The following is a 1,153,433-nucleotide window of genomic DNA, read 5'->3' as shown; positions in this document are numbered from 1 at the left end:
TTCATGACTGTATAAAATTGATGAAGGAGTAATTTCATTAGTAACATAGAAAGATATCTGCAGGAAACATAACTGTAAAGAGGATTATGGGCCTTTAGAAAGTGCATGTGCCAAGAAGATCAAGGCCCAGATTAAGACCAAATGGCGTGGACATAGTGAACTTTGTGTGTATGATTTGATCAACCTATTTAATAGAACTGGGATCCCTAGGAATGGAGACCAAGTAGTGGAAGATCAGAATGGCCTGGTGGATGATGCAGAGGCCTACTGAAGGCCACAGTGACTTGGTGCTTGTGGAGCTCAAGATGCGGAGGACGTTAAGAACATCCAAGAAGAGACCAGTTGGGTAGAACTGACTGAGCAGAGGCCAAATGAGGATTAACAGTTAGTTGATGTTACCATAAACCTCATCAAAATCCTTTGATGATACTTTGTTACTAATTCCAGAGTTGTCGGACTTTAGGAAATTACTTTTGTTAAAAATTCCTCGTTTGTGCCACAGAGGTTCTTATTATCTAGAGTCAAGCACAGAAGTGTTATCTTTAATAGCCAAAGTGATTTTTCCCACATTTTCAGAAACACTGACATTAAGGATAAAGTCCAAATTCCTGTTCATAAAACTTAGCATCTTCTAAGATTTTTCAAGGCTGTTCAAGCATTTCTTTATGAAGTAATTCTTAATACCATTGAGTGTGATGAATTTTTTTGTGTGTACCATTGCATTTCACAGCATCATAGAGCTTTTAGAACATAAGAACAGCTACTCATTTACATTTCTGTCATTTTATTCAAGATGGTGAGCAATTAAAAAAGGCACTGACACTTGCTTTTGATTTCCCAGGGCTTAGCACAGTGCTTAGTATAGAACAAGCTCTAAAAAAATTAGTTCTACTGTATCTATAAATAAAACCAAGTGAAAGTTATTCTTATCTCTGTAAAAGAACAGATATTGCTAGCATGTTAAAAATTATCACAAAATTACATTGTACCATATTGTTTTTCTTCCTTGTGATGTCATTGTCTGACTTCAGTATCTGAGTAGTGGTCGCCTCATCAATTGAATTGAGAAATGTTCCTTTGGCTTCTATTTTCTGAAAGAGAGAGAGTGTGTGTGTGTGTGTGTGTGTGTGTGTGTGCGTGTGTGTGGGTTTTGATTGGTATTACTTTTTGCTTAAATGTTTGTTTGATAGAATTTATCAGAGAAGTCATCTGAGCTTTGATTTTTCTTTGTGGGAAGATTTTAAATTACAATTTATTTACTTTATACAGGTCTATTCAGATTTTCTATGTATTCCTAACTCAGTTTTGGTAATTTGTGTCTTTCTAGAAATTTGTCTATTTCATGTAATCTATTTGGTATAAAGTTTTTTGTAACATTGTCTTATAAATATTTTGATAGCTCTGTGTTCTATAGTGAAAAACTACTTTGTTCCTAATTTTGGTAATTGATGTTATTCTTTTTCTTGGTCATTTTAGGTGAACTTTTACTAATTTTCCTTTTTAAAGAAAATTTAGGAAACTAAATTTTAATTGTATCAATTTTTCATTGCTGTCTGTTTTCTATTTTATTGATTTGCGCTTTGATCTTTATTATTTTCTTTGGCTTACTTTGGCTTTGATTTTCTCTTTTTTCCTACCTTTTTAAAAGGCAAACTTGGATAATTGATTTTAGATTTTTTCCAGTAAGAGTATTGTTTACAGCTATAAAGTTTCCTCTAAGCAGTGTTTTAACTGCATCCCATACAATTTGATATGATTTATTTTTATTTAATTATTGTGTTCATATTTAGTTTGATATTTAAAAATTTCTGTTATTTTTTCTTGGTCTATTAGTAATTTATAATTATGTTTTTCAATTTCCAAATAATTGAAGATTTCTCAGTTTTATTTTTGGTGTTGACTCATGATTATATTAAATTGTATCCAGAGAACATTCTCTGTATGGTTTGAATCCTCTCAAATACAGTGACTTGTCTCATGACCTAGACTATGGTCTATGCTAGAGAATGTTCAGTGTGTTCTTGAAAATAATATGTAATATATATCCTGCTGTTGGTGGTGGGGTGTTCTATATATGTCATTTAAGTCAAGTTGGTTGGTGGTGTTATTCAGATTTTCTGTATCCTCACTGATTTTCTGTTTATTTTTTAACAGTAGATGTTTTAATTGAGCAGTAGTTCAAGAACCATTAATTTGACTGTATTCTCCATAAGAAACCAAAATCCTTATGATGATTTGAGATATAAACTAAAAGGAAAGAAAATAAGACTTTAATATTTGTTAAAAGTTAGCCATTGTGAACAGAAAGCTATAAATGGACAAAAATAGCCTTTAAATGGATAATTTTAAGTTGGATTTTGTTAGTAGGGACAAAAAACTTACATGAGTATACACATTTGTAATTATACCCCAATCAAGATGCAAGAACTTTACTCTTGAATGTGGTAGATAGTTAAGATAATAAAATCACAAACATATAAAAATTTATGTAGTATGATTAAAACACTGCTGACAGTACAATTAGTATTGCAAAGGGGAATAAATACAGTATTTCTACTCCTCCCACTAACGGATAAGAAAGTTCATTTGTCCAGCTCCTTGAATGCAGACTGGTCTTATGTCTTACCTTGTCCAATGGAAGTGATTATAGTGATGTTGTTCTGAGAATTCTTGCAAGTGTACCTTCACACTCTTGAAATCCTGCAAGCATCATGTTCTGAAGAAGCATGGAGAAGCCTACTTAAGGATAAGAGGCCATGGAGAAGAAGAGGGAGGCAACCCAACTCTGAGACCAACTCCCAGATGTATAAATGTGGCCATCTTGGACATTCTAGCCTAACCAAACTTCTAGCTCAGAGGTCAGCAAACTTTTTATATAAGAGCCAGGTAGTAAATATTTTAGGTTCAGTGGCCATATCACAGTGTGAATTAAGTGTCCCTTCTAAGTGTTCCTATAGACTTTCCTCATATCAGTTCCTATTGTGTAATATATGTGCCCAGTAACTTCCTGAATTTCCCAGTAGACTACAGGGTCCATGGGGTCAGGGATCACATTTCTTTGGCTTATAATTGTACTCCAGGGTCTAGTATACTTTCTGGAATGTAGTTGGCATATGATAAATGTTTGTGAATGAGTGACTGAATGAATTTTTATTCTTTAACAAGTTAAGGATGAAGCAGGGTCAAAATTTATTCACATTTTCCTGTCTCATGAGATACTTAAGCAGATATTAAAAAATTAGTTAACTTGGTCTTGCATTAAGTTATAAGGTTACAAACCAAAGGCATTTTCTGCCTTCAAAAATTTTACCACATAGAAGAAATAGATATTACTGCTATCGCTACTGGCAATAACAGTAACAACCACCACCACCACTACCACAACCACCACAGTAACAATAATTGTTGAAACTAATATTTTATTGAACAGACTCTGAATTTGAATTGGTATATATAAGAAATGGCTTCTTGTTCCTCCAAGTAAGGTCCTTAAACATATTTGGTTGGATCATACTTTCGGGTCCACGGGTAGTTTTTTGGGTAGATTCCATAGGTGTTAAAAATCCCAAGCCAGTTTACCTAAAATCTTTCGTTTTCAACCTGATTACAAGCATTTCTTTTCTCCAGAAGTCACTTTATCCCTTGACTTTGGGACCTTAAGTATGAAAGGAAGACATGGATTTTTTCTTCACTCTTCCTTCAACTTGTTAGTACCATTCTGCTACTGGCTGTTCCACACACAGACCATGGAGATTGGGGAGTAAGTGGAGAAGAATTATAATCTTACAAAAATATTGTTCAATGGCCTCAATACGCATGTAAACCCAGGCCTTCTTGAGTATACATCTGTGGGTCATTAGAAGCCCTTTATGAAGCTGTGTATACTGTACACTTCCTGACTTGGGTGATGCCCTGTTGAGCTGGTCTTCCATGCCTGCCTTCTTCCCCACCATTTCTCCTCAGGCCTATCTTGGTTATCTGTCACATACTTCTAGAGACTCTTCACTCTATCAGAGAGCCTGTTAGAGAGAATTCAAGATGGCTCAAATTCAGCCACCTTAAGTGATATATATATTTGCCAACAAATGTTGAAAGTGCAGCTCCCATTAGTGTCTTTTCTTTTTATGCTACTATTCCTGGCTACTCAGTTTTTGGCCTTTAGAATTCTGAAGACCATGAGAAAGTAAGTGTTTCATTATTCATGTTTGCCTACAAGCTTGAAGGAGCACACATCATTATTTTTCCCAAGAACTTTGTCATAAGGCTTCATGCAAATTGCATGGCAGCAATGGAAATCATTATTTAACAATTCAGAACATGTCTGGCTGAAGAAAGAGAGATAGATGCCAGTGTCCCCTTTTGTAGGCATCCCAATCTCTACATGTAGCTATCTTTGCGTCTTCTCATCACTTTATTTTTGGAAGGAACAAGAAGCAGAATGTTCAAGATTCATTCATCAATTAGGTGAGAAAAAGCTGAGAGAGAGAGAGAGAGAGAAGAATCTAGGAGGACTTCAGGTTTTTATGTTGATGCTACTTGGTGGTATTATTCACTAAAAAAGTAACATGCAAATAACAGTCTGTATTTGGTAAAGATAATTAATTTAATTTTGACCTAAGTGACAGTGGCAGGAGGGATTCAAATTTTTCCTCTCTAGGGATAAATGTGTCACATTTCAAAAGTGCATCAAAGAGCAAGCAGAAATTTGACTGATGGCCAACAGTTCACATATGCTTAATTTGGGTGGGAAACTGGAAAAGAAAGCCTTTACTTAATATGGTGAGGTAAGAAGGGACCAGATACTTAAACCTTGCCTATTGATACGGGTGAAATTAAACCATTTTGAAAATGACCTTCAACTTGTGCTAACCAGCTTGTTAGTTTTTAGTTCATTCTGACGAATTTCTGATGAATTGGAACATGCCTCATAAAGACAATGACATATATTCCCTCAAACTTTCTTTAGAAATCCTACCCCAAGTTTGGCCAGATAGGACACAGTTCCCCAAAGAGAGCCACCTCTTGACGTTCTTTGATTGTCCCTGTTTTTTTTTTTTTTTTCTTTTTTTTGAGTTGAAGTTTTGCTCTTGTTGCCCAGGCTGGAGTGCAATAGTGCGATATCTCGGCTCACTGCAACCTCCACCTCCTGGGTTCAAGCAATTCTCCTGCTTCAGCCTCCCGAATAGCTGGGATTACAGGCGCCTGCTACCCCGCCCAGCTAATTTTTTGTATTTTTAGTAGAGATGGGTTTCATCATGTTGGCCAGGCTGATCTCAAACTCCTGACCTCAGGTGATCCCCCCACCTCGGCCTCCCAAAGTGCTGGGATTACAGGCATAAGCCACTGCGCCTGGCCTGTCCCTGGAATTTTAACTTATTCATCAATGAATTCAGCATGGATAAGAGTTTAATTACTGTTCTATTTTTAAAAATCTAAATATCTCAAAATATAATTACTTAATGCTATAAAAGAGTAGCATGGCAATAGCAAAAGATCTATTGAATATTTAAGATGCATTTAAACTTGATCAGCGTACATCCTCTGAAAAGAATGCATTAATATAGATAAGTCTTAGTTTCCATAATTTATGACCACACTTCCTTGAAACAATATCCAAGAACCCAGTAAACTTTTAAGAGCAATTTGAGAAATAGCCATCATAGCTATCATTTAAGGAGTGCCTACTGTTTGTCAGCAGCTTTACCTCCTCAAATCTTGAGTGCAACTATGCAAAGTAGGGATTACAATTATCATTTTATTAACCTGAAAGCAAAGTCTTAGAGATCCTAAATATTCCTAACTTCACATGGTCAGTCATTGGTAGAACTAGAATTTGAACTCTGATATGTTGGAGCCCCACATTTATGTTTTTTCTACTTACCTTTCCAATCAATAATTGAGTATACAGATTAAAGTTTGGTCAAAGATTAAAAAGATTAAAAAAACATTCTTACAGTTGCTATTTGGTTTTTCTTCTTGGGAAGAAATTAGTAGATATGCTTATGTTGATGGTGGTTCTTCTCATTAACTCACTGAGTGTGCTGTTTGCAGTTGCTGTTGTTGAAGTTCATGGTGCCTCATGAATGGCCACTAATTTAAAATGGCCTTAAAACCAACTAGAACAGTGAAAAATATTGACATAGTCAGGTAGAATGGAATTCTTAAATGAGAGATTCCTATTAAATTTTGTACCAGGTGTCAATATTTCTAAAATTCCAGTCAACATAAATTTATTGGGCGACTGATAAACTATGAGTATACAAATGTTATATGAAGAGAAAAAAGCTAACTTGTCAAAAAAACACATGAAGAGTGCTACAGCGTCAGTGTGTGTACACCTTGCTATGGGAACAGAGAAGAGAAAGAATCACCCATCTGGACCTGACACGTAGTTAGAAGGCAAACCTGATGTAAGTCTTGAAGGTTACCTAAAGAGAAGGTATGACAGGCATTACTAATATAAAAAGAATGGCCAAAGAATGAAGGTCTGAGAAAGAAGCTTCATGTATTGATACATCAGTTTTTTTTCATTATTTAAGATGGCAAAAAAGGATGGTATCATGAAATTTTACAGTTGAAAGAGACACTAGAATTCATTTAGTGCAATTTCCCCATGTAATTCAAGAGTTATTACTGTAAAAGCCCTAGCATATTATGCCAAGTGACGTTCTCCCTGTTTATTTTTCTATGTAAGTAATGTTACTGATAGTCTAAAAAAGAGACCCAAATATGAAAAGAGAAACTCCAGTCTCAGAATATCCTGCTCAAGGACTGTGCCTATTTTTCTGGATTCCCCATGGTACACAGAACTTTCCATGGGGAAAATTAGATATTCAATACATAGGATCTGACTTCCAGACTGGCACCCTGGAAGCAGTTTAACATGAAAAGGATCATTTCAGTGACTATGTGGAAATTGAGCCTTGCTCATTTTTGTGACAACTACTGGAGCTGAAGAGCATGCTAACTAAATTGTACAAGTAGGAGAAGGCAGTCGGGACCCTTTGCAGCTTCGTGCAATATGAGAGAGAGCCACAGGCTTTTTGTAAGGGTGGGTGTGTAATAATTGGCTTTTAGTGGAAATTACTTACGGAACTTTTTAAATATCACAGTAAAGAATAATGTTAAGTGGGTAAGTACTGAAGGTACAAGACATAACCAGCCAATTATGTAAAGAATCTCATTTTATATGCACTGGAAATGCTGGCAAGTAGCTTAGAAGTATAGAAATTTTAGAGCTAAATGGTCTTTATAGAGCACTTCAACCCCTTTTTCATTATTGGTGAGAAAACTATAGATCAGAATATTTTCTTCTTCTCTAAAGTTGTCCCAAGTGTGAATTCACTTCATTAATTTTACTAGCCAGCAGGCAATCCTTCCAACTTGATCAAGCAGATAGGCCTAGCCCATAACACAGAATTATTTCCAAACTAGTGCTTCCATGCATGCAGAAAAGCGCATTGTTCTTTGTTAAAACAATAGAGGAGAATAAACTTTGAAGGGCTCATGTTATCTGTTTATTGAATATTTGCCTATAAAAGCATATATGTTCTACCTAATCAATTTAATAGGTTCAACTCATCCTATATGTTTCTAATCAGAGAACTTAGGCATTTTGAGGATGATACTAACATTTTTAAAGAGTGATTAAGAAAAAAATTACACAGCTGTTACTAATGACTGCATTAACAGGTCTTTAATACAAAAGTATTAAATACAAAAGTATTTAATACAAAACTATTTTCACTTTTCTTCCTTCATGAATCCGTGTCTCAGACTCAACAAGTAGAATGGAAACCTGAATAAGATCAGTGAATTATATGAATGTTAATATCCTTATTGTCATAATATTCTATAATTCTGCAAAATATTACCATCTGAGGAAACTGGGCAAAGTGTGCAAAGGATCTCTGTATTATTCCTTACAACTGCATGTGAATCTATAATTGTTTCTCTCTATATAAATTAATAAAAATATAGATTTTGTTTCATATAAAAAACAAGGTATTACCACATATGTTTGACTATATTATTATTGTGAAATTTACTTTTTTCCTAGTGAATAGATTAAAGAAAAGTTTTAAACTAACTATATTTATTCATTCGGTAAATATTTACGACATGCCCACAATATGTCAATTCCTGTCTGATGCACATGAGGTCCAAAAGTAAACAACATATACAAATATCTCACTCTCATGGAAATATAAACTTTAAATAATGTAGATAAATTTATTATATTAGTATAATATTTAATTTACTTAGTCACATGTGCATATTTAATATTATATACATTAATGACATCAATTTTGAACATCCTTTTTTTTTTTTTGAGATGGAGTCTCACTCTGTCACTCAGGCTAGAGTGCAGTGGTGCAATTTCAGTTCACTGCAACCTCCACCTCCCAGGTTCAAGTGATTCTCCTGCGTCAGCTTCCTGAGTAGCTGGGACTACGGGTGTGTGCCACCACGCACAGCTAATTTTTGTATTTTTAGGAGAGATGGCTTTTGCCATGTTGGCCAGGCTGGTCTCGAGCCCCTGACCTGAGGTGATCCACCCACCTTGGCCTTCCAAAGTGCTGGGATTACTGGCATAAGCCATCGTGCCCAGCCCATCCCTTTTTTTCAATCTCACATTAAAAAAAATTCATACTTTTTACAGGCAGTTTTGATAACAATTTAAAAAATCAGTTTTAGAGCCATTTTTTTGATTCACCTACAAGTTTTACAGACTAAGAATACTGTTTTTAAGTTGAGATAATGATGGTATGCTACAATAATCCATATGCATAACAGTAGCATTATTGTTTTTTCATTGTTTCTGTGGGTGGATATTCATGGCTTCCTTAAAGTAACTGCTTATTATAATGACTTTTGAAATGACTGCTCAAAGGCTTCTTTACAATGACATCCAGTGATGGTGATATCACATCTCTAGTTATGATTACTAAATGTGCAAAATTTCTTGGTTCTTTTTTTTTTGGTAACTGATTCTGCAAGGTAACCTCTAATAACTACCATAAATTGATGTTATTTTATGGTAATGTATCTTCCCAGTTTTGTTCTTTATAATAAAGCAATTGAGAAAGCTTCTCCAACTATTACTACAACTTCATAAAGACTTAAATAAAGACAGTTTCTTCGCTAAGTCACAGAGAAGGTACAATCATAAGTATGATGAGTATTTCTACCATATGTTTAGGCATATGGTAGAAATACTCATACTTATGATTGTACCTCCTCTGTAACTTTTCTATTTCTCCCACACTCCTCCTATGGGACCCTTTTTACAAAAGAAAGTGAAAAACATAATGCCCTTTGGTTTCTGTGTCTTTATAATAGTTCCATATTTTCACAGAGAAGTCTACGGCTGTCTTCATAATGCATGATAGATAACCTCTCTGGAGGCCAGTCATTTACATTTAGAGAGTTGGAAGAGTTTTACCTGACGAGGCTTCCTTGTGCATTTGGCACAGGAACGGCCAGAGTAAACCACAGCCATGCAGCAGAATGAGGACCTGGATTATGTACAGTTGCTGGAAGAACTTTTGTCAGCATGAAGCTTGTACAGAATTGGTCCATCCACAGATGTTTATTGAGCATATACTGGGAATGATTCAGAGAATTTCTGAGTACCTTAACCAGTGTGTGTTGACCCTGTTCACTCCCCTTCATGTTCCTCAGCATTGACAAGAGCTCCTTCCATCACTTTTTAAAGGATGTTAAAGACATATAAAGTAGGCATTCATCACAATAATTGGGTGTCCTAGGACTCAGTGCCAAATCCAAAGTATGCATCACACTTTTTTGGGGCCAGCTCTCAATGTGATAGTTTAGTCATCATAGTATAAACGTAATGGAATCAGCTCTTAAATTGTTATTCTTTTTGATAGGTGACTTTGCTTGATTAACACATGGTTGCAGTACAAACCCATGGTTAACAATGTCAAAATCAAACATTATTATTTGTCTATAATTTGCAAAACTCAAATGATGATTAATTTTGGAAGGGAATGGGGCATTGGTCCTTAAAAATGTATTCCTTCTGTTTTATCTCAATTTACAGGTGAACCATAAATAACCATTTTAAAAATATATGATCATATTGCTGAGATGTTATGGCATCTTGCTTTTCTGCAATACAAATTTGGCATATATTTTCTTCCATAAATACTCATTGCTTTATGCACAAAACCCACAGTTCAATATTTCATGAAATGATTTAATGGTCCATTTTTATAGTAATGCAGATTTAGGTGCATAATACAGAATAAAAGTAAATTTTTTTCTCTAAGTCATAGAACCGGTAAATTGCTTCATAATGTTTCCTTGCTAGGATAACTTCCTTTGAATTGATAACTTATTTTTAAGGCTTCTTGTAAAAGTAAAATTGTAAGTCAAAATGGTTCACACAAATTAGATTAGTTTGTTTTGCATATTTTGAATTATGTCAGAAATAGCCTTATATTATTCTCTTATAGTCTTTTTTATATAATAATAATAGTCATAATTCAATAGAGCAACACAAATTGAATGCAATTCCCAAATACCACATGACAACTTTGTCTCATATCAGTTTTCTCTTATGTGCTAAAAAGTGACTAAATAAACTAAAAAAATTTTAGGATTAAAAGACATATAATTAAAAACTATATTTTTGGGGGGAATGATGTCAACAGATGAAAATCACGCAGCAGAGAAATGAATGTTAAGTGGACATATTGAAAATTGTATTCATTCAACACTGATCCCATAAGGCCCATTAAAAACTCAGCTGATTAGCCTCAAGGAGAAGCTTGAGGTTTTAAACTCAGGACTGAAGGAATGATTGTCAGGCTTAAACAAACACCTTTGCCAGCACCCTGGTTGCCTGAGGACAAGTTCAGAGTCCTGTAGCATTGACAGTTGGGCCCTAGTGTTTCCAGTCTTCAGCACAGTGTGGTAATTATGGGTAAGACAGACCTGGTTCAAATTTGTGTCGTGCTCTGGCACTGCACTAAGAAATAATTTCACATTCCTCTGAAGTCCTGTAACAATAGCCCTGGTGTTTCTGTTTCGATGACATAACATGTTACCTTGCATTAGGGTATTTGAGTTCGTATCTTGTTTCTTCTCCTGGACAGACTGTATATGCTTTGAAGGATAAGAATAGTGTTTTATTTACTTTTGCAACTCCCAATACCATTTAGTTCAGTATGTACACAATACATATGGACTGAAAGAATCTGTGAAAGGAAATAAACGTGTCTTTTGAGAATTATGCAACAAGAACAAGAAAATCCATCAATCAACCAAGCAGAGAATAATTATAAAGTTTTATTTGCTATAGAAGTTATAGAAAACTATGGAGCTAAGAAATGCCTCTTACAATTTATTCAGTTCTACCATAACTAGCCTAGCTGAGGTGTATGAAACAGTAACCCAACAGGTTAAGAAGACAGTCTTTCTTCCTAAGTCTTTTTTTTTCTTCTTCATCTTTGTAAACTAATTAATATTACTAGTAAAATAACTTTGACTCCAAATTGTTTACCTAAGCAAATTAATATCTGACACTTTGAGAACTAATGACTAGACTACTACTTCCTAATCATGCCTTATGGTCACCATCAGGTAGAGCTGACTACTCAAAGTCTGGTCCTGTAACCAGTGTTTTTCATATTCCCTGGGGTCTTGCTAGAAGTGCAGATTTTAGGTGCCACTGCAGATGCATTGAGTCTGAAGCTACACTCTAACAAGTTCCCTAGGTGATTAGTTTGAGCATTAACATTTGAGAAGTATTGACCTTAGACATTTGTTCAAAGTACTGATTGTCAGGCTCTCTGTTGCAGATTCTAATGTACTAGGCAGTTTCTGCAAATCGGTATTTTTAGTACCAGTGATCTTTTAAAAATTAGAGAGCATAGTTACAAAATACCAAACTGGTCCATTCAGGGACAGAATATTTTAAATAATAACCTTACAAGTCTACTTCTCTTTATACAGTTCCAATGTTATATGGGTGGAAGGGAAGAAATCAAGAAAAGGAACAAATATCTACTATGGAACATTTAGGCCCATGCGGTTAATCTGCAACTGGGGTGTTTGATGTTTCTGAAGTGCAATCCTGTAATTAGGAGATAAACTTTTATTTATTTATTTTTAGCTTTAACTCTTTTTGATGAAGATATGCTAACATTGTATTTTATACTTTTTTTACTTTGGCAACATAATTCATTTTGTAAGGATGATGTTATCAGTTTTACGTGCATATTTGTGCTATGATGTTTTAAAACAGAGTACCTTGTGGCATCTCAGGTAGGTACTGATGTCCATTTACATAAGGAATGATCCAAACAGATGGACAAAGTATATTATACATACATGAAGTATGTGTGTAATTTAATATATGCATATATATTCACAAATAAAAATGCATGAATACATTTTGATGTATGTGCTTGTAAATGGATATCAGTACAAAATACCCAACACAGTTTACTAATGTGATTGTTTTATCAAAATCCTTGGAGGAAGGAATGGCTTTAAATCAGTTTTTTTTTCCTTTTCAGGTCTTATAATCATTTTAAAGCTATAATGATAAATTTACTTAGTTAGGCCTATTGCCAAAATAATGAAGGACAGGTCTGAATCAAATACACTAAATTTGCTTTCAGCACTTGCCACAATGAGAAGAGCTTGTTTCAAAGCAATACAATGGTACCAAGGTGAATGGGGAGTTCCGGTGAATCTGCGGCCTTCCTGGGAAAGTTGTTTGGAACTAAAAAGCAGTAAGCACAGAGAATATATTAGAAGATTTCCTCCTGTAAAAATAATGAACTGACAAAGTATTTGCTGAGATCAAACCTTTTAACCTCAGAAACAAAGGCTCTATGAAAACAATGCCAAAGAGTGACCATAACGAAACATTCTCCTTTACCTCCTCTCTGACACTTCTGTGTACTCACAGTTGTCATTTTCCCCAAAGGTAGCCTCAGTGTGATGTTAGGAGTAGTCTGTTTGAGTGTATGGTTTTTAATACTGATGATTTGGGGCGATTATGGAAGCTTGCCTGAAACTTTCCTACTTCCTATAAAACACTTCCCTTATCTACATGAATACTTTGTAGTGCATTCACTATTTACTCATAAACATGCTTTCCTTATTCTGTAATTTTTTTATCTAAATCTTAATACTTCCGTTCCTTTGAGTGGGGACCATATCATTTAAATCCCATAGACACTACTTATATAGTATTAGATGCTGAATACACTTTGCCTAGATGTAATGAGGTGGAAATATGCTACTTGGCAGTTTAAAATTCATTCCACAAAGATTTATTCAGTATTTACCATATAATGTGGACTGCCCTAAGTGGTGGGGAGAGAAGATAGATGTGATCCTGTCTCTTAGAGAGCTTAATGTGAATGGTGGAGATGGGCAAGTAAGAAGACAACAGAGTGACATATATTCTGATGGAAAAAGGAGAGGTCTTATCGGCAACTCAGGATGGGGAATGGAGGAAAATTTCCAGAAGTGCTCTAAGTGGGCATCTTTAAAATAGTAGGAGACGGAGAATAGAAAGTGCTGTGGATGGATCCCAGGCAGAAGGCAGAGCATGTACAAGTCTCCTGCACTGAGAGAACATGGAAAGTTTAAAGACATAAAAGAAATTCAATGTGGTGGGAGGGTATGTCCTAGAGGTAATAACACCTGACATTTGTAAAGTTTACAACCACATCCTCATGCATTATCTAGCTCACTACTCAGGACAATCTCAGCTGACATATAAGTAAGGTTAATAAAGATGAAGTAAACTCCTTGCTCAAAATTACAGTTGAACCTCAACTTTCTCGTGCTGAATTCACATTTCATTCTACTGTTATCTTTTGTATTCTAGTATATTGTCCTTGAATATTTATAAGTAATGTATATGCCATTCAATGTATATGAAATCATCAATCATTCTTAGAATTTAATGAAATCTAGTTATTTATTCAGCAGTTACCTCTTCCTCCTCTACCTTTTTTTTTTTTTTTTTTTTAAAAAAAAAGACTGTTTCTAGGGACTGTGAGACACCAACCTCAGGAGAGACACCTGGAGAGGTTAATTAACACAGAATTGATAATTAAAATCCAATAATAAAAATATACATTATTGGGCCATAAATCTCACAGAAAGGTACAGATTTAATGGGTGTCAGGAAAGACCAGCATTTTAGCAATTATTTGTGGGGATAGAATCTTACCCTAATTCTAATTTTATAGACGTATCTGTTAAAAGAGTTTTATTTAGCAAGTGGTTTTGAATTGTGTCTTTAGCTTTTTATCACAGACTGGCATTTAAAGTATAAATAAGATAAACCTAAACTTTAAGAACTTTGATCTTCATGCTTTAAAAAAAAAATAGCTTAAAATAGTGAGGCCTAGAGAAAAATATCAGCTTTGAAACCCATCTGCTCACTTATAAGGAAAATCCCCTCTTTGAGCCTCGGTTTCCTGATCTATAACAAAATATACCTTCTAAAGTTATTGTGAGAATTAAATAAATAGTAACTATTATATATTAATCTAAAATCTAGTTACTCAGTAATAGTTTTTTGAATTTATTCAGTTCTTACTAAAGTACCCATATCTCTTTAAACTTGAAAGAAAAATAAGACTCGAGATGAAGGTACTTTTTGAAATATAAATTATTATACAAATGTATCTAGAACACAGCCTGGTAAATGGAAGATACTAAAAAAATTATTAGGTGAATGATTTTACCATTAATAGAAAAGCAGACCAAAGATGTACAAATTCAAAACATTAATTGGGGAAGAAAGCAACCCAGGAAAAGAGTGGTATGGATACAAAAAGAGGTCTTATCTAATTCTCATAAGAAAAATCACCTTAAAAGTGGCAATAAAACAAAAGCAGGACATGTGTTCTCAACATCATACCTGAGCATTGTTTAACAAGCCCACCCAAGGATTATTTAATTTCCTAGGAGAATATATCCTTGTTTTATTACTATTGATTGATTACTATTGATTATGGCCCAGGCTTTATGAAGTTGACATGTTAACTTGTAGATTTTTGTCTCATAGAGAAGAAATTATCTAGTACAGATGCAAATGAATAGATAACCCCAGTGGTTATAGTTTAATTATCCTGTAGAACATTAACCCATCTCTTCTCTAACTTAGCAAACCTATTTCAGCAGATCTTCTTTGACAGGATATATAAATCTCTGTTTCTCAAGTGCTATTTGAACCAGCTTTATCATCCTCCTGGTTGCCTCACTTGTGAAATAAATAAGTCTTTGATATATATATTGTATATTTGTAAAATGCTTTTAGCTATTTGAAAATTAAGCTTGGCAATGAAAATTTACTTACCATTGAAAGTTTCCACAACAATGTAGGAAAGAAAGATAAGGACACTCTTAAACTTTCAACTATTAAACACTATTCTTCATGAACAGGGTGAGTAAAGACATAAGGCCATGTGCAGTGGCTCATACCTGTAATCCCAGCAATTTTGGAGGCCAAAGTAGGCAGATCACATGAGGCCAGGAGTTCGAGACCAGCCTGGCCAACATGGTGAAACCCCATCTCTACTAAAAATACAAAAATTAGCTGGGGTGGCAGCATGGGCCTGTAATCCCAGCTACTTGGGAGGCTGAGGCAGGAGAATCGCTTGAACCTGGTAGGCGGAGGTTGCAGTGAGCCAAGATCGCTCGTGCCACTGCACTCCAGCCTGGGCAACAGAGTGAGACTCTTGTTTCAAACAAAACAAAACAAAACAAAAAACAGAAAAAAACCATGAAGCATTGCCTTATTTCTGAAACTTGTTTGGCCTTATATAGGTAGCATAATGAGGAAATGAAATGTTTTATTAAAAGAAAAAGGTAACAAATCACACAATTACTTCGAGATAATAATACAAATGAGACACATTGGGAGGTATGAATTATTGCTTAAAGCAACATAAATATTCTAGTAAGCATGTGTAATGATATGCACTGTGGAGAATTTCTTTTTGCTTTTATTTGTCCATTTGGTTTGTTTTGGTCTAGGGAGAGATACCAGAAAGTTTTCTGAAGAGAGTCAGGGGATTCTAGATGGTACAGAATTTTGGAAGCATTTAAATTTACTGTTAGGAAGGTGACCAAGTAGCCTCATTGTTCAAGGAAGGGAGAGTAATCTTACATTTTAGATATGTAAGGTTTGAAGGAGAAGCCCAGGAAGAGACTGAGAGAAGGAAGATGTATGTGGTTCTGGGCTCTGAATTTGTGGTTTTGTGATTACTTCACTCACCCTGAACAAGAATTCTGCAGTAGGCTGCAGCCTGGCCTGGGACAGCACCTGGAAACGTGGGGGACCTCTGTGGGTGGTTTTGTGTCAGAACCCATGATGCCAACAGGAATCTAGGAACCAAAGCTGCTCTTTGCTCCTGCCTCCACCTTTCAGACCAAGTGCTACTCTGTGGACAGTGCTCCCCCTTGTGCTCTTATCAGGAGTTGCACATTAATTCCTCTAACTGCCCTGGTTTTTATTGTCGGAGTCTCCCTCTGTCGCCCAGGCTGGAGTGCAGTGGTGCGATCTCGGCTCACTGCAACCTCTGCCTGCCGGGTTCTAGCAATTCTCCTGCCTCAGCCTCCCGAGTAGCTGGGATTACAGGAGCACGCTCCCACGCCCCGCTAATTTTTTTGTATTTTAGTAGAGACGGGCTTTCATTGTGTTGCTAGTCTCGAACTCCTGAGCTCAGGCAATCCACCCGCTTTGGCCTCCCAAAGTGCTAGGATTACAGGCGTGAGCCACCGTGCCCGGCCAACTCCCCCTGGTTTTTATGTCAGGGAGAATCTGGCGTCAGGAGCGTACTTTGGTCAGGCTTAATAGAAGAACTGAGGAGATGATACGGGTAGTAATGGAAAGTTAGAGAAATGTCATTGTCAAACATTCTGTAAAAGATCGGAATACTTAGAATGAGTGGAAGCTTTTAAGATAATATAAAACATTTGCTCAAGAGATGAATGAATGATAAAGGAATGAATCCAAGCTATGAGTGTGTGTGTATGTGTGTAGATTTCAAGGTAAGATGATATGTAATAGCATAAAGACTAGTCCAAGGGTGTATTTCATATTTATGACAATAATATGTTAGTATTAATTAGTATTATCGGAGTAGTAGAACCTTTACATTTAATTTTAAAATCATCACATGAATATACCAGGGTCTGTATTAGTTCCTATCACGGCAATACAATTTGCCAACAATTTGGTGGCTTAAAACAACACAAATTTATTATTTTACAGTGCTGGAGATTAGAACTCTGAAATGGGTCTCACTAAGCTAAAATCAAGATTTTGGCAGGGCTGCCTTTCTTCTGCAGGCTCTAGGGGAAAATCCATTTCCTTGCTTTGCCTTTCCTAGCTTCTAGAATCTGCCTGAATTCCTCATTTCATGGCCCCCTTCTGTCTCTAAAGCCAGCAGTGGCTGGTCCAGTTTTCCTTAGGCTGCGTCACTCTGGCACTGACCTTCTGCCTCATTCTACTACATTTGATCCTTGTGATTACGCTGGGCCCTCTGGGGTAGTCCAGGATAATTTCTTTATGTTAAGGTCAGCTGATTAGCCATCTTAATTCCATCTGCAACCTTAACTTCACTTTGCCATGTAAAATAGCATAATCATAGTTTCCAGGGATTAGAATATGGACATCTTTGAGTGGGGACATTATTCTTCCTACCAGCCACAAAGGCAGGTTGAACAAGACAACATATGAGAAACATGGAGTATGTTTCACTGGATCAAAAAATAGCGTATAAAACTTTTAACTCTGTTTATTGGCTTCATTGACTTTTTTTAGTGCATTGTGTTTGTAAAAATCTGTGATTACTACTTGGGATCTTTCTTTCCTTCTTTCTTTCTTTCTTTTTCTTTCTCTTTCTTTCTCTTTCTTTCTTTCTTTCTTTCTTGCTTTCTTGCTTTTCTTTTCTTTCTTTCTTTTCTTTTTTTTTTTTTTGAGACGGAGTCTCGCTCTGTCGCCCAGGCTGGAGTGCAGTGGCGCGATCTCGGCTCACTGCAAGCTCTGCCTCCCGGGTTCACGCCATTCTCCTGCCTCAGCCTCCTGAGCAGCTGGGACTACAGGCGCCCGCCACCACGCCCGGCTAATTTTTTGTGTTTTTAGTAGAGACAAGGTTTCACCGTGTTAGGCATGATGGTCTGGATCTCCTGACCTCGTGATCCACTCGCCTCGGCCTCCCAAAGTGCTGGGCTTACAGGCGTGAGCCACCGCGCCCGGCCGGGATTTTTCAAATCAAGTTCATTGTGATAATATGGTAAGTTAGTTTTAGATAGGTTTTTAAATACTTAATATAATTTTATCTGGATAAAAGTAGATTTATTTTCTTTTTACTGATTATAAACTAATATCTGCTCTTTATATAATTACAAGAAGATAGCAGAGAAACAGAAAAGGAAAGAAATAGAAAAGTTTTGTGGGATATGAAGAAGGCCAGGTGCAGTGGCTCATACCTGTAATCCCAGCAATTTGGGAGGCTGAGGTTTGAGGATTGCTTGAGCTGATGGGTTTGAGACAAGCCTGGGTAACATAGTGAGACTCCATCTCTACAAAAAAGTTTAACAAATTGGCAGAGTGTGGTGGCACACACCTGTAGTCCCAGTTACTCAGGAGGCTAAGGTGGGAGGATCACTTGAGCCTGGGAGGTTGAGGCTGCACTGAGCCATGATTGCACCACTGCACTCCAGCCTGGGTGACAGAGTGAGATCCTGTCTCAGAAAAAAAGAGAAACATAAAAAATAAAGGCAACTCATTCATAGTCCTGTTATAGACAATTCAAAGTGTGTTTTAGAGTTTCTTTGAAGATACACTGATAGGCCTAAAAACATATAACAATATCCGTTTGTTTAGATAAATGGGCTTATCCTTTATTCATGTCAATAAATATAGTTCTGCATCATGATTTTTATTGCTTTTCAGGACTCCTTTGTGTGATGTATCATTATTTAAATAATCTTATTGTTTGAGATTTTACACGATTCTTATTTTTCTCCGTTTAAAAATACTGTAATTAAATGAAATAAAGTAAATACTATTATTAACATTTTATGGATATTTATTTGGTACATTTTCTGTTGATTTCCTTAGGATAAATTCTGGAAGTAGGTTAAATTGTATCAATTTAAATTGTCCCTTTTTCTCAAGGATATAAATGAATAAAACAGCCAAAAAGCCTGGAGAATAGAGATTTTATTATAACATTGGATGATGTAAAATGTATTGCAGAATAGAAGAAAGACTTTTGCACATAAAGTTTGAATGTCTGTTGTTCATGTAGTTGCATTATACTCTAGTACAAACTGATTTTATTAATTTGTTTAAATCTCACTTTCATTCTTTCCTTGGGAGTAATACGTGCATCCTGAGACTAATAGGCAATGAGATTCTTGCACAGGAAGTGAAAATGAGCTACAAAAAATAATTTTACTCTATTTTGAAAAAGAAGACCCAGGAATGTAGCTAACAGCCAGTTATATGCTATGGGTCCTTTAGATCATGTCTTTGGGCCTTTGCTTGTCAAAGGATGGGGCTGAAAAGATGATTGATTTTCTTCTGGCTGTAACATTCTACTAGTCTTTAGTGCTCAGCGTTAAATGAAATGATGTTTTGATGTTGAAAATACTAGTTTACATTATTTATTTATGCACCCTCTTTATTTCCAAAAAGGCCTGGAGCAACATACAATAAAAACTTGAATATAATAAGGCCAAGAATCACTCTATAATAAAAGTCGAGCCACTCAAACTTTGTGCATCAGTTTTATTGGTGGAAAAGGAATCTGAAAAAAACACAGCTGTCAAGTGGGTTATATGGAATGATGTACATAAAATTTCCTGCGTAGTTCGTGATCTGTAGTTCCCATCTCTATCCTTCCAGGTAAAAAAGGGAAGACAGGGAAATATTGTAACGAAACTCTGAGCGAAGAACATGGCAGTCATTAAGCACAAAAATAGGACCAACTTGGTGCTGTCCGGTAGCAAAATCGAAAAAGAGGCAGATATTTTTCTGACCATAAGTCACCTATAGATCTCACCACTAGAGTCTTTATAAATAACATTGCATAACTTGAGGCATATCTTTAATAACAATTCTATCAAAATATATTTTCTATATAAAAGGTTGATTAAAGATTTTTAAATTCAAAACGTAGTATCTTCTGGAAATACTGAAAAACGATTACAGATATATTTATCTAATATTTGATACCTCCTGTAGCCAGTAAGTCCTGGCAAATTTCCTAAACCTTAATTTAACATATTTAAAAATAAATTCTTGTGAGTAGAGAATTTCAAACATGTTTATAGTCTATGACCTACTAATTTAGCCCGAGAAGAAGCTAGCCTAAGGTTAAATCAAATACAAAATCCAGAGAAAGGCTTAAGTCATTCAAATATTTATTGCTGCATTATTTTTAATAGATAAACATTACACATGACCTAAAGAAACCAAAGTCCGATAATGGGTAACAAATAAATGCTGATACATAGAGCTGACATATGTGATACATGCAAGTATCAGAATTTTCTTCCTTTTTGAGGCTAAATAATCAATTGCGTGTATATGCTACATTTTATGTGTCCATCCATTAAAGGACACTTGGGTTACTTCTGCCTTTTGGCTATTGTGAATAATGCTGCTATGAGCACAGGTGTACAGTCTGTTTTTGAAACCCTGCTTTTAATTATTTTGGGCATATACCTTGAAATGGAATTGCTAGATTATATGGTAACTTTTACATTTTTGAGGAACTGTTATATTGATTTGCATAATGGCTGTACCATTTTACATTCCCACCAATCATGTACAAGAGTTTCAATTTCTCTACATCCTCGTCATCCTTTGGTATGTCCTGTTTTTTTTTTTTTTTTTTTCATACTGGATGTCCTAATGGGTATGAAGTAGTAACTCATGGTGGTTTTGTTGTGCGTTTTCCTAATGACAATGATGTTGAGCCTCTTTTCATATGCTTCTTAGCAATTTGTATATCTTCTTTGGAGAAAAGTCTGTTCAAGTCCTTTGCCCATTTTTAAACTATTTGTTTTTGAGTTGTAGGAGCTCTTCATTTGTTTGGTGATTTGAAGATATATGATTTATAAATACTGTCTTTCATTCCATGGGTTGCGTTTTCACTCTGTTGATTGTGTCCTTTGATGAGGAAATGTTAAATTTTGATGTAGTCCAGTTTATCTAGTTATACTTTCATAACATACTTACCTAACATAATTTAGAATACAGTGCAATGATAGTTATAAAATGTATAACATGAATAGGATCATGTTAACGGAAAAAGTAGGAAAAAAACTGTAAATAAGAAATCCCTAATTTAAAACATCAAAAACTAATGAATTAAGTCCCACAATGGTAAACTGAATTTTTATTTCTGAAATAGACGGTGTTCATGTTATGTATGCTGTACTTAGGTTCTAAAAGCACATTTCACACTATTTAAATAGAATAGTTTATCAGAAAACAAGTCAAACAGAAATACATGCTTTTTAAAGAATGCTTTAATCATATACCACCAAGTATTTAAATTATAAGGCACAATACATTTATTTATGTAGTAATATATTATCCAACATATTATTGGATAATAATATTGGTAACTTTTTTGCACAAGTTATTTGAGGCTTCTTAAAATGCTAGGCAGGTTTTATTAAAGATGACTCTCTTCCTATTTATTCTACTTATTTGTATTTCTACTTATCCTTATTTGTAGCAATACAGGCATGCTTCATCATGTCAAGAAACTTTGTACTACATTCAAATTTTACCTCATACATTTATACATTCGTCTATTCAATTATTTTATTTTCAAATGTTTGCTGTGGATATGATGGTGAACAAGAGACATAATGTGTCTGTCCTCATGGAGCTTACATTTTATTAGGGGAAGATAGATATTATACATGGAATAGGTAAGCAAATCTGGCAATGTCAGAGAGGGAAACTTTCTATGAAGGCAATAAAGTAGGAATAGCAACAGAGAAGGGGAGAACTATTCTCCAGAATGCTGGCATTATTTATTTTACTTGAATCTATATCTAGGAGAATACTGAAAAGTTTTCTGTTAGCTGAAGTATGGTTTTCATGCTTAGTTCTTTTTTAAAAAAATCTTCAACAGTTCTTACTTTTCCATTTCAATAAGAATTTCAATGCTAAAATTTTTGGATCCAATAATTCAAACCATGAAAGAAACTTTTAGTTCTAGGATATGTGTAATGTGTGTAATGTTTGTCACAGTTTCAGTGATTCTTATTATAGCATAAAGTTTCAAGATCTTGACCAAACTTAGGGCAGAGTTTTTTCCAAATTCCTTTATGATTGAACTATGGCTGAATATGATACTAGGCCTGCCAAGTTCTGTTGTTTGGTGAGAAAATTTTGTGGTACCAATGTCACCAAGACTGTTTTAACTGTCTAGTATACAGGTATAGGAATTTACATCATCTGATTCTAGAACAATAGAATAAAAAGTTTTCCTATTTCCTACATTAGCAAAACAGCTTTCTTATCATCATTGGTTCTATGGGCCTAGCACTATCATGGGCTTCAAGCATCTCTTTGCTTGCCTTGAAGGAGAGCACTCACTGTGCAATGGGACCATTTTATCTCACAGAGTAGATTCAGAATCTTTTATTCTTGATTCTTGTTGACTCAAACCATCAAGCATTAATTTCCCAAATAAAAGATTTCATTGACCTTTTTTGGTTTTTAATTTTATGGGCCATGCATGTGCTGTCCATTTCAAGTACAGCAAAGCAAAGGAAATTCACAAATTCAAGAAGATCTACAAAATTAAAAAGTAATTATGAAATAAATGTTTGCATTGTATATACATGGTTGTAGATTGGCTTATGTGTCCCAATATGGAAAACATACTTAAGTAGCAATCTTTTGGCAATGGTGTATGTGAGTTTTGGTGAGTACTGCAGTTTTAAGTTAAAAGGGTTATAAATATAGGGGTCACATATCAAGCTGTTTTAAGGCAGATACTCTCTATTTAACATGATCTAAACTTTAGGTTAAAAGAATCTGCACCCATAACAAAATATTTATAGTCTCAGATTCCTAAGAGAATAAATGATATCTTTTGGTTCTCTGACCCCTCCTTCTCAGATAGCTTCTTGAAGAAAGCAGAAACTTACTCATTAAAAAGTAAGTGCCATGAAGTAGCAAATTTGGAGGTGGAAATTAGGAAGAAATATCCTTGGGTCCTGAAAGATATGGAAATAGATTTAAAACACATTATTGAGAAAACTAGGAATAGGGAGAAGGGGTGAAATTCTATTTGTTCTTTTTCAATTTGAATTAAAGTGATTCATGTATTACTTGTATTGAAAGGAGAGAATAGAAGTATCAAGTTGTTTTCCCTTATGTTTTTCTGCAGGTTGTGAAAAACAAACTATTAGAATATTAGAATTAACAGGAATTACAGTGCTCATCTCCACCTCCGCATTTCGTAGATGGGAAAAGAGAGGTGCAGCCATGAGGTGACCTACCAAGGTCACAGAGCTAGCTTGACACAGCTAGTTCCTCCACTGTCTCCCCTTCTCTGGCTGCAGGGAAGAGTTCAGCCTGGGTAAGGCAGCCTCACTCTTCCATTTTTCAGCCTGAGTAATGAGGAGGGTGGAGATGGAAATGGCTATATCTGTGACGTGAATGTTGTTTTCACTGCCTCTATACAAGTGAGTTATTTTCATTCCTTCCTGATGTCCTTGATTTTTAATTGTAAAATGAGTGACACTTTGAACTCCCTTATAGTTTGGCTTTATTTTCTGCTACCACCGGTATGTACAAATTGTACAAATTGGAATCTTTCTCAAGAGTATCTGAAGCTCTACTTTCTATCAGAAAAAGAAAAGCTGACAGGCAGTTTAAATGTATCTTTTCCTTTTTCTTTTGTGAGCGTCTTGTCGCACTGCAGGTCAATTGTCAGAAATATTTATTTAGCTGAAGTTCTCTTTCTGAGCCGACTGAGGCAAAAAGTGGTTGATTGAAAAGTCAGTGTACATGGGTTCACCACTCTGCAATCAACAGGACCAAAAAAAAGTGGTTTTTTTCCAGGTTCAGGTTTTCACTGCATCATGCTTGTACATATGATGCTCAGCATTTGAAGTTTAAATATTGCTGGGACTAAGAAGCCACATAAATATGACCTGAACTCTGATTGCCACCAAGTTGGAATGGCAGGTCTAAAGATTTTAGAGTCAGCCTTGAGTTTTGTGGCTTTACAGATTTGTAGAAGCTTTGCGAGTGTAAATAAAACTTGGAGTTTCACTCAAAATCCTGAGGAATGAATACATATATGCATAGCCATACACACTTCATTGTAGCAAGCCACTGAGGAAAACTGACAGTGCCTTGTGCTTAGAGAAGATAAAGGTGAAACACATGTACATTGCAAGTCACAATTAAAATTCAGGAGCAGAAAAGAATTTACTTTCTATCTTTTCTGACCGTTAGTTGGAGGTTGGTTGGTTGAGGTTTTTGGCCTGTGTACAGGCTTGTTATCTGAGGGTACAGTGCAGGAAAACTCATTTAGTCATCATCATAATCACCAAAATCACCACTGCCATTCTGCCACCAAATACCCGTTGCTGATTTGAGAACCTGCCACATATGGGCATAGCACAAACAGCATGAATTGGTAGAAAGAGCTTATTTTTCTTTAAATTTTCATGGCTGGGCAATTGGCTAAGTTGCAATTTTCAAGTGACCTTCTCTCACTAAACCATATGCACACATACTCGGTCATTTCACAGCAGTCCTTTTTGAACATCTACTGTTTGTCAAGCACTTACAGGCACTAGGCATCTCCACTGTTGAATGTGATAGTCATGCTCCATGCTCTTGTGGAGCTTAGAGGAGATGATAAAACAATTTTAAAGTGCTAAGTGCTCTGAGCTTGTGCAATCCAGAAAATGTCACCAAGGAGAGAATATTTGAGCTGAGTCTGCAGGGCTTAGGCAGCATCATGTGAATATCTGGGGCAAGTCTTGCAAGGCAGAGGGAAAAGCAAGAGACAGAGCTTTAAAATAGAAATAAGCTTGAAGTATTTGAAGAACATAAAGAAGGCTAGCATAGTGGGACTATTGAAAGCAAGGAAGTAGATGGAAGAAAATGAGATTAGAGGGGTATGGGAGGGCTTGGTCTGGCTGGGCTACATAGAGAATAGTGAGGGGTCATGCTGGCATACCCCTGGAGGGTTTAAGCAGGGGGTGAGATCGGACTGCGTTTTAGAAATGTAAGGAATAGATTGATTGCAAAGTGGATGATAATGTGTGTTTCGTGAGGAAGGGATTTGTATCTGTTTCATTCACTGCTGTATCTCCAGCCCTGGAACAGTGCCTGGCAAATAAGAGGTGTGTGAGAAGTACCTGTTGAATGTACAGATAGGTATGTGTGTGTGTTCTTATGATTTTTTTTGTATTTTATTTTATTTTTAATTTTATTATTATTATACTTTAAGTTTTAGGGTACATGTGCACAACGTGCAGGTTTGTTACATATGTATACATGTGCCATGTTGGTGTGCTGCACCCATTAACTCGTCATTTAGCATTAGGTATATCTCCTAATGCTATCCCTCCCTCCTCCCCCAACCCCACAACAGTCCCCAGTGTGTGATGTTCCCCTTCCTGTGTCCATGTGTTCTCATTGTTCATTTCTCACCTATGAGTGAGAACATGTGGTGTTTGGTTTTTTGTCCTTGCGATAGTTTGCTGAGAATGATGGTTTCCAATTTCATCCATGTCCCTACAAAGGACATGAACTCATCATTTTTTATGGCTGCGTAGTATTCCATGGTGTATATGTGCCACATTTTCTTAATCCAGTCTATCGTTGTTGGACATTTAGGTTGGTTCCAAGTCTTTGCTATTGTGAATAGTGCCGCAATAAACATACGTGTACATGTGTCTTTATAGCAGCATGATTTATAATCCTTTTGGTATATACCCAGTAATGGGATGGCTGGGTCAAATGGTATTTCTAGTTCAAGATCCCTGAGGAATCGCCACACTGACTTCCACAATGGTTGAACTAGGTTACCGTCCCACCAACAGTGTAAAAGTGTTCCTATTTCTCCACATCCTCTCCAGCACCTGTTGTTTCCTGACTTTTTAATGATTGCCATTCTAACTGGTGTGAGATGGTATCTCATTGTGGTTTTGATGTGCATTTCTCTGATGGCCAGTGATGATGAGCATTCTTTCCTGTGTTTTTTTGGCTGCATAAATGTCTTCTTTTGAGAAGTGTCTGTTCATATCCTTCGCCCACTTTTTGATGGGGTTGTTTGTTTTTTTCTTGTAAATTTGTTTGAGTTCATTGTAGATTCTGGATATTAGTCCTTTGTCAGATGAGTAGGTTGCGAAAATTTTCTCCCATTGTGTAGGTTGCCTGTTCACTCTGATGGTAGTTTCTTTTGCTGTGCAGAAGCTCTTTAGTTTAATTAGATCCCATTTGTCAATTTTGGCTTTTGTTGCCATTGTTCTTATGATTTTTAACAGCTTTGTTAAGTGTCCTTTTCCCCTTCTGGAATTGCTGCATGTACTTATTTTTTCCCCTAGAAAATAGTTCTATTTATTGGAAGTTCAACTTTTTTCCCAAAGCATATTAGTAATTTGTTTTCTTTTATTTAGTCTATACATTTTATATATATGAATTATATTCCTAAAATTCCATGCAAAGCCCTGTGCTTTTCTGACTTGTTAATCTGCTATTAATTATATTTTAGACCTTTCCTTTTTTTGTAAAAACAAAAAACAAAAAAACAGGCACCAATAAATTTTTCTCACAAAAATTTCATTTTCTTTGTGTGTTTGTGTGTGTGTTAATTTAATAACTTAGTCACTAGAAATAGCTTTATTGGTTCCTTACACATTCAGCTCTATTTTATTTGCTCATTTTCTCTTTTATTGTTTTACAGGATTTTGTATCAGGGTGTTTAAATTGTGCTCCTTTGCCTTGTCTCACTTCTGTAAATATATTTTAGGTTCCTAGAGAGGGATATTTTTCCCTTTACTTGTCTGTCAAGGGTGCTTATTACTTGAATAGCACATTATAGTCCGTCTGGGGCTAGGACCACACATAAATGGTAAAACTTGCACGTTTATAGAGATATTACCTCTAGACTCTACTAAGTAGATGCCCATATTGCCTTTCCTTGAAGTATTTCAGTAGCCTCTCAACTGACCTCATTGTCTATAGTTTTTCTTCATTCCAAGTTATCCTTCACTTAATGTCTCTGCTTATTAAGACAGGGGTTTGCTGATGTAACTTCCTCACTTACTTACAAAACTTTTACTTACAAAACTTTTCTAGATTCTACCTTATCTATAAAATAAATATTGGTTACAATAATATACAATTTCAGACCTCTTACCATCTGACTCTCCCTACCACATCAGCTCCATCACTCATTTCCCTACCACCCACACCACCATGTAGAGTTTGGCCATATTTGAATACATCCTCCTTCGATTGAAAGCACCTGCAGCCTCCTGTCTTTGTTTACATTTGTCTTCTTTGCCTGCTTTTTTCATCTCACCAAAATCTTCTCCTCCTTCAAGTGTCTCTGCAATGCCATTCTCAAACGTCTTGGACAAAACCGATGCTCGGGGAACTTTGCTTATGCTGCTGTTCTTCCTTCTTGCCTGCCTGTTTGTCTTCCCTCTGCTCCCCTCCCCTTGCCTTCCCTTCCCACAGGGTCTTGCTGTATTGCTTAGGCTGGAGTGCAGTGGTGCAGTTATGGCTCATTGCAGCCTCAACCTCCTGGGCTCAAGTGATCCTCCTGCCCCAGCCACCTGCGTAGCTAGGACTACAGGCATGCCCCACCATGTCTAGTTAATTTTTGTATATATTTTTTTCTTTGTAGAGACAGGATTTTGCCCTGTTGCCCAGGCTGGTCTTAAATTTCTGGCTCAAGCAGTTCCACCCATTTCGGCCTCCCAAAGTGCTGAGATTACAGTCGTGAGCCACCACACCCAGCCTTGCTGTTTTATTTCTGAACTATTTCTGTCATATTTAATTGGTGACATATCTCTCCTCCTTACTGGTCTATGAATGCCTTGAAGGTGGGGGAAGAATTTGCTCATCATTTTATCACCAGAACCACATGCAGTGTTTGACCAACTGCATGGTCAGTTGAATACTCACTGAATGAGTATTCAATACTCGATGAACAAGGGAGTGACTGAGTGACCGAGTGAATAATTATATTTGTAAGCACAGGTTGATTTGCATGGCCAACATCATTCTCTATATTGGCAAAACTTTGTCATGTAAGGGACTCTGAGATGCTGCTATTATTGAGACAAACACTAGCTGATTGGATCACCTTGAAACTTGAGCCAGAGTAGTTGGGAGAAGGGTTTGCTCTTAAATATAAGGCATCTCAGCTATTATCCTTTTTCTGGAATGACACTGCATTCATAGTTCATGCAATTACTTTGAACAATATTTAAATAAACTTCTTATTGAAGTGTAACACTTATACATAAAAGTGTACTAGTCATAAGGAGATGGCATGAGAAATTGTCACAGCCAGGCAATCAGCACACAGCCTGTAACAGGCATCACTGATGCTGTGCATCATAGCCCTGCAGCCCACCTGGATTCAACTGCATGTGGGAAAGATGGGGTCTTGCACTTTCTCTGTCACAATGAAAAACTGTTGATAGAAAGAGGACGTGGGTGATTAATTCCCATGGGGCAACCCTCAAACAACAGGTTGGGAGTCTGGTCCTAGGTGGCACAGACTGCTCATCCTCCTCATCCTCATCCTCCATCCTCATCCTCCAGTGAAACATGAGCAGGACAAACCTGTTCCAAATGGTTCTCAGAGAGTTAACAGCAGCAAGAATAAGCCCATACTGTCTGCAGTGGCATCGGCTCATTAGTGCAACTTTCTTTGCTTGCTTTCCCTTCTTCCCTGTCTTACCTTCTCCATGTCCTCACTTGTACTTTATGTGATCAACTCTCAAATTACATGCATCCAAATCCCTATTTCAGGGTCTACTTTCGAGAAGAGTCCAAGCTAAGACACCAGTCAAGAAGCAGAATACTAGCAGAATACTATCAGCATCCCAGAAGTCTATTTGTGCCCCTTCTCAATGACTATACTCTTCTTCCTGCCCAAAGATAATGACTATTCTGATACCATAGATACTTTGCCATTTTTAAGTTTATATAAATAGAATTATACAGTGTTTTATTTTGTTTTGATTTCTTTCATTCAATTAGGTTCGTGGGATTCATATGTTTCATTTTGTGTAGCAAGTTTATTCTTTTTACTGACATTGTATTTCATCGTGTAACTATATCACAATTTGTAATTTATTTATGAGGATATTTTGAATGTTTCTAGTATGAGCATTCTTGTATATGCCTTTTGATACTCATTCATATGTATATCCACAGATATATTTGTGGATGTGTTCCAGCATATATATTTGTACATATGTATGTGTGTGTGTATATTTATATATATATTTATTTATATGTGTGTGTGTCTGTGTGTAGAAAGAGCTTATAATATACACACATATTTACATATATGTACACACATATATACACACACATATTTCTGTTGGGCATGTATGTAGGATTTGAACTGCTAGATCATTGGATACTTGTGTATTCAGCTTCAGTAGATTCTACAAAAAGATTTTCTGAAGTGATTGTGCTAATTTGTACTCCTACTAGCAATGAATTGAGGCTTTCTTTTCTTTCTTTCTTTCTTTTTCTGAGATGGATTTTCACTCTTGTTGCCCAGGCCGGAGTGCAATGGCTTAATCCCAGCTCACTGCAACCTCTGCCTCCTGGGTTCAAGAGATTCTCCTGCCTCAGCCTCCTGAGTAGCTGGGATTACAGGCAAGTGCTGCCACACCCAGCTAATTTTGTATTTTTAGTAGAGACGGGGTTTCTCCATGTTTGTCAGGCTGTTCTAGAACTCCTGACCTCAGGTGATCCACCCGCCTCAGCTTCCCAAAGTGCTGGGATTACAGGTGTGAGCCAGCATGCCCAGCCTGAATTTAGGGTTTCTAAATTTTAAATATTTAGTAATTGTTGTAGATATATATTTGTTAGGGTTTATATTTGCACTGTCCTAATGACTAGTGAAGTTGGGCATTTTTTAGTGTGGTTTTTTTCCATGCAGCTCTCTTTTTCCCAATTTTATTGTGAAAAAATGCACAAAAATCTACTATCTTAACCAATTTTAAGTGTACATTTCAGTGTTATTAAGTATATTCACATTGTTTGTGGTTGTGCAACCATCACCACCATTCATCTGCAGAATGGTTTCATCTTTCTGTGCATCTCTTTCAGAAGTAGAGAAAACTCTTTGAGAATCCCCAGAATAAGACTTGCCCTCACACGGCCATTGGCTACAACTGGATCATGGATGTTTATACATACATTTGTGAAGTTTTGAAATCCTTTTCTTGTGAAGGACTTGTTCAAATATTTTCCCACTTTCTTTTTAAATGGCTTCATTGTTTTGTCCATTTGAAGGAATTCCTCACATAATCTGCATATAACTCTTTTACCAATTATATTTGTTGTAAATATCTTCTTTCACATTGTCAGTTTCTTTTCCCCTGTATCAATGGTGTCTTTTTAATAATCGACGGTTCTTAATTTTAATGTAGTTCAATTCACTGATTTCACTGTAGTTATTACTATTTTTTTCATCCGGTTTAAGCTATCTTTCTCTTCCCCAAGTTCTTGAAGATATTCAGTCTTATTGTCTTCTAGCAGTCTATAATCAACATTTGAAACTACATTATTTTTACTTGATATTATGTCTAGAATCCAATTTTCATACTATTAGTTTTTTTAAACATGTGGCAGAAACATTTCAAAATCTATGCATCATATAACGAAATGTTAAATGTATCTTATATAAATTCTGCTTCACTTATTCAAATGTCTCTTGTAGAATTTCAAGCTCTTTTGTTTAAATTTCCTATATAAAAGCCCAGCTTCTCATTTTCTTTTTTAAAAGGGCTTATTTAGCTTTCATTTTAATTTTTTTAAATAATTTCACACTTTTTCAAGGTGATTTACTAACCAGGTGAGATAAAATATAATAAAATTTGTTAAAACAAATAGCAGAGGTCAGAAGTTAGAAAAGAAACATTTTGGGGTACCGTTACTTTAGTGGATTAGAAAACTACAGCAGTGAGTGAGAAACGAAACTACTTTGAGCAATTGAAATGTCAGAACTGAATACAGACACCTGTTACCTAATATCTGTAATCTGTTTTTAAAAATCAGATGTTTTGCCCACATTTTAGGCAATTTGCTAATTGGAAAGCTATTTCCTACTTTTTAAATGGGAAGAAGTTATTGTCTTTTACCTGTGAACTTACCAATTTCCTACAATGTGCACAATATGGCAATGTGCTTTCAAATAACAAACCATGCTATACACATTGCTTATGAACTTTAATATGGTTGCTAACAACCAGTAGTCTTCTACACAGTAACATGTACAAGTTGCCTTCTCAGTGCCATTGGCATCCAGGATGTGAATCTGCTTTCTTGACACTCCAAATACTTTTCAGATATATAGTAATATATATCTATATATATATTATATATATATCTATATATATAATATATAGATATATATAATATATATATATATTATATATATATATTATATATATCTATATACTATATAGATATATATATATATATACTATATAGATATATAGTAATAAGGTCATCCCATTTAATAATGTATATGAAAAATAACTCTAGATTTCTCCCCTACTTAATTTTGTGAAAAACATTGTATGAGTTTTGTGGATGAAACATAATTTTATTCTATGCAAACACTGGACAAAGCTATTGTATTGAGAAGTGTATATATATTATATGAAGCTTGGATAATAAACAATAGGAGATGTGCAAATGAAAATATTAGCCCAGGAAATGGTGTATTGGTATATCTGTACAGACTGTAGAAGTAAAGGCTACGACAACTACTTGGAGATTCAGTCAAGGTCCAATATATCAGTAATACAATAAAAGTAAAATTACTAAATTCACCTATTAAAACAGAGCATTAAATAAGATTAAAAAAGAACTAGCTATATGGAGTTAATAAAAGTGACAACTAAAATCTAAGGCTAGAGAAATTTTGAAAATAAAGAGTTGAAATGTCTAGTACATAGGAACCAAAAATACAAAAGAAATAGGAACATCACTTTATGTTAAAAGAAACAATCTGCTAAGAATATATAACTCTCAAGACTTTTATGCATTTAACAACCTAACCAGGATTTATGACATATAAAATGAAAATAATTATACTTTTGGAAAATTTAGAAACATATAAAGAAGGCAGAAAGTGACAACAGTGTTTGTAAGGCTATACCATAATGGAACAGCAAAATTAATAAGCTTAGATTAATAAATGTATATAAAATCTTTCATCCAACACCCAGAGAATATACGTTCTTTTTAGTGCTTATTCACACACTTGTATAAACTTATTTATTACAAGGCCACAAAGAGATTCTCAAAAAATTTCAGAAAAACAGTATTATATAAGTGATAGACTCTGACTAAAGTTAATATAGCAAATATTCATAGATATAACTAGCAGAAACAGACTTTTTAAAGTCCTCAGAGTTTATAAGCATGTAAAATGGTCATAAGACCAAATGCTGGAGAACTAGTGACTTAGTTAAACTTTCTGTTCTCTCTTTTTTTTCACCCCACATAAAAAAATCAGACTTCAGTCAGCTTCACAGTTTCACTTTACTAGGCTTCATAGAACAGTCACAGTATTTGCTAAATGTATCCTATTCTTTTTAGGATCATAAAACTAATATCAAAACCCAACTGGGATTATAAAGGATAAAAACTTCATGTTAATTCTTAGACAAAGCACTAGCAAGTAAAATCTAACATCGTCTAAAAGAAACACAGACTAGGCACAGTGGCTCATGTCTGTAATACCAGCACTTTACCGGGGCCAAGGTGGGTGGATCACTTGAGCCCATAAGTTTGAGACCAGCCTGGGAAATATGGCAAAATCCTGTCTCTGCAAAAAAAATACAAAAATTAGCCAGCTGTGTTAGTACATGCCTGTAGTCCCAGCTACTAGGGAGGCTGAGGTGGGAGGATTGCTTGAACCCAAGCGGTTGAGGCTGCAGTGAGCTGTGATTGTACCACTGCACTCCAGCCTGGGCAACAGAGCTAGACTCTGTCTCAAAATAAATTCAATAAATAAATAAATAAGTAGATTTTAATCCACAATCATAGGGATAATTCACATGAAAAACAAATGTAATCTTTTCATTAATATATTAAAAGTAATGTATTAAAAATTCCAGTAATCTCCTAAATAGATATGGAAAAGGCTTTTAATATAATCCAGTAACATACTTGTTAAAATCTCATCCCAAACAGAAATAGAAAGCATTGTCCTTAATCTGTGTATTAGTTCATTTTCTCACTGCTGTATAGAACTGCCTGAGACTGGATAATTTATAAACAAAAAAGTGTATTGACTCACAGTTCCGCATGGCTGGAGAGAACTCAGGAAACTTACAACCATGGCAGGAGGTAAAGGGAAAGCAAGGCATGTCTTACATGGCAGCAGGAGAGAGAGCGGGGGAAGTGCCACAGTTTTAAACCATCAGATCTCGTAAGAACTCACTATCACAAGAACAGCATGGGGAAAACCGCCCTCATGATCCAATCATCTCCCACCAGGTTCCTTCCTCAACACGTGGGGATTACAATTTGAGATGAGACTTGGGTGGGGACACAGAGCCAAATCATGTCAATCCGATACATGGTAACTACTAACATCACAGTTAGTGATCTAAATTTAGAAGACAAATCAAATTAGAATCAGAAACAATAGGGGTATGTCTGCCATCATCACCATTGTTCTTTAATCTACTGGTAGTCACATCCTACACAATAAGCAAAAAAATGGAAGAAAGGAAGGAGGGAAGGAAGGAAAACAGGCAGGCTATTTAAAAGGAGGAGATACAATTATTATTTGTGGATAAAAGGTTGTACATTGTAATCTAAGAAATTTACTAGCCAAATTTATAAATTAGTGTTAATTCGGTAAAGTTTTTGGAGAAAGGATCAATATATAATATTTGATAGTGTTTACATACATCAGGAATAGCCAATTGCAAGGCTAGTCAGGAAAATCTATTTCATTAGTAATAGCAACAAATGACAGGGTACTGAGAAATCCATCTAAAATTTCAGTTACAAAAACTTTATGAAGACAACGTCAAGCCTTTAAGGGTTTTAAAATATATAAAAAGAGATAAGTTTAGAGATTAGCTACATTTGTGGATGGAGTGACGAGACTAGTTGTAATTCACTTCAAGCTAATCTATAAATTCATTGTAATTTCAGTGGAAATTTTAAGTGTTTTTTCATGAAACCTGACAAAGTAATTCTAAAATTAATGGGTTTGGTTGAAATTCCAATAAAAGTTGAAGTAATTCTGAAGGGGAAAACAGAAAAAAAGAGACAAATCCTACGAGAATAAAACCTTATGTTTGTTTTTTATTTATTTATTTTTTGGAAAGATACAGTGACTGAAACAGTGACAAGCAGATTACCAGAACATTATATAGAAACTCAAAACAGAGGCAAATATGAAAAATTGCAGAGAATAGAGGTGGTGCTCAAATTACCAAGGAGACAATCACCTAGGGAAATGCTAGAAAATTCGGCTAGGTTTTTTTTTTTTTTTTTTTTTTTTTTTGAGACAGAGTCTCGCTCTGTCACCCAGGCTGGAGTGCAGTGGCGCGATCTCGGCTCACTGCAAGCTCCACCTCCTGGGTTCACCCTATTCTGCCTCAGCCTCCGGAGTAGCTGGTACTACAGGCGCCCAGCACCATGCCTGGCTAATTTTTTTTGTATTTTTTAGTAGAGATGGGGTTTCACCGTGTTAGCCAGGGTGGTCTCGATTTCCTGACCTCGTGATCCGCCCGCCTCGGCCTCCCAAAGTGCTGGAATTACAGGCGTGAGCCACTGTGCACGGCCTTGGCTGGGTATCTTATCAGAAATAAAATTATGTCAGTATTAGATCATATAAAAATATTATAGTTATAATTTTTTAAAAACAACAAAAAGGATCCCAAATTTGCAAAAACAACGTAGGATAAATTTTGATGACCTGAGGGTAGAAAGGATTTTTTTAAAGATGGCACATTGCACATAGTGTAGAGAAAACATGGATAAATCTGACCAAGTTAATAGTAGAAATTCTGCTATAACCCAATCTCAGAAGTGACATGCCATCGCTATTGCTGTATCTGTCGGTCACACAGATTGCTACTGGTACCATATGAGACGGGACTACACAAGGGTGTAAATACTAGGAAGCAGGAATCACTGGGGCCATCATCGTAGAGGCTAACAGCCACAGTTCCCTAATGCTTGTCCTACTCACTTCAGGACCCAGCACCAGATGCAAAAAAACAAAACAAAACAAAAACAAACAGAAAACCGTCACACATACATTGTTTAACCAGATCCTACAATTGCATAAGGCCAAATCCCAATAAAAATTCCTTATTCTGCATGGCTCCTAGAGGTCCTGCCTCTCTGACTTAATACAAGTATCAAGTATCTCTGACTTAATACAAGTATCCCTAACTGATACAAGTATCTACTTCACAAGATTCTTGTGAAAATGAATAATAGGCTGGGCACAGTGGCTCAGGCCTGTAATCCCAGCGCTTTGAAAGGCAAGGCAGTCAGATCACTTGAGGTCAGGAGTTTGAGAACAGCCTGGCCAACATGGTGAAACCCCACGCCTGTAATCCCAGCACTTTGAGAGGCCAAGGTGGACTTCCAGATTTGCCTCACTCCTGTAAAAGCTCTAAGCACATAAACTCCATAAGCACATATACTCCAGCTCTCCAGACTTCAGACAGGGACAGAGAAATTATCGACTAGAGAAAAACACCACAAAGGGCCAAACCAGGGGCCCTAGAAAATGAAGGAGAAATGAGTTCTTCCCAGAGTGCAGAATTAGGGTGTAACTAAAGTACTTCTTCTATCCCAGGGGAGGGAGCCTTTTTACTGACTGTCTAGCTAAGGGCCAATGTTGTTGTATCTCTCTTCTATCCCTTTATAAATGAGAGTTTCTATTGAGAATACCCTGCCCCTAACCCATCATAGTATATTGGGTTGATATGGGGGAGGGCTAATGCAAAGCAAAGCAGGTAAATTCGTTTTTTAATCCAAAGTGACAGGTCTCTAGACTAGAAGAGGTCACATCTAGACGTGATGGAGGGGACCATGCAGTCCTTGGAGATCCTAGACTTAATCTGGGTGCAGAGACTGGGTGGGGCTTTGAGGGACTTCGGGGTTGTCTCCTTTGGATTGCCTATGAGAGGAAGGTTACACAAATATTTGATGACCAGATTGGGGGTCTGTGGCAGAGATTGAATAATTGTTTATTTGATCGCTCATTTTCCTCCTAAGCGTATAACCAGATGACAATTTTCTATCCTCCCTTGTGGTTACGGGCAACCATGTCACTGAATTCTGTCCAGTGGACTATGGCTGGATGTAATGCATGCCATTCTAGGCCTGACTCATAAAAACTTCTGCACAATCCTCCATGCTCTCTCTTTTCCAGCTTGGCTTAGAGAATCCAGTGGAGAACTCTGAGGAGAGCATGGAGCCTGATGGGAGGAGGCTGGACCTGCGTATCCATCTGAGATGGAACCCCGTTCCAGCCTGCACTGTTTTGTGATATGACTGAGAAATAAATCTATATCATGTTAAGCCAAAAAAAAAAAAGAAAAGAAATTCTGCTATAAAATATTATAAACAAATTTAAAGGTTAATTTATAGACAGAAAAGTGGCATCTGCAACATATCTAATACTGAATAAGTTCAATATTAAGAACATATAAAAATACATATAATTCAATGAGTGAAGAAATGAACAACCCAAAAGAAAAGCAGACAAAACATAAGCAAAGCATCAGGAAAAGGACACCAGAATGGACATTATACATAAGATAAAATTCAATCTCAGCAATCAGAGAAAAACAAACTTTAACAAATCAAAAACTGTGAGATAGCTTTCTTGTTGCATTAATACAGGATTATTAAAAGTGAAGCTTTCCTGCTAATTAATTCGGGGCCATTAAAATGCATAAAGTTTTCTATTCATGTTATGTATGTAAATAGTCCAGAGAGTTTTGTCTACTATGCAAGTATTTTATTCTACCATTGTATTAGTCTGTTTTCACACTTCTATAAAGAAGTACCCAAGACTGGGTAATTTATAAAGGAAAGAGATTTAACTGGCACAGTTCCGCATGGCTGGGGAGGCCTCAGGAAACTTGCAATCATAGTGGAAGGTGAAGGGGAAACAGGCACCTTCTTCACAAGGCAGCAGGTAGAGAAAAGTGAGCAAAGGAGGAACTTGCCAAACACTTATAAAACCGTCAGATCTTGTGAGAATTCACTCACTATCATGAGAACAAGATGGGGGAAACTGCCCCCATGATCCAGTCACTTCCCACCAGGTTCCTCCCTCAACACCTGGGTATTACAATTGAAGATGAGATTTGGGTGGGGACAAAAAGCCAAACCATATCAACCATGTAAATTGTTTTAAACTTCAGTGTTTAATTTTAATGAATAATAACAGTTTTATAAAATGGACTACATTTGCTTGATGACTGGCCAGCTGAATAATATACTGCCAAAGATGTTCCCATCTTATCCCTGGAACCTGTGACTATGCTACCTTGAATACCAAAGGAACTTTGCAGATGTGATTAAGTTGTGGAGAGTACACTGGATTATCCAGCTGGCCCCAATGTAATGACAGAGGTCCTTACAAAGGGGAGATAAGAAGATCTGGGAGAAAACAGAAGGTGATGAGAAGGTGATATCAAGGAAAAATGGTGATGTGATGCATAAGCAGGAACCACAAAATGAGGACAGCCTCTAGAAGCTAGGAAAGGAAAGGAAAGATTTTCTTCTAGAGCCTCCAGAAGGAATGCAGCTCAGCTAACACCTTGATGTTAGGCTATGAAAACTGAGTTTAGATTTATTTCTTTCAGGACTGTAATATCTATTTGTATTATTTTAAGTTGTTCAGTTTGCAGAAATTTGTTATAGCAGCAATAGGAAACTAATACATTGTCTTTGTGGAGTATAGAATTTGTCTTCTACTATTTATTATAAAATGATATCAGAAGATCTCTTAGCCATGTGAGGGTTCCATTTAGTTCTCTTGACCTCCACAGATATCCCCCACTGTACAGTCAATAAACTCCCAGGGAGAAGAATCAGAAGGATCAGGTTACTACCAGAGATACAAAGTTTCTCAGCTGAAAGCAACTAAACATATATCACATAGTTATTTACCCATGACTCATAACCTGAAGCATTTTACCCCCATGAGCCTGTTTTCACAATACACCTTCTAGGGCTATCATGATAACTAATAAGTAAAGATGCAAGCCAATTATCAGGGAGGCTAGAGCTGTGTTCTTCCCCCCTTGCAGGCAGGATGTGCCATGGTCAAGAGTAGCAGTGTAGCCGTGTTAAACATGAAATAAGAGTCACCTAAATTTAGTCAAGCGTATGTTATTTCTAATCTGCTAATGAGATACGGACATTTGGAAATACCCTACTTTCTCAGTCCAGGTAACCTGTGTTCCTCCATCCTGGGCTCCATGAGTCTAGCTGGTGGGTCTTTATAGAGGGAAGGGAGGGTTGCAGGTTTGGTTTCTAGCTCAGTGACAGCTTTCAGTCTGTCCTTGTGTAACCGTTGATCTGTAAGGCGATCGAAAGTGTCAAATGGCCTGAGAATGAATGGCTGCAATTTTCAGTGTTCTTGCTAACAGACACTTCATTCCTGTAAGTTGCAGGAGCCAGGCCAGTTCAATACAGCCAGCTTATTTTTAACGTCCCCTTGTCCCTGTGTGGGTGGCTGCCCAGATCTGTGGGAGGCGGTATGTCTGGGTTCAGGTAGGGATGTTTTTATGTAATCAGATACGTTGATCACATAGGAGAGACCAAAAAGATTGTCTAAAAAAAGATAAAACCCCACAGTGGCCCACAGATGGAAAAGGTGTTGAGCAATATACATATATACTCATATATATGTGTGTATATATACATATATATGTACACATATATATGTGTGCATATATACACATATGTACACATATATATGTGCATATATACACATATGTACACATATATATGTGCATATATACACATATGTACATATATAGGTGTGCATATAGACACCTATGTGTACATACATGTGTGTATATACACATATGTACATATATAGGTGTGTATATACACATATATGCACACATAGGTGCGTATATACACATATATGCACACATAGGTGCGTATATACACATATATGCACACATAGGTGCGTATATACACATATGTACATATATAGGTGTGTATATACACATATATGTACACATAGGTGCGTATATACAGATATATGTACACATAGGTGCATATATACACATAGGTGTGTATACACACCTATATGTACACATATAGGTGTGTATACATACACATATATGTACACATATATATGTGTGTATATACACACCTATATGTGTACATATATGTGTATATATATAGCCAAAGATGGAGTAAAAAAGCAAAAGAGAAGAGAATAATAAAATACTCTGTTACAAATCAACATACACTTTGTATTTTTATCCAAGCATACTAGATTGCTCCAAAATGCACACATATATCTGTGTACATATATACATATATGTACACAGATATATGTGTGTGTATATATACATATATGTACACAGATATATGTGTGTGTATATATACATATATGTACACAGATATATGTGTGTATATGTAAGTACACATATATATGTGTGTATATGTATGTACACATATATATGTGTGTATATATACATATATGTACACTATATATGTGTGTGTGTATGTGTGTGTATGTGTATATATATATATATATATATATATAGCCAAAGATGGAGTAAAAAAGCAAAAGGGAAGAGAGGAGAAGAAAATAATAAAATACTCTGTTACAAATCAACATACACTTTGTGTTTTTATCCAAGCGTACTAGATTGCTCCAAAATTTTGGAAGAATAAACTTTGGTGGGATTTTGGAAGCTTGCAACTCGCCTGGTCAGATTCTTGTCAGTTGTAAATAATGTCCATTTAAAATACAGTACAGAAATGCAGTTAAAATTCTAAGTGGACGATTACAGTGTGAAAGGCATTTCTAATTTATTCAAATATCCTGGTCTGTTTTTAAGGGTAGGCAGTCACTCGTTTTGCTCATTTGCCTAAAATGTCTTGGAGGTCAAAGATAAAGTGGTCCTTGGAGATGAAGGCTATAATCAGAAAAAGAAAATGTTTTGTTGTCTTCTGCCTCATGTGCGAGCCTGCTCCAACCCACCCATCAGGGAGCTGGTTTTAATATTTTGTGCTCCAAAGGACATCTTCAGCTCTTGCTGAAACAAAGCATTCTTATTCTTAGCAGCTGTAGCTACAATATTCCTTTGCATTTATCCTTTTTTTAAAAAATTTAATATTCATGGATACATAGTAGGTGTATATATTTTGGGATTACATGAGATATTTTGATACAGGCATACAATGCTTAGTAATCACATTAGGGTAAATGGGGCATCCATTACTTCAAGTATTTACCCTTTGTGTTATAAACAATCCAAGTATACTCTTTTAGTTATTTTAGAATGTACAATTAAATTATTTTTGACTATAGTCACCCTGTTTTGCTAGCAAATACTAGGTCTTATTTATTGAACCCCTTAACCATCCCCACTTCCCCCTTTCCTCAGCCTCCCCACTACTTTTTCCAGCCTCTGGTAACCATCCTTCTACTCTCTAGCTCCATGAGTTCAATTGTTTTAACTTTTAGCTCCCACAAATAAGTGAGAACGCCTTTGCATTTGTCTTTGCATGTATTTAATTTCCTTCATCCTCACTATCACATTTGTTAGGTAGATAAAAAACTGAATCTTTAACATATTAAAACTTGCACAAACTCACAATTCAGGTAAATGGCAGATCTAATTTTTGAGATTTTTTTTTTTATAGCAGCCCATACGTTTTTTTTTTTTTGAGAACATAAATCTACAGGGGTTAGTGACACAGTACTTCCAATAAATAAGCACAGTTTATATTTTATTATATGGTTTTCATAAACTTGTCTGATGGGAGGATTTACTTTAGGTGATTTTCCTTCAGATATGTTTGGTTCTGCTATGATCAGAATGTTTGCATTTCCCTTTCCCCCAAATTCATATGTTGAAATTCTAACCCCCCAAAGTGATAGTATTAGGAGGTTGGTAGGACTTTTGCGGGGTGATTAGGTCATGAGGGCAGAATCTTCCCGCATGCGATTATAAAAGTCCTGAGAAAAAGGTCCTTATAAAAAAATCCTGAGAGAGACCCCTCACCCTTCTGCCACAATAACGTTAGAGTAAGAAAACAGTTATCTGTGGGGAAGCGAGCGCTCACCAGGCACTGAATCTGTTGATTCTGTTGATACCTTAATCTTGGAATACACAGATTCCAGAACAGTGAGAAATATTCTTCTGTTGTTTATAAGCCACTCAGTCTATGGTATTTTGTTATAGCTCATATAAGACTAAGACAGGCTCATATTCACAATCTTAGTTCATGGGACTTGTAGTGAGCTTAGTATAATGATTACATATTTGTTTGCATGAGGCTTTTGACACACTTCTGTGTATTTTGTGATTGTGCTTTTCTAAGCCAAAAGACGTTGTTAGTATTCATTTTGGGCTCCTTATTACCATTGGGTTTTGCTAAGCACCAGATAATAACCAAAAGATTATAAACCTTACTTAAAAATCAAGCCTTTTATTATATATTTTCTAGCACATACATTTAAGCAGCAGTGGTATGTTCAAATTACAATGGGTACTTAGTATGTTTTGCTTTCATTATTTTTCTCTGGGTTTATAATTACACCAAGCCTCAATATATTTTTAATAATTTTTTAAAAGTTGTTTTAAAGGCACGAAGAGTAGAATAACAGGGATTGGTAATATAATGACATTAATTTCAGTGTCCTTTTCATAAGGTTCATAAGAGTTGCCAGATTTAATCACACCTATCCAACCCCAAGGAACTATTTGGCTTGAAACAGTTTCAGACATAAAAGTTCCTTGATCTGAATGCTTGGCAGCCTGGAGTGGAGAAAAATAAGGATTATAGTTGGAAACATTGTTGTCATATTTTTTAAATGAAAAAAGTATATATCTTATGAAGCACCTAGGAACACACTCATAAAGATTTTAAGCTTTACTTTAGAGTTTGTGTGTGTGTGTGTGTGTGTGTGTGTGTGTGTGTGTGGTGGTGGGGGCGGGCAGGGGCTTTGTTGCTCATTTTTCCTCTGAACAGGTGTGAAGGCCATGTTTTGCCAGCAGGAGCCTGGGTGATTCATTAATTTCTTCTCGCTTCATGCAAGGGAGCTTTCTCTCACTCCTGAGGTGCTTACACTCTGACCCACTCTGGCCTTATCCAAAGCCCATGAAGCCATCCTCAAAATAGCATAAGGGAACAAGTAAAGACATATCTCCTGGTGGGTTATGTGGCCTCCTGCACTTCTCCCACTAAAAGGGGCAGGACAAATTAAAAAGATCTCGGATTTGTCTCCAAATTAAACTCTGTTTGAGTCCCAGGTCTACCACTTAGTGGTTGTGTTAAGTTGGGAAAGTTACTTAACTGCTGTGAGCATTGGTTTTCTCATCTAGAACATGTAGTTAATATTACCTGCCTTGCATGATGGTTTTGAAAATCAAAAATCATGACATACACTGTGTGTGGTGTATGGAAATCTTTTGATATATGAAAGCTGCTTATGTAGGTGGTGTTGCCTTTTACTTCTCCATTAAATTGCAGTCAGTCTGGGCTGCAGATGTTCCTTTATTGTGAGGTGGTACTAACAGGGTCCAGCTTGCCTGGGAAGATTGCTTTGAGGAGAAAAGCAGTATTTCTAGGACAGGGTCTACATGAGGAAGTAAAGCTGGCCTCATCTGTCCTTATTGAGGGAACGAAAAAAAATTTTTTAATTGAGGTAAAATTTACCTGGAAGACATTGCACAAATCTTAAGTTATAGCTCAGTAAATTTTTATGTATGTATGTACCTGTGTAGTCACCACCCAGATCAAGATCTAGAAGGATTTCAGTACCCTGGAAAGATCCCTGGTGCCTCTTTTTCAGTCAATGTCCTCCACCTCACCTAGAGGAAACTATTATTCTGGCTTTTATAATGATAGTTTCACTTTGTCTGTTCTTAATTACATAAGTAGCATTATACAGTATGCAATCTTTTGTGTTTGGTTTCATTTGCTCAATATAACGTTTCTGAAATTCACCCATGTATCATTCCTGTCTCCTCTTAATAGAAATTTGGGTTATGTTCAGCTCTTCACTGTTATTACCAGGTCTGCTCTCAACATTCACCTACAAGGCTTTTTGTGATATGTTTTCTCATTTCTTTGAATCATATACCTAGGATTGGCTGGGTCATAGGGGAAGCACATGTTTAACTCTATTGGAATCTTCTAAATTGTTTTCCAAAGTGATTGCTCCAACTTTTACTTTCACCAACAATGTATGAGTTTTGGTACTCCACAGCCTTCCTAACACTTACATTGTCATTCTTTCAAATTTTAAACAGTTCTTGTGAATTTATGGTGTCATCTTATTGTGCATTTAATTTACATCTCCCTGACTACTCATGGAGTTGAGTATCTTTTTATACATTTATTGGCCATTTAGATATCTTCTTTTGTGAGTTGCCTGTTGATTGAACCAAAGACTTGTTTACAAATTGCACTTTGGGGAGGTCCTCCTGTGCTTCCTTTCCAAGTAACTGATTCAAAAAGAAACCAAATCAATACAAATACAATTTCATTTCCTAGATCAAGGCTAATTGGCTGTAAAAAAAAAAAAAGCCTATATATTCCTTTAAAAAAATACACAGGGGTCTCCTTCAGCTGGTCCCCAACAGATTCTGCAATAAGATGTTTCTACTGCTCACAGCCTGCTGAAACACAGGCGTCACTGGGGAATGCTTTATTGCTAGCCTCTGTTTTGTGCCTGGGGCTGGATGGCTGCTTGCACATAGCAGATATGATTAGCTATTTTAGTGGAAGACAGCTCAGAAGGGAGCTGTCTGTCAGCTTCCCTTGTGTGTGTTGCTCCACTGAGGTATTCAGAGGCCCTCAGGGTGACATCCGGTGAAAGGAGAATTTAAACAGAAAGTGTCTGGATGGCTATGATTTGGTGGCTGTTATCAAAAATGTACTTCAGGAAACAGAAAGTCATAAGCAGAAATGAACATATGGCTCATAGAATTGTAGGATCTTAAAGTTAGAAGGGGCCCTAGAGATGATCTATTCTAAACATCTCACTTTATGAACAAGAAAAATGAGGCTTAGTGAGATACTGGGTTTCTAAAGTTTGCAAAGCTTGCTAATGAAATAGATCTTGAATATATACTTAATAAGAATTAGATTAAGTGGTGAGAAAAAGTAAATTCAATGTAGGGAGATAGGGCACACTTTCTATCATTAAAATGTATTTATTGCTCTAGCAATGTCTATTTTTTACTCAAGGTAAAACAGGATTTTCCTGATGCCCCTGAGTTTCTTAAGGTAGGAATTTGTCCCATTCTTCTCTTCTTCCCCAGAACATACACAAGGCCTGGTATGGGGTCTGAGCCCTTTCTTCTAGGAAGGAAACTGCAGAAAATAGGCAGCATGTCTTGGTCACAGCAAGTGCAATTGAAGAAGTAGTAGAATTCTGCCTGAAGAAATATTTCAATGTCAGACTGAAGAAGTTTGTCCCAACTTCTGTAAAAGTCTGTGAAAGTCGAGAGCCTCAATGCAAATTTCAGTGTATCAAGAAAGATGCTTCCTCCTGCAAATCATGGAAATTTTAGCAAAACTTGAACCTTATAATTTCATATAAGAAGAAGCCTGAAGGTAGGAAATTTCCAGGGTTGGTTAATGTAGTGGATCAGTGACATTAACAAGGACTCAGACATCTTCCATCATTTCACATGAAATTCTCAGTGGACTGGCTTATACTCCATGGTAGACAGGAAGATGTGCTACCCAGATCCCCCTTCTATGAAGGTCTTGGTGCCCAGCTTTGAGAAGTAAGGTCAATAGGCAGCCTCAGCTGTCAGCTTTTTTTAAGACAGTATGTCTCAGCTGCAGGGAATGGCCATGGGTCATGCTCTCTCTTCAGATGACTGAGTAAAGTTGGAGTATAAAGAAATGACCATTTCAGCCCAAAGCAGGACAATTTCTATGGATCACAGTGGTCCGGAGCATGTGCAGAGTTGACTGAGGCTTTATTGGACCTGCATTACTATTCAGCTTCTCCCTTAGCTCAGTCCTGCTTCCTGCCCCTTCCTCCTACAGATACTGATCCCTAAGAAACACATTGCACTCCAGCCTCTGTCTTGACATCTGTTTCTGACATAGCTGCCCTGCCACAGCTTCTAATTCTGGGACCCCTCATGCTCCTGAAATTGCTGCCCAATTCTAGCTGGCATAAGCAGCTAATTCAAAAGCAGAAAAGGGTACATGCCTCTCTTGTGTCCCATTTGAAGAGTGAGAAAATCCATCCCAGAAACCACTCAGCAGACCTCCTCTGTTTTTTTATTAGCTGTGATTGTGTCACGAGCCAATGACTAAGCCAATCACTTTGGAAGGTGAATGACACACCCATGTTTGGCTTAGATGAACAAAGAAGCTGTCTTCTTGGGCCTGGGTTATTGCTTCCTCTTAAGAACGTGACTATGCTAAAAACAATTAATAAAATTGGGGCTTTGGAAGAAGGCAGAAGATGGCAGGAGAAAGAAGATAGACTAGAAGGCTTGACTTGATGTATAATAGAGAGTGACTACCACATCGGGAATCTCAGGGCCAAAAGTAGTGTAAAGCCCTGAAAGGCAAAGGGAGGAACAACTTTACTGGAACATGCAAATGGCAGGACCAGAAAAGAATGAACACATAATAGCTGGTTAACAAATGTTTGCTGAAATAATGAAAACAGCTTTTATGATTTATTGGTTCTTTTTGGATAATGGTGTTAACTCTGCCTTTCCAAATCTCTTTCTTTCATCCTAAAAACCATACATGTGATACTCTAATGACATGCACAGATTTTAATAAGATCACCTCGAAATTTGTAGGAAAGTGTGACAGAGGCCTATAAACATTTTCCCTTTTGAAATTATATTTATAAAAACTATTCTGTAAGCATATGAGTCACAAAATTATTTCAAGTTTTAAAAATAGAAGTTTACAAGAAAAGATATGGCTACATGAATTTAAAAGTGTTGGATTTTCTTTTGATAAAACTTGATTTTTCTCTCAGATAATATTAATGAAGATAAGTAGTTCCTATAAAATAAGCAAAATAATTTTTTATGATTAAAATGAGACTATATTGAATTTGTGGATTTTTAACACAGTTATCACTATGAAGAGTGCTTTTGTCAATTTTACTTGTATTATTAATTTGCCTACTTTTGATGGGATTTACAACTGTTTTGCCTTATAGAGATTTTCTAGCCTTATTATCCCTGAAAGGGAATGTGAATGTATATGCTCTAATCACCCTGCCTCATCTGCTTCTGCCTTCTTCCTGTTAGCTATTTTTCCATGGGTGAAATAAAAATTAGTCTAGAAATAAATAAAAAAATCACAGCTAAAAGGGACAGTAATATTTTGAAAATATCCCACTGCTGCTAAGGTGTGCCTGTGGAGTTTTATCCCTAAGATGGTCAGATGAGTGAAGCAGACTGCGGGTTGTATGCAATTACAAATGGTAGCTGATAAAACTCTAGTTTTTCTCTAACAGTGGGGAATGCATATTAAAATGCAAATATGTGGATGATATTATTCTAAGAATAAGACTAATCTTGAATTAGTACCAATTTATACAAACATCAATCTTCACAAATTTTATACTTTGACTACTACTGATTACAAAATACTGGTGAAATACTTCTCAATATTTTATTTGGAAAATGAGAACTGTTGCTGTACTTAGAACACAGAATAGTTTAACTCTGCATGCATCTTTTTTTTCTGGAGGTGTGAAATTTGTATAAAGTTAAATGAACAATTTTAAAGTGTACAATTTAATGGCATTTAGTGCGTTTACAATGGTTCAAAACTACTGTCCGTACCAAGTTCCAAAACATTTTCATCACCCCAAAGTTTTGGTGTTTTTTGATCCATTATGTTGAATTTAACATAAGGAGGGGGAACCACATTGGTTCTTTGGTTGCCACTGACATATAGCTCTTTTCTTTTTTTTTAGTATTTTATTTTTATTTATTTATTTATTATTATTATTATACTTTAAGTTCTAGGGTACATGTGCACAACGTGCAGGTTTGTTACATATGTATACATGTGCCATGTTGGTGTGCTGCACCCATTAACTCCTTATTTACATTAGGTATATCTCCTAATGTTTTCCCTCCCCCCTCCCCCCACCCCACGACAGGCCCCAGTGTGTGATGTTCCCCTTCCTGTGTCCAAGTGTTCTCATTGTTCAATTCCCACCTATGAGTGAGAACATGCTGTGTATGGCTTTTTGTCCTTGCGATAGTTTGCTGAGAATGATGGTTTCCAGCTTCATCCATGTCCCTACAAAGGACATGAACTCATCATTTTTTATGGCTGCATAGTATTCAATGGTGTATATGTGCCACATTTTCTTCATCCAGTCTATCATTGATGGACATTTGTGTTGGTTCCAAGTCTTTGCTATTGTGAATAGTGCCGCAATAAACATATGTGTGCATGTGTCTTTATAGCAGCATGATTTAGAATCCTTTCAGTATATACCCAGCAAAGAGATGGCTGGGTCAAATGGTATTTCTAGTTTTAGATCCCTGAAAAATCGCCACACTGACTTCCACAATGGTTGAACTAGTTTACAGTCCCACCAACAGTGTAAAAGTGTTCCTATTTCTTCACATCCTCTCCAGCACCTGTTGTTTCCTGACTTTTTAATGATTGCCATTCTAACTGGTGTGAGGTGGTATCTCATTGTGGTTTTGATTTGCATTTCTCTGATGGCCAGTGATGATGAGTATTTTTTCATGTGTCTGTTGGCTGCATAATTGTCTTATTTTGAGAAGTGTCTGTTCATACCCTTTGCCCACTTTTTGATGGGGTATATAGCCCTTTTCAAGATAAACCGTGTAGACAAACATTTGACTATATCTGTTTCTACTTTAAATAGAGTTTTGAGAAGTTGACTTATTGGATATGAGAAAAATGATGACTTTTCAACTTCTGGAGAATTGGGAACTACCATCACAGATGTAAAGAAAAAAAAAAAGATAGTGATAGAACCTGAGAATTCCACAGTAGCCATAATCTGGTGTGGTGGAAGGTGGGTCTAGATAGTTCACTACCATATAGGTTCTATTCCTATTCTCTGAGAGGCCTTATGGTGCAGCAGAGAGAAATGGATTGCACTTCCCAACTTCAGTTGAACTCCACATAGATCTGGTGTTCCAAAATATCTGAACACGTCTGACAAACTGGGGATTTTGACTTGTTGGAAGCTAATTTACATGAGAGTTTAAAGGGGCTTCTAGATGGAAATGCTTTCTGGAGATGGACTCAGTAGTACGGTCTTATTCCACAGAAAAGAGGAGAAATTCTGAGTAGATCATAATTTCCATAGAATGCATTTTTCCTTCATCACTCCTTTATGTGCATATATCTGAATGCCAGGAGTAAGAGAAGCAAGAGTGCAGAAGGAAGCAGTAGGCAAAAGCTAAAGGAAGTGTCCACTTAAAACATCATAAGACTCTAGGACAGAAGCAGACCTGTCTGTTTCCCTCTAAAAGAGTAAACCATTAGAAAAGGAAAGGATGAATCCTTCCCTAAGGACAACAGAACGTTGATGCTCCAAGAGATCTTTCTGAACACTCCTGGCAGAACAGATAGCACCTGCAAATGAGGGTAGATTGTATAAGGATCCCGAGAGAGAGAAAAACATTGCTTAAAAAAATTAAAAGTTTCCCACAACAATGCCTTACATCATTGTATCTGCACTCTGTACCTTTCAGCTGTAGTGACTTTAGGGAAAGTATAAATATTTTATGGACTATGTTTCTAGGTACTGGTTTGGTAGACATTTTATTAATCATTACACTTCTCTTTATTAACATTTATTAGATTTTTTATTTTATTAATATTTATTGGATGTTCTTTTCCAGAAACTTCTGGACATTCTTTTAAGTGAAATTTATTGTTTTTAACCATATTTACTTTTTTTTTCAGGTGAAGCTATTTTTTTTGGATAAAGAAATTATTCTTGGCCAGGCACGGTGGCTCACGCCTGTAATCCCAGCACTTTGGGAGGCCAAGGCGGGCGGATCACGAAGTCAGGATATCGAGACCATCCTGGCTAACGAAGTGAAACCCCGTCTGTACTAAAAAATACAAAGAAAATTAGCCGGGCGTGCTGGCGGGCGCCTGTAGTCCCAGCTACTTGGGAGGCTGAGGCAGGAGAAAGGCGTGAACCCGGAAGGTGGAGCTTGCAATGAGCCGAGATCGCGCCACTGCACTCCAGCCTGGGCGACAGAGTGAGACTCCATCTCAAAAAAAAAAAAAAAAAAAAAAAAAAAAAAAATTATTTTAGTTGAAGTCACGAAATATTTACACATTATATGATTCCTATTCATGTGAAATGTCTAGAATGGGCAGATCTGTAGACACAGAAAGCTGGCTGTAGGGGAAATAGAAAGTGACTACGTTGGGTACAAGGTTTTCTTTGCGGATGATGAAAATGTTCTAAAAATTAGATTATTATAATGGTTGTACAACTTCGTAAATACACTGAAAAACATTATGTGTTAAATAAGTGAATTTTGAGATATGTAAATTGTATCTCCATAAATCTATTTCAAAAAATGAACTCTCAGTAAATAAATAAAACTTCAAGTTAAGACTATTTTAACATTGGCACAGCCATATTTTATCATGTTTTAGCTTAAATAAAAATTATTTTTTTAATTAAAATTCAGTGCCAATGAGGAAAATACTTAAAATTCTAAACCATAGTATTGAATATAATTTTAGAAATGTGCATATCTATATATATAAAACCAGGCATTTGCTTCCTTAGCTTCTTATAGTTTGTATATGATATTTAAAATATCATGATATATAGTATATAGTATAAAATATATAAGAATTTTCTTTAGTGTAAAATTTTGTCATAATTTAGAAGTAGTTATAATTTAAAATTTCAGAAAAGGGATTAGTAGAACTGTCATGTTAATACATTTATAGTTACATTTACATTAATTAAAATATGAAATTCAGTTCCTTGATCCCACTAGCCACATATCAAGTGCTCAATAACCACATGTGGCCAGTGGCTACAGTATTGGACGGTACAGATCATAAAACATTTCTATCATTATAGAAAATTCTACCAGGCAACACTGTTCTATAAATTTATTTGCAGTCTTGGGGTACACAGATAAACTGCTTTGGGACTTAGTCCTCCCTTTGTATTCACACATTTTAAGGCATTTTAGTTATTGTTCTTTGTAATTATTTTTAAATTTCAACTTTTAGGTACGGGGGTACATGTGCAGGTCTTTTACATGGGTATATCGTGTGATGCTGAAGTTGGGGTATGGATCCTGTAACCCAGGTAATGAGCACAATACCCAATAGTTAGTTTTTTGACCCATGTTCCACTCTTTCCTTCCCTTGTCTAGCAGTTCCTAGTGCCTATTGTTCCCATATTTATGTTCAAGTGTGCTCAATATTTAAGTCCCACTTATAAGTGAGAATATGTGGTATTTAATTTTCTGTTCCTGTGTTAATTCACGTAGGACAATGGCCTCAGCTACATCCATGTTTGTTGCAAAGGACATGACTTCATTCTTTTTATGGCTGCAGAGTATTCCATTTTCTTTATCCAATCAACCATCAATGGGCATCTAGGTTGATTCCACGTCTTTGCTATTGTGAATAGTATTTTTTTGGTGCAATGATTTATTTTCATTTGGGTATGTACACAGTAATGAGATTCTGAGTTGAGTGGTAGCTTTGTTTGAAGTTCTTCAAGAAATCTCCAAACTGCTTTCCACAGTGGCTGAAATAATTTAAATTCCCACCAATAATGTATAAGCATTCTCTTTTCTCCAGGGCCTCATCACCATCTGTTATTTTTTGACTTTTTAGTAATAGCCATTCTGATTGGAGTGAGATGGTATCTCTTTGTGGTTTTGATTTGCATTTCTCAGATGATCAGTGATGATGAGCATTTTTTTGTATGTTTTTTGACCACTTGTATGTCTTGTTTTGAGAAGTGTCTGGATTTTTACTACTACTTTAAAAAAAACTCCAGAATCCAGAAAAACAGTATTGTTGGTCATGACCATTGCAATCATTTGTCAATGAGATTTTTTTTCTAATTCTGTTAGTTTTCAGAATTGATGTTCATAAAGATAACCCTAGGTCCCACCTAGTGACCCTGCCATCATCCTAGTCTCTGAGAAGGTCACTGGCTATTGCATTAAAATAATTTCAACTTTACTTCAGAATGTTTAAGAGGATTCATCCCTTCTAGGAGTTGACAATTAAGGGTGATCACTAACGAGGAAAATAAAACCCACATTAGAGGACTGGAGAGGGAAAAAAAAGCTGGAAACAATTAAATAATCACTGATTCCAGTTGTAACTTTAGGGTGTCTTTGGAATTGGAACCCAGAGTGTACTTACTATAAAAGTAAAAGATGCAACAAAAGCCAAAATTGACAAATGGGATCTAATTAAACTAAAGAGCTTCTGCACAGCAAAATAAACTATCATTAGAGTGAACAGACAACCTACAGAATGGGAGAGAATTTTGCAATCTATCCATCTGACAAAGGGCTAATATCCTGAATCTACAAAGAACTTAAACAAATTTACAAGAGAAAAACAACCCCATCAAAAAGTGGGCAAAGGATATGAACAGACACTTCTCAAAAGAAGACATTTATGCAGCCAACAAACATATGAAAAAAAGCTCATCATTGCTGGTCATTAAAGAAATACACATCAAAACCACCATGAGATACCATCTCACTCCAGTTAGAATGACGATCATTAAAAAGTCAGGAAACAACAGATGCTGGAGAGGATGTGGAGAAATAGGAATGCTTGTACACTGTTGGTGGGAGCGTAAATTAGTTCAACCATTGTGGAAGACAGTGCGGTGATTGCTCAGGGATTTAGAACCAGAAATACCATTTGACCCAGCAATCCCATTACTGGGTATATATCCAAAGGATTATAAATAATTCTGCTATGAGGACACGTGCACCCATATGTTTAATAAAGCACTGTTCACAATAGGAAAGACTTGGAACCAACCCAAATGCTCATTAATGATAGACTGGATAAAGAAAATGTGACACATATATAACATGGAGTACTATGCAGCCATAAAAAGGGATGAGTTCATGTTCTTTGCAGGGACGTGGATGAAGCTGGAAACCATCATTCTCAGCAGAATAACACAAGGACAGAAAATCAAACACTGCATGTTCTCACTCATAAGTGAGAATTGAACAATGAGAACACATGGACAGAGGGAGGGGAACATCGCACACTGGGGCCTGTTGGGGGGTGGAGGGTGAGGGGAGGGATAGCATTAGGAGAAATACCTAATGTAGATGACGGGTTGATGGGTGCAGCAAACCACCATGGCACGTGTATATCTATGTAACGAAATTGTCCATTCTGCACATGTATCCCAGGTCTTAAAGTATAATAAATAAATAACAAAAGGTAAAATATGGACGTTAGTCATCATCTTCTGTTGAATACCAGAGAGGCTACCCTAAATAACCAATGAGTTCTGCCACCCTTGTAAGATGCAGTGATCAATAAAGCAAAGTAGAAAAATTTGGGTTTTATTCATTCCCCTGACTCCTTATCAGCTGTTCCCAGAAGCTGTCTAGTACTTTGCCAGAGACAATATATTATGCTCATAGCATAAGGTAGGTTCTGCCAATTATTTCAAGAGTGGTTAGAGACTCTCTACCTAGACCCCATGTCTCCCTGATTTTTAAATTTATTGTGTTACTGTTGGCATTTTTAGGGCTAAAATGTAAAACAAAACAGTGTTTATTCCCATTGTGAATTCACTTCTCTCACCTATGAGTAAATATTTCAAAGCACTTAGAACAGTGATTGGCTCAGAATGAGATGGAGAGAGAGAGAAAGAGAGAGAAGGAGAGGGAGATAGAAATTATTCATTTCTCCTTATGAATAATGACTCTGAGCTGTGGAGCTCTGATCCTGCCCCAATTATACCAAGTTTTTCAGCAGTCCATTTTTTCTTTCCCCAATGAGGCAGGATCAAAGGTAATGACGTTTCTTGTTCAGATGAAGGTACATATGATACTTCCTAGTAATTCTTTCCTTCTACCTAACCACCCAGGGATAATCCAACATCTTATGGACAGATTAACTATTATGAACCAGCTCTCCCTGATATCTGTATATTTCGGAAAAACCACAATCATCATTATTAAGTAAGGTTACTAGATTTATCTATCCTTTCACAGACATGAGCAGATACAACTATTCAGCTGACAATATTTATCTCTTGGCAAAGATTTTTAGGAAAAATTCTCAATTACTCAAGATATTCCTGAGCCTGGAAAGATAACCCCAAATGAAAGTTTCCTACAATAAGCTATTTAAACCCAGTTAGACTAAACATTGCCAGCTACATCAGGGCATTAATAATGAAACACATCATAGATAACACAAAGTTTTGAAGTTCCTAAAGCCAATTTTCAGAATTCACTTAGACATTTCATCATTTCCAAAAAAGAACAGTGCCATTTTAGATTATTTTGTATTTCTCATTTCCTAAAAAATATGTAATTTCTTACAAAAAATATTATAAACTATAATACTATTATATTCTACATATTGGGTCAGAAGTTTCTTTATATGCATTTAGTTTTTCATTATTTTCACTTATATAACCCATGTACTAAATCTATCAAAAAGAACCAAGTAAGTTGAGAACGTAAACCCACAGATAATTTTTCTTTGTTGCCAAAATGCACTAAACTTTTCAGGTTATATTCTTCTAACTAGCTTTTTGTACGTTTACCAGAGAGGATTGCCAAATTATAGTTTAATTTGAAGCAGATGATACACTTTGAAAGAGCACATGAAGACCTTTGGGTTGACTCACAAACTGTCTTAAAATTACAATTTAAATGCATTTATTATAATAGTAAAATAATGTGGTATTAGTAAACCAGTTTATCTGTCCTTCTGTCAAGCTAAGCATAAAGAATGTAATCATCAGTTCTAAAGCCTTCTAAAAATAAACTGAAATTGTAAATAGAGAAGTTAAGCAGAAGTCAGCCAAAGAATAACTTTAGAACACTATTTTTTCTCCCATGGTTTTAGTTTTGGAAAGAAGTGAGATTAGTTTTTCTAAGTTCATGTAAGTGAATCCCATAGCAATTCTCATCATGATCTTAAGGAGGTGACAGGGTAAAAACAAACAAATGAACAAACAGAAAATCTGAAGTCAGTAGACAGGAGGGGAAAGGTAAATTAGAAAACACTAATGGGGCAGTAACCGTGGCAAGTAGGACAGAAATTCACTGAAGACCCACCCATCATGCAACTTTCTCAGTGAAAGTACTACTCCCTCCTGGATTAAGTTCGGTTTCTGTCTTTAGAGGTTACAGGGCATTTCTTTAGAATGGAGAAGAGATCCAAGGTTTACTGTAGAGTTGGACCCATTTTACTAGAAAAATAAAAATACAGAACTTAATAACGAATACTTCATATTGCCCCTAAGGCAGCCAAACACTCATGAGTGCTAGATAAATAATCACAGCATAAAGATTATATTCCAGTTATACTCTATATAGTTGTCATACTTCTGAAGATTGTGAAACATTAGATTAAGGAATATTATCATGCATACCTTAATTACATAAAAAAGTTCATGCTTTATTGGGTGAAAAAAGAAAACTATAAAACAATTTACATATAGCCTGTGTTTTATAATTAGATACTTATATTTCTAAAAAAAATCAGCATGTACCTAAGGAAAAAAGATTGGTAGACTATATAAGAATATGAATGATTATTGCAGCAGGCTGAATGTTTGTCTCTCTCAAAATTCATATGTTCAAACCTTAACCTCCAATTGGATGGCATAATGGCCTTTGGGAGATGATTAGATTATGAGGGCAGCACCCTCAAGATTGGGATTAATGCCCTCATAAGAAGAGTCCAGCTAGCTATTTATTTCCCTTTTTGCCATGTGAGACTACAAGGAGAATTTAGATGTTTGCAACTTGGAAAAGGACCCTCACCAGAACCTGACCCTGATTTCGGGTTTCTAGCCTCCAGAATTGAGAGAAATAAATTTCTGCTGTTTTGTAGTACCTCTTCCATGGTATTTTGTTATAGCAGCCAAAACAGACTAAGATAATTATCTTTCCATGCAGTAAAATATATATATTCTTTTCGATGTTTAAAAACAAAAGCAATGTGTTATATTTCTCTGGCCTGACATTGTCCTTTTTTTGAATTCTTAGCTCACTAGTAGTTAGTGTTCCATAAGAAGGTCAGCAGTTAAGAAGCATTAATGCTTCTTTCGCTCTGAAAATTAGTTTCCAAAAAAGTCCTGAGTGTGAACATGCTTTCTAGGGGAGGCAGGTCTCCACAAAGATTATCATTTTGTGGAGAAAAGAAGATTTACATATAGGTAGGCATAAATATACATATAGATATGTACTCAAATAATGACGTGATGGATATTTTTAACAGTGAAACAATGGGCAGGGAAGGACAATTAAGGATTAGGTTAAATTCTATTAAATTAATTAATATAATAAATTAATTGATCACTGACACCTTCAAAGGTAACATTATCTGCACTTTAAAGCTCAAGCCTTTCAAGAGAATGATTGATGATTAATAGTTTTACTTATTATTTTGAATTATTTCAGAAATTGAGAAAAGTGCAGGTCCTAATAAAAGATATACCTATCTATCAGGCCACATATTTGACAAATGTTAACATCAATTAACCATTTTTTAAAATAATTTTTAATTGAAGCATAACATAGACAAAGGAAAGCATTAATCAAAAACACATAGTTGTGTGACACGGCATAAAATGAACATACTCATGTAACCACCACCAAGCTCAAGAAATTGAACACTACCAGTAATCAAAAGCCCTCCTTGTAGATATATTTCCTTACTACTACCCAGTCCTTCCCCAAAGCAACCACTATGCTGACATCTGACACCGCAGAAGAGTTTCGACTCTTTTACCATTTTTTATATGAATGGAACCATATATATTCCATATATATTTTGGGCTTGGATTATTTTGCTTAACATTGTGTAAGTGAAAGTTATTTAAGTTCTTGCCTGTAAAAACAGTTCATTCATATATATATTTATATATATATATATGAAAATATATGTATTTCCCCCTGCATGATCGGGGGCAAAGGATGGGGTTCTACCTGCACTGATCATTCCTGGATGTGGGGTGGCAATTTTGCAGGTATGGTCCATGTTGTGAATAAAACATCTTTTTTTACTCATATTGTTGATGTACATTTAATTATGTTCAGTTTTGGCTACAATGAATAATGCTACAATGAACATTTTCATACATGTCTTTTGGTGAACGTATACATACATTTCTATTGAGTATTTACCTAGAAGAGGAATTGCTGAGTCATAGGGTAGGCCTATGGTAAGCTTTAGAGACACGGACAAACAGTTTTTCCATAATGTCAATTTTTATACCAACAAGTAATGTGTGAGGCTATATTAAAACATTACAATTAAAATAAGAATTGTAATATTTTTAAGAGGGTAGAAAGGCAATTAACAGGTAAAAGTATACATCCTTGGTACATATAATTATTTACAAAGCATTTATATCTATAATATGTGATTTCTACACATCAATAAAAATATACAATAGAAAAATAGCAAAACACTTGAAGAAACATTTCAAAAAAGAGGATACCCAAAAGACCAATAAACATGATGTTAATTAATACCAAATGAGATACCACTAAATGCTTGCCAGAATACATTTTTTAAAATTACAATATCAACTATGTTCTTGTGTTTATAAAGTGTAATTTATATAAATAGTATATTGCTGATTTGTTTTTTTTCCTCTGTGGTTTTTGTTTGTTTGTTTCTCTACTTTTTAAAATGCAACTTGTCCATCTTCACATTTTAACTGAAGGGTCTAATCAATTTATATAAATATGGCTACCATCAAAATATTTGAATCACCTGTTCCTTCTCCATTAACTCGTTCTTGATAGTCTTTCCCCTCATATGTTTGTTATAATCTAAGATCTTCTTTATTTCAGCATAAAGCCCTTCTGAATATTTAAACTTCCCTGTTATTAGAAGCAAAATACTATCATCTCCCATATGCTTTACATTCAAGTTGTTCTAAAATATTAACGTTGCCCACAATGCTGGAATTTACATCCTTTTGTATGTTTCCTGGTAATATGTGTTAGAGTTATCTAAATTATAATCAGGAGAATATAAACTAAGTGTGTACACATTCAATTATATTTGATATTGTTGAATTGTTCTCTCACATGGTTAAATCCATTTACATTATCATCAATACTACCTGTGAGAATTAAAAATATCTTCCTATTTCTTTCCCAACACTTGATATTGTGAGTCTTTTTCAACTTTGTTGATTTGAAATCCTGTTCATCACCTGATTTGCCTTTAGTGTGCATATATTTATGCTGATCTTCACTTCCTGTGTTTATTTGCCTTTTGTGATTCCTTTCAGGTGAGGTGCCTGTTCGTATCTTCATGTGTAATTTTTATTATATATTCTTGTTTCTCATCCATTGCAGTTTTCCACACTGTCTACACTGTCTTTTGTTGTATAGGAATTTTCAGGTTTTATTTTCATTTTTCTATTTTTTTAAAATAAGTCATTTCCTTTGTTATTGGTATGTATTGAATCTTTGAAAAAAATCTTCCCTGGCGTCCTTTTTCCTATTTTCATAAATTTTGAGAGTTCTTGCATTCAGCTTAAATATGTGAAGGTATCATCTACCAATAACACTTTTATTTTTCTCAAAAATTGTCAGTCTCTTAAGAAATGTACAAGTAATTAAAAATATTTCTTTGTTTTACTACAAGTACTATAAAATTAACAAAAAAGATAACATTTTGATTTAATGAAGATTAGCGCTTCAAAAGAAATGTATACAGTATATGAATAAAAATGCAACATAAATAGAAAAGCACTAACTTAGAGTTTTTACCTATTGAGCAACTATGATTTATTCACAATATCACTAACTCATTTATGGGACTATCTACCACAGAATAAGAGGAGATGAATGGTTATAACAGATCCATCTGTCATTTTTAAACAACAACACAACAAAAGCTGGATTCATTAACAATGGTTGATGTGACTTACATATCTCTGTAGTCTATTTGGATTAATGATTGGCAATTTAACCTACAGATAAGACATTTTTGTATAGCTATACCAAAATAGAACAAAATTGTCTTTTATGTTGGGACTGCCTACAAACTTCTAGCCATCTTGCAACTTCCATGGTCAGAACTAATTGTAGTTCTGACAACGTAGAACTGTAATTGTAGTTCTACTACTGCATGTCTCCATATTGTAGTAGCAGTAGACATGTTTAAAGGTGTGCACGCATATCAGTGTATTTGTGTGTGTGTGTGTGTGACTTATTCACTTCAGTTGTCTGAATTGTTAATGTAGACGATGGTATGATTGATTAATGGTGATTATCAATTTGTCAAGTAGAGCAATGACGTTCTCTGCTTTCTCAGAAGCTGAAGGTTCTCACTTTCTACCAAAGTGTCATTCCTAAATGCTCGCTACATACGGTTGGAAAAGTAAGCATTTTGTTGAACATTGCAAGTAAAATGTTCAATCTTTTAGGAGCGGTTTGATGCTCCAGGAAGAAAGACTGGTTAACTAGTTTCTACTTATAAAAATGACTGAATACTGTCAAATGAGTCATTTGTGTGCCCAAAAATACTTTACTCTGTTACATAACACTATATAAATTGAGTGAAATATTGCTAATTCATATCACTGACACCATGAAAAAATGAGAAGCCTAAGAAGTTTGGAGTTTCTTAAAAAGGCTTTACGTCTGTATATTTGAAAAAAAAAAAAAAAAAAGCATCTGAAAGAATCCAGTATATAAACCCAGCCTTATGGAGGAAAAAAATATTCTCTGCTCGCAACACCTAAGAAATGTAGCAGAAACGGTTCCTGACCTTAAGTATTTTTTAGACCTTTGGAATATTAGATGTCAAGTTTTTTTTTCTTTCTTTCTTTTTATTACACTTTAAGTTCTAGGGTACATGTGCACAAAGTGCAGGTTCGTTACATAGGTATACATGAGCCATGATGGTCTGCTGCACCCATCAACTCGTCATTTACGTTAGATATTTCTCCTAATGCTATCTCTCCCCCAGCCCCCTCCCCCAGCTGGCCCTGGTGTGTGATGTTCCCCACCCTGTGTCCATGTGTTGTCGTTGTTCAACTCCCACCTATGAGTGAGAACATGCAGTGTTTGGTTTTCTGTCCTTGTGATAGTTTGCTTAGAATGATGGTTTCCAGATGTCAAATTTTATCCATAATCTTTCAATATTTTGGCCTCTAACTCTGTATGGACATGTGTAACCAGCATGCAAAACATGATTCTGTTCTGGGGCAATGGCAAGGCAAAGAGTGATGTCTGTTCTGAACTGTGCCTCCTTCGGGGAATGAGCAGTCTGATATGAGGGCAGGTATGCTTATTTCTCTTGTTTCAGCAACTAATACTCCCCAGCCTAATGTGGTAAAAGTGTTATCTTATGTTTTCCCCTCTCCCTTCATTTCTTTCCCCTCTAACTGTAAAGAATCTGTAAGGAGTAGAATTCACAGAGATAATCTTCTGAACAGCTACATATGCTCAACGTGACATGAGACTTAAGCCTTATTGAGTTCTTTTAGTGATTCATTCATGTACTGAGTTTGGAAATGATTAGAAATAGAGTTGAAGAGCTGCTAAAACAGGTGGGAGTAATAATGTATAGTTTGACACTGAGGCAAAATGTTTTTAGGCCTTAGAACTATACACTCTTGATCTGAAAGGGACTTAGGATGTTTGTAAGAGAAAAGGGGTACTCTGGCAGGAGCAGTGGAGCAGTACTCTGCTTAAGGTTCTAGCATAGTCTGTGGATTCTGGTATTGGATGAAGCCACATTTTTATTTCCATTTTTGCTTTAACCTGGTAAATACTCTCACCTCCCTGTGGTTCCAGGTGGAATTTTATCTGGAAGACAGAATGCAGAACCTCTTTTATAAAAATTTATTTTAATTATTGTGGATACATTATCGGTATATATCTTTATGGGGTACATGAGGTATTTTCATACAGGCATGCAATGCATAATAACTACATCATGTAAAATGAGGCATCCTTCCCTTCAAGCATTTATCTTGTGTTACAAACAATCCAATTATATTCTTGTAGTAATTTCAAAATGTACAATTAGATGATTATTGACTATAATCACCTTGTTGTGCTATCAAATACCAGGTCTTATTCATTCTTTCTAAGTAGTTTTTTGTACCCATTAAGCATTCCTACATCCCCCCTCAACCACCAACCCCTCACTACCCTTCCAAGCCTCTGGCAACCATCATTTTACTCTCCATCTCCATGAGTTCAATAGTTTTAAATACAAAATCCCCCCAGTAGTTGAGAACATGTGATGTTTGTTTTTCTGTGCCTGGCTTATTTCACTTATCATAATGACCTCCAGTTCCATCCATGTTGTTGCAAATGACAGAAATTCATTCTTTTTTGTGGCTGAATAGTACTTCATTGTGTATAAGTATCACTTGTTTCTTTATAGATTAATCTGTTGATGGACACTTAGGTGGTTTCTAAATCTTGGCTGTTGTGAACAGTGCAGCAATAAACATGGGAGTGCAGATATCTCTTCGATATACTGATTTCCTGTCTTTTGGGTGTATACGCAGCAATGGGATTGCTGAACCATATGGTAGCTCAGTTTTTAGTTCTTTGATGAACCTCCAAACTGTTCTCCATAGTGGTTGTACTAATTTACGCTTCCACCAACGGTGTACAAGGGTTCCCTTTCTCCACAGCCTTACTAGTATTTGTTATTGTCTGTCTTTCGATATAAGCTATTCTAATTGGGGTGAGATGACATCTCATTGTAGCTTTGATTTCCATTTATCTAATGATCAATGATGTTGAGCACCTTTTCATATGCCTGTTTGCCATTTGTATGTCTAGCCTGGCCAACATGGTGAAACCCTGTCTCTACCAAAAATACAAAAATTTGCCAGGAGGTGGGTGGCAGGCACCTGTAATCCCAGCTACCTGGGAGGTTGAGGCAGGAGAATCGCTTGAACCCGGAAGGTGGAGGTTGCGGTGAGCTGAAATTATGCCACTGCACTCTAGCCTGGGCAATAGAGTGAGACTCAGTCTCAAAAGAAAAAAAAAAGAACAAATGTCTATTCAAATCTTTTGCCTCCTTTAAACAATTTTCTTCATTTCACTAGTTTTGGGGGGTACAGGGGGTGGTTGTTGGTTACATGGATAAGTTCTTTAGTGGTGATTTCTGGGATTTTGAATACATCCATCACCCAAGCAGTGTACACTCTACTTAATACGTAGTATTTTTTTATCCCTCACTCCCCTTTCACCCTTCCTTCACAAGTCTCTAAAGTCCATCATATCATTCTTATGCCTTTGTATCCTCATAGCTCAGGGGTCCTTAACCCCTCGGCCGTGGACCAGCACCAGCCCATGGCCTGTTAGGAACTGAGCTGCACAGCAGGTGAGCAGTGGGTGACTGAGTATTACCACCTGAGTTCTGCCTCCCATCACATCAGCAGTGGCATTAGATTCTCACAGGGCATGAACCCTATTGTGAACTGCACATGTGAAGGATTTAGGTTACATGATCCTTATGAGAATCTAATGCCTGATGATCTGAGGTTGAACAGCTTCATCCCAAAACCATCCCCCCTCCACCTGGTCCATGGAAAAGTTATCTTCCATGAAACTGATCCCTGGTGCTAAAAAGGTTGGGGACCACTCTCATAGCTTAGCTCTCACTTATAAGTAAGAACATATATTTGGTTTTCCATTTCTACGTTACTTCACTTTGAATAACGGCTTCCAGCTACATCCAAGTTGCTTCAAAAGACATTTTTTAATCCACTTATTGGTTGATGGGCACTTACATTGGCTCCATATTTTTGCAATTGTAAATTGTGCTGCTATAAATATGCGTGTGCATGTGTCTTTTTCATATAATGACCTCTTTTCCTTTGGTTACCCGGCAGTGGGGTTGCTGGATTGAATGGTAATTCTACTTTTAGTTCTTTAAGAAACCAATTTGCCCATTTTAACAATTGGATTATTAGATTTTTTTTTCTCATGGAGTTGTTTTGAAATCCTCATATATTTGGGTTATTAATCTCCTCTTCTCAGATGGGTAGTTTGCAAATATTTTCTTCCATTCTGTGGGTTGTCTCTTCATTTTGTTGATTGTTTCCTTTGCTGTGCAGAAGCTTTTTAACTTGATTTGATATCATTTGTCCATTTTCTCTTTGGTTGCCTATGCTTGTGGGGCATTGCTCAATAAATTTTTGCCCACACTGATGTCCTGGAGAGTTTCCTCAGTGTTTTATTGTAGTAGTTTCATAATTTAAGGTCTTAGATTTAAGTCTTTAATCCACTTTGATTTGATTTTTGTATATGGTGACATATAGGGCTTATATTAGTTGGGGTTCTCTAGAGTGACAGAACTAATAGGGTGTGTGTATATATATATATATAAAAGGGAGTTTATTAAGGAGTAATAACTCACTCAATCACAAGATCTGACAATAGGCCATCTGCAAGCTGAGGAGCAAGGAAGCCTGTCTGAGTCCCAAAGCTGAAGAACTTGGAGTCCGATGTTCGAGGGCACCAAGCATCCAGCATGGGAGAAAGATGTAGTCTGGGAGGGTAAGCCAGTCTGGTGTTTTTCTCATTCTTCTGCCTGCTTTTTATTCTGGCCACACTGGCAGCTGATTAGATTGTCTCCTTGGGCAACACCCTCACAGACACAGCCAGGATCAATACTTTGCATCCTCCAATCCAATCAATTTGATACTCAGTATTAACCATCACAAGTCCACCCCTTGTCAACTTGAACCCATATACATCTCCTGAGATCATACATAATCTTCAAATAAAGACAATACTACTATGTACTATTTTCCTAGATAGAGGCAGCTCTAATGGTTTCCATTTGGCCTTTCCCACCATAATTGCCCTGATGCTACCAGTCAGGGGGCCAATGTGGGGGTTCTACCTGCTAAGTATGTCTGTGCCAATTATGCATTCTGGCACTGGGGAAATGACCACAAAATGAGTCCAGGGACCCATTGTAAGTCAGATCTGAGCTAAAACTCCAGTAATTACCTAACTTCCATAAGCCCCTACTTTAACTTGAGGACCACAATGACATTTTGTGTACCCTGGAATCAACGTCAGCTCATAGTCAGTATTCAGTAGTCCCTGAAATGTCTGATCGTTTCCCTTTCCCCAATGCACAGTTAACCTGGTAAAAGGCCAGAGGTCTCCTTGGGGAAGGACGGGAAAGAGATTAACAGTATAAGTTATCAGTAGTGTAGTGGGGTCCTTCCTCAAAGCGACCCAGCCTTCCCTTCATTCAAAGGCTTCTGGGTCTGTAAGCTGGCTCAAATCCGGAAATTGATTGAGAGGTCATTATTTTCTGTTTTTATAATTAAAATTAGCCTTTTGTACACTCCACCTGGAAGTTTTCTTCTTATATAAGTTAAGTGTGTGTGTGTGTATATATGTATGTGTATATATATAGATATATATGAATAATATATGAATATATCAGTGTACATATACACATACATACATTATATACATATATATGTATATACTTATATGTATATAGTTGTATATATAAGTATATATGTATATATGTATATAAGTGTATGTGTATACATATATACATATATATGAAGTGTATGTGTGTGTGTGTGTGTATATATATATATATATATATATATATATATATATATGAATGACAGTTCATTAAGGAGTATTAACTCACACTGCCACAAGATCCCACAATAGGCCATCTGCAAGTTGAGGAGCAAGGAAGCCAGTCTGAGTCCCAAAGTTGAAGAACTTGGAGTCTGATGTTCGAGGGTAGCAAGTAGCCAGCATGGGAAAAAAATGTAGGCTGGGAGGCTAAGCCAGTCTGGCCTTTTCTCATTCTTCTGACTGCTTTTTATTCTGGCCATGCTGGCAGCTGATTGGATTGTGCCCACTGAAATTAAGGGGTGAGTCTGACTTTTCCAAGCCACTGGCTCAAATGTTAATCTCTTTTGGCAACACCCTCACAGACACACCCAGATCAATATTTTGCATCCTTCAAGCTGATTAAGTTGACACTCGGTATTAACCGTCACAGGGGTCTAGTTTCATTCTTCTGCATATGGATATACAATTCTTCCAGTACTATTTATCAAAGAGACTGTCTTTTCCCCAGTGTGTGTTCTTAGAAACTTTGTTCAAAATAAGTTCACTGTAGGTGCATGGATTTAGTTCTTGGTTCTCTGGTCTGTTCCATTGTTCTCTGTGTCTGTTTTTATGCCAGTACCATGCTGTTTTGGTTACTATAGCTTTGTTGCATAATTTGAAGTCAGGAATTGTAATTCCTCTAGTTCTGTTCTTTATGTTTAGGGTAGCTTTGGCTATTCTGGGTCTTGTGTGGTTCCACGTAAATTTTAGGATAGTTTTTCTATTTCTGTGAAAAATGACATTGATATTTTGATAGACATTGCATTGAATCTGTGGGTTGGTTTGGGTAGTATGGACATTTTAACAATATTGATTCTTCCAATCCATGAACATGGGATATCTTTCCATTTTTTGGTGTCTTCAATTTCTTTCACCAGTCTTTTATAGTTTTTATCATAGTGATATTTTACTCCTTTGGTTAAGTTAATTCCTAGGTATTTAATTTTATTTGTGGTTATTGTAAATGGGATTATAGTAATACAAAATTGATTATTTTTTCAGATTGTTCACTGTTGGCATATAGAAATGTAACTGATTTTTTGTATGTTGATTTTGTATCCCATAACTTTACTGAATTTATCAGTTCTGATAGTTTTTTGGTGGAGTCTTTAGGGTTTTCCAAATATAAGAGTATATTATCTACAAAAAAGGAAAATTTAACTACTTCCTTTGCAATTTGAATGCCATTTATATCTTTCTCTTGTTTGATTGCTCTAGCTAGGACTTCTAGTAATATGTTGAATAAGAGTGGTGAAAGTGGGCATCCTTGTTGTGCTCCAGATCTTAGAAGAAAGGCTTTCAATTTTTTTCCCCTTCAATATGATACTAGCTGTGGGTCTATCATATATGGCTTTTATTATGTTGAGGTATGTTGCTTCTATCCCTAGTTTTTTCAAATTTTTTTTTATGAAGGATGTTGAATTTTCTCCAATGTTTTTCAGCATCAATTGGAGTGATAATATGGCTTTTGTCCCTCATTTTGTTAATATGATATACCACATTGATCGATTTGTGTATGTTTAACCATCCATGCATCCCAGGGAGATATCCCACTTAGTCATGATAAATGACCTTTTTATTGTGATTTGCTAGTGTTTTGTTGAAGAATTTTGCACCAATATTCTTCAGATATTTTGGCCTGTAGTTTTCTTTTTTTGATATATCTTTGCTTACTTTTTATCAGGGTAATACTGGCCCCGTAGAATGCATTTGGGAGTATTCCCTCCTCCTCTATTTTTTGGAATAGTTTGAGTAGGATTGGTATTAGTTCTGCTTTAAATGTTTGGTAGAATTCAGCAGTGAAGCCATTATGTCCTGGACTGCTCATTACTGGGAGACTTTTCATTATGGCTTCAACCTCATTATTTGTTACTAGTTTGTTCAAATTTTAAGTTTCTTTGTGGTTCAATCTTGATAGGTTATATGTATCTAGGACTTTATTACTTTTAGATTTTTAAATTTATTGGCATGTAGTTTCTTGTAGTAGCCACTAATGATCTTTTGAATTTCTTTGGTATGTTGTAATGTCTCCTTTTCAATCTCTGATTTTATTTGAATCTTCTCTCTTTTTTTATTAGTCTTGCTAAAGGTTTGTCAATTTTGTTTAACTTTTCAAACAACCACCTTTTGTTGTATTGCTCTTTTTATTGCTTTCTTCATTTCTATTTCATTTATTTCTGCTCTGTCCTTTATTATTTCTTTCCTTCTACTAATTTTGAGTTTGCTCTTGCTTTCCTAGTTCTTTAAGAGGTATCATTAGGTTATTTGAAGTTTTTATCTTTTTTGATGTAGGCATTTATAGCTATAAACTTCCCCCTTAGTACTGCTTTTGCTGTATCCCATGGTTTTTGTATGTCATTTCCATTATTATTTGTTTTGAGAAATTTTTCAATTTCCTTCTTAATGTCTTCATTGACCCACTGGTCATTCGGGAGTATATTGTTTAATTTCCATATATTTGTATGACTTCAAAAATTCCTCTTATTGTTGATTTCTAGTTTTATTCCACGTGGTCGCAAGATGCTTGATATTATTTTATTGTTTTTAAGATTTTAAGACCGTTTTGTGACCTAACATATGATCTATCCTTGAGAATAATCCAAACGCTGAGGAAAAGAATATTTATTTTGCAACTTTGGACAAAATATTCTATAAATATGTATTGGGTCCTTTTGGTTTATAGTGCAGATTAAGTCTGATAATTCTTTGTTGATTTCCTATCTGGAAGATCTGTCCAATGTTGAAAGTGTTTCCAGCTGTTATTGTACTGGGGCCTATCTCTCTCTTTTGCTTTAATAATATTTGCTTTACATATCTGGGTGCTCTAGTGCTGACTGCATATATATATATACGTATATATATATATATAATTGTTATGTCGTGTTGCTGAATTTACTACTTTATCATTATATAGGGACCTTCCTTGTCTCTTCTTACAGTTTTTGTCTTGAGATTTATTTTGTCTGATATAAGTATAGGTACTCTTGCTCTTTTTTGGTTTCCATTGGCATGGAATATCTTTTTCCATTCCTTTCTTTCAGTCTATCTGTGTTTTTTTAGGTAAAGTGTGCTTCTTGTAGGCAAAAGATCATTGGGTCTTGTTTTCTTATCCATTAAGCCACTCTATGTCTTGTGATTGAAGAGTTTAGTCTGTGTATATTCAATGTTATTATTGATAAGTAAATACTTTACTCCTGCCATTTTGTTACTTGTTTTCTGATGGTTTTGTGGTCTTATTTTCCTTCTTTCTTTTTTCCCATCTTTCTTTTAGTGAAGGTGATTTTCTCTGGTGATATGATTTAGTTTCTTGCTTTTTATGTTTTGTGCATTCATTGCATGTTTCTTGGTTGAGGGTACCATGAGGCTTGTAAATATTGTTTTATAACCCATTATTTTAAGCTGATGATAACTTAACACTGTTCGCATAAACAAACAAACAAGCAAAAAGAATACTAATAAAGATTCTATGCCTTAACTTTGTCCCCCCAACCTTTTAGCTTTCTGTTGCTTCTGTTTATATCTTATTGTGCTGTATATGTCTTAAAAGTGACATGTAGTTATTATTTTTATTGGTTTATCACTTAGCCTTTGTACTTAAGAGTAGGTTATACAACACAGTTACAGTGTTAGAATATTTTGTGTTTGTGTAAAATATTCTGTGTACTTACTATTACCAGTGAGTTTTTATCTTCAGATGATTCCTTATTGCTTATTATCATTATTTTATTTCTGATTAAAATAGTCCTTTTAGCATTTCTTGTAAGACAGGTCTGGTATTGATGAGATGCCTCAGTTTTTGTTTCTCTGGGAAAGCCTTTATTTCTCCTTCATGTTTGAAGGATATTTTTACCACATATAATCTAGAGTAAAAGTTTTTTTTTTTTCCTTTGGCACTTTAAATGTGTCATGCCATTCTCTCCCAGATTATAGGGTTCCACTGAATATTCTGCTGCCAGATGTATTGAAGCTCCATTGTATGTTACTTTTTTTATTTTCCCTTGCTGCTCTTAGAATCCTTTCTTTTTCCAATAAGCCTTTTGCACTGCTAAGCATCTGTTCATTATCCTTGACTTTTGGGAGTTTAATTGTTAACTGCCTTCAGGTAGTCTTCTTTGAGTTAAATCTGCTTGGTTTTCCATAACTTTCATTGGATATTGATATCTTTCTCTAGGTTTGGGAAGTTCTCTATTATTATCCCTCTGAATAAACTTTCTACCCTTATCTTTTTCTCAACCTCCTCTTTAAGGCCAACACTCTTAGATTCGGTCTTGTGAGGCTATTTTCTAGATCTTGTAGGCATGCTTCTTTATTTTTTATTTTTTGTGTATGTGTGTCCTCCAACTGTGTATTTTCAAATAGCCTGTCTTCAAGCTCACTAATTCTTTCTTGCACTTGATCAATTCTGCTACTTTGACTCTGATACATTCTTCAATATGCCAATTGTATTTTTCAGCTCTAGAATTTCTCTTGACTTTTAACAAATATTTCAATCTCTTAGTTAAATTTATTTGATAAAATTCTGAATCCCTTCTCTGTGTCTTCTCACATTTTGTTCAGTTTCCTCAATAAAGTTATTTTGAATTCTCTGTCTGAAAGGTCGAAAATCTCTGTTTCTCCATGATTGGTTTCTTGTGCCTTATTGAGTTCATTTGGTGATGTCATGTTTTCCTGGATGGTCTTGATACTTGTAGATGTTGGTCTGTGTCTGGGCATTGAAGAATTAGGGATTCTTAGTAGTCTTCTCAGTCTGGGATTGTTCATACTCATCCTTCTTGAGAAGGCTTTCTAGGTATTTGAAAGGACTTACATATTGTGATCTAAGCTGTGTCTGCTTTAGGGGAAACCCCAAGCCTAGTAACACTGTGGTTCTTGTAGACTCATTGAGGTACCACCCTGATGGTCTTTTACAAGATCCAGGAGAATTCTCTAGATTACCAGGCAGGGAGTCTTATTCTCTTCAGTTACTTTCTGTCAAACAAATGGAGTCTCTTTCTCTGTTCTGAGCCACCTGGAACTGGGGTGGAGTGACGCAAGCACTCCTGTGGACACCACCACTAGGACTGCGCTGGGTCAAACCTGAAGCCAGTACAGTACCTGATCTTGTCCAAAGCCTGCTGTAACCACTCTCTGGCTATGGCCTATGGCCTATATTTGCTCAAGGCCCGGGGGATTTACAATCATCATGAGCCAAAGGCAGCTAGGACTGTGTTCTTGCTTTCAGTTTGATGAGTTCCCCCAGGCCCCAGGTAGGTCCAGAGGTGCCATTCAGGAACCAGAGATTAGAGTCGAAATTCTTAGATGTCTACCCAGTGTTATATTGAACTGTAGATGAGCTGGTACTCAAACTATAAGATGCAGTCCTTCCCACTCTTCCCTCTCCTTTCCATAGGCAGGAGAACCTCACCCCATGGCCACTGCCACCACAAGCCCTTGTGAAGTACTACCAGACTACCATCGATGTTCCCTTAAGGCCCAAGTGCTCTTAAGTCAGCTTGTGGTGAGTGCTGCCTGGCCTGGGACTCACCTTTCAGGGCAGTGGTCTCCCCTCTGGCCCAGGGAAGGTCCAGACATGCCATTCAAGAGCCAAGTTCTGGAATCAGGGACCCCAAGTGCTGGCTTGGTGATCTACAACTCTGTGGCCCAACTGTACCTAAGGTGTAAGACAAGACCCCTTTACTTTTCTCTCTGATTTTCTTACATGGAAGGAGTTGCCCCATAGCCACCATAGCTGGGATTGTGCTGAGTCTCACCTGAAACCAGCTAGTCTCAGAGCCTCATTCAAGGTCCATAACGTCGTACCTGGGTATCACTGGTTATTCACAGACCAAGGGCTCTTCAGTTAGCAGATTATGAATCCTGCCAGTACTGGGTCCTTCTCTTCAAGGCACCATGTTCCCTTTTAGCCCAGCGTTTGTCTAGAGATGTTGTCTGGGAGCTAGGTTCTGGAAAGGAGACTTCATGACTCTGACTGATGCCCTATCCGGCTCTAGCTGAGCTAGTATACAAGATGTAAGAAAAAGTCCTCGTCACTCTCCCCTCCCCTTTCCTCAATCAGAGGAAAAGGGTCTCTTTTGGAGCCATGAGCTGTGTAGCCTGAGGTTAGAGAAGGGGTGATACCAGCACTCCCTTAGCTGATCCAGCTAGTGTCTCAGTAGGTCATGTGTCCCCCCAGTCCATTGTTACTGGTCCCAGTTTAGCACGAGGACTTGCATTCCATGTGGCCTAGATTGCCTTTCAAGTTTAGTTAGGGTCTCAGAGCACTTTAGCCTGTAGTAGTGAGGCTTGTGGGAACTCAAGTTTGGACTACTTGGATCAGCGATTCTTCTCTGGCTAGGGCTGGTTTGCATGTTCTCACTCATAAGTGGGAGTTGAACATAAGAACATATGGGCATGGCGGGGGAACATCACACACCAAGGCCTGCTGGAGGGTGTGGGGCTAGGGCAGGGAGAGCATTAGGAGAAATACCTAATGTAGATGACGGATTGATGGGTACAGCAAACCACCATGGCACATGTATACCTACGTAACAAACCTGCACGTTCTGCACATGTATCTCAGAACTTAAAGTATAATTTAAAAAAATGTTCCCTCCATGAGCAGGTGTTAGCTGAGTTTGGTCTGATTTTATTTTCTATTATAACAGGGTAGCAGTAAGTTCAGTGTCTCACAAATGCTGTGATCTCCCTCTCCCCAGAGCACCGAAACACTCTCCACACCATGTTGCTGCTGCAGGCGGATGAGGGTGGGGTGGCATCCATGATTCAAGGCATCCTTTTCAGTGCCTCTGTAAATGATATGAAGTTAAAACTAGGTCCTATGAGTGTTCACCTGGTTTTCATTCTTATGAAGGTGCTTTTAATTTTTTTGTACATGTAGTTGTTAAATTGGTGTCCTTGCAAAAGGGACGATCTGTGGAGACTTCTATTCTGCCATCTTGCTCCACCCCCATGGTTGGGAATACAGAAACTCTTGATCCATGATTACAGATTCAGGGGGCCATGTTAGTGTACTCACAATCACTGGAGATAAAAACAGAGTAATCTTAATGTTCTGCAGGAAATTACGGTCTAGTGGTTGGAACTTCCAGGTGTACTACATCACAACATGTAATAGTAAAAGGTACCAAAACCGAAGGTAGCTTAGTACAAAAATGCAATTAATTCAGTTTTGGGGGAATGATAATGCATAACATCATAGGTGACATTTGCCCTGAGTATTGAAGGATGAAGGGGGATTTTCTAGGTCGCAAGAAGCAGAAAAGGAACAGAGTTGCTGATATAATGCTATGGGAGAAAGGTATATAGGTAGGCTAAGAAGGTTTTCCAATTTCTTAGCCCTTGGCTCTATTGGACCTTGAAAGGAGAGTAAGAGCCCTCTTTGGGTTCTTATTTTCTTTTATGTTATTCTCTAAGTTGATGTATGTGCAGTGCCAAATGGAGTTTGTGCTCAAAATTTCCTAATCCATTAATCTTCAGGTGTTTTTCACATTTTCCATTTGAGTGACTACAGTAGACCCACTGACCTCTCAAAAGGTTGGTGAGCCAAAGAGAAAACAGCGGCAGACTCTGTGAATGGTGAGTATTTACAGACGAGCTCACTTAGAGTAATTACTCGGGGAAATGAGGGGGAAAGTATGGACTGAATGTCCATCATTTATTAGTTTAGAATAAAACCAAGTGTAAGATATAAATGACTTTTTTAAGTAAAAACTTTTGCCCTAGTGATGCGAACTTCTAACACCAGGGCCTGTGTGTGTGCTGAATCACTCAAACTGTGGCTCAATGCCTGAAACTCAATTTCTATTGTTTAGTGCCCTGTTTAGACTTCTCTCCGAGACTCAGCCTGTTCTGGCAGAACAGCACCTTATTGAATTTTGCCTGATTTGCTCTTCCTTTTCTATCTCTAGCACCCGTTTGTTTCTGCTTCAAGGGAAGAGCTTGCTTAGTTAGTGCAGTTTGATTTCCCCTGTGGGTTTTCTCCAGTATGTTTCTTTATTGGAAAAGCCCTCACAGACAGAAGTGTGGCCCCTTGAGCAGATACTAACAACAGCTCTTGTTAACTATTTAATTGTAGCTAACCCTTATATAGATCTTACTCTTTGGGAGACATTGTTCTAAATGCTTTCCATGAATCAATTCAGTGTCCTCTGCAAAAATTAATAAGGCAAGTATTATTATTATTATCCCCATCTTGCAGCTAAAGAAATGGAGGCACAGAGAGAATAAAGATCTTGACAAGGCTCACAGAATTAGTAAGTGGCAGAGCTCTGGTTCCATCCCACTTGTCTGTGCTTCTAACCATTATAGGCCTGTCGTTAAAAAGCCAGGTACCTTATACGAATTAGCATCCTTATTGTCCATGATAGAAGGTGGATTCTTTTACTCTTAATTTGCTTAGAGAGTGCTGAGGTTCATAAAGTTTATATAACTAGCCCAAGGAAACACAACTGGTAGTTAACTGAGATGCATTCAATTGCTAGTGTCTCTTATGTCACACTCCTTGCCCTCAACCACCACACTGAGCAGAGCACAGCTGTGATCCAGAGCTCAATTCTCAGATTTTTCCTTCTTCCCTCAGTGATCTTATCCTGTCTCATGGCTTTAAATAGTTTCTATATTCTAATAATTCCCAGATCTGACCTCTTTTCTGAGTTTCACATTTATGTATTCTAAGTGTCAGCAGATGTTTTCTATAAAGACCCAGCTAGTAAATATTTTAAGGTTTGGAGGTCATAGAGTATGTCTCCAGTGGTGGGAGCAACTTGAGGGTAGGAATTGAGTCTGTTCATCCTGAAGTCCCTGGTGCCAAGGACATCTGGCAAATATACTCTAAGAATTTGCTTGTTGGATGAATTAATAAATGAATGTGAAACATTGTCTTTGAAAGGATGGGGCTGAAAATCTTGCTTATTGAAAACTTTTCCTGACCTACTTCCTAATGCACATTAATTGCTCAGTGCAAGGGGAGAAGTTTTTCTCAAAATTCTAATATCTGAAGGAAATGGGTTCTCTTTCCTCATTCCTAAATATAATACTTTGAAAATAAAATTATATAAAAATACCTGTGGTCATTATAACTATTGGTATTAATTTTGATGTGCACAGTTAGTATAGTATTTGGAGTCAGAGTTGAGCTTGAATAATAACACTGCCCATTATTAGTCCTATGATAATATGCAAGTCATTTGAGCTCTTTCAGCCTCAATTTCCTTATCTGTAAAAGATGCATTATATCACAAATAATTTAAAATATTATAACATTGTGAAGATTAATATATATTCAAAATAATGAGGTGCTTTATACTTCTAGTGGCTCAATTAATGGTAGTGGTTGTTCTCTTGTTTAATTAGCATCATTTTATGTCATCTTGGTAAGAAATCATAAACACTATCTAAAACAGTGGCACTAGCTATGAAGTTACTGTTCAAGTGGTTACTTTGAATAGGATGTCAAATATTGAGCTCAATATTGACTCATGTCAAAGGCAGGTTTCCAGCAGTCTCTCAAAGAGAAGCTAGTTCATATCATCAAAGGCACTTACTAAGTCAGGTGCTTTGCTAGGCACTAGGGCAAATGAAGAGGGAGCTCTTGATTCGAGGAGCATATCATCTGGTTAACAAGATGATATACCCAAAAGAATAGAGAATACTGTGAATTCTATACAAATTGCTAAGTTAAAATGTGCCCTGACATTACAAAGGACAAAAAACAAACAAACAAACCCACTCACCTAGAAATAATCTTCAAAAGCTCCCTTCACATTTTACAATCCCCATCCTGGAAAACTATCTATTATCTTCTTACATTAAATAGTTAGCAAAGGATGCCACATGGTGCTGAGGAATATATTCTTCCACTGTGTTCCCAGAGCCAAGTGAAGTGCCTGGCATAAGCTACATGATTAGTAAAATAGGTCAAATGAATAAATTAATGAATTAAAAATGCTCTGCACAGAACATGGAAGGGATGTAGTATTGCAGCAATGTTGATTGACTCTCTTCTTCCTTTTATATTAAATGTTTAATTCCATTATTCACAGCTAATTCACAGAAGAAGAAAAGTAACCACGTTAGCATCACCTTTATAACAGCACAAAACCCAAGGAGATACTGACAGAAGTTTAAGCAGATTAGATGGCCCCACTGGTGTAGTGGTATCATTCAAAATTCCCAGAAGTTTAAGCAGATTCCCTTACCAAACCTAAGGAGGAACATAATAGTAGCTGAAGTAACTATTTTGCTAGGGCCATTGATTCTTACTTGATCTGAAGTTTTATTTGGAAGCAACGTGATTTCTTGTAGGACCTAATCCTAAAAGCTAATTCTGTACAAGCAAGTGCTGCTCAAATGTTAGTGTGCAAAAGAATCACCTGAAGATCCTGTTAAAAGGCCATCTGAATCCGGAGGTCTAGGGTGATACCCAAGATTCTGCATGTCTCACAGGCTGTCAGGTGATGTTGATTCTGCTGTTTCATGGACCACATTTTGGACATCAAGGGCTTATCACCCAATGTATTTTAGGCTTCTCTTACCTTCACAGAATTCACTCCTGGCTATTCTGGTGTCCCTATTCCCGTCTCTACCAATCTCAGAACCAATCCAGGCTGAAGCCCATGTACATGTTGCAGCAGATTAATTTCTCATGAAGTATGTTAGTCTGTGGAGCTCTTTCTTTTTGTCTGGAAAGTGCCACAGAATGAATGCAACCATCAGGGGTTTCAGCTTTTGTGCTCTCTCAGACAATATTATATGTACACAAGATTTGGCCACATCAATATGATAAGTATGCATTACAGATCATAATCCTCATGGGAATAATGAACACTTGCTTGAAAACCATAGGCTTCTCAGAATTCTTATCAGACTTCACACAGCCAATTTAGCCACAAAGAGGTCAAATATAATCCTGTAGTATTGTTGTATTGCCTCAAGAATGAGTATTATATAAAAAAAGAATGAGGGTTATAAAGAGGTGGTTGTTAAGTCATCTTGCAATTTTCTCACAATTTCTTTTTATAAATAATTCTCTAGCTATAAGCTAAGCAATTCTATATATTAAATTATCAGTAAGTCTTAGAATATAATTTAAAATACACATATTTTTAAAATGTTAGCAATTTACAAAAATCCTCTTGCATTTTTAATCAAAATAAATTCTATGTTGAATTTCTCCAGTTTTATCCCAACATTTTACTTGGTATTATCCTTACTATTGCAGATACACTGTGTCACTATTTTGAATGTATTGTTGGTTGACAATGTGTTGATATTTTGTAGAAAGTAATTCTAATGTACAATGCCTAGCATTTTCTAGTGCTTGAAATAGCTAGTGTCATGAGGCATTGAAATGAAAAGCTATTTAACCATGTCCTAAAGAGAAACAGAAAGTTTTCAGGAAGATACATGGTCAGGATGTTTTGGAGAGGATAAATGTGGACTTTTGTGAGTTCCATAGATTATTTTATTGTCTAACAATGATGTGCTATTTTCAAATAAAGATTTTAACAAAGAATTTGTTGCTGAATTTAACTAGAGAGACAATTAGACCCAGGCCTCAGAAAGGTTCCACAATTTTGATTTCCTTCAAACTCAAAAGATCTTAGGTCACTAACTGCCCAAGGGAAAGACAAAATCCATTATAAAAATGGCAATCCCAAATTTTGAACTGTAGTTTAAAGAAACTAAAAAAAGAACAAAAGGATGAAAATTAGGTCTCTTTTTCTCTCTTTCTCAGGTGTTTGTAGGTCTGACCCTGGAAATGTTTAAGGACTGCCTTACGTCAGAAATGAGAGATGCATAAAGAAAAACAGGGAAACACATACTATATTGTGCTGAAATAGCAGATGTTTATAAAGTTTATTTTATCTAGGGCATTGCAAAAACACATGCACTCAGCTTTCTGAGAAGAAATGGGCAATGATTGAGCAAGTGAAAGACTGACTGATGGTGGAGGGGTTGTGGTGTTTAAATTTCTGGTCATACTTTGCCAAGAAGTAAAATAATACTTGATAAAGTTTGCACCAGACAGGCTAGGCTAGATTATTTGCAGAAACTGTCTCTTTCTCTTTCCTCTCTTCCCTTCAGCAAAGGGTGTATTTAGCGTAACACCCTAGTTTAATGGGCATCTGAGTGGCTTTCCAGGACAGTTCTCCCAATGAAGACTCATTATCCAGGCTGTTTTGCTCTCTGGCTCTCATAAACAATACATACCTCCAGGTTGAAGAGGGAAGAAAGGGCATGGAGAACCTTGCTCCAGTTCTTAAATGCTTTTATCTGGAAGTTACAAAATCATTTCTTTAGTTGAAGCAGATGATATGGCTATATCTACCTTCAAAGGATGGTTGAGTTTAACCCTCTTGTGTGCCAGGAAGTAATGTCTACCACAAAGTTCTATGTATTCATTTATCTCCTGATTAATTCCTTTTTTCCTTTTACTTGTCACTTTGAGGTCTTTTAACCTTTCACTTAGACTATTGTTTCAGCCTTATCCATAGATGTCTGTCTGTTTACCACCTCTTCATCCTTGTTTGTCTTGCGTGTGATTACAGCGTAAATTTCCCTAAGCCAAAGAGGTTCCTATACAAACCTCTGCCCCAAATCATTCATTGTTTCCCTACTGGCCTGTCTCCTAAGGTATGGTGACGCTGAAGAGTTAAATGTGCTTGGGATGCAGTGGAGAAGCAGACAACCGAAATCAATCTCAGCCACTGTAGCTGAGAAAACACTGGGAAGAAACATCCAGGAACAAGTTTTACCTATTCATGAGTGCAATGATAGACAGAATGTGACATTCATCCAGACAAGCAGGTGGCACCAAAAAACGTCCAATGAAGAAAGATATACATCTCATTTCATTTTGGCAGATCATGGGCATGAGAGTTAAAAAGTATTAGCTGTGCTTAGATTCATGCAGGCAAATATCAACATGGAGTAGAGTCTCAAACACAAAACTGGGGTCCAGGAGTAGACTCCAGTCCCTGGGTAATATTGAGGGATAGGAATCTGTGTTGGGGCACTGAGGTATGACAGGTTATAAAGTTAAGAACTCATGTTAGAGAAGGCAGCTAGGACTTAGAGACACACATTCATCTACAAGGCAGTGCATTTTAAATCATTTTCTGCTATTTCAAATAGAAACATTCAGAATCCCAATGTATAAGTTATATGCCAGTAGAAGTGTTCTAGTTGTAGATATCATGATCTTCACTCCTTCCTGTAGAGTAGCAACCTCCAAAGTAATTTCTCGAGATCCCTAGGGTTCCACTAGGCAAGTATTTAAAGTCCTGGTTGAAAGGAACTTGCAGATTTACTGATGCCAAAGCTGGTATCTTGTGGGCAGGGAAGAGGCAGAAGGTCAAATGACTGTTAGCAGTTAGAGTAACTGAGCAGTGTTGCCCTAAAACCCCTGTATGATGAACCATATAAGGAGTTTTAACTGCATCTAACCAGTGCAGGTTAGACCTACATTTAGAAGCAGAAAGGACCTACAGAGAAGCGTTAAGGGACCTGAATATGGGGAGCACCAATCTCTTCTTCCTGTCCACATAGAGACAGTCTCCCTACTACAATAAAAGACATTTGTGCAATGCATCCCAGGCCTTAATATTTTCAAGAACTTTGCTTCTAAACTTCTTCCTTTCTTGCCTCACCAATGTCTTCCTCTATATAGGACCATTTCTTGCAGCACACACACATATTCTAGAGTAGCAGATCTCAAAGTGTGGTCCCCGAGTCAATAGCATCAGTATCTTGTGGAAACTTGTTGGAAATGCAAATTCTCATATTCTACCCTAGTCCTACTCAATCAGAAACTCTGAAGAGCAGTCACTGGTTTTCCAAATAAACCCATTAGGTAATTCTGAGGTAAGATACAGTCTGAAAATCACTGCTCCAGAATAATCCAACGTAAAGTAAAACTTGACCTTGGCCTCTCATTCTTCTACAACCACTGTTCATTTTTTTATTCCTTTCCATGACAAAGTTCCTAAAAAATATTGTTTGTATTATTTGTCCTCACCTCCCATATAGCTTTTAATCTGGACTTCACTCCCTACCACTCCATGGAAACTGTCCTTTTCAAAGTTATGCAAAATCTCAACTTTGCTAAAATCGATGAAAAAATTATCTCCATGCATTTAACTCAGTTGCTTCTCAGCATGTTTCAAACAATCTCTTCCTCTTTCTTGAGAAATTTTACCTCTTGACTTCCATGACACCACATTAATCTCTTTTCTTCCTCTACCTTTCAGTCTTCTTTGCTGGTTTCTCCTTCTCTACCTAATCTCCAAATAACAGCTTTGGAAATGTGCCTGTTTCTTTCCATCTCCCCACTTTCAGCCAAGGTGATTTCACAGCATCTTTCCAAGGGTTAAATATCATTTTTGTTGGATAATTTCAACATTTAAATCTTTGGTCTAGAGTTCTTTGAGCTACAGATATACAAATTCAACACTTCCTCCTATATATCTTAAGTGGAACACATCCAAAACAGAAATACTGAATCCATAGCCACCACATACACACAGCTCTGTGCCTTCACTTCAGCTTTCTTTATATTATTACAGGCATACCTTGAGGCTATTGCACAGAGTACTGCAAAAAAAGTGAGTCACATGAATCTTTTGGTTTCCCAGTGCATATGAAAGTTATGTTTACACTATACTGTAGTCTATAAGTGTGCAATAGCATTTGTCTGAAAATCAATGTATCTTAATTAAAAATTACTTAACCAGACATGGTGGCTCATGTCTGTAATCCCAACACTTTGGGAGACCAATGCTGGAGGATTGCTGTGGGCTGGGAGTTCAAGACCAACCTGGGAAATATAGTGAGACTCCATCTCTACAGAAATAAATAAATAATAAATAAATAAATAAATATATAAATAACTTTACTGCTTAAAAATGCTAATAAACATCTGGTCCTTCAGCAAGTCATAATATTTTTGCTGTTGGAGTGTCTTGCTATGATGTAGATGTCTGTTGACTAATCAGGATGGTGGTTGCTGAAGTTGGAGGTGGCTGTGGCAATTTAAAAAAATAAGACAACAATGAACTTTGCCACATTGATTGACTCTTTCACAAAATATTTCTCTATAGAATGCGATGATGTTTGACAACATTTTGCCCTCAGTAGAACTTCTTTCAAAATCGGAGTCAGTCCTCTCAAACCCTGCCAATGAAGTTTATGTAATATTCTAAATTATTTGTTGTTATTTCAATGATGTTCACAGCATCTTCACCTGAAGTAGATTCTATCTTAAGAAACCACATTGTTTGCTCATTCATAAGAAGCAACTTCTCATCTGCTCAAGCTTTATTATGAGGCTGTAGCAATTCACTCATGTCTTCAGGCTCCACTTCTAATTACATTCTCTTGCTACTTCTACACATCTGCAGTTACTTCCTTCACTGAAGTTTTAAATCCCTCCAAGTAATACATCAAGGTTGGCATCAACTTCTTCCAAACTCCTATTAATGTAGATATTTTGATCTCCTATGAATCACAAATATTCTTAATGGCACCAAGAATAGCGAATTCTTTCCAAAAATTTTCAATTTACTTTGCCCAGATTTATCAGAAGAATCACACTCTATGGCTACTATAGCCTTATGAAATGTATTTCTTAAGTAGTAAGACTTAAAATTCAAAATTATTCCTTTATCCGTTGTCTGCAGAATCAATATTGTGTTAGCAGGCATGAAAGCAACAATCATCTTCTTGTACATCTCCATCAGAGCTAGTGGGCAGTAATATTTTGAAAGGGATATTTTCTTTCCTGAATAGTAGGTCTCAATAGTGGGCTTAAAATATCCAGTAAACCATACTATAAACAGTTATGCTGTTATCCATGCTTTGTTCCATTTATAGAACACAGGCAGAGTAGATTTAGCATAATTCTTAAGGGTCCTAGGGTTTTCTGAATGGTCAATGGTCATTGGCCTTAATTTAAAGTCACCAGCTGCATTAGTCTCTAACAAGAGTCAGCCTGTCTTATAAGCTTTGAAACCAGGCATTGACTTCTTGCTAGCAAGGAAAATCCTAGGTGATATCTTCTTCCAATAGAAGGCTGTTTCATCAACATTGAAAATCTATTGTGTAGTAGCCACCTTTATCAACGATCTTAGCTACAGCTTCTGTATAACTTGCTGCAGCTTCTGGATCAGCACTTGCTGCTTCACTGTGTACTTCTATGTTATGGAGAGAACCTCTTTTCTTAAGCTTTATGAACTAACTTGTGCTAGCTTCACAATTTCCATTTACAGTTTCCTCGCCTCTTTCAGCTTTCATAGAATTCAGGATAGTTAAGAGTCTTGCTCTGGTTAGGCTTTGATTTAAGGAAATGTTGTGGCTAATTTGATCTTGTGTCCAGACCACTAGAATTTTGTGTTCACTGGAGCAGCATTTGTAATTTTCTTCAAGAACATTTCCTTTGCATTCACTGCTCAGTTAACTGTTTGGCATAAGAGGCCTAGCTTTCAACCTATCTCAGCTTTCGACATGCCTTCCTTACTAAGCTTAATTATTTCTAGCTTTCGATTTAAAGAGAGAGATGTGTGACTCTTCCTTTCACTTGAACACTAGGCATCTATTGTAGGGTTATTAATTAGCCTAATTTCAATCTTGTTGTGTCTCAGGGAATAAACAGGCTCAAGGAGAGGAAGAGAGATGGGGGAAAGACTGGATAATGCAGCAGTCAGAACACACGCATTTATTGATTAAGTTTGCAATCTTATATGGGCATGGTTTATGGTGCCCCCAAACAATTACAAGAGTAACATCAAAGATCACGGATCACATATCATCATAACAAATATAAGGAAAAAGTTTGAAATATTGTGAGAATTAACAAAATGTGACATAGAGACATGAAGTGAGCGCATGCTATTGAAAAAATGGCACCAATAGACTTGCTAGATGCAGAGTTGTTACAAACCTTCAATTTGTTAAAAATGCAGCATCTATAAAGCATAATAAAAAGAAACAATAAAATGAGGTATGCCTGTATTTAGTACCACCATCAGCCTTTACGTCGAAACAAAAATCTGAGCATCACCTTAGAGTTTCCTCTTTTTCTTTCACTTTTCCCATCCACCTGATTCCCTGATAAATATTGCTGACCATACCGCTGAAATAGATCTCAAGTCTGTCCATTCATTTTTACCTCCACTACCATCACCCTGGTCTGGACCATGGTGATTTCCCATGAGCACAATAGTCTCTTACTTGGCTTCCCAGATTTCATTCTTGTTCTATGCAAATTAATTCCCTACATAGTACTAAGAGATCTTACATTTTTTTTTTTTAAAAAATTACATTAATTCTTTGCTTAGAAATCCATTTTTTCCCCTTCAGAGGCAAAGGGTGTGGCCCTCTGCACCTCCTGCCCACTTCTGCAGGGTCATCAGGAATTTTTCTCTTCTTTACTCTTTGTACTCTGGCCATATGCAACCTCAGACAATGTCAAAAACACTCCTGGTCTCTCCCACCTCCAGACCATTGCAGCTGCTGTCTGGCATGCTTTTGCCTCAGCTCTTCCCATGGCTGACTCCTTTATGGTTGAGATCGCAGCTGAAATAGCCCTCTCAGAGGGGACTGGACAATCACAATATCTAAAATAAGGTGCTGCCAGTACTGTTATTCTCGATTACTGAATCATATTAATTATGATTACTGAATCATATTAATTTCCTTGACTGCACGTAGTTATTTGGTGTGACTGTTTCCACAATGTCTGCGCCTCTGCTTGAATAGACTTTCTGTAAGAGCTGGGATATCATTTTTGTTATATCCTCAAGACTTGGACAAATCCTGAGACTCAATAAATATGTTTCAAATGAATGAATGAGTGACTGGAGTGAGGCACAAATGCAACACAGGTCTGAACACACATTGTTTTTAGGATAAAGTTATAAATCCCCTCTCAGGGAAACTCTGTTTACTTTCCAGACTCCCTTCAAGTCTATAGTCACATTCCACCTTCTCTAACAAGGTGCCCTTAATCTCTCTATTCCTGAGTTCCAGTCACCTTCACGCATCATACACTTACAGTATAAGTATTTTTATTCATTCTGTGTATATGTCTTCTTCAGCCAAACCCCCTTTATTAAGCAACAGACCTATACCCACTGGTATACTTGAGGCTTCTAATATGTACTTTAGTGATCTCAAGGGCAGCAAGACATCTTTAAAACCCCAAAACATTGATCTGGAAGCTTTACATAGGATGCATTCAATGAATGATTGATGATTAATTGAATCTATCCTTGATGGATGGCTGTTATCCAGTGATGTAACATTTAGGGTGCTTTAAAAATCAAAACTATTACAGCAAATTTTTTTTTGAAACTCAAAGTGATCCAATACCTCAAAAGAATTGTGAGAATCTCAGATGGATCCTTTAAAAAAAATAAATCAAATATTCATTTACTTTCTGGATCTGCATACTAGCTCTACCACTTACTAGTTGTGTGACCTTAGATAAGTTTTATAATTGTTTTTCTTCAGTTTGATAATCTATAAAGTGTATATGTACAGAGGATATACTAATATCTACCTCATAAAATTTTATGGGTTAATACATGTTTACTACCTAGGGCAGTTTCTGGCGTAGGGTATTAGCATAAATATTATTTTTATTTTGAGCATCTGCCATATGCCAGCCAGTAGTGAGGGACAAGGCAGTCTTTGGCTAATAGTTACTTATGGTGTGTTAAAGCTGTTGGTAATTGCACAGCTGATTCTGTATTATGGACCACTTCTAGGTTGTGAAGACATTTACTCCTGTCTACTGCATGGTGCTTGGAGTTGACTAACATACCAAACACTGCCATCACTCTGTTGTCTTTAGGAGTCTATGGTAGATCATAACAATGACCCCAATTCTTAGCCTCTTTGTATCCACATCCTTTGCCATGTAACTGTGTGGTGCCCTCCCACTCTGATACTGGACAAGACAATGTAACTTGATTTGACCACTGGAGACTGAAAAGTACAGTTGTGAGTAAGCTGACCCTCTCCCATGCCTCTGTCATTGTAAGACAGCATTCTTGGGTATAGTTAGAACAGCTCCCAAAGATGTCCATACTTTAATCTCTGGAATCTGTGGATATGTTATGTACGTAGCAAAAGGGATGTTAAAAAAAATTTCTGTAATAAAGGTTACAGACCTTAAGATAAAGAGATTATCTTGAGTTATATCGATGGAGCCAACGTGATCACTATGTAATAGCAGAGAATCTTCTTAGGATGGAGTCAGAAGATGGGCGAAGAGAGAGATACAGCAGAAGGGAAAATGAAGAGATTCCAGGTATGAGAAGGATTCAGTGCACTGCTTCCAGCTCTGTCATGGATAACCACAAGAAAAGAGATCATGACAACTACCTGAATGAGCTTGGAAGTAGATGCTTCCTAGAGCCTTACAAGAGCCTAGATGGCCAACAGCTTGATTTCAGTGTTTTAAAACCTGGAACAGAAAATCCATCTAAGACAACCCAGACTTCTCACCTACAAAATTGTGAGATAACACATTTGAGTTGTTTTAAGTTGCTAAGTTTGTGGCAATGTGCTAAGTAGCAATAGAACCCTAATGTACTGGCCTAGGGTAGAGCAGACCTGAGTTGCCCTAGTCTTCCTGGCCAAGTGCAGCCTAAATGAGTTGACAGCTAGGCAACTCCAAGATATGTGAATGTTCCCAGTCAAGATCAGCAGGGCCACCTAGCCAACAATTCCAGATGCATGAGCAATATACAATTGTTGTATGGACTCTGATGTTTTGTTTTGGTTTGTTATGCAACACTGTGTGGCATTGGATATCTGACATAGTGACCAAGGATAGGGGGATACAAGTTATACTTTTAGCATAAAATGCTTTTTAAGAATAGCAAACTAACGCAGGAACAGAAAACCAAACATCACATGTTCTCACTAATAAGTGGGAGTTGAACAATGAGAATACGTGGACACAGCGAGGGGAACATCACACACCGGGGCCTGTTGGAGGGTGGAGGAAAAGGAGAGGGAGAGCATTAGGACAAATAACTAATGCATGAGGGGCTTAAAACCTTGATGACGGGTTGATAGGTGCAGCAAATCACCATGGCACATGTATACCTATGTAACAAACCTGCACGTTCTGCACATGTATCCCAGAACTTAAAGTAAAACAAACAAACAAACAAATAAATAAATGAAACATCAATAACATTAAAAAAAGAATAGTGAGAAAAATCTCCTGTTTGATTAGTTATGATGTTGAATCATGGAGCAAGATTCTAAGGTGGGCTCCGACAGAAATACTCTATTAAGGAAAGGGGATGGATTGTTTACCTGTATTACTGATTATATATTTATGAGAATTCTTGTGAAGGGACTTGGTACCTGTATCATTGACTATATATTTATGGGACGTCTTTGCATCCAAAGGGAAATGAAAGGTCTTAGAATTTTGCTTCTACTACAAGCTATCTTTTGTTTTGTTCTGTTTTCTGAGTGGCCTCGCCAGTCCAAATGATCTTCATATTTTGGAATGTTTGAATCCATAAAGAGGAAAAAAATGTATCAGCCAAACTGCTCCTTTGCCAAACTAATAAGTAAACAAAAAAAATCCAAATAAAGCAGTGTAATATTTAGACTTAAATGAGAGAGAAATTCCACAGAGTTAAATAAAGCATAAAATGGATATTTCCACTAAGGCTATCTTAGCTGAAGCAGCTATTTTTTTTTTTAATTAATGTAACTCTGGCTTAATTTAGTTTTGTTTTATCAAGTCAGCAGAGTTAATTCTATGTCATTAAAAAAAAGAAACTCAAGCTGTGCAAATCATTTTACACTCTATGTGTATTTCTGGAGGAAATACTGAAAACATATTTAAACTGCACCACAAGAACTGTGAGTACATTTAATTTTACATTAAAAAAGTGTAATTTGTATTTCTTTGAGAATATACAGATCCAAACAAAACAATCCTTTTTATAATTCAATGTTTGGGACACAGTGGGTTACCAATTGAAGAAATCGCCTCCCAGGCCTAAACGAATACTACCTAACATTGTTTTTCAAATCAATACTAGACTCAGCAAGGCTAGTGTTCCTGGATGCCTATTGTCTCTCTAGCAGTTTAAGGTAAGTGTCCACACTGTTTTATGAATGAAGGAGATTTGGTTCCTGGTGGTGCACTAGCTTAGAAGTTACTGTGCATAACACAAGATATTAGTTTTGACCTCCTGAGTGGTATTATCTGGCCTGAGGGTTGAAGGCAATATTCACTGTCAGCTTGTCGCTGTAGGTAAATAGTAACTGTTTAAAGAAACTGAAAGAGATCCAAATAATCAAGTTACATGGTCTGTATACAGCACTTTTCCTCTGCAGTAGTCGCTAAAAAGAAGAAAAATCAATTAAATTTCATATACCATATGCTTCAAAAAGATGAAATGAAAGCCAGTCATTTACTTTACAGGTTGTTTTAATTGATTGAAATTTATCCTGGAGTGTGTGTGTGAGGAGGTGGTATGGCATTAAATTTGTAGTCTGTTGAATCTTCCCATGGTGACCCAATTTTCTTCTTTATTCTGAGAAAAGGAAGAATTGACCCATCTTTCCAGGAAAGGAGTACTTCTTGTTATTTCCAGGATGGAAAATATAATTGATATTAAAACATTAATTATATCAGCAGAATGAGACTGGAATCTTTTTTTTTTTTTTTGAAGGTGATGGATATATCTATTACATTGATCATGGTGACAGTTTCACAACTGTTTCCAACTCATCGTTGTATACATTAAATATGTATGATTTGTTGTATATCAGTCATACCTCAATAAAGCTGTTAAAACAACACAGTGAGGCCCACTTTAAAATCAAAATTTTGTTGCACATAATTTAACTTTTCGATGTTTCAGAGTGCCTCAGAGTCATCGTTATAAATTTCATCTATAATGGCACAACTCAAGAGTGCTAGTTAATTAATACTTTTGGTTGACTGAAGGAATTTGTAGTATCTTCTTTCTTCTTTCAAACTTTTGAGGGAACTATCAAGAAAACTGTATGTAGTCGTTCCAAACTAGGAAATTCTTGATAGAAAAAAATGTGCAAATGTTTGTGTATGTGTGCATTTTCCTTAGTAACAAGACATGCCAGAGAACTCAGAAGCATGGCTGATACTTCAAACATATATTACCTGACTAAAGAAAAACAATCATTCAAATGATACTTCCCTTTGGTGTTTCTGTGGCGCTAGAGATGTTGCCATCTGGTAGAATCTCTGAATATTTTAATTTCCTCCAGGACCTGACGTGGTGGCTCACACCCCTAATCCCAGCACTTTGGGAGGCCAAGACAAGTGGATCTCTTGATCCCAGGAGTTCAGGACCAGCCTGGCCAACATGGCAAAAACCCGTCTCTACTAAAAATACAAAAATTAGCTGGGTGAGGTGGTGCATGCCTGTAATCCCAGCTACTTGGGAGGCTGAAGCACAAGAATCACTCAAACCTGGGAAGCCCAGGTTGCAGTGAGCTGAGATCGCGTCACTGCACTCCAGCTTGGGTGACAGAGCAAGACTCTGCCTCAAAATAATAATAGTAATAATAACAATTTCCTCCAAAAGTACATGATTTATTTATTTCAAATGAGGATTAGATATGTTTTGGCATTATTATTTGCATTTTGAGTTTATTCATTCACTCACTGTAGTCATTAGGCATTTATTAAGGTATTGCTGTATTTGATACCTGCAGCAGACCATTTTTCAACAGCCTTCTTTCTTCCATATATTTTAACTTCATTTTCAGTAATAATGTTAAAGAGAAAGAAATATACACATATAATTAGGATTTGCACTAACAAATAAAAATATTATACTTTGCAGCTTATATTTTGTTTCACTGTTTTAAACTTAAAACATAAACAAAAATTCCAAGTGGTCAACGCAGGTGGTGGCTCATGCCTGTAATCCCAGCATTTTTGGAAGCCAAGGTTGGCAGATCACCTGAGGTCAGGAGTTCAAAACCACCCTGGCCAACATGGTGAAACCCATCTCTACTTAAAAAATACAAAAATTAGCTAGGAGTGGTGCTGCATGCCTGTAGTGCCAGCTACTCAGGAGGCTGAGGCAGGAGAATCACTTGAACCCAGGAGGTGGAGATTGCAATGAGCCAAGATTGTGCTACTGCACTCCAGCCTGGAAAACAGAGTAGGACTCCGTCTCAAAAAGAGAAAAAATAAATTAACCTGAGTTCCATTTATTTGTCCTTACAATCAATCACTATGTTATTATTAGTAGTCTTAAATCTAGCTTACATTCAGTAATCTTAGTATCGCAGGGGTCAGAGACGCAAACTATGCCTGAAGTGTGTTTAAATGATTCTTTTTTTTTTTTTTTTTTTGAGACAGAGTCTCTCTGGGTTGCCCAGGCTGGAGGGCAGTGGCACAATCTTGACTCACTGCAACCTCTGTCTCCTGGGTTCAAGCAATTCTCTTGTGTCAGCCTCCTGAGTAACTGGGATTATAGGCATGCACCAGCATGCACAGCTAATTTTTGTTTTTTTATTACAGACAGAGTTTTATCACGTTGGCCAGGCTGATCTCGAACTCCTGACCTCAGGTGATCCGCCTGCCTTGGCCTCCCAACTAGGATTACAGGCGTGAGCCAACATGCCTGACTTGGATGATTCTTAGCCACTCTGAACTTACTTTCAAAAATGAGCACAGGTAGCTGAGTCTGCATATGTTGGAGACTGGGATTCCTCCAAATTAACTTTCATGTAGTGTGCAAGGTTTGTTAAAACACAATAAAAATGCTAATAATTTGAAGCATAAAATGTGCATATTTATATATTTTATAAAAAATATAACTGCGTCATTTTATAAACAATTATATACACATCTATATCTATATTATGTATTTATCTAGTTAAATTATAACAGTGTAACAATTTTGTAGAACTTAAAGGAAACAAAAGATTTTGGGGGGATGGAGTATTTTGCTGACATTGTTTAAAATTGCTGGTTTGCTAATAAAAACAAACCATTTTTTCCTTTTTTATTGTAGTAAAATATATATAGCATAATTTAATCATATTAAGTATAGAGTTTGGTGGCAGTCAGTAGATTCACATTGTTGTGCAACCATCACTATCCATCTCCAGAACTCTTACGTCATCTAATTCTGATACTCTGTATCCATTAAACAGTAACTCCCTATTTTCTCCTCTCCCCAGCCCCTGACAGTCATCATTGTACTTTCTGTTCCTGTGATTTGGCTATTTTAGGTATCCCATATAAGTGGAGTCATACAATATTTGTCCTTTTGTGTCTGGCTTATTTCACTTAGCATAATATCCTTCAGGTTCATCCATCTTGTACATGCATGTATCAGAATTTCATTTATTTTTAAGTCTAAATAATACTCCATTGATTTACATACCACATTTTGTTTATCCATTCATCTGTCCATGGATATTTGGGTTGTTTTCACCTTTTGGCTATTGTGAATAATGCTATTATGAACATTGGTATACAAATATCTGTTTGAATCCTGAAAGCAGGCTAATTTTTACTTGGTTGTGATATTACTTCTATATTTTTACAATGCTCACTCTTTTTGCCCTCACCTGCCCATCACTGCACACTTGGTACCCCACTGAATGAGGTGCTATGATGGGGGAGAAAGAGGACTCCTGTGGTAGGTAGGAGACTCAAATTGTAGCACTAACTCTATGGCTGTGTGATCCTGTATGCCACTCACAGCTAAGTCTCAGTTTCCTTATCTCTAGAATGAGATTGATTAAATCTTACATACTAGAACACTCTAGCTTATGATTCTACCAAGGCAAGCAACAATAACTAACATCAGTGTAACACATCTCTATTTATAAAGCACTTTCACTTTAATCATGTCTCTTAATCTTCACAATTATACTGTGAGGTAGGTTTTATAGTCACTCCCCTCCCATGAGGGCAGTGATCCTTGCCTGTTTTGCTTATTAATGTTTCCCAAGACGCTCAAATGTTGCCTGGCTCATAGCAGTCTCAAAACAAATATTTGTTTAATGAATACATTTTTCAGATGATACAAATGGAATTCAGAGAAAATGAGTTACTTACCTTGAGTCATTTACCCAGTTAACAGTGCTTGTTCTGGAACTTCTAATTCCAGTTTTCATGAAATGTCACCATTCTATTTTGATGTACACCATTGTACTCTAGCTGTAGGAGCAAAAATTTACTAGTGATGTGTCTTGCTAAGGTCATTCATATTTATTGTCTCAATTCTTACACCTCTCCCTTAAATATATGGAGTTGTTCCTGTTTCATAATTGAGGAAACTGAAATTCACAGAGGTAAACTAGCTTGTCCAAACATGTGAGTAGTGGACTGGGGTTTAGATCTCAGGCTTCCACAGAGGGAGGTCTCATAAAGAAATGATCAGAATAAGTAGGTGCTGCTATTTGCATAAACGGAATTTGAACTTAGCCTCAAAAGGATTACAGGATAACTTCAACAAAGTTATGAAAACATAGAGGAATAAGCCAGATTTAGTCAGGAAATAAATGGTTCTAGCTATTGGGAAATATTGAGAAAGGAGAGTAGAGCAGCTCCAAAAATTCATGACTGAGGCAGTAGGAATTGAAAGATGAAGGTCAGGGTGGGAGTTCTTGACTCTCTCAGGCCAGGTTGGCAGTTGCTCTTTGGTTCAGGTGTCTTTACTCAGGTTCACAGAAAAAGGCATTCAATTCTATGAATTCACCATGATGTAATCAGTCTCTGGTAAGCTGAGGCATAATAAACAAGTCATAGAGACGGACTCATAAATCAGAGTTATTTCATAGTAGAAAATCCACTTTGCCTGAGACCTATTAGAACCTGGCAGGTGATCAGGGTATGGAGGGTCTTGAGGTAGGGGGATTGGAAAGCTTTGGCATTGAAAGTTATTTCAGCTTAGGAGATAAAATAAAGCTTATGATTTCTTCCCATGTATTCCATCTCATCAAAGAAAATTGATATCCTTTCTGGCAAAAGTAAGCTGATAAATTGTTATTTCAGACTCTGGAACTATCTATCTAAAGACCTGAAGCCAGTCATTTAAAAATATCATCTCCTATAGCTGCTAAAGAGAAAACTCATTCTTACCCTCTACTCCTTACTATCACCAGGATGACATTCTGATTTGAACACATTTTCTCATCCTATAATCTTAAGGCTTATAGCTGCAAAGCCACTTTAGAGCACTGGATCAGGAGTCAAGAGGCCTATGTGTAAATACCAGTATTGTCCTCGACTAGACAGTGAACTTGAGCAAGGCACTTTCGTGGATAGGCCAACATCTCTTCATCCTTATACCCGGTGTTGGAGTAGAAGCTAATGAAGATGCTGTTGTGCTCTAATAGACTAATATATTTAAAATTGCCAATTGTACATATTTATTTTTACAGTGCAGATCCTATAGTGGATCTCTATGGTTTTTGACTACCTAACCTCTATTCATTTTGTTACTTGAATTAGTTGGAAGAAAGGAGGAGACCTAAAGGAGTCTCACTGTTCCTTATGAAGATTTTTAATAAGAGTTCTTATTTTCAACCCAATCACCCATTCTTGTTTTTTACTCTTTTTAGTGGTTCAACTAACAGAGACTTTCTGAAGCTCTGACTTGTGTCTATCTCCCATAGTTCTTTGGTGTGTACATTGTTTACCCTGTTAAGTCAGATGACACTCCTACCTCTGCTTCTCAGTTTCTCCAAACTGGAGGACATTCATCCCCCACTCCTTTTCCCTTTCTTTTTTCATTGTCCTTGCTAGCTATATTTTCTGAAATGTCTTTACTGTCATTTTAATGGGGTTTCAGGAAGCAATGGAGATAAGTGCATGTATTCAATTTGCCAAGTTTAACCAGAAGTCACCTCTGTAATATTTGATTAAAGGAGTGAAATGGAAAAGGTTTGGGGAAATTATTTTGGCAGCCATGTGTGGATAATGGAGTGGAATAGGTCAGAAACCAGAGACAAGGAATCAAAGAAGGCTGTTTCTGTAAGTATAAGGTAAGGGAATGAGAAAAGGGCTTTCCTGAGGAGAACAGCTTGAATCAGAAAGCTATATTTGGAAGAAGAATAAAGTAGAGTTTAATAACTTTTAAGATGCTGAATAACCATGGTCAAAAGGGAGAGAAATTGAAGTAAACTCCCTGATTTAGAGCTGGTTGAGTGCTGTCAGTTGATGTCAGGGTGCAGACTGTGTTGATGTCAAAACGAGCCAGGCTTGTACGAATGCTTGAAAAGCTTAACTCCGAAAGGAAACACACACACGCACACACACACACAGACACACACACACACACATACAACACACACACAAAATACTAGGGCAAGAATTAAAGGCATGAGAATTCAGGGAAGGCATTTACTTTTATTTTCAGGTGGGTGACACCTGATCTGAGCATAAAACCAGTGAAGGGATAGAAAATTTTGGATATGGGAGAAAGTGGGTGTGTGTGGGGAGACTACCTGATTAGCTAACCCAGAGCTCTTCTCAAAGGGTGTACTTTGATGCAGCAAGAAATAATTTGCCTACAGATACTTTTGGAACTTGTTGGTTGCATGCTTATAACGGCCTTGACACAGAAAAAGCTGATGCAAACACTTGGCATGATCTTACTTTTTCCTGGGTAGTCATCTTTTAGGTTTGCCCTGATGGTTTATCCAACTCACCTACTTCCTGCCCCTAACAATCAATACTTACTGTTGAAATGATCAGAGCTACCTAATTGGGTGCTTACAACTAGTTATACATTATCTAACCTACCTTTGCATATGAACACATAAGCTCTGCTCCTCTATATAGATTTTTTCATGGGACATTTGCTGATTTTTCTTAATCTTTAATGAATTCAGATTCAGGATTTGTGCAGTATGTGACATTCACTAACTCCTTCCGGAGCACATTGGTTCCAAGGTTATAAGTTTCAACTCTTTGCTAAATCTTCCTCTCCCCACCTTTTGAGTGTTTATTTGACTGATGGCTTTCACAGCTCCCACTAGGCTTTTAGAGTGTAGAAGCTGCATATATTTGACACTTCGTTTTGTGTCTAGACAATTCACTCATATCTCAGGCTCTTGCTTTATCATTTAAAAAGCCACTTGAAAACTTTTTTCATAAAATTATAGCAGGTTTTGTGTGATTATGGTTACACTCTGGCTGCTTCCAGCTTTGGGGATTATTCTTTCGCCCTTTTTCTGATTCCTGTGAAAGAATATCTTTCTCTTGACATCAGTGTTTTCTAACTATAGAGGTGGATGCTTTTTATGGCTATGTCTCAAACGTTTCAGTGGGAGAAAGGTGTTTTTGGTGGTGTCATTATTTTAGGATAGTTCACACTTTGCAGAATTCTGTTTTGTCAGCTGCTGTGTGGATTTTCACAGAGCACTGTATAGGCAGGGCCAGAAAATCGGCAGAAAAAAAATTAAGAAATAATGTCTAAGAAGAAATTTGGGACATACAAATAGAAAGTTACTCATGATGGAACTTTTTTTTAGGAATGAAAAGGTATTATCAATCCTAGAGAGACCTGGGTACCAAATATAGAGTAGCAAAAGGTGTTTATAATGCTGATGGGCAAAACATCTACAGTTTGTGATGACGAGGTTGGGGAGAAGAACAGAAACGAAAACACATTTCAGTCAAGGAACTGATAGGAATAATAAATAAATAAAATATAAGACAGCATGTGTTGTGGTTTGGACTGAATGGATGATGAATACAGATAGGAGACAGAGCAGTAGCTAAGTCAGAGTACAATAGAAATGGGGTGAAATAGGTAACACATGGATTCGTATAGTATTAGTTTTTTCCCTTGGAATTTTTAAGAAGTGAATTTGTTCTTATTGGTCAGTAGTTGCATTTGATGAATACTGAATTCTAGTCTGCTTATATAAGGGATAGAAAAGAAAGATATACTAATATCTGTGTTTGAAGGAGCCTATGTCTCATGTGGTTTGAGAGGAAACCAAGAGACTAATAAAGAATGTTTCAAATATGTATAATTAAAGGAATTTCAAAGTCAGGTTAAATGACCAGAGTCTCAAAGATTTATCATTTTCCAAGTTTTATAGCAATGAAGAAGTCTTATATTATTTATTTCGGAATGAACAAATTTTGTAAAATGATGCCCATGAAGCAAAAAATATTATGCAATGAAAATTCTTGTCTTTTCATGTTAAATTTACAGACACATAAAACAGAAGTCAGAATTTCTAATGACCATGAAGGAAACTGAATAACGTCCTCAGGTTAATGTATTATAGCCCATGCAAGTTTTAGTCAGTCTACATGTGCCAGTCTTGGAAATCAGAAATTTTCATTAAATTCTCTGAAATATTGAAAATACATTCTCAGTTCCCTAAACTTCCTTTATAGCCATATAGGTAACTGAGTAGCCAGTCATGGATTCACATCCTTTCCATGTTGCATTGGATGGAAAGGATGCTTTGAAAGTGTAATTTGAAATTTGAAGATGAAAATAAAGAATCTCTTCTTCTCCTACATTTCTGATCATAAGTAGGTAGAGTTTTTTTTTTTTTTAAAGAAAATCTTTCAAATAGAAGCTTGGCAGAAATCTGAGTTGTTGGCTATATTGTTACAAAGGCTCAACAGGTTTTATTTTTTTCCTCTTAACCTAATTGCAAGAGTGTACATGCTCTGACAAGGTTTTTGATGCCCCTGATTCTTCTTGCAAAGTTCATTTCTATAAAGTACCCTGTCAGTTCAGCTAGAGGTACTAAAGGAAAAAGGTGGAGAAATATTGTTTTTGCCTGGTAATAAAATGCCTCTGCTGGATATGTTGAGTTGAAAAAAATTATAGGAAAGCTAGTGGATCAGAAATCAGAGACATATAGAAGAATCGAGGGAAAGAAGCCATCAAATGTAATTTGAAAGGAAATTGAACTGGCAGGTGAAAGTAAGTTCCCAGAAAGAATGTGATTTTAAAAGACTACCTGCTATATACATAGATCCCTGCAACATCTTCTTATAGTCCTGCTATGACACGAGTATGTAGGTGTGTGGATCTGTATATGTGTGTGTGCCTAATATTATGAAGTAAATGGACAAAACAGGCTTGATTGTATTCCTAGAAATCAAAATAATAACAATATACAGTTCATTTTAAGTGAAAAATTATTTAAACCAGCAAAAGAATGAAATAAATCTGTAAAAATTAGGCTTACTACTAATGTAAGTACAGTCCTCTAGAAGAAATAAACGTAAACATTATTACATATTGAGATTGAAGAATGTCATAGTTCTCCTTAGCTAAATTTTAGTAGTTAGTGTTAGCAGGTTAGCACAATTGGTTATAACTTCCTGTTTTTGACACTGAGGCTAGACGTTTCATTTCTTACCTGGGCCAGTTAGCTTTAAGACATAGACTTCTTAGTAAATGGCCTCAGGACATGGCTCTGTACTATAGCTAGATATGAACTCTGGGTAACTAAGAGGTAACCACCCTGTACAAGTAGCACAGAATGTCTATCCTGCTGATGTATCTTGGCACAATTGAAATTGTAGAATATAGGCAAAGACCCTGACATAAATGTAAGAGTATTAGGTCCTGTCTTTGAATAGTGATGCAGATAAAATCTCATTGCAATCTATATATTATTTTGTTAAGAAATTACTTTCCACAGAGTATATATAACTTGTAGCAGAGGCAGACAGTGCTAAGCTTTGGTAAGACACCATTCTTGTAAGAGGTGCTGCTTGCTTATCTAATTAGTCTGTCATTTGCAACTGTCAATTTAAGTCCAAATTATCCATCTATCTATCTGGCTCTCATTAACACAAGACTTTATAATGAATTACTAAACCTCCACAAATAATGGAGGACTATAGAAGCTTCCCATACAATAAATGTAAGCACGCACAGAGATGCATTTTATCAGTACCCGAAGAGCACCCATCTCTGAAAAGTCCAATATTAAATATGTAATCCTCATCAACTACATTTATCATGAAGATGTGTATTTGTAGAATTTAAGGTGATTCAGCATCAACATGCTTAAAGAGCCTGCTGCAGTTGCTAATGTCTTTATAAAGAGCATCATTCTTTGTGTGGCTTCTCAGTTCTCTCACTTCCTCTAATCTTGACAATAGCTGCACTGTACCTCTCTGATTTGAGATGAAGAATAGTTTTAGAAGGCTTGAATTCAACCTAAGAAGAGACCCCAGGTTGAACAAACATAAACAAACTATATCTCCTGTCTATTCCTTGCCTGTTTTCATGTTGGCTTAATGTGCTTTTTCCTAGATGAAGTCATCTGTTCCTGTCTCTCTAGAAGGAGCACATGCTCTCAACTAGGAGTTCTCAGTGCCTTATTTAATAATCCCAACTCGGGTGATATCCGGGTGGGTAAGGATCATCCTTTCAGCTATCTTTGTCTTTTCTATAGCAAGAGTGTCTCAGAGCCTTGTAATGAAGGTGCTATATTTCTGAAAAAAGAATGGGAGAGAGGTATAAAAATAACCATCTATTTGTAGTATACTTTTTGGCTCACATTTTCTTTCTTCTGGTTCTCTCCACAGCCCTATGAAATCAACAGGCAATTATTACTGAAAGTATTTTACTCAGTAAAGGAATAACCACTGAGATCTTACTAAATTAGTGAGGAATGAAGGCAAGAACTTAAATAAATTCCTTTCTTCTTTTATGCTCTCTCTGTAATCCATCTTACCAAAGATTGCTTTCCTAGGAATCTTTTTATATGACTTTAAATAGGACATCTGCTAAAATCACTGATAAGAAAGTGTGCTCACTTTAAGAGGGGAGAGGAGAATGGTCCAGAAACCACTGCCCATAATCTCCAATTAGGGATCATGCAAGGGTGAAAATGTGAGGGCTGCAATTACACCTCTGCAGGAATTGTCACACTGTCAAGTGAGAATTACCTCAGTATCCCTGAGGCCCTGAGTTATTGCTCAGCACAGAGTATAGACAATGATGCTGACATATATATATTTTTTATTATACTTTAAGTTTTAGGGTATGTGTGCAGAATGTACAGGTTTGTTACATATGTATACATGTGCCATGTTGGTGTGCTGCACCCAGTAACTCATCATTTAACATTAAGTATATCTCCTAATGCTATCCTTTCCCCCTCCCCCCATGCGACAACAGGCCCCAGTGTGTGATGTTCCCCTTCCTGTGTTCATGTGTTCTCATTGCTCAATTCTCACCTATGAGTGAGAACATGCGGTGTTTGGTTTTTTGTCCTTGCGATAGTTTGCTGAGAATGATGGTTTCCAGCTTCATCCATGTCCCTACAAAGGACATGAACTCATCATTTTTTATGGCTGCATAGTATTCAATGGTGTATACGTGCCACATTTTCTTGATCCAGTCTATCATTGTTGGACATTTGGGTTGGTTCCAAGTCTTTGCTATTGTTAATAGTGCCTCAATAAACATACATGTGCATGTGTCTTTATAACAGCATGATTTATAATCCTTTGGGTATATACACAGTAATGGGATCACTGGGTCAAATGGTATTTCTAGTTCTAGATCCCTGAGAAATCGCCACACTGAATTCCACAATGGTTGAACTAGTTTACTATCCCACCAACAGTGTAAAAGTGTTCCTATTTCTCCACATCCTCTCCAGCACCTGTTTTTTCCTGACTTTTTAATGATTGCCATTCTAACTGGTGTGAGATGGTATCTCATTGTGGTTTTGATTTGCATTTCTCTGATGGCCTGTGATGATAAGCATTTTTTCATGTGTCTTTTGGCTGTGTAAATGTCTACTTTTGAGAAGTGTCTGTTCATATCCTTTGCCCACTTTTTGATGGGGTTATTTGTTTTTTTCTTGTAAATTTGTTTGAATTCATTGTAGATTTTGGATATTAGCCCTTTGTCAGATGAGTAGGTTGCAAAAATTTTCTCCCATTCTGTAGGTTGCCTGTTCACTCTGATGGTAGTTTCTTTTGCTGTGCAGAAGCTCTTTAGTTTAATTAGATCCCGTTTTTCAGTTTTGGCTTTTGTTGCCATTGCTTTGGTGTTTTAGACATGAAGTCCTTGCCCATGCCTATGTCCTGAATGGTATTGCCTAGGTTTTCTTCTAGGGTTTTTATGGTTTCAGATCTAACATTTAAGTCTTTAATCCATCTTGAATTAATTTTTCTATAAGGAGTAAGGAAGGGATCCAGTTTCAGCTTTCTACACATGGCTAGCCAGTTTTCCCAGCACCATTTATTAAATAGGGAATCATTTCCCCATTTCTTGTTTTTGTCAGGTTTGTCAAAGATCAGATGGTTGTAGATATGCAGCATTATTTCTGAGGGCTCTGTTCTGTTCCATTGGTCTATATCTCTGTTTTGGTACCAGCACCATGCTGTTTTGGTTACTGTTGCCTTGTAGTATAGTTTGAAGTCAGGTAGCGTGATGCCTCCAGCTTTGTTCTTTTGGCTTAGGATTGACTTGGCAATGCGGGCTCTTTTTTGGTTCCATATGAACTTTAAAGTAGTTTTTTCCAAGTCTGTGAAGAAAGTCATTGGTAGCTTGATGGGGATGGCATTGAATCTATAAATTACCTTGGGCAGTATGGCCATTTTCACGATATTGATTCTGCCTACCCATGAGCATGGAATGTTCTTCCATTTGTTTGTATCCTCTTTTATTTCATTGAGCAGTGGTTTGTAGTTCTCCTTGAAGAGGTCCTTCACGTCCCTTGTAAGTTGGATTCCTAGGTATTTTATTCTCTTTGAAGCAACTGTGAATGGGAGTTCACTCATGATTTGGCTCTCTGTTTGTCTGTTTTTGGTGTATAAGAATGCTTGTGATTTTTGTACATTGATTTTGTATCCTGAGACTTTGCTGAAGTTGCCTATCAGCTTAAGATTTTGGGGTGAGACGATGGGGTTTTCTAGATATACAATCATGTCATCTGCAAACAGGGAAAATTTGACTTTCTCTTTTCCTAATTGAGGCTGATATATTTTTAAGAGGATAATATCCTATCTTTGGAAAGTGATACAAATAAAATTACATTGCAATTTTTACATGGTTTAGGTTGTTAAGAAATTACTTTCCATATAGTTTCATTTTCCGTTTGTCTGCTAGCAGCAACACAAAAATATTTTGATTACTTTTTAGACTCCCAATAGGGTTGTGAGCTGAGGGAAGTCAGGAGGGGTGTGGAAAGCATATATGTATATTACTATAGATGTGTACATGTGTGTATATATATATATGTATATATATGTATATATGTGTATACACACACACACACACACACACACACACACATGCCTAACAAATAAGTCCTAGAGTAAAAGCAATGACAAGAAAGTCTTAGGCTTTTTGCATCTATTTCAATGTTTCAAAGTATGTCCCAGCATTTTAAATTCAATATGTTGCTGACTTTGTCCTCCATGATGTGTTATATGCCAGTCAGGACATACAAGTGGGGGCTTTCAGTGAGACTTAACCCAATACAGTAAAGCTTCCCCTGGCACAGAAACAGATCATATAGATTGTATTCTAGGGTGTGGCCTGTTCAAGGACATGGTGCTCAGGAATCTGAGATTCGTCTTAGGAATCTTAAAGCCCAGAGAAATTTATACCGTTTGATTTTTTAAACTGTAGGCTGAACTTATAACAACCATATGAGCCTAATATACAAATAAGGGTGGAAACTGAGACCATGAGATCTCAGTCCCTAAGATTATAATACATTGAGATTATGATATATGACCACTCATATTTAGGCATAATGCTGAAGTGATATATTGCCCACATGTTGACATAAGTCATAATGAATAATTATCTTTCATCCTTTGTGCTATGTCACAGTGCTCACTCATCATCTCATCTTTCATCATTTGTGTTGAGCTGCAGTCATCTAAGTGAGCAGAATGTTCAAAGGGTGCAAAATGAACTACAGACAACTATCCCCGGCACACAACTCATATGTTGTCAGCACTGTTATCAGCATTAGCAAAGTGAGTGCAGCATTTAAATCAAATTGACTTTTGAAAATCATGAGTTATTCATTGGAAAATAGGGAATGAAGATAACCAACGTTTTTCTCATGCATTAAGGTAGATGGCATAATTCTTTTCTAGAAATTGTTTGTTTGAAGATAACAACCTAGTAGCAGCTTGGAAACTATCGATTAGACAAACAAGTGGTACAATCTTTATTACCGTTTCTTAGTAAATGTCATTATTTGCTAAAAAGGCACAAGCACCTGCTTTCCTTTGTCACTGCTCCCTTTCCTTACACTTACATAACACTTAAAGCTTTTCAAAAATACTTTCACTATGCTATTTTATTTTTATCCAGAGGGATGTTTTCCAGCTCTCAAAAAATAGCAGCAACAACAAAACCTTTCATAAATAAATAAATAACTTCTGAAAATAGAAAGACTACTAAAATAGTGGAAACTATCAAGGAATAAAAACTGTAAATTCTCTGTCCCATGTGATAAAATGGCTCTCCAGGTCACCACTGTTATTATTTACCAATATTTCTGTTTTAGGCACTGTTTAAGTAATTTACATGCATTCTAAGTTATTTCATCATCAAAACCACCCTATGAGGTAGATGGCATCATAGCCTTTGTTTTATAGAGGAAGAAACTGAGGTTCAGCTAACTTAAGTAATTTGCCTAAGATATGCAGCTAGTAAGCCAGAATTTTAACCCAAGGGATCTATCATTGAGTCTGTATTTCCGTGAATAGCTTATCAACAAAATTTGATTTGGAATACAGGAAAAATTCATGCTCAAAAACCCAAATCAAATACTGAAAGTATACTTGTTCTCATCTAACTTTAATCTTTCTTTCCAGTCATCTCTTCTCTAAGCAGCACTGTTGAATGTTAAGGAGCCTATATTTTATTCAACCTGTCCCAATCGTTTGGGGGTAATTAACCTGAGTTTTATACGTCCAGCCTTTCTTTTAATGAGTAAACTTTGAGCAAAGCATGTTTCCACCACTGGGTATTTGCTTCTACTTGTAGAGGAAAATGAGCAGCATATATATGATTCCTGTTTTTCTGTCCTTGTTATTGGATTCCATAGTAAAGAGGAATGAAGAAATTGTGAATCAGAGCATAACGATTCATTTTAGCAATGGATTGTGGGAACCCAGAAACACATAGATGCTTAAACCCATCAGCAAAAGATAAACAGAGCCTGTCATTCACACAACTGACATGTGTGCTCTAGTCATTCTTTAGCACAGCAGTATTCAAATAGAAAGCTGTTACCAAGCCACACTTGCTCTTTCAGGAATGACCAGCATAAGTAGTAAGCATAAAAACAGGACCAACCCAGGCACTGTGGCATGTGTCTATAGTCCCATCTACTCAGGAGGCTGGGGTAGGAGGACCACTTGGGCCCAAGAATTTGAGGCCACCCTAAGTAACATAGCAAAACCCTGTCTCTAAACACACACACACACACACACACACACTCACCACCACCACACCCACCCCCACACACATACACACACACACACACGCAGATAATCAGGTTGCTTTGTCTACGTCCATTAGTTTTGCTTCGCTTCTTACTTTTTTTACTATACTTGAGGATTTGAAGAACTCTTAAATTTTGTCTCATAATAAATCTGGTTCGGTTCCCCAAACTTCTACACATTCCTGGGAAACTCTTAAAATCCTTGAATATTTTAAAGGAGATGAATGTACAGTTCTAGGTTATAATACCTAACAGTAGCTTGGGCAAGGAGTGTATTCCTGTTCTCTAGAGAAATAGAACCAATAGGAGATTGTGTGTGTGTGTGTGTGTGTGTGTGTGTGTATTTACTATATAAGGGATTGGTTTATTTGATTATGGAGGCTGAGGAATCCAACAATCTGCAATTGGCAAGACCCTGGAGACCCAGGAGAACCTGTGGTGTAGTTCCATCTTGAGTCTGAAGGCCTGAGAACCATGGGAACTAATGGTGTAAGTGCTAGATGAGTCTGAAGGCCGATGAACAGGAAAGCCAGTGATGTAAGTCCCAGTGCTGTTTGAGGGGAGGAGACTGATGACTGAGCTCAGGCAGTCAGTCAGAGAGAAAAATTCTCCTTCATCTACCTTTTTGTTTTATTAGGTCCTCCCTGGATCGAATGATGTCCACCTACATTGGGAAAGAGAATCTGCTTTACTCAGTCTGCTGAATCAAATGTTAATCTCATCAAGAAATATCTTCACAGAGACACCTGGAAATAGTCTTTAACCAAATAGCTGGGTACCTCATGGTCCAGTTAAATTGACACATAAAATTAATCATCATAAGGAGTTATGGCTTGAGTTTAGGGAAGAAATGTACTAAGCTTTTGACTAAGCCTTTAGGAAACTTTACTCTAGAGGGTGTCACACCTCCAGCCCCATTTGTGTTGTGCTGTGTTTTGAATCAGGGTGGACATGTCACAATCCCCTAGAGACCAACATTGTGTGTTTGTGTGTGTGTGTGTGTGTGTGTGTGTGTCTGTACTCAGCTTTGCCTCCAGATTTCTATCTTCAGCCTGCCATTGTGGAGGGTTGGTAGAGGGCTGTGAGGGAAGAGCTGGGTAAAGGGAGAGGCAGGTCTGGGATGACATGATGTTTACATGCCTGTTGTAATCCTTGCACACTACATATAAAGAAATGTAACATGACAATGAAAATTGCAAAAGTTTTGCAGCCATATGGATGAGGGCCAGCCACAGCTCAGCCATTTACTCCTTGTCTGATATTTGGCAGCTTCTTTAGCTTCTTTTCCTTTATAAGTCTTATTTTACTCATTTGTGAAATGAGAATGATACAATCTAACTTGCAATAGTGTCGTGGAGATTAAATGAGATTCTGTATTTAAAGGGATAAACTAGAGCCTGGTACAAAATTATTGGAAACGAATCTTAGCATTTTAAAATTATCTCTCTTAAGCAGCATCTTAGCAATTGACTACTTTGACAGAACTAATTGAATACTTACATAAAAAAACAAATCTGATTGATTTTAGCCAAAGTCAACTTATCACCCCTCCCCACAACAGACGTAAATTGTTTATTTGACCTAGTGGTGATTATTTTGGTTTCTGATTGACTCAGCCTTAATGGAGTACAAATATTCTTATAGTTACCTTGCCACAGGAGTATGTCAGCATGCAAAAACCTGGTTTCAAGTGTATTAGCTAAAAGAAAGGGTTTATTTTACATATGTGTTTATAAAAGTACACAATAAGGAACCTTCTACATAGGAAAGGAAGAACACCTTCTGGGCAGTATTATAAGTTCATGGCAAGAACTAAACACAAAACAGATACTTTACATCCCTGCCTTTTATCTCTGTGAAAGTAAAATAAGGCAGGAGGATTGGCAAAAATTATAGAATGAAATAATTGGAAAAATATAATGAGTGTGTTTTTCACCTTGGGATTATTTACAAATGTGAAATGTTGATCTTATCTGCAGCATGCATGTGTTTTCTAATTATAAAATAAAGGTGGAAACATATGAAATACTCAAAACCTCTAGTTTATGAGTAATTCAAAGGGATCAGACAGTTATCCGTGTTATACGGAATTCACTGTATATGTAATGATTGCACTTAGTGTCAGCCCATTGAAAAACATCTGCTTTTGAAACTGCCATTGGGCTAAATTATGTTTGTGCCTTACAGGACATCCTCAATGTAGATAAATAATATATGTTAAGAGATTATATGGGTTACCTTAAAATGTGTCATATTCTTCAATTCTGTTGAAAACATTTATTATTCAAGAGCATTTGATCCAATTTCAGTTTGTTACAATTATCCCATATCTGAACTTAAATTCTCATCCACAAAGCCAGTTAAGTAAATTTTTAATTAGAATGTCCTAAAAATAATTATTTCAAAAATTAATATTCAGCTTTTTCTAAATTCATTTTCTCCATGCCTTTTAATAGTCTGCCAAGTGGCTTTGAGAACTATTTTAATGTAAAGTTTAGAGTGTTACTTATCAAACTTTGTAAAATACTTGAAAGAAACAACTACAATATGTTATATTGTTTGTGACTAGTTGCTGCCCACATTTACGTAAAAATAGTGCTTTGTGAACCAGGCAAAGTATTTTTCTTTATTCTTTTGTTCCAAAGACTATACTAATAAATCTGTAAATGAAGATATTGTTTTAACTCTGCTACATTTGTCTATAGCTTTGTTACTATAGGTAAAAATCATTTAGAAAGCAAATGGGTTTATTAAAAGTACATGAATATGTATGTTTATTATGGCATCCATTATTTAACAATAGCTAAAGTTATTTTGGATATGATGGGAAAAATGTGTATCTTGGAGAAATTCCCAGATGGAAATTTTATAAGGAGATGTTAGAGAAAAAAAGACTTGCCTGGGCTCAGGCAGAGAACATAGAATAATTGGCGGGAATAAAAAAGAGGAAGGACAAGGAATTTTCTTTGGGTTGGTCCAAGATCTGAGAAAAGGAGCATGTGGGCAGAGTCAATGTGGAGTGGCCAGAAAAGTGAGAAGATCTGGTTTGGGGTAAGGGCTCTTCTCCTTACTAGTTGAAAGGCCATTGGCATGTCCTGTAGTTTTACTGGCCCTCAGTTTGTTTATCAATGACAAAAGAAGATTTGATATGGTGATCTCCAGTGGCCTTTCAGCATTATAATTTTGCATGACATTATTCCTTCATTACTGGAAGCTCACCAACGTCTTAAACTAGGCCATACTCTGCATCGTTGCCCCCACAGTTCTGTTAGGACAAAAGCTAGGATTATTTTTCCTGACACTCTTATGTTTCCTCAATTGCAGTTTGCCTGTTGCCACTAGAATTATTTGTTTCACTTATTTGCAAAATTTATGAGGTGTTGTTTTTAAGGACAATTTTGGTATTTAAATGACCTTATTTTCCAGAGAATGTATTATTCAGTTGTTGCCATCATCAAAATTACAGAATCATGGAATATTAGAGTGTAAAGGGCCCTTAAAAGAAGGTGTTGTCAAGGAGGATTTTATTTTTAAAAAATTTTGACCAACACTTATTCAATGTGATAGAAGCTCCAAAATAGAAATATCTAAACAAACAATCACTAGCTGAAAATGGAAGTGTCAATTTAGATACAATGTACTAATTAAGCGGATTGTTAGTGGAGAGTAGCCAGTCATAAATGTCATCAGCTCTACTTATAACATGAGACTTGTCCTACACTATTAGAGAACATAATTTAAGAAAACAATTTCTATATATATTTAAGATTGAATTATCAGAATGAAACAATGAAGTTCATGTTTCTACACCCCCTTCAGCTTCATAATCATGATCATCATCTCTGCTAATAATCAAGTTCTGACTCTGCAACAGTGTCTTGGGGTCAACTTGCCCCAAAAGTAGACTCTAAGATGAAGATTTGTGTGCAGGAAGTTAACTGGAAATGGTCTTGTGATCAGCACTTCAGAGAGTGAGGAAAACAGGATTGGACAGAGGAAACTGGGCTTCAAGGAGTCATAGGAGAGGTTTCTGTCTCCTGTGGGCAGCTCTGGACCTGGCCTTTCAGAATTGTCCTGAAATGAACCAAGGGAACTGTGACTTCCTGCTCTAATTGACCAAGACCTGGATATAAGACACCTCCAGGAAGACCTGTCTCTTGTTGGCTGAGGGCAATTCCCAGAGGGTGACTCAGCTGAGAGCCATTAGCTGCCAATACCAGTGGAAGAAAGCATGAGGGGGATCCCCCCTAATCAGGTACTGGGCTACCGCTTACATGGCATCTCCTGTACAATCATAGCAATAATACTGCAGTTAGCTATGCTGATTTTCCCATCATTACCATGAGGAAATGGAGGCTTAAAGAATTAACTTACTCAAGGTCACACAGTGGTACCTGAGTGTGGCCAGATCCTTAGCGTTCTCTGACCAAAGTGTAAGCTCTTCCTTCTCTCTGTCTTCTGTGACCACCCAGAAAATGTCCACTTGAAATTATCATGCAATCTTGAACTAGGTAGTTTAGTTTCAAATGCATGTCTATACAATAGCAGTGTTATATCAATATCAGATACAGATCCATCATATTAAACTCTATCTTTCTATCCATATTAGGGATCTGAGATAATGTAGCACATTATGCTAAGTGGTGGCCTTACCCTGTAAGGTAAACTATGCCACATCTAGCATTCAGCTTGTGTACATATTCTGCTTAAATATGGTTCTTCTATTGTGCTCCATTACCCCTGAATATCAGAGTCTGCAGTTATAGAATTTGTGAAGTAGTACTGGGGTGGATGGGCAGGGCAGTTTGGCAGGAAGTGTGTATAATATCCCTCTTGTATTTTTTTAAAGAAATAGTCTGAAACTATGATATATGTAAAACATTTTAATATTACCTAGATATCAGGTATAATATATTATTAAAAAGTAAAAAAGAATAATTTTGAGAGAATCAGTGTTTAAAAAGTTGAAAGTAGCCCAACTTTTCTTTTGATGGTGAGTAAAATATTTCAATAAAATGACATTTTTGGCCAGGCCACAGTGACTCATGCCTGTAATCCCAGCACTTTGGGAGCAGAAGGTGGGTGAATCACTTGAGGTCAGGAGTTTCAGACCTGCCTGGCCAATATGGTGAAACCCCCGTCTGCTAAAAATACAAAAATTAGCCGGATGTGGTGGCACATGCTTGTAATCCCAGCTACTCAGGAGGCTGAGGCGCAAGAATAGCTTGAACCCTGAGAGGCAGAGGTTGCAGCCAGCTGAGTTTGCGCCACTGCGCTCCAGCCTGGGAGACAGAGTGAGGATGTCTTAAAAAAAAAAAAAAAAAAAAAGGACATTAAGTTTTAATTTTCCTACAGAAAATGTCTTTATATATTTGGTGTTGATGTAATTGCCGCACAGTTTATTTTCATAACTAGCATGTGTCTGTCTAAATGACACAAAAAAGAGCTTGACTTTTAAATATGTTAAAGGAAAAGATATTTGACCCATAAAGATAAAACTGTAAACAGGAGTAATTTTCAAAGGTAATTATATTATTTTTTCCATGTTCTCTACACACTGGTAATTGAGAATTTTCCTAGATTCTGTACATTATGGTAAACATTATATCTCTTTGGTATTCTCAATCTCTCCATTCTTAACATCCTGCATTAGTTAGCATTCCTCTTGATTGCAGGCAGAAAACCCAACTCAAGCTTCCTTAAGCAAAAATGGAATTTATTGATGTAGGTAATTAAAAAGTCAGCAACAGGGCTTGCCTCAGGCCAGGAGCTCACACAAATCTCAAGCTCCCTCTCCACTTCTCACTTTCCCTTTCTCTGTCCTTGTTGAATTCTCAGATTTGCTGTTTCTCCCTGATGGCAAGAGGGCTGAAGCAATTCTAGCCTACATTTTCTCGTGTTCAAGAGCAAGAAATAACACCTGCCATTCTCTCAGTGGTCCAGCAAAACTCTCATTTTGAAAATGGTTTCGAACCAATCACAGTGGCCTAGTCAAGCCTGAACAAATGCCAATCCCTGGAGCTGGGAGTAGAGTCAACGGCAGCCAGGCTCCCTCAATGTCTCCATGAATAGGGTCAGGGGAAGCTCTTTCTTTCTTTCTTTCTTCTTCTTCTTTTTCTTCTTCTTTTTTTTTTTTTTTTTTTTTTGAGATAGAGTTTCGTTCTTGTTGCCCAGGCTGGAGTGCAATGGAGCCATCTCAGCTCACCGCAACCTCTGCCTCCCCGGTTCAAGCGATTCTCCTATTCTGCTTCAGCCTCCTGAGTAGCTGGGATTACAGGCATGTGCCACCATGCCTGGCTCATTTTGTATTGTTGGTAGAGACGGAGTTTCTCCGTGTTGGTCAGGCTGGTCTCGAAGGCCCCACCTCAGGTCGTCCTCCTGCCTTGCCCCCCAAAGTGGTGGGATTATAGGCATGAGCCACCGCGCCCGGCCAATCTTAGGGCATAAATGGAATATTTTTCTTCAAATGAATAAGAGGAAATAAATGCTCAATAGCCAAAGCACAGCAAATATCCATCATTACTACTTACATCTGTAAAATTTACTTATTAGAAAGCAGTTGCCAATAACCTTATAGCCTAGATCTTATCACATTTCCTCTGCCCTAAGAGGCCTGGAATGAAAATAAAGCAAGAACAACAATAACCAAAAACCCGAAATAAACTTTCTTCTAACAGCAACATAAAGCTTCATTAGGGAGAAAAAGTCATGCACAAAATAAATTCTAAGAGCAAGTGTGAGTTTTAAGAAAGCACGTTTGACCAGGTGCAGTGGCTCATGCCTGTAATCCCAGCACTTTGGGAGGCTGAGGCGGGTGGATCACGAGGTCAGGACTTTGACACCAGCCTGGCCAACATGGCGAAACCCCATCTCTACTAAAAATACAAAAATTAGCCAGGCGTGGTGGCGGGATCCTGTAATCCCAGCTACTCAGGAGGCTGAGGCAGGAGAATCGCTTGAACCCGGGAGGCGGAGGTTGCAGTGAGCCGAGATCATGCCATTGCACTCCAGCCCGGGTGACAAGAGCAAGACTCCATCTAAAAAAAGAAAAAAAGAAAAAAGAAAAGAAAGCACGTTTAACAGTTTGTGAACACTGAGCTTCCATGAATTTCAAGAAATACTATTTTTATTAGAATGAGAAAATTCCCTTCAAGTTCGCTGTGAGATGATAATTTTGCAAATTGTCTTTTAATGTTGCTGGAAAGATGTGGAATACCCCTGTCAGTTTAGAAAGTGTTGATGAGTAGCAGTTTGCCAAGGCTACTCCTGTCAAATGGAAGAGTCGTGTTTAAACATGAGTGCATTATTCTTAATGTTTGATTCTGTCATTATTCTCAGAGGGAAAAAACATATATAGAGCAGATAAGTTTTCATTAGCCTTGCCAGAATATAATCTGATAATCCAACTACAAGTAATAAAGCTGATGGATTTCTTTTCTTTGCATGTTTTCAGAATGCATACATATCCAGCTCATCTAAAAGTACAAGGCTGATTATAATTAGTGGATTAGAAAAATCTAAGCCTTGTTCTAGAGTTCTGTTTATGTAAGTTTCATGTTCATACATTAAGGACTGCTTTCAAATAAGGCATCTGCTTACTAAAGTACATTACTGAATGTATATCTTTGATGGGGTTAAACATCTTCCTTCATTTCCAGTGTTGAAATGTTCTCCACTGCTACAGACAGTGCTAAGGTTTAAATATGTCCCCTAAATTTCATATGTTGGAAACTTAATCCCCAAAGCAACAGCGTTCAGAGGTGGGATCTTTAAGAGGTGATTAGGTCATGAATAGATTAATGCCATTATCTCAGGAGTGGGTTCCTTGTAAAAGGATGAGTTCAGTGGGTTGTTTTTTTTTTTTCTCTCTCTCTCCCTCCCTAGTTTCCCCACCACTCCCATGTTATGCCTTCTGCCATGTTATAGCATAGCAAGAAGGTACTCACAAAATGCCAGCCCCTTGGTCTTGGATTTTCCAGCTTCCCTAATCACAAGTCAATACATTTCTGTTCGTTATAAATTACCCAGTCTGTGGTATTCTTTCATAGTAGCGCAAAACAACTAAGACAACTGGGTATGAAACATAGGCTGCCAAGAATTATTGGTGAAGAATGGGTTACAGGGAAGGATCTTAACCTAAAAGTACTCACTAGGGATTGAGAAACGCGGAAGGGACAAATCTAGATGCAGGAAATTGGAAGCTATTCCACTGGGCAGGTCCTCACAATACCAAGACAAATAACCAGTCCTGCGCTAGGTAAGAGGTTGGTGTCAGTTTAGTTGAAGAGAGGTACAGGAGAACATAATAAGGAAATCAGAGGTAGCACAACAGTGGATTAAGAAGCACAAATTTCTCAGGGATCCAAGCAGGAAATCAGAATCTGAGGCATTGTTGACAGATATAACTTCCATGCTGAAGCTCAAGAGCAAGATTTCTGACTCTAAGGGTAACTAATAGTGTGTCCAGGACCTCAGTCCTGGAGGGATTGAATTTCTGGGGCAAATTATCCAGCCAGGGACTCAGCCAGAACAGGAGAAACCCATCAATCAAAACAATCAAAAGAGGGCATAATTGGAAGTTTAGTTTCAGAAATAAGGCAGAAGTCAGGGCTTACTTTCCAAATCCTGGTCCCTGTACTGGTAGCTTCGGCATCACTGGAATCTTATTAGAAATGCTGATCTTTGGCCTCCCCAAGATCAACGGAATCAGAATCTATATTTTATCAAAGCCTCTGGGTATTTCATTTGCTCATGGAAGTTAGAAAAGATCTAGGACCAAGGACCAGGGCTACAGAGCCAAGAGACTTGCCTTGATGCTGGGTCCTTAAATATTAAACTTAAATGCTGACCTTTAAATATTGAACTCTAAAGTCTATAAACCTCCTTCATCATGCTATGCCTAGTGCTTAGTCCTTTTTCTATATATTTTTTATTTCACTTTTACATTAACTCTGTAAGGTGGGTATTTTTCTTATTTATAAATCAAGGAATTGAAATTCAGAATAGTTAAATAACTTACCCAAGATTAAACTACTTATATGTGACAGAGACTGGGTTTCTAAAATTTTTAAAATTATGGTAATTTTCAAAGATGCATAAAAGTAGAGTGAATAATATGCAGTATAGAACCCTGTATCCCCATCACTCAGCTTCAATCATTATCAACAGATTGCTGCTTTTGTTTTATCTTCCCCCGTCACAACACATATACTGTCATTCTCATTTTCCTCTTTTAAAGTGTAGATACAATGTGGGCCTGATTGACTCCATAGATTCTGTTAAATCTACCGTACTATCTGCCTATTTCAATCACTCTAATTATTACAAGGATTGTCATAGATACTGGTGAAGAACACAGCCCAAAACTGGTATACATAGAGAAAATGGCCAATGGGGGAAAGGAAGCTCATAGGGTCTGGGGAATCAGACAGGCCCCAAGACAGTTTCTGATGAAGGGGTTCCTTAGCCCATGCAACCTGATATGTGTCATAGATTTCTTGCTTCCAGAAGTTGTTCATTCCTGTGTATTATGGCCTTTACCACCTTGCCTGGCACCACCATCCTTCTCTCTTACCATGTCACATTCACACTGGGGATCAGTTTTACAAAAGGTCATTTGAATTTTAAGGTCATTACACATGGTGTTTCCTCTGTCTAGAATATTTTTCACCTCGCCATCCAGTTCCAACTTCTCTCTTGAATCTCAACATAAATCTTACTCAGAACAGCTTTCCTTGACAGCCCTTTCCCGTCCACCACCATACGCGAACAGATACTAGGTAATGTTTCATGCTATTAACTCACCATATTTAGTAATTATTACAGCCTGGAAGCTGAGCTCTGAGAAATAGTAAATGGCTTGTCTTATTTATCACAATCACCATGGCCTCCCTAAGACCAGCTGTCACAAAGATAGGACAGACAAAATGTATGAGTGCATGAGTGGTCTCGTTCTTCCGTTCATTAATTCACAGCAAAGATTTCTAGTATTGCTGGTTCATGTTCTTCTTCTTCCTCAGTCTCCAAGGAGGGCTTTGCCATTGCCAGACCAGTTCTTTGAGACTTTTGTGATACAGAATTCTGAACAAATGATAGGCTCCCTAGGGAAATAAAAATCACTTTCACAGGATTTTTTGAAAACATACTTTAAGTTCTGGGGTACATGTGCAGAACATGCAGGTTTGTTACATAGGTATACAAGTGCCATGGTGGTTTGCTGCACCCATCAACCCATCATCTACGTTAGGTATTTCTCCTAATGCTATCCCTCCCCTAACCCCCAACCCCCTGAGAGGCCCCAGCGTGTGATGTTCCGGAACTTCCCTGTGTCCATGTGTTCTCATTGTTCAACTCTCACTTATGAGTGAGAACATGCAGTGTCTGGTTTCCTGTTCTTCACAGGAAATTTTAAAGGAACTGTGGTGTGTGAGACAAACACATAACTGCTACAACTTGTTGGTTGCTTATTAAATACCTGACTCAATGCTAAATGATCATGTGCTATTTTATTGCATTTAATCTTCACATCAATCCTACAAGGTAAGTAAAATCATCCTACAGTCAGTTGATTGTCAATTACTCATATAATAGTAATGTATCCTTCATTTCTGTTCTCCTCTCGATAAGCCCTTTCTGGCTAAAAGTTGGCCTACAAGAGAAGAACACATGAAAAAATAGCAGAAGAGGCTTTAGAAACAGAAAGAGCAGGAAGAGTGGATTCTGTTCAGATATTGCAATAGTTTTGCATGGGATCCACCCATCCCTGTGCAGTGATCACAATATTGAATATAGAATTGTATATCAGCCATGCACTGTGCTCCGGTATTGGGACAGAGGTGTGTATATAATTTAGGAAGTGATGGAGTACAACAGAGTAAATGATTTATTTTCAATTCAGTTCTAAGTAGGAAGGACTATGATTCTCAAGTCTAGAGGCACTTTGGATACTTTTCAGCAGTTCTGATATTAGGATGCATCTTATGCTGTGTGAATGTGATGTGGCAGTGTCTCTCCATCCCCCATAAAACCACTATTGACTAAATTAGTGGAGGTGAATCTTATTGGTAGCATCTAACAGTAGACACAAGTAGGAATTTCTTCTAAGTAAATTTAATATACCCCTGCTATAAATATAGAACATGAAGAGTGCTAAGATTAGATGGGACTAGAGAGCCACATCATCTCAGTCATTACCGGCTGTAGCTAACCAACCACTCAACCATATTTCAATCCTTCCCTGGAACTCAATAAACCATCAACACTTAAGATCTCAGTTATGCCAAATTTATTATGTTAGGCACGTAGTCAAGGATATGTACATGCTCTTTAGTGAAGAACTGGAAACTTATTTAAAACCTGTTTTTGAAAGTTCATTTATATAATCCCATTTATAGTAAACTTCCTCATCATTCTTATTCCAAAAGGTAGATTGGCTGTTTCCAACATATCCTATTGCCATCTTCAGAATGTTTCTCGCATAATAGATCATTATATATTACAAGTGGATTATACATGGTAATGTGTGAATTGACCGGCTCTTGTTGGTGATTAGTTAGGATGATGGTGCCTACAGTTAGAAAAATCATATGAGCCTTCTTTGCTTTCATATTGCACTTGGTTTTTAGAATAAAGTGTCAGTATCTTTAAAAAGTTCCCTTCATATAAAGTACTTCTGTTTCAATGGTTAACAAACATGTGGAACATATAAATGCTGTATATTCCATTTAGACTGAAATCTTCGTTGTAGTTGATGAGGGTGAGTTTAGATATTGAAAGCATGTTTTTGACTTTGGAGTCTATCATACCCAAATTGGCAGTACTCTGTACCCATCCTTTAAAATCTCCTAAGAATGACTGGAATAAACCATCTGATAATAAAAGCATCGGGAATTCTTATCCTAGGATGTTCTTAGAAATGCAACATGACCCTAACTTCTGATGTAATTTACCTTGCTGTCCTAAGTTTTAAACAGAAAAAGCTACATGTTGTTTCTTCATAGGTAATGTTGGTCTTTTGTCCACAGAGCTAAAGTTTCCCAATAAATCAGTTTTAGGGCATTATGTTCCTAAGATGTATTTCTCAAACATGCATCGTTTTTTATGATTTGTGTCTAAACCATCTCAAAGTTTCCTTTTTCTTACTTCAAGTGGTGACTCCCTCAAGATAATACAATCTTGTTTATGAGAATGATTTTCCCTGAGCAAGAGATATTATTACCCACTGGAATTGGTTGTCTGACTGGGTTTGGAGTTACAAATGTGGTTTTTCAGTGTTAGTTCCCCTACTGATTTGCTTGGCCTTGAACAAGTTCTGTAATAACGTCTTATGGCAGCAGTTTCCTCAATGGCAAATGGGAATTGTTATTCCCTCTATGGCTACTTTACAGAGATGGTGTAAGAATACAATTAGGTGGAAGTTACAAAAGTGCTTTGGAAAAGTTAAAATCCCTACACAAATGTAAGCTATTATTAATGAAAAGTTTTAGAGACTCAGATAATTTCCCTAACCTTCATTTCTCCAGGACTAAAAATGCTTTTATTTGTTTACTATTATTATTTTAGAGAAGTTTCACTCTTGTCGCCCAGGCTAGGGTGCAATAGTGCAATCTCTGCTCATTGCAACCTCCACCTCCCAGGCTCAAGCGATTTTCCTACCTCAGCCTCCCGCGTAGCTGGGACTACAGGCATGCACCACTATGCCTGGCTAATTTTTGTAGTTTCACTAGAGATGGAGTTTCACCATGTTGGCCAGGCTGGTCTTGAACTCCTGACCTCAGGTAATCCACCTGCCTTGGCCTCCCAAAGTGCTGGGATTACAGGCATGAGCAACCATGCCCGACCTAAAAATACGTTTGAAAATTATGCTTGCAGTTTATTTCATAGGATCTTTTTAATCATCAGATTAAAGGATTTCATTAAGGCTGTCATTAATTTTATAACAGTATGCTGTAGCAGATCAGCCTTTAAAATTTTGATTGTCCCCTTTTGACTAAAGATGGCCGGAGAAGTTTACAATTTGTTCTTCTATATTTGCAGGGCACAGACCAAAGCATGTCAGGAAATGACAAACTTTATTAAAAGACTTCTTCTGGGCTGAATACATACTTATTATTTAATTACTGGAAGAAATTATGTATACATATGACATTTGAGGACTTATCCTTTTCTGGACATCCTAAGTCTGAATCATCAAATCAAATATATGGAGGTTTGGGCTAGGTGATTTCTAAGATCCCTCATAGCTATAAAAGTTTTAGTAAATAACTTTGCCCACCAAAGTCTGATATTGTTATTTAAGTATCTTTCCTAAAATATTTTCTCCTTATCCAAGGGCTTTTCTTTGTCTCTTTGCCTTTTAAGAATTATTTAGTTGATGTAAAATCAGCATACAGAAAGATTCAAGGAGTTGCTACTCTTTATTTTATGCATTTCACCACCAGCCATGGCTTTACCTCAAGGATCCTGGAACCAAATACAAGCCTACTGTTTTTGTCTCTTCCCCAAGTGCAGCCACAATGGGGACAATTGATTATCTGTTCACTTAAGCGGCTCTTGTTAGGCTTTGTCCTTGGCCAAAGATTTTCTAAAGAATTGAATAGAATTGGTATAGTTGAGACCATCTGTTTATAACTGAATAAAACACTGTCAGAGAGTGGGGTGGAGGGATGATCTTTATGCCCTGCCATATATGGAAGTGGATTTTTCATCTAATTGCGTGTTCTGCTTCAAAACTATTCCGAGATGAGAGCTATAGAGATGTGTTTTGATCTGTGCTATTCCAATCTTTTAAGGAAACTTTCTACTTTAAAATGTTTGATTCTGAAACTATCACAACTCATTGTGTTTTAAAATGTGTCTTTTAAAATTAATGATTAAGCCTCGGTGTCTCATTGCCAATGTGCAGAGATTGAGGATGACCAAGTTTCCATCTCAGCTATGCCTTCCAGATTGTCTTGCTCAGATGAAGGGAACATGACAATCTTGTGCTGGTTTTAAACTTCTCAGAAGTGATGTACGTTACTTTCACATATATTTCATTAACCAGGCATGTCCCTAGCCATGCCTAACTTCAAAGGGGTCAAAGAAGTATAATCCCCCATGACTCTGGAAGAGCCTTCTTAAAAGGCATGATAAAAACAAATAATTAAACAAAGATGTCCAGGTGGGTCATCAGCTTAAAATATTTGTCACACATACTGATGTACCTTTATTGAGAACTCTGATATTCTAAAAATATAATCAAAAATGCAGTTTCACTCCTGGGAAAGAAGTCTAATTTTAAAATGATGATATCCTGTAGTGATTGTTTTCCAATACTTTTTTCTTGTCACATGCTTTGCTTAGACAAGATTTTTTTTCTCATCCTGTCCATGTTGGTTCCTTTCAATTACATGACGATGAAGCTACTTATCCTCTAAGTTTTAGTCCATTACTGAGTACATTACACAGCTGTGACTCTACTGTGAAAGTGACAGACTGTTATTAACTTCCATAACATATCTTTATTTTCTGATAAACTCGCCAGCAGCAGTGAGCCAGTGATAGCAATTGCAAATGTAAGGACCTTGGACGTCCATCTGGAGATGTTTATAGACTCACCAATTCTCAAGGCAGCATCTGGGCTGAAGAGAGAAAAAAATACTGGACGAGTTGACTAGGAGAAGTGAAAGAGACAACAATTACACGAGAAGTAATATTTCGTTATCTACAAAATTCTACTTTATTTAAAAATATTCTAAAAAGCAAAATCTGGTATGTATATAAATCCTTTATTCTGAAACACTAGGAAGGTAATCCCTGTGGTATTCTGGCACCTAACCTTGGTTTAGGGAAAAGGAGTTTTGGCTAGGGCCATTCATCCTCATATTCTTTTTCCTTTTGTTGAAAGTTACAGGGCAACTTTTTTATCCACATGCTGCAGCAAAGGAAACCCTTTTATAAAGTCTTATCTTAGAGCCTACTTTAAAGAATCACTGTCATCCCAGAGAGGATGAGGAGGCTATTAATGTCTAATCCTCTTTTCTCTACAGAGAACAAACCAGCTATTTATCAAGAAAATACCCTCTAGTCAAATCCAGTATAGTTACAATCTTTACTGACTCAATTCAGGAGACACTTATTGATCATATACCTTGCACTACAGAGTTTTAATACCTTAATTCACTTTATCAGTTTGTTAAATATTTATTAGAAAGTTCTTATTTTACCAATTAAGAAATCTGAAGCCCATATATGGGGCTAGAATGCAAAAGTCTTCCATATTTTATTAATTCAGGATTTCTACTGCTAGATATTGCTGCAGTAGATATAGCCCTATTCTCAGGAACTCTGCAGATCCGCTAGGGAACAACAACATCAACAAAACAGATAAATGCTTATAATAAAATAATTTTCTTGTATGCAGAAGGCAATACTATCTACCATTTATTTAGTTCTTAGTATACCTAGGCATTGTTTTAGGTGCCATTTTTTAAAAACTTTCTTTTACTCCTCACAAAACTATGAAAAATTGATAGAAAGCAAGGTTTAGAGATGTTAAATAACTTGCCCAAAGTTCATAGCTAATGAATAGTGGGCCAAGGATTAGATCTTAGGTCAGACTCCAAATTCAGATGCTTAGCTACTATCCTAAATTATTTCAATAAAAATTTTGATAGAAAAAAATACAAACGTGGCTACAAATAAGAAGTGCAAGGTGCTATGGGTAAAAGGAAAGAAAGATGGGTTCCTACTGTCTATAACAGATCATCTTCCAGCCTCATTTCCCATTATTTGCACTCCCCTTCCCCCTGAATCTGGTCTTTCTTTTTCTAACATGCATTATTTGTTATTTTATAATTATAGTTTATTTCTATTACTCTTTACTCTCCCTCCCCCCTGACTAGAATGTATGCTCTATGCAGGCAAGGATCTTTATTTGTTTTATTCATTTGTGAATACCAAATGTCTAGAATAATGTCTGGGACATAGTAAATGCTTCATAAATATTTGTCAAATTTAATACATTAACAACCTTAACTGGGAGAATGCTTCCTAGTAGTTATATTAGAATTTCCAGATGATCCTGGGAATTTTAGATTCACAAATGGTGACAAAAGTAGAAAATGTGTGAGGACCCTGCCCAAGGTGAATAATCTTGAAAACCTGCGAGTAACCCAGAAAATATTATAAATGTATATGTTATGTGTTACTAGTGGTTCAGATAGCTGGTGATGATATCCTTACTATCATATAATGGAAAATATAATGGAAGAGATATAATTTTTAAAAAAGCTGTTCAGCTTCTGTTTTATGTAATGTATATTTTGAGTAATATTTCCTTTGTTTTAGGGAAAGCAAAATGGTCATTTTAAGAATTTTGCTTCACTCTTGCTTTCCCAACCTATCCTTTGAGCCATGATCATCAGTGATCAATTGACACATCACTTCCTCTGTCTACTTCCTGCTAGCAGCAGAATCCCGGGTTTTCTCTGCTGGTGACTGGCTACCTTCAATGAACTTCTTTCACTGAATGAGTTTAGACAAGGTATTATGACTTTCTACCTGGGTGTTTGTGCAGATCAGAAAAGAAACCAGAAACTGGCCATAACTACTGCTGAGGTTTTGGCACCAAAAGAAACCAAACATGGCAATGGAATTGTGGAATAAACCACCCATTTGGGCATAAAAACTATGTAGACACAACAGTAGCAAAGAAAACCTAAAATGCTCTTCGTTTTTGTTAGAAATGACAGTGTTAGAAACCTTCTGGGTCCCTTGGAGATTGTGTTGAAGTTCATGGACTCTGTCGAAAGTCTCTAGTGGGTTTCCATTTTTCGTCTCTTATCATCTATTTAGTTAAAGAAATGAGGTTCGGGTGGTTATTTTTTAGCTTAGGATTTGGGACATTGGCACTTTGAGGTATAGAGAGAACATTAGGAAAAATTTCCTGAAGGATAATAGTTGAAGCCAGAATATACAGTCTAAAAACAGATTACAATACCCAGGAGGCTAGACAAGAAGCAGCAACTGAAGCACAGAACCAGAACTGGGTGAACATACAGGAAGCAAGTATCCATGAATACTGACTAGGGCATACAAATTGTTCTAGGGGAGAAATAAGTTCTGAAGCAAAGGCAAAATTGGCTTTTATGTGTTTCCTATACAAATTGTGGTCATGTGCATATAAATCGACCCACATAGAATAAATGATACCTTGACTATTAGAAGAATTAATGTTCTGCTCACTGAAATGACAGCTAGCACAAACATCTTTGTTGTCACCTCCCCTTGGAAAGCCCTGGGATTATTATATTTTAACAAAACTCAAACTTTTTCCTTCACTTTCTTCCTGTTTCCTTTCACTATTGAGGGTAAGGCTTATGGGTTCAGCCATGTAGAAAAAGAGAGCCAAGCTCTCTTACATCAAATCTACATATCTTGGGATCAGTAATTTTTTGAATAAATTACAAGAAATATACTAGTGGGCTTACCCCAGGATGATTTTGGACAATAAACACCTTAACAGTACCTAAAGAGTCTTGCAAAAAATAGGCTTCTGTATATAGTGCTATACTTTTACAATAGACCCTATTTATTGCTGCATGGTGGGCAGTAGGCGGTGCATCCTAGAAGTAGTATATCCTGATAGCTGGATATCACTTGATCCTCACAGGGCAAGGCAGGACTTCCTGAGAAAGCTGGGTCACTCTTCACTGGATTATCGAGATACACAGTGTTATGTTAGGGTCCTTTAGTATCTTAAGTCACTGACACAGAGGACAGGAGCATTGATACCACAGTCAAATCCACATTCCCACATGCCCAGTGACATTGTCTTTGCTTTTTAGACTAAGCCCTTGGCTTTGGCAAAATGTGTGTACAGCCCAAGGAAGGCCATAGGTTTCCTCTTGAATGCCAATCAATTGATTTGAAGTCTGTTCAGGCTTAGGGGGACTATGCTGTGTTACACATTGTTAGCAATGTTTGCCAAGGATGTGGAAGGAAAAGAGAGTTTTCAGTAGCCCCTAAAACTAACTTCTAAAGTCAAAGGACAACTGTAAAACATTTCCTCTGACCTTGAGCATAGCCTGTTTAAAGCTTGCCATTAATTAAGTTGCAGAGTATTTCTTGGAAAAAAAATACAAAATAAATTTCTCAGCTATGATATTACACAAAATTTTAATAATTGATCTTTAATGATTTTTTTCTATACAGTATTTGAAGTGGTTTGTAAAATAACCATCTTTGTCACTTCATGGTGCAAAGAGTCTACTAAGTTTGTTCTTTATTTTAGAGAGATTATTTTCTTTGATTTGGTGAAAACTTTGAGTTTCAAGGAGATGATCCACTTATTTCTAATACAATGAAATATGATAACTAAACACATGTTATCCTTAACCTTTGTCTTCAGAATCATATGTCATGTTGCCTCTTGGCCACACCAGACCAAAACGTTGGATGGTTTGGGGGCTGCAGTGACAACCAGACTGCAGTCTCCTTAGATTAACTATGGTGGTAGCTCCTGGAGCCTCCTCTACAATGGCATCTCTTAGCTCTCAGATCCTCATTCTTTATGTACAGTTTAGATTGTTGACTTAAATCAGGGATCAGCGAACTGCAGCCTATGGGCCAAATCCTGTCCACTGCTTGTTTTGTACTGCCAAGAGTCAAGATTGATTTTTATAGTTTGAGGATAGAAGACATTAAATATGTTGTTATTTTTATTTGAAAAAAATTTAGAGATGGCTTCTCACCATGTTGCCCCGGCTGGACTCGAACTCCTGGGCTCAGGCGATCCTCCTGCCTCAGCCTTCCAAGTAGCTGGGACTATAGGTGTGACATCATACCTGGCAAGAAAACATTAAGTTTAAATACAAATCAAATGATTTTGCCTCTTGGGCTATAAAACAGAGAATATTTACTATCTGGCCTTTTATAGAAAATGTTTGCAGACTCGTTGTGTAAATGCATGCATAATTAAATAATACTAAGCTTAAATAACTTTGAGGCACACCAAATTACTTTGATCCACATATGCTGGCCCATGAGATTTACTGTGTGTGAAAGGTTTTACTTTTATTTCTTTTTAATTTATAAATTACATCAAAGAATTTTAAAATCAAAATTAGGCTGGATCTGGCCCATCTTAATGTCATCCAGGTTCATCAATATTCTTGCAAATGGTAGGAGTTTTTTCTTTGTTAGGGCTTTTACAAAATAACCCATTGCATGTATTATATATGACACATTTTCTTTATTCATTCATCTATGGTCACTTAGGTTGTTTCCATATCTTCGCAATTGTGAATAATACTGCAATGAATATGAGAGTGCAGATATTTCACTCCAGATACTGATTTCAATTCATTTGGCTATATACCCAGAAGTACAATTGCTATATTATGTGGAAATTCTATTTTTAGTCTCTTGAGGAGCCTCCATACTGTTTTCCATAATGGTTGTTCTAATTTACAATCCTACCAACAGTATAGAAGAGCTGTCTTTCATCTATGTCCTCCCCAACACTTGTTAAATCATTTGATGCCATCCTAAGAAGTGTGAGGTAATGTCTCAGTGTAGTTTTTAATTTGCATTTCACTGATGATTAGTGATCATGAGCACTTTTTCACTTCTTGGCCACTTGTGCGTCTTCTTTGGAAAAAGATCCATTCAGATTCTTTGACTAATTTTTACTGGGTTAATTATTTTTTAATTTAATACTGGGTTGTATGAGTTTCTTAGATATTTTGAATATTAGCTGCTATCAGATGTATGGTTTGCAAATATTTTCTCCCATTCTGTAGATTTCCTTTTCATTTTGTTGATTGTTTCCTTTGCTGTGTGGAAAATTTTTAATTTGCTATAGTTCCATTAGTTTATTTTTACTTTTGTTGCTTGTGCTTTCAGAGTCATATTCATAAAAGCATTGCCAAGACCAATGTCAAGGAACTTTTTCCCTGGGTTTTTTTCCAGGATTTTTATGGTTTTATGTCTTATGTTTTAAATTTTTAATCCATTTTGAGTTTATTTTTGTTTATGGTATAAGGTAAGGATACAGTTTTGTTTTTGCTTGCAGATGTTCAGTTTTACCAACACAATTTACTGAAGAGACTATACTTTCTCCACTTTGTATTCTTGGCTCCTTTGTCTTGACTGTATATACATGGGTTTATGTCTGGGTTTTCTATTGTGTTCCACTGGTCTATGTGTCTGTTTTTATGCCATTGCCAGACTGATTGGATTACTGTAGCTTAATAATATACTTCGAAATCAGGTAGTGTGATGCCTTCAGCTTTGTTTTCTTTCTCAAGATTGCTTTGGCTATTTGGGGTCTTTTGTGGTTTCATACAGATTGTAGGATTGTTTTTCTTCTATCACATGATCTCACTTATATGTAGAATCTAAATAAATCTAACACATAGAGGATAAAATGGTGGTTGCCAGAGGAATGGGATTTGAGTCAAAGGTGACAAAACTTCAGTTATGAGTAAGTTTTGGAAATCTATTGTACAGCATGGTAACTATAGTTAATAATTATTATATACTTGAAATGTACTAAGAGAGTAGATCTTAAATGTGCTCACCATATACACACAAAATGGTAACTATTTCATGTGTTGGATATGTTCATTAGTTTGATTGGGATAATCATATCAGGATGTAAACATATATGAAAATATCACATTGTACACCTTAAGTATATATTACACCTTAAATATGAATAATTTTTACTTGTCATCTATACTTCAATAAAGATAAAGAAAATTTCAAATGAATTTCAAAGTCTAAAATACATTAATTAATTAAACAAACTGTTTTAGTCACATAGCAACCAGCCCTGAAAGATGACCAAATGAATCATGCATCAATATTGGAAACACAAAGTCAATTGGCTTAGGACCTCAAAAGCAAAAGACAAACCAATGAAAATCAGACTGGGGGATTAACGGGTAGAGTAGTTCTAAGAATTGCAAAAATATAAATGTTATTTTTGCTATTGGAATACGTCTGAAAGAATAATCCATCAATACAAGTAGCATAGTAAAACAACCTAGGATTCAGGTTGGTAGGGGTTGTTCTTACAGTCCACCTGAAGGGGTTTTAGCTGCTGGAATACATTGCACACTTGGGGGCAAGCACTATAGCAAGTCTCTCAAGCTTTAAGCACACTTAGATTCCCTGGCAATTGCCACAAAGCTGATTTTGATATAGCAGCTCTGGGCTCAGCCAGAGATTCTGTATTTCTAGCGGGGAATGGAAGGCTGCTGCTCCGTGGCTCATGCACTGAGAAGAAAGGCTCTGCTATCTTCCCATAGAAACTTCAACAGTTTTCGCTGGAGCTGTGATGAAGGCTGACTGCAAAGGTATTGCTTTGCCCTTGAAAACCAAGATCATAAAAATCACAAAACACCTAGACCAAGTTTTTGTTTTACTGACAGCATTTTATAACTTTGGCATTCCGTCAATCATAGGTTGGTATGGAAATTACAGAGAACAGTCACTTCAAACTTTGTATGTCTACCTAGAGGCAAAATTGACAGTCTGACGGTTGTACTTGTGAAATACAAATGCCATATATTAAGCGGGTCATGCAAACAGCAGACAGATGCTGATGAGGGGAAAAAAGCAATTCACAATTACTACAGACAAGCCACATATCATAAGATAAGCTAGTTGTTATTAAAATTATACTAAAGTTAATCCCATTTGTGCCTTGAAAGTGCTGCAGTGCACCAACTTTCCATGATAGCAGTTTATGCAAAATCATAAAGCATTGAGCTTTAATATTATTCTGGCTTCTGAATCATGCATTATGAGTAATAAAAGTGGTTTGTAAATAAACTAACAGATTGAATTAACAACATTAATGTTTTTGAGAATTAAGTCAGTTATTTGATATCTTTGCTTCTAGTATTTTTGTAGGTTTAGATTCCCCTCCTTCCCCACCTCCTTCCTTCCATTTTTCCTTCTTCCCTCCCTTCTTGCTTTCCTTTTTTCTTTTTTATTTCAAGAGGTTTCTTGGTATTTAAGGCAGAAAGAATTATATATATGTTATATATCTTATATTTATGTAATTCACAGTGACAGAGGAAAACATGCGGTCTTCCTGTTTTTCTCTTGTTTTTTAACATCCACAGTCACATAAAGAAATGATTTGTGGAACAGAGAAGGATATGTCTATAAAACAAACCAAGAAAAAAGAATTTGATGTTATTATTAATGAAGCAGGTGGCACATCTTTTCAAAATCCCATTTTAGCTGGGCAGTGATTTGCAATGAAAACTGACATGTTCATTTTTGCCAGTCTTTACAAACCCAAGGCTTATTGAAAGTCAGGGGGAAAAATAAAATAAGACAGGGAAAAACCACTTTAATAAGTCTTAGGTGGATTTTTTGCTGAATTTTTATTGTTTTCCTTTTAGAAAGTTAATTCTTAACTTTGTATTTTGGCAACCAGCTTGCTCCTATGCCAGAGATCAATCAGACAGAGGCTCTGCAGCTATTTGTAAGTATCTCCCCATAAAGTAATAGAAAAAATTGTTAATTCAGGAGAGGAAAGATTTGAAGCACTCTTCTCTCTATGGTTTTTCTGTAAGACTTTATTTTAGACAAAAATATAATTGCTTGGAATACTTTGTGCTCATGATTTCTGGGTTAAGTTGTAAAATATTTAGTTGTCACAAAATGATGAACATGTTTAGTCTATTAATTATAAGTGTCTCATCCCATGGTCATTCTACTTTGATTAAGTACATGTCACTGATCAGGGCAAAACAGGAGATAACTGACCTTTAAAAGTAGTTTTGTACTAGATCTGTCTAGGCTATAATTCTTTTCTCATTTCGACAGAATGGATTTTAATACTTATGAATATTTTAGAATTCTACTTAGATTTTTTTTCCCTTTCAGTGAAAGACCTATCATTAAAATGATTTTTTTTTTTTTGTAACAAGCATGGTACATGCACCTGCTGAAAACTCTGCTTGCTGGAGGCAGTTCACATATTACTTTATTAATTCTAATTTACCTGAATGTAGGAACTGTTTAGGGCACTGGATTCGTCAAGAGTGACTGAGTTATAAGGATTTGTATCTGATTTGTGGCAAAAATGCTAAGACACTTGTCTAGTAGGAAAATTACTTCAAATGGCACCTGAAGTTGAGGCTGACATTGAAGTAACTAGTGTTTTGATTTCCAGAAAACATACATAATGATGAGGAAATTGCTTTATATCTATGTTCTAGAAAAAAACCACTCCAGCCTCTTATCTTTTAAACTGTGTTTTAAAAAATTAAGTGCTAGAAAATAGGAAACATGGTTGTTAGTCATTAGTTTATAATGTGACTGATTCAAATAAACCTGTGCTACCAAAATGAATCAATAAAATAGTTTTAAGAGACTCTTCCTTGGGGACCGAGCAACAGAGGCTTATTCATACAGGTCAGCAGGTTTGCTCCCACTTATCTTTTATTTATTTATCTTTCAGACTCCTGAGAATGAAAAGCAGAAAACTCAGATAGGCAAACGGATCTTTTCCCATAATATGTTCTAATTTGTCTCTAATGTAGGAAAGATTAGAGTGACTGGAAGTCTGCAGTAGAAGAGAGGTGGAGGGTTTTCTACTCTTAGTGTCAAAGGGCTTTGAAACCACACTCAAGTCCCAAATGTCAAAATGAAGAGAGGTTAAGGCACTCAAGCTTTTGAGAAGTGTTCAGTACACCGAGTTGTATTCCTCCACCAATATCTATTAAACAGGCATCAAAATACAGTAATTGGTAGAATCCCATTTTAAAAGAGAAATGTGTAGTTAAGAATTCATGTGGCATCACCGGGCACGGTGGTTCATGCTTGTAATCCCAGCACTTTGGGAGCCCGAGGCGGGCAGATCACGAGGTCAGGAGATCGAGACCATCCTGGCTAACACGGTGAAACCCCGTCTCTACTGAAAATACAAAAATTAGCCAGGTGTGGTGGCGGGCGCCTGTAGTCCCAGCTACTCGGGAGGCTGAGGCAGGAGAATGGCGTGAACCCGGGAGGCGGAGCTTGCAGTGAGCCGAGATGGCTCCACTGCACTCCAGCCTGGGCGACAGAGCGAGACTCCGTCTCAAAAAACAAACAAACAAGCAAACAAAAACAAAATTATGGGGCATAATATTAGTGACTGAGTCATTAATAGTTGGGGGGCACCTGTCTTCTTGGATCGAAGTTCAGCTTAAGGGAACAATCTTGAACCCCCAGCTCTTTTGGTTATTTCAAGTGAGAAGATTTGGGAGAGGAAGGAAAGAAAGCTTCATCTTTACTGAAGAGCTATGACCTACTGAAGCTACTGAGGAGCTCAGTATTTTATCCATCATGTTAACATAGCATATTCCACTTTCTAATACTGTTTTAAGTATACTTTATCTAATTATGTTTTTGAACCTAGAGATGACGTTATTTACTGTTTAATGGCTACACAAATACCAAAAAGAATATGCTTCTCAACATCTAATTCTCTCTGTCTCTTTTTTTGCATTTGGTATGAAATGAGATGGCTATCAGATATTCTTACCCTGGTGAAATGCCACACTATTTTTTTTTTTTCCAAAGGCAGTCTTTTCTTTTTCTTCCTACTCTTTTGCACACTGTTGCCAGCTGATCAAACTGCTGCGTGAAGGAGTCAATTTGTAAGTCCATTTCTGTAGCTTTGTATTTACAGAGCCTGTAAGTTAAGCTTTCTACTAATTTGCATTCTTCTTGAGGCTGACCTCCACACACCTGAAGGAAAATCATTTAATCTTGTGGCTCTTGTGAACAACTTTCTACCACACTTGCCCGATGCTCAGAATAATAGCAACAACCCCATTAGAATAGCATCACCAGTATTTAAGACATTATTAAATTGCACACACTTTGTCAATTCTGACTGACGGCAGCTTCTAACTACAGAACAGTGAAGTGTATAAACATCATTAAGCAACAAAACCCTGCCGTGTCAGAAAGGAAATAGTTGTTTGAAAAACAAAGTAGCTCATATAAAATGTCCAATGAACCATTTTTTAAAAAAGACTCTAAACTAGTTTAAAATGTAGGCTAAGATACAAATGCATATGAAATATTTCTCTGGATAGTTCTCAAAGAAGAAAAATGAAAGAGTAGTTAGAAACAGACAGTGAAGTGGATAGACAGCTTGTGAACAATGGATTTGCTTATCTTGATTAGAAAATGCAATTTCTATTTTCATATTTTGTAGGAAAACTCTTTTACCTTCAAGGAGGGGTCTAATATCTTACATTTGCATTAGGATTCTTGGCACATTTCTTTGTCCACCAGCTATTCTGAGAATATTAAACATTTTCAATGGGCTGGTTTTGAATATCTTCAGTACTATGTCACATCAGAAATCATAATATTGCTCACTTGCCATTTGTCTTTTCTTTTTCCTTTTGTTTCCTTTTAGATAAGTGATTGTTCTGCATGCAACCTTGCAATGCTACATGTGGATGATTGTCAGAATGAATTTTGGTGAAAATTCAACATTGTAATAATATATATTTTTTGGCTGTCCAGTATCTGAATCTTTATCTTATGCTTGAAGAAACTGTAATTATATGAATTATAGTGGGAAGCAGATCTATACCTCCTACTACCAGAAAACAAAACAGGCCGGATGCCTGCTCTTTCTGATATGTTGTATCTAAATCTCAACCAAACAGGTGATCCTGTCTGGAATTTAATTCAAGAATGAGTAACATAAAAAGTAGGGTGCTCTAAACAGCAGTTTTCAGAATGTTGTTCAGGAAACACTGTGGGTCCCTATAACTCTATTTGGGGGCTTACAATGTCACGATGAATTTCATAACAGCACTAGTACATTATTTGGCTCTTTAACACTTATTTTATCATGAGTGTACAGTGGAGTTTTCTAGAAGCTGCATGACATTTGTTATGGCAACAGATTGAATGCTGCAACAACTGAAAGAATCCAGCTGTCCTCAAAGCCAGCCATTGAAAAGATTTTGCAAAAATATAAAACAATATCATTCTTCTCACTAAATTTGTTTTAGAAAATATAGTTTTTTTCAAAAAAATATTATGTTGGCATGTAGTTTATTGCTATTTTAAATTAAAATACACATTTTTAGAAACTTTGTTTTCAATTTCTAATGTATTAAATATTGATAAATATAACCCATAGAAAAATTATTTAGATCTTCAGCAAATTTTAAGAATGTACAAAGTCTCAAGACAAAATTTTGAGTGTCACTGTTCTAGAGTGGAGTCCCCAGGTTTGTTAATGTCAGCATCATTGGGAACTTCTCAGAAATGCAAAGGCTAGGGCTCCAGGCCAGGTGTACTGAATAATAAACTGTGAAGTGGGGCCCAGCAATGTGTGGATGAGCAAGATTTGCAGGTGATCTAAATGCAGGTTCAAATTTGGGAACTAGCGGTCTTGAGCAGAGTTCTCAAACCTTACTGAAACTTTAACCTTGCATCAGAGTCAGCTGGAGGACTTGTTAAACTACAAATTCCTGCCCAATACTAGAGATTTTGATTCAAGAGTCTGGGGTGAGGGTCAAGGATTACTTGTCTAACAATGTCTAAGGTGGTGCTAATGCTAGCAGTCTGGAAGACGATGCTTTGAATAGCACTGTCCTAAAATCCTTCTGTTGGTGGATACTGCCCAGTTCTCATGAGTCCATTGTCTAGCAGAGATATCCTCATCTCTTCCCGTGGCATGACTTTGCCTATAGTTTTGCCAGCATAAATCTCTTGGTTCTTATTCATTTTACTTTTTAATGCAATTTTCTATTCTCAGCAGTCATACACACAAATTATTTAAAAAGTCAGAGTCTACAAAAATTAAGGAAAGCTGTGGCCCACTCCTCCTCCACTACCTTTTCTACTTTTCAGAGACAATCACTCCAAGTGTCTTGGCTTTTCTATTTCGTATTTGTCTCTCCATCTCTCCAATAAAATATTTATTTTGTTAATTCATCATATAATATAGTTTTGGGCACATTGGCTTGCCATTGTGGGAAATGAAGATTTAACTCTCCTTCACTTTGTACCTTCACACCACAAATGGGTCCAATTCCTATTTCCAAATCTTCTAAATATAATTATATCATAATTTTGCTTAGATCAATAATGTGTCTTTGTATTTGATGACTGTAAATGTTATTCAGCTGAGACATGTTGTATGCACTGACTACTTTCTTTTCTGTTTTTGCCCAATATTTTCCCTCTTATGTAATAGTTACCTCATTTTCTGCTTTGTTTAGTTTTCTAAGTACTTGGTTTCAGACTTGCATTTGTTTAAAATTCATCTCAATACTCTCAAGTACTTCAGATGTTCTTATAATTTTATCATCTTAGAGTTGTCTTTTTTGGAGTGTTCTATCTCCAGTCTGGAATGGTTTCTCTCTATAGTGCAACATAGTACCATCTTGGGGTTTTCCTTCATCATCTCCCTGGAGATTTATTTCTCTTGTATTAGATTTCCTATTTCCTTGATATGTATTTCTCTTTTTAAAATTATCTTAGATTTTGCTGGAACACCTCCAATTATTTCCTAAGATGGAATAGAAATTTCCTTAGAATGTTTTATTATCTGAAAATGTGTTTAGACTAACTGCACATTTATCATAGATTTGTTCAATTGGAAATAATTTTCATGAATTTATAAGTTATTTATCAGTTATTTTTCAGGTTTCATTGTTTTTGTTTATTCATTTCTAATTCCCATTTTTCACATGTGATCAACTTTTTTCTTCTCTAGAAGCTACTATTTTATTGGGCAAGCTGGATGCCATTATCCTAAATGGATACTTTTAATAAGGAATCCCATGTTCTTCAAATCAGGAAGCTTTCCTGAAGTATTTATTTGATGCTTTTCATCTCTTATATTTTCTTTTATCTCTCTTCTTTGAACTGCTATTAATTTTAATGCTGGGCCTCCTGATACACTTTTCTAGTTTCCTTTTTCTTCTATTAGTTTTTATTTCTGACTTTTTGTCTAATGTTCTAGAAGATTTCCTCAAATATGTCTTCAAACTCTTGAATTTTTAATTTTTGCTGAATTTTAAATTTTCAAGATCTCATTTCATATTTTTGTTTAAAGCCCTTTTTCTTTCTGCATAGTCTTTATTTTACCCAAGTTGACTTATTTTTATTTCCTTTTTTTTTGGTGTCCACTTTTCATATTAGATATTTTTCTCAAATTTGTAGTGAGCTTGCCTGTCTCCTCATATTTAAGAGCGGCTATCTGAGGCTGGTATAAACTGTGAGTGCACGGAGCTTGCCAACTCTGGGCTTCACAGACTGGCAGGGGTTTCACTGGGAAACATTTGATGTCAGTAATTTAGACCTCTTCTTTTAAGCCAGTCAAATTCCCAAAGGAAACATCTTCCATTTCCCTACCTGGAAGTTCTCAGTCTGGCTGCTATTTTTCTTGGATCCTGGCGGAGGTCTAAACATTCAGTCTGTAAGATTTTAGTTAATCTTTTTGTTTTTCACTCGTGTGTGTATCTGAAGTTTTATAATGCAGAAGCCTCCTATTATCCTCTATGGAAAATTAACCTTTGAGCTTCTGCTGCTATGGGAGAAATTGCCTAGACATAAAGAGAAGGAATCTTAGGCACATACTCTTTTGTAACCCCAACGTCATCTTTATCTCACTTCTGAAGGTAAAGGTTTTGTTAGTTCCTTAACCATTTGGAGATTCTGTACTTTGAATTGTGTTGCTTCCTGGCTTCCCCTTCTGCTGGCTTGTATTCAGCTTTATCAACTCGGCCACATCTGTTACCACTTATCTATCTGCATTCTGGCTCCCCAAATGTGGTTGCTATCATTTCTTCTCATCTTTTTCTTTGACCTTGTGGGTTTTGCTGTGTGTGTGTGTGTTTACTTTTCTGTTATTTTAGAAATGTTTCAGGTGGAATTAGAGTTAAATGAATGTATACATGCAGATATGTTCGATCTATAACCTTCAACTGCAAGACTTGCTGTTTTCTAAGCCTGATTATCAGGTCTTCCCTGACTCTGTGAGCCAACCATTTCCCAACTCGTCAAATTCTTTCCTGCTTGTTTTTGTTGTTGGCAATCAAAGACCACTTTTTTTTGTTTGTTTGTTTTGTTTTGTTTTTGAGACAAGGTCTCACTCTGTCGCCCAGCTTGAGTGCAGTGGCGTGATCATAGCTCACTGAAGCCTTGAACTCCTGCGCTCAAGCGATCCTCCTGAGTAGCTAGGACAGCAGGGGTGGACCACCACACCTGGCTAATATTTAAAATTTTTTTGTAGAGGTAGGGGTCTCGCTGTGTTGCCCAGGCTGGTCTCAAACTCCTGGTCTCAAGCAATACTCCCACCTCAGCCTCTCAAAGTGCTGGAATTACAGGCATGAGGCACTGTGCTAGGCCAAATTCTTGACTTTTTACACTCACCAAAAAGTTCATTGTCACTTATTATAAGCAGAATTTTGTTTACTATTGTCAGGGTTTAAATTCTTAGTACTTAGAGTTTAGATGCCACTTAATAAAATGTGTGTGTGTGTGTGAATGTACATAATTGCCTTTTCCTGTTCTTTGTGACTGAACTGTTAGATTTCTTCCAAATATAGCTTAGGGGAATATTTCTGTATTTTCCTCCTCTTTACCTATCAATCACTAAATGCTCAATACATATGAATGAACAAATGAACTCCAGCTCTTCACAGTGTCCATCATTCCATATTGCCTCTTTCATATTGGGGGAAATTGTCAGTTTCCATTTATCATCATGTTTATACTGTTGACTTTTGTCTTAGGAATCCTCTACCAAAAGTGGGTTGTATAAGATAGAGTGAGATTTTTGTGTATCTGTGTATCTTTACTCATTCACTTTACCTGTCTAACCCTGGTAGGAATTTGGGTGTGTACTCCTATGAGTTCTTTCCAAACTGGCAACTTTCTGCTCATGGACTCTCCCTAGCTCTAATTTCCACTCTACATTCCTAACAGTCTTCTGTGGTCTGGGCCATATTTATATCTGTTGAATCTTATCTAGATGATTTTGCATCTCTGTTTCTTCTCTTTAGGCTGACACCTCAAAAACAAGGTCAGCTTGGGTTTCACTTTTTTTTTTATTATTACTGTACTTTAAGTTTTAGAGTACATGTGCACAACGTGCAGATTCGTTACATATGTATACATGTGCCATGTTGCTGTGCTGCACCCATTAACTCGTCATTTAGCATTAGGTATATCTCCTAATGCTATCCCTCCCCCCTCCCCCGACCCCACAACAGGCCCCGGTGTGTGATGTTTCCCTTCCTGTGTCCATGTGTTCTCATTGTTCAATTATCACCTATGAGTGACAACATGCGGTGTTTAGTTTTTTGTCCTTGCAATAGTTTGCTGAGAATGATGGTTTCCAGCTTCATCCATGTCCGTACAAAGGACATGAACTCATCCTTTTGTGTGGCTGCATAGTATTCCATGGTGTATACGTGCCACATTTCCTTGATCCAGTCTATCATTATTGGACATTTGGGTTGGTTCCAAGTCTTTGCTATTGAGAATAGTGCCACAATAAACATACGTGTGCATGTGTCTTTATAGCAGCATGATTTATAGTCCTTTGGGTATATACCCAGTAATGGGATGGCTGGGTCAAATGGTATTTCTAGTTCTAGATCCCTGAGGAATCGCCACACTGACTTCCACAATGGTTGAACTAGTTTACCATCCCACCAACAGTGTAAAAGTGTTCCTGTTTCTCCACATCCTCTCCAGCACTTGTTGTTTCCTGACTTTTTAATGATCGCCATTCTAACTGGTGTGAGATTTTATCTCATTGTGGTTTTGATGTGCATTTCTCTGATGGCCAGTGATGATGAGCATTTTTTCATGTGTTTTTTGGCTGCATAAATGTCTTCTTTTGAGAAGTGTCTGTTCATATCCTTTGCCCACTTTTTGATGGGGTTGTTTGTTTTTTTCTTGTAAATTTGTTTGAGTTCATTGTAGATGCTGGATATTAGCCCTTTGTCAGGTGAGTAGGTTGCAAAAATTTTCTCCCATTCTGTAGGTTGCCTGTTCACTCTGACGGTGGTTTCTTTTGCTGTGCAGAAGCTCTTTAGCTTATTAGATCCCATTTGTCAATTTTGGCTTTTGTTGCCATTCTTTTGGTGTTTTAGACATGAAGTCCTTGCCCATGCCTATGTCCTGAATGGTATTGCCTAGGTTTTCTTCTAGGGTTTTTATCGTTTTAGGTCTAACATGTAAGTCTTTAATCCATCTTGAATTAATTTTTGTATAAGGTGTAAGGAAGGGATCCAGTTTCAGCTTTCTCCATATGGCTAGCCAGTTTTCCCAGCACCATTTATTAAACAGGGAATCCTTTCCCCATTGCTTGTTTTTCTCAGGTTTGTCAAAGATCAGATAGTTGTAGATAAGCAGCATTATTTCTGAGGGGCTCTGTTCTGTTCCATTGATCTATATCTCTGTTTTGGTACCAGTACCATGCTGTTTTGGTTACTGTAGCCTTGTAGTATAGTTTGAAGTCAGGTAGCATGATGCCTCCAGCTTTGTTCTTTTGGCTTAGGATTGACTTGGTGATGCGGGCTCTTTTTTGGTTCCGTATGAACTTTAGTTTTTTCCAATTCTGTGAAGAAAGTCATTGGTAGCTTGATGGGGATGGCACTGAATCTATAAATTACCTTGGGCAGTATGGCCATTTTCACGATATTGATTCTTCCTACCCATAAGCATGGAATGTTCTTCCATTTGTTTGTATCCTCTTTTATTTCATTGAGCAGTGGCTTGTAGTTCTCCTTGAAGAGGTCCTTCACATCCCTTGTAAGTTGGATTCCTAGGTATTTTATTCTCTTTGAAGCAATTGGGAATGGGAGTCCACTCATGATTTGGCTCTCTGTTTGTCTGTTATTGGTGTATAAGAATGCCTGTGGGCCGGGCGCGGTGGTTCATGCCTGTAATCCCAGCACTTTGGGAGGCCCAGGCGGGTGGATCACAAGGTCAGGAGATCGAGACCATGGTGAAACCCCATCTCTACTAAAAAATACAAAAAAAATTAGCCAGCGGCAGGCGCCTGTAGTCCCAGATTCTCGAGAGGCTGAGGCAGGAGAATGGTGTGAACCTGGGAGGTGGAGTTTGCAGTGAGCCGAGATCCTGCCACTGCACTCCAGCCTGGGCAACAGAGAGAGACTCCGTCTTGGAAAAAAAAAAAAAAAAAAAGAATGCTTGTGATTTTTGCACATTTATTTTGTATCCTGAGACTTTGCTGAAGTTGCTTATCAGCTTAAGGAGATTTTGGGCTGAGACGATGGGATTTTTTAGATATAAAATCATGTCATCTGCAAACAGGAAAAATTTGACTTCCTCTTTTCCTAATTGAATACCCTTTATTTCCTTCTCCTGCCTGATTGCCCTGGCCAGAACTTCCAACACTATGATGAATAGGAGTGGTGAAAGAGGGCATCTCTTTCTTGTGCCAGTTTTCAAAGGGAATCCTTCCAGTTTTTGTCCATTCAGTATGATATTGGCTGTGGGTTTGTCATAGCCAATAATAGATAGCTCTTATTATTTTGAGATACATCTCATCAATACCTAATTTATTGGGAGTTTTTAGCATGAAGGGTTGTTGAGTTTTGTCAAAGGCCTTTTCTGCATCTATTGAGATAATCATGTGTTTTTTGTCTTTGGTTCTGTTTATAAGCTGGATTACATTTATTGATTTGCGTATGTTGAACCAGCCTTGCATCCCAGGGATGAAGCCCACTTGATCATGGTGGATAAGCTCTTTGATGTGCTGCTGGATTCAGTTTGCCAGTATTTTATTGAGGATTTTTGCATCAATGTTCATCAAGGATATTGGTCTAAAATTCTCTTTTTTTGTTGTGTCTCTGCCAGGCTTTGGTATCAGGATGATGCTGGCCTCATAAAATGAGTTAGGGAGGATTCCCTCTTTTTCTATTGATTGGAATAGTTTCAGAAGGAATGGTCCCAGCTTCTCCTTATACCTCTGGTAGAATTCGGCTGTGAATCCATCTGGTCCTGGCCTTTTTTTGGTTGGTAAGCTGTTAATTATTGCCTCAATTTCAGAGCCTGTTATTGGTCTATTCAGAGATTCAACTTCTTCCTGGCTTACTCTTGGGAGGGTGTATGTGTCGAGGAATTTATCCATGTCTTCTAGATTTTCTAGTTTATTTGCATAGAGGTGTTTATAGTATTCTCTGATGGTAGTTTGTATTTCTGTGGGATTGGTGGCGATATCCCCTTTGTCATTTTTTATTGCATCTATTTGATTCTTCTCTCTTTTCTTCTTTATTAGTCTTGCTAGTGGTCTATCAATTTTGTTGATCTTTTCAAAAAACCAGCTCCTGGATTCATTGATTTTTTGAAGGGTTTTTTTGTGTCTCTATTTCCTTCAGTTCTGCTCTGATCTTAGTTATTTCTTGCCTTCTGCTAACTTTTGAATGTGTTTACTCTTGCTTCTCTAGTTCAATTAAAAGTCACAGACTGGCAAATTGGATAAAGAGTCAAGACCCATCAGTGTGCTGTATTCAGGAAACCCATCTCACATGCAGAGACACACATAGGCTCAAAATAAAGGGATGGAGGAAGATCTACCAAGCAAATGGAAAACAAAAAAAGGCAGGGGTTGCAATCCTAGTCTTGGATAAAACAGACTTTAAACCAACAAAGATCAAAAGAGACAAAGAAGGCCATTACATAATGGTAAAGGGATCAATTCAACAAGAAGAACTAACTATCCTAAATATACATGCATCCAATATAGGAGCACCCAGATTCATAAAGCAAGTCCTGAGTGACCTGCAAAGAGCCTTAGACTCCCACACAATAATAATGGGAGACTTTAACACCCCACTGTCAACATTAGACAGATCAATGAGACAGAAAGTTAACAAGGATATCGAGGAATTGAACTCATCTCTGCACCAAGCAGACCTAATAGACATCTGCAGAGCTCTCCGCCCCAAATCAACAGAATATACATTGTTTTCAGTACCACACCACATCTATTCCAAAATTGACCACATAGTTGGAAGTAAAGCACTCCTCAGCAAATGTAAAAGAACAGAAATTATAACAAACTGTCTCTCAGACCACAGTGCAATCAAACTAGAACTCAGGATTAAGAAACTCTCTCAAAACCGCTCAGCTACATGGAAACTGAACAATCTGCTCCTGAATGACTACTGGGTACATAACAAAATGAAGGCAGAAATAAAGATGTTCTTTGAAACCAACGAGAATAAAGACACAACATACCAGAATCTCTGGGACACATTCAAAGCAGTGTATAGAGGGAAATTTATAGCACTAAATGCCCACAAGAGAAAGCAGGAAAGATCTAAAATTGACACCCTAACATCACAATTAAAAGAACTAGGGTTTCACTTTTGATTTGGATTTCTCTGTCATCTTTTACTGTACTCTCAATAGCCTGTGGCCAGGCGTCCCCAGATCAAAGCCTCTAAAACATTTACTTAAACCTCCAGCGTAGCTGGAGAACTAAATCCTCCTATTATGACTATTTGTGCATTGACAAATTTTAAGTCAGCAGATGATGATACAACTTTATCAAATATTAAATTTCACAAAAGTATTAGACTTACAACTTCATTTACTTTCTTACTATAATATTTCTTATTTTAAAAATATCTGAATATGCTTTCTTCATCTACTACGAACTGAAGGCTTTAAACATGAAAGAATAATTTTGATTCTAAGTTATGTATTCTATTTTCCTTTATTTTATTGAATCATTGTCTGGTTCCAAATTTGACATTGTGGGGAGGCCCATTCAGACTACCAGGTTCAAATTTAGTTGAATTCTGCATTACTACATTGGGCTGAAAATAAGCAGATGTAACTGCTGATTTTTCTGTTTGAATTTGTGTCAGTTTTGTTTTTTTTGTTTTGCTTTCTTTCTCCCTTTCTCCTTCACTCCTTCATTCCTTGCCTCCTTCCTCTCTCCCTTCCTTCCTTGCCTCCTCCCTTTTCCTTCCCTCCCTCCCTCCCTCCTTCCTTCTCTCCTTCATTCTCTCCTTCCTTCCTACCCTCCTTCCTTCCTCATTAAAAGAAGCTTCTTTCGAAAGTATGATGTAGTGTGTTTATTATAGATTAATTCTGAGTATACACCCAATATATTATTTTCATTATTTTTGTATATATTATCTAGAACCTGTCAAAACAAATAGCTTACTCAAAAGATGGTAAAAATAACTTATTAACCAATAATTGTAAAAATTATTTACATGGATTCCTCCACTTCATGTACATGTACATGTACATAATGTATATGAGAATAGAATAGTTAATGTCTCCCTCTAGGAAACACCACAAGGATATGTTTAATGGTTCTCTTGGTAGGAGAATATGTTATTACTTATACTCCATATTCTTCAGGCTGGAAATATATTCAAAGTTCTGAATCTCCTAATTAAAATATCAGTAGGATAAAGAAAAAGAAGCTGGTAAGTGAAAAAGGCTTACATTTTTTGCTTTCCCTTTATATGATATGAGGAATGTTTTAGTTTAGAATTTTAAGTCACAGAAATATGGCCAAAATTGGTTTCAGCAAAAATAATAATAACAATAATAATAATAAGCATTTCAATGAGACACATAGGTAGAAAGTCAAAGAGTAGTGCTGGCTGCAGGCACTGCATAATGCTAGTGTTCAAATCATGTCACCAGAAACCTGTTGTCTTTTTTTTTTTTTTTTTAAGTCTCTAGGCTCCATTTCTTTTGAGTTGGCTGTTCTCCCTACAGTATCAGCTCCAGACCATATACTCTCTCAAGTTCATTGTTCAGTGAAAAAAAAAAAAGAAAGATGAATTATATTATAATCCAAAATCTTAGCAAGGCTGCTAGGCAGTTAATAGGCTCTGGAAGAGTAACATGCCAATCACCAAGTCACTTATTGTAGCTGAGGGTATGTAATGTTGTGACTGGTTGAGGACAAGGTCTCAGGTCTGTTTCCCAGGGAGGAAGAATGAGAAGTTTCGCTCACAACCACATATATAAGGGTAGGGAAAGGCTGATTTCTAGAAGTTGGGGTTTAGTACTCAGAAGGAAGATAAATGGAAGATGAGTGGCAACAACAAATAGTGAATTTTGGAAGGAAATCTCTTTGCAATTCAGTTTTATCTCTGCTTGATGTCTAAATCCTTGCATTACTTCCTCTACCCTATACACACTATCAGGCAAACTTGGCCCCCCTTTGAAGATTCAGCTTCTTTCCCAGATCAGAACCCCTCCCACCAGGACTCTCGTCACTGCTCCTGTTATCTCTACTAGTAAGTGCCATTTATTCTCTGCTAAAGCCAGACAATAAATTCATCTTTTAACATAAATTATCTCTGATACTCACAATAATACTGTAAAATAGATGTTATTACATGCTATTTGCAAGTGAGGAAGCTAAGACTGAGAAAAGTATATAACGAGTATGAAAGTTCATAACCTATTAGTGGTAGTGCTGAGATTCCAACCCAAACTGGTCTCACTTTAAAGCTCATACCCTGAATAATGTTCTGAAATGTGGTCATAAAGCAAATGTATAGACAGTCTACTCTTCTCTTTGGAACTGAAATTCTGCCTTGAATCCTGGGATTGAGTCCTTTTTTGGCAATTTGCTATGAATCTCAGGCTCTCTAGACCTAGATTTTAAAATCACCCCTGCTAAAACTTACCTCTGCCTGTATCTTATTCAGGGGCTAAATTCCTTTGCCCCAAACCACATAGAGTGGAGTCCAGCTTCCTACTGGATGAATTCCTTGAAATTTCCAAGTTAGATATTCCATTACCAGTTTCTTCCCTACATGGGATTCCCATGCCACTGCTCTGATTATTCACTGGCAACAGGTCCAAGTGGTAATATAGTGTAGTAGTTAAGAGCAAAGAATATGAAATATTACTGCCAGGATTCAAAATTCAACTATGCCTACTTCATAATAGGCTAATAATACCCACTTCAATGACCCTTTATGAGCCCATAAAAAGTTAATTAATACAAAGAGGTAAGCAAAGCACCTAGCTCAGTGTAATGCACCCAGTAAATGGGAAATGGTGGTGGTGTTATTAGATCATTTCTCTAGGAATCTATTTATGGCCTTTCAGAAATAATGTCAGCACGACAAGCTAAGGCTGGCTTCTGGAGACTTGGCAGCTAACTAAACTCTGGAAACTCATGTGTCTCAACCTGGTGTTGGTTCTAAGGCATGCTCAGTTGTGTTCTAGAGTAAAACCAATTACCTTAATGTATTTTTAAAAATAAGTTAGTTATGATTTCTTCATGGGAAAAATGTTTTCTCCGTTTTCTATATTTTCTTTGAAAAGCATTTGCTTTCTCTCTCTAAATTTCTTATGCTCTTAGAAAGCTAAAGCTCTTAGAAAGCTAAAGCTTAGGAGATATGTGGGATAACAAAATAACATCTAATATTCATGTGCCAGGCATTTTACTTCTTTTGCCTCATTTTATTATACTCTCAGAAATGTTGGGAGGTCAGTGGTGCTGTTTATCCCATTGTAAAGGTGGAAAAAGCAAGGCCCAGAGAGAAGTATCTTTCCAATCAGTCATTTTTTCCTGACGTTGGAATGCACATGTTCAAGCATTACACTATTTTTTTTACTTTAGCATTCTGGAAAATCCTTGTAAATATACTTAGACATTTCTAGAATCAATCATGAGGTGAAAAGCATACTATTTTCCATGAAGCGTTATGTCAGCAGTGAGATTTCTGGGCCCCTAACACTCTGTCATTAGAAGTCTTCTAATTACATTTTTTTTTTGTTGTTTAGCTTAATGTGTTAGTCTGTGCTCACACTGCTAATAAGGACATACCTGAGGGTGGGTAATTTATAAAGAAAAAGAGGTTTAATGGACTCACAGTTCTACGTGGCTGAGGAGGCCTCATAATCATGGCAGAAGGTGAAGGAGGAGCAAAGGCAAGTCTTACATGGCAGCAGGCAAGAGAGCGTATGCAGGGGAACTACCATTTATAAAACTATCAGATCTCATGAGACTTATTCACTATCATGAGAACAGCATGGGAAAATCCCACCCTCATAATTCAATTACCTCCCACTGGGTCCCTCCCACAACATGGAGGGATTATTAAAATTTGAGGTGCTATTTGGGTGGGGTGGGGATACAGAGTCAAACCATATCATTTGGTAACTTTTTATTTTGAAGTGATTTCAAATTTACAGGTTAGTTTCAAGAATAACTCAAAGAACTTCCATTTCTCTTAACCTAGATTTCCCAATTACTAATATATTTATTTAACCATACTTACTATATTTAGGTTATATATCCAAATTAATTTTTGAACTACTTGAGAATAAATTGTAGACATAATGCCCCTTTACCCCTAAATACTAAAACAGTCTAAAACTAAAGACAATCTCTTACATAACCCATTATAATTATCAAAATCAGGAAGTTAATATTGGTATAATTAAGTTATCTAATCCACAGACCTTATTCAAATTTTACCAATTTACCAATAATGTAATCTGATCCATGTAGTGACCCCAAATCACATGGTATATTTGGCTTTCTATAATCTGGAACAGGTTTTTCTTCTCAATCTTTGTCTTTTATAACCTTGATGTTTTTGAAGAGTACAGACAGGCCAGTTATTTTGTAGAAAGTCCTTATATTTTGTTTTGTTTGCTGTTTTCTTATGAACCATTTGATGTATGCATTTTTGGCAGAAATACCACAGAATAAATGGTATATCCTTATTAATGATTGTTATTACATGTGATGTTGAGTTATTACTGGGCAAGGGGTGAAAATGGGAGGCAGGGGGCTGATTTTAATCACCTAGTTAAGATGGTATCTGTCAAGTTTCTCTACTATAAAGTGGTTATTATTTTCCTTTGTAATTATTAACTACTTTGGGGGCATAAGTTGAGACTACATATCTTATTTTTTAAAGCTTTTACCTACTAGTTTAAGAATTCATTGATAACTCTTAGCTGAATAATTTTAACCATGGTATTTGCAAAATATTTTCTAATTGCATCTTTTCTTCTACATTTGCTAGTTGACATTCTAACAATGTGAATAAACATTTTCTTCCCCTTAAATTTGTTTACATCCACATGGACTCCTCCTGGATTATTATTTTGTTCAATGAGTTGTGTTGTTTTACTATCATTACTTATCTGATTCTCAAATGTTTCCTTATTTGGTCACTAGAAGCTCCTTTAAACTGGCTCCTGGGTCTTTCTGATCACTCTCTGAGCCTTTTCTTTCTCTCTGGCAATTAACCTGCTTGAGGATCATCTTTTACTTTTCATTCTTGGAATGAGGACCTCCTCTGGATCTCTTTAGTACAGAATGGCATTTGAAACCAAAGTTTAAGTACTAGAGCTAACACATTTTATAAAGTTACCTTGAATAATGATGAAACTGGATCATAAAGGTCCCAGAAGCCTGTTTGTAATGGCCTGATAATGAGACCTAATGAATTAATGAGAAGTTGAATGGAAAGTTCTTGAATCAGCCTTCAGGTTTGAAGGAAATCTTACATGGAAACTTCTCCATGTATGAATGTCCTATGTTTGTATAGCTTGTATGATGAAAACACTTTCAAAGCTTCAGTAGCATGTACCTATAATGTGGCCACAAAAACTGAAAGCTCAAATGTCCTGCTTTTGCTCCTTTCTGCTTACACAAGTCCTCTACCCATCCAGCAAAATCCCCACCTTCAAGTATATTTTGTAGTCATGGCATTTGGGATTTGTAGCTAAATCACAAGTCTACCAGTGGTAGGCACTGCATGTTGCCCACTCACCCCATTCTCTTTCTGTCCCAGCTGCCTCTTGAAGCCGTCCTCTCTTCACAAATTCACTTGCGAGAACTTTACATGTTGATGATTACCATGATTATGCTTTGACCAAGGACATCCTCAAAGTGCTATATTTCTATGGGACCCAAGTGGGAGTGGAGAAAACAGCCCCTTCCTCAATCTTTGGTTGTACTTTGTTCCCTGAATTCCAAGCAGCAGTGTCATTGCTCGCAGGCTCATAATGTTTCTCCTAAAAACAGCTTTTTTAGCTTCTAGCCCTAAATCCTTTCTCCACAGGAGCTGGTAACTTATCCAAGAGACTGAGGAGAGAACAGACACCATTTTATTTCTTCCATCTGTTCCCAACTTTCCTCTGAGGGTCCTGTGTCTACACAAACACAGAAACAAATAACAGATTCTCTAACACAAGGTATCTCAACAGTGACACCATTGACATTTTGGGCTGTATAATGTTTTGCTTTTTAGGGCTGTCCTGTGCATTGTAGAATATTGAACAGCATCCCTGGTCTCCACCCACTACATGCAAGTAGCAGCACTCCCCATGCCTTGACAACTAAAAGTATCTTTGGATATTGTCGTGTCTACCAGGAAGGGGATGAGCAAAATTATCTCAGTTAAGGACCAATGCCTTAAAGTCATCTTTCACCATGTATATCAATTTGCAAAGAGATGCTCAAGAATCTTGGGCCACTTACGCCATGGACAGGCACCTTCTCCTTCCACTGAGTGGCCAGTAAAAGCCTCTTTTAATCTTACTTTTCTTTGTTGATCTTCAGTTTTCTTTTCTCAATAATTTCAGACACTGAAGCGAACTTCTCAACCCCTCTCTCAACTTCTAGCCTATTTCAGAATCCATTCAAAGTGTCGAACAAAAAGAAATGGAAAATCCTAACATCTGCTATTTCTTTACTGACCCTCGGTTTCCTTACCCCTAGCCCAGTGCTAGTTTCCTTTTCTCAGCTTAATTTCACTCATAGGTAAATCCTCAAGCTGCCTCTCACCTCACTTATTTTCCCAGTGGTCGTACCTCATCGTATACCTGAAGATTTGCCATTAGCATCTAAGAACACCCATTATGCACTTTTATTATTTCATAGCACTTTGGAGGGAGAGATGCAAAGGGCTAAGTCTTTTGCTGTGTCTGTTGCCTGTTACTCTTTCCTATTGACTTGCCAGAAATAAAAAATCTCAAAGAAGGTAAGCCTAGAAAGCCCATGGACTTTTGAGCCCTGGGTTGGAATCTTGACAATAACTACTGTCTATATAACCTTGAACAAGTTACTTCACTTTTCTGTGCTTCCTCATCTGTAAAGTGGAGATAATAAACCTTGCCTCATAGGGTTGTTTGAACTTCCAACTGTTTATTAAATCTATCACCTATCAATCATGTATGCATCTATATCTAGCTACCTGTAACTACATTTATGTATCTATCTCTATATATTCTTATTTATTCCTATATTTCTCTATATGATAAATGTTCAATTAATGGATATTCAAAATAACACTAATAGTGAGAAGACCAGCATTTGATGTAATTATGTAAAAAATATTATTTTTCTCACACTCTCCTTTTTAGAAAGCTTCTAAATTGGCTTCTTAAAAAAAGGACAATCTATGAAGATAAGAGAAAATATTTGCAAAGCGTACATCTGATAAGGGGTTAATATCTAAAGTACATAAGGAGCTCAAACAACTCAATAGCAAAGCAAATAACCTGATTATAAAATGGGAAAAAGGCCTAAATAGATATTTCTCAAAAGAAGACACACAAATGGCTAACATGTATATGAAAAATGGTCAGTATTGCTAATAATCAGGAAAACACAAATTAAAACCACAGTGAGCTATTACCTCACACCTGTTATCACAGTCATTATAAAAAAGATGAAAGATAACAAGTGTTTGTGAGAATGTGAAGAAAAAGGAACCCTTGCACACTGTTGGTGGGAATGTAAGTTCATACAGTCATTGTGCAAAAGACTATGGAGGTTTCTCAAGAAACTAAAATAAAATTATCCTATGATCCAACAATCCCAGTACTGGGTTTATATCCAAATGAAATGAAATCAGTATATCCAAGAGATATTTTCACTTGCATGTGCATTGCAGCATTATTTACAGTAGCCAAGATATGGAATTTACCTAAGTATCCATCAACGAATGAATAAAGAAAATGTGGTGTATATATATACTCAGTGGAATACTACTCAGCCTTAAAGAAAGATATCCCATAATCTTTGACAATTTGGATGAACCTGGAAAACATTATGATAAGTGAAATAAGCTACGTCTAAAAAGACAAATTTTCTCATGTATTTGTGGAATCTAAGAAAGTTGAACTCACAGAGGCAAAGAGTAAAATGATGGTTACCAGGACTGTATGTAAGGAGGAATTGGAGATATTTTGGTCAAAGGATATAAAATGTCAGTTAGACAGGCAGCATAAATTCAAGAGATCCATTGTACAACATAATGAATTGCTTTTTAAAAAATATGAATAGAAATCTGGGCTTTATTTAGAAAGGCCTTGGAGATATTCTCCTTGAGATTTCTGAAGGTTTTGGGTATTTCTCTGTTACATCAGTAGAAGTGTACCATATATAGGAATGCTAACACTTGGGGGGGTTAAAAGCATATCTTCTACACTAATGAAAGTGCTTGAATCAGTGATTCTGGAAACTTCTAAACTTAAAATTGGGTAGACACAAAATCCTGTTTCATTTGGTGGGGACATAGGGGATATCCTGTTTCATTTTTCTGTTGCTGTGGACATTTTTATTTGAATCCCTTCAGAGTCTTCTTTCAGTGGTGAGTTTTCTGAATGCCTTCAAGCTGTTTGTTCCAAGTACTTCTTAAATATAATGTATGGATTATAAGTCTCATTCTGGGGTCCAATTGCTTGGGTTTGAATCCTGGCTCTTCAGTTACTTAACATAACCTTAACTGTTTCACTTAATCTTACATTACTAACTTTCCTCATCTATAAAATAAACTAAGTTATCATATCTATCTCATAAAGCTTTTATGAGGATTAAACAAATTAATATATATGAAGTTCTTAAAATATAGAAAATACACAGTAATTATATTTACTATCAGCTTTCATTTCATTTGTTTTCTTTCCTTTTTCCTTTTTTCTTTTTTTTTTTTTTTTTTTTTTTTTTATTGAGACAGAGTCTCACTCTGTTGCCCTGGAGTGCTAGAGGGGCACAGTCTTGGTTCACTGCAACTTCTGCCTCCTGGGTTCAGGCGATTCTCCTGCTTCACCCTCCCGAGTAGCTGGGATTACAGGCCACAAAGCCTGACTAATTTTTGTAGTCATTTTTTTGTTTGTTTGTTTTGCGTTGAACACAAATTCAGGTTTATTTTCTCATTATCAAATGCTGTGGCCTGCATGCAGTGACCCAAAGCACTCAAAGGCTGACAGGGTTTCACTATGTTGGCCAGGTTGGTCTGGAGCTCCTGACCTCAAGTGATCTGCCCATCTTGGCCTCCCAAAGTACTGGAATTACAGGCATGAGCCACCATGGCTGGACAGCTTTAATTTATTTTCTTAGAGAATTACTGACAAAAAGAAATCACATTTCAGTGTATGCAGATAGTACATGTACTATGTATACATTTTTAGAGATATTATTTGTAATAAATGATTTATATTAATTCTAAGAAATACATTTGGAAACTTTCCCCTTTTTGAGTTGGATGTAGGAATACTTTGAATAAGAAAGAAAAACACATTTCTTTCATATGTTTTTGTGTAAACATTGAACCAATTTTGAAATTGCTGAGATTTCTTTGGATAAGGAGCGTCTGAGAAAAACTTGTGTGATATTTTTGACTATGCTGCTTTTAATTTTGCCAACAGTAACAGTACTTTGTTCTATGATTCAACATCTATTTTATCAATGAATAAAAGCCCTTCATGTAAAATGTCTGTAAACATCTGCAAGTACTGGGTAAACACCCAATGTGACGGACATTTCATATTATTGCTAAATATGGCAAATATTCTTGGGACTTAATGTCAAATGAGAAGCCAAACTGTGATTAAGTTAGTCTTTATTATCATCACTGTTATGTAAAATTTATTTACATAACACACAAAATAAAGAAATAGCTGTCTGTTGTTTGTTTCCTTCCTCTCAGCTTAAACAAAAGTGTCTGCTACTCATTTTATATTCAGGGTGTGAATTTTTGTACCGAAAAAGCATCCATTAGAGTGCCATATTTAATTTTTTTGAGAACAGCACTATACACCTGAGATTAGAATTTTGATCAGGAATGCTTTTATGGTGTCAGACAAATTATTTTCTTCCATATGATACTCTTCTATATTATACCTTCCATTCTTGGCATGTGAATAAGTGTATATCCATGGAACACTTAGCCTTTTTTCTATATCTTATAGGAATGGTTTGTCCCAGTGCCTAGAACAATTTATGTACAGGCTTTACATGTACAGAAGTTATTCGTTTCTCTAGCAGGTGATTATTTAAATAATATTTTTAACAAATGTAAACTACCTCTATAGTCAAGAAATGAGCAAAATGGAAATCATTATTTCAAACTTGTTTTACTGAAAGAAAATAATGGAATTATATAGGAAGGATAGTCTTTCCTCTTGAATTTTTAAAATTAATAGACTTTACCTTCTCGGGCAGTTTTAACTGCAGAAGAATAAGCAGAAAGTACCGAGTCCCTGTATACCCCAGTTTACTCCTCACATTTTCCCCTACCAACATATTGCTTTATTTAGTGTGGTGTATCTGTTAGAGTTGATGAAAAAATATATTATTATTAGCTAACATTCATAGTTTACATTTGAGTTTACACTGTGTGTTTTACATTCTTTGGGCTTTACTAAATGTATCATCACGACAGGTATCCACCATTACGGTATTATAAAAAATAGTCTCACTGCCCTAAAAATTATCTGTACTCCACCTGTCATTCATCTCTACCTACCTCCTGCCCAGCTACTAGAAACCATGGGCTTACTGTCTCCATAATTTTGCCTTTTTCAGAATGTCATATAGTGGGAATCATACATTATGTAGCCTTTCGAAGTTGGTTTCCTTCACTTAGCAATATGCCTTTAAGATTTCTCTATGTCTTTCTGTGGCTTGAGATTTCATTCTTTTTATCACTGCATAATATTCTATTGTATGGGGATGCCACAGTTTGTTTATTCATTCACCTATTGAAGAACACCTTTGTTAATTCCCAAGTTTTGGCAATTATGAGTAAAGCTGCAATAAACATTTATGTGGAGGCTTTTGCATGTGAGTAAGTTTTCAAATAATATGGATAAATCCTACGGAGTACAGTTGATGGATCATAAGGTAAAAGATTGTTTGTTTTTGTAAGAAACTGTCAAACTGTCTTCCAAAGTAGCTGCACCATTTTGCATCCCCTCCAGCAGTGAATCAGAGTTCCTGTTGTTCCACATCCTTGCCAGCAATTGGTGTTAACAGTGTTTTGTATTTTAGTCCTTGTAATAGATGTAATTATCTCATAGATAATTATCTCATCATCGAATAGATGTCATTATCTCATCATTGTGTTAATTCTCTCTCTCCCTCTTTCTCTCTCTATATATATGTCTATAAATTGTTTTTATTAAAGGAAGTGGTTTTCATTCAGATAATAATGAAGGGGATTCAGGTAAAAGCCATGCATAGAGATGTACCAGCCACACATAAAAATGTTACTTACCTGTAAGGCAATGATAATGGAATAAAATCATTAAAAATAAATACTCCCTCAAATCTCAATTTAATAGGTATAAAAAGCTAAAAAAGAAGACTATTTGACTTCAAAGAAGCTCAGACTGAGATAAGAAGGATTTTTAAAGATTTTTTTGAGAGTCATTCACATTTAGTATCAAAGTTGAAATAGCTTGCGTGATGTTAACACCTGATTCATTTTAAATTTATCATAGTCCTGATGTCATTAACTTTTAATCAGAATGTGTAACTGGAATTTCGATTAGATTTGAACAGACAAGTAGGAGAAAATAGTCAAATCATTAAACTCAGTGAACAGCAAATTGAAGCATCCAATAAAACTTTAGAATTTTAACACTCAACAAATAGAATACTGAGTGACAGGAAAATTTGAACCCTGCCTTCAAATGAGAATTACCTGGATCTGAAGAGTTAAACAAGGCATTCCAATTGTGGATTAAAATGTTGGTGGGATATGAGTGGATCCTCTCAGGAAGGGCCAGGGATTCAGGCTCATCTTGACCTGTGGATCAGTGATGGGTAAACATCTGAAGCAAAGCTCCACCTGCAGAATTTCTTCAGAGTTTAGAAATGGTAATATAAATAGCTTGAATCTGTCCATTCTAGTAATACTTGTAAGTCTTTTCACATTAGCCTTTTTAAAAGTTCCATTCTTAGCTTTCTCTGAATATCACTGTGAGGTAATATCGCTCACTAGGGCTTCAAGAATCAGGCTCCACACTCATGGTGATGTACTCAGCTCCAGACACATGTCTTTCGTTGGTTCATTAATCTATTGATTGACCCATTGATAAACTTATTCATGAATCCATCCATTAATGGGTTAGAAGGATCAACTTATCAATTGCAAAGTCTTCCACAATTCGTTGTTTCTCTGAACCTGTTATCTGCCTTGTAGGTATGATACTCCATACCACTCAGACTTACAGAGAGAAATAAAATAATATTTGCGTATTTTGTATCTGGATTCCTACTGCTACTTCCTTGGTACAGAGTATCTTCAATTCTTTCCTGGACTATGACAATATACTTCTGACTAGTTTCTTTGCCTAGATATATTCTCTGCAGGTCAGTATACAGTCCTCCACATTAAAGGTGGTTGGAGCTGGGGAAGGGAAAGAGAAGTCAAGAGAGGCCAAGAGTGAAAGGCGAACTTCACCTGTGGAGACACTACAGAGGAAAACTCTGCAGCTCTGATTCCACCCCTGCTCCAGAAATGTGTAATAAACTCTTCCTACCCCAACCCCACCCCCATACTTATAGGGACCATTAAGGAATGGAAACTGGAGTGGGGGGAACCTCTGAAAAAAATCCTGACAGTACTTTCTCAAAAGAAATATTTTAAGCTACAATGAAACTGTTTAAATGGAATGAGGTAGAAATATTATTAACTGGTAACCTTTTGTTTCCCCACTACTTGATAAAGAGTTTACAATAAAATAAAATTAGTTAAGGAAATGCAAAGATATATATTTTATCTTCACTGTGAATATAATGTGTATGAATTTGCAACCCTGAAACATAGGCATAAAGAGATGTCTCCTGGAATTATGGTCCTGTTATAGGGAGCACTTTGTTAAAAATTTCTTCTGAGTGATGATTGTTGCTTGGAAAGGGTAACCTTTTACTCACTGTCTTGTTAAAAATATTATTTACAACATGAGAGCATGATAGCATGACAAGAATTTCTTCTGATGTTTGTTACAAAATTTCTTAAAGTTACTATATCAGGCAAAACAAACCTGTCTGGCCTTTGGATTCTCCACACAAGAAGACAACGGTAAGATGCCTTCAAATCGTTAGAGAAATAAAACATACCCTTGAGGTTATAATTAACCAATAGACATTTAAGTAGAAAGGCAACAGATAGTTTTGATCATACAAAATATTCTCAAATAAACTACCAGATGACAAACTTTACCCAACCAAAAAATGAGTGAAGAAACTTTAGCTAAAGGAAGTATGATGGGCACTGAAGCCAGATGAATTCAACCATAGGTTGAAAATTAGTATCAACTTGGGAATTCTGGTAGAGGAAAAAATTGTAAGTGTTGAAACTGGTCGCAGGTTTAGCTCTATTTCCTTCCTCTTTCTCATCATGCTCAGATTTCTTTGCATACTAAAATTCCTGAACTTGATTGTAATGGTTCCTACCACAGAACCTTTACAAAAGCTCTTCACTCACCTGGGGCAAGTTCACCCCAAGCCCATTACTTATCCAGCCCTACTCAGAAACTCACTCTTATCCAGCCCAACACCTATTCATCCTAAAGACTCAGCATCATTATTCCTTTCTTCAAGAAAATGTGCCTGTCACCTTCTGTTATGTGCTCATATATTCTGTCACTCACCACGCTTATCAAACTGCATTACAAATTTCCTGTTTCTAGCCCTTCTCCCAATTACTGCACTCTCCAAAGAGATGTCGTGCTCACATCCAGTATCTATCACAGTGCTGAATACATGATAGACATAAAGTAAGTTAATTGATATACATCAAGATGTGAATATGGGTTTACGTTCTTTTTTCTTCTGTCTTCTAATTATGCACATACCTACATACACATATTATTGACATTCAAAAAATATGTCAACTTTAAAAACCTAGGTTTGTTATTTTTAAATGTAAGTAACGTAATTCATAATCTGTTTTGACTGGTGCACATCAAGGTTTTAGGTAAAACCAATGAATACTTTTTTGATCATTAAACTATGTCATTTCAAGTGATGATTCTATACCATTGAAAAGTTTAATTTTAACACTTACACTTGCAAAGCAAACCATTAACTTGGTTTATTATGAAACAGCAAACTTACTTAATTTGACCAGACACCATGCTGTCAGTAATTTGTCAGTAATGATATTGTTTTTCCCCTTGTGACTGAGATTAACAATACCAATTTGCTAAATTAATGCTTGTGTGGATATTGTCAATAAATAATTGAATGGCTAACTTGGATAAATAGAAAGCAGATTCTGACATCAGGACTACTGAACTGAAGAGTTCAGTTTGGGCAGATTAGCTACATTTCCAATATATATTGCACCTGGAATAAACATCACCTATCAAAAATAAAATATCAAAAATAAAAGATGAAATCAAATTATAAAATATCATTATCCAAATGACTCTTTTAAAAAGCAGTAATCTTCTTTCCGTAACAGCTGTTACAAAATTTTTTACCTGAAGAAACTTCTAGCTTTACTATACCTTGATTTGCTAAAATTCCCTTTAATGAATTATTTTAGAAACAAGCAATGATGCAATTTACCTTTTTGAAGCCTAGAAACATGACATGAATATGAGGAGAATAAATGTCTTTCAGAGGCACTTAATTTTCATTTCATTTACTTTAAAAATTAGAGATAAATTTTGAGGTATTCTTTTTCTACAACTCCTCTTCAATTTTCTATTCTATATATATAGAAAAAAACCTAACTTACATGACATATGTTAAAAACAAATAGGGAACAATTTGCCTCAGATTGAAAGATGATTTTTCAGCCCAATGCTATTGTGTGCACCAAATGCATTCAAATTTTCAACAAGAGTTTTTTCTTTGGCTTGAGGGTATCTCTTTGTCATATTTGGAAAAGGACATTAAATAATCATGTATATTAGTCACTTAACTGATATTTTAATAAAGTCAATATGCCCATCATTTGGTTTCAGTTTTAGAAAAGCATACTGAAGAGTGAGGAAATGTTTTTAAAAATAGAAATGTATGTGTTTTTAAAACTAGATATCCTAAAACTTTTCTCTCTTCTTTTGTGATTTGAACTGCAAAGGAGGGTTCCACTCATATTGCAAGTTACTCTAATCAAGGTCCAAAAGGACACAGAGCCTGGAGCTTAGCTCTTTCATGGGTAGTGTGCATGGTGTGGCCAAATGCATGGGTAATCTTCTAATGGGTAATCTGCCCAGGATTTGATCGAAGGGCCTAAAAGTGAAATTAGCATATTTCTATGAACTAGATGGTCGATATTTTACCATTCACAAATTAATATAAACCTTGCACAGGTATATTTTTATTTTTAGCCTTTTTGAGTGAACCTCATAGAATCACCACCCCCCGGAAATGTATAGGAGGTCAACTGTTTAGCTGTGACTATCTGTGAACATTGAAGCTTGCATGTCAGTGTCAATGGACAGTCACATAAATAACACACAGTTATTCATTTATTTATTTACATTGCATATAATGAGATAAGAAAGATGTTATCTCGCAGACCTCTCTCAAGGAAAAACCTGCTTGTGGTTGGAAAGAATACCTTGGTTAGTGATTTGGGGCAGGAGGTGAAACTCCCGCAGAGCATGCTCACTGAACAATAAGCTATCTTCAAGGAGGAAGAGGTGCCCCATTAATAAGAGGGTATTTGTTTTGCTAGACACTGAGATGAATGTAGTACGGAAGTTTAGGAGCAAGTTGAGGCCAAGAACACTAGACTGGCAGAGAGCAAGTAGTTCATGTTGCAGGGCACATGAGAAAATCACCTGGGATACTTGACTTTTCTGATGATGGCTATTGGACTAGGTTTGGTATGGAATTTGCTCGGTTTTGGTAAGCACTCTCTTATGGCTCCGTATGAAATTTTTGGTACATTATTCATTACCCAGTAATTTATTTTCTGAGTGGATTTTACGGAGAATTTATGAAGAACTGCATCAAGGCTAGTGATAAATAAAACCAGAATAAAATTGAAGATGGCTGAGTACCTGAGTTACTTGTGTAAAGATTGCCTCACTCAAAAACAAGATTATTATCCATACAGCTTATCTTAGAGGTGATTTGTTCTTCAGAAACATTTTTTTTCACCAGTAAGTCTATTTTGGGAGCATATTCTATCTACACTTGCTGCGTGTGTGCATGAATAGAATTTTCTGCAACACCCATATGTATTACACCTTGAGTTTCTTACCCCTGAATAAGAACACCCATACACTATGCAAGAAAATCCCGTCTTTTACATCCTTAAATTTTGGTCTTTTTGGTGAGCAAAAGGAAGCAGAGACATGGCCCTTTCCCTTTTCTACTCAGCGTCTGAAAAATATGTACTATATGGAACTGATGTTTATACCTTGAAGATTCCTGACTCCACTTACATACCCTTGTGTTTCAGATTGTAAAAGATGCTACAATTTTGATTATACTTGCATTGAATCTGTAGATGAAGATGAACTGATGTCTTAACAATATTGACTCTTCTACCCCGTAAACGAACCAAAACTGTTATTTAGGATTTATTTATATTCTCTCAGTGATGTTTTACAGTTTCAGTACTTAAGTTTTCCATATGTTTTATCAGATTTATCATTAAGTACCTCATATTTTTGATATCACAAATAATATTGTTTTTATTTATGTTTCATATATAAAGCATATGGTGTATATGGTATATAACAATACTTTGTCTTTTGTATATTGATCTTGTTATTTTATTGAATCTATCAGATTTTCTTTATAGTTCCTCATGCTGTATGTGAAGAAAGACTTCTTGTCAAATCCGGATGGCTTTTGTTTTGTTTTTCTTCTTCTTTCTTTGTTTTTTTTTAATCTTTTATCAGAATGTACTGGCTAGAATCTCCAGCACAATGTTGAATAGAAACAGAGTGAGAGCAGAAATACTTTTCTTCTCCCTGATCTTACCTAGAAAACCATAAAATTTTGTAGAACTCCCCCGCCCCCCAGCTCCTTTTTGTTTTTAATTGAGAAAGTATACTTCTATTTCTAATAGAACTTTGCTTAGAGTTTGTTTGGTCTTTCATTTTTAATCAGGAATAGATTTTGATTTTCATCAAATGTTTTCTCTATGCCTGTAGAGATGATCATATGTTTATATGAATAAATTACATTTATTGATTTTCAAATGTTAAATTTAATGTGCATTCTTGAGATAAATATCACTTGGTCATGATAAATTATACTTTTTATACATCATTACATTCAAATTGCTAAAATTTTGTTTAGAATTTTTACATCTATGTTCAGGTGAGATATTGATCTATAGTTTTGTTTGTCCAGTCTTTGAGTTTAATGTCAGGGCAATCCTGGCCTTATAGGATGTATTAGGAATTATTTTATCCTCTTTAGTTTTCTGGAAGAATTTGTATAGACTTGGTCATATTTTCTCATTAAATATTTGGCAGAATACACAGTAAGAGATATTGGCCTGGACTTCTCTTTTTGGGAAAGTTTTTAAACTACAAATTGAATTTCTGTACTAGATATACAGCTATTCAGGTAATTTATTTCTCTTTGAAAGAACATTGATAACTTGCATCTTTCAAAAAATGTGACCATTTCATCTAAGTCATCAAATTAATAGGCATGAAATAGTTAATAATACTACTCACATACTATCCTTTTGATGTCTTTTGAATCTGAGTGATACCACCTTTCTCATTCCTTTTATTGGTAATTTTACTTTATCAATGTTATTGACAGCCTTAAAGCACCAGCTTTTAATTCAATCAATTTTGTACTGTTTTTATTTTCTATTTCATTGATTTTCATTTTTATCTTTATTATTGTCTTTTTTCTGCTCACTTTGAGTATCACTAATTTTTCTTATTTTTATTTTTTTAAGTTTCTTAAGATATAAAATGAGATCATTAATCTGAGATCTTTCATCTTTATTAATATAGAGGTTTATTGCTATAAAGTTTCCTCAAAGTACAGCTTTAATACCATCTCACAAATTCTGATATATGGTGTTTTATTTTTATTCAGTTCAAAACCTTTTCTAATTTATCATTTGAGTGTCTTTTTCAACATTATTTAGAAGTACATTGTTTAGTTCCCAAATATTTGGGGATTTTCGGATATCTTTCTGTTATTAGTAACTAATTTGTTTTACTTTGGTCAAAGGACATGCATTGTATGACTTGAATCATTAAAGCTTATTGTGATTTGCTTTATATTCCAGAATATGTTGGTAAGTGTTCCATGTGCACTTGAAAAGAATATGTATTCTGCTGTCATTGGGTAGATAATTTATTTGCAGTCAACTAAGTCAAGTTAGTTGACAACATTGTTCCAGTCTACTATATCTTTGCTTATTTTTTTTCTATTTGTTCTATCACTTATGGAGCAAGGGCATTGAAATCTATGACTATAATTGTGGATTTATCTATTTATCCTTGTAGTTCAACCAATGTTGCTTCATGAATTTTGAAGCTTGATTATTAGGTACATAAAAATTCATGATTGCTATGACCTTTTGAAGAACTGACCTTCAGGTATCCCTAGTAATTACCTTTTGCTCCAAAATCTACTTCAATATTAACATAGCCACTCCAACTTTCTTTTGACTAGTGTTAGCATAATGTTACAGTTTTGTTTTGATTCTAGTACTATGGAGTCATTTTACCACTGTCTTCTTGCTTACATTGTTTCTGGTGAGAAATATTTCCATCTTTGTCTCTCTTTCTCTGTATATACATTGTTTTACTTTCGCTGCATTTAAGTTTTTCTCTTTCTCACTGATCTTGTGTACTTTGATTAAGATATGCTTTGTTCATGTTTCTTGTGATTGAGATTTGTCAGGGTCCTCAGATGATCAGGTTGATAATTTTTATCAATTTTGGAAAATTTCAGCCATCATTTTCTGAAAATTTGTGTCCTTCCTCTTTTCTCCTTTGAGGAATCCCGAATATTTGCATATTAACCTGCTTGAAATATCCCACAGCTCACTAAAGTTGTTTCCATTTTCTATAAATTCTCTTTTCCCTATCTGTTTCAATTTCACTGTTTTTTTTTTGCAATATTTAATTTGTTGTTAATTACATCTGGTGTATTTTCATATTATATAATGTGGTTTGTGTCTCTAGAGGTTTAGTTTGTTTTTTTAAAAAATGTCTTCCATGTTTCTACTTAATACTCTGAAGGTACATAATACAATTATGATGTTTAAATATCTTTGTTAATTCTAGTATTTGTGACAATACTGAGTTATTTTTATTTTCTTATTTTCCCTATAATGGGCCACATTTTTCTGCTTCTTTGCATGCCAGGTAATCTCTGATTGCATGCCAAACATTGCAATTTGTACCTTGTTAATGTTGAATATTTTTGTAGCAATGCTCAGTTTATAGCAGGTTATTTCCCCCTGCTGTGGTAAGACTTTCCTGAGTGCGCTACAATGAATGATGAGTTTTTCTAACATAGTTTGTGGGAACAGGCTCTGTTCCTAGCCCTGTGTGTCAGGCGCTGTTCTATTTAATCCTTTCAATTCTTTTTCTAGGGTTTAAGTTATTCACACATATGTGTTGATTAGTACTTTGCAAAATAAGTCAAGGGCCTCTGTACTTTTCTGGAATTCTCCTTCAATGCAGCCTTGGTTTCCCCAGATTCTGTCTTCTGTCTTTTTCACTCATTGAGTTTACCAAGTTCTTCCTGGGTGACCCCTTAATGTGCTATAGCTTTGGAAATCTCTCAAACCAGGACAATTACAGGGCCCATCTTGTTTTCAATTTCTCAGGGATCACTATCCTTTGTTACCTGAGTTCCAGTGTCTTGAAAATCATTGCTTTATATATTTTATCTTGGTTGTTTTACATAAGAGCATAAGTCTAGTTCTTGTTAATCCATGTATTTGTTGGAAGCAGAGGCGATGTTTGGGTTTTATATCTCAGGTATTTCTTAGGGATGGAGAAAACCTACAAAGTAGACCTGACAGGATTGATTAGGTAACATGAGGATGTCTTATATTAATGTGAGCTAAGATTATGGTGGGTTCACCTGTTAACCTTGAAATGTATTCTCTCCCTCTGAAATCATTATTGGATGAGGTAAAACCCAAATGCACATGAGATTGCTCTTGAGGTGGTTTGCTGAGATTACAGAAGCCATTAGAAGGGGATGGGTTTTTCCTTAGTCCGTGGTCTTGAGAATGTACTTCAGCCTCCTTTGTTCCTTTTGGCTAAATCATCAGATACATTACCTTCTAACAGTAATTTAGAACACACAATGAGGAATTTTGCATGAAACAAATACATGTAAGGGTGGCTGGCTTCTTCTCTCAGTTCTGTTTATTTCACCTTTTGCATAGCTTTGCTTTTTCTGTAAACCCTTGGCCTCTAGGGATACAAGTAGTATTAATATTTCCTCTTTGGATACCTGAGTTGGTGTACAAAGTTCTAATTCTAAGCATCTAGCCTTCAGTCATTAATGAAATGGTAAATAGGAATTTATTCAATCTTCGCTATAAGGACAGTGCCCTGATCTATTCTCTTCCAGGTTTGTGCTTCTCAAGTAAAAACAACAATAAAAAATATCAAGCAGAACTGTGAACTTTTTGTTCCTTTCTATTAATTTTCTTTGTAGCAAATTTCCAGCCATGGAATTTTATTGATTATTCTCATTTCAACAACATAATATATTTGCCTGTCCGCTCACACTAAATACATGTGCATGTAACATTCTTAGTAAGTAGGACCGTTGCCTATATCCTCTATCACCTGGTTTTCTATTATTTAATTAAACCCATTGTAGGGAACTTTCTGCTTGCAAAATATAAAAGCCTTCCAATTATATGTTATAACCTAATTGTTTCAGCCTAATTTTCATGATTATTTTAAGTTTCATTATTTCCTATTAGTAATTTTTAATGCAGAAGATTGTATTCCTTAGCGTATAAGCTATTTGGGTTTATTATCTGTGCAAAAAAATTATTTCAACAGGTTTAAATTCCATTTTCTCTTCTATATGTCTAATATAACCAACTCCAAAAGTTTATACTACATTTAACATACTGTATGTTAGCATATATGCTCGTAAAATATGCCATACAATACATACTGTTAAAAATGTATTTCATATTTCTATTGCTTTTTAATGGGTGTCCTACTTACCTATCAATTTTATTCTGAAAGAATTGTAATTAAGGAAAGTTTCTGGACTTCTTTTCTATTAATTTTATTAAATTTAAAAGTTGGTTTATCTTTGAGGTTATACACACACACACACATACATATATATATATATACACATATATCATATCTTATATCTATAATAGATATCTACAAACATCTGTTCTTAAGTTCATCAAAATTGTCTCTCCTTTAGAGATTTTTATTATTTTCTACAAGACCAAGACCCCAGGAAGACTATTAAAGACTTTTTAATGAGAGGCAAGATTCAGATATTCTCAAGAGGGAGATGTTAAACAGTTTTAGTTACTGAAAGATAATATCAAAGAGAACACAAGTGCATAACCTAAAAAAAAATGGATCAGTTAGGAATCTATTGTACCCTCGGGGCAAGGAGCATTTCAATTAAAAAATTGAGACCACAGCAATTAATATTATCAAATGAAGACAACAAAAGCTGTGATACATTTTCATTTACTATTGTAATACCCAAGGGCCAATTGCAGCTAGCATATAAGGTTAAAATGTTCATTTCCTTATGACCATATGAATTTTCTAAATGTGGCTTTGGTTATAAATGAACTTCATCTTTTTAAAGAATTTTCCTGATTTATTTAAGGCACTGGCCTCCCTCCTACATGACTGCTGGAGAAAAATTAAACAGTCTTTGTAAATATTATAATCAGGATGTGATACTGGTATATGTGTAATGAATATATACCTATGTATATATATATTTGCAAATAATTTATTAGACATTGTTAATACTTGACAACAGAAAATTTCGCTAACTCTATTTTCAAAATAGATTGATAATCTGACCACTTTTTATCACTTCTATTACCATACCAGTCCCAGATGCCATCATCTCTCCCTTGGACTACCCTAATAGCATTCTAGCTGGGCTTTCTGCCTCATCCCCTGTCTCCTTATAGACTGCTGTCATTGAAGGAGTCAGAGTGATCTTTTTAAAGGTATATCCAATAATGTCTCTCTCTAGTCAAACCTGCACTAACTCCCCATTTCATCCCTAGTCAAAGCAAAGTTTACTTAGGATGACATACTAGTCTTTACATGATCTAGCCCCCTATTACCTCTCTGGCTCCTTCTAAAACCTCTTTCTCACATTCATTTGGCACTAACCACTCTGGTCTCCTTGATCTTTAATGAAACAGGCATGCTGTCATTTTAAGGCCTTTATACTAGCTTTTCCTTCTTCCTGGGATACTCTATCCCTAAGTATTCATATGGCTATCACCCTCACCTTACACATTTGAATCTTTGTTCATGTGCTGGTAAAAGGAGGTCTACCCTTGGCATGTTATTTAAAATTGCCTACCCCTCCTGCGCAGCACTTTAAATTCTGTCTCCTGCATTATTTTTTTTTTAAATTGCCATAGCTACTAATAGGTACTTAACTCATATTTGGTATGAAGTAAATGTATTATTATTTTTTATCTCAGTGCCCCTTGAAACCAATGGTTAGTAGTTAGCCAGGAAAAAAGGTTTACTTTACAGTTATGGGACAGATACTTCTTTTGGTAAATATAATTTCTATATAAAGAGAGAATCCCCTTTATTTTGCTTCATTAGTACCATTTTAACCAGTAGATTTGTAAACAATGAATGCTTTTTCGTGCCTGTTAGCTTAGATCATGCGTATGTAGTATTTAAACTGTGTTAGTAAATTTATTGAATTCACTGGCGTGGATGTGGAATAATTCATAAAACGTGTATTTCCACACCTTGCCACTGTTTTAAATTATTTGTCTGCCCTTAAGCCAGGGTGTGAACTCCGTTTTAGCACATCTGAGTGAGATGTCCCTCCAGTCTAGATGAGCCCTGGAAATTTCTCAACATCACAAAGCCTTGTTTGCTGCTTTTGTGTAGAAAAGTTGGATGCAGTAGTTCCAAAGGAAACAGAAATGGATCATATAATTTGTAGTACTGACATGTCTCTTTTAGCTTACACATCTGTGTTTTAATTGGACTGGATATCAGTATTAGGATCATATATTTAGTATCACACCTAAAACTGCATATTATTTAATTGTGTCGATTTCTGTTGCTTAAAAGGAATTATTCCTAAAAATGCTATTTGATGTGTAATGAAGCATATGACTGTATTTCCACAAAATAATTTTAGGGTTTCATATTTCTCTGTATAAAATATTTTTTAAAACAAAACATAAGCTTCCTAACTTAGAATACTGAAAATATTTATATATTGTTAGAAACAACTCTTATTTGTAAAGATAGCACCAACGTCATTTGTCTTACAAGGATTATTAATGTACATGTTTCTTTTTCAATGCCCGTATTTTGGAAGGAGGGCTGGAGGACCAATAAGCTACTGTCAAGATGCTCCTGAACTCTAACGTTGGAATTGCTTTGTTTTTCTTCCATACCAAAATTCCCCTCATACTGCTGATTGCAGTATGACGTCATACACAATAGGGAAGTTACACATCAAAGTGATTTTTAAAGACACCCAAAGTGTAGTGGCATTGTATTCTAGGTATGGAAATAAGACTGTGTGTGAGCAAATGTAATTTAACTCTATCATATTAATTATTATTACCAGAGCATCTGGATGTCATTACAAATGCATTTGGAGAACCCTGGGCTTGTACTTTAAGGGTCACCTTAACAGTAGCACTTCAATGCCTCACACTTCTTGCTCCCATCTGTGTGAATAATAGGAATTCTAGTATTTTTGATGTTCTCTCTTCTTTTATTGATTCAACAATTATTTATGTACCACACACTCAATTTAGGTATCACTTAGATCACTTAGAATTCTTACGTGTTTAACTCAAGTGTCCCCTAGGCAGTAGTTTATTGGTCCTATGTAAGGTCACTTCTAGATGAATGCTGTCCAAAAGAACTTTCTATGATAATGGATACGTTCTCTTTCTGTACTGCCCAATGTGGTAGCCATTGGGCATGTGTGGCTATTGAGCACTTGATATGTGGCTAGTGTGACTGAGCCATTGAACTTTTAATTTATTTAATTTTAAATAATCTAAATATAAATAGCCATGTTATCACTCATGGTTATGATACTGGTTCAGGATATTATTTTTTCTACAGGGTTAATAGATACTACAAGAAATTTGGAGAAGAATGAGTGTGTTCTCTCTCAATCAGTTATTGACTTCTGCTGGGTTTGGGCCATTGTCTCCCTCCTTTTAAACTCTTAATCATTGCACTGACTGCACACCACTACTTGCCCACTGCTGGCCATTGCATTGTCAGTTCCCGAATCTCCAGGACTGCACACATACACTGTTGCTTATGCCCCTGGACCCCTAGTGCCCTTGGAAAATCTGGAATCCAAGCTCCTACCCATCATGACTTAGTATTTGCTGCTGCCTCTTGTCTCTCCAAAGCTGTGTCACCTCTGGACCATCTGGATAACTCAGTCCCCTACTGCTGAGGCAGATTTTATGGAAAATTTAAAGGTAGCTACCACATAATGCTACTCCGCTACTTTTGGAAAAACTCTGAAACTTTTTCTTTCTCTGTTCTCACACCACACAATCATTCATACAGAAGGCTTCCATGACCAAATGTGGGAGGTGGGAGTTTTCCCCATCAGTAATTGAGCAATCAGTTCTGCCATGGATTGTCTTTCAACACTATCTACCTAAAGGTAGTGTCAGATCTCACAGGTTGAGGGCTCAGTCCGCAAAGCTGGCTCCCCTTCAGACACCAGTCACAAGTTCAGGACTCTGGAAGTTCTCATTGACCAGCTCCAAGTTGAGATTCCCACAACCCCTTCTTTTGGGTTCAATTAATTTGCTAGAGCAGCTCACAGAACTCAGGGAAACACACTTACAGGTTTATTATAAAGGATATTGCAAAGGATACAGATAAAGAGACATGGAAGGCAAAGTATGGGGAATGGGGCATGGAGCTCCCATGCCCTCCTGGACATGCCACCCTCCAGGAACCTCCACAGTTTCAGCTATCCAGAAGCTCTCCTAACCCTATCCTTTGGGTCTTTTATGGAGATTTCATTGCATTGGGATAATTGACAACCATGTTGAAATATGATTGCACAAAATGGATATGATCTAAACCCAGCAATTCTTCTCTGTTTTGATGTTTTTTGGCCTGTGTGTACAGCATTCCTTCCTCCAGAGTATGGGGAAGACCACTCTGGAATGAGGGTCTTTTGACATATAATTTAATTTAATTAGAGTTCTGTTTTGGGCAGGTGAAAGGAGACAGGAGAAAGTGAAGCAGAGAGATTCTGTTTTCTGAGGCCTGCTGTTGAGGCCTAAAGTGCCTCAACATTATAACAAAATATATATATATATATATATATATACACACACACACACACACACACACACACCACTACATATATACATATAGGTTTGTGTCCATATTTCCTAGCTCATAACTTCCACAGGCATATATATCTCAACTACCATGTCCATAAAACCAATCGGGAGACAAGTTGGATAAGTTGGATGAGTTGCATGCTTGGTTTTATTACAAGTGTATTGAAAAAATTTACAGGTGTTGCCTTAAGCCTGCTGCCCTCCACACTGGTTCCTGAGTGCTGGACCATGTCCTCTTATTTACATTTATTTGCTACATAAGGATCTAGGTACCTTCATTCAAGCTTGAATTGAGTCCAGGCGGGAGGCCTGTCTTGACATAAAATTCTTATCAAAAGACTCCTTTACTTCCTTTTTTGACATCTTGCCAGGAGGGTCATAGGTGTTTGTAAGAAGAAGGCTTTAGTATGTGAGTTTTGTGACGGAGAACTCACTAGATTTTTATGTTCTTGTGGGCCAAACTGAGCTGCCTGTCAGAGTTTTTCAGGAGAAAATCTGTCTATGATGCTTACATGCTTACCCTTTTTTTCCTAGCCAAAACTAAACAAAAACAAAATACAGCAATCAAATAATCTTGTCTTGTGCCCCATTCCATGAGCAGGTGGTCTCACAGCACCACTGCTTGTGCTCCTGAGGACACAGCTCCTTCTGCTCCCGCAGGGCTCTCCTTTCCAAGAGTGCACAGGCATTGTGGTAGGGAACACACATATGAGGACTGGTCACATACACCCTCACACTGAGCTTGGAATCACTTCCCTCAGAAACTCAGTGGACTCTAGTGTACTCTGTCAGATTTCTTCCTTGCTTGCAGAGATTTTCCCCTTCAGGTCTTTGTTCCTCTCAGCGGCTGCCTTGTTAATTGTATCTCCCAAAGCCCCAATCAATTTATTTGTATTTGTCTGAATCTAAATTGTGGGCCAAGTTCAAAATCTTACCCACAAGTTTTGTGGGCCCCATGTAAGTCATTGTGTACTGATAGAGGTTTAAAAATCCCTGCATTGGTTACAGAGCCCTGTCTGTCTAATGGATCAATGGACCTTTGATTGTGATTTTGCTTAATTCTACATGGCAGGATGATGGGCTCCTCTGAGTCTTGGATTTGACCGAGGGAAAATACTCTAGCCTGCAAAATCTTAAAATAAAAAAATACAATTTACGCCTTTTTCATTGCCCCAAAACATTAAAGTAAATCAGAATAATCATATATATCACTGTTGGAACACAAATCATAAATATTTTATTAAGAAAGAATATGGTTGATTTAGTTTGTATGACTGTGCACCCAACATATTTACACTCTTCTCTTGGGGAGGCAATGGAGTAAAAGGTAAAGCAAACTCATTTACAAGGCGCTTTTGTGTCCGGAATTGGTGGGTTCTTTGTCTCACTGACTTCCAGAATGAAGCCACGGACCCTCGCAGTGAGTGTTACAGTTCTTAAAGATAGTGTGTCTGGAGTTTGTTCCTTCTGATGTTTGGACTTGTTCAGAGTTTCTTTCTTCTGGTGGATTTGTGGTCTCGCTGGCTTCAGGAGTGAAGCTGCAGACCTTTGCCATGAGTGTTACCACTCTTAAGGTGGTGTGTCTGGAGTTGTTCATTCCTCCTGTCCGGAGTTGTTCATTCCTCCTGTCCGGAGTTGTTCATTCCTCCCGGTGGGTTTGTGGTCTTGCTGGCCTCAGGAGTGAAGCTCTAGACCTTCACAGTGAGTGTAACAGCTCATAAAGGCAGTGCGGACCCGAAGACTGAGGAGCAGCAAGATTTGTTGCAAAGAGTGAAAGAACAAAGCTTCCACAGTGTGGAAGGGGACCCAAGCGGGTTGCCACTGCTGGCTTGGGCAGCCTGCTTTTATTCCCTTATCTGGCCCCACCCACATCCTGCTGATTGGTCCATTTTACAGAGAGCTTATTGGTCTGTTTTACAGATAGCTGATTGGTCCGTTTTGACAGGGTGCTGATTGGTGCATTTACAATCCCCGAGCTAGATACGAAAGTTCTCCAAGTCCCCACTAGATTAGTTAGACACAGAGCACCGATTGGTGCATTTACAAACCTTGAGCTAGACACAGGGTGCTGATTGGTGTGTTTACACACCTTGAGCTAGACACAGACTGCTGATTGGTGTATTTACAATCCTTAGCTAGACATAAAGGTTCTCCAAGTCCCCACCAGATTAGCTAGATACAGAGTGCTGATTGGTGTATTTACAAACCTTGAGCTAGACACAGAGTGCTGATTGGTGTATTTACAATCCTCTAGCTAGACACAAAAGATCTCCAAGTCCCCACCCAACTCAAGAGCCCAGCTGGCTTCACCTAGTGGATCCTGTGCCAGGGCCGTGGGTGGAGCTGCTCGCCAGTCCCACGTTGTGCACTGGCACTCCTCAGCCCTTGGGCGGTTGATGGGACCGGGTGCCACGGAGCAGGGGGTGGTGCTCATCAGGGAGGCTTGGGCTGAGCAGGAGCCCATGGCAGGGGGGAGGCTCAGGCATGGTGGGCTGCAGGTCCCAAGCCCTGCCCCGCAGGGAGGCAGCTGAGGCCCGGCGAGAATTTGAGCACAGCGCAGGTGGGCTGGCACTGCTGGGGAACCCGGTGCACCCTCCACAGCTGCTGGCCCAGGTGCTAACCCACTCACTGCCCAGGGCTGGTGGCGCCGGCCAGCCACTCTGAGGGCGGGGCCCTCCGAGCCCATGCCCACCCAGAACTCCTGCTGGCCTGCAAGCACCAAGCACAGCCCTGGTTCCCGCCTGCACCTCTCCCTCCACACATCTCTGCAAGCAGAGGGAACCGGCTCCAGCCTCGGCCAGCCCAGAGAGGGGCTCCCACAGTGCAGCAGCGGGCTGAAGGGCTCCTCAGGTATGGCCAGTGTGGGCGCCGAGGCCCAGGAGGCGCCGAGAATGAGCAAGGGCTGCCGGCACACTGTCACCTCTCATTTTCACATACCTTGGCTTAGTTCTGATGAAAACCCATTGAGGTACATAGGAATGAGGAGACTGAGATTCAGTGAGCTTAAGCAACTTATTCCATTCAACTATATTAAAAATGTTTTTGTAATGAAAAAATTCTCCAAAACACTCAAAATAAATAAAACAAAACAAAATAAAGAGTATAACATTATATTTTGATTATATTTTGGGCGCCTATTAGCTTCCTTTTTTTAACATAAATCTTCATATTGGGTTTCTTTGCCATATTTCTTATTTAATTAGTGAGTTCCTTCATTCAATATGAAGACTCCTTCAGACAAGTTCTGATAATTTAAATGGAAATCTATTTACAATGAAGTCTTTTTTCCTTTTTTTTTAATTAAGAGTTTAAAGTAAAGGTAACACATAAAGAGAACCCAGATGCCGTAACTCCAAATTTTAGTCAAAAACAGCTGCCTTAACAGTCCTTACCACTATGGCTTTAGAATGGAATTTTCACGCTTGTTCTACTACCTATTTTTTATTTATTTTATTGAGAAATATTGGTTTGTCAGAACGGCAAGAGGCAAACTCAAATTAAGTTCTGTTGGATTTTCTTTGCTCTTTTCCTTTTATAGTCGTTAATAGAATGTGAGCCTTTGACACAGGCAGAGCTCTGCTTTTCCATTCTTGTCTGTGCTTTTCACCCTTACAAATTCTGGAGGACAATGAGTCCTTCCCCATTTGCTCATTTATAAACATGCTGGCTGATTGTGAGCTATGCTGATTTGTTTTCTCAAGCCCTGAGGTATACGTAATGGAGTGAAGAAAAGGGGTAATGAAGAGTGTCCTTAAAACTGGCAGAAGAGTTCCTCTTTCCCCTCCCATTGCCTCTACCACCCTGATCAATGGGGCATCATTTAGTGCATATTTACCTCAGGGTCATTGCTGCTTTAGTAGAAGAAATATGTGTAGTAAATGCAGATGGTGTCTCTTGATATTAAAAAAAGAGAGTTTTACCATAATGGCATTCCACTAACCTAGGACTAAACTATGTGTGGGTGTGTAGGCTCATGTGGAGTATATAAAATCACAAAAATATTGATGGGAGGAAGGCAGGATGGTATAATGGAAACTGAATTGGAACACGTGCCAGCCAAGAGATGTAAAAGTGTCTTGTAAATGTATGATCTTAGAAAAATCACTTTGTTTCTCTGTCACCATTTTTTACACTGTCAGAAAAAGTCAATAATACTGGGTCTGACAGCTCACAGGAATTATATGTAGACCAAGTGTGGAACTACTTTAAAAACTATAAAATACTGTGGAAAAGTATTGCTAAGGTAATTACAGTCACATCTGGGGTATCTCATATGGAGAACAAAGAGATATTGAGTGTGCAATGTCCCTTATTTTAAAATAATCTTTTAGTTTGAAGGAACATAAATTTAATAAGATACATTCTTCCAGGGAATAAATTATATCTTGAGAATTAATTGGGCATTTTGGAAGCTACATAAATTTGAACAGTAATTTTGTAGGTGAGGTTCTGGTGTTCTACTCAACTTCATGCAGCTTATGAATTGGTCAACTTACAATGAAGTCATAATTTATGAATAAGAAAATCTGGTACTATAATTCGAACTCTTATAGTCAATTAGTCAGCAAAATGAATGCTGGACTTTTAAGTGCTGAGAATTGTATTGGGCAGTAACATGATACAAAAAATAGAATTTGCACCTGTTGAAAAATAGATTTCCTCAAGGAAATGGCTTCACTCATTTAAGAAGAAATAGTTGCAGAAAAGTCTCTGGCAAGATGGCCAAATAGGAAGAGCTCTGGTCTGCAGCTGCCAGTGAGACCAATGCAGAAGGCTGGTGATTCCTGTATTTCCAGCTGAGGTATCCGATTCATCTCACTGGGACTGGTTAGAGAGTGGGTGCAGCCCAAGGTGGGCAAACAGAAGCAGGGTGATGTGTTGTCTCACCCGGGAAGTGCAACGGGCCAGGGACCTCCCTCACCCCAGCCAAGGGAAGCCATGAGGGACTGTGCTATCTGGCCCAGACATTATACCTTTCCCACAGTTTTTGCAACCCACAGACAAGGAGATTCCCTTGTGTGCCTACACCACCAGGGCCAAGGGTTTCAAGCACAAAACTGGGAGGCTGTTCAGGCAGACACCGAGCTAGCTGCAGGAGTTTTTTTGTTTTGTTTTGTTTTTTTGTACCCCAGTGGTGCCTGGAACCCCAGCAAGACAGAAGCATTCACTCGCCTTGAAAGGGTGCTGACCACAGAGCCAAGTGGTCTTGCTCAGTGGGTCCCACCCACATGGAGCCCAGGAAGCTAAGAACCATTGACTTGAAATTCTCACTGCCAGCACAGCAGTCTGAAGTCAACCTGGGATGCTAGAGCTTGGTGGGGGAAGGGCATCCACCATTACTGAGGCTTGAGTAGGCAGTTTTCCCCTCACAGTGTAAAGGAAGCCGCTGAGAAGTTCAGACTGTGTAACAAAATGGCTGTGGCCAGACTGCCTCTCTAGATTCCTCCTCACTGGGTAGGGCATCTTTGAAAGAAAGGCAACAGCTCCAGTCAGGGACTTACAGATAAAACTCCCATCTCCCTGGGAACAGAGCACCTGGGGGAAGGGGCAGCTATGGGCACAGCTCCAGTATACTTAAACGTTCCTCCCTGCTGTTTCTGAAAAGAGCAGTGGATCTCCCAGCATAGCGCTCAAGCTCTGTTAAGGGACAGACTGCCTCCTCAAGTGGGCCCCGACCCCCATACCTCCTGACTGGGAGACACCTCCCAGCAGGGGTCGACAGACACCTCATATAGGAGAGCTCCAGCTGGCATCTGTTGGGTGCCCCTCTGGGACGAAGCTTCCAGAGGAAGGAAGAGGCAACAATCTTTGCTGTTCTGCAGCCTCTGCTGGTGATACCCAGGCAAACACGGTCTGCAGCGGACCTCCAGCAAACTCCAGCAGGATTGCAGAAGAGGGTCCTGATTGTTAGAAGGAAAACTAACAAACAGAAAGCAATAATACCAACATCAACAAAAAGGATGCCCACTCAAAAACCCTATCCAAAGGTCATCAGCATCAAAGACCAAATGTAGATAAATCTATGAAGATGGGGAAAAACCAGCTCAAAAATGCTGAAAATTTCAAAAACCAGAATGCCTCTTCTCATCCAAGTGATTGCAACTCCTCGCCAGCAAGGGCACAAAACTGGACAGAGAAGGAGTTTGATGAATTGACTGAAGTGGCTTCAGAGGATGGGTAATAACAAACTCCTCTGAGCTAAAGGAGCCTGTTCTAAACCAATAGAAGGAAGCTAAGAACCTTGATAAAATGTTCAGGAACTGCTAACTAGAATAACCAGTTTAGAGAAGAACAGAAATGACCTGATGGAGCTGAAAAACACAGCATGAGAACTTCTTGAAGCATACACAAGTATCAATAGCCAAATTGATCAAGTGTTAAGAATGGATATCAGGGATTGAAGATCAACTTAATAAAATACAGCATGAAGAAAAGATTAGAGAAAAAATATAAAAATAAATGAACAAAGCCTCCAAGAAATATGGGACTATGTGAAAAGACCAAACCTGTGATTGATTGGTGTACCTGAAAGTGATGGGGAGAATGGAACCAAGTTGGAAAACACACTTCAGGATATTATCCAGGAGAACTTCCCCAACCTAGCAAGACAGGCCAACATTCAAATTCAGGAAATACACAGAACACCATTAAGATACTCCTTGAGAAGAGCAACCCCAACACATATAATGGTCAGATTCACCAAGGCTGAAATGAAGGAAAAAAGTTAAGGGCAGCCAGAGAGAAAGGTCAGGTTACCCACAAAGGGAAGCCCATCAGACTAACAGCGGACCTCTCTGCAGAAACCCCACAAGCCAGAAGAGAGTGGGGGCCAATATTCGACATTCTTAAAGAAAAGAATTTTCAACCCAGCATTTCTTATCCAGCCAAACTAAGCTTCATAAGTGAAGGAGAAATAAAATTCTTTACAGACAAGCAAATGCTGAGGGATTTTGTCACCACCAGGCCAGCCTTAGAAGAGCTCCTGAAGGAAGCACTAAATATGGAAAGGAAAAACCAGTACCAGCCACTGAAAAAACACACCAAAATATAAAGATCAACGACACTATGAAGAAACTGGATCAACGACACTGTGAAGAAACTGAATCAACGAATGTGCAAAATAACCAGCTAGAATCATGATGATGGGATCAAATTCACAGATAACAATATTAACCTTAAATGTAAATGGGCTAAATGCCCACAATTAAAAGACACGGACTGACAAATTGGATAAAGAGTCAAGACCCATCAGTGTGCTGTATTCAGGAGATCCATCTCATATGCAAAGACATATATAGGCTCAAAATAAAGGAACGGAGTAATAGTTACGAAGCAAATGGAAAGAAAAAAAGAGGGGTTGCAATCCTAGTCTGATAAAACGGACTTTGAACAGACAAAGATCAAAAAAGACAAAGAAGGGCATTACATAATGGTAAAGAGATCAATGGAACAAGAAGAGCTCACTATCCTAAATATATACACACCCAAGACAGGAGCACCCAGATTCATAAAGCAAGTTCTTAGAGACCTACAAAGAGACTTAGACTCCCACACAATAATGGTGGGAGACTTTAGCACCCCATTGTCAATATTAGACATTTCAGTGAGACAGAAAATTAACAAGGATATTTAGGACTTGAACTCAGCTCTGGACCAAGAAGACCTAATAGACATCTACAGAACTCTCCACTTCAAACCAACAGGAATATACATTCTTCTCAGCACCACATAGCACTTATTCTAAAATACACCACGTAATTGGAAGTAAAACACTCCTCAGTAAATGCAAAAGAATGGAAATCATGACAAAGAATCTCTCAAATGACAGTGCAATCAAATTAGAAGTCAGTATTAAGAAACTCACTCAAAACCACACAACTACATGGAAACTGAACAACCTGTTCCTGAAAGACTACTGAGTAATGAAATTCAGGCAGAAATAAATAAGTTTTTTGAAACCAATGAGAACAAAGACACAATGTACCAGAGTCTCTGGGACACAGGTAAAGCAGTGTTTAGAAGGAAATTTATAGCACCAAATGCCCACATCAGAAAGTGGGAAAGATCTAAAATCAACACCCTGATATCACAATGAAAAGAACTAGAGAAGCAACAGCAAATTCAGAAGCTAGCAGAAGACAAGAAATAACTAAGATCAGAGCAGAACTGAAGGAGATAGAGACACAAAAATCCCTTCAAAAAATCAATGAATCCAGGAGCTGGTTTTTAGAAAAAATTAACAAAATAAACCACTAGCCAGACTAATAAGAAAAGAGAGAGGAATCAAATAGACACAATAAAAAATGATAAATGGGATATCACCACTGATCCCACAGAAATACAAACTACCATCAAAGAATACTGTGAACACCTCTATGCAAATAAACTAGAAAATCTAGAAGGAATGGGTAAATTCCTGGACACATACACCATCCCAAGACTAAACCAGAAAGAAGTCAAATCCCTGAATAGGCAAATAACAAGTTTTTAAATTGAGGCAGTAATTGATAGCCTACCAACAAACAAAAGCCCAGGACCAGATGGATTCACAGCCAAATTCTACCAGAGGTACAAAGAGGAGCTGGTATCATTCCTTCTGAAACTATTCCAAACAATAGAAAAAGAGGGACTCCTCCCTAACTCATTTTGTGAGGGCAGCATCATCCTGATACCAAAACCTGGCAGAGACACAACAACAAAAGAAAATATCAGGCCAATATTCCCGATGAATATTGGAATATGCAAAATTCCAGTTCAATGCAAAAATCCTCAATAAAATACTGGCAAACCAAATCCAGCAGCACATTATAAACCTTATTCACCATGATCAAGTCAGCTTCACCCTTGGGATGCAAGGCTGGTTCAACATATGCAAATCAAGAAACGTAATCCATCACATAAATAGAACCAATGACAAAAACCACATGATTATCTCAATAGATGCAGAAAAGGCCTTCAATGAAATTCAACACCCTTCATGCTAAAAACACTTGATAAACTAGGTATTGTTGGAACATATCCCAAAATAATAAGAGCTATTTATGATAAACCCGTAGCCAATATCATACTGAATGGGCAAAAGCTGGAAGCGTTCCCTTTGAAAACCAGCACAAGAGAAGGATGCACTCTCTCACCACTCCTATTCAACACAGTATTGGAAGTTCTGGCCAGGACAATAAGGCAAGAGAAAGAAATAAAGGGTATTCAAATAGGAAGAGAGGAAATTAAATCATCTCTGCAGATGACATGATTGTATATTTAGAAAACCCCATCGTCTAAACCCAAAATCTCCTTAAGCTGATAAGCAACTTCAGCAAAGTCTCAGGATACAAAATCAATGTGGAAAAATCACAAACATTCCTATACACCAATAATAGACAAACAGAGAGCCAAATTATGAGTGAACTCCCATTCACAATTGCTACAAAGAGAATAAAATACCTAGGAATACAACTTACAAGGGGCATGAAGGGCCTCTTTAAGGAGAACTACAAACCACTGCTCAAAGAAATAAGAGATGACACAAACAAATGGAAGAATATTCCATGCTCATGGATAGGAAGTATCAGTATCATGAAAACAGCCAAACTGCCCTAAGTATTTTACAGATTCAATGCTATTCACATCAAGCTACCATTGACTTTCTTCACAGAATTAGAAAAAACTACTTTAAATTTCATATGGAACCAAAAAAGAGCCCGTATAGCCAAGACAATTCTAAGCAAAAAGAACAAAGCTGGAGGCATCAGGCTACCTGACTTCAAAGTATACAAAAAGGCTACAGTAACCAAAAGATTATGGTACTGGTACCAAAACAGATGTATAGACCAATGGAACAGAACAGAGGCCTCAGAAATAACATCTGACCTTTGACAAACCTGACAAAAACATGCAAAGGGGAAAGGATTCCCTACTTAATATATGGTGATGGGAAAACTGGCTAGCCATATGCAGAAAACTGAAACTGGATCCCTTCTTTGCAACTTACACAAAAATTAAATTGAGATGGATTAAAGACTTAAACCTTAGACCTAAAACCATAAAAGCCCTAGCAGAAAATCTACACAAAACCATTCAGGACTTAGGCATGGGCAAAGTCTTCATGACTAAAACACCAAAAGCAGTTGTAACAAAAGCCAAAATTGACAAATGGGATCTAATTAAACTAAAGAGCTTGTGCTCAGCAAAATAAATTATCATCAGAGTCAACATGCAACCTAGAGAATGGGAGAAAATTTTTGCAATCTATCCATCTGACAAAGGGTTAGTATCCAGAATCTACAAGGAACTTAAATAAATTTACAAGAAAAAAAACAACCCCATCAAAAAGCGGGCGAAGGATATGAACAGACAGTCCTCAAAAGAAGATGTTTATGTGGCCGACAAACATATGAAAAAATGTCATCATCACTGGTCATCAGAGGAATGCAAATCAAAACCACAATAAAATACCATCTCACGCCAGTTAGAATGGCAATCATTAAAAAGTCAGGAAACAACAAATGCTGGAGAGGATGTGGAGAAATAGGAACACTTTTACACTGTTGGTGGGAGTGTAAATTAGTTCAACCATTGTGGAAGATTGGTGATTCCTCAAGGATCTAGAACCAGAAATACCATTTGACCCAGCAATCCCATTACTGGGTATATACCCAAAGGATTATAAATCATTCTGCTATAAAGACACATGCACACTTATGTTTATTACAGCACTATTTACAATAGCAAAGACTTAGAACCAACCCCAATGCCCATCAATGATAGACTGGATAAAGAAAATGTGGCACATATACACCATGGAATACTATGCAGCCATAAAAAAAGACTGAGTTCATGTCCTTTGCAGGGATATGGATGAAGCTGGAACCATCATTCTCAGCAAACTAACACAGGAACAGAAAACGAAACACTACATTTTCTCACTTACAAGTGGGAGTTGAACAATTAGATTCTGGATGTGTATCCCATAACTTAAAATTTTAAAAAATATATATGAACAAGGGTTAGGGATCTAATGTACAGCATGGGTGGTGATGGATGTGTTCATTGATTTGACTGTGATAATCATTACAATGTATACTTATATCAAATCATCATGTTGTGGACCTTTAATTTATTCAATCTTTATCTGTCAATTAAATTCTTAAAAAGGAACAAAAAAAATCAACTGATTTAATCTTAGATATAGGAAAATAAAAATCAAGGTGAGTTGAAGCTTGTCAAAGAAAGCTTCTGAGGGTTACCTTTCAAAATAGAATGGATTCTTTGATTTTTATCATTACTACAAAGAAAGCTTACTTGTATATGAGACCTTCCTATAATTTATTTCATTTTTGACATCTATTATCTCATTTTATAAATACAAAATTATCAGAAACTCTAAGTCCAAACTATAGTAACTATTAATTCATTGGTAAAATTCGTTGACTCTAATTTTTCCCTTCTTCCTTTAAAAGAGAATGTATATAATTTTTAAATATATATCATGAGGAATGAGGAAGAAAAATAAAATATTTCCTGGATAAAGTTACTTCCTAAAAATATCCACTTTTCACTTTAGCATGCTTTTGTAAGCCTGAATATGCATACTGCCCAGGCACCTTTTGCCTAAATGGAAAAGTTTTGTAGGAACTACCAGAGGCAGTAGAAACAGTCTATCCTTTCCATCCCATTCACAAATGTTGATCCTAAGTATACTCCTTAATAAACCTCTTGCATGGCAAATCCCACCTCAAAGTCTTCTCCCTGGAGTCTCAACCTGCCCTGGTTAATGGTCACTACTTTTTGAGGATGTATAGTTTATCACTTTTTTTCTGAGCTTAAGATTTACTTTTGTGTATAAGGTTGGTATATACCCCAAGAAGAAAAGCTGTGTAACAGATCAAAGAAGAAATGCAAGGTGGGAAGTGGGGAATGCCAGAGAGAAAAAGGCTAGGAATGATCCAAATGGAAGTGGAATAAAAATGTTGGGCTTGAAATTATATATTGAAATAAGCAGTGTTGAAGCTATAATAAGAAACATGAATTACTAAGAATTAACAGCTTACCTGGACAAAGCAAGGGGCATAGTCTGTGTGAATCCTATACCATGATACCATGACTGAGTCTATTAATGAACAAGTAGCCATTTTTGGCTTCGCCAGGGAAAGTATCTAGTGTACAATGTTGGTTGAGACCAAGTACAAAGCCTTAATCTCCCTTATGTTTCTCCACTTTGTAGAAGGACATATAATGACATTAATATTGAGATTAACAAAACGTATTGAGTTTTGCCATATTCTAAATGTGTGTTCTGAATTGTGTTTTAGAGATCTAGAATAACCATGCCTAGATTTCTAACCCACAGAAACTGAGATAATAAATGTTGTTTTAAGCTGCTAAGTTTTGGGATCAGTTGTTATGCAGCAATAAATAACTAATACAGATATTAAGGAGCATATTGGAATACTTCCTTCTTTGTTTTTAATACTGATAAAATTTAGGATGAATGCCTGACTATTATTTTAGGTGACTTTTATAAATCATGCCAAATATATACATGTATGCTATACTTTTGATTCTCTTTTCAATACCCAAATCAAATATAATTTGAAGAGAATAATTTTATTTAATTTCTGGATATGATATATGGAGTGTGGCTAAGACAGCATGATAAATACTCACTTGAAGAAAATCTCAATTTTTCTATCATTTTTGACAGAAAATTTATATTGGTTTTATAAATAGCCTTAATTCTTCAAGTGCTGTGCCATTTGCATCTGCATATTACATTTTTTCTTTCCTCCAGTCATGCTACCAATCACTATTATCATGCTTACTTAGACAGAAAAAGGCGTCCATAGACTTTTAAGTCTTATATCAGACTCACACAGTTGATAACTATCAGTAGAGTCATGATCTGAACCCCAAAAATGACTAGTTCTGAAGTTCATTAAACTGTTTTTTAATAGTTTTGTAGGCGTTATGTTTTTGTAGCCTTCATAAAGCTCACCTTAGCAAAGCATCTGAAGTATAGCATTCAGGATGCAGAGAATTTGTGGAACACATGCTAGTGAATTTCTGTGTGTAACTGATTCAAGGGTGCCTTTCTTTATTAAAGGCTCAAAGTAGTCCTCAGTTTTCTTCCTTTGAGCATCACATATGCTGTTAGATTTCAAGCAAATTAGTGCAAGGGCTGGATCCAGATGGAATCACGTAAGATTCTTTGTCTAATTTAAGTCCTCAGTTCTTCTGAGAGTAGTTTAGGAAATCTATCGACAGTTTCCTTCAGTAAGGCTCTTTTAATGGTAAAATGCTTTGTACTCTGATTTTTTTTTTTTTTTGGTAGCCTGAATTAACTTTTTTCCTTCCAAGAGATACTTGTTCTCCTTATTGTTGTGTTGAGCTAAATCATCAGTGTGAAGAAGTTCTACCTTATATTCATATGACAACACCCAGCTATAGTACCATCTTGGTCGGATATGCTGGAGAACACACAGTGTGTCCAATCAGTTTAATGAAGTCGTTTTTTTGAACTTATAGAAGTTGCATTAAACACAACATGGACCAATCTCCATGTTACACATTCAGTCTTATGTATATGAGAATCTTTTACTTTCAGAATTTATAAGATTATTGTGTTTGCAATGTAAACAACAGTATCATACAATGTAACATAAAACTGGTACTTTGTAAGAATTTTTAATGAAATTTAAAGTGTATTATCTGAGGTTACTCCTTCTTTGTAAAGAATATATATTTTGCTTTTTAGAAACTCTAAGACAGACATGGGGCTGGTGCATCTAGTAAATAATACTACCACATTGAGATACATTTCCAATATTCTGATATTCACTTTCCTTCTTCCAAGTATGAGGCACATTTTAGATTAACTGTTTGCAAGCTTGTTTATTGCATGAGTGTAGTATAAGCTACTTTTAAAATTTATCTGGCGTATAAAGATACAGCCTTTCTGCCTGGTGGTTTTTATGGGACATTATAAATGTATTTATTTCAGTCAAGATGCATCACTGGAGAGCTGCATTGTAAATTCCACATGCAAGATGAGCCTGCAGTTCATCATTTATAGATCTCCAAAATTTCAGGGTTTAAACAGATGGTATAGATAAGGACTAGTAAATTAAGGTGAGAATTTAGGGTACAGAGCCCCATTATTAATAAGGAGATCTTTATAGTCAAACATAACTGGAAAACTGGAATTACTGTCTCCCTTGCTTGATATTTTCTGAAGCTAAAAGGGCCTGTCTTATAGAAGAGTTTTCCTGTCTTATTTTGCCTGTAGTCATGTTAGAACATCTGTTATTAAAGTGACTACACTACACACTGGTGTTTCATGAGATGATAAGGACCCTGAAAGCAAAAAAGGATTCTATCTACAATTTGAGGAGTTTAAAAAACCTAAGCAGAGTGGTTAATAACATTTTTACTTTGGAATAAAGGTTTTAAAACATTTAGTCTTGTAAAAGTTAAATCAGAAATATCAATGTGAATGTATTAACTTTAAAAATATTTTCTAGCTATGTTACTAAGTGGGTCTGCAAGTGTTACTTAAAAAAAAACACCATCAATAATTATGTGGAACAATTGTATTTCTGGTCAGATTTCTGTGTCTAATACTGTTCTTTATCCAAAAGAAATCAGGTTTTGTTGTGGGATTTAGGATGAGCCATGATCTTATTGTTTCCAGAGAGAAAAAATATTTTTTAAAAAGTGGGGAGGATACATGGTTGAAATCACAAACGAGCCAGTTTAAAGAATTTCTCACAGGTAAAGCTGTTATATTTTGAGTATTATACAGAAAAGAATAATTCATCAAAGCTATGTGTCTCTAATCATACTCAAAATATAAAAATAATAGGTATTCTAAAGTGTGGCAGGGAGTGGTGGCTCACACCTGTAATCCCAGAACTTTGTGAGGCTAAGGCGGGCAGATCACTTGAGCTCAGGATTTCGAGACCAGACTGGCCAACATGGTGAAACCCCGTCTCTACTAAAAATACAAAAATTAGCCGAGTGTGATGGCTGCATGCCTGTAATCCCAACTACCTGGGAGGCTCAGGCAGGAGAATATCTTGAACCCGGGAGGTGGAGGACTTTCCAATAAATTATCATAAAAAGTGCTTGTATTAAACAATTTGAATGGGATGCATGCTTTATTTAAATTTTGCTAAAAATCTGAAGTTAGAATCTCCTTGCAAAATTTTGTAGCTTTCTATGGCACCTCATCATTTTAAAAAGTATACTATCTCACATAAAATATCATCCAAGAGGTAAGGTAAGCCCTAATATCCAATTTACCAAACACCTGTGTCCTTTCCATGCCATTTGGTCATGCAGTCAGTACTGACTTTCCTACCAGGCTGGCTGTTTCATGATCATAAGTTACTTTCAGCAGTAACTGGAAAGAGAAGCACCTCCCAGCCATTGCTTTCGTTCACCCTGCCTGTGACAACTTTAGCCCTGTGCTTAACTCTGAAGAAAGAGCTTCTAGGTGTCTGCCTTTGCTTTCATTGACAGATTCATTAGGAAACACCCTGGATTCTAAGGATGGGGCAGATTCCTCTGATTACCTGAACCGTCTGAGGGCTGAATTCCTGAAAAAAATCAGATTCTGTCAGGAAGAAGGAAGGGTGATATTAGGAAGAAGGATGGCTTATAGGTAAGGAACTGTGGTCACTCCGAGCTGAGACAGGTTGTGACCCAGGTTTGGAGTACAAAAATCTTGGCAAGTCAAATTAAGTAACAGCATATTGTGGTAGAGATTAAAACATAAAGTTGTGAAGATTATCATAAAAGTCACAGTAATAAGCAAGATAAAAACTATGAACATCCACAGTATATATCAAATATGATTTGGAGAAAAAACATGGGCTTAGAAAAAAAACAATTATTATGATAACACTAGCCATAATATGCCAGTTTTACTCAAATTATTATTATATCTAGGTGTCTGTGTCCCAGTTACAGCCCTCTGATTGGTTGCCCAAATTCGTAATAGTATCCTAGTCCTAAATTTTCTACTGATCAGACTTAGTTGAGTTTAAGATTGTTAATTCTGTTCTCTGTAGGCATTATGTGACTCTACAATGCCAGTGGAAGTATGAAAGTAAGGATAGAGATGATAAATAAATCAGCCAAACTCATCTGGTTCAATTAAATTCATAAATTAAAAAATATTTTTATAATCTGTGGAGATTTTTTCTACTTCTTAAGGTGGTTGGAATCCCCAGAAAAAACATAACTTAAATTGTAAGTTTTAATTTCTTAAGAAAACTATGATTAACATTTAAATTGTTTACTGGAACTTAACTAAAGTTGATAATACTTATTTAGGGAACATTCAATTGTCACATTTATAAACTAATCAAGGAAAAATAAAAAATATTTAAAATTTTAACCCTGAAATCGCTAAATTTGTAAATAAAATACCAAGATTTGTAGGTTGAACTTAAGGGACATAAGAAGAAAATCATATTTACAACTTTAATAGATGTTAAACATAGTGATTATAGCAATTATTTTTCCTTCAGATGTACCTAGAACCAGCTTTGGCTATGAGCAAGGATGTGGTGTAGGGAAAGTGAAATGTGTATGCCTACTCCAGCTGATAATGTATCATACTATCTATGTAATTTAATACTTTGGATTTAGCCCCTAAGGTGATAAGGAATCTACCTATGACTTCCTTGGTGATAGAAATTATGGAAATCAAGGACAGGATAATGCCCCTGAATCAGGTAAACATCAGAAACGTCACTTCTTCCGCTCTTTATTATGTATGTGGTAATAAGGTCAGATAGAAGAAATTAGGAGAAGATGTCTGAAGAATATTTTGGAAAAGTGGAGGTTGTATAATCTTTAGTGCCTTCTTTCTTGGACTGGGGCTATGTTTAACTTCAAGTCTTGATAGATAATGTATAGTTGAGAAATGTTAAGTTTCTGTGAGTCACCTGAACTCTGCTTGCTCTAAATTTCTTCTGAATCCTGAAAGGCCCCAAATTTGATTGGTGAATACAGAGGGCTTCAATAGTGAGTCCTGATACCAGTTCTTGATAGATTATCTCTTTGCTATAATCACCTATGTTCACAGCGGGCTATGGGTTTTCCTTGTGAAATTTATTAGGTTGGCACAAAAGTAATTGTGATTTTTGCCATTTTTTCCATCAACCTAATAAAACTCCCATTTAGCAGAAGCTGTTGATGAAGAAATTATCTAGAACTCCACAAGTCTATCAACTATTTTGTTTCCAAATGAGGGAAGTGTTCTAAAGGCATTAGGATGTTGGTATGATGTACAGATATTTAAAGGGTCTGATAAAATAAAGGATGTTTTTCTAAGCATATGTAGCAAATCATGTAATGTTAGAATGGGCCAAGGGCTTTGAAGTAGTAATTTAAAGTCATTCTGTTTCAGAGCTTGAGAAGGCTTTACACTGCTCCTATTTCGTTTTAATAGGATCTCTCTTAATTTCCAGTAGATGAGAATCATTGCTAACCAGGTTAACAAGAACAATTCAAGCTTTTATCTTTTTTTTTTCTGTAACAAGACCCTAAAACTAACTCCTTCCCTTATCCCACCAACCATGATGACTGAATTTGTTTTTAATTGAAATGAAAAGAGAGAGAAATTATCCATGGGGATGTGAAGACTCAGAAAGGTTCAGTATGAGTCACTCTAGTACTTGCATAAATCTGCCAACCAGAAGAATCAGGATGCTGGAAATAGGTAGAAGTGGAAACTGAAGAGTAGACTAATTAGAGCAGAGCTCCTCAAACTTTAATGTGCATATACATCATCTGAGAGAATGTCCTCTAAAATGTAGACACTGATTCAGTAGGTCTAGGAATCTGTACTTTTTAACAAGTTCCAAAGTGATACAAATATAGTTTGCAAAGCATGTGGTAAATTAGAACTTGGGTGTGACCATAGAACAGACATAATCAGAGATTATCTGGGAAACGTGTCCCTGTAGAAGGGGACTCCAGATATGGATGTCAAATGGGCAAAAGAGGGGTAGCAAGTGGTTCAGAACCAGGAATCTGACTCCCCTGTTGTGTGGGCAGGTGTGGGCTAGACAAGGCAGTGGGGATCACTGTTGGACTCCAGGTCAGAGAAGAACAGAAGAAATTTGGTTAAAATATCTTATTTTAGACTGAAATGTTGGGGTTGGGTAGGAGCCTCAAATAATCCTTTAAAAGTCTAATTTGGGCTTCTCCAAACTTAATACCAGTCATTTGTGAGTCATTCTTTAAAAAGGCAGATAATATCTCTTTATTATTTATCTCTGTCTGTACCTATCCATTTGTCCATCCATTGTCTATCAGGAATTTTGCACATGTTATTTTCATTCCTTAGAGTGCTCTTTCATTTTTTAAATGACAGTTTCCATTGTCATTTGGTTCTCAGACTAAATGCCATGTTCATTAATAGGTTTCCTGTTGTTGTTCCTCATAATAACCTGTTGGTTTACACCTCAGCTCATTGTTCCTTTTTGTGTTCCCTATTACTTAACTAATAAATATTTATTGTGGCTGGGCATGGTGGCTCATGCCTGTAATCCCAGCACTTTGGGAGGCTGAGGAGGGCAGGTCCCCTGAGGTCGGGAGTTCGAGACCAGCCTGACCAACATGGAGAAACCCTGTCTCTACTAAAAATACAAAATTAGCTGAGTGTGGTGGCACATGCCTGTAATTCCAGCTACTCAGGAGGCTGAGGCAGGAGAATTGCTTGAACCCTGGAGGTGGAGGTTGCAGTGAGCCGAGATCATGCCATTGTACTTCAGCCTGGGCAACAAGAGCAAAACTCTGTCTCAAAAGAAAAAAAAAATATATATATATATACACACACACACGCATATATATATACACACATATATATGTACACATATATATGTATTCATGTATATATAGTACTCCTACTATATGACAGGACTTTCCACAGTGCTAGAAATGTAGGCCTAGACAAAGATAAAAATGTTTGTTTGCAATTCTAGTGAGCTGTTTTCTATGTAGGTTTAACTAAAGTTTGCAATTGTTTTGATTGTTTAATTGTTAACCTATTACAGTGTAGAATGCATGACTCCAGAAACCATAAATATCTTATTCAGTCATATATTTGTAATATTTGTTGAATAATTTAATGATGAAAGTAGAATAATAGCAATGGAGCTAAAAATCTTTCATGGAACATGTGCAATTACACAAAGAAAAATGAGAAAGATCAGGGACATTAGTAAGATACTTGTGATGGAATATAAATAAGATTTTTATTCAAGGCTACTGGGTAGATATTGGTAAACTTATTTAAGTGGATCTTTAAAAATAAAATTTTATAGGGTAAGAGGGAAAAAAATAATTGTGCTCTGGACATAGGGAACAGCATGTTGCTGGGAGCAAAATGTAAGCATAGTGTGTTTTCAGTCCTGGAAAAAAATATTTAAAAAAAGCATAGTGTGCTTTCAGTTCAAGGAAGGGAGTAACGAGATAAATGTGGGAGGTGGAGAGAAGCCAGTGTATGAAAGCTATGTTAAGATACATGTTAAGAAGGGAGTGAAGTCTTGTAAATCATATTGAGAAATGTAGACTTTATGCTAAGATCAATGGGGAGTGACTGTGTACTTCTAAATGGGAACACTGTAAGTTTAGTTTTAAAAGATTATTTGATGTACTCTGAACAAGGTATTGGACAGAAGCAAAACTATAGGCAAGTTGGAAGGTTATTGTGCTAATCTAGGCCAAATCTATTTAAAAACTATTAGAACTAATAAGTTCAGCAAAGTTACAGGATGTAAGACAATTATATATAAATCAAATGTAGTTCTATGCATGAGCAATTAACAATTAGAAAATAAAGTTAAGAAAATACTTTTATTTATGACAGTATCAAAATAAAATACTAAGAATAATTCAATAAAATAAACATAAAAATTATGTTATGAAAACTATGAACTGTCATTGAAAGAAGGGAAAGAAGTTCTGAGTAAATGAAAAGTTATCTCATGTTCATGGATTAGAAGATTTAATATTGTTAAGATGGCTGTACCACTCAAATTAATTTACAGATTCCATACAGTCCCTATTAAAATATTAGCTGGCTTCTTTCAGAAATCGACAAGCTATACTAAAATTCGTATGGAAATTCAAGGGACCTGGAATGGCCTAACTACCTTAAAAAAAGTACAAATTTGGATGACTCACACTCACTGATTTCAAAACGTAATGCAATGCTGCAGTAATCAAAACCATATGGTACTGGCATAAGGGCAGATGTATAGATTAATAGAATAGCAGTGAGAGTCCAGAAACAAACCATAACATTTATGATCTATTAATTTTTAACAAGGATCCTAAGACAATTCAATGGGAAAAAGACTAGGCATTTCAATAAATGGTGCTAGGATTGCTGGGTATCCACACATAAGAGAATAAAGATGGGTGCCTTCCTCACATTAGATACAAAAATTAACTCAAAATAAATTTAAACAAAATGTAAGAGCTAAAGGGTAAAACCCTTAAAAGAAAATATAGGTATAAATCTTTGTGACATTTCATTAGCAATGGTTTCTTAGTATTACATCAAAAGCACAGGCAACAAAAACAAATAGACAAACTGGACTTTATCAAAATTTAAAATTTTTGTTTTTAAAAGGATACTACCAAGAAAGTGAGAAGACAATGCACAGAATGAGAAAAAATATTGCAAATCATATACTTGATAAGTGAGTTGTATCTAGAATGTATAAAGAGTACTGAGAACTCAATAACATAAAGACAAAAACCCAGTTAAAAAATGGGAAAAGGTTCTGAATAGACATTTCTCTAAAGAAGATTTACACATGGCCAACAAGCACATGAAAAAATGTTCAACATAATTAACCATCAGAAAAATGCAAATCAAAGTCACAATGAGATACCACTAGATATCCATTAGGAAATATATAATTTAAAAAGACCAGTAATAACAACTGCTGGTGAGAATATGGGGAAATTTGAATGTTCATACACTGCTGATGTGAAAGTAAAATTGTGTAGCCATTATAGAAAACATTTCTTAAAAGGTTAAACATAGGCCGGATGCGGTGGCTCACACCCGTAATCCCAGCACTTTGGGAAACCTAGGCGGGCGGATCATGAGGTCAAGAGATCTAGACCATCCCAGCCAACACGGTGAAACCCCACCTCTACTAAAAATACAAAAAAATTAGCTGAGCATGGTGGCACACACATGTAGTCCCCCAGGCACTCGGGAGGCTGAGGCAAGAGGATTTCTTGAACCTGGGAGGCAGAGGCTGCCGTGAGCCAAGATCGTGCCACTGCACTCCAGCCTGTCAACAGAGCAAGACTCCGTCTCAAAAAACAAAAACAAACAAAACAAAAAAAGGTTAAACATAGAGTTACCAAGTGACATAGCAATTCCACTCCTAATTACATATCCAAGAGAAATGAAAATATATGTCTACGTAAAACTTGTACATGAATATGCTTAGCAAAATTACTCATGATAGCCAAAAAAGGAAAAACAACCCAAATGTCCATCAATTTATGAATGGATGAATAAAATGTGGCATATCCATATGATGGAAAAGTATTCAGCAGTAAAAAACAATGAAATACTAAAACATGCTATAAGATGTGTGAATCTTGAAAACATGCTAAATGAAAGAAACCAGTCATGAAAGATCACATGTTGTATGATTCCATTTATATGAAATGTCCAGAATAGTCAAATCTATAGAGATAGAGGATTAGTGGTTGCCAGGAGTGAGAATAGTGATAGAAAATAGGGAATGACTGCTGAGTATGAGGTTTCTTTCTAGGGAGAAGAAAATTGTTCTAAGGTTGACTGTGGTGATAGCTGCTCAATTCTGTGATAACACTATAAATCACTGATTTGTACATTTTACATGGGTGAATAATATTGTATTCTAATTATATCTCAAAGCTGTTATATTTAAACAGACCTAAATAAAAGTTGTGAGTGGCTTGCTCTACAATATTAATGATAATAGGAATAAAATCAGGGCATATTTAGGAAAAATAATCAACTGGACACAGATAACAGGTGTTAGATAGAATGTTAGTACAGATACTCTGAGAGGCAGAAGCAAGCATGGGGTTAAACATGCAAGAATTTTATTAAGCAGAGTACCTATGTGAAAAAAATGTAGGGAAAAAGCTGGAAAGGTTGGGAGAGCTGGCAGATCATTATGCAAGTCTGATCTCAAGTGAAGAAGAGAAAGAGAAGGTTAGGTGGAAGTTTTCCAGATGGTGTAGAGTCCAATAAATTTTCTGCAAAGTTGTTTATTATGGAGTTTTCAAACTAAAGCTATCCATCTGAGGAGTCCTTTATCTCTAGGAATGAATGAATCTACCACAGGATTTCTGATGAACTTCATCAATGGCCCTATAGAGTTGTGACCCCAGTACAAATGTGGGATGGATTTCCTGGTACATTACCTATAGCCTTGTATTTGATAATCTGTGAGGGCATGCTCATGCACCATGGACAGTATCAAGTATGATTCTTAAGTTTCTCACCAGAGCATTGGGACATTCATTCATTAAAATAGGGAATAGCGTGGGAGGAGTTTGTGGATACTTGGGGACATATATTGAGGTTTGGATATGGGTAGCACACATCTATATAGACCATTTAAAAGTATTCCCTCTCTCACCACTCCTATTCAACATAGTGTTGGAAGTTCTGGCCAGGGCAATCGGGCAGGAGAAGGAAATAAAGGGTATTCAATTAGGAAAAGAGGAAGTCAAATTGTCCCTGTTTGCAGATGACATGATTGTATATCTAGAAAACCCCATCATCTCAGCCCAAAATCTCCTTAAGCTGATAGGCAACTTCAGTAAAGTCTCAGGATACAAAATCAATGCGCAAAAATCACAAATATTCTTATACACCAATAACAGACAAACAGAGAGCCAAATCATGAGTGAACTCCCATTCACAATTGCTTCAAAGAGAATAAAATACCTAGGAATCCAACTTACAAGGGATGTGAAGGACCTCTTCAAGGAGAACTACAAACCACTGCTCAATGAAATAAAAGAGGCTACAAACAAATGGAAGAACATTCCCTGCTCATGGATAGGCAGAATCAATATCGTGAAAAGGCCATACTGCCCAAGGTAATTTATAGATTCAATGCCATCCCCATTAAGCTACCAATGACTTTCTTCACAGAATTGGAAAAAACTACTTTAAAGTTCATATGGAACCAAAAAAGAGCCCACATCACCAAGTCAATCCTAAGCCAAAAGAACAAAGCTGGAGGCATCACACTACCTGACTTCAAACTATACTACAAGGTTATAGTAACCAAAACAGCATGGTACTGGTACCAAAACAGAGATATAGACCAATGGAACAGAACAGAGCCCTCAGAAATAATGCTGCGTATCTACAACCATCTGATCTTTGACAAACCTGACAAAAACAAGCAATGGGGAGAGGATTCCCTATTTAATAAATGATGCTGGGAAAACTGGCTAGCCATATGGAGAAAGCTGAAACTGGATCCCTTCCTTACACCTTATACAAAAATTAATTCAAGATGGATTAAAGACTTACATGTTAGACCTAAATCCATAAAAACCCTAGAAGAAAACCTAGGCATTACCATTCAGGACGTAGGCATGGGCAAGGACTTCATGTCTAAAACACCAAAAGCAATGGCAACAAAAGCCAAAATTGACAAATGGGATCTAATCAAACTAAAGAGCTTCTGCACAGCAAAAGAAACTGCCATCAGAGTGAACAGGCAACCTACAGAATGGGAGAAAATTTTTGCAATCTACTCATCTGACAAAGGGCTAATATCCAGCATCTACAAAGAACTCAAAGAAATTTACAAGAAAAAAACAACCCCATCAACAAGTGGGTGAAGGATATGAACAGACACTTCTCAAAGGAAGACATTTATTCAGCCAAAAGACACATGAAAAAATGCTCATCATCACTGGCCATCAGAGAATCAAAACCACAATGAGATACCATCTCACACCAGTTAGAATGGCAATCATTAAAAAGTCAGGAAACAACAGGTGCTGGAGAGGATGTGGAGAAATAGGAACACTTTTACACTGTTGGTGGGACTGTAAACTAGTTCAACCATTGTGGAAGTCAGTGTGGTGATTCCTCAGGGATCTAGGACTAGAAATACCATTTGACCCAGTCATCCCATTCCTGGGTATATACCCAAAGGATTACAAAGCATGCTGCTATAAAGACACGTGCACACAACAGTATGTTTATAGCAGCACTGTTCACAATATCAAAGACTTGGAACCAAGCCAAATGTCCAACAATGATAGACTGGATTAAGAAAATGTGACACATATACACCATGGAATACTATGCAGCCATAAAAAATGACGAGTTCATGTCCTTTGTAGGGACATGGATGAAGCTGGAAACCATCTTTCTCACTAAACTATCGCAAGGACAAAAAACCAAACACCGCATGTTCTCACTCATAGGTGGGAATTGAACAATGAGAACACATGGACACAGGAAGGGGAGCATCACACACCTGGGCCTGTTGTGGGGTGGGGGGAGGGGGAAGGGATAGCATTAGGAGATATACCTGATGTTAAATGACGAGTTAATGGGTAGAGCACACCAACATGGCACATGTATACATATGTAACAAACCTGCACGTTGTGCCCATGTACCCTAAAACTTAAAGTATAATAAAAAATAAATAAAAATAAAAAAATAAAAGTATGAACATGAAAATCAGAAATATGGATACAGGACTTAAATGGTACATGAGCAATGTAGGATAGAGATAAAGAATTGAACATCATGATCAAACAGGTGATAATTGTAGATGAGATGAGTGCTATGACACAGATCAGCTAGGGTTATAGAAAGATTCTTGGGGAGATGTTTCTTGAGCCTGTAGGATGTGAAGGAGTAAGCTAGGCAAAAATGGTGACACAAAGGTGCTCAAGATGGTAGGACTATCCTGTGCAACGTGTGCACCCAGGAAGAGCACTATGCTTTCAAGGATCTGTAAGTAATTTCTTTGGGTGGAGATGCATATGGAAAAGTAGAGAGAAGTTATACTGAAGAAGTAGGGAATGCCAAGGTGCAGAAGAGTTCCAATATTTTGTTAGAGTTTGATTTTAGAGAAGGGTGACAAGGAACATATATTTTAGAGGATCACACTGGCATTGATATAGATATAGAAATAGTGTGTACTCTAGTAAGCTAGAGAGGCCTACCCTGTCTAAAGAGGCCCATAATAATGATTTGTAAGTAAAAATTGTTTATATGAATGTTGTACTTCAGGAGAGCAAACATGATATTAAATAGATGTTTACATCATTTTTAAGACGGATCCCTTTTTGTAAGAGCTTTAAAAATCCAATTAAACAGAATTTACCCATTAAAATATTAATTATCTTGACCATATCATTGTACTTTTTAGTGATGAACCTAGTAATTATTTTTCAGTAATACTTTAGGGAAGTAGTGTGATTATTTCTTATAATTGCAGCTTGAATTGTTGAGTTTTGCTTTAAGCTATTAATAAGCCAGAATAGGTGAACAATTATAATTTCCTTTTTCAAAGAGTATTTGAATGCTTGTAGTAAATTCTCAGGAGATCTCATTCAGGTAGAATTCTGGACTCTGACCTCATCATCAGTCTACATTATTTTAGTTACTTTGGGATCAAAAGTGAAGTTCTGACAGTCTCCAAGTAGGGAGTAACATTTTACTTTATGTTATTTATAAATTTTCATACTGAATTTAATCTGTAGGCTCATTGGTAAGAGATTATACTTCCAAGCAAAGCGCACCCTGAAAATTTGCTGTCTTCTTAAGTAGAAAATATCGGACTACTGATGCTAGCATTAAAAGAAAACTGCGCATAGATAACACCAGGACTTCTGGTTTCAGGAAGACTTGTTTGCCTGACTTACTTGTTTTATTTTAAAAAATGTTCCAGCATAGAGAGAACAAAATCTGAAGTCCATTCCCAGGAGCCATCCATATAACATTGGTCACTGTTAGTTTAGGAAAGATCATTTTCTGATCACAAAACATTCTGGAACAATTTTGTTCAAAGATTATATTTTGTATTCTCTACGAATATGTCGTATGATACTTGGGTCTCCATACCAAAGTACAATTTTAGATAATTTTGGATATTTCAGTTCTAAGAAAATGTCTTCTGAACTGAATAGACTATTGCTGCAAATGTTTAAATATTTATTTGTTATCTATATTATCACCTACCAGAATATAACATCTACCACATAATATGTAAAAGTAAAACAAGAAACTATATGTGAAAAAATGCGTAACTTGTTAAGTAGGCATATAAGTTATCACTCCCTTAACTCTGCCCAAGATCTGTGTACTCCTAGCATGGAAATAAACACCTACACACCCTAGAAATATTTCCTATAGAGCACATCAATTTTATCTATATAAAATATATGCTTAATTTGCTAAAGGAATAATATGCCTCACAAAGGGTGTTCATGTATAAAATGCTGTCTTTTCTAGTTAGTAAAACATGATTTAAAATAATATATTTGCTTCTCAATGGTAAATTTTTAAATTAATCTGAATCATTGTAAATTGTTTTTTTTGTTGATATTTGAATGATTTGCTCATTTATCTGATAAATGTACCAGAGCATTTTAGGATGGACACACTGGTTTGCAAATGTACTTATTTTCTTATATCTCCACCTGGGATTTTGTTTGTTAAAAATGCTAAAAAGTTCACTTCCCAAACAGAAGTTTATGGGGGAATATGTATGTGTGTCAAGGTTTTAATAATTATGTTGATTATTGATTGGCTGTTGAATCAACTGTTCCAATTTGAAAAATTTTGAAGATAAGATTAATTTTTACAAATAAGATAATATGCAGGCAGGCAGAACCTGATTGGAGATAAAGGTCAGTAGCCATCTGTTCCTCAGTCTTATTTAGAAGAGCAGAAGGTGTGGTATGTCATGCCCAAGCTGTTTTCAAATGCATGATAACAAAAAATGTAACATCATTTGGAAGGTGAATTTTTTAAAATTTCACCTTCAACCAAATTTCTTCCTCAGATAAACAAAATAAATATTTAGTTTCTGCTTAAATGTTTTTCTGCAGAATGAAAAGATATGCAGCTCCCTAACCTAAATGAATGTACTCTAGAATTAGTCTTGTGAAACAAAGTATAGCAAAGGCAATTATTGGAAGATAGAGGTATAAACTCTGTTCAGGAAGCATTATGCGTATTTGCCACTGATTGGCCAGTTTTTTCACACTGAAACTTTGTGTACCTGTTCATTAAATGACTTAAGCATGCCTTGCTTAATATTATTATTGCTTACTAACTCTGGGTATACGTGTATCTTTCTGGAATTTTTTGTGAGAACAGAACTTTTGAGCTGTGATGTCAGCAGGCAAGGCAAACTTACTGAAGGTTCTAGGTGGATGAGAGCCCTACAGCAATAAAACATGTAAACATAACAATTCTTTTTAGCTGCATCAACTCTTTTTGGTATTCCCACAACCCATCTCAATTTTCTCTTTTTATAACAACTCGGTAAGGGGTTTTACCAGAGCAGACAAGCATGAAATTAGTTTTCCATAGAAGTTTACTGATGCTAGGAAACTTGCTGGTCAGTAATATTGGTATAAGTCCTGATGCTGGCATGGAGGTTTCATTTTTTTCCTTTTTAATTGCAGTGAATTTTATCAGCATAAATTTTATAATGTAGATACTATGCAAAAGCTTTAAAGGAAGAAATGCATGGTTTTTCATATTTAATCTCTTAATATTTGATAAGATTTGTAGTAGCATAATACTCTGGTTTTTCTCATTAATAGCAAGACAACTTACTGATTGGTCTTGGCACTTGCTGTACCTGACATACAGAATGTTAGAAGAAAGAAGACACCCCAAGGTTCCACTTGGTAACTAAAGGGCTGAGATGCCTCTTATGAATTAGCATTGATAAGACTCTTCTTTAGAACTAGCAAAGCCTGCGTATGTTAACTCTAACTTGGATAATTTTTTCTCCATGTTGTTAAGCCTGAAACACCTCCTGTATCTTGGCAACCTCTCTTAGATGTAATTGTTGCTTCAAAGCCTTTAGGAATTATATACTACCTGTTTTAAGGATATAGGTTCTTGATTAATGGGAGCAATCATTTCTAATTTTATATATCTAAGAATTTCCAGGTCTTAGCTCTCTTTATTCCAACAGAAACTTGTAAAATATTATACAACCTAGGGTCATGTGCTGAGAGAAGTTTACTCTTCATCAGACCTGGCCTGAATAGAAGCTTCTAGAGTCTGGTCATTTGGACTGCTCTTGCACTGCCCTGCTCTTTAGGTGACCTTGTTTATACAGTCACTGCCAAATGCTAACTTGCTTGTCTTGAAAGGCTCGGCTTGGCTCTCCCCTTTGTACTGGGGAGGTGAGCTCCTGCTGAGTTTCTCACATCTTCCTGATAACATTTAAGAGAGAAAAAAAATTCTTCCCTTAGTTTCTGAGACTAGTGCATGTTTTGTACATGGTGTTCCTGAGCATCTTCTGGAGAGTGAAGATTTTGCAAATGTAGCAAGTCTCTTTCTTGTCTACTCCCCCAGAGTGGTAAATGAGGTGTATTATTTGATTTTTCGCTATTTAAATTTATTTGGGAGCTAAGAGGCTGAATGTGTAAGAATAGAAAGGTAAACCCTCTGAAAGGGTATAACAAGTGGAGAGTGAGGTGAGAGGAGGATACTTCCTGACATCCAACCTACTGGTCCTGCCCTACCAGTTGGGACAGATTTGTACCTTTTAGAAACATGTATAGAACACTTATTAGATGCAAGGCGAAGTACTAAGTTGCTGCTAAGCAAGACAAGAACAACAAAAGGCTGTGGTCTCTATCCCCAAGGCTGTGTCTATATGTATGCTCATAGATATACACATAAAAAATCTCAGAAGCATTTAAACTAAAAATACGAGACAAGGTGAAGTTATAATACCAGCTAGCCATATGTTGAATGCTGTAAATGCTCATTAAATGCTGACAAGTATCCCATGAGGCAGCCGCTTATATTTTCAGGATTTTATGGAGTATGAAACTGAAGTCCAGGAAGGTTCAGAAACTTGCCTAAGGCTGTAGAACTCTTTAGCAGTAAAGCTGGACCAAGGCAAACCTGGCTCAGCATCAGTGTGCCAAACTGTTAGCCAAAACTTCCCCTCCTCATCGTGTGGTGCAGAACAGCAGCCCTTATGTGTTCTTAAAGAAGTCAGCCTTCAAGGAGCAGCACTGTGCGTTTTTCCTTTTTATGTCCCCTTGTGCTAGCAAAGTGAAAGTGTATATGTGTGGATGAGAATGGCACTGGTGCTGAAGGGAAATTAGCTTCTCTCCCCCCCTTTTCTCATTTTGTGATGGGGGAAAAGTAGTAGATAGGAAGAACATAGACGAATTAGACTGGCTGTCATCCTAGCTTTGTCATTAATTAGGTGTATGACTTTAAATAATTCACTTGGCTTCTATGGATAACCAGTTTCCTTAATTGCTAAAGAGGTTGAACCAGAAGTTCCCTTCCAGCTTTAGAATTCTAAGGTCGATGATGTCACTGTAGAGACAGATTTATCATCTGCAGACCTTTCCACTTTTGTGCACATAAATAGTTGTTTATTTGAAGTCTCTAGTTACAGCCTATTTTGCATAACTGATAGCAGAGAGTTTTTATTCTACAAGAAACACTTTATTTCTGATTGCTGTACATCAAACTGATGGGTCTGCCATAATTTCTCAGCTGTCAAACTGAATGTCGAATTAGGACTTTGTGTGTCCTTGAAGTGCTTTGTTTACTTTTCCCTTATTGTACACAGAAAATAGAGAACACGTGGTTCTTGCTCAAGTGTCTAGGGCACTTGATCGTGGTTGGCATTTAAGCATTGACTATTAAACTGCATTATAAACTGGCAAATTTATTTTTAAAATACATTTTATTGAAGTTTCACAGAAATAACTTACAAATTCAGTTCACCTTCTGTCTGTTTGATGCCAAAAAGCACAATGATCCAACCACTATATTTTTATGAATTCACATTGATATTCATTTCTAAATAACACTATCTATAATATTTGCAGTACTTATTTTAGGGACATGAATCTAAACATCTATAATTCTTGTTGGACATCATTAGGATAAACTTCCTCTTGCAGAAATATGTTTTTTCTTTCAACGTATTTAGTTTCAGAAACATTCTAATTTGATAGTGAAATACATGGTCCTAATGAGGATGTCGGTGGCATCATTGTTAAAAGAGAGACATCATTAGCATCAAACACTGTTGAATTTATTTAAAAGATTTGGGTACACATAGTGGTGATGGCCACATAGCAGTGTAAATGGATATAATGCCACTGAACTGTACACTTACAAATAATTACAATGATAACTACTCTATTGTGTATAGTGTACCACAATAAGCAACAACAACAAGGAGACTGTAGTTGGAATGTTGTTGAGCCAGCATCCGTGATCTCTAAGTTCAACCTGCTGTTCTTGCTTCATGAATTTCCGTATGCCATTGCATCTTGTGAGGGATTTAGTTTACCTCTTACATTTTGGTACTGCCAATCGTCTATTCTTCCCCATTCTTTTTATTAAATGTAACAATTTCATTATCCATTGTCTTAATTTTACCCAGATTCTAAGATTTAGTTCAGGAGTTGGAAATAAAGATGCGTTCTTTTCTGAAAGTGTTCACAGCAGTCAGCAGTCAGTTTGGAGCATTTTTACTCCAAAGTAAGTACACAGAAATGGTAAGAGACTATCACCTTCATGGGCAATTTTCCCAAAAGAAAATTATCGAGAGGTCAGGTTAGCTCACCAGAACATAATACTCTAATTGTTTGAATTGAATTTGGAAAGAGTAATGATCTAAGTGAAAGCTGTGAAAACAACAACATAGGAATATTAGCATTGTCCCAAAATAACTAGTGGAGAATGAGGTATACAACTGTATTCCACTCACATATAAATGAAGAATTGGCATTTAATTTAAGTGTTTAGAATTGTGGGATTGTATTAAATCCAGGAGATGGTTGCAAGTATAAAGAGTATGACTCCTCAAGAATATTACCTGGGCTCACAAGTCAGCTCCATAACCTTGAGCAAAGTATTACTTCTCTATGTCTCCATTTCTTCAAAAGGGAATAATGATAATCCTTAGTTCATAGTTGGGTTGTAATAGAAAATGAGATAATACATGTATAATACTTGATACAATGTCAGGGTAGAGTAAACATGTGCCAAGTATTAGTAGTTATCATCCATAACACACAGTACTTAATTGTATTAAATTACACAATCTTAGACTTGGAAGGGATCCATTGCAGGAATTCTCTCAACTACATTTTTTAGAAATGGTTATACAGCAATAAGGTGCACTCTACTACATAAGTATCCTATGTCCTTCTGAATAGGCTTAATCATTGTTGAGCCAACATCTGTGATCTCTAAGTTACACCTATTGTCTCTGCTTCATAGAACTTCATATAACATCTGAGCTTTCTTCCACATGGCAGCCTTTCAAATGCATTGTATAAAGACAGATATCTCATTTTCCATTTGTTTTCTCACGCCAAGGATAAATATTCTAAATTGTTGGGTTTATGTTGTAATCCTCTTTATTTGAAGACACTGTTAACTGGCTAACCAAATACGCATTCTCAACTCCCTTCTCCCTTACCTTCCTCCAAAATACGGTTTGAAAAGTTTATTCATTCACATGGCAGCTAATGGTGGCCACAAGACTCAATTCTAGCCAGTGATGTGTATAGAGAATTCAGACTGGAGACTTTTCTTTCTTTCTTTTTAAATAGAGATGGTGTCTCACTATGTTGCCCAGGCCGGTCTCAAACACCTGGGCTTAAGTGATCCTCCCGGCTTGTCCTCCCAAAGACTGGAGACTTTCTGGGAAAGCATCTAGTTTCCCAGTAAAAGTGACAGTTCCAAATGGCTTTGTCCCTTCTCCTTTCTTCGTCTCTCTCTCTCTCTCTTTTTTTTTTTTTTTGGCTTTCTTTTTGTTTATTATTATACTTTAAGTTTTAGGGTACATGCTCGCAACGTGCAGGTTTGTTACATATGTATACGTGCGCCGTGTTGGTGTGCTGCACCCATTAACTCGTCATTTAACATTAGGTATATCTCCTAATGCTATCCCTCCCCGCTCCCCCCACCCCACAACAGTCCCCGGTGTGTGATGTTCCCCTTCCTGTGTCCATGTGTTCTCATTGTTCAGTTCCCACCTATGAGTGAGAACATGCGGTGTTTGGTTTTTTGTCCTTGTGATAGTTTGCTGAGAATGATGGTTTCCAGCTTCAAGTGAGAACATGATCATCGGGGCTGTAGCAACAGCACTTAAGATGATGAATTTGAGGGCAAAACTAGCAAGCCAAGGCCCCAGGGTTGGAATCATAGAGAGCCTAGCACTTATTAACCATTTTCAGCAGCTCAGCTAGTATTTATAACCAATGTTCTTCATGTTTTTTTGTAGATTAGATAGTAACTGTTTATATCATTGAAACCACTGATTCTCCAAATTTAGCATGCATCAGAATTATGTGCGGGGATTTTTAAAACTCAGATTGCTGGGTCGCTACTCTAGTTCCTGATTCTGTAGACGTGGAAAGGGGATTGGGAATTTGTATTTCTAACAAATTCCCAGGTGATGCTGATACTTATGTCGTGGTGGTGGTGGTGGTGGTGGTGGTAGTTATTGGAGGGTACTTTGAGAACCACTGTTTTAAACCATTGCTAATCTGATTGTTGTTTCTTTACAGTTTATGACCTTCCTTAATTAATATAAACAAAATTCACTTTATATGATTTTGAATAGCTCTCTTGAAGTGTTTTATCAATATTCAAAAGGGATTTTTAAAACTCTTCTTCACACTAGAGAGCTCCTTTATCAGACCTTTATACTTTTATACCAGCTAGCATAGTTATCTGAGTTGCACTTTAGCAAATCAGTTATCAGTCCATGGCATATTTAATGAAATTTTATTATGTTCAGGACATTGCGAGGATTCAAGGAAAGGTGAGATATTGACACTGCTTCCAGGGAGTTTACATAGAGTTGATACACAAAGACACGATTTCCATCTGTATCAAAAATTATGATTTCCAAAGAGCTTTCAAGTATATTAGCATATTTAATACTCAAGATAATGTGAAGTAGAGGAGGAATATTGTCACACTCATTTAACAGAAAAATTGATGTCCAGGCCAGATGTGGTGGCTCCCACCACTTTAGGAGGCCGAGGCCGGCAGATCATTTGAGGTCAGGAGTTCGAGACCAGCCTGACCAACGTGGTGAAACTCCATCTCTACTAAAAATACAAAAAAAAATTAGCCAGGTGTGGTGCCATATGCCTGTAGTCCTGACTACTCGGGAGTCTGAGGCAGGACAATCGCTTAAACCGGGAAGGTGGAGGCTGCAGTGAGCCGAGATTGTGCCACTGCACTCCAGCCTGAGTGACAGGGACAGACTTCATCTGAAAAAGAGAGATAGAGAGAGAAAGGGAAGGGGAGGGGAAGGGAGGGGAGAGGAGAGGAGAGGAGAGGGAAGAAAAATTGAGGTCTAATTAATTAAATAATGCATGTAAAGTATGCCAAAAGTAACAAATAACAAAATCAACTCTAGGAATTTTCACACCTAATTCAAGCACAAGTGCATTAGACAAATACTTTTATTATCTTTTGCCACTTCTGTCTCTTCTATTTTCAGGACAATATAGAAATATAATTAGCTTTGTTTTTTTTTTAATGCTTTGTGGTCATAAATCACCTCTCATCCAGAGTGAAAGACAACTGGCTGTTGGAAAATTCTCTCAAAGAAGCTCTTTTTAAATGCAACATTCAACCGGTGAGAGATGTTCAGAGCTGCTGTGTACCACTGCACCAAGTTGGCCAGCTTAGGTGACAAGTGGAAACTGCAATTCTAGCCATGTGCCCTGTATGGAACTACATTTCTCCAGAGGAAGGGGAAGACTATTTATCAGCTCCAGGACAGAGGGTGTCAGCACCTACTAACTACTCTTCTTCCACAGTGCCATGGAAATATCAAAACTTTCCCCTTGAGTTGGGTACCATTTTGGAAGAAATATGGATTAGGGAGATATTTTGAGAGGGAAAACAACATTAAAGGAAATTTGAAATTTGAGTTAACTGCTTATGTACTCAAAAGAGATTACTTGCAACTAGAGGTAACTAAGTTGCTTTGATTTTGAGTCTTCCATCCTCTTCTCTTCACTCTCCCTTCCTCTACCTTCCATTAGCAAATATAGGGGCTCAGGAGAAAACTACTGGATTTTAGAGAAGTAGATGAGCTCCTTTTTGTTTGTTTCTTTGTTTTGTATGTTTTAATTGCTAGGTATACATTTCTACCACACCACATATGTAACATTTGTCATCTATTTCAAAGGGTAAGAATTAATTCCAATAATAGGAATAGATAGATGATACTATGCACCACATACAGAATAAAGTACAAGTTACGTTTCTTGCCCTGGAATTACTTGCAGTCTAAAATAGAGAAAAAAAATGTTGATATAAATGTTTCTGAATGTAAGTAAAGCAATTCTCAGTTCATTACACAGTTAGTGAATATTGTTCATTTGCACAATTAAATTATATGCACTTTTCCTTAATTATCTTTCTCAATTTTAGACATTTTAAAATTCATGAACTATAACAATAAATACAATAAAACATTTCTAGTTTTAAAGAATTTTAGTTAGTATACTATAAATAAGTGTAAATTGAAAGCCATGCAGAGAAAGAGATTTAAATAGAAAAATTGCCTTTTTTTGTATGTTATTTTACACGAAAAATCAAAATGTAAACTTAATTTCTGTTCAGGACTGGGATTCTAAGTGAAATAGGCTATTACCTATATAGTGTAATTTGCATAGTAAGTTTTTTATTTTTCTGATGATTGAAATTCAACCATTAGTGATAGATTCTTTAGGTGTAAGCATTGTAGTCCTTCTGTAGGACTTTTAAAATGCAAATGAACGTGGAAGACTACAACCAAATGAAGTTCTGTACAGTTTAGCATGGTTGCAAATATCAGAAGGATTCATTTCTCAGCAGAGCGACATGAATGTTTTTAGGTGTTTGGAGTAAAGTATAAAAAGAAAGACATTAAAAGTTGGAAGAAGGGCAAATTTTCAGGAAAGTCAAGTGGCGAGACGTGCCAAAAACCAGTATCCCTTACTTTACAATTATGGCTACAGCTGTGCCTGTTTTATTATTCTATGCATGTGTAAGTTGCTAACTGCTATAATAACCACACAATCTCAAGAGCTTAACAATAAGAGAGCACATTTCAGCAAAATGTTTGGCATGTGGTGGCTCTGTTAGACCCTGGGACCTTGAAGTCCTCAGTTGTTCCCTCCTTTATGCTTATTTTTGTGGGTACATATATTTATGGGGTATATGAGATGTTTGATATAGACATGCAATGTAAAATAAGCATATCATGGAGAATGGGGTATGGATCCCCTCAAGCATTTATCCTTTGAGTTTATAAACAATCCAATTACACTATTTAAAAATGTACAATTATTGTTGACTACAGTCATCTATTGAGCAATCAAATCATAGATCTTACTCATTCTAACTACTTTTTGTACCCATCAACCATCCCCACCTCCCTCCCATCCCCCCACTGCCCTTCCCAGCCTCCAGTAACCATCCTTCTACTCTCTATGTTCATGAGTTCAATTGTTTTGATTTTTAGATCCCACAAATCAGTGAGAACATGCATTGTTTGTCTTAATGTGCCTGGCTTATTACACTTAACATAATGATCTCCAGTTCCATCATGTTTTTGCAAATAACTGGAATCTCCTTTTATGGCTGAATAGTATTCTATTGTACCACATTTTCTTTATTCATTCAACTGTTGATGGACACTTAGGTTGTTTCCAAATCTTAACTATTGTAAACAGTACTGCAACGAATGTAGGAGTGCGGATATCTATTTAATATACTGATTTCCTTTCTTCTGGGCATATATCCAGCAGTGGGAGTGCTGGATCATATGGTAGCTCAATTTTTAGTTTTGTTGAAGACCTTGAAACTGATCTCCACAGTGGTTGTACTAATTTACATTCCTACCAACAGTGTACGAGAGTTCCCTTTCTCCACATCCTCTTGTGCATTTGTTATTGCCTATCTTTTGGCTATAAGCCATTTTAACAGAGGTGTGTTCCTCTGCTTTAAATCTACAAATGACAAGATGACACAGAGGGAATGAGCAGGTGTTTGCATAAATATCCCAGGGGACTTTGGGGGCCAATGTTTTCAGTCAACATTTTTGTGGCCACAAGTAACTATAAAGCCTTTTCTAGATGCTAGGCAGCTGGTCAAAATATTTCTTCCATGTTCCTAGGAGAGAAATTAGACGGTTTGGTAAATAGCCAGCATTTTTTTCTGCCATCATTAGCTTTCAGAATTATTAATAGAAATGATCCTCTAAAGGTGAAAGTACTTAATATTTGAAATAGGCCAGACATTTGCTTGACAGTAGATATGATTTCCCAGATAGGGGCAAGACACTTAATAGTCAAAAAAACACTCTCAGTTTGTCATCTTCTCTTAACCCCTATGTATAGTAAATCAATAAACATTGATTGGGTCCCTGTTGTACCAAATATCTATAATCATCACTGCTATTAACACCTACTGACTACATACTGTGTGTGGAACCTTGTGCTGTCTACTTTTAAAAATACAATGAAGCAGTAAGTATGGTAGGAAATTCCTTATCTGATGTGATCAGGATCAGAAGGTGAGTAAAATTTAAAGCAAAGAATATATAACTGAAGCGTTTTTATCTTTAACTTGATACATATGGGTGTACGTTCATTCACCAATTTCTAAATGTAGGGCAAAGATCTTCCTTGCAGTATGGGTGTTTATCATCACTTATTTTGAAAACCCATGATGCCTAATATACCTGGAGCACACAGTATTGATTGCCTGTCTAGAAGCTACTCCCCCTCTTCTACGTTCCCAAGAGCTTCTTTTACACTGGTGCATTTCCCTTTCCCAAGTGAATTGGGTGATTCTCTGGCTTACCAATGAATGGCGTTAGGTAATGATCTGTTTCTGGCCAATGAGACACAAAAGAAATCTGGGGAAATTCTTTGAAAGATGTCTTTGCTGCTAAAAAGCAATGTAGGGGTGTGGGAGACAGTATGCCAGAGTTCCCTTTCTGTTGTTGACTATTTATTTATCAGGGTGGGGTTCCTTATTCTGCTGCAGTGATTTTGGCTTCATGAAGTGTTGTTGCCAATAAACTAGAAGTGGTCAGGCAGAGAGGTGGAAATGCTATGGGATGACTTGATTAACCCGTTGTGTTTAACAGCTCCGGAGCACTTCTACCTCATGACTTCTGGCTCACAAGAATGGGAATTCCATTATTCCTTTTAAGCCATTTCAAGCAGAATTTCTGTTACTTCCAGCCTAAAACATCTTAATTAAAATACCACAATTCCTAGTTTGGGTTTTGTTAACCTGCTATGAGACATTAGAGATGTTTATTAAGACATTCCACATGAACTGTCCTCCTAGATTGTAATGATTTTTTTTCCAGTCTTTTACAGCTGTCTTATTGGCATCTAATTCAAAAGGAGATTTTTTTTTGGTTTGCTTTTCAGTAGCTCTTATTTTGGAAATTTAAAAAGCATTAAATGTAATTTTCATAGATGCAACATTGTCTTTTTCACACTCATATTTCATTAGTTTATGTGATTTTTAACTAAAATGCATAACTACAATAATAAGCACAACAAAATTGGCTGAATATTAGTAAATATATGGCTCAACTGGTAAGAACAGTAATTGCATGCACATGAAAAACAGTCTATAGCCAGCTGAGAGCTTTCAGGGAAGGGGGCATCTGACAGGATAGGGGGACGCAAGGCTATGGATTAATCTATCCCATTGTTGAATGGTGGTTAGTTAAGATCTATGTGTCAAGTTGAGAAATATGCAATAGCCAGTTTTGTTTTTCAAAAATGGTTGAATATTGGCAATTTCAGATGTTTCAACTTAAACACACACACACACACACACACACACACACACACACACCACGTCCTTCAGTCTCCAGGATTTTAAAATCCAATTAGGGACTAAGGTATAAGAAAAAATCTCCAGTGCAACCTAGTGTGTATGTCGGTGTCCACCCACATTCTCTCAGATTCATTTTTATTGTTTTATTGTTTTCACTTTTAACAGCCAGCATCTGTGGCTCATTTTTAAGTAGCTGCCCTTAGGCTATTGGAGCCGCTTTGCCCTCCTATGCAGAGAGCTAGAAGTGCCTCAGAATGTACATCCTCCTGGGAAGCCTCAAGCAATGATGATTGATGGAAGTGGAAATACGAAAATCCAGCCCTCTGGTCCAGGGGCTGGAGCTGAATGGGATTAAGCTGAAGGCACCCTCTGTGGGACTTCACCCACATACTTGCTCCGCTTCCTCCTTTTTCTTTTCTTACTTCTACCACTCTCCTACTGATTTCTCCTGGAGACTTCCCTTAATCACTTGCACCTTCAACTGAAGGGTGCCCTTGGGGAATCTGTCATAGCACAACAGAAATAGTAAATGTAGACTGAGTGGTGTAGACAATATATATTAGAGAAATCAGGAGTTGAGGACTGTCACTGCCAACTGCGGTGACGAAGATAGGCTTCCAAATATAGTAGAAACTAGATTTTATACACTTGTATCTATTCAACAAATGATTGTAGAGTGACTACAATGTGCCAATTAGTGGTGATGGCAATGGAGGCACTTGCTAGGCCAGTAGTTCTCAAATTATGATCCCTGGACCACCAGCAAAAGCACCTGAGAATTTGCTAAACATGGAAATTCTCAGACCCCAACCCAACACTAACTTATCAAAAACTCTGGGGCCAGGGTCCAGCAGTTTGTATTTTTACCATCCTGCCAGGTGGTTCTGGTGCATATTCAAGTTTGAAACTGCTGCACAAAGATCTGATGACAAATCTTATCTGCCAATTAATAATTGTGAGCTTGGAAAATTTATTTCATTTTCTGATGTTTAGTTTCCTCATACGAAAAAGGTAGGGGTGATGACATTTGCTGCTTGGGGGCCAAATAAGTATTAATTTTCTTGCCTTCATTTCTCTCCATATTGCCTTCCTTTCCTTCTATGTCTCTCCCTCCTTCTCCTCTTCCTTCTCTCCTTCTTTCCCTTTCTACCTTCCTTCTTCCCTCTCCCCTCCTTTTGTTCTTCTCTCCCTCTCTTCCTTTATCTCTCCCTCCTCCTTCCTTCCTTCTTTCCTTCCTTCCTTCCTACTTCTTTCATTCCCTCCTTCCTTCCTCCTCTCTTTCTTCCTCCCTCCCTCCCTCCCTTCCTTCCTTCCTTCCTCCCTCCCTCCCTCTCTCCCTTCCTTCCTCCCTCCCTCCCTCCCTGCCTTCTTTCCTTCCTTCCTCCCTCCCTCCCTTCTTTCCTTTCTTCCTTTGTCTTTCCTCTTCCTTTCTACTTATTTGCCTGATGTTTTCAACCTGGTTATTAAAGATGGGCTGAATTTCACTAGGTGGAAAAAGAGGACTAAACTTTCTAGGCAACAGACATCCGAGTCACAGCAGGGGGATCATTTGGCTAAAAAGAAGTCACGGTGAAAGGATAGGAATGGCAGGTTATAATGAGGAAATTGGATTTCAGATGCTGTGTTGTAGTTTAAACTATATTGTAAAGGCAATGGTAAGGCATGGGATGTGGAGAACTGGGAGTAACTTGGCAAAATGCATGATTTGGGCAGATTTCTCTGGCATTGATCTACCCCAATTAGAAGAAGATCAAGATTTCAGACTTAGATTACAGTCAGCAAAGCTTATACATTAATATTGGTAATTAATCCAAATGGGATCCCGAATCAAAATCCTGGCATTCTAAATATGAAGTAGAAATGAGTCTAAGTCCTGCTGAGCACAGGAAATCAACCTGGCTGAAATTTAAGACAGAAAGTGAGTAAAGATGGCTTAGTGATACTCAACCTGATAGAATGGGAAAATCGCTAAAAGAGGAGTCAATGGGGGATGTTGCTGAAGGAGACACACAGAGTTTGAGGTGAGGTAACATTCGTGGGTTACTGAATTCATGCTTCTAGACATCCAGGAAAAGAGCAAAGTTTCATAAATATCCCTGTAAAGATAGCTACATGGGCAAACTGAAATGTATATAATTTACACACACACACACACACACACACACACACACATATATTACAAACCTCACTCTCTGCTAACTTGTATAACTACACAGCAATTGATACATTATTTTGGGAAAGATTCCTGTTTGGGTAATAAAATGAAACTATTTTGAAGCATAAATGAATTGTATTAGGTTGGTACACAAGTAATTGTGGTTTTCGCCATTGAAGGTAATTTCAGAAAAACACAATTACTTGTGGACCAATCCAATATATGTAACACATTGTATCTGTGTGTGACGTTTTTTCTTTTGGTGTCTGCAAAATGTGCTGAGTTTATTGCAGCCACAGTACTCCATAGGATTGCTTTGTGTATTTCAAGTCTTTACCCCCATCTGGGCTGGATACACTGAGTGCTAAATTCACTTCCTTGTCATTTTATTCTCCTCCTGTCAGCTTCCCATCCGTTGATCAAAAAATATCCAGAATCCCCAGAGTCACAAATAAGTTCTACATTTGGCCATTACATTGATCTTTCTTATTTAGCATACACTTAAAAACCATTTTCTATTGATCATAGTCCCCTCCTCAGTATCCAAACTCTAATTATTTTGAAATATTTTTATGTATACTTCCATTAGTTACTCCAGAGTTTGACAAATAATGGGAAGGAACATTTTAGTGTTTGTTTGTTTGTTTGTTTGTTTTGTTTTGTTTTTGGTCATGGAAAAGTATACTAGTCAATGGCCCTTTCTGATGCCCTGTGAAGTTCTGTGAGGATTTTTCCTGGTATCTTAATTGCAGTAGAATAGACACAGTGGTGTTCTGGCATCTCTCATCCAAAACAAACAGAAGGAATGTTGTATTAAAGATTTATATGGAGTAATGCTTCAAAACCAACCTGACCCATAGAAGAGCATAGCATGGTTCACTGCTGAGTCATTTGGTCAGAGACAGTCTGGAAAGATATTGTAAAGGAATCATATCCTCAAGAGAGTTACAGAGAGAAGTGGGTTGCCTCAGGATATTCCAGAAGGATATTTGCTCCAGGAAAAGAAAATATGTTAGAGAAACACTACAGAAATGATTTTCAAACTTGAGCATATATATAAATACCTGAAGGTCTCGTTAAAACATGACTGCTGAAATCCACACCCAGTAGATCAGGGATTGAGCCAGAGAATCTGTATTTCTAATAAGTCCCCAGGTGATGCTGCTGCTGTTGATTGGTAATCATTGGCTTAGAACATCACCAGAAAGAAAGGTTAGAGTCAGGCAGGAACAAGAAACATAATTTTTTTTGCTCCCAATTTTTTTCCAATTGTGCAGAGATTAATTTTCATAAAACACTATTTTGTTCATACTTTAAATTTGCTCAAATTGTTATTCTTCATTTTCTTCTCAATAAAACCATAAAAACAAACCCAAAAATGAAAATCTTCAGCAGTATTCCAAATCTTCCACCTATATCCCTGAAACACTGGTACCTTTGCTTGTTCTCAAAACATTTTTAAGCCTTCAATCCCTACATGTTTTGTTCATTCTGTTTGTTTTCCCTGGAATGCCATATTGTCTTCACCATCATTTTTGCCTTTCAAAGTCCAAAGCATTCTTTAAGACTCAACCTAATCCCTTCTCTTCATTAGGCTTTCTCTGATAAAGTGAAAACTTCTTACGCTGAACTTCTTGCAAACTTGTTTTTCCTCTTTTATTTTTTTTTCACAAAATCTTTTAGTGCCACCTATTATAGCTAGGGCAAAAAAGTAAATACTTTTATATTTAACTTTGTGAAGACCTTTTAATCTTCATAGTCACCTTATGAGGTAGATACTATTATTATCCTCATTTTACAGATAATTTACTTCTGTATACGTCATTTACTTCTTAAGTTTCGTGATATCAAACATATGATTTTAAGTACATTTGTGTTCCCCCAAAGTACCCATTACAGTGCCTTGCAAATAATAATGCTTATTAAAACAATTGCCGCATTCAATGTAGTCATCTTCTGTTTGCTATAAAACAGTAATAATAAAATATTCAAATTCTCATTCAGGTTAGTTCTTCAGGCTTCTATGTGAACGTAATTCTGATTATTAGGAAAGACTGGTTGTTGCAGTGGTACAAAGACCTGGTTCCCTGTCATCAGCTCAGGATAACTCTAAAGGGCCAATGCAGCCCAGAACTCCTGTGAGATTGACAGAAGGCCAGTGTTGAAACTGTATTGTAGCTTTACCCATTCCCACATGCTCTATTCTCACATGCCTTGACCTCAATGTCTCTCCCCAGCAAATAATCCTGCACACTAATTTCCATGTCTACAGAGTCTGTTTCCTGAATAACCCAATCTAAGAAAAAAGGAGTATGGGCGAACTACGTTTATTAACTTTTTTTAAAACTTTTTCAGAGACAGTGTTTTAGAGTGGAAATTGTACATGCTTTATAATCAGAGAGATTGGAGATTATCAGATATGGCCTCAGGGAAGTCAGTCTCTCTGAGCTTCCATTTCTCATTTCAGAAGGGATATCTAATTAGGATTAAAGGTGGCCCAAATAAAACACCTACCGTGGCATTTGACGAAATATGGGTACCAAGTACATTGAGGCCTATAAGTGGGTAAAGTCGAATCACTAAAAGCCTAAATATTTAGGGCACATCTTCTTAACCCTTCCCAGATGTGCTTTTCATTTATTATGTTGCGATACCATGCCTTGGTTTGTACTGAAAATTTCTACTTAAAGAAGCCACATGAATACCAAGTTAACCAACGTTCTATAGGAGATATTTTATTCCAAGTTTGAAAGTAGGGATTTTTTTTTTCCACACAAGAGACTGGGATTTATAAAGCTTCACCTCAGACAATGAGAGTTACATAACATCACTTGACACTTGCTTCTCCTGGCTTCCAAGGCCGACAGACTGGCTCTATGTTACAGCAGTGGTGTTGACTCCCTCTGCTGACATGTCGAATGCTCCTCTCTTGACCAACACTTTCCTTCCTATGATTTTATTTTGTTGTTATGGGCTTAGGATTTTGTTATATGTCTCTCTTTTGGAATATGTTAGACTAGACATAAAATTGATCTCCATGATTCTGAACTCTTGAATTCTCTCCCCCACCAAAATCTCCTGATATGGAATTTTTTTCTGTAAATTTCCTCACATGAAATACAATCTTCATTTTAATGACCTTCAAATTCTCAACCTCTTCTAATGTTCCTTGTCCATTACTCATCTTCAAACTTCTTCTGTATATTTTTGAACTTGAACCTTATCTTCAGCTCTCATAACATGAGCTAACTACCAGCCCTAGTACTAGCCACCACGCATTTAGTACTTGCTATGTACCAGGCAATATGCTAAATGCTTTACAGCACTGGTTCTCAAAGTGTGGTTTCCTGTCCAGCTGCAGCAGCATCACCACTATGAATTGTGAGAAACACAGTTTCTAGAGTTCCAACCCATATCTGGTATATTGGTAATTCTAGAGGTAGGGCCCAGAAATCTGTATTTTCACAAGTCCCTTGGGTGATTCTGATGCCTTCTGATAAGCTCCGATCTCTCTGATTACAAAGCATGTACAATTTCCACTCAGCTCCAGGTTTAAACATTTCAAGACTTCATACTTTCAATTTCTACTCTATGTAATCTTTCACTTGCTTCATGGCCCCATAATTTCTACCTTGTTGCTTACTAATCCTAGGTAAACCATGCTATACGTTTTATTTCCGTATTTATGTCTTCAATATTACTGGGGGAATAATACAATGCTGATAGTCTTTATTATAATAAATGTATATTTTTGCCCCTGAAGCAGTTTCCCATGTGACTTAGTGATTGTTCTTTGCCTTTTGTTGATTCACTGTAATATCTCTTAGAACTTGTTCCAAATACTCCCCACATTTTTTTTAGCTTACAATGCTATTTCTTGTTGACCAACAGATATCAATAGAAGCCCTCATCTCTGTTTTCCTGGAGATACTCCTGGAAAATAATATCATTTTCCACTTACTTTCTACCCACTTTAGAATCTCAGTATCTCTCATTTTTATTCATTTGTTCTTGTTTCTAAAAAAAAAACCAGGTTATCCTTTTCTTTGCCAAGATTGATTATTTATACTCTTGGTTCACTAGTTCTGTTTTTCTTTTCAGATATTACTCAATCAATTCTCTCATTCTCTCACCTGGAACTTCTCTCCCACACTTTTGGCCCCTTAACCCAATCAGCAAAATGTGTTTGGACTTTCCTTTTACTAAAGAGGAACAGCCTTTTTTTTTAAGTCTGCTATCAGCCATCTGCCCTCATTCTCTCTCTTTCACCTTCAGGTCATAGTCAAATTTCTTTAAAGAATAATCTCACATTTTTCCTTGAAATCCTTTGCCACTCATAATTGTGATGCCTCTTTTGTGCAGCTGTTTTCTCAAATGTAATCAATTAACTCTTAAACCAGGTCCCCTTTCATAACAAAAACATTTTCTCAATGTGTATTCATGTTTTCTCTTTAATCTCTCTGTGCTCACCTGACCATCTCTAGAGCAAAATTTTCCCTAACTTAGTTTCCATGACATTGGAATAATAGAACCCATGACTGTATCTTCGCCCATCTTTTTGGTAGTTCTTTGGTGTCCCTTCTTCTTTTAATCTAATAATTAACTTACTCATTAATTATTAAAATATTCACGAACATTTTTAGAGCCTATTTTCTGCCAAGCACTCAGTCAGGTGCTGGGGCTGTAACAGTTAAGAGGATACGCATGGTCCCTGCCCTCTCAGACTGAGCAGGTTAGTGTAGAAAATATAAATTGCAATGAAAAATCAGTACATTATTTTTCATCCTTATAATGACTTTATGTGGAGGGTACTATTTTTCACATTTTACAGATGAGAATATTGAGAAACAAGGAGGTCATATAGCTCTAAGCTTTTGTCCTGAGTACTTTTGTTGCTTCCTGTATTCTACCTCATAAACCTCACATTCTCCCAACAGTTGAACTCCATACACATGTCCAGAGCTCTAAAACACAAGAGCTAATACAGGCTCTAATGCAGAACCATTTCCATAGAGCAAAGCTTGAATTTCTAGATGTATAAGGATCTCCACCTGAACATCTCCCGCAGACCTTTGACTACAGCTGCCTAAAGAGAACTCATTATCTCACAACCTTTCCTAAACAAACATTAAAATAAAACTGAACAACTGCAAATTCCCTTCTTGGGTTCTCAACTCCTAAAAGTGTCACTATTTTTCTAGTTCTCCAGGGACAGAAAGTTAGAGATATCTTTAATAAATGCCTCTTCACATAATTGCTGCACGTTGTTAGTTACATCTCAGCAATGTCTCTTTTTAAACATCCTTATATTTCATTCTCCACAGCTGCTATCACTGTTCTTACCTTCATGATCTTTTACCTAGTGCTTCCACGGCCTCCTAAATGCTTTCTACAGCTCTACTATTTTCTGGTTCTAGATCATCTTATGAACCTGTTATATCAGATTAATCTTTTTGGTACATTCCTGGTCATGGAGGTCCCCTGCTCAGCATTTCTGGAGTGAAGTACAAATTGCCCAGGCTAGCAATTAGAACCCCACTTGACATCTTCCAAATCATTTCTTCTACTTTCCTCCAAGCACTGTATGCTCTGGGTAGAAGGGTAGACTATAGACTACTCCCTTCCTTTTTATTTCTGTCAGACAAAGTCGTATCTTAAGACTTCTGTCAAATGACCTCCCTTCAATGAAGTATCTCCAGACTTCACTGCCTTTTGAACTTTGCTAATGTGTTTGGTGTTCTCTTCTGGCACCATAGTCTGCCTAATACGGCACTTATTGGTATGTTGTCAAATTTCTCCTTCAAAGCAGGGGCAGGACGAGTTTTTTTCGCTCCCAAGAAAGGCCTTTACCATGGTAAATTAGGCTTAGTAAGTACTTCCTGAATTGAAATAGAATACTGGGTGTTTAAATTCAGATGAAAGCATGGAAAAAGAGAAAGGGTCAAACTAACTTATCAGTCATGCTAATTCAAATCACAACACATCTTTTGGTGCATTGACTATATTTCTGTCTTTATTTTTTTGTTCTTGGCATTTGCTCTTCTTATCTGTGGGTTAATAAGTGATTTGGCTACTTGTTAATACACACTTGAATAGCGCTGCATGTCTGGAAAATTCAACGATGGCCTCCTGGGAGGAACAGACTGCCCCTTAGAGGATATTACTTACATTTTCTTTCTAAATCAGGGTGTGTTTGTGGGGTGGTCACTGTGGATTGTTTTTCAGAGCTTCTCTTGAGAAAATGTAGAATGTTAAATTACCAAAATCTCTCTACCCTGTCATCAGCATTAGTATTCGTAATGATTTTATCAGGAGTAATTATTAATAACAATAATGAGAAGCTTGCCTGTAGGGTATTTTATCCTTTGGCACTGTGTTCATAAGTTATTTGGCCTCCACAGCATCCTGAAACCCCATGAAAACAGGGCTTGTTTTGTTATTTCAGATTATCTTACAAATAATGGCTCAGCCGATATTAGAAAGCAGGTTTGTTCATTTGTGTGTTGTAACTCAAAATATGGTTCTTGAATCAGCAGCCTCTGCCACACCATTAAAAATACAGAATATCAGGCCCCACTCCAGATCTACTGGATCAGAATCAGAACTGTAATAAAATCCCAAGGTTATTCCTGTGCAAAGTAAAGTTTGAGAAACACCCACTTTAAGTCCTAGAACAGAGCAACAAAAGGTATTTCATCCCTAGGGTACTGTAGTGTGTGCGTGCGTGTGATTTCATCCCTAGGGTACTGTAGTGTGTGAGTGCGTGTGCTTGTGTGAGAGAGAGGAGACAGACAGGTAAGAGGAGAGAAATCTCAGTAGGATATGGGTCCTTGCATGTGGGATTTGTGGATGTGGGACTCCCCTGCATACTTGCAGTAGCTTCACCAGATTTCGTTGCGTCTGCTGTCTAAGATTGTTGAGGTTAGCGTTATTTATAGTTAAATATGAGAGTTGAGAGTGTGGGGGAAGTTGTTGTCTGGTACTGCACCCAAACCAGGAGGATAAAGGAGGTAAGCACAAAATGAAAGCCCCCTTTTCGAGCCTCACTCAAAAAGCAGCTCACTCAAGCTCATTTCCGATATCTGTAGTTTCTAGATGCATTTCGCCTCCTCGTGTTTCCACTTAACACCCACGACCCACTCACTCCATTAAAGCTAGTTCCTCGCCTCTAGTCTCCAGGTTTCTTTTTTCCTGGTCATCAGTCTCGCTCTCTCCCGGCACCCTCAGGCCGCGGGCCCCTCCCTTCGCGCGGGCTCGCACCTCTCCCCAGCCTGGTGCACCTGGGCTGACGCCGGCTCGGGACTCGTGCGGAGCGCCGCGAGCGCGGCGGAGGCAGAGGCGCGCTGACTGCCACCTCCAGCCCGTGCCGGAGGGACAGCACGCGCTGCGCAACGGAGACCGTTCTCCTTGGCCGCCGCTCACGGCTCGCGGCGACCACCGCCGTTGAAGCTGCAGGCGGGCAGCCGTGCGTCTCCCGGGACAGCCAGCCCCGGCGGCTGCTCCTCCCGGATGCCAGGGCCAGGGCGCCGGGCGGCCGCCAGCAGGAAAATGAAGAGCTCGGTGGGAGGAAGGAGAGAAAAGCTCCTGGGGGCGCCGAAAGCTCAGCCCAGCCGCGGTAAGTTGAGTGCAAAAAGAGGTGTCTCGGTTCAGGTGGCGGAGTTCGTTGGGGCGCCGGGCAAGGAGCTAGGGTTGCGCCCCTGCGGGATACCAGGCGCGAGGGGCTGGGGCTCGCATGGGGGGCGCGGAATGGGCGTTCGCACCGCCCAGACCTTGGACCACCTTTTCGGTATCCCGCACTATCGGTCCACACACCCCAGCCTCTTCTCGGTGCCAAGGAGAAGAGATGTGAGGTTGAGGGGCCAGAGTGAAGAGCGCGGAGCTTGAGGGTCTCAGGTCACAGCTCATTGCCGAGAACCAAGGGGCAGGGGAGGCCGAGGCGGGGGGGGGGGGGGGGGGGCGAGGTCAGCCTGGTTCTGTCCAGAGTCGAGGGCTGGGCCACCCGGTAAGGACGTCCTGCTGTCTGTCTTTCACTGGGTGTGTGCGAGGCGTGCTCCCTCCTCGGGGGAAACCTGGCGAAGTTGTTGGGATAAAGAAACACAGCGGGACAGCTTCCTGCTTCCTTTTCATTTCCTTCTTCTTCTTCTTCTTTTTAAAACAAATACTTTAAAAAAACCTGAGATACACGCGTTTTGAGGGCAGGATGAGAAGCTCTTGAGTTATATGAAGCCTCCCTCCAAGGAAATCACTTTGACATGTAGGGTGGGGTTGGGAGGCTGAGTGTAAGCCAGGGCTCCTGAGTCTGATTGTCTTCTTGGCCAGCTAGTGCCTCTTTTTACGCTTCCATTGAGTACCTGGAGGAGCAAATTAGAAGAGAGCACAGAGTTGTGTACCTTTTGACCTCTTGCATTTTGAGAGATGTTTTATTGTGTGTATGAATTTGGGTCAGAGGACACCTGCAGCCTCCAAAATGGTGTCACCCTGTGTGAAATGCCCAATTCCAGATCTGTCCCCCTTACAATCAGGCTTGTCCACCTCATGTGTTTCTGGAGATTGTGCTGATGGGTGCTTTAGCCCGAGCTGGTCTGTGATTTCAAACGAGTGATGCGTGGTTTCTGGGCATTGGAGTGTCTTCAATTCTGGAACCTTGAACTGACTGAGAAGAACATCTGACATTCTGTAGGTATAACTAAGTACCCTAGAGCTGGCGCTGTTCTATGCTAATTCTGCGGTGTTCCCGGAATATGGTGGGGAAATCACCTCTGTTCTGCTGAGTCTGTTTGCTAGCTGGTCTGTGAAATGTGCCTTTCAGGTGACCACTGAATTCTGGTTCACGATGTTTTCTAAAACCGACTGGAAAGGTCTTCCTCCCTCTGGGTTGTCGTGCCACTCGTTGGCCTGTGCTGGTAATTCAGTCACACTACTCTGGTCTCTAAGCATGAAAGGCAAATATGGGTCATTTCAAATTATGTAGATTGATGCAACACAGCATGTCCGAGGTTTGCTGCAATTTCTTCACATTTCTTTCCAGATGTTTTTTAGAAATTAACTTGAGCACTCTCTTCATGGAGCTAAAATGTAGACTAGGGGAATGGGCAAACATCTTGAGTTAATGTATTATCTCAGATTTAAGGAAATGAAGTGCTGGAAGTTGTCTGTGTTAGGAGAAAGAGACCTGAGGCAAAAATCCGGGCTTCTGAATTATTTTTGCTCTATGACAATGTGGCTGAGAGATCTTTGGGGTTACCTAATAATAATAATAACACCTAAAATGTGTTTCCCATTCACTGAACACCAAACTCTACAGCTAATGTAAATGCCTAACAATCCCAAGAAGGTGGCGTTGTTACCATCTCCATTCTGTAGACAAGGAAAAGGAGATTTAGAGATGTTAAATTGGGAAAAGTCCCACATTTAGTGTTTTGTAATCCAAGATTGCAGAACTCCAAAGTCGGTTGTTAACCCCTACACAACCTCTTTGAGCCTCACTTGAAAAATGAGAGCAATAAACCTCTCTAAGTTTTCATTTCATGAAAAATTCATACGGTGATTGTAATACCATAGATTGATTCATACCCAACCATTTCAGGTATTTAATATAACAGAATGCAGAATTTGTAGATGTGAAATAAAATAAAAATTGTGTGGCACTTATATAATTCGGCCTGCCAGCTTTAGAGAGGGCAGAACACTGAGATCTTAGTGTTCATCTTGAATGACGTTCTTTGCGTCCTGTTATTGTAAATCAGTAGTGCTACATTATAGCCCTTGTCTTAACAATGTGTGATTTATAACATCAAACATGTCTGGTGCTAACATCGTATTTGTGTGACTATAGAGTTATCCTGAGGTCTACATGAACACTTTCATATTTCAGCCAGCTTATAATTAAAGCTCAGATCCTGACAGGATTTTAAATTTCCATTAAGAGGTACAAGCAGCTTGTTTTAAAATTTCCTTTTTATTTTAAACAGTATTTTCAAAACAATTACTACCCCTGCTGTGACTTGCTATTTACCAGGTGCATCAAAAGTTCAATAATGAAAATGTTTGCAATTCAAGGAAACAGTGTTTCATCTATAGTAACGAAGATTAGATGAGTCGCATCTAACTTAGTTTTTTTTGTAATTTAATTAAAATGTTGCATTTCTCATTGCTAAGTGTATGCAGGTAGCTGAGTATACAGTATCCATTATTTTCTTATAATCTCCAACTTCATAAATTCAGTACTTATGAGTTCTTCAGCTAAGTAATGTTAGTACTGTCTATAAAGATTTTGAGGTTTTAAAAGTAGGAGTAAGAACAAGTAAGATAACTTTGTCATGTTTCTTCACTAGCTGTAATTATACTTTATTTTGAGAGTGATGATATATTTTAAGTCACAGATCTCACTTATCCATACATGAATGGAATTATCAAAAGTTGTATAAACCCATTGGGATGCTAATGCTATTAATATTCCAAATTTGGGAGCAGCTTTGGAAAATAGAAAATCTTGGGGAAATTAACGATAATTTACTATGTTTCATTGTATTTGCATGGTATCTTACTGTTTCAAATAAATCTACATGTCTCATAATAACTTGCCTAGAGATTTGTTTTATTTTTTGGCAGTAGTTAAGGAGGTTTTTTATAGTAGCTAACATATTTAACCTTAGAAGAGTATTAAAATAATGAAACTAATTATGAACTTGAATCGTCAAACTGCAAAATGTTTCACGACAATGGGAGTCTTGTAAATGGTTAGCCTTATAATCACATGTATGTATTTTCTACTGTTTTAAAAATATTTGTTTCATATTCAAACAATAGGACTAATATTTTATTTGATATTATTTGGTGATTTGAACAACCAGTTCTCTGAAAGGTAATTTAAGCTCCATAAACATGAGTCACACTGACATCCCAGATTGAAGAAACTAATATTGGAAAAGGATCTGTAATTTTGAATGTTTCAAGAGCTTGGAACTCAAGGTAGATGGTACTTCTTAGTTTTGTGACAAGGACTCTAAAGTGAGAAATTGAATAAAATAAAGCCGGTGAGTTGAAAATCAAGCAAGTGCTTAAATTGCCACTTAGGAAGCTGAGATCAGCTTCTGTAGATTACACACCCAAAAACTGCCAGTGTAATTTATATTTTGAACAAATAGATGACACACGGGAGATCATTTAAAACATTCTAGTATATTAAAAATGTATTTACTTCTACTTTTTTAGAGCCTGGTAAAGCTAGTGATGTCTTCCTGCTATGGATTGAATGTTTATATCTCCCCCAAATTCATATTGTGGAGCCCTAGCGCTTAATGGGATAGTATTTGAGGTGAAGCCTTTGAGAAATGATTCGGGTTAGATGAGGTTATAAGGGTAAAGCCCCTGTAATGGGATTAGTGCTCTCATAAGATGAGGAAGAGATGAGGACCCTTTCTTTGTCATGTGAAGATGCAGCAAGAAGATAGCCATCTGCAGACCAGGAAGAGGGCCCACCGCAGTCATTGAATCTGCTGGCACCAAGATCCTGGTCTTCACAGCCTCCAGAACTGTGAGAAACAAATGTTTATTGTTTAGCTACCTAGTTCATAGTATTTTGTTGTAGCAGTCCATACTGATTAAGACACTCCCCATTTTGGAATAACTCATGATTAACATAAAAAAATTTGCAATTAGAGGAAGTTGAAGGACACCCAGGGGCAGAGATGAATCAAATTATTTTACAAGGCCTTTATCCTATTATAAATGTGGTTTCAATCATATTCAGATAATTCTGTACTACTTCTAGTAGTGTGCCTAGATTGGGATATGTCTCAAAGAGTATCTTATTCCTAACCTCCTGATAAACCAGTAGAGTATACTAGAACACAGTTTTAGAATAGGATAGAGACCTTTAGATCGCTTACTTTATTTATTTACCTATAATGTCATCCTAACATGTGTTTAATTTTTTGCCTTATTTGCAACACATAGGGACAGTTCTCTTTATGGAATTATATCTACCAAAACAAGCCAGCATGTAGCATTTCAAAACAGGTCTTTTCAGTGAGAAGTTTCCAGTAAGAGAGTTTTCATTTTCCTTCCTTGCAGTTATGTAGCCCATCTTTCAGGAAACAGTACTGATATTGTTGTGCCTTGATTAGTCATTAGACCTATTTGTCCCCATGAGAATAAAATGCGTTATTATGCCACAGTGTTAGGAAGTTCCATTTGAGGATTTTCCTGAGAGTCTCTCATAACATGAGGTCAGATGTTCCTTGTTAACTTTTTTTGTTATCTTATGTGTTCTGATTTTATTACTGAAGAGTTATTCTCCGCAATTTGTATAATAGAAGAGATTATTAGAGACTTCTTTTTCCTTTGCTTCTCCAACAGTCTCCATCTATCCTCAACTGAAATGAAAGAAAAAAAGAATGAAATGTATCTTTTCTTTCAGGTGCTCCTTAAACAAAAGAATAACACAGGAAACTCCAGAAGGCATTCTGAAAAAAAAAATCTAGATTTTAAAATTGTATTTAGTTAAGTACAACTTCCAGGAGTTAGGTGTCTCAGTTTCCTAAAGCCATCCAGATCACCTGGAATGTAAAGAACAAAGGTTCCAGGTACTGGACCGAGTTATCAGGTGGCTATAAATTCTACATTCACAGTAACTTCATAGTATATTCTATTCATAGTAAAACTTGACATCAAAATCATAGAGAAAAACAGTTATTTAGCATAGTGTAGCATTTTAAGAGTATGAGTTTAAGAACTAGACTGGCTGGATTTGAATCCTTGTTTTTTTTCTTTAAAAGTGGTGAGAATTTAATCAAGTTATTGCACCTCTCTTTACTTCAGTGTCCTCATCTATAAACTAGTGAAAATAAATCTCAGAGCACTGATTGAAGACTTAATAAGGTGATACACGTAAAGTGTTTTGAATAGTCTAGTACCTAGTAAGGCATAAATGTTAGCCATTTTTATTATCATCATATATTAGTTTTCTATGGCTACTGTACCAAGATTGCTATAAATTGGAGGCTTAATAGGAATATATTCTTTTAAAATTCTAGAGCCAGATGTTTGAAATTAGTATCACTGGCCAGAAGCCAGATGTTGGCAAAGATTTGCTCTCTTAGAAGGCTTTACGGGAGAATCTTTTCCTGGCCTCTTCCAGCTTCTGTTGCCATTCCTTGGCTTGTGGCCACATCACTCCAATCTCGGCCTTTGTCTTCACTGCCTTCTTCTCTGAGTGTCTGATCTCTCTTTGTTTCTCTTTTGTAAGGACAATTATATTTGCATTTAAAGCCTACCCTTATAATCCAGGAAAATCTCACTTAAAAATCCTTAATGTAACAACATGTGAAAAACCCTTTTTCCAAATAAGGTTGTCATTTACAGGTTCTAAGGATTACGAACTAATGTATTTTCAGTAAGGACTGAAGAGTACAGGAGTAGGAGGAGGATGTGCATTATTTTGTCTACCACAATCATCTTTTAAAAAATATTATGCAAGATGTGTGAAAAGACAGCAGACCCAACATAAGTAAAATATAAAAAATGCAGGAAGGACCAGAAATTTATTTTTAAAGTACATTATTTTAATATGTTTTAATTTTGATCAGATTGTGAATCAAAGATGTACAGGGCAATCAATTATTTTCTGTTCTCTTCACTCTAACATAATGCACTCAATAAATATTGTATGAGTGATTACTGTGTACCTGGAGAGTGCTAGTGCTGGGAATATCAAAGTTGACAGAAAAAGTGAGACCCTGTCCTCATGGAGTGTAAAGACCAGTGTATAAATAATAGCATTACCCTAGACAGTGACTACCTTATTAGTATTGAGTACTTGTATTGGGTGTAGTTGGCTCTTTATGTTTAACCTCAGCATTTTAGGGGCAAGGAAGTATGATTAAACTGCTTTTAGAGATAAGAAACTATGCCAAAGAATATATACACAGCCAGGAAGGACCAAATTTTGACCTCTGCTTCCTCTGATTGATTGTACTGTATATAACCTGAAACAAGGTAAAGAATAAGGACAAGCTTAAAAAATATTAAAAAAAATTTTAGCTTATCTTTAAGAATCTATTGTTTCTGAAATTTTCACAAATAAAAATCCTGAATCCCCAACTAATGGTGCTTATTTTGGGAAACAATAAATACTGTGAGGTACAATAAATCCTACAGGAATAATAATAACAACAGAAACATATTAACAGTTTCCTTTGGCAAATTTAATGGAAGTGAATGCTATGTCTAGGGGCTTTATCTTTTCACCTCTTTCAGAGGATGCTATGGGGTTCATTTTAAGTCATCATTTGTTCTACAGGGAGGAAAGACCAAAAGTATTTGCAGTACAAAAGAAACTATATCAAACACTATGTTAAATGACAAGTGTTTATGGTAAAAAGCTGAGGAATTAGTAATAACCATTTTTGTTTTCTTGCACCTTTGAATTCCCCAAAGTCTTAATTGCCTTATTTTGGTGGTGTGTTAAATTGAACAGACAGAGATGTTTTCCTTTGTTTCATACCATAGAAGACTCTGTACAGTATGTTTGTGAAAGATTGAACTAAAATAATGAAAGTTTGTTTGCAAACAAAAAAAAATTTTTTTAGAAAGATAAACATCTCGTCGACTGACCACATAATGTAATTACATAGAAATATCAGCTAATGAGATGTTCTGGTTAGTTGGGCTTGGGTTTAACCAGAAAGGTAAGAACCATTTTTTAGAATTCTTTTTTGTTTTTCAATTTTTTTTCTTAGATATTAGTTGATATTTCACCCTCAGTGAATAGACAATGTTTACTTATTTATACTTTATCTTGTTTATTTTTGCCATAAATATATATAATATGAAATGTATCATCTTAATCATTTTAAGTGCACCGCTCAGTGTACATTCATACTGTTGTGCAAACATCACCATCATCCATCTCTAGAACTCTTTTCATCTTACAAAACTGAAACTCTATATCCATTAAACAGTTGTTCCCCATTCTTCCCTGCCCACAGCCCCTGGCAACCACCATGCTTTTTTCTGTCTCTATGATTGATTTCGATTACTTTAAGTACCTCATATAAGTGGAATCATACAGTATTTGTCTTTTTGTAATTGGCTTATTTCACATAATTTGATTTCATCCATGTTGTAACATGTGTCAGAATTTCCTTCCTTTTTAAGGCTAAATGATATTCCACTGTGTGTATATATGACATTTTACATTTCTTGTCAACTTTCCATAGACACTTAGATTGCTTTTGTTTAGCTGTTGTATAAAGCTGCTTCGGTTTAATGTTGCTATAAACATGACTGCACAGATATCCCTTAAGACTCTACTTTCAATCCTTTTGGAATATATTCAGAAGCGGAATTGCTAGATGACATAATACTTCTAATACTTAGAGGAACTGCCATACTGTTTCCACAGTGACTGTACATTTTATATTTCCACCAAAAGCATACAAGTTTTCTAATTTTTCCACATCTTCACCAATGCGTATTTTCTATTTTTTTTTGATAGTAGCTATCCTAATGGGGGTGAAGTGGTATCTAATTGTAGTTTTGATTTATATTTTCCTAATGGTTAGGGATGTTGCGTCTCTTTTCATGTGCTCGTTAGCCATTTGTATGTCTCCTTTAAAGCAATATTTAGTCAAGTCCTTTGCCCATTTTTAATCAGGTTGTTTTGTTGTTGCATTTTAGGAGTTCCATGTATATTCTAGATATTAATCCTTAATCTGATATATGATTTGTAAATATTTTCTCCCATTCTGTGGTTATCTTTTATTTTGTTGATATGGCCTTTTTGCACAAAATTTTAAAATTTTCATAAAGTCCTATTTGTCTATTTTTTGTCATTGTTGCAAGTGCCTTTGATGTCATATCCCAAAACTCATTGCTTATTCTAAACCTTTGTTTAAAATAATGGGTTTAAGATGACTTTAAAAAGTATGTAAAGGATCACTAAATCAAATTCCAAAAAAATAAGAGCCTAGAATGATTATGAAATAACTATAATTACAGAATAGAATATGAATACTATCACAAACATAATGTTGAGCATCAAGAGGTAGAAACCCCATAAAGGATGATGCATTTAAGTGAAGTTGAATATTAAGCAAAGCTAACTCATAAGCACATTGTGGCTAATGTTGAGGGAGAAGGTAAGATGCCAAAATGTTCTGCTTCGTGCTTTGGGGTGTTGGTTACCTAGGAGTGTTCACTTGTAAGAATTAATTGAGTTGTATAAATATGATCTATTCAGTACTCTGTATTTGAATTATACTTTTAAAAAGTTTAAAAAGTGAAGCATTGAGACACTCATGGTAAAGAGAAATTTCCTTAAGAGTAGAAAAGATAAGTAAAGAAGTACTCAAACCTATGTTCTGTAAGAATGCACACTCACCAGACTTGGTACATCAATTTAACCATAAGTTTTTAAACAGCCATTAGACCCAAGGAAGCAGATATAATCAGAATACTATTTTTTCCAGATAAAAAACCATTCTTGGTACTCAATCTGAAAAAAATGTTTCTCATGAGTCTTCATAAAGAAGGAATTGAATGGCCCAGTGAGCAACATCCTTGTTAATGTAGCAAAGATTTGAACAGGAATCATACTTACAGAATATAAAGAAGTTTAGTTATTGGATGCCTCCTTGTCCAACTTCAAACATTTTAATTTCTAGAATGATGAGGGGGCTACATACCTCTTAGACAATGGCCTATCCATTTTGCCCCTTTTAATGATGCTTTTGACAGTGGGTACGGGTCAGTGAGCTTGAGCTCATGTATTCTGACAAATTCTGAGTGCTCATAGACTTTGTGATGGTTTAGAAGCTGGGGTCTGCTTGACTCTTTGGGGAATCTGAGAAAATTGATTCCTTCCAGGAAAGAAAGAGTACCTCTAAGGTGGCAGTAGTGGGCAAGGTCCAGTGGGCAAGGTCCAGGCAGTGGTAGACCTTGCCCTCTACTGCCATCTCAGAGATATACTCTCTTGCCTGGAAAATACCAATTTCTTGGGTTCTCCGAAGAGGAACTTCTTAATAAGTAATAAGTAGGGCACAGCAAACTAAGTTGGACTTCCCTGGATAATTCAGTTCTTTGCTGATCTCGTAGAACATCAGTAATCTCGACAGTGAGTTCTGTGACAGTAGAGATTTTGTTTTATTACTCTTTCTGCCTCTTGCAATGCCTGTCAGTGACTTGAACAAAGTAGGGGCCCCCAAACATTTGTGAAACAAATAATTAAATTCGGCTGCCTGGTAGACATAGGGGTTGTAGAAAATTGAGTTGAATAGCTGTCAGAGTCTAAACATATTCTGCAATTTGCCTTAGAAACAGCATAATATTCTGTCATCTAGGAGTGTTCCCTTGTAAAAATTCATTGAGTTTTATAAATATGATCTATGCAGTACTCTATTTGAATTATACTTTTAAAAAGTTTAAAAAGCTAGGCATTGAGATGCTCATGATAAAGATAAATTTCCTTAAGAGTAGGAACGGTAAGTAAAGAAGTACTCAAACCTATGTTCTGTAAGATATGATTTTGATATGCCTTTCCATTTGTTCTCTCCCAAATAAAGTAGACACATCTCAATTACTGGTTAATTGACAGCTTCTAGGAGATTGAGTTAAAAAAGTATTTGAGAACCTCATAAAGAAGAGTTTGACCTTAGAAAATTGCTTTCAATATACAGTTTTTCAGTTCCTATGGAATTTGGTGAACAGTTGGATCTGTAACAATTTTTTATTAGTGGCATAATTTTTAATTATTCAGAAATTTGTCTAAACCAATATATTCCACGTTGATTCTTCATAAATAAAAAAAAATCAATGCAAGTTAATCTGAAGAGATGATACTTAAAAATAGTTTTCTCTTTTCAGATCATGAATGAGAACATGTGTTCTTAATTTAAATTTTTAAGAATTGAAGAACCACTACAAAAAAAGCCAGGAAAAAGAATTCCTTTCTTAAAAAGTTGCCCTTAACAAAAGTAAAAGTTTCCATAATTCAGAAGTTTTAGCAGGCGTAAAGGATTTGAAAAAACCAAATAGCATACATCCATATTAATATATTAATAATATAATTATAACTAATAACAACAAAAGTCTGCCATTAGAAATGATGGGATTTACATTTCTATGTCTATTTAGAGCAAAATGTTTTTATTTTTCCTGCTAGTTCATATACTAAAAACTTATGTTGAAATAGTATTTCACAGAACACAAAAGTTACTGTTGGAATTATTGTTTCTTCCCACAAATTAGGTGGGTAGGCCTTACTTTCTTTTTTTAGATAAGGAAGCAAAACTAAGAAAGGTCAAGTGATTTCCGAGATCAAGTAATGTGTGGGTGGCAACATTAAATAGTGAACTATTTTTGACTCAAAGCCTGGTCTCTCTGCTGCCCTGAATAGTTTCCTCCTCTTTCCACATATACAGAGAAATAGTTTCTGCTAAGTCTATCATACGTTGGAATGATTCACTGGAGGAAAATGATAGTACATGAATGGAATGGAGATGAGAACAATCAATAAATGACAGTATTAAGGGAGCACTAATGAAACTTTAATTTGAAAACTGCTTCAAAATGTACTCCAAGATAGGCTTCATAACCATAGTCAGATTTGATGTGAAGATAACCTACTTTTATGCGAATGCTGAAGTGACTTTAACAGTTTTGTACCTTGATGTGGTCCTTAAGGAAAATTGTCAGGGCCATTAATAAGTTTCTAAATTGATTAGGCTAATTTGGTTCTCTAAAAGACATCTTCCTATAAATTAATGCTACTTATTACATTCTGATTACAGCAAATTGCTTGCTTTCCATGCCCAAGTTTGAAAGTTTCCAGTCTCTGCATTTTTGTCCTTTCCCAGTTGTTGGCTTTCTATTTAGTCTTGCCACATTGGAACAATGAATCATCTTGTCCATTAGCTGAGTTTGGAAATTCTGTGTTATTCAATGAATTTGTTTTTACATCATCCCTTTGATAATTCAAAACCTGGCAACTTAACTGCTTTCCCAGATGTGTTTGTGATGCAACATCAACTAGTTTTGTTTTGAGCGGCAAAGGCTGTGACTTTTTTTCCTCATAAATGAAATGGGATATTTTAATAATCGACCTTGTGTATCAGAATAACAAAAGGTTTGGGTAATAATAGTGATTGATCTCTAGAGAGGTCGCATAATCAAATAATATTAGAAGGTTCTCAATTTGTATAACCTGAAGGAAACAAAAATGTGCCAACTGAGTGATCGCCCCGATTAATAGCATCTCATAGGAATACAGTTATTCATTTCTGTTTCATAAATTCCCACTAAAGGAGAGTCTAAACATTAAAGTTGAAGCGTTGTTTCTTGGTTTCTAACAGTTAAAGCATGAACAGAGGAGTGAGACAATGTATGTCAACACAAAGTGCCTTTCATGCTCTCTACTGTGAATAGGGCATATGAGGACTTGGTATTCGTTCCACCTTGAAAGAGTTCTTAAGACTTCATGTCATTACTTTGTTACTGAAATAAACAGCCATGAATCTTGGAAGCTGGCTCTTACTAAGGTTTTAATAAATCGAGTCTAAGAAATGATAAAATTAATATATTATTAAAATTTAGATGATTATCGTCGAGTATATAGAAAACAGAGTGGAACATGTCCTTTAAGATACTGCCAAGTACTGTGCAATCTTTATTGTGTTTGGAACAAAACCTGTGGCACTGACTTCATGAGTGCGTCTGTGTATGGATGGGAGTATAATGTGTGCATACAAACTGAAACAGTTTGGAAGTCATTGAGAGGCTAGTTTGAGGATGGCTTGGCATACCTTCGTGGAAAATAATAAAAGTAGTTTGGCCTAAAAGAACGTTAAGTACCAGGCACATGTTTTAAAGAAAGAAATAATGCTTTTCATTACTAGCTATGGTTTATTTAGCATTTGGCCTCTTAGTTCCTAAAATTTTTCAGAAAATGAGACAAGTTGTAAGAATTAAGCTGTGAATACTTTCCAAGAAAACATCACAACCATTACCAAAGAGGATATTTTTTAAGCTAGTCAAGTGCCTACAGCTTTAATAATCACAGTAATCCCAGCCAAAGCTGTTTCTTATTTGCAGCTTTGCTCTAGCCTCCCATTCATGTTTAAAAAGTGGCTCCATACATACGTTTAAGAACTCAATTATACATGTAAAATACCTTTTTATTGAACATTATGTTGCCTCTAGTATGTATATCTAATTCTCTCTTATAACGCAGGTTTAAAAAATAGTCATATGGCCAAGAAATATAAATGATATTATAAATTCATTTGTTTATATATGTTTCATAACTAGTTTCCTTACCAATGAGAGATATACTATCTGTATAGGACACTATTTCCTATCATTGTAACTGTCATTCCCGTTATCTCAAACTGAATTCATCATTTTACCCTTCCGTTCAGCTCCACTTCTTCTTGACATGACTGTCTCTCAATACCAAGGCTGTTTTCTCAGAGTTTAACTATTTCTTTACATTTAAATAGTAGATACCAATCTTGACACACAATGAGTTACAATGATTGCTCCGTTATCATTATATATTACTAAATATGGGGAACCTAAAAGGGTCCTGTCATTAGTATTGTTACATTTATTTTCTGGAAATCACCATTGCTGAAACCAGTCCTAAGTTCTATCAATATGCCCAAGGTAGTAGAGCCTCTGAAAATATTCAAGGAAGACTTTGCTTCATTTTTGAACAAAATGCAAACCTTTTAAAAATCTTATTTGTTCTTCTTTTATGAGACACCTGATCATTTTTTAGGTGACATTGGATTCTACAATACAGAAAAACCTCTTGAATGTAGCATAATAATACTTCTGTGTATATTTTAAGTTAATCAAATCAATTCCAGCGTCCTCCCAGCATTAACTAATGATGGTAGACCTAAAATGACCACTGAGATGTTATTCAACATTGGATTTTCATTTTGTTCCCAGTAATTAAGTTAAAATAATCAACCGTAGTAATCAAGTGTTTTTTTTGTTTTTGTTTTTTTTTTTGGTTTTTTTTGTTTGTTTGTTTGTTTTAATACGGGTAGTCAAGGCAGTATACTTTTTGCCTAATGTCAGAAAGGGATCATCTGCTTGAATTTCCTTGGTACTGGGCCTGGCTATGTAACCAGATGTCTTGTAGGGTTATGATATCTAGACACTAAGTCATACAGATGGTTCCAATAACTGTGTAGGTGAGTGTCTTTTTCATTTAACATTTAAGCCCCACTAGGCATCCATTATCAATGCTGTTCAGTCATTGTAATCCCTGGTAGCTCTGTTACTGTAAAGGCCATTCTAAACTTTTCCTTGCTTTTTAAGTCCTCTGTCCAATGCCTGCTCCACATTCAAAATAGTATCTTATTTTTGCTTCTCAGATGAAATAAAGACCATTAGGCAAGCACATCTCCAAAATTTCTCTTTTATTACAAGTCACAGCTCTATTTACCACCATTTTGATTCAAATCTCCTAATCTCAAAAGGATTACTGTCCCAATGCCCACTTATTTTATGATCGCACTTCCTCCTGGTGCTGCCTAAACATTTCATCAATTACTCATCGTCTCTCTTAAAACTTTACTCTCTCCCACCAGACCTGCTGTATTGTCCTCTATATAGAATAACTTTCTTCAAGCTGCTACTTGAATGCAGAATGCAACTTTTGAACAAAGTTGCATTTTGTTCAAAAATGAAGCTGTCTTCCTTGAATATTTGCAGAGGCTCTGTCACCTTGGGCATATTGATGGAATTTAGGACTGGTCTCAACAATGGTGAGATCTGGAAAACCTTTCCTTGGAATTGATGCCAGACTTTTGGAAAGGGCAGTATCTATGCTTTGTCTTCATTTCCTCACCTCAATTTGTCATATTTCTGAGACAATTTTTTGGTTATTACAAGTGAACTTTGTGTCACATCCAAAAGTCTCTTTTCAGTATTACTTCTTGAACATGCTGAAATATGACACTGCTGACTGTCCCTGTTATTCATTCAACAAATATTTATTGAGTGCCCAGTACTGCATAAGGTACAAACTTTGGAAATATGGATATAATTCAACATTTTCTTTCCAGGGGCTCAAAGGTAACTGGGAAAGAGAAAAATAGACCATTTAAAATATAGCATATCGAATGCTTGTAATGTTTAAATCTGTTCCCTAATATTTCTTGTTCTCCTTCTTCTGATCACCTGGAAGAATTGCAATTCTCCACCCCCTTGAAGTTAGGTTACTCCCGAAGTTATGTTATTGGCTGTGGCCAATGAAATGTGAATGGAAGTGATATGTCACTTTTGGCAGAAGATGTTAAAAGTTGGTGTGTGATTTGCTAAAGTTCCCTTTTCTTGTCAGAGACAAACAGTACTCCAGATGGTGAAGCCTTTGTTAACCTGTGACCCTGAGAGAATAACTTGGAACAGAGGACCTGTTGACCTAATATGAATATACTGAAGGAACAAGAAATAAGTTTTTTTTTCTTTAAGTTACTAGAATTTTAGGATTTTGATAGTTTAGCATAACCTAGCATATCCTGACTGATATAATGCTATAGTAGAAATGTAAATAAAATATTGTAAAGACATAACTGTATGCTTCCAAGAATTTATATCTGCACTTCCAAGTTTTCTACTAAACTTTTCAGTCACCTTAAAATCACCACATTAAAAAGAATTTCCTAAGACTATAAAAGTATTTGCTTGATTATAAGTGACATTAATTTATCTGTCTTGCATCTAATTGAAAGGTAGTAGAGGGTCTGTGAGAAAACCTGTCCACCACCAACCACAGCTATTTCTTACTGCATTTATTACTATAATTCAGAACTACTCTTCAGTTTGTATTTTCTCCCTTAAAAACTTCCTGAAACTTAAAAACAATTCAAGTTCACTTGGAAACTTGGAGATAATGATATATTCTGGTCTATTTTTCTTCCCATCTGAAAGCTTCATTGTGTTAAGACAGGAAAAGTACTATGTAATTATGTATGTGAACTTCTTGATAATCAATGATGGAATTTTCTTTTTATGTGCTAATGCTTATTCTTGCACTTTTTCATATAATTAATATGCTCAGTAAAATGTAGGTTTTATTATAACTTGCTATCTTGTTTCCTATACATTCTGAAGATAGGGTATTTTTTGGATAGTAAATGTTTTACTCACTTAATAGTAGACTGATTTTATTACCACTCAAACCTCCCATTCTTCATATATGATATTATCTTATTCTTTCTTTTAAATATTTCACCTTGAATCTACTTTGTAAAATGTTCAGAGCTATCTATCTTTCTATCACTCTATCATCTGTCTATCTAATCACTTTGCATTGACTAAACTCAGAAATATCCCATTTGAATGGCATTGTCTTTGATTTGTCGTCGATTCCTCTATTGCCATCTCTTAGGGAATTAAGTCATAACACTTTGCATTCTATGTATTATCTACCTATCTAATATTCATACAATACTTGCAACCACATCTTTATATTTCCTTGAAATCTTAGCTGTAAAGATGATCAGTTGGGAAACAGAGTTCTAGCACAGAAGACCTGCTGGAATCTCATTCAGACGGAAGTTTCTATAGCCAAGGACAACATTGTGTCTGGCCTCTTCTATCTCCTTCTCACCTTTCTTAGATTTGCCCTCACTATTTGCTGCCCCACTTCAAATACCCACTGTAAAATGCTTTCCTTAAAAAATCAAGGGATAGTAAAAGAGAAATCATACAAAGATAATACTTGAAACAACAGCATATACAAAACTTTTCATACCATACCCATTGAAATATACCTCCTGTGTGGTTTGCTGTTTCATGTGTAGACCATTTTAAAATGCCCAATAATAAGGCAAAACAGAGTACCTATGAGGTATAAACATAGATGCATTGTTATGTGGTATTTGTATGATTTGGTGTCTTGATTTCCACCTCCACACAGTCCTTGGAATTCAAAGTAGTTAAATCTCAAGCTGCTTAAAACATGCATATTTGCTTACATAGACTCATATACCTACACAAATTAACAAGTTTTATTTTTCTGCATAGGTTTTTTACATGCTGGATCTTTGGAAAGTAATTGGAAATATTTTTAGCCTACATGCATAAAAATGCTACTTACAAGATAACACACAGAATTTACTGAGTTATGTGTCTATTTGCTGTAACACAGCTTTTCATGTGTTGTAGCTTCTATATTTTTATGACCTGAAAATAAATTGTTCTTTGTTAACATGTTCTACTGATAAATTTGTGATATGGTTGTATACTGTGTATTCCAAAAATCTGTTTTTAATTATTCCTTGGGTTAAGGACAAATGAATGTTCCTTTCTTATACTCTATAGATGATTTAATTCCATAATATATTTTTTAGCTTGCTTCATGTCTGATACGTTGATTTTTAGAAGTTTTCCTGGAATTTTTTTTAACAGAGGATCTTTTCTTTCATCATCTTGCTAACATTGGCCAGCTTCTTCCTTTATTTCTTGGAATTCATTCCAGGTACCTTCTTTAAGTCATCATGGAGCTGATTGGCTTCTTTGTCTTAGTTGCTTTTTAGTTCTCTTAAACAGCTGGTGCTCTGAGACTTCATTTCATTTTTGTATACTCCTATTTTATTTATTATATCATATGTTGTTATTTTCCTAGGTCTGACTGTTGTTTTACTGAAATACATAACAAGTAACTATGTTAGAAAGAATATGTGTGATGTAAAATATAGATGTATAGATTCAGATGAGTCTTTACAAAAGAGTTGAAAACATATCCAGAGATTAAAAACTATGCATGTTATTTGATCTAACGAATCAACTTAGGGTAATTTCTTCTACAATGTATTTTTTAATGAAAATATCTCATACCCATAAAGATTTGATGATAAGTTTATAGTTGCAACTTTCTTTGCAAGTTGATGGAGACTATATAAAGGAACGAAAATGCGTTCCAACAACATGATACATGATATGGCAGAAAATACATCTATTGACATTGAAATACACTTACTATATCATAAGTAAATATAGAGGCTCACAAACAAATGTATAATTTCAATTTATCCAATTTTATAATTAAATTTGTATAATAAAGGGTACAAACAGTGTTGTTCAGTAGAACTTTCTGCAGTGAGGGTGATATTCTTCCTATATCTGTGTTTTCCTGTATGGTAGCCATGAGTGACACATGGCTATTGAGCATTTGAAATGTGGTTAGTGTGGCTAAGGAACTGAATTTCAAATTTTGCTTAAATTAAATAACCGCAACACCATATTAAACAGCACAGGCATAGAAGACTATTATACTCCAAGGACCTCATCATGATTGTTTCTGGTAAGGAGTCATTGATTATATGTTTTCCTGATGTTCTCTGTTATTGTCTGCATTTTTAAAATTAAGGTTATGATAAAAACAATATGGGAGTCACTAGTTTGAAGACAACGTGCCTGATGGATATTGTTATACCATTAAAACCATGGTAACTAAATAATTCCTTAAGGTTTTAATGTATAATTTATTATACATTATTTATTCAATTTAATTGAATGAATACAATTTAATTTAAATGAATACAATCTATTCATTTCCTTCTTATCAAGATTTCTGTCATATTTTGGAGATAATTAAATTTTTATAAGGTATTTGACTGTGTCTCTTGGATTGAGTTTGTGTTTTTCAAAGATAGAAAAATATTTTTCATAATAGCAACAGCAGCCAACATTTATCCAGACTAAGTGTGGAGCACTACTTTACATACATTAACTCTAATCCTTACTGTATCTACTTGAAATATGTACTGATGTTTTCTTCATCTTGTAAATGAAAAAACTCAAGAAACTGAGATACAGAAAATGTTCATAGCTTGCCTAAGATTACTCAGTTGGAAAATGGGGATGGGGAGTTGGAGAACTGGCTTTCAAACCAAGGCGATATAAAAAATCCAGTAATCAGTATAACTATGTTTCTCTTTCCACATTCAGCAGAGGGGATGCTAGTGAGAAGCAGATGGAGTATTGGAGTTAACAGAGGTATGGTCTGGCCAACCAAAAAAAAAGAAGATAATGCAAGAAAAAGGCAAGGGAATGGAGGGTGCATATGTGTTTGTGATTAGAATGATTGCCCATGGAATTTATATTGGATAAGAAGGAAAATGAGGAACACTGAAATGTGGGGAGGAGGGAGATCAACAATGATTTCAGTCCTGGTAGTAGAACATGTGAGCCAGAAAGATAGGAGGTTGGCAAGTGAGATGTTTGAGATTTGGGAAAAGATACACTTATTTGCTCAGTTAATAGGAAAGTGTAAAGATGAGAGTGTGGCTGAGGTAGGATGGAGAGTAAGATTGCTCTAGTTAAAGGAGTGAAGGAACAGGACTATAGAAGGACTGTCTAATTGCATATTGAAATCACCATGAGTTATGACAAAAGTAGTTTTGAAAAGAGTGATCATGAGACAAGATCTAAAATTTTGAAGTGGGTAGTGAATAACTGCAACAAGGAAGGGGGGATAGTGCTACAGTCCGAGGACATAGGATTGATCTCCACATTCTATTGTTGTGATGGCAGGGTGTGGCACATAGCAAACAATTATATCAGGACATCGTGAATTCAAATTGGGCACATCTCCTGTACTTGGAGGGCTACCAAATATACAGAGACTGCAACAATAAATCAGGGAGAAGTGATTGTATTTTGCATGAAATTTTCTGAACCACTGACCTGGATGACAACCTGATGCTGCTTGGGCATGGTCATGGTCCAGGAGACATGGTGGAATTCAAAGAGGCAGTGCCAAGGGCACAGCCTGTGCTTCTGTTACTTGGCATGGCACAGATGAGTGAATGGCCCCATTTTTCTAATAGGGGGACCTACACTGAATGAAGAGATTCCAGTAGCAAGAAGCTCTGGCAGGCCTGTGGATTTAAGCTAAACCAGACTTCCCACACCAGAAATTTGCTTGAGGTGGAAGGAATAGGGTGTAACAAACGCAGCTTCCTTAGCTACGGCCTGTGCAGAGAACTCAACATCTTTTTTCCTCCTCTTCCTTCTTACCTTATCTTTGGTGGAATAAGGAACCATCTAGAAACAAAGACATTGTGACATAAGATGAGGCCTCATGTCCCTCCATGTAGAACTCTAGGGCTTGGAGGGAAGGAAGAGAGCTTCTAATCACATACGAAAATGAGGTTTTAAAATGGATATTGAGTGACTCTTAACAACTTGAAAGTGACTGTAAGATTATACAATTAGACTAAAATGTGATAGGAGCCTGCTATCTAATGGAAAGAGGGACTTGAACAGAAAACACGTAATAGTTGTTTGTGGAAAACTATGTATGCCTCCAAATTTTTATCTACTGAATATGTTTAGAGTGAATGAATTACTCAGATTTGCTTATAATTTGGAATTGATTGGTGAAAACCTCAGGATGTTTGTACATAAACCTTTAGTGATAGGAAGTTACAGAGACCTGGATGGTTGCTGTGTTCAGTAAGGTCAAGATAAAGCTACTCACTAAAAATGTGTTAGGGAATGATTATATTATAAGAATCAAAGATCCAAAGAAATCTCTTAATTTGAAATCCAAGAATCTTAAGACAAATCGCCCATCTGGGCTGTGAATCACATTTTTCACCTTGGAAAATGTAAACCTCAGTCACACCGTGTCATGCGCAGGAACAGAGATAACGTGTGATTGTGAAAGGAGGCTCTGCTAACCTAAATGGATCTAAACTGCCTAAAATGCTTTGCAATGCCTTGGTGAACTCACCTCGTGTTGTAGGTAATTGAACATGTTCAGAAGTTTATTAGATGAGGAATGGGAGGAAATCCTGTCAAAGATTTTTAGGCAGGAAACTGGTAACTTTTGCCTTACTTCTTTCTTCAATTTTGCTTTCACATGTGCCAGGAAAAGTAAGGATTGTGAATTACCTCCTACTTAAACTTATTACAGACTTCTTAGTCTTGCAGGGTGGAAGAAAGTCTGTGATACCCATCATATTGCTGGAGAATCATTTCTTCCTTGCCACTGTGTAAAGGTTTGTGGCTGGCTCAGATAAGGAAACATTAACATATCCCTTTTATGTTGGCTACATGAACAATATGAGGTGATGATACAAAAGATGTATAAAAGAAAGCCCACATAAGGATGAGTAAGTACACAAGCAGTTCTTTTCTCTCTCTTCAGGTTAGCACCATTTTCATTCTATATTTGGAAGGAAAACTAGCTTAAATCTCTCACTCAGCCTGATTTTTGAATTGCCTTCTCTTTTTATGGTGGAGGGCAAGCAATTCAGATCTCTGGATTATGAATTTTGTGAAACCCATGATAGTACTATTACTTGAAGCCTGTGTTGAAGATATAAGAGTTAATCTTTAATGTGCTTTGTGATATGTATTTATTTAGTCTCAAACTACCACCAAGTATCATTGTAGGCTTGTTTGCACTGGATTTTTAGCTTACTCTCATTATACAGTTATTGAATGTATTTGTATTTGAAGCTATATTTGTAGTTATAGCAAGTGTACTGCTTATATTGTAGCATTGTGTATAAAAATCTGATTTAGATTTTTGGAATGCTAGTATCTGGAAAATACCCTTAAAGTATTTTCCAGACAGCTTGGCCAAGTATTTCAGTAATTATGCTTGTTAGCTTTTATTATTTATATCTCTTGTGTCTTAGTATCCCTTGTCTTTGTATAAACTGCTCATTTCTGAGAGAATCTTTCAGAAAGTTCTAAATTAAATAAGAATGGTCTAAGGAGAAAAGATAGGTAGATATATATTGCTGTGCTTTCTAGGGAGGGGCTTTGATAGAATCTCAGTGACATTAGAATGCAGCATATTCGTTTAGCTGGGCTAAAATTACTGTTTTTATGGAAAACAAAACCATTTCTGGCTACTTTGCATTCCTATAAAATAACCTGAGTGGTTATTTTATCAGGCTAATTGCTTTTTTAAATTAACATTTTTATTTTGAGATAATTGTAGATATACATGCAGCTGTAAGAACCAATATAAATTGTCCTTTACTGATGTCAGTGTAGCATTGTGGATAAGAGTATGTGCCAGGGGAAGCGGGTCTATTGAATCTCTTCTAACATGTCCTAATTATGATATCTTAAGGTAAGTTGTGCAGCCTTACTGAGAGTGAGTTTCTTCATCAGTGAAGTGAAAAATAATGTATATCCCCCAGAATGGTTTTAGATATACCTAGGGTTTAAGGTATGCCTGCCATGCAATAAGTGGTGCTTATTAACAGTATCTTTAAAATGTGATGAATTCTAGCTCTGGTTTTAGTGCCACAGAAGAATGTCTTTTACACATTCAAAAGGAGCACTCTGTCAAGAAGTGTGTTCATTCTAGAAAGGAAGTTATAATTGCATGTGAAAAAAACAAAAAAAAAGAAATACATTATCTTTTGGAGTATTGTTACTTGAGTATATGCTTATCTTCACTGAATTATAAGCTCTACAAAGATAATGGCTAGGTGATATTTTGTACATAAGGTGTCTTCAACAAATATTAATTGAATTAAGAATTTGCTAAGGTTTGTCAAGCCTGGAATCAATAGCTTATACACACAGATTTATCATGGACTGGTGCTACAAATGCTCATAGTTAGAACTTTGATCATTAATAGGGCAAAATATTTTATCGTCAATATTTTATTATGATATCATCCACATTTGGGTTCAAAGGTGAGTAATTAAACACATGGGTAATCCCATCCTAAAGGGTTTTAGGACACAAAGAAATTTTTACTGAGATATTTTTCAACCACACATCTTTTCCTTTTAAAAAATATTATTGAATCTGAAGTGAAAAGACATAAAAACAATGCAAAGCGGAGACACAGTTATAAGCAACTAATATTAACATGTTGAAACGATTATGAATTTTTTCTGGGGTAAACTTCTTTGCATGTAAATGCTTAGTCTAAAGTCATGGAAAGCAGTATTGTATTGGACATCCAGGCCTTGAGCATTGTGAATTCATAAGACAGGAGGAGAAAACTTTAGAAAGTTCTACCAAACATTTTTTGGTTATATTCTGAACAAATAAACCAAACTCTATATTCATGTGTACTTACAACATAACCAAGGTTTATTTCACATTTTATGCATTGCATTATTATTATTATTTCACACTTGTAATCTTTTGCTTATATTTTACAACTTCATGAGTGGTTACATCTTATATTATTAATTGGTTATTGTCCTACACAAGAATTCAGAAAATTAGTAATGGCAATGTCTAGAAATTTATCGAAGTTAGTAGTTCTCAGTGTACTTTTGAATTTTCTTTCATTTTCATGCTAAGTGTGGTTGGACCCAGACCATAAATATTGCACTGGAAACTGCATAAAAATTCATGTGTCCTGTTGATTTATGGTCCAGTGCATTTATTATCTGTCACACATCCTTGATCATATATGCCTTCCATTTTTTAAAATGAAGGATTTCCAGAAATAGTAAAACCTTGGGTTTGGTCCCAGAAATGTCAAATCTTATAAAAGATGTTTTACAAAGTATGTTCAATTGCATTATCTTGTTTATTTCTCTTTCTTGAAGAGTAAATGTTCAGTATGTGTGAGGTAGGAAACACAGATATCACCAGTGTACACTTAAGAAGATTGGGAAGTTATTATCTCAGAGAATGGCATTGCCACTAGAACACGAAACAACTAGCTCCACACTGAGTAGTCTTTCCATTGAATCACATTTTTCCTACGCAAGGCCCCTAGGAACACTATTCATATTGTGACAGTGAATATGGTGAACAAGTAATTCATACTGTAATTATCTAGGTTCAACTTGAGATTCTTCTGCTGCTGCTACTATTCAGCCAAACATGTATTTGCTTGTTTATTTCATGGGCTCATTTAATTCTGAAAGCATTTAGTGAGTGCTAGGTACTGTTCTAGGCACTCAGCATACAAAGATTAATAAGTATTGGGATTTTTACCCTTGAGAGAGGTATAGTATAGAGAAGGAGACATGGAGTTCTGAATTTTAAGCAAATATTAACCTAAATGAAGAGTAATTATGTAGTAAAATTAATTGCTTAGATCATGAATAGAACAATTAGCATATGCTCTGGTTGGAGTCATTTGCTCTCAGATAACTCCTGGAATGAACAACTTTATGTAATTATGCCATTTAATGGCTAGCTTTGTCTACATGCTTGTATTAGTTTGCCAGGGCTGTCAAAACAAAGTACCACAGACTGAGTGGGTTAAAAAACAGAAATTTAATTTCTCATAGTTCTAGAAGCCAGAAGTCTGCTATCACCATGCCTCTCTCCTTAACTGGTAGATAGCAGTCTTCTGCCAGACTCTTCACGTGATATTCCCCTATAAGTGCCTGTACCCTACTTTCTCTCTCCTCCCTCCCTCCCTCCCTCCCTACCTCCCTCCCTTCCTTTCTTTCTTTCTTTCTACAGCGTTTTGCTCTTGTCGCCCAGGCTGGAGAGTGCAATGGCGTGATCTCGGCTCACCGCAACTTCCACCTCCCGGGTTCAGGCAATTCTCCTGCCTCAGACTCTGGAGTAGCTGGGATTATAGGCATGCACCACCACACTCGGCTAATTTTGTATTTTTTTTTTTTTTTTTTTTTTTTAGTAGTGATGGGGTTTCTCCATGTTGGTCAGGCTGGTCTTGAACTCCTGACCTCAGGTAATCTGCCTGCCTCGGCCACCCAAAGTACTGGGATTACAGGCGTGAGCCACGGCACCCAGCCTACTTTCCCCTTCTTATAAGGTTATTATTCAAATAGGATTAGGGACCATGCTAACAACTTCATTTTTAGTAATCACTTTAAAGGTTATCCTAAAATAGTCACATTCTGAGGTAATGGGTTTAGGACTTCAACATAGAATTTTTTTGGTGGGGGTGCATAAGTTAGCTCATAACAGTGCCTTTGTAACAATGGGCTTATATTACTTAAGAAAAAGCCGGTTAATCACTATTTGCCTGTTTTCTCCTATTAATATAGGCTCCTTGAAAGACAGGTACCAGTTAAAAAATGTATATTATTATTTATATTCTAAGCGTAGACCTTAGTTAGATTTCGTACATGCTGCAATTATCACAAAATTCCAGAAGTAGAGGTACTATAATTTCTTCAGGAATTTATTCATATTTCAGGTGAAACAAGAAAAAGCAATCATATTGAAGGCAACTCTAGATATTGCACATTCCATTTTATCCAATTTAGTTGTTTGAGTGATGTGTGAGTTTATTGAAATAAGAAACTTAGAATGTTCTTAATTTATATGCAAAATTGAAGGGTTTTTTTGAGAGACTATATAGTTCTGTATAAATGTGGTTTTAGAAATTTTGTTCCCAAATTTAATAGCTGAGATTTTCTTCCATTCCCATCTTTTTGTGTAATCCTCTATTGTTAAGGGCATGCATAAAGTGAAACAGTCATATCATTTTTAAATCTTAGCAACAGTTTATCTTAACCTTTCTAACAATGCTACCAAGCTGGAGAATCTATTTTTATTTAGCTTCTAACTCAGATTTTGATTTTGTTGAGCATCAAATGATCTAAGTTTCTATTGATATGTCTGATTGTTTTGAAACTGTGCAGTTTTTCTGATGTTAGCTAGCCTTTTCTAAAATTGAGTCAGCTTCCACTTACTTTCTCTTCCTTGGGGGCTATAGATCAAGTACAGTTTACTATTATGATACTGGGAGAGACCTTTTGACTTCAGTTCAGAACTGTATAGATCAAAACTCAAGGAGAGAAATCTTTCTTCCCTGCAGTGGTTTGACCTGAAATAACTGGGTTCTAATGCTACCAACAAAATATTTTCTTATAAATTGAATTTTGTCAAAGCTATTTTTAACATCTCCATGATAAACTTAATTAAATGCATTGTTTAAAGATGAATAAACATGTTATGAGCAAACCATATGATTTTGCTCTATAGCTCAAAATGAAACACATTTTTTTGTAAAGGGTAATGAAAACATACAATATGGTGCAAAATATGTGTCTCTCTCTTTATGTCACTTTCATTTTTGCAGTGTCTTACATTAATCCTTGAAGTTTTACTCTTTGTTTGTACATTATGTGGGTTGGCAGTTATAGGAGATTCAAAGTCCCAAATGGTCAACTACTTAGGTGGATACTTGTCTTTGTATTCTCCACTAGCATATTAACAACATCTGACTGATCATAAACCAGAACAGAATGAAAAATGCCATTATGATAGTGTAGTGTCGCACTCTGGATAAAAAGGAAATTTTCTTTTTAAAGTAGGCAAAAGTGGTAGTTTGCATTTAACATCGACACATTTGAAAACTCCCTTGCTGTCTGTATTTTCATGATTAGTATAAAATGCACTGGGTTTTTTTTGAGGTGAGAGAAGGGAACTGAATTTTTTTAAAAAGAACATATAAAATAGCACTTAACTCTTGAACAATGGTTTCTAAATTGTATAAAAGGCAAATGGTAGTTAAGAGTCAGGTGTCCACTGCCTGGGTTTAGATTAAAATTTTTATCACCTATTGGATTTGGTTCATTGGATACATTTTACACCCATTAAACTTTAGTTTTCTTCTTGGTATAATGGGATAATAATTTGTAAACTCATAAGTTGTTCTTGGGATAAAATGAAATAGTGAATATAAAAGCACTTCACATAATATTGAATGCATGGCAAATGCTTTATAAATTTAACTTGTTATGATTGTTATTAAAACATTTCAAAATAGAATGAAGGAAAATATCCCAGTACAGTGCTTCAAAAAATCCAGATTGCCTTTTTTTTCCCAACAGATATGTCGTTATTTGTATTTAGACAAATATTTTTGGAAAAAGAAATGAATATTTCTTTGAGGAAAAACGTCTATTCCTTTGAGCTGAAGAAAGTGGTAGACAGAAATTTATGGAGCCTGGCTTATAAATTAAGTCATTCTATAGGCATAAAGGCTAACAGGAGTGGGAAATATGAAAATAAATTCATGTATGTCAGGGAGTGCCAAGGGAGTAAAGCAGACATTCAATTTCCATTTTCAGCTCATTGCAGTTGGGTTCCAGGAAAAGCACACCCCATGAGGAGATGAGTATGCAAGGAGTTCTTTTTGGGATCAACACATATAGAAGAGAAGAAAGCAGCATCGGGACAAGGGAGAAGCCGAACTGTGATGCAGTCAGCTTTCAGCGAAGCCATGGGAGCTCTAGAACTGGAATAGCCCCTCAGAGATGCCCTGACTTGGGCAAGAGTGCAGACTTTATACCTCCATGTTGACCAGTCATTGCATGCACACTGCGAGATCTGAGAGACCCTGGGAAAGGGACATGATCTTGGACTAGGGGACTGTCTTCCCCTAAGTGAAATAATTGGATGTATTAGCCAGTAGCACTTCTAGAAGCTGGAAGATGAAGTCATGTAGTTCTGAAGGGGGGCATCTGGGTTTCACAGCTCAGCACTCGTTACACAGCCGCGATTCTGTACCTAGCTGCTTTATTTTCTCTGTACATAAGTTATATTAAGCATCTATTTACTTTGTTATTGTTTGACGTTCCCCAAAGTGAAAACTCCGTGATAGCAAGGGATGTGCCTGTCTTGTGTATCTCCATTGCCTAAAATGGTGCTTGGGATATTGTTGTCATTTACTGTCAAAAGAAATAATCTAAGGTATTTGCTTAATAAACGAATGTGAAGTTTTTGTGTTTTAGAAATCAGGATTTTACTTTATGTTTAAAGAGATGAGTAATTACACAGCTTTCAGTCATTGAAAATGTAGGTTCATTTATTTTTGAAGTGTCAAACAAAGATATTGACTATGGTAAGATAGACTGAAGAGTTGGAAACCTTTTGCTCTGTATCTGGTATGGTATACTAGTAGAGTTACCTGGACCGTGAAATAATTGAGTTAGTAGAGAACTACATAAAGGCAGTCTATAACTAAAACAATAATATTAAAATTATTAATATGGTTTGCATTGATTATTATTGTTATTATAGTTAATACTGTATCACATAGCACCTGTTGAATAGCAATGTGTGAGAAATGTATACTAGGACCCATGATGATCATAAACAGTTATTACACCTGTGCTTTGTAGAGTTTCTCAAAATAAGGTTCCCTGAATCACCCATGACTGAATCGTATAGGAAGCATGAAAATGTAGAAATTTTGGGCCCAAGCTTCTCACTTGGATAGGGCTGAGCAACTACATTGTTCAAAATCTTCCCAGGTCACTGTCATGCACACTGAAGTTTAAATAGTTTAGTTGGTGAATCAAATCATAGACCTACAAAAGGGAACAAAGGGAAATAGAACCAGCATTTACTCATCCCCTGTTTTGTACCACAGGTGTATTAATGATTTATCCTCATTAAATATACTTAATCTTTACAAACAAGAAGTCTAAAATGTTACTGCTGAAAGAAAATACTAGCCTGGTGCAGTGGCTCACACCTGTAGTCCTAGCACGTTGGGAGACAGAGGCAGGCAGATCACTAGAGCCCAGGAGTTTGAGACAAGCCTGAGCAACATGGCAAAACCCCTTCTCTACAAAAAATACAAACAAAACAAAACAAAAAAACAAAAAAAGAAAACCCCAAAATGAGGCAGGCATGGTGGTATGCAACCGTAGTCCTAGATACTCAGGAGGCTGAGGCAGGAGAATCACTTGAGTCCGGGAGGTCAAGGCTGCTGTGAGCTGTGATCACATCACTGCACTCTAGCTTGGGTGACAGAGCGAGGAGACCCTGTCTCAAAACTAAAACAACAGCAACAATAAAATACCTATTTAAAGCAAAGGTAATATTATCCTTGCTTTTAAGATGAGGGGACTGAAGCTCTGAGGAATTAGTAATCCTGCAGTCAGTAGTGAGTAGAGATGAAATTTTATCCAGTCTAACTCCAAAACCTTTCTTTTCTACTGGATTATGATACTTCCTGGTCATGTAATTTCACACACACACACACACATACACACACACACCCCACCCCACCCCACCCCACCCATGTGCCTATAAAAATTCTACAAAACACAAGAGGCCAAATGGAAGAGTTTGTCATCAATTTTCACAGGACTGATATACAATTTTTGCAATTAGTTCACTGCAAAGAGGGATCCCTATCTTCTGGGGAGGCATCATGAAGGAAGAGGGTTGAGTTGGATCTTAAATAATGAATGGAAAGTAGACAATAAAAGAGAAGTCAAAATAGTCTTTTCACTTGTTCATTTTTTTTAATGGATGTGGTAAAATGTAAATATGCAGGGGGTACAGCCCAGTAGTCGGGGAATTAATAAGCATTCCAGGTAATTTAAATTTACATTCAAGTGTGAGAATGACTATACAAGGGGCACTGAATGTGATATTGTTTTCTGATAAAAAGAAAAAATAGTAAAATATTCTAGGTCTATTAATGTTCTCAGATGCAAGCATTAAAAACTGACTTTAGTAGGCTTAATCAGGATGGAAATTTATTAGAAGAATATTGGGTAGCTTGTAGGGTCAATGAGATTAGTAGGGAGTGAGGTGAAGAAATGGGCAGGAACTGAAGAGGTCAGAAGATCAAGGAACATGGCCAAGGCCAAACCACAGGTACAGTCAGTAGAATTCTCTTTTGCTGTTGCCACGGACACTGCTGCCACTGGACAAGTGCTGCTACTCCCACCAGGGTAGTCCCACCAGGGGAATTAGTTGTTGCCTAGTTGTTCCTGTGTATCCCTCCAGTTCCAAAGTCCTCAGTAGGGGTCTCTGACTGGCTGAACTGAAGTCACTTGTTCAACTCTTGGTCCTGGAAATAAAGAGGAAGTATGTGTGGACACCTTTGGCTTCCACAGTAGAAAATTCCCTGAAATGGAAACGTAGATCTGTCAAAATCATTGCTGGGTTGTTTTGTTTTGTTTAGTGAGTGATTTCAAAGACACTAATGGTTTTAATGATGGGTCTTGAATTAGCTCTTTTATGTCAATGCTGTCAAATACAAATACAATACAATCTATATACATTTTAACATGTCTAGTAACTACACTTTAAAAAGTAAAAAGAGGCAGGAAAATGTAAATAATTTAACCACATATCTCCAAATATGTATCATTAAAACGTATAATCAATATAAAACAATATTAATGAGATATTTGATCATTTTTCTAAGTCTTTGAAATCAGGTGTGTATTTGTTCATAACAGCACATCTCAATTTGGACTGGTCATGTTTCAAATGCTCAATAGCTACCTGAAGCTAGAGGCTACCACTGGACACAGAAGCTTTAGATTATTAGGTATCTTCAACTGTGGTTTGGAATAGTCAGGAGGCTTTTGAGATTGAGGTCTCTTGGAGAAGTTCTTTCCAAAACGACTTTGGGCACATGACTTAATTATAATCCATTGGAGACATTTCTTCAAGGGCTGAGGTATTATTTTCTATATTCTTTGCTTGTTGGTGTTCTAGCAATTCATGGAAAATCACCCTGGAGAGTACGTAACAATTAATAGTTCAGCACTGCTTCTGTTTTCCTTTTCTTGCTTAAAAAGCTCCAGTAACTGTCTGTTGCATGTAGGTTAAAACTCTAACCTTCTGCAGAGATCTGTTCTTTGGGTAATTGTCATGCACTTCTGTCATAAAGTATTGCGAAGATTATGGGATATATATGAGTTTCTAAATAAGTTGTTCAGGTAGATGAAAAAGGAGACAATTCTAGATCCAGGGAGAAAAGCCTGGATGGTCAGATTCATAGAGTTTACAAGTAAATAATTAGCAGAACTTGATTGTAAGTCTACAGGAGATATTAAAACTAAAGGTAGGACTGAGGTTTTAGCCTGAGTAACTGGTAAAATGAAATTATCATTGATAATAATTCATTCAGTCTTTTTTTTTTTTTTTTTTTTTTTGAGGCAGAGTCTTGCTCTGTCGCCCAGGCTGGAGTGCAATGGGGCTATCTCTGCTCACTGCAAGCTCCGCCTCCTGGGTTCACGCCATTCTCCTGCCTCAGCCTCCCGAGTAGCTGGGACTACAGGTTCCCAGCACCATGCCCGGCTAATTTTTTTTTTGTGTTTTTAGTAGAGACGGGGTTTCACCGTGTTAGCCAGGATGGTCTCGATTTCCTGACCTCGTGATCTGCCTGCCTTGGCCTCCCAAAGTGCTGGGATTACAGGCGTGAGCCACCGCGCCCGGCCTCATTCAGTCTTTTAATTCATTAAACAGTTTTCAGTGTTAACTATGTACTTGGCACTTTTCTGAAAGCCAGGGATATTACCATAATTAACAGTAATAGCTCAAATTTACTGAGCACCTACTATGTGCCTGGCATTAATATAAGTTATTTACAAGAAATAGTATTGTTTTAAGGATTATAATGCATTAATAGCTTAGGAGATGTTGAATGATAAGTAGAAGAGCTCAGAGTTATAATTTCATTCCATTTGATTCCATAGGTAGTTATGAGTTTGATGCTCCTAATCCCTACATTTTATAGCCTCCAAAAGATATGACTATCAACTTTGTTTGATGTTAACTTTTGTGGTATTTACGTTTTATAGTGAATAGTAATGGAGGAGGAATAAAGGAATATCCCTTTGCCATTCAGATAGTGGATAATATTTTTTGGTTCATTCCAAATGGTGCTTTAAAAAATTAGTTGAAGATATGAGACTGACCTCTAGAGATGTCAGAAGAGAATATATGGAGAAGGAGGTTTGTAGGTTGTTGGACAGTGAACTTTTTAAAATAAAGGTCCAGAAAGCAAGTATTTTAGGCATTCTGGGCCCTATGATCTCTGTCACAACTCCTCAACTTAGTCCTTGTAGCAAAATCAGCCATAAGCTACATGTCATAGATGGGTGTGATTGTGTCCCAAAACAAGTTTATTTACAAAAGCAGGTGGCAGGCACATTTAGCCTGTGGACTCTAATTTGTGTCCTTCTGATGCAGATAAAAGTATTATTATAATATGTTAAGAGTTTGAAGAGAGATTGGTAATAATATAATCTACTCGTTTTTTGTAGGTATTGAGATAGCAGAAGTACAAGGAAAATAAACTTTCTTGAAATCTTTGATGTTTCCAGAACTAGAATAAGAAACCAGGTTTCCTTGATTCTTTTTCTAAGTCCCTAGCCATCATAACTCTGTTTTGAAAGACCTTGCTTTGTCACCTTAATGGTGATGAAGTTATCCTATGTGGTAAGTAGACCATGACCTGGACCGCCATTGACCTGATAATATGGGAAGAGATAGAATATACAAAGGAAAGATGTCCTGGTAGCATAGCAAAGAATTCCCTTGTGATAGTTGGTAGAAATTGAAGCTGACATGGCTCCTGCCCTGGCTTACTGGCATAAAAGGCAGTGAGCCTGTGGTTGTGGATTCCTTATCCTTTATATGTGGGTGCAGTTAATTACTTATGCTGGTCGTACATTCATGTGAATGTAAGGAGACACTAGGAAGGTGGGTCCTATCATGTACTTGTATTTGTATCTCTTGTATGTCTTATGTCCTATTCACATCTTATTATTATTATTTTGGAGACAGTCTCACTCTGTCACCCAGGCTGTAGTGCAGTGGCACAGTCTGAACTCACCACAACCTCCACGTCCCAGGTTCAAGCGATTCTCCTGCCTCGGCTTCCCAAGTAGCTAGGATTACAGGCGTGCACCACATCACCCAGATAATTTTTGTATTTTTAGTAGAGACAAGGTTTCACCATGTTGGCCAGGCTGGTCTGAAACTCCTGACCTCAGGTGATCCACCTGCCTTGGCCTCAGAAAGTGCTGAGATTACAGGTGTGAGCCACCACGCCCACCTCACTTCTTATTTTTTGTTTGATTACTGAACAAAATGGCCATAAGTTTTAACTGGACCCAAATCTTTATTTATGTCCGTTTTAGAACCCAGACCTGTTCTTTGTGGTCTAACATAGCTCAAACATTTATTTCAAAGTGGCAATTTAACAGGCATGGTTATAATTTATATTTAATTTGAAATTCATCTTTCTTAGCAATAACCTTGAGATAACCAAAGTTCTTAATTTGTCCCCAAGCAGGTCATGTTCTATTTTCATTCACGGATAATACTTAATATATTTTAATTTGTTTAAGGAAATTTTTAATTGAATCTATGAAAATGTCTGAGTTTTATGAAGCAAAGAGGGGAATAAGTATGAGTACATGACTGATGGGCAGATTTAGACAAATGGTCACAGAAATTGGGAAATGGAAGAGAAAACAACAAATGGTACAGAGAAGGGCTCAGAGATTTAGGTGGAGAAACTGAGTAGGATCAGAGGACCAGAGATTCAGAGGAAAGAGTTTTTTAAAGCGGATGTCAATCAGTATCAAAAGCTGGCTGCAGAAACTACCAGTAGACTTGGCATTTAAGAGGTGATTAGTGACATTTTTGGTGATGTTTCAAGATAGTGAATGCAGAAACCAGTGTACTGATTTCTAAGGAGTGAGCACATAAAGCAGGTGAACATTAATTTCAGAAATTTGGGAAACTAAAATGGACTGTAGAACAGTAGCAAGGATAATCACCTTTCTTTTCAAGGAGGAGGTACTACTTTATTTCTGAGCATCAAATGGGAAAGGTTAATAGAAAAGTGACATGTTAATACGTAACATTTATTGGAGCTGTTGAGGGTTTTCAGCTCAAATTTCTATACTGCATATGTACTTCATTGGAAGTCTTTCATCTGTAAGAACCCTTTGATGGTAGAGATGTGGCTAATTAATCTTTAAATATTCAGCACCTAGCATAGTATATGGCACCTAGTATTTGATAACTATTAGTTGAACTGAAAATACCAGGCCTTCCTTGTTCACAAAGAAGGTGAGAAAATGATATTAGCTATGATAATATAAACATGAATAGTTTTCAAATATTTACTTACGCACTCGGGCAACTTCAATTTCTTTCATTGTTTCATGGTGGCAAGCTTTTATATTATTTAGTTATTGAACTTTGGCTAAAACTAAATGTTTTAAGTTGTGACAAAACTAGCAGGGAGGAGTAGTTTATTAGCAAGGCAGCGTAGAGGAGCACATGCTTTAAAACATATGCATATAAAATATGCATGTATGTGTGTATGCACACACATTTATAATGTGCCTATCATCTATATATATATGTATTTAAACATCAATGTTTTCTTTTTTAAAAAGTGAGATGAGGCCAGGCGTGGTGGCTCACACCTGTAATCCTAACACTTTGGGAGGCCAAGGCAGGTGGATCACCTGAGGTCAGGAGTTCGAGACGAGCCTGGCCGACATGGTGAAACTCCATCTCTACTAAAAATACAAAAATTAGCTAGGTGTGGTGGCACGTGCCTGTAATCCCAGCTACCCAGGAGGCTGAGGCAGGAGAACTGCTAGAACCCAGGAGGTGGAGGCTACAGTGAGCCGAGATCGCGCCATTGTACTCCAGCCTGGGTGACAGAGCAAGACTCCACCTCAGAAAAAAAAAAAAAAAAAAAAGTGAGATGAATATGTTTTGCTGCACATTATCTTTACTTTTTTATTTATAATAAATATCAAAACTAAAAATCTTGTTACATTCTGTACTGTGAAAGCAACTCTCAAAGTATGAATAGAAAAGATAAGACATATCTAGAGCTATTTATGTTAAACTTATTTCCGAGCCAACATCAATTTCTATCCACTGTATATTGATATTTCTGTAATGTCATGTTTATTATAAAAATCTGACTTTACTCACCTCTTTTTCCAAAAAAAGGGCAATCTACACCTACATAGGTCTTCAATTACTAAACTGTTATGGAATTCTATGTTATCAAAAGTAACATATTTTCTCTCTCTTATGTGTTTCTTTGAATTATTAAACTAAGAAGATCATATGGAAATCATATACTCACCAAAATCTTTGTCAGAAAATAGAGTTGTCAACATATTACTTGGTTTAATCAGGTTTTATACTGTACATAAAACTAAGCCTGCACCGAAGTATAAGGAAAACATTGAGATGATTACTTAAAAGAGATCTATTGCAGGTCTCTTTACTATTAATAGTCACCTTTCTCCTACTTTCTTTTCATGTTTCTCAACTTATTAGAAAAATATTTCAACCAAATTTTAGTGAGATGTTACTGTGTTTTCAGCATATGTTATAAGCTGTAAGACAAATGACTTATGGATGAGAAAAAATTTTAATTCTGTGCTGCAGCCACATAAACCCCATATGTAGAATTTGTCCTTTCTGTCTTTAGTCAGCTTGGTGTACCAAAACGTGTTTGTCGAAAAGTCAAAGGGTCCACCACTCTCTTTACTATCCATGCAGACCACCTTCCAGTCATGAAAACTGTATGGGAAACAAAACAGTGATAGCTCCTGTTCTGTCCTCTCACCTTACAGGTATAACTAACATGGTTCCATTCTTTTCCTGCCGTTTTGAAATTCTATGAAAACATACAAATATGAAGACAAAAGCAAAAAAAGGAGGTAGAGAATATTGAAGCTTTTAATTATTTCTGCTGTTTGGTTTCCATTAGTATCAGGCAAACATTTCTAAACCCTATGTCAAGTCTATCTACTTTTCTGTGACTATTAAGCAAATTGGGCATTTTCGGTGAGTTCTAATACCAAGTGTACCAAATGAGTATTTGAACTGTATTTTATTTTTATTTTTTTTGAAAAGGAGTCTCACTCTGTTGCCCAGGCTGGAGTGCAGTAGCGCAATCTCGGGTCACTGCAACCTCCGCTTCCCAGGTTCAAGTGATTCTCCTTCCTCTGCCTCTTGAGTAGCTGGGATTATAGGCATGCGCCACCACGCCAAGCTAAACTTTGTATTTTTAGTAGAGACAGGGTTTCACCCTGTTGGCCAGGCTGGTCTTGAACTCCTGGCCTCAAGTGAGCTGCCCCCACCTCGGCCTTTCAAAATCCGGGGATTACAGACGTGAGATGCCACATCCGGCCAAGTATCTTAACTGCATTTGTTTTGATGAAATGTGGAGCTATCCATTCTTAAAATGAGCATAGCACATTAGAAAAAAATCTCATGGAAAAAGTTAAGCTTTACTTCTAAATGTTGAAGTAATTCATAAAACATCATTGAAATGACTTATAAAGTGTTACTAAATATATAATTTTTAATGACTTTCTGCTCTTTGACAGCAGGTAAATGAATGGGTTTTTATGACTTTATTTGAATAATTTTATATAAAGAAAGCTAGTAGAGGTGTTCACTAAGGGAGCATAAAATATTCTCTCCTCACTAACAGTAAGGTTTTTTTTTTTTTTTTTTTTGGAAAAATCACTGTTTGCACAGTGGTTTCAAGGATGTCATTCATTACCATTATGTCTGTAATGAAACATTTAAAGCACAGGTGGCATTTTCCTTAAACACTCTGGCCCTACATATTAAAACTTATTGTTTTAGGATTACTAACCCACGTTATGCAAAAATTTGGTATAAAATATGCCACTAATTTTAGAAGTGCTACAATAAAATATTTTTTTATAATAGAAATGATACAGAAGCAAGTTTGGTTTAGTTTGATATTTAATTTTACCAGTTATAAACATGGAAATTTGATGTGTAGTGAAATACTTGATAATATGTTGTGGAAAATAGCTGACATATGTGAGAAGATAAAAATACATAATTTCCTCTGTAGGTCACCAGCTTAACTTTTGAAAATAATAACTTGGACTTCTTTAGCAAAAGTCACATAGAATATAAAAATATGCTGCTGTAATTAAGATAAAAAATCAGAAAGCAAAAGCTAATTTAGAGTTACTGTTGAATAAATCAGTTCCATAAAACTATTTCTGATACAGTTGGATAGTTTTTTAGTTTGAACAAATAAAGAATTAAGTTTTGGTATTGTACAACTTTCAATACTATTTCAGGCATCACCCTAAAAGAACAGCTCTACTTTAAATATTTTACTTAGAGCTTAACATTATATTATAATGGAATACATCTTTGTTTAACATTTCTGGAATTTATTTTGTTCTTTATTATATCTTTCCACTTCAAGTTAACAGTTTTACCATGTGAGCCTTATCCAATAATAAAACAAACTGGGTTTCTCTGGAGGTAAGGATTACTCACAATCTTTCAGATTACTTAATCTAGATCAGTAATTTAGTATATTTAATCTGTGTCATCAGCGCTAGTTTTTGAATAGAATTGAATTGTTTTAGTGGACTGTGAATACTGAGTACATGTACATTTTGAAAATTCAGAAAACACAAAGTCCCAAAATAAAAATATAAATTCTCCTAAAGCTATACTTTATACTAAACACCCAGATGTACTTAGTGTTCTTATTTTGGAAGACAATACAAAGGCTATCACATATAGACTACCTAATAAAGGTTTACAAATTAATATTTTAAAATTAATTTTTGTTGGTAAGGAAGTATGTGTATAATAGAAATATGGAAAATAAAGATAGAAGAAAGTTGTTCCTTAAAACCTTTTTTGGTTAATTTTCTGGTGGTTTTACTTCGACACACATAAACATATATGTCAACGCTCTTCAGGCAAAGACCATCAGGAACACACCTGTAGTTGAACAAGTTGAATTTATTACCTGTTGCAGTGAGGGAGAACATACAACATGGAAAACTGTTGTGCATTTCTGTAAGAGGGTATTTAATAGGATTGATTATAGGATTTAGGCTTTCGTTAAAAGATTTGAAGGAGAGTATAAAGAAGTGAGGCTTTAGATTGAATGATGTCAGGAATCAGACATAATTCTATGATTATCTGAACTATCTGGAAGGAAAAAATATTAGACCACGTCTAATGCTTTAATAAAAAAGCAACAGTCACTCACATGAGCAAGGATAGTGAAATGTTTATTTTTGTAAACTCACAATGTTCATGACTTGTCTATGTTCAGACATTATAGAATGATCTTATTTTTGTTGGAAGCCATCATGATCATGGAGTGACCTAATGTGATGTTTAAATTGTTTATGTTCAGCAGAAGGCCAAGACCTATCTGTGAGTGCCAGCCCAACTTATAACAGCATCAAGGCCTAACGCATAGATAAGGGCTGCTTTTCTCCTTCTCATATATTATGGTCATACTTTATATTCAATATAAAATATAATAATGAAAGCAGGAAATTTGTTCCATTTATTATCTTTCCAGTGCCTGGCACTATACTTGGCTCATAGAATGCTAGTTAATATTTGTTGAATTAACATAATCATTTTTTAAACAAGGAATATTCTCATTATGAAAAAATTGATTGATATTGAAAACTATCATGAAGAAAATAAAATGTATGAGAAATCCAAGAAATAATATTTGAAGAAATAAGCAGGAAATTAGTTCCATTTATTTCTGATACATTGATCTACAGATTCAAGTAGTCCTATAGACACTAACCAGAAATTATGAAGAAAAGCTCATTCATGGATGCACATTATGGTAAAGCTGCTTAAAAACTGAATATGAAGAAAAAAATCATAAAAGTAGAGTAAAATGTCCACTTCTCAACAAAAACAATGAAATCTGAAACAATGGACTGATGTCTTCAAAATCTTGATGTAAAATAGAATTTTAGACCTAAGAAAATATAATTCAACTATTATGGTCAGATGATAACTTTTTCAGACAAACAAGTTGAGAGAATTTATCACCAGAACACGCACATTTCAGTCAGAAGTATAATGATACTAGAAAGAAGCTCAGAGATGTATGAGCAGCAATGGTAAAAGTGTGGGTGCATTTAATTAAATCTATAAAATTTTAGGATTTAAAATATCACAGAATTTAAAAATATAATTTGGAAAGGGTAAATGGAACTAACATATTAGAAAGCCCTTTGATTCTTAGGCTTTAAGTCAATACTATCTAATTTGTGTAATAGTCACTAAATACATAATAAAAGAACATAGAACTGTAAAGCTAATAAAAGTGAAAAATGGATTATTAAAAAGAAGCAATTCAAAAAAGGTGAGAAAAAGTAACACAGATAACAAATAGAACTCAAGTAATTAAGATAATTGCTTAAAGCCTAAATATATCAGTGGATAACAGTAAATCTAAGAGAACTACAGTAAATAAAGATTGTCATATGGACTTATAAGAGACATGCATTAAATATGTGAATGCATAAAATTTAAAAGCGAAAGGATGTGTATAGTTTCTAGTCTAGGTAAGATGAAATAAGCAGAGTTTACACTTTCTCCCACTGAATGTAACTATAAAATACATAAAACATTCTGAAGAGAATGTATGGAACAAGTATCTGAGGACTTTGAAAAGTAAATAGCAATAAATACATTGGGGAATAAGACCAGAATATATAGTACCACCTGATTGGCAGTGAATTTGCCTACTTCTCTCTCTGGTATCCACCAGCTTCCACCCAAGGTCACCTGAAAGCTGGGTGTCTGCACCAACTCAGAGGGAGAAATCATCTAGTCCAGGGTGGAGGAGTGCAAAAGTAGTCTCCTTTCAGTGCAGCAGTGGCAGCTATTATAAAAATTCTCCAATGAGGAAGGTGGAAGTTCGGAAATGAATGAAAATATAGAAAGTCTTAGGAAAGAAATAGAATATATGTAAAAAAGAACAAAATGGGAGATTTTAGGGCTGAAAAAATAAATGAAAACTCTCTGGATGGGCTAAATGTCAAAGTAAAGGTGACAACAGAAGTTCAGTGAAATTGAAGACCAATTAATAGGAATTATACGATCCAAATAACACAGAGAAAAAAAGATAGAAAAAAAATGAACAAGCATTACAGCCTTATGGGACCATACCAAAAAGTCAATTTAACATTTATGTCATAAAATCACAGAAGAAAAAGAGTACAGTGAAATATATGTGTGAAGAAATAATGATGGAAAACTCCCTAAATTTGGTGAATAAACCTATGTATTTAAACATCTGGATAAAGACTAAACAAAATAAAACCAAAGAAATACAAACACACTCCTGAAAGCCAGCGGCTGAGAAAAATATTGAAAGCAGCCTGAGAAAAACTTATAAAGGGTCAATGATTTGAATTACAGAAGATGTCTGATCAGAAATCAAGGATGCCAGAATGAAATGGCAAAATATTTTTTAAAGGTTATAAAGAAAAGGACTGCCAAGCTAGAATTCCATGTCCAACAAAAATAATATTCAGGACTTAAGGTAAAATAAAGACATTCTCTGATGAAGAAAATGTATGAGAACCTGTTTCCAGCAGGCCTTCTCTGAAAGAACTGATCAAAGTTCTCCAGAATGATGGGAAATGTTACCAGAAGGAAAGTTAAAACATCAGGAAAAAAAAAAAAAAGGAAAAGTAATATAAATGCTATACATGTTTATAAATATAATAACTACTACATTTAACAGTATATCTTTGACTATCCCTCTCATAGGCTGGTTTATTTCCAGAAACATAGCAATTATTAGTCTGAATTCCATGCTTATTCTTTCACAGGATAATGGTTTTTCTCATTGTTTTCATTGTATAGCCACTTGCTTCCACATGCTGATTCAAATTCTCATCTTGGCTTTCCATAGAATTTAAATTCATAATCTGCAAAATAAATTAAGCTTTTATTTATTTCCAATTAATTCACTTTTTAATTATCTTACTGAATTTTTTGTTTCCTTGCTATCCATTCTTCTCAACTCTTGTTTTATTAAGCTTCATCCTATTGTCTTTTAATACAAACCTGTTTATATTAAAGCCTGATTACTTTCTACTCATAATTCATAACCACCATGCCTTCTTCCTTTCACAATACCAAATAGTCCTTAAAATATTTTATTTGTATACAAATAATTTTCATAAATAATTTCTTCATTGAATCTTCAGGCTAATATTCTTTGTGTGCAGAAAAAGAGCCCTCTTTGAGGCCATCTGGGTGAAAACCTGTTAGTTACTGAAAACTGACTCACTAGATTTACAAATAAACCTGCTACTGTAGTTCTAGTTCTGCAGTGGAATTTGCCTAGCCGTTGAGTGAACTTATATCATAGAGGTAGGTGTGGAGGAGCTGGGCAAAAACAATAAACACATCCTGCATAAAACAACCAGGTCTTGTTAGGCCTCCTCTTAATAATGGATAGAAGTAGTGAATAGGAATATTAGCTTGATGACTAGTAAAATGTTAACAACTGGTTCAACTTGATGAAGTTATCGTGGGTATTTATTGTACTATTTTTCTATATTTTCTATACTATTCTTCTATATTACTTGAAACTATTAAGTTTCAAGTAAAAATCTAATAAGTGATATTTAGAAAAGCAAGACCACAAATTTTAAATCAAGTGCCTGTGCCAGGAATCCACATATATATTTTTTGAAAGTTACTATAGAAATTACCTAAACTCAAATGATGTCAGTTTTGAATCTGATGATTACAAATTCAATTATTGTGTCACTATATTAAAGATGTTTCCTTTTTAGTAAAAGTTTGAAAACAAACGGGTGAATCAATAGAGCTTCTCAAGAAATCCCCAGCAAATATATTGGGCAATATATTTTGGTAGTCTATAGCTGATACAAATTTAGTCCTTAGTTCTAACTGAAAGCAGCCTGCACAAAGTTTACTCCTTGTACCAAAGTTTTGAATTGCTTAGGCCATCTTCTATTCTGTTTTGGAGATACATGTCTAAATTTTTGTACTATAATTATAACAGCATGGGTATTAATGAAAAATGCATTGTTTTACGAGTATGCGTTAGGTAATTTTATGAAATAATATTAAGTTTTCATTAATGTTATGGTCATATATAGCTATTAAAGTAAATAAATTCAAAGTTTTCTTTTTGTTTTATTCATATTACTGTTTATAACCATTGTTAGAGTTTCTATAATTTATTTACATTAATTGCTTAGAAACTATAAAGATGTTTTTAAGTTAAGTTTTAAGTGATAGATATTTCTTGTAATGTATTCTAAATTTTCATGTACAGTTCTAGCACTGACACTTGTGCTGTGTAATCTATGCAAAGCCTTTTCATCATAAAGCATGATGTAAACTAAAAAAAATAATAAATGGCCAGCATTACTGATGTTTAGAATAAAGGAGTTGAAGTATTTGTCATAGGAATACCTAATGAACAGTCACTTCTTAAATCAATTTATGGTAAATTTAGAACCGAGAACTTACACTTCAATAAACCTTCCCTGCTGCAAACACAAAGCAATGATAAATACATAAATGCGCATATATATGTACACACATATACTTGATTTTTTAAGAGTTAAAATTCATGTGTAGCAGCACAATAAGGTGAACATAGCCATACCCCAGAAAGACATGCCAAGTCAAAAGTTGGGCTGATGCTGCAGGGTTTCTGACCTTCTAATCTAAATTTGGAGAGAGGTTGCCTAGGTTTTGGAACCTGCAGGGTTACAGGAACAAAGAGTGCAAAGTAAAGGCAGACACACTGCCTAAAGCAAGACTTTGATAGAGTTCTCCATTTGTTCAATAATTCATTCAACAAATATTCAAAGCCTCTAAAATGTCCCTGGCCTTATTCCACAGAAATCCCTGCTTGTGTGGAACATGCATCACAGTGTAGAGGAGCTCATGGGCTAGGAGAACCAGAGTGAGATGGAAAGTGGGAAGAGAACCTCCTAAAGAAAAACTGAAGCATTTTGTTAGGTGATCTGTCATATCACAGCAGAGGGGGAGCCCTGAAATATCATTATAAGACTTGAATTTCAAATAAGGATACCAGGGATACAAAAAAGCTGAAAACATTATAAAAGAAGAAATAAAGGGTGAAGACATCAACAAAAATAACTCAATAAGAATAAACAACTCCTACCTAAATGATCCTGCAAACCTACATTCCAAAATACTTGAATAATTTTTACCTTTAAGACAGACAATAAAAACAAAAAAGACAAACCTCAGCAGTTAGTACATGAATTTACCCTGGATAAAGTTGATTTTATAAAAGCCTGACAAAGATTTAAAATAAATATTTAAAAATTCTTAAATGGACAAATACAGGCATAATTTCTCTTGAAAATTAAAAATGAAAGTGTAAAAGCAGGCAGAAAATAAGAATACTTCTTGTAAAAATGAATCAGTGATAAATTTGAGAATAAAATATGTACTCATCGAAATGAAAAGCTCAATAGATGAAATAAATACTAGAGTTAGCTCAGTTTAAAGGAGAATCGATCAGTTTGCCACACAGACAATTAGATTAATATACAAAAAAGCCATTAAGCAATACAGAGGATAGTTTTAGGGTTTATAACCTGTGTTGTTTATTATGATAGCTACTAATCATGAGTGAATAGTGAACATTTGAAATGTAGCTAGTCTGAATTGAGATATGTGATAAGTGTAAAACACATACCATATTTCAAGGACTTGATTCAAAAAAAGCTATCTCAATAATTTTTATGTCAATTATATGTTTAAAGTAATATTGTGTATATATTGGGTTAAAATATTACTAAAATTAATATCACCTGTTTCTTTGTACTTCTTCCTGTGGCTGCAGACAAAAACATAAAATTACATGTGGCTTGCATTACATTTCTAGTGGACAGTGTTTATATAATATTTACTCTTATGCAAAAGTTCTAGCAAACAGTATCAGAGGGATTGGTGGAGAAGAGGTAGTTAAAGAGCCATTAGTAAATTTTTTTCTACAATTGAAAAATTTTTGTACAATTGATGGGATTAGGTATATGTAGCATCAAAATGTTACATAATTTTTAAGATAAAGTAAGTAAAGCTATACTTAGAAACTTTATAGTAAAATTGAAGAACCTCAGGTATAAAGAGAACAATTTTAAAACTTCTAGTCTGCACCAATAGGTGACCTATGAAATATCAACACTTGAACTGATAGTAGATTCCTCTGGAGATCACAGAAAATGGAGTAATGTATTTAAATTGATGAGGAAAAATATATACCTAAAAATATTGTACCAAACCAAATTGTTACTCAAGAAAGAGGAGAAATAAGAAAAAAGATATTTCAAATAAACAACACCTCACCATCTGTAGATCATCACTAAGGGGCTTATTGAAGGATGTACATCAGCATGGACGGTGGACTAGAGGAAGGCATGGCATATGAGAAATAGCAGTGAGCCTAGAAAGTGATATGAGCAACTTTAATAAACTCTTTTTTATTAACTTTTTTTTTTTGGAGATGGAGTCTTGCTGTGTCACCAGGCTTGAGTGCAGTGGTGCAATCTTGGCTCACTGCAACCTCCGCCTCCCAGGTTCGAGCGATTCTCCTGCCTCAGTCTCCTGAGTAGCTGGGACTACAGGTGCACACCACCATGCCCAGCTAATTTTTGTATTTTTAATAGAGGTGAGGTTTCACCATGTTGGCCAGGATGGTCTCGATATCTTGATCTTATGATCTGCCAGCCTCGGCCTCCCAAAGTGCTGGGATTAGAGGCGTGAGCCACCACACCCAGCCAGTTTTTTTATTTTAAAATATTTAAAGTTAGGTAAAAGTAATAAAATATGGTAATGCAGGTGTTCAATGTATACTTATATACTAACATCAGAAGTATAGAAATACTGAATCATTAAATTATGTTAAATTTTTTTATAATCAGAATTGTAAAATTAAGAGAAATCCCTAAATCAAAAGAAAATATAACATACAGCTTTCACTGTAGAAGGGGAGAAAAAAAGGACTCTAGAAAAATATATTAATGCAGCAGGACCGTGAAGTGAGGGGAGGGTGGAAAGGAGAGAGGAAATGGATAAGCATGAAACATGAAATAAGGAAAAAAAGTGCAAATGGAGCAGTAATCTCACTGTATGTAAATGGAATAAGTAATCTGATTAAAAGTCAGAAATCATCACACAAAAAGAAACCTAAATAAAAGACACATGTAAAAGACTTAGGTAATGAAAAACAAACAGAAAATAAAGGAATAGAAAATAATGTGTATATTTAGAAGAGCGCTTATCATATATTAGGCACTTAATGTTACTTCAGTTTCTTCCAGATGATAGATGTTTTCATATTAAAATTATTAGGTTTTGTTATGTTACACCTCAAGTGTTGAAACAGACAAAATGAAGAGAAATGCCTTAAGAAATAGCAATGTTCTCTTCCGTACAAGGTCAACATTTACAAAGCACAGGGACAAAGTCGATAAATCACATCTATGCAGCATCACTGAAATATAGCTCCCTTCTCCTTGCCTAGAGCTCCGTTTAAATACACATCACCCTCTTCATATCTGCCAAGCAGCATGCAATCTTCCACTGGGAGTGCAAAATAAGAAAACATAGCACCACCTACTCTGTAGAGATTACAGTTTAGGGAAGAGGTTCATGATCTGGTAGATGGACCTACGTGGAGATTTGTGTTAGTCTTCAGGAAATCCTTGGACTTCCCAAAATGATGCATGGAAATGTGGCTAGAAGCATTTTTCAGTGTGATGGGTATAACTTTCATTAATTTCTGGAAGTGGTTGATGTTTCCTGAAATTTAGGACCACCACTTCAGGATGGGTTAGTTAATGTAGGCCCATGGAACTTAGAGTGTAGGACACCGATAGGCAGGCTTTCACACATGGTGTTTTTTTTCTACTTGTAATTTAATTTAGAAAATTTACATTTCTTATTTTACGGAAAGTATCCCAAAATATTCTTTTTACTCTTTTTGGAGGTAAAGCTTTCTTTACAGAATCCAACTTGTAAGGTTTAATGTTCCTGACTACCAGTTTTCGAATGGATTTTTATGGCCCATCCTCAATTATTATTGCAAATTAGTAAGGGTGGTAGGGTGATATTAAAAAAAGAACAAAACCTTCAGACAATCTTCAGAATTCATTTTAGTCAATATTTCTTGCACTTTTTCATTTTTTTAAGGTACTTAATAGATTTCAAAGTCATTTGGGTTTCACTTTCATCTCCTGTCCTTTTCTCCCTTATAGGGAGGAGTTAATGACCCAAAGCAATAGACCTTGGAACTTGCAAATGTCCCAAGGAATTTAAAGATGAGGTGATTTCCTATTTTCTGGCACCCTGACTGCTTTTATCAACTTGCTTTCCTGCCTTATGATAAATGCAGACATAAATGTGAATAAGTAATAGAAAATACTTTGGGGTGCTTTGGTAATGTTCGGTATCTTGATGTGGGTGTTCCTTACACAGATGTGTTTAGTCTGGGAAAATTATCGAGCTGTACACTTATGGTCAATACACTCCCTTAGGTAGATTTTGTCACTAAAATGTTTTAAAACAGAAATGTTCACTTTTATTTTTAAAACCCAAATCCATCTAAGTGTTACCTGTCATAATTTTTGACCACCCATCTGAGACCGATGCTCCATTCTTGGCAGGTTTCTTCCTGCCTTTTAAACTTGCTCCTTCTTTTCCCATTCTACCTTGCCCTGAATGTTTAGACTGCCTCCTGTGGTATCCTGTGCGTGGAAAATAACTGAAAGTGATAACACTTTTCTCATGGCATGCGAAATAACAGGAGATAATTAAGCCACATGCAGAAAATGCCTGGAAGATAGGCTAGACCCCTGGCTCACACTCCCACCCCAGGAGCTTCTTTGACAGTGTTTCCTCTTCTCTACCTGGGATTTTGGGCCCCCAGTCTTCTTTCAGGCTTGGGGAAGGAATTTTCTCCCTTACCTCTCAGATTCAAATCTTCCCCAAATTTGGCATAATCTACATAGACAACGACTTTGATTACAATGGAGACATTCTTTTATGTGAGACAGGGGTATAGTAATTGAAGTGTTTCTATTCATTGCCTTTCCTCTGGTTTAATAAATGGAAATACAGACTCCAGTGCAAATTCAGAGGCATAATTGAACTGCATGCTTTAGGAACTTCCTGGAAGGGAAAAGTGGAAGAGAGAGAGGGAAGGAAAACATTTGGGAATTGGAGACAGGGAGGAGGGAAGAGAGCCAGTGTGTCAGGACTGCTTATGAGAAAGGGAAGATGGTGCACCTGCTGTGAGGTATGGTGCTTTGGGGAAAGAGATGGATAATGATGATCATTAGAAAATTTCCCCTGTATTTTATATACTAAATTCTTCTTTGCCACCTCTTAAGACATTTGTAGTTAAAACTACCAGACCTTTAGAGAAAAAAAAAATGTGATTCTTTTTGTTCCCTCAGGATACCTAAAGAGAAGGAAAGATGGCTCTGTTTTTTTGTTTTTTGTTTTTTTGAGACAGAGTCTCGCTCTCTTGGCCACTCTGGAGTGCAATGGCATGATCTTGGCTCACTGTGGCATCCGCCCCCGGGTTCAACCAATTCTCCTGCCTCAGCCTCCTGAGTAGCTGGGATTACAGATTTGTATCACCATGCCCGGCTGATTTTTATAATTTTAGTAGAAGTTTGACCATGTTGCCCAGGCTGGTCTCGAACTCCTGGCCTCAAATGATCAGCCCACCTCAGCCTCCCAAGGTGCTGGGACTATAGGTGTGCGTCGCCGTGCCTGTCCGATGGCCCAATTTTAACAGATTAAATACATTGATAGATAAGAATGTATTATACAGTTTTCTAGAATTTGTCTATTTAGAAAATAATTTTACTGTATTGCTGTACAACTAATGATCAATTACAGGGTTTGTACCACCTGCCCCTTCTCACCACTAAAATAAATACAAAGAAGCATTCAGTGTTCCCCAATATCACTAGCCACATGTAAAAGTTCTACAGCTCGAGTTTTCAAACTAGTTTATTCTTAATTCCAAACTCTAAAAATTTGTAGAACAGTTATCTAATAAAACTCAAGGACAAAACACCTGGACTTCCTTTACTTCAGAATTTATGGTAGTAATATTGTAGTAGTATTTATTGTAGTAATATACATAATTACACTTTATATAGCACTCTGTGGCGTGCACTATACTAAGTACTTTGCATTTTCATTATTTAATTATCAGAGCAAACTTAGAAAGTACGTACTGTTATTATAACTTTTATCCTTATTTCACCAAAGAAACAGATACACAGAGAGGTTAAGTGTCTTGCTCAAGGTCATACAGATGGTAAGTGTTAGAACCCAGATTGAAATCCAGACAGTTTGGCTGCTCTAGTAGGATCTCTCTTTTAATCACTATTTTTACTGTCTCCAAAAAAGACCACTTTGTCAATCTCATTCCCTGTGTAATTACTGGTGGTAGAGGGCCAAAGGGGATACAGTATTGAGTAGCACTTGTGGTGAGGGAAGGCAGTAATGGATTTCTTTTTTCAAAATGCTGTATCTTTCCTTTTCCAAGTGCATTTTAGAATTAGCTTGTCAAATTTTATTTTAAAATACTGTTGAGATTTTTATTGGGTTTTCCTCCAATATATAGATAATTTGGGGGAGCATACTGAAATCTTTAGCATGCTGAAAATGCTCATAGGATAATGAAATATCTTTTCATTTTATTGTCTTCCTTAGATTAGTAAATTTTTATATATCTTCATCTAAGTTGTGCATATTTCTGTTATTTATACTTTTGTGTTGCTACTGTAAATGGACTTCTATTTTGAATACTATTTTGTATATAGAAGAGTGATTGAGTTGTCTGTATTTATTTGACAAATGGACCCCTTGCTGAAATATCTTACTAGCTCTAGTAGATTTTGTTTCCTAAATATTGTGTGTGTTGTTCTACTGCTTAATGATAGTTACAAATAATGATTATTTCATTTTTTAAATTCAAACATTTATACATTAATTATCAATATTATAATGTGCTGAACATTACTGGTGATAATTAGTGTCCTATTAGGAGCACCAAAATTATTCCACTTCCAAGTTAATTCTTGAATTTCGCTAGAAGTTCCTTACCATGTTAAGAAGGTATCCATCTATTCCTTTCCCTACCAAGTTATAATTATTTTTTAGCACAATTATGGAATTTTATCAAATGTCATTTTAGGAGCTTTCCTGATATCTTTTAATCCTTCTCCTGTTAAAACACTTAATTAGGGTATCCTAATATTGGACCATGAGCTCATTTCTAGAATAAATTGAGCTCATGTTGTGGATAGTATATATTAGTTAAAGGCAAAGCCTGACAAATTTGGGTATTTCAGCTTTACCAAGTATTAGTTATGTGACTTTTAGCAATTTTCCTCACTTTTCTGAGCTTCATGAATGTCACATGTAAATATGAATAGTATTAATTTCCTTTCATAGGTTAGTAGGGGGATAATTTATATTCATCACTTAGCACTTTGCGTGGCTTATTTTAAGTACATAATAAAGTTTGTCTGCTATTATCCTCATTATTAAGAAACAGATGTTCTGTAGAATTTTTGTGTTACCTTAGCTTTAATAGTTTTTATTTTAAAATTATCTTTAAGAATAAAACAATGTATAGTCCTACTTCCACTGAAAATAAGAAAGTTAGCTGTCTTTAGCTAAATTCCCCTTTAGCCTTTCCTTTTCTTCTCCCGGTTTTGTATTCTTAAGCATTTACCTCAATGTGTCAGCATTATTCAGCTAGTAGTGTTAGCAGAAGTTGTGTTTACATGTGTGTGTATAGGGAATCTTAGGACCCAGCACTTCCTTGTTTCACCCTTTCTGCTCCATTCCCAGTCTCATCTACTTACTTACTATCATGAACTTTGTGGGGCCTTATTAGCATCAGAGATAATGGAAAATGTTTTATCAACGACGGGCATATCCCTATATACCAGCAACAGGGAGTCTGTGGGCAGGGTCAGAAAGGGAGAGATCCTGGAAAGAACTTGATCCACTGAAACTTGTGGTCCTGAGTGTGGAAAAGATTGATATTAACTCACAAATATTTGTGCAAAATCTCCTTGGCAGCCACCAAGAGGCCATACAGGTAGACAAAGTCCTTCCCTTCCCCTAATAAGTCTAGCAACCAAGGGGATTCTTCTGCAGAGGACTTTTACGCATTTCCTGTCCGTGGGGGTTGAGATTGCCTGCTTTCTATCATTTTCAGGAGTACGGTTACCTACAGTCCTACAGATCCCAATGAGACAAAACAGAACAATAAAAATCCATTTAAGGTGCCATAGCAATGAGAAAGAGAACAGAACAAATATAACACTTAGCCAGGGCTGTTAGCAGATGACAACCTGATTAAAAATGATAAAAAGTACTTAAGTAAAAAATATCCAGAACTTTAAAACATGATTTCTGAGCTTAGTAATTCAGAAGAAGAGTTTAAAACAAAAACATTACTGGATGGTTGAAGAAATGAAAGGTAGAAACATACAGAGGAATAGCATGTGGGAAAATATTTATATGAAACTTGGAGAATATATCTGTGCATATTTTATGTAAATAATGATATTCAGTGAGAGATAATAGAACAGATGGGAGAGATACAAATATTAAATAATAAAGTAAAAGATCCCTTAACTGAAAATATCACTGATTGGGCAGGTTAAAAGGGCTGGGTTGGTCAGAAAAGATTGGGATAGACTGGTAAAATTCTTGATGTCTAGGGGGGAAACCTTATAAAATTCTGCCCAATCCAAGTTACCTAAAAAAAGTCAGACTCACTGTGTTTCTCCTTTATAGCACTGGGAGATAGAGGACAGTGAAATAGTATCTAGAGTTCAGAAGGAAAAATATTACAATAGAATATTACTATATCCAGCCAAGATATTTCCCTATGCAGACAAAAAAATATATTTGAGGATATAAAGGAGTTAAAATATATCATCCATGTCCGTCTGTGAAGAAAATTTTTGTGGAAAGACTATAAATGCCAAACAACAGGTACTACATGTTAGGAAAAGATGAAGAAGAGAGTAAAATAATGGTGAGTAATTGTATGTATGGTATGAGTAAAGATATATTGCCTAGAAATATGATATAAAAGTGTGAATGAAACTAAAAATACAAAGTATATATCACTAATCAGAGTTTGGTGACAGCTGAGACCTAAATGGGTTAAACAACCCCAGAAAAAAGCTACAATTGGGTAAAGGCAGGGAGTTTTCTAAAGAACTCATTTTATTGAAATTTTGAGAGGAATGGAAGTAGGGAAAAGAAGAGATTAACGATAACAGTATAAATAGGTAGGAGAAATAATTATCTTAAAAATTAATATTGAGACACTCAATAAAGGGAGTGTAGCTATTAAAAGAATGAAGATTCAAAGAATAGAAAAGCACAATAAATCTGCCTATTTAGTAAGGAAAAGAATGAAATGCACAGTAACTTGTTAACACCAGCAATCATAAGAAAAAAGAAAAAAGTAGGAAATAGCATTTGAAATAAGTAATAAAGCAAGTTGAAAGGAATAAAATATATCAGTCATTACATTAAATATATATAGACTGAGCCGGATGAGGTGGCTCATGCTTGTAATCCCAGCACTTTGGGAGGCCGAGGTGAGTGGATCACGAGGTCAGGAGATCGAGACCATCCTGGCTAACACAGTGAAACCCTGCCTCTACTAAAAATACAAAAATTACCCGGGTGTGGTGGCGGGCCCCTGTAGTCCCAGCTACTCGGGAGGCTGAGACAGGAGAATCGCTTGAACCCAGGATGCAGCGGTTGCAGTGAGCCGAGATCACGCCATTGCACTCCAGCCTGGGCAACAAGAGTGAAACTCCATCTCAAAAATAAACAAATAATTTTTTTTTAAAAAAGTACACACATATATATAGACTGAATCCCCCCATTAATTGTAGGGACTTGTAGAAAGAGTTTTTAAAAAGGTTATACAAAATATGTTTTACACAGAATACCCTTAAAATGATAACTAAATGTTGGTAGTAGTAAAGTGTAATAAAAGAGATACCAGAAAATGACCAAAAAAAAAAAAAAAAAGCAAGGTCATAAGTGTTACTATCAGCAGTAAGGTGAAATTTAGAATTAAAAAATTTGATCAGGATGAAATGTGATATTAAATAATGACAGTACAATTTCTGAAACAATTGTAAAAATTAGGAGCTTGCATGCATCAAATCATATAACAGGATTTATTATGTTTTTCCACAAATTTGTTTTTCCTGCTTTCATTTCAAAAAAAGTTTACTTTTGTTAACGATCCATTTTTCTTCCAATAACAATCATCTAAGCAATTAAAAAGTATATTTAAAATGTACAAAATTTAAATATGCTGTCATAAAAATGTAAGTTAATGAAATATTAAATGTTGAAAACTTAATTTATAAAATCAAAAAATTACTTTGATTTAAAACTGTCTAAATTATACTTTAAAAGTATAAAATGTATTTAAATTTTACATTAAAATTGAAAACAAAATAATATTCCTCAAAGAAAGTAGACATGTTAAAAATCAAGTTTTTAAGTTGTAGTTTTATTCTATTAAATATTGTGATATTCTGGTGTTTAATGTATATCTAGTTGCCAAGGTAAGTAATCAGTAAAACTTTAGTTCCTGTTATTTCTATACAAACATACTTATCTATGTATAAATTAAAAATAGTATGAATTTTTAAATCTAATAAATATTTCCTCACTATCATATGCCAAAAAATTGTGACCACCTTCAGAACTTTCCGGGCATTAATTTGTGAGTACTGCCAGACCACAAATTAGAACATGATCAAAAACAAGGAAATAAGCAATGGAAAATATTAGGGAAATGATCCTTTATGTGAGAATTAATTGCATTCATAATGACTGAAAGGAAGAATTTGGGACCAGTTATTTGTCTTTCCCCTTACTAGAATACTAATGCTATTCAAACCTTCCTTGGTTCATCTCTGTTAATCAGCCGCAGAGCAACTCAGATAAACCTCAATGACCTTTAGAAACAGTTATCTTTTGTCTGGAGGACATAGGGTAGGAGATGAACACACAGGTTTTCTCTAATACCTTATTGGTGTAAATGATAAGAGAGAAGGTTGAGGATGTATAGAGCACCAGATTCCACATGAAGCACCTATGTACTCCTTAAAATAAAAAATAAAAAAATAAAAAAAAAAGTTTGTATGTGTTTTGTGAAATTCAGGATCTTCCAAATCACAGTGTCCAAGGCAGGGATCACTCTTGTCTCAGTCAAAGAGAGTTCTGATGATAAAATGTCTCAAAATAATAAATAGTAAGATGTTTTATGATAAAAACCTATGGGACATAGCAACAGATACACTTAAAGGAAAATGCATAACTAAAATACCATTATTTAAAAAAAATTTTCAGAAGTTGAAATAGATTCAAAGTCAACCCCTTTCAGCCCAAATTAAGGAAAGTTGTGTGCAATATCAGCTTGTGCTTATTGTGGTCTCTTGACCTCCGAGCGTTTTTCTGAAGTAGAGAATTTTACCAATATTTTTGTAGTATGTCATCAGATTACTTCCTGGGAGCACATCTTTTCACAGGAGGAGATTGTGAGTCAGTGTTCAGGGATTCACAAACTAGAGCCCATGAACTACAGGGAAATCTGTGGACCCTGCTATTGCTAGCTCTGTATGCATTTTAATGAGACATCTTTTGATTCTAACATTTGAACAACAGCATTTCTAGTGTCCAATACGGGCATTTGCCAACTTTTCCCCAAAGTTTCCCAGTACTGAATTTTCTTTCTTTTTAAAAAAAGTATATTAATTGTGTCCCACATTTTATAATTATATAAAAACTATTTCAATATTGCATATAATTTAATATATTAAATAGTTAATATTTAGCTAATTTATTAACTAATATTACATATTATTCATGTTATTTCTTGTGACTTTTTAAAACATCACTATCCATTCAGAGGAGTTATTGAATTAACTAATACTTCGAATGTTCCAGTTAATGTTTGACAAATATTTGTGAAGTTCTGTACACATAAGAAAGACTTGGTTGTAAAGTAGTATTGGCATCTTTCCCCCATGTGCTTCTAAAATCTATCATCTATTGTCTTTTAAGATACTTATATTGGGCGGCTTTATGATAATTACAAATTTGGCTTTTGTTTTATGCTAATTTTTGATATATTTTATGAAATGGAACAAATTTATAAAAGCCTGCCCTGCAAACATTTTAGGTAACCTCTTTGGTCATTAATAAGAAAAATAGTCACAGCTTTAAAAAGCAAAGTATACTACTTTCTCAAAAAATGCATTCTAGGGAACTTAACCTATGAATATTTCTTATATGACTAAAGCTACCAAATTTCGATTTTCCGATTTCCAATGAAATTTACCTTTATATTCATCATGACTTCCAGTCTGCTAATCATTGTCTTTTTTCACAGTACATTTTTGTTTTATACACAGTACTTAATTACTTCTACATTGTTCATTCCAGTATACTCTGGGTTGTTTCTTTAAAAATTTGTGATTTCCGGGGATCTTTTTCTTCTTGTCTTGTATTCCTCGTGCTCAATCTTGGGTAATTCCTTTCTGCTTAATATGTGTTTCTCTGCTTGCTGCTTCCAAAATATTGCTGAAAAATGCAGGCAGTGGGCCAATTTCTTTGTCCACCAATTCACTAAGCGCTAATTCATCTTGGCTCCTCTCTCAATCAGAAACATTTGTACTCAAATTTAATTTATCTCCTAGTTTATTCTCCACATCTCCAGCTCCATAATATTCCATTTACTTCAAGCTTCTGACGTCACTTTCTTCACACTGGAGACAAACTTGTCTGGTTCTTTATTGATCGATCAAGGTTATCTGATGTTAGCTCTCTTCATGGTTTTCCTTTCCACATCAAATTTTCCCTGCATCTTCATCCATTTTCTCAATCTTGTCTTCTATAATGATAAATAATTTTATTTCATTCTACTTAAAGCTTTCTTTCCACTTGGACACTCAAAATTCAATCTTTATTTGCTTCCATTTGCCCCTAGCTACATCAGTTATTCTCCACCCCTAGCATTTCAGTATTGTAATTTCCTCAGAATCTTGCCTTACATTAAAAAATATTAACAGCCAAAACACATTGAGCACTCTCCATGTACTGGCACTCTAATTCACATTTTTTTTTTTTTCTTTTTGAAACCAAGTCTCTCACTGTCGCCTAGGCTGGAATGCAGTAGCGTGATAACGCTCACTGCAACCTCTGCCTCCTGGGCTCACGTGATCCTCCCAGTGCAGCCTCCCAGTAACTGGATTACAGGTGCATGCCACCATGCCTGGCTAATTTTTGTATTTTCATTAGAGATGGGGTTTCACCGTGTTGGCCAGGCTGGTCTCAAACTCCTGGCCTCAAGTAATCTGCCTGCCTCAGCCTCCTAAAGTGCTTGGATTACATGAGTGAGTCACCATGCCCAGCCTGATTCACATTATTTAATAGCTGAAAAGTGATGCAAATTTATTAATGTGCATGGGGGAAAATTACAGACTGATGACTTGTAGTGTAATTACCGTTATTACCCAATAGGAACAGAAGTTTACCTACCCTTATTCCTAGGGGAGGAGGGGATGGGGAATGTAGAAAATTATTTTGAGGGTCAGTAAATTATTAGGGAGAATAAATGTACCATGGAGGTGGAGGCAGACATTATAGGAAGGTGAGGGGTGGAGATGCACAGCATCAAAGGTTGTTTTATTACGTAGATAAAGTCCCACAGGTAATATCTTGGAGCTGCCCTCAGAAGAATAGGTAGAAATTCTGTCTAGAGGTGGTGATGACTCCCAGTCTCTTTTATTTTCCAGTGGTGGTTGCTCTTTCTTGGTTACTTGATGAAATCCTTAGGGAATGAGTTTAAGACAATTGCATTTCCTTTTTTTTTCTTTTATTTTTTCCTTTTTTTTTTTTTTGAGATGGAGTTTCACTCTTGTTTCCCAGGCTGGAGTGTGCAATAGCGCGATCTTGGCTCACTGCAACCTCTGCCTCCCAGGTTCAAGTGATTCTTCTGCCCCAGCCTCCTGAGTAGCCGGAATCACAGGTGCATGCCACCATACCCGGCTAATTTTGTATTTTTAGTAGAGAAGGGGTTTCTCCATGTTGGTCAGGCTGGTCTGGAGCTCCTGACCTCAGGTAATCTGCCCACCTCGGCCTCCCAAAGTGTTCAGATTTCAGGGGTGAGCCACTGCTCCCCACCGACAATTGCATTTCTTTTGGAAAGAAGCTTTCTTGGTCAGCTAAGGAAGTTCCAAACTGAGCCCCTTCCTGCACTTGGTGAAGGGTAGGAGGCAAGACAAGGTTAGAGAGACCTTGATTTTGAGGCAGCTTCTAAGACTTCTCAGCATGTCAAAATGCCAGTCTTTGGGATATCACTTTCTGAACCCCAATATTCCCTTGTCTAAAACTTCCTTAGAAGTTTCAAACACTAAAAGCTGACTTGGTGGCTGTGTAGACAAAACATTATGTAATTGATTATCAATATAACTCTGTATGGTAAATACTATTGTTAATCACATTAATAGATGATCAAGCTGAGTTTTAGGGAATCTGAATAAGTTGCTCAAAAACATTAAGTGTCAAAAATGGGACTCAAACACAGGCCAAACTTCAAAGTTGACTTCAAAGGAAATGCATTTAAGCTTATAGCTCCTGTATTGTCACACTTTTTCCTTCTACCATCAAAGTTTTTGGGGAAAAATTTACCTTTTTTGTCTCAACTGTTTTATTTGTTTATTGCCTAATCAGATTAGTGCAACCAATAAATTAAAATATTCCTATCTGTGGTCATTAAAGAAAGACCTACTTTATTATTAATTGCCTGCCACACAGATAAACCCAAATCACTGAGACAGTGTTATTGTGGTATTGTTTAACACAAGGCCAGCCAAGATTTAGGACAGGAGTTTAATAATACTCAAATCTGCCTCCCTGAGAACTAAAGGCTGGGGTTTTTTATGGAAAATTTGGTTGGCAGGCAGTAGGGAATGTGTGCTGCTGATTGCTTTGGGATGAAATCACAGGAGTGTGGAAAACCATCCTCCTGCACTGAGTCCACTTCCGGGTGAGGGGGCCACAGGACCAATTGAGTTATGAGTCACAGATGCAGGGTGGGGTCAGTGAGTTGTCAGAATGTGAAGCCTGAAAAACATCTCAGGAGACCAATCTTAGGTTTGACAATAGTAATGTTATCAGAGCAATTGGGAAGTCACACATCTTGTGACCTCTGGCTACATGACTCTAGCAGTAAGGGATTATAGGAACTATGCCTACTTTTTAGCAGAATTCAGACCCTTCCTATAATCCTAATCTTGTGGCCTTTCATTAGTGTTACAAAGGCAGATTCAGTCTCTGAACAAGGAGGGGATCAGTTTTAGGGAGGGGCTATTATCATCCTTGCTTTAAAGTTAAACTATAAACTAAATTCCTCCCATGGTGAGCTTGGCTTTTGCCTGGGAATGACTGAGAACAGCCAGCCTGTGAGGCAAGATGGAGTCAGCCATGGTAGACTTCTGTCGCAGTCATAATCTTTGCAGACAGAGGTGGTTTCACATTTAATATCTTGTTTTAGCTCAAATGTCTTTTGTGTTTAACACTATTGTCAGTGAGATAACTCCTTCCATTTTGAATTTCTGTTTTCACCAGCCATGCCACTCCTCTCACTCATCTTTCTTTAACAGTTTTCTTTATCTCTTCCCAAATAGTGTTCTCAAGGTTCTGTCTTTGCATAACATAAACTGTGTAATCTATTCTCTGCGTAGCTCATCCTCTTCCAAGGTTGAAAATACCATCTGTAGGTCAGCGTCTACCTATTTTAGACATTAACCTTGATGTATCTCTTAATAACCAACTTCTCCATGTTCATCTCTGCCTGAAGGTCCAAAAGGCAATTATCTATAAAACAAGTCATTGTTTCCCAAACTTGCATTCACCTAGTCTGACTTGTCTTCATTAATGACATTCCCATCCACTCTACTAAGATGCTGTGGCTTCTGCCTTCCCAAATCCTATTTCTTCTTTTGCAGAAGTCCTGCTTCATTTTTTCTCCTTTCCTTGGTCTCTGGCTGTACCCCTGATTTTACGTTCTCTATTTGTGAATATTACCTATCACGATAACCTGGGTTTTGTGCCTCTAGTCATTCTTTACTCAATTCAGCCTTCATCATGAGTGCTTTGTATAAACATGGGTGCTTTCTTCAAGACCTACATGTGATGGGCCCACATTTTCTTAACCCTTCCTCCACATCCATTCATTTTCCCCTTGATCATAGTACTACACATTTCCATTTGTTGCACAATCCCTCTACCATCTGTTTGGTTTTTTGGGGGCTGACCGTGTCCTGACCTCCAGGAAACCACATAGTTCAGGCCTAGTCAATTAATATGACCAGGATGTTTGGTATAAAGATAAAATGCAATTAAATCCACTCTGCTCTAGGTCTACTCAAACTTAAACTAGAGCATGCATTCTCAAAGGGGATGATATCACTCCCAAGAAAGTAGAAATTTGTTCTTGAAGGGTAAAGAAAATCTTAAATATGACAATGATTTGCAGGCTGCCAGAGTGCAACCCTGCTGCTCAACCCTACGTGAAACAATCTTATTCCTTAATATCCTGGGTAGAAGAAAATTAGGGAAAAAATGTGTTAACCCAAATGCCCATCCGTCAATGAATAGACAAATAAACTGTGGCATAAATATATATATGATGGAATACTAAGCCATAAAAAGGAATGAATTAATTGCATTCACTGCAATCTGGATGGGATTGGAGACTATTATTCTAAATGAAGTAACTCAGGAATAGAAAACCAAACATCAAATGTTCTCACTCATAAGTGGGAGCTAAGCTATGAGGGTGCAAAGGCATAAGAATGATACGATAGACTTTGGGGACTCAGTGGGGAAAGGGTAGGAAGGGGATGAGGGATAAAATACTACAAATTGGGTTCAGTATATCCTGCTTGGGTGATGGGTGCACCAAAATCTCACAAATCACCATCAAAGAACTTACTCATATAACCGACTGCCACCTGTTCTCCAAAAACCAATGGAAATAAAAAATTAAAAATTTTAAAAAGTTTAAAAAAGTAAAGTCTCTTTAGGGGAATTATAATGAAAAAAATATTGAGAAACACTGAGCTAGAGTAACTCAGAGTGAGAAGCACTGCCATTTCCAGAAGGATTGGAATCTGCAGCAAATGCAGATCAGAACTTATGCAGAGCTTCATACCCAAAGCAATAGGATAACTGAGAAGAGAGCCAAAATGAAGAAGCAAACCAAGAAGTGAATAGAAGAGGTTGGGTCCTGAGGATATCTTTTCCACCTTTGAATCCAACTATTCTAAGGAGAGAATTAATGCTGGAGTTTTTAGTTATGAAGGATAACAAATTCCCATTTTTGCTTATGCCATTTTGTTTTTGGTTTATAAGAAATTTTTAAAATCACTTTCTGTAGCAACAGCCGTTGAGGATATTCTGACTCTGCCCTATCTTTATAGATGATTTCCTGCTACTCATCATCTGTTTTACCTTTGGGTTATTATGAATTATACACTTGTATCACTTTGCCTTAGCTTAAGTTATTTTTTTCCCTTAACCATAAAATTCTTGAGTTGTCTGTTTTGTAATATCTTCTTTAAAAACGTGTTAAATGTGACATCTACACCATATTCTTCATTGAATTTCTGCCACACCAGAATAGAAATTTATTCATAATTTAATTTTTCTACAGTCCATGTTGTATTTTTTAAAAAATGTTATATCTACATCTTTTTTTAAATTTTATTATTATACTTTAAGTTTTAGGGTACATGTGCACAACGTGCAGGTTTGTTACATATGTATACATGTGCCATGTTGGTGTGCTGCACCCATTAACTCGTTATTTAGCATTAGGTATGTCTCCTAATGCTATCCCTCCCCCCTCCCCCCACCCCACAACAGTCCCTGGTGTGTGATGTTCCCCTTCCCGTGTCCATGTGTTCTCATTGTTCATTTCCCACCTTTGAGTGAGAACATGTGGTGTTTGGTTTTTGTCCTTGGCGATAGTTTGCTGAGAATGATGGTTTCCAGTTTCATCCATGTCCCTACAAAGGACATGAACTCATCATTTTTTATGGCTGCATAGTATTCCATGGTATATATGTGCCACATTTTCTTAATCCAGTCTTTCGTTGGACATTTGGGTTGGTTCCAAGTCTTTGCTATTGTGAATAGTGCTGCAATAAACGTATGTGTACATTTGTCTTTATAGCAGCATGATTTACAATCCTTTCAGTATATACCCACCCAGTAATGGGATGGCTGGGTCAAATGGTATTTCTAGTTCTAGATCCCTGAGGAATCGCCACACCGACTTCCACAATGGTTGAACTAGTTTACAGTCCCACCAACGGTGTAAAAGTGTTCCTATTTCTCCACATCCTCTCCAGCACCTGTTGTTTCCTGACTTTTTAATGATTGCCATTCTAACTGGTGTGAGATGGTATCTCATTGTGGTTTTGATTTGCATTTCTCTGGCCAGTGATAATGAGCACTTTTTCGTGTGTTTTTGGCTGCATAAATGTCTTCTTTTGAGAAGTGTCTGTTCATGTCCTTTGCCCACTTTTTGATGGGGTTGTTTGTTTTTTTGTTGTAAATTTGTTTGAGTTCATTGTAGATTCTGGATATTAGCCCTTTGTCAGATAAGTAGGTTGTAAAAATTTTCTCCCATTCTGTAGGTTGCCTGTTCACTCTGATGGTAGTTTCTTTTGCTGTGCAGAAGCTCTTTAGTACTCAAAATGTTATATCTACATCTTAGTGAGACTATGGGGTTTCGGAATATTTTGAACACAGTTTTGTTTAATTTTGTATCTTCATGCTCTAATGGTGTGATTTCAAAATAGGAAGTGCTTATGAAAGTTGACTTAATTGAATTTTAACTCACAGATTACTGTGCATATCTATTTTTTTCCTCAGTGTTTCTGAAGAGGGAAGATGATTATCCGAACGGTATCGGCACAAGCCAAACAAGTATCATAATGCAAAGGGAAGAGGCTCAAATTTCATACCTGATGAATTAATAGAGTCCCTATGAACTTAGGCAGTTTTGCCCGATTGAGTTATTAGAAAGTGAGTAGGTAGTGTGAAGACTTAGAGCACAGCAGTCCAAAGTGGTGGTCGATTCGGAGGAAATAATAATTGTAGAATCCTAATGCCTCCAAGTGTTGTCTTGTTGCATAATGCATAAATTGAGGCTACTTTGTGTCAGACTGAACATTCTTCATCAGAATAAAGGCAAGTATGCCACTTGACAAAATTGTAGGTGTATAGCAGTACTCCTAGAAACTCTGATTTCATGGCTTGACAGAGTTCATAATAGTAAAAATTGGCTCAATTTATTGTAGCTTCATCTGCATTTTTGAAGTTTTTAAAAATACTAGATTTGTGTTGTAATAGGAGAGCAAAGCATGAGATGAGAGCAAAGCGTGAATATTATCTTCTTTTTCTCCACTCCTCTACATCATAGCTTTAATCAGAATTAATATTACAAGCTTATACATAAAAGCTAAATGTAAAATTCTTTCGAGTTTACATCTTTACGTTTAGAAATATTTTTTCCTTGACTTTTTCCACCAGTCTTTGTCTTTGCCTGGATTTAGCTTAAAACAAAATTTAGCTGAATGAATAAATAGGTAAGTATACGTGATAATATTTAAAAAAAATAAAAACAAAGTGAGACTTGCTGTACTAGGAACGGAAACACACTATGAAACCACATTTATTAAAGTAGTAGAATACTGGAAATATTAACCCAAAAAGCAACCTAATCAGAAGTTTTTGTAAGCATTCCATGTCAAGGAGAGAAAAAGAATCACACTCACATAAAATCAAATTACCGTTTTGTGTTTCACTCTGTATCATTTAAGTAAACTTGAATTAAAGTGTTTAATATAAAGATAAAAGTATTAGCATTCATGTAATAATTTATATCTGGATATAGTAAAGACTTTAAGAATAAATACTATTTATTCTTTTGCAGAAATTCTGCTTCCTTTTTCTCCTTTCTTCTGTCTCTGGTCATACCCCTGATATCATCTTCTCTATTGCCTATTACAATAACCTGGGTGGCTTGCTTCTAGTCATTCCTTATTCAATTCAACCTTTGTAGTATCATATGATTCAATTCATCATATGATACTACAAAGGAAAAGATTGATAAATTTTTCATAAAATTTAATGACTTATAACATCAAAAACTTCATAAACAAAATTAAACACTGAAACAAATATATTTAAATAGTAGAAATAAAATCTTTAATATAAAATTGTACTTACAAATCAAAAAAGTTAATTAAAAATGAGTGGATAAAATTATATTTTAATAGAAAAATGGGAAGTAAAATGATAAAGCTGTCGAAGCTTATCAATCATAAAAGTTCTACAAATGAAAACAGCGTATATAATTTTCACTTCCAGATTTTGAGGGCGTTAAAGGAAATATTCCTAGTGATAACACAAGAAAGAGAACTGATAAAAGTTTAAATTTACTTCTCTTTCTAAGAAAGCAACATAAGGGTAAATATAAAAATATTTAAAGATGTCATTTTATTTGACTTAATAATTCTAATTCTAGGAATTTACCTTGAGCAACTAACCAGCAATGAAACCATGGGATTAACTGCAGTAATATTTACAACAATGAAAACCTGGATATAGCATAAATGTTCTAAAACTGACAGTGAGTTGGATGTATTATAGTAGATCTACAAATAAGCATTAAATTATGTTATCAGAGATTTTAGTTATGTAGTAATGATGAGAGTTATCATGTAAAAGTTACAGGTTATGTGCTAGGCCCTTTTATGTAACAGCTCATATCATTCTCATAGCCATCAAGAAAGGTAATTTGTTTTATCTTACCTGTAGTAAAATGAAGTTCCAAGAAGTTAAATTCCTTGCTCTTGTTCATAATACTAATCATGACGCCTGAATGCAAATCCAGGAAATGGTCTCTGGAATCTCCTTTTAACCTTTATGCTATAATGTCACCAAATTGGTCAATGATCACAATCCAATATTGTAAAACACTTAATACAGTATAAGATCCAGACTAGCAGACGTGTTTATTGGAGGTCTTATTTCTGCTTGGAGCAATCTTCATCCCAGTGTAAATAACTCTAATCTCTCAAGTGAGGTACTGTTTGGTCCATTGAGCAGTTCATCAAGCCTCCATGGCTTTATTGGGAATTAGCAAGTTTTCTCCTATTTATTATATTTTGGCTCTTATGATGTCTCTTTATACTGGGCACACAAAATTCCATCCTACTGGCCATTGTTACCTTTTTATCTTGGATATCAAGGGAAGGTAATCTGAATGTGAAAATACTTAATTTTGAAAGGCTATACTATAGTAGATTGGCTATTTACAAGGAAGAGAGAGAGATACTACTCTTTTCAAAAGAGTGGTGACCCTTGAGATTTACCAAAAATAGGACATAATTCAAAAGTGAGTTTTGTCAGCTTAATTGTCGACTGTCACCATTGACCTTTTTATGATTTTAAAATTAAAAAAGCTAGCTAAATGTATTTTAGTTTTGTTCTAGACCTGGCCATGATTTATCTTGGACCCTGTCTTTTACATTGAAACTTTTCTTATATATTTAAAGAGTTGAATAGAATATACTTTTGACCTTATATTAATACTCTCTATATAGTCGAGACAAAAATAGTTTGATGTCATTATTTTCACCCCTAGAAGTGAGAAACTGGGACAAGGTCATGCCTTCTTAAATCCAAGAAACGTTTTATTTATACTTGCTTCTCTTCTTTCTTAGAATCCTTTATTATAGGATGGATTTCCACATGAATAATTAAAGTTTTAACTGTACAGGGCAGAGATAAGCAAATAATTACAAGTAAAAACTCATTTAAAGCAAAAGCAGCTACAGAGGAGAATTGAAGATGGTGCTGCCTTTCTTAGAAGGGGTCAAATATCTTCTTCCTTTTCACATTTTAGTTCACTTTTTCAAAATGGTGAATAGCCTGGAGATTAACACAGGGGCTGCTTTTCCTTTTTTGTTTTAAATTCATTAGTGGAATATCTTGGCACCCTTCAAGTTACACAGTGTGGTTTTCTGGCTTATGATTTCCTTTCTGGCAGTATTTTCATACAAGTACAGAGAATGGAAAAATTAGCTTTATAGCCTCTTATTTTATTGCAGAAGCGAGGTAGGGATTCATCAATTTGCAGTTAGAAAAAAATTCCTAAATTATAAAGCAAATTTTTCAAATTTATTAACTTGCAATCTGCAGAAGGATTTTCGCTGTATTTGTTTGTTCTGTTGCTGAGAAAAAAAATTGGAAACTTACATGAAAAACGGAGCAGATCCAAATTCATATTCTGAATGATAATGTTGGTGTAAGTCATTGTTGAAAATCTCCACTTTAATTCTGCAATATGGCCTCTCTTGGCCACTACTTTATTTTCTCAGAATACTCTGAGTCTGGCATGAGTTCCCCTTTTAGTAAATTCTGATATCAATAAACTCTAATCTCAGTAACTCTTTTTTCATGCCTCCTCTGTTGTGGCTCCTCACCAGTGTCTCTACCCTTTCTGAGCAGTGCCCATGTGTTACACCTTTAGGAAACTGCCTGCCTTTTCCATCACTAAGTTTTCTTTTTCATTCCCTGGGAATCACTTAATGGAATTCAAGGGAATGTCCTTCTCTCTGTCTTTCTCTCTTTCACTTTCTCAAAAAAGAAAAAAAAGGCAGGTTTTATTCTTATAATGTTTTTGTTATAAAAATTGGTTTTCTTTAAATAATAATTAAGCTGGGAAGGTAAATTGGGCTGTTAGTGATTTGAAATTTATATTAAGAAATTATGGAGTTCATATGAAGAAAAGGAAATTATTTTTTAATAATATAAAATTCCACTCAGATGAGTAGTAACCTAAAATGAAGAATGAAATGCAACTTAGAGTAAACTATTTTCTGACATAATAATTGTTTCAGCATTTTTGGCACTTAAAAGTAGATTGTCTTTGTGCTTTAAATAACGTACATTCTTTTGGAAGTTGCATTCACTCTTCAGTTCACCAGAGTCCTTTAATTACTATGTCAGTGCTTTAAACTATTCTACCTCCTGCTCTAATCTTTTGACCTGAAAGTAAATTGAGCTGTCTAGAGACCTAAATTATAGTATGGAATTTGATTATCTATGTATTAAAAATCTGATTCAACTAATTCAAAAATTAAGGGTAATTTTAACTTTGATTTTAAAGTGCCTCATTTATCTTTTATAAATTTCCCCTTAGAAACATATTCTGAATTTGATGATCTTACTAGTCTTCTCTGAAGATATGCAGTGTTTCTTCTTTGTTGCTTCATATATGTCTTATGTGATTTGCCTTACATTTTCTGTATTTAAGATTACCCTAAGAAAGAAAGTTTTTTTTTTTTTAAAAAAAAAACAGAGGCAATAAATTCTAGGTATGCTAGGAGTGTGACTATTTTAAACAAACAAACAAGTAAATAAATATCTTACCACTTGCCACTAGGTCAACACACAGGCATACTCCTAATCTATGAGAAGCTGAGTAGTCCACCATAGTCCATTTGTGTTATGATTTTCCCAAAATACCATATGTGTTACATGGATGTGGTTGGAGAAATGACATGTGTACGTGTGCACACACACAAATACTTATTCTCCAAATAACCATGTTTTTTCTTATGCCTTCAATTCTTATTTCCATATGGATATAACTTTAAACCACTGCTATCATGAAGCTTTCTAAAATGCACATCTCTAGTCCAATGGCTCTCTTAAACTTCAGTTCTGTGATTAAAACTCTTATTACTTACACTATTTAGTTTGGAGTCTTCATTGTGGCATTCAAAGATTTCTCCATTATGACTCTAATCTATCATTGCAGGCTTATCTTCATTCCTAGCTTTCTTGTTCTGCCTGTTCCAATTAAACTGACTCTCAAACACTTCCCACCTCCCCACCCCACCAGAGCTTTTCTGAGTCAATTTCATTGGTATTGCACTTACTGTCTGCTCCCCTTTTTAGGATTCAACTCCTTTTAGGGCGCAGAAACTTTGGGACTATTCCTATAGTTTAACCCTAGTTTTCAGAGGAATAAAAAAGTTGTTTCTCTATGTGAATTTCAAAGTAAATTCCCTCTACAGAGCCTCCAATGGGGTATTATGTTACCTTCTTGAAACTCTAATGCATGTGTAGGCAGAACTTCTGAGAACACTTTAAACAGCCTTGTATTTATTTCTGGGACTGTGTTTTACGTTTTTCGCTCTTCAAAGTGCAGATGTCTTGAGTACAGGGGTAGTTCTTCTGGGATATAATATCTAACATTTTTCTCATTATCTTTATATCTAAACCTCTCCTTTGTACAAATCCAGTAAGCCTAGCCTGGAAAGCTGAGTTCATTCCTCCCTTACTCCATACCCAGCTAATTAGCAAATCTCATCTCTCCAACTCTCTGACAATTCTCATGCTAATTCACCTTACATTGCAGCCATATCAGAAGAAGAAACATAGCAAGTATTTCCCTCTCATTCAAATCCTCCCTCACCTGGCTAGAGCGGCTTCTTCCTGGTCAGCCTTAGCATGATTGCGCTCCTTCTCCCACTGCATAGATGGCAGTGTCTTGTTCTCTTGATTATGAGGGTTGTTATTTAATGGAGCCATAGTTCTTTCTCTATTATTGTAGAACTATTATTGGACAGCTAAAACAGAAGATATGAAAATACACCAGCTTCAGTAAATAAGAATATCAACTTAATAATATGACATTCTCCTGGAGGAAAACAAATTAAGTATTCTCCAGGGTCTGGGAAAGAAAAAAAAAAAAAAAGACTTTTTTTAACCACAAGACAGAGAAAGGTTTACCCTATTTTATATCCATTAGACAAGAGTCTGAGAAGCTTCACTTGCCAGAAAAACCAGAAGATTAGGCTTCTCCCTGACACCGCTGTCAAATTCATCCTCATGAAAATTGCATTCTAAGGTAGTCAAGGGCAATTTATCCTCATCACCACCCCCATCACTATGCAAGCAGAATAACTCAAATTAAGAAGAAGAAAATACGAAAGAGAATTCTGACTTTTGTAGTTTTCTTGCCCTTCCACAAGGAAACAAGCTATAGACATTTTTCAAATTTTGGTAGGCAGCATTTGCCCTCCAAGGAGAAACAGCTAAAAGGAGCAATAGGAAAATCTTCCTTCAGTTCAACAGAATCATACTAGAAAAATTAGTGCTAACCTAGGAAGGTAGTGCTACACAGAATATTTGGAAACTGTTTGACAATTTCCCTCTAGTTTAAGACCAAACAAAAGAATTGTAACAACACACAGGTGAACAGTAACAACATTTAAGAGAATATAACTGCCCTGTTAATTAGTGTAGTAATCATTGGTTGTTCATGAGTATTTTTAGTTCTCTACTTTTACTGAGCACATGGTAGAAATGTACTTCCTAGGCTCCTTGAAGTTAGTTGTGGCCATGTGACTTGCTTAGGCCAACGAAAGATCAGCAGTGACATGCATCATCTCTGGGCACAAGTTCTTAAGAGTTGGTGTGGTCATTCGCCATACTCTCTTTCCTGTGCTATGGCAAATGATGATGCTCCTGGAGGTAGAGGCTGCATCAGCCTGAGACACAGGGAAGATGACATGAAGCAGAGCCCAACGCTGACTGTAATGTGAACATGAGTAGGAGCAAGAAGTCAACTCCTGTTGCTTTAAGCCACTGAGATTTTGAGGTTGTTTGTCACTGCATGGTAACCAGATTGATGTAGTTAGTAATCCCAAGAACTATTAAGTCTAGTATTCATGCGAGGATGAGTGAATTTAAATAAAGAATTTTTTTAAAACCTAGAAGCTACGAAAAATAATCTGAAACAACAAAAAAGTAGCATACTACTCTAGTAGCAGATAAATGTTAAGGAGATAAATAGGAGAAAGAAATAGGATTAGATACACATTTAGAAACCATCTGCTTTTGTTCTCAATAAAATCTAATAAGCCAGTAATTCGTGAATAAAGAGATTACAAAAAATAAAGTAATAAGAAAGATTAAAGGAAGGTGCCTAAGACGAAAGCTGAGATTAAAAGATAACTGGATGAGATAAGGAAAAATATTTGGAGATTAAAAATGCAAAAATGAAATGGAAATTTTTATTGGATATAATAAAAAGCAAAATTGACACACTGTAGAAAAATAGAAATAATACTGTACTAAGCACTTAATGCTTTAATCATAAAAAGAAATAAGGAAAATAAATGAATTAATGATTTTACTATAATGAAACAAAGTACCCTATTTGGCAACTGCTGAAGGAGACATTAATTGAAATAGGGGAAAGCAAGTAATGGCACTGATAAAGAATTACAAAATGAAAAATAGTTCTTATATGCCTGATTGTGTGAAGAGAGAATTTAAGAAATATTCAACATAAGCAACAAAAATATTTTAGCCATTAAATTAATATGACATTTTTAAGAAAAGAAAATACCAGATGTAGTTGGAAACCTCATTATATGGTAATCATTGTCCAAGAAAAGATAAATTATCAAAATTGGTGCTGGAAAAAGTGGGAAGCATGATTATATCACTAACCATAGAAGATATTAAAAATATTTCAAATAATTATTTCCAACAAGGGACTGGCCTCAGATAGATTTGATGGTTATTTGTTTTAAAATGTGTAACACATAAAGGGAAAAGTCTCTAATATACCTTACAATTTTTACACAGCATTGAAATTAATAGCAAAAAATAAAATTTGCATGTCAACATAGATTCAAGAATCTTAAATATAAGCAATTTGAATTCAATAGAATATAAATCAGGAATAGCAAGATTTTGACTTTAACATATCTATTAAATCATAAAGTATAATATTCTCAATATTCAAAACACATTTCTGATTAAAATATCATACCTAATTAGAAAATGCATACAGGGATATTCTTTAGAGAAAACAAGAAGAAACTTGCTCTTTATTAAAAATTACACTTGAAGATCTATGCAATAGACCTAAGCCAGATTTTTATTAAGAATTATAGTTGAAGCTTTATGCAGTTAAAAGGAAACAGAGACCAGGCATGGTGACTCACGCCTGTAATCCCAACACTAGGAGGCCGAGGCGGGCGGCTTACCTGAGGTCAGGAGTTCGAGACCAGCCTGGCCAACATGACGAAACCCTGTCTCTACTAAAAATACAAAAATTAGCCGGGCTTGGTGGCACATGCCTATAATCCCAACTGCTTGGGAGGCTGAAGCAGAAGAATCACTTGAACCTCGGAGATGGAGTTTGCAGTGAGCCAAGATTGCGCCATTGCACTCTATCCTGGGCAACAAGAGCAAAACTCCATCTCAGAAAAGAAAAAAAAAAAAAAAAAGGAAACAGAAGTAAATACCGAAAACACTCAGAATGAGGAAATAAAATTATTGAGAGCATATGATTTTTTACATTAAACATATACCGTAAACTTATATGCAACATAAAAAGACAAATCACCGGTTTGATTTTAATTATAGCAATATGGTTTAGTGGGTAAACTGATGGAACTCTCCTGGCACAGAAAAGCAAAGGAAAACAAAAAGCTGCAGTATAGAATATGTTTTAAACATCATTTAGGATACATAGACAAGCTGATAAAAAAGTAAAATCCTCATAAACTAAAAAGAAAGGAGGCAAGATAAGTGAACCAGTTGTAAAGCAAATACCTCTCCTTGGCACACAAGCAGGTTCCTGATGGCTAGGACTTTTCCTTTCAAAGGCCATATGTTTATGAGAAAAGAGTAGTGGCAAGAGACAGGCCATATGTTTATGAGAAGAGTAGTGGCGGGAGACAAGACCCAGCCTATGTGCAAGATGGGAAATCCTATTGACAATGGGGTAAACCAGTTTACTGTGAAGTAAGAGTACCATATAAGCCACTCTACTAAAACACACAATACATGTAGCTGCAAGAGAGGCTGGATATTTTGTCTTCATTCTAGGCAACATGTGCAGCCAACAATATTATTATCATTGAACAATGGAATGGAGATTGGATGGAAAATGGCAGTTTCTTGATGATCATCAAATAATTAGTATGCACCAATTATGTTATCCTAGCAGAATGCAATTAACAACATTAACAAAAAAGATGAACTATCATCTTTCAAATTTTGAAATTAGAAAATTAGTTAAAATTTTACACGTTTCTATGATTAAAAGTCTTATGAAGCTAAGAACAGATGAAAACTCCCTGTCATCATTACTAAAAGACATTTTATATTTCTTTAGCTAGAGAAATAAAACAAAAATTTCAATATTTGATTTAAAATAAAAATACAAATCTTACGTAACTAAGAATAAATTTAATGAAAGACATGTGAGGCCTTTTAAAGTAACATTAAAACTAATTGGAACGATATTAGAAAATGTATAGAGATAAAGCCATGTGCAAGAATACAATATCTAAAATGGTAGTTATCTTATCTCTAAATTATCTAAAAATTCCATAGAATACCATTAAAAGCCCAACAAAGCTATCCCATCTGAATTAAAAATTTTATTCTTAATTTTAATAGGAGAGCAAAAACAAAAGAATAGCCAAAAGAGTTTGCAAATCTAGAGTAAGTGTTATAATACTGTACTGTTTACACTAAGGACAGACCCAAGCATAAATATAAACTGTACATATCGTAATGGGAAATTACAGATCAGTGAGTAGGAACAGGACATTCACAGAAGAGGAGAATAAATTGCATATACAAATACAATTATATAATGTATATATATATATATATATAATTTTACTGTTCATTGATAGAAAAGCATATTAAAACCACAATGAGAAACTAACTCATACACAGAAATTGGAAATAAAAAATTTAATACTGTGGAAATACTAAGTGTTGATGAAGATGTGGAGTCCCAGGACCCATCCTAGGTAGCTGGTGGTTAGCAAAAATTTATTTTAAAAGTTTAGAGATAAATTTGTCAAGAGAGGATACTAAGATTGAAAATCTGCATCCCTGCATTCTGGAAGTGTGAATCCAGCTGTACAATTTATAAATATTCTCATGCTGTGTGCATAAGGAGACAAGAACAAGAAATTTCTTAAGAGCATAATTTGCAAAGTATAAACATGGAAACAATATAAATATCAGTAAATAGGAAAATGAAAAAATGAAGTGTGCACTCTGGATTAAAAAGGATATACACACAGTGAAACAATATGAAGAAGAAATACATGCATCGGTATAGAAAATTTCAAACCACAATATACTACAAAGAAAAACAAAAAGCAGAGAATACATGCAGTATGATACTGTCTACATAATTTTAAAAATCAACAGGACAATAGTATATATATTGCTGCATAACATGTATTTCTATATAATGCCAAGTTCACATGCAGTAGCTTAAAATGATAAACCACAAATTCATAATGGCTTCCTGCAGACACAAGGGTAAGAGATGTGCTAGGGTAGAGGATTCAACTATATTTGTAATATTTTACCACTTAAGCCTGTTGGTAAGTACCTAGACTTTCTTCTTTACCGTTTTCGTATGTCTGAACGTTTTTACCTCCTAACATAATTTCACTTTATGGGCATTTTAAAAATATTTTTTAATTGACAAAATTATATATATTGTGTACAATATGAAGTTTTGAAATATGTATACAGTAGGGAATGACTAAATCTGATCAAATATGCATTACTGTACATACTTATTCCTTTGTGGTGAGAAGACTTAAAATTCACTCACCTCGCAATTTTTAAGAATACAATACATTGTTATTAACTATAGTCACCATCTTGTGAAATGGACTTATTGTTCTTATGTAACTGAAATCTTGTATTATTTGACCAACATCTCCCAAACCTTTGGCTCCACCCCAAACTCCAATCCTTGTAACCACCATTTTCCTCTTTGTTTCTATGAGTCCAACTTCTTAAGATTCCATATATAAGTGAGGTCATGCAGTAGTTGTCTTTCAGTGCCCAGCTTATTTCGCTTAACAAACGACCTCCAGGTTCATCTCTGTTGTCTCAAATGACAGGATTTCCTTCTTCTTAAGGGCTGCATAGTATTACACTGTGTCTATGTAGACCACGTTTTCTTTACTACGTTGAATGACACCTAGGTTGTTTCTGTATCTTGGCTATTGTGAGTACATCTGCAAAGAACATGGGAATACAGATGTCTCTTTGACATACTGATTTCAATTCCTTTGGATATATACCCAGTAGTAGTATTGGAGGAGCATATGGTAGTTCTATGTTTAATTTTTTGAGGAAACTCCATACTGCTTTTCATAATGGCTATACTAATTTACATTCCCATCAAAATTGCACATGGATTCCCTTTTTTCCATGTTATTACCAACATTTTATCTTTTGTCTTTTTGATAATAGCTATTCTAACATGTGTGAAGTGACAGTTCATTGTGGTTTTAATTTTCATTTCACAAGTGATTAGTGATATTGAACATTTTTAATGTACCTGTTGGTCATTTGTATGCCTTCTTTTGAAAAATGTCTATTTCTATCCTTTACCCATTTATAAATTGGGTTATTTGTTTTCTTGCTATTGAATTGTTGAGTTTGTTATATATGTTGGGTGCTAACTTCTTTTCAGATGAATAGTTTGCAGATTATTCTGTGGTCGTCTATAGGTTGTCTCTTCTCTCTGTTGATTGTTCTCTTTGCTGTACAGAAGATTTTATTTTGATATAATCTCATTTACCTGTTGTTGTCTGTGCTTTTGGGGTTATATCCAAAAAAAAAAAAAAAAATCATTGCCCAGACCAATCAATGTCAGGAAATTTTACCCCTGTTTTCTTCTAGCAGTTTTATAGTCTCTGGCTTTACACTTAAGTCTTTAATCTATTTTGAGTTGATTTTTAATATATGGCCCAATTTCATTCTGCATGCAAAAATCCAGTTTTCTCAACAACATTTATTGATGAGACTGTTCTTTCCCCATTGTACATTCTTGGTGCATTTTGTCAAAAATCAATTGGCCTTAAATGCATGAATTTCTGGGCTTTCTATTCTATTCCATTGGTCTATGTGTTGGTTTTTTGCCAGTACCATGCTGTTTTGATTACTATAGCCTTATAGTATATTTTAAAGTCAAGTCATGTGATACCTCCAGCTTTGTTCTTTCTGCTCAAGATTGCTTCGGCTCTTTGGGGTCTTTTTGTGGTTCCATATGAATTTTAGATATTTTATTTCTGTGAGAAATGTCATTGAAATTTTGATAAGTATTGCGTTAAATTTGTAGATTGCTTTGGGTATATGAACATTTTAGCAACAATATTTTTTTCTAATCTATGGACACAGGTTATCTTTCCATTTATTTGTGTTCTTTAATGTCTTTTATCAATATTTTACAGTTTTCAGTGTACAGGTCTTTTACTGCTTTGGTTAAATTTATTCCTAAGAATTTTACTATTTTTTATAACTATTTTAAATGGGATTGTTTTCTTTTTCAGAGAGTTTGTTATTAGTGTATAGATAAGCTACTGATTTTGTATGTTGATTTTCTATCCTGAAACTTTACTGAATTCATTTATTCTAACAGTTTTCTAGTGAAGTCTTCAGGGTTTTCTATTTGTAAGATCATGTTGTTCACAAACAGGAACTTAACTTCTTACTATCCAATTTGGATGTTCATTGGTATTTTTATAGAATGTTTTACTTTTGTTTTCTTTTTTTCAAATTATGATTTGTTTTATAGTTACTTATATATATTCCTCCACTCCCCCCGTATAGTATAATCTTTCTTTTGGTAGGAAAAATATTCAGCATGCAAGTTCCTCAGGGCCTAGAGTAAAGTTACAAAAATAACCTAAAGTGTTTTATTTAAGAGTGCATTTCTTTAATTTTACTTGTTCTTTTTTGTTCAATTGGTATACCTATATTACAATAGCTATAATCATTATATAAATTATAATCTTAAAAGAACTGATAGTCATTTCCATAGCAAACCAGTATAGCAATATTTGTCATCTTATTGGTTACTAAAGTCACCAGCAGCCTCTTTAGTTTCTACAGATACAGTGAAACCTGAAAGCAACTTGAGAAGAAATGCCAGTTTATTATTGGCATTCTTCTCCTGACACAAGCTCACAAAATTTGAATTGTGTTAAAAACTACTCTAATATATTGTAATCATAAAAGGACCTCAATCCAGCCTGTATCCTCTCTGCCAAATCATTTCTTAGAATTAATTGGAATCAAATAATGTTGCAATTCTTTTTTAAGAACTGTGTAATATAATACAGTCATCATTATATGAATTTGGTGAGAAAATAAAAGAGCACAAGTCCATGGCTAAGTATATTCAAGAAACTTTGCATTAAATAAAGATAAACAATTTATTTATTGATTCTAAGAGTGTTTTTTTTTATCATTTTGATGCTAAGAAAATGAAATCTCCAAAATGGAAATTAGATCATTTTATTTTTATTTTTTTTGGTTTTTGTTGTTTTCTATTTATTTTTAATTTTAGGCATACCCATTTATATTCAAAATATTTTCCACAGAATTTAGCTTGAGAACCACAGATGTAACATGTTGAGAGGGAGCTGTGGATAGTCACATACATATATGTGTGTGTGTGTGTGTGTGTGTGTATGTGTGTATATATATAAATGTTTTATGTGTATATATTATATATAAATGTTTTATGTATATTTATATATTATATATGTTTTATGTATATTTATATATTATATATAAATGTTTTTATTTTACATATATATATACACACACACACACACACACATACACATACTGCTTTCTCCTCGTTCTCCTCCTTTGCTGTTTAAGTCTCAGTCAACCTCCCATCCTCACTTTGTTTAAATGGAACATTGTACAGTAACCTTTAAGTCACCTTATGACTTATGACTAATCATATGACCTTTCCTGAATCTTTATTCTCTTTGACTACTGTGTGTCTTTTGAAATTCTTAGCAACCTTTTAAAAATTTATCTTTAATAGCTTACATTTTCTTTGATTTTAACTTCATTTGACTTTTTTCTTAAAGCATGAAGATTATATGCCTGTTTTAATAAATCAAGCAATAGAGACACAGGAGAAGTTCTGAAACATACTCTTCCCTCTACCCTTCATCATTATATTCCCCCAAATTGATCAGTTTCGTGAGTCAATAACTACCACTACTTAATTTTCTCTGTGCCCAAACAAAACTGTAGAAACATATTTATAGATGCACAGATTATTTTTAAAATTTGTTTCAATATCTGTAAATATTGGATGAAAATACGCGTTGTACATTTAAACATACTTTTAAAATGTAACCCAGTATCATTTGCTCCTAGGTCAATAGAGATAGTCATGGCCATTCATTTTAAAGGTTTTTATGTGATTTTTATGTATATATTATATACTCTTCTATATTATATAAGAAAATTCCCAGTTGTTATGAATCCTCACCATGTGTATTTGCTTTGTTTATTATGCTGTTTCAAAGGGGAAAGTAGGAAGAAAAGAGCAGCCTGAGGTCAGATTACTCATTGCTCCACTCCTCTAGACAACTATTTCATTCCCCCATATTGCCTAGATGAGTGGGGCTTCTGCTCTGGAGTTTACCCTCTGCAGAGTCCTCCTCTGGCCCCACTTCAGCCATGCCCCCTTCTCTCTATAAGGTAAAAAGTTTGCCGATCAAGGGGCTTGTCCCTTTATAGACTATATCTATAGACTAGACTTTGCTCCAGTTATGAGGAATCCTGGAATTCCTCCAGGTTCTGTGTGAGTCCTTTCCCTAGGCTATCCTCCCAAAGGCAGAGGTCTGGCCAAAAGATAGCTTTTTTCAGATGAAGGGAAAGGCGGAGGAGATGGATTGATTTGGGATATGTCATTTGGGGTGTTCAGACATATGTATGATAGGTCCTATTGGGGGGATCTGGGGTTGCGAATAAAGGGGTAGATTGTCACGGTCTGGGAGCTTGAGACTAGGAACAAGTCAGTCTTTCCGTACCACCATATTCTAGTGCGACCTTTAGGTCCTTAGGAGATTATATTTTTCAAGATAGGAGAATACAATATGTTTTAATAGTTTACTAATTCAATATATAACAGAAATACAATCTATCACATAAATAATTGCAGGGGGAGAATGAGGGCCTCCGCTTATACTTGTACCTCAGGCCCTGAAAATGTTAGAGCAGAACTGTTATGGTTTCCAAGGGTAGATGAATTATGCATCCTGATATTTGCATTATTGTATAATCTCTTCTCCTTAAGTCTGGCCTGGCCCATTAGCCATGGCACCATGCCAGTTGCTGGCCTAAGGCTTAAGAACATCTGGCAGCCTGCACTTTTGCTCTCCAGAGAAGACAACCACCATGCTCAAGACACTATGCTGTGGGGAAACTCAACCTAAGCTTAGGGAGAGGCCACATGGAGGTTTTTATGTCAGCTGCAGAGGTATGCTCTCTTCAAGAAGGAATTCAGCATTCAGCAAAGAGTGCAGTCAAGTGAAAGCCACTAGCTGAAGGTCCTTCAGTATCTAACTCAGTGTTCAAACTGAGGCAGGCCATCAAAAGTTCTCTTTGTACAATTCAGTTTCCTACCTCCTTTCCTTTCATAGGTGCCAAATCTTCGTCATGGTCTGAAGGCGTTCCCTGTCCAATTCTGCTTCCCTTCTCTTTTATCTTTCATAGGCATTAGACATACCCTTCCTTGAAAAACTGCTTGCAGTCCCTTTTTAGCATTTTCTTCCTGGAGAACCCAGCTGAAACAGTAACTGAGGAACTAGCCAACAAGAACCTATGATTCAAACAAGTGACACTAGTTCATTTATGCCAGCCTCCAGCTGTTCAAACCATCCCCGCTAATGCCACACAGAGCAATGGCAAGCTGTCTCTGCCAAGCCCTGCCTGAACTGTAGAATCCCAAGAAATAACAAACACAATTGTTTAAGGCCCATAAGTTTTGAGGGTAGTATTGTAGCAATAGATAACTTGAAACAGAAAGTGTTATCTGGAGTGAGTGACATCATAATGAAATAATCTAAAACCTATGGCATTGGATTGATTTATAACCTTACATTTTGGATATTTAGATAGATGGTATGCGGACCTCCACTTGTACTTTTTTCCTGGGCCATGCAAAGGTTATAGGTGATCCAGTCATTTGTTCTCATGAAACTTTCCTATTTATTGTCTTCCCCTTTGCCATAAACTATTCTTGTCGACTTTCTCCTGTTTCTTTTTTCAGAAATCTCGGTTTCTTTCAAATATTAGCCTTTGTACTTCTTGATCAACAATGCCATTGGGAGGGGCCGTGAGGCAGGGGTGGTAGCTTTCTCTGATCACATCTTTCAAAGGTTATAGTTTATCAGTTGTTACTGAGAAGGTGAAGGAAAATATTAGATTAAAAAATATTAAATTTGTGCCTAAAACATCCGAAGTCAGACTGTGAGGTGTGCATATAAAGTAATCAAAAAGGGGCGGATTTTCTTTTATGTTTATATTTTTCTACCAACCAAAGGTTCAGATCCACCTCATTTACCTAGTTCAGCCCTAGACTAGTTCCCACTCTTTATTAAAAACTTTTTTCATTAAGTTTATATGCTCTCATATATGAATGTCCCATTGTGACTTTGTGATTATTTGAGCCATACACCTACATGTATGCCCAGTTTTGCTTTGCAAACATTTTTTATTCTGTTTTACTGCATTAAAAAATTTGTTATAATTCTCTTATAGGAGGCTGGAGTCAGATCACAGCCTTTGGAGGCATGTGAGGTAGGCACTGTCATCAGTTTCTCTCCCTCATGCGTGAGAGCTGTATAGCCTATTCTACATCTCATGTGTTTGCATAAAAATTGAAACTTTTTCTAGAATGTTATCTTTCTTTTGTGCAAAAATTATGTCCTAATGTATTGGGAATGTTTTAGTAGTATTTTACTATAATTTTCACAGCCTCTGAAAGACTGTTAAATCTTTACAGTTTATTATTCAAATGTAGAGAAAGAATTTATTGTTGTCTATGGTAGATAATTCCAAACAAGTTATTAACAGCATGATGACTTTTTCATTCAGAGGAAAACTGGAATTTTCCCACCAATAATAATAGAAATTAATGGGCCATAAACAAACATTTTAAAGCCAATTATAATCCTATAGTGAAACATGTGTGTGAGTGTGTGTATAAATAGATATACAGAGATAGATGGTTATACCCCTGGTCCTGTAATGGAAAATAGGTATCTAATTTTCCCACTCCTTTGAATTAATATGTTGATTTTTCCTTTTAAGCACAAAGGATATCTAATAGTGGTAACAGATTAAGGCTTTACAATTTGGTAACTTTGTTATAAAATGCAAAATATATTGAATTTCCACTAAGCATTGACATTGCTTATTAATTTTGAATTCTTACAACATGCTAGTATTTTGCATTAACTTGTTTTCTTTCTTTGCAATTCAGAACATAGAAGCTTAGAGAAATTCAGTAGCACACTCATCAACACTCAGTTAGTAATCATCAGCACCAGGATTCAAATCTGGTCTCTTTCACTCTGAATTTCATGTTTCCTTTTATTTGATTTATTTTAGCCTTGAAATTTTAAATGAAATCAATATATCCATTTAGCCAGTCATTATCATCTTAAGGAAATAAAAAACATTCCCTAATACATACTGATATATAATACCCATTATATATTATATATGATAGATATGCGGGGGTGGACCCACATCTATATATAACATATTAATGAAATAAATATATTCATAGGAACAGTTTTCTTATTAGAGGAGATATTGAAAAATATGAGGAAAAATAGCACTAAATAATGGAGGCTCATTAAGGAGGGAAACTGTACAAAGAGGCACCAATAGGAGAGGCACATTGTGGAGAAGCTAAAACTGCATCCACCTCCTATTAACTAGAGCCATTTTATAGGGGTTTACTGCCACAGTTTTGTTTCCTATACCTACCCAGTATAGTAGCACTTTTCTGTAGTAGCACTATGTTGTAACAAAGGTACATAATGCAATATTAAGGTTATATTTATGATGGTCTTAGAGTATCATTATGTATTCAGCATTCCTCCTCCTCCAAATACTCTATAGGATACAATAAATTAGAAAAAAAAAAGCGTCAGTAAATGCTGCAATCTAGGCCAAGATACAATTACCATGCCTGGAGAAGAAAATTCATTGATCCCAAACTTAACATAGGTAAAATGAACAAGTATGTAGGAAGTAGAAGAAACCCCAGATGAACCCTAAGACCAGTGCTTGTAAACTTTAGCATTCATGAAAATTACCTGGAGGGATTGCTATAACAGATCACTAGGCCTCACCTCCAGGGATACTGATTCAGTAGTTTTGAAGTAGAACCTATTTTCATTTAATTGAAAGCTACCAGGTGATGCTGATGCTGATGCTGAAGCTGATTCTGCTGGTCTTGGGGCCAGTCTTTGAGAACCACATTCAACATGGGGAAGTAAGAGCTGGGAGTCATGCCAAGCTGTGGAACAACTGAGGAAAATATTCAGGTAGCATTCTTTTGCCAAAAAATATAATGTGTGATGTCAAATACGTTATCTATCCGCTGTGGAACTTATTCCTAGCTTATACTGAGCCTAGATGTTACACTAGGTAACACTGCTATAATTAGCTTGTAAGGAGAATATTGCTAGACGGCATCATTGAACAAAGAGGACTCTTGTATTGGCTTAGGGAAGAGTACCAGGTTTAGTAGCTAGAAAGAGAATGCCTGAAGTTTCTAAATTAAAAAGAAGATGTATAATTTATTAAAGTCTTATGGAGAGAAGGAAAGATACTAAATTAGGAATTCATGGGATCACTAATTGAGATGAGTAAAGGACATTGAGTTTAATAAAAGGTAGCAAAGGTTTCCAATATATTTCTGACTCCTGGTTGCCCTAATAATGGGGCTTGCTCTCCAAAGTAATGAAATTATTATGACACATGCAAATGAATAATATAATAACTAGGATTAGGTTTGGGGGATTTCTATGAAGGCTTTTTTGAGGGATTTATGATGTATAAGTGATAAGATAGCATTTGAGTTATATATAAGACAGTAATGTTCAGCATACACATGAGACAGCCTCTGGATACTACTAACTTACAGCTTCTTGAGGTAACTGTTGAAATCAATGGAGATAATAAATCATGTAGTTGCATATATACATTGTTAAACTTATTGGCATGATGTCTAAAGGGAAAAACAGGAATCTGGGATGGGACAATACAAATATGCATTCTCTTGGAGATCTGGAACTGGGACAATTACAGCAGCTGCTACTTAAAATTCTCTCTCTTTTTCTGTCACTATAGAATTTTGCCCCCAGAAAGTAATATAAGTAGATAAGAAGTCAATGGCAAATAAACCAGAAAAAGAATAGAGCTCTAGCACATTTTAAAAATATTTCTAACTATCAAATACAGAAAACAAATACTTGTTATAGAAATAAAACTCCATGCCACTATCACATTTGTATCTGATTCCTTCCCTTATCTATTGAAGTCTATAGATCTTTAAATTAGCCATGTGAAAGAACCAACATGAAATTCCAATTATTTCATTTTGAAACTTATCTGGGCATGTTGCTTTAAATAGAGGTCTACAAAATCTCTCACATAGTTCTAGAAATAGTGCCAGTACTGGGCGATCAAGTACTATCCCCTGTAAAAAGAACTTACCAAAAAACAGAAAACAAAAACTAATTAAAGCCTACAATGGCTTTATTTATAAATATACTTAAAAGCTTAGAGTTTTGTATAACACTTAATTGCAGACTACATTGGTGAAATATCTAAAGAAACGAGATAAAAATATAATGAGTAAATATACAGCATGTTTTCGCATATATTGAAGCAACAACAAAAACATTTTACATGTATGTTAGGGCTCAGAAGATAGACCTTCTGTATTTCTTTTTTAAAAAATAAAGGAAGTCTTCAAAATTCTATGATAACCCACGAAGTAAAGAAGTTTGAAAATAATAAAGGTGGTAGAAAGTACATTAGATAATAAAGAATTATTCAATTAAAAGCCAACATTAAGATTCATCCAGCTCTCAAATTAAAAAGCAGAAATGAAAAGTCAAAGAAGAAGGGCTCCAATATCCAATATGTTCAGGAGATAACAGAGCCTGTAGTATATGACTATCTTTTGTGAAGATTAACCAGTTCTAGATTATATGAATAAAACATGATTATGATACCAAAATAAGAGAAAGATAATAGAGGAAAAGAAAATTTCTCACCAGTTTCACATACGAAAACTGAAGTACACGTTTGTAAATAAAAAAGCATTAAATTTTTGCATTTTAAGGAGTAGTAATGCATAAATAGGATTAATCCTAAGAATGTAAAACTTGTTTAATATTAGTAAATCTGCAATAAAACCTCACATTATGGTATCTCTAATAAAGTGAAGAAAAGAACAAATATATACAAGATCGTAAACCCCACAATATTTAAAACAAGTCTAGAAGTTCTTGGTAATACAGTAAAACAATAAAGAAGTGTAATAATTTTAACTGTTGTAAAGAATAGTATAAAACTATCATTGTTTGCAAATAATACACTAAATCAACTAAAATATATTAGAAATAAAGTTCAGTAAGATGCTTAATTATAAAAGTTATATAGGAAAGCTGTTATATTTGTATATGGTAGGATATAAAATTAAACAGAAAATTTCTCCATTTAAGAATTTACTATTAATTAATGTACCTTGAAATAATTGTATAAATAAATATGTAGGACTCAAATGATTTTTTAAAGCACAAGAACTCATAGGGGCAGAAAACGGGTCTTGATGGTTAAATGTTGAACAACACTATAATCTTTCTTTCCAATAGATATATATGTTTAAGCATAATCACAAGGAAAGTTTCCATTATTTTTTGGAGGGGCAGTTGTGCAAAGCTAATTTAAAGTTCATTTGGATGGAGAAATCAGAAAGTAACAACCAACAGTAATGGTAAATAGAGGAAGAGGGAGTATTACGGACTGAATTTTTGTGCCCTCCTCCCCAATTCATATGATAAAGCCTTAATCCCCAGGGGGATGGTATTTTAGATGGAGCCTTTGGGAAGTAATGGAGGTTTGCTGAAGTCCTGAAGGTAAGGCCTTCATTGATGGGAGTAGTGCCCATATAAGAAGAAATATCAGAGCAGTCTCTTGTTCCTCATGCCCGCACAACAAGGAAAAGCACACAAAAATATACATATTGATTAGTGGAAATAATTTAGGAAATCTTGGCAAATGGATACTACAGAGCCATTAAAAGCCCCCACATGTAGGATGACTTCAGCAACATGGAATAGGAGGCTGCTGACTCTCCCTGTTCCATCAACACACCAAATAAACATCTACACACAGATCAATTACTTCTGAGATAAACAAGTTGAGAAAATCCTACACGTTGGATTTTTGTTTGCCGTTACCTCTGATGGACTGGAAAATGTTCTTTGTTGAAGACATTGAGCCAGACCAAGAAACATCTAGGCCCCTCAGAAACATGGCAGACAGAACAAGAAGGAGCAGCGGGCACAGGCCAGAGCCTAGGCAGGATATTGCACAATGCAACTGCCATGGGCATCCGGGAATGAGTGCCAAACAGTTTACCTTGCCAGAAAGCCCACTGTTTGAGTGACAGAGATCCTTGCTATGTCCCCTTCCCAGCTTCTTCTCCAACCCTGTGTTGTGGTGTGGCTACATTTCTCAATGAGAGGAAAGGGTGAGAGGAGTGAGAACTATCTTCTCTGACATCAGTCTGCACCCCTCCGGAAGGTGGACAATTAGCTCCTTGGGAGGCTTTTGTCTTTGGGTGTGGTGTGGTCTGAGGAGAGCATTCATATTGAATAGGTTAGTAAAGCTGAGGCACATTCAGGCACAAATCTTAGCACCATTCCAGTAAGGAAGGAATTCCCAACACCCAGCTTCCCCCTGAAGAGACAAAGGTTCAGGCCACACATGTAGCACTCTAAATTTCCTCACAATTTGGCTCTTAATCCACCTGCCTTGGAAGCATAATGGACTAAGCATACACAAATCTCCCTAGAACACAAAACAATGTAGCAGTTCTACATAGGCGTGATCACACTTCCAGGGACTTCTCTCAGGATTGAGGCAGAAAAGGGGCTAAAACTCAAAGCTTCCAGTTTTTCCATAGAGGGTTTTTTTCCACAAACTCTTTCAACTGCTGCTGCTTATAGTCAAGCTTCTAACAAGGCTGCACTAGAGAGTTAACTGAGCTGACATACTATAGACCTCCAGGATTCTGAACAGTAGCTGTGCATATTCTAAACCTTTCCCCCTAGCTTATCCCAGGGGTAAATCCAGGTCTGTCGATTACTCCTGGAAGGCATTGGTGCATGCATCAGTGCCCCAACTTTTATAGCTCCTACACCATATGCTAAACCTTCTAGCCCAGGAAATGAGACGTACTAGGCATGTGTGATTCTCCCTTGATTACAGAATAAAGAGATGGTTTTAAATAAGCACACAAGCATTCCCAAGGCCTAAACCTCCTATAATCAGTGCATAGATGGGGCTAAAATGCACATTTCCCAGTTTTTTCCTGCAAGAGGCTTGCATGCCCAGTTTTTCAGCTGCTGATTGAGGATTGAGCTCCTATCTAGCCTGAATTTGGGAATCGATGGTGTAGAGAAACAATAAACCTTTGGAAGACTGAATGAGATTTTGGTTACTTCTTGAACCTTTTTTCCTGGCTTGTGCCAGTGATAAAGCCAAGTCTGTAGATTCTCTCTGGAAGGAATTTTTCTATGTACCAAGCACACGAATAGATTGTGTATGGAACAGCTTGCACGTAATGAATTGACTCCCTACCCACCTAGATTCAGGAGTTGATGGGGCTCTGCATGCTTGAGTCTCCCTATATCACAGAAAACAAAGAGGTGGACACATTCAGAGGACCCATTTACAGAAAATTTTCTGCCAGAATCAAAGGGTATAGTAGGAAGGAGAATGCAGGCATTTTCCACAGATCTTCTTCCAGGCTTAGTGTAGAGAAGGTGAAAGATTGTCTTCTGCTGTCAGCTTTATCCTGAGGATAGAAGAAACTAGAACAAACACCTAACACCCCAACCTTTCCAGCTGCATCTACAGACACTGGCTTCTAGCTTACCCATTCTGAGGTACTGACAAGACTTGGCATACTCTTGTCTCCAGATGGCTACTAAAAACAGAGTCAGCAGTTTGGACAAACACAGAAATTTGAGAGGCACGTTAGGATCTCTGACTGGATGGATTGGTGAGGTTCTTCTTTTACAAGTGGCCAGTCTAAAAGGACTGAGGGATGCTACTGTCTTATCTAATAAACAGAAACCAACACTGAGAGTCAATAAAAATAAAAAGGGAAATATGTTCCAAATAAAAGAACAAGATAAATCTTTAGATGCTAAAAATAAGGATATGGAGATATGTGATTTACCCAAGAAAGAATTCAAAAGAACTGCATAAAAATACTCACTGAGGTTAGGGGAGCAAAATATGAACAAACTGAGAATTTCAACAAAGAGACAAATTATAAAAAGTACCAAACAGAAATCATAGTACTGAAGAATATAATAACTGAAGTTAAAAAATCAATAGAAAAATCTAATGCAGAATGGATTAAGCAAAAAAAGCATCAGTGAACTCAAAGACAGGTCATTGGAAATCATCCACTTAAAGAAACAAAAAAAATAATAAAGAGTGAAGACAGCTTAAGAAAATTATGGGAAACCGTCAAGTGAAACCATCTATGCATTATTAGAATTCCAGGAGAAGAAATCAAGAAAAGACCAAAAATATACTCAAATAAATAATGGCATAACACTTCCCAAGACTGAGAAGGAAAATAGAAGTCCACATATAAGAAGCCCAAAAGATATTAAATAGGATGCATATAAAGATACTCACTCTGAGACACATTATTTTAAATTATCAAAATTAGAAAATTTTGAAAACAGCAAGAGAACTACTTGTTACATACAAGGAAACTTCCGTAAAACTATTAGTGGATTTTTTTAGCAAAAACATTGCAGTCATGAAGAAGTGGTTTGATAGTTCAGAATACTGAGAGAAAAAAACAAACCTTGCCTGTCAAGATTAATATGCCAGGCAATTCTGTCTTTCAAAGATGAAGAGATGATACAGACTTTCTCAGACAAACAAAAGCTAAGGGAGTTTATTCCCACTGAACTTCCGGACAAAAAGTGCTAACAAAATTTTTACAAGCTGAAGGAAAAGGATGCAAATTAGTAAAAGAAAACATGTGAATGTATAAAACTCACAAAATAAAAGTAAATACATTTTTAGATTTAAAACATTCTAATACTATAATGGCAATGTGTAAGTTAACATTATTTCTAGTATGAAGGCTAAAAGGAAAAACTATTACAAACAATTATAGCTATAATATCTTGTTGAGGGATGCAAATTATAAAGGAATGTAAATTATGACATCAAAAACCTAAAATGCTGGGGGTTATGGGTAGAAAAAGTGTAGAGTTTGTATATGCCAAGTTAGATTTTTATTAGTTTAAAATAGCCTGTTATAAGTATGAGGTGCTTTTTGTAAGCCTCAGCATAACCAAAAGCAAAAACCCATAGTAGGTACACAAAAGATAAAAATGATTCAGAGTATATCATTAGAGAGAACCATTAAGCCACAAAGACAGCAAGAGAGGAAGAAAGGAACCAAAGATATGTCAAACAAGTAGAAAAATTAACCAAATGACATTAGTAAATCCTTACCTGTATCAATAATTACTTTAAATGGATTAAGATTTGCAATAAGAAAGTATAGAGTGGGTTAATGAATAAAAAATGAAGACTCAACAAGGTGCTCGCTTTAAGAGATTCACTTCTCCTTTGAGGACAAATAAACTAAAAGTTAATGGATGAAAAAATATATCCTATGCAATGGAAAAGAGAGCAGAGGTAGCTATACTTATATTAGACAATGTAAGCTTTAAGTAAAAAAACTGTCACAAAAGAAAAAGAAGGCCATTATATAATAATAAAGTGGTTACTTCACCAACAAAATATAACAATCGTAAATACGTATGTACCCAACATCAGAGCACATAAATATCTAAAGAAGTTATTAAAATATATGAAGGGATAGAGTCTAATACATTAATTGTAGGGGATCAACATCCTACTTTCAGCAATGGTTAGATTATCCTAACAGAAAATCAATACAGAAACACTGAACTTGGACTACACTTTACAACAGATGGACCTAACCAACACATGCAGGACATTCCACCCAACAACAAAATAATACACATTCTTCTCATGTGCACGTGGATGATTCTTCAGAAAAGATCATATGTTAAGCCACAAAACAAGTCTCAACTTATTTCTTTGTGAAGTATCTTTTTTGACCAAAATGCAACAAAACTAGAAATCAGTAAGAGGAGGAATCATGAAAAGCTTACAAGTATATGGAAATGAAACATACTTTTGAACAACTATTGAGTCAAATAAGAAACTAATAGGGAAATTGAAAAATATCTTGAAACAATGAAAACACTACATATCGCCTTATTCAATACGTCAAAAACAGTGCTAAGCGGGAATTTTATAGTAGCAATCATGAGCATCAAAAGATAAGAATGATCTCAAATGAGCAATCTAACATTATACCTCAAAGAACTAGGAAAAGAGGAGCAAACTAAGCCAAAAGTTAGCAGAAGGAAGAAACTAGCAAGATCAGAGCAGAAATAAATGAAATAGAGATTAGGAAAACAATATAAAATATTAATTGAACTAAGAGTTGGTTTATTGGAAAGATAAGCAAAATTAATAGACTGTTACATAGACTAAGAAAAAACTTGTTTAGCTTACGCTTTGCATGAGGGCGCAGGTATTAGTGCATCACACAACTGTAGAAGAAGAATTAGACAAATATTAATTATCTTATTTAAATATTAAACCCAAAATATTTGCCAGATTTTATATGTGATTGATAAAAAATAATGCTGTAAGTACCCTACATATTATTAAAAATCAGTACATTGTATTAAGAGATACTAGAGTAAGTGCTACCTGTACACTACTGTAGTTTATTATAAACCTTTCCTGTGTGTCTTTATTTCATAGCTTTACAAGAAAATAAATTTAATAAGAAATGCCGTGGAGACGTATCATGATCTGGTTGACTGCTAGGTGACCAGGTCACCTGAATTTATATGTAACTACTGCTGTTTTCTCAGAATATGGTTTGGCATAAGATTTATAGTAAATACTTTTTAAGGATTAAATGATAATGTTAATACTAGCTATATTTTAGGGACACTGTCAGTTGAGTGGAAACAAATTCCCATAGTCGGTGATGCCATCTTTGTATGAAGACAAAGCAAATGTTAATTTCTAATTAGAAAATTTCTTCCTACTAGGGGAACATCACACACCGGGGCCTGTTGTGGGGTGGGGGGAGGGGGGAGGGAGAGCATTAGGAGATATACCTAATGTTAAATGACGAGTTGATGGGTGCAGCACACCAACATGGCACATGTATACATATGTAACTAACTTGCACGTTGTGCACATGTACCCTAAAACTTAAAGTATAATAAAAAATAGTTATTGAATAAGTGCACAGTTAAAACAAAATAGAAAATTTCTTCCTACTTCATTTTACATTTTTCAGTAGAGAAAAAAATCCTGTCAATAAAACACAAACCCAAAACTTTCAAATGGTTTCAGTCTTTCTCACTGACTAAATGAAAAATAAATATTTGTCATTTGTAATAGATAATCTTTCTACTTAGTCAAACTAGTCAGATCTTTTCTACTTAAAAAATGGATACATGAAGTTAAAGACAGAAAGGAATGTGGTGGAGGGTGAGAGGCAGATGAGCCTCTTATCACCAAAAACATTGTAGTTTATTCAGAATCACATACAGAGTAACCTGTTTGAAGATAAGTTCTCTAAGAATACTAATTTTGCTTTGTAACAAAATTGGTGATTCAGTTGGTTTGCCAGGGAAATACTACCTCTAATCAATGCTGAAAAATTCCAGTTTTTTCCTATTAAATTTGTATATGGCCAGTTTCAAGTGGATTATTCTGCAACATTTAGCTTATTATTCAGTAAACTAAACATTCATTCTGTAACTTTTTCTCCTCTTTGCTTATTTTCCTTCACATCTTGATCCTTCCACATTCATTTGTTGATGCTTCTTCTTTCCTGCCTGCCCTTTTAATGCAATAAAATATCCTTTTATCTAAAATGATTTGGGTCTGTCAAAATAGACTTCCTCAGAAAGGATTTTCTTTTTTAGGTATACCAAATTTATATATTTCTCCTATCTCCTGACATTCTTAAATTATGATTGTAAATTTTATCTTATTTATTTTTGCAAGAATGAATGATTCATTGAATAAGAATCTCAAGTAGGAAGAGGCTGTGTTTGGATAGTGTGGTTAGTTTATGGTTGCTTTTCCTTTATTTTACGTGCAGTGAATAGGCCTTGCAGTTATAGCTGTACTTTTGAAATTAAGATCAGCCACAGTGTCTAGCGGTTCTTAAAACATTACTCTTCTCTGTGGTCCACCATACAATTTAGAATTGATGCACGATGTATAAAAGATTTGGGTCGTTAAAAAAAAATCCTGTGTTGGGGCCAGGTGCAGTGGCTCACGCCTGTAATCCTAGCACTTTGGGAGGCCAAGGCGGGCAGATGACAAGGTCAGGAGATCGAGACCATCCTGGCTAACACAGTGAAACTCCATCTCTACTAAAAATAAAAAAAAAAGAATAGCTGGGTGTGGTGGCATGTGCCTGTAATCCCAGCTACTTGGGAGGCTGAGGCAGAGGAATTGCTTGAACCTGGGAGGCAAAGGTTGCAGTGAGCCAAGATCGTGCCGCTGCACTCCAGCCTGAGCAACAGAGACTCCGTCTCAAAAACAAAAACAAAAACAAACAAACAAAAACCCTGTGTTTATTGATAATGTTTAAGCTTTTAAAGGTTGATTCCTTTTTATTGGTGGATATAGAATGGCAGTTGTACTACCTTGCCTCAAGTAAGTATAAAATGAGGTCCAATGTTAATTTTCTTGTTGTCTCGTAATTATGTCCAAGTATCCACACTTCATAATGGGAGCCACCAGCCACATCATAAAAGGCATCAATAAGGGGCACCAGACCCCATTATGGGAACTTAACCATTATTTTCTACCTTTTTCCTAAAGAACTAAAAGAACCTGAGGGTCAGATGTCACTAGAAATGCATTATTCCTGTTAAGAGATTTCTTTCTTTCTTTCTTGTGAGGAGAATGGATGGAAAATTGTACCTTCCCATAGATACAGGGAATCCAAATAAAATTTGATAGCTAAAATGTATTGGGTGATCACTGTGCTAGGGAACAGACTAAGCACATCACACATTTATTAACTCAGATTCTTCTCACAACCACCTTCTGAGATAAGAGTTACTATTACCCGTGATTTCAGATGCACAAATTGAGACACAGAACAGCATCTTGCACAAAGCTGCACACAGCTATTACATGTCAGAATCTGGTTTCAGCTTTATATATTCTGGATCCAGATGCTCTTGAAAAGTCATATTGCCTTTAACTGAAAGAGACATGAATTATTGCAAGAAAGGAAGATCAGGACACTGTTTCTTGATTGGACATCTGCTTACATATCTGACTTGAAGATTTGTGCTGTGCTCCTATTTAAGAAGGAAAAATTGAATCAAAAAGCAATTGAATAGAATGTATATTCTGCAGTTGTTGGGTAGAATGTTCTGTAAATATCTGTTAGGTCCATTTGTTCTAGGGTTTAGTTTAAGTCCATTGTTTCTTTGTTGACTTTCTATCTTGATGACCTGTCTAGAGCTGTCAGTGGAGTACTGAAGTCCCCCACTACTATCGTTTGCTGTCTATCTCATTTCTTAGGTCTAGTAGTAATTGTTGTAGATTTGGGAGCTCAAGTGTTAGGTGCATATATATTTAGGATTGTGATATTTTACTATTGGACTAGTCCTTTATCATTTATATAAGGTCCCTCTTTGTCTTTTTTAACTGCTATTACCTTAAAATTTCTTTTTCTGATATAAAAATAGTTACTCCTGCTCACTTTTGGTGTCCATTTGCATGGAATATCTTTGTCCACCCCTTTACCTTAAGTTTATGAGTTCTTATATGTCAGGTGAGTCTCTTCAAGACAGCAGATACTTGATTGGTGAATTCTTATCCATTCTGCCATTCTGTGTCTTTTAAGTGGAACATTTAGGCCATTTACATTCCACATTAGTATTGAGATATGAGGTACTATTCTATTCATCATGCTATTTGTTGAATACCTTGTGTTTTTTTTCATTGTGTTATAACTTTATAGGTCCTGTGAGATTTACACTTTAAGGAGGTTTTATTTTGGTATATTTTGAGGATTTGTTTACATTCTATTCATCAACACATGGAACATTCTCCAAGATAGATCACATGATAGGCCCCAAAACAAGTCTCAACAAATTTAAGAAAATCAAAATTATAGCAAATACTCTCTCAGACCACAGTGGAATAAAATTGGAAATAAACTCCAAAAGGAATCCTCAAAACTATGCAAACACATGGAAATTAAATAACCTGCTCCTGAATGATCTTTGGGTCAACAATGAAAACAAGATGGGAATTTAAAAATTCTTTGAACTAAATGATAATAGTGACACAACCTATCAAAACCTCTAAGAAACAGCAAAAATGGTGCTAAGAGGAAAGTTCATAGCATTAAATGTTTACATCAAATGTCTGAAAGAGCTCAAATAGACAATCTAAGGTCACATTTCAAGGAGCTACAGAAACAAGAACAAACCAAACCCAGCAGAAGAAAAGAAATAACAAAGATCAGAGCAGAACTAAATGAAATTAAAACAGTACAACAGATAAATGAAACAAAAAGCTGATTCTTTGAAAAGATAAAAAATTGATAGATCATTAGTGAGAATAACCAAGAAAAGAGGAGAGAAGATCCAAATAAGCTCAATAAGAAATGAAACAGGATATATTACAACTGATAACACAGAAATACAAGGGATCATCCAAGGCTACTATGAACACCTTTACACGCATAAACTAGAAAACTTAGAGGAGGTGGATAAATTCCTGGAAATATACAACCCTCCTAGATTAAACCAAGAGGAAATAGAAACTCTGAACAGACCAATAACAAGCAGCAAGATTGAAATGGTAATTAAAAAGTTACCACCACCACCAACAAAAACTGTTCAGTACCAGACAGATTCACAGCTAAATTCTATCAGACATGCAAACAATTGGTACCAATCCTATTGACACTATTCCACAAGATAGAGAAAGAGGGAATCCTTCCTAAATCATTCTATGAAGCCAGTATTATCCTAACACCAAAACCAGGAAATGACATAACAAAAAAAGAAAACTACACACCAATGTTCCTGATGAACATGGATGAAAAAGTCCTCAAAAAAAAATGCTAGCTAACTTGATCCAACAGCATATCAAAAAGATAATCCACTGTGATCAAGTGGATTTCATACAAGGGATGCCGGGATGGTTTAACATCCACAAGTCAGTAAATGTGATATACCACGTAACCAGAACTAAAAATAAAAATCACATGATTATTTCAATAGACACAGAAAAAGCCTTTGACAAAATCCAGCATCCCTTTGTGATTAAAACCCTCTGCAAAATTGGCATAGAAGGGACATATCTTAGGGTAATAAAAGCCATGTATTACAAACACATAGCCCACATTATACTGAGTGGGGAAAAGTTGAAAGCATTCCCTTTAAGAACTGGATCAAGACAATGATGGCCACTTTCATCACTTCTATTCAACATAGTACTGGAAATCCTAGCCAGAGCAATCAGACAAGAGAAAGAAAGAAAGGGTATCCAAACTGATAAAGAGGAAGTCAAACTGTCACTGTTTGCTGATGACAGGATCATATACCTAGAAAACCCTAAAGACTCATCCTAAAAGCTCCTGTAGCTGATAAATGAATTCAGTAAAGTTTCGGGATACAAAATGAATGTACAGAAATCAGTAGCCCTACTATACAACCGTGACCAAGCTGAGAATCAGATCAAGAACTCAAGAACCCTTTTACAATAACTGGAAAAACAAAACAAAACAAAAATGTAGGAATATGCTTAACAAAGGAGGTGAAGACCTCTACAAGGAAAACCACAAAACACTGTTTAAAGAAATCATAGAAAACACAAACAAATGGAAATACGTGAAAATGACCATAATGCCAAAAGCAATCTACAAATTCAATACAATTCCAATCAAAATACTGAAATCATTCTTCAAAGAACTAGAAAAAATAATCATAAAATTCATATGAACCCAAAAAAGTGCCTGCATAGCTAAAGCAAGACTAAGCAAGAAGAACAAATCTGGAGGCATTACATTACCCGACTTCAAACTATATAAGACCATAGTCCCCAAAACAGCATGGTACTGGTATAAAAATAGGCACATAGACCAATGGGACGAATGGAGAACCCAGAAATAAAGCCAAATACTTACAGCCAATTGATGTTTGACAAAGCAAACAAAAACACGAAGTGGGGAAAGGACACCCTATTCAACAAATGGTGCTGGGATAATCGGCAAGCCACATGTAGAAGAATGAAACTGGATCCTCTTCTCTTACCCTTTACAAAAGTCAGCTCAAGATCAGACTTTAAGATCTGAAACCATAAGAATTCTATCAGATAACAGTAAAAAAAAAAACAAAAAAACCTTCTAGACAATGGCTTAGGCAAAGACTTTGTGACCAAGAACCCAAAAGCAAATGCAACAAAACAAATACAAATAGATGGGATTTAAATAAATGAAAAAGCTTCTGAACAGCAGAAGAAACAATCAACAGGGTACACAGGCAAGCCATAGAGTGGGAGAAAATCTTCACAATCTATACATCTGACAAAGGACTAATATCCAGAATCTACAAGGAACTCAAATCAGCAAGAAATAAACAGCCCCATCAAAAAGTGGGCTAAGGACATGAATAGACAATTCACAAAAGAAGATATACAAATGACCACAAACATGAAAAAATGTTCAACATCACTAACTATCAGGGAAATGCAAATCAAAACCACAATGCAATACAACCTTATGCTGCAAGAATGGCCATAACTTTAAAATTAAAAAATAATGGATGTTGGCATGGATGTGGTGAAAAAGGAACACTTTTACACGTTGGTGGGAATGTAAACTAGTACAGCCACTGTGGAAAACAGTGTGGAGATTCCTTAAAGAGCTAAAAGTAGATCTGCCATTTGATCCAGCAATCCCACTACTGTGTTTCTACCCAGAGGAAAAGAAGTCATTATACAAATTAGTTACTTGCACACACGTATTTATAGCAGCAGAATTCATAATTGTAAAAATATGGCACCAGCCCAAATTCTCATCAATGAGTGGATAAAGAAATTGTGTGTGTGCATATATATATATATAAAATATACACACATATACATATATGTATATGTATATGCATATATATGTACATATGTATATTCCACAGTATATATATATATACTGTGGAATACTATTCAGCCTTAAAAGGGAATGAAATAATAGCATTTGCAGTAACCTGGAAGGAATTGGAAACCATCATTCTAAGTGAAGTAATTCAGGAGTGGAAAACCAAATATCACATGTTCTTACTCATAAGTAGAAGCTAAGCTATGAAGACGCAAAGGCATAAGAATGATGCAATTCACTTTGAGGACTCTGGGCAAAGAGTGGGAGGGGTATGAGGGATAAAAGACTACACATTGGGTATAGTGCACACTGCTTGGGTGATGAGTACACCAAGATCTCAGAATTGGCCACTAAATAACTTATTCATGTAACCAAACATCACCTGTTCCACCAAAACCTATTGAAATAAAACAAAAAAGGAACACAATTGAGAGTAGATGGAGATAGTCCTGTATTTCTACTCTTTGCTATGACAGGATGTGTAACATTTCTGTGTAGGAAGTGGACACCATAGAATGTAGAAGGGCTAGGTCCAAATTTCTAGTAACCTGCCTAAGAGGGCTGCCTATCAGGTAAGGGAACCCAACGAGTAAGGGCTGTGGGAAATGCAGGAGAAAACTGCAGGTAGCATTTAGAAAAGGTCACGTCAAGCCCATTTCCCATACCTGCAAGGCTTCCAATAAACCCAGACCCCACAAGATAGACAGCATCTGGATCCCTGCCCAAGAGAAGGAATTCTTAACCAAGAGAATACTTCAGTTGCATCTTTTTAAGTAAAATACATTTTGCCAATTTTCTCTGATTCTTTCTTCAGACCCCTGGAAGAAATGAAAAAGAAGTGGAGAGTGTCAAGGAGGGAAAATGAACGACACATATATGAATTTTCCAGCCTTTGACCCTAGGCAAGGAGTTGGCTGATGCAGGAATGTGAAGAGGAGAATTATAGAACTAAATTGAATATGAAATCAAATTTTAAACTGGATTAACTAAAGTATATTGTTCAATACTTCAGTTATTGGAAAGTCATTGGATCCACCCCAGATAATTCATGGACAGAAAAGAGAGAGTGAGCAGAATACAATTAGTGGCAAACAGAAAATGACTGGAGAAAAACAAAAATGGTCAAACTCTTTCATGAGGCTCAGATTATTCAATGAATCAATTACCAAAGACTTCTATAGTGGATGAGCAAATGCTTGCTTCAGATTGGAAATGTATTCAAATGGTCACAATGATACACTCGGTGAGAATGAAGCAGTCACCATTGTGACTGTAATTTTTGAGTTAATTACTTTGTACTAATGAATACATTTATAGTTGCATTCTTTTTAAACTTAACAACGTATTAAATGCCTCTCTTCTTGATACTGTTGTAGGCCATGTTGGGTGTAAACATGAATAAAACACGTTCTGTTCTAACTAAGCAAGTGATGCAGTGTAGAAAATGTCATTAAAGCAGATTATTACAAAATCTAAGAAGTGCAGTGGTGGAGATACACAGTGCTGAGGAGCGCAAGGGAGAGCACTGAAAGTAGGAGAAATCAGAAAGACTTCCTGAAGGACGTGAGGTTTAAAATACTAAACATATTTTAGAGAAACTACTGTTCATTTTTGGTACTTTATCCACAACGTTCTTTAAACACACTAAGCCTTTATTCATATCAGGGCCTTCCCACATGCCTTAAATATCCTCACTCTTTCATCATGTAATGCTTAGCCATCCTTTAGGACTCAGCCAAAATGCCCTATCTTCAGAGAGCCGTAACCTGAGCTATGAATCTAAAATTTGCCTCCCTGTTGTTTCATCAGATCTTGCAGTTTCCTTCATATCTTCTAATAATTGTAAAAAACATTTGTGCTAACTTTGTTAATACTTGTATTTTCCGTAATATTATGAGTTTCATGAGACTGAGAATCCTGCTTTCTTTACTACTGCATTTCTAGAGTCTTATAATAGCATGATAAAAACTTTATGCTTTAATTCGTTTGATACTGTTTAGTGATTCATTAATCAGCATGTGATTATTTGGGCTTTTGGTACTTTTTTCTTCTGCTGCTTTCTTGAATTTGAAGATTTTATTGTTTGTGAGCTACTCAGAGCCCATCTGAATGAATTGTTGCCTTTATGATTTTCTAGGCTACCCCTTGGGTCCTTGTATCCCATAAAAGCATTCCTTCACCAGTACAGGTTGTGTCTAGGGATTCTTTTAGGTTCAGCCTGTCAAAGCTACTTGAATCCCCTGTTGCCAACCATTTTTTGAATATTCATTTCTGACTCTCCTCTGGCTTTGTTAAACCCACAGCTCTGCTTCTCTCACCACTGCTAACTTGCTTCCCTTACTTGCCTGCTTCCCTGAAATCTCTATTTCATTTTTTCTTCTATTTCATTTTTTCTTCCTTTTGGGAGCTATTAAGTTAGTTTTAGTGTGGAAAAAGTTAAATCTGTTACTTAGAATTAGAATTTTGAGCTGTCTCATTCTTTGTGAAAACAGGAATAAGCACAGATACGGAAATACAATGAAATATGACATTATATAACTACTGCTTGTGTTTTCTGTTCTTCATTACCAACCATGTAAAATAAAGTCTTAAGTGAATGCGTGTGTTGAAATAACAAATCTCTTGTTATTTCTGACAATTTTATTCATATTATCTATTTTCAGATATAAAAATTTTAGAACAGGAAAGGAAACTAAAATTGTATCCTTTATTATTTTGTTCCATTCTATATTTCTTACCCTAGACATCCTCACACTGACACGTTTAGTTTTGCATTGGAGTCCCATCCATAAGCAGCAAAGGCCAGTACTTTGGTTTGATGTGCATAAAATGGAGATGCAAATACTCTGTGGACACTTGTATCACCGATGGTGAAATGCATGATGATGATTGGTAAAATCATGTATCTTTACAGTGATTTGTTTCAACATTTTGCAAATGCATTTCCCATTTAATCCACAAAGTATAACTGTGATACAAGCAAGAAATGTGCCATCATCATCAATTTTCAAGTATAAAACTTGTCTTAGCACCTTTAGATGCATTGCTTGAGCTTCTGTGGCTAAAGAGTTGATAGATCTGGGTCTCAGATGCAGGACTTATAACTTTTAGTCCAGTAATGTATCTGTTAAACTCTTATACCGCTTCATGAGATCACTATGCTAAGATAAGCATTGTTAGAGTGTTACGGAATATATAAATAACGAGTGGCTATTATAAATTATAATGTACAGTGGAAATTAAAGGACAGACTTACAGGAGAGTAAATCTTTATAATACAAATTCTCTGAACTTTTTTTGCTGAAGACTGGATCCTAGTGTTTTCTCCATTGATATTCCAGAAGCATAGAAATGTACACTTTAAAAGAAATTTAAATTAATTCATAATAAATAATAAATTTTCTTTCTTGTGGCAGTGCCCCAATGACTCACCATTTCAATTCTCATGATTCTTTATTTTTATTTATTTTTTGAGACAAAGTCTCACTCTGTCACCCAGGCTGGAGTGCAGTGGCAGGATCTTGGCTCACTGCAACCTCCACCTCCTGGGTTCAAGCGATTTTTGTGCCTCAGCCTCCTGAGTAGCTGGGATTACAGGCACACGCCACCATGCCCAGCTAATTTTTGTATTTTTAGTAGAGATGGGGTTTCGCCATGTTGTTCAGGCTGGTCTCGAACTCCTGACCTCAGGTTATCCACCCGCCTCAGCCTCCCAAAGTGCAGGGACTGCAGGCGTGAGCCACTGTGCTCCACCAGTTCTCATGAATCTTTAAAGAACATGCATATGCTAATTTATTGGAAGTTGCCCACTTTGGAGTTTTGCCATGAAACTCTTTTGACATCACCAGATATAAGGATATGGCTTTTCTGTCATTTATTAAAGTTGATAAAAATATGATTATTGGCTTTTCCAAATTCCAAATATTCATTTTACTAAAATTGAAATATGATTCTTTTAGATAAGAATATTAACCTAGATTTTAACTTTTTAAATGGTAAGCAAAGTCTATGACTCCAGGATTAGTAGAGTAAGATGCAGTTTTATTTCTTAACTTCAGCACAAGTGAAGTGTCTTAAAAGCACCTTAATCTTACCTTGATAGAGTATAGGTGTCAAAGAACCATTGTACTTTGTAATTACTTTGATTAAAGAAGAATTAAAAGTGGTTTACGGCAATCAACTGCTCTCAAACTCTCATGTGTTAGCAGCCATTATCTTCCTGCTTTCAAGGTGCAGGTGTTGGCTGAAGTAAGGGACTAGTTAGACCCTTCTGAGAATCTTTGATTAATTTCTTTCATTCTGCAAAAAGACAATCAAATTTTTAGTTTTCTAATCAGGTTTCACTCTGATTAATACCACAGCGATCATTTAAGGAAAATAGAATACAATGTAATGTCTTCCTAGTAGAAAGTAGGCTCTTCCTTGCATAGTTGAAGCATTTATCTTTACTGTGTTACCACTAGTTATGTGTGAGAAATAACATTTTCAAGTAATTGAGAAATGACAGTAGAATGATAAGAAGCAAAGCAACTATCCACAGGGTTTGTTTTATTCTCTAATCAATTGATCTGTGGTATATACAACTCTTCTTGTTTTCTTACCCAATCAAGTTCAGATATGCTTTGTTGAGCTTAGTTTTTATGCACTTAAATGTTTTCAACTTTGATTATATTGTTGCTATCCCTGTTATTCTTCAGTTCAGGTAAAAAAATATTTTTAAAGACTTCAATATTTTAACTAAAAAATAAGAAAGAAGACTTTAAAAAAAAAAAAGTACTAACTTAGTTGGAATCCAAGCCGCAATATTTCTTTGACTGGAAGATTAAATAGAAAAGATTATCTTAAGTGCAGAGAGTTTCATTCAAACCTATTTTACTTCTTTTTTTACAAATTTACTAAAATGAACAAATAGAAATATTATTTTCATCTTCAGTGAGCCAAACTGTTAAACAGCCAAAAGAATTTAACATCTTGATTGCAATGGACTCTTGGGCAACCTTGGTGAAACTGTTCACACATACATCATGAGCCATTAAAAATCATAAGTGATTTATAGGAAGTCAAATTATCCATGCTTCCTCAGGGCCTAATACTGGACATTCTAAGTAGTTTCTATTAAACTTATTGTCTCAATAATTATTTCCAGGCCTGTGGTTTTCTATGAATCATTAATTTGTCATCCATATAGATTAATATGAGATATCATACTGTCCTCATGGTTATATTATACTGAAAAATTATATCTTTTTCTATAAGGTTCATTCAAAAAGATGAAATACTTGATTTTAGTTTTAGTATCTAGGTAGACAAAGGTAGTATATTATAATACATTCTTTGTTCTTCTTTCTTCTAAGTGCTATATTCTGATTGAACTTGTTTTGTTCAACTAAAAATGGAGAGAAGAAAATCCAATTTAAAAAATCTACTTTAGATGTGCACTTTCCAGAAGGGGATAGATTCAAGGATCCTTGAATTAAAATTGCTCAATATGAAATAAGGTAAATAGAAATATTGTTTATATGTTTACTAAATCTCTTCTTTGATGAATAGTATCCAAATGCTACCAGAATATACTTTGCTAATGGCAGCAGTTAATGATATCCAACATCTCTCCTCTACCTCTCCTTCTTTTTGTAGGAAAAACATATGGAAAACCATTGTCCATATATAGCACAGCTTTTTGCCTTTCCTGATTCTATGGGAGATCTTCTATAGTTGTGCAAATTGTATATAACCTCTGCTGGTCCAGTAGAAGTTCAGTTGAATTCCCTCCTCATCCTGTGGAATAGTTTTGCCGTTTGCTTATTCAACTTCCTGATCTGTAAATATGTCTGTTTTTCTTTTAAACCAGTTATAACATCTGTCTGGTTCTCTCACTGAAATACATTCTTTAAGACATTTATTTTATATCTGTATGAGAATCATGATTTTACCCTTTTTGTTGGAAAATTGTTTTTTATCATTCCTCTAGGACAGGAGTTCTCAACTTCAGTACTGTTGGCATTTGGGGCCACTAATTTTTTGTTATGAGGGCTAGTTTTGTGTCTTAAAGGATATTTAACATCTTCTCTGGCCTCTACCCATTCGATACCAGTAGAACCACCCAGAAATATCTTCAGACATTGTTAAGAGTTCCAGTTGCAAATATTTAAAATCACCCCTGACTGAGAACAACTGTCCTGGGATAAAATATATCTGCTTTAATTTCCAAAAACAGGACTAATGTCTGCTGCTCATTATTCATGTTACTGGTTTACTGTGCAGCTGATGTGTGTGTATGTGTATTAGTTACAGGTTCTACAGATAAAGCTATCAATAAGACCAAACACAAATTTGCTTTTAGGAAACTTGGATCTAATTCCAGTTAGTGTCATATCCTGTTTATGCAGATTCTTGTTTACCTTTAGTCCAGGGAAATATATTGTTACTCTGTAAAATGTTTCTTTTCCTTGTTTTGCCTATTTTCTCTTTTTTTCTCTCTTTCTCTCTTTCCCTGGCTTTTTAAAATTTGTGAGTTAAATAACGATCCTAGTTATAGCATAAAAGCGTGCTATATATCTAGGAAATAAGTTGGTAATAAATATGAAAGTGAAAAAGTCATCATTAATTTTGTCCTCTCTTATTTCTGATAGTTTCTGAAAGTTGGCCCCCGAGGTAACCCACAAGTAAAATATTGAGAAACTATATGAGCACTTAGAATACATTTTAGCACATGTCTATAATATGTATTTTAAAAGATACAGATATGTAAGATAAGTCCGAGATACTACAATTTGGCTTACTGGTGACAAAGCCAAATAAGGGATACAATTATTTACATACAGTCTAAGGAAAACAAATATACCAAATCCTTAATGCAATAAATTTTCTGACAATATCCTAAGAGGAATTTTTTTTAAAGTTTTATGAGTAGAGGGCTATGGTGATAACACTGTGTTAGATAATGCCTTCACAATGCCCATACCTAAACTAAATCACAGGTTTTACAAGACTGCTTTCATAAATAAAAAGCAGAGGTTTCTGCTCCCTGAGGAAATCAGTGAATGCACTTCTGCAGGGACATCAGCAAAGGTAATTAAACTATTAAATCTTGGTCAGTCAACATATATATTTCTTGAGTTCATTATGGGTAATGTCCTAGATGGTGAAGGTTTAGAATTAAATTTAGAATTAATTTAGAATTCTAAATTTAGAATTTAGAAATTTAGATATTGGAGATATATCTCCAATATCTCAACAGGAAAGACAATAGATTATGATGCATCCTGCTAATCCCATTTTAAGTTGATAATATTGCAAGTTAAAAATGCATTTAAAGGATAAGGTGGTCAGGATTGTTGAATGTGAAAGTCCTAGCTCTCGTGGTGTCGTTATTACTGGCTTGCTGCCTTCATTTTGGGAAATTATCTTGAGTGTCGTCTCAAGAGTAACTGCCTTCTTCTCTTCAGAAGCATGAGACACATATGGCATTTTGTGGACATGATGGGATGTAAAAACAAAACACATTATGCAAAAATATTGGCACCACTGCATATTGTAAAGTATTGGTTGTTTAACCACATGATTGCTGAGAGAGTATCATACTGTGTATCATTAGCATGGGAGGAGATCAAAATTCAAGATTCAAAGTATTGTTTCTACTGAATGCGTATTGTTTTTACACTATTGTAAAGTCTAAAAATTGTAAATTGAACCATTGTAAGCCAGGGACCATCTGTATAGGTAAAAAATAAGATAGAAAAGTGCTAAGAACTTATAAAAAGGATAACTTGGAGTCTGACTGGATGGTTTGATGGGAGGGGTTACGGAGGATCGGACATCTGAAAAAAGTTTAAATGATGAGAAGGAGACAGGCAGAGGGTGGGGGGAGTTTTTTAAGCTTAAAGAACAGCAAGTGCACAGTTTTGAGGTGGAAATGAAGTTGTGTTTCAGGAAACTCAAAAGAACATGGAGTGTGGCTGGGATCAACTTAAGGGTATGAAGAGAATGTGGTGGTGAATTTGAAAACATAAGCTGAGCCCAGATTAAATGGGGACTTGGTAAGAAGCCTGGGTTTTGCTCCAAGGGAAATCTATTTTTTTTTCTATGCAGTTAGGTTTGTTTTCTTGTCTTTATCTCGAAACTGTTTTGTGAAATCTTTGAAAAGTTTGAAGAAAAATCTTGTATTAGACAACCCTTTTTGAATAAAAAAGTCTGTATAGAGAACTTTTGCAGAAAATGAATCCAAATTAGTCTTCCCCAACATCTTTTTCTTCTATATGTCTGCCTTTTCTTTACTCCTGTCCTCTTCATCCTTTTTTCTGCTATGAAGAAAAGCTGTTATTGCTGTCTCCTGACTATAAAGCTCAAAGACAATGCTCAATGTATTATGATATAATTTTCTGATATTAAAATCAATGAATGTGGGTAAATGAATGAACAGATGACTGAATTTATGGATAGATGGCTGGATCTCTGGCTCAAGATAAGAGAGTGTTCCAGGAAAAGATTTCATGGAAGGAGGGGTTAAAAGGAGGTAATTGGGTAAAGACATCAAAAAAATGTTGCTCAGAAAATACCCAGAATGAAAACTCTCAAGAAGCAGAAGCAGCAAAAGATATACTTGGAGATTAACTGAAATGGGTCCACATGAACACAGTAAGATGTTTGTGTGATATTAGTTTTTTATTTCAGAATTGCAAAGGACATTTCAGCTTAGAGAAAGAAAACAGAGGAAAATTACATAAGTAAGTTCAATACATTTATTAAAGCTACATATGTTTAAAATAAAGTCGGGGTAAGATTCACTACGACTTATTCAAGAGATATATAACATATTGCACAACTCTATCAGTAAAAAAAAGCACGAATCATCTAGGTTATTACTGTAAGCAAAGCAAATAAGTAAAGATCTCACATCATGTAGCTTTATAGTCTCTATATGCTTTCTTACAACATAGCAACAGAATGTTTAAATTTTATTGTATCTAGGAAAGTATATGACACTGTCATTCACTCTAACAACACAATTTAAAATGAGGAATGGTTACTATTAATTTAATTATAAGTTTATCCAACAGAGAGTAAGCTCACATGGAAATTTTCAAGCATATTAAAAGAAAAAGAATAATTGAGAAAAATGTTTGTTGGCAGATTTTAAGCAGAGGAGAAGTAAAACAGACAGGCTTCTCTGTTGTCAAAATGAGGGTCAAAAGCTGTATATGAAAACCCTGTTGGATAGCTTCAATTTTCCAAAGCGTTGAGATACTGTCCTAAAGCCCCTAGTTATAGAAATCCGTTTAGGCAATTGAGGGCAATTTTGGGTGATTTCACAAAGTGAAGGGAGGAGTAAGTGACCACAGTGTACCATTTGAGCTGTGAGCCAGAGAAAGGGCTTTTTCTAGGGGGAAATAAATCAGAATAATATTAGGCAGGAAATAAGAATTAAATGTTCTCTACACCCTTGGTCCCTAAAGTAGGGCTCATGGATCAGCAGCTTGCTAGAGAGTCAGACTCAGATTCCACCCCAGATAGTCTGAGCCAGAGTCTGCACTTTGGCAAGGTGCCTGGATGATCACACGTACATTAAAGTCTGAGAAGTGCTGCTATACACTACTAAAGAGCACTGGAGAAAGTTTAGGAAAGCTATCAGCACAGGATAAAATAGCTGATTACCAGATCTTAAGGAGACAATACAAGGTAAAGCAAGCCAATATTTGCTATTTAAGGTTCATTAGGGCTTGGAGTTAGCATTGAGATTCAGACAAGCAGAGGATTAAAGAATGTGGAAAAATGATTCTATAGGGTGGTGTTTGGGGGTTATATTAACTGTTATTTACCTACCCCCCCCCAAAAAAAGAATGATCAATTATATTTTATATTTAAAGACCTGGAAGAAGCTGGAAAAGTCCTTTTTCCTACTTTTTCATTTAATTCTAATTTCACTCTTCAATCTGTGCATTTTCTTGGAGTATCATTTATATCCCAAACTGCCAGTGCTCTCTCCTCCATTACTCAAATTGTTTCTAATTCTGTGACCTCTAGAAAGTCATGCCAAAGTCATAAGACAGGACCTAAACTTTCTTGGCTGTTTCCTAGCCCTGGAAAGATATGTATTTATCCTTACCCTCAACACCCTGACTACTCTAATTTCTAGAAAGTGCCTGTTTTAGCAGCTCACAGTCTACTGGTGTCTCCTGCCTTTATTCTGTCAGATGTGTCCTCTTTATTTAACTCTTAGGGGACCTTTTATTTCCATGGTCTTATAGCCACCAAGGATGTCTCTGATAGTTGTTATACATTCATTCAGCCATTACTTCTCTCATTCATTTTACATTTCCCAACTATATGTTAGACAATGATTAGTGCTGGGAATATAAGAATAAATAAGTCTCAGGCGTGGCCCTTGGGAATTTAGAATGGTGTTATGCATACAGATCTCTTATACATTGGCATGGTATAAGCTGTCTGTTTGTTTGCCCATTTGTCCATTTACTGATGACAAGAAGAAGCTGGAAAATATGTGGGGCCTTTACTTTTCTCCTCCTGATAGACCATTGTGTATGAAAATGAACTTTTATGATAATAGCTATATTTATTTAGTTTTTATTGTTTACCAGGCATGAATTTAAGTGAATTACCTGCATTAGCTGATTATATCTTCACCACAACCCCATTCTCCCCCACCCCCACCATTTTCCAGATAAGGAAACTGAGAACATTGGGTAAAGTAACTACATGAGGCTATACAGCTAGCAAGTAAAAATGCTTGGGTTCTGAGGGGGTCTGTCTCCAAAGATGTCACATCCTAAGTTTCACTTACATGCATACTTTCATTTATAACATAATGTGCCTCTCAGTAGCTTTTTGATAGATTAAGTTATATCTGCTTAAATATTCTAATACCACTTCCTGCTGTCTTCTGTACTGGAAGTCTATGGACTATGGCCCATGCCAAATTTATCTTGTAAATAAAATTTTACTAGAACAGAGCCATGCCTGTTTGCATGCATATTGCCCCTTACTGCTTTTGGGTTACAGTAGCATGGAGTGAGTAGTTGTGGCAGTGACCCTCTGACCTGCAAAGCCAGATTTATTATTTGGCTCTTCACAGATAAAATGTACTATCCTCTTTTTTAAATAAAAGTAAAAAATTAATAACATGTATAACATCAACAAAATGAGCATTATGCTTTCATGTACTATAACATTTATAATTAAACATGGAAGAAAAGAAAGTACATTTATTGCAATTATATAATTTTCAAATAGTTTTAGTAAATATTAGTGGATAAATATTTCATTCTTTCAAAGAACATGGCTGATTTGTGCCATTGCTGTGTGCCCCTAGTGACAGCATCAGAGTGACACTTATGTTGGACAGCTGGGGTTGTCATCCATGCAGTAGCAACAGTTACCATTTTTTAAATTGCCATTTCATGTCTCAAAACTAAATAATCAATTTTTGTTACAATTACTTAGCACAGCCTGAAACTGCAAAATAAATTTACACACTAATTGGTCTCTTGTAGTGCATACTTGCTTTGCAAAAGGAAAGAAAGAATATTTGCTTTCTTTCAGTTATTAGAATGCTATGACTTGAACTAAAAACAAAATATTAACCTCAGGGTTTGGGGTTTGCTTTTTGTTTTTCGTTTTTTACTTTAAGTAGAAACACATTGAATATTTATCATGTTCCATCAATGATTTTTATTGCCTTTCACATAAAATATGAAAAGTGTACATTGAGTATATTGGTAATGCTTTAATTACTGAGAGCTTGATTTGCTCTTAATAATTTAATAGATGAAATGCAATCCAAATAGAGCATTTAATTGTACATGCATCATTCTAACATGGGAGTGCATTTAGGAAGTTGATTCGTTATTTGCACAAAATATTTTTACATGACAAAGAAAAGTGTAGGTAAAATTAAAATAATGGTGTTTTAATAAAGCTGAAGGGAATTTTATTTCGATATTGCTCATCTGGGGTTGTGAGTTATTATTTCTTACTGAGAAATATTGATTTGACTATTGATCTTATTTTCACTGACACTATAATTTATGAAAGCAGAATACCCAAACTGTTTCAAAATAATAAAAATATAATTACTGATATATGCAAGTTATTCTTTACCTTATTTTTTTTTCAAAGAAAAGCATCTAAATATGTAGTTTTTATTTGTGTTCTTTGGTAAAACAATGGAAAAAACATTTGGTTAGAAAGTAGAAACTAAGAGGTTTATTGTCTTAGGTTATGACAAGGAATTTGTGAATTTAAATACACCTAAATTTTAGGTTGGTTTATACTCTGTATGTTATTTATCTTTTGAAACTTAATTATTTAATCTGGATACATAGTAGCTACTTCTCAAATACTCTTTTCTCATAGATGTTTGATGCAAGTTGAACTCTTTCAGATTATTCCCTGATGAAAGCAATGAGTTAGCTTAGTTCATGAGGTAAGCAATTGATTAAGTAAATTTACCTCTTTATGCTTTAGAAATTAAACTTTAGAAGAGAATTGCCTAATCTACTTTTGTTTCACTTTAAATAATCCATGTACACTCTGGATATTGGGAATATTGTATCAAAGCACTAGGTACTATATTTATTGTCGTTACATATCCTCAGAAGGAAAGATTGTTTTGTTTTGTTTTCCTTGGCTTTATGAATGGAATGAAAATGATGGATGACATTACCTTTCCCAGAAAAGAGAACATGACTTTGCTTCGGTATCTGTGCATCATCATACAGTCAGGACTTTACTTACCGATAATATCTGAGCAGCCTTATCAAATAATGATAAAGTTTAAAGCAGTAGCCAAACAAGAGTACTGCTTTGGGACATGAAATATAAATATATAGCAAGCTGTGAAAAGAATACCTTTGTACCGGAATAGAAAATATCCATTGCACAGTGTCTATCGTAACTATTCAATTTAGCCTTTGACTGGCAAAGTTCCCTAAGACTAGGGCTCTTATATTGGCCTGTCTCCTTTCTAATTGTGCTTTCTCATGCTTCTCTGTAATTTTTCCAGGTATTGTTATTATTAATTAGGAAGATCGTGGTAGCTTTTTCAAGCTAAAGTAAGATAGCAGTCAGCCAGCTGACTATGTGAACAGGAGTCCTGATCCCTACACCTCTTCTTACCTGCTGGTTTTACTTGAGCTCTAGTTTTGAAAATCAAAATAAGTTAATTTTGCTTCTACATTCTGATCAAGAGATGTGCATTAAGAAATACTGTGAGCCTGAGTGAAGATAGGTTTCTTGCTATACTGTTTTCTACCAGTCAGCATGACTTTGAGGAAGAGAGAAAAAGAAGCAGCTTGATTGCTGTGTATTTCCAGACCTGGCTCCTCTTCCAAACAAGAGAGACAATGAAATGTATGAAGGTCCAAATGGAAAGAGTAATTCTTTAAATTGTAGAAGTATGATAATAAGAATCCAGTTGAGAGTAACCTCAGTCATTGACAGAAATTCCAGAGCTGTAGGAGTCACTTGAGTGAATCTAAACTAGCTCAGGCATTTTGAAAATGGGAAAGTGGAGGCCAAGATGGCCTGTAGAGTTAGCTGGTCCCAGTATAGAAGAGACCGCATATTTTAATCAAAAGAAACAAGTTTTGGAGTCATATGGAACTGGGTTCAGATCATAACTTAATTACGTATTAGTTATATGATGTCGAGGTATGTGGCTTAACCTCTATGTGACCTTATTTTCCCACGTGCAAAAATGGTACCTACCACACCAGGCCTAAAATGAGGCAGCAAATGTTAAAACACTTTGTGGAGTGCTTAATGCATAGTAGGTGTTGGATCAGTGATAATTTTCTTTGTCCGAAGGCCAAGGAAGGTTGATATTCAAGCCAGTCTTTTCTGATCACTCCTTCCTCTCATATCCAGAATTCTGTCACTCAATGACTTCAGACTGCTGACTCATAGACCTTGTGTCATAGTCCTTCCCTCTGTGACAAAAATTGATTTGATAGCGTGTGTTAGGTTGATGGCGACGAGGTCAATTGAGTTCGATTTGCTTTCCTCTCTAAGTAATCGACTTTGTTTCTCTGGTATGTGGAGACCTTAAAAGGCCTGGTGAGTTTTAAATGTTTCTGCTCTGTAAATGTTTATTATTTAGATACAAAGAGTTCATTTAACCTCATTTGCCAATAATGTTTCACAAAAAATTTTTGAAATTTCATGATGATTGCTTAAGTGTCTTAATTCATTTTAAAATGATTACAGCAGTAGAAACTGGCTTTAAAAAAATCTTAAATGTTCTTAGCTTAAACATCACCTCCTCAGAGAGGTCTTTCCAAATTATATTATCTGAGTAGGTCGCCCTGTAATTCTCTATCAGGTTGCAGTTTTTGTGTATCTTTCTGATGCAGGTACCACAATTTGCAATTATATTTTTTAATGCTTGTTTTCTTCACTAGTTTGTAAACTCCTTGAGTACTGGGGCAGATCTACTTTGCTAATCATTCTATCCCAATGATGTAATTCTGAGCATAGCACATAGAAGGTGTTCAATAATATGTTGCATGAAAAAAGTCCGTTATCTGAGGAGTCTGGAGTAGAAGGAAGAGAGAAGAGGAGTCTGGAGCAAGAGGAACTTCTGAGGCTACTACAGAACCCAGATCAGAGGGCTGCTTCTTTTGAAGGGGCTCAACATAATTATTTAAATCCTTTGTCTTATACTAAGAGGTAGAATGGAATTTTAGATATCTAAATGTTCATTTTTGATAATCAATGTTTCATTTGATAATGAAATATTTTTTTATTTCAATGCAGTTCATTGCTGGGTGTGATTTTATTCATTAGATCATACAACAAGTATTCATTAATCACCTAATTGGTGTACCAAGTCCTTCACCAATAGGTATCTTTCTTTCCCAGACTATAGAATGCAGTAGGGAGACCCATATTAAGTAAACATATATTAATATTTCACCACATATGGTTATACATGTAAATGAAGCAAGGAAGTGAAAAACTCAATTTAAAATGTGGAAAGAAGAGTGTCACAGAAGGTTCTTCAAATAAAGAAACATGTTAGGATCTTTGGTCACACTGTATTGTCTGCTGTTAGCCTCTAGGCTCTAACCCATGCATTGTAGATTCAGATCCCTAGTCTTTGCCATGCAACACAGCCCTGCCACTGATCAATTGTCTTGGCTTTTAGTAAGCATTCACCACTTTCAGTGGGATTGGCGGTCTGCCCTAAGACCCATTTTTCTTGACCGGGACCCTGTGAACTTCCTTTCTCTTGCTGACCTTTAATTCAAGGAAAAGTAGCTGCTGGTTTTCTCTTATGCATTAATTACTGAAAACTTTCACTCTATTACCAGCCTCACTTTGTCACATACTTCCTGAATTTCTGCCAAGACATAGTCCAAATTGATCTTATATATGCCTCAAAGTTTGGATAATGGTCAAATTCTTCCAGCCTTATGCCCCTTGGAGTCTGTCTTAGCTTCTTCCTACCTTCCTCACTCCATTCCATATCCCTTTGGGTTTTACATATTTATATTCACATTGCTCATGACTACTGTTATGACAGCTAGACAATAAGCAGGGAAAGAAAGTGATTTCTGTTTAGGAATATTCCTTCTCTTATAATTTTTAACATTTTAAGGCAGAATTTATCATCCTTGACACTTTTGACTTTTTTGTCAGAAAATTATTTTTTGCATGAGGGGCTGTCCTGTGCATGGGAGGGCATTTGGCAGCAACCTAGTAATACCCACTAGATGCCAGGAGCACCCCTCCCTCAGTTGTCACAATAAAAAATGTATCCAAACATTCCCAAATGTCTTGTGGCATAAAAACTGCCCCTGGTTGAGAATCACTGCTTTCGAGTAACCAAGGCACTTCTTACTCATTTATTCATTCATTCATTCATTTAACAAATATTTATTAAGTGCCTATTTGGTGCCAGAAACTGCTTGAGACATTGAGAATGCAACTGTAATGAATACGGACAAAACTTTTGCCCTTGTAGGACTCACATGTTTGTAGGGAAGTATAATAAATTTAAAAATGTATAATATTGCATCCATTCATAAAACATACAACTTAAGAAAGCAATCAAGGAAGCAGAGCACTATTTCAGATGGAATAGTCAAAGAAAGTCTCTCTAAGGAAATAACTTTTGAGCAAAGACATAAAGCAAAAAAAAGTTGAAAGATGAAAGTTTTGTGAAGATCTTGTACAAAATCATTGCAGAAAGAAGGAAGCAGAAAGTTGGAAAGTCCCCAAGTGGAACAAGCTTATGATTGAGAAACAGCAAGATGGGCAGCTTTGCTAGAGGTGACTGAAGAATGACTGGGTTAGATGGATTCCAGGCACAGTACGTCATTGCAGGGCTTTGAGCTGGGCAGTAGCAGAATCTTATTTTTAATCTGGTTGGTACATTCTGACTGATCTGGACAGAATTAACAATAAGAGGGGAGCCAAGAAAGGAACTAAAGAGGTTACCACGGAAGGTCAGTGAGCAATGAAGGTAACTGGAACTGGGGGTGATGATACTGGAGGTGGAAAATGTTGTTAGATTAAGAGATGTCATTTGAAGATAGGTCTGACTGTGTCTGCTGAAAGATTGGATGTTGGATATCAGTAGAAGAAAGGACTCAGCGTGACCATAGGCACCTGTGCCTGGGTAAGGGTTGATGCCCTTTTCTAATATGAGAAAGATCTTGGGAGAAGCAGGCTAGGTGGGGGAAGAGGGGACGAAGACCACATGGAATGGCAAATCGTGAGGATGTTGAGGATAAGCAGTTAATTTTACCTCAATTATCTTTTTTTTTAATCCTCAAAACAACCCAAAAAGTTTCTAGAGGTAGTTGGTACAACCAACTTTTATTTTGAAATAAGAAAACAGGAGCTCAGAAATCTTGAGTGAACCAATATTTTTGCTAAAAAATTTAGACTCTAAATCGAGACTCTGAAAAAGTATTCTTAGTTACAGTTGCCAAATGTTTTTATGTTAAGACTGGACGACATGAAACATATGCTATTATACTTTGTAACACATAGAAAATAAATATAGAAATTGAAAATACATGTCTCTAAGGCACTTGTGTCTATTTTTTCTTTATTCTTAATATTTTTAAAGTAAAAGATGAAATTATGCAAAAAATATCTCAATGATTGGGTTTACCATGACATTATCTCATCAACTTCCTCCAAAGCCATTTTTGGGTCTTGGTCTTTATTTCTTACCCATTCTTCCATGTGTGTTAACTCCATGTGTCACTTGGAACATTTTCCTAAATGTTCTCATGCCTTTAGACCCCAAGGCCTCTAGTAATGCAAAGATTCTCACAGAATAGCTCATGTCTCCTTCCTCAAAATACCTCATTATATTGTTACTAACATGCCAGTGTTTTCTACTCTGTCTTTAGTAAATCTCTAGGCAAAAGAAAAGAAAAATGATGATAACATTAAAAAATAACATTTGAAAACACCAAAAAAGCCACTATTTATGAAATGCTGTAGAATATTATTTTAAAATAATTTATATGATAATATGCTGCAAGTTTAAAAATATTAATGGATGAATCTATTTCTACCAGTCAGGCTTCCTTTAAAGAAGCAGGTGGCACACTCAAATAGGTAATTAAGGAGAGTTTAACAACAACAACAACAAAAAAAGGTTAAGATACATCAAGAGGAGATGGAAAGTACCACAGGCTAGAATCACAGGGAGTCATTATCACCCATAGGCTTGAGGGAGGAAGTAGAGGTATGGGTTTCAGAAACTCAGAGAGAGACCTTATTGCTGTTGAAGAAGCCAACAGATGGGCTCTGTGGCCTTTGGTTAGAGGAACACGACAACCTGGAGCCAAAAAGGCAGGGCAGATGAAAATTTCCACCTCGCATCCCCCCACCTTCAGGTCTCTGCTAATGCCACCCCCATACCCCAGCTCCATTAGCTTAGTCCAGGTAGAAAATAGAGGAAGAGGCTTTGGAAGAAGACCATAAGGCCAGGTTTCCAGGCACAGAGCAGGATAGGGACGGATGGAGAGTGGTTTTGAAGGGGCAAATACAGCACACCCATTGACACTACATTTTTACAATATACTAGCTCCTAGAACATCTTTGCTCAGACAGCCTAGACTTTTATTCCTATGAAATTAGCTTTAATGATTATTTACTAGCCTTACCAAGCTAATTCAACCTCTTCTCAATCCTAATGCCACACAATGCATTAGGTTGTAAAACCATAACTTAAATTATTTTTCTTATATTATGCTGCACCATTTTTACCTAGTCTTTAACTATAATGTTACAGTCTGTCTAGCTTGTTCTCTCTCTCCTCCAACTACTTGAATATATCCCGAGGTCTGGTCTCACCCCTTAACTTTGCTGTTGATGGGGTATGGATGAACAACAAATTTGAGAGGCTATAAGTAGATGAGTAGAAAGGTAGGTAGGTGTAGATGGATGGATGGATGGATGGATGGATGGATAGATAGTTGTAGGCAAAACAGTGATTAATTTCAGTTCATTTCTTGTACATATGAGTCAAATAATTATCCCCATTTAAGTAATATTAAAATGCCACTTTAAATTTTTTAAGTTTCTGAAGAATTCCATGATAAATATGTTTTAATGTAATTTTGAAATAGTAGCATAATGGTTAGGTTTATTAAACTTATTGTTCTACTAAAATTGTTTCCATAGAATAAGTGATAAAAACACATTTCTTCAGAATTGAAAATCTGGCTATGATTTTTGAGTTTGATAAATAGTTGTAGGAATATCACATTCAATGTTTAAAATTAAGACTATAACTAAAAATTTGTAGTTGAATTAGCATTTTTATATTAGGTAAATTAGAAGGTATTTTTTATGTTAGGTAAAAAGGATCCCTCTTTGAGAATGGGCAGATTTATGTCCATTTTACTTGTAAAACTTTGTACAGTATTAAATAGAAATTCTAAAATACCTATCAAATTTATACTGATTTTCTTCTTCCTATAAGAGATTACAAAATGATTTACAACCTATCAAAATCAATTCTAATGTAGTTTTCTTTTTTTTAATTTTATTTTAAGTTCTGGGATACATGTGCAGAATGTGCAGATTTGTTACATAGGTATACATGTGCCATGGTGGTTTGCTGCACCTGTCAACCCAACATCTAGGTTTTAAGCCCTGCATGCATTAGGTATTTGTCCTAATGCTCTCCCTCCCCTTGCCCCCCACCTGCCAACAGGCCCTGGTGTGTGATGTTTCCCTCCCTGTGTTCTCATTGTTCATGTGTTCTCATTGTTCAACTCCCACTTATGAGTGATAACATGTGGTGTTTGGTTTTCTGTTCCTGTGTTAGTTTGCTGAGAATGATGACTTCAATTTCTTGGATACAATATTAACAATTTTTAATTAGAATATTATTTCAGTTTCCTTTAAAAATTCTATCCTTACAGAAAGCCTGAATACAATGTATTTAAGTAACTTACTACTTAGAGTAGAGCACATTGTAAATAATCTAATTGATTGTGTTTTCAATTATTAGTATACTATATGCATATTTTGCTCACACATTCAGTTTCCCTGTTTTGCTTATGACCTTTTCATGTCCTAACAATCCTTTTCTCTTTTATGTACATTTTGAGGTCATTGAAAGTAGGGATGCAGGAGGTTGATGGTCTCTTTCAGAGAGTCTGAGAGGGGGAACTATTTTTGGAATAAAACCAACATTTGTATTAGGTTTTTTTTTTTTTTCCTCACTATGTTGGCATTTGGAGTGGTAGTGGACAAAGCACCGGCTGGTAAAATTTCTGGTGCCTTAGTACAAAGCAAGGCAGTGGTACCAACTATATAAGGACCAGTGTGTTCTTCACTACTACGTGCTCATAGTTTTTTTTCTAAAGCTGGCTTTACTTGGGATGTTTCCTATAAAGCAGTAAAAATTAAAAATTATTTATTTTGTTAAATCTCAAAACTTGAATTAAGCTTTTTTTGATATGCTAGTGACAACATGGGAGGTACACAGCACTTCTGTTACATGCAGAAGTATATGACAGCTGTCTCAAGGAAAGGTGCTGTATGAGTGTTTGGCTTGTAGGCTAAACTAGTTGCATTTTATCATAGAATGTCAATTCTACTTGAAAGAACAACTGACAGACTCTGCTTATTCTTATACTGGTATTTGGCAGAGTCAAGCAAGCCTAAAATTTAAAGAAAATGACTCAATATTTGCTATGAATGATAAAATTCATGTTTTCATGCAAAAATTAGAATTTTGGAAAACTTGAATCTGGCACCATGAGGTAAACAACTCCCCAATTCTTAATAACTTTTCTGATAAGCTCAGAGATGATATTATTACATGAGATTTTATATATATAATGAAATATATCAATATTTGGGAAATCAGTATAACTCTGTAAACCAGTACTTTCCAAATGAGAGATACATGATGTTACAAAGTAGTGCAAGAGAAATATTTACTCAAAGAGCAAGGTAGGCCAATTTAAAATAGTTCATTTTATGATTTCAGAATCGACATAGCAAATACACTTTACAAAATTACCACATGTCAAGTTTTGCTGTAGTATGAAATAAGTACATCTGTAATTATCCAAAAGATTTTAAAAGCTCCTTCCTGGTCCAATACATGCCCTCAGGAGACTAGCTTTTTCTCCATAAACTTCAAGCACAGCAATATATTATAGCAGATTGAATACCAAAGCAGAGAGATTTTCACAACTATAAAACAATGCTGTTTTTCTGTTTTTTTTATTTTGGAAAATATAAGTATTTTTTATAAAACATGTTATTTTAACATGCTAATAATCTATAATTATATTTTTAAATATTTAACAATTTGAGTTTTCACTTCTGATGTGGCAAATAGCAATAGATATAACCCACATAAATAGAATCTCTTGGGCTATTTTTACTTAATTATTTTTGTGTATAAGGAGTTCTGAGACCAAAAAGTTTGAAAACTTCTGCAGTAGGTCAAATCCATATTTAGATTCTTTTTGGGAGAATATTACAAGTTCTGCTACCCAGAGAGGCCTTTTTTTAGTCATTCTTTAAAAAGAATGATGAATTTGGTTCTAAAACCCAAGCAATTTTCATGATATTATACAGAGTACATTTGTATCTCTTCCAAAATAGCAACAAATGTATTTGTTTCACAGTTTACTTTTTAACCTTTATTTAAATATTTGCAAATTCTGCCTTGAGAAAACTGTGCACTATTTTTTCTTCACTTATTCTGCTTATTTGGCTATTGCATAAATGTGGCTGTGTGTATAATTTTCTTTTTATGTCTTCCTCTCTTTGAGTAAATGTTAGCTCTAACATTTAAAGCTTCTTCACAGTATTAGACTCCAGTCCTTGCAAAACAAATTATTCTAATTAACTTTTTGGGGGCAAAATTTCCCCTAAACAGACTAAAAGTGGAATCTGTTCTATTTATAAAGATTAAGGCTCTCCCCTCACTCTCAAATTAAAAACTCATCAGTTTACTCTATTATACCTCATTGTACCTCTGTAGGAAACATTTAACTCTGATCTTTGTGTAAAACAGCTCTCCTTCATGAGGCATAATGATTTTACTATCAAATATTGTTGTACAATCTCAACTTGTTAAAAGATTAGTTGAGATTTTAAGATTAAATATAATGTAAGATATTTTGTAACATTGGTAACCTAATTTTTTAAAAATATCACTAGAAAATAACTTGATACAAAATTGTGTGATCTATGAAGAAGTCACCAGGAATTTTTATTTATTCAGCATTTTAATCATGCCTGATAAGAATCAAAACCACTATAACAACAGTTTTACCCTACTTATTTGCATTTGAATTTGAGAAAGTGATAGTGTGAGTTAAAAGGATGAATATTTAAAAGGCATTGTGGAGGGAAGATTGACAACACACCATTCTCACATCCTTCACTCAGATGCTGGGCAGAGTAGTGATGTTCTCAATTATTTTCCTTCATCCACAATAGATGTAAACTTCTTAAAATATATAGATTGAAATAGAAGAAAACCACATATGAAATTCTGGAGAAAACCTATATTTATTATGAGAGTATAATAGAATAATGCAGAGTAGAGGAGGAATAAGAGAAATTGCTAGAGAGGAAATGATGATGCAATTGCACATCAAGAAGATGCAATCATATGAAAAATTGAGAGGTTCAGTATGATGATGAAAAATGTTGGTGCCGGCCGGGCGCGGTGGCTCACGCCTGTAATCCCAGCACTTTGGGAGGCCGAGGCGGGCGGATCATGAGGTCAGGAGATCGAGACCATCCTGGCTAACACGGTGAAACCCCGTCTCTACTAAAAATACAAAAAAATTAGCCGGGTGTAGTGGCGGGCGCCTGTAGTCCCAGCTACGTGGGAGGCTGAGGCAGGAGAATGGCGTGAACCCGGGAGGCGGAGCTTGCAGTGAGCCGAGATTGCGCCACTGCACTCCAGCCTGGGCGACAGAGCCAGACTCCGTCTCAAAAAAAAAAAAAAAAAAAAAAAAAAAAAAAAAAAAAAAAGAAAAATGTTGGTGCCTTTATAGCATGAGTGGAAGTGATAATGCTTGATGGTGGTTTCCTTAATTGAAGAAATAAAAAGGAATGAAACAAGTTCGTACTTTGAGTGTAGAATCTAACAGTCCTGTTAAAGGCCAGGAGACTTGGGTGTGATACAGTCTAATGGTACATAGCTTGTCAAAAAGAATTTGAAAATATGGGGGCTCACCAGATTTTTCTCTGGTGAGACTGAGAAGCCTGTATATTGTTATTGAAAAATTACTTTACAAAACTATGAGTCTCCCAAGGTCCTGTTGTTTCAGCCTTCTGTATGATCTTGAAGCATACCAGAAATTTTCTTCTTTTTATCTTCTCCAGGAATATTCTTCCTTCTTCTGACTGACATGTGCCCTATTCATCTGAGGTCTTGGGTTTTGGATAACTTTTGATCTAAGTCTTCCTTAACCTGAAACAAAATTTTCTATCTTTATGAACTAATTATTTAACTTTACAGGGTTACAAAATGTGGCGTCATACATTTACTTGTGTTAAATCCTTCTCCACTGAGAAAATGAATCTGTGAAGACAAGAGAGAGTTTTAGTTCATTACAACACATTGAAGAATGGTGATAGCAACCAGCACATGGAAGGCAGTCATTAATATATTAGTAGAATGAGTACATGTATAATAAAGATGGCACCTGAAAATTTTGGTTATAGATATTGTCTTAAAAGGCAGTAAGTTCACCATTTGTTATGATAACTGCTGCTATACAAACAACAACAGCAGCAAATGTTTTGTGACAGATACGATGATTTATCACTATCTCACTTGTAGACAGAAATTATATTGCCACCTCATGCCTTATACTCACATAGATTCAAAATCAAAGAAAATACAAGAGTTAATACTCAAATTGGAAAAGAACTATCTTAAATGTGACTCTGTAGGCAGGAACTAAAAAAAATGATCAATTCAATTTTATGAAGATTAATCTTTAAATATGATAATCAGAAGCCTCTCCTATTAGCAGTGTTGAAATATAAATGACAGAGCATAAAAAGTAGTCATAATATTTTAGGGAGACCTTTCTTAATTATGTAAGTAACCTTATAGATTAGTGTATTAGGGTTCTCTAGAGGGACAAAACTAAGGGAATATATATATATGTATATATATATGTATATGTATATGTGCGTGTATATATGTATATATGTATGTGTGTATGTATATGTGTATGTATATGTATATGTATATGTATATATATGCTGTCGAACAAGGAGAGCCAGTCTAAGTTTCAAAACTGAAGAACTTGGAGTCTGACACTGGAGGGCAGGAAGCATCCAGCATGGGAGAAAGATGTAGACTGGGAAGCTAAGCCAGTCTTTCTTGTCTAATTTTTGTGCCTGCTTATATTCTAGCAGCACTAGCAGCTGAGTAGATTGTGCACAACCAGATTAAGGGTGAGTCAGCCTTTCCCAGCCCCACTGACTCAAATATTAATCTCCTTTGGAAACACCCTCACAGACACACCCAGGATCATCAATACTTTGTATCCTTCAATCCAATCAACTTGACACTCAGTATTAACCATCACAATTAGTAAGGAAAACATGAGTCCCAACTAAAAAAAAAAACTGAGTTAAGGATATGAAATTTAAACTCTCAAGAGAATAAATACAAACTATTAGTGAACATGCAAATAAAACTTTACCACTTCTCACAAAAGTACATATGAAATGGATAATGCTAGCATTTTTTTTTTGAAATGTGATGTTATGATGTTTTTTAAAGGCTGAGAAATAGGCAGGTAGAAATGTAATAGAGGCCACCCTTTCGGTAGCTCATTGGTAATATACATTAAAAACTTTACAAGTCTTTGATAAAACAATCCTACAGTTAATGATTTTGAATGGGAATAATTGAAATGTTTACAAAGAGATATATCCAGTAAGATTTATCTAGACTTGTTAAGAATATGAAAAGAATCCCCAAAATGTTAAGTGTAAGTTATTTCATATCTGTAGGATAAAATATGCTTAGAAGTAAAACAATAATATATTTGTCTATTCATTATTTCCACAGTAAGTAAAGGGAGGAAAAAATAGGTTAAAAAAGCATATTTTAGTACCCAATTTTTTTTGGGGGGAGAATACATGATAACAAAATCAGTGTCAGCATTAATTTTCCTCAAGATATTGGTGATTAGAAAGCTTTTTTCTTTTCTTTTTTTTTTCTTATGAGCATTTTTCAAGGTCTATACAATATAGTAGTTCCCCGCATTTGTGGTTTTGTTTTCCCAAGTCTCAGTACCCATGGTCAACAGCAGTCCAAAAATACTAAATGGAAAGTTCCAGAAATGAATAATGCATAGATTTTAAATTGCATGTTTGCACATTGTTCTGAATAATGTGATGAAATCGTGTGCCATCCTGCTTCATCCTCCTGGGACATGAATTATCCCTTAGTTCAGCTTTTCTATACTATATACTCTACCCCCATGTTAGTCAATTATTTGGCCATCTTTGTTATCAGAGAGGACTGATAACACAGGGACTAAGCACAAGGACTTTGGGACTATTAAGTAAAAGAAGGGTTACTTGAATACAAGCACTGCGATTTTGCTTAGTAACCCTTACTAAGTAAAATAAGGGTTACTATTAACATGCTGACACAAGTAATGCTGGCATATTATAATTTTTCTATTAGTTGTTAATCCCTTCTTGTGCCCAATTTATAAATTAAACTTTATCATAGTTATGTATGTATAGGAAAAAACATAAAATATACAGGGTTCAGTACTTGCTGAGGTTTCAGGTATCCACTGAGGGCTTTGGAATATAGATAAGGGGGTACTACTGTAAATGAAATCTATTTGTGTATTTAGGAAATATACATATTTTATAATGAAATGTGTAAAGAAATAGAAAAATAACACTGATATGAACATATGGAAGATACTTGCTAGGTCAAAAAATATGCAGATTAAATATTTCTGATAGTGAATGTCAGTTTTGTCTTCAGGATTCTGTCACTGGAGAGGACAACCATCATGCATGTACCCTGCTTGCACGGAAAAATAAAATTAAATATATACATACATATTTGTCAGTAAAATAAACAAATTATCTCTTGCTTTAATTTGCATAATTATGTTTGCTAGTAAGACTCAATAGTTTTGAAATATTTATTGCTCATTTTAATTTCTTTTTTTAATCATATATGTCTCTTACTCCATTTCTTTCTAAAGGAGAAGTTCCCTTTCTCTAACTGATCATGAGGAAACTGTATACATTAAGGTCATTAATGCCTTGTAGGTTTTACACTGTACAAATATTTTCCCCATTGTGTGCTTTATAATTTGTGTTTTCTTTAACATACAAGAATAAATAGGTTTTATGTAGTCATAGCCACCAAAATTTCTATCATTTCTTTCTTGGAAAAGGATTAAAAAGAATTGGTATGTTGGATGAGGATGAATTTAATGTTATTTTTTTCTAGTGTTCAACACAGCACAGATTGAATACTTTATTTTCCCATGGATTTGAAATGCCTCTCTTGTCATGTTTTGTTTGTTTCTGGATTTTTCTCTCTTGTTATAGCAATGTTTGGCTACTCTTGTACTAATGCTATACTGCTTCAGTAATTTTGTTTTCTAATATGCTCACTTTTGCAATATTTTCTAAGTTATTCTTATCTAATCATTCTTGCAGATAAAAGTAAGTCACTGAAAAAATCCCAGAATAACATCATTTGTGGTTTCAAATTAAATTGCATTAAACCTGAAAAAAATCAATGCCAGGGATTTGGAATCTTGTCATTGGTGAGTCCTCTCATGTCATGAGAACGTGACATGTCTTACCATTAGGCAAATTTTTATTTATCACCATCAGCATCATAAACAGAACTATTACAAGTGTATTGATTGAAAACTCTCTAATCTTCATAACTGAATAGATGGCTGATAAGAAACTGCTTTTATAATTTACAATTAACTGCTGAAGTTGAGATTCAAAACCTGCAAACTGAACTTGTTTTCACCTATGTTTCTATTTTTTTCTAATTGCTTTCTTGATGCAACTAACCTTATGGTTTCAATTACAATCTATTCCATAGTTTTTACAATACCTTAGTCCTAACTTTTTCCCATCCTACCATTAAAATCTATCAGTTTAGAACCTTCTGAACAGCCCTTTCTAAGTCTCCCTCAAACTTAATATTTTTCTACCCTCCACTGTGATTTCGTTTGGTGTGTGCTCTTTATCTCAGTTATTGTCATCACAGTCTATCCGTTCCCTCAGGGTAGGAGACCAAGATTTGTCCAAAACACCTTCTCCTTTGTCATCTTCCAACATCTATCAATTACCAAATCTCTTTGCTTTTCAATTCAGGTTAACACTGTGCCTGCACCAATCATCTTCATGGGAATAGATACTACTGTGTCATGCTGGGGTTTAAAAGAATGCTTTGTTACTTCTTGATGCCTATAGGATAAAGAATCAACTCTTCAGCCTGGAGTAAGGAACATTTTTACAGTCTTCGCCAATGTGCCTCTTGATTGTCATTTGCATCTTCTCAACTCAGCAATATACCTATGCTTCACCACAGTGGACTTGTTAAACTTATTCAAACATGCGTCATGTTTTATGGCCTATGTGAAAACGTTAATTCTTTTTTCTGTCATGCTCTTTTCCATGCCATCTTTGTCTGACACACATGAATCAGCCTTCAGTAGCCAAAGCCAGCTTCTCTGCTTCTCTATCAATGCAGCCTTCCTCAGGTACCTAGAAAGCATTAGTCAAATGAGATGATACATGGTAAATACTTAGCACAATGCACAGCACCCAATAATCATTAAATAAATGGTAATTTTCTTTAACAGTAGTAGTTTTCTTTTCTTTGCTCCCATGAACTCTGCTCATACCTTTGTCATACCGCATTAAATAATATAACAATCTACTTAAACATACTCACCTCATCTTAAGACTGTAACTTATCAGAAGGCAAGATCTGCATCTTAAGTATCTTTCTGTTGGGTTTATTTCCCCCACACAACAATCGATACATTTTTCTGATTAAAAGACATCAAAACAATGTTTAAATCAGGGAAAAATTAGTTTATTGGTATAAAATCTAATGACCAGTACCCCTCCCCTCAATTTCCTTTCATAAGAGTTGGCTAAAACAGGTGTTAAGCATGCAATTGTATAAACCTTGCTAAATCAATTCTTTGAAATTCTGAGGCAAATAATATTATCACAGTCTAATGTTTACATCCAAATAGAGGAAAACAAAAGTCTTTAGTTCTGGAAATGTGTCATCCTCCCTGTCTCCCTTCCCTGAGTTCCTTATTCTTATGTATCGATTTGAATTAGGTTGCATTTCAATTTCAGCTTTTAAATAACATTTATCGAATGTTTAATATGTGCCAAAAACTAAGCTAAGCACTTTGCAAGCATTATCCATTTAGTGTTGGTCAGAGTCCTGTGAGGTAGGTCGCCCAAACCTTATTTTACAAAAGAGGGAATTGAACTTTCAAAGGCTGTGTGAGTTTCCCAGGTCTATGTAACACTCAGTGACTGAAGTGAACCTAAAATTAGTGTCTCTAAGATCCCAAGCTCAAACTCTGAACCACTGTGCTATATTATTTCCCTGTGTGTAGAGGTAGGTCTAAGGCAATGGTACTCCACAAAGATGAGGGGGTGATTTTACCTGCCCCCATTTAAAGGGTCATTTGGCAATGTTGGAGACATTTTGGTTCTCACAAATGGGGGAGGGATTCACTACTGACATCTAATGGATAGAAGCCAGGGATGCTGGCTCAGGAGAAAGCCCAAGACAGCCCTCCACCAGAATGTCAATAGTGCTGAAGCTGAGAAATCCTGGTCTAAGGTAAAGGTGGAGAAACCTGTAAAATTATGAATAACCACTTAAGAGATTTCCAAGTAGATAAATGAGTTGGAGAAAGAGGTGTTGAGGAAGGGGTTACATACAACCAACCATTGTAATATATGGCATTATATTTGTTTGTTTGTTTTTTGTGGAAGACAACCATTACCGTAGAAATACTGATGGTGGAGTGCTTACGCCTCTTATAGAATTTAGAACAAGAAAACATCATCTTAAATTGTTTAGGGAAGAAGTTACAGTAGACACCTATGTAAAGATGATACTTAAGCACTCATGTAAATGGATTCTTCTTTTCACGTCTACTTTAAAACATCAGGTTTTCAAGTCTTGATTATTTTAGCAAATGTATGTCAGCTAAATCTTCTAAATTTGGTGGAAAATTTTTTCCTAACCTGAATAAATACTGAAATTGCAAGTGGCTCAGTAGTTAGTCTAGTACATTTTTCAGGCATGATGTTTTTATTCTTCTGAGGTAAGAGCGATTAATTGGTGGTGTCCTGATTCCAAGCTTCATGCCTGAAAGGTCTTTAGATGGGCAGAGAAACGTGAAAACCCACTCTACTGAAACATTTGGTCGATTCTCAAGTCCTCATTAATGAAGTTCTTGAAGGGTCTTTGGATCCCATGGATTAAGGTATTTTTGGCAAGAGGGATTTAGTTTTAAAGCCACTGAGGTACCCACAGATTCACTCCAAACTCTCCACTGACAGCACATTTTGCCCTTTGCTCACTTGATGACTGCTCTGTAATGCAGTGTTATTTAACTGTTTTATAGCCAGGGCTGGCTTTGTGCATGCATAACCTGTGCAGTGGCATGGGGCTCTGTGCCTAGAAGGACCCTGTGCTTTGTTTAATATTCTTCTCTCATCAGAAATTCTTAACTTTTGAATCAGGGTCCCAGATTTTCATTTTCCCCTGAGTCCCCAAATTACATAGCTGGCTCATCTTTATAAAGTACATTTTGCTTATGTATTGTCAGGTTGTGGGTGAGGAGTGTTGGGGCAATATTCCGATGCACTCCTAATGGATCAGTTAAGGACAAAGTCATTGCAACCTAAATAAATGGCATTTTGTCCTTCTGCTTATCAACCTGCTTAGGGAGGTTGATAAGCAGAAATACACCTTTTAAAAAATTATGTCATTCAGTGTTTCTTAAAATCTAAATTGATAAATCTGTCTTAGTATGCCCATCAAAATCAGAAAAATAAATAAAAAGACTTTTGCATATTTAAAAATATAGAATACAACCCACTCAAGGAATACTGGAAATATATCTATAAAGAAATGTTCAGATTTTTAAATTGTATCTTATGTGATTGAATAGCACTGTGTTTTGCTACATATAAATAAAACTGGGGGAAGATACCTTGAAGTTTACCACATCTTTGGCTTTTCTCTTCCAAATTACAAATTTATGAGTAAACAATTGTAAAAACCTAGAAATAGGCTCCATTACAATGTGCTATATGAAGATTGAGATTTATTTTTTGGAAAGTAAATTTCCACATTGTGTAGTTGCTTTGGGTAATTTGATAATATCTCCCTGAGAAAATATGTGGTGCCCAGTTAGCTTGGAAGCAGTGATCAATATCCTTGTAGCTCATGTGATGGAGAGGCTTCTTTGAGAAAGGAAAAGCTGACATGGCATATACATCCATCTCTTGTTTCAGGTGGACTCTAGTGGTCCTAAATATAAACAGAAAAAAAACCCACAATTTTAGCTTTCAACAGTTAGAAGTTGAGGCTCAGCATAATTTCAAATGATGTGCATTTGCACATTTCTCAGAGCTTTGAAAGGGTTTGTCAAAAATGATTGCTGCTGTTGCTCTTCAGTTATCTATGGACTTATCTATAATATATAAATCTCTTTCCTTAGCAATTTCCAGCATAACAAATCAGCCTGTCTGACCTCATCCTTACCTAAGGAGTGATGCATGGTAAGATATGCATTGCAGTGTTCTGTTTACATAAGTTTTTTTAAATAGTGTCTTATATAATTACTTCTTTAAATACAGATTGGAATAATGACAGGGGGAATACGCTGGAGGTTGTAAAATGTTAGTTGAATGCTTAAGAGACCCTCGTGCTATTGAGTATTATGACATTTCTTCCGAGTTTCTGATGAACCATGTAACGAAAATATTTTCTGTTACTAAGTGCCTACTATGATCAAGACACATTATCGTTTGCAGTACATTTATTAAGACAGTTGCTAATATGGGTGGGGGGATTCTGGTTGTGTATTGCAACATAAAAGTCCTTCCCAAAACTTAGTGGTATAAGACAGCAGCCATGGCATTATGCTCATGGATGCTAAGAATTAGCTATTCAGGTATGGGATTTAGAATGGACATGGCTTGGCTTGTCTAGTCCAAGAGTCTGGACTCTGAGCTGTGGAGACTTGAATGGCTGGAAGTGGGTAGAATGCCTGGCATTAAACAGCCAGTGCTGGAATATCTACTTCTGAATGATTCTCCACTCACATAAAAGGTGGCTCTGCTAGAACCATCAGTCAGGATACTTACAGGTGACCTCTCCTGCATATGGGCTTTCTCAGCATGATGATGCCTTCTGAAAGAGAAGGTCATGAGAAGGGAGTATTCAAGAAAAATATGTACAGGCTTCATGAATTTATATTACCTCATCTGAAGAGTAGAGCATCACTTCTGATGTGCTATAAAGGTCAAAGCAGTCATTTTCCAGCATTAAATGGAGGCGACACAACTACACAAAGGCGACACAGATGGAGGCGACTCCCATTCATGGGAGGTTTGGTAAAAAAATTTGCAGCCCTATTTTAAAATCACGACAGATAGGAATTAATTTCCCCTGTAGGGTTATGGAAGAGGAGATTAAGAGAGGTTGAATAATTTGCCAAAATCACAGAGCAAGTAAATAACAAAACCAGAATCAAAATCCAAAAGCCTTGCCTCCTGAAAAGTAATGTCAATTTAGAGAGGCCCAATTTTTACTTCTCCATAATGGACTTTGTCTAAATTGTATATAAATAATGAGTTGTATGATTTCCTTTAATATTCTGCCTCACTCTATAGCTCTTTATGAAGGGCAGTGAATATATAATATCTACTTTCTTCTCTATATCCTCAGTGCTTCACATTGTGAGTCACACAAACTAAGAGCTCAATAAATGTTTGTTGAATAAAGGAAAGAAAGTTCAATTTCATCAAGCTTGAATAAAATTTAAGGTTTCCTCCCATACAACTGTGTGGTCTTGTACAGACATGTGGTCACTACCTCCCTTGCAGCTGATTGGTGATTGTTGGTTTTCTTTCCCCTTAGCAAAGTGAATGGTTGACAGAATAACTTTGATTACACTAGAATACAAAATGTTGAGATTTGCCTGATGCCGGAAAACAGAATCTTCAGGGAGCAAGGTTGTGTAGTTCATGAATCATGACATTAGCTTGATTGAGGGCTACCAGATAGTGTTGTCATTGTTTTGTTGACTTAAATCTCTGTTATATGTATTTTTTGAACTTATTTATATAAAGTTCACAGCAAAATTCTTGTTTTTGACTTAAATGCTCTTGAATCCATGGAAATACGCATTGCAAACTGTCATACTAAAAACTGTAGGCTGGGCGTGGTGGCTCACCCCTATGATCCCAGGACTTTGGGAGGCCAAGGCAGGTGGATCATAAGCTCAGGAGATCAACACCATCCTGGCCAACACGGTGAAACCCCGTCTCTACTAAAAGTACAAAAATTAGCTGGGTGTGGTGGCATGTGCCTGTAGTCCCAACTACTCAGGAGGCTGAGGCAGGAGGTTGCAGTGAGCCAAGATCGCACCACTGCATTCCAGACTGGGTGACAGAGAGAGAGACTCCATCTCAATAAATAAATAAATAAATAAATAAATAAATAAATAAATAAATAAATAAATAAATAAAATTGTAAAATTGTTGGTATATAAATAGCAATCTGTTAAATATTGAAAAACAAATCAAAGACTCTTTAATTTGTGTGATTTTCAAGAAATTATACCGTATGGTTCTCAAAACATTTCTAACATATCTTCATCAAAAAATAAATTTCTAAGATCTCATAATTTTCATGACATAATTGTTGGCATAGGTTATCTGGAGCTTAAATTAGTAATCAGCATCAATTTTTCACATAGTATAAAAAATCTGGTTGAAAATTTCTTATATTTACATGCTAAATATACACACTTTCAACTGTACCATTTTTACTTTAGTTTTTTTATTTAAGAAAAATAGTTTTAGTTTTTCTTTTAATTAGAAATGATTATTTTTTCTTTTAATCAGATGGTTTAATATATTAAATAACATTCTAAAGGACATTATTATCAAAAACAATAGGAAATAAAGCTGGATTTTTATGGCCCAAGATAATTGCATGAAATTACCAGTATAGTTTTACTTCCTGATGCCCAGGAATTTAAAATCTAACAGAATAGAATGAACAAGTGAAACTGCATGTGTGTATAAGTAAAACTGTGTGAGTTAGTGTATAAATGAAGTTGTTTGTGTATATGGTGAATGTTTAAATTTAAATGAATGTATCTATAAATTGAAATTGTGTGTGTGCACGTATGTATGATTGACAAAAGGTACAATAATATATACTACCTATATATCTACACAGAGAATGTTCTGAAAAATCACTGAGAATTAAGCTTGGTAATTAGAATCAGAATTTCTAGGGAAAGAGAGCCGTTATTAGGGAAAAGTAAAAAAGGCTTAAGAGTGGGAACATGTAAGACAGAATTAAATAACTTCTCTGAAAGTCATTTGGGTTTCCATCTTTTCTACCTTCATAATAAGAATAAAAAATGCAATAATCTTTCCCTCCTTTGATCATAGATTAGAAAAACAGACACTTAAGGCTTTCTTTTTGTTTGATTTAGTGTACATGTCAAGCAATTGAGATACTAACATCAAATTTTATAAAGTTAACATTTCAGTTTTATAGCAAAGTTAGGTCTAGGCTTTGAAGCAAGAGAAAATATATCTTTGAAGTGCATCAGAAGGGTTATGAGTATGGTTCTCACTTATAGATTGGTTTTTCTTTGCAAAAGTGTTCCTGTTTCTTTTTTGAGGGCCGTCTACAAATAGTCACTCAATTCATATTTGCTGATGTTGAGTAAGGTGTTCATAACACATTAGGGAAATTATTTGGGCTGTGGTAGGGAACATGCTTCAGAGTAGACAGAGGTCAACAAAAAAATTTGCATGCTATCCTTCTAACATAAATTTAAGAACTGAAAAATAATTTTGCTATTAGTTATAGAAAGGTATAGATCTATTTAAGAGATATTCTGGAGAAAGGCAGTTATGTCTGAAAAGAAGAGTATGTTTCTTGTGTGAAGTATTAAAATAGTTGTATTCAAATGCTTGAATAAAAGTTTGCATTTAAAGCATTTTCTCATTATCTGTGGTTTCATAAACCTGATCCAAGCATCTGTTATGATGTTCAAGTTTCCTGGCCAAATGTTGTGTGTCTAGAAAGCAAAAGTGGTAGTAGGCTGGCTTCGTGGCACTGTCACTGGGATTGGTTGGGACTGAGCTCTTTTCATAAGGAGCTCAGATTAAGCCACGACACTTAATCTAAACCACTTTGCAGATTTTCCTGGAAATGATTCAGAGTGATTATTACTTGATTAGAGAGGTTCTTCATGTCAAATTCAATCACAATTCTTTGCAATTTGTCCCAGGAAGTTTATCATCCTGCCTGATAAGACCGGTGGGACTAAATATTTTCCACATAGCCTCCCCTCCCCACCACCCCCCCAAAAAAGGAAAGAGAAACAGAGCAATTTGCTGAACCACTTTCCTCTTCACAGTTTTCACTTGAATCCTTCATAGTTGTGCAGCAGCACACACCCATCTATTGTCTGTTGTGGCAAGCTGTCAAATCTGAAACACATTTTCCATTTTAAAATTAAAATGCTTTAATCAAGCAACTTTAAAATACCAATTAAGGAGAATCAAATAGGAATGGGAAATACGCTCCCTACTTTAATTTTTCTGGGTTTGTATTTTTTTTTTTTTGGCTTATCCTGTCTTTGAGAAGTCATAATAGCTGAGTCCATGACACTACGTCTAAATATTTTGAAATACACTGGTTTATGTGGAATTTGCTGCAGTGTAAGTAGCAGCATGCTTTCCTTGGAAAGCAGGAACCACAGCTGGACTAGCCCCAGGACACTTCTGTCATATGGTAGGAATGCTGAGGTCAGAATGGTGCTGAAATAAATCAATATGGTAGTCTCATCTCTCTTTTTACTGTGACATCTTTGTAGCTGAAAAATTTATATTGGGCAATCTGAAAGCAAAGAAAATAATAATGTTGCTGGAATTAATAATCTATTTATTGTTGAGACTTTATCCCCAAACTTTGGAACCTCAGTTTCCTTGAAGGCAATATATGGTATTTCTAGTCTGCCATTGAATTAAGACTTATACAGCATAGATCGTCTATTCACTTGGAGGTCATTTTTCTAATTTCTCTGGCAATTCTGATGCAAGAGCAGACAAAAGGAATAAGGTAGGCCATTTGGAACCAGGCTATGCCAAGGCCACAGCTCCTCTAGCACACACTGTAGAAATCACAGCTGGTATTGAGACCTGAGGAGACGCAGTGATGTTCTGTTTATTTGACTGGGTACATGCCAGCCCAAGTTGTATAGCAGATGAGAAAAAAAAAATCAAGGAAAAAAATTCCCCCAAAATAATAAATGTGCCTACAATGATTTTAGAACTTGCTATTACTTTTTAATATACCTGAGGCATTAAATACCTGCATTTGGAAGTTTTCTGAAATAGTAAATTCAGCATAGAGTTGCAGACCATGAAGTCATTTGTATTTAAGGGATATTAAACACACTTTTGAAACCCATACTATTTCAAACTTAACAATTTTACTTTGAGAGCTGACATACTTGAAAGGGACGTTAAATATTAATCATTCTAAGCATCTCATTTTGGATTTGATGATACCAATTCAAAGTAGTAAGGGTTTCATTCTGACTGGAATATTAGTTAAGAAACAAAAGATAAAACAGAAATTGTATTTCTTGTATTGATAATAAGAATATACTTGATATTTGTTTTACTTTTCTGCGTTTGATGTTTTCATTTTTTTTTTTTTTTTTACATTCGGTTGTCTGGTATCACTTTGCTTCAAAGCTAAGTAAGAGAGAGAGAGAGTTTATCTTAAAACTCTCCAGAGTAACACAATTTCAAGATAAATCACAAGTCCAAGGCTGTTATAACAAAACAACATATTGTGGCAAACTGCAGGTATTGCAAACCCTAGAGAAAAAGTTTAATAATGGCTTTTTTAAAATCCCCTTAAGAAGGTTCTTGCACAGAGTACTAACACTTTTTGAAACTGTAGATTTTGTAGAGGTTCATTGGCTTCAAGGGGAAATATAAAAAGTCTTGAGAGGTTTTTCAGTAACTTTGTTCTGGTGAGAGAAATGCTAAGCCAATGAAGAGATTACTAAATTGAAAGGTTGACTATTGTCATAGACCATAAACTTCTAGTCACTTATGAAATATATATAATAGAAATATATAATGGGTAAATTTCAAAGGTGCTCTTGCCTGTATCCTGAGCTTAAGGGCCATATTTCCAGCTGTCAATTGAATACCACTTTGGATGGAGTGCTGAGCTCCACCCTTGACATATCTGGAGTACTGACCATCTCCTCTCACCTCCAAACCAACTCTCCACCCTATTTGTCCAATCTTGATAACAGTACCATTTTTCCAGGCTCAACACCTGAGAGCTGCCTACCCTCCTTTCTTTCAAACAATACAAGTAGCCACAGAGCTTGGCTGTTCTTGCCTTTGAAGTGTTCTAACATCTTTTGATTTTCATTTTCATTGCCTCCACCTGGTCCTGATTCATGGCATTTCCATTGTCATAATAGTAGGCTAATTTCTCTCCCTGTTTTCTAAATGTACCCCACTTTCAAAACACAGTATTTAGCATCTTATTCCCTTGCTCAGAAATCTTCAGTAGCTTCTCGTTGCTATAGGGTATAATTACATTTTGTTCAGCCTGATATCAAAATGTTCAAATCCAATTCTTGACAACTCACTGTTCCCCCTTCAAAGTATTCAGCTATAAATCTAACTGTTTCAAAGATTCTTTTTGATTGTAGCCATTCTTTGTGGTATAAAGTAATATTTTGTTATAGTACTGACTTCCATTTACCTAATGGCCAAGGAGTTGAGCATCTTTTCATGTGCTTATTGGCTGTTTGTATATGTCTTGGAGAAGTATTCCTTTAAATCACTTGCCCATTTTTTTAAATTGGGTTGTTTGTTTTTTATTATTGGGTTGCAAGTGTTATTTTTATATTCTAGATACTAGACCCTTACCACATATATGATTTGCAAATATTTTCTCCCATTCTGTAGTTTTCCTTTGATAGTGCTATTTAATGCACAGAAGTTTTAATTTTTATGTAGTCCAATTTATCTACTGTGTTATTTTGTTGCTTTTGCTTTTGGGGTTATATCTAAGAAACTAATGCCTAATTCGAGGTCATTAACATTTACATGTAGGTTTTCTCCTAAGATTTGTATACTTTTTGCTCTTCTATAAATCTAACAGAACATTAGTTTCTGTAAACCCCTCACCCAGCTTGCCTTATGTGAACATCTTACATAATTATGATAGATTTTTCAAAACTAAAATATTAAAATTGGTATAATCCATTAACTATGGTCTTAATTCATATTTTAGTGATTGTTTTCTCCTGATATTTTTGTTAATGTTCCAGGATGCAGTTTAGAACACCATGTTGTGTTTAGTTGCGATGTCACATTAGTCTCTCCCAGTCTACAACAATCTTTCCTCAATATTTCCTTCGTTATAACCTTGGCTGATTTTAAGAGTACTGGTTAGGTGTTTTGTAAACTATCCCTTGTTTTGAGGTTTTTTTCTCATAATTAGATTGGAATTATTGATTTGGGGGAAAAATACCAAGTGGCCTTTTCATGGCTTCATTTCAGGGTTTACATGATATCCATAAAATTTATTACTGGTGATGTTAACCTTGATCATTTGGTTAAGGTGATGTTTGCCTGGTTCTCTAGCTGTGTTTTGATAAGTGAGAAGCACTCTCTTCAATGCAGAATAAATTGTTATGGTTTCCATCTTAAATTTAAACTTCCTGCTAGTACAAGCCACAAACAGTAATCACCTTCTTAGGGAGTGGATTTTTTTTTTCTTTTATTATTATACTTTAAGTTTTAGGGTTCATGTGCACATTGTGCAGGTTAGTTACATATGTATACATGTGCCACGCTGGTGCGCTGCACCCACTAACTCGTCATCTAGCATTAGGTATATCTCCCAATGCTATCCCTCTCCACTCCCCCCACCCCACAACAGTCCCCAGAGTGTGATGTTCCCCTTCCTGTGTCCATGCGATCTCATTGTTCAATTCCCACCTATGAGTGAGAATATGCGGTGTTTGGTTTTTTGTTCTTGCGAATGGGAGTGGATATTTAAAGTAGTTGTCCCTTCTGTTTAAAGAAGCTCCTTTACAATAAATAGTACTATGTTGAAATATGAACATAAGTACTATATTCAGAATATTCAAGAGTTATCTGTACTCTTGAAATTCCTGGAATTTCAAATGATGGACATTGCCTTGTAGAATATGTATTCATCACTATTATTTTCTAAAGAAAAAAAAAGGTTTTTTTAGGTATTTCTCACCTCAGTCTAAACTAAGTTAAAACAATATGGAAGCATTCAAGCATTCTTGCCTCCTCTCCAGGAAAAGAAAAAAAGAAAGAAAATGGATGTCCAAGAAAATTCTACCCTGAGTAAAAAAGCCTAATTAATTCGTTAAGGGCCAGAGGGCTATTGGCTTAGAAATAATAAATCCAAAGCCTGAAGTAGGCAAAACTCAAATGTCTGCAAGTGTCTATACAGAATACACAAAATCAATCTTGTCCACGATTTGGAAACTGAGTCAGTGGATGAAGCAAGGCCAGCACCTAGTGATTCAGATGAGAAACAAATACAGGTAAAGGTGAACAGAGAGACTGAGAACATCGAATAGGCAAAGATCAAAACCAATATAGAATTGACAAGGAAGTAGGCAATAAGGAGTCAGGGAGGATGAGTGCAAGGGAACACTGCCCTCTGCAGGTTGGTTTTATTTGTGAAGACCAAAGTCTTGCCACCTTCCTCACCATACTCAGCTTTCTTTCAGTGTTGTGCTTGGTTTTTCAGAAGACATCATTTGGCACTTATTTTGGGGAAAGGAGAAAAATGTTTCAGTACAGTTAGGCTAGTTAAGGTATCTTAGAGTACAATAAGGATAATTTATTCATTTAGTTATCGATCAAACATACTGAATATCTGCTACTTTGGAGCTCTTCATTGGGTATTAAAAAGGCAAAAATTTACTCAATTGAATGAACATTCACATAGCACCTAAACTGTGCATGGGATTGTGGAAGGCATTCATAGTCTGATAGAAGCCAGAGATGTAGAAGCAAACAAATTATTAATACTTCCACTTTTATATGCATCAAAAGAAGCATGTACTTAATATGAAGGTAGTACAGACAAGAGAGTGATTAGATCTATGGAGGTAAGGAGGGCCAAGGAAGGCTTAGGGGGAGATATTGCACATGTGCTAGCTGTTTATTGAAGCCTTATTCTACAGGTGCATAGTCTGGAGACATATACAATTACAATTACATAATGTTTGACGTGTTATTTGTCTAACATCCTTTGCCTGACAAGGATGTGAGGAAGCAAGAGGATCAAGAGGGCAGCAATTGTGGGTCAATTGCTGCAACCTCAAAGACTAGATGTGGCCCTGGCATCTTTCTCACCCTGGAAGGTCACATGTGCAGTCCATGAAGCAGGGCTCAAGGTAATGCTGTGGGGAAGCACAGATCTGAAAGGAGTTCAATAGTCCAAATCCAATTAGAAAGGAGCTAAGTAAAGGTGGGTGATCCAGGTTTACAACTAAACATGATGTAGGCTGGAACTAGTCAGAACAGCTGATGAGAAAATAATTAACAAAAGGGCAGGAAGAAGATAGTGAGAGGGAGATACCTGGTCAGGTTTCTGACTTGTAGTTAGTTTGTGGTTTGTGAGTTATGTGTGTTCTTTCCGTGTCTCTAATAAGGTGTTGGATTTTTAAAGTAAAAGCAGAGCAGGTAGAAACTGCTTTGCAAGCCACAAAATTTCTAATGATGATGACTTTTTGGTGGAGCCAGGTGTCTGAAATCTTTTTTTTTTTTTTTTTTTTTTGGAGACAGGGTCTCGCTTTGTCGCCTAGGCTGGAGTGCAGTGGTATGATGATGGCTCACTGCAGCCTTGACCTCCTGGGCTCAGGTGATCCTCCCACCTCAGCCTCCTGAGTAGCTGAGACTACAGGCATGTGCCACCATACCTGGGTAATATTTTGTATTTTTTTTTTTGTAGGGACTGGGTTTTGCCATGTTGCCCAGACTGATTTTGAACTCCTTGGCTCAAGTGACCCACCTGTCTTGGTCTCCCAAAGTGCCGTGATTATAGGCGTGAGCAACCGTGCCCAGGCTGAAATCGTTTAAAGCCAGAATTCTGACGTTCTATATGCTGGAGAATTTCCATGAAGACATGTCACTTATTCTGCATTATATGAAAAACTCATTTTTTTTCATCAACTGATTGTAACTCTCTGGAGAACAGTCCCTAAATTTCTTTTCAATAAATTAATTCATACTTGAATTTGCACTTGATCTAGATATTGGCTAGCACACTGTTTATTGGAGGATATTTTTAAAATGTAATTTGAAAAATAAATATAACATAAGATTAGATATTTTCCTGAAGATGAAATAAAAGGGTAAAACCTAAATAAAATACAGGAATTGTCTGCCAGCAACTATTTTAATAAATCATTTAAAGACTTAAAATATGATAATATGTATTTTGTATATGTGGTAGTATGTGTTATCAGCAAAAGATATCTCTATTATAAAAGAGGAATTCTGGTACAGTTTTAAACTTGAATTTTCCCCTCACTATTTCAGATTTTGGCTTAGGACACTTTAAAACAAGGGTTAGCAAATTTTCTACAAAGGAATAGATAGTAAATATTTTAAATGTTGTGGGCCATAGAGTCTCTGTTGTAATTACACAATGTTACCATTTTAGCGTGAAAGCACCATGCGCAATACCTGAATGAATGAGTGTGGCTATGTTCCAATTTTATTTTACTTACAGATACTGGTAGCAGGCAAGATTTGGCAATGAATCATAGTTTTCCAACTCTTGTTTTAGAAAAAAGCAGAAACTTAGTTTAAAACCATTTCGTGTTATCATATATTTTTGTCCTAGGTTTTTGTGAGTTAAGCCTTTGGAATTGAATTCTAGTTCACTTTAAAAAATTAAAATTAGTCTGGGCGTGTTGTCTTAAGCCTATGATCCCGGTATTTGGGGAGGCTGAGGCAGGAGGATCACTTAAGGCCGCCGAGACAGGAGAGTGATGAGCCTATGAGTTTGTGATCAGCCTGTACAACATGGCAAGACCCTGTCTCTACAAAAGAAAAAATAACTCTGCATAGTGGTGCATGCCTGTAATCCCAGCTACTCCAGAGGCTGAGGCAGAAGAGTCATTTGCACCTAGGAGTTCAAGGCTGCAGTGAGCCCTGTTCACAACACTATACCTCAGTCTGGGTGACAGAGCAAGATCTTGTCTAAAAAAAAAATCTATATATAAAAAATATTAAGAAACATTACACACCCACATATACACACAAATACATACACATAAACCATTAGAGCTAATAAATGAGTTCTGTAAGATTGAAGGATAAAAGATCAATAGATAAAAATCAATTGTATTTCTATGCACCAGCAATGAAAATTTTGAAAATAAAGTTCCATTTATGATAACATCAAATAATAATATTAAACAAAATAAGTGTAAAACTTCTGTACTAAATACTATAAATTATTATTAAAAGAAGTTGAAAAAAATCCTAAGTAAGTGGAACGGCATTTCATATTTGTAGACTGAAAATTTGACATTTTAAAGATAGAAATACATGTCAAACTGATCTACAGATTCAAAGCAATCTCTATCAAAGTCCCAACTATGTTCTTTGGAGAAATGGACAAGCTAATCTTAAAATTCATATGGAAATGCAAGGGACCCCAAATAGCCAAAATAATCTGGAAAAGAAAAACCAAAAAAACAAAGTTGGAAGACTTGCACTTTCCAATTGCAAAACTTACTACAAGCCACAGAAATCAATGGAATGTGGTACAGGCATAAGGATAGATATGTAGATTAGTAGAATAGAATTGAGAGTGCAGAAATAAATCTTCACATCTGTGATCTATCTTTTCTGTTTTCTTAACAAGACTACAAAGACAACAGAGAAAGAATCATCTTTTCATTCAATGGTACTGGGACAATTGGATTTCCACATCAAAAAAATAAAGTTGGACCCCTACCTCAGACTATATGCAAAAATTAACTTCAAGTGTATTAAAGGTCTAAGTTTGCCCAGGGGTGGTGACTCAGGCCTGTAACGCCAGCACTTTGGGAGGTTGAGGCGGGCAGATCACAAGGTCAGGAGATCGAGACCATCATGGCGAATGTGGTGAAACCCCACCTCTACTAAAAATACAAAAATTAGCCAGGCATGGTGGTGTGCACCTGTAGTCCCAGCTTCTCAGGAGGCTGAGGCAGGAGAATCGCTTGAACCTGTGAGGCGGAGGTTCTAGTGAGCTGAGATCGTGCCAGTGCACTCCAGCCTGGGTGACAGAGCGAGACCCCATCTCAAAATAAAATAAGGTCTAAATTTAAGAGCAAAAAGTATACAAATCTTAGGAGAAAACATACATGTAAATGTTAATGACCTTGAATTAGGCATTAGTTTCTTAGATATAACACCAAAAGCAAAGGCAAAAAAAAAATAACACAGTAGATAAATTGGACTACATAAAAATTAAAACGTCTGTGCATTAACTAGCACTATCAAAGGAAAACCTATGAAATGGGAGAAAATATTTGCAAATCATATATGTAGTAAGAGTCTAGTATCTAGAATATAAAAATAACACAACCCAATAATAAACAGCCCAATTAAAATAGGCAAGTGATTTAAAGGGATACTTCTCCAAGAGATATGCAAATAGCCAGTAGGCACATGAAAAGATGCTCAACTCATTTGAAATTAGGCAAATGGAAGTCAGTACTATTATAAAATATTACTTTATACTACAGAGAATGGCTGTAATAAAAAAAAGGATATTAACTATTGCTGGCAAAGACGTGGAGTGGTTGGAACCCCCACACGTTGCTGGTGGAAGTGAAAAACAGGGCAGCCACTTTGGAAATCAGTTTGGCAGTTCTTCAAAAAGGGAAATGCAGAGTTACTATATGACTCAGCAGTTCTAGATGTGTACCTAAGACAACTGAAAACATATTCACGTAAATTCTTATACATAAATATTCATAGCAGCATTGTGATATGACCAAAAGGTGGAAACAACCCAGATTTTTATCACATAATATGTAGATAAATAAAATGTACTATGTTCATGCAATAGAATATTATTCAACCATAAATCAAATTGAAATACTGATCCATGCTACAATGTAGATGGATCTTGAAAACATTCACTAAGTCCAAGAAGCCAGACACAAAAGGACACTTATTGTATGATTCTATTTATATAAAATGCCCAGCATAAACCAATCTATAGAGACAGAAAGTAGATTACTAGTTGCCAGGGGCTAGACATAGGAATAGAGAGTGACTGCTAATCATTATGGGGTTTCATTTTGTAGTGATGAAAATGTTCTGAAAGTAGATAGTGGTGATGATTGTACAACCTTGTGAATATACTAAGAATCTCTGAATTGGGCACTTTAAGAGGGTGAATATTATGGTAAGTGATTATATCTTAATATTTAAAAATCAGACCATTTAGACAGGCATAATACTGTAATTAAAAATTTTCAATTCATGCATGTGGTAGCTTATGCCTGTAATCTTGATGACTTGGGAGGCTTAGATGGGAGGATCACTTGAAGCCAGGAGTTTGAGGCTGCAGTGAGCTATGATTACTCCTCTCTTCTCTAGCCTGGGTGACAGAGCAAGACTCCATCTAATAAATAAATAAAATGTTCTTGTTCTCCTAGTCAACTTTCTAGTGATAATTATCATCAATAACTTGAAATGCTTCTATATATAAGCAAGATATATATGTGTATACACATGTAAATACACATATACATAAAATATACATGTTTCTGTACATACATATGTATCATAAAATTTTCTCCTGGATTATACCATTACTTATATGATTTTTGCAAAAAATGCTTTGTTTGCATTTAAAAATTTGTATTATTATTTGTGCTGATTGTATATTATTCCAGATGTGTCAGGTTCCTTTTTTTCCCCAAATTCCTTGCTGTTACAATCAATGTTGCAATGATTCTTTATACTGTATCTTGTGCATTTTGTGAGCCCCTCTCCATAGGAAATTTGTAGAAATGGAACTGATGAGTCAAAGCGCATGTGCAGTTTTGAATTTTAATTCAAAAATAAATATTTACTTTTTACTTTTTATTTGTTGAACATGAATCTGGGCACTTTTTTAAATTAAATTTTTATATTACCCTTCAAAAAGATAGTACCAATTTGCACTCCTCCCAGACTATGTGAGAATTTGTTTTTTCCTGCCTTTATTAGCACACAGTGTTATTATGCATATTAATCTTTGATAAGTGGATAACTGCAAAGTATTTTGATTTTCAGTTTTTCGGTTTTTGACTCCAAATATACTTGAGCATATTTTTATGTTTATTTGTTTTTCCTTTTTAAAGAAATTGTCTGCACAAATCATTTGACCTTTTCTTTTTACTTGACTGTCATATTTTACAAGGCCTCTTTAAACATTTAGAAAACACTGTTTAGCATAAGAGTTGAATATTTTGTCTCTAGTTGTCATTTTGGCATTGTTTTGGGTATTTTGGACACACTGAAGATTCTAATATTTTAGTTCTATTGATCTTTTATTTTGTGCCCTCTGAGTGTTTCATCATGTTAAAATAAATGTCGTCTTTCCCTTTTTCTCCCTGGCAATCAGCCTTACTTTACCTTCCTTCAATATTACAAACACATGCACGGGTACTTTCTTTTTAAAGATGTTTTTCACATTTAAATGTTCATTACTGTTTTAAATGAATGAAACTCTTTAAAGGCAAATTATTCTTTTTGAGAAGACACATCATGGATATTGAAAGTATGTGAAATGCACAGATTTTGGGTCTGGCTGAGGGTAAAATTCCGGATTCATATAGAAAAAAATACTTAAATTCTTTGCTGCACACACACACATACACATACATATTTTCCTTAATAAACTTATCAGAAATTGTTGACCAACAATTGATTGCTTTGATTTTTAACTCATGCCTTAGTGGCTCCATTTGAAATCTTCTCTTTATGTGGTTGAGATTTGGTATACATAATGAAATAAAAACTTAAATTTTCTTATTTGGTACTATAAAAATGTTTACTTGAAGATATTTTGCCTGGCTAAATATCAATCTCTAAGTACATTATTTAAGAACTTATAGAATTATAATGCAGGATAGTTGATGAAATACTATTCAGATGCAATATTTTATTGAGCATTCACAATGTACAGGCCCATTTTAGTACTCCATTATAGAAATATATTTCATAGTATTTCCATTCACAGAGAATAAAGTCTGAAAAAATGGAAACACATTCCAATCACTACAATACAAAGGGATATATAATTAGCAAATATTTTGTATAAATGAAATAACTTGGAAACACAAAGGGAGTATATCCCCTAAGTAAACATAAATAATGTAATTCAGAAGGAGTTGACACACACCTGCTGTGTCAAGACATTGATAGTCATCACAAGACATCTATAGGCTAAGATTATGGTGGGATGCTTTTCAGTCAAAGAGAAGAATAAAACAAATTCAGGAATGAAAAAAAAATCTAGGGCATTAATAGGGAATGCTGACTCTTCTAGACTGGATGAAATGAATGATTTAGATTTGAGGACAAAATTTAATAAAACAACAGAGGAAGAGATTGCCAAAGACTGTAGATTTGGAAGTGTCTTCAAAAAGCACTAGGGTGATCTTTGTGGTTTATTGAATTGCTGGATGAAACAATCACCACATTGCATTTAAGACAATCTGATGGCAGCTAATAAAATACATTGAGGAGATGAAAGGGGATGTCTGGAGAAAAGGAGCTTTTCTGATATGGCAACAAATAAAAATCTGAGTCCAGTTGAATATGATGAGTATGGAAAGTAAAATATAAATCCCAAATAATGCATTTATATATCTAGTGGTGGTTTGTTGTGAATAGTGAAGATAAAATTGTTTTGAAATTTTTAATTAGAATGACTGTAAAATTGCCAGAGAACTTAGATTTTAGCTGGCTTTAGATAGTAGAGTAGATTTGTTTTCAAGTATTTGAACTTTGAGGTAGAACTCTGGGTTGCAGATTAGGAGATAGAAGAGTGGAGAGTTTGATCTTATCACAAAGGAAAGAATGATTAAAACTTTAATAAATCATGGTAATTGATGATCAAGGAAATGGGTTTTTAATGCAACCATTAAATTGTTTCTTAATACCAGAATATGAGTAGAGGAGTAAGACTTAGGAGAGGAGATACAGAAGGAATGTTCAAATAAGTAGGTGGGTAATTAAACCACCCTGGAACTCAAAAGATGAGAATGTCAAGAAAGTAGAGCCTACCAGGACTATATTTGTGACTTTCACTGGGATAATTTCAGTGAAGTGGTGTGGGTAGAAGCCAGGTATTCTGGGGGTTATGATGTAGTTGGAGGGTCATATGGATAAGAAGAGTGGGCACTTTTCTTAAGTTTATGGAGGTATAAATGGCATACAATAATACACACATATTTTAAGTGTACACTTCTATAAGCTTTGATTTCTATATATACCATGGGACTACCACCACAATCAAGACATTTACATTATTTCAGAAAGTCATCTGTGACCATTCTCAATTTAATCTCCTCACTTGTTGCCCCAGGCAACCACTGATCTGCTTTCTTTCATTACAGATTGGATTTTCTTTTCTATAATTTCTTTTAAGTGAAATAATATAGTACTTACCCTTTTGTGTCTGGCTTTTTGCACTTAGCAGGATTTTGAGATTATGTTGTTGTATGTGTCTTAATCTGTTCCCTTTTAGTGCTGAGTATGTAGAATATGGTTTTGAACAATTTTATTAGTGAAATAAGGCTGAAGCTATAATAATACACAGATTTCTTATTGTTTTGAGATAGAAAAAATCTGAAGGTGTTTTTAAGCAGGTAAGAGGACTCAATAGAGAAACTGAGTATACTAAAAACAAAAAAAATTATAGTAAAAATTTCCCAGGGCATGATGGTTTGTAAGAGAAAACCACCGTTAAATAGAAGTACAAATAGGGAATTTAAACTTAGAATTTAAAACAAACAAAAATGATAAAAACAAAGTTTTAAAAATCTGTTTAAGCAGAATGAAGAAGTTAAGATGAACTAAAAAGAGAATCCAGTGAAATTGAAATCTTCAGGATGTAAACAATGTCAAGAATTGTGCAGAGAGAAGATAGTAGAGAAAATGTAAATCAGGTGGCCTAGATTTTCCTTGTAGGAAAGTGAAGCCACAATAATGATAAACTGGATAAAGAAAATGTGGCACATGCCATGGAATACTATGCAGCTGTTAAAAAGGATGAGTTCATCTCCTTTGCAGGGACATGGATGAAGCTGGAAACCATCATTCTCAGCAAACTATCACAATAACAGAAAACCAAACACCACATGTTCTCACTCGTAAGTGGGAGCTGAACAATGAGAACACATGGACACAGGGAGGGGAACATCATACACCAGGGCCTGTCAGGGATGGGGAGCTAGAGGAGGGATAGCATTAGGAGAAATACCTAATATAGGTGATGGGTTGATGGGTGCAACAAACCACCATGGCACGTGTATACCAATGTAACAAAACTGCACGTTCTGCACATGTATCCCAGAACTTAAAGTATAATTTTAAAAGAAGAAAGAACGTGATACCATTCTCAGAGAAAGATACAAAGTTCAAGTAGGAAATTTGAAAAAAAAAAGGTGTAATCATACAATTTTATTAATATGGCACATAGAATCAGCTGATGACTTCCTAGTTTACTCAGAACAATTTTTAGTTATACTAGCAACATTTGAAAGGTAGGGGGATAATGATTCCAGATGATCTCCTATTGGAGATTTCACAATGGTTATAATATGAGCGCAAGAAAGTGAGGGATTTGGCATGCCAGAGTGTCCATTCTTGCATTGCTATAAAGAAATACCTAAGACTGTGTAATTTATAAAGAAAAGAGTTTTAATTGGCTCACAGTTGTGCAGGCTGTACAGGAAACATAGTGGCTTCTCCTTTTGGGGGGCCTCAGGAAACTTACAATCATGGTGGAAGGCAAAGGGGAAGGAGGCACGTCTTCCATGGCCAGAGCAGGAGGAGAAACAGGGAAGAGGTGCCATATACTTTTAAACAACCAGATCTTGTGAGAATTCTATCCTAAGAATACCATCAAAGGAATGATGCTAAACCATTCAAAAAGGATCTACCCTATGATCCAATCATTTTCCACCAGGGCCCACCTTCAACATTGGGAATTACAACTGAACATGAGATCTGTGTGGGGACACAGAGCCAAACCATATTATTCTGCTCTGCTCCTTGCCCCAGGATTGGGACCCATCTACCTGGCAAAATTTTTTTGCCCCAGTAGGTATGGAAGACAGAAGGAGGCACGGAAAAGGATCTCATAGCATTGAATAAGGAAGGGAAGAGGTAAACTGTGTTGTTCAAGCGGAGACCTTGGTGTCCCCAAGCCACCAGAGAGCTCACTCAGCAGCAGAGACACTGAAGAAAGCTGTTCAGATGGCCTCTTGTCAGCCACTGTGGGAAGCTGTTTGTCAGGTCAAGGATTCAAGACACCCAGTAAACTAACTTGAGCGAGGCAGCTCCTTGGGGCTGGTGGAAGAAGGTTAGCTCTAGTGTTAATGGGGAACTTTTTTTTCTCTCTCTCACTGGGGACAGTAAGGACATTCTCATTGCCAATGGCCTTTTTGCTTATAATAGGCACACTGATTCTGGCTCAGGGCCAGTGAGTCAGTGGCCCTTGTCTGGGCATCCAGACACTGATCTTGCAACACTTTCTCAGGATGAGTAATGCTCCAGTAGCAGGGGGCTTAAAGCAACTGTTAACAATTGCACTTTTTGGCTATTTCTTTCTTTCTTTTTTGAACTTCTTTTGCCCTGTTCCTATTGTTGAAAACATTAAAGGCCATATTTAAGAGTTGGCACACACAGTTTTGAGGTCCTGTTGCTCTTTTTTGTCACTTTCTCCCAATACTGGGGTAGATTGAGTAATAAAATGTATATCCAAGAGAGATTGCCCTTCTGGGAAGTCTAGGTCTGAATTAGTACATTTCCTGAGTGCCTCAGCTAAATGACCCTGAAACTGTAGAATTTTCATCTTTTTCCTGAGTTATTTCTCTAATGACTGGCTTAACTACACACTTTTTCCTCTGCTTCTTTTCCATGGCACTGCAAGCAGACAACAATACTTGTAACTCATGACAATTTAAATTAAAGAACATGGTCAACTTAACAAACTCCTCTATAAACTTTTCTGGATTTTATGAAAACTGGCCAAATTTTTCCTTGTATAAAGCCAAATTACACATAGAAAATGGCGTATGTACTCTAAGTGATTCCCTCATTTTCACTAGCTAACTTGAACAATTAATGTAGGGTTGAGTTTAGGGGTTGATATGAGGCCCCACTCGTGGTAGTAACTGGTTGTGCTTATTTTTTCCAGTAGTAGGGGGGTATAGTCTGGGGCTAGTTGGAATAGAGGGAGAGGTGTCTGATGACCTTGGAGTGGAATCCTTCATTAAAGAACAGATGGAATCCCCCTCAGAATCGGGGAACTAAGAAAACTCTAGGGAAGGCGTAGGCCTTTTATGGGGAGCAGATAGGATGGGATCCCTTAGGCACGACTTTCTGGTGCCTGGAAGTAACGTGAGCCAGAAAAGGGCCATAAAAACCTGTTCATAAGGGACCTCTTCCCATTTTCCTTCTTTTTTTATAGGATAAATCCAATTGTAAAATATCGTTATAACATACAGAATCATGTTTAGGTCAGTTCTGTTGGTTTTCTAATTTTTATTGAACCCAAATGGTGGTGCAATAGAAAATGAGTTTCTTTTTCTTTAAGCCAAATTTGAATTTTCTCCAGTATCCTAAAAAACATCCTAGTGGTGAATCCTCTGGGAGGCTCATCATTGTCCCTCAGGACTAACAAGGATTTTTGCTGGGCACAGAAGATTATCTAAGTCTATCAAGATATAAAGTAACTGGACCCTGGTTATTTTTCCCCTTTAGATTTCTACTTTCTGCAGAGAAGGTATAAGTATAGGTAGCAAGGTGTTAGAAAAGTGGATTATGGGCTACAAATGGGCAGTAGAATGTTGAGCCTCAATTCCACAGAGAGTGAGAGTTGGGCAGAGAGAGGGGCTAAACAAATGGTGACTGTAAAAGGGAGGAAGGGTAGGGGATAGGCAGCATTGCCCAAGGGGAGACCTCAGAGACCCTGCCTTGATAAAGAACGTATCCAGCAGTGGAGACATCTAAAAAAAATGTTTGAGTGACCACTTGTCTATTGCTGTAGGTGGTCGTCCATCAGGCCAGGGTCCTAAGAACTCTCAATCCCTTTGACCAAGAGTGGCTTGAGCAAGGGAGTTGTACGACAGCATACAGGAAGAGGCTTACAAATGGCTGTTAGGAAAACAATAACTTCTAACTTCAGGGCAGGTAAAGGAGAGAGCAACACTCCTCTAGAGGGAGGGGCTATAACCCACAATCATAAAGGGAATGGCAATGCCAAAATCTCTAAAGCATCTGGAAGGCAGCCAACAATATCAATGCTGAAAACCTGGAGTGCCTGAGTTTCAGCCAACAAGGGTCCCCCTCACTGAATGCTGAAAACCCTGTGGCACCTGGGAGGCGGCCAACAGTGAACCACAACCTAAGTTGGGGTCACAGAACAATGTGACTGTGGCATCCCACAGTTAATCCAGTGGAGGACCTCTCACAAATAAGTGGCCAGTTTTCCAAAGAGTTAACAGAAAGTCAAAAGCAAACATAATACTGCAAGTAAAATGTTTTAGGACTGAAAACAAAATGACTGGTGAAACAATAAAATGGAGTCAGAGGAGAAAGGACCACCGGGGAAGGAGTGATGTATTATTCAGGGTTCTTTAGAGGGACAGGACTAATAGGATAAAGGTATATATGAAAGAGTTTATTAAGGAGTATTGATTCACAATATCACAAGGAAAAGTCCCACAATAGGCCGCCTGCAAGCTGAGGAGCAAGGAAGCCAGTCCGAGTCCTAAAACTTCAAAAGTACAAAGGAGAACAGCGCAGCATTCAGTCTGTGGCCGAAGGCCTAAGAGCTCCTGGGCAAACAATTGGCATAGGTCCAAGAGTCCAAAAGCTGAATAATTGGAGTCTGATGTTCAAGGGCAGGAAATATCCAACATGGGAAAAAGATGAAGGTCAGAAGACGCAGCCAGTCTAGTCCTTCCACATTCTTCTGCCTGCTTTTATTCTAGCTGTGCTGGCAGCTGATTAGATTGTGCTTACCCAGATTGAGAGTGGGTCTGCCTCTCCCAGTCCACTGGCTCAAATGTTAATCTCCTTTGACAACACCCTCACAGACACACCCAGGAACAATACTTTGCAACCTTCAAACCAATCAAGTTGACACTCAGTATTAACCATCACAGATGACAAGGATGTGCTTCAGGGCACTCAGATGACAGCTAAATTTTAACTGACCACTTAACCAAAAGCTTTTATTCCCTGGCTTACCTGATATTATGGGGAGTGGCAGAGTGGATGCTTATCCATCCACAGGAGCCAAAATTGTGCTGACTGATCTTCCACATGGAACCCAGGTGAAGGTCTCTCCAGGTTTCCTCAGTTTGGGTGGGCTTGGCTGCTGCATGGGGGGTTGGTAGGGGGACCAGTGACCTGCCAACCTGCTGATAGGGGTGGCAGTCCCACATGAGGTGGCAGTGCTATGGTCACTGCCATATATATTTGGCTCTGCCACCTCCCAGGGAACATGATGGCTCTGAAAAGAGCATTTAGTTAGCATTACATCTCTGTAGGGTTAGCAGCTCTTTATTGTTACACTCTCAGTGTTGTGGCTCTTGCAGCCTTGATCACAGACTGTTTTGCTGTCTCTCACCATCTCTGCTCATCGTCTCACCAACTGCCATCTCCTCTGATTGCTGAGTGCTACCATCTCTGCTATCTTACCATCTTGCCTCTCTGTCAATCACCACCATCTCCGCTGTCTTCATCCCTTCATAGTTGGGATGATGCAGACAGGCAAACCCCAAAATTTGGGCTTAGTTTAGGAGGGTTCTTGGCTTTTCCCAGGAAAGAATTCAAGGGTGAGCTGGGGTGTTAACTTTTATTGAAGTGGCAGTGTACAGCACCAGCAGAGGTACTCCTTGCAGAGCAGAGCTACCTCATAGGCAGTATGCCCAGAGAAGCAGCTCAGAGGTAGTTCTGCAGTCATATTTATACCTACTTTTAATTATATATAAATTAATGGGCTGATTATGAAGAAATTTCTATAAAATGGTTGTAACTTATAGGTCATTAGAGTCATTGCCATGAAAAGGGTTGGTAACTTCTGGGTGTTGCCATGGCAATGGTATCATGACATGGCACACTGGTGGGCATGTCTTACGGAGGGGTGCTTTCATCTCTTCCCTGCCATCACTAGTCCTCAATCTGGTCTGGTGGCTGAGCTCCAGCTCTGAGTTAAGTTCTGCGTCCTACCTCACTTTAGGCCTTTTATGGAGACTTCATTTGTTGTTCATGATTGAAGCCAAGACAACTGTGTCAAAATGTGATCAAACGAAAAGCACATGATCTAAACACAGCAAGGCATGTCTGTTCAGATTCTTCTTGGTCTTTCTGGGAAGCATTCCTTCCTCCATAGTATGGAGTAGGACCCTCTCTGAAATGAGGGTCTTATGACACACAATCAGATTCGCGTCCTTCCTTGGGCAGATGGCAGGAGGACAGAAGAAATAAAAATTATGTTTTCTGAGGCCTGCTTATGAGTCTAAAGCACCCCAACATTATAAAAAAAGACTGTAACAACGGTTATGGGAGTTAGGAACTAGGAACCTTGGATGAAAAACACCTACACACCCCCCCACCCACATATGCATATATATACACACATATATATGATCAAAATATTATGTTATATAATCATATTATGTTATAGTAATGTATATACAAATAGCTGGACACCTTATCTGATTTAGTGGGTCTGGGCTTGGGCCTGAGAATGTGCATTTCTAGAAGGCTACCAAAATATGCTGAATTCATGTGCTTGAATCACACCATGAGTAACAAGAATCTAGCCTGTATTTTTCCATTTTGGCATTTGCAGGCAGAAATATGTCAAGGAAGAATGAACTCAATGATATGATTCAAGATTGAATGGAGAGAATATTAAGGTTATAGGAGTTGTCAGGATTACAACATTAGATAGGAAAATCAACCTACCTGCTAACTAATGTCATAAAATCAAATGACAGATAATGGGGTACAGAGAAAAGCAAGACAAGTGAAGAGGGTGAAAGAATGTAACAAAAATAAAAACATGACTGATGAGTACCTGGAGAGGATGCTATAAATGGATGACCTAGACTTCAAAAGAGGCAAGTGTTGAAAGCTTGCTTAGGGAAAGAATATCATAGCAAAACATATCATAAACAAATGAAATTTATGTTCTGCCTGGTAAGTTTAATCACAGGTTCTTAAACAAAAATAATTATTACATATATGCTTCCTAGGTTACTGTTTTCACAATTTAAAAGTGTTTTCTCACCTATAGATAGGAGAACAAAACAGCTGAACTTTGGAAGACAACTTGTCAAAGCTGTATGAAACAATAATCTTGGGATCAGGGAATCTTTGTCTATTTTCTGCTGAGCTCTCTTTGCTCGTGCTGGGTAGCTTTCTGAAATGGCAGTCCTTCCCATTGTCTGTTTATGACTCTAAGATTCCACTGGTCTGTCGTGCTGAGGCCCCATGCTTCCAAGTGCCTTTATCTCTGTTGAGAACTTGCTTATAATTCTTGTGTCCAGCTGTGGTAAAAGTGAATACTCTTAAAAAAGGAATTGAGGATATTTTTTATATAGGATCAAACTTGGAAATGGAAACATTGATATAAAATGAACAGTATTTAGCTAACTGTTTTTTTTCTTTAGTTCCATTTACTTTGGGAGAGAGAAGATTCTTTTCCACATATAGTTTCTTTTCATGTTGAGTCCTACAGTGAAGGTACGGTACTGTGCATATGGAAGTAGCTCGTGTGGTTTTCAATTCAATGGGAATGGGAGATGGGTTAAGATTGAGGGAGTGGCTTACAGAACCTTCCTGTGCTCTTTGTAAAGAGACATATGTGCACACGTGCACAACAATTTGCCCTAAACTAAACACATTGAATGTAGTATTACTGGCCAAGAAAATTTGATAAATATTCACAAGATCACATTTGTATAAATCTAGCAAGTAAATGCTTACTATATCTGAGATGAGTGTAAAAATTTGATATTACACTTAGTTTGGGTTTGCTTAGAATAAGACCTTGTGACAAGAATTTAAGGTTAAGTAGTTTATTTGTTTGTTGAATCCAGAAACTATTAGTAAAGAAATGGGAAAGTGAGACAGGGAAGGAAAGACAGCCTTTAGGATGTGTTATAATGCAGCTACCACAGTGGGCAATTGTTGCTTGATGCCCCTGAAGAAACTCTGGGAGCCAGTGTAGAATACATACTTCAGTGTTACCTCCCCACATACCTAACCCCACATGCATCCATACTAACGGATATTTATACATCTACCACCAGCCAGCCATTGGTTGAAAGCTGCTTCCAGTGGGGAAGGAAATTTAATTCTCTGGCACTTCTGACCTGCCACATGGGTTCAGGGTGGGCTCGGGTTACAAGTGGGTGCAGGGTGGGCTTGGGTTACAAGTGGGTACAGGGTGGGCTCGGGTTACAAGAGAGCCTCAGGCAAAGAAACACATGCCCTGACAGATGGACCTCAGGCTAGTGCTCAGTGAAGTAGCAAGGGTGACGGGATATGCATGGGGCACCAACAGTGTCTGCTACATACTCTAATAATGAATTCCAGTTTACACGTTATCTTTTCCTAAGGGCATATTCTACTCAATCAAAATTATTTTTGAATATAAGAAGGGAAGTAAAGGGAGCAAATTAACACTACATAAAGTCAGGAATTTTGTGTAAAAGTGTGACAAAAAGCTTTTTGAACATAATTTTATCTGTAATTGCAAATATTGCATTGTTAATATAATTAGAGATTTATCAGAATTTCTTTCTTGAGAATAAGCACTACTAGGAACATGGTGTGTTTTCAGAAATCAGATGTTCTGATTATATGTTTTATTCATGAGAGCACAAGGAAGAGGTAGTAAAAAAGCATCCCTGTTTGCTGATGAACAAAGCTTATAGCAAAACTCTCATGAATAGAGGTGCCAACTCTGGCTCCAGAGTGGGTCTATGGTGCCCCACGCAGGGAGCAGTGGGTGCCCAGAAAGTTGGACCAACTTAGGGGCAGGTCTTCAACCTTCTGGAATTGGTGTCCCAAGGTTCATTATCAGTGAGTAGTGATGGGATCACTTTAATAGGAATAGTTCACTTTGGTTGGATCTTGCAATAACCTGCTGACAAAAGATTGTCTCACCTTACTGCCTTTCCTATAGTGTTTCCTTGGGTTCCCAGCTTGTACATCACTGTATCTCCACTGTGTTCTCCATGGGCTTCCTATCATTTCATTATCCTTTGCCAGTCGCTGCAGTTTTGTTTAATAGACACTGTGGGTTGTCTACCATGCCTTCAGGGGCTGAGCAGTAGTAAAACCATTTGAAGTGTCTTGAAGGTATAACTATAATACAGAGAGATAGAATCTGAGGTAAAATAAGAATATATACTTCAACTAAAGATATTTGAACTCAGATATTTACAACACTCATCCAAATAAAATACATCTATGCAGCACACTAAGCTGGTAAGTGGCATGTTGATTACACTACTACTCCAAAGAAGATTAAAAATACAAATAAGTAGCAACTTCAGTTTAATTATATCCTTTTTCATGGATGAAATAACACTTTCTTCATCTGAAATCTACCTGTATTGAATTCATTTATATTTATATTTTATTATGTCATTACAAATGTTCTTTCTCCTCATTCTTTCTTTTGAGGGTCAAATTCATGACCAGTTTATCTTTGACTGCCTCAAAATATTTAGGCAAGTGTCTTGCATATACTTGGGATAAGGAGGATTTTTTCGTATTTTAATGTATTATTTCAGGGTACAGGCATTTGTGGAGTTATTCTATGAACCAGGCACGAAATGCTGGAAATAGGCCATGTATGATGGTGAATAAATAGGCAAAGTCCCTGACTTTACATGCTTCATTCTAGTGAGGGTGGCATGTAGTAAAAAAATAAATAAACCTATCAGAATTACTAGGATACCTTAGGAACTACATGAAAATGTAGAGCTTCTCTTGTAATTTCATGAATAATGTCGGAAATCATTATGGTACACACACTCAATTTAACATGAAAATGTTCCACTCACCTTATTTTCTCTGGACACGTTGGACATTTTTGTTTCTTTGTCTTGTGCATCTGTCTTGTTCAAAATTATTAAAATATATTTAGTGTTAAGCATAGTGGCTGGTGCGTAGTATGCTTTTAATTAACACTATTTATTATTGTTAAATACATTATGTTCTGCTAATAGGAACCCTGCCACATACTTTCAAGCACCTCTATTTAACTCTCACAGAAATCCTATGATGTACTCACTATTACACCCCCAATTTATAGATAAGAAATTTGAAGCCCAGAAAAAATAGTGTTCAATCCCATATTGTTCAGCAAGTACATGATACAGTGCAGAAATAAAGATTTATTTCATTTCAGAGCCTACATTATTAAACACCATACATAGTAGGTCAGTTTGTCAGAAGCCATTACTATACTTATGAAAATTGCCAGCAACTTATACAACAAACAACCGAGATAGAGAAAACACGAAGGACAAACAAATAAGTACAATATGTATATTAAATTGCTTGTTTCTTTTTCATTGGCCTTCTTTGATTTAAGATGAGCTGAACACATTTATAATTAAAGCCTAAATATTTGCTTCTGAAAACTGAAGGAGGGCTATGAGAAACTAGAGAACTAAAATATAATTATCATAGTTCTTACACTCAAAACTTTAAATGATAATATACAAGAAAGTATAGATTAAACCCTTAATATCTTTAAAAAATGGAAATAATGACATAGCTGAAGCCAGTTTGGAAAAAGGATGGTTGGATGAAGGGAGACTTCAGGGATACTTATCAATGACTAAACAAAGCCACACACAAACTGAATATCAATACTGAATATTTAAATGAGCACTAACAGCAAAAAAGGCTTTTAGAGTTTCAAGATTTTTATTATTTAAAAAAGACTCGTTCTTATTTTGATAGCAATACAGAGCAATTATGTCATTCTTTATCTAAACTGCTGAATATTCTAAGTGATCTAATAATAAAAATTCACATTTTACTTAGAGCTTTATGATTTTCAAAAGCACTTTTATATCTGTTCTTTCATTTGGCTTTTACACTATGGAAGGTGGATTATTGTTATTCCCACATTACAGATAAAAACACTGAGCTTCAGAGCAGTAAGTAGCTTCCCCACAGTCGTATAGCTAGTCCGTTGTCCTGCTAGTTCCTGTTATGCAAGCCTAGTTCAAGTCCAGAGATAAAGCAAGTTCAAAATGAAGTTGATTGCTGCATTTCTTATTGTCATCATCCTTACGGAGATATATGAAGAAATGACCATTTCCTTTGAGGGCCTTTAATGTGAATATCTTTGACCCCAGAACTTAATTTTCTTTAATAAATTAAATATTTCTAAAATAAGTAGATACAAGTTTTTTTCATTCACTAGGTTATTATCTTAGATTTTTTTTTCTTTTTTTGAAATTTGGGGCTGGGTGGTGAAGACTATGTGGTTTTTATGGTCAGCAGAATTGAGAGTGGTTAGCCGGACGTGGCTCATGCCTGTTATCCCAGCACTTTGAGAGGCCAAGGCAAGTGGATCATTTGAGGACAGGACCGGCCTAGCCAACAGGGTGAGTTCCCATCTCTACTAAAAATATAAAAATTAGCTGGGAGTGGTGGTATGTGCCTGTAATCCCAGCTACTCGGGAGACTGAGGCAGGAGAATCGCTTGAACTTGGGAGGTGGAGGTTGCAGTGAGCTGAGATCGCACCACTGCACTCCAGCCTGGACGAAGGAATGAGACTGTCTTAAAAAAAAATAAAAATTGGAATGGTTAATGAAATATTCTGTATTAAGTAGTTTTGAAAACTATCCTAGAAAACCTATGGTTTCTCTGTATGCATTCATTGAAGGCATTCACATCTGCTACTCTGTCATAGAAATATTTCTTTTATGGATATGTTAGAGGTTTTGATGAATAAAGGAGACAAAACTTAAATCAACCACACAAAGATAAATTTAAATTTAGTTTTAATTCTAGTTTTTTCAATCCTTGCACTAGCTTTTTGTACAAATACTCTGTAATTTAGTTTTTGTCAGCTTTGCAAACCATTAGGATGTCTATATTAACAAGTTAAAAAGAACAAATGAGTTGTCTTTTTTATTAAAAGGATCAAAAACGCACAGCTACAAAGAAATGTATTTTTCATAAAACCCTGAAGTGATGAGAAACCCCGATGATATAAAGCGAAGTGAAATTAAGGCATCTTTTATCAAAATTGCCTCTGTGCATTTAAAAATTAGTGAAGATTCTCAGTCTTAAGAACACTCTAAAGCAATGCTTGTCAAAGTTTAATGTGCGTACAGATTATCATATAAATTAATTAAATGTTATGTCTGGGATTTGCTTCAAAATAAATGAGGTGGGGGGGTATATATGCAATGTGATTGGCCATGAATTGATAACTTTTGAAGCTGAGAAATAAATACACAGGTTTTATAACAAGTTTTCGTACATAAGAAAAGTGAAAAACAAGAAAAAGTTGATTCTGATATTCTCTGTAGACATTAGGTGTATATACACATATTTTATATTTACAAATGTATGTATACATGTATCTGTGTGTAGGTATGCATATATGTTTCTGTGTGTATCTATATAGATAGGTAAATAGATACACAAACACACACACACACGCACACATACATCACTGCCAACTAGATAGCATGGTAAATAACTGCATTAGATCTGATTATATGCTATTGTTGTCGTGTTCCGGAATAAATCAAGCTACCATATGTAGAGATGAAAGGAAATTTTATTTTTGTTTACAGAGATTGCTTTCTCCATATGAGAATCATTTCTTTCCAAGGGAAAGTTTAAAAAAGAAAAGCATTTTTCAGGTAATGTCTTTAGGGAATATAAGTATATCATACTTTTGGGAGTAGAACAAAAACTATTAAAAATAATATCTGTAAAATACACTGCAAATAGCTATAGTAGCACAGTAGAAAATAATACTTAGGGAAAGTGATGACGGTAGTGGTAGACTGTGTTGAAAATGGAAGGATGAGGGCTTCAGGAATGTAACATTGAATGAGTCTATAAGAGTCTATGTAATCACAGTTAAAATGAAATTTCATACAGAAGTGTCTGGCACATGTGAAGACTCAGAAGTATGAAATACAGTTATTATGCAAAATTCTAAAAGTAAATTTACATGACTTGTGAATAGTGTTTGTACTAAAGACAATGACAATAACAGAATCTAGAAAATCAGAGAGATTCAGATGATCGAGGACTTTTGCCCTGTGGGAAATAGGTTCCACTGATGTTTTTAAACGGAGCTGTGATATTGCCAGTTGAGATTTAGATGGTTACTTTGCAATTGTTGCTATGGAGTTCTGATTGAAATTGGAGAAATTAGAGTCAGAGATAACTTTTTGCTGGAGGCAGTGGCTCCTAAAGTGTCCTGTAATTCCAGCACTTTGAGAAGCAGAAGTTGTAAAATCTCTTGAACTCAGGAGTTCAAGACCAGTCTGCGCAACATAGTGAGGTCTTGTCTCTATGAAAACTCAAAATCATTAGCCTGGCGTGGTGGCACATGCCTGTGGTCCCAAGTGACTCAGGTGGCTGAGATGGGAGGATCGCTTGATCCCAGGAGGTTGAGGCTTCAGTGAGCCATGATCCTACCACTGCACTCCAGCCTGAGTGACAAAACCAAGACCCTGTCTCAAAAAAAGAAAAATAAAAAAGGAAGAAAGAAAATAGAAGTAATTATAACTTTCCAGATGAGAAAGACAAAGGTTTTACTAAGAAAGTTATGGTAGAGAAGAAACTGAAAGTTAATTAGAAAATAAAATGAACCCGTCTTGTTGAATATATTGAGAAAAGAGGATCTGAGAAAAGAGGCATAGAATACAGGTCCATAATTGTTTATCTACAATTCCAAGATCTAAAAGTCTCTGAAACCAGAAAATTCTTCACTAGTTACCCAAACTCACTTAGTGACAAAGCATTACTTAAACTGATCCAAGACTATTCGAAATCTTTATTCATTCCATTTAGTATAAATCACATATTTGAATTAGAAATATTAATTTGTTTAATTATGAGTCATTCCTTTAGAAATAGTTGAGAATGTTATAAATGTTGTGTGTATCTCAGTTACCTTTATGAAACCTGAAATAGTCTGAACACCAAAACGCATCTAGTCCTGTGGGTTTCAGATGAGGATTAGGGACCTACAGTACTATTTAATGATACATTATTTGTTAATAAGATGTCAGACAGTCTCTTAAAAGATAAAACAGCTTTATTAAATTCTAGCATGACCTTTCTGATAATTCCCTGGAGAATAGGTTGTAAAATATATGGTGACAGGGCAAAATGATCAGTGATTAACTCAAGTGTGGATTGGGAAGAATATATTTGAATTTTTCTATTTTCCTACTTAGCCATGATATCCTCCTGATTAGGATACTCTTAATACATAGAACAGGGCTGGGGAGAGAGGCAGGGAGTTCTGAGGTAGAAATATGAAAAAACGACTAGAAATATCAGAGACACATCTAGGACAGCACTGAAAAAGGAATTTTTACAGAAATTGTGACAAATAATCAAAGAATAATATGTCTTCATAGTCAGTTCCAAGATATTTGAACAGAAATATAAATCTGTCTCAGACCAAAAAGAGCTAAGAAAGTAACAGATCGTCACCATAGAGTTTAACTGAGCTATGTTAATTGATTTGCCTTCTTTGTAGTTTAAGCTTTGAGAATGGTCAATTGAAATGCCCATAAAAAGAGGAATTGCTAGATTATGATATCTTTGTACCATGTCATTCTCTGTAGTGTGAATAAGTAGAATAGATCCTTATAGTCTAACATGCAATGATCTACAAAACGTATTTTTTAATGAAAAAAGTGAGCCCTCTAGTAATGGCTACCTAGATATCTCAGATCAACCCTACATTAAGGACAAACAGAAAAACTGGACAAAATATATACATTAAAAAATCTTCTTGAAGGCAATGAACAACTATAAAGTTAGTAAAAACCCATGTTGCTGAGAGCCAGGAGAAAGACAATTAATAATATTCACCCAGTTACTGAAGTCCAGAGTCTATCAAGAGTGAAGAGTGAAAGCCTTAAGAACCTTCTGGGCCAGCAGGAGAGGAACAAGAAAAAGATTCTAATATTCTGTTCAATGTTGTGCTGAAGGAGTTGGTCTGTGCAGTAAGCAAATAATAAGCAGCCAATTAAAAGCAAAAAAGAGAGAAAATGCCATTATCGCAGATACAGTTGTGTGTGTATGTATATATATGTATATAGATACACATATGCACACATATATATACATATATATAAATTCAAGGGGTCTTCAAATAAATTATTATAATTTATGATGTTACAGAATACAAAGTTAGTTTTCAAAAGTCAATTGTATTTCTATTTACCAGCAATAATTTTTTAAAAGATACAGTTAATAAAAATACATAAAAGTAAATACTAGGGATACAATTAGTCAAAGGTGAATAAGATGGCTATGCTGAAAAGCATATAATGTTTTTAAGAGATGCTAAATAAAATTAAAGAAGATACAAATTTCATAGATGAGAAGACTCAATAATATAAAGGTGTAAATTTTTCCAAATTGATCTACAGATTTGATGAAATTGTAAATAAAAATTCCTACGAGATAGCTGTGGAATTTACAGTCTTGTTGAATGATTTATATGAAGTTTAAAATAACCAAGATAAGTCAAGACACTCTTAACTGTAAGGTGAAAGGACTTGCTGTTTATCTGTTGGAGCAGCTAACATTACCTTAACCTTTCAGCGTTAACCTATAGGTAAAAGAGAACCATAAAAGGATGGTGAATTTGAAAGAGAGGGAGTGACCAATTGGAGTGCTGTTCTAATATTCTCCAAGAGAATACATTCCCTTTCCTGCAAGTTGGAGATTGTGCAGTTAGAGGTGGAGAAAAATTCAGGAAATATTGTACAAGTAAAATCATTAGAAATCCTTCCGCCTCCACACATAAGTTAGCTTGAAATCATCTCTCCAGCTCTCTGCTGTGCTTTCATTGTTCTCTACTCCTTCTTTTCAGCCTATCCATTGTCCCCAAAATATGCTCTCTATATTTGCTATAACATGTAATGTACCTTAGAATGTTATGAATTATGATTTTTACAAATCTTTTAACACAAAAAATCTACAAATAAGTGTAATTTACCTCTGTTACAGATTCAATTATATCCCATAAAAGCTCATGTGTTAAAGTCCCAACATCCAGTACTTCAAAATATAACCTTATTTGGAAATAGGGTCATTGTAGAGGTAATTCGTTAAGAGGTCATACCGGAGTGAAGTGCACTTCTGTATTAAAATGTACCTGGAATTTTGTTTTAATCGGGTATGATGAGGCCAACAGATAAGGAGATGGCTTCTTTGAAGGAAGAAGTTTTTTTTCACAGTTCCTTAGAAACAGAAGGCAGGGCACACCACAGAGGGTCGCATGATGGGGCACCCATGTCAGGGAGCAGAAAAAGGGAAGGGAAAACATGGGCAAAAGTGTTTATTGTGGTTTCTGTGAGAAGCAGTGAGCAAGGCAGAAAGAATAGGCTGATCAAGTTGTATTCCAGTTTGTGGGAAGAGTATATTCTCTTGCAGAATATTAGAATAGTACTCTAATTGGTCTCTTCCTCTCTTGCAAATTCACTGTCCTTTAATGGTTCTCTTTTACCTATAGTTTAAGGCCAAAATGTTAAGGTAATGCTAGCTGCTCCAACAGATATATAGCAAAATCTAAAATGTCTAATGCAATAGATGTTATTTTTTGTTTATGAAAATTCAAGACAGATGCTTCTACTTGGCAGGCACTTCTCTCTCCAGTGTTGATTTGTGGCTCACTCATCTTCATCATATGACTTTCAAATTGGCCACAAAAGGCAAAATAAAATGAAGAATTAGGCATGGGAGGCTTTTTTGGGCAAGACTGGAAGTGGCCACACATCACTGCCAATAATTTTTCATTGACGAGACCTCTGTCACATGGCCACTTCTAACTGCAAAGGAAATTCGCAAGTGTGGTCCTTCCGAGTGCCTTAGAACAAGATGAGGTATATTAGTAAGCTGCAAGCAGACTTTACTACATGACATTCCATCTTCTCTATGACACAGCTCAATCTACTCTCCTGACTCATGCCTCACACTTATCTCTTTTATGAACTTTTTAAATCAAAATGAAATATTGCTGCTTCTCCACATTTTCCTTGTGTTTTCACATCTAGGTCAATGCTTAAGATTTTCTTTTACTTGAAACCTCTACCTCCTCACTCTTAGCTTTCATGAAGAATGCTAGTTATTTTAATAGACCTAGTTCCAGCACCACTGCCATCATGGAATGTTTCCTGTACATTCCACAACTTAAAATGAAAGGGGCTTTCAGTCTTCTGCATTCCCATAGCAATTTATCCATAATGGTAGTATTGTTGACAAGACTGCAATGAAAGTCTGAGATCCAAGCTGTAAACTGAATATTTATATTCAGGAAATTATAAAATTTTAAATCAAAATATTTATCAAGTTACAAAATTTGAGTATAAAAATGTTTTATTAACATAAGGAAAAAATATTCTGGCAAGGAGAGACAAAGTGATCAAAGTCAGATTTTCCTGAAATATCTGTTTCAGAGGAAGTAATCTAAATTTTAAGGACTAACAGAGACAAGTGAGTCAGAGGAGACAAAGGGAGAAGAAGTCAGTAGGGATATATTTTGCCTGGGAACACAGACTATGGCAAAGTCATAGGAGCAGAACTGGCAGCAATTCCATAGCTATCGGGGGAAATTCAGCCAGATGTTGGACGAAGTTCACTCCCGATATTTCACATAGGTTCTTTTCTATATTCCTTAAGTGTCGGCCGGTCTGAGAAATAAAGGGACAGAGTACAAAAGAGAGAAATTGTAAAGCTGGGTGTCTGGGGGAGACATCACATGTCGGCAGGTTCCATGATGCCCCTTGAGCCGTAAAAGCAGCAAGTTTTTATTAGTCATTTTCAAAAGGGGAGGGAGTGTACAAATAGGGTGTGGGTCACAGAGATCACATGCTTCACAAGGTAATAGAATATCACAAGGCAAATGGAGGCAGGGAGAGATTACAGGACCACAGGACCAGGGCAAAATTAAAATTGCTAATGAAGTTTTGGGCATGCATTGTCATTGATAACATCTTATCAGGAGACAGGGTTTGAGAGCAGACAACTGGTCTGATCAAAAATTTATTAGGTGGGAATTTCCTCGTCCTAATAAGCCTGGGAGCGCTATGGGAGGCTGGGGCTTATTTCATCCATACAACTTGACCATAAAAGATGGCCACCCCCTGAAGCGGCCATTTTAGAGGCCTACCTTCAGGGACGCATTCTCTTTTCTCAGGGATGTTCCTTGCTGAGAAAAAGAATTTAGCAGTATTTCTCCTATTTGCTTTTGAAAGAAGAGAAATATGGCTCTGTTCCGCCTGGCTCAGAGGCGGTCAGAGTTTAAGGTTATCTCTCTTGTTCCCTGAACATTGCTGTTATCCTGTTCTTTTTTCAAGGTGCCCAGATTTCATATTGTTGAAACACACATGCCCTACAAACAATTTGTGCAGTTAACGCAATTATCACAGGGTCCTGAGGTGACATACATCCTCCTCAGCTTACAGATAATAAGACTAACAGATTAAAGTAAAGACAGGCATAGGAAATCACAAGGGTATTGATTAAGGAAGTGATAAGTGTCCATGAAATCTTCACAGTTTATGTTCAGAGATTGCAGTAAAGACAGGCGTAAGAAATTATAAAAGTATTAATTTAAGGAAATAATAAATGTCCATGAAATTTTCACAATCCACGTTCTTCTGCCATGGCTTCAGCCAGTCCCACTGTTCGAAGTCCCTGACTTCCAGCAACACATAGCATTGTCTAAGACAGGGTTACTGTGACCCACAGAACTGTCCAGCCTATGGCAAATGTACACCATGTGTGATGAATAGGTCTTTACTAATTGGAAATTCTGACTCAGTAAACTAAATTTTATTGCTTGCTTTATAAATTTTCTTCTGGTGTAAATTCTCTCCTTAAGAAGGAGAGAATACACACTTCACAAAGATGTAAACATTTGGGACTTAGGACTTGAATTAGTCTCTTATGATTTTAGTTAATGGTTAGTCTTCCTGAGACTTCTTGCTTCTGGTGTGCTGATGAGATAGTATGTCTTACTGAGGAACAGAATTTAGTCCATGGAAAATTTGTCCTCAAACTTTTGGAGTTATAGTGACTTCTTGAACAATATGCCAACATCAGTGACATGAGGAGGTTTTATAACTTGTGTTATAGTTAAGTGGTACATTAAAATAAGCTTTCAACTTTGCATACTGGATCTAAGACTGATTCATACTGATACCTAGAGTGTTTATCCTGTGCTTTGGTAGTGATAGGACATAAACTAATATTTCTTTAATTAGAAGTTGACATGAATCTGAGAATACTACTGGAAGTATTCTATTTCTAGAAGTAAATCACATCTGTTTATGTGACAATCCAATCACTCTGCTGTAGATCCACAAACTATAACCCAATGGTCAAATCTGGTCCATGGCTTGTTTTTGTGCTACCAGTAAGATACAAATTGTTTTTAGCATTTTAAATGGTTGTAAATATAAAAAATACAAAACAAAAACAGAAGAATATGCATCAGAGACTGTATGTGGCCCACAAAGCCTATCTGTCCTTTGAGAGAAAGCATTTGTCAAATCCCCCTTATATTTCTAAGCCAAACTATGACATTATTATAATTTTCCAATTCTATTGTCACATGACAAACTTCTAATAATTATGTCTGTTCTTTGAAAAAATGTCCTTTTAATATAAAAGGAAATTTATAAAGTGGATGTGACTTATAAACTTCCACATATTAACTTGCATTTATTTCAGCAGAAGCCAGAAAAAATAGTATCTTATTCACCACCTCTACATAAATGCACTCTAACCATTATGTTTAAACAGTCTGTTGGTTCTAAATTAATACAATTGATTTCTTTCCTTAGTTAAGGTAATCAATTTGGCTGTGCATCTTAAATTAGTGTCTTGCAATTAAGTATTACTTAATAATTTCTTCTCAGAAAGGCCATAAATAAGATAACAAGCGAATGTTTTAGTTTAAATAGTTCTTTGCTAACTATAGCTATACTATTATCTCTGTCCTAATATTTCTTTTTATAATTATTTCTTAAAAACAGGCTTTATGCATTACCTAACCCTAAGATGAGCTTTTATTTGCCTTTACATTTTCCCACCTAAATCATCTTTATATTGGCATTAGGAATGGCCTTTTTGACTTATTTAAAATAGCCACTTTAAAGGAGAAACACATTAAGCTTGATTTGTTTAATGATGAGGGAATAAAACCTGACATTTTAGAGACATATTAATTCCAAGAGAAGAGAATCTCTTAAGTGAAACGTTGCTAATGTGCTTCCAAAAGGTCAACAATGTATTACTTTGTAACAGGTGGATCAGAGCCACTTGATCTGGGCTCATCAATTTCTTTTGCCCTCCAGTCTTCGTCTTCTCAATTTGAAACCATTGCAGAAAGACATATGCATATGGAAATACAGCAAGATGGCATGAAGAAGTGCAGGCACAGAGACTCTGTTGTTTTTGTCTTTTTGTGGAGCAAGGATTGATAGATGGGTACAGCAGAAACTGTGCTGTGATAAGGAGGTGGGGTGAGGCAGCATTTGATGGTCATCTCCTTCTTCCACCTATCTTGTCTCCCTCTTCCTCAGTCCTTTGCACTCTTCTGGGAATAACTGGGCAAGAAACTGCCCAACTTTTTGACATTTGAAGGAGAAAACAGAGGTTTGTGAAGAAAAAAGCTAAACATACTGGTGCTGCAAAAGTACTACACTTTCCCTATTGCAATACATCTTAGAGGATTACCATTTGTGAATTATAGTCACATATCCCCGAATTATTTGTAGGGCAGAGAAAATTCTGAAAAGAAAAACAAATCTGGATGGAACACGTTGCTTAGGCATCTTCTGTCAGAGCCAGGAATCATATTGTTGAATTAAAAACATACTCAAACTAGATTTAGATAGGAAAAGGAAGATGAAGGAATTTACTGGAAGTATATTGGGTAATTTATACACTGCAGTACAAGAAATTCAGTAAAGTATCAGAGTGTAGTCAAGAAATATGACAGTCAGGTACCATCATGACTGTTCTTGCCCTCTCTCACTCTCTGTCCCACCATCATCCATTATCCTCCTGTTTTCCTACCCTCTCCCTTGGTCTTTCCCTCTGTTTCTTTCTGCCCCAAGGCAGCACTCTACTTTCTTTCTATATAGACCTGATTTATTGCAACACATACAGGAAGAACACATACAGTTGCCCTTTCTTGGTATCACCTCCTGGTTCACCTATCCAAACGAAATCTGAGCCTAGTCTCTGAAACTAAATTCCAAATGCTCAAGTAAGATAATTTGATTGTCTCTATTCGGACCAGCTAACCACACATAACACAAATGAGATGTGTGACCTCTGCAGTGAGGTTATGTGATCTACTGACCAGTCAAGAGGGCTCAGGGAACTAGATTTTTTGAAAAGATGGGAGACTAGGATGAGAAAAGTGGCTACTGACATATTCAGAACATTTTTTGTTTTTCCAGTCTGTAATTGTTAATACTGAGGAATATTCATTCATTCATCAACTGCTTTATTAAGTATCTGGTATGTACTACAGATATAATAATAAGTATAAATATTATTTATGCTTATTATGTTCCCACTTTTGAGAAATTTATAATCTACTGAGCTTGAGGAATAACTTTGGAAACACACTCCTTCTACTTAAATCAATCACTTCTTCAGCTGGGTAAGCACAAGTGCCATAAAAAGAGTTTTGGAGAATTTATAAAAGATTTCTTGGAAAAGCAAGTGAGAACAACTCACCAAAGGATCAATATGCCAAACTGCCTATTTTCAAAACTTGTTTTAAGGAATATCATGTTTTAGTACCACTCATGTGAGTATATTATGTTTATGGATGTATACTTAGTATTATTTTGCTGAATCAGTCATTTGATGAAATTGATGTTTAGATAATTTGTAATTCAGTGCATTGACTTAGAGTATATTTTGGCCTGCTTTCAAGTACATGGATCCAGAGTGGTGAGGGAACAAGCTCTTGTTCCATATGGCCAGACATAAAGTGTAAATGGTGTAGAGGGAAATGGTTTGCTAGTAGGTGAGAGATTAATTAATCTCCAGGGAACCTTTCATGTATTGAAAACAATTTCTGAAAGATGTGTAATAAAAATATAATGCCAGAAACATCCTGTTTGTATTGATTTTATATTTATCTATATCCATTTTTAGTCCAATGGATTGGAGACTCTTTCAGATCAAGAACTATATATTTTCTTGACCCAAATCATTTCTTTCTTGGCATGGTATTTTCAGATACACGTTTTGTTTTCTTTCAGCTGTATGGATTCTTTAGATGGTCAGTAAATATATTTTAGCTAAGTCCTTAAGCTGATTCGTGTTAAGTAAAATTATACTTGCCTAATTCTCAACTCACCTGTGGTTGCCTCTTTTCCTTCCAAGACGTAAGTATAGAACCACCATTCAAATTTTATTATTTTTTCATGCTATCTAAAATAGAAGAAAAAATCCCTGTTGAGACATTAGTTATGTAAGGTATTAATTAATGTAAAAATGATATGTGTTTAACATTTGAAGCTATATCTTAATGATTATTAATGCAGCTCTCTAAATGGGCGTTAAGCACAGCAGTGCACTTATCATACAATGACTCTTTCACTTGCCTTCCACACAATCTTTTCCTGGGGCTTGGCTTTGAAATTGGTTTGAAATTATATCTTGTTTCCTATAGGTTTCTTTTATTTCAAACCTCTCGGTACATGGCAAAATATGATATTGAATATAATACTATTAATTAAATATAACTGAATATAATTTTGAATAAAGAAGTTTTTGATATCTAGAAATTAAGAAATTGTCTATGTCCCATTACTAAGGTAAACAATCGGTCTTCCAGAATTAATATTTATGCTTATTTATGCTCTCAAAGATAAGGCTGAATATACAATTAGCTTATAATCACCATATATATTCTGAGTTGACTTTTGTGTATATGTGGTTATATTATTGCTTAGCTAAGTGAAAAAAAAAGATTGTTCTTTTAAAATCATAAACGAAAGCCAAGTAAATGAGTGTACCTAAAGGATGTTGGTGGAATCAGCAGTAATGATTTGTTGTTAAAGCTTTCAAAAATAAATGTAAAAGAATAAAGGTATTTCATGTGAAATGAATATATATGATAAATAGTCTTGGAAAAGTGCAATAAAATTTACCAGTGCATGGGACAAAAATAAGTGGTTTGCTTATAGTTCATGTTTATATATTTTTCTAAGCCAACTTTAGTATATAAATATACTAATATAAATAACACAACACGATATGTAGGGTAGAGGACTTTAAAATCATTAATAATAAAATGTACACAATGTTTTTTACTAAATGTGAATGCCTTCAAAGTGTTAATAGATTCTACAGTTGAATCAACTCCTATTGTATTCGCCACTCACTTTAATTACTTTCCACTATTAAGTTTATTTTAACAGCTTATTTAATTTGTATTTATAAGACTAAACATGAATAGGAACATTTGTGACATGTCTACAACAAGCTTTCTTTTTATAAGTTTAAGCTATTCAAGGGAATGTGTCATATCTGCTCTCTTTTTGTAACTCTCCAGAGATATGTATATATCACAATGTTTTGTTCACAGTGTGCCTTGAGTAAATATTATGGGCTTACTGAATGAATTGGAGGAGCAGAATGCCTTTATGGCCTGCAGTTCTGTGCTGTAATACAATTTTCAATGACTCCAGGTGGCCATATCAAAGACTGAGACACTTAACATTTATAGTCTCATAAAGTGGGGGATCACCTTGGAATCTGCAAGTGGAAATATAAACTGGCAACAAACATTACAAAACTGACAACAAAGATTCCCTGATATCTCATTACAAAGCCTTCCATGATTTTCTAGGAGCCTTTTCAGCATCAAGGACTATGACTCCATTCTATTCTCTCTTTAGTTTTGCCAGCTTGTAAATTTTGGAAACTGCTGACAATGCCTCATCACATGGCTGATAACACATTTTAGAAAAGTATTGTGCCTACTGAATAATTATTTATTAATTTTTTTTTAATTTTTACTTTTTGTGGGTACATAATAGGTGTGTATATTTATGGGGTACATAAGATATTTTGATATGGGCAAATAATGTGTAATAATCACATGAGGGGAAATGAGGTATTCATTACATTAAGCATTTATCCTTTTTGTTACAATATAATTATATACTTTTATTTATTAAAAATGTACAATTATTATTGACTATAGACATTCATTTTTTTCCAACTATTTTTTGTACCCATTAACCAACTCAACCCCCCACCCATCTACCCACCCCACACTTGCCAGCCTCTGGTAACCATCTTTCTACTCTCTATGTTCATGAGTTCAATTGTTTTAATTTTTAGCTCCCACAAATAAATGAGAACATGAAGAGTTTTTCTTCCTGTGTCTGGCTTATTCCACTGAACATAAAGACCTCCAGTTCCATCCATGTTGTTGCAAATGACAGGATCTCATATATTTTATGACCAAATAGCTCTCCATTGCATATATTTAGCACATTTTCTTTCTCCATTTGACTCTTGATGGACACTTAGATTGTTTTCAAATATTGGCTATTATAAATAGTGCTGCAATAAACGTGAGCAGCATGTTATTTTATGTATCTCTTTGCTATACTGATTTCTTTTCTTTTGTGTACATGCCCAGTAGTGGAATTGCTGCATTGTATAGTATTTCTACTTTCAGTTTTTAGAGGAACCTTTAAACTCTTCTTCATATTGGCTATACTAATTCACATTCCCATCCACAGTGTACATGGGTTCCCTTTTCTCCAGTCCTCCCTAGTATTTGTTGTCTATCTTTTGGACCAAAGCTATTTTGACTAGGGTGAGATGACATCTCATTGTAGTTGGGATCTGCATTTCTCTGATGATCAATGATGTGGAGCACATTTGCATATACCTGTTTGCCATTTGTATGTCTTCTTTCAAGAAATGTCTATTTCACATCTTTTGCCCATTTTTAATTGGATTACTAGATTTTATTCCTATAGAGTTGTTTGAGCTCTTTATATATTCTGGTTATTTGTCCTTTATCAGATTCTGGTTATTAGTCCTTTGTCTCCTGTTCTGTTGATTGTCTCTTCACTTTGTTGATTGTTTCATTTGCTGTGCAGAAGCTTGTTAACGTGATGTCATCCCATTTGTCTATTTTTGCTTTGCATGCCTATGCTTGCGGTGTACTATTCAAGAAATCTTTGCCCAGTCCAATGTGTTGGAGAGTTTTCCCAATATTTTATTATAGTAGTTTCATGGTTTGAGGTCTTAGATTAAAGTCTATAATCCATTTTGATTTGATTTTTGTGTAGGGCAGGAGATAGGGGCTTTGTTTTCTTCTGCATATGCGTGTCCAGTTTTTCATAGCACCATTTATTGATGATATTGTGCTTTTCCCAGTGTAATATGCTCTTGACACCTTTGTTGAAAATGAGTTCACTATAGATGTATGGAATTGTTTTGGCAAATCTGTTCTAGAACGTAACTGTTCCATTGGTCTGTGTGTTTATTTTTATGCCAGTACCAACCTACTGCATACAATCTTGGTAGGTTGTATGTGTCTAGAAATTAATCCATTTCTTGCATGTTTTCAAATTCATTGGCTTACTGTTGCTTATAGTAGCCTCTAATAATCCTTCAAATTTCAGAAGTATTGGTTGTAATGTCTCTTTTTCATCTCTGATTTTATTTTGCTCTTCTTTATTTATTTTTAGTTAATATGGCTAAGATTTGTCAATTTTGTTTATATATCCAAAAAAACTTTTCATTTTGTAGTCTTTTGTATTTTTTGTTTCAATTTCATTTATTTCTATGCTGATCTTTATTTCTTTGTTCTACTAACTTTGGCTTTGGTTTGCTCTTACTTTTCTTGTACTTTAAGGTGCATTATCAGGTTATATATTTGAAGTTTTTCTGCTTTTCTGATATTGGCATTTATAAACTTCCTCCTTAGTGTTGCTTTTACTGTATCCCATAGGTTTTGGTATATTGTGTTCTCATTATCATTTGTTTCAAGAAATTTTTCAATTTACTTATTAATCTCTTCATTCACTCCGTTGTCACTCAAAGCGTATTGTTTAATTTTCACTCATTTGTATAGTTCTCAAACTTCCGCTTGCTATTGATTTCTAGTTTTATTCATGGTGGTCAGAGAAGATACTTGAAATTCTTTCTTTTTTTTCTGGATGTTCTAAGACTTGTTTTATGGCCTAACATATGGTCTATCCTTAAGAATGATTCATATGCTGGTAAGAATGTGTATTCTGCAGCAACTGGATGAAATTCTCTGTAAATATCTATTAGGTCCATTTGGTCTGTAGTGCAGATTAAGTCTGATGTTTCTTTGTTGATCCTTTGTCTTGATGATCTGTCCAATGCAGACAGTGGGATGTTGAAGTCTGTAGTGGCTATTGTATTAGGGTCTATCTCTCTCTTTAGCTCTAGAATATTTGCTTTATATATCTGGGTGTTCCAGTGTTGGATGCATATATATTTACAATTGTTGTATCCTCTTCATAAATTTATTCCTTTATCATTGTATAATGACCTCTTTGTCTCTTTTTATAGTTTTTGTCTTGATATCTATTTTGTCTGATATAAGTATAGCTGTTCCTGCCTTTTTATGGTTACCATTTGCAGATAATATCTTTTTCCATCCTTTTATTTTCAGCATGTGTGTCTTTACAAGTAAAGTGTGTTTCTATAAACCATTTTGATTTGATTTTTGTATATGGCAAGATTTGAGTTGGGTCTTTTTGAATACAATCAGCCACTCTTTGTCTTTTGATGGGGAAGTTTAGTCCATTTACATTCAATGTTATTACTTATAAGCAAGAACTTGCTCCCACCATTTTGCTATTTATTTTCTGGTTGCTTTGTGGTCTTCTCTTCCTTTTTCTTTCCTTCCTTCTTCCTTTTAGTGAAGGTGGTTTTCTCTGGTACTATGTTTTAATTTTTTGGTTTTTGTCTTTTGTGTATCTGTTATAATATTTTAGATTTGGAGTTACCATGGGGCTTGCAAATAATATCTTGTAACCCATATTTTAATCTGATGACAACTTAACACTGTTGCATAAACAAACATACAAGCAAAGAGAAAACTAATGAAGACTCTACATTTTAGCTTCATTCCCCTGCTTTTTAACTTTTTGTTATTTCTATTTATATCTTATTGTACTATTTCTGATCAGTTTGTCTTTTCATCTTTCTGCTTAAGATATGCATAGTTTACATGCCACAATTGCAGTGTTATATTCTTTTTCTGTGTGCTTACTATAACCAGCAAGTTTTGTACCTTCAGATGATTTATTGTTGCTCATAAATGTTTTCTTTTTTTTCTTTAAGATTGTAGAGCTTCTTATAGCATTTCTTGTAGGACAGGTCTGGCATTGATGAAATCCCTCAGCTTTTGCTTATCTGGGAAAATCTTGATTTCTTCTTACTGTTTGAAGGATATTTTCACTAAATATACTATTCTAGGATAAAATATTTTTTCCTTCAGCGTTTTAAACCTGTCATGTCACTCTCTTCTGGCCTTTAAAGTTTCCACTGAAAAGTGTGCTGCCAGATATTTTGGAGCTTCATTGGATGCCATTTATTTCATTTTTCTTGCTACTTTTAGAATCTTTTCCTTCTTCTTCACCTTGGGAGTTTGATTTGCCTTGAAGTCATTGTTTTTGGGTTAAATCTGCTTGGTGTTCTATAACCTTCTTGTACATGGATATTGATTTTTTTTTGGATTTGGTTAGTCCTCTTTTATTATCACTTTACATAAACTTTCTACCCCAGGCTCGCTCTCTCTATCCTCTCTTTATGGCCAGTGTCTCTTAGATTTGCCCTTTTGAGGCTATTTTCTAGATGTTGTAGGCATACTTCATTGTTCTTTATTCTTTTTCTCCTGTGACTGTGAGTTTTCAAATAGCTTGTCCTCAAGCTCACTAATTCTCTCTTTTGTATGATCAGTTCTGGTAAGAATGATATACGGCATTTTTCAGTATATCAGTTGCATTTTTCAATTCCAGAATCTCTGCTTGATTCTTTTTACTTATTTCAGTATCTTTGTTAAATATATCTGGTAGAATTCTAAATTCTTTCTCTGCATTTTCTTGAATTTCTTTGGGTTTCCTTAACACAGCTGTTTCGAATTCTCTGTCTGAAAGGTCACATATTTCTATCTCTCTGGGATTGGTCCCTTGTGTCTTACTTAGTTTGTATGGGGAGGTCATGTTTTTCTCGATGCTCTTGATGCTTGTGGATGTTCATTGCTTTCTGGGCATTGAAAAGTAGTCCTAATTTTAGTTTTCACAATCTGGGATTGTTTGTTTCCATTCTTCTGGGAAAGATTTTCCAGGTATTCAGAGGAACTTGTCTTTTATCATACAAGTTCTTGGTCACTACAGCTGTATCTGCATTAGGTGGCACCCCAGGCCCTGTAAAACTGTGATTCTTACAGACTGGTTGAGGTACTGTCTTGGTGATCTTGGATAAGATCCAGAAGAATTCTCTGGATTACCAGACAGAAACTCTTGTTATCTTCCCTTACGTTCTTCCAAACAGAGAGGAAACAGTCTCCTCTCTCTGCTGAGCTGTCTGGAGCTGGGGGAGTCGTGTAAGAAGCAACCCTGTGGCTACCACCATTGGGATTGTACTGGATCAGACCTAAAGCCAGCACAGCACTGAGTCTCACCCAAGGTGCACTGTAACCACCACTTGACTACCACCTATGTTTGCTCAAAGCCCTAAGGCTTCATAATCAGCAGATTATGAAGCCAACCAGACTTCTATTCTTCCCTTCAGGCAACAAGTTTCCCTGGGCCCCAGGCAGGTCCAGAGATGCCATCCAGAAGCCATGGTTTGAAGTTGGAATCTCAGAAATCTACCTGATGCTCTATTCTACTGCCGACTGAGCTGATACTCAAACCATAAGACAAAGTCATTCCCACTTTTCTTTTCTCTTTCCTTTCCCTGGCAGAGGAGTCTGTTTCCATGTCCACCACAACCACAGGTCCATTTGGACTACTGCCAGGCCACTGCTGATGTTCACTTAAGGTCCAAGAGATCTTCAGTCAGCTAGTGGTGACTGTGGGAAGCAGTGGGCTTCCCTCTGGCCCATGATGGGTCCACAAATGCCATCCAAGAGCCAAGGCCTGGAACTGCAGATCCCAAGAGCCTCGTTGATACTCTATCCTTGTGGCTGAGCTGGTACCTAAGCTACAAGACAAAGTTCCTTTTATTCTTTCCTCTGCTTTTCTCGAGAAGAAGGGATCTCTCCTTGTAGCCACCACAACTTTGAAGCCGGTATAGCCCACTGTGTGTACTAGCTGGTTACCACTGCTTATAATTCAGGACTCAGGGACTCTTTAGGCAGCAGGTGATAAATCCTGCTAGGACTGGGTTCTTCCCTTCAGGCTGCATATTCCCTTCTGTCCCAATGTGTTTCTAGAAATGTCATCTGGGAGGTAGGCCCTGGAATGAGGGCCTCGCAACTCTGCCCATTGCCCTATCCTGTTGTGGCTAAGCTGGTGTCCAAGTTGCAAGACAAAGTCCTCTTTGTCTTCCCTCTCTTCTCCTCAAGTGGAGGGGACACTTATCTTTTGGAGCTGTGAGCTGCACTGCCTGGGATTGAGGGAGGGGTAGCAGAAGCACTCCCATAGACACCCAGCTGATGTCTCCCTAGGTTGCATGTCTCCCACATTCACTGGTTCCAAGCCCAGCACACTACTAGGATTTGCCTAGGAGTTACAATTTTTGTGGCTTAGATTGCATTTCAAGATTATTTAGAACCCCAAAACACTTTAGCCCGCAGTGGCAAGTCTTGCCAAAACTCAAGTTTCAACCAATGGAATGTGTGATTCCCCTCTGTCTAGAGCTTATCTCAATGCTCCCTTTATAGGCACCAGATGAGTTCTGCTCAGTGCTGGGAGCACAGACTGCTAATGCAAAGTCCCACATTCAATGTGCTCTCTTTTCCTCAAGCTCACAGATTCTCTGTCCATATCCTGCATCTGCTGCTGGGGGACAGGAGAGAGAGGAAGTACTGGCAATTCCATACTGCCTTTCCTATCCTCTTCAGTTCCTCTTTTAAAGATATGAAGTTAAAATCAGGTACTGTGATCACTTACCTGATTTTTGGTTCTCATGAAGGTGCTTTTTGGTACAGAAAGTTGTTCCATTTGGTATTTTTGCAAGGAGGACAATCAGTAGAAGCTTCCATTTGGCCATCTTGCTCTGCCTCCATCCAGTGAACATTTTCAAGGCACCCAAACCTGTTGTTACTCACCTCCCCCAGGCACACTTTCCTGTATGGCACCAGGAGATTATGCTAGTACTTTCTGTGATCTCTCTGAAAAGTCCTTCCATTTGCTTCTGAGGAGAAGGAGACATGGCTGAATCTGAACACTTCCTAGAAAATGCTCTCACTTCTTCCAAAGACGTTTTACAATGTCAGTAACAGATGCCAGAAACAAATAAAGCTTATTGATAGGTTCTGCTATGAGCTTTCTTATGTGCTGTACGTGAAATCAGTTAGTTTTTATATCACTGCAGTAAGATAGTAATAGTTAACTATTACTACATAGATTTTAAAAAATAAAATTAAAAAATTGAACTAAAGAAAGGCCAATAATCAGACTGAGGTCCTCCAAGTTCCCAGTTTTCAGACTTAAATAGAAATAAAAAACTTTAGGTGCAAAAGCCACCAATAGAAACCTTAACTAAATGTTTCTGGACTCTTAATATGTCAGTTTATCTAACACACTCACTTTTTTCTTGTTGATCTTTATTTTGCTTGGGATATTTTTGTATGTGTTCTTTTCTCCAGTAGACAACTGATTATATTTAAATTCAATGAAGAACTGAGAAAATAATTCAGCTTTGTCAAAAGTATTAAATTTATATATGTATATATGTATATATATACACACACATTCAGTTGTTTAATTTTATAGTGAATGTGTGCTTACTTACCATGCCTTCTTGCATGTACACATTTTAATAACAGTATTACAAATATGTGGTCATTTGTTTAAATTATGTATCAGCATAAAATGTGAGAGAAAAACAATATTAAACGTCTGATAGAACTTAAACATCTCAAGGCAATGTTTTGGTTGAGATAAACTTTTTAAAATGTTCTTGCTTTACAAATACCTACAATTCAATAATATTAGAAAACCTAACTTCTCTCTTTTTTTCTGTATCTATTCTATGAAAATGTATTTCTCTAAACAAGTGCTCATCAATTATTTCTGAGGTATAAAAGACTCAGAGCTTTCTTCTACGTGTATATGTAAACATATTTAAATCAGGGTAGCTACCTCTACTATTTTTTCACAAATGAGTAAAAACTTCTTATGGTTACAGAAGTGGAAAACAGGGTTTAGATATTATTTAAACTTCAAGAATTAAAATAAGAATAAAGCAAAATATATTATTTAATTTTCTCTCAGTTGACTTTGTCATCTTGTGTTGCGGGAAGTCAGGGACCCCAAATGAAGGGACCGGCTGAAGCCATGGCAGAAGAATGTGGATTGTGAAGATTTCATGGACATTTATTAGTTCCCCAAATTAATACTTTTATAATTTCTTATGCCTGTCTTTACTGCAGTCTCTAAACATGAATTGTAAAGATTTCATGGACACTTATCACTTCCCCAATCAATACCCTTGTGATTTCCTATGCCTGTCTTTACTTTAATCTCTTAATCCTGTCAGCTGAGGAGGATGTATGTTGCCTCAGGACCCTGTAATAATTGCATTAACTGCACAAATTGTACAGCATGTGTGTTTGAACAATATGAAATCTGGGCACCTTGAAAAAAGACCAGGGTAACAGCAATGTTTAGGGAACAAGAGAGATAACCTTAAACTCTGACCGCAGGTGAGCCAGGTGGAACAGAGCCATATTTCTCTTCTTTCAAAAGCAAATGGGAGAAATATCGCTGAATTCTTTTTCTCAGCAAGAACATCCCTGGGAAAGAGAATATGCTCCTGCGGGTAGGTCTATAGACGGCCCCCAGGGCATGGCCATCTTTTATGGCCTGTAGACTGTAGGAGTGAAATAGGCCCCAGTCTCCCATAGTGCTCCCAGGCTTATTAGGAAGAAGAAATTCCCACCTAATAAATTTTGGTCAGACCAGTTGCTCTCAAAACCCTGTCTCCTGATTAGATGTTATCAATGACAGTGGTGCCCAAAACTTCATTAGCAATTTTAATTTCGCCGTAGTCCTGTGGTACTGTGATCTCGCCCTGCCTCCATTTGACTTGTGATATTCTATTACCTTGTGAAGTACTTGATGTCTGTGACCCACACCCTATTTGTATACTCCCTCCCATTTTGAAACTCCCTAATAAAAACTTGCTGGTTTTACGGCTTGTGGGGCATCATGGAACCTACCGACATGTGATGTCTCCCCGGACACCCAGTTTTAAAATTTCTCTCTTTTGTACTCTGTCCCTTTATTTCTCAAACCAGCCAATGCTTAGGGAAAATAGAAAAGAACCAACATGACTATCGGGGCACGTTCCCCGATAATCTTGCCAGGATGAAAGTTTAATGAAAAGTGAATTGACCTCCCTCTATTAATTTCCTAATCAAATTTATGATATGTAAATTATCCTATGGCCCTGTGTTGTAATGGTTAGGGCAAGGATTCTGGATGTTCCTATTCCGTCTTTGACAGCTTTTACTTGTATGATCTTAACCTTTCTGTGCTGACACAGTCTCCACCTATAAAATAGGAAAAATATTAGTGCCTATTTTATAGTTTTTATGATGATTAAATAAATCCAGCAGGTAAAGTTTTTAAGAGTTTCTAGTATATAATAAGCATTCATAGTGTTAAATAGTCATTGCTATTGTTATTGTTTGGGTCCCTTTTTATAAAATTTCACATTTTATCCTGTTTAAAAATGTAATTCATAAATTTTACCTATACACCACATATATGCATATATTTTGTTGACTGGGTATTAATTCTCTTCAGTTTTTGGCCTTACAGGTAGCCATACCTCATTTAAATTTAGCCCTTTAAAAGCGTATGCTGCTTTAGGAAATTGACTTAAAATTTTTTACTATAGTGTTTCCATCTGAACAATGAGGCTAACAATAAGAAATCTTCTGGGATTAGCACAGTTCTCCTCCAGTAGTAACAATCCATATGTGCCACTTCCCTTCCTTTTTCCCTTCTGTAGTGTACATTGCAGACTTTTTCAGTAATATTAAACTTGAAGTCAGAAAGCCAAATTTCCTGACTCTATGGAAGCTGCCAAGTGAAACATTGAACCTAATATTACCATGGCCTAACATCTTGTTGTTTTGCAGGGGCAAACACTCCCTTTTTGGATAGCTTTTGCATTCAGCCATATTGTCAATCAGTGTTGTTAATGATGCTGCCTATTTAAGTATGCCTTGAATAAAACATTCAAATCATGTTATTTTTAACTTCTGCATTTCCTTCCACATGTTTCTCTGATCTGAGATGTAAAATGTAATCTACATTGGGCAGACAATTATAGCTTAGTGAAACAAAGGGATGGAAAAGCAGGGTGGAGGAGACAGAAACAAAAACTTCAGACCTTAAAATGGCAAAAACAATGTGGAGATGAGATTATGTTTTTTGTGTGTTTGGTTTTTTTGCCTGCTTTTCAAATCTCAGAGCTAAGAGATTCGGAGAGTTACAAAAGAGCAGAAGTAAAATGTGAGACCAATCAATAAGCACAGATACTTGTAAAGATCAATAATCATGAGACTTATTAAACAGTAGTAGATGTGGAATTTATATTTTGCAGATGTTAAGACAGACTTATTGAAATGTACAGCAATTCCATTCAGCAAAGAAGTTGCTGCTCACTCCTTCAGTTAATGTGTATCACGAGGGGAATATGATGAATCTAATAACAGCTGATTTCTCTTTAAAAGAAGTGGTGAAATCTAACTTAAGAAAGTTAATGATGGGACAAGATCTCATATATGAAGATTGGGGAAAGGTTGTTTAATTTTATAGTGAATGTGTGTTTACTTACCATGCCTTCCTGCCATGTACACATTTTTATAATAGTATTACAAATATGTAGTCATTTGTTTAAATTATGTATCAGCATAAAATGTAAGAAAAAAATTAAAGGTCTGAAAGATTTTAAATATGTCGAGGCCAGGTTTTGGTTGAGATAAATTTTTCAAAATGTTCTTGCTTTACAAATACCTACAATTCAATAATATTAGAAAACATAACTTCTCTCTTGTTTTCTTTATTCTATGAAAGTGTATTTCTATAAACAAGGTCCCATCAATTATTACGCATGTGTAAAAGACTTAGAGCTTTCTTCCACAATGCTTAGTACCAGATCATTAATTATCTTGAAGCTTTCTCTCACTGAGAATCCTTTCACAAGTCAATCCTAATATGTTTTTGCTGCAAATATCAGTGGTTGCCTCAACATCATAAACTAAGAATATTATTGTCCTCTTATTTCTAAATATACAATCTTTATCTTTAAACTTAATCTTAACTTTTAAACTTACTAGGTAAACCTGCCAAATCCAGCTACTAGAAATTCTTTGTTTATTTTGACTCTCTTGTCTTAAACATTCTCATAACTGCATTACTGTATACACAGTTTCTGTGTCTGTTCTCCATTTTTAATCCTGATTATTAAACCTTTTATTTTCCTTTAAAAATTGTATATGAGAATTAATAAATACATATGTGTTGAAAAGCAATACACAAATATATAGGGTAGAAAGTAAAAGGGAACATCGCCTTCTACCTATGACAAAGTGGTTGTATGAAGCCAGTCTTCCCTCCACACAGCTATGAAAGCTACATAAAATGACAACAAAAAGCTGTTTGAAGTCTGAGCACAATAAAGGAAAGCAAGTCTTTTGAAGGCAAGATGCTAGAGGAAAGGAAAGCAAAAGGAAGTAAGGTAGATATTTTAAGCAGCTTTTGTTCATCAAGTCATTTGTCTTATCCTAAACCATGCAGGGTCATGAGTCCCAGAATCTGAACAGAATGCAGGGGAAGGGAAGCTGCTATTATAAGCAGAGCATCTGGCTGACTCGTACAACAGGAGTGAAAAACACTGGAGTTTATGGTATGGAGCAAAAGCTTGGGTAGAGCTCCAGACTTTCACCTGACTCTCCTGAAGACCTGCACTCTAGGAGTAAGGGCCCAAAGCCCATTCCCTGGAAGAGGCAAATGTCTTCTGGAGTAGTTTATAAATTGTATAAACATTTTTCACCATTTTGAACAAATACGTCAAAATCAAATATAGATGAGTCGAACTGCCAATTGGTCAAAGCTGGAGAGATTTCATGAGCTGTAAACAACTCACTAAAATATCTGGAACAAATCATGGGTAGGAAACAGATATAGAAAAATACAGGAAAAATATTAGAGATACATGGTTCATCATGAAAAGTTCTAATGCAGGTGTAACTATAGTCCTAGAAGAGGAGAAGGAGCCTAGAATAAAAGTAATAGTCAAAGAAGTGCTGCCCAAGAATTTTCTCCTACTGCCAAAATATGTCAAATTACAAATTCAAAAACACCAAGCAGAATAAATTCAACAAAAATTGCACCAAACATCTTTTAAAAAATTCCACCTTTAAAAGGGAAAGACAAAAGGAAAATAAAACTTCAGACTAAAAATTATGTGAAAGCTGACTTTTCAACAGAAAAATTGGAAGCCAAATTTTATGGAATAGTACTTACAAATTGAGAAATAGAAATACCTGCGAAAATAGATTGTGTATCTATTGAAAACATCCTTCAAAAATAAAAGTAACATTAAGATATTTTTGGGCAAAGAAAAGTGAAAGAATTTGCCACCTGCAGACCCATGCTCAATAAATATTAAGGACAATCTCTAGAGTGAGGGAAAATGATCTCAGATAAAAGCAGGTTAGTACAGTAAGGAACTAATCATTAAAATGGTGAATGTGTAGTAAAACTAAAAAATAATGACTTTAAAATGAAAACAATGTATTTTGGGGTTTAAACAAACGTAGAATTATAATAAATGACATAAAACAAGTGAGACATGAGCAAAATCAAAGTGTTGAAAGGTTCTGGAATTTTTCAATATATGGTAAAATTAGCAATCTGCAATGGACTCTAATAAGTAGAGGATAGATATTGTAATCTCTGGGATAAGAAATAAAATAATAATAAACCACAATATTATCAACAAGATAACAGAGAATAAATGCAGTAAAAACAAAATAGTTCAGTCAAAATGCAAGAGAAAGAAAAAAGAATGAAAGGAGAAAATAGAAAACAAATAGAACATAGGTTTAAATTCAAATATGTGTTTTCAAATGTAAATAATATAATCAAGTGACAATCCTACTTCTTTTGTTGCAAAATACACACTCTAAATATAAACATAAGATATGAAGTAAAAGAATGACAAAGAATATTCTGTGAAATGCTGAACAAAACAAAGTCGGTATAGCAATAAGAATGCAGATAAGAATACTCAAAACCTACATGCATAGCTGTAACTGTTTCCCACCTATTCAATTAGCAAACATTTATTTATTTATTTTTTAACTTTTAAGTTCAGGGGTACAATTGCAGTTTTGTTACATGGGTAAACTTGTGTCATCGGGTTTCATTGTACACAGTATTTCATCACACAGGTATTAAGCCTACTATCCATTAGTTATTTTTCCTGATCCTCTTCCTCCTCTTACCCTCCACCCTCGAAAAGACCCCAGTGTGTATTGTTCTCCTCTATGTGCCCATGTGTTATCATCATTTAGGTCACACTTATAAATGAGAACATGCAGTATTTGGTTTTCTGTTCCTATGTTAGTTTGCTAAGGATAATAGTCTCCAGCTCCATCCATGTCCTTGCAAAGAACATGATCTTGTTCTTTTTTATGGCTGTATAATATTTCATGGTGTATATGTATAACATTTTCTTTATCCAGTCTATCATTGATAGGCATTTAGGTTGATTCCATGTCTTTGCTATTGTGAATAGTGCTGCAATGAACAAACAAACATTAAAAAATAAATAATATCTAATGCTGGCTAGAGATCAATACAACTGGCGTCGTCATGCTTTGTTAGTAGTGTAAAAAGTATAATCATTTTTGAAAATTTCAGAATATAAATAAAAACCTGTAAGTCGCTCTTAATGTTTGGACCACAGATTTCAAAATGTAAAACTATAAAACTTTTAGTAGAACATATACGAGAAAATCTTTATGAACTGGATCAGGAAAAAGTGTTCTTATATATGACATAAAAAGCATAGTATATTAAAGAAAAGAATTAAAGAGTGACCTTCAGGGTGGCCCTGCCAATAAAAGACTTATATCTAGAAAGAAAATATATATATATATGTTTGTGTGTATGTGTGGGTACGTAATCTCAAAACTCCAGTCAACAGACTTGAACAAATACTTCAGCAAAGAGAATATATGTATGACACATAAACTCATTAAAATAGGTTTCTTCCTTTGAACTAGGAGTTAAGAAAAAAAGTGTTCAATATCATTAGTCATTAAGGAAATGCAAATTAAAACCACGGTGTGATTCCACTAGAAACCATTAGTATGTCTAAAACTTTAAAAAGTACTTATGATACCAACTGCTAATGACAATGGGGAGCAATTGGAACTCTCATAAATTGCTGGTAGAAATTCAAAATAATACTTTCTTGGGGGGAAAATAATTTGCAGTTTCTTATAAAGTTAAGCATATAATGACCAAAATATTGCCCTTGGTATTTACTCTAGATAAATAAAAACTTATATTCACAAAACAGCCTGTATGAATGATTTATAATTACCAAAAATTTGGAAAAACCCTAGTGTCCTTCAAGGAGTGAATGAATATGCAAATTGTGGTATCTTCATACTATGGAGAACTTCTCAGTAACAAAAAGAACAAGCTATTAATATACATAATTTGGAAGTATCTCAAAACCATCAGCCTGAGTTAAAAAGCCAGTCTCCAAGGGGCGCACACTTTTTTATTCTACTTACATTCTTGAAAAGAAAAAACGAATGACATAGAACAGATTAGTAATTGCCAGGTGTAAAAAGGGTATGCCTACAAATGAATAACACAAGGAAGATTTGGGGGGTGATGTGGTGTTTTATGTGCTGATTTTATTGGTGGTTACACAAATTTAAATATATGTTAAAATTTATGGAATTTTACAAAAATGACAGTGAATTTTACTGCAAACTGAAAACTAAAAGCAGTGGATTAAAGAAGAAAGATATAAATGGAAAAATAAGATTTTAAAAAACAAATCTTCTCTGTATAATTGGTTAGCCATTTGAGGGAAAATGAAAATTTAAGGACTAACTCTATATTATGCACCAAAAATACCTGTCAGATTGAATTGAATTTTAATTCAAAAAACCCAAAACAACAACAACAAAGCCCTAGGGTAAATATAGTTTGCGTTTATCTGTAATATGGAAGGAATAGTAAAATAGCACCGATGTATATGACAAAATTAATACTTTAATTTTGGCAAAAATAGCTTATGAAAAATTAAAAATTAATAAAAAATTATCAGTAATCAAAATCTAATAGTTGTTATGTACTAAGCATAAGAGATTATAAAACTCTTAAAAATAATAATTCTTCTGTGTTACCATTCATACATGTGTAAAGTTCGGAAGTATAAGTTGCATAAAGAGGAAATTCTAATAAAACATACAGAGAAGTGTTCTACCTCCTAATCAAAAATAAAAATTGTCATAGCTATGAGTTATCATTTTCCACTTGTTTCACTAGCAAAATTAAGGAAAAAATGCACTACCTAATGCTGATAATAGTTCAATAAAACTGACATTCCCATGACTTGATTGTATTCTAAAAGCGGTTATAATCATTTTGAAAGCCATTTAAAAATACAGATGAAAAACTTAAGTTGCTAATAATCTTTGAAACAATATCTTTGAGACTTTGGGTATTTACCCTAGAATTTCCCAAAACATATGAAACACAATGTAAATGCCTAAGGATATTTATCCTGGACTTATTTACAAAAGTGAGAAGAGCCCCAATATATAATAGAATATTGAACTCATTCCCAAAGTTTCATGGAACACTAATCCAGAAGCTTTATGATAAAAGAGTTCAGTGGTCAAATAAATTAGAAAAACTGCACAGAATCTTCAATTTTGAAGTTACAATACAAACCAAAACAGTAGAGATTCTACAGGAAATAATTCTGCTAAAATTCATTTAACCCATATTTTTCCAAGTTAATTTGTCCTTAGATCTCATGCATCCTATGTAATATTCATTAATATCATATATAATAAGTTTCGGGAAAATAAGTGAGTAAATAGGTTAAGATTTTAATTTTTTTCATCTATTTCAAAATTGGTATGATTGTATCACTTTGTAATAGAAAAATGTGTACAAACAATGACTAAGCTCAAATTACTGCCTCGATATTTTATAATCCATTAGGAAGAGAAAGCCATTTTTAATTACTAAAGGCTACACTGTGAAAGAGTTTATTCTGCCTGGAGGGGAAATATTGAAGGAAGGTGTCAAATAAAGTACTTCCTCAATGTGGTTGAGATATAAACTATTCATAAGAAGGAATTATTAATTTTTAAGCAATTAAAATTTAATTTGTGATAACTAAGAATTTTCTTTGAATGAAGAGTGTTATAAACAGTTACTCTTGTCTTATATGAGATTAATGTAAGTATATGAAACTAGGAACTGTGGAGTCATGGTGGAAAGAACTTGGCCATTGGTATTAAATAGACCTTTGTCAAAAACCCAGTTTTATTTCTTAGTCAAGGTACTCAAACATTCAGTATGGTTTGATCATAATAATAGCAACCTACCTAGCAGAGTTATTTAAGAATTAGAGAAAACTTTAACCCAGTGCTCAGTTCATTAAAGGTGTCACTAAGTCGTGGCAAGAATTTGTGTAGAGGAGGCAAAATTCCACCCCCATCTTCTTAGGATCTTGACTGGGCTGAAGAACAATTATCTCACACATTTTCTATAGGTCTGGAGTTCAGAAGAAGCTTGGTTAGGAAGCATTTGCTGAGGTTTTTTCATGAGGTTGCAGTCAGGATGTTGGCCATGACATCAATAATCTCTTGAAGGCTTGATTGGATTTGGAGGGTCCATTTTCAACATGGTAGTTCACACACATGGCTTGCTTGAGTGTCTTCACAACATGGCAGCTGGTTTCCCTCAGAGATGATCTAAGACAAACAATGTAAGGCAGAAGTCTTGTGAACTAGCCTGAGGAGTCACACACCATCATTTTTGCAATGTGTGCTATTGGTTACATATGTTAGCCCTGTTTATTATGGAAGGGGCCTATATGACAGCATGAATACCAAGAGGTGAGGTTCAGTAGGAACAGTCTTAGAAGTGGCTAGAACAGCTTCATTTTCTCAGGCTACATTATGATTTCTTTGTTCTGGGGAAACAAAGGCTATTGGCAACTCAATGCAGACATCTCAGCTTGCAAATGAGGGGAAAAGAAAGCAACTCTCAGCATCTGAACACCAAATCTCTCAGACCTTCTCTGACCCGGTGTGGCTCATATGTCCTCCTTTGGACTAAGTTACTGCAATCTGTTAGTCTTGGGGCCATGTTTCTAAACCCTGAGGTTAGGGACAGGGCACTATAATTGAAAGAATCACTTGAGTAAGTGGGATGGAGAAAGAGATGAATGATGGAGCCATTTCAGGGTAGATGGGCCGAAAAAAATCATATCCTCTTCATCATTATGTCAATTCCTAAACAAGACAGAGTTAAGAGGAATCATGCTTTGTTAGATGAATCTGGAAATTACCATTGATTTTTTTATAGATTGGTACCTCAGAGTTATTTAATAAGCATCAGTAGTAAGTAAAATATTGATACATTCTCCTTGTTTTTCTCATGAAGCGGTAATTTTTAATAAGGCCTAGGTTATTTTATTCCTTCACTGAAATATTTTAATGATAGTCTTTATCTTATGATTCTTTAGAATATGAGTCAAACCATTTATTCATTAATTACTGTTTTACAAGTACAAGTACTACACATTGTGTTAGTGTCTCTTAATTTTTGAAGAACAACTTCATCAGCTTAAACATTTAAAGACAATAGATCTTTAGTAAGAACAGAATGTTCATATTTTATCATACATATTCTACACCTAGAATTAACTCTAAAAGAAGAATATGCTCTAGTAACACCTCTAAGTGATCACAATAGGCAAAATTGTCCTTTTTATTTTTCTTAGATGGAGTTTCACTCTTGTTGCCCAGGCTGGAGTGCAATGGCGCGATCTCGGCTCACTGCAACCTCCGCCTCCCGGGTTCAAACAATTCTTCTGCCTCAGCCTCCTGAGTAGCTGGCATTACAGGCATGCACCACCACGCGCGGCTAATTTTGTATTTTCAGTAGAGACGAGGTTTCTCCATGTTGAGGCTGGTCTCAAACTCCTGACGTCAGGTGATCCGCCTGCCTCGGCCTCCCAAAGTTCTGGGATTATAGGTGTGAGCCACCGCGCCCGTCTGCAAAGTTGTCTTATAAGGTCAATATGGCACACTATTTAAAAATAATTAGACCAATAATAATTATTTAACCCAATTAACAATAGAAAAAGCAATTTCTGCTGTGGACTTCCTGTGTTTATTTTTTAAAAAATAATTCTGTATTTAACTTAATTCACCATGTTAAATAATAATTACTGCCAATTTCTTTAAAAACACACATATTTCTTATAGATGAATAACAGTCATGTAATTTAAGGGAGAAAAACTTGTTTGAATATGACTTTTAGGTACTTTTCATAGATGATTTTACATTTTAGAAATTCACAGAGTATCCTTTATAGTTACTGTAAAGTGGTAGGTCATGTGATTTATCATGTTAAACTAGATTAAATTACACCCCAAATTATAAGAATGGAAATCTATCTAGTGTAAAGAGAAAAAAAAAATAGCCTGTACCTTTGTTATAGAACTTAGTATTTCCTGTGTATGGATATGTTTCAAGGATTGCACCTTCACTAAAAAATACTAAAGAAATAAGGTTATTCATAGAGGACAGTTTTGTATGTTGATATTTAATTTTCCTTCAATACCAGGTTACTCCAGATGGTCCTAGTTGGCTTGTCCCATATCACTAGGTTAGTATTTATATAACCTTGTCCTTCAGAACTTAACGATATTAGCAATTACTTTATGAAATTGTGGCTGCTAGCCATTATATTCAGTGACCACGACAAATTCCTTGACACATATATTTGGAAAAATTTCCTCTAGACACTTCAAAACGAACTTTCCACTCATTTGAAATGCAATTAAGGTTACTAATACGTGAATTTAAAACTAGATGAATAACAGAAAAGAATTATCTGCAACAAAACCTATTTACTATCTCTTGTAAATGCACTTTCATCAAGAGGGCACAGTTGGAATAAAATTAATACATGCTGCAGCATATGAGCCCAGAGGATGTACCATATCATGGACAGAATGTCAGCCTGAACTTAAAATTTCCCATCTCATAGATTTGATTTTCAACTTTGACTCTATTTGAATATTATTAATATATTTGCCCACAAGTAATTGTTTTAGAAATTACTCCTCAGCAGCAATATAAAATCTCAAACTGTGATGGCAACACTTACCAAGAATACTGTGTTTTTATTGCTTCATTACACCCACTGGGCCATTTTTATTGTTGAATTTAATTGGTAAGTGTTCATTTTTCCAAATAGTACACATCAGGGCAAAAGTGTGTCAGAATTAGCAAAGAATAACAGATGGTAATATGAGGGTTAGCATATATATAGCTCTGTAAGTAGAGCTCACTTCTGGAATATCCTAATATCATTTGGAAGGAAATGCTTGTGCTTAATGAACAACAGGACACTTTCAACAGGACACAAGGCAATGTAGAATTGGCTGGGCCCATGTCTGTGTCTATTAATGGCTATTTTGAGGTATGCCAAGCAAAACAAGTTTGAGCTATTTAAATTTGGCTTATTGTCATCACCTAACATACAAGGCATACAAATCTAAAAATATCAGATTTTTTGTGGTGAGCAGGAAGATAAAGACAAGTATTTCTGTAATGCCTCTTTCTAGATAATAATAAACAATTTATTAACACTTTAGATCTGCAAATCTACAAACCAGTCCAAATTTGCTCAATAATATTGAACCTTCCTTTTTTCTTCTCTTTCTTCCTCATTTGGGTTCCCTTATTCCTGATTCAAATCTCCCCTCAGTTCTCACTTGCATCTCTAAACAGAGGTTTGAATACTGTGAATTGTCATAAGTCTGTGAAATTAATATTTTATATAAGATCTCAAGGTATAGACTGAGGATAGCAATGTATATATTTGTGTTAGGCTCTGGTTAGTTTGGTTTCCTTCTCTGAACCACAGAAGAGATGATTCCAGTGACATTTTCTCAGTCGCCCTATGTATGGTTCCTATCTATGCCATTCTGGATATGTAAGAGTGAAGTTAATCCATCACTTGCAGTTTATGCCATAGGGCATACCTAATGGATCCTCTCTCAGAATCCCAGTTGAGAAAGGCAGTTCATAAGAAGTCAGGGATGACCTTGGGGCCAACTTTAGTACATGAGCAAAACTTAACCCTAAAAGACAAGAATTCCACCTGAAAAAACTGTAGAAATGTTGGAGTTACCAGTTAAGGAATGGATTGTACACCTAATGAAGAGAAAAAAAAATGCTGGTTTTTCTGCTAAGCCTAGGAGGCTGTTGGGCTTTCTAAGAGAACTTGCTCTAAATCAGCGTATATTCTCTGCTCAGCAGCAATCCAGCTGGATTGTTTCTAATTCCATTTGGATATTTATTTTTATTTACTTGTCTTTGTAACCAGTGTTAGAGCTGAACTGCCAGTCCTAACGAGAAAAGAAAAAAAGAAATGAAATAGAAATGCTTAAAAGCAAAATGTTCCTAATACCATGAGAAGATATTTCTCTAGATATTTGAAAATATTTTAAAAAGTATGCACACGGCCGGGCGCGGTGGCTCATGCCTGTAATCTCAGCACTTTGGGAGTCTGAGACAGGTGGATCACGAGGTCAGGAGATCGAGACCATCCTGGCTAACACGGTGAAACCCCGTCTCTTCTAAAAAATACAAAAAATTAGCAGGGTGTGGTGGCAGACGCCTGTAGTCCCAGCTACTCGGGAGGCTGAGGCAGGAGAATGGCGTGAACCCGGGAGGCGGAGCTTGCAGTGAGCAGAGATCGTGCCACTGGACTCCAGCCTGGGCAACAGAGCAAGACTCCGTCTCAAAAAAAAAAAAAAAATAGTATCCACACGTATTTGTGTGTAAACACATTCACACAATAACTTGCTAAAACACACAGCAGAGTCAGTGTGTTTCTTTCAACGCACTTTCCTATGTGAAGCAAGACTGTTATAGGTAGGATTTAGCAGGAAATACTGTTTTAATTGCCATTGGTCTTTCATCTCTTCACTCCGAGTCTCTCTCCATGGTGTTGCCAGCAGTATCTTATGAAACTACAAATCTATCATTTTACTTACTAAAATAAATCTAATGCTTTGTCTTTGTCCACAGAATAAACTTTGAAAATTCGGTTTCGTCTTTGTCCACAGAATAAACTTTGAAAATTAGGTTTCTGCCTCTTCAGGCTCTTCCTTTCCCATCTTTCCTCCGTGATTCCTGTGTACACTCCTTTTCTGGTATTGAAAGGTGAAGTTTGGGTTATTGATTGCAGCTTCATGAATTCTAACAAGGTGCACGATTTCTAGACCCACTTACTTAATGGCATGCAACATCCCCTTTGCCATATTCACAGGTTCTGGAGAGTAGAGTGTGGACATTCCTGTGTGTGGAGCTTGCATCATTCTGCCTACCACAGCTACCCTGGGAGAAAGGAAGGCTGGGAAAGATAGTCTTTCAGTGACCAACTGCATCCCAGTGACAACTCTACATTATTGTGGACAGCTGTCATCGCTGTCCGAATAAACATACGACTCTACACAGTTGAGCCTCCTTTGCTATTTTACTCCACAAGTTATAAACCAATGTTAAAATAATATTTCCTAATTTTAATTAAATATATATCTATTATAATGTTTTCAAGTTTAATGTTAAATTTTATTTTGAGTTAAATGTGTAAGTATTCCTCATGAGAACTTTGTTCCCTTGTGGTTTCTTCACTAACTTCATTCTCCTTATAAAAAGAATGAAATGGAATATCTATGTAATATTTTTAAAGTACATATATGTCTTTGTGTGTGTGTGTGTGTGTGTGTCTGTGTGTGTGTGTAGGGTGAGAGGGAGAGAGAGAAAAAAGTCACCATAGGAAAGTTTTCATATTTTATAAGTTGATTTTTCTAAATTAATTATGGTCTTAAATAGTTTAAGCCACACAAAGTGCTCCATTAGTTATCATGAGCTTGAGAAATAGATATGTATCACCAGTTAATTGAAAAACATATGGTGTTGATTAGTGTTTAGCACTCTTATTTTAATAGACTTCGATTAAACAAATGACTGCAGTGTATTTCCACAGTACAAGATGCCAGTTAAAACTTGATGCTAGAAAAAGGTACTGAACAAAGAAACAAAGAAATATTAGTGAAGAATGGCCACGAAATTCTTGAAGAATTTGTTCATGTCTTTTTATATGTGGGAAGATTTTAGATTGTGTGATCTCCTCATTTGTTATAATCTGGGATGTCATTAGGCCCTGACTCTAAAGCCAGATCCTGAGTTCAAAACCCAGCTCTGCCACTTACTGGCTGTGAATCAGTTTTCTCATCTGTAAATTGGGGATAATTACAGTACCTATCTCATTGGCAGTGCTTTGAGTATTAAGTGTATTAGCATTTGTAGTTAGTAACATTATGTAAATGTTTATAATCATTTATAAACAAACACTAAAAATACTGACATTTTCATTAATGTCCTTCATAAAATACCAGTTGATTATGAGCAATCTCAAATACGGTATTGGTGCCAGTTAATCTAAATACTTCTTTTGAACAAGACATATTTTATGAATACTGGGATCTAACCTATCTAGCAAGAGCATGAAATTAAGTAAGATGCTGAGATCTCAGTAGGAAATTATTCTCATGAGACCAAAAATATATCAAATTCTTATGACCCAGCTCATTTGCCCCTTGTATACAGACTTATAAGGAAAATCAGATCAAAATCAGAAGGTTGCATGATGGTCGTGAAATCAGGACAGGTAAAGTGAAATGATACAATAATTTTATAACCTCAGGACATGGCAGCCTGCAATGTCTCTGACGACTGAGATGGTCATGCCACTAGCCAAGTTTTAACTACAAGACTTCTCTCCACTGAAGAGTGCTTTAACAAACCCAGGTGACACTCCCTTCTCTGACTTGTTCATGTGTTTCCATGGTTGACCATTTCCTTGAAGTCAGTATTTCTTCATGTCTCTGGATGTGTTTATTCAAGTTACGTCAAATTACTTCTGAACTCATGCTCGTCTGGGAGCATTCTTTCTCTCCAAGGTGACTTTGAAGATTTTTTTTCTGATACATTATGTATTGATTTCAAAGATTAATTCTTCAGAGTCCTTTCTTATTTTGAAGTTCCTAAAGAAAAACCTCACTTTCTAACTCCATTTACGTGAAGTAAACTTGCTTAATTAAGCAATCAGAATGCAAAACTAGTAGAATTTGGAAACATTATTTAAGAGAGTGTGAGTGTTTGTCCAGGAAAGTCCCAAGTTGTGCCTATTTACAATTTTAGTAAAATATTATTAAAAGTTGAACTAAAACAAGCCAACATGAGTTGAGTAGAGATCTACTCTTTCATGCCACCTTCTGTCACTGTCCTGTCATGCAATAAAGAAAGTTATCAGGTTAACACGTGGTTAAATCTACAATACAGTCAGCAATAACATCCCTTTATCTGCACAGATTTCAGACAAAATAACATCTTTCTCCCCAGGGTGCTTTTCCAGGTGGGACAGAAATCTTTTATTTTTAAAAAAGAAAGTGGACAGGGCATGGTGGCTCACACCTGTAATCCCAGCACTTTGGAAGGCCAAGGCGGGTGGATCACGACGTTAGGAGTTCAAGACCAGCCTGGCCAAGATGGTGAATCGCTATCTCTACTAAAAATACAGAAATTAGCTGGGTGTGGTGGCAGGTGCCTGTAATCCCAGCTACTCAGGGGGCTGAGGTAGGAGAATTGCTTGAACCCGGGAGGCGGAGGTTGCAGTGAGCCAAGATCGCACTGCACTCCAGCCTGGACGACAGAGTGAGACTCCATCTCAAAAAGAAAGAAAAAGTGAACATTGAATGGGTAGATCATATTTAAATACATGTATTATTTGTTTTAGGAAAAAGAGATTGCCACTGTCCATGGTTTTTGCGCATAAAATTGTAGTTTAGCTTGCATTAAACCTGCAATAAAAGTTGTTTTACTAACGAGCACCATTGAATTACAAATGAGTATGACACAATATTATATCTAAACATTTGCCTATTATGCCATTTAATTTGGCTCAAATGTTCTCTTAGTATTTCGTTTCTGTCCCCAGTTATTTTTGATCTATACATTTATTACTTGAAACTTGCAATTTTAACGTTTCTACAACCTTCTCAGTTTTTATCACTGGAATTTTGGATGGAGTAAAGTAGATTGCTCTCTCGTTGGTAGATTATAGATACAATGAACTGAAGTTGATAGTAAATAACAATATCCAGTGTACAGCAAGGTATCTCCTGATTTCAGCATTTCTGGGAGAAAATTCATCTTTACTTAAAACATATTTTAACCTACCTAAAAACTCAGGACAAGGCAGGATTTAAAAAAAAAATAAGATTAAAAAAATGGCCAAGTGACACCACTACAAATTTTAAAAACGGGTATCTATGGAGCCACAAATCTATAACATCTTAGCATGTGAAGGAAGTTCATGGCAATGTAGTCCATTTGTCCTTTTTTGTTTTGTTTTGATTGAGACGTAGTTTCACTCTTGTCACCCAGGCTGGAGTGCAACCTCCTCCCAGTTTAAGCGATTCTCCTACCTCAGCCTCCTGAGTAGCTGGGATTATAGGCACCTGCCACCACGCCTCGCTAATTTTTGTGTTTGTAAGTAGAGACAGGGTTTCACCATGTTGGACAGTCTGGTCTCGAATTCCTGACCTCAGGTGATCCACCCTCTTCGGCCTCCCAAAGTGCTGGGATTACAGGCATGAGCCACCGTACCTGGCCCCGTTTGTCTGTCCTTGAATCTAGTACCATCAAGTATTTTGCTTGTGTAGTTGAATTCTGAGAGCATCATCAAATGCAAAAGTTTTATAAATTAGCACACACAGTATTGAAGATTTGAGATCTGCCACAATGAGAGGAAAATTAAATGATAAAACATATGTTGAAATGATTTATCTCCCTTGAAGTCAAAGCAAACAAAAATTTTTAAGATATATTTTAAAGACAAAACACCATGTTGCCCTGAGGTCAATAATGGTTCCATGAACATGAGTGTGAAATATCACTTTTCCAAGTGGGCCGGGATTTATTGCATTGGAAGGGAATAGAGATCATTTGTTCACCTCCTTCTTACAAATGGGAGAACAGAGTCAGAGGGCTGAAGGGTTTGCTGGAGGCCACACAACTTGAACATGTTACAATCAGCACGCTTTGATAATCCTTGCTTTTTGTACCACTACTGTAAGTAAATTAATGATCAGAACTCCTGAAAGTGATCTTTGAATTCACCAGAGAATTGGAGTTGATATTTAGTTTAAAATTCACATACTGACAAAGTGAAACTCATAGTTTTGTACCCTACATTTCTTAAATCTTAACCTAAATAAACAAAGGAACTTTCTTTTTTAATTAACAGTTCTTTCACAGTATAAAAGTAAAATATAAAAAATGCAAAAAAAATTTGTTGAAAACTAAATTTAAAAAAAACCCTAAAGCTACAGAAAAGGTGAAAAAATAACTAATAGTTCTAAGACCTCCATTTTGCCAAGTTCCATTTTAATTAGAAAGCAACATTCAAAAGGGAAGTTATAGTTTAATAATCTACTAAACCCATTTTTAAATGAAAATATATATATTAATGGCACAATAGAAATATACTTTTATAACTAACTTTCATAAAGAATCCTTGGTTTTACAACTTCTCATTCTCAGGAGGCTGAGGGGGGTGAATCACGAGGTCAGGAGTTTGAGACTATCCTGGCCAATATGGTGAAACACCGTCTCTACTAAAAATAAAAAAATTAGGTGGGCATGGTGGTGTGTGCCTGTAGTCCCAGCTACTCTGGAGGCTGAGGCAGGAGAATCGCTTGAACCCGGGAGGCGGAGGTTGTAGTGAGCCGAGATTGCACCACTGCACACTGCATCCAGCCTGGGCGACAGAGTGAGACTCCATCTCAAATTAAAAAAATAAATAAATAAATAACTTCTCATTCTCTGAAGATCAAAGCACTTGAGAAGAGCAGAATGCATACTGTTACCTTTAAGATAATTTTTAAGATAATTTAATTTTAACTCCCCGAGTTAGATGACTATGAAAAATAAAAAGGAAAAATGTCCAAGGAACTTCCTCTCTTAATAATACTATATGTAACCTTAACTATTGATGCTATAGTTCTAACTCATTATTTTTCTTTCATTAATAGAAGTGGACAGAAGCTAAAAACCACCTTCAATTAATAATATTTCTTTATTTGCTTTAAGACTTTTATTAAGTCTCTTCCTTGCCTTCTTTTCAGGTCTAAGAAACCCAGTTTTTTACAATTAAAATTTAATACTTAATCTTTCACATTTTTTCTTAGATCTATATTTATATCCATATCCATCATTTCTCTATTTGGAGCTTAAATCTAAATACAATGCATTTGAGAAATACAAATACAACAATATTTACTAAAGTCTCCTACATATGAAAAAAATCTCTACTGTATATGTATAATTATTTTTTATCTTAAATTTACTACCCTGCAATACATTTTTATTTATAATAACTGCTATAAGTAATTTTCAATTTGGATTCTTTTAACAGTCTAGACTTGGTTCTACAAACTTATTAAACAATCTTTCAAGCTTAGTTGGATAATAGAAAAATATGTTAAATGGTACCATAGTGAAAAATGAATACTACCTAGTTTATCTTTTTAATGGGTTTCTACTCTCTCTAAGTCAAATTCAATAGTGATACATTAGTCAGTGTATCTAGTATAGCAAATAAATTTCTTCTTATATGGTAAATCTGAATAATTTGTGGATCCCTGCAATGTGTCATGTGAAACAAAATCCAGCCTCTGAAGGAAAGATTGCCATAATTGATTAGTTATGTCTGTCATGGATGTGCATCAGGTGATCAAGTTCTTCATATGGGAAAGAGTTAACTTATTTCTTTTAACTTTCACTCAAGTATGTTTGGGATTAGGGATACAGCTGGGATATTTAATTCATTTAACAAAAAAACATGGTTTTGGTTAGGTGGTAATTTGTTTTAAGACATTTTCTTGACAAATATTTTTCCTTGGAAATTTGGGTTACTTTCTAATTTTAATATTAATTATTGCAAGAGAGTTAGTTGGTATAGTAGTTATGTATTTATGCATAATACTATTACAGAAGCTTTATGTCTTAAGACAACACACATTTATTAGCTCACAGTTTCTGAGGAGCAGTAGTCCACACATTGCCTAACCAGGACTTCTTCCAGGCTACAATAAAGATATAGGCAGGGATGTGTTTTCATCTATAGTTCAACTGGAGAAGGAACCACTTCCTCACTCATATGTTTGTTTGCGGCATTCAGCTGCTTATTAGGGTCTCATTTTTTGACTGGTTTTTGGCCAGAGACTACCCTAAGATCCTTGCCACATGATCCTCTTCTCAGGGAAACTCATAATAAAATCACATTTTTTTCAGATTGTAGAAGTGAAATGTAAGACAACCTGAAAAAGCTTTGGCAGCTTGCTTCTTCAAAGCTAGTGAGGGAGAGTCTATGGGCATTACTATCTTTTTGTAACATAATCCCACTCATGATGTATATCCCATCACCTTTACCATATTTTTTTTTTTTTTTTTTTTTTTTTTTGAGACGGAGTCTCCCTCTTTCGCCCAGGCCGGAGTGCAGTGGCCCCATCTCTGCTCACTGCAAGCTCCGCCTCCTGGGTTCACACCATTCTCCTGCCTCAGCCTCCAGAGCAGCTGGGACTACAGGCGCCCGCCACTGCGACCGGCTAATTTTTTGTGTGTTTTTAGTAGAGACGGGGTTTCACCGTGTTCGCCAGGATGGTCTCGATCTGCTGACCTCGTGATCCGCCCGCCTCGGCCTCCCGAAGTGCTGGGATTACAGGCTTGAGCCACCGCTCCCGGCCACCTTTACCATATTCTATTGGTAGAAGCTAGTTACAGGTTCTACCCTCCAGGAGAGTGGACTGTGAAAAGGTCTGATTACCTCAAGGTGGAAATTAGAGCGGCCATCCTAGAGTATATCTGCCACAGTTAGGATGCGTAAATTTTCAGGGAAATTTATCTGGGTATAAGAAAATATTCTCATATAGCCTGAAAATATCCTGAATCATCGTTAGTACCTGCCCTTCTCCTTTAATAGTGAAAGGGAGAAAACTGTAAAAGGAAACATTGATCTAAGAGTAATTATGACATTTATAATAATTGTTATGGAAAAATTGGTTGCAGATAATATAAGAAAGTCTATATTACAAAAAGACTAGGCATGGACAGCAGTTGAAATCACCAAAGTATTAAAATATATTTTAAGAAGACAGAATCAATGAGAAAAGAAAGAAAACCTGAGACTTTCAGCATTATAAATGAGAGAAGGAGAAAGCAAAGCTGTCCCTTTAAAAAAAAAAAAAAAAAAAAAAAAAAGCATATAGCTGCTGGATTTACAAGCCGAAATCTTCATCACAATTCTCCTCTTAGCCTTACTGTTAAAAGTCATAGTCAGTATGATATTGGCTGTGGGTTTGTCGTAGATAGCTCTGATTATTTTGAGATATGTCCCATCAATACCTAATTTATTGAGAGTTTTTAGCATGAAGCGTTGTTGAATTTTGTCAAAGGCCTTTTCTGCATCTACTGAGATAATCATGTGGTTTTGTCATTGGTTCTGTTTATATGCTGGATTATGTTTATTGATTTGCATATGTTGAACCAGCCTTGCCTCCCAGGGATGAAGCCCACTTGATCATGGTGGATAAGCTTTTTGATGTTCTGCTGGATTCGGTTTGACAGTATTTTATTGAGGATTTTTGCATCGATGTTCATCAGGGATATTGGTCTAAAATTCTCTTTTTGTGTTGTGTCTCTGCCAGGCTTTGGTATCAGGATGATGCTGGCCTCATAAAATGAGTTAGGGAGGATTCCCTCTTTTTCTATTGATTGGAATAGTTTCAGAAGGAATGGTACCAGCTCTTCCTTGTACCTCTGTTAGAATTCGGCTGTGAATCTGTCTTGTCCTGTACATTTTTGGTTGGTAAGCTATTAATTATTGCCTCAATTTCAGAGCCTGTTATTGGTCGATTCAGAGATTGAACTTATTCCTGGTTTAGTCTTGGGAGGGTGTATGTGTCGAGGAATTTATCCATTTCTTCCAGATTTCTAGTTTATTTGCATAGAGGTGTTTATAGTATTCTCTGATGGTAGTTTGTATTTCTGTGGCATAGGTGGTTATATCCCCTTTATCACTTTTTATTGCATCTATTTGATTCTTCTCTCTTTTCTTCTTTATTAGTCTTGCTAGTGGTGTATCAACTTTGTTGATCGTTTCAAAAAACCAGCTCCTGGATTCATTGATTTTTTGAAGGGTTTTTTGTGTCTCTATTTCCTTCATTTCTGCTCTGATCTTAGTTATTTCTTGCCTTCTGCTAGCTTTTGAATGTGTTTGCTCTTGCTTCTCTAGTTCTTTTAATTGTGATGTTAGGGTGTCAATTTTAGATCTTTCCTGCTTTCTCTTGTGGGCATTTAGTGCTATAAATTTCCCTCTACACACTGCTTTAAATGTGTCCCAGAGATTCTGGTATGTTGTGTCTTTGTTCTCGTTGGTTTCAAAGAACATCTTTATTTCTGCCTTCATTGAATGGGCAAACACTGGAACCATTCCCTTTCAAAACTGATACAAGGCAGGGATGCCTTCTCTCACCATTTCTGTTTAACATAGTATTGGAAGTTCTGGCCAGGGCAATCTGGCAGGAGAAGGAAATAAAGGGCATTCAATTAGGAAAAGAGGAAGTCAAATTGTCCCTGTTTGCAGATGACATGATTGTATATCTAGAAAACCCCATCGTCTCAGCCCAAAATCTCCTTAAGCCGATAAGCAACTTCAGCAAAGTCTCAGGATACAAAATCAGTGTGCAAAAATCACAAGCATTCTTATACACCAATAACAGACACACAAGAGAGCCAAATCATGAGTGAACTCCCATTCACAATTGCTTCAAAGAGAATAAAATACCTAGGAATCCAACTTACAAGGGATGTGAAGGACCTCTTCAAGGAGAACTACAAACCACTGCTCAATGAAATAAAAGAGGATACAAACAAATGGAAGAACATTCCATGCTCATGGGTAGGAAGAATCAATATCGTGAAAATGGCCATACTGCCCAAAGTAATTTATAGATTCAATGCCATCCCCATCAAGCTACCAATGACTTTCTTCACAGAATTGGAAAAAGCTACTTTAAAGTTCATATGGAACCAAAAAAGAGCCCGCATCGCCAAGTCAATCCTAAGCCAAAAGAACAAAGCTGGAGGCATCATGCTACCTGACTTCAAACTATACTACAAGGCTCCAGTAACCAAAACAGCATGGTACTGGTACCAAAACAGAGATATAGACCAATGGAACAGAACAGAGCCCTCACAAATAATGCCGCATATCTACAACTATCTGATCTTTGACAAACCTGACAAAAACAAGAAATGGGGAAAGGATTCCCTATTTAATAAATGGTGCTGGGAAAACTGGCTAGCCATATGTAGAAAGCTGAAACTAGATCCCTTCCTTACACCTTATACAAAAATTAATTCAAGATGGATTAAAGACTTACATGTTAGACCTAAAAGCATAAAAACCCTAGAAGAAAACCTAGGCAATATCATTCAGGACATAAGCATGGGGGTCAAGGACTTCATGTCTAAAACACCAAAAGCAATGGCAACAAAAGCCAAAATTGACAAATGGGATCTAATTAAACTAAAGAGCTTCTGCACAACAAAAGAAACTACCATCAGAGTGAACAGGCAACCTACAGAATGGGAGAAAATTTTTGCAATCTACTCATCTGACAGAGGGCTAATATCCAGAATCTACAAATAACTCAAACAAATTTACAAGAAAAAAACAACCCCATCAACAAGTGGGTGAAGGATATGCACAGACACTTCTCAAAGGAAGACATTAATGCAGCCAAAAGACACATGAAAAAATGCTTATCATCACTGGCCATCAGAGAAATGCAAATCAAAACCACAATGAGATACCATCTCACACCAGTTAGAATGGCAATCATTAAAAAGTCAGGAAACAACAGGTGCTGGAGAGGATGTGGAGAAATAGGAACACTTTGACACTGTTGGTGGGACTGTAAACTAGTTCAACCATTGTGGAAGTCGGTGTGGCGATTCCTCAGGGATCTAGAACTAGAAATACCATTTGACCCAGCCATCCCATTACTGGGTATATACCCAAAGGATTATAAAACATGCCGCTATAAAGACACATGCACACGTATGTTTATTGCAGCACTATTCACAATAGCAAAGACTTGGAACCAACCCAAATGTCCAACAATGATAGACTGGATTAAGAAAATGTGGCATGTATACACCATGGCATACTATGCGGCCATAAAAAAGGATAAGTTCATGTCCTTTGTAGGGACATGGATGAAGCTGGAAACCATCATTCTCAGCAAACTACCGCAAGGACAAAAAACCAACCACCGTATGTTCTCACTCATAGGTGGGAATTGAACAATGAGAACACATGGACACCGGAAGGCGGACATCACACACTGGGGCCTCTTGTGGGGTGGGGGGAGAGGGGAAGGATAGCATTAGGGGATATACTTAATGTTAAATGACGAGTTAGTTGGTGCAGCACACCAACATGGCACATGTATACATATGTAACAATCCTGCACATTGTGCACTTATACCCTGAAACTTAAAGTATAATAATTTTAAAAAGTCATAGTCAGTCTAGCCTACATTATCTCTCTCTTCTCAAACTCCACAGAGAACTAGGGTATTGTGTGATGTGATGTACAAATATCCTAAGTGGCTAAACGAGTGCTAGCACAGGGCAGGTACTTAAAATATATTTGTCATATGACTTTTTAATAACTCGTAGGGTGCCTACTTTTTTTCTTGGCATAACTTTTCACCAGATATACGTAAGAACAATCATTCTCTAATTCAGGTCTTCAGAAATTTTTCTGGGGCAAACCTTTCTTAAGTTTTATGTAAGCTGTTTTAGATCCAAAGTAGAGTAGAACTAGCTGAAAGCACAAAGATATTTGGTGCATTTTCAAGAAAATAGGGTTGATGTTTAAAGTAGCTTTAAAAAAATCTGGTCTGAGAACTCAAGAGCAGGACTCACAGTGCAGCCTCAGCATCCCTGGTGTGATGGCAGACACGCTGTGTGGCATAACTCCAGGGGGATCATGTTTTGCCAAGGAGGCCCTGATGGCATGACTGATTCAAGAAGAGATTCCTAAAATAGGAACAATAGGTCAGAATACAGGAAAATATTTGTGTACTGTTGGTTAAAAAAATGTAATAATATATAATTTTTCATTGGTCTTTGAAACTTTGAGGAATACATGCATGACATTGAAATTTAAGACATATCTGATCTATTATTTATATAGTAGTGGATTCTACTTGAATAATTTACCTTTTTTAACAAAATGTTGTTGTTTTTATTTTCGAGGTTAAACTATGGGCTCCCATTTGGCCTCAAAAATATTTTAGTGCTTTCATGGTGAGTCATTTGAAGATTAAGTTAAAATTTCTTTTTGAAACTGAGGACTCAAAATAGAAATTCTGATTTGAAACTTAAAATTCTAAAAAGTCTACTGCTTAAAAGGGAGAAAGGAATGCATTTAAACGTTTCATTCTGTATCTCATTCTGCCACTCTGGGCTTAATTTTTGTAGGTGAATCTGCAAATATTCAGTTAAGACTTCCATCACCTTGTAAAAGCCATAGTTGTATTGAGACCAACAAATTTAATGTGATACTGTGATGTGATAAAAACTGTACTTGAAATACAATCCTTTAACCTTGATTTGCCTTATGTAGTCTTCTATAATGTAATTTCCTGTCATAAAAGTAAGATGTTCCTAATTAAAATATTCTCATTTTTGAAGTTCGTAAGTGATATTTAAGTTAGGAGATGATGTAAAACAATTAATGCTTTTTAATAAAGAACTTATGATAACATGTGACAAACAGTTTAGATTATCTTCTATTCTGTGACTTTCCCCCGGTTTATCTTTAGTATCTGAGTTGTGTGGCTAAATATTGGTGAGTTCGTTAGCTGTGCTATACACACACACACACCACTGAAGCTGAATGTTGTGTTAGAATATGTGTATGTTAGATATTTACAGAATTATAGTAATGCTATTTTTATGTCTTGGGAATTTCCAGTTGCTGTAGTTTTAATTTTAAATTCACACTGCACTCTAGTGGGGAATTAGATCAACACAAAATTATTTTTATAATGGTGCTTTATAGCACTGTGAACTATTTACAGTTTTAATAGTGAAATATAGAAGATATTGTGACCCACTATAATTTTCTCAAATGCTAAATGCTATAAATATGATTTTATATATTATATATAATATATATTTAATGTTTTACCATAACAGTAAAATAAATTTTTCTACATTAGTCTTGAATATAGAGGAAGATTCACTACTGAAGTAGTTTATTTGATTTATTTATATATATATGTATTCCAAATATGATGCATAAAATCTATATACATTATATATACATATGTATAATTTATACACATATATGCAGTATGTATATGCATATACAGATGTAAGCAATACTCTCTAAATCCTAATACAAGGAAATGCTGAATAAAAGTTACTACCTATTTTTTTCATCGAAAAAAGGCCAAATTTCTTTCACAAGTTTTATGAATAAAAATGAGATTTAAAAATATTTGCCTAAAATGGTTCATTACTAGTCTTAATTTTCTGAAGCAATTTAACTTAAATCCTGCATGGGCAACTTTGAACAGCAATGTGTGGCTGGAGCCACCTTTCAAATCACCTAATAGCTTTTTTTTTCTCATTTTTTCTAAGTTATTTCAAATTAATTTTAGTGCTTTTAAAATCCACTTATGATAATTGTCTCTGGAAATTTTATTCCAAGAAAGCAGTATCTAATCCCATGACATTAGTATAGTATTTTTCTCTTTTTACTCTATATATGCTTATTCATGATTTCCACAACCTTTTACCATTTTTAAAGGTGATTTTAAATGCTTTCTGCAAAATGACATATTACAGTAGCAGTTGTATCATCATATTCTTACAAATAATAAATCTTTGTTATATTTTTACCTTCATTTTATGAGATGGTCAAGAAAATTGTATAAGAATTATAAACTCCATTAGGATTTGTATATATCATACAAATTACAACTCCCCTTCTGTGAAATGGACTAGATTGATATCTTCCCATACAGTACTTTTTTTCCATAATAAAGCAATTTTAAGAACTCTTTATAAGAGACTCTATAAGGAAGTCAATATTGGTGGATTCTTCTTTTCAGAAGAATAAGTATTTTTGAGCAAAACTTTTGTAAAATGTGGGGAATATTTAGACATTAAATTTTATTTTTTCAATGAAATTATTTTTAAAGAAATGGCCAAAATCTGTCACCTGTTGTGTTCTGTATAAATATTACTAAAACTTAAGAATATAAAGCTGCTTACCAAATAAACTTGTAATTTTGACTTTTTAATAAAATAGCCAGCTGTCATCTACCCTGACTAGTTGTATTTCAGTGTTATCGCCATGAAGTATCTCTAGATTAGATTTTTATTTTATTTTCCGTTGAACCAAAAATAATTTCTGGCGATATTATCATATCAAGATTTCTAAAGGAATTTTCAGTGTTTAGCCTCGGTCTCTACCACTATTTATATGAGAGTGTCTGTGCTAAATGTCTTCTAGATATGTAAATTCCTATCTGCCAACTTTTAAAAAAATTATACAGTGGGAGAAGTCATTGTAAAACAAGAATATTTTGGTTTATTTATACCATTTAGAGTCGTATGACTTTGTAAGTCATTTGTAAAACTACTTACAGTGTGGTTTATTGTGCACTAAACTGTCTGTTAGTGGCTGTCATCTACAGACGTTTCATTGTCAATTCAGATTATCTTAGAAACTTGAGGTTCTTGGAGATTTTAGAGGTTTGCCACTTTGACAAGGCATCAGATGCAAGAACAATGACTAAAGCCAATCATGGACAAAACGATGTAACCTGGCTCGTTAAAGTTGAGATAAAATACACTATTTGCAGGGAAAGTTTTCTACTCATTAAAATTGGGTTTGGTTGTCAACTAAAATACACTATTTTACATACGTTCATTTTATATTAATGATTGTGGGAGTTGCAATAGGGTTAAAACACTAAAGCGAATATCAAGTTTATAAATTGTTAATTATGTGGTGGTTGGCTTGGATACCTCTGTGTGTGTGTGTGTGTGTGTGTGTAAATGGCTTATAATCTTAATTGAAACTGATAATAAATAGAAGGAATCAGTTGAGGTGTATTAGATTTTTTGTTAGTGGGTTGGTAGCCCAGTTATTCAGAAGGAAAATTTGAATTAGATAAAATGACTTACAACTGTGTTCCATATTGGATTTTTTAACCCTCAACCCTTTCTTTTCTGAATTGAATTTACCTACCTAGTCACAGGCAGGAGAATTCTGAGCTTTTCACAGAGGGCTGGGGAGCCTTTCCATTGTAAGTTTGTATACGGCAAGCAAGAAGATAGGAGAAGGTCATTTCAGGCAAATTTGAGATAAAGAGCCATCCGATGGTGGACCACACATGAAGCAGTGAATGTTTCCCTCATTCTTCAAATCACATAATTTGTTTCTACCGCGAGTTGAATGAGCAAGGGATAAAGAGAACAGAAGTTTCTTTCTAAGTTCTTTCCCAGAGCACACAAGTTCTCAAGAGGTTCCTGTTTTATTGTCAAGGAGAGAAAATGGTCTCTGCTCTATTTTCCAAATTTAAAAAAATATTAAATAAAACTTTTACTGTATAATTGTCTTAGAGTTGCAGAAAAGTTGCCAAATTGGTAGAGTTCCCATAGACCTCCCATCCAATTTTCTCTATTGTTGATATCTTTTGTAAATACGGTACATTTATTACAACTAACGAACTAATAATACATTATTATTAATGATACTCTACGTTTTATTTGGATTTCATTAATTTTTCCTCTGATGTCCACGTTTTATTTTAAGGCCCCATCCAGGATACCACATTTCATTTAGTTTTAGTATTTCTTTAGGCTCCACTGGGCTGTAACAATTTCTCAGACTTCCCCTAGTTTTGATGACCTTGACAGTTTTGCATATTGGTCAGGTATTTTGTGTACTGTGTCTTAGTGTGTGTTTGTCTATTATTTCTGTAAGGAAGATCACAGAGGTGAAATACCATTGTTAGCATGTCATATTAAGGATTCTTGCTATCAGTGTGACCTATCACTGTTGATGTGAGACTTGATGTGGCTGAAGTATTATTTGTCAGGTTTCTTCACTATAAAGCTACTTTTCTCCTCTTTCTGTGCCACAGTATTTGGATGCAAGTCACTAAGCATAACCTATACTTAAAGAGGAAGAGTGTTATGCCCTATCCCGCTTTGAATGGAGGATGTCTATTTAAGTTATTTGGAATACTTCTAAATGAGAGTTTGGTATCTATCTCCTTCATTTGTATTTATATCAGTATATACTCATTGAAATTTATACTTTAGGCATTAATCCAATAATATGTTGCTTAGATTATTGCTCAAGTTGCTCCAGCTTTGTTTCCTGGGAGTTTTTTCAGTTGGCTTCTGTGTCTACAACTTTTGATTCTTAATTAGGTTACATGAATTGTAGGGTCCACCAGAGACCCATGCCAGGGGTGGCGTGGGTTAGAGAAGATGAGCACTTCTCAGGGCAGTCTTGATACCAACAGCTGGTCCTTTGGCAAAGGTGGGGACATTTCAGCTTATGTCAGAACAATGCACTAAATAAATCAACTGCAAGAACCACATTGCATCCCAGAAAAATATTGTTTCTACTTTTATTTTTTCTCAAATTAACTCACATACATTGTTTAATATAGCTTACTAAAAATGAGTCATCTTATGTGTGCCACATTTTATTTATTCCTGTGAGTCTGCAAGAGTAAATCAGTATCCACATCTAGAAAATTAAAGCACACTCACACAAACACCTCATTCCTTTGATAATTACTCTCAGGATAATTCCAGTTCTTGAACATGTTAAATAGTGCTGTGTATACTTACATTATTGTATTAAGCCAGACATCTTTCCAGTGTCTTAATGGTTCTGAGGGATGAAGGTTAGGAGGGAAAAAAGTGGACAAATTGATAAATTATTTTGGGTTCCAAGACAGTCACCTAACGTTTATGTATTACTGCTGAACTTTTTCTCAGTGGAACTCACATATGTCAAATTTCCATTTAAAAATTTAAGCATGTCCTTTTTACCATATTGGGAAGGAAAATTGCTTACAAATATTGCCTCCTACTTCAGAGAGTGCCATTTGAGCCACTGCAGTTTTCCTGCAAAATCTGTAGTTTTTTTTTTTTTTTGAAACGGAGTCTTGCTCTGTTGCCCAGGCTGGGATGTAGTGGCGTGATCTTGGCTCACTGCAAGCTCCACCTCGCGGGTTCAGTCTATTCTCCTGCCTCAGCCTCCCGAGTAGCTGGAACTACAGGCGCCTGCCACCACGCCCGGCTAATGTCTTGTATTTTTTAGTAGAGACGGGATTTCACTGTGTTAGCCACGATGGTCTCGATCTCCTGAACTTCTGATCCACCCGCCTCGGCCTCCCAAAGTGCTGGGATTACAGGCGTGAGCCACCGTGCCCGGCCATCTGTAAATGTTTTATGATGTCCTACCCCAGCCACAATAATTTGAGGTTCTCTTTTTTCCTTAGTGTCAATACCACATAGTTTCTATTTCCTTTTAAAGTTGTCATTTTTGCACCTTAGTACAAAATTAATTGTTGACATTGTCTGATAATATAGTCTTTATTTTCTCAGGTGAGCAGGGAATTTCTCATGTGTAAGCAAATAAATCTCAGAGGCTTGAAAGAAAATCCTCCAATATTTTTCCCTGCTAAATTGTTAGCACATGTTCTTATTTTGTGGGTCAAGATGGAAATGTGAATCAAATAAGAAAATATTTTCTTCCAAATATATGCATACATTTAGCAAAAATGATGTGTTACAAGGGCACACCTACTATGACTATCTCTGTAGCATTGCCTAGTTCTGGCAAACCTAAGCTGTTCACGCTGGAGGAAGTAAGTTCTTTGGCTTATTTCTTTGAAATACATTGATTTAATTTTTCATAATAAATGGTCATCATGTGAAATTTTTTAAATACAGAAATGCTAAAGGAAAACAAGCCAACTCTAATCTTGCCACTCAGAATGAAATAATTCTAATACTTTTTCTAAGTCAAGTTTGTGCTTCATATGGTTGTAAACATACTCTATGTAAATTTACATCTTATTTTTGGTTTTTACTTATACACAAAATATTTTCCCATATTATATAACTTTCCTGATCTGCTTTTAATGGCGATGCATATTGCAGTGATTTTAGCACACCATCATTTACTTAATCATTTTACTACTTAACCATATTTGAGATAAAAGATTTAAAAGCATAAATCAACTCTAGACAAAAGAAGTTTTGAAATGTTCTGATTATAACCTGGATAGATATTTACATTTTTTTATTTATATAAAATAAGGAAAGCTGATATGCTTACATATTTTCCTTTCATTAAAATTAATCATTTTACAAAGTCTATAAATTTTCTTTTAAAATGACCATTTAAATTGCATATTTAAATTATTTTAACAAGGTTATCTGAGTAAGAGAGATAGAGTTTCCTTTTTAAAAGGAAGTTAATATATTTTAAATGAATTAGTTCACAAAGAAAGCATGCATTATGTACTGACCAATCTTTTACTCATTTTGGAATTTGGATAGTGACTTCGATACCCATAAATAGATTCAAGTATTAGCCATTTTTGCATGAGTTCACTAGTTTGATTTTCTTTAAAATTTTATTGGCAAACTGATAATACTTACATATTGTTAAAAACATTTCAGCATTTGTTATCTCATCTGCCTGATACCAAAGTCCATGGCTTTTGTATCATTAAGTTTGTATAATTGCAAGGACCACTTTTGTGATGCTTGTCAGTTTAACTCCAGAACCTAGGAGGATGCTGTCACATAGCAGTCAGTTCATAAATGCACATTAAAATCATGACTGTTTTTCTCTGCTAATATTTTTCAAATACTTTAAAATAACTCCTTAAAGAACTGGGAGAACTGGAATGGAGAACTCCTATCTGAACCATAGTGTGCGAGAGAGGCTTGGGTAGTGGAAGTAGAGAAAACTTAGAAATGAGGTATTATTATTTTAAATTACTTGTGAATGGATGTTAAATATAGATTACAATAGTTACTCTAATTATTGCCATCTTACTGGCCAATAATTGGTGGCACACACCTGTAGTTCCAGCTACTTAGTAGGCTAAAGTGGGGGTACTGCTTGAGCCCAGGAGGTCAAGGCTGTGTTGAGCCAAGATCATGCCACTGCACTCCAGCTTAAGTGACAGAGTGAAACCCTGTCTCAAATAAAGAAATAAATGTCATATTAAGGCCAGAGATACTGAAATTATGGGTTGACCTTTTCTCTTTGGTTTTAGTATACAAAGCGTACATTTATCCAGAAGTAATGCTTTCCAGTGTAAGCCATAAGTCAGTCACACTTTTTTTGTACCCTGATTATAAGGCTATCCTGGGTATTCAAAGCCTCTCTTGTGTGTCAGGTATAAAATATAAAATTTGGGGTATTGAAAGAGTGTTAGCATCTTTGTGTGTGTAGAATGTGTCCATCCAGATGTAAGTCACTTTACTTAACTAGTAAGGAATATAAGAATTTTATTTAGTTGAATTAAAACAAAATAATCTAATTCATTATTACACACTAGAGAACATGATTAAAAACTTCGGATTTAGAGATAAACTGAATGCTTATCACAGCTATACCACTTGTTAGCTGTGTGACCTTAGACGAGTTGTTTAATTATTCTAAAACTTAGTTTCCTCAGCTATAAAAAAGGGAAAACTATAGTGCTTATTACATTGTTATGATAATTAAATGAAGTAATAAAAACATATAGCACAGTATTGGGAATAGATAAAAAGTTAAACATTTGCCATTTATATTTCATTAAAGAGATTGTCTACTTTAGCATAGTGTGAAAGCAATCTATTAAAATGAGAGTACATAGAAATTTTTAATTCTTGTATGTAGAACAATCCTTATTTGCCACCCAATTTAATAAATATGAAGTAATCTAAAAATCTTGATCTGCTTGTTCATAATCTTCCTTGCACCCCCAGATTTCACATGTGTACACGATGGCGAGAGTGAGGCTGAATTAATACCTGATGACTTTGAAGAAAAACCAGAAAGAGAAAAGAAACATAGCAACTTTACTTTGTGCAATGTATGTAACATTCAGCTGAATTCAGCCGCTCAAGCACAAATCCACTACAATGGCAAATCACATCAAAAGAGATTAAAACAACTCAGCAATGGGACGCTGAAAAATGACAATGGTAAGCTTTTCTAAAAATATTTTCTCAATTTTACATCATCAATTTAAGTTATTTGTGTACCTGCAGATGTGAGGATAAAAGAATGAACTATTTTTTTAAACCAGGAAAAATATTACTTAAAATCTTTATCAGCAGAGTACATTAAAATACATCATTTCTCTTTGAGAGTGAAGGAGAAATTTTATTTTTTGTACATACTTAATTGTATTAGGGTTGTGACCTGCAGAAAATTTACTATTTTTGAGTTGTTAGAGTTTTAGAGTTTCTTGATGTGTGCCTTCAGTATAGTTATGTGTGGAAATAGACATCCTTTTACAGTGTATAGGACAGTGGGTTTTTGTTTTTTATTTTTTTGTTCCTGCAGATATTCAGGATTCAGTTGGTTGGTAACACTGCAATTGGTTTGAAATAATGCATATCTTTTCAAATAGGTGTTTTAATCAATAAACTATGATCTGTTAGTACAGACTATTGAGTTTCCTAGTGAAAATTTATGGTTTATTTAATAACTTTAGACTACTTTTTAAAAGTATGTGTTGAATTTATGACTGAATAGATTTTTCAAATAGCACAAAAATATCTTTGGGAAGAAATGGAAAGTTATTAGAAAACATAGAGACATGAAGAGAGGAGGGTGGGCCCGTACAGAGGAGACTTTAGAGAGCTAACTCACTGCAACTTGAGTTACAATATTATATTGTGATCAGATGTTTCATGTTTGATAAATATAATTCATCTAAATTATACTGACCTTTAAAAATGTGAATGAATTTCAATCTCTTCCTATATTTGACATCATAAAGATTTTTAATATAATTTTGTAGTTTGCTTCAAGGTGGCCAAATGATGAGAAGAAAAATGAAAGTACATTCTTAAAGTAGAAATTGCTTCTGCATTGCTTTATGTGTTTTTCATTTATTTGATTTTAGTATGAATGAACTGTAGTATTCTATTGGAAAGGATTTTTTATTTCTTCCAAATGTATGACGTTTAGTTAATTATAGATGTTATTTGTCAAAGAGATATAAGAAACAAAAATTGTGGTCAGAAAGTAATTGAGAACTATTAAATTTTATAGGCATAAGATAAACCTAGTGACACAGGACATTTCTTGATCACTGTTGCCAGCCAGAAACACCTGGCCAGCAATGTCCTTGCTCTGCCTCGGCCCACGGCTTTGGGGCTGGCTCTGCCCCACTGCTGTTTCTGTCATGTGGGCTGGCTGCCCTCTGCTCATTAGAGGGCAGAGGGCCACAGTGTTACAGCCTTCTCTGTACCCATGTTTGGTGGGTCCTGAGCCCTTGTCACATGTCTAAGAAGAATGAGGATATGCTGACAAAGAAAGAGTGAGAAGGGTAGAGAATAATTTATTGAGCAATGGAACACTTCTCAGTGGAGAGGGGATGCGTGGGTGGTCCTCCACCCCCACAGTTGGGTAGTTTCTCCCCCAGTATGGCTGAGTCTAGGGCTTTTATGGGCTCAGAATAGGAGAGCACATGCTGATATATTTGTGAGTGTGCAAGGAAAGGCTAAAGCAAAGGCATCACTCAAAGGTGGGCATAGAAGTGTAGAAAACCAATTAGCAAAGGGTTGGTATTTGTAAAATAGGTAAAGGGTGGGGATCAATCAGAGGAAAGCACACCAGATGGGAAGACAGATTCTCAGTCCAGTCCATGGACATGACTTGTAGCTTGGCTTTCAGGCTTTAAACTGTCTTTGGCTTGGAGGTGGGGTTTCACCAGGGGCCTGCCCCTATCTGCCTAGGCATTTGTCTGCTTCCTACCACTATCACTAGCAAAGTAAGTCATGATTTTAAAATGTATATTTCAGTCTCTACTTAGACTTCTTAAGAAAAATCTATTCCTTACTGTTAACTTCTAGGTGAAACCACCTCAAGTACAGCACGATTCAATTCCAAGTTGTTTTCTTTAAGTTTGTATTGTTTATGATAGCGTAAGCTTTGGTGTTTTACTTCACCTATCTTGATAGTCACAAACCTCTTTTGGAGAAGTAATAAACAATATTATAGAACAAAACTAGAATAAAAGATACATCTTGTTTAGAAACCCAAATCAGAGTTAGTCCCAAGCATAATTTAGAATAGCCAAAGATTTTCAAACCACGGTAGTAGATATGAGTTTACTCAAGTTCAGTATTTTTAAACAATCTTATCAATACACTTAGAGGTTAGCACTTTATTAAAGGCTTTATATACATTTTATTATTCAATTTTTCCTCATAACCAACCAAAGTGATCTTGTTATATTCCTTTTATAGATGTGGACATTGAGGATAACATCAGTTAATACTATGCTGAAGGTGACACAGCTATTAAATAGTTGAACTTGCAATCAAACCCTGGTCTTACTCACTTAAGTATCTGTACTTTTAAAGGCTGTTTCCCGAAATGAATATTCTGTAGAAACTATGCCTTTCTTCATTCAAACAGAGAAATCATTTAGGAGAACATTTAAAAATTAAAATTTTAATAAATTCCTCAAATTCTTTGATTAATATACTATTCAACAAAATATTTATTGCTGGATTTCCTATTCAGATTTTTTCCCCAAGATGTTTTAAGTATCATCATGTTAGTAAGAACATTTTCAGTGACCTATCATTACTAATATTACTAACATGATGTAGGCCACGAGAAACAACCATGATTACTGGGAATACTTGGTCATCTTAGGTCATATCAGTTTGGCCTGAAATTATACTTCAGAGGATGGTGGACATGTGGATGAGAAAAGTCAAGAATGGTAGGATCAGGGCCAAGTCTTGGTGACTAGGAATTAGGGGAGATCCTGGAGCCAAAAGTGTCAATCACATTATCTGAGAAGGTATGATGAATTTGGCCTTAATCTGGGCTGCATCTGTTTTCAAAGATATTTGATCTGGTGTATGAATGTTAAGAGCAGGAATCAATAGAAAGTGATGATACTTGAAGTAGGTCAGAAAATTCTGTAGTAATCCTTAATAGTTAATTTAAGTTTCTAAGGACGCTGGCCTGTGGGATTGGGTTGTGTTGAGGCAAGAGTTGCCAAGAATTCAGTGTGGTTCAAATTTCAGTAAAGCTGAGTTCTGGGGTCTCCTCCTAAGAAAAGACCAGTAATATTTGCTGGAAACTAGATGGAAATAATGGTGTAAAGATTTAATCAACTTCTTAAGCATGAGGAGAAATGCTATATTCCTGTACTAAATCTCAGAGTTATGAAAGCAAACCTAATTCATTTCAAACCCTAACATTTAGTAGGATAAAGAGTTTCTTAAATACTGCCAACTGCCATCAGTAGGTATTTGTAAGTGGGAATACAAATAAAAATATTTTCCCACATGATTTTGCTGAGTATTTTTTGCCTTATCCAGCCCCCTGCCAGGCCACACATTATTTTGCAACTGATCAGCTCCCATAAGATTCCTAGCATAGTAAATTGTCATCTTTCCACAGCCATCAGACCGGTGCTTGACAAAGACCAAACTACTCTGCTTTTTTTCTTAATAGACTATTTTTAAAGAATAGTTTCGTTTTCAAGCATAACTGAGTGGAAAGTAAAGTTCCCATATATCCCCTCCTTCACACACAGCCTTCCGCACTATCAACACCATGCACAACAGTACTACATTTGTTACAACTGATTAACCTACATCAACACATCACTATCACCCAAAGTCTATAGTTTACATTAGTGTTTACCATTGGTGTTGTACATTCTATGGGTTTACAAAATGTGTAATGGCATGTATCCAACATCACAATATCATACAGAATAGTTTCGCTGCCCTAAAAGTCCTCTGTGCTCTGCCTATTCATCTTTCCCTCCCTCATAAACACTGATCTTTTTATGGTCCCCATGGTTTTGACTTTTTCAGAATATGATAAAGTTTGAATTACATACTGTGTAGCCTTTTTATATTGGCTTCTTTCACTTAGTAATATGCATGTAACTTTTCTGTGTCTTTTTATGGCTTGATAGCTCATTCCTTTTTTAGCATCGAACTATCCTGCTTTTAAATAAAAATTATCCAGACACTTTGTTTCCCATAACACAGCCACATGAGGTCCTATGGGTATGTCATACTTTTCTGAGGATTATCAGGTGAAAGGGTGTTGTAATTAAAGCGTTATACAACAGAGGGGAACAATTTATCCACTTGAGATGACTTTTTCCAGGAAGAAAAACTATGAGTGGTTTCACTCAAAAAAAAAAAAAAAAAGTCCCTTTGGGCAAATTGTAGATGATAACCTAGCCCTCTGCCCTTTTTTCTTTCTCAGTTCCCTTTAAAAAGTGTTCCTTTTGGCCGGGCATGGTGGCTCATGCCTGTAATCCTAGCACTTTGGGAGATCGCAGGGGCCAGATCACGAGGTCAAGAGATTGAGACCATCCTGGTAAACATGGTGAAACCCCGTCTCTACTAAAAATACAAAAATTAGCTAGACGTGGTGGCACATGCCTGTAGTCCCAGCTACTCTGGAGGCTGAGGCAGGAGAATTACTTGAACCCGGGAGGCAGAGGTTGCAGTGAGCCGAGATAGCACCATTGTACTACAACCTGGCAACAGAGTGAGACCCCGTCTCAAAAAAAAAAAAAAAAAAGTGCTCCTTTTGTATTACCTGTAGTGTGTAAAGAGGAGTGCTCACCTATAACTATAGGTGGGCCTAGTTATAGGCCATAAATTTCACAAGCGAATTAGTGCTTTACCTTAATATAGAAACATATTATTTCTTCTACCTATCCCCACTATTAAAATGTGCCTTTGCAGGCTTATTGGGAATAAGAAATGAACCCAATTACAAGCCTTACACAGTCATTAGTGGTCATTTGTTTACCTACACAGAAACCAAGCTAAAAATGTTGATTTGTACAAATAATAGATCCTGTAAATTCTTAGTAAGCACATCATTCTTTTTAGGTTATTTAGAAAAAGATATGGGAATTCTTTCATTCTTCTCCTTAAACATGCACAATTGCAAAATGATTGCTTTGAACTTTCATCTTCACAAAATTTTCACCACAATTTAGATTTCAAATGGAAAATAATTAAATATGGTATGTAAAGAAAGAAATAACAATAGAGATTTTTACCTAAATTTATCCAACCTGGTACTTTTGTATTTTTAAGGATGCAAATAAAATAATGCATATGGGATTAATTTTTAGAAGTCATTTAAGGATTGTCTAAACAGGTAAAATATCATTATTTGATATTTGAATATTGTGTGATTATATGCCTTGAGACATAGTCTATTATATACTACAAAAAAACTTGAATAAGCAAGAGCATTATCATATCTAAAATGTTTTTCACATTTCTGAGAAAAATATGTTTTACATATTTACATGTCATCTCACTTATTAAGGAAAATGATCTTCTGAAGATCACAGTGAAAAGCTATCTGATGTATATAAATTAATTAGGGGGCTATTGTTCCTGCAGTTAAGACTAACTTCGGTTTCTGCCGGCGATGTACGTTTTGCAGAAATAAAGGTATATAGAATGCATGTATACCACCTGAATTCATGCTCTGCTAGAATTCATTGATTTAAGAATCTGTGTGATTCAAGAATCTCTAAAGTCCCTCCAGCTCAGTCAGGAATTTTGCCTGCTAAATTCCTCCACAAGCATTGCCTTCAGCTCATGGGAACTACCTCTTCTGAGCTCGTTCCTTCTCTTATAGCAGCCTGTGTCCAATGGCTAGTCAATGCTGAGGTACAAAGTTCCAGCTCCTTGCCTCAAAAGTGGGTGGACATCTCTGAAAGTCCGTTCCAGCTTCAGATTTGCTGATGTCTCTGTTTCAATTCTATCACAGGCTAACCTCACTCTCTACTATGTCCTGCTTTTCTTATGCTTCACAGGTATAGATCTCCAGCCCACTACTTGCACACAAAATCATCTTAGACTCTGCTTCTTGGGAATCCAAATAAGACACTACCAATGATTTTTAAAGTTGTTAAGGAGAATTGTCCTCTCTCTCTGAAGGTTCATCTCTGATTCTGTTGACATGAATTGACCATAGAGAGGTCAATTAACAGATAAAAAGGTATATAAACTTATTAACATGCATAAGCCTGGGAGGCATACAAAATATGATGCTCAAAGGAGAGGCCAAATGGTTGAAGTTTATACCTTATCCTGAGGTTATAGAAAGAATGGCTGCCTACTGGGTAGTGCGAGGGAGGTGGAGTCCCAGGTAATAGGACAGTGAGGGAAGGAAAGCATGGCAGGTAGGGCTGTCTTGTTATGCCTATAAAAAATCTCTCAAGTAAACTCAGAGCTGCCCTCAGAAAGTATAGATGGTGGCCTGTGTTAAAATGTCTCTGTTAGAACTTCAAAATGGTTAGATTTTAGTCTCTTTTTTTCTTTGAGTTAATCTTAGTTTTGGGTAAGGCAGATAAGGGGGGCCTCAGAGAAAGCCTGTTTGCATCTGTTGTTTACTTTACTAATGTAGATTTTCTATACAGATGTAATCCCTCCCACAAAAAGACAGCTTTTCAAAGCTGTTCCTGTAGTCTGTAGCCCCTCTGAATAGCATCTTAAAATATGCCAAAGAAATATATTTTGGGGTAAAATATTCTGGTTTCCTTCAAAGTCTCAGTAAGAAATATGCACAATGTGTTTTATTGTGCAAATGCAACACAATTTAATACTTAACTTTTATTTTCCGTTTGATATCTGTGAGTTAAGGTTTGCCATCAGAAATGCAAAAGAAATGAGAAGGGAACTAGCATCAACTGTTCCAAGTACTTCATATACATCATTTATTGAATCCCAATCAACAATCTTACAAAGTCTTATTACCTCTATTTTGAAAATAACATAGCCAAGGATCAGAGAACCTAACAGACTTGCCAGTAAAGCTGTTTGTCTTCAGAACTGCCCAGGTCTACATTATTGACAACTCATTTAATCTCCCTGGCAAACTTATATTCTACTGTCAACAAAATTATACCATACATTTGGGTATTTTCTTATGTTATTGAGTTTGTCATTCTTAAATCACTTAACTTATATTATTACAGCAAAGCTGATGTTTTCCTTAAATTTTCATCAACAACTCTAACTGCTGAAAATATTTTGTGCCGAATAAAATAGTCATGTAAATAGATCATTTGATAATTCATCACTATATATTCTCTATCATGCCAGAAATGTATCTTTTTCTGTTAGCATACTTTTTTGAAGATGTGAATAAAGAAGTGGCAGAAAGGAATTCTATATTAGAAGTTGACTAAATGTGTTGACTTTTCCATATTCTAGAGATTTCATGATTCACCCTCTCATAAATATTATAGATCTAGGAAACAATACAGACTGCATGACTAAGTTCCTCTTTTAAAAAGGCCTTTGATTTTATATTTATGATGCAATTGAGCTTTACAAATAAAGATTATTTTTCTGCTGCTATAAAATGGTTTAATATATACTGCATACAAATGTATTAATGTAAATTAAAAATCACCAACATTCTATAAAAATATTTACTTCTAATTTTTGTCACAATTCATCAAGAATGCAAGTATGAATAAGAAATATTGTTTGTACAGTTTTACAAGCATTATAACAATGTTTGTATATCACTACATTTTATGATATATATTTTCTAATTACCATAGGAAATTAGTAGTGGAGTTGAGATTTCTAGGTAAGCATTAAGATTTTACTCACATTTGCCATTTTGTTTTCTAATTATGTGATATATTCTATAATGGAAAAGCTTTAACATTATGAGGTATAGAATGAAGTATTAAAGTATCATAAGGGATTTTGTCTAAGAACAGAAATTTGAAGATTAGATTAAGAATGGTTCTTTGATTCATAGCAGCATTTTGAAAGACATATTACAAGGGGCATAACTTTTAGGATGTTTAAACCGTCTATGGCAAATTAATTCAGTTTCATGTGCTCAACGTAGTTTAAGCTGTTGTTAATGCTTGTTGAAGGATTGAGTAACAAGTTGACCTACCGTGGTGGCTTTATTTTATTCACACTATCTTTGTCATATTTGGGTTAATTTATTAAGCCCGGTTTCCTATTTTTATTGGGCTGAAACTGCTATCAAATAATACAGTTTTATCTGCAAGTATTCTAGAGTCTTTTGGTGTTCATTGTTTTGTAGCACATAAATCTAGAGTATTGCTGCCCTTATCTTTGCTGCTAGCATTAAATTTTCTTTCATTTAACAGAAAAGCTAAATAAAATTTTAATTTCTAGTTCTCACTGATCTATTCTTTTTTCTTTCCATTGATTGCCCCAGAAGATATTTAAAGTGTCAGAAGATTTTCAATTTACAAGATTTTCTTCTCCTGCAACATTGATAGTTAATGAAAATAAAATAGCTTCATAGATTTTTATCGTACTTCAGGCCTTGATTTTATGTATATATTTATCATTTATATATAAATTTGTCTCACCTTTTGATCTCCAAGGATGATTTGTGCTTTTGTTGACTGTCAGTAGACAAATTAGAACTTGCTAGAACATTTGTGGCTTCACAGTGATCTCTTTTAGCATAATTTTATTTCATAATGGTAACTTCTTTCTTAATGATACCTTATCTATATCAGTATATGTATTAGTCCATTTTCATACTGCTATACAGAACTGGCCAAGACTGGGTGATTTATAAAAGAAAAAGATTTCACTCACAGTTCCACATGGCTGGGGAGGCCTCAGGAAGCTTACAATCATGGTGGAAAACAAAGGAGAAGCAAGGCACCTTCTTCACAAGGTGGCAGGAAGGAGAATGAACATCACAAGAACAGCATGGAGAAAACTGGCCCCATGATTCAATTACCCCCACATGGTCTCTCCCTTGACACGTGGGGATTGTAAAGATTATGGGGATTACAATTCAAGATGAGATTTTGGCTGGGGACACAACCAAACCATATCAGCATATTATATATTGAAATGCGGCACTTTCCTCATACTTTTCTCTTACCGACCACATCCTTTAGAAGTTCAGCCGAGGGGAGGCCATGAAAAAATGCAGATATTAAATTGTTCAAAAATATATAATAAGACATTCTATTCTTGTTTGACTGAAGTAAATTTCTTTTTTATCATTGAAGGATAAAAATGTAGAAGAAAATGAAAAATGCTTATTTCACTGTGTTCAAATTTGGATCATGTTTCTGGCTTTTGTTACCAATTTTTTTTCACCCTAAAAAGAAAACATGTCAGTTATTTAAAGTTCCAGCCACTGGCTATTTGTTTTACCTGGACTTAATATGAATTCCATTGAAGGGCACCATCTTTTGCAACACAGAGATTTCTTTGTGCAATCTCTATCCCTGAGAAACCCTGTGTACTAGGACAATGATGAGGTTTTACAACCTGAGCCTCATAATCCAGACCGACTCCTGTCTGGAATCCATCCAATAGGTTACTCTGCCCAAAATGAAGTATACTCTAGTTTTTCATGAGCATTGTTTTGAAGAGCTAGATGAAGTGAAAATTAAGGGAAGCCAAAAAAGAAAAGAGAATGAATTAAATTCATAACGTTTAGCTTGGAAATATAATCTATTTGAGATAGAGGAGATTTTCATTCGTGCTTCTCTGCATGTGTGTGCGTGGGAGTGAGTGTGTTTAGGGAAGTTTGAAGAACTTGAAGGTATTGGCAGCTTACAGCACTGGTAGTATGAAATGAGAGTGCAGAATTTTTTTTTATGTGTGAACTTCAAATCTGTTTAGTACACATAGAGCTACCTTGTTTCTTCATCTTTTACCTCTTTCAGTTACTAATCACGTCCACCGACAACATCTTCCAGTCCCTGTGTTTCCTATCTATAATCTTAGGAAAGTAATCACTCCTCTGCTTTTCTAGATTTGAAAGTATAAGCTCTTTAACTTTTGTTTTCCTTCCTTTACATTTCCCCTAGAAGTAATTTTCCCAAGGTAATGGAGCTAGTAAAGGTGAGATTCTTGTATGCATGAATTTTTCTTTCCTGATTTACGCCCTTAACAAGTTATTTTGCATTTTGAGGCCCACGCTTTTGAAACTGGCTTCTGATTTCTATAGATCTACACCAGGCCTGGCACTCCTTCTCTTAACCACCATGTTTTTTGTTTGTTTCTCAGAAACACTAAGCAATGGCATGAATGTGTGTGTGTGTGTATGTGTGTGTGTGTAAGATAGTATTACAGATTCAATTCACTAAATAGTTTCCTTAAATATTAATTTTGAGTTTTTCAAGGAGAGATCAGAAAGTAATTTTCAAAAATAGCAGCCCAGATACATGTCTTCTCTTTCCTTGCTTCCAAAATTGCGATAGTATTTTGTAAGAAACCTGAAAATAAAAGCGAATAGATGTATAGCAGCACTGTGAACTTGTTAAGAATAAAATAGTGAGGGATTTCTGGAAGAGTAAAAGAAATGGGATAAAAATGAGATAAAACACTGGACCTAAACAGAAGTAAGGAAACCTATAAAGTTAGGGAAAAAGCTCCCAATAACTCAGGTTTCCAATAGAACTTCAGAGTATCTCTAAGATTACTCTGAAGTAGACTTAAAATGTGGTATGCATTGTTTAATGGAAATTGTGATGAATTTACTTATGCTAGTGTGCAGTTAGAAGCTGAGATATAACTCACCTGCCCAGCCTAATAGTGAAAATAAAGAACCCATGAATCTGGGGGTTATAAGCGAGACACGTCAGAAAGTGAATGTCCTGATGAGGTCAAGAATAGGAGAGGACAGAGGGAGCAGACACATCTGCTATGAATTTGTTGGCTTTGTAATGTGCGCTGTAATTCCCTCTTTCATCTTACGTCTGGAATCACTTGTAAAGCTGACTTTGCTTACTCACTAATTAAAAAATACGTGAGATTAGAGTTATTCCCAGGGAACTTTTGTAAAGGACATCTAGATTCTATTCCAGTTAAGGTTGGCACTATGTGTGCAGGTGCAAAAATAAAAGCTGGACCATGTATGTATTATCTGTTTACAACTACTTGTATCAGGTACAGTGTTGAAATCAAAGATATGAACAAGTCATATTTTCTACTCGTTTCCAATTTTGCAACCCTGAGAGGAATGAATGTGTGTACATAAATTTCAATTCAATAGTTTACTTGAGAAAAAGTGTGATTTTTACTTCAAGATTTTATTTCAGTGACTCAGTAGAAGTATAAAAAGTTAGAGAATATGTGAACTAATCAATGCATAAGAGGTTAAAAAACTGTAGTTTTAAATGGAGAGTAATAAAAGCAGAATTAATACAAGAATATTTAATTTCCTTAACAAATACTTAATAAACACTTCCTGTAAGGAATAAGAATTCTGACCTAGATCTTATTCTCACTGATAGAATAGCTACATCTGGGGGTGTTATTAAAAAAAACAACAAAAAGAAAGAAGAAAAGAGGAAACAACCTTAAAATTTAATTCCTGTCTTATAGGAGGAAGACAAAGGGTCTGCCAAGCAGATAATAAAGGTATCAAAAATATAAACGATGAGTAACATTTTTCATGCATTTACATTGTTCTAGATTTTATTCTAAAAATTCTGTGTATAATTAATATGATTCTCTTATTTTATGATTTAGATACAGTCATTAGTATACATTATGTAGACCATAAACTAATACAAAGGAAAGTAAAGAAATTTGCCAAAGGTCATGTAACTGGAAAGAGGTAGGGCCAGTCCCTGAGCCTGGCAAGCTGGTTCCAGAGTCCACACTCATATTCATGATGTTACAGTAGCTGTCAGGCCTGGAGACTACCTTGGATTGCTCCTTGATTCAGAAGCCAAAGGAGGAGAGAGCTTCAGAAAAAGAGGAAGTGGTTGTCTACCGTGTGCTGAAGAGTTTTTTCAGAGAGGTTAAAATAGGCGACCTCTGTGGGAGATCTGGAACTTGTAAAATGACAGATTATCTTTGAGAAGCTGTTAAAATGAAGTGGGTAAAGCAAAATCAGATGTTGAGAAGTAGAGTGTTTCTCTGACTTTTGGCCTTTAAAATCCCTGATTCAGAATCACCCTGTGTACTTCATGAAAATTCGGATTCCCTGGGATGCGTTCGGTCCTTTAAACGGGAGTCTACAGTAACATTTAGTTAGAAATAGAGAAAGTCAATAAGGGAAAAAGGGTGAGGAAGAGGAATGAGATGGCTGTGGCTCAGTTTACATACCTCAGTCGGCAAGGAAAAGTCTGCTATGGAGGCATTTCATGACCATCTGTTTGTATTCTAACATGTACTGGGGGAAGACTAATTGCCAGCCCAAGAGACTCATCAAAGTGATTCCTTCTTGTTATATTTTCAGCGATGTTTTAGGGACTGTCATCGATGTACCAGTCATGAAAGCAAGTAGCGCTCTCTCTTTCTCTAAACCTAGCTCTGGTGGTTGTGAATCAATCCTGAGCATTGCAGTTAATTTGAAGAGCATGTAATCCATCTGTGCAGGGGCAGGGGGGCTGTGTACACCACAGTTTGCATCTGGTCTTGCTCTTTTGCTTGGCATTCTGACCATCAAGTTTTAGGACTTCATTATAAAAGAGTGTCCGAGTATGTATACTTTTTCCAAATTACTTCCTTTCAGCAATATTTTCTGTGTTTTTCTTGTTTCTTGTTACACCTTCACTTGAGGATTGTGTCTTCATATGGTGGTAATTTTTTTCCTAGAAGTACATTTACATTTTTAACCTGATAAGTCCTCATTGCACAATTATTAAGGAATGTGTTAATGCCAAGTATTCTGTTATGTCTCCTTTATTCTTTTCCCATACAAGTAACATATGTGTTAGGGTCCCTACTCTAGGATGTCATACATGGGAGTTACTGGGACAAGCTGTCTTTCATATTTTTCTTTTCATTTCATCCTCCATCTAAAATTCAAAGTCCTTGATAAACTGATTTTTGCCCTGGGGTATCTGAATACTATTTTGAATACTCTTAACTTTCCTTATGTGTAATTTACCTGTTATTAACTGTAAATGAGACCCAAATTAAAAACTTTTAACAACAAACTCTTCTATCCTTATTTTAACAAAAATTGAGAAGTGACTGCACTCCATTGTTTTTTAATGAAGACAATATAAGGTTTTGGAGAATCATACATAATTCTTCTACCAAAATCCAATTTTTATGGCAGAAAAATTACAATATTATAAAAGTAGGGACATGTTCTCTTTATTAACTATTTTAACAGGAGTTCTTACATTTGAGACAATCAGGAAAGTGTCAGTATAAACTAATATGTGTTATGTGTGCTCAGTAGATAGTAATTTATGATCATAATCCTGGCAGGCTCTTTTTATTTACTAGTCAAGGACCCCTTTTGCCTAATCACTAACAAAAGTGTCCCAGTGTTTGTAATTCTTGCTATTCTATTTTTATTCCTACTGCCATAAAATATTTTCCTTCCCTTCATATAGAATTTCCTTAAGAAATCTCTTTAGTTCCAGAAAAAATCTTAAGAGTATATAATATTCTCACTAATACAAGCACCAGAGACTATTTTAATTCATTTCATTTCTGATGGAAAAAAAATCAAAGCAGAGACCCCACATCCCATGTGCCTGATTCTGAAATAATTTCTTTACCACAGCAATCAATAATGTGTTTCTGTACTTCTCTCACATAGATCTTTTTATTGATACACAATAATTATAGATATTTACGGGGTACACGTGTTATTTTTATACATTCATACAATGTGTAATGATCAAATCAGGGCAATGAAGAAGTTGCAGTTCTATCAATAATAATATTGTCATTGTCCTTCACATGAGATCAATTTTACAATGATATTTAAAAATCTGCCTGTTCTCCCTTACACTGTTCAATGGCTGCCTTAATTCACTTAATATAGTAGTCAACCACCAAATCTTGTATAATATCAATTTCTTTCAGGTTCAACTACAATCAATTTGTATAATATCATGCTCCTTTTGATATCACGGAAGATGAATGTTTGCTGTTTTCTGCGGAGAGGTGGTGTTATTAGGAATCCAATAGTTAAAAGATTTTAAAATTTAAAACAGAATAAAGTTATCTGAAGTATTCCTGCATTACTTACTCTTATGAGCAATGCCAGAGACTTGTTTATCACATGTGATTTGGGAAGATGTTAGAAATTAAAAGGAGGTGGGCAGATTAGGAGAAAACCGGAAGTAAGACATGAAGTCCCAGAGAGGCAAGGTATGTACATTAAAGAGATTCATAGAGATGCCAAGGCTTGAAGGAGCTTTATGGCTCATACCTCATTTAGGACTCCAGGACTATTCCACTTTGTATTGTGAATTTGTGCAAAGCAAAGAGATCAGACAGAGCTTAATTTGCACTCTAGAGTATTCCTCAGTTGCCTTCTGGCAGAGAGGAGGGATTCAGATTTTCTTCTGTTTTCTTACGTGGTGAAGCCCTCTGTAGCTGAGTTGAGAAATGTTGGTCCTACTCTGGATCCTGGGATGGTAAGAGGCAAGAAAACCCCACCTTCTAGACATGGGTTTGACTTAATGATGCAGCAGAGACTCAGGGTAGTTTGCAGCATCAACATGAATCAATACAGGATGAGGTTAGCCAGGAAAATATCCTATTATCTGATAGAGCTGGAAATGAAATGAGCTTCAATTGTAGTGGCAGGCCTTCAACAATAAACAGGGCAGAATGCCCTTAGCTGGGCACCCAAACAACCACACCCCAGTGGATATCAGCCAGTATATTCCCAAGGACCAGAATTATGAGGCCAGAGATGATCCTTACTCCCAATTCACATAAGGCTTATTCCATATACCAAAAACCCTTTGGGATACAAGAGAATGAAATGGAAAGTAAGCTAAAGGACTGGATGCTAAAACTAAAGGTGATGAGTTATCTAAATGGGAACATGTGAACTAACAGAGGGAGAGAGTGCTACCATGATTAGCATGTTTAAATATTAATCTGCAGCTCTGCTGTCTCCCACATGGTGTGGCAGTAAAAGGTATCCAGAAGTTTCTGTTAAAATGTGGCTGAGGAAGCTGACTGTGAGACCAGCCACACAATTTGTAGGGCCCACTACGAAATGAAAAATGCAGAGTCCGTTGCTAAAAATCTGTTAAGAATTTCAGGATTAATGCCAGCACTTTGGGAGGCCAAGGTGGGTGGATCACTTGAGGTCAGGAGTTCAAGACCAGCCTGACCAACATGGTGAAATGCCATCTCTACTAAAAATACAAACATCATCAGGGTATAGTGGTGGGTGCCTGTAATCCCAGCTACTCAGGAGGCTGAGACACAAGAATTGCTTGGGCCCAGGAGAGGGAGTTTGCAGTGATCCGAGACCGTGCCACTGCACTCCAGCCTGGGTGACAGAGTGAGACTCTGTCTCAAAAAAAAAAAAAAAAAAGAATTTCATGGTGACAAACAGAATTAAAACAGGCACGGGGTCATTCTGAGTGCAGGAACTTGTGCCCATGATTGCACAAACTACAGAGTTTGCCTGATGAGGTTACAGCATCAGGGAGGATCTGGCTCTGTGGACAATGGCCACTGGTGAGACCACTCAGCCCAGCAGGTGATAGGAGACCTAATTGGACCTCAGGGGAACTATAGTACCTAAGAGGGCAGAAGTGGGGCACCATCAGCAGACAGGAGGTTGCTCATTCTCTGTTGGACCATTCCCAAAGCAAGAAAACTGAATATGAGTTCACCAGTCACAGATTTGTACAGCGGAGGTCAGGAAGGGAGCCCAATAACCATGTAGAAAATGGTTGTATGCAGTAGTACACTGGTCAATTTTAACCGTCAGCTCTCCTGAGAATAAAAGCCATGGTTTGTAACATCTCCCTATTTTTCACCATGGCACATTTTAAGCTACCAATGTGTCATCAGGGAAGAGTGAGTAGATAAGAGGTACACACAATTGGTTGTTGAAAACCAGTGCAAGATTTCACCACGTCCCTGGTTGTAAGTGTGGCCAATGGGTTTAGAGTATAGTACAGGGACCCTTATAAGTAGAAGGATATTGTGGTAGACCAAATAATACTCCCCAAAAGATGTATACATCCTAATCCCTGAGACCTGTGAATATGTTGCCTAACTTGGCCAAAGGAACTCCACATACGTGATCAAATTCAGGGTCTTGAGATGAAGAGATTATCCTGCATTATCTGGGTAGGAAAAATGGAATCACAAGAGTCATTTTATGAGGAAGATAGGAAGATCAGAGAGAGAAAGGAGATGTTACTGTGGAAGCAGAGGTTAGAGTGACGACGCCCTTAGGAGATGGAGGAAGGGATCAAGGAATGCAGGTGGCTTCTAGAAGCTGAAAGAGGCAAGGAAACAGATTCTTCCCTTACAGCCCTCAGAAAGAACACAGACCTTCCAACACCTTGATTTCACCCCATAGAATCCATTTCAGATTTCTGACCTCAGAACTGTATGATAAATTTGTTTTGTCTTAAGCCAACAAATTTGTAGTAATTTGCTATAGCAGTGATAGGAGACTAATACAGATACCGTCATTTTCCTAAGTGGTATGAGGTCAAGCAAGTACTCACCCTCCCATGCAGTTGTTGTTGCTCTTTTAAAAGAGAGCAGAGGATAGGGAATACTAAGCATTTGTCTGAAAGTATTACCCAATGCAATTGTTTAAATTACTATGCAGCCATAAAAATGAACGAGATCATATCATTTGCAAGAACATGGGTGGAGCTGGAGGTCATCATCCATAGCATACTAATGCAGGAACAGAAAACCAAAAACCTGTGTTCTCAGTTAGAAGTGGGAGCTAAATGATGAGAACACACAGACGCAAAGAGGGGAACAACAAACCCTGAACCCTACTTGAAGGTGGAGGGTGGAAGGAGAGAGAGGAACAGAAAAAAATTACTACTGAGTACTAGGCTTAGTACCTGAGTGATTAAGTAACCTGTACAAGAAACCCCTGTGTTGCCCAGTTTACCTATATAACCTGCACATGTACCCCTAAACCTAAAATAAAAGTTTAAAAAGTTACTGAGTGAGGTAAATTGAATTTTCTTCTAGCCCTTGTGGTTAAAGGGCTCACGGTGGTTAATTTTATGCCATGGCACCCAGATATTTGGTCAAATATTATTCTGGATGTTTCTGTAAAGGTGTTTATTGGAAGAGATTAACATTTCCATCGCTGGACTTTGAGTAAAACAGGTTTTACTCATAATTTGGGTGGGCCCCAGCCAATCAGTTGAAGTCCTTAATAGAGCAAAGACTGACTTTCCTCAAGCAAGAAGGAATTCTGCCAGCTGACTTGCCTTTAGACACACGCAGACCTTGTTGGTTTGTTTGTCTGGAGAACCCTAAATAATGCATGCATTGAAATTTAATTTGAGTGAATTTGGAACTTCAATGTACACATAATCCGTCAACTGTAGGAATTGCAATCTCCATTCAAACTCTAATTATTCACCTCCTCAACCCACAATGTCTGAAAGAGGCTAAAAGCTGTCTTTCTTGTGGGTATTTAATAACATAATACTCTTGGTTTCCACCTGACATTAGACATTTTCTTTCTCTCTTTCTCTGATTCTTGATTCATTACAGGTAAGTCTTGTTTAGCTGCCAGCATAGTGCTACCACCGTCAGCCAGCATATCCAAATGTGCCTGTGATGTTCCTTCCCCAGCCGCAATGCACTCCAGGGGTGCCCCTGCCCCATGAAACTATCAGAAGTAGAAATGATGTGTGATGTCCTTTCCAGTATTCTCTGTGGCATAAGGGAAGACAGATCCAGAGTTGAGACAAATCATGTTCATGTCGAACACATTGCACTAGTGAATCTAAAAAAGAAGATTTTATTTTATTTCTTAATTCACAGCTTCTCTCTCTAGATAGAAGTCCATGTGGGCTGGGTCTTGGGCCAATCTGAGAATCATCCTTTCTTTTCAACACTCCCAGAATGATTTACTCTCTAGTCCGTTGTGACATAAATTTTCCCAGGAAGCTTGACATTCCCTTAAATAGTCTCCTGAGGAACCCACCCCTATATGCACTCTACACATGATTATATGGGTCTGCATTTTCACATGAATATACATCAGATTAAGCTAAAGCTTCTACTAATTATATATATGTTTAAATTTTATTCTGGTTGCTTCTCAGAATATTAAATATATTTTAAGACATATATGAGTTTATGACAAGCTAGATAAGATATCTTAACTACTATCCTTATTCTTCTGTAATTTAACGTTAGTGGACTAATTGAGTTAGTAGCCTGAAGGAAGAGATTAAAAATATTTATCTTCTTTTTAGTGCTCATTGCAGTGGGTATGCCTTCTACGTAAATACCTCTATTCAAAACCTAGGGGAGAAAAAAGTAGGTATGCATTCCCACTATTAATTGTTGATCTAAAGGGTTTTTTGGCCTATTTTTATATCCATGTGGGTGTTAACCCAAGCATCTAACACTTTGTTTCTTTAGGTAAAATCTAGTATGAATACAGCTCTTTCTCACTGAAGAATGTTTATATAAATAAAGCAAAACTATTCATGTTTTATAAATACACACATATATAACCTAGGAGCCAACTGGCAGTTAATGCCTAGCTTTGAGATGTATATGAGGCCCTATTTGAACATAGAGGGAAAGTTGGAAATATGGACATTAAGAAAGGAGGATCTTCCTAAACTAAGACTTATTTTCCTGTTGCTACTTTGTGTCTAGCTTTTCTAATTATTTCTGGCATTATCTTATTTGCCTTGTTTATTTAATGAGATTCTTGGGAGAAGCAAATGCCGTAATGCAGATGAAAGTACTTCAGCAATCTCTTTTTCTTACGAATATGTGAATTTTAATTCATTATTTCATCTGAAGTAACTCTGAGTTATTTGGCCATAAAGGGCTTTAGGAATTCAATATTAAAACATGGAATTAAAGTCAAGAGAGTAAGCTCTGAGAGCTTACGAGATTTCTGGAATTTTTCTTACATACAAAAAATACTCATCACCCATTGATACTTAGCACTGATAACATCAAAGACAAAAAAAGTCTGAGACTTAAGGATGGAAAAGAGGGGGAAAGGTGAGAAAAGCGCATTGTCTTTTGCAGGTGGTCTGGGAAAGAAGGGAGAAAATCAGCAACAACTCTGGGAAGGAGAGAAATACAAACAGAACTTCTAGGATTAACTAACCAGTAAATTGTTTTAAAAGAGTATAAGTAACAAATAGCCTATATCCCAGATATGGACCCAAGTAGTTGAATTCACAGACACTTGTGTTTCAGACCTCTATGGTCGTGGCTTTAATCAGCATCACCTGAGTACGTGGTGAAATTCAATTATTGGGGCCTACCCCAAATATATTGTATCAGAAACTCTAGGAGTAGGCCAAGCAATCTGTGTCTTAAAGAACGCTTTGGGCGATTTCTGTTGCATGCTCAAGCTTAAGAATCACTGCCCTATGTAGTAAATAACATCTCAGAAGCAATAATTTTAACATTAAATAGGGTAATTTAGGTAATTAAATTTACCTAATTTAGGTAACTAAATTTAGTGAAAACATAGTTTACCTTCAATAAAATAAGTGTTATCTATAATTACTATTAGTTCTTGTTAAATGCTACAATCAGCAGGAAGAAAAATCAAGGTTGGGATACTAACATGTATATAAATATAGACTTTTAGGAAATGTAACATTCTTAGAGAAATATTTCAGGGTTCCTCTTACACTTTAACATTCATACAAATCAGCTGCGGGTCTAAAATGCAGATTCTGATACAGGTCCGGAGTTGCGTATGAGAGGCTGCATTTCTAACCAGCTCTTAGTTGATGCTGCGGCTGCTGGTCCTGGGATCACAGTTTGATTAGCATCAATCCAGCCCATGGCACCCTTTACTTCCACTTAACTGGTTTTTGCAGCTCTAAAAGCAATATTAGACAGAAGTTTGAGTATTCATAGCAAAATCATAGGATAGAAGGTGGGTGGCAAGTTGAGACCCTGTGGTTCATGTCATCTCATCCCTTGAGTTGTAGGTTTTGTCCATCTTTCTTTAGGAAGCAATTTAATACTTCTCAGACAGAATAGTTTGAAAAGCAGTCATAAATTCTTAAAGTTTTAAGGTCATTTTCCATTAATTACCTAACTTTGGAGATAGTCAGATAGTACTGCTGGACCCTATAAAAGGTAGGACAGATCCATTAGATAAGCCATACTAATTACGACCATGTAGATCTTACTTTGCTAAACCATCTGAGGGAGCTCATATTCCTGCTTTGCTCAGTAAACTTGTCATGCTATTTTTCAAGAGCAGCTCCTCTTTTGAAGATAAACTGAGTTTCACTTGTTTACTCATATACACAGATTCTTGGTTTGTAGCCACATGGATGCCATCAAGTGGAATTGCTCGATAATTATTTTTAAACTGTGGCTGGCCCATCCTTCAGTAGTTTCACAGGTTTTCCATGAATGGATTAAAAATACGGTCTACAGTTTAATAGAAGAATCTGGGTGGTGGTGAATAAGCAGTTCTGTCCTATAACCAACACAGGTAAGTGTTTACAGATGGTGGTATGACAAAGAAGAAATAACACAACTTATTTAAGTCAAATCTACTTAAGTATAAGACTTTTACTGCTTCTGGACTATGGCTCTTTTAGGTCTGGCAAATTGGTACTTAATTGGATTTGACCACTCCATCACGCATGGCTAAAGACAAATTTACAAAGCACAAATTCTAGTTCTAGTTGAGTTTCCTTGAATTATATGGTTCTATATGAGGGTTGTTATATAAATTTTACACAACTGGAATTCCACTCATGAAGTTGTTAAAGTGGGATAAAATACTAAAAATAAGCCACAATCAAACTACATTTTTATAATAAGCAGTTATAAAGCAATTATCCCAGAAATGAAGTATTTATTCCATGTCAGCCTCAGAAACATCTTTTCTAAATCCTCATACTTTAGATCGACTTTTTTTCTGTGTTGGAGCCATGATTGCTCATGATTGCAGGTTTCCATTTTCCCAAATTCAAGCTCAGCAAAAGAGAGTATTTCTTTCCTAGTTTCTGCAGCAAAAACTTTATTTATCACTGGAATCTGTGGCCAGTGGAAAATTAGGGACAATGAGTAGTAGGATCTAGATTCAATCCGAACTCTTTCATTGTGGAGAAAATATTTGCTGAGCTCTATAATGCACACATTACTTAATGCCCTTGGGCCTCAGTATCCTTGACTGCCTAATGTGCCTAATATTATCTTTTTCCGAGTGGTGTTGTATTAATACATATAAGGTGCCTAGAGCGAGATCCCATACATAGTAAGCATATGATATTACCATTAATATTTCATTTCCAAATCCTCTTAGGTGGGTTTTCCTCTGTATTGACACCATCTTTACCAGGAACTCCAGGCTTCCCTTTTACCAACACCACCGTCAGCAAAAGAGAATATCTCTTTCCCAGTTAATACAGCAAAAGCCTCAGGATAGCATTCGTGGAACTGATTTGGGCTATGGCCAATTCCCATGGCCGGAAAGCATATGTACTGCTCTGAAAAGCCAGGTGTGGTTCCCATGCCTACCGTTGGAACTGGCATCAATCCCACACAAATCTCCTATAAAAGTAGGAGAGACGTGGTTATTCAAGGAAAATTCATATCTTACCAGGGGAGAATGAAATGGTTTAGGAAAGCCAGAATAACAGCTATTTATTTTAAAAGTTCTTTCAACTTTGATTCTAACACCATGGCTATATCCCTAGTACTTGTTCTGAATTATTTATTTGGTCTCTTTCTAATTACAAGCATTTGTAGAATGTCAAGAGTAACATTTACTACTATAACTTTAATTCGGTAACTCTAAATACAATATTAGATTTGCTAACAACCAGCGTGTAGCTTTTTGTTACCAAATTTTGTTTCATTTGATTAGCTTACTGTTATTTTCTGTTTTATCTCCATTAATAGTGAACAACAAAATAGTCTCATGTAAAAACGAGACAAAACAATACACTTCACAAATAAGTTTCAGAACTCAGAAGAAATTTTAGACACATTGGCTTACAGATTCCCTTATTTTCATAAGAGTATCATCAAAGTGTATTATTTTGGTCTACTCAGCAATCTAGTGTTTTATTAATGTAATTCTATTGATTAATGAATTTTAGGTTTATAGTCTCAGGAAAACTAAAATGTCAATCAATATTTCTAGGTAAAATCATAAGTGTTATATAATGTGTTTATTCATTCATTGATTTTACAAATATTAGAGAAAAGTTACTATGTTTCCAGGCAAAGATCTTTGCCTTCATGGAGTTTGTAATTTAGCAAGTACAGGCAGTTGATAAAAATGGACAACCATAAAAAGTAAATTATAATAATACATGGTATAATATTTAATAGGACCTAAGTAGATTTTACTTCAAATGTTCAGTTTGATTTATTCTAGTCACAAGCTTTAAGACAAAGGGGAAAGCAAACAAAAACATACAAAAAAATTCATTCTATACAACCCACTGTTGTAGTCTGTCAGTTTATTGCGGTTAATGATGGTAATGGGAAATACCTGTGGAATGCTTTTAATTTTAGCATGCTTAATTAACAGGAAATAAAATTATTCTAACTATAGCTATTAAACGAATATTACTCAATATTTCTGTTTAGTGAAACAATGTAGAACTGTGAGGTGAAATCCTATAAGTAAAAATGAAACTTTGCTACTTTTTTAGTAGACCAGATGGTTCCCTCTTAGACTAATTAATCCTTTCTTCAAATGTTTGCATGACTCCTGAAGTACTTGTACCTTTATTGTGTTTGATGCAGTTCACAGCTTGCTTCATTTCAGGGTCCTGCGGATGTGTTGTGGTCATCAGTCCAGCAGATACTGTTTCACTCATCTTTCACTGACTACCTAGACTCTATGCATTGGCTTGAATCCTGTTGCTGTTAAGAATCACAGCAAATGTTTCCATTGCTGTTTTACTGGGAAAATGATTCATTTCTCTCTTATTTCCAACTACCTGGAGTTTTGGGAACTCTCATATTGATTTGGATTAGTGGCCAGAGTGATCAGTGGCTAAGACACAGAGCTCTTTGATGGGGAAACCACTAGCCTCCACTCTTAGACTCTCTACTCTCTGAAGCATCATTTCCTGGTATAAATACAGAATAGTTAAATCTTTATTTATTCTTATCAATGTACTGATTAGGTCTGATTTCTTCCCTGCTAACTCCTCATCCCCATCCCAGTTAAGCTAGTTTTTGAAACTCAAAACCCCAAAATCGCATATATTTATTATTTTTGTCCTATAGAGTCATTCCTTCCTTTAGACATAAATTTGGAAATGCCGCATGGTCAGGGATAGGAAAAAATAGTATTCTTCCATGTGTCATTAGTCTTACTAGAGACTAAATTGCCTTCATAGGCAAAGAGTCTGTCTAGTGTGTAAAGAGCATTGGTAGTTCAAAGAGCAGGGTGTATGAGGAGAGGAGACTTCTTCAAAGAGAAGAAACTTGTATTCAAATAAAGGCCTGCTTGCAGGCTGTATAAGCTTAGGCATTTTAATTTCTTATCCTCTGTATCTTCAACATCAGATTCACAAATTGTATTAAGTTGATGCAAAAGTAATTGTGGTTTTTGCCATTAATGCACCAACCTAATAACTATATTTCATGGTGGTTGCAAGGCATAGAGAAAACATATCCATAAAGAAGGTAAAATTAAAAAGTATGTTATAGTTGCTAAAGCTCAAAGAAATTCTCTAGTAATAGCTCACCTTTTATATATACAAATGTATGTGTGTATGTACATAGGACATTTTGAGTACTGCTGATAAGTATGTAGTATCACTGATAACTAATTGGGACTATGCACACACACACACACACAGACACACACACACACACACACGTATCTTCAACACTGTATTTCTAGTTAGCTCTGTCTTGATTATGATTACCTATTAAATAAGGAAGTGTTACATGTCTAAATATTTTATATGTTTTTCATCAAGCAAACTTATTTAACCATAATTTCATGAACCAAAGTTGTGATAAAGCTATAAATGATCTTTAAGGCTTTGATTTTGAATCTTTAGGAGTTCGATTTTGAAAATACAAAGGGAATAACTGTATTTTATTTTATAATTGTTTTCTTGTGAATATGAACTTGCTTATTTACTTGAATAATTGTACACATAATAATAAAAAATTTTGAATACTGCTGATCACTATGTACTATTGGTGATATCTACTAATGATGACTAACTTAAATTTGCTATTAAATTCACTAAAAATAAAAGTAAGTGTTTGAAAGGCATTCTTTTTTTTTTTTTTTTTTCAAATGGAGTCTCACCCTGTTGCCTAGGCTGGAGTGCAGTGGCATGATCTTGGCTCATTGCTGCCTCTGCCTCCTGTCTTCAAGCAATTTCCTGCCTTAGCCTCCCGAGTAGCTGGAAGGCATGCACCACCACACCTGGGTAATTTATTTTTTGTGTTTTTAATAGAGACGGGGTTTCACCCTCTTGGCCAGGCTAGTCTCAAACTCCTAACCTCAAGTGATCTGCCACCCTTGGCCTCCAGAAGTGCTGAGATTACAGGTGTGAGCCACCATGCCTGACCACATTCTTTAAATGTATAAAATCTCTTCAAGTTTAAAATAATTTAAACCTATATTTGTCCTGTAAATGTTGTCTCTATTTTTGAACTCCTGGTTCTGTAGTTATTTTTTGTAAAATTATAACTACTTAAATTTAGCTAAAAATTGAATTATTGTGTAGTTGTCAAAGCTCAGGCAAATTTTTTATCAAATATTTTTCTCACATTCTTTTATAAAACATTGTACAAATATCCCCAGCAACATTTCACTCTTTAGTCAGTCTTTCTATAAAATGCTTATGTTCAAAATCAAAGATAACATGAAATGTAGCTGACAATACTTACTTTGAATCCCTATTATACATTTTTAAGCCTTTAAAAATTCTTCTGGAAAGCTGTTAATATTAAAAATGAATAAGATATTAGTGTGTATGATGTTAATGACAAAGAAATAATACATGTGTAGTTAGAATAATACAGGAATTTAAGATCAGAAAGTTTTACTGGGCTGGAAGATGAATTCAAACTCCAAATGAAATTTAATCACTAGATCAGACATTTAATAAAATTGTTTAAATTAAGAGCATAATCTTAAGTAAAAATTTTGGAGGAATTTGTTAATATGTTGATGTTCATTACATTACTGTTGGTAACAGTGTGAAAGTTTAATAAATCTAAAAGGCCATCAATATAGGAATATTTAAAGGCAAATCACAGAAAAATATATATCATGTTATCTCAGTATGCCAGAGAGAACAATTATCTGCAAGTGTGTGTATGAATCAATAGAAATAGGTCTAGTGCATACATGGGAAATGGTAAATAGCGGGTACTTCTGGAGAACACAGAGGTGTGGGAGTGTGAAAAAGGTCTTCCCCTGTTTACTTTGCATTTAGTTGTCTTTATTTTAACTTAAATGCGTAAAACGCATGCCCGATTTTGGTGGCTCACGCCTGTAATCCTAGCACTTTGGGAGGCCGAGGCGGGCAGATCAGGAGGTCAGGCGATCAAGACCACCCTGGCTAACACGGTGAAACCCCGTCTCTACTAAAACAAACAAACAAATTAGCCAGGCGTAGTGGTGGGCGCCTGTAGTCACAGCTACTCCGGAGGCTGAGGCAGGAGAATGGCGTGAACTTGGGAGGCTGAGCTTAGAGTGAGCTGAGATCGCGCCGCTGCACTCCAGGCTGGGCGATAGAGTGAGACTCCGTCACAAAAAAAAAAAAAAAAAAAAAAAAAAAAAAGCCGATTTAATAGAATATATCAAATGAATCTCTATCTTTTTTTTTTATTATTGTCATTCATGACCCCAGAGGAAACAAATGACACATTCAAACTTACGGGCAGTGAAAAAGGAAACTACAAGTAATAGTGCAGTATCCTGGGGCTGTTAATAGTGAGGGTTACCATTGCTATTCTTTATGGGGTAAGAGGAGAGAACTTTTTGGAACCCGGGGAGGAAAATATCCCGTGGAGATGGCTGTTTTGAGAGAAGCTGCGTCCTTAGGCTTGGGAAAACAGGCAGACCCATGTGACCTACAAGGAGGAAGCTGGGAAATAAACTCCACAAGGTTAGTAACCTCATTGATCTCATTCGTCTTGCCTGTACTCATCACCTGCTGAGGCTATTTGGCTGATGGCTTCCAGAGAGCAATGACTTGGATTGATCTAGTCTATACCATTAACACAATCTGTGTGGATACGTTTCTCGGGTTGGAGACCACCATAGAGGAGGAAGGAGAGAGCAGCTACAGGTTAAACAAATTAAAATGTTAATAAAGCAATAAATATGTATACAAACAAATTGATTTTATAGCTGCTTTTGTTCATAACTTCAGCGGAATTAAATCATCTGGTTTGATTGGTTCTCTACATCGGACTTTTGTTATACGTCACCAATTTAAATTTGGCTTTTTTTTTCAAACCATAAGGAAAAGAGCTATGGAGATAATATCGAATAAACCAAAGAAATAACAGTTGTTGAATTTGAAATGAATCTCCCAAAATCTAATTTATTATACATATAAACTCCTAGTAAAAAGCTGGTAAAGAAATTTTTTTTAGTTAAAAACACATAGTAAAAACACTAGTAAAGAACATACTGAAGAAAATAAAACATGGTACAGTGAAACAACACCACCCAATAATACTGTGGACTAAACATTTCATCCTGGGTTAGGTGTGGGTGTTTTCCAAGGTTCTTTCAAGCTCTTTGTGCCTGAGAATTACAGTCTTCTTCTCATGTTTCAGTTACTCTCAATAAACTGTCAACCTGATGATGCTTTCTAACTGTCTGTAAAATTGACTACCATTTAACCATAAGTCATGTGGTTAAATGTTGAAATGCAATGTCAGTCATTGTCTTCCAATACGTACATGCTTAAGAGGCAATAAAATGCCACAAGGCAAACAGTACCATCTTTGGGATAAAGATCACTGAAATTTGCTAATTGTCCTTGGTCAAGGTATTTACTATTTCTAGGCCTTAGCTTCCTCCCTCATAAAATTGAAAACTGAATAACGACTTCATTAGATCACTGTAAATTCAGAGATAACAGGTAGTAAGTATTGACACAAGGTATTTGTTCACCAGAGCTAATTTCTGATTCTTGATGTGCTACCCTCTTCCTCCTCCCCCAGGGGCCGTGCTTTTGGTTCTTAACCTAATTCTTGCCACCACAAGGTGAACAGCAGGCCAGTGAACTACCGCGGGTCCCACCACAGAGACCCTTAAGGCTGAAGTCCATGATGGTCTTTTCCTCCATTGATGCAAATAATTGAGGATTGGCCTTCTTAATCTTGGAAATTTCAGCAAAGTTTAGCTAGGATTCCTTCTTTGTCTTTCTCAAGATGTAAACAAAATCAAGATTTATAACAGTGTTAAGTGTGAAAACAATTCATATTCTTTCAAAGTGTACATTTTAAATGAAGTTATGTATTTTTGTGTCATTTTGCTCTATTAATAAGATGATTTCAGGAGAAAGAGAATATGTTCTTTGAAAACTAGTCTTGCCAGCTAATTTTTTTTAATGAAATATTGCATTGGGAACAGTGCTGTGCCACCCTCTGAAGAAGTGGTAAATCTTTATTGTTGTACATTCGGCATCCAAGAGAATGATTTGTTATTATTTTGTGTTCTCTTATTATTTTAGGAACAGTATAAACCTCTCTTAAGTTTTTAAGTAATGAAATATGTTGACTTTTAAATAGTTGGCTTTCAAATGGGCTACAGTAAATCTCTTAATCTGAGAATTTGTTGTACTATAAATTGCTCAGGACATGAATCCTGGTGATATTGATATACAATTTGTGTTTAAGTTCAGCAATTGTTAGAGCTTCAGTGTACCTTATTCTTTGTAAACCTAAGGGTCAGCAACCCCAAAACCTGGATGACTAAAAAAGTAGGGTATTGTATTGTCTCATTTGTCTTCTGATAATAATGGAACTAATTAACTCTAGGACAACCTTGCCCTGCCCCTTGGCCTTCAAGGAAATAATTTTAGAAATGGCCATACCTTGAGAATTTATATTGATTCAAATTTTCCCACAAAATGTATGTTATTTTTCCAATGCATTTTAGCTTTTTACTGAAATAATTTCAGATGTTTCAAACAATAATACAGGGAGTTTTCATGTACCCTTCACTCAGCTTTCCCCAAAGTTAATGTTAACCTTGTAAAACCATAGTACTTTATCACATGAGGAAATTGGCTTTGGTATACTATTAAACTACAAATTTATTTGGATTGTACTAGCTTTTACATGTTTTTTGGGGGGGGGTATAGTTCTATGAAATTTTATCACATAGATACATTTTCATAGCCATGCCCACAACCAAGATACAGAATTGCTCTACTCCTAACATCTTCATAACACTAATCTCTTAACTCCCTTTCCCCAACCTCAGCCTGTTCCCCATTGCTATAATTTTGTCATTTTGAAAATGTTGTATAAATAGAACCACACAGTATATAATGTTATTCTTCCAGAATGGTTTCTTTTAGGCAGCATTATGAATTTAAGATCTAAGTTGTGTTATCAATAATCTGTTCCTTTTTATTGCTGTGTATTATTTCATTGTATAGATGATGTACTACAGTTTGTTTATTCATTCACTAGTTGAAAGACTTTTGAATATTACAAAGCTCCTACAAACATTTACGTACAGAGTTCTGTGAGGAAATAAATTTTCGTTTCTCTAGGATGTTTAGGAATGAAATTGTTGGGTTGGGTGGTAATATATGTTTAGCTTGATAAGAAACTGCCACAGTGAATCCAAAGTGGCTGTACGATTGTGTATTTCCAGTAACAATATGTGAGAGATTCTCTACATCCTCATCAGTTCTTGATGTAACCTGTCAGTATATTCTTTTCATTTTAGCCGTTCTAATGGGAGTGTAGATACATTTCACTATCTTTTATTTCACGCTTTTATTTACATTTTCCAAATAACAAATGATGTCCCTTATCTTCTCATGTGTTTTGTTGTTTGCTTGACAACTTATATCTCTACTTAATGAACTATTCTTCTTTTTGTTTTATTATACTTTAAGTTTTAGGGTACATGTGCACAACGTGCAGGTTTGTTACATATGTATACATGTGCCATGTCGGTGTACTGCACCAAGTAACTCGTCATTTAACATTAGGTATATCACCTAATGCTATCCCTCCCCCGTCCCCCCACCCCACAACAGTCCCTGGTGTGTGATGTTCCCCTTCCTGTGTCCATGTGTTCTCATTGTTCAGTTCCCACCTATGAGTGAGAACATGTGGTGTTTCGTTTGGTGTCCTTGCAACAGTTTGCTGAGAGTGATGGTTTCCAGCTTCCTCCATGTCCCTACAAAGGATATGAACTCATCCTTTTTTATGGCTGCATAGTATTCCATGGCGTATATGTGCCACATTTTCTTAATCCAGTCTATCATTGTTGGACATTTGGCTTGGTTCCAAGTCTTTGCTATTGTGAATAGTGCCGCAATAAGCATATGTGTACCTTTGTCTTTATAGCAGCATGATATATAATCCTTTGGGTATATACCCAGTAATGGGATGGATGGGTCAAATGGTATTTCTAGTTCTAGATCCCTGAGGAATTGCCACACTGACTTCCACAATGGTTGAACTAGTTTACAGTCCCACCAACAGTGTCAAAGTGTTCCTATTTCTCCACATCCTCTCCAGCACCTGTTGTTTCCTGACTTTTTAATGATTGCCATTCTAACTGGTGTGAGATGGTATCTCATTGTGGTTTTGATTTGCATTTCTCTGATGGCCAGTGATGATGAGCATTTTTTCATGTGTTTTTTGGCTACATAAATGTCTTCTTTTGAGAAGTGTCTGTTCATATCCTTTGCCCACTTTTTGATGGGGTTGTTTGTTTTTTTCTTGTAAATTTGTTGGAGTTCATTGTAGATTCTGGATATTAGCCCTTTGTCAGATGAGTAGATTGCAACAATTTTCTCCCATTCTGTAGGTTGCCTGTTCACTCTGATGGTAGTTTCTTTTGTTGTGCAGAAGCTCTTTAGTTTAATTAGATCCCATTTGTCAATTTTGTCTTTTGTTGCCATTGCTTTTGGTGTTTTAGACATGAAGTCCTTGCCCATGCCTATGTCCTGAATGATATTGCCTAGGTTTTCTTCTAGGGTTTTTATGCTTTTAGGTCTAACATGTAAGTCTTTAATCCATCTTGAATTAATTTTTGTATAAGGTGTAAGGAAGGGATCTAGTTTCAGCTTTCTACATATGGCTAGCCAGTTTTCCCAGCACTATTTATTAAATAGGGAATCCTTTCCCCATTGCTTGTTTTTGTCAGGTTTGTCAAAGATCAGATAGTTGTAGATATGTGGCATTATTTGTGAGGGCTCTGTTCTGTTCCATTGGTCTATATCTCTGTTTTGGTACCAGTAGCATGCTGTTTTGGTTACTGGAGCCTTGTAGTATAGTTTGAAGTCAGGTAGCATGATGCCTCCAGCTTTGTTCTTTTGGCTTAGGATTGACTTGGCGATGCGGGCTCTTTTTTGGTTCCATATGAACTTTAAAGTAGCTTTTTCCAATTCTGTGAAGAAAGTCATTGGTAGCTTGATGGGGATGGCATTGAATCTATAAATTACTTTGGGCAGTATGGCCATTTTCACGATATTGATTCTTCCTACCCATGAGCATGGAATGTTCTTCCATTTGTTTGTATCCTCTTTTATTTCATTGAGCAGTGGTTTGTAGTTCTCCTTGAAGAGGTCCTTCACATCCCTTGTAAGTTGGATTCCTAGGTATTTTATTCTCTTTGAAGTAATGGGAGTTCACTCATGATTTGGCTCTCTGTTTGTCTGTTATTGGTGTATAAGAATGCTTATGACTTTTGCACATTGATTTTGTATCCTGAGACTTTGCTGAAGTTGCTTATCGGCTTAAGGAGATTTTGGGCTGAGACGATGGGGTTTTCTAGATATACAATCATGTCATCTGCAAACAGGGACAATTTGACTTCCTCCTTTCCTAATTGAATACCCTTTATTTCCTTCTCCTGCCAGATTGCCCTGGCCAGAACTTCCAACACTATGTTGAATAGGAGTGGTGAGAGAGGGCATCCCTGTCTTGTGCCAGTTTTGAAAGGGAATGGTTCCAGTTTTTGTCCATTCAGTATGATATTGGCTGTGGGTTTGTCATAGATAGCTCTTATTATTTTGAGATACGTCCCATCAATACCTAATTTATTGAGAGTTTTTAGCATGAAGGGCTGTTGAATTTTGTCAAAGGCCTTTTCTGCATCTACTGAGATAATCATGTGTTTTTTGTCTTTGGTTCTGTTTATATGCTGGATTACGTTTATTGATTTTTCATATGTTGAAGCAGCCTTGCATCCCAGAGATGAAGCCCACTTGATCATGGTGGATAAGCTTTTTGATGTGCTGTTGGATTCGGTTTGCCAGTATTTTATTGAGGATTTTTGCATCAATGTTCATCAAGGATATTGGTCTAAAATTCTCTTTTTTTTGTTATGTCTCTGCCATGTTTTGGTATCAGGATGAGGCAGGCCTCATAAAATGAGTTAGGGAGGATTCCCTCTTTTTCTATTGATTGGAATAGTTTCAGAAGGAGTGGTACCAGCTCCTCCTTGTACCTCTGGTAGAATTCGGCTGTGAATCCGTCTGGTCCTGGACTTTTAATGAACTATTCCTAAGTGGTTGAGGTTTACCGAAAAATTAGTAAAAAACAGAAAGATCTTATATACCCCAGCTCCCCAAATGTTAGTTTAGGTAATAGTAAATTATTAACTAATGTCCATAGTTGGCACTGGGGCTCAATCCTTGTGTTATACATTCTATGGGCTTTGACAAATGCTAAATGATATATATCCACCACTGCATGATCATATAGAATAGTTTTACTGCCCTAAAAATCTACTGTGCTCTATCTAATCATCCCTCTATTCCTTCTCTAGAATCCTTCATCTTTTTACTGATTTCATAGTTTTGCTTTTTCCATAATGTCACATAGTTGGAATTCTACAGTGTGTGCCTTTTCAGATAGATTTTTCCAGTTAGAAAATGCATTTAAGGTTCCTCCATGTCTTTTAGTGGCTTGACAGTTCTCTTCTTTTTATCACTGAATAATATTTCATTTTTTGAATGTACCACAATTTGCTTATCCATACTCCTGTTGAAGGACATAATGGTTGCTCCCAAGTTTTGGCAATGATTAATAAAGCGAAGTGCTTATTTGTTATCTACATATCTTTTTTGATCAAATGTCTGTTTAACTCTTTTTCTGGTTTGTAAGTTGGATTTTTCCTACACTTATTGTTGATTTTATAGCATTCTTTTTATATTCTGAAAATGGATCATTTGTTTCTAATGTGGTTTTGAAATATTTTCTCCCAATCTATAAGTCGTCATTTTTTAGCAATGTGTTTAACTGAGAAAGGGTTTTAATTTTGATAATATGTAGATTGTTGATACTTTTTTTTTTTTTTAGACAAAGTCTCACTTTGTCTCCCAGGCTGAAATAAAGTGGTGTGATCTCGGCTCACTTCAACTTCTGCCTCCCAGGTTCAAGCGATCCTCATACCTCAGCCTCCCGAGTAGCTGGGACTACAGGCCTATGCCATGATGCCCAGCTAATTTTGTTTTTAATTTTTACTAGAGATGAGGTTTCACCATGTTTCCCAGGCTGGTCTCAAACTCCTGAGCTCAGGCATTCCATCTGCCTTGGCCTCCCAAAGTGCTAGGATTATAGGCACGAGCCACCATGCCTGGCCTCTGATACAGATTATCCTTTTGTTGTCATGTCTTAGATCGCTTCACTAACTCTAGGTCACAAGACTTTCTCTTCTTTTTTCTGTTACTAATTTTGTAGCATATTTATGTCAAGAGTGTGACCCATTTTCAGTTGATTTTTATATAAGATGTGAGGGTACGGTTATTATTTTTGCCTGTGGATGTGCAGTTGTCTCAGTATCATTTATTAAAAGATTAACCTTTATTTAATTGTTTTTGCAACTTTGACAAGTATCATTTGGCTGTACTTGTGTGGGTCAATTTCTGGACTCTCTCTTCTGTTATATTGGTCTGTGTCTATACTTTTTTACCAAAACTACAATGGCCAATTACTGTAGTTCTATAGTAAGTCTTAACAGTGGGTAATTTGGTGACTTAAATTTTATTCTTTTTTCAAAATAATTTTAGCTGTTGTAGCTCCTTAATTTCTTTTTCTTCCCTTAAGTTGTAGAGTCAGGTTATTAAATCTACAAAAATTTTACTGGGATTTGGTTAAGAATGCATTAAACCCATTGATCAATTTAAGAAGAGTTGACATTTTTACTATGTTGAGTCTTTCATTCTATGAATGTTGTATGTTTCTCCATTTATTTAAGGCTTTGTAGATATACAGTGTCTGGAGTGTTAGATTTATACTGAGGTGTTGCAGTGTTTGAAACTATTATAAATTGTATTTTAAATTTCTGTTTTCAATTATTATTGCTTGTATACAAAAATAAGTTATATGTGTATGTTGGGGTGTGTGTGTGTGTGTGTTGACCTTATATCTGCTGACCTTGCTGAACTCTCTTACTAGTTATAGGAGCTTTCTTGTACATTCTTTGCAAATTTTGATGTTGCCAATAAGTCTATAAATAAGGATGATTTTGTTTCTTTTCAATTTGTAAGTCTTTTATTTTCTTGCTTCTTTATACTGACTAGGATTTGCAGTATGCTGTTGAATGGGACTGGGAAAAGTGGCTAACCAGGTGTTTGGAGATTTTCCTGTTTTCTTTCTGGTTAAGAGTTCTACTCTGATTCTCTTATGATCAAAGGATATACTTTGTATGATTTTTAATTATTTTTAATTTGTAGAATGCAATCATTTTCATAATTCATGCACTGGAAACATAATCTTCTACGTACTAGTGTTGGAAGGTTGGACCTAATGAGAGGTGACTAGGCTATGAGGGTTTTGTTGTAATGCCATTTTGGCGAAGAGTGGGTACCTTATAAAAGTATGAGTTAGACCCCTCTTTTATCACTATCTCTCTCTCTTGTCCTTCTACCTTCTGCCATGGTATGATGCAACAGGGAGGCCCTTGCCAGCTATGGACCCTCAATCTTGGACTTCTCAGCCTTTAGTGCTGTGAGCCAAATAATCTTCTGTTCATTGTAAATTATACAGTCTTAGGGATTCTGTTGTAGTAGCACAAAATGAACTAAAACAGGGAGAGTTGTTTTATATGTTAGGTATGGCCTCTTTTAGTAAATGTCCCATGTATGCTTGAAAAAATATGTATTCGGCCACTGTTTGATGGAGTGTTCTGTAATTGTCAGTTAGATTTTGTTGGTTGACGGTGTTGTTTAGATCTTCCATATTCTTGCAGATTTTCTGTCTAGTAGTTTTAATGATTGCTAAGAGAGAGGTTTGGAAGTCCCTAATAATATTTTTTCTTTCAGTTTTGCCATTTTTGCTTCAAGCATTTGGAAGTTCCATGGTAGGGACATATCCATTTAGCATTATGTCTTCTTGGTAAGTTGAGCCTTTGTAATTTTTTTGTTCTGAATTACATTTTGTTTAATATTAATATAACACTCCAGTATTCTTTGACTAGTGTTTATTTTCCTGTCCTTTTCCTTTTAACTAACTTATATTATATTTATGGTTCATTTCTCATTGATAATATATAGTTGTTAGGTTTTAGTCATTCCGATGATCTGTTTTTGTTGGTGTATTTAGACAATTTATATTGTATGAAATTATTGATACTTTAGTATTTAAGTCTATAAATTGATCATTTGTTTTCTGTTTGTTCTCCCTGATTTTCTGTCTGTTTCCCCTTTTCTGCCTTTCTATAGTTTACAGAACATTCTATGCAGTTTCTTATATGGACCACTCATGGAGCTGTTCAGATTTTCATACAAAAAGAGGTTTTTTTTTTCTGGCAATATTATCTGTCACAATTATCCCTTCACTTAGTAATTAGAAGTCAGAGGGTTGCTAAGAGCACAATTTCCACAGATGCTTTGTTTGTGGAGAAAAGTAGGATGGCCCCTCTGCTTGTCTTAGTGCAGAGCAAGGAATGGCTTAGAAGCCTTTCCTTGAGTACTGAGGTCTCTATGTAGTCTTACTTCTTTTCTGAATTTTTCAGAGTCTTCTGACAGTTGCTTGATGTATTTTGTCTATCGTTTTCAGTTCTATGTAGTAGAAAGAATAGAGTATCTCCCCCTAGTCCTCTAAGTAGAAATAAAAATTAATATAAAAAATTAAATAATATGCTTATTACTTGATCTTGCCTTGAACCAGATATGCAGTCTGTATAAAATTTAATCGTTCTTATTTTAATGTGATTATAATGCTGTATTGTAGCATACAATTATAGCAGTTTTTTGATATGTCTGTTTTATAACCTTTCTCTCTCCCTCCTCTTCTCTTTTCCTGCCTCTCCTTCCCTCCCTGTCTTTCACACACAGGCACACCCCATATAGAGATATAGAGAGTTTATGTTCAATATTCTACTGCATAATCTGAGGAGACTGCTTTTTTAAACTTCAGATTTTCATGTTATTAAGAAGGATATTAAGGAAATTTTCTTGTGAAATTAAAAAAGAAGGATGTTGAAGATATGAAGTATTTCCCAAAGCTGGAGATATTTAAGAATCCAAATCCTTTGTTTATATTTCCAGGAAGGGTATTTGAGGGTATTTTTTAAAGATTATTCTTGTAAAACTGGCTTTATTTTAATCAAAAGAGATAAATTAACTGCACTTTCATTTCATAAGTCAATTAGCTTTCATAAATACCTATAATTTTAGTCCTTGGGGAAACTATTAGAAATTTTCTAGTCTAACCCTTTCATTTTAAAACAGAACAATTTACAGTAACTTTATAGTGTTTACACAGTCTGAATCTTTTGAGTTACATTTTCATAAGTTAACCGAATACTCAGTGAATAACTTGGTTGGGTTAATCTCTTCCTTAAATTTTAAAATATCTTTAGCGCTTTACATAAGATATATTTTTTAGAATTTCAGAATAGAAAGAAATCACAATTAAGTATAAATATACTTTTAGTGCCTTTTAGATAAAGACATGGGTAAATTATTAAGTATTTATAATATTACTATCTCTTATGCACTAGATGTTTAAACAATCTGAAATATTAATAAAGACCATTAATTTTTATTACTATTAAGTAATGTTTCTACAATTCATCTAGAGGAATTTTTTTCAGAAAATGAATTCAGTGAAACATTGGTCTTATAGTATATTGAGGCATATGTTGAAATAAATTTGGGCTAATTTTTTGCGTTGATTCTGCCAACTATCCTCTGAAACTTACCTATATCTTATACTTAGTTCCCTCCTTATTCAGCTTAAATTGTGTATTTTATCATTTGTCTTAGTGTGTTTGAAGTGCTATTACAAAATATCATAAACTGGGTAGATTTTAAATAGCAGAAATGTATTTATCTCAGTTCTGAAGGCTGGGAAGTCCAAAATTAGAACACCAACAGATTTGGTATCTGATGAAGGTCCGTTTCTTAGTTCATAGATGGCACTGTTTTCATGTGTTCTCATATGTCAGAAGGTGCAAAAGGTCTGTTGCCTTTTTTTATACGGGCTCTATTGCCATTCATGAGGGTTCTACCCTTGTGACCCAAGATCCTGCCTCCAAATACCATCACCACGGGGGTTAGGATTTCAACAAATGAATTTGACATGGACACTAATATTCAGACCATAGCACCACTATAATCACTTCTTTGCATATACCCTAAAGGTTTTTTCCTCTTTATCAATTGATGAACAAAATGTCAACTCTAGTTATATAATGCAATTCTCCTACTTCAGGCCTGCACCCCTACAGGTGAACATACTTAATATGTTTGTTCAGACTTCCATACTGGCTTGTTTTATTTTAAATTCATTAGCATCAGCCTCCAGTGAGTTCTTAATGCTACAAAATAATCATATTATGTTTCCCTGACTTATACCTTCTCTCAACCCACTGGATGATTCTTTCGTACCTTCCCTTAAGGTTTAATAGCTTTCTCTCATCTGTATTCTCAGCAGATAACTCTGACTATAAAAGTAGAAGCGATCAACATGAACTTTCAAAAACTCCCTCTATGGTATCTTCCTAGCTGCCTGGATCTGTAGTCATATGCTCTGCCATCACTCCTTTTCCTCTGGATAAACATCTGTTCTCTTTGCAGTGGCCTTCCCTTCCACTTACACCTTTGCTCTGTCCTCTTTTTAGTCCCATTCCATCCTGTAACAGTTCCTTCCATTCTCTCCTGATACATCATTTTTCATTCTCTACTGGGTATTTCTCATCAATATTAAAATATACTATTCTTTTGTCTTAAAGATATTCTGTTCACTTCATTTTTCTCTCTACTTCAACCCCACCTATTCCTTTTCCCCTTATAGAAAAACACTTTGAAAGAGCTTTCTTTCTTTCTTCTAAACTTTTTTTTAATGTACTCCAAATAGGCATTGCTTCCTTTACCTGTTCACTGAAACTCTTCTTTTTAAGGTCACCAATGACTTCATGCTGCTAAATCCGAAGGTCAGCTCAGTCCTCATCTTACCGGACTGTTTTGCCAGTCTTCCTGACCACATCGTCTCTGTCTCATTTGCTAGTTCCTCATTGCCCACCCTGACTTCTAAATGTTGGAGTGCTACAGGGCTTAGTTCTTGGAATTCTTCTTTGTTTTTTCCATTATCTTATAGATTTTATCCAAACCTCATGAATTTAACTGTTATTTTGTTTTATTGTGTTATCTTATAGATTTTCTCCAAATGTCATAAATTTAACTGTTCTCTAAGCATGCATGATTCTCAATATTTTTTTCTAGCCTGGATCTGTCTTCCAAGCTCCAGAAACAAATAGTCTATAGCTAATTAATGCCTACACTAGTATGTGATAAATAAAAATAAATAAATAGAGGTGATGCAAGATGGCCAAACAGAACCCACTAATGATTGTTCCCCCAAAGGAACATCAAATTGAACAACTGTCCATGCAAGAAGTTACCTTCATAAGAACCAAAAATCTGGTGAGCAATCATCGTACCCAATTCTAACATCATATCAAGGAAAGAGGCAGCAAAGATGGTAGAAAAGGCAGTCTTGAATTGTCTACACCGCCCCTCTCCTATCTCCCAGCAGTGTCAAATGGTTTGGGAAGAGAGAATCTGTGCTCTTGGGGGAAGGAAAATGTAGTGAACTTTTCACTGGGAAATTGGAAGTTTGCATTGGAACTCAGTGCTGCCCTGTCACAGCAGAAAGCAACACGGAGCAGATCTGGCCAGCTTGGAGGAAGCATTTAGACCAGCGCTACCCAAGGGGAAATCATCCATCCCAGTTATCAGAACTGGAGTTCAAGCTGTACCCATCACAATGGGCTAAAGCACAATGGGCTTCTAAATAAACTTGAAAGGCAGTCTAGGCCACAAGGATTGTAATTAATTCCTGGGGAAGTTCTGGTGCTGTGCTGGGTTTGAAGCCAGTGGACTTTGGGTACATATGACCTAGTGAGATACCAGCTGGGGTGGCTAAGGGGATACTTGCATCACCCTTCTCCCAACTTCAGCCAGTTCAGCTTGCAGCTGTGGGAGAAGACGGAAGAGTAAAGAGGACTTTGTCTTGCAACTTGGATTCCAGCTTAGCCACAGTAAAAATGAAGCAGCAAGCAGAGTCCTGAAGTCCCCATTCCAGGCCGTAGCTCCCAGATGATGTTTTTAGACCCACCCAGGGCCACAAAGGATTCCAATGGCCTGAAGAGAAGGACCCAGTTCTGGCAGAATTTACAACCTGCTGGCTAAAGAATCCTTGAGCCTTGAATAAACATCAGCAGTAGCCAGGCAGCAGTCGCCATGGGCCTTGGGCAAGACCCAATATTATGCTGGCTTCAGGTGTGACCCAGGACACTCCCAGCTGTGGTGGCCATAAGAAGAGACTCCTTATGTTTGAGGAAAAGAGAGGGAAGTGTCTTACAACTTTGGCACATGGTCAGCCACAGTAAAATAAAGCACCACACAGACTCCTAAATGCCCCACTTCCAGGCTCTAGCTCCTGGAGAGTGTTTTTAGGCCCACCTTGGGCCAGAAGGAAGCCTGTTACCCTGAAAAAACAGACTGAGTCCTGGAAGAAGTCGCCACTTTCTGACTAAAGAGCCCTTGGGTCTTGAATAAACACCAGTGATATCCAGGCTACAGTCACCACAAATCTGGGTCAGTTATGGCCATGGGCAGAGATTCTGCTTCAGGAAAGGACAGGGATAAGTAGAGGATTTTGTCTTGCAACCTGAGTATTAGCTCAACCCCAGTAAAAGAAAGCACCAAGCCAATTCCTAAAGTCCCTGATACCAGTCCCTAGCTCATGGAGGGCATTTTTAGATCCACCTTGGGCCAGAAGGGAACCTGCTGCACTGAAGGAAAAGACTTAGTCCTGGCAGGATTCAGCACCCGCTGACAGAGGCCTTGGGCCTTGAACAAACTCAGCAGTATCCAAGGAATAGTCACAACAGGCCTTAGGCAAGAACCAGCTTGTTTCAGGTATGACGAAGCACAGTCCCAGCTGTGGTGGCCGTGGGAATACTTGTGTCACCACTCCTCCAGCTCTAGGTAGCTCAGCAGAGAGAGAGAGAGAGAGAGAGACTCTGTTTGTTTGGGGAAAAGTAAGGAAAGAAAACAAGAGACTGTCCCATGTAATCCATGGAATTCTCCTGGATCTTACCCAAGACCACCAAGGTGGTACATCTACAAGTCTGCAAGAGGCTTAGAGTTGCTGGGCATGGGGTGCTGCCTAATGCCCATATGGCTGCAGTGACCAAAGACTTAGAACACAACCCTCAATTCGCTTTCAATACATGGAAAACCTTCTCAAGTAGGACAGGTACAGACAAGCCTAGACTGCAAATATTAGAATAAATACCTAATTCTTCTAAAAGAGGCAACAGTGACCAATTTCAGAGTGACAAGAAATGTGACCTTTCAGCATTCAAAATAGCTGTTTTGAGGAAGCTCAGTGAAATCCAAGAAAACACAGGAGAAGGAATTCAAAATCTTATATAAATTTAACAAAGCCATTGAAATAAATAAAAAGAATCAAGCAGAAATTCTGGAGCTGCTCTTCAAAATTCTGCTGCTCTGTAAAAATTCAATTGACAAATTGAAGAATGCAACAGAGTCTCTCAACAGCATAATTTATCAAACAGAAGAAAGAATGAGTGAGCTTGAAGACAGACTATTTGAAAATTCACAGAGGAGACAAAAAGAATAAAAAATAATAAGACACACATACAAGATCTAGAAAATAGCCTAAAAAATGCAAACATAAGAGTTATTGATCTTAAAGAGGAGCTGTTGGTGAGAAAGTTAATTCAGAGAGACAACAGAGAACTTTCTAAACCTAGAGAAAGATATTAAATATTCAACTACTAGAAGGTTATAAAACACCAAGAAGATTTAACCCAAATAAGAGTACCTCACGAAATTTAATAATCAGACTCCCAAAAGTCAAGAATAAGGAAAAGATTCTAAGAATAGCAAGAGAAAAGAAATAAATAAATAACACATAAAAGAGCTCCAATGCATCTGGCAGCAGATTTCTCAATGCAAACCTTACAGGTGAGGAGGGAGTGGCATGATATACTTAAAGTGCTGATGGAAAAAAACTTTTAACTTAGAATAGTATATCCATCAAAAATATCTTTCAAAGATTAAGGAGATACAAAGAGCTTCCCAGACAAACAAAAGCTGAGAGATTTTATCAACACTGTACATAACCTACAAGAATGGCTAAAGAGAGTTTTTCAATCTGAAAGAAAAGGATGTAATGAGCAATGAGAAATCACCTGAAGGTACAAAACTTACTGGTAATATTAAGTACATAGACAGATACACTGCAGTTCTGGTATGTAAACTACTCGTATCTTTAGTAGGAAGACTAAAAGATGAAGCTACCAAAATAATAACTACAACTTTTAAAGACATAGGTAGTATAGTATGATATAAACAGAAGCAACAAAAAGTTAAAAAGTGGGAGAGGTGAAGTTAAAGTGTAGAATGTCTTTAGTTTTTCCTTTGCTTGTTTAGTTTCTTTGGTTGCTTTTGCAATCAGAGTTAACTTGTCGTCAATTTAAAATAATAGATTATAAGATAGTATTTGTGAGCCACATGGTAATTTCAAATCAAGAAAACCATTAGGGCCGGGCACGGTGGCTCACCCCTGTAATCCTAGCACTTTGGGAGGCCAAGGTGGGCAGATCACTTGAGGTCAGAAGTTCAAAACCAGCCTGGACAACATGGTGAAACCCCATCTCTACTAAAAGTACAAAAATTAAGTGGTTTCATTGAACCAAGATTGCACCACTGCATTCCAGCCTGGGTGACAGAGTGAGACTCTGTCTCAAAAAAAAAAAAAAAAAAAAAAAAAAAAAAAAAAAAAGCAGGAAATGAAAACATACTACCAGAGAAGATCACTTTCACAAAAGGAATATAGGACAGAAGGAAGGAAGAAAGTGAAAACCACAAAACAACCAGAAAAGAAATAACAAAATGTCAGGAGTAAGTCCTTAGTTATCAATAATAACATTGAATGTCAGTGTCCTAAACTCTTTGATCAAAAACAGTGACTGAATGGATAAAAAGTAAGACCTAATGATCTGTTGCTTATAAGAAACACATTTCACCTGTAAAGACACACATAGACTGAAAATAATGAAATGGAAAAAGATATTCCATACTAATGAAAGCCAAAAAAGAACAGGAGTAACTATACTTACATCAGATAGAAGAAATTTTTAAGACAAAAATCACAAAAAAGGGACAAAGAACTTTATTATGTAATTTTACAGGAATGAATTCATCAAGATGATATACCAATTATAACTGTATATGCACCCAATGCTGGAAAACCCAGATATAGAAAACAAATACTATTATAGCTAAAGAGAGAGATACAATAATAGTTGGAAACTTCAACATTCCACTTTCAGCATTGGGCAGATAATGCACACAGAAAATTAACAAAGAGATATTATAACTAATCTGCTCCATAGACCAAATGGACCTAATATATATCTACAGAACATTTCATCCAATGGCTGCAGAATACACGTTTTTTTCCCTCAGAATATGGATCATTCTCAAGGATGGAGCATACATTAGGCCACAAAACAAGTCTTAAAACGTTCAGAAAAATTGAAATAATATCAAATATCTTCTCTGACCACAATGGAATAAAACTAGAAACCAATAACAAGAGGAAGTTTGAAAAGTGTACAAACACATGGAAAGTAAACAATATGCTCCTGAATGACCAGAAATTAAAAAGGAAATTTTAAAATTCCTTGAGGTAAATGAAAATGGAAACACAACATACCCAAACCTTAGTAAGAGGAAGGTTAATAGCAACAAGTGCCTACATCAAAAAAAGTGAAAAAAAAAAAACAACTTTCAAATACATAACCTAATGATGCATCTTAAATCCCACAATGTGGGATTTATTCCATGGATTCAAGGATGGCTCAATATATGCAAATCAATCAATATGGTACATTATATTAGCAGAATGAGGGACAAAAATTATATAATCATTTCGATTGATGCTGGAAAAGCGTTTGATAAAATTCACCATTTCTTCATGATACAATCCCTCGAAAACCTGGGTATACAAGGAACATACCTCAACAAAATAAAGGCATATATTACATACTCATAGAGACTATCATGCTGAATGGAAAAAAATTAAAAGCTTTTTCTCTAATGTCTGGAACACAACAAGGATGCCCACTGTCACCACTGTTATTCAACATAGTACTGAAAGTATCAGCTAGATGAATCAGGCAAGAGAAAGAAATGAGACATCCAAATTGGAAAGGAAGAAGTCAAATTATCCTTCTTTGCAGATGATATGATCTTATATTTGGAAATACCTAAAGACTTCACCAAAAAATGATGAGAATTGATAAATTCAGTTAAGTTGCAGGATACAAAATCAACATACAAAAATCTTTAGCATTTCTATATGCCAACAGTGAAAAATTTGATAAATCAAGAATATAATTTCATTTATAATGGCTACCAATAAAATACCTGATAATAAACTTAACCAAAAATGTGAAAGACCTTTACAAGAAAACTTTAAAATGTTGATGCCAGAAATTGAGGATGACTCATAAAAATGGAAAGATAATCTATGTTCATGGATTAGAATCTTCATAAATTGGAAAAATAATATTGTTAAAATGTTCATACTATTCAAAGCAATCCACGAGTTCAATGCAATCCTTATCAGAATAGCATTGACAATCTTCACAAAGATAGAAAAAAAATCCTAAAAATTATATGGAACCACAAAAGTCCCAGGACGGACAAAGTTATTCTTAGCAAAAAGAGCAAAACTGAAGGAATCACATACCTGACTTCAAGTTATGCTACAGAGCTAATAGTAACCCAAACAGCATGCCACTGACTTAAAAACAGATGCATACACTAGTGAAACAGAATAGAGAACCAAGAAATAAATTTATACACCTACGATGAAGTCATTTTTAACAAAGGTGCCAAGAACATACATTGGGAAAAGGATAGTTTCTTCAATAACGATGCTGGGTAAACAGAACATATGTACGCAAAAGAATGGGACTAGCTGCTATCTTTTTTCCCATACAAAATAAAATTAAAGTGGATTATAGTCTTAAATCTAAGATCTCAAACTATGAAACTGCTAAAATAAAACCTTGGGGAAACTTTCCAGGATGTTGGTCCGGGAAAATATTTCTTGAATAATACCCCACAAGCACAGGCAACCACAGCAAAAATGGACAAATGGGGTCACATCAAATGAAAAAGCTTCTATGCAGCCAAGGAAACAATCAACAAAATGAAGAAACAATGCACAGAATGGGAAACAATTATTTGCAAACTATCCATCTGACAAGAAACTAATAATCAGATATATAAGGAGCTCAAACAACTCTATAGGTTAAAATATATTTATCCAATTAAAAGTGGACAGAAGATCTGAATAGACAATTCTCAAAAAAGACATACAAATAGCAAACAAATATATGAAAATATGATCAGCATCATTGATCAGAGAAATGCAAATCCAAACTACAGCAATATATTACCTCACCCTATTTAAAATGCTTTTATCCAAAAGATGAGCGATAATGAATTCTGGCGAGAATGTGGAGACAGGAATCCTCATACACTGTGGGAATATAAATTAGTACAGCCACTATGGAGAAAAGTATAGAGGTTCCACAAAAAACTAAAGATAGAACTACTGTGTGATCCAGCAATACCACTGCTAAGTGTGTATACCCTAAAAAGGAAATCAGTATATCAAAGAGAGATCTGCACTCCCATGATTATTGCAGCAGTATTTATAATAGCTGTGAATTGGAATCAACCTAAGTGTCCATCAACAGATGAATGGATAATGAAAATGCGGTACTTATACACAATGAAGCACTATTCAGCCGTTACAAAGAATGAGATCACGTCATTTGCAACAGCATGGATGAAGATGGAGGACATTATAAATGAAATAAGCCAGACACAGAAAAACATGACATATTCTCACTTGTGGGAGCTAAAAATTAATACAGTTGAACTCGGGCAGACAGAGAGTAGAATAACGGTTACCAGAGGCTGAGAATTGTAGGGGTGAGGGAGAATGGGAATGGTTAATGCATACAAAAATAGTTAGATAGAATGAATAAGACCTAGCAGTTGTTTGCACAACAGGATGAGTACAGTCAGCTATATATATATATGTAGAGAGAGAGAGAGACAGAGAGAGAGAGAGAGAGAGAGAGAGACAGAGAGAGAGATGGAGTCTAGCTCTAGTTTTTGTTTTGTTTTTGTTTGGTTTGGTTTGGTTTGGTTTTTCTGAGACAGAATTTTGCTCTTGTTGCCCAGGCGGGAGTGCAGTGGTGCAATCTCAGCTCACTGCAACCTCTGCCTCTTGGGTTCAAGCAATTCTCCCTGCCTCGGCCTCCAGAGTAGCTGAGATTACAGGTGCCCACCACCACACCCAGCTAATTTTTGTACTTTTTGGTAGAGATGGGGTTTCACTATGTTGGCCAGGCTGGTCTTGAACGCCTGACCTCAGGTAATCCACCTACTTTGGCCTCCCAAAGTGTTGGGATTAAAGGCGTGAGCCACCGCGCCCGGCCCAGTCAGCAATAATTTTTTGTTGTACATTTTATATACATTTTAGAATAGCGGAGGGAGTACAATTGGAAAGTTTGTAACAAAGAAATGATAAATGCTTGAGGTAATGCATACCCCATTTACCGTGATGTGATTACACATTTTATGCTTGTATCAAAATATTTCATAAATATATACACTTACCTCATCAATATATACACCAAAATATCCCATAAATATATACATCTACCATGTACCCATAAAGATTTTAAAAACTAAATAATTATATAAATAAATATCTCAAATGTAACTTGTGTAAAACTGTACTCTTGAACTTCTCACTTTAAGATCTACTCCTCCTACCTTCTTGGTAATTCAGTCTCCCCCACTTCTCCCCTCCAGTTTTTCTCTTTTCTTTTCTCTTCCATCCTGTCTCATCCCATTGCATCTCATCTTATGCTATTCTAATCACTCCCAACAAATTATCAACTCATCATCCAGAGTGTTTCTATCAGAACAGATGTCAGATGCTATTCTTCCTTTGCTCAAAGTCCTCCATGACAACCCATTGCATTTGGAATAAAAGTAGTCTTTAAAGTTGCCTCCAAAGCCCTATATGATGTTATCTCCTAATGCTTTTCTTAAGTCATTTCTTGCTCCTTTCCCAGTCACTTATGGCATTCACCCATACTGCTTTACTTCATCTGTTGCCAGTGCAAAGGAAGCTTGATTTTTACATCAGGGCCTTTGCGTTTGATGTTGCCTCTGTTTAAAGTATTTTCAGAAAACTGCGTGCATGACTCATTTCTTCACCCCCTTTAGCATGTGACTCGAATGTCACCGTCTCAGTAGGCCTTTCTTGGTACTTTCCATATCCAAATTGTTACCTCCCCCATACATATACTCTCTGTTCTTCTTTCTTCCACAGAACTTATTATTCAAGAACCCTATATGATACTTATTATCTTATTTTTTTTCTCTTTCTGTTTTTGAAATTAAGCTCTACAAATGCAGAGAGCTTTGTCACTTTTCTTTATGGCTGTGTCATCAGCACCTAGAAAAGATTCTGACATATATTTAGTGCTCAATATTTTTAGTATGATTAGAGTCAATACATACATTTTTCATAGTAGACAATATTTCATTTGATATACTTAACTACAATTTTATATTTGAGAAAATACTGTTATTGGGAAATGAGATCCACAACTAGTTACTTCTATAAAATCCAGAATCAATTACAGTGGAAAAAAAAACAATTTTCTAGAGTAAAAATGGAAACCCTTTGATGACTTCAACCGAATGCAGGTCCTGATTCTTGTCACTTGCAAGCTTCAATTAGTAAGAGCAAGTTCTGGTAGAAGAAGGTAAACTTATTAACTAAAACTAGTAAAGTGGAAGCAGTCAGATTTTTACCCAAGGTAACAGCTTTGATTTTGAGGGGGAAGGAAGGGGTTTAAAAAAAGAAAACTTGATAAAGAAGTCAGGCAAAAATTGGGCTGAGACGATATTTGTGTGTGTTGCTCTAGTGGCTATCAGTCCACCTGACCTTGGGCTGATGTCATCTCAGTAATGATCAGGTTGTTAGCTAGCTACTTTGAATTAATCTCTGGAATTCTGTAGCTGGGTCTCCAGACTTGGTCTGTCTGTCTTAAGATTAGCCCCTTGAACTTCTAATACACATAGATACTAACATACAGTTAGATAAATGTAAAGGGAATATATACAGTGAGAAAGTGAGGGATGTAGAGTCTATTTTAAGGCTAAAGGAAAAAGCTATTGCAGTTTGCTTCAAGGTTATATAATGAAACCCAAGAGAAAGGGAAAGAAAACTTTTAAAATGCCCAGGTGCAGGGGATTATGTTTTCCCAGCAATTCTCACTTTTCATTATTTAAAAAAAAAATCACATCATTCAACAACTTCCCCTAAGTTTTGCAAGCCCAGGAACATGAGGACCAGTAGGTATGATTACTATTTGTTTTGCATTTGTGCTTTGGAGATCCTTTGTGCATTGTGCACACTAGTCATCTTTCTGTAGAGGCTCACCAACTCAAAGCATTTGTCCTTTCTCATTTTAACAGGTTACCATTTTAAGGTTCTTTAATCGATACCTTTTTCCATTTATATCATATTAAGAGGCAATTTAAGTTTAATCAAAGACTTCAGCAGTTGTTGCTGATTATGCATGCTGAGTTAAATCTGCGGGCTGCAGACTGCAGATTGATTCATGCATGAGGTCCTGTGTGATAGGAAATGAAGGGAAACGGTTTCTCTCCCTGCTGTAAGCGCTTGCAGGAGGACTATTGATCTATTTGTCTTTGTGCTTCAGTGATTGGCTGGTCAATTATTTACAGATCGCTAAGACAGTGAGTATTTAGAAGTAAGTGAAAGAGGAAGGTTGAAATTATGCCTCTTCAGATTTTGGCTTTACTGATGAAGTTGATAAAATGAAAACACATTGTTTTAGAGAAACATAATTCACAGTAGGCAACAACCAGGCAGCTTTATCAGGCTGTCTTTAAATAAAAATAATTTAGATATAAAGCAACTTTGCATTTCTATGTGTTATTTTCAGTAGTCTTTCAGATATTGAATATGGTCTAGTCAGAAGAAAAATACAACTTGGTGATTCATTTTGGTTTATGGGTGTAAAAAAGATGGTCTCAAAGTTCCCTTCTGCCATTAAAAGTCATTGTTTTTAATATTGTACTCATTTAAAAATACTTTTCAAGGGCTTGTTTTGGTTCCTATGAAATGTCTTATGGTTATAAACGGTAATTAAGAAAACATATTTAAAGCTTGTTCTCAAGAACTGCCTCATAGAGGTTTTTGTTTTAGTATTAATGAAATAAGTGATAGCACTATAAGCTAGATTATATTATTACTCACTAAATTTAGGTGAATACGTTCAGACAGCTTAGTTTTCTTTTAAATGATTTGTGCGGTATCGTGCAGCTAGTAAAGAGTAGAGATGGAATTCAGACTATGGTGGTCTGAACTCAAAGCTGAAATATTTAAATGTTGTGCTGTGTATTAAGAGTTGAATTGTGTCTCTTCCAAGTAGATATGTTGAAGCCCTAATCCCCAGTGTGACACTATTTGAGGATAGAACTCTTAAAAAAGTAATTAAGCTTATACGAGGTCATAAGGGTGTAGCCCTTAATCCAACATGACTGGTGTCCTCATAAGAAGAGGAAGGGATGCAGCACACAAAGAAAATGTCCTGTGAGGACCCAGTGGGAAGGTGTCATCTGCAAGCTGAGGAAAGGGGCCAAAGGAGAAACCAAACTTCCAACACCTGAAGTTTAGACTTCTATCCTCCACAACTGTGAGGGATAAATGTCTGTTGTTTAAGCCACCAGTCTGTGGTATTTTGTTGTGGCAGCCCTAGTAAACTAAGGCATTCTACCTTCATTAAGTCCCCCACATTAAAAAAAAAAATGCAGCAGGACGTGGTGAATCACACCTGTAATCCTAGCACTTTGGGAGGTTGAATGAAGTGAGTGGTTTGAGACTAGGACTTCAAGACTAATCTGGTCAAGATAGTGAGATCCTGTTTCTACCAAAAAAAAAAAAAAGAAAAAGAAAAAAGAAAAAATGTTGAGTATGTTGGAGCATGCCTGTGGTCCCAGCTACTTGGGAGGCTGAGGCAGGAGGATCACCATAGTCATACCACTGCACTCCAGCCTGGGTTACAATGTGAGACCCTGTCTCAGAAAATAAAAAAATTAAAAAGCCGCAATACCTACTATGCAGTAGATGCTGAATAAATACTCACTAATAAAGGCTCATCAGATATCTCCTAAAACAGTTCAGCAGAGAAATCCCAGGGAATCCCGTGACACAAAATCTACTGGAAAGATAGTAAAACAGCCTATCTTCCAATCTACCACTGCCTAAGAGGCCCCAGCAACCTGTCCTGCACAGTGGCTGAAGTAACCATAAGCTAGCTATAAAAGCAGAGCAAATGATCAAAACCTATTTTGGGAGAGACAGTGACTCAAAACAGGGAAACTCTAAGAAGCTAGAGGAGAAGGCCATTATGGAATCAAAACCAGTTGAAAAAGTAGAGGATAGAGAAATAAAAGGTGATAAGAATTATTAATAAATCATTTAAGTATTCACAAACAAAAGCATATTCCCCCCAACAAATTATGTCTAAATATAACATTTTAAGATTAAAATAGTAGTAAATTAGTCTAGACTGAATTTCAGTTTATATGACAAGAAGATATGATTTTACAGATTTGGCCTCGGACATAAGTCAATGCCTTGTATTTTTATTTAACATTTCTTTGGACTAATTTTATAGTAATGAAGATGTTGATTTATATTCTTAATCCATGTTAAGTAGCTGACAAGGTATTTTTTCTATATTAAGTTCCAAGCAGATTCCTTCTGAAGCCAGTGCCAATGGCAAAGTTCATCAGGCGGGTGGTATTCTTGGCAGCACCACTGGACGTCCTATCCCTGGGCTTTAGCCCCTGTAGAACAGTTAATCTGGACTTGATTCCTTTATATTTAAGATAATTGATATTCAGTTTTTTAGAATTAGGTAATCCCTGAAAAAACAGTACAATAGCAGGTGATAGTTTCTTATGTCTCTGATCATATTCCATGTTAAAAACTAAAAATTTTTCAGTCTGGTCGACAATGTTATAAGACTTGCAAATGTTTCTAAAAACTTTTATCTACAAAGCAGTAGTAGAAAGTACATGTGAAATGCTCAAATTTGTATGTATGCAATGAATTAAGAAACAGTGTTAAAATAGTGCTTACATCATGTTCCTAAGGCCTGTGAAATTCTAAACCCAGAACTATGACTGTTAACAGAAGAGGTGCTAGGTCAGATCAAGGATATCAGGCTTCAGAGACAAAACAGCTATCTGCCCTTCGTTTGTCTTAACCATCGAGAGGCTGTTCTTCCACACCAACATGAATAAATTTCCCTAACCTCTTACCGATATCATTGGGAAAGAAAATTGAATTGCTTAATTCAAAATACTAGAAGTATACCTAATGGTGTAATTTACACGTGGGCAATCATTTTAAAATGTCTTATCTAGGCAACACCCTTTGGAGATGTACAGTCTACAACCTGTACAACTATATGCAGCAACCATGTTTTCACTCCCTCCCTCACCTCACAAACACAATCTCATATGTTAAGCACCATGCTTGGATTTCAACTTATATTTATATTTACAGTTTTCTAAGATTTCTTACTTTTTGTTCCATGAAGAAATTTATCAATTATGGCAAAACAATTTATGGTTTGGAGGGATTACCAAACTAAAGTTATTTTCTCTATGCCAGTCACCTGAGACTACTAAACTCAGGGAAATAATGGCATACTTTAGAACAATGGGATTTTGGAATAAGAGGGACATTAGCAATTCCGTAGTTCACAATTCTATAAGTAAAGTACGCTTCATTTATTTTACTTCATAATTATTTAAAGTACCTGTGTCTAAACATTTTATGGCATTTCATAAAAGCGATATTCTGCATAAAAATACTTATTTAATTGTGCGTCTGTTACAAATCACAGGTTTTATTTAAACAAAGTTCATTTTGTTGACCCTTTTTAAGTTTTTATTCTTCTTGCTACTTCTATAATATCCATGAGAGGGCAGTAGAGTACCGGGTTCAGATGTTAAGAAATTGTGCCACATGAAATTACGTTTTTAAAATCCACAAATCCTTTAAATGATTGTTACGATTATATTAGATAAAAAGGATTTCTACCTTTGTCATCTAAATGCTGTAATATAGAAAAGTGAATATTTTCTTAATTTCTTCTTTTATTGGGAATAATGGACATCCTTTCATGTAAATACTTTTTAATCATTAATAATCAATGGTAATATTACCAGTAATGTTGATCAAGTTAGAAATTTGTAACCATTAAGTTTATTTAAAAGTAAATATCTAAAATATTCAATTTAAGTCTAATTTAAAGTTAAACGAATATCATTTTTTTGCAAAAAAAATTAGTGGAATAAATCAGTGTGAATTCAGATACCTTTCCTATTTAACCTGTTATTTAATCATTTCATGCCAATTTTGGTTGAGCAAGATGCCTATTCCCTGTCTTTTCCTCCTCAAGCCAGAGAGATAAGCCTGTTCTTAATTTCAAAATCATAAGTCGTGTAACCATTCCCCATAATTTAGTTAGCTCACAACTAACACTCATACGAAACAGGTTTACTCATTCAGTTTCAAAGAACCCATTTTGCAACCTGCTTATCTTGGAAGGAACATTAGGAAGTTATATTGCTCAACGTATATTGCTCTGAGTTCCTATTTAATCCCCTAGGGAGCCCAAATCCTATGAGAGCCACTTGTAATAATTTAAAATATTTACATAAGCTCCATATTGCTAGATTTTTCTGTTTGTTAACATAAGTATGTTTTAGATACCATGACATAAAGCCTCACCAGTGGGAACTCCTAAAGCCTGGCATCTTAAAGCCTGAATTTGGGGTCAGCTTGAATTCTTTCCATGCCTCTAACAGATATATGATCCTGGACAATTTATTAAACTTTCCTAAGCTATTTTCCTAATTTGTTGAAAGAGGGTAATAAATTTTAACCATTGTATGGGGTGGTTATGATGGCCAAATGAACTAAACACTTAGTAAAGTGACTAGCGCATGGTAACAACTCAGTGTTTTCATTATAAGTTTTAGTGTTACAGACAATTTCTATAAAGAGCTTATCAGAAATAGCCTTATAAACCTTTCATCATATTTATAAAAACTGTAATTTTGAGGATATTGTCACTATATATGCTAGGCTTTGTGGAATAAATGTGTCTCTAAATTTTGCATTACATTTAAGATTAAACTGACAAATTTTGGTTTTATCTGATAATCTCTTCAAATCAGCTATGTGTGATGGTTCTGTCTTTGCATTAGTTGTTAGAAAGCTTACATTCAAATGTTGCCTCAGTTCTAAGAAATTTTGTGTAATTTCGTCTCTCACATTTCTTTATATCTTCTCCTTTCTATACATTCTCTCTTTTATCTGTTTTCTTCACCCACTTTTACTACATTTTATTGTGTATATTTTTGCAGGATGCCTTAAATTCCTTCTTTCCTTTAGAGAATGTTACAGAGTGCATTCATTCATGCAGATAATGAACAAAATAATCTGAGTGGTTCTTGAATTGGAGCAAACTTCTTAATTTAATGGAAAAAAGGAGTATGTTGACTGCTGAATGTGTTACTCCATGGGTTTTAGTAAATGTGGCTTCAATAAAAAGTGTTATTTGGTGTTAAGTGTCAAATGTAGACATACGGGAAAGCTATATAAAATAGATTTAGGAGAGAATACAAAGAAACATTTATAACTTGAGAGCTTTTTTCTAAAAGCTCTCTAATTTTAAATATATATTAGTATAAAAATTCACTGATTTATAAAGATTATTATCCTACCATAGCACGGTTAACATCATACTTATGTGTAAATATTGATAGTTTCCAAAGCTTGAACTTTTTATATGAACACAGGAAAATACAGGAGTTAATTCTGCTTCTGAGATGTAAAAGTTTATACCCAGTAGGTCATTATTTAGCTGCCAGCTTTAGTTTGGAAGTGGTCGTGGCTGCAACCTCGGACAGCTTTTGGTATAGGCATCAGCTCACTTTAAAGTATTGACAAGATCAAAAATTGCAAAGATAGCTTTATTTTAAGAAAACAAAAGCCTGTTTTCTTAGTAGGTGAAACCTTGCTGCTAGCGGTTTTTCCTGATGATGATTAAATCACCAAAGTGCTTCAGAGGTCATATGACTAAAGCTGTACATATTTTTCTTTACATTAGGAAATCTAGTAGTACATTACATTTTAGACTTTGCAGAAAAGCTAACCAAGCTACTAAACTTCTCAATATGGTTTACTGGAATCTTATGAGATTCAACTCCAGCAAAATGTCTTTAACTTTCTCTGATGTAACTGACAACATATAATCAATTATCTTTGCCATTATTAATTATAGCTGCCATATAGCATTTTGTCTCATCATTTGAAAATCTTGAAAATGACCATTTTCTTTCATTCTCTATAAAATTAAAGGTGAGAGGCAGCAACTGTATGACATAAAATAATTTGGGCTCAAATATTGAAGTAGTTTTTAAATAAAATCCAAAGGACACATATGTTCTCTTTCTACTTGTGCACAAACTTCATTTTGGTCATTCTCTATTGTATTATAATCATTGATTTCCAAAGTTTACCCATTTTACTGGAAACTTCACAAAGGCAAAGTCTCTGTTTCAATTTTTTCTATGTAAAGTCTAACATTCTCCCTGGTTCTTGTAAATTTTGCTCATGGCCTGACCAAATCTGCTCGGTGATCAGTTTCTACCAATGACTTCCTGTCTGTCAGGCCCTGTAATGGTCTGCTTGAAAGACTTCTCTGGCCATGGGAGAATACACAGTGGGCAAGTTTAGAAGTGCCAGTGAGTTGACACCCTATCTTAGTTTGTTCGTGTCACTGTATTGAAATACTTGAAACTGGCTAATTTATACAGAAAAGAGAAGAGATTGATTTCTTGCAGTTCTGGAGGCTGCAAAGTCAAAGATCAAGAAGCTAGCGTTTAGTGTCTGGTGAGGCCCTTCTTGCTATGCTTTCACATGGTGGAAGGCTGAAGGGCAAAGGGCTGCCAGATGCCCTGTAAAGGCTCTTTTATGAATGTCTTAATCCCATTCACAAAAGTCCTCATGATCTAGTCACCTCCTAAAGGCCTAACCTCTTAATATTATTGAATTGGAGATTAAGTTTCAACATGAATTTTGGAGGAACACAAACATTCACACTTTAGCAATTTACTAATAACTATTCAAAGTTAGTAGAAAAATACCCTAGCATCTTCACCCCTGACCTGGGAGAACTCTGAGATATAATCCACACAAATTGTCTTCTAATGGCCACCAGTGGGATTGAGCCCCATTTGCTCACAACAGTGATCTGCTCATTAATGTACCTTCCATTGGCTTCTTTTCATTTCCTGTCTATCTTCCCTAATACCTAATGCTTCCTGAGATCACTTCCCAAATAAACTACTTGCACTACTCAAGTCATTATCTTTTTATTATTTCTGGGAAAACACAATGTAAAACATGATATGTACCAAGATACATATTGGTTAAATGATGAACAAATGGATAGGTAGATGGGAGTAAATCATGCCTTTATTTAGGTTACCAAATACAGACTGTTTATCAGTTTTCTACATATCACATTTTATATATGCAAATGTTATGTGAATTAAGAATCATTTATATTTCACCAATATAAATATTTAATGTTATGCAAATCCTTATCCATAATGTTTAACAGAGAGAAGTAAGCATACAAACAATAATAATTTTCACTTAGTCTTTAACAGATATTTGACATTTAGGTGAAGTTTTGTGTTTTTATCCAATTACTGTAAATTTTCATTTTAAATGGTCATAGTGCATATGATTTATGTTTTCTCACTTACGTTGTTAAATGTTAATGATTTTTATTACTGTTAATATTTATAACATTTATAGAATCAAATATATTACTTTTCTCAATTTAATTATGTTAAAGGTAAATATAAACCCTTAACTGATGTGGTTGGTGATCCTAGTTCCAGTGAATGTACTCTATTATTTTTATTTAGACCTTTCTATCTAGATTTAGCAAGGTAGAAAAATGAGCTATAATTCTGGGTAATAGGAATGATCTCTATTGATGTATTCAATCTTGAAAAAGCACCAAATTGTCTTAACTTCCTTTAGCAGAAGAGACTTTATCTCCTGACTCGTGATTCACCCGCCTTGGCCTCCCAAAGTGAGCTTTCTTTTATATCTGTATCTGTGTATCTTTTTTGTATTTGGTCAATACCTCATCCCTGGCTTCTGAGACACTCCTAGTATTTGGCAACAAGACCAGTCCTGCGGTTTCCTGGTTGCTGTGCTGCTCATTGTCTCAGTCAGCACTACCTTTATTGACAGTAATGTCCCAAAAGTTCTTTATGAAACTTTTCTTCTTTTTGCTTACACAAATATGTTTATTATAGATCTAATTTCTCCCCAGGCCTTCTATCATCTTAGGTTAGCTAAGTTCATCAGTTCATTTGAACCAAGGTATAGTTCTGATAATTCATTGCCTTAACTAAGAAAAAATGAATGATTAGAGAAATTTAAACACTATATAAGGTAGTATAGTTGAAAGTGATATTTTTAGGTACTGGAACCTTTCCTAAAGCCTGCTTTCCTTAGTGTTTCAGCATTACCTATTATCTTCATGTTAAATCATGGAGTCAGAAAGATTTAGAATGAGAAATTACTCAGAGATAAACCAATTCAGGAGTAGCAAATAGCAGCCCTTGAACTGCAAAAGCCCCTAGCCCACCCCCATTCTCACTTGTTGAGCCATGACACAAGTACACATTCTATTTCAACACAGAGCACCAAGCAGCTTCTTACAGCTCATTGTTGGCACTTGATGTGTAAATGATTTGTCACTTTGGGTCCAATCTACTTCATTTCCACAAATGAGACCGAGAGATTGTTGGGGTTGACCAAGGCCACACAGCTAGTTAGTTGAAGAAGAGGCTAAAGTTCTGTACTTGTTAGGCATGTTCACATTCTCTACCCATGTATAACATATAACTGTCATTTGTTCATCTCTGGATTTACTGAAGTGGACCTGAACTGGGTAGAAAATTGCTTTTGTTTTTTTTCCCCCCCATAGGAAGGGTGACAGTTCATTCCCTGAGTAAAACAGGCTTAACAAACAATGAAGTTTGTATTTCTTGACATTCCATTCAAAGATTTTAGCCTTTCCTGAGAATGGAACTCATGACTCTTCATCTTCTATGTGTAGCTTTCTCCCTATATCACCCTTGTTCATTGTTCCAGATTGCATCTGCATATATCAAACCCTTATTTATCTATAGAGAATAAGAATAAAGCTAAGTATCAAAATATTTATACCAAGTCATAACACTTACATAGCTGATGTGGATAATTACAAAACTGCAATATTAATAGATTTATATACATTAATAAATTGATAAATATAATTTTGCTTATCAACAAGAAATTAAGAATTACTGGTATGATTTGGTAACGCTATCACCCACCGCTATCATTCTTTTTACATCCTCTAAAAAGTATATGCCGTACAATATTTTTGTGCATTATTTCCTCTGATTTCTGATGGTTGGAGGACTATGACTAGTCTAAAATTGTTAGGCAATGCAGAGATTTCTTGTGGTTATTCATTAATTATTTTAATTTTTCAGACTATGAGATTCAGAAATTTTTCTCATTATAATCCGTGCAAAAAGGAGAGGTTTAAATACGCAGCTAAAGCTAATCAGGTATAGGAACAATAAATAATACTCTGCTAAACAATAGTCTTAACATTTCCTAAGTTTAAAAAAACTGACCCTTTGCTTGCATTTACATGTTAATTTATTTGCTTTTGCTGCAGCAGCTTGACTGCTCTTTATCAGTGCTCAAGTAAAGTAAATTTTGTTGCAGTGCTTTAAGATTAGAGTAGAGCAGGGTAAAATGTCTGATTAATTTATGCATATTAGCACAGCCGACTTTTCTGTTTTTTAACGACTTGGCTGCATTTGATGGAAGTAGACAAGCCAGCACTGGACCTGAATGTATTTTCTTCTGTGCTTTTCACTTCTCAGTAGTGTGTTTTCTCTCCTGTAAACCCAGCTCTCTGTGCTTTATAAAACCAATAGAACAGTGAGTTAGCTCTGTGTTTCACTGTTCAGGGTTTCACAAGAGTCCTAAGCAAAAGCATTTGGAAGATAGTCAGAAGGGATAAAAGAGAAAATAAATAAAAGTTTGATCCGATGTCTTCTACTTTTTTATGATTTAAGCCTGCCATCTACGAAGACAGTGTAAGTCTAACAACAAAACCATGTGTTCAATTCACTAAGTCAGTGAAAGGAAATATATAGGGAATCAGCAATGGTTGAACAAAATGCCAAGATGGTAAATTAGGAAAAGCACTGAACAGTGCCTAATCCAACAGTTTTCTATCACTTCCATGTGGCTTTTTCTGAGTGTGAACAGAATGACATTTGATGATCGCGTCACCATGTGCGTACCCCAGTAGTTTGCCAATCCCTGTGGTAGGGCTCACTTTCTGCTTTGTCCAATCCATGTGTCCTCATCCTGATTACTGCTCTGCTAGCATCTGTTTGAATTTACTAAATTGAAGCTCTCATACATATTTAGTAAACTTACATTTACCAAGTTCACAGGGCAGATTTCTGCCTTCTAGAAGTTTCTAATCTTTTCTTGAATACTCCTAAGTAAATATAGCAGTTTATAGATGCTTTCCAAATTTGGAAAGCACAAAACAGTCTTCTGAGAGTACAAAAAAAAACAAAAAATTCCAACATGGAGCCTCAATATGTTACTGCTTTACTGTAGATTTTCATCCATTTTAGGCTGAATCTTTGTGATAGTCTCAGTTACAATGTCTGAATTAATAGCATTTTAATTTGCCTTTAACAATGACACTAGAGTGGCCTTTCTCAGTTTGATAAAACTAAATACCACAGCCCAAAAGTCTTCAGACATCACTTTTCAAAATCATCTGTAAAATCCATTTTACATTTCTTGTCTTTATATTCAAGACTCTCAGCTAAATTATACCTCTCTTGACAGCCTTATATCCTACCATATTCCCCTCAGTAGCACCTCACACATCACACTGTACCTATAGTTTCCTTCACATTTTTTTCTTTTTTTTTTTTTATTATACTTTAAGTTTTAGGGTACATGTGCACAACAGGAAGGTTAGTTACATATGTATACGTGTGCCATATTGGTGTGCTGCACCCATTAACTCGTCATTTAACATTAGGTATATCTCCAAATGCTATCCCTCCCCACTCCCCCCACCCCACAACAGGCCCTGGAGTGTGATGTTCCCCTTCCTGTGTCCATGTGTTCTCATTGTTCAATTCCCATCTATGAGTGAGAACATGCAGTGTTTGGTTTTTTGTCCTTGTGATAGTTTGCTGAGAATGATGGTTTCCAGCTTCATCCATGTCCCTACAAAGGACATGAACTCATCCTTTTTTATGGCTGCATAGTATTCCATGGTGTATATGTGCCACATTTTCTTAATCCAGTCTATCATTGTTGGACATTTGGGTTGGTTCCAAGTCTTTGCTATTGTGAATAGTGCCGCATTAAACATACGTGTGCATGTGTCTTTATAGTAGCATGATTTATAATCCTTTGGGAATATACCAGTAATGGGATTGCTGGGTCAAATGGTATTTCTAGTTCTAGATCCCTGAGGAATCGCCACACTGACTTCCACGATGGTTGAACTAGTTTACAGTCCCACCAACAGTGTCAAAGTGTTCCTATTTCTCCACATCCTCTCCAACATCTGTTGTTTCCTGACTTTTTAATGCTCGCCATTCTAACTGGTGTGAGATGGTATCTCATTGTGGTTTTGATCTGCATTTCTCTGATGGTCAGTGATGATGAGCATTTTTTCATGTGTCTTTTGGCTGCATAAATGTCTTCTTTTGAGAAGTGTCTGTTCATATCCTTCACCCACTTGTTGATGGCGTTGTTTGTTTTTTTCTTGTATATTTGTTGGAGTTCACTGTAGATTCTGGATATTAGCCCTCTGTCAGATGAGTAGATTGCAAAAATTTTCTCCCATTCTGTAGGTTGCCTGTTCACTCTGATGGTAGTTTCTTCTGCTGTGCAGAAGCTCTTTAGTTTAATTAGATCCCATTTGTCAATTTTGGCTTTCGTTGCCATTGCTTTTGGTGTTTTAGGCATGAAGTCCTTGCCCAGAGTTGAACTATCCTAAATATATATGCCCCCAATACAGGAGCACCCAGATTCATAAAGCAAGTCCTTAGAGACCTAGAAAGAGACTTAGACTCCCACACAATAATAATAGGAGACATTTTTTTCAAATCCTCTTCACCTTCACTTCTTCATCTGAGAAAAACCCTATTTGCCTCAGCCCCATCTATCTGGCAAATACTTATTCATTTCCAAACATCAGTAGCTCTAAAATGCTTTCTCTCCACTACCCAGCAAGAAGATGTAATGTTGTCCTCAAATAGCTCAAGCTTTACTGTATACATGCTTCTGTAGTGGTAGCTATAAGCTATGATACATTAGGGACTTACATTAAATGTCCATGTACAAGGTGACATCTTATATGTATCCTTATATGTTCGTATTTTTGTAATGCCTAGCAAACATACTGAAGATTAATAAATTATTATTGAGTTGATAAGTGAATGAATGAAATGTGTAGGACTGGACCTCTGACTGAGTCATTCACCTTCCAAAAATGGCCTGCCATCAGCAAGAGTTGATTTTAGTTATCTGCAGCTTGAAGGAGCAGAAGTCAAATATGGTTTCCTTCCCTAATAGGCACACCTCAGTGAAGAGGGGGTATTATAGGTGGAGACAAATAATAACTACTATGTATTGAGTCGTTCGTCTCTACAAGCATTATTGCTACATGGTTTGGTTTTGTTTTTTGAGACAGAATCTTGCTCTGTCACCCAGGCTGGAGTGCAGTGGTGTAATCTTGGCTCATTGCAACCTCCGCTTCCCAGGTTCAAGCGATTCTCCTGCCTCAGCCTTCCAAGTAGCAGGGAGTACAAGCACCTACCACCGCACACAGCTAATTTTGTATTTTTAGTAGAGACAGGGTTTCACCATGTTGGCCAGGCTGGTCTCGAACTCCTGACCTCAAGTGATCCACCCGTCTCAGCCTCCCAGAGTGCTGGGATTGCAGGCATGAGCCACTGCACCTAGCCTGCTACATGTTTTTTATATTCATTTTATTTAGACTTTATAACTTGGTGAAGTAATTATAAACTATGTTCACTTCACAGATGAGAGAATTGACCTTAGAGAGGTTAAATAACTTTTCTAAGGCCCCTCTCTTAGTCAGTGGCAAAGTTTGAATTTGAACTGATTTATCCAAATGTAAAATCCTTAGTTCCACATGCATTGCACTCATTTGCCAGTCATTTCATGAAATGGCCAAGATTAATAATGTGTCCACTCATTCAAATCTTTTAATCCCTGTCATCAGGAAGCTATAGTTTCATTTCATACCCTTACTTCTTTGCTCTTAAGGAAGTTTTGTGTCTTGACAGATCATGCAAAAAAAAAAAAAAAAAAAAACCCTTCAGTCTATGTATAGTTTCTGTGTTAATAAACACATCTTCCAAGAAAATCAAACACTTGACAGATGTTCTGACCAAAATTGTGGATTAAAATGAGTAAGAAATTGCTACTGTAAATAAAGCAAAGTAAAACCTTGTGTCCTCTATATATGTGTGTATGTATGCAGACATACAAATATTTCAGTTTATTCTGTGTCTTAGTTCACTTTATGCTGCTGTAACAGAATGCCTGACACTGTGTAATTTGTAAAGAATAGACATTTATTTCTCACAGTTCTGGAGGTTTGGGGGTCTAAGATCAATACACTGACATCTAGTAAGGGCCTTCTTTCTGCATCATCACATGGTATAAGGCAGAAGGGCAGGAGATAGCCAAAAGCTGCTTGAAGCCTCTTTATTAGGGCCTTAATCACTTTCATGAGGGAGGAGTCCTCACGGCCTAATCACCTATTATGGGCAGCCCATTATAATACCATCACATTGACAACACCTGAATTTTGAAGCGGACACACTCAAACCATGCCATTCCATATATAAATATAGACATAAACAAGCACTATTAATACCACACTACATATGGATGTAAAATTTACCTGTAGAGAAATATATACATACAGTTGACATCATACAGTGCATGCACAGAAAAAAGACTAGAAGGAAATATATCAACAATTGGCAAACAGCTTTTGATAGGATTATTTAATATTTTAATGCATATTTTTGTATATTTTCCTGCAGTAAGCATATATTGTTTCTATACTTTAAATAAAATTATGTAATTTGTAGTCACTAAAGAAGTCATCTCAGGTTAGGTTCCTACTTGCATATAAAGTCTTCAGTTATTAACTTACCCTATTTTATATCAGAAAATCTAGAGATTTTTAAGATTAGTAGTTTTTAAAATATATTTCCATGTATAAACTTTGCTTTTTTCCCCATGTATCAATGATTTTACAGTCCTGACTCTCAGAAAAAAATCTAGAAAATTTAACATAATTTTCTGACAAGAGGAAAATTACCTTTTAAAAAGTATTATTCCAGGCTTGGTGCGGTGGCTCGTTCCTGTAATCCCAGCACTTTGGGAGGCCAAGACAGGCGAATCACCTGAGGTCGGGAGTTCGAGACCAGCCTGAACAACATGGAGAAACCCTGTCTCTATTAAGAATAAAAAATTAGCTAGGTGTGGTGGCACATGCCTGTAATCCCAGCTACTCTGGGGCTGAGGCAGGAGAATCGCTTGAACCCAAGAGGTGGAGGTCATGGTGAACCAAGATCACTCCATTGCACTCCAGCCTGGGCAACAAGAGCAAAACTCTGTCTAAAAAAAAAAAAAAAAAAAACTCTCATTCCAAAGTTTTTGCATAAATAGATAAGTTGGCTAAATCAGTTATGCCTGCCAGGAGCTCATGTCAGAGAGATGTTTCAGAGAGAGCAGCAACTAACCATAACTAGCAAGAGTAGAGGAAGAGTTAGGTAACCACTCTTATGAAGAATGAGTGTCCAAATCACAAGTTAAGGGATCGTGGTGGTTGATAGTCTAACCTATGCTGATACTGATCCAAGGTTGTCAGGCTTCTCCGCATTAGGTAAAAGATCAAGTTACAGATCCAGTTGCGTCACATGAGGCAATTTGTAGGGATTCTGGAAGACAGGTTCAACTCCAAGGGTTACAACCAACAAGTAGTAGGTAAGAGGTCAGGCCTTCAGCCAACTGGCCTCAGGTTGACGGCTTGGCTTTCTGGAGCTGGTATTAAACCAAGGGGGCAGGGACTGGTGAGAGAGAGACTCAAGCTGACTAATAAGGGCATCAGATCAGATGCCCAGGAGCTAAAGTCATATCTGGCAAGAAGACAGCAAACCTTTTCCAGTAACTCACTGAAATTTAAGGAAAAAGGTCCTAAAAGGCTGCCCAGTCAGGTACTCTGTATTGTATGAGACAGAGATTGGAAAATGTAAGATTTTTTTGTCGTTTCCGCTGGACCTAGGAGAACAGTGACCAAAGGGCAGATGGTATCTCAGTTTCATCATCTTTCAAATGTAAGCAATAATTGTCCTTACTTCATCCAAGTGTTGTGTAGAATAGATATTATGTTTTAAGGGCATAGGTTTGTTACTGGGAAAAACCTGATTATTTCGATGAGCAGTTTCCTTACAACCTAATATTTATGGCAGTGATTTTCAACTCAGGTAGCAAGTGAGAACAGCCCATGGAGATTTTTGGAGCCACAAATACCTGGGCTCTGCTTTAGTCCTATCAAATCAGAATTTCTCATGCTGAAGTCAGAGTTTCAGAATCCTAGGGGTGATTTATCCTATCAATAATGACTAAGCATATGCTAGGGATACTACCGTATTTACTAAAACTTATTTATGATTGAAGTAATATGAAAGTTATTTATGATTACTCAAAATACAATAGTAACAGATGTGTACTATTAGATAAATTCACAGATTTAAAAATAACTACTATATTAATTGGTGATTAATTTTATATGTCAAAATGACTAGGTCCCAGGATGCCCAGCCAGTTAAACGTTATTTTGTCTGTGAGAGTGTTTCTCAGAAACAGCACCTTTGGAATTGGACTGAGTAAAGCAGATGGCCCTCCCCAATGTGGGTAGGCATCACCCAATCATTGAGGACCTTAACAGAACAAAAAGGTGGAGGAAGGTTGAATTCATTCTCTGCCTGACTGGTTGGGCCAGGACATCTGTCATCTCTTGCCCTTGGTGGTCCTGGTTCTCAGTCCCTCAGACCTGAACTGTGATCTACACCGTCAGCTCTCTGGCTTTCAGGTCTTCAAACTACACCACCTGCTTTCCTGGGTCTCCAGCTTGCAGACAGCAGACTGTGGGACTTCTCAGCCTCCGTAATTGTGTGAGCCAATATCTTATATTAAGTCTCTCTTTCTCTCTCTGTATATAAGTATGTATGTATATGTACATGTATATATGTATTTATATATGTATACACACACACATATAGAGAGAGATATAGATATATATGTGTTTATCTAGTGAGTCCTGACTAATACAACTCATCTCTGAAAAAAAAAGGCAATATGCAGTAATTACTGAGTTTAATTAAGTATGTTAAATGTACACTATTTGGCGCTTAATATTCTCAATAGAGAAAAGTATCATTTTAATGATACTATTTTATGGTTCTGATATACAGAAGATTATATCCCTTCTGCCTACTTCCCATAGCCTTGCCACATGTATGTAAATAGATAAGTACATTAGACTGTAAAAGTGAATACTTATCTTGGCCCCCAAATCTCCTTATAAAAAATATTACATTTTAAAATTATTCAAACAGTGTTTAATTTTAAACATGTTAGCAGTTTTAATCTTCTAAACTCCTTTCATTCTCTAATAATACTGGGTCAATGTAAAGACGTTGCGGCAAGTTGCAACAAGCTTCAGTAAAACATTGACCGTTCTTCAGCATTCTCTTCAGTTACAGCAGCAGTCACTGGATTCCCTGGAGAAAATCTGCTTTTAGTTAATTCACTCAAGTTCAGAGACTTTTGATTTCAGACAATAGACTTTCAGGTAGTATACTTCATGGCACAGAATATGATTCATATTTACTAGGTGTTACAGTTTATCTCCCATAACAATTCTTTATTTGCTAGTGCTTTTGATTGGAACCATTTTTCTTTCTAGTTATGGGTAGGGAAAGAGTCACAACTTCTGACTCATTTTCGTGCCACTGTTGCCTGTTGTCGTTTTTATGTTGAATGTAATAGAAATTCATAATTCTAAAAAATGAAGAATTGAAAAATCACTAAGAAGTACACATCGCAGCAAAAAAAGTCCGCCAAAATCGTGTGGTTGTAAAATACTGAATGAAACATTTACAGTTAGTGAAATAGAAGAAATAGCTGGATTTAAAAAATGGAGCTTAAACATCAAAATACTACCTGCAGAAGAATGTCATTAGTCTTCCTCTAAAGCAGAGCAATGTGACAAGAATCAACAAAGTAGATTATAGTGAACAAGTAATAAAACATCCTCCTTTTTTTCAAGTAGCCTTTGATAGCAGGAGACACACTCGGTGAATTTTAGTGAATGTGAAGGGAGAGAGTGATGGCACTCTACAGAGTATGCCATATGTAGGAGGAGAGAAGGTTTTCAGAGATGCATCTGCTGGAATCCGTCATGGAGGTAATGGCAACTGCAGGGGCATAAATGCATTTTCCCTCAGAGCTGGACCAATTTGTCTCGAACTTGAATAATACATGGACACCTTACAAAGGAAAAGATAACAAGTTCTCACATACGTCCCTCACTCCCCAAGGCTGGCAAATTATTTTTATAATGTGATTTTTGTATATTTTATATATTGTATATTGTACATGTAATATATAAGTGAATAAATTTCTCATGCTGCTGGCTTTTATACAACTCAAGACTGATTTTCCTATTAAATTTAAAAACTTTAAAGCCATCTAATTCAATGAGTCATGTTAATAGGATGGATATTAGTATTTTCTCAAGATGAGATTTTCCCTTTCCATGTAAAGTCACCCCCCTCAACTATGGGAAGGCATAGTTTGCCATTCTGATACTGGGCCATTAGAGGACTCGGTTTTCCTGCCGCAACCAGTAGGTTGTGCTATCATAAGATTTTTATTTCACCATTGTTTTTGCATGACTTTGACACAGTACTAACGTGTCCACAAGCACTAACCCAAATGTGGGTCACTGAATTGCAAAATAGGACTCAGTTGTAATTTTGTAGGTCACTCAGATGATTCATAACATTATGTTGGTTCTCCAGACCATCAAAATTCAAACAAGCCACTTAAAAGTTAATGATTGAAGATAATTTCCCACATCCATTTGGAGAAAAACAGAGGTAGCTTGAGAACACAAGTTTATGAAAATTGTCAAATAGTATCATCTCTAGGGCCTCCTGGGGCAGCATGGAGGACTTGAGTAGCATGTGGAGCAGATGTTTACTTTGTAGGTCTATAATTTTATTCTTGGGGTGTTTTTGTTTTCAAAAATTTACTGAAAAATTACTGTGTTTCAGGCAAAATCGTAAGCACTGGTGAGCCCACAGTGATTAGATATGGCCCTTGCCCTCAAGAAACTCACAGTTTATCAGGGAAGACAGACATGTATTTAAAAAAAAAAAAAAAAAAAGGCCCCAGTGCTAGTAATGAGTCCTTTCGCAGTGATCAGAGAGGTTTGTACAACTGCAGTATCTTGAGAAAATACTAATATCCATCTTATTAAATTAACACGATTAATTGAATTATATGGTTTTAAAGTTTTATTTAAATTTAACAGGGAAATCAGTCTTGACTTCAGTTGCATAAAAGCCAGCAGCATGAGAAATTTATTCACTTATATATATACAGTATATAATATATAAAATATATAAAAAGCACATTGTAAAAATAATTTGCCAGCTTTGGGGAGTGAGGGACATATGTGAGAACTTGTTTTTTTTTTCCCTGATAAATTCACAATTTATTAGGGAAGACAAACGTGTTAAAATTAAAAAAGGCCCCAATGCTAGTAATGAGTCCTTTCGCAGTGATCAGAGAAGTTTGTGCAACTGCTTGGGAAAACACAGAAAGGAATATGAGTTTTCTTTAATCTTGTAGCTAGTGGAGATATTGAAGATCAGTTAAAACCCCTTCTAAGTTTAAATATAGGTTAAGGCCTTTATTCTTTTTCTTTATTCTCTACCCCAGTCATCAATATGTCCTATTGTCGATGTATATTTTTCTCATCTCTGCCTATGCCTCATTTGGCCAGTGACAGCAAAGAAGTTGCTAATCTTCCTGGGGGGTTCTCAGAACTCAAGGGATAGCCTTCCCTTGTTTTAGATTAAATCTTGAATTAAAATATTGTACAATGAAACTCAGTACTGCGGGAAGGAGGGAATTGGTTTAGCATAGCCATGGGGTGCAAGGACTCTTGTCTCAAACTGCAGGGATTCATATTTTAACTCTTACTATCTAAGCAATCTTGGACTAATTGCTTCTCTCTGTTTTTGGTTCTTCACATTTCAAATGGGAATAAAAATACTTGTAGATATAACTAGAAGAATGAAGTGAAATTATGAGTGTAAAATACTTAGCAGTGTCTGGCAAATAGCAAGTGCTCAAAAAAACATTGACTAATGTTAGAAGTACTCCAAGCCCTGCATCACACAGGGATGAAAGAAATCATCCTGGGAAAAGAACACATTCATCTCTGTCTTCATTGTCAATCCAAGGGCATTTTGAGTTCCAAAGGGAAACTTGTCATGTTTGGTGCTTTTCTTTTATATTAGGGCTACACTTTACCACAGAAACCACATTTTAACTTTCATCCTGTCATGAAAAAACCTGATGTGGCACAATGGAAAGGGATTAGGATACTAGATCCCATGTAACTTGGACTCTGTAGAAGCCCAATCTGTCCACTAACTTACTCTGTTACTTGAGTAAATCACTTTGTCTCCCTGGGCTGTAGCTTACTCATTGGTAACAGAAAATATATAGTCACCAGATGATTTAAAATACTACCTTCTATTCATTCTAAGATTTCCAAGAAGTATACCATTCTTGATAGTTGATTTCATCTTCTTTTGGGTCTTCAATTTATGGGCACGAGAACTCTGCTGACTTGGTTTTATTTTTGACAGAGAATCCTTTCCGAGGTTTGTAGCTGAACTGTTGCAAAACGTACACACCCCTGTTGTTCTATTAGTAGCTATAGTTGGCGAAATTAAATGTGTCAGTTCCTATTTTGGTGTCCCAAGTCTTAGCACAGCATAAATAGAACTTATAGAGAAATGGTTCAGTGTGGGTGTAATAATATGCTATTTTGCAATCATTTAGATTAACGTTTAAACCTTACATCTGCTGATTACTAGCAATATGACAAATACGTGTTATTTCATCTATCTGAGAACATCCAGCCCACAGATTGGCACGTGGAACCAGGTCAGTGAACTTGCATCCTTTGCTTTGGTTTTTTGCCAGCATCTTATATGCTCATGGAAGGTTATGTATGTGTATCTATACCTACTTCTATCTCTCTATCTACATAAATATATTTACTTGTAGCCCTTTATATATCATTATTTTGTACTTTCCCACAAGGTAAGCATTTTCATTTATGACTTTGTGAGAAATTTTGGTACTTTTTATCTCTTAAATGTGTCTTGAATACTACTAGAAAAGACAGTAACTTATTTATTTTTGTAAAAACTTTAATCCAAGTAAACCTTATTATGAAGATTAGAGTTCAACAAAATCTCATTTTCTCTAAGTTTTCATTAACTTCTTGCTCATGTACCTCAGAAGCCATATTATTGAAACTGTTTGGGTAGCCCATTTATAACAGGCGCATGTATTGCACTGTGGGTACAAGTATTTATATTCAATAAAATGTTGCCTGACTTCACATTTACTATTTTATATATTTCTAAAATCTCTAGCACAACCCTGGAAGTCTTATTTTTTATTTTTTTATTTTTTTATGTCATTTTCTTCTTCTTATTATTATGCTTTAAGTTTTAGGGTACATGTCCACAATGTGCATGTTAGTTACATATGTATACATGTGCCATGCTGGTGTGCTGCACCCACTAACTCGTCATCTAGCATTAGATATATCTCCCATTGCTATCCTTCCCCACTCCCCCCACCCCACAACAGTCCCCAGAGTGTGATGTTCCCCTTCCTGTGTCCATGTGTTCTCATTGTTCAATTCCCACCTATGAGTGAGAATATGAGGTGTTTGGTTTTTTGTCCTTGTGATAGTTTACTGAGAATGATGATTTCCAATTTCATCCATGTCCCTACAGAGGACATGAACTCATCATTTTTATGGCTGCATAGTATTCCATGGTGTATATGTGCCACATTTTCTTAATCCAGTCTATCATTGTTGGACATTTGGGTTGGTTCCAAGTCTTTGCTATTGTGAATAGTGCCGCAATAAACATACGTGTGCATGTGTCTTTATAGCAGCATGATTTACAGTCCTTTGGGTATATACCCAGTAATGGGATGGCTGGGTCAAATGGTATTTCTAGTTCTAGATCCCTGAGGAATCACCACACTGACTTCCACAATGGTTGAACTAGTTTACAGTCCCACCAACAGTGTAAAAGTGTTCCTATTTCTCCACATCCTCTCCAGCACCTGTTGTTTCCTGACTTTTTAATGATTGCCATTCTAACTGGTGTGAGATGGCATCTCATTGCGGTTTTAATTTGCATTTCTCTGATGACCAGTGATGGTGAGCATTTTTTCTTGTGTTTTTTGGCTGCATAAATGCCTTCTTTTGAGAAGTGTCTGTTCATGTCCTTCGCCCACTTTTTGGTGTGGTTGTTTGTTTTTTTCTTGTAAATTTGTTTGAGTTCATTTTATTTTTTAAAATATCTCAAGAACTGACATTTAATCCTGGACATTTTTGATAAGGGTTTTACCAGGATCTCAGTTCTTTGGCCTAATATTCTATACATTCTACAACCAGGCTCCAATCTGTTCATTCTTACAGTAGTAGCCCCCACTCTCTGCTAGTGTGAATGCTTGACTTCTGACCTTTACAAATACCCCAATCAGGATGTACCCACCCTTGCTGGCTTCAGGTCTCCTTACGCTCCATACTTCTATTGGTATCCCCGCCATGCTTCAGGGTCTGCTGCAAGTCCAGGATGACTACCTATCTCTAAGTTAGCATTTATTCTCTGTGGGCACACAAGGGATTATTTCTATTTCCACTAAATCAGGTTTACCCTCAAATTAACTCGTTAGCCTATGTGAGCACTTGTGTCTCAGCCGCACAAATCCCATTCTCTCTGGATAAATCTAGTTATCCTTGTTTCTCAGTCTTTATAGCAAGACTTTGAGACAAGCTGGAGAACATTGCTTAATGCAATTGACCGCTGTCACTACAATGTTCTAATAATTACAACTCATACTTTAAGAAATTATTTACAATATCCATACCTGGTCTGCTCCCTTTCTCATGGACTACATGACTATTCCAAACCTTCAGCCCTTTCCTCAAGTTATCTACTCAACTTTCACAGTGTATGTACATATAGATGTATTTATATATATGGGTATATGCCATAACAGTAGCTTAACACTGTGCATACTATCTTGTGGTTTGCTGCTTCACTTAAAAATTTATTATGAGCATTTTCCCATGTCAACTGACATAGTCACATTGATGTTTTCATTGGATGCTTAGTGTGCTGTTAAGAATACCATATTTTATTTAAGTAGTACCCTAACTTTGAACAAGTAGATTGGATTTTTTTTGCTTCCTATTTTTCCTCATTACAGAAATCCCTATGATAAATATCCATGAAGAAGTTGTGCATAACTCTAATTATGTCCTTAATATAGAGTATTAGAATAAAAATTCTTTCTGGCTTAAATAGTAGGCAAGTGTAAAAAAAATAATGCCATTTTTTTTCCAGGGAGCTTTTGCCTAATTGTATTTTCTGTATTCGCCTGTTTTTCTACTCTATCAGTATCGCTGTATGTGATACTTTTATTTTCATCTTTATTTGCTACTTTAAAAATATAGTTTTCTTTATTTGGGGTGTATTTCTTTGATCATTAAGGAGGTTGAGAATTTTTCATGTGCTTACTTATCATGTGACATTTCTTCTCTTGTGAATAAATTGTTCATGTCGTTTGCACCCATGCCTACATGGCAAGCCTCTCCTTCCCAGATGGGAACTTCAAATGTGGACTATTCAAATAAAAATAGAAACTTTAAAATCCTCTACTTGCTGTTGTTAAAATGACCATTCTTAGAATGACAGCTAGAGAGTAGTTAAGCACCTATTAATTAAATCAATTTCTAATTATCCACATAAATTTAATGTGTTTTCTTCCAATGAATTGGAGGAAAATCTTCCCCTATCCCAAATGCTCCCTTTTCCTAAACACTAAATTGATAAAATATTTGAAAAAAATATTTGAAAAATATCAAATAATATTTTTTGAGAAAAAAAGAAAGTACTAACATTAAGGTCTGATTGTTAGTCTTCCAGGAATTATTAATTTTTTAGTTCTCTATTATTTATAACTCATCTATTCTTGAAATTAGACCAAGTCAAATACTTTAAGAAAATTCAAGAACTTTAAGTGTATGAGTCATCATTTAATGAACACAACCTACAGCTGTACTGTTTTAAAGATCTGTGACAGCATTTGACACAAAATCACACATTTCCCAGTGTGGCCACCTCAGTAACCTACTGAGCATGTCTGGTATTCTCATGACTAGCCATCTTCTCCCAGCCCAGGGCTCCTCTCTGGGCAATCTTTGAACCAGAGCTCCTCACTGGGATGGCTGAGATGTCCTCAAAACCACACCTTAGTTCCAGGCCTTTCATATTCACTTCTTCCTTCCACCTCTGCTTTCATGTGTGTCTGGCCTGTGTCTTATTCTGATTGCCACCTTTCTTCTCTATTTCATGGGAGTTACCCTCAATCAGTGTCTGGCATTTCTAAGTCTGTCTTTGTGTCTTTTTCTTGGAGGACTCATATGACACAAATGCCTTTATATATATATATATATCTCAACAATAAATGACAGAAGACAATGGTAAAATGCCTGCACATTTCTGAAAGAAAAAAAAGGGTACAACTTAAGAATAAAATACCTAGCCAAGTGTGCATTCAAGGATAAATACATGTATTCAGGAACTCAAATAGCCATGAGAATTTTTGAAAAAAAAAATGCTACTTGACAATGAAATATGAACAACCAAAAGATGAATAATATAATTGGTAGAAAGGAAAATTAGAATATTTGATGCCAGAAGACATTAAAGCAATGACACATATTTTTAAACATGAAATAACTTAGAGAATTCAACAGCAATAGCCTTTTATTAAAAATATTGACAATAAAATCCAGTCAACCCATTTATTAAAATTTGTAAAGCATTAAATTGGTATTATTTTAGAAATCGAGGTGCTAGTTTCTCTGGAATACGGATGGAACCAAATGGGTGGGGAGCCGTTTGGAGTGCTAGTAATGTTCTGTGTGGATATATTGATGTCTTCATTTATAAAATGTTAGCGAGCTTAACGTTTACTATATGTGTACTTTTCTGCATATATATTATATCTTAGTACAAAACTTGCTTGGAATCCCTATTAATATGGAACTAATGCTAAACAACTGTGGGAATTATAGACCATAATAATTATATGATTGTAAATGTTATTAATTCCTGAAAAAATAAAAATAATAAAAGTAGTAACATGAGTAGCAGAAATAAAAATTAGGAAAAAGGGTGAGTGGGAAGACAGAGGTGAATGATCACAACCTTTCTTATTTTTTATAGTAGGTTGTCAACTCATATAATGAATGAGGATAAAATGTGTAATTTAAACCACACAATCCTCGAACCTCTAGTAGTTTTCAAACTGTTTTTTTGCTTATAAATAAATAGACCTTTAATATTATCCTTTGTGAAAGATAAATATTTGTTCAGCCATTCTATTTACTTTGATTTCCTTTAACTTTTTTAAATTAAGTAAAATAAATTTAATGTTTTACTTAAATTGCACTTTTATTAAATTATAACTATATTTTATATGTATTTAATAATATTTTATTTGTATCCATATGTAGTTTAATGTCTAGGTCAATGCGCATGTATTAAAAGCCTATACCTTCTAAAAGTTTTAGATGTTGGGTTTACTTTTTTCTAAAAAATGTTTTATTTCTATAAAAATAGTAAAGTCAGTAGTCTTAAAACTAAGTGATTTAGACACAATTAACAACTTTTTTTTTCCTCAGGGTGTTTTTTCTGACTCTTTATTAAATGCAATAAATTGTTTCATTTGGCCCCAACACTTCACTTCTCCCAATATCCACACTCTTTGTCTTATGACTCTACGTTGTCCCACTTTACGGTGTGGGAGCTATGACCTTCCTGCTCCTGGATGCTGGGCTCAGCTAAGTGATGTGCTTTGGGTAACAGAATGTTTACAAGTGTGACCCAAGCAGATACATTATAGGAGACTGTATGTTATTGTTGCCAAGACTGGAGCTGCCAAGCCCTTGGTTGACTCAAAACCGAAGGATTTGAGTTGAAGGATACATGCTTATGTTTTGTTTTATTTTATTTTATTTACCCCAGGACCTTTGCACATGTTTATGATTTCTACCACTTAACTTTTGGGGTTTCTTTTGTCATGCATCATTGTCATGGCAATAAAAAGCAGATCATGCTAATATGTGTTATGTCTTTATTAACCATGTATAAACATTTAAATGTTTTTTAGGGAGGAGATCATAAAAGTGTTCTTTAATATGCCAAATTTTAAAATGCTGGCCTGTTGACAGAAGTTCAAAATCCTTGGCACATTATAGCAGTCTTTTGATACCCATGCCCAATTTCCCCAGCTTTGTTTCCCACATAGCTCCACTTTTGCTTTCATTTGTATATTCCAAATATAGCAAATCCAGTACCTCAAACATTTTTTCCATTCTTATTTCTTGATTATCTACTGGAAGTCTACTTGTTCTTCAAGAAGTTCAAACGTAAACTCATTCAGTTCAGTGATATTTATCCTTTCTCCTTCCCACCCTAACAGATTCATTTTTTTTTCTCTGAAAATTCAAGCATGTTTGGCATTTTGTTTGGAAAAGTTATAATTACACTTTAGTACATTTTTTGGTTTGTTTTAACGTGAAGAACTTCATCATTAAAATGTTTGTACTTTATATGCCAGAATTCTAAAATCATTTTATTTTTCCCAGGCCCTAGAATAGTATGAACGCTTAAAAATTTATAGATAAATAGATGTGAGAGTGAATGAATGGATTAATGAATGAACTCACATTGAGCACATTTTTTTTGCATTAACAAAAAAATTTTAATCACAGAAACAAGTGAAAACACTCATGATTAAATATACAGGAATAACTTATCTCTAAAATTAAATTTAAAAGTGCTATTTCTTTCTTGGTTTATCCTTCTGTTTAAATCTTCAATGTATGTAGCAACTTGTACTCAAAATCATAAATAATGATACTTGGAGACATAGGAAAATGATGAAGAGTTTTTATTTTATGCTTCTGTAGGCTGGTTACGATCAAATAAGTTTTATTATATGCTTTAATTAGTATTTTTGTGTGCTTTTGAATTTTCTCTGTAAGTTTCTAATATCTGCCTTCTATAAGACAATGCCTATAACAAATTTCCTTAAACATCTATAATCAGAATTTTCATTTGTTAGGCTAAGAATAAGGGTGCTCATAAATAACATAATATTGTACTGTTTCTTATTTTCTTATGATTCAGTGTAGTAACTGTTAATAAGAAGAGAACTTTACAGAATAGTTTTTGCACTTTTAATCTATTCTGTCTCCATGAAGAATAAAATTTATTTCCTTAATGGAGAAATTCACTTTAATAGGAAACACAAAAAAAATGAAAACATGGTGTGCTTGAATCTTCTTTAAAAACAAAGTATACATTTTTTATTTCTCATGAGCATGCATGCACTTGGTAGAAATATTTTCAAGCGACAATAATAAGCATTACAATTGTTTACATGAAATGAAAATTCATTGTTCAAATATTTTAAATGGTAATTTCTGTAGGGGGATAGACATAAGTAGAAAAATCAAAATGATTTTGAATTTAGAAGTAGAAAATAAATAATTCATTTTATTAACCAAGTTCCTACTTTTACATATATTCTTAGCATGATTACCTGTGGAGGCTTTGAGACGGTGCCAAATTAGGCATTTGATAAAATGACAAATAAATGAGTGATTGAAAGTAATTTTTCAGAAGAAAAAATAAATAAGATGTAATTAACATGTTCTTTCTCTCTCATTAAGTAAACATTGCTTGAAACAATAATTAAAAATTTCTTCAAATACATTCATATTATCTATCAAAATATTTTAGATAAAACAGAAAATATATGTAATAAATATATATAGGTGTATATATATGTGTGTGTGTGTGTGTGTGTGTGTGTATACATATTAAATTTGACATTCCAACCAAGGCACCAAGATGCAACAGAAGATGCAAATACAAAAATGAGATGTCAGAATAAAATATTAAGTTAGCAAACTATATATAGTTTTACTAATCTTGGACTCCTTATCTAATAATTCTAAACCAGATATATACACACAAAAATTAAAAATAGAAAACCAAAATTTCACAAGAATGGCCAAAACTAAAAAAAGGAGAAGATTTGTGAGAAAGACTTTTGGAAGAGTCATTGGAGTAAAGAGAATCTTTTCTTATTCCTAAAATTAAAGAGAGGGTTGGTTCTGTGTTTCCTCCCTTTAGATGTGGTGAGTAAAGCTTCAATTCTTGGAGAATTCTCAATTGACACGGTCTTTATGATTTAAAGTAATGAGAAAACATTTTTATTTTCAAAAAATCAACCAGTAAGCCAAGGGACTTGCTGGAAATCAAGATTTCATCCTGGAGTTTGGCTTTATTAACCTCTTAATATATTAAGTATTTTTAATAAATAGCAGAACATTGAACCTTGCACATTCATTATATACAGGCATTTTTGTATTTGTAAGTTTTGATAAGTTTATTTGCATTAATTTTATTTAAATAACATTCAAAATATTATATCTAATTTGCTTTAGTAATTTCAAGAATAGATGAGTTATAAATAATAGAGAACTAAAAAATTAATAATTCCTGGAAGACTAACAATCAGACCTTAATGTTAGTACTTTCTTTTTTTCTCAAACTAAAAATATCAAAACTGTAAGAGGTATATCAGTCAGGATCCAGAAGATAAACATCAGGTTAAGATTACCAGACAGTAATCTTAATATCAAAAATTATTAACTGTAAGAGGGGATTTGCTAGCAAAGAATAAACACTACTGTTAATAATAGAGTAATAGCAAATTATAGGGGCCACTACCCATAAGGCTGAATTGATACATAATAGAAGCAAGAGGGTCTGGAACCAGCTTCCACACACCATACAGATCCAGATTCATTGGAGAGGGCATAGCCATGAACATCTGCATGGCAGGGTTTGCTGAGGCTGCAAAGTACTCAGGAAGATATCAGTAGAAGCCATCCACAGACAGGTGTCGTACAAGCAGCACTCTGCCATGAAGGCACCTGATGGGGTTTCAGAGTCAGCACTGTCTGGATACCTGGAGCTGGCCCTGCAAAAGCTGTGGATGTGGCTGGACAGGCTTTGTAGAAACAAGCTGTGTTGTAGGAGCCAACGTCAAGAAGCATAACAGAACCTGGGGGAGAAACCCATTCATCCTTCAGTTTCCCCCTTAGTAGCTTCTACTAACAAAGCTTAACATTATCCTGACTGGCAAAGAAGGAATGTTCACAGGGTCCATCCCCACTGTCAGAAATAAAGCAGTAAATTGTGAATTTTCAACCGAGAGACAATAAAGTGATGACTAGGACAGTACATGTTTTTGGTTACTCAGTTTCCATATTCACTCTTCTATTCAATCTTGAACTTTTATTCAAAAATGAAACAACTCTGTATTTCCACCTAATAAGTTATAAATGTTCTTCCTGAAAGTGAAGGTATTTTTCATCCTTTTCCAAAATGAGGTGACACAGTCCCAACAGTCATTGTATCCAATACTAGCTATATTAATTACTCCTCAAATTCCACCACAGTTCCACTAAATACTCTATGAAATAAAGACCAAGTTGTAAAGTTAACCACCTACCACTTGTATATAAAATAAAAACAGGAAGAAGGAGACATACAAATGTTTAGGTATACAAATAAAAACATGCATATAACAGGCAAAGAGAAAATAGACTTCTTAGTCTTAAAAGATTTACCATATGGTGCAGCCTTCCACAAATGGACCCAGTTTCTCCTTCAGTCAGGGGGCTCTGTGTCTGTGGACTGACTTAGGAAATAGGTGAGAAGCTGTTTCCATTTATGTCAGGGTTTCAGCTACATACCTAGAGGGTTTTTTTTTCCTACTGGGTAGATAAAACAATAACTCTGGTAGGCTACTCATGTATTTCATTCCTAGGAACACAGTGTTCAGTGGCCACTGCCGAAGATCTCTACAGGCCAGGGTGTTCTGATTACTAGTCATCCCTGCCAGTTAGATATGCTCACTTTGTTCTTGGTGATTATGTGCTATCTTTTGATTTCTGTTACCCCAGAGCCTATTATCCCTGTTGAAATCAGGGAATCCATCCCAATGGCAGAATCCCCTACAGGATCTGGTCTGCAAAGCTGCTCAACTTTCTTCACTAATGAATTTCTCAGTGCTATGGTTTATCATGCTGGACTGGTTTATCTTCACCAGTAGGCTCTGGTATCTCCATCTAGTTAAATGTCTGGAATCTTGGTGTCCAAGTTTCAGTCAATCAACCAAGTTAAGTTAGTTGTTAGAGCCACCTGCAGCTTTACAAGCTAACAAACCTGAAATCTCTAGTTAGTTTCCTATATCAAGGAATTCAGCCTTATCTAGTGTTATGTTCTCTGCTTCTTGGCCTAACACCTGTTGAATCCACTCCCACACATGTCCCACCCCACCATGTTTCTTTTGGTATATATTAGCATGGTCTTGCAATTCTTTTGCCATGTAGTCTTTTTGTATGGTGTATACCTGTTTCTCCTGAGCATGCTGTAACTTCACACTAGTTAGTTTGGGGCATAAGACCCTAGCAAGGCATCTCCAACAGGTGAGGTTATTACAAGATTTGCAGGCCAAGGAAGGCTAGTCTCCTCAGGCATGGGAGAGCAAGCTACTTCTACTGGTACAGGGGCCTCAGAGTGGTTCGTACATTCAGTGTTGTCAATTTCATTTGGTTCAAACGTATGTCCCCCTTCCAAGTATCAAGATCTCATTCTTTTTCAATTGGTACCCTAAATTTCACATGAAAAACGGTGAATTTCACTGTTGTTGTAATTTACTTAACCCACAAAGTAAATATTGTGCAAATTTAGCAATATCAGTCCTGTGGCTACACTAAATATTCTTTTATGGTTCTCGTGGTGGCTCTCTGGCCCTTAGGCTGTGAATTGAACTCAGAGCTTATTTTTTTTTTCTCTGTAAGTGCTCAGGGTCTCTCAGAAAAATCTATCCCACACCATGCTCCTTATAATAATCATTATTACCATAGGGTCAAGGGCAGCAGTCACTTGGGCTCTTAAGGCACTGGCTGCAGTTGGCACTTTATCACAATATACCACAGGCAATAGTTTGATTAATTAATTGTGATGTCACGCATGCCCTGGATTCCTGGTATCCCATTTCCCAGTAGTAAGAAGCTCAGCACTGCAATGAAGCATAGGAATAAACCAAAATATTCCCCAAATGTCATCATTGGAGGTCTATCTCCTGGGACCATTCCCTCAGGGCAGAAATTTCGTGGCAATTTGAACTGGAAAAGTTTACCATAAATAATTATTAATTACAAGCTGGGTGCTGTGGCTCACGCCTGCAATCCCAGCACTTTGGGAGGCCAAGGAAAGTAGATCACAAGGTCAGGAGATCAAGACCATCCTGGCCAACATGGTGAAACCCTGTCTCTACTAAAATACAAAAAAATTAGCCTGGCATGGTGGCACGCACCTGTAGTCCCAGCTACTCGAGAGGCTGAGGCAGGGGAATCGCTTGAACCCAGGAGGCAGAGGTTTCAGTTAGCCAAGATCATGCCACTGCAGCACTCCAGCCTGACCACAGAGCAAGACTCCATCTCAAATAAAATAAAAAATTATTAATTACAAAATATGGGATTGAAGTCATGGACGATTTGCTAGTCGTAATAAAGACTCTAAAAATATAAGAACAGCATATACAGGAAACAACTATTACCCTTTGGGCTGAGATAGCATGCTCAAAGAATAATGTTCAAGGAACAATCATGAACTGGAAATCCCCCCCTTACTCAGGGCAGAGATCCAAACCTCACTGAGGAGGGTGCATCCATGGCTCACTGAATAGCAAAAAGGCCATGGAGGTCATGAGCTCTCCTGAGAGTTACTATGTGCTGCTGGTCACCAGCCACTGTTAAAAGCACACTTACAGAAGCCATGTACACTGCTGGAGCCAGGTGTTGCAGAAATTGCGTGTACCGCAGGAGCCTGTCTTTGGGAACTCACAGGTACCAGGAAATAAAACCCTTTCTTTCTCCAGCGTCCTTTTAGTGCCCTCTACTGACAAAGCTTAATATCTACCAACATTATTACTGAACAATGAAGTGTATATTTGGACTAGAGAGACAATTAATTTGTGGCTCTCACAAAATGCTGTATTTGGATTATATTTACAGATAATTTTTCCAAGCAAGTATAGACATGTGCTCTAATATAATGTGAAGAAAGTAGGAGAGTATTTTTGCTAATGGTAAACAGTTTACAGACAGTTTTTTAAAAGCAGTATCTGCCATGCCTTCTCTTTGAACATTGTAAATATAGGGATCTAGCTAATTTACTCATGCCACACTTAGATGTGTGAAGAAAATGTATCTTTTTCTTGGTTATTTTTGCTTATTTGATTTTTCTTCTGATCCCTACCCCCTGGGTAAGGGAAAAATAATACGATGTAAATGTTACAATTTACAATCTTCAATTAAATCTTTTAAGAGTGTTCTTTAAAAAAAAGTCATTTTAAATGGATTGCTCAGTTTTTTTTAATCTCTGCTTCCTTATGGTCTTCTCTTGATGCTATTTAGGTATATGAGCAACACAACTTAGCTGCACTGGAGAAGGATTAATCTCAATTCTCATTGGTCACTGTTTTCTGGATTCTTATTGAATCTTACTGCAGTGTTGTCTGGTTTTCTTCTTTTACTACTAAGGTCTTATCTTGGGAATTGTTTTGCTTTATTAGTTTGTTGTTGTTTGTATTTTAATGGCACAGTAGCTTCTACCACTGCAGCCTGTGTATGGCCCCACACAGCTCCATCCGAGGTTCTGGCACATCTACAAGTGGTTGCTCTGCTCTCCCGGTGCCACTCCACTAGATCTCTTGTGGTTGGTGTCCATACTCAGGAGTACGAGAGCATTTTTAAGTCTCATGCAACAATTTCAGATGATTGCAAACTGGGAGTCTGGCCTCAGATTCATCCATACACGTCTTTTCTCTCACACCACGTTGAATGGTGCCAGACTGAAGCCAGATCTCGAAGTGTCCTAGGATACAACAAAGCAAGTGGCTCACCAGACTCAGTGTTACCAGGCCCCTGCACATACACTGGAATGTTTCTGAAGCTATCTATGAAGAGCAAGATGGGAAGGAGATTATTTAGAGCCCTCTCATGTTTTATCACATATTTTGTTTTTCTTCTTCCAGATTTTGGATTTGCACTTTCTCCTTCAGCATTTGCTCATCGTGCCCATGTTAACATGCCTTGCAGCCTAACATCATGGGCAGAAGGGTATTCTCTGCTGCTTCAGAGAAAATCTGTGTTCTCTGTCCTGCCTTCCATGCTTTGCATTGATTTATTAAATTTCTTAAATTTGTAAAATCCTCTTGTTTTAGACAAAGCTCTCCTTCACTACTAGCTGCTGAATCCCATTTTGAGTGTCAACAGCTGATCACTAACATTCTTTCTCTGTACATTTCTGTAACAACCCTAAACCTTTCCCAGTCAAATCAATGACACTGGCAGAAAATTAGAATGTTGATAAAAGGAAACGTGAGAAAGAAAAGTCATTAATATAGATCAAAACTATTATCCCTTTAATACAGGCTTTTGGATAATCATTCCTATACTCTGCTTTTTTTAAACTTTGATTATTCTCACTGTTGCATCTTCTTTTTCCCATTATTAATAAATCACTAATTTCTAACTCACCTATCTGTTCCATAAGACAAAGCTTGACTTCAAGTAACAAAACCCAAAGTAAAAATAATTAACAAAGTTGAAGTTTATTCTTGTTTCAAGTAAAAGTAGGTAGTCTTGAGATGGTGTGATAGCTCAAAAATCCCCAGGGATTCAGGTTCCTATCTTGTTGAAGAATCATTACTAATAACTAATTTCCATCTCACAGTCCAAGAAAAATCTCCCTAGTTCCAGTCATCATGTTACATTTCGGCAAACAGAACCTAGGCAAAGGAAGGAGAAAGCATCATCCTTTCATTAAGTGACACTTCTTAGAGTTTGAATACCTCATTTTCATATACTCCCTTTGGGGAGAACTTAGTTCCATAACATATATGTTTTTAAGGGAGACTGAGTAATATCATCTTTTTATTTCTCTGAGTGTTCATGTGTTCAGAAAAAAATATAAATAAAAGGCCTAGAGGAAATGGATATGGGTAGACAATTAACATTCTGTCAAATGCCTATTTTATAGATGTGGCCACAGTGAAAAAAAAGAGTTTATTGCTTAATTTTACTGTTTTGCTTGGAATATGACATACTTTTCAGTAATTTGTGACATCAAATAATGCTGTTTCAAAAAAGATCTCATAATTACACACTTTTCTAATTAACATGCTCCGATCAGAAAATTCTTTTTTTCTTTTTATTGTACTTTAAGTTCTAGGGTACATGTTCGTGCAGGTTTGTTACATATGTATGCATGTGCCATGTTGGTGTCCTGCACCCATTAACTCGTCATTTACATTAGGTAATTCTCCTAATGCTATCCCTCCCCTTTCCCCCCACCCCACGACAGGCCCTGGTGTGTGATGTACCCCACCCTGTGTCCAAGTGTTCTCATTGTTCAATTCCCACGTATGAGTGACAACATGCAGTGTTTGGTTTTCTGTCCTTGCAATAGTTTGCTCAGAATGATGGTTTCCAGCTTCATCCATGTCCCTGCAAAGGACATGAACTCATCCATTTTTATGGCTGCATAGTATTCCATGGTGTATATGTGCCACATTTTCTTAATCCAGTCTATCATTGATGGACATTTGGGTTGGTTCCAAGTCTTTGCTATTGTGAATAGTGCCACAACAAACACAAATTACCTTGGGTAGTATGACGATTTTCATGATATTGATTCTTCCTATCTATGAGCATGGAATGTTCTTCCATTTCTTTGTGTCCTCTTTTATTTCGTTGAGCAGTGGTTTGTAGTTCTCCTTGAAGAGGTCCTTCACATCCCTTGTAAGTTGGATTCCTAGGTATTTTATTCTCTTTGAAGCAATTGTGAATGAGAGTTCACTCATGATTTGGCTCTCTGTTTGTCTGTTATTGGTGTATAGGAATGCTTGTGATTTTTGCACATTGATTTTGTATCCTGAGACTTTGCTGAAGTTGCTTATCAGCTTAAGGAGATTTAGGGCTGAGACTATGAGGTTTTCTAAATATACAATCATGTCATCTGCAAGCAGGGACAATTTGACTTCCTCTTTTCCTGATTGAATACCCTTTATTTCTTTCTCCTGCCTGATTGCCCTTGCCAGAACTTCCAACATTATGTTGAATAGGAGTGGTGAGAGACGGCATCCCTGTCTTGTGCCAGTTTTCAAAGGGAATGTTTCCAGGTTTCGCCCATGCAGTATGATATGGGCTATGGATTTGTCATAAATAGCTCTTATTATTTTGAGATACGTGCCATCAATACCTAATTTATTGAGAGTTTTTAGCATGAAGGGCTGTTGAATTTTGTCGTGGGCCTTTTCTGCATCTATTGAGATAATCATGGTTTCTATCATTGGTTCTGTTTATGTGATGGATTTCGTTTATTGATTTGCATATGTTAAACCATCCTTGCAACTCAGGGATGAAGCTGACTTGATCATGGTGGATAATCTTTTTGATATGCTGCTGGATTCGGTTTGCCAGTATTTTATTGAGGATTTTTGCATTGATGTTCATCAGGAATATTGGCCTGAAAGTTTCTTTTTTATTGTGTCTCTACCATGTTTTGGTATCAGGATGATGCTGGCCTCATAAAATGAGTTAGGGTTTGGAATACTTTCAGAAGAAATGGTACCAGCTCCTCTTTGTACCTCTGGTAGAATTCAGCTGTGAATCCGTTTGGTCCTGGACTTTTTTTGGTTGGTAGGCTGTTAATTATTGCCTCAATTTCAGAGCCTGTTATTGGTCTATTCAGGGATTCAACTTCTTCCTGGTTTAGTCTTGGGAGGGTGTATGTGTCGAGGAATTTATCCATTTCTTCTAGATTTTCTAGTTTATTTGCATAGAGGTGTTTATAGTATTCTCTGATGATAGTTTGTATTTCCGTGGGATCAGTGGTGATATCGCCTGTATCAGTTTTTATTGCATCTATATGATTCTTCTCTCTTTTCTTCTTTATTCGTCTTGTTAGAGGTCTATTTCATTAATCTTTTCAAAAAACCAGCTCGTGGATTCATTGATTTTTTGAAGGGTTTTTTATGATTCTATCTCCTTCAGTTCTGCTCTGATCTTAATTCTATTTATTGTCTTCTGCTAGCTTTTGAATTTGTTCGCTCTTGCTTCTCTAGTTTATTCTTAATTGTGATGTTAGGGTGTCGATTTTAGATCTTTCCTGCTTTCTCTTGTGGGCATTTAGTGCTATAAATTTCCCTCTACACACTGCTTTAAATGTGTCGCAGAGATTCTGATATGTTGTGTCTTTGTTCTCATTGGTTTCAAAGAACATCTTTATTTCTGCCTTCATTTCATTATTTACCCAGTAGTCATTCAGGAGCAGGTTGTTCAGTTTTCATGTAGTTGTGAGGTTTTGAGTGAGTTTCTTAATCCTGAGTTCTAATTTGATTGCATTGTGGTCTGAGAGACAGTTTGTTGTGATTTCTATTCTTCTACATTGCTGAGGAGTGCTTTACTTCCAACTATGTGGTCAATTTTGGAATAACTGTGATGTGGTGCTGAGAAGAATGTATATTCTGTTGATTTGGGGTGGAGAGTTCTGTAGATGTCTATTAGGTCTGCTTGGTGCAGAGCTGAGTTCAAGTCCTGGATATCCTTAACCTTCTGTCTAATTCATCTGTCTAATTTTGACAGTGGGGTGTTAAAGTCTCCCATTATTATTTTGTGGGAGTCTAAGTCTCTTTGTAGGTCACTAGGGACTTGCTTTTATGAATCTGGGTGCTCCTGTATTGGATGCATATATATTTAGGATAGTTAGCTCTTCTTGTTGAATTGATCCGTTTACCATTATGTAATGGCCTTTTTTGTCTCTTGATCTTTGTTGGTTTAAAGTCTGTTTAATCAGAGACTAGGATTGCAACCCCTGCTTTTTTGTTTTCCATTTTCTTGGTAGATCTTCCTCCATCCCTTTATTTTGAGTGTGTATGTGTCTCTGCACATGAGTGGGTCTCCTGAATACAGTACACTGTTGAGTCTTGACTCTTTATCCAATTTGCCAGTCTGTGTCTTTTAATTGAGCATATAGCCCATTTACATTTAAGGTTAATATTGTTATGTGTGAATTTGATCCTGTCGTTATGATGTTAGCTGGTTATTTTGCCCGTTAGTTGATGCAATTTCTTCCTAGCATCGATGGTCGTTACAATTTGGCATGTTTTTGCAGTGGCTAGTACTGGTTGTTCCTTTCCATGTTTAGTGCTTCCTTCAGGAGCTCTTGTAAGACAGGCCTGGTGGTGACAAAATCTCTCAGCATTTGCTTGTCTGTAAAGTATTTTATTTCTCCTTCACTTATGAAGCTTAGTTTGGCTGGATATGAAATTCTGGGTTGAAAATTCTTTTCTTGAAGAATGTTGAATATTGGCCCCTACTCTCTTCTGGCTTGTGGAGTTTCTGCTGAGAGATCAGCTGTTAGTCTGATGGGCTTCCCTTTGTGGATAACCTGACCTTTCTCTCTGGCTGCCCTTAACATCTTTTCCTTCATTTAAACCCTGGTGAATCTGACAATTATGTGTCTTGGGGATGCTCTTCTTGAGGAGTATCTTTGTGGTGTTCTCTGTATTTCCTGAATTTGAATGTTGGCCTGTCTTGGTAGGTTGGGGAATTTCTCTTGGATAATATCCTACAGAGTGTTTTCCAACTTGGTTCCATTCTCCCCGTCACTTTCAGGTACACCAATCAGACATAGATTTGGTCTTTTCACAGAGTCCCATATTTCTTGGAGGCTTTGTTCATTTATTTTTACTCTTTTTTCTCTAAACTTCTCTTCTCACTTCATTTATTAATTTGATCTTCCATCACTGATACCCTTTCTTCCAGTTGATCGAATCAGCTACAGAAGCTTGTGCATGCGTCATGTAGTTCTTGTGCCATGGTTTTCAACTCCATCAGGTCATTTAAGGTCTTCTCTATGCTGTTTATTCTAGCTAGCCATTTGGTCTAATATTTTTTCAGGTTTTTAGCTTCCTTGCGATGGGTTCGAACATCCTCCTTTAGCTCGGAGAAGTTTGTTATTACCGACCTTCTGAAGCCTACTTCTGTCAACTCATCAAAGTCATTCTCCATCCAGGTTTGTTTCATTGCTGGCGAGGAGCTGCGATCCTTTGGAGGAGAAGAAGAGACGCTTTGGTTTTTAGAATTTTCAGCTTTTCTGCTCTGGTTTGTCCCCATCTTCGTGGCTTTATCTACCTTTGGTCTTTGATGATGGTGACCTACAGATGGGGATTTGGTGTGAATGTCCTTTTTGTTGATGTTGATGCTATTCCTTTCTGTTTGTTAAGTTTTCCTTCTAACTGTCAGCATCCTCATCTGCAGGTGTGTTGGAGTTTGCTGGAGGTCCACTCCAGACCCTGTTTGCCTGGGTATCACCAGCAGAGTCTGCAGAACAGCAAATATTGTAGAACAGCAAATATTGCTGCCTGATCCTTCCTCTGGAAGCTTCGTCTCAGAGGGGCATCTGGCTGTATGAGGTATCATTCGGCCCCTACTGGGAGGTGTCTCCCAGTTAGGCTACACGGGGGTTAGGGACCCACTTGTGGAGGCAGTCTGTTTGTTATCCGAGCTCTAACACCATGCTGGGAGAACCACTGCTCTCTTCAGAGCTGTCAGACAGGGATGTTTAAGTCTGCAGACGTTTCTGCTGCCTTTTGTTCAGCTTTGCCCTGCCCCTAGAGGTGGAGTCTGCAGAGGCAGGCAGGCCTCCTTGAGCTGGGGTGGGATCTACCCAGTTAGAGCTTCCCAACCACTTTGTTTACCTAGTCAAGCCTCAGCAATGGTGGACATCCCTCCCCTAGATAGGCTGCTGCCTTGCAGTTTGATCTCGGACTGCTGCGCTAGCAGTGAGCAAGTCTCCCTGGGCATGGGACCCACAGAGCCAGGCACGGAATATAATCCCCTGGTGTGCCATTTGCTAAGACCATTGGAAAAGTGCAGTATTAGGGTGGAAGTGTCCCAATTTTCCAGGTACCATCTGTCATGGCTTCCCTTGGCTAGGAAAGGGAATTCCCCAACCCCTTGCACTTACTGGGTAAGGCAATGCCCTGACCTGCTTCAGCTCATCCTCCGTGGGCTGCATCCACTGTCCAACCTGTCCCAGTGAGATGAACCAGGTGCCTCAATTGGAAATGCAGAAATCACCCATTTGCTGCGCCAATCACTCTGGGAGCTGCAGACCAGAGCTGTTCCTATTCAGACAGTTTGGAACAGAAGAAAATTCTTAACACTGCAGTTCCAAGTCATTTCTATTGGTTATTTAATTAAAAATATTGAACAAGCAAAAAAAAATAGAAAACCCCAACCACAAAATAAGTAACTGCCTTTAGAACTACTGGGGGAGAGGGAAGCAATAGCCTTAAGAGGTGATAAGATCACTGTGTTAGCTAAGACCATTTATATGCTATAACAAGCAAATTGAAGAATTTCAGTGAATTCATACATAATTGTATTTTTGTTTTAGCTGAAGTAGAGGTAAGCAACCTTTTTTAAAAAAAATGACCAGAGAATCAATATTTTAGCATTTTGAGGCAATAGAGTCTTTGTCACAACTACTCTGCCATTTTAACTCAAAGGCTGCCGTGGAAAGGTTTGTACGTTCCATCAAATTTTGACTTGCAAAAAACAGGGTAGATGACAGGCTTTGGTCCCGGCTTACTGTGACAACAGTTGGCTGCCAACACTTAATCATCTAAAACACCAATCTATCTACTGGAAGTGTGTAGGCTGCCTGTGTGCTCATGAGGAAGAGGAAACTGTTTTGGTGAATGGCTAGCTCAACTTGCTTCAGCCATTATCATAACATCATCTTAATTTTTACATTATTTCATAGTTCTAAAAACTTGCTTACAGTATATGTGTGTTTCACTATAAACTTACGAATTAGATAATTTGGATCTTTTTTAGGACATGGAGTCTGAGCAGCTTGCTTAAAAGAATGGAGCTACTAAATGGAGAATAAGAATTTAAGCTCGCATCCCCAGTTCTATACTATATAGCTCCCAGTATTTGAAATTAAGACCCACAGATGGATGAAATACAAAATAAGATAGGAAGAATTTGGGGCAAAATTTTAATAAGCTGCTTTAATTTAACAAATATCTAATAAAAATCATAGATTGAACATTTATTACATTTTGTAGGGAAATATAGTGGATATAGGAGACATTAAGAGGTATAAGATATGGTTGTTGACCTTTAAAAATTTATGATTTAGTTGGAGATATCTGGAAAAAAAATTTATGTGTGTGCGTGTGTGTATAGACATATATACACACACGTATGTATCATAAGCCACTGGGTGGCTTATGAACAACAAACATGTGTTCCTCACAGTTCCGGACGTTGGGAAGTCTCTGATTAAGGAAGCAGCAGGGTCAGTGTCTGGTGAGTGTCTGTTTCCTGGTTCATAGATGGTGCCTTCTTACTGTGTCCTCACATGGAGTAAGGGCCTAGCTAGTTCTCTGGGGTCCCATTTATAAAACCCACTAATCCCAAACAAAATGACACCACCCTCATAATCTAATTGCCCCCCGAAGGCCCTACCTTTTAATACTATCATCTTGGGGATTAGGAACTCAACATATGAATTTTAGGGGGACAAAAAACATTCAGAATATAGCAATATTTATTGAAGTATTTTATATATAAAATGGATACACAAATGTATATTTTGTATATAAAATATAAAAATGTTTATATATAAAATCTGTAGCTATTACAACCATATATGTATAAGAGTTTATAAAGTTAATAACTGTTATATACTGAGTGGCCACTTATTGGTAAAGCTTTTATTTATATGATTTTAGTTTCCTTCAAAGCTTATGAGTTTCCATCAAAATATGGGGTGAAAGCAGATTATTTACTTATTGATCATGAACATTGCTTTCTCTAAAAACAAAAGTAGAATGAGTGTTCTCAGCATGTGAGTTTAAAGCAAGTGTCTCAACTGCATAGATGACTGCCATTTATGCATTAAAGTCTCCTGGGTGACTGACACAAGATCATTAGAACTTTGGTGCTTTTAGATTCTACTGTGTCAATAACACTCTAAATTTGTGAGATAAAACACAATGATTTTTCCAGGATCCATTATCTTTCAGGACCCATATTATTAAAGACATAGACAGGCACACTTCAGAACTTCCTAAGTAATTATATGACCAACTATAATGGCAAAAACATCTTATAAAACGATCCCTGAACATTTCGTGTCCTCATTAACATAGGTGTAGGTTGGCAGTCTACCAGGAAAGTGTAACAACTTTGATATTCTTTCTCTGAACATATATTTAAAATAACTGCTGTGGTGCTTTTAGAATATCTATCTGTCTATCTATATACATATGTGTATATATATACACACATATACATACATACACACACACACACATATTTGAATCTCTAAGGACCTAAATTAAGACATACACAAAGATCAGAGTCATCACTATGCATTTCATATGTATGTCTTTTAATACCCATATGTCCAAGGTCTTTATTTTCTCATTAGATATACTATTTGCTATAATTTTAAAAATCAAAGGAAAAAACCATCCTTCAAAGAGAAAATGATATAAATAAAGACATACTTAATCTGATTTTGGATACCTTATGCTATCAATGAAACCAAAATAATCTTCTTTAGTGCAATATCTCTCTATTATATAGAGTAGGATGCTGTCATTTCCCAGTAATGAAAAAGCTCTGACGTGCTTTGCGAAATGGTGAGGGAACTTTTTTGTTCTGTGCTAATCATCTACTAATTGGTAATTACCATCAATTCACTTCAGAAATCTCTCCCCATTCCAGTTTCCAAGCTAAACTTTTGTTGAACCCCTACATTTAGAATTATAGAAAAGACCTTCAGCAGAATGTCAATTTTTACTTCATATTTTTATATTAATTATATAATTAACATTGTTGTAATCATGTAATTTATTTATTGGATTCTTAAATTATATTTTTCAGTAATACCTTTTACTTTGAAGGCTTATTTACAAAACCAGATATATAATTTGATCAATTTTTTTGGTTTGTTGCAATTATATTTCTTTTATCAGCTAATTGCATTTTAATGATGGGGAAAATGTTACAATTATTTATGTACTGTGGCACTCAAGTTTAGCATTGGCTAATGTAGGTTACCAGTAATCCATGACACTTATACTCATTCTGTTTATTCCTATTTAATCCACACTTCTGTTCACATTTTTTGACTAACTTTGATTTCACTTCTGTCTTCTACATCTTTCATGTAAGCTCTGGTTATTCTAAAACTAAGAGTTTTTGACCTTCCAAAATTAAGGTAAGCATACATAATCTTAACACACTTGAAATAAAGAAAAATAGGTCAATTTCCACACATTTTTTGACAAAGCATACTTTGTTAGAAATAACATTATTGTATTTAAAATTTTATGTGTAAGAGTGTATGCACAGTTTTATAGAACTTATCTTTGCTTATATATCCATATTATTTTGAAACCATATCCTATATTAAAAAAAGTTATTTTCAAAGTCCTTTTTCAAATTTATGACATTTACTTCTGCAACTTGCCAATACTTATGATACAGATTCCTGACAGCCATGCCTGAGAAGTGTCTTGAAAACACACTGATTGCCATCACCTGTCACTATTAGAGATTTCTGTTTTGAAGATAATGTCAACAAGGTGACCAGGCATTACTGCTTTTGTTGTTGAACTTCCTTGCCTTGATAAGCACTGTGCCTTGCTTGATTTTCTTCATACAGTGTTGCAAAATCCTCTCATCTGTGAACTTTGAGACATAATGTCTCAATACCATATCCTTATCCACTCATCTTTTGACAGGAGCAAAAGTAATAAATAAATGAGAAGGACACATACACACTTGATTGTAGCACTGCATGGTTGGATCACTTTCTCTGTGAGCCTGGTCAACATTATCTGTTATGATCACTAAGTGATGAGCATACTTGGTTATATTGCAATGCTATGCAGTCATTCAAGCGTTTGATTTGTCAACATATTTTTTTCTCAAAATATAGACACCAAACAGCCAAATCATTTATATCTTTTGAAAAGGGTCTATGCTGTGATTATTTTTTAAAAAGGTGTTTGTTAAACATTTTGAACATTGCATATCCAGTTCGACGTTTCCGATAATGAGCCTAGGAAATTCTCCCATGCTTTTAGCATTCATGAGAAGGAATCCGGGGAAACTAAAATGGTACTCACAAATTTCAGGCATATTTAAGATAGACTGTCTTCAGTTTTGAAATCCAATAAAAATACGTGATCTTTATTTGGCCAACCCAATTTTTGTCTTTTGTCTAGGACTTTTCAGGTTGTCAGCCATCAATGCAGATACTCCACAGTCAGGTTTCAGGTATCAGACACGGAGTGACTGAGCATTTTCTACAAGTGGAGTGGGGGTGTCTCACATGGAAAATGAATAAATAGTAACCTATCACTAACACACCTATTACTTAAAATGATGCTGTAGACTGACATTCTATTTCTCCCATTTCTTTTGTTGTTGTTAGAAACAGTTTCTAAGGTAGAAATTATGTAGGTGGCTACAACTGCACTCTAAAACATCTGCCGAGAAGCTTCTCTGTATGAGGGAAATCATTACATGTGAACCAAAACAATAGCAAATATGTGCCAAAAACATCAAATATTTATTTGATTGTTTCATCAAGGAAAGTGTTAAATAGGAAGTCTGCTTTGCATTTAGATACAGAACCTCACCCTTAGTGGGCCTTTGCTAAGACAAAAGAAGACCAATTTCTGGAATAATCTATTGATAAGAAATCTTGCCTATTTTAGTTGTGCCTGAACTGGACCAAATTGCATCAGCATAGATGATGCAGTTAGGTCATGACCAGTGTTGGACAATTTTAATTTCATTTTCTCTTTTGTGTCTAGGCTTATTTTTCAATTATTCTACCTCTACCACCAAAAAGATGCTCTTTTGACAGTGGTAAAAATAGGCATGGAAGAAGTAGAATTTAACCAAAATTCTGTATGGGAACATAATCTAGTCCAGGAAAATTTATGCTTAGTGCAATTATACAGTAAAAAAGTAAAGAAATGAAACATTCATGTAGTCTGAACAAAAAGTAGACATCAATACTGAACTATAGCAATACCTCTGCTACATAATCATTTACTAACACTGTTAATGCTTTTTATTATATATATTTTTAATTTTCCTTATATATGGTTATTATGGATATTAAGGTCTTGTGCTATTTCTGAAAATAACTCACACTTATTTTTAAAGCGTGGCCTGTAACCAAAGAGTCCTTATAAATTGGAAGGTGGCATTTACTTATTAACATGATTAAAAACGTGTTACTCAGAGGTAGATGAGTGTTTTTTCATATGTTCATTGTTCTATTCATCTGTTTTTCTGTAATTACTTGCAGTCATAAAGAATTTTAAAATGGATAATTTCCTAAGCAGATCTATGGAGAATATGATCTTGAACTTCAAATATTTTGCCCAAGAATAAGTCACTATATTTTTCAATTTGTTATTAGAGACACAAGAGTAATTGGTGCACAATCCTAACCTGAATATAAAATGCAGACATTAAAAAACAAGTATTGATCACTTACTCTGGACTATGTTCTTTGACAGATACTAGGGATAAAACTATGAACCACAGACGTGTCCTTGTGCTTATAGTGCAATTGGGCTAGGAAACATAAACAATTACAAATAGATACATAATTGTAGTTTGTGATTATATAGTAATAGAGACTGTGTTATAGCATAACACTGGAGGACCAACTTTAAGTGGATTGGTTATGGGAAGCCTCACTTTTGGGAGATGAATCTTAAGCTGAGATCCAAATAATTAAAAAATAGGATGTGGGGGAATATTCATTAAAAAATAAGCCAGCTAATGGGACGTGGGAAATATTCATACGGATAACTGAAAGAAAACCAGAGAGACTGGACCGAAGTGACCAAGGTTGGGGAATAGTGGGTAGGACACGAGATGTCAGACAGATAGAGACCAGGCCACAATAATGGAGGATAAAGAATGTATCTTTATTGTGAATGAAGTGAGAAACTAATGAAGACTTTGAATTGGTGAGTTACAAGATCTGATTTAGATTTGCAAATGATTCTTCTGGAAGTTCAGTGGAAAATGGAATGAAAAGGAGGCAAATTAGAAGTGAGAAGTGAAACTAAAAGGCGATAGTCTACGTAAAAAAAATTACAGTAGTTTAGACTCAGTTGGTAATGGGGGAGACAAAGCTGGATGAATTTCAGATATATTTTGCAGTTTGCATTTGTAGGACTTGCTGTCTTTTGGCATGGGGAATTAAAGAAGCGAAGAATATCCTCACCACATTCGGAGACTGACATCCAACTCAAGGAACTGGACGGATTATGATGGTATTTACGAAGTTTGGGAAGACAAGAAGAGTTATAGATGAACTCATTTTTGCATTTGAAGATAGAAATGTTCCTGAGATTTGCAAAGGAAAATAGGAAATGCAGTTAAATATCTGAAGCTAAAGCTCAGAGAAAAATCTGGGATAGATGTGAGAGGGTTTTTGTAGATAATATTTAAAGCCAAGAGAATGGATCAAAACTTCTTTGGAAAGAAAGTACAAGAAAGAAAAGAGAACTCAAGCATAAGCCTTGAAGATCTTTAAACTTTACTAGTTTAACAGAGAAGGACAATCTTACAAAAGATGCTAGAAAAGAGTGGTCATTCTGGAAGAGAAAACCAGGGGCATGAGTTATCATGAAATCCAAGAAAGATTTGTTAAGGAGAGAGTGGGAAAGTGAAGAGGGATGATGAGGGCAGAGAATCATCATTTGGCTCTGGCAATATGAAATTCATTGACAACTTTTGCAGGAGCATTTTCAATGGAATGTTGAGAATAGAAATCAGATTAGAGTGAAATTGAAGAATGAATTGGGATGAGGGAGCAGAGGTGATTGCACATTACTTTAGGCCTCTGGAGAGGAATCTTTAGGGAACCTGGAAATGAAAATTGTTTAAGTTAAGTGATTAGAGTGTGCATATAAACTGAAGGGAATAATCTACTGGTAGGAATGAGATCAACAATATAGGAGAAAGGCTATTACCCATAAGTGGTCTCAACTCTGGTATCACGTTGAATTCTTTTGGAAAGATTTAGAAAGTATCAATGCTTGGGCCAATCCCATACCAGCTAATCAAAATCTCTGGAGTGGGGCCTTGTAATTAGTATTTTTAAAAAATTACTCTGCAAGTTTCAAATATATAGTTAATATTGAGGGCTACTGAACTAACTTAAATATGATTCTCAAACTTTAGAATACCTCAGAAGCACCCCCCTTTTCTCACCATCATTTCTGATTCAGGTTTCTTGGTGATGGTGACGTTGCTCATGTTGAGAACCACTGAATTAATAGAATGAAGAAAGTCCACATGAAGTGTGAAAGGGAAGGGTTCCAGAGTTCAGTGAAAGGATGTACTTTTGACAGAGACCCACTTCATCTATTATCATGTGAAGGGAAAGTGATGATGGAACAAGTAAGATTGAACAGTGTCGGGAAGACCAGGGTATGAGTATTTCAATGATGTATATGTGAGGTTATCAAATGACCCCTCATTGGAGAATGGGAGCATAAAAATTTGAAGAATGGAGGTTTTTTCTTATATTGTGGAATTAAGCAAACTATGGAAATATAATAGAAATACCAGGCAGTATCAATTTGAGGTTTGAATCAGGAATTTTAAAAAGGGAAGCATTCAGGCTGCTTATATAATTTTCTCTTATGATAATCAGAAGTAACTAATATGCAAGATTCATGTTCAACTATCATTTATTAGTAATTTTCTAGTATTAGGCATTGGGCTCAATGTTTTTTGCTTAGCTCCACCCATAGAAAAATTAAGAGTTGGCTTCTCTGCCAAGGGCTGGATGATAGCAAAGGATAGAATTACAGCTATTGAAACACATCAAAGCCTGTTTATGGTAACTATGTATCTAATTATTTCTGCATCGACATAATCAATGTCTTCTCTCCAGCTGATCATTGTGGATCAGCTTGTCTTTGCCTTTTCTCTTCAGAGCAAATGAGCTGGCACAGACAAATTGCACAGCTGTCGACACTTGTTTCTGTAAAACCCTTTGGGAAGTTCCTTCTAGATGTCTTCATCTTACAGGTACACAGAAAAAGAAAAAAAGTATCCTGGGAAAATAGTAATGCTTCCAAAGTGTTACTTAGGGTACAGAATAATCAGAAGCCAAATTTTAAGATCCCTGGACATATGAAGAGAACATTAAAACAATGTACTTTAGTACAAGCAGAAACAAGGAATAGATTTTTAATAATGATGTTCCTTTTAATACATGAAGATAAACTGCCCTTTTAAAGGATGCGAAACCATTCATGAATGGCATAAAACAATCGTAAAGGCTGTTTTATAAAAGAGAAAATGCTTCTCAGTATAAATAAACAACCTTTTTCTGTATTTTTTAAAATTCTAAAAATAGTGTGCTTTTACCTATTCAGAAAGCATCCAAATGTATTCTTCAATTTAGCAAACAGTTCTTAATACAAACTGTCCAACCTCCCATTTCTTTAATTCCCCCTACAAACTTGTAAGATAGGATAGCTGGTACTATGCTCCTGTTACAGACAAATATAAATAAAAATAAAAAGCCTAAATTATTTGCATAATCTCATAATTCATGGCATAAATGAGGCTAGAACCCTTGCTTTTTTATTCCTTGCCAATAATTTTTACCCTAGAAAGGTTGTTGTGTATGGCTTTTTCCACTTTTTAAAAATAAAGCAATTATTAAATTTCAGGAAAGATTAAGTTTCTGGAAGTTTAAACTTCTTTTCCCCTAAGGAATAAAGCAATAAATATGGAGAAATGATGACATTTTACCCTCTCACCCACCCCCCCCCCCCCCCGCTTCAGAGGAAATTACACGAATTTCCTTTTATTTTTTTTCACTGTCTGTCTCTTTTTCATACAAAACTAATTTTAACCTAAAGTAATTTAGAAAATAAAAAGCAGGAATCCAAAAGGGAAATATTATTAGATTTGTCTGCAAATGATGATTTTAATTAATTATTTGGGACTTAAACACAGCAAAGGTCTAGATTTTGACCAGAATTTATCTTTGTTTCAAGCAGGTAAATTCTGAGGGTACCTTCAGCCTTTCCAGGACTGCTTGTCTCTGCCCTTATGGATTGCTACATTTTTCCTGCTGAAGAGCTTTCTAGTTCAATGCTGATTTGAGGTGTTTGGAGCTAGAAGTCTGAACTTCTGAAAAGATTGAAAGTGCCCGGAAACCATCTGAGAGGCAATCCAGTCAAGGTGGCCTCCCTTCTCTATGTGCTCAGAACAAATGCTTTTCTCTTGGCCCCGAATCTTCCCGGGAATCTCAATTTCAAATCAAACAGCACAAGCTCAGGGAAGAATATGTATTCTAGGACACCAAGGATCCAGTCCTTACCTTTCCTTTCGTTCTGTTTCCTTATTTCTTCTGCGTTCCCTTTTTCCTTCCTTCTCCCAACCTTCAATATTTCTTCTTTTTTCTTCCTTGTCTGACTTTACTCGTGTCCTTCCCTCTTTCTCCCTCTTTCTCCCTTTCTCCATTTCTCCATTCCTTCTTGCCTTCCTATCTAACATTCTTTCCTTTGATTCTTTTTAGTTTTGATTAGGTAATATAACAATATACCTTAAATTTGAAAATCATTTTCCTTCCTAAAAATTGCAACTCTATAACCAATCTCCATAGAATAAAACTTAGTAAGTATAATACTTCTTTCAGTACCAGCTCTTCAGCAAGCAGCTGACGAGTTCTAGTTCTAGTGATTCTTGATGAGATTGTTTAGAGAGTGCTTCATTCTGCTTGAAGGACAGATGAAGCCTCTTATATGACCAAAACATTGAGTAGTTTAATAATATGGTTACATTTTTTTTTATTTTTCCGTTCACAAATAACTTCCAAGAAGTATATAATGCCAAAGTAAGGTCACAGCATCTGTTGTACATGGCTTTTGCCCATGTCTAGTTCAGGAATTTTCCATGCCCAATTAAGAAATTCTATCCTTTTTCAGATTCTGCTTGCCACAGGATGGCTTTAGTCACTTTCTATAAAACTAACTTAGAATAGAGGTGTCTAATTTATAATCTCATGATTCTGTTTCTTCAATGCCTAATTTCATCATAGTTACTAATATGGATAAATGAAAATAATGCTACAATAAACATACATGGTGGGTATTACAGGTATAAATTATTGCTCATCTCAAGAAAAGAATTATGTATCTTTTTTTCTGAATTTGACAGCTTCCTTCAGGTTTCTTGGTAAATAGAATGAGTTACCAGACCTTGCAAGACCATTGTATTAATAATCTTTGACTTACGTCAAGACAGTTTATGATGGGGCCATCATCAAATGCCCCAGCCGCAGATGGCAGAGCAAAAGCAGTATGAGTGCTTGTCTTAGGCACTTAACTGCATGGCCAGGAGAATAAAAGTAGATTTAGGCCTTTTACTAATCTTGTTGGTGTCCATAGAGAAAAGATAGTTTTGGTAATTCATTCTTCTTCGTCTTCTTCACATTCATCTGCCAACCCAAGAGAATGTGAGCTTACTCAAATAATCAGGGATATTTTCTAAATATGTTGAAATGTTGAGCTTACCCATCATATAATTTTTATTCTCTGCAATATTACAGGGAAAGTGAGGAGCATGTATGGAGGAATGCATAAAATTAACTTCAAAGGTGGCTCCTTAGAGCAAAGGCCAATGAAGGCAGGTTTGTAGTTGATTTAATCATCAGAAGTGCAGTTGAGAGATAAATGTCAGCAATTTCTTTTCAATCACCTAGTGACCTCTAGTATGAAGCTGGATAATATTTTCTTCCTCAGGTTTCTGGAAAAATCTCTTTCTTGCTTTGGGAAAAATATTAGGCTCTTCACTGTTTAGATAGGTTGCTGTATACCTTGAATGTTGCCAAGATTTCAACTTTGGGACAGAAGCTTGATAAAGATGATATAGAGATACTGAAGAACGAGTTGGAACCTTTGGGATATTATTTGTCTGTCAAATATTATGAATTTAGCTTTTAAAGGGAATAAGAGAAAGCTAAGTTGTAATGCAGACATATGTGTTCTTTATTGCTGTGCAAAGCCAGGCACAGGAGCATTCTGTATCCAGGAATGAGCTATGTCATAAATATCATGTTACCTTTCTATTTCAAAGTGTTCAGTGCATCAGTATTTTTATTCTTTTCATAGATTTGGCAACTGAACAGGCAAAAATCTTTCAATTTTGGCAGACTGGAGAATGCCGTATTCTTCCTAATATTGGTTAACACCTATACTGTTAATAAAACTATTTCTTAAATATTTCAATGTAGTAAGTGCTTTCTGAAGACAGAAGAAAACTTAACAGAAGTGATTAAATTGAAGCCAGTTGAAATTGTAAGTTGTTTATAAATTATATCATTGGAAATAAACTTGTTCATTAATTTTAATGCTTTCTGAGATTTCATGACTTACTTTCACAACTCAAGATATAGATTCCACTTACCCTTAATAAAGCTTCAACATTATAAAATTTGAAACTTTGTTTTTTTCTTCAACATTTTTATTTACTATTTTCTCATGTCCTCTACCCTGGACTTACTATAGTACTTTCTATGACTAGAACAGATGTTTGTCCATTTGAAAATAGTTTCATCCTTTTATATTCTTTCATCACAGTGTGTCCTAGGATGGGAAGAACTTTCATAGAAACCTATTTCACTTTCCTAAATGAAATTTGAGATAATGAACAAAGCACTCAACTCTCTCTTATAAAATACAACAGAAACAATTAGCAATGTCTACCATATAATGACATATTAAATATAAAGCTTTACAACTTAGGAATGTTTTTCTTGAAAGCAGGTTACTTCATAGGCATCCATTTCTCTGTAGTATATATTGCTTTCCTTTCATGTATATATAAAAGGAAATATATGCATATAATTATAGGTGATGCCACTTAAAAATAAGTGGACCTATTTCTTTATCCAGGACTTAAATTGTGCTTTAAGGGGATGGGGCCACTGATTTAAATTACAACATGTGAGTAGATAATGCTTGTTGTTAAAAAATAAGATTGCTTATCTTTAAAGTTCTAAGTGAACATTTGTGGGAAATTATTAAAATAGGAAATTAATGTGTTTTTAATTCTAGGAAAGGGCCATTTTCAGTGTGAGCATACAATTCAGAATTTAGACAGTTAGCGACACTAAAAATAAAGTACCAAGAACAGTAGAGTAACAAACAGCTTTATCTTATTTGCCTTAGCTTGCTTGCTTTCTGAAGGTGCTGCTGAGAGCTTGGCACTCTGAAACCCATTCTGTACCAGACAGAACCAGCAGTAAAGCAAAAGGAGACACAGAGCAAAGGAAGGTACCTGCCTACAGTGGGGTTTTCCTACGTGGCTGGCTTGGGTCTGGCTATTTCATGGGACAGAAGAAGAAAAGCAATAGGGCCATGTGGAGGAGTCCCAGTTGACTTATCACTGATGTGCACTTATTACCTTCACATCTAAAAAAGGGGCCCGGAATCCTTGAGTTTCATCTTCACTGCTCCTTTTCAGGGAAAATGATAGAATGAAGGGGTCATTGTGGAGAGAATGTATTTATTCTTAGAGGCCAAAAAATTCCACTAGATACCATTCTAAAACACAGATATACTTATGCCATCCTTTTGCTTCTAATAGCTTCAGTTTTCCAAAGAGTCAAGTCCAAAATGTTAGCATGCCATTATTGCTGTTTATGTTACCTTTGTATTGCCTATGCACTACACATTCACACCCCTCGGGGTTCTTGTTTAATATATCATTTCCTCTCTCCCCACCCCGAGGCCAACACTAGTTGTAGTGCCTACCCAAAAAGCATTCTGCATCCTTCTCATATTCGTTTTATTCTACCAGGAGCTTGATTTGTTTGGTCATTGGTGAGAGATCTCTTGTGGTGAGGGTATGTAGAACCATTTGCCAGTTCCAAGAGATTATCCATGATCACCCTGAGCCAGTCACTGTGATCTCATTTTCTCAGACCCTGTTGGAGCTGGGAGTAGCCAGTACTAACCAATGAGATATAAGGAGAAGTTAGTTGGGAGAGAATCTATTAAAATGTTGATTTTTATAACACAACAAACACCTGTAGCTAGCCCAGATCTTTATATCCTTTTACTAGTTGAACACATATAATTCTAGAGATGTGGCAGCCATCTTGTAACAGTAAAACACTGAGCGTGAAAACAAGGTTAAAGCTGAGGGTGAGGGAGAGTAAAGATAGCACCTGGATATGTAATGGCATCTTGAAATGTCTGTACGAATCCTGAGACACCTGCCTCCATATTTATTGTTAAATTGACTTTAAGTGTCAGTGTGATCTATGCTACTGTTATTTGGCCCCATGTTACTTGTTGCTAGAAGCATTTTCTTCACAGTTGTGCATATGCCAATATTTCTGTAGTGTTTTTCTTCACGTGTCAGCTGTAGAAAGTTATCAGTCAGAGTTCAATCAGGGTTTAACTAGGAGTATGTAGAAAAAGAAATTTATTATGAGAATTAGGCCTTTCACATATGTGAGAGGAAATGTGGAAAAGAAGAGCCAAAGAAAGATCAAAGAAATGTCACTAAATAGACAGAGTGTGGATGGATCATGCTGAACCTGTAGGAAGCCAGGCAGATCCAACTGCTAGGAGAAGTCCTCGAAAGAATATAATAAACAGTTTTAAATTAGTAAAGTGAATTAGTAGAGCTTAAGAGGGAAAGAGAAATGGGGTGTGGGGGAGTAGACAGAGAAAGAAAAGGAAAAAGAGACATTCAGATGTCTGTTTACTACACTTGGATATAGGACTTAAGGACAGTATCTCGGGTTTTAATGCTCATGAAGGGACAGGCAGTAAAGTGTAGCTCAGAGTGTTAAGCTGGAACTAAAACTGATGCAAAGTATCAATTCGTTTGAAGAGACACAGTATTACTAGGTGAAAAAAAGAATAGAATTAGCATCACAGTGTCTAGAGATAGTACAGCTATCTGAAAGAGCATCTAAGAGAACAATGTTCCAACTAATAAAGAAGATAAAGTAAGGCAGATGAACCATAATAAATGACTAAGACCTTCTCAAAGTTACTGAATTTTAAATTTTACTTAAATTCAGTTAATTTCTATTTCAGTTTCAAAAGCCACAGGTAACCAGTGGCTACTGTATTGATCAGAGAAGTCTTAGATTTTTTTTTTTTTCTCCAGTGGAGTCTTGCTCTTTCACCAGGCTGGAGTGCAGTGGCATGATCTCGGCTCACTGCAACCTCTGCCTCCCGGGTTCAAGCAGTTCTCCCGCCTCAGCCTCCCAAGTGCTACAGGTGTGCCACCAAGCCCAGCTAATTTTTGTATTTTTAGCAGAGACAGGGTTTCACCATGTTGGGCAGGATGGTCTCGATCTCTTGACCTCATGATCTGCCCACCTCAGTTTCCCAAAGTACTGGAATTACAGGCGTGAGCCACCATGCCCAGCCAGATATTTTTATATTTCTAAATAGTTACAGAATAATTGCTTCTTTCCCTTATATAATTTGAAGTTCTGGGAGAAAGATATCCTTTCCCATTAAAAAGTTGATTTGTTTCTATAATAACATACATCAGCTGTGAACATTGAAGTGTACCACCTCTGAGTTAACTTTAGTGTTATGAATCATTAGAAAGAGAGGAAATGGGAAATACACTTCTGTTTTGTCATAGCTTAAAAGATGATTTCTAAGCCTTTTCTGAAGCTGTTGCCAACTCAGAAACTATATTATACAAATCTATAGTGACTTCATTATCTGTTACCTGTTATTGCCCTGCTGAGCTAAAATAAACTGTTGCATTATGTGACCTATAAAATGATATTAGGCATTTTATTACTTGCTTGCTGTCAACTTGAACATAAGACAGTTATTAAAGATTACACTGAGAAGATTGAGAGTACTACAAATGTTATTTTACAGAGATGACAGGTTGCCCTTAATGTCTCCAGTCATAAAAGAAAAGAAACTGGATAAATTTGAAGCCAGTGATATAAACTCAACAGGCAGTGTGATGAATAAAACAGAGACACAAGCAATCTTCCTTTCCATGTTCTCTTTATTTTTCTAATGCCTGTACCATTACTTTAACAGCTTCTAACTAATGTAAATTGGAAAGGAAGAACATTAAAAGAGTAATTCCACTGAGGAGAAGATTGCTTCTTTATAGTCACATTAGGTGCCTGAGTGTGATCTAGACTTTCATAATCCATTGCTGACTTGGTGGATGTTAGAAAGTAGGGAAACTAAACAAGAATGGGGTACTTCTGATTATAGGCATCATTGATTTTGATGAAGCATTCAGCGTAGGTAAAAGTTATTTAGCAACCTGGATTATGTTTTCAAGGAAATACATTTTCAATTTCTTTTTCATGTGGCTTACTCTCTTCCAGAAATAGACACATCTCAGGTCATGAACAACCGACTAGGAAACATCCAGTAAATGTGAATATCTAAGTGCACATCACTTATCTTCTTAGCAGTCACTTCCTAACTAGATTTTCCTCTTCTAACCTTGTTACTGCCTCCTACAACACCAAAGCTGCCCTGATCTTATAATTCTCCCTGGTGCACAGATAGGGAACCATCTCACCCAGTATCTTTTTACTTACACACACACACACACACACACACACACACACACACACACAGGGAACCATCTCACCCAGTATCTTTTTACTTACACACACACACACACACACACAGGGAACCATCTCACCCAGTATCTTTTTACTTACACACACACACACACACACACACACAGACACACACAGGGGGAACCATCTCACCCAGTATCTTTTTACTTATACACACAGACACACACACAGGGAACCATCTCACCCAGTATCTTTTTACTTACACAAACACACACACACGGGGAACCATCTCGCCCAGTATCTTTTTACTAATACACACACACACACACACACACACAGGGGGAACCATCTCACCCAGTATCTTTGTACTTATACACACAGACACACACAGAGGGAACCATCTCACCCAGTATCTTTTTACTTACACACACACACACAGACACAGAGCGAACCATCTCGCCCAGTATCTTTTTACTAATACACACACACACACACACACACACACACACTCCTTAGCTACAAAGAAGCATCGTTTTCCCCTTTCCTTCATTTTTTGGTCTTTCCAAAGTACACTTGTTTCATAAGCAGTCTCTCTTTTCTTTTCTGAGCATAACTTTTGACTCTAATTTATTGAATGAACTGAACACAAAATATGCATCAGAAAAAAAATGGTATTTTTTTTCTCCTATCACATCTTTCAACTCTTCTTGGTTGGCTCCTCTTTCCCTGCTCATTGACAACATCTCTGGAAGATACAACAGCTCTTTTGTCGCTTTCAGTTGTAAGAACAGTCTTATTTTTTGATAATTTTCACTTTCAGGAATAAATAATCCTTAGGTGGTCCAGTGTCAAAACTGAGCCTCAGATACTGTTCTCCTCCCTCCACCTGGCCAATTTCAATTGGGCTGTGATCCGTGATGTCTTTATCTTTATCTCTTTTCCCTTCTGGATCTTCCAGAATCAAAATGAGGAGATAAGAGATTAAAAGAAAAAGACAAAACATATTTTATGACTTATACAATTCGTGGCCACTGGTGCCCTTAAGTCATGATAGACATTTATGTGCTGGTGTTTTTATGCAGTGTATGTTATGTTCTTTGAGAATACCATCCCCCCACAGCACACACATACACTTTTAGATTATGGTCCTGTGTATTTGCCTAACTGAACTCACCACTTGCGAGCTCCACACACCCAGTCCTTTCCTCAACAAATTGATCTTTTCACCATGCCCAATTTCCTCTTGTGTAAGGATACCATCAAGTGAGCTCACATCTGGACGCTGTTGTACACTCACCTGGCATCTCTTCCCCACTCTAACATGAAAGTGTAGGGTGCAACCTCTTGTTGCCCCTACCCTGCCATTGTAGAGAGTTCCAGCTGCCTTCCATCTTCTGTGTTTTTTAGAAAAGCAGGCATTATTCTTTGCAGTCAAGTCCCCAGCACTGTGTTGGCATAGATTGGACTATTTTTGCAGCTTTGCAGACATCTGTCTATCTAGGACAGCGAGCTAGATGAGAGAGAGAGACGTCCATCTTGCTTTCTCAAAAGTCCTCATTCTCTATCAGTGCTGCTTTTGGCAAATCTGCCCCAGTCCTATGAGGAGAGCAAGAGAATAGCCACACAACACTCTCTTTGAGTCTAAGACTTACTAACTCCACACTCTCTCAATAAGTTCATCTTCTGTATTGATTTAAGTTATTGTTTATGTTTCTATTTAAAATCAAAGCCAGGAAAGGCTGACTAATTTGTTTAAGGACTTATAGCTAGTGGGTGGCATAACTAGGATTTGAACTTGTATTTCTAAAGTCCTAAAGTCTATCTTAATTACAACATTATACTGTCATAATATAATTTGTGCATGCCTAAGTCAACCATGCTACTGATACATTAGCTTTAAGAAAACATTTTTTTAAATATACAATGCATTGTTACTTACTGTAATCACCATGCTGTGCAATAGATCACTAAAGATTCTTCCTCCTCTCTAACTGAACTTTATACCCTTCGATCAACATCTCCCTTTTCCCACCCAGGACTCTGCCCAAGACTCTGGCAGCCACCATTATACTCACTACTAATGACTTCCACTTTTTTAGGTTCCATATATACGTGAGATCATGTCATATGTGTCTTTCTGTGTCTGGCTTATTTCACTTAGCGTGAGGTCCTCCAGGTTCGTCCATGCTGTTGTGGATGCCAGGATTTCCTCCTTTTATAAGGTTGAATAGCAATCCATTGTGGATATGTACCCCATTTTCTTTATCTGTTCATCTGATGACAGACACCTGGATTGCTTTCCTATCTTAGTTATTGTGAATAGTGCTGCAAGGAACATAGGAATACAGATATCACTTTGGCCTACTAATTTTAATTTTTTGGGGTATATATCCAGAAGTGGGATAAAATTTTTTAAAGAAATACATATAAGCAACAAATGCTCTGCTTTCTAGCAGTTTTTGAAGTTGTCCCAAAGTCACCATGCAAATTATCACAAAAATCTCTGCTCCTCTGTCCTCTTCTAATTAAATTTCCTACTCCTTAAACAACACCATTTGTGTTAGAGAATCTCTTTCAACCCCTTCTGAGAGGATTACCCCTGCATTGCCTGAGCAAACTGTCATGGCTTCTCCTGAGCTAATCACCATGAAAGACAAGACTGAGTCTTCTCAGGACCAACAATGCCACTTCTCTTGATTTCTAGCCCTATAACTAGACTGAAGTCCTAGCAGTCCCCTAAAGGTGAGGTACAAAGTGTGAAGCATGAGGTGCACTACGATAAAAAATGTCACAATTTGGATTCCTTGGGAAGCAAATTCTGAGATGGATATTTGCTTACAGCAACTGTATTGGGGCATGCTCTCAGGATTAATAACTGTGGGTTATAGGGAAGGAGGAAAGACTGGGCAGATGGAAAATCAAGCTGTCCTGCTGTCACAACAAAGGCCTCAGCCAGCCCGTAAGGAGCTCTGGAGCTTGGATAACTCTTCAGAGTTGTACTTAGTTGGAGCAAGGAATCTGGACACATAGCTCCACATGAACCAGTGAAGGTATACAGGCTGCCCAGGGGAAGAGGGTGTGACTTTGGGTGAGATGTCTATTTTCAGCTAAGTATAATTCTTGGAGAGGACAGAGAGCTGAGGGCTATCAGCACGCAGCATGCCTAGCAGTTGGGGCATGAATCCTTCAAAGAGGACCTGAGCACAGCATCCTCTACAAATATATTACCATATCATTAGGGTTATTTTTGATTTATTTGTAATGTAACTATTGCGAGGGACTTTAGGGAATTTAATAGGCTTTAGTGGGCTTCTCAAGTGTTATACTCATTTTACATGGAAGTTTTATGTAAAAATCTATTGAATATTCTAAATAAATTGCTTGCAGATGAAATTTTGTATCATGATACTTTTAGAAACTAGGCTCTCTGTAACTCTGAGGCTTTATTCAATTTTTATTAATATTTTAAGAGAAGATTAATCAAAATGATATATGTTTGTTGGTTTCTCATTGATGAAAAAGGAAGTAAACCAAAATTAATCAGACAATGTTCTAGGAATTTTTCACTACAATGAATTGTTTAATTTTTTCAGTAAACCAGTGAAATAGATAATATTCCCATTATTCAGATAGAGAAACTGAAGTTCAGAAAGGTTAAAAAAATTAACCAAAATGGCATATTGGCTGATTCAGGAATGTCTTCTTTTAGTGAGAAAAGTACCTTATATCTCTGTATTAGTTACACATTGCTGCATAACAAATTACCCCCAGATTAATGGATTAAATAAAAAAAATCATCCCGTGTAATTTCTGTGAGTCATGAGGCTGAGAGTGTCTTGTTTGGGTGGTTCTGGCTTAGAATTTCTCCCTCTGTTGTAGTGGAGACATCACCCAGGCTGCAGTCATTTGAAGGCCTAACTAGGGCTGAAGGATCCATTTTCATGAGGACTCACTCATATGGCTGTTTGTAGGAGACCTCTGTTACTTAGCACATGGTATTTCCATATGGCTGTGTGTATGTCCTCACTGTATGGCAGCTGGCATCTTCCAGAGATACAGCAAGGAGAAAGCTGCAATGTCTTTTATGACCAACTCCCACAAACCATACATTGTTAATTCTACTACACTCTACTCCTGAAAAGCAGGTCACTAAGCCTGGGCCACACTTACGTGGAAGGAAGATAGAGTGCATCTTTGGGGGCGAGGGGGGCAGAATTTGTGGGTATGTTTTAAAACCACCACAACGTTAAATATTTTAAAGTAGCATGTATGGTTACTTTTCAAATTTTGATCACAAGTTAGGCTCACTACTAATTGAAACAACTTTCATGATTGCTGCAAGAAGCAAGTCCTTTATATGGCAGTATTTCCTTAGTTATGAACTTAGAATTGCTCATTTAAAGTGTTATAAAGTAAAATGAATGTTAATTCTTCCACTTAGAAGAAAGATTATTTTAAAATGTACCAACAGGCTGGGCGCAGTGACTCACGGCTGTAATTCCAGCCCTTTAGGAGGCTGAGGCGGGTGGATTGCTTGAGCCTGAGAGTTCAAGACTGCCTGGGTAACATGGCAACATCCTGTCTCTACAAAATAAAAATAAAAATAAAAATAAATTAGGCATGGTGGCACTTGCCTGTAGTCCCGGGTAGTCCCAGCTATTTGGGAGGTTGAGGTGGGAGAATTGCTTGAGCTTAGGAGGTCGAGGCTGCAGGGAGGCATGATTATGCCACTGCACTCCAGCCTGGGCAACAGAACAAGACCTTGCCTCAAAAATAAATTGAAATTAAATGCAACAATAAACATTTCCATGTTTAAAATTAATTTATTTACTAATGTATTCAGTGAATACTTATTGAGTGCATGGTATTCACCAATACTGTTTTAGGTGCTGGGGATGAAGCAACCAACAAGACAGCTCAAAATATGCCTTCATACATCTTACACTTTAGTGGCAGAGACAATCAATAAACAAATAACTAGATGTGTAAAAGAAAGGTAATCCAGATTGTGATAAGAGCTATGAGTCAGGATAAGGTAATAGCAGGTGGAGTGTGTGTGTACAGAGGCAGTGGTAGAGGGCAAAGGGAGAGGAAGGAAAGACATATTTTTGATGTGATGGTCGTAGAAGGCCTCTTTGACAAGATAACACTTAATATATTCTAGAATCGACACTCGTTGTGTGGAAGAACTGTTGAAAGAGAGTGACAAGAAATGGGGCTGGACATGTAATTGAGGATCAGATCCTGAGTCTTGGAGACCGTAGGAATTGAAGACTTTGAAGTTATTGTGGGAGGCTTGAGAAGAAAAGAGTGACATAATCTGGCATACTTTTAAGAGCGAGATTCTAGCTGCTCTTGGGAGAATGAACTCTGTGGGGTAAACGTTTAAGCAGGACTTCCAGCAGGGATGTGGGTACAGTAATCTAGGGGTAACAATGTCTTAGAATAGGTGGAAGCAGGAAAAGTAGAAAGAAATGGGGGGGACTAAAATACATTTGGACAGAAGAAAAGTAAATGAATAAGGAATAAACCCAAAGGATTTTGGCCTTATGATATTATTCAGTTAATATTTAAATGACTACTTTTCTTCATACTTTATGCTCACTGCCGAAATGTTTTCAGACTGTTTTGCCACAGAAGGAATTTCAGAAAACCAACTTACTTTGAGAGAATAATTCTTTGCAACTATCAGGTGATTAAATTAACATTCTCCCTGTTACCCGAGCTCTAGTAATATTAATACTGCCCTCAGAGAATGAGAAATCAACAAACCTTTTAAATATCCATGATTATCAAGTTATTATACATATATTTAACAGTTATTTAGTAAAAATGTCATTACTTAATTTTAATTTGATATGAAATTAACTTTATTATCAATTTACAATTTTTTATAGATTTTTCTACTTAAGAGCCAAAATTGTCTGGCAATTGAATAATGAAGCAATTAGAACTAAACTGCAAAACTTTCTTTTTTAAATTAATATTCACTGTTTATATTCAGAAACCCTTGCGTGGATGGCTTTTCTTATTAGACTTTCTTATTTTCTAGTTGAACAGTGCTAACCCAATAATAATCTATATTATATATCTTTAATTTTAATAATCTAAAACTTCATTTCCTCATGCTCTAAGATCACTAGTTTCCATGGCTGTTAATATATTTTAAGTGAGATCTAAAATGAATTCATTGTTGAAATAAGTTTTGGAAATGTGAACAGAATTTCCCAGAGCATTTAGTGCATTTTCAATTTCTAAAAAGGAAACATGCTTTACAAAATGAAAACTTATTGACAAAGTAATGGTTTAATTTCATCTTTGGAAAAAGTCCTCACTATGCTATTCCTGTTCCTTCATTATTACTTTATTCATTTAATTATGGAAAATAGAATATGTGTGGATGGTTGATTGAAATTCAATTTGAATTTAGTGTTAATCGTTAATTTTTCAACAAATACTTATTGAGCACTGTGTTAGTCAGAGTTCTTTAGAGAAACAGAACCAATAGGGTATATAGAGATACACAGTATAAGAGGAGGATTTATTATGGGAATTGGCTCACATAATTATGAAGGCTGACAAGATCCAAAATCTGTCATCTGCAAGCTAGAGACTCAAGAAAGCCAGTGTTGTAATTTAGTCCAAATTTAAAAGGCTGGGAATTAGGGGAGTTAAGGGTGTAACTCCTAGTCTGAGGTCAAAGTTCTGAGAACTGGGCAAGGAAGGCTGTATAAATCCTGGAATTTGAAGGTCTGAGAACCAGTAGCTCCCAATGTTCAAAGGCAAGAAAGAGTAGATGTCTCAGCTCTAGTGGAGAAAGAGAAAAGTCACCCTTCCTTCACTTTTATCCAGGTCTATCTGGATCTTCAATGATTAGATGATGCCTGCCCACATTGGTGAAGGTGGATCTTCTTTATTCAGTCTACTGAGTCAAATGCTAATCTTCCAGAAATAATGTTTTATTTCTGGAATAAACCAGAAATAATGTTTTACCAAGTACAAGAGCATCCGTTAGCCCAGACAACACATAAAATTAACCCTCACAAGCATCTCTTATGGGTGGTTAGGCCCTGGGGATACAGCAGCAAACAAAATTGAAAAATCTCTGCTCTTTGAAACTTATATGGGGTCTTCAAAGTAATGTGCTCCACATACCCATTGGAGAACTCAAAGGCATTCCAAGAAGCTGATGAAGGGTCTTAAGGAAATGTTTCCAGATTCACAACTTTGTATACATTCCACTCACCACCACCACCACCAACCCTATCACGAAGGACATTCTCTGGCTTTGCAAAAGAAAGATACATCTGTCACTCATCTCTTATCTTATTTTGGGACATCGTTTCCTAGAAGAAAATATTCTTGAAACCAACCACAAGGTTGGTGTTGATGTTAAGAAAGTGAATGACCCCAATTCTCTGGTTCTTGCTGCTGGCTGCAACATAGACTCACCTGGGAAGCTTTAGAAATGCCAACACCCAGACTACACACTTCTCCCTTTCATGCACACACAGTCCCTGTGGCCCTGTCATCTTCTTCTTTTCCCTTTCTCTCTTTCCTCCCTTACCCACACACCTGTCACTGAATGAGAAGTCTTTAAATTAATGCTCAGTCCTGACCAAAGGGGCAGTCACCTCCAATTATTACACAGGGTCCTTTTTAAAGAAATAACTCCTGATAGGTTAATTCTTGAGCCAAGTCAGCTCCACCTCCAGGAGTCCAGTGATTGCCCAGCTGCTTGGCCACCCCAAACAATGTGTCCTACCAATGTCCTTTTCCTTTTCCTCAAATCAGACCTAGTAGGAGGTTTAGGGGTGATTAAAATTAATCTCCCTGAATTCGATTATATTCTTAGCTAGTAAATATTCCTGAAGATCATGTAAAGAGGAAAAGACTTGGATTAAGAGAAGACACCAAACTTCTTGCTATGGAGGTGGATAGTGGTCCCCACTAACCACCAGCCATTTCTAATCTGGGCAGCCCACAGGGCTTTAACCAAATATACAAAGCAAATTACAAATTATGGTTAAAATTTCAGACTGGCTTCCAAAAGTTAACATATAAATTTGAAATGGTATAGATTTGCAATAAAAAATGTTTTAGAGTACTTAAAATATTTTAAAATATAAACAAAACAAATGGTAATGTCCCATTTTTTCATTTAGGCATCAATAAATTATTTAAATATTAAAACTCTCAAGTTAGTTTATAATCCTGAAATTATTTGGCAGCCCTCATTTTCCTGACCCTACCAAGATCTCATCTGCCTCTCATGTCCTTTGACCAGTTAGGAGTTGGAACCATTGCCTCACTTTGTGTGATAGCCATTATCCAGTTCTCTGAAGAGGCTATGAGTAAGTATAAAATGGGGAGAGGTGGAATGAGCAAACCCATATTCTCCAGTCCTTTTAAACAATAGGGTTCTATCCTGGCTTGAATCCTGGAGGCTTGGGTCTGAGGCAACTGTCGACAATAGGGGCAGCTTGTTGAATTAGCTAATATCAAATTCCCTTCTGTATATTTTTATTCTTCAATTAAGCAACATTGAGTTGACTCTATCATTTGAAGCAAAAAGTATTCTAATACAGTTTGCTTTTTTCAACAAGAAATCAAATTAGATGGTGCCATAAAGTTGAATTATCAACTTCTGACTTACCAATACTTTAAGGAACCACATTTCTTTGGACCAGCATGAAATTCCTTTCTGCCGTCTGTCAGCTTGTGTAGCACAGCCTAGAAGGGTGTGTATAGCCAACAAGAATTGTTTTAGTTTGGTTGTGATGTATTCATTCATTCATTTATTCATTCACTTATTTTCCATTACTTTATTTGATTAGGATAAACCAGAATATGGCCTAAATGACATGTTTGTCATAGTGAAACCATGAACTGTAATGATTTTCTCCATCAGTCTTTATTTCAATATACCTATTTGTCCATTTACTGCTTCCAGGGTATGGAGGTCAGGAAAAGTAAATTGGGTTTTAAAAACGTGAGGCTGGGCACAGTGGCTCAAGCCTGTAATCCCAGCACTTTGGGAGGCCGAGGCAGGTGGATCACCTGAGGTCAGGAGTTCGAGACCAGCCTGACCAACATGGTGAAACCCCGTCTCTAGGAAAAATAAGAAAATTAGCCGGATGTGGTGGTGTGCGCCTGCCTGTCGTTCCAGCTACTCGGGAGGTTGAGACAAGAGAATTGCTTCAACACAGGAGATGGAGGCTGCAGTGAGTTGAGATCACACCACAGCACTCCAGCCTGGGCAACAAAGTGAGACTCTGTCTCAAAAAAAAAAAAAAAATTAATTTAAAAGAAAATAAATAAATAATGTTTTGGAGTAATTTGCATCTGCTTTTATCCAATTTAATTGCAGTATCGGTTGATATAGTAAAAGCATAATACCAATTTTCCTACTTCAAATCCTTTCTAACACAGTTAATGTTAGCTAATGTTAATTTTTAATGTTAACTGCGTTCTAGGAACAGTGCTAGTCACTTTAAAATGATTATGTGATTTAATGCTTATAACCTATGAGGTATGGGTATTATTATTCTTGTAATTTCTTTTTCATAAACAGATAAACTGAGGCTGAGAAAATTTAATTAACTTGCCCAAGGTTGTACAACTAGTGAGTAGATTAGCTAGACTTTAAATCAGGTGTATGGGTTTCTAAAGCCTGAGTTTTAAACACAAATATCTTACACAGGGTCACGTATCAACTGATCAGATGTGGTAGGTTAAATTATTAGTTTCAATATTTTGTTTATCTGTTTTACTTCTCACTTCTGACACAAATTCATGGAAAACGGAGTATATATTCCAACCTCTTCCCTTCAGATTTAGCCATGAGGCTGGCTGTAGCCAATGCAATTTTGGTGAAAATGATGTGATTAGAGACTTTATGATTGCATAATTACTTTCTTGTTCTGAGTGGTTACTAATCATTCAGCCTGGGCTCCACAATGAGACACATGGAGCTAATTTGAATTGAACCTGCAGCTTGTAGCTGAGGCCAGCCAAACAATCTGAGATCAACTGATTACAATCTACCCTCAGACCTGTAAGCATGAGAATAAATGGCAATTGTTTTAATCCACTGAGTTTTTCTGTGGATTGTTACACAGCATTATTATGGCAATAGCTGATGTACACTGAACAGTAGTTTTGAATTAAAACTGTCAAACTGCACCAGCTGAATTTGATTTGTAGAGTTCTTTTTGTTTTATTGTTTTGTTTTTTGGTCAGAACCATTTTTAAACTTTCTTTTCTGTTTAATTGGAATGGCTTTAGGAAGATGTACACCCTATAATGGGTCATGGATCCTAATACTCACTACAGTTTTATCTTGGGTATCTTTCACCTGGTGACATTCCCACCTAAATGATCCTTGATGGGATTTTAGCTTATCATCTTTGCCATGGTCTGTAATAGACAGCCCCTAAACTAACACATGGTTTATATTTTATCCCATTCTTACTGTACTCTCTAGGTATCTGTATCACACTGAATTTTTAAGGGTCAGAAAAGTGAATAGATTGTGAAAGTCAGGAACAGATATTCATTATTTTTGATTGTTTAGTTTATTTAATATAAATATACAATTTTTAAACAAATACATAATATACAATGAATTAATGTAATTTCAGAATCAGATAAAATCGGAGAAATTAATTCATTAAAAACTGCTGAGTTCATGTGGTAAAACATATGTGGCCTTTGGTCAATTCAATGATTTCATCAAAAGTTAGATATAGTCAGAAATTAAAACCTAGAAAACAGTGTTCAATACATACAATCTACCAAAACTGAATCATGAAGAAATAGAAAATCTTAACAGACCAATAAAGAACAACCAAATTAAATCAATAATGAAACATTTCCTGTCAAAGGAAAGCCCAGGATCTGATGATTTTACAGCTTAATTCTACCAAACATTTTTTAAAATTTATGTGTGTGTGTTTTCTTGTTGTGGTGGTGGTGGTGGTTTTTTGTTTTTGTTTTTGTTTTTTTCACAGAGTCTTGCTCTGTCACTCAGGCTGGAGTGCAATGGCACAATCATGCTTCACTGGAGCCTCAACCTCTGGGGCTCAAGCAGTCTTCCCACCCCAGCCTCCTGAGTAGCTGGGGCTATAAGCGTGTACCACCACAGAGAGCTATTTTTTTTTTTTTAACCCAATCTTCCTTTTTTGCCCAGGCTGGTCTCAAACTCCTGGGCTCAAACAATCCTCATGCGTTGGTCTCCCAAATTGTTGGGATCACAGGCATGAGCCACTGCACCCAGCCCCAAAACATTTTAACTAAACTAATACCAATCCTTCTCAAACTGCTCCAAAAAATTAAAGAGGAAACATTACGATGATGCTAGCATTATCCTGATACCAAAGCCAGACAAGCATTTTACAAGGAAAGAAAACTGTGGCCATTATTCCTGATAAACATAGATGCAAAATTCCTCAACAAAATATTAACAACCAAAATTCAATAGCCTATTAAGAGAATAACTCACCAAGATCAAGTGAGATTTATTACTAGGATGCAAAGATGACTCAACATACACAAATCAGCAAATGCAATATACCACCTTAACAGAATGAGGAACAAAAAATATATCATTTCAATGGATGCTGAAAATTGAGCATCTTGTCATGATAACAAATCTCAATAAATAAGGTATAGAAAGAATCTTTTTCGACACAATAAAGACCATATATGATAAGTCCACGGGTATTGATAACGTCAAACTAAATTTTGAAAGCTTTTCCTCTAAGATTAGGAAGCAGGCAAAGATGTCCACTATTGGCACTTTTAATAAATATAGTACTAGAAGTTGTAGCTAGAGCCATTAGGCAAGATAAAGAAATAAAAGGCATCCGATGGGAAGGAAGGTGGAGAACATGGGTACACTTGTTTCTATTCATTTTTATTTGCAAACAAAGAATCCGCCAAAAAAAAAAAAAACACCCTATTAGAACTAATAAACAACTACAGTAAAGTTGCAGGATAAATATCTACAAAAATTATCCGCATTTTTTATTTTATTTTATTTTATTTTATTTTTGAGATTGAGTTTCACTCTTGTTGCCCAGGCTGGAGTGCAGTGGCACAATCTCGGCTCACTGCAACCTCTGCCTCCCAGGTTCAAGCGGATCTCCCATCTCAGCCTTCTGAGTAGCTGGATTACAGGTGTCCACCACCATGCCCAGCTAATTTTTGTATTTTTAGTAGAGATGGGGTTTCACCATGTTGGTCAGGGTGGTCTCAAACTCCTGACCTGAAATTATCCACCCACATAGGCCTCCCACAGTGCTGGGATTACAGGCCTGAGCCACCACGCCCGGCCAATTAACAGCATTTCTATACACTAACAATGAACTATCCAACAAAGAAAAAGTCAAGAAAATGGTCTGTAGACTAAAAATTATAAAACATCAATGAAAGAAATAGAACAAGATACAGACAAATGAAAAGATATTCCATGTTCATGAATTGAAAGAATTAATAAATATTATTGTCCGTACTATCCAAAGTGATCTACTAATTCCATGCAATCACTATCAAAATTCCAATGACATTTTACACTTAAATGGAAAAAACAATCCTAAAATTCACTTGGAATCACTATAGACCCAGAATAGCTAAAGCAATCTTGAGCAAAAAGAACAAAGCCAAAGGCATCACATTACCTGATTTCAAAATTGACTGCAAAACTATAATAATCAAAACAACACGGTACTGTTACAAAAACAGACACATAGACCAATAGAACACAATAAAGAGCCCAGAAATAAATTCATGTATTTGTTGTCAATTGATTTTCAACAGAGATGTCCACAACACACAACAGGGAAGTGACAGTCCCTTCAACAAATCGGGCTGGGAAAACTTGACATTCACATGCAAAATAATAAAATTTAATCCTTATCTTGCACCCCATTGAAAAATCAACTCAAATGGATCAAAGACTTAAATATAAGACCTTGATCTATAAAACTACTAGAGGAAAGCCCCATGATATTGGTTTGGGCATTGATTTTTTTGAATATGGCCCCAAAAGGCATAGGGAACAAAACAAAAAATAGGCTTTTTTTCCAAAAGCAAATGGGATTACAGCAAACTAAAAAAATTCTGCATAGGAAAGGAAACAACCAATAGAGTAAAGAGACAGCCTACAGAAAAGGAAAAAAATGTTTGCAAACCACTCATCTGGTAAGGAACTATTATCCAAAAAATATATATGGAACTCAATTCAGTAGTAAGTAAACAAATAACCTGATTAAGAAATGAAAAAAATGAATGGATGTTTCTCAAAAGTAGACATACAAATGACCACAAGTAAATGAAAACTGTTCAGCATCACTAATCATCAGGGAAATGCAAATTAAATCCACAATGAGCTATTACCTCATATCTGTTAGAATAATATTAGCAAAAAGACCAAATGTAGGTGTTGGTGAAGATGTGAAGTGTTAAAAGGGAAGCCTTGTATACGAATGGTGGGAAAGTAAATTAGTACAGCCATTATGGAAAACAGTATGAAAATTCCTCGAAAAATTAAAAATAGAATTACCATATGATTTGGCAATCCCACTTCTGGGTATACATCTAAAGAGTATAAAATCAGTATGTCAAATAGATAACTGCACTCCCATGTTCATTGAAGAAACATTCACAATAGCTAAGATATGAAATCAACCTACATATCCACCAATGATGAATGAATAAAGAAAATGTGTATATTTATGCACACAATGAACTATTCAGCATTAAACAGGAAGGAAATCCTGTCATTTGTAACAACATGGATGAGCTTGGAGGACATTATGTTAAGTGAAATAAGACAGGCACAGAAAGACAAATACCACATGATCTTACGTACATGTTGAATCTCAAAAAATTTAACTCATAGAAGCAGAAAGTACAATAGTGGTTACTAGAGGCTGAGGAGTGGGGTAATAAAGGATATTGGTCAAAGAATGCATAATTTCAATTAAAAGGAGTAAGTACAAGAGATCTATTGTACATCATGGTCACTTTAGTTAGTATATTATATACTTGAAAATTTCTGAGAGTAGATTGTGCAGTAGATTTTAAGTGTTCTTACCACCACAAAAAAAAAGTATGTGAGCTGATGCATGATCAAACTAATGCATAAATTAGCTTGATTTAGCCATTCTACAATGTATACATTTCAAAACATCATGTTGTGCACCATACATGTGTATAATTTTTATTTGTCAATCAACAAGAATGTCAGAAGCCTTCATCGTTGACAGAGAAATCAGGTGAACTGTTACTTATAGTCCAGTTACTGGTATAATTTATCTTAATTCATTATTGGCCACCTGAAAATTAATCAAAAATATATGTTCTTTGTTTATACAAATTAGATATAATCTAATCTGGACATATATTTCCCACTTATCTAATGAATCTTGTATAGTATAAAGTGTTTCTGATTTCATATTTTCCTTTGTTTCACAGTTTATGAAATGAATTCCACATTTACTTTATAAATATAAAATAAATTGTTTCTCCAAATACAATTCGACTTAGAAAAGTGCCTTTTGTTGACCAGTATATAATATCTGCTCCAAATGAAATAATGATCAAGATGACACTCAACTCTACCTAGTTTAGTGAGAATCTAACTTTTCTTGAGTGAATTAATGAACAGGTGTTAAATTTCATAGGGGTTAAATGTAATTCAATAAATCTCAATATATTTGCAATTGCTTATATGAATGAAGATGAAAGGAAAAAAATGATGCTTCATTAATATTAGTGGAAGAAGACAAGAAAATTACTTTTCTTCAGTGGTAGCTCTTAAAACATTCTACTTACATGGGAAAAAAATGTCTAGTAGATTTTTTGGTCGGATGAAATATCAACAAAACAATTTAAAGGGAATTTTAGCCAATCTACAATGTCTTTTTTTTATAGAAACATAAAATATAGTGGGCTGTCAGGGCATTCTTTTTCAGAGAATGTCTCTATTGAGTATTACAGAACAGTGATAGCGACAGTGAGGAATAAGAGGACTGGTAACATATGGTTAATGAAGCTGCAGCAAAAATGAGCAGTTTTAGAAAATAGAAGTTTATCTAATCTACAAAAATGTGTGTTGGTGCTTTGAATTGAAACCCCATATGAATATTTTCCTTTGACTTTTTCCTCTTAGTGGCCATTTGTTTATTCCACTTAGCAGATCTCCTGCTGCCCACACCACTGTCATTTTGGTTGAAACAGTTGTGCTAAGCCACTATCATCAATTTTCCTCCCAGCTGAATCTGCCAAGGTTGACAGTTATTATACTAACAAGTGCTTGTTCAGTAATGTTCAGTCATTCAGATTCCCTCCCTCATTATTTTTCTTCCCTGGAGGCAATTGATATGAATAGTCCCTAGCTCTACACCTGGGGCTTGGAGATAGAGAAATTTGTTTAGATCTCCATTATAATTCTACCTCTGATTAGTGGCAAAGAGCTCGAGTTTTGAGTTTTACTTCTCAAGGGCAGCTGGGGCCCCAGGTAGCCTTATAGAAATCGCCAGGTCATGATCTTAGTGTCTCCAGGCTCCATTGGTTTGAGAGAATGGTCAGAAATCTGAAATACAAAAAAAAAAAAAAATAGAAGTGAGATATTTTGAATAATACTCAAAAGTGATTACAGCATATTAGACATAAAATTATTTTTAAAATACCACCTTTACTCAGCACTAGAAATGAGAGTAAAACCCACAGAAAACTGTCTACACTATGGGGGTGGTGTTAAGGGTGAAAAGTAGCACATGAAGAACTCACATCTGAATTTCTAAATACCTTGCTAGGAACTGGAAATGGGGTAGAAATTAAAAGAGAAGTGGGAGCTTATAGGACTCTCTTCCTGGCTTCATAGTGGAGGGGGTTCCCAATTCTGTGGAAGACCAGGCTCTCTTCTTGAGTTCTGGATTGCATCTCCCATTCCCATTTCTCAAGAGCCCCTCTCCTTTAGCTCTTTACTGGAATATTTCCATGCTTTTATTATGTTATATTTATTATATGATCACACCAAGCAATAATAACATTTAATCCCTATATTGCACCTCATTGAAAAATCAACTCAAATGGGTCAAAGACTTAAATATAAGACCTGGATCTATAAAACTACTAGAGGAAAGCCCCATGATATTGGTTTGGGCAATTACTTTTTTTTTAATATGACCCAAAAGGCACAGGGAACAAAAGGAAAAAATGGGCTTTTTTTCTGAAAGCAATAGGGATCCGATGGGAGCTAATAAACAAGTACAGTAAAGTTGCAGGATAAATATCAACAAACAAAAATTAACAGCACTTTTGTTGTTTCAAGATTGAGTTTTGCTCTTGTTGCCCAGGTTGGAGTGCAGTGGCACAATCTCAGCTCAATCTCTTTTCATGTACCTCTCCGTATTCTGCACCATACTTCCAATTACAGCAAATCACTATAAGGAAAGTTTCACACTCATCATCTCTTTTTCTCACAAAGAGGATGAGTTCATTTTCTCTCCTCCTCCCATTTCTCACATTTAGCTTAAGTTCTTGTCTTTTGTTTCATGAGAAACTTGAAGATCTTGGAAGAAAAGACTCCTACCACTAGCCTGCCTGCAAGTGTATCCATTCTCTCCACCTTCCTTCCCAATAGAGCAGGTTAACCAAATGGCTCTTAGCAAAGGATAAATCTGTGCCCTGTATCCCATTTCATAACTTTCTAAAAACCTTTACTCCAAAATTCATCACCACCTTCCCTACATAATAAAATTCTGCCTTCTCCAAAACATAAGGATACATTATAATATCTCCTGCTTTTATTTAAAAATTGCTCTTCTCAGTATTAAAATACTTAAAGTGCTTCAGCCTGTGTCTTTTTAAAAATTTTTATGTTTGTTTTTGTTTTTGTTTGCCTTGCTCTAGGAACTCTATCCCCCAAACACAATGGGCCAAAGGGTGCTCAAGTCTAGGCCAGTTTGGGATGTGATTCGATCAAGCAGCTATTTTAGGACATGTACTAAACATTAGAGAAATAGTTTTAAAATACTGCCAATTAATTCAGATTTCCAAAGACGACTGGTCCCATTCCTAACAAAGTTATCACCTTTGAGTAAACAAACAAATAAGTGAACCATCACCCCTCACTGGTGCCAATTCATCTTTAAGGAGTACTTTTGTGACTATCCATGCAGGCTGTTCTGTACAATCACAGCATACCCACCAAATCCTGAGGCCAGTACATTAAGAAAAAAAAGTTTTTCCCAGGTTTCGTGTTTCATCTCATCACCAAGTTTCTTTCTTCCTCTTTAAAGCAAAACTTCCTTTAAAGATCTGAGAATATTTGCTGTCACTTTTACCTAATGTTCTTTTTTTTATTCTCAACCCACTCCAGCCTGGACTGAGGACTTCAGGTCCTTGCTAGCTGTTGGTTGGAGGCCTCCCTCACTTCTTTGCTACATGGTCATCTTCTTAGGGAAGCCAGCCTTATCAAAGCAAGCATGCAAGTAGAGTCAGAGAGAGAGCAAACAAGATTTTCATCAGATTTTTATAGCCTAATGTTGGAAATGACAACCTGTCATTTTTACTATATTGTATTAGTTAGAAGCAAATCTCTAGGTCCAGCCACAGACAATGAGGTGAGGCTGCAACAAGGTCTTGAAGACCCTTAGACAAGGGTCACTGGTGGGGCAACTCGGAAGTTACCTACCCTCTCTCCTCTGCTAGAAGAGAAGGCAGGGACTATAATGTCTTATTCACTATACTGTACATCCTCAGCCTTTAGAACAATGTATAGGACATAATAGTTACTCATTATTTACTTGAACTTGCTGTTTTTGACCAATATACAAGTAAATATGTTTACATAAATAAATTTGATAATTATACTTTCCTTTGTTTTAAAATAGAATCATGTTTAAAATGCAAGTCAGTTTGTATCTATGCCTATGTTTGTAGCATGCGTGGTTTCAGTATGTTAAAAAATAATTAACAGTTTAGAATCTGGGCCACAGACCTAAACTATAAGAAACATAATAATTCACTCTCTAATCTCTGATGGTGTTTGAACCATACATTGTTTTCAATGCTTCCAATTAGCAAGATTTTTTTTTATAAGGCTTGAAAACTCTAGGCATGATTACATCATTGATAAATTTAGTGCTATTGTTTTGTTTTCTTAACATTAGGGATAAATAACCCAAAGGACTTTCTGCCTTGTTGTTTGTAAACCAAATGACTGCAGCTTTATCCTCTGAGTGGAAAAAATGTCAAGGAATGATCGTGCGGCACAGTCAGCCACAATGGACTTCTCAGTTTGGAGCCTTGTTAAGCTCTGAAACATTTCAGTCTGTGACTGGGTTAATAAGATTCAAAAATGAGAGGATTACAACTGATCCTAGTTGAGAAAATTAGAATTTTAGGTTAGTGCCTTGATTTGGTGATGGCAAAGTTCACACTTCCTGTGTAATATAGAATTTACTTTGACATATGTCTGTGATCTTCCAAAGATAACCAAACATGTCGAGATCAGGCATGAGAGTTTGTTTTGATTCTGAGCTATAAGCAAAATCTGGATGTTCTTGTTTAAATTAGACCTTTACAATAACTTCTGAGGGTGTTTACTGAGTTCTGGCCAATACCTTTTCTTAGTGAGAAGATTCAGACTTTTGATCTTTTAGAGGAGTGAAACTTGGAAGAGAAACAATGGGTGTTTTATGGGCTTTCCCAGCAGAGAAGTACATCACCAGAGCTTCATAGCTTCGCTAAAAATTGGACCTGGATGATTATTGAGCTCTTGGAAATAACTTGTTGTAAAAGAATTATGTGAATACCTTATAGCCTGTTTTACTGCAGAACGATACCTTAAGATGCTCAACCTACCATTTGTTTTGTAACACAAAGGAAAAACTTTTTTTTTTAGCCCTATCACAACTAAGTATAGAAATCTGCATGCATGGCAAAGAAAGTTAAGTATTCATCATCAACTGTATAGTAATAATAATGGCTAAAATTGGGCACTTAACATGGGCCATACACTAATCTAAGTTCCTTGTGGGTATTAATAATGTAATACCACAACTCTAGAAGGAAGAGACTGTTATCTTCATTTTGCAGATTAAGAAATGAGGTTTGTAGAGGATTCCCAGTTTCATAACTAGTGAGCAGTGACAAAAGAGTTTGGATCCAGGTAGTAGGATTCCTTGAATTCCAAGCTGGAAATACATAAGGCCAATTCTAGTCCCATGTTTGACCCAATCTGATAAACCTTCAGTAACATATTTATGAAGTAGTTACCTACCTGCTAATTAACACCACTATGTTTCTCCTATTAAAACACGTTTCCAACTTTTGTAAGGCAATAAAATACTGCTGAAAGTTTATACTGGTCTTAATTCAGCCACCAATAATTGCTTTGTATAAATCTACTTTTCTTTCCCTATGAAATTCTTTCTTCAATATTAGAACACAGATATTATAACCTGATTGAATTGTCCATTTCCCTACCTGAACATTCCTTCCTGTTTTTTTCAACCATTCCTCAAGTTTTATGTCCTCCAAGCACATTTATAAATCTCAATTGAATAGACACCAGCTCTTCAGTATCTCCCTTATAATATAGTTTCTAGCACCTAAAACAATATTTCAGGTGTAATCAGTTAAGTGCAGACCAATATAAATATTGCCACTATTGCTGTAAACGATATACATTGATCAATTCAGTCTGAGCCTGTTTTAGTGTTCAGATCACCCAGTTGGTTTATACTGAGTTTAATGGCATCTAAAAACCCCAAGAGATTTTTAATATTAATGATATTAAGCTATGCCTTCCACATTCTGTATTTTAAAAATTGTTTTGAATTTTGTAGTCGATAAGCATTTTAATTGTGGTTTTGCTTAATATAACTTTAACACTTTGCTTAATGATTTCTGACTGATTTTCTTTATATTACCCCAGTTCTCCAACTTGAAATTCTTGTGGTTGTGTGGAGCTAGGTTTCTCTCTGGGGTGGGCATGGGATCCATGCCTTGCCAATCAGAGTACTGTAGATGCCTGGCTATAGTTCAATGTGAAAACATGGCCTATTTCAGAGCCAATGATATGCAACCATGTGTCATTTCTAAAGATTTTTCAGAGAGTTTTTCTCTTCAACTAGACTTGAACCAGAGAGGGGTAAAATATCAACCCTTTTGGTGATAGGAACTTGCTCAGGAGCCAACATAGAGGAAAACAGAGAAGACGGTGACAGGGAGGGAGAACTTACCTAATAACATCTTTTGAAACCCCTTCATATGTTTACCTTTAATGTTGTCCTTTAGATTATATAGTTACTTGAGCCAGTAAATGCGATTCTCTGCTTCTATACTAAGAACCACTGAATTGTACACTGAAAAAAAAGAGAAAATTGTATGGTATATAAATTATATCTCAATTAAAATAAAACTTCCCCCATAAAAAAAGACTCTAGCAAGCAAGACACTTGACCATTGCAAACATAGCATGATATTTATTGCCTTTGTATTTCATTTCATTTACTCTGTCTATTTTTTCTAGTCTGTCAATGTATTTGAAATTCTGATTCTATCAGCCTTCTATCCTAGCTTTGCAGCATCAGCAAATTGAATAAGATAGTCTTTTCTGTGTTTCCCTAAACTGTAGACCAAAAATTGCCAAGTCTCCTGAAGTCTAAGACCTTGTTCCCATAATTCTTTACCATGTCCAAAAAGCATACCATCATACCATCTGAGACTACACATTTAATAACCCATTCAGAAAATGTATGATTATCATTATTTCTTTTTATCAATGTGTAGTTTCTGAAATTTATTTTTCCCCATTTTAGAAAATCAAAATTACAATTTCCCATCACCCATCAGGACTGCAGCCTTTGGAGTCACATTGTTGGGCTTGCAACCCTTGATCTGTAACACATTTTTTGTTTGATGTTGGACATATTAATTAGTCTCTATGCACTTAAGTTCCCTTATCTATAAAATGACATAATAACCAAACCTTCCTTAAAGTGTAGTAAGAATTTAATGTGAATAATATGAAGAATTTATTCTTGTGTCAATTAGAATTACAGCAGACAACAGATGATGTACTCAAATTAGGATAATTTGTAAAAGGTTTAATAAAGGAAACATTTACAAAGATGTGGGCTATGTGTAAGGAAAATCATGAGGGTAATGGTGAAGTTGATCTCACCCTAGACCTACACAATGAGAGGAGGGAGCAGTTGCAGAAACTCAAGAAGAGGAGAGTTAGGTACACACTGAAATCTTGAGACTTGGCCGTTAGTACGAGTGCATGGCCAGGTTGAGGCAACGGTGCATGGCGGGAGCAGGAGGCCAAATATTCAGCCTCATGATCCTCCTTGTTTCTGATCTCCTGCTAGGTGTCCTAATGGCTACATCCAATTCAAAGTCAGAGGACAAGGGAGCCAGTGGCAGCAGTCTAGCAGTCAATGTAGATTAGCCTTTCAGTCATAGAAAAGGGTGGAAAAGGATGAAGAGCGGTATTGAAGAAGAAAAGACAAGAAAGACATCCAGGAAAAACTCAACTCCTAAAACGATGTACCCTAATAAGAACTCTTTTTTAAGCAATAGTTATTTAGTTATAATATTCGGGCTCTCTAAGAATCCTGGGGTGTAATTTGCCTGGATTTGCAATGAATTTAACATGAAGCTACGGTTTCTCCTTTTTTATATTATGTATTAGGTTGAATGAAATTGTCATTTTGTAGGTCAAAAATAGCATAATGCCCAGACTTTTATATAGTTCAAAGTAATATACTAGACTTGACTCCTCTCTAGTCTGATGCAACTAGGATTTAGGTTACATTTTGAGTAAAGAGAGAATGATGAAAAATTTGGCTGGAATGGTAGACTGGAGACAGGAAGATAAGGGCACTGGATGCCATGCTAAGTTCTAAATTTACCATGTACTAGTTGAGAAGCCACTGAAAATGTTAAAACTGGGGTGTGATGCTATCAGGCCTGATTTTAGGAAGTTGACATTTTCTGGGAATAGCATGCCATCTGCCCCTAACAATGAGCCTGCTTATACATAGACTCTTTTTTTTTTTTTTTTTTGGCTTGGATTATAGCCAAATCAACAGTGTTTATTGTTACTAGTATTTTTAGAAGCTTCCATTCATCATTCACATCAGTCAAATGGACATCCTTAGAGGTTTTTTGCTACTTTTTACATAGTTTTGCTATATGCTTCCACTTCTGGCTCACTTACATGGTCTGCATAGGGATCATTTGTAATTATTTTGCTAACATTACATAGTGAGAGCCCATAACTTTTTCAGATCACTACATAAATTACAAGGTATTGTTAAAATGAAAGATAAAATTATGTGATTATAATTTAGATACTCTTCCTTGAGTCATGTCTGATCATATTTATTATAACTTTGTTATAATAAAAAATATATAATATATGTTTATATATAATAAAAATAAAATATAACCTTATTATATCTTTGTTATGATAGACACAATAATGACCATGTTCATAACTTCAGTGCACATTTTAAAAATGTGCTTAACTACAGGAGCTAGGGTATATATTTTTTCCTCAGTGTGTATGAAATCTATAATCTTAACATCCATTATCAAGATCTAAAGTTCTTGATGCTAATATATTTAACTTTTTGTTTATTAGATCCAAAAGAATTAGAATTAAATTTCCAAATTACGCTAGTTTTTTCAAACTTTTGATTAAACTGTTAAAAAAGCAAATGAGGAATGTGTTTCAAACTGTGCTTTTAGTAGAATAAATTTTATTTCAGCCTGTAGATTATAATGATAATGATGACAACAACAGTACAAATAACATTTGCCAATGATACCTCTGCTCCAGTCTCCATTTTAACTATTGCATATATCATTTAATTGCTTTCCCCAACTCTGTGAAACAGGTGCTACTGAAGCAACTGAGGCCAAGAAAAATTAGGTAACAAGTCCAAGGACATGCTGATAATAAGTGAGAAAGCCAGTATTCTAAGCTAGGCAATTCGACTCCAGGGATTATGAAAGTAGTCCCAATTTATAGTTTCCTCAGTTAATTTAAGAGTCCATCTCTACCACGTTTTTATCTTTCTTGAATGTTTTGTAATTTCAATCAAGAAAACTGCTTCATGTGTCATTATTCATCTTGTTATCTCCTACACTTCTTAGTTCAGCAATTTGCACTAGGTTGGTGCCAAATAAACCCAGATGGAGTTCAATTTCATATGCCTAACATTTAAGTATTTAATCCATGTTGAATTAATTTTTGTGTAAGGTGTAAGGAAAGTTTCAGCTTTCTACATATGGCTAGCCAGTTTTCCCAGCACCATTTATTAAATAGGGAATCCTTTCCCCATTTCTTGTTTTTGTCAGGTTTGTCAAAGATCAGATAGTTGTAGACATGTGGCATTATTTGTGAGGGCTCTGTTCTGTTCCATTGGTCTATATCTCTGTTTTGGTACCAGTACCATGCTGTTTTGTTAGACCTAAAACCATAAAAACCCTAGAAAAAAACCTAGGCAATACCATTCAGGACATAGGCATGGGCAAGGACTTCATGTCTAAAACACCAAAAGCAATGACAACAAAAGCCAAAATTGACAAATGGGATCTAATTAAACTAAAGAGCTTCTGCACAGCAAAAGAAACTACCATCAGAGTGAACAGTCAACCTACACAATGGGAGAAAATTTTTGCAATCTACTCATCTGACAAAGGGCTAATATCCAGAATCCACAATGAACTCCAACAAATTTACAAGAAAAAAACAAACAACCCCATCAAAAAGTGGGCGAAGGATATGAACAGACACTTCTCAAAAGAAGACATTTATGTAGCCAACAGACACATGAAAAAATGCTCATCATCACTGGCCATCAGAGAAATGCAAATCAAAACCACAATGAGATACCATCTTACACCAGTTAGAATGGCAATCATTAAAAAGTCAGGAAACAACAGGTGCTGGAGAGGATGTGGAGAAATAGGAACACTTTGACACTGTTGGTGGGACTGTAAACTAGTTCAACCATTGTGGAAGTCAGTGTGGCGATTCCTCAGGGATCTAGAACTAGAAATACCATTTGACCCAGCCATCTCATCACTGGGTATATACTCAAAGGATTATAAAACATGCTGCTATAAAGACACATGCACACGTATGTTTATTGCGGCACTATTCACAATAGCAAAGACTTGGAACCAACCCAAATATCCAACAATGATAGACTGGATTAAGCAAATGTGGCACATATATACCATGAAATATTATGCAGACATAAAAAATGATGACTTCATGTTCTTTTTGGGATATGGATGAAGCTGGAAACCATCATTCTCAGCAAACTATCACAGGGACAAAAAACCAAACACCGCATATTCTCACTCATAGGTGGGAATTGAACAATGATAACACATGGACACGGGAAGGGGAACATCACACACTGGGGCCTGTTGTGGGGTGGGGGGAGGGGAGAGGGATAGCATTAGGAGATATACCTAATGTTAAATAACGAGTTAATGGGTGCAGCACACCAACATGGCACATGTATACATATGTAACGAACTTGCACGTTGTGCACATGTACCCTAAAACTTAAAGTATAAAAAAAAAAACTAGTAGGGCCACTCTTCTTTCTCGTATTGTATTCTAAAAGAAGGGTTTTATGGTAGAAGGTGCTCTTTGCTTGTTTTTGCAATTTGTAAGCAACCAAACTGTTTTATGATTATAAAAATGAAATAATTTGGTTTTTTTTAAATATTCATATGCCATATACTCATATCACTACTATTTCTTTCCATTTTTCCTTTCTCAGTTAAGTATTTTCCACTATTTCCTTTCCCCCTGGTTTGTGAATTTCTCGATAGGTCAGTTTTCTTGTCAATTGATATTACTCACATGCTTTTCCTACTGAATTCATTTTATGTTTAGAAGACATATTCCAATCATTTGTCTCATTGGGCCAAAACTTGGTTATATCTTTCTCATCACAGTTACCAGTCTGCATTAAAATATATATTTGGTTGATTAACTGTGATCTGCTTTGGGGAAAAGTGATTATGTTCTGTATTCTTCCCTGTTGTTTACCTCTGAGAAGAATTGAGTACCTTCTCCCCCATGAATCCTTTCCCTTTCACCTGAGATTCTCAATTGATATAACTTCTACTGTTATAACCACATTTTTTCTCTAACTACTGTACATCGTTGAATTTCATGCATGTCATTTTAAATACTCATGGTGGAGTTAGGATTCCTCCCAGGATACCCTTGTCTTCTTTTTATCCAAGTTGTCAAGGCTCAGAAAAACACATAAGTCTTATTTTGACTCTTCATTTTCCATTTCTGCTTTTCTCTTTTTAACTATGTCTTTTATCTTGGAAAAAAACTGTGAAAGTACCACCTGTGTCCCTAATCATTTATCAGCAAGCCACTGGCAAACTATGTGTTTCCACTGCCTGGAACTCATAACAAGATCCACAATATTTTTAAATCCTAGAATCCTCTTCATTTTTCTGCAGAGTGGTCATAATTTTGGAGTCTACATTATGCATCTTAGAATGAACCACAGCCCCTTATTTCTTTCAGAAACTCCCCTTAGAAACACTCATGGCCCATTGCTTGTTTTCTAGGGCTCTTGCTAATTAGGTGGGGGTTTCAGAGATTAGTGCTGTTAGGCTGATCTGGCTGCTTAACTTTCTCTGCCTCTGCTACATTTCTACCATTATGACAATTCATCAAAGACAATTACTTAAGCAAGCACTCAGAACTTAGGTCACAGTATTGAAAAACAAACAAATTTTAAAACTAATTTTAAAATGTTGTTTTTCAGAAACTATCTTTTATGGTTTGTGTTCTGTTATGCTCTGGGCTTAACTGATAAGTACTGGATTTCTGTTTTTAATGAAAAGGGAATTATACTTGGATTTAGTGCAGCATTTTGCTTAAACATTCAAAATATCTTTTAAAAGACAGGAGAAGATATTGCTAGATGGGCACTGGGAACTAGACTGTCCAGCCCTGTTTCTCATAATTTAAATGCCATTATTTTGACCTATGAGGACAAGGTTGCAAAGTTTTACCTTTCCTTCTTAGCATACCAGTTGTATTGAACCCAGTTATTTTTAATTGCGATCAAACTAAATGATACAAGTGATTTAACACAGTTCATCCAGAACATTTTATGTTCACTTTCTAGTTCATTGATACCCAAATGTAGGATAACGTTACTTTATTCAATGTTCAGTGATTTTCTTGCATGAACAACAATATATAAATCGACAGTGTTGACTTTATGTACAAATTTTATGTACAAAACAATATAAAAATTAAATGGTACCATTTTATAAATTTTTCCTATTGATATGTTTTAAAGTATTTGACATGTAAATCATGAAATACTATTATTCTGTAAGATAAATTCAACATATCTCTGGGCTGACTTTTAGGTATTTTTTATTAAATTATCATATACATTTCTTTCACCTAGAACATCAAGGACAGTTTTAAAATGTAAAATATTTTCTCTCATTATTGCTGTTTTACCATGTCTAATGATACTTAGTTTTTAAATATTTATTGAGTTATTCTTGAATTAAAACATTTGTGAAATTATAATATTCTTTAAAATAGGTCTGTAAGAAAACTGGATTGTATTAACATTTTATTATACCACTTATGAGGTTATTTGATAGCTCCAACATCTATTTCTTTTGTTGTACAATGTCTTAAATATATGATATTAATACATATTTTTACAATTCAAATTGATTTGTTTCTTCCTCATTTTAAATTGCTTTCTGTAAAGAATTTTACCATGTAAATTCTGCTTTTTGAGATCAAATTTACAATAATTATGGTGGAGTGTATCTTAGTTTGGGCTGCTAAGACTAAGACTTGGTGGCATATAAATAACAGAAATGAATTTCTCACAGTTCTGGAGGCTGGAAGTTGAAATCAGGGTGCTGGCATGGTCAGGTTCTCATGAGGGCCATTTTCCAGGTTACGAACTAACAGCTTCTTGTTTTGTCTTCATATGACTGGGAGCAGAGAGAGGAAGACAACTCTCTGTTGACTCCTATAAGATCACTAATTTCATTCACGAGAACTTCGCCCTGAAGACTTCATCTAATTCTAATCTCCCAAAGTCCTCATCTTATAATACAATCACATTGGGCAATAAAGTTTCAAGATATGAATTTGGGGGGAACACAAACATTCAGTCCACAGCAGGGTGTTAATATAATGTACTATCCTGATAAGATGGTTAACCATCTCGGTTTGCTCAGGACTTACAGGGTTCTCTGAAAGCAGGACTTTACGTTTTAAAAAAGGGACTGTCCTAAGCAAACCGTCTCAGGTTTCCTGGAGAAAGTAGTTGGTCAGCACACAGGATTTTCAGTATTAAAACAAGGAAAGTTCTGGGTGAAGTAGGATGAATTGGTAACCTTACATCCTGATTATAGATTTTAATTTAGAGAATTTTTAGTCATAGTGCTTGGTAACTGAAGTAAATAGTAAAGATAATCCAGTGTAACCTACTACAGTCAGACTGCTCAAATAAGGGGTTCTATGGAAAATTGCTTTTTATGTCTTTAATTTATTCTCAATCACAGATTGTTCAAGGAATATAGTAGACATTGTTCTTGTTATAATCACCTTAATTTCTTTGGTGATAGTTCATCGAGTGATTTTAGTTTGCATTTTGCTCTCAGAATGCATTTCTCTGGGTGGTTACACTGAACACTGATAGATACTACCTCCTTCTGTGACATACTCATAATTTCGGTGAAATTTAAGGTTTTTTAAAATATATTCTATTCCTTCAAAAAGATTTCCCTGGTTCCATTAGCTTATGTCTTTAACTCATCTCACTGTGCATTATTATTATTATTATTATTATTATTATTATTTTGGAGCCAGCCTTGCTCTGTCACCCAGGTTGGAGTGCAGTGGCATGATCTTGGCTCACTGCAACCTCTGTCTCCTGGGTTCAATTGATTCTCATACCTCAGCCTCCAGAGTAGCTGGGATGACAGGCACGCGCCACCATGCCAGGCTGATTTTTGTATTTTTAGTAGAGACAGGGTTCCACCATGTTGTCCAGTTTGGTCTCGAACTCCTGAGCTCAAGCTATCCACCTGCCTCAGCCTCCTAAAGTGCTAGGGTTACAAGAGTGTGCCACTGTGCCCGGCCTCAGTGTTCATTCTATACTCTTTGACCTCACAGCATGGAATCAAAATGTCTTGGGCAGAAATTCAATCTCTGAATCTTGATTCTGTCTTCTTCTTCTCAGTCTGCAGTATAGCACAGGGTCTAAGAGCAAGGGTTTTATAACGGAATGATGCAGATCAAACTTTCATGCTACTATTTGCTAGCTGTGGGACTTTGGGCAAGTTACTTTACCTCTCTGTGCCTCAGTACTCTCAAATGCTTAATTAGGATGATAATGGGAACTCTAACTCAGGGGTAGTTGTGAAGGTTAAAATTAATACATCTAAAGCATGCAAATCAGTCCAGAGCATGTAGTAAGTACTCAGTAAGCATTAGTATTATTAATCGTGATTGTTTTTCAGCCGACCCCATAAGTTACCATTTACCTGAATGCCCTTTCCCTAACTGCCTGCTTTTATTTAATTGTTTAGTACTTGTCAGTGTGTAGTTTAATTTGCCAGATCTGTGTTAACCTTAGCGCTAAGAAAGTCACCTCTGTTACTAGTTCTATACACTGCTTAGTACCATATATATAGGGAGTGATATGGTTTGGCCCTGTGTCCCTACCCAAATCTCATCTCGAATTGTAATCCCCATGTGTCAAGGGAAGAACCTGGTGGGTGGTGATTAGATCATGGGCATGGTTTCCTCCATGCTGTTCTAGTGATAATGAGGGGGTTCTCATGAGATCCGATAGTTTGTAAAATGACAGTTTCCTCTACATGTGCTCTCTTGCTCTTCTCTCTCCTGCTGCCTTGTCAAGAAGTACTTGCTTTTCCTTTGCCTTCCACCACAATTGCAAGTTTCCTGAGTCCTCCCCAGCCTGGCATAAAGATAATGTGAAAATGTGGGAGCCACTTTGGATCTGGGTAACTGGCAGAGGTTGAAACAGTTTGGAAGGCTCAGAAGAAGACAGGAAGATGTGGGAAACTTCAGAAGTTCCTAGAGACTTGTTGAATAGTTTTGACAAAATGCTTATAGTAATAGGGACAGTGAAGTCCCAGCTGAGGTGGTCTCAGATGGAGATGAGGAACTTATTGGGAACTGGAGCAAAGGTCACTCTTGCTATGCTTTAGCAGAAAGACTGGTGGCATTTTGCCCCTGTCCTAGAGATCTGTGGAACTTTGAACTTGAGAGAAATGACTTAGGGTATCTGGTAAAAGAAATTTCTAAGCAGCAAAGCATTCAAGATATGGCCTAGCTGATTCTGAAAGTGTTTATTTATATGTGTTCACAAAGAGATAGTTTGAAATTGGAACTTATGTTTAAAGGGGGAAGCAGAACATAAAAGTTTGGAAATTGGCAGCGTGACCATGCGGTAGAAAAGAGAAACCTGTTTTCTGGGTTGAAATTGAAGCCTGCTGCAGAAATTTGCATAAGTAACAAGAAGGCAAATGTTAATAACCAACACAATGGGGAAAATGTCTCCAGGGCATGTCAGAGATCTTCTCAGCAGCCCCTCCAATCATAGGCCCATCATAGGAGGGAAAAAATGGTTTTGTAGGCCCAGTCCAGGGACATGCTGCTCTGTGCAGACTCAGGACTTGGTGCCCTGCATCCCAGCCGCTCCAGCTCCGGCCGTGGCTAAAAGGGGCAAGGTGCAGCTCAGGCCATGGCTTCAAAGGGTGCAAGACCCAAGCCTTGGAGGCTTCCACATGGTGTTGGGTCTACGGGTGTGCAGAATACGAGAGCTGAGGTTTTGGGAACCTCTGCCTAGATTTTAAAGAATGTAGACAAATACCTGGATGTCCAGACAGAAGCCTGCTGCAGGGGCAGAGCCCCTCATGAAGAACCTCTACGAGGGCAATATGCAAGGGAAATGTGGGCTTGGAGCCCCCACAGAATCCCTACTGGGGCACTGCCTAGAAGAGCCGTGAGAAAAGGGCTACCATTCTTCAGACCCTAGAAATTTAGATCCACTGACAGCTTTCACCTTGCACCTGGAAAAGCTGCAGGCACTCAGCACCAGCCTAAGAAAGCAGCCACGGGGCTGAATCCTGCAAAGCCACAGGGTCAGAGCTGCTAAAGCATTGAGAGCCCACCCCTTGTATCAGGATGTCCTGGATATGAGACATAGAATCAAAGGAGACTTTGGAATCTTAAGGTTTAATGACTGCCCAGCTGGGTTTCAGAATTGCATGGGGCCTGTGGCACCTTTGTTTTGACCAATCTCTTTCATTTGGAATGGGAATTTTTACCTAATGCTTGTACCTCCACTGTGTCTTGGAAATAACTAACTTGTTTTTGATTTTACAGGTTCATAGGTAGAAGGGACTTGTCTCAGATGACACTTTGGACTTGGACTTTTCAGTTAATGCTGGAATGAGTTAAGACTTTAGGGGAATGTTGAGAAGGCATAACTGGTTTTGAAATGTGAAAAACACATGAGATTTAGGAGGGGCCAGGGCAGAATGATATGGTTTGGCTTTGTGTCACCACGTGAATCTCATCTCAAATTGTAATCTTCATGTGTCAAGGGAGAAACCTGGTGGGAAGTGATTGGATCACAGAAATGGTTTCCTCCATGCTGTTCTCATGATACTGAGGGAGGTTTCCCAAGATCTGATGTTTTTTAAAATGACAGTTTCCTCTGTGCACTCTCTCACTCTCTTTCTCTCTGTCTCTCTCCCTCTCTCTCTCCCTCCTGCCACTTTGTAAAAAAGTTACTTGCTTATCCCTTGACTTTCACCATGATTGTAAGTTTCCTGAGGCACCTTAAACCATGTGAAATTATGAGTCAATTAAACCATATTAGTCAGAGTTCTCTTTGAGGGATGGAACAAATAGGATATATATATATATATATATCCTATTTGTTATTTGTATAGGATATATATATATATATATATATATATATATATATATATATATGAATGAGTTTTTTAAGTATTAACTTACATGATCGCAAGATCCCACAATAGGCTGTCTTCAAGCTGAGGAGCAAGTAGAGCCAGTCCAAGTCCCAAAACTGAAGAACTTGGAGTCTGATGTTCAAGAGCAGGAAGCATCCAGCATGGGAGAAAGATACAGACTGGGAGGCTAGGCTCATCTCACTCTTGCATGTTTTTTTCTGCATGCTTTATATTTGCTGGCAGCTGATTAGGCTGTGCCCACCAGATTAAGGGTGGGTCTGCCTTCCCCAGCCCACGGACTCAAATGTTAATCTCCTTCAGCAACACCCTCACAGACACATCCAGGGGATCAGTACTTTGTATATCCTTCAATCCAATCAAGTTGATACTCAGTATTAACCATCACAAGTCCACCCCTTGTCAACTTGAACCCATACACATCTCCTGAGATCATACATAATCTTCAAATAAAGATAATAATATCATAATTATGCCTAACATAATACAACTATCCTTCATACAACCAGAAATGCACCAATCCCCAACCCAAATACTATTACAGAAAGTTAACAACACTTAAATGTGATATGAAGTCAAAAAATCTCATGTCACGTGATAAAGAAAAAGGAAATAGAAGGAAGACATTTTCTTAGTACAAGTGTATATATGCACAAACATGTTTTTAACAAAAGAAGAAGGAAATACTCGTGATAACAGTCCTCGTTTCCATAGCTGGTCATGTGGTTATAGCTGGTATTGATGATTACCTTTTATCTACTATTTATTCTGTGTTTTCCTTGCCTTCAGCAAGCACCTCAGCAGGTCGTGGGTTTTTTCCTGCTGGAGTAAACCAAACCTTCATTCCTGAGGGATCTGGACCATTTGTAGTCCTGCCTGAATTGGGCTGTTGTAGTTTCCCATTGACCTTAATCACAGGGCATGGTAATACTATGAGAAGCCCTAATGGATCTCCTATATTCCATGAATACTCTTCGTTACTTCCATGCTGGAGTAATAGATTAATTTCATCTTGATAGTGCAAGTAAGTCACCCCAACCAACACTGTAACTCCCTTCTTAATCTGTTGTCTTAAAGGTAGGAGGAGCACAAAGTGTCCAGGTGGCGATCATAACTTCCAGTTTAATGGAATTGTTGTGTCTCCTGGTGGCAGCGTTCCTCCCTCTGGAACTAAGACCTCTAGGCCAGCAGAATGTAATGTCACGGGAACAGGAAGCAAAAATTGTGCTAGTGGATCACTAGGGATGATGGTGAGTGGTGCCACTTCCACTTCCACCCCTTGATTCCTGGACCCATGAATCATGGCTATGGGAGAAACAGTACCATATATTGTATGCTGATTCAGAGCACACATGGTCTTCTGGAGAACTTTGCCCCAGCCCTGCAAAGTATTGTCCCCTAGTTGACATTGTATTTGTGACTTTCAAAGGCCATTCCAATGTTTTATAAATCCAGCTGCTTCAAGATGATGGGGAACATGGGAAGACCAGTGAATTCCATGAATCTGAGCCCACTGCCACACTTCTTTAGCCATAAAGTGAATGCCTTGGTCTGAGGCAATGCTGTGTGGAATACCATGATCATGGATAAGGCATCCCATAAGTCCACAGATGGTAGTCTTGGCAGAAGCATTGTGTGCAGGATAGGCAAACCCTATCCTGAGTAAATGTCCACTCCAGGGAGGACAAACCTCTACCCTTTCCGTGATGGAAGAGGTCCGAAATAACCTGCCACCAGGTAGCTGGCTGATCACCCCGAGGAATGGTGCCATATTGACGGCTCAGTGTTGGTCTCTGCTGCTGGCAAATTGGGCATCCAGCAGTGGCCATAACCAGGTCAGCCTTGGTGAGTGGAAGTACATGTTGCTGAGCCCATGCGTAACCTCCATCCCTGCCACCATGGCCACTTTTTTCATGGGCCCATTGGGCGATGACAGAGGTGGCTGGTGAAAGAGGCTGAGTTTTGTTGACAGAACAGGTCATTCTATCTACTTCATTATTAAAATTCTCTTCTGCTGAGGTCACATGTTGGTTAATGTCACATGGAATACAAGCATCTTCACAGTTTTTGACCACTTAGAAGGGACCATCCACATATCTCTTCCCCAAATTTGTTACCAGTTTTCCAAGCATGCTTCTTGCAAGTCCCTGACCATCCAGCCAAACCATTGACTACAGCCCATGAATCGGTGTATAATCGTACATCTGACGATTTCTCCTTACATGCAGAGTGCACAACCAGGTGCACTGCTCGAAGTTCTGCCCACTGGGAAGATTTCACTTCACCGCAATCCTTCAGGGATGTCCTAGAAAGGGGCTGTAGTGCTGCAGCTCTCCACTTTTGGTAGTGCCTGCATATAGTGCAGAACCATCTGTGAACCAGGCCCTAGTCTTCTCTTCCTCTGTCAACTGATCATAGAGAACCCCCCATGAGGCCATTGTTGCAGGCTGGGGTAGAGAAGGCAGGAGTGGAGACCATGGGCATTTGAGCCACTTTCTCATGTAACTTGTGCCTTCAGGACCTGCTTGAGCCCAATTATGTATATACCACTTCTATTTGATGATGGAATGCAGCTGTGTGTGACCCACTTTATGGCTAGACAGGTCAGAAAGCACCCAGTTCATGATAGGCAATTCAGGTGGCATGGTGGTTTGATGAGCCATAGTCAAATGTTCAGTTTCCACCAAAGCCCAGTGACAGGCCAAGAGCTGTGTCTCAAAAGGAGAGTAGTTATCTGCAGAAGATGGCAGGACCTTGCTCCAAAATCCTAGAGGCCTCCACTGTGATTCACCAATGGGGACCTGCCAAAGGCTTGAAACAGCATCCCTATCTGTCACTGACCCCTCAAGCACTATTGGATCTGCTGGATCATATGGCCCAAGTGGCAGAGCAGCTTGCACAGCAGCCTGGAGCTGTTGCAGAACCTTCCCCTGTTCTGGACCCCATTCAGAACTAACAGTCTTTCAGGTCACTCAGTAAATGGGCCAGAGTAGCACACCCAAATGAGGAATGTGTTGCCTCCAAAATCCAAATAAGTGGACTAGGCATTGTGCCTCTTTCTTGGTTGTAGGAGGGGCCAAATGCAGCAACTTATCCTTCACCTTAGAAGGAGTATCTGAGCTAATACACCCCTGAGGTAGGACAGTAAAGGTATATTGCTGCACTTGCCAGCTGAAGGCAAATTGCTTTGGGTGGGCCTTATGGACAGGAATGGAGAAAAAGAAATTTGCCAAGTCAATGGCTGCATACCAGGTACCAGGATATGTGTTAATTTGCTCAAGCAATGAAAGCACATGTGGTGCAACAGCTGAAACTGGAGTCACTGTTTGGTTAATCTTACAATAATCCACCACCATTCTCCAAGATCCCTCTGTCTTCTGCACAGGCCAGATGAAATAGTTGAATGGGGACGTGGTGGGAATCACCACCCTTGCATCTTTCAAGTCCTTGATGGTGGCACTAATGTTCTCAATACCTCCAGGAATACAATATTGTTTTTGATTTACTATTTTTCTAGGTAGAGGCAGCTCTAATGGCTTTCATTTGGCCTTTCCCACCATAATAACCCTCACTCTACCACTCAGGAAGTCAATGTGAGGACTCTGCCAGCTGCTAAGTATGTCTATGCCAATTACGCGTTCTGGCACTGGGGAAATGACCACAGGATGAGTCCGAGGACCCACTGGATCTGCTGTAAGTAGGACCTGAGCTAAAACTCCATTAATTGTCTGACTTCCGTAAGCCTCTACTTTAACTGGAGGACCACAGTGACATTTTGGATCCCCTAAAATCAACAGCTCAGAGCCAGCGTCCAGTAGTCCCTGAAATGTCTCATTATTTCCCTTTCCCCAATGCAGTTACCTGGTAAAAGGCTAGAGGTTTCCTTGGGGAAGGATGGGAGAAAGATTCACCACATAAATTGTTGGCAATGTAGGGGGGTCCTTTCTCAAGGGGGCCTGGCCTCCCCTTCATTCAAGGGGTTTAGGATCTGTAAACTGGGTCAAGTCTTGAAATTGAGGGGCCATGATTCTCTGTTTTTATAATTAAAATTAGTCTTCTGTCCATTTGACCTAGAAGTTTTTTCTGTTTGTATAATGTAGGTAGGAATGCAGTAGGCTTCCTATCAATTTCACTTCTAACAATTTCACTTCCTATCAATTTCAACCTCTAGCAAAACTATGATTAATTAGACAACGCCAGAGCTCTACTCGAGTCAGCCTATTCTGATTGCGCTTTGCCTCTGCTGTCCATTATGGTAGCTATGCCCACCTTGCCTTTGATGGTTGGGTGCTGCCACTTGGCCCCTGCCACCTTGAGATCCAATTATTCATATAGTGATTAAATTTTGTAGTTGAATGACTGCCGTTGCTACTGTTATATCTGACATACAGAGAAGAGCAATTACAGGGCTCTTCGAAGATGCAGGTGCTGCCCTCACAAGGCATTGGTCCAGGGTATATCTTGTGGACCCTCCCAGCTGGGATGAATAGGTCTGAAGCGATTAACCCACTCCACCATCCCAATCTCCCTAAGCCGTTGGATCCCTTCCTCTACATTAAACCAAGCGAGATCAGGCATTTCCAGCTCGCTCACAGTGGGCCATCTTTTAATCCATATTTCAGCTAACCAAGCGAATAAACTGTTAGAACCTTTTTAAACTCCCTGAGCTGCAACATTAAATGCAGAGTTCCTACTTACAGGGCCCAAATCAATAAATTCACCCTGATCCAACTCTATGTTTCTTCCACCATTATTCCATACCCTTAAAATCCATTCCCATGCCTGTTCTCCAGATTGCTGTTTATATAGATTAGAGAACTCAAACAGTTCTTTTCGAGTGTAGCACACCTCCTCATGGGTCACACTCTCAACGTCACCTCTAGGGTCCCTCCAGGACTTTAGTTATAGGTCCACAAGCAAACAGAGGTTTTGGGGGTGGCTTCTAAGGAGAATCAACATTATCTTTCCTGGCAACTGCCTCAGGGGAGGCCATCACTGTTGCCTCAGGCAGTGCATAGTTTATGTCCTTAGACAGAAGTGGAAAGGCTGATGGCAGCATGGGTGAGGAGGGTATGTTGCCACTACTGGGGATGGGGAAGCTGTTCCTTCTGGCAAAAAGTGTTCATCAGAATTTACAAACTCAGTGTCCCTAGCTTCATCAGGGTCCTCCCACATGTCCCCATTCCAAGTTGCAGGGTCCCATTCTTTTTCATCAATGCCCTCACTTTAACAGTAGACCCCTGGTAAGGCTGTGCACGCATCTTTTGTTTCAGGTCAGCCACTTGCATGATAAGAGCTTGTGTCTATTTTTCCACAATTTCAGCTCTTCCTCTACAGGAGATAAAACTCTCACTCAGGGAATCTTACCAGATTTGAGGCTCAGTATCTGCTTCTGAAGCTGGGACACAGAATCCCTGAGGTCATCATTTTCTTTCATCACTTTGTTCACTGAACTTAGGAGCAACCATCCAGCTTCGTTACGTTCCTTGGTTCTCCACATATGGTCAAAAATATTATGTACAGAGTCACTAAACTCCTTGCCTCTCACAAGCGGTGAATCAGGAGTGTCAAATGCATTTATTTTGCATAACTCTCTAAACAGTTCATGCCAAGCACTATCAGTGTTCTCCATACAATTAGAAGTTAATGATACTATTATGAAGAATATAATAGTATGTTCTCCATACTATTAATAGTTCTCCATACTGTTAATATTATAACTATTATACTATTAGTTCTCCATACTATTAGAAGTAGAGTCCTTAGCATTTTTGAGTCTAATCATATCAAGCAGCCAACTCCAGAAACCCCAAAACTAAGGAAATAACTCCATCCTTAATATTCTAGAACCACTCCTGGGACCAAAATCTGTATTAGGGTTCTCTTAGAGGGACAGAACGAATAGGATATATAGATATCCTATCATACACACACACACACACACACACACACATATATAGGGGAGTTCATTAAGTATTAACTTACACGATCTCAAGATCCCACAATGGGCTATCTGCAAGTTGGGGAGCAAGGAGAGCCAGTCCAAGTGCCCAAACTGAAGAACTTGGAGTCTGATGTTCTAGGGCAGGAAGCATCCAGCATGGGAGAAAGATGTAGACTGGGAGACTGGGCCCGTCTGGCTCTTTCATGTTTTTTTCTGCCTGCTTTATATTCACTGGCAGCTGATTAGGTTGTGCCCACCAGATTAAGGGTGGGTCTGCCTTTCCCAGTCCACTTACTCAAATGTTAATCTCCTTTGGCAACATCCTCACAGACATACCCAGGGGATCAATACTTTGTATCCTTCAGTCCAATCAAGTTGACACTCAGTGTTAACCATCCCATAAACCTGTTTCCTTGATAAATTACCCAGTCTCAGGTATTCTTTAGAGCAGTATGAAAACGAACTAATACAGGGAGTCCTTTAATGAACCTAACATCATTGCCTCATCCTACAGCCCTGTACCAGGTACAGGGCACTCTTCCAAGTTCTTGCTTTTGGCCTTTGACTATAATAAAGTGCACCTTTTAGCAATATAGGATCTACATGACTTGACCTGCTGTATATTAGAATCCATAATAGAATAAAATAATTTCTATTGAGATTTAGTGAATCATCAGTTTCATAAAAAAAAGCATTGCTTTGCTGCTAACTCATATTTAGAATGTCTTTTTTTGTTTGTTTTGATTAAATTCTCTCCATTTGCTCTCAGCCAGAAGCAGCTTTGTAATTTATCTAAATGTGCAGAGGGAAGAAGCATTGTAACAATGACTCCATTTTATTCTCAGCAAAGATGGGTTTTGATGTAAAACTTTAATTTGAAAGAAGAAATCAGATTTAGTTTCTCAGTGTGATCCTTTTTAGTGTTCTATGCCGCTGGGTTTTCAAATGTTAATATAAACATGATATGTGCATGATAATAATATGAGCATGTTTACTCAGTCCTGATCTTTGAGTTTAAAGCATATGGACTCTAAATAGACTGAGCTAATTGGTGGCACCAAGCATAAATGTGCGTTGAGGTGATTCCTGCCCAGACTCAGTTGCCACTCTGCTTCCTCTCATTCTCACTTTTGTTTTAATCCCTTGCAATCTCATTTGACTGCTCCTTGTACCATCATTACTTCAATTCAGCCATATTATTTGGAAGGCTTGTGATTCTGTGCCCTCCATAAGACATGGGTAAGGGGGATAAAAATAAGAAAAGACCTCAGTGAGGGAGGAAACACTTGTAAAGAGCAGCCTGGAATACACATTATTTTTAAGGAACAGAGAACTGTGTACTTTTATTTTGTGTTCTGTTTATTTGCCTTCTTTAGATTCCCAATTTTTATTTTCAGGCCTTTGCCTCTTCCCTGATCCCCACAGGGCCAACCATATTTGCCTTCCGTGCTAAATAAGTATACAAAGAAACAAGCCAAAGTGGACTTAATTCTTTTAAAAATATTCATTTTGCCTTCCTGGTAACATTTTGCATATGTCATTTGAAAGAATAGTACTATTTCTCCATATATTTTTAAATTTTATATGTTCTTGAATTTTTTTCCGTCTCAATTTCTGGTTTCTATTCCTTGTTCGTTCTTTGAAGAAAAAAGTAATACATAATATACAATGTTGAGTTTGCTTAAGACATATATGACTCTTTTCTGGGACGATAGATTTCTGGTAGGATCCGGAATATGCTATCACAGTGGACATGCTGTTCATTTGCCAAACAGGAATTTATGATAAATCATTTCTTTTTTCTTGATTTCCTTTGGGGTATATTTGCTATAAGTATAAACAGTTGAACTAGGATCATAGAGTGGTATGTTATTCTTGATGCTGTTCATTTTCTCTGAAATTTTGAGGAGCTGAGAGTAGAAATTTCATAGAATAACTCCAAGTTGAAAGATTAGAGCTGATCTTTTCAGCATTCAAAATCATGTTGAAATTAAGAAATTGATGTGGAAATTTAAGTACAATACATTAATTCAGTAATTATGATAAACTTATGAATTAAAACTGTTAACATGATAATAGCTAACATTCCTTTGAAGCTTAACCATGTGCCAGTTAACTTAATTTTATATACTTTGTATAAGTTGTCTCATTTAGTTTTTACAGTAACCTTCTGAGGTTTATAATTCTAGGTGATGTATTTATGGTTAAGAAAACTGAAATGCAGACAAATTAAGTTTCCTAACAATCTGAACTCATCAGTTACTGCAATTTTACTCACACTCAATTAGTTCTGGCTTCAAATTCAGTGCTGTTAACCAGATAGTCTTTATTCTATAATCCTCTGTGCCCTGGCGTGGATGGGGAAATGGAAGTTCAGTGAGTTAGTTTTCCAGAACAAGTGAGAACAGAGGCCGTCAAACTTGTCTGCACATTAGAATCACCTGGGAATTATTCTAAACATACCAAGTGCAGGCCGCATCCTAGACTAATTAAATCATAATCCCAGGGAGTGGGACAAAGCATCAGTAATTCCTGAAGCTCCTCACAACATTCCAAGATATAGACAAGTTTGCAAAACACTAAGTTAGTGGAAATTCTTGGAAAGAACCAAGCTTTCCTCATTCCTAAGCCAGTTTTCATCATTTTAAGTACCCCTCGTTGGTTTGAGATTCTCAAAAAAAATTTTTCTGCTTCAACTTGTATTGAGTATTTGTTATAGACTTGGCATGGAGCTAAACACTACCTGTGTTATCTCACTCACTCCTCACAAAAGTATATAAGAAAACTGAGGCTGAGCGAATTAAAGCAACTTACTCAAAGGCATAAATATAGTTAGCGGTGGAGTCAGGATTCATAACTTAGGCCAGTTTGACTCTGAACCTAAGATATTGTGACTCTAGTAATAATATTGTTTCTATTTTAGGGTCACTATTCTTTGTTTCTATCCTTCTAATGCCTGAAAGCCTATTTGTGTTGTGGGTTTCTAACATTTCTGTTTGCTGACACTGACTCCCCCACAAGCTTTGAGGTTTGAAGTATCAACATTTAGTATGACACTGGATGCTTCACAGGTTGAGTCTTTTTTTTTCTTTGCATAAAGTTTTCAGGTACAAGTACTATTTTGTTTCATGTATAGATTGTGTAGTGGCAAGTCAGGGCTTTTAGAGTATCTATCACCTAAATAATATACTTGTACCCATTAAGTAGTTTCTCATCTAACCCCATCCCCCTCACTCTTGAGTCTCTGCCTATCATTTCACTCTCTCTGTCCATGGGTATACATTTTTAGTTCCTCCCACTTATGAATGAGAACTTGAAATATTTGTCTGACTTATTTCACCTAAGATAATGGCCTCCTATTCCATCCATATTGCCGCAAAAGACATAATTTCATCTTTTTTATGGATTAATAGCATTCCCTTGTGTATGTATGCCACATTTTCCTTATCTAATGACCTGTCCATGGACACTTAGATTGATTCCATATCTTTGCTGTTGTGACTAGTGCTGTGATAAACATATGAGTGCATGTATCTTTTTGATATAATGATTATTTTCCTTTCAGTAGATACCCAGTAGTGGGATTGCTGGATTAAATGGTAGTTCTATCTTAAGTTCTTGGAGAAATCTCCATACTGTTTTTCATAGAGGCTATACTAATTTGCATTCTAACCAACAGTCTATAAGAGTTCTCTTTTCTTGGCATCCTCACCAATATCTGTTATTTTTTGACTTTTTAATAATAGCCTTACTGATGGGCATAATATGGTATCTCATTGTGGTTTAATTTGCATTTATCTGGTGATTGGTGATGTACATTTTTTTCATATACCTGTTGGCCGTTTTTATGTCTTCTTTTGAAAATGCTAACTGCTGTGTTTAGAGCCTTATCTATGTTTAGGTCCCAGCTCTTCTTACTGATGAAACTGCTGGAGCACAGAAACTATCTTGTCTTATGTTCCCCATGTGGTTCAACTAAAGAAAAAATTTAAAAATAATAGGAAAAGAAAAAAAGCTTTCACCAACATACTTGAAATCTATACATGCAGCATTTCCACTGCTGCCTGGGTGTCCTTTCTGTAGAGACCTTGCTGGCTTCTATTCTTGTTATGTTTATAACTCCCAGTCATCATTCTGTACCCCACACCACTTTAAGAATTCCTTGTCATGTATTGCATGACAAGTCATAGAATTGTTACAATAGTATCCAGGATTTTCTGAGCGTCCATATACTAATGAAGGATTCTTCTTAACCAAAACATTTGTTTTACATTTTTTAATTGTATGAATTTTGTTTAAAAATAAACAGTTAATAATATTAATTTAATTAGTAAAACAAAGCATTTATGCAGTCATTTTATTACACGAAGTTATCTTGTTTTTTTCATTATCTACCACAGCATTTGGGACATAGAAAATTCATAAAAAGATGTTAAATAAATAAGTGAACTAGGTATACTGAATCTTAGAGACTTTATACATAGAGGACCCTGTGCTTGGTTTAATGCTCTATCACTCTCTCAAGGTTCTCAATAATTTTCAAATAAGGGCCCCACATTTTTATTTTTCCCCAGTTCCCGCAGCATAGATTAATGTAGCTGTTCCTGCATAGAGGGCATACATCTAAGCATAAACGTAGAGTCTCCAAAATGGTTAACCAGAACTTTGGGGGATATTTGGAATCCTGGTGTTCAAGATGTTGGTATTAGACACCTAAGAAATCTTTGATTATTGCAATGAAAATAGGAATTCAGACACAAATAAAAGGATTTTTTTAATTAGTCTGATCATCATTTGTGTATATATATGTGCTTATATTTTTCATGCATATAGAGGTTATGATTAATAAACCACAAATTCAATTAGTATCTTTACTGAATTCATAAATTTTAGAAATTTAACAATTACTATATGAGATGGGTTAGACATATCTTGACATTAAAAGTAACCTTGACATAACTGATGGTCTGTCCTGAAATCTATGTGAATGAATTACAGTGAAATTTCCCACATCTGCTTATAGAGATAAAAATACATCAAAGTATAACAATAATTTTAAAAGAATACATATTTGAGCTTAAAGAAATTCTCACATTATAGAAATAAGGTGAGAATGCCTTTCTCTGCAGGATCTCAGGTCATATATTGGCCCTATGCTAATATTACAGATTAGCACACATTACAGATCTGGGTTTATTATAGATCCCTGTATAGGAGACAAGATATAGGAATAAAGGCTCTTGAAGCAAGCCAGAACCCTACAGGGATAGCCTCCTTCATAAAAAAAAAAAAAAAAAAAAAAAAAGGTAAATAACTCTATCCATGAAACTGGGAAGTGGTAAAGAAGTAATATAGCAATGCTTTAGGTGTTTGTGGGTAGAGACGGAAAGGAGTAGAAATTGCACGTTCAATCCTGTACTCCATAGGCCTAGAGGCCAAACTTACACAGCCTGTGCATTGGGAATCTAAACTCAAAAATTAGCAATTAAACTCCACCAATTTCTGTGAAATAGCTGGATCAATCTGCTAAAGCAAAGGTGAAATGACTTTGTAGGGTTACTTTCACAACCCAATGCACATAGGAATCTTTGGTAAAATATAACCCAAGCTAAAAACAATCCGCAAGTGTAAATAGGCCATTATGAGAAAGAGAAGGTCAACATAACAAAGAGGAGGATTTATACTTGAACCTGGGTGTAATAAAATACTCTCAAACCCTAAGTAATAATTTTTAAAAATAATTAAAGTCATAGAGAAGAAGCAAAGCATATAATGGAAGATGAAATGAAACAAAATCAGAGAATTAGGAACTAACAAAAAGTTATTTGTATAAAAAATTGGTTAAAAGTCAGGTAAGCTGAACTGTGTATTTGAAAGCTTTGAAGACAAAATTAATATCTTTGAAGGTACATGTGAAAAAATTACCAGAAAAAGTTACAAAGATATAAAGCAAGATAAATATAAAAGGCAAGTTAATAGAAATGGAGTTGAGAATGATAATGTACAATCTATATGTTAACAGAGTATCCACAGTGAAACAGAATAAAGAAGATAATTTTTTAAATGACAAATTATTTTCGAAAAATTCTTTAAAAAAGACACATATCCCTCTTAGACAAAGAGTCATATTTATTTCCAACTAGAGAAATTGATACTGCGCATCTTTAAAAATTAAAATACAGAGAATATTTTTTAAACAATAAAAATGGTTTACTTATGAATAGAAATTAACTTGACTGACAGTCCAATTCTTATCAAGCCAGAAAATAATTAATTATTATTTTCAAAGTGCTATTGGGAAAAAAATAGTAGAGTTCTATATCCAGTTAAATATCATTTAATATTAAGTGAATATAAAGATATTTTAAGATTAACTTTTCTATACATAGAACTTCACTGTAAGAAATATCAAAGTTATATTTCAGTGAAAAATAAATTGAATAGGCAAAAAACAAGTTGAATACAAGGAGTAATTCAGGTGAAATACGTATGTAAACATATTAATAGATCCAAATATGTATAGACAGCTTAAAATATAAAATAATTTGGGCAGATTGTTAGAAACAAGGTGTGCTAGAATTACTAGAAAAACATAAAAATGAAAATGGTAGGAGAAATATGTTATAAATTTAGGACATTGCTGCCAAGTGAACAACTTTACAATTCAATTTAATTGTTAAAGCATTATAAAATGATGAATACATTTATTTATTGAAACCCAGTAAGGAAAAAGATGGATAATAAAAATTGATAAAAGAGAATAAGGAAGGAAGCAATGAAGACACAAAACAATATGGTAGACATAAATCTAAATCAGAATAAATATAAAAGCTAATTTTCTAGTTATAATACAGAGATTATTGACAGAATAAGAAACAAAAAATAATAGAGCTTTGATTTCTTTACAAGAGATACAGCTGAAAGACAACACAGAAAAATTTGACAGAGCTGAAAAGAGATATACCAGAGATCTATGAACCGAAAGAACAGTGGTATAGCATTGCTAATATAAAATAAAATCTTATTTGAGAAATATTACTCAGAATGGAGTTATTTTATATGAAAAATTCACTATGTCTGTATGTGATGTTAACCAGATGTACACTTCACAACATAGCCTAAAAATATCTAAAGCAAAAATTGAGAGAAGAGAAATGGGTTTTAATTTTAATATATTATTTAAGGCTATCATAACCATAAAAATATATAACAAAACGTTAACCTATATAAAATCTGAGTGGCAGATACACTGGTGTCTAATACTCTTTTTATGTTTATAACATTTTATAACATTTGAACAATTTAAAGAGTGACTACTGCACATTAAAAAATTAGAAACTACTATTCCAATTAAGCCATTTTAAATTAAATGAGAAAGTATGTGTGTGTGTGTGTGTGTGTGTGTGTGTGTGTGTGTGTGTGTGTACGATGGATGGATGGACAGGATAGATAGATAGATTGATAGATTGATAGATTCAATAAACTTTTATTAGATCTTAGCGTTTTACAATTTGCCACTTATAGAGGCAGGCTAGGAGCTTGAACTGTAAGGATGGATGTCAGGATAGACTAGGTTATGCTGCAGAAACAACCCCTAAAACTTCAGTGCTTTAACACAGCAGAGGACTATTGCTCACTTCTGCAAAGTAAATTGGAAGTCCAGATGACTCTCCGGGGCTACTCTCCTCAGGCCACTGTGAGCTAAGAAAGCCTCTAAAATTTTTGAAACACAAAGTTTTGTTCTAGGCAGGAAGGAAAATGAGAAGATGTGATTCACAGAATCACATGCCCGTTCTGAAATACTCTCCACTTTGAATTTTCTCACTCTTTTGTATTCAGTGACAAAAGAAAATCATATAGTCATACCTAACCTCAAAGAGACAGTGAAGTGACAGCAAGGAAAGGATAAATAGAAATAGTTGTTTACCTTGGTCTGCACAATTTGCCTGTCATCATGGGATACTAAGTACATAGAATGCTAAGTATAGCGTCTGGGTCAAGGTTTCGCAGCCTCAGCACTAATGCCATTGTGAGCTAGGTAAATCTTTGTTGAAGGGAGAGGAGCTGTCCTATGTATTATAGAAAGTTTGGACGCATACCTACCCTCTACCCACCAAATGCTAGTGGCATCTCCTTGCTGTGACAGCAAAAACATCTCCAGACATTATGAAATGTCCCCTAGAAGAAAAATCGCTGCTGGTTGGGAAACTCTGATCTAGAAAAATTAGAAGAACTGTTTTATAGACTAAATTGAAAATATATGAGCACTCTAACAAGTAGCAAGTGCTGCAAATATGAATAAGTAAACTCTCAAATTTATGTTGATTCACTGATGACCTGCACAAAAATGCTTCTTAACAATAGGAGAAACTCTCCCTTACTCTTTTGGTTTGTACCTAAAAGGATAACAATCATATGCTCCCACAGAATGCTCCACAGAAAAAAGATGTCTTTTTGTCAGGAACGTGGGCACAACAGTCCAAAGTGCCAACTTGCAGATGCAGCCCTGGGCTGCTCCTCTAGAACTTTGGCATAGTGGTTCAAACATCAAAAGCATAAGCGTGAATCCAAGCCAGCCTTCCTAGGAAAGCCAGGAGACGGAGAGCAATTAGAAGAGGTAATGCTGAAAGAACATACTGAGATAGTAAAAACAAGAGAAAGACCAAAGACCAGGAGCCAGATGGCTTCCGTAATAAAGCCATTGTTGTTAGAAACAAACAAGAAATGATGATGTTTGTGTTCACTCACACATGAGAATTCACAGCTGAAATTTCCAAACTGAGAGATGTGGGTACAAGGGTGCCAGACTAGATGAATGGACAGAAATGGGATTGAGAGTCACCAGGCGCTAAACTGATGAAGCAGAATGTTGGAAATGAATGACAGTGAGGGGTGGGGCTGCCCAAGGATGGTGGCGAGGAAGGAGATAATCTGCTGAAAGGTGTGAAAAGCCTAGGTATTTTCTTTGAAGTTGACTTAGGTGTTCATGATATGAGAGGGTTTATATCTCTGTATGATGCATTATGGTGCATAGACAACTGAAAATCATAGTGCAATGTGCATGTTTGCAATCTATTTAGCTGTTATCAGTATTTATATGCTAATTAAGGCATTATAGATTGATAAAGTGCTGCTATAAAATGCATCAACTGACATCATGTTTAATGCTTGACAGTAAGCTGGTTTGCTTTAAACTGAATTCTGTAATTGGCAGGGAAATAATTCTTTAGTATCTTATTCTATTAATTATTTGCTTAGGTAAGTAATAAATGTGGGAGTCACATCCTATGGCCACAGCTGTGTATAATTTAAAAAAAAAGAAATTACACAGTGATATATGCTTGTTGTGAACATTCAAACAACAAAGACATGTATGAAGAATGAAATTTCTTTCTTCTGCCTCTAATTCACTCCTCAAATATCCATAAGAGCTGCCTTAAACTGTAATCAGTTTCCAGATTAATTTGTAAATGATCTTTACTTTCAGAATTTTTAAATATTTTGTACAAAATTAGTTTACAAAGAATTACTTTTGGTCAGCCATTTTTAGTATTTATTGTATTGTGCATTTTGATTTTGTCAATATTTGCATAGAAATTTCATTATTAATATATTTAATCACAATTCTTAGCAGTTTGCACTTTCTTATTTCTTGTATATCAAGTCTTTATTTTTCTTTCAATTCATTATTCAATTTGCTTGCACATATTATCATATTTTGTTTTAAAATTTTCATGGTGGTAATTTTTCTGAGTATATATTTCTGAGACTTTTATGTGTAAAAATGTCTGCATTTTGGGGGTAGGTGGATGTGGGTTTGGGGTTCAAACTTTCTTAACATAGTCCATTTTACATACTGTTGCATTGGTAGTTTGTGTTTTGTTTGATTAGCATTCCATGTTACAAATGAGATTGGTTTCTGCTCTTCAGAGTTATCTTCTTTCTTTTCTCTGGCATCTTGTAGGATTGTTATCTTTCGAGATTTCACTGTCTAGGCAGGTGAGGGAGCATGGATGTATTAATACTCTGCATCATGTGATCTGGAGGAATCCTTTCCTTTGCCTTAAATTTCCCATGCACTGATTCAGTCTTTTGCCATTGGGCAATTTCTTACTTCTACTGCATTTCCTTTTCTTCCTTCCCCCTTTAAAAAAAGTGTAGCAGCCATGCTTTTAATTTCCAAGAACTATGGGACTTTTTGGTTTTTTGTTTTAAATATTAAAACCTTCTATATTTAGTCATATGATAGCATCTTGAAACTCTTTGAATATATAAATTATACATTTATTTTCCTCAAAGATTTCTTCCCATTCCTGACGTAGCTGTATTTCTTGAGATTGCTTCTTGTTTTTGCAATCTGTCCTGCCAATGATTTTCCTCAAACATTTGGTCAGTTTGTTAATATATGCTTTGACCAAAGCAGTTGATGAAGGGTCTTAACTCAGCATTCTTGAAGAGCTTTGTACTTAATTAGATAAGGTTGCAGTGAACCTTCAGCCCAGTTAGCTTATTTTGGGAGGGGGAGGGGGTTGCTGTGGAATACTTGTGCTCTGAGAATGAGTCTCCTCTGTAAACATGGATCCAGATGCTCCCTGATGAGCTTCACCAAGCTTCATCCTTCAGCCCTCTCACCTGCTTTGTCAGTCTCTTAGGGGACTCACACTTTGATTAACAGGCTGTACTTAAATTTTTAGTCTGGCTGGACATTCTCAGCTAATCACCTTCTTAATTAAGTTTCTACCTAATCCTAGGGGTCGACTTGATTTCTAATCCTGCTGCCTGCACCAGTGGTGTTATCTTGAAGTTCCATTGAGAAAATTTACTATTTTCAAATCTTTATTTGGAGACACCAACGGAAATAGCAAACATCAAAAGGTCCCTAAATCAGCAATAAATATAAATATTTTACAGTACAAAACATAAAAGCATTAATAAAAAATTATTTGGCCTATTCTAACTGCCATAATATGGTTGGCTTTGGTTTCTCAGTGATCATCATCATGTTTAGGAATTCTTGCCAAGTGAAAATATCTAACTTCATTAGCAAATGTAATAGAATTTATATATATACTATGTATAGTAACCTAGATTATTATTACATTTTTTAAATCTAGAGGATATTTAAGCAAGTATTATTTTCATTAGAGGTTTGCACTTTATGTATCTTGAAGCCAACAGATATATATTTTCAATTTTAAAACATTTTTGTAGATCTTAAGCACTGACTTTCTCCTTAACCTCTGCAGATTGCCAATTTCTTAGCTCTTTGGGGTTTTACATTCTGTTTGAGCTTATCTACTTTAAATCTTCCATACATTTCTTAAATTTTTGTTCTGCTAATGGTCTTCCAGTTTCTAAAGCTAATATTTATTTTTAATTTTACATTTTTTTCTATCATATTAATGGGATTTGGGAAGATGGAAACACTAAATGCGGTCGTTGAGTCAGTTATCTTTGACCTGGAGCCTATGATTACTTAATTGAGAAACTCAAGGTTTTACCTTAACATTTTAAATAAATGTAATCTATTGCCAGTGCTTAAAATTAGACAGGAGCTGATTACCAGTTCCTAAGAATTATGTGCTAAGCAGCTTATGGAGAATGTTCTTAATCCTATGCTGTGACACAGTGGGGTAGGCACCATTGGGAACCCATGAAGTATCCCAAGACTAGAATTAGTCATTATACTTCCCTGTTGAGTGAGAGTTCAAGTGAAGCCAGCTCTGGAAAGTATCATATCCACATTCCTATCTCATGTTAATCATTTTGAATGCTTGTTTTATTATCAGTCTGGTCTCTTCATTAGACTACAATCTAGGGGTAATATTTATTCATCTTTAAAATTCCTCAATATAGGAAATATTCTGAAGCACACACATTTTCTCAGAGGGGAGTTACAGAGGGAGGGAGAGAGAAATGTTATGAGCAATATTTTACAATGACAAATGTAAATAATGTAATTTATTTTTTAGCACTAAAACACATTTGTGGTATATAGTTAGCATGTTATGTCCTTAGGATCGACCAAACATTGTATCTTAGTTGTTAGTAGACTCCATACTTGAATAAAGTTCAAAAAGAGCTATGTATTTCAATTTTAGCTTGTAAATATAAGACATTATGCAATAATTCTTAAAATGTCAATGAAGAGGTGTGACATATATCCTCTCAAGAATCTGGTGTTGAAGTAATGGACTTCTTTGCCCCAGAAAAAAAGTGAAAACTCTAATTACTAATTGTTCCAGAAAGGTGGTGGGCTCCCTGGAGCCTACCTATGGTTCCCAAATTAGGAACCCTTGCACAAAGTTGATATAATTCCCTATCTGATAATATCATGCACATGTACTGATTATGTTATGTAGATCTAGAAACACAATACTTGAAAGAAGTCAAAGAAGAAAAGAAGGGAGGGAAGAAGAAAACCTGTTGCCTGCTTAGGCCCTTTTATTGAAATGTTTTATTTGTTGGTGCTACTATATGCAGTATATAGAATAGTAGCATGATTACAGTCTTTACAGTTAGATAGATATCCATTGGAATTTCAGCCCTGCAGCTTACCAAAAATGTGATCTCAGGTAAGATACAATTTCACTATGTATCTCAGTAACTTAAATGGGGTAATAATAACTTCCTACCTTCCTCAAAGTATTGTAAATATTAAATGATTGTTACATAAATTATAGCTTTTATTATATCATTAGATATTTATAACCATACTTATTAATACAACTTTCCTAATTTACTGTTATTTAGATTACAAAATTTTCTTCAGTTAATCCACAACCTTATTTTATGTATCAAAATGAAAAATTTCTAAGGAATATCAAACTGTATTACTATGTTTCTCTTTTCCATGTGTCCATTAAATATCATGATAGTAAGAGTTGTTCTCTTCTTGCCTTGAGCTTAATCTGCCAAACTCATCAGTGTGAAGAAATGAATAATAACCCAGTATTTGGTTCACTCTTGGGACAGTTTACCACTATTTTCATGATAGATATATTTTGAAGCAAAGATAAAGCTCTGATGGAAAATAAGCATGATCTTTTTTTTCTAAAATAAGAATACTGCTCTTCAATATTTTAGATATTTTAAAATAACCATCTATCCATAGTTTATATTTATTTCCATAAATTTCTCTCATTGGTGGCTTTTTTGCTTATGTATACATATTTTAGAAACAATAAACAGTGGAATTTTCTCATAAATTACTGTAGTTATATACAAAAATAAATCAAGCTCTAAGAAATTATTATGCTTCTGGAAACAATTTGGGGATGATTCATTAACGAATTTTGTAGAAATCCATGTATCATGTCTTTAATGAGTTATATTGGCAATAAAAGCTTTTCAATTATGATCCATTGAAATAGTCTATCCAGGATTTTATTTCATGTATTCATGTATCTTTGGTTCTGAATAGATGATATTTTCAATGAGGGTGAGTGGTGGGAGGATGGGAGGAAAAAGGGAAAGAAAAAATTGCAGACATAATTTATTGAAATAGCTCTCCTTACATTAATTTCCCTGTTCAAAATATAAACAACCCAAAGCAACATCTTTCAAAATAATTATTCATACAGAAGCTCAGAAATTGTTAAATTCTTATGAGGAGATAGTGATACATCTGGAAAAAGTTCACCTGGTTCTCTTCTGGCTCTGAGCGAGGTGAGTCTGGGATCCATTTTGGCCCTAGACTGTTTTTGTAGTATTAGGTCCATTGGAACCTCATGTCCATTCAGAGACAATCAAAAGAGTCTTAGACCGGATTTCTAGGCTTTAAATGTAGTTATCTCAACTGCGTCATATTGGACTTGCAGTCTCTAGACTGAAAAGGATGCAAGTCTGAGCCTAGATAGAGGAAACTCAATAGGTGTCTCTTGATTTATCTTTTCTGTCCTCAATAAACTCCAACATTTAGAGGCGAACTGGTATTGGGAGTAAATAATTCATCCTGGAGATAATATTTGTTTCTTGATAAGGCAGAAATGATTCTGTTAATGAATTACGTATAGAACACTTGTGAATTTTGATTTGCCCCACTTCAGTAAATTTCCTAAGTATTCCAAGTCTTGTGACGTCGGTGTTTATAGCAACAAGTACTAAAATGGCTCCTGATCATTCCACATTTTATGCTTCTGCCTTTCATGCTCATCCTGTTTCGTCATCCAAGCTGCTTTTTAAAACATATACTTTTTTCAGATTTTTATTAAATGAAATCTTCTCATCTTGGAATCTTGTAGATTTTTTTTTCTTCCTTTAATAGGCTACTTAGGTCAAATACTGTCAGGCAGATGATTAGCTTAATTGTGGGATTTTGATAATAGTTCAGAAGTGACTGTGTTTACCTGTTTTCCTCAATTTCCTTTATGCCCTTTTTATGTCCTTCCTACTGTTTCTATTCTTATCATTTTTTTCATATTTTTCATTTCTTTTATTTTGTTTTGTAATTTTAAAAATTTTGTATTTTTATGAACTGTAGGCTTATAACACAAATCTATATATTTATAACTACTCTTAAGAAATAAAACATTACAAATGCTGCTGATGACCCTTGACTATCAATTTAAAATTCTCTGACTGTTTATCAACCAGAAGTGACTACTATCCAGATTTTGGTATTTATAAATTTCATAATTTAATATTCAACTTGCATATTTTAAATTTTCTAAATGTCATATTTGACACATCCTTCTGCACCTTGATTTCTCATTGAATCTTTTTTTTTTTAATTATTTTTTTTTTTTTGAGACAGAGTCTCACTCTGTTGCCCAGGCTAGAGTGCAGTTGTGCAATTTCGCCTCACTGCAAGCCCCGCCTCCCGGGTTCGTGCCATTCTCCTGACTCAGCCTCCCGAGCAGCTGGGACTATAGGCGCCTGCCACCAGGCCCGGCTAATTTTTTGTATTTTTAGTAGAGACGGGGTTTCACCGTGTTAGCCAGGATGGTCTCGATCTCCTGACCTCGTGATCTGCCCGACTTGGCCTCCCAAAATGCTAGGATTGCAGGCGTAAGCCACCTCGCCTGGCCAAATCTATTTTTTAAAAAATATTTATAATATATAATATTCCATAGTATAGCTATACCACAATTTATTTATTCTCCTGTTGATGGATATGGATATTCATTACAATTTTTCTCTGTTTCAAACATTACTGGAATCACATTTTTTACACAAAATTTTAATAGGCTGTATACCTAAAAGTAGGATTACTGGATATTGCTAGGTTTGAGGATATGTGTGTTTTTAAATAAATTAGATATTACAATGTGCTCTCTAAAGTGGTTTGACCAAGCTGGCCCTTATCCTGTGTATAATTCCTCCCTTGTTACCCAACACTAGGACTTGTAGGACTTTGTAATGTTTCTGTTTCTTTGATTCCTGTTGTTTTGTTTTTTAATTTTCTTCCTTCCATATTCTTTTGATTTATTCTGTGGTTTTAATCTGCCTTCCTATGTTAGACATGCCTCTCATTAATTTTTAGGTTTTCTTCTTTCCTAAAAGCAACATTTACAATTCTTCATATGCTTTGATTTAGCTAATTACCATTTGTCTTGACTTGCAGTATTTTTATAGTTGTTTGGTTCTATACATTTCTCTATTTTAATCCTTGTTACTCAAAGTGTGTGTAAAAATATTCACACGGTTTTTCAGTTTTCAGTTGTGTTTTGTTATGGCTTCCCAACTTGATTGCATTGTGGTTAGAAAAACATGGCCTGGGCTGGGCGCGGTGGCTCACGCCTGTAATCCCAGCACTTTGGGAGGCCGCGGCGGGCAGACCACGAGGTCAGGAGATCGAGACCATGCTGGCTAACACGGTGAAACCCCGTCTCTACTAAAAATACAAAAAATTAGCCGGGCGAGGTGGCGGACGCCTGTAGTCCCAGCTACTACTCGGGAGGCTGAGGCAGGAGAATGTTGTGAACCCCGGGGGGACGGAGCCTACAGTGAGCCGAGATCGCGCCACTGCACTCCAACCTGGGCGACAGCGAGACTCCGCCTCAAAAAAAAAAAAAAGAAAAAGAAAAAAGAAAAAAGAAAAACATGGCCTGTATGAAAGTGATTCTTTAAATCTGTTGAACTTTGCCTTTTGTTGTATTAAGTATTTTTCACAAAACCCTAGCCAGTAAAAGCATATTTCCTTGTCATCTCCCTTTGATGACAAGTGTATATTTTCCTAGTCTACCTTATTTTGAAAGTGTAGCACTTAGAAGTTCTGAATTTTATGAGGAGCTTCGGTTCCAACACCCATCTAAATAAAGATGGTTTAAAAAATAATAATAAAGGGTCAACTAAATCATCATGTAAAAAATAAAATTGGATTCTACTTCTCATCAAACTCTGGAATAATAAAGTTCACATGCATCAGAGATCCAAATATAAGGAAAGAAACTATACAAGTTCTAGAATAAAAGATGGCTCAGCTCATTTGTACATAGGTATGAGAAAACATGAACAAAATTCAAAATTCAGAGGTGATAAAGAAAAGATTGATAAATTTTAGTACATACAAATTATAAAAAGAAAGCTTTTGTATTAACAAAAAGAGAACTATATAAATTATATAAAAAATTAAAAACTAGAAAATAATATATATATCATTAGGCAGTTCAGATAAAACATAAAAATGGCTCTTAAACAAGTGATGATTATTAACATAATTTTTAAAAATGTAAACTAAAACTATACTGAATTATCATTTCTCACTTATCAGATTAGCAAGGATTGAAAAGATAGGCAGCACACTCTATCGACAAAACTGTGAAGAAATCCCTACTTTCATACATGGTTCATAGGCATGCAGAACCCCTCTCAGGAGGAATTTGGCAATATTTTTCGAAAGTACATAACCATTTCCCATGAAGTCAGCAATGAATGCCATTTATAGCCACATGCCCTGAGGATATACCTCCACACATACTAAACAACTTATACACAAGGTTATTCATCCAAAGTTCTTAGAAATTGCAAATTTGGAAAACAAACTAAATAAATATCCATAAAAGTCTCATTTGAATGGTATGGTGGACTTACGCAAGACTGTTATTCCAATGTTAAAAAGAATGTATGAGATCTTTATAAACACTTATGAATTGATTTCCAGGATATAATGTTGATTTAAAAAAATTAAGATTTAGTAGAGCATTGCTTATTTTTACAAAAGAAAATACAGGGGAGATGAACCAAACACTAAGGACAATGGTTATTAATAGGTATGGATGAAAATGGAGTAGAAGGTGTATGGATGAGATTGAAACTTCTCTAAGAATACTTTTTGGTGTAGATTTTTTTGAAACGTATGAACAGTTTGCCTTTTCAAAAATATAAGTGAGAGTTTTGAAAAACTGATATTGAATCTAATGCTATATCAAATTGACAACATTACCAGTTTCACACCTTCCCTAGGCCTAAGGCCTTGATGTCTATATTAAATGACTTTTTTTTTTCCTCACAAACTCAGAACTTCTTACCAAACCTTAAATGACTTATAAAACACAATTCTCTTGGTTTCTGATGTCTCTCTGTTGGTTTTGTATCAGTTTCTACTTATCACTCTTTTTTTGTCCCTGTGTTCCCTTTTAGTTTTTGGTTTTATTCTTTATAAGCTCATTTATATATTTCAAGAGATGTTTATTATATTTTATCCAATTTTTATTGTTTTCACAAAAAAAAGCTTTTCAGCAAATGTAATATGCTGTATTGCCAAAAATAAAGGCATTATTTCTTAATGTCTCTTCTATTTTCTTTTCCAGTTTATTCCTACTTAACTCTCTTCTTTCTGTAATGAACTTTTTGATACTTTATTGTCCCTTTTCCATCTGTGATCCGACTTTTTATCTTTCCTATCTTTTCCTATTCTTCATTTATTACTATAATCAAAAGGAGATAATTATTCCAAATCATTTGTATATAATCATAAAAGATCACTTCAAAATCATTTCTGGAAACACCTGTATTTTCCCAGAGTTATAAATTTGAAATAGTGTGTCATGAACATTTCTAATTTTACAAGCTTTTTATTACTTGAAAAACATGTAGAAACACAGACCCAGATTTTTGTACAACTAGGAAATACAAAACCATTTGCAATTGACTTTTTTGTAATGGAGATCAACAAGGATGACAATTTGTCTTACCACAGATACACTAAGTAGTTAAGTTCCTTTCCCTCCTCTTCTCAAAAATTAAAACTGTGCATAGGTTTATCTAAAATGTGTTCATTTTGCCTCTGTTTTTAAAAACTTACCTAAAGGTTGAAGAGTGATCTAAGCCCAGATCATCATATGAAATTAGAACTAGGAGGTGACTGACTACCTTGGACTGTATTTAAATACATAAAAGCTGCTATTCTTTCTTTTTACATTTATAGTCAAAGCTCAGAAAGACACATTCAAGAGTGAGAGAGAGAGAGAAAGAGGGAAAAAGAAAGCTTTCAGAACTTTGAATATCTGTGAATAGTGCTTAGAGATGAAGACAGACTCAAAAATAATGACCTTTAGTACCTTTATTTTCCTGTTCCTTTTAAATACTCTAAAGCTCATTCACATTTCTACAAATGCCTATTAGAACAAAGACATGAGGATTTTCAGTAAAATAATATCACTTAGTATTTCACACTTAGGGTTCTAAAGGTTGTGTAATGGATCCTTCCTTTACTGTGTTTTACTTTCAAAGGGAAGCTTAAAGAGGACAGTTCCTTAAGTGGGTATAATGAGGTGTGAATATTTCATTTTAATGCTTATTGATATATAATAATTATACATACTTATGGGATACATGTGCTATTTTGATACGTGCGTAATTGTGCAATGGTCAAATCAGGGTATTTTAGGATATCTATCACCTCTAACATTTATTTGTGTTGAAAATATTTCGAATCTTTTCTTATAGCTATTTAAAAATGTATAATATATTGTTGTTAACAATAGTTACCCTGCTACTCTATTGAACAATAGATCTCCCTTATTCTATTTTTAGTTTTTTGAGAAAACTCCACACTGTTTTCCATAATGACTGTGTTAATTTATATTTCCACTGACAGTGTATAGGAGTCCCCTTTAATCTACATCCTTTTCAGAATTTCTTATTTTTTTCATCTTTTTAATAATAGCTATTCTAACTAGGAAAAGATGCTATCTCATTGTGGTTTTAATTTGTATTTCTGTGGTGTATAGTGATGTTGAACATTTTTTCATGTACCTGTGGGCCATTTGTATGTCTTCTTTTGAGAAATGTCTATTCATATTCTTTGCCCACTTTTTAATGGGATTATCTGCTTTTCTGCTTTTTTTTTTTTTTTTTTTTTTTTTGCTGCTGAGTGGTTTGAGTTCCTTGTATTAACCCCAAATATCTAAGGCAGGTCTCAGTCAATTTAGGAAGTTTATTTCGCCAAAGCTAAGGACACCCGTCTGTGAAAAGTCTCAGGAAGTCCTGATGACGTGTGCCCAAAGTGGTCAGGGCACAGCTTGGTTTTACACATTTTAGGGAGACATGAGACATCAATCAATATATGTGAGATGTACATTTGTTCAGTCCTGAAAGGTGGGACAATTTAAAACAGGGAAGGGACTTCCAGGTAATAGGTAGATAAGGACAAAAGGTTGCATTCTTTTGAGTTTTTGGTAAGCCTTTCCAAAGGAGGAGATATGCATTTATCTCAGAGAGCAGAAGGATGACTTTGAGTTCTGTCTGTCCTTTGTCCACAAGGAAATTCCTTGTGAGGGAGGTATGTAACATTTTTATCTTCACAGCTATCATTTCTAGGAATAGAATGGGAGGCAGGTTTGCCCTAAGGAGCTCCCAGCTTGTATTCTGAATATTAGCCTTTTGTCAGATGAATAATTTGCAAACACTTTCTCCTATTCCACAGGTTGTCTCTTTACTCTGTTGATTGTTTCTCTTGCTGTGCAAAAGCTTTTTAGTTTAATATAATCTCATTTGTCTATTTTTGTTTTTGTTGCTTGTGCTTTTGAAGTCTAGGCCATAATACTTTTGCCTAGACCAATGTCCTGCAGCATTTCCCCTATGTTTTTTTCTAATTTTATAGTATTGAGTCTTATATTTAAGTATTTAAATTTGAGTTGTTTTTTGAATATGCTGAGAGATAGGGGTATTCTGCCTATGGATATCCAGCTTTCCCAGTACCATTTATTGAAGATGGTATCCTATCCCCAACATGTATTCTTAGCGCCTTTGTCGAAAGTCAGTTGGCTATAAATATGTGAATTTATTTCTGGGTTCTCTTCTGTTCCATTGGTTTATGTGTCATTGGTTCTGTTCCTTTGGTTATATATTCTGTTCCATTGGTTATATGGTTTTTATATCAACACCATACTGTACTGTTTTAGTTACTATAACTTTATAGTATATTTTAAAGTCAGATAGTGTGATGCCTCCAGCTTTGTTTTTTTTTTACTCAGGATTGCTTTGACTATTTGGGGTCTTTTGTGGTTCTATTTGAATTTTAGGATTTTTTTTTCTTTCTTTTTTTTTTGGTGGGGGGATGGAGTCTTGCTTTGTTGTCCAGGCTGGAGTGCAGTGGTGCAATCTTGGCTCACTGCAGCCTCTGCCCCCTAGGTTCAAGCAATTCTCCCACCTCAGCCTCCTGAGTAGCTGAGATTACAGGTGCCTGCCACCATACCTGGCTAATTTTTGTATTTTTAGTAGAGACATTGTTTCATCATGTTGGCCCAGCTGGTCTCGAACACCCGGCCTCAAGTGATCCACTCACCTTGGCCTCCAAAAGTGCTGACATTACAGGGGTGAGCTACTGCAGCTGGCCAAATTTTAGGTATTTTTTTCATTTCTGTAAAAAACATCATTGATATTTTGAAAAAGATTGCATTGAGTATAGAGAATACCTTTGGTACTATGGTCTTTCTTAAAAATAATAATTCTACCAATCCATGAGCATAAGATGTCTTTCCATTTGTTAGTGTCCTCTTTAATTTCTTTCATGAGTGTTTTGCTGCTTTCCTTGTAGAGGTCTTTTACCTCCTGATTAAATTTATTCACAGGAATTATGCTTTTTTTGCAGCTATTGTAAATGAAATTGTGGTCTTGATATCTGTTTTGGCTAGTTCATTATTGATACATAGAAAAGCTGTTGATTTCTGTATGTTGATTTTGTATCCTGCAAGTTAGCTGAATTCTTTTGTCAGTTCTAAGAGATTTGGGTGGAATATTTAGGTTTTGTTTTTAATATGTAATATTATGTCATCTGCGAAGAAGGACAATTTGACTTCTTTTCCAATCTGAATGCCTTTTATTTCTTTATCTTGACTGATTGCTCTGGCTAGGACTTCCAGTACCATGCTGAGTAAGAGTGGTAAGAGTGGGCATCCTTTTCTTATTCTAGTTCTTAGAGAAAAGGCTTCCAGCTTTTCCCCATTCAGCATGATATTAGCTGTGAGTTAGTCATATATGACCTTTATTATTTTGAGATATGTTTCTTATATGTCTAATTTGTTGAGATGTTTTATCATGAAGGGATGTTGAATTTTTCTGCATCTATTGAGATAATCATTGGCTTTGTTCTTCATTTTGTTAATGTAATGTATCATGTTTCTTTATTTGTGTATGTTGAACAAATCTTGCAACCCTAGGATAAATACCACTTGATCCTGGTGTATTATCTTTTGAAGTGTTGTTGAATTCAGTTTGCTAATATTTTCCTGAAGATTTTTGTGTCTGTGTTCATTAAGGATATTGATGTGCAGAATTTGAGGGTTATAGTAGTTGTTGTTGTGCCCTTGTCTGGTTTTGGTGTCAGAGTACTGCTGGCCTCATAAAATGAGTTAGAAAGAATTCCCTTCTCTTCAATTTTTGGGATAGATAGAGAAGAGTTTTTGTTAGTTCTTATTTAACAGTTTGGTAGAGTTCAGCTGTAAAGCTGTTAAGTCCTAGGATTTTCTTTTCTGGAAGACTTTTTGTTACCAATTCAATCTTGCTTCTTGTTATTGGTTTGTTCATTCCTGCTTCAATTGTGGTAGGTTGTGTGAGTCCAGGAATTTATCTGTTTGCTCTAGGTTTTCCAATTTGTTAGCATATACTTGTTCATCATATCCTATAATGATTCTTCGTATTTCTGTGATGTCAGTTGTAATGACTCTTTTTTTAATTTTGATTTTATTGATTTGGGTCTTTTTTGGTATTGGTTAGTTGAGCTAATAGTGCATTAATTTTATTTATCTTTTCTGAAAATCAACTTTTTATTTCATTAATCTTTGTGTGTGTTTTTTTAAGTCTTTATTTTGTTTAGTTCTGCTCTAATTTGTATTATTTATTTCCTTTTCCTAACTTTGAGTTTGGTTTGCTCTTGTTTTTCTAGTACCTTGAGCTATATTGTTACAAGATTGTTTATTTGAAATCTACTTCTTTGATATAGCCATTTATTGTGATAAACTTCCCTCTTACTGCTTTTGTTGTATTGCATAGGTTTTAGTATGTTATATTTACATTTTCGTTTGTTTCAATAATTTTTTTGATTTTTAAAAATTTCTTTTTTGATACAGTAGTCATTCAGGAATATGTTTAATTTTCATTTATATAGTTTTCAAGTGTCCTTTGTTTTCTAATGTGGTCTGAAAAAATACTTTATAGGATTTAGATTTTTTTTAAATTGAGACTTATTTTGTGGCCTAACATATGGTTTATCCTAAAGAATGTTTCCTATGCTAATGAGAAGAATGTATATTCTGCAGCTGCTGGATGAAATGTTTTGTAAATGTCTGTTAGATCCATTTGGTGCAATGTGCAGTTTAAATCCAATATTTCTTTGTTGATTTTCTGTCTAGTGCTGAGAGTGTAGTATTGAAGTACCCAACTAAAATTGAAATTGGACTCTATTTCTCTCTTTATATCCAGTAATATTTGTTTTATATATCTGGCTGCTTTGGTATTGGGTACACACATATTTACAATTGTTATATCTTCTTGATGAATTGATCTCTTTATTATTATATAATGACCTTCTTTGTCTCTTTTTACTGTTTTTGACTTAAAGTTTATCTGATACTAGTATACTCCTGCTTGTTTTTGGTTTCCATTTGCATGGAATATGTTTTTCCATCTCTTCACTTTCAGTCCATATGTGTCTACCAGTGGAGTGTGTTTCTTGTAGGCAGCATATTATCGCTTAAAAAAAATCCTTTCAGCTAATCTATATCTTTTAAGTAGGGAATTTAGTCTGTTTATGTTCAAGACGATTATTGGTAGGTGAGGACTTATTCCTATCCTTCTGTTAATTGCTTTCTGGTTATTTTGTATATCTTTTGTTCCTTTTTTCCTCTCTTATTGTTTCTCATTGCAGTTCATTGATTTTATATAACATTCGGTAACCTTTGATTCCTTAATCTTACTGGTTTATTTGCTCTACAAGTGAATTTTATTTTATTTTATATTTTTATGATGGCAGATAATTTTCCTTACACTTCCTGATGTAAAAAAAAAAAAAAAAAAAAACCCAACTCCCTTAAATATTTCTTGTAGGACTGGTCTAATTGTAATGAATTCCCTCAGTTTTTGCTTATCTGGGAAAGACTCATTTTTAATTTTTCAAGGTTAGATTTCCTAGGTATATTATTCTTAATTAATGGCGTTTTTTTTTTTCCTCTTTCAGCACTTTGAATTTATTATCCCATTCTCTCCTGGCCTGTAAGGTTTCTGCTATTAATCTGCTATTAGTCTGTTGGAGGTTCTTTCATATGTGACTTGATGCTTTTCCCTTGCTGTTTCTAGAATTCTCTCTTTGTCTTTGATTTGTTTTTCAAAGTGAAAGCAAGTTTATTAAGAAAATAAAGGAATAAAATAATGGGTATTCCATAGACAGAGCAACCCCCAAGGGCTGTTGGTTGCCCATTTTTATGGGCATATTATTTCTTGATGATACACTAAACAAGGGGTGGATTATTCATGCCTCCCCTTTTTAGACCATATAGGGTAACTTCCTGACATTGCCATGTCATTTGTAAACTGTCGTGGCACTGGTGAGAGTGTAGCAGTGAGGATGACCAGAGGTCACTTTGACGGTTTAACTACAATGTGCCTCAGATAAGGCCTTTTTTTTTTTTTTTTTTTTTTTTGAGATGGATTCTCGCTCTGTCGCCCAGGCTGGAGTGCCGTGGCATGATCTCCACTCACTGCAAGCTCCACTTCCTGGGTTCACGCCATTCTCCTGCCTCAGCCTCCTTAGTAGCTGGGACTGCAGGCACCCACCACCACGTCAGGCTAATTTTTTGTATTTTGAGTAGAGACGGGGTTTCGCTGTGTTAGCCAGGATGGTCTTGATCTCCTGACCTCGTGATCTGCCCGCCTCGAAGTGCTGGAATTACAGGCGTGAGCCACCATGCCCGGCCTAGATAAAACCTTTTTGGATTGAATCTATTTGGGGATTTTTGAGCTTCTTGTGTCTGGATGTGTGTATCTCTTCCAAACTTGAGAACTTGTTAGCTATTATTTTTTAAAATAGTTTCTCTTTGCCTTCACCCATCTCTTCTCCTTCTGTGATGCCCAGAATTAGAATATTTGGTCATTTTATGGTGTCCCATATATCACATAGTTTTTCTTCATCACTTTTTGGTTTTCATTCTTTTTTTTTTTTTTTTTTTTTTTTTTTTTTTTTTTTGCCTGACTGGGGTATTTTACAAGACCTGCTTTCAAGTTTAGAAATTCTTCTGCTTAATCTAGTCTATTTTTGAAGCTATCTATTGCACTGCTATAAGTCTTACTAGAATAAATCTCATTTAATATGTAAGAACACTGAGTGTCAGAGATGGTAGCTAAAGTCCCAAGTTCAAAAATGAGAAGTAGAACCATATTTGAAAACTAGTCTGATCATAGATTCTTCTCAAGAGAATAATACAGTGAAGTTAAAGAATTTGGTGAGAATATTGATAAAGACAAAGCCCCAAAATGTTGGTGATGGCTGATTTTTTTCTTTTAATTTTGAAGAATTTTACTCGCAAATCATTTAAATCAAACAAGCAATATTAAATATTGTCATCCCGTACACTTAGATTGCATTCAAAGTTGTCTATGACATCAGATGTGAGAGGCAAAAAAAAAATTTTGTTTTGTCTCAAGTATCCTTTCAGACAGATGCAACAGTTAAGACATCAAACTAACTTTATCGAATATGTTTGTCAGTGAAAACCTGAGGAAATATCTTTGCTATTTGACATTTTAATGCAGTGTAATGCCCTTAGCTTTTTATTGATAAAAACAACAGAACCTCAGAGGAAATGCTGCAGTTCTGTGAACCTGCCTGATGTGCATAGCTGTATGTCTACATGGCTAAAATCAGATATGAAATAAGTATGTCTGGTAAAAGCAGACAGGACTTAGGAAGTGTAGTAAAGCCTTTTAAAAAGGCTAAACCGAGAAAACCAAGTAAACTATCTCAATTGGATGCCAGTAATTGATAACCTCTTTATCACTTTCTAAGGGGTGTGCATCACAAAAGAAAATTTCTGCTTTAATATAATTTTCCTAGTTAATCCAAGAACTGTTCAGTATGTGCATGTGAGCATGTGTGTGTCTGTGTCTATGTGTGTGCGTATGTTACAACAAACTCACTTGATGGTCTATTTAAGCCTATGCACTTCTAAGAATGATAATTTTAAATAACTGAAGTATCAAAATACAAATAATTAAAAAGAAAACTGATTACATTAAAATACCATTCTCAAAATATTTTTAAAAGGTGATGTTCTTGTTTATTAACATAGGTTCAAAATATGTTCTTGTTATTAACATACTAATAACAAATCTCTTGGCTGGGCTAGTAGCAACTGATACTTCAAGGTGCTGATAAGTATAAACAATAGTTAAAGATATCTGCAACAAGAAATTCCTATGATGTTTATTGATGAGAAAGTCATAGGAATTGCCAGGAGCCCTGTGGCTGATGTCTACATTTATAATTGAAAGATATGCTGAATTTCTCATAGCAACACTAAAAGTAAAGATGGAATTTTGATGGAGGTGTACCCCAAAATTAGGGCTCAGCTCGGGAGGGTTCTTGGCTTTGGTCAGGAAAGAATTCAAGAGCAAGCCAACAGTAAAAGAAACCAAATGTGTTAGAGCACCAGCGCACAGCAAAATGGCTAGTCCATAGACAGGGCAGAGTTATCGCATAGGCAGAGTAGCACTCATGGATTGCTGCCTGGCTACATTTATACCTACCCATAATTATATGCTAAATAAGGGGTAGGTTATTCACTAACTTTCTGGGAAAGGAGTAGGAAGTTCCTGGAACCATATAAGGTAACTTCCAGGCACCGTCATGGCATTTGTATATTGGCATGGCACTGGTGGGAGTGGCATATAGCATGCAAATATATTATTAATATAATTCATAGTCCTGGCTGGTTTTGGCTGGCTGGTTTCTTTGCTACATCCTGTTTTGATCAGCTTTGATCAGCAGCGTTATCAAAACAAGTCTCACTGATCTTCTATCTCAATTTCTCCCTTAATTTCTCTCTCTCTCTCTTTCTCTCTGTCTCTCTCTCTCTCTCTGTCACACACACACACATACACATACACACACACATGCCAAATAGCACCATCAACAAAAAACCCCACCAGATTCTATCCAGAGACTTTGAGTTAAGAATTCCTGTATTAACACATCCTACTTTATAATATTATCTGCCATTTCCTTGAAAAAGTAAAACAAGTTAAATGGTCCTTTTGGTATCTAAAGTTAACAAAATCTGATAACTTGAAAGAGAGAAATGTGAAAGAGAAATAAACTATGATATGCAAACACATGAAACACTTACACTCTTTCTCTACACTCTCTCTCTTTTCCTCCATTTCTCTCTACTTCGTCTCCATATTATATACTGTTTTTTTTTTCTGCAGAGATAGTTACATTTAAAGAAAGTAGATTAAAAAAAATCACAGTTTTTTTTTATTATTCTACTTTAAGTTCTAGGGTACATGTGCACAACATGCAGGTTTGTTACATATGTATGCATGTGCCATGTTGGTGTGCTGCACCCATTAACTCGTCATTTACATTAGGTATCTGTCCTAATGCTATCTCTCCCTGCTCCCCCCACCACACGACAGGCCCCAGTGTGTGATGTTCCCCACCCTGTGTCCAAGTGTTCTCATTGTTCAATTCCCACCTATGAGTGAGAACATGTGGTATTTGGTTTTCCGTCTTTGAAATAGTTTGCTCAGAATGATGGTTTCCAGCTTCATCCATGTCCCTACAAAGGACATGAACTCACCCTTTTTATGGCTGCATAGTATTCCATGGTTTATATGTGCCATATTTTCTTAATCCAGTCTATCATTGATGGACATTTGGGTTGGTTCCAAGTCTTTGCTATTGAAATAAAATCACAGTTTTTTTTAAAGCTGTTCCTTTGATGGTTTCATTAAGAAATAAAGTTTAAATAACATTGGTTTAATCTCTCAAAAAACTAAAATAGATTTGGTTTATATTTATATTTGTGGTTTGGAAACAAACTCAATTGCTATCAGTTGACAAGGATGCCAGAATAAGTTATTGCTTAATTACTTGGGCAGAGAAGCAATAAATTAATAGCTTCTCTTTTTCCAATAGAAATATGAATGAATGTGCTAATCCTCCTTACCCTTTGATGGAATAGACATCTTCATAACTAAGGTTAAGATAGTATTTAAAAGTTTTAGGGGGGTTTCTATTGTTGGCAAAGAAAATTACACTTTCCAATATAAAATACTTTTTAATGAGAAGTGATTTTAAAAAAATTTATGTAAGTTGAAGTCTGAACAACTACAACTATGCTAACATAAGCTGAAACATCTGTGAGAAATAAATGTGTGACAGTGAGTGCTCACTCATTAAACTAATAGAATAATAGATTATTGTATGAAAATATGAGTTTCAGGAGAGGTGACTAGATGGCACCGGGCATTTATTTCTTCCACAAAGAAGGACCAAAACAGTAAGTAGATAACCACACTTTGAATAGAGCATCTGAGAGAGAACACTGAAATTTAGCCGAGAAGTGACAAGGGGCCTCTGAGGCATGGAAAATGAAGGAAATAAAGCAGCCATCCTGGTCAGGGTCACTTGGAGCCAGGAGAAACTCCACTGCAGGGAAAAGGTAAATGAAGTATACCCAGCAGTCCACATTCCCACCATTGACTCCTGCCATCCCAGCCATGGAACAGTCCCTTGATGCTTGTGGACCCTGAGACTAGTATAGGAAGCTGCTGGGAGTCCATATGATGGCATTATCCCGGAGAGGTACTTTGCGCTGGGTCCCATACACACACTGAGTCCCAAGCAGCTATAGCACAGCTCCATTTTGAGAGCCCAGCCCACCAGATTATATCCTACCCTGGGGCACAATAGCCCCTGCACCTGCACATCCCTGAGCTTTGCTGACATTCCCCTGTGTCCACCCAAAGGGCTGCAGCATCACGATATCAGCTAGACCCAGTGGTGCAGCCAGGTCCCTAGCACTCTAGCCCACACAGTATCCTACACCACAAGGTATAGGCAGTGTAGCACACTGGGAAAGCTGCCCCTAGGACAAAGAGAACCAAAGTGTATCCCCACTAGAGCTTCTGCTTGCCTGGCGATGCTGACACTGAGAGCAAACTCTCCCTACCAACTAGCAGTAGGAGCTCTTTGCACCTGAATGTGCCTTCTGGCAATCTGGAGAATGGTCCTCTTGGGCAGCATTCTGGGGGCTGAGGACAAGCCACTCCTGCCTACCACTGTAACCGCCACTGCTTGAGCATGTCATTTGGGGGTATGGGGATGGACTTGTCTCACCCACCACAGCTGGCACTCATATGTACCATTAGAGGACCTGAAGAAAGACCTGCCCCCTCATCACTGCCAGCGGCACTCATGCACATCATCCAGGGCCCTGGGGATTGACCCACCTCACTCACTGCCACCTACACCTGTGCACACCTTCAGGGGGCCTGGAGATGGGTCAGTTCAGCCTGCCAGTGCCCAAGCATGTCATCTGAGATCCTTGGGATAAACTAGCCTCACTCACTCTAGCCTGTGCCCATGTTCACACTCGGGGGTCCTGAGGACAGCCCTTCCCCACCAGGTGCTCCCTTACCAGTGCCTGTGTGCATTGATGGGGGCCTGGGAATTGACCCACATGGCCTTTTGCCACTGGCACCTATGCATGCCTTCTTGGCCAGCCTGACACACCTATACCATTGGCCCCTACCACATATGCTACCTGGAGGCCTGAGGTCTGGCCTGCCCAAGCCACTGCTGGCACCTCTGTGTTGTTGCCTAGGGGCCTGAAGGTTGGCTTATTGATGCTACTGATGTAAATGATGTCATGCACGCTGCCCAGGGGCCTGAGGACCTATCCACTTATTTGGCCCATTGCTGTCACTGCTGGCACCAAGAAAGTTGCCTGGAGGCAAGAGGATTGGCCTACCTGGACCCACTAACATCACTGCACATGTATGCCATCTGAGGGCTCAAGTGTTTACACACCCAGCCCACTGCTATTGCCACTAGTGCCCAATGACCCGCAGATCTAAAGTACCCATACATAGCCAAGCCTTACCACCACTTCCACTAACAACTACAGCCTAAGGAACTGAGGAAATCATAGACGCTATTGATGGATATTACAGCTGAAGAAATCGTACTGAGACTACACTACCATGCCCATCCAAAAATCAAAGCCAAAGCACCCTACACAATCAGCACTATGGACACATCTATAGTAAGAAGTCTTTCCCTGTAAAAGCCAGTCCAGAAAATTGGGAGAAGTGACTTATAGCAGATATGCAGATATCAATGTAAGGATACAAGAAACATGAAAAAGCAAGCTAACATAACGTTTCTGAAGGAACACAATAATTCTCAAGCAATAGATTCCAATGAAAGAGAAACCTATGAAATGCCTAAAAAAAAGTAAAATGGTGATCATAATAAAGCTCAGTGAGATACAATAGAATACAGATAAACAACACAAATAATTCAGGAAAACAATTCATTATCTGAATAAGAAATTCAACAAAGATAGATATGATTTTTAAAACCCATAAATTCTGGAACTAAAGAATTCAGTGAATAAAATTAACAAGTACAATAGATAAGCTTTCCAGGATTAACACTTTGGCATAATCTCAATTTATCACTTTCCCTGTATCATATCTCCAATTTGCTGATGAATGCTGTTTAAGTAAAAACAGTATGTAGATCTTATGTGTTTAATGACCCAACTAACACCAAAGCCTACCAGATATCCAGGAACACACCTGTAGTCAAAGTTTGGTTTGTTTAGCTTGCTGCAGCAAGGAAAACCATATCCCAGTAAGAGAATTGAGAAGGATCTCAGTAAGAAAGTTTGTGAAGGGATTTTGTGTAGGTTTGGGCTTATGCTAAATGATTCTTAGAAGGGTCTTGGAAAGGAGAAACCAACTCCAGATTAGGTACTGGTGAGGCAGAGCAGCTTAGCAGTTAGGCACCTTAAAATCCAGTAACTTAATTGAGGGGACATGATGAATGCTTGGTTTGGCATTGGCAAAAAGCAGAAATTATACAAAAAGGAGATGTTAGTCATTTTTCAGCTGTGGTATAACCATGGCAGAAACACTGAAACATTATGTATGAGTAAGGATGCTATATGTGGTCTTGACAGTGTCCCATTGGAAGCAATTTTTTTTCTCTGCTTCAAATGATCTGCAGGAATGTTTTTGTATTAGTAGGAAGGAACATTGCATTGTGATTCCCAGCAAAACTTAATTTTCATTTTCTCACGATATAGCTCTTTTAGAACAAAGTAATTCCACTAGATGTTTTTATTCGTTTTTTAAAAATGTTCCAAAGTACCTAATCAACTACATTATTAATGATGAATTAATGCATAGTTTAATCAAACAGTGAAAAATTGATTAAAATCCGGAATCAGTATGTTTTTGTGGGAAGTGATAGTTAAATGTGCTTATGAGACTTTTCACTACTTTTGAATAATCATAAGATTATTCGTTTTCCAGTAGCTTATTATTTAGGAGAAACTAGAGGGAGAGAATCAATAATTTTACCACAGTGAAGTAAATTATCACAAAATGGCATGTGCAGAGATCAGAGAAGATAAGAAACTTTTTAAAACAACTCAAGGAAACATCCCAAATAGTGTTACAATTAAACTTGGGCTTGGAGTTTTGTAACATTCTGTTAAGGGAAAAACCAAAATTTGCATGCAAGAAGGAGGCTGACAGAGACAGATATGAATGTCAAAGTATTATTCACATGCTTTGTTTTCCATAGCTGATATCTTTTCCCTAAGTAGCACAGTGGAAATAGAAATACAAATTAAATCTACAGGAGAGTTGTGTATCTGGCATGTTGATAAGAAAACTTTTAGATCAGATTCAGGATTGGCAAGGATGCAGTTAAATGAGCAAGCTCAAAAATTTCTGAAAGGAGAGAAAATTCCTATACTATTCCTGTGGGTGATTTGGCGATTTGTACAATTTGGTAATTAGAAATGTTCAAATCCATTAGCCTGGTGACTTCACTGCTTGGAGTTTATACTAAGAAACTCATCAGCTATGCATACTAAGATTTACACGTGAAGATTTTTTTTGCAAATAATTCAAAATATCCGAGGGACTAGAAACAACATAAATATTTAACAAGACAGAAGAGAGTAAATCAATTATGAAACAGCCATAGACTAGAACACTTTAAAGCTATTTAAAAACATGTTTGTGAAGAAAATGTAATGACTTGGGAACATGTTCATCATATCACATGGATAGCAATATAGTATAATAATGCGAACTTTAGCTTCGGAGAGATTTTTCTTGTCATATCTTCATCACAAACTATTAACATAGCCTGGGAAAGTGATTTAAACTATTTCATCCCCTTCCTATGGAAAATGGCTTAATTAGGATAACATTTAAAGAGCTTAGTAACTTGCACCATGGGAAGAGTTGAATACATGATAGCTGTGATGGGTGATGATAATATAATTTGAAACTGCTATTTTGCTTCTAACTCACAGAAACGGTTATTCTACCTCCTCCAGCTGCTGTCATCTATTATTTGTATGTCTTCTATCTTGTTTAACATAGATAATAGCTAGAGTGTGTTTGTATGTTTTGCCTGCAGAACAAATAGCGAAGGCTTTCAGATACCTGCAGCTACTAGATAACCTTCTAGGGTCTTTTCTGATCTTTGACTTCTACTGGATATCTATATTCTGTGAAATTAGATATTATGTTGTCTGTTTGGCAATATTTATGATATTGCTTGGTTAGAGTGGAGGTAAAAATGGTAGCTAATAACAATATAATGTACTGATTGCTGGGCATTATACATTTACACACAGTTTAACTCATTTAATTCTCACAGCAACTACATAAGGCAGGACTGTTATTCTCATTCCACAGATGAGCATGCTAAAGAGAATAGTTAGCTAGCCTCAATTCACACAGATAGTAGATAAGCCAAGATTTAAGCCCGGGTGGTCTGGCCCTGGAGTGCATAATTCATCAAAATACTGTCTTTTAAAAAGATTGGAGTGTAAAATCCATGCAGGCATGCACTATAACTCACTCATATATCACTGAAATTCTACTTCTTACCACTGTAACTAGTAAAAGTGACAACCTCAATAAATCTTGCCCAAAGCATGACTGACTGACCCAACAGTGAAGAGGATGGACATTTCAAGTTCCAAATGCAATCTGGACCATGAAGCAATCCTGATAATCATTCCGCAGCTGCCCTTTACCTCCTAGGCTCTTAGGACAAGTATTTACTGTTGAAGATGTGCCATAATACAGTTCTTTGTCTTATTAGCTGTCGTGCTAGAGCATTCTTATTTGTGGTGGAACATTTTGCCCACCATTTGACCAATGATTTCCAAATAATGGGAATAACAAAAAATATTAAGATGACTTCCAAATTGTTTTTTCTTATTTTAGCTGCATAATTACCACAGTTTTATCAAACACACACATACATACCCCAAATGTTTGCTAACAAAACAAATGTGATTTATTTCCAGTTTATACTTAGAAAATTCACGGCTTTGTGGTGGCATGTGGCTATAGATCTGAAAGCTGAGAGCATGATTTTGGCTCTTGTTTTAGGTTTGCTTGACTGAATAGTTTATTATAACTACAATTTTAAAATTCCTTAGAAACATGAAACGATCTTTGCCAGAAGTACAACTGCTTTCCATCTAAAATGCCAGCATTTCAGTGTGTCTTGCAACATTTTAATTAGTTTGCTTATGGAACCAAACACATGCATAAAACACTGACAGTGAAGGAAAGTCTCCCTCACCATAATTAGTTTTTGCAAAGGATTACTTACATTTTCATAATTATTCAAATATTTTTGTACAAGGAATTTTACATTTTAAATAGATAATTATACCTCCATAACAAACCACTGCAAATTAGAAGCTTTGATATACCATTCTAATTCTTGGTACAGTGCACTGTTGGTATTGCCATTAGATCACGCATTTGTTGTTTAGAAAGATAGATCTGCTGTGTCAACCTGTTAAATGTGAGTTATTGCCAGAAGATTTGTTGTCCTTTCATGTAGCATTCTGTTTTCAAAGGAAATCCAAGCTATACAGTTTTCAATAGTTAAAGAAGTTCAGAATTTTCCCATCTGAGTTAGCAATAAGTGTTTCAGCTCATACAATTTTTCTGTAGATGTTGTAGAAATAGGCTGAGCTCTCTAAAAAGAAAGTCAGGGAAAGACTCAAGATTTCTGTAACTAAATTAGAGTTAATCGATAACTATATATATTCTAGTATCCCTGTGCCAGATAGAGTTATTATTTAGAGAAAGTTATAATTTATAGCACATACATTGTATATTAAGTACAAATATAATTACTGATAATTGCATATTTATATAATAGAAATACATATTAACTCATAAAAGTAATTTTAAGCAATAGAAATGAGCAGAAATGGAAACAATGATCTTTTCTAACCTTATCACCCTGATAAAGGCACAGGCAATATTATGAGCTCTTGCTAGGAAGTTAGGTAAGTTCATAGCCTGGTAAGATAGAAAATGGAGAGTGATTTCTAACTTTGGATTTGTGAAGAGTTCCTTTTCACTCCCAAATAACTACTGATGTTGACCAAGGCTTTGCTAGATGTCATCATGAGAAGAAGAAAGTATTACATTTATGCCAGTGCCAATAAACCCCTAAGATGACAGTGCAATTGCACTGGCAAATCTGGAATTTTAGCTTAGAGATTCTTCTTTTCAAAGAAAATAAGCGTCCTATAATCATTGCTCAGATCTGACATAGCCTCACAAAAATTTTTTTAAAAGATAATTTGACAAAGGCCCTGTGAAACAATAGCAGAATCTTGCATTTGGAGTCAGAGTAAAATGTACCTTTTAAAAATTATTTCCCATTTAATATTTGTCTTTAAAGCTAAAATAAAACAGGTGGAAATTGTTGTGTTTGGGTGCTGGAAATGTTACACATAAAGCTTTGTGTGAAATCAGGCACACATGTGAAAGCTCCAGGGAGATTAGAAACAGAAATAAATTCTCACTCAACGGCTTGACATATACCATCAACAGACATGTGAAAGTGGCACAGCTTGTGCCAAAAAAGATAGTAAGTTATCAAGAATATAATTTTGTGTAACCGGGGTCAGTTGAAGCATTTTAATGTGCTTAGATGAGGAGAACATTCAAAGGTAATCACATACTTACAAGACTGCATGGTTTGGCTGTCCTTTTTCATTATTATTATTGTGGAAAGAAAACATGATGTCATAAGAACATGCATCCAGTGTTTCCAAGGATAAGAATAAAATAGCTTTTGGTATTTAGTATTGTGTAAGACATTTAAAGCCTATTTCATCATTTATTCAAATATTTGTTCCAAGTCCAAAACTGACATACCTTTTGAGAGAATGATAATTATTTGCTAATAATTGTCTTTTACATGTCTAAACCAATCCATAATCCACAAATAATTAGTTTCCAACTGTTGCATCAGTGCATTGTGTCAGAAAATCATAACTGTATTCCTACGTAATTTGGAGAATGGCAAATTTGGAAAATAATGAACATATTCCAGAAATGCATCCTAGGAGACCAAAGTCCAGTCCAAACCAGTTTATTATAACTACAATTTTAAAAAATTGTAGTTGTAAGAAACAAGTTGGTTGAGCTTTGATATGTAAGGTTAAACCATGACCATTCCTACAGAAACTATTCTAAAAAATTGAGGAGGAGGGACTCCTCCCCAATTCATTCTATGAGGCCAACAACATCTTGATACCCAAACCTGGCAAAAAAAGAAAACTTCAGCCCAATATCCTTGATAAACATCAATGTAAAAATCCTCAGCAAAATACTTGCTAACCAAATTCAGCAGCACATCAGAAAGCTAATCTGCTATGATCAAGTAGGCCTCATCCCCAGAAGGCAAGTTGGTTCAACATACACAACACAACATACACAAATCAATAAATGTGATTCATCACAAAAACAGAACTAAAGACAAAAAAACCACATGATTATCTCAACAGATGCAAAAAAAAAAGGCTTTCGATAAAATTCAACACCCCTTCATGTTAACAACTCTAAATAAACTAGGTATAGTAGAAACATACCTCAAAATAATAAGAGCCATCTATGACAAACCCACAGTCAACATTATACTGAATAGGCAAAAGCTAGCAGTATTCCCCTTGAATACCAGCTCAAGACAAGTATGCTCTCTGTCACCACTTTTGTTCAACACAGTATTGGATGTCCTAAGCAGAGAAAGCAGGCAAGAGAAAGGAATAAAGGGCTTCCAAATAGGAAGAGAGGAAGTCAAACTATTTCTGTTTGCAGATAACATGATTATATATCTAGAAAACCTCATGGTCTCAGCCCAAAAGCTCCTCCCACTGATAAACAACTTCAGCAAAGTTACAGGATACAAAGTCAATGCACAAAACTCACTTAGCATTCCTAGACACCAATAACAGCCAAACCAAGAGCCAAATCAGAAAGGCGATTCTACTTACAATTGTCATAAAAGAATAAAATACCTAGAAAACCTAGAAATACAGCTAACCAGGGAGGTGAAAGATCTCTACCATGGGAATTACAAAACATTGCTCAAAGAAATAAGACAAGACACAAACAAATGGAAGAAAAATCCCACGCTCATGAATAGGAAGAATCAATATAATTAAAATGGCTATACTGCCCACAGCAATTTACAAATTCAATGCTACTCCTATCAAACTACCAGTGATGTTCTTCACAGAATTTAAAAAAAAAAAACTATTTTAAAATTCAAATAGAACCAAAAAAGAGCCCAAATAGCCAAGGCGATCCTAAGCACAAAGAACAATGCTGGAGGCATCATGTTACCTGACTTCAAACTATACTACAAGGTTACAGTAACAAAAACAGCATGGTACTAGTACAAAAACAGGCACGTAAACCAATGGAAAAGGTTAGAAAGCCCTGAAATAAGGCCACATATCTATGAACATCTGATCATCAACAAAGCTGACAAAAACAAGTAATGGTGAAAAGACTTCTTATTCAATAAATGGTGCTGGGAAAACTGACTAGCCATAAGCAGAAGATTGAAGCTGGACTCCTTCCATACACCATACACAAAATCAGCTCAAGATGAGTTGAATACTTAAATGTAAAACCCCAAACTGTAAAAACCCTAGAAGACAATCTAGGCAATACCACCCTGGACATAGGAACAGGCAAAGATTTTATGACAAAGACACCAAAAGCAATTGCAACAAAAGCAAAAGTTGAAAAGTGGGATCTGATTAATTGTTAAGAGCATCTGCACAGCAAAAGAAACTATCAACAGGATAAACAACCTACAGAATGAGAGTAAATTTTTGCCAACTATGCATCTGACAAAGGTGTAACATCCAGCATCTATAAGGAACTTAAAAATTTGCAAGAGAAAAACAAATAGCCTCATTTAAAAGTGTTCAGACATGAACAGACACTTCTCAAAAGAAGACATGCAGGCAGCCATCCAAGCATATTGAAAAAAATCTTGATATCACTGATCATTAGAGAAATGCAAATCAAAACCACAATGAGTTTCCATCTTATACCAGTCAGAATAGCTTTTATTAAAAAGTCAAAAAGTAACAGATGCTTGTGAGGTTGCAGAAAAATGGGAACATTTATACACTGTTGGTAGGAGTGTAAATTACTTCAACCATTGTGCAAAGCAGCATGGTGATTCCTCGGTGAGCTAAAAGTACAACTGTCATTCAACCCAGCAGTCCTATTATTACATATATACCCAGAGGACTAGAAATTATTCTACCATAAAGACACATGCACGTGAATGTTCAGTACAGCACTATTCACAATAGCAAAGACATGGAATCAAACTAAACGCCTACTAAAGACAGATTGGGTAAAGAAAATGTGGTACATATATACCATGGAATGCTATGCAACCATAAAAACAGAATTAGATCATCTCTTTTGCAGGAACATAGATGGAACTGGAGGCTATTATCCTTAGCAAACTAACTCAAGAACAGAAAACCAAATATTACATGTTCTCACTTATAAGTGGGAGCCAAATGATAAGAACTTACGAACACAAAGAAGGAAACAACAGACACTGTGGTCTAGTTGAGGTTGGAAGAAAGAGAAGGGAGAGGAACAGCAAAGATAACTATTGGATACTGGGCTTAATAGCTGGATGACAAAATAGTGTGTACAACAAACCCCTGGACATGTGTTTATGTAACAAAATTTTCATATGGACCCCCAAACCTAAAATAAAAGTTTAAAAGGAAGGTTGAACCATATGGCTGATATGTGATCTACAAAATCAGCAATTTCGTGTGGTTCATTCCAAGAGTAGTTGTGTTTTATAAGTTCATATGACACTGTTTTTCACTTCAATGCTACTATTACTCATTATCTACATTATTACATTGCATTATTATCTACTTTTATGTAATCTCCCCAAAATTTAGTGGCTTAAAACAACCAAAATTTATGTCACAGTTTCCATGAGTCAGGAATTCAGAAGTGACTTAGCTGAGTTGTTCTAGTTCACGGTTTCTTGTGAAGTTACCGTTAAGTTATTGGACAGTGCTGAATTAACTGAAAGCTTGATTGGGGCTGGAGGATCTACTCACAAGGTGGCTCATTCACATGCCAAGAAAGTTACTGTTGGTTGTTGGCAAGAGGTCTTAGTAGTTCCTTGCCCCAAGAGCCTCTCTGTAAGGCTGCTTTAATAACCCCACAATATAGCTAGCTTAACCTAGAAAAGGATCAAAGAAGTAAAAAGGAAGTCCACCATCTTGCTCAGATATCACAATGCCTTTTATGACCTAGTCTTGAAAGTCAGGCAGCATCACTCCTACCATATTTTGAAATGAGTCACTGAGTGCAGCCCATAAGTAAGAAGAGGCAGAATTAGGTTACACCTTTTGAAGAGAGGAGTATCAAGGAATTTTAAGGCCACCACAACAGCAATAGTTACTCTCTATGCAAACATACGTGACTAATGCTCATACAATGTTTTGAAACACAAGTTCATTTGGCGAAGGCAAGACACATATTTTTCCATCCTGATGCTTTCTTTCTCTACTTATCTCCTCTTCATCTTCCAATCTTTCTGCAAAAACCTCATTCTTCTCTCTTTCTTTTTTCAGCATCTCTGCCGAGATACAATATCTGAAAAGCAGTCGTCTTTATTATTTGCCATTTCAAGGACCTATGAGACAAACATACTTGAACCTTATAAGAAAGTAAATGTTTAATGAATTGAGGCAGCAGTTTTATTCCAGCTCTATTTATATGAAACTTTAAATCCACATATTTTGTAAAAAACTAGCCCCACAATTTGTTAGAGGAAAACTTACTTATTGTGAGCCAGCGTAACTGAGTTGTGGTTTCAGCTTAGTGGCTAACTAGCTGTCACATATTGGATAAAAAGCTCAATCTCACACCTCAGTTTTTCTTATGTCTACAATGAGGTTACCTGTAAGGTTTTGTTTAATGAAAAAATAGTATATGGTTATGATTAATAGTGACATGTGGAGTTAAATGTACATAATATAATAGCACAGAATTTTGTAGGTTTTTTTCCCCCTTCTGTTTGGTGCAGTTATACAGGGCAATAACAAAATACCCCATGGTCCCCCATATCCTCCTTTTTAAAAATGTTTGGACCCAGCCCATACTATTCTACAGGCAAATGATTTATTAACTGTGTATGATTTGGTCACGGTCACCACTGAAAAAAAATTGGCATGTACTGGAGATAGTCACAACTATTTTCTATTGTGCTAAGTGTCACCATGTCCATTGAGCAGGCTTTTGGAGCTGGTGAGCCTGAATTTTGGAAGCTGCATACTGAGCAAATAAGCTTTCAAATTTAAAGTTCCAATTTTAGATATTAATATGAAGAAAATATGTTTTGTTTTTTCACATATTTTACTTTTCTTGGGAAAAGTAAATTTTTTTTAAGTTGAATATTTGTGAATATTTTTATACAGTCAAGGTCACTAATGCAGGAAACATTTGTCATAATGCTGAGCACCTAAACATGCCTTTCACGTGCCATCTAGCCTTGCTCCCCAAGAAGACTTTTCAAGGTGTTAATTTGCCAATTTGCTTAAATATGTACATTTGATTAAATTTACAATGAGCTATCTAGAGACATAGACATAATATAAATGTCTTGTACTCATAAAAGAGTAATTGAATAAGAACACATATGGAAATTTTTACTAATATCAGGCCTAGTCTGGAGACAAAAGCAAAATCTGATTACAAACATATGTCTCAGATCACAGACAAACTTCTAAGCTCTGAGACAATTTAGCAATAACTTAAGTCACACCAGAACACACACATCCTAATCTACTTTTGCCAATGATGGCATAGTTCCTGGGTTATGTTTCTCCCCCTTTAAAGCAAAAATAAATAAATTAAAAAGCAAAGGCAAAACACGTAGCATATCTAATATTCCACAATATTGGCCTTAATTTAAATCCTAGGTTTAGATCATACCAGTAACAGATAGACAGCAAACATTCATTTAGTACTTACTTTTTAGCAAGTGCCTGATTGGTGAATGTACATTTGCAACAAAGTGAGAAACAGACACTGCTCTCAAGAAGCTGAATCTAAAATTAAGAGATTGCAGTAAAGAGCAATAAAGCAGCATAAAAGGCTTCAAAGACATCCTACCTCTGGAGATGATTAATAAAAACACAAAACAGAACAGGGTAAAAGTAGTTTAAGTATTTCTCTGTCTGGAAGAGAAGACTGGTCTTATATATTATTTATTTATGAATTCTCTAGTAGTGTCACTATTAATATCTGGTGTATCTAGTTCTTGCCTTTGGCTATACCAACTATCTCCAGGTCTGCTGAACAAAAAGCAGAGGAGAGAATTGGTGGGGCAGTGTGCTTGCCCTTAAACAGCCTGCATTCTGCTCGTTTCTCCAAAGATGTACAGAGCTATTGAATCATCTTTTTTGTTTGTTTTCCTTTTTTTAGAGACAGGGTTTTGCTCTGTTGCCCAGGCTAGAGTACAGTGGTGTGATCGTGGCCCACCGTAACCTCCAATTGCTGGGCTCAAGCGATCCTCTTGCTTCAGCCTCCCGAGTAGCTGGGATCATAGACAGCCCCACCATGCCTGGCTAATCTGTTATTATGATTATTTATATATATATATTTTTAGAGATGGCGTTTTCATGTGTTACCCAGGATCATCTCTAGCTCCTGTCCTCAAGCACTCTTCCCACTATGGTCTCCAAAATAGCTGGGATTTCAGTCATCAGCCACCACACCAGGCCCTGAGTAGTCTTTTAGGTAGACCTGCAAACACAGTTCCCACCCCATCTATATTACTGTTTTTCATCTTTGAACTTCTCTCCCTTGATTAATTCTTTGCATTCCTTGAAAGCCAAATACAACCAATATTCAGAGGGACTTTATTAGCTGTGGAACCCCCCAGACAACCACCACCATACTCAAGCTTTAATTAAAAAAAAAATTTTTTTGTTAATTGAAATGTAGTATGTATATACAAAAGCACACAAACACAAATCATAAGTGTACAGTTCAATGGATTTCCACAAAGTAAACATATCTGTGTGGCTACCATTAAGTCAAATAATAGAATATTACCAACACCCCTAGCAGCCCCATGGTGCTATCCCTCGGAAATCAATCTTCCTCTAATTAGAGTCATAGATTAGTTCCACCTAATACTGAGTTTTATTTAAATGGCATCATGCAACATGTACTCTTTTGTACCTGGTTTGTTTTGTACAATATCATGTTTGATTCATCAATGTTGTTATATGTAGCAGTGGTTTATTATTATTATTATTATTTTCCTGACACGGAGTCTTGCTCTGTGGCCCAGGCTGACCTGCAGTGGCACGATCTGGGCTCACTGCAACCTCCGCCTCCCAGGTTCAAACAATTCTCCTGCCTCAGCCTCCCAAGTAGCTGGGATTACAGGCATGCAACACAACTGGCTAATTTTTGTATTTTTAGCAGAGATGGGGTTTCACCATGTTGGCCAGGCTTTTCTCGAACTCCTGACCTCATGATCTGCCTGCCTTGGCTTCCCAAAGTGCTGAGATTACAAGCGTGAGACACCTGCCCAGCTGGTTTACTATTTCTCAGTGCAAAATAATTTTCCATTTTATGGATGTACCAAAATATATTTACCAATTCTGGAGTTAATGGAAAGTTTGGGGCTGTTACAAATAACACAACCATAGGCAATGTAGTACATGTTTTTGGTGATTATCTGTTACATATGTCTCCTGTACTCTTCTGTGTATTTCCTGTTACAGTCTAGATATTTTCTTTTGATCTATCTTCCAGATCATTTATCTTCAGCTGCATCCCTCTATCATGCTATCAATTTTAGTTATTGTATTGTTTCAATTCAAAATTCTCCATGTGATCATCCTCTTATAATTCTCCACTTGGTCATTTATTTATTTGAAGATACTAATCAAAACTATTTTATATTTGTTTTCTTATTACTGTAGTATTTGTGTCACATGTAGATATGTTTCTGTTGTCTATTGTTTCTTCTGGTCCTTTTACTTAATCTCTCTAAAAAAAATTTGTTGTCATTACCAGTCTTCTGAATGAGAAATTTTAGTGATAATTTAACCTATCCTCTGGCAGGCCAAGAAGAGGTATATTACTCAAATCTGATCAGATCTTGAAATAACTTGGGCTAGTTTGCAGCTTCAGTAAGGTTCAGGATCCCTCTAGTTTTCCCCATATACGTGGTGCATCCCTCAAGGTGTCCCAGTTAGAGCCTGAGTGTTTGCTAGGGCCATTCTTCTTTGAAGGCTCTGAAGTAGAAGTCTGGTCTCCCTAGAACTGTGGAAATGCTGAAAACTTCATATTACCCTTCAAGTATGTTTGGCTTTTTTCAACACACTTGATGCTTGGCTCATTTGCATCTTGTCCTGTGTCGTTAATCAGATGACTCAATGGAAGAACAGGTATTGATTGCCAATCTCACTTTAATTTTTTTTTAATTTTCATGGGTACATAGTAGTTACATAGTAGATATATATTTTTGTGGATACCATAGTAGATATATATATATATATTTCGTGGGTACATAGTAGGTATATATTTTTGTGGGTACATAGAGGGCACATGAGGTATTTTGATAAAAGTATACAATGTGTAAAAATCACATCAAAGTAAATGGGGTATCCATTCCCTCAAACATTTATCCTTTCTTTGTGTTACAACCAAATTATATGCTTTTAGTTATTTTAAAGTGTACAATAAATCGTTATTGAGTGTAGTCACCTTGTTGTGCTATCAAATACTAGGTCTTATTCATTCTATCTAACCATATATTTGAACCCATTAATTATTCCCATCCTCACTATCCTTCCAACCTCTGGTAACCATGATTTTACTCTCTCTCTCCATGAGTTGCATTGTTTTAATTTTTAGCTCCCACCAATAAGTGAGAACACAGGAAGTTTGTCTTGCTGTGCCTGGCTTATTTCATTTAACATATCTTCCAGTTCCATCCATGTTGTTGTAAATGACAGGATATTATATTTATGGCTGAATAGTACTCCATTGTGTATACGTACATTTTCCTTATCAGTTTGTCTGTTGACAGACACTTAGGTTGCTTCCAAATCTTGGCAGAGCAGTGCTGCCACAAACTATGGAAGTGCAGATATCTCTTCAGTATACTGATTTTCTCTCTTTTGGGTACATACCTAGCAGTGGTATTGCTGAATAGTATGGCAGTTCTATTTTTAGTGTTTTTAAGGAACTGCCAAACTGTTCTTTATAGTGGTTGTACTAATTTCATTTCCACCAACAGTGTTCAAGGGTTCCCGTTTCTCCTCTTCCTTGCCAGCATTTGTTATTGTCTGTCTTTTGGACAAAAGCCTTTTAACTGGGATAAGATGATATATCACTGTAGGTGGGATTTGCATTTCTCTGATGATCAGTGATGTTGTGCACACTTTTATATCCTTGTTTGCCATTTGCGTGCCTTCTTTTGAGAAATGTCTACTTAGATCTTTTGCCATTTTAAATTGGATTAGTTTTTTTTCTTATTGAGTTGTCTGAGCTCCTTATATATTCTGGTTAGTTAATCCCTTATCAGATAGCTTGCTTGAAAATATTTACTTCCATTCTGTGGGTTGTTTCTTCAATTTGTTGATTGTATCCTTTACTGTGCAGGAGCTGTTTACTTGATGTGAACCCATTTGTCCATTTTTGCTTTGGTTGCCTGTGCTTGTAGAGTATTACTCAAGAAATCTTTGCCCAGACCAATGCCCTAGAGAGTTTTTCCAATTTTTTCCTAGTAGTTTCTTAGTTTAAGATCTTAGATTTAAGTGTTTAATCCATTTTGGTATGATTTTTGTATTTGGTGAGAGGTGGGGGTCTAGTTTCATTCTTTTGTATATGCATATCTAGTTTTCCCAGCACCACTTATTGAAGATATTGTCCTTTCCACATTGTGTGTTCTTGGTACCTTTGTTGAAAATAAGTTCACTGTAGATGTATGGATTTATTTCTGGGTTCTCTATTCTGTTCCACTGGTCTATATGTCTGTTTATATGCCAGTACCATACTGTTTTCCTTACATTATCTCTGTTGCATAATTTGGAGTCAGGTAGTGTGATTCCTCAAGTTTTGTTCAAATTTTTGCTCAGGATAGCTTTGTCTATTCTGGGACTTTTGTGGTTCCATATAAATTTTAGGATTATGTTTTCTATTTCTGTGAAGAATGTTATTGGTATTTTGATAGGCATTTATTGAATATATAGATTGCTTTGAGTAATATATACATTTTTAAAAATATTTATTCTACCAATCTGTGAACATGGAATACCTTTTCATTCTTTTGACCTCTTCAATTTCTTACATCAATATTTTATAGTTTTCATTGTAGAGATCTTTCACTTTTTTGTTTTTTCCGAGATATTTAATTTTAATTATAGCTGTCATAAATGAGATTAGTTTTTTGATATGTTTTTCAGATAGTTTGGTGTTGTCATATAGAAATGGTACTGATTTTTGCATGTTGATATTGTATCCTGCAACTTTACTGAATTTGTCTATCAGTTCTAGTGGTTTTCTGTCAGAGTCTTTAGGTTTTTCCAAATATAAAATCATATCATCTGCAAACAAGGATAATTTTACTTCTTTCCTTTTCCTTTCCAATTTAGATGGCCTTTATTTCTTTCTCTTCTTCTATTGGTCTAGCTAGTACTTCCAGTACTGTGTTGAATAACAGTGGTGAAAGTGGGCATCCTTGTCTCATCTCAGATCTTAGAGGAAAAGCTGTCAGTTTTTCCCTGTTCAATATGATACTAGCTGTGAGTCTGTCATATATGACTTTTATTATGTTGAGGTATGTTCCTTTCATATCCAGGTTTTTCAGAGTTTTTTATTATGAAGGAATGTTAAAATGTAGCAAATGCTTTTTTTACCATCAAGTCAAATTATCATATGGTTGTTGTCCTTCATTCTACTGATATAAGATATCACATTGATTGACTTCTGTATGTTGAACCATTCTTGCATCCCTGGAAAAAAGTCCAACTTGGTCATGATGAATGATTTTTTTATTGTATTGTTGAATTTGGTTGTTTGGTATTTTGTTGAGGAAATTCGCGTCAATGTTCATCAGGGATATTGACCTGTTACTTTCTTTTTTCTTTGAGGTGTTTTCTGGTTTTATTATCAGTGTAATCCTGATCCCATAGAATGAGTTTGGAAGTATTCCCTCTCCCCTTTTCAGAATAGTTTGATTAAAATTGATATTAGTTCTTTTTCAAAACTTTGGTAAAATTCAGCAATGAAGCCACTGGGTCGTAGTCTTTTCTTTGCTGGGAGACTTTCTTATTATGGTTTCGATCACATTACTTGTTATTCATCTATTCAGGTTTTGGATTTCTTCACAGTTCAATCTTAGTAGATTGTGTGTCTAGGAATTTATCTATTTCTTTTACGTTTTCCAATTTATTGGCATGTAGTTTCTCAGAGTAGCCTCTAGTCATCCTTTGAATTTCTGTGGTATTAGTTGTAATGTCCCTTTTTCATCTCTAACATTGTTTATTTAGGTCTTTTTTGTTTTTTTCTTAGTCTAGTTAAAGCTTATCAACTTTCTTTATAATTTCAAAAAAACAACTTTTCATTTTGTTCATCTTTTATATTGTTTTAACCTTTCAATTTCATTTATTTCTGCTCCGAAGTTCATTATTCCTATTCTTGTAACTTGTGGTTTGATTTTTTCTTGATCTTCTACTTCTCTCAAATACACCAATAGGTTGTTTATTTGAAGTTTTAACACTTTTTTTATATAGGCACTATGGCTATAAACTTTCCTCTTAGTACTGCTTTTGCTGTGTCCCATAAGTTTTTGTATGTTGTATTTCCATTTTTATTTGTTTCAAGAACTTGTTACATTTTCTTCTTAATTTCTTCATTGACCCACTGGTCATTCAGGACCATATTGTTTAATTTCCATGTATTTGTGTACTTTCCAAATGATTTCTAGTTTTATTCCATTGTGGTCAAAGAAGATACTTGATACAATTTCTTCTTTTGAAATTTTTAAGACTTTTTGTCCTATTATATGGTCTATCCTTGAGAATGATTCATATGCTGAGAAAAAGAATGTATATTCTGCAGCCATTGGCTGAAAATATATATTAGGTCCATTTGTTCTTAGTGCATATCAAGTTCAATTTTTCTTTGTTGATTTTCTGTCTAAATGATTTTTCCACTGCTGAAAATGGATGTTGAAGTCTCCAACTGTTATTGTGTTGGGATCTACCTCTCTTGATAACTCTGATAATATGTGCTTTATATATCTGGGTGTCCCAGTGTTGGGTGCATACATATTTACAGTTGTTATATCTCCTTGTTGAATTCATCCCTTTATCATTACATATAGTGACCTTCTTTGTCTCGTAGTTTTTGTTTTTAAATCTATTTTGTCTAATATAAGGATAGCCACTCCTGCTCTTTTTTGGCTTCCAGTGTCACGAAATATCTTTTTTCATCCCTTTATTTTCAGTTTATATGTATCTTTATAGGTGAAATGTGTTTCTTGTAGGCATCAGATCACTGGGTCTTTTTCTTTTTAATTCATTCAGCTAGTCTATGTCTTTTGATTTGAGAGTTTAGTCTGTTTACATTAAATGCTATTATTGATAAGTAAGGACTTACTCTTGCCATTTTTTCATTTTTTTGGCCATCTCTTCCTTCTTTCCTTCTTGTCTTCGTTTTAGTGAAGGTGATTTTCTCTAGTGGTGTATTTTCATCTTTTACTTTTTATTTTTGTGTATCCATTTTTTTTTTGATTTGAGATTACCATGAAACTTGCAGGTAATATCTTATAACCCATGATTTTAAACTGATGACAACTTAACCTTTATTGCATAAACAAACAAAAAACAAGCAAGTAAATTGAAAACTAATAAAAATTCTGCACTTTAACGTCATCATCCTGTTTTTTAACTTTTTGTTTTTTCCATTTATTTATTATACTATGTCTTAAGTTGTTGTAGTTATTATTTTTGCTAGGTTCATCTTTTAGTCTTTCTATTCTGGGTATGAGTAGTTTATGCACCATAATTACAGTGTTTGTTATAATATTGTGTTTTTTCTATGTACTTACCATTACCAGTGAGTTTTGTACCTTCAGATGATTTCCTATTACTCATTAATGTCTTTTTCTTTCAAATTGAAGAGCTCCCTTTAGTATTTCTTGTAGGACAGGTCTCGTGTTGACGAAATCCCTCAGCTTTTGATTTGGAAAACTGAATGGTAAGTTTGGAAATGGTAATTTGGAAAATCCCTCAGATTTGATCTGGAAAACTCTTTCTTTCTCCTTTGTTTGAAGAACATTTTTACTGGATATACTAGTCTAAGATGAAAGTTTTTTTTTCTTCTGCACTTTAAATATGCCCTGCCACTCTCTCCTGGCCTGTAAAGTTTTCACTGGAAATTCTGCTGCCAGACTTACTGAAGCTCCATTGCATGTTATTTGTTTCTTTTCTCTCGTTCCTTGTAGGATCCTTTCTTTATGTTTGTCTTTAGGAGTTTGATTATCAAATGCCTTCAGGCAGTCTTTCTTGGGTTAAGTCTTCTTGGTGTTCTATAAACTTCTTGTACTTAGATATTGATGTTTTTCTCTAGGTTTGGAAAGTTCTCTGTTATTATGTTTTTGAATAATCTTTCTACCTCAATTTCTCTCTCTCTCTATCTACTCTTTAAGGCCAATAACTCCTAGATTTGGCCCTTTGAGGCTGTTTTCTAGGTTTTCCAAGCATGCTTCATTCTTTTTCATTCTTTTTTCTTTTGTGTCTTTTTACTGTTTATTTTCAAAAAGCCTGTATTCAAGCTCACTATTTATTTCTTTTGCTTGATCAATTCTGCTGTTAAGAGACCCTAATACATTTTACAGTATGTCAACTGCATTTTCTGCTTGATTATTTTAAATTATTTTAATCTATTTTTTAAGTTTATCTAATAGGATTCTGAATTCCTTCTCTGAATTATCTTAAATTTCTTTGAGTTTCCTCAAAACAGCTATTTTGAATTATTAGTCACATATCTCTGTGTCTCTGGGTTTGGTCACTCATGCCTATTTAGTTCATTTGGTGAAATCACGTTTTCCTGGATGGTTTTAATGCTTGTCAATGTTATTGGTGTCAGAGTATTGAAGAATTATATATTTATTCTTACCTTCATAGTTCAGCTTGTTTGTACCTGTCCTTCTTGGGAAGCATTTCCAAGTATTCAGATGGTCTTGGGTGCTGTAATGTAAATCTTTCATCACTGCAGCTATATCTGCCTTAGGGGACACCCAAGCTCAATAACACAGTAACTCTTGCAGACTTATAGAGGTACTGGATTGGAGGTCTTGGGTAAAATCTGGAAGAGTTCTCTGGAATACCAGGCAGAGACTCTTGTTCTGCTCCCTTACTATCACCCAAACAAATGGAGTTTCTATCCCTTTCTGAGCTGTCTAGAGCTGAGATAGGGTGACACAGGCACCCCTGAAGCCACCACCACCACTGGAACTATGCTGAGTCAGACCCAAAGCCAGCATAGCAGTGAGTCCTGCCCAAGGCCTGTGGTGGCTACTGCCTGGCTACTGCCCCTGTTCACTTAAAGCCCAAGGACCCTACAATAAGCAGATGGTGAATCCAGCCAGCTTCGTTTCCTTCTCTTCAGGATGATGAGTTACCCTGGCACCAGGCCATTCCAAAGATGTCATCCAGGACCAGGGCCTGGAGTCAAGCACCTCGGGTATTAATTAGTCTGTTTACCTACCACTATAAAGAACTGCTCAAGACTGGGTAGTTTATAAAAGAAAGAGATTTAATTGACTCACAGCTCAGCATGGCTGAAGACAAAGAGAAAGCTAGGACCTCCTTCTCAAGGTGTCAGGAAGGAAAAGTGCTGAGCAAAGAGGGATGAGCCCCTTATAAAACCATCAGATCTTGTGAGAACTCCCTACCATGAGCACAGAATGGGGGAAACTGCCCCCATGACTCAATTACCTCCACCTGGTCTTTCCCTTAACACGTGGGGATTATGCAATTCAAGATGAGATTTGAGTGGGGACACAAAGCCTAAACATATCAGGTATCTACCTGGTGCTTCATTCTACTGTGGCTGAGCTGCCACCCAAGTCACAAAAAAAAGTTCTTACCATTCTTTCCTCCCCTTTTTACAAGCAGAGGAGTCTCTCCCTATGACCACCACTACCACAGGTCCGTGGAGATTACTGCTGGCTGTTATTAATGTTCACTCAAGACCCAAGGGCTCTTCAGTCAGCTGTTGGTAAAAGCTGCCAGATCTGTGTCTCTCAGGAGAATGGGTTCCCCTCTGGCCCAAGCCAAGTCCAGCAATATCATCCAGCAGCTTGGCCAGGAATCAGAGACCCCAGTAAATACTTGGTACTCCACCCCACTGTGGCCCAGCTGGTATCCAAGCTGTGAGGCAAAGTCCTCTTTACTTTTTTTCTCCTTTCCTTAAGCAAAAGGAGTCTCTCCCTTTAGCTAACATAGCTTGGAATGTGCTGGGTCACACCTAAAGCAAGCATAGCTCTGAGTTTCACCCAAGGTCCACAGCAAGTACTGCCTGGCTACCATTGCTGATTATTTAGGGCCCAAGAGCTCTCTAGTCAGTAGGTGATGAATGCTGCTAGGACTTGGCCCTTTGCTTCAAGACAGTGGGTTCCTTTCTGGCCCAGGGTGTGTCTAGAAATATAGTATGACAGCTAGGGACTGAAACGGGTATTCAAGATGCAAGACAAAGTCCTCTTTACTCTCTCCTCTCCTCTCCTCAGACAGAAGGAATGAGGCTCTAGGACTTGAGAGCTCTTCTGCCTGGGGCTGGGGGAGGGATGACTCAAGCACTCCCTTGGCTTCCTAGGCTGATGTCTCACTAGGTCATGTGTACCTCAAGTCCACTGGCTCTGAACACAGCACAGCACCTGGACTTGCCTGGGAATTGGAGTCCTTGTGGCCTAGACTGCTTTTTAAGTTTATTTAGAACCCCAGAGCCCTTTAGCCCATGGTGGAGGGGCTTGCTAAAACTCATATTCAGACTGCTGAGATGGTTAATTTTCCTCTGGCTACGGCTGGTCTAAATGCTCCCTCCGTGGTGGCATTGGCTGTGTTCCACCCCATGTTGCTTTCCGCTATGACTGGGCAGCACTGAGTTGCAATGTGAAGTCCCACAATCCGTTTCCTCTCCCTCCCTCAAGCACATAGATACTCTCTCTGCACCGTACACCCACAGCTGGGGTGTAAGGGAGGGGTGGTATAAGCTATTCAAGACTTTCTTTCCTACCTACTTCAGTGTCTCTTCCCTTAAATGGTGTTAAAACTACCCAGTTTAGTGTCTCTTTCCTTACATGATGTTAAGACCAGATACTGTGATTGCTCACCTGATTTTTAGTTCTTATGGTGATGTTTTTTGTATGGATAGTCAATCAGTTTGGTGCTACTGTAGAGGGAATAATCACGGGAGGTTTCTGTTCAGCCATCTTACTCCACCTTCCTCCCAATCTCTTTTAGGAACCTCATTTGCCATTGGAATTTTTGTCACTCAAGTCCTAAATGCCTTGGCAGTTCAGAACTCCAATTGTTGTTTCCCCAGCCGTGTGAAAACACTGAAAGGTCTTCTCTGTGTTAGAAGTCTTAGGAGCCCCTCTAACTAGCTTAGTCATATCTTGGCATATGTCAAAAATCGGTAAATGACCTGAGGAAGAAGGCAATGGGCAGAAAATTTAGCTCCCCTCTATAAGCTTTCCTTCTCTCCAGGAACTGGCCCTTTAGGACCAGCTGTTTTAGGAGCTCTGTAGTGATTTGAGATCCATTGTTTAAAATCTCATCAAGATATTTAATTCTTAACAGGATTATTGTTCTGCCATAAAATAATCCAAAATAGCTGGAAGTAGAAGTTCCACGCTTGAATTTTTATTTATTCAATTTTTAAAATAAATGCTTAAGTGGCTTTAAGATAAAGCTGCTGCCAACATATAAGACAGTAAATTTTGAGGGAAAAAATTTTCTTAATTATCAAATTTTAAGAAGTTTCAGAAAAGACCAGAAATTATTTACTTCCCCAGGACTGAAATACATAAAAAGAGACTAAACAGTGCCAAAGCTAAACAAATGCTTAAAGTAATGACCATTACATCACATCTAGATTATATATTTTACAATACCCACTTTTCACAAGTTAAAGGTAAACATTTTCTTTGTAGATCATACAATGTATGGAATTTTTCACTATTATTTGAATTAATAGTTTTTACTATATAGATTTTAATTTATGTGTGTTCTTTTAGAATTTTTTTCATATTTGTGTGCTGTAACACACACAAAACTCATAAATCCACATGCATGTGCATGCACACTCATTCTAAAAAATTAGAAGTAAATCTGCTAGGCCAGGGGCTGTGGCTCAAGCCCATAATCGCAGCATTATAATCTCTATAATCCTTCGGCCTCGGAGGCCAAGGTTGGCAGATCACTTGAGGCCAGGAGTTTGAGACCACCCTGGCCAACATGGCAAAACTCCATCTCTACTAAAAATACAAAAATTAGCTGGGCGTGGTGGTGGGTGCCTGTAATCCCAGCTATTCCAGAGGCTGAGGCAGGAAAATCGATTGAACCCGGGAGGCAGAGATTGTAGTGAACCGAGATTGCACCACTGCACTCCAACCTGGGCTACAGAGTGTGACTCCGTCTCAAACAAACAAACAAAAAAGAAGTAAACCTGCTAGTTGACACCAATAGGTTTACAATAGGTTTATAGGGACACAATTAATCAGGAAATGAATACAGTGAACAATTTCTGATTATAAAGCCTCTGCTGGATGTGATGAATCCAAACCAGTCCAAGAAATGTTAGGGTAATTAAAATGAAAGCCACAGATGCATCTTTACCAGCCTAAAGTTTCTCTTTCAGGTATGATAGGAAATGAAGGTGAAGTTAGTTCCTTAGCTTTAAAATGTCTACATGCTTTTTAAAATTTACTACCAGTTCAGTTTGTTTTCCAAACAAAACACCAGCTTTAAAAGCTGCGCTAGATGTTAGGGGATGTTTTTCAGCTCATTCAAGCCTGTAACATCATTCTACCTAAAGTCCTATACTATAAATTATTGGTTTCATCAAATCCATTGAGATAGAACTGCACTACTCAGTATGGAGAACCTACAAAAATGTCTCTGTATCTATTGCTGAAATTCAAAATAAGATTTGCAAAATTTACTCTAGAGAGACAAGGAGTAAAGATCTAGGAAAGAAGAAAATGAATACTTGTAAACTTTTCTACATTCCCTCAAAGTATATTTTCATTTTCTATAATTTCAAACTTACAGAAAATTTACAAGAATAGTACAAAGAACTCTTATCTAGACTTTACCTGGATTCACTAATTATTTGCAGGTTTCCCATTTGCTTTATTGTTATCTCTTCTTCTTCCATTCCTTCCTCCCTTCTTTCTTCCAGATTTTTGAGCTACTTAAATGTTGTTGGAAATATTTTGCCCTTTTATCCCTAAATACTTCAGTGTGTCTTTTCTAAAAATGAGGATATCCTCTTACCACAGAAGTTATCAACATCAGGAAATTTAATGTTGATATAACATTGCCAAATCTGCAGTTTATATTCAAATTTGTCAGTTGTTCTGGTAATGTCCTTTTTAGTTATTTCTCCCATGTCCAGAATCCAATCTAGACTCATATACTGCATTTAGTTTTCATGTTGAGTCTTTTATTGTGAAACAATTCTTCAACCTTTCTTTATCTTTCTTGTTTGGACATCTGTGAAGAGTACAAGCCAGTTACTCTGAGGGATGTTCTTCAATTTTTTTTCTGATATTAGATTTTTTAAAAGCACATTTTTACTTAGCTACTTACTGTACGCTCTGGCACGTTATGTCTAGGAAATGTATCTGTCTTGCTCATTTGTGTTTCCCCATCATTAGTACTGTGCCTGGGTACACAGTAAGTACTCCATAATTGATTTTTGAGTAGACACATACCAATATGTGGCATTCATTTGATGCATATTATTTAATTTTTAATCCTTGCTACAACTTCAAATCTAATTATCCTTAAACCCATTTTGCAGATAAAGAAACTTAGGGTCAGAGTCTATTAATCACCAAAGTTACATAAGATATTAATTTGCAGTTCTAAGCTCCAAAGCTGTCTCTTCATCATAGATCTCTTCTCTTCATACTATGTTCACTCTCTGAAATTTTTCAATCTTCCAGGCATTGTGCTTTCTGATTCTAGTGTCAACTTTAATATTAATTATGCTGCCAATTATTAAGATACAAATGTAACTGAATGGAATGATGTAAACCTAAGTGCTAACGTATTTTTATCTGCTAAATACATGAATATATGCATCTTCCTATGTTCAGTAGCTTCTGAGGATATTTCACAGTCTCATATCATTTGTCTCCAAATATATTTATAATAAGAATAGAAATTATTACCTTTGAACATATAACAAAGAATTATGTTACTTCAAGATCTGTGAAATTAGGCTGGGCACAGTGGCTCATGCCGATAATCCCAGCACTTTGGGAGGTCGAGGCAGGTGGATCACCTGAGGTCAGGAGTTCGAGACCAGCCTGGCCAACATGGTGAAACCCCATCTCTACTAAAAATACAAAAAAAATTAGCCGGGCATGGTGGCAGGCACCTGTAAACCCAGTTACTCAGGAGTCGGAGGCAGGAGAATCGCTTGAACCTGGGAGGCAGAGGTTGCAGTGAGCCGAGATTGTGCCACTGCACATCAGCCTGGGTGACAGAGTGAGACTCCGTCTCAGAAAAAAAAAAAAAAAAAAAAAAAAAAAAAATCTAAGAAATTGGACATCTTTTTTTTTTTTTTTTTTTTTTACAAAAAGGACCAACTGTAGAGCCAGTAGTTACAAAGATTCTCTGAAGCAAGTGCTATGGAAGAGCTCAGGGATTTTTCTTTCTTTTTTTTTCCATTTGTATTGTAAAAGTATCTATAGTTTTTTACACATACAATGATGCCAATTTCAGTTTTTAGCAAATGAAGGAGACACAGAAGGAGAAATTTGTATCTCACGTCTGTAATAGTTTAAACTTACCTTGATTTTTTTTATCCTGGCTAATGAAATTTTGTTCATTCTTTACTGAAGATTATAAAATGATTTGTGGGCCAATTGTGTTAGATTGAATTAGAAGGGTTAAGTAGGAAATGATGATAACTACCTTTTATTATATTCCAAAGCATTGTGCAGAATACTTTGCCCGCAATTAAATGAATATTTAATGTAATACTTAGTCGCTTTTGTACTAATGTCTTGATGACATTTTGTACCTATAATAATATCTAACATAAAATAACATTAATATTAGTAGCCATTCTAAAATTGCTCTGAGTTAGTTCTTGTATTTCTGCTCTGAATTTTTCTTTTTATTTTGATCAGTGTCATCACCAGGGCCATTATTTTAATTTACAAGTTGTTGCTTTTAATTTATATCTCTAGAATTCTGGGCATGCATACATTTTTCATCACTGAGGAGAAAAACATAAAGTTATTATTAGGTTATCACAATTACTTTTGCACCAACCTAATATAAAGAGGTCTGTAATATAAAGAGATCTCTTGTATATTCATTGTATTATACCTTAAAGGCGTATGAATGGAGAAACTGTAAACCACCAGCGGCAGGAAAGTATAAAATAAATTGTTTTTACAAGTGGAATTCGGTGTTTTGATTGGTATCATTTTTCAGAATATAGGTTGAGATCAGAAGTTTTATATATGGATTACTATGTTCAGAATCTTAGGCAATAAGGGTATTAATTTGGATAATGATAGAAGCAGTAAATAAAGTAAGATGCGAACTCTTTCCCCTCCCTATCCTTAACTACATTTCTGCACACTACTGTGGTTCTACGTAGAGTTGATCACAATCTGAAAAACTAGACTAAGTACTGTTCATCCTTCTCCTGGCCACTGCTTTAATCCTACCTCCGAACACACCTTCACATAGACCCAATGCTACCACAAGAATGAAAGATGACAGTGACCTACACAGATGATAAACTTCTCCCACATGACTACTGCCACAGAGTTATAAGTGGAACATCCGGTTTGCTTCAGTTTTAACATCCAGGAAAGAAAATGAGCATTTTATGTACAGGAAAATTGTATTAAATTTCTTGGGAAAGGGGCATTAAGGCCAGGCTGGGTTTTTGAACCAGGATAAAACTATTGAATAAAAGATACTGCTCCAAGCAAGGCTACTGTTTAACAAATATTTGCCCAAAGAATAATGTATAAAACACTAGTTGTCAGAGATAATCTTGGAGAAAGTGTTTGGTGTTTAAATATTTGGAAAATGTGTTATTACATGGTCGCCCTCACATATTAGAGTAATGGTGACTCCAAGATGTCTTGCAACATGAAAATCAATTTTAACTTTGTTTAATGAAACATTTCCCTAGTACATATTAATGTTCCCTCATCAGGAAACAACTTTAAAACCACAGAAAATATGAGAATGTATGCTAGGCAAAGAAATTATAAGACAGAAAAAGAAAATCATCTGGTTCCAAAAAAATACCTTTCCACAGAGAATTGGACACCTCACCAGTTAATAGCACTGGCAAGAAGCCAGCATAAATATTGACCACATTTCCCTTCTGGGAGCTGAACTGCTGCATTCCATCTGAAAAGAAATCAGTACTTCCGTATTTTATGTTCTTAAAAATGAAGTAAGGAACCTAATTCTCTCTACAAAGCTTTTAAAATGCAGACCAAACCTTTTTTGTGAACATCATGTGCTATTTCTAAGCTGCCTGCTTGACACCTCTGCTATGATGCCTTGCAGGCACCTCAAGGTTAACATTTCCAAAATTAAACTTCAGCGAACTTTTCTCCATAAGTATGCTCTCTGCAGAGATGTCTTTGCAGGGAGTGGTTCTGCCATCCCCTGTTGTTTCCACTGATAACCTAGAATTTACCTTCTACCCCTCTTTTCCCGCACATACCATTTTCCCCTCACCTATTGATCTTACTTCCGAAATCTCCATTTCTCTACTTCTCTTTACATCCAGCACCAGGATTCTAGCCAAATACATAATCATCTCTTCCCAGAAATATCCTCTTAAACATTTTCTGTCTGGCTTTGTGTTGCCTTCCTCTTATTGCCCATAATATGTTTTCTGCACTTTAATGAGATGGACCTTTGAGAGACACCCATATAACCAGATAATACCCTTGCTTTACACTTTTTAGTGTCTTCTGTTGCTCTTAGGATTAAGGCTCACTTCCTTAACCTGGCCCACAAGACCCTGTGTGCTGTCCTGAAAACCCATGTCACTTCTTTTTGTGGTGACTTTTCTCCTTAATTCTTTTCCTTTTAGTCATAACAGTTTTCTTTCAATTTCTCATAAGCTCTATGGTCATTTTTATCTCAATTTCTGCAAATGTTCCTTCTTTCAGAGTTGCTCCCCATCCCATCCAGTGCACTCTCCCACTAAATGATGGATTTGTATGTATTCTTCAGAACTAATGTCTCAAGAAAAGCCTTTCCTGAATCCCTGGATCATGTTAGAATCCTATATGGACACAATCCATTCACTTGCAAAATATTAGGTAATCAGTTTTTCAACAATTGAAATGTAACAATCAATGAAATAATGTATGTAGCCCTACTTTAGACATTTTAACGTTCTATAAAAATAAAAGGCATTAAAATTAAAATGTGAAATAAATTTATTTATCACTATAGTTTGTTCTAAGGAAATTTTTCCTGCGTGATTACAATTTATTTCATTGTAAATAGAACAATTCAATAGTTACTTCATATTTCTAGTTAAACTGGCTTCTTTTTAAACAATTTTTTTGGCAAAATACCTGTTGACAATCAAAAAGAGAAAAGAATTAATTTAAAATTGTATTAAGTCGAATATTTTCCAAATGCCACATAAAATTGGCCAAATTGATGACAGGAAAGAAAATTCCTGTAAGTTTCTGTTCTTTCATTCATTTATTTAATATCCAAATACCAAGACCTTTTTTATATTCCAGGCATTCATTTAAAAATTATTTTCTTTTATTTTTTTAGTTGACATATTGTAATTGCACATACTTACAGCATACAGAGTGATATTTTGATACATGTATACAGTGTGTAATACTGAAATCAGGATAATTAACACGTGTCTCCTCATTTATTATTTCTTTGTGTTATGAACATCAAAAATCTTCTCTTGTAGCTGTTTCAAAACATAAAATAAATTATAGTTAACCATATCAACCTATAGCACCACAGGTCAACAGAAATCATTCCTCCCATCTAGCTGTAATTTTGTATCTTTTAAACAACATCTTCCTATTCTCCTCTTCTCCATATCCTCTAATACCCACCATTCTACTCTGCTTCCAAGAGCTCAGTATTTTTTAGCTCCCACATGTGAGCGAGAACATATAGTATTTATTTCTGTGCCTGACTTATTTCACTTAATATGATATGCTTCAGGATGCTGTGAATGATAGTGTTTCATTCTTTTTATGGCTGGATAGTATTCCATTGTGTATATATATCATATTTTCTTTATCCATTTATCTGTTGATTAATATTTAGGTTAACTCCATATCTTAGCGATTGTGAATAGTGCTGCAATAAACAAAGGAGTGTAGGTGTCCTTTTTATATACTGATTTCCTTTCCTTTGAATAAATAACCAGTAGTGGGATTGCTGGATCTTATGGTAGTTTTATTTTTAGTTTTTTGAGAAACCTCCACACTGTTTTCCCTGATGGCTGTCCTAATTACATTTCCACGAACAGTGTACAAGGGATCCGTTTTTACTGCATCCTCACCAGCATTTGCTATTTTTGTATTTTTGGTAATAGCCATTCTAACTGGGGTGAGATGATATTTCATTATAGTTTTGATTTGTATTTCCCTGACGATTAGTGGTATTGAGCATTTTTTTTTCATATATTTGTTGGCCATTTATTTGTATGTCTTCTTTTGAGAAATGTTTATTTAGATCCTCTGCCACTTTTTAACCAGATTATTTGTTCTGTGAGTGTCTGTGTTGGGGAGGGTGTGTGTGTTTGTGTGTGTATTGCTGTTTAGTTGTTGAGTTTCTTGTATATTCTGGATATTAGTCTCTTGTTGGTTGTATAGAATGCAAATATTTTCTTCCCTTCTACAGATATTTTTCATCACTTTTTGATTGTATTCTTGGCTGTACAGAAGATTTTTGGCTTAAAATAGTCCATTTGTCTTTTTTTTTTTTTTTTGGAGGCTGTGCTTTTGAAGTCTTAGCCATCAAATATTTGCCTACTCCAATGTTCTGAAAAATTTCCCCTATGTTTTCTTTTAGCAGTTTTATAGTTTGGAGTCTTATGTTTCAGTATTTAATCCATTTTGAGTTGAGTTTTGTTGCCAGACACTCTTCTAGAGGCTAGTGAGCCAGAACTGAGTTAGACAAAGAAAGCTTCTGCCTTTTGCAGATTTTCTCTTTCTAGGTCAGATTCTCTATTTTGCTTTGGAGTGAGGGGAATAATTAAATAAGTTACCTTCCTAGATCCTTCTTGTTTCGAGTATTTCAGACAGCCTCACAGGCCCAAAGTTCCTTTTCTGTGTACCTACCCATGGGGCTAGCCCCATCTTCCATGGTGACAGGAGACCATGGTGACCAGGCTCCTTGCATTGTGTCTGAACAACTTCTGAGTACATCTGAGTACAACTCCCGTGACTGGAGTTAGGGCAAGTACCTTACATGGTTCTTTCCAGCACTCTGAAAATATCAATTTGAAATGAATGTGTTGATTGCCTTCAATCTCAGCTGAAGGGGAAAGATAGAGATTAGATTTTTGACTGGTTCCTCACAAACACTATAGTATTTTACGACTTTATAAATTATTTTATCTTATCGTTTTGGCTGGACAAATGAAAAAAAAATATCCTGAAGGAGCAATTGCATTTCCTTAGCTGCATTCAGCATCTTCATTTGTTTTTATTTGCCAGTGCATTTGCCTTATTATTTGAAGTGTGTTTTTCTTATCTGTTGTAGGCACTACACTTTATTCCTATTTGCTGATTTAAATAGATCTCTAACCAAGGAAAAGCACAAGATTCTCACATTGCTATATACTAAATTTCTGGCCTGGAATCATATGTTATTTGTGATACTTTAAGTGCAATGACATTTATGTAACTGTATTATTGGTTGCAAAATAACTTTAAAAGTAACTTTATTAACTACATGAGATAGAAACAACAAATACCAGAAACCTGTATTTTATGCTACAATCCCAGTAGATGTTATCTTGTAATATTGCATTATGAAATCTCAGGGCTTTAAAGAAAGAACATTAGGGTTTATATTTTCTCACCTGGCATAAAATGTAATACAATGTTTCATTTATCTTCAATGGTTTCTTTTTCTTGAATTATTTGTAATGAAAAAATATACTTGTACATGGCTCTGTTAAGAGAGAAAAAATAATATCGTGAACATCCATGGTTTATATTTAGAAAATTCTCTGACTGCTATCCCCAAGCCATCACTCTACAGCTTAATATTTATTTGAATTTTTATTTCAATTGTGAAGCTTTCTGCAGTAATTTAGAAAAATAGGTTATGCAGTTATAATAGAATTTGGCAATAGAATCTAGTTCTACCCTGGGATAATATTACAGGTAAAATTGTTCATTTTCATTGACTTGGAACAACGGTTTTATTTTTTATTAGATATATAGCTTCTTGTCAGTTACAAATAAGAGTGATATCAACAAAATAAGAGCCCCTATTCATTAATCCCATAACATGTGCCCAGCAAGGTGGCATTACATAAATATGTCTCACTTAGTTCTAATAGTGATCTTTTGGAGAAATATTATTATTTCCATTTTAAGGATGAATAACTGGATTTTGAGGTATGAAACTTATACAAATTCCTGTGACTAGAAAGCAATAAAGTATAAGCTCTGGCCTGACAGCAAAGCCCATGTTCCTGACCTCTATTGTCAATCTCCAGTGTCCCTAACTCCAAAATATAGGTCTTCTTAATGTGATCACCTCACAAAATGATTTTGCCCATTATTGGTGCAAGCTGATATTCTTAGGTAGAAATGATAGAATATGATCTACAAGGCTTAGTTACATTAAATTTGAAAACAAATAAGGAGATAAAAAATTTCAGGGAGGATAAAGATTAGTCTGCATGTGCCCATTGCAGTGAATTGTAACAGTTTTATTAAAATGGGAATGTGTGGGTGCATGTGTGGGGAACAACACTCGGGCACACTGGCGGTGATCTTGAGAAGCAGGGTGCTGATGTGAATACATTTGTTTCAAGTACTGTCTGTTTTTCTGAATGCCAACATTAGTGGTACATTAGTACATTGATGAAACTAGTACATCTACTCCTGAGACATTTTATTTACTAGTAGATGAATGGTGGTGAAGGTTGGAGAGAGAACCTATGGGCTAAATAATAGAGAATTGAAGGAGAAAAAGTCAAAGCAAAATGTTGGGTAGGCAGACTAAACGCATTATCACCTTCTAAGCCATGAGGGAAAATCCATGTAGGAGAAAATGGGATGGAAATAAGGAGGAGTTGGGGCAGATGTTTATGCTGGGAGGCAGAGAACTGGAGACAAAGCCTGCAGTGATTCCCCAACATAAGCAGAACACCAGTTCAAGCAATACCTTATGCATGTCCTCTGGGGTTTGGGTAGGCTTGTGCCATGTGAGTTTTGCTAAAACAAAACAAGAGTCACCTTTGCTCCAGTTCTCAACAAGTTCCTCATCGCCATCTGAGACCACCTCAGCCTGGACCTTATTGTTCATATTGCTATCAGGCTTTTAGTCAAAGCCATTCAACAAGTCTATAGAAAGTTCCAAACTTTCCCACATTTTCCTGTCTTTTTCTGAGCCCTCCAATCTGTTCCACCCTCTGCCTGTTACCCAGTTCCAAAGTAACTTCCACATTTATGGGTATCTTTTCACCAATGCTCGACTCCCGGTACCAATTTACTATATTAGTTTGTTTTCACACTGCTGGTAAAGACATACTCAAGACTGGGCAATTTACAAAAGAAAGAAGTTTAATTGGACTTACAGTTCCACATGGCTGGGAAGTTCTCAGAATCATGGCTAGAGGCGAAAGGCTCTTCTTACATGGTAGCAGCAAGAGAAAATGAGGAAGAAGCAAAAGCAAAACTCTTGATAAACCCATCAGATCTCGTGAGACTTATTCACTATCATGAGAATAGCATGAGAAAGACTGGTGCCCATGATTCAGTTATGCCCCCACACCCCCCAGGTCCCTCCCACAACGCGTGGGAATTCTGGGAGATACAACTGAAGTTGACATTTTGGTGGGGACACAGCCAAACTATATCACCACAGATGATAAACTTGAAGTTAAGGTTAAATTGGATCACCTGATGGAGAGAGACTGTGGATCACAGGATAAATAATACAGATTGCCTTCTGCTTGAGGAATGCTTTTGTTGAAGGTCTTAGATTGGCCCCTGCAGTCATGCATCCCTCTTTTTGAAACCAGGCTTATTACATGATTATTTTGAGAGATTATGTTTAGCCATAACACTTACTCCAATGACGAAAATCATTTATCACATTTTACCATTGCATAAGTATTCCTAAAAGCAGAGGATGCATTAACCACTGTGAACAAATTCCTCTGACATATAGATTGTTTTGAATATGTCACTCTGTTGGCCAGGAACTTACTTCCAGTTATTGAAAAGCTAAGAATAATGCAAAGTATTTAGTTTTTCCAAGGTTACCTCTTAGTTGTCTCCCTTTTACACATTTACAATTAGATCACTGTAGAGTGTCAATCCTTTTTCTTCTTCTCCCACTCAAACTTTATCATTTTAAACATACCTTTATCTTCTCGTTATTACTATTATATTATAAAATATAATAAGTGTGAAAATGAGGAGGAATATCACATTTGTAAAGGAAGCCCCTATACAGCAGGTGGGGACAATGATCTGGTTCACCTCTAGGACTCTGGATAAATAAACTCAGCTTCTTTTTCTTTTTCATTTCATTTTCTTCTTTCTTTCTTTCACTTTTTTTTGTTTGTTTGTTTCCTGAGACATAGTCTCACTCTCTCACCCAGTCTTCAATGCAGTGGTGTGATCACGGATCACTGCAGCCTCTATCTCCTGGGCTCAAGCAGATCCTCTCACCTCAGCCTCTTGAGTACTGGGACTATGGGCATGTGCCACTAGACGTGGATAATTTTTTTCTTTTTTAGAGAGACAGGGTCTTGCCATGTTTTCCAAGCTTGTTTCATATACCTGAGCTCAAGTGAACCACATGCCTGGGCCTCCCAAATTGCTGGGATTCCAGACATGATCCATTATGCCTGGCCAATAAACTCAGGTTCTTACCTACTTGTGAAAAACCACAAAAATATTCCCTCCTTTGAATTATGGAAGAATGAATTATCTGCGTCACACCAGTAGTACTTAGCATGTGCCAGTATGGAATTGGCATATAATAGACATGTAATAAATGATGAAGCTAACCCTCTTACCACCATAACTCAATGAGTTAATCGAAGATACTCAATTTTATAACATGTGGGTTAATTAAATGGTCAGGCTGAATCTATGCAGCAGGGTAAACAGAATTTGAGAACAGATTGCAAAATTTAGGCAAATTCAAGTTTTTGTTTGGTTTGGCACCACAAGTACTGTTTCCTCACCCAGGCTTCAGTTTTAACAGAGATGATTCTGAATCCAGAATGGTCTTTCTTAGGCTTTTGATTTCTTAAGATGCATCAGAAGCTTAAGAAATCACCTCCCTCTTTAGGTGATATTTATTGGCCAGAACTGGGGAGATGGATATGGGAGAACATTGGAGACAAGAGAACCCATCTTCTTCCTCCCTATTTTTAGGGGTGGAATTACCTGCATTTTCCATGTAGCTTTGTTTTTTCTTTCATGCCCTGTCCCCACTCCCTACAAGAAAGTAAGAACTTTAGTTTCCATCTCCTATATCACCTGCTTCCTCCAGCCATTTTAAGAACAGAGCCAGCAAGAAGGATAAGCAGTCAGTTGCCTATAGTGTTGCATCCACATTTATGTTACTGTACTGTGTTTTGTAGGAAGGAGAAATTTTATAAAGTTTTTTTCCTTTGTTTGATGAAATAACTTGTCATACCTTTTCACAATGATGCTCCATTTGTAGTAAACACAAAAACATCTGTTGGTAACAATAAAAACCTTGACTTTTTACAATAAAAGTTAAAAGTCAGTCTCAAGCATTCCAGTGAACTCACAGGGGCATCACCAGATTTCCAAGTGTTTCGAAGGCTAGACAGCCTTGCAGGCCGCTTACTTGGGGCTGGTCACAGTTTCAACATTAGATTGTGCTACATTCCTTTTCATTATGTCATATTTTTGTAAAGCTTCATTTTCAGTGGTTGCGGTGATATGATGCAAGTACGACACAAAAGTCAGTGAGGAAAGGGAAGTGAGGGTGGGGATGTCTAACATTATTCCAAAGTTTAGGAAATTGTTTTGGGTCCAACAGGAACATGGATTCCCTTAGTAAGTCACTGTGATAATTTAAAAATGAAATAGAAATAATGTTTTACCTTCAGTTAATATATATTAATGAATCATGTTGCCACTGAGTTGTTAGGATATAACTATTAAGGATATAAAAATTAAGTTGTTTACACCTAACTAACAAACAGAACTCACATATTTCTTTTGGCCTAGGGGTACTGTGTTAATATTACTAAGACACTAAAATTGCTGCAAAATGAGAAAATTTAGAAACCTCCAGGTTGAGGAGTTATTCTAAGTGTTACTAAGGCTCCTTAGATCCTTGTGAGCCTAAAAAATAATTAAAAACTCCCATCATGAGAATGTGTCAAAAACTGTAATTTTGAAAATATTGATCCCTATGTGTTTACTTGAAACAAAAAACATACTGGGGCAAGTTACTTACAGACAAATTTCATCTGCTGTGGGTCAAACATCACCTAATATGTAAGTGTTAAAATGGAATATTCAGGCGTTGAAGTTGTCATTATTATAAGACCCTTGTTCCAGCAAAGAAACTGAGGTACAGAGAGAATTATTAACACAGCAAAGCAATCAGAAGACGTGACTCAACATTGTGCTTTAGAGGACATATGTTGTATCTCATCTTCCAAATGGGGATGGAGGGCAGCACTTATGCTGTGATTAAATAAAATCTGACTTTTTACTTTAAAATAATTCAATTAGAAATAATTTGAGTATCTTTTCCTTGTTTTTCTCTTTTGTCCAGCTTATATTTATCCATGATTTTATAAGTCTGGCTCAGCAAAGCATGTCGGAAGGGATCTCATTTTAAACAATTCTGTTAGTGCTTTGCTGCAGGCTACATGTGCCTTCATTGTGTGTGTGTATACGTGAGTGAGTTTACTACCGTAATTAGAAATTACTTACTCTAATTTTGTCTAGTTTCCAAACAGTACGGTGGTATCTTTGTGCAAGCCTAAGTAAGTTACTCTCTCAGGCATCATATTTCTTTTAGTTACATGAATATTAAAAAAATGGATGGCTGGTTATAGTATTTGCTGAAGTTAAATGGAAGGGCAAAAGTGCTCTCTATTCCTTGAATGTTTAGAAAACACAGGGGTTTAGTTGAGGTAAAAAATATGAGTTAATGTCATTTTCCTGGAAGCTACCCTATTTAAAAATAGCCACTAAGAACCAAAGCTATTGAATAAACTGTATTTTAGCCATTTGATAAAACGTTTCTTAGAAGTATTACTTGGATGTAAATATTTAATCTTGCTGAAATTATATTTGTTCAGGAAGTTTCAAATATAGCATAATGAATATAGTCATAAAAGATGAATCAAAGAAGAATGATATAATGAAAAATCAGAATGGAACTCAAAGATCCAGTCAATTTTACGTTTTTTCCAGATATTTTACTGTCATCCAAAAACTAAATAATTACCTATTGAGCGTGATGTAACTTTTTAGAGGAAAAAAAAAAAAGGTTTTATTCTGAGCCTCTAGTTTGTAAGTTCTGCTGCTTGCTTGAAATGTGCGTTTCCCACATGACCTTTACAAATGTTTTATTAGATTTAATTAAACAGAGACAGGAAAGAAAAGAAACACTTGAGGAAAATCTGGCCAGCAGAGAAGATAATACTGTAGAGTACTCAGGTTTGACAACTGTGGTAGTTTGTAACCCAACGAAGCACATAAAGTTGGAAAATAAAGAAACTAGATACCTGTAATCTTGATTTTGTGATTGCTGAATGTGTTTAGTAAGGGAGAAGAATAGAAAGTATTTAAGGCATCATGGGAAACCTCTTTGAAAGTCTGAGAAATGAGTTTATAGACCATGAACATTTTTCATGTAACTAGCAATTCTACCTTTGGCATCAGAAATTTCATTTGAGTTTAGTTTATGTATGATATAAAAGGCAATGGAAATGTTTAGTTTTGGAACTTTTTTGAAAGAATCATAAAATATATTAAGTAGCAGGTACATTTTTATACTATTGTATAAATAGATTTTGATACCAGTCATCAAAAATTAATCCATAATTATATGAAATAAATATATTTAAGTGACTGTTTTAGGCCAAACTCGGAGTTAGTAGTTAAACTTGAAGTATTTAATTATCACAACCACTTTCTGAGTTAGGTTTTATTATTATCTATATTTTAAAGATGAGAAAACTGAGGTTTAGGGGGATTCCAAAATCATCAAGTAAGTAATGACATCAGGACTTAAACCCAGGCCATTTGACCTTAAAAGTATAGTCCATTTTTTTTCACATTTTAATAATTCTGATATCAGGTTGTGGCTTAAAATTAAGGCATACAATTTTGTATCATGTTGATGTTGATTGATGCCTCTCCTAATGAGGCCTTTTATTAAATTCAAAATGTGTTTTAAATTTTTATGGTGTCTTAGGATCAAGAAAATGTCACGTTAGAGAGTAAAACAAAGACCACTAGATCTTGGGAATGGAAATAAAAGTAGTGGAGATGCCAGGCAAGGAAATACAGATCAGTGAGAAAAATCAGAGTATCCTACTGAGTGGTCAATTCAGGATTTTTAAGCCATGAGAGGAGAGAGGAAACCATCATAGTTACTACATCATATTTACATCACATATAACAATTGAAAGCAACATTCTGGATAGGAAGGTATGAGATCATTGGTTCTTAGTTGCTTAAAAACAGTCCCATTGTTGTTTGCTCAAGAGAGTCTTGTGTTGAGTTCAGGGGGTCATTTAAGTCCTGAAGATCTAAAATAATGGAGTCTCTCAAAGGTCATGGTTTTTCAACAACCTCATCTAGTTAATGCTCTTTGTGGAAAAACATAACATTCAGTTTTACTATCTCCATGCAAGTGCTGCTGAAATGGAAAGTTTTTCTTTCTATTCTTTTTCCAGGGGCTAAATAAAAGAATATAAACTCAAGAGTGGGGGAGAATCCTACCTTTAAGCCAATAATTTAGAAAATGCATTGTATATATAGAACAAATTTAAAAGTTGAAGGGTTTATTTCAGTATGTATAGTAAAAGTAGGGCCTGAATAAAGACCATGTAGGTGCACCAACAGCTTCACTTTTTAAAGAAGCAAAGCATTGTCATGGAAAACAAGTAGTGGAGACAGTGGAAGAACCCTAATCCAGAAAATAGGGTCTTATTCAACGTAGCATTGGAAGTTCTGGCCGGGGCAGTCAGGCAAGAGGAAGAAATAAAGGGTATTCAAATAGGAAGAATGGAAGTCGAATTGTCTGTGTTTGCAGATGACATGATTGTATATTTATTTAGAATACCCCATCGTCTCAGCTCCAAACCTCCTTAAGCTGATAAGCAGCTTCAGCAAAGTCTCAGGATACAAAATCAATGTGCAAAAATCACAGGCATTCCTATACACCAATAATAGACAATCAGCCAAATCATGAGAGAACTCCCATTCACAATTGCTACAAAGAGAATAAAACACCTAGGTATACAACTTATAAGGGATGTGAAGGACCTCTTCAAGGAGAACTACAAACCACTGCTCAAGGAAGTAAGAGAGGACAGAAACAATTGGAAAAACATTCCATGTTCGTGGACAGGAAGAATCAGTATCGTGAAAATGGCCATACTGCCCAAAGTAATTTATACATTCAATGCTATCCCCATCAAGCTACCATTGACTTTCTTCACAGAATTAGAAAAAAACTACTTTAAGTTTAATGAGAACCAAAAAAAGAGCCCATATAGCCAAGACAATCCTAAGCAAAAAGAGCAAAGCTGGAGGCATCATGCTACCTGACTTCCAACTATAATACAAGGCTACAGTAACCAAAACAGCATGGTACAGGTACCAAAACAGATATACAGACCAATGGAACAAAATAGAGGCCTCAGAAATAATGCCACACATCTACAACCATTGGATTTTTGACATACTGACAAAAACAAGCAATGGGGAAAGGATTCCTTATTTAATAAGTGGTGTTGGGAAAACCAGCTAGCCATATGCAGAAAGTTGAAACTTGGACCCCTTCCTTTCACCTTATGCAAAAATTAACTCAAGATGGATTAAAGACTTAAATGTAAGACCTAAAACCATAAAAACCCTAGAAGAAAACCTAGGCAATACCATTTAGGACATAGGCATGGGCAAAGACTTCATGACTAAAACACCAAGAGCAATGGCAACAAAAGCCAAAATAGACAAATGGGATCTAATTAAAGAACGTCTGCACAGCAAAAGAAACTATCATCAGAGTGAACAGGCAACCTACAGAATGGGAGAAGATTTTTGCAATCTATCCCTCTGACAAAGGGCTAATATCCAGAATCTACAAAGAACTTAAGCAAATTTACAAAAAAAAAAAAAACTCCATCAAAAAGTGGGCAATGGATATGAAGAGACACTTCTCAAAAGAAGACATTTATGTGGCCAACAAACATGAAAAGAAGCTCATCATAGCTGGTTATTAGTGAAATGCAAATCAAAACCACAATGAGATACCATCTCATGCCAGTTAGAACGGTGATCATTAAAAAGTCAGAAAACAAAAGATGCTGGAGAAGATGTGGAGAAATAGGAACACTTTTACACTGTTGGTGGGAGTGTAAATTAGTTCAACCATTGTGGAAGACAGTGTGGCAATTCCTCAAGGATCTAGAACCAGAAATACCATTTAACTCAACAATCCCATTACTGGGTATATACCCAAAGGATTATAAATCATTCTACTATAAAGACATGTGCACACATAGGTTTATTGTGGCACTGTTCACAATAGTAAAGACTTGGAACCAACCCAAATGCCCATCAATGATAAACTGGATAAAGAAAATGCGGCACATATACACCATGGAATACTATGCAGCCATAAAAAAGGATGAGTTCATGTCTTTTGCAGGGACATTAATGAAGCTGGAAACGGTCATTCTCAGCAAACTAACACTGGAACAGAAAACCAAATACTGCCTGTTCTCACTCACAAGTGGGAGTCGAACAATGAGAACACATGGACGCATGGAGGGAAACATCACACACCAGGGCCTGTTGGCTGGTGGGGGGCTTGGGGAGGGATAGCATTAGGAGAAATACCTAATGTAGATGATGGGTTGATGGGTGCAGCAAACCACAGTGGCACTTGTATACCTATGTAACAAACCTGCACGTTCTGTGCATGTATCCCAGAACTTAAAAGTATTAAAAAAAAAAGAAAAGAAAAGAAAGAAAGAAAATAGGGGCATGGAGATGAAGGCTGAACTCAGAAAGCACTCATGTAGTTTAGACTACCCTAAAACACTTGAGCTCAATAGCATTCAAATACAGCTACACTCCACTGAGAGGCCCAACAGTAAAGATAGCCACCCCAACTGATGGGATGGAAAAGGCACAGCACATCAGGATGGAGGATGAAACACAGGTTCTCAAGTGGAAAGCATTTCTAATGTGTGCACACACAGACACAAACACTCACAAATATCTAAAAGGACACCATGTCATATAGAATTTTTAAACACTATCGAAAAATCAGGGAAGATATTTGTAGTATTTTGCCAAAAATTCTGTTTCCCTAAGAATTCTTGCAATTCAATTAGAAAATAAAGTTTCCAAGAGAAACTTAAGCAGATGATAAAAGGAATTGTCACAAAACAAATGAACAATGAGTGTATTAAATATCACAATATCACTAGTAACTAAATACATGTAAGTTAAAGAGCACAAATGGTAAAAAGGTAAAATTTTTGGATATTAAGTAAGGGCATGAAATACTGCAAAACCCAATGTGTTGAAGGAAAAATAGACCATTCCTGGAGGGCAATTTGTCAATGTAACTGGTAAAACTATAATAATTGTTTAATTTAAAGTTTTCTTTGTTAATTTTATCCTAAAATCCTACACAAGATTTTTAGATCAAAGACAGATTTCTTATACTTCATAGCAAAAATTATTTTTCAATTGTAACATAATAGTTAATTTCACATTTTTTGTTCTTCTATATTTTTCAACGTTTTTACAGTGAACAATGAAATTGAGAAAAAAGTGACAATGAATGAAATAAATATTTGTCTCATGCAATTGGAAAACATAGAGAAGGCAAGTGTATGGATTATAGCAGAATCTAATGAATTAGAAAAAATAAAACTGATAAATCAAAATATTATATGCCAATTCAGTATATAGAAATCTGGTATTTTTCACAATGAAAATGGCATATACAAATATATAATATTAGATGACAGAAGTGGGGTAGTTATGTGACTATATGTCCGAAACCCTCCAGCAATATTGAATATTTTACTATAAAATGTAAATTTTCTAAGAGACTTAAGGAATTTAAGGAGGAGCAGAAAATCAGTATCTGTGGAGAAACTTGTCAATGCAAAGAAAGAAAAGAAAAACCTGCCTCCTAAAAGGTTTTCTGGGTTCAGAATGTTTTATTAATACCAGGAAAGTTTTTTTTATTTGCTTTTTACATTTTATGTCATAGAGCCAATATTGGAATGCTTTGTTTCTCTTAAATTAATCTATTTCAGTAAATGTAAAAAAAATTAGGGCCATTTATGAAATTTATTGATATAATTAAGAAAAGAGAAGAATCAATCCAGTTTTGATGGTGGATTGAACTGTCAGATGTTACACAGCTTTAGTAATTATATTAGTGTGATATTGACAGAAAAAAATGTACATTAATTAGTGAATTATAACAGAAAGTCCAGAATCAGACATAAATTTATATGAAAATTAATTATAATGGCAGCATTTAAAATGAATAAAGAGTGGGTTTTTCAAGTGGCATCAGAACAAAGAACTAATTTTATCAAAAATTAAAAACAGTATCTTGCTCTCTACTTCACATAATGTGGTGAAACAAAACCCAGGAGAAATATTGCTTCAAAAGTAACAAATTCTATTAAATATAGACAAATACATAACCCTGACTTGGAGTCTTTCTAAGCATAACACCAGTGATTGAAACCATAAATTAAAAAAATTGATATATTTTGGTGTATCAACAAAAATACAGATGATAGAAAAAAGATAGATGGATTAATACATACAGAGATATTACACGCAAAAAATAGTCATGCAAATGACCAATTTAAAAATAACTTACAGCCAGGCGCGGTGGCTCACGCCTGGAATCCCAGCACTCTGGGAGTCCAATGTGGGCAGATCGTGAGGTCAGGAGTTCGAGACCAGACTGGCCAACACAGTGAAACCCCATCTCTACTAAAAGTACAAAAAATTAGCCAGGCATGGTGGTGCGCACCTGTAATCCCAGCTACTCAGGAGGCTGAGGCAGGAGAATGGCTTGAACCCAGGAGGCGGAGGTTGCAGTGAGAGGAGATTGTGCACAATCTGGGCGACAGAGCGAGACTCTGTCTCAAAATAAATAAATAAATAAATAACTAGTAAAATACATCAAAGAGCCTTGAAAGACATAACTTTATAAGAGAGTGGCTTTACTGTACCATAAATTTGCCAATATTTATATATAAGCAACTCAAAATATATTTAAATCGTAAATTCGCTATTGTATTTATAAGTTTGATGCTGTGTGTGGAGTTGTAAGTAAAATATTCACTGTTTCTCATACCCAAGTGGTATATTAATTATTACAAACTTTCATGAGTGCAAACTGAAATATTTATATCACCTTTGACCCCAAAATTCCATTTGGAAAAATTTAGGTTAAGAAAGAAATCATAGATTCACAAGGCATGCTTCTCAGGCATGCTCAACTGATGTTTTTTTTAGAAGGGTCAAATTGGCATTAATCCACAAGACCAATCAGGTATTTGAATTTAAATAATTATGGTAGATCTGCACATTGCAATGTGATATGGCTTCTTAAAAATGTTTTTGTGGAAGATGCTTCAAAATGAGAAAGTAATTTTTTTAATGTTTTTATTTTTACTTTTTAGACACGGAGTGTCGCTCTATCACCCAGGCTGGAGTGCAGTAGCGCAATTTCGGCTCACTGCAACCTCCGCCTCTTGGGTTCAAGTGTTTCTCCTGCTTCAGCCTCCCTAGTAGCTGGGATTACAGGTGCAAGCTACCACACCTGGCTAATTTTTGTAGTTTTAATAAAGACGGAGTTTCACCTTTTCAGCCAGGCTGGTCTCCAACTCCTGAGCTCAAGTGATCCACTTGCCTCAGCCTCCCAAAGTTCTGGGATTACAGGTGTGAGCCACTGTGCCTGGCCTGAGAAAGTAAGTTTTAACATAGTGTTATATGAAAACAAATCAGTTCATAAGAACATTCTATTTAAAAATATATATTAGAGAAAACAAAGAAAAACTTCAAAAGCTTTTCCTTTTTATCTTTAAAATCTAATGAATTAATTTTCAACTTTGCAATGCCTACAAACTAATGGGTGACTCCGTGTAGACTGCTTTATGTGTTGAATTTCTTGTACATGATATACGGCACTGAATATATATATGTAAAAATGTTTTGTGTATATAAAGAATGTAAAATAACTAATAGACTATTAAATATTTTACTTTCTGTAATTGTCTCATTTTAAATAGAGGATGGAAATGGTTAAGTTAAAAGAGAAAAGTTTTCTTTCTCTTTAAAAGAAAAATCAAGGAACCAATGCTTCTCCAAAAGAGAAGATCCTAATTTTGTGGTTCACCGGTGTATGACTTTGGAGAAATAGATAAATACATTTGGTGAATTGATCCATGACCTGAGCAGCGGTCAGCTAAATCAGCTAATTTGCCATGTGAATATGCACACTGCATTAAGTAAAATTAAGAGATGATTACTGAGTTCAGCTTAAGTTCATATTACTGTGAACTGATTTCTTAATTTTTAGAGAGCTCTGAAATTGAGAAGCATAACTCAAAATGTAAGACTTATTAATCTGAGTTCCTCAAAGAGGAAATGAAGCATAATTACTTATGTTTCCAGTATAAACACATAATATGAGTTCATCAGCTTAATATGTCAAGGCACACATTTAAACAATTTTTCTTTAAGACATTTCACAAAGTTAGGTAATTCCACAATGTAGGTTAACATGGCAATTCTAGTTAAGGGTAGGATTAAGAAACTTACATCTATTGGGCAGAGGATCACTGAGCCAGACACATAATAAAAGCAACAAAATAAGTTTTTGAAGATAAACATTTACCATGATGTAAAATTCTTAGTCCAGAAAAAAACATTTGTTCAACCTACTTTATGTCATCTTCTTTCACATGATCAAAATAATTTAATCTTGATAGCTCCCTAGGCATTATTATTTTTGTTTTACAGAAATTGAAATTAAGTTTTTCAGTGAGTTGTTGAAGTTTTCACAGCTAGTGAGTAGAAAAACCAGGCTTAAAATGTTTGCTCTTCTATGAAGAAAACATACAACTAACGTGCATCTCACCATAAACATGCATTTTGCATGCATGAACATTCACATCGGTTAAAAAATTTTTCTGAAGACCAGACAATATTCACAAACTCTATTAAGTCAGTTATCATTTTACTATCCCAGCCTCTGTGGCATAGAAAAATTTCTCTCTCTCCTCTCTCTGTCTCTTTCTCTCTTTCTCTCTTTCATTCTCTTTCTCTCAATCTGTCTCTTTCTCTCTCACTATATATATATGTGTGTATATATGTATATGTATATATACATATATATACACACACATATATACATGCACACACACACACACATTCAAATATACTCAGTGAATATATGCATTTAGTATTTGACAAATATTATGATGTATATTTTCTAAGAGACTACCTATGTGTGAATCGAAAATAAGAATTTCAAATGATTCATATTGATAGCGAATTTGTAATGTTTTCTATGTGAATGAGAGTTAGAAAGCTCATTAAGAAGTACTCATCTGTACTCCTCTATAAAATGAAGATGAAGGTCTTGACCTAGTAAGTACTTTACATATATATCTGCATTTCTATAATTTTATTCATCAATGAATTTGCTCATTTATTCTGGAAAAAATTAAATGTGTCATAAAATAATAGAAAATAATAATATTAATTTGATTTTCAAATTTTTTTCTCCTCTCTCATCCCATAACACTAATGAGCATTTTCTTGTCAAAGTTGGGAGTTAAGAAATTTAACGTTTCTAAATGATTCTGTAAACCTAGTTATTCTCCCACCCTTCAGCTGAACTGATTTGAAAATACAATGTGCAAAGCTGCAGATTAACAGTGCTTAAATGTACAGGGTTGACGTAATTTCAGGCTGCTTGAATTAACTCTTTTCGACAAGCCTTTCCTTGCGAACCACCAGCAGAAAAGTTCCTCTTTGTCTACAGTTACAAGCCAGGCTCCAGTCACTGGGAGTTTTCACATTGTTTCTAATATATTGGTGCTCGGACAAAGTTGAATCATCCCCTATGAAAGCTTGAGTGCCCAAAGGGTATAAACCCAATTGTCAGTGGTTTATTCAGCTTTGACAGTTCTCAGTGTGATCCTAACAGCCTCTGGTAAAACAAGAAGGCAAGAGAAAATCTCCAGAGACCTCCTTCTATTCATTTCTGTAATAGTTTTCTTGCCACAGGAGACTTAAGAAGATTTGTACAGCCTGCTCTCTTTTCATTAGCAGAAAGTGCAATGCTGCTGGGTAAGTTAATGTGTAAGACTGTAGAAAAGAAGAGTGCTGTATATATGAATTTTTATTCCATTTAAAAAACTATCCTTTTACTTAAGTACAATACAGCTGAAAACATAAATAAATGGTAAATATATTTAATATTTTCTTAATCATAGACTTAGCATCTGGCTTCATTCTGTTTGTTGAATGCAATTCCATGGTTCACTAGGTTTTGGTATGAACATGTTAAAATTATCGTTACTGAACTGACAAGGAAACTTGATTGAATTTCTAACACAGTCATAATTCTTGTCATCAAATGTAGCAGTATTTAATGATTTCTTTGTATTTCCGTATGCAACAAAATGCATCAGTGTTTTCAGGCTTAGTTTGGCCATTCCATTAAACTGCCAGGACTAAATTACTGTTCATGTAGTATCTTTATTTCCTTCTTTGCTAGCAAAATTATATCTGGTTAGTAAAATTTCTCACTTTGGTTGAGAAAAATCTACATGTTTACATTAGTTGTAGCACACAGTAACTAACATATAAATGCATTTATTCATTATGTACATAAAAGAAAAAGACATTTCCCTTACAAAGTAGTATATATAATTTGTTGAGTACATGTTGCTATTTTTCTTTTATAATTTAATCTATATTGTATCATGTGAACTAATTTCCAAATTAAAATATTGATGAAATATACTGAATATATTATAATTAGTAGATATATCATTTTTTCCATGATGTTGTGACTGCACAAGTCATTAATACTATCAAAGATCAGTATTTGATAAATTGGAACATAGAAAAAGAGATAAGACAGGATGAGTCAAATAAATAATTACTTATTCTTTCTCTCTCACTCGCTATATATATGTATATATACATATATATATACACACACACATCTATACACACACATACACACACATTCAAATATAGAGTCAGTGAATATATCCATTTAGTATTTACTAGTCACTTTTATAAATTAGTCAGTTATTTCTTCAAGATGCCTTTTTTCACTATAAGCTAGACAGTACCAAAATGTGAACTGGGTGGAATAAATTAATACTTCCCTCATTTTTAGGCCTTCCAGTATGAAACAGCTGAATTTAGCCTAAAGTTAAGACCTTTTTTGGCTTTTCTGATACAGTTTTTATTATTAGAAGTATGAGTTCTTATGTGAAGTAACATTACATTTATAAGTTCTTAACCATTGTCACGAAGATTCCAGTGTGGACCTAGAAGGGTTAAGTTATAACATCTTACAAAGTAAAATAAGTGATAACTTTAAAATAAGACTGATGAGGTTGGCCTTCAGCTTTTGGTGAAATCCTATGTTTTTTAGATACGTTACAGAACAGCATATATTATATCTGTGATGAGGGGTGTCTTAAACAATGACCTGATTAAAGAACTGCCAATAGAAGTGTTCTTTTCTTCCCCTACATCTTTAAATTGTTTCCCCTGACAGTTTGTGATGGTGTGTTGACATTTTGAAATATCAAAGCAGAGAATAACCATTGATACAGCTGTCTGACTTACCATGGTTCCTTATTATAGCAATCATGTTACCGCGGGCCATACTTCTGTCAACAGCACTTCATCACAGATGCCCCAATTGCCCATATATGCATGAAAGCTCAGAGCATTGCCTGCCAAAGATGCAATAAATCAAGGAACAAATTGTGTGGCTGTTTCTGCAGCGCTTAGATATTCTTGTGTCCTCGTGGCCACGTGCTTTTATTCACTTACTAAGTTTCTAAACAATGCATTAGCTGAAGGATGAGTCCTTACATTCTGTTTGTATTATGTGTCATAGTAAGGAAGGATGACTCACTAGAAATTAGAATGTGGATTATAATCCAAAAGGGCCCCTCATTTGTGAACAGGTTTAGGGAAAGAATTCAAATCAAGTTTTATTTGCTTATTCTCCTCTGACCATTTAAAAAAGAAGTCATTTTATTTTAAAAACAAATTACGTGAATACCAAGTGGGTATGATTTCTCTAAAAATTAAAATGTAATAATATTTCAGAAATTTTAAAAATTATGCTATAAAATTTTTGACAGCTTATCTGTTACTTGACATAATACACATAAAGTTAAAGTGTTACTGTTTTGTCATGTCCTTAGCTATAACATATACATTTGACAATATACATGTGTATGTTGTATATATTTTCTTTATAAAAGAGAAAAGTTCCAGGAAAGCGGAATTTCCCAAATTCAAGAAGAATAATTGCATATAACCTAATGGCTTCTAGCTATGGGACTTTGTAAAAGGACCTAAGGCTATGAATGAGGAAGAACAATTTTTCTAAAAAATAATTTTTTTTCATCATAGAGCTTAAAGATTTAGTTGCCTCAAATTAATTGTAGAGTGAGGTGGGCCATAACACGTAAAAGAAATTAAAGAGGCCGGGCACGGTGGCTCACCCCTGTAATCCCAGCACTTTGGGAGGCCGAGGTGGGCAGATCACGAGGTCAGGAGATCGAGACCATCCTAGCTAACACGGTGAAACCCCGTCTCTACTAAAAATACAAAAAATTATCTGGACGTGGTGGCGGGTGCCTGTGGTCCCAGCTACTCGGGAGGCTGAGGCAGGAGAATGGCGTGAACCCGGGAGGCGGAGGTTGCAGTAAGCCGAGATCATGCCACTGCACTCCAGCCTGGGTGACAGAGTGAAACTCCATCTCAAAAAAAAAAAAAAAAAAAAAAAAAAAAAAAAAAAAAAAAAGAGTCATGGAATTAAAATGGAAAAAGACCATAGAAAACATCCTGCTTAATCACTATACTTGGTAGATCATTGTTTGCTTCACTTATTTCAGCTAAGTAGGAAATTGTATTATACCTGATATTTGAGTCAGCTTAGTGCATACATATACTACTACTCTATTTCCAAATAGATAATATTTTTGTCAGAGAATGTATTGGTATTCTCATAATAACAAAATTTCCCCAAAAATGGCATTATCAACATAGTAACATATAAATTCTATAAGCTAGGTCACACAGCTAAGAAAAATCAAAGCTTTGAACCCAAATATTTTGTTTCCTGGGACTTCCCTTTTAACCACCATACAATAGAAGTAGTGCTCAACTCATTTAATAGTTTTCTACAGAATACAAAGTAGGTGTTAAATTGTGTCATCTTTTTTCATTGGCTGGAATCACACTTTCCAAGATAATTTGCTTTTGTCCCTCATTGATCTTTATTAGTTATCGGTTTCAAACACTTTAGATTTAATATTCTTTGTTTTTCAGCCTTTGATAAAACATGAATTATCTAAAAGTACTTGGATGGATCCTCTGTGGTGTATTTCTATTTGAAGTAACTTCTTACAAAGTTGGTACTATTTTTGCAGTATTCAAAACTATTTCTGTGTTATGACATTGATAAATATTTTATGCAGCAGATTTTTACATGAGATATTTTCTTCCTTAAAAATAAATATATTTTGGAACCTCCCTGACCACTGTATATGAACTCTTTATACTCCAAGCCTACTTTTATCCTCATAGCCTATCTTATACTTTTTATTTTTTCACAGCATTGAAATATAGTGAACTATATTACATATTTATAATCTGATTGTTGTCTGTCTCACTAACTAGAATCTAAGTTCCTTGATAGCATATAGACTAGGTTTGTTCTGTTTTGTTTTCATTGCTGCACTTCAGCAAGAAGGAGAGTTTCTGGCATAAAATATAAACTTTGTTGACGTGAGTGTTGAATGAATTGATAATACCCAGATGTAACATTGCATTTGCTATGTTGTAAAAAATAGTGCTTTACATATGTATTTCCTAATCTTCACATCCAGTTTACTTTGCCAAGTAGTTATTCTTTTTCCCATTTGACAGACGAAGAATGTGAGATACATGGAGAATAAGCAACTTGCCACTAAATGGGTGAACTGGGTGAACTGGTGTCAAATCCACCTCTGCTTGCCTTTAAAATCCATAAACAGTTTTTTTGCTACATCACGTTACCTGATGATACGTTACACTTAAAATTTTTTTCGTATGTTGAAAAAAGGAATAGAGAAGTATCAGTAGACAACATCATACTTCGTGGTTTGTCAGAAACTTATAAAATAACGCAAACAAGACAAAAGTTTCCAAAGACCTCTAAAACAAAAAAACCCAGGGAAGAAATAAAAAAGGAAATAAAAGAACTGGAAAGAAGTGAGGCATGTTCAGAGAAAATTCATTTAGCTCTTACTTTTCCTTCCTCACTGGTTAGTCTAAAAATGCTTTCATTCTTCTTTCCCTGGGACAACTTAATACTCTTCCATTCATCACTCCCTATGTGAATTTTCTCCTTTTGCCAAATGAGTTTACTCAGTGTCATCTGAACCAGGAACTGTGCTTTACTTATATAGATCTCTCACATCTGAGGCCTTCCCTTCCAATCATAAAAAAGCTTTCCATTCCTTTTCCAAAGTCTTTCTCCTATCGAATCTAGTGCTTAAAACCTTCAGCCTACAATCACAGTAAGCCTTGATATAATCTCATGGCATCAGTTATTGAACTCATCACAAATTGTTTTAAGACATTTCTAATATAATTTTTATTTAACACTTGATTTCTCTCCATTCATCTATATTTTCTCTTTTTATTATAAGGACTGGATATTTAATTCCTTCTATACTATATTTAGGAGCTCAACAGGGCTTGATTGAATGATTATCGTTTTAAAATACAATGCAACTTATAATTTACAATATATAATTGGTGGATGGTTTTTTTTTGTGAAAAAGTGTATAGTTTTTAGAGGCCTAAATTCTTTCTGAGTTCTATGGTAAAAAGTTGTACAGTCAGGTCAAACTATGTTTTGATTCCATTTTCACCACTCTTACCTTCTGAATGGTCTTTGAGAAATTCCTTGTGTTCCCTAAAATGGAGAAAATAATACGTACTTAACAGTGTTGTTATCCTGACTAAATGCAATTATATTCATATTAAACCCCTGATTTAGAGCCAAAGTAGGCATGGAGTAGAAGCCCAATAAATGCTAATTATTGTGGTAATGATCATAGTTGGTATTTCAGTGGGCAAATATAGGGACTTTACCACCATTCTTGCCCTAGTAATGACAGCACATTAGTCTCCACTTGTCTTTGTCTTTACCGACATTTTGAACTCCCATTTAGTTGCCAGCATGGAAAATTAGTTTAGTGAGAAACCTGCCCCATCAATGTGACATCCAGAACTTCTAGCAACCAAATTCCAGATACCAGGAAGCACAAAAGACGGGCCTTGAACTGGAAGACTTCACAGTTCAGTTCAGTGAATACCTCATGAGCTTCAAACAATGAAGAATACACTTATATACTAAATTGCAAAGTAACGAATAAAATTAAAGTAAAAGTTGGGAAGGCCTGAAACTGGATAAGAAATAGTAGAAGGAGTGAACTTGATCTTGACTTTGTGGGATAATAGCCTTTGTACTGAATTACACATAGAAAGATGGACATAGAAGGTAGGGGTGTTGAGGTGGACATTAGTTTTAGGGGAAAGTACACATGAAGCACGGTAAGAAAGGAATGCGTGTGAGTGCAGAACAGCAATGAGCAGTGTGACTGACATGGCAGGTGTCTGACGCAGTTGGAGAGGAAGAATGTAGCCAAATTGTAGACATGCTTAAAATGTAAATAATAGTTTCATTGTGAGACAGTAGGGAGTGGAGAAAAATCCCATGCTTATCATCTGGGCAGTATATGTGGAGTCATTGTCTGAACAAGGTCTAATTCATGTATGTGCTGTGGGTAGGCCAATAATTGCCTAGAAACATCTGGCCTACTTTCATTCTCTCCAATCACTGCCCCCCTCAGCACTTGCAGCCCAAGTAAGTTACAGGAGGTGCATTCAGGCTTGGACCTGATACACTTCAGTGACATGTGTCACACTGCCCTGAGTCACTCTCATCTGCCAGGCTCACCGGTGTCAGTCACAAAAACGTTCTTCTGGGTTCTTGTGCATAACTGAGGGAAAGCTTCTGTTAACTATAGGGTCAAAACCTACTTAGGTATTAGAACAAATTATCTGACTAAAATGGATACATTTACAAATCCTAGTTTGGTGAAGAAATAAAATTATATTAAAAATGAAATTCTAATTGTCTATAATATTCTATGCATTGGGATTCTGTTCGGTTGAGTATTATTTGAGGCAAATAAAAATTTGGACCTCCTTTGTTACGTAGAGATTTCGCACTGTGTTATTACTTTTGGAAATTACACATCTGCCATATAGAAGAGTTTGGACACTGTTGCAAGAAAGACATTTTTTGAAGAATGTTGTTTTCTACTTTTGGTCTTTTTGCTTAAGACATTAATGATTGGAAAGTACGTTTATGTTATAGAGGCTACTTAAAGCTACATACATATTGTCTTATATTAACTACATTTAAAGCAAGCATTGGGTTGATAAGACCTTAGAGAATGTATAAAACATTTAAAATTACTGAAACATTTTTGCTTATCATTAAGAGGAAAACACTTTTTTTCTTGTTCACATCAAGCTGTAGGGACACAGAGATAATTTTTCTTTAATTTCATGAAAATAACATTATTTAAATTTTTATAACATACAGGTTTTTAAAATTTTTTATTTCTATGCATAAATATAAATATAAATACATTTTTAGAATTCAAACAATAGTGAGAAGTTCAATATAGTCAAGGACACCTCATCATCATTAACACAAAACATCTTTTTTAAAGTTTCTTGATGAGATTTTACAAAGACTTATTAGTGTAGCTAGAATACTTCTAGCATAAATAATTATTAATACAATATCAAATAGGTCTGTAGGTGAACTCAATTACAGTGGCACAATGGGGCAAATAACTGTAAAAGTCACTGGCATTATTGTTCTCCGAAGGTCAAAGGCACTGGAGTGGAGAATGGTGAAATTAGATGACAGAGCAGAATAAGAGGCTGTGATTGAAGATGTTCTGGATCACAGACCTTTATTGTATTTTGATTTTTTTAAGGCTTACTTTATTTGGGCCTTTCATCTGTGAAAAAAAAAATAGTGTATATCATACTATACTTTGATTGAAGTATTTGAACTTTTTATGAACACATTTTTTTCCATCTCAAAAAATATTTTTTTTTCTTTCTTGCAGCACTCCAGCTGTGAGGCTAACTTCTATTAGTAGTAATGCAAATCTCTCTGACAAAGAATAGTGCTTCTTTCTCTGCTTATTACAGTGTTACGTTACAACCTTTTATATCCATAAATATTTTACTTACAAGAACCTGAACAGTTGAGATGTTAACAGAGTTGAACCACTTGTAAGGGAGGTGTTTAAATTTAGCAATTCACTGCTAACCTAGTTACGACTCTTCCTAACCTTTAATTTCTAATAAAAGCCCAGGAAGTTTACAGACTTTTATTTTATTTTTGAACACAATGAGGTAAATAAAATCCTCCAGGTATTGCTTCAGTTTTTGAGTCTGTAAGATTTTTAAAAATCTTAGCTTTTAATGAGGACAAGAAACTTGAATCATTTATTTATTCATCTTGAGCTCTAAACTATGCTAATAACTGGGTATACCTGGCTGTAAAATAAGATGAAGTTTATGTCTTCATTTAAAGTTTCAGTCTAGTAGAGGAAACATTTAACAAGCAAAGCTATAATAAATGAGTATGTAATTATAAATTGTGATAAATGCTGTAAAAAAACTATGTGTTCCATGAGAAAGTTACAAAAGACACCAATTTAAATTGTTTATCTCACAGAGTAGGGCTAGTAACAGTAAGGGAAAATAGTATTGGTGAAAAAGCTGCTTTGCACAGAACAGTGCTGACATAGCCAAAAAAAAAAATTGTTACACATCTCAGCTAATATGCTCACACTACTTTAAAAATCTTGAGAATTTTTAGCCTCAATATGCTAAGATGATTGAAATAAGTCTTTATGTATATTGTTGAAAGTCACATTTATCTTCTCTCTTTAAACTCTATGTCATCTCCCTGTGTCTCCTTTCTCCCAAACAAGATTTCTCTCATCTGGTGATGTGAATAAAACTACATTCTTATAGTTACGCAGGGCTGAGGCTCTTGAATCACCTTAGATCTATCTTCTTATCTTCTCCTCCCTCTCTCACCTCCTCATCCCAGTTAGCTGTGTAACTGGTCTCTGGCCATATTTGTGCTCTACTCCAATTCATTCAGCACCTTTCAAGAGACCAGATGTAATGGCTTTCATCTTCCATTTCTCTCCTTAAGAATTCTCAGTGTTCCCCTATTCTGTTGTACTTAGGACACCTCAAACTCAACATTCAAGACCCTTTAAAATGTGACTCTAATCTGATAAGCCAAACTCTGTTTATATGATGTGAACAATTCTAAAACCTCACATGATGTGGACTCCTGCTTAGAAGCCAAAGGAAGTCAAGAAAAGGTACTCCATTGGGTTATGCACAACGAAAAACAAGGGGCAAAGTAAAGTTTAGTTTCAAGTCCAGTGTGTGTTGTATCTACTCTGCCTTTGCTCTCCTTGGGATGATATTTTAGGGAAACTGAGTCTGCCTATATAGTCTTCATTGTATGTGCTAAGAAAAAAAGGTCACTTCTAAACAGACAAGCAACTTTTTACTCTTTCCAGAAAAGTGGACAGATAGGAAATTGATTTTGGTCAACAGAACTCTCAAGTGTACAGGAAGGCAGGATTGAAAGAACCAGCATGTTTTGAGGCTGTAGCATGTGACTTAACTATCTAGGTTCAAACCCACTTGCCAGTTTGTGTTCTCAGTGAATTACTTTATATCTATGTCCCAATTTCTTCATTGTTAAAATGGGAATAATATTCAAGTCATATAGTTATTTGGAGGATAACTGAGTTAATAAGGCACTTACCACAGTGTTTTTTGCTTAGTAAGTGCTGCAGAAGTGTTTGTTATATAAAACACATGAATCTGTTTTATTGAAATGATGTTCTTATAAAAATTATTTTGAGGCATGCATAGCACAAAAAATTGACTTAATCACTAATATCAATGGCGTATACTTTTGATAATCAGAGAACAAATACCCCTCCACAGCCTCTCTTTCTATACAACTTATTAATATATCATTATGCACTTAACTAGATAAATAATACTTAAAGGAGACTTATTAGGCAAATCATTTAATTAATGTGGCGTAGTTTTAAGGAGGATCCTTTATAGCAACATGCAACTAAGAGCTACCAATGCACTAAGTACCACTGCACACCAAAGTAAAATGTTTTTGCTCATCTTATTCACATCAACTAAGACATAGCTAATATATGTGCAGTCAGACTTTGTTTAAGTGGAGATGAGAATTATTTGGTAAATAAAAATGTGGTGAATCAATGTGCAAAAACCAAATTAATTGTAGTTAACAGATTTGTTTACTCATTTGCTGGCAAAACAAGCTCATCTGTTAGTACAGTCAAGCTGCCAGCCAAAGCAGCCTTCCTCAAGGCTGAAATTGCTTAATTAATCTTTAACTGAAGAAATGTGTCCCCCAAACCTGAACTCTCTCATTGTATCACTGAGAGTCCCTCTTGTTGCATTATCAATTTGTAGTCAATTTTTTAATTATAGTCTATTTCTAATGTCTTTGTGATGTAGTCAATAAATAGTTTGTCTTAGAAGTTAAAGGTACATCTGTGTTTTGCATATGTTATTGCTAGAAGGGATCATCCGGTAAAAAGCCAAGATCTTTACACAGTGAATATTTAACGGTATAGTTATTATTACTAACCTCAGAATAAATAATTGATGGCGGTTGCTACTAATTATAAAAGCAGCAAAATAGCTTAATTGGAGCTTAAAGAATCTATTGAAAGTTATTTCTTGCAAATTGTTTTTATTTGGAGTGTTTACATAAAAGCATAGAGCATTATTTCACCCAAATGCAGCTTTTGGTATTCTAGAGTTTGTAGGCTCTTCTTCACTCTAAATATCTTCCTATCCAAAAAGAAAAAATACACTTCAACAATAGTTGTTTCAAACAATAGTTGAGTTCCAAAGTAAGATTCAACAGGACTAGTAATATTTGCTTCTCAGAACTAAAGAAAATGTATTCTATGACCTATTAAATATCACTATTTTTCCCTTGGCTGAAAAGCATGCTCGATTCTCTTTTACACTGAAAGAATGATTTCTTTCTAAATTTTCATTTTTCAGCACTTTTTTTTTAGCCAAAATTAGGATTTTTTTTTAATTACCAGTAAGTTACTATGTAAATAATAGTGACTAATTGAGAGGCAACAATGCACCAGGCAACTTTGCTAAGTACCTTTTATGCATTATCTGATCCAATGTTACTGGGAGTCTTATGATTTAAGTGTAATTAACTCCCTTTTGGACTTGAGAAAACAAAACCTAAGAGAATTTAAATGCTATAATTAAGAAACCAGGAGATATAAAAGTTGTTTAGATTTTGTTGTTTTCAGGCATCTTTGAATTGAGTTGAAACAATTTGACTTTCTCAATAAGATTTAATTTATATGAAGACTCAACAGTAGAGTCATATTTAGGTAGGATCCATTTATTAGTATTTGTCATGGTATACAGAAATTAATATAGATTCTCATTCTTTTCTCAAATATAAAGTAATGCTATATTTTTGCTTTCCGTGTTAATGCTAAATGCCATCATGTTAGGCCCATATAGTACAAAGCAGATCTAGGGACCTTGTCCTGAGATGCTCAGGTAATTATAGCCTATGAAGCATTGGCCTTTTTCGCAAATGGGGACAAATTCTGTGTATTAGTATCTTCTTAAATCACCATCAATAGTCTCATGTATTAATATTTTAAACTAGCTCACAGTTACATGATTTCAAATGTAGCACAGACTAAGGTATATAGATCAAATAGCAAAATCTATTCAAAGTCAGAGAAATTTCTTCTGGGGACAGAGAAACAAAAGCTGTGATGAACCTTTGCAACTCCTAATTTCACAGATCTAGAGAAGATTCTCTCTAGAGGAGAGAATTTCTTTCATTTCTTAAGAGAAATGAAAAACGTATGTCCACACAAAAATGTATTATTTGTAATAACCAAAACTTTAAGCAATCCAGAATTTCCATCAGCTGGTGAATGGGTAAGTACAAGATGGCATATTCGTAGAGTGGAACATGTCTCAGCAATAAACAAGAATATACTATGATATGGAAGCGTCCCCAACATACTATGCTATTGAGAGATGCTAGATGCAGATGGAAAACAGGTAAATGGATGCCTTCGGCTGGGGTGAGATCAGGAATTGACTACAAGAGACAAGAGGGGTATTTGGTGTGGAGGGAAAGAGAAAAAGCAACATAAAATATTATTTGGAAAAAAAATTGAATCAAGTATATTTTATTGGTCTTTAAATATATAGCTCTCCAAATTGAGATGAGTTTTTCTATTGTAAGTCCTGGAGAACATCACCACACAGGGAAATGGCACAGGAAGCTGCCCAGAGCTCCAAGATTCAGGAAGTTTTCCGCTATCTCTCCTGGGTTCAGAACTTCAACATCCTCTGGGGGAAAGTTTGGCCAGCCAGGTTTGGAGAAAGCCATACACCTGCTCTAGCTTTGCGATCTCCTATCCCAGTAGCCAATTTCAGTAAATGCTTCAAGATAGGCCCAGGTAACAATCACAAATTAATTATTATTGTGATGGTTAATATCAATTCTAACCATGAAAATAGCTATGAAAATGAACAAGCATATTTGTAAAAATGTTTCTATGCTGTTTTTATTCTTTAGCACTTTCTGGGACAAATATGATCAGAAGTGGTTGGCTTTTTAGAATCTGTTCACCTATTCTGCTTGAGAAACCATAAAGTCAAGAAATAAAGTGAGATGGCTTACTATTCCAGCATGTGGGGTTTTTTTAACCTCCTTAACTTTCTTAAGAAGAAAATAATCCTGACTCCAATTCAATTGACTGTTAAAGCTTTTGGCTTCCCACGTAATCAGCCACATAAAGTAACTGCATTACAGATACTTGTCAGGGATTATAACATCAAACTCACTGCTATTCAATATTTAATCAAAAGCTCTGTAGAGAGATTACAATACCTATGGTAGATAGCCTGAAGGCAATGTTGAGCATCACTTAAAATTAAAAAAAAAAAATCTATCCCCATATTAAGTCACAATCAGAGTGCTGCGTTATATACTGAAAACTTGCTTTCACTAATTGCGTTTTGAATATTTTTTCCTTAGTTCTAGATTTAGGAACATTTACAAAGGCAGCTAAATGTAGTATTTGTTGTAAAGATATCATTTAGATTACTGTTTCCTATATCACAAAGGGCTTCTTACACTTAATATTTGCCTTGATCAAGTCACACTTTTTTTTTTTATTTTTGAGAATGAGTCTTGCTCTTTCGCCCAGGCCGGAGTGCAGTGGCGCTATCTCGGCTCACTGCAAGCTCCGCCTCCCGGATTCACACCATTCTCCTGCCTCAGCCTCCCGAGTAGCTGGGACCACAGGTGCCCGCCACCGCGCCTGGCTGATTTTTTGTATTTTTAGTAGAGACGGGGTTTCACCGTGTTAGCCAGGATGGTCTCGATCTCGATCTCATGACCTCGTGATCTGCGCACCTCGGCCTCCCAAAGTGCTGGGATTACAGGTGTGAGCCACCGCGCCCGGCCTCAAGTCACACTTTTTAACACCATTATTGAGTTGAAATTTACATATTATAAAATTGGCTCATTTAAGTGTACAATCCAATGACTTTTAATACATTTACAGAGTTGTATAAACATTATAACAATCTAGTTTTGAACATCTATCATCCCCCAAATACCCCTCTTGTCTCTTGTAGTCAATTCCTGATCTCACCCCAGCCGAAGGCATCCATTTTCCTGTTTTCCATCTGCATCTAGCATCTCTCAATAGCATAGTATGTTGGGGACGCTTCCATATCATAGTATATTCTTGTTTATTGCTGAGACATGTTCCACTCTACGAATATGCCATCTTGTACTTACCCATTCACCAGTTGATGGAAATTCTGGATTGCTTAAAGTTTTGGTTATTACAAATAATACATTTTTGTGTGGACATACGTTTTTCATTTCTCTTAAGTAAATATCTAGGAATGTAACTGCTGGGTCATCTGTAATTTTATTTTTAACATTTTCAGAAATTGCCAAATTATTTTCTGAGGTGATCATACCATTTTATGTTGTCACCACCTACGTGTGCAGTTCTAGTGTCTCCTCATCCTCTCTAATACTTGTTACTGTCTTTCCTTTTTATTATAGGCATTCCTAGTGGGTAAAAAAATTATATATCATTGTGATTTTAATTTGCATTTTCTTAACTACTAATGATATTGAGCATTCTTCAGGTGCTTATTAATTAGACATTTGTATATTTTTCAGTCAGATCCTTTCTCCATGTTTAATTTTATTTGTCTTTTTATTATTGGGTTGAAAAATTTCTTTATATATTCTGGGTACAAGTCCTTCATCAGATACAATTGTGTGTATTTTTCCCTTATATGACTTGGCATTTCATTGTCTTCATAGGGTCTTTTTTAAAGCACAGAAGTTTCTTATTTTGATGAAGTTGAATTTATAAGTTTTTACATGGATTGTGCTTTTAATGTTATATATAAGAAATCTTTGTGTAACCCACGGTCTTGAAGATTTTCTTTTTTCTCCTGTATATCTCATAGTTCATCTGCTACATGTTGGTCTTCAGTAAGTTTTTAGTTATTTTATATGTATGGTGTGAGATAAGGATCTAAATTTATGTTTTTGCATATGGGCATCTTATTAGCACAATTTGTTGGGAAGACTATCATTCCTCTCACTGACTTGCCTTGGCTTCATTGTCAAAAATCAGTTGACCACATGTATAAGGATTAATTTCTCGTCTTAGTTCTGTCCACTGCCTTTCCTTATGCCATTGTCATACTACCTTGATTATAGTAAAATTATAGTTTTATAGTATAAAATTATAGCTTTATAGTAAAATTTTGACAATTGATAAATATAAGTTCTCTTATTTCAAAATTATTTTAGATTTTCTGAGTCATTTGCATTTCTATATACTTATCACTTTCTTGATGGCTTCCTTTGAAGCCCAAATTTTTGAAATTAGAGTGAAGTCCAGAGTATCTATTTCTTTATTTTGTTGCTTGTGTTTTTGGTGTCTTAGCTGAGTAGCAATTGCCTAATTAAGATGATAAGTTCTTTTATATATTCTTCCAAACGTTTTTTAGATTTGGTTGTTATGTTTAAATCTATGATCCGTTTCTAGGTTTTTTTTTTTTGTACAGTATAAAAAAGTGTTCAACTTTACTTTTGCATGTAGATACCCTATAGTTCAGGCATCATTTGCTGAAAACACTGTTCTTTCACCCGTTTAACTTTCTTGGCATTCCTGTTGAAAACTAATTTTCATAAAGTATGGGTTTATTTTTGGACTCTCAAATTCCATTCCACTGATCTGCACATATGCCCTTATGTTAGTATCACTTGTCTTGATTATTGTAGCTTTGTAGTAAGTTTTGAAATTGAGAAGTGTGAGTACTTTATTCTTCGTTACCAATATTGTTTTGTCTATTCTGGGTCCCTTGTATTCCCATATGAATTTTAGGGTAAACTTGGCAATTTCTACAGAAATCCAGCTGAGATTTTGATAAAGGATGTATTAAATCTATAGATCAATTTGGGATAGTATTGCCATCTTAATAAATTAAGCCTTCAAAATGGTGAACACAGAATGTCTCCCTATTTATTTAGATTTTTAATTTCTTACAGTATTATTTGTAGTTTTCAGTTCACAAATATTGCCCCTCTTTTGTTAAAGTTATTCCTCAGTGTTCTACTCCTTTGATGCTGCTGTGACTGGAATTGTTTTCTTAATTTTATTTTTAGATTGTTTCTTTCTAATATATAAAAATACAATTGATTTTTTATATATTGATCATTTATCTTGCTTCCTTGCTGAACTTGATTATTATTTCTAGTAGCATTTTTGTGGGTTCTTTAGAATGTTCTACATAAATAATTATTTCTTTAACAAATACAAACAATTTTACTTTTTGCTTTATAATCCAAACACTTTTTTGGGCCTAACTGCACCAGCTTGAATCTCCAGTAAATATTAAATAAAAATTGGCAAGATCAGCTGTCTATGCCTTGCTCCCAGTCTTTGGGTGAGAGTATTCAATTTTTATTATTATGTGCAATATTGGCAATAGGTTTTTTATAGATGCCCTTTATTAGTTTGAGAAAGTTCTTTTTTTAATCCCTAGTTTGTTGAGAGTTTTATGATAAATGAGTATAATATTTTGTCAAATGCTGCATCTATCTTAAGAATCATGTGGTTTTCGTTCTTTATTTTATTGATATGGTATATTATTTTAGTTTATTTCTGGGTATAATCCAACCTTGCATTCCAACACTATATCCAATTTGGCTATGATATATAATCCTATTTATATGTTGTTGGATTGGTTTGATAGCATTTTGTTGGGGATCTTGCATCTATATTTATGAGAGATACTGAATTATAGCTTTCTTTTCTACTGATACATTTGTTTGGCCTTAGCATTGTGGTAATTGTAGCCTCTTAAAATGAGTTGTTAAATGTTCTCACCTTCTCTGTTTCCTTGAAGAGTTTGCATAGGATTGGTATTATTTCCTTTTAAATTGTTTGACTGAATTCACAGTAAAACTCTCTGGGGCTGTGTTTCTCTGTGAATAATTTTAATTAGTAAATCAACTTAGTTGTTATAGATCTATTCAGATTGCTTATTACTTCTTGGGTTACTTTCAGAAATTTATGTCTTACTATGAATATGTCCATTTTATCTAAATAGTCTAGGTGTTGGCCTAATACTGTTACAACGTTTCTTTATTTTAAAATTTCTGTGAAGTTTGTGTTGCTGTCCCCCTCTGATTCCTCAGTGTGGTAATCTATCTCCCCACTATTTTCTTTTTCAGTATAGCTAAAGGCTTATTATTTTTTAACCTTTTCAAATAACAAATTATGAAATATGTTCCACATGCAACTGCAAAATATGTACATTCTGCCGTTGCTCAGTGGAGAGTTCTATAGATGTCATTTAAGTCCAGTTGGTGATAATGTGATTCCTTCGCTCTCTCCGTCTTTCCCTCTCTCCCTCCCTGCATCCCTTTCTTCTTTACTTCTTTTCATCTTTCTTCCTTTCCTTTCCTTTCCTTTCCTTCCTTCCTTCGTCCCTCCCTCCCTCCCTCCTTCCTTCCTTCCTTTCTTCCTTCTTTCCTTCCTTTCTTCCTTCCTTCTGTCTGTCCGTCCTTCTTTCCTTCCTATGCTCTTACTTCTCACCTAGGCTGTAGTGCAGTCATGTGAAGATAGCACACTACAACTTTGAACACCTGGCCTCATCTTAGCTTCCCCAGTAGCTGGGAGTACAGGCACACACCACCACACCCGGCTAACTTTTTTATTTTTAATATTTGTCGAGTCTTGCTCTGTTGCCTCGGGTGGTCTTGATCTCCTGTGCTCAAGTGAACTTCCTGCCTCAGCCTCCCAAAATATTGGTATTTCAGGCACAAGCCACCATGTCTAGCCAATGTGATTTCAGTATTCTATCTCCTTACTGATTTTCTGTCTAGTTGTGCTGTTATTGAGAGTGGTATATTGATGTCTGCAACTATTGTCATTGAATCGCTCATTTGTACCTTGAATTCTTTGAAGCTCTGTTGTTAGATGAATATGTGTTTGTAAATGTGTAGCTCCCTAATAAAATGTCCCCTAGTTTGTTATAAACATCACTGTCTCTAGTAACATTTTTGTCTTGAAGTCTATTTTGTCTGATATCAGAATATTCACTCTAGTTCTATTATGTTTACATTGTGCATAGCAAACCTTTGCTTAAACTTATTTTAAACATATTTGTGTTTTTAAATCTAAAGTTTGTCTTCTATAGAGAGGATATAGTTCAACTTTAAAAATTCAGCCCAGCAATCTCTTTTTGTTTCATTTTAATACTGAGTATTGTTCCATGATGTGAATATGCTATCATTTATTTAATCATTTACCAGTTGAAGAACATATGAGTTGTTTTCAGTTATTATAAATAAAGCTGCCAAGAACTGTTGCACACAGATTTTTATATGAACCTAACTTTCCATTTCTCCAAAATAAATAATCAGAATTGCAGTGCACGATTTTCTTAGTCCATTTTGCCTTGTTATAAAGGAATACCTGAGGCTGGGTAATTTATATATTAAAACAAAGAGGTTTATTTGGCTCATGGTTCTGCAAGCTATACAAGAAGTATGGTACCAACACTTGCTTCTGGTGAGGACTTCAGGGAACTTCTGTCCATGGCTAAAGGAGAAAGGAAACAGGCATTACAGGGCAAGACAATGAAAGGAGACAGAGAGGAGGGAGGTGTCAGATTCTTAAACAATAAGCTATCGTGGGACCTAATAGAGGGAGAACTCCCTCATTACTGCAAAGATGACACTAAGCCATTCAGGAGTGATCTGTCCTCATTACCCAAACACCTCCCACTAGACCCTACCTTCAATATTGGAGATCAAATTTCAACATAAAATTTGGAGAGGACAGTTCTTTGTAGATTCTGGATATTAGCCCTTTGTCAGAGGGATAGATTGCAAAAATTTTCTCCCATTCTGTAGATTGCCTGTTCACTCCGATGAAATTTTCTTTTGCTGTGCAGAAGTTCTTTAGTTTAATTAGATCCCATTTGTCTATTTTGGTTTTTGTTGCCATTGCTTTTGGTGTTTTAGTCATGAAGTCTTTGCCCGTGCCTATGCCCTGAATGGTATTGCCTAGGTTTTTTTCTGAGGTTTTTATGGTTTTAGGTCTTACATTTAAGTCTTTAATCCATCTTGAGTTAATTTTTGTATAAGGTGTAAGGAAGCAATCTATAAAGACACATGCACACGTGTGTTTATTGCAGCACTGTTCACAATAGCAAAGACTTGGAACCAACCCAAATGCCCATCAATGATAGACTGGATAAAGAAAATGTGGCACATATACACCATGGAATACTACGCAGCCATAAAAAAGGATGAGTTCATGTCCTTTGCAGGGACATGGATGAAGCTGGAAACCATCATTCTCAGGAAAGTAAACACAAGAACAGAAAACCGAACTCTGCATGTTCTCACTCATAAGTGGGAGTTGAATAATATGGACACAGGGAGGGGAGCATCACACACTGAGTCCTGTCAGGGATGAGGGACTAGGGGAGGGATAGCATTAGGAGAAATACCTAATGTAGATGACAGGTTTACGGGAGCAGCAAACCACTGTGGCACATATATACCTATGTAACAAACCTGCAAAATCTGCACATGTACTCCAGAACTTAAAGTATAAAAAAAAAAAATTGGAGAGGACAAATATCCAAACTGCATCAAGGGTTTTACATTAATTGCATGTTTAGTTCAATTAAAAATTTCCAAAAATTTTCAGAGTGGCTATATTATTTTACATTCCGACTATCCACATATAAGTGATCCAGATTTTCTGCATCTTTACTAATATTTGTTGTTATCACTATTTTTTTACTTAGCCATTCTGATAGTTACATAGTAATATCTCAGTGTGGTGTTAATTTGTGTTTCTCAGATGACTAATGATGCTAAATGCCTTTTCATTTGTGTATTTGTCATCTCTATATCATTTTGGCAAGGTGTTTTTTGGTCTTTTGCCTATTTCTAATTGGATTGCTTGGTTTTTTTTTTACTGTCAAGTTTTGAAAGTTCATTGGACTATATATTCTAGATACTAATCATTTTTGGACATCTGGTTTGTAAATATTTTCTCAGAGTCTGTAGGTTATCCATTCAACATCTTTACAGGCCTTTCGGAAAGTAACTACTTGTAGGTTTGATGAAGTCCAATTTATCTTTTTTCTCCTTTTATGGATTATCCTTTTTGGGTCAAGTCCCAAGAACTCTGACTAGTTCTAGATGTGTAAACTTTTCTCCATTGTTTTCTATTTTTATAAAAGTTGTGTAATTTTGAATTATGCGTTTAAATCCATGTTTCATTTTGAGCTAATTTTTGTATAAAGTGTTAGATTTATATTGAAGCTAAACATGTTTTTTTGTATACCTGCCTATTTGTTTCAGCAATTGTTCTTTTCTCCAATGAATTTTGCATCTTTGTTAAAAATTGGTTAGGCACGTTTGTGTGGGTCTATCTCTGGATTCAGCTTCATTGATCTATATGGCCATCCTTCTGCCAATACCAAACAACCTTGGTTGTCATAGCTATATAGAAAGTCTTGAAATTGAGTAAACCTGTTCCTCCCACTTTTTCTTTTTCAAAATTATTTTAGCTATTCTACCTACTTTGCCTTCCATATATATTTCAAAATAATTGTATCTATACCTATAAAAGTTTTTTCTTAGCAATTGGATTAAATCTATATATCAATTTTGGCAGAATTGGCATCCTTACTGTGTTGTTCCAAACCATGAACATGGTATGTACCTCCATTTATTTTTCTCTTTTTTTTATCATTGTTTTGCAGTTTTTAGTTTTAGTAGTCAAGTCCTGTATATGTCTTGTTAGAATTAGCTGGCTTCCTCTGACACTACTGTAGCAGGAGAAGGAGGGCACCACTTTCTTACTGTCAGGTAGGGTAGAAGTCCAGGTTTCCCAATGGGCCTTAGTTGACCACCTAAGTAAGGAGAGACTCCTTTTTAATTTTGTGTGGGAGGGGGAATTCTGGCTCCTTACTATGCCTCTCTACAGAACACCTTGGCTGAGAGCAATTAGTTTCTTATTACTGCCCCCACTTGTCTCCACTAACACTATGGAGGTGGGGCCTTATTACTTCCTGGATAGAGATGAATGTTCCAGCTCCCCATTTGGCTTTCTCTGACACTATCTTGAAGGGTACAGGGTACAGGAGACAAGGATTGCTTGTTGTAGATTAGAGAGGTTGAAATCTAGGATCCATATACAGCCTTTTGTGGCATGGATGGTGTTGGGGCCACAATTTTTTTGGGGTGTTTCACTGGGGTTGAGCAGTTACTGTCTAAAAGTTTTCTGTGATACTAGGTTGCCCCTCTTCTGTCCCTTGACTAAAGAGGGCAGGATTTTGTTAGGGCTTTTTTCATCTGCACTCTTTGACGTGTTTGGGAGCTGGCTTTTTCAGCCTTAAGTCTGGGAGAAATGACAAAAAAAACTCAGGAAGCTAACTACTGTATTATTCCTTGGATTTTACAATACCTTGTGAATTTGCCTTCTTCTCTTCACCTTTAAGAGTGTTTTTATGCTTGTATTATATATAATGTCCAGGGTTTTCAGAATTTACTGGTAGAAATAGGGAAAAACACATCTGTTCCATTTTCCAGGAAGCAGAAGTTACTACTTACTTTATTAATGCATAAATTGTTTATTTCTGTAGTTGATTGAGCTATTTTATTATCTCATTGATTATGTGCTCTGGTTTTTACCACAAATAAGAGGATAATTTTGGTAATTTTGAGGCAGAAATATATTAACTTTTCAGCATTCACATTTTACTTTATTTTATTCCAGGATTTTCGTTTCAAGTTTTATTTTAGATTCAGGAGGTACATGTGCAGGTTTGTTACGTGGGCACATTATGTGATACTGAGGTTAACTCAAGAGTTAGTTTATTAACCATTTCCTCCCCTCCATCCCCCTTCTAGTAGTCCCCAGTTTATGTCCATGAATACCCAATGCTTCCACTTATAGGTGAGAACTTATGGTATTTGGTTTTCTGTTCCTGCATTAACTTCCTTATGATAATGGACTCCAACTGCATCCATGTTGCTGCAAAGAACATAGTTTTGTTCTTTTTTATGGCTGCATAGTATTCCATGTTGTGTATGTATCACATATTTTTATCCAGTCCACCACTGATAAACACCTAGGTTGATTCCATATCTTTGGTATTGTAGATAGTGCCATGAGGAACATGCAAGTGCATGTGTGTTTTTGATAGAATGATTTGTTTTCTTTTGGTTCTATATGCAGTAATGGGATTGCTGGTCAAATAGTAGTTCTGTTTTAAGTTTGGTGGGAAATCTCCAAACTGCTTTCCCCAGTGGCTGAACTAATTTACATTTCTGTCAACAGTGTGTAAACATTCACTTTTCTTTCCAGCCTCTCCAGCATGTGTTGTTTTTTGACTTTTTCATAATGGCCATTCTTAGTAGTGTGAGATGGTATCTCATTGTGGTCTTGATTTGCATTTCTCTGATGATTAATAATGTGGAGCAGAATTGAACAATGAGAACACTTGGACACAGGAAGGGGAACATCACACACCAGAGCCTGTTGTGGGGTGGGGGGATGGGGGAGGGATAGCATTAGGAGATATACCTAATGTAAATGATGAGTTAATGGGTGTAGCACACCAACATGGCACATGTATACATATGTAACAAACCTGCACGTTGTGCACATGTACCCTAAAACTTAAAGTATAATAAAAAAAAGCGAAGCATTTTTTCATGTTTGTTGGCCACTTGTATGTCCTCTTTTGAGAAGTGTATGTTCATGTCTTTTGCCCATTTTTCAAACAGGGCAGTTTGTTTTTGTTTGTTCAGCTATTGAAGTTCTCTATAGATTCCATATTAGACCTTGGTCAGATGTGTAGCTTGTGAATATTTTCTCCCATTCTGTAGGTTGTCTATTGATTATTTCTTTTGCTGTGTGGAAGCCCTTTGGTTTAATTGGGTCTCATTTGTCAATTTTTGTTCTTCCTGTAATTGTTTTTGAAGACTTAGCCATAAATTCCTTCCCGCAGCAGATGTCCAGGATGGTGTTTCCTAGGTTTTCTTCTCGGATTCTTATGGTTTGAGGTCTTACATTTAAATCTTTAGTTCTTCTTGAGATAACTTTCATGTGTGGTAAAAGGAAGGGGTCCAGTTTTATTCTTCTGCCTATGACTAGCTAGCCTTCTCAACACAATTTATTGAATAGGAGTCCTTTCCTCATTGCTTATTTTTGTTGACTTTGTCAAAGATCAGATGGCTATACGTGTGTGACTCTATTTCTGGGTTGTCTATTCTGTTCCATTGGTATATGTATCTGCTTTTGTACCAGTACCATGAAATTTTGGTTGTTGTAGCTTTATAGTATAGTTTGAATTTGGGCAATGTGATGCCTCTAGCTTTATTCTTCTTTGCTTATGATTGCTTTTTCTGTTACGGCTCTTTTTTAGTTCTACATGATTTTTATAAAAGTTTTTTTTTCTAATTCTGTGAAAAATGGTGTTGGTAGCTTGATAGGAATAGCATTGAATCTGTAGATTGCTTTGGGCAGTATGGCTATTTTAAATACGTTGATTCTTCCAATTCATGAGCATGGAATATTTTTCCATTTGTCATGTTATCTGTGATTTCTTTTAGCAGTGTTTTGTATTCCTCCTTGTAGAGATCTTTCACCCCCTTGGTTCATCAGGAATATTGACCTGTCGTTTTCTTTTCTCGTTGTGTCTTTGGCAGGTTTTGTTATCAGGGTGATGGTGCCTTCATAACATGAGTTAGGAAGAAGTGCTTCCTCCTCAATTTTTTGAAATAGTTTCAGTAGGATTGGCACCAGCTCTTCTTCGTATGTCTTGTAGAATTTGGCTGTGAATCTATCTGTTCTAGGGCTTCTTTTGGTTGGTAGGGTCTTTTATTTTTTTCATTACTGATTCAGTTTCAAAACTTGCTCGTCTGTTCAGGGTTTCAAATTCTTCCTGATTCAATCTTGGGAGATTGTGTTTCCAGGAATTTATCTATTTTCTATAGATTTTCTAGTTTGTGAGTGTAGAGGTATTCACAATTATCTCTGAGGATCTTTTGAAGACATATATTCTTGGCTTCTTATTTTGTACATATTTATGTCTCTTTTTTTAGGTGTTTTCTCCATCTACTGCATTTTCATAATCCTTGTAAATAAAAAATCCTGCCTTTTTTAAAAGAAGAATAAACATAGCTTCTATTGATTGCTTTGATGTCATAAGATTTACTTCTGGGCGTATGAAAAATAAAGAAATACAAGATTTAAGGACCTCTGTCTTTTGTCTTTAAGTAATGTGACATATCTTGTCATAGGTGCACGAACAAATGGATTATATACCTCTTAATACATTTGGCATCCTCTAAGAATAGCATCAATTTCTATAGTTAATGATTGCATATTACTGATAATGCAAATACATACTCCAAGTGTTACGTGATTTGGGGGAGTGAGGAGTGTGGTTAAATATGCCATTTATTTGATGCTTCATTCTTCAGTATTTGTTTTTCTTTTTTTTTTTTTTTTTTTTTTTTTTGAGATGGAGTCTCGCTCTGTCGCCCAGGCTGGAGTGCAGTGGCGCGATCTCGGCTTACTGCAAGCTCCGCCTCCAGGGTTCACACCATTCTCCTGCCTCAGCCTCCCAAGTAGCTGGGACTACAGGCGCCCGCCATCATGCCGGCTATTTTTTTTTTTCTTTTTGTATTTTTAGTAGAGACGGGGTTTCACTGTGTTAGCCAGGATGGTCTCCATCTCCTGACCTCGTGATCCGCCCGCCTCAGCCTCCCAGAGTGCTGGGATTACAGGCATGAGCCACTGCGCCTTACCCAGTGTTTGTTTTTCTTAAATGGGTTCAAATTTTAAATGTTCATATTTTAATATATTTTGTAAAGTTTGCATGTATTGAAGTTAATCATCAAGCAGTGTTATAGATCAGTCTGCAAGATTGTTGTCATAACAGGGAAATAACTCCAACTTCCTCAAATTTCTCATTTTCTTGACTTTAGTTGTAAGAGCGCCAGTGTGGGGAGAGTTGCCTAACTTCATCAATTATATTTACTTTACTTCACCCCACAAAATTATAGTATCCTAGGGCATGAAGGAAAAGAAGTTCCATTTCATCTTTTTTTTTTTTTTTTGGCATGGTATCATCATCAACCCTCTTCTTATCACTAAATGCATTCTTCCAGAATGATCTCAGTCACTTTCAGGGCTTGCTTAAGCCTATGTTAATGACTCACAGCTTTCTATCTGTAAGCTCTGAAGTCTCTTGAAACCCAGACCTAAAAAAAAACCTACTAATATCTCTGTCTGTAATATCTATACATTAAGTGCAACAAATAAATGTATCATATTCAAAATGTCACAGCTGTAACAATGACCCCAAATCCCTGGAGTTACAGCAAGCAATTTTTAATTTTTTTTCCTTCAAAAATATTTATCATACACAACTGTGTTTGAAGCACTGCGTCTGTCAGGCCCTGGTCATAGTGTTAAGTCACAGTATCTCTCTCAAAAAGCTAAAATCTGTAGAGACAGAGTCCCATAAATCAGGGGTCAGTATACTTTCTCTAAATGGCCAGATGGTACATAGTTTAGGCTTTGGGGGACACCTATAGTCTCTGTTGCATATTCTTCTTTGTTTGTTTCCTTTTAACCATTTAAAAATTTAAAAACCACTATACCAAAATATACTTTGGCTAGATTTGACTCTCAGAACATATTTTCTCAACCCCTGGAAATGATTTCAATGCAATGTGATGATGATTCCAATAGGAGATTGTTATTCTTATGGTATTTAGAAAATGCTTATAGAGGGAGCTTAGAGGAAGGCACACGAAAGTCTTTGTCTAGAAATGTGGCAGAGACACTTTGGAAAAGTTATGCGGAGTTATTCAAAGTTATTCAGAAAAGTTATTCAATTCTACATTTTATACTTAATATCAAAATGGAAGATGCTAGAAAAGTTTCTTAAAAATCTTTGAATTTGGCATTGTCCTAAGTGTTCTGAAGAATGCTGGTTCTGCAGGATGGTAGTATGAGCAACTGTGAAAAGACAAAGGGGAATTATATGGTTAAATTTAGTAAATACTGAGTTAAAGCTAATTCTAGTCTGCCTGCAGCAATTATCAGAGCTTTTAATATGCATGTGAATCATGCTCTCTTGAAGTGGAAATGCGGCTGTGGCAAGAAACTGTTCCCAAACTTCTCTGCTCACAGTCTGTCTCCCACTACTTGTTTTGCTTACCTTTTTTGAATTGAGATATGATTTACATATAGTGAAATACACGGGTCTTAAGTGCACAGTTCAGTGACTATTGGTAAATGCCTACATCGTTATAGCCCACAACAATATCAAAATATAGAACATTCCATCCTAGAAAGGCAGGCAGCTTTCAAAGTGCATTATAATTGTCGTTGTGTTTGCAGCCAAAATGAAATGTCAAACTCCCTGATGCCAGGCAACATGTATTTTACATCTTTGAACTCCTAGTGCCAAGCTCAGTTCCTGATGTATGGTTGACCATAGTACTTGTGTGGTGAATGAATGGATGAATGAATGAACGAATGAAGACTGAATATTAACATTATTCTTCAACATTCTGTAAATCCTTTGGCAATATTTATAATAACACTATCAGAGAAAGATATAAGAGACAACTCTTCAAACAAATGTTATTAGAGAAGACCATCTCCATGATACTGTTTAATGCATTATGAAACAATCTGATAGCAAGTAAAGAGATTTTAAATTAAGGCTGTCTGTGTTTGATAAAAGTAGAAAGGATTTGAATATTTTCTCTTAGAAGTTGGGATCTAGGGCAAGCATTTGAAATATAACCTTGAAGCTAATGAATAACAAAGGATGAGTCAGAAGATAAAGACATTGATTAATATCACGAGATCTCGCTGTCAAGAAGTCATTTCATTCTGAAAATTTAACTTAAATGATTAAAAATAGGAAGATAAAGTGACTTAAACACTGCACACTTCTGCCAATAAAAAGACAAACATCATGTTATAGAATTATAAAGTGATATTGGAATAAAGACAAAGAAGAATAATGTCAAAAGTAATGAATAATTTATTGTTGTTTCTTAAACCACAGACCATGTAATACCCTCTGCTATTATTTCACTTTTCCTCTCATGTATGCTGTTCACTAAAACTATTGACATGATTATTAATGTGAAAATTATGAGCATTTCACATATAATCCAATTTGAGTAATGAAAATATATCATTCAGGTGAACCACCCAAAAATTATCTGAAATATCAAGAAACACAATTTTAGAATTACAAACTCTTCACTTAAAAGTCACTACTTTTAATTGCTCTATTTTCAGATAGAAAATCCAAATAACAACAATGATAGTAACTTCTTCCACTTTAAAGTGGAGTATTAATAAATCTTGGATTGTTCATTTCTTTTGTTTCCTGTCATTGTTTTGGCCTCTCACTTTTCTGTTTACACACTTAATTAGGAAAGGCCTGCCCTAAGACTCATCCACTGTCTGAGCATAGACCATATAGCATGCAGAAGATTTTCATTTTTGCTTTTCAATCATATTCCCCATTGCTAAATTTTTCCACTGTTTAAAATTTGGCTAAACATTGATTTAGTGCCTAGTGTATTCTCAGCTTATTAAAACACATTGAGAAGCATTCTCGAATATTCCAGCTTGCAAAACTCTGCTCCATCTCTAACTCAAAGCACAAAAGTCCTCCCTGAGCAATCAATTCAGATTAGCTCTCATGTAACTTGATAAATTTATATGTTACATAGCAAGTATTTTATATCTGTGGGTCCTCTACACTTATGAAGTATACTTTAAGTTCCTAGTTTGCATGCACTATATATTTTGCTTAATGACTGACTAGAGTGTTAAATTGATGATATACTGAACAGACACCAATGGATATAGTGGAAGAAAGAAAAAGCATAGCTCTGAGTCAAGAGACTCCACTTAGCCACTGAGGGTACAGATATGACTTGTAAAGATACTGAATGAATGGTTGAATGGTTTTTAATGATTTTTTTTCCCAATAAACTATAAAAAGAATCCATGACAAAATTTTTCTGTTCCTGTGTATATGACTTTAAAACTCTATAACGTGAAGCAGAAAGCTGAGAGTTTATAGTCAACCAAAGCACAGCTTCAGTACATGAAACTCTTAAAGAACAATCTTTTCATGTCATAGCATATGAGACCAGTAGGTCTCTATTCTAATGCTTTCCACTTGGTACAACTCCTTCATCTTTATCAGAAGAACCACCATTCTCTCTAGAAATGGTAGACCCTTAAGGTGTTTTTTTGGAGACGGAGTATCACTCTGTTGCCCAGGCTGGAGTGCAATGGCCCAATCTCAGCTCACTGCAACTTCTACCTCCTGAGTTCAAGCAATTCTCTTGCCTCGGCTTTCTGAGTAGCTGGGATTACAGGAGTGCAGCACCACATCCAGCTAATTTCTGTATTTTTAGCAGAGACCAGGTTTTACCATGTTGGCCAGGCTGGCCTCAAACTCCTGACCTCAAGTGATCCATCCACCTCGGCCTCCCAAAGTGCTGGGATTACAGGCATGAGCCACCGCACCAGGCCAGACTTTTAAGATTTTGTTTCTCCGAAATATCTTGTGTCTTCTCCATTTTAGGGATAATAATTCTTTCATGGACTCTATTTAATGGATTCTCTTTCTTCCCTTCAAACTAATTAGCAAAATAGACAAATTTTAAAATATGTCATTTTTCATCTACTAAATCAGCAGAGAACATGATAATAACCAGCAGCAGCGGGAGTGTGGGGGAGCTAATGCTAATCGACATACAGAATGGGATTGGAAATTGGTATATCTTTCCAGAGGGTAATTCGTCAATGTTAATTGAGATCTAAAGCTAAGTTTTCTTTTACACACACAAGTCTCTTCTAGGAATATTTGGCAAATAAAGATACCTATTACAGTGCTTTTGTTTATTATACTGAATGTTTAAAAATAGCCCAAATATCAAACAATAAGAAATGGGTAAATTGTAGCAGACCTTTTCCAAAATTTAGTATGAATTAATTCAAGTGTCTTTTGTAGAGAATGTTTACTTGAACAGACTGACAGTACAGTGTTAAAAATACAGTTACAAAGCGCTTCGCTTATAGGCTATACTAGAAAAATTTATGCCAAAGCATATGTAATCGACTATATACAAGTATATTATTTGTGGTTAAAATAGTGACTTTGGGGTATAGAAATATGTGCCATTTTTGTTGTTCTTTTTGCTTATACTCTCTCTAAAGTATTAATTGGGTGCAGATTATATTTTAGACATAAGTGTAAAAGTTAAAATATGCATTAGAATCAGTAAAGCAGATGATCAACCCAACAGAAAATCAAATCAGTAATGTGGAGGGTTAGTTTGAAGAACAAATTTAAATAGTAAAATAAGATTCAAATACCAGAAAAAAGTATACATGATATTTGTTATTTAAGTTGACAAAATCTATCTAGAAAAGCTTTATTACTTTTGAATATTCCAATTTTCTCTTTATTTTAATTATATATTTCCAGTTTTGTTGCATTGTGATTAACAAAATATGACCTATAGTTTTTACCTTGTGATATACATTATGCTTTTAATGTACCCTAATATACCTTCAATATTCATGAACATTTAAGAAGAAGGAGTCCTTTTTCATGTTGGAGTACAAGATTTGAAATATATCTTTTAAAACAAAACCTAGTGCATACCTGGCTGTTATTAGTCAGCTTTTCTGCTTTTACACTGGAATTTGATGAAACCATTTTAGCTTTTTAGTTACCACTGGCCAGTGTAATAAGAGCCATAGCCATGGTAGTCTCAGCTAGAAAACCTCATTCTGAGTTATTTTTGCTGTGTTTGGTAAAGTTCTTTCAGTAGGGACAAAAATTTTCCAACTAGCCCTCAGTTTGCCTTGAATCCCATCAAAGGTATGAGGTGTCTTTGCTTTTTGACTAATTTCTAAATAAGTCCCTGATTTCCAACCTACCCTTGATATTCTACCTTCCTAATGCTATGTGCAATTGACCTACTTATTGGTTTTGTACTGGGATATAAAGCACTTTGTTGTTTTTGTTTTTTTTCTTTGTGTATGGGTTGGGGGTGGTAAGGGGTAGTTCAAGGTCTCTTGAATGAACCAGTTGCTTTACCATAAACACTAATACAAAGCATCAATACAGGCAATATTTGCAAAGAAACACATTTACTTATTTTACCTTGTAACAGAAAAAATAAGTTAAAACTAGAACATTAAAAGAATTGAAATGAGATACATCTACATTAAAAAGAGGCATGATAGTACTTCCAAAGTAACACAATGCTATTAAATGGTTCATGCTTACAATTCTATTTACATTGTCTTGAACAGGCAAATACCTGCAATAATAATGATGCTAATCTTAAAGAAAAATAACCTCAACCCAAGGTGCTTTTGGGGAAATGAGAATCATAGTGTCAGCAGTTCTGTAGTATACAGAATTTTAATGAAATATAAGCTCTGTTTCTGAGATTCTAAAAATATGTATCTAATCCCAGATAACCTCAGTACCGTCAAGTAACGCACCTAGAGTTTCTGAGCAGTAAGGAAAACATGCCATGTGAATTGAATCACAGAGAAGTATGTAAGATGTTAAAAAACATCCAACTCTTTTTTTTTTTCTATTTCTACTCATTCTTAAAGTAATTTTTACACTCTGGATTTCTATTGAATATATTTTTGGTGACTTATATTAACCAAGTCACAAACTTTTCCTCATGCTTGTGGTATTTGCACACATACTAATTTTGGATTTTTTTTTTTTTTTACTGAATTTTTTTTGTCATTTTTTTTAGTGTCCAAATCTGTCTTGGCTAAACATAAAAGTAATTTACCACAACATTGTTGGATTTGAAATGAACTCTTGGTAAAATAAAGACTTTATCTTTCAGATAATGAAGTGGCTTTTTAATAAAAATAAACCAAGGGGTATTTAGAATATTTCAAGTAAAACTCTTTCTTAAGATGCTGCACATTCATAATTTTATATTTCACTTCCTTTTCAGCAGCAATGTACAGTGTTTGTTTTTATTGTAACTTCCAGTACAATGAAGTGATGCAGTGTAAATAGATGCCTTTCATCATAATCTCCTGTTTCTAGAAATGTTCATAATTTAAATAATTATGTATCTCGACTTCATGCCAATTAAATTTGCTCATCTAGGGACTGAATTTTAATGAGGTATGTGAATGAGTTTTCATTGATATGATCTTTTGGTAGGAACACAATCAAATGAGAAAGGTTTAATCTCACATATTTTCATTTCTTCAATATTTGAAAAAGAGAGATAAGACCAAAAAAAAAAAAAGTCAAACAGAAGCACTGAACAGAAGATTGGTTAGAGACTGAATAGTTTAAGTACATTTGAAGATAATTTACTTACTAACACTTGAAGTCAATGTGATTTAGCTAAAAAATATAAGTGTTAACTCACCCCCTTCAAGAAAATTAAACGCAGTGACCGCATTACGTCATGCTTGAATTAGTCTACTAGTTTTAGGTTCCCTGTCTACTAAAATTCTGGAGCCATCTTCATTTTTTTAAAGAGTGATTTAAGATGCTTCCAATGTTAAACTGTAGGCTACATGTGTCTCCCTGTGAATGGACAAAGCACAATTTCCCAGAGGAAGAGGATTTTATTAACTAAATGCCTAACAGCTGCCTCACAAGCATGAGCCTAGATAAACCAAACAAGCTGCAAATCTGTGCACCCTGCATGAAAGGCCACATAATACAAACTGATTACTTCAGGGCTTGCATTAATGTGGCTGTGAACAAAAATAACCAACCAACAAATCCTTGCCTAATTTTAACAACTACTGATGAGGAAATCTAGACAGATGGATCATTATGAGGCATGGATCTATGATGAATTAGTACTGTGATCAAAGGGTGGGAGGATGGCTGCCGAATGGTACAGGAGGTAGAATTACTAATCCTCACCAAATAAGAGTTCTAATCTCTCTTTGGAAAGCCAAGCATCTGATACTTTCATCTGAATTTGATAGAAACACAATAACCTTTGTATAAACAGAAAGAATAGCATCTTTTGATTTACATTTTAATGAAGACAAGGCTTTTGATGTAGCAGCTTCCCAGAGATAAACAAAATCAAATGATGAGTTGCTATAATATTTGTTGAAATCCACTTTTATATTGGAATATTAAGTGCCAACACTGTAAGGATGAGCATAATACCTGGAATCTAATAGTCATTCAGTAAATGCTTTCGAGTGAATTTGTAATACAAAACTCATACATTCATGTAGGTAGTCCCATCTAACATCAGGTTGGGGAAATGGAATGTGCCAATTTTTTCTGTTAATGAGTTATTTCAGATATACGACCTAAGAAAATAGTTTTATGTGAGGAGGGTATAGTTAGAAGTACTTTACTCTGCAGGTGAAATTATAATGGTTCTAGTTAACACGCATTGCAGCACTGCATGGTGACACTGTTCCTTCTCTGACCTTCCCTTCCTCACTGAACCCACACCTAGTGACCTCAAGGATTCATTCTCCTGTTGAAGAACTAGCAAATTATTTACATTTAGAGGAACGTTCCATCTCCAGCCAAAAGATTCAATTTCGTAAATCACTCTTCAGAATAATTTTCCAGAACCCTTGCCCAGAGTGATCATACCCTGATCCCAAAAGTGAGAATCCCATCCACAAAGTAAAAATTTGCTTTTAAAAAAATTATTATCGCAATTCTATTTCCAGTTTTCTTAAACCACAGTAAGATTGTCAGTACCGTTTCAATTTCTTAGATGTGGAAGCCAAGATAGTTTAAGATTGTTCTGTATGCTCTTGGGAGACAGCCAAATGCTGTTCAGAGAAGAACTGTTCAAGAAATAAAGGGACCAATAATGACCCAGGAATGCCCATCTATCTTATCAACAGCTTTTCTAAGAAGGTCCAAATGTAGCTTGAATTATTGTCAGCGTATTTTAGCATATAATATCATTAATTGAATTTTGCTCTTTTTCCAATTTCAGAAGGATGGGGAAAGTTCTAATGATCGCCACTGGATATATACAATCCCCTAACGTGGCATTGTATTTCCTACTGATGCATAATCTGTATCTGTCTCCTGACTTGTATGCACTATAGCAATCCACTGGAGTGCTTCGAATGGCACACAATGCCTGGTTCAAAGCATGTCAGTTTATTTAGCTTCCTCTGTACACATTCAGATTTATCTGTGTATCCATGGAAAGAACACTTTACCTTTACCATCAAGCAGGTATCTGGTACTCCTTCCTATTTTGTCTCTCTAAATATTGTAAGAGATTACCCTCTTAAAACTTGATGTTAACTGTCATCTCCCCAGAAGTCCACTAGAAAAATTTATTGATGAAGTAAACCTAAATTTATTAGAACTACTGCAACAAATGGGTAAACTACTTGGGGTTATTATTGTCTTAAATATTGTGCCTTAGTTTCCCATTTTAACGAGTTTAGGGTCTGGGCTGAATAATTTTAAGACAAGTCTTATAAGAAGAGAAATGGTTGAGATTGAGCAGAGTTCATGACACGATAGCTTTGTATTGGTGTGGATGGCAAAATAAGAATTTTGAAGTGAGCCTAAGTAAGCAAGCTGTTTAGATTCCAGGAGCAAAGATTTCCTGGAACAAGAAATTAGGTTAATTTTGTTTAGTTCAAATACAATTTAACACATTTAGGGCCTTACTTTCAATTCTCATTAATTTCATTTTTGAGGTACTAGATCACTCTTAAGCTTATTTTTAGTTTGATATATTAATATATGCTTACATTATTATCTTCTATGACTTCTAGGAAATATAACAAAAGTGATTATACTATATTTTTTAAATATTTGTCTTATAAAACCACTTGTCTAAAAATCTTGGGACGATTTTTCAAGTGTGATAAATTCCTGTTTATAGGTACATAGTAAAATCCCTAATATCTCTCTCACTTTAATAAAATAAGTTTTTGGCAAATAGTTGAAATGAGGAAATTATTTAATGGCTTTTAATGTTAATAAAAAAAGTACGCCTTCTGCAATATAGCTATTATTTCTCAATAAAAATGGTAAAATAAACTGAGGATTTCCAATTTATTCTGTCAAGTGATATATGAATATCATCTCAGATAATTTGATTCTCAAAACAACATTGTGAGGTGAAATACTAGGAATATGGCCATAATACAAATAAAAAACCTTTAGAATTTGTATAACTTACCTAGAGTCACGTATCTAATAGATGGCAGAGCAAGAATATGAACTCATTTCTCCAGCCTCTCCCCAGCATGACCTTGTCACAGTGGGCATATTGTCACCATAAAACCTGTGATCTACAAAACACTTTACATTCTCTTTGACTTCATTTAGAATCTTATTAATAAACTTTACTAATGTTTCTTACAACATGTGCTAAATATAAAAGTGAGAACTAATGGACTCTCATAAAAACCTTAATTTTTTTTTAGTTTATTTCAAAGTAGCAGTTACTTCTGCTAAGTTTTGTAATTACCCAAGTATTTCCAGCTTTAGAAGTCACTATTTACAAATCTATTTTGCATTTTGGAAGAGCCAATATTATATGTAAGAGATTGTTAAACTATATCATTTTAAAAACACATAGATATTCTCTTTCCCCCTAATAAGCACCCTTCTCTCAACATATCAGCACCAATGCAAACACATATATACATTTCATCCTAGGGATTTTAGAAAATACTATGTAGTTGTTCATCTAATTAAAAAGCATCAGGTTTATTTTGTACTTCAACTAATTCTATATAAAATAGTTATCAAACATAATAAAATTCAAAAACTAAATTTAATCTTAAAGCTTAGTACTCTACATTTTGAAATTATGAGTCACATTTATTTTATTACTCAAATGCCACCATTTTATTTTCATGGAATTTATCTAGTATTCTTTGTACTCCGTCCTGCCTTCTCCAATAAAGCTTTCTCTGCCCCCCGTCCCCTGGCCCATGCATGTTACTTTTTACTTTTCTACATTCATATTTTGACCTATCAATCATGTCTGTTCATTCACACAATTATATTATTATACATGAGATACAATGATTATAGGTCTCTGAATAGGTTTTGGTTTGCCAGTTAAACTTTCAAAGGCTTTTGGCTCATTAGAGCAGTTATATCAGTGTTTAAATGAGAATTTTAATAATTTCCTGAAAGTAGTAAATTCTACTGTTTAGTATTTGTAGTTTTAGCAGAAAGCAAACAAGACTTAATATTTCAAATGGTTTAAGGTAAGTGCAAAGGCTCTCTTCATTTTGAAATTTTAAAAGATTGTTCAGCTGAGAAATTTCAAAATTATCATTTTTATTAGCTTTTAAGGAGCAACTGCCTCCCCTCTATTTCAGAGAGCTGGAAACTACGTAAAACATATGCAACCTATATAATGAACACACAGAACAGATATAATGCCTGGCAAATGGTATCATTTCCAACAACAATGTACTAAACAGTGAATGAAGCCCAAGAGTCACATAGCTATTGGATGACAGTGCAATCCTATCATGGAGGTGAAGTAGGCCAAAGATGGTTTAGAAAGAAGGAAGATAATTGGCTCTGTGTGTGTGTGTGTGTGTGTGTGTGTGTAAAATATATGTTTAACCCACAGCTAATTGGGACTATACATACTTTGAAATGTAGCAGTAAGCTAAATAGTGCGTGTGCCTGAGAAGCAGTTTATACTGTTTTTCCGGCCACCTTTAGTTGTTTGTTAATTGTCAATGTTACAAAGGCAATTTGTTGTAAAATGTTTATTCCATATATCAATAATGATACATTATTCATAAGCTAGGCTTATAAACTTTCTGATGTTCGAAAGAGTTGTCCCACATATTCTCATTTTTCCATTTTGCACTATATAGTCTCATTTTCCATTCAAGAAAACGGAAACCCGTTAAATTTAAGTGGTGTCTTTTGAAGATTTCCCAGAGTTAAAGGTCTGGAATTTGTCTTCTTACTCCATATCCATTCTTCTTTCTCCTCTCTAATGACTACCAAGCCTGTGCTATTCCTGCTACATTATCCAAGAGGAATGGTTTTGTGACTTTGCAACAATCCATTTAGGACCTTGAATTGGAGATGATAAGAATGAAGCAGAATTTTTATGCCTATCTACTAACTCTCTCTTGCCACATGGAGCTCAATATTTAGCTATGTTTAAAGACAAAATGATTGTTATGAAGATTTTGTTACCATTAATGATTCCCACCTGCACATAAGCTGAGAGAACAGGCTTCTCTGATGTTATTATCAGTCATATGTGGTCTCTCTTGGTTCCCACCCTCATATGGTGGAAAATGAAACATTGCCAAATTCTCAGCCATGAGAGTTATTTTGTGTTGTTACATGAACTTTTGCTGCATAAAAAAGAGAAAAGGGGCAGGAGGAAGCTTGTATTTTGTGCAGTGACAGAGTTCTGTCAACTGGTTCCAAAAATGGAATGTGATTGCTTCCATATGTGGACCATATTATATTTGGATGAACTTATGTCTCACAGGACACAACCATTCTGTAGGAAGATAAGTTATTTAAAGAAATTGAACATCTGTGTTTTCAACCCTAGTGCTATCAATGAACGTTTAACTTGTTGTTTAGACCTTCAGAGAAAAAGTAATTTAAATGCTGAAAACTGTACTTCTACTTTGTTTTACCACATTTAAAAAAAATTCTGAGTTTTCTTGCAACTTTTTAATAGGCTATAAGACTTGTGATTATTAACTAGGTAAAATAGAGCTAACACATTGAAAAAAATAATTTTCATATTCTGTAATATAAGATTTTTAACAGCTGAAATTGTCATAACATTGACATGTAAATGTACATGCTTATAATTTGCATGTTTCCCAGGCAAAGGTTTTTTTTTTTTTTAAAGAACTAGTTATTCCTCAAAATGTTAAGACCCAGTATACAAAGGATTCTTGAAAAATAGATGGAGTTGAGAACTTTGCCCATGCTGTTTTCTTTCCCTGGAATTTCTTCTGTCATTCTTGAATCTGGCCAAATTTCTTCATTTTAAAAGTCCTGACTTACAGGTTCCATCCTTAGTGAAAACCTTCCTAACTGTTGTAGGTAATCTTTCCTTCATTTGTGCTTCTGCTACTCTGACCCTCAGCCTCAGTTTGAGAGCTCAGCCTGTTACAGTGTTTCCAATCTGCCTCCCCCTCTACAAGGTGATCTCTTTACACACTTGGATTTTTATTATTTATCCTCAAATGTTGACATGCACAGTAGGTGCCCAGAATTGTTTTTTGGTATGAATGAATAGTATACAGCATAATACCAATCTCAATAGGAAAGGTATCTATCTGTTCCTCATGTAATATCTTTCAGGCCCTTTTCTATTTCCCATGCAGCTTTGCATCCTGGAATTATATTTTTCTTTTCCTTACATCTTTTTCTTAATTCACTAATCTAATTTTCTACTCATTCCTTGGATCTTGGTCTCATCTTTCTTTTCCTGTTCCCTAGAATCCTTTAGATAGATAGATAGATAGATAGATAGATAGATAGATAGATAGATAGATAGATAGATAGAGATACATAGATACAGATATAGAGAGAAAATAAATAACTTTTTTGCCTAGTTACTATCAGTAATGTTTTAAACATATTTTCCTCTTCATGTTGAATATGGTATCTTCAGTTCTTTAAATGTTTCAGCCTTTCACAAACCCCTGTTGCTTTTATTTCTATAGTTTGCTTATCCTTCCATGATAAAAGGTCTTTCTGGGCCTATTTCCAATAGACAAGTTCTCCAATTACCCTTGGCTTCCCTCAGTCTCCACATATTTGTATCCTGTAAGAACTCTGATCTCAGAGCTTAATCTGGAGGGTGCAGTGATGTGAACAATCTGTAGTAAAATTGTCTATTACTGGAAAAATAGTCCTTTCTTCTATTTTAGTGTCAAACATTTAAAAATATTAATAATACTGAATATTGATGACAATTTTGAGGATGTACTGGTGGATGAGTAACCTTTAGGAACAACCATTGTGAAGGGTAATAAGTATCAAAGATTCTTATAATGTATCTCCTTTTAACTGATTCCACATTTAGGACTAATCTGACTCGTGCACATTTATGATCAAAATGTCCATTGCAGTGCTATTCTTCATAACAAAAAAATGGGAAATACCTGAATTCCAACCATAAGGACTTATTCGCACAAGCATTGGTCATGTGCACAGTGGAATGCAGTGTACCTGTTAAAATAATGTGAGAAAAGTATATTGATATGAAAATGGATTTTATTATACAAAAAAGATATTGTGAAGGGTAACAAATGCCATTTTATAGTAACAATTTATATTTGTGTATTGTAGAAGTAAAGATACAAAGAAATATACCACAATGTTGGCAATGTTTGTCTCTGGATGATAGTTATAATTATTCTATTTTTAAAATGTTGTTACAGATACATATTTTTTAAATTTTTAATAAAGTGAACTTTATTATACATCTATTAAAGAATGTAAGAAAAACTAAGATTAAGAGACCGTTGGATTGCCCGACTGCCTATTGAAGAGGTATAAGTTCTAATAAACATTCTCAATGAGCAGGTGGGAAATGTGTTTTCAAATGGCCTAGTACAAAGGCTGAATTACCAGCACTAGAAAGTGATATTGACATGGATCCTGGGTAGATGCAGCATAATGTGGAGGCATTCCAAAGAGTCTGACTGCACTGCTAGCTCTTGAGTAGTGGGAAACAGGGAAGAGCAGAACTCCAGGATTAATATGAAGCTAGTTTACCTGGCAATGGACTTTGAAGAGTACAGAAGCTAAAGACTGAAGACTGTGAATGCAAGACCTTGAAGTGTGTCTTCTTTGATCAGAAAATAAGTTATCTCACCTGGTCATACCAGAGGCAGCTGAGGGACAGTATGGCAGACAGGCAAGGGCCCCAGGACTTTAGAACAATAACATCCAAAAGCCAAACACCTGGAAAGAATTGTTAAACAGCCTGTGTCTGGACAAATCTGTGGTTTTGGAGCCAAGGATGGGCACAGAAAGAGAGTGGCACTGACCCATTACTGAAGGAACAGAACCCAGGGAAACCAAAAACAGGATGTTGGGTGAAGGCAAGGTCACATATGAAATCATTAAGTGATGAAGGGAAGCAGAGGCAAAAACTGGATTCATCCTGAAAGTTCTCCGTTCTTTCAGGACATAGAACTGTGTAGCTGGTAAAGCTCAGAGTAGTTCTGAAGGTAATGTTTTATTTAGGGCTTTGACCTTTCAAATGAGCAGAGCTTAAACTATCCAAAATACAGGTCCATTTGGATGCCACCAACTAAGAATTTGTAAGTCATTGAGCAATTATTGTGCGTCTTTCTATGTTCATCTTGTATCAGTGCTGGACATGGCTACTCATAAAGGAACTCACAGCAGAAACAAACCTGGGAAGAATGGGTTGATAATGACATTTCAGCAGATTAATTACAGTACAAAATAGTAGGTACTTTGAAGAAGGATCAACAAATGATTTGAAGGAAGTAACGGTCCATGGGGAAACACTGCCTTGCAACATGTTGTGTGGCTGGGTTTTAGAAGATGAGTAAGAGATGGATATGTGGAAGTTTAATTCTTTCTAAGCAGAAGAAATTGAATATACAGCACTGCTTCCTTTTTATGGGACTTGAACCCACTTGTTAGGTATTTATTTGTAGGTTTTCTCCTAAGCATCCATAATTCATATAAATTCCAGCTACATGGTTCAGTCTTTTTAATCTTTTTTAAAACAACAATTAACAGTTTTCATTTGTAGTTTTGATCTTGTTAAAATATGATTTTCCAAAACTAAAACAATTGTCAGGTACATATAAAGCAAATATATGAACTTTTTATTTCTGCCTCTATCAGACAAAGGTCAGGTTAGCAAGTAACTTTATTTTGTTTGAGACATTTAATCAATAGTAAAAAGTGTGTTGAACTGAATATATATATATTACCACAGATAATCCTTGAATAACCTTTGACCATGTATGAGATTAAAAGAAATGCCACCTACCTTTAAGCCTTATGTCCAAATTTTATATAATATTTCTGATGCTCTGGACTTCCATCATTTGCTTTCCTTCCTTTCATTTTTTATCTTCCAGATTCTGAAGAGTTTAGCTTCTTGGGTCAAACCCATTATTCTATCAGCCCTTCTTAAGTTGAGCAGTGTGCCTTGGTTAGAAATTGAGAATGATTGCCTGATGCTGACAAGCTAAAGTAAATGAATAAATACAACCTTGGATAAAATTTAGCCTTTATGTGATAAAAGGAAAGTCTGCTGCTATCTCTGAGTATTTATCTCTAAAATATTAATCACAGCTTGGGTTATGCATACAAAGTGACAGCTATGAAAAGTTGTTTTTGTGCATTTCCCTTTATAACATTAAAAATAATAAAGGCAGGTTTAGGGGTTTTTTTTTTGGATTTTATGTTACTGGACCACCATGATACTCTGGGAAACTGATACTGATGAACATTAATTTATCTTTTAAATATCCAAGATTCTGTAATGTCATAATCTCTAATACATATCATTATTTCCCTGAAAGTCAAAGATGTGTTCAACTTCTTACAATGAAAGGTATTTTAATCTATTATAGATTTTTTGTTATAATATTAATGAGATGAATCATAGTTTATTTTTCACTCGTCAAAAATATTCTTTTTCTTGTACTTTCAGATAAACCCATATTCTAGAATATTCCATCTATCAATATCATTCTGCTTAGAAGAAACCAGTATTTGAGAGTCTGTTGTGTGTCTCAACAACATAATGCAAACATTTTCTTATTTTCTCATAAGTACTGTTCTTTCTGCAATCGAATGACATAATGCAAACATTTTCTCATTTTCTCATAAGTGCTATTCTTTCTCCAAATCTAGCATCACAAAAGAAAACAAAGCAGTAGACAATAACAGAAGAGAGAATTTCCAGTTAGTAATAATATGCTTCTGCTCCGTGATTTGCTGTGTGATTTGTGTTATTCTGCATTAGGGCTGGAAATATCATAAAGCTTAATCTAGGCTAGGCCCTTCATTTTACAGAAACAGAAGAATCCAGAAAGATGACGTGACTTTGCCAACTCAACGTAATCAAAGATGTGAACATTCTTTTGTATCTCAGTATGTATGATATTACATATTTCAGAAATTAGCCTGCATAGTAGGTTTTTAAAATATATATTCAGTAATCCCAAAAGAACTATGCCACACTTTATTTTGTTGAAACAAGCAGAAAAATGTATACTCTTCATAGTTAAAATGCATAGTGAAACTTGAGCTTTACCAATTCTTTTTTTTTTTGAGATGGAGTCTCACTCTGTCACCAGGCTGGAGTGCAGTGGCATGATCTCGGCTCACTGCAACCTCCGCCTCCTGGGTTCAAGCCATTCTCCTGCCTCAGCCTCCAGAATAGCTGGGATTACAGGTACTTGTCACCACACCCAGCTAATTTTTGTGTTTTTAGTAGAGATGGGATTTCACCATGTTGTCCAGGATGGTCTCTAGCTCCTGACCTCATGATCTGCCTGCCTCTGCCTCCCAAAGTACTGGGATTACAGGCGTGAGCCACCATGCCTTACCACCAATTATAATAATAAATTGTATACACATATGGGGATGCAAACCTTTGAAAAGTCATCAAACATGCTGATACACTCTATGGTTGGTTTGATAAAGAAAAAAAATTCCAGAGGCTCATATTGAGTGATTTTTTATCTTTGAGTGTAAGATAAAGTTCCCACTAGATCTTTAATTATCACCCCCAGTTTCTCACAGGAAAGTCTTTCTGCTCATGACTGCACAAAGTCTTAAATGCCGTATTTAATCTTTATTAGGGTTTACTCAAAGCTGACTTCATTATTTCTATTGCTTTTGCCAGAGAGACGTGTTCAGGGATGACATAGACAGCTGTCATTTTAAAAAATGTTTATTGAGATACGATTTCTGTAAAATAAAATGCACCCTTTTTAAATGTACAGTTCAATGAATTTTGAGAAATTTTTATACCACTGCAATCACCACCATGATCAAAATACATTTCCATCAACTTGTAAAAGTTCTGTAGCAGCCATCAATTTTGATTTTCATACAATACTTGCTTAGATACTTGGCCTTTTGACTGCCTGAGATGATACTGTCTGTGAAGCCAGCCTCAGAGACTCCGAAGATCTTTTAAAAATAGAGCACAGGTGTGAATGTGACACAACAGAATTAGGGTCACAATTTTAAATGACTGAATCATTGCACCAAATCTTGCCTTTTGCCCCCTGCTGTGATCCCTGAAGTAAGTCTCCTCATACTCATCTAATTCTATAATAGTCTGTTTGAAAGAGAAGGAAATGCCTCCTGAAATTCTTTTCATGATCAGTTTCTGCCCTAAGGCTAGAAAGCATGTTCATATTACTAGTTATTAAAACGGGTCACCCTTTTTAGAAAGATGACTGGGAGATTTAGTTGATCTGGTCTCAAGACCGCAAGTCATGGTGCGACAGGTGCAATCATTTTATAGGTATGGGGTTGCAAAGCTAGCACTGCGAAGGTTGTTTGCTTACAAATCACCATGCCAGAAACTCGGTTTTATTAGGCCAGTGGTGAAGTTTGAGTTGTGGTCTCAAAGATGACAGAAACAGGTCTGTATTGATGAGGTTAGATAAAGAACAAAGACCACTGCAAGTCTATCAAAATGAAACTCTTTAGTAAAGCAGCCAGTTACTCCTACTAAAGGGTTGTATTATCAGTTTTTTTATTATTATTATACTTTAAGTTTTAGGGTACATGTACACAATGTGCAGGTTAGTTACATATGTATACATGTGACATGCTGGTGCGCTGCACCCACTAACTCGTCATCTAGCAACAGGTTTTTAAAATGCCATTTTCTTTTAAATGACTCTGCCTTGCTTCCTTGAAGATAAAGTTTTAGAAATAAATAAAAATAGTGACTCAAGAAAAATAATTTTCAATGACACCATTCTGCTGTTTCTTTAAAAAGACCAATTAATTTCTACTCCTGGAGAACCCCTTTCTTTTCGTTTATCGTCTCAATGAAAGCTACTTGATTCTATAAAAGGAGGAAAAGGAATAGGAGAAAACAAAGTCATGTAACTTGATCTATTCCCATCAGATACTCCGCTATTTCCTACTGACTGATCACCTTGGCAAAGTCACATCATCCCTCTAGATCGATCTCTATTTTTGTTTCTGTAAAGTGTAGGAACTAGAACGAATGAAGCCCTATGACATTTCCCACCCTAACATAGAACAACACAAGTCATACTTGTCTCAGTTAAATCATGGACTAGAAGACCTATTTTTACTGTTTGAGGCCTTTATGAGCCCTTGAGACCATGATGACCATCGAGAGCATTACAAAAGAATTGTGTATCCTTGAAGGTTTTAAGCTTAAATTTAATTTGAAATAAAGTTTTAAATGTGTATAGGTAATATAGATTTCTACAAATATTTTGTCATGAACGAAAGAAACTTTTAATCAAATTCTGTAGGCACGACCTTGAATTTCATTACTGAATGGAACTTGAAGTTTAGTGTCATGTTTCAGGAGACCAAAGGGAATAAAGAATAGCTTATCACCCAATGGACAGAGAGACTGTGACCATCCTGCCATTCTTGAAAGCTGATACTAGGAAACAAGGGAACTAAACCTGGTAGTTTTAATACTAGACTGAATGCTCTTCTGTGTCTTCCTTCCCTTTGCTGAGATTCTTCTTTCGTTATCAAAGTATTTCTACTTTCCTTTTTAACCTCAAATAACCTGTTAGTCTGGATCTTCCTGTACCAACTTATCCCCTAATACTTGTCACATTTATAGCTTTCTTCAAAGTTGCTTGTTTTGCAAGTTAATACATTGGTCGAACACGTAAGCTTTGGTGCTAAATAAAGTATCAGATTGTGACACTACCAGTGAACTGTTTATTTAACCATCCTAAACTTTAATCTCATCTGTGGAATGAGGATAATGATGTATCTTTGATTGCTGTGAGGATTAAATGGCAGTGTTTCTAAAGCTTATATCACAGTGCCTGGCATCCACAATGCATGCAATGCACACCAGCCATTTTTATTACTCCTGTAACTATCCTACTCCCACACTATTACTACATTATTGCCTAATGTGTATGTTGCTAGCTATTTAATGTACTTTTTGAGAGACAGGAAGCTTCTTAGTTAATTTTAATTCTCAGCTTTCTATATGCTTCCAAACTTTGGAGATAAAGCATTGGTAAATATGATGATGAAGATTCAACTGTAAACCAAAGTTTAAGCTTGGGAGGTGTGGGTGGAAATTAAGAGGTAAATAAGTGGCTCATGCCTGTACTCCCAGCACTTTGGGATGCCGAGGCAGGGGGATCACAAGGATTTAACCGTTCTATGACCTTAAACATAGCCTTTTAATTTTATCGTCTATAAATGGAAATAGATAACAGGATTATATTGAGAATTAAATAAAATAATGCAGCCAATTTGCTTAGCACAGCACTTGATACTCAATAAATGTTGGTCATTAGTGTTATGATGTTTATTATCATCATCCAAGGGCAATACCAAGATTACAGTAGGAAGAGCACAGGCATGGATGCCAGGCAAGACCTGGCCAGTGGCTTCACCTCTCTGAACCTTAGTGTCTTCGTCTATAAAGTGGAGATTATAGTGCTTTCCTGGGAGGGCTATTGTATGAACTAAATTAGATGATGTCCAGGCATGGGGACTTAATTAATTACCAGCTTTTATCCCAGTGCAAGGCCAAAGTCAGTCACTAGAGACCTTTTACTAGGTGCCAAGTACCACCTACTGAACAAATCACAATGAATTATTTTTCTTTTTATGTGTGTATGTATGTACATATGTATTGTATGTCTTTTATATTGACAACAAGCTAATACCACTATTTTTATTTTTTCAATTTAACTTCTTGGTTTAAGTCCATACTATAGTCTGTATTCTCTGAATTGTCAGTTCTTATTCTGGCCCCATGTATCTATTGCTTTGTTTTGCTATTTTTCTTAGAACCTAAATGAACACTAATAAAGTATGCATCTTAACCACTTTTCTCATGTATTTAAATTGACATTTTTCTAAGATCTTTGTTTTTCTTTTTGTTATAGTAATCAGCAAAGATATATTATTGTAATCAATAACAACATTATTATTAAGAGGTCACAATGTTTTTCTCATGTGTTGAAGCTGGGTAGGTTGCTTTCTTCCATTGATCTGAAAATATTCCATTTTATTTTCCATTTGATTTTTTCCATAATTTGATTTGCCTTTCACATTTGACTCTGTTATCCAACTAGAGTTAAATTTGCTAAATAAGGTGAGATGTGGCTCCAACTGTTTTCCTCTAAATTGCCAACATTCAATGTTTCCCTTTTCTGCTTTTATCTTTGTTGAAACATAGAAAGTATCTCATGGTTGTTTTAATTGGCATATCTTTGATTTTTGTTAGGTTGAACATTTTCTCACTAGCAATGTGTGTTTCTTGTTTTGTAAATAACCCACTTAGACTCTTAGTGCAGTTTCTCAAGTGCTTTTTTTGAACATAGGGTTGAAAAGCAAGTCTTGCCACCTGCCCAACCACTTAACTTAAACCGTGTCACCTGACATTGAAGCTAGCTGTTTTTGGTCTTTTACTTAGAGGGAATTCAACTGGTCTGTTTATTAGTTAAAGTGGTTCAATTTTTACTATATCTTAAGCAAGACTTTAACTTTTCTGATACTATTGGGAGTAGGGCAGGGAGGAATCATCCTTTTAGTGGGAAATTTGGCTACAGAGAATTTAAATATAAAGCAATAAAACTTTAGTATAGCAAATATATTATGTTTAGTAGGAGCAAATATAAAGCAAACATTAAGGCACCAAATATAAAGCAGTAAACCTTTAATATATTGTTCCTTTTACCAGGGAGAAAGCAGAAGCCACAAAAGGTTAAGTTAGGTGTCTAATGTCACAACTGATAAATGTTTATTCACAGTCTCCTGGGGCATGATCTAACAGTGGTTCTGTAGATGTGGTGCCTAGAGCAACTGCATAATTGTCACCTGGGAACTTGTTGTAAATGCAAAGTTTTGAGCCTCCATCCCAGACATATTGAATTAGAATGTCTGGGAATGGGGACCAGTAATGTGTGCTTAACAAGCCCTTTAGATAACTCTGATGTTTTCTGAAATTTGAGAACCACTGATCTAATAGATTCTTTTCCCTGGTGGGAGAAACTATTGCTTCCTCGTGAAAGGAATCTTGATTTTATTTATATATCAAAAGGCAGTTTGACCAGGGAAGGTGAGCTAAATCCTAAGACAGGGTTTCTCAACTATGGCACTATTGATATTTTGGGCCAGATAATTTTTTGTCATAGGGCACTGTCCTGGGCATTGTAGCACATACAGTATCATTCTTGGCATCTAGATGCTATATGCTAGTAGGACACCCTCCTGCCTAAGTTGTGACAGCCAGGAATATCTCCAGGCATTGAAAAATGTCCCACTGGGGAATAACAAACATCCCATTCTCCTGATGGGAACTATTGTCTGAGGGAATAACTCAACTTTGCCCTAATGTGAATATTATAATCTCATTCCTAATTGTTTGTAATGGGGAAAATGGCATGTGACCCAGTTCTGGCCAATGAGACGTGAGGAGAAGTCATCTGAGGGGTCCTCAGAAAGACTTTCCTGTCCAGCAAAACTGGAGATGCATAGGGAAAAATGTCTCCTTTATTTCTTTGGTTTAGAGATTATCTTTATGAATGTGATGCTGAGAGTCGTGGTAGCCTTTGCTTTATCAGGGGAAAGATTATAAGATCAGGGAAAACTTGTCATAATTGAGTTGCTTCATCAATCAGTCCAGAAAACAGTGACTTTCAGGCTTCTGTTACTTGAAAAAGGGCCTATTGTTTTTGTAATCTTTAGTTGGCTTGTGTTACTTTGGCCAATGCTTCCTAACTGACACATTCACAATGACTAGAGATGTTGCATTTACAAATTCTGGTAAATTGGAAGTTATAATATATCTATCTACTTTAGTTCTTTTCCAGTAACTGAAATGAAGCAGACTAGAGGTATAAATAATATGAAACAATACAGAACTGTACATAGAAAAAAAATCTGGAAGTAGTTTCTGCATGAACAACATTTTCTTATGTGTTTATGTATGAAGGTTGTCTTCCAATAGCAATGAAAATGAAACTCTCCAGAAATCAAATTCAGGTATCTATATTAGGAAAATTCCATTACAGTGAGCTGTGTTAGTGTAGAGGAGAGCCATTATGCTAGATCTCAGGGGGGTTTTATGAGCAAATATGTGCCCAGGTGTCTTCATTGTTCGGTGATAATAAAATTTTTTGTGATATCGAACATCACTGAAATTTAATTTTATCTCCTTATTGTGCATTGTTTCTTTTTTGTTTTTAAATTGGCCTCAAAAGTAATACTTAAATGCTAGAGGGATGGAAAGTTGTACATTTTCATTCACATACTTCCTAGTCTAACATTTGACGATACAAAAATACAATCCCAGTGCACATGATTTAGTCATCTTTCTATGTTTATAAAATAAACCTCTAGGTGGATAAAGAGGAACAATAAGTTTTGGTTGATATTAAAGTGGGAGCTAGATGGTTCAGTTTTTTTAAAACTAACAAATAACAACAAAAATAATAAATCCATGCTGGGTATTGATTAGGCTTTAGCTGTCTTCTTTTTGATACACACTAAGATAAGACTCCAGTCTCAGTCTTGGTTAAATTAATATGGTGATCACATGAATGCATCTATATGAAGTTCTGCACATATAATCCTAAATCAAAAATTTCTGTTTGTCCACCCATACACCCACTGTGCAACTAGGGTGGGCTAGAGGAGAAGCAAGATGCCTTCTCTGAACATGTCATCCAATCCACCAGATGGTTCATAGCTTACCTGGAAAAAAAAATCTGTTTGATGTTCATTTCTCCTCTTGCTCAGTCACTATCTCATCTTAATCGTCTGCAACCTAGAAAATAAATGAGAGTTAGCCACAATCAGCACACCCTATATAAAATAGTAAGGAGAAATGGAAGTAGGATAAAGGAGAATTTAGTTGGCTAAATAAATACATGATGCCGTAAGGGGCATAAAATAAAATAAGGATAGCCGCCACAGTCTTGACTTTGCGGCTAGTCATGAGACTACGGATACTCAGAAGAAGCACACTGGATCTCCTGTGTTTGAGGTATATGTTCTTATTATATTCTTCTTACTATATAGTTCTTACTCAGTAATCAATATCAGTCACCCAGGCAATGTATTAATCCCCCTCTTGCCTGTTTATCAATAATGTGAGAATTCTGAAGTAGCCATGTGGCAGGCTCAAGAGAACCATTATTGTATTCTCTGGTCTAAGCATTCTTATCTCACGTAGTAAAAAACCCCTCCAAACTAGCAGAGTCGAAAGGGGCAAGACTATTGCAGCCTCCACCTGATCAGCCAAAGTCTTGCCTTTAATAGGTCTGTATTCATGTGTACTTGGGTGATAACGTCAGCAGTAGCTATTTCATGACTGCCTTTCAAGGACTACCAATATTCCATACTCTAATTGTAACTCATTCCTCACTGCCTACAAACACAGCCATCAGAAAAATGATCCCAGTTTTTTTCTTAAAGTTTTGCTGCCTACAATGACTTCTAGAAGTCTGTGTCTTGGCCAGAATTCTCCATTGCAGACAACAAACTCACCTCTGTCTAGTTTAAGCATTTAAAAAAAAAAAAAGTATTAAGAACACATTGGAGAAATACAAACACAGAACCTAGTGCGAATGTCAAGAACATTTTCTGATATCATATCATGAGCCCTTCCCAGCCCCTGACACTCCCAAAAAGGAACTACTGCGTCTCTCATTTCCATGCATCATTGCATCAGAAAAATAATACTGTAATTTCTGGCTCTAAAATCACACAATTTGTACCACAATCAAGTACCTCCTAAATAGGAAGCTCTTTTATAGCTGTTGGTTCGAGGGACATGCTGCCCTGTTCATAAAAATATACCAGGGGGAAAAAAAGGCCCAGGCCCCACCTCTTTGCCCCCACATAATTCAGTTCAAAATTAAAGTACCCCATAGGTATATCTGATTGTAGAACCCAAATCACATATATGTGCCTTAGTGTTAAGGGAGGCCGAGAAATTTTTTGTTTTATTTTGTTTTTTTCATTTACCGTTAGGAAGTTGGTATCTACACCATGTGTAAGTATTTATTAAAATATAGATATATGAGGCAGCCACGAGTGACATATATCCAAAGCATCAAAGATCCCAAAGGTCAGCTCTTTCCTACTCAAACTTAACATGTTTATCATGTAAACTGTTCAGGTGCTGTAATTACAGGCATCCCAAGCTTCTTTTTTTCTGGTTTCCATTAACATTCTTGCCAGTGGAAACATAGAGTCACAACATCTCTCTTATTGTCATATTGTCATGGGAGCAGGGATATATCAGCAGCCTCGTTAATTCCAAATGTCGAAGAGAGGAATTCCTTACACAAGTCAAAAATTTTACTTTAATGTGGCCCAAGTAACTATTTCTCTAATTAAAATAATTGTCATTGTCGAAACCGCAAAAATTTTGGTGACGTCATTTGACATTTAAAAAAGTTCTACAAATTAGACACAAAATTTTGATTTTAATGTAAATCAAACTTCTAGGAGACTTCCTAGACTCTTTTTCCTCTCCCTGCCATACGTCCAAGATCTTAACATCCCTTGACTGCCTGCGTATTTCCATCTTGCAAACTACTATTCACTTTCTTTTATCATTCAGCTCTTTCCTAAATATTAGCTAGTTGAATCCCCTAAACTTGGTTTCACTTCCCACTCCAACCTGTCCTGCATACTGCCACTATACTTTATTTTCCCCAAAGGGAGATCTTTCATGTTTAAAAACACGTCAGTGGGCCAGGCACGGTGGCTCATGCCTGTAATCCCAGCACTTTGGGAGGCCGAGGTGGGCAGATCACTTGAGGTCAGGGGTTTGAGACCAGCCTGGCCAACATGGTGAAACCCCATCTCAACTTAAAATACAAAAAAAAAAAAATTAGCCAGGCATGGTGCTACGAGCCTGTAGTCCCCAGCTTCTCAGGAGGCTGAGGCAGGAGAGTCACTTGAACCCAGAGGCAGACGTTGCAGTGAGCCAAGACTGCGCCATTACACTGCAGTCAGGGTGACAGAGTGAGACTCTGTCTTAAAAAAAAAAAAAAAAAAAAAAAAAAGCCACACATTTCAGTGATTCAACCATAGCAAAAAGGTATCTTCCAGCTACTTGTAGGAATCTCATGTCGGCCATGTTCTGACTCCTATCTTTTTGAATACACTTAGCTCTTACCAGTTACCCTGGTGAACTCTAATCAGTCAAATAGAAATACCTCATTTTCCATATATACCAACCTATTTTTAATCTAGGTTTTGGAACATGCATGTCTTTGCTCGGAATGTCTTCTTTTCCACACCACAGATTCTTATTTTACCATCTGTTGCGTAGCTCTCCCTGGTCTGTCTGCTATTTACTCTGTGGTATTCCTACTTCACTTTATGCATGCCATCATTATTGTGCTCACCTCTCTGTGTTTTGCTGGGTGGTGATTTTTGCTGTTTATAAACATCTGTGTCCTCTGTTTGCCATGAGCTCCTGGTAGAGGTCACTTTATATCTTGACTCTTCAGAGGTCGGCATGGTGTCTGGCATTGTGTCAAGCTCTACGTTTCTTCTGAAAGGGTTGTAACACTACAGTTATATGCTCACCTAAAACTTATTGCTGCTTGTAAGATTTAAGCTCAGCAACATTGAAACCATTGCTGATCATTACTTAAATATATCAGTCGTTCAAAATAGACATTTCAGATCTGTGGATGCTAACTTAGCCACTGGAGGGAGCCCATATACCATGAATTTAGAGGATAATTACAACTCACAAACTATATTAATTATAAATAATTACAAAGAAGGTCTTTAAACAAAATAAGGTGAGCTTTGCTGTTGTAAAGTCATAGCTATAACTAGTCTTTCAGCTGAAAATAAATAAAAGTGTGTTTTCATCACAAAGATAAATCATATTGCAAAAGAAAGGAAAGAGCAAATCAGAAAGAATTAGAAAGTTTAAAACTCAGGGATGTTTTTGGCTTCAAACATTGGCTCAAAAATTTTTCTTTGCATTTATGCCAATATAATATTTTAATCTTAATTTTTTAACAAATCGTGCTCTCCAAGAGCACGATTACATGAATTGACTAAGTATAACATACTAGTTCTTAAGATAGTATTTGTGACAGTGGATTATTAACCTAATGGTCTCAATTTGTTTAACTTTAATTAATTATTATAGAGGTAATACTGTTGTTTTTCTTGTTATGTTGTTCAAAGGAAAATAAATCAGAAATTATCTAGCTTAGTGCAATTTAAAAATACGTTTTGATATATATGACTATGCAAGTTTAAAAATTTAAGAGGTTTTAAGGAATGGAAAACATGTATCTAACTGCCTCGAGACACACAAACGAGTATGCTATCACTGGATATTTTTGAACTTCCTAAGTCCAGGTGAAAGTTTTGAACATGTTAAAAGTTGTTTTTGTAAGTTATCTAAGGCAATGATTATGTTTAAATTGAGCTATACAACCTGTACAATGAAAATAATTTTCCGTTTGCATGATAAAATTTAAAAACTAAATACAATTTCAAGTGATATTATTAAAAGTCTGCAGAGATGGTTGCCTTATTAGGGAACTAGAATTTACAACCATGGCTTTGATAAAATGTGTAATATCTCTTTTTTAATTCTCTGAGTTCTAAAATAGCTAGACTTGACGAGAGGGAAATTCTCATTGTTGCCAATTCTCAATTGCCATGCAACTTTCAACTTCAGAATACTGTTGGTACTCTGTCTTGGCATGGCTAGAATTTCAAATGAACTTCTAAAGATAACTGATTTGAATGAGTTCAGGGGGAAAACATTCAATGAGCTAAATTATTTAAGGACACAATAAAATGCTTAGAGGTTTATATTTCACATAAAGGCTAGTTAAGTAGCCTTTTAAAATATTATTTATGGAGATCATGACTCACCTTTGCGTATCTCATGTGCTAACTCCCAAACCACAGACCAGTGCAGTAAAACAGCTTGATGACATGAGTGCCATTTAAGAATAAGCTGTCTCTGCAAGGCACTTTTTTGTTTGTTATTATTTTTTTACCATGTTTTACATTTTGTGTCATACCTCCTTCCCTTCCATAAATGTGCAATTCATATTTGGAATGATGTGTATCTGTGCTAAAAGCAGATGTGGATGAGGTACGATGACAATCCAGTTTGTTCTGCCTTATGTCTACAATGCTTCTAATCTACCAATACTCTTCCACATCAACAATACCTGGAATTCTCACCGTTTTAGATGAGAAACATAAAGCTCTGAGAGGTTACATGACTTACGTGATATCATGCAGGGAGTGTTACAGCCACCATTCAGGCTAGTCCTATTTACCTCTAAATTCTATTTTCTTCTCTTCTCCTATGTTTGTCAAGCTTTTCTGATTGGAGTTTATTGTAAAAATCACACTTTACATAGGACCAAATACATACACGCAATAGAAATTGTCCAAAAAATGCTTATCTTTACAATATGTCACTTACTCTGACATTCTGCATTCTATTCTATTCTATTTCATTTTGTAAAATATAAAACAAGTGGACTTTACAATCCACAATGCATGGTTTAAAAAATCACTAATCTGCATCTTATTTCTTGGCGTTATCTTGCATGTGAATAAATAGTTTTTGGAAATTAATTTCAGAGGGCTATAGACCAATTGAGGTAAAAGAAGTAGAAAAACTGGTGGAGAGAGTGAATGTCTCTTAAATGTAATTAAATTTAATTTAAATTTAAAATCTATTAAAGACCTATGTTTAGCTCCTTTGCAAATAAATAGGACTTGTTTGGGTAGGAAACCAGTAAGTCTTAATCCCGATATTTCTTCAAGTGTATTTTGAGAAAAGTCATGCTTACGTTAATGAGTTTTACCAAATCAGTAGTGATAATAATAGTTTTAAATCTAATCAGAGCAAAGCACAAACAAGTCTATTTGGAGGAGCAAAATTGAGTTAAGGGTAAGAGCACACTTTGAAAATGATTTCTCTGGATTGTTGTATTCTTAGAGATATCTGGAGGAATTTATTTGGGCAAACCTGAGGCAGTCATTTGCTATTATTTCTCCTTCTAGGTTTCTGTGCTGAGCCAGCATATTCCTGGCACTGTAGCGCTTTCAAAGCTGTGCACTATAGAGGCTGAGAAATTCAGGCAAACATCCCTTTCACCTAAATTCTAAATATTCAGATTTTTCCATCTCAATTATAAAAATAAGATTTCATTTGAAGTGTTTTAATTTCCATTGCTTGTAGTGATATTTTCATTCAGAATGCTTCCTATCCCACGAAGCAAGTGTTGGAAGTTAATTTTTGAAGAAAAATTTCAGTTGCCCTCGAAACAAACCAGTATCATATAAACTACAGTTAAATTAAAATGGATATTTTGCATGAACACATGGAGACCAGTATCTTTGCTGCTGTTGATAATATTTCCTTGATTTAGTATTTGTGATCAGCTTAGTTCTCACTTTCAAAAAGCTATTAAGCAGACAGAGTGAAACTTTTCTAAATCACATCAATGACAGATAATCCTATGGATTATTGAATTGTCGGAATTAGCATAAATTTAAAAGTAAGTGAAACTTACTGTGTCTTCAGAACTTTAAAAATATACCATTTAGTGATAGTGACAATAGACTACCACCTCATTAATTAGTATCTCAGATTGTTAGAAAACGTCAAGGCCTCTCAGCCTAATTTCAAACTAATGTAACCACTTGTGTTAGAATATTAACTGGACATTTTCCACTGCTGTGACATCAAAGCATTCATTCCATCAATGAATATTTATTATTTCCTGTGTGCTGCATTCTAGTTTAATTGCTAGATACACACAAGTAAAACAGAAATAAACCCATGTCTTATATCATTTACCTCTGAGGAAAAAAGATAGTAAACAAATAACCATATAATGAGGTGTGTGACAATGATAAGGCCATTCCGAAAACCAACAGGATAAGGGGTTGAAAAATGAATGGTGTGGTCAGGATGGCTGGGCAGACATTTGAACTAGTCACGCGTTACTTGAAAGCTGTGCTTTAAGGTATCAAAATGTATTTTTTTATATTTTTTTACCTGTGATCTCAGTGTACTTCCTGGATAGCTCCTTGTTCATTCTATCCATTAGATAGATAATACTGATGATGAGAGTCTTAACAATGAAAACAGAACATAATAACAATAATGAAATATCTGTTTATTGATTACCTTCTGCGTGTCAAGCAATAATTAGATAAACACTTTCCCTCTATCCTTTTATTTTCATAAAAATCTTATAGAGTATTACTTTAACCATTTTGCAAATGATGAAATTATAACTTCCTAGAAAACCTATAAATTTGCTGTACAACTATTGTCAAAGGTAAAATCCAAACCTATATTAGTCCAGTTCCAAGTGGGTTTGCTTTTCTGCCATGCTGCTTTAAAAATTCACTTTCTCTTCTCCCACCTTGAAATTCTTAAATACTGTTGGAGACCAAAAACAAAATTATAAAAACAAAAATCGTACAACCAATGTGGTTTGAAACCACTGAAAGTTCATGGTGTCTGTTTTCCTTTGGCTTCTCCATAATGCAAGTCAATCCTTATTTATCTTTTTGACTCTTTATTACCCCTTCCCATCAGCAATTCTTCTGCTGCTTCTCTTGAATACTTGAGCTGCCCATTTTGCCATTTCTCTACTTCCTTAAGAAAATAGCATCTTTTCTCATACCTGTCTGTGTCACCGTAACTTACCTTTTTTCTCTTCTCTTCTCTTTTCTTTTCTGAGACGGAGTCTCACTCTGTCACCCAGGCTGGAGTGCAGTGGCGCGATCTTGGCTCACTGCAACCTCCTCCTCCCAGGTTCAAGCAATTCTCCTGCCTCAGCCTCCTGAGTAGCTGGGATTACAGGGGCCTGCCACCATGCACAGCTAATTTTTGTATTTTTAGTAGAGATGGGGTTTCACCATGTTGGCCAGGCTGGTCTCAAACTCCTCACCTCAGGTGATCTGCCCGCCTCGGCCTCCCAAAGTGCTGGGATTACAGGCATGAGCCACCGCTCCCGGCCCCATAACTTTTATTATGCTGCCTGAGTCTACCATCATTCTTTCTTTCCCACTTCTTTTAGTCTTAAGGAAAACTTTTTTTCTCAGTTTGAGACTAATCTGTTACCTTCAAATTCTCTCCCTCTATACATCAATTATTCCCTCTCTTGCTTATATAACCTGCACATAATATTAGGGTTTGTAGGATGTTATGGGTTGAATTGCATCTCCCCAAAAAGAGATATATATGTTTGAATCCAAATCCACAGTACAGCTGAATTTGATGTTATTTGCAGATAGGGTATTTAAAGTGGTAATCAAGTTAAAATGAAGTCACTAGGGTGGGCTCATCTAATATGACTAGTGTCTTTTTAAAAAGGGGAAAATTCACACACAGGCACACACACACACACACACGGAGATGCTATGTGAAGATTGGACTTACTGACACAAGCCAAAGCACTATCAGAAGCTAAGAAAAAGGCCTGGAACAGACTCTTCTGTGGCACCTTCAGAGGGGGCTTGATCCTGCTGACACTTGATCACAAACTTCTAGTCTCCAGAACTGTGAGATAATATATTTCTGTTTCTAAGCCATTCAGTTTATGGTACTTTGTCATGGCAGCCCTTGTAAACTCATACACAAGGTAGCATCAGAGAAACATACTTCATCCTTCTCCTCTAAACCCAAGTACTCTTCTCTATGCTTCCCCTGGAGCCTCTTCCTTTCTCCCTGAGGAATTTCTCTCCCCAGTTTTTTTTCTGAAGAAAGTTAAGGGGCAATAAAGTCCTATTTGATTCTAATTAATATAAAATGGCAATCTCAAATGGCCAGACGGACATTACAAGCCATCTCTTGCTTCTGTAAAGAGCACTGTGGGTTCCTGGAACCCCTCCCCACTGGGTGCTATCACTGGGGATCATCTCCTACTTTTCTTTCCACAGAGGCTAATACATTTCCACCATCTGGTTGGTTACAGTGCTAATTCAGGCTAGGTCGTCTGGCGCCTCACCTCCCCCATCTTGCGTCTGAGGTCTCCTTGCCCTTCTAGCTGGCCCCTTAGGGAGGATCTATGGCAATACTAGGCCTGCTGTGTTTCTCATGTGTGTCCCATCTGATCCATGAGAAACAAAGACCTTTAATTTGATATCAGTGGGACTAAAGCTGCTTCAGGTATTCTCTAGTACTACAAGCAGCCTCAGCTAGTTGCTTCTCTGTTGTCTATTTCAGTGTCGGTTGTTTGCCTTCTGCATCCCCTAAACTGTTCTTATTAAGGTCTCTGAGAAATGTCCTTACTGTACATCTCATAAATGTCAAGGGCACTCCCCACACACAGTCTACTCTCTGAAGAAGTCATCTATAGTTTCCTGAGTATCTCTAGACCTGCAGCCTCTTTTATTGGTGTAAGGAGAGGAGTAAAGCAATTTTTCTGATACCATCTTCTAAGTCCTGCTTTTTGAGCAAGTCACTGGCTGTAGCAGGTGGTCAGACAGGAGCCACAGACTTGGCCCTCTGCCGTCACCTTGGCAACCTCAGCTTAGATGAACAGGCACCTCATTTTGGGAAAACTCGCCACCTATCTTTATTGTTATCAATTTGAGATTTTGGATAAATGAGAAAAATGGGTCCAGTTTTAACATCCTGTTACTCATTTATATTCCTCCTCTACCCTCTACTTGCCCTTCTCCCTTTTTTCTGTTTCCTTTTTAGCCAAGCTTCCTGAAAAAGTAACTAGACCTCCTGTTTCCATTTTATTTCAATTCTTAATCTTCTGTTTCCACAGCAACACTGAAAACTATTCCAGAAGTTACTAATAAACTCTCGGTTGTTCCTTCTGGTGTTTGATTCTCTGTTCTACTCTCTGGTACTTGTGAAACTCTAGGAAGCATGAGAAATCCCTGACCCCTTTTTACTATTCTCTTTCTCTTTTCCATCTGCTTCCCAGTGGTTCTTCTTCCTCCAACTTCAATTCAGTGCTAGTGCTCTTCAAGTCTCTTCCTTGGCCCCTATTTTGTTTTATTTTATTACTTTTTTTACTTTCTCTCTTTGCAATATACCACAATATAAAAGATTTTTTCTAATCATTCGCAAATCTGAAAGTCCATACTAGCTTACTTTTATAAGTTCCACATAGTTATTTAACCACCTAATGAACATTTTTGAAGCAATACAATTTTGAACTATTATACTTGATACAAAATTTTACAACCAAGCAATTGAGGAATAATTAACTAGAATTAAAAAAAATTATGAGATTTTTTTCCAAAAAAGGGGGGGAGCAATTATTGAGTTTGAATAAAAGGGGGAAAAGAAAGTAAACAGATTCTTAATCATTTAATCACTTTATTTTAACAGTAATTTTATTCATTGTGATGTATTTTTAGTAAGTAGTTAGGTTATTTTACAAAGTATTAATATTATTTCCATGGAAATGTGTAACCCATTTAAAAACCTTCTGTTACAATTCAGAAACAACAATATTTTAACTCATTCTATCAATTAATTAACCGTGCATTTTTTTCTTTTCAATTCCTGACATATTCTTAGTGATATAGGAAAAGATGGTATCTCAAGAGTATTTTTTCCGTGTATTATTTAAGACTCCCTAGAGCCTAGGGTAAGTCTTAGCCACTTTGTTGTCTGATTTTAAATTTATAATTTTTCTGTTAGATGTGGTCTAAGGAATATTATGTAGCATCTTTGTTACTCTTATTACCTATTTTGTTTTTGTTCTTTCACACGATTTTTCTCCTAAACAATTTCCATGAGAGCAAATTCCACATGTGTTGTTACCATTTGCCTCCCTAATACTCAGAAGTTGACATATAATAATTTTTAAAATGTTTAAAAACTAAAACAAAGTGTTATTTTTGTTTCTATAGAATTTAACATCTGCTAGACTTAGAAAACATTCAGATTTTAGTTGTTGCTGTTTTTTTCTCTTTTAAATACTCCATCTACAAATGCTCTCCCTTCATTTCATAAATTTATTTTTACAAACGATTTTATTAATGTGCATAGTTAAGTTTCCTTGTATAATTTCTAAAATGTCAGAATTAATTATTGGTAGTAGATAATTAAGGGGCATACTTAAGAAACAAACTATTTAAGACTAAATCCACAAGCCCAAATATCTTTGATGACATTTCCCTTCATGAAATAGTCACTTCACAAACTACAGAAATCCATTAAAGTCCTGTCCTCATACAAATTTCTCAAAGGTAAAATTTGTAGGTGATTCTCCATCGAGAAGGGACCTTTTATCTCCTAGTGGGAAGCATAATGGGGCAACTTGACACATCCATAAGAAAGGATCAATAAATGCTGCTCCCAAGGGGACATCCTTGGAGGGGTAAAAAAGGAAAGGAACATGTTAAATCCTTTGAAAACGTGTGGCATTGAATGGAGTGGCAGAAGTTCTAGTCATTTGGCCCACCCATATGAATGAAAGTATGTAATGGGAGGGGACCCACAGGGGCACTGCTTATCCAATCACACCACAGGGAAAAACTAAGTTAATGTCATTAGGTAGGGAGAACTATTTAAAAATATACAACTGTTTATTAGATTTTCTTATGCGAGGTCAATGCTAATCATGTATTTGAACTCAAATTCCATCAGCTTATAATTGTCTTTGGCAAATGTTAACTAGACGCTATCCCATAAATATATGTCAGCTGTCTATACCTCCATTTCTTTGTATAGTTGCACTCCAGTTCAGTACAGACAATGTAGCATTTTAAGATTCCATGAGACTAGGCCTGAACAAGACTCATAAAAATTGTGGTTTTTCTGAGCCATCCATCCAATATCTGCTTGAGTTTTATTTCTTCAAAAAGGATAAGGAACAGAGTCAGTCACAATGAGGAGCATCATTGAAGGGTGATGCTCAGAGAGGATGGGAGGTGAAAGGATGTCAAATGCAGAAGGGGCTCAGTTCAAATGTTGCATAGTTCTGAACCAAGAAAAGGGGTAGAAAGTTTTTTTTTCTTCCTCGTCTTTACTCCATTAATCACAGCCAGATTCGGTTACTAAATCTACAATCATTGTGCAGCAAATTAAGTACAAGACACGTCTATACTATGACTTAGAGGAAGGGAAACCTTCTTCCATCATCCAGGCTTAACTTTATGGTGGGAAGATAAACAGTCTGGGTGAAATAGGCAGACCACTAGAAGACAGGTAGAATTGAGATAAGGCCAGGATCAGTGTGTGCTGCCAATTTTAACTGATCCTGTAAGAAAAATTATCCATGTATCTATGTGATGGTTAATTTTATGTGCCAACTTGACTGGGCCATCATGCCCAGATATTTGGTCAAACGTCATTCTGGATGTTTTTGAAAAGGTGTTTTTTCTTGGATAAGATTAACACTTAAATCGGTGGACTTTGAGTAAAGCAGATCATTCTTCATATATGGGTGGACCTTATCCAATTAACTGAAGACCTTAATAGACAAAGACTGACCTCCCCTGAGCTAGGAGGAATTATTTTGGACTATAACTGTAACTCCTGCAGATTTCAGACTCACAGAGCCTTCACAGTTGTGTGAGCCAGTTTCTTTAAATAAATCGGTCTCTCTTTCTTTCTACACACACACACACACACACACACACACACACACACACCCTGTTCTATTTCCATGGAAAACCCTAATATAATATATATATATGTTTATTATAATTTTCACTGATATAAAATTTATGTAACAACTTTAACAATAAAATATATAAAGCTTTTCATTGCAAATGTCTTATAACCAATTGATTCTCACATAATTCTTTCTTGGTTTATGTATGCATAGCTGATCTCTGATCGCAATTTAAGCATGATTTGACAAATGGAGTTATATCTCCATTTGCTCTTTTCCCAGTAAAAATATTGTCATAAAATCTACGTAAACTTGTGAAATTCACTATTTTTTTCATCAAATTTTGTTGCTAACAATTGTGTCACAGTATTAGGGTATAAGTAAGTATTTGATTATTATTTGACTCAGCAAAGAATTTATTGTGAATAAGTATAGTTCAATACAAATATTAGTTGATATTTTAGTTTATGTTAGCAAGTAAGGGAAGAATGAAAGAACAAAAATGAATTTTGGAACTTCATTTAACTTTACTGAATTGAATAATAATTTTAGAATATTAAAAGAAATTTTTATTTGTTTTTTCTGCTATTCTCAATGTAACAGATGCATATATGATATGCTTTTATGTAAATTATTAACATTTTTTCCACCACTTTCTTTAATCTAGAGAAGAAGTTGGTAAGTTTTTCTTTAAACAGCCAGATAGTAACTACTTTAGGATTCATGGACCATATAGTCTGCAAGTCATATCTACTGCATTCTGCCATTGTTGCTCAAAAGTAGCCACAGATAAAATGAAAATAAGTGAGCATGGCTGTATTCTCCCTGAAAAACTTTATTTGCAAAAAAAAAGTGCAGATAAATTTTGGATTGAGGGTCATACTTTCATGATCCTTGGTATAAATCAACAAGCAAATAAATCAACCTTTATTTAAAATGTTTGCCAATTTCCACTGTGTAAATATTCCCATATGGTCAATTTCAATCTCCCTGTATAATGTCACTGGATCTGGAGCTGGAAAAAGCTATGCGTTAGCACACCATTGTATAGTATTTCCACTGTACAGATGAAATACACACAAATAAACTTTAGAGAACAGATGATAGTAAAATGTAGTAAAATAGGAACCGTTGAGTTCTGGCCATTTATTGCCTGTGTTTTTGGTATAATTGCAAGGATATGTAATTAATTTTTTAATGTTGGCTGTGTTGAAAACTTGGCTTATAAAATTTCTGAACATTTAAAAATTAGCTCTTTTGAGCCCTTACAAGCTGGCTCTAACATACCACTAGCCAAGGTCAAGAACCAACTTAATAGCAGAGTTGAGGCCACACAACTATTCTAGGGGATAAATATTGGATAGAAACTTAGATGTCAGATAGACATTAGGAGAAGCACTCAGATAACAATTCCAGTGAAGGGATGGTGATTTACTTAGGCAAGGCTACTTTCAGAGTTGTCTACTGTTTGCAAGGCACACTCTGTGCCAAATGCCTGATAATTTCAGTTTAACAACATTCTGGGTTGAAAAGGAATTTCTCAATTGACTGGAGAATATAATTATCATTTATAATATCATTTCTGTGGAAAAACAGATTTCAGGTTCCAAACTTAGTGATCCTAATTATTTCTTGCAAAATGGTAACAACCAATCAGATATGTCTTATCCTATGTCTCCCTTTTCTTTGCAAACCATCCGCATTTATATTGTGTGTTTTATGTTGCATGTCAGCTCTAAAAGCCTTAGCAACCCTCTAATAACATACACTAAGGCTATCACAAAATGGTGCACAAACCGATTCCCTTTGAAAGACAAGAAATTTGACTTAGTAGATATGGTTTCCTGCTGAAGAGAGTGAAACGGATGAGATGTCATAGCATGTCTCAATCTCAGACCAATTGTTCTGATATGTAGTTCAGCCTACATTAGCTGCTGAAAGAACTTCCATGATAATAATGTGCATTGCCTAAATAATCCCATTTTCCACATACATAAATTCTAGCCTTATATGTGCAGCAATCTGATGGAATGTAACAAAAATGAAATGACTTTCCTTTCTGTAGTGAATATGCCTTATTTGCTGGGCAGGCAGCATTGTGCAACAACAAAACGCATTTCTCATCATTTCTGGCAAATTTCTTTAAACCTATGTCATTCCAAGCTTCAGGAATCTTGGGAAACGCTGTCAAATTGTATGTGTTTATTCACTTCATGAAATAGCATGACCAAGGATGAATGGTAGATTCACATGATAATAAATGTTTATATCAGAATATATATCATAAACCCTCATGATCAGGCAAAATCTTATTTTATAGATGTGAAAAATGAAGGCCCAGAATATGTAACTGATTTAGTCAATTTGGTGAGACATTTGTCTGGTTAGAAAAATCATTTATTTTTATTTTTATTTTTTGAGGGGAAAGAAATTTGTTGGTTTATGTTAAAAGATAAATTATTTTAAAAGATATTAATATAAATCTTTAAGTTCATAAATTAATTTGAATTTTTCCTAGGCACACATTCTTACAGATCAAATAATCACATAATAAAAAAAATTGAGCTCTTGATGAGAAGACAAGCTACCAAGACATTGTCATAACTTTGAACAAAATAGATAATAGTCTTATCTGCATACAAACTAACCCATAAGATGATATGTGTTGTTTTCTTAGTACACTTCTTAAAGTGGTGGGAGACAAAGCATAAATCTGTCACCTCCAAATAAGCATCAGTATTTTCTCAGAATGATATTTTAATGAGGGTTTGTTCAATAGTGAGGAGTCAAATTATATACTATTCTCCAGAGTAAATATTCTAAATGCAATTACTGTTAGCATAATCATCTTAATTGCTTTTTACCTTCATCTAAAGAATGTAAGTACAATTTCTGAGGAAAAGTGGAGAAACTGGGAAAGTGCTCAAGTAGCTATGCTCTTCATAAAAAAAACTCTACATAATTAGCTAATCAAAACTGTGTTGCGACTGCTCATGTACATGGTCTAATGAAAATTGAAAGCTAAATTATTACTAGCTGTTTCTCAGACTATCATGTTTGAGAATCGGGAGCATTGCTTCTCAAACTATAATGTCTGAGAATCAGGGGATCTTGTTAAAATGCAAATTTTGATTTACAAGTTCTGGGATGTTTCCCAAGCTTCTGTACAGGCACGACTCAGAGTTAGTGCAAGTTCAAGTTCCAAACAACCACAATAAAACGAATATCACAATAAAGAGAGTCACACACATTTTTTGTTTTCTAGTGCATATAAAAGTTATGTTTATACTGTACTGTAGTCTATTAAGTTTGCAATAGCATCATGTATAAAACAACAATGTACATATCTCAATTTAAACATATTTTATTACTAAAAAATGCTTACAATCATCTGAATCACCACGTAGTCATAATCTTTTCGTTGGTGGAAGGTCTTGCCTTGATGTTGATGCCTGCTGGCTGAACAGGATGGTGGTTGCTGAAGTTTGAGATGGCTGTGGGAACTTTTGAAAATAAAGACAAAGATGTTTAATGCATTTTCTTTTCACAAAAGATTTCTCTGTAGCATGCAATGCTGTTTGATAGCATTTTACTCACAGTAGAATTTCTTTCAAAATTGCAGTCAGTCCTCTGAAACTCTGCCACTGATTTATTAACTAAGTTTATGTAATATTCTAAATCCTTTGGTGACATTTCAAACAATGTTCAAAGCGTCTTCACTAGGAGTTGATTCCATCTCAAGAAACCACTTTCTTTGCTCACCCAGGACAATTCCAGATCCATTCAAGTTTTATTTTGAGATTGCAACAACTCAGTAACATCTTTAGGCTCCACTTCTAATTCTAGTTCTCTTACTATTTCCATCACATATGCAGTTACTTCCTCTGCTGAAATCTTGAAGTGCTCAGTCATCCATGAGGGTTGGAATCAACTTTTTCCAAATTCCTGTTCATGTTGATATTTTTACCTGCTCCCATGATTTGTGAATATGCTTAATGGCATCTAGAATGATGAGTCCTTTCCGGAAGGTTTTCAATTTACATTGCCCAGATCCATCAGAGGAGTCACTAGAATGGCAATTAGAGCCTTGTGAAATGTTTTTCTTAAATATAATACTAGAAAGTCAAAATTACTCCTTGATTCATGGGTTGCATAATGCATCTTATGTTAGCAGGCGTTAAAACAACGTTAATCTCCTTGTACATCTCCATTAAAGCTCTTGGGTGGCCAGTATGTTGTCAATGGACAGTAATATTTTAAAAGGAATCTTTTTCTCAGAGAAGTAGTTTTCAACAGTGGACTTAAAATAATCAGTAAATCAAGATGTAAACAGATGTGCTGTCATCCAGGCTTTGTTGTTTCATTTATAGAGCACAGGTGGAGTAGATTTAGCATCATTCTTAAGGGCAGAGGATGTTTGGAATGGTCAATGAGCACTGGCTTCAACTTAAAGTCGCCAGTGGGATTAGCCTCTCCCAACAGAGTCAGCCTGTCCTTTGAAAATTTGATGCCAGGCACTAACTTCCTTAGAGCTATGAAAGTCCTAAATGACATCCTCTTTCAACGTAAGGCTGTTTGTCTACACCGAGAATCTGTTGTGTACTGTAGCTTCCTTCATCAATGATCTTAGCTAAGTCTTCTGGATCACTTGCTGAAGCTTCTACATCACTACTTGCAGCTTCACCTTGTACTTTTATGTTATGAACATGGCTTCTTTCCTTAAACTTCATTAACCAACCCCTGTTAGCTTCAGACTTTTCTTCCACAGCTTCCTCACCTCTCTCAGCCTTCACAGAATTGAACAAAGTTAGGGCTTTGCTCTGGATTAGGCTTTGGCTTTAAGGAAATGGTGTGGCTTGTTTAATCTTCTATCCAGACCACCAAAACTTTCTTCGTATCAGCAATAAGGCTGTTTGGCTTTCTTATAATTCATGTGTTTGCTGAAGTAGCATTTTCCATTTTTTTCAAGAAATTTTCCTTTGCGTTCACAACATTGCTAACTGTTTGGCAGGAGAGACCTACTTTCAGTCTGTATCAGCTTTTGACATGCCTTCTTCATTAAGCTTAATCATTTCTAGCTTTTGACTTAACGTGAGAAATGTGCAAATCTTCTTTTCATTTGAACACTTAGAGGCCATTGTAGGGTTAGTAATTAAATTAATTTCAACATTATTTTGTCTCAGGGGATAGGGAGGCCGAAGGACAGGGAGAGAGACATGGGTCGACTGGTGGATAGAAAGGTCAGACACAACATTTATCAATGAAGTTTGCCATCTCTTATAGGCACAGTTTATGGTGCCCCAAAACTATTACAATAGTGACATTAAGGATCATTGATCACAGATCAACATGACAGATATAGTGAAAGAATTTGAATATTGCAAGAATTACCAAAATGTGACAGAAACACGAAGTGAGCACGTGCTGTTGGAAAAATGGTGCCAATAGAAGCTTGACACAGCATTGCCACAAACCTTCAAACACAGTATCTGTGAAACACAATAAAGCAAAGTGCAATAAAATGAGGCATAACTGTTTCTAACGCAGTGCTCATAAGTGAGGCTGATCCTACTGATCTAGATCACTTTTTTTGGTAACAAAATCATTCTTTTATAGTCATTTTATGCTTCTGGAACCTTTAAAAAAGGCCAAGGTAGGAAACCATAATGTCATTTGAAATACTTCATTTGGCTTAATTTGCATGCTATTTGCATACCCATAGTATTTTTACATATTTAAAAAATAATTGCATTTATTAGCTTTAATGATGCCAGGGAGAGCCAAATTGTGGCCAGACTCTAATTTGGTGGACTGATTTAACATTTCGAGTTTACATGAAAGAAGAGTTTGTTCCCCAACTTGCACATTCTTTTCCCTGAAAGATGAAACCATTAAAAAAGTGTGACTGTCCACGCTTTTCTCCTATTCATTGTAAGATTAAAGGGATGACATTATAAAACCAACTGTAGTGTTATATAGTCATGCATCCCCCAAAGCTGAAGTTTTTATGTAACTCTCCAAATGAGGACTCTCTGGTGCCCTTTTCAATGAAGCGCCTAGTGGCTCAGAGACAGCTGCTTATTTTATGTTTAGTGATTCCTGACCTCTGTGACTATTTTTTAATTGAAGTGCTGTGGCATATTACAACAGCGGTGAGAAAAGCGTTGTATTTAGGATGTGTGAGGACTTGATACCTATGGTAATAAATTCATCTTAATAGCTTCCTGCCTTTGAAGAAGAAAGTTTACAGCAGATCAGCTAATACACAAAAGCCTACACCACTTCAAGAGTACAGTCTTGCTATTCGTATTAGGTGTTTTGATGACATAACTGTTTTTAATGCTAAACAACTATATTAAGAACAAAGACAAGAAGCATCTGCAAAAGTAGCTGAGAGCCAGCACTCTAATCCCAGAGATGGCAATAAACGGATCCCGTGTGTCCTCTCCAGAGCAGACAGTCTGTCACTTAGACAACACTAGTTTGGCAGAAATCATTTCTGAAAACAAACACTTTGGAGTCAAGAGGACTAAACTCATTGTACTTAAAGAACATGACAAACACAGGATTTTTTTTTCCATTCATGATTTTTAAAAATTCAACAAGAGGTAAATTTTCATATCATTTGATTCCTTGTTAATGTCATTCAAGACAAGCAAAGTGTTTCTATCTTGATGTGTTTTACAAACTTGAGAAGTATTCAAATGATGAAAAATAACAAAGGCACATATTTTTTCTGGTAGTGTATCACAAGAGAACTACTGTTGGCAGCAAGTTCTGTCCTACCCTCCTGCTCTCCAAATGTACATGGCTCTTTTTATAAAATAGCTTTAGGGTTTGTATGAACCTAAATAAAAATTGTTTTATAAGGGCTTTCCCACATAAATGCAAAAAAGAACTTAAATGTGCTTGATAAATAACTGCTGTGATATATATAGTTGAAAATAACTTGCTACTCTTAGTAACAAAATGCTATATGACAGGCATGTCGTGTTACAGCTAAAATATTTAAATCTTCTCAATAGAAAATAGAAGCACATCCATGACTCAGAAATTCCACTTCATGGAATCTACCTAGAGAAAGAATAACTTGTTTCAATGAGAGCATTTAAATATGCTTCATTACAGTGCTGTTTATAACAATGGAAACATGGAAGCATGAAAATTGCTTACATGGGCAGTCATGTAGTGGAATACTATGCAGCTGTTAAAATACAAGTTGAAAAATAAAAAGGACTTCATGCAGATATTAGTGAGTGAAAACACAAAATAGATTTTCAAAGTATGATACACTTTTCTGTAAACATACACAAAACAATACTAATTTTTCTTTTTGCGCATATTAATGCCTTCATACTGCTGGAGCACTCATGAAACTGATAGTAGGGAGTTCCTTATGAAACAGGCTTGCTCACATGGCACTTGAGTTGTATTTAAATGAGTTCATGAGACGATATCTCTTAGTAATTAAGAATTTGAATCCACAGTCAGACTGCTTGCTTTCAAATCCAAACTCTCGTTTTTATGAGCTACATCACCTGGATAAGTTACTTAAGATCTCTCTATACCTTAGTTTCCTCACGTGTAAGATGTAGTAATAATATCTCCTCCGGAAGTTGCCTAGAGGATTGTATCAGTTACTATATTTTACTGAACCTAAGATGTCATCAATTCGAAGATGCAATGTTATGATACACCATCAGTTTCAAAGATGTCAAAATGGGAAAAGATCAGCATCTTAAAATGGAAGAATATATTTAAGGTACTTATAAATAGCACTTAATATAAGTTGTTTATCGTTTTATCATGAAATCTTCATTGCTGTTGTAATTAAAATTAATAGTATATCAACACATAAAATAGAGATAACAGATGTGTTAAAGAAGTTCATCTGTAAGTTCCCAAATAAATTTATTGTGGAAAACCATAAAATAGGTTCTGATTACTTTTATTAGATATCTCTACAAGCAGGTACGCTGATGCCTCAGCTCTAAAAGTGAGTCCGCATTGGTGGAGTTAATTTTCTTAGGTTCATCCATTACAAATCCCAATTCTATCAGCATCTGACATAGCAGCTCACGCATTTCACTGCAGGCCCCTTAAGAAAATTAGCTTTATTAACTAAGTACTAAAAATAGTTTATAATCCAGAGCAAACAAGAACTGCTATACAGCACAGCTGTGTTTTCCTTGAACCATTTCTGAGGCTCTCCAGAATCAATTATCACTAGTCGTCTATTGTGCCTTATATTTATATGGAAAGGTCAGGTTAAATTAATTAACTTTAAATAACTACCAAAGTGTGTGTGACACTGCTGTCATCCTTCTAATCTAACACGTTTCTGGGAATGTGCGTGCTCCCTAGAATCACAGTCTCACAGAATGGGTCATATATTGAGGGCATCTGCTCTTGAATTGATTTCCTTAGTGGATCAAAATTCCAGGCCACTGTGCTTTTGAGGCCCTGCTTCAGGCTGTAATCGATGTTTGGCTACAGTGTTTGCTGGGTTGGTGCTCAGTTTCATACAGAGCCAAAGCAGGGTAGTTATGAAAATGCCCATTCCTATGCAAACAGAAAGAGTATCTGAAATGACCTTGTTTATCGAGTCTCAGTGTTTTGGTGTTCCACATGGTAAGTTTTGCCTTTTTCCTGTACAGGTCACTTAGGGCAGGCGAATAAACCTGATCCCATGGTAGTTACAACCCTCTAGGAGTTCACAGTCATGGTGTTTTACTGCAAAAGCAAATGGATCATAGAAAGTAAACTGAGCTTTAATTGTGTTAACAGTTGCTCTTAATCCTTCCTTGGAATGGGAAAAGTGTGGAAAGAAGTGCTTCTCTGCTTAATGGGCAAACGCATAATGTAAACAATGATTCTTTGGAAGATTAGTGATCCTAAAGAAAGCAATTAGAGAAAGAAAGAACATTTAGACAGAAGCTAATGCTTAGTAGCTTGCAGCAGGGTGAAGCTGTACAGAATTTTATTTTCACATGAGATGGAATTCTTTCAAAGATTTTGTACTACAAAACAGGAAAATTGAGTTTTGGATAACTTTAAATGGTAAAAAAAAAAAAAAAATCAAAAATATAAGAAAACTTGTTCTAACCCCTGTACTATTTTCTATCCTTGAAATCATTATGGAAAAGCTGTTCTGTTCTTCATATTTACCCAGCACTGAGCACAAGGCATGAGACATAGTAGGTGCTCAATAAATGTAATAAATGTCAGTTGATTGAAGGGTTAAATGAAAACATGAGAAAGTAAGTCAGCCTTTAGAGTCATTCTTAGTCAACAGAATATATATATTATATATAATTTTTCATTTTCTTGAAGACAAATACTAGATTAAGTTGTGTTAACAGATAAAACTCACAGGCAGTCAGTGGCTCTCTAGTGATCCCCAAATCATCCCAAAATGATTATATCCATCCCGTTTTGACCAGGCTGAATGAAGACAGTTACTCTGAGGCACCCCTAATAGATAAGCAATAGGACAAAGAAAAAAAAACACACCAGATTTGGAATAAAAAGTTCTACCAATTACAAGATATGTGTTTTGAAAAATTCCAAACATTTTCTATCCCTCAGGTTTTTTGTTTGTTTGTTTGCTTGCTTGCTTTACACTTACAAGATGCAAACAATATCATTCCTGATATCACAGCTTAAACTGAATATTATATTATGTGTGAAAATACTTTGGGAGACTGTAAAGCCGTACTTCTCAAACCAACTATGATGAAGTAACTCGTTTTTCTTTCTGGATTTTAAATTTCTAATCCATTGAGAACTGATGCTTTTAAATCTCCACATGTGAATGTCACAGCAATCCTAAATTGATATTAAGGTTTCTAAATGCCTAGTTTCAATTTCAATTCTTATCTTATTCTATGGATGTAGGAAACTGTTGGCTGAGCAGCCTGGGTCTGCCAGATCTACTCTTTGAGTAGTGCTTCCATAAGAGCTGTACAAATAGAGCTGGAATGATGATGATCACAATGAAGATGACAACAGTGGTGGCAATGACACGGCTGCCACTACTTGGAGTGGCCTCGGAGTTTGATGTCAAAGGCTGGCCTGGGTTTGAGCTGGTTGAGGGAGAAGTGAGTGTATTGCATACATGAGAAAACCTGAGCAAAGGAAAGAGGAGACACAAATGGCAGCACTAAGACCATTTTGCACTGGAGTATCAGATATATTTTGAAAAGAAGACTGTAGAGTGATGTTTTGAAAGACATGGGGGATTAGCAGGTAAATGAGAAGCTTGAAGTGGTATTTAGAGACGCTACATTTAGTGACTTCAGAAGGTATAAACTGAAGCAGTAACGTAGATTAATATTCAGGATATGAGGATAAAAGGGTGACTAAAGTGGGATCCAAAGCAAATGGGTGCCAGAAATACAATGAAAGAAGAACTGATGGAGGCTATGATCTAATTTACATTTAGGGGAATGAGGAAAACAGTGGAAAATTTTGCAACCGTGAAAATAAATACTGGAAGTTCTGACCAAAGAAATTAGGTTAAAAAAAAGAAATAAAAAGACATTCAAATTGGAAAGGAGAAAGTAAAATTATCTCTGTTTCTAGATGACATGGTCTAATATGTAGAAAACCATACATACTTCACACCAAAGAAAACTGTTAGAACTAATAAGTGAATTTAGTAAAGTTGCAGGGCATAAAATTAACATACAAAAATCAGTTGTGTTTCTGTACACTAAACAATGAACAACCCTAAAAGGAAATTAAGAAAATAATCCCATTTTAAATAACATCAAAATAAAAAAAGGCATCAAAATAATAAAATACTTATGAATAAACTTAATTAAGAACACAAAGCCCTATATGCTGAAAACTATAAAGCTTTGCTAAAAGAAATTAAAGAACAAACAAGTGGAAATGCATCTCATGTTCATGAATTGAAATACTTAATATTGTTAAAATGTCCACACTTCCCAAAGCAGATCCAGTGCAATCTCAATTAAAATCTCAATAACATTTTTTACAGAAATAGAAAATCAAAATTATAAAATTTCAAAAGAATCACAAAGGACCACAAATAGCCATACAAAATCTTGAAAAAGAACAAAGCTAGAGACCTCACATTTGCTGATTTTGAAACATATTACAAAGCTACAGTAATCAAAAGAGTATGGTGCCACTTTAAAGACAGACACATGAATCAGTGGAAAGGAATAGAAAGCCCACATATGTATGATCAAGTGGGAATACATCTAACTAAAAAGCTTTTGCACACCAAGTAAAGCAATCAACAGATGAAGAGGCAATACAGAGTGGGAGAAAATATTTGCAAACCATATATTTGATAAGGAGTTAATATCTAAAAAATTTAAGAAATTCCTACAACTCAATAACAAAAATTCAAAACAAATAACCTGGTTAAGAAATGGGCAAAGGATTTGATTAAACATTTTTCCAAAGAAGACATACAAATTGCCAGTAAGTATATTAAAAGATGCTCAACATCATTAAACATCAGAAAAATGCAAATCATAACCACAATGAAATATTGTTCACACTTGTTAGGATGGCCATTATTTAAAAAAAGAAAAGCAACAAGGAAGAAGTGATAGCAAGAATATGGAAAAAATGGAACCCTCGTGCGCTGTTGGTGAGAATGTATAATGGTGCATCTTCTGTCAAAAATAGTATAGAGGTTTCACCAAAATAGTTAAAAATAGAACTACCATATGATTTAACAATTCTAATTCTGCGTATTTATACAAAAAAAAAAATGAAATCAGGATCTTGAAGAGATACTTGCTTACTCATGTTGATTTTATAATAGCATTATTCGCAATAGCCAAGAAGTGCAAACAACCTAAACATTCATGGAGAGAAAAATAGGTAAAGAAAATCTGATATACACATACAATGAAGTATTATTTGGCCATTCAAAAGAAGGAAATATTGTAATATGTGACATCATAGATGGACCTTGAAAACGTTATGCTAAGTGAAATAAACCAGTCACAAAAGGACAAATACGGCATGATTCTACATACACAAGTTATCTAAAGTGGTCAAACTCATCAAAATAGAAAGTAAAATGGCAGTTTCCAGGTCCTAAGCGGAGGCAGAAATGGGACGTTTCTGTTCAATTGGTATACAATTTCAGTCACACAGGATGCAAAAGTTCTGCAGATCAGCTGTGTAACATAGTGCTTATAGTTAAGAATACCATACTGTACACCTGAAAAGGAAAGAAGGTGGATATCAAGTTATGTGTTTTTACCACAATAAGAAAGAGAAAATATGGCAATAAGTAGATACATAGAAAAAATGTAGTGTATTATATGTGAGAACAGGAAAAGAGCTGAGACTATATCATGGCTATGCCACTTCCTGTGTGCCTTTGGATAATCCATTTAAATTGATGAGATTTATTTATCTGTAAACTAACCTTAAAAATATACAGCCCATGTGGTCACTGTAATGTCGAATGTTATAACATATGATACTATATGTTAACCACTTAATAGTACATTGTATGCTGCATGAACACACTTATACACTTATATATCTATGTTCATATATCAAATCCATAGCTTTATCTTTCCATCATCTAGCTATCTACCTTTAATATATATTCTTTATCATTCAAAAAATATTTAAAGTTTATAAAATCCACTCGTACCAATAAAGATAAACCTTAAAAGAGAGAATTAAATTTTATTGTATGATGCCGAACCTTGACTTGATCTGGGTATGTGCTTTCTTTGTACATAAATCGACTGGCACGAAATAGTGGTAACAGTTGTGTCATCCTGTCTTGGATGCACACCAAAGCCATTGAACTATAAATACTAGTTAAAACTGTTTTTGTGGCACCTCTTTTATTAATGGTAACATTATCAACTGTATACCCTTAATACTCTAAATTGTATGTATACAATTACATCTTTAGAGGAAGTGTGTTATCAAAACAGCATTGTAGCGGCTGGGAAATTTGCTGAAGACAGATTGTTATGTTTTTTGATGCTTTTATCCCTTCAGAAGTTTAGGTTTGCAAGCTCAGCAAACTCTATTTCTTTCAGGCCATTTTGCCACATTGTAAATAGCAACCATTTCATTATGGTCTCAGCATCTAAATAGTAAGACTTCACTGACCTAATGGTAACCATTGAAGTGTGCAGGAGTGATATAAAACTTATCTAATTCAAAGACTTCTAGATTAAGTGCTGTAATTTTAAAACTCCTGTCACCAGGAATGTGTTGTTATTACAGAAGACCAACAATATGTTTTTATTTGTTTATCCAGAATGCCTTTAGTATCTTCAATTCAATAGATTTTCATTTTTCAAAAAGTGTGTATATGGAGTTCCAGTTATGCATAGTGCTAGGAATATAAGAATAATAGAAAAGATGGTTCTTGACCTCAAAGTCTTTACAACATAATATAGCATGCACTGTGAGAAAATGCAACTTCAAACATGCTCAAATGGAAACAAACCTTACTAAGTCTGTACTGCTAAAGGCAGTTGTCGCCACATATATTACTCGAGCATCGATAAATTTCTGTTCTGTTTTTGTGCGTAATTTGTGTGTTTTTAACTTATAAATGGTCTGTTCTAATATGAAGTACAAAAACTTCTACAAATGAAGACCTTAAATAGGATGATATAAAATATAAACCATAATTTAAAATATGTATATTTATTAAACAAGAAAATCTTTTATTAAAAATTATTAAATAAAATGATGGAGTATTTTTTTTTTTTTTTGCTGAGACAGAGTTTCGCTCTTTGTTGCCCAGGCTGGAGTGCAGTGGTGCAATCTCGGCTCACTGCAACCTCCGCCTCCTGGGTTCAAGTGATTTTCTTGTCTCAGCCTCCTGAGTAGCTGGGATTACAGGCGCCTGTCGGCTAATTTTTGTATTTTTAGTAGAGACGGGGTTTCATCATGTTGGCCATGCTGGTCTCAAACTCCTGACCTCAGGTGATCCACCTGCCTCAGCCTCCGAAAGTGCTGGGATTAAAGGTGTGAGCCACTGCACCCGGCCTGGAGTAATTTTTAAAACGGTTCCTAAGTTCAGTTTTCTTAAAGAAAACACTTGGTTCAGGATGCTATCTTAATCAAATTAAATGTCTCACAAGGAGGCATAGATAGAATAGAAGGTGTAACCATTGACAAAATTACTAAATCATGATAATCATTCCTTTATACATTGATTTGTTCAACAGTTATTTATCGAGTACCTGCTACATGCCAGTCACTTTTCAAAACCATGGAAATGGAGCAATTAATATAACAAAGTTACTGCCTTCAAGAAGTTTACACTTTAGTGGACTGACCAGACAATAAACATAATTTTAAATTTTCAATAGTATTAATATTTCGGGTAGTTGCAAGTGCTATAGTAAAGAATTAAGCAAGGTCTAAATGATAGGAGTGTCTGCATGGATTGCTGTGTGATGAGAGTGCAAGATTAAAGATCATCATTTTGACAATGTGACATTGGAGCAGATCTCTGGAGAAAGTGAGGGAAATACAGTGGGGAAGAATGTTCTAGGTAGAGGGAGCACTGTGTGCACAGGACCTGGCACAACAGCATGTCTGGTGATTCAAAGACTAGAGATGACCCGATACTGCCAGAATAAAGCAAGCAAGAGAGTTGTACTGAGAGATGAGGTCACAGAGTTGGGGAGAGTCTTCAGGCAGATAACTTGAGGTCCTGAAAGCAGCAGTTATTTTGCTTGTAAGAACAAGCTATTAGTTTTTAGCAGATAAGTGGCATGATTCATTTTACATCTGAAAAATATACTTCTGACTACTCTTCAAATAAGGAGAGCAAGAGTGCAACTAGGAAGACATGTCTGGAGTTGAGAGCTGTGGCTTGGATAAGAATGGTAGTGATGGATAAATGAGATCTGATCAGATTCTGAATGTAAAAATTGCAAAAGAAGGAGCAGACATCAGAATCACTCAGAGCAGTGGTGTGCTGGAACATGCTAACAGCCGGTTCACAGAGCAGAAATGGGGTGTACATACATACGCACGCACACGCACACACCTATCTACCTATCTATCTGTAATAGTGTTTATAAAATTATCATGCATACCGAAGATTGATAACAGTTGGCCATTTGAATACAAGGTTTGTGTGGCTGATTGGGCCATAGAAATTAAGATACCATACAGTAAGACGTTTATTGATCATAAGTATGAATCTCAGCTTGTATTTTAAAATCAGAGATCAGATACATTGTAATACTACTGCTTCTTACATGAATCACATTTATGTACAAGTTGAAGATAAGTAGCCGCAAGGATTGATTTGCTCACTGATAATTCAAATGAGCCACACTGGGTAGAAGAGCATCCATGTCTGGAATCACATCTTACTGTTAGTATGGTGAAACCACAGCTAGGGCCTGCCCTTTACCTTAGGGCTAACATCTAAATAAAAAGACATGTTGGGGAACAACTGCTCAATCTCTGTATTCCCTGCCTTGAATGCCTGGATGTTTTCAATTATAGCTGATCAAAACAGGTTAAAACAGTCAAGCCATGCTTGTTGACAATTATGATATTGGTCAGGAAGAACATAGACATTCTGTGTGGGAAAAATAATTCCTGAAGTATTTATATACAATTTTTTCCTTAAATCTGCAGTTATACATTTTTAGTTTATATATTAGTGTATATTTTTGGAATGACTGTTCAAATTTGACAGTGAGAATGAGGATTTTGCAGATTTGAGAAAGTTGTTTTTTAAAAAAAAAATCCACAGTAGGATACAAAAATATATCTTTTTATGAGTTTTATCTACTTAAAAAACCTTCTTTAATCAATTTTAATCTTATCAGTTTTAAGTTAAAAAAATGCCCTATTGTTAATTTGCAATTCTATGTGTAAGAGACCCACACCTACTTTATTGAACTACTTGTAATACCACTTTTGCAAGAAGCTTATTTAAATGCTATCTTAGACTGGCTCCAGGCTTAATTTTCTGTCTTATAATATAAGATTCTAATCTGTACTCAAAATAGGTGGTATTAACTAATTACTGCAGTTCATAAAATATTTTATTTTTCATCTTATGTTGCAGTAAAAGCTAACTATGTTACGCTATTTTTTCTCTTAGAGTTCATCTAACTGCATCACTTAGAACATGTAATACATTTTAAGCCTGTATTTAGCTTGTCAATTTTTCATTATTGATCCCTCAGAAATAGTTTAATGGTGCCTGTTCAACTTAGTGGGCTTTACTGACCTTCTGCTCTCAGCAGCATTTATTGAAGCCTGACAGTATCAAGGTTACTCTCTAAATGCAATATATATTCCCACTTTAGGAAAGATGTGCTGATGAGCGGTGGGGATCACATGTTGTAAGATATTACATTTGAAGTTTGGTGTGGGACATTAGTTAATACATATACTGCTACAAAAACTTATTTTGATAACTCTATTGTAATACCTATGTCTGCCTCTGAAGAGGATTTTCGGTCCCATCCCAATGTTATGCTATTTGACATTGTATCTCTGCCCTGTTAAAATATACCAACACATTAGCCATGGAAGATAGTTTTTAAATGAAACGATAAAATGATCTCTTTCTGTTGGCTTAATCTATGTGCTAATGAGTTTGTATAATGTTGTTTCTGGGTCCCTCAAAACATTGTTATGCAGCATACAACTTTTGTAGAAGGGAAAACCGAAACTAAGTTTAAAAAATAAACTCCCAGTGAAATAGAAACAAAATGAATGTTGTTTTTTCCATAATTCCTGCCAGCTGATGTTGCAGCATTATAATGTTCTATGTTTTAGGCAATCTGTAGAATATGAGAGAGCATAAAATTTCACCTCTGAAAATAGGGTCTAATTCAGGAAGGCACAATTTGCCTCGAGTGTCCATGTAACAGATGGATAACATGTCCACAATGCAATAAGAATTCAGTCAAAGAAAGTATTATTGTAATTGAAAATACTGTGCTCTGTTCAGGTACAAACATATTATCTTCTAACCTATTTAGATGCTGGAAAATAGTTTTTACTTTCTATCTAATTTACATATGTGAACTAATATGCTTTATGTTGTCCTGATACTTTCAAGTAAGTATTTTGTATTAATGGCAGTATTTGTAGAACTTACTTAAATGGTAAAAAATGTTCAATAAGGTTGCCAAGCAATTCCTGAAAATGGAAACAGGGTGCATTTGAAAGAAAGAAAGAGAACAAAAATGAAGAGGAGAAGAAATAAGGAACAAGTATACTGTGAATATGCTGAAGTGACAAACATATACTGAACACTTTTGAAAATGAAGATAAAAAATTAGCACGTGTACCACAGGATCCTAACATCCAATAGAAGTTATTATTGTTATTATTATTCCATTCCTATTAGTATTTGTTTCTGCTGTGTTGAATCCTATATGATTTGGTGCAATATGTACCAAAGTGGCTCTTGTCCCAATAATTACTTACTGAAGACATAACTATTCCTCATTCATTCACAGTTACCACAGATGCTTTCATTTCATGCATTATACAGTTGTAGCCTAAGAATTGTAAGATACCTGTTTTAACTGTACACATTTTGACATAGTATGTTTTTAAATAACACAATGTAAAGACATAAAGGACTTTGACTCCATTGATTTTTTGGTGATGGGCATCTCACTTTGACTTTTTTATTGTACATCAAATAATACACATCATAATAAACTATGCCACTGTTTTCTGTGTAATCACAAACTTTTTAGCCCTATCTATGGGTCCCTCCGTGAGATGTAAGTCTCCACAGACTAATTACATTTTATGGTATTCTTCCTTGCTTTTAGTTACATTGACTCCTATGTTGACTAGCTTATAGAATACTTTTCAAATTAGCCCCTTGGAATTTCCTTTCAGTTGTTTGAAGAGTGTATTCATGGTTTGCTTACTTAATAATATCTTAAGCTACACAAGTGGGAAGACTAATATGTTTCTGCTTTGCATTCTGCCAGTAACCTAATAAAATTTTGGGCAAAAGGTAGATATTTAGCAGGTGACTATTAATAGAATTGAATTGAGTTCTAGTGAAAAGTGATCTTTAGCTTGTGTGGACTCCTAAATACTTAGTCTCTACCACTCCTAAGTCAATTTGTATTACTGTAGTTTATATACATGGCGTCTCCCTCCAAAGACTCTTAGTTCCCTGGAAAGAATCAGGCTATATTCTTTCGTATTCCACAGTAGTACTCAGCATTGTACCTTGAATATAATAAGCATTTAATTACTGTTAGATGAATTAATATACAAATATTGCAGGTAGCATTTTATAGCTATGTTTGACAATGATATATGTATAGTCATATGCGTGTTTAATTGCTGTGTAATAACTCTCCACTGTGTCCAATGGTTGGAACCAAGAATTGTCCCACAGTGTCTCAGCTGACCAGCACATTAAACTGGTAGATCTGGTAATAGTACAAAAACATTTGTCTCTGAATAGATGACGAGGAAGAAAATGGAAGGAAGGAATTTCTTATTAAGGATGATTCATGTGAAGAAGATGCCTGCTTTGGTTCAAATAAAATGATAACCAGAAGTGGAAAGGGGAATGTTGAAGCAAGTGCTTGTAGTAGCAGTGAGACCCTTGCTTAGAGTAGCTATATACTCACATTCCCCTATTATTTTCTCATTCATAAAATTATAGAATTATCATGAGCAGGGGTCTTTAAATATGGCCCATAGGCCAAATTTTTCCTGTTGCCTCTTTTGTAAATATATGTTTATTAGTACACAGCCATAGCCATTTGTATATGGATTGTCTACGGATGCTTTCAGTGCAGTAAGTGAGTTGAAAAATTGCAACAGAGACTGCATCGTGCATTAGCTTAAAATACTCTCTGACTCTACAGAAAATGTTTGCCAACTGCTGCTCATGAAAATGAAATGAAAAAATGCTTGTACATTTCTTAACGCAGAACCTAGCAAATAGTAAATCTTCACATACATACATATATGCATATATTTTAGTTACTGTTACTATTGCAGGCCAGTTTTGTGCTAGGTTCAGTTTCTTGTTTAAGGCTGTACTGGTCAATATAGTGGTCACTACCCACATGTGGTTGTGTAAATTTAAATTAGAAGTAAACAAAATATAAAGTTCAGTTTCTGAGGTGCACCAGCCACATTTTAAGTGTTCAAGAGTTACATGTGACTAGATAGAGAACATTTCTATCATCTTAGAATGCTTTGTTGGACAGCTCTGGCTTAAGGTCTCAAAACTGACTAAAAAGACTGGTTGAGGTTTTTTGTTTTTTTTTTTCACTTTTCCTAATAAAACATATTGCCTCTTGGCATTGAGGCATTGAAAGGCATTAATATAAGCTAATAAAACAGCAAATCATTTAAAAGTAGTCATCAAAATGTATGTATTCCCAGGGCAACATTTATAAACAGTTAAAAACTAGAAATGTAAACATAAGTAGAGTAAATACAAGATGCAAATAGAGTAAATCAAGACGCAATCTTGACAGAGACAGATGATTTTCATGATTACTGCACTCCTCACAGGTAGAGAGCAGGAGAACCTGCTTTGAAATACAGACTCCTAAAGTAGCAGTTCCCAAATCTACTGATCAGTTCTCAACCTTGGCTGCACAATGGAATCACCTGGAGAGGTGAGGCCTGAGTCCCACCTCTGGAGATTTTGATTTAATGGGTGCTAAGGTCTGAATGTATCCCTCCAAATTCATGTGTTAAAAAATCAATTTCTAACGCAACAGTGTCAGGAGATGAGGCCTAATGGGAGATGATTAGGTCATGAGGCTTCTTGACCTCAATAATGGATTAATGCCACTATAAAAGGGATTGTGGGAGTGGGTCCACTCTCTTCTGCTCTCTGTGATGTGAGGACACAGTGTTTATCTCCATTTTACCCCCCTCCCTTCTAACATGTAATGATGCAGCAAGGCCCTCACTAAACACCGTATCTCAGTGTCTTGGACTTTTCAGCCTCCAGACTTCAACCTCAAGGTAGTTTTCTTTATAAGTGAGCAAGTGTCAGGTGTTCTTTTATGTAGCACAAATTGACTAAGATAATTGGTATTGGGTGCAGCCTGGCCTTGGTATTTTTTAAGTCTCCTCATTTGATTCTAATAGGCACTGATAGGAAATTTTTGGACCTATCTTAAGCCCAAAGATGTGGGGCCTAGGCAGGCCTTTGTATTTTAATCACTACCTGATGATTCTAATTATTGATTTAAAGAATATGTTGATAAAAGCATGGCATTAAATTCTGTAAATATTTGCTAAAATGGAGGGAAAAGAGGCAAAATAACATCTAGCTACTATTTATGCCAAAACAAGTTACTCTATAGCAGTGGATCTCAAGTGTGGTGGTAGGACCAGCAGCATCAGCATTACCTGGGACTTGTTGAAAATACAAATGTCTTGGGTTCCACCCCATACCTACTGAGTCAGAAACTGAGGTCCTGAAACCTTTAATGAGCCCTTGCTCCAGTTGAGTATGATGCAAACCAGTTTGAGAACAATATCCGTAGATCAATAGCGGTGCCCTCATAAAACCTGGCCAGTATTTCTTTTTTAAGATGGAGTTTCACTCCTGTTGCCCAAGAACAGAGAGTGCAATGGTGCGATCTTGGCTCACTGCAACCTCCACCTCCTGGGTTCAAGTGATTCTCCTTCCTCAGCCTCCCAAGTAGCTGCGATTACAGGTGCGTGCCACCATGCCCAGCTAATTTTTTGTATTTTTAGTAGAGACGGGGTTTCACCATGTTAGCCAGAATGGTCTCGAACTCCTGACCTCAGATGATCTGCCTGCCTCGGCCTCTCAAAGTGCTGGGATTATAGGCGTGAGCCACTGCGCCCAGCCCAGTGTTTTTTTTTAATAGCAGATTTATAAAATCAAAATAAAACTATTTTTCTACATATGTTTACAACCTGTTAAATTATCAGTGTATATATATATATATATTTGTACGTACACATACTAATGTTATAAATAGATACACATGAATGTAATATTAATATTCATTATATTAAATGATAATATAATCTAGTATTTCCTAAGATAATGTTCAGTCACTACAAACACAATAATGTAAATTTCATGAGTGTCCTTTGCATTATCACAGCATCTGTCAACCCAAACAGGATAAGTGATAGCTTTAAGCTGCAAATACAATATTTATATTGCATTTAATCTTTTGGTTGTATTGAAGTAGTAAAGAGTACATTTGAATATAGTAACTAGATCAATTACTGGTGCTTGAATTTCAGGTATGTTGGTATTTCACAAAATAATTTTAATGGGAACAAAATTCTGTTTGTGTAAATGAAAGCTCAAGTTCTTCCATAAACTTAAGTTCCTCAAACTATAAGATCACCTAATTTAACAGATTACCCAGCAGTGTTCAGCTCTCTGCTCTCCCAAAGCAAGTTCTTGATAAAGATACAATGTATGACGCTTTGAAATTTATTTTGTGATATTCAAGAATGCACATTGACAATATAGTTAAGGAAGATCTGCAAGTTCTGCTGGAGCAAACTGATAGCACTGTTGGTGATAAACATACTCTATCCCCCGGACCCATTCAAAATGCCTTAATAATAATATGGTTTTTAAGGAAGGTAAGTGACTTTGTTAAATTGCTTAACAAGGATTTTTTCTTTCACAAATGATGCAAAAGCAAACTTCAGTCAGACCTGTATCCAATAAGTCACAAATTCTAAACAAAACTAGCATAAAATGAGTTTTGAGGTTCCACTGTGTATTGATTCCATCTATTTATAAGTTTGTATAGCAGATTCATTATATTTCTTAAGGGCTCCGGAAGCCCATAATGCATAGCAAATACTCTAATTACTTGTAGTTCTATTATAGCCTTATCTTACAATAATGACCAGAAGAAAAACAACCAAATTATACCACATGAAAGTAGATATGGCAAGTGGTAGGCTCCTCCTCTCAAAAAAAAAAAAAGTCTTCCCTGTACCCCACAGAGTAATTGCTGCAAAGTGGAAGAAAAAAAAAAAAAAAAAAGCATTGTTCCAAACGTAGGTTGGCTGCTCCAGGCCATTATGATCACACTAACAATGTTTGACTATTTGGTAAGTAGCACTATAAACTCTCAAGGCTTCATTTCACACACCACTTGTATTTACTTGACCTACATTTCTGAGTTATTGGCATAATAAAGAATGATATTTTATAAGGACATTTTTAGGCTTGAATACTAAACCTCTTAGTAAGAAGAGACAATGAGTAGAATTAAACAAGGTGACAGATGAGAATAAATATTGGAATGGAGAGTTTTGTAGTTATCTTCAGGCAAACCCATAGCAAAAAGACTCACTTTAGAGTTATAACAATAGTAGAAACTTGTCTAGTCCCTTAGAAAATGATCATATTTGATTATTTTATTAGTATTTAAAACGCTGTCATTTAGTCAAAACCCATACTGTGCCAAAGATTGTGAGGTATGTTTGATGTATGTTAGCCAGTTTAATTCTCAAAAGTGTGCATTCTGTCCATAATTTAAAAGAGAAACTGAGGTTCATAGTGATTAAGGAACTTTTCCAGTTACACTGCTAGAATTAGAGGAACAAGGATTCAAGAGAGGCAAGGCAAATAGTCACAATTCATAGAGTATGTAGTTGGTACTCAGAGAATTTGTAATTTTCCTAAGACTTTGCATCCGCTGCATTCCCTTTTTACCATAAATGGGGTTGATATGAAAAGGTTACTTACCTGGTTAAGCTATCAGACTTCATGAACTTCATGATAAGGATCAAATGTCACATGCCTTTTCTTTAAAATATCTCAGGTAGTGAACTCAGGGTTTTAAAATGGCAACAAAAGGACTGGTTGAGAATTCAACTGTAAAATGAACCGTTTGTGTATGCGTGTACACACAAAAACAAACTGAATACACAACTGTATTCATCGGTAGAGGCACACTCCTTACCTGGATCTTCCTTTATTGTGAGGAAACTACTTTTTTGGTTACACAACGTATAATCCATGAACCAGCATCATGAGTATCATCTGAAAGCTTGTTGGAAATGTAGCATCTCCCCCAGATTTGCTGAATCAGAATCTGCATTTTGAACAAGATTCCTGGTGATTCATGTGCGCATTAATGTTTGAAAAACTCATTATGTTCATATTTTATAGAGGCCTGGGTTGGCATTGGCCACTTCCCTCTGCATGCACAGATACACTAATAGAGTTAGTTTTCTTTCTTTTCTGGCAACATGAGTCCTGCCTTAAAATTCCAGCTTTTCTGTATCAATCATACTGACATAATTCAACTGTCTTTCTTTGCAAGTTCTTGTTCTTTTCCAAATTATATCATTGCAGAATAACTTTCTTCCACTACTGAGTAGACCTTCCATAGTTTCTTATCTTCTCTCTCATTACTAAATTTCCCCAACCCTTAAGTGCAATTAGGTTAACTACTAGCTTGCCCTGGGAAACATAGGTTTAAAACCTTTCCTTTGATGACCATTCTGTGTGTATTAAATTTACATACTATTTCTATTTCTCATAGTCAATAAGGTTGCTCAAAGAATGAAGACAAACTTTCGATATGAGCATTTTGACATTTGTTAATTATTCATCTTTCCATGCAGTCAACAAATAATGACTGCCTACAGTGGCTCAGAAAAAGAGAAAATATATTACAAATTATAATGAAATGCTTACACTTATTTTTAAAAGAATGTTAACAATTTTGGATATCTAATTCGATAAAATTTAAATGAATTAGACAAATGATGAAATCAAGAAATAAAAGAAATTAAGCTATCAGTATATTGTTTTAGCACTTTTTAATGAAACTTCTAGTTCAATATCAGTAAATTATTTTGCTTGGATATGAACTCTAATATGTTTTACCAACATGATTTTATGCTACTGGCCTCTAGGATTTTGAGGATAGTGGACTTTATAAATATTTATGTGTGTATTTTCAAATATCTATCCCTCTTTACAAGCATAGTATTTGCATATATTTTCACATATTTGTACACAAAGTGAGATAAAGTCAGAAAAGGAAGGGTAGGTGGACTTTTCAGACTAAATCAAGTGGAGTGGGATGTAGGATGACATTAGTCTGCCTTCATTAAGCTCCAGAAATTCTGAGACAACTGAGACCACTTGTAACTGAGCTAACAGTTCAGTTTGACTTGAAGTTAGGTCTGTCTTAGGTCAAAGAGCTGTTGGCAAAACAATCTCAGATCTGTGGCAGCAGATGTAACAGGGACCATGCTAACAGGAAAAGAACTTCTATAAGGAGCCCTTGGGGAGGCACAGCTAGCTGCTGGCCTGGACATCTTCATCTGGGCTGCAGGATGATGGCCTCCCAGGCCCATTGGTTCTCTCTAATTCAATTAGCTCTCTTTAGCATAAGTCTTTATGCTGGAATGCTATACACATAATATAATGGCAATATGAAAAGAAGCCTTCATTCAAATGTGCCACAAGTTGGCAATGGTGGGAGTTACCATGGCTTCCTTATTTAAGTTTTGGCAAATCCATGGCCAGGAATGTCTATGGAAGACATTTTGTCCTATTTCTGTTACTTTTCCTATTTCTTCACAATCCTACTGTGATATAAGAATCTCAGGCTGGTCGACATTCCATGTTGATTTATATCACTTTGAGTATGTTCTCAGTTTCAAAGCTGTTATACTTGCTGCATATTTCTTAACCTGAGCTTGATTAAAAAAAAAAAGTAGAGATATCCTGCCTCAAGTACTTAGAATTCATCAATGATGCTTCTGTAGTAGGGCCATTTCTATCCCTAATCACTTAAATGCGGAACTATGAGTTAAGGTATTCTACAATATCTTATCAGAAGAATTTGATATCAATATGGAAAAGTGATCATATAAGCAAGGTACTCAGCTATTTGTCCTACTACCTACTCTACTTTTTTTGTACATTTGAAATATTCCATAATTTAAAATATATACTTATAAAACAATAAAGGGATTATTTAGCTCATATGACCAGATGATAGAGCGTTAGTGTTAGGGCTCACTTGATTTATGTGATTACGTCTTCAAGGCATGGCATGGTTTTCCTGAAGTGTGAGTAGCTTCATTTTTGTATAGCTGCTAGAACTAGACCTTCATGTCTCACTGGTTGTGACTGTGTGTGCCAAAGTCTCAAGGGAATGCTAGGTACTCATTGGCATAGAGCAGGTAACTTCAACCAAGGACACTGAGTGAGAGAGATGAAATTGCCCTGATTGGGTAACACAAAGCAGATTCTATCTCCAAATTTTCATACTTCTCATAAAAGGGAAAGAATTGCTCCTGGGGAGACAACCGCAGTATTTACTACGTGCTCTTATACTATTAAGACCACATCCACCTATGGCTATTAAAAGGATTCTCCCTATATGCCATCTGGCTTTCTCAACAAGGGTTTGAAAATCAATGCTGCCTGTGACTCAGTGATTTTAGTGTTCAACAGTTTCAGATCAGTTATATATTGGTAAAATTCTCCCCGTAGACATTTTCCATTAATTGTATTTATCTAAATTTGCACTCCTCACACAAGAGAGAGCTTACCTGTTTCAAGGTCACATTAGAAATGTCTTCAGAGTACAGCACATTAAGTGAGATGAGTGAAGGCAATTAGATAAATGCATGTTTGTGAGCAACAACGGATGCCCCTAAATAAAAAATTCCACTAATTTCTGAACACAGCAAAATTGTAATTATTCTGAATTTTCTAGTTTATAGTGGCAGACTGTATTGATACAGCCAAAACACCTGGACTATGGCATGAAAGAAATAGAACTTGTTTTGAAAGCAGTCTGTTGATTTGGCTTCCCAGATACACCAAAGCTGAAGCGGGGACTGTCCTGTGAGTAGACCAGTGAGTTGGCCAACCTCATTGGCTTGGCTGGATGGACTAAAATATTTTTGTTTGACCTTGAGTGGATAACGCTTAAACTGTTCTTTGTCTGCTCTATGCTGTATATTTTAAGCATTGCAAGGTATAGAGGTAACTTAATCAAACCTTTACCATATATCAGCCATAAAAAATAAGCACTGGCAGATGTGCCTAGAGACTAAAAGAAATCAGAGCAACTAAATGAGAATCAGACATCGAATCTAAATGGATGTTATTACAGTCTGCCCCTTTTCATTTGGTTTGACAGGAATCTCCAAGTAGAGACTCTGGTGGAGTTGCTATAGGCATATGTTCAGATTCCTTATCCTGGCCTTCCCTGGAGCAGCAGAAAGCCTTTGCCATGAAACTGCCTCAGGTATCAGTGGCTGAAATTAATATATGATTTTGAGGCAGAAGTTAGAGAAAATGTTTGGAGGCCTGACTTTGAAAACTATTGACAGGATTTTATTAAACCTGACAATGGACATGCTAAGTCTAATGCAGTCAGGATGCTTGATCTGTTTCCTGTCCCAGGAGCACTTTCATGTTGGCAGTGGCAGTGTCTCCCTTTTTAACTGATGTTGATGTGGGGACATCTGTACTTATCTCACTGATGAAAGAGGCCAAGTATTAATAAGGGTAATAATCAGCTTATAAAAGTAGTCAATATTGTGAGTTTTTAAGTATTTAACTTGCTTGGCAAACATATTGATTAATCTGTAAACATGTAGATATATGGGGGTTGTCAAACTACAGCCTGAGACCAAATCTCTTTGACTGCTTGTCTTTGCAAATAAGGCTTAATGGTAATGCAGTCCCACCCATTTGTTTACAGATGACTGTTTTGAATTGCAGTGAGACAGTTGAGTAGTTATGACAGTGATCATGTCAGCACAAAACTGAAAACATTAATATCTGTCTCTTTACAGCAAACACGTGCTCAACCTTGGTCAAAAACAACCTCTTTTAGAAATACTTTTTTTGCATAAAAGAATATACTTCTGTAGTTGTTAATTTGCTATTTCATCATTCATCCTAATTTTGTACTTTTTTAACCCTAAAAGAGCCTTTGATTTAGTGAAAAATTCTAGTCCCAAAAAAGTGGGTTCCAAGTTTTCCTTTTCTTTTCTTTTTTAATTTTTGATACTTTTCAAGTCAAATTGTGTCTGAAATTATTTCCCCATTTCAGCAGGATGCAGAGCGTAACATCCTCCCTGTCCCGGGGAAGTTATGGCATACATAATGCATGAATCTTCGGGAAGATCTGAGCCTTTGAATACACAATTACACTTTGGGCTTCAAATGGAAAGTGCCACGTTTGGAAGCAACTTGAAGTTTCCCAAAATATTTGTTTGCAGTTCTAATTTCAATAATTAACATAAGGATTAAAACATTTTTCTTATCTTTCAATTCCAGCAGTGAGGTCAGCACCTCACAACTACAGGAAAAAAAATAAAATGCCTTTGGAGTCACAGCCAGCAATAATGTTGTTTCAGCAGCAGGCTCTTCACAGGGAGGAGAGGTCTGCAGGCAGCTGAATTGATGGGCCTGCACCTTGACATGGCATGAGACATGCTGTTTTCTCTCTTTTTCCTGAACTCTCTATTCCACGGGCCTCTGATCAGAGCAAAGAGAGTGGAGGCAGAATGTTGTTTTCATCTACATGACCATGAAAACAGGGCAAGTGTGGTTTTCCCTTTATTGTTTTCAGTTTTTTTTTTCTGTTACTTTCCAAAGACAACTAACTACTTAAGAGGAAAAATAAAGCCACACATGCATAACCCCAGACTCTCCAAATTCTGGGCCGCCACAGGCTCCTTTTGTTCCAAGCTTTCTTCCTGAAGCGGAAGTGAATCTGCGGGCAGGGTATAAAGCGCAGTTTTGCTGAGGGACGTTCTTTGAGCTTTCACCATCCCCTGGAGCAGAAAGGCTCAGGAGCTGTTTTTTGGTTTTCATCTCTTACCTGTGTTTCCTTACTATTTACAGAAATGACAAATTTTATTTCCAGATGGCATTTCTACTTAAAAGAATCCCTTCCTCAAACCTCAGATATGAAAGCTAAGTTTTACCTTTTCTCTCCCCGCCTACTTCCCCCCGTTATATGTATGAGGATGATTGTGGTATCTGCTATTCTGGCTTCATGATATCAAATCAGTTTCTATATATCTTGAAATAAAGCAGTGAGGGGAAACAGGAACCATGTGGCATTTACAGATTGGACCTGTTATCGGATTCACTGGCACTGTGAGGTGAGTGAGCAGCATAGAACTGCACCATGGCAGGATATTGAATTAATGATGCAATCCGTGAATACCACCTAAATGGAGGAGTTACGTGGAGAACTTACGTAGAACTATAAAATTCGGGAACATGGATATCCAATCATTCGTGCTGTCTTAGTCTGTTCAGACAGCTTTAACAAAACTATCATAAACTGAGTAGTTTATATATGACAAACATTTATTTCCCACAGTTTTAAATGCTGGGAAGTCCAAGATTAAGGGCCCAGCAGATGCATCGTCTCCTGAGAGACTATTCCTCATATTCGGTGCCTTCTCACCGTGTCTTTACAGGGTGGAAAGGGGCAAACAAATTCTTTGGGTCCACTTTTATAAGGACACTAATCCATTCATGAGGACTCTACTCTCATGAGCTAATGAACCTTTGAAGGCCCCACCTTTTAATACTATCACACTGGAGATTAGGTTTAAACATGTGAATCTGGGGGTGGGGGGGACATAAACATTCAGACCATAGCACATGTGAACCTTTGAAATTTGACCAGAGTCCACTGTGCATATAACTGTTCCTTGGTGGCCGATGTTAGAACATTTGAAGCTACCTCCCTACCTTAACACCCCTCAGAATTGCCTCTTCTGAGTTTTATTTTGATTTTGTGACCTTGACTTTTTCTGACATTTCTGAGATAAACAGTATATTGGATTGTATTTCCCTTTTTTTTTTTTTTTTTTTTTTTTTTTGATAGACTCTTGCTGTGTCCCAGGCATGAGTGCAGTAGCACCATCTTGGCCCACTGCAACCTCTACCTCCTGGGTTCAAGTGATTCTCCTACCTCAGCCTCCCGAGTAGCTGGAGCTACAGGCTTGTGCCACCATGACCAACTAAATTTTGTATTTTTAGTAGAGATGGGATTACAGGTGTGAACCACCATGCCTGGCCCTGGATTGCATTTCTAGGATTCCTTTGAAACTGTATTTAAAGGACATTGCCTTGCATTTGTTCCATGGCTATTTATTAAGTCCCTATGTGCTGATTGTTCTCCAGTTGTCCCTCAGATCCAGTTTCATCCTCCTCTGCTTGGCTGTATGCCTTGAAAAGGTGACCCCTCTCTGAATTGCTGGGTTCCATTGACCTCTGCTTCCCGTTGTGTTTGGTCAATTAACAGCATCAGTAAGAGAGTCAAGGGCAGGAGGCAACAGACTTCAGGGTATAAACCCCATTCCCTGGCTCCTCTGGTTGTGTGACTGGGGCCATTTTCTTTCCCTCTGAGGCTGCAACTCCTCCTCCATTACTTCAGCTCTCACTGAGCTCCAGGACTTCTTTAGTCCCACGACTTCCTCTTTGGGCCTCAGAATTATGAGGCCCCGTGGTTGCTAATTTCTGGGTACCACAAATCCCGCATTAATTTCCTTAATTCCAACCACACACCCTGTGTACTCCCTGTAGGAACAGCAACAACAACAAAAAATCTCTTACTACTTAAATAGAGTTATGTTTCCCCTGGCACCTAAAGAATACAACTTACTATGTGCTAGGCACTGTTCTAGGCCTGAGGATACACTATGAGCAAAACATCAAGAAACCTTGCCCTCTTTTGCATCCTTCAATCCAATCATGTTGACACACAATATTAACTATCACAGAAACCATCAATAAAAATATAGAAAAAATAACTAACTTTGTTGTTGGTGCCATGAAATGACCTAACTAAATATATACTATTTGATAGGGCTGTAGAGTGACATTAAAAAGACCAAGAGGATCGGGAGAGTTGGTGAGGGCTGAGATCAGGTTACTACAGTTTTAAATACTGCGGTGAGGAAAGGCCTAAATGAGAAAGTGACATGTGAGAAAGGACCTAGAAATTGCATTTCTGCTTTGAATAGAACCCTTCTTAGGTGGAACATGGTTAAACATGAGAAGGCTACCTATTTACCTTACCTCCACTTAGATTGGCCTCTTCTGCATTTTGTTTTGATTTCATGCCTTGGACGTTTTTAAAAAGATTTCTAAGACAGTGATTTGGAATCAACTTCTAAAGTCTCCTTTGATCCGTAATTTAAGGACATTGCCTTGCATTTATTTGTTGAATAGGTCATTCTTGAGCACCTATGAGCTGGTTGTTCCTCACGTGTCTTCTCAGAGGTTGAGGGATAAGAGAAAAATCAGGTCAACTAGTTAGAAATACCCTGCAATGATTCAGGCAAGAGATGATGGTGACTTGGACTGGGTATCAATGGTGGAAAGAGTGTGTGGTCAGATTCTGGATTTAGTCTGAATGTGGACCCAACAGAATTCCTACTAGTTTATATGAAAAAGAAGAAAGAAAGAAAATAAGGGGGAAAATTCCAAGATTTCTGGCCTGAGTAGCTGAAAGGATTACAGCCGATTTTGAAAAGATCAAGAGTTGCATATTTTACATGTTAATTTTGAAGTGTTTATTGATATTAAAATGGAGACGCCCTAGAGGCAGTTGAGTCTGAAGTTGAGAGAAGGGGTTCAGAAAGACGAGAAAATATTAGGAATGTTATTTAAAGCCAAGGGATTGACTGGATGACATTACAGAGAGAGTGAATGCAAGCAGAAAAGTAGAGGGGTCCATGGATGTAATCCTGGACATTCCAGTGTCTACACTTTAGTTGTTGAAATAGATCCATCAAAGAAGTCTGTGAAGAAATGACCGGTGATCAAGGAAGTAGGAGAGATCAATATCAACCAATGCTATAAAATACCTCATGTGAAAAATTTATCTTGGAGATTATAGCAAGAAAAAATTTCTCCTCTCAGATAATGAGCATTCTGTAACTTATATTCGTTGACTTATGCTTCAGCTAGTGAAACTCTTAAAACCAGGTTACACACACAGACACACACATGAATACTATATACGTATATCTTTACACGTAAACTTAGAGGATAGATAAGTGATTGATAGACAGATTTCATCCAGTTCTGTGTTTGGTGGCAGCATGTTGTTATTAGCTACCACCTCTAAAAACCTCAGCAAGATGTAAATAAACTAAAAAAAAAAAATCATAGGATATTATAGTTGTCACCACAATTCATTATTATGAAGATTCAAGCATGATCTAGATCAGCTCATAACCCTTAAAGTGTATCTACAGTGAAGAGGAGTTTACTTAAGTTATTACTTTAAATTTACTTTAATATCACCTTCTCATTCTGTATCTTTTAGCACAAACGGTTAAGTAAACATTTTGGGGGTAGACTAAATGGAGATTCTGCAAATAGAAGAGCTCCAGGTCTATACTGGTATATATCTTATTTGGATGATCTTTTCTGATTAGTATGGTGAGGAAAACTAAAAACTGTACTTTTAATGGATTCTGATTAATGCAGTGATTCTAACTTTCTTTGCAAATAGGAAAGCAATGGAATCTAGACTCACTGGATTAAAACGGTAGAGATGCTGAGGAAGATCTTATAGCCACAGAAGAGGGCAAATGTGGAGGCTGTAATACCTTATCTCCATGAAGAGATGCACCTTCTCAGCAGTCTGTACAATATGCATCTTTTCACACACCACACAACGATTAATTCCCTGTGTGGTCCAGGTGCAATATCAGCTTGAGTAAGCAATTTGGGATGCCGAAGAGTAAAATTTTTTTTATCAGCTAAAAAATTCTTAAGGGAAAGCAAACAAATTATTTTGAGACAGTATGCAAGGACTAGATTGCTAGCAATTTCTCAGAGAAAATAACAATATGCTGTTACTTTCAGAGATAGGTATGGGAATGAGTGTGGGGAGTAGTAATGTAGCTTTTGATAACAGCATTGCCCATTTATTAAAAGAAGTCTGAGAAGCCACTGAGAAAAGCCAAGTAAGAATTCTGGTGGAGTTTGGATATGGGTAAAAATCATGTTGTATAGATGTGAGTGCCAGCCAGTCACATCTTTCTGGTACAAAGTAGGTACTTCATGTTTGCTGAGTGAATTTACAGATCAGATTAATGAAGAAATTAATTATAATTTTCAATTTACTACTCAAACCTGTTATCATTCCTTAGCTGGCCATATCACTGTTACCCAATGACATTAATTAATTTACTCAGTTATTATTTAGTTCATTCAATTAATAGGTCAGTTAATCCATCAGTCAACAAATATTTATTAAGTGCCTATTAAATGCCAAAAGTTATGACAGACCCTGGGAACTGAAATGGAAAAGCCATAGTCAGGATTAAAGGTATTTTTGGTAAGTCAAAGAGACAGATAAGAAATAATAAATCCCAACAACAACAACAAAAAGATGCTGGTACGGGTACAGCAAAAACTCATAAGAATAGGACTGGGTACGTAATTTCAGGGCACAGAGTAAAATAAAATGCCTGGTCCCTTGTTGAAAAGTTGTTAAGAATTTTGAGATGTCTACAGAAGATCATTAAACCAAGTGCAAGGCATATATTATTGCCAAGGTTGCGTGCCCATGAAGCTAATCCTGCAAAGAATTATCTGATTCTCTCCATCTGCGTAGGATATTTTTGGAAGGGCTTTTTGAATAAGTGGCATATGAGCTCCGTTTTAAGAGATACTTTAAGTTTCCTAGGCAAGGTTGGAATAGGATGTAAATAAGTGGAGGTGGGCATTGAAAGTTTTCTTTTCTATGGTTAAAAAGCAAATATTGTAGCCAGGAAATGATAACCGGTTCAAAAGCTCTCCTTTAAGGATGAATTGAGCGGCCCAAGATGAGAATAGAAAAATAGATAAGGAAAGTTATGACTGCCATTTTGCACATGCTAAGTAATGTGGGTAAATATCACAGCAGTACTATCTTTCTTGTTTATTTTATTGCAGTTTAATTTCCAAAATGTACAAACCTTAAATATGCATCTGAATTACTTTTTATATTTGTATATGCCCTTTTAATCACCACCTAAAGGTATAGAATATTTTATCATCCCAGAATATTAAATTGTTTTCCTTTTCAGTCAATAGTCCAATCTGCCATAATCACTCTTCTCATTTCTATTGTTATATATTTATATTGCCTTTCTTGAACTTCATATACGTGGAATTATACAGTATATAATCTTCCTTTTGTTTTCAGCTTTATATTTTAATGAATAACATCACAGTCATATTTTCAGTTAATCCTTATTGTAATCCATGAAGAAATTATTCTTGGCCCTCTTTTTGACAGATGAGGAAATTCACTCACAGTGATGAAATGACATGTCAAGAGTCACATTAACACGTAATAAAATCGAGGCTCAAAATTCATTCTTCCAAGTCTAAGTTAAATTTATCCTCCATATTTTTTTCTGGTTCCCCTTTTGTTCGGGTCCACTTCATTTTTTCCCCCACAATTACGTACTGAGGCATTTATGATATGATAAAGTGACATTCTTGAACTAAAAAAAGGACTGCAATTTTAAACAATTAAACCCTAAAACACTTGAAACCTTTAGCATTTTTGTTACTAATTGTAATGACCTTGATCACCATCATGCTATAAATATTAAAGTGGATTGACTTACTGAACATATTATTTCTGATCTAATAGATACTACTGCTTTTCTTCTTAAAAAATGTTTTAAAACCGCAAAACAGGAAAATATTTTTAAAAGAAGACAGACTTTTCCAGACCTTTTACTGTCCTTTTATGGAAAGTAATTATAGGCACTCTTGCCAACAATAAGAAAATCTTTATTCTCTTAAGTAGGTAAGAATATATAACACCAATCACACTTGATTTTAATGTATATTTGCTGTTTTTTTAAACCCTACTCTAAATGTATCTTTTTGCTATATGTTTAGTTTGATCACACACTCTTTTCAATTTCTTTGAAGTCAGTTTTTTGAAATGTATGGAGAACTTTAATTGGCTTTTACTGCATGCAAAGGAAATCTCAAAAATATGTCCAGAGGGATGTTTTATTAGTGTGTGGAGGGAACAAGTGGAAGAAATTGAAACTTATTTCTAGACTTGGATATTTAACATATTTTCCTCATGGGATTATTCTGTATTTCATGATGACTTCACCAGGGGCTTTAGAGAGAACATTATTTCTTTGAATACAATTTTCTTCAAGTCTCACTCTTTTTCAATATCCTAATCCGTCTTCCCTTCTCCCTTCCATTAAGTTTCACGTATTTTGTACTGACCTTTATCCCTTGAGGTAACTCATCAATTCATAACTTTTCATCTTACCCCCAATTTTATTCTTTGTCAATTTTTTAGTAATGACATAATCATCTTGTCCTAAGTAGTACTGTAGAAATATAATGTACTGCTATGCTCAGGATAGTAATTACTGCCTAATCTCATGCTATGTGGTATAGCAACATTTTTTCAGAATTCTTTTGGTAAAATAATTCCCTGCCAATCACCCATTTAGCATGATATTCATTGTGTTTCTGATTTTGATGCCTCAAAAGTAAAAGTAATGGAAAATCAATAAAGCCACAGGTCTAGAGGTGACAGTTTTTAAATGAATGCTGTCTATTACAGTCACTTAGGGAGCCTCTTTTATGACTAAGACCTAGGATTAGTGTTGGAAATGTCCTGAGGGAAAGTACTATGCAATTAATTGAGCTTGTTGGAATTTCTACCTTCTCTAAATTGCCTCTCATTCCTTAAGGAATAAGGAATCTTATTCCTTAGAGATGTGCAACCCAGTGAGAGACATATAAAGTGTATCCTGTAGCTTTAGGAAACAATAAATTCACATTGAAAAACAGAGCAATTTTTAATCGTTTAACAGCGAAAACTAAAAACCCGATGCTCATAAAAAGTATTTGGCATTCATTCATTCACTCATCCATTCAGAAAATACATTTTGAGAATCTACCAAACAGAGTCTAGACATTGGAGAGAAAATAAAAAAAGATAAGAAGTTTTGATTTTGCTGTCATGAAGCATTTTAGAAGAGAAAGATAAGTAACAATATCAGACAGTAATAAATGATTGGAAATTGTAACAGGGCAACAAGACAAGGAGTGTCAACAGGGACTGTTTTAGGTTGAGCAACCAGGAGACAAAGGCCAAGGTAGGTGTGAATTTCTTATGCTTGAAAAATAGAAGGTTGTCTATATCTGGACCCCAATATTAGAGAAGAAGTAGAAGGATAAAATGAGAGACTACAGACTGACTGGCCTCATAGTTGAGTTGGCACCTTTTTAAATGCAGTGGGGACATGTAGGAGGGTTTTGAATTGTATGTCATTGAAAATATTTCATAAAATTTATCATTTTATGCTCTTTTAATCAGCTATTATTAATCACATGGAAATATTAACATATGGAGTCATGACCACAAGATATTTTCTTTTTTGCTTTTTATTGCTGTTGAGTGTTTTTTAAGTGAATATACTATAATTTGTTTATTCATTGGCTATTTAAGGACATGAGAGATTTTTAGTTTTTAGTATTTTAAATAAAGGTTCTATGAACATTCATGTACAAGTTTTTGTTTTGTGGAGAATATATTTTCATTTCTATTGTAAAAACACTTAGGAGTGGAATTGCTGGGACATATATTGAGTGTATATTTAACTTTCCAAGAAGTTGCCAAACTAAAGCAACTGTAACTTTCACACTCTTACTAGCAATGTGAGAGTTCTGGTTGCTCCATGTCTCCAAGGTATGCCTGTAGTTGCTTTCATCAAATTCACAATCTTTTCTTCTGTAATGCCTGATCAGCTATCAAGGCCATCTAGTGAATTTTTTATTTCACTTACTTTTTGTTTTTACTTCTATAATTTTTATTTGGTTCTTTTTTAATGTACTTTCCATTTGTCTTTTCATTGTTTTTATGTTTTTCTTAAAATTTTAAACATAGTAATAATACTAGCTGTTTTAAAATCCTTGTCCTTTGATTTTATCTTTCTCATTTCTAGATTTGTTTTTATTGTCTAGTTATGAGTTATATTTTCTGGCTTCTTTACACATTAATTATTTTTATTGGATGCCAAATATTTGAATGATACATAATGGTTTTTCTGGATTTTTTTTATTTTTCTTTAAAGAATGTTCAGTTTTGTTTTGGCAGGCAATTAATTTAGTTGTGGATCAGTTCTGTAATTTTTAGGCACATTTTTAAGGCCCACTAGGAAAGGTATAGTATAGCCTTTACCTAAGGCCAGTTTATTCTTTCTTTAAGGCATTGCCTTTCTGGAATCTTAACAAAGTATCCCAAGTGTTCAACAATGTTTCTCCCTTTGGCTGGTCAGAGTTTTAACATCTCTCAACCACGTGTGAGTTCTGTTCAATTTCTAACTTTTAGCTCCCGGATACTTGTCCTGTCTCCATTAATTGATCTTTTCTGGCTTGGGGAAGTCTTACCTTAATCATTTAATTTAGCATTCAGCCAAATGCTCAGGGAAACTACTATACAGATTTTAAATCATTTTATCTAAGTAAATCCCTTCTTTTGTATCTTTTGCCTCACAAATTCCAGGCTACTTCATGTCAATCTCTGATTTTTGTGTCTACAGCTCAAAGAGACTACTGCACTTCACTTGGCCTTCCTTCACTATCCCATCTTCTGTAAATACTGACAAGCACAAAGCTGCCGTGATTGTAGGGCTTACTTTGTTTTCTTTGTCTGAGGGATCATAATCCCATATTTCTTTCTGTGCAATGTTGGAAAATAATCGTTTAAAGAATTATCCACTTTCCTAGTTCTTTGTGGCAGAAGGGCTAATGTGGAACAAGTTTTTCCATCATGTGCAAATGTTTGATAAAGTGAGTATACATTTTTTATATCTATTATCCATTAAGCCTTTGAAAGGGAGATATAACAGCTTAATTTTACATGTCCATATTGATAATAAATTATAAGTTGCCATAATTTGCAACTGTTTAAACTCAATAAACAATTTTAGGCTGAGTGTGGTGGCTCACGCCTGTGATTCCAACACTTTGGCAGGCTGAGGTGGGAGGACCTCTGGAGTCCAGGAGTTTGAGACTAGCATGGGCAACATAGTGAGACCCTATCCCTACAAAAAAAATTTAAAAATTAGCTGGATGTGGTGCGAACCTGTAGTCCCAGCTACTTTGAAGGCAGAGGCAGGAGAATTGCTTGAGGCCAGGAGTTTGATGTTACAGTGAGTTATGATCTTGTCCCCCCCAAAAAACAAAAAAATGTTTAGACCTCTACTCAATAATATTCAATTAGAAAAAAATATAAGTTTCTCAAATCTTTTAGGTCGTAGAAGAAAAAATTTTGAGGACATCTGCATTAGGAGGTATGAGAGTGATTCAGACCAGAGGTAATGATGTGTAGAGCGATGGTGGTAGAAATGAAAAAAAAAAAGAAATGGGTTTCACATACAGTTTGGAAATATAACCAAATTCTATTTGTGGTATGAGTGGAAGAACAGAATAGAATATTCTTTAATTATTGTGATGTCCCATGTTAGAATCTTTCTTTTATATTTTATTCTTTTAATTAAAAATAGGCAATGGATGTTAGAGAAAGGACATGTGGAATATTCAGATGTCACATTCTCCTGTGTTAAAGAACCAGAAAACATGCTATGTAATAACTTGTATAAATATTTAAATTAGCAATTCACAAACTGTTTAAGTATTAGCTCATTCTTTTGAATCAATTTAGAATTCTCTTTCTTACCATATAAGAAGTGGCACTATTACATTGAGTATGTAAGATGCATGAAGTAGAGTTACATATGAAGAAAAAAATTTACTTTGATGTTAGTGTTTTCAAGACTTATAATATGTAGCAATAGTAAAATGCGTTGAATTAGAAAGGGGATGTGACAGTTAAATGCATGTGTATAACCCAAGTACCAATATTATAGGCAACAACAGATATGATGTTTGAGTGTGTTATGTAATTCAGACATAGTGAGAGTGACCACGTAGAAGTAGTGCTTACACTGTTGATAAAACTTTAATAAAGAAGTCTCAAATAGGTTTAAGTAATGAAAATTTAATAGAAGATAATGTTCATGTTTATGGAATGATGGCTATGTTCTAAGATAGAAGACTATGATCTCTAATTATCTATTCACAACAAATACATGTGATGTCTGCCAGCACGTTTAGAGTCTATGTAAGACGAGATAAAAGTAGCATTCCCCTTCTTTATATGTTTGGTAGAATTCACCAGTGAAGCCATATGGTCCTGGACTTTTCTTTGTTGGGAGGCTTTTGATTACTGCTTCAGTTTCCTTACTAGTTATATGACTATTCAGACATTCTATTTCTTTACGATTCTGTCTTGGTAGGTTGTAAGTTCCTAGGAATTTGTTTATTTCTTTTAGATTGTCCAATTTGTTGATGTATAATCGTTCACATTAGTCTCTTTTGATTCTTTGTATTTCTGTAGCATTGATTTTAATGTCTCCTTTTTACTTCTGATATTACTTATTTGAATCTTCTCTTTTTTTCTTATTTTAGGTAGATTATCAACTTTATCTTTTAAAAAACCAACTCGATTTTATTTATATATTTGTTGTTTTTCTATTTTCTATTTCATTTATTCTTCTAATCTTTATTATTTCCTACCACATACTCCAGAAATCCTATTTCTAAATATTTATCCGAAGTAATTGAAATCACGATCTCAAAGAGATATGACCACTCCCATGTTCACTGTAGCACTACTGAATAGCCAAAATGTGGAAACAACCTAAGTTTTCATGGACAAACAAATGAATAAAGAAAATGTGGTATACACATAGATCGAAATATTATTTGTCCTTTTTTTAAAAAAAGGAAATCCTGCAATATTCTACATCATGGATGAGCTTTGAGGATATTATGCTAAGAGAAATAAGTCAATTGGGCTAAGAGAAATAAGTCAGCCACAGTGGGACTGCATAATTCACTTATATAAGGTATTTAAATAGTCACACTTAAAGAAGCAGGGAGCAGAATGTTAGTCACCAGAGGCTGAGAAGGAGAAATGAGGAGTTGCTAATCAACAGATATAAAAATTAAGATATGCAAGATGAAAATGTCCTAGATATCTGCTGCACGACATGGTGCCTATAGTCAGCACTGTTTTACTGTACACTGAAACATTGTAAAAGTGTGGTCTCATGTTAAATATTCCTACCACAAAAAAATAAACAAATTAGTGGCTGCCAGATGTCAGGATATGGGAGAATACTGATTGCAAAGGAATAAGAGGGAACTTTCTAGGATGATGGAAATGTTCTGTATCATGACTATGGTGGTATTTCATGATTCTACTTACCAAAACTCATAAAAGTATGCACTTAATTTTGGAGGATATAAAAAATTTCTCAATAACATTGGCACACAGACACACCCAAAGGAGAGGAAACGGCAAAAATATTGTTACATTCAATCAACTACACTCATGATGTAATTATTTAATTCCCCTCTTTTTCAGTAATCTAAAATTTGTCAAGAGGTTAAGAAGATCCTAATCAGCATAAAACAATTGGATCATTAGAATATTTTGCTATTGTTCCTATCAAAAGCATAGAAATGCAATCGTTCAGTTATTGGTGCAGCCTTATCAATGGATATATTTCTTATTTTAATTTTTTGATATTGTGATAATAGATCAGTGCCTCTTTTTTATCACATTTTCAAACTTTTTTAAACAATGGAACTCCAGCAACGACTGTTTTGAATGTAGATAATATGATGCATTCAAATAACTAAAAAAGTCCTTTGCATGTAGCACCTCTTTTATTCATTCAGGGTTTTTGGTACCATGAGTCATAAAATATATGACTCATCAAAATATAAATTCTTCCACGTTTCTACTGCTGAAAAATTGCTTTAGCATCTGGATTTCCAGAGGTGAAATCTTTGACAGCTGGTATGGGATTAGAATTTAGAAATAACTTCAACTGAAAAAGTTCAGGTTGAAGCCCTGTAACACAAAAGTACCTGGTTGGGGCTTGAGAAGGCCTGGGTTTTGCTTTTACTTTACCTCTGACTAGTTACATGAACTTTTTATGCCATAACTTCATAGGATTAAGGAAATCAGGCAAACCACTAATAGGTTGTCAGTTCTCTTTATTAAGCTTTGTAAAGGACAAATACTATATTTTGGTCAGCAAGGTTCCAAGTGTCTGCAGCTTTGGGCTGTGATTTACACCAGATTCTAGCTTCTTAGAGGTGCTTCTCCTAGACGCACCATTAAGCCACTAGAAAGCCACTTCTTTGAGCCTTTCCCATCCTCTCTCTCTAAACCTAGGGCTTGTGCTGGGGATAGTTAATTCCTAGGAATCAGACTCCGGAAAACCTCAGTCATTTTCCATTCTGTTAGATCGCCCCTCCACCGCAGTAGTACTCTGCTGCTTCCTTCTTTTCAGCAACATGTCATAGACTTCTCAATCAATTTCTGATTTCTCATATGCCTGGAGGAAAAGACTGCTTCACCTCTCAGCTATGGCAAAAAGCCCTAAAGCAATAATTGCAAACTCTGGGTACCTGCTTGAACTCCAAGACCATAGAAAAGATCAGGGGCACACAATTTAATAATTCAGTAATTTCCGTACTATATTAGTTTATGAGAAAGTGCTTTTTAAAAGCACTATTCCTACCCCAAACTTAAGGAACTTTTGAGTAATTAAGGTATGGCCTGTACCACTGAAAGAGTGGGCAGATGTGCAAGGATAAAAATGTGAAAAGCTATAGTATATATTTATTAGATCTGAGCAACTAGAGAAATTCCAAACAGAATCACCTTTCAAATGCTTTTTCAAATTCCTCACTCTACCATGTTGGCCTGTTTCCCTAGCTGTACAGTTATATCTAAGACACCTTTCCACAGCAAAGACTAATATGTAATTGCAATTATTTTTCCAACTCCTGTGACCCCGATGGATACAGCCTAAGTGTTCATTCAGACTTTGGGGAAGAAATGTTTTCTGTATGTTACTAGCAGTCTCCTCAGCCTTCAGAAGTGTAGCGTAGGTCTCAGGGTGAGCATGCTTTAAGTACTTTACATATTGTGTAAAGCTACTTCACAGTTATTATCAACAAGATTAATTTATTTTTGCTCTAGGAGCCTCTTTTTGTGTGAATCTCTAAATATTTTTCCATATTCAGGCATATTTTCTTAATCTGACATTGATGTAGAAATTGCAGTCAAGCCTCTCCTTTAGAAGTTAAAGACGTTGATTCTTAGAAGCTCTCATTAACCACAAAAATCGCATTTCTAGTAATCAAGACTTTTAAGTCTTCTCACCGAACATCCTGATGTTATAATATGGCAAATGTGGCTGAGGTTATTTGGGTGTTTCTTCAGGGGATGTATTTATACATCAGAAAGAACTTACAGGACTGTAAAAAAGAAAGTCCTTCTAGGAGGGATTGTAATATTGAGAGGTTTTCTAGATTAAGTGGAAACTGGCATGGTTTGTTCAGTTTATCTTTCTAAAATATAACACAGAGAAAATTTATTTTTACTTAGAAATATCTTTGTATCAGCTTAGGGAGTAGATTTCCTATCTGAAAAGGGATTTAAAGAGAAGAAAGAGAAGGAGAAGAGAGAGAAAATATAATAGCGTTAGTTGTAGGAGCTACTGTGTACTTCATGCTTTTATGCCTGAGTTTATGCTACAACCAAAATTATCATTGCTATTATATTCCATTAGACCAAAAGTCACATTTATGCAGTTTCCTCCAGGCAAATTTAAATCTCAATACTGTTTTTCTCCTTTATGTTTAATCTCAGGAAGCTCTATTCTATAAGAGGCAGCAAATTTACAGCACAGACATGCAACCTATAATCTGGCATTCGTAGAAGTAGACTAGAGAATAAATGACTAACCATAGTTCTGACATTTTAACTCTTAAGTTATTCTCTTGAATAAAAATGTCGCAAAGCAACTTTAAGACCTGCGTTAACATTTCTTTTCTCTTTTTTCTTTCTCTTCTCTTATTTATTTACATGTTTGCCTTCGTTCATGATTTGGCAGTACATCAACACATGTTTTAAAGTGTTAGAAATACAATAGCTCTGTAAGTGAAACCTACATCTATAAAACCAATTCTAAAGTCCACCAAGATCTCTCAAATTATCTCAGTGTATGCTATATACTGATACTTGTATTTGTGAGGTTGAACAAGGCAACTCTGAAAAATTTCAGTAAAATTGATCATTTTTTTGCCTTCCAAAACTAAATGAAAATACTAGCATCAGGTAGAATGTGAACAATTTAGTGACAGTGCAATTTTGCTGATTGTAACAAATTCCCATAGGCCTCAATATTTCAGATTTTAAGCATCTTGCACCACGTGAACTTTTTAAAAATGTCATGCACTGAATTTGGATTGAATGTTTACCATGCAAAACTTAACATCTTTCCTTTTGCTTTGGTGATTTATCATTTTTAAAAGGCTTTCCTATTTGATTTTTGTAATTAGAGAATGTTTTCTAATCAGAGAATGTTATCCTCCACTTGACACATAGGGAAAGTGAGCTTCAGACCACTTTAGCATCCAGGTTGCCTATCAAAATCCCCAAGAAAGCACCATCTATAATGTCTAATCAGCTGGTAAGCTAGAATAAAGCCAGTGATCCTCTGTTCTCAATTGTGGATAAATTTCCTTTAATAAAAACACTCTTATGATATTGTATTTTGAAGAATGAAACAAAACCACAATAAAAAATAATAACAAAAACCCTCCTCTCTCGGCATGAATTTCCTAATTTGTAAAACAAATATACTAAATCTTACTTGTCCTGTACTGTCTACCTCTCAGGGTTGTTTTAAGGTTAAATTACATAAGATAGTGAAAATCCCGTAAAATATATGTTAAATATCTCCAAGTCTCCCATCTCTGCCAGATATCATCCTTGTAAATTCCAACACAATTCCTAGAACAAGACTTTCTACTTTTTGTGTGACGCATTACTTTCTATGTTATTTTATATTTATTTATGAATGTATCTTATCTCCCTACTAGAGTTCCTTTTGTGCACATTCTATGTCTGTTTCAACTTTGTTCCCCAGCAGGAAATGAGATGCTTTGAATGGAGTGGTTGATCATTAGAATAAAAGAATGAAATGTTCTCCCCTCATCTGGAAGATACCATGCTACCACCTGGGACCCTTTGAATTGTTTCTGTCAAAGTTCATATTGAAATAACTCTTTCATTAAGAATTCGCCATCTGCTGGGTTTCATTTCTTTTCAAAATTGGTAATGACTTGATTATTCCCCTTTATCATCTTCTGACTTTAATACATGCCTGCTATCGATAACTGCTTGGTTCTATTCATTTTTGTATTCTTGAAGTGCCTAGTACAGTACCCTCTATACTTTAATAGCTCAATATATTAATACATTTTGGTTGGATTAACATATAAATAGATGTTAGTAATTGTTCCAACCTTGAATCAGAGTCTACCTCTCACGTGCTTGGGCTACAGAGCATGATAAATATGACTTTGTATCTCCTGAGCTCACTTTTCTAAAGTGGACAACAGGCTTGCATTTCTCTTAGGCTGAAACATATCCTCAGGGATAATTCAAATGGTCAGGATAATTCCCCTGGTCCACTAATGTCACATTGGTGACCTTCTTGACTAGGCCGATGATAAGACCCCCAACAAAGAGCAAAGTGATAAAGGAGCTACGGTTAATCTCCTGAGTGCTTCTACCTGCTGGTTCTTAAACCTTTTTCCCCAACCCAAAAGTTCAGTGTCTTTATACTATCTTCTAACTGCTCAGAGAGCCCCACACAGTGATTGTGCTGTTCAGCTTGTCTTGAAATGAGACAAGATCATTCTCTTGCAATTATCTAAGAACTACTCTCCAGGATAAATAGTTTCCAATAAAAGGCAACTCCAGCTTCTGAAGGATCTCTTCTTAAAAGCTTTTATGCTAAACTATTTCAAATAAGGACCAAGCTTTTGCTCTAAACTATTTCAAATAAGGACCAAGCATTCTGCCTGTAATGCAGTGCAATTTGAAAGAGAATAGATTTTCAGAAGTGCGCCAACCATGTCTGGCAGAATACCATTTATTTGACATAAATGGAAGAGACCAAAATGATCTTATTTTGAATTCTGTTTTTAGAAATGGCCTTATCAAAATAATTTTTCTGCATTAGCTTAACTGCTGTTTGATAGCAAATCAAAGGTAGAATTAACCAAAGCTGAAAGTATTGTACTTGTCTACCATTGTGGCATTCAAAAGGTGGTGGATTGACTGCATCACTGAATGAAATAAGAAAAGGCTTTCATTCCACTTACAAAGTTTTACAACTGGAAAACAGAAATTTGGATATAAATTCACATCCTCAGACCAGTATGTAAACAACCATCCCAAAGATCTAATTACAGAGTTAATGTTTAAAAGCATTGCCATGAGTATCTGTGATGGCCCTAGAGAGCCTATGTCGACCAAATTGGGCTTGAAGTCATCTTTCATGATTATCAATCACTGGCCTTTCACAAATGAGTCAAATTCAATTCATAACTGCTGGACTCAAGGTAGGTGAAATTCACATAGGCAATAGGAATCAGATCTGATAGAAATCAAATCTCAGGCCAAAATTCATTCTCCTTCCCTTCCCATCTTGCTCCTTTTTCTCCCAAAACCCTAATAGCACATATATTCAAAATGAGAGGTATTTTAAATTGCATTTCTATTGTTCCAGAGAGTAGCTGCTCTATCAGCCTGGGATTCAGAGCAGAGCAGAATCCACGGTGACTTGCAACATTGAGAAAAGATTACATATTGAATTATTATTGATAACCAGTTATCTGTCATTGGTTTTTCATCTGAAAGAGAAAGCAGCCTTAAAATAACATATAGTTTTAAATTTAACAAAAAATCTAAATTTTAGAAATGATAAAAATTATACAAATACATTTTCAATTATATATTCCATTTTATATATTACACAAATACATTTTCAATTATATATATTCAATTATATATGTGTGTTTGTGTATGTGTGTATATATATGTATATATGTGTATATATACATATATATATGTATCTGAGGCGTGACTTGTTAGAGAAAGAATAGAAACAAAAAAAGTATAAAGGCAAAGAAAAATATGTATGAATTGTGAATTTACAAACTTAAAAAGTGTTACAACAAAATACATCAAAAATTAAGCCAATAAAGTCAAGGTCTTCCTAAATAAAGTAAAAATTAAGCAAAATGAAAAGTGTGTGTAATTTGAAAGAATTATGCATACTTATTCTTGTGTTTAATAACTTAAGTATTCCAAAGAACCCCTAAAACTGACAAGAAAAATAAAATGGAAGCGATTGAATGGACATAAACAGGCTATTCACAAAAATGGAAAATTTTCAACCTTATCAGTGGTCAGGATAATACAATTAAAACGAAGAGCTATTATCATTGTGCTCATAAAATTAGCAAAACCTACGACTTGTAACCTAGAATGCTCAGTGGGAAGATAAATTAATACAGTAGTCTGACTTTTTTTAAAATGAAATGTTCTTTGATTCAACATTGTCAATTTTGGGAATTGATCTTAGGAGAATTCAAAGGATCTCAGCTTACAATTATACATAAATGGATATTTATAGCAACACTGCAGTAGAAAAACCTTGGAAATAATCTGAACATCCATCAGTTCAGGTATAATTGAATAAATAATGTGCATCTATTTTTGATATTACTATGAAGCTATTAAAGAGAATGAGTTAGGTCTGTTATCACTGGTCTGTAGGGATGCCCACGGTATGCAGTTTAGTAAAAAACACAAGCTGCAGAGTAATATACATAGTAGGTGCCATCATTGCTCTGAATGTCGTTGCTTCATTGCCTTTGACGATTCTTTTCTCATGAAACTTGCTAACAGTCTCTTACCATCTATATGTCTAATTCTTCTTTCACATTCACCAGGAGCCTCAGTTTATCAGGGAAGCTAAATTGACCAACCCAGATTGGATACATGTCCACTGCCTGTGCCTTCAGTTTATCCTGAGCAGGTCTCAGTCATAGACATTTATTCAACTCTTGGTTTCTTTTAGACAGCGAACTCTTTGAAGCCAGGGATGATTTAGCTCATCTCAGCATTTCCAATATAATATATGTATGTAGTGATTGACATAAGGGGGTGATTTATCAAACTTTTTTGAATGAATGAAAAAAAGTGCGGTCCAACCACAATCCAAAAGCAAATGTATAAATAAATAACGGTAGAGTATTAGAACTGGATGGAAACATCACCAAATACTGAAGAGTGTCATTTGCTAAGAGTTTTAATACCGAAGCAATGGTTTCCAGCTTATGGGTCGCCAAATCCCAAATGCATTCATATACCAACGTTGGCTAAAAACAAAACTTTTCTTGAAAATTCCCAGTTGCCCATAAAGCACAAAATCTTTAGTATTGGGCATACTGTTATTCTTGTGTTTGCTAAAGGTTGAGCACTATTCAACTAGACAAAAGGAAGGAGTGCAATATCGACATGAAGCTATCAGGGAATAGGAAGCATGCTATCTTTAAAAGAACAGTTATATCCCTTACAAAGCCCTCTGAGGGGTAGAAAAGTAAAAGTGATACCACTTGCCTGCAGCTCTTCTCTATTCTGTTTTAATTTTAGGTCTTTGAAGTCTGAATTTGTCTTAATTGTTTGTTTCTGTGAGGGTTAAGTGAGCCACATCTTACCCCATGTCTTGCATGTATAATACTTACGTACTACTTTTAAATGCATGTATACCCTCTGTTGTCACTGTAATATAAATTCAGTTTAAAACATTATTGAATTTATTTAGGCTTTTGATTATCTGTACCTTCTCAAAAATATGCGTATAAAAAGCAAATTATTATCAAAAGAGGTTATCCCATTCTTCTTTTTTCCACTTATAACAGGGTCCTCACACCCAAAAACGTTGAAAAATAATTACCTAAATATAAAGCAGTATAGGCACAAGCATCAAACAACATGTTTATCTGAACATAATTGAGAGAGATTTGCAGTCCGGTGTAAGGCTGTGCGCTCTCGGTCTTTAGGTGCACAGTGGGAGGCAATTTCTGACCCCTCCAGTAGAGGGAGACCTGGAGCTCAGTTCTGGCCAGTAATACATGTGGGAGTAATGAGGGTCAAGTGCAGGTCAGGCATTTGATTGCTGGTATGTGACTCTCCAGGGATCACTTTTTCCACTGCTCCACCATCTGGGAAATGTTCCAAATAATGGCTGTTCTGTCAGCTGAGTCTTAAAGTGAAGGCAAAGTGATGCGGTCTGGAGTCGGAGCTGACCCATAAAGATCGTTGTGTGGGGCAAGAAATAAATCTTTACCTTGTAAGCAACTGAAATTGTTGGCCTCTTAGTTATCATAGAAAAAGCTAGCCTCTTTTGCCTAATAGAGTTTCTGCTGTTTGAGTTTTTCTTGGGAGCTATTTAATTACATCAATTGGCTTTTAATTGTACCTTGGAACTGGACATAGTTTAGGAAAGTGAGAGATTTTAGAGCAGAAGAAGCTAGGCGCCAAAGACTGGCTATACTGGTTTAGTCATCCTTTATGATGAGTTTGTAACAGATGATGAGCTTTTGGACTGTGAAGTCAAAACCATTTTTGTTGCTGGTGTTTCACTTAGCTAGCTACTCCTGAGAATTTCATAATATGAGATTTTAAAATGTGGTTGGTTGATTAACTGGTTGTTAAAAGTTATGTGACGATACTAAAAAAATGATACCAAAAAAATGGGAGTGACTAGTTTTCAGAAAAGGCCATAGGGCTTAATGATTAAGGGTCAGGCTTGGAGTTAGAAAGACCGAGGACAGAATTTTCACTTTGCATTTATAGCCATTTGATAATCGTTAATTACGTTAATTAAAGATTATCTTCTAATCATCTTTATTATTAAAAATATTTTTATCTTTTTAGCCACAGTTGCCTCATTCATCCAATGTGAATTGTAATAATAGAAAGTACTTCATAGACTGCTGTAAGCATTGACAGAAAAAATATGAAAAATGTTTTATATGTTCCCACGGTTATTGTTTAGTTTGTGATGTTATTATTATGAGCAAGTTATATCACCTCTAAGAAGCATCTTTGCTCACACTTTAACATCTCTGAAACCAAGACACCTATTAAAATTGGTGATATTTCATAATTATAGTTACTGGATGATATATAAGTTAGCATGTAACTTACAATAGATGGCATCTTAGATTTGAAGAGACAGGGTTGTGATCATATTATTAACAGGGTTTCTAGCTAGGGCTCATTTGAGCATCATAGATGGATAAGGCCAGTTTGCTATCCTTTAAACATAAGAAACCGTGACCTTCCAGAACTTCTCTTTTCCATCACTTTGACAATTGACACTCAAAGCCCCTATTGTTTTTTAGTGGCTGTTGGGAATTTTCTTCCTAGTGCCTTAGAGTGTCGGTGTGATATTCTAGGCGAAAAGGTCTTATAGCTGAATTAAAAACATTCAAGCAGGAAGCCTGGCCTCTTCATTGTTGATTCGCATCTAAATTCATTATGACAAGTTCTGGAAGCTGTTCACAAACAAGATTCTGACTGACCATCACCTTTGTTTTTAGCATATATACCATACATAACTATACTTATCTCCCAGATCCTCCAAGTACGCCTTGAAAACTTTCCCTTACATATTTGAGCTTCTCAATAGCATTTTACTCATGCTTATCACCTGCATTGTCTCCCCAGGCAATCTTCTTGAATTTTCCATATTACCAAAATGATGACAGCCAACACAAACCAATTTTGTAACAATACCTATTCTTCTAAACACTGTTCTTCTGTGTTACTCTGGGAATTCATTGTTAATCTTTATAATCATGCCATTAAGATTGCTACTCTTAATGTGCAGTTATGAAGATCTAAATGCTTTGAAATAAAAGGGATAATGTAGGCCCATAGGCTCCACAAATCCTGAGATAAGTATGAAATGGTAGACTGCATGGTGGCCACAAATTCTTCCCTTTCTCTACTCACTGTCATTTGCAATATTATTTTACTACTCCAGAGGTGGAGTCTATTTCTCCAATTTTTTTTTTTTGAGATGGAGTCTCACACTGTTACCAGGCTGGAATGCAGTGGTGCTATCTTGGCTCACTGCAACCTCCACCTCTCAGGTTCAAGCAATTCTCTTGTCTCAGCCTCCTGAGTAGCTGGGACTACAGGCGCATGCCACCACACCCAGCTAATTTTTATATTTTTAGTAGAGACGAAGTTTCACCATGTTGGCCAGGATGACCTTGATCTCTTAACCTCGTGATCTGCCTGCCTCAGCCTCCCAAAGTGTCGAGATTACAGGTGTGAGCCACCGCACCTGGCCTCTCCAACCTTTTAAATCCAAGCTGGTATTCTGACTTGCTCTGAACAATAAGTTGCAGAAAGTCATCTAAATTCCAAAGCCATGCACCTGTACTCACTTGGAGCACTACCCTGAACCCACCATACCATGAAGAAGCCTGGGATGTAGAAAGAGAGGCCTAGCCATCCCAACTGAACCATCTGATTCCAGACCCCTATCTACCTCCCAGCTAAAAACAACTACATGAGAAAACACAGGCCAGATTAGCACAAGGACCTTGCAGACAATCCACCATACTTCTGGACATAGTAAATTGCTGTTGTTTGAAGACACTAAATTTTGAACGGTTTTTATACATGGATCGATGACTGAAAGAAGTCAAAGGCTTTCAACTGCTAGAATAGATTTCTCTGAATTAGAGTCTGAAGGAAGGAGGGAGGCCTGTAGAGAGAAATTTGGCAATGACATACAAAAAAAAATTTCACTTAGCTTTGTTTCTGTCACTCCAATGCTAGCATCATATGAAACAATTTATACTTTAAAGAGCTTTAAGGATACATACCTTGAATTTTTTACAGCCCTTTTATGAAGCCATCAGAAAGTGCATTTCAAACAAGTTTCATGTTTTTCCTTAAAAAGTTCTCATATTGTGACATATGGAGGTGACAGGATCAGCTCAAGGAGGGAAGAGAAGAAGAGTGGGATAAGCCAAATGATTATTCCCGGTTCTCACCATTCTAAGATATTTAAGTTGGTGGGTCTACGGCAGTGTCTGCAAACTACCTTATATTTTCGTACATTGTGAGCCGAGAATGTTTTTTACATTTGTTTAATGGCCAAAATAGAAAATAAAAATAATATTTTATATATGTAAAATGTATATAAAATTCAAATTTTAGTGTCTATAAGTAAAGTTTTATGAGAACACAGCTGTGCTCCTTCGTTTACATACTATGGTTTCTTTTTGGCTACAATAGTAGAGTTGAGTAGCTGTGATAGAGGCTGTGTGCAAGTCTAACGTGCTTACTATCTATCTGGCTCCTTACAGAAAAAGTTTGGCAACTTTTGTTCTAGGATGGAGATTTGAGAATTTTCTTTTAGGTCTCTGTAATGTGTTATATCCCATGGCAGTGTTTGTGAATCCATAAATAAACATACCCAGCTGACTGTCTCAACCTCACTCTCACAGTCTTCATATCTTGTTTGTTGAATATGCAGAAGTGTAAAGGTATCTATGTCCTAAGTTTGCTTAGGGTAAGAGATGAGGGGAAGAGAGAGCTACAGAACAGTAGATCAGAGTAAGTGTTTGATGATACTTTAATCGAAAAAGTGACACGAAAATGATTTAATGCGCCTCCATATTTATGTTTTTCTCTTGATATCTCTTTCTAATAACTTTTGTTTATAGACCAAAGCAGTTTTTGAAGAGCCAGAAGACTAAACAATGAACAGCATTAGCCCTAAAAATAATTTTTTTCCCCAAAATTTGCTTCCGTAATCTGCAATTAAAAGTTCTGCAAAAGAAGTTATTGTAACAGTGTACCTAACAGTAGATAAACTGTGAAAGTGCTGGGCATAATTTTCTTTACCTGTCTGATCAGCATAGGCACCCAGACATCTATAGACTATTCACTCCTCACCTCAACTCGAAATGGTGTTCTTATTAAGGCACTTCATGATTTTTAAAAATCGTATTTGGAATATATTAATATACTTTGCCTCTACAACAAATGAGGAATTATGGAATATAATCTCAGGATTCCAAATTGACAGAGACATTTAGTTGGAGGGACAATTATTGGTAGGCCTAGAATAATATTTTTTGTTTTTCTGGAAATGACACACCATTAGTTATGAAATGGAGGAACGTAAAAGGTATCATCTTTCCCCATCACAATACAGTTCCACGTATAATTTCTGGTTTACCAAGAACCTTTTCAAGTAAATATAAAATCTTCCCTCTTTTAGGCTACATGCCTCTTTCTCCATTTTTAAAGCTATTTTCTATTAGAACATATGCTAAGATTTATTATTTGTGCCTTTATCCTTAGTGAACACATGTATTTGGTTTAGTTTTTTTTTTTAAGTAGTATCACTTTGATCCACCCTGTGAATCACATGTGTTTACCACATTCCTGAGAAGACTATGAGTATTTCAGCAGGGAACATTGTCCAACTGGAGAATTTTGGAGGCAACATACGTTCTCATAACAATTTTCTGGAGGGAAAACTCATCCTAAGCAAATTTTACAATGGAAGGATTGTGAGCCATTTGCTACATACTTGCATAGTACCTATTTGGTACTAAGAACTATATTTATTTTTGCTGCTTTTCTCCAACTTAAAAAAAAAAGTAAGCAAACTATACATAGCCTCACTAGTTTTTTTCTTTCCTTCTTAGCTGTTGAGCATCTCTTGGTTTTTGATTGATTCTCACATATGATACTACCTTTAGTAGATTTGAATTTAAATAATAACTAAATGTTGATGAATGTGTGTTTATTTAGGGTCATGACGGTATACCAATAAACAAGTGAGTTTATTTAGGGCTAGAGCTGTTCCTAGCACTTGCTAGGTCAGTGTATGTGTTAGTCAATTTCCACACTGTTATAAAGAACTACCTGAGACTGGGTAATTTATAAAGAAAAGAGATTCAATTGACTCACCATTCTACATGGCTGGGAAAGCTTCAGGAAACTTACTATCATGGCGGAAGGTGAAGGAGAAGCAAGCACCTTCTTCGCAAGGGGGAATTACCACACTTTTAAACCACCAGATGTCATGAGAACTCACTCACTATCACAAAAACAGCATGGGGGAACTGCCCCAAGATCCATTCATCTCCCACGAGGTCCCACTGTCGACACGTGGGGATTACAATCCAAGATGAGATTTGGGTGGGGACACAGAGCCAAACATCATCAGTCTGTCACTTAGGATATGCATAAGTAACAGAAAAGATGAATAAAAATTGTCCTATTAAAAAATGAAGCTTTTCATTGGCTCACTTAGCTGGGAGTACAAAGGTTGGGTAAGGCTCAGTGTTATTTAATTCAACAGGTCAATGATAACCATGTCTCTAATCTGCAGTCCTAACTGCCACCTTTATCCTGAAATATCAGAGAATCAGAGCTGTAGGATTCTTCCTTATTCAAATTTTGTGAAAGAAAGAGGATACACCTAAGTCTTTTCCAGATAAGCAAAACAGAACTTTCTAAGAAGGCTTGAACAAATGGTTTCCTTGGTCAAATTGTGGCACGTATCTATTCCTGAGCCACATCTTTCTTAGGGGGATGGAGTTTTGCTGTTTAGACTTGGAGCTGCATGTGAGGACATGAGGTCAGCTCTGAGTCTCGTGGACTGGGTGGGTATTTGAATATAACTAGGAAACTTCAGAAAAGAAGGAGAAGGGAATGAATGGAGGTAAGCACACATCAGTGTCTACTTCAGCCAGCTATATGTGTGTGAAATATAATGAAAATTTGATATTGTAGAACTACCTATTCCCTTTTTTTCTTATTGTCCACTATTTTTGTTTAACTATCAAAGGTCACATATATAAAATATTTTACGTGTATTGATTTAGTTATCACCATAAAATAATGCTAAAAGGACTTTTTAACATTTTCAATTAAAGAACTCTTCTAAAATAACTTTATCTTTTAAATCATTTCAAAAATGACTATACTAGCTAGCATATTCTAATGCATATCATTATTGTATGCTTCCTTTAGTCTGGGCTTAGCAAATACAAACAATTGTTTAAGCCAATAATTACATGGAAGATAGATTGTGTTTTCCCATTTTACAGATGAATAAAATGAGCCAGGGAGATTAATTGATTGGATTATTGTCCTTCATTTCTAAGTTATAGTGCGTAGCATTTGATTCCAAGTCTCCTGCTCTTAAGCCTGATTTTCTAAATTATTTTGTTTCCTGGAGCTGTTATATGAGTTATTCCAAACTGAATGTCTTAAAACAACAGAAATTTACTTTCTCATAGTTCTGAGGGTCAGAAGTCCAAAATCAAGCGGTGGCAGGGCCACACTTTCTCTGGAGTGGGAAACCAGGAAGGTTTTTGTGGGAAAACCACTCCTGGCCTCTTCTAGATTCTGATGACTGTTTTTGGCTTATGGCCACAATCCTCTCCACGTGCATGGCATTCAGCCTTCCCACCTCTCTTACAAGATACATGTGATTGCATTTAGGGTCCGTCTGGATAATGCAGGGTAACCTTTTTCTCTTAAGATCCTTAATTTATTTGTATCTTTTGCCATACAAGGTAATATTAACACTTTTGCCATATGAAGTAATAATAGCAGATTTCAGAGACTCTGATGTATACATAACTTTGGGGCCAACTTTCAGCCCACTAAGTATACCATTCTAAAAATCTGATTAAAAGAAAACTCAATAATACAGGATTCTTGCCTTTCTTGATCTCTGCAGTGTTCCTAGTACCCAACACAACACAGTATCTGGTACAGTAGGTACTCAATAAATATTCGTTGATTGATGAATGAATAAATGCATCGTGATGTGAGAGTGGAAAGTGTCATGATACAAGTAGGATGTGCGCTACCATTGGAAAGAAGCTGTGGGTGAAGAGCATAGTTGAGAAAATAAGATTGATTTTTGTAAAATATTTAGATATTCTCATAAAAAGTTTTTGACCACAAGTATATCATTAAGGGGAATCAGTGAATGAACTGAATATCTGGTGCATGGATCTTTTTCCTTTTGTGGGTGTTAAGCAGAAGAAAATATGAAAAAGAGTAGAGCTCATAGAATCAGGTAAACTTCAAACCTGGAAGGACCTGAAATGTCTAGTACAACTTCACACCCGACAACAGATGATCACACTTGTGAAACAGTGACAGTTTCCATTTAAATGCCCAACAGTGCTGAGGATGGCATGACCTTACCATTCAGCCCGTTTTGTCATTGAACTGATCCAAGAATGTGAAGTTGAATAATGCAAATTTCAAATGTATTTACCAGTTACACAGGGCGTTGTCTGGAGCAGCCGTGACCTTGAAGTTTGGGAGAGGTTCCTAGAAAAGGGAGAGCAACTCCCCATAGTACAACTTTCTGTAATCATAAGGAAGCACCTGCTTTGCTGATCCATGAGAATGTATGACACCCTATTAGCTAGAAAGGAATTTCTACTCATAAACACACAGCAAGCCCTAGCAATTTTCAAATTATTTGTTTAAAAATGTTCATTATTTATTACAAACCTTTAACACAATGTGAATGAGTCTAACAAATAAAATACGGGCAGATTACAATATAGAAATGTTTATATTTTAAAAGCACATTTATTAGCCCATTTCTCATAAGATGTTTAAGTATAAATATGTCTCTAAGCTTCTTTTAATATTTTCAAACTGCAGCTTATTTTGATATCAGTACAAAGTCATATAATTTTAAAGATAAAATAGCCAAAATACAGGGTAACAAAATACATCCTAACAATCCAGAATTGATCAGACTCCGTTGTCTGGCCCCAGTCAACAGTGGCTTCTGAAGGAGTGCTATGAATGTTTATATCCCATAGAAGGCAAAGCGATCTAACTCCCCAGTGCTCAGAAGAACAGTGGGAGGGTTCCAATTATCTATGCTTCTACAAGTTCAGTTCATGGATATAGCAGGGGTGATTTAAACCAGATTTAAACTCAGTAAATATTGATTGAATGAGTGAGAAGCTAAGTGGGATGGATGGCCTTTGAATGAAGTGTAGAAAGGTCTGAGTTTAAGTTCCAGCACCGCCACTAGCTTGGAACAAAGCTAAGGATTTCTTATTCCCAGTCTAGGGATCATTTGTCAAGAGTAATTTGTCACTGAATCAATTAACTATGAAAGGGTTGAACAAATAGAAAAGAAATAATACTTTTGATTACCTACTATGTTCTTGCCACAATACTTTGTATATATTTTCTTTTCCACCATAGCATTCCTGTGAGGTAAGTGTGATTTCTGCTCTTCTTCCCTTCAAATGAGGTTCATAAAGAGTACTGGAACAGTTAAATTTTGAAGGGAATGATAGAATATAAGAAAAAGGACATTCCAGGTAACAAAAAAGAAAAAAAATTTTAAGTAAAATATTTTTATGAAATTGTTGAATTGTGCCTCTAAAAACAACCTTGAGTGTTGATTTGTTTCAATGAGACATGCTAAGAAAACATTTCCTCTCATGCTTATATTCAGTCTCCAGTCTCGCTGGGTACATAAACTCTGAAGCCCTGGAATCTGACTCCTTTGGTTTTCTTCACTTTACTTTAGAAACCCAAATACTAGTTTTTAACAGAATATCTTATTCACCAACTTTTAAAGCCAACTTATGGTATGACACCCTTCAGTGAACTTGGGTGAATAAATTGGATCAATGGCATAAATGTTTTCCTCGGGACACACTCCAGAGTTTCTGTCTACCCCAAGGCAATGGCAAACATGGACATGCTTATTTTCTGTTTTTCTCAAGACTACAAGGTTTCTTTGTACACTGCAAGCAAAATTTCCAGACACAAACATTTGCCAAGGAAATCACAACAAGGAACACTTATTTAACATTTGACAGGCACATTCCGCAACTCTACTAATAAAGATACTGTGAGGAAGATGTGGTCTAGAGGTCAATCTCATCTTCGATAGACAAGGGAAGGGAAGGAAAGAAGGAAAGAAAACAAATACCAAGTAAGAATTGCTAAGCATACCAGTCCTGGCTACAGAATCAATTTAATAGCAAACAACCAACAGTACAAATAATATGTAGAGGCTTTCCCAGCGCACCTAATATGGCATCAAATAAGATGGTTGCAGGAGTTTTATACCAGAGGAATATAAATCTATGCATGTCTACTCTAGGATGGTGACAGCTATGTCAACACTGGTAACATAACAGATCAATGTAATCAATTCATCCAAACAGCTCATCAACTCAGTTAATCAAATATCAGTCAAAGAAACTGCTTAAACAAGTAAACTAGGATACAATCCCAAAATACTCATGCCAGTAATACATGTACATAATGGACAGAGTGTCAGTTTGGTGAATATAGAGATGAATTTTTACTAGAGTAATTAGAAGCTTAAATGCAAGTCTTTTTCTTAGATAACTCTAAAATGCCTCTTTTATTTTTTTTGACAGAGCCTCACTCTGTCACCCAGGCTGGAGTGCAGAAGTGATATCTCGGGTCACTGCAACCTCTGCCTCCTGAGTTCAAGCAATTCTCCTGCCTCACCCTCCCGAGCAGCTAGGATTAAAGGCGCCTGCCATCATGCACAGCTAATTTTTGCATTTTTAGTAGAGATGGGGTTTCACCATGTTGGCCAGGCTGCTCTTGAACTCCTGACTCCAAGTGATCCTCCTGCCTCGACCTCCCAAAGTGTTGAGATGACAGGAGTAAGCGCCATGTCAGGCCAAACTCTAAAATATTAGGTTGGTGCAAAAGTAATTGCAGCTTTTGCCATTGAAAGTAATGGCAAAGACCACAATTACTTTTGCACCAACCTTATATATTTCAATAACTTAGCATCTCTGCCATGGAAAGCCTAATTCATGACACCATCTAACCTACCTGGGCTACTGCAACTGCTCCTCCAAACTTGTCTCACTACCACTAGCTTGACCCCTTACAGTTGACCATTTTAACAAGAAAAGTCATCTTCTCAAGGATAAATCATATCATATCTTCCCCTTGCTTAAAATTCTCCTTTGCTTTCTCTTCTAATTTGGATAAAATTCAAGCTTTTTATCATGACCTGCACAAAAGTACATGGTCAGGGCCCATCCCTTCTCTCTGACCCTGTCTCTGCCACTCTAAGCCACTACAATGGCCTTTTTCTGTCCTTAAATAGCCAAGCTTGTTAATAATGCTGGGCCTTTGCACTTGCTGATCCCTTCACTGAGAAAGCTCTTTGCCTCCTTCTCATTATTTGGATCTCAAGTCTCACATCTCAGAGACTTTTTCTGGCCACCTCTAATGAAATAGCCACTCCTTCCCATACCCAATTACTCACTCTCCTTTGCCCTTTAAAAATGTTTTATAATATTTATTCCTGAAATTATACAATTAATTTGTTTACATATTCATTGTCATCACTGGAAAAGGTAAACTTCCTTCCCTCTAGAAGGATCATGCCTACTCCAGAAAAATGTCAACATTCTAATCCTTGCGAACAGCTAGTATATTATTGGCAACAGGGGCTTTGAAGATGTGATTAAATTAAGGACCATGAGATGGAAAGATTATTCTGGATTATCCAAATGGGCCCTTCCTTAAGGGTCCTTGTAAGAGGGAGACAAGAGGGACAAAGTCAGTAAAAGGAGACATGAGGATGGAACCAGAGTTTGTACTGATGTGCTTTGAAAATGGAGAGAGGGGAAGTAAGCCAAGGACCAGAGGTGGTCTATAGATGCTGTAAAAGGCAGAGAAATTAATTGTCTGCTAAAGCCTACAGAAAGAACCAGCCTTGCCAATACCTTGAATTCAGTGCAGTAAAACTAATTTCAGACTTCTGACTCTCAGAACTGTAAGATAAAAAATTTGCATTGTTTTAAGCCACTAAGGTTGTAGTAATTTGTTGGGGTAGCAATAAGAAACTAACAAAGATGGTTTATTTCTGTTCTCTGCTGAATCCATACTATCCATACCTGCCTGACACATAGTAGGTAGCCAATAAATATTTGTAGAACAAATGATAAACCACATGGCAAAGTGTCCTTATGGAAAGACATAAATGTCAAAATGATGTGGGTTATAGGTGAGTAAAACTGCAATTATAACTCCCACTTATTTTAAAACCTACAAAATCCCCTCCCCCCATTTCTTTTGTTTATTTCTCTAATGGGCACCAAAATGTAGTAAAACATATATTTATTATATCATTCAGAAGACGTTTAAAATATGACTTATTTTAACTTCTACCTTTACTGAAAGCTGTGAACACCTATTTCCCTGAAACTGACATTCAAAGATTTCCTGTTCAAAATGAATATATGTGACTACATGACCACGAACTTCTCAACACAGATAAACATATTAGTTTAAAAGGAATATTTTATCTGGGAAATATAGCTCTGGCTTTTAGAAATTATAACCAACCCTAGTCTGCATGGATTTGTTCTTTCATAAAATACATTTTGTTCATTCATGGTTTATATTTATGCTTACAGACATAATATTCCCATAGATTTAGTTGTAAGTACAGGGCAGTGAGGAAAACCATAATCAGAAGAAAATGCATAAACTCTGAGTCAAGTTTTCCTTAATATCCAACACAACTGACTCATAGTAACATTTATCCAGGTAGATTCCTAGTTGAAGATTAATTGCCCACAATATGTTAAGCCCTCTACCAATACTCTTTGAATATAGAAACATATGCTACAAATTCAGCATGTTTCTTTCTGAACTATGTATTTAATGAAAGGCAAACTTCAAAGGGATCAAAAACTGAATTTGAATGAAGAACCAAATGTCACGCACATTTTGCAGAATTCTTTTCTAGAGCTGTAATTCCTGAGAGAATTATTCTTTTTGTAATTTGCCTTTTCCTTCCACATTCCAAGACTACTTGTAATGCTTCAAAATAGAGGCACTCCAATATATTAATGTAAGATGCTGTGGCTACTAATCTCCTTCCTATATGAAATCAGGATGAAACATAAACTAGCTAGTATGTGAATTTAGTTCAACAAGTGATTTTTACCATTCTAGTATAGCATGTGGCATCTTGACATATAACTTAAACCAGGAACCTACTATAAGAGATGCTGCTTGTCCACAAGTGTCAACTGATGTCTTGATAAGTATTTGAAGGAATCTTTATGAGTCAGGATGCTAAGAAACATGCAAAAGGCTTAAAATAATCTATTTAACTGTATATATACAGTTAATATATATGTGTGTGTATATGTGTGTATGTGTTTATGAATACTTGTCCATAACTGTATTAAAGATGCATTAATATAAAATAAACAATATCCAGGGAAGCTGTAGTATTTATTTCAAATGTCTTCATGAAGGACTGTCAATTCCTGAGGGAGGTGTGACATAAATATTGATGGTGGTGAAAGAAGCTAAGAAATATTGAATACTTTCAGTGTGTTAGTTAATGTTCAAAGTATATTGCATGTATGACCTAATTTCATCTTCACTGAAACTATGTAAAATAGGTATTTATTAGACTCTCCACTTTTGCCATTACTTTTAATGGCAAAATTACTTTTGCACAACCTATAGAGAAGCAGAGGCACAGAGAGGAAGTGAGCTGATGAAAGCTGTATGGCTGAGTAGATGGCAGAACCAAGCTCTGTCCTCAGGCAGTTTGACCTTGAAGTCCATACTCTTCACTGTTCCTTCAGGTACCTCCAGGAGAGGACCCTGGGACCACTCACAACCTTGTTCTACAGGAGAGTTTTTTTTTTTTTTAAATTTTCTGATTCTTTATCAACCCTCCAATGTTTTCTCTGTTCATGTGAACAGTAGAGAATTCTCTAGCTTTCCTTCTGCTGTCATTTAATGTTCATTACTGCAGGAAGACTCCAATTATTTGTAAAATGCTGGAACTTAAGGAATGTATCCCTCACCACCCTTAGAGTGCCTGCTGTGAAATAGCTGCTGTCTCCGACCACATCCTTGCTTCTTTTCCTGTCTGTGTGAACGGTGGCAAAAGTTACTATCATTCACACTTTCTAAAAAAAGGAATGACTCTCAAGTGGACTCCTTCCTGAACCTCTGCTTCTCCACCCCTTGCCATTGTTTAGACATCAACAACTATATCACCCTCTGTGTTGCCTTACCAAATATTTCTTCCGACTAGTGTCACCTAGGGGAATTGGACCAGTGAAATATGGGCTGTTAAGCTACTAGCACTGAACAGGGCCACTGTGCTGGAAACATAAGTAATATTCTATGCAGCCCAAGTTATCGGATAATTCACAATCAGGTTGGGGATTGCGGTAAACGTTGTTCTCTCCTACGTACCAGCCATTCCCCTCTCCCATATTCTAATTTGTAGTCAGCCTTCAACAGTTTAGTCTATAGTGGCCAGCTATTTATTTTCCCAGCTTCGTTTGCTCCTGGAAATGCACAGGTGACTACTTCTGGTCAAAGAAACTTAAGAGAAAGTTGGCTAGAGCAGCCGTCCCCAACGTTTTTGGCACTAGGGACCAGTTTTGTGGAAGACATTTTACCCACGGACTGGTGGGGGGTTGAGGGGAAGAAGCGGATGAAACTGTTCCACCTCAAATCATCAGGCATTAGATTCTCTAGCAGCAACCTAGATCCCTCGCATGCACAGTTCACAACAGGGTTTTGCGCTCCTAAAACAATCTAATGCCCCCGCTGATGGGAAAGGAGCGGAGCTCAGGCCGTAACCTTTGGCTTTCCCGGCGCTCACCTCCTGCTGTACAGTCCAGCCTGGTTCCTAACAAGCGAGGGACTGGTTCTGGTCCGCAGCCGGGAGACTGGGGACCCCTGGGCTAGCGTTTGTGGGAAAAATTAACCTTCATAATTTGAGAGAGAGACAAACACAGAGAAAGAGACAAGAAAATTTCATTCTCCTTTTCCCCAGTGTCCCTCTCTTCTGTCTTGCTTTTAAACATTGCCGTGTGAAAACTTGTTTATTGAAGTCACTTTGTGACCATGAGGAAAGACAATGCCAATGAAATGAAGAATGCAGAGTGAAAATTTAGGGCCTATGTCATTCACAAGGCTTGTAAGCCACTGAAAGAACCCCGGAACCACCTAAATCTACACTTTTTTTTTTTAATTTGCAAACAACATAAAATATTTAAGCCAATTTTAGTTTTATAATCTGTTTTTTGAAGCTAAAAGCAATTTGACTGATGTAGGGAGACAAAACACAAACACTAAAAGTAATTTGAGAGGAATACAAAATACCGTGTATTCAAGTGACAAATAGTTCTGGTAATAAATACTGTAGGTAAGAAAACAAGTGATACATGAATTAGATGCAAGCTTCATCGAGCCAAGGGGGGTTCACCTTGATCTCAAGTCCCTTTGGTGCTTGTCATTTTAGAACACTGTTTGGTGAAAAAATAATCAGAATTTTTTTCTGGTTTGCGTTTGTATGTGCATTCACTAAAATATTGGCGTGAGAAAAATATTTAACATTAGAAATAATTGTTCTTTGTGAGTGACTTATATGGTACTGATAATTACAAACTGAAAAATCTTACACAACTGGGTCAATATTTAAATGATATGGGAGTTTCTGTAACCATCATAAAGTCTGAACATATTAATTTCCTACAAAGCGTTTACACATCACATTTTTAACAAAAGTAATTTTGTTTGAAATGCCACATTATCATATTATAGTTACAATCAGCATTAGAGTGCAAAAGCAGCAATTCAATATTTCTCCACCATTTCCCTATGGTGTAAAAACAGTCATCAAGGAACTTCAGAATAATTTGCAGTTTTACCTTAAATGCTCTAAAATATTTATCAAAATATTAAACTATTCCGTTTTCATTGTAACTAATTTTTTTCATACTGGAACTCCGGTATGATGGGGATGCCATCACATGGAATAATTTCATTTCCTACTTAGTTTCTATTCAACTTCATCACCCTTCTTTATCAGGTTCTTAAAAGAAAATCTAGGCTATGGATACAACCACGTAACTGTACAAATAAAACTAGATATATGAAGTTTTTGATATATGATGAGGATACATTAGCTATACAAGAATAGATGAGGCATATATGTACAGACATGTACATAAATGTATGTACATATGCATATAGACATATTGTGTGTGTGTGAGAGAGAAAGGGAGAGATCTTTTGTCTTAAAGAAGAACATTTTGTTTTTTATTCTTTTGAGATAGAAATGATTTTATAGGTATGCATAGTCTTACACAGTTGTATTCATGTATATGGGCAAATGTGTCTCAACAGTTGTTTTTTATAAAAAGCACCATTACTACATAGCCTTTTAAAAAAGAATTATCAAACACGTAGATATGTCGTTTTGAATATAACGTTAATTTAAACAATGTGAGGAGCAGGCCTTCACTGTTTTGCTCAGAAGTCTCAGGGCCTCCAGTGGTGCACTCTACTATGATATAATGAATTTTGAAAGAAGTCATGTTTTAATTAATCACCTTTTGTCATCTCTTTTCAGTTGTACGTTTGCACAGATGGCCATAATGTGTTTGGGGAACTGACAGAATTTACTTTTATATTAAGAAAATGCTCAGTCTATACCCAAAATACTTTTCTTCCCAATTGCATTTTATTTTCATGCATCATTAAATAGTGTAATAATTTAATGATTTCTCAGTAAAGTGACAACTTCACCTGAGATTTGATGTACAGCTCTGTGCAATTCATTAGCATACATTGACGTTCAATAAACCTAAGCAATGGGAACTCCTTGGTTATACAGGCAGATTTTTTCTTTTTTCTGTTGTAACCTTATCTGACAATGTGGCACAATCTGCTTTGATCATATGTAGGTAGTACGTGCTCCATTTGCATTTACTGTGTATTCTTTGGAAACATACCTTCTGTGGTTAAGGAGTTTTCTGCTCTGATATTGCTATTGAATTTTGTTTCACTGGTTGAGTTTTCTAGTTCACTTCTGAGATATTGCTATTGACTGTGTGCAAAATTATCACCTTGGGCCAGAAAATTCATCTGAACATAGCAACGCTTGACTTCATCCCCAGAGAGAGGCTGTAATGTCTGATGAAAAGAGAAGTGAATTAAAACAAAATGTGTTTATATACTATATACACAGTGAGTGTGCTGCGTCCGTGTGTGTATGTGCATGTGTGTGTGTGTGTTTGGGGGGCTTACAGGCATACACATGCACTGGACATGTAATGAATGCAAAGTCCAGTAAATCAGTGTTTAGGATACAAATAACAATTGCCAAAACCCAAATAATTATCATAGTGAAGATTTGGCTACAGTGATTTAAACCTAAAGTTGTCCAAGATGATATGTGACTAATTTTAACTTACAAATTTAGTATGAATAACCAACTACATAAAGTAAGATGCTGGACTACCTACTCTCTAATTACACAGTCTTTTAAAGTTTTTATGGAGCATATCATTAATATCAATAAACATATATGTACACATATTGTAATATATGTATACTGTATAATATGTATACAGTATGACAATAAAAACTCCTGAGTATCCACTCTGCGGCTTAACAAATAGAAAATTACGATATTTTTGAATTCTCTTGTATTACTGTTTTGATTGCATCTTTGTTCTTGTCCCCCCATCAGGTAACTTACTCTCCTGAATTTTGAGTAATTCATTTGCTTTTTTTAATTTACAGTTTTATACTATATGCCCATATCTCTGAACAAAATTTTATGCAGTATTACTTGCTTGCTTTTGATCTTTATATAACAGTAAGATTCCACATGCATTAATTTGTCACTTGTTTTTTTTCACTCAACATTGTTTTCGAGATTTATTTATGTTGATGAACATCATTATATTTTATTTCTTTTCCTGCTATGTTCCAATCTATAAGTATTCCACAGTTATTTAAACTGGTATACTGTAACTATGCATTTGGCTTCTTTCCAGGGTATGATCTTTAATAATGCCAGTATCAACTTTCTTGTGCATGTCATTCTTTTTCGGTTTCCATTCCAGAAGTTTCTATGTAGTATATACCTACTACTAGAATCAGTGAGTTGTAGGATACATATGTCTAAATTTTCTAGGTAATGACAAATCATTTCGCAAAATTGTACAATTTTACATGTTCACCAGCAAAGTATCATGCGTGCCTGTCAATTAATTAATCAATGCTGAGGTTTAGCCAACTTTTTAATTTTTGAAAAGTTTTCTTTCCATTTCAAAGTTGGTTTAGCCAGGCTGGGCGCGGTGATTCACACCTGTACTCCCAGCACTTTGGGAGGCTGAGGCGGGTGAATCACAAGGTCAGGAGATCGAGACCATCCTGGCTAACACAGTGAAACCCCGCCTCTACTATAAATACAAAAAAATTAGCCAGGCGTGGTGGTGGCTGCCTGTAGTCCCAGCTACTAGGGAGGCTGAGGCATGAGAATGGCGTGAATCCAGGAGGCAGAGCTTACAGTGAGCCAAGGTCACACGACTGCACTCCAAACTGGGCAACAGAGTGAGATTCCGTGTCAAAAAAGAAAAAAAATTATTTTAACTTGACTAAACCAATGGTGGAGAAATATTGGATTGCTCCTTTTGGAGCAATAAAAAAGTTGGCTAAACCAACTTTTTAAATTTTTTTTTTTTTTTTTTTGAGACAAGGTCTTCCTCTGTCATTCAGGCTGGAGTACAGTGGCATGATGATGGCTCACTGCAGCCTCAACCTCCCAGGCTCTAGTGATCCTCCTGTCTCAGACTCCCGAGTACCTGGGACTGCAGGCAGGAACGTGCTACTGTGCCTGGTTAATTTAAAAAAAATTTTGTAGAGATGGGTTCTCATTGTGTTGCTCAGTCTGGTCTCGAACTCCTGAGCTCACATGGTCCTCCTTCCTTGAACTTCCAAAGTGCTGATTACAGGCGCGAGCCACCACACCTAGCCAACTTTTTAGTTTTTGCAATCAAGTCCCCTTGTGATTTTAATGTACATTTTTCTGGTTATCAATGAAGTCAAATATCCTTGCATAAGTATGATAAATTTTTTCTTTCTGACGTGAGATGTGCATGCAAACCATTGCCCCATTTTTTGTTTAGTTAATCATTCTTATTTCTGAATTTAAATGGATTTTACATTACATGATTAAATGTTTGCTGTATTTTTTAATTCTAAGTATCATTTATTTGTCAAGAAGAATTCTCTTAAACTTTTATTAGGTGGGAGTATTTATCATAAAAGCCTTTAAAAATTTGTCAAATGCTTAATTTCCAGTATTAGGATAATCATGCATATTTTCTACTATTGAGATAAGGACAATTTATTTATGACTATTTACATTTCTTAACTTTCTGCTGCATTTAGTGTGCTCAACGCTTGGTGGAGATTTTTTCTTTTCATCTAAATTTATGAGTGAGAATTTTCTGTAATTTTACCACCTTCTACTATTCTTGTCTCATAAAATAACTTAGAAACATTTACCTGTAAGATTTTATGTAAGAATGGAGTTTACATAAAATTGCAATTATCAATTTCTTGAAGTTTGGTAAAACACCCCTGAAAAAATATTTTTACTTGTTGGATATTTTTAATTATTGACTCCATTTAGTGTATTCTTGCAGGATTATTGAGGGTTTTAATTTTTTTAATCAGTTTTGTAATTAATATTTTTCTAGAATTTTTAAATGAAGTTTCAAATTTCTTTTTGTTTTCTTTTTTTTAATCACAAAACTAACTTTATTGTATTTTTCCCACTTAGATTTCTTTGTTAAATGTCTTTACTTTCTCGGTGACTTCTGGTTCTTATTTTCTTGACACACACAATGTCCTCAGACTTCTTGGGGTTTTCTGTGTTTTTCTTTTAATACAAGTGGAAGCTATAATTATATCCCTTTTTTATTCATTCCTGAAATTACTTATTTATACAGTCCCTCTATTTTTCTTTCCAGAAATTTTTAAAATTTATTAGTCTCCTCAAGAAACCAAGCTTTGTTTTCTATTTTATTTTTCATGTATCTTTATTAAGCCTAGTTTGGAACATTTTGACTTATTCTATTATTCTATTCATAAATTATTAATTTATTGATCTAATATAATTATCTAAATCATAGCTTATTTACTTTTTTAAAATACAAGCATTTCTGCGACAAATTTTCCTCTCGGATCTGATTTTGTTGTACCCCTTAACTATTGCTATGAAGTATTTGCATAATTTGATTTTAAGCCTTTTATAATTTACATTGATTTATTCATAATTCATGAATTATTTAGATGTGTTGTTTTTCTTTTCATTTTCTTATGTTGGTTCTTCTTTTTATTTATCTCCATTTATTTTTAATTGTCTTGCCTTGTGGTCACAGAATGTGAGCTGTATGATACTAATTCTCTGAAATGTATTGAGACAATTTTATTGACTAGAATAAATATCAATCTGTATAAATGTTCCAACTGGGCTTTAAAAGAAGTATATTCTCCTGTTTAAAAATAAAGTGTAATGAAAATGTCCATTAGATAAAGCTTATTAAATGCTTATTAGATAAAATATATTCAATATTTTATTCACATATTTTATATTCTTACTGTTTTTTATATGCTTAATCTATTACTAAAATGCTTTATGTGTATTATGATGATTCATTGATTTCTCCCTGTAGTTAAATTTAAATTTGCTTTATAATTTTGAAGTAATGTTATATTTGTATATGTATGTATATATCTGTATATAAATATATGAAGTATAACCTAATTGTGTGTGTATATATATGTATATTTATGTATATATGTGTATTATATTTGTATTATATTTATGTATATATGTGTATTATATTTATGTATATATGTATATTATATATTTATGTGTATTAATTATATATAATTAATACACATAAATATATAATATATATAATTATATAATACATACGTATATAACATATATACACACATATGTAGCACATATGTGTACATATAATTAATTTGTATTTTCCTAGCAAATTAAGACTATTATTATTTAGAACATTTTTATCCATACTAATTTGTGTCTTAAAACATAATTTTTATTGTGTTAATTAACAACCCTAGATTTTTTTTGTAAGAGTCAGGTTTTGGGTGGTATGTACTTTCTCACCATTTTACTTTCAGATTTTTTTCTGTTACCTTGTTTTAGGTTCGAGCTTCTGGCAAAGAGCATATAAGTGTTCTGTTTTCCAATCTCATCTGACAATCTTTTTCATTAATTCTAGAGCTTAGTCTATTTACATTGATTGTGATTAATGATACGTTAAATTCATTTCTAACATCTTATTGTGTGCCTTTTATTTGTTCTGCTTTCTTTATGTTTCTTTTTTCTTTTCTATTTTTGCCTTCTTTCTTGTTACTTTTTCACCATTTTGTGACTATTTTTAGTGATTAAAGCACTTAACAGTATATTTATAACCAAGTATTAATTTAAATAATGTATTTTCTATTCCAGAAAATTACAAGGCCCTGTTAATAACAAGAACACTTTTCCGTCAATTGCTTCCTAATAATTTATATGCAGTTTTCTACCATAATTTTACTTTTGTTTAATTTTGAATATGAAAATTAAATAGCTATGTTATTATTTGATGTTATCAAAGTTGGTTTAGATTCATTCATGTGTTTCTCAGTTTCTTTGCTCATTTCTTCATCTTTAATCTCTCATCTTCCTTTTGGCATTTTCTTCAACCTGAAATGATGTTTTCATTAATATAGGAAAATTTAAAATATATTAAAAAATACAAAAATATATTTGGATAATGAATGCTCATTACCTACCTCCACAATTATCAACATATGACCTAATAGAGGCCATATATCTTATTTCTTTACCTTTCTCATTTCCTCCATACGCCCATGGAGTGTAAGGCCATATATCTTATTACCCTTTCTCATTTCCTCCATAAGCCCATGCTCTAATGTATAGTTGCAAGCAAATCCTAGTAATTATATTTTTATCTAGAAATATTTCGGGATATCTCTCTGAGAAATAGGCTTTTTATTTAAAAATTAACACACTATTATGATCACACCCAAATTAATAATTTCTTAATATCATCTAATAATCAGTTAGAGTTCAGATTTCCCCACACTGTCTCATTAATATATTTTTCCATTGATTATTAAAATCAAGTTGCAAACAGGGGAAAAGATGGCATTTAGTCAATAGGTCTCTCAAGTATCTTTTGTTATTATTATACCTTATGTTCTAGAGTACATATGCACAACGTGCATGTTTGTTACATATGTATACATGTGCCATGTTAGTGTGATGCACCCATTAATTCGCCATTTACATTAGGTATTTCTCCTAATGCTATCACTCCCCCATCCCCACCCCCATCACGACAGGCCCCCGTGTGTGGTGTTCCCCATCATGTGTCCAAGTATTCTCATTGTTGAATTCCCACCTATGAGTGAGAACATGTGGTGCTTCGTTTTCTGTCCTTGTGATAGTTTGCTGAGAATGATGGTTTCCAGCTTCATCCACGTCCCTACAAAGGACATGAACTCATCCTTTTTTATGGCTGCATAGAATTCCATGGTGTATATGTGCCAAATTTTCTTAATCCAGTCTGTCATTGATGGACATTTGGGTTGGTTCCAAGTCTTTGCTATTGTGAGTAGTGCCACAATAAACATACCTGTGCATGTGTCTTTATAGCAGCATGATTTACATATAATCCTTTGGGTATATACCCAGTAACGGGATGGCTGGGTCAAATGGTATTTCTAGCTCTAGATCCCTGAGGAATCACCACACTGCCTTCCACATGGTTGAACTAGTTTACAGTCCCACCAACAGTGTAAAAGTGTTCCTATTTCTCCACATCCTCTCCAGCACCTGTTGTTTCCCGACTTTTTAATGATCGCCATTCTAACTGGTGTGAGATGGTATCTCATTGTGGTTTTGATTTGCATTTCTCTGATGGCCAGTGATGATGAGCATTTTTTCATGTGTCTGTTGGCTGCATAAATGTCTTATTTTGAGAAGTGTCTGTTCATATCCTTCACCCACTTGTTGTTCGATTTTTTCTTGTAAATTTGTTTGAGTTCCTTGTAGATTCTGGATATTAGCCCTTTGTCAGATGGGTAGATTGCAACAATTTTCTCCCATTCTGTAGGTTGCCTGTCCACTCTGATGGTAGTTTCTTTTGCTGTGCAGAAACTCTTTATTTAATTAGATCCCATTTGTCTATTTTGGCTTTTGTTGCCATTGCTTTTGGTGTTATAGTCATGAAGTCCTTGCCCATGCCTATGTCCTGAATGGTATTGCCTAGGTTTTCTTCTAGAGTTTTTATGGTTTTACATCTAACATTTAAGTCTTTAATCCATCTTGAATTAATTTTTGTATAAGGTGTCAAGAAGGGATCCAAGTTCACATTTCTATATATGGCTAGCCAGTTTTCCCCGCACCATTTATTAAATAGGGAATCGTTTCCCCATTTCTTGTTTTTGTCAGGTTTGTCAAGGATCAGATGGTTATACATGTGTGGTATTATTTCTGAGGGCTCTGTTCTGTTCCATTGGTCTATATCTCTGTTTTGGTACGAGTACCATGCTGTTTTGGTTACTGTAGCCTTGTAGTATAGTTTGAAGTCAGGCAGCGTGATGCCTCCAGCTTTGTTCTTTTGGCTTAGGATTGTCTTGGCAATGGAGGCTCTTTTTTGCTCCATATGCACTTTCAAGCAGTTTTTTCCAATTCTGTGAAGAAAGTCATTGGGAGCTTGATGGGGATGGCATTGAATCTATAAATTACCTTGGGCAGTATGGCCATTTTCATGATATTGATTCTTCCTATCTATGAGCATGGAATTTTCTTCCATTTTTTTGTGTTCTCTTTTATTTCATTGAGCAGTGGTTTGTAGTTCTCCTTGAAGAGGTCCTTCACATCCCTTGTAAGTTGGATTCCTAGGTATCTTATTCTCCTTGAAGCAATTGTGAATGGGAGTTCACTCATGATTTCATGATTTGGCTCTCTGTTTGTCTGTTATTGGTGCATTGGAATGCTTGTGATATTTGCAATTTGATTTTGTATCTTGAGACTTTGCTGAAGTTGCTTATCAGCTTAAGGAGATTTTGGGCTGAGACAGTGGGGTTTTCTAGATATACAATCATGTCATCTGCACACAGGAACAATTTGACTTCCTCTTTTCTTAATTGAATACCCTTTATTTTTTTCTCCTGCCTGATTGCCCTGGCCCAAACTTCCAACACTATTTTGAATAGGAGTGGTGAGAGAGGGCATCCCTGTCTTGTGCCAGTTTTCAAAGGGAATGCTTCCAGTTTTTGCTCATTCGGTATGATATTGGCTGTGGATTTGTCATAAATAGCTCTTATTATTTTGAGATACGTCCCATCAATACCTAGTTTATTGAGAGTTTTTAGCATCAAGGGCTGTTGAATTTTGTCAAAGGCCTTTTCTGCATCTATGGAGATAATCGTGGTTTTTGTCTTTGGTTCTGTTTATATGCTGGATTACATTTATTGATTTGCATATGTTGATCCCGCCTTGCATCCCTAGGATGAAGCCCACTTGATCATGGCAGTTAAGCTTTTTGATGTGCTACTGGATTCGGTTTGCCAGTATTTTATTGAGGATTTTTGCATCGATGTTCATCAAGGATATTGGTCTAAAATTCTCTTTTTTTTGTTGTGTCTCTGCCAGGCGTTGGTATCAGAATGATGCTGGCCTCATAAAATGAGTTAGGGAGGATTCCCTCTTTTTCTATTGATTGGAATAGTTTCAGAAGGAATGGTACCAGCTCCTCTTTGTACCTCTGGTAGAATTCAGCTGTGAATCCATCTGGTCTGGTACTGTTTTTGGTTGGTAGGCTATTAATTATTATCTCAATTTCAGAGCCTGCTATTGGTCTATTCAGGGATTCAACTTCTTCCTGGTTTAGTCTTGGGAGGGTGTGTGTGTCCAGAAATTTTTCCATTTCTTCTAGATTTGCTAGTTTATTTGTGTAGAGGTGTTTATAGTATTCTCTGATGGTAGTTTGTATTTCTGTGGGATCAGTGGTGATATCCCCTTTATCATTTTTTATTGCGTCTGATTCTTCTCTCTTTTCTTCTTTATTAGTCTTGCTAGTGGTCTATCACTTTTGTTGATCTTTTCAAAAAACAGCTCCTTGATTCATTGATTTTTTGAAGGGTATTTTGTGTCTCTATCTCCTTCAGTTCTGCTCTGATTTTAGTTATTTCTTGCCTTCTGCTAGCTTTTGAATGTGTTTGCTCTTGCTTCTCTATTTCTTTTAATTGTGATGTTAGGGTGTCAATTTTAGATCTTTCCTGCTTTCTCTTGTGGGCATTTAGTGCCATAAATTCCCCTCTACACACTGCTTTAAATGTGTCCCAGAGATTCTGGTATGTTGTGTCTTTGTTCTCATTGGTTTCAAAGAACATCTTTATTTCTGCCTTCATTTCGTTACGTACCCAGTAGTCATTCAGGAGCAGGTTGTTCAGTTTCCATGTAGTTGTGCAGTTTTGAGTGAGCTTCTTAATTCTGAGCTCTAATTTGACTACACTGTGGTCTGAGAGACAGTTTGTTATAATTTCTGTTTTTTTACATTTGCTGAGCAGTGCTTTACTTCCAACTATGTGGTCAATTTTGGAATAAGTGTGATGTAGTGCTGAGAAGAATGTATATTCTGTTGATTTGGGGTGGAGAGCTCTGTAGATGTCTATTAGGTCCACTTGGTGCAGAGCTGAGTTCAATTCCTGGATATCCTTGTTAACTTTCTGTCTCACTGATCTGTCTAATGTTGACAGTGGGGTGTTAAAGTCTCCTATTATTATTTTGTGGGAGTCTAAGTCTCTTTGGAGGTCACTAGGGACTTGGCTTATGAATCTGGGTGCTCCTGTATTGGGTGCATATATATTTAGGATAGTTAGCTCTTCTTGTTGAAATCATCCCTTCACCATTATGTAATGGCCTTTTTTGTCTCTTTTGATCTTTGTTGGTTTAAAGTCTGTTTTATCAGAGACTAGGATTGCCACCCCTGCTTTTTTTGTTTCCCATTTGCTTGGTAGATCTTCCTCCATCCCTTTATTTTGAGCCTATCTGTGTCTCTGCACATGAGATGGGTCTGCTGAATACAGCACACTGATGGGTCTTGACCAGTCTGTGTCTTTTAATTGGAGCATTTAGCCCATTTACATGTAAGGTTAATATTGTTATGTGTGAATTTGATCCTATCATTATGATGTTAGCTGGTTATTTTGCACGTTAGTTGATGCAGTTTCTTCCTAACATTGATGGTCTTTACAATTTGGCATATTTTTGCAGTGGCTGGTACCAGTTGTTCCTTTCCATGTTTAGTGCTTCCTTCAGGAGCTCTTGCAAGGCAGGCCTGGTGGTGACAAAATCTCTTAGCATTTGCTTGTCTGTAAAGGATTTTATTTCTCCTTCACTTATGAAGCTTAGTTTGGCTGGATATGAAATTCTGGGTTGAAAATTCTTTTTAAGAATGTTGAATATTGGCCCCCACTCTCTTCTGGCTTGTATGGTTTCTGCCGAGAGATCTCCTGTTAGTCTGATGGGCTTCCCTTTGTGGGTAACCCGACCTTTCTCTCTGGCTGCCCTTATCATTTTTTCCTTCATTTCAACTTTGGTGAATCTGACAATTATGTGTCTTGGAGTTGCTCTTCTCGAGGAGTATCTTTGTGGCATTCTCTGTATTTCCTGAATTTGAATGTTGGCCTGCCTTGCTAGATTGGGGAAGTTCTCCTGGATAATATCCTGCAGACTGTTTTCCAACTTGGTTCCATTCTCCCCGTCACTTTCAGGTACACCAATCAGACGTAGATTTGGTCTTTTCACAGAGTCCCATATTTCTTGGAGGCTTTGTTCATTTCTTTTTACTCTTTTTTCTCTAAACTTCTCTTCTCACTTCATTTCATTCATTTGATCTTCAGTCATCGATACCCTTTCTTCCACTTGATCAAATCAGCTACTGAAGCCTGTGCATGAGTCGCATAATTCTCATGCCATGGTTTTCAGCTCCATCTGGTCATTTAAGGTCTTCTGTACACTGTTGATTCTAGTTAGCCATTCACCTAATCTTTTTTGAAGGTTTTTAGCTTCTTTGCGATGGGTTCAGACATCCTCCTTTAGCTCGGAGAAGTTTGTTATTACCAGTCTTCTGAGGCCTACTTCTGTCAACTCATCAAAGTCATTCTTTGTCCAGCTTTGTTCCATTGCTGGCGAGGAGCTGTGTTCCTTTGGAGGAGAAGAGGTGCTCTGATTCTTAGAATTTTCAGCTTTTCTGTGCTGGTTTCTCCCCATCTTTGTGGTTTTATCTACCTTGGGTCTTTGATGATGGTGACCTACAGATGGGGTTTTGGTATGGATATCCTTTCTGTTTGTTAGTTTTCCTTCTAACAGTCAGGACCCTCAGCTGCAGGTCTGTTGGAGTATGCTGGAGGTCCGCTCCAGACGCTGTTTGCCTGGGTATCACCAGCGGAGGCTGCAGAACAGCAAATATTGCAGAACAGCAAATATTGCAGAACAGCAAATGTTGCTGCCTGATGCTTCTTCTGGAAGCTTCATCTCAGAGGCACACCCAGCTGTATGAGGTGTCAGTTGGCCCCTACTGGGAGGTGTCTCCCAGTTGGGCTACTCAGGGGTCAGGGACCCACTTGAGGAGGCACTCTGTCCATTCTCAGATCTCATACTCCATGCTGGGAGAACTACTACTCTCTTCAAAGCTGTCAGACAGGGACGTTTAATTCTGCAGGTTTCTGACGCCTTTTGTTCAGCTATTTCCTTCCCCCAGAGGTGGAGTCTACAGAGGCAGGCAGGCCTCCTTGAGCTGTGGTGGGCTCCACGCAGTTCGAGCTTCCCAGCTGCTTTGTTTACTTACTCAAGCCTCAGCAATGGCGCACTCCCCTCCCCCAGCCTTGCTGCCACCTTGCAGTTTGATCTCGGACTGCTGTGCTAGCAGTGAGCAAGGCTCCGTGGGCGTGGGACCTTCTAAGCCAGGCATGGGATATAAACTCCTGGTGTGCCATTTGCTAAGACTGTTGGAAAAGCGCAGTACTAGGGTGGGAGTGTCCCAATTTTCCAGATAGCGTCTATCACGGCTTCCCTTGGCTGGGAAAGGGAATTCCCCAACCTCTTGCACTTCTGAGGTGAGGCGGTGCCCCGCCCTGCTTCAGCTCACACTCCATGGGCTGCCCCCACTGTCCAACAAGCCCCAGTGAGATGAACCAGGTACCTCAGTTGGAAATTCAGAAATCACCCATCTTCTGCGTCACTCATGCTGGGAGCTGTAGACTGGAGCTGTTCCTATTCGACCATCTTGGTGCCGGATCCTTAAGTATCTTTTAAAGGAATATTTAATCTGTAAGATCTTCCCCTTCCTATTTTTTAATTGAGGAAATCAAATTATTTTTTCCTGTAGAATATTCCATGTTCTGAATTTGACCAATTATATCTTTTTGGTGGCACTTAACTTCCTCTTAAATTCCTTGTGTTTTCTATAAACTGATATTTAGAGATTTGAAAAGATTCAAATTTGATTTTTTTGGCAAGAATGTTTTGTAGGTGGTTCTACATACTTTCTTTAGAATTTTGAAGGCACAAAATGTCTATTGTCTCTATTTGTGTGTTGTTAAGATTGATCAATGGATCAGGTTTTGTTACACTAATCTATTCATTATGCAATTCACCATCCATGAGCCATTTAACATGATTTTGGAAAAATTCATGATGATTGCCTAGGCACCTTATTTTATTAGGGCTTGCAAAATGGTGCTGTTCTCTTCTTCTCCATGAATTACTTTCTGAATTAATTCTTTTATAAATAGGTAATTTTCCTCATCAAGTGTTTGATTTGATAATGATTTTATAGTTTTTGTAAACTATACAGTTTATACAGTATAGGATAAATAAATGCTAGCTGCTTTTATTTCTTCACAAGTTTCAGAGAAGTTAGTTATTGCCATACATTGGAAACCTCCAAATACATCTGAGCTCCATTTTGTTTTGTATTTTTTTACTGTCATTATGGATTCTCACATTTAGCATATTTTGTATTCCATCAGTTACATTCATCATTCTTTTTGTTGTTAACATTGTCCCCTCTTGGGAAGTAGAAAAACTTTCTACTTTCTTTTGACCTGACTATAATAGTCTTTGATAAACTTCTTGCTTCCTATATTCTGGTCTCTTGAATATTTCCTCTCCCAGTCCTGAAATTCAGCAATTTTCCCAAAAAGTTCTGGTTTCTCTACGTGGGAAATGTTATTTAAATACCACTATTTTGAGCGATCAGGGTGTTCGTTGCTGCTGTGTTTGTCTTGCTTATAGAATTTCTAATAGAATAAGCTAAGAAATAGGATTCATGCTAAACAGAATACAATGAGTTTATACTGATATTTTCAATTCTGATTTAAGATTTGAGATTATTTTTATTAGATTCTTTGATTCTTTGCATTTGTATCTCTTTTCTTTATATTTCCTATGTGGAAATCCTGGTTGCTAAAGACATTAATTACATTAATTACTTACTTAAAATGTGTATATATATATATATATATATATATATACACACACACACACACACACATATGCACACACATACATATGTGTGTGTGTGTGTGTGTGGTGTGCTGTGTGTGTATATATGTTTTCATTATATATGTACATATATAAACAATTTACCATTTAATTTATCTTTACAACTTATTTTATCCTAAGAATAGCTACCAGTAATGTATACTCAAAGTCCTATGTTTAAATTAACTCATTCAATATAAATCTTGTGTAGGGATGTCTCCAACTTCATATGCATCTAATTCCATTTGATTCATTTTGTTTAATAATTACATAAAACCTTTATACAGATCCAAAATCAAACTTTAAAACAAGGTACATTTCAAACAATCCAGCTTTAATCTCAGTACTCTCCATCTGATTCATTCCTTCTCTAAAAGTAACTAATTTTATTAGTTTTGGTTTATATTTTATTAATAGAAATAAATAAACGTATACATACATACATACACACACATATATAGTTTTTTTATTATACTTTAAGTTCTAGGGTACATGTGCACAACATGCAGGTTTGATACATATGTATACATGTGCCATGTTGGTGTGCTGCACCCATCAACTAGTCATTTACATTAGGTTTATCTCCTAATGCTATCCCTCCCCCAGCCCCCACCCCCGACAGGCCCCAGACACACATATATAGTTTTTTTTTAAGTAATGGTGATATCTTTCTTTTTATCATGAATGGTAAGTGCTTTTCTATGTCAATTGATATGATCATGTAGTTTCTGTCTTTAGATTCACTGATTTTTAAATATTACATTGGCCTTGAATTCCTAGAAGAAACCCTAATTGATCATGATGTATTTTTCTTTTTATACATTGTAGATTTGATTTGTTAATATTTTATTGATTATTTGTGTGTCAGTTTTCATGAGGTATATTGGCTTGTAATGTATTTGTCTATTTACTTTTGCCATCTTTGGTTCTGGTATCAAGGACATGCTGGTGTTATAACGAATTGGAAAGTTTCCCTTCTCTCCTGTTTTCTGGAAGATATTGTATGGAATCCATGTAAATTTTTCTTGAAATGTTTGTGAGAACTCTCCAGTGAAACAATTTATGCCTAGAGATTTTGTTTTCAGGTTATTTTTATCACAAATTTAATTTCTTTTTTAGTTATACCTCAATTCAGGTTACCTATTAGCTTTTGGTTTATATTCTGGTTTTTTGTACCTCTCTCTTTCCTTGCCTTCTTGCACATTTTTTAGTATTCAATTTTAATGTACCTAGTATTTTTCAGTATGTGTATATATATATATATATATATGTGTGTGTGTGTATATATATATATGTGTGTGTATATATATGTATATATGTATATATATGTATATAGGTATATATGTGTGTATGTGTGTATATATGTGTATGTGTATATATGTGTGTATGTATATATGTATATATATGTGTATATATATGTGTATATATATATCATTGTATATTGATTATAGGGTTTGTTGTGGGGTTATATACATTCTTAAATTATCACAATCTACTTGTTTCAATACCTTATTTCAAAAAGAATCTAAAAGCCTTACCACATTATAGATCCCTTTTCTTCTCCCCTTTATGATACAGTTATCTTTGATGCTGCCTACATATGTTGAAAACCGCATTAGACAATATTATATATTTTTTGTTCTCAATTATCAAACATAATTTTAAAAAACCCAAGAGTGCATGAATAGTCTTTTATATTTACCTAGGTATTTACCACTTTTGTTGCTTTTTCCATTCTTGAAAGCTCCTTAGTTTCTATTTCTTTTTCTTTGCTTAGATTCCATTTTTCCATTTTTTCAAGAGTAGTTATTATTGCATGCTGGAGCATTTTAATAATAGCTACTTTAAAATCCTTCTTAGCTAATTTCAACATCTATGTCATCTTGGTACTTTGCATGTTTTTGAGAATCTTTTCTCAAATCCTGTTGACATTTTTCTAGTTCTATATAAGATGAGCAATTCATCATTATATTCCATACATTTTATGTTATAAGACTCTGGTTTCCTTATCTTTTCTTATAGCATGCGGGCAACCCATTGATGTTTAGAATGCATGCCCTTCCTGGCTGCCCTTCGAGAACTGTAGTTCAAATGTCAATTTAGTTTTCAAAGTCTTTGTGGTACTATTTTAATCTGTCCTACTTTGGTGCTACCCAGAGGTCAATCTGAGACTTAAGCAGTGTTCCACATCATTGTTCATTTCTCAGAGCTTTGCTGTGTGGATTCTGGTTGGATTCATGTATTGGCTGCTCTAGGGTTTCCCCTGGGACTTTGAACACTGATTTAAAACATTTGTTTATTCAGATCACTCCTGTCCATAACCCTTCCCCCACTCTCTAGTTGGGAAAAGAGGTGATTTGCCCCTTTGCTGTCATTACCTTCCAGCAGGAGAGGAATAATTGACAACAGTCCACCCAATAGCTCTATGGCCACAGCACTGGCACAAAGGAGAGGAGGCACAAGCACTTGCAAGGCAAAGAGGGTCAACAGCGTTCTTTTTCTTCGCAGTCTCTGCAATGGCCATGCCCAGTGGTAAGTGGACGGGTGTCATCTCTGCTTGGATTCACTTAATGCAGAGTAGAGATGGTCAACAGTTCTTTTCATAGTCTCTGGGGCCACAGCACAGAGCAAAGAATCTGGAGTCATAGCTTCTAGTGTTTTCCTGGAGGAGGGAAGGTAAATTCAAGAAGGTGTTATACTACAGGTCTCTTTGTAAAGAGAGTGTGTGTTAGAAGGGGACTTTTTCTAAAATATGTTTGAGTTGTTATTTATGTAATTTAATTATTCAAACATCTTTAAATTTGATTTTTAAAATATATTTGTAACAATTTTGATACTAATTTTCTTATCCTGTGTCACTACTATTTTATATATGACTTGGTTAGTTCAGGCTGCTATACTAAAGTACCATAGACTGGATGGCTTATAAACAACAGAAACTCATTTCGCATAGTTCTGGAGGCTGGAAGTTCAAAACTAGGATGCCAATATGGTTGAGTTCTGGTGGGAGCCCTCTTCTAGGCTGCAGCCTGCCAACTTCTTATATCCTCACATGGCAAAAAGACAGTCAGCTGGCTCTCTGGCCTTTTCTTATGAGGGCACTAATCCCATTCATGGGTGATCCACTCTTATGACCTAATTGGCTTCCAAAGGCCCACCTCCAGATATCATCACATTGGGGGTTAGGAATTCAACATAGGAATTTGGGGGGGACACAAATATTCGGTAAATTGCAACATAAGAACATAGCAAGTAGAGAAGAATGTTGTCTTTTTAAATTAAAGAATGAAGCTCTTTAATAAACCCTTTAACTCTGAGCTTTTACCCTTTATCCTTATTACTTAAACTATGTGAGAAATGATTATGTTCATGGTTTTCACTGCATGTAACATTTTGTTGTGCTATACAGATATTTCACGAGGTCGATGCTAATTATTACATATAATATACATATGACATTTTATGTAATTCACATGCATAAAAATCTAGCCACATTAAGATAGATGTATAAAAGTATACATTCACTATATTATCTTTGAACATACCAGGTAATATACTTTTTCATATACAATGTAATATTTTATCTAACATATATAAATATAATAATAGTTTAATATTATATTTTAATAAGTTATAAAACATTTGACAATTTTCATGTGTTAAGTCTATTTTCTTTAATTACTGGGTTGCTTTTTATTTCTACAACTCTTAGTTTACCGCAAATATTTTCCCTCATTCAAAAAAATTCTGTATAGCATGAGTTGTTTATTTTTTAAAGAGATCTCATAGGTTGCAGCAAAGCCATCCTCAGAAAATGCATATTAAAATTATTGACTGACAACATCTCTCATCTTTCTTCTGGAATCCAACATCTGATAAAGCTTTTGCATGTGAAACAGATGGACAATCTTATGTTTTCTTATAAGTCAAGGGAAGACAGCATTATTTGCTTGGCATGAAACAGCCATCACAATTGGCTTTCTAGGCAATGAAAATATTAGGATGAGCTATGGAATAGACAATTTAGAAAGAGCAGATTTAAAATCAATTTAAAGAGTTTATATATTATATGTAAGAAATTACTTTCTGTTTCTTATCAGCACAATACAGCTCCCATTTGTGGACACTGTAAGAAGTTTCTGACAGCATTTGGAGACATTTTGAGTCAAAGTGAACTGCTTTCTGGTTTTCTCTACTCAGTACCTTAGCAAAGTCAAGATGACCCTATTAATATCTTTAATCCCCATAGACAAATCTTTCAAAGCTTTCTTTCTAATAATTGATTTCTCACCATAATTTCATCATGCCGTGTGTTAAGATACAAGCCAATGTCCATCAGTAAAATTATGCCAGTGGCAGAATATTTTTCTAACACAAATGGAAAGTTAGAAGGTCTTTTGAGTATTTTTACTATTTGAGGCAGCTATCATGAAAAGGAGAGAATATTGTAATCATTGGTCAACCTCTTCTTTCTTCTGAAAAATGGTAATATTGCAAGCATTCAGAAAATTTTTTTTTTATTTTTTCACCAACTTTCTTCATATTTTCAAGAAATGTTAATTCCAGCTTTAGGTAAAATAAGTCAGAGAATATTATTCACTGTAATCTACTTTGCATTTGTATTTACAATCATCTAGTTTATATGTCTCAAACTTTAGCAGTTTTCCTTTATACGATTTGTCCATATTTGTAATGTCCACACTCATATGATTATCAAATACAAACCTGAACAACTTATTGGAGGAAGCTTAATTTGCTCATCCCACAAGAAGTCTAGAGATGGGCAGTTCAAAGCTGGTGCAGAAACAGTAATCCACGATGTCATTAGACAGCCAAGATGATTCTGATTTTGTGCCTCCCTCTCCTCATGCTCATTGATCTGGCGATCAAAGGGTTAATTTGTCTTCAGATATTGACTCTCCAGTCTAGGCAGGAAGCGTGAAGGCTAGTGGAAAACGGGACCAACTGACTAGATCTTTTCTATTGTAAGGGGTTTAACTAATTGCCTCCACTGGAAATTTCTACTTATATTTAATTAGTTGTTGCTGTGTCACATATGCAGCCCTAACTGCAAGGGAGCCTAGGAAATATTGAAACCCCAGTTTAATTGGGGTTCTATTTATAAAGAAAACTTAGAAATTAGAGAGTAGAAAGCCAAAACTATGTGCCATGGTGTTCCATATGATATATTTTAATTTCTCTCATATTAGGACCTCAGAAGATTTGTAGCTTTTTTAAAATGACAAAAGGTGTGTGTGTGTTTGTGTGTACATATGCCAGAAAGTAGGAAACACATATGTGCAATAACAATTAAAGGAAAATATTACACTGTTCATTATGCATAGAATTTTTGATAAATTATATTTTGTCCTTTTCCTCCAACCATGCTTTGGCTTCTGGTCTCTTGATCACTTTTCATTATAGTATCACAGAGCAATGATAACAGTAAAATCTATACTACTTAGCAATTCTATTTTCAGACATATTTGGTCATACATGAGGTTAGAGCTAACACAAAATTAAAATCTGAATTATTGAGACAATGCAAATATCAGAGAAACAATTTCCTTCTATAAATTTAGCTTACATACTAAAAATAATGCAGACTTTGAATTTAGGGTAAGCAACTAGGTAACTATGACACTCCATCTCAGAGACTTTTTCAAATCTCAAAAGTGGGGCCTTTTCAAATCCTGCCATATTTGAAGATGCCATTGAAAAATAGAAGTTGATGTTCTGAAAAGCTCAAGAAATTATACACATGATGCTCCTATTTTGTTAAGTTTTAAACAAAGTTTCTAAGAAACATTTTCACCATAATTCCATTTTATTATTACTAAACTAAGTTATTTAAATATATTTTAAGTAAAATTTGTTACTGGCCTACTAAGGATAATGAGAATATATTCTCTATTGTATTTCTTAGTTCAACAATATTTTTAATAAGCTGAAAATAAAATACTATCTTCAAAAAACTCCAAAGCCAGGTCTTAATTTTGTAGTTTCTGTTGTTGGTTTTCTCTTTACTTTTAAACTTGGCGAGTCAAATCACAACTGGAATACACATAAATGATTGCAGTTGTTTACACCATAAACAGGTGAGACAAATTAGAGTAACTTTATCTTCATAGTGTCATAAACCAAAATTTTCTAAATCTGCACTAGCTGTGGTAGTATTAAAACACTTGAAAAATAGCAAGTTGAGATAGAGATATGCTCTAGATGTAAATCATATTTCTCAGACTTTGCTTATAAAAAAGAATGCAAAATATCTCAATAATGATTTGGATATATTAGTTTATATAAACTGTACTATTAAACTTAATTTTAGCTATTCTTACTTTTCTAATTTCAACTTTTAGAAGATTGAAAATTACACATCTGATTCGCATTATATTTTTACTGGATGGCACTGTTCTAAATTCATTTCCTCCTGCTTTCTCTCTTCTGGTTTCCCATAATAGTGTGAAATATGAAATGAACTGGATTCAAATCAGAAAAATAAGAGGGAAGTTGGCATTCACTTCAGAAAAATCCCCCATGGGCAATGAAATTTCTGTTTGGAGATAAATATATGTTTTCCAAACTTGGCTCTGGTTATAAGAATTACTGCTGATGTTTTGCTTTGCTTTGTTTTTTTGATTCACAAAGTCTGAAGTTTCACTCTTTGAGAGTCTTCTCCCAGGTCAAGAAGGTTCAGGAGTTTGTATTCTTAGCGGGAGCCACAAGTGAGTTTTCTGACTAGGGTAGTTTGTAAACCAGTAACAGAAGGAGATACAACTTTTTATGAATTTATTTGAAAACTAAATTTTATTACTATATAACATATGTTTTCTTGTACTGGCAACAAAATCTCCCAAAAAATTAGGTCTGTGTAGTTTTAAGGAAGAAGTTCTAGAATGACATTCTGCTCTATTTCTTTAGATAAAAATTGCACTGGTTTCACGTATACATTTTCTGTGACCCCAATTAACTATAAAACGAGCTCTATTGGCCAGGCGCGGTGGCTCACGCCTGTAATCCCAGGACTCTGGGAGGCCGAGGTGGGTGGATCACGAGGTCAGGAGATCGAGACCATCCTGGCTCACACGGTGAAACCCCGTCTCTACTAAAAATAACAAAAAATTAGTCGGGCTTGGTGACAGGCGCCTGTAGTCCCAGCTACTCGGGAGACTGAGGCCGTAGAATGGCGCGAACCCATGAGCATTCATTCTTTTTTCAGGTACCAAATACGAAAAGAGTTTAGATTGGTATAACCTCCCCCTGCCCCCTCACAAAAAAAATAAGAAATTTAAAAAAAAAGAAAGGAAAGAAGGAATGCAGAAGTGAAAGAGAGGGGGAGAAAGGAAGAAGGCAGGTAGTCTGGCAGGCAAGCACCACTTGAGTACCAGACAAATAAGCCTGCTTTGCTGTTTAGCTAACATGCATATGAATTTCCCAGAGCAAATGAGAACAAGGCTATATGCCTGGCTGTTTATTCAAATATCCTTTTATAGACATTGTATTTTTACAGTATCCAAAGCACTCTGAAAGTGACCTGTCCCAGATTGCCATCTTGTAGTCTATTGCAGGTAAGTAGAAGGGACATGAAGCAGTCATTTTGGCCAAATGCTAATTATCCAGGGAAAAATGGTTCATTTTCTATGAGATCCCATGCTCGAAGCTCCAAGCAGCTTCCCATTCTTTCACTAGGACTGCATTATGACCGTTTCACTGCTCACTAGCATCTCTACTTAACGGACAGGAGAGGAAATAGTGAAATCCAGTCTTGTCAGTGTTGCTATACTCTTGGCAACTCTGAGGAAAATTAGGACAGGATAAGGAGAAACCTGAATGTCAGAGGTGGATGATCAAAGACTGCTCTGCTTTTTTATTTCACAAATGACAAAATTGGTCCTCAGAAGAGCTACAGGTAAAGATCATATGGTCAGAGCCAAATCTCTGAATCTTAAGTAGAGTGGTCTTTTGTTCTTTCTCCTAAATCACAAGGTAGGTGTTAGACTTGAATTGGATTGAATGGACATGATTCACTTATGCATTTGTTTTATATGACTATGAATCGTTGAGGATAAACAGCATTCATTTTTAGAGCCTAATTTATGAGTCCACATGGTGAAAACTGCAGTTGACTTGTTTCTATACCTAAGCACCCAGATTTACAACCTATTTCCACACTAAACACCCACATTTACAAGAAATCTACACACTATTTACACATATATATTCTCTCTCTCACTACCCTAATTTGAATTAATCTAATTTAAATAGATCACCCAGTTTTTCAATGCCATACAACAGACAACCTTCTCTTAAATTAACTGCATCTGGTACTGTTTTCTCACATCATTCATACAAATGGGAGGAGATGGTCCCAGCAGCAAAAAGCTGGTAATTAGAGTCACTTTCCTTAATAGTTTGAAAGCGGAAACCCACTTAGTGGTATAAACCCCTCTCACCATTATCAGGTTGGTTCTTTTCCACCCCACCTCCAGGGTTCAATAGGAATCAATCCTTCTTCTGCCCAGGGCAAGGATATTTGAATGCTTTTCTAGGCATAAGAAATAATGATCATGGTTAAATTTTCATTTTTAAGATTGATTTTCCAAGCAACGTTCTTTCTTATAATAGTGATGGAGTATATAAGGGAAAACAGTAGAAGCAACATATTAAATAGCCTTTGAACTAACCTTCATTATTGGTGATCTTGAACAAATTACTTAACCTCTCTGACATTTAGTGCCTTCATCTGTAAAATTAAGTAAATAATGTAAGTAAAAATTAAAAACTGTTTAAATTAGGTAAATAATACAGAATCTGAGGACAAGAGAGACTAAAATGAATTGCCCAGAGATAAATAGCTCTTAAGTAGAAGGAAGGATTCAAACCCTTGTTTTCTTGCATAAATGTACTTTCTGCACACTTTGGGGGAGGGAGGGACTTTCTCCTTAGGCAAGGCTTGACAAATGAAAAAGAAATATCACTCCCTCTGCTTTTAAATCATCTCTTGTTCATAGGAATTCTGCATCCCCTGGAGAAGTCAAGGCACTTCCTTGTGATATTTACTCAATTTTTCACACGATTAATTTCTTGAAAACGTTACTGTCCACTGGTAACAGCTACCACCACACATGTTCATTTTAATTACAACTTGTAAATAGAGACATATTTAGCCTTTTCAATTCTAGATGGCACTTACTTTTTATCATATAAGAAAACAAAATTTATAAACGGCAATAATTGTGAACAAAAAGAATGTGATATAAAAATACTGTTCTTTTTACTAAAACAACCACATAAAATACGTTTTCATTTAATCATACTTGTACCCAAATAGTTTTCTTGTGGATAAAACATATGCACAAGAAATTTACACACTACTTTTATTTTTCCTTGTGGCAGTGCTGATTTCTCAACTGAAATAATTTACACCTCTATAAAATCCTTTAACTTTGGTTTTGGATGAGTTGAGATAATTTCCCAGCAAAGGTTTCTTCATTGTGTAAACATGATATGAAACTACAGAATTTTACAATGTTCCTATTAAAGTTTGAAGAATACACAATTTCTTATTTGCAAGTGACAGTGCCACAGACATTGAATGCAGTTCCAAAATGAGCAATGATTGATTATCCCATGGGAACCTGTGAAAGCATTTTCCTCTTCCACCAGTTTGCTTTCCAAGATACTTGGAACAAATGATTCCTTGAAAATTATATCTCATATGGAGATATTCAATAAGTACTTAGATTTGCCACATTTAAGGAAGCCTAAACAATGATGAAGACTGAGAAAAATGCTTTTGTTCCTTGATGTGCTGTCTTGAGAAGTTACATTTCATTTGAATTACGACAGGGATGATATATATAGCTTTTATGTCCTATTACAAATATGGATATTTCATCCAGTTGTTTTCATGTGTATTCTATGTAATTTTAAAGAAAATATATTTTTTTCACTGTAAAATTAAGCTGAAATGTGAAACATTTTGAAATAATATTTTATTACAGAATATTTAGGCTTAGTTATACAATCATATTAGTTTGCAGTTATTAAGAACTTTGATTTTAAATATCAATGACTCCTATACAGAAGAAAACATGGTGTCCAGATGATTTTCTAGAAAACTATGTAAAAAATACAAATCTGGAAAGAAAATGAAATTTTAAGGAAGATGGTAATAGTGAACACTCTTGTCATTCCACCTAAATGCTGTATTCTCATTTTGGGCACACCAGTTTTCCTTCCTTTATCTTTTGTGCTTTGATTCTAAGGTGCCACCCGTACCTGCCACTCTCTGTGATAACTACCCTTAGGTTCCTGGAGCTGCTTTACTGACAGATACAGAGAGCTGGAAATGCCTGGGAGGTTTATATAACTCCCTCCCAAACCCCTGGGCGTCAGGTGGCGGGGAGGGGTAACAATAACTTGCAGCCATCTTGCCTTGAAGTTAGACAAACTCTTAACATAATTAAAATCTCAAAATTCCCTGAAGGATCAGCCTGAGACTTGGAATTTATCCAAATTTCCGCTCGTTCTTCTCCTCTCCCCATTCCTTGTCCTACTTCCCAACATCTTTCCTTGTTCCTCCTGGGAGCATTTGCCCAATCACTTGCACACAAAACCTTGAGCACTTACATCTGTTTAGGCCTGGTAGCTTTCTAAGCATTTCACAAACACTTTGTTATTAACCTGCCCAGTTAGACAGGCAGACAGGTGGACAGGTAAGCATTTTTATGCTTATATTTAAGAGTCAAAGACAAAGGCTCAGAGACTAACTGCCAAGTTCACACAGATAGTGAGATTGTACTCCCAGGACAAGTGTTCTATTGAGTGTATTTCTACTTCCAGGGTAAGAAAATCATCCTCTTATACAGTTGGCCTGTGTGAAGTGCCCTGCCTGCCGCATATGCACATATAGTTTACGTTGCAGATGCTAATTTTTTTAAATCAATGTAGATCCATTCTGAAAATGAAATTTGTTTTCTGCAAGATAAGGTACTGGTTCAAGTGTATTATTTACTTGGAGGTGTCTATTACTTACACACTGCTTTATTCTATGCTTTTGAAGGCACTCATAGCCTTCTGTTTCAGGGGTCTTAAAGAAAAAACAAGTTGTTTTGGAAACAATGAAAAATCCTCTCCAAAAGGGTAATATTAAATCCATTTGATATTTGGATTTATCAAAGAAATTACCCCATCATCATGATTAAAGCTGTAAGCTTTACTTATTCCCCACTTTTTTTGGAAACAGCATTTAAATATATACTAAATTATTCACAAGTGTAAGATCTTAGATAATATTGGAATTGCAATCTACATTAGCTAATGTACATTAATTTGATGAGCCATTAATTAGATTTTATGCAAAATGTCTCCATCTTTATGGAAATGTATAGATTTTAGGCATTTCTGTAGTCTGTTATTGTCCACTGTGAGATGTAGTTTAAGAAATCTGCCCCGTCTCTAATAAAAGTTGAAAACTGTATTCTGTCCATTTTGTGAAATGGTGCCATTTATAAATTGTTTATGTTTTAATATAGCAGGAGAAAACACCCATGGCTTCATTAGAAACAGGGGAAAAAACAATCAATGGGCCAGAAAGCTTCAGTAATTTCTGGAATATACAAAACAGATGGTATTACACAGACAGAGAGTAAATAATCACTGAGCATCCTGAAACCCAAATTGGTCAGGATGGGCACTCTAAATATAGAGATTCTCACTGAAAATCCCAGCCTCAGAGCATTATGAGTTTTCAGCTGGAAGCCAAGATGTTTCTGTGGGCACCCAGGGGCTGCAGTAGTTCCCTAAGCCATATCAGCTGTGTGAGTTTAGCTCCCATTTTATTCCTTTGTAGTTTTCCTATTAAATAAAGTAATGGCTCTGCTACAGTAAATTAAGAATGTGAATGTTTTGGACAGAGAGAAAAAGGTAACAGTGCCTCATCTAAGTTCTGGTTACATAAACTGGAAGTTTACAATTAAAAATAGATAGATAAAAAGATAAAGAGATTGACTTGTTAATCAAACATCTCCAACAAGCCAAGCTCAAGACCAGATGTTTTCACTGATGAATTTTACCAAACACTTAAAGAATAATTAACACTTATCTTCCCAAAACTCTTCAAACATGGCAGAGGAGTTAACACTTCCTAACTCATTCTATGGGTCCAGTATTACCCTGATATCAAAACCAGATAAAGACATCAAAAGAAAACTATAGACTAATATGTCTAATGAATACTGACACAAAAAAAATCCTCAAGAAAGTACTAGTAAACCAAATCCAACAGCTTATTTAAAGAATTATAATCAGGACCAAGTAGGATTTATTCCAGAAATGTAAGAGTGATTCAACGTATAAAATCAATGAATCAATGTAATAAAGAATATTAATAGAATGAAGGGAAAAATACATGGCCATCTAAATTGATGCAGAAAAATTACTTGACAAAACAAAACAAAATTCAAATTAAGAATAAAAGGAGACTTTTTCAATATGGTAAAGGGCATTTAAGAAAAACTCACAGCTAATAAATAGTACACTTAATGGTGAAAGAGTAAGAGTTTTCTTCCTAAAATCAGGAACAAAAAGGATGCTGCTACTGGAAGTTCTAGACATAGCAATTAGGCAAGAAAAAGAAACAAAAGTATACAAATTGAAAAAGAAGCGAAACTATGTGCAGATAACATAATATTTTATGTAGAAAATCCTAAGGAATCCACAAAAAAACTCTTAGAGCCAATAAACAAGATCAACAAACAAAGGACAATTGTATTTTTATACACCAGCAATAATTGAACAATTCAAGGAGGAACTTAGAAAAACAATTCCACTTACAATAGAATAAAAACACTTGGAAATAAATTATTTTTTAATAGAATAATTAAATAAAAAATAGCAAGGTCTCACTATGTTGCCCGAGCTGGCCTTAAATTCCTTGATTCAAGCAATGCTTCTGCCTTAGCCTCCATAGTGGCTGAGACTTCAGGCTTGTGCCAGTATGCCCAGCTTTTAGGAAAAAAATTAACCTACTAGATGTTCAACTTTTATTCTGAAAACTCTGAAAACTACAACATTGCTAAAATTTAAAGAAGACTTAAGTAAATGAAAGGAAATTCCATGTTAATGGATTGGATAGATTTAATATTGCTAAGGTTGGTACTACCCAAGGCAATCTAAAGATTCAGTGCCATTCCTATCAAAAGCCCAATAAACATTTTTTGTGTAAATGGACACATAGATCTTATAATTTATGTGAAATTGTAAGGCATTCAAAATAGTCAAAACAATCTTGAAAAGGGAAAATAAAGTTGAATATTTCATACATTCTAGTTTCAAAACTTACTACAAAGCTATAAAAATCAAATCAGTATGGTACTGCCATAGGCTAGGCATAGAGATAATTAGATTAGAAGTGATAGTCCAGAAATAAATCCATAAATCTTTGGCTGATTTTTAACAAGAATAAAGAATAATCTTTGGAAATAATGGTCTTTTCAACCAATATTTGTGAGACAACTGGATATCTACATGCGAAAAAGTGAATTGGATTCCTATCTCACACATTATTCAAAATTTAACTCAAAATGGATCAAAGGCCTCTATGTGCATTCTAAAGCTATAGAACTCTTAGAAGAAAGCATAGAGGAAAATCTTCATTGTCTTAGATATGGCAATGAATTTTTACATATCATTTCAAAAGTAAAAGTAACAAGAAAAAATATATAAAATGGACTTCAAAATTAAAATTTGCATGTATTATAAATAAGTGAAATACAACCTACAGAAAGGGAGAAAGTATCTGGAATCAAATGCCTGTTAAGGTCTAATACTCAGAATATGAAAAGGACTCTTAGAACTCGATGACAAAAGGAAAAACAATCCAATTGAAAAATAAACAACAGACTTGAATAGCCTTTCCTCCAAAGAAGATATATAAATGGCCACAATATAAAAAGTCAAAAATCACGTGAAAATATACTTAATACCAATAGCTTTTAGGTAAATACAAATGAAAACGGAAACCACAAATACTCCATACCCAGTAGGATGCCTATAATTTACAAAACAAGTGTTGATGAGGATGTAGAGAAACTGGAACACTTACACATTGCTGGTGGGAATATAAAATGGTGCAGTCACTGTGGAAAATAGTTTGGCAGTTACCATATGACTTGGCAATTCCACTCTTAGGTAGATCCCCAAAAGAACTGAAAACAAGCATTCCAAAAAACATGTATGGGAATATTTATAGCAGCACTATTCCCAACTGCCAAAAGGTGGAAACAACATCCATCAACTGCTTAATAGGTAAATAAATGGTGGTGCATCCATGCAGCAGAGTATGTTTCTGCTACAAAAATGAGTGAAAATCAAGTACATGCTACAGTGTGGATGAACCTTGAAAACATGCTAAGTGAAATACGTCAGACACAAAAGGTCATGTATAGTTCCGCTTATATGGAATATTCAGAATAGGTGAATCCATAGACCTGTAAAGCAGATTAATGTTTGTCAGAGGCCAAAGGGAGAGGTAATGGAGAGTGACTGCTTACTGGGCATGGGATTTTCTTTTGAGGATGAAAATATTTTTGAACTATATAGACGTTATTATTGCACAACATTGTGAATTTAGTAAATGCTACTGATTTGTACATTTTAAAATTGTTAGTCTTATGCAAATTTTACTTTACAAAATAAAGTATCACTGAGAATTCTAAAATAGCCCCCAAGATTCTCACTTTCTGATGTGCATGGTTTGTATGATCAGCTCCCCCTTCTTTGAGTGGCTGGGATACCTGTGACTATGATGAGCTGTCACATCCCTGCTTAGATTACATTATGTGGCATAGATGAAAAAATTTTACAGATATAAATAAGGTTTCTAATTAGTTGACGCTGAGTTAATCAAAAGGGAGATTATCCTGGTGGGACTGACCTAATTAGATGAGCCAATTGAAGAGACAAGAAACTGCAGCAGACGCTTCCCCTGCTATCCTTGAAGAAGCAAGCTCCCATGCTGTGAGAAAAGGGGACCAATGGTGAGGACCCAAGGATGTCTCTAGGAGTTGAGCGTGGTCCCACGTCTAGAGATACAAAAAGCACAAAGACTTCAGTTGTACAGACCTCTGGATTTGAATGATGCTAAAACCAGTGAACTTCGAAAAGGGTCCTGAGCCTCCAGGAGAGAGCAGTTCTAGCTGACATCTTGATTTCAGCCGAGTGAGGCCATGCGCCGAAGAACCAGACAACCTGTGTCATGAGAGAGTTGTGTGTATTTTTATTTTTTGTGTGATGATTTTTTAGAGCAGTTATTGGTTCACAGCAAAATTAAAAGGCAGGTACAGAGATTTCCCATATTCCTATACCCCAACTAACGTATAGTCTTCCCCATTATCAAAATCCCCCACCGGAGAGGTACATTTGTTACAATCCATGAACTTACATTGACACATCATTGTTGCCAGTGTCCATAGTTTACACTACAGCACTAGGGTTCACTGTTGGTGTTGTACGTTTTATGGGTTTGAGAACACTTCTAATATTTAGACAAATGTATAATGGTATATTTCCATGGTTATGGCATTATATGGGGTATTTTCACTGCCCTAAACAACCTCTGTGTTCTGCCTATGCATCCCTCACTCCTACCCCCAAATTCCTGAAAACCACTGATCTTTCACTGTCTCCATAGTTTTTCCTTTTGCATTTTGTCATATAGTTGAAATCATATAGCATGGGGCCTCTTCAAATTTGCTCGTTTCACTTGATAATATGGATTTAGGGTTTCTTCATATCTCTTTATGACTTAATAGATGGTTCAATTATTTTTAGCTTTGACTAATATTCCATTGCCTGGATGTAGCACAGTTTATTTATCTATTCACCCATGTAAAAACAGCTTGGTTGCTTCAAAGTTTGGGCAATTATGAATAAAGAATATAGCTGCTTTAAACAGTTGTTTGTAGAATTTTCTGTGGACATAACTTTTCAACTCCTTTGGGTAGATATCAAGGAGTGTGATTACTGCCTCATAAAATAAGAATATGTTTAGTTTTGTAAGAAACCACCAAACTGTCTTCCAAAGTGGCTCTATGATTTTGTTTCCACCAGCAAGGAATCAGAGTTCCAGTTGCTTCACATCCTACCCAATGTTTCATGTTGTTAGTGTTCTGGATTTTGGTCATTTTAATATGTGTGTAGTGACATCCATCTCACAGTTGTTTTAACTTGCATTTTCCTGATGACATATAATGTGAAGAATCTTTTCATTGGCTTATTTGTCATTTGTATGTATTCTTTGCTGAGGTGTCTGCCAAGGTATTTGGCCCATTTTTAAATTGTGTTCTCTAATTGTTGAGCTTGAATAGTTCTTTGTATATTTTGGATGAGAGTCCTTTATCAGATATGTGTTTTGCAAATATGTCTTGACTTATTTTTCTCTTGACGATGTCTTTCAAGGAGAGGAATTCTTAATTTTAATGAAGTTCAGTTTGTCAAGCCTTTCTTGCATGGATCATGCCACCCACTCCAAGAGACTCAGCTGAGCTAAGTATGGGCAGGGGGAAGGATCCCAAAGCAGGAGGCAGGAACTCAGAGTCCTGTATCATCCGCTGTGTACCTGTCAGCAAGTTACCAGTGCCTTGTGGACTGAGTTCAGTGTCTGTGAGCAAGGACTTTTGGTCAGCCAGATCTGGGTTCAAATCTAGCTCTGGCACTAACTAGATGTGTCACCTTGAGTAAGTCACTCTTTGAGCCTCATTTTCCTTATCAACAAAATGGCCATCATCAAACCCAAATGTCATGTAGATGTATTCCTGTGTTACCTTCCATGATTTTTATAGTTTTGTGTTTTACATTTATGTCTGTGATCCACTTTTAGTTTATTTTTGTGAAAGTGTAAGGTCTGAAGGTCTGTGTGTAGATTCCTTTTTAAAAAAAAAATTTTTTTTTGCGTGTGGATATCCAGTTGTTCCAGCTTTTGTTGATGTGATGAATTACATTAAATAATTCTCAAATTTTGAACTAGCCTTGCCTACCTAGGATAAATCCCACTTGGTAGTGATGTCTAATTTTTTACGCATTTTTGGATTAGATTTGCCAATATTTTGTTGAGGATTTTTGCATTTATATTTATGAGAGATATTGATTTGTAGTTTTCTTGTGGTGTTCTCGTTGGGTTTTAGTATAAGGATAATGCTGGTCTTAATAGAACAATTTAGGAAATGTGTGTGGTTTAAGCTGCTAGATGTGTGGTAACTTGTGACAGCAGTGCAAAGTTAAGACTGATAATTAGTTACTGCAGCAGTGAAGTTCTCTAATATGCTCCGACTCTGGCTTAGCTCCAAGGAAATAGGAAAATCTACCAGAACTTGATTAAAAAAAATAAACAGGAAAAGCAACTGTTCATAGTGTCGAGATCCAAATGCCAAGCGGGAGAAGAAACTGAGAGTTTTCTGGACTCTGCTATGATAGTATTGCCACATAGTCATTTCTATTTGAGAAAATTACCCTAGACTATTAGATCTTTCAAATGTATGCCTTAAGTTCTTTTACTTATCTTTGTAGCAAATTATTAGCTTTTACATGCTAGGTCTTGAATTAATATTCTTTTGTTTGTTAAAAATCATATTTTCTGTTTGCCATTGAGAATAGAGCCTGTCATTCTTCTTCTGTGCTATTTGATAATCATACTGAGTGCCTATAATCTGAAGTGGCATTAGTGGGAGAAAAGCCTTTTATTTTATTTTTTAATTTGTTTGCCAAGTAGCCAGAGTCAGAATTTCTTCCCACAAATTCACTGAGTGTTAGGCACCTATGACATTCTGTCCCCTTCTTTATTTTTCTCCCACTAGGAGACATCCTAACCTTCTCTTCCATGGAAATATCACAATTACTTGAGCTTATCTTTCCTGTTTCAGGAGCCAAGGGAAAGGATTTTAAAAAATTTTTATTTTAGCTTGTTTTCTCCCCGGGTGACATAAAAAGTACATTGTCTCCCTCACTGTCAATTATTTTTAGACCCAGCTTTTCTTTTGCACACGGCTACCATTCCACCAAAGTGGAGCAGACGCTAATGGCTATGTGCCCCGCCCTCAGCCAAGTGTCTGGCAGTGGTCACTAATAAAACCATCTGTTACTGGGGTGAGTCCGTAGCCTGTCACTGCTGTAATCTGGGGAGGCACAGACTTTCCAGGCTTCTTCGTTATTAGAGGTCCAATGCGGCCCCTGAGGCCTACAGCAACTGTGTACATAATTACGTGAAAAAGACTTAGATGGCTTTTCCATTCACACTGGGTGATCTTAGAGCAGGCAAATACTGTTGTTAGATAACTAAGCCTGAAGGGTGAGCTGAGGACAACCAGGGCTGGAACACTCTAACTTAAGCATTAAATTCTTTTATATTAAAACTTCTTCAATTTGATTTAATTAAGGATCAGGTACAAATAATTTGATACAACACTGAACCTACAGCGGACACTGACTATGAGAGTATTAGTAAAAATATTAAGCTTTATTATAAAAGGTAGATAGGCACCTATGATTTGTCAATATTTGCTGATCATTATTTTACTTAATTGTCATAATAGCATTGTATGATATGTGACAATATTTGCAATGTTCAGATGAAGCTCAGAGAGGTAGGCTGTAGAACAGGAGGTCACACAGCAGTGGTAAGTGACAGAACTAGGGTTTCAGATTGAGCCTTTTTCTTACAAACTCTTTTCCCATTACACTCCTGGTGTGTAAGCAGCAGCAGCTTTAAAATTTACCATTATTAAAATGTAATCGCCTCCTGGATGACTCTTCCTTCCATCCCAATCTAACATGCTCAGGGTTCATGCTTATAAAAGAGACCCCCAAAGTTAGCTAGCCCCTTCCATCCTGTGAGAACACCACAAGAAGGCATTATCTACGAACCAGGAAACAAGCCCCCACCGCATATCAAATCTCCTTGCACCTGGATCTTGGGCATCCATTCTTTAGAACTGTGAGAAATAACTTCCTGTTGTGTATAAGCTACCCAGTCTATGGTGTTTTGTTGTAGCAACCTAAACAGTTTCAGAAACTTTCTAATCCACTGTGTTTTCTGTCGTTTCAATGACACTCTGGCAACTCTAGCTTTCAAGAGGAGAGGTGGCTCAGAGGCCAGAAGTCCTCAGGAATGTCCAGTCACCTTACTAGATCAGAAGCTCCCAATGGTCTAAGCTCTCTATTTAAGCTCTTAGGTTTAAAACTTCTCTTTTCTTCTCTTTTAATTCTCATGACTACACTCCTACTCCCCAAGCAGCAAGTTGCATATGGTGGCGGAGAACGCAAAGGTAGAGATCAGGTGCCTTCCTTGGTCACCAAAAGAAATTTTGCTACGCACATAAGGCTCTCATTTGTTTTTCTTGATGACACTGTCAGCAGTAGTTTTTTACATCCCTGGTCATTCTTTGTGCTCTCTCCATATCTTCTTGCATCTTATGTCCCTGATCCTTGATGAGTGGTATGGAGAGTAGTCAGCAAAGCCTAGTTTTCGTAACTGATTTTACTCCATCTTAATGAGGTATTACAGAAAAATAGATACTGTTCATCATTTGACAATTTTGCAGAAGAAAAGAAAGTCTAGAAATCTGACTTGTCCTGAGAATGGTTCCCTAAACTCATGACAATAGATCTAACTTTTTGTGGATTTCAGCATCCTGGTCAAGCTGTTTTTAAGGTTCCTTACAGAAAGTTTTGCTTCTTTAATGTGCTTTTCTTTCACTGGGCAGTGAGTGACCCGAGCACAGAACTATTTAAAAATCATTTCTAAAATCTAATGTTTGTTTTGCTCCCATCGCTTTACAACTTGACTGGTACAAAATCTCAGCATGTCCTGTAGGCTCTGCAGGCCTCAGTTTTTTTACCTGAAGATCAGCCTTAGGAAGTGGTTTGCACTTTGCAGAGAGAACTTTCTATGGAAATGCTCCTCAAATTTTAACATGCACACAAATCACAGAGGGATCTTGTTAAAATGCAAATTCTAATTCACTAGGTCTAGTTCAGTCCCTGAGAATCTGCATTTCAAATACATTCTGAATACAGAGGATCTGTTGTTCTTTGTTCCCTCTATCTGCAAAATGGGTAGTCAAAATTACTACTCAAATGAGCTGACTTTTCTGGTTTATAAAATATTTCCTTAACAATACCTCATTTGATTCTTATCACAGCCTGTGGAGTATACAGGACATTTATTATTTTCACTATTAATAAATGAGGAACCCAAAGCATAGAGTGCTTCAGTGGCTCTCATGGCTAGCTAGCAGCAGAGATGATGCATAACTTTATTCTTTCAACTCCTCATTTGACATTCTTTCTGCTGTGTTACATTGGCATTGAATTCTATATAATAATGCTAACTTTTGTAGTAAGATTATTTCACAAATTATCTCATTTAGAAACTATGGTGGCTATGTGTTCTGAAATCTTAATGTTGTCTACTCCCTACAGCCCTCAAAAGTTGGGTATAAAATGTTATTTGCATTATGTAGGCACATTTTCCTGAGGAGGGTCCATTGCTTTAATCATATTTACACAAAAGTCAGTGACCAACCCAAAATTTTGAATACTTTTCAGAAATTAATAAAAATGTGCAAAACCAGAAGAATTAAGCTCTTTTTAAAAAAATCAAAACAATCATTTGGCACAAAATAGCTGGATGCTGTAGATGAAAGCTATTCTTTTAATCTTAAGAATCTGGACATTGAACTTTACTCAATTGGGAGTAAGGGTCCTCTTTTGAGGAGTGAGCAGGACGGGAAATGACTAAAAGGGGGTCTAGGGCCTGCTTTTTGCTGTGTGTGCAAGTCTCCTGCATGGCCCCCTGGACATCTGCTTCAGGTTCCCACAACTCCTAGGGGCTAAGAAAGTCTTTAGCAGTTCAAAGATCCTATAGACCAAGGATGTAAAGATTGTTTCTCTAAAGAGCCAGCTACTAACTATTTTAGGTATTCCATGGCAGATGGTCTCCAGCTGAATACTCAACTGTGCCATCGTAGCCTGAAAGCCACCATAGACAATAAGCAAACAAATAGGTGTGGCTATCTTCCAATAAAAAGTTATTTAGAAAAACAGGTGGCTGGCCAGATTTAGTCTGAGGGCTGTAGTGGGGTAGGGGAAATGTTTATTTCCCTAGAGACAAAGAGTGGTTGTCACAACTCAATAAATCTCCAGGTTCTTGTTTTAATGGAGGGAACAAAGTGCTCTATGAAAGAACAGCATGTCTTTGTCATTGAATATTAAAATCAAGAGGGGCATCAGAATGTATCTGCCCCATCACTTCATTTATAGATATGGAAATTATGCCCCAGAAAAACTAATTGCTCAAAACAATATAATTTATTGATGAAAGAAGTCCCAAAGTTTGGGCCCTCCATCTTTTGATTCTCAAATGTCTTTTGCAGAAAAGACCAAATAGAATATAAAAATGATTAGGGCCGGGCACAGTGGCTCATGCCTGGAATCCCAGCACTTTGGGAGGCTGAGGTAGGTGGATCACCAGGTCAGGAGATCGAGACCATCCTAGCCAACATGGTGAAACCCTGTCTCTACTAAATATACAAAAATTAGCTGGGCGTGGTGGCACGTGCCTGTAATCCCAGGTACTCGGGAGGCTGAGGCAGGAGAATTGCTTGAACCAGGGACTCGGAAGTTGCGGTGAGCCGAGATCGCGCCACTACACTCCAGCCTGATGACAGAGTGAGATGCCATCTCAACAACAACCAAAAAAAACAATTAGATCCAGGCCTAATATGTAGACTGTGAGTAACTATTACTTAAACTTTCTAAACTTTGTATTAGTTTTCATTTTGATTCATAATGTTAGAGGCCATTAAATAGTGAAAACCGTTAGAGCTGCTAATGTTTTGTAAAATGTTCACTGGGGAACTCAAGTCTCTAAGCACTGGCAGAATTTCAGACTTTTGTCTCCAAAGCAGGACAGGAAGTTGAAGGAGCCAGATTTCTTCTTGGGGAAAGGAGTTCCTCCTTAAATCCTCTGATTTTAAGGGGCAAATTATCTGAAGTGAAGACATTTTTGGGATACCTCCTGCTTCTTGTCACTATTGCTCATAGTTAAATGTTTTTCATTTGTCCCCTAATATCACATGCCACTGCATATTTTATGTTTGTTTCTTACTTTGAGCCACTAAAGGAATTTGTTTTTTGGGTTGTTGTTGTTGTTAAAAATGGCCCCACATCAAAACAGCTTACTTAGTTGGAGGCAAACTAGTCACGTTGCAGCAGACTGATTAAAAAAAATGTCCATTGTGTTCTTTTTACATACCTCAGAAAAGGACAGAAAACATGCAGTAAAGCTTATAAATGCTGCATTGACCTTTATAAAGGCATTTACTTCTCATGAAAAGTACTTGTGATTTTTAGAGCTATAACCTCTGGTAAACTGAGAATAATGTTGCTTGTTATTCTGAAATGGCGCTATGCCTGCTTGGTTCAAGTGCCACTAGTTCTGTGTATTTCTTCGCATTGGTTTATGCTGTTTTTTTGTTTCCTTACCCCTTGTTGTAACATATGTGACAACTTAGGAAGCAGGAAGAGAAAATAAATAGTCCTAAAGGACAAGCAAAAAAATCTAGCTATCAAATTTCACATTCTATAAATTTACAATCTTTACGAAGAAACAAATTAACTTGAATAATAAGGAAACTCCTTAAGAAAATCTGAGCATATGCTTAATTCTCATATGGAGAGAGAAAAGTCAAACATAAAAAGACCTAGTCTGCCAAGGTTTAAATAGCAACTTGTGCCTCTACAGAAATGATTTTCCTTGAGAAAATTTCCCATATGCTGGGTATGAAGTCCATCTGCAAATGTAATACCCAGATGCTCACCCTCCCCTTCCAAAAAAGCTGCATTCTGACTGCACATCTTCTGTGCCCTAGAGAACTGATAAAGGAATGACATTTTATTCTCTTTATTTTTTCAGTAATCTTTTTTCATTTTAAAAGAAATACAAGTATAACTATAGAAAATATTTAAACTTCAAAAAAATTACAAAGAAACAGCAATCACCCCAAATCTTATCACCAACAGATAACTCTGTGTGTTAGTTCTACATAAGTAAAATCATATTCCTTTTCCCTTTTGTATAATTTGATCAATCTGTCCATTCTTCCTCAACACCATCTATTTTAGCAGGAGTATGATGAGAATTGGCATCTCATGTATCTTTATGAGCCACTTTTTTATTGAAAAAAAAGCCACATATGCATCGATTTTTAAAGCTCAGAATATTGAAAGAGTTTTGAATGAAATCTGAATCTGTCCCCCGAGACTTCTTCCTCAGAGGCCAACATTGTTAGCAGTTTAATACATGTCCTCCCAAAGTCTTTTTATCCATGAGCATAGATAGTTATGTGTGTGTCTGTGTCTTGTAGAGTATATGTGCTATGCTCTACATCTTGGCCCTTTCATTTAATAGTTACTGAAGATTTCATATACATCTATCTAAGGCTAGTAACAGCTTCAAAGTGTTTCATTTTGAAGTCTGTGTTCGCCAATTTCCTGTTAAGAGCTTTTGATCCCCTTACCCAATATTCTTGTCATAATCTGACAACATTGACAAGTTGAAAGAACCCAAGAAGCCACATACACAAAGGTTGTAGAATATTCATTTATTATGGCCCCAAATTGGTTACAGTATAAGTGATAATGCAGGTATCTTGCTGAATATTTTAAGCATTTTACATCTTTGTTTAGTATTTAATTTCTTTCCTTGCTTTATTTTTTTTTTTACATAAACATGCAAATCAAGAATTTTCTAAATACAGGCAAATGAGGCTCTTTTCTGACCATGTAAATCAGTGATGTCTACCTTTATTCTTCAGAAAGATGTATTTGCAGTAAGGCAGTTAAAAGGAATCTATTAAGGTTTTTACTTTTTATTAATCTGTATATATGTGTGTGTGCTTACATGTGTGTATATGTGTGTGTGTCTGTGTGTGTGCATTTAACAAATGAACACATGCCCACAGTTGAGTGAAAGTCAGATAGTGCTTTAAGGTTTAGAGCAACAACGACAAAACCAACATTCTGCCCTAGCTCTCCCCACTCCCAAGTCCTGATCAGTGGAAGCTGCCACTTTGAATTCTCCTATATATTTCTTCTGGGGTTTATATTTTTCTTACTAATAACAGGAGTGTATTGCTCTTGGTTGATTTATCATTGTAGGCAGTATATCTCAAATTTCTAAATTAGAATGCCACACATACCCTCCCCCATTCTCCAAAGATAATTATATTATAGATTTAATTAAATCAGTATTTTATGTTTTCTTTATTATGCCTTTGAATCCACTGTTCATGGTGGAACCAAGTAATGGCCTATAATTACTTTTGCTTTATTGAATAATTTCTTTTTATTTTTCTAGGAGTTAAATATTGTCTTAATTTTTTTTCTTGCTTGTGGTTGGGAAGATACTTTTTTCCACAACTTCCAATAGCACATGGTCTCATCTGTCAGAAAATCTATCTGCTCCATTCTTTTTTTGTTCTTCTGTCCTCATGCTCTCTGACCTCCTGCCCTAATCTAGACCAGCAGGTCTCAGGGCTTTCTGTGCAGCTGTTATAGCACAGCGTCTCATTGGCCACATTGGCCAGTACCTTGGACATTTCTGAACTTCTACAGTTGTTGGATCCCAAGATTCCTGTGTCCTGTATTTCTTGTTGTCCCTAGCAAGACTATTGCCTCCTTTGAATGAAGCATGTCTTACAGTGGAGAGGAAGAGCACGGAGGAGTTTATTCTTTTAAAAATGCACATATGCCCCCGAATCAAAAATTTTAAAAAGCAACAGAAAAATAAAAATGTAGTGTCTCAAAAATTTGAAAGTTGTTTTTCTTACTGATGGCCTAACATGGATTGATTCAAAGACAATGTACTAAGAAAAGCTACGTGGTTTCAGGACACTGAAAATGAGAACAAAATTTCTGATTAAAGACAGAGACACATGTCACATTTGTCTCTAGGTAATTCAGAGTCTCGCTCTATCCCCCAGGCTGGAGTGCAGTGGTGCAGTCTCAGCTCACTGCAACCTCTGCCTCCCGAGTTTAAACGATTCTCATGCCTCAGCCCCCCAAGTAGCTGGGATTACAGGCGCCTGCCACCAAGCCCCGCTAGTTTTGTATTTTTAGTAGAAACGGGGTTTCCCCGCATTGGCCAGGCTGGTCTCCAACTCCTGACCTCAGGTGATTCACTCACCTCGGCCTCCCAAAGTGCTGAGATAACAGGCGTGAGCCACTGCGCCCGCCCCATCTTACTGTCTTTCTATTTCTACTCGATGGAAGATACCTTTAACTTAACCTTCTAATAGTTCTATTGATAATTTAATTATTCCTATCATAATTTTAATTTCGTAGAGCTCTTCTTAGCTCATTTGCATCACATCATTCTTTTGGGTTTTTTTAATGGGCGCAATATTAATTTCTGCTTCTCTGAGGTTATTAACTATTGCTCTCTCGCTCTCTTTTTTTTTTTTTTTTTTGTTGTTGTTGTTGTTGTTGTTGTTGTTGAGACGAAGTCTCGCTCTGTTGCCCAGGCTGGAGTGCAGTGGCTCGATCTCGCCTCTCTGCAAGCTCCGCCTCCCGGGTTCACACCATTCTCCTGCCTCAGCCTCCCGAGTTATTGCTCTCTTTTTTTAAAAAAGTACTCTCTTCTTCCCCTAACATTGCCTCTCTGAATTTTATCCTCAATTGTTTTGGCCTCTGCTTTTCATGATGGAGGCTTTCCTCAAATATGTTGTGATCTTCCTGTCCATTCATATTTAAGAATGGCATGTTAATGAATTGATGGCAGTGCTTGTGGCCTGGTGACTTTCATTGCAGGGTGATTGGGTAGGAAGCTGGCTTTTCCTTGACAGCCTCCAAAATGTCAGTGTCTGAACGGCCTTTTTCTGGAATCTTTCTGTTTCTCCTGAGAAAGAGCTTCTACTCTCCCATAGGACAGTGTGTGTGGTTAGTGGTGTGCTGGATATTAGCATCTGGATAAGGAGTAGGGGCACGGGGCTTAGGGGTGGGTATTCCCATTTAGTTTTTAGATTTTAACTAAATACATCTATTTTTGTTTTAGCTCCTCACTTCTCACCACTTCTTTTCTTTGTGCCCATGTTCCCACTTCGTGAGTCTTCGAAGTCCATTTTCTCAGTTGGAGAAAGAGGAGAGGAGGGGAAGGAGGTATGCTCTCTGTTTGCACCCACACCTGAGGTACCTCACACCTTCTATCATTGAGCGGTTAGAGGATCTGAGAGTTCAGTGAGCTGATCTTTCATCAGTAACCCCCCAGATAGTTACTTGCAGCCTCCACTACTTTGCTTTATCAGGTGTTTTTTCCTCCATTCTCTTTATCTTCCAAAAATGATTTGATATCACTTATCTATTATTGTTTGCTCTCTTATTACTATGCTCTCATTGATTAATACTTTTTAAAATTCCTTGTCATTTAAGTGTGGTTTCAGGCAAGAATGAAGATAAACATGTGTTCAATTCACACCATTTTCTTATTAGGTTTAAATAAATATAAAATTTTCATCTTTTTCTTTGTAGCATAATTCCGCAAATAATATAATGGACTACTTCACATGGGCTTAGGAAAGTATATTTGGAGACTTAGCTTGGGAATTCGTTTCTGGTTTAAAAGATAAGGTTTGTTTATACAAAAAAAAAATCTGTTGATTTCATTCATTAGCATATGTTCACAGACATGGCAAAAGCATAATGCTAAAAAAGTTACTTAGATGCAACTTGGTTTTATGAATTACCAAGCAGAAAAGTATAAATGGCCTTATTATTCTGTCACCACTAATGCTGTACTGTTCCAGATCACAGTTTTTGCACAATGGGAGATATTTGAAAGTTGTTTTTCTTACTGATGGCCTAGCATAGATTGAGTCAAAGATAATGTACTAAGAAAAGCTACGTGGTTTCAGGGCACTGAAAATGAGAACAAAATTTCTGATTAAAGACTTCTGAATAATTCTTTCTGGAGGCACTATATACCATTTGCTGTGAATTGTATATGTTTAAAATCTGAAATATGCCAAAGCAAACAATGAAGAAAAAAAAATGTCGACTTCCCTAAAGGAGTACTGTGTTCTCAAACCTTTCTTGGCTTTTTCTTGGACTGGGATGGTCAAAAACATTTCTAGTAAGGACATTTACTGGCATGCCGTGCGTAGGACACAGTGACCTGTCTTTTCCCAATACAGGCAGTAGGGAAGTATTAGCACTTAGAGAAGCTTATAAAGTCCTTCGTGAGGAATCCTAGAAAAGGAGTGTCAAAGAAAGCTGAGTTTGAGTCCCAGTTCTGTTTACGTTTGTGATGTTGAACAGTTTATGAACCTCTGAGAACCTCTCCATTAGAATAATAAAAGCATCAATATCACACATGATTTTTATGAAGGTTAAATGAAGTCACATGGAAAAAAAAAAGGGTAAAGTAACAGCACTTGGGATAAGTCACATGCTCCACACTTCCTGCTTTTGTTTCTCGCTTTCTCACACCAAGGTCAAGCTTGGTTGCCAATGCAGCCTCTATGGAAATGAAGTATTGAATTTATGTGATTGCAGGCTAATCAGTGGGGAAAAGGCAATTGCCACATTCAGTACAGTTAGTCAAATAGGTTTATATATTTCTCCATGGGTCATGAAACAAAAGTGTCCTATTTACCTTCAAATTTTCCAGCAAAGTGCCCCAAGGGATGAAATAGATACTTAACAGGTGTTTGTTGAATTGAATTTGTTATTGTGTTATGATAACTATGAGCAGAAAGGGAGAAACAATGTAGCAAAATGGTTAAAATACTTCAAAATGTCACTTATATGTGAAATCTAAAGTAGTGAAATTTATAGAATCAGTGAGTAGGATGGTGGTTGCCAGAGGCTGAGGAGATACCAGGAAGGTGAGTGATGGTTAAAGGGTACAAAGCTTTAGCTATTCAAGTTTCTGGACATCGAATGCACAACCCTGTACCTATAGTTATTAATATTGCATAGTGTACTGAAAATTTGCTAAGAGGGCAAATATTTGGTGAGAACATTCTTAAGTGTTCTCACACAGACATATATAAACACACACACAAAATGATGGTAACTGTAGGAAATGATGAATATGTGAATAAGCTTAACTGTGATTATTTCTCAATGTGCATGTATATGAAATCATCAAGTTATGAACCATATATATATATATATAATTTTTAATGGTCAATTATTCCTCAATAAAGCTAGAAAATATATGGGGCTCAGATATACCACCGACCAGGGTTCCCATTCTAGCTGCCCTCTTAATAGTTATGTGATTTGGGGGCAAATTATTAAAAAGCTTTTATCCTCCATTTTCACAAGTCCAACCTCCCCGGTCAGTGCAGGGAACCAGGGGTGACGCCACTGTGAAGTGCATGCATGGATTGTGTGTGTGCATATATGTGAGTGCTAAACTAGGATGAGGTGAGTGAGTACCTGCCTCAGATAGCATTTAAGGGGTCACCAAAAACAACAGTAATCAAGATAAATAATATTTGAATGCAACATTTAAAAAAATTAAAATGCAAAAAAGTCCATGATAAATTAAAGATCAAATTTTGAAATAAAAATCACAATCAGTAACAGTGCCATGTGGAGCCATGTTGGAGCCTAATGCAGGGAGAGACATCACTAAAATTGGCCCTGTCCTTATTTAAAATTTTGATATTTTCTTTGTTATAGGTTCTTTTTTGCATTAATTATGACTTTTTAAAATATCTTAAAATAGGAAATGTCCAAAACATCATGTTATATACTTAAATATATATACAATTTAAAAATACATTAATTAATTAATTAAAGTACTATTTATCTTGACCACTGAGATGTTTAGTGCCCTCTAAATTTTGTGTCCAAGTGCAGTTCCTTACTGCCCTCACCTAGTCTATGCCCTAATCAGGCATAATTTTTCTCTATCTAAATATATATTAGTATAACTTTACACGTTACTTAAAGGTAGACTATTTGAATTTCTTTATCACTTCCATTTATCTGAAATCTATATATTAACACACTTAATGCACACAAAAGAGAAGTGCATCAACCTTAGAAATTCTTGGTGCCAAAAAAAAAAAAATGGTTAATGTGATTGTGCTCATATTTTTCAGAGTAACACCAAAAGGTAAGTAAATAAGTGGCCCACACTGAGAGCTGGCTAGGAAGAGACCTTCTATTTTTAAGAATATCTACCCAATGGCCAATTATAGTTTGCTTTAAACATGGATTTTGAAGCCTTAATAACATTCTCCTGCTTTATAGGCTGGTTTTAAAGTTTTATTCTTGGCAGACTTCTCTTCCAGTAACTTGTTCCTAATACCCATAGTTCACTAAATGACAAACTTCTTACAGGAGACTGATAAGCACGTGTGTGAGAGAACCTGACTGACTGCTGAATTAGTCTGGCAATGCTGATAACACTGTACTGCAGTCTATGAGTCCTGATTGAAAAAAAGGAAAAGAAAAAAGAAATCTCTGCCACAACTTTCTTTCTGGAAGACTTGCTTACATACTGTATTTTTAGTCTTGTCTTAGGAAGTGGGTGTCGATCAAGATATTTTAGGAAATGCTTGACTTTCCCTCGCTATATTGTGAGCTGTTTAATGTTTCCTTATTCAAATAATGTCCCCACATTTGTAAAGGGAAAAAAATCAGTTGACTTTGCCTGAAGCTGCTATTTTATTTTATTATTATTTGTAAAGAGCATCTTTTACCTGTTGCCTTTGTGCTTCTGTTACGGTGTTCTTCGTGCATGCAGAGAAGCCAGGTAAGGAGCCAGACATGGTGGGAACAAGGACGGAGAAATTGCTGGTTCTGAATGCAATGAGACTGAATGGGCTCTCTTAAGGGCTCAGTGCTATTACATTAAACAATGCTGTTAGAGTTTCCCAGGTGTTTGAGGGTGATTTTCTGAATTTCTGCTCTAGGTAGGCAGTCGATAAAAAATAAGGTCTCTCCAAAAATGTTTTATCAAATGGTAACATACAGTAGCATTTAAATGTCTTCGTAGGAGAAGGTGCTGTTTCCCTTCTCCTACTCCAAAGATTTCATTGAAGGTCTCTACTCTGGCTCTCCTTTTTCCCTCTGTTCCACTGGAAATATTTGAGACTCCCTGGGAGAGCCCAATTTTGAAAATAATTTAATGGAAGCCCTGACCAAACTAAACCCATTGCACATAAACCCTTGTATTTATTAATGGCTTATTCATTACCTATCCAGGCTCTTCATTTTTCTAGTTGTTTCAGATGCCATGTATTTACAATCTCAAAATTCCAAGACATGAAAGTTCATAAATAGAATTTATCAAAGAAATATTGTATTAGCCTCCTATGTTGATCTTGAAATATTGATCCAAAAATCAGGAGAGTAGTGATCAGTTACCAATCATGAAGATCTAGCAAGAATAGCAGGGTAAGGGTCAGGGCTATAAGTAGAAATTGCAATTGAGGTGTGAATATTTTAGTTAATAGTTAGCTTCTTCGAGTTGGAATGCAATTATAATTGCATAACGAATTTTCATATAAGTAAGCCTAATTGTCCAGGATGTGATATAACCAGGTTAAATTACATTTCTGTTCTTCCTCCCCCCTCATCCTCTGATAAAACATACCATGACCTACATTTTTATTATTTCAATGCATTTTATCACTCTCACCCTAAGAGTAATGGTAGAGAACTAACACATATCAGACACATTCTAAAAGTAGTAGAACATATTTTCCAAAAATCTTGTCCAATTTAATTCTCCAAATAGTCCTAAGAAAAATAGAGTTACATTTGTTATGTATATTAGGCATGTTTTTTACTTGAAACAATTTCAGAGACGTTAAGTAACCTGTTCAAAGCACGGAGATGGCAAATCTGGAGAGGTTTAAAGGTAAATACAGTTTAGAAAAGGAGACACAAATGACATTAATTATCTATGCACAGTGTGACAATTAAAATGATCAAATTCTAGATAAAACAACCCTGAATTAGAAGCTCATTTGTCTTGAGTTAACTGGTGACCTTAAACGAACCTCCTAATTCTCTCCATGCCTCAGTTTCCTAATTTATAAAAGAAATATTTAAACTCTCTGACTCCTGAATTTCCTCCAGGTAGCAGGTCATTTCCCTCAGTTCTAAACTTGGAGATTTTATGTTGATGCCTCATGAAGACAAGTGCTCACGTTGTGACCTCCACTTGGCCGGCACTACTAAGTATTAACTGTCTTCTTCCTTGCTGGGGCAACTGAATACTGACAGGCACATAGGCACAACTCTCACAGGAGCAGAGATTGACCACCATGAAAAGCAATGCAGCATTGTCTCTGAATGAATTATGCTAAAAGTGCATCAGATGATGAGAGGGCTTCCAAGTCATAAAATGAGTCCCTTTCCACAGAGGAGGAGCAAAGAATATAGGGTGCAGAGGAGTCCTCGCCCTAGGGGAGGAGAGAAAGCCATGAAAGTGAAGTGCTATTTGATTCATAGAGGCAATTTTTATCAGCTTGAGGAGTGATGAAAGTTGCTAGTTGTTCCATCCCCATTTAGCCCTTTGAGCTTTCACTTAAATACTAAAACTCCTTTTTGGGTTGAATGCCATTGCTAGAGTGGTCAATTATTTGATTCACCTTGACCTATGGGCCAGAAATCTACTTGTAAGAATTTTTCTTTGTCTGGTAAAGGGATGAGCCTCCAAATATCTGCTTATAGTTATACGCTTTAATATTATGAGCTTGAGTGTCGTAATAATAATAACAAGACTTACGTGTTTGTTTAAGGTGTCTGGCTCATGTCGTCAAGAACAGCAAGGAATCTTAGTCATTCTTTGGCCTGATTTTATATGAGGTATTATTAGAGTCAAGATTCATGAAACACTTATCTGAAATAGCTGGCAAAGGAACCATTATTCAAAAAAGCTTTCCATAAAGAATTATTTGTTTTCTCAAAATATGACACATGGTATGAGAACTCAAGACTTTGACACTTCTTGGCACCATCTTTGATACATTTAATGTTTGCTGTGCCAGATTTACTTTCAGATGAAGTGTAAGGAGGAGTTGAAATATTTTAGGAATTTGGGGCATATTTTATATATTTTATACATTGTAGATGTGGAAGGGTATCGATCCTATGTAGGCAAGAGGTTTAGATTGCTACCGCTTACTCTTCCTGACTATGTATTCTCTGAAAATGTTATTTTTTCTTTCCTAAAGTTCCTTCTTTTCCTTTCCTTTTTCTCACTTTGAAATAAAGAGATACTTTTTCCAGATTTACGTTTGTCTTATACTTTTCATTTTCTAAAGGAACACTATAGCTGACCTTACATATCTCTTCCGAGTTACCTCTCTTGCTTATTATCTCCTAGCTTCTCCATCTCAGCCTGGGGGAATCCACTAAAATTATTGCCTTGAAATTTCTCAATTATGGGGGATCCAAAACTGACTTACTTCAAATGTTGATGATTTAAGTAGTTGCTATGTCAGCTCTAAACTTGGAGATTTTATGTTGATGCCTTATGAGGACAAGTGCCCACATCGTGTCCTCCACTTGGCTGGCGCTACTAAATATCAACCATTTTGGACAACCAAAGCTGTTTTACTAAGTGGATCTTACAGAAAATCCTTGCTTTTGTTGTTGCTGATATCTGAATATTCTTGTTGATTAACTGATGGAGAAGTATTCCTCAGGTGAAAGTTGAACAAAAATGATTTGAGGACATTTCAGTAGCCCCATGCAGGTTCTGTGGGTTACCCTATTAGAATGTCATTAGTCTAATGTAAAATACAATTAGTCCATTGAAAGATACTTCATGCTTTAGTAGCACTTTCATATGTGAACTACTGTTGGTCCCTAACATATCTTAAGTGTTCTAAGAGAAAGGAAAAAGCAAATGCTCAACAAACTCACTCTGAAAATTAAGAAAGAAAATGTATTCATATTTTTCAGTAAATTAGTAAAACCAATAAGTAGTACAGATGCATGTCGTATCCACATAAGGAAGATATTGAGAAAGAACGTGAGGGCTGCGCAGTAGAAACAAAAGTAGGTGAGGAAGAGGAAAATGTCAGGGGAAAACTCAGTAAACTGTGACATGAATCCCCTGGCAGTAGTTGCAATGATAGTATGCCCTACATCTAGTATTCACTTTGGCCATGAGCACTGTATTAATCTATTACTTTCTTTTGAAATGTGTGAAACTCGTCTCGTAGGATCGTTAAAGAGGTTGAAGTAGGTAATATTAGTAAAGTAGTTAGATCAGTGCCTGGCACACAGTAAATGTTATGTAAGGGTTTGTTGATATTCCTACTATTATTGTTGGCTCTCCAGAGTGTTTATTTCCTGTGCAGATGGTTGTGCGTGTTTCTATGTGGGTGTGGACTATTCACTAATTTGCTAGTCAAATCCTGAAAGTCACTTTCATGTAACACAATAGATGTTCCCATCTTGCTTTATTCTTTGCAGTGAGCAAGGCAGCCTTGTAAGACAATGGCTGGATATTACATTTGGAGACAGAATTTCTTCTGAATTGATTTTTTTTAATGAAAATTTAATTTTTGGACAAAGTATGAGGAAATATAGTGAGGACCACAAAAAGAATAAATTATTTGGAATAAATGAGTTGGTAGATCCTCCCTAAATCTAAAGCCATACTCAGCAACTAATATAAACATGTCTAGATATCTGGGAACTTGGAGTTCTAAATAGAAATGTGTTTCATCCTCCTTATTCTTTTGTCATAGATCTTTACTGTACCATAGTAAATGAACTTACATTTGTAAAGTGAGTGGCATTGAGAAGGCACTCAGTAAATGTTAATTTCTTACCCCCTTCTTTTTCTCTAAGATAGAACTCAAGTCAAAAAAGTATTTTTATTTCTAATGTTCAGAAACACCTATTGTATAAACTCCATGTGCTGAAGTCACTAATTATGATAGATATTTGAATTGCCTTTTTATTACATCCAAAATATAGTAAATTAAACATTATGCTTTTGGCCATACAATTTATATAAGGGCAACAATCCGCTCTCTTTAATGTTTTTTTCTCACATTTTTATAAAGCAGACAAAAGTATATATATATTCTTTCCACATGGGCTATTTAGACATGTTTCAGAATACAAATCCTTGAACTATTTGGGGCTTATGATCACTGAGTTAGAAGTCAATTTGACCTGAATAATCTGCTCAATTTTGTTTTGCAGAGTATATTGCATTTGGCAGGTTTATATCCTGAAGTGCCCAGTGGTCTTAATGACACTGATGTCTGTGGCTTTGTCTTTGGAGCTGAGAAAGTAATGTTTTCAGGTGGTTTATCCCTAGGCATTTTCCATGTCCCAGCTCTGACTGTGGTTGATTTTTGCCACCTCCAGCCTAAGAACAGCGTACCTTTATGTCAGCCACCAGATAACCACTTCCTGAGAGTTTCTTGGAAGAATATCTCCTTTTCCAACCTGGTTCTCCATGGGGCAAAATTTAGTTCTCACTGCTGTAACAGGCTAGGTTTGTTGTCTTTAGAAAAGCAGGGATATTAATAGGACCTGGTCCTCATATAGTAATGTTCCAGACTATGTGCCAGACAGTGATTTTGTTTCATTAAAATAGTCTTTTCATCACAATATTTTTCCTTGAGTTTGTGGCTGTTTATCAAACACTTAACCACAGTGGCTTATTGATTTGGGTAAAACTGACTCATAACGAGATCATTTGGGGAATTTCTATTTGGATTTTTAAAATTATTTTAATTAAATTATAAAATTAAATATAGTCCTCTTTTTGTATTGTGAGAAATCAGATGTGATATAAAGATATGTGATGTGATTTTTCTGCCTCAATTGAGACAGGCATATATATATATATGTATATTTCTGATTGTAGATTTTGTTTTTCGCAAACCATGCTCTGAATCAGAATTGTTTCTCTGAATCTTTCAAGAGCTGTCAGTGATAGCTTGCCTGATAGACTACAGGGTGCTTCGATGTTTAGATTACCCCTGTGAGATGAATAGGAAATGGGACTTGCCTTATTTCTGAACTCAGCCGTGCCACCTTTCACTCAGGCTCTTTGTATCTCTGTGGGTAGGGATAAAATGAAGTAGTTGGGAGGAGCTTTGAAGACAGATGGCTAGGTGTGTTGGGGGAAGAAATAAGTGTGTTTGTGGTGAGAAATGTTTCTCTAAAAGCCAGTAAATGAAAATGCTTCCAGTGAGAGGCACGTCTCAGAAGTGGTAAACAAGAGCCTGAGAAAATTGGGTATCACTGTTTCTAAATGAGGGGCACTGATTGGCTTTCTTTCTAACTGTGGAGTGTTTAAATTTTTGCATTGAGTGTGTATGTTGTAAGTTGCTAAAACTTCTAAGGGAATTATATTAGTTTGCCATTGCTGTTTAACAAACCACCCTAGAACTCATTGACTTAAAACAGCAATTACTTATTATGTCTGTTACTGGAGACACACTGCATATCATCTGGGGTCCGTTTGATCAAGGCTTGGCTCAGCTGGATGGGTTTGCTTCAGCTGGACAATTCCGCTTCTTATGTCAGGTTTTAAGCTAGCTAGGGTGTCTCTGTTCCACATGTCTCTCTTTTTCCTTGGACCAAGAGACTCAGCAGGGTAGGTTTTTCTGATCGTGATGCCAGAGACATAAGAAAGCTAGGCTAAAATATGGCAGAGCTCGTTCTATTAGTCAAACTGGTCACAAAACCAAGTACAAAATAAGGCAGTAGTTGAAATATAATATGCCTTATTAGGGAAAAGAATTGCAAAGTTGCATGGCAAAGGGCATGGATATGAAGAAGGGTGAAAAATCAGGCCCAAAGACGCAGTCTCCAATGGGAAGATCTATGTAAGCAACTTCACAAATGTTATAATGAATTTAAGTGTGAAGTTCATACCGTGTTTCAAATGATTCTTCTCTCTCTGTTTGATCATTTTGAAAGCCTTTCTTCCCAATGCACCGTCAGAGAATAGGCTGCATTCAGAACTTGGTGACTATCTGTCAACTATGTTGGTGCTGAGATAACCCATGAACATGATGCTTTGCCCACCTCCTCTCACCATCCTGCCCCAACCTCGGTAGAGAGAGAGGGCATTTAGGGAGGATGTGGAGTAGAGGAAAGGCTTTTATGCAGAATTTTATAAATATTTATTTTTTTAAAAGGTAAATTCGGGCTGATGTGATGAAAATGAGTTCTTGACAAAGATCAAAAAATGGTTTGAGTCAGAGTGGATTTATCAAAATGCAAATATTTTAAACAAAACAGAACTTTGCAATTGCATACAGAAGCTAGTCCCTCAAAACCTACCGGGGACATTTTCTAGTTTACATAATGTAATTAAATTCAAGCCTGATGATTTCAAATTTATCCCACAGACGTTATTGGCAACACGGTCCCATGTGGGGAAAAGGCTGAGGAAGTAGCATGTTTGGGGGCCAAGAGAGAATTAGAAAATCATATCTAAAGCTCACAGCAATTGTTTGCAGGGATTCCTCTTTAGCACTGTTCAGCAGCTATGGGGAGAGAACTGGGAACTTTTCTGGAACTAGTATTCACTCTAAAACCTATCTGTATCTTTGGACAGGAGAAAAAGTTTCAGTTTCTGCCCACAGGAATAGCAAATGTGCCTTTCTCATGGAGTTCTGGTAGCTGTAAAGAATAATGTTTCTTTTTGCTTTGTGTAATTATGATTTGTAAACATCACTTGTATATATTCTTGGTTCAACTTTACTTTCCTTTTTATGATAATTGCTGATGCTACACTTAGACATTATATTTCCAGAATCTCATATAAAGTTTATTTTTTAGTTATCTCTAAATTACATTAAGTACCTTAGGTAAGGTAAACATGATCATCAATAGAAAAATAATCAAGGGATAGGAAGACAAATTCACAAAATTACTTTAGTCATTAACTTATGTTAATAAAAGAATGATAAATACAAATAATGACAGAATGCTAGTTGTTGTGTATCAGATTTAACACACACATACGTCGTTCTTTTTTAAAGGATATTCAGTGCTGGTTATGGTGGAGTAAAACTGAGCCGTCACACACGGCGCTCATGTGATGTGATTGTAAATTGGCACAATCTTTTGAGAGAGCAATTGAACAGTATGTACCAAAATTATTTGCAGCAGTTTTACCCTTTAACCTAGTATTACATTTCAAGGCTTTATCCAAGGAAACAATAAGTAATAAGCACAAAAACTAATGGAGGAGGATGTCCTTTGCCATTCTATATTTAACAATGAAAATTTGGAAAATATCTAAGTGTCCAAAATAAAAGAATGTGTATGTAAATACGACACACTCATAATATAGGATATAAGTAAATAATTAACATATTTTGCATAATTTTAATGACAGAAGATTTTGATTGTATAATATACAAAAACTTGAAATACAAAGAAATACTATAAAATTTTAATATGTAAAAAATGGACATCACAATATATTAAGCTATATAATTGACTCTCTGAAAGAAAATACTATTAGCAGTATTTGTGTAAGGAATTATGAGTACTTATCTTCTTCCTTAGATTATTTTTTAAAATTGTTCTAATATTTAAAAAAGAGCATGTCTTAATTTTATAATTACTGGAAAACGCTATTTATACAAATGAGCTCTAGAAAGAAATGTGTACTAACTATAGCTCGGACAATCTAAAAATTTACTCTAGAAGGATATTCTTAAATCAATAAGAAAATGATTAATTATTTCCTGTCATCGAATACTTTGTATATTTCAGTATAAAATTTAATTTGGGGGAATACAAAAACAACAAATATCTATGAAGGAGGAAATAAGTACAAATAACCGAAATCATCATGATAAATTATGGAAGACTTCGATCTGGAAATTAGATACAATATAGGGTCTTAATTGCTAAAGAAATAGCCAGGAGGAGTTCAACTTCTCAGAGCTGTACATAGGTTTACTGAGAGTTTAGACTATTTTTGGAGTAATAGAGCAATAAAAGCAGTACTTTCCAAGCCCTCCTTTATCCCCCACTTTCTTCCTTTTTTTATTTTTATTTTTAATTTTTTTTTAGCTAGCAGAGGCAATTCCTCCCTGGTCATAACTTTCAAATGACCTTGGTAAGTAGCAGGTGATGGTGCCAAGAATGAAAGCTCTAGGCTGATTTAGGAAACAGGTGCCAATTCTTGCTGCAAATACTTTGCAACCCTGCATTAACGAGTTAATAAAAAAGGAAACATAAGTGACACAGAAGCAAAAGATACTCAAAGCCCACACTTCATCCAGATGAATTTACTTGATTTTCCCTGAGTACTTTACAGTTTTGACGATTTCCTGCTTCTTGAGTCACTCCTTATGTGATGGAGCTGGCTTACACTCTCTTGCAAGAGTAAATTATGCTCATCTCTTCTCAGGTTATGTCATTTGTACTTATACCATGAAATTGATGTGTTGGTGGGAGTATTTTAACTGCAGAGATTGACAAATGATACAAGTCAGGGCTTTGCCTCTCTAGAAAGCCAGTTGTTTTTTACCAGCATACTATTACCTGGACCTATCCTCTCAGTTTTAGACCCTTGGTTTGACTGCCTGATGTCATTCTATTTCCCTGTTTCAAAAATAGTATAAACATCGTATCCAAATTTGCTAACTTTTCCCCTAAGCTGGACATCTTTAAAGTTCTCTAAGTACCCATTTCAGTGACAGGTACTGAACTGGGAAAGCCAAAATCATGTTATTCTTAATTACATCTACTCCTTCATCAACCCCATCACTGCCCATCATCATTTATCTAGTCAACAAAATCTCTTAAATATGTCTCTAATCACTTCTCTCTATCTCTGCACCTACCATAATATTTTTCCTGAACATTTTTACTTCTCTGTGACTAATCTTTGGGCTTTGTGATTCCATGGAATAGAGACTCTACTCCCTATTTCCCATCTCCTGTTTCCATCAGAGCATCCCATTGGCCTCCATTTTTAAAGATGTCTTCATTTGACTCCTGTTTTGTTTTGTTTTCGATTCCAACTTTTATTTTAAATTTGGGGGTACATGTGTAGGATGTGCATGTTTGTTACATAGGTCAATGTGTGCCATGGTGGTTTGCTGCACAGATCATCCCATCACCTAGGTATTAATCCCAGCATCCATTAGCTATTCTCCCTGATACTCTCCCTCCTCTCACCACCCCCATCCTCTGACAGGCCCCAGTGTGTGTTGTTTCCCCACTATGTGTCCATGTCTTCTCATCATTCAGCTCCCACTTATAAGTGAGGACATGCAGTATTTGATTTCTGTTCCTGCATTAGTTTGCTGAGGATAGTAGCATCCAGCTCCATCCATGTCCCTGAAAAGGACATTATCTTGTTCCTTTTTAAGGCTGCATAGTATTCCATGGTGTATATGTACCACATTTTCTTTAAGCAGTCTATCATTAATGGGCATTTGGGTTGACTCCATGTCTTGGCTATTGTGAATAGTGCTGCAATGAACATATGTGTGCATGTATCTTTACAATAGAATGATTTATAATTCTTTGGGTGTACACCCAGTAATGTGATTGCTGGGTCAAATGGTATTTCTGCCTCTAGGTCTTTGAGGAATTGCCACAGTATCTTCCACAATGGTTGAGCTAATTTACACTCCCACCAAGTGTAAAAACATTCCTTTTTCTCCACAACCTCACCAGCAGTTGTTGTTTTTTGACTTTTTAATAATATCCATTCTGACTGGCATGAGATGGTATCTATTGTAGTTTTGATTTGGATGGTGGGCTTGTTAACATATGTATGTGGGCTGCATGTATGTAGTCTTTTGAGAAGTGTCTGTTCGTGTTCTTTGCCCACTTTTTAATGGGATTGTTTGTTTTTTTCTTGTAAATTCATTTAAGTTCCTTGTAGATTCTGGATATTAGACTTTTGTCAGATGGATAGATTGCAAAAAAATTTCTATGATTCTGTACGTTGTCTCTTTACTCTGATGTAGGTTTCTTTGCCATGCAGAAGCTCTTTAGTTTAATGAGATTCCATTTGTCAATTTTTGCTTTTGCTTCAATTGCTTTTGGAGTCTTCATCATCAAATCTTTCATGGGCAAAGGCTCCTGTTTTTAACAGAGAAACCTATTCCAAAGAGAAGACTAAGAGGCTTGAACTTTCCAGGTATAAAAGCACAAAATGGTAAATATCTTTTATTTTCTCTTTCCAATTTTATTTTTGTTGTGTTAAAATACATTATAACAAAATTTACCATCTTAACCACTTTTCACTGTACAGTTCAATGGTATTAAATGTATTCATAATGTTGTGCAACCATTACCACCTTTATCACCTTAACTCTTTTCATCTTGTAAAACTGAAATAAAATCCCCATTAAATAATAACTCCCCATTTTTCTCTCCCCCATCTCTAGCAACCACCATTCTACTTACTGTCTCTATGATTTTGACTACTCTAAGTAACTCATAAAAGTGGAATCATACAGTATTTGTCTTTTAGTGATTGGCTATTTCACTTAGCATGTTCTCAAGATTCTTCTATGTTGCAGCACATCAGAATTTTCTTCATTTTTAAGGCTGAATGATATTCCGTTGTGCATATGTATGCTACATTTTGGTTACCCGGTCATCTGTCAATGGACACTTGGGTTGCTTCCAGATTTTAGCAATTGTGAATAACACTGTTATGAACATAGGTGTTCAAATATCTCTTTGCAACTCCATTTCTTTTAGAAACTGAATTGAAAGTGAAATTGCTCAATCATATGGTAATCCCATTTTTAATTTTTGAAGTATCACCATACTGTTTTCCGCAATGACTATACTGTTTTACATTCCCACCAACAATGCACAAGTGTTTCAATTTCTCCTCATCTTCATCAATACGTTATTTTCTTTTTTTCCCACTGTAATGCATATGAAATATATCATTTTGTTTTGATGTGCATTTCTCTAATGTTTGTGAGCATCTTTTCATATGCTTATTCACCATTTGTGTATTATCTTTGGAAAAATATTTATTCAAGTTCTTTGTCCATTTTCTAATCAGCTTGTTTGTTTTTTTTTGTTGTTAAGTTTTAGGAGTTCTCTCTATATTCTGGATATTAATCTATTATCAGATACATGATTTGCAAATATTGTCTTCCATTCTGTGAATTGCCTTTCTACTCTGCTGGTAGTATCTTTTGGAGAACATTTTTAAAAAATTTTTATAAAGTTGTGTTTGGCTAGTTTTTCTTTAATTTCCTATGCCTTTTCTGTGATATCCAAGAAATCATTGCTAAATCCAATGTGATCAAATTTTGTCCTGTGTTTTCTTCTAGAAGCGTTATATTTCTAGTTCTTATATTTAAGCCTTTAATCCATTGAGACTTAATTTTTTACATGGTTTTAGATAACAGTCCATTTACATTCTTTTGCTTGTAGATATCCAGTTTTCCCAGAACCATTTGTTGAAGAGATTACTTGTTCCTCATTGAATTGTCTTACCACCCTTGTCAAAAGTAATTTGACCATCTATATGAGGGTTTATTTCTGGGCTCTATTCTATTCCGTTGGTTTATATGCCTTAATGCCAATATCACCCTATTTTGAATACTGTAGCTTTGCAGTATGTTTTAAAATCAGTAAGTGTGAGTCCTCCATCTTTGTTATTTATTTTCAAGATTGTATTTGCTATTTATGGTCTCACTTAGTTTTTTAACCATTGCTTCCCCTCCCTCCCCCATCCTGGTGGTCTTGTCTCTTGGTCTCAGGAAGATGCTCTTCCTGGCTGTATGTAGTCACCCATCTTGGCTCTTCTTGCTATCTCTATTTTATTCACATTCTACTTTCTTGATTTTTTTTCACATCTTTCTTCAACTGTTCGAGCATCTTTAAGGTAATTGTGTTGAAGTTTTTGTCTGGTAGAGTTGTCATCAAGTCTTTTTTAGGAACAATTTCTGTTGACTTATTTTTTCCTTTTGAATGTTCCATACATTTCTATTTCTTTTTATGTCTTGCTATTTTATTTTCTTGCTAAAAACTGGACATTTAAATCTAATAATGTGGTAACTCTGAAAATTCTATTACCCCCTTCCCCAGGGCTTGCTGTATTATATATTTATTTCTTATTGTTTTTGTTTTGTTGATTGTTTTAGGCTGTGCCCGTGCCAAGGATCAACCAGAGGTGTAAATTTAAGGCTTCCTCAGGTTTTTTATTTATTATTATACTTTAAGTTCTAGGGTACATGTCCACAACGTGCAGGCTTGTTACATATGTATACATGTGCCGTGTTGGTGTGCTGCACCCATTAACTCGTCATTTACATTAGGTATATCTCCTAATGCTATCCCTCTCCCCTCCCCCGACCCCACAACAGGCCCCAGTGTGTGATGTTCCCCTTCCTGTGTCCAAGTGTTTTCATTGTTCAATTCCCACCTATGAGTGAGAACATGTGGTGTTTGGTTTTTTGTCCTTGCAACAGTTTGCTTAGAATGATGGTTTCCAGCTTCATCCATGTCCCTACAAAGGACATGAACTCATCATTTTTTTATGGCTGCATTGTATTCTATGGTGTATATATGCCACATTTTCTTAATCCAGTCTATCATTGTTGGACATTTGGGTTGGTTCCAAGTCTTTGCTATTGTGAGTAGTACCGCAATAAACATACGTGTGCATGTGTCTTTATAGCAGCGTGATTTATAATCATTTGGGAATATACCCAGTAATGAGATGGCTGGGTCAAATGGTATTTCCAGTTCTAGATCCCTGAGGAATCACCACACTGTCTTCCACAATGGTCGAACTAGTTTACACTCCCACCAACAGTGTAAAAGTGTCCCTATTTCTCCACATCCTCTCCAGCACCTGTTGTTTCCTCACATTTTAATGATCGCCATTCTAACTGGTGTGAGATGGTATCTCATTGTGGTTTTGATTTGCATTTCTCTGATGACCAGTGATGATGAGCATTTTTTCATGTGTCTTTTGGCTGCATAAATGTCTTCTTTTGAGAAGTGTCTGTTCATATACTTTGCCCACTTTTTGATGGGGTTCTTTGTTTTTTTTCTTGTAAATTTGTTTGAGTTCTTTGTAGATTCTGGATATTAGCCCTTTGTCACATGAGTAGATTGCAACAATTTTCTCCCATTCTGTAGGTTGCCTGTTCACTCTGATGGTAGTTTCTTTTGCTGTGCAGAAGCTCTTTAGTTTAATTAGATCCCATTTGTCAATTTTTGGCTTTTGTTGCCATTGCTTTTGGTGTTTTAGACATGAAGTCCTTGCCCATGCCTATGTCCTGAATAGTATTGCCTAGGTTTTCTTCTAGGGTTTTTATGGTTTTAGGTCTAATATGTAAGTCTTTAATCCATCTTGAATTAATTTTTGTATAAGGTGTAAGGAAGGGATCCAGTTTCAGCTTTCTACATATGGCAAGCCAGTTTTCCCAGCACCATTTGTAAAATAGGGAATCCGTTCCCCATTGCTTGTTTTTGTCAGTTTTGTCAAAGATCAGATAGTTGTAGATGTGTGGTATTATTTCTGAGGGCTCTGTTCTGTTCCATTGGTCTATATCTCTGTTTTGGTACGAGTACCATGCTGTTTTGGTTACTGTAGCCTTGTAGTATAGTTTGAAGTCAGGTAGCGTGATGCCTCCAGCTTTGTTCTTTTGGCTTAGGATTGACTTGGCAATGTGGGCTCTTTTTTGGTTCCATATGAACTTTAAAGTAGTTTTTTCCAATTATGTGAAGAAGGTCATTGGTAGCTTGATGGGGATGGCATTGAATCTATAAATTACCTTGGGCAGTATGGCCATTTTCATGATATTGATTCTTCCTATCCATGAGCATGGAATGTTCTTCCATTTGTTTGTGTCCTCTTTTATTTCATTGAGCAGTGGTTTGTAGTTCTCCTTGAGGAGGTCCTTCACATACCTTGTAAGTTGGATTCCTAGGTATTTTATTCTCTTTGAAGCAATTGTGAATGGGAGTTCACTCATGATTTGGCTCTCTGTTTGTCTGTTTTTTTTGTATAAGAATGCTTGTGATTTTTGCACATTGATTTTGTATCCTGAGAATTTGCTGAAATTGCATATCAGCTTAAGGAGATTTTGGGCTGAGACGATGGGGTTTTCTAGATATACAATCATGTCATCTGCAAACAGGGACAATTTGACTTCCTCTTTTCCTAATTGAATACCCTTTATTTCTTTCTCCTGCCTGATTGCCCTGGCCAGAACTTCCAACACTATGTTGAATAGGAGTGGAGAGAGAGGGCATCCCTGTCTTGTGCCAGTTTTCAAAGGGAATGCTTCCAGTTTTTGCCCATTAAGTATGATATTATCTCAATAGATGCAGAAAGGGCCTTTGACAAAATTCAACAGTGTTTCATGCTAAAAACTCTCAATAAATTAGGTATTGATGGGATGTAACTAAACATAATAAGAGCTATTTATAACAATCCCAGTTTTTGTTTTTGTTTTTGTTTTTGTTTTCCTGAGCCTGTGACTTTCCCTGGGAATGCACAGTCAACTTTCTAAATTTCCCATTTATTTAGTAGTTTTCCTAGTCTTTAATGTCTGACTCCAAAAAGAAGAAATATAGAATAATCAAAGGAGGGAAAAAATGGTTGCTGATTTGTTATTTCAACTGGGGTTGGTGGGTTCGTCCCCAATTGAAACTCATTTCAATTGGGGACGGTGGGTTCGTAACAATGGAGGGAAGTACAACAGCAGTGACTACCCACCTCTTGGTCTGTAACTCTGTGATCAGAAACAGTCAGTGATCAAAGCACATATCCCCTATATTTGGAAGACAATGTCTTTTTTTCTACCCTGGTTCCTATGAGCTATGCGCAATTTATTTCAGGAGCAGGTGCACAGCTGCCTGTCATAGGGCTGTGTTGGGGAGGGGTTGCTGCTACTCTAAGAGCTAAAATTGATAAAAATTCACTCCACTTTACTGTCCAAGCATTCTCCTGGAAGTTTGAAGCCTTCAATAGACTCCAGAGTTCCAAAAGAGTTATATCAAACAGATTCTGCTAGTGCAGTTGTTGTCTAGGTGGGCAAACAGACTCCTGGTGCTTTCTACTCTGCTACTTTCCAAGATCCTCAGTAGCAAATTTATTTCTTATGTTAATGTAATTACTTTAAATATATAGAAGTTAACATTATGCTGTTAAGGTATGATTAATAATAATGTAATGCTCTTTTTCTTAACATTTTATTCTGATTATAAAATAGGTAATAACTCTATCTTCAAGAAAGTCCTTTGTCCTTTTTCATAATCAAAATGCAGGCATTAAGTCCCATGACAGGAATGGCCTGGGGATTCTCTCATTTAGTGCATTCATTTGTGTCTCTATCTCACTAAGTTATCTCCTAATATCTGTTATTACATACAACAAGGCCAGAAATGTACAAAATGAGTGCATGTTGTTACAGTTCCCTCATGCTTAGAATGTACTTATGTGAATAATTACAACAAATTAGGACAATGTAAAAATAAGAGAATTCTTTTAATTTTTGGCTAGAATTTATGATAAAGGGTACATCATTTGGATATGCTATGAATGTTCAAGATAATATAAAATACTACATGCATTCTTGTGCTTTATTATTATAAAGAAATTTAACTTCTTTAATTACTAAAGCGTTCCAAAAGAACGGTCATATTTGTCTTTTATCTAAATATTTTCAGCTACCATTTCATAAATTCATATCACAATATATAATCCTTTCTCTTCTTTCTCTCTCAATCCTCTCTACCCTCTCTTCCTCTCCCACCCCTGACCTTAACTCTCTTCCCATTCACCACTCATCAATTCATTCATCCATCCACCCACTCATCTGTATACCAGGTGTATATTGGGCACCTACTGTGAATCAAGCTCACGACACCCTGGAGATGTAGTGGTGACTCTGGCTCTGTCTTCAGGAGTCTTAGTCTAGAAAGGAACTGGCAAGTATGGAGTCAGTGATAACAAATGGTATTGTTGGTAAGAAGGGTGTGCTAAGGAAGCATGTAAAAGAGTTATCAGCAACAAAATGAAATGCTATAGAAGAAATAGTGTTCAATCTTGGAAAAAAAGAATGAGTAAAATTTGTCAGAGACAAGTGGCAGTTGAGCTAAAAAGAGAAAGAATGAGTAAAATTTGTCAAAGACAAGTGGCAGTTGAGCTAAAAAGATAAATGTATTTTGTAGGATGATTACACAAACCTAAGACATATGTATAGTTTCAGTCTTGTTTAAAGGTGGCTATCTCACACTGTCCTTGCATTTCTCTAAGATCTGTGATTTCCAGAAGACTCTCAATTGACAATATTTGCTACCAAATTCTGTTTCAATTTAGGCTCAGACAGAAATAGGTAGAGTGTGCACATGTGTGTGTGAGGGTGGGTGGGGGGGTTGTACGCACATTATTTAACCACTTTTCATGAATGAAAGGAACGAATTAGATTTGAAAAGACCTTATATTTTATAGCTACACTAAATATGGCCATTGAGCTCACAACTTGAGTCAAGTATTGGATTAGGTAAGATTTTATATTAATTGAACCTCATCTGGCTGTCTTGTTTACCCATAGCCACAAATCCTTTCCAGTACATTGGTTCAACTACAAACAGTGTTTCCAGTAAATACAATTTTAACTAGGTGCTCTTGACTTCAAGGATGTCCACTACTTTATTTCTCCTTCTAACTAATTATATCCTCTTATTCTCCCTTTGCTCCATCTGAAATACCTTCTTTTCAGTTTCAACTATTCTATCTTACTCTTCTTGACCTTCCTTATTTATCTCTATTCTCCATGCCATAACTGCTTCCATAGTGGGCCTTGAATACTGGTTTAATAAATGTTCTCTATTCTACTGCAATATCTCCCTCAAGATTTGCATCTTAAAGCAGGTATATAGTGAGTTACCAGAAATTGAAATAAAGGACAAAATCAGTGAGTCCACATTTCTATGGCATGATCATACTCTTTCCTCAAACACAAACTCATCTTTAAAATGTGTTCTGACTGTGCTTTAATACATGGACCAAAGTCATAATTTCAGGTTCTATCACATCAATAAGCCCATGTCCTGTACTCATAACAGATAGGCAATAATTGTGGTTTGTGTCAAAAGTAAATGTTCTTCATTACTCTAATAATAAAACGTTTGACCATCAAAACATACACTAAAAACATAAGGAATACATTACTCTCATCTTTCTATGTAAATCTTCACAAATTATCAGTGGAGGATAGACATTAAAAGAAAACAGGTCTTTCATCTGGAGATCTGAAAGTCATTATTTGTTTCCTGCAAAAACCATTGTTATCAATCCCATAACTACTATTAGTTCATTTCCCAAATGCCCTGGATTCTCCCAGTATGACTGACTTTCCTTTTTTCCTTTAGGCCACTATCTTTCCTTTCTTCACAATGCTGCTACCTTCTTTTCTCTTGTTTACATGTAGTCAAAAAGCTGGTATACAATACTTGACCATGGCTCTTTCTAGTTTCAGTCTACTGAATCCCTTCCAATTAATTAAAGGTGTAAAAGAAGATACTACTATGGGGGGAACAGACACATATTAAAGTTGCCACAGGGAAAACACGACATAATTAAAAAGGTACATATGAAAAGAAACTTTTGAATAACCAAAGCCTACCTAGCCTACATGTAAGATGTTCCTTTCTGTCTTTCTATCCAGTGCACATTCTCTCTCTCTGTCTCTCTCTCTTTCTCTCTCTCTGTCTCTCTCTGTGTGTGTATGTGTGTGTGTATGCATGCACACACTTATGTGTATCTCTATTTCTTCCTGTATTTTTTTTTTGGTGCTTATCCATCTTGCACATGAATCTATATTACCTGAGTCTCTACTACCTACTAGCTCCGGGGCCCATCACCAATTGACACATTCCTTCTGCATCTCTTAGTTTATGTTTTTGAGAACAAACATGATTGTCTCAGTTCATCTTTTCAAGCTAAGCCACACAAGTCATGGGTCTCAGAAAATCCCATTTAGAAGCCATCCTAATCAAATCAGTTATGTCCGGGAGTGAGAAAGCCCTGTGTATTTCATATGAAATAGGCATTTCCCCAGAGAGGAGAATGGCTTGGCAGCTGCTCTGAAATACATCAAAGTTACCTATATTTTTCCATCAGTATTGATCCCTTACTTTTATTTCTAGCAAAGTAAGTCAGTAAAATCTATAACACACACACTCAAATGCTCTCTCTCTCTCTCTCACACACACACACACACACACACACAGATTTTATGTGTATGAGGAGATTATACATGCGTATCCTTTTGGAAATTGCTGCTTTTATATTCTAAAACATTAGAACCAACTTATTTAATGAAAATATTACTGTACTTATAAAGACTCTCATTTTGGAAACTTCAGAGAAAAAATAAAACATTTCTGGCCACTGCAGATATCCAAGACTTTATTTACTTGAGACAGCTGTAGGTAATCTCAGTCTAAGGATACGTCTCAATGCTAGAAGATCTTTAAAAGCAAGGGCATCCATAATGTGACAGAAATTATTCAGGAAAGTTGTAGGCAGGAGAGAAGTGGACAATTGGAAAAAATAAGCTTGGGAGCCAGAAATGTAAACTTATACCACAACTTGCATATAAATGTAAAAACTTATGGTATTTTCCTCAAAGTGTCATTTCTTCCATGCTTCAGTGCCACTCTGTGTGTGACATAGAATTCAGTGCACACAGCACGCTGACTCCATCATTTGAGGGCTAAACTGGGTCAATTGTCAAACACTCAACTGTTTAGTTTTCATTCTTGTATTCAATGCTCAGCTTCCATGACAGCTAAAAACATTAATTTACTCTAAAAGTGGTTGGATTGGTGATTTCCAACTAGACAAGCTCAGCCATGCAAAATATCTTTTTCATTCTTGCTTGCTATGTTTCATTGGCTGGCATGTAGACAGCAAACCTGAGCAAGGAAAACTGTGGCTTGTACCAGAGATTACAGCATTATTGCATATGTTTATCTGAAAGTCACCTGGTTATACGAGAGCTTTATTTCCACTGAATACTTATTAGTTAACCATTCTACATTTTGAATCCATAACTATGAGGCCCATTACTTCCCTGAAAATCCCTTGTGGTTTTTCAAATATTTGCTGCAGTTCCCAGTTTCCTTCAAACTACTTCTCCTACCTAATACTATACCACTCTCCCCTGCCTTTCCTTATTGAGCATCTTCTAGCTCTTTTCTCCACACTGCTTTATCCTCTGGGTCTTTGCATAAGCTGTTAACCATGCCCAGAATACTCTTCCCTTATCTTTGTCTGACTAATTTCTGATGAATCTCAAATCAACCGCGTTCTTTATATTAGGTGTCAAATTCTCAAAAGCCCTTCTCTAATCTCCCCGATTATCCATCTTTCCCTACTTTTCTGCCCATTTTCAACAGATTGTTGTAGCCATTGATCCACCTTCCATTGCAGTATCTCATTCTTTGGGAAACTGTAAGCTCCAAGAGGCCAAAAATCTGTCTCAGTTGCTCCGGTATCCCTGGCCCCTCTCACAGTTCTTGACAAATGGATGTTCAATGACTATATGTTAGAATAGTGAATTAATGAAAAAATTTTAATGTCTTCCAAATTAAGTGTTGGACTTGAAAACAGGTGGTAAACCACTTGGTAATACCAAAGCAGAGATTAAAATGGACTTACTGTTCACAGTTTCTGAAGGGTAAATGCTACATATTTCTCAGCATCACAGATTTTTCCAAGGCAAAGTTATTGTTTTTTCCTCCAGAGAGTATGATTTTATTTAACTAAAACAATGCACTTTATTGTTTTATTTATAGGAAATGCCTACTTCATATGAAATACACAGGGCTTAATCATCCCTGGACACTTATTGCCTGTAATATATAATGTTATATATTATAGGCCTAAAACACATGATATTCATTTGAAAGGATTTCTCAAGAAGTTTTAAACACCAATACTATGGAAGTTTCTCAAAGCTGATGTATTTGTTCATTCTCAAATTAATTAGGATCTTTTTCTCCTTTAGAAAACTTTTCACTTTATAGAAACCCTTGTGAGGCTTTTATTTTCTTTTCGAAGTAATGACACCCCTAGAAAAGATAAAATGCTGAGTTATTACCTTTGTTACAGAGAAAGAGAAGAACATCATGATTGAATATCTCCGGGGAGACCTGACAGCTCGGAGCCATCACTGTTACTCAGACAGAGTATACAGACCAGGGTGTCCATTTAAATCTTGGGTTTTTCTTTCCTCAGACTAATTCCAAAATCAGCAGGTCTCTGGAGAGAAGGTGAATTTTTTCTCTGAACTGTCCATCAATTTCAAGAGCTTTTGGGGGAGTTACCATATTCTTGTCTTTGGGAAATTTGTCTTATTTGTTTACTGGTACTTGGGACTTAATTTTACACTACCAAGCATTTGTTGAGTACCTACTCAATGACAGTGTCACAGACACTGATGGAGATTAGCCTGCAGGATGTTTATGAGGGAGGGCTCTAGGTCAGCACTGTGGAAGGGAGAAGAGGAAGCTGAGCTGTGATGTAGAACCAAAAGCATCTTTCTGTGTTCTAGAGGTTGAATGATCCAGCTTGTAAAAAGGTGCCCCAGGTTGGTCCAAGATGAATAGGCCTTTTCAATCCCATATTGATCACTGGATATGGTCCACGACCAAGGGCCAAAACCTTGACAAGGCAGCTCTCCACAGCTGAGATGATACCTCTAGGGGTTGACAGTGAAAGGCTGTTTGTCTCTATCTTTTAGCACCTTAGCAACATGTCTGTCATTTTAGAGAGATCTGGACAGTGTATTATAGGCCGACATTATGAGATGAGATGATAAGTGGCAATAAAATAGATGAGACATATTAATTTTGCCAAATGAGATTTTACATTAAAAACAAGAAAAGAGAACTAGTAAGATCCAAATGATAAAGAGCATTAGTCTTGAGGCCTAAGGAAAGTAGTCACTAATGATGAGTATGGCACTCAAGGAAAGCTTCTGAGAGGAGGTGCCATGAGTGGATCACTTGAGGATGAGCAGCATTTCAGACGGTTGAGACAGTGGAAAAGAGCTTTACAGGGTAAAGAGAAAGCATGATTACCAGGCATAGAGAAATGGTATTGGTAGATGAATTGTAGAAGTTTGATTATGAAGCAAAGAGAAGGATAGAGATAGTAGTGGAAAGGAAGAATGGACGGAGCAGCTGAATCCAACAGGAGAGAAGTTTGAATATTATCCTCAAGATATTAGAAAATAAAAAAGGGAAGACAGACTGAGCACAGCGACTCACGCCTGTAATCCCAGCACTTTAGGAGGCTGAGGCAGGCAGATCATGAGTTCAGGAGAACGAGACCATCCTGGCCAATATGGTGAAACCCTGTCTCTACTAAAAATATAAAAATTAGCTGGGCATGGTGGTGCATGCCTGTAGTCTCGGCTACTTGGGACGCTGAGGCAGGAGAATTGCTTGAACCAGGAAGTCAGAGGTTGCAATGAGCCGAGATCGCGCCACTGCACTCCAACCTGGTGACAGAGCGAGACTCCATCTCAAAAAAAAAAGGAAGAAAATGCTCTTGCAATCATAATTTTAAGCCATTATGACTTTAAGTGAGATACAATTTTTATCACTTGGGTAATACCTGAAAAAAGCTAGAAAAAAAGGAAGAATCTGAGAAAATTGGATCTGCATTCTCTCATGACTATTATTAGTTGAAGCTAAGTGACAGACACCCCCTTGAGAGTTGACATGCACTCCTCACTCCTCCAAAGTGTCTTATCCTCTCTATAGATATATAATGAGCCCATCCTATGAGGCTGTATTACTTCTCTCACCTCTCTATGTTGGTTCTTGCATTGATTGATGACCTTCACTCATTCTCACATTATCACTTCATGGGTAAGGAAACAAGCCCCAAATGGGATACAGGCTTCCAGGATCCTATATCTGTCTTAGCTGAATTCTAGACCACCTTGTCATCAATTTAAGTGATACTCTTCAGAAATTTCATTGTTAAAGCTAGACTATAAAGTTCCATCATGTATTAGCCATCTATTGATGTGTAAAAAATATTACCCCAAATTTAGAGGTCTAAAACAACAATAAAGGTTGAACATCTCACACAGTTGTTGTAGGTTGGGAATTTGGGAGTTGCTCAGCTGGTGGTGCTGACGAGGAGTCTCTCATGAAGTTGCACTAAAATATCGATCCTGGCTGCAGGTGTGTGAAGGCTTGGCACAGTTTGAAGAATCCCCTTCCAAGGTAGCTCATTCACATACATGGCAAGTTGGTACTGGCTTTGGCTGGAGTTTTCACTTCCTTGCCATGTGTACCTCTTCACAGGGCTTCTTGAGTGTCCTCATAGCATGGCAGGTGGCTATTCCTAAAGTGTATGATACAAAAAAGGGAAGCAAAAGCCACTTTGTCTTTTATGACCTAACCATTAAAGTCACACTCAGTCATTTCATAATGTTCTACTGTTTACACGGATCAGCCCTAAACTATGGATAACATTTAAAAATGATGCTAAATATAAATAAATTATATTTAAAATATACACACATTAAACCAATCTTTCAAAAATATGACTCACAGAGAGGACCAATACTACCATTGAATTATCATTTGCTTTGTTCTCTCAGTTAAATGTAATTTTTGCTAAACTGCTTTCTAGTAGTCAGTGAAAAAGCCCAGATTTCTTATGAATTGTATCCTATATTTAGTCAGTACTGTTCTTGATAGTGCACTAAGCATCAGTATTCATGAAAATAGTATAAAGAAAAGTATGACCTTTTATTTCAAATACCTAATCTGTGCATAGAGTTTAAAACAGTTTCTCAGTTGGAGATGGATTAGATATTTATGTTTCCCATGATTTTATAATTTTAAATATGAAAGGTGAGGGTTACCTTCATATGAGTAGCAGTAATAACGTCCCACTGCATAAAAGTTCACTACCACAAAGGTGAATCTTTGTTTACCTTTTGAAGATACTTTATAAGAGGTTATGGGTAGCATTACCAGTACAGAGAAATCCAGTTGATCAGATAGCAGCAAAACTAATGAAAAGCATCATGGAAGTGACAGCAAGATTAATTAAGTTCCTCCAGTTGTATTCACGTGTGGCTGTGCAGAGTTCCTTTGGGTAACGCTGCAGTTAAATGGTATTCATGGTGACAAATACTGCAGATTTCCAGAACTGACACTTTTGAGTCAAGGGTAAAAATCGCATCCGGTCATTTCATCCACCAAAAGGATCAGAGATGAGCCTTTAGGATTATTAGTATGTTTGAGCATAGCAAAGACGAGATTGAGAGATAATTAAAAGAATGTTGAAACTGTAATATTTTGTTTTCCCATTACACACTTCCTTTATGTATTTCAGACAATTTGACAGAGGAAGCCAAACAAATTTCCACCTACTGTATTTGACCGGAGGCACAGAATTATGCACGCTTGGAAACACTTTCAATTACTTTGTGAATTCTTGCAACATTGGGGCTCAGTTGCACTGTCTTTCTGCTCACTCTCTATAGTTGTTATCACAGTATATATAAAAATGGAATATTCATGACCTAAAGCATCCAAATTTGCTGGAGCTGCACTCAATTTATCATGAAGAATCTCTTTTTTTAAAGGCAAAATAAGAAATTCAATATAACGCTGTTTACTTCTTTCATTTTGTTTGCAAACATATTTGTGGTGGGTCTGGGTCTGGGAGGGCTGATTCTGAAGTAGCTGCCCAGGAACCATAAATGAATTTTATTTTAAGAAAAATTGGAAACCTCTGGAGTGTATAAGATCTTTCAGCCTGCTACACAAGATGTATTAACTCATGTTATTGTGTAACCAAATGTCTTTGGAGGCATATTATTATATTTCTGTCTTTGGAAATACTTTGAAGTACATTTATGTATTCATTCAGCAAACACTTCCTACACTGTCTGTCAAATAAAATTTAAACCTTTTTCCTTGAATGGGAGATCTCATCCAATATGGCATCTGTGTTTTCTTCTGCAACCTTACATTGCTTGAAGATCTTTTGAGAAACTTACTCTTTAATAATAATTTGTCCTTGGTCTCCCAGACACATCATTCACAATCCCATTCTTGTTCCTCTGTCAGCTCTTTCTGCATTACATCAGTCCGGGTCAATATTAAAGACAGGGCTTAAGTTCCACCACCTGTAGCTTCTCAGGATTGCCTGAACCCCTTCATAATATCATCTTTTACCAGACCCTTATACACATGTCCTAGAGTATTCATTTGTTAATTTATGTTACCTTTGTTTTTAGTTATATTTTTGGATATATGCTTCATTTCCTCAACTGAGATACTAAGTGCTTTGAAAAACAGGAAGGTAAGTAACTCGAACATTCAAGTTCAGGACTTGTTACAATAGCATCACCACTGTTTCTTTTTCTGCCAGTGATGATGATGGTTATAATGATTTGGCTTTCTATGAGTGAGGCACCATACTAGGTGGTCTGGGACTACCAAAGTTATGACATGGTGTCCATCTATTTTTGGTTATAATATCTATTATACATACATTTAAAGTGAGAGGCCAGTGTCTGCCTCTGCCTCATACAAAACTAGGTAAAAATATACACAACTTTCTGAAGGGCTTTGTGAAGGAAAAAATAGAAGAAAAAGAAAGAGAGGCATGAGAGAGAGAATCTGAGAACCATCAGAAAGGAAGTGTGTAACGCTTCTTATTGCAAGGGGATCAGGACTATCAATTAATCAGGGCAAATGTACAAACAAAAGCCTCTAAGAGTGTAGCTAGGGGTCTCATTAATTTCCCCTGAATCACTTTCTGCCTGAACGTTCTGGTTTTGGGCTCCCATATTAGGTTCCTCATCTGCTCCATCCACAAAATTTCTGATGTGTCTCTTGCCTGATGGTTGACTGGCCCTCTGGTTCCTAGCTGGGTTTTCTTCAGAGACTTGGGATTTCTCTCTTTAGCCTAAATACATGTAATTCTGACCATTGTCTCCTTCCACAACAAGAGTTGCTGCTTCCTAAATCATAGGCAATGTCTGATGTTAATGGCATGTTCCAATCACTAACCTCATAGGCCATGCCTATGGGATGCATTTCTGCTATGTTCTAGGATATGTTGAAACCGCCAAGGAATTAACATTTAATATTTTCCTTGACTCATAAGAGCCTTCATTCTACTGGAGGGATAGCAACAACTTAACAGATCACTGAAATGCCATCTAATAAATACTGTAATAAGGTTATACAAACAGTGTTTGGGAGCTCATTAAGGGAACACGTGAATTTGACATAAGCCTGGGGAAAATATCTTAGAAAACAAAGTATCTGAGATTCAGGCAGTGAATAAAACTTGTAAGACAAATAAAGGGGAACAGAAAAGGGCATTCTTGGTAGAATATAACTTTATATTCTCAGTAGGAACAGTAGGAAGCACCATCCAGAGGTAGAAGACTTTCAGTAGATTTATTCACTCAACATGTATTTATGGCATGTCTCCTATGTTTCAGACACCATCTGAGGCATTGGTTATAGCATGAACATGATAGACATGTCTCTGCCTTTATGTCTAGTCTGTTGTTGGAGAAAGAAGCAATAAACTGTAACCAGTGAATGAATGAGTTGAAAGATGCTTTAGGTCATTTCCTCTGTATGAGATAAAGGTGAAAGAGGTTCCAAATCCTAATGTATATGTTGAAATATAAAGAATTCTAGAATGTAAGCTCCATGTATACAGAGGTTTCTGTAATTTCATTAATATACCTTTAACGCCTAGGACAGTACTTGGCACGGGAGTGCTCAACAACTATTTTTTTTGAGTCAATAAACATTGCTATTCCACAACCACCTCCAAGGTTAAGATTTCTGGCTCTCAATGCTTGTTATTAAATGTAATAAAAAGCTCCTATTAGCCGTCTATCAAATTAGAAAGAGTCACATATATAATAAATTTAGGCCGGGTGTGGTGGCTCACACCTGTAATCCCAGCACTTTGGGAGGCCAAGGTGGTCAGATCACCTGAGGTCAGGAATTCAAGACCAGCCTGGCCAACATGGCGAAACCCTATCTGTACCAAAAATACAAAACTTAGCCTGGCATGGTGGCATGCTCCTGTAGTCCCAGCTGAAGCTGTGACTATAGTGAGGCTGAGGCACGAGAATCACTTGAACCCAGGAGGCAGAGGTTGTGGTGAGCTGAGATTGCGCCACTCCAGCCTGGGGCCTGGGTGAGAGAGTGAGACTCCATCTCAAGAAAAAAAAAAAAAAAAAAAAAAAGAGAAATTTATCATATGTCTCCAAAGTCAGTGAAATCTAGAATTTTGGAATATTATGGTATTTTTAGAATTTTTATTCTTAGCACAATGTTAGTACTTTTTTCTTGTAGGCAATTAATTTTCAATAATGATACCAGGCATTTAATTTGTATGGAAACATCAAGTAAGAATTTGGTCATAAAATTGATTTAGGAGTTTATAGCAGTGTCTACACAACTTAAAAAATTCTGATTAAAACACTACACAGATAAATTGAATTAGGTATTTGTTTCCATATGGACAGCTTATTTACTTAATTTTCAAACTGTTTTGATATTGAGTAGTGGTATACTATAGGTCAACTCAGGCTTAAAGTAGCCTTCCAGCACATGTCATTCATATATCAACACATATGCATTCAAAAATCATTATACTTTCAACAAATATTCATCACTAACTCTCCATATACTTGTGCTTTTGCTCTTAAAATGTCCTATGGCTCAGTGTTTAGTGTTAACCCTCTTCTCCTTTTTCAATCTATACTTCCTAAAAGATACTATCTGATCTCATGGATTTTATTATCATTTATAAAATCATGACTTCCAAATTTAAATATGAATCCCAAACATCTCCTTTGAGCTCCAGACCCATATAGCCAAACTACTATGAAACATTTCTACTTGGATATAATAAGAATGACAAACCAGACATGCCCCTACACTGACCACCTTCTAACCTCCCCTAAAGCAAGTTCTCTCAAAGTTTTTTCCTGAATTAGTGGAAATTCTGTCCTTCCATTTGCTCAGTCCTCAAATTGTGAATACTCTACTACTTTAAAAAAAATCTTACATTGCTTATCTAACCTACCAAAAATTCTGTGGACCCATTTTGGTACGTGTAGAGAATCTGACCACTTTTTCCACCACCACTGTTTCTTCCCTGGTCCAAGCCATGTTCTCTTTCCTGGATTACTACAAAGGCTTCCTAACTGTTCACCTTACATCTGTCCTTGCTCCCTTTAGTCAATTCTTCATACATCAGTAATAGTGAACTTGTTAAAGCATGTCAAATCATGTTGCTCCAAAGTTATATCATGTAAGTCATAATAAAAGTCAAAGTATTTCTAATAGCCTAAAAAGTTCTACTGAATTTGGCTCCATCTTACCTATTTGAAGTCAACTCTTTGTTTGTTTTTTAAGATCTACTCTACTCTAGCATATTGGCCTTGTTGTTCTTCCTGGCACTCATAAGGTGTATTCCCCATTTATCCTTTGCACTTTCTGCAGCGTTCTTCATCCAGCACCTGGAATAATGCCTGGCACATGATAGGCATTCATAAGATGTTAAATTTATTCAAAAATGTTGAATGAATCATAGATAATGAATTTGTTCATTAAACGATGGGTTTGTATGAGGTCATGGAGTTAAAAAGAAAATCCTCTTTCATTTGGGTTACATACAAGTAAAGGCAAATTCCCACACTAAGTTTAAATGCTATAGTAGGAATTAGTACAGTGTGCTATGTGAAAAAGAATACAAACAACACCTCATTTAGTCTTTTGGTGAGAAAAATGTTCTCAGAAGACATAATATTTAAACAGACACCCAAAGTTTGATTACAGATTGCTTCAGTAGAGAGAGCAGGTGAAAGGGAATGTAGTCTTCAGGTGAATTATAGCCATACTTTAGGTTTCACACAGTGAAGAGTGTGAAGGACAAAGTATTTACAAATGGAGAAGCGAATAGGGACTTGGTTGTCGAAGACCTTAACGACCTTGGTGGATAAAATATGGAAACAGTGAAGAATACTGAGCAAAGGAGTGGCATGATCATACCATTTTTAAAGATGATAATGGATCTAATATGGAGAATGAATTGGACATGGGCAAGTCTGAAATCACAAACACTGGATAAAATTTTATTGCTACAATATAGATAAAAGATAAAGGTGGACTAAACTAAAGCCAAGGGCGAGGCAATGGAAGACACAACTGAGCTATGCTAACTCATGCTGAATCTAAATCTCTGCTCCATGCAGCTATGAGAATTTGAAAGGACAAACACGCTCACAAACTGTGGCCTGCAGTACCACCTGGCATCTGTACTGAATGGAATTTAAGAACAGCTGCTGCTAAGCATGGACAAATTCAATTTGTGTGAACACTTTGCACAAAACACAACCAACCTCAAAGAACTGACTTCAGGCACATAGAAAAGTATGATGTCTTACACACAATACAGCTGTACTTAGGATGCTCGTTCATTCATTCCCTCATTCACAAATATTTATTGTATAATGACAAGTAGCAGGTACCTTTCTGAGAACTGTAGATATAGCATTGAACAGATAAAATCCCTGCCCTCACTGAGATTATATTCCAGTGAAGAGAAATCAAAAATAAACAGACGTCTAAAATAGTGTGTCAGATGATGATAGTTGCCATGGAGAAAAATAAGGGAGGAAAGGAGGTTAAGAAATGTCAGGGGAGGGACAAAGGCAGTTTAAAACTGGAAAAAAAAAGACAGTGAATTAGTACACTGATAAACCTTTGAGCAATATTTGAATGAGATGAGGAATCAAGGCAGGCAGCTACCCGGATCTTAGAACACAGAAAAAATTGTCACCCAACCATGATATTTTAATACAAAATATGTAAGTGGTTTGAAGGCATCCTTTGTTTTAATAGTGCTAGGTATAATTTTATCTGGCAAGCAGGTTGGTGCTACAGCTGACCCCAGATGAACTGACTTAATTCACCTTCAGAAGCTCCTAGGTTCTCACAGATTCTTAGAGACAGATAAAGGTCAGGGTGTGAACCAGATTCTTCCCTAGAAGCTGCTAAGTCACTCCCTTGAGATGACATATGAAAGCATCTCTCAGGCACAGCTGGCATGTTCACAATCCTCTATCTAGCCAAGATCAGCTGTGGTTTCATTTGGATATTATTATGCTTCAAAATTAAAAAAATATGTTGAAGAAATGTGTGTACTACCATGTTCATTGCAGTATTACAGGAATCAAGCAAGGTTTCCACTAGTGGATGAATGGATAACAAAGATGTTGCATATATACATAATGGAATACTATTCAACCTTTTAAAAGAAGAAGATCCTCTCATTTGTGACAATATGGATAAACCTGGAGGACATTGTTGTCTTAAGTGAAATAAGCCAGGTACATAAAAACAAATACCCAATGATTTCACTTATATGTAGAGTGTAAAAAGGTCAAACTCTATAGAAACAGGAATAAAATGGTTACCAGAGTTGCAGGGTGAGAGTATTAGGGAGATGTTGGTCAAAGTACAAAACGCAAATACACACACACACACACACACACACACACACACAACAACAACAACAACAACAACCAAAGTTGCATTTTTTAATAAATGTATACAAATAAATAAAATAGTTTTATGTAAAACAGGAAAAAGTATACAATTAAAACAAACATCACTTGTTTTCCATCCAGAGATAAACAACTTTGTATCTTAGGCTTCTGCATTCCAGATAAGCCTTAATTGCAGGGAAGAGGGGCACATATCTTTAATTTAAAAGGGCATCTTCCTTTTCTGTTTGAACAGAATTACATTGTATAGATATTACACTCAATTGTTTCTGGAATGCCATATTCTTTCAAAGGCTACATGCTGTCTTTTGGGGTATACTACCAGGCAAAGATTGGCATGTTCTATTACCAAATGCTCCCTGCTGATGTATTTGTGGCCATATAGATATATTTGTTTCTAGAACATGCAGTGACATTGTTTTATTGGGGGTGACTTTTACCTGAGCCATTATAAACAGCACATTTATTTGAAGAAGGAAACCTGTTGGAGAACTGTAATATAAATTCAACAAACAAATAGTAAGACAACTGTTTCTTACTCATCACATCATTAAGAAAGTTGCTTAACATCTCTGAGCCTCGGGTTCTTCATTTGTGACATCTGTAATATCCACCTTTCTATATCTCAATTTGTTAGTAATAAAGATGACGTGTGAAAGTGCCTTTTAACTGTAAAATGTCATGCAAATGCAAGCGTGCTATTAATGATTAAGGTAGTCCTTTAATGTTTCAAATCTCCTATTTGAAACTCAACTCTCAATGCTTGCATCTTCCAACTACAGGAACTCAAATGGACCCAAAGCACTAACATTAAACTACAGTGCCCCCTAGCACATGTAGGAGGTCAAGGCAGCTTACAGGCTTCATGAATAAGCTCTACCACAGATGGTTCTTTTGCCTGAGGGAAGAACTACTAATTGTACTTTTGGACAATTTCCATTTGTCCAAAAGGAAAAAAACATTTACGCATTTTCTTCAATACTTTCCCGTAACATTGTTTTTATTTTAATTTTTAAAAGGGAGTAAAAAAGTTAATATCCTTTACTATGTAAATTTTCCTCTGGTGGCTTTAAATTAAGAGTATTTCTAAAAGAACAGCCCTAGATTTATCTTAAGATTCACTGTGATGTTTCTGATTTATATTTGCTTACCTATTTTCACTCACCAAATTCTTTATAATCTATTGTGAGAGAGGATATTGTTCATTGCACTCTTCACAGAGATAGAATACAGTTAAGCTTTTATGCAAGATTGCACAGAAAGCTGTTATTATGAGCTTCAGCCCCCTAGTTTCTATACACATTAAATCCACCAAGAGATATAGAATCGTGTAAGGAAATGCTATAGAATATTTTAATATCAAAATGTAGAAATATTTGCTATCACAGTTTTATAAAAGCCCAGATTAAAAATATATCAATTGCATTCTTCCATAGACTACTGTTCTTTGTTTATATTTGGTTCTTAATTTCATAAATTTTTATAGAAATTTATAAGTTCAAATGTTCCAGTACGTAAATTGGTTCCCAAAGTGATGAGTCCTTAGGAAACGGAACTTGCTGTATGAGTTTATTTTTTCCATGCTGTGCATTTAAGTATTAATCAGCACAGCTTTCAGGGATTTCTTTCTAATATCCTTTTCTATGTAAGATAAGGACTGCAATTCATTATACCATTGGAGGAGCCAGAGGCTTTGCTAAGCTTTGCCTTTCTTGACCGTTCATCTCAAATTTAATGACAGCGTTGTGTGTGTGTGTGGCTATATTATATTGGTGACTGGACTTTAACTATGGCACAATGTTGGTTGCCTTTCAGGCTAATCGTCTCTCCGTTTCAGGAGGTCAAAGATCACTTCAGCCTCAGTGTGCTTTCTACCTGCCTACTAAGGGAGGCAGCAAATTTGGTCCTGGGCAACTGAGAGGTGACTTTTATCATCCGTTATTTTTCTTCACATCTTTCTATCAACATAATAGCTCAGGGAACACTCAAGAAATAAAAAATTACACTTCACCAAGTACTAGCTTTCTGGGATGTGATCACCTCTAAGTGTAAACCTCTATTACCCTAGCAGTGGTCCCTGGCGTTCCTTTTATTCCTCTTATATATAAACATCACAAAAAATAACAACAAACCCTCAAGCCCACAGCAAAGAGAATGCAAGCACGGCACCATCCCTCTTCGTACTGATATTTTAACTTGGTAGAGGAGGTTAAATTTTGGAGAGAATGGTGGCATTCATAAGAGGGGCGGGGTAAAAGTGTTGTCTAATTACACGTTAATGGCAGAACTCGCCTTAACCACGTCCCTCCTGCACAGTGGTGAATTTCTCCTGTGTGTTCCTGTGTGGATCCCGAGACCCTTCTCGCTTTAAGAGAGCCTCCCGCGCCCCTCACTCCGCCCCTTCCCAAGTCTCTGGGCTCGTCAAAGCTTCCCGAGAGCCATGGTTGGTCCAGGCAGGCAATCGGAGCACCTCATGGAGCGGCTGCTAACCCAGGGTGGGGTGGGGTGGGGTGGAGGGGTCTGTTTGTAGTACTCTCGGTCCTGATGTCACAGGCGCGGCAAGGACATCGCAAGGAGGAGTCGGATTACAGTAAGGATGGGCAGTGCAGCAGGCAGCCCGAGCGCACTCTCCAGCCTCCGGGGATCTTAGCCCTGGAAAGGCAGCCTGCAAGGCGCTCATCCAGCGGAGGAGGCACGCTCTCGGCGCTCACTGCTCTCCACGCCGGGGACATTTCCACCGAATGTAGCATGAAACGGCTCTGCTCTACGTGCCAGCCTTGGGTGAGAGCTGATGCTGAAGACACCGCGGTGGGATTCCAGCTGTCTGATTAATGAGAAACATAATGTATTTTGGTGAGTGTTCACTCTGATGATGTAATTCTGGGGGTGTCCGGCTCTTCATCAGTGCAGACAAGCCCTTAAAAAATTCTTTAAGCAGCAAGAATATATTACATTAAACCTACCTCCAGTTGGCAACTGGAGGACCAAGCCGGTGCAACCTTCAAAGCTTCCTTTGTGCCACAATTGGGGCTGTTAATTTAGCCGTGGATGAGTTTAAGTTGGAAAAGAAAAGAGACAGGGACATGTGGAGGGGGCGGGGGGTAAACTTTGCCTTGATTTGCCTGAATGAAGTTGGCTCTTTTAGCTAGGTGAAGGAGAAATAGTGCAGCGTGGGAAGTCATGAGCTAACTTAATGGAATGTGAAACAAAGTTCCTATACAATTGATGCTGTGAAAGCTTAGTCAATATGAGCATTTCATTAAGTATTTGCTGGTTTTTCTTGTTCTGAGGCGGAAAAGGAAAACATTCTCTAGTGAGCAGTGTGGTTGAGCAGCTGAGAACACTTCTCTATATCATCTCAGTGCTCTGTCTAGCTAGGAGCAGCCTAGCACAAAATGCATATTATTTGAAACCTTTAGAGGTCTCGGAGATGTCAAATATTTGTGCAGTTTAGTTTTGTGCCACGGTAGAAACCTCAGTTAGGTTTTCAGTTGAGCTGCCTGCATTTCCAGAAAGCATGTTGAGGCTTGGATCTGAGCTATCAGTTGAGCACTGGAAGTGGGCTTGGAGCTGTGCATTTGCACTCTAACACCGCAACTTACTGCTAGTACAGGAGGCAAGCCCCTTCACTAAATAAGAAGAAGTCAAAGATAAGGACTGAATATTTGTTCCTCCTCTCTGAAGTTATGCTTTCCTTCTGTAAGTCCTATCTTGCATCATCATTTAAGGGCATCTATGTGATATTAAAAGGTTTGATAGAGCAACTGGAGAGGGGCTAGGAAATGTACCCAAGATGGAAATGCTCTGATTTCTTGGTTTGCTTTAAATATTAAATCTAGCGTCTTCTTTCAGATTAAAGAGGTATTTAGATAAACTTAGGTTGGGGCACTATTAGTTTGTTGGAAATTTATTTCTGTATGTACTATTTGCTCTGTTTTGTTTCCTTTAGGCTTTGAGACATTTGAGTGTGTGTGGAAGGAATCTAAGTTCCAAAAGCTAAATGCCTTTAGTTGTCTTGACAGTTTTGATTTGCCTATAATTTGTATCATATTAGAAGAGAAGTCTTAAAATAACTGAAAATGATTTGGAAGAAAGAATTTCATTGCATCGCCAAATTTAAGCAGAATCTATAGTTAAAAACCATCTCTTTCCAGTGGGTAGTAATGGAGGTGGTAAGCTTGTTTATTGGCCACTAACAGAGTTTATCATGCATATATTTTCATAAATGGAAAAGCTTGTAAAGATAATAGGTCTTTTGGACAAAATACAATTTCAGCATCAGTAACGATACTGAAGGATGATGAAACAGATTATAATTTTAGTTTATATTTTCACCCTCTTGCAACAATTCCTTATGTGATTGTCGTGAGGAAGTAGGGCCAATTAGAATAGCAGTGGAGTCTAAAAGTACTGGTCAAAGGCCATCCATGATGTACTGGATTATTGTGTGACTATTGGAGAAATGCTCACTGGGCTAGCTCGTGTTATTAACTGTATGCTAGTTCAGCCTCTTGTAAAGCAGAGTGATTCATAGGGTAATCAGTTTCATTGTGTAATGCAAGTTTTTAATAGTACGAATTGAAATGTGATGTCCTACTTACTTTAGATGAAACTCTACTCTTTGAAAGGCAAGGCTAAAGTTGCCCTCAGTGTCTTGAACATTGTCTTACCATAATTTTGGTATAAGAAATGTTTTTCTGCTCCCAGAGGAAATCCTATGTATTCAGGAATGCTGTTTCTTTCGGGTTATGCTATGCAGCTTCTCATACAAGCTGTTAGATATCCACAACTTTGGGAGCCCACCTGTCTCTAAAAAAAAATGTGTGGTACAAGAGTGAGGGCAAAAAGAATTGAGCAGTACACTTCAGGCACGTTAAAATTCAATAGCATCCTAATGTTTGAAAATGCTGAAGACTATGTATTTATATATGTATGTATGTACGTACACACACATATGTGTACATGTGTATGTATCTTAATGTGTGTGTGTGTGTTCAAAATTGTAGCGATTTCAGGTAATTTTTCAAAACAATGCTTTCACTTTGCAAATTGGTTGGCCATTACTTTCTTCTTCATTTTTCAACTGCAAATGGTTTATCAAGTCAGGGAGAACAGGGACAAAGGGAAAGCAATGCTGCATTCTTAGGCTTTTCTGGTGACTTGTGAGAATGGGGTAGAGTTGTCACAAATCCTTTATTTGTGTCCCCAGCAGAGCGTGATGGAGAGCATGGTGATGCTATGGTACAGGTGAATTGATATGAAAGCGGGATATTTACTTCCTTTATAAATCATCTGATTTGTCAGTGTTGCCCCCCACCCCCACCCCTTCAAATATAGCTCAAGAATCACTACCTGAATAGCCTGGCTCAGCCTATCTGCTTCAATTCATTCCTCCTTCCCCTTGGGACTGGACAACTGGACCCTGCCCTTGCTTAGTTGTAGTCAGTTGTGTGTGTGTGCAAGTTGGAGGAAGATGTAATATTTTCAGATCTCAAGGACAGCTCATGTTTGGAGTGTGCTGTCTCAGACTTGCCAGAATAATAGAGCTTTCTAATGACTTAAGCCTCACTCTTATCTCCTATTGAGATTTTAGTGCAGTGTTTTCAATAATCGTTCATTTATACTTCCTGTGCTGTGATTTAAGAGTTTGCTGTTCAGTCACCGTGGACACTTTTGTTACTTATTCTATCGATCTGGGATCTTGCATTCACCATTTGGAGTTAAATATAAGGTTCACATGGGAGAAGGAAGCAGGGAAAATCTCAGTCAGCAACCTGAATGGGATTTACTGTAAAAGCAAGGGAAAATAATAAATACTTATGAATTTACCCTCCCACCCCCATCAATATTTTAGATAGTTAAAAATTACATGTGCCAAAGATGAATAGCCATTAATAATTTATCCAGAAATAAAAGCAAGGCAGCTGGGAGACTTCTCCCTAGATTAGGGAAGAGAGGCTGTGGGTGGTTGTCAGTACAATGGACTGAGCTGCCCAGTTACAGTTTGGTTAAGAGGACTGTGCTGGTATGAAGGGCAGGTTATTTGCTTGAGTGCACCCCAGCAATTGCTCAGCGCCTGGCAGAAGGTTGTAACTGTGCACTGTCTCCAGCTCTAAGCACCGTATGTTTGAATTGTCTCCCCATTCCCATCTGGCCTGACACATTTCTCCACTGCTGGATAGGTGAGTCGTTGCCAGTGGTCATTGTCAACCACACAGATTCCCCATGGTTGGCCAGAGAGATGCCATGTCTCACCCTTTGCCATCAGGAGAGAAAATGGGAGGCTGATTGTGCTGAAGAAATTCTGTGTGGCTGCATATCAGTAAGCTTTCAGTTCTGAGTCAAGCAGGTAGAGACTGTGGTAAGCTTATAGCCAAGAAGGATCTGGGGCTTGCCCCCATGAGAATACTCCTAAAAAAATGAAATGATACACTTTAAACAGAACTAAGAGGCAAATATTAGAGCTCTCCCTAAATGTTCCTATTAATGGCATATTAATTAAACCTAGAGAAAAGGGCAGGCAAAATTTAGAAAGTGTGAATGAATCATTCAAGTTCGCCTTGGTGTTAGTTGCGGATCAACTCTCTTCATTAAAATGCCTAAGGAAAATAGGAAAAACATTTGGTGGCATGCCTATAATAAAAACAAAACAAAACAAAACAAAAACCTCACTGAGGAAGCTTTTAATACAACAGCTAAAAAAAAAAAAAAAATCTAGTAGGAAAATTCTAGGACAGAACCCTATTCCCCTGCCTATAATAGACGCATATGCACTTTGTCTTAGGAAGGACTTTTGTTTTCCCCGGGATGTTTAGAACATTCTCATGTCAGCACTTACACTTTTGGTTGTAGCTGGACCATCAAGTTCACCACCAAACTAGTGTGTTAGAAAAATATTTAAATGGCAAGGTTATGAGGAAGGAAATGATCAGAAAGCAGCAGGCAGCAGAGAAAAACATTCCTCTTTTTTAGTGGTTTCAGTGGAAACATTTAACTCCTTCTAATTAGTTTGTACTGAGTGATCTGTTATGAGGAATTAGGTCCACTCGACTATTTCTAAACACTCAGCCACTATTTCTATCTTCCCGAAGCTGACAGGGGTGAGAATAATTCAGGAAGAAACTTCTATGTCTAAAGTCCCCCTTTTAAAGCGTGAAGTCCTGACCATTATGTCTTATTACAAATACCTCTAAATTACATGCAATAAATTACTACAAAACAGGGCTGGAGAATGTTAACAGGTGAATACTATCAGAAAGGGTCGTGAATAAGAACCTGAAATCTAAGATAACTTTAAAAGCCATAAAGATTTCTTCCTCAAGACTATTCTCTTTTTAATTTCATATGAAGTTCCTATTTTAAAAGCCAAATTCCAAATTTGATCAACATGCCAGTAACATGGATTCCTTATCACATCCTTAAATTTTAAGCTAGTTTTTTTAAAGGACCTCCACAGTTGTTGTAATTATATGGAAATGAGGTATGCTTATTTAAGGGATAAGTTCCAAAATTCATGAGCTAATGATGACTTGCAAAGTTACGCTTTCGTGGATGACATAATTGTTCCAAAAAACGAATGAAATATTTAAATTAGTGGTTTCTGACTTCCATTCCAGAAGATTTGGTCACAGTTGCTTTTGACTGAACACTCCGTTGATAAGACAAGATGTGTTGGTTGGTGTGTGTGTGTTTAATACTGGAATGTCAAATAGTTCCTTGTTATATATATACTTAATATTGTACTTCAGTCATAGCATTTGTGTATTCCTGGATCTTTTCACATCACTTGAAATGTAATACATTAAGTTTTGACTTAATAAGATAGATATTAAAGTATTTTTTAAGCACAGCTGGCTTTCAAGTTTAGCAACCATTATATACATTAGAGGTTTTAAAAATCAAGTCATAAGCATCATTTTCAAAGCTTTTCCTGCCTAAGAAAGCATGATGCTTGTATAAGCAGAAGCCTGTTTCTACTTTGACCTTGAGAAAGGGATGTTTCCATTTGTATTGCACTAGGAAAAACATGTCAAAAAACAACAAAGGTCATAGTCCCTGCCCTCTCTCTTTCTGTCTGTCTCTCTTTAGAGAAGCCATTACATATCATTTCCCACAAAGATTAGTTTTGCAACAGAATTTCACACATGATTGGTGGCATTAAGAGAAAATACAGCATAAGAGGTGGCTAGAAATATCAAAGCTTAAAGTGGTTGAGATCATGCTTGAACCAAATTGCTAGGATTGAAAATAGGAAGATGCTTTGCTCTGTCACAGCGTTAAAATCGTTATGAAGCAGCTGGAAGTCAGCCCTGATTGCATATGAACTCCAGGCTTACACAGCCCTTGAAATGGAAGGTATTTTCATGAAACCCTCTTGATTCCAAAACCTCAAATGCATATGAACCTGTATTAGGGCATTGGCTGGGATGTAGTGAATCTCTTTTCTTTCTTATCAATCTTTCAGTTTTTTATTTTTTTGCCCACATGTAGTATCACATTTCTGTAAGCGGAGAGGAAAAAGAAAAGTAACCTGGCCAAGGTCAGAAAGGAAATTCTCAGCAGTATCACGACTGATGCTCACAGAAAATGCTGTCTGCCCCACAGGAAGATGGGTGCTATGGGGGCAGGAATGGGGTTGGTAGGCTGAGAGTTTTTAATGGATAAATGTTGTTTAATCTATATCCTCAGCACTCTTGTTAGTGCCAGGCACTTAGAAATATGTGTTGGATGTACAAGACTGAATGGGTGTGGGAGAGCAGAGAGGAAGGGAATCCACTTCCTCCACGCATTCCCTAAGGCTGATATTCCCTATGAAAGCTAGTACTCGGGCATTGACAAGAGAAACAATCCCTTTTGCTGCTGAAACACTAGCTTTTTTTTTTTTTTCTTTTTTTTTTTAACCCAAGTCCTAGTAAGGACAAGGCCATAGAAATTAAATTTTAAATTAAATGTGATAAATTCCATAATCTTTTTTTCTGTTTCTAGTTGCTTCTTTCATAGGACTCTGCAGTGTAAAGCTGGTTTTAACTCTATAGAATATTAAGGCCAATGTACAAAAATGTCTGAAAAATACTTAAAATTATATAAGATAGCAAAATTATAGTTAATAGCAACTCACCTGATCACAATTTCAGTTTTCAGCTTTCACTTTGCTTAAGTGAATTTTCTCCAGATGTTGGCATTCCCTTGCCAGCAGGCTGGGATGGGCATAAAAGACCCTATATGCACAAGTAGCTGAAAATGTTTAGGAAGGTCTCCAGTTTTGAAGGTTGTCATTTATGATGGCAGAAGAAAATGAATATAATTTTGCCTACAATTTGCAGGGCTTTAGTAAAGTTGCTCTTCACACTTACCTTTTTTCATATTCATGCATTTTGCTGATGAGGGAAAGTGGTTGTAGCAGATTGCTCTGAGGATAAAAACGCAATAATGAATGTAAATGTACTTTAATAAACATGATCCCTTACACTTGTATAGCAATTTGTATTTTTCAAAATGTGTCAACATTTTGCTTTTTTTATCTTCAAAATGACCCATTGTGGGAAGTAGACAAAATATAATTATTCCTATTTTTAGATGAGGAATTTGAGCCTCAGATGACTGAAACAACTTTCTCAAGGTCACAAAGCTAGTGACTGTTAAGGTGTAGACTCTATGTCAATACTTCTGAGACTTACTTCAGTGCTCTTTACAATGGAGAATGGGGGTAGGGATATATTTTTATGAATGGAAGATTATTTGTAACAGTAATACTTGAAAACATTCTCCAGCCAATAGCTAGAGAAATGAGTCAAATAATTGGGATCCAATATGTGTTTGTGTTTTGACTTGACTTTGTGAAATCACAATTCATCACAGAAATCTGAACATAATTTATAATTTTATTCTGCCTTGTCTTTTTACATCAAATCATTAATAGTCAGAAAATATGAATTCTGCTTAGAAGGCATGCATGAGTGTTATGGACTGAATGTTTGTGTCCCTGTTTCCCAAATGTATAAATTGAAGCCCTAATTCCTAATATGATAGTATGGAGGTGGGGCCTGTAGGAGGTAATTAAGTTTAGATGAAGCCATTCGGGTGGAACCCTCAGGATGGGATTAGTGTCCTTATAAGAAAAGGACGATGTGAGAGCTTCCCCTTTCCACCATTTGAGGCTGTAGCAAGAACGTAACTGCTGCAAGCCAGGAAGAAAGCCTAACCAAAACCAAACCAGGCCTACGCCTTGAACCTGGACTGCCCAGCCTCCAGAACTGTGAGAAATAAATGTCAGTTGTTTAAGCCCTCCAGTCTGTGGTTTTTTGTCATGGCAGCCAGAACAGATTAAGACAGTTGGCCTCAGGCAGGAAGGATCCAGGCTTTCTCTACTGCCTCAGTTCCTCTAGTGTCTATATTTAGTGTAGATATTAAAGCTTATATTAATTATATACTGTATGTTTTTGCTGTCTCACTATTTAACTCAATGCTTATTAAAAAAGTCCAAATTATCTGTGCTATGAACTCTTTGATATTTACAGTGACCCCATCTCTACCATTTGTTCAAGATGGAATCCCAGTCTAGTCTTTGTTCCATGACTGATAAGTAGGAAAAATGGCCTACTTTACAGTTGTACCTCTTCCATTCAGTAATGCTGTGTCCTTGGGAAAGTCATCTCACATTTTTGAAGTTTTGTTTCTTTGTAAAAGGAGAATAATAATAATATAATAATGTTTCTCACGGTTCTATTTGGAGGACTAAAATATGCTGTACACATAAAAGTGCTTAGCACTGGAAAGTACATGGTAAACAGTTAAGCTTAATTCTTTATTTCTTTTTTTCCAACTCATATACAAATGTATGAAAGTTGAGAAAAGTGATTTTGCCTGTTGGGGTCAAACTAGGAACCATGCTTAGTAAATTACATAGAAATAATTTAATGTAGATAATTTGGTATATAGGTGATAGAAGAGCTGAAAAGCCACATGGGGAATGGTGAGACAATTCATAGAGTAGCAATAGCAAGGAACTGGTAGTTATAGATGGAAACACAAGAGAGACTCCTGAAGGCCAGGGCCCAGGACCTCCTGGCAGGAGCTGGAATCATAGAGGGTATCCCACATTACACTCAGAGAGAGAGGGAAAAATACCGTGCCTTCTGCCTTCTCATTGGTAGAACTGAGCCGAGGCCAACTGAGGTGGCCTGGGAAATGTATCCTGCAGGTTTTAGCCTCTACCTCTGTAGCTTAGAGGAAGAGCAAGAATAGATCTCAGGACAAATTGGCCAAAGACCTGCAGAGAGATCTTGCCCCTGATCTATAAGTAGCAATTTATATGGGAGAGTATTTCTGCAAAGCCACCTCAAGTATCAGTAAGAGTTTGGTTGGGGAAGATACACTTAAGAGGGAAAGGAAGTATGGTTCAAGAGCTTTTGGCAGCTCTTCATCAATCCTCCTGGTTCAAGTATGTACTTTGTCACTTTCTGGTAGCACGGCTTTGGACAAATTAGTGAATCTTTCTTTGCATTTAGTACTTAATACAATCAGTTGAAAAGTCTGACAGTGAAGTGTAATGAAATTTGAATACAAACTTTACAATCTCCAAAGCACTGTATAAATGGACCTTGTTATGAAGGTGTGAAAAGCCAAGTGAATTAGTAAAAGAAGTGGGGAGTTTGAAAAATAACAACTTGGAAATAAATGTTCAGCTATGCAGTTTAACATTCCAGCAGAGATTTCTGAGGACATTGAGGGAAGAAGCATTTGGTTACTTCATCAAATAGCCTCTTGTATTGTGGTTTAAATATACCTTAGAGGCCACATCTAATCTATTCTTTGTCATTTTTCTATACCAATGGGAAAGTTCAGACTTAGAGGCAGGAAGAGAAAGTGAGCAGGGCAGGAACCCTGAGATTCCATGTCCCATACTCTTTCCCCTGCAAGACTCTAATGGGGATGGACATATTGAAAACTGAGAGAGTTTAATAATAATTGCTTAGGAATTGAAGAGGAATTCGGTATTGATTTTTATCTATTCCTCCATGTGTTGCTGGACTTTTAAAGACAGATTTCTTTGGCTGAATGGACCTACTATTAAAAAAAAACAAGGCAAAATATTCTGCCCTTCCTGTATAGAATTATTAGGATTTCTCTCAAGGTCTGCTTGTAAAGTCCTGTGACAATTTACAACTTATGCCGCTCTTGTTTTGAGGTACCACCACGGTAACTGCTGGGAAGTGTTTCCCTTGCAGCACACAATAAGGAAGTCACCGTTACCATCACGTGTTTTAATTAGCTGCCCTGAGGAATGGTGGGCTATAGCTTAGAGGTCTGTGGGTATTCTTAGGATTTGTATACTAAGGAAAATGTATCAGTTAAAAGGTAAATTGGAAGGCAGATTGATTAATTTTTTTCCCTTAAAAGAAAAGTTGTGTAGGATCCTAAATACTAACCTGGTGAATCACTTCGTTTATGGCACCCATCTGGTTTTTTTTCTCACTTTTAAATCAATAAGTACAAATACTGTAGTGAGAAGCTTAAGGCATGAGCTTTATGGACCTCTTGGTTTCCTCTGAGAATTCTCAGCTTCCCTTTGTGAACAGCCCTGATGCTGATAGGTGATAACAGGTGATGTGGCCACTGCTCACAGAAGAAGAATTGAATATGGGCTGAATGCCTGCCTGTGCCAGGCACTGCCATGAGTTATTCCATTGGCACCTCACCACCAGCCTTAAGGGGAACATCAGTGGATCTAAACCCTGGCTGTACAAAAGAATCACCTGGGGAACTTTGAAATGATACTAATGTCAAAGCGCTATCACGGTCCAGTATAACCAAATTCTCTGAAGGTGGAGTCAGGCATCTGCATTTTCATTTAATACCCCTCAGTTAATTATGAAGAACAGCCAGAATTAAGAACCACTGAGATGGGCAATTTTAACCATTTTACAGTAAGCATCCTGAGGCCCTGGGAAGTTCCAGATTGCCCCAGGTCACCTAGGCAGCAGTTGGCTGGGTCAGGATTCCAGCCCAAGTCAGTCTGAGTTCAAAGCCTGCGTTCTTTCCCCACGACACATTGTCTCCTCTCACGGAAATCAGTGTATGGCATGACGTGTGGGCCTGATTACACATTGCCTGTGTTGCCCATTCCTGGTTTCCACAGTGAACATCCCTAATGGCTGGGAACCCTTCCTTTCTACTTGGGATCCTTTATAGAGCTGGTACCCGAAAGAATTCCATATTACAGTAGTTGATTCAGGATCACAGTAATATAGTTCTGGAAAGGATTTTGAAATCTTGCTTCCCAAAACTTAGTGTTTGTACAAATTACCTGAAGATTATATTATAGTATAGATCCTTACTCAGTGGGTCTGAGATGTGCCCTGAGATTCTGCCTTTCTAACAAGCTCCCAGACGTTAAATGTTCCTGGTCCACCCACTGATCACACTTTGAGTAGTTATGCTGTAGAGGCCAGTTAGATGAGCTACCACTTTATGCACATGCGGGAAATCAGATCTAAGTTTCCAACCTAAGCATACTTATTTCTATTCTACAAGACACTGCATGGTCCATGGTTTGAGCTCCAATTACGGTGACAAATGATTCCATGTTGCCTGGGACTTAGAGGGTTTTCAGGATGTTGGACTTTCCATGTCAAAACAGAAAGTTTCATGTGTATTGGGATGAACTGGTCACTCTAGTTTCTGTAGACTGAATTTGAACCTTAGATTCAACTCTCAAGAGTGGGGAGAAGTTGGGCAAGCAACTTGATCTCTTTGAGCCTCAGTTTCTTAATCTGTGAAGCAGGAATAATAAATGATACTCTATAGAGTGTTTGTAAGGATTAACTTAGATGGCATATGGAAAGCACTGGAAACACTGTCACAAGGTTCACTTTCAGTAAATGTTCACAGTGGTTATTGCTGTTTATAGACCTGACTCGGTACTCCCTTCCATTACTGAAAAGAAGAAGAAATACCCCAAAGATCAATTGCAGGTGACCATGGATCATCTTTATTGCATCATCTCTGTACAAGGAGGGCAGCTTTTAAATCATCTCCTGCCCTTGTTATGATGGGCAAGCTGGAATGAAGTCATTCTTCATTGTACACTTTGCCTACCCTGAACATCAATACTAATGTTTTTTTGTTCGCTGCTTAGGGAAAGAAAGGCCTGGCTAAGACTTTGCCACCTTGGGACATTCTGATCTGGCCCCTCATGTTCCTGTCGACCTTGTTTATCCATTAGTGTTTCTCTGAGCTCTGTAACAACTTATGAGGGCGGCTGCAGCTAATGACTGTGCCTTCCATCTCCTGACCCGTCATTGTGTTAACAATCGATATCCTTAAAACAACACACACAGTCAAGGCAGCTCCTCCACCGCAGCTTCCATTAAAAATGTCCGTGGAGAGAAAGAGAGAAAAATGTTTAACTCATGCGCTTCCTAGCACAGAGCCTGGCACAAGAACATCGGATTCGTAAATGTTTATGGAGTGTGATAGCAAGCTGTGGGAATCTGTCTCTGATGCAAGTGACTTTTTGGTAGTGACTAGAGTCTACTACTTAGACCTCTACTTCCCCTTGCTCATTTGGATGGTGTTGAGAGAATGAGGCTGGCTTTGCCAGTCACTAGCCAGGAAAGCCAATTCCCTCACCTCCTGTCAAATGCCATACGCTTCTGAGAGCATTTAGTCGGCTAGATATGTGATGATTAGTTGGGAAGCAAAGTGCACTTTTGTTTTTCTATTATCACTGGTAAGTGGGGAAGCTACAAGCAGTCGATTATTCCACAATAGAGGTTACTCAGCCCAAACTGCTGCTGACTAGTATTTTAAACAACAAAACAAATGAACAACAAAGCAGAAGCTACTCTTGCTTTCTTTAAGTATAAAATGCAATTGCAGAAAGGACCCAACATAATCACACTTTTGTTTATTTCCATTTTAGAGGTAAAATTGGGAGATTTTTGTCTCTATTTTCAACACTGCTTACTGTAGTTAAAGCCTTCTGAAAGGAGATTAAACATAAGGGGCCAAAAGTCTCCATTTCATGGACAGAAAAATAGAGGCCAAGTGATTAGTAAATGTTCATATTTAGCTCTTATTAATACTCAAACATTAAAACCCAGGTCCTGAGATAGGGATGTGAATTTGGGTGAATTGTCCTGAGCCTCAGCTTCCGAATAAGTTGAGATAATAATGGCAACTCACCCTACTTCACAAGGCAGAGGTGTAACTTACTAATAATAGCTAAGATTTAGTAAGTGCTTAGTCTCTGACAGCCACTTTTGTAAGTATGGCAACCCAAGCAGTCTTCACAACAGCCCTGTTATGGAAGAATTATCAGTATTCCTGTTTTTAAATGGGAAGACCAAGGTACAGTGAGATTAAATCACTGTATAGTCAGGCGCCGAGATTGTGCCACTGTACTCCAGCCTGGGCGACGGAGCGAGACTCCGCCTCAAAAAAAGAAAAAAAGAAATGGGATTGCTGGGGCAAGGCATATTTAATCCTTATGCTTATTGCCAAAATGCCCTATGGAAATTTTTTATTGATGAATTTCTACATATATTTCTATCATTAAAAAGTAGAATAATTGCTTTTAAACTGACAAACTGCCTTGAAGACCTCTTAGAGCATGGATTTGTAGGATAGAACAGCATGAAACAGCTTCTGCTTTTTTGTCCTTGCTCTCCCCTCCCCAGTCTACTTCTCTATTTCACTTCTATTCTGCTAATTCCATATGGATGTTAGTCTGGTTATTCAAAAAGGCAGTGGTGCCATAAAATTGAAAGATGACCTGTGCTTTACAAATGGGGATAAATGCAACAAGAAGAATGCACTTCGTAAGTGAAATTTTACCCTTCTGCTTCAAAACCAGAAGGCTGATCCTTGAAAGATCTCTGAAGGTAGTTATAAAACCAAAGGTAGTTTTAAATACGGTTAGAAATTTTCTTTAAACAGTCGGTGGGCATTAAGAGGCAAAACCACATTTATATTATTCCACATTTCAGTGATTCTTTCTTATATTTCTAATTCCATATTTTTTTAAAAAATAATTTTTATTTAGCACACAATAGGCTTAGAAATAAACTGGAGTATCTATAGCATGTCTTTATGGCAAAAAAGGCAGATGTCACCTTTATCAAGAAAACAAAATTTCCAAGCAGTGATGATGTCACCATCTATTGAGCTCTTGAGCTGTTTACAAACATGCACTCATTTACTCCTTAAAGCAAGGCTGTTGTTTTAATGACTAGATGTCATTATCTCTATTTTACAAAAAAGGCAATTTCAGGAAGCTTAGAAGGTTAAGTTTCCCACCAAGTAAGAGGGAAATAGATTGAAAATGTCATGCAAAGGATTCAGTCCAAGACTTTCTGAGTAGACAACTTGAGTGCCAAAATACTGACACTACCCTTTGTTATTTTCTTTCCAGCACACAATTCTTGGGCCACTTCTGTGGAATCTTGGTAGTAGGGACATTTATGTAAAGTAGAGGTGCTCATTTTCCCAGCCCTTGCTGTTAGAGTCTTCAGGACAATCATAGCAATCCCTGCTAAAGTATGAACAATACTCACAGCCCAATCCTACAAGAAAAACTGTGAGGAGGACAAGGCAACCAATCAGCTTTTCTCTTGTGTTGGAGAGATATTCTCCAATTACCTGCTGTCTCTTTGTACTATGCCTTGCAGTTCCCAGAGATGTCGAAGCAACAAAAATTAAGTGAAGGAAAGCAGTCAATCACTGCACTTAATGATATGCTAATTAGGAATGCTGTGTAGAAATCAGTCCAGTGTCTTAATTTACATCCCCTCTGTTCATTGAGCCATTTAACATTCTCCCCCATCCTGGTGACTGTGTAGGCATTTTGTAATATCCAATAGAAGAATTTTATATATACATGCCACCTTGGAATCACATCTGACATCTTTATATGTAAGGATGTCACCTTATATACTTCACCTTATGTTTAAGATAAGAAAAATGAAGATTAACAAATTTAATTGCCTAGCCCGAATAAGCAACCAGTAGTGAGTGGTACAAATAGGGCCGCCTAGAATTCAGATCTGTTGACTACTTCCTAGTATTGTTTGTTCTCCTAGGGATATAAGGGATGGTCATTGGTTCATCGTCTTGTTATTTCTTCACCACACTTCTAGGAGATGAGTATTATCCTTTTCATTTTACAGATTTAAAAAACTGACATTAAGTTACTTTTCCAATGTCATATAGAGTGTGGAGGAACAAGAAGTTGAATCTTTGCTTACTGGATTCAAACCTCCAGCCTGCCATTATTTGCATTAGGTTTGAATGTGGGTAGATCTCTGCACTCGGCAGAGTCTAAATGAATTCAAAGATCCCTCCCGGCCCTAAAATTTTCTGATCCTGCATAGCTGTGGGGATAAAAGGGTGGAACTTGTTGGAGCAATAAATCACTGCAGCCCACACGAGTCCCAAAGGCATGATCAAGTCTCCCTCATTCCATTCCTCACTGTCAGCAGTGTGCATCATTTATCTCTAGTAAATGCAATAATCATCCCTAATGAGTTTCCTGACTTGATTCTCTTATGCTTCCACCTCAAACAAAACTTGGCTGTCCCATGGTATAGCTACAGACAAGCTAATCCCACAACACAAAGACACATATGAAAATGCCTCCAAAGGTTCTTATTTCCTGACACGTGGGGTCCAAATTTCTTATCTAGGTGATCAGTGCAGCCCAGGTTTTGGCTCAAATTTACCTTGAAGTTTTATTTTTACAAAACTCTCCTTACCTCATCCTCAGGTCCAGCCCTTCAGAATCACTCCTCATTTCTTAACCTTCTGTGTCTTTACCTCATGTTGTCCATCTTACTTGATGCATAGTTTTTTTTTTTTCCTCACTGTATTTCCAAAAATGTAAATGCTCATTTTTATTCACTGTTAGTCTCTTCTGTCTTTGAAATATCTTATATAAGAGCATATAAATCTCACAAATTCATCAATAAGGTTCATTGCAAATGGCACCTTCTTTAGGATGACCATCTAAAATAAGTTTTTTAAAAAAGAAAAACAAAAAAATCTTTACAAAAAGTAATTATTATTTTCTCTGAATTCCTGTGTTTCTCAAACATATCTGAAAAAAAAAAACCCTGAGTGTTCTGGGTTTCCTACTGCCTAGTCTGGATCTACTCAATCAGAATCTTCATGGATAGAGCCCAGGAATCAGTATTTTCACAAACTCTTCCCTAATACCACAAGCTTGTTGGCTCTCTATAAGTTAATGTATAAGCATAATGGAATTGCATTCAAAATACTAATAGTATTTGATCTTGAACTAGGCAAAATGATACTATAATTTATCTGAAAGAAGAAACATAAGTGAATATTCTCTGAAATTATGAAAAAAGAGTGTTCTGACAGGGGAAGCATATTCTAAAATATACCAAAAAAATAATAATTAAATAATTTGGTCTTGAATAATAGACAAATATGAAAACCATATTAGGACATTAAAAAGTAAATCTCAATACTTTTATATATGGGGATTTAGGCTATGATAAAACTGATATTTCAATTCACTGGTAAAACAGAAACTCTTAAATAAATAGGGGACAACTGGATACACATTTAGACAAATAAATAAAGTGGATTCCTATTTCACTTCTTACACTGAAATAAATTGCAGATTGAACAAAGATTCAAACATAAAAATTTAAGCTATAAATACATAGAAGAAAGCAAGGGTGAATAAATTTATACACTTGCAGTGGAAAGTCTTTGTAATCAGGACACAAACCGAGAATCACGAAAGAGAAAAATGACAAATTTAACTACATAAAATTAATAACTTGTGCTTGGAAAAATAATTCATAAATTAAGTTTAAAAAAGAGACAAAGTTAGAAAACAGTATTTACAACACCAATGTCAGACACATGGCTAATTTCATTCATTAACAAAGAGCTTGTAAGAATCAATAAAGAAAGACAAACAACTAAGAAAAATTGATGAAGAATATGAACAAACATTGACAAGCTTATTCTAAAGTTTCTATGGAGAGGCAAAAGACCTAGAGAGCCAACATAATATTGAAGGAGGACAAAGTTGAAGGACTGACACTACCCTACTTCAGAGCTTACTATAAAGCTACAATAATCAAGATATTGTGGTATTGGTGAAAGAATAAACAATAGGTCAATAGAACAGAAGAGAAAGTTCAGAAATAGACTGATGTAAAGATAAGCAACTGGTCTTTGAAAAAGATCGAAGAAAATATAATGGAAAAAGTCTTTTCAAAAAATGGTGCTGAAACCAACGGACATCCACTTGAAAAAAAAATGAATTTAGACAAAGACCTTATACTCTTCACAAAAAGTAATTCAAAATGGATCACACACATAAATGTAAAATGCAAAACTATAAACTCCTGGAAAATAACATAGAAGAAAATCTAGAGGACCTTGGATTTGGTGATGACCTTTTAGATGCAATGCCAAGCCATGATCCACGAAAGAATGAATTGATAAGTGGGACTTCATCAAAATTTTAAACATTCTGCTGTGAAAGACACTATAAAGAGCATAAGAGTCAAGCCACAGACAGGGAGAAAATGTTTGCAAAAAATATTTCTGATAAAGGACTGTCATCCAAAATATACAGAGAACACTTCAAGGTCAAGAATAAGAAAACAAACAACCTGATTAAAAAGTGGGCCAAAGACTTTAGCAGATACTTCACCAAAGAAGATATACAGATAGAAAATAGGCATATGAAAAGGTGTTCCACATCATGTATCATTAGAGAAATGCAAATTAAAACAACAATGAGATATTACTACACAGCTATCATAATAGTCAAAATCCAGAACACTGACAACACAAAATGCTGGCTAGAGTTTGGAGCAACAGGAACTCTCATTCATTGCTGCTGAGAATACAAAATGCTACAGGCACTTTAGAAGACAGTTTGGCAGTTTCTTACAAAACTAAACTTCTTTTTACCATATGATCCAGGAATCATCTTCTTGTTATTTACCCCGAAGAAACTGAGAACTTGAGTCTACATCAAAACCTGAACATGGCCAGGCACGGTGGCTCACGCCTGTAATCCCGGCACTTTGAGAGGCCGAGACAGGCAGATCACCTGAGGTCAGGAGTTCCAGACCAGACTGGCCAACGTGGTGAAACCCCGTCTCTACTAAAAATACAAAAAAATTAGCCGGGTGTGGTGGCAGGCACCTGTAATCCCAGCTACTCGGGAGGCTGAGGCAGGAGAATCACTTGAACCTGTGAACCTGGGAGGCGGAGGTTGCAGTGAGCTCGCGCCACTGCACTCCAGCCTGGGCAACAAAGAGCAAAACTCCGTTCTCAAAAAAAAAAAAGAAAGAAAAAAACCCTGAATAGAAGCTTTATTCATAAGTGCCAAAACTTGGAAGCAACTAAGATGCTCTTCAGTAGGTAAATGGATTTACTGTGGTATATCTACATGATGCTATATTATTAAGCACTAAAAATAAATGAACTACCAAGTGATGAAAAGGCATGGTGGGACATTAAATGCATATTAGCAAGTGAAAGAATCCAATCTGAAAAGGCTACATACTGTACTATTCCAACTACATTTGACCCTTGAATGACATGAGTTTGAACTGTGTGGGTTCATTTATGTGTGGCTTTTTTTCTATCAAATTCATATTCAAAATACAGTATTAGTGGGATTGCCAGGGGTTATAGGACAAGGGATTAATAGGTAGAACACAGAGGATTTTTAGCACAATGAAACTATTCTGTATGTTACTGTAATGAGGGATATGACATTACACATTTGTCCAAACCTACATAATGTACAACACCAAGAGTGAACCTTAATGTTAACGTACTCCATAAACTCTGGGTAGTTATGACATGTTAATGTAAGTTCATCAATTGAAACAAATGTACCACTGTGGTGGAGGATGTTGGTAACGGGACAGGCTATGAGTGTGTGAAGGCAGTGGGTATATGGGAACTCTGTACTTTCCCATTCAATATGGCTGTGAGCCTAAAACTGCTCTAAAAAATAGTCTATTAAAAAAAGAAAATGAACAAACACCTTACATATAAAGAAATATGTATTGCCAATGAAAATGCACTTAACTTCATAATAACAAAACGTAAATAAAAATAATAGAATATATCTAGTGCTTCACTTAATGGATTGGTAAATGTTTAAGAATTGAACAAATGTTTAAGTGTTGGGTGTGGGAAGGGCCATTCTTAAATACAAATATGTGAAGGGAATACATTTTTGCAAACTCTGCACAAAATGATCATATTTAAATATGCATATATATTTTACAGCATGTACTCTTTGCCCTAATAAGCTTTTTAATAGGAATATACTGTATATTCCCAAAAGGTTACTTAGACATATCATTAAAGATATTAATGCAATGTTAGTTTTTAAAGCACAAACTGGAAACAACAAAAGTGAGCCTCAGTAGGAAAAGCATTAAGTAAAATTATGATGCATCCAAAATGCTGGAATAGGGTGCAGCCATGAACAAAATAAGCATATCTGTATTTTGTGATGTGGGAAAAAAATCTACACTATAACAGCAAATAATGAAAGGAAGGCCCAAAAGGATAAAACGAATCCTTTGGGGAGAAAAAATTTAAGAAGGCTTTTTGATAGCTACACTACTATAAGCAAGTACATTTCTAAAAAGAAACATAAAAACTCATGAGCAGTTGTTAGACTTGGAAGCAGGAATTACACTTTTTTTCTTTTACATCATTTTGTGCAGATAGAATGTGCCACTGGGTCAGGGGTTTAGATCTCCTTTGTTCACTGCTCTATCGTTAGGATTAGACAGTGCCTGACACTTAGTAGATGCTCTAAACTGTATGTGGAATTATTGGGTTTTTTTTCTCATCAAGGGTTAGTTATCTGGCAATGGATTATGAACCATTTTTCTGTTCAGTTGTTTGGATATCTCTGCATTTACAAGGATAATAAATGTATTCGTTTAAAATGGCTTAAAAATGTGCAAAAGCTTCTTCCCACATAGTTCTTTTGCCCAGACAATGTTGGAGAGCATAGTTGGGCATCATCTTTTCCCCTTTGGGGAACTGTTTCAGATTCCAGGTCAGATGTTTGTGGTTAAGGCTCATCTGTATTTTTAGATGGCAGGCTTTTCAGAGTCATCGCTGGTATAGTGCTGAGAAATGATTTTGATCCTATGTCAGGATCCTGGTCAGGCTGTCCAGTTTCACTCCAACTTCTTGTGCCTATTAGGTGAAAGACCATGGTCAAATCCCTGGATGCGTGTGTCTGTCTCTTCGTGAGGTTGTTCTTAAATGAGATAATGTGTGTAGTTTGTGTAATCCAATATTAGTTGCACTAGGAAAACAAAGTTAGATGGTAGCATTCTATTATTTAGCAGGGAGCGTTGTAGTAATTAAAAGATAAGTGAGTGAAGGAAGAATGAATAAATGGATGAATGAAGTCCATGCATTGTGAAAGCAGGTCTGGAGTAGGTTGCTCCTGCATTCCAGCAGGAGGGAATTTAATAAAAAGTCATTTGGTGATTTATTTCAAACAGGGTATACAATTAATCCCTTTCTAGATACAAGGAGCTGAGTTAGAACTGTAGGCCTAGTTTCTGGCAGATTTCCTGAGTGGATGTCATCCCCCTGGGTTATTAAGGTATTCTCTCTTTTTTGCCCTAGCTTTCTGGGCTTTTGCTGTCTTTCTAAACCTCTCATTTTCTTTTTGAGCCAGATTTTCCACCTAGTCAATTGACAGCCCAATTCAAGATTAGATTCTGAGAGATTACAGAAACCCAGTCTAGTAAGTCACTGGGTGAGCCCAAACCTTATCTTTAAAGTACCTTGTGGGGAGAGAGAAACCTCAATTCTAGTGGAGTTTCTCAGAGTTGATAAGATTGCCAAAGTCCTTAAGTCACACTGCCTTCCACTGCTTGTAGAAATGACAGTTTTATCTTTAAAGACAGTGGAGTGGGAAGATAATCCATTTTCACTGTGGGTTATAAAATAAATGTTGCTTCTTAATCTTAAAATAGCTTGAATGAGGGCCTTTTAGCCAAAGACTACCAAATCAATATTTAAAGAAATATGCCTTGATAAGCAAATTGATTTTAGGGTTTTATTGTTTTTAAAATTTTCATTGCTTATATGTCTTTATGCCTCAAGGTGTAAGGAATACTTGAATCCCTGTAACTTTGATTTTGCCATCAGTAAAACCAGAACGGTAGAAGACCTCTTGCTCACCTTTCCTTAATCTTTGCCAAAGAGAATGGCTCAGCATGAAGTGAAATAAGATTTTTATTTCTGTACTCAGAATACAGGCATTACAGAACAATAGTTAAGAGCATAGACAGTGAAGACATTTAAATATTTTACTAGTAGGTTCCTTGCATATGTGCTGAATTCTGCCATGCTCCAAACAGTGTTCTAGACGCTAGAGGTGAATCAGTGAACACAACAAAGAAAGATACCTGTGCTCAAATAATTTACATTTTCTTAGGAAGAGCCAGTTATTATACAAAAAATATAATCAATACATGAAGTATACAAAATGTTAGAATATAATAAGTGCCATGACTGCAAAGCTGTGTAGGGGTGAGCCGGCTTGCAGGAGTGGGCCTCATTAGGAAGGTAATATTTGAACCAAGATTTGAATGACTTGAATCTCCTCTGCCCCTCACTAGCTGAGTACATTGGGGAAGCTCCTGACCACACTTTCTCACCTGTAAAGTGGCAAAAATACATAACTTGTTTTGATGCTGTAAGAATTAACTGCACTAACCTTGGAAAAGCAACTGATGTATAGCAGGTTCTCAGAAAGTTGTAGGGTTTCTATTGCTTATTTGATCATCACAAATTCAGGTGTTCTCAACTTTTGTTTCAAAAAGGTAAGTAAAGAAGTTTTTTAATTGAATGCCTTTTGTTTCTTTAAAAGTGGATATGTGTCCTGCAATGGTGTCACACAGGTCTTGAATCTCTGTGTTCTGGTAAAACGTCGAATTCTGTTTTTCCATAACCTGAGTCTGGTAGATAAAATGCCACCATATTTGTTGTACATTTTAGGTGGACATCTGCTTTTATTATTATTATTATTATTATTATTATTATACTTTAAGTTCTGGGATACATGGGCAGAACGTGCAGTTTTGTTACATAGGTATACAAGTGACATGGTGGTTTTCTGCACCCATCAACCCGTCACTTACATTAGGTATTTCTCCTAATGCTATCCCTCTCCTAGCCCCCCACCACCCGACAGGCCGCGATGTGTGATGTTCACTCCCTGTGTCCATGTGTTCTCACTGTTCAACTCCCACTTATGAGTGAGAACATGCGGTGTTTGGTTTTCTGTTCCTGGGTTAGTTTGCTGAGAATGATGGTTTCCAGCTTCATCCATGTCCCTGCAAAGGACATGAACTCATCCTTTTTTATGGCCACATTTTCTTTATCTAGTCTATCATTGATGGACATTTGGGTTGGTTCCAAGTCTTTGCTATTGTGAATAGTGCCACAGTAAACATATGTGTGCTTGTGTCTTTATAGTTGAATGATTTATGATCCTTGGGGTATATACCCAATAATGGGATTGCTGGATCAAATGGTATTTCTGGTTCTAGATCCTTGAGGAATTGTCACACTGTTTTCCACAATGGTTGAACTAATTTACACTCCCACCAACAGTGTAAGTGTTCCTATTTCTCCACATCCTCTCCAGCATCTGTTGTTTCCTGACTTTTTAATGATTGCCATTCTGACTGGCGTGAGATGGTATCTCATTGTGGTTTTGATTTGCATTTCTCCAATGACCAGTGATGAGCATTTTTTCATATGTTTGTTGGCTGCATAAATGTCTCCTTTTGAGAAGTGTCTGTTCATATCCTTTGCCCATTTTTGATGGGGTTGTTTGTTTTTTTCTTGTAAATTTGTTTAAGTTCTTTGTAGATTCTGGATATTAGCCTTTTGTCAGATGGATAGATTACAAAAGTTTTCTCCCATTCTGTAGGTTGCCTGTTCCCTCTGATGATAGTTTCTTTTGCTGTGCAGAAGGTCTTTAGTTTAATTAGATACCATTTGTCAATTTTGGCTTTTGTTGCCATGGCTTTTGGTGTTTTGGACATAAATTCTTTGCCCGTGCCTATGTCCTGAATGGTATTGCCTAGGTTTTCTTCTAGAATTTTTATGGTTTTAGGTCTTACGTTTAAGTATTTAGTCCATTTTTGAGTTAATTTTTGTATAAGGTGTAAGAAAGGGGTCCAGTTTCAGTTTTCTGCATATAGCTAGCCAGTTTTCCCACCACCACTTATTAAATAGGGAATCCTTTTCCCATTGCTTCTTTGTGTCAAGTTTGTCAAAGATCAGATGGCTGTAGATGTGTTGTTTTATTTCTGAGGGCTCTGTTCTGTTCCATTGGTCTATATATCTCTTTTGGTACCAGTACCATGCTGTTTTGGTTACTACAGCCTTGTAGTATAGTTTGAAGTCAGGTAGGGTAATGTCTCCAGCTTTGTTCTTTTTGCTTAGAATTCTCTTGGCTATGCGGGCTCTTTTTTGGTTCCATATGAAGTTTAAAGCAGTTTTCTCCTATTCTATGAAGAAAGTCGATGGTAGCTTGATGGGGATAGCATTAACTCTATAAATCACTTTGGGCAGTATAGGCATTTTCACAATATTGGTTCTTCCTATCCATGAGCATGGAATGTTCTTCCATTTGTTTTCATCCTCTCTTATTTCCTTGATCAGTGGTTTGTAGTTCTTGAAGAGGTCCTTCATATCCCTTCTAAGTCGTATTCCTAGGTATTTTATTATCTTAGTAGCAATTGTGAATGAGAGTTCAATCATGATTTGGCTCTCTGTTTGTTATTGGTGTACAGGAACGCTTGTGATTTTTGCACATTGATTTTGTATCCTGAGATTTTGCTGAAGTTGTTTATCAGCTTAAGGAGATTTTGGGCTGAGATGATGGAGTTTTCTAAATATACGATCATGTCATCTGCAAACAGAGATAATTTGACTTCTTCTTTACCTATTTGAGTACCCTTTATTTCTTTCCTCCTGCCTGATTGCCCTGGCCAAAACTTCCAGTATTATGTTGAATAGGAGTGGTGAGAGAGGGCATCCTTGTCTTATGCCGGTTTACAAAGGGAATGCTTCCAGTTTTTGCCCATTCGGTATGATATTGGCTGTGGGTTTATCATAAATAGCTCTTATTATTTTGAGATATGTTCCATCGATATCTAGTTTATTGAGAGTTTTTAGCATGAAGGGGTGTTGAATTTTGTCGAAGGCCTTCTCTACATCTATTGAGATAATCATGTGGTTTTTGTCATTGGTTCTGTTTATGTGATGGATTATGTATATTGATTTGTGTATGTTGAACCAGCCTTGCCTCCCAGGTATGAAGCCGACTTGATCGTGGTGGATACAATTTTTGATGTGCTGCCGGATTTGGTTTGCCAGTATTTTATTGAGGATTTGCACATTAATATTTATCAGGGATATTGGCCTGAAATTTTTTTTGTTATGTCTCTGCCGGGTTTCGGTGTCAGGATGATTCTGGCCTCATAAAATGAGTTAGGGAGGATTCTGTCTTTTTCTATTGCTTGGAATAGTTTCAGAAGGAATGGTACCAGCTACTGTTTGCACCTCTGGTAGAATTCAGCTGTGAATTTTTCTGGTCCTGGACTTTCTTTGGTTGGTAGGCTATTAATTATTCGTCAATTTCAGAACTTGTTATTGGTCTATTCAGAGATTCGACTTTTCCTGGTTTAGATTTGGACAGGTGTATGTGCCCAGGAATTTATCCATTTATTCTAGATTTTCTAGTTTATTTGTGTAGGAGTGTTTATACTGTTCTCTGATGGTAGTTTGTATTTCTTTGGGATCAGTTGTGATATCCCCTGTATCATTTTTTATTGCATCTATTTGATTCTTCTCTGTTTTCTTCTTTATTAATCTGGCTAGCGGTCTATCTATTTTGTTGATCTTTTCAAAAAACCAGCTCCTGGATTCATTGATTTTTTTGAAGGGTTTTTCGTGTCTCTATCTCCTTCAGTTCTGCTCTGATCTTAGTTATTTCTTGCCTTCTGCTGGCTTTTGAGTTTGTTTGTTCTTGCTTCTCTAGTTCTTTTAATTGTGATGTTAGGGTGTTGATTTTAGATCTTTCCTGCTTTTTCTTGTGGGCTTCTAGTGCTATAAATTTCCCTCTACACACTGCTTTAAATGTGTCCCAGAAATTCTGGTACATCGTGCCTTTGTTCTCTTTGGTTTCAAAGAACATCTTTATTTCTGCCCTCATTTTGTTATTTATCCAGTAGTCATTCAGGAGCACATTGTTCAGTTTTCATGTAATTGTTCAGTTTTGAGTGAGTCTCTTAATCCTGAGTACTAATTTGATTGCACTGTGGTCTGAGAGACTGTTTGTTATTATTTCTGTTCTTTTGCATTTGCTAAGGGTGTTTTACTTCCAATTATGTGGTCAATTTTAGAATAAGTGTGATGTAGTGCTGAGAAGAATGTATATTCTGTTGCTTTGGGGTGGAGAGTTGTGTAGATGTCTATTAGGTCTGCTTGGTCCAGAGCTGAGTTCAAGTCCTGAATATCCTTGTTAATTTTCTGTCTCGTTGATCTGTCTAATATTGACAGTGGGGTGTTAAATTCTCCCACTAATATTGTGTGGGAGTTTAAGTCTCTTTGTAAGTCTCTAAGAACTTTCTTTATGAATCTGGGTGCTCCTGTCTTGGGTGCATATATATTTAGTATAGTTAGCTCTTCTTGTTGCATTGATCCCTTTACCCTTATGTAATGCCCTTTTTATCTCTTTTGATCTTTGTTGGTTTAAAGTCTGTTTGATCAGACATTAGGATTGCAACTCCTGGTTTTTTTGTTTGTTTGTTTGTTTTTTGCTTTTTTTTTTTTTTTTGCTTTCCATTTGCTTGGTAAATATTCCTACATCCCTTTATTTTGAGCCTATGTGTGTCTTTGCATATGAGACGGGTCTCCTGAATACAGCACATTGATGGGTCTTGACTCTATCCAATGTGCCATTGTGTGTCTTTTAATTGGGGCATGTTACATTTAAGGTTAATATTGTTATGTGCGAATTTGAGCCTGTCATTATGATGCTAGCTGGTTATTTTGCCCATTAGTTGATGCAGTTCCTTCATAGTGTCGATGGTCTTTACAATTTGGTTTGTTTTTGCAGTGGCTGGTACTGGATGCTCCTTTCTATGTGTAGTGCTTCCTTCAGGAGCTCTTTTAAGGCAGGCCTGGTGGTGACAAAATCTCTCAGCTTTTGCTTGTCTATAAAGGATTTTATTTCTCCTTTGCTTATGAAGCTTAGTTTGGCTGGATATGAAATTCTAGCTTGAACATTCTTTTCTTTAAGAATGTTGAATATTGGCCCCCACTGTCTTCTGGCTTGTAGGGTTCCTGCAGATAGATCCACTGTTAATCTGATGGGCTTCCCTTTGTGGGTAACCTGACCTTTCTCTCTGGCTGCCCTTAACATTTTTTCCTTCATTTCCACCATGGTAAATCTGACGATTATGTGTCTTGGGGTTGCTCTTCTCAAGGAGTATCTTCGTGGTGTTCTCTGTATTCCCTGAATTTGAATGTTGGCCTGCCTTGCTAGGTTGAGGAAGTTCTCCTGGATAATATCCTGAAGAGTGTTTTCCAACTTGGTTCTATTCTCCCTGTCACTTTCAAGCACATCAATCAAATGTAGATTTGGTCTTTTCACATAGTCCCATATTTCTTGGAGGCTTTGTTCATTCCTTCTTATTCTTTTTTCTCTAATCTTATCTTCTTTATTTCATTAAATCGATCTTCACTGTCTGATATCCTTTCTTTCGCTTGATCAATTCGGCTATTTGACACTTGTGTATGCTTCACGAAGTTCTCATGCTGTGTTTTTCAGCTCCTTCAGGTCATTTATGTTCTTCTCTAAACTGGTTATTCTAGTTAGCAATTCGTCTAACCTTTTTTCAAGGTTCTTTGCTTCCTTGCATTGGGTTAGAACACGCTCCTTTAGCTCTGAGGAGTCTGTTATTACCCACCTTCTGAAGCATACTTCGGTCAATTTGTCAAACTTATTCTCCATGCAGTTTTGTTTCCTTGCTGGCAAGGAGTTTTGATCCTTTGGAGGAGGAGACGTTCTGGTTTTTGGAATTTTCACCCTTTTTGTGCTGGTTTCTCCCTATCTTTGTGGATTTATCTACCTTTGGTCTTTGATGTTGGTGACCTTTGGAAGGGGTCTCTGAGTGGACATGCTCTTCCTTTCTCTTTGTTAGCTTTCCTTTGTTTTTTACCCTTTATAATATTGGGGAAACTGCCTGGGGCCTAACATGAGCAGGCTCAGCTCTGAGGCATCAAGACTGGAAGGAAGCACATGGCTGGGTGACAAATATGTGAGCTAGGACTCAAAGGGCTGTATCCGAGCCAGGGAACTAATTGAGGACAACCAGGTCATAGACCCAACATCCAAAAGTAGTACAAGCTCACACAGGTATGAGAAATGGAGGAGAAGACAGAAAAATCTGGTGGATGAAACCACATATACTGTAGATACACTGCAGAAGGCAGTCAGGGTCACTTGCAAGTTCTAGGACCTTTGTTCGGTGCCAGCAGGCTTCAAAATTGGTTTGAAACATGGAGAAGAGGATCTGATCTCCTTTGTGTGGAAGTTGGCAAAAGAATCTAGATCATATTGGGGGAAGAATTCAGAGAGAATGTGAGGTGTGAGACATGGAATGTTCATGGGTCTGACGATGCTGCTTTTTGAGGAAAAGCAACACTGAATATCAGAGGCACTGTGGCGCCCACGCCTTATTACTAGCCCATCTGGGAGCACAACCAACTTACAAGTTCCTCTAGCAGGAAGAGCCTAGACTCCTGAGAAGCAGGCCTGGGCCTGATTTGTGGGTGTCATTGCATTTCTTGTCCATGAGAAGAGCAAGGCAAACAAGACCTAAGCACTAGATAGTTACAAGCTTTGGTGGTTTTCAAGAGCAAAGGGGAGAGGACGAGAGAGGAAGAGGGATAGATACAAACATCCTACAAAATGTCTATTGTTCACACAGTAGTGCTGAAGGAAAAGGATTTATTCAGAGCTGCTTGCTGTTTTACTCAACCACAGGGAAGGGAAATGCTATTGTAAAGCAGGTCTGTTAGAAACAGCAACTTTGCTGGGGGCTGCCATTGACTTACTTTACTTGTCCCCTTTGGGACTTAGCACCACCCCTGCTGCTCTCCTATGTGTTTGCAAATATCTCTTTTTTTTTTTTTTTGAGACAGAGTCTCACTGTGTCTCCAAAGTTGGAGTGCAGTGGCACGATCTTGACTCACTGCAGCCTCCGCCTCCCAGGTTCAAGTGATTCTCCTGCCTCAGCCTCCTGACTAGCTGGGACTATAGGCACACGCCACCACGCCCAGTTAATTTTGTGTATTTTTAGTAGGGATGGGTTTCGCCATTTTGGCCAGGCTGGTCTTGAACTCCTGACCTCAGGTGATCCACCCGCCTGGGCCTCCCAAAGTGCTGGGAATACAGGCGTGAGCCACCGCGCCTGGCCGCAAATATCTCTTTAAGATAGGATACTGTTACAGTTCTGACTTAAAATGTGAGGCTTGGCTCCAGACTCCATGACGATCCTTATAAAATAAAGTGGAGAGGCTTTGTGGATTTATAAATGCATCTTTTCCATAAAGTATAGCATTTCACGTGCATAACTTAAAATAGTCTGAAATGATATTACTATCATTGCTAAGGGATTTAAGAATCGAAAATATTTTAAAGTAAATTAGGTAGCCTACCAAATAGGATTTTCTTGTCCTCGTTTTGATTATTAAATCTCAAAGAAACTCAAAGCAAAAAAAAAAAGTTACTTTTTTATATTTAAAGATGGGGATTTTCCTCTGTTTGTGTGGAGTCTTTTTTAGGATCTGCCAAATGTTGATGCTCTCTTCTCTGGACTATTTCTTTTTATAACCATGGGAAGGCTATTTTAGACCACCGAGAGACAGAGCCTGTCTAAAGATTTTAGTTGCCCTTTCTTCATATCAAATGAAATGTCCATCAATATTCTTATCTCACGCACTCTGCTTCAGCGTTCTACCTGAAGGTAAGAATCTTAAATGGGCTGACTGGTTCCTGAGTCTTGGAACGTACAGAGTAAGCACCGACGCTGGCTGAGACCTTTTAGGGGACTCATAGACAACCAATATAGCAGTGGAGGGGCAGTCATTATGCCCCTTTCTAAGGATATAAACCGCAAGAGTATGTTTTCAAATAAACTTTGTCCACTAGAAAAAAGAAAAAAAAAAACCTGTTACAATTTTCTTTTGATAACAAAGGATATGTTTTTAAAAAATTAAATAGAAGAAATTCTAAGCAAAGCATGTCATTTAGCACATGGGCATATACTATTTATCTCCCTGCTCCATTATCAAGTTAATCTTACAGGAAAAAGGTACAAATAATTGCGTGGTTGCAATCACGGACTTTTTGTCACCATATGGAAATCATTCTGAGAACCTCCTTTTTCTTCCCAAGCCCCACTACTACCCTACAATAGAAGGTCTTTAAATTAAATGCCAGAGGACTCATGGGGCAAACATATTGTTAACATAGCCAATCAGAAATATGTGCTAAATTTATAGCTACACAGAAAGAACAAGACCTTGATGACTTCTCCAAGTCACTCTTCTCAAACCGGAATTTGCAGCAGAATCACTCAGAGAGCTTGTGAAACACAGATTGCTGGGCCTCACTCCCAGAGCTTTTGGCTTCGGATTCAGTATATCTGAGGTAGGGCCTGAGAATTGGCATTTTTTTGAGACAGGGTCTTTTTCTGTTGCCCAGGCTCCAGTGCAGTGGCACAGTCATAGCTCACTGAAGCCCTGAACTCCTGAGCTCAAGTGATCTTCCCATCTCAGCCTCCTGAGTAACTGGGAGTACAGATGCGTACCACCACACCAGGATAACATTTAAATTTTTGTAGAGACTAGGGTCTCACGATGTTGCCCAGGCTGGTTTAGAACTTCTGGGCTCGAGGGATCCTCCCGCCTCAGCCTCCCAAAGTGCTGGGATTTGAGTCACTGCACCTGGCCAGAATTTGTATTTCTAACAAGTTTCCCGATGATGACGATGCTGCTGGTCTAGGGACTATACTTAAGAATAGCTATTCTAGGCCGGTGGCTCTCAGCCTTGGCTGCACATTTTAGTCACCTGAGGAAAGTTTTTGAAATTCCACTGCCCAGGCCATACCCCCAACCAATTTAAATTAGATTCTCTAGAGGTGAGAACTGGGCATTAGTATTTTTTCAAGATCCCACACTAGATGATTCTAGTGCGCAGCTAAGTTTCACAACCACTATTCTAGGTCCACTTTTCTTTCTCCTTATTTTTCAAATGAAAAAATATAGGCCAAGAGAAGTGAAATCATCTGAGGTCATACAGCTAGTTATGAGAGAGAGAGTTCTCCTGATTGTCTGTGTTGATGGCTGATGTACTATCTGGGTTCTTGTCTTCTTAGTTTAAAAGAATTTAAACAAGAAGCACACAGCAAAAGAGATGCAGCATAGAGTAACTTACTGCAGAGGAAACAGAATATTTTGTAAGTTAGGTGCAGAATAGACATTATACCCTGAGAGAGAGAGTTCAGGGCGGGCTGCTTCTAAGGATGGGACTGGCGCTAGAGAGTCTTACATGATTATTCATGAGGGGGTGGAAAGAATAAGCATGTTTTGGGTGGTCCTCTGGGTGCACAAGTGCAGTAGCTATACATGCTTGTTCATACATCATATGTCTCATTAGCATCTTAAATCTCTACCCAGGGGTGTGTCTTTTTACTATTAAAATGAGCAAAGGATCAGTTTGAGGATCGGTAAAATTAAAGTGCGCATGCTCTCTCCAGAGGAAATTCCCTACTAGAGATACCTTTGCTTGAGTGAGCTCAATTACAGTGCGAATGCTGAGGCTTATTATGTTGGCTCTACAGTCACCAGGGTTGCTGCATCCAGAGAACATGGTCAGTTCCATGACTACCTGTTCTGCCTCATGTGGACCAGGGCACTTTAACTATATGACACTTCTTACCAGTATTCCTGGATTTAAAATTTAGTAACAAGTACATAATGTGACCACCTGGGATCTGATGCTGATTGAGGAGGTGTGGGGTGGTATCTGAAATTCTGCAGTTCTGAAAAGCCCCCCAGGTTTTGCCCATGCAGTTGGTTCACAGACTACTGAGTATCAAGGTTGAAATATACCTTTGCCTGGGCTTTATCAGTACTGTATTTTAAATGCAAATGATGGAAGCCGTGGGCCCAAATGCAAGATAATAGCGACTACAAGGAAAATTAGCATATCTTGGGAACTGTATCAGACTAATTTGTAGCTGCTTAAAATTTTAGAAGTTTTTGAATAATTTTTCTTCATTAATTTTTTTGGGTTAGAATTTTAACAATTTTTAAATTTTTAACTATTTGATGAAAATACAGTTTTAAGTGAAGAAAAAGGTAAAAATTGATTTGGAGACAAATAAACCCTACAATACTAATCATTTTAAAAATTGATTCAGTTGTGATTGTCATTTTGGCCTGAACATTCTCCAATCAGGTTGAGAACCAAATACTTTAATCATTTTAGTTTTTATCTTTGCAGATTTACATTTAGGAAAAGGTAGTACAGAAATGTGGTTGTGATTTTGGCCTCTGGAATTTGAATGTCTGGGCTCAAGTCCAAGCTTTGCCACTAAAAAGCTATTTAGTTATTATTTAATTAATACTTAATCTTGATGAAGTTCCATTTTCTCATCTATAGAGATAATGGCACCTGCCTTGTAGGATTTTTGAGAGGATTAAATAAGATAATATGTGTAAAGTTCTTAGCAAATATCCGGGCACGCAGTAAGTGCTTAGATAAATACTGGCTTTCATTGTTATACCTTGTTGGCTGGTGGCTACAGATGGCTGACTAATGTAGACACCAGTGGTTCCCACAACTTAGTCTTCTGACTGGGCTTTCAGGAATGTCCTTGGAAGGGTTTCTCTGGAGACTGAGTAAGAACCTTTCTTCATATCAACCCCAAGGGATCAAATTGCAGAGTAGAGTCTGAGTAGGAACCATGGAAGGATTGATCAGGAGTAAATCTGGAAAAGCATTCCAAGAAATCTCCCAGTGGGCTTGCCTAGAAGGCCCATATGGCTTACTTCTGAAATACATCATGTAGATTAATTCGTGGGAGACATATGCCAAGCAACCCTGTTCACTTTTTATTTAGCCTAGTGATTTAAAAAGTGCAGTCCCAACACCAGCAACAACAGAACCACCTGGGGGCTTGATAGAAATAGAAATTCTGTGGTCCCTCCCCAGACTTATTGAATTTGAAACTTTGAGATGCAACTCATGAGTCTGTGTTTTAAGAAGCCCTCCTGATGAATCTGATGCAGATGAGAATTTGAGAAGGTTTGCTATAGGAATGTAGTAGTCCGTTTTTATGCTGTTAATAAAGACATACCTGAGACTGGGGTAATTTATAAAGAAAAAGAAGTTTAATGGACTCACAGTTCCACATGGCTAGAAAGGACTCACAATCATGGCAGAAGGTGAAAGGCATGTTTTACACGGTGGCAGACAAGAGAGAATGAGAACCAAGTAAAAGGGGTTTCCCTCTATAAAACTATCAGATCTCATGAGACTTATTCACTACCACAAGAACAGCATGGGGGAAACCGCCCCCCTGATTCAATTATCTCCCACTGGATCCCTCCACGTGGGAATTATGAGAGCTACAATTTAATATGAGATTTGAGTGGGGACACAGTGAAACTATATCAAGTCATAAGCAATTCTAAAGGATTTTAACCAGAGGAGTGACATGCTGAGGCTTTGTATTTTGGCAAGATTACATTGGCAGAACTATTAAGCACTGATCGCAATCTCTGTATCAAGGACCTCAGAGACAAACAGAAAGTCATCACAAGGGATTTGAAAACCCCATGTGGGTTCCAAATACTGTCTGTAAGTTTGAAAATGTAAGAGAGTTTCAGAATATCCTCCTGTGCATACCTTTTCTGCTCCTCTTTGAATGTATTATGTGATTTTATGATTTAAAAAGGAGAACTTAGTTAAACGCATAACTGTATTCACAAGAACTTTTGCCTTGTATTTTTTCAGTCAGTGCCTACTCAGAAGTAACCATTTATACATTTATTAACCCAGTATTCAGTGAGAATTTGCTATGTGTCAGGAATCTTGTTGTTATTGTTATTGTTGTTGCCAGGTTGGAGTGTAGTGGCGCAATCTTGGCTCACTGCAACCTCCACCTCTCAGGTTCAAGCGATTCTCCTGCCTCAGACTCCTGAGTAGCTGGGAGTACAGGCGCACATCACCACACTACACCACATCACAGCTAATTTTTGTATTTTTAGTAGAGACGGGGTTTCACCATGTTGGCCAGGATGGTCTCGATCTCTTGACCTTGTGATCCATCCGCCTCAGCCTCCCGAAGTCCTGGGATTACAGGTATGAGCCACCGCACCAGCCTGGAAATTTTGTTAGGCGCTGAGGGCAGAGCAATGAACAAAACAAAACAAAAAACAACAACAACAAAAATTCTACCCTGATAGAACTTACATTTTAGTGGAGATATAACAAGATAAATAAGTAAAGTGTTCTCTATGCTGTATGGAAATACATTTTTAAGTAGAAAAATAAAGAAGGGGAGGGTGAAGAGAAATAAGGGGTCAGGGAAGATTTCAATGAAAAGGTGAACTCTGAGTAACATAATTAAGAAGCCGAGAAATCAAGCCAGGCACTTATCTAGGCAAAACATCATCCCAGGCACAGGTTATTCATAGTCAGTGTGGAAGTCCTGAGGGAAAACTGTCTCTGGCATGTCAGAGAAATAATACAGAGGCCAGCATGGGTGGAGGGACATGAGAGGAGCGGAGAGTTATAGGAGATGTGCTTCAGGAGATGAGAATGGTAATGGTGGGGATCATCTAGGGAGATAATAGAGTGATCATATGGGGACTTTAGGATATTATAAGGCCTTTGTTGTCACTCAGAGCGAGATGGAAGGTACTGGCAGTTTCTGAGGAATAAATGAAAAGGATCTGACATGTGTGGCTGCTGTGTTGGGAATAGCTTGAATATGGACAAGGGAAGAAACAAGGAAACTAGCTACAAAGCTATTAAAATATTTCAGATGAGGCTTGATGGTGCCACGTACAAGAGTGGAGACATTGGAGGTGGTAAGAAATGTGTACTTTGGGAAGTAGAGTGGACAGGATCTGCTGAGGGGTTGGGTGTGGGGTATTGAGATTGCTTCAAAGTTTCAGGGTTATTCAAAGTTATTCAAAGTTGAATAACTAGATAGATGAAGCTGCCATTTCCTGAGATGAAGATGATTTTGAGAGAAACAGATTTGAAGGGTGAATAGCTGGAGTTTGGTTTTGGACATGTAAGGCTTTTAAAATACCTATTAGATCTCCAAATGTAAATGCTGAGTAGGCAATTAGATATATGGAGTCTGAAGTCTAGGGGAGAAGTCTAGACTAGAGATGCAAATGTAAGTTATTAGCAGATAGATAATATTTAAAACATGAGATTGGAAGAGATTGCCAAAGAAATTAGTACAGATAACATATAGATAGAAATTTGGTGAGTTATAAGGATGAAACACTATGGAAAACAGTATGTGGATTTCTTAAGAACTAAAACTAGAACTACCATTCAATCCAGCAATCCCACTACTGGGTGTCTACTCAAAGGAAAAAAAAATCAATATATTAAAAAAAAGCATGTGAACTCATATGTTTCTTGCAGCACTATTCAAAATAGCAAAGATATGGAATCACCCTAAGTATCCATCAATGGATGATTAGATATAGAAAATGTGGTATACCTATACAATGGAATACTATTCAGCCATTAAAAAGGAATGGAATTATGGCTTTTGCAGCAACTTGGATGGAACTGGAGGTCATTTTCTCAAGTGAAACTAGGCAGACACAGAAAGACAAATATCACATGGTCTCACACATACGTGGGTGCTAAAAAAAAGATGAACACCATTGGTATAGAGAGCGGAATGATGGACAATGGAAACTTGAAAGAGTAATGGGGTAAGAGGAGAGGGAATGAGGAAAAAATACTTAATGAGTACAATGTACATTATTCAGGTGATGGATACCCTGAAAGTCTTGAATTGACCACTATGCATGTAACAAAACTGCGCTTGTACCCCGTAAATGTATACAAATTTTAGAAGTACATTATCCATTGCAAAAAAATAGCAAATATGTAAGATGAACAAGTGGAAAGATTTAAAATACAACCTGAAAACTATAATTAATAATCCTGTATTATATTCAGGAATTTTGCTAAATGAGTAGATTATAGCTGTTCTTGCCAAGGGCATCGGGGGGAGGGTAACTATGTGAGATGATGTATACATTCATTTGTTACATTTTAGTAACCATTTTAATATGCATGTGTGTCTTATAATATCATGCTATATATCATAAACATACACAATGAAATTTTTTTTAAAAAGAGAGAGTAGGAACAGGGATTTTGGAGACAGAAATTATAGATAACCCTCTCATGGAGCTTTGCTGTAAAAGGAAGGTGAGAATGAAGTGTTAGCTGGAGATGGATATAGGATCAGGAAAATTGCTTTGCTTGTTTTTGTTTTTGAAGATTGGAGAAATAATACATGTTGGAAAATTAATAGGACACAGTAAGGAGGAAAAACTTATGATGCAAACGAGAAAGAGAGGAGTAGAAGAGTGGTGTCTGTGTTCAGGCTTCAGGGCAGGAATCAAGAGGAGAGATTGGCCTTAGCTTGGAATATTGTTCATCCATAAAAAGTGGGAGTGGTAGAGTAGGTAGGCACAGATAAGAATATGGGAATTTATGATACTTATCTTCTGTTGTTTCCATTCTTTAGTGAGGCTCAGAAGTGAGCCTTTAGTGAGGTTTTAGTGAGGCTCAGAAGTGGATGGGGAAAGAGGTGTTGGAGGTTTCATGAGAAAACTGAAACATAAAAGACTTATGAAATACTTAGTCTAGGGAAGCAGGAAAGTGAATGAATGTGCTCAGTAAGTGTCAGGAAAGGTAGTTTGTTTACTGGACAGCAGGAAGGTCTGCCGGAAGGCCCACTTATTGTTAATGATCATGGGTTTTAATTGAGAGCAGTTATTATGGGCGCAATTAATATCTTCTCTCACCAAATCAGCTGTATGGGTGAAGGCAGGAGTAGGCACAGATTTAAATTTAAGCAGAATTTCATTTAGCCAAGGGAGCAAAGAACCAATAAAGTGTTAGAGGGTTGAGGATGTGTGCGTGGGTGTTATTATATTGATTGACCAAAGGCTTAAGCTGGGTAGAGAAAAGATCAGGAACAGGGCAAAGGGCTGAAAAGGTGGTAGGATCCATAGACTTTGGGTCCCAGGGTTGAAAGACTGAGCTGATGTAAAAGGAGAGTGACATGTAAACTTTAAAAAAGGTGGTGTTTGAAGAATAGGATGTTTGAAACTGAGATTCTAGTAAAGTTGCAGTTATTGGTAATGACAAAATGCAGTCTCTGACTGTGGGACTGGGTGGTATGGGTAGGGTAGAAGACAAGATTTTTGGAGAAGAGGAGGCTAAGGATCAGATACTCCAGTGAACTGGACATGTGGACTATGGGTATATCAAAATCACTAAAAATTATGTCAGTTGTAGTGTAGGAGACAGTGATAGGGAACGAAGTGCTATAACCATCAAGAAGAGAGTAGCCCCAGGTCAGCAATGACAGTGGCAATGGAAGGTAGTGATTGTTCGGAGGATATGAAATTTGAAGCTAGGAGAGAGAAGGAGGGAAGGAGACCAGCCTGGAGATGGTGATGAAGAGCACTTAGAATATATACCCCACCTCTATGCCCAGCGGTATCAGGAGGGTGGAAGAGAAAACAGACACCACATGACAGATAACAGGGGGTGCAGTGCCCTCAGCACCAAGACGGTGAAAAGAAACATCATTGAAGAAGATTGCAGAGCACTCAAGTTTGGGCTCTCAATTTACTTCTGCTATGGACAAGTGCAGGTCTGCAGATGGGCAGTCTTCTTTTTATAGTTTGGAACTTCCCTTGTACACTGCTGACTCTTCTTGTTCTCTGCACTTCCTTTGAGGTTGGTGAGCAGGTATTCTTAACTCCACATGTGTGGGTGTGCCCTTGGCTTCTGAAAATGGAAACAGAGGAGCCATCTTAATTTAAGTGCATAGGGTATTCTCTTGGCCTTCTTCATCAGTGGCTCCAAGGATGGCCAAGTTGGCATAGTGGGCAAGTGAAAGAAAATTATTTTTACACTGAAGAGTGATTCTTATGTCCAAAAAAGTGGCACCACTGGCAAGTTGGAAATAGTGTTTGTGCATGTGTATTTGTGTGTGTGATGGGTTGAGACTGAAAGCATTAAAGCCAGTTAGGAGTCTGTTGCAATATTTCAGGGGATAAATGGAGAAGGAATTAATTCACTGACAGTAAAGGCAGAAAGCTTATGGTAGATTTAAGAAATAAATTACTCTTGATAGAGTAGAGAGAACTATATTTGCTCAGAGTAGATAAAGGCAACCAACAGGTTTTATGTATTCAGACAATAGTAAAAACCCGTTTTCAAGTGCTTATATATTTGCAAACTGGGATATTCTTCATAGGAACGATTCTCATTTTTTTCTGCATGAAACTTTCACATTAGAAATCAATATACATAGACAGTGAAATTTCTCAAGTCATTTTACAGCGGCATTACAAGTGACAGACTTTTTTTTAAAAAAAAGTTTACTTTTCTATTATTTAAAATAAATTTGATAATGGCTTAAACCTCTTGAAGGTATACGAAGATGTTATAGATTGTAGAAACATTGTTTGTTCAAATATGGGGATGGGAGTGACATTCCACATAATGAAGTAAGAGAAGAGACCGTGAGTTCAATCAGCCAATGGGCTATGCTAGGGTGGGTGGGGCAGGTGTTCACTGGAGAATAAGGAATGTAAGGCACCTGGCTTAAATGAGCAGAGATCCTGCTCTGTAACATAGGTCTCAGATTCCTACTGTGATGGCTTAGAAGTAGACGTGTACAATGGAGAGAGAGAAGGATTGCAGAGATACATAATGGTTTTCAAGCAGGAAGGATGTTTTAGGGCAGAAAGACCATAGTAAATGGAGGTGCAAAGGTGGGAAAGAGCAAGTTTGGGGAATCATTACCTGATTATTGCCATCGAGGGAAAGGGCTGTGGTGGTAGCTGGTAGCAGAAGAGGCCAGAAATGGTGGGGTACACCTTTTAAAAAGGTTTCAAATCCTTCACCAAGTAAATAATTAGATAGTATTGTTATAATCAGCTATAGGATATTATGGAAGATTATAATTAGCAAATTGACATTTACATAATTGTGTGTTTTTTAAGAAAGCAGTTGTTTGGCCTATAATTCCATACTTGTATTCTGTAGGATTGTCACACCTAATGATATGAAAAAGGTAGAAAAATGGCTTACCAGATGAAATTCCTACCCCAGTCCATCTCACTATATCTCAGAATTCTTTCTCACAGCTCTTGGAGGAAATAGGGCTTAGCATTAGATGTTGCTGTTTATTTCCTGTTAATATCTTTGGAGATGCATATGTCAGTAAAAATAAAAATAAACATCCAGATTACTTGGATGCATTTTAAAATTTGAAGAGGCAGAATGAGTGAGTGTTTTTGGGGATGGGAGATGTGGAATTTCTGTCTGTTTTCTCTATAAGATAGCAACAGACTGCATGTCGATGATGTGTGGGTTCTGGGGCTATCTGAGCTGGATTACTTTTAACAGAATTGTCGTTTAATTACTGTCGTTTTTAAAAAATGTGTTGAAGTGAGTGAGGTGAATCATTTCTAAATTTCTGAATGATTTCTCCAATCTTTACAAACTTATTAATAGAATATTAGAAATTTTGAAATCAATTTAGGGGAAAAAGATTACGTATTTAATTTATATGAAACTTTTGGCGGCCGGGCGCGGTGGCTCATGCCTGTAATCCCAGCACTTTGGGAGGCCGAGGCGGGTGAATCACGAGGTCAGGAGATCGAGACCATCCTGGCTAACACGGTGAAACCCTGACTCTACTAAAAATACCAAAAATTAGCCGGGCGTGATGGTGGGCTCCTGTAGTCCCAGCTACTCGGGAGGCTGAGGCAGGAGAATGGCGTGAACACGGGAGGCGGAAGTTGCAGTGAGCCGAGATCGCGCCACTGCACTCCATCCTAGGCGACAGAGCAAGACTCCATGTCAAAAAAAAAACTTTTAGAGGGATAAGGAAATTAAGACCTAGAGAGGTTTAAGTTGCTCAAAGACAAAAGTCACATCGCTATGATAGAGGAAGGAATGGGGAAAATCAGAGAGCATTTAGATTAGAAAAGTGATTTTATTATTATGGTCATGAGTGAGTGATGGCTGAATTCTAAGAAGAACTTCTTAACATCAAGGCTGTGGATCAATTAATCAGCCTAGCTCATGTAGTAATGCATTCCCCCACCCTAGAAGTATTCAGTGAGAGGTTACATAACTCTTTGGAGAAAACATTACATGGAGGTGTTCAAGCATTCATAGTTCAAAGACCTTAAATATTGCTTCCAGCACTAAAAGTCTGCAGAATTATCATAGATCCTTTTTTGTCTATGGTTTAAGATATCTTGTCCCAAACATGCATGAGTATAAGTAAAAACAACTGAGCATCAAAGCTGAGAAAATGTGAGGACTGTAACATACTAATTTAAAATGTAGTACAGATTGGGCACTGCTCACCAATATGCATTGTGGCATTGAATGATTCTCAGGTTATGGAGGATTATGAAAAAGACAAAAAGAAGCCAGTGCACCTTAAGGAATTCAGAAAAAGCCATACAGTTGAACTTTCTAAAAAATAAATTGGGTTTTAGGAATTACACAGGTAATCTTAACCATATCACCCTACCCCAGTCTCACCAGATCATTGGGTCTTGCAGAGCTAATTTACTAAAAAAAGCAAGTATCTATCTACTTATTTTTGTAAAAGTGTAAATTACTCCTTTTGATCTTTAGTCCTATAAATTTTGACAAATGCATGCAGTCTATGTAACCACTACCACATCAATCAAAATATAAAACTGTTCCATTTTCTCCCCCAAACTCCTTCGTGTCTTTTATTCTAAACCCTACCCCAGTACCCAACTCGTGAAAGCGCTTGTCTGATTTCTGTTTCTGTAGTTTTACCTTTTCTAAAAGGTCATATAATTGAAGCCATGATAGAGTATGTAGTCTTTTGAAACTGGCTCATCTCAATCATCCTAAAGCCCTTGAGATTCATCCATGTTTTGAGTATCAATAACTCGTTCCTTTTTATTGCTAAGAAGAATTCCATGTATGGGTGTGCCGTAGCTTGTCAATCTGTTCACTTCATTGAAGGACAGTTTGTTTCCAGTTTTTGGTGATTATAAAAAGTGCACCGTATACATCTTCAAATAGGTTTTTTGTAAAGTTTTTACTTTTCTTGGGAAGACACCTAGGAGTGGGACAGCTGAGTCATATATTAAGTGTATATTTAACTTTATACAAAACTGGAAAACTATTGAATTTACTTTTACAATAAATATTGAAAAAACATATAGAGGCATCCCTCTTATCTATGACTTTTCTTCTGCTAAAACTAGTATGTGATGTTTTTCTCTTATAGTTTATTTAACCTTGAGGTGTTTAGTTCTAATATCATTCAAGAGTCACTTCTATTGAAAAGACTTAGGAAATTGATGCTTTAAGAGTAGACAAGGAGGCTAAAGAAAAAGGTGAGTTTTATTTTGTTTTGTTTTGTTTTCATAGAAGCCTCAGGAGGTATGAAGTTGCCTGAGAGAACCCCTGCTTCTGTTAAGAGTATGGTCAGTCAGCTTAGGGTTAGAGAGGGTTTCTGGAAACTCATGGGGCCTAAATTATTAGTAAAAAGCAGGTACAGACAGCTCTGGCTCGAAAAATTAGAAAGTCATTGAATGTTTGGAAGGAAGATTAGCATAGAAAACAATCAATATATCTGCCTTTGAGTACACTGCTTCATCAAAGCACAGTGAATTTATGTGTATCATTGTTTCTGAAAGGAACATGAGATCCTGAAGGAGATGGAAAATGGAAATAAATATTATGGTATCCATTAATACTCATGTAAAATGTCTAATGTGTTACTGACAGCACCATATTTGTGGTTTGTGCATTTTATTTTAAGAAATATGAGAGGAAGTATTGAGCCTGTGAGAGTTTTAATTACAACCTAAGTTCCAACCTACCCATGTGTTCCTAAATCTCTCACTGTGGCTTCTTCTACCATGGAAGCTTTGGAAACAAACCTTTGCCTTTAAGGAGAAATTGCTTTATGATAGTTAAGTTTTAGTAAGGACATTAAGATCAGTATATTATTGTTGTTGTTAGTGTGTGTGTGTGTGTGCACGCTCACACACACTTCGGATGCTTTAATTATTGGCTTAATTAAATAGATTTAAAAAGGAAAAATAAGCAACAAAGTCTACTGATGCAAATCTGTTGAAATTCTTAGAAAACTAAATGTATTGCTTTATGAAAGTTGATGACAAAATAAAAATATTAGAATGAGGGGAGAATCAAACCAAGCTGTAATAAAATAATTTTTAACATTGAATACAAAAAATCAGTAAAAACATAGAAAATGATAAGGAGTGAAAACATCTTTTAAAATTTAGTAATGTAATAGAGTAATTTCAAATTTATTTCCACATTATGGGACTTGGGTGAGGAATGTCCATGGGTCAGGAGAAGCCAATAAGTAGACTGGAACATTCAGGAATCATAAATTATAGGAGGAGGGAATAACAGTTCAGAGCAGTGGCATTAGGCAAGAGTAACTGAGTTTACCTGAGTTTAAATCCTATTGCTTCCGCTTAAGAGCCGTGCCATCTTGGGTAAGTTACTTTAGTCTAGCTGAGAGCAAATAACACCACCCTCATTGTGTTGCTGTAAGCGTTACATGAAATACTGCTTGCAAAGTTCCCAGCCCAAGGCCTAGAACATAGTAAGTTCTTAGCAGTTACTGCTGCTGCCCATTTGAGTAACAGTAGCTAAAATTAACCCAGAAAGACTGATTTCCTTTTACTTTGTTCCTTATAAGCACCAACAAATTTAAACTGATGCTTAGGATCTTTGACCTAATATTAGAACTTGGCTTGTCATGGAGATTTGGAGCAAAAAGGAAATGAAGATATCATTTCTAGCTGCTTCTTTGACAGATGAGGAAACTGAGTCACATAGAGATTGTTACTTTCCAAAGTCCTACATGCCCATAGTGCCGGATCCAGGACTAAAACATCCAGCTGTCTGTTCCCAGCTCAGAGCTCCTTCCGCATCACCACTAAGTGACTTCAGGTCACTAAGCACAAATGCACATGTATAATCCTGCTTACTCACTTCTCATCTTCTAAAATTTTAAAAGAACGGATCTTTCATCTTCTATAGTTTGTATTTTTCCCATCTTTGAAGACCGATCAAGGGACTAGATATTACTAACTGGAAATATTAACCAAGACCATTAAAGAAACTGGTACATTCTCAAGTGATCTCACTTTCAGTATAAATTTATATCTATATTCGAATCGACCATGCTCTTTCCAAATGCTGCCATCCCAGGGGAGCCCATTTCAGGTTTTGCTCATATTAGCATACACTGTTGTAATCTGCAACATTTTTTCTCCTTAGAGCATTTATGGGTTTAAACATTTTCTATATGTAGAGGTCTTTCATTCCCTTTCAAGGTTCTAACAAAGAAGCACTTGCAATGTCATTAAAGGAGATATCAGGATGGGGGTTCTGTCTAAAATTTGATCTGCATTGACAATTGCTTTGAATTTTAAGCCTCCTGGTAATGATCCTAACATTTCAAAGTTAAACGGTGCTTACTGCACCATGAAATATAAATGAAAGCTTGACTTCCTACTGTACCAAAGGACTGTAAACAATCCCACACCTGTGCACAATTTATAGTAAATCAAGCATTCTGAATATCATTTCATGTTGAATATTTTAAGTGCCTTTAATAAAGATGATGTGATTTGTAAGTCACAAAATGAAGCCAATCTAAATAGGAGTTATTAAAAAAGAATAATAACTATTTAACTAAGCATCCCTTTCTCCTGGCAGTGTGATTCATTTCATCAGCTTGCTCAATTAAAAAAAAAATAACAAATATTCTTGGCAAGTAAAGCCCACTCAAATTTGAATCACATCTGGGTTTTATTAAAGGTAAGCTACTGAAAGCCTTTGAACTTAAACTTCATCAAGCTTTTCAAATTGTTCCCGTAGATATATCTATGCATACAGAGGGATGAAGGCTGAGGCAGCTACTTGAAGAAGGAGGAAGAAAATAATCTGTCCTTTTCCTAAACCTGATTTGTCTCTGTGATTAGAATTTATCTGTCTAATCTATTATCTATCTATCTATCTATCTATCTATCTATCTATCTATCATCTATTATCTTTGTGTCTATCTATCTAAATGCTGCTCTCTCAGAAGTGGAATGTTAGGTGATGTGGTGCTCTGTTACCTTAACAGATGCCTTCATGTACATGGTGCATGCAAAGTAATGCGTTTTTGGGTATTGGTTTTAACTATAATTGACTCTTTTCTACCTAAGAAGATTAATAATGGCAATAAACCATCCTGGTCCATGATCACTTCTGATGGTAGCATTATAAAGTAGACATGAGTTTGAGAACATGTTTCTTAAGCCCCAGTTTCTGCCTCTAGTTAAGGGGCCAGCTACAACTTAGGAAAAGCTCTTAGAATTTTCACTTTTGTCTCCTCAAATCGTAAGTATGCTACAACTTGTGCAAAATTAATTCCTGGCATCACTGTAGTTTTTACCAAAAGATGTACTTTTTTTTGGAGAAATATATGGTTCTTCACTGATCCCAGTGTAAAAATGTCAAGTGAGCTGTCAAAAGTTGATTGTCTTTAAAGGGATGATTTGTATGATATGTGAACTGTATCTCAATCAAGCTATTAGAAAAAAAAAAAGCTGATTGCATGATAAGGACAAATTTCTCAACAAGAGTTTTGTTTTGCCAGTGTGAAATCACATAGGGTTGTATGTCCTCATAGAAATCTGTTCTGTTTTTGTCCTTTGAGAAAGGTAAGCCAATTTTACAGTCATTATTAGTCCTGTAACCAATGAGTAACTATTCTAAGGACAAGACATATGAGAGTGAGTTAGACCCTTGGAGGAGTCAAAGTAGTGCATCAGATGTTCCGTCGTGTACAGGGATGGTAAATTTCCACTCCTCACCCCCACCTTTGCCATCATTGATCGAGTCATGCTTTCTTCCTGGTGACTGAGCTCATCTGGGCACATGTCCCAGGCTGAGGCTTTGGCAACCAGAGCTTGGTGTGGGAGTGGCAGGAATTGAGCCACCGGGTACTGCAGGGTCAGGAAGCAAGGGACAGTCCAGACAGCCAAATCCAAACATGTGAGTGGAACAGCAAAATCCACCTCGAATGCAAACAGTGTGAACCAAAGGAGAGGCATGTGGGAGCAAGTGGATTTTGGGGGTGGTGGAAAGAAGCAATGGAACACAGAGAAGGTTTTGTTTTCAGCTCTGCCATCATATGACCATGGACAAGTCTTTTATTCTCTTAGTTTTAATTTCCTCAGGTGTAAAATGAAGAGATTCAGAAATGACCTTTGAGGAAGTCCTCTTACTCTCATATTCTTTGCCTCCCCATGCCCACGTAGGTAGAAGACTACATTACACAAATTGAAAGCTGTAGGATCATTGAGATCAATAAGTTTTCAACACGGTAGAATTCACTTTTGCTCATTTCAAATTAATTAGTTGTTTCTAATTTGCAGTTTTGTCTCATGCTCTTTGGGACTTCTGTAAGAAAACATTCTTTAAAAATATAAATATAGGAGAACTTGCTGCCCTTTCTTAATCTGTATCAAGAAAATATTTCTGATGTTTTTAAAAGAGCTTATTAGTCCAGGGTATTGATATTTACTAAGTTTGCCTTCTTTTATGGGTACATTTTATTAAGCAGGGATTTGGGTCAGAGTTCTTAAACTGATAGCATGCCAACTGCATTATACTTGCAGATATTTCATTTGGTTCATACAATATTTTATAATAATTTAAATTCATTGCTACATTTTAAAATGGATAAATTTTAACATGGAAAAAACAAGCTTTTTGGCTTTTCTTCAAACATAGGAAGATCTGGCAACATGAACCCTACATTCTTGAATGATAATACATGTCTGGAGTTGAGTCCCAACTGCCCCTTACAGATGGCTTGGGCCTCTGCAGTTTACCATGGTTACCACCAAGCCATATGAGACATATTCTTGGAAATATATGACATAGCACCCCACTGCAGAGGGATGCTAGGGTTAAGCTTATAACAAGTACTTATTAAGTATCTACTTTTTCTAGCACTATGTGAGAAATGTGAGATTATATAGTGTATTCCTTCATGTAATAGATATTTATTTAGGACCTACTATGTGTCAGGTACTGTTCTAGGTACTGGGGATACTGTGATGAACAAAACATGATTTAATGCAGCTTTTACTTTAGTATGAGAAAAAGGTAATGAATCAGGAAATAATATCCTAGCTGGGCATGGTGGTGCAGCTACTCACGTGACTAAGGCAAAAGAATCGCTTGAACCCGGAAGGTAGGTGCTGCAGTGAGCCGAGATCACACCACTACACTCCAGTCTGGGTGACAGAGCGAGACGTTGTCTCAATACATAAATAAATAAAATAAAATAAAATAAAATAAAATAAATAATATCAGATGTTGGTAAAGGCTATGAAATAACATGGGGTAGGGAAAGGGATAGTAAATGAAGAATGGTATTCAAGGGGAAGACAGGTAACCCAGTGACTACAGGAAGGTGTGCTCGGGACTCTGAGGGGGTTTACACAGTATGTTGCAAGTACACATAAAGCAGGGCTTTTCATCTGGAATTCAGCATTTAGCAATAGCTATTGGCAGGACCTGAGTAGAATCCTGAAGAACAAAGAGGAACACTGGTGGCTGACTGAGTAGGCAAACCAACCACAAGCTAAGTTACAGCAGCAAGGCAATGTCACCTCAAAAATAAGTTCAGTTTCAGGGAGCTTACATGGAAGCAGAAACCCTAGAGTAATCTGTTCTAACTTCCAAATATGTGTTTTGTCTTTTATGATTGAGCATTGTTTTTACCTTGAAAAGCATATGAAAAAGGGGCACAACAATTTCTTTTCAGTGGTTGTGGTTGGTAAAGGACATAAACAGGCAGGGCCCTACAAAGCAACACCAACCTATAGCACAGTGCTCAAGACACAGATTCTGAAGGGAGTTTGGCATGTTCGAAGATCTTAAAGGAATACTTGCATAGTGCTAGAGTGTATGGTGTAGGGAAGAAAGACCATGCAGGAGTAGCGGCTATTGCTAGGTAAGTGCCTGGGCTCAGTTTAATCCCAAAGGTCAAGAAGAGAAGATGCTACAAATAACAACGTATTTGGCCAACTCACCAGCATAATGGCCAGCTTCATGAGCCAACATGCAAAAAGAACTACAGTGGTGTCTTTACACAGGAGAATGCCATTTTTTTTTGTAAGAGGATAAAGAGCATGAGCTATATTTACAAGGTTGCAGTAACTACTTTTTTATTTAAAAAGTTTATTTTACACACCCAGCAAGAAATAAATGGCGTGCTGAAACTGTGTAACTGAAAACATTTTAATAGAAGGGTTATTTACAATGATTGGGAAGGGTTTGAGGCAACCAAGGGATTGCACAATATCCTGGGCAAGGAGAAGAATGATTATCTTTGAGCTACACTAATATGGTTTGGCTGTGTCCCCACCCAAATCTCAAGTTGAATTCTATCTCCCAGAATTCCCACATGTTATAGGAGGGACCCAGGGGGAGGTAATTGAATCACGGGGGCTGTTCTTTCTCATGCTATTCTCATGATCGTGATTAAGTCTCATGGGATCTGATGGTTTTATCAGGGGTTTCCACTTTTGCTTCTTCCTTATTTTTCTCTTGCCACCACCATGTAAGAAGTGCCTTTCACCTCCCACCATGATTCTGAGACCTCCCCAGCCATGTGGAACTATAAGTCCAATTAAAGCTCTTTTTCTTCCTGGTCTCTGGTATGCCTTTATCAGCAGCATGAAAATTGGCTAATACAGTAAATTGGTACCAGTAGAGTGAGATGTTGCTGAAAATATATCCGAAAATGTGGAAGCAAATTTGGAACTGGGTAACAGGCAGAGGTTGGAACAGTTTGGAGGGCTCAGAAGAATATAGAAAAGTAGGAAAGTTTGGAACTTCCTAGAGACTTGTTGAATGGCTTTGAAAAAAAATGCTTATAGTGATATGAACAATAAGGTCCAGGTTGAGGTGGTCTCAGATGGAGATGAGGAACTCATTGGGAACTGAAGCAAAGGTGACTCTTATTATGTTTTAGCAAAGAAACTGGTGGCATTTTGCACCTGCCATAGAGATTTGTGGAACTTTGAACGTGAGAGAGATGATTTAGGGTATCTGGTGGAAGAAATTTCTAAGCAGCGAAGCATTCAAGAGTGACTTGGGTGCTGTTAAAGGCATTCCATTTTCAAAGGGAAACAGTGCATAAAAGTTCAGAAAATTTGCAGCCTGATGATGCAGTCGAAAAGAAAAACCCATTTTTTGATGAGAAATTCAAGCTGGCTGCAGAAATTTGCATAAGTAGCAAGGAGTCTAATGTTAATCCCCAAGATCATGAGGAAAATGTTTCCAGGCCATGTCAGAGACCTTCACAGCAGCCCTTCCCATCATAGGCCTGGAGGCCCAGGAGGAAAAAGTGGTTTCATGGGCTGGGCCCAGGGTTCCCGTGCTGTGGCACCCTAGGGACTTGGTGCCCTCTGTCTCAGCTGCTCTAGCCATGGCTGATAGGGACCAACGTAGAGCTCAGGCTGTGGCTTCAGAGGGTGGAAGCCCCAAGCCTTAGGGGCTTCTATGTGGTGTTAAGCCTGCAGGTGTAAAGAAGTCAAGAATTGAGGTTTGGGAACCTCCGGCTAGATTTCAGAAGATATATTGAAACTCCTGGATGCCCAGGCAAAAGTTTGCTGCAGGGATGGTACCCTCATGGAGAACCTCTGCTAGGGCAGTACAGAAGGGAAATATGGGGTCAGAGCCCCACACAGAGTCCTTACTGGTGCACTGCCTAGTGGAGCTGTGAGAAGAGGGTTACTGTCCTCCAGATCTGAGAATGGCATATCCACCAACCGCTTGCACCATGCACCTGGAAAAGCTGCAGACACTCAATGCCAGCCCATGAAAGTAGCCAAGATGGGGGCTATACCCTGGAAAGCCATAGAGACGGGGCTGCTCAAGACCATGAGAACCAACCACTTGCATCAGTGTGACCTGGATGTGAGACCTGGAGTCAAAGGAGATTATTTTGGAGCTATAAAATTTGACTGCCCTGCTGGATTTCAGACTTGCATGGGTCCTGTAATCCCTTGTTTTGGCCAGTTTCTCCCATTTGGAATGGCTGTATTTATCTAATACCTGTACCCCTATTGTATCTAGGAAGTAACTAGCTTGCTTTTGATTTTACAGGTTCATAGGCAGAAGGCACTTGCTTTGTCTCAGATGAGACTTTGGCTGTGGACTTTTAGGTTAATGCTGAAATGAGTTAAGACTTTGGGGGACTGTTGGGAAGGCATGATTGGTTTTGAAATGTGAGGACATGAGATTTGGAGGGGCCAGGTTTGGAATGATATGATTTTGCTCTGTCCCCACCCAAATCCCAAGTTGAATTCTATCTCCCAGAATTTCCATATGTTGTGGGAGGGACCCAGGGGGAGGTAATTGAATCATGGGTCCCAGTCTTTCCCGTGCTATTCTCATGATAGTGAATAAGTCTCACGAGATCTGACGGATTTATCAGGGGTTTCCTCTTTTGCTTCTTCCTCATTTTTCTCTTGCCACCACCATGTAAGAAGTGCCTTTTGCCTCCTGCCATGATTCTGAGGCCTACTGAGCCATGTGGAACTGTAAGTCCAATTAAACCTCTCTTTCTGGTATGTCTTTATTAGCAACATGAAAATGGACAATATATACGTGGAAAGTGCTGTCTCACAGAAGGTTTGGTAGAGGGTCACAGCCAATCCATGGTAACTCATCAGGAAATAATACCTCCCAACTTATACTCATTCTGCCTTCAGATTGTTTATTGGTTCCCAATGACCAAAGCCAGCAGAAGAGTGCAAAAGAGTGCACTGATGCAGTCCATGCAGGACAGCCTCAAAGGGTGGAAAAAGTTAGAGTACACCTAGAGGCAGAGAAAAAATATTCACAACAGTTATTTAAGATATATTTTTAATCTGAATGAAATCATTTTCAACATAAAGCATTACAGGAAATTGCAACAGAGATGAACTGGAACTGCTTTGGATGTCTTACCTGTACATTTCAATCATGACATTAACATTAACATATATCACTTAAATATTCCAACATGATTTTCTTGCATTATACAATTTAAATAACTTTCGAAAGCCTTACAACACCTCTCTATGGAAAGCAAGACAGGTATTCTTATTTATCTTTCCTCACCGTTTTATACACCAGTAAATGAAGATCAGAAAGGCCAAGTAAGTTACTGAATACCACAAGGTCACAAAACTTGTCACAGCCAGAGTGTACTTAGGTCTTCTGTCCTCTCCAGCTGATTTTCTATAATCCCTAAAGATGGGTTAATCCTGGCTGTTCATTCTCAGGAAAAGAAAAAAACTAATTTTAAAAATTAATCATATGGTATAAATGCTTATCTATATAAGTCCAGGCTTTGGGGCTGAATAATCAGTAGAGCTAAAGTTTACTCCTTTACTACATGTCAGATGCCTTTTAAGTTGCTTAGCATAAATTATTTCATTTATTTCTGACTATTCCCTCAGTCTGGAGTGCTTCTTCCCCTAGAAACCTACATGGCTTACTCCCCCACTTCCTTCTGGTCCCTATACCAGTATCACCTTAATTGAGAGATCTTCCTTGACCATGCTAAACCCCTTTAGCCCCACAACCTGGCCCCGACATTCTCTAGCCCTGCGCTACCTGGTAGAAACATAACATGGGGGGCTGAGCGCAGTGGCTCATGCCTGTAATCCCAACACTTTGAGAGGCTGAGGTCAGGAGTTTGATCACCTGAGGTCAGGAGTTTGAGACCAGCCTGGCCAACATGGTGAAACCCTGTCTCTACTAAAAATACGAAAATTAGCTGGGCATGGTGGCACGCACCTGTAATCCCAGCTACTTGGGAGGCTGAGACAGGAGAATCACTTGAACCTAGGAGGTGGGTTTTGCAGTGAGCCAAGATCGCACCACTGCACTTCAACCTGGGTGACAGAGCAAGACTCTTGTCTCAAAAAAAAAAAAAAAAAAAGGAAAAGAAACATAACATGAACCACAAATGCAAGTCACATATGTAATTTTAAATTTTCTTGTCATATTTGAAATAAGCAAAACAAGGAAAATTAATTTAAATAATGTATTTTACTTAATAATATATCAAAAATATTATTTCAACATTATCAATGTAAGCTATTCATGAAATGTTTTATATTTCCTTTTTCATACTAAGTCTTCAAACTCTTGTATTTACATTTAGAGTGCATCTGGTAAATACACTCTGTTTACATGTAGAATGCATCTCAATTTGGACCAGCCACATTTTTTTGTATTTAATTTAAATTACTTTATTTCATTTTTTTTTATTATTATACTTTAAGTTCTGGGATACATGTGCAGGTGTGTTACATAGGTATACATTTGCCATGGTGGTTTGCTGCACCCATCAACCTGTCATCTACATTAGGTATTTCTCCTAATGCTATCCCTACCCTAGCCCCTCACCCCCTGACAGGCCCCGGTGTGTGATGTTCCCCTCCCTGTGTCCATGTGTTCTCATTGTTCAACTCCCACTTATGAGTGAGAACATGCGGTGTTTGGTTTTCTGTTCTTGTGTTAGTTTGCTAAGAATGATGGTTTCCAGCTTCATCCATGTCCCTGCAAAGGACATGAACTTATCCTTTTTTATGGCTACATAGTATTCCATGGGGTATATGTGCCACATTTTCTTTATCCAGTCTATCATTGATGGACATTTGGGTTGGTTCCAAGTCTTTGCTATTGTGAGCAGTGCCACAATAAACATACATGTGCATGTGTCTTTATAGTAGAATGATTTACAATCCTTTGGGTATAAACCCAGTAATGAGATTGCTGGGTCAAATGGTTTTTCTGGTTCTAGATTCTTGAATTGCCACAGTGTCTTCCACAATGGTTGAACTAACTTTCATTCCCACCAACAGTGTAAAAGCATTCCTATTTCTCCACAGCCTCGCCAGCATCTGCTGTTTCCTGACTTCTTAATGACTGCCATTCTAACTGGCGTGAGATGGTATCTCGTTGTGGTTTTGATTTACATTTCTCTAACGACAAGTGACAATAAACTTTTTTTTATGTTTGTTGGCTGCATAAATGTCTTCTTTTGAGAAGTGTCAGTTCATATCCTTTGCCCATTTTTTAATGGGGTTGTTTGTTTTTTTCTTGGAAATTCGCTTAAGTTCTTTGTAGATTCTGGATGTTTGCTTGAGGGAGCATATATGCAGGCTTGCTACATGGATATATTGCATAATGGTGAGGTTTGAGATTCTAGGGTATCCACCAACCAAGTAGTGAACACTGTACCCAAGAGGTACTTTTTCAACCCTCAGTCCCTTCTCAGCCTCCTTGTTTTTGGAGTCCCCAGTGTCTATTATCTTTATCTTTATGGTGCATTTATATTCACTGTTTAGCTCCAAATTATAAGTGAGAACATGTTGTATTTAATTTTCTGTTTCTGAGTCATTGCACTTAGGATAATAGCCTCCAGCCCCATCATGGTGCTGTAAAAGATATGATTTTGTTATTTTTATGGCTGAATAGTTATTCCATGATATATATAGAGCACATTTTCTTTATTCAATAATCTGTTGATGGACACCTAGGTTAATTCCATGACTTTGTTATTGTGAATAGTGCTGCAATAAACATATGTGTGCAGGTGTCTTTTTTACATAATGATTTCTTTTCCTTTGAGTAGATAGTCAAGTAGTGGGATTAACGGGTTGAATAGTAGTTTTACCTTTACTTTTTTGAGAAGTCTCCATACTGTTTTCCATAGAGGTTGCACTAATTTACATTCCCACCAACAGTGTATGTTTTCCATTTTTTCCATATCCATGCAAATATCTGTTGTTTTTTTGCTTTTTAATAATAGCCATTCTGACTGGTGTAAGATGGTATCTCACTGTGGTTTTAATTGGCATTTCCGTGATGATTATTGATATTGAGCATTTTTTCATATGTTTTCAGGTTGCTTATATGTCCTTTTTTGAGAAATGTCTGTTTATGTCAGTTGTTCACTTTCTATTCATTTTTTTCTTGTTGAGTTATTTGAGTTTGTTGTAGATTCTGGATGTTAGTCCTTTGTCAGAGGCATAATTTGCAAATATTTTCTCCCGTTCTGTAGGTTGTCTGTTTACTCTGTTGATTATTTCTTTTGCTGTGCAAAAGCTTTTTAGTTTAATTAAGTCCTATTTGTCCATTTTTGGTTTTGTTGAATTTGCTTTTGGGTACTTAGTTACAAATGGACCAGCCACATTTTAAGTATTCAATAGCCATGTAGGACTAGTGGCTATCATATTAGACAGTACAATTCTATACCCTTTACTCCACTTCACTTTTATTTGTTTTACTAATACAAAGCTCAGCATGGGCAGATAGGATACTCAAAACAAATCACGAAACTTTTTATTGTCAGAGATAAAGACAGAATTCAACTTGCCACTTTTTACATTATATATTGATTTCCTGTCTTTTTTCATGTGATTATATGCTTTTTGAGAGCAGGAAAATTAATCTGTGTTATTCACTGTTGTATCTGTAATATGTGGAATAGCATCTCACCCAAAGTAAGCATTCAAATCTTTTTTCGATGAATAGGAATCTCACGAAGTAGCTTCAGCTTTTACTACCTCCCTTTAAAGATGAGGAAGCAGAGGTACAAGGAGGCTAAGTACCTCTCCCTAAGTCACACAGCCAGTTAATGGATTTCTACCTAGGCAGGCTGCTCTTAGAGAACAAGTACTTAACCTAAGCTGTTAATTCTCATCAGTGCAAACACACTGATGAGAATGATATATAAACTGTTACTTTTAGAAGTATTCTTATAGTTTTCCTTTCTTTTAAATAATATTAAAACAAAGAAATATTAACAGGATACAAACAGGTAAATAAAATACTAACTTCAGGTTCCTTATTACCAGCCAGAGAAAACCAATTCAGAGGTAATGTGCTTGCTCCCTTCAGGTCCCAGTAATTGCATGCTCTACTGATTTATGGGGAGATTGACTCAGGAGTAGATTTTCCCCCACAATAAAGCACTGTTTTGTAGAAGCTAAGTTTCATTATTTTGTGGGATGGTTCCTTCTAAATGCATTGTAGAAGCTTGATGGACAATGATCAATTTTTTAAAGAGCTACTGTCTGATGGATATGGGTATGTTGTGTGGATACACAGTTATGCTGATTGGATCAGCAAGCCTATTGGATCAGAAAGCCTATTATTCATTGATTAAATGGTGTAAGAGGGAAATGTTTGTTTAAGTGCTCTGGATGGTAGCTGAATTTACTGCCTGGGTTTCACTCATATGGGCCAGCTTCTACATGACTGTATATAATGATTATGTGCTGTCAAAACACAATGAATATAGTAATAACAACCAATATTTGTAGTGTGTTTTCTCTGTGACAGGTATGTAAGGGACCAGGGATTATCTCCAGCATGCTTAGGCATAAGAATTTACTATCTCCATTTCATAGATAAAGTAAGTAAGACATGGAGATATTCAGTCAATTCCCCAAGGTTGGCCACCTGCTAAGTGTCAGGGCTCTCACTTAAATAATCTAATTCCAAAGTCCATGTTCAAACTCTCCACCACTTCCTTTACCTTTTAAACATCCTGATTGATCAGTCCTCAGTCTTCTCTCTACTCTGAAAACACTTCAGAGGACGTGCACTCTGATGGCCTTGGAGCCAAAGAGAACTGAGTCCCCATCCAACTCTGACACTTAATAGTTGTAGGAAATTGGGCAAAATGATTTACCCATCTGGACCTCACTTCTCTTATTTGTAAAACAGGGCTATAATACCACTAGCACTGTTATGATGAGAATTCATATATGGAAGTTGCTTAGCACAGGCTCTACCATTTAGAAGACATGGAAATGGCAATTATCTTTATAATTACAAAGTACTTTGGGAGAATTAAATACCATTCTTATTTACACTACATCTTTTCACTGTAACAACAGGTAGCAGCAATTAAAATGACAAGGGAACGCTTTTTAAAGGAATAAAATGAAATATGTTTATTAACTTTATATATATATAATATATATTTAACAGCACCTGCAGTTTGACTAGCAAGGATAAAATTGTTATGAGGATTATAAGATCTCATACTCCTGGGCATAGCTTGATGACTGGCTGAGGTCAAGGATAAATTTTCTCTATGGTGTTGTAGAGCATGGTAAGGAATATTTGACGAGTTTTATACTTTCCATTGAAGCATCTGGCATTATCTGAGAAAGAGACCTGGCATTAGCTGGATGGGCTATTGGTCAGTTCCACTTAGGCTATAATATACACTGTATCCTGCAGCGATGCTTGCTTAAAATCACACATCTGCAACCTTTGAACTAAAAAGTGCTGCACCAGGTAGCATCTTGCTGATGACACACATTTTGCAAACCAGGCTATATCCCTTGAGTATTACCATCCACTGTGGATCAGCTTCACTTTCTCTCAGCTCTCGAAAATCACCTGTCTCCAGAGGCATCCAAAGATTAATTTAAAAGGGAAAAGAAAAGTAATTTCCGAAAGCTATTTTAAAAGAGAAAAATAACTCCATTACACTGCCCTTCTTGTGATGTCCTTCGGATGTCTGACTCTGCTTTTCACATTGCGCTTTTGTATTCCGGGAGGTGATAAGATGATAACACTTACAATGATGATGGCAAATATATGTTCATTTATACACAACTCCTATGTTTCAGGCACTTTACATACCTTATATCTAATCTTCAATATAATGTTCCCATTTTACAGAGAAGTTAAATGACTTATTAAATCACAGAAGCAATTTTGTGGTGGAGCTAAAATTCAACTCCGGGACTGACTCACTTTAAAAGCCAAGCTGATGCATGCTTCCTTCTTCCCTTCCTCTCTGCTTTCATTTTCTTCCCTTACATCTCCTTTCATCTATTTTTTAAAATTCTCCTTCTTTTTGCTTGTTTGTTTTAATTAGACTCAGTGAAGTTAAATAACTGGCCCGACACTACACAGTTAGTAAGAAGTGGATCTCAACTGGAGTCATGAGGTTGCTTAATTAAAATACATAACAAGAAGCATTCTAAGTTATGCTTAATCACTGTCACATGTTCGAACACCCAAGATTTCATCTTTTGTCTAGATGCACACAAATGAGCACTCAAGTTGCCAAGCAGGGGATTACTTCACCATAGTTCACCATAATTCTGATTTTTCTTTGTTTACCGAATTGTCTTTCTCTATCGAGCAAGGGATGCTGCAAGATCCAAGAATCTTCCCTGAGTACCCAGATCTGGCTGTGACCAGTTACTGTTCCAGAGGGCTGAGAGAAAGCAGATTCAGGCCATGTTGAGCAGGAGAATCCCCTAACCTGAGCTCCTTCCACTTTTTTCTGATGCTTTTGAGTGTGTACCAGAATTGTGAGGTTTGTCCTATGAGCCCTTCTTGCATCAGGAGGTACTCCTTAAAAGATTTTCTAGGCTGGGCGCGGTGGCTCACGCCTGTAATCCCAGCACTTTGGGAGGCCAAGGTGGGTGGATCACGAGGTCAAGACCATCCTGGCTAACACGGTGAAACCCCGTCTCCACTAAAAATACAAAAAATTAGCCGGGCGTAGTGGCGGGCGCCTGTAGTCCCAGCTACTCGGGAGGCTGAGGCAGGAGAATGGCGTGAACCCGGGAGGCGGAGCTTGCAGTGAGCCGAGATCGCGCCACTGTACTCCAGCCTGGGCGACAGAGCGAGACTCTGTCTCAAAAAAAAAAAAAAAAAGCCAGGCGTAGTGGCACGCGCCTGTAGTCCCAGCTACGCAGGAGGCTGAGGCAGGAGAATCGCTTGAACCCGGGAGGTGGAGGTTGCAGTGAGCCGAGGTCGCGCAACTGCACTCCAGCCTGGGAGACAGTGAGACTCTGTATCAAAAAAAAAAAAAAAAAAGAAAAAAAAGAAAAAAAAAGCAGATTTTCTAAAAAGATTTCCTAAAGTTTTACAGTATTAATATTTTTGTCTGGAGTTGACCCTCTTCTCTGGCTAAATGATACATCATTTTTTATTTTTTAAATTCATAAAACATTTATTGGCTTTTGATTTCCATACATCTATGAAACATGTTTAAAAACCTTTAAAAATAGTCAATAAGGAAATGATTCCAGTATTTCTAACACCTGTTATACTTTACAAAGGACATATACTTTTTTGGTTTATGAATTTTAGCATGATTCCTCTTGGTACCCCATCTTGGTGGATGAGAAAAATGGAAACCCAAGGAGGTCAAGTGGCACAAGTTTACACAGCTTAAAAATGGCAAAGCTTTGCCAAGCTTTGGTGTTCTGATTGTAAGTTTCCTTTGTTTGAGTTTCCTTATAAAGCAGAGCCTGAGACAAGGGTCTATACTGTAAGTGTTTCATTTAAAACAAAGGAAGAATAAAAGAGTGTGGGACTAACAAGAGGGAAGCAAAGGTATGCCCCCAAGATGATCACTGACATGGGCAACTAGGCTCAGTAACACTGGGTTCCTCTGTGTTGCTGTGGACAATAATGTCAGAAGCTTCCACTCAGACACAGAAGAAGAAAGCATTTGTCCACCAGCTCCCATTTCCCTTTGGGTATGAGTGTCACCATAGGATGTTAATATACCCAAATTTGCACATGTATGTGAACTCAGCTTCCATAGTTATCCCTCACTGAGGTATCAGAAAAGCTCTGGGGAAGAAAGTCAGAGATACCCTTTGTACCCATTGTAGGCAAGGAGTTCTCTGGGTGCAAAGTTGTCTGTGTGATTCTAGTTGCCACAAATATAACTGGAAAAGATGGCAAAGAGGTTATTAGGAACTCACAATAAATGTCCAATAAATAAATTTTCTACTTCATTTAAAATAGTGATTACCTTCAAGGAGTGAGCAGTATATTGGAGGAAGCTGACAGATGTCTGGATAATGATAATAAAATGCTGGACAGTAGCATCCATATCGGTAGCTCAGACAAAGACATGGTTATTCTGCCTGAGACACATGGGAATTGTGATGGCCTGAAAAACTTCACAAAGGCAACTTCTGACCTAAGCCTGAACAAAATGTATCAGAAGAAGGGGTGGCAAAAGAATACCTTCTAAGGAGAATATAGGAAGACGAATGAAGACATGCACTCTTCGGGAGGGATAGGTGTTCTGTGTGCTTGTGGCATTCTGCGTAGAGTGCAGCAAGGGTGTCATCAGCAGCTCAAGCTGGAAAAATACACTAGCGCTGGATTGTGAAGGCACAAAGTGACCAGTGTCAAGTAGGAAGAGGAGGGTTGAGAAGCACTTAGGACATCATTGGTGAGTTTTAATGGCCAAATATGGGAGAGTTTGGGAAGCAATCCAAACTGAGAAATCAAATTATTTTGAGGTTGGACAGAACTGAGCATGATTTTAGAAAACTGTGATTGGTGAGAGAGAAAAGCTTAACTGAGGGTAGGAAATGGATGTATTAGAAAATCCAGCAAAGTGGGAGTGTGTGAGATGGAGTCAGGAATGTAGTGGGAAAAGCCAGAAATATAAAGCCAGAAGTTTCAAATCCAGCTCCTCCACTTGTATAACAGCTGTGTGAATATGAACAAGTCCCTTAACCTCCCTAAACCTCAGGGTCTTCATCCAAAAATGTGGTTAAAAATATACGCCACCCAGAAAAGCGTTGTGAGAGGAAACAACCCAAATCTTCATTGACAGATGAACAGATAAGCAAATTATAATATATATGTGCAGTGGAACATTATTCAGCCCTAAAAAAGAATGAAATTCTGCTATGTGCTACAACATGGATGGATCTTGAAAACATTATGCTAAGTGGAGTAAGGTAAAGACAAAAGTACAAACGTTATATGACTCCACGCATAGGAGATATTTAGAGTAGTCAGATTCATAGAGACAAAGTAGAATAGTGGTTACCAGGGATTGGGGGAGGGAATAATGGAGAGTTATTGTATAATGGGTACAGAATTTCACTTTTGGATGATGAAAACATTCTGGATTTGCATAGTGGTGATGGCTGCATGGCAGTATGAGTGTAGTTAATACCACTACAATTTTTTAAATGGTACACTTAACATTTTTAAATGGTAAATTTTATGTTTACATGTTATCACTTAAAATACAGTATTGTGAGAATGAATGTGATCAGTGAATACAAATAATGCAGTTTTATAGCAATGATGATCAGAATTATGAAATAGCTAGACACAATCTTGGTGGATGTGTGATCAAAGAAAAAAGAAGGGGGTGGCTTGCCAAAGAAAGGAAATCAAGACACCTCTTCTTAGAAGAAAGAAAGGAGAAAAGGTTGGGCACAAATATTTGGGCCCATTTTTGGGTAGAGGGGAAGGAGATTCAAGGAGTGTCTGACAGGTGATTTGTATCTTTTGGTGAATGAATGTGGAGGTTGAGGGTGAGGTTAGGGGCATGGGGAAAGTGACAAAACTGTGGAACATCTGCTGTGGGTGGGAAAGGAAGTAGACTGGGGAAGAATAAAAAAATTGCCAAGTAGCAGAGAGGAAGCAGCTAAGGTTGGATATGATAAATTTGCAATGGAGCCAGCGAGCGTGGCTATGTCATTTTCTCTAGCAGTACTTGGCAACACAGAAACAACCTGGAGAAACAGGCAGCTGGATTGATTTACGGTATGGCATTGGCAAGACAGCTGCGGTCAAAAGTTAAAGAGTTGAGGGAATTGAGGGTGCTCATGACAATACAATTTAATTGTTTGACCATGTGGTCCAGGCTGGAGCGGAAAGAAAGGAAAAAAGGAGGGGTTGAAAGACCGAGAAGAGACTGGACAATATTCAGGCACCACAGATTTTAATGAGGGAAAAAGGTAGTAAACAGGGATTTCTATCAGAGGGTAGAATGCCAGAGTTCCAAGATTTTGAAGGAGGAACAGTTTTAGATATTGATCAAGTAGGTGCACAGGGTGATGGCAAGTGGATATGAATGATGACATGCAGCAGTGGTCTCAAACTTTAATGTGCATCAGAATCATCTGAGACTCTTTAAAACACACATTACTAGGCCTAATATTCAGAGTTTCTGATTCCATAGGTCTAGGGTGGGGCCAGTGAATTTGAATATCTAACACATTCCCATTTGATGTTGACGCTGCTGGCCTGGGGATCATACTTTGAGAACCACTGGAGTAGAGCCTAGAGAAAAGTGTATGGTAAGAGTGGATCTTCAAGGTAGGTGTTATACACAGTGGAAGATAAAGAAAGAGGACTCTGTTTAGGTGCCAACATTGTCAAAGAACATGAGGAAATGAGCAGAAGGTCAGAGGATGATGACTAGGAGAATGCAAAATTAAGAAGTTAAGTTGGGTGGGGCTCAGCTTGTGCTTTCTGCAAGGTTGACCTGTTGACCATCTAATCAGGACTCTACCTAGTGTTCAGACTTTGATGTGGCACTGTAGGTCTGCAGGGTCAGATAGTAGGACTCCTAGGCAAGGTTGTATCAATTACATATGCATTCCAGATAGCTTGCAGATTTATTGCCCCTTCAAATCAATATTCTTTGAATTTTCGTTATATGGATGTATATGTGTCTATATGGATGTATATGAATATGTGTGTGTGTATGGATGTATATATGTATATATGCACACACAAACACAACACAAACATATACAGATTTATTTCATATTAAAATTATATTTATTTAGTGAGAACAAGAAAAATGGATTTTTTACTAAAATATGTTACATGTATACAAATTATATACACATTTTACAGCTAGAATAAAGGATTTTTTAATAAAATCCATGCCATACATTTTAACATATTTGTTATCTTTAATTTCAGTCTGTCAATCAAAAATATTAGTGTTTCACTTGCACTCATTAAAAGTTGTAAAGTCTCATTCAAAATATATTTCTGTATTTCTCATTGGCAACTATTTGCTACTTTTTTTTTTTTTTTTTTTTTTTGCAATTTTTCGCCCTTCTTGGAAGACGTTCTCAATTTAATCTGAGAATATTTTAGGGCAGTGATCCTCAAGGTCTCCAAATCAGTAGCATCAGTATCGCCTGGGCAATTCTTAGAAATGAAATTCTAAGGTGGTAAGGCCCAGAAATGTGTGGTAATTAGCCCTACAGGTGTTTCTGATGATGTTTGAGAATCACTGCTTTAGAGCTTCTTATATATGGATTAACCACAGACAGTTACCTGACTGACCTCCTCCATAATCTGTGCTATTACTAAGAAGCAAGCAGGTTTTCAAAGATTGATACCTGTGAACTAAATGCATATGAAATCTAAACCTAAGTGTCTAATTACTAATGTGTAGTTGAGTCTACACAGAATTTCCAGTGACTATTGTATTTATAGTTTTTCCTCAAGTCCACCCTTTTCAAGTTGCTAAAGACCCCCAATCAATCTGCAGGTTCTTTAGTGAGCATGGAGGAAAAGGGAAGTGGGTCATTTTGAGCCACAGTTCATCTAGGTATTGTAAGTTGAATCGAGCTTATGCTGCCCCGCAACAGAGCACGCACCTCTTCAGTGACTGAGTATTAGTGGTCCATTAAAGCTGGTGATGTACAAGGTAAACAGCAAAATTCTTTCTCTCTGGTCTCTATTGTTATAGTACTGTATTTCATTAGAGCATAGGCAGCTTGGCTTAACTGCTCTGAGATACGACTATTCAGTCTTTAAACGGAATAGTATTTTTTTTTTTTTTTTGCTTCAATAAGGTGGGGCAGGACAGATGATTCTAAATATTTTTACATCAGAAAAATCTTTAGATGTTCAGATTGCAAGTCTCAGCCATAAGAATTATGTAAGATTTGTATATTCAGGTAATCTTACTTTGTCACTGAGAATGTTTTCTTGGCTTATGTATTTAACTAGACGGCAATCTTCTTGGTTAAGGACTGTCTCTCTCCATATATATTGTAGTATGTTGTTGGAAATACAAGCACATTATAATAATTTCATAGCATGCACATACTATTTTCAGATATCCTGTTGTGCTCTTAATTGATTTTCTAAACATATGGTATAATACAAAGCTGTTGAGTGGGAACTGAGAAATCTCTCTTTGTGTCATTTTAAAAATTATAGAGCTTGGTATTTAGTTTTCATGTTGCATTCCTAGAGTTGTTAATTAAATGCATATTAGAATTTCATCAGACAGCAATAGTTTATGGAAGAATTCATGGATTTAAAAGACAGTTTATTGGATATCCATGCACTATGGGAACAGATACATTGATAAAACCACCTAAAGGAGCTGAGATTGAGAAAGAATGTAGTTAATGTCTAGCTGTGATAAAGACTTGTTTTCTAAGTTTTGTTATATAAAGATAATTAATGAATAACGTCATTATGTGTCTCATAGTATTCATGATCTTTTCCTTCCCTAAATTATTAATTACCTTTAAATTTTGTTTCATTTGAAATAACTTATTTATAATTATAAAATTGCTATATGTCAGCTTTATTTATAATAAATACTGGACATACCAATAATGACCAATGATGGGGCATTGTTTAAACTGGTTACGGTATATCCCTAAAATAGAGTACTTGTCAGAATTTAAAATTATGTTTTAGAAGTGTATTTAAGATATACAATTATTCCAACAGAACAAAGGCGGTTTCAAGCACTTATGCTTTTGCAAACTAATGTGTTTGTTCCCCTCAAATACATAGTTTTTTTAAAAAAAAGAAAGCAGTAGAGACACCAAAAATAATAGTAGAGACACCAAAAATAATAGAGGTGAGTTATGGTACTGAAGTTACCATGATGTTTAAAAAAATGTTCTGGCTATGCCTGTAATCCCAACACTATGGGAGGCTAAGGTAGCAGGATCCCTTGAGCTTAGGAGCTTGAGCTTACAGTAAGCTCTGACTGTGCTACTGCATTCCAAGCCTGGGTGACAGATCAAGACTCTGTCTAAAAAAAAAAAACAGATTTTGTTTACATTGTCAGACTTTTCTACAATAACCATATAGCTTTATTAAGCCATTCAGCTATTCTCAAATGAAACAAATCAAAATTGTACATGATCATCACTGGTGAATCATCGGTTTTTTCTTTTTATATTTATTTCCTATGAATTTAGATCCACCTTTTGCCTTAGTCAAAAACATATTAAGAGAATTTTTAGGGCAATAAAACTGTTCTTTATGATACTATATATATCATTATACATTTGTCCAAACCCAGGGAATGTACAACACCAAGAGTGAGCCTTAATGTAAACCTTAATGTAAACTATGAACCCTGGGCAATAATGATGTGTTGATGTAGGTTCATCAGTGGTAACAAATGAACACTCTGGTGGGGGTTGTTGATAATGGAAAAAGCTATACATGTGTAGGGGCCGAGGGTATATGGGAAATCGCTGTACTTTCCTGTGCAATATTGCTATGAACGTAAAACTGCTCCAAAAAATGGCCTATTAATAAAAAAAAATTACGAGTTATACATATTTGTTTTATCGTCTATTGCTACGTAACAAACGAACTCCAAAAGCAACTGGCTTACACAATAACGATGTTATTTTTCATAATATATTTTAGGTTTGAGCACTTCCTCTGCCTATTTTATCTGGCTCATTCATATAGCGCCATTTATCTTGTGGGTCACCTGGGTTATAAGGTCTAAGATGACCTCACGCATGTTTCTGGAGGTTGCTGCTGGCTGTTGACTGTGGATCTGGGTTCTCCGTTTGTATAACCTCTTACTCTCCCAGAAGCTGGTCTGGCTTCCTTTCCTATTGTTCTCCAGACAATATTACCAGAGAGCCAGGGCAGGAGCTGCAGGGTCTCTTGAGGCCTGGGCTCTGGAAAGCACATGGTGTCTCTTATGCCACATTCCATCGGTCAAGACAAGTTATGAGGCCAGTGATAACTCATAGGATGGGAAAATAGGCTCCCTTTCAGGATGGGAGAATCAGCAAGTACTAGTGGCTGTATTTAAGTTGTCCCAGGGGATGACCAAAAATATAAAGGCAAGATCCCACAGTTGTGGATAAAATGTGTTTTGTGACAATTAAACCTTGAATCTATAACTAATTTCAATTTCATATGAAAATAATATTCCTTAAAAACTATTGCACATTAAGTTCTAGGTCTGCACTGACAAACACAATAGCCACTAGCCACATGTGGCGACTGCACACTTAAAATTAGCTAGTCCAAATTGAGGTGTGCTGTATGTAAGTGCAAAATACACACTGGTTTTCAAAGGCTTTGTACATGAAAAAGAGTGTAAAATATTTCTTTATTATTATTTGCCTTTATTTGGGTTGAATAAAATATATATTATTAAATTAATTTCACCTATTTTTACTTTTTGATGTGGCTACTAGGAAATTCAAAAATGCATATGTGACTCATTTCTGTGGCTCACATTATATTGCGATAGTTCAGTATTGCTCTATACACTGATGCTTTTCATACAGTTTCTCATAGCAACTACAAATGGTTATTTTTTTACAATTCCGTGGCTAGGGAACAAAGTACAATATTTATATCTTTTTATACCTACGCATAATCTGCACTTGCCAAAAATAATTATAGCAACCTAAAAATCCAAACACAATAACAATTTGGTGTTATAACAGTGAAGAGATTTAGAAATGAAACATTACGATTTGAGTACACATTTGTACACTTTCCTAAAATACCTACAACTAACAAATAATCTGACATTAAAAAAAGGTTACTTTTAAATTTCCACTGTGCTATTTCTTTTTTCTCTATTATTAATCTTTAATCATTCTTATATAGGTCACATGAAAGCCTAGACTGTTTCAATTTGCCTTTGTCTCTCATTTTTTGGGAAAGCCAGGCTGGACATCTGTGACCACCAAAGCTGCCTGCCCCTCAGTTTTCACCATTGTTCTCTTTCTTCTTTCCCGGTTCACCCATTCTCCCTGCTCTGATTGTCTCAGTTGAGGAATTATTGCCTGGGAGAATTCACCTGTCTTGCTTTCATGCTTGGCTTATTACTTTACTGTGTTTCTTGGCCAAAACCTCAAGGTAGCTAATCATTTGTACCTCCAGCACTTCATTTTCTAAATTAGGATAGGCAGATGTATTGCTCCATACAAAGATTTTTCAGAATTCTGGGATAATTAGGTAATGCCAATTACTAATTTCATTATTTTCTAATGGGTTTGTACTTTGTCTTTTTATGAGCCATGCTATTCAGAGCCCTTGAGATTTGGCTAGACCATTTGGTTTCAACATCCATCAGGTGAAGCGGCTCTTTGGTGCCAATACTTCCTCTTGTTGGAGCAAGACTGCGTGTGCTGCTTGTCTGTTTGATAAGTAAAATTAATCACAGACAAAGCTTGAGAAACTCACAGGGAAAAACCTGTGATGTAGATGTAAAAAAGAGAGATGTAGAGATTTGAATATCAAATGCTTACGAGTCTGCCACTTCTGCTGTGTTTTATGAACTCTTAGGCTGTACCATATTCTGTTTGTTTCTCTTTGTTAAGCTTAATATTTTGAAAGTGTGCTTATGTTTCAAGCATAGGTTGAATTCTTGTCACCAAGGCAAGTAATGTTTCCAAATAGCCAGTAGCCATAAAATCTTCAGAGACACTCCTCTTGCATTTCTTGAATATTAAAGCAAATCTACTTTTCTACATTCAATGAGAAGGAATCTATTTCTCTCTTGCTGAGACAAAATAGAAAGGAAATTGTTTGAAATAATAAGCCATAATACCTGTATGGGCCAGGATTTTGCAGTATTTTTTTCTTAGTGTTAAAAACGTATATTCCTTTCATCACATACAAGTTAGAAATGCTTTTGCCAATACCCACTGGATTCTTAATAAAGCTTATGGAGCCCATTGGTTTCCTTGCTAACTGCTCTAAAGCATTAGCTTAAAAATTAGAATTTTCCAAATTGCCATGCGAGTTTGCTGAACTAGCAAAATGCATCCCTGTCATCTATTTTCCTAAGAAGCACTCTAGTTTCACTTAAGATGAAGACATCCCTTTGAACAAAATTAATCGTTAATTTTTTTCCAAGTAGGCTCTTAAAAATGTGACATTCTTAACTAGCTAATATGTTCAGAATAAAAATGGAAAATTCTTTGGAAATCTGTTTGCCACCCAGCTTTGCTCTGATTAATAACCCTTGCAAATGTGTGCTTATTATACCATAAACATGACCTTTATAAGAACATCAGAAAAATCAAACTATGGATATGCCATGTCAGAGACTTTTTAAATGTCAGAAAATGTAATGCTTTAAAATTAATGTGACTTTATAATACTTAACTATTGAGGGTATTTTTTGAACTTTTTATGAATTTGGGCTTATTAAAGATTTTTTAAAGGGTTCCGTTACTGAAATGGTCTGGGTTGGGTCACAGTTGATGGTAAAGAATGTAAAGCTACTTGGAAAGAAAGAAAGAAAGAAAGAAAGAAAGAGAGAAAGAAAGGAGAACAGTTAACCATTTATGGCTTTAGTGTGGTGAAGTTTGTCAAACATACGAGATATTTATTACCTTCATTTCCCAGAGCCTCTAACCAGAAGAGAGTCAGCAGTGGGAAAGTATTTTCAGTTAAAGAGAGACAACTCCTAAACATGGCGCTTTATAAACTAAAGGGGCCAGGAGTAAAAAGAGCATGCTTGAAAGTTGTTACAGGAGATAGTGATGTTTGGCAGTGGATATGTAACCAATTCAACTAGGGAGCTTTAGGTCTGAAGTGGGACATATACCACACTCACAGTGTCAGAGTTCTATTTCTGCGTAATTAATTACCAGAAACTTGGTGCCTTAAAACATCACACATTTATTAGATTATAGTTTTGTAGGTCAGAAGTCCGGCACAGATGTGGCTATGTTCTCTGTTCAGGGTATCATAGGGCTGAAATGAAGATGTTGGCTGGACTGAGTCCTCATCAGGACACTCTGTGTTAAAAATCTGTTTCTCAAATTCATTCTTGTTAGCAGAATTTAGTTCCTGTGGTTGTAGAATGAAGGTCTTGCTTTCCTTGCTGTCACCCTGGGGCAACTCTTAGCTCCCAGAGACCACCTGCATTCCTTTACATGTGGCCTCGATCTTCAGGCCAGTAAGGGCACATTGAATCCTTCTGTTGCTTCTGCAACCAGCTGGAGAATGCTCTTCGCTTTTGAACAGCTCATGTGCTTATTAGTTCACACCCACCTGAACAATCTCTTTTTTTTTGAGATGGAGTCTCACTCTCTCACCCAGGCTGGAGTGCAGTGGTGCGATCTCGGCTCACTGCAACCTTCGCCTCCCAGGTTCAAGCAATTCTCTTCCCTCAGCCTTCGAGTAGCTGGGACTACAGATGCACAACACCGTGACCAGCTAATTTTTTGTATTTTTAGCAGAGACGGAGTTTCACAGTGTTAGTTAGCCAGGATGGTCTTGATCTCCTGACCTCGTGATCTACCCAACTCGGCCTCCCAAAGTGCTGGGATTACAAATGAATCTCTTCTTTTTGAAGTCAACTGTATCATATCGCATAACCTAATCACAAAAGTAATATCCACAAAATTAATAGTCCTAGAGATGATGTAGGGTGTGTACAGCAGGAAGCAGGAAATCTTGGGGGTTGTCATAGAATTCTGCTAAATATGCATAGAGACACACATCCTTAACTGGACTTTAGGTTTATCATTTGTGTTCTCTGGCCTCAGTGTTTTCAATTTGTGGATCATGTACCAATAGCATCAGCATTACCTAGGAATTAGTAAGTAATGCAAATTAGCAGCTCCCACTCAGAAATCAAAACTCGAAGTAGGGGTAGGAAGACATCAGAAGTCTGTGTCTTAATAAGCCCTCTAGGCATTTCTGATGCTCACTAAAGTTTGAGGGCCAGTGCTCTGTGGACCAGGGTCAGCTAACAACAGCTGGTGCCAGAGAACCAAATCTGGCTGATGACTATCTTAGAAAGTAAAATCTTACTGGTACATAGGTATGCCCATTTGTTTACATACTGTCTATGGCTGCTTTCACACTACAATGGCAGACTTAGCAGTTGCACTATAGAACTGATAGCTCACAAAGCTTAAATATTAATTATCTGGCCCTTTCCCAAAGGAAAAAAAAAAAAAGTTTGTCTTCTCCTGCCCAGGAAGTAGATTACTTGATTGCTAAGGTTTCATCCAGTTCTAACTTGCTCTAATTTTGTACAGCTTCCATGTGAATCCCACAAAATTGCAATATGAGATTTAGAGGCTCATTTCCCTAAAAAAGATTAACCCTTGACTTTCATTTCTATTAAAGGACCTGAAAATGTGTCCTTTCTTCCACACATGACTGCAACTATCCTTTCAGTCCTCTGATGGCTTTTTCTGTCTTAAGTGGAAATGAAGAACATCTGTTCACCATTCTTTCTATGTTCGTTTTTAAATATTTGAAGGCAATTAAGTCACCCTGAGTCTTTTCTCTTCACAAAAACGTTGCCAGTACCTTTAGCTTTCCCCTTACTCTTACTTGCCTGTCCTTTAATCATGTCTGTCTCTCTGCTTTGGCTATTTTCCAGGTTGTGTACATCTTTCATAAGTTATTAGATTTTCAACATACTTAGCCAATCTTTCTGGCTTCTAACTTAAAAGGACAAAGCTAAACTAAAAATAAACCAACCTGCCAATTGTCCAAGATTCAGCTCTTCTTTATTTTGATAGATTTCTATGTAATTATGCATCTTCCAACCATATCTTTGCTTGTAATCCATCGAATGTGGCTTACATCCTTTACATTACTCTTTTTTCCTCCAAAATTGGTCCAACAGTTAGACTTACTGTGGTTGATTCTCACTTTCTGAGTCTGGCCTCAGTGATGTCAAACATTTGTCATGATGATTTTCACTATCATCTGATATTTTTCACTGGCTGACCAGTTCATAAAACATACTCCAGGTATCCAACTTTCATTTTACATTTGTTTTCCCATTTCTTTCCATGTTTTCAATACCTGAGCCAATGGATCAGTAAATCAATGAAATCTTTGCCTTCTCTTTCCCTCATTTCATCACATTAAGTTTGATTTACAGTCTTGATATTTTCTAATCTGTAGCACCAAAAATACACGTGATTTTTTTGGTTGATTGTTTTATTTCCTTTTTTGTTTGTTTTTTTTGTTTGTTTGTTTGTTTTATCATTCTTAGTCTGGATTCTTTTAGAAAATGCATGTGTGTACATTTGTGTTCCAAATATATGCAGCTCTATTGTTCTGTTTCCTTTGGTTTCCCTTCTACCCACTTTAACTGTGATGTATATTTGTGCTTTTGGTAAAACAGATTTATTTGAGAGTCAGCCAGCTTTCCTAAGCTCTCCCCTTGAGGTATGCCCTGCCATTTCCTTTGGCAGATTAAAGCTTGCTTATCTGAAATATCTCATTACTGAAATAATCACTTTTAATTTACCAATTGTACAGCCTTTACCTTTCCAGAAACATAATGAATAACATAATTTGTTTCATGCCAATCAAATTTGCTTCCCATGTGCCAAAAATGTAGGTTTTTTTTTTTTTTTTTTTTACTGATGGAATATATTCACATAGGCTTTCTGAATCTATGACTTATTTAAAATAAAAATAATTTTTTTGTCAGAAGGTTTACCTTACCATATTCCTTCGTTATCAGGGAAGGTCTTAAGATGTCTTTCAACAGCATAATACTCTGAAATGTGATAGGAGACTCTGAGTTCCTTGAAACAATTCTGTTACACTCAGATCTGTAATTGGAATTTACCAGTCAATTGAGACCTAGCCCAGACTAGCTAAATGTAAATGTAGCTAAGGGCAATTCAATGGAAGACAACATTTTAAAAATACAGAAATAAAATCCAAAGCATCTCCCTGCCTTGTGGCAGCAGCCATTGAAAGGCTGTGTGTGTAACATGGCGATGTAAGGGACTGTCTGACTATTGGCTTGCCTACAAGGGTAGAGAAGAAAGGATATTTCTATGCTGAACTGTGTAGCACTTAAGATTTAGCTAGGATATGTGAAAAAAAATAACCAACTAAAATTTTGGCTAGACTAATGGAATTCTTAAGCTATAGGCAAGACTGCCATAAACAGTTGTTATCAAGATTTCCCCAGTGTCAATATGCCATCTAAAATTTTGGCTGGAGTAGTTCGTGAAAGCATAGCAAATAAACAAGAAAGCCACTTATAAAATTGAATGGCCATGAATCTAGTCCATGTGATTAGTAGAACATATTACCTTTTGATAAAAAAGCATCAGTCATCATATCCGATATTATTAGTTAAACATCACATGTGGCTCCTTGCTAAAAGAAGTGGGTTGCAAACTCTGAAAATACGCAGGAAAGAGCAAATTGTGGTCTACCAATGTCTTTTCATTACTATGTGATAATATTAGAAAATTGCACTTGTTTTTAGTTGATGGTTAGGAAAGATAATTTTATTTTATTAAATAAGAGAAAATGTTGATTCCAAAGGAGAAGCCGGCAAGAACAAGAACTTAAAAAAAGTGTTTTGCTTATTCTCTCACTATTGCTTTACCTTGCTTTAAAGGGCTTAATATCACATTTACTTTTATTGAAATTTACCCAGTGTATTCAAGAGAGTGAGTAACCAATAAATATTGAATGAATGTTTGTGAGAAAGAACGAGTGAGCCAAGAAGTAAATCTGAGAGGAATGAAAGATGAGGGCAGCCAAGAGAGAAGAGGTGACAGAACAGGTAACGAACTGAGGACAAGCTGAAAAGGGAGGAAGTGAATTAGTGTGACTCTATTTTTCCACTGACCATAAATAATATTAAATATTTACGTCCCAGATTCCAAGTCAGCTATCATATTTTGAGTACTTACAACGTATTAGGCACTGAGCGAGTCTCTCTCATACAATATTTTGTCAGATAATGCCACACTCTTGGTTGATCACTTTCCAGTTTAAAAGACATATACTTCTATGGGTTACCATGAGATCATTTAAGAGTGGGTATTTCCATATAGGATGACTTGGGGGTATTTTTAGTGCTACTCACAGGCTGCCTCACTAACAGTTCTATCGAGGTCAATCAAGTAAGTCGCTTGGATATAATTATTTCTCCAAATTGTTATTTTCCCTCCCTGCTAGTCTCCCTCCCTCCAAACCTCCTTCCTTCCATCCCTTCCTTTTTGTTCTCTCTCTCTCTTTTCAATATTGTTTCCTATGCCTACCACCTCACAAGGAGCACATTGAAAACAGGTACCTAATAGTATTAATGACATCAAGTATAGTTTGCCATTTTCATTTCTTCTCTGGATTAGCTTTCAAAGCAACAATGTCTTATTCATTCACTGAAAAGTACTTGGGCGCCTATAATTTTCAAAACTCTTTCTTAGACACCATAGAAAAAAATTAAGATGACCCAGCCATGAATACTCCCTTTCAAAAGCTTAACTCAGAATCAAATTACTAGCAAACAAAATGTAAGTATCATAAGAGATATACCAATTAATGATTTAAGCAATACTAATAAAATTAAATTTAATAAAATATATTCTATTATTTCATATCATTTTGATAAAAAATGAGTAAAAAAGACATTAAGAATAGTTACTATAGTTTAGTATTTACTCTATTAAGTATTTCTCCCTGTAAGCCTTACAGAAATCCTGGAATTTAGCTGTTATTCTTATTTTATAGAAGGAGAACCGAAATAGCTGTTAACGTCCTTTGGACATTAAAACACTGGAATTTGGATGCAGGTTTCTGAATACAAAGCCTGTCCTCTTAAGCACTTAGAATATTCTGTAGAAGTTTGCAAAAGGGAAAATTGACTATCATGCTAAGTGGATGGGGTTGGGGGGTGGGTGGAAGGGCCTTTCAGCTGAACCTTGAAGGGCAGAGAGCAGTTGAAGAACAACATAAATTTACAAAATTTTTAAAAAGTAGTTTTCTTATCTTCGCTTATAAGGAGGACATTAAATTGTATAAATAGGCAAGAAAAGGTCATAATGACACTGATAACTTGGGAAGCAAATATTTAGCACTTGGAAAGCATAATGACTTTTGAAAACTATATGCAGTACAGATCAGAATCATTCAGGAAAATTCAGGGCCAATTTCAGAAGCCGTGCTTCTTACAGAATTTCTCTCCCCTCTCAGCAGGCATTCCTGCTCAAAGCAATTTGACTCATTCTGTTTGTTCTTCCTTTGGGATTAATGTCCTTTCACAAGCACAAAATAATCTTTACAATTTAAGTCAAACAGGCCCATGAATTTGAAGGGACTAACTCCAATTCCTGAGGCTGTGATCAGAGCCCCTTCTCCAGTTTCCTTTTAGGGTTATTTGTTGTTGTGTTTTCTACAAAACATTTGGGTTTACAGTGATTAGGTCACTTCACGAACTTCTACTGTCTAAGACATATCAATAAAGAAGAATAGCTGTGAGGGAGTTGTATATTCTCAAGGCATTCAGTCACATTGGAATCTTGAGGGAATCTCAAGTAGATTTACCAGGTCAACACTGGCTGTTGCAGAATGTCCAGGAATGAAAGTCTCCCATTTACTGAGTTACAAATGTAGGTCTCCAGTTATCTTCATAACCTGGGCAAGCTTTGACAGACAAATCAGATGCCTTTCTTAGTCCTCTCACTGGATTCTAACCAAAAGATGACTGGACACTTTGCCAGAGGTATAAGGAAACTGTCAGCATTATTCTACTGTCTGTCTTCCAAAACTTACAGAGAGGTTTGGATGCCCTAATGTTGAGGGTTTGTGTCGGGGATAGCAAACTGTGATTAACTGGATTAGATACTGGTATGTTGTGTTAAGGAGGATTCTGAGGCCAACTGGAAATATAATTGATGAATAATATATGCCCTGAGTACTAGAAGGGGAGTGGTATAATGGATTCTTATACTTGGCTTATGGGGACAATACAGATAATATGATTTTCACAAAGAACGAGCATTAAAATCAATCAACCTGTGTACGCATAGGTTGAATTAGCTGCTACAGAGTACTTAATTTCATAGATTCCCCAGTTTCCACAACTAAAAAACTAAATTATTAAGGACTAACAGAATTGCTATGAAAATTAACAGCCTATGTATATATAAACTACTCAAAATTTAGAGTGGTTATTATTATTATTTTACTGGTTATTATTATTTGAAATTGGGACTGCTTTAAATAATTCAGTCTATATGATCCCCCACACACTAGCAGAATACAATTTCATTACCAGAATATTTTACTCTAATTGTTCAATTAAATTTCTGTCTTAGAAATTTATTTAGGCCTGTGCTTTTCTGGACTCCCAAATTCTAAGGAATAGTAAGAACATGAACTTCTAGTGAATTTGCAGCCAAAGAAAAATCCGATGCAATTTCTGTGGCATTCTGCATTAGTTAGTTAATTCTGGCTCAGCCTGAGTTGAGCAAAATGGACGGGAATTAGTTGTACAAGTCAAGATGTATATGTGCCTCATGCCAAGCTCCAGATTTGTATATTTAGGCTGCAGTTCACAACAGGGTGAGAACATGATGATGTCAACCAGAAAAACCTGTGTTTTCTCATTAACCTTGGCCTCTGATCTTGGACTTCTGGTCAGTGCTGGGATTCTCAGGGCCCAGGGACCCTCCCAAAAGCTGCCTCAGATTTAGCCTTTAATGCTCATTATCTCCACTGACATGGCCCTCAGCAATGACAAGTCCCACTGATTATTTGCGTCCCTTTCATGTTAGTTTAGCTTTAATCCTTGGGTTTAACTGCCCTATTTTACGATGTCTTTCCTTTTATCATAATATAGATGTCCCTTTCCTTATGTGTTGCATTGGTGATAGCTTCTTAACCCTGATATGAGGACTTTCTTCTACCTGGGGCTATAAGCAGTTTATCTTTTTTTCTGGATTTGTAAATCCTATATCTGCTGCCTTCTGGCCATTTGAATGTGAAAATGTAGGTCCTTTCCTTGGAGGACGTTTCTGCTCCTATCAGTTGTTCTTTCAATTTGGTGGAAATCAGGACTTGGTAGATATTTGAAAAGGAGAGAGGTATAATACAATAAAAAAAAAATACATATGGGCTTTGAAATCATCCCTATCTGGTTTCTAATTCTACCTAGCTCTACCATTTAGCGAGTGGTTTATCTTGAGTAAGATGATCTTGCTAAACCTCCTTTTCTTCACCTGTAAAATGAAAATAAGGATATCTTCATTGTTTATACAAATAATGTATGTAAAGTTATCTAGCAAAGAACCTAGACCATAATATAGGCCCAAAGGGACAGGACTCCTTATAAAAATAAAATATGGTTGTGTGGATCTTCTTGCTTACAATCATTTAATAGGCATTTTATTTCTCTTCCATTTAAAGTAAATCCTTTTTGGGATTCCACAATTACTACAATTCCATTAGGAACTGATTTTACATCTTCTCCAAAGACTAAATGTTTCAGAATTAAAAGAAAATATAAAGTAAGGTTTGTTTTAAGCACAACCTGCCAGAAGAAACAATCACATTGAGGCCGAGACTAAACAGAGCTCAAGTCAGCTCCGCAGGGAATGTTCTTAAGGAAATTGAAATCAGAGTATCTTTTTGGTATTATAGAGTTTGTAAGAATGTTCACCAAAGCAATGGAATCCAAGAACTCACAGTTCCTAAACCTTGGAAGCTAATGGATACTGCAAATGCTAGAGATGTGCTAAATATAGGCCCTTAAAACAGTGACAGTGTGGTATTCACTGTTCTTAATAAATTTTATTTAATTTGATGCTGGTGACAGTGACATGCCAACAACAGTTAGATTTCCTAGGAATTTTGTGCCATGGTCTTTATGAAATAAAATTAGATTAAAATGTGGAAAAAATCACAACGGAACACTGAGTGAAAACATTCACAATCAAGTGAATGTTCTTAGAGCTATCATCATTAATTAGAATTAGTTACGTTGAATGCAAACTTAGTTTCTATTTTGTTCTTCTAAACTATGCAGGCAAAATAAAAGGGACAATTGAACAAGTAATGAGTTGATACAAAAAGAATACAAGGCCGGGCGCGTTGGCTCACGCCTGTAATCCCAGCACTTTGGGAGGCCGAGGCGGGCGGATCACGAGGTCAGGAGATCGAGACCATCCTGGCTAACACAGTGAAACCCCGTCTCTACTAAAAAATACAAAAAATTAGCCGGGCGTGGTGGCGGGCGCCTGTAGTCCCAGCTACGCGGGAGGCTGAGGCAGGAGAATGGCGTGAACCCGGGAGGCGGAGCTTGCAGTGAGCCGAGATCGTGCCACTGCACTCCAGCCTGGGTGACAGAGCGAGACTCCGTCTCAAAAAAAAAAAAAAAAAAAAAAAAGAATACAAATCTAATACCTATGGAAAAACACATGGTTATCTGGTAGACTCAACATATGGATAATCTACAATATACTGGATTATAAACATTATAAACTTGTGGAGGCAAGATGCTTATGAAATTGCTTCTTGAATAATCCTTTGCCTTACAAATGATCGCCTCTTAGTATATACTGATTTGACTTGCTCTGGCAAAGTTTAATTGAAACTAGCTTTTTGTTTATACATTTTTTCTCTACCACCTTTCATCAAAAAAGGGCAATCTCTGAATAAAATGTAGATATAAGAACTTACACTCTGGAAGCAGAATGTTTGTTGACAAATCCTGGCTCTACCACTTACTAACTGCATGAACTTGAGCAATTGTTTTAACCTTACTATTGCTCCATTTCTTTATTCACTAGACTATTAAAAGATCAAAGGAGCTATCCTACAGAGGACCCAGTACAGTACCCAGTGTATGGAAGTAGAAATAATATTGCTTTTATGCCACGGGAATCAAGGGGAGTTGTTTATGAGATAGCATAAATTTACACCTAAAAATGAAATCCATGTTTAAGAAAGATAGAGGAAAAGATGTTAATAAAATAAAAAGCCTAGGACTTAGTGTGTTTGGGCCATTTATTTTTCTGAAGAAAACAATAATGGGAGCTTAATTGCACTAAAAATCTTTGATAAAATGTTTCTCGCCTTTTAGCAGTACACTCCAATAAACTCTGATAGTTTAATCCGCTTTTCTTTTCTAGTTCTTCAAAGAAGCTGCTGGTTTGTAAATGTACACCATTGTTAATTTGGACACAATAAAAAAATGGGTACAATATCTCAGCAGGCTGTGATGATTCAGCTTCATGTATTCATTTGTTTGCTCACTCATTTTTCCATCCATCCATCCTTGCATCCAGCCATCCATCCATCCATCCATCCATCCATCTCTAAAACAATACACAAGTCACTTAATAGATACCAGGAACATCCTAATATATAGAAGTCAAGAATGAATGGAACAGATATTCTCCTTAACAAACAGCTTCCTCATATAGGGAGACAGATACAAAGTCAAGTAAGTCTAGTAATGTTGGCTAGAAGGAAGCCTGTGCAGGCCAGAGCAGGGCACCAGGGAGTGATCTTTCTACAGAGATGTCCAGGAAATACTGAATAGAGTAACTCGTGTTTGAGCTGCATCCTGCACCAGGAATAGATGATTGGTTTTCTTAGTCATACTTTGATGTAGGTTTCAAGAGCAAGTTGGGTGCAATGTAACTTAGATAACATAAATTACATTGCTTACTATGCTTTCAGGGGTTATAATTTACATTTTATGATTCACATTTTGGGGTCTAAATTGCTAGTTGAAATGTGACATTCCAAAAGTGAGTTTTATTAGATATTCTGGATTGAATCAGTTCCTTTCTATGCCTATCAGGCTTATTTACCCATATGTATAGTGTCCCACTCTACTTTTCCTTCCCAGTCAAAGTGGAGAAAATAATTGTCTCCACTGGTCTCCATTATGATACCCTCACTCATTCCTCACCCTCCTCAAAAGTGGCTTCTCTTTAATGTGACCCACATAAATGACTGCACTTAAATGGCTCGTAAAGGTCACAAAAATCTCCATGACATTAAATCTATCGGACATTACCATCTTACTTGATCCTTCTGCAGCCTGAGACAATGTTGACCATTCTTTCCTTTTCTAAACAGTCTCTCCCTTTTGCCCAGCCCCACTGGCGCAGAGAAGTTCGTGCAGGCAAGTCTCAATTAAGAGGTACAGATCATGAGTAAACAAGACCATGTAACAAGATTTTAGCATTATTTTTCCTTCTTAAAGAGTGAGATGACCAAAGCCTAGATATCATGGGTGAAATTTCCCTGAGAGACAGATGTAGTAAGGCAGGTTTAACTGCATACATTAGCTTAGTTTAAACACTTGACCATTAACGAGACTAGATTTTGACACAATTTGTTGGCAGAAATGAAAACTTTGTGATTGTACTTCCAAGAGTTATCAGATATTAATAAACACTCATTTGCCCTATGACTGGCTCCTTTATGCGTGCTTGGTTCAAAAATGTGATATCATTTTTATCTAAAGCACACATTATTCATTAGTGTTTACTTAATCATTAACTTTTTAAAAATTTAGTTTGTTCTTTGAGTATTATCATCATTGCTCACACATGAAGATTCATAGACTGCCATGGTCATCTCTAGAAATGGACGATGATTTCTTTCTGGCATGGTCCCAACGGTGTCTGGCTTCTGACAGTGACACATTCAGCTCTGAGAAAACTCTTCTCCTCAATCTAAAAAGTCAAAGGACCCAGGAGAAAGCAAGAGTTTCTCTCCCATTAGCAATTCATTTTGAAACAGACTGTATCAAGCATCTTATCTGTAAATTATTTGCTGTTTGAGAACATTGCTTTGCACTGGAGCTGTAATGTCCAATAGCACCTTCTGTGAGAATGGAAGTGTTTTATATCTGCAGTGTACAATACAGAAGCCTCTAGCCCCATGTGGCTATCAAACGTTTGAAATGCGGCTAGTGTGACTGAGAACTGAATTTTTTTTTATTTTACTAATTTTAATTCATTCAAATTTAAAATAGTCACATGTGACTGTCAATGGCCACCATATTAGACATCCCAGCATGATACCTCTTTTATTAGTTATGATTGATGGTGTGAAATTAAATTTTAAGAAATTCCTCTGGAGGGAAATTTTGTGATTTATACTCTATATCACTAGCGGTAAACTTGAGAGGAATATTCCAGGCAAAATCTTTTGATTTCCTATAAAGCAGGCACCTGTCCTGAATTATTCACTGTCTACCTGACAAAGGGGCTGCAGTACAGAGGGGTATTTGGGGTTAAATATTTAAAACTCCTTGCCTGATACTCCTAACATAATTTTTCTCTAGTACGTTTCAGGCACCAGAAATTGTCATCAAAGTTAGTTAAATAAGTGAGAGATCCCATTTTTCTTCTAGTGGAGACCTTGATTCAGGATATTGGCAACTGGATAATTATCAGCATTTTGATTTTGGTCGTGGCATTTAATGACAGTGACAGATAAAATACTATTAGTGCTTCTTTCCTAGCTTCCTTCCCAAGTGTGTTGAGGTGACTTACTGGAATATTTAAATACCACAACTGAAAATGAATAAATAATTTGGACAAGGGGAAACCCAGATCACTTCCATGTGATTTCCTTCACGGGAAAAGATCGAATCACTGACCATTGACATGGGCAAATGTTTTTGAATCAGTATTTCCAGAATGGAGCTCCAATTGCCCTGACTCATACTCCCATTCTCACCTCATTCCTCTCTGTGGTCATAAGCAGGATGTATGAGACAGCAGTCACCATCCTGTGTGGATTAGGGCTGACAACTTGCCCTTACGGGATCAGACCTTGAGTTTCAACATTTGAGTTGACCTGCTAAGGCCAGTTCACTTTAGGTCAATGAGGAGCTTTATACTAAGTGCTGGATCAACTTTCTGAAACCTAGTCGGTGAATCAACAATCCAAAACAGAGGAGAGGGGCGGGGAGAACAAAAGAAAAAAAAAAAAAAAGAAGAAACAACAAAAGAAAAATGGTTACCAAATCATACTACATTCAAATATTATGTCAAAATATGTTTTTAGTTATATCATTCTGTTGACAGAGATGGGAACTGGATGGAGTTTGGATGACTGAGGTTTAAGGAAATATGGTAAACATACAATTTTCCTAGACAAAGAGTAAAAAATCCCAACAGGAAAATTGCTCATTGTTATCCCCAACCAACAACCTTGAATATTTGAGAGGCAGACATGCAAGGGAATGTGACAAACACATATTTATTTATCCGATTTGGTCAGCAGATGTTAAAGAATGTAAATTTGAGGGGTTTTGAAACATATTTGATATGATATTCGTATCTTTCTGGATTCTTCTTCAAATATAAGGCAGTGCCAGCATGTTCCCATGCTGGGGATAAAAATCAGCGATAAATACTGAATATTCCTTCACAAGGAATGTGACCCTTCCTTCCTTCCTTCCTTCCTTCCTTCCTTCCTTCCTTCCTTCCTTCCACCTTCCTTTCATAAAAACCTCTCATAAGATTGCTGGCTTTAACAAATTATGTCTGGGAACTAATTTGACAAAATGATTCTGTAAGGTGTATTTTTTAAATTGTTGTTTTGTGTTGTTTTTATCATATTGTTGTTTTAGTTCAAAAGCTATTTGTATCAGTGCATTAAAAATCATTAGAGTTGTTCAGTTTCTTTCTGGTAAGATATTTTGCTTCCTAGAAGCTTGGCTTTTGATTTTATACATTGGATATTATAAGAGATACCTGGCAGAATTGTGTGTTTTAAAGGAATTAAGAGGATAGAAGGCTAATCCATGCCAATTAATGAATAAATATATTAAATTATCTATATTCTCTAGCTTTACTCCCACCCTGGCTGGCCAATTCCATTAACTACAGCACTCCATGGCCAATGTTTTGGCCAAATCAAGTTTTGCTTTTTTAACTGAAGAATGATGATATTCTTAAATTTGGAAAGGAGAGCTTTATTTTTCATAAACATTTGCAGCCTGCAGGCTGGCCATTCTGACAGGCGGGGAAGCATAGCCTCCAACCAGAAGCCAGAAACAGACACTTCAAGGAAGGGGCGAAGGGAACAGGAATTTATGCTGAAAGAGGTGGCCAAATACATGTGTAATAAGCTATAAAAGGAGCCATGAATATTTATGAAAGGAGAAGATGTACATGCACAACTGAGCTTTATGCCTCTCCATGGGACCTGTGTTCAAAAAATGGCGATGTTAGCATGATCCAAGGCTGAAGTCTGGAGCCCTCTGATGTCAAATAGGGTAGGAGAGGACACAAAAACCTTCACTGCGTATTCTCCCTAGACTGGCAAGAAGCACTCTGCCATCAGTGGTCTCTTACCCAGAAGGAATGCCGGTCCATTTTTTTTTGTGGAAACTTAAAAGGGAGCAGCATCAGTTGTTTGGTTGAAAAGGCTAGTTTCTGGTTAGCCCATAAGGAGGAAAGGCTAATGGCTGTTAGTGAGGGAGGGGGTATAAGTAGGCGTGTCTGATCTCCCATCCCTTCATGGCTGGGAACTCAGTTTTCAAGGTTTCTTTGGGTTTTCCTTGGCCAAAGGGGATTCGTTCAGTCGGGGGGGGGGGGGGGGGGGGTGGTGCTTAGGATTTTTATTTCTCAGCATTTATGCCGTTATTTATTTTCTACTTCTTATTAGTAGGATCAGATCTAAAGTTTTTATGCCTACTATCACACAGACCTCTGAATTCCTATAGTGAGTCCCTCTCTTGCCCCGTGGACATAGCAAATTCTAACTGAAATATTTGAAAATGGATTTGAATAATTCTCCATGTATGTCAAATTAGTTGCTTATTAAATAACTACTTAGGATCTAATATTATACAAAATGCTCTATATGATTTCCTGCTATATGTGAATGTTTGGAGGAGTTTAGTAATGTAATCATAGCTTATTATTGAAAAACACATAATTTCAACATAAGTATTTATGTCAATATAAATAAGTGCATATATATTTTAATATAAATAAGTATATATATTTCAATACAGATAAGTTGATGATGAAGGGAAAAGATACTAAAGATACTATAGAAATGATCCTATCAGGAAATTAGATGTTTCTGCTGTTTTCTATAAATATATATATATTTTAATGATGCACAAAATTCTCCATTGGCATGAATATTTAACAGTGGCAATCCCTGATCATTTTGAACTTCAGTTTTGTCACCTGGGGAAATGAAAGATTAAGTAGTAGATTAAGGTTAAGATTAAGATGAAGTTGTCAGGCAGGATGTCTGTGACTGACGAATGCTGAATGGATTGAGTGCAGAAGTTCAAGGTTAAAAGCGTTGTATTATGGAGAGAAAACCACCGCACTCTCATGGAGTATTTCAATATATTAATTTACAAAGTAACCTCTTATTGTGATCATTCTTCTGAGGCAGTCAAGATAAGCGAAGAGAAAAAAATGAAGGTAGCTTTAAAATTATCTTGATTGACTGCTTTCAGAAGGCCTAAGTAGCTGCTTTGGAAGTTCTTCGGTTCATGAAAAAATATATTTCTCATGTGGTGAGCGCCAGTTGGCCAGGCACTGTGTTAGGGCACTTTATATATATGTTATCTAATACAATAAATTTCAACTGACAACCACTGGTTTAGAGTTCCTATTTATCTGTATGAATTATCAAAACAAACATGTCTAAATTTACATATTAATTTGCTTTTCAAAAATGCAAACTTCTGAAATGAATGTGTCTTACTTTCTCAGTCTCTATTAACAAATACTTAGGAATTAGTAACTCTGTTTTTGTTTTTTCATATTCACAAGTTAGTACTTTTGTGAATATATGGCTCTTATAAATTGATCAAAACAATATTTATTATGTTTATTCTATAGTTCGCATTTGAAACTTAAATTCTAAACATATGCTAACAAAAACATCAAAAAAGGAGGGAGAAGAATTTTGTGAACATTAATGATCACTTAGTTTATATTAATTATTCAATACCTTATTCAGTATTGATTGCTATTCTGTACTAATAAATGTTTTTGTCATTTGTTGACTTTAATGTCACATAACAAATTTTGGTGTAGAGAGATAGTAACTTCTCTGAAATCAGACTAATTTGTTAAAACTGTGTAATAAAATAGCATAGGCTATGAAATATGTGGTACTAGACATAGAGTTTATATATTTTTCTGACCCTACTCCATGGAGGCTTTAAAAGACCTGCTTCAAATTAAGAATATTAATATTTCCAGAAATGTGACATTCCAATGAATAAAGTGACATTGTTGGTAAACATTAAGAACAAAACTTTCTCACCTATAGAAATGTCTACAAATCTATTATACATTTTCATGTTTATAGTTATCAAGATAATTTTATGATAAGTAAAATAATAAACATGTATTCATACCTTAAATGCAATAGTTTCTATTTAAATATGGGAAAATGAAATAGCTATTTTCTCAAAGAGAATATTTTAATTTGCTTTACAGATGAAACGTATTATATTTGCCAGTTTTGATTTTGCACTATTTGCAAATAGTATTCTTGTTGCTGAGCAAGTACAGATTGGTACAAGTAAAATATTTTAGGACTAATCCAGATTTCAAAAGCAGAAATGCTAGTCACAGATAATTTTTAAGAAGTAGCTTCAATTTCGTGCCTCAATATCAGTGCTATAGGTTTGGAGGCAAGCATCTATTTTAGAATAAAGCAATTTTACATTTTACTTAAACACCTGAATTGCTGCATCCTGGTGTCACAGATCAAGTTATTCTGAAACTGAGCTCTGAGACTTTATTAGGGAGTGCTCATGGAAACATCATTTGTGAGATGTGAGGGATATAGGATTGGGAAGAAGGAGCTGGACTGTGATGTAATCACAGCAGAGGCCTCAGCCTACCCTAGATGCCATGAGGAACTTTGGAGGTAAAATAGAGCTTCAGAGTTTTCCTGCTTTGAGGCAAGGGGGCAAAGCCAGTAAACTCCTGCATGAATCAGTCATTGCTTGGGGCTATCAGCTCCTCCACTTAAGGGTCACCTTAGGTGAAGCAGCTCCCTTTGGCCCAGGGCAATTTGTAAAGAGGCTCTCGGACCAGGGACATCAGCCACCAGCACTCCAAGCAGCTGAAAGGAGTGCCTTGGTGCCGAAGGGGGCTCTGGGAATCAGACCCACAGCATCCCTACACCTGTATTTGCATAGCAGATAGTCTAAAAATACGTAGACACATGTCCTCTGCTTTCCTACAATCTTATACATTGCTCTCTTCCAACAGGTGAGAAGAGATGAGCTTAAATATTTTTTCGAACTTTCTAAGGTTTTTATGACTCTTCTTTGAAGGTTTTTTTTAACCCCTAGGAAGGAAACTCCAGTTGCAACATTGAGAGAGGACCTTGAACTGTTTATACAAGTATAAATGAAATAGATATCCTAAAAGAGAGAATGGGAAATTAAATTTACATGATAATTGAATGGACATATTTTTATTATTTATATCTCTCATTGTGCTAGATAAAAAATCAGCTTGAGCTACTTTGGATACCCTAAACCAGAGGAGGACTTAAACAATTGTAGAATATTTTCTTGCTAAATTGCATTCTTGTAATTATAAGCATGGTATTTTCTGCGGAAGCAAGATAAACAACTGCAGAGTTTATCAACATATTCCTTTTTCTCTACATGATGTTATGTTGTTAACCCTTCCCTAATTTCTGAAATCTTAGAATCAAACCAGGTGAATGTATATGAATATCATTTGCAAAGAATGATGTGTGACACAAATGAAAGTAATTTAGGGCCGGGCATGGTGGCTCACACCTGTAATCCCAGCACTTTGGGAGGCCGAGGTGGGTGGATTGCTTGAGCTCAGGAGTTTGAGACCAGCCTAGGCAACATAGCAAAAACCCGTCTCTACTGAAAGTACAAAAACTAGGTGGGCATGGTGGCATGCGCCTGTAGTCCCAGCTACTTGGGAGGCTGAGGTGATAGGATCAGCTAAGCCCGGGAGGTTGAGGCTACAGTGAGCCATAATGGCACCACAGCACTCTAGCCTGGGAAATAGAGTGAGATCCTGTCTCAAAAACAACAACAAAAATAAAAGTAATTTAAAATTACTTCTTAAATTTCACCACATCACTGATTTCAACCAAAGCTTACTTTACTTCTGAGTTTTTGTTTTTGAAATAGAGTCTTGCCCTGTCGCCCAGGCTGAAGTACAGTGGTGCGATCTCGGCTTACGGCAACCTCTGCCTCCCGGGTTCAAGTGATTCTTCTGCCTCAGCCTCCCAAGTAGCTGGGATTACAGGTGTGCACCCCACATTTGGCTAATTTTTGTATTTTTAGTAGAGACGGAGTTTCACCGTGTTAGCCAGGCTGGTCTTGAACTCCTGACTTCAAGTGATCCATCCGCCTTGACCTCCCAAACTGCTGGGATTACAGGCGTGAGCCACCACACCCGGCCTTACTTCTGAGTTTTTTAAAGATGTACCATCCAAAAATTTATTTTGGTTTTTAAAATTTTGATTAAAAGAGAAACTTTTAACAACACTAAACTCATGACAGGTCTATCACTAAAGTTTTATGGATGCCCTCTCTAAAAATTGTTACACACTCACACTCAATACACTACCAAGTGGACAATAAACTAAGTTTATAGTGTGCTCTGGTGAATGTAGACTTATTATATTTCGTTGTTATCTCTATTTGTTTTGACATCTGCCCTTTATTTACTGCCTTGTACTGCTTTGAAAATTAGTTTACTGATTACAGACTTCAGTTATTGACTTTGCTATTGTTGGCCGTGCTATTATTATTTCAAGAAGGAAGGTAAGACAGTGGGGGAAAATACTGTTTTTCTTAATTTGGCTCCAGCTGATTTTATACCTGGGAGCAGGAGAGCTGATGGTTCTTGTGTATGGTTAATTAAATCCTGTGCTGATGGCTTCTGTTATAGGTACTAAGTCATCTACCTTGTTAGCAGATCCTCCGTGGCTCCATAGGGTTGGATTTATCATTGGGGAATCATTTTCAGAATGTTAATTTTGTGCTCAGGTAACTGATTGAGGGCAAGATGATGTTCTGTGTGCAGTTGGCCAGAGAGTTTGTTGTGAAATTTGCAAATGCAATTTATACGAGGAGACTCACTCTACTCTGTTTTTAAAAACGAGATGGCAGGCAAGTAAGTGGCACAAGCATGTCTCCTAGAATTCTTTACTGTTAGAGAGAAAAAAATCCCACTGCATTTTGTTTTCCTAATGCCTGTTGGATTCTCACCAGCAGGTTTTTACAGTCTGTTGCTTGCCTCTCAGATTAGAAGAATGCTGGCATATTTTAACAGTTTCCTAGGATTCAAACAGCCTTTAATTAACAGCAAATTGATGTTTTGGAATGTTACCAAAATATGGGAGACTGAACACTAAAGATGGGCTTCCATCCTTCCAGCTCCTGAGTGTGGCGGAGTCCTATAACAGGGGGCAAATGTATGTGCTCTCTTGCAAAAGGCTGGCTACTTACTGGCATGCAAAGGGGATGTCTTTGTTGGCATAATATTCCCACTGCCTGCTCAACAGTGGCCATCTAAATTCCACCTACTCATGACTGGGAGGGAGGCAGGGAGTTGTTGAATACTCAGAGCTGTAGGGGTGCTGAATAGTTCAGACATCATCGTAGCACTGGTTTTGCTGGTTTTTAATCCTCCAGTTGCTAGAGCAGTAAGGTACAGCTGCCTGAGTTCGAGGTTAAATTTCTTTTATGTGCCAAGTTCATGTCATCTTGCTGCCAGAGTTTTGGATGTGGTAGCAAAGAGCAGTTCTGTAAAATAATCACTCAGACTTAATGCATATTGTGAGTGGTTTAGTTTTCAAAGAGGGATGGGTGCATGATGGAGGGGTTTTCCCTTTGAATTCAGAGATCTTGGTTGCAGATTTGTGACTGACCCAATCTGGAGCTCTAGGCAGGAAAATAAAGACAGGTTGGGGCATTTGAAATGTTGATGTTACTTACATAACCAGATAGTTATAATAATCAAAGGAAAATGGAGCAGTTCAACTAGCTCCCTCTGCCTAATGGCAAATTTGCTCATTGGCCAGTTCCCAGTTGAGGTCAATAGAGTCCATGTCTTGTTTTTTCCAGTGACCCACAAAGCTGGCCTTTTTTGTCTCAAAAGCAACTTTGGTGTTTTTTTCCATGCGTGGTGTCCCTGATTGCTCCCTTTGCTCTGGTCTTCACAGGTGGTACATGCCAGAGTCCTGCTCTCCCGGCCCTTGTCCGTCCACCAGCCCCTCCTTTGCAACCATCGCTGGATATTAAACCATTTCTTCCCTTTCCTCTTGACACTGCAGCTGCAGTCAACCTCTTCCCCAATTTCAATGCGGTAAGTACCTGCCAAATTTGTCTTTGCCTGAGTGGAAGGTATTGGAAAACTAACTTAAAGGCCAGGGTTGGTTCGGCCACTGCCTCCATTTTGCTATATTGTTCATTGCATGGTTTGTCTAGAAGCCATAAAGAAGTTAGTTGTTTGCTTGGTTAGGCAAAATCCCCAGAACCAGGCTCCTTCAAGGAAAATAAAAAGAGATTCGATCCGATTCGGTTGATCATGAGTTGATGTATCCCCTCTAGTGTCTTCTGGGCAACAGCAACAGTTCTATAGCTTTGTAGGTATACATCCATATTGAAACAATGTATTTATTAGAGAGAACATTAGAATTTCAGCAGGTATTTAAAAATTAAAAATGTGTTTCTTCTATCTACTTTAATTTCCAAATCTGTTATATTTTTCTAACTTAATAAATAGGACCTTGACAATGACAGCAGTGATTATGTCTTAAGTATACAGCACTTTCTTCCCACCATTAACTTAAAACAACTCTGGTAGCAAGAGTTTTAGTGTGTGTTATTGTTGCCCAAGTTAACTCTCATATTTCTTTGTTTCTTTGGGCTTTGTCAATAGCCTCTCAGCACAGGTTCAATTACTTTCTTGCCTCTGTTTTCACTTTTAAGATGTCTTTTTGTAAGTTGGCAGATGCATCATTTTCACCATCGTGTGTTTCTTTTTCTGCAATGAGTAAGAGTATTTTTAGGATGAAAATTGAAATAAGGGTTGAAAAGGTTAGAAACAAGTAAGTGACTTTTTTTTTTTTAATGTTATCTATTCAGCCTTCAGATAACAACAGTGGTTGTTAAAAGGCAAGTCTGAGCTTGTCAATGACAGGACATGTCAATGCAACCAAAGCAGAAAGGATTAACATGAGAGGTCACTAAATGTCCAGTGATCTAAATAACACAGCTTTCTTGTTGAAATATCTTGTCCCCGTGATGGATTTAAATAAATAAATATATATATATATATTCGGCCCACAATTAAATAATTCTTCAGGAGATAGCAGTGGGTCTTATTTTCCTTAACAGTACTTTGTCACATGGACTTTGGACATGTCAGTGAGTCAGTACAGCTATATGCTAGTCCTTGCTAAAAGACAAGGGAGAATCAAAATGATCCCTTTGCTTTTTGTAGGGAGAAGAATTTTCCATACGAATCTTGTTTTGAAATTGATATTTCATAAATAAAGCAACATAAAGATCACCTTTACAAAACACAGGTTTCTAATCCTAGGTGTTTCATTAAGAGTAGAGGAAACCTTGCTCAGCATCAAATTCCCTTATTCCTAAATGACTACACTGAAATCCCCTGGGTTCCCTTTCCTTGATTTCTTGCCTGCTCTTCTGTTAAGTGGTTTCCTGGCACAGCCTTGTGTCCCAGACACCCAGGGGAATTACCCATCAAGGTGCTTTTTCTGGCCTCTGAGACCGCATCCCATCACTGCGGTCCCATGTCAGCTTAAGAGCATTTTAGGTAAAATTCCTGGAAGGCCATAAAAGGCTGGATTTAAAACTTTTGATTTGCCTCTTGGGAAATATTAATAACAAAGTGGTTAATTTGACTGACAATGAATATCACTTAACATAAAACAAAGATGAGTGATGTGTTGAGCTACATGATCCTGAGCAAATCTCTTTACCTTCTTTGCTGCTATTTCCTCATCTTTAAAATAAAAGGTATGATAGTCTCTTTATTGGGAGGTTATACCATTCAGAGATTTGTGGGGTTTTTTCATGGGCAAAGGCAGCGTTGTGTGTTGGTCAAGCCGAACTCTGTGGCTACACTAAGTTCAAATCTCAGAACTGCCTGTTACCATCGATAAGACCTTGGAAGGGTCACAAAACTCCCATGTGTCATCAAGTCTTCATCCACATAATGGGACTAATAATATAATACGCCTCATAAGTCTGTGGTAAGGGTTGTGTGGGTTAATCATTTAGGATGGGGCTTGGTATATAACAAGCACTATTTAAGTGATAAGCAGCATGCTTATAAGCAGCTTGTAAACCCTTCTGATTCTGAAAATGTGACAGTTCCTTGACTAACTGATTGCAAAAGTTTGACTTGATTCTTTTTCCTCCATCATGGATTTTAACTTGTGTTGATATTTATTCTACTTAAACCAAGAGGCCCTCTGTTGCTCCAACTGTTGCTTTTTCCTTGGTTATTCCCTTCCAGTGATGGTCAAGATATAGCCAGCCAAGGATGAAGTCATTCCTTGTTGGAAAGCCCATAATCAGGTAGTTTTTGACTCAGAATTAGGGCACAGAGCATCTCCTTCAGTAACGGTCTGAGTTCTTGATTTTACAGCAGATATGAATCAAAACCCAAAACTTCGGTATGTATAAAACGTAATTTTTACTGCCATAAATTGACTTTATTTCTCATTCAAGAGATCCCATTTCATCAGGCTGGAGGGAAATCCACTCTAATTTTGTTTCAGGGTATGCTAAGGTTTTGGACTCCAACAATTATCTAACAGGTTATAAGGCTTTGGTGGGAGACTTCTTCTGATCATCAAGTTATTTATCCACATAGGCATTCATGAGATGGTCAGCACCTGGCTAGCATGACCCTTTAGGCACCTGGCTCTCAGCTTTTTCTGTGCCACGCTTAGACACACAAACTTTGCAAGGCAGTCAGCAGTCCCTCCTACCTAGATCCACAATACAGCTATCCCTTCTTTGATGATAAGTGATGAACTCTGCCACCCAACAACTTTTACCCATATGACCTTTATAAAGCAAAGTCCATGATGATCAGAGACTCTCTGCCTGGTGATCAGAGACTATATTCTTCCCCTGAGGATATGAATATGCAGTCATCTATTTGGGATAGAGTTGGCAGAAACATAAAGGAAAAATTTTAAAATGTATACTTATAAAATGTATAAAAATATAAGTGGATATCTCTTATTATTGTCTTCCACAAGAGCATAAACCATGAAGTTTGGGTGTGAATCAGCAAGAATAATGAAACGTCTATAAAAGTAAGCATAGTTAGGAGGGAAAGGAAACAGATGTAGAATCAGAGCTGAGTTATAGGTATAAAATAAGACATTCAATGAGACTATCAGGATCCCTTAGTCTCCTCAAAGCCAACTTTTAAGGAGCCACAACAGAAGCTATTCCCTAGAAATGTATCCCTTGATGTTCTAGTAGCTTTCACACAAAAGATAGCTTTCCTTGAATTCCTCACGTATTTCCCAGCCTGCCCTTTAATCTCTTAAGACATTAGAGTTTCAGTGCTTAAAAATATTCTGATCCCAGTGATCGTCTTCTGAATTTATATTTCTTGAAAGAGAACAGTCATGGGAGTAGATAGATGATGTTTAGGAAAGAAATATTAGAAAGGGGTTTGAGCTTAGTTCATTCAGTCAACTGCTAGTTATTCAGCAGCTGCTAGTTGTTCTGGCATCATTATGTGCCAGAAACAGTGAAAACAGATTATGTTATGACCTCTGCCATGAAAACAATTCAGTTTGTAAAGGTGAAGTTGACAAATAAGGAAATTTTTGTTAATAAAGTGTGTTTATACAGAAAGATGTACAGCATAGAATGTTAGCTTGAGTACAGGAGCAAATGGCTGTATGGTTGTCTTAGTGAGGGTTGGGTGAAAAAAATACAAACTATTCCAGGCATTCAAATGGGAAATAATTTAAGGATTTAGGTGCATACAAAACCATTGGGAGTATTCGACAAACAGGTCAGAGAAGACTGTTGCTAGCTCTCGTTTTTTTCCGTTCACTTTCATGGAGTCATGGAGTTGCAGACACAGGACACTCAGTAATCCCAGTTATTTCCATCCACATTCTGTGAAATACTTCTTTTCAGTGGCGTCTAATATACCTGGGCACTATTGGCAAGGATCCGTGGGCATATAAGCCTCAGGCTTCCAGTCTCTGGGATGTAAAGCAGGGGTGGCCCTGGTGCTGAGATGCCAGTGATAGAATGAAAAGCACTATGCAGAATCAGAAAAGCTGAATGTCTCTGTAACTGTGGACAAAGGCTAAATCTATCAGAGCCCCAGTGTCCTGTACCTTAAAATAACTAAACAATTTAAAAGCCCAGACTCTTAGGTTTGTTATCAGAGGTATAGTTGGCTTTTAAAATGCTAGAGATCGAAGGAGAATGGCTTGGGCCAGACTTTGGGATGTTGTTCAGAACAGAAGGTAATCATGAAAAAATGGCCACATTTTATGACAGTTTTCTCCTAGGGTCTCGCCATTTCCCTTTTATTCTTTATTTCTCTAACATGTATTTTCTTCATATTCTAACTCATAGTTGTGACAATAATAAACTTTTAGAATGTCACTGAAAAAGTACTACTTTTGGAGAATGTGTTCATGAGGACTGACTGAGCATGATACCATGGCCCCATCCCCATGGCTCTATTTCCAGTTGGTATAAAGATTAAATGAGGAAAACTGACTTCCTGTGCCTGCAGATGCCAGATACTCAGTAAATATTTAGTTATTCTGCCTTCTAGGATATGCACAAGGAAGAGTGAGGTCACATAGAAAGTAAAGAGGCAGAAAGAAGAGCAATAAAAGGGATAACTTTTGCTTTAGCTAGCTTTGGCTGATGGTTCTTTAACATTAAAAATGTAAATTAGCATACGAAATTTGACTCTGTGCTGCTCCTCTGTATAATATGATTTTATCATGAAAGCAAAGAGAAAGAGCAAAGAGAGGAGGCGGGGAAGAGAGGGGGATAGAGAGAGAGAGACAGAGAGAGAGAGAGATCAAGTCCTAGCAGCTGACTCCTAGTTTTACAAAGGACCAACTGCTGGAAACTTGAGTGTACTGTGAGATTGGGTTTTGATCAACAAGTTGAGGAGTTTTATCCATGGGAGGACAGAAAAGTGAAATTTATGTGATTTATAGCAGTGCTTCTCCTATGAAATCACAGGTAATCATGTTAAAAGTACAGATTCTGAATCAAAAGTTCTGGGGAGGGGCCTGAGATTTTGAACATATGTAGGCGGAGGGAGGGGAAGGCAGGAGAAAGATGAAATACATTGAACAATTTTTACACTCCCAAACAGTGGGGTTCTTAAAAATTTATTCAACAGATATTTATTGAATACCTACTATGTGTTAGGCCCTGAGGATTCAGTAGTGAAACTAGCAAACTAAATTCTTACAATTATGGAACTTACCTTCTGGTGTTTGTGTGGTGGGGTGTTGGGAAGAGGACAGACGGGGGAAATTTGAATTTTCTATAGGTGCAACTGTATCTCAAGAATGATCCTCCTGTGGTTATATTTTAGCTTCCAGAAATGCTACGAGCCTTCCTTGTATGACATTGCTCAGGACTCTGGTTACAGCAGCCATTTATTGAATGCTTACTACATACCAGATACCACTTGCGTTTCAACTGATTAAAGGCCAACATTTTTCTATGAAATTTTAAAAGTTTTTATGTGTGTCATGATCTCAAAAATGTTGCTGAGGAAAACACATAGATGCGTATTTCATTTATTAATTCATTCAATGATTTCTTCCTTTTACAAACTTTTGAGTCCTACTCAATAATTCTGTATATTGAAAAACGTGACTACTTAAAATAACTGCATTTGAAAGCACCTGTTAAAAACATAACATTAACAAATATAATGAAGAGTATGAGGAGGGAGAAGTGGTAATTTTTTACTGATTCACTTACTGGGCATTTATTAAGCACTGATAATGTGTCTGACAATAGTAGACACTAGAAATACGATGACAATGATAACACTGAGAAAGAAGAAGAGAAGAAGCAGGATAGTGAGGAGGAGGAGAAAAAGGAGAAGAGGGAGGAGGAAAGGCAGAAGCAGGAGGAGGAAGAATGGTTATCTATGAAGTTGACATAGTTGATTAGTACTCCTTTAAACATTCTCTTCTATCAGGTACTAGAAAAACATCTAGATGTTAACAGATTAAACTAAACAGTGTACTGTACACCGGGAGGTACTCTCTAGAGTTTGCTTCATTTGTTGAAAATGGGGTGGAGTAGTTAAATCATTCTATAAAGAACTATAATTAAATGCTCAAAGTTCTTTAAAAGTAAATGCTACCTGAGTTCAAAGGAAGGAGAGGTCACTTGGAGGTGGCCAAGGAAAGCTATATGGTAAAGGTTAAGGTTTGCTTTGGAATCTGAGATAAATACCATATGCATATTTTTTATTAAGGTAACCATAGTATAGAACAAGAAACATAGCAAAGACTCAACGCACGTTTTTTTGAATGAATGGAGTGGAATAGATAGATATATAGGTAGATAGGTAATAGATATAGATAAATAAAAAGACAGGAAAAACACGTGACAGATAATTGATAGAAGAGAAATAGCCATAACATTTGTACCATAAGAAGTGTAATTGATGGAATTGTGTCAATAAGAAAGAAAAATTCTAAGCACTCACTGTTTTATGCATTAGATAACTGACATCTAACAGAAATTATTAATTTAATCACTTATTAGGAAAGAAAAGCAAGCATAGACTCGAGTCATCTCCTTAATTTGCATCTGTAATTTTAAGTTGGCTCATGTGTTTGTTTACTCTGGTTAATAAAAGGATAGTGATGTAAAAATCCCAGTGGTTGCCCAAAGAATGTACTTACAAATCAATTCTTTATAGTATTCATCAACTATTTTGTGTAAGTCCATAAAGGTTGTCATAGTGATAAAATATTGGTGAGGTATTTTGGGACTCTAAGACAGCATTAAGTATGCTTAACATATAGAGATTATTCTAGAACTTTAGCTTAGATGTACACTTATAATATTACAGATAAAAATACAGAATCCAAGACAGCAAATTTCATGTTTTTATTATCTTTGGATATATACCCTTCAGAATCTTTGTCTCCTTCATCTTTAAAATGGAATTGGCACACTTTGTCTTCTTTCCTTTAAAAAATGATTCTTGTATAATGCTCTCTCCTCTGGCTCTGCATTTTATTACCTGCTCCAGCTATGGAAATGCCTTCTTTCCCTCAGCCAGTGGTAGAAACAGTGGTTAGGCACACTTCCATTTGTTTTGTTCAAAGAGATATTAATTAATTCAGTTTACACATTAATAACTGTTCTTACTAAGTTTATACAACTGCTGCTACCACTAAAATAGGTAAGCAGCAAGGGAGAAATTTTAAGTAAAAAAAAGCCTGTCTTTCTTAGACACAAGCGGTGAATAAGTGGAAACTTTTCAGGTGAAAAATGCCGTCGTAAATACAGTATTGATTGCTATCTTCCTTGTCCTTTGAAGACAGATGTAGCAGATTGCTCTCTAGTTCTGTTCATTAACTGTGTCATATTTGTATAACAGAAGCTTCTTAAGAAACAGCTGCTTATGAAGTCTTCTTTCATTATACGTTTCACACCGAAGCAGATATCTAAGCATGTTTGCTGAGTCCTGTAGCTTTCTGCAAAATGGAAAGTTTGTCAAAGTCAAGTGTACTTATTATAGTGACCTCGAAGCACAAAATGACTTCAGTATACACTATTCAGACTCAGAAACCAAAGGCTAAACAAATGCACAACGCATGAATATTTTTCTTATTTAATCCTTGTTTACTCTTTGAATAGGTAGCGCATTCTCCTCTGATTCAAAATCTGAAGAGAATGCAACAATTTCCTGACTGCTCTTCCCCTGCAACTTAGTTCTCTCTTAAGTGGCAAGCAATGTGGTAAATGGCTTTTGTATCTATCCTTCCAAAGATATTTGATTTATGCGTATGTTAATTGTTCTTCTCATTAAAGATCGAGGCATAATACACATTACACACACACACATCTATATATTTATATATAGGTATCCTTTATGTAGTCAACCTAATCATAATGAGATGAGGCTTTGCAAGTAATATATTTGACCTGTTTCCTACTGTGAGTTTCTTACTAACTGGGATTTTGAGTAAATAAGAGGACCAAAATAAGAAAATATTGAAGCTTACACCTCATTTTGTGATCCAGTAGCTCTTTTGGAGACCTCTACTCCACACTTAGACATAGACATGTTAAAATGAAAGAATATTTTAGAGTTAATTTTTTTCTTCAACATGCTTATTTTACAGGTAAGCAAGCCTAGAGTTATTGAGTGATGTCCAGTTTCATGGCTAGCAAATGGCAAAACTAAGAGAAAACTGGGACTCCTGACATCTACTTCTCATGGAGATCCTAAACATTGACTAATAGTATTATGGGTTGAATTGTGTCCCTCAAATTTTCATATGTTGAAGCCATTACTCCTAGTGAATTAGAATGTGATCTTAATTGGAAATAGGGTCATTGAAGATGTAATTAGTTCAGATGAGATCGTTAGAGTGGGCCCTAATTCATTTTGACTGGTGTCCTTATAAAAAGGGAAAATTTGCACACAGAGACTTGCATTGAAGGAAAATAAGGTGAAGAGATTCAGGGAGAATGCAATCTACAACCAAGGAGACAGACATGGAACAGATCCTTCCCTAACAATCTTCAGAAGAAACCAACCCTGCTGACACCTTGATCTTGGATTTCTAGCCTCTGGAACCGTGAGACAATAAATGTGTGTTGTTGGAACCTCCCAGTCTATGGTATTATTATGACAACCCTTAATAGGAAAAGGATATTTAGAGCCATCTGATCTGCCTACCCACACTTGCTGGAATTTCTTCTGCAGTGTTCCTGACAACTGGTAATCCAGCTTCCTACCTGACTACATCCAGTGAAAGTATATAAGCCTACATGTGGGGTGACAGACTCTATATTGTGGGTCATCTACATACAGTTGTAAGGGTAAGAAAGTTCTCTATTTGGAGCTAGTTTAGCACCCCCTACCCCGTAACTCTTACGAACCAAGGAAGTAAATACACGATATATTGCCTTTTTTAATAGGAAAAAAAAAAGTATTGATCATCAACTAACTGACAAAGACTGTAGAGAAAACATTTTTATACCCATTATTTTTAAAATCTAATTTCGTAAGAGCCTTGCATATTGCAGGTTATCTAAATGATACAGATAAGGAAGCTGAACTGAGAGAGAAAATTATTTTCCCCAAATCATACAAATGGTAAATCACTGAATCATGGCTAGATTTCAGATTCCTTGATCCAAGTCCAGCACAATTTGTTTTCAACATAGCTAGATGACCTCTTGTCTGCAAATGGTTGTAATTTTTTAAATCAGCTATATGAGCCTTGGTATACTTTAATAGCTAATTAACTTAATAATTTGGTATACCTCAAGGGACTTAACTGAGAAAGCAAAATATTTCCTGAATGAGAGTCTGTGATTGAATGACTATAAAAAAGAGTGTCTAGGACATCAGTGGACAGTAAAGATGCTGTCTAATGTCACCAGCACATGTATTTTTGCTGTATATGGCAATCATTGTCAGGGGAATAAATAACTTTAAATGGTAATAAATTAAAAAATACATTGCTATTTCAGTAACAATTTAGGCTTTGTAAAACTCAATATTCTTTTATACTATAGGGCATACATAAGAAAAAGCAACAACACTAAACTTTTAATCTAAAAGATTTGAGTTCTATGTTTAATACTTTACAGCCTAAGGCAAAAACGTGGAGTCTGCATTTTCTCATCTGTGAAACTAGAATAATCATATTGACCTTCTCGGAGTGAGTAAAGGTGTTGAAGGTTAGGAGAAACACAGAAATTGCAGGCATTGAGGAAGCCTATTGAACCAGAATCTCTGGTGTTGAAACCTTAATAAGCTTTTTTTTTTTTTTTTTGCACTTGCCCAAGGTGATTTATTTGCGCTTTAAGTGTTGAGAGTCACTGTGTTCTACCCCATGGCCAAAATTAGTGGGAAAATCCATTTCCACAACTAAGTACAGATGAAAGAATAACTTTCTCAGACTATCACTTGAGTAGAGTTGCCTCTTCCACATCTCCCTCCCGCCAACACAAATGTAAAGAACAATTACTCTTAGTAAAAGGAATGAGAACTTTTTGCCAGCAAGTATATTTGTTTCATAACTCAGTACTTCTCAAAGTGTGGTACACAGACCCATACTGATCTGAGAACTGTTTAATGGAAATTGAGAGTGAGCATTTAGAGGTGTTTATAGCAACTTAACAGAGCAATTTTACATCTGTGAAAACCAATCAAGAATTATGGCCATATTTTGTAAGTCTATTTCATTTTATTTTTTCTGATAACTCATTTTTATTGTATTTTATAAAAGTATTGGTCTATGACTGATAGGGGTAGTGCCGGTCCTTCAGCAAAGATTGTTGAGAAGCACTGCTCTGTTATATGTTTAGGATTTCATGGTTCCATTCACATGTAGAAAAGGAAGGGGAGTTTGAAGCAGTTATTTAGGTAATTCATATAACGTATGGTTGAGAGTCACAAGTACATTGTTACTGAAATTCCTTTAGCGCTACGTAATTTCTCTTATCCTGAAGAGGTGTGCCAATGTCAGATGGTTCTCTCGGAAGCTCATAAATCAAGACAGTAGTAGAGTAAAAGTAAGATAACTTGCATTTTGCCTTTCTTTGAAGTATAACCTCTTATTCCACATTTTATCTTGAGTTTGGGCAAATATTAAAATGATAAAATTAGTGGTTAATTCTTGAACGTCTTTCCCTGAATACTCTAAAATGAAATTTATTTCAAGGACCTGTCAAAGAATTTTAAGGGACTCAAATAAAAAACAGGTATTTTAAGTGACTATATATAGAGATAAGAAACTTTATTTTTTAATTTCTATATTCAAGTTTTTTTTTAATGGAAGGTAAAAGAAATGACAGTCCAGTTGTACAATAGATTGGGGCATTTTAAAGCAGTTTCTTTAAAGAAATCACATAGAAAAATAATCAGTTTTATCAAAACATCTTTATGCTCTTTAGAACATCTGTACATATGTACCATGTTAATGCTTCTGTGACTTTTACCACATAGTATGTTGCAAAGCAACAGTTTTTGCCTTCCCAAAAACCTGTGATATAAGACAGATAACCAGTGTTTTCTGCCACTTTCTAACATATATAGAATTTATGTACTCAGATAGATGGAGCTTTTGGAGCTCTATAAAGAAAATGCCTTTTTTTTCCGGATAATTCTACTTACTTTTTTTAGGTAAAAAAATTCATTAAATACATATTTGATTTTTAGAATCACCTTAGTTATGCTACCTATGAGGTGCTATTGACAGAATCTGGTTTTAAGAGCCTTGTTTGGAATGAGGCAGATAAATAATTATTTTGAGCTTCAAGTTTGTTTTTAATTTTACTTACCTAAAATCATAGTGAAAATTTTATAATTTCAGAGAGAAAAAACATACATATATTGTGTATATATACCTGTGTATATGTATACATATGTTTATGCACGTATGCAAGCTTCTTACTGTGGCTCATGGTTTAAAATACTGAGTGCAGGTATGTAGAAAAACTCTTTCTTACATATGTGTATCAGGAGACTTGGTTCAAAAATGTTCATTTTTGTGTTTAGTAGCAAAAAAATAAAAAACAATATAAACAATGGGAAACTGATATACTTCATTTATACATATACAGACATATATATACACACATATATACACATGTTAAGATCTAATTATAAAATATACCTTAAGAGACAACTGGAATGAAAGAATTATTTTTACATGGAAATATCACAGAAGCTCAATGCTGCTGGGGGAAGAAACACCAGTTGCAAAATGTAATAGAATTATAGAATATATGTGTATGTGTGTGTATTTTTAAATCACATGCCAATGAGAAAGAGAAAGCAGGAGAGAGAGAGGGAGATTGAAATTAATTTACAATACATGAAAGATAGACTGGGCGACCACACAAGTCCTTATTTGCAGGTGGTTCTGAGGAGTGAGTGACACTGGAATAGGTAAGGAAAAAACAAGGAAACTTCCAGATCTCTGTAATGTTCAAGTTTTGTTATTTAAAAAAAATATCTGAACAAAAATGAAGACACGTTAATACTCAGGTGATCAACATTGTTATTTAGTATATCATCTATATAGCTTTTGTATTTTAGAAAGCTTTTCAAATTTTATAAGCAGCAAATATCTTCAGCAAAATATTAATACTACTGGAAACCATCATTCTCAGCAGACTATTGGAAGGACTAAAAACCAAACACAGCATGTTCTCACTCATAGGTGGGAACTGAACAATGAGAACACATGGACACAGGAAGGGGAACATCACACTTCGGGGACTGTTGTGGGGTGGGGGGAGGGGGGAGGGATAGCATTGGGAGATATACCTAATGCTAAATGACGAGTTGATGGGTGCAGCACACCAACATGGCACATGTATACATATGTAACAAACCTGCACATTGTGCACATGTATCCTAAAACTTAAAGTATAATAATAATAAAATAAAAAATATTAATACTTTATTGCAATATTTGCTACCTATATCATTAGTTTGGGATCCAGCCAGTATAAATACTTAAATGTGACAGCTTCAGACACTTGTTTGTATTATCTGACATGACATGAGAGGCATATCTAACATGCCCTAGGTCTGTGGTCTTTATGTTACAGTTATAATTTGGCTTGTTCAAAAGCCTTATAGTAGAACTATATAATATCCAGGTAGAAAGGTTGATGCATTGATTCTTGTAACTTTCTACTATGTAGAAGTGACTGAAAAGTCAATCAGAAAATGTGTTTATGAAGATAGATTGGCAACCTACTCCTGAAATTCAATTTAAATTTACCTATTAAAGACATTATAATTTACTTTAAACGTTTATACATTCAGTGAAGGTAAAAGAGATTAGTAAAATTTCTGGTTTTTATTAATTGCTGCTTATATGAGTATCAGTTCTAATGGAATCTGATTGAGATGATGTTCTAACTTGCATCAAGTTTCAGAGTAGGGATGGTATTTTAGTCTTGGACAAATTAACATTACCCTTCTAGCACTGCCCTTTAATTATTTCTCAGAAGTGGTCGATTTTATTTACACTTTCTTAAAACAAGTTGATCTAGCTTGCAAAATTTAAAATGTCAATTTCATGCTTAATTTTTTATAGAAAGGTCTTTATTTTTCAAGAAATTGCTCTAGTTTTTAGATAAGCACTGGGCTCTGAGTATTAGGAAGATTTTACTTTTAGAAGCAAGGGTCATTAATCCCACTATATGTGTCATAGAACTCCTGAATGAGGTTAAGAAGTTCAATTTAAATTTAAAATTGGCAGAACAGACTTGTCTGTACATTTAACTTGCTATATAAATGGCATTATTCTAATAGTTTTCACAATGACTTTGAGAAACCATTCTTCACCACCATCACTACCAAAAAGAAAAAAAAAAAGCAAGAGAAAGAAAAAAAAAAATTCCAGATTGCTATGCCTACTAGCCAAAATAGAACCATTCTTTCCACACAATATAATTTAGTGATCACAGACATACTATATGGTAGATCTGATGAATATGTTCCATTTTAGCTGAATGAAAATAATTAAAATAACCTGAGTCAGAACATAAATGAGATAATATTTTATATGCTCTTAGCCTTAGACTTTTTCTTCACTTTTTTTTTTTTTTTTTTTTTTTTTGAGATGGAGTCTTGCTCTGTCGCCCAGGCTGGAGTGCGGTGGCACGATCTTGGCTCACTGCAAGCTCCACCTCCCAGGTTCACGCCATTCTCCTGCTTCAGCCTCCCGAGTAGCTGGGACTACAGGCGCCCGCCACCACACCCAGCTAATTTATTTTGTATTTTTAGTAGAGACGGGGTTTCACCGTGTTAGCCACGATGGTCTCCATCTCCTGACCTCATGATCTGCCCGTCTCAGCCTCCCAAAGTGCTGGGATTACAGGCGTAAGCCACCGCGCCTGGCCCTTTTTTCTTAAGACTTCAAATTGTTAGGATAATTGCAAGGTCCTGAAAATCATTTTTTCTGGCAAAAATAAAAGCTAACATACTCCTTAAAAAGGAAAGCAATCCATATCAACAACAGCAAAAAACTTCCAATCAGTTAACTCTCAGTTTAGGTGTTACTTAATAACTTCTACTCTATTTAAGGCCAAACACACTGGTCTCAGAAACTGTTAGTCCAAAATGATGAGGAAAATCTCAATGCTTGTGTTAAACTCATTGATTTCTAACTTCATTAGAAAGTGTGGAGAATCTGTGAGAGGGGAGCATGTAGAATTGGAGCGCTCACGTTACTCTTAGAATTCCTTTGAAAACATGATACATTATATATGTTATTTTAAATTGCATATCGTTTGCTGATGCCTTTGAGCTCTTCAGAGGATTTTTTAAAAATTTGTTTTAAAAAATAAATGTTTAAAATTTCTTTCTTTAAAATAAATTTAAAGAAATTCTTGGCTAATAAAAAATAAATGCACGTAGATATTGCTTTCACATCTATGTATCATGTTGCCTGTATTTAACTGGTTTAGATGGTCTTTCTTTACAGTAATTGGCAGGGAGAGGGGAAATTAGCTTTACTTTTATTACAGCCAAGTAAGCTAAAAGAGCAACTTGAAGAAAAAAATACTCACTACAGGAGCAAAGAGAAATATTCCAAATTGAATTTTGGTTCCTGAAATTATTTTGGAGATTTAAAGTTGACAAATAGATGAACTTTGTTTATATTTAATAAGCAATTCTGTAGTTTCATGGAAATGTTTTATTACGTATGTAATTCTTCATATTGTGCTTTTACTCTGGTCACCTTTTCCGTATCTTCAGTTTTTGAAATACTAGGATTCCAGGATACCTGCCTTCCTTTCACATCTTTGGATCTTCCTGCCATTTTTAATGTTTGTAATTTTTTTTTCTATATTCACTGTTTGTTTCCATTTCTAGTTATTGATCTGGTTCAATAGAAGCTATTTTCTTTCTTCCTTGCATGTGTTAGGTGGTCTGCAGCCATGATATTGAACTGACACTGTCAATCATAAATGTGTGTGGAATGTTGTGGAATAAATGAAGAATAAAGCTTATAATTTATAAAGAGACAAGCAAAAGAAACCAATACACTTTAAATAATTTAAGTAGTAAATTCAGTACTACTAATTTGGCAGATTGATTCTCTTTAGTGAACTGGCTCTTATTTGGACAAAGTCAAAGAATTGGGAAAAAATAAATTCTAGCCTATCCTTTTGTTTTTTAGCTGACTTGCATTTATGATAAAATAATTATATCCGGCTTTGCATTCAATATAAATTAATTAAATTTGGTGCTTTGAGCTAAAGCTTCAGTCTTTAAATATCTTTAAATATTTAAAGCTTTAAATATCTTGTGGGTCTGAAGAGTTGCTTTGCCAGGATTATTTCTTGTATAAATGAAAACAAACTCTTATAAAATGGCTTTCTTTCATTATATTCTTACTGTTAGTGTCACTCTTGGTAAGATTCTTGATGTGGCTGGACAACCTTTCCTGGGCAAAATTTAGCAAATTTCCATGATGTCATCCTGCTAAATAGTTCCTGGGGACATGAATCTATGATGACTCCCCTCTTAATCCTCAAAGAGTACACTGTGTCCATGTTATCTCAGAAACTTCAGTGTGGACTCTTTTTCTTCTAAAACATCATCCTTATTTGCCTTCCAGCCTTGTATCGCCCACAGCTAAGTAGCATATGTGCACATACTTTTAAGTTATAAATAAATATATAATGTCATATATGCTATTATTATTCATATTATTCTTATAGTATAGAGCAGTGCTTCTGAATGTCAGTATGTAATTAAATCAGATTATGTACTCCTAAAAAAGCCACAGGTAAAGCTGACAATGCCTGTCCACAGACCACATATTGAGTATCAAGATGGTAGTGCTTAACACCATGGGTTTTGGAATCACAGAGTCCTAGGTTTGTATTGTAGATTTACCACTTACTAGACATATAATGTAGGGAAAGTTACTTGGTCTCCCTGTGCCTCAGTTTTCTCACATGTAAAATGGAGATAATACTACTATGGCTAGAAAGATTTCAAAGTGGGGAAAATACTACTAAGTGCGTCTCAGGTTATGTGTGGACTAAATGAAATATCACTCCGTATCTTTTTTGTTGGAACACACCTAGCCTTAGTAATACTGTACTTGTCTTGGGTAGCCGTGAGGGTGGCAATGATGATTGCTCTTTTCTTTTTTCTTAGTAGAGGCTTTCCAATTCTACTCCAATTCACACTCTTCAAATTTGATGAATTCCTATTATGGGATATTTCAAGCAAGTAATCATAAGAGATTCTTATAGAATCATACAGAAATTTTAATTGGCAATTGTTCCTTTTTCCAGTTGTTATCAATGTTTATAAAAACAAAACTACAGAGAAGATTGTGATTCTCCCATCTTTCTTCCCCTCTTGATTTGTGCAAGAAGCAATTTGCACAGCAGTTCTGTAAGAACTGCCTACATGTCCTAGCACTCTATACAGCCTGTATTAGCCAGTTTTTACACGCTATAAAGAAATACCTGAGACTGGGTAACATAAAGAAAAGAGGTTTAATTGACTCTCAGTTCCACATGGCTCAGGAAACCCACAATCATGGCAGAAGGCGAAGAGGAAGCAAAGATCTTCTTCACATGGCAGCAGGAGAGAGAAGAGCAAGCAGGGGAAATGCAAGGCGCTTATATGATCATCAGATCTCATGAGAACTCACTATCACAAGAACAGTATGGGGGAAACCCGCCCCTCATGATCCAATCAACTCCCACTGGGTCTCTCCCTTGACACGTGCGGATTATTGGGATTACAATTCGAGATGAGATTTGGGTGGGGACACAGCCAAACCATATTAGCCCAAGCCCAAGCCTTTCTGGAATCTCACACTCCCTCAGGTTGTTCTTTGCATGCAAAACATCCTCATCAATGAGATTAAATGAGGTGTTCTCTAGATTTGTCAAGTCTTTATAAGAAAAACTGCTTTAAAATAAATTTTAATAAAGCATCTTAAGTAATATTTTAATTGGTTGAAGTTTATACCATTTTTCTTAATAACATTCATATGAAAAAAGATCAATGATTATTTTATTCTGCTAAGCCTATAAAACAGGTAATAGATGACATATAATAATATAGCACATAAAATCTACAGTTAAATGTAGGCAGTTGTTAACCTGATTTTTAAAGCTACATTTAAAATGAAAAGTGACGTGCTTTAAGAAATTATTTGATTATACCAGTCAGAAATATAAAGGGAGAAACATATTTTACCACTACAATTAATTCTGTGGGTAAAATAAACAGACTTACAGTGAAAGTAGAAAGAAATCATTATTTTAGGGATTCAACTGTGCAATCAATATTACATAATTAGCTATATTACTGGAGATTCTTCAGATAGATATAAGTGCTCTGAAAAATAAGCATGGGTTAGTCGTGTTAATTGCAGTATGTAAATGGAAGGAAGGAGACAGGGAGAGTGAGAAAGAAGCAAGCAAAGAAAAAGGGAGTGAGGAAGTGAGAGAAGGAAAAGAGGGAGAGAAGAAGGAAGAACGGTAGAAAGGAAGGAAGGGAGAGGGGGAGGGAGGGAGGAAGGAATGAAGAAAGGAAGGAAGGAAGGATGGATTAATTAATTCACTACTGCCATATTTGAATATTTTGCCAAAGAAATGTAGATCTGGAATAATTTACAATAAGACAACAAGGAAACTCTCATATGAGATTTTGTTTTGTTTGTTTTTGTTACATATTATTTAGGCAATTCCTTTAAAATACTAGTACTTAGAAAATAACTATACTTCACTTAAAAGCCAAATCAGAATTTGCATAATGAGTTACTCTGAACATTTGGATTGTCTGTAAATATAATATTAAAAATCCTAAATCTGTCCATATTTGCTGTTTTCCTTGCCACTGTTTTGTTTGTCAGCAAGAAACTGGATATGCCATTAAGAAATCAGCAACCAATTATAAAGATCACTGGCAGCTTAGAATAAATGATGGAGTAGAGAATAACTTTGGACTGGTCCTCAATTCTGTCTGGCCTTGATTTCATTGAGCCTTAGCATCAGACAGAGAGGGGCTGGGTAGGACTGCCATTACAGGAGCAACCCAGGACTTTCCATTGCTTTCTATTTGTGACCGAATGTATGAAAGCCGTAGGCCCAGAATGCAGATTTAATACATTCCCAGATGATATAAGGAAGGAAAGTAAACGGAAGGGTCTATACAGGCCTCTGATGGTTGAGAAGTGAAGGCAGGCCTGTTTCTTTCTTTCTAATTGCCTCTGAAGTAAATGGAGACTGAAGAGTTGTCAAGATTATCAGAGTTTATCTAGGTCTGACATATTTCCAAAATTCACTATTTGTTAGGTGGTCAATACATAATAGACACTCAGTTAGTATTTGCTGAATTAGTTTCAGTTACTACTGAAAATAGTCTGTGGTTATTAGTTAGTTTTTGAATTTGTAGCTTACCTTTGAAGGTAAAGATCTGGGTTCCTATCCAAGCATTGCCCTTGGGAGCTGTGGCTCTCAGTCCACTTACTTCACCTTTCTCAGCGTCTCACTGTGAAGTCAGATTAATAGTGTGCAGCACTGTTGTAAGCTGTCTGTAGATTACTGTGAGATGTACATACAGTAATAAGCGCAATCACAAATAAGCAGGTCCATAAGTATGACAGTTTCCTCTCCCCTTCATTTACTTAACCATAATCAAAACCATGATTGCATATACTTACATGGCCGGTTTTGACACCCTAAAAATTATATATCTCCCTTCCTTAACTTTTAAAAAGAAAAATAGTTTTTAAAAATTTCCCTGAGGTTTTCTTTCTTTAAAAAAAAAACTTATTTGACACTTTGGCCTCAGCATCCACATTCTTTTTAGGTATTTTCTCATTCCCTGTAAATGAGGACTGAGCTTCTTTGAATGAGCTTTTTACACAATGCTCATTTAAACTCCATTCTTGGAATTTGCTGCATTTTGAGGTAGAAGACAAATTTGAAACTCATCTATATTGAATTATAAAATAACCAAGTGCTAACCATTCCTGGTGAAAATGTACAGTTTTTCTCTATACATAATGCTGAACATGGACCTAGAAAAGGTCAACTGAAAAAAGACCCAGAACTGTGACTTAGTAATGAGGGAGAAAAAATATCTAGTTGGATGAAGTCATACTACCTTTGTCCAGTTGTCCTTCTTTGATTCTTTCCTTCCCCCACACAGGGACTGTTGGCAGGAAACTTGGCTGACAGTGAGCCATGATGACTGCTTTGGAAGTAGGTGGAGACTGCAGGGAACTTTAGCTTTTCCAGAAACTCAGAGCTCACAAAAAAACATCTGTAGAAGTTGTACCAACTAGCTAATTTACCAACTCTTTTTCTCAAATTCCCAGCCCAGCTTTAAATCTCGCAATTTGGATTGCCAGTGGATTCAGCGGTTTACCATTTATTTACCTTTTCTGGTAATTGCAAATGCAGTTAAGATCCCCCACCTTTAGGAGAGTTCAAGACTAAAGGAGTCAGTAGCTTAAACCAGTGTCTGCAAATGTGTAGGTTGTGGAGGTCTTAACTGCCTTCTGACTTCGCAGGCATCTTCCCACCCTGAGTCCCAGCTGCTAGTGTGATCTCACTGCCTTGTGCCACCCCCTCTCAACAACTGTTTATTTTATCAGTGACTCTAACAACCTTGGCTGCAATTTGATTTCGACAACTGTTAACTGATTAGTGTGAATTTGAAAGTACAGCTTTGCCAATTCCGGTACTGCCAGTGGGGGCAAAAGAACCTGATACAGTATATGATTTTGAAATCATAAAACTTTCTCAGGGACCGTTGCATCAAACATATACTGAGTTTTCTGATTTAGAAGGCTTCAAGGTCATTTGGCTCTCATTGCCCACTTATATCCAAGTTAGCTTTCCTGTTTGTAGACATGGGAATTTTGCTTCTTCTCAGATAGTACTTTTATTTTGTGTAATCAGAAAAGCAATCAGTTTTGAGTGCCATCTATTAACTAGGCAGATAAACTAGGCACTGTGCTGGGCATTTCATCTAGGTGCTGATTGGAACACAATTTTTATTTTAAAAAAGTTGTTGCAGTCACTTTTACACAATAATGTGGCTTGTTTCATCTCAGACAAGTGTGATTCCTGTGTGATGTAGTATAAATTTTAATCCAGGAGGTACATATGCAGGAAATTTACTTTTTTTTTCTTCAAACCGAACTTAATGTCTATTTTGAGCCTCCGTTGTATGTATTGTAAAGATACAATTTTAATTGTGTTCAGTCTTTCCTGGAACATACAGCAGGTACTCAAATGACATCATTTACTTCAACATTATCTTGTTATAAAATTGAAGAGAAAAAATGTCATTTCTTGGCCAGGGCCACTGTGTGGAGTTTGCATTTCTCCCATGTCTGCGTGTGTTTTCTCTGGGTACTCTGGTTTCCTCCCACATCCCAAAGATGTTCACGTGAGGTTAACTGGCATGCCTACCTTGTCTCAGTGTGAGTGAGTGTGACTGTGTGTGAGCCTGCATTCTGTGATGGAATGGTGTCCTATGCAAGGTGGGCTTCTGCCTTGCACCCTGAGCTATGGGGAGAGTCTCTGGCCACCTGTGACCCTGAGCTGGAACAACTGGGTAAATAATTATCTTGCTTTCATTTTTCTTAAATGTGTATATAGCTCACGTTTATTTTAATGTTGAATATCAGAAATGTTTTGGTCTTTATGTAGAAGTTTGGTGATGTTTTTGTAATCAGAAATATGCCATAGAAACATAACTTGTTTATATAAATTAGCCTGCAGTAAAATTAGTTTGCTGCCTGTTGTTCTGCTTAAAGTTGCAATTTCCAACAACTCATTGGCAACATTCAGTGAAGAGTTACTATACCTAAATCCTGGGTGCTTTAAAAATGTCAAGGGGCAGGAGACATCCTGTTCTTTGTCCTTTTCTGTTTGTATTGGCAAGAACTGGGATGCACTCAGAGTCTATCCCACATGATTTTTGGTTGTCCAGCCACATAAGTTGCTATTGTTGCCCTTTGTTCTAAACCAGCACTGTACAATAGAACTTTCTGCAGTTTTGGAAATGTCCTGTATCAGTACTGTTCAAATGGGAAGCCACTAGCATCATGTGGCTAGCATTGGACACCACAGTTCTAAACCACAGGGTCTCTGCAGATCACCTCACTTTCAGCCATTTCTACACATCATTAAGTGTTTTGAAATATATTCAGTCATTCCTCCCATGACACTCTAAATATCTGGAACACTGAAAGGGCTCTCTAAGGCAATAATAGTGTCAATGCTACTCTGAGGTGCATGAGAATTCATTTTACTGAACTTCCTGTCACAGGAGCATTCTTGGATTCTTTGAGATTGACTCAGACTCATTTGCTTAGATCTCCCCTACCTCTCATGCAGACATATATTTTTCTTTTGAACTATGGTGAACACAAGGAAACTCTGGGTATTTGCTGTTTCACCAGTCCTTCCTGGTGTTAAGATAGAGTGAAGATGGAGGATACAGCTGGAACAAGTTTCCTTTTGTCTGTTTTCTCCAAAAATCACATGGTTATCCTGTCATTCTGCTACTCACCTTCTTATTTAACAACCAATGCTAGCTTTTTACCTTCTCATCTCTTTCCTCTCTTCTTCACCCCAAGGATTGGTGTTTTCCTTTGAACTGAGAAAATTAGCTCTTACATGAGCATGCATTTCTCTCAATCTGTCTTTTTATGATGGAGGTTTTATACACTGTGGCTCAATTGCTCAGGTCTTACAATTCAAAACATTGGCTTTTTAAAATACATTTTTTTCTGCTTTCTTTTTTTGTGATAAAATAGATATACTATAAACTTTACCATTTTAACCATTTTTAAATGTACCATTTTAAATGTAAGTGTATTTACATTGTGCATTCGTCACTGCCATCTGTCTTCAGAAATTTTTCATCTTCCAAAATTGAAATTCTGCATTCATCATTTCTCCCTCCCCCGAGACCCTGGCAAGCATCATTCTTCTTTTCATCTCAATGAATTTGACTACTGTAGGTATGAGGTATAAATGGAGTTATACAGTGTTTGTCCTTTTGTGTCTGGTTTACTTAGTATAATGTCCTCAAGGTTCATCCATTTTGCGGCATGTGTCAAAATTTCTTTCATTTTAAAGACTTAATAATATTCCATTGTATGCACAGTATAAACCACATTTTGTTCATCCATTCATCCATTTGGGCCATTTATGCTTTTTTGGCTGTTGTGAATAATCCTTTTATAAACATTTGTGTGCAAATATATGTCTGAGTCACCACTTTCGATACTGTTAAGTATATACTCAGAAGTCTCTGCTTTCTCTTAATTAGTGAATGTTGCTGACTGAATCTAGGTAGGGTGAAAATACTGCAAGGAGCATCTTAACCTATAAAAGATACGTTATGTCATGCTATGGAAGGAGATTGCCTAAAAGGATAGCTGAGGCTGGGTGTGGTGGCTCACACCTGTAATCCCAGTGAAGTGGCAGTGTTTAACTGGGGTGATACTCGAGGTTTTTTGTCTCATGCCAAGGAAATCAAGGACATGGACACACAAAGAGTGAGGTTAAGAGGGAAGGTTTAATAGGCTAAATAAAGAGAAGGGCTTTCTCTGCTGCAGAGAAAGGGGTCTTGGAGAAATGGGTTGCCAGTTCTGCGATGGAATGCAAAGCGTTTTATGGATGAGTTTGAGGAAGCAGTGTCTGATTTACATGTAGCACAAAAGACTGGTTGGACTAGGTGTGTCATTTGCATAAAGCGCAAAACACTGGTTAAGGCTAGGTGTGCCATTTGCATAGGGTGTGAAAATCTGGCCACCACAACCTAATCTTTTATTATGCAGATGAGTTGTCTGCCTGGCCAGTGCCATGTTGCCTGTTTCTTTACTGTACACGTGGTGACAAAGAAAAGGGAAGAAGGAGCCTCAATGTTGTACATGCCTTGCCTTCAGGTGGTCCTTTTCTATTGGTGCAGCTGCTGGCATTCCCCCATGCAAGCTTCCAGCTTGCCTATTTATGTGTGCGGCTTGATATTTTAGAATGCCCTTAGTTAGAAAAGAAATGATTTGCGGCTGCTTTTTGTTAAAAGGGAAAGTCCACCAAGGACTCTTTTTACACTCACTATCTGTCTAAATAATTTCTTTGTCTCTCCTGTATCAACAGCACTTTGGGAGGCCAAGGCAGGCAGATCACTTGAGTTCAGGAGTTCAAGATCAATCTAGGCAACATGGCAAAACCCCATCTCTATATTAAAAAAAAAAAAAAAAAGCTGACTTGTTCTGCATAGTAAAATGATAAAAATTTTACATTGTCCAGTCATAGAGAGTTGGTAATATGTGTTAATAGAGAGAACGGAGAGATGTAATAATGGCATAACAAGAAAAAGCAGCCTGAGTTACACAGCAAGGGGACCAGACAATAGAGGAATATAACCTTTGAAATTCCCAGTGATGAGACAATAATAATAATAAATAATAATTTTTCTTCCTCATTGGTTTACTCCCCCACATACCTCTCACCTCCCCCTCCTCTGCTCACTCCCTCTCTTTTCCTTCTCCTCCTCCTATTCCTCTTCACCAACTTGTCTGGTACTGTACTTCATTCCTCATATTAAAATTTGCTCTAGGTACTCCTTAACACTCAACTAAACCCAAGAGCACTAGGAAAATGGAAGGTAGGGAGTGATTTCCAGTGTTGATGAAAGTGGACTAATGAGAAGGATGCTCACCACAGGAACTTGTGAGGAAATAATTACAGCAAGAACACGCCAGGAAAACCATAACTCTACTTCCAGCCTTTACGATATTGCTGAGAATTTGGGACATTCTACTACATAAAGGTGGGCATCCAGACAGTCTTGGTTATGAATATGTGTTCTGATTTGATGACTTAGGGCATCTAGACTCTAACAGTGACCATTTTCATACCATCCCACTCCTTCATATACCTCTGAGTAGGCAAGGCTGTGGGTTCTCACATGTGCAGTCACAAACACGAAAGAATACATTCACAAAACATTCTAGGTCATTGTTATAGTTAGTGAATTGGTAGCTCCCTGTCGCTAGAGGTACTTTCACCTTCAGTAGACATTGTGCTTCTCAGTGCCTAGAAAAATTATAATAAATTTGGAAAATACTCTTAGTCAGCTCTGGCTTCTATAACAAAATACCATAGAACGGGTGGTTTATACACCAGACATTTATCACAGTTCTGGAGGCTTAAAAGCCTAAGGTTAAGGTGCCAGCAGATTCTGTGTTTGGCAAGGGACTTCCTCCTGGCTTGTAGATGATCATCTTCTCATTGTATTCTCACATGAGAGAGGATTCTCTAGTATCTTTGCCCTTATAAGGGCACTAATCCTGTCATGGGGGCTCCACCCTCCTGATTGCCTCTAAACCTAACTACCTCCCAAAGGTCTCACCTCTTAGTACCATAACACTGGAAGTTAGGGCTTCATCATATGAATCTGGGGCAGACAAACTTCAGTCCATAACAGTAAGCATCTGAGTTTCTAGCGTGGTGACTCAGATTTTTCCATTATCTGGAGATAGACCTTAAGAACATGGTTTGTGTGGAACGGGATGTATTTTCACACTTTTCTTTAGTCACTATCATGGCTCAATCAAAAAGTGGAAAAAAGCCAGGGAACCAAAGAACAAGGCCCAATTTCCACCATGTTAATGGCAGTATAACATGTGAATTAGAAAGCTTGCGAGGACCAGTTCTAGATCTGTGAAGCTCTCACAGCACAGAGTGGAGTCCAGGCTTCTTTATTTCTCAAAGACTTGGAAAAAAAAAGAATAAGTGAAAACTTTAAAGAAAGAAAGAAAGCATTCTGATTTTAAAATTGAAAATAATTTAAGGCTAACAATTTAAATTTTTAAAAGCTTAAAGTGCTGGAAAAGAAGAATAATCCAGAAAGATCGTTTAAAATCCTAAAAGTGTCTTTGGATTGTTTCTTATATAATAAAACTATGTCTGAAATGTTTGGTCTCAATTTTCTTTTTTCTGGACTACAATAGTATGGTAAAGGAATTTCTCTTCAGCAGACTCACATGGTGAACATTTTTAAAATAAAAAAATCTATAACTGTTATATATAATTAGACTTTAATCAAAATTGCTTAAAGCAGGGCATGTTTATAACACAATTGGTTTTTATGTGAACAATATAGAGAATTTCATTAAAATGAGACTATCATGCATAGGCAGTGTTAGGATGGTCAAATATTAATATTCATGGTGGTATAAGGCAGGCTAATTTACAATATCAAAATGCTGGACAAAAGCCAAGTGTCTACCAATGAGGGAATCTTTAAATTATGATAGATCAGTAAAATTGTATTTTATATTGTCATAAAAAATAATGGTTTGAAAGAATATTTAATGACATAAAAAAGAGCTCATGATAAATTCAAGCATTATATAAAATTGCATTTTAAGTAATTTTCCAATTTTGTTAAAAATTATATTAGCTTTATTTATGTAATGTATTTGTCAATTCATTCAACAAACATTTATTGGATACTTACTATGTATCATATGCTGTCAAAGCTCTGGGGATCTAGAAAACACAAACATTCTTGCTTTCATGCCACCTGCATTTTAGTGGAGGGAGACAGATAATAAATAAATAAGCAAGTGATATATAAAGTATTGCAGAAGATGCTTACTGCTCTGGAAAAAAAATAAAGCAGGGAAGAGATACAGGGCATGTGGAAGTGATCAGTGTATATTTCTATATGCTTTTTGTCTTAGTTGTTCTTGAACAATTTGAAAAATTATAATTAGTTGCTCTCTAGGTTCTGAAATTCTAGATAAGTCAGACTGGTAGTCGGATTACATAACAAATTAGAGTTGCTCTTTTTGATGTTAAAATATGTATGCGTATATGTAGATCTATCTGGTGAATTTTAAAAACTGCTTTTTAAACTCTGTATCAGAGTTTCCATTTCTTTGTGGTTTCTTACCAATGCATATGTGTGTATGCTTCAGCTACTGAGGAAATTTCTCTAGATAAAGGGTTCACATGTTATTGCCATTTCGACATTCCTTGTCACGTTCCAGTACAAGCTTATATTTCACTATAGGTCTTCCAGAAACCTGAGTATTACAAGATGTAGATAAAGGCTTAAATAAAGCATAACTAAAGTAGCTTTCTATGTACAAAACCGATGTACTTCTTGATTGAGATATGCCAGAAACAGTACATGGTCTGAGACTTTACAGTAATGGCAAGCTAATGAGTTAGTCTCCCAAGTTTTATAGATGCTGGCAGAAGATATGAGATTCTAGGTCAGAGATAAATAACTTTATGACAGATGTCATATCAGGCACCATGAGTTTTATGTTCTCATTGGTTCCTTTTGCTTCCCAAGTCCCACAGGGCGATGCAGGGATGGGCTCAGGTGGATGCTGCACATGTACTGGGTTTGTATCACAGCTGAGGACCCCTGCACTTAGAAATACCAAAATCTTTCTTTTAAAGGAGGCTTGTTGCACACCTTCCCAACCTTTGCCTCAGAGAAAGACATTATCTGTATTACACCAGTCAGGAAACAAATCTGCCCTCTGCTCAGAGGGAAACACTCATTTCCAAACCTTTTTGTTGTATAACAAACAGAACAATGCTGTCAAGGCCCTTTTCTCAGAAGTGCAGAAACATAAGATTCATGGAGAATTCTGTCTCAACTGTATATTGCATACTAATTTTTGTGAGTTATTTGTATTTTCCTAAATGTTGTCTGTTTTCTTGAATTTGTTCATATTTGTTGGTATGTTTAGGAAAAATGCTGGCTGAAGTTTCTCTGCTAATATGTCCAGCAGAATGTAATGACCAGTATTATTTTATTTTTACTGCCAAGCTTCTTTAAATTTCCTCTGATTATTATTTGGAATTTTTGTGGATGATATGTTCAATAACAGATTAAGATAGGAAAGTATAGGGCAAATGCATTAAGACTAAATTTTAGATTCAGCTTAAACCCAGAGTCAGTATTAGAGGTTTTCGATTTGTTGAGTTTGTGGAAATAATCAGGAGTTTCTTAAAATTTAATTTCTCCTTTAACAAAGAAGCAATTTTCCTGAGAGTTACTCATTTAAGTTCATTTAAAATTTAGAATCTAGGTTTTGTGGGGAGGAAAAGCCAGAAGAATAGAAAGAAACAAGTGAACTCCTTGTAGACCATACATTCTTTAAACCCCACTTTGAAATTTACTTGGCAAATGTGGACTGGTGTTAGTTAGTGCTCTCACAGGATCAGTTGCCGAAGAAGTTCTACAGTATTTAAGAACAGTGGCTCTCTGGCTCTACCTGCATAGCCAGAGCAAGACTAAGCAAAAAGAACAAATCTAGAAGCATCACATTACCTGACTTCAAACTATACTATAAGGCCATGGTCACCAAAACAGCATGGTACTGGTATAAAAATAGGTATACAGACCAATGGAACAGAATAGAGAACCCAGAAATAAACCGAAATTAACAAACTTAACAGCCAACTGATCTTTGACAAAGCAAACAAAAACATAAAGTGGGGAAAGGACACCCTTTTCAACAAATGGTGCTGGGATAATTGGCAAACCACCTGTAGGAGAATGAAACCTGATCCTCATCTCTCACCTTATACAAAAATCAACTCAAGGTGGATCAAGGACTTAAATCTAAGATCTGAAACTATAAAAATTCTGTAAGTTAATATCAGGAAAAAACCTTCTAGACATTGGCTTAGGCAAAGACTTCATGACCAAGAACCCAAAAGCAAATGCAACAAAAGCAAAGATAAATAGGTGGGACTTAATTAAAATGAAGAGCTTCTGCACAGCAAAAGGAACAGTCAGCAGAATAAACAGACAACTCACAGAGTAGGAGAAAATCTTCACAATCTATACATCTGACAAAGGACTAATATCCAGAATCTATAAGAAACTCAAATTAACAACAACAACAACAACAAAACAATTCCACCAAAAAGTGGGCTAAGGACATGAATAGAGAATTCTCAAAAGAAGATATACAAATGGCCAAAAAACACATAAAAAAAGCTCAACATCACTAATGATCAGGAAGATGCAAATCAAAACCACAATGCAATACCACCTGTGATGGTTAATACTGAGTGTCAACTTGATTGGATTGAAAGATGTAAAGTACTGATCCTGGGTGTGTCTGCGAGGGTGTTGCCAAAGGAGATTAACATTTGAGTCAGTGGGCTGGGAAAGGCAGATCCACCCTTAATCTGGGTGGGCACAATCTAATGAGCTGCCAGTGTGGCCAGAATGAAAAGCAGGCAGAAGAACATGAAAAGACTAGACTGGCTTAACCTCCCAGCCTACATCTTTCTCCTGTGCTGGATGCTTCCTGCCCTTGAACATCAGACTCCAAGTTCTTCAGCTTTGGGATTCGGACTGGCTTCTTCTTCGCTTCTCAGCTTGCAGACGGCCTATTGTGGTACCTTGTGATCGTGTGAGTTAATACTCCTTAAGAAACTCATATATATATATATATATAATCATACATATATAAAATCATATATATCTATATATCTATATCTATATCTATATCTATATCTATATCTATATCTATATCTCCTATTAGCTCTGTCCCTCTAGATAACCCTGACTAATACAACTTACTCCTGCAGGAATGTCCATAATAAAAAATAAAAATAAAAAAATCATTGATGTTGGTGTGCTTGTGGTGAAAATGGAACACTTCTACGCTGCTGGTGGGAATGTAAACTAATACAACCACCATGGAAAACAGTGTGGAGATTTCTTAAAGAACTAAAAGTAGAACTACTATTTGATTCAGCAATCCCATGACTGGGTATCTACCCAGAGGAAAGGAAGTCATTATATGAAAAAGATACTTGCACATGCATGTTTACAGCAGCACAATTCGCAATTGCAAAAATATGGAACCAGCCCAAATGCCCGTCAATCAACAAGTGGATAAAGAAATTGTGGCATATATGTAGAATGGAATACTACTCAGGCATAAAAAGGAAATAATTAATGACATTTGCAGCAATGTGGATGGAACTGGAGACTATTATCCTAAGTGAAGTAATTCAGGAATGGAAAACCAAACATCGTATGTTCTCACTCATAAGTGGGAGCTAAGCTATGAGAATGTAAAGGCATAAGAATGATACAATGGACTTTGGGGACTCGGGACAAAGGATGACAGGGAGGGTGAGGAATAAAAGACTACAAATTGGGTTCAGTGTATACTGCTCAGGTGATGCATGCAACAAAATCTCAAATCACTACTAAAGAACTTATGTAACCAAACACCCCCTGTTCCCCCAAACCTATGGAAACAACAACAACAACAAAACAAACAAACAGCAACAAAAAAAAACAGTGACTCTGGAACTACATTGCCTGAGCTGAAATCCTGTCCCAGGCACCTTATTAACTATGAAGTTTGGTCCAGGTCACTTAAGTTCATTGTAACTCAGTTTCTTCATCTACATAAAGGGGACAATATTGAAACACAATTTGTAGGACTGTCATGATGATTAAATTAGTTAATATATATTAATCATGTCGAACAGACCAGGCATGTAGTGAGCACTCATACATTTTACCTATTAGAGATCATTTAATTATTTATATATTTTGTTTTGTTTTTGTTTTATAAACCAATGACATTTGTGGAACACATTTCATTCTACGATGATAGGAGCTGGGTCTAGCTTACACATCATTGTATTTTTAGGCAACCACAATGCCTCATTCAAAGTAAATGTTTAATATTGACTAAATAGGTAAATAAAAGAAATCTCTCTTTCTGTGATATTGTTCTCTGCATATATGTACGTGGTCTATGGGTTTCTATTTGCCTAAAGACCCATTTTGATTTTTAGGGAAGTGCCTTTTGATAGCACAATTAAACTTGAAGCAGGAAATCATGGTTTGTTCCTATTAAAATTATGACACAAGTTATCCTGATATGTATGAATAAATTCATTTGCTTGACTCACATTTTAAATTACATTTCTTCTAAGTGACAATTGTCTCTTCATAAAATAAAATTTAAAAGAAAAATATTGCCATCCAAAAAAAAAAAGAGTAAGCCAAATCATAGAACACACTGAAGGAAAATATCACATTTAAGGACACTGATTTATTTCCATTTAATTTGAATAGCTGGATGTTTGTATACTTAAGAAAACATAACAATAACAAAACAGGCATGCAATTTACCAGGAATGTTATATTATGTAGTTAGAAAAGCTAGAAGGTTGTTACTTAACCTTTATGTCCTTAGAAAATAAGTGTATCTGATATTCACATTTTATTGACTAAAAAAAATTTGAATATTGATAAGTACTTCTTAAATACTAAAAAAGGTATATATATTTTAAAATAACAGATGTGTAGCATACAATGCTATTTAGAGTTTGAGCATGATAGATTTCTTTTATAATACATTTTATGGCTTATTTTTATTATGAAAAAGAAAAGCCATTGTTTCCTTTCCCTTTCTTCTCTTTCGTTCCTTTCTTTCCTTCCTTCCTTTTTTCTTTCTTTCCTCTCTCCCTTCCTTCCTCTTTCTTTCTTTCTCCCTTCCCTTCCTCTCCTTTCTTCCTTTTTCTTCCTTCCTTCCTTTCTTTTCTTCCTTCCTTCCTTTCCTCCTCCCTCCCTCCCTTCTGCTCTCCCTTCCTCTCTTTCTCTTTCTCTCTTTCTTTCTACTTTTTTGAGACAGGTTCTCACTCTGTCACCCAGGTTGGAGTGCAGTGGCATGCTCATGGTTCATTGCAGGCTTGACCTCCTGGACTCAAGTGATTCTTCCACTTCAGCCTCCCTAGTAGCTGGGACTAGAGGTGTGTGCCATCATGCTTAGCTATTTTTTGTATTTTTTGCAGAGATGGGGGTCTTGTTATGCTGCCTAGGCTGTTCTTGAACTCCTGGGCTCAAGCTATCCACCTGCCTGATCTTTCCAAAGTGCTAGGATTACAGACGTGAGCCACTGTACCCAGCCATTTCCTCTATTTAACCACTAATGCCACTGGTTTAAAACATTAACAAAGACATTATTATAGTATAAGATCATAGATTTATTAGGTTTATAAATATGTTATAAATAAAGCAATGTATACATTATGGAAAGTCTGGAGTTAGAGGAAATAGGCAGTTTTATTCTTTATTATACTTTTTCCTGTTTACTAGATTCATTACAAGAATACAATGCTAAAACATCCACCTTTGAGAATCATAATGAATTTATTGATTGCCTAAATAACTTAAAATACTATCTGATATTTCCTCAGTGAAGTCAGGAGAGCCCAGAACTAATATTCAGAGCAGCATAAAGATAGTTATTTGTCCAGAAGTCTTTGTAATGCTGTAGTAATAATCTCTTGATAATTTATCCAGGTGCAATAGTTGAATACAGATATGTGTATTAAAGGTTTTTTCTCCTGTCCTACTTCTTTGCTCTTTCTTTCTTGTTTTGCTTTATTTTTAGTTTTGTTGTTTTGTTAGTATAGTTGTTTATATAGATGCTACTATAATTAGTATAGTTGTTTTGTTTTTCCATATTTTTTACATACTCCAATTTAAAGTTTCATCATTTTGACATACACAATAATTTGGCTTGTATAATCCAAGTGCTATAGCCAGCTGTTATTTGAGGTAATTGAATAATCATGACTGCAGAATAAAATAAAAACTGCTCCACTTCTAACAATTTAGTTGTACTGTTGTATTATAAAGGACCCAAGCAAGTGAGTTTACACATATTCCTTTTCTTTCTCTGCCTTTAACTATCAGATTATGATAGCTAAAAAAATGATAATTTTTTCTGTTAAATCTCTAGAATATACCAAATTTTAGACTTTTGTGCATTTTCATTTCAAGTAAGTTAAAAATATTCCATTCTAATAACATCACAGATTTGTTCGAAGTAAATGTATTAGAGTAAATGGATAACAAAAACTTCCCTATAAATGAATTCATCAAGTAAATAAATAAAATAGATAGAATGCAAATGTCCCAGTTATTCACATTATGTTATTTGACTAAGATACATGAAAAATAATTTCTCAGGGGTTCCCATTGCTTGACGACAATGTAACGTGATTCCAATTGTCATGTAAAACAATGGTTTCTATTTTGCTTCCCCAAATTTTGTCACAGCCAATCCAGCAGAGATGATGTATGACCCACTACAAATTAGGGAAAGCAACAGTTCGTGTCAGCTGAATCTGAAAATACATTTGTCGTTTCTTTGGTTTCCTTCATTAAAGAATACACTCCGTGGGTCCAATTTGTATTGTGCATTATTGTTCAATCTCCCAGAGCAAAACACTATTATGTTGCCTTTTCCCCACTTAACTGCATTGCTTTGGAAATTAACTTAATGCATTTTATGCAGAATTGTTTTGAATTGACAAAAATCAGCATGAGAAGTAAGTAAAAATTTAATATATTTCCCAACGGTTTAAACTAATGATATAGACTCAGTAAATGAACAAATGAAGAAAGCCAGTCTCAAATTGGTCACTTTTAGTTAAAACTTAACCAATTTTGTTATCTCACCCTTATGGTCTAGCTCCTTTCTAGTATTATTTTTCTATATGATGCTTACCAAAAATCCAACATTATTTTACAAATTTATTTAGCATTCATCTCTCTACCACTAAAAATAGGCTCTCTGAGGGTAGAAATGTTATTGTAAGTTTCCCCCCATTTTTAATTAACTTTCTTTCCCACTACAAGAATATTATCTCTGTGACAGTATGTTTTATTCACCACAGTGTCACAGTGCCTAGAATAGTGCCTGACGCACATTTGGAATTTAATAAATATTGGTGAAATGAGGGAAATCTTTACTGGATGTTCATAACTAGATATACACATCATACCAATACACTTATGTAAGTTTGGATTTTAGATGAAGTCCAAATTAATAAGGATCTGCCTCTAGGAAGCTGAAGGCTTCAATGAAATGCTTTTGTTTCCAGGAACATGATGAGATTGCATCCCTAAAAACATGACGAGATTACATCCCTAAAATGTTCTGGTGAGCTTTATCCCAGTGCTCATCAGAACACCTTCTTATGTTAGACCCAAGTTCTGGCATCAGGACGTTTCCTCTATCTCAAATCCTGACTTAGTTTAAAAAAGAAAGCCAAAAAGTAAAAGGTTTGGGGAGCTGGAAATCCCTTTTGATGTCCATCTTTAAAGAAGCTGAGGTTTGAAAAGGTGGTTAGATTGCCTAAGTCACCGTGGGTATTTGAAAAATGTGTGTGCCATTATACATTTTTGTTTTTAATGGGGAAAAGGACAAACTACTCTTAGCAAAAAGAGAAGAAAATGTTATCTATGGTGATCTTCTTGATATTAAAGATGGTATTTTCTCCAAAGAGGGATTTTTAAAAAATATTTTTGATTGGTTCCAAATACATCAACTCTGAATTTATAATGGTAGTAGGGTGGGGAAATAGCTGATAAGAAGAGGTGGGCCTGCTCTTGTGATCATATTGGATATAGGAAGTTCAGACATGTGTTCTGGAAATATTGATTGCTATAAGGTAGTTTAGGGTTGACATGCCTTGGAAGGGTAGGAGAGGAGAACTCTTAATCTGTGTGACCAAGTCTGCAAGGAAACAGGTGAGGAGCCAGATGCTAGTTCCCAACCGTCCACTGAAGTGCAGCATGGAAAAGGAAATTGTCATCAGAAAGTTTCTATTCAGTGTTTTCATGTGAGTACGTATACCTCACCTTCCCCACAACCGCAAACCCAGGCCCACACAGGGTAATGTTCCAAATCCTCAGTACAAACCATTAAATTTAAATATCCTTTTAGAACATTCCCTCATATGAGTTGAAAAGTTGTTCCCTGGTATCTATTTACGAAACTACGAAACTCGATAGATGACTTGGATTTTTATCGTATCTTCACCTCCTACTAATTATGTGGACTTGGGTAATTACTTCATCTCACTAATTCCCCCTACCTCTTCTTTAAAAGAGAGACACCAATAGTACTACCTTCCTGGGTATGTTAGAGACATAAAACCCCTGACATGGTGATTAACACATAATGTGTGCTCAATAGATATTAGTGATGGATATTATGATGATGGTGAGGATCACAGTAAAGAGGACTTTTCATTCCACATTTCTGATGAGAAAAATGATTAGTAAGTCATCATAACATCCAAACTCTGATAGGTTTTCCAGTTTGTTTAGCCCCATGTTTCTATTTTACACATGTGCAGAGTGAGGCCCAAAAAGATGAAGAGCTGCCTAAGTGTACATAATATGTTAATGGTGCTGGGAAATGGGGGGTGTTTCAGAAGTGCAGTTACGATTTTGAAAATAAAGGTGGTAGGTTTGGCCGGGCGCGGTGGCTCACGCTTGTTATCCCAGCACTTTGGGAGGTTGAAGCGGGAGATCACCTGAGGTCAGGAGTTCAAGACCAGCCTGACCAACATGGAGAAACCCCGTCTCTACTAAAAATACAAAATTAGCTGGGTGTGGTGGCACATGCCTGTAATCCCAGCTACTTGGAAGGCTGAGACAGGAGAATCACTTGAACTCAGGAGGAAGAGGTTCTGGTGAGCTGCCAAGATTACAACATTGTACTCCAGCCTGGGCAACAAGAGGAAAATTCCGTCTCAAAAAAAAAAGAAAGAAAGAAAGAAAGAAAAGAAAGGTGGTAGGTTTGAACAATCCTGATTTTGAATGCTGGTCCTACCATTTCTTAGCTAAATATATAAATAAATTTTGAGGAAACATTTTATATTTTATCATCTTAATTTCCCTCTGTATCAAATGGTTATGATAATAATAAAATGAACTTCATAGGATGATTGGGAGGACATAGTGAGGAAAAATATACAGAGGGACACTTTCTCCGTAGGTGCTCCCAGAGAAATTATTATAAATACAATGAATATTTAACCACATCATTGCAGTAAATATTGTGATGGATTTCCTCACCTTCATTTGGCAGAGATTAATGAAATGATGTCAGAATACAATTCCATTAAAGCAGTTCTAGAGTCAGCCAGTCCAGTGTGTTCCAGTTTTGCCTCTTTCTGCTTAATCCATGACTAGATATTAAAAAACCAGATGAGTTTGTGATGTGTATTGCATCTTAGATTCCCTTCTCTGGTAAACCGTGGGAACCAGTGACAAATGGAGCTTAAAAGAGTAGCCCAAAGGGGAGGCTCCCCATCTTTTGGTGGAATTTGAGGCCACCTTTCCTAGAAGGAAGCCTGAGGAAATGCTGACTGGGTTAAAAAAAGAAGAAGAAAAAGAAACTCTACATGGGCAGACAAGAGTATGTGCCTGATTAAGCTTTCATGGACAGCAGTTCCCATTACTTGGGCAAGTAGTCATTTTTCATGTCTTTATTCTTTTCATTCTCAAAGTGAACAAGGAAACATAAAATATATGTGTTCATTTTTTCTTATGCTTTAAGGATGAACTTTCTTACCTGGTAATAGACAAATAAACCTGGAGAAAAACATGGACATGAGAAGTCAATTTTTATAGAATGCTATGCAGGGAGGATCAGCTTCTGTAGGCCCCAATCTCCACCTGAAATTATAGGCAGGTGTGGGCAGAAGAGGCCTCATACAGAATACCGCATTTTTGTCTCTCCTGCACAAAGCAAATGATTTTGACCCACCACAACTTTTAGAAAGTCTTCAAGAAAAGAGAAGGGTGCACCTCCCCAGAATGTCAGACCCACTTATCCCAGAGTTGACTGGGAACAGATCACAATTTTTTTTTAAAAAAAGGCCTGATCCCCTGCATTTTAGCCAACCAAACCTTACTGATTATCTGTTCATTGTAATGGTCAGTATTGGTTGCCAGAGGGATTTTCTTTTGTAAAAAAGTTGTTGGTCTTGCCCTTAATAGTCATTTCCCAGGCAAAATGTAAGTGAAAAGGTACATGGAGTCATAAAACTTGGAGTTGGAAATGATATTTTAGGTCACATTTAAGGAAGCATGTATATATATTATTTTAGTAGAGTCACTGGCACATAGTAAGTGCTATAGAAATTTAGCTATTATTATCATTATTAATAGTGCTTCTATTCCCACTTTTGTTTATGTGTCAGAATCACCTGGAGTGCTTATCACAATTCAGATTCCCTGGCTCCTTCCTAGACTTACCAAGCCAGAATTTTGCAGTTCTAGGGAATCTGTATTTTAAAGAAGGTTTCAGTTTATTCCACTGCTGGCAGCCAGGCATTAAGCCACAAAATGGAATTTAGCAACAATTGACAAACTCACCTGTCTTTTTTAGGCAGGGAGTAAATCAAGACCTGGAGACATTAAGCGACTACCTTTTTTTTCTTACCTTATAGATTTTTTTAAAATCTAGATTTTTCATATAAACTACTACAAATCCTTTTTCTCCAAGAGTACCCTTTAGGAAATGAATAAAAATGACTTGCCTAAGGTAACACAATCAGTTAGTGGCAGACTAAGGACTAAATCCTCCTTGTTTTCCACTGCCAGTTAGTTAATGTTTTCTCCCTAGAACCACACAACCTTCCTCAGTTATTGCTACTTGCCTTTTTGAAAAGCAAGATTGTTGCTTGTGAGCAATTAAACTGAATCCCATCTGACAATGAAATGCCACCTTAAAGCCCATGGTGTCAGAGTGAAGACTTTTTGCAACAGCCTTTTACTCAATTTTAGCTCCAGGTTTCCTATATGTATCACCACCCTCCATGCTTTTGAAACTTTTAACAATCAGTAGCAGCCATTAAACAGGCCTTTGTCCGTAGAGTTAGGGCAGAATGGAAAAAGCAGTTGTTGATGTCAGTAGTAAACTCATTCAAGCATTGCTCAATTTTGTCTTGCAAATCTCAGACAAAAGATTATTAATATATTCACAAAGAAGGCACTTGACATTTTTTATTAGTCTGCTCTGCTTTTGTCAGCACAACAAAATTTAAGATAAACTCTAGATAAGATTATATTTGTAGTATAAATCAAAATCTACCCTTATTGTTGCTTCATTCAAAGGCACTTAGATGCCCAGCAGACCTCTTTCCTTATAAGTGACTGGGACGATGAACTTTAATAGAAAATTTCCTTCCACTCCAGAACCGTAGATAATTCCTGGGTAAAGCTTACTCCAGCTGCACACATTTTGCTACGTTTCATGGGAAAATCATGTAGACATACTATTGCACATTGCCTAAGGCAACTGTTTTGAACTTTTTTTCTGCATTTTACTTTTCCTTTATTCTGATTCTGCTGTTTGTGATAACTGAGATTTATATAGCATAGCAGCCCCAATAAAGAAATGAGGAGTATAGAATTTCAGTGATGGGAATGAGATAGATGGTGAGAAACAGACACTTGATCTGATTAATAGACCTGATTTTCACAGCATCTTTTTTTGCCTTGTGAACGTTCAGCTTCTCTTATTTAAAAAATGACATAATAAAGGATCACTCTTAACAAGGTTCTGGACCCAGTGTAAATTGAAGCATGTGGAGGTCTTAGAGTACAGAGGCTGGGCTGAGCTTTCTCATTAGTTGTCCCATAGCATAGTGGTTGACCTTCACAAACCAGTAGTAATTCACACACACACACACACACACACACACACACACACACACCCTACACCTCTTTGAACCAGCATAAGGTTGCCAGTATTTAATTTTGCCAAGTAAAGACATTGAAACAAATAGCCTAGCAAATACCATTAATGTCATCTCATTTAAAAATATATTTAACACCAAAAGACATAATCTTAGTGGGGAAAACAATCTTGTAATTATAGTTATTACAGTTATTTAGTTGTATAGGAGAAAAAAAAACACCTCCCTAAATTGTCCAAAAAAAAGTTTTTTATTTTTCACTGTAAAACATGGAAAATCTCATCATTGATAGGCACCAAATCCCTAACTGACAATCTTTTCCCTAAGCCCCTCAATACTCAGTTCTTTTCTCCAGGCTTATCAGGACCACACATTGATGTGCATTGCCTTGGCCTCTGGCTCTGACACTCAGTGAGATCCCTGCCTACTTATAAATTCTAACACACTTGCCTGCTGCTCTTTCTTCTTGGTTCTCTTTCCCTATTCTGCCTTCAAATATTAATCTTAGGTTTTCTAGCATTTTCATCCATTTTGAACTCACTTCTCAGGTTCCATCTTTGCACTTCCCATCACATTCAGGCATCTCAACCAAAGATGATAGGCACTTGCATTACCTACTCAGCCATGCCTTCAGAGGAGAAATGAACTGCAGTAGCCAAGGTTGGCCACCCATATAGTAATGGCAACAAAGCCATAAAGCTCCTCAATGCTTTATCCTGACATAGCCTCTGGGGATCTCTACCTGAAATCAGACAGGAACATCCCACAAGGAGCAAAAGGAAATGTCACAGATCAGAACCAAATATTATCTTAAGAGATGACATTCCATCCTCTACATAAGTAAGCCACTTTATTACTTAAATTTAATGACTATCATTTTTCCTATTTGTGTTCTGGGTTTACATTATATGGACTTTTTGCGAAGATTGTGATAACACATGTAGCATAGTTTCTGGCACAGTAGCAGCTCTCAATCCATGTTAATTCCTTTTCTTCCTCATTCTGTCATGTTTTCACCCAAAGGACACATATGAGGGGCTTCTGTGTGGGTTTGCTCTACAACCTCTGCCTCTGACATATCTTGGACCAGTAGATATAAATTTCAGAATCCTCATAGTTTACTTAAAACAAGAGCTTTGGACTTGGCAGACCTGGTGTTGAATCCTAGGTATGTGATCTTGGGTGATTTGTGTAACCTCCCTCAATTTTATTAATAGTTTCCTCATCTGTAAAATGGGAATTATATCATTTATCTCACAGGCAGGGCAGTTCTGAAAAGTGGAGATACAAAGTGAAGAGTACCTAACCAAAAGTAAGATTTAAATAAAATGTTAGCTTTAAGAAACCTGAAAGGAGGGGTAATTTGAATGATAATTTCAAATCGCTTTGACTACTTTGGCAGCACTGACTAATAGAACTTTCTGTGATGATAAAAGTATTCTATTTTTGTCTGATGTGGTAGATACTCACTGTGTGCTACTGTTGAACATGTAAAATATAAAACTAAAGTTTTAGTTTTAATTAAATTTGAATAGTCACATTTAACTAGAGTCCATGATCTTGAACAGCACAGGAATAGGGGCTATATGACATTTTTTGTGTCTCAACCAGTCATCAAAATGGCAAAAAAGTAAGTTCTGAACACTTTGCTGTTTGCCAAGGACTAAAGTTATGGTCAAATTAAGACTCTTTCTTCTAATGTAAGCAAGTAACATTATTCTCTTGAGTCATTCATTTTTAATGAATATGTGTGTGTTTCTATAGCCATCAGTGAAGGAAAAGAAAAATGTTGCTAAGTATTCTTGTTTAAGAGGACTGGATTCAGACAAAGATTGTGTGAATGATTTTGTCACAGAAGGCCAAAAATCTTTAGCACCGCTGCTTTAGGAACTTTCCACTTCAGTATGCCCTGTAAAAGTCTCATGTCATCCTTCCTGATTGTCCTCCTTTGGATCATTTCATATATTAACTGTTAACGAGAACGGCAAAAGCATGTAAAATGCCTGCATCTGAAAAATGTGAACCTTGGGAAGACTTAGGAAGTCTCTGACCTTAAAACTGGAATCATTTCCTTTGCTTCTTATTTATAAAGTTAATTAGGTGATATCCTTAGTACTTTACCGACTATTGGGGTCTGCTATCAAATTATTTTTAAGTATTTTCCGAAAGTCAGTTTTGATCTATCTTGTTACATTGTAACAAATGTATTAGAACTGAATCAAAGAAAATATTTGGGAGATGGTTAGGAGGTATATTATGAAAATATTTATGCGTGAATGAATGCTTACGAAGTTCAATTTTTATGGAATCTTTATCCCTCCTTTTAAAGCCTATGTGATTGGGAATGAAGGTAAGGCGGGTTTGGCAGATCACTCTAAGGAGAAGGAAACTTTTACCTCTGTTCTTTAATGGATTCAAACTTGGCTTCAACTTGGAAACAGGAAAACATTTGGCAGCTGCGGAGTGACTTCAGTTGAAATAAGATGTTTCCTCACCTTCCAGGATTCAGATTGCAACTGACTCATCGTTTTCCTGGAATGCCCGGCACTAAGTCTGCAAGCTGCTTGAGTTGGGTCTTCTGAGCTTGGTGGGTAAAAGGGTGGAGTAATGGTTTCCTTCCTAAGTTCTAGGTAGGCACTCAAGGTTTCTCTGGAAAGTTGGGAAGCCAGCAGTTTCCCAGCTGCCTGGATTTCCACCAATCCAATTCTTGCCAGCAGTCATTATAAAGTCTCAGAGTATGATTATTTTTCAGATTTCTGTCATTTTAAAAGAAACTAAGTCTCTCCCAATGCAGGTAACATATCTTTTTCATCTTTTATATGTATCTGTCTGGCTGGAAATAACATTGTTATGTTTATTGCAGTGCTTTATGGGGGAAAAAATTACTTCCTTCAATGTCCATATTTAATATAGGACTAATTTTGGAGGTCACCCTGAAAAGCAGACATATGACATGGTGATCACCCATGCAGGACAAAGCTGGACTCTGTGCTAAGGTTTGTGGCCAAGCTGGGAAGCTCCAAGGGCAGAACAAACTGTAATTTCCAAAACTGTGTTGTGATGGCAATCAAGAGCACTTTTATGAATAGAGGCATCTCTTAAAATAGTGCGGTTGGTTTCCATAAATTAAATGATGTTGATTGGTTGCATGTGAAATGGGAATAAGAAGCTGAATTGGATAATTTTAACATTTTCTTCACTTTTTCTGGTTCCATCTTGACTAGATTTATGGTTCAATCCATTTATGTCTCTGAAAAAGCAAACTACCATAAGTCGTCGTAAAGCCATTCCCTTTCTCAATACAACCTGATTATTTTAACATATTTGTGCTTTTTACTTCAAACCCGTCAACATGCATAATCCTGTACTAATTTTGTCAGAGTTACATTGCTTTACTTTTTCAAGAAAGAGAATCTTCAGCTCAAATAGTCATGGTAAATTGGGGGAAAATGATTTAAAATCAGAATCATTGGGCCATGTATTATAAAAAGAAGCAAAGCAAAACTGCTGTGGTATCTGCAACCATACCATATACTGTAGTGATATTTTAAGGACCATGTGTACAGAAAGACATTGTGGTTTTTTGTTTTTGTTTTTGTTTTAAGACACAGGGTCTTTCTCTGTTGCCCAGACTGGAATGCAGTGGTGAGATCACAGCTCATTGTGGGCTCAATTTCCATCATAGCTCGAACTCCTGGGGTCAAGCGATTTTCCCACTTCTGCCTCCTGACTAGCTAAGACTACAAGCATGCACCATCATGCCTGGATAATTTCTTGATTTTCTTGTACAGACTGGTCTTGCTATGTTGTCCAGGATGGTTTCAAACTCCAGGGCTCAAGAGATGCTTCCACCTCGGCCTCCCAAAGCACTAGGATTAAAGGTGTGAGCCATCATTTCAGAAAAAAAACAAAAACAAATGTCTTTTCCCTGAGATCGGTTATTAATGTGTAATAAAAGTGTTATAAATGCCAAACATCATTTTATGACTTATGATAAAATAGAAGCTTGTATCAATTAAACATACACTAGGTTCTAGATACCATGCATAAGTGCTTGAACTACATTATCTCTTTGGATTTGTACAACAACCCAGTGGGGCAGGTGCTTTGTATTCTTTACATACAGATGAGGAAACTGAGAGCCAAAATCACACAGGCAGTAACAGCAGAGCTCTAAGATAAATGAGGGCAGTATAAAATCTGAACTCCTGTGCTCGAACATGTTATACTGCCTCAAACTATTTAAATACTTGTTCTTCTAGTTGAGAAAATTGTTTTAGCATCATCTTTTTTCAGTGACGAGTTGGGAAAGAAAGGCTAATAAGCATTTTCTTTTTCATCTGGGGCAAGCTATATAAAAATGTGATTCTCCTTTACCATTATATTTTGCTTTCATCCTCCACATAAATCATGTTGAAAGAACAGATAAATTAATTTAGAGACATGAATTTTGGTTAAAATAAGCCTAGGTTATAGAAGTATTAGAGCCATGATCAAATAAATTGATGATTAAGCAAACCACATTATTTTAGATGAAAAAGCTAAATAATAATCATTACCAATATAAATTAAAAATAAGACTTCTTGAACTGTATGGATGGACTGAATTCAATACAGAGAATTAGTTGACATGTATGAACACTTTCTTATCTGTAATATTATGTGAAGCCTTTAACATCTCAGAACCTCCTTAGGAGGAAGAAAGGTCATGTATGATTATCTTGTTTTGATGGGTGAAAATCTAACTTTCAGGATTTCTCTCCTAATAAGTGGCAAAACTACAATTTCAACCTTGATCTTCTCACTCAAAATGTAGGCCTTAATTTATTCCATCACTTGACTTCTCAAAGCATTAGCTTTCCTTTCTGCTTTGACAGGTTCAGTACCAAACTAAGTGAAAAAGGAAGCCTTGGAATCTGGAAGGTTTATAAGCAAATGACCTCTGTGGACACTGTTAGCTGTTTGTGTCAAGGCGAATTTAAGATATTGAAAGTCTGAAGACAACTGCTTTTGACTTTATTTTCTTTTTGAAGTTTTATTGTTCAATGACTTCCTCCTTAATCACTTTTTTCCTATTAAAATAGATTCATCTTTTATCTAGGATAAGAGCTAAGGGAGATTTTATGGCATCAGAGTCTTAATTTGAGTGCATTAAAAAATGAGTGGAAGCTCATGGTCCCTTCTGTAAAAGAAATTGCACCTTTTATTAGCAGGTTGAGTCTCTTCTCTGGACTGTAAAATGACAAAGCACATGTTCCTCGCTAAGGAAATAAAAGCAAAACAAAAATACAAAAAGTTAAAATCCAGAAGAGTAATACATTTCCTCTTGTAGACTAAGTTCCAAAGAAAGCACACACGTGCGCGCGCGCGCACACACACACACACACACACACACACACACACAGTGGTAACAGGTTGGAAGGAACACTTCAAATTAATACAAGAACAGAAGACATAAAATTAGTAATCAAACTGGGAGCTTTTTGTGATGAGAGCAGCAAATGTGCTTGAGTATCTCAGAAGATAACAGGTTACATTCATTTTTCCTCAGCAGCTAATTTAACTTTCCTGTTTTACAGCTCACATGCCTCTGTCCTTGCATTATTAGCCAAGTGGACATTTCTCATGGAAAGGTCGTCCTTAGTGGTGATCATTTGCTGCTGCATAAAGCAAACTACACTGCACACACACACACACACACACACACACACACACACACACACACACGGGATTTTTTTTTTTAACTGATGACACAGCAAATTGGCAGTTTCTTGCTCATTGCCTTGTCAACAACCTGAATTTTCATTCCTAGTAGCCACTGCTGTGGCCTGCCTTTAATGACTCTGCTCTATGTTTTACCATAGCTGCTACTAAGGTATGCTTTATTTTTTCCCCACCATGAACTATTCTTTACAGAAGAATGTTAATTAGTAACTGATAGATATAAAGATTGCCAGCGACAGCCCATTAATTCCACTTACTTTAATAGGACTTAGAACTTAGCTTGCAGTACAGCTGTATTCAGACTGGATTATAAATGTAATTTTTTGCATCATTAACTTCCCTGATTAATCTTAGACAGCAAATGCATAATTATCAGGGGAAAAAGCCACCCAGTATTTGCAGCAAGGAGTCCAGCTTTAAAAGTTGTGCTTTTGCAGCCTCCCTATTAACATCATTGTAAGTAGCACAGATTTTTACAATGTAAAGATTGCTTTCCATTGCTTAATGGTTAACCGGGTATTTCCTGCTTCAGAAAATTGTGTGTGTCCGTGTGTGTGTGTGTGCACGCACACATGTGCATGCCTATGGGCACAGTATAAGCACACAGGCACATAGCTTTGCTTACCTACAGTGTTTAATTTGTGATGAATTCACTTATGATGATTTTGCATAGTAATAACACAGCATTAGTGGTTTGCATGTGTAGCTTTCCCTTTTGGGGGCTCCGTGAGCCTTGTCAATTCTGCCTCTTGAGACTGTTGTGGAAAATGCCTCTTACTGAAGACATTTCAGGGGTTAAGTTTACTGGCAAGCACTGTATCACAACTACCCTTGTTCCTGTTCGGTGTATGACTCAGGATTCAGCCTGTCAGGCAAAAATGAAACTCAGAATCAAATAGATTAAGGGCATTCAAATGAGAATGCCCTTAGGGGGCTGAGATGGAAATATCTTGCCTGACATTCAGTGCTACATGATGCTAAAAGGACAGGCTGACGTGCTAAAGGAAAAATGCCCTGGTATATGGGTAGTATGAATCCCAGGCTGTATGCAATGTCTGCACTGAAGGATACTAATCATTGGCTTGTTAGTATAAAATGGTGCTTTATTCACATAAAGCTTCCTGCTAAGGAAGATGGAAAAATCTCACCCCAATCTTGTGCCTATTCACTGAAAAGAACCACTAAGAGGGGATTTAGGAGATGGGGGCAGAGGAAGAGGTTTTAAAAATTCCTCTTTTTAGGACTCTTCCATAATGAGCTATGATGATTCATTTGAGTAGTGGTCAGCCCCATCTTAAGCATCCTTCCTCTGTTTTGGAAAAGATATTAGAGGACCAGTGCCTAGATCCTTTCTGGCCTTGATTTAAAATACAAAGCAGCCAGAGATCGCTGACTATTTCTGGTGTACACTTCGTTACTTTGTAAAATAACTTTCCCTTATGCTAAAATACGTGCAAATGTTTTGTAGACAGGCCCTTGAATACCTACAGTGTTAATTCTTACAGGCTTTTAGTCCAGTTAATCATACCGGTGCATTAGATTTGTTAGTATTCATTGAAGAGAGATGCATGGTTGGGACCCAGAACCAGAGGGCTGTGTCAGTACCCTCTTCATGCCCAAGTTTCCCTGGCAAGAACTCAGGGTGTAATGTGGCTGCTGCATGCAAAGAACCAAACTAGGTTTGCAAGAGCTTCCTAGCTTCCACTTTCCCTCATTCTTTCTCAGGCACAGTGTGGACAAATTACTAGGGATTATAGTTACCAGAGTTCTAGATATCTCTTTATCTGATGCAGTTCCTCGAACCACTTTAGCAATTAGGTCTACAATATAGTGGGGTCTTCCCCACCATTAGTCCCTCAGCAGGCCAGGGCTGGGAAAACAAAAGCTGCTGCAGATTTTACAACTCTTACCACCATTCCCCAGATGGACAAAGACTTGTTATCCTCAAGGAGTTTCTAATGGAAGAGTCTCTCTCTATAATAGCGCTAGTGTTAAACAGGAGAATAATGTGAACATCGGATTTGTGTTTTATCAGTGTTGTTTTGGTTGGATAATGGGTTATGAATTTAGAAAGTAAAGACTACAGACATACCTAGTTGAACGTAAATATGTACATGCTCATATTTACATGCATAGACACACACACACACACACACACACACGATGACAACTAAGAAAGACAGGTTTACATTTCAAGTCTTCTGTACTGTTTGTTAGTGATCAGGTGCATTGTACCCACACACAACAAGCCAGTCACTGTGAGGATGGGTTTTGCAAAAAATAAAAGATTGTATTCACAAGGCTGCCACGCGAGGAGATGAGAGAACAAATCTCAAATCTGCTTCCCCCAAAATAGGACTTGGGTATACTTATGGGATAAGAAACACGACAGTCTAAAGTGTGGGGAGAGGTGACTGGTGGGTAGAAAAGGTGAGGTAATTGGGGTTTCTCTGCAAGTGTAATCTAGCTACATGGTTTGCCGTAGGACATGTGCAGAAAATGGCAACATTAGCATGATCTAAGACTGGAGTTTTGGCTCCCTGATGTGAGAAGTTCACTCCTTGGGCACCTGTGCAGGCCCAGTTGAATAACTGTTAGTCTCAACTGGCTTGACCTGGACAAGAGCTATCCCCTAGTTCCGTAAAAACAACTTCAAACACCCATTACTGTAGTGACACACGGTCAGAGATGTTATCTATAAGGAAGCTATTGGGAGTTTTAAGGTAGACTAGAAGTGATTAAAAGCAAGTTTGCAGTTAAGTTTGGTGGGCAGGTAAGTTTAGCCCTTGGTTTCACTACTGTATTGCTTTATGTTGGGTAGACTTTTGTTCTTTAACTGATAGACTTTTTTCCTTATTTAAGATACTCATCCTTGCCAGTGTTTCCCAATTTATACTTACAGAACCTAAGGTGTACTGATTTATGTCACTTCATATTTTAAAAATATATATTTGTTACTCATTTACTATGTAATGACTGGGATATACAGATAATTCAGACATGCCTCTTTTTACCCAATTCATTCTGAATAGGGCACTATATGAATTTTCTAGGAGTGCTATAACAAATTACCACACAATGAGTAGAAACAGCAGAAATTTATTCTGTCACAGTTCTGGAAGCCAGAAGTCCAACATTGGGTATGGCAAGACTGGCTCCTTCTGAAGGCTTTAGACAAGAATCCTTCTTTGCCTCTTCTTAGCTTCTGCTGGCTTCAGAAAATCCTTGGCATTCTTGGGCTTATAGCTACATCACTCCAGTATCTCCGTCTTCACATGGCCATCTTTTCTGTGTGTCTGTCTGTTAAATCTCCCTCTGCCTCTATCTTCTAAGTATATTTACGATGGGATTTAGGGCCCACCAGGATAATCCAAGGTAATCTCTTTCTCTCAGCATCACTAATTATATCACAAAGACCCTTTTTACAAATAAAGTAAAATTTACACTCTTGCTATAAGATAATATAGGTTTCTGGGATTAGGACATGGACAAATCTTTTTTTTTTGCAGGGAGGTGGGGGACACCATTCAACCCACTGCATAGGAGAAAAGAAATAATTGTACCAGGAATCTAGCCTTTCAATCACAATGAGAGACATGCCATTTGTTAATTCAGAATTAAAATCCCACAAATGGAGAACTGGAAGGGGCTTTAAGGGTTTGTCAGCTACAGAAAGCTTAAAAGTAACTTCCCTGGCTGCACACAACTTCTTAGGGGTGAAGGAGGGAAAGAAGGCCAGTTTCCTCACTCCTCACCCAGTGTTCTTTCCCTTCCACCATGCAGTCTCAAACATCGTACCAAGGGCACTAGAACTAAGTACTTTATAAAACAGTTTGATAGACATCAAAGGACATCAGTGCAACAAAGGACCTTGGCCATATAATGGAGTGGCCAAGAGCATTTATTCCTGAACTGAATCCGCTTTTCAATCACTTGCTGTTCTGACCTTGGGCAAGATACTTAACTTCATGTGTTGGGTTTCTGCATCTGTGCAGGAAAAATTATAAAAGTATCTTTCTCGTGGGGTTGTTCCGAGGACAAAGTGAACTAACATACATAAAGCATTGGGGATTATCTGGACCACAGGAGCACTCTGTAATGTTAGCTATCACTAACAAGCATCTAATCCAAATACCATTTTTTACAGATAAACACAGGAGGTCCTAAGAGTTGTGATTCCCTCAAGGTCACATAGCTAGTGAATAACAGAGCTACGACTCAAACCCAGTTCTCGCAAACCTAGTTTGGTTCTTTGCATGGCCACATTACACTCTGAGTTCTTGCCAGGGAAACCTGGACATGAAGAACTTAGGTTATTGTTTTGAGCACATGAGAGCTGAGAGACCTTGCCATCAATTTTATTAAGTGTAAGCTTAGAAATGAAAATTTTGTACCTTTAGTGGCTACAGAAGCCAGAATTCTCTAATACTTAACACATTAAGGCTTGTAAATGTAGAAATTGTTATTGATGTCACAGGTTTCAAGGACAGAGAGGAGATTGCTCAAATTTGGGCTCTTGCAAAGAGAAAAAATAATGAGGTTTGTATTTTAACATATGTGATAGTGGCAAAATCAATGTGTTCTTGTGATTTAGGCAGATAGGGTAACTTCTGACTTTTTTGAGACCTTTCAAAAAATAATCAGGGAAAAGGAAGTAATAATTTGGGTATTTGCAGCTATAAAGAACTCTATTGCATTTTCATAAGTGATGACAATACACACATTTCCTTTTATAACACTGAAGTCCCAGCTTCAAAGTGACCTGTGTTAGTAATTTTCATCTTATTTATCAAAAACACACAAAAATCATGAAAAGTATTTTGTCCTATGCATTTAGACATTAAATGTTATAGTTAATGAGTGCTATTTCCAGAGATGTTCACTGTTGTTTAGAGATGTTTTAACAACCCACATACTAAGTATAACAAGCAACATGAAATAAGCATGGGAACATGAATCTTTTTTTAATTGTAAAACTAGTTAAATGTAAAGGCTAGAGAAACATTTGTGGTTTGCCAAGACTAAATATGCCTTGTTTTGTAGAGGTCACTTCAGGAATAAATGTGTATTTTGCTGTGACTAGTTACTTAGCATAATAGTAGAAGGTCCCCCAACCTCCTTCAAAAATTCTCCCGCAAGGAAATTGATTTTCTCATGGAAGGTACTGAAGGGTATCTTTAGCATCAGTGGAGAAACAACTAATTTAGCACTATCAGTGAGTCAGATATCTGTATATTCCCAGCAGTAAACAAAAATTAAGCCATTCCTTGCCCTGTTTCTATTACCCAGATTCCTTTGCAAGGAAATAGCATGCATTGTAGTCACCCCGGATTCTCAAATCGCCTGATATTGTGTGTTCTCATCCCTTTGGTTGACCTTTATTTTCATCACATTGTGTACATTATCATTATATGATTACTATTAGACTGGTTTTCTTTTTTAATTCTTCTTTTATTTTGTTCATTCTTTTAATCTTAAGGAGAAGGTTAGCCTTAAGGTAGTTTTTTCTTAATTCTAATAGATTTCAGTTTATTTAAATTGAACAAACTTGATGCCTGATTACAATTTTTCCTTTCCTGTTTTCCAAGAATTAATTCTGTTTCTTAATTTTTCTATTCATTAATTCTGATTAGCCTTTCAGAAAGTTGTCTGTTCCCATCCTAGGTAAATAAAACCACTCAGATTCTGGAAGCTGTGTTTAGATTAGCTTGGTATGCCTTTTCCCCTCGTTCACTGAATAATGAGGTCTTTGCAAATTGATTTTTTTAACCAGTACACACACATACACACACACACACACACACTCTTTCTCCATTTTCTTTGCAGTCATTCTCTCCAGAAATTAGATAGGGGAGGCCTTATAAGATAGTTTAGCTACCTGCAACCCTAACTATCCTAAGGCTTTCAACAGAAAATGAAAAATAAAGCAAAGGACAACTGAAAAAAACAATAAAACTCTAGTGTTTTGATGTTGAAAAAAATGGGTAGAGGGTAAAATCAAGAACATTGGGGTGAGAATAAAATACAGAAGTTAAATGGAATAAATTCATATTTGTTGAGTTCTTCTATGTGAGACTCTTTGTTACATTTTGATATGGAGCATACTAATTTGAATATGACGCCATTTCAGAGACACCACTGTTATTAGTATATTTTGTGTTACTATTTATTAACAAATACCTGAGCCTGGGTAATTTATAAAGAAAAGAGGTTTATTTGGCTTACAGTTCTGCAGGCTGTACACAAAGCATGGCACCAGCATCTGCTTCTGATGAGGGCCTCGGGAAGCTTCCAATCATGGCAGATGGTGGAGGGGAAACAGGCTTATCACATGCTGAGAGAGGGAGCAAGAGAGCGAGAGGATGGAGGTCCCTGACTCTTTTTAACAACCAGGTCTCATATGAGCTCATTACCATGGGGAGGGCACCAAGTCATTCATGAAGGATTCACCGCCACAACCAAAAGACCTCCCACTAGGCCCCACCTTCAACAATGGGGATCACATTTAAACACAAGATTTGGAGGGGGGCAAATATCCAAAACATATCACTTATCTTTCACCAAGAATGTTTTCTACTTTCCACTGGGGGAGGTTTTGTTGGCAGATGGCTATTCAGAGTACTATGTTTCCTAGCTTTCCTGTGAGTACAGCCACGTGTCTGAGTTCTAGCTAAAATAACGTATCTGCACCTGATAAAACTGTACTTCAGGGGCCGGGCACGATGGCTTATGCCTGTAATCCCAGCACTTTGGGAGGCCGAGGCAGGCAGATCACGAGGTCAAGAGATTGAGACCATCCTGGCCAACATGGTAAAACCCCGACTCTACTAAAAATACAAAAATTAGCCAGGCGAGGTGGCATTCGCCTGCAGTCCCAGCTACCTGGGAGGCTGAGGCAGGAGAATTGCTTGAACCTGGGAGGCAGAGGTTGTAGTGAGCCGAGATCGTGCCACTGCACTCCAGCTTGTGACATAGTGAGACTCCATCTCAAAAAACAAACAAACAAAAAATCTGTACTTCAGGGCTGGCTGGAAAACAAAAAATCACCCCCTGCCATTCATCCATGTTCCTCCATGCTCATATCCACTCCTGTGTGACTGCAATCAAGGGAACCCCTAGGGGACTGTTAGGGTCTGAACTATATTCTTCCAAAATCTCTATGTTGAATGTGAATGTATTTTAAAATAAGGCCTCTAAAAAGGTATTTAAATTGAAATGAGCTCCTTAGGGAAGACATTAATCCAATCTGACTGGTGTCCTTTAAGAGGAAGAGATTAGGACATACAAGAAGAGACTCTAGAGAGTCTCTTGACTCCTGAACACACAGAGGTAAGGCCATGTGAGGACAGAGAAACAAGGTGGCTATCTATAAGCCCAGGAGAGAAGCCTCAGGAGTCAGACCTGCTTATACCTTGATCTTTGACTTGCAGCCTCCAGAACTGTGAGAAATAAATTTCTGGTAGTAAAGCCACCCAGTCTGTGGTATTTTGTTATGGCAGCCCTAGAAAACTAATACAACATCATTGAAAACCAGATGTTAAATGAAGTAGAACCTTTGTCATCTAGGGTCCTTGGGGGATGACACATAAATGAGTCTCACTTCAGGCCTGCCCACCCACCTATTATAATCTTGTGCACAACAGTTGAACCATCTGTGTTTGAGTCATTCTTATATTTGGGGTCCAACTCATATAGCAATTTGTTCATCCAAGCCAGCAAATGTTTCTGCACAAAACAACCTTATAATATGGGGCAGTGATTGCTCAAGTAAACGTGGATATGATGTGCATGGAATTGAGCTGTGGATTAAGAGTGTCTGTTCCCTTACAAATTCATGTTTCTATGATTCATTCACATGCTTAGCTCCAACTTTCAACCCCAATATTCTCACTCTGTCCTAGACTAATAACACAAGTCTACCTATTTACTGCTGTAAGCGGTCAAAGGGCCATTCAATTAATAAATAAACAGAGGTTTATGTAATTACAATACTGGGAAATTCACTAAGGGTCATCTTGACCAAATGTCACGTGATGTTGGGTCCTTTTGTATGCTGTCAGTAACCCCCAGAGGAGGATTTTCTGTGAAACTGATGAAGCTTGTTTCAGGACCCCTTGCTTGTAAAACCTGCTTCTAAAAACCCAGGAAGGACCCTATCAATGTGTTCACATGGTCACTTTTTTTTTTTTCTAAAACCGCCAAAAAAATAAGTAAGACTATAAAAACATAATCAGTTAAGACTTTTTTTTTTTTTATCTTCTGACTTCTTTCTTTGTCTATCTTCTCATTTTGAGTGGTCTTGGGGTAGCCCCAGGCATTTTTAGAATAGGGCTCATGGGGGAAGTTGAGTTGGGTATACATTCAGCTTGACTTTAATGAAATATATTTGTTGTGGTTTACCGTTACTTTCCTGTATAAGTTTGATGTTACCCATGCTGTTACAGAAATAACTTCTAAGAACATTCCTTCCACTCACTTTCTAACTCACCTTGAAGTATAACAGATATGTTCAGGGTGAGAGTTTAAATCTGAAAAAGTAACGAGCCTAGCACTGAATTTAGAGGGTGTTCTTTAGTACCCTGGTTTTGGAAAAAAAAAAAAAAAAAAAAAAGAAAAAAGATGTTGCATGAAGATGTTTGTTTTTTGACCATTATTCAAAGCTAAATGGGTTCAAGATTGGGTTTGTTTACCTAGGACTGTGAAAATTTCTTCATTTAAGGTGCTTTATTTTTATAGACATGTGAATTAATTTGATCTCAGCAACTGCTTTGTGAAAAAAAAAGAGCAAAGGTAAGTGTCACCTTTTATGAAAGAAGAAAAATTGAGGTTTAGATTATAGATTCTAATAAATCATTTGATTTGGACACATGGCTTTTTAGCAATAGCACAAGATGCAGGATAGATGTCTTTTGAGTTCTGAGTCAATGGTTTCTCTTTCAAAATGCTGTGGCAATTAATCTTACTTCTCATTGCTTTTATACGTCTGTGACTGATATAAGAGCTAAATTATCCTTTGTGATTTGATAATTGAACAAATGAATAGGTTCTCCCACAAGGTAGTATACATACTTAAATATATATTTCCCCAGTTGACTAGCTTGAAGAAGTCTTCGGTTTGAATTCTACATTGAACAAATTATATGACCTCCCTGATTTTTAGTTTCTTTATCTGAAAATAGTTAATAATGACTACTCCAGCCAGGCGTGGTGGCTCATGCCTGTAATCCCAGCACTTTGGGAGGCCGAGGTGGGCAGATCACGAGGTCAGGAGTTCAAGACCACCCTGCCCAACACGGTGATACCCCGTCTCTACTAAAAATAAAAAATAAAAAATAAAAAAAATTAGCGGGGCATGGTGGTGTGTGCCTGTCATCCCAGCTACTTGGGAGGCTGAGGCAGGAGAATTGCTTGAACCAGGACCTGGGAGGCAGAGGTTGCACTGAGCCGAGATCATGCTACTGCACTCCAGGCTGGGCTACAGAGCAACACTCCATCTCAAATAATAATAATAATAATGACTGCTCTACAGAATTTCCTGAAGATTAAATGGTATAACATTTGTAAACTGCCTAGAATGATGGTAACTTTTAGTAGATGCTCACAAGATGTGAATTTCCTTCAGTTTTGCATCCATTTTTATCAAAGACATGGCTGTAAGTCTAGTCTTTATAAAAGTATACTGAGGTACAACAAGCAAAATAATTTCGTTGAATTTGTGCAAGCCTGTCTATCCTTCCAGTCAAGGTGCTCAGGTCTCAGGTCTTGGTGATGGTAAAGCCTCATGTCATCTTCAGGTACTTTTATCTTCCCTTCCTTCTATCTAACAAGACTGAATGTGGTATCCTTGTTGCAGAAAGCAATGAATGATTCATTGGCCCTTGACCATGAGGATTCATGGGCCTGCAGCAAATTAGAGCAGTTTAGTTTATAACATCTTCATTCTCTATCATAATGATATAGGATAATATTTTTAACATAATGTACTTTCAAAGTACATTCATATACATTATGTCATTTGGCCATCACAAAAAACAGAAATGATTTTGTCATGTCTGCTTTATAGAGAGAAAATAAAGTGAAGATCAGCAAGATTAAGACTTTTGTTCCAGCTCATGTTGTTACTAAAGTCTCAGACTGGTATTGAACTTGCCACATGTGGTTTAGGCTTTTTGGTTTTTTTGTTTGTTTGTTTTCGCTTTTCCCCCAGAAGAAGTAGCATAGTAGGAACAGCCCGCCTGGACTGCAAGCACAGCTCTGCACCTTAACTTCTCTGTGCCTCAGCCTCCTCATCTGCAAAATGGGAAATGATAATACATATCTCTGTGGCAGACAGATGGTAGGGTGGCTCCCATGAACCTCATCTTCTGGTATTCTGATTTGTGTAGCCTTTCTTGTTCAACATGGGCAGGACCTGTGATGTGCTTCTAGTGAATAGTACTGCAAAGGCAACAGGATAAATGTGATTACATGTACGTGATTATGCCACATAAGATTGTAACAGACATGCGTGGAGATTCTATTCCTTGCTGACTTTGAAGAAGTAAGATATCATGCTGTAAGTTGCTTATAGAAAGGGGTCTATGACAAGAAATTTGGGGCTACCTCAAGCCAGCATTACACAAGAGTCCTAGTTCAACAGTCCATGGGAAACTGAATGCGAAGAAACACATTCTTTCCCAGCCTTGCCTCAGATGAGACCACATTCCAGGCTGATATCCTGATTGCAGTCTTCCAGAGGACCTAGCTAAGCTGTGTCTGGACTTCAGATCCACAGCAACTGTGAAATAACACATGACTATTGTTTTTTTTTTTTTTTTTTTTTTTTTTTTGGGACGGAGTCTCGCTCTGTCGCCCAGGCTGGAGTGCAGTGGTGCGATCTCGGTTCACTGCAAGCTCTGCCTCCTGGGTTCACACCATTCTCCTGTCTCAGCCTCCTCAGTAGCTGGGACCCCAGGCGCCCGCCACCATACCCGGCTAAATTTTTTTTTTTGTATGTTTAGTAGAGATGGGGTTTCACCGTGTCAGCCAGGATGGTCTCGATCTCCTGACCTCATGATCCACCCGCCTTGGCCTCCCAAAGTGCTGGGATAATAGGCGTGAGCCACCGCGCCCGGCCAACACATGTCTATTGTTTTAAGCCAGTAAGTGTGTAGTAATTTATTATATATCAATAGATACCTAATACATCACAGTAGACCTATTATGGGATCAAATCTGTTAATAAGTAAACTGCTCATATCTATGCCAGGTACACTGTAATAACTCAAAGTTAGTATCATTATCTTGCTCTATTGCTTAATCCAGAAAGGGAAAGAGAGTTTTAGAGTCATATCCTTGTATTTGTGTTCTTATATGGTTAGCACCACAATGTTTGTCCTTTGTTGTAATAGAAGCTCATTATGAGGCCTGTATAAAAATATATTTCTATGTTTATGCATATATATGCATAAACACATTTTCTTTTTGGTAGATGCTACTATTGCCTAAATTGTCCTTATAATTTTAGGGTCTTTGAAATAAAGCAAGGCTACACAGTATTTAAAGAAAGTAATAACAGCATAGTGGCTTATTAAACAAGATGTTTTGCTCAGAAGTGACAGAAATACAAGTTGGCTTAGTTTAAGAAAAGTGGGAGATGTATTTGCCTGCGCAACTGGAAACAGTTTAAGAGTAAAGCTAAGGACATATAGAAGGAGGAATTTAAATACCCATCAAGACTCTCTTTTCTTTTTAGTTTTTATCTCCTCTCTATTTCTCTCTGCATGTGAGTTCCATTTATCTTTGCGTGGCTTTAGAAATGACTTTAAGCCACTGTAGCTTATATATTAACAGTTCCAAGACCACAGTGTCAAGGAACACACGCTCTTTTAGCTTTCTGAAAAGAATCCCAGAGATAAGTATTATTGGCCCCATTAGGTTCTGTGCTGACACCTTGGACCAATGACTTACCACCGTCGGTCAAGCTTGATACTCCATAAGGCTCAGCATAATTCACGAGCCTACCCCTATTTCTAGTGGGGAGGGGTGGACCTATTCTTAGAAAGATGATGGGAAGACATGTTTGTTAAGTAGTCAAAATAGTGGTGTCTAGAATTTATTTGGCAACATTTTCCTCAAGTGCCTGGAATTTAAATATTTACTACTGGAAAATCCAATTTGGATAGCATTCTCCATAAATGAGCCATTTGGCTTGCTAATAGATTATTATGAAGCATAAATTGACTCTAGACTTCTGAACACCTTTTTTCTTATTATAATTAGTGATTCTGGAATGAAAGGCCCAGAGATTGAAATCTGAAAACAATTAATGGCAATTCTATCTATAGCTGACCCTAATTATTTAGCTCAGTTGGCGAGAGCTGTGTGTTAATGAGACTGATGTGGTGGGTAAATCCCTCTGCGGGCCAGTAGGTTTTACTCCGTTCTGGAATATGGACTTTACTCTTACTCTAGTGTTCTTCTGAAAATGCCTACTTCGGGATATGGGGCAGAAAAAGAAGTTATTTAGCACAATTCTATTTGGCACAGGTGGGAAAACAACTCCCAGGTAACTCCTCATGAAAGTGCTTGATAGTTACATTTATGAAGGACAGCACAATTATTTTCATATCAAATACCTGATTACACCTCAAGATTCTCTGACTTATTATTGACGTTTAAAATTTTTTTCCTCCTTGTGTCAGTGAAGTCTCATCATCTGAATACATTGATATAAGAATGGATGATACTTAATGGAAATTTAAACAAAGATAAAGGAAGAACAACACAATTTAATACTAAGGACTGTGACAGGCCCTGCTTTTATTTCACAACTGGATTGGGAACTACTTTCATTTGTAGACAGAATTTTGACTTCTACATGAAACCAAAAATCAAGCTTTATCTAGAGGGTAAAACATGGGAAAAGTCACTCTGCAGATGATCAGAGTTAAAATAACAACAAAACTAATAGACATTTTTTGAACTCTTCGTATAAGTCAGAAATTTTGGTAACTGCTTTCCACGTATTAATTTATTTTCATAACAACTGTTTTAGGTAAATTCTTTATTTTTCATATTATACAGCAGAGGAAGTAGAAGCAGAATAGGTAAAAATAACTTGTTTGATATTATACTGATGCAAAGGTTTAAACACAGGTAATCTAAATACAGAGTTCATATTTTTAACTGCCATCTGCAAATTCTACATTTTTAGTTATCTGATACTACCTTAATGCTTATGGTTTAGTAGCTAACAAGAAATTTTACTAACGACAATCCTGAAAGACATACATAATTAACAGAAAAAAAATTAGGGCTGGGCGCAGTGGCTCACGCCTGTAATCCCAGCACTTTAGGAGGCCAAGGTGGGCGGATCATGAGGTCAGGAGATTGAGACCATCCTGGGTAACATGGTGAAACTCCATCTCTACTAAAACCACAAAAAATTAGCCAAGTGTGGTGGCACCTGCCTGTAATCCCAGCTACTCAGGAGGCTGAGGCAGGAGAATCACTTAAACCCCAGGAGGTGGAGGTTACAGTGAGCTGAGATCATGCCACTGCACTCCTGTCTGGGTGACAGCAAGACTCAAAAAAAAGAAAAAGAATTACATCTTTTCATTATGGTTATTTGGCTAAAGGTAACACAATAAAATTCAGACTTGCTTATATAAATTAATGGAAGAATAAGGGGACATCTCATGAAAACTCAAAAGTAGGAAAGATAATTAAGCATCTTAAAAGGATGGGACCAGAAAGCTATCAGGGACGTGGCTTACTCTCTTCTCTCCATAATTCAGTGGTCTCTCATCTCTGCTTCTCTCTGGAGATGTGCAGTTGTCCTCCTCTGTCTCTCTTACTAGCTTTTCCTGTCCCAACATGCATGCTGGGCTGCAGCCTAAGCTTCCCCAGGATGCTTTCATCCAAGAACTAACAGAACCTAAACCAGTATCTGCAAAACCCAGATATACATTTCCAGGAGAGACACTGGTGAGGTCTCTTCAAGAACCAAAGGATGGGGTAGTTTTCCAAGAAGATATGGGGACTGGAAAGAAATGATTGGCAGAGGACATTGTTTGGCCTCATCAATATAATTATTCTCTGTGGATAAACTTGATAATGATAGAGCAGTAGACAAATACAAAGAGTATACACTTGTTATATATAGAATGGTCTAGATTCACACTGGAACTTCTGCATTTACTAGCTGTGCTAGCTTGGGCTGGTTTTATTAATTTCAATATGATTCAGTTTTATCATACATTAAATGACAATAAAAATAAATGCCACTTACAGTTATTGGAGGATGACGTTAAGTCATTAATGCAAACTTTCCCCAACTAAACAATAAAGATCCATCATTTTTTATTATAGATGAAATTAATATCGTATTAGCTTTTCTATATATATATTTGTATGTGTATCGATATATATTTGTATTTGAGATGCCATTGATTACTGTACACACCATCAATTTTAAGAATAATTTTGAGAACAGAACACACTTAGAAAGTTAATTATGATTAGTGTTAAATAAATTATCTACTCTGTAAGTGCCTCAGAAGTGAGGAATTGTTATTAGGAGACTGCATTCCTTAACTTGTCTGATAATATATGATTTGCTATGAGTACACAAGAGAGGGAGAGAGAATAGGATATCCCACTGCCCCCAAACAAGAAGCAGATGTAAGAACTTCATCCATTTGCAGCAGAATTGATCAGAAGAAAACAGTTTTGACCCTTAAGTAACATCTCTTTTTGAAAGCTAGCAGCTTTCTGCCTCCAGCATGGAGGTTAAATCCTAATTACCTCCACAGAGAGAGATGGCAGGGCTGTTCTGACAATGGGGTGGAAAGGTCTGATGGTGGAATTTATTTAACAGAAGCCACAGTCACTGTCTTGCAGATGGTTTCCTATAATCCAAACCTTCTGTTTTTCAGTTCAGGTCCCCTTGTGGGAGACTGCATGACAGAGCACAGGTCATCTGTTCTGGGAGTTAGGAGACCTGGCCTTTCTCTGTTCTCTTCTTATTAGTCTTGCAGCCTTAGAGACAATTTACTTTTTTAGGACTCAGTTTCTTCATCTATATCAAATGCAGTCTAAAGTCACCTATGGATCTAAAATATATTAATGGTGTCCCATTTTGTACATCAAATGTATAGTATTTCATATACATTCTGTGGATCAGTCAGGGCACTAATAAGAAAAAGAAAATCTACTCAAACCATTTAGTGGAGGAGAGTTAATAAATGGGTTATGCTCAGAGGTGAGAGGACGGCTACAGGAATGAATATGTCATGACAAGGCACCCAGAGGTGGCACCATTACCACCCATTGTCCTGAAGGCAGAAGGGTGAGAGGTACTGTTGCTGGAGCCCAGAAAAGCAAGCGCTGTGTGGGACAGGCTGCATGACTTGAGTATCATCTTAGAAGCAGCTACTCTCAGAAAGGTGTGAGTGTTTGGAGAATATGTTCTCTGACTTCTCTCATCTCAGTCCCTCAGTTCTCCTATTTGTGCCGCAGAAGTCAGGTGGAAAGAATGCAGATGGTAGAGCCATAGACTGAGTCCCCTGGGTAAAAGAGGACACAAGAGAAAGTCAGAGTGGAAGGAGGTGGCCAACAGAGAATACCAGCACAGTCTGCACGTTTTAAGATGTGCATTACATGGTTTTCCTGTGTTCATGGATTATTTTGCATTTGATTAATCAAATGGATAGTGTGGATTAGAGGTGGGCTGTTTTATGAAGTATTTTATGTTCAAATGTTTTAAGAAATCATTAAAGATCAGGGTAAGAATCTTTCAGTGTCCTCATCCATATCCTTACAACTAATGATCGCTCACCAGATGGTAGTGATGAATAAATGAGATATTTAACAACTAATCTTCACGTTAACCCTGCAGTTGGTTGCTATTATCATCTCCATTTTACAGATAAGGAAACTGAGGCATGAAGAAGTCATAAATGCCATGGGAATCAGTCAGACAAAAATGCTGAAAGATTCCTCAAGAGGCAGAGATCCCTTTTAGTTAGTGTGATTAGGAAAAGCTTCATTAACTAGCTTACGCCACGTCTGTCTTTCTACCATTCTTTCTGTTGCTTGGCCTGTCTCCTATAATAGGCACACACTTAGTTCCCTACACGAGGTCCTGCGTGTGGTCAGGATTTTAGAAAATTTAACGATAGGCACGGTATGATTAACATTCTGTCTTACTCTTCTTACCCTTATTTTCTGATTTCTTCACTCTGTCCCCAAGCTGCTGCTGTGCCTAACTCAAGAGGGTTGCTCAACATTTATACTGAGTCCAATACAAATCGTTTCTTTTGGTATCTTTACCTTCAGTGGGGCTCACATATCTTGTGTGTCTTCCTTCCCAACTCCCTGTCTGTTCCTAGAAATTAAATATCCCCAAGTCCCACACAGCCCCCCCCCAATGATCTCATTTCTAGATCTTCTTGCAGCCTTTATACTCTGATGAATACTCATCCTCCATACATGCCTTTCATTTCTTCTACTAAGAAGTGTTAGGACAAAGTGTAATTTCCATTTAAGTTCTCCCTTCTACACTTCAGAATCTTTCATTCTCATGCCTCTCTCTAGTGTCAGAGGTATGCCCAAGGCAACTTTCTTCACCATCCTCTAGTGTTCTGTTCTCCTGACCTGGCTCCTCTTTGTCCACAAATATTTCATTATCTTTCATACATAAACAAACAGCCAAATAAATAAACATAAAACTAGCTTTTCCTTAACTTTTAAAAATTGTCCTCAAGCTGTTCCCATTTCTCTCCTTCTCTTCTCTTCCCTTGCATATTTCTTTGGAGAGTTTCCTATAGCAGCTGACCCCATTTCCTTACCACCTACTCACTGTTCACTCAAACTCTTACAACCTAGTTTCCTTCCACCTTATTCTACTAATTACCTTCTCTAAGTTCATCTGCTCATCACCAGAACCGCTATTCTCAGACCTCACCTCATTTCACCTCCTTGAATTTCACATTGGGAATCATCCTTTCCTTCTTCAGCCTTTGTCTGTGGCCTCTGGAACACAAAATACTCTTATTTTTCTCTTACTCTTTTCTGTGTTCTTTGCTGATGACTCCTCTTTCATTTCCAAAACTAAGTATTCCTCTTAGCATAGCATTGCCAAACTAATCTTCCTACATAATAGAAATTCCTAAACTTCAATCATGTCACTTCCCAGCTTAAAAACCAAAAACCAAAAATTTTCAGCGCCTTGTTAATCCAAACAAAGCAAATGTCTTTCTTCACACTGGCAGTCAATTTCATTTGTTTCTGAGCTCTAGGACACTTCTGAGGCATCTCCTCCATCTCTGCTTCTACACACAGAGCAGACTCTGTTAAAAACATAGGTCTCCATATCTAAAACCTTTCCCTACAATCTTATTCCCTCTATTGATATTATCTTTATTAGGCTACGTTTGCCTACAGTAATAAACACCCTTAAATCTGAGTGTTTTTATGTAGTGAAAGTGTATTTTTCACTCTTCAGGATTCAGGAGGCTTACCAAAGCAGCAGTTCTGCTTGCAGTTACTCGGCAATCTGGCTTGCTTTATTCTTGTTTCACCAACTCAACACAAGTCCTTGTCTATAACTGAACTGAATTATATGGGGGCTTTTCACTGCCTCAGCCTGGAGTTGAGATAAGCTACTTCTACTCCTATTTCATTAGCTAGAACTAATCGCATGGCTATGCCTCCCTACCATGTGCTGGGAAGCATAGTCCACCCTATGCCCACAATCCTTCTACCATCCCTGCCTACTGAAACGCTATTTACAAGGACAGAATAAAACACCACTCTCATTTAATCTCCCATCACTCCCACCACCTTTCCATCAAGTAGCTAAATATCCATAGATTTAAAATTGATTACTACTTGTACTTTTTTGTTATACTTTCATAATTTTAATGTATATAAGGGCATACAAATGTATATTTTTAAAACAAATGTAATCATATTAGACATATTGTTCTGCACTTTGCAGTTGTCACTTGTTTCAAGTTTTTATATATTACCTTATAGAGAACTAGCTCATTATTTTTTTACAAATAAAATATTAACTGTACAGATGTAACATAACTTATGTAACCAATATCTATAGATGGATACTTCTTTTACCAGTTTTGGACTCTTACAAAAACTATTAAGGCATCATTAATGTACCTAAGGATAGGAGAATATGATGTTACCAGAAGCAGAATTGCTGGGTCTGAAGGGACACACTTTTAACTTCCAAAGACATTGCCAAATTCCCTTCCTCCAGTACAAAACAGAACTGTAGCACTAATTTGCATATCTTCCAGCATTATATAAGGAGAGCTGTTGCCTCACCTTCTTAGCAACACTAGATATTAATCAACCTTTTAATAGCCTAGTTAAATCACATACCTCTTTAAGAGAGGCCATTTATTATGAGTCTTCTTGTCTCCTATATGGCTTGGTACATATACAGTGTTCATTATTTTAATTTCATTTTATTTTGGTAAATAAACTTGATGAAATTTAAGCTGGACTCTGAATGATAGTAAGTTTGGGGTAGTTATAAAGGTGAAGTTTCCTGATATGGACAGAGGCATAAAAGAAGCAAGAGGGGGTATGACTGGGTTTTGTCTAAACAGTAAACAGATCTTTTTATCTGGAGGTTTAGGATTAGTGGATGAGAAGGTTTTTAAAGTGGCTTATAATTTCATTTTAGTGGTTCCTGCATGTGGGCCGAGTTCTGTTTGTACTTTAGAAAATGCAGGGAAACAGGAGACCTAAATTCTACTCTTGGTTTTGCTACTAACCCTGCGCTAGTACTTGGGTCTCCATCACTGCATTTCCCATAAAATAAGAGTTCTATGTGCCCATTCATTTATTATTTTCATCAATATTTGCACTCTGGCCAATATGTGCTAGATCCTCCAAAACTAGCTTTGGGTAGAACAATGGAAAAGATAGTCACGTTCTGATATGGTTTGGCTGTGTCCCCACCCAAATCTCACCTTGAATTATAATAATCCCCAGGTGTCAAGGGTGGGGCCACATGGAGATAATTGAATCATGGGGGCAGTTTCCCCCATACTGTTCTCCTGGTAGTGAATAAGTCCCAGGAGAGCTGATAGTTTTATAAATGGGAATTCCCCTGCATAAGCTCTCTTGCCTGCAGCCATTAAGACCTGCATTTGCTCCCCCTTCACCTTCAGCCATGATTGTGAGGCCTCCCTAGCCATATGGAACTGTAAGTCAATTACACCTTTTTCTTTATAAATTACCCAGTCTCGGGTATTTCTTCATAGCAGTATGAGAATGGACTAATACACGTGCTTTATTCTCTCTGAACATAAAATATGGAGAGTAAAGACCAAATGACTGGATGATGACAATGTTGGGGTAAGTGCTCCAACTGGAGACATGTAGGGAAGTCTGAGTACTATTAATTGGAGCACCTCACCACCAAGGTATCCACTGATCAGCTCAAGCTTCCAGGGGGCGGGACTGCTAAAATCATCTCAAAGGGTGACGATGACTTTATCACTAACGAAAAAGTTACCTGCATGGCACAGAGCAGGGCATCTTTGGGTGTTTGTGAGCAAGAGAAGTGTGGTGATCATTTATCAAATAATGGTAACATTTTACAAATAATTAGCAGTAAAATTTGCTTTCCTTAGATGATTTCACTTCTAGCAACCTTATAAAAGCGAAGAAGTTGCTCTGGTAGCTGTTTCTTTTTAGACTTTTATTAGCAAAGGAGGCCATATGCTTAACGCGCCAGTGCCTCATCCCCAGGGATTTTCTCCATCTTGGGACAGCAGCCTACAATCTTGTGTTACTTTTTACTCCTGAGGTTTCCCTGTAACACTTTGTGCTAATCAATTGGAAGTGTTCATGCTAATGAATTTGCACAAATGGCCTCATTAGCTGGAGTTTTTATCTTTCTTGCGGTTTTGACTGTTTTACTTCATTCATGCAAATGAGTCAGCAGGAAGAATTCAGATCTGTCCTGGCCTATGGTTTAACATCTGCTTTATAAAGGAAGAAATCTTTTGAGGAACTGGTCACAGGTATGACTTTCTAAATAATTTGGTGACCCACCAAGTGGAGTATATGGGTTCAACCTTGTTTCCTAAAATTGTGAAGTTTCAAATAATTTTTAATTGTTATTAAAGTGATTCACATGCACAGTGAAAAATAAAAACCTCCTTGAAAAAAGAACATTATTTTTATTATGAATTATTCATTAGGAGTATTATTAAAATAGTAAGTGTTCCATAGGCTTCTACCACAACTTTCCATGCAAATTTTGTCAGGATTTTTTTTTCTTTAATTTTCATTAATCAGAAGACAGCTCTCTAGAATTAATCTTTAATTTCATTATCTTTTAATCTATTCATCCCTTTGACTTATTTTTTATTTTTAAATTTGAGAATCTCAAGTTTATCTTTAAAACCTGTTTTTATGTATATACTCTCATATTTATAATTTCTCAGAGCTTTTTTTCTTTTGGATATTCATCAGCTATCCTTTTCTATTTTTATGAATACACTGTTATCTTATTTTTTTGTTACCTGCACTGCTTGTTTCCTCTGTATTTCATCTCTGTGTGTTTTTTGTTTTGTTAGGTCTGTCTTGTATTTTGAAAGCTTCCTTCAAATATCTTATGATATCAGCTTTAAATTTGCATTCAAGACTAAATCGTGAATAGGCCAACTTGATGTTCTGCATGAGTAGTGGCAGAATCAGCAATATGGAGTGCTAAGGCTAAAAGCTGTTTTTTTCTTGTTTTAATTAAGACTAGTATTAATGAGTGCGGTCTTGTTCTGGGGTTTTCAGATGTTATTGAGAGGCATCGTTTAACCTTTCTGGTGGCTATAACACAAATTGCTCATCTCTTCAATGTTGTTCAATAAAACTATCACTGATAATGGGAGTATTGCAACAAAGGGCTCCTGATTCAGACCCCAAGAGAGGGTTCTTGGATCTCGTGCAACAAAAAAATTCAGGGCAAGTTCATAAAGTGAAAGCAAGTTTATTAAGAAAGTAGAGGAATGAAAGAACGGCTACTCCATAGACAGAGCTGCCCTGAGGGCTGCTGGTTGCCCATTTTTATGGTTATTTCTTTATTATGTTAAACAGGGGCTGGATTATTCATGCCTCCCCTATTTAGACCATATAGGGTAAATTCCTGACATTGTCATGGCATTTGTAAACCGTTATGGCACTGGTGGGAGTGTAGCAGTGAGGACAACCAGAGGTCATTCTCGTGGCCATCTTGGTTTTCGTTTTAGCCGGCTTCTTTACTGCAGTCTGTTTCATCAGCAAGGTCTTTATGACCTGTATCCCGAGCAGACCACCTATCTCATCCTGTGATTTAGAATGCCTTAACCATCTGGGAATGCAGCCCAGTAGGTCTCAACATCATTTTACCCAGCTCATATTCAAGATGATGGACTTGCTCTGGTCCACATGCCTACGACAGGAGTGTCCTCTGCCAGTGCAGTCCAGTCTCCGTAGGTACGGAGGGAGGGAGGAAGGAAGGGTCACATATATTTATCAAAATACAAGTGGCTTCTTGGAGATTTTTAAATCTTCAGACTATTCTCCTATTTTCTTTCAACTAAAGTACCTTCTTATCGGCTTATTTATCCTACATATCCTAGTGCTTTTAAGGAAATAACCTCTCCAGGCATGATTTGCCTCATCTGTTTAACAGGAAGAATAACACCAAACTCCATGTTTATACTATGGATCACGATTATAATCAGCAAAAGGATTAGCTCATGGCAGATTTTCAATAATAGTAGCTATTACCATTCACCTGGAGAAATTGTCTCCTATGCAAACTTTGGAAAAAGTGTTTTGGCAACTTAGGAAAAATTTTTATTTTAAAAGTATAAAATAGAAATTCTTTACGTTTCATGTTTTTATTTCTTTATACCACACCTCATTCATTCCTGCAGTAGTATGTCTTCAGTATTTGGTATTTGCCAAACACTATGATTTTGATTTATCCCTCAAAAGATCTTTCTGGAATCCTTTTTCAACTCTGTTATCCTCACATATACAAAAAATAGTTCAGCCAAATTGATCAAATGGCTTCCCCTCTGTTTGCTGAGAGTGGACTGGATGTCAGTCTGTAACAAAGTTAGTCTGCAATGAGAAACGGCATTTGCATTTTGGTAACCTCCTGTAGAAAAGTTTATAGGTGATACCAGATTCACATTTAAAAATAGGTGATTTGAAGTTTATTTGGAAGTCACTACTGTTTTAGTGGAAATCTCTTCAGCCATTTTTATAAATGCAGTTTCAAACATGGCAGGGAGACCTAAAGACACCTAGTTGTTCCATTCAGCTCAGGCATGGAGATGATCCCAATGTAACATTTTTCTGATCATAAGGGAATGGTGAACTTCTCTGGAATCATTTAAAAATTGAGTAAATAAGATTAATTTTGGTAATTACCTGAGAGGTCATGAGAACATATGTCGTGAAACTCATTGGGTGTTTTGTGTTAGAAATTAGCATTCCCATATCAAGTCCTCAGATATTTATTTCCTTTATTTAAGTCACAGTACCTAATTTGTGGTTTAAAGTAAAAATTACTTCAGACATAAATTTATGCTTGAAATCTTGAGTCATTTTTTTTCTCTCAGTATCCAAGTTGACAGATATTTTTTGAGACTCTAGCCTTTTGTCTGTTGGGCAGAAATCTCACTTTCTTCAGTTTTGAACAAAGATATTGCTTCACTGTCAGTCATTAAATTCAATTACAGTCCAATAATATGGTTTACTCACATATGATGTTCCAGTTGGGAATATGTTTTGTATTGCTTGACAGCAATTTTTCCTAAATTTTTTTAATGAACAAGTTTTAAAATGCTTCTATGTTTTCTTTTCTAAAATTATTATTGTGGATTTTTCACTCATTAGGCTAAAAGCTACATGCATGTAACCTATGATCTACTGCTTATCCTTACCTTTTTGAAACACTATTTTAAATCTAGAACTCTGAAAATAAATCAGAAATGAGATATATGTGTATAATTTTACCCATATATGTATTAAGCTAAGTATATCTTTATAGATACCGTCTTTGAAAATGATGAAAACATCAGCATTTATTTGCAGGACTGGTTTCTCTAAGACTCTAATGGTTATCTCCTATGATAAATGATTCAGCCCCTTATGAATTATTAGAAATGTGTTTGCTATAGGTATTCTATAAAGTAGTAGTTTCCTTTAAGGTAGCATTGTAAATCAGTAAATATTAATTCCATTTAATACTTCTTCTTTGTAATCTCAATCATCCTGTCAGATCATCTTTTGCTTTTCTACACCCATTAAGTGCTGCCTGGATCACTGCCATACAGAAGCGATCCCTGTGTTTTTTCATTCTTCCCTATTTAACTACCTTTCCAGATGAAGGTTGGATTACACCTTCTAAAGACTGTCCATGATGCCATTTTCCACCCATTCAAAATTACACTCAAGATGTTTGGTGAGCTATCTTAAAACTACCTTTTTATGTTTATCACCCACTCCTACTTAATGTTCCAGATAAATCACAAAACCCCCATTTGGCTGAAAATGCTTTCTTGCCTCTATATCTTTCACATTCCATCTATTTTCACGTGTAATTGCCCTGTTGTATGTGCCTCACACCACTCCTTCCATTTTTTTTATGGTCCTACCTAATTCTCAAGTCTGAGCTTTAAAACTGTTTTCCATTTAAGTCTTCCTTCTTTCCACCAGTCAAAAATCACTCTCATTCTCTCTTTCTCCTTTATAAATTCCTGTGCCATTTCATTTGTATGTTACCAATACTGGGTGTCCATTCATTATATTTACAAGTTTTGTGGAAGTAGAGATCATGGCTCATTTTCTTGTGCATTCTTTTATTTTTCTTTTTTTTGAATTAACAGTTTTTAACATACGTTGAAAATAGTTGCAGGAACATTGCTTATTCTATTTAATAAATACCAATGTGGTATAAATTATAGATCTTCGAGTCACATGATAATACTACTTGAAAATAATCCTATGAGTGTCCCCACCAAGGAAGAAAATGAAGCAATTAATTAATTAGGTTGTAAATTATAATTAGTTGATTAAACCTTATATTAAAACATAGCTTCATTTTTAAAACAAACCCTATTTAGATAAAATGCCTTGGTTTTCGGTCAGTGGTATTTTTTTCAAATCTAAAAATATACTATTTAATTATAAATACCTTTTCTGTCTTGCAACTTCTTCAAAGTGAATTAGCAGACAGATGCATTCTTAGGCTGAGTTAGTTGTTTTCAGGCCTGAAAGTGAAGGGAGAAGCCAAGGAATGTCATAAAGACCTCCTTTCCTCTCCACCATTAACTTTGACAGTATTTCTTACCTATGGAGAGAAGAGAAAACATAGGTATGGCAGTTACCCAAATCCTCAGGAGCATGAAGGGAAATTAAAACTACTTGTGGCCAGCTGCATTGGTTCATGCCTGTAATCCCAATACTTTGGAAGGCTGGGGCCGGAGGATCACTTGTGGCCAGGAGTTTGAGACCAACCTGGGCAACACAGTAAGAAAGACCCCCAACTGTACCAAAAAAAAAAAAAAGTCAAGCGTGATGTTGCCTGTAGTCTTAGCTGTCCAGTAGGCTGAGGCAGGAGGATTGCCTGAGTCCACTGCAGTCCAGCCTGGGTGAGAGCAAGAGACGGTCTCTAAAAAAATAAATAAATAAAACTACTTGCACCCCTAGGCTTTCATTTCCTCATAACATCACCTCAAAAAATGAGAATATATTTGACAGATAAAGAATATGTCTCTTGCCTGTGTCATTCAGCTTGTAGACTATTTGAAAATGAGACTCGGAATCTCTGAAGAAATGAGACTCGGAATCTCTGAAGAACAGTAAGTTCTCACTCTTACAAGTATCTTCAGCTCTGTGAACTGAATAGTGTGGTTTGTAACTTTCTAATCTTGGCTTTGTTATTTTATTTATCCTTTTGTGTTATAAAATTACTGAAGTGCTTGGCACTAATTGCTTCTGACTCTAATCCTCTTCCCTCCTTGCTGCTGTGAAAACTGAAATTCAGAGTTGGCTGACAAACTTTGGATAACTTTCTTTCCTGTATTATCTTTTTCTTTTAGTTAAAAGGTGATGGACAAAGAGTTTCTATGAATTTCAGCAACTAAATGTTCATTATGCTTCAGACAAAGCTGTTAAATTGCTGGTTCTTACCACCTGAAAAATAAAAATGCCTTTGCATTGTGAAATTGCATTGATACTTGTGCTTCTAGATTAAAGAGACTTAAGTAAGCATTAGGTATTGTGCTTTTTTTTGTTTTAGAAAACCACATAGAAATGAAGGATTGGAGGCTGACATATGATATAGTTGGTATTCATGAAAGATCACTCTAGCCCTTCGTGACTATCTTCTTTACTTTACTTTGCCTTTCTTGGACTAGAAGTTGTATGTCTCAAAACAGTTTTAGTTTGCTTCACTAAGAGAGCTTTATCATTATTTCTGCTCTTCAAAAATCACTTGGACAAAATGTGATTCTGTTGAAAACAATGTATTCCATGATAGTAAGTGCTACCCTTGGCTAGATCACATTGAACATGGAGTCCTGGGATAGAAGAGAAAAATTAAAAAATAGTAAACTAAGTATCAGTCCATTCCAATTTCTAGAGATGGTCTGGTATTCAACATTGCTCACATAGTAGGTATACTGTTTTCCTACTATGTATATATTACATACATATATATTACATAAACATATATAATTATATATTACGTATACATATTACATATATAGTACATTAGTACATATATAAAGCATATGTTATATATAATGGGATATAATACATACATATATAATGGGATATAATAATATATATAATGAGAATGGCAGTTATATATGTTTCTGTCTCCCAGGTGTGCCAGAGTGAAGACCTATATGTGAATAGGGCTCGCTTGGAGGTTGAAGTAAAGAACTGAATAAAGGTGAAAAGTCTCCACTATAGGCATTTATAGGATCTTGAACAACAAAGAACCAAACTTATTCTTGTCCCTGGGAGAAATACTGGGTGGGGTCTGATGGATATCTGATAAAACTCAGTAGTTCCCTGATGTATGTGAGCACTGGTAAGCATGTTTTACAGGTTCCTTTTCCCAGTTTAAGTTCTATTAAGACAAATAATCTTTTTAAGCCTGGGCTGGAAAATGTCACAACTCGTTAATGCTGGTTATAAAAAGAAAAAACAGCATTTAATTAACTATTGGTTTTACCTGCGATAGCAAATGCGCAGTTTAATTTTGTACTTTACTTGATTGACTATATAATACATAGGTGTGTGTATATGTCCATGTGTTTTTAAAAATGTGTTTATAATTATCATGGGTTCAGTAGCTCATTATAAAGGGAAGTTATATCCCAGGTCATGGGTTTATGGGTCATGGCCAGCAGATATGAATAACATTATGAATAAACATAGGATTAAACTTATTGACAAGTTTAAAAATTGTTTGGCGCAAGGCACAGGGCAATTTAAAATTTAGGATTGGCGTATATTTCACATCAGACTGATTACCAAGCTTTAAATTCCCGGTGGCTGGGTCATGTCTGCTTAAAGGGCCTTTAGTTGACACCATCAGTTATCTACTCAGGCCCCCACAATCCCGTTTACAATATCTGTGCCCCTTTCCGGGCTTTGATGTACTTTTGTTTCCAGCCCTTGTGGGATCAGGCTGAAGCCATTCTCCACAGCCTGGGCCTGAAATCATTCTGTCGACTGGCATTTTCCCTATCCCTGTTCTAGCTCCTCAAGTGTACTAGTCTTTCCTAGGAGCATTTCATTAAAAACTACTTGCACGGTGCAATCTTTGTCTCAGAGTCAGCTTCTGGGGAGTGAGACCTAAGACAGGGCTGTTTTAAATTAAAATACACAGACCCCATCTATTAGCTAGCTCTACAACCATGGGAAGTCCAGAGAACAAATGGATGCTGCAAAGTAAGTGTGAATGATCTTGGCAGGTCTGGTGTAAAGCATTATACAGAAACCCCTATGGTTTTAATTGATAAAAGAACAACTTTTAGAATTGCCTGAATGGACCAACTCCATCATGCAAAAGAGCCCTATCTGCTAGAGTTGCTTCTTGCCTTTCATTCCCTGTGTTCTTGTGGGTCAGCAACTCCAGTGAAAAGCTGTGCGTCTACTGTCTGCTGGTAGTTAAACTGCCTTAACTGTTTCAGCATAACCACTCATTACTAGGTCAAGCTTTGCTCTGGGAAGCCAGGATTTAGACAGGAAGCAGCAGTGGAGTTGGGTCTTTGTGGTGGGATAAATCCATCAGAAAGCCTCTTGGCTCTGAGAAGTGCCCTGACACTTCTTTTGCCTCCCCAAGAACCTCTTTTTTCTTATTTTTCAACAGTTTCTTAGGGCTAGCTTATTTTTTTTTTAACCTCTTTTTATTGCCATGGTTTCAGATTACGTTTTCTTTCCTGTTGTTCACTGTAATTTTTTTAAAAAGTCTATAATATATATCTAGAAAATTCAGAAGGAAAATAAACCCCTTTCCTGTTTTCTATAATATATATCTAGAAAATCCAGAAGGAAAATAAACCCTTTTCATGTTTTTAAAATGCATTGTGTGTACATATTGGCATGTGTGTGTGCTCACACACATGTTTGAGTAAGGTGGGATTGTGTTCAGAAAGAAAGATTTGCTACTAATACTAAAGGCAAGAGATGGCAAAAGGCTTTTATTTACTTCTCTGCCCCTTCCTCAGCCTTCTCTTTTTAAAACTCGTATAGAAAATATGTTAATCATGGAACTTCGTCCACAAAGGATAGAGTAAGAGCCATTTCCATTTCAGAAATTGTTTTTAATGTTTTGGCCCTGAGTTGGATCTGGTTCAAGGGTGAAGACAGAAAGAAAAAAAGATTTGTCTAGGAAGTGAGGCAATGGATTGGGAGGTAGAATAACTGCTAACGGCAGCCTTGAAGCTAGGAGAGGTAGGGAAGGATGGAGAAAACCCAGACCCTTGGCCATCACATCCAAGCTCCTTCCTTTAAAGATAGATAGCCAGAGTCCTCATTGTAAAACAATAAGTGAGTTGAGTTGAGAGATCTCAAGCAGGACTAGTTGGGAGTGACCAGAAAAGAAAGATGAGCACAAGCATGACACACAGCAGCCGGGGAAAAGGCATTTGGTGACCTGAAGCTATTATTCCCGGGTGGCTGTAGATGTGTGGAGGATGCTCTGAGGTCACGCAAGGATCTGCCACACATGATGTCATTTCCAAGTCAAGTCGGTCAGAAGCTTGCTGTGCAGGGCATATTTCAGCCCTTGCTGCCCTGTAGCAGGTGTAGGGAATAGAACATGTTAAAACAAGGGCCTGCTTAAGAGATCCACCACCTTTTCATTTGATTTGGATCAATGAATGGCTTTATGTTCTAGAATGCTTTTCCCTTGTGGAAGTTTTGTACTTTGTTTGACAGATTCTAACTGTTTTCTACTTAGAAGAAAATGGAATAGGTTTTATTCTTGAAATGTACCTGTTGCTGGGATTCAAATTCCTAAAATAGAAGTTGCCATTCCTTTCTCCTCTAAACGATCTGATTTGAGAATGGGAGTTTGAGCAAACCTAAGCTTTACTGCAGATAGATTTTTTTTGTTCTCTTTTTCAAAGAGCAGAAAATTACACATAATGCAATAATTGTTTTTTTTTTGTTTTTGGTTTTTTTTTTTTTTTTGCCATGAAGACAAAATTACTAAGGAGGAAAAGCTCTATGAGAAAATATAAATCCTATTGTAGAGAACACAATTAGAAGAGGGTAATGCAAAACACATCAATATATTGCCATCTGTAGCAATCATTAACTTGTTTCTCTTGCTGTTTGTTTATGATTCAAAAAGTAGTATCCTTTCACAAGAATACTAAATCACAATAGATAAATAAATCATCAGATTGGAATACAGATGGAATACTGAAGAACAGTATCATTCAAGTGATGGGAAGAAGAGCCATATCTTATAAAAGATCTTACAGAAAAGCAGCAAGAATGTGGAAACCAGCAGGAAATCTACATAGGTGTTTGGTTTAGATTAAGTCAAGAAAACAACTAATAACCATAAATCATAATTATGACAAAATTATGCCAGAAACTATAGTAATTAAGTCCTTTGCAAATATAATCTCACTTAATCGCCACAGCATGCCTATATGTCACATGTTATTATCTCATTTATAAATAATCAGGCTTAAAGAGATTAACTAACATATCTCACTGCTAGTAACGGGAGTATTGGGTTTGAACAGCCAGTAAAGATGAACTGTAATAATATGAATAGCTAAGAAGTCAGATGTTTGGTTGATCTATGATGGAAAAGTTTAAACAAAAATATGCTGGAAGTATAGTGGAGCAACTGAAATATGAAAGCCATTGGTATGAAAGACAAAGGTTCCTAGGCTAGATATTGGAGAAGGAATTACAACTGGAAAAAAACTGTTCTGAATGAGGCTAAAAACATTATATAGTGAGATAAAAAAGCAGACTGTAACTCAAAGAAGCTTGTGGACAGAGTGAATGAGTTTAGGACTTCAGAAGCGGAGTGCTTCCTGCTAAATGGAGGTTCAGGGTGTGACCCTAAGCAGGTTAATACATACTAAATGTATTGCATGTGGGTTTTCTCTTTGTGAGGACAATGTAGCAAATATTTATGATACCTAGTAAATTAATTTATATTCATATTGGACTAAAATATTGACTTTTAAAACTGAACGTTAATTATTATAGTAATTAATCATTATAATCAACTCATTAAAGGTAAATCTTGGTGAATAATGATTCTGGAAGTCTATTAAATTTCATTTTCACTTTGTTCTATTTTGCTAACCATTCACTGATGTTCCCCCCTCCTGAGAGGTATTTAAGTGATAGCGGGACAAACAGACTCCTCATTTCCTTTTGGTTACATAAAATATAATATTGTGAAATTATTTTGTTTATTGAGGGGGCACTTGTAAAAAAAATTATAATATGGAATTTTTGTTGATTATAATTTAACTCCAAGAAAGTATGAGGAACCTCATGAAACTTTGTTTTGTTTTTTTGTTTTGAGATGTGGTCTGTCTCCCAGGCTGAGGTGTAGTGGCATGATATTGGCTCACTGCAGGTTGAACACTCCAGCTAAGTGATCCTCATACCTCAGGTTCCCAAGTAGCGGGGATTACAGGCACATGTCACCATGCCCAGCTAATTTTTAATTTTTTTGGGGGGGAGACAAGGTCTTGCTATTTTACCCAGGCTGGTCTCAAACTTCTGGGCTCAAGTGATCCTCCTGCCTTGGCCTTCAAAGTGCTGAGTGTATAGGAGTGAGAAGTTGCGTCTGGCCTGAAACATTTTTCATACTTATTTTCGGTTACCAGGTCCAGCATGTAATATAAAGATGCTGTATACATATTTAATATTTTAATTTACTTTCTAAAAAATATAATGGAAATGAGATTAATTTGAATATTTATGTTTTAGGGTTTCTCATTGATTAGGTAGCGTTAGACAGCTATTATAGGAATTTTGGGGTTTAATACTACATCCTCCGCTCATCTCCCACCAACAAATGAAAGGAAGAAAAGAAGAAAGAACACTCACTGCCTCCACTTTGTTAATTCTGACTATACTAAATGATTGGTTGTCTGGGCCATTTTTCAGGATGAAAATTCAACAGATAAAAACAATGTAATTCATTTTTTATGGTATAATTTTCAAACGTTCATTATAAAGTTATATTATTCTATAAATTCTCATTTTGCTTTCTTCAATAAAATATTTGATGTATACAAATATACAAAGTATATATGTAAATTATAAAAGCATAATGTAATATAAACAACATGTACCTCATACCCAACTTAAAAAATTAAACATTATCTTTCACTTTTAAAATAATTTGTGCTTCTCCCTGCTGGTCATATCCCCTTGCCTCTCTGTCAGAAGTAATCACAATAAAAAAATGTTTTATTATGAAATATCATAGCATATACATATACATAGTAACCTCCCATTACTTATTTTTCCACTCCCTATTATGTGTCTGAGATCCATCCACGTTGACACATTTAGCTGCACTCTTTTCTTATTGTGCTGTGTAGCTAATCTGCTGTGTGAATAGACCATAGGGTACAGGTCTATTCTACTGTAGATGGATATCCGGATCCATGCTTTTGCTGTTACAAAGACTTCTGTTAATAATGCTCTTGCACGTGCCTACTTGTCCACAGCTGCATGAGTCTTTACAGTCTACTACCTAGAAAAGAAATTGCTGGGTCTTATAGTACTAGGATCATAACTTCAGTAGAAGTTACCAAAAAGTGCTACTAATTTTTACTCCCACCTAGATGTATAAGAGTTCTTTTTGCTCCACATCTTCATCAGTGGTTGCTACTGTTATACATTTTTTTAAATCTATGTAAATCTTTCAGATGAAAAGTAGAATCCAAAAGTAATTTTGATTTTTTTTCACTAAATATCCTAGATACTAAGAAGAATTTTATGTTTATTGGTATGTTTCCTTTTCTGTGAAATATCCATTTTCTCTTAGAATATGATTTTCTTACTGAATTGTTGGAGTTCTTTATATTTGAAGGATATTAATCCTTTGTCATATTTGTAACTTGTCTTTTTGTTCTTTTTACAGTGACTTTGGATGAACAAATGTCCTTAGTTTCAAAGCTGTTGCAAGCTTTTTTTGTCTTATGTAAAAAATATTTTCCTACAGTAAGGCCATTAAAATATTTTTCTTTACTCTTATAAGGTAAAAATTTTGCTTTTCGCATTTAAGTCTATGATCTACTAGAAATTTTTGTATAGGGTACAAAATTCATTTCTTTATTTTTAAGAGTAAACAATTGTCCCAGCTCATTCATTGATTTGTCTTTTCTGTCTCCACTGAATGACAATGACATATCTTCCTCAGGTAAACTCCGACTGCAGGGTCTTTGCACTTGCTTTGGCCTTTGCCTGAAGTGCTGTTCCCTCAGACAGCGACATGCTCCCTTCTGTACTTCCTTCAGCCTTTTTCTCTAAAGTCATTTTTTTCAGTGAGGCCACATATGGCCATTTATATCTAAAATTCAATACTTTTCCAATACCACATCCCTTATTTTTTCCAATACTCTTGTGACTATTTGAATTTGTGTATACTTGTCTTATTTATCTTATTGTGTCGTCTCTCTCCTACTAAAACACAAACACAATCAGGAAAATGATTTTTGTTGGTTTTATTTACTGCTGAAACCCCAAAACCTAGAAAAATGCCTAGCACATAATAAATGCTCAGTAATATTAATTGAGTGAGTGGACGTATGAGCATATTACATTTGAAAATGGATCTGCTTGTAGGCTTCAGATCTGTTGGAGTGGCCTATTTCTTTTTCTCTGGGTGAGTGCCAGTAACTTAATCCATAGCTATAAAATAAGGCTCGATGTCTAGTAGGTCATGGCCTCTACATGTTCTCATTCTTTAAGGGTGGTTTATCTATTCTTGATAACTTCCTCTCCTATGTAAATTTTAGAATTATGCTATCAAGCCTTATGAAAAATCATATTATACTTTATTCACATGGCATTTACTCTATAAATTTTAAGAAAACAGACTTTTAAAAATTATTTTTAATGTTTCTATCCATAAATATATGTCTTAGTTTTTTCTTTAATGTCTTTATATATATTGTATATGTTATCTCTGTAAGGTTATATACTGTTTGCTAAATGCTTATTATTCTTACAGACATAGTTAAATTTTTCATACATTCTTCTATTAAATCAGGAGGTCTTTACACATTAACATTATGCATTCTAAAAATTAAATCATAAAATATGAATTTGTAAATAAAGGTAAATTTTTGAAAGCAGCTAGTAATTAATCAGAAATTTTCCATTTAGCTATGAGATGAAAGTCTTAAAAGTTGAACCCAATAAAACTACTGAGAAAGCTTGAGGAAAACAACTTTGCTCTTAACTTGTAACTTTTCTCCCACTATAAAGCCTTATTATGACCCATCCCCGACAACATTATTTCCTCCCTTGTGTTTCTAATTATGATTCTGTTTTACAGCAATTATCATAATATCGTGTTCTGTGGTATTTATCTCTACATACATTTGTCATCCCCACTAGACTGCACACTCATTGAGACCAGGAACTTTATCCTGTCTTTTTATCCTCAGGCTTAGTCACAGTGCCTGCCATGGACTACATGCTTATAATGTAGTCATTATAAACTGATGGGCACTAAAATTGGGCATCCAAAGGAGATAATAGAACCTACCTTTTAAAAAACCTTCAAAAATTGCACAGAAATTGGCCTGTCTGATAATCCCTTTTTTCTCAGTCCTCTTTCCCTTTAGATATGTGTCCCATTCTCTCCTATTTCTCCTCCCACTCTCACCTCTTCAGGCTCCTTTGTTGGATCTTTTTTCTCTGCCATCCCTGAAAACATCAGTGCTTTCCCAGGAATGGTAGCCCTGTTTCTTCTAACGTTACTCAAAGTCTGTTCCATATCATTCACTCTTATGTCTTCAGTTATACCAATAATTCTTATATTTAACCTCAACACTGAACACATGTTAAAACTCTTCAACCTTAAATTTCTTACATATCTACTACACATCTCATAAACCTGCTAAAAGCATATAAAATTTAATGTTCCTAATATGAACTAATTCCCTTGTCTACACATCCTTCTAAAATTTGCCATTCTTCCTTTATTCATATGATGGTCTGCGTTGTCACTATTCATTCAGCCTGGGGCCTTATTTCAAATAGGTAATGCTGACTTAAAAGCCTGTGTCCTAAAAATGTCCCCAGTCTCTCCTTCAGTCTTCCAGTTGCTACAGGCTGAATTATGTCCTGTATTTTTCAGCTGGACTATTACAAAACGAAACTTCTTGTCTTTTTGACTCCAGATTGACTTTCTTCCTTCAAGTTCTTGTCCAAATTATTTTTTTCTAAAATACAAACTTTCTTATGTATACATTTGAGTTGAATGTTCCTTTTAACCTAACATTGCTAAAAGGGGAAAAGTCCAAATTCATTAACACAGCACACAGGACAATTCATCTGCATGTCCCAATCTATCTTGCCACTTTCATCTCTTCCAGATATACAATTCTCCATTCATACCAAAATTTTAAATGTTTACTGACATAACATTCTTTCATATGTTTACATGGGTATATGTTTACATGGGTGTTTCTGTTCTATCATTTTCTCCTTTCTAAGTAAATAATTCCTACTCATCCAGCTCAAATATTATCACTCATTTGAAGTCTTCCAGGATGCCCACAAACTGAGTAAACAACCCCTCTCCTCTGTTCACAAGTACTTAACTTATGTCTTTATTTCAATACTTGCTAATTCTAATTAAAATATATTTATGTTTTTGTCTACCCTTCATTACTCTGGGTTATTTTCTGAAGGTCAGAACCACTTGTTTTGCATTATTTTTTCTGCCCAGTTAGGTTACGTATCCATCCTTGAACAAAACTCCGCAGAGATGCAGGAAACATCTTCTGTCCATGCAGACAGCATCCTTCCCGCTTGTCAGCACTGACTGAATTCCATCCTTCTTGCAAGCCTACATGGTCAGCTTCTTCCTTACAACTTTATCAAACTGCCCAACCTCCTCAATTTGTCTTTTCATTTCTTTACTATATTAACTAATCTCTCTACAATCAATATAGAATATTCTAATGATTATATATTTCATCATGACCATAAGCATTGGACATACAGCATAGGAGTCTAATAACTTCTCCTGTTTATTTGGCCCTCAGTATCTGAAGGATAATGGTGTCTGAAAACCGCAATACCATTATGGATTCTGAACATGCCTGGCTTCAAGTACTTTGCTTATATTATTTCATTTAATCTTCCCAGTAGTCTTTTTCAAGATAAAAACAGTAATGGATGCACTATTCTGGAAGGCCAATACAGGCCTACCCACCTCAATATTTGTATTCCAACATACTTTCTTTTTTTTTCCCCTTAGGGACAGAGTCTCCCTCTGTCACCCAGGCTGGAGTGCAGTGGCACAAATATAATTCACTACAGCCTCAATCCACTGGTCTTAAGTGATCCTCTCATCTTAGCCTTTCAAGTAGTTGGGCCTACAGGTGCGTGCCACCATGCCCAAATGTGTGTGTGTGTGTGTGTATGTATTTATATTTATAATTAATAAATATATTTATTTAATTTTGTAGAGATGGGGTCTTGCTATGTTGCCGAGACTGGTCTTGGACTCTTGGCTTCAAGTAGTTCCCCTACCTCACCCTCTCAAAGTACTAGGACTACAGATATGAGCTACTGTGCCAGGCCAGGATACCTTATTGCTTTAGGACCAATTTTATCTCTCCATTTTTCCATGCTCAGCTATCCCCTTTATCACCTATTTGAACCATGTGTTGTCTTTAATGTATTCCTTTGTGGATTTATATGATAAAGTGAAAACAGCTATGGGAACTCTTGCCAAGGCGTGTTATGCAGTATATGGCCCTTTCCTGTGGAATGTTTTGGAGTAGTTTGAAATTTGGCTTAGTAGACTGACACTTGATCCACGGTTTGTTTGTTTTTCTTAAGAGTTAACATCACTATCCTGGAGGTGCGTAGGTAGCCAGATTATTTTGCCAGGTAATTAACAGAAATCTATAGTACTAGTACATTTCCTTTATTGTGATTGCCTTTCTTTATGTTTGCTTATTTTGAGCCAAGATTCCTTTACAAAATGCAAATGGTTATCCAGAAAGATCTGAAGAACTGGTTTAGAAAGTTTACTTAAAAGACAAAGGAAATTTAGCAACAGAGAAAAGCTAAAAATGTAGTTTTAGCTGTCATATATTATTTTCATAATGGAAGGAATTATGTATTCCAAGAAAAGGAAAGTAACTCTCACTAAGAGTTCCCAGAAGATTTCAGAGGAAGTGACATGATCCTAAATCATGTTCTTGATGGCAAAATGTTACTTAGAAAGCCTATTATTTAAATGGAATAGTTTTTTATGGTCAAATATGAGCAACAATAATCCTTTACCTGCAAACTTTATTGATGTCAGGTATTTTGGATGAATATACATTTTTAGGAACCAAGATTACTTTTCTTTAGATTTGTTATTTAAAACACATTTAGAAATAACTCTAGTTATATTTCAAACTGGCACAAAGATTCTACACATACAATCTCTTTTCTCTGGAGATTTTCTTAAATTTAAAGAGATACAAAAAGGAAATATAGCTGCAAAAGACCAGAGGTGTTTGGGATTGCCAATAGATGAAAGCTTTAAATATTTCTAGAAACCATAGGGTACATGAAGTGCATGGAATAGAAAACTAGAGGAGTGTGAGGTCAGATCCTGGAGACAGTCTAGAATTAGGGTCTGCAGGTAGAATGATGGATGAATAAGGCAGAAAGCATGGGACCAGTAGGGCTGAAAACATGGTGACTGATGACTAAGAAGAGGAAAATCTGTTTTACGTCAAGATAAAAACACATTATTTGTAGAAAATAAAGGGAAAAAGAAACTAGAAAAACATGGTTTATATATGTAGAAGACAAAAATAAGACAGAATTTTAAGTACTGATGGATAATAAGAAAGAAAAGAGAAGCTACTTTGCTTGAAGCTAAAAAATTCCCTTTTGAACAAGCCAAGATTTGTAGTATCGAAAGCATAAAAAAGAAGTCTAATAGCTTCTCGGCCTTTTGGCTAAGATTAAGTGTAAAAAAGAAGTCTAATTCTGTCACATTATCCAGCCAGCAGACAAAAATATTAATAAAATTAAAACTGATACTGTTGTTTATTAGCTTTCAAATTTTAAAGTCACTCACAGACAAAGTCTGGAACAAGGAGTTGCAGTTAAAAGACAGAATATTTCAGTCAGAAAGTTTTTGAACATTTAAACGTGTAAATGGGCCAGGTGCAATGGCTCACAGCTGTAATCCCAGCACTTTGGGAGGCCAAGGTGGGCGGATCACTTGAGGTCAGGACTTTGAGACCAGCCTGGCCAAACTGAGATGGTGAAACCCCGTCTATAGTAAAAATACAAAAATTAGCCTAGCGTGGTGGTGTGTGCTTGAAATCCCAGCTACTAGGGAGGCTGAGGCAGGAGAATAGCTTGAGCCCGGGAGGTGGAGGTTGCAGTCAGCCGAGATCACACCATCGCACTCCAGCCTGGGCGACAGGCAAAACTCTGTCTCAAAAAATAAATAAATAAATAAGTAAAATAAATAAATGTGTAAGTGTAGCTGAAATAATTTGAGAATTGGAAACTGAAGAAGAAAAGAAAAAAATTGCATAACTTCAGGGAATTTGAGATCCTGATTCAAATGAACGGAACCAAACATAAAAGTGGAAACATACTATGTATAGTTATAACATAATAGAATATTTAAATGAAAATATTAATTTAATATTTATATTGAATGAATAAAAATAACTATGTAGAGTAACATAACAATACAATATTTAAATGAATAAAAACTTTTAAAGACTATGTAGAAAAGTATGGAAAAAAGACAAAAAATGTGACAGAATATACATATTAAATTCTCATCTTTCTTAGTGCCTAGAGATTTAAATATATTAGCATGTTATTTAGAGCTGTGATGTTAATCAGCAGAAAAAAAGTCCTAATAGTAAATCAGTGTTTTAAATATTTACCTCTGGGCTGGGAAGGTTAGAGAGTTTTGTTCTTCATCTGAAGCTGTTTTGTACCCTTGTATTTGTTGCTATGTGTGCATCCTTGGTAAGAAAATTTTAAAACTAGAAAAGCTATTTTAAGATAGTATATTCTAAGAGCCCCTATGGAAGTCTTGAAGTGCATGGGAAATACAAAATGTATTAGGTAGTGTTCTAACAAAATAACCTCTTAAATCAGTGTTTCTCAATGTGCTTGCTCATGGGAAACTATTTGGGGTTTGCAAACCCCTTTGGGCCATGAAAAGAGTGGTTTAAATGGTTACAGTTTATATTTTAGTTTTTATAGTTTATACTGTAGTTTATATAGGAAGCCACCAATCGCCCAACAGCACTGTATTTTGTGTTTTTCGATAAATTGTATATATGCTTCTATGTGGTAGACATTAAAAGTGTTAAAAGGCCGGGTGCAGTGGCTCATCCCTGTAATCCCAGCACTTTGGGAGGCTGAGGCGGGCAGATCACGAGGTAAGGAGTTTGAGACCAGCCTGACCAACACAGTCTCTACTAAAAATACAAAAATTAGCTGGGCGTGGTGGTGTGTGCCTATAACCCCAGCTAATCAGGAGACTGAGGCAGGAGAATTGCTTGAACCTAGGAGGTGGAGGCTGCAGTGAGCAGAGATGGCGCCACTGCACTCCAGCCTGGGCCATAGAGCGAGACTCCATCTCAAAGGATAAATGAATGAATGAAATGAATGAATAAATAAATAAATAAAAGTGTTAAAAATGCAACCAAAAGGTGACTGTACCTACATGGTTAAGAGAAATTCTATGGTGCTGGCTTAGCTTCACCTGTGGTTCAGGTGGACTTAATCTTTAAGGTTTTTAGAAATATCAGATATCCTTGACTTTATCCTTCCTTTATCTCCACAATTGAGAACGTCTTGCTGAACACTTGACCTTTATTAAATGTTTCAAGCTTCTGACTTAGTCCACTTTTACATTAGTTTCTTTAACTTATTAAGAAAGGTCCATGAGTGAAAAATAGGCAGAGTAGAGAAAAAAAAATATGCAGAAAAGAGAACTAGTGCTTTAGCAATTTGGTGGGAATTAAAAATAGCCTACTCTGTATTAAAAGCAAGTCAACTGCTGGAGATACTTTTTAATAGCCCTTGTTTTATTTCAGGTTGCTCTGGTTTAGTTTTCTCCATCAGTTTTTGTTTTATTTAATGTGTATGCATTTCTGCCTTGTGATATGCCAACCACCAAAAAACCCAGATTCAGATCCAGTTTATAGATTGAGTTCAGAAGTTTGTTTACCAACCCCACACAATTTCAGAGTCAGTATGATGTGAAGGAAGAACACTAGATTTCAATAAACCTGGATGTCAATCTTACAGCTATAATATATAGGATACCATGGCAAATCATTTCTCCTGGTTTTTCCTCAGTTTCCTTTTCTGTAAAATGAGGATAATACTGTACCCTGTATAAAATTATTTGGCCACAAAATTATTTATTGGTGGAAGAGAGAACATTGGTATTTTGGAAACATCTGGTAAAAAAATTTTAATCTAAGAAAGGTGATTCTATTACTAATGTTTTGAGCAATGCATCTCAGTCATCCCTAAGGAGGATTTTAAACATTGAGTTGAATCAGCATTGTTTTGGGGCCCTGGCTCTGTACCTTTAACAAGCTTCCCAAGATGATTCTTAGTATACAGCCAGGGTTGAGAATAGCTAAAATACTTGGTAAGCATTTTAAAAGCTAGATTATTAATTTTACTTTATTGAGAATAGCTAAAATACTTGGTAAGCATTTTATATTGAGAATAGCTAAAATACTTGGTAAGCATTTTAAAAGCTAGGTTATTAATTTTACTTTATAAACATGCAGTTTTTATTTTGGATATTTACATCAAGGCTCCAAAACACAGTCACCTTCAGATAACAATGCAATTCTTCTACAAAGTTGAACAATGTGGCTTCAACCAAGAATTATATCTTGGACCAGCTTTTTCTCCTTAAAATGATTGACAATCAACTAGGGTGGCTGTTTTCACATGTCTAATAATTTTTCTAACAATAAATCTTTATTGAGCCCTCTCTGTCATCAGGCACTTGTTTTAAGATAAATACAACACCCTACCTCTTTTGCAATTTAGCTCTTTTGCAATTTAGGTTGGGGAGAATATAAGCATATTATTTCAGTAGAAGATGGTAAATCACATGGCACCCTACCTCTTTTGCAATTTAGGTTGGGGAGAATATAAGCATATTATTTCAGTAGAAGATGGTAAATCACATGGCACTAGAATTTATAGGGTGCTATGAGGCCTTGAAGGACTGTATTAGCTTTGCCGACTCTAGAGACTAGAGGAAGTCTTGCTGGAAACAATTGCATTTGGAGGGAGAGATAGGAATTATACATCTGATATACAAGTGATAAAGACTGAAGAAAGGAAAGAGCCTTTGAAAAGAAAAGGAGACAATAAAATACACTGGATTATGTAAGGCATTGCCAGCAGGTCTATATTATTGCAGCAAAATGTCTGGGGCAAGCAGTAATGGAAAATGAATGGAGAAATGTAGACCGGGCTAGTTCCTGGAAGGCAGTGTTTTCCAAAGTAAAATGTCCCTTGTGGCTTGAATTCCACATCACTGGCTAAGAGAAAGAGGCATACAGGGCACTTATGGCGGGAGGAAGGATGTAAATTAGTGAATGAATACTTCAGTGCCAGGAGAAGTAGAATATTTCAAGAAAATATCCACCTTAGCCAAAACACAGAACAAAAGAAATTGAGGAATGCCAAATAACAAGCATTGAAGGGACCTTTTGTAGGGAATTGGTGGGTAAATACGGTTACATAAATCAGCACAGAAATAATATGTATATATATATATACACACCCACACATAGACACAAACATATATATTCAGATATATATATGTACATTTGCATTTTTGAGCAAAACATAAAAACAAGCCAGGATATTCTTATGTGCCAAATTTCATCTATATATATTATCTTGGAATTGTCATGCAGAAAAGATTAAAAAGATAACCTACAGAGAAGGAATGTGTATAAAAGCCATTCCATACATCATTATATTTTTCCAAAGGTATTAAATGGTGACTGAGACAAAGAAAAAAATAGGCAGTGAAGCGAGAAAAAAATGTACAGCTTAGGTATTGCCCACAATTTATGTCTTTTATAATCAACCAAACAATGAAAACTGGGATAATCATTTATATGGTTCTTACCAATGTGCCATTGTTTAATTTTTTTTCTATAGACTTCGTAACTTTAATTTTGTGACATTTCAAAAATATCTATTGTTTGCAGTCTGGTTAGTAAAGATCTGCCATTAATTGGTACACTACTTATTTCAAGTCTATTCTCCTCATCTCTAAACATTTTAATTCCTTGAGCTCTTTTCTTCTTCCTAGACCCTTGGGGATCACAAAATTCTTTGAGGCTAAAATTGGTCACGTCCAGAACAGGGGCAGGCAAGAAACAGTCTCAGTAATTCATTTATTGTTTGCACTTTTCCTTTTAGTCATTTAGACAGGAAAAACTAATTGTAATTATTAATTTTTCATTAACCAGGACATCCTAGCACTTATGCCTGAGTAAAATTTCCCAGTCATTTGTAGATTCTTATATCATCTGTTCCATTTGTTTTAAGTTGAATTGTGCCCTTCCAAAAAAGAAATGTTGAAGTTCTAACCTACAGTACATCAGAATATGACCTTGTTGGTAACAGAGCCTTTACAGAGGTACTCAAGTTAAAATGAGGTCATTAGGGTAATTCGATATGATTGGTAGCCTTATAAAAGGAGAAATTTGGGCAGAGAGACACAGGGAGAATACAATGCAAAAGGGGAAGATTGGAATGATGTACCTATGAGACAAAGGGCACCAGAGATGGCCGGCAAAACACTAGCAGCTAGGAATGGCAAGGAAGGATGTTCCCCTACAGGTTTCAGAGGAAGCATGGATTTGACAGCACCTTGATTTCAAATTTCTAGCTTCCAGACATGTGAGATGATAAATTTCTGATGTTTTCAGCCACTGAGTTTGCAGTATTTTGTTATAACTGTCCTAGAAAACACATTAAAATATTAAAAAATAAATATGAAAAGGCCAACAATATAGGACTTTCTCATTTTTACTTTTTTTCAAACCTGGACATAAAAAATAAGTAAATGAATAAATCCCTCCCTTTAATAGCACCAGGATTTCATAAAAGAAAATTTTAACAGTAAAGTCAGAAGAACATATTTTAGATATTTTAGAATAAGAGAAAATTCTTAAAATTTAGCCATCTATAATTTATGTATTAAAGTATATTGTCCTTACCTTTATTTCCACATCACAGTACAGTAGCTTTCAACACTTGACCCACGTTTCAGTGACTTGCCCAAGAACCAGATGCACTGTGGAATTCTGATACAGCTGGTAACAGAATAGATTTCTGGAATATATTTCCTTTTCAATTAGTAATGCCATGTTGTCTAGGACATTCCTTGAAAATAGAATCCCAATTCTGGAGTTGTGGGGTTAATAACCAGAATTATACTTTATTCAGAGACCAGTCATAAACATCGAGAAACCGGACTTCTCTTTGTGGCAATAGGTATCATAGACATTCATTGTCTTTGAAAGAGATTTTGTTATGTGAGGCCACTAGAAACAGGATTCTAATCAAAATAGAAAGGAATTAAGAGTGGAACTAAGACTCTTTAAGTGCTGATGACAAGGTCTCTACAGTGTTCAAATTAAATGCTGAAGTTTTCTCCATAGATATTAAGATAATCAGGCATCATTTATTCTTTTCTAAAAAAATGCAATCCTTATCAAAATACCAATGATATTTTTCATAGAAATAGAAAAAAATCCTGAAATTCATATGGAACCACAAAAGACCCCAAATAGCCAAAGCAATGCAGAACAAAAAGAACAAAGCTGGAGGCATTACACTACCTGACTTCAAAATTCACTACAAAGCTATGGAAACCCAAACAGCATGGTTCTGGCATAAAAGCAGGCATATCAACCAATGGAACAGAATAGAGAACTTGGAAATAAACACACATATTTATAGCCAACTAATTTCTGACAAAGGCACCAAGAACATACAATAGGGGCAGGACAGTCTCTTAGATAAATGATACAGGGAAAACTGGATATCCATATGTAGAAGAATAAAACTAGACCCCCTATCTCTCCCCATATATTATATAAAAATCAATGTGAAATTGATTAAAAATCTAAATGTAATACCCAAAACTATAACTCTATTAGAAGTAAACATAGGGAAACACTTTAGTACATTGGTCTGGGCAAAGATTTTATGTATAAGACTTCAAAAGTACAGTCAACAGAGGCAAAAATAAATAAATGGGATTATACTAAACTAAAAAGCTTCTGCACAGCAAAAGAAACCATCAACAGAGGGAAGAGATGGCCTGTAGAGTGAAGGAAAATATTTGCAAACTATTCATTCAACAAGGGATTAATATCCATAATATACAAAGAATTCAAAGAACTTGACAGCAAAAAATTAATCCAATTAAAAAAATGTGCAAATGACTTGAATAGACATTTCTCTAAAGAAAACATAAATGTGGGGTGCAGTGGCTTGCACCTGTAGTCCCAGCACTTTGGGAAGCCGGGACCAGGAGCATCACTTGAGCCCAGGAGTTTGAGGTCATCCTGGGCAACGTGGCACAACCCTGTCTCTACAAAGAAAAAATTTTAAAAATTAGCCAGGCTTGATGGTGAGCACCTGTAGTCCCAGCTTCTTGGAAGGCTGAGGTAGGAGGATCACTTAAGCCCAGGAAGTTGAGGCTGCAGTGAGTTGAGACTGCACCACATCATTCTAACCTGGGCAATGCACTGAGACCCTGTCTCGAAAAAAAAAGAAAAAGAAGAAAAAAATATACAAATGGCCAACAAGTATATGAAAAATGCTCAACATCACTAATTATCAATGAAATGCAAATCAAAGCCACAATGAAATATAATCCCACCCCAGTTAGAATGGCTATGATAATAAGACAAAAAATAACCTGCTAGTGAGGTTGCAGAGAAAGAGGAACTCTTTCTATACACTGTTGGTGGGAATGTAAATTAGTACAGCCATTATGGAAAAACAGCATGTAGGTTCCTCCAAAAACTAAACATAGAACTACTATCTGATCCAGCAATTCCACTACTCGGTATATATCCAGAAGAAAGGAAATCAGTATGTCAAAATGATCTCTGTACTCCTGTGTTTATCGCAGTATTATGCACAATAGCTAAGATCCGGAATTAACTTGGGTGTCCATCAATGGATGAATGGATAAAGAAAATGTGGTATATATACATAATGGAATCCTATTCAGCCATAAAGAAGAATGACATGTTGTCATTTTTGGAAACATGGATGATCCTGGAGGACATTATGTTAAGTGAAATAAGCCAGACACAGAAAGACAAATACCACATGTCATCACTCATATGTGGAAGCTAAATAAGTAGATTTCATAGAAGTAAACAGTAGAATAGTGATAACTAGAGGCAGCGAAGTATAGGGAGAAAAGGAGGATAAGGAGAAATTGGTTAACAGATACAAAATTACAGCTGGATAGGAAGAATAAGTTCTATTGTTCTTCAGCACTTTATTAAAGATATAGATTAAGTTCTTATTCTGTATCTTCAAATAGCTAAAAGAGAAGACATTGAATGTTCCCAACACAAAGAACTGATAAATGTTTGTTAGAGGTGATGGATATGTTAATTACCGTGATTTGATCATTAGACATCGTATAAAGGTATCAAAATATCACATTGTTACCCCATAAATATGCATATTATGTATCAATTAAAAATAATAATGTTCTATTGTCTAGAAAAAACCTGTTACAGAAAAAGAAAGCTCATTAATAAAATCACTTTCTTCCCTTTCTTTTTTCTCAGACTTGTTTTTTTCTCTAACTGTAGCTTTTCTCATTTATAAAGTGAGAAGTTTCAATAAAGTTTAAATATGTATTGAGTGCTCTGGGTTCCAGGGAAAGGAATAAGAATCACCAGGTATATGAGCATGGGTGAAACATAGTCTCCACCCACTGGAGATATCACACATGGATGAGTTCTAAAATTGTGCCCAGGGCTTAACTGACAAATTGCGTTGCTAACAATTACGTACTTCCATTTAAAAAGCAGAGTGCAAATGTCTGTGGGCATTCCACAATAGGATCCCAATATATTGGTTAAATGTAATTTGCATGAGCACATAAATGATTCTAAGAAAAATAATGTCTGAAGATGCCCTTAAGCTCATCCATCCTTTGAGCTGTATTAAGCTACCATAGAACATTAGGGAAACAGCCATAGCAGAAATCTACTGACAATGAAATGTTTCTTAAATTACATGTCCTGAGTACTTGGAAGTCATCTAAATGCCTTTGCTTATTTAAGTTCAAGCACTGATTTTCTGAACAAAATCAGCTCCTCCTTAGTTCCTCAAGGGACCACTGTGGGTGTTGGCCTTTGTCAAACAAGATGCCCTGGTGCAAAAATAATCTGGTGTTGGCACATTAAATATAGATGAGAGAACCGGATAAACCAATTGCTCCACTGTTTAGTTGACAATATATGTAAATTATGCGTGGTGGTTTGCAGTTGTAGAGTTTACTCACAGAGTTGGCATTCTGTATTCCATACTGTGTCATGAAATCATTCTCCCATATGCCATTGCTTCTATTAAGCTCTTTCCACCTTTTTAAGCCTAAGCTTTTCTTGTTGAATCCAGGTTTTCCCACTGCTATTGTTAATACTATACCAAGGCTGATACTGTTTAGATATTGGGTTTCAATGTTGCTCAATTTATTTAGCAATTCAACAGACAGGTACTGAGCCCTTGATAAGTGTGAGCCACTCTGCTAATTGCTGGGTACAAAGAATAATGAGACCCAACCCTGCCTTGACTTTACTGTTTTGGGAGAGACAAAAAGTCAAGAGACATTTTCAGATGGTGTGGAGTGTTGTACTTCCATGCCTGGGAAGACTTAGCCTGGTTGAAGAAGGTCAGATGAGAGTTCAGCAAAAAGAGACATCACAATTGAGTCGTGAAAGCTGGGAAAATACTAGCCAGGGGATGATGGACTAAAAAGCACGGGGAAAAGAGTTTTCAAGTTAGAGGAAGTGCAAATGACTTAAAGGTAAAAGAGAGCTTGGTGTATTAAAAAATGCTATTCCCTTAATGTATTTATGTGACTTATACATGTTATATTTCCTACTTTTGACCAAATCATCAAATTTGGGTTTGACCTGATTTAGGAGATTAATAGAAATAAGCCAGTCCCTAGTTGAATGAATTTATTTGTTAAATGAACTTGTGTATATCTTTTGCTATTTGGCAAAAGCAAAGTAACCGTAAGACTTTCTGTGTACCTCCATTAAACACCACCCTCCCACCTCCACCCTGCACAGACCTGGGTCTTGGTCTTGGGTGACGATACTCCTGTTAAATTTTGTAGCAACTCAAATCCCATGGAAAGTAGAATAAAGGCTACATCACTCCAAATTATTTTGACTCATTCATGACACTGAATGATTGGCACTTTTACATATCTGTAAAGAACTCAAAAGAAAATAATGATAAATTTTATAACAGAAATCCATATTTCTTTCACTCTGAATTTTACAACTGTTAATATTTTGTCATATTTGCTTCCAGTTGTTTTATGTTTGTTAAGAAAATGAAACATTGTGTATTTAGCTACAGTCCTCTTTAGCCACTTACCTAGTCCTATCCCTAGATCTCCAAAAGAAAACAACAAGGAGTTTGGTGTGTGCCCTTCCTTGCATTCTAGTTCTCATAATTTTATATATAAATATTTGCATCCACAATCAATTTATGGAATTGATGCATGTATATTATTAACTTATTATGGAATATTCTGAACATGTATAAGGATAGAATAGTATAATGAAAATCTAAAAATCCATCACTTAGCTTCAGCAATTATCAACTCAGGACCAATCTTATTTCATCTTATCCCCACGCAGTTACCCCCTAAATCCTCTCAAAGATTTTGAAGCACATCTCAGTAATATCATTTTGTTGGTATATATTTCACTATGTATTTATAATGATAATGATTTTTCGAAGCACACAATCATGCCACAATGATTACAACTAAAGATTTAAAAGTATTTCATTATTATCAAAAATCCAGTATTACTTTCCTTCAATTGTCTCCTAATGTTTATTGTGCAGTTTGTTAGAATCAAGAACCATGTAAGGCCTATTGTTTAAAGTGGCTGCTATGTCTCTGAGGTATCTTTAGTTATAGGTCTTACCCCAATTATTTTCTAGCCATTTATATGTTCAGTAAACCTTGTCATTTATTCTGTAGTTTTTTCAGTTAGGAATTTGCAGACTTTATTCACGTAGAGACTTTTCTTGTGTGTATGTCCCTCTATTTCTTGACCAAAGACAATTACATCTAGAGTCTTGATCGCATTCAAGTTCTATATTTTTGGCAAGACTTCCTCATAGGTGACATTATGCTTCCTGAGGAGATACTTGATGCCTAGTTGTCTCTTTACGTTGATTAGTAGTAATTGTTGGTCACTGCCTAGATACATTCTTTCTTTCTTTCCCTTCCTCCCTTCCTTTTTTTTTTTTTTTTTTTTTTTTTGAGATGGAGTTTCACTCTTGTTGTCCAGGCTAGAATGCAGTGGCGTGATCTCAGCTCACTGCAACCTCCACCTCCCGGGTTCAAGAGATTCTCCTGACTCAGCCTCCCAAGTAGCTGGGATTACAAGCGATTCTCCTGACTCAGCCTCCCAAGTAGCTGGGATTACAAGCGCCCGCCACCACAGCCAGCTAATTTTTGTATTTTTAGTAGAGACGGGGTTTCACCATGTTGGCCAGGCTTGTCTTGAATTCCTGACCTCAGGTGATCCACCCTCCTTGGCCTTCCAGAGTGCTGGGATTACAGGGGTGAGCCACCATGCCCAGCCCATTATTTCTTTAAGAGTTATAAAGTGGTATGATTCTAACTTCCTACTTTCTTTGTTGACTAGGCATGTGTAATTCTTAGGTGTTTGATGCCATATTTTAGATATTCTTCTCTATTTTGTTCTTGTTTCTTTCCCTGCTTATAAATATTTAATGAGTTTCTTATAACTTTTGTATGGTTTTCCATCCTGTAGCTTTTTGACCATTTCTTGATAGAAACAAAACTGCAGAACGCTTCCTCATAATTATCTCTTGGTGCCCATGAGTCAGAGCTTCTCCAGTTGAATGTTTAAGTCATATGTTAGGTTTACTTTCAACATTACTTGGTGTTGCCAAATTTTTCTCCATTTTTCCCAAGTCCTTGTCAGTACCTAATGTCAGATTTCTTTTTGCCAACCATTTGTGTAAAAACCATAATCTTGTTATTTTAAATTTTATTTGCACTTTAACCAGTACATTTTGTATTTTTACTGGCCATTCAGATATTGTCTTCTACAAATTGCTTTTTAATGCACCTTAACCATTTTGCCATTGGTATTTTATCTTTTACATAGCGATTTCTAGAGTTCCTCTGTATATCTAGAGAACCTAATTGATTTAGAGGGTGTAGACATTTCCTTTTCACCTTTTTGTTTGTTTAAACATATTTATTTTTCCTTTTGCTGATGAAAGAAAATATTGTGTGGTGGTTAAGAGTACAGACTGCAGAGTTAGATTTCTCGAATTTAAATCACAGCTCTAGAAGTACCCAGCTGTAAAACCCTAATCTAATTAAGTTCATGTGTTTGTGCTTAAAAATTCTCATATAAAAGAAAAAACGTGTCTACTTCCTAGGGATATTGTGAAGTCCTAATGAGATATGACATATAAGTCCTTACGGGCAGTGCCTCATGTATCTAAGTACCCACTTTAAGTTAGCCATTATTGTTTTCTTCTAATATAAAGCTTTATGTAGTTGAATTTATTTATCTTTCCCTGGAAAGACCCTTTGAGCCATGTTTCTACTCTTTCCAGGTTTTCTGCTGTGCAGGGGTGGAAAGCTGTGGTACCTTTTCTCACTCATCATAAGGGTCAGAGCTAACATTCCTATAACAAAATACAGGTTAACGAGATTTAGTTAATCAAAGTTCTACCTGAAACACTCTTAATCAGAAATGAAAACTCAAGGGCCCGGGGAAACTCTGTTTTTATATGTAGGTTTGATGAAGGAGAGACCACTGTGTAGAAATGTGATTGGACAAAAGGACATGATCTAAGGTCTTCCTATGTCCTTCACTTTAAAGTACCCAGCATGTCAAGGTACATACTTGGAGGTATTCTATTCTGAGCCCCATCAATACAATCATTTAGGGAAATTGTATGCCACCATTTAATTGGTAAATATGAAAACTGAAGTGAAAGTTTCTTGGGATATATTGTTAAATGAAAAGCAAAATAAATATCATTTCCATATTATGCTTACAACTGTATAAAATTATGTATCAAAAGTACAAGGATGTACAAGTATTGTATTATAAAAAGTTTGGCCTTATCTTTGTCCTCAGTTCCAGCTAGGTAACCTCTAAAACTTGAAAATTTCCCAAGTGATAGTAGTATCTAGACCTCTTGTATTACATCTGGGTTTATATTAATGAGCTGAGTCAGGATGGGGTCCAGTCACCAGAAAGACTAACCATATAATTCAAGGACTGGGGCTTTGAGCCCAGTAATGTCATCCCAACCTCTGAGGAGTGGAAGGATGCTGGAGATTGAGTTCATGTGCCCTGCGATTCAGTCAATCATGCGTTCTTTGGTTTCAAAGGTGTAGGGAGGGTAATGCATCACGATTCCATGGGGAGAAGACGTGGAAGCTCTGATTCAGTATCCTCCTAGTTCTAGCCCTATGTGTCTCTTCATTGAGCTGCTTCTGAATCGTGTCCTTTACAATACAATTATAATCATAAGTTTAGTGCTATTTTTGAGCCATATAAGTCATTCTAGCAAGTTGTCAAACCTGTTGGGGGCATGGGAGCCCCAAAATTTGTAGCCAATTTGTCACAAATGCAGGTGGCTTGTGGACCCTCAAACTTGTGACTGGTGTTTGAAGTAGAGTCTTGTTGGGGACTATGCCCTTAAATCGTGGAGTCTACACCAACTCTGGATAGTTAGTGGCAGTATTACATTGCAGTACTGTAACAACCATTTTGAAAAACTTTTTGGTCATGCCTACTAAAGTTTATCCTATAAATATTCTATAACCTAGAAATTTAATTCCTAGTTATGTATCTCAGATAAATGACTACTATATCCAACAAATCACATGCCTAGAATTGTTTTTAATAGCTTATTCCTAATAGATTAACATGGAAAGCAACCCAACTATTCAACAGTAGAATTGGCAAAAATTAGGATATGGTTTTAGAACGGAATACTATATAGCAACAAAAATGATTGAAATACAAACACAATGTTGAATGAAAGAAGCCAGACACAAAAGAATGCATACTGTATACTTACATTTTTATGAAGTGCAAAAGCAGGTAAAAATAATATCTGGTGATATCTCATAATTGACTTGCCAAGTACAGGACTGAGAGACTTGATTGCTGAAAATGTTCCATCTCTTTATTGGGATGGTGTAAATATGAGGGTATGCATATGTTTAAAAAAAATCTGCAAAGGATACACTTAAAATGCATGTACTTTTTGTGTGTAAGTTATTTGTCCATTTAAACAGTTAAAGAAAAAGGAATTTCTCAAAGGGAAAAATTTTGTGGGAGTGAGATTTTAAGGAATTTTTAGTGTTTTTCAACGTATGAATATGAGTAATATAAAAACATTTTACTAAGTCAAAGTCAATGTAATAAATACACCAGGATCTCCACTCAGTGTCACTTCATACTGGAGAGTCACAAACATTCATATTTGAATATGATGAATATTACAAAGCTTGATTATGGTGCCTGAGAGACTCACAGGGGTATGGTGGGAGGCTTGTGTTAGCAAGTCTCCCACTTACTAGTTATGTGATATTGGACAAAAGGCCATAAAAGCTCCTCAGTAACTTAGGATAAAAATTCTACGACCATCAAACACAAAGTGCCTGTAAGTGTAACCTTTAAAGTTATTGTCACTGGACATTATTACATACAAATACCAGCTGAAAAAGACAACCTTTTTATTTCTGGACTTCTAAACTTCCTAGCATTTATTATTCTTTGATTTAAGAACTGTGAAATTGTGAAAGCCACAGTAATAATAGGAACACAGACAGAAGAGGTCTCTTAGAGCAGGAACTGTAAACTCAGGGTTAAGCTTCATCCTCTCTGAAAATACAACAGTCGTAGAGAAGGGAACCTTGAGCTGCGGCTGCTGTACTTGAAGCATGTCCTCTGTATGCTCATTTACAAATCAATTTAACAGAATCCCCAGAGGGGAGGTGAGGGAAAACCTAGGCCTTAGATAGAAATGCAAAGGTTCTTCAGCCTGAAATGAAGAAAAACATATTCATTTGGCTTTAAATAAGGCCATGGGCTGAGTTTGAAATTGAATTTTAGCCTAGAGTTTGGGTAAGCATGTCAATAGCTAGTGTATCACTCTTCATTTTTGTTTGGGTAGTTGATTAATAGATTTAGAAAATTCTTTTTTTTTAAGGTGTAATTTTTATTATTATTATTATTATTATTATACTTTAAGTTCTTTAAGTTTTAGGGTACATGTGCACAATGTGCAGGTTAGTTACATATGTATACACGTGCCATGCTGGTGTGCTGCACCCATTAACTCGTCATTTAGCATTAGGTATATCTCCTAATGCTATCCCTCCCCGCCCCCCCACCCCACAACAGTCCCCAGAATGTGATGTCCCCCTTCCTGTGTCCATGTGTTCTCATTGTTCAATTCCCATCTATGAGTGAGAACATGCAGTGTTTGGTTTTTTGTCCTTGCGATAGTTTACTGAGAATGATGATTTCCAATTTCATCCATGTCCCTACAAAGGACATGAACTCATCATTTTTTATGGCTGCATAGTATTCCATGGTGTATATGTGCCAGCCGCTGCAAAATCATGCCAAAATGTAAAGACCATCGAGACTAGGAATAAACTGCATCAACTAATGAGCAAAATAACCAGCTAACATCCTAATGACAGGATCAAATTCACACATAACAATATTAACTTTCAATGTAAATGGACTAAATGCTCCAATTAAAAGACACAGACTGGCAAATTGGATAACGAGTCAAGACCCATCAGTGTGCTGTATTCAGGAAACCCATCTGACATGCAGAGACACACATAGGCTCAAAATAAAAGCATGGAGGAAGATCTACCAAGAAAATGGAAAACAAAAAAAGGCAGGGGTTGCAATCCTAGTCTCTGATAAAACAGACTTTAAACCAACAAAGATCAAAAGAGACAAAGAAGGCCATTACATAATGGTAAAGGGATCAATTCAACAAGAAGAGCTAACTATCCTAAATATATATGCACCCAATACAGGAACACCCAGATTCATAAAGCAAGTCCTGAGTGACCTACAAAGAGACTTAGACTCCCACACAATAATAATGGGAGACTTTAACACCCCACTGTCAACATTAGACAGATCAACGAGACAGAAAGTTAACAAGGATACCCAGGAATTGAACTCAGCTCTGCACCAAGCGGACCTAATAGACATCTACAGAACTCTCCACCCCAAATCGACAGAATATACATTTTTTTCAACACCATACCACACCTATTCTGAAAATTCCATCTTTCAAAATATCACAATTTAGAAATTGAATAAATATATCCTAAAATACCATGCAGATTTTACCATTTCTTTTGTTTTTAATTCAGTGCTGCACAGGTTAGGTGAAATATATCTGAAGTTTCTATGTATTACATTCTTCGTTTGGTGTCTACTATTGTATTGAAACCTTTACATTTTACTTATATTTTAAAAATAATTTTCTCAGATCAGTATTTTCTAAAACGTATGCATTGAACAATGATGGTAAATTAAAAAACAAAAATAAAAACCTTGGTTATATTAAGTTAGAAATCATGCATTTAAAACATATTTTTCTTGTACAACATCTCAGATTGTAATATTCTGTTGTGTGTTGTTAATGTCTAGGCTGTAGTACCTCAACTTTCTACACCTTATCTGACCCAAGAACCCCTTTTTTTCCTGCCTACCACAAATATTGGCATTGCGTGAGGCAGATTTTGTAGAAAAATTCTTGACGATAAAATTCTTGACGATAATGTGCATACACAAAATAAGATGTTACTGTTTTGACAGATCAGACCCACTGGTTCCTGGAGAGAAAAACAACATACATGACTTTCTTTTTATATAAAATATTTGATTATAATAGTAAATAAAGATAAGTTTAGACAAAATGATCAAACTATCTGTGTGTGTGTCCCCTGATTTGACAGTAGAGGCTACTTTTAGTTATACGGCATGTGGTATCATTTAATTAACTATTTATAACAGACCTGGTTATTATTTAGATTTTGCCCTTTCATAATTCCTCATTGTAAATGGTTGTAGATATATACGTGTGAAGATGATTTGTTATTAATAAAGATATTAAAACATTTTGTTGTACTAGATTTCTAAAAGGATAAAAGATAATTACTTTTGATGGTGTATCTATAGTTTGTGAAATCCATTTTAAAAGGTAATTCAGTTAAGTTTTTTTTAACTATTCTGGGAAATAAAATTGGGAAATAAAATTGTCTCTGCAGAATATACTTTGCATTTTGAAATCTGATTTTATAGCCACAGTGATCAGAACATCATTCAATTCAAACAAAATAACTTAATCTAAAGACTATATTACATTTGCACGAAGTGACTAGTCCCAAAATACCTCCTCTACAAATTTGGATTGAATGTGGTCATTGCCTCCCCAGTGTTACTAAAAAAAAAACCCAAAATAATACCCTGATCACCAAAATATGATAAAAACTCAGCAGTATGTATTTTCGGAGAGCATCTTTCTTTGATATACATACACAGTTCATTTTTATTTCAAAGTATCATTATAAGGAGACTTCAATATTCCTTAATGGCTTATAGGCATAATTCACCTTATCCCCTGATAGAAACACATCCTGTTTGTGCACAGAATGTACACAAGAGAACATGATAAGGCATCTACCTGTAAGTCAATGACCTCTTTCTGCTTTTAATTTTTCCGTCAGCTGGTGGCTGAAGGGAAAATTACCCTTCAGTGTTCTCTGTGGTTGTTTTTATAGACGTGATAGAATGATCCTAGAGAACAGAACGAGGGCTATTGAAGCAGTGCAGATTCACACATTTGTGTGGCCCTTGGCTTTCTCAAGCTCTGTGCATTGTTAATTTTGGTTCTGGGGAAATAAGATTGAGGAAGGTTTAGAAGCTTAGCTGGGGTGAGGGACTTGGCCGTATATGTAGAGAAGAATCCTGTACTATGTCCTGTGGCCCTTCATACCGCTATTCTACAGCAGGCCCAACCTAAGGAAGAGATACCGTAATTTTAAATTAAGTTTTAATGTTTGGATTAAGACACTTAACTGATTTTAGGAATGATCTTAGGTTGCATATTCAGACTTGAAAAGATCAAAGAATGTACTGAAAATAATGAAATGTTCATCAATGGCAAATGGATAAATACATGTAGTGCATCCTTACAAAGGAATACTACTGAGCAATAAAAAGGAACAAGCTGCTGATACATGTAACAACATGGATGAATCTGAGCACCATTGTATTGAATGATAGATTCCAGACACAAATCACCACATACTCTATGATAACATTTATGTGAAATGGCAAAATACTGAGACAGAAATGGAAAAATACATAGAAAGCAGGCCAGTGGTTTCAGGGTCTGGGAGGAGAAGGCAGAGAATGACCACAGAGGGGTAAGAGGCAACTTGTCCAGATAGTGGAAAAGGTCTGTGTGACAATTATCCTCACTCTATGCATTTGTCACATTTCACTTGTACACTTAATACTGGTGATTTTTATTGTATGTAAATCATACAATACCTAAATAAAATCAGATAAAAAGAAAATATTATGGAATTCACTAGTAAAGGAGAGAGGTGATCCTATAATTTGTTTTTTGAGACAGAGTCTCACTCTGTCACCCACGCTGGAATGGAGTGGCATGATCTCAGCTCACTGCAATCCGGGTTCAAGCGATTCTCCTGCCTCAGCCTCCCGAATACCTGGGATTACAGGCACCTGCCACCATGCCTGGCTAATTTTTTTGTACTTTTGTTAGTAAAGACAAGGTTTCACCATGCTGGCCAGGCTGGTCTCCAACTCCTGACCTCAAGTGATCCACCCACCTCGGCCTTCCCAAAGTGCTGGGATTATAGGCATGAGCTATCGTGCCTGGCCTATAATTTGTTAATACCTAAAAGTGACCAGAAGAACAATGAGGAGAGGCTGAGCTTCATCCAGAATTTGGGCAACGGTTAATGTTAGATAATAAATTTAAAGGGAAGGTGGAAAAGAAAAATGATTACGCCCATGAGTTCTACTCCTTTATCACTGTAACCATGTAAATCACCTAGTCCAGTGATTAGCCTATGGAAAGCATTATAATAAATGCTAACTGCTACTATTTTTATTGTTACTATTGTTATTATTCAGAACCATATGTTAACAGTACCTAGACAACCTAATAGGAGTTGTGAATACAAAGAAGTCAGAAACTTTCTCCTTCCTTCCAGTGAAGAGAGCCTGTGAATTAACTGATTCCAGTGACCTGAGAAACACAAAAGCACATGAAATTGATCAATGGCTTGTTTAGGGGAATTAATCAACTATAATATATCACAGAAGGTGAATATTAGAGTCATTTCTGACACATTCTGAGCACTTTTGAGTGTATCAAATAATTTCTGATCTATCTCAATCTATTATGAAGACTTATAAGTCCTTTTATCTCATCATTTGAAAAATGGGAAATGTGCCAACAATGAGTATAGTGTTTGAGGCTGATATTAACCTTGATCTTCACATGTGCTACAACACAGAACATATAATAATAAATAGCCAGCATCTATTTAATGTGCCCAGACTGACTATCCTAAGTAAATTTCATGAATTATCACATTTAAGCTTCATCACAACTTTAATAGACAAGGATAGTGAAAGAAGTTACATGAAAGAATTAAGATCAAGGGCTGGGTGTGGTGGCTCAAGCCTATACTCCCAGCTACTTGGGAGGCTCAAGTGGGAGGGCTGCTTGAACCCAAGAGTTTGAGCCTACAGTGAGCTGTGATCTCACCACTGCACTCCAGCCTGAACAACCATAGGACAAAGCCTGGTGAAGGGACATTAAACTTTATCAGAGCTGGATTGCTGACATTATGTTTTTCTTGTTGTTTGTCCTGTCCTGGAAATAAAATGGAGGGAGATAACTGGTATCTGGCCCCAAATCCCTTGGCACCCCCCAATAAGTCCACAGGTTAACATTCTATACTAGATGGTCAACAAGTGATTGCTGAATGACTTAATTAACATCTCCATATGTTTCAATTATTGGAAAGCAGGATTTGTATATTATAGAGTCTAAAAGATACCAAACATAGCATAAGGTTCATGTTGGATAATGGTGTATAATTTATTTTCATGGCTTCCCAGCTGACCAGTCTATTTTGAAATCCATTTTTGGGCAATGGTATAGACATACTTCTGTGTTAGATTGCTGGCATTAGCAATAACTTGAATTTTGATAAATCTTTAATTATATTTAAGGGTTATTAAACTGAGACAATTGTTGCTTTTAAATGAGAAAAACAGTATGCAGACTCTAATGGGTAAATTTATCATTTCCTTATCATACTGAGCTTTGGGCTTAATGTTATCTATTTTCCAAGAAAGTAAAAATGTTGTTTCTTAGAATAAAAAGGTTCTTTATAATGTGAGCAGTAGATTGAAGCTGTACAGATTGGTTCTTTAATGAAATAGGCAAAATTCCAATGGAACTGACAAGCTTTATTTCTATTTGTTGTATTTCTTTTTTCTCATTACAGATGGACCCGATTCAGAAAGCTGTAATAAACCATACATTCGGGGTTCCTCTTCCCCACCGAAGAAAGCAAATCATATCATGCAACATTTGCCAGTTGAGATTTAATTCTGATGTAAGTTTATCATTTAGTGTTCACTTAAAAAAAAAATACATTTTGCTGTTCTAATCTTGCAGGAGAAAAGATTTCTTAAGACATTTTCTCCAGTAACTGAGCATGTCAAAATTCAAAGATAACATTTTAACTCACTATGTGCTTTAATTTTGGAGTTTATTATGTTATGTTTGGTTGTTTACTACAGAAAATTCACATGTAAACAAGCTTAAATACTTGCAGTTTAATATTTTTATTTATTTATTTTTTAGTCTTTTGGGAATGGTACATGTAGATAATACACTTTGCCTTTGGGAACAGTAAAACTTTCGACCAATGGAACTTTTAATAGGTTACACTCTGAAATAAGATAGGTACCAAATCATATTTTAAGATCAAGATTTTGAGTTTATAAACTTTTTTTGCCTGGAATGGAGGCCTCAAATTCCATATTACCGCTATGTCCTTAATTATATTTGTGCTAAAGCACTCAAGTTGTCCTAGGAGTACTGATATTTTAACAGGGGTCCTACAGTCCTAGAACCACTCAAGCCCCAAAAGACTTCAGTGGAGAACATGTAGGAGGGAAACATTTGTGGACCTGACTGGTGGTTCACAAGTTATTCAGGGAGTTATTCACACCTTTTCTACCATTTCTAAGGACTAGGGTGGACTCTGGATCCATCACAGTGATATTAATTTTGATCTGTGGCCAATGGGAAAAAAAAATGTAGGTCTTCTCTTCCCCGCTAAACCTGCTTTGATATGAAGTTAAATCCTGAGAGTTCCAGAAGAGACAGGCAACGTTGGTTTAGAAGGAATAGGAATTGGAGAGCATTCACACTCTAGGCAAACAGAAGGCTCCATCCTATCGAGGTACCATTTGTACCATTTTCTCGTCCTAAGTTGATACACTGTGTGGAGATGACCAAACAGATCTGAATTCTGGAGAATGTTAAGCCTTCCAGTATTTAACCTCTCCAGTCAAGTAGGACTCTTAGATGCTCTGGTGATGAAGATAGGATGCAAGATAATTGAGTATAGGAAATAGATGAGGCATAAACAAAATAGTTTATTCCTCTTTGAAGAGAACATTACATTTTATTTTGCTTTCGTCTTAAGAACTCATACTTACTAATGCAATCATCAGGTAATTTTATAACATCCATTGACTTAAAAAAGAGAAGAGTGGATTGCCTGCATAACACTTTAGTCCATTTGGCCAGCTAAAACAAAGTACCATGAACTGAGTAGATTATAAACAACAGAAATTTATTTCTCACAGTTCCGGAGGCTGAGAAGTCCAAGATCAAGGGGCTGACAAATTCACTGTCTGGTAAGGGCCTGCTTTCTGGTTCCCACATGGCATATTTTCACTGTATTTTCACATGGTGGAAGGGATAAAGGAGCTCCCTTGAAGCTATTTTATAAGGGCACCCATCTCATTCACAAGGGCTCTGCCCTCATGACTTAATCATCTCCTAAAAAGGTTCCACCTGCTACTACCATCAACTTGGGGGTCAGAATCTCAACATATGAATTTTCCAGGTATACAAATAATCAGACCATACCAGCACTTAAGTGGTATTTGCTGCTAAAAACCAAAAAGAATATACCAAACATATAATATTTTATGTGAAGGGATTTTTTGTTTGTTAATGCTGAGCACTTTGAGTGATAGAACTTTACCACAGAATTGCTTAATTTATTAACAATAAAGTATTCTCAAGTGATGACTGTAATAATCTCTTCAAGCTGTTGTAAAAAAGAGTCCTCTTAATACATAAATAAGAATACATAAATAAGAGTTCTAAACTCAATAGCTTCAACTTTGATCATTTTTAAACACTCAGCAAACAATTATATAGTTTTATAATTATTATTTTAAGTGGCTTTTTAGTTCCTCTTTTCCTAAACTGTATTTATATTTCACTTAGAAACTGATCAGATGATTTAAAAGTCTCCCAGGAGCCATGTTGTCGGCTTCTTATATTTAATGAGACTACTTAAAATATCTCCTCCTGCCTATGATTTCACTGTCAATATTCTCTTTATTAAGGACACTTCTTTTAAACTAGGAATTAGAAAGAAATTTCAAGGTCACTGAACCCAATCTCCTACTAAGCGCAAGAATTTCACCTCTTACATCCAGGCAAGGTCTTTTGCTTGATTATTCCCAGTGATGAGTCGCTTACCATTTCCAGACAGTGGTTCTATTTTTGGAGTGTTTCTAATTCTGTAGATTGATGTCAAATTCATGATTGGACACTTCAGAAATATTGTCAGACATGCTTTAGAAAACACATACATATTTTTATAATTTTTAACAATATAAATTGATATGACATAACACATGGAATATGAACATACTTTTCAAAAATGTATTCTTATTTCATTTCCATGGTGAGAGAGTAGCAATTTATTTTGTTACTGAAGTTTCAAAGTAGAATGGGCATCAATATGTATTTATTAGGGACAACTGGCTTCTCATTCTCACAACTTTGCTTTCAGGTCTGTGTGGCATGTCGTAAAAGGAACATGGCCAAGGTATTTGGAGATATGGACTAATCACTTTGGGTCATAATTAAACAATTGCAGGCTTGACCATTTACCAGATGATTACTGTATTAGTCTTCTATTGCTGCTAAAATAAATCACCACAAACTCAGTGGCCTGAAACAACACAAATATGCAGGCATATCTCAGCTCACTTTGTGTCTCTGCATCACATTTTGGTTCTTCTTTCAATATTTCAAACTTTTCTATTTTTACTATATCTGTTATGGTGATCTGTGACCTTTGATGTTACTATTGTGATTGTTTTGGGGCACTGTGAATTCCACCCATATAAGATGGTAAATTTAATTAATAAACGTTGTGTGTGTTCTGATTGTTCCACCATCTGGACATTCCCCAATCTCCCACCCTCTCTTTGGACCTTCCTATTTCCTGAGACACAACACTGAAATTAGGCCAATTTAAAACCCTACAATGGCCAGTTGCTGGCAAGCTGGCCGAATAGAAACAGCTCCAGTCTGCAGTTCCCAGTGAGATCAACGCAGAAGGCAGGTGATTTCTGCATTTCCAACTGAGGTACCCAGTTCATCTCATTGGGACTGGTTGGGCAGTGGGTGCTGCCCACAGAGGGCGAGCAGAAGCAGGGTGGGGTGTCACCTTACCGGGAAGCACAAGGGGTTGGGGAGCTCCCTCTCCTAGCCAAGGGAAGCTGTGAGGGACTGTGCCATGAGGAATTGTGCACTCCGGCCCAGATACTGTGCTTTTCCCATGGTCTTTGCAACCCGCAGACCAGGATATTCCCTAGGGTACCTACACCACCAGGGCCCTAAGTTTCCAGCACAAAACTGGGTGGCTGTTTAGACAGACACCAAGCTACGTGAAGGAGTTTTTTTTTTTCATACCCCAGTGGCTTCTGGAACACCAGCAAGACAGAACCATTCACTCCCCCGGAAAGGGGCTGAAGTCAGAGAACCAAGTGGTCTGGCTCGGGGGTCCCACCCCCTCAGAGCCCAGCAGGCTAAGATCCACGGGCTTGAAATTCACGCTGTCAGCATGGCAGTCTGAGGTCGACCTGGGATGCTCCAGCTTGGTTGGGGGAGGGGTGTCCACCATTGCTGAAGCTTGAGTAGGAGGTATACCCTCACAGTGTAAACAAAGCCACCAGGAAGATCGAACTGAGCGGAGCCCACTGAAGCTCAGCAAGGCCCCTGTGGCCAGACTGTCTCTCTAGATTCCTCCTCCCTGGGCAGGGCATCTCTGAAAAAAAATGCAGCAGCCCCAGTCAGGGGCTTATAGATAATACCCGCAACTCCCTGGGACAGAGCACCTGGGGAAAGAGGCAGCTATAGGCGCAGCTTCAGCAGATGTAAATGTTCCCTGCCTGATGACTCTGAAGAGAGCAGCGGATCTCCCAGCACAGCGTTCGAGCTCTGCTAAGGGTCAGACTGCCTCCTCAAGTGGGTCCCTGACCCCCATGTCTCCTGATTGGGAGACACCTCCCAGTAGGGGCCGACCGGCACCTCATACAGGAGAGCTCTCGCTGGCATCTGGCGGGTAGCCCTCTGGGACAAAGCTTCCAGAGGAAAGAACAGGCAGCAATCTTTGCTGTTCTGCAGCCTCTGCTGGTGATACCCAGGCAAACAGGGTCTGGAGTGGACCTCCAGCAAACCTGCAGCAGAGGGGCCTATTAGAATAAAAACTAACAGAAATGAATAACATCAACATCAACAAAAAGGATGTCCACTGACAGACCCCATCCGAAGGTCACCTACATCAAAGACCAAAGATAGATGAATCCACGAAGATGGGGAGAAACCAGCCCAAAAAGGCTGAAAATTCCAAAAACCAGAACGCCTCTTCTCCTCCAAAGGATCACAACTCCTCGCCAGCAAGAGAACAAAACAGGATGCAGAATGAGTTTGACGAACTGACAGAAGTAGGCTTCAGAAGGTGGGTAATAACAAACTCCTCTGAGACAAAGAAACATGTTCTAAACCAAGGCAAGGAAGCTAAGAACCTTGAAAAAACATTAGACAAATTGCTAACTAGAATAACCAGTTTAGAGAAGAACATAAATGACGTGATGGAGCTGAAAAACACAGCACGAGAACTTCGTGAGGCATACACAAGTATCAATAGCCAAATTGATCAAGCGGAAGAAAGGATATCAGAGCTTGAAGATCAACTTAAATACAGCGTGAAGACAAGATTAGAGAAAAAAGAATGAAAAGAAACAAACAAAGCCTCCAAGAAATATGGGAATATGTGAAAAGACCAAACCTACGTTTGATTGGTGTACCTCAAAGTGACAGGGAGAATGGAACCGAGTTCAGAAACACTCTTCAGGATATTATCCAGGAGAACTTCCCCAACCTAGCAAGACAGGCCAACATTGAAATTCAGGAAATACAGAGAACACCACAAAGATACTCCTCGAGAAGAGCAACCCCAAGACACATAATCATCAGATTCACCAAGGTTGAAATGAAGGAAAAAATGTGAAGGGCAGACAGGGAGGAAGGTTGGGTTACCCACAAAGGGAAACCCATCAGACTAACCATGGTTCTCTCTGCAGAAACCCTACAAGCCAGAAGACAGTGGGGGTCAATATTCAACATTCTTAAAGAAAAGAATGTTCAACCCAGAATTTCCTATCCAGGCAAACTAAGCTTTGTAAGTGAAGGAGAAATAAAATCCTTTACAGACAAGCAAAAGAGATTTTGTCACCACCCGGCCTGCCTTACAAGAGCTCCTGAAGAAAGCACTAAATATGGAAAGGTAAAACCGGTACCAGCCACTGCAAAAACATACCAAATTGTAAAGACCATCGACACTATGAGGAAACTGCATCAACTAAGACAAAATAACCAACTAGCATCATAATGAGAGGATCAAATTCACACATAACAATATTAACCTTAAATGTAAAAGGACTAGATGCCCCAATTAAAAGACACAGACTGGCAAATTGGATAGAGAGTCAAGAACCATCAGTGTGCTGTATTCAGGAGACTCTCATGTGTAAAAACATGCATAGGCTCAAAATAAAGGGTAGGAAGAATATTTACTAAGCAAATGGACAGCAAAAAAAAAAAAAAAAAAAAAGCAGGGGTTGCAATCCTAGTATCTGATAAAACAGACTTTAAACCAACAAAGATCAAACAACAAAGAAGGACATTACATAATGGCAAAGGGATCAATACAACAAGAAGAGCTAACTATCCTAAATATATATGCTAACTATCCGAAATATATATACACCCAATAAAGGAGCATCCAGATTCATAAAGCAAGTTCTCAGAGACCTACAAAGAGACTTAGATTCCCACACAATAATAGTGGGAGACTTTAACACTGTACTATCAATATTAGATCAACGAGACAGAAAATTAACAAAGATATTCAGAACTCAGCTCTGGGCCAAGCGGGCCCAATAGACATCTACAGAACTCTCCACCCCAAATCAACAGAATATACATTCTTCTCAGCAACTCATTGCTCTTATTCTAAAATTGATCACATAATTGGAAGTAAAACACCACTCAGCAAATGCAAAAGAATGGAAATCATAACATTCTCTCGGAACACAGTGCAATTAAATTGGAAGTCAGGATTAAGAAACTGACTCAAAACTGCACAACGACATGGAAACTGAACAACCTGCTCCTGAATGACTACTGGGTGAATAACGAAATGAAGGCAGAAATAAATAAGTTCTTTGAAACCAATGAGAAAAAAGACACAATGTACCAGAATCTCTGGGACACACTTAAAGCAGCATGTAGAGGGAAATTTATAGCACTAGATGCCCACAAGAGAAAGCAAGAAAGATCTAAAATCGACACCCTAACATCACAATTAAAAGAACTAGAGAAGCAAGAGCAAACAAATTAAAAGCTAGCAGAAGATGAGAAATAACTAAGATCAGAGATCAGAGAACTGAAGGAGATAGAGACATGAAAAACCCTTCAAAAAAAAAAAAAATCAATGAATCCAGGAGCTGATTTTTTGAAAAGATCAGCAAAATAGACTGCTAGCCAGACTATTAATAAAGAAAAGGGAGAAGAATAAAATAGACACACTAAAAAACGATAAAGGGGTATCACCACTGATCCCACAGAAATACAAACTACCATCAGAGAATACTATAAACACCTCTATGCAAATAAACTAGAAAATCTAGAAGAAATGGATAAATTCCTGGACCCATACACCCTCCCAAGTCTAAACCAGGAAGAAGTCAAATCCCAATAACAAGTTCTGAAATTGAGGCAGTAATTAATAGCCTACCAACCAAAAAAATTCCAGGACCAGATGGATTCACAGATGAATTCTACCAGAGGTACAAAGAGGAAGTGGTACCATTCCTTCTGAAACTATTCCAAGGAACAGAAAAAGAGGGAATCCTCCCTAACTTATTTTATGAGGCCAGCATCATCATGATACTAAAACCTGGCAGAGACACGACAAAAAAATAAAATTTCAGGCCAATATCTCTGATGAACATCAATGCAAAAATCCTCAATAAAATACTGGCAAAACTAATCCAGCAGCATATCAAAAAGCTTATCCACCACGATCAAGTCAGCTTCATCCCTGGGATGCAAGGCTGGTTCAACATATGCAAATAAATATACGTAACCTATCACATAAACAGAACCAATGACAAAAACCACATGATTATCTCAATAGATGCAGAAAAAGCCTTCAACAAAATTCAAAACCCCTTCATGCTGAAAACTCTCAATAAATTAGGTATTGACGGAACCTACCTTGAAATAATAAGAGCTATTATGACAAACCCACAGCCAGTATCACACTGAATGGGCAAAAACTGGAAGCATTCCCTTTGAAAACTAGCACAAGACAAAGATGCCCTCTCTCACCACTCCTATTCAACACAGCATCAGAAGTTCTGGCCAGGGGATCAGGCAAGGGAAAGAAATAAAGGGTATTCAATTAGGAAAAGGGGAAGTCAACTTGTCTGTTTGCAGATGACATGATTGTATATTTAGATAACCCAATTGTCTCAGCCCAAAATCTCCTTACACTGATAAAAACTTCAGCAAAGTCTCAGGAGACAAAATCAATGTGCCAAAATCACAAGCATTCCTATACACCAATAACAGACAGAGGGCCAAATCATGAGTAAACTCCTATTCACAATTGCTACAAAGAGAATAAAATACCTAGGAATACAACTTACATGGGATGTGAAGGACCTTTTCAACGATAACTACAAACCACTGCTCAAGGAAATAAGAGAGGACACAAATGGAAAAACATTCCATGCTCACGGACAGGAAGAATCGATATCGTGAAAATGGCCATACTGCCCAAAGTAACTGATAGATTCAATGCTATTCCCATCAAGCTACCATTGACTCTCTTCACAGAATTAGCCAAGACAATCCTAAGCAAACAGAACAAAGCTGGAGGTTATCATGCTACCTGGCTTCTAACTATACACAAGGATACAGTAACCAAAACAGCATGGTATTGGTACCAAAACAGATATATAGATCAATGGAAGAGAACAGAAGCCTCAGAAATAATACCACACATCTACAACCATTTGATCTTTGACAAAGCCGACAAAAATAAGCAATGGGGGAAAGGCTTCCCTATTTAATAAACGGTGTTGAGAAAACTGGCTAACCATATGCAGAAAACTGAAATTGGCCCTCTTCCTTACACCTTATACAAAAATTAACTCACAATGGATTAAAGACTTAAATTTAAGACCTAAAACCATAAAAACCCTAGAAGAAAACCTAGGCAATACCATTCAGGACATAAGCATGGGCAAAGACTTCATGACTAAAACACCAAAAGCAATGGCAACAAAAGCCAAAATAGACAAATGAGATCTAATTAAGCTAAAAAGCTTCTGCACAGCAAAAGAAACTATCATCAGAGTGAACAGGCAACCTACAGAATGGCAGAATATTTTTGCAATCTATCCATCTGATAAAGGGCTAATACCCAGAATCTACAAAGAACTTAAATTTACAAAAAAAAAAAAAAAAAAAAAAAAATCAAAAAGTGGGCAAAGGATATGAACAGACACTTCTTAAGAGAAGACATTTATGCAGCCAACAAACATGGAAAAAAAGCTCATCATCACTGGTCACTAGAGAAATGCAAATCAAAACCACAATGAGATACCATCTCACACCAGTTAGAATGGCAAGCATTAAAAAGTCAGGAAATGACACATGCTGAAGAGGATGTAGAGAAATAGGAATGCTTTTACACTGTTGGTGCAAGTGTAAATTAGTTCAACCATTGTGAAGACAGTGTGGTGATTCCTCAAAGATCTAGAACCAGAAATACCATATGACCCAGCAATCTTATTACTGGGTATACACCCCAAGGATTATAAATCATTCTACTATAAAGACACAAGCACACGCATGTTTACTGCAGCACTATTCACAATAGCAAAGACTTGGAACCAACCCAAATGCACATCAATGATAGACTGGTTAAAGAAAATGTGGCACATATACACCATGGAATACTATGCAGCCATAAAAAAGGATGAATTCATGTCCTTTGCAGGGACATGGATGAAGCTGGAAACCATCATTCTCAGCAAACTAACAGAAGAACAGAAAACCAAACACCGCATGTTCTCATAAGTGGGAGCTGAACAGTGAGAACACATGGACACAGGGAAGGGAACATCACACACCAGGGCCTGTTGAAGGGTCAGGGGGCTAGGGGAGGGATAGCATTAGGAGAAATACCTAATGTAGATGACAGGTTGATGGGTGCAGCAAACCACCATAGCACATGTATACCTATGTAACAAACCTGCACGTTCTGCACATGTACCCCAGAACTTAAAGTATTAAAAAAAAAAAAACTACAACTGCCTGTATGTGTTCAAGTGAAAGAAAGAGTCACACATCTTTTCATTTACATCAAAAACCAGAAATGATTAAGCTTAGTGAGGAAAACACGTCAAAAGAAGAGTTAGGCTGAAAGCTAGGCCTCTTGTGCCAAGCGGTTAGCTAAGTTGTGACTGTAAAATAAAAGTTCTTGAAGGTAATTAGATGTACTACTCTAGTAAACACGTGAATGATATGAAAGCAAAAGAGCCTTATGTTTGATATGGAGAAAGTGCTAGTGGTTTAAATAGAAAAATCAAACCAGCCATACCATTTCCTTAAATCAGAGCCTAATCCAGAGGAAGGCCCTAACTCTCTTTAATTCTATGAAGGCTAACAGAAGTGAGAAAAAAATGTCTGAAGCTGGAAGTGGTTGGTTCATGAGGTTTAAAGAAAGAAGTCCTCTCCATAACATAAACGTGCACGGTGAAGCTGCAAGTGCTGATGTAGGAGCTGCAGCAAGTGATCCAGAAGATCCAGTTAAGGCCGCTGATAAAGATGGCTACACTACCCAACAGATTTTAAGCATAAACCAAAGAGCATTCTATTGGAAGATTATGCTATCTAGGACTTACCTAGCTAGAGAGAGAAGTCAATGTCTGGCTTTAATGCTTCAAAGGACAGGCTTACTCTCTTGGTAGGAGCTAATGAAGTTAGTGTCTAAATTCAAGCTACTGCTCACTGACTATTCCAAAAATCCTAGGGCCCTTAAGAATTTCACTAAATCATCTCTGCAAATGCAACAAGAAGGCTGGATGATAGTACATCTGTTTACATCATGGTTTACTGAATATTTTAAGCCCACTCTTGAGATTTATTGCTCAGAAAAAAAGATTTCTTTCAAAATATTACTGTTCATTGACAATGTACCTCATCACCCGAGAGCTCTGATAGAGATGTTCAAGAAGATTCATGTTGTTTTTATGCCTGTTAACACTACATTCACTGTGCAGCCCATGGATAAAGACATAATTTTGACTTCCCACTCTTATTATTTAAGAAATATATTTTTAAGGCTATAGCTACCATAGATAGTGATTCCTCTGATGGATGTTGCCCAAGTAAATTGAAAACCTTCTGGAGAAAATTCACCATTCTAGATGCCATTAAGAACATTTGTAACTCATGGGAGGAAGTCAAAATATCCACATTAACAGGAATTTAAAAGAAGTTTCTTCCAATCTTCATGGATGACTTTGAGGGTTTCAAAACTCCAGTGAAAGAAATAAATGTAGATATTGTGGAAATAGCAAGAGAAGTATAATTAAAAGTAGAGTTTGAAGCTGTGATTGAATTGATGAAATCTCAGATAACCTCCTCCTTTCATGGAGGAGATGCTTCTTTTGAATAAGCTAAGGAAGTCATTTCTTGAGATGGAATCTACTGCTGATGAAGATGCTGTGAACGCTGTTGAAATGACAACAAAGAATTTAAAGTATTATATAAACCTAATTGACAGAGCAGTGGCAGGCTTTGGGAGGACTGACTCCAATTTTGAAAGCAGTACTAGTGTGTATAAAATGCTATCAAACAGCATTTTATGCTACAGAGAAATATTTTGTGAAAAGAGTTCTAGATGCAACAAACTTCACTGTTGTCTTATTTTCAGAAATTGCCACAGCTATCTCAACCTGAAACCACCAACACTATGATCAGCCAATAGCTATCTACACTGAGGCAAGACCCTCCACCAGCAAAAACATTATGTCTTGCTGAAGGTTCACGTTGTTAGCATTTTTCAGCAATAGCATATTTTAAAATTAAAGTATATACATTGTATTTTTAGACATATTATTGCACAGTTAATAAAGTATGGTATAAACAACTTTTATATGCATTGCAAAATGAGAAAATTCACATGACTAACATTACTGTGATACTTGCTTTACTGTGGTCATCTGGAACCAAATTGCAATATTTCTGAGATATGTCTATTACTTTACCATTCTGAAGGTGAGAAGTCTGAAATGGGTCTCACTAGGATAAAGTCACGTTGTCTGCAAGGTTATGTTCTTTCTACGGGCTCATGTTATTTCTGCAGGTTCCAGGGGAGAATCCAGTTGCTTGCCTTTTTCAGCTTCTAGAAGTTGCCTGCATTCCTTGACTTGTGACCCCATTTCATCTTCAAAACCAGCAAGGGCCAGACCCCATTTCATCTTCAAAAAAAGCAAGGGCCATCTCAGTTTGTCTCACGTGTAATCATTGCCTCACTCTTCTGCCTCCCTCTTCCACATTCACAGACCCTTGTGATCACAAAGGGCCAACCTGGGTAATTCAGGATAATTTCCTTATTTTAAAGTCAGCTGATTAACAACTTTATTTTTATCTGCTAACCTAATTCCCCTTTGTCATGTAATGTAACATATTCATATTTTCCTGGGATTATGATTTAAACAGCATTAGGAAGCCATTATTCTGTCTACCACAGATACCGCCATTTTATTTGAATGTTTGACTTAGGTTTGAACTGAATTTCATGACCATATCAGATAATAACTCATTGCAGTTTCTTTGGTCTATATAAGCTGACACATATGAATTAATTGCACTTATACTTTCTATTGTTTTCAGCCTTGAATATCATTCACTATTCAGTGCAAATTTTAAACACTGTAGTTTTATTTTTCAATAGAAGATCTAATGTTTTTATGAATGACACACCAACCTTTAAATTATGTTTTACAAACCAAACAATCATTGCAGAATTGAAATACAAGAGTAAAAACTCTCTTAGAAATTTAAGAAATGTCTTTGTATCATTATATGTGAATAAAAGAAACTCATGTACTGGAAATGTTAAATTTGTTTACTTATTGACCAGCCATGTCCATAAGTACCAATTTTACAAAATATTTAGACACTGAATGCCAAGATTGATTGGATTTATCAATTGATCCATATGTAAGAGAATTATCTCTATTTAAAGAATAACCAAAATCAAAATATACATACATATTAGATCATTTTAAACTCAAGAAAAGGCTTTCTAAGCCCAATGCGACAGACCTTTTGTTGTTTCCAGGTAAATCTGGAATTTATCTTTCTGTTTCCATTTTTAAACCTAGAATCTTTCTAGAAAAATAACATTGTAATTCAGTTGTATGCTTGGTTGAATCCTCTATCACATAGGAAAGTAGTTTTGCCTTACGAACCTTTTTACATTTCAAAGCTTCTTCCCCGTCCAATGAAAATAATAGCTTGTAGTTCTTTTCATCTTTGTATCATGAAAATTCAATTTCCTTTCCCTCTAAACTTTTATATATTTTTTTAACCCTTCCTATCATAAACTGTGTCATTTGGTATTTTGCCATAACTGTTTCCTTTATAGTACAGTTTATTTTTGGCCCTGCAGATAACTTTTAAAATGTCATAAATTAATATTGCTTGCATTTTTAATCAGATTACCTTTTCCTGGTGTAGGTTTTTTCCTGACAAATCTGACATTCATATGAAACATACATGGGGTTATGTGGAAACCTTCCAATTAAAGACTGAAGGGTTGTAATTTGTCCAATTATTTTATCAGCATCTTAAAATAAGCATAAATTACCATGTGACCTAGGCAAATTAGTAATGTGCCTTTGAAAGCCTACATCAGGGCCAACAAGATGTAAGCTTATTAAGTGAAGTAGAGAATGGATACTCAATGATTCACTATAGAATAGGAAATAAGATCTCAAATTCCAAACTAAGGATATATAAGATTGTAGCATCTAAGTGTTATTACAGTTAACTTCCTAACAATAGAATTTCATAAAACTTTAGAGGTAGAAGAGACATACTCCTAATTTCACATGCAAAAGCTGAGATGTAGAGAGTATAGATTTGTACAAGGCCATGTGGTCATTAGCTGGCTAAGGACAATGTTCATGTCTCTGCTGTTTGTGCTTCATCTGGTCACGGGAGGGCAGCAAGTCCATTCTGAAGTTTCAATGGTTGTTACTACAATGGCATGGAGGAAGATCTATGTGTTTCCTGCTTAGTCAGCCTGTCCTAGAGAGAAGACCTGAAGGTTTCTTTCCTTATGGAACTAACTGGAAGGAGTTACAGCTGCTATGGAAAGCCATTCAGCAGCTAGAACTCACTCATAAGAACTCATGAGTTCTCTTACATGGTATTACTCATATTCAGACACACGCAACAATTCAAGCATAAACATGTCAAAAGTGTAAACAGAAATTCATATTATTGAACTATAATAAAGTAACAACATGTCCTTAATGATTCAGGACTGTCAAGCACTCATTATGTTGGGGAACTGTTTGACAAATCAGAAGGGAAGAAACCTGATGAGAGCATAACATTGCTTGGAGGCCTGATAGCCCTCCAAAAGGGGATCATTGGTATCATTACAATATATTGATATATTTTCTAATGGTATTATAAAATAGAGATCAGCTGGGAGTGGTGGCGCATGACTGGAATCCCAGCGCTTTGGGAGGCAGGGGCAGGTGGATCACGAGATCAGGAGTTCGAGACCAGCCTGACCAACATGGTGAAACTCTGTCTCTGTTAAAAATGCAAAAGTTAGTTGGGCATGGTGGCACGTGCCTGTAATCCCAGCTACTAAGGAGGCTGAGGCGGGAGAATCACTTGAACCTGGCAGGCGGAGATTGCAGTAAGCCAAGATCACACCACTGCACTCCAGCCTGGGCAACAGAGTGAGACTCTGTCTGAAAAATATATATAATTTTTCCACATTTTAGAACATAAAAATGTAGTAAAACTAAGCTGTGTGTCTGAATTTAATTCATATCTCTTAGTCTTAACATCCATTACCAGTGTGTCAATATAATGATGATGTTGATAGGAGTATTTTTTCTTCCCTAGTAACCAAATTAGGCTTCCAGTGACCAAATTAGATAATTAAAATTTCTTAAAATCATGTCTTAATATATCTTAATACTTATCAGTATTACTCACAGGATTGATGTTTAAAGGAAATGCTGTCTAGCTGTGGGAAAAACAAAAACCAATAATGGTTGTATTGGGGTCAACTATTCTTTTACTTCTTTACTTTCCAAATTTTCTTTATAAGCATGCTTGAATTTTATAAAGGAAAAGAGAATTATTGCATCGATTACGTTTTTAAGCTGCATATTTTGTCTCAAATTATACATTTTGATGGTCCCTCGTGGTCTAGTGGTTAGGATTCAGCTCTCTCAAATTATAAATTCCATTTTGAGGGCCTCAGTTGCAATTTTCTAAAGATTTCCTTTTAAATAATGCAGGGACAAATTGTCCCCTGTCAAAACTGCATCTATTAAAAGCTATCAACCTCTTTAAGTATGTTGTTGCCGCTGCATCCCAAAGGATCTTCTGAGAGACACACTTATAAATTAAATTTTCCGGCAGCTTTGAAACATCTCTTTCATAAGAGAGTGTCCTGTGTTAGTCTCCAAGAGTCGCAGAGTTATTTGAGCTTTGGCCTGAGCACCATGGCCTTCCCACTGGGCCCTTTTTCTTCTTCAAAAGCTGTCCTTTGACAGGGCCATTCGGCTTGTGTGAAAGAAGAGACACATCTGAGAACCTCATGAGTTTCAGTTGGGCTGTCAGGTCAACCCTGTGTGAAAAGCTGGCTCTGGAGAGTGTGGTGATGGCCTATAGGTTGTCACTATGTTTGAAACAAGTGACTGGGACCTCTTTTTTGAAGGGCTTATACTCTGAGTTAGCATTTGGGACACATTTTATCTCACAACCTTGCTAGTTCCTAACTCTTGAGTGGAACCCCCAACTCTGTCAGGAATTCTCAGATAACAAAACCTGAACAGAAGGACAGAACAAAAAATACTGGGTTTAGCTGGTAGGGATTTCAAGAGAAAATGAGCCAGCCAAGAGCACGGGAATCTACCTAAGCAGTGTGCTTCTTTGGCAGGCTTTTAAAAATAAAACCCCAATATTAGGTCATTTCAGGACTCTTTGAATCAGGCTTTGATCCTCCAGAGTTTCATCTGGGGATGAAATGAGGAAGAGACTAAGAAAGGAGAAATCTTTATTAAAAGTTTGTATTTATCTGGGTTTCTTTACAAAGTAATAATATTCATTTTTTCTATCAACTTCTCTTAGACATGGAAAATCTGACCTTGAATATCTAAAAAGGCAAAGGTGACTTTACATGTGACCAGTAGATACATTCATAACCTCCAATAAACAAGGGGATATTTACGTTTCTATAGAGTATTATGAACAACTCATAAATTGTTTTGTATTTGATATAAAATCATACAAACCATAGTGATGTCTATTTGTATATTGTATAGGTTAAGAAACCAAAGACCAAAATATTTAGTTGACTTTTTCAAGGGCAATAGGCTACTCAAACAGCTAGGTGGACAAGAAATAGGGCTCTTAAGTTCCCTAACATAATGTTTTTATGTATGATATCAGGGGACATGCCCTAGGAGAAATTTATTTTGAGACTTGCCTTGACATCAGCTGATAGTTTTCAAGTAAGACCATCAGTCACTTAAGTTCTGCACACAATACAGAAGTTATTCAAGGTGGATATCAGTAGCATGTTCAGGAATTGCTGGGATATAGAAACATATTTAAAAATTGAGAGCCACTTAAAGGACATTACTAATACCGTAAGTATTGAAGGGAACAGGAGAATCTGTGTTGAGAGTCTATTTCATTAAATGCAAAGAGTTTGAGAAGAGGATTAAGCATGGGTAAAACTGGAAGCACAGAATATGAGGAGGAAGATAAAATGCAGTAGTGAAGCAAGAGATATATTTCCAATTAAACAAACTAAAAGTTTTCCATGGGTTCCCAGAAAACGAGGCAAGAAGCCATTAATGCTAGGAAGGCTCTAAAAATCTTAGATATCAATGTTGCATGAATAAATGAAAGAAGCATTCAAAACCAGAAACATTTTTCCTTATTGCTGTGACAAGGAAATGAAGGTAGAAACAGTATCAGCCAGGTGTCGTGGTGTTGCAGCATATTTCCCTAGTTCAGTTAAAGACTGTGTTCTTGTCCATATCACCGCCACAGAAATTGAGGCTCCCAAATGGCGTAAAGTGTGAGTAAAGCAGAGTTTTATTGGGTGAAAAGAGAAATCGGGATCCTCTGCAAGGCCAGAGTCCCCTGTTAGAGCGCTTCCCACCGCCCTTCTAATCCCAGGTTTCACACGGGAAGAGGAGGGGCCAGGCTCCTCCCCACTACAAACTTCCCGAGGTTACAGCTCAGTGGACAGGCTGGTTGGAGTTTCTCCAGGGACCCCCTCCCACCTGGCTGTCTCATTCCTCCATCTAAAGAAGTACGTGTGGCCAGGTGCATTGGCTCACACCTGTAATCCCAGCACTTTGCGAGGCCAAGGGGGGTGGATCACCTGAGGTCAGAAGACCAGCCTGACCAATATGGTGAAGCCCCGTTTCTATAAAAATACAAAAATTAGCCAGGCATGGTGGCAGGTGCCTGTAGTCCCAGCTACTCGGGAGGCTGAGGCAGGAGAATCGCTTGAACCTGGAAGGCAGAGGTTGCAGTGAGCTGAGATCATGCCACTGCACTCCAGCCTGGGAGACAGAGCGAGACTCTTGTCTCAAAACAAAACAAAACAAAACAAAACAAAAAGTACATCTAACTATCCTTAGAATAAGAACGAAGACTGATCTTAACTGCTTTCTGCTAACAGGAGGTGCTATTTTGGGGAAGCGGCAGTCAGAGCTTCCCTAGAGGCCTAGGGGGTCCCAGCAGAAGGGGCTATCGTCAGAGGCTCTGGTAGAATGACTGTTTGGAGTTTGATGCCCTGAAGGCAAGAACAGACAAACTGGGTTATTAGAAAACATGTATTTAAATGAAACAAGGGGAGGGGTAAGGACGGCTAAAAAATTCCAAGGCCTTTTACCAGTTTGCACAGGGAGAGGGAAGCCAAAAGCCCGACTGGTTAAAAAACTATGCTTTTGCTGGCAGGTTGGGCTTCTGGGTTCCCTTCTCCTGAGCCCAATCCTAAACCAACCAGTTTAAGGTTTGGGAAATTAACTCTTTCCAGTTTGGAGGCTGCATCTGAGGGGAGTGTCCCATAGTACAGAGACACAGTTACATATCAGTGAAGAGAGGATCCGAGGAGAAAGGAATAAAAAGGCATTTTTCAAAGGAGTCCCAGGGTTTCAGCATGCATTCTAAAGGGATACAGGCAGAAGATGAATGGCTACCCATTTAGAAAGAGGGGAGCAAGTGTCCCTGGATCCCTTCTCTTCCTATCAGACACCCAGGGTATGTGGGGCAGAGAGGGAAGAGTGTCCACTTTCCCTCTTCTCTCCTTGCATCCACGAGCTCCAGCGACTTTAGCAGGCACCACCGTAAGTGCAAAAGTGGCTTGAACCCATGAAGCGGGGGGGCTAGAGAATAGGAATTATCCACTCTCACCTATGTCTCTTTCCCACCTACTGTCAGTAGCCTTGGAGTTCCCTAGACCTCATTTATGCCATGGACATTAACATGGCCTTTATCCATGAAACAGGAAGCTTGCGGTTGGCTTAAATGGCAGGAATCAGCCACACTCACCTAAGCTGTGCCTTTTAACCTCCGTTTGCCTCTGGATCCCTTAGATCCAGTTCTCTTTCCTAGAGCTTTGACCTAAAGCTTGGAATTGAGTCTGGGACAAAAATATGTCTCAGGGGGGTTGCATGGACTCCTTATCATAAGCCAAATCTAAGGTGAAACTGTGGAACTGAGTCCTCCTCCAACAAGGGAGAGGAAAGGATGTCTTGTGACATACCCATCTAACTGCTGGCTATAGTTAGGTTTGCTGGGATTTGGGTGAATGGTGCTCGGCTTTGGTTAGTTCCCTTGTTTTTACTTTCCCAAAAGGAAACCTCTGGGTGATGGGCACACTATTTATTCCATCACCAGATAGGATTTGCAGGATAATTGCTCAGAACTAGAGTATCAATCCGGATTCCTACATTACTCATCCTGTTAGTTCTTTCTGAGCTGCAGCCAGAGATTGCTGGTAGGGTCACAGGAACAAGCAGGGTTAGTGTAAAATGTAGGCAAAAACTTAAAAACAACTAATGAGTTTCAAATTTAATGACAGATGTATGGTAAGTTTGATGAGTTTTGGGACATAATTTCTCTTTCCAGTCCTCAATTTTGTTAAAAAAAAATATGATAGGACTGAGTAGTTTGCAAAATAGACTTGGCTTGATTATTGGCATAAAGTACAGCAAGAATAATTATTTCTACAAAGACTTTTTGGATTGGCTTTGATGGAAGTTTGTTCCACAAGGAATCTCAGATAAGACCTTTTAAAGCCCAGCCCAACCATGGGTTTGCATCCTCAAAAACCTGTGAGCTGGGTGATCCTCTCCTCTTGAGGTCCCAAGATAAAACTTGGAGTTCCTAGACCTGTTACAGAAAGTGACACTCTTTACTGAACACAAGTCAGGAACCCTGATTAGGGACTGTGTAGAGGAGGGTCTCAGGCCAGTCTCCCATGGAGCTTTCATCGGCTCTGTAAGTCGAACTTGACTCCTTATAGGGAAGCATACCCTTCCAGTCAAAGTCTTGATAAAATAACAATTTTTTTCCAATTGTGTTCTAATGCAAAAGAAAAATGGATTTTTATTGCTGTCATCCAAACAACTATATTGCCATAAGAATACTCATAGTTTCCAAATTCTAGAGGAGCCAGGCAGAGGGAAACAAACATGCTCCAAATTTTGATCACAGGAGTGTATACCTTATTTATTAAAAAACTTTAAATAGTTCAAAATAAGTTTCCTTGACTCTGAAAAACAGAACATAGATCAGCAATATTCCAGGCAAAAGTCAAAAAAGTTGCTTCTGCTTTGAGTTCAGTCCATTTAGTAAACTCTTGTTTTGCTTGATATTCACGAGCATTTCAGCTCTTCATGAGTCTTGTACATTTTCCTTTATTCCAATGTTACAATCTCTAAAGTTATCAGAAGTCTGTATTTGAGAGCACTTGTTAAAGTTCTATAGCTCATTTTAAACCATCTTTGAAAAGGATTAAAACAAGACAACAATTGTCTGTGAATAGCAAAATATCCAGGGTAGTTACAGTTAGAAACACAACAGGGAAAGAAGTTTAGTTATCTCTATGGTTTACAATAACTTAACAATCTTAATTATGATTGATGGCATATACTTAGCCGTTAAGAGTTTTAGAAATCCCATACAATTTTCGAACATACGTTAGCATTATTCACCAAGATATAACCTAAGGAAGATTGAACATCATTTTGGCAATCCTGTATACGTGAACACGTCAAATAATCCTGTTTACCTCTCTTTTCTGGACACTTCAGGGGCCCTCTGAAGTATTCGCAAAGCCAGGTGCCAGGGAAGACAATTTTGAAACTGAAGTTTGATTTTGGTTAGGCTGCTAAATGTTCGAGGTCTAAAACACTTAATATTATGAAATAGAATTCCAGATTGCCAAAAAGTTATTTATTTTGCCAAAATGATGACTCAGAAATTTTAAAGAAGCAAAAACCTTTCATGAATCTTTACAAATTTTGCCGAAGACCAGATTAGCATTTTAAGAATACCTTGTGATTGTATTTCAATGCTCAATTTGCAGAAAAACCACATAATACCTTTTTTTGAATTTAGTCAATATGTTCACACAGAGAACCTCTTTTTCAAGATTAATTTCCAGAATTTTTCCAACACTTCTTTGAACCTTCAGCTTTTTCCTAACTCAAAACAATCCTGTAACCCTAGGCGAAAGTTTACATTTCCACACCTTCTTATAACCTTTCACTAAAAAAAAACACAAAACACATTTTACTGTTCCTACACACCTTGCATGCAAATCCATTTCTAGTAATGTCGATAAACTCCTAGCAATTTTTAACTTTAAGGGAAAACTTGATAAGTTGCCTTAATTGTGTGCTAACTGCAGCCACGTTTTGCCTTCTTAGTCAAGTTTGTGGTGAGTTCCATATGTCCCCAGGTCTTACCAATTGCGAAGCTGGCAAAGCAAACAGTTCTCAAAACCCAACAAGCAGTTTAACCTCAAACACTTGCATCTGACCTGCATTTTACTAATAGTCGTTAGTGATGTTTTTATTTCTTAAAGATTAAAGCCACGTGAACTGAAAGGTACCACAGATTTTATCTGCCCTTTAAAAAATATTAGATCCAAGTGCTTGTCTTTCTTTAGGACAAATTAATTAGAACTCTTTTTACGGACATCACACACTACACACACAGAAAAAAATCCAGTCGCTAGGTGGGGTCCTTTAAGAAACAGGGCTAGGAAAACATGCAGATATCAAACCAGAAAGAAACTTACTTCCTAAGGCAGGATTGCTAAACAAAGCCTTGCCACCAGTTACAAGCCATGCCCTCAGGATGTAAAACAACATGGAGGCTTGATTTCACAACCAAAACTTTGCAGAAAATATAAACAGCGATAGTTGCAGGACTTGGGGGCCTGGCCTAATACAACATCTTCTAGAGAGAAAGAAAGAAAAAAAAAAAAAACATTAAAAGTTAACTTGCTGACAGGACACAGAAAGGGAAAGAAAAGCAACAGTTTAAGAATGCTTGGGGAAGAACCTCTTATTCTTATGCAACTGTTTCCTCCACCAGTTGCATAAGAAAAGTTAAAGCTTAATTACTGTCGGACGGAGTAAAGCCCCTTGGCTGGGGAAGGGGAAGGCTGCAGATGCTTGTGGCTGGAAACCAGCCAACCGGCTGTGCGGGGACCCTTAGGCCATGCAACCCAGCCCCGCAAGGAGTGCGGAGCGGCTGGGAACTGCTGCTCGCTAGTCCGTCTGGAAAAAGGAAAAGACCGTGAAAAGGCCCCCGACCCCCAGGAGCGACAAGGGGTGGAGAGCGGTCTCCCATATGCTCAGAAATTGCAGGATGAAAAGGCTTAGAAACAAGGGTGAGCGGTTTTCCGAGATAGTCCCGCTCTTGTCGCGCAGACTGGAATAGAGTGGCGTGATCTTGGCTCACTAAAACGTCCGCCTCCCAGCTTCAAGTGATTCTCCTGCCTCAGCGCCCTGTGTAGCTAAGATTACAGGCGCGCGCCACCACATCGCCTAATTTTTGTATTTTTACTACAGAGGGGTTTCACCATGTTGGCCAGGCTGGTCTCAAACTCCTGACCTCACGTGATCCGCCCGCCTTGGCCTCCCAAAGTGCTGGAATTACAGGCATGAGCCACTACGCCCGGCCAGCAGTGAGAGGTTTTGAGTCCCCCTGTCACTCACCTCTTCAAGAGCCCCAACGTTGCATGCCAAGAATGTTGCAGGACTTTTCCTTCCTTCAGCTGAAGACTGGGTTCTTGTCCGTCCCATGGCCAGGAAAATTTAGGTTTGGAGAAGGTTTAAAGGGTGAATAAAGCAGGGTTTTATCGAGTGAAAGTCGGGGGGAAGAAAAAAAGGGAAACAAGGTTCCTCCGCAAGCCCAGAGTTCCCTGCTCGAGGTTTCCTGTCGGCCCTTGAAATCCCAGGTTCCACACAGGAAGAGGAGGGGCCAGGCTCCTCCCTGTTGAACTTCCTGAGGCTACACCTCAGTGGGCAGGCTGATTAGAGTTTGTCCAGGGTACCCCCTCCCACCTGGCTGTTTCAGTGGCACACACCTGTAATCCCAGTGCTTGAGGAGGTGGAAGTAAGAGGATCACTGGCAGGCCAAGGGATTGAGACCAGCCTGGGCAACACAGCAAGACTGTCTCTCCAAAAATCTTAAAAAATTAGCCAGGCATGGTGGTGCGCACCTGTAGTCCTAGCTACTTGAGAAGCAGAGGTTTGAGGATTGCTTGAGCCCAGCGGTTCGAGGTTGCAGTGGCTACTGATCACACCACCGCTCTCCAGCCTGGGCAGCAGATGACACCTCATCATCTCTGGGAAAAGAAAAAAAAGGAAGAGAAGAAAAACCCAGGAATCTCTAAGATGGTTTAAGTTTCATAATTTCTACATTTTGATGAAAATGAAGTTTAGGCTTCCTTTTCCGCAGTGACTACTCTCTCCACAATGCAGGATTCATATCCTAAGTAACTGATTCTTTGAAACCTAAACATGAAAATTCACATATTTTTAAAGGGAAGTAAATAAGTGCAATTAGACTTGAGCATGACCTAGAAACTTGTTCTTATGATTCTGAAAGCTTGTTTTGTAGAAGCCTCTGAGTTTTAGTTTATTTGAAAAAAAAATTACTATTGTCAAACATCCCCAAATTTTAACTTTATGATTGTGAATATTTCAGAGTGCACCAGCGCTGATGAAATCTTTATTAGCTATGGAATAAAATCCTTGATGAAAACCAGTTGCCCACAAATTGCTGGATATACATATCTATTAAAATTTTAATCAGTTTTTTTGTATCTCTTTTTACAACTGTATACACTTCTTAAAGTATTAGTAGGCACTAACAAAACTTGTAGAAACCAAAAGTAGAAACTAGATTAGTGGTCACCAGTAATTGAAAGTCTCAAAGATAAAATTTGCTCATTCCATTTCATTCATCCTAGTTCCTGTTTATCAAGACTCTTGCTTTTTTTGTTATATTTTGTTATAATTTATTTCAGCATATCATAAATAATCAGTTTCATCATAGTCCTGAAAACTAGGACAGTAGGAGGGTTTGTTCCTCGTCAGATGAGCAAAGAAATTTAAGAAAAGGTAACTCATATTAATGTCTATTCCTGTGTAATTTGGGGTTTTGTGGCCATTCGTATCCTTCCCTTCCTAACAGTTGCTGTTTGTTGTTGTCTCATTTTTACTGAGCCCTATCCTCTGTATTAACTAGAGTAATTGTGATGAAATAATTTACCTTTCTCAAGTGTCTCCATGGCCAAAAATGTCTATGTAGAAAAAAATGAACTTTATTTTTAGAGCAGTTTGAGGCTCTCAGTAGTATTAAGCAGAAGGTACAGAGATTTCCCATTTACCTTCTGCCCCCAAATCTGTGTAGCACCCATTCATTTTTAACCTTCTTCACACTAAAGTTTCTTATGGTGATTGGTTTAAGAGTGGTGATTTGGTTTTATTCTCTGATTCAGGGGAATGAAATTGTACCGGGCATGCCATAAATTACACACTGCATTTGGATTACGTTGCTAGAATTTCTTAGATGACTTAACAGAATTTGAAAAGATGAATGTATTCTTTCATATTCTACAGATCTTTGCACAATCCAGGTACTACTATATTAGAACACTGTACTTACACCCAACACTGGCCCAGATTCACCTTTTATGAAGCCTACCAAACCTCATTTTAAATGCAAAATACTGCCTCTGGGATCTGTTGTCTCAGTCCAAATCTGTGTTTTGATATAAATTGAATCTGATAGTGGTAAATATTGCAGTCGTTTGGGGAAGTCTTACCTCGTGAGGAGGGAGTTGAAGAGAAATGGAGGCAAGATATGCCATGAAAGTTTAATTCTCTGTGTACATGTGATTTTTAGTGGTACTTCGAGAAGTAGATCTTTTCATAATTACATAAGTAACATTCAGGGTATGTGGTTACTCTTTATTGGGCATAAATGAGCTTTTAAATTTCTTGTTTATGAAATCTGTGGAGATTGACGTATGGCAAATTATTCTTATCAGGTTTATTGGGACATCAGGTTCATCTTCACAACTTTTAACCTTCTCTTAGATTCCTTTATAAATAAGTTTTCTGAAGGTAGTCTCTGAACAGGTTTTATCCATTTCCCAAGCAGAGCTTATTTTCTCTGCATCAGCGAACTTGTCATGATAATCACTTTTTTTGTCCCAACCATCAATCACTCTTGATTACAGCTGGGTAGAAGTTCTGTTCTGTTGATCAGCTCATCAGTGCACATAATATTACACCTGGAGGCCAGTACAAATCATCCCCCGAGGGGAAAAGCATTTTCCTTCAAGGCTTTTGTCGATGGTTTTATCATTTACATTTAGGTCTCATTGAGTTGTCATGTCTATCTTTGACTCTATCTTCTCTCTCATATAAAATATTCTACCAAAATAGCTCTCAAAGTTTGCTTGATTGTTTGTGCTATATTGTTATTATTCTGCTTTTGCCTATTTAATTCAAAAAAAGGAGCTTATAATCTATTGTATTTTTATTATCATAGTAAGCTTTCTCCAGCTTCTAACTAAATGCATATGAATTATACTTCGATGAATATTCAGTAATTCTGTAAAAAGCAGTGTAGCCTATGTATTACTAGAACGTTTGCAAGTCTAATTTTGTTTATTTTTAATGGTCTCTTAAGTTAGGTTTTTGTTTTATGTTTTGGCTTGGGCTAGGGTATATGTATCTTTAATTTTCATCTTATTTTAAGTAAAACTAACTAGCTATCTTCATGGTTTAAAAAGACATAGAGAAGTAAATATTTTAAAATCAATTGTTCAAAATCAGCATTACTCTTATGCTGTGTTAGTAGTAAAAATATTTCTTATTTCTCCAAGCCAACCCATATTTCTTAAGACCGTAGCATTATCAGAAAAGTTACTATAACAATGATAAAACATTATCATGGTAGAACATTTATTGGTTTCATAAAATATTTAAAATAAATATATGATTTTTAAAAACATTTAATATATTCTTTGTGTATTCCATAAAGAAACTATTTTTCTCTTTCTTGTATTTTGTTGTATTTTTATCACTTTATAAAATCTGAAACAATAATTTAGAGAATCATTTTAACATTTAGAGTACAAAGCATAAAGAAAACAAACTAACATATGAAATTACTGAATAATGTGGATTTAATTAGAAATCATGTCCTTCTATTAAAAGGCCTAATTACAAAAATTAAAATTTCTTTTATGGTTGAACTGCCTATGACAGTGATATATATCTATTTTTGATTGAAATAGGCCAACAGAGAGTTCTGTGTTTTTATTTGATACCAGCATTTAGATATTATTGGTTCTTAATTTAATCCGTGAAACAAAACCAGGGCAAAATGGCATCAATTAATGAGAAAGTGATCTATGTAGAAATGTATAAGCCACACAGCACTGAATAGGCATTCAGTGTTTTGAAAAGCTGAACTAAACATTCAGACTGGCTCACTGATGTGTCTGTGGTCTTGAATCTTCCTGGGATAGGAGTTGATCAGGTTTGTCAAGGGTTGCATTATTATTATGCAGGTTTAAAAATTAACTTGAATATTTTGCTGCACCCACTCCCTTTGTTCCGTATTAGCTGAAAACTAGTTCATCTCTTCTCAGACCAGAGAGACTAGTCAAATGGTTTACCACAAGGAACTTGTCATTTTAGCCCACAGTATGGTTTTTATACATGAAACAGAACTTTTAAACTTTAGCCACAGTGTATGAGCTAATGCTTGACTTTGAATCACCCCAACATAAGTGGCAATATTCGTATATTTATAAAACACTCAGATTGGCTGAAAAATGTATTTATGTACTTATTGTAGACAGTGTAATATGAAATGATAAATCTGTAGTTTACATAAGTAACTTAAAGAAGAGATTCCCTTTCCCCACTCCATGCCCCAACCACAGTTTTTTCCCTGTGGAGATACTGAGATATGCAGTTCACATTGTATAATTCTATTAGCACATTACATGTTGGCAGAACATTTGATGCAGGTTTAGGAAGTAACACAGTGGTGGTGGGATCCAGTTTCTAAAATTTTGACCCTGCCATCTCCTCTAACTTGAAACAAGTTGCTAATCTTTAAAATAAAAAATGCCAAGAATTAAAACCTCAGTGGAAGCAGAGATTCCACTGAAGTTATTTTATGTACAGAACCAAGTTTCTTTGGTTTTTAAACAAACTCCTAGGTCACTGAAGAGTGTAAAAGAGTGAAAGTTAACATAGCACACAACCTATCCTATCTCATGAAGAGAGATATATTCTCTCAAAAGGGTTTCCAATTCTGCTTCACAGAAGAAATATTTCTGTATCTGGAAATGGAGGGAGGGGAGTAAGTTATCAATACAGACTTCCAGATGACCCCCATGTTTGTATCTCCAGCTGATTCTCTCCCTCAACTCCATACTCAGATATTTGCCTGCTCACGCAATATCTGCACTTGTTTACCTAATAGATTCCTCATACCTAAAACTTCCAAAACCAAAGGCCGCATCTCAGTCCTCCAAAACCAGAGAACATTCCTCTTATGATGGCAACTCCATCCCTCTGGTTCCACTGGCTAAACATATTGGAGTCATTCTTACTCCTATTTCACACACTAGATTCAATCTTACAGAATGTTAGATATACCTCCAAAATATATCCAGAATCTGACTGCTTCTCACCATCTTCATGCCACCCCTTTGGTCCAAGCCACCATTGTCTCTCATCTGTATTGTTGTAAAATTCTTAATCATTCTCCCTGCTTCTACTCCCTGTGTTCATCATTTTAAAAATATAAGCCAAGAGCAGGTGGCTTTTCTGTTGAAAATCTTCTAATGGTGCTGCATTTCACTTAGATTAAAAGGCAGAATCCTTAGATTTCATAGGCCACGCAGCTCTATGAAACATGGCCTCTGGGAGCCTTTTGTGCTTCATCCTCTCCCACTGCCCACCTCACTCACTCCTTTTCAGCCTCACTGGCTTCCTGGCCAGGTCCAAGACTATGTGAGGCACCGATCTTGGGTGTGAAATTTAAGAGGGTTCTAGAAAAACTCAGTAATCTAGACAAATAATATTTTAATAAATATTTAAATGATAAAATTAGCAAGCTGTGGCCCACGAGATAGCTGCCTGCTTTTGTAAAGAAAATTTTATTATAATCAGGTGAGTAAGACAGGGTTGTACTAGCACAGGGTCACATCGTGTCTTTTTAAAAAATGTTGGGCCGGGCGTGGTGGCTCACACCTGTAATCCCAGCAGGTGATTACAGATGCCTGTAACCCGAGGCAGGTGAATCACCTCAGGTCAAGAGTTCAAGACCAGCCTGGTCAACATGATAAAACCCCGTCTCTACTAAAAATACAAAAAATAGCCAGGTGTGGTGGCAGGCACCTGTAATCCCAGCTACTTGGGAGGCTGAGGCAGGAGAATCACTTGGACCCAGGAGGCAGAGGTTGCAGTGAGCTGAGATCACGCCACTGCACTCCAGCCTGGGTGACACAGCGAGACTCCATCTCATAAAAAAAAAAAAAAAAAAAAAAAAAGTTGATATTTTGTTCACCATGAATTTTTGTTTTGCATTGATTTTAATTTTTTAAGCTATAGCATTAAAATGTTATTCATCTTGATTACTTTGTTTTTTAGTATCCCTGAAATTTTGCTTCCTTGAGAAGTGCTACATTAACCTTACTGTAGTCATGACTCTGTCCTTACTATACCTTGAGTGCACCAGGCTCACTCTTTCCTCTCAGCCTTTGCACTGACTCTTCTCTCTGTCTGGAATACTCTTCCCTCCGATTTCTGCATGCTTTGCTTCTTCAAGCTATACTCAAGTGTCATCATCTCTTGATGCTTACTCTGGCCACTGTATTTAAGATTCAGACCCCATCATCCTTACTTTCCTTACCTGATGGTTTTTCTCCTAAGCACTAATCGTGTTTTAATATTCTACATAATTATTTATTATGTATATTGCCCAACTCCAATTAGAAGGTAAGCTCTATCAGGCAAAGATTTTTGCCTGTTTGGTTCACTGTTTTATCTAAGTATTAGAGCATTGCTTGATATATAGTGCTTAATAAGTACTAATTAAATGCATAAATTAATGACCAAATAAATATCATGATGCTTGCCAGTTATATACATCCAAGCCTTCTTTTATTTAAGCTCTAAAATATTTCAGCCCTCCCCAAATTGGGCTTCCTCCTCTTTCCAACTCAAACCATAGAAGCCTACACACCATGACAGTAAATGGAGACAACATTAGGAGAAATGGGAGAAGCTATCTTTGCCCCAATTCATTCTTGGTGAAGGAATGTGGTCTTCTTCCTGTGAACTTACTACATTTTCTGACATCATAATATTTTTTCTGGTCATGGACATTAGTTTTATAGTGGATCCAGGCTTTTCTTAATATCTTAGCACTAAGCATATTGCTAGAGTCCTCCATTACCTACTTCATCAACAAATAAGATGAATACCTGGTGATAAATTCCCAATTGTCAGCTAGGGAAATAGTAAAATGAAAGAGACGTATACTTTTTTTCCAAATAAGTTGTTACTGTTTAATCATTAAGAAAGTTTTGGATAATCAAAGGTTTTGGCAGTGCCTAACCTTGTAAAATATAGGGGAATATTTGTTAAACATAATAGATCCAGCTCCATCTTCTTGTTATGATTGTGGGGAATCCAGGATATTTTCCTCATCCCAGTTAAAGCCCCACTCTGTCTACCACAGACTCATGCAAATTAGTAGTATAGGCAGTTGTGTATTTAAGAAAACTCGGGGTGACTAGTGATGGGATGGTATCAGAGGAAAGCAAGACCTAGAAATAAGTGTGGCTAGACATACCTTTTTGTTTTTCCCTTTGTGGAGGTTAGCTCATGTGAAACAGTGGGCACATGTAAAAGTGGCTAGTTAGATCTGTGACATGGTTTAAGAGAGCTTCTAGACTGATATTCAAAGCTAAATTATGTAGACAAATTCATCAGCTTTACCCAAAGAGCCAAGCTGAAAGAATGAAAAAAAAAAAATTGCTAAGTGGATATATTTTCCTTTTTCTAATCTTTTACTCATGAGAGCAATTTCCTCTTATTCTTATTCTGATAATTCTTCAGATTGGTTTGAGGTTTCATGATAATCATTCTCTGTGCCTAACAAAACAGGAGCAGATAGAGATGTACATTTTTCTGTTGCTTTAACTCTGGCAGTTGCCATGCGATGTGATCTTTGTAGATGTTGCTGAAAACCTAGGTTTCTTCAGTAAGCAACTTCCTAATAACCAGGACTGAGTATTTTCTAAGACTTCATTCAGCTAAAGAGAGGAGGATCAAAGGTACTGAAAGAATCAGTGAATTTTTTATGTATTAGGTATGCTAGAAGGTCACCATTAGCTGGCAGTTAGATGAATAAAAAGGAAAAAGAAAAAGACTTTATCAACTTTAATTGATCATTCATACCTAGAGTAACATGATTCTTTAGAAGCAGCATCAGTGATAGGTACTGACATTGCTACTTCCTTGGCATCACAAAGAATTCTAGGCAAGTTGTTATATTGTTGTTATGTTCTTTAGATGATTTAGCCTATAGTTAGTGCAGTCCTACACACTAAGAGAACATTATCTGAAACTTATTATAGTATTTCTTGTGATCTCAATTTTACTTATGTAGAAAGGAGAGTTGAGACAGATTTTAAACACCTGGACTTCCTTTCCATAGACTTCCAATAACCCCTATAAGGACAATTGCTCAAAAGAAAACAAACACAAATGGCAGCTAAATATTTCTTACTCCACAATACCAGAGGACATCAGGGTGTCTTTCATGAACCGTTGCTTCAAAACCCATCCATCACTGGCAACAGTTTTCCCATAGATTAAGGACTAGATTTGCATTCTAAATGATTTCTTTCCAACAGCTGCTGTAAGATAACTTGGCTGTAAGTTAAGAGTTTGCATTTGATCAGCTGCCAGTGAAGATCATAAAATTCAGCTTGGCAACAGAATTTAGGAAAAGAGGTCTCCTCAGCCCAGCTGTGCTTATCCGAGTTAGCAGCAAGCGTAAAAGCACTACTCCAGCTCTCTTCTTTTCCGGTCAGCTTGGGAGTGATTTGCCACTGATGAAAGTTCAGTTTAGTTCCAATTTTTTTTGTGTTTGAAGAACTGAACCACCTTTTGTTGAGTATTTGGGGTGTGTGTGTGTGGTGGCGATTATATTAAGTCAGCTACAGTAGACCTCTTAGAGTGTTGATGGAACAATCTGTTCAAATCTATGGGTTTTCACTTGGTAAATCATAGTGATGAATGTTTCAGTTTTGCACCTAGTCTACAATGCAAGTTCAGATGAGAAAGGAGTTCTTTTCCAGGTTACTATTTGCTCCAGCTTTGTGAAATGGAAAGATAGAGGACTTGGATTAGGCTAATTCTAGTCTTAACACTTATTAGATGTGTGATTTTGAGTAAGTTTTTTTTTTTAACTTCTTTGAGTCTCAAATTCTTGTATAATGAAGATGATTATACTGCCATATAAGCTGGCTCTAAAGATTAAAGAAGGGTATTGTAAGCAAAGCAGCAGATTCACAGTAAGTATTCAGTGTTAATTTTCTTTCCTCTTCATATTTGATATTGGCATCAAAATAGAAAAATTGTTCATACTTACCATCTTTCTAAAACACAAATTAGGTGACTATGGCAAAGATGCTAGATGTCTGATATTTCTCTTTTGTCTTCAGTAATATAATTGAATGTTAATTGGGCTCTGCCAATATAGTCTCTCCTTTTGGTTAATTTAACTCTGCCTTACAGTAGGGATTTGAACATGGATGTCCATTAAATAGTCTTTTAAAAATATAGATAGATGGTATAAATTAATTCTAGGAGCAATTTATGATTTTACTTTGTAACTGACAAGTTGATTTCGGGTTTTCTGTCTCTTCCTTTCTAATCCTAAGCCACAAGATCTTGTGTAATAAATGCAGGCTTGACCTAATATTTTTCATAAATGGTATCTATTGAATTGCTGTTCAGGTATCTAACAGCTGGCATTCTGAGTCATATAGATGGATGATAAATGCACAGCTATAGTTATATATTAAATTTATATGCCATCGACATTCACCAAAGGTTTTCGTTCTATAGGATTAATGGAACATTGCTAGAGTTCAAATATTGAGTGCACCAAAAGTTTCTCAAAGAGAATTGGCCTTTATTTTCAAATAAGAAAGTTAGTATGGGCAAAAATAAAAATAAAAATAAAAGGCATTTTCCAAATGTGAAGCAGTCACTTAGTACTTGTGGTTTTCTAAGTGGGGAAACGTTGCTTGTGTCAGCAGTTCATTCGACGGGCCAATGATGAAGTGACTTCCTCTGCTCATGTTAAATGGTGAAGTGCTTATTTCCCAGTCCATTGGGAAGATTTAGAGCTGCAGCCTACAAGGCGAGGGCCACCTGCTCTTTCACTCACTCGTTGTTTGGTAGTACATCGGTAATTTTAGGGACCTGTGATGGCTTGTGGCCTTGTTTGTCACTGTAGCTTTATGCATAACTTGTCAATTTATGGCAGTGATTATATATCCATCTTCATAGAATACACACCCAGGGTTTGAATTACAAGATCTTTAACCCTCAGATTTCTGGACCTGTGTGAAGCAGTTGCATGAACTCTCTAAAATCAGAGGCAAGTGATATTTTGGAGTGCCAGATGATGAGTTTTAGAAGCTATTTGTCTTTGTAAAATGCTTTGATTTACTACCTTAAGTGTGTTTCTTAAATACAACAGTACCTAGAATAGCATTTGGCCACCATAGGCATTTAGTAAGTGCTGAATGAACTCTATATATGCTAAAATGAATTGCTGAGAGATAAACAAAAACATGAAACAGAATATAACCCTAAAAGTTGCTAGATCTGTTTTTTTTTTTTTGGAAATATTATTCAGCATATTATATTATGGACAAGTGAAATATGTACACTTTTGTACAAATGCTGCCTGCATTTATTTCAATTATGGGGTACAGATGGTTTTCTTTTTAATTATTTTTCATAAGGCTTTGAAATTTACATTGGCGACAACCAGAAGGAAACTAAAATGTTCCATTCTCAAAGAATATCTTGAAATCTAATTATCAGAAATCCATATTCAGCTAATTGTGATATTGAATAAACCAAATGTTTGCGATTTATATAATTCATCACTCTGTATTCTCCTGGCCACATTCATCTTTTCAGGTACCTTCCCTCCCCCACACTGATATATTACAATGCTATTTTGTTGCATAAATAATAAGGGTTTATTATGTAACAATGAAGAAGTCCAGAGGTAAGATGGTTTCAGGGTTAATTCACCAGCTCATGATCTCACCAAGGACCAAAATGCTCCCCATCTTTTTGCTCTTCCTCCCCTAATTCTAAACCTTCCCTCATGGGTGAAAGATGATTGCAGCAGCCCTTGACATCACAGGCAGACCTAACCACATCCAAAGAAGGAGGTGCATTATCTCCCATGACTGGTGCTTGCTCTCTCTCTCTCTCTTTCTCTCTCCCGACTTTATTTTTAGAGCAGTTTGAAGCTCACAGTAGTATTAAGCAGAAGGTACAGAGATTTCCCATTTACCTTCTGCCCAGATCTGTGTAGCTTTACCCATTACCAATATTTCCCTCTAGAATGGTACATTTGTTTCAATTGATTTACCTACACTGACACATCATTATTACCAACGTCTGCAGTTAACTTTAGGGTTCATGATTGGTGTCGTATATTCTATGGGTTTGAGCAGATTTAGAATAATATTTGTTACCATATTATACAGAATAGCTTCATTGCCTTAGGCGTTCTCTGTGTTCCACCTTTTTATCTTTTCTTCCACTCTAACCCTTGGCAATGTGTAATCTTTTTACTATCTTCATAGTTTTGTCTTTTCCAGAATGTCATGAAGTTGGACTCATACAGTATGTAGCTTTCTCAGATTGGCTTCTTCGACTTAGTAATATGCATCTATGACTTTTAGTGGCTTGATGGCTCATTACTTTTTAGCATTGAATAATGTTACATTAGCTGGATGTAACAGTTTGTTTCTCTATTCAAATACTGAAGGACAACTTGGTTGTTTCTCATTTTTGGCACATGTGAATAAAGCTGCTATAAATTTTATATATGCCGGGTTTTTTTTCTCTTGGACATAAGTTTGTACCTCGTTGAGTAAATATCAGAGAGCATGATTGCTGCCTTATACGGTAAGAGCATGTTTAGTTTTGTAAGAAATTGACAAACCGTCTTCCAATGTGGCTGTTGCATTTTACATTTCTACCAACAATGAATGAGAGTTCCTGTTTCTCCACATCCTTGCCAGCATTTCATGTTGCCAGTGTTCTGAATTTTGACCATTCTGATAGGTGCACAATAGTATCTCATTGTTTTAATTTGCCTTTTTTTTAAAAAAGCATTAAGCAACAGTGTAGAAATTCCCTAAAAGTATCATAATCTGTACCAAGATTGCTCTATGTATCATCACATTAACAGATTCCTGGGCAATAATATCTATAGCTATCATGTATTATGAACTTAATGTTTTAAAATTCACTGTTTTCTTTAACTCTTGTGGTTGGCAAGTGTGGGTCTCAGGTCAATTTTTTTTTTCTTTTGGTTTCTTTTTTAGCCACTACAGCACTAGGATTTAACACAGTGTTTAAACATGGTATGGATTGTAACAACATTTGATGTAAGAACAAGTGCATAAATAAACATGGATTGTTTTTTCTGCTATTCTCTTGGTCTCCTAACACCCCAGGACATTGTTCCCTTTGCGCTTCTCTCAGAGGTGGTGCTCTCTTCCTTCTTCTTTTCCTTTAGATGGACATAGAGCAGTGATGGGCACTGTTAGATTTTGCATCCTCTAGTCTCTGGAGTGAGGACTTCGAACCTCAGTTTCCTTAGAATAACACATCAATGAAAAAAAACTTGTTTGATCATGCTGAGGGTCTCTTTTAACATAACTCTTGTAAGTTATCATGAAAACACCCTTAGTATGTTTCTTCCTACCTTTCTAAGATTACTAGTATTTTCTCCTCCCATTAGCTTAATCCAAAGCTGATTGGAGGCAAGTAGTTAAGGTCTCCCAAAGAGCATGAATCTGGGAGTTTGGTAAAGAAAAGTTATTCCTTCTACAAAAATGTTCTAATGTGATATAGTAAGTAAATCAAAGACCCAGGATGGAGACTCCAGTACTTCTCCCTAAAATGTAGACTTTGCTCAAGGCACTGAAATTGTGCTTCTCTAATTTGATCCTCACAAAGCAAAGAAGAGCTTGTTGTGTTACTCCATTTTGCATTGCTGTGAAGAAATACCTGAGGCTGGATAATTTATAAAGAAAAGACATTTATTTTAGCTTACAGTTCTGAGGACTGTACATAAAGCATAGTGCCAGCATTTGTTTCTGGCGAGGGGCTCAGAAAGTTTGCAATCATGGTGGAAGGTGAAGGGGGAGTGGGCATGTCACGTGGCAAGAGAGGAAGTGAGAGGAGGAGGTGCCAGCCTCCTTTAAACAACCAGCTCTTGCATGAACTAATAGAGTAATAAGTCACTCTCACCAAGGGGATGGCACTAAGTCCATCATGAGGGATCACCCCCCCAATGACCCAAACACCTCCTACTAAGTGCCACCTCTAACACTGGGGATCACATTTCAACACGAGATTTGTTGGGAACACACATTAAAACCATATCACTTTTTCTGCAATAATTTTTCAAATGAAGAAACTGAGATATGGAGAAAAGTAACTTGGTCAAGGTCACGTAATCCATAGAAAGGAAAGCCAAAATTTAAACTCAGGACCAGTAAATACAAACTTAGTTTCATTCCGTTTTACCTAGAATAAGACTTAATGACTAATGCTCAGCTCCTAGACCTGTGGTTTGTGATATTCTAGGTTGTGTTAAGATTTTAATGAAGAGTTATGCTATCTTTACCTTTACATACCTACTGCAAGGCAATGTTTCTCATCTTGAATGTTTGCCAAAGGGACTTAAGATCCATAGATAAAATTTATGTAAGATGGAAGAAAATAATCACAAGATCATCTGTGGGTCTCCTGAAAGTAAAGGCAGAAGTGAATTTTTTAAAAAATCTTTCTAAATTATGATGAGAAAGGACAGCCAGGAGAAATGAAGAAGGATGAAAAAGCTGTACACTTGAAGGGTTCCTGAAATAAAAGTAGTTTTTATTTTTGACATACATTATATTAAGATCTTGGAGAGTTTTCATCAATCATTTGCAAGTCTCCTTAGGAAGTCACAGGGTCTTTTTATTTATTCGGTCAAAGTCAAAGAGGAATATCAGAAACCAAAATTCGATTGCACTGTGGCACAAAGACATTACCTGGCTTTCCTGCAATGGTAAGAAAACCCCACAGTCATATTCTATCTCTAGTTTCAGGTAGAACATTTGAGAAACTAGTTATGCCAACCATACAAAGTAAATATTGACTTAGTAAGAACTGACAAGAAAATATGGAAAAAGTGATTTGGGTTTATCCACACACACACACACAAAATGGAAAAAGTGATTTTGTTTAGTCCAGATCTGAGGTTCAGCACATCTTCTAGGTATTACTTTACTCTAATCTTTCTAAAGAAATACTCAAAAGAGGCCTCCAAAAATATATGTTATATTCTTCTTTTTCTTAAGGACATAGAACTTGTAGATTTTCAGAGCACTTTGATGCTTCATTTAGACAAAGATTAGCTAAAATGAAATCTTACAGACCTCATTGTTTCCATATGCTCATGAACTCTCTCTTCTTTACTTTGGCTAAGAACTCTGTTTCTCCAGGATTAGAGCATAATAGTAAGTAGATGTATTTGTTAGTTTCATGTAACTCTGGCTGCTGTATAAATCAATCAAAAGATGCATAGTGGCTCTAACAAATTAGATACTTAAGTTTTGCTCATGTAATATCCAAAATAAGAGTTTTTGATCCATTGAATCAAATGTTATGATCCATTAGATCCATTTGATCCACCACACCTCTTTCATGTGGCAATTCAGGAATCCAGGACCTTCCATCGTATTGTTTTAATATATTTAATGGGTAGCTTCCAAGATTGCTGCATTTGTCTGCATCAAGCAGGCAGAAAGGAAAGAGCCAGGAAAACTACACTTAGGAATGTTTAGTGCATCAGGGCTGGACATGTTGCAGATCCTGTTCACTGGCACTTATTTCTATCACTCAGTCAAGTAGCCAGTGAACTCTGAGAGAAGTGTAGTCTGGCTGTGTGTCATGGAAGAAGAAATGCATTTCTTTTATATGCCCCTGAGATTGCGCCCCACGAACTAGCTGCATATTTTACATTTTTTTTTTCTATTTAGTTTCTGGTGTAAAAGAAGAAAGTGGGAATTATACTCTATCAGAAAAATACTTCTATTTTATTCTCTCTCCCCTTTCTGGATCTATTTTTCATTCTGAAGAATATCTGCATTTAAGGCAGAAATATTTGAGAAATTCTTCATGGTGCAATGAACTTTGGAGACAGGGAGACCTGGTTTCAAATCTCGCCTCTGTCGTTTACTACTCGTGGACCTTGGGAAGTTATCTAAACATTGTGTTCCTTAGTTTCCTCATCTTTGAAATGGGCAAAATAAAATCCAACTTGGAGGAAAAGTATGAAGTTTACATAAGGTCATTTAAATAATACATAAAATATATTCTTTGGAATTTTTGGAAGCCATTATTAGGATATCTTTATGCTCTTAGTGCTCACGTAAAAATCCATGAAAATGATTTGTATTAGTTATGTTAACACAAAGCTGCGATGACAAATATGCCCTAAGCTAGAGAGGCTTAGAAGAAATAGTTTCTTTTTTTTAACATAGTTTTTCTGCAGTGAGCATTCTGGTTTTCAGGCCATTCTGCTCCATGAGGTTTTGGTGATTTAGCAAGTCATGGCCATTACAGACACTAGGGATACTGAAGACCAGAGGAAAGTCAATCTTAAAATACTAATCTGTGGAGGAAAGCCTAAAGTTAATGATATTTCTATGGATAATTAAGATTTGACTCCTCTGTAGTCTTTAACAATTTATTTTAAAGATAACCAATAAATCATTCTATTCAGTAACTTGATGATAACCTTTTCTATAACCTTTCTATTAATATTTTAGGAGTAGAAAAAAATTCATACTGGAGGTGAAATGACTTATGTTGGGTATATAAATAAAGTTCGGGGCCTAGTTGAGAACTGCACCTTCATGTTTATAGCTTGTTTCTAACTGTACGAAGGTATAGCACTTCTCCCTAAGAATGCTGACCATCAAGAGGATGTAAACCAAGAAATCTTCGTCAAATGAAGAAATGTTGAAGACAGTGGTTAATGTAACAGTATGCACAGTGTGATTCTTTTTTTGTATAACAATATGTAATTATCATTCAACAAATAGATACTGAGCACCTACTATGTACCTACCGATAGAAAAATATATCCCTGAAAGTCTGAAAGAATTAACACTGGATAACTAGTTTATAAGTTACTTTATATTACACCTTTTCCTTATTTGTACTTTTAAGATTTTCTACATCATGGATTTTTTTTTTGAAAAGAGTGAAAGTATTTAAGATAACTTATTAATGCTATTAAAGATATTACCTCATCTTTGTGCTTTTCTAAATGATAGAATCAAATGCAGATCTGTTTCCAGATACTCACTTACAATATGGAAATACCTATTAGTAGTACTAAATAAGATAATAGTGCTCAGTTAAGAACGATCGTGTCAGATGGGTGAAGTTTGCTTCTGGAAGCCATTCCAATTAGCTAATTCATGACCATTCATTCAGATCCTTTATTTCCTTTCCAAAATCTATTGTTTTCAAAATCTATTGTTCCAGTGAATGAATTAGCATTAAATTGTCCTGTCTTGTATGACAGTTACCAATAATATACATGTTGCGAAATCTAACGGACACTTCTACACCCTCCTATCTGTTATAGCAGCAGCAGTCAATAGTGATAGGCATTCCCTTTCAGAAGCTCTTATCACTCTTGCTTCCATGACACTAGATTTTTTGAGTTTTTATCCTGTCTCCATGGCTGCATGTTCTACATCTCCTCTTCTTGCACCACTTTTGTAATAATGTATATATAGATATATTGCTATGTCACAGGCAGAAACATTGCCGCATGTATAAATATTGAAATGAACAAATATATAAACAAAACTAGTCTTCAGTGCAGAGGAGTGATACTTGAACTAATAGCTCAAGTTTTAGGAAATGGAAGAGCAGTGAGCAGAGGCACCTGTGTAGCCCTTCTGCTTGGAAGTTTGTTTGCAGGACCAGCCCTGCAAAGGTGAAAACACAACTACAGATAAACAACTTCAAGGAACAGGCACTCTACAATTCCTTATCAAAAACTAAATTTTGGAATAATTTTACAAACTTCATGCTTGATTTCTCTTAGTTTCCATGCAGCTTGAATCATTGAATCATTCTTGAAGTTCTTTTGTTGTTCTAACACATTAAATTAGCTAATTACAGCTGAATATGTAGTGGAAAATAGCATCTGTTTACAGTGTAACAATATAAAAATTACTTACCAGTAACAGAATAAGGAGCAATTTGCAAAAGCTAATCATATTTGTGCACTTGTCTACAAAAAGTAAATTGTTAATATATGCCCAAGGGGAAAAAAAATCACTTGCTGGTTTAGGAAATGAAAGCAATGATATTAACAACATCACTTAGACAACCGCTGTATTTCAGATTCGAATGTCTCAATTTGTCATAAAATGTAGATGTTTACTATTTTTTTTGACTAGCTTTGACCATGGTAAATTCAAACAATTTGGAGATTAAGATCTCATAGAAAATCAGATGGTCTAAAAAATTTTTTAATGTCTGCAAAGTCAAAATTTTAATAGTTTTTTTTTTTTTTTTTTTTTGAGATGAAATTTTGCTCTTGTTGCCCAGGCTGGAGTGCAGTGGCGCGATCTCTGCTCTCTGCAACCTCCGCCTCCCAGGTTCAAGCAATTCTCCTCCCTCAGCCTCCTGAGTAGCTGGGATTACAGGCATGCACCACCACGCCTGGCTAATTTTGTATTTTTAGTAGAGACGGGGTTTCTCCATGTTGAGGCTGGTCTTGAACTCCTGACCTCAGGTGATCTGCCCGCCTCAGGTTCCCAAAGTGCTGGGATTACAGGCATAAGCCACCATGCCTGGCCCAAAATTTTAATAATTCTTACTTAGAGAAAACTTTTTTCTTCCTCAGTGCTAACGGCAAATGCCATTGGAAAAAAAAATACCCACCAAATACAGTCCCTGTTTGGCATTTTTTCCTCAAATCATTGAATATACCTTTAAGAGGTCAATTTAAAAACTGAAAATTAATATCTGAAAATATTGAAAAAACATAGAGTAGAATTTTAGAAATCTCACTGAGTTGCAGCTTTTTGTTTGTTTCTCTACATTTAGAGGCTGGAGGTGCTTACATTTTGTAATTATTGAGACTTTTAAATGATATATTTATAAAATATTAAAAAATACATGATTTACTGAATGGACCCTTTTTTCTCTGGTTGTCATAGACAGCAACGAATGGCACATTCAAAAGCAAGATCATGTAGTGGTGTGGTTTTCTCCCCTATATTTATCAGAGAGAAAAAGAATTCTATGTGAAGTTAATCTTTAAATTCCCTTTCTCTAGATGCCAGGGTGAAACCTATTCAACTAACAGTCTTAGTTCAGATATGTTAATAACATTCATTAAGACACACCTCTCTTTTATATATAGTCAGCCCTTGATTAATACCCCCATCCTGCCTTCCTGCTTTTGACCTCCCCTTTATAAGATTTCCGTAAATGTTAATTCCATCCACTACAATTTTAACTCAGGGAGAACAACCTTACTGCCAGGTTTGGAGGACAACTCACTGTAGCCTTCTATAGTTGGACTTTACGAATCCCCTCTTGCTGTTCTAGTGATAGGACTTTTATCCTTATGAATTTGGCCTCTAGAGACCAAGTTCTGAGAGATTATTTTCTATATACAGAGAGAAATATGTTAACTTTCTAGTTAACTTAGTGTGAGGATGAAAAGAGAATGATTCAATCTTTGTTTGGAACTTTAAGATCTTAAGCACTTTCAGAAAAGACTTAAAGACTTTTTTAAAGCTAAGTGATGATGTCCAATGAAGAATTTGGAAATATGTTGTCCCATAAATGGTCAGTTGGAGTCTTAGTTCACTCATTCAAATGTTGCAGCTGATGAAGGATTGTGTTTCAGTGCTTAAACAGGAAAATTCTTTTTGTTTGTCTTTCAAATGACATTTCCCAGTGGCTTCAGTTACCATCTGTTGCTGATTAATTTCCCAATTTAGCTACAGCCTAGAATTCATCTCTAATCTACAGACCACATAGCTGCAGAGCCCACATTTTACTTAGGTGTTTTTAAGGATCATTAAACTCAACATATCCTAACCCAACTCATGCTCTTCCCCCAAACCTTGGGACTTCTTTGAATATCAACCATTCTAGGAAATGAAATCTCCAATCGTGCATTTGCAAGAGGCAGAAACCTGCAAGGCATCTTTGACACCACCCCTCAAAATTCATCATCAATTCGGAAACTTTTTAATTTACATATTAGTCAAATGATTACTCATTTCTCTGTTTTCACCGTCATAATCAAATTCTTAGATGTGGCCATCTCTTACTTGTGCAACTATAATGATCCTTTTACCTTTCACTCCTTCCCCAGTCTTGCCCTCCTCTTCTCATCTAGACTCCCTGCCCATGCCAGAGTGATGTCATACAAATGCAAACATGTTTTATTTCTTTTTTTAAAAAAAAAATTTGCACAGCCTTCCATGTTAACAGAATAGAGAACATAATCTTTAAATGAACCTACAAACTTTGTGCAAGAGCTGACTTCTTTCCCCATCACCTGCTTTGTATTCCCAAGCATACTTCCTAATGTCTGAAAGCTTCACATTTGGGGATATAAACAAAACATTGCATAGTCTTTTTTATTTTGCTTAGCATATCAACATTAGTTTATTGGAATAGGTACTGAAAAATTGAAGAAGACCCTCAGATAGAGTGATGCTCATAATATTATTTAATCCATTTATGGGCCTGTGATAGACTGAGTGAAATTATATGAGTTAATTGTCACAGAAATCAATAATAATTCCTATGCACTATTTAGTCTTATGTCCTCTGAAGGATAAGCCACTGTGAAATCACATAATAAGGTTATTTATCATTGTACACTCTCTTTTGGGTTGAGAAGTGGGGCTACAAGTTTGGTTTCTGGAGTTAGACTTCAGTATAAGTTCTCTTCCGTTCATACTTTGTGGTTAAGCTGCTCTAGCTCTTAGATTCTCAATCCACCGATCTATAAAATTCCCATGATAGTTGCAATTCACTCATAGGCTTTTAAAAGGAATAAGTGAGGATATTCATATCACGTATTCATTCACTTATTCCACATGAAATATTCATATCAAGCCTTCAGCTCACTACCTGACACATTGGAGTGTTCCATAAATGCCTCACACAAACAACCACTGTGTGACGGAATAGCAGCATCTCCTTAATACATTTATGACACACTAAACTCTTCCTCCAAGAATCACCCCAGGAAAAATTTCTCTGGCCAAAATCCTACCAAGGACAACTAAATACTATTGGTGGATAGTGTGCTGTTAGCACCTAACTAAACACTAAACTCTTTGGATTAGAACTTTCTTGCTGACACAACTCACCTATACCTGCCTACATAGCCAGGCAGAAAACATAAAATGTTTTTTCTTAATGCAATAGGAAAACTTTGAGCACAAAAAGAAATCAGTTATGTGTACATATTCAGATAATTCATGCTTCTAGAGTCATTGCCACTGTCCCTTCCCAGCTTACCCTCCCTCCCTCCAAGAGTTAATCTAGTCCCCAAACCACTTCGTTCTGCAATTTTGGTTATACAAAAGTTGCTGGGCATGGTGGCTCACATCTGTAATCCTAGCACTTTGGGAGGCTGAGGCAGGCAGATCACAAGGTCAGGAGTTTGAGACCAGCCTGGCCAATACAGTGAAACCCCGTCTCTACTAAAAATACAATAATTAGCTGGGTGTGGTGGCAGGTGCCTGTAGTCCCAGCTACTCGGGAGGCTGAGGCAGGAGAAATGCTTGAACCCAGGAGGCGGAGGTTGCAGTGATGAGCCAAGATCGTGCCATTGCACTCTAGCCTGGGTGACAGAGTGAGACTCCCGCTCAAAAAAAAAAAAGTTAAAACAAAAGCAATGCTTTCTGTGGGTCCACCAAATATTTTTCTAAGTCTGGGAGGAAAGCATTATTTAAAAAGTTGGATGATTTCCCCAGATTTTGCATATAAAATGTCCCACTTCAGAGTTCTTTTTGGTCACAGGGGTGCCCTGAGATGGGGTCAGTTTGCTCAACTTTTCCTATTAAAAACATTTTTTCTTTTTTCTCCAAAACCATAATTTTCATAAAAGCACAGTTTATTCACAATTTTCATCCATATCTAGAATTTCAGCCAGGGCACCGAATTGATTTATACAGAACATTCATTTTGCTTTATTTTGGCCAAAATTGGTATTTATCCTCATTATAGGGCCCTATTCTATCCCAAGAAGCCATAGATACTTCGACATAATTTATCTTACTGAATTTGGTGAAGCTCTTACCAATTATTCTAAGGGCTGGTGTCTTTTTCTCCTAATTTTCTATGTATTCTTTATGTAGCTGGAAGATTAACCCCTCTGCAAAAGGAGTTACACATTTTTTTCTAGTATTTTTAAAAATTTATATTACTTTGCCTGTGGTATTTTTTAATAGAGACGTTTTTGGGGCTTTTTGTTTTATTAAGAGAAAGTATCTCACTCTGTTGACTAGGCTGGAGTACACTGGCTCACTGCAGCCTCAAATTCCTGGACCTAAGTGATCTTCCTACCTCAGCCTCCTGAGTAGCTGGGACTGCAGGCACATGCCACCACACCTGGCTTTAACAAATTTTTTTAGCAGAGTTGGGGGTTTTGCTTTGTTGCCCAAGCTGGTCTCAAAATCCTGGCTTCAAGTGATCTTACCACTGTGGCCTCCCAAAGTGCTGGGATTACAAGTGTAAGCCACTGTGCCAGGCTAGAAGATTTATACATGCAACTTAATTTTTTAGTCTGACTTGTTCACCATTCTATCTCTAATTCATCAGTACCTACAAGAGCATCTGGTGTGCAGTAACTGTTCAATAAGTTCTTTGTGAATGAATGAACAGCTAAAGGAATTGAATATGGGTAGACTCCACCAAAAGAGTCCAGGTTTTAGAAGTTACCTGTGGTCTTGTTCTCCAGCCTTTCTCAATGTAACCAAAGTGCCTCGGAGAACTGTGATGATGTTTATTCTAACACTGGCAAAACATTTGGCTCAACTGTAAGCCATTATTTTGTGGAACCTGTGGATCTCATTAATAATTGAACATTTTAGAAATGATCTTTGGGACAAGTTCATAAAAGGAACAATCAGAACTATTCTCAGATTTATGAATTAGAGATTGCAAATTCTACAAAACTATAGAGGGAAGACCTTCTTTGACTTATGGAGGAGTAGGAAATTTAGTCTTTTCCCCTAAGGTGTTCTTCAGCAAACACAGACTATGTGTTATGTGACTATGTAGTGAGGAAATGTGTTAATGATGCCATACTCAATTTCTCTGTATTGGTTTTAGAGCATAAATATTTCATTTTAGAAGTTTAAAAATGGTGTTAACAAAGGACTAGCATTTCCCGAGTACTGAAAATTTGTATGTGCATATTTAAAAGAATTTTGTCTTTTAGATAACCCTTAAAATGCAGAGTCATCACTGGAATTATTCATTGTATTTCTCAGATTTAAAAAGAACCTGTTAGTTATTCATTTAAATGTTTAAAAAGCAAAACAATCTCCATATTATTCCTTTGCTACATCCCTTGAAAAGAGAGTTCCTATAAATAGCACAATTTGTGTTTGATGGTAAGCTTCTTCCCAGAGAAAAAATAATAGTTTGTGTTTGTGCCAGATGGTTTTCCAGCATTAAGTGCCATAAAAATCCCCTGAAGTGTGTTCAACAGATAAGGCGAAGTGCCAAAGAATGACAGAGAATTAAGTTAAACCCTGTTCACATACAAAATCCATTGAGACTCCATATGCATATTTCCATTTTAAAATCAAAATGTGAAATTAATTCAACATGAATTTAATAGGCAACTATTTAGAGATGTATGATAGATCCTAGGGACAGGATGATGAGTAATATCAGGTCTTCCTCTCTCTGTTATGAGATCCACTCTCTGTTAGGAGAAACAGGCATTTAACCCTTCTTATGGCAGTGACATAAGTGCTACGATGCAGACATACCTAAGACTACATGGAGAAGGTGGCATCCCAACATCTACCAGGCAAGTACAGGCAAGTTCCAGGCAGAGGGAACTCTTTATACAAGGGCTTAAAAATGATTCTTCTTGTAACATTTTCCTTATGAAAACAAAGTGAGGAGAGCTATTGCTCATTTATCTACACTACACGTGCTAGAGAGCAGACATTGGGAGTAGCAGAGAGGGGAGCATCTGCTGGAGGAGGAAATTAAGGATTAGAGGAGACGCACATTTTATTTATGCCAGGATATAAAACAAATTTTTCTCTGCTGTTGATACAAACATCTATGACAAGTTGACCTTTGAACATAATTAGAGTGAACATTTCTAATTCTTCCCCATCCTATTCAAATGGTGTGTGTCACACATGGAGCCAGGTATTAAGCTATGGGCATTCTGAAGGGATTTTGTACACTGGTTGAGCAGCTAGACAAAGTGGTTTCTCTGATTTTTCTCAGTTTTGTACAAACTTGAAATTTTTGTGTTTCTGTCACTAGAGTTAAAAGTCATTTAGATCTCTGATTTACAAAAAGCTCCAAAAAGGACTGAGCAAATTTTGCAGAGCCTGTCTTCCTTTTAGCTAGATTAGACTTGTGTGCTGGCTTCCAAAGCCCACTGCTATCCTCTGTTCCTCAATCAGGACTCCTCCCTTAGAGTTCAAGGAGATAGCTGTTTGAATTCAAGATGTATACAAAAGCAAGGGTTTCTTTCATAATAGGAACCAGGCAGTAACTCTCAAATTAGCTTCCCTCACTCAGGTAAGCACTCTCTACTTTATCATTCACGTTAGATACTTGAAAACATTAAATACCTAATGTTAAGGAATCGTGAAGTTTATAGATGAGTTGAGAAGCTTTGAAAAGTGACCCCATCTAGACTATTTTTTTCACAGCCATGTAAGTACTTAGTGACAAAGTACTTTCTTTGCTTCTAAAAATTAGTTACCAAATGTATCTGAGAATTTGTGACATGCTTCTCTTCCTCTTCTTCATGTGTATTTAGAATGTTTCTTTTCCCCACTGAGTAGTGGTGGTGTATGACAATCACAGTAATCCTGTGGTATTATCTTCCCCCCCCGCTTTTTTTCTATTCCCGTAGCTGTTACTGTTCATTTCTGTATTGAAGAGTACAGAAGACAGGAATACATTTAAAGTAAAGCATCAATCACTTGAGCTCAAAAGAATACCCTTAATTGAATCATGTTTTTCACTTCGGGAAAAAATGCGAGTGAATATTCATTTTTATTCATAATGTAATCTTCTATTTACATGATAACTACATAATAACAAGTTGAAATAAATTATTAAATATTCTATATGGGGCATGTAATTAAGAAATAAATATATCTATATCCTGTCTTTTCTTGCATTGCATAATTTGTCTTCACAGCAGTAAGGAAAATTTATAACAATGAACTATTCTATCTTTAAATTTCTTCTTCAGATGTTTTGTTAAATATAGCAGTAGAGAAGACAATCTCTTGGCTTACCAACATGATTTGTTTGCCTGTTGGCTAGGTAATTTTCTCAATTAAAAAACCATAAGTATATAAGGAAAAAAACTAGACATGGCTAACACTAACTCAGTTTAATGCAAATAAAACAGTGGATTAGATATTCTTTGTTATAGTGAATTTTTAAGAGTTTGATACAGGGGTTGATTTTTGCTTATTATTACTGTCATTATTTTTATTGACAAGGGGGTTCCTCTAGCCCTTGCAAACTGGATCATAACAATGCATTCAATACAGAGATAAAAGTAATGAGATCAGGAATTGTCCTGCGACAATAATTACCTTGGAGAGAAAAGATAAAATCTGGAAAGAGAAAATCGCAAGGACTTGGAAAGCACTCATATGTAATGTTAGAATTATAAGGATGTTTTCAAGGTTAATTTGCTATTTGAGTTCATCCTTCTTGGATAGAAATTCCCCAAATACACATGTATCTGAGTTATTTTTGACATGTTTTTAAGGAAAAAAAATTCGATAATTTTTAGGGTGAGTAATATACATTGTTCACGTAAAAATGTTCAATCTTCAAATGATTATACATTCATCTTAAAAAGCCTGGACTTCAGCAAGAAGTGCCAAAAGAAATGGCCACTTTGGGAGTAAAATGCATTTATACTTAAGATGAATAGTTTTTAAACTTTAGAGTTAACCAAATCACCTGCAGGGCTTGTAAAGTACCCATTACTGAGCCTCCCTCTCAGTTTCTGGTTCAATATGTCCAGGATGGAGATTGAGAATTTCTATTTCTAACAGTGTCCCAAGCCCATGCTATGATGTTAAGATTGCTGGTCTGGGGACCAGAATTTGAGAACAAATGCTTTATATGAATGTTAAATGAAGCTGAGAGTTGATAATCAAAAAGTTAAGATGAGTAAGAATTTGGAAATCTGCTGCTGAACTGGTATATACAAAACTGATATTCCAATTATTCAAAAAGCCACTGAGTAATTAGAATGCATACTGATCTTCACCCATATGGCTGCACCTGTGCATGTGACTTAACTAGTCAGATTACCGTATGCAACTACTCTCTCAGGTTCCAATCAGCCTAGTTGTATTAACTCTTATTGGAGGTGGGGAGGTTTCACAGTGACTCAAGGGCCAATTAAATCCTTTCAAATTCAAGGTTTATTGCAAGGCTTTCACACACCAACAATTATGCAAATATATTTAACACACACAGACAGTAATAAGAAAAAAAGGGAATAAACTACTGATGAGTAGCTCAGGAAACCAACACATTGCTGGCCATGGGTTTGGGGTGTTGCAGCACTTAGGCAGAAAGGAGGCCTCAGCATTCTCACCAGCAGGGAGTCTGCAGGCATCTTAGCCCTGGTCAGTTTCTTTTCTGTTTCTACGACCCTTCACAGGTGTGTTCATGGCCATTATCTCGGCAGTCGTTTGGCTTCACTTACTTGCCAAGTCTCAGGGTGTCTGGACACAGCAGGTGCTACTTTATCCCCTCAGTCTACCATATATGTCTTTATAACTTTGAGGGGTCAGCAATTTAACTGTGGGCTGAGTCACTTGTCATAAGTGACTCCATTTTGAGAAATTTAGGATCATAAAACAGTAATATATATTATCAACATTAAAAAAGATAAAATTTTAAGCTTTTTTTCCTGTAATCATTTAAGATTTTAGGATATTATATTTTATCTGATAATTTTTATCTCTGAAATAATCTAAGCTAAAATTTAATAAATTATATTTTTTTTAAAAAAAACAAAAAAAGGAAAAAACATTTCAGTTGGCTGAAATGTTCTCTTCTTTCCCCAAGGAGGATGGTGACATCTCTAATAACCATTCATTTTTTCTTTTCTGGTGTTACATTTTAATATTGCAAGGGAAGAAAAAAATCATTCCTCTATCCTTCATAATTCCTAGCTGGGACAGACCCTTACAAAAAAGACAGATTAACAGGAGAAAAAACAAACAAAAGTTTACTAAGATGTATAACTCAGGTATGCATGCACGATGACCCAGAGAAATTAGTAAACCCCAAGAGTAGACTCAAAGAGATGACTTTGACTTCAGGCTTGAATACCATCCTTTGCTGAAACAAGGAAAAAAGTATATAGAGAAAGGCCCAGTTATGGGGAGGTGGCCAGGAGGAGTACTATAAACAAGAGTAACGTGTGTGATGCAGATTTAAATTCATGCCTTCTCCATTGATCAGAGTCTGTAGTGATTTAGAGTCATCCTTATCTTCCTGGTACTGGGAGGGAGACATATAGATGTAAATTTCTCTTTAAAAAAAGGGTAACTTCTCTGCTCGGAGAAATTCTCCTTTGTCTGCTATTTCTGAAAATAATCAGCTCAAAATGGTCTTTATACTATATTTGCAGTGGAATATTCTGGTCTCCTATTGTAATTATCTTTTTGGGTTCTTCCTGCCCACTGCACACAGAAAACCAGTTCACTGACACCGTCGTATTGCAGTAAAGAAAGAGTTTAATTAACATAAGGCTGGACATGTGGGAGAATGCAAGTTATCACTCAAATTAGTCTCTCCAAAGACTCTGAGGTTGGTGTTTTTCAAGGACTATTTGGTGGGCAGGGGACTAGAGAATGGTTGCTACTGATTAGTTGGGGATGCAATCATAGGGGTGTGGAAAATGTAATGAGTCCTCCTCTGGGTGGGGGACCACAGGACCTGTGGAATCATGAGTCGTGAGTTTTGGTGGGGTTCCTCAGTTGTCAGAATGAAAAAGTCTGAAAAACATCTCAAAAGACCAACTTTAGGTTCTACAATAGTGATGTTATCTTTAGGAGCAATTGGGGAAGTCACAAATCTTGTGACCTCTGGCCACATGACTCCTGTGCAGTAAAGGATTACAGTAACTAAGCCTACATTTTAGCAGGATTCGGGTCCCTTCCATAATCCTAATCTTGTGGCCTTTTATGGGTCTTGCAAAGGTGGTTTCAGCCCTGAACAAGGTGGGGATCAATTTTAGGAAGGGACTATTATCCTTGCTTCAATGTTAAACTATATATTAAATTTCTCCCATGGTTAGCTTGGCCCACGCCCAGGAATGAGCTAAGATGGGCCACCTATGAGGTTATAAGCAAGATGGAGTCAGTTGTGCTAAATTTCTCTTGCTTTCATAATCTTTGCAAAGGCAGTTTCATTCCAGTCATGTTTTGGGGTGGCATGTCCTGAATTCCATCAGTGTGATAAAGTTTATTTTAATTCAAATTTAATATATGATAAAATTACATGACATCACAAACTAAAAAGGCTACCTTGTTCTTTTTGAAATTATTTGTGTTCATGAAAATTAATTGGTTATGGTTATTGGATATATATGCTTATAATAAATGTCTGAGTTTTTAAAAAGCATAAAGCATGTTTTGTAAAAGAGATGTGAAAAGTATACAAGGTATTGGTGCTAATGGAATAAAAGAAATACTAAAAAGTAACTTCTCAGTGAATTTTATAGGGCAATAACAATTTATAGAGAAGTTTCTTATTTAGCCAAATAAGATAAATGTGCATGAGCATGTTTCAAAATGACAAAACCCCTCTCTCAAATGTTAGCTAATTAAGGCTTATTTTTATCTACTGAAACTTCAGTTGCATTTCAACTAAAAACCATTCTGAAATATTGAAGATAAAATTTGAAGATTGAAAAGTGGCTGACTACTGGTGACTAAAGTGTGGTCATTATTACATCTAAAATGGCGTTCTGTTCTACAGGAACGCGTGTGTGCATATCTTTAATGTCAGCACTTGCCTCTGGGATGACACTTATTAGATTTAATGGTGTCATGTGCTATTTCAAGATTGGCATAGTGGTTTTTATAACACAATGTGCTAATATTCCACTTATTATTTAAAGTGTTAAAAGAAAAACTATAGACAAATTAAATTTAGCGGAGTTTAATTGAGCAAAGAACAATACAAGAATTTGACAGCCTCTAGAACCAGGAAAGGTTTAATAAGACTCCAGGGCTCTCATGTGCCTGAATAACATTTATAGACACGAAAAGGAAAGTGACATACAGCAAGCAGAAATGAGGTACAGAGATAGCCTGATTGGTTAAAGCTCCCTGTTTGTCCTGTTTGAATTTGGTTTGAGCAGTTGGCTGCCTGTGGTTGACTTAAGTCCAGTTGCTGTGACTGATTTAGACTCCGCTACTTGTTATACAGAAAGTAACAGTCTGTTTACACATCAAGTTAGGTTACAGTTTACTATGTATGCAGAAACTTTTAGGCCAAATTTAAGATAGGTAGGAGGTAGCTTTAGGCTAAACTTAATTCAATTTAATAAAAATAGCTGTTAAAGCTCAAATCTTATTGTTTTGCTCACGTCCATATGTACTATGATCACTCGATTCTGCTTTAGTTTTAAAATACAAAATTCTGAAATATGGTAGAACGAATTAGTACAGTTACTTATTTAACTTAGAAGTCATATCTGTGAAAAATAATTATTTGCATGTGTATTGAGAATTCCCAGGTGTCTGGCAATGACGACCCTCAGAAAATTGCTGATAAATAATAAGACACAATCTCTTAGGGAATTTGTTGTGCTAGTATATGGTATAACTGTCCCACACTTCTCTGCTCAAAAGAAAAACAGAGGAGGCCCAAAGAGACATCCCAGGCCAACTGATGCTTTAAAAAAATCTCTCAGTAAAATTCTTTCTTAGGCTGCAGCTTTTTTTTACAGTCACAGAGAGAGAAAATATGGATGAATAATCTATCTACTTCAATCTATGTGTCTACCTGCATCTATCAAGTGGCCTAAAGGGATAAGGAGACTGGCTGGGTTTTCTGCCTTCACATAGGGAATACACTGTTATACAGCATACCTGAATCAAGGTAGATCTAGAGTTATGGCGTCACTACAGATAAATTAGAAAAAATTATGCTAGGATAATTTAGGAACTGTCCAATAAATTCTATAAACATTACCTAAAAGTCAATGATAAAGAAAATTTAAAATGTCTAGAAGGGTTATCTGTCTATATTAGCCTTCCAACTTGTATGCCCACTTCCACCCCAACACACATACCCTGCACAATTACAGTCATATTGATATTGATGTCGTCTGCAACCATCACCCCACTATACTCAATTTCTCCTAAATTCTACATGTCTTGGTTTATCTATAACGCCTTGGACCTTCGTATAATTTATTTACTTATTTTTAATTTGGGAAAGGCTTATTTGCCTTTAAATCAGATAATTTATAATTAAAATAATTATTATCAAGGTGTTTTGGTACTGTCATTCAATAAACGAGTGAATATGCATTTCATTTTGTCTTATTTTGCATTTTGCATTTTAAGATATTAAGTGTCTCTGTTGGGAGCCTATCAACTTCCGGTCATTTTGTCACCCTGTTCTTCCCACAACTCCCTGAGCTGTTTCACTTGTTAGAGGGAATTGGTTCAGTTGTGCCTGTGCAGAGAGGTTTTTGTTTGTTTGGTATTTGGGTTTGTTTTGGTTTGTTTTTGTTTTTGTTTTTGTTTTTTGGTGTAAGACTTTCTTAACTTGTGGGCTTCTTTTGTAGTAAGTTTCTTAATTTCAAAAATAGTGATAATCACCTGGTCCTATGACACGTTAAAACAAAGTGTTGTTTAATTTTAAATGCCACTGAGAATGTTAGATTTGTTAGGAACCTATGAAATGTCTATTTTGGAGGTATAAGTGGAGATAGCATGATTAATCTCACCCCCCATCTTTTAATATATATTATCTATTAAACATTCACTTGTATCACCAAGGAAAGGGTTACTTGCAAAGAGAAGAGAAACTCTGCTTTAAGGGAAATGATATAGCCAGATGCCTAAAGAAGATGACCTGTGATCCTGTGATTTTAATTGAATACAGCATATCGTTCTCAAATGTTATGGCCAAAGGACTTGATATACTAAAAATGAGAATTAGGCAGGGGAAAAAAAAGACAAAATTTTGTCCTCAAAGTGGCATTCTCCATGTAGAATCATCAACTTAATCCAATCTATCGCTGGTTCCTCAATTAACTATAGCATGTCTTAACTTCATATTTTGGCTCACACTATGTCTTTTGATGTTATGTGTTGTTGGAAAACTTGTAACTGATGCATGAGTGTGCTCTCTGTTCAAACTGTTTCTAATATATAATTTCCTTGTCCAGTGTTCTTTCAATAAGGGTACCTAGTCCTTTGAGGATATCTTGCTAGAATGATGCAAATGAAGATGTGGACTATTTAATTATTTGTTAAAACATATTATATTGCAACACCCTAGTTATCGCAGGTTCTGTAATGAAGAGGACAATGTGATTATTATTTTTTGGCAAAGTGAAATACTTAGTTTAAATAAGCAATGGGAAGTAATGGATAATCTAACAGGAGTAATCCTCTACTGAGATATCCTTTTCTGGGGGACATTTGGAAAGGTTATGACCTGGAAAACCTAAGTTAAGAATCTTCCTGGTCATCCTTACCCTACCCACCAACTACAGTCTTTTCTCCCCCAAGAAATAAACATTAATAAACATACATTTATTTAAATATGACTTTCTATCTCTAGGTTTTTTTTTTTTTTTGAGATAGAGTCTCGCTCTGTCACCAGGCTGGAGTGCAGTGGTGTGATCTCGGCTCACTGCAACCTCTGCCTCCTGGGTTCAAGCGATTCTCCTGCCTCAGCCTCCCGAGTAGCTGAGACTACAGGTGTGTGCCGCCACACCCAGCTAGTTTTTGTATTTTTAGTAGAGATGGGGTTTCACCATGTTGGCCAGGATAGTCTTGATCTCTTGACCTCGTGATCCACCCACCTCAGCCTCCCAAAGTGCTTGGATTACAGTCATGAGCCACCACGCCCGGTAATTAATGTATTTCACTATACCGCTCCCCGACAAAAAAAAAAAAAATGCTCTTAGGAAAATAAAACATGAGAAAATGCATATCACTCTAAACTCTCTCTATATATATCTCAGAAGGCACAAGCAAAAGAATTGGATTGGCCCCATTAGGTAGTACAAACACACTGGAGCCTCCCAACAATGGACTGGGGCATGAAAGATCCATGCGCTGAAAAAAATGACACTAAGTTGAACTTCTCAGACTACCCTTGGTAAGAAGTGAGGAGAAAGAATCTGAAATTGCCCGGCTTCTGTGTGCTCCATTTGAACTTAAGAAGTGCATTTGCTTTTGAACTCTAAAGCTTCAATCTCAGTCTCCAGGGTGCTTACTTCCCCTGTTTTGTGTGAACCTTTCCTTGTAGACACCTGTTGAGGACTGTATTAATAAGACACATTGTAGAAAGAGAAAATGCATTTTCTAAGCCAAGAAGGTGAAAGCTACTCTTTTCTAGGGCTCTTGTTAATCTTTGGGAGCCCAGCATCTTCTGTGGCAGAACAAAGACGATACAGGTGTAAATTCTTATTTTTTTTCCCCGCTCCCACAAAGAAAATGTTGTTGATGTGTCAGTGTTCAGCTACATTTCTCTTAAGATAAACAACAGAGTATTTCTTCCTTCTATCCTGAGGTTTTACAACTGGATTCCCATTGCTTTCTAGCATCATTCTAAATAGAACCCCACTGTCTGGCCACGGCCAGAATTAGCTCGAATGGTACCTGTTATTGAAAGGGAGTCTGTATTTGCAGTAATACAGAGAATGCCAGTTTAGAAATGAGCCTGATTGCATGGTTCATTTTGTTCTCCTTTGTAGAGCCAGGCTGCGGCCCACTACAAAGGCACGAAACATGCCAAGAAGCTCAAAGCACTGGAAGCCATGAAAAATAAGCAGAAATCTGTAACTGCCAAGGACAGCGCAAAGACTACCTTCACCTCCATCACTACCAATACCATCAATACCAGCTCTGACAAAACAGGTTAAGCAATGATCTTTGTTGTTGTTGTCCTCGTCGTTGTCGTTGGGGATTCCCTCCCTTGTCTAGCCCCATGTCTGTTTACTTATGTGCCTGCCATATTGATTCATGCTTGAGCCATCTTTCTGTATAATGGTAATTGTTTCCTCTCATTTTTCCAAACCCCTACAAGATTAAGATAATCACTAATTATATTCCAGATTTTGCATTTTGCAAGAGTCCTGTGGCCGTTTCAGAGGAATAGTCATAAAAGGCATTTGAAGCCATGTACCCCATAACTCTTTTTGAGAAATGAAACTTTTCAGTGTGCAGCATTTGCATCTTGTATGCAGCACCTTAGCTTATAACTGCATGGCAGATTTAATTTAATTGTGAGTACACAGCAAAGTATGCTAAATGAATTGAGAAGGCCCCAATAAGGGCATTATTACAGAAAGCCTTTATTGTCATAAATTCCAAATACTGCATTGTTTTAAGTAGTGGCTGTGTGATACTGGGCTTGTTATGGCTGGGTAACCTTCCCTCTGCAAACACAGGTAAGTGTTATTGATACCAATTACTCTTTTTAACAGAGTCTTCATGGTGAAATAATGGCCTCTGAATGGCCCCTTGGGATAGCTCCTGCCAACGACCAGCTCATTCATAATAGGGGAAGCTAGTGAGGTTTCGCCAAGCTGACATTTTAAATATAAGACCACTGGTTTTCGAAATCTACAGAGAAAATATTCCTCTGTGATTCATGGATATACCTCTAATAAATCACTTTCTAGAACACAGAGACTGTTATACCTCAATTGTTTTCCAGTCCATGTGAATGGCAATGGTAAGGAAACGTTCATATCATCACCAATGGTAGTGTCTTAACTAAAAGAGGATCTTCTGGATATGACTGATGAAAACAGAAAATAAACAGTGAATGAATAGAATAGATTACAACAACCTTATTACACAATGTAACATCCTTATTACACAATGGACACATATCAGCTCTTCCAAGGACTGGGGATGCTGCAAGTGAATCTGTAAGGGATAATAATATTCTTAGTTCCTGTGGCATTTTGTATTTTCTTCAGGTATTATTGTAGATGCATCATGCTGCCCTCCCTAAAAGCCCTGTGTCTTCCCTCAGCCTGAATACATGTCTCATCTTTGTATGCTGGCAACTGGTCTGGCATGGGATAAATGCTGAGTAAAATGTCTGTTGAATGACTGAGCCTTATTTCACTCCTTTGGTTTGGTTCTCTGATGTAGCCAAGTTTGTGCCACCACATACTAAAGAGGAAAATAAAAGACAGGCTTGTCATATTCACTTCTTTGTTATCCAGAGCAAGAGCTGGATTGTGCCATTTTATTAATTTAGATTTAAACCTTTTAGGGAAAGCTTTGGTCTTTTCTCTAATAATCGAAGACAACCTGCTTTATTTTGAGGGCTGAAAGAGAATGAGTGGTAATGAAGCAGGTAAGTGTAATTTCTGCTCCCGGATATTGGGTCACAGGTGGGGATCCCCAAAGCAGCATCTGGCATAGAGAAGTGCAGAAAAATCCTGAAGCCTTTCAATGCAAAGAAGGCAGTAGGTAGGGAGAACAAAGAGATGAGTTTGATGTAAAGGGTTAAAGTGACGTTTTTCCTTGCTCCAAATTTTTTCTACTTTTAGACTTTTTAAATCAACAATTCATCTTTGGGTTATCTTGACTTTTTTAAAATATGAAAATATGTGTTTCATTAAGGATGCACATCATTTAAAAATATATATATGTGTGGTAGGTAGAGCTGCTAACTTGAGTTAAGAAAAGCCCCCCGGAGCTTGCTGTGAGCCGAGATTGTGCCACTGCACTCCAGCCTGGGCGATAGAGCGAGACTCCATCTCAAAAAAGAAAAAGAAAAAGAAAAAGAAAAAGCCCCCAGGTGTGTTGTCTCTGTTAAGTAAATGGGTTGTGACCACATACTTTCATCTCTTAACTTAGAGACTAGAATATGTCAACCTAGAATAATCCAAAGGGTCAGAATCTAGTTTAAAGAGAGTTTATCCAAGTGTAAAGTTGGAGAATGGCTGCCCAGAAAACACAGATTCCAAAGAATGGAAGTCAGTATTCCAAAGTGTAGAAGTTTAGTATCATTTTTATAGACAAAGTTTAGGGAAGTTTAACAGAATTTCAACACCTCTTTCTATATAAGGCTTAATGCTTAGTTACAGTAATCTGACATTGGTTGGGGTGGTCTTATTCTTTTGGGAAAGGTATATTTAACATTTTATACTGAGGATTTAATACTCATGGGGTCTTTTGCACCATCTAGTCTTAGGTACAGGACAATAAAGGATGTAGTTAATATATAACAAATATCAGTAATTGGAAGTGGGAGGCAGTCTGGTGTCTGGTCTCTCCTAGTCATTTACAGAACAAGAAAATGAGGAAGAGAATTAACCCCAAAGAAGCAGAAATTGCAAACATGTTATGTGACTCAGTCACCAGTGCCTAACACCCCCACCCCACCCCTTGGCATAATAAATTTAGAGGGTCCTTAAATTTTATTTTCTTTTACAACTTTGAAGGGTGGCAGTCTTCCAGGCTCTGTCCTTTCAGAAGTTGAGTGGTAACAAACTTTGGATTTGTCTTTTGAAGATAACATAAACATGCCAGAACTTACCTAACAGTGGAAATGGTGTTGAGATGATGAAGCACCCTTCCAAGCTGGAGCTAGAGAAAATTTCAGAAGGGCAGAAGAGACAGTAAAGTCTGTAAAGTTGGTGCAGATATTCTAAAGCCAAAAGAAGGAAGTGATGGACATTAGGAAAGACATTGCTTTCCTAATCCATGAGGACCTATATCAGGAAAAAACAAAACAAAACAAAAAAACAAACAAAAAAGCAAGTTATATAGGTTGAGAGACTAAGAGTTCCAGCACACTCATCAGATATTTTGAGCCAAATTCTCTTTAAACTGAATTTACACAAGACTCTCTATGAGAGTCTTGTGTAAATGGGTCTACACCCATGTCGTAGACCCTTATTCTATTTGTATTGCCATATAAACCTGAGGCATCTAGGCTAACAAATTTGAGTTTTCTTAATGCAATTACATGTTCTTTTTATTACTATGTGCTTCCTCATACTGATTAGCACAACTCTGAAAACAAAATGAGTCTGAGCCTGGCACAGTGGCATGTGGCTATAGACCCACCTACTTGGAAGGCTGAGGCACAAACAATTCCTTGCATCTGGAACTTTGAGACTGGACTGGGCAAAATAAGTGAGACCTCATCTCAAAAAAAAAAGGACTCTGAGCTAATTTTGTAGAATAGTTAAATACTCGGCAGAAGGAGAAGAAGAGGTAGATAAGACTCTAGAATCAAAGATCATGCATTTTTTAATAATAAAAAGAAAATTTCTGGTAATGCACAAGAATCTTTTGTGATTTGTAGGCTTGTCCATATATAAAAGATAGAGACACATGAAATCACATTTTAGTAATTTATCAAATCATTTTAATAAAAAAACTATATGAAAAGAGTAATCCAATTATATATATATTTTAAAAACCCAAACTAATTCCTTTGAAAAATGTTAAACATGTCATACTTTGGTAAATGAGAACCCCTGGAGAGGGTTGGGGCAACAATAGTGAAAAGGGGAAGAAATGGTATGGACTTTAATTAGAAAATTGATTTGGCGGTTTTCTCTAAAATGTAAGAAATAGAAAGAATACTCATAGAAACTAAATTTTCATTGTAAACCTAGTTGACTGATATAAAGACAATTTTGATTGATAATTCCTCTTTAATTTTCAAGTCATATATTATTTATTAGTATAAATAATAAGGTTTTATCTGCTGCCTTGGGGTAACACATACATCTAAACCATGGGGTTAGCTCCTATTCACTAACTTTATGATCTTGGGTTTTTGTGTTGCCTTTTTCTCTCTCTAATTATGCCAGTCTGCTAGAGTGCTGAGCAGAAAATTGTATTCAGTGATCAGCCACTGACTATTCATAGAAAGAATGCCTAGTTCATCTATCTCAAGGCAAAAACACACTTCCTAACGTTAAAGAACAATTTTAGTTCTTGCGATCTAATGAAGAGTGTTAGGTTGGTGAATTTACTTGTATAAAAGTTTACAGGTAAAAGTAATATTTTTAAAAAATATATTGAGCACTCTAAATTGCTGATAAGAGTGGTTACTATTTGTCACAGAATATTTCATAGAGCATTTCCAAAGATAGCCAGAATAATTGTCTAATCTAGCAAGTGTTTTTAAATACCAAGTTTTTTATTTAGACAAATTAATGGCAAAATTTTAAAAATTATACTCAAAGTAACTAGGCAAGTGTAACTAACTTGTGTTGTTTGTTCTTCTATGAAATGACAAATTCAGATTTGTCTGAATAAGTTCTGTACAAGGTCATTCTCTGATCTTTCTTTACTTTTGATTCTTAGGGAATCTCATTCACATTGTTTATCAGTTAGGTTAGGCTAGGTTATATTGCAGTAATAAACAACCTCTAAAATCCTAGTGGCTTTTGCAATATCTAATTATTTCTTACTCATACTACATATCAGCTGTGGTTTTTCTTTCATCTTAATTTAACTCCAGGACTAGGCTGACGAAGCAACCACTAGCTGGAGAATTCTATGGAAGAGGGGAAAAGGCTCTTAGAGCTTTTTAGTGGACTGACACATAATATTTCTCTCACTTTTCACTGGTAAGTTACATGGCCAAGCCTGATTACAATGGGGCAGGGAAGAATAATTCTCCTCTAGAGAAGCAAAACAGATATTAGTCAGCAATTATATAACATTCTATTGTTAACTTCAATCACTAGATCTACAAATTTGGAGAGAAGAGCTTTATTTCTTATAGAGTTACAGCCTGCAGGGTGGCCATCCTGCCAGTCTGGGAAGCACAGCCTCCATCAGAGTCTGAGAATAGGTACTTCGAGGGAGGAGAGATAAAACAGGAATTTATGCTGAAACGGTTGGCCAAGTATACATATTCAATGAGATATAGGAGGAGCTATGAATATCGACAAAGGGGGGATGCATGCTTGCATAGTAAGGAAACATTCATGTTACATATGACCCATGTTCATTTTGGGGTGGAGACTTTAAATAAATTACAGTTAGGTCCTTTGAGTCAAAAGCTGAAACAGGGACATGAAGGCACTTACATATGCAGCCTCTGTAAACTGGTGAGAACCAGTCCATGGCCAGTGGTCTCTTATTAAGAGAAAGTTACTGAAGTCGGTTTCTTGTCCAGTCAAGGCTGTAGTTATGGCTTGTGAAAAGTTGGGGAGTGTTAGGCAATGTCTGGTGGTCAGTGAGCTGCAATTGTTTCAATATTGCTTATCTTGAGTCCAGTGCTTGTTTAGCTGCTAGAGAAAAGAAAAATGTTGTGATAGTTAGAACAGTTAGAACGTAGTTTACTCTCTACGTGTAGGGGTGTGTGCCTTAAACTTTGTCTGGCATGGCCTTAGTTGTTGTTTAGAATTTTGTATCTTATTGCCACAAAGAGTCTGTTCCTTCAGTCTTATGGTCTCTATTTGAACACTATCATGGCTTCCTTCAAGTATCACTTGTGCTTAGATGTCTTAAGATTCTCTTGCCCTGTCCTTCTCCGAAGTCCAGATCTGCTTTTCCATGGCCTATTGCTCACTTACTTGGATGGCTTTCTAGCATCAATACTTAACAGATTCAAAACACAAACAAACAAATGAAAAAAAAAGTCCTCATCCTGACCATCATCATTATTTTGAGTTCTGCACTTCCCAGATTTGAAAGCTTTCTAGTTGTCTTTTCCTCTCCTAAATTCTCACTTCTATTCAATTGCTAGAGTCCACTTCCCTCCCATTCCTGGAATGGTTCATGCTTTTACATGTTGTTACTACCCACATCCTGGCCTTGTAGATCTATGTCTTTCACATACATTTGCTCTAGCCTCTATGCAGGTCTAACTGCCTCCACACCTGTGTCTTGACAACCATGTTCTTCATTTTACTCTCCAGTTATACTCTACAGTACATAAACCACATCTCTTACCCATTCAGAAATCTTTAATGTACCTCTGTGCTGGACCCCATGATCACAACCTACGTTTCCAAACTTCTCTTCCACTGCTTTCCTGCAATATTTTCCACTAGAGGCACACCTTGTTTTTCCATTGCTGTTTCTTGTACTGTAGTTCTAAAACACTGAAAAGTCTTTCACTTTTCTTCCTCCTGACTATAAAGCTCCATAAAACCAATTCCTTTCTAGTTGCCCTATCATATTCTTGCTAAAGGGAATTTTTCTGCCTTTACCTTCTCTCATTGCTAGAGGGCATGCCTCTTGAGAGTACTCCCTTGATTAATTATTTTGCTTATGTTTTTATTTACAGAGTACTTTTTATATAAAAGATAATAAGTCAAGAGTTTTAAAACTTGGAACAATCAGTTTTGTGTTTCTGTTCTTGGATTGAAGCATGGTAAAGCTTTAGACTTTTGTATTTGTGTATAGATGGTTTCATGAAAGAACAGTGGTTCTCATTAAAACAGGGGATTCTGTGATATTGCTCATCAAATTTCAGAGTTGCAAGTTTTACTAAAGGTCATCAAGTCTAACCCCTAAAGGAGATTGTTGTTGTTGTTGTTGTTGGTTTTTGAGATTCTCTAGTCCTGCAAGTAAAGAACACTTGACATTTCTAATGGCCCTTCAGTGACTATCAATCAGGAGTTAATTAGCCTATTGAGTATATGGATTTACTTTAGTCATCTAATTGGTAAAGTCTGAGAACATTTCTCCCTGGTTCTATTACATAATTCTCTTTATCAAGTCTCACTGAATTGCAAATGTATTCATCAGATAAAGCTACTAATTACAATTTAAATTTGCACTTTTCACTCATGACTCAGTCTTCTTTGTATCCAGTTTCCCTTTTTCTCTTTTAATTTTAAAATTGTAAACCAGGGATGTTGTACTCATCAGACTTAAAGGTACCAAAAGTAAAATACTTTTGAATGTATTGTTAAGGAGGTCTATGAATGCAAAGGAACTTTTATTTGCTCTTGATTCATAATTGACTGTAAGTGTTTATTGGAATGCACATTATTTGTTCAGGGAGTTAGAGTAATAAAGATAATTTTCTAATGATAAAGAAGATATCTGATGGAAAATGATGGCCAGTGATTGAAAACAAATACACCTAGAAACAAAGCCTCATAGGAAAGTCAGTCAATTTTAAGGTCACAAATCTGGATTCTTTATTTCCTGCACATTACCCTCCTGAACCAGCTGTTTACCTCAGGCCCAGTGCCAGACAAATCTAGGTGCACATTTTAAAAAAAATTGATTTAGATAGAAGCCAAATTATGACAATAGTGAACAAATGATAAATGTAGTAGAACAATAGTTTGTAAGGAAAAACCAACCTCAATATCCTTTAGGAAACAAGCAAATAGTTTTCTGTGGAGGACAACTGTAAATTAGCTTTTGTGTCTGTTTTCCTAAGGAAGGTTGGAAGAGTTTGCTTTTCTTGACTTAGAGTTCAAACAAATGCAGCAAATATTAAAAATAACAAAATACAAGCTGGGCTTGATTTCAGAAAGACATATATCTCATATGTTTGTATATAGGATATATTGTACATGAATACAAATATACACATACATTGATTTTTATGTAAGATTCTATCTTTAATACCTGTTCCTGATGTACTCTACTATTCCAAGTCTTCATAATCAGTGATGCATATTTTCTTTTAAGATAGACAAATGCTTTTGTGGGTTATGAATCTATACCTCTGTTGAAGTTTATGAGGCAATATAAAGTTATTTGAAAAGGGCACATTTCCATCAGCTCTTATAGATCTGCTGCAGTGGTGTACAAATGCCCCTCTTATCAATGTGGAAATTGTGCTAACTCCTGGGGTCTTTCTTTTCCTACCCATTCTCCCTAACAAAGCATCACTGGAACAATAACTGTCATGATAAAAGACCCACTGCATACATCTTGGCACAGGAGTTGAAGCACCATTGTGAAACCATTTGTGCCTGGAGTGCTTTTTCTTTTCTTAGCACTGGCTCATGACATGCTTCAGATTGGTCAAAGAAAGAGGTTTTATCAAGTGTTCCCTTCTTAAGATGTGTGATAAGTGCTAGCAGAGTGTGCTGGTAGCAGATCTTTAGAGATTGAAAAAGAGAAGGGAAATTCAGAAGTGGGGGAAAAAGCTAAACCTTATTTGAATATTGTGGTTCTAGGATCTTTGTATGTGAATCAGTGATGATAAATTTCACATTAGGAATGACATAAAAGTAACAAAATATTACATTCTGTTCTTTGTTGTGCATGAGGAAATTATGATGAATGATATTTGGCTGGTTCTATTTGGCTGATAAAAGTTTTGACCTAGATATATTATGTATATAACTGCTCCCTGAATCACATAAAAATTTTAGAACAACTGGATTCCTTACCTATGTATGTGCACATGTATGTATCCTGTAGGGAGGGAAAACTTTCAGTGGAATCTAGAAACTTACAGATCGTTTTCACAGGGGAGAGTGGAACAGGGATGTAAGCAACTTAGGAGAGAGTAAATGATGTTGGAGGGAAAATAAATGGACCCTCGAAAGAATAGGTAATAACCTGTGACAAAGTCTGTCCCGGTGTGATGCTGACTTACAGTCTCCACTCCTGTGATCTCCCCTGGTTGATGAGATGTCTTGGAAGAGCCTTAATGACAACTGAGTTCCTTTTGGAAGATCTATCCCTAGACAGATAAGAGGAGTTCAGAGAAAGCACCCCCACCCCTGCATTTGCTGTTCCCCAGTTGCCTTACTGAAGTAATCAGCATACCAAAGCAACATATTTTGGGGTGGCATTTGCTGAACTCCTTCAGTGCATATGCATGTGAGTATGTGTATACAGTGTGTTTTTGACTGTCTTTCTTTACCAGAGATTTTACGTCTATAAAGTACCTGAAAAGCTGAACACCTAACAAGTATTTATGATATAATAGACATCTGGATGAAATTTAAAAAATAAATTAAAACTCCCAGTAGCTTTGTCTGCAGATGCCACACTTCTGGAAACATCTGTGTCTTTGCGTGTTTGGGTGTGAGTTCATGGAGAGTTTTTCCTCCTCATTTTTATGTGATTCTTAGGAATCAAGTAGACATAAGCTTACATAACAAAATATTTCAACTGCAAAAAAATGATCCTTAAAGGTAGAAATCTTAAATATTACAAAAGAGTTGAACAATGATAAAATAGGACAGAATGTCGAATGAGTATCTATGAAAACATGCAGACAATTAGAGAATTTTGTCTCCAATATGGAAAAGTGAACGGGTTGATATTTAATAGTAATAGACATGAAATGTGAAACAAAACATGCAAATAGTACATTTCTTGCAGTCAGTCAGGAGACAGTGTTTCTACTGAGTTCGTAGTAAAAACAAAACCCAAACTAAGACAAATATTTGAATTAAGAATTACACTTGCATTTTTCTTTTATGAATTCCAAAATCCATTACATGGCATTGATATGGCTCTGATGAGTAGAGGAACACCAGGGTTCTTGGTCCTCATGCTAGTTTAGATAAAAAGACATGGACACACATGTAGTGATTTTAAGGAGTGGAGAGTTTAATAGGCAAGAAAGAAGGAAGACAGCAGAAGGAAGAAGCTGTCCCGTACAGCGATAGAGGGAGTGGGTCTCCAAAGGCAAAAGAGGAGACCCCAAATTGAACAGAAACCAGCCAGGTATATATAGAGGCTGGAGGAAGCGGTGTCTGCTTGGCACAGGGCTTGCGGGATTGGTTTAACCAGGCATGTTATTCATGTAGCCTGCGAAAAAAGCTGGCCCTCTCACCCTAGCCTTCTAATGCAAATGCGGGGTGCAGTGATGTTCTACACACGTGGGGATATGTGGGGGCGGCTGTGTTGCCAGGCACACGTGGGGCAAGGACAAGAAGGCCACGGGAATTGCCTTGTTTGGGTGGACCCAGTTTCTAATTGCCTGCATTTGTATATCAAAGGTTGCCACCAGGCTCTAAGCTGGGGCTTTCCAGCTAAACAAGAAATGTCTTTAAAAACGAAAACTTCCCAAGAACCCATTTTCCTCTCTGCCTAAAATAATTTCTTAGTAACTCCTACCACAGCATCAGAACTCTTTAGTGATCTAACCCTTGCCTATCATTTTTGCCAGTCTTACATATTTCTTCTCAACTCCTGCCCAATTACCTCACTTGAGGACTGAAAGCAAGGTGTGTGTGTTCTTTTGCCTGGAATATTCCTCCATTATACCTCACCCCATCCCACACTTCACATACTAACGCACAAAAGAATGCACATGTTGTGTGCCAATGCATATGTGCCTGGGTGCACAGAAACATGAACAAATCCATTCATATTCTTAGTTGGCTGATTCCTACTTCTAGGCTTCTGCATAAACTCATTCCTAGCACTCACTGAAATTGTATTATCCTCCTGCTTGTCAACCCCATGAAATTTTCAGCTTCTTGATGAAGGATACACCTTAATTTCATACATCTTTATTCTAGCAACTAGCACAGTTTTACATTAAACCTAGCAAACAGTACTGTATTATTTTTGTTTCTATGAAGATCTTGCTAGGAATTATTTTAATAGTAAAAACTAACACATACCAAAATACATAGTAACAACTTGAATGTACATAATCAATAAGTTTTACTAATTGAACTTTATTACATTTAACTACTTTGTGATACAAATCAAAGGTATTAACCAGTGTAGCTCAGAGTTTGAATGTGCAACCATTGGGCTGAGCATTTCCCAGAGACAGCATAAAATTAAGTTGCTATTTTAATTATCATAATTGCATTCAGATTCATCATTAAATTAGTGAGCTACTTCAGTTTCTAATGAGAGTTAAGAACATTTTAAAAAGCTCTATTGAGTCGGATTGACTACGTATCCAACTTTATGTTGTGACGTTTGTATGGGTTTAAATCTGAGGGTAGAAAGCATATTAATCCCGTGGGTAGAGTCTATGCCACTCTTCCAGTGTATAACCAGTCTCTAGTTTGCTTTACTTTTGCTATGACTGAGTTTGTGGGATAGCCTTAACAATATTTTATATTTACGTGATTGCTCAAATCAATCACCCACAAACTAACAGCTGATGCCCGGCCAAACCTAAAGATGAAGGTCAGAATGCAGAATGGGTAGCAGTAATGATACTGACCCATTTGGGCCTTATTTTATTGTTTTTCGTTTTTTGTTTTTTTTCCAATTAAAAACCCTTTTATTAGGTTTAGTGGTACATTTGAAGGTTTGTTATATAGGTAAATTGCATGTTGCAGTGTTTGGGGTCCAGTTTATTTCATCACCCAGGTAATAAGCATAGTACCCAATAGATAGTTTTTCAATCCTCACCCTTCTCCCACCTTCCAATCTCAAATAGGCCCTGGTGTCTGTTGTTCCTTTCTTTGTGTTCATATGTAATCAATATTTAGCTCCCATTCATAAGTGAAAATATGCAGTATTTGGTTTTCCATCCCTGTGTTAGTTCGCTTAGGATAATGGCCCCCACCTCCATCCACATTGCTGCAAAGACATGATCTTGTTCTTTTTTAATGTTTACATAGTATTCTGTGGTGTATATGTACCAGATTTTCCTTATCCAGTCTACCATTGATGGGCATTAGCTTGATTCCATGTCTTTGCTATTGTGAATCGTACTGCAATTAACATAATGGATGCATGTGTCTTTATGGTAGAATGAGTTATGTTCCTTTGGAGATATACTCAAAAAAGGGGTTGCGGGGTCTAATTGTAATTATGTTTTAACTTATTTAAGGAATCACCAAACTGCTTTCCGTCATGGCTGAACTAGTTTACACTCCCACCAACAATATATAAGTGTTTTTCTCCACAACCTTGCCAGCATCTGTTATTTTTTGACATTTTTTTTTTTTTGAGATGGAGTCTTGCTCTGTCGTCAGGCTGGAGTGCAGTGGTGCGATCGATCTCAGCTCACTGCAACCTCTACCTCCCAGGTTCAAGCGATTCTCCTGCCTCAGCCTCCCAAGTAGCTGGGACCACAGCCTCACGCCACCACGCCCAGCTAATTTTTTGTATTTTTAGTAGAGACGGGGTTTCACCATGATGGCTAGGATGGTCTCGATCTCTTGACCTTGTGATCCACCTGCCTTGGCCTCCCAAAGTGTGACTTGTTATTAATAGCCATTCTGACCAGTGTGAGGTGGCATCTCACTGTGGTTTGGATTTGCATTTCTATAATGATTAGTGATGTTGAGCATTTTTTCCTATGCTTTTTGGCCATGTGTATGTCTTCTTTTGAAAATTGTTTGTGTTCTTTGTCCATTTCTTAATGAGGTTGCTTGTTTTTTGCTTGTAAATTTAAGTTCCTTATAGATTCTAGATAGCAGAACTTCATCGAATTGATAGTTTGCAAATATATTCTTCCATTCTGTAGGTTGTCTGTTTACTCTGTTGACAGTTTCTTTTCCTGTACAGAAGCTCTTTAGGTCCCATTTGTCAATTTTTTTTGTTGTTGCAATTGCTTTTGGCATCTTTGTCATGAAATCTTTGTCAGATCCTATGTCCAGAATGGTATTTCCTAGGTTATCTCCTGGTGTTTTTCTGTCATTTTAGATTTTACCTTTAAGTCTTTAATCCATCTTGAGTTGATTTTTCTATATGATCTAAGGAAAATGTCCAATTTCAATCTTCTGCATATAGCTAACTACTTATCCCAGTACCATTTATTGAATAGGGAGTCCTTTCCCCATGGCTCGTTTTTGTTTATTTTGTTGAAGATCAGATGGTTGTGGGGGTGAAGCATTATTTCTGGGCTTTCTATTCTGTTTCACTGGTTTATGTGCCTGTTTTTGTACCAGTACCTTGCTGTTTTGGTTACTGTAGGCTTGCAGTTTGAATTTGGGTAATGTGATACCTCCAGCTTTGTTCTTTTTGCTTAGGATTGCTTTGGCTATTTGGGTTCTTTTCTGGTTCTGTAAGAATTTTATTATTTTTATTTTTTATTATATTTTTGAGACAGTGTCTCACTCTCTTGCCCAAGCTGGAGTGCAGTGGCATGATCTCCGCTCACTGCAACCTCTACCTCTCAGGTTCAAGTGATTATCCCACCTCAGCCTCCTGAGTAGCTGGGACTATGGACATGAGCCACCTCACCCAGCTAATTTTTGTATTTTTAGTAGAGACAGGGTTTTGCCATATTGCCCAGGCTGGTCTCAAACACCTGGCCTCAAGTGAATTATCTGCCCACCTCAGCCTCCCAAATTGCTGGGATTACAGGTGTGAACCATCGCACCTGGCCATATGAATTAAAAAAAAATTTTTTAAAATAATTCTGTGAAGAGTGTCATTGGTAGTTTGATAGGAATAGCATTGAATCCATCAATTGTTTTGGGCAGTCTGGCCATTTTAACAATATTAATTCTTTCTATCCATGAGCATGGAGTGTTTTTTCATTTGTTTGTCTCACCTATATTTTATTTGCACAGTGTTTTGTAATTCTTGTAGATATCTTTCATCTCCTGGTTAACTGTATTTCCAGCTATTTTATTCTTTTCTTGACTGTTGTGAATGGGATTGCACTCTTCATTTGGCTGTCAGCTTGGATGTTGTTTGTGTGTAGGAATACTACTGATTTTTGTACATTGATTAAGTATCCCAAAGTTTTGCTGAAGTTGTTGTTAGATCTAGGAGCTTTTGGGCAGAGACTATGGGGTTTTCTAGATACAGGATCATATCATCTGCAAATAGGGATAGTTTGAATTCTTCTCTTCTGATTTAGATGCCTTTTCTTTCTTTCTCTTGCCTGATTGCTCTGGCCAGGATTTCCAGTGCTGTGTTGGATAGGAGTCGTGAGAGAGGCCATCCTTGTCTTGTTTCGGTTCTCAAGGGTAATTCTTCCAGCTTTGCCCATTCAGTATGATGTTGGGTATGGGTTTGTCATGCACAGCTCTTAATTATTTTGAAGTATGTTCCTTTAATGCCCAGTTTGTTGAGAGTTTTTTATAAGATGCGATGTTAAATTTTATTGAAAGTCTTTTTTGTATCTATCAAAATAATCATGCAGTTTTGTCTTTGTTCTCTTTATGTGATGAGTCACATTTATTGATCTGTGTATGTTGAACCAACCCTGTACTTCAGGGAGAAAGCCTATTTGATTATGGTAGATTCACTTTTTGATGTGCTGCTGGGTTAGGTTTGCTAGTATTTTGTTGAGGACTTTGGCATCTATGTTCATCAAGGATATTGACCTGAAGTATATCAGATATATATGTGTGTATATATATATGATATATATACATCAAATATATGTGTATATATGTATATATGATATATATATCAAATATATGTGTGTATATATATGTATATATGATATATATCAAATATATGTGTGTATATATGTATATATGATATATATCAAATATATGTGTGTATATATGATATATATCAAATATATATGTATATATGATATGTATACATGTATATACTTGATACCTAAAGTTGGCAGAGATAAAGAGTAAATAAATATATATAATACATAAATATATGTAAATAAATATATATAAATTATATATATATTTATTTACTTTTTATCTCTGCCAACTTTAGGTATCAAGATGATGCTGGCCTCATAGAATGAGTTGGGGAGAAGTGCCTCCACCTCAAGTTTTTTAGAAGAGTTTCAGTGGGAATGATACCTGCTCATCTTTATACATCTGGTAGAATTCAGCTGTGAATTTCCCTGGTCCTGGGCTTTTTGGGGTTACCAGGCTTTTTATCACTGATTCAATTTTGGAACTTGTTATTGGTTTTTTCAGGGATTCAATTTCTTCCTTGTTCAGTCTTGGAAGATTTTATGTTTCCAGGAATTTATCCATCTCTTCTAGGTTTTGTAGCTTGTGTGCATAAAGGTATTCATAGTAGTCTCTGAGGGTTTTTTGTATTTCTGTGGGGTCAGTAGTCATATCTCGTTTATCATTTCTGATTGTGTTTATTTCAAACTTCTCTCTTTTTTCTTTCTTAGTCTAGCTAGTGTTTTATCTATTAATTTTTTCAAAAAGCCAACTCCTGGATTTGTTGATCTTTTGTATGTTTTTTTACATCTCACTTTCCTTCAGTTCAGCTTTGATTTTCTTTATTTCTTGTCTTCTGCCAGCTTTGGGGCTGGTTTCCTCTTGTTTCTCCAGTTTCTCTAATTGTGATGTTAGGTTGTTAATTTGATATCTTCTTAACTTTTCAATGTGGGCCTTTAGTGCTATAAATTTCCCTCTTAAACTGCCTTAGCTGTGCAGAGGTTGTGGTATGTTGTACATTTGTACTCATTAGTTTCAAAGAATTTCTTGATTTCTGCCTTAATTTCATTATTTACCCAAAGTAATTCAGGAGCAGGGTGGTTAATTTCCATGTAACTATAAGGTTTTGAGTGATATTCTTAGGATTGATTTCTATTTTCATTGTGCTGTTGGAACTTATGTTATTTTTTGCCATACTTTCTATTTCTCTGCCAGCTCTCTAGTAGAATTAGGTAAAGCTAGAAAGAAAATAATGCTTTCTTCTACACTGCTTATTAAGTAGAAGAGTTTGTGGGAAAAAAAAAAATCATCCTTACCCTTCACTGAAATAGGGATGTGAGTCTGACTTATGGAACTCGAGGTTATTTATTTTTCCTTTTATCTATCTATTAATTCATATTCATTCTTAAATCTACAAATATTGTTGTAATATATGAGATACCGAAGCAATGAAAACTAATGCAGAATAGGAGTTCTAGCCTTAAGATATCTTCACTCTGGATGGTACACAAAATATAATCCAGGGTAGAAAATATTTGTTTGAAGAAAATAGCAGATACAGTGCCATGAAGGTCTAGAGCAACTGAAATGATCTTTTCCTATAAAGGAGGTAGACGGGGACACAGATATTGTTAACCAGTATTTGTTAAACTTAATGTCAAGGGTATGTAATTTATAAAATAAATCCTTTGATGAAATGTTTCATTTAATCAACATTGAGTACTCAGTATTTCTAGTCATGAGATGTAGCTTCTGTCCTCTAGTGATTCATTTAAATGGAGGAGACAGAGAACAAAAAGCTGTGATAAAGTGGTTGAGAAGTTTTATGCTAGAGGCTTGTAAAGATTATGGGAATACCTAACTCTTGGAGGTAAATGTTCTTAAATTTACAGATAAAGAAACCAGGTTCTGAGTTAGGAAAATTGACCAAGATAAAAAATCTGTAAGAAGCAGAGCTAGAGTCTGAGTGGCGTTTTGATTCCTCCCTGGGCCTTTGCCTTGCTGTCTCCTGTTAGGCAGCAAAACACTTAAACTTAATCTTCCCATAATCCTCCTTAGCACTAACCCCAATTTTGGTTGCTAACTGATATCACCATGTCTGCTATATTACTCAAGGTAGTTCCTTTCATTTTGCAGAACCTCAAACACTCCTAAGGATTTTGGTGTAAATACTATTCTTTACACAGAAGACCCTGTAACTGTTAAAAGGCTCTAATGTGCCTGCCTACAGTTTATGTTCTTCACATATTTATTGTGGTTTTCACCTGCATGGAAGCTGGTAAGAGAAGATAAGGTCAAGGACCAAGTCTTTTTGTTGGTTTACATTTTGTTAATAAAAATCATGCTATTATTTTGCCAGAAAGAAAAGCTCTGTGGGTAATTGGAAAGTAACATCTTTGATCTCTTTGTGTAAAATTTATAGTAGATAATTTTGGATTTGCATGAGAAATCATTTCAACTTTGGTTTTTCTATTTATGCTTGCTCTTGTAATGCTATCTAGACAATGACAGAATTCTCTAGAATAACAAAACCCAAGTCTTAAAGACAAAGGAAAAAAAAGCCTGTTTTTCTTGCAGTCAAATGTTAATTTTTCAATTTGAATATACAGAATTATCAGCTAAAGATACAAGATTACCTACATTGAAAGAGATTAGAGTTTTGCAGGATATGTATGATCTCCTTGGAATTATTGCTTTGGAAAAGTGCTTTAATTCTTTTAGGCAACTAAGGTGATCTTTAGTACAGTAATTTTGACAATTAAAAATCTAGGCTGGGCACAGTGGCTCACAGCTGTAATCCTAACACTTTGGGAGCAGAGATGGGAGGATTGCTTGGGACTAGGAGTTCAAGACCACTCTGGCCAACATAGCCAGACCCATCTCAAAAAAAAAAAAAAATCCATTAACCTAAAAGGGATTTGTTCATGGCCTATAAATGCATGCTTCTCCCTATATTACTAAGACATTTTAGATCAGTATATAGTGTCACTTAAAAATAAGTTAGTGTAGTCCAGAGTTCAGAGGTCATAGTTTTTCATACAAAGGAGTCAATTTCCTAAACATGAATAAAAGTATAGTTTTAATTTATATAGCTTTTTAAACATTTCAATATGGCATCATCTAAAATATTACATTTTAGCCTCATCCAAAAAGAGAAAGCTTAAAAGTTATTTCTAAGTTATCAACACTTCCATTTTAAAGAATTTGCTTCACAGAAGACCATGAATATAAGAAATGGGAGAGAAATCATAGTTATCTCTCTGCTAGTAGAAACATAAATCTCTCATTTGCTAAATAATATAGAAAAAATATGTTGGTGATTTAGCATCTGCCTTCTTGTTATTTTCAGTTATTGATACATACTAGTATGTATCAATTTTTGTGTCCTAGTCAGGAGGAAGTACTCACCATCCTGAGAGATGAATGGATCTTTAAAAAGTGCCTTGCTCTAGCAAGAATAGATAAAATCAGTTTCTTTCTTTAGTGTAGTCCAAGATTCTAACCTGATTATATGCCTTTGTATTAAAAAACTAATCTAATAACTATAACTGGAATAATGATATAATGCATTATTTGTCATGGTATGAAACCCATTGGTAACTTCTGTTCACTATTATTCCCTTTATTCAAAAAGGTAAAGGTAACATCTTCCATCAAACTTGCAATTAATGGGGGATGGTCAGATAGTTTTTCTCAGTGGTATCCTGCCAAAATTTATTTATTTATTTATTTATTTATTTATTTATTTATTTATTTATTTTTGAAACAGAGTCTTGCTAGGCTGGAGTGCAGTGGCACGATGTTGGCTCACTGTAACATCTACCTCCCAGGTTCAATCAATTCTCCCGCCTCATCCTCCCGAGTAGCTGGGACTATAGGTGTTCGCCATCACACCTGGTGAATTTTTGTAGTTTTTGGTGGAGAGGAGGTTTCACCGTATTGGTCAGGCTAGTCTCGAACTCCTAACCTCAAGTGATCCTCCTTTCTTGGCCTCCCAAAGTGCTGGGATTACAGGTGTGAGCCACCATGCCCAGCCAATTTTTTTTTTTTTTTTAGTAATACGAAGAGTAATAAAAAGAAATCAAGTGGGAGTATATTGACAAAGTTTTTTCTTTTTTTTGGTCTTGTTTCTTGTTTGTTTGTTTTTGTTTGTTTATAAAAAACCATTTAGAATCCGTAAAGCAAACCCATTCAATTTGTGGGCACTTTGTCATCAAGTTGATTCAATTTAGCTATTGGTTTTTAATAATTGGTTATTTAGCTATTGATTTTTAAGCTATTGGTTTTTAAGAATATTTGTCATTACTTAAAAACCTTAGAAAGACTTTGCTTTATTCTCATCAAAATCCTACTCAATGTAAGCTTCTGCACAAGGAGTTTCTGATTGTATCAGCCATCTTTTTATTTATTGCAAAAAGAAAACTAAAACATTTATTATAATGTGTCACTTCCTGGTTGGGTCAGTGAGTGTATTTGCTTTTGGGCGCCTCAGTTCAACATTAGCATTATGAAAAATTACATATATGGTATTTAGAATCTCTATGGTATGTTGTAATTTAATGAAAGCATTATCTAAATGCGTGTGTATGTGTGTCTGTGTGTGTGTAGCTTTACCTTTAGTGTGCAAATAAAAGTAAAATTTTACATAGCTGGATAGGTTACAAGTACTTTAGGTTCCAGCATGGTAAATATCCACTGTCAAAAGTAGAAAAAGAGAAGTCATCCAGTTGGCTATTACGTAGTGTTTAGCAATTATTTTTCCTGCAAGGGATCATGTAGTAAGTATTTTAGCCTCTGTCATAACTATTCAATTCCGACACTTGCATGAAAGCAACCATTGGCAACATGTAAATGAATGAGCATGGCTGTATTCCAATCAAAGTTTCTTTACCAAAACAGGCAGCAAGCCTACTTTGGCCATAGTTTGTAAATCTCTAATTTAGATACCTCCAAATATTAAGCTATTTATGATTGTTCCAGTTATCTGTGTATGCAGACAAACCAACTCAAACTTGGTAGTGAAAAAACTCTATCATTTATTATTAATATCTTTAATGATTCTGGTGGTTAACTGTGATTAAGTAGGCAGGGTTTTTTTCTTAGATGGGGAATAGGGGGTGTTTCTTTTATGTTATAGTTAAATGGCAGTTTGTGTAGAGTCATCTCAAAGCCTTCCTGACTTATATCAAGCTGTTGATGCTGCCCATTGGCTAGAACCTCAGCTGGGGCTGTCTGCCAGAGTACCTAGTAGTGACCTCTCCATACATATTGCCTAGGCTTTTTCACAATATCACATCTGAGTTACAAAAAGACAGCTAGGCTGAAGCTGTATTTCCTTTTATGAGTTTTACTGTAAAGTCACAACACCCTCTCATCATACTCTATTGGTTGAGACAGGCATAAAGGGGTAGGGGATAGATTCCATCTGATGATGATAGAGTGACAGTCACATTGTATTGTAAGAAGGGCACGTGAGGTGGGAATTAAATCTAGCATCATGATATTTTTTATTTGAAAATTTTTTTTGGATTGGAATAACAGCAAGAGCAAAAGAAGAGCCAGATGTAGTGACACACACCTGTTGCCCCAACTACTCAGGAGGCTGAGGTAGGAGGATTGCTTGAGCCTAGGAGTTTGTGGCTGCAGTGAGCTATGATTGCACCACTGCAATCCAGCCTTAGTGGCAGAGTTAGACACCTCAGCTCTAAAAGTATAAATAAATAAAAATTTAAAAAATACAAAAGAGATGAGTCAGGACAACAAGAGTTGGAGAGCAAAGGAAAAACTGGGACAATAGGAAAGACATGTTGATAATGATAGCTAAGGAAAGCAGAGGCTAAATTCAGATTTATATAAGGTTTAAGCTATGTGTTTGCTTCAAACCAGAGCCATGTGTTTGAAGCAAAAGAACTTTAGGAACTTATGTAAAGGATGAATGGTAGCCTCTCAAGTGGTCAGAAGAAGGTTGTGTTCAGGTCCAGACAAAGAAGGAAGTCAGAAAGAGGTCTCCATAACCAGAAGATTGGTATGCCCTTCATATTAGGCCACATTCTGACCCAACCAGGAGCTTCACAATGTGCTGGAGGTCTGGAACCAGGAACTTCCTAGACTTCTAGAGGTCCAGAACCCATTGCCCATCAAGGACAACCTGTAGCACAGGATGGGGTAGATATGAGGCAGATAAATGAATGCCTCTAGCTGGAAAAACACTAGTGTTGATAAGTGAAGTTGAATCCAGACAGGTGTCACAAAAGCCAAAATCTCACTGAAATGACTGCATCAATTGGTTGGTTTGACATCACATGTCTAAAAATAGATAGAAATAACCCATCTGGGAAGTTAAAGAATGAGGAAAGTCTTTAAAACTCTATCCCCTAACTTCTTTCATTTTTGTGCTCAATAAGCCATTTTCTGCATTAGAGCCCTCAGAAGAGCCCTTTAGAGCATGCACCTGATACGAGAGCCCTGAGACATCTGCTGTGCCATTTAAATCCTCTCTTTGCTATACCCAGCTTTCTCTGTCTATGGACCAAATGTGCCTATTTTTTGCTCCACTGATTTAATAGCCCCAGGAAAGTTGATAATGTAATCATAGAAGTTCTATCTGAGTGGAACATCTTGAGTTCCATCTCCAGTCTTTCTCTGGGGCTCCCTGGACCGTGTAGACTCTAACTTTGCTACGTTGCAGCTGCTTTTGGTGCAGAGCTTATTGGAATCAGTCTCTCTACTTAGTGTGTGTGTGTTTCTGTTAGTCTATCAACTGCAAGAAAAATTTGCCTTATTATTTAGCGGCATTTTAACAGGTTTCAGTCCATTAAAAGCAAAAGAGAGCATTAAATGGCATTCTTCAGCTGTTAACCAGTGAGCTTTCATCAGTTTATTAATAGACTCTAACTGCAAATGTGCTCATTACATGCTAGGGCTTTAGACTGACTCTAGCAGCAACAATGGTATCCTCTGGGACTAGAAATCCAATTCTAAGTTCTACCTTCAGATAATGCTTTTGGACTGCTTTGGAGAGTTAAACAAATAAATGCTGAAACTTTCCTTCCAGAGAGCTGAAACTGACTAGATTTATTCATGCTTTAAAAACTCTGGCCTAAGAAAAAAATAGCCAAGACTAAAGTAGCAAACTGACCAGTGGGCCTAAGTCTCTTCCAGTTGCAATTTTTTTAATGCCATTTCTATCCTGTTTCTACAGAGCTATTACAATGGATGGACAGAAAGCTGAGATTCAGGATAATTGGGAGGATACACATGGTTTCTCACAGAGAGAGTCAAATTCACTAGAACAATATTAAGAATTTTGCTTTCATGAGAGAGTAGTAAAAGATTCTACTCCAGAGATGTAGACACATGTGGCCACTAGAAAAGCTAAATTAATATTAGCTTCTGGTGGAACTGGCATGCTTTTGGGCACCTCAACTGATAGTTCAACATTAGCATTATGAAAGTCACATATACAGTTATTTAGAATCTCTGTGGTGTATGGTAATTTAATGAAGGCTTTACCCAAGTGTGTGTATGTGTGTGTGTGTGTGTGTGTGTGTCTGTGTGTCTGTGTGTCTGTGTGTAGCTTATTAGATTCAATATAAAACCCTGGCATGCTTCCTCCTTTTCCTGATAAGAGTTGTGTTTCCGTTTTTGCCTTTACTGCAAGATTAGAAGAAATCTTATGAACAATTGTAATCCTCATTGAAGTACATGGCAGGGAAAAGGAAGAGGTAGATCAAGCACAAGAAAGGAACAAGACATATAATTTGATCCCTGTTTCAAATAGTTAAGAAAAAATATATCCAAAAGGGACTATTCAACCTGGAAGGAGTGTGACGATGTAAATATGTAAGTTCAATTTTCAAATACATCCACCCATCCTCTTCCAATATAGCATTGTGGAAGCTCTTGAGGAAAACTGGCTTGATTTGAACAACTAAAGAAATTTCATTTGCATTGCACATTCTTATAATAGTAACAATAGCTTACACATTTGTAGCACATAGTACAAGTTAGGCATTCTGATGTTTTACATGAATTGATTCATTAAATTCTAGCAAAAGTTCAACAAAGATTTTTAATTTCATGTTGTGAATAAAGATATAATACAAAGGAACACAGAAGTTAGGTACTTGCCCAAAGTTACACATCTGATAGAGATTTAGCTGGAACCAAGATGTGACGTCAGCAAATCCAGCTTCAGAGGACTGATCCTGAGTGCTAAGCATGTTGCTTCTGTTAGGGAAGGTTGTGATCTAGCTATGTGTATTATATTTTCAGCAAGTATGTTTGATTGTCATTCCTCAATCAAATTTTCTCCATTTTATGACTATATTAATGTTATGCATGAGTATATTATATGGTGTGTGATTGCATTGGGAAGCATCAGTAAATACATAGGATTGACAATGGGGAAGATTATAGTGTTATTAGACCTACCATCATGATGTTAGATAAGATTTGTAATTTGAAGTAGAGACAATGCTTACCAAATATCTATTATTCCCCTACACGTTTGAGCCCCTCTAACATTTATATTGGGGCCATATAATTAATTCTAACAAATGTGATAATAAGCAAAAGTAATTAATTGTGAACTGCATTTAGAAAAAAAAACCACTACAATGTAGGATCAGAGTAGCAAATGAAAGGCCGCAATATTTTATGGAATGTTAAAGAGTTAGAAAAAACACTGGAGGCATTTTTCCTGGAAAGCTTGAGGGTAAAGTGCGAGTTGTCCTAAAATATCTGGTGTGTTACAGTGTAGAGGAATGAAAAGCCTTATTCTAATGGCGTGAAAGTATATAGCAGAGCTAATCAGTGAAAAATACAGAGGAACTTATTAGATTCAATATAAATAAGAACTTGCTTTTGATACCGCATATGGGACCCTCCATTACATTTGTAAATCATTTATTTTTTGGTTTTGCAATTGTCTGCCACTTCCAGTAGAATAGAAGTTCTTCAGGAATATGTATCTTGTTCATAGCTATTTTCCTAATGCTTTGCATGGTCCTAGCCAGTTTTAAAAAAAGTATGATATGAATAGTCATCATACAAATATATGAGTGAATCAATGAACAAATAAACATTCTATCAAATAGAGCACTCTAGATATTTTCCTGACTTTGGAGGAATTCTTATACAGGCTATGTGATTGGTTGCTAGGAATATTTTGGAGCAACTTCCAGCTCTGGATTGTGGTCACACTAGATATGACCTAATATCTGTCCCAATGCCCAGATTCTTTGATTTTTATATTTTACATTTGAACTTTCCTGATCATTAAAGCCTTTTGCTTTTTACTTCCCAGCAGATAGGAAATCCAGTCAAGATGTTTGTTGTTGCAAAACCACAAAGAAATATTGCAAGCATTTTTTTAGCCCCACCTGTTTGCAAGTGCATTTATCATCTTTTGATAACATGTCATCCTATTCAGAGAAATGGACAGTATGTACTTTGTAATCAGGATGGAGGCTGTGATATGACTGATGTGAGCCTTTATCAGGTATCACTGTCAAATTTGAGTCTCTGAATGAAATGTGTGTGTTTGAAAGGCCAGTACTTGGGTTTATGAGACTTGGCTCCTTTTCTTCATATGTAGTTATAAATTAATGCGTACAGTGATACCTCATTTCAAGTTGGGTGCTCATATGCATGCATGACTCAATCTTGATCATCAGTCAGATTAGCCTCATTATTCCCTGAGCATCACTTCCACTCAGCTGATCATCGACTGAATTTGTGACTCTCTAGATAAATTGTTTCAATCTCTCTGCTAAGCCACTTTTCAGAGACGGCCAACTTCTAAATTGGCAGCTATAAAAATCATCAGCTGGTGACCCAATCCTAACACAGGATCCTGTGTTAGGTAGGTGTTTTAAGATAATTCATTGCTGTCAAGGAGCTTTCAGTCTTGCTTAGTAGAGAAAACTGAAATGTAAATACTGTGAGGTTGCCTAAAAGTACAGGCAAAAGGGGTAGTACAGATGTGGTGATGGTGGTAGTGGGATTCAGAAAAAGGGGCTTTTTTTTGGGAAAAGAAGATGAGATTTGGACTCAGACATTAGGTTTCTAATCTCAGCTGTACCATTTAATTTTCTTCATCTGTCATGTAACAAATCATAGGGAGGATGATCAATAATGCAATTAAGGCCTCTAACATAAGACCTGCCACATAGTAGGTGTTCTGAAATGATAGAAAGTTACTGTTACTATTTATTATGATCATTATTATTAATGTGAATTAGAATTTTGAGGCAGAGGTGGAATATCCCACTTCTCTGTAATCCTCACAGATGGGAAAAATGGTGAAAGGAGGAATCAAAAAGATGTTATCTATATTAAAAAAACATAGAGGAAGATGATAGCTAACCTAGCAAGAGCAGAAATGATGGTATAGCAGAAAAGAGTGCCAAGGCATTCCAGGTCCCTTGATGTGCCAGAAAGGTAAGAATCAATGATGCCTAATGGGCATTTGCCACCACCAGCTGGCAATTTAGGACAATTCAAGTTGTCTTCTCAAGTCGGCTCCAGTATTTAGTAGAGCTTGCCCTTCACAATAACATAAGTGTCTCTCTAATGTTTGCATTAGGACCCATCTCCAGCTTTATCAAGTAAGTGAGCCTGTGGATCAGGACAAGCATTTTTTTAGAAGGCATCTTCCTGAGCCAGCTGATCATGTAACACTGTGGCTCAGAAACACGTACATGTGAAATAAACCTTGACGTGTGTTTCTAGCAAATAATTCAGTTTAAACTTAGGACATGGAAAGTTTCTGGTTAAAAAGAAAATGGAGTAAACTCATTTCACCTTATTTCTCCTGCATTAATTATAAAGTCTGGACAGAACACATAAGCCAAGCATTAGGAGACTTTGAAGAAAGAGCAGTGGGGAGAGAGGTAGGACTGTCTAGCAGCCTCAAGACTTACAGGATGACTCAGTGATAAGTTCCCCATTTTTGGTTTGTTTCCTTTATTTTGTTTTGTTTGCCTCCTATATATGCCGGTCTGGGCACAGGAGCAGTCTGCAAGCTAGAAGTACCAATGGGTTCAGACAAAATAGTCCCAAGACAAGTCTGCTCTTTTCAGTCGTATTCTAAACTTGGAAGAGACAGCCCTGTAGGATGGGACTCTTTTGATTATACCCACTGTATTCCAGGAGAGCATCTCAAACCCACCACACCTCTCCCTCTCCTCCCTGACACTTCAGAATCTGGATCAAAGAGTCCTGCTATTTGTGCTCAGCACTAATGCAAGCAGAGGCAGTCCCCCCTCCAAAGGGCACTGGTAAAACTGCAGGGCAGAACACTCTTGACCATTCCCATCTTGTGACAATGGATCTAGACCCTTTACATATCCTTCTTTATAAGCTGGCATGATGTTAACCTTTGTCAGCAGGGGGCACTGGAGAGACATTGCAGGAGGAAGAGGTCTGTCTTCTTGGTCTTGGATGTTCACTGACCAGACTCCTGCGGTGCAGATAGCTTCTTCGAAAGATGCCCAGCTTGTGCAGTGCATGGTGTCCAGAAATGCCCACAGACTAGTGGCCTCTCTCAACACACCCCTAAAGCAGTTTTGTAACATTGTGCCTCTAGTGAGACATTTTCCCATGAACCACTTCTACTGGCACCCTAGAGGTTTAGCAAGTTCCACCAGTGATGCCTCTTGGCAACCTCTCTACCATTCAGTGAGCCATGGTCAAACCGTGTCCAACAAGGTCTAGAGCTCAGCCCTGGGAAGGGTGAGCTCTTTTCTGTAAGCACATTATTTCAGCCCTAGGTAGGCATGACTGCTCCTTATATCTGCTATTCCTATATTATTTGGAGATCTCTTTATTTCTTACTATACAATCGTCATTAAGCAATCCCTTGTTACAGTTAACATTAAATTTCCCCTGTCCAAATTACGATGCCAGTTTCTCTTTTTTGATTGGACCCTGACTGACAAAGAATGATGCCAATAGCATGATCCGTAAGAGAAAAAAAAGATAAATTGGATTTCATCAAAATTAAAAACTTATGGTCTGCAAAAAAGACATATTAGTCCAGGAGAAAATTTTTTAATTCACATATCTGGAAAAGATGTTATATCTAGAATATATAAAAAGTACTTTAAACTTGACAGCAAGAAAACAAATAATCCACTTAGAAAATAGACGAAAGCCATGAGCAGACATTTTGTCAAATAATGCACAGATGGTACAATGAAAAGCACATAAAAAGATATTCAACATTATTAGCTATCAGGGAAATGCAAATCAGCACATTATAAGATACCTCTACACACCTATTAGAATGTGTAAAATAAATAACAAATCCCATCAATGCTAAGTTCTGATAAGGATGTAGAGCATCAGGGAGTTTTATACATTGCTGGTGAGAAAGAATTTGGCATTTTCTTGTAAAAGTAAACATATATTTGCCATATGACCCAGCAATCTTACTGCTGGGTATTTACTCCAGACATTTATAACAGTTCTGTTAATCCTCACATACAGTAGAAACAACCTGTGTCTTTCATTGGGCAAGTGGATTAACAAACTGTGATACAGAGATACAGTGGGATACCACTCAGCAGTAAAGAGGAATAAACTATAGATATGTATAATTTGGATAGATCTCAAGGACATTATGGTGAGTGAACAAAACCAATCTTAAAGTGATCCATCTTTTACTATTCCATTTATGTGAAATTCTCCAAATTACATTGAAGACATAGCATAGTTTCCAGGATTTAGGGTTGGAGGTAAGCTATGACTTTAATGGGGTAGTACAAATAACTATTTTTTGGAGCAATATAGCAGTCTATTCCTGATCATGATGATGATTACAAGAATCTACACATGTGATAAAATTTCATAGAAATGTATATTTAAACAAGATTACATGTTAAAGCTGGTAAAATGTGAATATAATCTCTAGTTTTTAATACTGTCTAATGTCAATTTTCTGGTTTTGGTCATTTTGTTTTGGTTGCCGTTGTCATTGCAGGAATCTAGATGAATACTACACAGAAATTCTCTCTATACTATTTTTGCAACTTCTATGTGGATCTAAAATTATTTCAAAGTAAAAATTAAGGAAACCACCACCACCGCAATGAAAACAGAGATCATGTTCCAATAAGCAGAAGAGTACCATGGTAGAAGGATGGGACTAAGACATCCTAGGTACTCAGGCAAGAGTTTATTCAAAGCCATACATTTGAGTTGGTTGACCTAATTTGATGTCTAGAAATTGGCACTTCTAAAAAAAATTTCACAGATAATTCTACTGATTACAAAGGTTAGGACATCACTAATTTGAAAAAGGGCAAAAGTCAGCTTTGCCTAAGAGGGAGTAGTCTCCCAGGTTTCTTGGATTTGTGTTACTAGGAAGTACTTCTTCTGTTGGCCTGAACTTCAGTGACCATGGGCAAGGATGACTTAGAGAATGGTTGCCTCTAAACCTTTTCTGTAAAAGGCCAGATGGAAACATTTTGGTCTTTGCAGACCATACACTTTCTGTCATAGTTACTGATTCTGCCATTGTAGTGCAAAAGCAGCCTTAGATCATACATAAATGAGTGGTCATGGCCAGTGTTCCAAAAAAACTTTGTTTAGAAAAACAGACAGTGTATTAGATATGACCCATGGGTCACCCTTTACTGACTCCTGATTTAGAGAATTGAGTGATCCACACCCTTAGTAGGAGTCAACCATGTGAATGTCCTAGCCCATGAGTTTTTACAGTCATACTCAGAATTCATAAACAAAAGAGCCCAGACTGATAGACTCAATGGCTCTACATACTCACTCTTGCAAATCACACTTAGTTCATTGGACTCAGTTCTGTCCTCCTTACTTCAAAGAAAGTTAATACAATTATTGAAGGTCAGAAAAAAACACCCAGGACGGTGAATGAAATCTGGAAACCATACACTGGGAAAAGCATGTGATGGAACTGCAACACTGAACCTAAAGAAAATGTTGAGAGTAGTGTCCAAATATTCAATTTGGTATTTGGAACAGGGATTATGAAGTTTATGACTTCCAAAAATAGAACTAGATCTATTTATCCAGCAGTTATATATTGAGCACCTACTAAGTTCACATGCTGTTTTAGGCCCCCAAGACAAATATACTAGCTAACTAGACAGTGAAAGGAGGTTTCAGAAAGGTGACTTCCAAGTCAATAAAAAAGACTTCCTTAAAAATTAGAAGCTATGTGAGGCCAGGAGTGGTGGCTCTCACCTGTAATCCCAGCACTTTGTGGAGGCAAAGTGGGAAGATCGCTTGAGCCCAGGAGTTACAGTTTGTACTGAGCTAATATCACACACGGCACTCCAGCCTGGATGACAGAGCGAGACCCTGTCTGTGAAGGAAAAAAACAAGCTATCTGAAGGTAGACTGGTCCATCTCGTGAGGCGAAGAATTCTCAGCCATTGGGGTTGTACAAAAACAGTCTAGCACATAGAATAAACTGGCCTGGGGCATTTTAGAGGAGAATGTGTATGGGGAATGGTTTACAGTCTACTCTGTTGACCCTTGGGTTCTCACCAAGCTCCACAAGGGACCATAGTGTAGAGTTCAGAACTCTAGGTTGTTCAATGCAGTTTCAATATCTGCATTTATGTATTAAGAATTGGACTTCTGCATAATCTTTTTCTAAAGAAAGACTCTGTTAGCTAAAAACATGTTGAAAACCACTGAGGTGACTCTGATCAAATGCCCTGTGAGATATATTAAAATTCTGTCTAGATCTCCATTGTTATGATAATAGAAATCTTAATCATGTTGCTTGTAGGTGATCTCAGTCACTATCAGCGATTGCTCAGCCAGTGTCTTAGACAGCTTTTTGTTTCTCACCACCTCTCACTCTGCCTAGGATGGAGTAAGCTTCAGTTAATCAACTCACATATGGAGAAAATCTTGAAAATAAAATAAATGTTTAAAGATTATCGTATGTGATAAGTAAATTTGAAATGTACTTTCTCAAAGCAAAATTCAATGATTTATGTAACAAATGAGATGGCAGTTACTGATGCTGTTATTTGGTTAAAATTGTTTTGAACACCATATCCGAATACATATCTAAATGTATTTGAATTATAGGACAGATTTAAATTACTTGCTACTTTGAAATGATCTATATTCTCTGAATTAAAATAGATTATTGGAAGATGAGCCTATTCATGGACTGAGCTTACAAAATAGAACAAGTAAACATCGAATGTCAATCAAATAACGTACTAATGAATCAGGCCATATGTGTTACGCATTTTAGTGATCATTACAGTAAAAAGATCACTCTTTATCTTCCGATCTTTCTTCATTGGAAGGAGCTGGGTGACCGGGCTGTATGTGATGGGGACAGGGGAACAGTAAGGAAAGGAACTTCTGGAGGGTGATTTGATATTGAGTGACAGGAGGTCTTACCCTTACTGCCAAATCAAGCAACTCATCCTCCTGGGGTTCCTTTTTCCCACACAAGTGAGAAGTTTATCTTTTTAAAAATTTTCAGGCTGGGCACGGTGGCTCACACCTGTAATCCTAGCACTTTGGGAGGCTGAAGAGAATGGATAACCTGAGGTCAGGAGTTGGAGATCAGCCTGACCAACATGGTGAAACCCTGTATCTACTAAAAATACAAAAATTAGCTGGGTGTGGTCGTGGGTGCCTGTAATCCAAGCTACTCGGGAGGCAGGCAGGAGAATTGCTTGAACCCCAGAGGCAGAGGTTGTAGTGAGCCGAGGTCATGCCATTGCACTCCAGCCTGGGTGACAGAACAAGACTCTGTCTCCAAAAAAAAAAAAAAAAAATTTCTTACGTTGTCTGTATAAATATATGGGCCCACCGTGTTTATTATATGCCACCATCTCTGTATATGACTGTTTTAATATGGGGAAATGATACTAATGTAAAGTGTATTTAAAAAGCAGATAGTTCTAATCTCTGATGGCTGTAGATTTTATTTCCATTTTTAAAAAGCAGACCAAAAGGAATAATCTGTATATTTAAATAGCAATAATTACCACAGGTTCTGCTTGCATTAATACTGTCCGAGTGCATTATGAAGCATTTGTCATAGCTAATGCATTTCTGTCAAATCAAGTAATATTAGAAAGTGGCTTTTGTAATGAATATTAATGTAAGAGACAGCCATAAGTGAAGCAAATTATAGAGGCAGGTAAATGTAGAATTAGCGACAATTGCAAAGTAGCCTTTCATTACAAATTAAGTTCTTCTTATGATGTTAATAAAAATGTAAGGCTCTAGGTAGCCATCAGCAGCCTGCTGAACACTGATAGGAGATTGGAAGTGCTTTTCTTATACTCTAATTCTAAATCAAAATCCTTAAATACCTTTGCCATATAAAGAAATATTTGCATGTCTTAATTTTTTATTCTTGGCCTTAAATAAATCTTTTAAAGGAATCTACTCTTTAGTAGAGTTAATTTGTAAGTCCAGAGATACTTATAGATGCATATGTTTAGAGAATAAATTAAGTAAATAGAGTACTTTGTGTTCATTGAAGCTAGATGCTCTGTAAATAAGAGATCATTAACACATCATTACATGTGTTAATTGTACATGCTAAATTATGGATCAGTTCTGAGAAGAAAAATTTCCACAAAAGTCACATAAGATAAATTTGTCAAGTGTATCCTAGATGAAATTACACAGAAAGATATGCATTTCCTGCCTGAATATTGAACCAAATTAACTTAGAGCTCTAGAATCCTCTAAAGCTTTCAGTAGAAAAAAAAAATCAATACTTCTAGACTTTTATACTTTCAAGTATAAAAATATTAACTTTATAATTTATGTTTTTATCTGAAATAATGTAGTCACAGTAATTTATATATATATACCCAATATTTACAAGAAATATATGGTTTTCACTTTATCATGTTATATATTTCTTTATGATTACTATTTTAATCGTGCATAATACAAGTTCATTATGTACATTTTGAAAGATTTATATGACCTAAACATTTTAAAACTTCCTGTGATTCCCTTCTCCTCCAAATTTTCCTGCTGCTAAATTTGAATGTAGGTAAATATAAAAAATAAGTTATCTTTCTTTCTGTCCTTTAAGTCTATTTTCTGTGTTACTGGGGATGGTTTTTTTTATTGAAGATACTCATAAACTTGAATAAAAGAGATTGCCCTTTCTTTCTTTCAAAAGAAATAGCCAGTACTAGGAAAAAATAATCCTACTTCAAGTATCTGATTCTTTCTGTATCAGAGGACAGCTTAGGCTAAGTTACGCTTAAGCGTGAGGATTTTCACTAGAAAATATTCGATACATATTTAAGTATCCAAAGTTATAGTAATAGATGACTCCCAATCTCAGTGGCTTAGAGTAACAAAGGTTTGTTCTTCACTGTGGCTCTGCTCAATATGACTTCATTTCTGGATATACTCTAATGGAACAGGTGTATCTGGGCATTGCTTGTTTTAAAGTTCAAAGAAAATGAACATAATGTTAGGGCATACATTATCTATGTTACTTCAACTCTTTTTTCCTTTTTACCAAAGTCAATTGCATGGTGAGGCCTAATGTCAGTTGCACACAGGCATATATGCACTCCTCTGGTAGGGAAGAGCACTGCAGAGAAAGTGCAAAATATTCAAATATTCAAAATATTTGAATATTTTGAACAATGATGCTATCAACCACAGGACAAATATTTGTTTATATAATACACATTTTGGCATGCCTATTATGTGCTAGTTTTTGCTTTGGTATTTAGGCTGAAGTTATGAATACTATAGTCATACTCTTTTCTTTCATGGATATTGCATTGATTGAATTTTTACACTACTTTCACAGAGGCTATAAATACTCCTTCCTGAACAAAATTCTCATTAGGGATGAGGAAGTAAGAAGTAAGCCAAGGACATTTTAATGCACATTCCTGAAGATTCTGATTGTCTCTGGAAGCATGCCCCTTCCCACTTTGTTGTAATAGTAGAGAAATTCACTATCATTGAGACATTTGTTCCTTTTATTAGAAATGTAGGTGATAACAAATAGGGCAGAAAATTGGTGGCTATCCATATATGTTTATTGGTTTTAGTTTCTAGGAGTGAGGATCCATGAGGGATGTGAAATCATTTAAAGAAAATGTTTGCTTTGGCACAGATTTTTGGGATGTCAGAGAAGAGGCAACACTGCTAGAAGAAGCCATGAACAAAAACAGTGGAGCAGGAATGAACATTATGTTGGTTGATAGGGGAATTAGAATGTCAGGGTTAGATAGGGAGGATGGAGGTCCACCAGCAAGTGTGGGTAGACATAGTAGATTAAGAATGCAGAGCTTGACATCAGGGAGACAAATCTAACAGTTAGTAGGGTATTTAAGAATCAGCAGTGACTTGAACAAAACAGTATGTTAGGGAGATCTTTGCTAAATTATTCATTTAAATATGATGCAAATTCTACCAAAAGTCCAGTATGTTGTTTATGTTTATTACTATTATTTTTGAGACAGGATCTTGCTCTGTCACCCAGGCTGAAGTACAGTGGCACAATCACAGCTCAAGGCAGCTTCCATCTCCTGGCTCAAGTGATTCTTCTGCCTCTGCCTCCCAAGTAACTGGGACAACAGATGCATACCACAATGTCTGGCTAGTTTTTGTTTGTTTTGTTTGTTTGTTTTGTTTAGTTTTGTTTTGTTTTAGTTTAGACAAGGTCTTGCTATAGAAACCTCAACCAGGCTCTCACCCAGGCTGGTTTTGAACTGCTGAACTCAAGTGATCCACCCTCCTCAACCTTCCATTAACTGGGAATGTTAATAGGACAGGAAAGGAAGGGGTCCACTGGAGTGGCATAGTCTCTTGGATTTAGTGTATTAGGCACAAGAAAGGAAGAAGTGACTTAAATACTGTAGACTGGAAGGAAGGTCTTAGAAGAACCTTGTGGTGGTTATAAAAATGGGTGGGGTAATTGGTGACATAGAATGGTTCAGAACATTCTTACGGACTCCTCCAGTGATGAAAACACAGAGAGGGGTATGGATAACGATGATACTCTCTGCATGCAGGAGTATATTCACCTCAGAATCTCTTCCATAGATGGGAAAGAAGGAAAGCTTCCTGGAACTAGTGTTTGGTGGAGAATTAGGTTCTGGCCAAAGCGAAATAATGAAAGGAGATAAAAATTATATTTGGGTAAGGAAATATCTTCTTCAATAGAAGAGAAAGGTTCTATTTTAATTCTGATCTAAGTTTTTAAATTTTAAAAATGTAATCTCAAAAGAAGAGCCACTCTTACCTCACAACAAATATATTTTATATATTACAAATGCAAAGTAATAGAGAGTATAAATCTATCACACACATGCACACACACACACATACCCCACCCTGAGCATAAGTGTCTTCATGACATAATTCAAACCAATATATGTAGCATTTCCTACTATGAGAGGGAGATAATTGAGCTCAACATCATCAAAAAAATTCTAATTTGTATGTGAGGGTTGGATCAGGTCTAATTTTTAGAATTATTAGGTAAATAATAGAGTTGGCAATTATCCCTTTCAAGGATAATTGCTTCAAAGGATAATCTTTTAGAATTATCCCCTTTATGATTACTTTGTCAGATCTGTTTTAGGGGCTGAATGAACAATTAAATAAGGAGTGGCCTTCCCTCATGATGACAATTCTTAAATCCAGACTGAGATCACCAATAAAGTGGATTTAATTCCGTGTTTAAATCCTATATTTCAATTGAGTGAAGCTGTCATATGCATTATCATAGCTTGCGGCTTTTCTGCCTAAACAAGTTTCAATTGTTTAAAAGTCTAATACTGCAGTTCAGAGATGAGCAATGTTTACAGAGCTGTGTTCAAATAATCAAGAATATTTAACTGTGCTCTATCTCTTAATCCATATGACCAGCAACTGCTGAGAAAGCAATATTCTTATGTGTCTGCTGATGATTTACTGGGCATGCAAAATGCATAGAGATACACAAAAGCTATATCCAAAGGATGAGGTATTTCCCTACATAATAATGCACTGGAAATAATTTTATATCAAACCATAAATACCAATAGAAAAAAAGAGATTTTCCTTCATATGCCAGTGGAATCTACTTTAAACTCAAAATTTAAGTGTCTATAAAATATAATCTTCCCTGCCTTACACTTGCTTTGCATGAGTGTAGGTATGCATCAGTTATTTTCTTGGGAGACTGAAAGAGTTAATGGGCCTGACATTTTAAACATGTGTGCCTTTAACTTTGAGCAGAATGGAGCTCTTTGGCTCATATTAAAAAATTAAGATGTCTTGAAATTTCACACAATTTAGAAAATTGGAATCTGGAGGATCTTTCCTCTTGGCTCTTTTTAATATTAGAGAAGTCAGTCTAATAATAACTTTGGATTTTAAGAAAAGATAAACCTTTTGTTTTAGTAACTTTGAAAAATTTTAAAATGTATATCGAATCCCTAAATTTCTCAAAACAAAAATCAAATAAAAGGGCAATTAGATATTTGACAATACAGATGTATTTTTATTTCATACATGAAATTATTTACTTAAACATCACAGACAGAAGTTCACTGCTCCAGATTTGAAACAGATACCTTCAGACAAATAGTTATAGAATACATATAGATTTTAATGTGAAATTCCCAGTATAATTATTAGGTTGGTGCAAAGGTAATTGTGGGTTTTACCCTTACTTTTAATGGCAAAAACCACAATTACTTTTATGACACCCTAATACACTGTATAACATAAATAATTCAAAAATTCAAAAACTAGTAATGGTAGATGGGATAAAACAAAACAATTATTTCCCTAACCTAAATTTCTTGTGAAATTTTCCTTTAGATTCCTAACTATCTCAGTAGCATTTTTTCACTCTATAAACTATATGAAAAAATATGTAATATGTCAGGGGTTTAACTGAAAATTAAAACAAAAAAATTTATATTCTTAATTTTGTATTTTCTGTACAAACAGCTAGAGAAAGGATTTCTTATCAATTACACCAGATATGTCTTAGTCATAATTAAAATATAAAGCTATTCAAAAAAACATGTCATGAGGAATGTAATCATTAACATGAGGAATTTATCACTTATGTATAATTTGATTAGCAAAGCCAAGCTGAGTTTCAAACAGTACAAAATGATTTTGGGTTTTGAGGACAGCAAGACTTGTGAGAGGATTTTGACTAGAAAAGATCTGATACATATTTAAGTATCCAAAATTATTATTCAGTTTTCTTTATCAGGATTTATAACACATTAAAAATATTTCTAACCTCCAAAGTAAAATGGGAGGAATTTCAGAGATATGGCAGTTTGTACTATAAGCAGATGGTGTAGGATAAAGGCTCATTTGTGTGTATCTGATGATCTTGGACCTACAGTCACCTCCAAACAATGTGTTTGACCTTGGAGAGTGATTTGGCCTCCCAGAACCTCGTGTTACTCTCATGTTACCTGAAAGGATAGAATGAGATCAGATTATTTAACACACATTTGTTTCTGGGGCACCTACTCAATGTCCAGAGATCTTGTTAGGTGCTAGAGAAATGCAACAGTATGGACACATAGTCTTCATGGTTTGCTATCCTCACAGTCCACACAAGGTGTATAGTTGTATAGTTTACCTCAATCCTGTAGTCTGGGGAAACTTCTCCAGCCACTGTGGATAGAGACATTCCTTTAGGTTTCCCTACGTAAGCCATGGCCAATGGAAAGCAATAAAGAAGAAAAATGGGCTGGTTGAAAAGTTAGACAATCCCTCAAAGCAACATCAATCCATTAAAAAAAATATTTGTTCCACGTGTTCTCGAAGGTACTAGGTATACAGTGCTCAGTAAGTGCCTCACAACTTAATGGATGAACTTATAATGTATAAGATATATATATGTACACACACACATATATACACATATCTAGCTTACACATATTTATATATATAACAAGGCATATATGATATAAAATATCTGCTATTTTATGATATATCATTAGGCTTATAAATTATAGTTTATGTTAACTACTATTAAAAGGCAGATGGTTTAATAGAAGAAAATTGGTGAGCGTCTGAATTAGATTGATTAACCAGGAAAAGTATCTCTGAATCTCTGGTCAGCTAACATTTATGTCAAGAACAGAGATATAAGAAGGATTCCAAAGACATTCAACACATTCAAGGGAGAAAGTATATGCAGAGAGCTTGAGACAAGAAAAAATTAGCATATTAGAGAAACTGAAGATAAATATGTCACTCAGGTTTGAACAACAGGGTTTAGAATCCATCTTTGTTTTAGTAGACAGGTTAAAACTGATTACAGGTTCAGTAGAAAAACTCAAGGAGGAAACAACCTTGAGAAGCAAGCTATAGCATTGGTTCAACAAGGGGCTACTTGCAGTATCAGGGAGACACCCTGCAACTAGAAAACAGCCACACATAAAACATTTCCCCAGACAAACCAGATCCTTCCTTGATACTATTTGCCAGAAAAGGAGATAAATAAAAGAGGCAGAAATTTGTTCCTTCAATCTCACGTAATCTAATTGGAAGAAAATAAACACAGCCAGGACCTATGTGACCTATGTGGGAGTTAATCTGGGAAATCGAGTTTTTAGCTCTCCAACCTTTGGCATGGGTGCTGAGCCAGACCACCACATCCTCCACAGAAAAGGAGACCATGACCTTCAAGCAGACAGGAGCCAAATCATACTAGAGTTTTGCAAACTGTGACAAGCAGTTGTACTTTCAAAACAATAGGAAGCCATCAGAGGGTATTAAGTAGGAGTTAGCTTTTTCAAATATTTAGTATGGTTTTAATGTAGGGAGTAGATTAGAAATTAGGAGTGAAATCAAGGTGGTTGAAGGTGATTACGTCAGTTTAGGCAAGAGGTGATGGTGACTTGGAACGGTGTAGGAATAGAAGTGGTGAGTAGATTTAAAATAGATTTTTGGTATTCTGAAAAAAGACTCTAGACAAATTAAGTATAGCAAAATTTATTTGAGCAAAGAACATTTACAAATCAGGTAGCACTCAGAACCATGAGAGGTTCAGATAACTCTACCCAGCAATGTGGGCAGGTGATGCAAATAAAACAAAGAAGTTGCATACGGAAACAACTCGATTGGTTACAGCTTGTCATTTGCCTTATTTAGACAGGCTATGATGAGGCATCTCCTTATATGAACATTGTCTGATCAGTTGGCAGCCTGTGATTGGCTGAAGCTTAGCTGCTGTAATTGGCTGAGACTCAGCTATTTGTTACAAGGCTATACCCATAATTTAGGATGCAGTTTGTTCGCATATTAAGTTAGATTGCAGTTTGCTACAGGTGGAAGCAGCTTTAGGTCAAATTTATTTTAATTTAACAATATAGAAACAAGAGGACTTTTTGATGGATTGGAGGTAAGAGGTAACACATGGACAATGGGCTCAGGGATAAGTGATTGGCTGCATAGTGTAGCCATTTACGGCTGATGATCAGATTTCCTAAATTGGAGTTGACCACCTTTTTTTAGGGATACCCTACTAACTTTTTTTGCTCTTATTTTATAGTCCTCCTCTATGTCCTTTAGCATGGCCATTAGGCGCACTTCTTGTCTGGCTTTTTCTCTTAGTTTCAACCTCTTCAAGAGTAGAGATTTCTTGTTATGCTTCTAAATTTATTTTGTATAACTCTAAAGGGCCTAGCGTGGTTCCTTAAGTCAACAGATGTTAAAATGTAACTAAATGTTTCTTCCTTTGTCATCTTCTGACCTTTGGCAAGATGATTTCATGATAAATGTAAGAAATGATCATTTTAAAAGCTTTTGGAAGAAGTTGAGTTTGAGAATTTATTGACGAGCGTAACATAAAATAAAATTTAAATATTCAGGTCACACTGTGTTGAATGTATTTCAAGACAACAATAGTTCTAATTAATCCTCACATAAACACAAATTTTCTCCCTAAATTAGGCAAAGTAATCTAGCAAACATAGCATTTTGTTTTCTGAACTTATGTATGTAATAAAATGGGAAGAAGTAATTATTATGTTTTCTTCCAATGACGATAAACCTAACCAGCAAATAATAATTGATTTTCTTTGTCTCTCTGAGATTTTAATGCTCAAAGATATTCAGAAAGACCCTGTAAATCTACTCAAAAAGAAATAATTTTTCCCAAATGTATCAAAACTAAAAAGTCTTAAGGGAAATGTTTCCCATCATACTTCAAGCTATTTCAAATAAGACAAAAATGACTGTAATAAAAATATTTTGATGTTTAACTCGAGGGGTGAGAAGTGTTTCTCTGTGTTCCATCCTCTGGGAATTTTTGATCACTAAAGATTTTGTATAATGGATTAATTAACAGAACTATTTCCACCATAAATAATGTAGGCTGACATTTTGTTGAAGAGAAATGAGTTGCTTATTTGTTTTGGGCTCTTTAGTGAGAATATCAGAGGTGCTTTAGGGATTATGTATTAATGGAACCTCTGCAATATTGGCAGACTATGGCTTTGAACTTTGTCCATGAAAATAATGTCCTTGTATGGATAGATCCTACCAAGTAGTAGTAAAAAACAACCACCACCAAGGGGTGTGTGTGTGTGTGTGTGTGAGAGAGAGAGAGAGAGAGAGAGAAAGAGAAAGAGAGAGAAAGGGAGGGAGGGAGGGAGGGAGGGAGGGAGGGAGGGAGGGAGGGAGGGAAATATGGTTCAGTGAAATGAATCCTGGAAGGAAGGGAATATGGTTCAGCGAAAGGAACCCTAACTCAGAACTCAAGATAATTTGGGCATAACGCTGGCTATGACATATGTGTCTGATCTTGGGCAAACCATTTGTGCTTTTTTTTCATATGTAAATTGAGAGACTTAGAACATGAGACCCATCATCTAACTCTAAAATTCAATGATTTTATCAATGGACAATAAGGGATCAATATTAGTCTATATTACCTTTAAGTACTGAAAATAGAATATGAATTTGGAGCCCCACTACTTTAGTCTACTATCAGACTCTAATGGCACCATTTTGTTGAAATGCAGTAGCAAACCTTCCCAAAGTGTGTTCCAGGTTTATAAAGGTATATTGGGCCCACTGTGGCTGAAAGCTGGGAATGATCATTCAAAACCAATTACACTACAAAAAGATAGGATTTTTGACTTTGTCAAAACTCAAAATATATGTATATTTTGCCTCCATATTCAAACCTAGAGGACATGTCTGCCTGAAGGAAGTTTTCCTGTGGATCTGGCTCAATTAGGATCTGTGATAAGAGAATAAAGAGTATACCCTGACTAAACGCTGAGAAAACCATTTGTTTTTGCTTTCCCAGAAAAATTAAAGTTAGAAACCATTTTAAGTACACATCTCACTTGATTTGGCCTTTTCTTTATATATTTTCATGTCATCAGTTTATTTTGAGTAATGTCTTTTGATAGTACTTCTATGAAACAATACTTTAAAGTTTTAGAAAGGTTTATTTGTAAGTTTATATAATGTTTTCTCATTTTTTACTCTGACGGTTTTATAGAAATCTGGGGACAATGTAGGCGGAATACACCCACCCCATCACATTTTAGAACAATGCTAGCGAATTTGGGCTGAGAATTCTAAAGCAGGACAGCTACCTGCTTTCCTGAAGCTACCTAGAAAACTGCTTAGGATCCACTCCATTTTAAATGAAAAGGTTGTTCATAATGTGCTCTCAATTCTTTAACTCTTTCAGCACATATTTATTGAAGAATTGGTCTGTGAGGCACTGCACTAGGCAAAGCGACAAAATATAAAAAGGTACATAATGGGTTCTCTTACCATAATTATTCAATGAAGTTGTACTTTTCCAGGGGGAAAAAGTACTGTAAGTGCCTAATATGATACACAGTAAGCAGAGTGCTTAGAGAAAAGTAGCTATACTTAGTTGCTACGACTTCCATTTTATCTGGCTTTCAAATCAACACATTCCATTAGTAGATGTATCCTTAGTCCTTTTACCCATTAATTTTTTTTTCTTAAAACACCTGCTTTGTGGAATACTTTGCAAGAAATGAAGGATTGCTTTGGATCTCCACTGTTAAATGTCTAGGCCACAAAACAATTATTGGCTTTTTTTTTTCTTTAAGCCTTTTTTGTTTAGCTGTTTAAATACTGTTAGTTCCATTTTAATAATTATTTCTTGAACTGTAAGTGGTCATTCCCATGCCCAATTATTTGTTTCACTACAATAAGGAAAATAAAACCTGAAACATTTTTTAAGTAATTGAGTTTCCATCAGTTGAGATAGTTATTAAAAAAAGAACTTGAGGCCGGGCGCGGTGGCTCACGCCTGTAATCCCAGCACTTTGGGGGGCCGAGGCGGGCGGATCACGAGGTCAGGAGATCGAGACCATCCTGGCTAACACGGTGAAACCCCGTCTCTACTAAAAATACAAAAAAAAAATTAGCCGGGCGTGGTAGTGGGCGCCTGTAGTCCCAGCTACTCGGGAGGCTGAGGCAGGAGAATGGCGTGAACCCGGGAGGTGGAACTTGCAGTGAGCCGAGATCGCGCCACTGCACTCCAGCCTGGGCGACAAAGCAAGACTCCGTCTCAAAAAAAAAAAAAAAAAAAAAAAAAAAAAAAAAAAAAAAAAAAAAAAAAAAGAACTTGAGTATCAGTGGAACAACTTATAATAAAAACAAACTAAAAACTTTTCTCAGAGTATAAACCTAAATGTATTCTTTTGTCTGATATATGTTCAATGCATATTTATTAATATAGCTGAAAAAAATACACTTGTTTTAGCACTCCCTAAACTTCTTATATTCCATTTGAATAAGCTTTTTAAAAGGAAGGGCTAGTACCATGTGCTTATATTTTGCTCCCAAAGAAAAAGCAGCATGTACTAAAAACATGTTTCGTGACGTATGAGGTCAGCTGGAGGCAAACTCACACTTACTGCAGGTTGTGAGAGGACTCAGAGTGACATTTACCTTGGTGAAATCACAATGTGACCATGATTATTTTTCAACTTCCTGGCACAAAAGTCTGTGGCCTCCTCTCATGTTCCATTTATAGCATGCGAATCATTATGTGTGAGGAAATTTTAATTGCTTTACTGTTTTGTTGAGGCATAATTTACATACATAAAATGCACAGATTTCAAATGAATAGTTCAATGAGTAGACAAATCTGCTCACCAGTGTAACCATCACCTTAGTCAAGATATAGAAACTTTCCATCACCCTAGAAATTTTACTCATGCACAGTCCAGTCAATCCATCCCCACACAGAGGCAATCACTAATCTGCTTTGTCACAGTACCTTTGTTTTTCCTTTTCTAGATTGTAATATAAATGGAATCATACTATGTATTCTTTTTTTTTTAGACAGAGTCTTACTCTGTTGCCAGACTGGAGTGCAGTGGCACGATCTCGGTTCACTGCAACCTCTGTCTCCCAAGTTCAAGCGATTACCCTGCCTCAGTCTCCCGAGTAGCTGGGACTACAGACTATGGGTGCACCACTACGCCCGGCTAATTTTTTGTATTTAAGTAGAAACGGAGTTTCACCATGTTGGCCAGGATGGTCTCAATCTCCTGACCTCGTGATCCGCCTGCCTCGGACTCCCAAAGTGCTGGGATTACAGGCGTGAGCCACTGCCCCCTGCCCATACTACGTATTCTTTTGTGACCAGTATCTCTTGCTCAACATAGGGTTTTGAGGTTCATACATGTTGTTTATGTGTCTGTTCATTTTTCTTTTTACTGCTGAGTAGTATTCCCTTTTATGAATATACCACAATTTATCCATTTACATGGTGATGCATATTTGGGTTGCTTTCCAGAGGTGCTTTTATGTATAATTATACTCTGAATGTCTGCATATACTTTTTTTTTTTTTTTTTTTTGAGACAGTGTCTTGCTCTGTTGCCCAGGCTGGAGTGCAGTGGTATGATCTTGGCTCAGTGCAACCTCTGCCTCCCAGGTTCGAGTGATTCTTCTGCCTCAGCCTCCCAAGTAGCTGGGACTACAGGTGCCCGCCACCACACTCAGCTAATTTTTGTATTTTTAGTAGAGATGGGTTTCACCATGTTGGCCAGGCTCATCTCAAACTTCTGACCTCGTGATCCGCCCACCTCAGCCTCCCAAAGTGTTGGGATTACAGGCGTGAGCCACCACACCTGGCTCCATGTACTACTTTTATGGACACATTTTTTATTTTTTGGTAAATACCTAGAAATGGAATTACTATGTTCTAGTTTAGGAGTATATTTCACTTCATAAAACACTGCCAATCTTTTTTTCAAAGATATTTTACCATTTTGCATTCCCGTAGACAAGTCTTGTTTGTACCTATTTTTGCCAACAAACGGAACTATCATTCTTTTATATTTTAGCCTCCCTAGTGTGTGTTACATGGTTTCTCATTGTGGTCAATACCGTCATTCCATATAATGCAGAAACTGTAATTTAGAAGTATTACCTTGTTCACATTCATACCACATGCAAATACCAGAACCAGCATTTTGAAGGTGCTTTTAACTAGAACGCATGGTGTTAAGAATAGAATTTCTGGGTCCTGAAAGATATGGCACCCAAATGAACCGCACATGGTCACTGAGGGGAAGCATGGGTTTGATGGGACAGAATCAGGATATTGAGTTACCAGGGAAATACCACAAAAAGATGCCATTGACACCAGGCATCTAAGGCCAGGACAAAGCTCTAGTAGTGGAAGTGAATTCAAGTCAGCATGTTTGCCAGCTTGCCCCCTTTCTCCTGTTCGCAGGTTAGACTAAATTAGAGATGTTTAAGATTTACAAAAATGCCTTAAACTATTTTTTGTAAATAATTTTATTCCCCCAAAAAACTATAAAATCTGCATGCATCAGTAATAATGTCTTAGAGAAACAGTCTTACTTTGTCTTCCAACTTACGGGCACTTAGAATCAGAATAATGTTTTGGCAAAGAAGCCCCATATCTAAAATATTTTCTAAACTCCTAACAACTACAATGTCAGCAACAACAAAAACAAAATGGTCTTGGTTTTTACATTTTGAAAAAGTTTATGGAATAGGAAAGTAAGTCAGTTTCAAGCAATAGGAAAGTAAATGTAATTAATGTGTTCAGGTTTTGACAAAAGATGTTACTGACTTAAGTTTCCTTCTTAATTTTACTTTGACATGTTATTCCATAAGCACATTGATGGGGGGCATTAATGAAATAAACTACCTACTCCATCAGTATTCAGCACAAGAACTGAGTTCAGGGAGTTGAGAAATCCTGATCATTGGTAAGAAGCTTGGTATAGTGGCAGGAGCATAGACTAAGGATTTAGAAAATTTGGGTTCAGGTCCAGAACTTTCTTCTCTCCAGCTCAAAGTCCTTGGGTGGTTATCTCATTGTTTTGGGACAGTATATTCTCATTTATCAAATGGTGGGGCAGTAATAGATACTCTCCTAAGTTCACAGTCCTCTGAATTTTTCTTTAGTTACCTATCAAAGCCAATAGCTCATGGATACCTCAGGCAGGGAGGAGAAGAGCATGTAGTGGGGTGAGATCATGGCATCAGAGGAAATAAAACTAGCTTTTCATTTTTTTTAACAAATTTTTTGTGTGCCTTATGAATGCCATGAACAGGACTCACTAGACATAAATAAGAACAAGATGACTACATTACCATTTCTTTCAGGCTAGTGAGGAATGCAACCAGTAGGCAGGAAATTGAGATACAGGTGTTCAATGTCATGATGTTGTGTGGTCAGAGGGATATATGCTTTAGTAATAGTATGCAGGAGGGGTTTCTAGCCCATTGTAGGGTATCCTTGAAGGCTTCATAGAAAAAGAACTTTCTTAGGTAAGAGGTAAGTACACATTAGCCAAATGAGGAGGAAGAATGAACCATGCTAAAGGCAAAGTAACATAACATTTGAAGTTTTGAAGCAGGGAAGATTTTCAAGGAAAAGAATAAACTTCAATATGACTAGAGCAAAGTGGATGTATGAAGGAGTAGGCAAAGTGAAAGATGAGTCTAGAACATTAAGCAGGAACCAAACCCTTAAGGACCTTATAAACCATATTAAGGTCATCAGATTTTGTTCTACAAAATGTTGAGAAAATGAACATATTATAAGGTAAAGATTGATCATGCATTTGCCTATTAGGATGCATGGGGTGGTATAATGGAAGACGTGAAGACATTATTTGCAGGGCTATTGCAGTTATCCAGGTGAGAAATACTAGTACAATTCAGTATTAGACAAAATCGGGTGCATTCCAGGTGGTAGGGCCGTAGACCACTCTGCTATTAGAAATGAAGATGGGGACCCACTTTTCTAAGATTTTTGCAAACCCTAGTGGAGATGCCTAGCACATTAATGCAGCAGAAGAGCATCTCTATTTGTGCTCACAGCAGCTCCTGTATCCTGAGGTATGATGGAGAATGAGTGTTGTGTAGCCTGATAGTGGGTCAGCCTGCAGGAAGGGCATCTGACTATTTGCCAAATCCTAACACCTAGAACCCAGCTTACGTCTACTGCATGATTGATTACAAACATAAAACGGGTGATAAAGAAACAAATTATAGAAATGTTGTAAATTCACACAGGTGAATTTTCACAGGAAAGGAAGAAGCAGAGCCAGGAAAGAAAATAAGATACATGGAGACTTACACAGATGTGAGACAAGAGTGCCAGGAAATATGCATAACTCGAATACATTCTGGAATGATGTATTTGAAAATTCAGGCTTATGCCCTGTGATAATCAACACGTATCGCTCCTGATTGATTCATTCTTTTAGGGATTTTCCTAGACTTTAAAATGGTTTGTCTCATGTTACCTACTCTGGCCAGGTGATGAGAGGCCGTGGCCCTCTTGGGAAGAGCAGAAGGAACTTTCTCTTCCAACTGATCTTGAAAAGAGAAAGTATTTCAAATTAATTGGGATTATATATGGCTTTGTTAGACCAAAATATTCAGTGATGAGAACAACCTTTAAAAATTAGTGTGTTTTGCATTAGACACCTAACTGGATAAATACAAATAGTCTTTTAGCAAAAGAAATTGGGAAGACTCTGGATATAAGTGTAGTTCCCTATGTGAAAATAAAAGTGAAAACATGTAAATTTTCACTGTGTTCAAGGGCACAGTGAAAACTTATGTGCAAAGAAATATTTAACAAAAATGCTCCATATAGAGAGAGACAGCTTTGGAAATCTGTTAAAAACAAGATGTAAAGTACCTGGATATGAAATCTTTCTGTAAAGATGACAAAGTATTTAATGAGAAAGAAATTTTTAGCTTCTTATTTTGTAGCAGAGTCCTTGGCCGGCAGTGGGGTCACATGATGGCCTCATAAACTTGCTTGGATTCCTCTGTCTGCACCCCCACTGGGAAGGCAGAGAGTAGGCCGTGTAATGTGTGGTAAGCAAGGGTAATATCTCATTTTCACATGAGTTATATTTCTACAAATATTTAATAGGCTACGCATCTTCTGGGATTGTTTTTCTCTTATCCAGAAATTATTGCAGGGATGGTGTTCATGAGTTGCATAAGTGTGTGTGTGTGTTTTAATTTATTTTTTGGCAGCTGTAAATAATTGAGTATGTATATGTTTTTTCATACGAAGCGATTTTGGAGACTATGTCCTGAAAATATGGCATAAACATATTAATGTTGAACTGCAGCTTCTAACAGCTGTGGTTTAACAACTGCAATTCTAGAGCGTAATCTATTTAAGGAAGAGTTGACTGTTGTATCTGAAGCTAATATAATGTTCCAGAGAGAAGAAAGCAAAGATACTTGAGTGTCTGAGGTTCTCCGTGTGTATATGTATGTGTATGAATGCACTTATGAGAGGGAAAAAAGGAAGACAGACAAAAGATAGAGACAGCAGAGAAATATATTTTAATTTTTGTTTTTAATATAAAAATGCATATATTAGCAGTAAGATTTATTTACTTCAATTTAGAACCATTCTGAGATGACCACTTAATAGAAGGCTTTTGTTTTCCATTTGAGAATATAACATTACATATTTAACAAAATTCTATGTGTATTATGTATTACTTTACATTAAACCTCCAGTCAGCGATTATAAAATTATGATGAAATCTGCAATTACTTTCTCAAAAGCCTACTTTACATTATTGAAAAACTGCTTTATCAAAAACCTTTAGAATATTGTAATCAGTAAAATATTTGTTTTGGGGAGAGATTTAAATGAGTTTAAGGCTTATTGTTATCTTTGCTTCCTTTGGTTAAGCCAAGAATTGTATGCCCCATTTACCTCAGCTGAGTGAACTTCATTAATTGCTTTGTTGCATGTGTTTCATGTATATGTGTGATACAGCCTCCTATAAATAAGAAAATATGGGACAGAGATTCTTATTCCTGTTGCATATGAAAAAAAAAAAAAACTGAGGCTAAGCAGCTCTCCTAAGAGTACACTATATTGTACTAACCATCTGGGAAGAAAAATGTAACTCTAGAACTGTAAACATTCAACTCTATCCATAATTTTGGATTTCGGTTAGTAAACTCTGTCATTGAAAACTGAGGGGCTGCAGATCAGAAGAGGTTTCTCCTGATTTCCAGATATTTGGGCTGGAATGTAATCACCTGGAAAGAGTGTATCTTTTCATATCTGTAGGCATCAGTGGACAAGACTAGCCCCTTGGAGCCTTGGGTGAGAGAAAGCGAGCCAGCCATTCTAGAGGGCCCTGTCTTCAAGGCCAGATGTGAAGGGGCTTCACAGCTCCTCACTCCACCTTGACACTTGGCTCTGAGGAAGCCCTCAGGCTGCTCAGGGTCCCAGGTGTGTGCCTCCACCTGGGGCTCAACCGCTGAGCTCTGTGACTGCTTCGCTGTGCCACTGTGCATGCTCTCTATCTCTTCATTAGTTTAAGTAATTAGTAGTTTTTCTAATTGTGAAAGCAATATATTGTAAAAGTATTTTAATGCAGAAACAAATCACAGTGTCAATCCCATAGACTTCCTTCTAGTGTCCCTTTAAAAATATATTCAATGTATTTTTTTTATAAAAGCCACATCATATTGAATGTAGTGTCTGTTTCATGCTATTGAGTATTTTTTTGCTCTACTTTTATTTTTACTCTTGGTCTATTTTGGGAATTTTGTATGTTTACAATTTTTAAATTACTACATCTAATAAAATGATTTGTAATACTCTTAATATCATTTTACCTTAACCTACTTTAAAAAATATTTTAAATCTGTATTTCTCTTGTGAAACAGTATTTTAAAGTTTTTATTTTTTTTGGTATTGCCTCTTTAGGTTTTTTGTTTGTTTGTTTGTTTGTTTGTTTGTTTGTTTGTTTTTGAGATAGAGTTTTCACTCTTGTTGACTAGGCTGGAGTGCAGTGGTGCGATCTCAGCTCACCGCAACCTCTGTCTCCCTGGTTCAAGTGATTCTGCTGCCTCAACTTCCTGAGTAGCTGGGATTACAGGTGTGAGCCGCCATGCCCAGCTAATTTTTACATATTTAGTAGAGATGGGGTTTCACCATGTTGGCCAGGCTGGTCTCAAACTCCTGACCTCAGGTGATCTACCCTCCTCGGCCTGCCAAAGTGTTAGGATTACAGGCGTAAGCCACCATGCCTGGCCAATGTTGCCTCTTCAGCTTTTTGCTTACTTGTGTAATGTATTTTACTGTTGCCTTGTATAACTTGAACTCTGTAGCTTTTAAATTTTATTTTAATTTAATTTGTCTTTTAACCTGCTTTATGTTTTTATCTGTAGCCTCCTTAAAGTTGCTATTACTTCTACCATTATTCTCAACATATTTTAATGTCAACTTTTACCCTTAAAATGGTATCAAGGTATTTACCTACCTGCCTACCTATTTAGCTATTTCTAAGTTATATTTCTTCTCTTGGCTTACTTAATTGCAAGTAACATCATTTATGCCAGGGTCTGCTCTGAAGTGAATCCCTTTCTCTCTTTCAGTTGGTTCTATGATGAATGTCTGCTTACTCATTGCATACTTATTAAGTCCTAAATTCTGGAGACAAAATTCTGGCTCACAAAAATATAGCCTGAGAAATTCTAAACACTAGGGAATTCTATATGACATATCTCTAGGGAAAAAAAATAGAAAAGAGATTAAAATTAGAAAAGGTAGTGTTTAGTTTTGCATACAACATCTCTAACCAGCAAGCCATGTGGAGTTTCTAGTCTAAGGGATTATTTGTGTATGTTTTGCTACTGAACATGATGATGATGTGCCAAACTGTCAAACTTCAGCGATGAAAATATTATGTGACCAAAAGAATTAAGTCACATATAAAATTTTTATTAGGCAACTATTATATATTAGCTATATACTTTTAACTATCACTCTAAGAACTAGAAAGTCACAGGAAGGCTCTAAGTCAGATACTTAAGTGCTCAGAGGTTAAAAATAATATTAATAAGGCCACAGATAATGTCTTTGTCCAAGTTTCAGCAGCAAACTGCTTTGCTGGACATTTGTAGCCATCCAATAAGCAAATTGTCAAAAGACCATCCATGTCCTCTCCATGAGCATTTGAAATGTACAGCTACAAGTTGATAGTGTATGATTTCAGCTGGCTAGAGGCCTAATTAGTTGCTGCGCAAATTTGAAGGCAATTAAGTTACTATTTAACATTTGGCCCAACATGAATAATTTGAATTTATAACATCTTTACTAGAATTGCTGTCTTAAATAGTCTGCTTTGAAATTAAAACAATTTCAAAGAGGAGATTTGTTTGTTTGTATGTTTGTTTGTTTGTTTTTGAGATAGAGTCTAGCTCCATTGCCCAGGCTGGAGTGCAGTGGCACGAGCTCGGCTCACTGCAACCTCTGCCTCCTGGGTTCAAACGATTCTCCTGCCTCAGCCTCCCAAGTAGCTGGGAATACAGGCACCCACCACGACGCCCAGCTAATTTTCATATTTTTAGTAGAGACAGGGTTTCACTGTGTTGGCTAGGTGGTCTCAAACTCCTAACCTCGTGATCCTCCCACCTCAGCCTCCCAAAGTGCTGAGATTACAAGCACAGCCACCGTGCCCGGCCTCAAAGAGGAGTTTTAAATATAAAAAATTCAAATATTCTAAATGTGAAGACTAACAAGAACAAAAATCAAACTTCAAAATGATTTTGAAGATGAAAGGCAGAGAGTTTTCTTTCATTTTGCATTCCTTTCTCACCTCAATTCCCTAAAATACCATATGTGATGGGAAATATATATTGTGGTCTTGGCACTGCAATGCAGAGCATGTGACTTTATGTGAATTAATTCAAGTCTCTCAATTTTTGTTTCCACACTTTAAAAAGAGTCAAAAATAGATTCTGCTCTGATTGTAAAGAATTTGGTGAAAAATTAATGGGTAGAAAAACATTTAGCACACTGTACAGTGCTAAACAAATCCTAGAGATTATTAAGGTAAACAACTTAATATTTTTCTCATGACAGAGAGAAAGCTGAGACTTGAGTCTTCCAGGGACTAGTTCACAATTTCAGTGGCCCTAATTAATTGCTATTTTTCTGTAGAAAGTTCTACATTATGACCCCAAATCAAATTAGAAAACCATTAATTTTGGAGGTTATGAATGTTGTAATAAGTAACTTCATTGTATCTCCTTTCCTTAAAAAAAATTGTAGTGAATAGAAAATGATATAAAATATTTTTTACACATGTACAACAAAACGACCACACACAAACACTTGAGTGTTCATTAGAGAACCCATTCATTGTAGCTTTAGCATGAGATTATATAGAAAGATTTCATTTCCAAGCTGAATGCAATATAATAATTTTTTAAAATTGGTTGCTTTATTTATTTTGTTCCTATTGATGTACACAGCTTGCATACATGTTGTGAAAGGTTCATACTGAATATAATTTAGCATAATCAAAGTTAAATGACAAATATTCACTATCCACCAACTGTTTTATGGGTCTTTATATTATTTTTGACATGATCTGGTGTCTATGAAATAGTTAAACACACAAAGAGTTAGATTAGGGAATCTGAATTTTAAGCAGACACAAAAACCAAAAGCAGTCTTCTTCAAATTTACGTTAGTCATTCATGCAGGCCAGGGCATATGACATTAAACAATACTTGAATTTTATTTTTTCTGGCACTGAGAAGAAAAAAAAAGATGGTGTTACTGGAAGAGCATCTAAGCATGAAACTGAGGTCAAGCCTGAGTCTTTGGAGAATTCTTACGTAAACAGCATCAAAAGAAACATGGACACTAAAGAGCAAGCTTAACATTCAGAGTAAATTGACTGAGAACTCAGAAAATTTGACAGGTGATTTAGCAGCAGCCAATAATATTAGTGACATAGGCTGATGGTTGTGGCACTCTAGGTCATAAAGTGACAACATGGGAGGTTGTAAGTGATCAGTCTGGGACGTGGAACAGAATTTCATATTCCCAGACTTGGAGAGTAGAGGCCCAGTAACATGAGGGCTGGGTTCTAAAGTCTTCACACAAGATAAAAATTGAATATTGTCTTAGTTACCCTTGAACATATCTTAGATGGCAATTTGAAGCAAATATTCCATCTCTGTTGAATGCCCAATTTGTCCATTTTTCATCAAGCAACATAATAGTTTATGATACATTTGGCAAGTACAAGATAAGATAGTTGTGTGTTTATGGGCCATGTTGTTTAAAACTAAAATGTCCTCGGCATGGTGGAATACTTTCTTGATAGGGATTGAGAACTGATTGAGGGTAGAGCATGTCCTGACTGGCCATCTTGTGCTGATTTCACAATATTGTCCACACCATTTAATTTGTGATTGCCTATACTATTTATATTATTTAAAATTTTTTTTGCATTTATATGGTAGTATAATATTTCACTCTGCTCTTCTCCTCTTTCCTTGAAACAGAGATAAATACAACACTAGATTCAATTATTCATCCAGCCAGCCACATAATAAGTACTTTATTGAGGAGCTTACCATATTCCAGATAGTGCCCTTTTGAGATTCACCATCTGGGAAAAAGGTTAGTAATTTAAAAAATAATTATAGTAACATAATTAGTACCAAAATAGCAATATAGACAAGGTGTTATAAGCCTAAAGAGAAGGAATCACCAAACTTCTACCATGACTTTTGTGTTGTGCCTTGGGTCAAAGGCTCACACTCTCAACAGGATAGCCCCAAAGCACTTAAATAGCACAGCAGCTGTCTCCTGTCTTGAGACTTCTGAAATCTACCACTGTATCAACATATGAGTTAACATTTCATAGAACCTGTGCTCCCCTCTTACCCTCCCAGGTGATAGTTGTGCTCCCTCATAGTAAACAAGAAACAAAGGAACTAGAATGTAAGAGGAATTTTCACAACGTATTACTTTTTAAAATAACAGCTTCATTGAGATATAATTCACATACCATAGAATTCACCCATTTAAAGTGTACAATTAACTGATTTTAGTATATTCAGAACTTTGTACATCACCACTATCAAGTTTAGAACCCCCTAAAGAAACCACATACTCATTATCAGTCCCGCCCCCGCCACCCTGCATTATCCATGGACTCCCTCTCCCCTCACTACCACTAATCTATTTTGTGTCTCTCCAAATTTGCCTATGCTGGATATTTCCTATAAATAGAATCATAGAATACCTGGTATTTTGTGGCCGATTTCTTTTATTTAGCATAATGTTTTCATGGTTCATTCATGATACAGTTTTTGCCATGACTTTGTCCCTTTTTAGTCCAGAATAGTATTCCATTATAAAGATATACCACATTTTATTTATCCTTTCATCATTGGTGGAGATTTGGCCCTCCCCTCCCCTTCCCTTTCTTCTAGAGACATGGTCTTTCTCTCCCTTCCCTTTCTCCTTGAGACATGGTCTTTCTCTGTCACCCAGGCTGGAGTGCAGTGGTGTGATCTTGGCTTACTGCAGTCTCAACATCCTGGGCTCAAGTGATCCTTCTACCTCAGCCTCCCAAGTAGCTAGGACTACTGGTTCATGCCATATACCTGGATAATTTGCTTTTTTTTTTTTCCTTTAATAGTGATGAGGTCTCACTACGTTGCTCAGGCTGGTCTCGAACTCTTGGGCTCAAGTGATTCTCTTGCCTTGGCCTCCTAAAGTGCTGGGATTACAGGTATGAGCAACCGTGCCCAGCCCCTCTTCATCTGTTTCTTAACCTTGAGTTACATTTCCTAGGTTTTATATAGTTACCTGATGCCTGGGAGTTTAAATTCTTCTACAGTCTTTTTGCCCTGCATTGCTAGTTTTAATCTCAATATTTTTTCCAGCTGCTTAATATTTTGTTGTTGTTGATTCTCTTAAGCATCTCAGGAACTTTTTTTGGGGAGTGTATCACCCATGTCTTTCTGACCTAGCAGAATAATAATGATAAAACAAGGGCTTGACAATAATGGCTTGATATAATTCCTGGCACAGCTTTCCAAATGTAGAAAATAATTTTCCACAATTATCTTAGCTAATTTAGCTGTTGGCCTTTGGAAACACAAGGGCTAGTGCAGAATTACTTGTGTGTAATTCTTAAATTAACTTATTAATCACATCTTTAGAAACTCTGTGGATCTTCCAGCTGAGGTTTTAAATAAACATCCTGTTTTTCAGAGCATCATGTTAGTTTAGAGCTGGAAGGCTGTTGGAAATCATGTAATAAATTCGTCATTGAAAGAATTATAACCAGCCCGGCATGGTGGCTTAAGCCTGTAATCCCAGTACTTTGGGAGACCAAGGCAGGTGGATCACGAGTTCAGGAGTTTGAGACCAGCCTGGCCAATATGGTGAAACCCTGTCTCTACTAAAAATGTAAAAATTAGCTAGGCATGGTGGCATGCCCCTGTAGTCCCAGCTACTCAGGAGGCTGAGGCAGAAGAATCACCTGAACCCGGGAAGTGGAGATTGCAGTGAGCTGAGATCATGCCATTGCACTCCAGCCTAGGTGACAGAGCGAGACTCATTCTCAACAACAACAACAACAACAACAACAACAACAACAACAAATAACCACTCTCCTTAAATCACCTAGTTATATCACACTTGAATGAAATGATGCAATAATTTTAAAGAGATGAAAAATTCTTTCCATACAAATGCCATCACACGCTAGTACTGGGTTTATTTTTCTGCCACTTCTCCTACTGTTTATTCTTTCTTCCCAAGCATCACTTTATTTTCTGGGTTGTTTCATTCTCTCATTCAAGAAATATTTATTGGGAATCTATTATGTTTTGGTAACCATTCTAGACGCTAAGGATCAATAGAGAACAAAGCAACTAAAAAACCCTGCCCTTGTAGATTTTACATTCCAGTAGAGGGTCATCAAAGTTAACTAACCCTTATATTGTTATATATTACATAACATGTTTGAATGTGATAACTGCAATGGAGAAGAAAAAGGCAAGGGAGATAAAGGGGAATTGCAGGAATGGGTAGAAAGGTAGCAATTTTATCCAGAGTGATGGTGTACAACCTCACTGAGAAGGTGTTAGTCTTGAAGATGGTAAGGGGATGAGTAATCTGGCTATCTGGGGAAAAGCATTCCAGACAGATGGCAGAGGAAACTCAAAGTTTCTCTTTTTTTAATTATTTATTTATTTATTTATTTTTTATTATACTTTAAGTTCTAGGGTACATGTGCACAACATGCAGGTTTGTTACATATGTATACATGTGACATGTTGGTGTACTGCACCCATTAACTTGTCATTTACATTAGGTATATCTCCGAATGCTATCCCTCCTTACTCCCCCCACCCCACAACAGGCCCCGGTGTGTGATGTTCCCCTTCCTGTGTCCAAGTGTTCTCATTGTTCAATTCCCACCTATGAGTGAGAACATGCAGTGTTTGGTTTTTTGTCCTTGCGACAGTTTGCTGAGAGTGATGGTTTCCAGCTTCATCCATGTCACTACAAAGGACATGAACTCATCCTTTTTTATGGCTGCATAGTATTCCATGGTGTATATGTGCCACATTTTCTTAACCCAGTCTATCATTGTTGGACATTTGGGTTAGTTCCAAGTCTTTGCTATTGTGAATAGTGCCACAATAAACATACATGTGCATGTGTCTTTATAGCAGCATGATTTATAATCCTTTGGGTATATACCCAGTAATGGGATGGCTGGGTCAAATGGTATTTCTAGTTCTAGATCCTTGAGGAATCACCACACTGTTTTCCACAATGGTTGAACTAGTTTACAGTCCCACCAACAGTGTAAAAGTGTTCCTATTTCTCCACATCCTCTCCAGCATCTGTTGTTACCTGACTTTTTAATGAACACCATTCTAACTGGTGTGAGATGGTATCTCATTGTGGTTTTGATTTGCATTTCTCTGATGGCCAGTGATGATGAGCATTTTTTCATGTGTCTTTTGGCTGCATAAATGTCTTCTTTTGAGAAGTGTCTGTTCATATACTTTGCTCACTTTTTGATGGGGTTGTTTTTTTCTTGTAAATTTGTTTGAGTTCATTGTAGATTCTGGATATTAGCCCTTTGTCAGATGAGTAGATTGCGAAAATTTTTTCCCATTCTGTAGGTTGCCTGTTCACTCTGATGGTAGTTTCTTTTGCTGTGCAGAAGCTCTTTAGTTTAATTAGGTCCCATTTGTCAATTTTGGCTTTTGTTGCCATTGCTTTTGGTGTTTTAGACATGAAGTCCTTGCCCCCCATGCCTACGTCCTGAATGGTATTGCCTAGGTTTTCTTCTAGGGTTTTTATGGTTTTAGGTCTAACATGTAAGTCTTTACTCCATCTTGAATTAATTTTTGTAAAAGGTGTAAGGAAGGGATTCAGTTTCAGCTTTCTACATATGGCTAGCCAGTTTTCCCAGCACCACTTATTAAATAGGGAATCCTTTCCCCATTTCTTGTTTTTGTCAGGTTTGTCAAATATCAGATGGTTGTAGATGTGTGGTATTATTTCTGAGGGCTCTGTTCTGTTCCATTGGTCTATATCTCTGTTTTGGTACCAGTACCATGCTGTTTTGGTTACTGTAGACTTGTAGTATAGTTTGAAGTCAGGTAGCATGATGCCTCCAGCTTTGTTCTTTTGGCTTAGGATTGACTTGGCAACGCGGGCTCTTTTTTGGTTCCATATGAATTTTAAAGTAGTTTTTTCCAATTCTGTGAAGAAAGTCATTGGTAGCTTGATGGGGATGGCATTGAATCTATAAATTACTTTCGGCAGTATGGCCATTTTCACAATATTGATTCTTCCTATCCATGAGCATGGAATGTTCTTCCACTTGTTTGTATCCTCTTTTATTTCGTTGAGCAGTGGTTTGTAGTTCTCCTTGAAGAAGTCCTTCACATCCCTTGTAAGTTGGATTCCTAGGTATTTTATTCTCTTTGAAGCAATTGTGAATGGGAGTTCACTCATGATTTAGCTGTTTCTCTGTTAGTGGTGTATAAAAATGCTTGTGATTTTTGCAAATTGATTTTGTATCCTGAGACTTTGCTGAAGTTGCTTATCAGCTTAAGGCGATTTTGGGCTTAGACAATGGGGTTTTCTAGATATACAATCATGTCATCTGCAAACAGGGACAATTTGACTTTCTCTTTTTATAATTGAATACCCTTTATTTCTTTCTCCTGCCTGATTGCCCTGGCCAGAACTTCCAACACTATGTTGAATAGGAGTGGTGAGAGAAGGCATCCTTGTCTTGTGCCAGTTTTCAAAGGGAATGCTTCCAGTTTTGCCCATTCAGTATGATATTGGCTGTGGGTTTGTCATAAATAGCTCTTATTATTTTGAGATACGTCCCATCAATACCTAATTTATTGAGAGGAAACTCAAAGTTTCTAAGGTGGGAGCATGCTTGGAATGCTTAAAGGAAAGCACAAAGGCCAGTGATGCAGTGTGGCCGTTACACAAGTAATGAAACGAAGGGTAGAAAAAGATACAGTCAGCTAGATAATGGAGCACCAGATCACATAGGAACTTTGGCCACTGCAAGGAAATTTGCTTAAAAAATTATAGATATAAAATGCATATAATGTAAAATTCACTATTTAACCATTTTAAAGTATACAAACAACAGGTCTTTACTATATTCACAGTGTTATGCAATCCTTGCAACTTTCTAATTCCAGAACATTTTCAGCACTGTGAAAAGAAACCTTTACCTCTTAATTACCCCTTTTCTCCTTTCTCCCATTCCCTGGCAACCACTAATCTACTCTTTGTCTCTATGAATGTTCTTATTCTGGATGTTTCGTATAAATGGAATCATACAACGTGTGGTATTTTGTGACTGATGTCTTTCATTTAGCATAGTGCTTTCAAGGTTCATCCATGTTGTAACAGGTATCAGTATCGTATTTCTTTATATGATTGAATATATATTCTATTTATAGAAATACTACATTTTATTTATCCACTCTTCCATTTGGGTTGTTACTACCTTTTGACAATTATGAATACTGCTGCTATGAGTATACATGTATAAGTTTATGTTTATACATATATTATTAGTTATTTTAGGTATATGTTTAGGACAATCTCTGGGTCATATAGTAACTTTGTATTTAACTTTTTGAGAAGCTACTAAATTTTTCCACAGTGACCGCACCATTTTATATTACCACCAGTAACATATAAAGATTTCAATTTCTCTGCATTCTCACTGACACTAGTTATGTTGTTTTATTTTTAATTTAGTTTTTTATTATTATAGCCATCCTAGTGGTTGTGAAATGGTATTTCCCAGTGGTTTTGATTAATGTTGAGCATCTTTTCATGTGTTTATTGGATCATTTATACACCTTATTTCAAGAAATGTCTATTGAAATATTTTGCCCATTTTTTGATTGAGTTGTCTTTATATTGTGGATTTGTAAGTGTTCTTTATATATAATGGATATTAGACCTATATCAGATACATAATTTACAAATATTTTCTCCCATTTAATGGATTGTTTTCTCACTTTTTGGTAGTGTTTTTTTACACACAAAAAAACAATTTTGATGCAGTTCAACTTAGTCTATTACTTATTTTGTTCCTCATGCTTTTATTTCCATTTTAAGAAACCATTGCCTAATACAATGTCACAAATATTTATTACTATAGTTCCTTCTAAGAGCATTATAGTTTTTCCTCCTACATTTAGGTTACTGATCCATTTTGAATGGCACATGGTGTGAGGCAGGGGTCCAACTTCATTTTTTTTTTTTTTGCATGTGTATGCTTATTTGTCCTAGCATCATTGTTGAAGAGACTATTCTTTTTCCATTGAATGGTCTTGTCACTCATGTTAAAAATAAATTGGCCATAAATGTATGGGTTTCCTTCCGGACTCTCAATTCTATTTCATTGATCTATGTCTATTCTTATGCCACACTGTTTTTATTACTGTAACTTTTTAGTAAGTTTTGAATTCAAGAAGTGTGATTCCTCTAACTTTATTCTCGAATCCTCTAACTTTATTCTTCTTTTTCAATATCATTTTGGCTATTTAGTACCCCTTTATTTTTATATACATTTTAGGTCAGCTTAGTTATTTGTATTAAAAACTCAGTTAAATATTTGATAGGGATTCCACTGAATATGTGGACTAATTTAGATAGTATTGCCATCTTAACAGTATTAAGTATTCCAACCATCAAACACGGGCTGCCTTTCCATTTACTTAGGTATTCTATTTTTTTCCAACATTGTTTTGTAGTTTTCAGTATACAAGTCTTACACTTTATTGGTTAAATTTATTCCTGAGATTTTATTCTTTTTCATGCAATTGTAAGGGAAATTGTTTTCTTAACTTTAGATTGTTCATTGCTAGTGTACAGAAATTAGTTTTGGGGGTGCTTGTGGATATTTTAAGGTTTTCTATGTACAAGATCATGTCATCTATGAATAGAGGTAGTTTTACTTCTGCTTCTCTAATCTGGATACCTTTTATGTTTTCTCCCCCTCCTTAATAGTTCTGGCTAGAACTTTCAGTAGAATGATCAATAGCAGCAGCAAGAGTGGACATTCTTGTCTTGCTCTTGATCTCAGGGGGAAAGCTTTCAGTTGAACATTAGTTTTTACATGGGGCAAAATTGAGAGAACTGTATTTGAAGAACAGTGATGTGATCTAACCTCTACTTTGAAAGCATGTTGCTGCCTTTTTTATGTTTTAAATGATTACAGTTAGTTTGTAAACAGAAGGCTAGAAACCTTGGTAAATTTAATAAGTAGGTATTAGAAATCTGACGTGGTACATTAAATTTAAATTACCTAATAATATTGCTACACAAAACTGTTTAATGCGTATGTCTGTATTCTAAGTGCTATAAAATTAGTTCAAAATTGAATATATAGTTTTCTAGTCATACACATAGTCTTAGCAATATTTGTGCAGAAATAAAAAATATATAATTGCTGCAATGTCCTATAAACACTATGCAATTTTTAATAGTTAGCTCTTTACAATCAAAGACAATATTTTCTACCAGTTGGCAAAAATAAACCTTAAACAATCTTGATGCTGATAATGGCTTTGCCAATTAATAGCTATATGATTCTAGCAAGTGACTTTATATCAATGAGCTAGTTTTCTCCTTTATAAAATAAGAACTTTAATGTTTTTCTCTTAGTACTATACTGAGGATAAAAACAGAGAAGTGGATACAAAATTTATTTGAAGATTAAGAAGGACTAAACAAATGTAGGATGCTACTGTTATCTTGAATCTTTTAATTTTTTGTCATGCATTTGTTTTATTTTGTAATTATTTATGTTTACCTTTGAGATAATGCATTGTTGTACCTGATAGCTGATTCATATAACAGTAATGATGTTTAGAATAAGGATCTATAAAACTAGCAAGCTAGGTTGTTGGACTAACTTGAGAGATCCACTCTATATGAAGGAAATTTTAAAACAGCAAAAAATAATGAGACATAAAAGTAGTTAAAGAAATAGTCTTTATCTCATTTTGAGTGATTCGTAATCTATCATTTTAAGTGTGCTATGTAACATATATCTTGCAACATACACAGTAGACTACTTGGCATTTATTCATTGGCATGTTTCAGTGATATTTACATCAGAATTTATAAATCATCATTTTGGTGACACTTTTTTTATTAGCATCTCAGAAATCTTAACAGGATATATTCTTCAATAGAAACAGAGTATCTGTGATGATAGTACCTTCAAAGATAGAGAAGAATTTCATCAAAATCGTATTGATTGGTTCATCATATTGATCCATCTGGACTAACTGATAAAAATATCCTTAAAAGGAGAAGCTCACAAAATTTCTCTCCCTATAAATCTGTAATTTAAAAGGGGAAATAAGACATGTGTCTCGGCCGGGCGCGGTGGCTCACGCCTGTAATCCCAGCACTTTGGGAGGCCGAGGCGGGCGGATCACGAGGTCAGGAGATCGAGACCATCCTGGCTAACACGGTGAAACCCGTCTCTACTAAAAATACAAAAAATTAGCCGGGCGTGGTAGTGGGCGCCTGTAGTCCCAGCTACTCGGGAGGCTGAGGCAGGAGAATGGCGTGAACCCGGGAGGTGGAGCTTGCAGTGAGCCGAGATCGTGCCACTGCACTCCAGCCTGGGCGACAAAGCAAGACTCCGTCTCAAAAAAAAAAAAAAAAAAAAAAAAAAAAAAAAAAAAGACATGTGTCTCTTACTTGTCTCTTTCCTTTCTAATTCTGTCTTATCTTGAAAAAAAGTTAATAAGCAAATAGAAATAATTTCTCTCATTCAGATCTATTCAACTTAAGTTAATTAAACTTCCAGGCTGAGGAAACATTTATTAACTCAGATTGACAAGTCAGCCAGAAAGGAAACTGTTACCAGTGTTGAAATTGTGTTTTGAAAGTTAGGTCATAGTGGAATTTTTCTGAAGTTTTAAAGAAAAGCAAATAACTACTGAAATTATGGCACTGCAGTGCTAGAAATGCACATATCACGTGTTGTGTGAAACAAAATACATTTTTTTCAATGTCTAAGCATTCTTCAAGAATTCCTCCAACACTTAGAATTATGTATGCACTTGAATTATCTAAGTGAATTTATTTTGGTGAAAAGCATTGTATTTTTATAAAACTGAGTTCTATCCAGGGTTGTCTTGATGAGCTTCTGAGAAAAACTGATTTCACTGAACCAAATCATACAGTTCAACTCCATTAGCCAATCTGCCCAATCCTTCATCACTTTTCTTTTTCCCCCAGCAACTTGAAAAAAGTTTTTAATTAGCCTTCTCTGGAAATGTCCTCAATTAGGGGTGACTTATGGGAGCAGATTGAAATCTTAAAGAGAGAAATACATACGTACGTTTCTCATTTATTCATTCTTTCATTCGGTTATTTGTTTTGCTTTTACTGAGGTAAAGAATGGGCAATTTGAAGAAAAGAGGAGGAGGAGAAAAGAAAAAGCATGAGTCCTTGCTGTTTTTGCACAGTTTCCTAATGTGTGGTCCAAGAGCATAAAGGAAAGCACAAAGCCTCTAGATCCACAGCTACCATCCATTTCTTTGCCTCTCCTCCTCTCCTCTGGAGGTGCAGGTAGTGACCATGAGCACTCTCCTCAATAAAACCTTGACAGCCCTGTCCAAGGAGGTAAGGACTTCATGCTAAAAATAACTTGACAAGGTCAATACATTGTCTGCCTGCCATGGTCTCAGGCCGAGTCCTCAGATACCCTGGGACCTTTTTCTTCTCACCCAGCTCGCCTTCTGGCTCTGACTTCTTTCCCCAGCCCTGTGAATTGACTGTTGTGTCCTGGCTGTGATCTTGACCGCTTGGCAACAGCCTTTCAAGTATCAGGCTTGATTTGCCTCACACACTCTCTGTCCACTCAGACATTTGACTCAACACATTCAGTCCTGGACTGCTAGCATTCTTGGCTTGGCTTCTTCCCTGGGCAAGAAGAATCTGCCAGTAAGGATGTGAACAAAATTAGTCTCACATCCATGATAAGGCTTTTTCATTGCTAGAGAAACATTTTCAAAATAACCTACTTTTGCTGTAAAACCCGTTTATAGATAACATGATATACAAGAAATAAGATCTTATGTACTAAGAAAATTAACAATTTTAAAACATGACCTATGAAGCAAAACAATTTACTCACAGTGCTAGCTTTTAAATTTCACAGTTGGGTTGTTGTTAAAAGTAACAGAAATATTGATAATAAAAAACAGCCATACAAACATGTATCCTAAATAAAACAATGACTATTCTAAAGCTTAATTATGAATTATATTTTAAACATTATCTTATCAAAATTAACGGTGAAATATTAGAACTTCTATTTATATCAAATGGGCTCCAATACGATGTTACGATTTAACTTATGTAACAAGATCCCAACGAGTGAAATGGAATAGAAATGCCAGCATCCTTTGAGAGGTCAGTCATATGGGACTAGATTTCTTTTTTTTTTTTTTTTGGTAGCTATAAAAATACTGAGCATTTTACAGAATCAGAATGGCCAGTATAGACGGTTTCAGAGATAATACAGAATTATTTTGAGATTAATTCTTAGCATACTTTATTAATATAACTCTGCCGTAAAATATATTTAAAGTATTGAATTAAAAATTGATTGACAGAACTAACCAATAAGTCATTTTTTTCTTAAATATATACTTAAATAATTAGATTTATAGCTGCTTAATGCTAAAATAAACAATTTTTAAATGAAGCCTAAGAAAATAAAAATTGTTATTTCATATCATTCAGAAAAAAAAGAAAGATCGACTTTTTTAAATGTTTAAATTAGCGCTTTGATGAAATGATGATACAATTACAATGAATGTATTCTCAAATGTGAAAAGAATAATACATAGTTTGGCAAATTTTGGTGCTAGGGGCAGTTTGCTGTAGTTTGGAATTTCTGGAGCTGTGTGATAGCTAATGGGAATAACAGGAGAGATGATAACTTTATATTTGGAATTTCATGAAAATCTAGTTTATATGGTTTCTGGAGATAGAAAGGGAATCTTGGCTTCTTAGAAACAGGTCTGTTGGCTTTGCTGGGGAAGAGACACATTTGTTCCAGAATTGTATCGTATTATTTTCCAAACAGTTCTAACAATTTTTCAGTGGCCAATCTTTCTGTAAATAATCAGTAGACTTTTGATTTCTCCTATTCTATATTTATTAGCATGTTTTCTCTAATTTTTATGTATCCTACAGCTCTTAAAAAATTATCTTTGGCTGAAATATATTAACACAACATGGAAACTACTTTGAAGAGAGAAATTCTATCAAGAAATCATTGTGTTATGTGATGACCCCCATTTTTCTTCCTTCTTTGCAGAGAGAAAAATAATAATACATTGCTGTTTTGAGTGAAATGATGGGTAGTTTGAGTCTTAACTCAGCTTATACTTGAAATTGAATGCTCAGGAGTTGCTGAAAGATTATTGGTTAAAAAAATGTTTTCTCAATTTTTGTAATTTTTCTCATTTCCTTTTCTATACTTCCATCCTCTTTGTCAACCATTTTCAATCATTTATCCAGTGGAATTTACTCCCTGAAAACTCCTTTTCTAGTCTCCTGAAATATGAAAAATCCTTTAATCTAGATGTCTGAGCAATGTGTTGTGGCAAGTGCATATCGGTTACATCATGGTAACTTTCTGGTGATTAAAACATTTTCTGCATAGCTAATCTATGAAACACTAACACTGTAATGAAAAATGCTAAGTATTATAACTCTTGCACATACAATAAAATGCCTGAGTCCAGATGGGATAATGTTCTAAATTATTTCCATACTAAATATTTTATCATTGCACCCTTTATTGTGGAAGCTTGTTTTCTTATCTTCAAGACAGCTCTACAGTACAAAAAAACTGAAGAGCTGGCTGTTGTTTCTTCATTTTTATTGTATATGCTGCCTAACAAGATTCTAGAGTGAGTATTTGTGTCCTAAATAACTTGGCTTGACTATCTTCACATTTTGCAGTCCCTACTCATTCTAAATTACCAGTCAGAGGTAAGCTTTCTCTCACTTTTCGTTCAACTTCAATTAGTAAAAGCTTTCAAGATTCATGATTTATCATGTCATAATTCCAACAGTAGATATTGTGGATAGTAAGGACACATGACAAACCCTTACTTTTAACCTAAGGCACATGGCCAGCAGAAGGAAGGCCATTACTACATATGTTAAACAGATGAACTACCAAAGGCAATCACTGAAAAACCATACCTTGATTTCTTGCCAGATTTCAAACTGAGCTTTCCAATACACAGTTATTCTCATTAATGAAACAGAAACTGTTACTGCAGCATGCAGTATTTTTTTCCTCTGAAAGCTCTTGGAACAGGGGTGCTACCATTCATAGATTTTGGAAGGCTTTTTTTTTTTTTTTTTCATTCTGCCCTACTGGAGGAAAAATAAAATCTCTATTAGAAGCATGAAAAGGCAGTTTCCTAATCTAGTGGCATCCAAATCATTTAAAATGCCTTCGGAGTAAATTGAGTTTCTTTTTGCCTTCCTTTTCCTTTCCCTTTCGTAATATTTATCCAAAAGCTCACAAATTTTGATAAAACTCACCCATTTGTCTTGGTGCTTATCAGTTGTATGTACAATAGCCAGACCCACTCAATTAACTAGAACAAGGCCTAACAATCTTACCTTCTGATGAACTTACGTTTGGATTAATTTATTTTGGCTTAAATTATATTTGGAGAGGATGAACTGTGCTTTATACTAAACATCTGTGAACAAAGTGGAAAATTAATTCCCCTAGAAATACACAAACTCTAATTTAGGGAAAGAAAAGTTTATTCTTACAAAAGAAACCCTGGTTTAACTGATCAATAGAAGGTTATTTAGGTTCCCACTAGTATTTTTCTCTGCTCCAAAGATCAGAATGTGTCTCTATCCTTCCTCATTTGTTATCAAAAAGTGCATCTCTCAATAGAAGAGTTTGTTTGGGCCAGGCACGGTGGCTCACGCTTGTAATCCCAGCACTTTGGGAGGCTGAGGAGGGCAGATCACCTGAGGTCAGAGATTCGAGACCGGCTGGCCAACATGGTGAAACCCCATCTCTACTAAAAATACAAAAATTAGCCAGGTGTGGTGGCACACCCCTGTAATCCCAGCTACTCAGGAGGCTGAGGCAGAAGAATCACTTGAACCCGGGAGGCAGAAGTTGCAGTGAGCTGAGATGGTGCCACCGCACTCCAGCCTGCATGATAGAGTGAGACTCTGTCTCAAAAAAAAAAAAAAAAAAAAAAAAAAAAAAGCTCATTGATTAGGTAGTATCTAAAATTTTTTAAAGAATTTTCTACTTTTTTCCAGGGTTCTCTTTTAGAGTAACTAGCTTCCCCTGGCTTGCCTGGGATGTTCCAATTTTAGCACTGAAAGTCCCATGTCGCAAGAACTCCCTCAGTTCCCTCAGGCAAACAAGGACACTGGTCACTCAATCTCTCATTTCCCTCTTCTTGCATTCATGACTTGCTGTTTAAATGACATTTGGCTTTACAGCTGAGACCAGTTAATCTAAACCGGAAACTAATTGGCAGATCTGTCAGTGGTGGTTCTTGAAGTGTGGTTCTCAGATCAGCAGCAACAGCAATACCTGGGAACTTGTTAGAAATGCAAATATTCAGACCTCACCCTATACATACTGAATCAGAAACTCTGATGCTGGGGCTGGGCTGTCTGTGTTTTGTCAAATCTTTGGGTGATTCTGACGCATACTAAAGTCTCACAATCACTAGTTTATACTAATAGGATTCTTTTTGATTCGTGAAATTTCCCCAACATCTTGGCCCCATGATAGGGGGATGTTTTGAGAGCCAAAGGAGCATAAAGAAAAGAGTGAAAGAAATATTATTTGAAAAATTATAAGAGGAAAATGATTAAGGATGAAAATTTCATTTAGGAGGTCAATGATATGCTTTTTTATTGCTATGCCAATTTTCAGTCTAGCACCTGCCTGACAGGGATATAACTCCAACTTTTAAAAGATAAGCAAATGCCTAACAAATTTGATGGCAGCAGCATCCGTGTTTATCAATTACCAACAGTCTGGCAGACACTGTTCTAGTTATGTTATGGAGTATATTTATATACTAAATGAGTAGAGAATATAATCCTCATTGACTTAGAAATTAAGGCACTGACACGATAAGACATTGATATAGATTGCTGAGGTGATTGTTATCAACTAAGGACAATGCTTTGATATTAAATTAGGCTAAAAAGACATGCCAAGGCTTCTTTCCTGGAATGAGTCCCTAATTTACGGATTCTAAAGAAAAGAAAGAGGGCAATTTACCTGGTAGAGGAAAAAAGTAATAATACTAACTCTAATCAGCTTATCTCTCTTTAAATAGAGACCTTGTATTCTGAGGGCGAGCTTACGTCAAGCCACCTGATCAGTCTTGTAACCACTGGAGAGATGAGCAGTGTTTAGTCATGTCCCTAATACTATTATTGTCAGTCACCCTTTTACCTCTGCCTTTTTCTGTTGGCTTCTTTCTTTTTAGGTTGTAGGGGAGACCCATTGTCTAGAGAGAATATACGCTTTGACTTGATGAAATCCCAGTTTAATCTAGAAAGGTCCATTTTGAGGTTCAGAACATTTCGGAGATGTGGAGGTTGAAGATATAAAGTAGGTCTCAGCTTTGGCTGGCCAATATGGGATCCTACTTACCTCCTCAGGGGACTGGACAATTTGTGTCAAGACTCTGTGCTTCAGGAGCCTCTGCTTCTTCCTCCTTCATGGTCCAACTTTTCTGCCCCTTCTTCATCTCATTAGCTTAACCCTCAGTTGCCTGACCCAAGTCAAGGTGTGTGACCTGGTCCTGATCACCACCTCTTTTTTGGGGCTTCTGCAACTGTGCTCTGTCCTGGCAACCTGCTTCTGTAATCTGTTTATCCCCAAATTTGAATGAGTAATAGGAATTGCCTAAATTTTGGATAAATTATCCTGCAAAATAAAAGCATTCTCACATTGCCCTCTCAAATCACATGATCTTTGTAGAAAATGGCCAGTCCCTATGAAACTAATTGATCTTTGGCATCAATAGGGAAATTCAGCTGGGCGCAGTGGCTCACACCTGTAATCCCAGCACTTTGGGAGGCTGAGGTGGGAGGGTCATTTGAGGTCAAGCATTCAAGACCAGCCTGGCCAACATGGTGAAACCCCGCCTCTACTAAAAATACAAAAAAATTAGCTGGGCGTGGTGGTGTGTGCCTGTAATCCCAGCTACTCAGGAGGCTGAGGCAGGAGAATTGCTTGAACCAGGGAGATGGAGCTTGCAGTGAGCCGGGATAGCGCCACTGCACTACAGCCAGGATGACAGAGTGAGGCTCCATCTCAAAAAAAACAAAAAAAGGCCGGGTGCTGTGGCTCACGCCCGTAATCCCAGCACTTTTGGAGACCAAGGTGGGCAGATTGTCAGGTCAGGAGTTCAAGACCAGCCTGACCAACATGGTGAAACCCCATGTCTATTAAAAATACAAAAAAATTAGCCGGGAGTGGTGGTGCGCGCCTGTAATCCCAGCTACTCAGGAGGCTGAGGCAGGAGAATCACTTGAACCTGGGAGGCAGAGGTTGCAGTGGGCCGAGATCGTGCAACTGTACTCCAGCCTGGGTGACAGAGCGAGACTCTGTCTCAAAAAAAAAAAAAAAAAGAGGGAAATCCAGAAGTTAAATTTTTTAAATGGGCTCTGCTTCTGCCTTAATATTTTTCATTAGAATAATGTATGGTCTAATTTGCATGTAATACATGTAGCACATAGTGAGTTCAACAAGTAACCATTATCTATGTATATGAATCTATTCTTGATGTAATTGCCTCAAACAGATAATAAATTAGACAGCTTTGAAAATCATCTCAAAAGTTTCAGTTCAATATTTTTGTTTTGTAAATTTTAAAATCTCCTTTCTAAAATTTGTAATGCATACAAGGCTTGGGAAATTTAGTTCAAATAATGTAAAGGTAGAAAGAAATAGTATAGTCACCCAATCCCTTAGAACATTAGAGTTTCATGCAGGCTACTATGGGGAAGAACTTGTCACTTGATGAAAAGTATATGTGATTACTTTTTGCATGGAACTACCAAGTCACAGACCATTAGAGACACAGTGAAATCAGTTTGAAGTGCAATTCATTTTTCTAATATTTTCTAGTAATACTTCTTCCAGCTTATTCTTCTCAAGGAGAGTGAATTCATTGTTCCCTCCACTCTTATATTAGAGTCCTATTACTCTTGCATATACAACTTATATTGCATTTATTTTTTACCTCCTGTGATTAACACAGCATCCTGTATATGGATGGGTCCTATAAGACAGACCCCCAAAATTTTCAGGACCAAGCGTACAAATGGAGACTATATGCCATATATCTAAATATGTATCAAGTTTCGCCTAGCAACTCCACACTTTGTTCCCCAGGAATTGTCCTTGGGACCTGGAGAATAAAGAATCCGCTCACCTGAATCAGCCTTGAGTCTGGTAGTGAAGCAGATTTGTAAGAACAGAGCGGAAGCAGTGCCCAAAGCCAGAACTTCTGGCTGGTGACTGGACCTACCCAAATCAGGTACCCTGCAAAGTGGAGTGGAGCACTTGATTTCTCCACAGCCTCATTTGGTGGCTTTGGGATTTCTAGGCAGTTTAAAGCACTTTCTACAGCTATACCACTCTAGCAGATGGGAGTGAGGAATTCAGAGCAGGGGGACTTTTTCTGCTTAGACATACATTTTTGTGATTTGGGGTGGCCAAATACATACTGTGTACAAAAACAGCCACTCTTTCTCTGGTTTCCAGATAGAAGTTGTGATATCTTCCAACCTCTCAACACACACACATGCACACACACTTATACACAGATATACACATATAGCCATACATGCACATGCATACACATAGACACATACACTCATAAGTGTGCACACACACTTATGAACTCCCAGCCTCTGTACTCTGGCCTTTGGGGCACCCAGTTCAATTCTCACTTCCCTTTCCCATAATTCCCATCTGCTCAATTGGTTACAGAACCCTGTAGAAACTTTTTTTATTTTACAAGAAAAAAAAAAAACCCACAAATAAAGGGACTTTTAAGCACAGCCCAGTGCCAAGGCCATTCCTGCCTGGGTCTAAGAGTGTGCTATGGGCTCAATAAATTTTAGTTAAATGAGATAAAAGTGGTAGAAAAGAAACCACCAGGAATAATTTCTAAAGACTGGTGGTTTGTTTTTGTTTTTGTTTTTGGTCAGAGGCACCTTTTTCTACTTCAGAATGTCAGCATATTTATGAGGAAGCAGCTGTTTTCTTCATTTCCTAGCAAGTCTGAGTGAGACTTAAATTCACATAGGAAAGAAGAAAATAAATCAGATGTAATTCTGAGCCTTCAATCTACAGGAAAACATGATGAGCATCTTTGGGTTATAACACTAATCCCTGTTACCTGAGAGGAAACTCTAGTAACTCACCTATGGTTTTTCCACTGGAGTTATGAAGTCTGTAACCAGAGGAATAAATTTCTTGCCCAGACCATGTAACTTGGCTGCTCCATGTTACTATCCAAAATTCAAGTGTTGATATTTTTTGGAATCCTTTCTTATGCTTTATGGATTTTTTTAAAGAAGTATTTACAGTGTTTTTATACAAGATGAAGGTCACAAATGGGCCACTTTGAATACTGATGTTTCCTTTTATTCTCAACTGAAGCCCCATTCCACAACGTATTAGCAACCTGTTTTGATGCCAAAGCCAAATAGTGACAGTTGCAGTAATGAATATTTGCTACAGGGCGCTGGCAGAAAAATGGCACAGAAATGCAAGCCCAAACCATCTCAAATCTTTCTCTTCTCACTGAATTTCACCCATTATTTTTAACTCCTTGTCACATATATTGTTCCAGAGTCTTTGGTAGAGTAGTGCAAAGAAATCTGAATGAGCCTTTGGGAAACAGTAAGAAAAGCGAATCGTTTTCCTACTTTCTCATCTTTTGCAGGGGGAAAAAAAGGTGCAATGAAGCCCTGTGGTTTATTCTTACCATTCTGCACAAGAGGTTAGTTGAGAGCTATAGGTTTTCCTTTTCTTTCCTCCTTCTAAATGATTTTAAGCAACTTAATACCTTAGCATTATGGTATTTGGATATACATAATTGACTCTAGCTTGGGCCACGCTTAGTTTCTTTTATAGTCAAATGTTTAAGATGTTGTCTTTCAGCATGCATAATAAATCAGGACGAATTCAAATTATTTTATAAAAAATTAAATTTTAAACAATAAAAAACAAATGAAGAGCACATGCAACTGAGCCAGACTGTGTTCAAATCATTGTGTTACCTGTTGGCAGCTCTGGCGTTGGGCAAGTTCCCAAATTTCTCCATACCTCAGTTTTGTTGCTATGATGATAATACAAATGTTGTGCACCTCTTGTTTTTTATGAGTTAATACTTGTAAATACTTTTAAAAGTGCTTCCACGATGATTAGCTATTATTAGTTTATTCATTGTTTTCTCTCAATATTTATTGAGTGCCCATTTCATGCCAAGTATAAGTGCAAGAATATAGCAAAGAATAAAGCAGATTAAGAAGTTTATAATAATAGTTATTATTTCAAGTCTTTATGGGATGTCTCATAAACTATTCTGCCACTAAGTAAATGATCTATGTTTATTGGCCTTCTTATCCCCAGTGGCTTGGGACAGAACTTAGCACAAAATAGTTCCTTAATAAATGTTGATGTAATAAAGTTTGAGTGCATGAGTAACTGCAGGTAAGATAATACGCACCAGATTTGGCATTGGGAGATACAATGTCAAGTCTTAGTTATTATCTCAGAGCACTATGTGACCCTGAGAAATTTCCTGAAACTTCTCTATCTAAAAATTAAGAAAACTATGCTATAAAGCCATTAAGCTTCTTTCTGACTATGATTCTACAAAGTAACTTGAATGATGCACCATTTGTTGACTGGTTATAATTCTGTTTTTCTTAAAGTAATAAACTTTAACTCTAGAATAGTTTTAGATTTGCAGAGAAGATACAAGAATATATCAGAAAGTTCCCATATACCCTGCATCAAGCTTCTCTTATTGTTAACATCTCACATTAATGTTGTACATTTATCACAACTAATGAATCAGTATTCATACATTAGTTTAACTAAAGCCCATTCTTTATTTGATTTTCCAAGTTTTTACCTAATGTTCTTTTGCCCTAGAATCTCATTCAGGATCCCATGTTACACTGATTTCTCATATTTCCTTAGGCTCCTCTAGACTGTGATAGTTCTGCACACTTTCCTTGTTTTGATAGCCTTGCTAGTTTTGAGGAGTACTGGTCAGGAATTTGATAAATGTCCTTAAGTTTAGGTTTGTTTTCTGTTTTTCTCATGGTTAGACAGGGGTTACGAGAAGGAAGCCCACAGAGGTAATTTTCATCGCATCATGTCAAGGGTATATGCTGCTGTTAACATTATCATTCATTTAAGATTCTATTTTAATGTGTGGACAATAATTATTTATAACTGGTAATTTAATGTACCATATTAAAGTAAACTTCTTTGCTATATGTAGGCATTGTATAGAACAGATGACTTTCTTTGAATAAGTCATAATGCTAAAATATATTTACCTTACTTTCTTGGTTTAAAAAACACCCCTTTATCACTGTTAAAAGGTAAGTGAAAAATCCATTACTACTTATAAATTAATAGTATTCCTATCTTTATGGAGTCAAGTTCTACATATTAAATTTAAGATAAAAAATATAACTTTTTATTTCTTTCACACTAACTACATGCTTAGAAAATAACAAATTTATGGTTAGCTATGTGGTCAAAAGTATTCCAGAAAGTAGACACACCAGAAGTTGAGTGTTGTTATTAATTCCCCTAAGCCTGTCTCATGCAAGGAACTTGCCTTAAGAAATGTTAATACTTCACTAAGCCCTAGGCACAGAGAATCTGATGTCTCTAATCTTCTGTTGTCTTTGGTTTAAATGTACATTATCCTCTGGGGTCAGAGAAACACTAATGTAGATGTCACAGGAATCGAAAGATTCATGGTTTTGTTTATTCTATGCTTTTGTTAACAAATTGCACTATAAATAGGAAAGTTAGTTTAGGATTACTATGATCTATACTATGTGCCATTTTCAGATTAAGACCAAGTCAATCCAGAGGAAAAGTTGTTAGAGCAGGGTATTACTAGGGAAATCTTTACCATAGTAGATTTCAATGAAGTAAATACCTACAGTGTCACGCTGGCTTCAGTGTGTGGCCAAACTAAGTTTAAATATAATATCTGTATTTATGGTTATCACTCCTGATAGAGCTGATCCTAAGAACAATTTAGTGGTTTTAGCCCACTGCTCCCTGTGACCTTACTATGGAGAATCACAGTCATGGCCAAGAGTATCATTCCCAGCTTTTTTTTTTTTTTTTTTTGCCTCAAAATCTGATTTTCTTGTTCCATGAAATGCTTGGCTCGGGCTCACAATATACTACTTTTGTGTCCTTGGGAAATTTTCTTAACTTCTAGAGTTTTCTCATTTTTGCAGCTCTGTACTGTGGAATTACTTTATAAATACATACAATTTATACAATAAAAAATGGAATTATTTTATAAGTATGTACAATTATTTTAAGTATGTAAAACACTTCACAAATTAGCTACTTGTTGTTTATTCACAGATACATACACACATGCTTTCAAACAATCATTTCTGGTATATAGGGGGCAATAATCAGCTATGGCACCACCTTAAAGTTGTCATGTTTTATTCCATCTCTAGGTTGTCAGAGATATTTTTTGGCAGTTACTTCATATTTTAATAATGGAACATTAACAGGCAAATAAAAACTAATCAGGGAGTGGACCTTTCAGTGTGCAAGGGAATAAATGTATTCTAGTGACAAAACTTAGTGTTAGGGTAATTTTACTTATTTTTCTCTAGCCATGAGACACAGATTTGCAGCATGATTTTGAAAACTTGGTAGGTGAATGTTCTTTATGACACTGAAAGAGACTTACTTGATGATCTTAGCAGGTAAATAAGTGATTGAAAGTGTGTGAAGTGTCAGGCAAAGAAAACAAGATCCAGATGAGTTTTTTTTAATACAACAGCCCTTCAACAAGGATTCATTTCTCTTTTTGTTGACTAGTGTTTCTGATGCCCTATTTAGAAAAGCAATAAAAAAACCTCACCCATATTTTCACCCCTATGCCTGGATGAAAGGGGATATCCCAGTTAAGAGTCATTCTGTAGCTGCAGTCAACTCTTGGTAGTAATGAACTAACAAGAAGTAAGCATTTATGCAGACAACACATAACTGCAGACAGACCACTGGTCCTCACATCCTTGCCAAGTCTCTTTATCATGGACTTTTCAGTGTAGCATTAGATAGTGACCATAGCAGTATATGGAATGAGAGACAGCTTCAATAGCAGATGTAGCTGGAGAGGCAGCCTAGGAATATTTTGGAGAGGAAGTTAAGAACTAGCTGAGAGGCAAAAAAGTAGTATATGGGTAGATAGGATATGAGTGTAGAGCTTATCTGCAATTTGTTATTGGGTATGCCAAACATAGCTAACGTAACAGTGATTGGCATATTTGGAAGGGGAGCTGTGCATACCCAAGTAAAGTTAAGACAGGGTAGTTTTACTTTGGAGATTGATCTCTCCAGATTTAGCATCAGACTTTAGAGCCAGAAGGGTTGTAGAGTTACAGTACATCAACATTTTCATGATCATTTAACTCTTAAAACAATGTGACAACAGCATGGTGTGGCCATCCTGCGAATTCCTTGTGAATAGTGGCTATTGATGTCTGAATATTTTTGCCACAAACTCCCTGCGTACAGCTTGGTACAGGGCATGTATTTAATAGATATGCTAGACTAGTATTCTTCTTCTTTTAATATTGATGATTTTTGTACCTTGTGTTGAATTGTAACTCTTTGCAAATAGAGCAATGATTTTCTGAACTGTTGATCTGGTCAAAGCAATTATGGCATCAGGGTTCCAGTTTTTTTTTTTTTTTGTATAAGCATTTGCAAAAGGATCTGTACCTGTTTTTTAATTAAAAAAAGAAACAATGAAAGACAGAAGTAAAATAGATAAGTAGTAAAGAAAAATCAAAGTATCTTAAAAGCATTTATCTTCTATTTTAATTGTTTAAAAAATCTAGAAAAAGCCATTTAGAAATATGTATTGAGAGACTACAATATATTATAAATATTGTTGTACTAAGGCTATGTGTTAACAAGAGAAATTTGTGGATATTTACCCCATAGAATATTTTTAACTTGTATTTATGTTGATGTTCAAGAATCATCTGAAAGTGTTATTTTAATACGTGAAATTAAATATGGTCATCTATGTGAATTTTTTTATGAGGTGATTGATGCATCCTTGACAAACAGCAATTGCTAGCTGCTCTTATCATTATAAGCAGAATGCAATATTCATGATACATTCCTGAATAGGGAAAGATAATACCATTGTTTTTCCCCCTTTTTTCTGTGTTATTTTGAATACAGACGGTACTGCAGGGACACCAGCAATATCAACGACGACAACTGTGGAAATCCGCAAAAGCAGTGTTATGACAACTGAGATCACCTCTAAAGTGGAAAAAAGCCCAACGACAGCCACTGGCAATAGCTCATGTCCTTCTACTGAGACCGAGGAAGAAAAGGCAAAACGGCTTCTTTACTGTTCGCTATGCAAGGTTGCTGTCAACTCTGCCTCGCAGCTGGAGGCGCACAACAGTGGTGAGATGCAGCGATTTCTTTTTTGTTTCAACAGCTCTGCAATTATCTTCCTCTGAATAGATTAGATCTTTTGCAGCAGGGGACAAAGGGGTAGAGGAAAACTGGCAATTATTACATGGAAATCATTAACCATTAAAAAATAAAAATGACGAGCGAAGTGTCATTTATATAGGGGCAAGGGGTGGTTTCCAGGGCTTGAAGTCCATGGTGTGTGTGTGTGTGTGTGTGTGTGTGTGTGTTATTAAACATTAGGAGATAAAATGAAATATAATCCTAAAATCTGTTTTGCATTTATATGATTTCTAGTTTGTTTATTTATTTCCATGCATTTGCATCTAAATGACATTTTCTAAAACTGTACCCATAATATTGTCGCAAAATGTGTAGTTGCATGACTCTAAGCACCTTTGGTTAAAACCCCTCTATTTTGATTTTTATGAAAAAAATAATGTTATTTGGGCTAAATCTATGGAACCTGGACAATTAAACTTAAAAAAGTGTTTATTATGTGCCCATTCAGATGTGATTTCTAAATGTACTCTTTTTAGTTACTCTTTCCAACAACTTTGCAGTAGCTTAAAAACGTTATTCTTTTCAATTGTTTGAAGCTCAGAGAAGGCACAGAACATAACCAATTAAGTGACAGAACCATGATTTGAACCCAGATCTGTCTGACTTCAACACTAATTCTCATAGCAGGGAGAAAAATACTGGAATACTGACAAGCCAGGATAAAATGCTCTCCCAATATACCCATATATTTTGGTTCCATCTTGCTGCTCTGTATGTGTGTATATATATACACCCTCATCTGTGTGTACACACACACACACACACACACACTCTCGCAAACAATGATCAGCTTTTCTCTAAAGACTGGATTCATTGCCAAGATCAACTTTTCTCAAAAAGACTGGGTTCATTGCCAGGACTCTGTCAGCAACTATAATAGAAAAAGGATCATCTGTGAATCATACCCTGAGTTAATATTGCAGCTGTATGTTGAGTCATTGACCAGTCATTGTGCTGCACTGGTAATATTCAAGTATTGACTTCAAGACTCTAAGGAGTAATAGCAGATGGAGAATAATTTCTTCGACACATACCTTCCTCCAGCATATAACGTTAGTTGTAATGAGAGAGTTCATGAGTTCAGGTACTAAGAAACACAGAAAAGTACCTGGCCTTAAGGTAGAATCTATACCTTGCAGATTTTCCATGTGTTTATTCATGCAAATACATTTCTTCTTGAACGCAAGATATTTGGGAGAGTATAAACATCATTGGTCGTCCATTTATTTCTCAAGAATCCTTGGTCATTCCGCATAGTGACTAAGAAACACATTCATTTTGAGAAAGCATCAATTTTGACAGATAAACACACCATGTCCTTTGAGACTAGAGTTTATCAAGAATTTTGGTGGGGTGTGGTGTTTTACACCTGTAATCTCAACACTTTGGCAGCTGGGGTAGGAGAATCATTTGAGACCAGGAATTTGAGACCAGCCTGGGCAACAAAGGGAGACCCCCATCTCCACAAAAAATTATGAAAAAAAATGTTAGCTGGGCATGGTGGCATGTGCCTGTAGTTGCAGCTACTCAGCAGGCTGAGGTGAGAGGATCTCTTGAACCTAGGAGGTTGAGGCTACAATGAGCCATGATCGCGCCACTGCACTCCAGCCTGGCTGACAGTGAGACCCTGTCTCAAAAAAAAAAATAAAAATTGGGAGTTGTTCTTCTTGAATTATTATTAGAAACATCTGATTAAGAAACAAAGAAGGAATTACTTGTCAAATTAGGGCAACATTTTTCCTATTCTACTTCCAGGTCCTTATCTCTACTTTGTGTGTCAAAATTACCCCAGAGCTTTAAAAATGTATGTACCCAAGCGCTATGCCCAGGGATTCTGATTATTATATCCAAGTCATGGGAAGCTGTCGTTTTTGGAGAAAAATAAATAAATAAAACTTCAGTGTTTTGCAGGCAGAGCTGAGAACTATTATAACAATCTTATCCAAGAGTTTAAGGAGGTGAAATGTGGCTGTCACCCTTTACTTGAATTCCCTTATAAGAGTGTTCTCTCTGAACCTTAGGCCTAATCGGTGGACTACAGCCACTCGCCTTCTTTCTAAGCTGCTCCTTGGGTTGCCTTTTCCCTGTATTTTCCCTCCTGCATCTGAGATCTTTTTCTGTTTGAAAAGAACCCACTCCAAAATGCTGGCCTAATGCTCATTTTAGAGCTCTCCTTAGACTTGCACTAGCAAGCTGTGTCAGGACTAAAGGTAGCAAGGGAAGAAGAAAAGACACATAAATAGATGCTGTTTGACCCCCTCTGCCCACCATTTTTGATCTTCAGATTCAGCTCTATTATTTGTAACTTGAACAGTGTTGCAAGGCTCACCATGTCTAGGATTTCTTCCAGATGTGGACAAATGTGAATGCAATCTTATCTGCACTAAACAACTGCCACATGCATACTGGCTCCCTCTGTATCTTCTCCCTAGGGTGTGGTATGGGGAAATCCAGGGAACAAAATAAAGAAGAGAAAATCTAGAGATACCTGCTCTTCTGCCAGGAATACTAGCCAGAGATGTAGGATTCATCATATGATCATTGTGGTGTGTTTCAGTTTGGACTCCCTCAAAAGCAGATTTGGAGACAAGGATTTGAGGGCAAATAGTTTCTTAGGGAGGTGAAGGAGGTTAAGGGAGTGGATAAAAGAAAGAGGGAAAGGAAGGCAGCCCAAACGGAATGCATGATTTAGCCAATTACCAAGTTGAACAATTGGGGCTGACCAAATGAAACTTAGACTTCTGGCCTGCACTCCGTTTCACTGTGTTAAACATCAAAACTTCTATTGGTCATGAAAAATGACAGAATTAAATTAATTCCGATTCTATTTCTTCATATTTATAATCACTGTGCTATCATTGTTAACTTATAACCTAATGTTTACATTTTTTAAAAAAGATGTAATACCACAGGGCTTAAATGAATGAACCGGGCCCTTAGTGAGCTCAAAGTATTTGGAACTGTTATGAACTTACTAATGACACAAAAACTTGTTACTGAATTTGTGTGTGTCTGGAGCTCATGTGGTGTCAATTATAAGATAAGTAATAAAAATCTGCGAATTTAATATACACTAAATCTTAATGGTAACCACATTAATTGTTTAAAATATAGACTAACAAAATATTTTTTAGGGAGTAGTCCTTTATCACTGACGTTATTTAGAGTTGCCAGATCATAGTGCTGGTAGAAAGTAGTTTGCCTAGGCCATTCAGTTCATTTAATTGTTGTTTTCTAAATTCTCTTTAAATATACCCCACTATTGTCTGCATTTGGAGAAGACAGCAATCAATGCCCCACCTTTAGAACTCCACTGTCTCCTACACTTATCCCTGCCCCTCTAATAGTGCTTCAGAAACACTTCTCTGCTTTCATTCAGAGCCAGATACTAGAAAGCCAGTGTTAAGATTGGATTGTGTTTTCAGGGAACCAGGTTTGAAGGCCAATTCTGATCTGAAGCAGCCAGGCTGCAGGGTGGGGAAATGTTTCCCTTGCATCCGAATAATAGTTCTAATTGTTTTTCTTGTTTTTCCCCTTTAGAAACACATTATATACATAAAATAGGGTCTGTAGCATTAAGTATAGAAATGTGCATCTATGAGGGGAAAGCCAATGATCTTTCAAAACGTGTTTTTCAATCTTAGAAAATGCATTCTGAATTCTAAACAAATGACCACAGCCAAATTTTGGGACTGCAACTTCCATTAAACACTATCGGTGATATAGGACAGCAGAATGGACTAGAAGTGATAAGAGTTCAATTTTGCCCCCAGATATGCAGAAAACATTTCTATATGGACCTGGGCAAGTCAGTTGTCCTCTCTGGGCCTTTGTATATATCTGTCTTTCTATCTGTCTTTCTCTTTCTCTGTTGCTAATGGAGTTAAGAAGCCATAATGGCATTTTTAAGGATCAAATATTATGTCATGATTATTAGTATGACCACAGCTGCTCCTGGCATTATTTGGGGATCAATTGTGTTCTTTCATTCGCTTTCCCTTTGATTTTTCACTAGTGTGTAACCATTTGAAGTTGCAATTAATTGATATATATTCCATAAGATTGGAATACAGGATTTGAACAGAGGCATTCCTACTTTGATTTTTTTTTTTTTAATTTGGAAAGGGAAGTACCTCTTTTGAGCTAACTAGTGGTGTTTACAACAGTCTAAGAATTTTTTAAACACCTTAAGAGGACATAGTCTTTTAAAGAGATTTGGAAGCCCTTCCCTTGACTTATATGCTATAGATACAAATACTACAAAAGATGTGTTTTTCTTTTTCTTTAAAAAAATTTCCCCCCACAAAAAAAATTCCCCCAAATATCCTAGTAGGTAGTGCTCTGCTTAGCTAATTTTGATGGTTTTCTCTGTATAATTTGAAAGAAAAAAAGAAAAAAACCTTTGAGATCGTTTGTAGTTAAAGCTCATTACTAATTTAGCAACATTGGATAATTTTTGCTAAACACATTCTAGTTTTTGTCTTATATCTCTAGACAGAGTTTATTCTATCCCCTCACCAAGTTTCAATATGCAGAAAAGATAGTTATCAAATAACAGACTTTACTAAATTTTAAAATGCTCAGAGGGTTCTAAACTTTTGCCTTAACAAAAGCAACAATGTAAAAAAGAAGGATGAGAAGATTGATTAAAATTTGTTGAGCAGATCAAAGTGTCAAGAATAATCCTTAAAACAATAAATGCATTTAATACATTTCAATAGAGCAGATAATTTCCTTTTTCAAAATAAATGAGGACATTGAAGCACAAAGAAACCTAAGCTCACACAGCTAATGGAGGCAAAATCTGTCCTGCACAATTCTAGAGCCTGAGCTCATAACTTTCTTTTTACAAATGAAAAAAAAGGTTGTATTTGTTCATCAATCTGTATTGATATCTAATACCCCAGTTAATTTTCCTTGATTATCTACTATGTGTTAGACACAGAGAATACAACTATGAGCAAGACCTAGTCATTGTCTTCAAGAAGTCCATGTCTAATTGTGACTCTGTGTTCAGAAGTGAAATACATACTTGCTTCATGTGAAAAGCTCATTTAAGCCATTCAGCTGTGGTTAGTGTTCATGACCTTATTGCTATTAAGGCCCAAAGATTGTTTGCCACTTCCATTCAACATCTTCTAGGGTAATGATAAGGCTTCCCTTTAATTGAAAATAAAGATAGAGACTCATCTATCACAATTCTTCTGTTGTAACTTCTTTAAACTTTCTACAAATGATGAAGAAAACAGCCTTATAACTCCCTGTGCTCCACATGGCCATACAGGGCATATTTGAATATTGGAGCTGTACTATCTAAAATGGCAGCCACTAGCCTCAGGTGGCTATTTAAATTGAAATTAATTGCCAGTCCCATTTCTCTGTTGTGGTGCCCTCATCTCAAGTGGTTAAGAGCTACACATGGCTAATGGCTACCATATTAGCCATACATTTGTATAGATATAGAATATTTTTATCATCACAGAAGTTTCTAGGTACTAGAGCTATAATTCATAAATAATATGTTTGGGGGATTTTGATAGTAAATGATTTCAGGTATATTACCTAATAATAAGAATTATTACATCACTGTGAGCATTTAGAGTTTACTAATTTCACATTTTATGACTTCTCACTGATTAACAACCAGAATGAGTGACTTCAGAAATGTGTCAAGATGCATTTTCTGGCTATGTTGTTTTATATGACTATTCTTGTTAAATGAGGTTTCAAGTGCAAAACAGTGGAAAGTTCAACCTGGGTCATTTTTCCCATCTATGCCTCATATAAAATCACTGATATTTAAAACATTTCTGAAAGTATACATGTGAAAATGTGTTACTACTGAGGACTTGGAGCTTAAAGTTGATAGGTGGGTAGGCTTTTGCTTTTTACTTTATATTCTTTTGTGCTCTTTGAATTTTCTAGCAAGAACATCTGTTGCTTTCATTAACAAAATAAAAAATAAAACTAGTTTACACAAAATGCAAACAAAAGCACTGTTTTTATAAATAAGACAGCATTATGTTACAATTATACTATGGAAGTGTGATTAATTTGTCCATTTATTAATTGTTGCATGTTAATAAGTTTAAGACCTTTCACTAGGCTTTCTTGGGGAATGGATATAAAAGCAATGTGGTATTTTCCATGGCCTTAAGGAAGGGCCTTGTTTTTAAGGAGAAGAAATGGGTGCATATAAAGATTTTTCAGTGTGTGTCTGGAGAAGCGGGGGAGAGCCTTAGTGTTTTCTATAGTCACACTTTCAGGGCATTATGGATAAAAAAAGCTTTCTGGATGTCTGATATTTCTCTTCACAGGCTGGAATTTCAAGGCTTGCTGCTATATTATTTCTCACATTTGTCTCCACTATCAGATAAGCCATGTGTTCTGCCCATTGGGTCCCTCAGCCTGCAGAGCTCTTCCCTGGGTTTCCTTTGGTCACAGGGTCCATTGTGCAGCTTGTCTCCTACCCCATAATGACTTCAGAGCTTTCCCTCCAGGATCATTTCTGAAAAAAGCATGCTTATTTTTTCCTCTGTTTTAGACTTCTTGTTTTCTTTGTCTCCATTTTCACCTTTCCAAATTGGACTTTGGATATATTACTGGTAAATCAGTGAATTACTTTCAACCAAGGAACTAACAGAAATGATAGAATTTTTTTTTTTTTCTTATTTGGGGCAATATTTGGTCACCTGATACCTAGATGCCATTCCAGGTGCTTAATGTTTGTTGATATTCTGATAATGTAAACCAAAGTTTTCTTCTTTAGGAAAAAATTAACATGGAAAATGCTACTGTATAGGAGGTCAACATAATAAAATGTTAACTTGATATTTAGAGATTTTCAAAAGAACACATGGAGGCGTTTGATGCTAATTACACATTCCAGGTATGTAGATTTGAGAGAGCTTTCCTTCCTTAGTACACACAAGAGTTATAATGCTATTATACCAAATATCATAAATAAACACCTTAGCAAAAAAAAAAAAAAAACAGCTTTGCATTTTGCTGTTTGTATGGAGACTGACCACTTTACTGCCCATTTATAAGCTGAATCATTGAACTTGTCAATATGATGGTAACTAAATTATTGCTGGCAATTGTATGAGTTTGTTAAAAATCTAGTCAAATGCTATTAAATAGTATTTAATGGGCCTTCTGAAAAACTAAACTTAAAGGTATTCAAATTTATTTTAGAGAGGGGCAAATTTTTCAGACTATGCCAACTAGATTTCCCTATAAAGTAAACCCCTCTGAAACTTTCTTTGTAATTCTTAGAAAATAATTTGGCACTTTGAATCGAGAGACTTAAAAATAGTTATATTCTTTGTCCCTATAATACCACTTATGAAAAGCTATCCCAAGGAAACAATCAAAAATGTGATAAAAGATTTAATGAGTAGGATGCTCATTACAACATAATTATATAGGGAAATAAAGGGAAATAATACAAATGTCTAATAGTAGATAATGGTTAAATATATCATCTCGGTGTATTACAAGTCTATGCTGTCATTAAAAATCCTGTGCGTTTCTAAAAGTATATATATAATTTCACAGGAATTTTATGCAAAGCCACTTTAACTTATTCCAACTTTTTAAAATGCACATGTACAGATAGAATATAAAAGACTGGTACATGATAACTATTATTAATATTTTTATATACCTCTTGTTGGTGAAATGAGGGGGTTTTTTCTTAAAATTTTTTTTAAATTTATCTTATGACCTAATAAATTATTTCTAATGTATGATTTATTTAACTTTTTAGTCATTTGCCAGTTTTCTTGTTTACCTATCTTTCCTTTATGCCAGTACCAAACTTGAAAGCCAGCTAAAAAGAGGAATTGTAAGAATGATGGGAAACGAAAGGGAAGTCTAGCCCCTTGCCCCCATATTAACTTGATTTTAAGCGTAATATGTATCTTTCCCCCAAATACTCCAAAACGAACAATTAAGCAGAAAGCAAAAAAAAAAAAAAAAAAAAAAAAAAAGTAGGATTTCTTGGAGCCTTATGCCGTGCTGAATTTAGACTGTGGTTGGAGTATGATTTCACCTTTCAGAAATCACGAAGCTTCAGGTGAAGGTATTTGTCAGTACCAGCCTTTTAAAAGTGATAAAAGAAAAACAGTCCACTTAGCTCCTTGCAGAGTCTCTCCTCAGAGGAAGGAATGTAGTGCAGAAGTAGACTTATGAGTGCCTAGCTGAGCCATCACAAAAGAAGGGACAGCCTTGCAAGATGTTTACATGATGTTGAAACCAGAGGAGACCACCGGCCACACAGAGCCATATCTTCGCAAAGTGTCACCATTCGTGGCACTCTGCTCAGCAAAAAAAGCATTATGAGAAAAAGCAGGGGGTGGGGGTGGGGGGATGGAAGGAGAATTGTAGACTCAAATTCCAAGTTTAGAAAAGACAGTATTAACAAAATAGAAAATTAAAGATTTGTGTGTAACTGAATTCAGGTGGCTTAGAAATTCTTAGTGAATTTCTAAGGAACTTAGCTAGAAATCTACTTTCTTTCTGCCAGGGACTTCAAGTAATGCTTGCTTAGTGACCACGAGCTAGTAACTTAGTCTTTCTGAGTCTCAGTTTATTATCTCCTAAATGGGGATAATAATAGCACCCAGCTCATAGGGTGGCTGTGAGCAGGTAAAAAAGTTAGCACAGTATCTGAAACATATTACAGATTTAATACAAAGGGGTTCTTCTAATACTAATTATGTTTATATTATTAATGCACATTTTATCTCATAAATTTAAATGCTTTATAATTAAGAATACATTTTCCTAAATTTTAGCTGTATTTGGAGGAAATACAGCTACACTTACTGCCTACTCAAGCCTTAAGATCTTATAAAACTATCTAATAGTTATTGAATTATGATTGACAATATGTTACTAAATGTATGAGGTTACACTGTTTAAAAGTTCTACTCCATTTAATGGTGAATAGTAACCCTAGACTCAATCGTTATTAATTGAAGTTCCCTTCCCCAATGTTGCCACATTTTTAATCATATATATACCTGTGTGTGTGTGCATGTGCATGTGTGTGTAAGTGTATGTTTATAAGGTATGGGTATATTTAATTGTCCTATCTTTTCTAGCTTCTATGGAGAGACTATACTTAAATAATAATTCGAACAACCCAATGACTTTCTGAAAAGATGGGTATTTCTAAAATGTTCACATATGTCCCATTTCTATTCTTCCTCTAAAAAACATGACATAGATGGGTCTTAGCTTGCCAAAGATATTCTGAGAAGCACCATATTTTCTGAATCTTTGCATGCTATTGCTAAGCCCTACTATTGGGGCCAAATCTCTTAAATTTTCCGTTATCTCCTGAATACTTAATACTCAATGCTGCGACAAGCCACCTATGTCTGGCTTTTTTCTCTTCCCAATCAACATAAACTACTTAAATATTATTGAATAGGTTAAAATAGTATTTGGACCCATTCAGCTTCCACCTATGAAACACCAGCTACCAATCACAGATGATATTAACCAAAAGTGAATTTGGAATGCCTCAAGAAAATCAGGATGAGGGTCAATCTCCAACTAACTTCTTAAGCATTCATAAACTAAACTAGCCCTACTAATAATGCTTCTCAGTGTCACTGAAGGAGCTGCATAGAAACATTCTGTATGAAATCATCTGTTAGGATAAAGAAGTTTTCATAATCATTTACATATTTTGTTTCTTGCTCCCTAGGACTATTTTTTCTTTGCCCTCCTCCCACTTATGTCATCTTCAGCTCCCACTTATGTCATTTGCAGCTGCAGTGGAAAGCATTTGTGCTCACTATATTGCAAAGGAGGTGACTGAAATAAGCTCCCGTGAAGCATCACAGTCATTACACTGGAGCAGTTCTCTGGTTCCACGTTTCAATTCGTCCTATCTTCCTGCGAGATATGGACTTTTTCCTTTCTCTAATGTGTTGAAATATGAACATTTTAATAAGAATGGAAAAGAATATGGATATTTAAAATAGGCCATCTAGGTTGTAAGAATGAATACTTTTTACATCGGACTCAGTAAAAAGTAATCATTTTGAAGAAGGGAAACATGTGGCTAGAAACCTGTTTAATTTATTTGTTGTCCCTTACTTAATATAATGTGATCTGCAGTGACCTCGAGTGCCCTTCACAATATATTTTCCTCATTAACATTTAGTGGTTCTGGGAAGCTGGCCTGTAACTCAGAAGTTAGGAATCATTTCTTTAATGGTTGCAGAACGTACAATCTAATCCATTCAAGTAGGCAGGGGAAACTACTACCAAATATTTCTAAAATCAGAATGGCAGAAAGAACACAAATGATTATAAACGAAAATGTCACAGAAAAAACACATGACCAAGTGAAAAAAATGAAGAATACTTATCAACTCTAAAAAAAAGAAATTTTGTGCAAAATTTTCAGAGAAAACTGCCATTATGAACAGTATGTAACTACAGTGATCTCAAGAAAACAAAACACAAATGGGTTGTTAACGGTTGACAATTAGAGTTACATGAATGATGTGTGAAGGCCTGAAGATGTTATTTGTTTATTAAAAGGAAGCAGTTATCCATCGTGTATATGCTTGGGTTACGAGTCCACCCCTCATCTTCTTGGTCATTTGTTTACATAGCCCACCTGTGTGGGCTTCACTATTCTAATATGGATTTGTTTTTCAGAGTCATTAAGCTGTTTATACTATTACTCTCTCTTTGAACCTAAAATACATAGCCACGAAAGCTTGATTGTATTCTGTTTAGAAAGTGGGTATTTAATTAGTGCCACTTCTATAAACACACCATGTTTAAACTGATTACACTTGTTACACATCACCTCCAGCTATATCTTTAGCAAATAAATGACTCTTCCTCATCAGGTATCATTTATGTCTTGTTAGTATCAAGAGGAAATGAAATGAAGTCACACCCATTTCATTTCCCCTCAGGACTCTAAAGTTTAGTTACTATACTAACGGTGCTTGTTTGTAATGCGGAGCGTTAGAAAAAAAATGAATAATTTAATGACATTATATAAAGCGATGAAAGCACATTGTTACAGTCTGCTGTATCATGTATATACTTCTGCCCATAATGCCAGGAAAAACTGCACTAAAATGAGGCATCAGATTTTGTTATTGTACTGTTTCTTAAAGGTATATACTAGCTAAGATTTTTTTCCCTCCCATCCCACCTCCTTCTCTCCCTCCCTTCTTTCCTCCCTCCTTTCCTTCCTTCATTTCAATATTCCTGACAGGTACTAAGCACAAAACCATGTTAGAAGCCCGGAATGGAAGTGGCACTATCAAAGCCTTTCCTAGGGCAGGAGTGAAAGGCAAAGGACCTGTTAATAAAGGAAACACAGGCCTCCAAAATAAAACATTTCACTGTGAAATCTGTGATGTGCACGTCAACTCGGAAACGCAACTTAAACAGGTAAACGGCACGTATTCTAGGAATGAAAACCAACAAGGGACAGCCTTATAAGCAGGATGTGTGTGCTTCCTTCCTTTTTATTTCTGTCTTTCTGTCCCATTCACCCATCTATTCATCCATCCCTCCATCTGCCCATCTGTTAACCCACTTATCTTCCCTTCACTGTTCTGATTTATTTATACTTATTTTAGTTACTTGAGGAAATACTAAAATGTAATAGATTCTAGAACCTTTCAGAAATTGTTGGCAGTGAGTTTTTACTATTCTTGTATATGAAGAGTAGGTGGAGAAGGGATATCAGGTCTTTTCTCTACCAGATTTTTCACTCAAAAGTGTTGATTTTCTTTAAAGATCAACTTGCAGTATTCCGTTTTGTTTAGATATTTACGTGCTACGAGTAATTTTATACTGAGCTATTCTTTCATTTTATGTGTTTTATTATATGGTGTTGTTCTGTATGTTTAGATCTTACAGCCACCTGCAATAGGAATGACTAATCATGTCGTGTTCATTTTTACTATGAATAGTCTTCCAAAGAGATCATTTATACATTGCCAGCTAAAGGTTCAGCACGCATGTTGTATTTTGTTTTGTATATATGTACAATATTTTGCTGATTTTATGCACCTTAGTTATTTATCTTTAGAATTTAAGGGTTTGACATTTGACTGTACAAATGTGAGGATAAACATTAGTATGGAAATAAATTCATTCGTTCCTGGGCATCTTTGTTTATTTGCATGTAAAATTCCTTTAGACATTCCTTTCCTTTGTAAATGTTTTTCAAAAAAAAAAAAAGAAGAGATGTGTGTAGTGATAAGAAGAAAAGCTAGGAAAAAAAAAGACACTACTATTTGTTTAAAAATACACTAAAATAGGCTGGGCGCAGTGGCTCACGCCTGTAATCTCAGCACTTTGGGACGCTGAGGCGAGTGTATCAAGAGGTCAAGAGTTCAAGACCAGCCTGGCCAAGATGGTGAAACCCCATCTCTACTAAAAATACAAAGAATTAACTGGGCATGGTGGTGGGCACCTGTAGTCTCAGCTACTTGGGAGGCTGAGGCAGATAATTGCTTGAACCCGGGAGGCAGAGGTTGCACTTAGCTGAGATCGCACCACTGCACTTCAGCCTGGGTAGCAGAGTGAGACTCCATCTCAAAAAAAAAATATATATATATATACATAAATATATATATAAGTATATATATAATAGTATATATATAAGTATATATATAATAGTATATATAAGTATATATAATAGTATATATATACGTATATATATAATAGTATATATATAAGTATATATATAATAGTATATATATAAGTATATATAATAGTATATATATAAGTATATATATAATAGTATATATATAAGTATATATATAATAGTATATATATAAGTATATATATAATAGTATATATATAAGTATATATATAATAGTATATATATAAGTATATATATATGGATAGCATAAAAATATATATCCTCAAGGCATCAGAATCTCAGGACAAAAGTGCATGATCTTTTATTTTTGTCTTTCTGAAACTTGCATGAAATAATGAATATCTTTCTCCAGGTTAAAGCAATATTTGTGAGAGGTTTTTGCAGATGATTTTTTTAAAGCTGTCATTTTAAATTACTTTTAATAGCACATTAGCAGTAGAAGGCACAAAGACAGAGCTGCTGGGAAGCCCCCGAAACCTAAATACAGTCCTTACAACAAACTACAGAAGACAGCACATCCACTGGGGGTGAGTGTCATTTTGCAAGAGTCCAGCCTCTATTCCCAAATGGAATTATTGGTTTCTTGATTTGTTCTGGCATTTTGCCACCTTTAACCACAGCCCAGTACCTTTTACCTTTTTGAGTTGAGTTCAGATTTATCATAGATCATAGGGAAAAGAGAAAAACTAAACTCTTTTGAGTCAAGTAAGTAATCCCATGAAATCTGGTCTTGATGTAAGTTAGTACTTTTGGAAAGAAGGTCAGGAAAAAACAAATTCATGTATATCTTTTTTAATGTGTTTAAGAGACAAAGTATTGGTATTGTTGGTATTCTCAACAATTTTGGATTTTGAATAACAGTCAAGGACATTCCATAAAACCCAGGAAATATTTTGTAGGAATTTCCTCTCCCCATGACTGCAAATAAGCTTTTCATATTGCTAAGTATACTATTATAATGTCCTGACCTGGATATTTTGGTAGGACTTTAGAGGAATCCTGTGAAACCTCCTGACATTGTAGATGAATATTGATGAACATGTATATTATTTTGTTTTGTTAGTTTGTTTCTGGTTGAAGTGACCATAGCTTTCATCAGAGAGACTCAGAGCTCAATGAAAAGTTAAGAACAACTGTTCTATAATATAAGCTAGATTGTGCATTTTGAAACATTTATTCAAAATAGATCTTATTACTATTGGATGCTATTATGTGCTGCTGACACATGAAAACATAAATAAAGGAAAATTGCAATTATCTATTATGAGACCCCAGTACAAGCTGTCCTGTTAGTTTAGTAGCATTGCCCATTTTTGTTCAAATGAAGTTATTTTAATTTTGTATCCTGAAACTTTGCTGAAGTTTTATGAGCTTAAGGATCTTTTGGGCCAAGACTATAGATTTTTCTAGATATAGGATCATTTTGTCTGCAAACAAGGATAGTTTGACTTCTTCTCTTCCTATCTGGATTCCCTTTATGTTCTTCTCTTGCCCAACTGCCCTGGCCAGGACTTCCAATACTATGTTGAATAGGAGTGGTGAGAGAGGACACCTTGTGTTGTGCTGATTTTTAAGGGTAATGCTTCCAGCTTTTGCCCATACAGTATGATGTTGGTTGTGGGTTTGTCATACACGGCTCTTATTATTTTGAGATGTGTTCCCTCATTACATGGTTTATTGAGAGTTTTATCATGAAGGGGTGTTGAATTTTATTGAAAGCCTTTTCTGCATCCATTGAGATAATCATGTGTTTTTGTCTTTAGTTCTGTTTACGTGATGAATCACAATTATTGATTTGCATATGTTGAACCAACCTCTCATCCCAGAGATAAAGCCAAATTGATTGTGGTGGATAAGCTTTTTGATGTGCTGCTGGATTTGGTTTACCAGTATTTTGTTGAGTTTTGCATCGATGTTCATCAAGGATATTGGCCTGAAGTTTTGTTTTTTTGTTGTGTCTCTGCCAGGTTTTGGTATCAGGATGATGCTGGCCTCACAGAATGAGTTAGGGAGAAGTTCCTCCTCAATTTTGGGAGATGAAATAATCTGTACATCAAGGCATGACACAAATTTACCTATATAACAAACCTGTATATGTACCCTTGAACTTAAAATAAAAGTTTAAAAAAGTAAAGTTACTTTACCTTTCTGTAAAGACACAATTTTCTCTGCATTGGGAGGTGAAGAATTCTGCACAGTGCTTCAGCACCACTAGTCATAACCCTGAATGCTATCTCTGTCCAGCATAGATGCAGCTTTTGACAATCAAGTGAATGGTTCTTAAATAAACAGAGTAGTCAAAATTGTGTTGCTATTAGTATACAAACCCTCCTTCTTCACTATGACTATGTTACTGACTCCACAAATGGGAACATTCTCTCAGTGAGAACAGGTATTTTATTGATGTTACTAGCCAGAGAATGAACTGGCTTTGTAGAGAAGGATTGAGAAAATGTGGTTACCATTTGCATGAAGAAAAAGTGGAACGTGTCAAAATTTAGGGGAGAAAAGGTATTTTTGGTTGTTTTTTAAATTTCTCAATTGAAAGTGGAATTTTATTGTTTTTATTTATTTTGAATAGTACCTCATACAATTGGAAACAACATTCTCTATGTAACCCAGGTTACACCCTTGGCTAGTCGAATGGCATTTGACAGCATTAAAAATCTCTTTAGAAATATATGCTCTTTAGTAGTTAATGTATGTGTAAAGGGTGATAAAAATATTCTATATTTTCTCATGATGAATACTTTACTCTGGAAGTATAATTTTCAACAAACATATAATAAAATAAGGTTGCTGAGTACTTTTCTGGAGAACTTTTCAAGCATTCCTGGTTGGCCATTTTCAGGTATCTTCCAATTCTTCCAAAGGGAAAATGTTCTATACTTCCCATTTTCTTTGTTGTCAGTTCACAAGTGTGAAGCTTTTTTCTTTATAGTTGTTTACTGCTATATTTTAAAAGCTCCCTGCCATTTTGGGTTTTAAGTACAAATTCCAAAACTGATGTTTTTTTTACAATATTTTTTCTCCCTTGCAGGTAAAATTAGTATTTTCAAAAGAACCTTCAAAGCCATTGGCTCCACGAATTCTACCAAATCCTCTAGCAGCTGCAGCAGCCGCAGCAGCAGTGGCAGTGAGTTCCCCCTTCAGTCTTCGAACTGCTCCAGCAGCAACACTGTTCCAGACTTCTGCGCTTCCTCCGGCACTCCTGCGGCCAGCTCCTGGACCCATTCGGACCGCCCACACTCCTGTGCTGTTTGCTCCTTACTAAATTCCAAATAGGAGTAATTGTACTGCAATAATTTTTCAAAAAACAAAAAACAAAACAAACAAAAGAGAACTATGCAGTGTTTATTTATAGTTTAAAGTATATCTGAAGAGCCAGGACTTTTGATAGTGAATTGAAAAGGTTATAAAAAAGTGGGGGAGGTTTGGGGGTGGGAGGGAGGGAGTGGTATTTTCTCCAAATTAAAGCATTCCTCTTGAACGTTGATTGTTTTAGAAGTGATCTCCGGCATTGATTTGTAGTGGTATCTAGACCTTCTGAAGCCTCTGTGACTGTGCTTTTGGGCACCTATTTCCCTCTGCATTGTCTTTCCTGCTTTATGAAACAACTATACATTGTCTAAGGGCATTAACTGGTTCCAATGTATATAAAATAATTTACTCTGTAGATTAAAATCATACAAAAAAAGGAAAAAAAAAACAAAAACAAAAGCAACACTGTGAATAGTACTACCCGTGCTGGTCCTCTTGCTATGACGGCAATTACTGGGTATTTATCCCAACAAAAGTAGATACAGTAGATGTCTTGTAAAACAATAGTGCTGTGTCTCAATCTATGCCACTAGGTTTTAAAGAATTGCAAAGGTAGAATGAACAACTATTTCATACCAATAAGCAGTCAAAAAATAAACATACACCAGATGGTGTCATGGAGGTCTCCCTGGTCAGCATTCTCCCCTCCTATCTAGCTTGAAGATATAACAGGGCTAAGCTTAGAGATGGGGGAGGCATTAATAAAGGTGATTTCTTATAAAGTAGTAACTTCCCACCCTGAAGATATATTGCTGGAAACAGGGAAGTGTTTATAATGAACCTATATCTGAAAACAGAGAAACCCATGCATCATGAGTGTTAAGAAAGAAATCAGTACAACTCTTCTGTTTCAAGGATGAAGGATCATAACCTAGCATGATAATGCAAAGTAAAGATCTTTCATTTAGTACATATCCAGTAAAAACGGAGAATGTTGCATCTCTGCAGTATCCCCTTTATATCATACCAGTAGGGTTGTTTCTTAGGCAAAGGTTTCTGCTTTAAGTATGATGGTAGAATTAAGCATTAGCTATTTTTATGGGTTTTTCTTGTTTTTTAGATTTCCTGCTGACATGATATAAACAATTAATATATATTTAAATGTTAATAACAACAGGAAATATGAATCTGAGTTAATTGCACACCAATGACATAGTGTTAAAAAATACTGGTAAGTTCCACTCGACAATTATTTCTCCAGTGGAGTTGTGAAATACTGACAGCCTTTGATATTCACCATCAGGCTGAAAGAAGTTGATGTTTTACCTTTAAAACAAGATTTATCAGGGGTATATATAAATATATGTATATTGTATATATGTTAGAAAGATTAAGAGAATAAGTTATAAAAAGAAAAAATCTATATAAAATAATTATATAACCATCCAGTGTTACATGTTATCATTAAATTGGTAACAAATGGCATAAAAATAGCTGTGCCTTTAATTTGTGATAAAGGCTATTTGCTTTTTCCCATAGAAAGCTGACATATACCTATCAAAATGGTGGGGTTTGATGCAGCCAGTCTGTTGCATTAATAGGAGCAATGACACTGAAACTTAGAATAATGACAAAACATACATGATTTAGGTTTAGAGAAAAAACTATTTTTGAAAAGGTTTTGTAAAGACTATTTAAAAATATAGGGAAGGATTGGGTGTGGCCTTCCTGAAACTGCTCTCAAAGTGTTGTAACCCTTGGAGAGGTATAAAGAATCCAGAGGAAACCATTTGAGACATAGGTATTTAGCATTTATCATTTTATATTTAAGAAACACCATAGCGTGCTTGGTGCTCAACATTAAACATGGTTTTTTGGAGTTCTTCTCCACCATCTAGCTATAGAAATTTGTCATATAAATGAATCTTTAAAGCAGTTGGCTTTATATATCTTTTGTTAACCAACCAAAACAAAAACAAAAAAAAGAAGGAAAGAAGGAAGGAAGGAAGGAAGAATGGAAGGAAGGAAGGAAGAAAGGAGGGAAGGAAGGAAAGGAGAAGGGGAAGGGAAGAAAAGGAAGGAAGGAAGAAAGGAAGATAATGTGTTCCATCAGTATTCTGGTAGAAAGAATTTCAAACCATGCTTCTCTGGTTAAATATACTGATTAGCATTAAAATTTGTTTTGAAAGTATCTGGTGATTTTGCATTTACCAGCATCTCTATCCTCTAGTTTTAGCAAGTGTTTCCTTTTTCACCTACAGACCCTGGTAGTTCAGCCAGGTGGATAGTTGCCCATAAGTCTGTTGTTTGGGGCTCTGTCTGTATCCCATGTGACCAGCTTCTAACCATTTTGAACTTTAGTTTCCCTTTTCTGCTATGTCAAATATTTTGATTTTCCATAATCATCCTGAGTCCCTATCCAACAACCTTTACAACTGATACAGCCTCACTTTCTGTTAGAGAACTTAGTGTTAATTAATGCAGTCTCACTAAAATGTGCTTTTGCTGTTCTTCCCCATTTTCACCAAAGTGAATGAGCCAGTCCACTAAAAATCAGGGCCTATGGGATACACAGTGTCCTGGGTCACAAGGCATTACTGTCTTTAATGATTTGCTGGGAACAAACGAATCAGCCATATTTTCTCCATCAGCCATATGAGAAATCTCAGAAATACCTGGATCCCTTCTGCCTCACTTCACTATGGAACCATTTTTGTTTAAATGGTCTTTTAAATTGGAGTTGTAAGCATCAGTTGTCTTTTATTCACTACCTAATAAAGGATGAAGCCTAACCACAGAACTTACAGTGGATTCTCTGTGAGTTGTTTCCCCCACACTCCATATATTTACCAATACCAGATTAACATCCATTATAGTTCAGGCTGCCATAAAACTGTATCTTTTCCCTTAGGGAACTTTTTTCATGAATAAAGATCCACAATTTAGATTGGTCAGCAGTGTGCTGTGAAAATCCCTGAGGGTGGTCTGACTTTATGGTTTTACATTCCTTCCCATGCATCACACCATGGCAAGGAAAGTGATAGAGAAAGCAGCTCTGATTCATTTGAAACAAATATAAATGCATTGCAGAAGCCAAATGCCCCTGGAAAAAGCACTGTTGCACCTCAATCAGATCGTCCAGACAAATGGGAAACAGTCATTGGGGAGGTACTGTATTTCTCTTATGAGAAAACAGGCAATTACACATGATAAATTGCTCCTCTCACTGGACCTAAACTTTGAAGCGTACTTTTTTTATTCACATAAGCAAACATACTTGGCTTTTGGCAATTTATATCACCCCTGCCTCATTTGAAAGGATTTCTATCTTTAGGTACTATTGGGCTTCTCCTGATCTATTGCAGTAATTCACTGCCATTATCATCAGAGATGAAATTTGGTTTTTCTAAAGGTGCTACATATTTTGTTGCCAAGAAACTAGTTAGCAAAGGAGTATTTATATGTATTTGAAAATTAAAAGAGCAGGAAATCATAAAACACTAAGAATTAAAAGACAGCAGAAGTTTCAAAATAGAATCAAAGTGGCTGCGCCTATTTGAGTTTCTAAGGCACAAACCAACACATAGTAGACATGAGCAATAAATATCACCAATTACAATTAAATTTGAAATTAATATCTTTGTCTTTGTACCAGTGTAATGTTTCAATTGTTCTGAAGAAATCAGATCAGAAAGCTAAAAGATAACTGAAGTGGTATATAGGCCTGTTTCTTTAGATCTGAATTGAAGTAGAAAATTACCTTTCTATACATAAGCATGGATGACATTGTATTAATAACTTTGTTCACCCAAAAGCTGCATGAAGTGGTGGGAAAAGCAATGAGGAGCCTTAGAGTAGCCAGAGTCTATTTTAGACTTTGTCCCTGACCAACAGGGTAACTTAAATAGTCAACTAATGCCTTGCCCTTAATTTCTTCATCAGTAAAATGGATGACGGTGATTAATAGCTAAGCTGGTTTAATACATCGACACTAGAGGGGCATTGCTTTTATCCTCTCAGGAATAAAAATTCTTTATTCGAGTGACCAGTGCAGCTACTCACATACTTGCATATGTCCAGAAAAATATTCTGTATTCCTTTCCATCCTGAGTGTAAGCCATATTGTAGGTCATTCATATGCTCAACCAGAATGTACATTTCACCAATATTGGAGTAGTTGCTAATTCACTTAGTACTCACTTATTATGATCGCACTTATGCCAACATCATGTAAGATATGCTACTTCTATTTTCCCAGTCAAGAATATAATAAATTCTGAACAAAACCAACCCTGAAAAAGGCAATAGACAGCTGGCAGTGGGGGTGTGGAAGGGAACAACAATTTAAATGCATCATCCTTATTTCTTTTGTTGCACTTTCTCTCTTCAATAGGAAGGGGTCCCGACTAAGCCATAACTAATTCTGTCCTGCATTTGCATGTATTTTAACTAATGGTTGCCTTATTAAGACCA

At 36.2% G+C, this 1,153,433-nt stretch overlaps 1 protein-coding gene and 3 long non-coding RNA genes across 14 annotated transcripts; 2 read left to right on the top strand and 2 right to left on the bottom strand.

The window, feature by feature from the left end:
• Positions 1-208,025: 208,025 nt before the first annotated feature.
• ZNF385D (zinc finger protein 385D) lies at positions 208,026-1,151,760 on the top strand. 8 transcript variants are annotated; one of them, XM_019024765.4, is made up of 10 exons: positions 208,026-208,494; positions 411,174-411,392; positions 905,172-905,314; positions 1,005,239-1,005,349; positions 1,058,848-1,059,010; positions 1,128,192-1,128,248; positions 1,132,730-1,132,963; positions 1,144,296-1,144,474; positions 1,146,125-1,146,226; positions 1,148,740-1,151,760. In XM_019024765.4, the coding sequence occupies exons 1-10, from the start codon at positions 208,389-208,391 to the stop codon at positions 1,148,971-1,148,973; spliced, it is 1,548 nt and encodes a 515-aa protein (XP_018880310.3). In that variant the 5' UTR covers positions 208,026-208,388; the 3' UTR covers positions 1,148,974-1,151,760. The 8 variants fall into 8 exon arrangements, with proteins under 8 accessions (XP_018880310.3, XP_018880311.3, XP_055239468.1 ...); XM_055383493.2 differs by lacking the exon at positions 208,026-208,494 and adding an exon at positions 760,398-760,544 and having other exon boundaries at positions 411,260-411,392; XM_019024768.4 differs by lacking the exon at positions 208,026-208,494 and adding an exon at positions 760,401-760,544 and having other exon boundaries at positions 411,265-411,392.
• On the top strand, positions 228,468-235,562 carry LOC109026409 (uncharacterized). The gene is made up of 2 exons (XR_002005434.2): positions 228,468-229,018; positions 234,897-235,562. It is a non-coding gene; the product is annotated as an uncharacterized lncRNA (long non-coding RNA).
• LOC109026408 (uncharacterized) lies at positions 603,664-625,749 on the bottom strand. 3 transcript variants are annotated; one of them, XR_010132773.1, is made up of 6 exons: positions 625,408-625,749; positions 610,872-610,925; positions 609,141-609,232; positions 608,395-608,590; positions 606,885-607,007; positions 603,664-606,645 (listed from the first exon to the last, which is right to left on the bottom strand). It is a non-coding gene; the product is annotated as an uncharacterized lncRNA (long non-coding RNA). The 3 variants fall into 3 exon arrangements; XR_010132774.1 differs by having other exon boundaries at positions 608,395-608,542; XR_008678562.2 differs by lacking the exon at positions 608,395-608,590.
• On the bottom strand, positions 912,118-1,027,179 carry LOC129532715 (uncharacterized). 2 transcript variants are annotated; one of them, XR_010132775.1, is made up of 4 exons: positions 1,026,933-1,027,179; positions 972,749-972,824; positions 923,668-923,811; positions 912,118-912,725 (listed from the first exon to the last, which is right to left on the bottom strand). It is a non-coding gene; the product is annotated as an uncharacterized lncRNA (long non-coding RNA). The 2 variants fall into 2 exon arrangements; XR_008678563.2 differs by lacking the exon at positions 972,749-972,824 and having other exon boundaries at positions 1,026,933-1,027,172.
• Positions 1,151,761-1,153,433: the final 1,673 nt, after the last annotated feature.

This window comes from Gorilla gorilla, chromosome 2 (assembly GCF_029281585.2).
Source record: "Gorilla gorilla gorilla isolate KB3781 chromosome 2, NHGRI_mGorGor1-v2.1_pri, whole genome shotgun sequence".
Classification (NCBI taxonomy): domain Eukaryota; kingdom Metazoa; phylum Chordata; class Mammalia; order Primates; family Hominidae; genus Gorilla; species Gorilla gorilla.
Note: the sequence above shows the minus strand (reverse complement) of the source record. Positions and strands in the feature narration are given on the sequence as shown.

Coding starts and splice junctions, on each gene's coding strand:
- ZNF385D (XM_019024765.4), top strand. CDS start 208,389: ATGCCAGGGCCAGGGCGCCGGGCGGCCGCCAGCAGGAAAATGAAGAGC. Junction 208,495..411,173: donor GAAAGCTCAGCCCAGCCGCG/GTAAGTTGAGTG, acceptor TTGCACCCCCAG/ATTTCACATGTGTACACGAT. Junction 905,315..1,005,238: donor TCTTCCCCAATTTCAATGCG/GTAAGTACCTGC, acceptor TTCTCATTACAG/ATGGACCCGATTCAGAAAGC.